Source organism: Pantherophis guttatus, chromosome 3 (genome assembly GCF_059756535.1).
Source record: "Pantherophis guttatus breed Tessera chromosome 3, ASM5975653v1, whole genome shotgun sequence".
In the NCBI taxonomy this organism is placed as follows: domain Eukaryota; kingdom Metazoa; phylum Chordata; class Lepidosauria; order Squamata; family Colubridae; genus Pantherophis; species Pantherophis guttatus.
The window spans coordinates 164,740,155-165,893,587 of record NC_142065.1 but is presented as its reverse complement, the minus strand read 5'-3'; the positions used below and the strand labels follow the sequence as shown (position 1 = coordinate 165,893,587).

The 1,153,433-nt window shown below is 37.1% G+C and overlaps 13 protein-coding genes and 6 long non-coding RNA genes across 81 annotated transcripts; 9 read left to right on the top strand and 10 right to left on the bottom strand.

Moving 5' to 3' along the window:
- Positions 1-51,226: 51,226 nt before the first annotated feature.
- LOC117672377 (uncharacterized) lies at positions 51,227-55,009 on the bottom strand. The gene is made up of 5 exons (XR_004593211.3): positions 54,880-55,009; positions 54,042-54,226; positions 53,079-53,118; positions 52,144-52,206; positions 51,227-51,482 (listed from the first exon to the last, which is right to left on the bottom strand). It is a non-coding gene; the product is annotated as an uncharacterized LOC117672377 (long non-coding RNA).
- A 105,372-nt stretch (positions 55,010-160,381) lies between these two features.
- On the bottom strand, positions 160,382-183,327 carry METTL4 (methyltransferase 4, N6-adenosine). Its single transcript, XM_087890487.1, has 8 exons — positions 183,060-183,327; positions 179,633-179,695; positions 177,534-177,894; positions 176,928-176,997; positions 173,466-173,640; positions 171,024-171,130; positions 169,589-169,683; positions 160,382-161,732 (listed from the first exon to the last, which is right to left on the bottom strand). Exons 1-8 carry the CDS (start codon positions 183,105-183,107, stop codon positions 161,572-161,574), a joined length of 1,080 nt encoding a protein of 359 aa, XP_087746613.1. The 5' UTR covers positions 183,108-183,327; the 3' UTR covers positions 160,382-161,571.
- On the top strand, positions 183,169-204,152 carry NDC80 (NDC80 kinetochore complex component). Of its 2 annotated transcripts, none has more exons than XM_034429549.3 (17): positions 183,169-183,287; positions 184,180-184,294; positions 184,667-184,756; positions 186,390-186,516; positions 186,914-187,086; positions 188,773-188,875; positions 189,652-189,738; positions 190,528-190,621; positions 191,438-191,544; positions 191,637-191,781; positions 192,088-192,293; positions 193,160-193,312; positions 197,546-197,635; positions 198,065-198,157; positions 198,568-198,698; positions 199,542-199,644; positions 203,387-204,152. In XM_034429549.3, the coding sequence occupies exons 2-17, from the start codon at positions 184,194-184,196 to the stop codon at positions 203,522-203,524; spliced, it is 1,941 nt and encodes a 646-aa protein (XP_034285440.1). In that variant the 5' UTR covers positions 183,169-183,287; positions 184,180-184,193; the 3' UTR covers positions 203,525-204,152. The 2 variants fall into 2 exon arrangements, with proteins under 2 accessions (XP_034285440.1, XP_034285439.1); XM_034429548.3 differs by having other exon boundaries at positions 183,193-183,389.
- A 4,106-nt stretch (positions 204,153-208,258) lies between these two features.
- SMCHD1 (structural maintenance of chromosomes flexible hinge domain containing 1) lies at positions 208,259-305,301 on the top strand. Of its 2 annotated transcripts, XM_034429546.3 has the most exons (48): positions 208,259-208,522; positions 211,737-211,812; positions 216,317-216,478; positions 221,412-221,494; positions 221,580-221,707; positions 225,795-225,918; positions 226,349-226,468; positions 226,667-226,833; positions 227,180-227,270; positions 228,756-228,957; positions 230,267-230,417; positions 230,499-230,682; positions 231,679-231,873; positions 232,859-232,972; positions 234,331-234,437; positions 235,168-235,250; positions 235,394-235,519; positions 237,962-238,039; positions 238,133-238,249; positions 242,406-242,550; positions 247,290-247,386; positions 247,874-247,946; positions 250,114-250,253; positions 250,510-250,644; positions 252,995-253,222; positions 259,874-260,022; positions 260,816-260,904; positions 261,411-261,529; positions 262,455-262,622; positions 262,874-262,999; positions 263,332-263,411; positions 268,081-268,238; positions 269,523-269,623; positions 272,896-272,951; positions 273,564-273,651; positions 275,778-275,909; positions 279,037-279,189; positions 279,974-280,097; positions 280,950-281,069; positions 283,153-283,238; positions 289,458-289,580; positions 290,836-291,026; positions 292,112-292,221; positions 295,839-295,909; positions 298,984-299,155; positions 301,762-301,920; positions 304,410-304,521; positions 304,991-305,301. In XM_034429546.3, the coding sequence occupies exons 1-48, from the start codon at positions 208,379-208,381 to the stop codon at positions 305,076-305,078; spliced, it is 6,045 nt and encodes a 2,014-aa protein (XP_034285437.2). In that variant the 5' UTR covers positions 208,259-208,378; the 3' UTR covers positions 305,079-305,301. The 2 variants fall into 2 exon arrangements, with proteins under 2 accessions (XP_034285437.2, XP_034285438.2); XM_034429547.3 differs by lacking the exons at positions 275,778-275,909; positions 279,037-279,189 and having other exon boundaries at positions 208,260-208,522.
- Positions 305,302-313,546: 8,245 nt separating this feature from the next.
- On the top strand, positions 313,547-347,279 carry EMILIN2 (elastin microfibril interfacer 2). Of its 2 annotated transcripts, none has more exons than XM_034429545.3 (8): positions 313,547-314,258; positions 320,614-320,736; positions 330,105-330,280; positions 332,154-334,031; positions 340,798-341,274; positions 342,679-342,714; positions 343,356-343,481; positions 345,512-347,279. In XM_034429545.3, the coding sequence occupies exons 1-8, from the start codon at positions 314,143-314,145 to the stop codon at positions 345,847-345,849; spliced, it is 3,270 nt and encodes a 1,089-aa protein (XP_034285436.2). In that variant the 5' UTR covers positions 313,547-314,142; the 3' UTR covers positions 345,850-347,279. The 2 variants fall into 2 exon arrangements, with proteins under 2 accessions (XP_034285436.2, XP_034285434.2); XM_034429543.3 differs by having other exon boundaries at positions 343,353-343,481.
- Positions 347,280-349,580: 2,301 nt separating this feature from the next.
- Positions 349,581-392,718, bottom strand: LPIN2 (lipin 2). Its single transcript, XM_034429542.3, has 20 exons — positions 392,444-392,718; positions 386,096-386,293; positions 384,738-384,833; positions 382,767-383,068; positions 377,196-377,303; positions 375,784-375,910; positions 373,683-374,019; positions 372,238-372,337; positions 370,873-371,060; positions 369,431-369,524; positions 369,094-369,163; positions 367,952-368,041; positions 366,874-366,953; positions 365,966-366,113; positions 363,493-363,641; positions 363,149-363,235; positions 359,381-359,533; positions 356,603-356,717; positions 354,683-354,786; positions 349,581-352,576 (listed from the first exon to the last, which is right to left on the bottom strand). Exons 2-20 carry the CDS (start codon positions 386,282-386,284, stop codon positions 352,432-352,434), a joined length of 2,682 nt encoding a protein of 893 aa, XP_034285433.2. The 5' UTR covers positions 386,285-386,293; positions 392,444-392,718; the 3' UTR covers positions 349,581-352,431.
- Positions 379,480-381,732, bottom strand: LOC148114889 (uncharacterized). Its single transcript, XM_087890485.1, has one exon. It carries the CDS (start codon positions 381,591-381,593, stop codon positions 379,734-379,736), a length of 1,860 nt encoding a protein of 619 aa, XP_087746611.1. The 5' UTR covers positions 381,594-381,732; the 3' UTR covers positions 379,480-379,733.
- Positions 392,719-400,284: 7,566 nt separating the features above from the next.
- On the bottom strand, positions 400,285-479,448 carry MYOM1 (myomesin 1). 7 transcript variants are annotated; one of them, XM_034429534.3, is made up of 38 exons: positions 479,291-479,448; positions 474,476-474,899; positions 467,481-467,603; positions 462,982-463,195; positions 460,948-461,105; positions 453,547-453,639; positions 447,208-447,296; positions 447,019-447,084; positions 445,222-445,392; positions 443,476-443,637; positions 439,466-439,607; positions 438,012-438,211; positions 436,394-436,450; positions 434,459-434,586; positions 432,457-432,640; positions 431,760-431,934; positions 430,250-430,371; positions 429,120-429,437; positions 425,167-425,363; positions 423,878-424,004; positions 423,309-423,493; positions 422,447-422,561; positions 419,720-419,876; positions 418,853-418,959; positions 418,088-418,132; positions 414,817-414,953; positions 412,811-412,955; positions 410,810-410,869; positions 410,637-410,704; positions 410,115-410,228; positions 409,387-409,474; positions 407,627-407,665; positions 407,435-407,540; positions 406,310-406,473; positions 404,798-404,834; positions 404,101-404,123; positions 403,446-403,501; positions 400,285-401,453 (listed from the first exon to the last, which is right to left on the bottom strand). In XM_034429534.3, exons 2-38 carry the CDS (start codon positions 474,859-474,861, stop codon positions 401,157-401,159), a joined length of 5,055 nt encoding a protein of 1,684 aa, XP_034285425.1. In that variant the 5' UTR covers positions 474,862-474,899; positions 479,291-479,448; the 3' UTR covers positions 400,285-401,156. The 7 variants fall into 7 exon arrangements, with proteins under 7 accessions (XP_034285425.1, XP_087746608.1, XP_034285424.1 ...); XM_087890482.1 differs by having other exon boundaries at positions 434,459-434,583; XM_034429533.3 differs by lacking the exon at positions 479,291-479,448 and adding an exon at positions 476,692-476,887.
- Positions 479,449-483,180: 3,732 nt separating this feature from the next.
- On the bottom strand, positions 483,181-485,097 carry LOC117672674 (uncharacterized). Its single transcript, XR_004593318.2, has 2 exons — positions 485,009-485,097; positions 483,181-483,443 (listed from the first exon to the last, which is right to left on the bottom strand). It is a non-coding gene; the product is annotated as an uncharacterized LOC117672674 (long non-coding RNA).
- Positions 484,784-495,292, top strand: MYL12B (myosin light chain 12B). 2 transcript variants are annotated; one of them, XM_034429541.3, is made up of 4 exons: positions 484,784-485,174; positions 493,513-493,711; positions 493,872-494,033; positions 494,790-495,292. In XM_034429541.3, the coding sequence occupies exons 2-4, from the start codon at positions 493,528-493,530 to the stop codon at positions 494,960-494,962; spliced, it is 519 nt and encodes a 172-aa protein (XP_034285432.1). In that variant the 5' UTR covers positions 484,784-485,174; positions 493,513-493,527; the 3' UTR covers positions 494,963-495,292. The 2 variants fall into 2 exon arrangements, with proteins under 2 accessions (XP_034285432.1, XP_034285430.1); XM_034429539.3 differs by lacking the exon at positions 484,784-485,174 and adding an exon at positions 492,896-492,971.
- A 6,919-nt stretch (positions 495,293-502,211) lies between these two features.
- On the top strand, positions 502,212-515,533 carry TGIF1 (TGFB induced factor homeobox 1). Of its 2 annotated transcripts, none has more exons than XM_034429531.3 (3): positions 502,212-504,157; positions 512,676-512,902; positions 514,517-515,533. In XM_034429531.3, the coding sequence occupies exons 1-3, from the start codon at positions 504,142-504,144 to the stop codon at positions 515,063-515,065; spliced, it is 792 nt and encodes a 263-aa protein (XP_034285422.2). In that variant the 5' UTR covers positions 502,212-504,141; the 3' UTR covers positions 515,066-515,533. The 2 variants fall into 2 exon arrangements, with proteins under 2 accessions (XP_034285422.2, XP_034285423.2); XM_034429532.3 differs by lacking the exon at positions 502,212-504,157 and adding an exon at positions 504,214-504,920.
- An 11,534-nt stretch (positions 515,534-527,067) lies between these two features.
- DLGAP1 (DLG associated protein 1) lies at positions 527,068-801,554 on the bottom strand. Of its 4 annotated transcripts, none has more exons than XM_034429524.2 (12): positions 799,096-801,554; positions 703,520-703,589; positions 620,333-621,359; positions 598,364-598,578; positions 578,030-578,207; positions 572,069-572,309; positions 549,986-550,356; positions 547,200-547,291; positions 539,678-540,099; positions 533,309-533,400; positions 531,986-532,138; positions 527,068-528,347 (listed from the first exon to the last, which is right to left on the bottom strand). In XM_034429524.2, exons 3-12 carry the CDS (start codon positions 621,287-621,289, stop codon positions 528,138-528,140), a joined length of 2,931 nt encoding a protein of 976 aa, XP_034285415.1. In that variant the 5' UTR covers positions 621,290-621,359; positions 703,520-703,589; positions 799,096-801,554; the 3' UTR covers positions 527,068-528,137. The 4 variants fall into 4 exon arrangements, with proteins under 4 accessions (XP_034285415.1, XP_034285417.1, XP_034285418.1 ...); XM_034429526.2 differs by having other exon boundaries at positions 703,520-703,584; XM_034429527.3 differs by lacking the exons at positions 620,333-621,359; positions 703,520-703,589; positions 799,096-801,554 and adding an exon at positions 619,391-619,791.
- On the top strand, positions 599,707-602,778 carry LOC117672668 (uncharacterized). Its single transcript, XR_004593316.3, has 2 exons — positions 599,707-599,792; positions 602,434-602,778. It is a non-coding gene; the product is annotated as an uncharacterized LOC117672668 (long non-coding RNA).
- Positions 629,682-779,744, top strand: LOC117672669 (uncharacterized). 2 transcript variants are annotated; one of them, XR_009620186.2, is made up of 3 exons: positions 629,682-629,789; positions 629,966-630,183; positions 779,533-779,744. It is a non-coding gene; the product is annotated as an uncharacterized LOC117672669 (long non-coding RNA). The 2 variants fall into 2 exon arrangements; XR_009620187.1 differs by lacking the exon at positions 779,533-779,744 and adding an exon at positions 680,977-681,272.
- Positions 801,555-874,215: 72,661 nt separating the features above from the next.
- Positions 874,216-883,095, bottom strand: AKAIN1 (A-kinase anchor inhibitor 1). The gene is made up of 2 exons (XM_034429028.3): positions 882,774-883,095; positions 874,216-875,394 (listed from the first exon to the last, which is right to left on the bottom strand). The coding sequence occupies exons 1-2, from the start codon at positions 882,787-882,789 to the stop codon at positions 875,204-875,206; spliced, it is 207 nt and encodes a 68-aa protein (XP_034284919.1). The 5' UTR covers positions 882,790-883,095; the 3' UTR covers positions 874,216-875,203.
- Positions 883,096-886,346: 3,251 nt separating this feature from the next.
- On the bottom strand, positions 886,347-894,864 carry ZBTB14 (zinc finger and BTB domain containing 14). Of its 2 annotated transcripts, none has more exons than XM_087890479.1 (3): positions 894,666-894,864; positions 891,372-891,447; positions 886,347-890,855 (listed from the first exon to the last, which is right to left on the bottom strand). In XM_087890479.1, the coding sequence occupies exons 1-3, from the start codon at positions 894,833-894,835 to the stop codon at positions 889,512-889,514; spliced, it is 1,590 nt and encodes a 529-aa protein (XP_087746605.1). In that variant the 5' UTR covers positions 894,836-894,864; the 3' UTR covers positions 886,347-889,511. The 2 variants fall into 2 exon arrangements, with proteins under 2 accessions (XP_087746605.1, XP_087746606.1); XM_087890480.1 differs by lacking the exon at positions 894,666-894,864 and adding an exon at positions 894,379-894,564.
- A 10,033-nt stretch (positions 894,865-904,897) lies between these two features.
- EPB41L3 (erythrocyte membrane protein band 4.1 like 3) lies at positions 904,898-1,057,720 on the bottom strand. Of its 45 annotated transcripts, none has more exons than XM_087890430.1 (27): positions 1,003,549-1,003,716; positions 1,002,709-1,002,785; positions 968,303-968,490; positions 965,575-965,772; positions 948,977-949,081; positions 947,418-947,460; positions 941,516-941,591; positions 940,079-940,297; positions 939,646-939,733; positions 937,837-937,989; positions 935,704-935,801; positions 933,142-933,317; positions 928,884-929,101; positions 923,599-924,165; positions 915,994-916,047; positions 915,485-915,520; positions 915,250-915,324; positions 914,424-914,615; positions 914,264-914,338; positions 911,930-912,631; positions 911,339-911,461; positions 910,317-910,670; positions 909,087-909,218; positions 908,487-908,585; positions 907,646-907,726; positions 907,280-907,396; positions 904,898-905,879 (listed from the first exon to the last, which is right to left on the bottom strand). In XM_087890430.1, the coding sequence occupies exons 3-26, from the start codon at positions 968,477-968,479 to the stop codon at positions 907,286-907,288; spliced, it is 4,152 nt and encodes a 1,383-aa protein (XP_087746556.1). In that variant the 5' UTR covers positions 968,480-968,490; positions 1,002,709-1,002,785; positions 1,003,549-1,003,716; the 3' UTR covers positions 904,898-905,879; positions 907,280-907,285. The 45 variants fall into 45 exon arrangements, with proteins under 45 accessions (XP_087746556.1, XP_087746570.1, XP_087746562.1 ...); XM_087890444.1 differs by having other exon boundaries at positions 910,605-910,670; XM_087890436.1 differs by having other exon boundaries at positions 928,884-929,047; positions 1,003,549-1,003,667.
- LOC148114888 (uncharacterized) lies at positions 1,003,691-1,006,432 on the top strand. The gene is made up of 2 exons (XR_015733347.1): positions 1,003,691-1,003,752; positions 1,006,012-1,006,432. It is a non-coding gene; the product is annotated as an uncharacterized LOC148114888 (long non-coding RNA).
- Positions 1,023,814-1,069,772, top strand: LOC117672664 (uncharacterized). Of its 3 annotated transcripts, none has more exons than XR_004593314.2 (4): positions 1,023,814-1,024,190; positions 1,048,936-1,049,048; positions 1,050,164-1,050,256; positions 1,069,708-1,069,772. It is a non-coding gene; the product is annotated as an uncharacterized LOC117672664 (long non-coding RNA). The 3 variants fall into 3 exon arrangements; XR_004593312.3 differs by lacking the exon at positions 1,069,708-1,069,772 and adding an exon at positions 1,053,523-1,053,656; XR_004593313.3 differs by lacking the exon at positions 1,069,708-1,069,772 and adding an exon at positions 1,052,357-1,052,433.
- The last annotated feature ends 83,661 nt before the right edge of the window (positions 1,069,773-1,153,433 follow it).

Here is a 1,153,433-nt window from a genome sequence, read left to right as displayed (position 1 = left end):
AATAAAGGAATAGATTTTCCACAAGTTTTTCTTTTAAATAATAGAATACAAAGCAGAAGTACAAGAAAAGGATTAGCTGTTAGCCGGAATCCTATATTAAACAATGTTGTTGCAGGGAAAAAAAATCTGATGCAAACGAAACATATCTTTGAAAGATGAGATGGTGTGTGCCTTGAACCTTGCCACATAATCCTATGCATGCTTATTCAAAGTAAAACCACTGAGTAAAACCACTGAGTGTAAAGTTCTTGTTCTGAGGAAATTTTGCATAGGGCTTCTAGTCTTAATCCTGTGCTCTCCAAATTTGAAATAGTATTATTTTGTTTATCTATGACTAAGAACATGGCTTGCAACATTTGTCTTCTAAAGAATAAATTTTGTTCGTCAACTCTTTCTCCACTGAGTAACATGAACCTTTTCTTGTCTTTCATGAAAAATATCCAACAGGAGACACATTTATTGGTTTGTTTACTTCAGATTTATGTTTGACCTCTTGAGAGGATCTGTGAAAGATGCTCATTTTCAGAGCTACCTGTTCAATACATTAAGTAGAAATATTAGCACTGATAGCTCCATTGCTTTGTCATGATAGCAATAAAAAGATGACATTACAGTGCAAAACATTTAGACTGTGCAGAAAATCATAAAGTATGGATTGTATTGCCTGGCTATCTCTTATTTTAGTATTTAAATGGTACAGATGTTTCATCCACAGAGTACAACTGAATATTAATTAATTAGAGTTATCATGTATAAATTTGTTGACAAATACATGTCATATTGACCTTACAAGATTCAAGTTATTCAGCTAGCAGCTGTATAATGAATTATCAGAATATACTAGCAGTAACTATTACAAAAAACTAATGAACTGATTTCTGTGGTACTAGCAGGTCATCTTCTGTCAGTCAATCACACTGTTAAGAACATGATTTCCATCACTGTAGGTATTCCCAAGTCAATTTAGAGTTGAGTAGATTCTAATTAGCTGCTGAGCTGCTTTATGACAAAATTGCCCAGCAATTTGGTTCATTAAGATGTCACTTTTCATGACATTATCTTGTTCTGAGTCCAAAGCATTGATAGTGAAAACGTCAGTAAGACAGATAATATTTTAAGCCATATATATTGGAAAAGCCACTTTTTTTTTGTCCTTTTAACATATATTTCCCCTTCCTTCAGTTCCTGAATTTTTTTTTAACTGCTGGAAACAAAACAAAAAGAGAAATGTTTCCCCTTTTGCATTTGAGCATGCAAAAAGGGACAGGAAAGGAGAAGGGGAAAGAGGAAAGACAAAGAAAAAGAAAAAGAAGGGAAGATTGAAAGAGAGCAAGGAAGGAAAAATAAGGAAAGAGGGGAAGGAAGAAGAAAGGAGAATGAAGAGGAAAGGAAAAAGAAGAAAAGGAAGGAAGGAAGGAAGGAAGGAAGGAAGGAAGGAAGGAAGGAAGGAAGGAAGGAAGGAAGGAGATTATAATGGGAAGGAGGGTGTCAGGGAAGTCATACCTTTGCACTTGGCCACCACAGGGCCTCCAACATGAGTCCCATGTCACACCCACCATGGCCACGCCCGACCCTGGCCATGACCCCCGGCCTCCAAAGTCAAACACAACCCTGATGTGTCCCTCTATGACCCCTGTGTTAGAGTGTCCTTGTCTATTAGATGTTGTGGTTTTAGTAGGAATTTATAATAGGAATTTATTTAATATGCCTAAATTTGTGAAATGAAATGCTCTACAACCAGGGCCCCCAACCCCTGAGCCGTGGTCCAGTACTGGGCCATGGCCCATTTGGAACCAGGCCATGCGCACTTGCATGCAGCTCCACTTGTACAAGTGACAGGCGCTCACCCTCATGCACACCTCTACTTGTGTGAGCAATGGACTTGCATGCAAGCACCCTCCATTCACACAGGAAGACCATGCTGACCCCTGTTCTGTTGGGCCACCAAGCCAGAAGAGTTGGGGACCGCTGCTCTAGAATGATATTTTAAAAACTGGGTGATTGTTTTCTTCCTATCCCAGGTTTAATGTTGAACTCCACATTGAGATTATCAAATTTCAATTTAAAATGATTTTAAGTATTTGGCAGTTTCCATGTCTCAGAAGATCATTCCAAGTTTTCAAGAAGTAATTTCATCTTCCCAATTATTGATCTAGAAGGATTTCTCTCCTCTCTCCTAGGAAAAACACATTACGTAGTCTGTTTAACTGAAGAGCTTCCTAGACAGCTACGTTAACCCATTTTCAGTTACCAATCCTTATTACTACTTCATGTTAACGTTTAGAATGGGGGAGATTAAGCTTTTCAGGATTTAGGAATAGCAACAGCAAATTAAAGAACTCTAAATTCACAGAGGTAAATGCTAGATATTTGAATTCTTCTGAATGAAAAGAAAATATAACAATTTTTCCAGGGAAAGCTGCAAGGACTGTAAAAAAAAAAAACAACAACAACTCAATACAATTTTGTGGCCACATCCACAAAACTGAAGCCTCACCTTCCCCCCCCTCCCCCCAATGTATCACACTCATAACACACATTAAAAAGTGGCAGGGCTTCGATTGTCTGCTCACAGCTGAAATCTTAATGTTTAGGGTTTTTTTACTCTCCCCTTCCCAAAAAATATGCCCCTCTTTTTCTTTTCTTCTTTTTTCTTCTCTTTTGACACAAGAAGAAACCGTTGGTTCTATGATTTCAGAATTGTCATAGTTAATCAAGTTTCTTTCCCTTGGCAAGATGCCATTTCACAATAAATCTAATTTACTGCTATAAGAATACTGTATTCCTCAATAAGAAGTGCCATCCATCTGGAGCTTACCCATTTTCTAAAAGTCAATAGTTAAAAGTTTTAAAAGAATGCTTCAGTGGATTCTACTTTTGTTCTATTTTAACACATGCTACTTTTCAGCATTTGATACACAGATGTATGATTTATACTAAGTAGGACAAGAAAATGATGGGAGGCTGCAAAAATAGACCAGGAGGACTTTTAGATCTACAAAAGAGGGGAAAAAAACATTTCATGCCCATCACTTACATTAGATGAGGGTTTTTTAAAAAAGGCCTTTCAATGAAATCATAACTTCCACACTGTACCATGGGAAACAGTTATTCAAAGTTCTGACATTCTTCCAAAAATGATCAGAACATTAAGTAAAGGGCTGAATGGCTGTTAAACTATAACCAAATGTGGTCTCATTATTTATATTGTAGTATATGAGCTCTTGCTCTGAAATCATCATTTGCATAATGCATTTTGACTTGAAGCATTCTTAGACACATGGCACAGCAGGTGTTGATATCAATGCCATGCTATCCCTTGTCTGTAAGCAAATCTAGCAAGTGTTCAGCACTTCATAGGGGATTCGTGTAAAGCAATTGCATAAAAAGGAAAATTGTTTTTTGCTTTTGGTTTTAAATGACCAAATGGAGAAGCAGATTTTAATCCTAAAAAAATTGGCAGGGTGTATCAATGTTGCAAAATGGGATTTCCATTGTAAACATTTTTAACATGGCATATATCTGTAGGGGTTTCTTGGATCCTACAAGGATGCAGATGTTGCTTTGCTGTATTCTGAATTGTTGTTGTTGTTTTATTTTTTCCTGATTATTTCTTTGCAAACAAAATAAAGGGAAGGGAACATCTGTTGGAATTGTCATACTTAATTAATTTCACTTCTTGGGTTTTTTTTTTTTTTTTTGAAAGAATGAGATAGTTTTCCCAGAGCAAATTTAGTTAATATAATTTAGCTAGAATAACCATAACAATTATCCAAATTATAATCCTCCACTTTGAGTTTCTGTAGTCAGACATACAATTTTAAATGCTAGTTGATGAAATATTGAGAAGTCTACTTTTTATGTAAGAGACAGTGTTTTTTTGGTCTTGTGTTGAATCTTTTTTATTCACCATTTATATAGGTCTTCAACAAGATTTGATTTATTGATTGATATAAACTCTAAATGGATATGAATGCATTTACAGTATATCCTCATATCCTCATATCCTCATATCCTATGTACAATTTTAAAGAAGTTTTTTTAGAATTTGCACAAGCTTAAGACTCACAGTTATTTATCTCTGTGCTGGAATAAAAATTATGCCTCTCTTCTAAGGTATCACCAATTAAAAATGATATATCCACAAATCATTTTTCCGGCTTATACAGAAGTTTTGTCCTCAAATTTACAACTAATGCAGCATCAGGTACCATAGTGGTACAGTGGCAGTACTGCAGGCTACTTCTGCTACCTGCCGGCTGCCTGCAATCTGACAGTTCAGATCCGAATTCAAGGTTGACTCGGCCTTCCAAGGTGGGTACAATGACTACCCAAATTGTTGGGGGCAATATGCTGACTCTGTAAATGGCTTAGAGAGGTCTGTAAAGCACTGTAAAGTGGTATATAAGTCTATGTGCTATTGCTTTCCCCACAGTCACATGATCAAAATTTGGACACTTTCCAACCAGCAGGAGTTAACAATTGTTGCAGCATCCCATGGTCACATCCTCACTGTTTTGTCAGAGTTTGTTGAAGAAATCAAATCCAGAAAACACACACAGGTAACTGATTCAGCAGGATTCATTAACTTCTCTTTATATATAATATAACACATAAGTAAATGTACAATACCAACGGCATGTACAATGTTCCAACATGGCAGGAGTTACAAACATAGGCCGAGGAAAGAAGTTTCAGTTTCAATTCAGCAGACTAGTTTGGAACTTTTTGCACACACTCTGAGCTGAGCCACACCCAGCCTCCAAAACTGTTTCAGTTTCCAAACAGTCCCCATTGGCTGACCTTGTTACCATGTCTTCCCAGTCATGAACTCTCATACATACTGACACATTTTTGTTCTTCACAGCCAACAAGCAGAGTCAACGGAGAAACCAGCAGTAAAATTGCATATTCACGTGATGTCTTGCTCAATGGCTACAGGTGAGTCACTTAACAACTGCAGAGAAAGCAAGTTTGTAAGTCCCTCTCAGTCATGTGATAGCTCACTTAACAAGAACATCGCTTAGCAATGGAGTTGCCTATCCCAATCGTGGTTGTTAAATGAAAACTATATTCTGAAATATCCTGCGAGTTGATTTCCTAGTCAGGTCTACCTAGTGGGATTGACACAAACATTGCTGGTTTCACTTGTCATTACATGAGGGCTGAAATACTTCCTTCAGAAAGTGCTTGGTCCCAATAACTATTGCTGCCGAAATTCTTTTATAGGTTTGCTTTAATCCACATTAGAACATAACTTGGTATCATCTTCCCATTATAACACCAAAAACATTTCTGAATAGTCATTATTCTGACAGGAAGGAAAAGAGAAGATTGCAGCTTTAACATTCGTACACACACTCAATCAAATGGTGTTGAGACCGAACATTTGCTAATTTCAACTAAACAGTTGAAGCAGCAAGCCACATTAGACATTCCCAAGCAGTATCATGTGTTTGTGGTTGTTAAGTGAGGACTATCTGTATATTCTAAACCTTTCTTCCATTCAAGAATAAGTGAGCTAACTGCAGCACTTGCTGGAGCTGAGTCATTCGATATGAACCATATCCAGTAATTTAGCTCCAGCATTCTTCCTCCCAGAATATAACAAGATAACTATCATGGGTTTTTAAACCCTGCATCTGATACATTTTGAGTCAGTGTCAGATGGTCAGTTGGGTCTGAGAGCTAGTAAGTACCTGAAGCAGAATGATAACTAATAGACATTGTAGTGTATAGTAAGAAACCTATGGCTTTCTTGGATTTGGTGATGTTACCAGCATCTGTCAACACTGACCATCTGCATCTTAAGGGCAATAGCTTTTCCATTTATTGCAAAGATAGATAATATTTTCATATAATGATTAGTTGCCAAGCCATTGGTCCATGGTAGATCTTGAACCATTATACTTCACAGTATTCTAAAACATCCAGAGATATCTGCTTTTCAAAGCTAATGGGATTATGTATTAGTGTTTATATTCAGAGAAAACGAGCAATTTTGGCAATACAGAGGACAGCAGGACAAAACCCTCTACCAAAAGTTTTGACATTTTTTCTTTTACTGCAGAAGAGGCAGAGATCTGCATCTAAGACTTATCATTTTATCAACTTTGTCCACGAAATACAATGCATAATATTCTTAGAGTTTTGTGAAGCTCTCATTCACAATTAAGAAGTGTGAATCTCCAAGCCTTCGTAATCATCTGAAAATCTCTGGGCAAAAGATGGGGGAAAAACTTAAGTAATCCTTAAGGTGCTGTTATTCAGGCCTGAAGGATGTTATATTTTTAAGCATCTTTCACTGAAATCACTCTAATTCAGTTATTTCAAACTTTATTCTTCAGAACCATACAATTTTGATGAGATTCTATAAGAGAATAAGAATAAAAGAAACACAATCAGTATGCTACGGTTAGTGCTTTATTCTTGGATTTCGCATACTTGTATACAGGCATATAGTAAACTTTGTATACTTTTGAATAGCACACACAAGGGCATGACAAAAAGAAGCTCACTTTGCAGTGGTACATGTGATCTATGTGATTGTTAAATTCAGCATAACAAAGTACATAAGAACATAGACTATGTTCTTATGAATAACACAATGACACATTTACAGTTTGGTCTATTTATTGTACCTAGCTTTCCTGAAAACAGACATATTTTTCAACCAAAATTGTCTAGAGGGTTGTTTAGAACCTTCTCCTAAAAATTTAGGAGTCTTTATACTGAAATAATTTGTTGATTAGAACCAAAAAGTACTTGAAACATTAACCATAATAAGATACATACAGGGTAAAGTGTGTTCAGCATCACCTAGCAAAGTTATGACTTCTGGTTAAGTAGATACTGGGAGCCCACATCCTCCAGCCTTGGTTTATATATAAATATTTTAATTCAGTATTTATAGTTATTTTTTCAATTTTATGGTGCATCAAAGTGTTGACAATTCTATATAGGAAAAATATCTGCACAAGTACTACTCATAATGGATGGCCATCTGTCCTCAGTAACATAAAATGGATTTCTGTATTGGGTAGGGATTTTAATTTTAATAATCTTGCATTCGTTGATTATTAGAAATGAGTTGTTTTCCTTGTTATCGGAAGTGTTTTGGATTTCCCAACAATGTGAGTCAAGCAAGGCAAGGTTTTTTTTTTGAATCCTTGCTATACTAACATAGAGATGATTAATAAATTCCCAATTTTTAGACAGTATTTTATTTATGAAAGAATCCTGGATTCTGTGCAGATGATTTCTTCTGGCAGTTTCCCAAGCTATCTCCTAGGAAATATATATACACAAAAATATATCTATCATCTCTAACTTTGTTTCTATTTCTAGCAAGTGGAAAGAGTAGAATGATAATGTCTTTTAACTAAGAGTATAACCCCTTATTTAAGATAAATAGAATCAGTTTCGATTATATTTTGCAGCCTGAATTTTAAAGTCTAGTATATTGTATTTTGGAGGATATTTCTTGAGAAGGAGAATGTAACTTAAGTCTCTGTCTACACCAGCATTTCATCCAGCTGTAAGAAAGATTCAATTATTTTTGTTTTGCAAAGGCCAAAGGAATATCACATGGCTATAACAATTAATAGAAATTGTTTGAGCTTTACATTGTTAAAGCATAGTAGTGATCCTCAATGAATCTCATAGTGTTTTATCTCTTCACACGGTATTATTTCCTATTCACATTTTTGTGTGTGAATTTCAAACACCTACATAAAAAAACAAAGCTGCAGTAAGAGCTGTTAATTATTCTGTCACTAGCTTCTTTTATTAATGGAATAATGCAATTTTTAACTGAAGCAAAAAGAGTGCAGACTTGATTCTTTGTATTTCTTAAGATTCCATATCTTGCCTAATAATAAAAGAAAATCCGAGTTTCTGAATGGCAGGTTCATATTCTCCTGTTAATAGCTTTCTCCTTTTGTGGACTACTCCTTTGTGAATTTAGTAGCACGTAGACTAATACACTGGCAACCAGGATAATAAAAGTGGCTGCCCTTTGAAATAGACTCTCCTAAGAGGTTTTGATGGCCCTAATCACACAGTACAAGCTTTTAGGTGAGCTCAAAAAAGTTGGCTTCCCTCCCCTCCAACTCGTTATTTGCACATTTGATATACATTATGATAAGTGTTTCTCCCTTTTACATAAAATCTTTTTTGTTGTTGTTGTTGTCGTTAATTTGGTTTGTTTTTTATGTATTGCACTGGTTTTAATTGCACGCTTTGCTGGTTTTGAAGGGAGTGACTTTATAAATTGAAATTATAAATTTAAAAAATACATTTATCACATCTATAGTATCCCTAAACACAGATACAGATTTTCTTCCTCAATACAGATATATGCAAGCAAATGTATTCATTAGTTATAGGACCTCAAAGTTCTATGCAGTTCCAGAGTGTCTTTACTGATGTTCTAAATATTACTATAAGAAATCTTTATATACCGCATTCATAATACATGAATAGAAGTAGAGACCCTTACCTGAAAAAAAAAAGCAAGTATGTTTATGTCCTGTTAAAAATATAGATGTGCAAATGTATTAAATTCCACTCTTCTAATTTAAGCAGAGGAATATATTCCTTTCATGAATCATTTCTTTGTAGCATGAAGAGGTCTACATCTCCAATAACACTTGGAATACATTCGTTGGAAAATCATCCATAATGAACAGGTCATAGATGAAGGATCCAACCCATTTAGAGAAGAAAATGCAGTCTATCTACTTTCTTCAAGTACTTGATACAACCCCTAAATTACATAAAGGATGAATGTAATGTGAATCCAAGGCAAGCCAATCAATAATAGGGGAACCCAAATCTATTTGCCCACCACAAATGCAGTCTAAGCAGAAGCTGAATAATTTTATAGACAATACCAAAAAGAATATGTCATACTAATTCTATGTAAGTTATTTATTTATTTATTTATTTATTTGTTCAACTTGTATGCCGCCTTTCTCCGAAGACTCAAGGCGGCTTACAATGCATTTAAAAACCATATATAAAACATTAAAAGTTAAACCATTAAAAACAATTAAAACCCATTCACACCATTCATGGCCGGATCTCGCCAGATCACAACAGCAAGATCAATGGCCCCAGGCCTGCCAGAAGAGCCAGGTCTTCACCGCTTTTCGGAAGGCCAATAGGGTGGGGATGGTCTGGACCTCAAGAGGTAACTGATTCCAGAGAGCTGGGGCAGCCACAGAGAAGGCCCTCCCCCGCGGGCCCGCCAGCTGGCATTGTTTAGTTGACGGAACCCTGAGGAGACCAACTCTGTGGGATCTTACCGGTCGCTGGGAGCTATGCGGTAGAAGGCGGTCTCGAAGATACCCTGGTCCTGAGCCATGTAGGGCTTTAAAGGTAATAACCAACACCTTGAATTGTGACTGGAGACCAATAGGGAGCCACTGCAGCTCGCGGAGAATTGGTGTAATGTGGGTGTATCTAGGTGCACCCACAATACCTCACGCGGCTGCATTCTGGACCAACTGTAGTCTCCGAACACTTTTCAAGGGTAGCCCCATGTAGAGTGCGTTGTAATAATCTAACCGTGAGGTGGCAAGGGCATGCGTGACTGTGAGGAGAGCCTCCTGATCCAAGTAGGGTCGCAATTGGTGCACCAGGCGAACCTGTGCAAAGGTCTCCCTAGCCACAGCTGACAGATGTTTCTCTAATCTTAGCTGTGAGTCTAGGAGGACACCCAAATTGTGAGCCCGTTCTGAGGGGGACAATTTTTCCTTCCCCGCCCCCCCCCCAGAACCAAGGATGTACAATCAGCATGGTCTTTAGGAGGCCATACCCACAGCCACTCGGTCTTGTCTGGGTTAAGTCGGAGCCTGTTGACTCCCATCCAGACCCTCACGGCCTCCAGGCACTGGCATATCACATCCACCGCCTCACTGAATTGACGCATGGTAGAGGTATACAGCTGGGTATTAGCGTATTACTGATACTCACCCCGTATCGTGGGATGATCTCACTCAGAGGCTTCATGTAGATGTTAAATAGGAGAGAGGACCGAGCCCTGAGGCACCCCACAAACGAGGAGCCTAGGGGTCGACCTCTGTCCTCCTACCAACTGACTGTGACCGACCAGAGAGATAGGAGGAGAATCACCATAACACGGGCCTCCAACTTCCAACTCCCTTAGTCATCCCAGAAGGATACCACGGTCAATGGTATCGAAAGCCGCTGAGAGGTCAAGTAGCACCAAGATGGAGGAATGATCCCCATCTCGGGTTCGCCAGAGATCATCCATCAGCGTGACCAAGGCAGTTTCCATGCTGTAGCCAGGCCTGAAGCCAGACTGAAAAGGGTCTAGATAATCCATTTCCTCCAATAACTGCAGGAGCTGAAGTGCCACCACTTTCTCTACAACCTTTCCCACAAAGGGTAGGTTGGAGACTGGATGAAAGTTCCTTAATTCTGCTGGATACAGGGAAGGCTTCTTGAGGAGGAGCTTTACAACCACTTCCTATAATGGTTGCGGGAAGGCCCCTTCCCTCAAGGACGCGTTAACTAAAGCCTGGAGCCAGCCTCGTGTCACCTCCCTGCTGGCCAAAACCAGCCAGGAAGGGCACAGGTCCAACAAACAAGTGGAGGAACTCATCACTCCTACAACCTTGTCCACTTCCTCACTGTTATATCTAAACAGTGCAAAGAAATTTCTTTATAAACAGATGAAGATTAACAATCAAATAGTTAAAGCAAGAAATTGATTTAACAATATTACAAAAATCAAGCAACTTTTATGCAAGTTTCATGAAAAGAAGATATTTTAAAAAATGATTGCACAAATATAAAAAAAACCCTGCAAAATATTCCAAAATTTCAAACTTGTTTGATCACTAAAGCCAGATATTCTGGAATCGGAAATTAAATAAATCTTAGAAAGTATTGCCACCATTCATTCATTTTCATGCAGGTGCACTAGTTATATTCCATAAGCACCTCAGTTATTTTCTGTGTCGAATCCACTTAAATATTTTTTACTGACAAAAATTGGGTTGACATATTCCTTTGTAACCAGAGATCTGATGTATATATAGTTGAGAGAAGCTTAAGGCCATTAGGGAAGCTTCACTAAAATCTTCCAAAAAGGGGGTAGTGGAGGTGGGAGAGTTTCTCTATCAAATTCTCATTTTGTTGAATCCTATCCTATGCTGTTAATGTTATTGCTAAGAAAGTGCCTCACAAACTCTTATTAGACAACAGAATGCAAGAAGAGAGCTTTTTGTTGTGAGGTTTCGAGCAAGTGGCAACTTTAATTAAATTTCTAATATATTTCTTTTACTATTGATCATTGAGGTTAAAACTGTTCTGTGCACTCTAGACAAAGATGATTTGAAAAAAAGAGGGAACAAAGGAAATCCCAGTTCAAAACAAATTGGACATGTTAAGCAAAAATCTAGCTCTCTTGTGAAGTTTATAATTCTGGGGAAGGGGCAGTGGTGGGATTCAAAAATTTTTACTACTGGTTCTGTGGGCGTGGCTTAGTGGGCATGGCATGGCTTGGTGGGTGTGGCAGGGGAAGGATACTGTAAAATCTCCATTCCCACCCCACTCCAGGGGAAGGTTACTGCAAAATCCCCATTTCCTCCCGATCAGCTGGGACTCGGGAGGCAAAGAATAGATGGGAGTTGGGCCAGTCCGAAGTGTTATTTACCGGTTCACCGAACTACTAAAATTTCCGCTACCAGTTCTCCAGAACTGGTCAGAACCTGCTAAATACCACCTCTGGGAAGGGATAAAGAAAGAGAAGAAGAGAGTGTCTAGCAGTAATGTGGACTCAATTTCAGGTAATCCTCAATTTATGACCACAATTGAGACCAAATTTTCTGTTGGTAAGCAAGACAATTAAGTTAATTTTGCCCCATTTTAAGACCTTTCTTGCCATGGTTGTTAAGTGAATCACTGCAGTTGTTAATAGTATAGTTGTTAAGTGAATCGGACTTCTCCCCATTGACTTTGCTTGTCAGACGGTCACAAAAGGTGATTACATGACCCTGAGACATTGCGACCATCATAAATATGAACCAGTTGCCAAACATCTGGATTTTGATCATTTGACCATGAGGATGCTGCAACAGTCATAAGTGTGAGAATCAGTCATAAGTTATGTAACTTTCAACAGTCTCTAAATGAACTGTTGTAAGTTGAAGACTACCTGCACAATGACAGTTTGGAAGAGGTGAAAGATCAGGTTGAGGTCATATCATCCTGGAGAGTGTCTATTAATCCAGTTAGTAAGTTTCTTTTTTTTATTTCACAACACTAGTCTATTGTTTGATAAAGAAACAAACAGTAAACTGACTGAGAAGAACTCCTTTGCAGGCTGAGGCTCTTCCATTTAGTACTATCTTTAACCAGGTTTAGCTTTTTCTTCTTCACATCTGATTTTTCAGCTTTCTATTAAAAATATGTATCTTAAACTATGATTGCCTTTGAAACCTATATGTGCTATATTTTGCTTGCTACATTTAAACTATTTGGGATGTCAGATAATTTTTAATTTTGGAATAACATTAGTACCTGGTTCTTGCTATTCTTTTAGCACTTTTAAGCTGAGGTTTAAGCTTAAAGTTTAAGATTTAAGTTTATTTATTTTTATTTATTTATTAGAATTTGTCAAACAAAAACGAGAACAAGAATAAAAGAAAAATACAATGAAAGGTACGATAGGCATGTTAGTGCATTTATGCACGCCCCCTTACATTGAGATTTAACTTAAAGTTTAAGATTTAGTTCTTATAATGTCATATCCACTAGGCAGTCAGATCCAGAAATTAACTTCATAGAAGACTTGATTTTTTTTTTATTACTATTGACTATAGTAATAGAAGTTTGTAAGTCTGTTTATGTTGTATCTCCTACTATAGCTTAAAGTTGGAATTAAAGAGGCACATAAAGTTGGAATTAAAGAGGCACATAACTGAGTGACTTCCAAGTGTTATCTGGTTGCTCTGGGCTTGAAATATATTTTATCCCTGGTTGCCTTGGCAACAGAACTTGCATATCTCTGTCAAAGTCATCTTCCTTACTTTCTACATAAAGCCTACATAAATTTTTATAGCTTTTTATCACTAACTTCAGGTTGAAATTCTAAAGTTTGCTAAAAAGTAAAAATGTGGGCCTCCAATTATGCTAGGAAACATTAAGAATTTGCAATATCTAGTCTCTGGATAAGCTAAGACAGGAGCCATAGGAGCCTGAAATGAAAGGAAGGACCAATTTTCATTGAGACAAGTAAATCTAAGAATTTGATACAATAGAACTTGTGGGGTTTTTTAATGCTATAGTAGGATCAACCTACTTACTGATCTAGTATTCCAGCCAGCTATTTATTCTTTCCTAATTTGTAGTTCCAACATAATCAATTGCATGTTTCTAGATTTATTGATGTTCCAAATGTAACATTCTTAAAAGTAAAGGTAGATTTTTCCCATCTAGTTGTGTTTATGTCTGTTTCTTAGCCAAGGGAGGTAGCATTGTCCAAAGATGCTTCTGTGGTCATCTGACCAACATGACTATATATCGAGGCACCTTCCCAATGAAATGGTATCTATTTATCTACTTGCATTTTCATGCTTTTGAACTGCTAGTGGGCAGGATACATTCTTACTATATTGTAACTAAATAGATACATATTATTTCAATGCAAAGTTCTTACTTGCAAATTAATACTACTCCTAATCTATATTATTAACTGATGTAACAACCAGTAAAGTGTTTATACTTTGCATTTGATGTTTCATGTTTAATACACTCCAGTTAAATTCTCATTTTGCAGTGATGTTTAGATGTGGCTTGATTTCCTAGTGAAAGGAGTAAGCTCCTTTTAAGTTCAGATACTGGCATCAATAATTTTCATCATTATGCTTGATCACATCCTCATTTCTGAATGCCAGGAAGGGAAAACAGCTTAGCATAAGCAAACATAGAGCTACATATGGTAACTGACAGATGGAAATAATTTTGAAGACACTTAAACACAAAAGTAAGAAGTATATCAAATTTAACTTCTTCCAAAGGATTGTTACATCCAAAGGGCATTAAATGCCCAAGCAATAATAAGAAAACAAGACTCTTTCTGTTCTATTATTCTGACTTCATAGCATTATGGACAATGCTTAGGCATAGAGCAATGCGTCACACTTAGTGAAAGTTTTTGTTCCCATTGACTTCTCAAAGCTTTCCTATTTGACATTCCCCTGCTAAAAATACAAAAGAGAGAAAGAATATTTTAACTTGCTCCATCAAATGGCAGCATCTTAATGAAAGCACCGACACATTTCTCAACATATCAACACAACAGGATTGCAAAATGATGGTGCTGGGAAGAAGTCACCATTAAAAAAACATGAAGATACAGCTAATGAAACACAAAGTGTTTTGAAACAAGATATTGAGGAGTTCTTTATGAGAATTTCTGATCGTTGCCAAAACATATTTAAAAATATTAATCATAAGTTCCTTTATAATATCATGGCACTGAAAAGCAGATGGGTGAGAGAGGAAGTACTTTGAAAAGATTTTTTTTTTAAGATTGCTTCTCATTCTGAATAAACAAAAACTCCATTATTAGAACTTGAGTTTAATATAAAGTATGATTTTTTTTTTAATATTCCAGAACTCAGCTAAGAGGAAATATTGGTGTTAAAGTCCAATAAAAATGTAACTATGTACCTAGGATGTAATAATTAATTGCTCGCTTCTACCACCTTGTGGAGGAATGCATTTAATATGGTTTTCTCTTGTGAAGGCAAATATCATAAAAATATAAATATCAGTCTCAAAATGCTTGGGCTTCTCTAGAGAAACCTGGATTAACTATCTATCTATCTAACACAATAGGAGATTGAAAGTAGCCCTTTCATTCTCAGGCTAAGTGGATTAACACTTTATCCAATTGCTTCTGCTGCAGCAGTCCCATCTCAGTCGACATAAATCAGGTCCAGACATACCTGATCTCAGATGTGAAGCAAGGTTGTCAGTGTGTGGAAAAAAGTCACCTGGGAAAGTCTAGGGCTACTGACTAGGCTAAGAAATTGTGAAAAGTATCTGGAAAGATGTCACTGACAAACTATTTCTTTATTCTTACCAATTAAACTGTATAGATGCACCAAACTAAGTCAAAGCTGTCAAATTCAGTTTTAAGATGCCTTAGCTACCTGCTGAGGGATTGGAATTGAGTGCCTAGCATCTGACTTTCATTATCCAATTTAATAACACTGTTATCTCCTCTACAACAGCACAGGAACACAATCTAGTAATGGGCACAAGGAATGTCTTACAGTTGCAATCTTCCCTGCAGAACAGAAACCATTTGAATGAAATCATACACAGATCACATTTTTAGAGTTGTTACAATGGGATTGTTCATATATGCATCCCACTGGCTTATGTTCAACACCACTATACATTTCCTAAGTCTTATGGCAGTTGTGCCATATTCTGCCCACAACGTAGCACTAAATTGTTAATTCATCAATTATTCAGGTAGCCATATTCTTGAACCAATATAGCAGTATGGTATATTTGGAATTATTTAAAACTTGTTGGCCTTCTGCTGAAAACATAGTTATGAACCATAAGAAAGGTAGAGTCATCATGGCAAAATACCATTTCTCAGCTATGGAGATTCTCAGTCATCCAGATCATGGTTGTCCCAAAGGTGCTTTTTCAAGAGGCAACTGGACTTTCTGATTTTTCTTTGAAGACATTTATTTTATTTATTTATTTGTTTGTTTAAATTTCTATACCACCCTTCTCCAATATAGGACTCAGGGTGGTGAACAGCCAAAGTAAAAACAAGACATACAAAATCTAAAAACTGTTTAAAATAATTAAATATTCTGGCCCTAATTAAAAAATTCCAATTTAAAATCAATTTAAAATTTAAGTCAAGCCAGCCCAGCTAGCTGAAATAAATGGGTTTTCAGGGCCCGACGAAAAATCCGGAGGTCTGTTATTGTACGTATCTCTGGGGGGAGGTTGTTCCAGAGGGTGGGCGCCGCCACAGAGAAGGCTTTCCTCCTGGGGGTCGCCACCCAACATTGTCTGGCGGACGGCACCCTGAGGAGGCCCGCTCTGTGTGAGCGTACTGGCCGGTGGGAGGCTATTGGTGGCAGAAGGCGGTCTCGTAAATACCCCGGCCCTGAGCTTCTTCTTATCCAAGAAGCTTCTTCAGCTCTGACTGGATTTCCCACCACCCAGTCAGAGCTGAAGAAGCTTCTTGGATGAGAAGTGAAACGTCTTCAAAGAAGAACCAGAAAGTCCAGTTGTCTCTTGAAGAATCACCTTTGGGACAACCATTTCTCAGTATCAGTTTTGTCCACATAACTGTTAGTTGTACATAAAATATAAGACTATGAGAATTGGAGAAATTGAAAAATGATGAAGTATAAAGATACGATTCAACATTAAAATCCAGATTTTTAATTGGTAATGAAGCATACAACTTGTTGCTATATTTTCAAGATACTTTCTCATTGCCTTTCTTCAGAGATTATTCAGCTAGACTAGAGCAATGATGGATTTTAGAAGATTATACTCCGTTAGAATAAGATCTCAATATCAGTACCACAAATCAAAAGAAAACTTTCCCAAAGTATTAATTGCAGAGTTTTTATGTGTTAATTCAACACAGCCCCTTCTCTGGAAAAGTTCCATATTTTCAAAGTAAATTGCAGATGACATTGAGTTGCTGCCAGCATGACAGTTCTTATATAAGCTATATTTATAACCACACAAGTTTTCATTAGGATGACAACACAATTGACCTTTCAGTTCAATAGAGATAGAGTTTAATTAATGTTGTAATCCAGATAGATTTTTCTTGCTTTAAAAAAATATTTACTTATTAGCTTGTGTCTTTATATACATGACATTAGTCTATGTCTGATCTTACAAAATTTCCCAGTCCCAGAGATAAATTAAATTTACTGCAGAAAAATCTTCAAGGGAGCTGAGAATATTGCAGATGAAGCTTTGTAAGTCTAGCATCATGTTGCCATACAGTTTTATTCCCAGTTTTGATAGGTTATAACTGTGAGTGTATAAATTATAACTGTAACTTTCAAATCTATAATACTGCTCCTGACTCAGGCTTTGAAAAAGATAAACCAGAAACAATCTTTTCATGAGTTTGGACCAGTCTCTATTTCTATACCCAATTTCTCTTGCAGGGTCTTGTTATGGGGAAATATATATGCCTCCTTGAGCTCCAATATGAAAAAAAAAACAGTTTATAAGTGGAACAAATAAATAAACAAAGCTTATACTTACTGCTGGACCTTTCTGATCCAGCACAAATTATTTTGCCAATAACAACTAAAATACAAATTAGTTACAGGTCTATTACGCTATACCAAATTATATACCCCATGTATAAATAAAATATGACACACTTTTCTGAAAATACTTATATTTATTTATTTATTATTTAAAATGTTTTAAGCACTCTTTGGAGCTCAATACTCTCTCACATGCCTAGAAACAATGCAAACTTGAAACATGAAAATAAGAGCCCAAACTGCAGACAGTGTTGCTTTCTTGCTGAAGTACAGAAACAGGAGGAAGCTCTTAAATTGAGCTTTCTAGAAGTTTCAGTACAATGGCCAATATGGAAATAGTATTAAATCTCAAGTAGGCCTTTGGTCCAGGTTGCTCCTGGTTGGACCGGATTGCCAGATCCGGTAGCAATGGCGGCGGGTGGTTCAGAGAACTGGTAGCAAAAATCCCTGTGCCCCCCCCCACTCCCATGCCCAGCTGAGCTGCACGATCATCAGAGGCTGGGTTTTTTTTTTACTTTTAAAAGCATTTTTTCTACAATCTTCAGCCGAAAAAATGCTTTTAAAGGTAAAAAAAAAGCATATAATGATCACGTGGCTCAGCTGGGATCATCAGAGGCTTTTAAAAGCATGTACAAAAAAATGCTTTTAAAAGCCTCTGGCAATCCCAGCTGAGTTGCCTGATCATCAGAGGCTTTTAAAAGCATTTTTTACAACCTCTTCGGCCGAAGAGGTTGTAGAAAAAATGCTTTTAAAAGAAAAAAAAAAGTTGGCCATGCCCACCCAGTCACATTACACCCACCACCACCAAGCCACACCCACAGAACCAGTAGTAACAAATTTTAGATTTCACCCTTGCTTTGGTCTCATCTTATATAGCTGTTTTATCGGTCGATCCAGAGGTAGATCTGTTTCAGCAGGTTCTGACCAGTTCTGGACAACCGGTAACAGAAATTTTGAGTAGTTCGGAGAACCGGTAGTAAAAATTCTGACTGGCCCTGCCCCCCATCTATTCTCTGCCTCCCGAGTCCTAGCTGATTGGAAGGAAATGGGGATTTTGCAGTATCCTTCCCCTGGATTGGGGACAGAATGGAGATTTTGCAGTATCCTTTCCCTGGAGTGGGGTGGGAATGGAGATTTTACAGTATTGTTCCCCTGCCATGCCCACCAAGCCACACCCACAGAACTGGTAGTAAAAAATTTTGAAAACCCACCATTGGTCAGATCTCTGAAATAATGAAACACCAAGTTTGAATTTATAAGGATTTACAGGGATTCAGGAAATTTCTTAGTGTATACAAATGTATTTTTTAAAATCTATACTGATAAATATGCATAGGGAGACACTGAAAAAGAATGGCACCAACAGAAAATAGCTTGTTCTTTTTCCAATGTCTCTGTGATCAAAACCATGGAAAGGTTTCAAACATTTCTTCCATCTTCTTTGTTTTAATAAAGGCAATGAAATGACTTAAGGGCTTAAACCTGAAATAAAACTGAAAGCTTTATCTATTCAAAACTGAACAAATATCAGTTTTCAGTTGCCTTTTCATCAAAGATCAGTAATAACAACCAAAAACACTGCAAAATACTTTACACCAAATAGCTGTAAGGTAATGATCTCTACTTCTCATAACAAGAGGATGAAATTTTAAATTGCTCTTTCATTAATGCTTGAGAAAGATTATAATTCCTACAGAATTGTTCTACAGTCTGTAGATCTACCTTGCCATACCCCACACTATTTAGAAGACAATGTAATGGAGAAAGGAAGAAGAAAAATACCACTCTATAGTCAGATTTTTATTCATGGAAGGGAAATTAGAATCAAAGCAAAGTTTTACATATCCAGATCTAAAGATTCCTTTTCATTCACAAAGTATACTGAATTTTTTCTCCATTATTATTATTCCATTATAGAAAGAAAAGGTTTCTAAGAGGCCCCAATTTTGGAAACTTAAATGCAACCACAACAAAGTAAACATGTGCAAAATACATTTATGTAATATACCATGTTGCATTATTACCCAAAGTTTAGTTGAACACCACTTGCAATTTTTAAAATTCTAAAATGTAGAGAAATAAGGCAAGGAATAAATATTAGACTTAATAATAAAAATAAAGCATATTACTCTAAATTTATGCTATGCAGTAGGTAATGTCAGCGCCATCTTTGCTTCCTTAAATTGTATAATTTAAAAATAGGCAGATTTAGATTCAGCAGCTCAAAGTATAAAAGCAGTCCCACAATTTACTGTTGAAAGCCTCAATATTTAGGTAGTTTCCCACACAATGTAAATGATCGTCAACAAAGCTAAATTTGAATGATTTAGTATTTAGTTCTAAGAATTGATGTGCTGTGGAAGATGCTCTCTTGAACCCAAAAGCATCTGATAGAAATGAAAGTGCCATTCTATTTAACTTGGACTGGCTGCTTCCTTTATATTTGGTAACGGTTAGAACTTTTGTTCTAAACTTTGTTACCCTCACATGTCAGTTTAAAAGTTTAAGTAGCTACCCATTACATTTCCCTACTAATGAAGCACTACCAGTTCTTTATTCTTTTAAGTGCCTTCAAACTGCCGGCATTCTCCTTCTGAATTTTATTTTTAATGGTATTTGCCAAGAGAATGACAAGCTGGACTTTATACCCTTATTACGCAGAATATAGTAGAAAGAGAGCTTTGCTTCTAAAGACCTCTCTACATTACTATTAATTTTCATTGTCCTGTCCTACTACAAAATGGTTTAGGCATAGTAGAATAAATTTACAATGAGATCTCATTAGTGGTAAGCAACCATTTTTATGGTAAGTGATTATATTAATCCCAGTGACAAGTATGTTCAATTGAATTATTGGCAATTCAAATTTTCTATGATTGCCAAACGTATTTGTGATTATTAATTATAAATAATATGTGACCATTAAAAAAGAATCTATCCCATGTACAAGAACATTTACATTACTGGTGCTCTCACTGCATATAACTCCTGAAATTCTGCCATAGCAGTTCCTGCTGCCTCCCTTCCCTGTCTTTGCTTGGCCATTTCAATTGTTATGATTTACCACAAACTACTGGGCAGCTTTGGGAAAAACATTCTTCATTTCTTCAGAGGCTCTCTAGACCAGTGTTTCTCAACCTTGGCCACTTTAAAATATGTGTACTTTAACCCAGCCAACATGCTGAGAGTTGAAGTCCACATATCTTAAAATGATCAAGGTTGAAAAACATTGGTCTAGACCTTTCCTCAGATGCTTTGGAAGATCAGTGAAAGTTAATAGCTCTGCGCTGAACATTTGACACATCTAAAACAGGGGTGAAATGCTACCGGTTCACACCAGTTCGGGTGAAAAGCTACCGGTTCGGGCAAACCAGTAGTAAAAAAAAGCTACCGGTTCATCCGAACTGGTATTTCCGACAATTAGCTGTGCCACACGATTTATATTTGCTAGAAAGCAGGTAATCCTGCTTTCTAGTGAATCTAAATCACGTGGCACAGCTCCCACCCACTTCTATTTACCTTGTTAAGCCTTCTTTTTTCCCCGCAAAGCACACATTTGGCAATAATTGCACATGCGTGCACACACGCAGCATGCATTTGGTGCACACTGCGCATGCATGTGCAGTGTGCTTTTGGCATGCACTGCGTATGCGCATGCAGCACGCATTTGGTGTGCAGCACACATGCACAGGCAGCGAACCGATGGCAATCCGCGGAGGATTTCCCCACTGATCTAAAGAAATATTTTTCACTGAAAATGGTCATAGCTCTTTAAGAAAAAAGTTTAATAATTCAGTCTATAATTACCTTGTGAAAATAATCCAAATTCTCCCTTCTTTATATGTGACTGAACCATCCTAGAGCTTCATTAACAATTACACTGGGAGAGGCGATGGAGCAGAGGGATCAAGCCAGGGAAGGTGGAGCTCTGACCATATAATCAAAGACTGATCTCCTTTTTACTTACAGTAGATGCATTAAAGAAAAAGTCTTTAATCATTTATTTATTTCTTTTTCACATTTTTGAACCATCCTATGACATGCTCATGCGGTCATAACGGCCCTACCTTGAGTTTATTGACCACCCCACGTGCAAGCCCAATTAGACAAATGCTCAGAAGGTAAAGCTTGCTCCAGAATTTGACAATATCACTGAAGTTTCAGAGTTATACTTTCTTTTCCTCCATGATTCCTGTGGTGCCCAGGGCAGCAGGGCTACTGCAACCTAGGGTAGCAGGCTGGCAGAAGCAGTGAATTTCAGGGCAGTAAGAAGGGTAGAGAAGGATGGGAGAGCTGGGGAGGGGAGTTGAGTTGAAGCGTCCCTGTGATCTTATAGGAGTACTGCATAGGAGTACTGCAATGGCCATAATTTTGGGGACTGGGTATAACTACCATCACTGTAACTTCAAACATTAAACAGATAGTCATTAAGTAAGGATTGCCTCCAGCAACTGCTTTGTATATTCCCTCTCTGTTCATAGAAATTCTATACATTTGAAACATCCATTCAAATCCAGAAAAACCAAGGAAGTAGTAGCTTGCCAAGTGATGTAATTAAGTAATTTAGCTTCACACAGTAAATGTTTTCTCAAAATACCACTCTGTTCTGTTTTAAGTCTATTATTTTCTCATTTGGAGATCCCAAAAGTATGCATGTAAGAAGTATGAGAACTTGTTTGATTTCCATTTGTTTACAAGTTGTGCTTTATACTTCTGTAAAGTAGATAAAGATTGGTTTTATTTTAAAGAGTTTTTTTTTAAAGAAAAATCTCAATAGATTTGCAATGACCTTTGGCATTTATCTGCTTGTTAAATAGTTTAAAATCTGGATGGTCTTTGCAATCTCCTTTGAATCTGCTAATTATTTGCACTGTTTATGACAAGTGTGCTCCATTGGGTACAATTATGACTGTTTATTGAATAATTGCTGTCTCTGTCAAATATTTGATTGAATATTTACCCACTCAGAGTAACATTTTTACTGACTAATTGTCTGTACTGGATAATATCCTCTCTCAGTAATTGCCTACTCTGAATAATAATTTCATTGTATACGTCCTTTATTTTAATAAAAAAAAAATTAAACAGTACTGAATTACTATTTGTTATGACTCTTGATAAGTTTTCTTGCAATATGTATGTTTGCTGTTGTATATGTTGATTTTCTAATCATTAAATGTATTTTAGTACATGTATTTAGTATTTAGTATTTAGTAAATGTATTTTCTTGCTGATTACAAGAAAAGATCAGCTGAAAATAATACTTGGGGGATGTACTGAAGAGAGCAAATAGTGATTAAAAAGTTGAAAATGCACTGCTCTGGAAATGGAAATTTCAAAGCTCTTAATATTTTCAGGTTGTTTTGTTTATTTTAGGAAAAAATTGGCACAAGTAGGAGGGAGAAGAAAAAGAAATGAGGAAAGAAGAGAATTTGGTCTTTATATTCTAAAGGTATTTCCAATATTGTCTCTTTAATATGAGGATATGCAATATTTATTTCTTATTTATTAGTTTTCTAGTCCGTCTTTCTATTGTTTTTAAGTCAAGGTGGCTTATGTCCAGTTGTGCACCTTGTGAAAGTGAATGTTAAGAACACATACTAATAGGCATCAACATACAATATCCCAATAGGACTTACAAATTGGGGGTGCTGGGGGAGAGGGACTGTTAGGAGAACATCATTTACATTTCTGTCAGTCTGACAATGGGTTCATAAGGCATATCAATTCCTAAACCTGAATTAACAAAGTACAATTACTGTGTTCTTGTTAGGTCCAAAAAAATAACATTAAGAGTCACATAATTTGGCAGGAGAGTGACTAGGTTCCTACAACAAACCAAAATACAAACTTTTCTGATCCAATGTTAACCTATTGTGCATATCCAACAACTGTGCCAGATGAGCTGAAGGTTATTATGGCACATATCATGTACATGTTTTTTTTGCATGTACACTGAGAGTTTATGCACCGGAGACAAATTCCTTGTGTGTTTAATCACACTTGGCCAATAAAGAATTCAATTCTATTCTATTCTATTCTATTCTATTCTATTCTATTCTCAGTTGCTGTTGCAAGCTCTCAGAAGATCTCACTGCTACTTCATATCATATCATAGCCAGAAAACTCAACAAGATTGCTATAAATCTTGTGCAGATAGGAAAAGATTGTTCAGAAGGCACTGTTGCCAACGGCATCCATAAATTTGGAGCTAGTCCTGATGGCTATTACAACCCTACTTTATTTTCTTCTTCCTTAACATTTTAAAATCATAAATTGAGTGTGCTCATTATCTCCGAATTATATTAATAGATTGTGAGAGAAAGTCAAGCAGCAGATTTCAGAGAATGTTTAAATACCGTGTGGTTAAGGGCAGTACTAGATCAGTGTCACAGACTTTCTTATTGAAGAAGACAGGGACCTAGAAGTTCCATTTGATGAAAATGTCATCAAGTCTCCAGGCTGTCATATCTTGCATAAATAGCACAAGTGTACTGTGCGTACAAGCTGAATTACCATTTCCGTTTAGATATTGCAGATAGGTGATAGAACTGATGTACTCCTGACTAAAAATAGAATAAGATTCACTGCATTTTGGACACATAAAAACTCCATAATTTCCATGTAATTTAAGAGAATATAAAATTTTCACCATCTTCATTTGCAATAATTAAGTTTATGAGACAGATTCAGAAATTCTTTTTAGTTCCAAGGCAGAGAAATGTTAAATCATGACAACCTAAATCTGTCTCCAGAGTCAGCAACGTAGGCCCATGCTTGACAATTATTTGGAAGAAAGAAAAAAAGTGTTCTATGGAAAGTGGTCACCTTAGCCACTTTTTACAGAAGAATACTGTAAATTTCAAGGGACAGGGGTGGGTTTTTAAAAGTTAGTTGAAATCAGGATTCACTTTATTAGCAACATAACGCAAACCAAAGCTGAGTTTACTTTGAAATATAACCTTGTAGCTACTAGTAATATTTTCTATGAACTAGTTAATTTCACTTTTGCAATGTTTGCTTTAATTAGTTCTAATTACTTTTTTCCTCAGTAAAAGCTCGTTAGAAGTTAATGACCTCTTATCCCCTAGCTTTTGAGATTGGAGCTTTGCCAGGTGTAAGAGTTGCCATCCTGAATGCATCTAAAACAGAAAATCAGGGATGCAGGGGGAAAAATCAGACCTGTCCATTGCAGAAATCAGAATACACGAAGAGTAGAGTCCCCACCAGAGAGCATAAACAGCATTCTCAGCCCCTGAGAATGGACTAAATCTCTAGTAATTGATTTCTTGGATAGACTTGGAGATTCCTGCAGATGCTAGCAGAGATGTGTATGAAAATAATACCTAAGAATGTCCTCTTTACTTCTTGGAAGGGACAAATAAAATTTGTTCACTTGTGATCATTGTGACTTTGGGTAAACTTTAAATTTAAGTCTTTTTATCTAGTAGATCTTATCACCACAAGTATTGCAAAAATATTTGCATACCACAGTATATATGAAGTGGATATAGGTGTTCTGACCTAGGCTTCCCCAAACCACGAAGCAGACTCCTTGTCCTTTTTATTAAGTTACTCATTCACATCCCCCAAAGTCTTTCAAGGGTGAATTTACAGTCACAGACCTTACCTGGCATGGGAAGCTGCCAGGCCAATATCTTCAAAACTTGGCAAGGAGTCACAAACCAATTAAGCGAACTAATTGTCTCCTGCAAACTCCACTCCCCTTTCACTCCTCTTTTATGGTAGGGGCCATTCATCGTCCACCTATGACCTTACTCCCAAGGTGACCCTTGTTCTTTAGCTGCTCCCTTTGTCTGGCAACTCTGCGCTTGTGCACACTGGGAACAGGCTCCAGTTGTTTGTCTGCCTCACTGATGTCTGACTCGACGGCAACTAATAACTGACATATGGCCCAGGTCCCCTCTCTGCCTCTGATGCAGAGCTCTCATCAGAGCCTTCCCCAGACTCCAGGACTGGCCCATGTTCCTCCCCAACCTCCTCACTGTCTGAATCTGCTGCCAGCTCTGCTGGCAGTTGGCGGGCCACAACAATATGTTGTTGTTTATATGAGGAAAGAGGGGGCACATAAGATCAGTAAAAGTTGCTGGCATGTATGTCCCCAGCATGCATACTAAGTTTAGCCTTTGTAGGGTTTTTTTATGTGCTGACCAACGTATTATCATATTTGAGGGACTTACTCTGATTATGTCAGCCTGCCACATTAGATCTCTTAGAGAAGGCCTGCTGCAAGTACCATCTGCCAGTGAATTTAGAATAGAATAGAATAACAGAGTTGGAAGGGACCTTGCAGGTCTTCTAGTCCAACCTCCTGCCCAGGCAGGAAACCCTACACCACTTCACACAAATGGTTATCCAACATCTTCTTAAAAATTTCCAGTGTTGGAGCATTCACAACTTCTGCAGGCAAGTTGTTCCACTGATTAATTGTTCTAACTGTCAGGAAATTTCTCCTTAGTTCTAAGTTGCTTCCCTCCTTGATTAGTTTTTACCCATTGCTTCTTGTTCTACCATCAGGTGCTTTGGAGAATAGTTTGACTCCCTCTTCTTTGTGGCAACCCCTGAGATATTGGAACACTACTATCATGTCTCCCCTAGTCCTTCTTTTCATTAAACTAAAGTTATATTTGGTGGGTCCCAAGCAAAGGGCCTTCTCTCCCATGACATCTGTCTTATGAGATATGCTCCCCACCCCAAAATCTATTAGCTATACCTCTCTTTATATTCTGGAAGTCTCTCAAGACTTTGTTATGTCACAGGGGAGCGGGAGTGTCCCAACAAACTGGAGATATGTTTATATGGCTGCATTACTAAAGTGTATATACTTATTCTTTCTTTTTGTGGGGTTTGTAGATTTTGCTTTTAATAATATTTCATCTTTAATATTGTTTCTTATAGTGACTGTTTTATATATGCCTTGCTTTTATGACTGTTGTATATCACATGAGTCACTTTAATCATATAAATTAATCATATAAATTTGATAAAATAACTAAATATGATTAGTTGTGAATATGTTTGACTACATTTTTTCTGTCTTGATTGGTGGTTTAAAAAAAACCAAGTAGTTCTGAAACTAGCAATTTCAGAAGTCTGTTAAGCACACATCTCTTGTCAGGGAAGAAAAATATTGATCTCCACTTAAAATTAGTGAAAAGAGGATGGAAGAAATGGCTACATCTGTACAAACCTTTATTCGGTTTTCAACAAAACAAAACAATAAACAGCTGTAAGCTTTACTTTCTCATCCTGGCAGAAATGGAAAGCCTGTGATAATGACAGATTGCCTTAGGAAACTGTGGGCATAAACATTCCTCAGATTTATTGTATTTATTTTTCATCAGGAGCCAGACTGAGAAAATTTTAATTGTGTCATATACCATCATGAAATACTAACTGTGGCAAAAGTTTATATTAATTACTGATAGTGAATTACAGGTTAAAAACTTTATTTATGCTGTAGCTAATCTTAATGTTTTACTTATTAAAAAAGAAGTTTATTTCTTTAAAATAAAAGGATTTTTAAAAAAAAAAACCAAGTAAAAACAAGATATGATCATAGCTAGGACAAACTGGTAATCTGTTGCATCACAGAGTAAAGTTTTCATATGAATACAGTTATGTAAGTAGTAATGGATATAATACATTTTATGAGACATCCTCTAATTAGTCAGACATAAGACTCAGAGATTAGCTGCCACCGAATTTCCTTCTCAAATCTACTTTTAGAAAAACATGGGTAGTAAAACAGGAAACAAAGTGAGGTTAATCTAGTCATTGTTTCATATTTTCATTGTTTCTTTTCAATAGAAGGAATCAAAAACTGACTATGTTCCTGTTTCTGAAATCAATTTCAGTAGTATGCTTGAACTCCAAGAAAGATCTGTGACTGTGTATGTATGCTGGTGAGTCACAAGCAAACGTAAACTGGTCATTTACTTCCTCCTGAGTCTTTGAAATGATATTTTGCTACCTTGAGTTGAACAAAATAAATATCATCAATCTTAAAATATTTGAAACCATTAAGCATAGCATCTTTCTTTCTAAATATAAAGGATTATTTTTGCATTTTTATTGTCTTTATTTTTTTTTATTTGTCCATATTCTTTTTCAACAGCAATTCTCTAAAATGAAAAATATTTTCTGATATTAAGCAATTATTATATCCAGTTATAATTACCATGATCACATCATTAAGCAGATGTTTAGATCAGGTATGACATTTTTATCCACCTATCTAGTTTTTCCCAAGGTCCTGGATCGGCAGATGTTGTTTTCTGATGGTGTTAAATGTATTGTCGCAAGATGTAAGTTGTTCAAAATAAAACTGCCTTTTGCAATTGACCGACGGTGATTTTGTCAATGCCAATAGTGTTCAAATAGTCCTCCAAGATGCCTATAAAAATGTAAAGGATTCCCCTGTCTAATCATATCCAACTTTAAGGGGCGGTGCTCATCTCCATTTTGTACTGAAGGAGCCAACATTGACTGAAGCACTTCTGTGGTCATGTGGCCAGCATGACTATATACCGAGGTGCACAGAACACTGTTACCTTCCCACCAAAGATGTACCTACTTTTTTACTTGCATGCTTTTGAACTTGTCCAAATATTATCTATTGTACTGATAATTGATCTTCCTGTAAGCTTAACTTCATATTAATTTAGCTTTTGGTATCATAGTTTGATATTGTGCCTGTTTTACTCAAGATATTATAGATTTGCTTGGAAATACTACTGTCTAATCATTATTTCACCTGTCCCTAGCATATAGACCTTTATTCTGTAAGAAGCAGAGTTGTTAAATTTCATGACTTTGCTGTAGCCTCTGATCTTAATATTCTAAGAAAAAGGGAAGGGAAGATATATGTCTGTCAGTTAAAAGAATTGACTTTTAAGCAAAATGGCACTGATCTCAGGGCGCTTTGTAGACTGTGTGAGCTATGTGGGCTTCCCATTGACGACAGATTGTCAGATTGCACTAGAAGAATCCTCAAATTTCAAGCAGAGTTTGGAGGCTGTTGTTGTGTTCTGATGTAAGGTGAGCTGTTGCAGTTGGAATGAAAACAGATGAAAAGTGCCTTGATATGTACTGGAGACTCTGGAGGTATACAAACTCTATTGTGTGATGCTTCTGAATAGCATTACTCTCAAAGCAGCATTAATTACTTCTTTGATAAGAAGGAAGGTCACATCATTTGCTGATGTATGACAGTAATGGAGTGGGTAGATTCAGCCTTTGTTCCCTAAAGAGAACAAAAGCCTTTTACCTTTATAATTACGTATTCTCTTTCCAAAAAGCTGCCAATTAATAGCACATATGTTGCAGCTTGCCTATAAAATCTAAATGGCAAGTGTTCTCTAGGCAAATATTGTATTTAAAAAGAAGGTGGACTTCCATTTTAGCACAACGAATGGTTTGAATCTCAGGTTTATTTGGAACCATTCCTCTTAAGATGGAAAAATGTTCTCTACCCAAATGTGAACAATGTAAATGTGAATAATTTTTAAAAAATTGTGAAGGCTAAAGAAAAGTAAAATGAGAAGCAAAAGAATTAACAAATGAATTCAGCACAAATGGTTCTTTAAAGCCTAACTTCAGATCTGATGTAGGAATACCAGTAACGTGTGGGGTGGTAAGAGGTCAGTATCCTGGTTAATGCTGTAATTGGTCTCAACTCTGCTTTTTATTTTCATTTCTTTTATCTTCTTTCTCCCTCCTTTCTTGAGCCAATTGGTCCTCTTAAAGAATTACATCATTTTTATATACACAAACACATATTTTACTTATGTTTTTATTGGTGTATAAAATACCAATAGTCACAAGGAGACAGGAGAAAAGACATTATCTTGTGAAATGACATTATACTATGAAAGAGAAAAAACAAAGAACTGTAATAAAGGCAACAAAAATAATAAGGTTAAGGGAATCTTCCAGAACCTCATAACCACCAAGGGAAAGCCTCACTTATAAATATGAACAAGGTATTAGCTGCTTCAGTTAATCGTTCCCTGTGCATATGGAGTAGCTTAGCCAACATAATGAGCATTCATTTTAGTGCTTTCAAGTAACAAAATTAATAGCTTGCAAAAAACCAGCAAGACAAACAAAGAATAAGGTGGAATTAAATCCTACCTATTCCTTTAAATGCAATTACAAAGTTCCTATGGTCCTGCTACTTTATATGTATGGCTCCTTTCTTCCTTCCTTCCTTCCTTCATTCCTTCCTTCCTTCCTTCCTTCCTTCCTTCCTTCCTTCCTTCCTTCCTTCCTTCCTTCCTTCTTGCCTGCCTGCCTGCCTGCCTGCCTGCATCCATGTATTAAAAGTATCCTGTGAACCAGTGTTAAAGTTGTCCTACATTAGTAACATTTTAAACTTCAGTGATACCTCTTTTAGTTTTTAGCAGTCCACAGCCCATGGTTGGAAGCATAATGTAAAATTAAGAGGGACAGATCACAATGACAGTAGAGGTAATCATATACTAATATTAGTCCTGCTGTGGAAAAAATATTGAGCATCAGGTACTGGGGAGGAGGAGGAGGAGGAGGAGGAGGAGGAGGAGGAGGAGGAGGAGGAGGAGGAGGAGGAAACCTCTGTTACTTTGCTGCCACCAGGCAATCTGTCATGTTTCTGTTTTCAAACTCTATTTGCTTAAATAAAAATCCACCTTCATGTCCACAATAGACTCGAAATTTAACATTGTCCTTCTCAACTCTTAGATCAGAAATGATATTTACATATTCCCAACCTCTCTGGAATAGGATTATCCCTGGTTTCACAATGATCTCAATCCTATCTTTTTGGAAGACCATTAAAATATTGCTCTTCCAACAGACCTTTCGGGAATAAACAGACTCTTTATTCTGTTCAATATGAGGTGGTATGTTACTGTTGCTGCTATGTCTGTGGCAGTCATGTTTTCTTATGTTCTATTGCATTTATATTTTTATTCTTAAACTTTAAACTGTACCTGGAATCATAAATTGCTTAGAATAATTTTTTCACCACAGCATAAAAGCTTCAGCAAATAAGGTAACTACATGGTAACCCAGCTAACAAGATGATCAAAATGCCACCCTAATAGGCAAACGTATGGAAGACAGATGTGATCTGAAAGGGGAAAAAAGGGATGCAGTCAGTATCATGTCAGCCATATTAACATTTACTTGAAAGCTCTGATGTCTCCTTCTGCTCAAGAGTTTGGATAAAACATTGGGAAGTAAATGCAAAGTGAGTCTTTCTGCCAGAAGACTGTCATCTCCCTACTGAAGTATGCTTTGTAAATCCACCAGTTGTAGTTATCATTCTGATTTATTTTAATTGCTGTTTGCAGATAAAGCGACAGCCTCTTTTCTGCACTGCTTCATGCTAGCTGATATTTTACAAACTGTCTAGTAACAGTAAGCAAACAATTCCCAATAGAAATCTTCTCCTATGCTCATTTTAAAAGATTATTTGCTTTTAACGTGTTTGAGTTCATAACAATAAACGGCACAAACAACAAATTGACTTTCCTTGCAAAAACAGGAGAATGAATATGGGCTGAGATCAGTTATTGTTGGTCTGTGGAACATATATTAGGTGAGGTTTTTTTAAAAAACATACCTTTGTTTGCAGAGAAACATCCATGCATACTTGTAACAATATGTAGTGCTATTGTCGGATATATTTCCAACTTGATATTTAACAGAGATCACAAGCTGTGCTTACAAGACAAAAAGAATGTGTAGAGCATGGAAAGTCAAAATACATTTGCTCATGCATCATCACTTACAGCCTAGAGTTCAGGCTTCTAGCAGTGTTTGTATCTCAAATCACACGGAGGCTATTTGTAATGTTTTGAACGAGCACAAATCTTTTACAGATGATGTTTTACCTCCCACGTGGCGCTACCAGCATAATGGGAAAGAACTGCTGATATATCCTGAGAAATACATTCATGATTAATTAATTATTCTTATAACATTCTGGTGTGCTGTTTTGTTCCTAGGCTTCTCAAAAGACTGGTAAGTGACTGAATGATCCATCAGTTTTTTACCCATCCTCACAGAAGGTCACAGGCCAAACATCTGCATCAATCATTGTTTTAGTTATGTGCTGTGTCCCCAAGTTAAAATCAATGTGCTGAGGCTAATATTTTAACTGCTTCAGGATGAATGTTGTAAATCTGTTATTTATTGTTACATGTCTAGCTAGTCAAAACAGCACAGATGAGGATGGAATGGGGATGAGAATGTGGACAAGGATCTTCTCTTGTTTTGTTTTGTTTTTTACTCCCCCACACACAACTCTGGAACACTGAAGAGGCCAAGAGATTTTTACTGGCCAAATTTACCTTGTGAGCATCATGTTAAATTGGGATTTTACCTGGAGTTTCTTTTGTTTCTAGTTCAACATTGTTGAAACGCAACACTGAGGTGGCAAATGTAGTTTCCAAATGCAAAATATTTTGTTTCTATTCTATCTTAGTAACATCATTTCACCATTTTATTTAATTATTAATTCAGTGCAGTCATGAAAATAAAATTAGGAATATCCTTTGCATTTAAAGCCCATACCACGAGACATTTCCAAGTAGAAGAATTATTTAAGTCCCATCTCAATTTTCATTATAAACTATGGATTTCATCTCTCAAGGCCTGGAAGGCCACTGTTATAAAAATACTTTCTGTTTTTTTATTTGCAGCTTGGGATTTGGTGTAGAGTATATAGTATCATACTGATTGAATGCTGAATACAATGATTTGTCTGAAATGATATAGGATTTCCTGCTTGAGGAGGGGTTGGATAGAAGACCTCAAAGATACCTTCCATCTCTTGTTATTCCTCTATTCTGATGCAAGATATACCTCAATCTTCCCAAACAAATTCACTTGCATAGTATCTTTGTCTACTGCTAATCATATATTGCTCAGTTTCATGGCAAAAAAAATATATTGATGCCCTGAGCTGGTATATCCTCTGCTATATAGTTTTCCAAACATTATACAGTCAAGCTTCAATGCAAGATTACAACAAAACTGACAGGAAGAAAGATTATTCTTTTGTCTGATAAATTTCCTATGCTTTATATGCAGGAATTGTACTTTAACTAGGAACACATTCAGTGGAAGTACTTATCTGCAATCTGAAATATACTTTCCATTGCAAAAGAGATAAAATTAACTCTTTAGATACCATAGCTAATTTAATAGCATTCATGCAATGGCCACATGAACACTTGAACATATACTCTAAAAAGAGAGTAAACATATTGTCATTACCACATGATGTGCATAAGGAAGGCACGTGTCTCACTGACACATCCTGTCTTCTTGCCTTTGTTTCTTTTTATAAACTTGTCATGTGCATAAATAAAGCTAAATAAGATAACAAATTATTTTAAGTAAAATGGTATGTACATTAATTTACAAGTTCTACTGGAATCTTTTTCTGTATTTCCTTGAAAAGTAAAAAATAGCATGGGTAGCATGTGATGTTTAAATTGTGAGAAAAAATGACACTGTGACCGTTCTGATTAATTAATATATATTGAATATATTATTAATATAAACGAATATATTAATTCATGTTAAGATTTTGGAATCAATTTCTGGTATAAAGTTGTACAAATAAGTTTAGCTCCAGAAGCTAATTATAAATCCATCTCCTAATTGCAATTCATAAAAGTTTTTGTATCTGTCACATCCATATCTTGTACAGATATGTTTCACTACTATAATCATAATTTCAGGGATTGTGTGAAGATTTATCTATATGATATTCTTAAATATATTACCCAATAAACTCACCAAAGCAGCCACTGCTGGAGACCACATACTTCTCTCACAGAAATAAATTAAGATTTATTCCTCCTTAATATTTTAAGAATGCAGAACCTATATATTGCTACACTACATGTCTCAGTATCTCTTAACTATGGCTATGTAGGGCTGGTCACTACTGCAATTTAACCACATCTGAAGACACTCTGCATTATTGGAAAATTCAAAATAAAGACACAGAAGTAAGTTTGGGAAGTAACAAAGATTACTAGCATAATCATAACTAATACTGCTATGACACTGTAAGACTACTGCTTTGATGGCTAGATTCCTAATCTATATTATTAGGATCAGCAACAATATGCCTTTAAAAATTTCCCATTCAAAAAATATTCCCAGTTGTATTTTTGGACCGGCATGTAGTGCCATCAAAATAAGAAAAATACAGGATATTGCAAATATTTCGGTAGGCAGAAAAGCATAAATTCCTATTTGAATACTCGCTAGCAGAATCAAGGCAAGCAGAGCCTTGTTGGGGAAACCCATACTTGTCCAGTATGGTTTTCCAGACCATATGATAAGAATCTTGCTAATGGAAATACCCTGGGAGATTGTGGGAAATGGCTATCCTAAATCCTTTCTTTTGTCTCCAATCCAGTTGCAGGCTGCATTGTCTCTTGCCTCTCTTTAAAATGTGTCCGTCTTTTCTAGGAAACCGCCACCTAACTAGTCTATCACACCATCTCCCCACTTCATAGATACAATCCATCACAGTTCTATTGCATAAGTTTAAGAGCTTCTATTTCTTTACTGACGCCTTGGAGCATAAAACTATAAATGACCAGTAGTGAATGTTCCCCCATGAAGTAGTATCTCCCACCACATGGATAGGGTCTAGAACAGTGATGGTGAACTTTTTTCTTGTGGTGTGCCAGAAGTGTGTATGTGTGCGCATAACAGCTCGTGCGCGTGCCAGCACCCATAGTGCAATGCAAACCCTCCCACATCCGCATGTGCACATGACCCCCCCACGATTCCCCATGCATGCATCCCACATTGCACATGCGCTTTGCCCCCCCCCTCGCACCCCGTTTTGGGCCTGGAAAGTCATTATTCTGAGGGTCGTCTGGGGCTTCCCTGTCTCCCCACCTGAGCGGGCTTCTGACATAGCCCCAGGCCTCCGGGGGGAGGGAGGGAGGAAGGGAAGCCCTGGCCTGTTTCTCCTGCTGCCGCCACACCCTTGTCCCCAGCAAGAGCGGTTCTTGTGCTGCCACTTCTCCGGCAGCACCAGGAGCAGCTGGCGGGGCAGAGAGGCTGGGGGCAGGCTGTGGTGATAGGCCGTTCTCGCCAGGTAAGAGACAGGCTGCTCCTGGAGCAGCCAGGAGAAGCAGGAGCCACCAACGGGGAGGCGATGCCAGATCTCACCTCCTGCCCAGCCAAGAGACTCTGCTTTCTTTGTCAAAGTGCTTCATCACTGCAGCAAGGAGACGCGCATGGCACCAGGGAATCCGTGCAGCTACTATCCCATCCCTCCTCAGCCTCGGCCACGAGGCTCCTCCTCAAGGATGAGAAGATGAGGAAGAGGGGAGAAGTCCAATCTGCAGCTACCTCAAGCAAGCCGCAGCTCTATTACTCAGGGCTCTGAGTGGTTGGAGAAGAGGCAGAAACAGCAGGCAAGACTGCATTTCAAGTGGGTAAGCAGGGTTCCCACTTGCAATGCTGCCTCTGCCATGAGGAACTTTGGAGAAAGAGAGTAGGGGTAGGCTGTGGCCATTCTTGCCAAGCCGTTCTCACGAGCTAAGAGACAGGCTGCTCCCACAGCTGTCCCCATTCACTACTGGTCATTTATAGTTTTATGCTCCAACGCCTCAGTAAAGAAATAGACGCTCTTAAATTTATGCAATAGAACTGTGATGGATTGTATCTATGAAGTGGGGAGATGGTGTGATAGACTACAGTGAAGTGGCAGTTTCCTAGAAAAGATGGACACTTTGGCCTCACTAAAGAAAGCCTTGCTGGATACACCAGTCGCACCTACAATAAAAAAACAGAATTGCTCATTGCAGATTTTTTTTAATGGCTACTAATCTGTCTTTAAAATGGTCAAATGTTTTTTGCCCTTGAAACTAAGTGTTTATCATTTGTGTCAGGGCACAGTAACAATTCAAAAACAACCTTTCTCTACAGAGCCATAGCCCACTTGGGTGAGTGTACAATGTCGTTTCAGTCATCAACATCCCCTGCCTCTCATCTGCGTAGTTATGATTTCCCTTAATAATATTTTGAATGAGTTCGTTTTTTCCCTTCATGCTGTGTAAGTGTTGGAGAGAGTCATAGATCCCCTTGTCCTGCATTTTGCGATCACTGTACTGTCCCCTGTTGTTTTGTGGGTGGAACAGAGATGTAGAGATCAGAAAATTCTTCAATGTTTAGCTCTTACATTTCAGACTAACACTTTAGATTTTATATGCTTGCATCACAGCTAGTTTTAGTGGTAAAATATAGAAATGCCGCAAGTGAAAGTAATTTAAGTGTAATATCCACTTTCAGTCACAGCCCAATGCTTTATTAATCTCAGCTATAATTACATTACAATTCCCTGCTTCCTCAGCCGCAATGAATAAGAGTAACTACCACTCCAAATTAATAAACATCAGGATGACATTAGTTATGTTAGACAACATCAGAATTTTCTCTTGCCTCTCTATTTTCAATTTGAAAGGGTCTTCTAAAAATATGTAATTTAGAAGGCCCTCAGGCACAAATTATTGCTAGAGAAACTACTAAAGATGGAAGCAAAGCTGCAAGTAACATCACATTTGGCATGTCACATGCCAAATTCTTTAATGCCCCCTTCTTTATAACCATTCAAAAATTCAAGACATATTTTGCATCCAATTAAACCATGTAAGTGAATTGAACTGGCTTTGGAATCATACTTAACCTCAGGAACTAATCTGACCTACAAAATCTTAAGAAATTAGTAATTGATTGATTGAATACAAAAAGCAGTTGGATTCATATATCTTGTAACAGATATACATACAGTATACATGTAAGAGACATACAACAAGGGTCATTTGTTGCTTTTCAATCTCTGGCTATTCATCTCCCTAAAATATCAATATGTCCTTATTTAGCAGTCAAAACTGTTCTGCAATTGGAATGTTGCCATACCTGGTCACTACCTATTGCAGCCCTGTTTTTGGGGGTACCTAACAAAGAAAGTGCAAATCAATCATTGCATTCATTACCTGCTATTCATAATGCTGCTATCCTTATATATTGCTACCCACTGTCTGGGTATTTGCATGTCTTTTGGAATTAAAGAACTCAAAATAGTATGCTCTAAAAATGTGGTCCTTATTTCTTTCAAGGGGGAAAAAATTATGTTAGCACCTTTATGTTTACTATTATTCCATGGATTCCTAGAGACCATCTAGAGGGAATATTACTAAAACTGACCACCCCATCCAGGTAATATATCCTCAGAATAGCAATCAAGAATGTGACACGCTATCTGAGTACAATCTACTGAGGGACATTTAAGACATGCTGTTTTTCTGTGAGAAATGCCTTAGTGAAACTATTATACCAGAATAAGTGAAAGAACGACCCTTTTCTTATAATTACCAACTGCTCTTTGGGGTGTTAAAACTCTCATTGTACTTAACAGCACTGTCACATCAATACATTAAAAATGATCAATTGTCCATATAGACAGCGTGGCAATTATGTGTGCAAGACATAATGTCTAAACTTGTAGAAAGAGGGGATAAAATCCTCTCCTTCTGCTCTCTCTTCCTGCCTTCTCACAGCTACATAATACACTACTTGGAAAGGTAATTAAGACTGAACCATAGCCCTCAGTGTGAAAGGTCTTTAAAATCCTTTGTAATAAAAAAAAAGGATACTGTGAAAGTAATGCAAGATATATTTTATCAAGAGCATTTGCCCAGACGCTGAATGGCCAGATGTGAATTTGAAGCAAGAGGATTCTATTTAAATCTGATTTTGCTAAATATAAACATAAAGAAAGATAGAACAAAGTTCAGGGAATAAATTAGGCTAGAGGGATTTATTATCAAATAGGTTCATTTTTTTTAAAGTTTTGGACTGATAAACTATACATTCAAAAATAAACTAATAAGACAAATTAACAAAACTAAGTTATTTATTTTATTTAAATAAATAGTCTTGTTGGAGACAAACATGTTTATTATGGCACAGTTAATTTTTTAAGATGATACCAGATTGGAGGATATTCTTGCAATGGGCTAACACTTTTAAAAATTATTTTAGTTCTCTTTAAAATGAATCCTGAGGTATTTCATAAAATCTAGTTAAGCACATAATTTAAAAACAGGCTTAAATTGCCTTTGCTATAGAATGTAATATTTTGCAAGAATATCAATTTTAAAAAATCAATTTGTTTTTTGCTAAAAAAAAAAAAAAAAAAGAATAAGAATCATTGAGCCAGACTGGGACAGACCCAGAATTTATAGCAAAAGTAGTGAGAATATGTGCATAAAGATAAATGCTTGGAAACAGAATAGAATATCAATTGTTAAATGCAATTTTTCCCATTTATTTCAGTTGATTTGTGCATGACTAATATAGGTACTGCAAGGTAGGGTTTTTTTCTCCCAAAGAATAGAACCGTGACCTTATTATGTTTTGATTGGATCTTTCTAAAATCGTAAACTTGATGCCATTTGTATTATCACTTTTGGAATACATTAGCCTCATGTTTGCTTTCCATAAGCATAGTATCTATAAATATGCAAAATCATTTAAGAAAAGCATCCGTATCCAGTCAACTATAGCAAAAGGCTCATTGAAATCTTTGAGCTGTTTTGGAAACATCATCAAAGAAAGGAATGCCTATATTTTGAGGGTCTGTCACAGGATCTAGAGCCTCATGTACTTCATGAAGAGGAAAGAACTTTAGTCTGGATGACTGGAGCAGATTCAGTTGGAACCGGGTGTTGCATGAATCATAAGCACCACTTTGAATTGTGTGCAGAAGCTTACTAGCAGCACTGCTACAACTTAAATATAAGTATAGTTCTACATTGATGGCAATGTCACTAGTAGTTTGGCTGCCATGTTTTGTAGAATTGGAGCTGATGACTAATCTACAACTTTACCAACATCAGGGCACCTTGGTTCGTGTAGAATTAAAGTTGGCAAATACACCTTCCCAATGCTAATAGCCATATAATGGCAAGACTTTGAATGGATATTCTCAGATTGTGGGGAATTCTTTCTGGAACTCTCCCTGTTTCTGGTTCTTGAAATTTTTACTATGAAGACTTGTTTGAGTTAATGAACCTCTGAGGCTCATCCTAAGAAAAGACACCAATAGTTGCAAGACAGCTTCACATTACTCATAGTATTCCCCATACCTGAAGACTGAGTAGGTCTGTGGGTTGTTAACATAACATTTTGGCTCTTCCAAGTACATTTCACACAAAATGTAAAAAAAAATGAAATTAGTTGATCAATGTCATGTGGAACAGATGATGAACTAGCATGTATTCATTAATTACTATATCCTATTTCTATTAATACAAAATGGATTCTCAAATGGACTTTTTAACTATGTCAAAATCCAAGATTTAACTGTAGTCATTTCTGTTCCTATAAGAATATTCTTTAGATGTTTCTGTTAGAAATAACTGTTATGGAGTATTGATATTCCATTCTTCCAAGATAGAATCTTTGCATTTATTTAGTATGGCTTCTCTTGCTTCTCCTTAGTTTCACAAGATTCTGTTAAATTGCAACAAAAATCCAGATAATTACAAATGGATATTAGGATATAAGCACATCCAGGGTTTAGCCATTAATAGGTATTTTTTTCAAATTGAAGTTGAACTACATTTAGTTATTTATCCTTGAACCTTAAGAGTCCTTACTTACAAATAATATTTCTCAATTTCATCAATGACAAATCAATGATAAAATTATAATTTAAACAATAAAAATAATGTAAAACAATCTATCAAAAATAGTTTAATAGTCCTTAATTAAAAATGATGGAATACAGGGACCAATGCTGCCATGCTGTTTACTTGCCTTAAAAAGTATAGACCTTTCAGGGACTTAAATAAGTCTGTTTCAATTTATGATCTGTAAAGTTGAACACAACCCACCAGAGAATCAATGTACCTGCTTTGCTTGTTTTTCTGAGACTGCATTAACAAGGAAGTTGCCAACTGAAATTACAATGCACAGCTGGTCAGCTATGTTATCCTCATAATGATTTACATAGGCAGGATTGAATGAAAAGCCAATGTAATGATTCAGGTATGTAGGCTTGGGAGGCATCTTAGCTAATGCAGCGTTGAGATTTGCTTTGTAATTTTTCGAATAATTTCTTCCCTGTGAAAGTGGTATTTGTTTTCCTTCCTGATTTTCTGAATGCTGTTTCTATCAAACTAAAACAGAGTGTGTGTTTTTAAATCAGAGGATGCAATGGTGGCATTCAAATTTTTTCCCTACCGGTTCTGTGGGCGTGGCTTGGTGGTGATGGGTCTTGTGACTGAGTGGGTGTCAGTCACATGACCCCCCAAGTCACGCCCACAGAACCTGATAGGAAAAATTGTGTGTATGAGCACGAGAAGGGCTCATAGTGAATGCTGTGACAGAGAGAATCCGAAGTTTGCTCCCTCCATTCACAGCGGAACTGCTGCAGCCTGTCCCTTTAAGGTACTTCGACTCCCTGGGAGGGGGCCAGGAGGGACCATAAAGGGAACAGCAGCTCCATTGTGAATGGAGGAAGAAAACTTCGGATTCTCTCTGCCACAGAATTCAGTGTTAAATGCAGCAGACAGAATCCAATGTTTTCTCCCTCCATTCACAGCAGAGCTGCTGCAGCCTGGCTGCATCAGAGGGAATCTGAAGTTTTCTCCCACAGTGGCTGCGTCTCCCCAAGGTCCACCCACCCACCTGCTGGCCGGGCCAGAAACGGCACATTTTCCTGTCATGGGCTGGATGCGTAACCCAATCTCGGAAGGCAAGTGGACATGGGGGACCGCTGTGAAGGCTGCATGGAAGGCAGGCAAGTATGTCAGGGCTGCGGAGAAGGGAGTAGACTGCTATCTTCCTTCCCCGCAGCCAGGTGGCCCCGACATGCTTGCCTGCCTTCCATGCGGCCTTCCCGGTGGTCTCTGTGGCCAGGCCCACTTGCCTTCGCAAGCTGGCCACGGGGACGCCGGGAAGGCTGCATGGAAGGCAGACAAGTATGTCAGGGCCACCTGACTGCGGGGAATGGACTAGGGGAGGCCTTCGCATGGGGACCTGGCCATGGGGACCACTGGGATGGCCGCATGGAAGTCAGGGAAGCATAGCAGGGCTGCGGGCAACTGCGAAGGAAGTAGGCGAGGCAGGATGGGACGGTGGGGGGCGGGCAGGGGCAGCTAGCTAGGCCGTGACTCACAGGCTTACCTGGCAGGCAGATCAGGGCCACTCAGTTGGGGCACAGCACTCACTTCAGGCAGGCAAACTGCAGAGCGAGGACCCACACAAGTGAGGAGGGACTGGGCAGGGCAGGGTGGGCAAGGGGTGACTGGGTGACCGGATGACCAGTTCAGGGGGGTGTCCAGCCAGCGGTTGCTACCGGTTTGGCAACCCAGGCCAAATGTCTGCTACCGGTTTGCCCGAACCAGTCCAAACTGGTTGGATTTCACCCCTGAGAGGATGCTTTTCACAGAGTCATAGTTTTAACATTGCTGTTATATAGTTATCCTGCCTCCCCCACCCCCGATGCCCCAACATAGATTGAATGTTGTATTTAAATCTGATCAGGGAAGATGGGCATGATTCAGGTTCCTTTAAGCTAAGGAATGCTGCCAAGCACCATCCTATGGGACATCCTCTCTTTAAAAATCAGGAAATCTCTGTCCCTGTTGGCCTGATTCTGTGGCCAGACCCATTTCTTGGTTATATTAGTGATTATAGGATATGAATTTCTTTCTTTCTTTCTTTTTGGCCATGATGGCCAAGAGCCAATCTGTGGTTCATTTACCCAGCGCAAAGGTCAAGTGGAAATTTATCATGTTATGTCTGATCAGAAGCAAAGAAGATTTCCTCTGCTGAATTTAGTAATAGCCGAATAACCGAAAGAGCAAGAAAGAAGCACTGAACTAGACTGGCATTCTATTTTTATACCTCAGGATACATTCTAAACAGTAACACAACGATTGGTTACAAATTTCTTATCAATATAGCACATATAAAAGTAATACTGTTCAGCATGGAATAGACATGTACAAGTCATGCTGTTCGGGTGTTCTTAGCATGATCTAAGAACTATATAGCATACTGTAGCATACCACCTATATTGTTACTTGCACTTTAGTGCAAGCTGCAACAAGCTTCTAGGTGCTGTTCGAACATGTTCTGGGCATCTACTTATTGTTTCCCTGTAGGATCTGCTTTCAGCATTGCTTATCAAGTGTGTAGATCTTGTTTTGATTTAACTAAGCTGCTGGCAGCTTCCTGCTCTGAATTTCTCTGCAGACAAGACTAAAGCACACTGAAAAGCAATTGAAAATAATTTAAATGAAGTGCTTTCAAGGTAGGGGTTTCAGCCCCTCAGTTACATATTTTAATCTTTGTATTGTTGCAATTGTTTTCATTTATTTTAATTTTATTTGTTGTCCAGAGTCATTTGTTGAGAAGGACAGCCATGCAAATTGAATAAATAATTAAGTATACCAACTATGTTTTTTTAAGGAAAATAAATCACTGAAAAGTATGGTCATGATGCTGGGCAAATTTTTACTATTTTTTACCATGCCCTGTAGGCTCTTGGTCTATATAATTCAACATAGAAAATATGTATTACATATAATACAAATACTATATACTATGTATTATATTTCAAATTATCTGTGGCTGCTATTACATTTACCTAGATGTAAAATATTGTGCTCCAACTGTGTTTTCTCTTTTTGCTTTTCTAGGATGAAAATATAAATTCTTGAGAGTATCAAATAAGTAACAACAATGCATGCAGAAAATCATGTAGAGTTGCAAAATGAATTATTAAATTAATATCTTTATTAATAGCTTTGCAGAAATCTAAATATTCATTATCATTGGCAATTCATTTGTTTTAGATGAAAGTGTTCAATAATTTATTTAATCGCCAAACACAATTATTATTACTATGAATTCCAGTTAAACAATGAAGTGTGATTTACTATTTTTCCTTGAAGAAATAGTGAGAATAATATGTAAATCATCCAGTATCTGTTAAATTTTCCAGGCACCACTGTGAACACAGCATTCTTGGCAAGTATATGTTTTTAATACTCTCTATAAATACCTTGCCAACAATTCTATGTTCACTTTGACAATTATAATTATCCATGATTTACCAACTTCAAAAATACAATCTAAAATCCACTATCAGATTATGTTTGCCTTAGGATCAGCCAAATATTACACAAAAATTGTGGAAAGCTTTCAAAGTCTCCAACTCCAAGCTTTTAAATATTAGCATTATTCAAACTTTATGCACATTTCTTGTCACTAATAAATTGATTGTTGTCCAAATCTACACATACCCATTGGTTTTCTTTCATAACTCAGCAACTCTGTCCATTATTCATTGTCATAAATAATTCCAAAATAATTGGAGGCAAAATCATGGTGAGAAAATGTTGTCATCATAAATATATCTTTGATTTGATTAGTGAACTCTTGATCAAGTTCTCTGAAAATGTATTATCATCTACCCTGAAACATTTGGCTGACATTAGCAGATGCTGTGAGTGATTCTTTCCCTTTTTTGGACATCTCTCTGGTATTTTCAATGTCTTTGCCATAGGCTATTTGTGTTACCACAAGTCAAACACTTTGCACTTTGTTGAAATTAAAATAGACTGGATTGGTGATAATTAGGTAGTAATTAAACTCTGAAATGTGCTAGGAGATTATTAGCACTATTGGTCTTTTTGACAGCATTTGTTGGTAGAAAATCAGGTGACTTCACTGATATCCCCAAACCTGCTTTTTGGGTTGGAAGCTGAACATTATATTGACAATATTCAGACAGATAAAATATGAATTTATTATTTATTTATTATTATTTTATGAACTTCTCACTTGATTTTTCTTTTCTCCACTCCCTGCCCCCATAAATGAATTAGAAATGTCTAATAATGACAATTTCGTTTATGATACTTTCTGATGAGCATGATTATAGTCTTTTGACTGACTTGAATTCTGATTTTTCCTCTATCTATCCAATCTTCCAATGACCCTTTTGCTGGTCAAAATAATATTGTTTTATAACCTGCTCAGTAGTTGGCTGCTCTTGCCAACAGTGGCTGTGCCTCTTTATCTTCATGTTCAACAGATCGGTTTGTCCTGTGGCTGAAGATAGTGGCCTTTTGCTCTTTGGGGTTCTCCGTAAATCCTTTTTCTTTTCTGTTTCTCTTGGGTTATTTTTATATAGATTTAGCATACATACATGTCCATTATGCTATATATTTTCAGGCTATTTCTCATAGTAATTATAGGATCTGCATATTTAAATCTAGAAAAGCAAATTGTTGGTGTTATAAAATAAATTTTGTGTAAAATGAACATTCCATATCTAGCAGGTATTGTGAGTATGGTTCCATATGTAGTGCCATCACCACTTATACCAATAACAGAACTTTATGGACAGTAGGTCTAAGGCAGGAATTGTTTTCAATTATATTTTCAGTGAAGGAAAGGCATATCTCTGCTTGTTGTTTATTTTCCCATTTCATTTTCTTTAAAAAAAAAAAACAACAACAACTAGTGTGACCGGGTTGACCCTATGGGTGATCCTAAGTTAATCACATACAGACAGAAGTCTTGGTGGTTGGACTGAGAACTTGTAGACAACAAAGACTTTTTGTGGAAGTCTTCTCCAAGATTGGGTCACTCTGCAACCCCTCATAGTCAGAAAGCTCATAGAGAGAGACAGCAAGATGAATAGCCATGTCCCTAGCTTCCTTGCATTTGCTATTGTCACAGCAATTTATTGTAAACCAGCTGTTTGTCTTCCTTCTCCTCTTGCCTTCCTTTCTGGACTCATGACAGCTTCCTTTTCTATAGCCAAGGCTTGAAATCTCTCAGGATAAATCCTATTATGATGGCTCTCAGAATACCAAAGGTCTTACAAATAACTAGCTAGTGATTGTCTCTGCGCTTGAGACACACCATGATGAAGTTAAAACAACTGAAAGTATAATCCAAGGGCCATGACACTTGGTATTTTTTTCTTTAATAAATGTGCTTGTAACTATTGCAAGGTTTTTTTCAGCACAACTCTAGGGAATGGTTGCTGTTGCTTCTGTATTTCTAGGAATTAGATTTTATTTACCAGACAATATTAATCATGCCAGTCCTTCAGGCTATTATCTTTTTTGGATATGTTTCTTCCAAATCAGATAGGAAAGCAAAACAATATTCTAACCTTTAGCCAACATTGTTTCCTCTGCCTATTCTGCATTTCCTGTTTAAGGGACTTAGATAATCCTGGCAGAAGGTAAAAAAAACATTACTTCCTGGTTAAAACCAGGAAGTAATGACACCCGGGCGGCGATCGCTACCAGATCTCCGAACCACAGGGAAAAATTGCTACCGGATCGGGTGATCCGGTTCGATCTGGTAGCATTTCACCCCTGGTTCATATGGAATTGCATTGCAATGTGAATAAAGTTTAGATTTCCCTATCTATCTATCTATCTATCTATCTATCTATCTATCTATCTATCTATCTCATAAATGCTATTAAATGCTATCAACATTATGTAAGCTTGTTCTGTTATATAAGGTTTGGGGGAATAATTGTTTTATTTTAAAACTTATGCATTTTGTGTCATTGAAAATACAAAAACCACCGCTACTTATTTGGGTTGCCTTATTTTTCTTTCAGTGCAGAAGCATGAATTCTACTGGAATTCTCTATCAGAAATTATTTCCCGTTTTATAACATTTTGATGTTTTCATCTACATTACAACTAAATTTAATTCATATTTTCCAAATTTGTTGGGGGGAATGATTGATTGAAATTTCACCATTTAACAGTCATTTATTTGCATGGTTACATGCCTACAATATTTTTTTCCCAGATGCCTTGCTGTGAATTTGCAGAAGTTATCTTTTTTTAGAAACCAGCAATATTATTCAATCCTAGAATTCAAGCAACACTAGAATCTGATGTAGATACATTAATCTTTTGAAATTAGAATTATCAAAAAAAAGAAAGAAAAGAAAAGAATAGCTACAACAAGGAAGTCAATTAGCACCTATTTCTATAAATACAACTCTTCAAGGGTTGCCAGCTCTGTGGTTCTTTTGTCTCTGAATAATTGAATGGTTTATAATCTATCTAATAAACATCAGAAAACATGCAAATCTTGCCAGGAGTGATAAAATATTAAACTTGCATAATATAGAACTGATTCTTTTTTTAAATAAGAAGCCATGGTTCCCTTCAGATCAAATGGTTAAGTAAATGTCTTCCTTATAATCATATTTTTCCTGCATAAGATTAAGTGTCATACATCATATTGCAATATTAAATGTTATCCTAGTCTTGGATTATATAGTTTTGATCCATGGTTGCTCACTCCTAAGCGCTGAGATCTTTACATAATAAGTTTTAGCAATTAGTCTTCCGAACTTTAGAAATATGATAGAATATGCCAAGAAAAGATATAATTGGACTACACCTCAAACTAAGAATAACTGAAATTGTATTCCTGGGAAGGAAAGATCTCTGTTACTATGAAAGTAATGGTAACACTCTTGATAACAAATTTCTTTCATGTTATCTCTCTTTGACAAAATTACAGCTTGAGAGAACTTTTTTAGAAACATGTTTTTCATTGTTCAATACAAATATCCTTCTACTTACATCATCTACATCACCTAATTAGTTGGAAAACAAAACTGACAGGTTTACTTAGAATTTAGCAATATAACCATGTCTATTCAAAGGTAAACACTTTGTCCAAGAGTATATAGATATCATGTCACTATTTTTTTTGTAAAGTTTTTTAAAAATTATTTTTGAATATACATCAATATCAATACATGAACAGTGAGGCATCTGGGTATCATTCATTTGGATACAAGTAGTAATGGTAGTATTAATATTTGTTACTTAAATCATACTTACTGTATGTAATTGTAATATTATTATACATATTTGTGTTGAAATATAGGCCTTCATTATTTAGTGTTCAGCATTTTAGTCTGCCCTTCTAATGACAAAAACAATATCATTAAAACATACATCTTTCAACATCTAATCTTTACATCTAGCATATACTTTTAGTATATGATATAGAAATATGTATAATAATATTCCCCCTATTTCTTGCTTCTGCCTCTGTTCTAGCTCCTAGTCAAGCCAATCTTGTGTTACAAAACATTTCCTCTATCCATCATCTCTTGTCCGTTTTAATATTTCAATTCTTATATATTTTTATACAAACAATCTGGGATTGGAGCAGAATTTGAGATCTTCTGGATCTAGAACTCATCACTTTAATGTTATATTTCTTCCATTCATTTCTCAAAAATTACTGGAAGGGAAAAATAAAATACAACTAGCCTCAAAGTATTCATAATTGCTCTGAAGATATAGACACATGTCTGAGAAAAGGTATCATTAAACTCGAAAGGTCTAGTTCCAGAGTAATTTTGGAACTAATTCAGTCTGGGAACAGGGTCCTCTGAACTCAGTAGGTTTTTGTACTGAATTTGCATTTTTAAAATTGTTCTGTAATTTGCTATGTATACAATTTTACGCAGTTACTCTTTAGTTGTCAAGCTAGGCTTATTAAATTGCTTTGTCTTCATTAAAGGCAATGTTCTAACATGCTAACATTTTCAGAAGACCCTTAATTTTAAAAAGAAAGGAAATAAATAACAGTGTTTATATCTACACTCTAATTTTTCTTTTCACCTTTAAAAATAGCTGTTACAGTTACAGAGGACTGAAACATGGGTGGTCTACAAATTAACTTATAGTCATATTTATATCTTATAAAAATCAGTTTCAATTGAACAGCGTATTAAATGTGGTTGGCAGGCATTCATCAAGCTGAGCATAATTTTCAAGACCAACCTCGCTCTATGCCTGAAGAGAAAGGTTTTTGATCAGTGTATGCTACCTACTCTAACATATGCCAGTGAAACATAGACACTAACCTCACAATCGATACAAAAGCTACAAGTGGCGCAAAGAGCCATGGAAAGGTACATGCTCGGCATTACAAGACAAGATAGAAAACCTGCACATGGATTAGAGAAGAAACAAAAGTATACAATATCATCAAGAGATTAAAAGAATTGAAATGGAAATCGGCTGGTCACATAGTAAGAACTGATGACAGGTGGACAAGCCAGTCATAAAATGGATCCCACTTGATAAAAAGCGTCTATGAAAGAGATCTAAAGCAAGATGGATCAACGACATCAGCAAGTATTGCAGACCCAATTGGCAAAAGAAAGCTCAGAACCGTATTGGTTGGAAACAGGTGAAAGAGGCCTTCATCCTGCAGTAGATGGACAATGGCTAAAATGATGATGGTGATGAAAGTCAGTGTCCTATATATTTCAATAGATCTTAAGTAAAACTATAAAGTGCAGAATGAAGAATAATGTTAATTTGTTAAGATTGAAGCTTCATCTATCCTACACTGTAGAATATGTCAGGCTAAACTTTTGTAAAGTATCTTGTTACAGCATTTCAGCAATTTATGCTATAGGTAGTTGGGCTAAACCAATTCTTACATTTTCAAAGGAAACATCATATTTGAAATAATGACATTTGCAAACAATATTATATCTAAGCAATAAACAGATTATGTAATAAAATTAGGATAATCAAGATTAGGGAGTTCATGGCTATGGAGCTCATGCCTTTAAGAATTTGTGATAATCTATATTTAATATAGAAAACATAAACTGTATTTCATCTCAAAAGAGATGAAGCCATAAAATTTAAATCATCGCATTTTGTTTTGAACCATTTCCCCTTTCTGAATGAAATTATGGGCAAATGTTTTATACGCTTAATGGAATTTCATAGCTTCATAAGGCAATACATATGCTGGGACTGAATCTGATCTGTGTGTTGTTAGCTGTTAACTATAATGGAATTTTCACTAATAAACTGCAGTCCTTGCCTAACCTACTCTCATGGTAAAGCTGTCGGAAAGCGGTGTATTCAGACAACAATAGAAATGATCTGTTGCTTTCTTCCAGTCTTTGGCATGGACACTATTGGGGGTAATAGTGTGGGGGTGGGAGGAGAGATGGTAATATAAAAGGAAATGACACAACATGATAAGGGGAGGATGTCCCCAAGAGATACAACTGATAATCCCATGTTATTTTGGCTAATTTCTGCTCACATGTGGTCTTTAATTGGATTATCACCAAGGAAATAAAATCCTGAAAGAAAAAGAGGCTGCCTACTCAGTTTTCTCAGAGGAAATCACACATTTGCATTGGATCTAGGGAAAGATAAGGTTTTAACTAAGTAGCAGGATCTCTTAAAATAGGCTGAGTTATCATATTATTCTTATTTTGTTTCTCATTGTTACCATAACTGATTGCACTTATTACACTAAGAGGATTCTGCTATGGAAGCAGAGTAATATTTAGTGAACAAGCAGAGGAGATGAAGCAAGATTTCACTCACTCCATGAGGTCAGACTGTGTTTAGAATCTCAAGCAATGTAATATTAATGCCTATCTAATTGGAGAATTTATCAGCACTGCCTTGCTAGTAAACAACCAGCCATCTGGACGCAAGAGGTTTATGTGATCACTGTTTACTGTCAAAACAGTGGCATTTTACTGACCTTAAGAAATCTGATTTTAAAATACTGAATCCCTGATCACATAACATTAGATGCACAGAGTATTCTAAATAAGATTCCTGAACAGACTGCTCTTATTATTTCTCAAATACCATTTTGATATTGCTTTATTTAAAAAATTAAAGAAAGAAGACTATATTTTTAAAAAGCAAAATATGGAGACTGAGGTATGGAAAAAAGGGGGGGAAATGGAAGGAAGAGAAAAAGCAGAAAAGTTGTGGGGGAAATGGATCCCAAAACTGAATGGAATTACCATAAAAGTATATTCTGGTCTGAAAAAGCTAATAGGCATTCATTACAAACTACAATGATTTTTTTAAATGACCAATCATAAGTCACAAGCCCAATCACAGCCTTTCCTAAATTATGGGATTTATGTAATATGATTCATGTTGTATGATGAATATATGTGTTGACATCACCCTCCCAACTCTTTTGTTTGCTGACCTGTTTAGTACTGTATACAAATACAACCTCTGAGGCTTAATCAACAACATGTGTGAACCCATGAGAATAAGGCAGATTCTTATTATTTATTGATAAACCAGTTTCTCAGTATTGTGCACTTGGCCACTTTCTGTACAATAATTCTGAATTTTGTTTAATATAACACTGTATTAAATGATCTCAATATTATTGTTATTTTATTTCTGTTTTAAGTAGGGCTTTGTTACACAGGTTGCATGTACATCTTGGCCTTCAACATTTATCATTGTATGGGAAATATCTCCTTTTTTTTCCTGCAGGAACCCATTCCAACCACAGTCACATGGCGTCTATTTCCTTGGGTTTAAAAAGGCATACTTCCTGAAGAAGAATTTTTATAGAGTTTTTGTTCCTTATAAGTTCTTCAGATAGCCCAGTGGTGAAATCCAATTTTTTTTACTACCGGTTCTATGGGCGTGGCTTGGTGGGTGTGGCTTGGTGGGCATGGCAGGGGAAGGATACTGCAAAATCTCCATTCCCACCCCACTCTGGGGCCAGCCAGAGGTGGTATTTTGCCAGTTCTCCGCACTACTCAAAATTTCCGCTATCGGTTCTACAGAACCTGTCAGAACCTGCTGGATTTCACTCCTGAGATAGCCCCATTTATTGTTGCTTAGAGTTCCTTTTCTGACTTCATCTAGTGTTTGTTTCAAGACGGGTGCCGATCAGTATGAGAGAGATTTGTATATCTTATTACAGTAACAAGTCAATGGATGCAAACAGAAAAGGACAGTTTATGGAATAAAAGCAATAGGCAATAGCAACAAACATTCTTAGAAGGAGGAAAAGTATTTAGTGTGAGCACCATTATATTGGCAATGAACCCCTTGAGAGTAATGTTCTAAGCAAGGCTTCTTGTGGTGATATAAAGTATTTATGCCCACCGAACCAGCATAATTTTGTAAATTTTTTCAGAACAAAAAAATTACTATTTACAGTGACCAGCTGTACTTTTACAGCTTCACAGATACTGTAGTTTAAAGAATACAAAACAAAAATCACAAAGCATTTTTTTTTAGTGATGACAATGAATAGACACAAAAAAAAAAATAGAACTTTAAGATGGAGTTTGGGCCATGAAGAGATTTGCAACAGAATTCCAGCTGCAGTGGCGTTAAAAGATTAGAATTAGAAAAAGGAAAGTACAAAGCTAAAATAAGCAAACATATATGCCAAAAAAGAAGGCAGCCTAGTGAAAAATTAATTTTGATTTTTAAAAAATGTAAATTGTTTATTCTACAAAGCTCTCAGAAATTTCAAATAGAGCTAATATCGTAAAAGAAAGCTATAAATTTTTAAAAGACTGAAAGTAGAACAAACCCTTTGAATTGTTGGCTGGGCAAAACTCTAGAAGGACTTCAGCATCAGAGAAAATGCATGGAAATCTTCAGACCTGGGCTACTATAAAGGTAGTCCTTGACTTACAATCACAAATGAGACCAGAATTTTGGTCATTTGGTGATGCAATTGTTAAGTGAGTCATCACATGACTAGACTTGATTTTACAACCATTTTTACTCTGGTTGTTAAGTGATTCACAGTGGTTATTGGGCAAATTTTGCTCCCCTATTGAATTTTCTTTTGGAAGCTGGTTGGGAAGGACACGTGACTGCAAGATGCTGCAACTATTGTAAACGTGAACTGGTTGCAAAGCATTTGAATTGTAATCAAGTAACCATGTGGATGTGCAACTTGAAGGACTGGTTATAAGTCATTTTTTGTCAGACTTCAAAACCAAGAAAGACATGTTGAGATAAAATTTCCTTTATTGTTCCTTATCTATAGACAGCAATCTTGCCAAACAAAAGCAGATTACAAGCACCATAAAACATATGCTCAGGAAACTGTTAGAGAGGAACTGTCTTCAGCCTTTTTCTCCCACACAAATTACAATGTTTCTTGTCCCTCTAGAATGCACTCCTTTCCTTCTAGGAATCCAGACAACATTCCATCACTTTTTCCAAGACTGTCATAATTTTGAATCATCATTAAACAAATGAGTACCTATAATAAATCCAAGTGGATAAATTATCAATGTTTCTTTTAAAATAATTTAATTTATTTATATGCAGTAAGTATGGTAATATTTCTTCAATTTAGCAGCTTGCAGATTTTTGTAACTTTGCTGCCATTGTGCACCTAGCTGACTTTTCTCTACATAGCAGTAGACATATGAAAATGCAAATGTGCATTTATATAATATAGTATAAAACATGTGTTACATAAATCTTATGATGATGAAAACATTGATGTCAAAAGGAAAACAATATAAAGGATGTTTTGAATGAAATTTCTTAATCATCTGTCATCAACGTTTGCTATTGATGATCAGATTAACTAAGAGACTTAGAATTTAGAACTAATTTATAATAATAGAATTTATTGAAAAGTAATTTCAATAAAATATGTGATATTTTGCTTATCCAGATTAAATCTACAACTAACATCAAAATCTAATTTGTGAATGCCATAGAAGGCAGGATGGTGATTATGAAAAGACAAGCAAAATTTTGTCAACACATCAACAAGCAACAAAATTAGTTCTGTTCAATGTTATGAAAACCATCTAGAAAAAAATGTGTTCAGATCCATCAGTACTCAGTAATTAAAGAGTAGAATTTTCAAAAAAATCTTAAAATGAAAGTATTCATCTTCAGAACCTCACAATTAAAGGAGCACCAGAACCATTCACGATATGGTATCATTCAGCATCTGTCCTGTAGCCAATCTGAAAATACCAATAATACTTCAATTAAAAATGATAGGAAATCAAAATTGCACCAACTATTCATGTAATCAAGTCATAAATGGTATTTAATAGCTTTGCCTTTCTTAATTATGTGCTCTGAATTGTGTTCAGAGACAACTCTACTCTCAGAACATAGTGACTCCCCTCTTGCATTGGATTTTAGTTCAGTTTAGTTTAGCAGTCAGCATGGTCATGAATTCAAGCAACTCATAGAGAAGAGAATCTTTTCTACTGGTTAAGAAAAACATGCCCTTCCTAACCTCACATTGACTGAGTTTACACAATGCAGTAACACTTAATGTTGCTTGTTTGAATTTGTTTTAGAATATTGTATGAATCCAGTTTGCAAGCTTGGTAGCTGGGCACATAATCTGTGATCTTAGCCATCAGAATGTATTCAATAATCCATGATTGAGTAAACCATGGCATACGATGATGAGCGAATCAGGCCATCATGGTTATTAAATTAAATGCTTGGATTTTGATATAATGTAGATGCGTTCCTTATCCTATTGACATTTCCATTTAAAGTTAGTTATTTTCTCACTATTGACCCATTACTATTATTTTGTCACAGCAATGGTTGTATGTTTCCAGAAGGTGGTATAAGTTGCTAGTGAGGAAGTACATTCTGAAAGCAGTTTGATTGAACCACTTCCTTAAATCAAATCACAAAATCAAGTGCCTTCGAATCACTTTGATTCAATAAATTTGTATAAGTGCACTTATGAATCAAAATTCAAATAAATTTAAACCATTTAAATTGAACTGACTTTTCAAATTGAATTGAAAATTCTAATTGAATCAAATTTGTGTTTTAGATGGAATCACCAATACAAAATGTATCTTACCTGATTTATATATACCCCCAATTGATGATTTCTGTTGTTTCTGGAAAAGAGAAATCAACACAAGACAAAGTTAGCTTGAGCCACCAGTGCTAAGATTATGTCTGTCTGCCTGCCTGCCTGCCTGCCTGCCTGTCTGTCTGTCTGTTTTGCACAATAACCTCCAAGCCTCTTCCTTCCTCCCTTAGTCTTTCATTTTAAGAACATTTTTCCTCCCATTATAGCCTACAAAAAAGTAATAATCCCATTTTTTTCTCTCAGAGACTTAGCAAATAAGATTGTTAATCTTTTGGCCTACAGAAATAAAATAAGCCCAGGGTATTTGCACACAAAGTCTATGATCTTTGAATCTGCCAACACAAATAGTTTTAGCGAAGTAGTTCCAATTACTACTGAATTTCTGAGAAATGTACAATTTAATTAATTTACCAGTGGGTTTTTAGTCACATTTCATGCTGAATCCTAAAATAGATATAAATATATGTGCAATGTATTGCTAATAAGCACATAGGCAATGTATTCCATTAATTCTTTGGTCTGTGCCCATTATTTATCATTTCAATACATCCAAGGAACAAAGTTGATACTACTCATTTTGAAAAGCTGCAGGTAATTTTTTGATAGAATTACAGGTAGCAAAAGAAATTTCTTTCACTAATTTGAATTCTGATACTTGTATTGAAAAATGTACTTGTTCTTTAAATATATTATTTTCAAAATCTGAAAATTAGATCTGTGGTGATATATTGTTCCTTCAAGATTATATCTGAATTCAATTCAATTCAAAATCTAGGGAGCGTGTCAAGCTTCTCCCAAACTGATACATGAATTAATGATGAACTGGTGCCTGGTAATGAAAGATCTGCAAAGGAACCACCAAACTCAATGAATACCATTTGCCTTCCCTTTACTTTACTTCCTTTGCTAGGTTCAGCTTAAAAAAGTTGTTGAACTTTAAGAACTCACTTTAAACCAATCTCATCTCCTTCTACTGTTATTGATCATGATGGAATAACTTCATCAATATTGTATCAGATGCAAACTAGTGATTTCATCAAATATTACTGTGATCATTTGACTGTATCACCTTCAACGGCTTATTGTACATCTGGATGTAATTTCTTAGAGGTATGCTTAGTTGATGGATAACTCTGCATTAAAAAAAAGAGAACATCCTTTGATTATTATTATGACAGTTCAAAAGAAACTTGCAAAATGTATTCTTTGTGCCTGCTTTTTCACATGATCATTCAGATTTTAAGGAGTCATGATTTTATGCTCAGTTCTTAAACATCATATTGCTATATATAGAGATGTAATTAGTATGCTGCTAGTAGCTTGCTGCTTATTTGAGATTTCAACTAAGTGGAAGATACCAAAGAAACTTTTAACCCAGGACTGGTTGAGAGTGGATTGTGCAGGAAGGATTCTTCATTTTGTTGTCATTTTGTTGAAGATTCAAGCAAAGCATTTTTCACAAGCAAAACCACAAAATGAAGCTGGATCTACATGCTGCAGGGCTTCACACCATGGCCTAGGGCCAATCGCCAAAGCACAGGGCTTGAGATGGCACTTTTCAGAAATGATAGTAGCATGGTAGCACTACGGCCGAGGTAGAGGCTGGCAGGGCAGTGACAATGGAATGAGACTATTGAAAGCTCTGGATCTCTACTTTAGCCCAAGGACCATCAGCACTGGTACCACCGAGAAGTTCGGCTATTCAGGGTTTCAAAAAAGGCAAAGATGGATGGGCAAGAGATAGGCAGTGGGTGAGACTTGAAAAGGAGGCAATCTTTTACCTTACCAAGGCTTAGGGCTGGAGAAATCAATCCGGGAATGGATTGGATCAGGGTAAGTCTTTCCTTAACAATAACAACAGGTGGACTGCTGAGATTTCCATCACTAAGCTATGTAGTCACATAATAATACACCTTATGACTGCATCACTTAGCAACAGAAATTCCACTCCTTTATCTATAGTTTAAATTCTAAAGTCAGAATGTCCCTGCAATGGTGGACATCTGTCATTATCATAACATAAATAGCAAGTCTGTTTGCAGGACCCAATGAGTTCATCAAAAGGAAAATGCAAGCTCCATCCTTTTTGCACATGCCTGCAAAGTCATAATACACACATACAATACACGTAGAATATATATATATATATATATATATATATGTCTTTTTCTTTTTTCATAGGCTTTTATGTGCATATTCTTTCTAGCCAGGTTCCACCTATGTAAGCTAAGTTGTAAGCTTAAGCCCTAACTAGGGCTGAAGAACAACTTAGCTTACATAGGTGGAACCTGGCTAGAAACAATATGCATATATATATATATATATATATATATATATATATATATATATATATACGCCAGAGGTGGGTTCTAAAAATTTTTATTACCGGTTCTGTGGGTGTGGTTTATTTTGTGGGCGTGGCTTGGGGTAATGTGACTGGGTGGGCGTGGCCAACTTTTTTCTTTTTACTTTTAAAAGCATTGTTTCTACAACCTTAAGAGGTTGCAGGAAAAAATGCTTTTAGAAGCCTCTGACAATCAGGCAAGTCATCTGGGATTGCCAGAGGCTTTTAAAGGGATTTTTTTTCCCTACAACCTCCTCGGCTGAAGAGGTTGCAGAAAAAATGTTTTCAGAAGCCTCTGAAGATCCCAGCTGAGCCGCACAATCATCAGAAGCTTTTTTTTAACTTTTAAAAGCATTTTTTCAGCTGAAGAGGTAGTAGAAAAAATGCTTTTAAAAGTTTTTTAAAAAGCCTCTGATGAGGTGGGTGGGGTAAGCAAGCGGCGACCGGGCTGGGGACCGGTTCTGGGGCATGGCCAGCCAATGTTATTACCGGTTCTCTGAACTACTAAATTTTTTTACTACCGGTTCTTGCGAACTGGTGCGAACCAGGAGCAATCCACCACTGATATAAGCACAATAGAGCAAAGCTGTTCCCTGACTCCACCCACTGCTGCTTCTAGGAAATACTCTGAAAGGACATAATCAACTTTTTTTAAAAAAATATCTTCTTAATGCATAACAACCCAAGTGGACTCTAAAATGATTGATTTGTTTCACATGCCCCTGAAATTAGAATCTTGGAAATCATTCAGATCAGGACAAAATGAACATGTTTTCCTCACAGTTTGTTCCAGTCTCCTCACAATCTCTGCTGTTCATTTCTCATCTACCATTAAGTCTTGAGTAGATCTCCAAATGAGATAAAACCACAGGACTAGTGACAACAGCATGACACCATCCATCTTTATTTATACCACTTACTTTTGCATTTTGCCAGATGCCCACTGACACTAGAATCCGAAAGAGATGAATCAAAATCCATCCTCTAGTATTATAATAACAATAGCACTTAGACTTATAAACTGCTTTACAGTGCTTTACAGCCCTCTCTAAGTGGTTTATAGAGTCAACATATTTGGTTCCTCATTTTACCCAACTCAGAAGGATGGAAGGCTGATTCAACCTTGAGCCTGATGAGAACTGCCAAATTGGAGGCAGGCAACAGGCAGCAGAAGTAGCCTGCAGCACTGCACTCTAACCACTGCACCACCATGGCTCTTGTGTTAAGAAACCTAATTTCACCAGATCATTCTTACACAATATTCCTCCACTAGCAATGGTCATCAATGCTGTTACAGATCATACTAACAGTTTTTCGATTTGGACGTCCCTAACTTATTCCAGAACCATCAATATTACCATTGATTCAGTTGACATAATTGAAAGCCAGTCCAACAGCCACAAGGTCTTGCAAACTCTATAGGCAGGTGCATTAAAACTTGTACTCACTTTTCCAAATGCCACGTGCCTTCAGCCATTAGTAGGATTGAACATGAACAATTTCAATGTTCACATAGAAATATAAGAATTAGATTGTAGAGCCAATATTTTGTCCTCGAAGTCCATATCCATCAAGTTGGTATCTACATCTATGCCAAAAAGAAAGCTGCCTCCCTGTAAAATACGCTACAATCCCAATAAAGCAGCACTTAGCAAAGGGTCTATCTTCCCAAGTAGGACATTCTCATAATTTCATAAAAAATAGTTTTCTCATTCTCTGCTTTTTGCTGCTGCACATAATGAAGTATAAGTATATTGTCTATCATGGCTATCACAAGCCCAAGGGCAAATGAACTCTGCTAATTTATATGCTAGCATCACCTCTGAGATATTTTAATTCTAACCTCTTACTAAAACCACTTTCAGAATGAAATCATACTGAAATATTGCAAATAAATGACCTCGCTTATGAAGTTTTCCTGCTGCAAACACTGGTGTTACAAATGACACTGCCTTCATTTTTATGAAAAGTGATTTTTTTTGTAATTACACAATTGATTAGAAGATGATAGGCATTTCAGATAAAATATATTCTGTGGAACCTCACTGATACTAAAGCCAAAGTTTCATGTTCACCTGTAACACTTCAAATTAGGGGTTAAGAGACTGTGATATTGGAAATTTTGGAGTTAAGGTTCTGGTATGTCTTAAGATGACACATAAATTCTCAATATCAGAGTCTTAACCCCAAATTAATTAATATATCTACTGGAGCCAAGTCTTTATTTAGGTCTTTCACCATAGCTATATAGACTCAGGAAAATAATTTGAGACATTCTAGAGATGCAGCAGCCATATGTAATAATGTTGTTCCCAGATCCTTAATGCATCCTGAATTCAAACACACATTCCTTTAACCCTTTTGGATACTGTACAAACTCAGGAAAAAAGCACATTTTTAAAAAGAAAAGCAAGGTACAGCAAGGATTGCCAGGGCATATCCAGAGGACTTTGCTTGCTTCAAATTCAAATATTAGACACACAGGAGGAAATAATGTGTGGTTTGAAGAAAATCTGCAAGGCTGTATGGAAAGAAAAGGGAAAAATTGAAAGTCCAAATACTTAACCAGAGAAGGTTAGTATAATCAGTTACAGGGGGGGGGAATCCACATTTTGGAGGCTTCTAGCCCACTCATCTCTAAAAATACATTCAGGAGCTGGGAAGCTAATTTCTTCTTAGACAGAGATTCAGTATTTTTGCTCTATATTTAGTGCAGCTTCTGGTGAGGCAGGTCCTCTGCACCTAGCAGAAAACTTCCTACCTAATTGGTTTTCTGTTCCATATGCGAGACCTCTTCACTTACTGCTTATTTAAAGAATGAAAAAAGCTGTAAGGGAGGGAGGAAAGCTGTTTCCCACAAAACTTTTAAAAAGAAATTCTGACCGCTGAGCTCTTGTGCTGGGATCTCTTCATTTACTTATATTGACCACTCTTTCCAGTTCCTGAAGTTGTGGCATTGTATTAGTTTCCTGAAAATTGGGGGAACAATTTTATCATCCTGTTTGAAGCTGATAGATGTTTCAGAGTGACACTACTCCTACATATTGCCATCTCTGTGAATTAATTATGATACTGCATAAAAACCATACATACGCAGGTCAGTGGTTTGGATCTTTAGAGAGAGAACCTTTCCACTTCAGGAGCCATTTTAAAAAGAGATAAACAATTTCTTTCTTTCTTTTTAACTTTGACATTAATTTTATAGATCAAGTTCAGTATAAAAGCAAGTTTTACCCTCTGGTTCTGGCAAATATTTCTCCTGCTTTATGCCTTCAATGCCATCATCTTATCCTTGACATACAGGTGGGGTTCAGGCAGAGCTTGTAAATCCTTGCAGGTTTCTAGAGGAAAGAAAAGATGGCCCTTAATTATTCCAGGACAAAAGTTGTTCTACTCATTGCATTAATTAAGAAGTACATTACCTGCTATAAATTGAATTATATCAAGATAAGGACTTCAAACATCTAAGAGTTTTCTCGTAGTGATGGATGTATACTCTGAACCAGTGGTGAAATCCAAATTTTTTTACTACCGGTTCTGTGGGCGTGGCTTGGTGGACATGGTGTGGCTTGGTGGGCATGGCAGGAGAAGGATACTGCAAAATCCCCATTCCCTCTCACTCCTGGGGGAAGGATATTGCAAAACCTCCATGCCCATCCCACTCTGGGGCCAGCCAGATGTGGTACTTGCTGGCTCTCCGAACTATTCAAAATTTCTGCTACCGGTTCTCCAGAACCTGTCAGAACTTGCTGGATTTCACCCCTGATCTGAATCCAGAAGACAATACATCTGTTCACTAGCACAGTGATTTTGTCCAACTGCTATCAAATTATTCAGAGATGAGTCTGTATTATGTATTCAGTGATACAAAAACCCACTTCAAATTCATGAATATTGTTACATGTCAAATTCTCCTCTGTCTTTGCAAATCCTTCTCTGCCTCTAGAGAAACTCAGATGAGATTTTGCTGATTTAGGTATTGGCTAAAATTAAGTTTCATGGAAGGGCATGCAGTTCTTGTTGAGATGTTTATTTATTCCTGGGGTGGGGGAAAATCCCTCTATCCCTGGTGTTAAGACATTGTGACATTTCTGACCACAGTTTTTCATGCTGCTGTTATCTTGGGAAAGCCACTTTAAAGATAAAGCCGGGAGTAATCAGAGTAATGCTCTTACTATTATAGTGGCAGGTCCAGGGGTAGACCTTTCATCTTGCCTTCACCTACATCCTTTCCCTCTCACATACAACAATATTCTCACTGTTTAGACTTAATGCTATGTTGCCCAGGGTTTATAATATTTTGCTTGAATATTGCCTGTGCTTTGTTTGGATGAATTGAACAAGACAGGATTGCATGTGTTCCAGTGCGCTCTTCCTATGAAGTCTATTTTTCTGAATTAATGTTTCGCTAACTTTAAGTAATGAATTAGCTTTCAAATAATCTCTCAGACAAGCCTGGGGGAAGAATGCTTTCTATTTGCCAGGAGAGCATCTACTAAAAAATCTAAGAGAGCTGCCAAATTTTGTGGCATTCTAATTGCTGTGAGCAGACTCTGAGTTTCACACAGAAAATGTTTACTAGCGACATACTGTTGTTTGGATGTGGCTTATTAGCCACGTAATTAATCATTGGGTTTTTACTGTGCTAATTTCCCATTTTGGTCTTATTTGATTGTGTTGTATTTTGATCATTGATATCTGTCTATCTATCATCTATCATCTATCTATCTATCATCTATCTGTTTGTTTTCTACCTAGTTTTTAAAATATTGTAATTGGGAACACACATGAAAGTGGAAATCTCAGTAATATAGAAATCTATTACCAAAAAACAACTGCTCTGCAGTTGTTCCTTTCACCCATGTTTCTCACCTCATGAACGAATGAATTGATCTTTCTCTGACTTGTTTCCTGATCTCCGTACAATCAGGGTATTTGCTTCTATAACAATTTACACCAAAGTCCAGAACTCAAGTGCCTTATTATTTAATTAAGAAAATCAAATGCATCTGCAGTTGTTTAATACAGTTAACAAGTGTTTGTTTCAAACACACATACAAATAGAAATAAAGTCGCATTAAACAACATAAAAATGACCCTGAGGCTAATGCTTACAGTAAAACGTAAGTTACTTTGTAGTGGTATTAGTGGATTCTCCAACAGAATCCTTGTTTTCAAACTGACCTAAACTTTCCATAAAGAATTGACTTAATAAGCTTGAAGTGCCTGCTACCATAAAAAGGACAGTGAGCAATGCATAATCAATTGTTTTAACAGTTTCATCTGGGCACAGATATAAACATACTGGTAATGGGGCACTATTATAGCTTCCTTCAACAACCTGAAAGGTAAAATGACATTTCACTAAAGTTATGATGTTAAAATTTGTATGTGTATATGTGTCTGTATATATGTATATATGTATGTATATGTGTGTGTTTGTGTATATATGTACATATACATATACGTATACATATATATGTGTGTGTGTGTGTGTGTATGTATGGTATATGTATTCAATGTATATGTATTCAATGTACGGTATATGTATATGTAGAAAAATACCTATCCAAGGGATTTCATCTGCAATGGTTAGTTGCCTTAAATCCAGATCCAAAGGAAGGATTCTTTGTTTGGCCTTTCTAAAGACTTGTTCAGGACCAGTTTCTTTCTTTGACCATTAAATGATTGCGGACTGCTGCCTCTCTTTCTTGATGATTTCCCAGGCATCATCACTCTACCCTTTCCTCAAGGTTATACGTTCATTCCATTATACTAAGGTATGTGTGTGCCCCGTCTAGGAATGGATACAATTGGAGCACAAGAAAGATTTATATAAAGGCACCCCTGGACACAGCTATCATCTGCTCTGCATACCAGGTCCATACAGTCTATGGATAGTTCATGAACCAACAGATGTTAGATGTCCCATAACAAATAAGAGGCATTGTAACACATAATTATGAAACAAAACCCTCAAAAGTATTTGAAAGTATATTATTATTATGGTTGGTTGCACTCAGCCAGATCTTTAAACTGGATTTGGCATTTTATCTACCTATCAGGTCCTTCCCAAGGACTTGGGAAAGGCAGATGTTCTTGTTTTATATTATTAAAGATAATGTGCAGGATGTAAGCTATTCCTTGCAAAGCTGCCTTTTGCAAAAGACTGACAGTGATTTTGTCAATGCCAATGGTGTTCTGGATGTTTTGGGTTTACACTCAGGGCACTATTAATATAGGGTGTTACTATCTTTGCTTTCATTTGTCACAATTGTTCTACTTCTATTTGCAGATCTTTGTATTTTATTATTTTCTCCAGTTCTTTCTCTTCTCTTCTGCTCTCTCCAGGTACTGCAGCCTCCACTATCGAGACTTTTTTGTCTTTCTTGTCAACAGTATTTAAGTCTGGGGTGTTATAGGGCAGATGCTGATCTGTCTGCGTTCTAAAGTCTCAGAGCACTTTAGTTTCTTCATTTTAATATTACTGTCTCTATTTTGTGGTCCCACAGTTCATGCTTCTTCTGCATTTTTCCAAAATCATCTTGTAAATTAGGAGTTGATACTTTGTTCCTCTGCTGTTTGGGCAGTTTCTTTTCTGCGCAAATGGAAAAAGTTTGTTTTGAGCGAGATGCTCTTGGTCTGCATCAGCTGCCACACAGTTAACAATCTGAACATTGTTGGTAAACACATAATTGGCCTGTAGTTGCCTAATGCTGGCCCTTTAGTTGGATCTCTCATTATCAAGTAGGTTTTTCCAGATGTTAATTAAACTTCAGTTTCACCTCCTTGCAGTATGTTGTTAAACTGCTTGGCAAAGAGTGGATGTAAATCAGTGAGATGTTTCAATAAAAAAACAATGCAGTTCATCTTCACCTGATTCCTGATCTTCCTTGCTCTTATTTCCACCATTTCTGCTGTTATTATAAGTTCTTTCTGTTACATAGGTGGATTGAAGAGACTGGAGACAGGCTTCAGACAACAGCTCTTTATTCAGCAACAGGCAGCCCTTTTATAGGGAGCTGTCTGGGAAACCAGCCAATCACATTTAAGCATTCTTCCCGCTCAAACACCGGACCAGAGGGAAAACTAGCCTGTCAATATCTAACACTTTCATTTCAACTTCTTTTTCTATTCTTATTCATTTCACTTATCTGAACGTCATTCCTTTTGAATTTTTTCAGGATTTGCCATAGCTACACCCAGAATTGCACTCTTTCTTTCTTTCTTTCTTTCTTCCTTCCTTCCTTCCTTCCTTCCTTCCTTCCTTCCTTCTTTCCTTCCTTCCTTCCTTCCTTCCTCATCTGGTGTTGATGGGTTCACTGCAATCTCTCCATTGATAGATTGATCAATATGGATAACCTGGAAGGCCAAGGCAGGGGTCTAAATACAATCTAAATTGGATTTCAAAAGTTCCAATAGAATTAAATTCTGACCAATTTCAGAATATATCTGTGCTATGCATCTGAAGATCTCTGAGATAATAACAGCTAACTAATTGAGGAGATAATCTGGAAATAATGGCTGGCACTAGGGATAGTACTAAACCAAGGTATTCATACCATCTATTCAGCAAAATTAAAAAGCCCAAAACATTTTTGAGTTGGTAATAAGATGCCAAAAATGTAGAAGATTTTTTTTCTTTGACAATGTGTCATAATGTTTGTGCACCTCTAACTTTTTCCTTTTAATTAAGGCCTTATGTCCCTTTTTTCGGCATACATACCACATTCTGTAAAAAGGGTTCACTAGGTTGTCCAAGTCCCTATGTGCATCTATAAAGGTAGCTATAGCTGCAATATACCCTTTGTTATTTATTTATTTATTTATTTATTTATTTATTGGTTTGATTTATATACCGCCCTTCTCCGGAGACTCAGGGCGGCTTACAATGCATTAAGCAATAGCCTTCATACTTTTGTATATACCTGCTTAGTAGGGCTTTTGCCCCCCCTATGCGGTGTTCTTTTTTTTATACAAAGTCAGTTTATTGTCCCCACAATCCAGGTCCTCATTTTATCTACCTCGAAAGGATGGAAGGCTGAGTCAACCTTGAGCCTGGTGAGATTTGAACTTGCAGTAATTGAAGGCAGCTAGTGCTAGTTAACAGCACTTTAGTCTGCTGCATCACCAAGGTTAAATCAGAAATCTGAAAAGTTTAGGATTAGACTTCTGCAGAAATAAGGCTTTAACCTTAAATATTTGCCATTCACAGTTATAAGGTTATAACTACACCGTTGTCTTTCACACTAGCAAAGCTTGTTTGAATTCAGACACAGCTAAGTATCTGGAATGCAATACACCGTTGTCCACTTTTAGACCACTTAATTTTGATTGATTGATTGATTGATTGAATGAATGAATGAATAAATGAATGAATGAATGAATGATTATGTGCTCTCAAGTTGTTATGACTCCTAATGATCCCATGGATAGATTTCCTCCATAATGATCTATCCTTAACCTGCTCTTTCAAGACTCCCAAAGGTACAGATATCACCACCATAATTGAGTTCCATCCATTTTGCTGTTGGTTGTCTTTGTCTTCTCTTCCCTTCCACCTTTCCCAATATTAGAGCTCTCTTTTCTAGAGAGCTGTGTTTTTGCATAATGCATCTGAAGTAGGATAATTTTATTTTGTTCGTTTGTGCCTCAAGTGACAACTCTGGGTCGATTTGTTTGATAATTCATCAATTTGTTTTCTTAGCAGTCTTCTCCAACAGACCATTTAATTTGGGGATGTCTAAATTGAGCTGACTCTTCATCACTAACTGTCTTGGTTTTATGATCTGTCTTACCTTGTTCATTTACCAGGCATATCACAGTCAGAGAGATGTACCCTTGGTTCATCTCCCACAGATACAGGTCCTCTTTACACTTCAAGCTCCCCAATTGCTCACTCTTGGTTTACATACAAGAACAAGATCAAATATCTGCCAAATAAAAGAGTTTAGCATTTCCATACAAATAAAAAACTTCCTGCAAATTTTAAAAGGGTGATTTTATTTTTCACCTGAAAAATAATAGAAATTCATGTTTATTTTAGAAAGAGTGTGGTTTTCATTGATTTATACAACTGCATTATTAGGACATCTCTTCTCTCCTTAATTTGTGGTGGTTGCTTTCTAACCAAGAAGGTTAGTTGCTGTCTCCAACTGCCCTTTTCAGCTGCAGCTTGTAAATATCAGTATCGATTGGATGAAATCCTGTTAATTCTCCTAATCAATACTTCATTCACCCCAGCAATTTACTTGCTCCTATTCATTTAAATAAATGTCACTCAACTCTTACTTTCAAAAGATCCACAAAAGGCTGTTGAACAAAATAATTACTATCAACAAAAGAACTTCCAGACTCATCTTTACTGCAATTTTTGCAATGCATAGCAATAGGAGGAATGCAGTGTTTCTAAGGTACAACTGCTGTAATATCTGCTGTATGGAATACATACATATTTATGACCAGTGGTAGCATCCTGTGGTCATGTGATCATGATTTGTGACCTTCCCAGCAGATTTCCAATGAAAGAACTTCAATTCAGGAAGCTGGATTCACTTAATGATCACAATTAATGTCTGTTGTATAATGGTCATAAAATTGGGCTCAGTTATGTGATGACTTGCTTTATGACCGCAACAACCTATGACAAAAATTCCAGGCCCAATTCTGGTTTATGACTGAAATTCCAGTCCCATTCTCCCGGTAATGGAGAATCCTATCTTTCTAACTCTTTAGTACTGCAAACTTGTTATGTTTATTTATTTATTTATTTATTTATTAAATTTTTATACCGCCCCGTCTCCCGAAGGACTCGGGGCGGTGAACAGCCAGAATTAAAAACACACAGTACAAATATTAAAATACATTAAAACGAAATTAAATTATCTTTGGCTTCTCCAATTGTTCATGATTAATTCATAGTTTAATTGAATGTTTGCTTTCATAGGGGATGTCAGCTCCTTTACGTAGACCAAACCAGGAAACCAATTCCACAGAATGTCTAAAATAACTGTAATTAAGACGCCTATAATAATAACATTTTGCCAATATTATTGTATTCTACTTCCCCCACCACCACCGCTACCTTGTTATATTTGTTATATTTCTGTGCATTATGGAGAGGTCTGAGCCTCTTCTGCATATTTTCTGTCTACTTAAGACTTAAGATATGATTCCCTCATTGCCTGCATATCTCTATCAAGGTCCTCTTCTTTCCATTAATTAAGGTAACAAATGAATAACTTTGTAGTTATTTCTGTAGACTAGTTGTTGGATGAGAAAATATAGCAGAATGCATCCAAAAGTGAGCTTTTAGGTGTATTTATAAGCCCCAACTATCTCTTGAAACCTGACAAGGTAGGAAAAAAGAGTCTAAAATGTGTAGACCTTTTGAAAATCCTCCAGAATGTGGACCTTTTGGCAGATATAAGGTTTAAGGCAGGGGTGGATTCTAAATCTTTTTACTACTGGTTCTGTAGGCATGGCTTATTTTGTGGGCGTGGCTTGATGGTCATGTGACAATTATTTAGTATTTAGCAGAGGTACTGGTCTACCAGGCTTTTAACTGCTTGCAGAGCTGTATCAATCTACCCATTTATTTTTTGCAGGCACTGGTCTACCCATTTATTTTCTTTTAACACTGATCAGCTGTAGGGCGGCCCTTTGAAGCCCCGGCGCAAGAGTTTAAACAGTTTTTTTCCCTCTAGCCATCAGCTGGGACTCAGGAGGCAGCAATAGATTGGGGGTGGGGCCAAATAAAAGGTAAGAATAATGCAGGGGTGGGTGGGGGTGGGCGCGGGGGGCAGAGGCGGGGGGCAGAACCGGTTCGGTGATGTCATATTGTCACCGCTACTGGTTCGGGAGAACCAGGCCGAACGGGGAGGAACCCACCACTAGTTTAAGGTGTGCAACAAGTACCTTAAGTTTAGAAACATATTTTTCTCTAATAGTAATACTCACTCCCCCCCCCCAAAAAAAAAGTAGCTGGAAAAAAAATCTCCTTTATTCCTTTCAAGATATTAGATATCTCTATAGCTATTAATTTGGGCCAAACATGGGGAAAGTATATTTTTCCAGTCCCCACACCTAAGTATGCATTAAATGTGGTCTTACTAAGGGTTTATAAAGCGGTACTAGTATTTCATGTGATCATGATTCTATCCCTCTGTTAATGCAGTTTAGGATAGAATAAAATCATCCCAACTATTAACCCTAATTTGTCCCGGATCAAATATCCACATTTGTTTCTTTATACCGTTTCTTATCAACTGTTGATTGACTGAATGCAATAAATCCAATCTCCAAAGCCAATCTATCTTCCTCCTCAAAACCATTTAAATATTTCTGACATTTTAGGTCACTTGATTTAAAATCTGACGCTTTAGTAAAAAATCATTCTATTGGTTGATGTAAAATATTTCATTACTACAATTGAATAGCAATATCAAAAGATAGTAACCCCTCCCCCTCATATGTTGGCCAATCTGCTCTGTATCATTCTATGTGGTGTTCAATCTGATTTATTCTTTGAATGCAGAGCATTGTATCACTACAAACATTCTAATTTTTCAGGGAAAGTCTCCTATTGTTCAATTGACAATAAGATCAGAGCTAGCAGCTGAAACAGCCTTTTCTAACAGTTCTTTTAAACTATTGTAGTTATTTTTTTTAATCCTCCTTATAGGACAACTAAGTGGACTAAATTCAAAACTATATACTGTCTCTCCAACATGACAGTATAACTCTCCTATCCCAGGGACAGCTAGAGGCACCGATATGCCCTTTCATGTCTCCTTTAATGCTTATTAAATTCTATGCCAACCTTACTTTATTCCTTTAAATATAATTGGGAAATCTCACCATTTGCTTTCTGATTTTTTTAATTACTTGACATCCCTATCATGGAGCCATTTTATAAAACTATCCATGATGTCTTCTCAAAGCTGATGTGCCTACCAGCTCAAGAAGGAGGGGGAAGGGAACTTAAATAAGGACAGAGCTAAATGCTGATATTTTTCTTTCCCAGGTTTCAAGTCTTCTTATTAGGAGAGATAAAAAGTACTGCTACAAAAGAAAAAAAAGAAGGAAAAGGCACGTTGCATGTCACTCATGAGAGGCTAATATTTACCATCAATAACAATTTACCTTTCCCTATTTATTGTTCTTCTGTCAATGATTAATGAGGTTGTCTCCAGATGTGCCTAAAGGTAGGAGGAGTCAATATGTCAATTGCAACTGGACAACTGAAGTCCCACCACTTTTTATGTAAAAAGATGGCAGGCTTAATTTGCACAGCTGTGCCTCTCATTATTTCTGCAATATATTTAATTTGTGTTGTTAATTGCAAAGTCGTATCCAACTCATCGCGACCACATGGACAACATTCCTCCAGGCCTTCCTGTCCTCTACTATCCCCCAGAGTCCATTTAAGCTCATGCCCACTGCTTCAGTGACTCCATCCAGCCACCTCATTCTCTGTCGTCCCCTTCTTCTTTTGCCCTCAATCTTTCCCAGCATTAGGTTCTTCTCTAGTTCTTCTCATTAGGTGGCCAAAGTATTTGAGTTTCATCTTCGGGATCTAGCCTTCTAAAGAGCAGTCAGGGTTGATCTCCTCTAGAACTGACTGGTTTGATAGCCTTGCAGACCAAGGGACTCGCAGGATTTTTATCCAGCACCATAATTCAAAGGCCTCAATTCTTTGGCGCTCAGCCTTTCTTATGGTCCAACTTTCACAGCCATACATTGCAACTGGGAAAACCATAGCCTTGACTATACGCACTTTTGTTGGCAGGGTGATGTCTCTACTTTTTAGTATGCAGTCTAGATTTGCCATAGCTTTCCTCCCCAGGAGCAAGCATCTTTTAATTTTTTCATCTGCTGTGATCTTGGAGCCCAGGAAAATAAAATCTGTTACTACCTCCATTTCTTCCCCATCTATTTGCCAGGAAATATATTTAATACTGATATTTAATGTAAAGAAACAAAATTTAAAATAGTAATTGTAGGAATTAAGATAATTGAATTTCCACTCAATTTCTAATGGAAGCTAAAGTTTGGAGTACAAAAATATATTGAAAAACTGATTTTTGGGAAGCAGGAATGAATGAAAAAATACCTCTGCAAAACTTAGCTACCTCTTGTATTTCAATAATGGGATGTTAACAACTATATTAAATATTAAACTATTTTGCTCCCCCATTCCAGGGTTTTACAAAATAATGTTTGGGGAAATATAATATAAAATTCAGCTAAATAACAATATAAAATTTTAATGTACTGTGGAATCTTCACAGTATCTTCACTGACATCCATTTGAAAGCAGATGGAACTTCCAGATTGTTACCACTATCAAAAAATAGATATAGAGTCTGTCTTAGTACTGGATTCCATAAAGAGGTACTACATTCTTTAGTTCATTTCTTTACTGCCTGCTGAACTAACAAAAACTAACAAAATTTATCCACAGGTGTTTGAACATAGCCTATATTTTAGTGCTTGATCAGATTTATTCTGGAATGTGGTTTTTTTTTTCCACATAACCTGATCATACACTATTCAGGAATTTAAAGTTGAGAACTGTCAGCTTAAGTCCAGAGATACCCTTGCAATTAGAGCCCATGATACAAAATCAGTACTCTGTGTTACAACTATCTCTACAAGCAGATGGATTACCGTTTCCCCCAAAATAAGACATCCCCTGATAATAAGCCCAATCGGGCTTTGGAGTGCATGACAATAAGGCCAAGTGCTTATTTCAGGGTTCAAAAAGATATAAGATAGAGTCTTATTTTGGGGGAAACACGGTACTTATATTCTGCATTTTACAAAAGCTAAAACTTCCAAACCTGTTCTAAAAGCATTACATTTCTACTTAAGTTGGATATATACTGTATTTATGCATACACTTGTTTTAATGTTATATTTAAATCTACAAATAATTTAAGACTGCTTTAAAGTTTCGGGTCAAAGTAGGTTATAGGCCTGTGTTTTTCTTTAAATTATTATTTTGGCCAGTGTGTTTCATTGTTTTGTTTTGCTTATAGATTATTTCCCAGATATCTCAACTATATATACTCTAATAAATTGTTTTTTTTAAAAAAAATGCTGCTATTTGTTTAGCTATTGGAAAGAATGTCCAAGATTGACCCAAGAAACAAAAGAAATTCCAATAACAGTGAGATATACTATATAAAACTATATAAAACAATACACCAAGGAAGATAACATAATGTAATAAACCAATAAGAAAAACCCAAGAGAAAAATCCTAATACGACAAAGGTCAACATAATTATTGTCTGTTCGATCCAGAGCACTTAAAATCTCACTTTCCTTTAGTGTATATCATTTTAACAGTGTATAAATATATGAATACTTGACACACATATTTTTTGATATGTGGTAGTAGCAATTTTCATATTAACCTTTATAACTTTCTCTCCCTCTCTCTGTGTGTGCGGGTATGCAACCTTGCACAGTATATAGTAGCCAAATATATATTAAAATATAGGTAATTCATTTTATGAAACCATTCATGTATGCAAATCTAAACAGCAGAATTTTTATCCAAATACTTAATTTCTTTTAAAAAATGACTGGCTCAAGGTTTTCATGTGCTATTGTCAAGAATTTATGCTCCTCTATTAATATATTATAAAATGAAATAAACCCACTAGTACTAATTCTTTGATTCTTCAACCATTGCATAATTATGAGGAATATCAAAAGCCATATATAACTACTAATATTAATGCAGTTATAAATGTAAATGAGCCTGTATTTATTAAGCTTGTTTCAGTGCAGGAATATGCTTTAAGAATTTCATTAATATTAAAGATTTAAAAGAAGAAAGGGAATAGATGATTATTAATCAAACAAAGCATTTCCAGAAAAGTCACTTTAAATAAAGAGTAATTTTAATACTCTCTCTCTCACATGTCAATAAAATAAAATAATATGAATGTGTCAATAGTAGGAACTGATAACTTCCTATTTCCAAAATTTGAGACATTAGTATAATCAAGATATAATTAAATCTAACAAAATTAACCTTGTTTGCCATTACACAGAGGAATATGTCTATCTTTATTTAAAATATTCTAGTCAGGACATCTTTCAAGAGGGACCTAGTATATTGTCATTCCCTCATTCCTGTATGATATGCAGATAGATCCTTCAGGCTCAGATATTCTCAGTTCAGTAATTCACTTTTCTTGATTTTAGTCAACATGTCAAAAAACAATAATGTTGAACATTTATCTAGCGATACAATACTGAATCTTGGATATATACATTCAAGTGTACTATTTCAGTACCAAAGTTGGAGGGTGAAATCTTTTTTTATTTAACCTTGCTTCTTATTGCTTTTCTCCCTTACCATTTATGTTGAAATTAGCCTTATTTCTAGAATCAGGAACACAAACTGGAAACTAGGAATAAGACAGGAATAACACAAAAGAGTGATGGTATACTAATTCTATTTGCTTGCAATGTGCTTCATCAATCTGGTTCCCTCATATAATCCCTGCCAAAATAACTAGAGCTAGAGAAAGATGCTTCAGTCAGCTATAATTTAGACTGGCATTGATTCTGGGGTGTTGTCTGGCTATATTGCTTTATTAAGGTGGCATTTCAAACATTCTATTTTAGCCCCATAGCTTTTATCAATTCTTACATTGCTTGTTATATTAAAAGCTTATTTTTAGACTAAGATCACTTTGCCCTTCATTCAAAAAAATATTGATTCACATCAGTTCTTTTGGGAGGTACAAGAATGAATGCTATTGACAGTTTAAGGCTATGACACTACTGTATGTCTGATTTAAATAAATATGAGGAAGTGGATGTCAGGTAGAACCATCCGGAATGAGAACTGTCACAACACAGGAGACAGCTGTGTTGTGACTGAATGGAAAATAACCCAGTATATCCAAACTACTCTGGCCTTGGATAAGGGGAAAATCTCTTTTTAATGTTTAGGAAGAAGTCAAATTGCTGCTGCTTCTCTTTTTTTTTAATCCTTTTGCTTGGTTTTTGAGAAAACAGTTGTGTCATCAGCAAACTTAAGATTGTTGATATTCTTTCCTCTTTACCACAATTTTTGACTCTTCAGGTTCCAGCTTCTTCATGACCCCTTTAGAATACAGATTAAATAAGAAAGACAAAAGAATGCAACCTTGCCACACTCCTTTCTCTTTCTTGAACCTATCAGCGAATGCTCCAACTTAACCAGTTGTGTTCTAGGGCTCCTCACAGCTTGTCATGACTGATACAATCAAAGGTTTTTTGTAATCAATAAAGCAGATGTAGATGTTCTTTTGAAATTCTTGAGAGATTTTTTTCATGATTTAGCATAGATTTGTATTGTGGTCATGTGTGCCATGATCCCCTTTGAAGCCAGGTTGAACAACTGGTAATTCCTTTTCATGGTTGGCACCATATATTGCTGTATGACTTAAAGGAGAAATTTGCTAACCTGAAGGACTTAAAAGAGAATCTTGCTAACATGAAGGATGAAGTCAATTGAAGCAATCCTTGGACTCACTCTTTTTTGGTAATTGAATGAACACTGGTTGTTTTCCATCCTGTGGCCATGCGTTAATTTCCCAAATTTTCTGACACAAGACTATGATGCTTGTGGGTGGTTCAGGCTTCAACATTTCGGTAGAAGTTATATCAATACCTGGGGCCTTGTTGTTTGGTTGCCCCTAAAAATTATGGATATTCCCAGGCTTCCCAAATAATAGTTCCACAATCCGGGGGGGGGGGGGGCTTCACCTTTGTTTTGCATAGATGCCATATAGGGAGGAATGTTTATTTTTTAAATGAGCAGGCAAGGGTAATATTCCTGGAGAATATGTATCTGGAGTGGATATCAATGAAAGCACCACATCAGGATATCTTATGCTGTAGGTTTAAATAGTCTTTCTATGGCTACATCATCTGATGAGGATCTTGATTGTTCAGACTTGTTATATTTTCTCTTCTGCATGCTAATATTATGGAGTTTTTTCATAATGTACAACCATGAATGCCAGTAAAAAAAAGAAGCATGCTTTTACCTGTTGTGTATCCCCACCTAAACGTTTATTTTTTAAAAAAAAAATCCCTTGAAAATACCACTATACAGCTTAGATTTCAAGAAAAAGGTTTCCACTCCAAGCGGATTTTCACTGTAAAATTTTTAAAAAGCTGAGCTAATTCTTACAGAAGTTCATGTAAACCCTTGACTATGGGAAATTCAAGGAGGAGCTGTCAAGAGATTTACTTTTCCCTAGTGTAGTATGCGTATAAATAGAGAAAGGTATATGGGTATATAGAGAAAGGATGCACTGCATTTTGTTTTGTAGCATCCCATTCTTTGATTTTAAGCAGATTTCAATTGTAACATCATTATAACAATACAATTGCTGGAGATACCTATAATTTAATTTTTAATTAATTCTTCCTGCCCTTCTTCCCAGTACAACATTTTGCATACTATTGTACATTTGATAGAACTTATTTGTGATGGATCTATGGAAAAATAAGTTCTTCATTATACTAGCATAGTTGAAATGCCTTAACTAGATTATAGGATAGGCTGCTAATCAGCCAATATTTTGACATTCACTATATGATCTTCTATTAATAATTATAGTTTCTTGAAGTGGAGTGCAAATAAACTATTTAGCGACTACTACAGGCACAATTTTTCATTCATGTTCAGTTATCCTAAGGTGGCTATGTTTGAGTTTGTTGTTGCTTCTTCTGAAAATATCAACCTTTATCAAAAGTTTTTATGCTCATGGACCCCTCCTTGGATATTTATTCACCCGTTTTATTCTAAAGAAAAATTATCTGACTTTTTTTTTAAATAAATAAATGTAGTGGGTATGCTGCAAAACAAAACACCAGTTTCCAAAATCATCATGTTTAAGTCCCTTTGGTAATATGTGTGTCTCATAAGCAATCTTTAGAAAATAAAACTATCAGAAACTGTAGACAGACCTGTATTCTATGCCTACCCATCCGGAAATAAAAGGAGATAGGGCTTCAGTTGGATGGTTCTATCTGCCATCATGTGCTTCCATTCATTCTTCCTCATTTGCTGGTTTCTTTTTGATGATACGGGAACAAATTATTTAATTGCAGGTGACTGCAATTACACTGATCAGAAAAAATAAATAAAGTTATGCTCTCAGCCTTTGAGATAAGGAATAAGTTCTTTCCTCTATCCTTTTTTTAATCAATAGCAGAGAAAATATTTTCTAACCTAGATCTTGTTTATTTCCCAGAGGATTTTTTTCATGACCCAGTAGAACCAGTGCAAATAACTTATAAAAGTGAAATATATCTGTTGTGAAACTTCCCTTGAGATAAGCAATTGAAAATATAACAAACTTTGAAATCTAATGCGTAATGCAAAGCAAGTTTACTAGGTAGTTTCTGCTGATTATTTTTCAACAGGGAATGCTTAGGAGAATGAATAAGCATACTTTTCTTTAGAGGTAGCAATTGACAATTTTGCATATGAGCTGCAGAATTATGGAAATTTATTTCTTCTTAAATTAAATTTTTATCTGTTAACCAGTTTGTGGGTTGCTTAAATGGCAAGGACAAACTTTTCAAACAAGGCAAATTTGAGCCTATCTTAGATAAGCAAGACCATCAAAATTGTGAATTAACATTTCCTAGTTGCTAGGAAATGGCACTTCTGCCCATTTGACGGGGAAGAGCATTACAAACAGCTGTCAGACATACAAGACATATTAGTCTTAGGTTAATTTGATTCCATCCATTTTCCATTAAAAATTGAAACTATTTGTACCAGATAAAATAATTCAAGCAGTATTCTGTTTGTTTCCTTCTCAAATGCAGTACTTTGTAGCTTATAATTATTTGATAAATGTAAACTCAAGTTAATATCAATAGAGTTCCATTTGTTTTGCAGATAAAGAGTGGATTCAGTCATAGGTTGAGTCATTGTTTAATCTAGATTTACACTGATATGAGTGTCAATACACTGACAGATTATATTCCTCTTGAATGTGTGTCAGTACAATGCATATACTGGTGGAATCCTGGCCACTCTTTGTTGGCTTTGATGTAAGTTGTCTTTACATTAAAGATCCTAGCTTGCATAAAATAGTGTGTGCATGCTTGGGACAAAACTGAGCTTAGGTTGTGCTTGTCGCTTACAGGTCAAATGTGCCAAAACTGATTAGTGTGATTAGCATCTACCATTAGTATGCATACAGCAGGTTTCAAAATTTTTTACTACCGGTTCTGTGGGTGTGGCTTGGTGGGCATGGCAGGGGAGGGATACTGTTAGATCTCCATTCCCACCCCACTCCAGGGGGAGGATACTGTAAAATCTCCATTGCATCTCCAATCCAGAGGAAGTTTACTGCAAAATTCCTCCTGATCAGCTGGGACTTGGCAGACAGAAAATAGATGGGGGCGGGGCCAGTCAGAATTTTTACTACCACTTCTCCGAACTACTCAAAATTTCCGCTACCGGATTTCCAGAACTGGTCAGAACCTGCTGAAACCCACCTCTGATCTAAATGTATGTACAACTGCCTTCTTCAGTGAGATATCCCCAACAATTAGGCATTCTATTATACTCAAAATGTAAAAATGGGATTTTCACTGGAAACTAAGTGCCCTGTTCATTAAATCATGAAGACTTAATATGTTTAGAGGGGAAATCAAAATGCATCTCTTTGTCCCTAGCCATCATTCATAGGGTAGTCTAAACAAGCCTTACATGGATAATCGCTTGACCCTTATTGTCAAGATTCCTATTTTAGATAGAAAGAAAGATTTGTGCTGGATTCTATTCCAACAGATATCCTAAAGTAAGTACAGAAATAGAAAAATAATTCCAACCATTTAGTACCTATTTAGAGTAAATGATTTTGAAAAGAACAAGGATAGGTATCCTGTGTGAAGAACAATAGTCTTTATAATTCAAAGAGAAGAGTTATGTATGTAATCATGAGTTGCTGAACAGTAGCAAACACTGCCTAATGAGAATTGTTCTCTTTTATTCCATAGATAGATATTAATTCATTATACAGTCCCAAGGAAGCCTTATGAAATACATTCCTCTGGCTGTCAGGCATGCTGAAGTTTTTCTCAAATAATTAATGGTAGTGGTGAAGAGAAAGTCTGGATGATCTTGCAAAGAATTAATGAGTTTGTTATTACCTTCAGGTAGAAACTAATTCTGAACCTTTCTAGAGGGAAAGATGAACAATTGTAATGAAAGCCAAAAAGAGATTTGCTCCTTAATAATCAATTCCTTTTTTAACAAATGTCACAGAAAAATATGTTAATGCTGAAAGCAAAAACCTTTTAAAGAAATGGTACATTTATCTTTTTTACACAAGGAACGTTCACACCTGAAGAATGAATGCCATACATAACAAAAAAAACCACATTCTAGGAACCATAAGAAACATTTTCACTGAAGCAGATGTTCAAGGACACATATTAGGCATTACCTTTTAGGAGTAACACAACTTCAGTGCTATTTTTGCAGTAAGCTAGACTTGCTAATAAACTACACCAAATTGCAAATTGAACAGGTGAACTTCAGATTAATTCTGGGTCTTCAAAGATGAAGTAAAATCCCCAGAAAGTGTCTTGAATTCTGGCCATAAGGAAACTCATTTCTAATTATTTTAAGCGTAGACATATGAAAAAAGGCTAACATTTAGATTATAATTTTTAATAAAAGTAAAAATGGCAACAAGTAGCAGGGGACATTTTGAAATATTTCAAAACATCCCTCTTAAAAAAATCCACTATCTGGCTGAAATATGGCAGAACTTAACTCCATAAATGGACTCTTCACTTTGCAATGCTACATTACTCTATCCAAAATCAAAGTTGTATAGATTTTTCTTATTAAAAGGTTATTAGCTCTGCACCTTCATGAACTCAGTCATCTGTCCTTCTTAGAAGTGGCAAATTTTATTGCTTTCTATGAAAAAAAACCAACTTCATGAACTCAGTCATCTGCCCTTCTTAGAAGTGGCAAATTTCATTGCTTTCTATGAAAGAAAGAGAGAGTTATGACCATATTTTATTTATAAGAGTGAAAGAGAGACTCCAGATTAATTCATGCAGCAATTTTACAACAAAGGAGATATAAACTGAAGCCTCAATTTTTCCCCTAGTCTTCTATAAGATTATGTTTCCTTATGAGTTGTAAGAAAAGGCAAACTTTCCTCTCTGGAACAAATATTGTAGCACCAAAATTTTAAGGGGAATATCTACAAGCCATTTGAGAGAAAAAGAATGGCAAAGGGATTTTTCTATTGCTATACTGGCACTCTTTTATCTGTGATCATTACAGAAATCAAGTAGTCTGTATAAGCAGAACAGAGATATGACTTATCTGCCAGCTCTTCTTTTGGATACAGAGATTCCTGTTGCCCAGGGCTACCAGCTGAATTTTTAAATACAAGACTGAACTAAGCTGCTGCCTCACTGTGTCATATGCAAAACAAATATATCTAAATAAAACTACTTTAGATATTAAAATCACGAGTTTTTAATGGAAATAAATGAACTGATGCTTCAAAATGTACATATCTTTTTATCGCCTGCAGTTGAGTTCAAATAATAATTTTATTTTCCTTATAAATCAACTAAGACAACAGACCTTGGGAAAGTGAGCTTATTATTGTTGATGTGCACATCTGTAGCTGCTCATGTTCCCTATCTCATCTTGAAATAAAGACTGAACGATTTGTTCACAAACAGCCTCATCCAGAGAACTATATTTTCATATGTATTGGAGCTCTGAAGGACATATTGAGTTTCTTCAAAACCAGCTCATTAACTACATTGAAAGAGTACAGTATATTCTCTTACCAGGAAACCTTACCTTATACTAAAATCTGCTGAACCACCCCACCCCTCCTGATATCATTACAAGCATGTTGTAGGAGTGTTCTTTCCTCTCCTACATGCAAAGTTATGTATAATCTCACATGCACATGAATACATGTACATACACTTGAATCACCAGCAGATGGCCAGAAGGTTTTGTGTGCTGGGCTTTTGTTGTGCAGTCATCCCTTCCTTCTAACTGATTGTGACCCAGTAGATAACAGCTTGGCAGCTGTTTTTCTGTCAATAACAGCTTTCTGGAATTCTTGAGAACTCAAGTTCATGATATCACATTTATTGTATTTAGCCATTTTGTCTCTACCCTTATAGCAGGAGATGCCATTCCAAATATGTGGGGAAATAATTGTCTCTATTCAAGAATTGCAGGGTTATTCTGACGTTCAAATATATATTTAACATTTGCAAACAACAAGGAATAGAATTGGTCAATAAACACATTCAGATTCGTAAGCAAGCTCAACACATTGTTCAGACTGATTGAAAGGTTATTTTATACATATATAATGATGCAATATTCAAATTACAGAGAAATTACTTTGTTATCATTAAGACAATACCTGTAACCTAACCTAAGACAGCAACGAGAAAGACAACAGCATTTTCAAAGTATGACAGGAAAGTATGACAGGAAAGGTGGAGACTATCCTAGACTTTCCAGAGTTTGGACAATTTTGCTGACCAAGAGAAATTCAGACTGTGAATAGTATCAAACAGGCATGAAAATACATGTGACCAGTTTGGATCAGAGCCATCCTATGTTAAACAAATAATGACATTAAAAGCAAGTGATTACTGTTTTCTGTAAAGAGAAACTCTAGACAAGGATAATACTCAATATTTAAGCTAAAAAGCTTAAAAGTTGTCAAATTAGGCTTTTGCGATAATGATGATCCAAGGAATTGTACCAGTTTGTGTTAACGTCCTGTGATTGCAGTCTGAGAATCTTCCAGTTGTCCTGGATTTTTACTTTAGATATTTGAAAAGTCACAAAAGCTGATAAATTTTCATTTATCACGATCTCTCTTGTTTTTGAACCCTGAGAATGTAGCAAACTGTTTTTTTAAGAATGACTGTCCATGTCTAAAAAAATGTCCAACTGGTAGCAAAGGGTACTCATTTTGTACATGGCATCAATAGTCTTCAGAAAACTATTTGACCTGCTGATCTGCAAGTTAAGTTCTTTTTTCATATCCTGCTTTATGGTGAAGCACACACCCAAACCTCTGATCAGGCACAGCTTCTTCTTATTTCTATATTGCTATTCCTTTCAGATGAAACTTGAGCAAAACTAAACAAGCCAACAGTTTTGAAAAATAGAAAGGTAATCTATACCTAGTTTCATATTCCCTTTGTGTACACATCAAGATATTTCTTAGATTCTAGCCCTCAGGACAAATGAGTCTTACACAAACATACTTGCTGCAATTTGGTTGATGCTAACTTGCAATATTAACATAACATAACCAGAGGTGGGCTGCTGCCGGTTCAGACCGGTTCAGGCAAACCGATAGTTCCAACCACAGGCTGGGCCCACTCACCGCCCCAGTGCTATCCTGTCCTATAAATCTCACTCTCTGGCTCACTCGGCCTGCCCATGCAGCCTAGCTGATTTCTGCATCTTGCCCGCTCTACTCACCGCAGCTGCCTGAGAAGGTGTGCTGGAAGCCACGCATATGAAATCGCCATGTGTTTGAAGCCGCTTGCAAGTTCAGAAGGCTCACATTTTCAGTTCTACACTAGGCGAACCGGTTGTTAAATTATGCGAAGCCAACCTCTAAACAAAACCCTTTGTAGCGATAAAGCACAAGCATAACAAGTACTATAAGACAACACAAGTTGCTTTGTTGATTATCTGTTGTAAAAGGCTATAGTTGACACAATTAATAATCTAAAAAGAGACAGAAAGCTTTGTGAGAACCTTTATCATAATGAATGTCAAGAGACCCAATTCTTTGCAGGTTAATCAACAAATACTTAACATAGCTCGGTTGATATGTGTGATAATCTTGGTTATACTTAGGCAAAGGCATTTGCATTATAATTTTAAAACTCTACAGATATTCCAGGAAGGAAGGAAGGAAGGAAGGAAGGAAGGAAGGAAGGAAGGAAGGAAGGAAGGAAGGAAGGAAGGAATTTTTAAAAAAGAAGTGAGATTGTCAAGATGGGGAGTGGATAGCCATGCAGAAGAATGAACCATAAGAAGGATGGACAACCTACAGCATTCCTTATGCTGCTCAGGTACAATTTCAACAGCCAGCATGGCCTATGGTGAGATATATTGGGAACTACAGGTCATCAATCTTCAGTGGGCCAAATATTACCCACATATGATTACTTGTTCAGAGTCAGTTACAAAAATAGTCTGTAAAATATTTCTTTCCATTTCCTTCTTCCACATATATTTGTAAGGGCAATTCTTCTGACTGAGTTGAGAAGGAAGACACATTTTGTAGAACTCTTTTGCTAGGGGAGAAGAGGGTCTATTTAGCTACAGATGAATGAATCTAATCTTGTTGAAGGTCATGCTTTTATCCTGGAGTGTGCAATTTTTGAAATGTTTCTTTTCTCTATTCTTTCATGGCATGAAGCACCTGAATTCCAACATAGTAGCTGAATAATGAATGACAACGAAACTCTACAAAAGTTCATATATATGACCAGTAACCAAGGTCAACAATTGGTTGCCTCAATGTTCCTATTATGACAACTGAAATTTTCATGTTCAGGATGTGAATGTCAAGGACATTAAAAGAAATGCTTGTGATTTTGCAGCAATTTTGCGGTAAGTATTTTGTATTCTCAAGGCAGTCTATATCTGAAAGCAAATTGGCAGCCAGTGCACCTGCTGGAACAGAGATGTAGCATTTATCTTATTAAGGTTACACATAACTATCCATGCAGCTATATTCCTCACCAACGGAAACTTCTGGATGCTCTTCAAGGGCAGCCCTATGTAAAGTATGCTATAATAAACAGGGTATGTGTGATTGTGAATACACAATCCAGGAAAGGGCACAACTGATGTGCAACACAAAATTGTGCAAAAACTACTCCTTGTTATTCTGAGTGTCAAGGAATTTTTTTTATATGGTTTTTATTATTTTATCAATGTATTAAATACAAAGAAAAATAAAAATGGGAAATTAAGGGAAGAAAAAAGAAAGGGGGAAAGAAAATATGAGATACAAGGGAAGAAAGAAAAACATGTTGACTTCTGACTCTTTTTAGCAGTACAAGATAACATTACAGCCTCAACTTTTTACTTTTACACATTAGTATATAACTAGCCATTTCTATAACAACGAATTTATCTAATCAGCATAACCAAAGTCAAAGTTTCATTTTTTTTATCACAAGTACAAAATCCAGAAGTGATATGCAAATAAAAAACATAAATATATTCTTCTCTTCGAATAGATCAATTTAATCATTTCTGCTTTATCTTCCTTGCTGTTGAAATCATATGTATTTCTATTTGCACTTAATAATCTTTATAAACTATCACCATTTATATTAACAAAATCCACTGTATTTTTCATATTCTTTAACCTTAAAGGAAAAAATATTTTTCTTTATCCATTTTAAAACACTACGCTTTTCTTTAAAAATATTTCTAAAATCAAAACATTCGAATACATCTTTTTTTTAACTTCCTCTTAACATACATACTTTAAAGTTCATTTTCAGACCAATAAAATTCCAACTAACTCCAATTAAGTCATTAAATTTAGATCACTCCCAGGATTTAAGCTGGCTCCTTTTACAGACAAGGTAGATGAGGTACTGCCTTTTCTGATGGGTGATAAAGTGCCTTAGAACAATTTGTTCATGGAACCAGAACTCATCCTTCATTTCTCTTAGAAGTAATTCATTGGCCATAGTGGAGACATAAATATTCAGAATAGACATATCCTGATCATGTTTCTCTCCATATCAGGTTTCATTCTCCTTTTACTTCCTGGTGAAATAAATGCCCTTTGACTGGACAAAACAAAATAAGAGTTTCAGAGCTGTTTTTTCATTGTTAGTAATTTAGATACCAATGAAATGTATTTGGATCCTGATGACTAATAGCCCAAATACTCACCATCCTAACATTCTAGAAACCTACCTTCTCCTTTTGCCACTTCTGCTTCTCCCTGTCCAATCAAGCATGACTATGTTTTCTAATCCATCATCCATTGGCAGTCATATCCAAATCATTTTTAAAGGAGCAGCCTTATTTGGTCCAGGTTAGAATGGTTGCTCTTACAGTATAAACCCACATTTTGAAGCTGTCTCCTTTTTCTCATTTTTCCTTAGTGCCAGCTTTTACTGCTGCTTTACCTGATTTTTTTTCTCATTGAAGTGACCTTATTTTTCATAATCTTGTCTAAATACATTACTCAATTACTTTTCCTGTACAGTGGACAAACTTATTTTTGAGCCTACAAATCAAATAGTTCTTAACAAATTCGCTTTTTAAGGTACTCCTATTCATATCTTCTTTTTTTTTCATTTCGGTCTACATTAATACAATCCTACTCATCAGTACTCTTCCTTTATTAAAATCTGGTATTTTAAAGTCCAAGATTTGATTTTTAAGTACAGCTAAATTTTTAGGTTTTACTTAAAATCAAGAACCCCAGCATGCTTTCTTTCCCTTCAATACTGTATTCCTGCTATTACCTCAAATAATTCTGTATTAGATAAGATCAAGTAAGAGACTGCTGTTCCACTTAACTCTGGAAAGGAGAAAATTGCCAGCAATAACAGTGAAAAAGTTCCTGGAATAATCGTGACAGAATTTATCTTGTAAGAAATGTTAAAATGGTCTATTTGAAAGATCTGCAGTTTGGTTTTGAAAGCATCACATGCATTATCTCCTTGTTTTGTGTGTGATAATGGAAGCAACAACAAGATTGCTTGTATTCATGTCTCCGCTATATCTTCTATATCACAAATTCCTTTACTTGGATTTTTAAGCTGGTGTAGATGCTTTTGACATTCCATATAACGTCTTTTTATGTTCTATTGCTTCAATTCCGTTTGCACAGATTGTATTATTCAGTCAATAGGTTCTAATACCTACTAAAATATATTTTATGTGCTTTATTAGAAGTTCAAGCTCAACTCATTTGTCTTCTATATAGTAGAGTTCTCTGGTTTTTTTACTGAGTGGGTTAAAGTGCATTAATGTGCATTAAAGCAAACATTCAACATCCAGATCAACAACCATTAACTTACTTGTCTTCTGCAATGTTATCATGTTAGGATTTTGGTGAGCAGGATCTGAATCAAGAGATATATATGATTTAGAATTGCTCTTCACCTAAACTGTTGATTTAAAAAGACATGTTTATGCTCACATAACCAAATACAATTCAGAGTAAAAATGTTTGAATTGAAAGTCTAACTATCTCTATTCATTTGGACTTCTAATATTAATGCAATTATCATTTTAGATTTATTAATGTTTAATCAGAATTTTAACCCATATCTCATCATAAAAGTGAAACAACAAAGCCCTATCTGCATTAGGCAAAGTTATATCCACATTTTCCCTTAAAACTGTCAATTGTATACAAATGATAAATCAAGTCTTAACTATGTCACCACAGTGAAACACGAACAGTTGAAATGCATATGACAAATTGTCCACTTTTACATATTTCCAGGATGAATCAGGTTTCAATACTGATATGAATTTAAAAGAGCATATAAATCCCTGTTATATAATACTGCTATGGTGTCATCATGTCCACATCATCAATCTTAACATTACAAAAGATATCAAATGGCAAGCCCTGGTTTCATTTTAGTAATTACTATTGATTGTGATAGTGTGCTCTGAGTTACAGTTGAAGTCATACAAGGAATATTAAGATTTTATCCCTTAGTTTTAATATTCTTGCTCTACAAAACTGTGATTAGAAAATTCAATAAAATGTTTGGTTATTCCAGGATTTATTATACTACCATGATTTAGGACAGAAAATTATCTCTCATTGGATCACAATGTAATCATAGCACAAATAAAACTCACTACTAATTACATTGATACTGATTAGCTAAAATTCTTGAATTTAGTTGGGTTGTTATGAAAATGTTGTGTTGTCTCAGAAAAGCTACAAGAATAACAAGGACATCAATCATCTTCAAGAAAAGCAAAGTTTAACATATCAAAAGAAAAGCTGTTTGAAAGTCTTTTAGATTTAATAAAAAGTGTCAGGCCCAAGGAAACAAAAGCAACATGTGGAGTTAATTTCTAAATAGTTTTTTAATTGTATTCAACTATGGACAGAAATCTTGCCAGACTAAAGAAACTGCTTGCATATCTATTAGATATACTTTATGATATATACCTTGTGTATATTTGCTGGGGTGTGTGAGAGAGAGTGGGCCTTTGCCCCTTTCCTGAACACCAAAGATCCCAAGATCCATTGTCCCTTTGCCCACTGGGAAAGAAGCTCTCCCTCCCGTGGCTCTGGACAACTTTCAACCACATTAATGATGATGATGTTATCCATTCAGTCAAGTCCAACTCTTGGCAATTCTATGAGCCAGGTCTCACCACATCTTTTGATCTTGCACTATTTCTTTGAGTTGTTCTATGCTCTGTCTGGCATCAGCTTTGACAGTGTCCAGCCAATGTGTTCTTTGATGGCCTGATTTCCTTTCACCATGAACTCTTCCAAACATAACTGCTTTATCCAGTGAATTCTGCTGCATGACATGACCAAAATAAATGAGATGCAGTTTCATGATTTTGCCTTCTAGTGACATGTCTGGTGTTATGTGCTCCAGTACTTGCTTGTTAGCCGCCTTTGCTGTCCAAGGAATATGCAGGAGCCTTCTCCAGCACCACAGCTCAAGCACATTGATTTTCTTCCTGTCTTGTTTTTTTAAATTCCAATCAACAACATTACGAGTAATAAATATATTAATGAGAGAACTTAGGGGAGTCAGTTAGCATTACTTATTTTAAAATTAAAAAATTGCATATGTTTGCTTCTTTGTTTGTTTGTTTACTAAGAAAATTTATATGGTTGCCCAACTCATTCACAGTGACTCCAGGCAACATTTAGAAGTAAAAGTCCAAATACAAAAGCCTTCTATTGTTCTTTCATAAATATTTATTCTACATGATCGCTCATTGGCTTGTGTGAGAAATTTAGCAAACATTATTTTGTATGGAGGATTGATAAATATTAATTCACTTATTACAGGTGCAATATTATGTGGAAACCAGAAATACTACAATATTTTGATGCAGGTTTGGTTGTAAAATATATTCATCTAATAAGTAAGTTATGAATACTTTTGCTTGATGTTTTCCATTCCTTGTCTTTTCTTTGAATGAGCACTTTTCAAGATGCATTTGCTCTTTCAAGGAATATGTGTATATAGTTTGACTGAAGGCTATAATGTGAAACTGTGGATATAAACATTTCTTTTCTGTTTACTGCAAGTTGTTTTTGTTCAGAAAAAAATGACTCCCAGCGGGAATAATAAAGAAGAATAAATATCCACTCCAAACAACACAGTGCTGCTGAACTGTCAGGCCAGTCAGGTAGACCAGGCCAGGAAATCAACTCAACAGAAAGGCTAAAAATTATTTTTATAGTTCAGAAGCTGAAGAAACTTTTTGGATGAAAAGTGAAATGTCTTCAAGGAAAAACAAAGTCCAGTTGCCTTTTGAAAAAGCACCTTTGGGACACCCATGACCTGGATGACTGAGAAGCTCCAGAGACAATTAATGCCATCCTGTCTTTAAAATGAATCCAGGAAAAGTTAGTTGACCTTTCATTAATTTGATGGAGTATTCTGGAATAGTTTATGAACATTTAGAAAAGAATGCCATCATTACTAAGAACTGAGTTTATAGGAACATCATGCCGGAGCAATCTTATTTCCCTCTTTTTAACAAAAGTCAGTAATCATAGGCACATTGTGGACTCAGCATTCTTTGCTCTTACTCTAAATGTATGTATTTCCTATCATATGACTAAGTAGCTAAATCTATGTCAAAACATCACTGTTCCCAGAAAAGCAGACATTTTAATGTCCTTCAAGACTCCCTTTCAACAGTGAAAGTGGTCTTTTGTAAATACTGAAGACAGTCCCCTAATCGGTATTTAGTAGCATGCTGAATTTGCTACCTTTTATTTGTTTTTCTGTGTTTTTCCAAGAAAAATATTCTTTTCTTCTTTGCTTTTTTAACCTGTTGCAGAGATATTGAAAGCAAAAGTTTCGGTCAGTATGCCCTTAGCAAAGAACTGTAAGAAAGATTTGAAAAGAAAATGAAATTGTTAACAAGACAGATTGCTTTAAATAGTTCTCATTAAATTCATATCTTCATCAAATGCAAGCTCTTTTAGATAGCAAGTAGTGAAAAAAATATGACTGGCACAAATCTTACAGGAGATGTGCATTCACGTTTTCTCATGATTACTTCCTGAGAGACACCAAAAATTAATAAAGTGCAAACTGAACTTTTAAGACAAAGCCTGGTAAAGGACTGGAGGTAGTTTCCCACCAATACAAGGGAGATTTTGGGCAACATGCACAATTCATCATTTTTCCCAGTAGCCAGTCTCTTGATTTCCTTTTATAATAATAGTTATGTGTCAAAAGGCTATATTTTCTTCTTCCATCAAGTGGATTCAACAGTAATTAATAATCTCATCCTGTCCACATGGATGATACAGAAGTCAATAACAAGAGAATAATCCAATGTTAGCTGGAGGACTATAGGGTATTAATTAAAGCTCTTTCCAGCTACAATGACTGAAAATATGCCAATGTTATGCACCAGCATTACATTACACTGACATAATTATCCTGGTGCAGAGGGCGTTTTCAAGAAAAATAAAAAACCAGAGGAAATATAAAATTTGAAAATACTTAGGATGAGTTATAGCTTGTCCATCTCATAGTATATAAGAAGCAGCTGGTTATGGCAAAGATGCCACCTGTGCCTTGTGGCTCATATGCAACTCCAATGTCTCCACTCCAGTTACACTTTTCTCAACTTGGATTAAATTCAATGAGTTTTGAAGCAGTTGAGTACCAAGGTACAACTATAGAGTTGCAACAACTGGATCTGAGCATAATATACCTATTATGGATATGCAAATTATACACCAGCTTAGTCTAATAAAGACTATTATTTGTTTTAACTCTTTTTTGGAATTTACTCTCTTTTGACATCTCAGGAATGAATGAACTTTATGTGCCACAATACAAAATCTTATATAGTGAGGTGAAAAGTTAAACCAGTTTAAAGGATTAGACCTTCCCCTCCCAAGAACTCTGCAAAACTGTCCCAGTGTGACTGTTGAATCTTTGGCAGCTGGATGTGCTCATTTTGTTAAGGAGGACAATTGCTACAGAACAACAAATATGGTGAAGGCTTTTATGTTTCTTCTACTATGTACAACTATTTACAGCAATTAGGAACATCAATTTACAACATCTCCCCTCTTCCAGCTCTCTTTCAAGGCTATTCACTAACAACTGCCTGCTGAGCTAATCTCTCTTTTGGCATTAGAGGCCAGTTGAAAGAAAGTCCTCTTCTGCTTGTTTTATATTTTATATTTATACTGTATGAGGTACATTGTGGGATTTTGTTTGTTTTTTCCCCTTTGCTTTATTGTTTGTTTTTTATGCTGTTCACTGCCCAAAGTTGAGCTGCCTTATCCATCTTAAAAACAAACAAACAAACAAATAAGCTATTTTATTTCTCTTCCTTCTTCTCCCTTCTGTTTCTTGGCCCCTGGGAGTGAAGAGATCAGTGAGAGGTTATCCTGGAAGAAAAGAAGCAAAAACTTGAAGATGAATGACTTACACATAGAGCTTCCTTGCTTGTTTACTTATGAAACATCAACAAATATCTAAAACAATTAAATGGCAAATGGGAGAAAAAGCAAGCAAAAATATATAAATATCTTTAATATGCACAAATACCTACAGTATGCTGTGGAGACATGGGCAATTATGTCTAAAACAGCACTTTATTTATTTATTTATTTATTAGTCACATTTCTATGCCGCCCAACTCCCTAGGGACTCTGGGCGGCTTACAGCAAAAAACAATGCGAACACTATCCCCTAAATTTTTTTTAAAAGAAAACATTAAAAACCCATACACTCCATTCCATGGCCAGGTCTCGCAACATTGTAGTAGCAAGATCAACAGCCCCAGGCGTGCCGGAAAAGCCAGGTCTTCACTGCTTTCCGGAAGGCCAATAGGGTGGGGACGGTCTTGACCTCAGGAGGTAATTGGTTCCAGAGAGCCAGAGCAGCCACAGAGAAGGCCCTTCCCCGCGGGCCCACCAACCAACATTGTTTAGCTGACGGGACCCAGAGGAGACCAGCTCTGTGGGATCTTACCAGTCGCTGGGAGCTATGCAGTAGAAGGCGGTCTCAAAGATAACCTGGCCCTGAGCCATGTAGGGCTTTAAAGGTAATAACCAACCTTGAATTGCGTCTGGAGACTGATAGGGAGCCAGTGCAGCTCGCGGAGAATTGGTGTAATGTGGGTGTATCTAGGTGCACCCACAATAGCTCGTGCAGCTGCATTCTGGATCAACTGTAGTCTCCGAACACTTTTCAAGGGTAGCCCCATGTAGAGCGCGTTGCAATAATCCATCCGTGAGGTGACAAGGGCATGAGTGACCGTGAGGAGAGCCTGTGAGCATATGACTGTAAGCTGCACTTTATTGATTGATTTGATTTTTAATCTCACCTTTATTACCTTTATAACTAACTCAAGGAGACGAACATACCTAATACACCTTCCTTCTCCTCTTTTTCCTTAGAACAACAATCCCGTGTGGTGGATTGTGCTGAAATAGAGTGACTGGCCAAAAGTCACAGTTGGGCTTTTCATGCCTAAGGCAGAATTCCTGCTTTGTGTTGTTGTCAGTCTGCTCCTGGATCCTGATGCTGGTTTTGACTTTTAAAGCGCTTCAAGGGACAGGGGCAAATCGTTTGAAGGACAGCCTGATTACATCTGCTCGTCCCATCACATCCTACAAGAGAGTCTGGCTGTGGGCCCCATCACTCATCAGCTATACTTGATAGGCCCAAGGAAGCAGGACTTCTGTGCCCTGGTGCCTGCCTTATGGAACATTCCCCACCCACCCACCCCAAAAGCAACATCAGCTCCATCCCTACTTATTTGATGGAAGTCTCTGAAATCTAGCTTGTTATCATACTTTGGGGCCTCAGGGAACCAGTGAGATTTTGAGATTGTTACTAATTGAATCTCTTGTGAGTGCTTTTAAATATATATATGTTTAACATGTTAAAAAAAATTGCTGTGTGCAACCCAGAGTCCTTTTCTGTGATATGAGTGACAATATAAATTTGATAAAACTGTAAAAATAATAGGCATCCATCCATTTATATTAATCATACAGCTACTATCTATCTTATGCAGCTTTTTATCCTAGCTTCTTTTTCTTATTGTTATTTTCTTTTTCCTTGGCATGTAAAAAATATAATAGAGAAAGCAAATTAATATGATCATGCACATAAATCACACATCTTTATTTCACTGTGAAGTAAACAGGCAGCAAAGAAAAATCTTATTAGCATGAAGGATATATTATCTCCTCAATTTTCTTTTACTAGAATGAAAATGGAATGGTGTAATTTATAATGAAATCAGTTTTCAAGGATTTTTAAAACTAAGAGATCAAGTATATTTGCTTTGGTCCTACAAAATTATCTATTTATTTAACTATATCCTGCCATATTTTTAAAAGTAGCATTCTTACACACTTTAATTTTTGAATTCATTCAGATTTGAGAAACATATTTAATGTGTTTCATTATCTCTGCAATAAGAAAATTTCTGGTAAAATGGAAGGTTCTTATTCCTACTATACCAATTATTGGGGAAACTGTTAAGCAGAGAATACATTTTCCTCAAAACAAATAACTTAATTTCCCAAGCTGCATCCTATTATGTCTATTTGCATTACTGAGAAGACATTAAGTTTCACAATGGTTTGTAATGCAGAGTGACTAATGCACCAGACACTGAGACATTTATTTCTCAGTTGAGTTTCAGTATGTCAGCCATTTTTAAGCCAAAACCGACCCACAAAATCTTGTCATTACTGAGCTTTTTGTTATCACACATTTGATAACTTCAGAAAGTTATAAAGAAAAAAATTATTCTAATTTTGGGTTAAATCTGAGCAGACACGTTTAAAATTACGGCTTAAAATGACACCTTCCTACTTTCTAAAATTCAGGAAAAAATGTCACTTTACTGATTTCAATATTGTCATACCCAGAATTAGACCACAGCAGTTAGTAATTTAGTATCTGTTGCAGAAAATACATGGAAATTTTCTCTATTAAAACATTCACCTAAGAGAAAAATTTCAAATAAATAGATGTTTGAACAAGAGAGAAAAAGAATCCAATTGCCCTTGTATAGGTTATCATCACTACAAATAATATGTTCCTGAGAAAAGTTCATGTCACCATGAACTAAATCATCAGCAACACAGGGACCTTTTAAAACAACTTCCAGCAAATTTAATTTAGTGTTTTAGCACATATCGAAACCAACAGGAAACCTTTCCCCAGAGATAATTATATAAGAACACTAGGAGACTATAGCAAATACAGTTTAGATAATCCTAGCATTGATTTATTTCACATCTAGGACTTAAATTTACTCAATACCTTGTCCCAACTTTTCATGCTAATAAAAGCTGAAGAGCTTTCTCTTCACTATAAAATCTGTATCTATCATTTAAATGGCATTCTGATCAACCCAGGAAGGCAGAGAGTTGGCTGTGGGCATCACAAAGCTTCTTGGCACCTTCTGTGGCACACAGGGCTTCTCAGCCAGGGCATTTTGGAAAGCCTGGGATGGTCCCCACTGAACAGCATGTGAGGGCGGGGGTGCTGAAAACCCTGACAGGCTCATTCTGGGTCTGCAAAGTTCACTTGAGAACAGTCAATTCTACTTGGCTTTGTGCCCAGGGATGTATGCGTTGTCTGGAATTGTGTAAGTTCTCCTGTTTGAATAGGGGTTAGTTTAGAAGACCTCCGAGCTCCCTTCCAGCCCTAGATTTTTATGAAACCCTCTTGGGTGGGGGGGGGTGGAACAAGGGAGGTACAGTTTGGGTATTGTGTCCCACCCCCTGTGGAATTGCATTGTTTGGATGGGGGTCAGACAGCTCCTTGGGGCTGGAAACTCCTGTGTCAAGGTTCAGCCTAAAGCATGAGGACAGCTGTATGTGTGTATGCGTGCACGCGTGTGTGTGGGCAGTGGGCAGTGGGCAGAGCCAGTCTGTGCAGCCAGAACACCGCCCACGGACCCCCCCCCATCCTAATTGTGAGAACAATTAATCAATGCTCCATCAATGGAGGCTTTTAAGAAGAGATTGGACAGCCATTTGTCTGGAATGGTAGAGGGACTCCTGCTTGAGCAAGGGGTTGGACTAGATGACCTCTGAGGTCCCTTCCAACTCTGTAACTCTGTATTTCTAGAATACACAAATAGAACAATTGCATAGTGAACAGCCACTGAAAAAATAAGGGTAAGATGAACTGGATTAAAGCTGCTAGCATTCAGACTGCCATATCAACAAGCACACAGTAAGTAAAGGCTGTCTTCACTAATTATGTCTGCAATCCATACATTTTCTTTTAAAATATAGATTATGTTGATAGTCCAAAGCTTGCAGATACCAATGTTCAGATAAGAATCCGTCAGGAAATCCCAGGTTGTAGTTTGAACTGGGAAGTTGAGAAAAGCATCCTGGAAGAACATCCTGGACATTAAAGAGTAGATTCTGCCATAGCATTGCCAAGAAAAGTATATAGATGCCTCCATGAAGTCACCATCCTATTTCTAAAGGCACTATAGGCTGAATCAATGCACTGCTTTCTTGGGAACATACCGAAGTAAATGTGGCCACTGGAATGATGAAAGGGAGAATTTATAGTTTAAAAGTCTGCAGGCATAGCTAAGTCTTAACCAGCAGGCTGGTACTCCAGATCTTTTATTTCTCCTTGAGAAGTAAGCAGAACGTGGAGAAGGTAGCCATTGGAAAAACTGTGAAAATGAACAGCTGTTAAAAAAAAAACCCAAAAAACTGCAGGAAAGCTTTTTTGTTACAAAGCCAGAATTTTGTAAAAACAAATCTTTGCTGTTACCAGTTCATGCTTCAACCACAGAAAAGCAGACATTATGTATGGACATCTGATAACATCAACTTTAAAGGACTATAATTAAAACGAACAAAACCCCCCAAAAATGGAGCAGTGCTTCCAATCATCCAAAACATTTCTAGGTGCAGATTTTGAAACAGGCTCAAATATACAGGTTAAATTTGGAAATTACAATGGGGTATTACAATATATGAAGAATATTTATAGCCAGAATATGGAATGAACATTTTATGTAACTTATATCAAAGAGTATCTAAAGAAAAGATAAGTATCAGAAAAACCAAAGTAGAAAAAATATTCCCAATATTTCAAAGAGGGATGGAAAATGAAAGATTTGGACTATAAAAAATATGTACAAAGACTGAACAGAGCCTTCTGAAGTTAAGCGACAAAAGACAAGAAAAAGGTATTACAGTCAAGAATGTCAAAAGGAATGTAATAGCAAAAGGAAAGGTTTTTTAAAGTGAATCAGAGAAATCAAAAGAAATGTTACATCTAAGATGGGAAAAGTTAGATAATCATAAAGAATTTAAAAGCGGCAAACTTATTTATTTATATATTGTCAAACTTAAATTACTACTCCTCTATCCAATGAAACTTTGGGTGGGAAAATTAAAGGAAGATGGAAGCACTGTCAAAATCCTTTACAAATGAGATTATACAGTATAATTAACAGAAATATCTGTAAGAGGATATATTCAGTTTTCATCAGAAACTGAATATAGGCACAGCAGACAATAGACCAGTTGTTGAATAGTACAATGAGCAATATTTTAAACTGTAGAAGAAAAGTTAAATACTAGCTAAATGCTAGTAGCTCATATCCAACAATATGGAATAAAATTAGTTTTGATTTTGGAACAGGTTTGTGGATTTACAAATATAGAAAGACAGGGAAGTAAATTACAAATTATTGAACCATTCACCAATTCCTGACAAACAAAATTATTCTTAAGAATACAGTTATACATGCCAAATTAAAGAGCAGATTTCAGAAAATGCAGAGCTCCATGAGTTCAGATAAAATAGCTAATGTAAGACAGATAATGGACAAAACAAGAGCGCATTCACTTTTGTTTTACTGATAATAACAAGGACTTTGATTATATCTGGGGAATAGTCTATGCTGAACAAAAAGAGTGGTTCAAATTAAGGAAGGGCTATAGAAGAGAGAGACAGAGAGACAGAGAGAGGGGGGGGAGGGAGGGAGGGAGAGAGGGGGGAGGGAGGGAGGGAGGGAGGGAGGGAGGGAGGGAGGGAGAGAGAGAGAGAGAGAGAGAGAGAGAGAGAGAAGGTTTGGGAGAAATAATACCTGGAATCAAAACCAGAGACTATCAAGATAAGCAGATGACATCAATTTGTTAACCAGAAATAAAGAAGATTTGGAAGAGCTCATTATGAAAATTAACATCTGGTTTAATGTTAAATAGCAGGAACGCAAAAGTGTTTCAATGGTAATGTGTCAACCAATTTGTTAACCAGAAATAATGAAAATTTGGAAAAGCTCATTATGAACTTAAAATCTGGTTTAATCTTAAATAGCAAGAACACAAAAGAAATACCAACTTGCATGTTTTACAAGCTTAAGTGTTGATGGTGAAAAATAAATGTAATGGACAGTTTTGTTTTCTTAGGTTTGAGGATAGATAAAGATAGACAGCATTCTGGAGAAGTATATCACAAATTAATACTATGGAGAAACACAGAAACAATATTTCTGTGACAAAGTTTCATATAATTCAAGCAATGGTCTTTTCATTGGGCAATGTGTCATTCAACAGGCAGGAGTGGATCATTAGGTGAGCTCACAAGAAATCTAAGAGCTTCAGCTAATATATTTTGAAGAAAATAGTTCAGTAATTGCTGTGCTTAAAAACAAGTTACTCAAATATATAGAAGCAATATTCAAAACCTCTTTCTCCTTCTCACCCTTACATGACTGATCACTTGGCCCCTCTTTTGAGTTGAGATGGCTTGTTTTTGTACCTCCATAGAAGTTATTGTATTGTTTTTCACTGACAGTGAGAACTACTCTTGGACAATATTAGATTTCAAATGCTGGACATTGAGAAAGAGTGAGTGAAAGAAGATAGATGTCTCTGAAATGTGAATCTGGAGACAATTATTAAGAGCAACACAAACTGCAAGAACAAATCAATCATGAAAGCTGACTGCCCCCTGAGATAATGATCAACATGCAGAAAGTAGAATCCATACTTTTATTTGTAAAATGAGTACCTATTCAGTTGCAAGTTCCCATTCATCCCTAACGGATGTAAAAGTGTAGTGACCTTATGAGGAGTGGAACTTGAATAGAAGACTCCTCAATGGGAATGCCATTAGTTACCAGTTCTATTAAGGGTAAACCTGAAATGAGTTGTCCTTCCACAAACAGTATCAAAGGCCTGTTGTTGTTTGGTTTGGTTTGGTTTGTTTTGTTTTGTTTTGTTTTGTTTTGTTTTGTTTTGTTTTGTTTTTCTTCCATGGCTTCCTTTGTTTGTACTTTTGGACACAATTATATAACTAGTATTCCCTAGCTATGCTCTTACTGAGTATCCAAAAGTCAATATTTTTTGCTATCTTATCTAGAAATATATCTATTGTGATGAATAGGGTTTCACTTTACCTTCCTATAGAATAAAATTAACCATTATTCCTATAGAATAAAATAAACTCTCTTCATAAAATCACTAAACTTTTATACAAATGTCATGGTTGGATATTCAAGAACTACCTTTTTATAGATACATTCAACTTTTAAGAGACAAAGATTGAAGGGATCAATCTATCACATGTACAAGAAAGTTCACAAAAATGTTGACTAGATTTCTGCAAGCAGTCCCGTATCATCAGCATAAGTCATAATGTCCTAATGGGTGTCACATAAAATCATTCCAATTCTATCAGTGTAGTTACTAATTTTCTTTTCAAATATATTCATGCCAAGATTTAGATGGGATTACTACATGCAAAATATCTATAGGAAATAATAAGTTGTAATCAGATTCCATAGTCCTTCCTCCACTCTAATATGTAAATGATTTATGTATTTATGGGGGAAGGGCAATTTTTTCCATGAAGAAACTTATAGCATCACATTTACTTTTTTATTGTTTATACTGTTAGATTCGATTAAGTTAAGGATGTAATTGAATATTTTGAGGGTTTTGTGATTAATGATCTACAGCATGCCATGATCGGGAGCTTTGGAAGCAAGAGGAAGATCCTATAATTATTTGCAGGCTCTGAGCCAGGGTTGAAATGCTCCCGGTTCGGACCGGATCACCTGATCCGGTAGCGATGGAGGCGGGTGGTTCAGAGAACCGGTAGCAAAAATCCCTGCCCCCCCCCCATGCCCAGCTGAGCCGCACAATCATCAGAGGCTTTTTTTTTACTTTTAAAAGCATTTTTTCTACAAACTCTTCGGCCAAAAAATGCTTTTAAAAGTTAAAAAAAAAGCCTCTGATGATCGCGCGGTTCAGCTGGGATTGTCAAAGGCTTTTAAAAGGAAAAAGCCTTTTTTTCTTTTAAATGCCTCTGACGATCCCAGCTGAGTTGCCTGATCAGCAGAGGCTTTTTTAAAAAATCTCTGCCGATTAGGCAACTCAGCTAGGATCGTCAGAGGCATTTGAAAGCATTTTTTACAACCTCTTCTCTGAAGAGATTGTAGAAAAAATGGTTTTAAAAGTAAAAAAAAAAAATTGGCCATGCCACCCCAGTCATATTATCCCCCCACGCCAAACCATGCCCACAGAATCAAATTTTAGTTGTAACAAATTTTAGATTTCACCACTGCTCTGAGCCCTATCATGAATAGAATTTTGTGCAAGGTAGAGTTGTTATATTCACACTTGGACTGCCATGCAGAGAAATTTCATCAACTATTTTGTAATTAATGTAATTATATCACTCATCCACAGCAATACTATGGTTGGATAATATAAGAGGTAACTTTAAAATTGTTTATCAGTTATCAAAGCTTCAATTGTTTCATTAAGGTTTGAGTGCTTTTCAAATAATTGCTCCAACTTATTTTAGAACTCAGTCAGTTCAAGCAGGAGACAAGAAAAAAAAGATAAAGTCAAGTATTATAAGAGGTTATCCTGCAAAATATTTCTTGCTCTTTTGGAAAAACAAAGGTAGCAAACACAAAACAGAGACAAAACAGAGTGTTAAAAGCTATCAAAACCAAAGAAATTAGATATATCAGCAAGGTTTAGAAGATCTAATCTTGTATTAAAAGGCATTTAGTATATCATTTTGTTCACCCATTAGGAAGGAGCCATTTTACAAATTCGGTTCTTATTTTCACTGAAATTTAAGTGAAAAAAAAACTAGGTACCAGATAATCAAACTGGCAAAAACAAGTATTACTTGTATATTCTTTACATATACATGTACAGTACATACACATAAGGGGGCACAATGGCTCAGCAGTTAAAGCTGCTGAGTTTGTAAATTGGAAAGCTGACAGACTGGGTTCAAAACTAAAGTGTCTTCCTTTTCTACAATATGCGCAGTGGGGTGAGGTCCTGTCTTTGTCCCATTTCCTGCCCACCTAGCAGTTTGAAAGCATGCAAATGTGAATAGATAAATAGGCACCACTTTGGTGGGAAGGTAACAGTGTTTTGTGCACTTTGGTGTATAATCATGCTGGCCACATGATCACAGAAGGGTCTTTGACAACCACTGGCTCCTTGGATAAGAAACATAGATGAGCATCACCCCCTAGAGTTGGAGTACCTGTTACAGATGAAAATACCTAACCTGATATCTGTAAATATGTGTGCTTGTGTATATGTCATTGTGTGATGTCATTGTGTCACTTACCATTGGTTACTACTTACCATTAGCCCCGCCTCCTCTGTATATAAGTTCTCGCTCCTCCCAGATCACTTCTTCTCTAATTGTGTTCCTGAGGAAGAAAAGAAATAAATATTACTATTACAAGAAAGTCTACAGTCTCTTATATATGGGCCTAACCAGAATAACCAAACTAGCAACAAATTGGTAGCAAGAGGATGGTTTGGTAGGCCCAACCAAACATAAAGATGCAAGACTCACAAAAAGAAAAAAGAAGACCTGCCACCCGATACATAACAAAAAGAATGGCAGCCCAGCTGACTCCTGACATATATACACCAATTGAAAACATGAAGAAACAAACGCAATCACAAGAATATGAACAGCTAACGCAAAACGAACAACCACTAGCTGAAGCAGAAGAACCCTTCTCAACGCCAAACAAAGAAGATGAAGTAAAAAGAAAAATACTACAATTAATAGAAACAACTACAACTGAATCAAATCTGCTTGTGAAAATCCGCAGCATGATAAAAGACCACGGAACAGCAGCAGATAACGAAAATAACAAACAAGAAAACTACGAGGTAAGAAACTCAACCCCTAACTTCAAAAACGACACCAAAGATGGCGACAGCTTCCCGCCTTTTTTATGGCAGCCATCTTACCCACCTAATACCTCTAAAATGCCCGACCAATTACTAAAAGAATCCCAAACCTCAAAATACGAAATGAAAAATGAAAACTACCAAGAAGATGACTACCTGAGCCCAAAAACAAATAAAAAACAATTATTTAAACAAAGCAAAGCTCAACCTACTGAAGTAGAAATAGACAACGCTATACAAGTGCTGACTGCAGCACTCGGGACTAAACTAAAAATACCAAACGAACTATCAGAAAATAAAACAGAAAATTCTAAACTACCATCAGCAAAAAGCCAAAAAGAAACAGACTGCCTAAACAAAGACCTAGCCACCCGAAGAAAGACGCGCTGGCAATCATACTCACCTACCGAAGAGCGACTCGCAGAGCAACCCGGCTCCACCGGCAATAGTGGCAGAGAAAATGGCCGACAAGCCTCCAGTGTCTTCTCCCCCGATCCTCGCGACTCCAGAGACTCCACGACGAGCAGAGCAGCGTCCCAGGCATTTTCCAGCCACCAGAGGCCCTCTGGAAACAAAACAGAACAACAGAAGGCCATCTGGGACATCACCCCGGGAGCTGCAAACAAAGGAACCTCCCTCGCCGACTGCTGGAAGAAAATGAAGACTGAGCATGCCCAGAACGAGCCTGCAGAAAAGGAAAAAGGAAACATAGATACAAGTCAAGACAACATAGAGATAAGTAAATACAGACATACATCTACCATCCCCAGACCTTATTGCGAGTATGCTAAGGTCTTAAACCATGGACAACTACTAAACATGAATAACACCTCACTACACTCAGGGACAATACCTCCAGACTTTATAAAATTGAAATTAGATGGAAGCAACTTAATGGAATGGGATCAGTGTTTACAGATTGTATATTTGAAAGAAAATGTTTTATTTTTTATTGATAACCCACCAAATAAGCCTTGGACCTATGAAATAGACTGCCTCCATCACAAAGCATATTATATATTAATTGTTTCTATTTCTCAAAGTATACTCCCCAGTATAGAGCATAATTTAACTGTATTTGAAGTATATCAAAAATTATTCAGACTGTTCTATAGCAAAAATGTAGCCACCACCACAAAAATCTCTAGGGAATTCTATTCTGCCAAACTAAAACATGATACATCCATGAGTGAACATATCTTGAATCTAAACGCTGTAAGAGCAGACCTTATTCAAAGGGGAGAAACCATTTCTGACAACACCATGAAAAGCATTATAATTAACTCATTAGATCACAGCTGGGATAACTACATTACCTTGATAGATAACCTAAGTATAGAGCAAATTACTTTAGAAAATCTTACCAATAAGCTTATTACTGAAGATAAACTTAGAAGAGAGCGATATACACTACAAAGAGAAGGTAGAAATCAAAGAAGGACTGATTTCAGGGCCAGAGACAGATACCCACATGAATGTCTCACATGTGGATCTGAAAGACATCAGAGTAGAGACTGCCCCAAGAATATAGGATACAGTGACTCATATAAACACAAGGATAGGAGAATACACTTTTTAGACAGAACTTCCCCAGATTATAGGTATAAGAGAAGAGAATCACCACACTCTAGAGAAAGACAAACATACAGAAATAACCCTAAAGAAAATAAGAAAGGGTCACTATATGGAATAAGAAACAATAACACTTTGATGTCTAATTCACTCAACACCTGGCTCATAGATTCAGGAGCCACATGCCATACAACTCACAATAGAGAAATATTAAGCAACTTCACTGAAAAGAAATATTATATTAAAGTAGCAAACCAAAATAAAGTCCTAGTGAGAGGAATAGGAGACACGCATATAAAGGGTATAGGAAAAATAGAGGGGGTACTATTTGTGCCCGAAATTCCAAATAACATATTGGCAACCCTAAAATTAAGCATAGAGAATGCAATAGAAACCATTTTCAGAGGTGGAAAGGTATTTATGACTAAGAACAACAGAAACATAGGTAAACTATTTACAAATGATGGACTAACATACCTACTGCCACAAGATAACGAACTAGTCTATGCAAACTATCAATTAAGAAACGAAAAGCCAAATTCAGATAGCCATGATGAAAGTAATAATAAGAATGCATCAACCACTGATACTAATATGTCTGAAAATTTAAACAATGGAAAACCTATTCACGATAATTGTAGTCACTTACTCCACAGAAAGCTAGGACACGCGAGCTTTCCAGTCATACGAAAAATGTTAGAGTGTTCCGAAGATTTAAAAATAAAGAACTGTAAAAATTACTTAGAATGCTCTGTGTGCAATTCATCCAAAATTAAAAACAAACCAAAACCCAAAAAAGCCACTCGCACCACACAATCAACCTTTCAACTAATTCATATGGATGTAGTAGGCCCATTAAAACCTTCAATTAAATATAAAAAAAGATACTTCCTGACCATAGTCGATGACTATAGTAGATTTGGTTTTGTATACACCCTTAATCACAAAAGTGAGGTTTTCAAAAAATTTAAGGAGTTCTTTAAGATGGTAGAAACGCAACACAATACCAAAATTAAACAAATAATGACTGACAGGGGGTCAGAATTCCTATCCAACGAATTTTCAACTTGGCTAAAATCACAAGGAATATTGCACTTTAAATCTTGTCCATTTTCCCCATTCCAAAATGGAGTTTCTGAAAGGAAAAATGGTTTGCTACAAACCATGGTTAAATGTGTGTTAGATGATGCTGGCTTAAACCAGTCATTCTGGGCTGAAGCCCTTACTTATTCCAATTACACTATAAATCGCTTATGGTCCAGTACAATCAACAAGACCCCATACGAACTCATGTATGGAAGGAAACCAAAAATTGGGCATTTGCACGTATTTGGTGTATCTGCTGATGTATATGTGCCCTCACAGTTAAGGCGCAAAGGAGAGAAAGTATCCAAAAGACTGATATTTATGGGGTACGAATCAGGAACCAAGGGATATCGCTTCATTGATAAAAATAACCACTTCATTGTATCCAGATCTGCCGTGTTTCATGAACACATGAACTGGTCAAAATTACATCTCAATGAAATTTACCCAGAATCAAAAAATATTACACACACGCACGCAAAACATCACACATCAGATACAAATCCCAAATCCACGTCTACAAACAGAATCAAATGCCCAGTAATAGTTAATGATGAATGGAAAAAAGGACACCCCACTTTGAAGGTAGATCAATTAACCGAAAAAGAAGCTAAGTATATGCATAGCGATGAACATCCCCAGAATAGGCCCATTAGATCCAATAGGGGCATAATCCCTAAAAGATTAGATGATTACGTACTGTCTATCCAAGCTAAACACCTGACTCCTAACACATATGACGACATACTTAAGCTACCCCTAGAAGAAAAAAGTAAGTGGGAGGAAGCAATGAAAAAAGAGATGGACAGTTTGAGAGAACTAAATGTATATACACCAACAGACCTGCCCACTGAGAAATCCCCTATTGGCACTAGGTGGATCTATAAAATCAAGGAGCTAGAGAATGGTAAATTCCTATACAAAGCCAGGTTAGTGGCTCAAGGCTTTGCCCAAAGATTTCCGGATGACTATGAAGACACTTACTCCCCAACCGTTAGATCAGAAAGTGTGAAAACAGCACTAGTGTTAGCTTCTATCTTAAATCTGGAAGTATATCAATTTGACGTGCAGACAGCCTATCTGCACGCTGATCTAGATAAAGAAATTTATGTGAAAGCACCCCCAGGAAAGGATACAAAAAAGGGAGAAATTTGGCTATTAAATAAGAGCCTTTATGGACTAAAACAGTCCGGTAAGCGGTGGTATGAGTGCTTATCAAAGATACTTAAAAATATAGGCTTTGTGGCTACTTCATCTGATTTTTGCTTTTTCACGAAAAAAAATAATGATTCTATTGAATATGTTTTGATTTATGTTGATGATATATTGTATTTTGGACATGACAAAATTAAATGTGATAATTTCGCTGAACAACTAGGCAAAAATTTCAACTTAAAAATATTAGGAAAGGTAAATAAGTATCTAGGAGTCCAAATTGACAAAACAGATAAGGGATTCAAATTATCTCAGAAAGACAAGATTATGGAACTCATACAAAAATGTAACTTAATTAACTCAAAAATTTGTGATACTCCTATGTCAACTGATTTTTATAGGAATGTGTATAATGAGTACGAACCATTCAAGGATAACACTTTATATCGATCAATTATTGGGTCCTTATTATACATATCTAATTGGACCAGGCCTGATATCACCCTTGCCGTAAATTTGTTGTCAAGACATGTAAGCAATCCTAACTCATACCACTGGGAGGGAATTAAAAGGATTCTAAAATATCTAAAATCTAGCATTGATATGTGCTTATTCTTAGAACCATTCATTTCTGAAAAACCAACTTTGACCTGCTACGCTGATGCTGATTGGGCTACTGATTCAAAAACCAGAAAAAGCACTTCTGGATATGTTTTTCTTATAAATGGCTGTGCGGTGCACTGGTACACAGGCAAACAGAATTTAATTGCCACTTCTACAGCAGAAGCCGAATATGTTTGCTTATCCAAAGCGGTCAACAATCTAACTTGGTTCGATGATTTGTTATCCAATGTGTGGGATGAACCTGTTTATCCAATTATTATCAATGAGGACAATAAGGCAGCAATTGATATATCAGCTTCCGAAGCAATAGGTCAACGATCTCGACATATCGATATCAAATATAAACATGTGAGGCAACTGTCAAGTATAGGATTTATTAAAGCTGTCCATTGCGATACTAATGAACAAATTGCTGATATCCTCACTAAGCCATTGCCAATCAAACAACATATGTATTTGACTTCCAAACTTAATGTACATATATAATCTTAATAACTCACCATTAGTTAGGTATTTTAGAGGGGGATTTGTTACAGATGAAAATACCTAACCTGATATCTGTAAATATGTGTGCTTGTGTATATGTCATTGTGTGATGTCATTGTGTCACTTACCATTGGTTACTACTTACCATTAGCCCCGCCTCCTCTGTATATAAGTTCTCGCTCCTCCCAGATCACTTCTTCTCTAATTGTGTTCCTGAGGAAGAAAAGAAATAAATATTACTATTACAAGAAAGTCTACAGTCTCTTATATATGGGCCTAACCAGAATAACCAAACTAGCAACAGTACCGCCCCCTAGAGTTGGACACAGAGGGGAAACCTTTACCTTCACAGACACAGACACACATACATATCGTTCAAGTCAGTGTTGATTTATAGAAACTGCTTGGATTAGTCTCTGCAGATTTCTTGGCAAGATTTCAGAAGTGAGTTTTCATTGCCTTTTTCCTAGGGTTGAGAAAGAATGACTGGCCCAAGATCATGCAAGAGCATTCATGCCTAAGACAAGACTAGAAACTCACAGCATTCTGATTTCTATCCTAGTGTATCAGCCACTAAACCAAGCTGGGTCTGTAACAGGGCTTTGGAAGTGTTGTAGGAATGCTCTGTTTTAATAATGCTGCAAATGAGGCAACTCTTCGAATCACTATGCTCCCCTTCTTCCAAAGAACAATGTGAAATTGTTACACTGCTTTATTTCATGTCTCTGACTGCCTTTTGATGCACATCTGGAAGCAATTGAACACATTTCTGTGCATGTGAGGTGCAGGTTCAGACACCTCCTCCAGCCACCAGATGTGCCAGAACAGTTGGATGGATGTAAATATTTGCTACAAGATACAGCATAGCCTCTGTACCTTTACAAGATGAATAGCATCTGGAAGGCAGAGATGCTTGTTAACTTGAGTCAACAAACAAGCTGAAAATATATCAGAAAATAACCTTTCATTCTCTACCTTCTCTTCTCTCAATTCTTTTTCTCTTACACAAACATACATGCACACACAAACCAGTAACTCATAGCAGAAGGATAATTATATGTCTTTAATAAAGATTCTCAGTTCTTCAGCCAAAATAAAGCCAGATAAGACATAGAGCTCAAAGTACACGCAAAATGAATTATTAAATGGTTAAAAAGCCATTAAGAAGTTTAACAGACAGTTATTACTTTTCTGATATCTTCAGTCTGTCACTCAAGAACATTAACAAAAAGTAGTCTTTTTTTTATAATTAGCTGAATGAGAAGAAGACATGGATGTGGTTTAAAGATCCTACACTTAAATAACATGGCTTTAGAATCAGAAGAAGGCAATGTGCAATAGGTATAGATATTAAGGGTTTTCCAAAGAAAGTGAGCAAATTAACAAGTATAAGCAGATACTGCTGTTTTAGGATTTCAGTTTCAATAATTTAGTTTGAACATGTTTCTAACCTGTTTTGCTAGTCAACAAAACCCTTATATTTCCTATCAGCTAATCACTACCGGTAGCTGTATCTAGAAAAAGTTTCCTTGGGTTTTTATAATTTACTTGTATAAGAGGAAAAAAAACAATCTTTTTGTGCTTTTACCTTGTAATGCTTTTTAGAGTGTAGAGCCTGCCTCATTCCTGATGTTGCAGTACATTGCTTGTCTTCTCATCTTGCATTCAAAGACAGAGATTTTTACAAGATTCCAAAATCTTTTTGGAATCTTGTAAACCTTTTTCATACCAGAAATATAACATAAATGCATGCTGCTGCAATATACATGATACTGTAGCCTCCCTTCCAGTCTAGAGACTAGACAGCATCTGAATTTGAATAAACAACTTTTCTCAGGCATAGATTTTGGCATGTATGCTCAAGAGTGTCCCTCAACCCCTCCCTTCCTAGACAAAAGTTATGTTCTAATAAAAGACAAGACAGGACTCTGTGTGGAGGGAGACAAACAAGAATTGGTGTGCTAGAGAAAAGTACGAGAAAAAGCTGAGATCATTCTTCTTCAGCTATGGATTAAGGGATCTTGTACCTGGGTAGAATACATGACTAGTTAGAATTACACCAAGTTAAAATGTGTTTTATGCATACAGTGCTGCAACAAGTTTTATTTTCTCTGCATAATTTAAGAGAATTATATTTTATGTCAGTTTAAACCAAACCTTCAGGGAATCTGTGTTATTTATCTCTTACAAACTAGTTTCTTTTTATTGTTAGCAGTTCAGCACCCCCTTGTGGTCTGCTGTTTTCTTATAGTTATATATTCTATTAAATACTTTTCTTGTTCCATTAATTTGCAATTGCTGGATCTCCATTTTAAGATACTACTGTAATTTCTTTTATAGCATTACATACCCGCATTCTATTATGGATAACTGTGCTTTTCTACAATTCTAACTTTCTTTTAATAAAGTTTAATTTTATCTCTGTCCTGTGAGATTTGTTTATCTCATAGGGTTGATACCTGTAGTCAGAATCCTCAATACTATAGCCAGGTGGTAGCATTATACCAAATATTATGTTACTTTAACTTTTACCCATTAATTGCCAGAGAGTAACACATGATGTGGAGCAGGGCTCACCAACCTTTCGGACCTCAGGGACCACTAAATTCATAATTTTAAATCCCGTGGACCACTAATATGATCTGCCTAATGACCGGCTGAGTGGGTGTAGCTAGGTGGTCATGTGACTGGGTGGGCATGGCCAACTCCTCCCCTCCCCACCGGGCTCCTTAGGGCCCCAACAGGAAGCAGTTGTTGGAGCTAAGCAGCCACCATGAGAAAGAGTTGGCAAAACAGCTCAGTTCAAATTGAATCTGACTTAGAAGGAGGCTTAGCACAAGCACCTCACTGAGGACTACAAGCATAGGCTTTCCAAGTAGAGAGAAGACCTGCAGGAGTGCAAGGCCAGATTCTGGCACCTGGAGACTCAGCGGGCTGAGATGGTCAGCCAGTTCCAGACCATGATGCAGTCCCACTGGAACAAGGTCCTCCGGCTCTTCGCCACCCGCGACACTTCCCTCCAGCCTTCACCCAAAGCCCTGCACCAGGAGGCCAAAGCAGACCCCAAGTCAGAATTTCTGTCCCCCCTCCCTCCCTGAAGGGGAGACTCTCTGCAAGCGTTCATTTAAAGTATCCCTCCCAGGGCCTAGTTTGAGGATTCAGTGCAATATTAAAAATGCAAATAATTTTTCTGCAGACCACCAAAATTTTCTCACAGACCACCAGTGGTCCACGGACCACCAGTTGGTGACCGCTGATGTAGAGCGCTATTTTCTTACACGGCAAGGTATGCCATGAAAGATAAGTAATGTCAATAAGAACTACCAGACTCCAGGGGCGAGGGCAGAGTATGAAGCTCAAGGAAATTTTCAATTTTTACTGTATCATTAAGCATTTTAGAGAATTCATTTAATTTTGGAGCTGGAATATTTGTTGAAAGATAGAAGTGAAATTGAAAAGGATTATTAAGAAAAAATGAACATAATGAATCCAAAAACAAAGGCCCAGCCTGCTCAATACAGTCACACCTCGGCACTCAATTGCTTCAAAACTTGTTGAATTCGGTGTTCAATGTGTTTTGAAGCAGAAATCTTGTCCTGTCGCTCATATTTCTCCCAGTAGTTGATGTGTAACAAAGAATTTGCTGATACCGGCTACCTCATGACTCACTATTTCTTCCAGCTGAAATAGCGAGTCATGTGGTAAGTCACATGGTACTTATCAGTTTTAGTAATCATTGTGTCTTCCAGAACGAATTACCGACAAGCATCAAGATACCACTGTACTATATTCAGTGGCAGTGTATTCTATCTACATGACTTCATTCTCAGTCAGACAAAAAGCTCATTTTTACATTGTGAATTAATGACTAGAAGCCTGACTTGTAACCAATCAGGACGTAAAGCCCTTGCCTTCTACTGCTTTAAACTGAAAAATACGCCTCATCTTCTTCCATCTTCTCCTGATATTGTCCTAAATTCTGATCTTGGATAGTTAACTCAGTAACAATGAAGGTCAACGGGTAGTAAAAAAAAAACTATTTGAAGGAAACAGATGTTCATCTACATACTACTAAATCTCTAGTGTATGTAACCTTTAACTGGGCAAAACCCTGCATCACAGGGCAAAACATTTAAAACCAAGGTATTTCAAATGGGCTAAATTACAGAATGCATCCAAAATCTGGAAACCACGACTCCTGTGGAAAGAAATTCGGCAAATTTTATAAAACATTTTATGACTTAAAAAACAATACAAAGCATTTATGACATAATACAAAATGTCATAAAATAATTTCTGTGGCCAACTTTTCCATGGGCTACTTTCAAGGCAGATGTAGATCTCTGAATATCTCCCTGAATTTTTCAGGCGCTTTAGAAGCTCTGCCATGATTGAAGGAATTGAGGAATCTGGTCAGTAGCTCTGAAATGGTGACCCAAAGAGTAGCAGGTTGTCTAGTTAAATCTGAAAGTCTGCTAAAACTGATTTATGCACTTAATGCAATTTCTATATAATCCATAATTTATATAATTTGTATAATTGCTTGTAAACTTCATTTTCATCAAAACATATTACCTAAATTGCTGCAGAAAATACAACTGTATCTATTTCAGATTCACACAAATGGTACACATTGAGACAAATGACTTATTTTTCATCAATTACTTGTACAATTTTCCATTAATTGTCTTAACTTTGTCCATTGTTTAAAAGACAAATTTAAACTCAGTTTTTTTCTGTTACGTCCTAAGTGAACTAAATGCAGTCTAAACTCTATAAAAAATAGGGTTTTACTGTGAGATAGAACTTTCAAAACAGATGACTTTACCCATTTGGGAAAAAAATAGTTGCTAGGGCTACATCCTTGTAAAATATATTGTGTTTTACAGCAGGAGTAGGCTTTTATGTGCATATTCTTTCTAGCTAGGTTTTACCTGGCTAGAAAGAATATGCAAAAAGAAAAAGACACATTGTACCTTTACAGGGAGGATATCTGAGAAGTGGGTGTGGCTCACTGACGACGCCTTAAAAGGCAGAAATAGTTATCTGAGTCTCCCAGAGAGCAACACAGAGTTGCAGTTTGTCAACAGAAAAAAAGCCCAGAAGCTTGTGAATGAGATTTCACAGAACCAGGGCTGCAGAACAACTTAGTTTACGTAGGTAAAACGTAGATAAAACCTGGCTAGAAAGAATATATATATATATAGTAAAATAGGTGCCATCTTCCATATGTGTGGGGGAAAATGTGTAAAATGTTAAGAAGCACATTTTATGTAGGAAAAGCCATTATGATTTTAGAATTATAATAAGGGACAAGAGTGACTGACAAGTTTACTTTCTTCTCCTTGGTAAGAGGAAGGAGGGGGAGGAAAAGTTGGAAGCATAAAAAGTGGCTGGCAGCTGAACTCAGAAACTGAACTAAAAACTAATGGTCTAAAATGTCTCTCTAAGGAGAGGTTTTTCCTTGACTGAAGATAATTCCCACAAAAATGATTACTTTCAAGCAAGAATTGTCATTGCTGTGGTAGGCTATTGCTATGTGGTAGGCTATGATTAATTTCTGTTTATACATATTCTTCTTGAGTACAAGATCCAGAATCATAGATAAGCATCTGCCCATTTTTGCTATATAGAAAAATACATATTGCAGGAATCTATAGCAACTGGTATCTACATGTTTTTAGTTGGATCAATATCCTAGGAAAATAATCTCAAGATATTTTAAGCTATATGTTTTAACTGAAGAAACAACCTGATTACAGCTAGAAACAAACAAATTGCTATTTTTCTACATATCTACATCTGAAAGCACAATCTAACACCAAACATGAATACCTCATACAAAATGATAGGTTACAAAATGGGACCATCCCCAGGACACACAGATAATTTCTGTATATTCAAGAGACTTCCAAAGTATGCCAAAACACATTACTTATACTTTAAAAAAAACCCTCTTTAATTAATCTAATATATGAGTAAAGTCCACCACTGAGGTCAAGAAAACAAGACTGTCAGAACTTTAAAAGATACAAACAAATCCACAAATCATTTTTAGAGAATAAATGATGTAACAAGCAGCAGTCTATAGGCAAGAATTTAAAAAATAATGATACAAATACAAAGTTAGTATAAAATTACAAAAGCAATAAAGAGGAAAATATTCAATGTCAAAAGAAAGAAAAATTGAAACAACCAGCTACCAACAGCTGGAATACAATAGGTAACCTTCTCAAGCTCAGAGAAGAGTAATTGTTTAAAGTTAGAAATGAACTGGCAGGAAAGATAAATAAGTAGAAGTGAAAGCTATAACTGTAGGAACAAAAACAGATTTGCTAAGTGAGAAATTGTTCACAGCATGTTTCCACTGAACAGAAGAAATAGCTAGCAATGTAACAGTTCCATATAATAATTAAACATAATTCATTTTTTTAAAAAAATGTCGTGTTCCCCAAACTGTTCAGCATAATACGTACTAGGCAAACATAGAATTGAGGCTGAACAATAATGTTCACTTTATGTTCTGCCACTAGGAATTAATGATAATCTAATGGAGATTGATATATAGATACTTGGGAAACACATTTTTCTATCCTTCCCTCTTTGCCTTGATATCCTTATTCACCTAAGTAAAGGATAATCCATTCGCAGATTATTGTCTTGAGTGATTCAGGGAACTAAATATTTCCATAACAGTGCCTCTTACATGTGTGTGTATGAATGTGTGTACACATTTTACATGTGATGTGTACATGAGTGCAGAACAGTGGTTGGTTGCTACCGGTTCGCCCCGGATTGGGTGAACCGGTAATGGCGGCGGGAGGCTCCGCCCACCCACCCGGACACCCACAAGCAAACCGGTAGCGATGGGTTTTGAAACCCGGCCCTGGTGCAGAAGTCAGGGTTTATGTGCTAGGACGGTTACTCTGCCAGCTGCTGCCACATACACTGCCCATGGTTGCATAATTTGGGCTGATTCTGATTCTTGGGTTTTATTATTTATTTGTTCCTGTTTTAACTGGTTTTAATTAGGATTTTCCTTCATTATTGTATGTTTTTAACTTGTGTTCGCCGAGTCCTTTGGGAGAAGGGTGGCATATAAACATTTGTAAATAAATAAATAAATAATTTGAGTGGGTAGCCTTAAAAACCAGTTAATAAATAAACCATACAGCCTCTGGTGTGGTTTGTCAGAATGGTCTGTAAGGGAACAAGGAGGACAAAGAATGAAAGCAGCATTTTGCTCTGTGATAAAGCTTCAGCCTTCTTGCACATGGGCCATGATGTTGCACTCTCATACCAAAGAATTGGAGCAGGTATTGTCATAGTATAACGCTGCTTCTGTCATTTTGAAAAAAGCTCTCAATTCTGAATGCAATTCAGTGGTTGTTCACAGTCAGATCAAGTCCAAGACCAAAACAAAAAACAAAAAAACCCACATCACAATCTGAAGAAGCAAGCATTGACATTTTAAACTCCTGTTCTCCTTTTTAAAGACATATGTTTAAAGACATATGTTACGCTTTGGGCAAAAATATTCTACTTCAAATTTAAAGACTCACCCATGCTATGTAATAACACATCTAACAGTACAAAGAGTCAGGCTGACTACAAAGTAACATAGACATCAAAGAGTTGACAGTCCATATCGGTAACCTCAATTTAAAAAGTAGATCTCAGTGACCGTGGTTAAAAAAATAATAATAAAAGTATTAGATAGACTTTGTTACAAGGATGACCTAGCATTCATAGTTTATTGGGAAAAGGTTGAGAAAGAAGTGAAGCAGGGAATAGCTGTACAAATTTCTTTCTCATTGGTAACAACTGGTCACAAACATTTTTCTTCTTGGCAACAATCCATTGCAAACATAAAAACAGCCATTAAATTGTCAATGCTGAAGAATAACGTCCATTCAGTCTGACAAATCATGCCATACAATACCATATTACATAAATTGGAACAGCTCCAATTACTTGCTCAGTAATGTTGTAGTTATTAATGCGTATTTATATCAGTTTTTAAACTTAAGTATTTTATGATTATTCCAGTTCTAAATAAGAGCCCAGGAATTATGGAATATAGTCATGGTATGTAGAATGTTCCATACTTTTTTTTTCCAAAGTCGATGCGGTTTAGTCCAGTAAATTTAAAACTTCCCAATATTTAGTGAAACCCTTTGGTACAGATCCAAGATTTCCATATTGATATTATAGTTGACTTTTTTCTTCCCAAGCCTTTCAACTTCAACTTGCCAATTCTGGTATTTCGTTGCCTTTTCTTTTTTGTTTTTTGTCAATTCATTCATGTTCTGCTATTGTTACATCTGTGAACCTGAACTTTTTTTTCTTTTTAATCATATAACATCTCTCGGTTTATGTTTCAGATTCTGTGAGGCCTGAGTTTTAAAATCCAACAAGAATTTGACCTCCTTATTATCCAGGAGTTTTTCAGTTTATGTGACCCTAGTAATTTTGGTAGCAGTAAAAACCAAACTTTTACATAAATTATAATCCATGTGTTTTGCAATTCTGTCATGGCGTTGCTTATACTCAGAATGGGCAATAATACAATGATGGTGGTGGTGGTGAGGATGGGGATGAGGATGAAGATGAGGGCGAGGATGATGATGATTTTATAGCTGAGAGATTAAGGTATAATTTCATGCTTACTTACCTATAATAAAATCTGATATTATATCCAATTATGTACAGTGAGACTTTCTTTTGTGTGCATGTACACTATTTTATTTATTTTGCCTGTGAATTCATAGACCAGCCAATAAACTCTAAACCTTATACAAGAACAATGCGTGAAGCAATATAAGAGTCAGATACAATATTATACAATAAAAACCGAACAATTTAAGATTTCAATTAATATGTATCCTTGATCACAGCAAAAGTCATAATATTCCTGGGGTTGGCTACTCCCTAATTCTCAGTCCCAAAGGTTTTCTCTGATACCTATTTTCAATGAAATATTTATCACTGAGTTAAATTTATACCACTTAAAGTCTACTCTTTGGAGTAAGTCTGCACGAGAATTCTTTCTTAGCTACCTGCCACTATGTTCATTGATTGCATTTTAATTTGTTCTCTTGGATAGATTTTCCATTTATTCCAAACATTTCCAGTATTTTCTTATCCAAAACTTATTTAAGGTAGTTGTTCTTTGGATAAAGTCATTTAATTGCCACATATGTCCATTCTGAAATCTGTTTTTCCCTTTGCTAAAGATTTTTTTACAGAGATTTAGAAGAAAATAGTAGTATCATCTAATGATTTGGAATGGGGAGGAAAGCTTCCAGGTTAAAGTCATACTAAAGAAAAATGTGAAAATAATAATCCTGAGTATATAGTTGGGATCTTCCAGATCCTATGATTCACATTCATTTATTCTCCTTTCATATAGGCCTTTTTTAAAAAACCCAAATCATCAAGATCAGTCAAGAGCAGAGACAATTTCTTTCTCTTTTGTGAAATAAGAAATCTTTATTTTCTGCCATTACAATGAAGAAACTACTCATATTCATTTGAACAGCAGTGGCTGTAAAATTCTTTCTTTTCTATTCTACAAAACTCTCGAGAGAGAGACAGACTGCAAAAATAATAACCATCCAATAAAGACTCCAAGACTTCTTTTTTTAAAAAATAAAGAATCATTCTCATTCTCCTGCAGATACTCAATGTTAAAATGATAACAGATTCAAATGTTTAAGTGGTCATGTGGTACAATTCTCAATAGGGCTGTATTTGAAATAAATGTCATAGTACTCAGCTCACTGCAATGATGGAAAATGTACAACTATATGAAACTCCTTCCCATTACTAGAATGGAAATGAACTTCTCTAGTGATATTAGAAAGGAAAAGGACCATGATTGATCCTGATACTCTGATCAAGTTCTGGACTGGGTCTCCGTTTAGTACAGAGTTCTTGGGAAACTGTCAATGAGAACATTTTTTTAAAAAAATTGTCTTTAGGTTTCAATTCACGGATAACTTTTTGATATAGTTTGCTTCAGGAAGAATGTCTTTCTCTTTTGCTACAGAATGTATTACCATTATAGCTGGTAGGCAGATAATTTCACGGAACAAATTCATGGGAAAAAATATATCAAAATACTCTGTGGAAGCAGCCGGCTTTTTCCAGATGCCAGGGACATCCATAGTGGGGATAATTGTTTTTGTATGCATTTCACAGGCATTGCACGTGAAAACTCACATAAAAAATGTGGTCAGAGTTTGATCACATGGCATGGCTTCCAACATAATTTTTGGACACAACACACAGGATACCATAATATCCTGCTGGATCCTCCATCATATCCCCACAGTTATTTGTAATGAGAAACAGAAATTGACACTTTAATCCAATAATCATGATGAAGCTGTTGTCTCCCCTATGTTTTCAGAGAGATTTTATTGTACAAAAACCATTTCATAATTCTTACTTATTTTTTTAGCTTCCATTTAACTTATCATTAAATGATAGCATATAGCTATGAGTCTATGCCTATGTGCATTATGTATGTTCTAACTAATCCTATATACAGTTGTTTTCCCCTTTTTACAAATATAACTGCCTAACCTATAACTGATCCTTTACATTTAGCCACCTTGAAGTTAGTTGTCTCCTAATGTTGACTGGCATTCTGATATTAATCCGTTTATCAGTACTGCGACTCTGAACTAGCAGAGTTCACTCTGATTTGCATAGTCCTTAGTAATGTAGACAGGTGACTGGGAAAAAGGAAAGTATATGGCTGGGTATTGATGCAGATTGGAAGAGGCTCTACTCCTATTTATTTATTTATTTATTTATTTATTTATTTATTTATTTAAACATGTAAAGATAACAGGTATAAGTATAAACATGGACATGGATATAGGAAATTAGTACAAATAAATGGGGACAGTAAGACAGGGAAGGTAGGCACCCTGGTGTACTTATGCATGCCCCATTTATGGACCTCTTAGGAATGGGGTGAGGTCCACAGTAGACAGTTTAAGGTTGAAGCTGTGGAGTTTGAGGATGTAACAAGAGTCAGGTACAGCATTCCAGGTTGCTGAAGTCGTATTTTCTGCAATCGAGTTTGGAGAGGTTTACCTTGAGTTTGTATTTATTGTATGCCTGCGTATTATTGAGGTTGAAGCTGAAGTAGTTGTTGACAGGTAGGACATTGTAGCAGACAATTTTGTGTACTATGCTTAGGTCAGACCGTAGGCCACATAGTTCCAGGTTGTCCAGGCCCAAAATTTCAAGCCTGGTGGCATAAGGGATTCTATTGTGAGCAGAGGAGTGGAGTACTCTTCTCGTGAAATACCTCTGGACCTGCTCAATTGTATTAATGTCCGATATACAGTGTGGAGTCCAGGCAGATGAGCTGTATCCGAGAATTGGTCTGGCAAAGGTTTTGTATGCCCTAGTTAGCAGTACAATGTTACCAGAGAAAAAGCTTCACAAAATTAGGTTAACAACTCTTAATGCCTTTTTGGCAATTCTGTTACAGTGACCTATGGGGCTTAGATTGTTTGAGATGAGTACTCCTATGTCCTTGATAGAGTGAGGGTCATCTACAAGGTCGTATCCGCCTAGCTTGTATTTGATGTTCTGATTTTTGTTGCCAATGTGTAAGACAGAGCATTTGTTAGTTGAGATTTGGAGTTGCCAATTGTGCAACCCTTCTGACACACAGTCAAGGTCTCTTTGTAGGGCAGCAGTATTGTCAGTGGTATTAAATAATTTTATGTCGTCAGCGAAGAGGACACAGTAGACATTGAACAGGCTCTACTTTCCTTTTCAACTCTTCCACTATTGTTGGAGTTTGTTGAAATTCATTCCTGCTCTTCTATCCTGGCCAGTTGTATTTTATCCCAGCCTGTGCTCCCTTTTCTTGCCTGCAACTTATTCCTCGGTTGTTCTCCCACACTCTTTCTAACAAACATCCACACTAAAGTGTCTTCCTTTTCTAAGTCAAGTATGGTCCAGTGCTCCTCAAAATTCCATTGAGGGAGAAAAGAAGGAAGGAAGGGCTGTTACTGGTGACTTCCAGATGTCCGTCCACTAATAGTAAATGTATAGTGAGCATCTCTCATCCAAACACTTAGTTTCCATTTTTCATAGAATGCTGATTTTTCACTTCTTATGTAAATGCTTATACTGAGCATAAGTATCATCTTTATATCCACTTTCTGATTAAATTTACAATTCTTGGGGGGGGGACAGAAATAACTCCCAGGTTTCAAAATCCCTCTTTAGGTAAATGTACTTATCAGTAAACACAGTCTTAATCATGCCTCTTAGTTTCTAGTTAATTTCACAATCTTTGTAAATAATAACAAAAATATGCCTGACTTGATTTTTTCCCCCTCTCATATAAACAGCATGTACCAAAATATGCCTCTCAGCACTTGTACTTCAAAAAGCCAGAAAATGGTAAATTACATATTTAATCACCGCGCAACATAAACTGCAAAACATACTGGCATTGTCTCCTTTTATAAATTTAGTAATTATACTTTCTCTGGCCACAGACTGCATTGGTATTTGGGGGCAAACTTAAATAGGAAAGAGATGTGTCTTGGCAGATGACATAAAGCCACGTTAATCACTTTATATGGATGCTCTTGATGAATTTATAGCAATAGCAATAGCTATAGACTTAGACTTACATACCAAACCCATTGTGCTTTAAGAAACTCTCTAAGTGGTTTATGACATCAGCATTTTGCCCTCAACAATCTGGGTCCTTATTTTACTGACCTTGGAAGAATGGAAGGTTGAGTCAACCTTGAGCCTCATCAGGATCAAAGTCCAGGTTTGGGGCAGAGTTTGCCTCAGTGGTGAAATCCTCCAAGGTCTGCTATTGGTTCGCTTCATGCGCACATGCGCAATGCATGCCAAATGCACACTTCCCACATGCATGCACAGTGTGCACTAAACACATGCTTCCCACGCGCATGCGCAATGTGCACCAAATGTGTGCTTCCCGCACATGCGCATCACAAGTGCTACCACACGGTGATGAAAAAGAAGCCTTCAGAAGCCTTTTCTAAGGTAAGTAGAACAATGAGCGGAAAACAGCTGTGTCACGCGATTTAGATTCCTGCTTTTTTCTAGCAAATATAAATTATGTGGCACAGCTGATCATCACAGTTTTTTACTACCAGTTCGCCCAAACCAGTCCGAACCTGTAGCATTTCACCCCTGGTTTGCCTGCCCACAGCCTGGAGTCCGCCACCACTGTGCCACTGGGGCTCCTGGATAAAAACAGGAGAATTATTGCTAAAAAAAAGATAGTATGTGAGCAATGAACTTTGCAATACCAGAAAATATTTGCAAATAATTTTAGAGAAGCAATGATCTTTAATACAAATTGGGACTTTCCTCAGCTCTGTACATGCATCCACTGACAAAAATATCACTAATTCTTTCTTTTGAGTTTGAACAGGAAGATTCAAATTAGCAAATTATTTGACTTGGCAGCTTCTAGTCAGGCTGTTTTAGCTGTTTTTACAAGTGATGGAATCAGAGGATGGGAAACACTAAGAAAGTCACCAGGTATGGGGAGTGCTTGCAGAAATTCAGGTATCTATTGGGAGCCTCATTCCTGAGCTTAATGCCAGGGAGATTTGTTTTCAACTGCAAGCTACGTTTAGCCAACATGTGAGACCTGCCTAGCAATTTCCTTTGTTGTTGATCCTGCAGACCAAATCTTTCTTGCTGTAAAGAAATCTAGAAGTGTAGATTGATAAGAATAAACCCCAAAGAGATCAAATAGGAAATATTTGGTAGACAAAATGATCTGTTGATGACTAGCAATATCTGATAATACTAGACTGTTAAAAAAGATTTGTTTAAAATATTTTTATTTGCTTTTAATATGATTTATTTTGCATTTTTATTGCCATACGCCACCAGGAATTCTACTGAATAAAAATAAGAAAAATAAATAAGAAAAATAAGGATGCAAGAAGACTATGCTTTGAAAGATATTCGAATATAAATTAAATGTACAGAAATGATTAATGAAAAAAGCATAAAATTTAAATGATCATATTATAGAAAAACAATATACAAATTCAGTGTCTGTTTTGGCTAATAGCTTTTCCTCTGGGCATGAAGACAAGACAAAGGATAGTTAGAGAATGTGGATGTTTGCTTTCTTACTGAACAGTAACCGACATCTCTTATGCAAATATCTTTCTCTTAAATCTGTCACTGTCTTGTTAAAATGCATAACCAGCCATGCAAATTGGGTGGTTGGAAAGGTCATCCTGAGGTCCTTTTTAATTTTATTTTATGAGTGACTCTGCCAAAGCCAAACTCTGATCTAAACTAGAATGCAGTTTAGGGAGTGGAGAAACAAATCAGGAAATATAATTTAAAAAATAATGTTATCGAAAAGAAATACAGAGCAAACTATATAGGGAAACAAACTAAAAACAATAATATATAAATATCAAGCACATTAATTATCAATTCATGATACCTAAAATGTAGAGGTATATGGAAATAATCTTAAAGGAAGAGCTTTACTGAGCCCAGAAAAACAGGAAGCAGTAAGAAAGAAACTCAGGATTGCCCCGCCTTCATTCTTTTTTGGTATAGTAGGGTACAGATCAGAGGTGGGTTTCAGCAAGTTCTGACCACTTCTGGACAACTGGTAGCGGAAATTTTGAGTAGTTCAGAGAACTGGTAGTAAAAATTCTGACTGGCCCCGCCCCCATCTATTCTCTGCCTCCCAAGTCCCAGCTGATCGGGAGGAAATGGGGATTTTGCAGTAACCTTCTCTTAGATTGGGAAGAGAATGGAGATTTTACAGTATCCTTCCCCTGCCATGCCCACCAAGCCACGCCCACCAAGCCATGCCACGCCCACAAAGCCACACCCACAGAACCAGTAGTAAAAAAATTTGAAACCCACCACTGGTACAGATGCTGTTATTCCACCCTACAATAAAGTAGAGTTTCAGGAATGTTTGTGGTATCTATTTCCTAGAGGTATACCTAGCCAACCTTGAATAGCTGACACAAATTTTAAAAATAAAATCAAAAAACAAATGGAATAGTCCCTAAAAATCAACATACTGTCAGATTAAGGTCTAAGAATATATTTCTTCTCTGTTGTCACTGGAGTAATTACAAAGGACCAGGTTTTTGTGGATATGAAAATGAATGGAAAATGAATAGAAAATGAAAATGAATGACTTAAACATACAGTCAGGTGCATCCACACACCAAGTTTACATAACCACATAGAGATTCAGATGTCCTCCCACAAAACATAATCTGTAGAAAGTTTATATATGCACATCCATGTAAGTGAAGTTCCGTCATTTTGAAGAAACAAGATTATTAAGTATTTTAGCTACAGGGTTTTAAGCCCAGTAAAGAAAAAGTCTATTGTATGTTCTCTGAGGAGACAGTGAACTGATATATGTAGTTAATGTGTCAACAACATTTAGTTTGGAAAAAAATATTTTAAAGGAAATTTATTGTCAAATTTAAATGAATATTTTTTTTGAGAAATGACATTGTTTTCCCACACAACTTTGTTGGTAGAAAAGCTGATAAAGCTTACATAAAAATGTCTTGGTCTCGATTCTCCTTCCATTCTTTAACTGAAAGAAGTTGTCATTTTCTTTCAATGGATTAATTTGATGGGGAATCTGTGTAATTTTCAGTCCACCTATCTATCATTCCTGCTGTATTTTAATAACTTTATAAATATGCCTAGGATAACAACTTTCTGGATAATTTCTATTTTTTCAGAAGGAAGGTCTGCTCATTTCATTGTAGATTATTTTTTGAATGTCCTCAGAAAATTAACAGCCAACAATTTACAGAAATCCACTTAAAGCAATTTACCTTATTTTCCATGCAGTTGTTCAGTGTATGGCAGAGTTCAATTTCCAATTTCTTGAATTACAGGAAGAAAAAGAGCTCAGGATTCTATTTGTAATTTGTCAAGTGATTTTGATATTTGATGCCCCTCTTTACTGTAGGTTAGGGAGTATATTGTGGAATATGATTGTGGTTGAATAAATAAATAAATAAATAAATAAATAAATAAATAAATAAATAAATAAATAAATTTATTTATTGTCATTGTACGTCTATACACAGTATACCCATACAACAAAATTCACTTAACACTCAAAGACCAGGTCCAAAACACATAACAATCCCCAAACACATTCCTACCCACCACAATTCCCCACCCCTAAACCACCCAAACATCTACACAACAGACCAAGTAATACTGTCCACAGCTCACTGATGGTGGACCTTTAGTTCATTGTTGAGTGCAATTCAATTATATTGAATTGTAGATCTATTGAATGTCTACTTAAAACAAATATAGTAGCAGCAAAGGCTGTTGAGAATAATGGGAATTATGTCAATCTAGATCAGAACGGACAATGACTTCTTGCTGCCGTCAACATATATAAAATCAAAATTCCATTTTTCCCCCCAAGTCTTTTTCCATTAAACCCAAAATAAAAGTTTATGGTTTCATCTTTATCTTCACTTTAAGGTTTTTGCTAGCCTTGAATTTTGGATCTTCCAAGCTAAGGGACTGCCTGCCATTCAACTGTTCCAGCTGCCTATCCTCCCAATCTCTGCCTTTTGGTCATCCAGAACCAGGGGGGGTTCTACTTACCTTTACTACCGGTTTGCAATGGGATCACGCAGATCACTTCTGATGACATCAGGGTCGGAGCCTCCCGCTGGTTTTACTACCAGTTCTATAGAACCGGTCCAAACTGGGGACAACCCACCACTGTCCTGAACCCTTCCTGGCAGGGTAGCAAGCAGTGCCAGGGACGTAGCTCTGGGACTGTTTGCCATATTGCAGCTCTGGGATTGCAAGAAGTCACTGAGCCACAAGGCTGCAGCCATCCCTGACAGACTCAGCTACCCCAGTCCAGCAGCGTGGCACAAGGGGGCTTCTTGATGCACCACAGTTCTGGGGCTACAAGAAGCACCTGAGATGTGACTAATTTTAAGAATAGCTTTCACAAGTAGTTGGAAAGGAGGTCAGCATCAACAGCTGGTGGTTTCCTATCTTAAATCTGCAAGTAGAGTTCTTCATTAAATGTAATGTAATTACAAGTAAGAACAAGCACAATTAAAATAATAATCTTTTCTTGGTGTCAATGGATTCCTTTTTGTTGAGGAATTCATGGAAAGCCTAGATGTCATTCTACTATGTAATATTTGCAAAAAAACAATGTAACCGTGCAAAAATAGAGGTATTTGGGTCAAAGTAATATTGTCAATTTCAAGATTCAGTTTTTATCACAGAAAAGTCATTAGCATTTTTAGTTTGTTAGGGAAGATCTATTATTATATTACTGTATTTTCCGAATAGATTCAAAGGAGGACAAGACTGGAAACAACCTTTCTCTGCTTGTTTTAATAACTAGAAGATTATTCTAGAGATGAAAATAAGCTTTCTAGGTACAATATAACAAGGGAAAAGTGAAAGCCTTTTTTCAGGAACTGTAAAATAATGGAAATGAATTAGTTATATCTTTATATTAGTTTATATTTGTGGGGGATACAATTTCCTGGCTCTGCATATATAATGAGTTGGGAAGTGTTTTATACAAGATTATATTTATTTCAAGTCTTATACAGGAGCTACATGATAAGAGAAAAACCTGGGCGCATTATCAGATTCAGTATTAATCCCTTGCAGTCCTCTTGCATAAAGTATCCAGGAATATGCTCTCCTATATAGAGATTTTGCCCAAACAGCCATTTTGAGCGCCTTAAGAATAAAATTTCTAAATAAATCCCTTTCTTTTTCAAGTTTAGCCTAATTTTAAATATTCTTAAAAGCAGGAGATACTCATGCAGGAGTTCCAGGAAGGGAAAATCCCAGATTGAAATGTCTATAAAAACCAGGAAATTGCTTGTAATTTGTTAGAGCCCTAAGGAATTGCACTCCCTACTGTGTCTTTTCTCTCCATTTCTCACCTTTTGTGTGAAGCCTTGTCTTCTCAGATTGTGAATTAGGATCAGAAATTCACTCTATTTTTAAATTGCTGTAAGCTGCTTGGGAGATGATAATTGCCTGAAAAGAAGGAGAAGAATAAATATAATATTGTAGCAGTGATGATGGCAGCTTCTTGGAAGGAAGCAGAGAAGTAAGGAGGCAGGAGCAGGATTCCAACCATTTAGGGCCCAGATAGCTACATGTACACATACTTGCAGATTCCCATCGATAATCAAAAGAGTTTTGCTTCAGTGGTCTGGGCAAGCAATGGGAAGGGCTATCAGAATGGCATAAATAATGTTGTAGCATTGCAACCAAAGCCCACCACTTTCCTACGAGTATCACAATGTTGCATGCACACCTAAAAGGGGTAGAACCTGTGTCACAATATCAGTTTTATCGTTCTGACAAAAGCAGTGAACTGTTAGTTCATTTCCTTAATTGCATGTTTATTTATTGCCATACTTTAAGTGGGATTTGAAGGTAAATGTCAGTGAAACAGAAGGAAAGAAATTCTACCAACAGCCTCGTGCACAAAAACAATTAGTGGAAAAGGAAAGGAAAAAGAAAGGAAAAGAAGCCACTGCACCTCTGGAGATTAAGAGGATGGCAAGATACACAACTTTACTGGTTTCAGATACAAGGAATTTAACAAAGCAGAGTGTGGGATCTATATTTTTCCTAGAATGAAATTCCTCACCTCAGAAAACTCCAACAATTTTTTGCAAGTCAACATACTAGCAATAGCCATTAGACTTATATACCGCTTTACAGTGCTTTACAGCCCTCTCTCAGCGGTTTACAGAGTCAGCATATTCTCCCAACAATTTGGGTCCTCATTTTACTGATCTCCAAAGGATGGAAGGATCCTGGATCCTCGTGGGATTTGAACTGCCAAATTGTAGGCAGCTAGCAGTCAGCAGAAGTAACCTGCAGTACTGCACTCTAACCACTGTGCCTTTTTTATTTTAATTGAAAAACTTACATCTAAATAGGATAGGAATTTTAATTCACAAATTCCACTTTTTACCAATATTGTTTCAATTTGCTTGTTGATTTCTAACCTGGTGCATTCTCTCCCCCCCCCTCTCTCTCCCCCCCCTCTCTCTCCCCATACACACACACACACACACACACACACACACACACACACACACACACACTTACCTCTTGTGAAATGGCGGCAAAAGAAACCTTTATGAGAATTATTTTGTTGGAATGCTGCTTTCTTAATGAACATAAATTGTTAGCATTTATCATCATGTTATGTAATCATATAAAACCTTTTTCCATATTCATCCCCATAAGGTACTGTTTGTTATATTGCATTATCATGACAAATGATAAGATTGCTTTGATGACATTTAGACTAGTGCAAAACTCCAAAGGGAATAATGCTGTACAAATACTAGCCACAGTATTCCAAAATATAAAATTGCAAGACTTTGAAAACAAGCAAGAACCCTCATAAAATCTATCACTAACTTTACTCATTATGTAAGCTATCCACTTCACTATTCAATATCACTTTCAAAACTTCATGTTAGTAACAAACTATACAAGTGTGGTTTCTGCCATTCAGTCCAGGAGATGTGTGGATCATCTAGATAATCTAGTGAATATGTTGGGTAGAATATTACAGGCAGCCTCAAAGATGTGAAAAATGTAGAGGCACAATGCAAATTGTTGATAGGCATTCAAAGTTACAATTTCCAGACTAGTTTAAACAAGAATGTTAACTTAGACTGGCAAAATCAAGGGCCTCTCTTTTACAATAATGATGAGATTTAAATGCTGAGCAATTGAAACCAGATAAAAGGAAGTATGTCTTCACATTGCATATAATTAAAATATGCAGTTTCCTATCTCAGGATATGATGATGACTATAAATTTGCAAAGCACTATTAAGTCCAGAGATAGCGTAACTCTCCAAACAAGCTGCTGGACATGAGAAGATGCAGTTGTAGTTTTCAAAGTCATCCAGACTGCTGGAGGAGTTGAGCTCTTTTTTCATTGGTCATCATTTTGTCTCATTTTACACTCAACATAATTTACTATATAATCCAGCAAAACAAGAAACATGAAACAATTCCAATGGGAGCAAAATAAAGAAGACGGAGAAATAAATCAATGTGGCTGCAGAAAAAGCTTAATGAAACAAAATAAAGCAAAACAAAACAAAACAAACCAAAAAAGGACATCCAAAGTAAAAGAGAGAGCAAAAGTTCACCAAGGAAGACAATCTGTAGCCAATCCCATACTGTAGATGTGGTATCCATAACCTAAAGCTAAATTGGACTTATTTAAGGATGCTAGGAAGAAGGAGAAACTTATTTAAATGTCTTCATAATAAAATGAGGAAAATTGATATACAAGCTACTTAGTGAGGGATAGCCATCTTTCAGATAACCTTGTCCAAGCTTGGAAGACAAGCAGACCTGAACCTGATTGGAGGTGAAGCACTAGACAGTACCATTTAATCCCAATGAGCATATTTTCAATTTCTGCCCAAGCTGGTTTCCTTGCTTTGCCATCCCCTGCCCCACAGTATTGCAAAACTTCCTCTTATTTATGTATTGCTTAGCTTTTGATATCTTTAAGTTGCAACAGAATAACCCTTCTACTTCTTTCTATTAAGATGAACTCTCAGTTTTCATGTGTGTAAAGTTTCCATGGATCTACAATGTATGGTTAAAAATAAAAGAAAGACCTCCTTCCATGATTATTGTAACACCAGAGCAATGGCAGCACCACAAGAGGCAGAAAGAAAGAGTCAGAGTTAAAAGAGATAATGTAGGAAGGAAGAGGTATTGAAGGCATCCAGGCATGAACCTCCTGAAAAAGCAAAGACACTGTATAGGGAATAATGAGGAGCCAAGAATCCTTCAAAGGAAGAAGCATCTGTAGAATGCTCCACATAACAGCCAGCCAGTGGGGCTGGTTTCTTCTGAATGGATGGGTGGAAGCAAGAGACCAACCAATCAGTAGCTGAGTACCGGCCTGGCTTTTTTCCAACCCACTGCAATCTGGACTGGAATTTCAGATGTTGACTTAAGAAAACAATGCATTCCAGGAATAGCATGGCATCATCGTAGGCTGAAGTGCAGAATTGCTCTAAAATTCTAGTTTAAATTGAAAGTCTCAAAGAGCCAACTCTACAAGTTTCACCTGATATTGTAACTTGGGGTGAGAGTAACTTTTTAATTCTTGTAATGTAAAGCAACAACCAACCACCCAGAGTCACTAGGAGTTGAGCAGTGTACACGTTTAATAAACAAATAAATGTCTGTCTTTCATAACTTTCTGTTGAAGTTGGTATAATACAAAAGACACACCAGAATTAAGGAGAATTTTTAAAAAACACGGAGCTAAAATAAGAGGCAAATGATAAACTGATTGCAGCTTTAGCTGTTCTCAAAACAAAGCAGGATATAGAAAGCTGGTGGCCTGCCAAGAAGATCTAAATTGCATCCAAGGTCAAACAAATAAGCAAAAATAAATAAATACCAGTGCAATTGCTTAATTTTGTTTATCTAAAGCATGAACAGTCCCTAGCAAAGGAAAATGCTTTGAGAACATGTTTCAGATAATTGTTCTGAATCCATTCATGAGTCTCCTAGATGCAGAACCTGATCCTGTCTACAGATTCCACTGTTACCAATTTTTTTCAGACCTTAGATGGGTATAATATTCTCCATGTACCCACAATTAGAAAAAGAATGGCTTATGTTATTTATTGATCTACTTATCATACCTTATGGTCAGAAAATAGGGGGTAAAAACTTTACTTTTCTATCCAGTAATATCTGGTTTATTTTGAGATATTAAGAGGCCATGGTAGCATAGTGGTTAGAATGCAGTATTGCAGACTAATTCTGCATTCCGTCTGCCAGGATTTCAATCCTTATTGGCTCAAAGTTGACTCAGACTTCCATCCTTCTGAAGTCAGTAAAATGAAGACCCAGATTGTTGGAGGCAATATGCTGACAGTATATAAGTCTAGCAGCAGCAATAGTAATAGTACTTAGACTTATAGACTTTACATCCTTCTCTAAGTGATTTTTACAGAGTCAGCATATTGACACCCCCCCCAACAATCTGGGTCCTCGTTTTACTGACATCAGAAGGATGGAAGGCTGAGTCAGACCTGAGCCCATAGGAATCGAACTGCTGGCAGTTGGCAGAACTAACAACGGTGCCAGCACGGCTCCAAAGTGCTATTGCTACTGCTATATTTGGGGGGGGGGATATTGTTTTTACTGTTTTTATCCTCTTTTATATTTTTATTGTTTGTAAACGTCACTGAGAGTGAGCAACGGCCGAATGAATGAATGAATGAATGAATGAATGAATGAGTAAGTAAGTAAGTAAGTAAAGGCATGTGCAAATTCTAACATCCAGAAGAGTTTATTGACTGTCTCAAACCATGGATGAATAATAGATTGTTGCAGACGTTCCCTTAGAAATTATATATTGCTTTGGAGGGTTGATGGCTATAGAGATTACAGATAATCTTCTACTTACAACATTCGTTTAGTGCTCATTCAAAGTTACAGCACTGATAAAAGTGATTTATGACCAGTTTTCGCACTTATGGCTATTGCAATATCCCCATAGTCATATGATCAAAATTCGGGCACTTGGCAACTGGTAGGTCTTTATGCCAGTTGCTATGTCCATAGATCATGCAATCAACATTTGTAATCTAAGCCAGCTTCTGACAAGCAAAGTCAGTGAGGGAAGCCAGATGCGCTTAACAAGTGCACGATTCACTTAACTGCACAATTCACTTAAAAACTATACCAAAAATCTCATAAAGTGGCCAAATTCAATATCTGACTTACTTAGCAATGAAAATTTTCAGCTCAATTGTGGTCATAAATTGAAGGCTATCTGTACATACGGTACATTTTTTTTCTTTTTTCTCTTTTTCATTATCCTCTTTTTAATCATCCTATTGTTTATTTTTCAGTTTAAGAGACAAGGATGCTTACATATTGGTATTTTCCTTCTAGACATTCTTATTTAAATTTGTGGGGGGGATTCTTTTTTTAATCTTTTTTTTTTTCATTGTTTATCACTATGGCATTTTCATTACTATAGTTATATTTGAATTCTTTATTTTTGATACCCATTCTTATACAGTCTATATAAGTTCTATATCGATAAATTGATTTTTTTTAGTGTTAATAACTGTAATTGTTAAGATAGTCTTATTTATTCTGTTTTGAATTTTTGACAGATTTGATCTTCTCCAACTGCTACTCTGACAGAAAATATATTTTAATACATTTTCAAAGAAGTAGATTTGTGATATGGAATGTTAAATGGCAAAAACACTGAGAGAACACCCAAGCAAAGAAATCTACACACAACAGCCACCATATACAGTTAATATCACACACAGAACAGCCCAGAACACAAAGAAAAGTTCCCTGAAGATGGGCTCCAGTAAGAATCTGAAAGTTCGGAAGACAAAACCTCTGGTCCCAGTGACCGTCCCAGATTGGATCCTGTCACACTAGCCTGGGACACCTTCATTCGCGATTTTTTTAGTATAAATTGAAATAGATAAAAATTGGAAATGTTTTGGTTGTTGTTGTTGTTGTTATGGTTGGTCACACAGTCAGCCAACTGTTCAGACTGGATTTGGCATTTTTGTCCATCCACTGAATCTTTCCCAAGGACCTGGGATAGGCAGATGTGAATGTTTGATGCTGTTAGAGGTATCATTGCAGCATGTTAACTGTTCCAAGTCAAGCTACCTTTTGCAATTGAGTTAATCAATGCTGATGGTATTCTGATACTTCAGTTCTTTGGGAATTGCACCCCAGGTGCTTATTTCGGTTGGTACTATATTTTGCTACAGATGTTCTATTTCTGTTTGAATTTTGTGAGAACTTTAACTTCTTAATTTTCATTTATTTTGATGATCCCATCAGTTCTTGCTTGCTTGCAGGCAAATGGTATTTCTTCCATTCCATTTCATTGTTGCTACTTTGCTGTTGCTGTTGTTTGTAGTCAGTGTGCGTGATCTTCTTGCAGCAGCTAATTAGGTGATCCACTGTTTCTTCAGCTTCTTTACCGAAGCAGCACTTGCTGTCTGTTGCTGTTTTTCTCAGTTCTGGCTTTGAGTGCACTTGTTTTTAAGGCTTGATATTTTGCAGCCAGAATTAGTCCCTCTATCTCTTTCCTCAACTTTCCTGCTCTTACCCATTGACAGATCTGGTTATTATCTGCTTTTCCTGCTATTTTGTTTTTAAAAATGTACTGGCCATATAGTACTTTGAAAGTTGGCAGTTCGAATTTCACAAGGCTCAAGGTTGAGTCCAGCCTTCCAAGATTGATAAAATGAGGACCCAGATTGTTGGGGCCAATATGCTGACTCTGTAAACTGCGTAGAGAGGACTATAAAGTGGTATATAAGTCTAAGTGCTATTGCTATTGTCTTCCCATATCTCTTTTCTGTTCTTCATTTGGTCTTTCTTTTAGGCCACACTGGTCTCTCCAGGACTCAGTAAGCCTTCCTATATATATATAGGTACTGTATATAGGTATATTATCTTCAGTGCATCTTCTTCACTGTCATTAAGATATACTTCCACTTCTGGTTGGAGCCGTTGTCGTCGTTAGACGGTCTTTTTAAGATCGCCAGCCCCGCTGCCCATAAAAGAGCCGTCTCTACAGCTGAGAGGCGGTTTGAAAAACTCTTCAATCCGGAGGATTCGGGAGAAGAGCCAGCACAATGAGGTAGAGCCCCCTTCAAAGTCCCCAGAGTGTTTTTTTGGCTTCTGGGGAGGAAGCAGGGTGAGGCTCCCTTTACAGCGCGCTGAAGCTCTGGACTCCAGGGACAACTCTGCAATTAGCAGAGCCAGGCGGTGCATCCAACGAAACGAGTAAAAGCTAAGAAAATCTTTAAAAATAAGCAGGGTGGAATCTGGACTTGAAATTCAAACCGCAAGTATTTTCATTAGCCCTGTGAATGAATTCAGTAATTGAGAAAAAGTAAAAGTTCTTTTAAAATGGCACCCGGCTTTAGCAATAAGATCCTGAGGAGATTTTTTGCAAAATTGATAAGGTCTATAGAGTGAATTCTTGGGTGGCAAGACAAAGGCAACTGCCCAGAGATGTGGTGATCTATTTTACAGATAGAAGAATAAGAAATGATATCTTACAAAAGTCTTTTGTTTCTACTATTCAAGTGGATGGAAGAGAGATTGGGATTTACAAAGACTTGCCACCTAAGATGCTGAAAGATAGAAAAGATTTTGGATTTTTGGTGACTGAATTAAAGAAACAACAAATTCCATTTAGATGGGACACTCCAGTTGGCATAATATTGAGGTATCAAGGAGAGAGATATCGATTAAATACTGTTGAAAAAGCGGAAGAATTTTATTTCAGTGTTTTTAAACCTGGTGCAGCATCTCCACGTACTTCCTCGGTCTTAGCCATAGTGGAGGGTGAGAAAGAGAAGCAATTTGAACAAGAGCTTGAAGAGCAGAGAAAACAGACTGAGATGGAGGCATTGCAGACTCAAGGAGTGACAGGAGGTTTTTTAGATAAACCTTTGCTGGATCTTCCCTTAGAGTCTTTAGCTGATCCACCTAAAAATACAAGAGAAGTGGCAGCGGATCTTGATTTGATGTTGCATGGTGCTAAAGATCAGCGTATAACTCGAGCAGCTTACAAACAACTTCTAGAGAAACAACAACACCAGAGCTCTAAGCTACCACAAGATAAACAGGGAGTCAATGGTAAAGCACAAAAAACCGAAGCCATGGGGGGAACTAAGCCAAAGACTACTAGTCTGGAACAGCAACTTCAGCAAATGCTCTTATCGCTTCAGGAAACTACAGATGACAATTAAGTTTTTATCTTGGAATGTGAACGGATTGAACTCACCACAGAAAAGGAGGAAGATATTTCATTATTTGAGACAATTTAACATCGATGTTATTTGTTTACAGGAAACTCATATTAGAACACAAGATCAAAAATATTTGATAAATTCTAGATTAGGAATACAGTTTATAGCTTCAAATTTGGAGAAAAAGAATGGTGTAGTGATTTATACAAATAAAAGACTGCCAACAAAAATTATAGAAGCAGATGATTGTGGAAGATATATAGCAATAGAACTTCTTACAGATAACGGTCCAATTTTGGTGATTGGAATTTATGCTCCTAATCAGCAACAAGAAAACTTTTATAAATTACTGCATTCTAAAATACTACAATGGGATTATAGATCTATCCTACTTATAGGAGATTGGAATGGAGTAATAGATCCTAAAATAGATAAGAAGAGCTTGGCAAAATCATGTGTTAAACTACCACAGTTTTTTTTTTATTTGAAAGAAGACTTGGAACTGAAAGATATATGGAGAGCGTATAACCCAAAAGAACTGGACTTTACTTTTTTTTCAGATAGACACAGATCCTTCTCTAGGATTGATTTTATTTTACTTACAGTTGACTTGCTTTTAAAAACAAAGAAAACAAAGCTATTTCCGAAGACTTTATCTGACCACAGCCCAGTATGGATAGAAATAGAAATGGGAAAGAAAGAGAGAAGATCTTGGAGAGTAAATGAAAATTTGTTTAGATATGAAAAAAATGTAAATGAACTTAAAAAACAAATGAAGGAATTTTTTGAAATGAACTTGAATAAGGGTACCCCTATTGAAATTGTTTGGGATGCGAGTAAGGCCTATCTGAGGGGGGTACTGATTTATATGAACTCTAAACATAAATCAAATCGACAAAGAATAAGCTTAGAATTGGAAGGGGAGATAAAGAAAAAAGAGCAGTTACTTATAAAAAATCCAACAGATGAAAAATTACAAGGAGTTATAAAACTTTTGAAAGATCAATTCCATATGCTCACAGCGGAACAAGCAGCAACTAATTTACAATTTGCGAAATACAATACATTTTGTAATGCCAGTAAACCAGGCAGGTGGTTGGCTTACACATTGAGGAAACAGCAGAGTACTCGGACTATTGGGACTATTGAGTATAGAGGGAAGGAAGTATTTCAACAAAGACTAATTAAAGAAGCCTTCTTAGATTATTATACTAAACTATATGTTAAAGATGATATACAGAATGAAGAAAAGAGAGTTATAAAAATTTCTAATGACCAAAAAGAAAGAACGAGTTTACCAATAACAGCTGAGGAGATTATTGTTGCTATTAAACAACTGAAAACAGCTAAAGCTCCAGGAACGGATGGTTTAACTGCGGTGTACTATAAAACTTTACAAGAAGAAATGATTGAACATCTTAAAGACTTATTTTGTAGCATACAAGGGGGAAAAATACCCCCTTCATGGAAAGCAGCTTTTGTCTCTTTGATACCGAAAGAGGAAGCAGGCTCTACAAAACCGGAAAATTTTAGACCAATATCTTTCCTGAATACGGATTATAAAATTTTTGCGAAAGTATTAGCCAACAGATTAATGCCAGTTATTCAAGAGGTGATTCATCATGATCAAGCAGGATTTATAGAAGGCAGATACATGAAGGATAATGTGAGGCAAATTATAGACTTATTGGAATATCTTGAGAAGAATAAACAGATCTCTGCAGTGCTGGCGTTTTTGGATGCGAAGAAGGCCTTTGATCGAGTGAACTGGAACTTTCTATTAAAGACTTTAAAAAAGATGGACTTTGGGGATCAGTTTGTACAGGCGGTTTCAGCAATTTATCAAGAACAAACAGCACAAATTATTATTAATGGAAGTTTAACTACAAATTTCAGTATAGAAAAAGGTACAAGACAAGGTTGTCCGTTATCCCCGTTGTTGTTTATTCTAACTTTAGAAGTCTTGTTGAATACAATATGTGACTCGAGCGCTTTGAAGGGAATAGTGATAAGGCAAGAGGATTACAGAACAAGGGCATTTGCAGATGATCTGGTTGTTACCCTAACACAGCCAATGGAATCAATAATTCAGATGAAAGACATTATAGAAGAATATGGTATGGTTTCAGGATTTAGACTGAATCAGAAAAAAACCAAGATGATAGTTAAAAATATGACAGTTGATCAAAAGAAGGAACTGGAAAGGAAGGCAGGCTTTGAAATAGTATCAAAAGTGAGATATCTAGGAGTTCAAGTTGCAGACTCAAATTTAAAACTGTTTCAAAATAATTATGAGGTGTTGTGGCGAAGGTACAAAAGGATATGGAAACCTGGAAAAAACTGCAGCTGTCTTTACTTGGAAGAATAGCAGCAGTTAAAATGAATGTTCTACCTAGATTTTTATTTTTGTTTCAAATGATTCCGGTGCTTAAAAGTGATAAACAGTTGATGGAATGGCAAAAAGGAGTGAATAAGTTTGTTTGGAATGAGAAAAAGCCAAGAGTTAAACTGAAAATTATGCAAGATGTTCGTGAAAGGGGTGGTCTTAAACTTCCAAACCTGCGATTGTATTATGAAGCAGCAGCGTTTACACAAGCAAGTGATTGGTTTGGAAGGACAAAGACTGGAATTTGAATATTGACAGTTATGATCTTGAATTTGGTTGGCATGCATATTTATTCTATGAAAACAAGGTGGATAAAGTATTTAACAGCCATATACTTAGAAGCTCCTTGATGAGAGTATGGAAGAAGCACCGACTCAAATGGGATTATAAAATACCGTTGTGGTTGGATCTTGGTCACATGATACGGAATATAAATATAAAGTCACTTGGGGGGGGGGTTTATACAAAGAAGTACTTTTTAATGATGGGGGCAACTAAAGACATTCAAGACAGTGTTGGAAGAAGGGATTAATTTAACTTGGTTACAGTATAATCAACTTCAATTGAGATGGAGAGAAGATCAAAAAACTGGTTTAATGTTGCATGAAGAAGAATTGGTTAGACAGATAAAAGAGAAAGGCCCAATGCATATTAAGAGGGTTTATAATGTTTTGTTAGAAAGAGACTCAGAAAATGAATTGGTTAAAGATTGTATGATAAAATGGGCACAAAATTTTGCAGAACCAGTTATGATGGAAACTTGGGAAAAAATATGGGTTCAGAATGTTAAATTCACACAGTCGCAGAATTTGAGGGAAAATTTTTATAAAATGTCTTATAAGTGGCATTTAGATCCTAAGAAATTATCATGCATGTATCCTAATGTTCAGCCGAAATGTTGGAGATATGATTGCTTAGATGCTACATATTATCATATATGGTGGACATGCAAGAAAGCAAAAGCTTTTTGGATAAAAATTTGGTGGGTTATGCAAAATGTCTTGAAGAAAAAAATTCAATTCTCTCCTCAATTGCTTTTACAATTGAGTAAAACAATTGGGTATAGTTAAGGGCTTTTCAGTAGGTGAAACAAAATTGATATTGTATATGGTGACAGCAGCTAGGTTACTGATTGGTCAATACTGGAAAAGGGATGAAATGCCTACAATTCAAGAATGGACTTTGAAGATGGCCAGTTTTGCAGAAATGGCGAAGATATCAGCATACTTAAAAGATCGGACTCAAGAGACTTATGTATGGGAGTGGAAGAAATGGATAGATTATGTGCAGAATAAATATCAAACTAGGAAGTACCAGATAGGTTTTAGCTAAATGTTGTGTAGAAATGTATAGTTTATAGGGGGCAAAATAGCTTATTGTTATGTAGAAATGTATAGTGCACAGGGGGGAGAATAGAGGGGTGGTAAAGTATGATATAATATAATCTGGATGGATTTCACCTTGGAGAAGTCATGGGGAGAGGGGAGGGTTTGGGGGAATTAGGGAGGGATGGGGGGGGAAATGGGGGGAAAATTAATATTTGTAAAACTTTTCCAATAAAAAAAAAAAGATATACTTCCAATTCCCTTTTTTCTTCTTCAGCCATCTAATGTACAGGTAGTCCTTGACTTACGACCACTATTGAGCCCAAAATTTCTGTTGTTAAATGAGACATTCGTTAAGTGAGTTTTTCCCCGTTTTACAACCTTTCTTGCCACAGTTAAGTGAATCCCTGTAGTTGATAAGTTAATAACTCGATTGTTAAGTGAACCTGGCTTCCCCATTGACTTTGCTTGTCAGAAGATTGCAAACGGGCGGCACATCACCTTGGGACACAGGAATGGTCATAAATATGAGCCAGTGGCCAAGCATCTTAATTTTGATCACATGATCATGGGGATGTTGCAACCATCATAACTGTGAAAAACGGTCTTAAGTCACATTTTCAGTGCCGTTGTAACTTTGAACAGTCACTAAATGAACTGTTGTAAGTCAAGGATTACCTGTTTTTGCAACATTCCATGCCCAGCTATTTTCCTTAGTAAGTAGAATCTGTTAACATAGCTACAAGGATGAAGGACATGGTTAACTGTCATTATTTTTCAGGTCTTCCTGCCCAGGGCCTTTAGTTCAGCTTGAGTCCAGGATTTCAGCTGTGTATCTAATGACTGGAAGTCCCAAAAGTGATTTTTCAGGAGGCAACTGGACTTTCTTGTTTTTTCTTTTGAAGACATTTCACTTCTCATCCAAGAAATTTCTTCAGCTCTGAAGCTTCTTGGATGAGAAGCAAAACATCTTCAAAAGAAAAAACAAGAAAGTCCAGTTGCCTCCTGAAAAAGCACCTTTGAGACAACCATGACCTGGATGACTGAGAATCTCTACGGACTTCTAATGACTGGAATTACCCAATTAGAATTTAATATTAACTTAATTAATTAATTCAATGTCAGTATTTAAAACTTAATATAGTTTTTACTGAGAAACCCTAATCATAACCCTTAAAAAATATTTAATTTATTTTTAATTTATTTTTCAATTTTCTTTCTTTTTTCTTTACATGATTATGACAACTCAGTTTTGGAATAATGACACGTAGTTGTGATATTAATATTAACGTTTAGAGATGTTAAAGTTATTTCTTAAGATAAAATTTAATACTATACATTTAATTAATTAATTTGTCCATCAAATGATGAATTTTAAATTTTATTATAATTATAAATCCTTTATTTACTAATTTGGAACTTTTTTCATGCATACATTGACAAATTTAATTTAGTGGTCAAATTGAAACAGTTAAATACCTCAGTTACTGCTTAATTTAGTCAAGAAATATAACAGTGGTTCGATTTTAATTTTTGATCATGTATCAGTAGTAATGCCATTGATTTGGGGGGGGAGGCAAGAAATCCTCACCAGTGGGAAATGTTATAATTTATTTAGTAGAAAACTCAATCTGCTAAACAACAAAAAAGATAGATTTTTTAAAAAAGAGAGAAGTGACTAATTGGAGACAGATGGAGATCCATTTAAAGCATATACTTGTGATAAGATTATACTTATGCCTCCTGTCACAAAAAGAATGTTTGTATCATAACAGAGAAAGTGAACTGAAAATAAAAATCACTCTGTAACTGAAATTCAGTATGCTTTTAGATCCACTAAGTTGGATAAATGATGGGCATGGAAAGTAGAATATTTCTTTTTTTTAAAAAAATGTCCCAGAGAGTGGAACTTGGGAAATTACTGCACTCTTGTCTAAAATATTTGCAATAAAGATAATTTCCAAATTAATCTTTCTTTCCCTTCCTTCCTTCCTTCCTTCCTTCCTTCCTTCCTTCCTTCCTTCCTATATATTTATTTAAATAAAAATTATCTAAATATTGCTGTTACCTTTTTGTTCAGCAATTGTTGAAACCTGAAACAGTGTTGAACAAAGGAACTTACAGCTGATTCTAAAACTTCCTTCCAGCCCAGTCCTTCTTTCATACTGGTGCACTTGGAACATCTTCCCCAGGAGTGAAATGCTCCCGGTTCGGACCAGATTGGGTGATCCGATAGCGATTGTGGCCGGTGCTTCAGAGAACCGGTAGCGATGGCAGCACGAGGCTCCGCCCACCCGCCCGGGTGTCATTACTTCCTGATGTGTTTTTTTACCCTCTGCACATGCGCAGAAGGTTTTGCGCATATGCAGAGGGTCTGCACGCGCATGTGATGCACGTGTATGTGAGCAAAGCAAGCGTGCATGGCGTGTGCACTTCCAAACCAGTAAGGAATGTAAGTAGATTTCACCCTGGTCTTTCCCACACTAACCCTAACCGCCAAGTGGTGCATAAATGGAGGGTCTCAGAAGAAAAGCCCCAGTGCCACCACCACAAAAGAAGGCAGCATGAAAGAAGGCCCTGGATGGTTCAATAGTGACGTGTGATGTGGTGATCTCAGTGGCAGTGGACAGAACTGGGCAATGGGGGCAGCTGGGGGCAGCAAATAGGCAGGCAGGCCAAAAGGGCAGAGGTGGCGATAGGCGTGGGAAATTCAAGAGAAGGCAGTACTTTACTGAGGTTGGAGCTGGGAGGGAACCAACAGGAATGTCTTGGATCAGAATCAGTCCTCAGCTAAGGACCAGTGAAATTCAGTTAACTATGATAGCAGAAACTGCTGGTATTGCTGTCACTAAGTGATGTGACATTGCACTTTATGTGACTATGTCACTTAGTGACAGAAATTCCAAGCCCAATTGCTGTCCCTAACTGAAGACTATCAAATGGAAAATTATTTATGATTACCAGAAATATACCATAATTAGGAAAGCCAGCAATTCATAAGCAGATATTTCACAAACTTTGAAATAATGGTAGGAAGTGATGTTTCGCCTAATGCCTGCTTCACTTAGCGATCAAAATCCTGGCCCCAATTAGAGTAATTAAGTGAGAACTACTTGTACTTTGGCTCTGTTTGTACACATTGTAAATTGATTGTAAAACCCATTGTCCTATGTACCTGAAAATTGGTGGATTTAATGTAGATGGTGGATTTAATGTACAATATAAAGATTGTAGAATTATAGTAAATTTTATGCCATTTGGATCAAAAACATGAAAAATATGGGTAGCTGGCCCATATATTTTTATATAAAAATGTTTCCACCTTGCTGCATATTCATATCTGTAAAAGAAATGTTGACTGTTTTGAAACCTTCATATAGTTAGAAGTAGTTACAGTTAGCAGTCATTATCTCATTGAGGATCAAAAAATTAAATATTTTTAAATGCATCTTTTCTCCTTCAAAAAGAGAGAGGCTTCTTAGATTCCAAATACTTACCAATTACCAATTACTTATAGTAGAAAATGTCTATTCTTTGTTTTCAAGCATCTGTTCCATTCAGACCCCGTACATATAAATCCTATGTATATACTATACCTGAAAGTGATTTACAATTTCTATAGAAATAGATTATTATTTAAATGTACATGTGTGCTTGAGAATAGATAGATATATTAACAAGATGCTTCCATGATGGGAATTTAATATATATTAAATATACCAGAAAACCTTATATTATATAAGGATATGATAGGATGGGATGGGATGGGATGGGATGGGATGGGATGGGATGGGATGGGATGGGATGGGATGGGATGGGATGGGATGGGATGGGATAGGATAGGATAGGATAAGATCAGTAATGATATTCATATAATCAATATGTATAACAAACTTAATTATACATGTCAAACAAAAGTATGAAGCTAGGGCAAATTCCAATTTTTAAAACATCAGAAAAGAAAAAGCATTTCATCAAATTCTCAGCAGATATATTAAGAAAATGAATTTATTGTAACTGTTGAATGTTTTTCCATCCACAGGATATTGACTCTTGAAAGGAAATTAACCCCTATTTCTTGCTAAAGGACCTAAGTCATTGCACCATGTAAATCTCAAAACGTAGGCTACATGCCCGATACTCAGTGTCAAGAATGCACAGAAATGAAATTGAAACAGCATGTTTTCAAGCATCACCATAGCAACATTCAGGAAGGGGAAAAGTAGAAGTACTGAATCAGGATGAAGAATTTGTGGCATGATATGATTTTCACAAATTCATTGTTGTAAAACTACTTAGCTTTTTACTGGTTTTCTGGTAAGTTAGATACAAGTAAGATCCAGTAAACTCAGTGTAATTATTTTTTTTACAAAGAAAAGAAACCTGCATGTGGCAATACATAAGCAATATATTTTTCAATCTGGAGATGAGAAAAGAACAGAGAAAATACAAGCAGTGTCATATTGTGTTTTTTTCAGGAAAGAAAACACAACGTGAACAAATTTAGTTGGAACTCCCAGTTTAAGATGTGGACTGCCTATACAATTTGTTTGGGGCTTTAGTTGGGTTCTTTAGAAAGAAAGAACCTATCTGTCTGAATTAACTCAAGGCCCCATTTAAGTTGGGCCCTATCCAATCAACTATTCTAAAAGAAATACAAAGACTCTGTATTTATCCCAATAGCATGAAAGATGTCATTGAAATTATGGTAGTTTTCTTGCTTCTTTGGACTTGCCCAGCTGCATGGGGCTAGTCAAGAATCAGTTAAATTGTTTTCCCTGTAGATCACTGTTATTCCCCATGTTGTTATTAGTGAGGCAACTGCAATTCAATTTCAACCTATGAACGAACTGTGTCTTTCATAATGGGCATTTGGTATAAATACTCCATCTGATAAAGGTATCCATGAGAGGATTGAAGAAAGGCCAAGATCTCAGCTGAGACCTCACAATCATAGCCTTACTCCTTTTTTGTAAGTCACAAAAGGAAAACACTCGGAAAGAGTTGGTGTTTCAATTGTGCAGATGCCATGGCCATCTTGACTTTTTTTGACCCTATGCAGATATCCTGTATCCAACCACTTTGATTTAAATTATTTTTAAATAGATTCCAATCCATTTTTCAAATGCTTTTACAACTACAACAGGTGTGGCACAAGTGTCAAGTTAACAAAACTTGCAATTGTATAACTATTCTCAGGCTACTTGAGAATTCAGGAAATATTCAAAAAGATGGATGAACAACCAGTGACTTGGAATCATTGTAATGTTTAACTGTGAAATGCAAAGCTCCTTCTGCTGCAAAAGAAATCACTTTTAATTTATTGTCTAGTTTTACAAAAGAATCTGTTATTTTTCCCAAAGAGTTCTCTCATTATCAACTGCTTTTGTTTTTCTAAATCCAAATGAAATTGTAAATTGATAATATCTTTATTTGCCCTGGATTTGTACATATCAACTATAGTATCCAATCCATTCTAAAGACTGATTATTTCAGGTTTTTACTTTTTAAGCTTGTGTTTTTGCTTTTTGTTTTAACTTTCCTTTTTGGTAAATCTTAAATGTAGCATGGTTCCTTCCATGGTTCCCTTAACTGTAACATGGTTGAACAGAACAGGCATATTTTTGCATTTCTGTAAAGCATTTACATCTGATTATTTCTATCAGTAACTCCTCAGGAGTCACAGTGGATAATTACAAATGTTTCTCATGAAAATAAAAACAGTCAAGCCAAAGAGCAGACATTTAAAACAAATAAATCATAAATAAGCATTATGTGCATGCAAAAGCTTGGGAAAATTAAAAAGACTGCATTTGGTGCCTAAAAGATGCTAGTCTCAAGACATGAAAAATGTTGTTGAGGATGTTGTTTCAAAGACTGGGTGTTTTTAGGCACAATATTCCTTTGCTGTAGAGGCAGACAGAGATTTTATACTTTTCTCTTGCAAACAACAATCTGGATGGATAGGGACTTTGCTTAGAAAGCATTTGCCCTCAGTCTGGGGGGAGGAAAAAAGATTCAGTGTCATCTTATTACAATCCTACACGTTTTAGGAAATAAAGAACTAGGACAAAAAAAAAATTGCCTGTGAACTTATTCTCGTCATATTTTCCTCACACAGTATTGGCTGTATCAGACAGCCTTATGTGAATGCCCATGTATACTTGAGCAAAATGTTTAGCATTCATTGATTGCTATTCAGTTAAGTTGCTTCAGTCAAGCTTTTATCTCTTCATGTTGTTACACATAGGAGAGAAAGGAACAAGTAAGGTAAGAAACAGATTCATTTATTCACTTTTCTGTTTCTTGTTTTAATGCTTACATTGGAAGACATACAGGCATCTGTGCACATGCACATAATTTGAGCTGTGTTTACAAACAATTAGGCACCATCAGCATGCAACAATTTCAACACCAGTGCAGATGGGTCTGCGAGAACTGTACATACTGTATGCAAATGCACAAATTAAAGCATAGATCATACTGTACTGGGAAGTTCTCCATATAAACAGAAAGCAATTGTCTATCTTGTTGCCTCAACTTACAACAGTTTGGCAAGACCATTCCTTGGATCCAATTCAGGTAGAGTTGTAATTATAGTCATTCCCTAAAACCTAGGGAATGACTATAGTATTAGTATAGTAATGACCCTAGTATTTTCAAATCTAAATTTCAGAGAACCAAATAAATTTCATTTTGTTTGTCAAACATGCTAATACTATTGCTTTGGGCAACAAACACAAAAATTCTTCATGTGATTAAGAGAAAATAACAGCAATAAATTAAAACTCAGTCTGCTGAGCCACCGGGCCTGGTGGCTCAGCAGACTGATAGCATTGTGATTAACACCAGCTGTCTGCAATTACTGTAAATTCGAATCTCACCAGGCTCAAGGTTGACTCAGCCTTCCATCCTTTCTAAGGTAGGTAAATTGAGGACCCAGTTGTGGGGGCAATAAACTGACTTTGTATAAATATACAAAAGTATGAAGGCTGTTGCTTAACGCATTGTAAGCCGCCCTGAGTCTCCGGAGAAGGGCAGCATATAAATCAAATTAAAAAAAATATATCAGAGTCACATACATAAAAAAGCCAAGGTAAAGGCAACAACTCAAATTACTAGTGGTTGCCATTTGTGTAGAGCAGTTTTTCCTCAACCTTGGCCATTTTAAAATGTGTGGATATCACTTCCCAAAATTCTTCAGTCAGTTGAGAAACAAAGTTATTTATTTATTTATATGGCCATCCACTCAGTGACTCTAGGTGGCTTACCAACAATAAGAAATCCAATATAAAATAAAAATAAAAACAATACCCCTCCAGGTGACAACAACAATCCAACGAGCCACTTGATGGGCTCCATCCCACTCTGGATTTTGTTGATAGGGAACTTATCTTAGCTAACTTATTTAGCTTTTTTAAACACAGTGCAACTGATAATTGTGGTAGAGATTACTGTGAGACAACAAGATTTTCTAGAAAAGATGATGCCATTCTCCTTGTAGATTAAGTAGCCAAAGGTCATCTGAAATCTTGTTGGATGCAGTGTCATTATTCATGTTTTACAGAGCAAAAACAAAGACAGTTACTTTTTTACCCCACACATCTGCTGGGATTTGAATCGAGGTATGTATGTTTATGTGTACGCATTTATTTTCTGGTATTTGTAAGAAAATGAAAAACAACATTTTCAAAGGCTAGCTTCTGCTATAAAATAGAAGTGTTTCATGAATATTTTATTATGCATCAAGGACACCAGAGAACACAAAGCAAGAAAACCTTGAACAACAACTTAAGAAATCCATTACAAATGTAATTAATGTGCATTTTGTTTAATGGGCAATGCAATACATGTACAAAATGTTACTAAATACATTTGTGAATTGGGAGAAGACTTTTACTTCTTAAAAAAACAAGAATACCCAATAATTTAAATATACACAATTTAAACAATTGTGGTTAAGAAATTTATACAAAGGTGGTTGAGAGAGGGGTCTATCCAACAATCAGTGTTGGAAGCTAGTCATGGATAACTCAATTTCCATTGATATTTAATATGATTGAAGCGTGACTACCAAAGTCTGGATTCAACTCAATGACTCAAGGAGACACACTGCTGTAACAATTCAGCCATGTACTATGCAAACAAATTGTTTTTATCATTAGCATCTTTACCACAGTATCAGAAAAAATGAGCATGGCCTTCTCTGAAGTAGTGACATCGGACAGTTGCCAAATACATGCTGTTCCTGTTGCCAAACATCTCTATTTCCATCATTCAAAGGAACATAGGCAATGTTTCCGTTAGTTACACATGGTGTACAACTGTGGATTTTTAACAAAATGAAAATTCATGACCTAATAACAACTGTATTTTTAAAAATGAGGTAACAACACAATCCTGAAGCATTGTAGACAGAGGATTCTTCCTTTCTTCCTTCCTTCCTTCCTTCTTTCCTTCCTTCCTTCCCTCCCTCCCTCCCTCCCTCCCTCCTTCCTTAATCTAAATATTGACATTTCTAGCATCTTTTTTTTAAAAAAAACTCAGTATAACTCTGACTTATATATAGGTTATAATTTATCTAAGCAACAGATAGATGGATAAAGGATAGAAAGATGAGGGAAACAAATTCAAAAAGAAAATTCAAAAAGAAGAGATTTGGGTGGAAATTATATTTCAAAGCAATGATCCTTTGGAAAACCCTTGCTGAGACCCTCCTCTTTTTCTTGTTCTCTACCAACAGGAAAAAAAAATACATGTGGAAAAGAGACCAAAGCTAAGCAACTATCATGGGAGATAATACACCTCCATCTAGCCCTGCTACTAACACCTGTGATGGAATGTGCACCTGGAGAAGCATTGGAGAGGAATTTTGGAAGCACAGATCTTTCCCAGGGAGAAGGCAATAAGTTCCATCAGAGAAAGGCTCATATTAAGAAACTGCACAGTGCCAGCCAAGTTGGATGAGGGAAGAAAGAAGAGGTTTTGGGTAGCCACACTCTAGAATCTCTGAAGGTATATCTGATAGGGTTATAACTTTTGTTTGGCAAGAGTCTGTCCAATAGGTGTAAGCAAGTAAAGGATTAGAATCAATTGGATTTCATTGTGTTGTCCTTGGGCTTGGATTTGATATCACCAGAATTCTGTTCGATTAATAAATCTCTTGCACAATACACATTGCATTCGACTAAGGTGAAAATAACTTTACTTTTGACTTCTTGGCAAGTTTGCTGATTGGCTTTGGAGAACTACAGTAGAAGAGTACTGAGTCATAGAAGCAATAATAGATTGTTTCCGTTCTAATGCCTGGTAGGGGTTAGTGTAATTTCCTGAGAGCCAACATTTAAGAGTCCTCATGTCTCAGCATCTGCTGTCATTGTTGCTGCCCTTAATGACCACATTTGGTGATTTACTTGGCAATAAAGAATGTATCCATTAAAACAGCACAGCACTCATCTGTGCTATGTCAAGAGTTGCATTATTTTATCTCCAGTTTCTCCAAGGCCAATATTGTTTGATTTTGCTTATCTTTTTTCCCCAATTATAACCTTTAAAAATCTGTAGTGTTTTAATTTCAACTCATCAAAGTACATAAGATTGTTTTGACATGTAAAGGCTATGGAGGATATGGGAATCATTCCTTTGAAATATCATTTCCACCCAAATCTCTTCTTTTTTAATTTTCCTATGCCTGGTTTGCTTCCCTCATCCTTCCATCCTTTGTCTTTCTGTTGCTTAGATAAATTGTAAATTTATATATAGGCCTGAATTGTTTATACTGACTTTTTTTTTTTACAAATGATACTAGTAACAGCAATGTTTAGATAAAGGAAGGAAGGAAGGAAGGAAGGAAGGAAGGAAGGAAGGAAGGAAGGAAGGAAGGAAGGAAGGAAGGAATATCTTCTTTTAACAACAGTTCATAACAATACAAAAGAGAAAAACAATGAACCTCGCTACTGTGTCCAATGTTGTTCTAGTTTCATGGTCATTATTTTTTCTGAATGTAGATAACCCTCCTTCTCCTGACATTAGATAAATATAAAGAATTTACACAATCTAAGCTTAACATAGGCAGCAGAAGACCCACCTTATTAATACATGGGCAATACCTAAAATTATAAGTTGTTTTCATAAAACATCTCTCAAAAAGTATGGTTTGCATCTGCTGCATTCTTAGCTTTGTCAGTGTTCAGAGAGAGAGAAATGTAAAATAAACTTGAGATAACAATCACATTCAATGTTACTGTCCATTCATACCAAGGTGCGTGTTTGTTACTTGCAACTGCATTCAGTCCTATTGAGATAATGAGAATTCTGAACTTAAACATTTGTTTATCAGCAGAAAAAAAATTATAAGCTACAAGGAAGAAAAATATTCCAGAGAGAATCCATATTGTTTATTTGTTTATTTATTTATTTATTTATTTATTTTATTTCTATACCGCCCTTCTCCTGCGGGACTCAGGGTGGTGTACAGCCGAGATAAAACATTGCATATAAAATTTAAAAACAGTTTAAAAAACAATTAAATAATTTCGGCCCAAGATTTAAAACAACCCAATTAAAACCGAATTCAATTAAAACTGAGAGGATGGGATCAAGCCAGCTTGGCTAGATGGAATAAGTCGGAGTTGGATATGGAGTATCAATCTTTAGAATCAATTGTTTATCAAGTAGAAAAAAAAAATTTATTTGTTCGAGCATAGTTTAGGATATCCAACATTTGAAAAAGAAAGAATTTGTAACTAATAATTAAATGTTCTAATAACAATTAGTTAATGAATTGGTCACTTTTCACTATATTTCATAATAGGGGAAGCTAATATAATATCAAAACTCTAGTCTAAAAGTGTTCATACTAACATAAAAATGTTCATACTAACATAACAGATCTCAGTTCCTTAAAAGAGAAAAAAGAGAAAAGACATTGTTCTTATTATATGCAGAACTGATTTTAATATCCTTTAATTGTAGAATATAGAATGTCAGAAAAGCATTTGTTTAGTATTATGCTTTTCAGTAATGAAGAGTCCAGCTACCAGTAGAAGAAAATGTTAACTCAAAAAACAGTAAGCAGAATGTAATTCAGTTTAAGATTGGCCTATTTGCCACTTACACTTTAGAGTTTTGCCCAGATGTGAAGATCTTAGCTTTTTTTAAATTAATTTCAAAGAGGATTTTAACACAATTGATGACAGTACTAATGATTTGCTTAGTGCTATTATCAATCTGTGAATCCCAATCTTTGTGATATGAGAATCTAATTATCATCTTCTTACATTAGAAGAGATTAACTCCTCTCAGCAATCTTGAATGGGGAAAAACTGGATGTCTCTGAGTACTCTGCTCATCATTAAGAAAAAAATTGGAAAGCAGCAGAGTGAAAACCCATCCTTGCCTCATTCCATAAGATGCAGGACTGTTATCTGATAGCAGTCATATCAGATATAATATGATTTGGATTTGTTTTGCATTTGCCAATTTGTGTCACACTCTATCTATCTATTGAATTGAATGCAACCTGAACAATCATACAATCTGAATAAGATTATCTCCTGTTGATTCACATTTTAACTAAGAGTGCCAACACATTTGATGCAAGGTTGAATAATCTTTACAAAGACTAAATGGTTCTTCAGAAAATTATTTACCATAACTCAATCCTTTAATTTGTCTAACATATATTTAGCATGCAACATAGCCACAATATTTAATAAACTGATTAGTGTACAGGTAATCCTCATTTAGCCACCACCTTGTTTAGCAACCAGTTCAGTTACGATGGATGAAAAAATAACTTTACAACTAATCTTTGAATTTATAAACTTTGCAGGTCTGTAAAGCAAAGAAAAGCTGGAGTAAGATCATAACCACAGTCATGGTTTCACTTAGTAGCTGCTCTGCATTATAACCAAATTGTCAGTCCCAATTGTAGTTGCTAAACATGAACTACCTGTATAATTTGTTAGCAGATTCTGGTTTTCTCTCTTACAAACTGAAACCCCATTGCTAGTATTCCATCAATGAGATAGATTTTCTATAAAATTGATATGAATACTCCCCGATTCATATTACACTATATTAATCAAAGATATAGAGGCACTAATATTTAAAGTGGGTTGGGTTCTGATATTCACAATATTGCCATGTTCTCTTCCAAGCATAAGCCATTATTCACTATTTTCCAAAAATTCTTAGATTTAAGAACTTATCTCTGGGAAATGATCTACTTTAACCCTTGTGGCTCATTTTCTAACCCTAAACAGGCCTTCCTGTACTCCAGTTAAACCAAGAAGAAATCCTGAAAGTATGAGGTGCTACAATTATTTTCAATCATTAAGGACTTCAGGCATTCAATAATACTTTAATATAGCTTCAAAGCATCTGGCATGTTTTTCTTTTTGTAATGAAGAACCTCATGTGTGTCATCATTTTCTTAGAAAAGTATAATCTTCAATGCATTTGCCATGTTCCAGAACTGGAAATTCATGGGCTGGTAGTATGATATATAGGATTGAATTCAACGTTTTAAAAATTAACACCTCAATAAAAGGGGATATATATAATGTCAATTTATATAAATTGACTTTATATAAAAAAAATCAATAACATGTTGCATTCTAATGGCAAATAAATTTAATGTCCTCTAAAATTGTATCATTTCTATTATAAAGAAATGTCATATGATCCATATCCATCAAAGTCTATGATGATACAAATTTTCCATTTGTGTTTCCCCCAAAAGGATGTTCATAATTTTTTAAATTTCTGTATCTATGTTTCATGGAAACATATCATATCAACAGTTGTAACCATTTATTTTAAATTTTAATTAATATTTTTTTAAAAATAAAGTATTCTGAGAAAGATCAAAACATGCTATAATGTTCCAAACTAAGAAGCAGAATCATTCCGTTTCTCATTAAATTCCAGGTGTCCATCTTGGTTAATTTTGTGCCCAATTTTACTGCTATTATATAAACTATGCAGGATGCCAAAGGCAGCTAGAGATAGGGTCTGATTATTTTTGTAAGATTCCTATAACACAATAAAGTTTGGTTGCAACATTTGCAGAAGCAAAATGATAGAGGTGATATTCTACTTTGATAAGGTCATTTAGACTATTAAGAGTTATAAATAGTTGCAAGAAATGTCATTTCCATTCTATTATTTCTCTTAGTTTAGGAATGTTTCTAACTTTTGTTGAATTAATTGTGCATACCAAGATAGGACTATATCTGCAAACTTAAATCCAAATGTTTACTAAATGGGATACAAAAAATTCATAGTATTTGCTGCCATCCAGTTGTCTCCCAGAGTTTTACAAGCTACATTTGATAATCTTATATTAAATTTTGTCTGAATTAAATGTGAGCATTTAAGGAATTAGATAGCGATATCCTACTTGTCTCCAATTGAGTATGGATCTTACTTCCTTCTAATTATTTGATTTCTTTTCTCTTTTTTTGTGGTAACCTAGAGGAAGTTGCATGCTCAAGAAAGGTTTCTTTTCCAACTACCTTTTCTTCCTTTCTCACTTTTGCACCCTTGAATCTGCTTATAATCTAATATATTATTTAACACATAAATAATGTATTAAAGCTTATCTTTATTAAATTTTTACAAGAACCTACATTTTGATCATCTGTACTCACTTTTCCGTTTTTGTGTTGTTTCTTTCTGTTTTTTTTTTTCTTCAGATTATTTTGGCAGGAATCCTTCCGGGTTCTCATTATAGTTACTCGTTGAAATGTTTGCAACCAACTTGATCAGTATTTATCTAAAGGGTCTTTATGTAAGACCCTTTATGTAAGACCCTTTATGTAAGATATAAAATTCTTCACTGAGCTTAAGTCATCTGACTCAAATCCTTTGAAACAAATTATGCACATTACCCAATAAATCCACCATAATATAAAAGGGAAGCACTTTCATTTACGACCATTAGATTAATGTAGCTTGTGTATATGAAATAAAATCTTACTGCTGTTGACAAGCCCAGCTGACTGATCAACAGAAAGTAAAATGGATTAAGGGTGATTCTGAGATTTCTCTGCTGCCTTTTATATGTTCAACCTCATAGTTTAAATCTTGGAAGCTAAATTACTTTTCCTCACCTCTCATGATATAAATTCATTCAAGAAACACTTAGGATGTTGCGACACATCTTGCTCCATCATCACCTGCTAAACTAACATCCATCTAATTTGCGGTGGGGGAGAAATATAAATCTATGATGCAAAGTTTAATGCTATGCTTTCACATGAATTACACTATCAGGAATGAACCATTTTGTATTATTTACACTCGGTTTAATAACAATCCATCCATCTAGGATAATACTATCAGCAGAATCTCTTATTCTTCATACTCTTAGCTACAAACAACCAAATACATCAATACTAGTAGTTTCTCCTTAATTCCTGCCATATATTGCCAAAAGCTATGCCAGGTTTCCATCAATTGCGCACATATTAGATAACTGCCTTGACTGCAAAGTATCTGTTGTATTTGTCCCTGGGATGTTCCTTGTTTTCTACCAGTGTTATGACTGCAACTCAAAGAACAGAGTCCTGGACTGGTTGCCTCAAGGCACCCACCAAATGCAAACTTAATGAGGCCTTACTGTTGGCAAGTTACTGCCTTTGCAGTTTAGGCTTAAAATGCATTGCAGGTAACAATAACTCAGCAGCAGAAGTATGGCGGGAGAATCCTTGCCATGACTCTCATACCCAAGAAAAAGCAAAATCACTGGGTCATCCATAGGCAAGAACCATTTGTCCTGTCAAAGAAGACCAAAAAGTAAAATTCAGACTTCCTGCATTCATTAGATTATACTATCATACCTTCTTTTCAGTAAACCTCAGAAAAGGAGCTTTAAAATTGTTGCGTGTTTATCTCTTTCGAACAATACAATGTCATCTCTCCATATGGATATACTCAAAATTGGGGGTATAATCACTTTTAGATTAAAGTAGAGGATAACTTCTCCTGTTTTTCAAGTACATTTATTCAAGGGATGATACAATAATATGCCACTTGTTCTTTTTAAGTAGAATGTGGTTTAGAGTTTCCTTATGACTAATGTTATATGTAAGAAAATCTTTTGCAGAGATACTGAAAAATGACCAGGATGTAAACACTAAATTTCTCTTTGCCCCATCTTCCATTTTTTAAACCAAAAATAAGATAAATAATTTGGGATGAGAAGCAGATTCAATCCTCAATTTGTGGAATCCTCAGTGAGCATTGTAATTAAAACAGATATAATTTTAAAAAATTGCATTTAAAAAAAAAACTTTTTTAAAAAATTGGTTAAGTGACTTTGAGTTAATGCTGCATTTATTGATTGATTGATTGATTGATTGATTGAATTTATATCCCGCCCTTCTCCTCGAAGGGACTCAGGGTGGTGAACAGCCGAAAATTAAAATAACATACAATATAAAAGTTAAGATAACTAAAAATAAATTAAATTAATCGGCTTCCCAATTTAAAACCCCAAGCTATACAATTAAAAAACTAACCCATAAAACCTATTCATTGAGACAATGAATGTGTGTTGACATTTTGCTAGCTATATAACTCTCTTGGTTCAATGGAATAAAATACTTGGTTGATAAACTTTCTCCTAATTTTCATTATTCAGATAATGTACAAAGGTCTTTCAGTGTTACCTTTAAACAATGGGATCCTAGGTATTTATGGACACAGTTGCTAATACTGAGGCACAGGAAATGAATGTCCTTCTATTAAAGGATACTAATTCTAAGCAACAGCATAAACCTACAAGCTCACATTAACTGAATGTAAAGTACAAAGGAAGTGAAAAACACAATTAAAACACAAAAGAGTATAGGCAAGGCAGTATTTTAAACATGTACAGGTAAATGACTGTGCTGACACATTCAAGGCTATTCTATTATGTTTAAGTAAAAGCTGTACATTTATTATTAAAAAGTTATGCAAAATTGCAGCATAATAGTAAGAGTGTGTCAGACTTTCTCCCATAATATGGAAAGTAAAAAATGACACTGACATATCACCTCGTCCTCATTGAAATTGCTGTGTTCTTGTCATATTGTAAAAGGAGAGAAGTTTGTGTTCCAAGGTCACCTCGTTATGTTGCAAACTTTACAATTTGGCCTCTCGCTCATGTCTATTGGAAGGCAGAGAAAAAAATTATTCACAAAGTCTTTGATTTATGTTATCTGTTCATGTTTAGTTTGTAAGTATGCAATTCAAAATAGGAACTGAATATGTTTTAGCCCCTCAGATTTCGTTTCTAAACTGTAATAATCACAGATTTTCTAGAAGAGAAACCCAGCAATGTATCCCTGCTCCATTTTAAAAATGATTTCAGTTTTTTCTCTGCAACTTTTGTCCACGCTGTTCTCTTTTGCCTAGATTTCAGTCTGGTACACAGGCAAGTTGATCACCCAACAAAAAGCTCAGAATTAGAGACAGAAGAAGATCTATTGAGGAAAGCAAGTTTTCTATCAACAGGACTCTCTTCCCTAACCCCCTGCAATCAGCAAATATTTCAGATGGCAGTAAATGTAGATAAATAGAAACTATATCCAGGAAAACAACACAATAAATGATTATGCTGTAATATATTTTATAGTATCCAACAGTTTAATTCTTGATTTATTTGTGCTGTTTATACAATATTATCCTTAATAGTGATACATTGCTGAGTTTTTCTCTGCTTATAGATAATCTGTGATTGTTACAGTTTAGAAGCAAGATTTAAGGGGGGATAGAAAAGACATCCATCAAAACTGGTTGCATTTCTCCAATATGAACAGAGTATCTGTTTTGCCTTGGAAACACAAAATGAATTTGCTAAAGAAATAAACTAATTTGAAATTAGGTATTAAAATAGGGAATATTTGTATTACTCTATAGATCTTTCATCACCTTAAAATTCAAGCGATGTAACATTAAGGACTTCACTAACATTCATAATAGCACAAATAGAAGTGATTGATAAATTGTCCCCATTGAAATGCACTGAAAAGCTACAAGGAGAGATTAAGGTGATAAAAGTTAACATGGAGAGCCATAAGAAGAGTGGAATTGTAAATGATTGATGTGTTTTGCTGTACGGATGTAAAAGTATTGCTGCAGCAAAATATTACGATAATAATAAAACACATATTGATAAATTTCCCTTCGAGACACAAGGGACTAGTCAAATTAGGAAAGTGACTTTAACAGTATAACTCATAGACTTAGTACTACCTTCATTAAGTACAAATTTAAAAATAAAATGTAAAGTCACTGAGGAAAAGACTATGGAATAAATGAAGAGAAAATAACTTGTGGAATAAGCACCCCTCAGTGCCTTTCAAAAAAAATCTTCCAACCTGTTCCCCCACCCCCCACCCCCAGTTATTTCTGTTAATACTGTCTTGTTCAGGCAATTTTTTTGGACAGTAAATTGTATAAGGAGTATTTAGGTTACTACAGATTTGACATTGCCCTTGCAGAATTTGGTTTCTATGGCAACCTCTGATAGCTTCAGCATTGTGTTCATGTCACAAAAAGATCTTAGAGCCAAATATTTAATTAAAAATGTTATTCAATATATTGAGCTTAACCAAGACAAAAATGATGTAAAAACTAGGGCTGCAAGTACAGGCATACTCAGCCAAGAATATATTGGCTTTTATGGTAAGTACAGTCAGGTCCAGAAATATTGGGACATCGACACAATTCTAACATCTTTGGCTCTATACACCACCACAATGGAGTTGGAATGAAACAAATTCAATGTGCGTTAACTGCAGACTGTCAGCTTTAATTTGAGGGTATGTACATCCAACTCAGGTGAACGGTGTAGGACTTACAGCAGTTTGCATATGTGCCTCTCACTTGTTAAGGAACCAAAAGTAATGGGACAGAATAATAATCATAAATCAAACTTTCCCTTCTTAATACTTGGTTGCAAATCCTTTGCAGTCAATCACAGCCTGAAGTCTGGAACGCATAGACATCACCAGACGCTGGGTTTCATCCCTGGTGATGCTCTGCCAGGCCTCTACTGCAACTGTCTTCAGTTCTTGCTTGTTCTTGGGGCATTTTCCCTTCAGTTTTGTCTTCAGCAAGTGAAATGCATGCTCAATGGGATTCAGGTCAGGTGATTGACTTGGCTATTGCATAACATTCCACTTCTGTCCCTTCAAAAACTCTTTGGTTGCTTTTGCAGTATGCTTTGGGTCATTGTCCATCTGCACTGTGAAGTGCCGTCCAATGAGTTCTGCAGCATTTGGCTGAATGTGAGCAGATAATATTGCCCAAAACCCTTCAGAATTCATCCTGATGCTTTTGTCAGCAGTCACATCATCAATAAATACAAGATAACCAGTTCCATTGGCAGCCATACATGCCCACGCCATGACACTACCACTACCATGCTTCACTGATGAGGTGGTATGCTTAGGATCATGAGCAATTCCTTTCCTTCTCCATACTCTTCTCTTCCCATCACTCTGGTACAAGTTGATCTTGGTCTCATCTGTCCATAGGATCTTGTTCCAGAACTGTGAAGGCTTTGTTAGATGTTGTTTGGCAAACTCTAATCTGGCCTTCCTGTTTTTGAAGCTCACCAATGGTTTACATCTTGTGGTGAACCCTCTGTATTCATTCTGGTGAAGTCTTCTCTTGATTGTTGACTTTGACACACATACACCTACCTCCTGGAGAGTGTTCTTGATCTGGCCAACTGTTGTGAAGGGTGTTTTCCTCACCAGAGAAAGAATTCTTCAGTCATCCACCACATTTGTTTTCCATGGTCTCCCAGGTCTTTTGGTGTTGCTGAGCTCACCGGTGCATTCCTTCTTTTTGAGAATGTTTCAAACAGTTGTTTTGGCCATGCCTAATGTTCTTGCTATCTCTCTGATGGGTTTGTTTTGTTTCTTCAGCCTAATGATGGCTTGCTTCACTGATAGTGACAGCTCTTTGGATCTCATCTTGGGAGTTGACAGCAACAGATTCCAAATGCAAATAGCACACTTGAAATGAACTCTGGGCCTTTTATCTGCACATTGTAATTGGGGTAATGAGGGAATATCACACACCTGGCCATGGAACAGCTGAGAAGCCAATTGTCCCATTACTTTTGGTCCCTTAACAAGTGGGAGGCACATATACAAACTGCTGTAAGTCCTACACCGTTCACCTGAGTTGGATGTACATACCCTCAAATTAAAGCTGACAGTCTGCAATTAACGCACATTGTGTTTGTTTCATTCCAACTCCATTGTGGTGGTGTATAGAGTCAAAGATGTTAGAATTGTGTCGATGTCCCAATATTTCTGGACCTGACTGTATATTGGAACTACAGGTATAGAAGTACAATACTCTGTCGTCAATGTGCCTATGTGGTTTCTTGAATGAAATTCTGCAGAGGGTTTCCAAATACATTCAACTGAACTAACTTAGAATTCAACTGAATTAACACATAGCATAAAAAGTTATATGTAACACAAGCAAAGACAGCTGTGTCTTCACATAATGTGCCTGAAGTAGAGTAATTCAAACCTGGTCATTTGTGCATCAAGTTAAAACTCTAGATTGAATTATTTGATGATCCATCAGTATGTTTTCTCTTTCCTTGGCTAATCACAGAATTCTTGGGAATCTTCTCCAGTTCAAAGGTGTCAAACTTCTTCCTAACCTGTCCCTTCAAAGTCGGTTTTTGAAGAATTATATTCTTAATCCACACTGTAAGATGCCTTGTATGTTTTCTTTTGCTTAGCATTTTTTCTATTATAATTTTGTTCGAGGGAGGGATCAAATGTGTCATCAGTCATGAGTCCCTTCACACCCACAAGAGATCTAAATTCAGCCCACCTCGAATGCCTTCTTAATTCCCGCTCATTTCCCTTGGCCGCTGGTAGCTCAGATTCTTGTAGAAAGCTTAAGCTTGCAATAAATCTTTATACTCATTTGAACTGTCTGAATCTCCTGATTTCTCTGGCACTTGACAAAAGCTCTAGGATGGGATGACAGTCTGGAAACCATACAGTCACCTGTATGAAAATTTCCCCCTTTATCTATCAAGCAAGAATGAAAAAAAGTTATACATCATGATAAAGAATGAACTCAGATCTTCTTCTTTAAAGAAAAATCTACACTCCTTGAAATACAATGCTCTTCTACAATGCCACTATACCCCTGTATTGTTGGTATGCCAAATAAAAATATATTGTTTCTTCAAGGTGATTGGTTTCTTTAGGTGAGCCAGGTTTTGGCCACAATATTTTGTAACTTTACTAGCAAACACATACTAATACATTATTATCTGCTTTGTTTTTATGCTAAACGAATTATGTGTCTGATTCTACTTTTTTATACAAGGAAATTTTGTTCAGCTTAAATGTTTTCATTTAGCTCAAAGCCCATTGGTTTCACATAGGTAATTGCATTCACCTGACATTTCCAAATGGGCCATTTCCCCCTTAAAATATACTGTCTTCTTATTAACAGACCAAACTTCCCTAGAGAATTTTCCCTTGCAGAACTTAAAGTCCTTACCTTACCTTCTTTATAAAACCATGGGGAAAACTGAGGAGGAAGTAAGTCTGCAGGCAAACTGATCCTGAACCCTTTTATAGACATGATCTGACTCAGAAAAAGGTTAAGGAGGTGAACCGACTCTTGGAAGATTAGATAAGTTGATTATTTGAGGCCTACTGTTGGTTCTGAGGCAGAGCGGTGACTGAATGAGGCTTCTATGAAAATGATGATCTTGTAAATTATTAAACTATAGAAGCCAGCATAATAGAACTACACTGTGATAATATGTTGTGGATGGAAGAGTAGACCTTTTTTTAAGAGAAGAGAAAGAACATTTTTATCATGGGAATCGTATGTATTTTTGGAGTTAAGGGGGATCCTGCCAAAAAGAACAATGGGATTGCCCAGTTTAAATTTTCTTTTTACGCCTGGGGAGCATTTGTAGCTCTATTGTTGCCATATCTCATGAGAATCTGCAAACACACACACACACACACACACACACACACACACACACACACACCGATGTTGCTAGGAGGAAATCAGACTGAAATGGAAAAAGGGAGAGGGGAAAATAACGATATTAAGTAATTATATTGGATATTAAGTAATAATATTGGATACTTTCTATTGCATTCATTCCCAACTATAGATACCTTATTTAGAATAGACTAGAATAACAGAGTTGGAAGGGACTTTGGAGGTCTTCTAGTCCAACCCCCTGCCCAGGCAGAAAACCCTACACCACTTCAGACAAATGGTTATCCAATATCTTCTTTAAAATTTCCAGTGTTGGAGCATTCACAACTTCTGCAGGCAAGTTGTTCCACTTATTAATTGTTCTGTCAGGAAATTTCTCCTTAGTTCTAAGTTGCTTCTCTCCTTGATTAGTTTCTACCCATTGCTTCTTGTTCTACACTCGGGTGCTTTGGAGAATAGTTTGACTCCCTCTTCTTTGTGGCAATCCGAGATATTGGAACACTGCTATAATATCTTTTTCTTTTCATTAAACTAGACATACCCAGTTCCTGAAACCGTTCTTCATATGTTTTAGCCTCCAGTCCCTTAATCATTTTTGCTGCTCTTCTCTGCACTCTTTCTAGAGTCTCAACATCTTTTTTACATCGTGGTGACCAAAACTGAATGCAATATTCCAAGTGTGGCCTTACCAAAGCATTATAAAGTGGTATTAACACTTCACGTGATTTTGATTCTATCCCTCTGTTTATGTAGCCCAGAACTGCGTTGGCTTTTTTGGCAGCTGCTGCACACTGCTGGCTCATATCTAAATGGTTGTCCATTAGGATCCCAAGATCCCTCTCACAGTTACTACTATTGAGCAAGGTACCACATATATAGTACCTGTGCATTTTGTTTTTCTTTCCTAATTTGGACTGGATGGACATTATTTTTGTATATAAAACAACTGAGGAAAATTCTTACAACTTACCAGATCTTGGCTCCAAAATCAATTCAAGTAAATTGACAGTGTTTCAGTGCTATCATTATAACTTTTGACATTTCACATCAGTTGACAAATACCGGTAGGCCCCCAATAGTCTTACTATTATATAACTGGAATAAATCCAGTAATGCATTCTTTCCACAAAGATGCTAATGCAACTACTGTTTGCCTTCATTTTTCAGACATTAATGTTATGAAAATGTAAAACACAATTTGCTAATTGCTAACCATTGCAAATTAAGATTTAAGTAATCAGGCTTTTATGGTGCTTCTGTTTTTTTTTTTTTTTTTTCATACTAATGCATTTATAGTACAGATGTCTTGCCTGGCTATATTTTACCATGTTGCCATTTTATTGATTGTTAAATAGGAAAGCCATCAGACTTCTGACTGCTTCTCATGGGGAGACTAATTAGATTATCTGATTGTCTGGTTCATCCGAGTAGCAAATACTTAAGTGTCACAGCTGGTCTCAGACTCAATGTCTTGTACCATTATTTTTAAATGAAACAATTAAAGCTTCATTGGGAAATATTTTTTATAGATGACTTGATAGTAAAAAAACTGTCTAACCATGAGATAACTTATTGTGCTTGTGCAGAGAGCCTGAACATCTGCATTGCAACTAGAGTTATTTACTATCGTCCCTCTTTTCCAGTTTGATTCAGAGGAGCTTCTTAGCAACAAAGAGCTCCTTAAGAATCAGACAGAATTAGGTTGCTTGTAAAGACCTCAAAATGACATTTGAGGAATAAGAAACAGGCAAGTTTTCCATTTTAACAGAACCCTCAACATCTGTTACTAATATAACCTTTCCAAATGGTGCACTTGCTGCTACAGATTGTTTTGCCAATAAGATTTTTCAGGAGAAAAAAATGTTTTTGCTTATTTGCAGAGTCCTAACTAAGATGTTACTCGAAGTTTAGAGTCCTCCTACAATACCTGGATGGACAAGAATTAAGTTGAGGAGGAATGGATTGATTGTTACCCAGGTGAAAATCACATTAGGTGCTGGAGTTCATGGACATCTGGAGGCAACTGGGCTACAAGACTAGGGATTGTTGGTTGAACGGCTAAAATCTGAAAAACCATTGGAAGAAAAGTTGCTTACCTGTCACAAATATACACAGACTAAAAACAAAGAAATAATGATTTTCTATTATATAACCAAGTCTAAAGATAAGAGGATATCTGGAAAGAATGCATCAGTTCTGGAAAAATAAAAATAAAAACCATCAGAATTAGCAGAACAGATCCTAGCAGATCAACACTGATTTATAATACAAAATAAAGTATTCACAGAAGTAGAACAGGAAAAACTGCAAAGGGCAAAGAAATTGAAGCCTTGCCATAAGCAGCTCAAGAAGAGGCAAACCAGGGGGAGGCAGCAATAGAGGAAGCCAGACTCAAAATTCAATACACAAGAAAAAAGTCAAACAATACACCACCAAAATGGAAGATCAGGTTTGGAAAATAAGATCAGCAAGCTAAAATCAGAGGCAAGCAAGTTAGAACAGATTAAATAAAAGAAGCAAAAAAAAAAGACCAAGGAATATCTGAACAAGAAATATTACCTATAACAAAGAAAATAAAGGAAGCAGTGGAAATAATAAAGATGCATATAACAACTACAATGAAAAAGATCAGCAATGTTGAAGCTTGAATTGCACATTATAGGCAGAATCTCCATTTTCAGTCAAACCAGAAATATTTCTACCAATCCATCAATGGAGCCATTACAAGGAATGAGTCAACATCTGACAAAGAAGAAACAGTTTGGTTCTGAGAACAGTTGTAGGATAATCCAAAGAAATACAAGAATGCAGCCTGGCTAAAAGGAGGCAGATAATAAAAAAAAGAAGCTGAAACAACTAGTAACAACAGCAGAAATGGTGGGGAAAAGAGCAAGAAAGTTCAAGAATTGGTCAGCACCAGGTGAAGATGAACTGCATGGTTTTGGCTGAAACATCTGATTAGCCTGCACCCACTCATTCCCAAGCATACTGGAAGGAGGCAAAATTGAAGATTGGTTAACATCTGGCAAAACTACCTGATAATAAAAGATGGGGGGGCAGAACCAGGGGACTATAGGCCAATTACCTACTTACCACAACATGTTAACTAGTATGGTAATTGATGCAGCCCAAAAATATCTAATTGAAAACAAGCTATTTCCATCTGAGCTGAAAGGAAACTGCCAAACAGCAGAAGAACAAAAGACCATGTCAGCCCATGTCGTCGGGGCTGTCATTCCAGTGGGAACGGAAGGAGACAGAGTGCGCAGCCCACGTTCCTGCCTGGATATCTTGCCTTGGCGTCACTTGCCTCCTCCTGCATACAGACGGTGGGATCTTCTTCCTTCAGTTGTTCACAGGGCCTCCAGCTGAGGGCAGATAGGACTGCACTTGCGTGGATGAGGTGCCGGCTGCGTTAGGCAGCATTAATGGAGGCTTACCAGACCTACCCCGATCGGAACGACGGCAACGAACCAGGACTAATTGCACTGAATTACTGGCTGGAGGAAGGAAGCTGGAGCCCTCCAATCAGCACAGGGATTTGGGGTAGAATCTGGGGGGAGGAGTAGCGCTGGGTTTAAAACAGGAAGGGAAAGCACGATAAGGTTAAAGCTTATAATATTTCACTGTAATTGCACTGGGTGATTGTCGGAGCCTGCCGAATTTAGAAAGATAAAACTTTAGAACAACATCCACCCTGTTGTCTGCGATTTATTTTCTTATCCTGATTCGGAACCTGACAGACCAACTCCTAATTGACAACTATGGAAAACTGCAAGAGAAGGAAGACCAACTTGAATGTAGCTTAAATTGACTACAAGAAGGCATTTGATTCCCTATACAAGATCCAGAAGATAGAAAGACAACATCAAAGACACACCACAGCAACATCAATTAACTATGGTTAAGGCCATCAGAAGAGCAAGAGCCAGAATTTTTTATCTCCTTTGACACCCAAAGTGAGGAGGAGGAGATTTGACTCCCTGTCACATGATTGGATAATTAAGTGCCTACAAATAACAAGAGTCAGTAGAAAGCTCAGAAGCTTTGTGCAAAGATCAATGGCACAATGGAAGACTAGAAGGATTTAATATCAAGACAGAAAATCTTTCAAGAACATTCACTATCACTACTACTGTTTGTCATTGCATTGATTCCTCTGTCAAGAATACTGAACAAGCCAGGTAATGGCTATCAAATATTTTAAAAAAACATCTTCCAGGCTATCCTTTCTTCTTTACATGGATGATATCCATGTGGAGAAACACTATCTGAAATAGAATCAATGCTCAACGTTGTCTGTATAAACAGACAAGATATTGCAATGGAGTTTGGGCTGGACAAATGTGTCATACTTACCATCAAAAGGGAAAAATAGTGAAAATTGAAGGAATCAAAATGCTCTATGGAAATAACATCAAGAGTCTGTATAAAGACAACCACTAGAAATTGCTAGGCATCCTTCAGGCAAACATCAATCACAATTAAATCAAGATGGTTAGAAGAGTGAAGAAGATCTTAGAGTCCAAACTCAGTGAAGGAAATACCATCAAGACAATTAACACCTGTGCAATTCCAGTTATTAGATACACAACTGGAACAGTGGACTGTATTCAAGCTGAACTAGAAGCCCTGGGTAGGAAGACCAGAAAATAATAACAATGAATCATCCCCTTCATCTACACAGCAATTTTGAAAGCCTATTTACAAGGAGCATGGGCGGGTCTGGAATGTTGCAAGCACACCAGACAAAAGGGGCATTGAATAGTCTGAATGAAGAAGATGCACTGAAGGTATTATATCATGAAGGTAGTATATGATGATACTAAACTGGCATATGAGAAAGAACAATGAAGAACAGAAAAGATACACAGGAAACAAAATATTACATGGTCAGCACATTAAAAAAAAAATAACAGGCAAAACAGATAACAAGACCTGGCAATGGCTAAGAGCACGAAAGTTTACGAAAGAGACAGAGGAACCAATTCTGGCTGCCCAAGACGAAACCTTAAGAACAAATGCATACAAAGCCAAACTGAGAATACAGCAATAGCAAGTGCAACCTGTGAAACCCCTTTCTTGATCGGGATTCCCTGTGCAGTCACTCATGCCCTTGTCACCTCTCGCCTGGACTACTGCAACGCTCTCTACATGGGGTTCCCCTTGAAGAGCACCCGGAGGCTCCAACTGGTCCAGAATGCGGCCGCGCGGGTAGTCACGGGAGCCACATGGCGCTCCCATACAACACCTCTCCTGCGTGAGCTGCACTGGCTCCCAGTGGTCTTCCGGGTACCCTTCAAGGTGTTGGTTATCACCTTTAAAGCGCTCCATGGCATAAGACCTAGTTATCTTCGAGACCGCCTGCTGCTACTGACGGCCTCCCATCGACCTGTGCGCTCCCACAGAGAGGTCCTCCTTGGGGTGCCATAAGCCAAACAATGTAGGCTGGTGACCCCCAGGGGGAGGACCTTCTCTATGGGGGCAGCTACCCTCTGGAATCAGCTGCCCCAGAGATAAGGAGAATCCAAGACCTCGGTGCCTTCCGCCGTGCCCTTAAAACCTTCTTTTTCCAGCAAGCCGGGCTGGCCTAACACTTTTTAAAATGTTTTTAATTGTTTTTGTTTTTAATCATGGGGCCAAATTTATATATATATATATATATATATATTAATTGTATTTTAATGTTTGTAGTTTATGCTTTTACTTGGCTGTTCACCGCCCTGAGTCCTCAGGGAGAAGGGCGGTATACAAATTTAAAAATAAATAAATAAATAAAATAAAAAGAAGCCAAAGAAATAGTTGACCACTTAGTTGTTGCAAGAGAACTGCCCAGATTGACTACAAACAACATGACCAAGTAGCAACAAAAGGGCATTGTAATATCTGCAAGAAATGCCATTTGTCTGTAAGTAAAAACTGGTAGGATCACAAAATAGAAAAAGTGAAAGAAAATTAAGAAGCTAAAAGTCTGGCACTTTAGAATTCAAACAGACAGGCACCTACCACGTAAGAATGTCTGTGGTAAAAGGAAGCAAAAATAGTACCAACAGTAATAAGCGCCTTGGGTATAAGCCCAAAAGAACTGGAGCACCACTTGAATACCATTGGAATTGACAAAATCACCATCAATCCATTGTAAAAGGCGGCTTTATTCAGTACAACTTTCATCCTGTGATGTCAGATCTCAAGATATGCCTAGCCCAGGTCCTTGGGAAAGACTCAATAGGTGGACAAAAATGACAAATCCAGTCTAAACATCCATCATGCAATGAACCATAACAACAATAATTTCACACTTTGCTAGGAGAATTTATGAGGAAGGCAAGGGAATGATTCACAAGATTCATTAATATTTTTCTATCTATATCTTTGGTAGACATTTCATTTCTCCATTGAAGTGCATGAGCTGGCAATGTCAGATTGTAGGTAAACCTGCAGTCCCTTAAATTACAGATGACTACACAAATCTTGTACATCTGAATTAGAAGTGTTCTCTGCAGCATGCATCTTTTTTATAAATATCCATCACATCTTCCATAATGTTTTATATATAGAAATTCTAACTATTTTGCATCATAATAAACATTTAAAAATCAATATTTTAATTGCCTTATAATTATAGCAGTTTTTAAAGAATCTTCCTCTTCCAACTGAATTTTGATTTTTATCATTAATGTTACTGTAGGCACGGCCTCTGAATGAAAATAACTAATCATGCACAGGTATTTTTATCTACATCCAATTTAACTTTCTCATACTGGGTTCCTCTAGAGCTTGCCAGAATATTTCTGTAAAAGTTTAATTGAATCATTCACCTCTGTGAGATTATCTATTTTTTTTAAAAAAAATATCTCAGAAAACATTACCAACTATGTTTTGCTTATAGGCTATAAAAATAAGAAAAGGTCAAATGCTAATTTGACATTTTCAGATCAAGTTCAATCCTTCACTTTCATTTTAAAAAAATCTGATAACATTCACTGAGATAAAGTAAGTCTGAATTTAGAATTTATTTTTAAAAAAGTAATTTGTCTTCTCTAATATCAGACAACTGCAACACATCATGCTTTCTTGTTCACTTTAAATATTGGAACATTTTTTTTTACTCTTAAGTTGTGTCTTGGGACATATGTAACAAAGAACAATAGTAATAACACTTCAATTTATATACAGTAATTTACAGTACTCTCTGAGCGGTTTATAAATGTCAGCAATTTGTCCTCAACAATCTGGGTTCTCATTTTACCAACCTCAGGATAGAAGGCTGAATCAACCTTGAGCCAGTCAGGGTCGAACTCCTGGCTGTGGGCAGAATTAGCTTGCAATACTGCATTCTAACCATTGTGCCACCATGGTTCTTAACAAGAATGTCAGATATTCCGGTTCTTTAATCCAAAATTCATAAACTCTGATGGATTCTACTTTAAAAATGTTCTTTAACTTTTGTTGAAGACATGTTGTAGGTTTACATTTCATAATGGATTCCAATAAATTAGAAAACAGCTCAAGTACCACAAGCATCTGGCTCATATTGAATCATCAAAGTATGCTTAAATTGAAGGTATTGTCACTGCTGTGAACCACAAATAGATTAAATCCAATATGAAGTCAAGAAAAATCCTTGAAATCCAATGAGGCAGTAACACACAGGAAGTAGCTATTAGATTAATAGCAAAGCTCACGTTTCCCCCACACCATTTCTCTGCTTTCTCTGCCCATTTTTTAATCTCATATTATTGCATTATCATTGTTTATTTTATAATTTTATTGTTTTTCTACTGCTTATACTTCATGCTTCTATTTTTACTGTTTAAGCCACTTACGATAGCCCCTTGATGGGGCTGCAAATAAATTTAACAAATAAATAAAAAATAAAAATTACATATTCATGGATTTTTTAAAAAACTAGTCTGACTTATAATTACTTCTAATTAAGTATTTTATTCCTTCTTTTAAAGTAAAAATGTTCCAAAACATTAAGTACTGATCATCCTTAATTTCAAAACCCAATATGTGCCCCAACTTCTTAGTATACTGTCCTGCAAAGAGAACACCTTTTCTACTATACATTGACCCAAGAATTTTCCAAGACTTTAATAGAGATAAATAATGTAAAACCAGTTGTATGTCTGTGAATACTGTATGATCAAAGAACATGACTGTATATATGAAGATTAGAGATGCAATATTTTATCCCTTGACAGGAAATCAAGCCCTTTTAACTGAGTAGCTATTATTTCAATGGAATTAAGTAGAAGACTGTGTTGTAAAAGGTACACTGATATATTCTTTCCTTCTGTTCAGATTTGCATCCTACCGTTTTTTTTAAAAAGACACCACACAAACCAGTTATTCTTTTAGCCTTGTTGCTATCAAAACAACAAAAAACACAACTTAAATCATATAACTGAATAAATAAGCCAGTAAATACCATAGGAAGTAAACATATTTCTGAAATTGAATTTTTAAAAATTAAATTAAAAATGGGATATTATTATGAGAAGCTTTAATTACATTTATAAAGCCATTATTTCCAAGTCAGAAAATGCTAAAAACTATGTAGTTACATTTTAATTTTCATTTTAACCCTTTTGGTCAAAATAGGAAAATCAAAACATCAAAACATAAAAATATAAAACACTTCTAATGACAGAACTAGAAGTTATAAATAAGCAATATGTAACATGTAAGTGAAAGTTTTTCAATGATGGCAGCCAATTTTTCAAAGAGCCAGAGGCTGGATGTGCAGGTATGATCCAGAATTTTCCTGGGAGGATTATGGGAATAGGAGGCAAAATACCAACAATACCGACAGTTACTGACAGTAACCGACAGATGTGAGATGTTGGATTGACTGTTCCAGGAGAGGTCCTACTGTAGATATCATACTGCTGGTACCTTCGCCTCCAATTATTGTTAGCAAAGACTTCTACAATCTAAGCATGGAATAACCAGTTCCATCCTTGTTATTGTTTGACCTTTAATTAATGTAGAGCTGTTCTTGAAAACTATTCCAGGTTGTTTACATATCTCTCACAATGTAGAGTTAGGGTTAGCAAAGGTGAAATTCCGAACTCAGACATAAAATCCTTCAAAAATAATTATAATTTGCTAGTCATCATCATCCTTATTATCATCATTATAAACAGTGAAGTAGTCCAAGTGCTGGAATTTAAGGACTTCATTGCCCCAACTGGTCCATCCAGGTTGCAAATTCCGGGCAAACAGCTCTAAACATTCTACATCTGGCTTGGTATATTCTTTCAAAATCTCTGGAAAGTGAAAAAAACAAAAAGGTGAGCTTTAAGGAGTTTCTTGTTAGTCAAATTTATTGTATATTGCCAGAAAAAAATATTTATTTATTTAGAAAATTTATATGACACAAATATGAAATACCCATCCTTGGAAAAATGAACAGTACTACCAAAACTTACAGTTATTCTCATTTACAGACTATAGTACCATCATAAGAATCTAAAAGTTCACTTATGATGATTACTAATACAACTCTTAACTGACAGAGGTAAATATCTTTAACCATTTCTTCTCTCAAATTTTGAATTTAGGATTGAAAAACAGAAATGAGTAGAAAACAATCCATGTAGGGTATACTTTGGTTTCATTTATTGTAAACTTTTAGTAACTGCATTTTACATTTAAGAGATAATTATTCAGTTTCAGAATGATTTACTTCCAGTATAGCTTTCACTGGCTTCATATGGCATTTTGAAGAAACAGGCAAATCTAACCTTAAGCCAATTAAACTGTTGTGATTTCCTATTTGATGATCTCTTAAGAGTGTAATTTATTGAATATGCAGATTGTTAATTCCTTACAATACCTTCTTTTTTAAAGTTGAAGGTATCAGATAAATCAGTCATGTTCTGCTGTGCTTCACTACCAATTAATCCTTTATACAGCAATTCAAATATATAAAATCATATGCTGTTCTAAGTACATCTTAATGATGTTCTCACCATAACCAGATTGCAATTATGTTTAAACTTGTATTTGGGCATCAGTTTCACAAACTGTGACCCAAAATACTTCAATAATTTTCACAGATCACAGCTACAGTGGCCAGCATGTAATTTGGGACACCAATTCCAGGCTTTGTAAATCTGTACAGCCTTTAGGAGGCTGCAAAAAGTTAGGAATCACTACATCATTTTGCTGCCTTCTAAGGTCACCTTGATTTTTGCAACGTAAGTATGGTAGTTCCAAATTAATGGGACAAAGTCTTAGTTGCTAAAGCTCAATAAACAGTATATATCCTTATATTCATGTATTACTTAGGACTTTCATTTGATACGTAATTTTTCTTTTTATCACTGGATCTACACATCACATTTCTCCAAACTGATATTAGACTACACCTTCCATAATTATCAGCCACAATGGCCAATGACTAAGAGAACTAAGTGCTGGACACATTTGGGAAGGCTGTCCAACAGGTAAATAAATGGCAACCTGTTGAATTGCAGTATATAGTGGAAGTATTCAGAAAAAAAGATGGCAGTGGTCCCCTAGGGAGGGCTATCATAGATGAGCTGCAAAAATACAGAACACCACTAAATGGTAGAGAAGAGGTTGCAAAAATGAAATTTTCACTGAAAATGCCATTTATCCTGTGCTGAACATGTTTTAACCAGGAAAATTAGATTATTTAATAAAATGTAACATTTATATCATATTATTTTACTACTGAAATAAACTATTATTCTCTGAATACAGAAGAACAGGCCTATAAACTGAGATGATAGTCCTTCTAGTCCCTTGATGGTGAACCTGTGGCACGCATAGCCATATCAGTGGGCCCACCAGCTCAGCTCTAGTGCGAATGTGCGTGCCGGCCAGCTGATTTTCGGACCTTCTGGGCCCACCAGAAGTAGGGAAACAAGCTGTTTCCTACCTCTAGAGGGCCTGGGGTGGATGGGTTAAGGCCCGTTTTTCTTTCTTACCTGGCTCCAGATCCTCTCTATGCAGAGAGGATCCTATGTTTTTGCGGAGGGTGAAAACAGCCTTTCCCACTCGCTTGGAGGCCCTGTGGAGGTCTGAAAGGGCCCATTTCCCAACTCCTGGTGGGACAGGAAGTGACGTTTTTGAAGTCCCCAGACTCCAGAGACTCCTAAAGAGGCTCTGCAGGCTGGGGACAGCAAAAAAACGGTACTTCCTGTCCCACCAGGAGTTGGGAAATGGGCCCTTTCAGACCTCCACAGGGCCTCCAAGCGAGTGGGAAAGGCTGTTTTCACCCTTCCCAGATGCATAGAGAAGATCTGGAGCCAAGTAAGAAAGAAAAATGGGCCTACCAGGCCATCGCATGCCAGGAGCGGGGGGGGGGGGTTGCGCACGCATGCGTGGGGGGGTGCATAAATTATGGGTGTGGACACGCGCATGTGCGAACCTCCCCCACCCACCCGTCTCCTGGCATGCGATTGCAAAAAGGTTAGCCATCACTGTTCTAGTCCATGGGCCATAATATTAGTCTCAGATTTGTTATCCCGAGTGAAGTTAACACAATTTCAGGTCCCGATCTACTCAAATGCACCTAGAACCTATTGTTTTGTTCATACACACACTGAAAATCAAGAAAATATTATTACATGGGAAGCAGTCTGGTGTAATAGTTTAAGGTACTGGACTAAACACCAGATTATGAATTCCAGTTGCCCCTTAGGAGTGAAAACCAGCCAAGAGACTTTGGGGGCTCTCATTTTCTGAGTCCATCCCATTTTGAAGAATAGCATAGAAAAATTATGAGGCAGGATCATTATGTACTGTATACTGCTTTGTGTTGTACAAAATAAAGAGAAGATGTAAATCTAAACGTTAATGTCATTTTACATATCCACTGATGTTTTTGTAATTGCAGCAGGTATATATAAAATAAATAACTAATTTCTAAAATAATAGCATAGCAGAAATAAATTGGTAGTGCAGAATACAATAATGGTATAAAATATGTAAGAAGGTTTTCCGTGGCTTTCACTGCTATTTTAAACCCACAGGGAAACAAATTTACGAACCAATGTTTAAAATAACAGCATTAACTTTTATTCTTATTTTTTAGCCAAGTTCCTTTCAGAATCCATTTGTACTTGATGAGTAATTCATATAAAATTTGCTTGCATAATTGTTTAAAGGACACTTTGATCATGGCAATATTTTGGCAGTGATCCTGCGGAAATTGACTTTTGTACATGCATAAGTATATGCAAATAATCCAGGAAAACCTCAAAATAACTGCTTCAAACTTTCAGGATGATGAATGATTCACACAGCTGTACTATGTAGCATGTACTGATGCTAAAAAAGCCAATTTGTGCCAGTAAGTATTCTGAGATCTTACAATTTTTCATGGATATTCTTTTCTCTCATTTTATATTAAAATGAATTCTCAAGAAATAGAAAATTACCTTGATTTTTATACTGCATTAAATATTTTTTCAATCCTCATTTTTAGGTGGAAAACTTGCCAATGTAGATTCTTTACTTTTTATATAACAAAAGCTTTATATATTAAGGAACTCAGGTTCCAGAATAAGGATAGGTTCCAGGTTAAGGATGCAGGTTTTTAAAAGTTTAATAGTAAAATAAGTATCTATTCTAATCACAGCGATAAAACAGAATTTATATTGGTCTATTCTCTCTTGACCTTTATGAGTTTATGAGGTTACTCAATGAAAAGGTGGTTTGTGTCAATATCTGAATTAAAGTAGATAGCTTTTTATTCAGTCTATGCTCATCAGACTGAATCCCAAACTGAATCTTGTAATTGTGAGTGGATGGGAGAATTTGAGGGCTTATAAACTATAAAATAAGACAGAAATGAAATGCAGAAAATATAGCTAGTCTATGCCTGAAATTCATGCCACACAGAGTTTGCACCATGAAGCATTTGATATAATTAATTCATTAGTTTTCAAAGTATCATAAAACAAAACAGTTTCAAAATATTTGAAACAATAATTAAGGAAAAGAAATTTCATGGATTTTTTTTTTCTCGTAACCTATGGATAAAAATAAACAATCAAAATAATTGAACACAGCTATTAGGAATAGGCTGCTATGCTGTGCTATATTTTCTTTCTCCAGGAACTATTAGAAAATCAAATATAAACTTCTGTAATCTAAATTAAATTTTATTTGCCATATTTAATGATGTGAACATTAAACAAAGAAATGTTATTAAAAACTTCTAGTGTCACAATTTCATAGTTAAATTCAAATCACAAAACAAAATATAATTTTGATTGTTTATGCAAAGTCCTTTTTGTCTGAACAAAAGATAGCAAGGAGGTTTTTATCAAAATAAAATACTGTGGTACATTAACATTGTTAATTGCACTGGTTTCTTTTTAAAATAAAACAGTGTGTGCAGATAATTGATATGTTTTCTTTCATTTCAACTTTTTCTTTATGTTCATGCTATAAACTTTGGAAAAAATTCCCTCTACTGGCAATTCTAGTTAATAGTTTTTCACCACTGTAAAACATTTCTTCTACTGACAAGACTTGAATATCTTCTCATACTCCGAAACCCTTAAATCTGCAGTTCAGCCATCTGCAGTTTTATGTTGTTCTGCATGATCATTCACTATTTTTTTTATTAATTTAGAAATTAGCCACATATGTGTGCAAAATGAAATATGAACTATCGGTATGTAAACAAAATAAAGTATTGTTTTATCTGAAGAAGCAATTAGCTAGCAAAGAACACACTCACAAACTTTTCTATATGGTTGTATTTAAAAACACACAGACACATACACAAGGAAGGTAGTCCTCACTTAGTAATCATTTATTCAGCATCCATTTGAAATTACAGTTGTGCTGAACAAAAGTCTTTACTAAAGTTATAGCAGTTCTTCCATGGTCACATGATCAAAATTAGACTGCTTGGCATCGCCATATTTATAACTACAAGAATGCTTCAACCCCCTCATCTACCTTTCTCTCTGCAACCCCGCCCCATCTATATCCTTTTGCCTCCCTGCACTCCATGGCCCCTACACCTTAGCAGATCTTTGCCATTTTTCTGCTTCCACTGCTTACCAAGCCTGCCCGGACCAGCCCTTCATGATGCAACTGCTGGCAGTCAAGGCCTTTTCTTCCAGGTCGTGCATGGCAGTTTCCTCACAAGACCTGAAGAAGATGGTCTCATAGAGCCAGCAGTAACCTTGCAAAGGGCCAGGGCAGTCACGCATCATTAGCAGAAGGAGCAAGAAGATAGTGAAGATCAGCTGGGGCAGTAGAGCACATGGCAGGAGCCTCAGAGTGCAAAGTGACAAGGCAACTGCAGTTGGGATTGGGGGCTGGGGTTTTGTGTAGATGCTAGGCCAGGCTGGGAAATCACAGGCAACTGCGGCTTCAACCATTCTGCACTGCTGGGCCAGGCTGCGGCTGCTGAGAGGGGTACACCAAGAAGCTCTTGAGATGCAGTGTGGAAAGTAGTCCAGAGCCCACAAGGCAGGGTGCAGCACAGCCAAAAGGGCAGAGTCAGGAAGGAATAAACATTTGGGTGAGTTGAAGAAAGGTAATCCCATACCTTGGAAGAATCAAGGTTTAGGTTTAGGCCTGGGGCTGGTGAGAGGCCACAGCCTGAATTGCTTGAACTGGGGTACGTCTTTGGCTATTTACTGGAATTTGGTTAACACAGCAATGGGAAGTGTGAGATAGTTGTCATTAAGCAATGTGGTCAAGTCTCATTGTGCTTTACAATCCCATTCCTTACTGGTGGAAATTCCAGTCCCAATTGCTAACTTGCCTTCCATTTCTTGCATTATGAAAATGCAATTATTTACACAAGAACATTTTTGTTTATTATATGTAGATATTTTCAACCACTACAGATAAAAAACTTGATTTCAGGCACTAGAGACACAGATTCTATCATCTCTTAATTATTCACTTGACAGAAAGTAATGAGGAAAATCTGAATAATTTGCCTATTGCAGCAATAAATATTGCCTTCTGTCTTTAAACAGTGCCATACCCAACGAATATGGTAAGCTTCTGCTATAATTGAAGAAAATGAATCTGTGAAAAGCTCCAAAATAGAGCTTACACAGCTGTGTAATGGTTACACAGCTATATTATTATTTTCCATGTGGATTGATTAAAGCAAGTTGCTTAATTTGTTCAACTAATTTTTTGAAAGTTAGGTCCTCAAACCTAGTGGGAGTGAGAAGCCTAAAACCTCAACTTTTGAATCAAATCTTGGCATGGCACTTCAAAGGAAGGAAAGTTTGCTGATTAGCAATGGGGGCTTGTGGAACAAGTGATTGTAGTATAGAGTTACTATGGTCAAGTATCAAGCAAATAAGAAAAGATCTCAATTCCCCTAACAAAAAGCAGTACTGAGCAAGTCTCAAAGATGTCTTTTCAAGAGGCAACTTGGTAAGAAGCACCTGTGGGACATCCATGACCTGGATGACTGAGAATCTCCGTAGACATACTGGGCAAGTCTTACTGTACTGTGTAGATCTATGGCTGCTGAATAGCCAGAATGGACATAATTGTTCATGCTTTCACAGTGTGGGTCAAGAGTAAATATTCCTGTTAAGTTGACCATTACATTTATACCCTGTTTCATGTAAGACAACTGATCAGTAAATATGGTATTATATGACTTAATCATGTTTGGGCTACATTTACCATATATTTTAAGAAACATCATCAGGATGACTCAATTAGTAGAATGAAAAGGATGGAACAAAAAGAAAATATTTTTTTCTGCCATTACTTTGTTTTTATTGTATTTATTTATTTATTGGTTCGATTTATATGCCGCCCTTTTGCGGAGACTCAGGGCGGCTTACAATGCATTAAGCAATAGCCTTCATACTTTTGTATATACCTGCTTAGTAGGGCTTTCACACACACACACACACCCATTTTATATATATTACCGTGTTTTCCCGAAAATAAGACATGTCCAGATAATAAGCTCAATTGGGCTTTTCAGCGCATGCGATAATATACGCCAGCCCCACAAAATAAGACACCCCAATTACTTACATGCATGCGCAGCCGGTCCCACCATTTCCTCTGGTTGCTTGCCACGCAACCAAAATGAGTTGAGGAGGCGAGGCCAGAAGGGGGGGAGGGGGGACATGCCCTCACCTCCCTGTTCTTCGCGCCAGCTGAGCAGCCCAACAAATCCCACTCCACCCCAATGGCAACAGCAGCTTGGCTGCTTCCATTCCCCACCATCTCTTTATTGAGAGGGGTGGCAGGTGGGGCGGGGGAGAAGCAAGATGCATGGAGTGAGACGTGGCTCCCCTTGCCGTCTCTTCTCCCCCACCACCACCACCAGGCATGGCAGGGTTCTTGCCCGTTGCTTAGCCACCCGCCCCCTTTAGGGATGCAATTTGGCAGGTGGGATGGGCGAGAAGCAGGACGCAGGTCTTACCTTTCAAGCTCCATCGCTTTCCTCTCCGTTGTGTCCAGGGAAACACGCTGTAAGAGTGTGAGTTCTTTTCTTGTAAGTTCGAGAAGTTTGATTGAACTCGCGATAAGGTTTTCTTTTACAGCGTGTTTCCCTGGACACAACGGTGAGGAAAGTGATGGAGCTTGAAAGGTAAGACCTGCATCCCGCTTCTCGCCCACCCCACCTGCCACCTCTCTCGATAAAGAGACCGTGGGAAAGGGAAGCAGCTGTTGCAATTGGGGTGGGGTGGGACGTGTTGGGACACTCAGCCAGCACGAAGAACAGGGAGGGGAGGCGACAGCAGCGACGGGACATCCAGTCCCATGCTCGCTGCCTCCTGCACCCTCAAAATAATAAGACCCCCCAATAATAGGGACAAGCCCTTATTTGGGGGAGGGGTATCAAAAGAAAATAAGACCCTGTCTTATTTTCGGGAAAATACTGTATTTGTTTTATATATTTATATATTAGCATGTCTGGTTAAAATTGAACTGCCTCATAGGGAAACTGACATTCAAAGTTAAACTCCTTATGAAAATTCACAAGCTCTCTGTAATTCTCTACAAACATTCCATGTCATATTAATGATTGTCCAAAAACACCAATGTCAATGGGTAAGAACACCAAGCAATTAACTAGACAGACAAATTGAAAATATAAAATCTTACAAATATAAAAAATAATTCTGGAACTTACCTGAAAGAGGAGGCTTATGCGAATGAAGAGTACAAGGTACACTAACAATTATTTTCTGATCAGGAATTGCAGAAAACGTTTCATCTTCTGAAAGCCTGTTTTATATATATATCAAACAAGGTAATATAAATGAAAACCTTAAGTAATATATATAATATACATATATATAATATACAGACACAGTATCTGGGAAAGATTTGTACATTCATTGGTACTTCTCTTCCTAAACAAAATAATTAGAATGATTAAAAAAAACACCCAGAGGGCACTCTCATACTGGAAGCCATAATGAAGCTAATACATAATTGTTGAGAGTATTTCTTGTTCTGAAAGATAAAGGGCAGCTTATGAAATTTCTTAAGTTTCTGTAAAACAAAAGTAAAACTACAGGAAGAAGACAAACAGAACACAACCAATACTTATTTTAAATATAAATATTGCCTGGCTTTATAAAAACAGATCAATGTGTAATTCCAGGGCACAAATGATCCACTTGGCAGAAGCAACCAATACTCTTTCTAGGGCTAACCCAAGATGGCATATATAAGACTTAACTGCAGCTTTACCCTAAGTAGAGGAAGGAAGCATAGAAGACACCTAGCTTACAGAATGTCAACCACCTTGTTCTTTTTTTGCTGCAAAAGGATTAGCACTAATTTACCCACACTTATATCTCAGGTGTCAATTCTCAACTCTTCAAAAGACAAAATTCTGACTGACAGTAAAGAAGGTGTGATTTGTAGTTATAGATATCAGCATCTTTTCCTTTCCTCACCTACCCTATGCTAACAAGAAAACTGAATGGATCTTCAGAAGCAGGCGGCATTATCTCTTCAAAGAAAGAAGCAGCAATCTACTAGTTCTGTTCATAACCTGGATGGATTTCAATCCCTATAATTGGTTGATTATTATGGGAACAGAAGCCTAATACATCAAGAGGTACACACTTGATGAACACCACTCTTTAAGTGAGAGAATTTCAAACTTTTTCAGGTCATGAAATCTGTGGGTTAAAAACAAATCAAAACCAGAACCCTGGATCAAAAGGCAAAGTTCTTGCAACAGAAAATTGATTGTGTTCAAGGGAACTTTTTTCTTTGTCCTTAGTCTCCCATGAACTCCGATAACCTTCTTGTGGAACTTTCCCGCAAATGCCTCTACAATTATATCCTATCCCCCCATTTAGTAATAATTGGATATTCACTGAAAGCACTTTAAAACATTTCTTGAAAAAAAAGTTTTGCAACATCATGGGAAAGAGGCAAGTAACCAGAGCTCTAATTGCAACTCGCTTACAGCAGGCATGCCTTAGTCTTGTATTAAGAAACCGCACTCATCCCTTTAAACTTGATTGTAAAACTCAACTAAGCATTTCTAACTCAATGCTACACAATAATACTGCATATAAATAATATAACAAAATCAATGTCCATACCTTAGTGGTACATCTGTATTTCCCTGGACTCTACCCAGTACAAGAATTTCATATGGCTTTTTGTGAAGAGAATCTAATGGAATCACAAATTCTCCAGACTTTGTAATCTGAAACAGAGAAATTTGAACAAATGTAGCAAGCGTAAGCAAACAGTGCAAGCTATTTTATGTGTGTTTTACACAAATTTGTTTTTAGTACAGAAAACAGTGGCTGTTTTCTATATTAGTTGAGCACTATATTCATATATAATTACTTCTGACATGACTACAAATAAAAGATACAAATCAATGCATACATTTCTCCAGCTCAGGATTCAAGAGCTGCCCAAATCTGGTCAAACAAAACCAATTCCAGTGTTTTATGTATCACTCACTGAGGCTAAATGCTAAAAATTAAATTGCTAAAATTTAGCATTGTGTTATAAATTAAGTTGATTTAATTGAGCTAATTGTGTCAGCGTTATTAAGTTGAGGAATATTGAGATTCACATATATAAGGGAAGCTACTGAATAGGGGATTGCTGTATATGTAGAAGGAAAATTGGAACACTGAACGCTGCTATAATCACTGATCAGGGCAATTTATGTTTGAAGGGCTGCAATCTGATCACCATAGGAAAACAGCATCCTTCTCTTTCCTTTCCACTTATAACTTTTCTAGTGAAATCAACAATATGCCGATAACAGCTCCTCCAGTTTAAAAAATCTATTCCTTAATGTTAGAATCATAGACACTTGGCTGACAGAAATTGAACCAATTTCTTCAATTTGCTTTGCTCACTAGGCTATTCTATATTGTACACCAGACTAAGATTGGAAAGCAGGAAGGAGAAAGTACATTGGCTGCAGAGATTTCATCTCACTATCCCAATGCTTCTTCCTCTGTCTGCTAATTCTGAGCATAGCCTTTTGTATTTGAGTGGCTGGAACAGTAGAAAGAACAGGCCTTTGTGAAACAGCTTAGATTTTGTTTTGTACCTTGGAAACAACTTCACCAAATCAAATATGTAAGCCAATTAGTCTCAACCAAGAATTTTGAGTGGCTTCAAAATACATACAGTCTACAAAACTACTACAGGACTACTATCTTCTCAGCTTCCAAGCTAGGTATTTTCATGACTGCCCATAACTGTTTTCAGTGTTCAGATGCTCATCAAAGCCACATGTTTTGCATACTACTGAAGCATTCATAAAGCCATTCAGCCTGAAGACCTTTTGCCATAACCAGAAGGAAGTGCTAGGGACAATGGTCTCTTGTCTAGATTATTGGTCTATGGTGTCTCATAGGGTTCAATCCTTTCCCTATGCTATATGGTATCTACACAAAACTGCTATGGAAGGTCATTTGGAATTTTTAAATGAGTATCATCAGCTTCTTACCATACTACACCAAGGGAGCAATTGATATACTTGAACGTTATTTAAAATGTTCAAGTGTATTTAATAATGGGCCAGATGAGAAGTAACAAGCTGAAATTACTTCAGACAAGATAGCAGTACTGTTAGTAAATAGATTTGGAAATTGAAATTCAGCTTGTTGTGGGTAGAGGTACATTCCCTCTGAAAGCTTAAGAACTCCTTGATCTTCATCTATAATTGGATTTGCAAGTTTCACCTTTGTGTATTTAGGTCTAGCCCACCATATGCAGCCTGACATTTGGCTATCGACTGTGCTCTGCCTGAAGCTACCCTTGGAAAGTGTCCAGACATTGTGGCTGGTGAAAAATGTGGCAGCTAAGCTGCCAACCAAAGCAAAATACAGGGAATGTATGAATCTATACATTCTGCACTGCTTGCTACGGAAATAGTTTACCAATCAATCCCAGTCTACTGGGGTTCACTATCTATAAAATATAATCTTCCTTTTAGACCTTATCCATCTTTTAACACTGGTAGAAGAGGCACTTTTTAAGAGGCAACCACTATCAGAAACTCATTGTATTGATACATGAGAAGGGACATCTTTGATCTCCAACTATATGGAATACACTCCCTCAGAAGGTGCCTTTGTTTTGTGAGTTTATTATTAATGTTTACTTTTCATATAGTTGTTCTTGAGTGATCACCAGAGCAGAAAGATGGATTAAGGAGTTACATAAACAAACAAACAAACAAACAAACAAACCTATTCTCTCTAAAATTTCTAGTAGAAAAACTAAAAAATAGTTTAAGTGTTGCTCTGGTATTGATCACACATTTCTAGGCTGACAATGTATTCATTTATTTTTTAATTCTAATCTGTAATAAAAACAGAAATATGATATGTAAGCCTGATATTCAGAACTGAGGTGTTCAGAACTTGACTATCTCAAACTGTCACTTATAAATTAAGAAAAATAAATTTAAAAATAAGATAAAATGCATTTAAAATGTACCACTAAAATTAATACTGGAATTACTATCTATAAATATTAAATAGCAGGTAATAATCCAGCAAACTTACTTTTACCCAGAACCATTCAACAATACCATGTATAGACCAATGAGGATAAAGCTCATTCTTTACAAATTGTAAATGCTTCTGTCTGTTGGTCACCCATGTGACCACGAGGCAATTTGGAGCTGCCAATGCTGGGACAGGAATTTCTTTGATTTGCCAGTGAGACAAGAAACCATACCTAAGTGTGAATACATTGAGAGAATTTAGAGCTCATCCAAAGCAAGAAAGGATGTCTGAAATTGTCTGACACTTTTTACAAACTTTGTCTAATTTAACAACTTCTATTCTAGATTAAATTTGAGTCAAGAGTGACATCCAGTGGTGAAAAGCTTTCCCTTTACCTTTGGATCTACTGAATGCAGCAATCTAATTACAATCCGTTTTCACTTCTCAAAGCAGATATATATTGGAGAAAAAAAAAACTTCTGAAGCAAAATGAGCTTTTAATTAAATATTTTGCCACATTTCTGAATATTAGATTAATAGTTGGAGTGCAATAACTGTAATTTATCCCATGTATGTAGTATTTTGGAAGCAGCATCTTGTTCAAGTATGAAATTCATTACTGAAGAATGTCTATCGGCCACCAGGCTACAGAATTTTAAAGTGGGATTATGAAAATTCTGACAAAATAAAAACTATTAATGGCTGACAATCCTGATGATTATGTGCTTCCTGCCATATGAGACTATAGACTTCTGAATGACAGCTACTGTGGATAAGCAACAAGAGAGTTATATTCATATTCTGCTTGCAGGCATCCCAAAAGCATAGAATTAACTATCATGGATATAGAATGCTGGGCTATGCAGATACTTAGGCTGGGCCAACAGGACTCTTTAAAAATAGCAAAATTACACATTCCTTTTTAAAAGTGCAACATTTATCAAGTATACTTCAGAAAGAAAATTCTGTGTACATTCAGTTTTAAAAGTAAACCAAATTCTCAGCTTTCTGAGAAAGATGAATGCAATTTGCTTATTTCGCATTTCAGATAAAGCCATTTTTCCTCCTTACAATCAACCCTTTAAAGACTGTTTATATAATATTTCTAAAACATCCTTATGCAGATAGTCGTCACTTAGAAACCACAATTAGGATTGGCAAGTTGGTCAGTAAATGCCACAATCACAAAATGGAAAATCCGTGATCATAATCACTCTAAACCATGGGTGTCAAACTTTATTTCACTGAGGGCCACATCAGGGTTGTGTTTGACTTGGGGGGCCGGGATGGGCGTGGCCAGCCTGACGTCACTAATGCCAGGGGTGGCTGTGATGGCTCAAGTGCTCTACCATGAAAACGGGCGCCTGGATACAGTTTTTGGCCACGAAGGCCTACAAAACTTTGCCAGTGAAAACGGAGCTCATGGAGCTGCACACAGTCTCCGTGGAGGGCTGCAGCAGGTCATCATGGCCAAAAATGGAGCCTGGAATGGCCACATGCGGCCCTCCTCAGCTCCATTTTCTCTGGCACAGCCACCGTGGGCCGGTCCTTTGCTGTTTCCAGGGCAGCCCTGCCAGCCAGATCTAAGCACCCCATGGGCCAGATGTGGCCCACAGACCTTGAATTTGACACTCCTGCTCAAAACTGACTCAGCTAGCTGTGCCGATCTACACTTGTAGTGGATTATAAGATTTCTGATAGATAGAAAGCAACAGATGAAGCTAGGTAAAATCACATCAAATACCCGTTCAATTAGCACAGGCAACCCCCAGGGCTGTCTGCTCTCTCCATTACTCTTTTCTATCTATACCAATGACTGCACCTCTAAGGATTCCTCTATTAAAGTACTGAAGTTTGCAGATGATACAACAGTCATTGATCCCATTTGAGAGTGATGAGTCTGCATATAGATGGGAGGTTGAATAACTGGCCCTGTGGTGCAGCCAGACAATCTGGAGTTGAACACACTTAAAACTGTAGAGATGAAAGTAGATTTTAGGAGCAGTCCTCCTATTCTACCACCTCTTACTATTTTAGACAACATAGTATCAACAATAGAGATCTGGGTTCTATGGTATAATCTCCCAGGACTTGAAATGGACATTTAACACTAAAGCCATCATTAAAATGGCACAACAGCGTTCCTACATCAACTCAGAAAGTCCAGACTGCCCAAGGAGCTGCTGATACAGTTCTACAGAGGAATTATGGAATCTGTCATTTGTACTTCTGTAACTGTCTGGTTTTGTACAGCAACCAAACAGGACTGGTACAGAAAGAGGGCTGAGAAAATATCTATAGACCCCTCACATCCTGGACATAAACTGTTTCAACTCTTTCCCTCAGGAAGCCACTATAGAGCATTGAATGCCAAAACAACCAGACACAGAGAGTTTTTTCCCTTATGCCATCATGCTGCTCAACACCTAATTACCACAGCACTGTCTTATGCCAAAGGTTATTTACCCATACAGTATGGCTATATTATTATTATCCTTCTCATCTTTTCTACCTTCTCTTATTGGTATCATTATTGTTTACTTTGATGTTTATATGTACACTGAGAGCTTATGCACCAGAGACAAATTCCTTGTGTGTACAATCACACTTGGCCAATAGTGTTTGTTCTGTTCCATTCCATTCCAATATTCTTTTCTATTCTTTTCTATATTATCTATTCTATTCTGTTCTACTCTGCTCTATTCGATTTACAATCTTACTCCCTTTCAGTTGTTGTTAAGTGTTCAGCTGTTAAGTTAAACATCCTGTGACAGCAATTTATGATTTTACTTCCATCTTCTCTATTAACTTTGCTTGTTGCAAGTCAGTTGCGAAGTACTCAAATGGTGATCATGTGACCAGAGGACGTTGTGATGGTTGTAAATATGAGGATTGGTTGCAAAGCTATTTTTCATACCACCATAACTGAACAACTACTAAAGGAGATAGTCAGTAAGCAAAGATAATCTGTATTTCTTTAAATAGATGTTTGAATGATATTGTATTGCCCCAATTTTAATAAATTATATATCTCATTTATTTTTCAATTTACTTTTTATTTTTTCCCACTATTTTTAATATGCAAATTTAAAAAATATTAAAAGACAGAACAATTTACTAATTTTTAAATTTCTATTCATGATGTTTATAACCTGCACGTTTCTAGTCAACCAGCCAGAATTATACTAGAAATACTCTTAATATATTTATGAAAACAAGAATAATCACAAATTATAGCAATCTACTAACTGATTAATTTTACAACTTAATAAAATAATTTCATTTGATAAATGCTAATCATTATATCCTCTTACATTTGAGAATCTCAATCACAAAAAGCTTGTTAGGATGCCATTAACCGATTTTTTATATCAAGCATACACAGCAAATTTTATTCAGATACCCTTTTGCAAATTACTTCCTTTTATTGCACCACTAAAACAGTAACCTGCCAGATGGCATGGTATTAAAAGCTATTTACTTAATTTAAATAAAAATATACATGTATGGGAATCATACCTATTGCTTCTTTTAACAGACTTGTTCTCCCATGGTGGGTCTATAACAATTACGTCATACTTCTTTTTATCTGGAAAAAAGAAATGTTTTCAATTATTGCAGGAACAATTATTTGAAATTATAAAAATATTTCCCATATTATAAGACCCTAATACTTACATCTTTCAAAGGAATTGAAAGTATGATCTTTCCCTGCATTTTAAAACAAAAATCTGCCCTTATAAGTTTATATCGACTACACTGCTTTACGTGTAAAGCTGAATTTAACATATAGCTCAATTTCATACAAGCAATTATAACGACTTCACATGTACCATAAAATCTTTCTGGTCTATCCAGGCAGATTTGTTTCAGAACCAAATCAAGATAAATTATAGCTAAGGAATGGATCATGAACAAGTTTGGTTATTCACTATACACAAAGATAAACATAATATTTTGCTTATATCAAGGCAAAATACACCTGCTTAAATCGAATTGTTCAAATGGATAGTCAGGTCTTTCAATTCTTCCTTTTACTAAAATATACATAGAACTGCTATGGCAAAATATTTAGGGATTGCTGAACAAGTGAGAAATTTTACTAAGGTATGTACCGGTACTTACAATTCAAAAGTGGCTGCATACACGAAAAATCTGATAAAAGAAATGCACTTCTGGGGGGAAATAAGTAGTTCTGTCCCATTAATGTTAACATCTTTGCGTTGTTTGTATTATTTTCAGTAACACAGGTTAATTGAACTTGTTCTGGGTCAGAGGTTTCCTTGTCTATTACACATTTTTGCTCTCTTTCATTCATAGGAACGAAACATTTGGCCATCTCGCAAAGCTCAGCCAAACTGCAATTATTGGGTCCTTTGTCAGATGCCTTGACATAAAACTGGTCTATAGAATTAGGCTGAAGGAAACCACTTCTGCGTGCCTCCTGGAGTAAACATCTGGTCCCATCCAAAATTATGCCACTGATCTGTGTACAGAAATAAAAGATAAAGAAAAATTGCTTGAAACATGTAGATTTGTCAACCACAATTTACTAAAAAGTTCATATGAATTAATGACTGCACAATGTAAGCATGAAGCAGTTATAAAATGTTTTCAGATTTGTTCATCTTAACATTATTTCTTGGTGTTTGAGTGGAGAATGTTATGAATCCTTTACATGGACATTTTTACAAACAGAAGCATTACAATAGAGATAGGACAATTATACATGTTATTGTATTAGCAATCTTCTAACCTTGAGGCCTACAGATTCATTATTACTAATTTATAATTTGAAAATGAAACTAAATTTAAACTAATATTTAAAAATATTCACGGTATTTAGGAATGCACAAAATGAAGAAATAAAGCCAATTAACAACTACCACCATCAAAAGGCCTAACTTACACATACAAGACTATATTTCTTTGTAGAACAAGCAGAACTGCATGCATACATCACACATTTAACCATGGCTTAGCCAGACTGTTGAGTAAATAAGAGATTCACCCATCATGTTATATAATAAATTCATGGTTTATAAATAAGATTAGCAAAACACCCAAAATTATACTAAATACCTTATGACCTAGGACTGTGATGACGAACCTGTGGCACGCGTAGCCATATCGGCGGGCACGCAGGTCAGCTCCAGCCAGCTGATTTTCAGGCCTTCTGGGCCCACCAGAAGTAGGGAAACAGGCTGTTTCCTGCCTCCAGAGGGCCTCGGGTGGGGGGGGGAGGACCGTTTTTCTCTCTCCCCAGGCTCCAGAGCCTTTCTAGGAGTCTGGGGTGGGTGAAAATGGTCTCCCCTCTGGAGGCTCTCCGGAGACAGGGAGTCCGTTTGCCAATTTCCGATGGGACTGGAAGGCCCATTTTTTCCTCTCCCCAGGCTCCAGAGCTTTTCTAGGAGTCTGGGGTGAGCAAAAACAGCATTCCCCACCCCCTGGAGGCCCTCCGGAGGCCGAAAACAGCCCGTTTGCCAACAGCAATGACTGAATGAGGCTATCAAGACATTAAATGTCAATGATGGGGAAATAGTCTTAGTCACAAGTAAACAGACTATGTCTGTACTACCATTCACAAAAGAAGATAAAATTAAAACACCTTTCAAAAAAAATTCACTGTGATTTTAGTTATGGTTTGCACTAAGCAAGAATGGGTTCATAGAATATATTAAGTTATGATTGGAACCAGTTTGGTGTAGTGGTTAAGTTGCCAGTCTAGAAATCAGAAGACTCTGAGTTCTAATCCTGCCTTGGGCATGAAACCTGGCTGGGTAACTTTGGATCAGTCACTCTTTCTTAGCCCAACTCATCCTAGGTAGCTCAGTAGCTAAGATGCTGAGCTAGTCAATCAGAAAGGTTGGCGGTTTGAATCCCTTGTATAAATCTCCTGCGTGAGCAGGGGGTTGGACTAGATGACCTCCAAGATCCCTTCCAACTATTACTGTTACCTCACAGAATTGTTGTTGTGGGGAAAATAGTTGAAAGGAGTATTAGGTATGTTTGCTGCCTTGAGTTACTTATAAAGAAAGGTGGGATAAAATCTGATAAATAAATAAATTAACAACCACATTCTGCCTAAACATGAAGTGTGAATTTAACTTTTATTTCAACATATACTCTTTTAACACTGAACGTTTCATAAGAATGTGAAGCATTTCATAAGCATGTGTCACAAAAACAAATGGTACGGTCCCATTATTAGTCTTCAACCTTACCTTTAAATGATACTCTAAGATATCACTTTCACCATGATTAAGTTCACTGCTTCTTTTCCGTTTCTAAAGTTGAAAATGAGCAGATTAGCAATACTACCATTAGCAATACTACCATTTCAAGTGTTTCCTACATTAATTATTCTGTATATGAGGAAAAGATGTACTTTGTGATGAACTTGCATCCCTTAAACTTCACAAAGACAACTCAATGTGTATGTTAGTAAATAGCAGAATCTCATAGATGCACAATTTGCAACCTAATTGGTGGGACACCATGGCAATGGTTCTCAGCATCTCACAATTCACCTACCATAAGTTGTAATGCAAGAGAAGTCAGCTGCATCCTGGCTACAAAAAAAGAAGGCAGCGTGAAGACCTTGGCAGGTACATTAGTAGGATGCAGTGTGATGTGCGATGTGGGTAGTAGCAATAGGTAAAGGATTGTCCAAAAAGACAGAGATGGATGTATGATAGGCAACAACTGAAGAGGAGTGATTACAAAGGTGGAATGGCTTGGACTGGAGCAGATCCTCATCTAAAAGCTGGTAGGATTCAGTTTAACAACAAGAAGAGGAACTGCCAGGATTCCCATTACTAAGCAATGCAGTCATGATATCACATTTTATGACTGCATCAGTTAGCAGTGGAAATTTAAATCCCAATTACCATTATTAACCAAGAACTACATGTAGCACTGATTATTACAATATCCTTCTCCAATATGCATTACAAATATTACAATAAGAGCCTTGGTGGCACAGCTGACTAAGTGCTGTTAAAGTAGCACCAGCTGCCTGCAATTACTACAAGTCCAAATCTCACCAGGCTCAAGGTTGACTTAGCCTTCCATCCTTTCGAGGTAGGTAAAATGAGGACCCAGATTGTGGGGGCAATAAGCTGACTTTGTATAAAAAAGAACACCACTTTGGGGGGGGGCGGCAAAAGCCCTACTAAGCAGGTATATACAAAAGTATGAAGGCTATTGCTTAACGCATTGTAAGCCGCCCTGAGTCTCCGGAGAAGGGCGGCATATAAATCGAACCAATAGATAGATAGATAGATAGATAGATAGATAGATAGATAGATAGATAAATAAATAAATAAATATGAATGAATGAATGAATGAATGAATGAATGAATGAATGAATGAATGAATGAATCCAGATGAGCTCACACACAATTCTCATAATCCAAACCCAGTGCTGGCTGGAAATAATGGAAATTGGGATACTAGGGAAAGTGGTATTATCCAGCTAGTGTTTCATACCCTGATCACTTCCAGAAATGCCAATGCTACATTTTCATGGAAATTACAGCAGTGATACAGTATATCCAGGGAGCACCAGATATAGGTGACCCAGAATAAATGAACAATAGAAATTGTCTTCATATTTATATTTTTGGGAAGAAAAAACTAGTTTTTTGCAGTACCCTTTTCATTCTAAACTATTGACTATAGGAAAAATATAGAATTTTCAGATGGGAAAGTGTCCCTCACTTTTATTATCAGATGTGTCATTGTATATGACACAGATACAACAGACAAAGAAAGTCAAGCCATGTGGCTTTCTGAAAGAGAAAATGCCACATAAGGAACCAGCTTTAAACAATTCCTTCTAAGATTACAACTCGGAATGGCAAATACATATAATAGCATGAGTGTAAGACACATGTTACTACTGTTACTCAGCGAATTACTAGTATGGTCTTTTACAGCAGGACCATTTTTTATTTATAAATTCATAATAAAACTTTACTAGCACATGCTAAAATTAGTTGTACTTGATTTCATTTTCCAGAGGTTTATGAAATGAAATGCTGAAAGCAAGTAAAATTATACAGTGCTTATTACCAATAAACTACACAGCACTATTGGATTGCAAAAGTAATAATCTATAACTATTTTTATAATAAACCAGTGATTTCATTTTATATTACTTACAGCATGAAAATGTATGTAAATATGTAAGAAATGTATCTTTATACACTACCTTTTTAGCCTTAACTGTAATAATAGGTTTCTTGTCCTTGTCATTTTTCTGCTGTTTAGATATACTAGTTTCTAGACCATGCTTTTCTGTCTGGAAGCTTGCAGGAATATGGGGTTTAAGTACATTAAAAAATTCTTCTAGAAATAAGTACGTCCTCTTTACTTTCTGATTACATTTTTCTCCCGAGTTTCTAAATTCGGGATTTTTTTTTTTTGTACATGATTTTATAGGAATCAAACTTGTACCGGAGGAAGCAGGAATAGCAGTATTGTCAGAACTATCCTTAGCTGACTGCTCAAGAGAGTGGCAAAAATAGTATCCAGATTTATTTATGAAAGAGAGGTGATCTAGCATCCAGCCAGCTGGCAGATAACATACAATTGACATTGTCTGCTTTGGCTTAATTCTTCCAAATGAATTAAAAACTGTATTCCTTGGTGGGGGGAGGGGGGGAACCAGAGAAATAAATCTTTAGAGAAGTGTTGCATAAACCATTAGTTTACCCACTGTCAAATATTTTAATTCAATTCTGTGAAACTAGGACTTTCTATGAGCACAGCATCTCTCCTCTGTTGAAGAGACTGATCATTTTCAAGCATCCATGTGAATCTGGAAAAAAGATGCCACTGCTTTAAGAAATTAACAGTTCATTAAAATTAAGACTGTTTCTTAAAGCCAATGAAAAGATTCTTTCCTGTGTTCAGTATTCAATATTTTGCATAAGAAAAAAAAAGAAAAATAGCAATAATGATATGCGGAAAATAGAGACTCGGAGATACTGTGAAAAATTATTAATATACGAAATCCTATACTGTGTCATAGACCATTCACTGTCCCTGTAGCTATCAAAGATAAGTAAAATTTGGTTTGAATGTTAGGTTAAGATTCAAATTAAAAACATAAATTGCATAAGTAGACCGTAGTTCTGAACACATCAAAACATTTGTGCAAACAAAAGTTAGTTTTGCTTAATGATTTGGACAATTATAACAATATTTAGATTAATACAGCCGAGAGAGTTCACTGCTTTAGATATCTATTCTGGAAGAGCCATAGCAAGCCATTATCAGTCATTATCCCCCTCTTGCACTACAGTGGTTTCCTACAACTCTCTAGCGAAGTCCTAGGGGAGATTAAATTTGAGCTGGGTTCTTTCTTTGCAGTCTTGCCCTAAATTGTAGTTATAAGTAAATCTTGCAGAATTCAATGGAGTTTATTTCCGAGTTAAACCACAGCAGTTTCTATTGGGGTGAGCGGACCGCATAGCCCTTGAGCCAAATCTTCTGCCCCGTTGCGGACTCGAACAGCCGCGCTCAGAGAGATCCTGGAAGGCAAACATCAGTCTGCGGCATGCCAACTGGACCGACTCCCCTTACTCCCATCAGGGAAGAAGAACAAGCTTCGCTCCCAAAGGCTCCTTCCGGTCTGTAACTCACAGCTTCAGCGAGCGGCTGCTGAACCGGTGAACCACCGGAGATAACCATAGAGAAGAAACGCCAGCTATCCTCCTCGATCAAGTTTATCCTGTAGCTAATTTCCTGTTTCTGGCGGAAATGACGTTTCCCCCCCGTCACTTTTAAGTCAATGGACGCAAACGGATGTTGCGAGAGGCGGGTAAATTTGAAAGCGAGCGAGAAGGGGCGGTGCCAGAGCGAGAAAGAGCGGTGAGTGGCGATTGCAGCAATGCCGTTACCGATGAATAGAGGTTACTAGTATCTGATTAAGATCGGCCGTCAGCTTGGTCGGCTTGAGAGAAGACATTAACGGTTGGTAAAATACTTCTTCTCTTCTACTTCTCTTCTACTTCTCTTCTTGCGGAACCGAGGCGCAGTTGGCAGCTACTTTAAGCTTTGCCGGTCGGCAGCGCTCCTCTGCTTTTTCTCGGAGGAAAATTAAAGCCGCCGCCACAGTTTTCCTTACACGAGAGAAAAATCCCCGGTTCTTTTCTGCCCCTAAAGGAGAAAAAAAATAATTTTATATTACATATTATAATTCGCTCTTGCAAGCGTTTGCTCTGCTTACCCCCAAATAAATAGGTTCAGGATGGCAGCCCTCCTCGTATCATCTGAGGAGTGAATCCAGAAATCCCCTTTTTGGGAGGCTTCGTTCTGTCGAAGGAAGGCCAGTTGTACGTGTCCCTGGATAACATTGCAGGATCCAATCTAGAAGTCCCCTGAAGAGATGGGCTCCGTCACGGGTACCAAAGCTTGGAAGACCAAACCTCTAGTCCTGGTGACCGACCCAGATTGGATCCTGCAGGTTTTGTTCTATCCAGGAACCGGAAGAGAGAGAGAAAATATTCAGCAAATGCACTCTACTCTTCCCCCCCCCCCCACTTCCCAGTTTTCAAAAAAATCTCCTTTTGGTGGGTGCAGGACTGGGAGTGAGTTTGCTTTGTAGCCAAGGGCTTTTCTCTGCTGAATCCTTTCCAGTATATTACCAGCAGAGACTTTGCCACCCATCCATTCCAATCCTTTCTGCTGCCATGGACATAACCATATCTGCTTTCCCTTCTACAAGTTTACTGAAAGATTGTGGTGTCCTTCTGTGTTACAGTTTTCCCAACAACAATGAGGCGTAGTTCAAGTACCAGTCGAATCAGTTGCAGGCAATCCATCCAGCCGCTGAGGGTGCAGGATACTAATAAGACGGGACTTCATACACCCCAACCGTAAGACACTCAGATTCCTTTAGTTGAGGTGGCATTCATTTACTTGGCTTAAATTTCCAAGGCATGCCTGCTTGAAAATATTAATGTCACTTGTGTTTACCTGTTACTGTTCTGTATTCTATATGAAAAAAATGGTTAATTAGATAAATTCACTATTTTGTTTAAGCTAGGATTAAAATATGATCTGTTCTTTAATTTACACATGCAGCAAACTAGAGTACAAAGTACATAAATATTAAGCAATAGACCACATTAAAATCTGATATGTACCAAAAATTAAAGAGCAGATAACTTTATTGGATGGCATATAAAAATGATTTTGGGTTTTGGTGGTTTTTAATAATTTGTACAATTAAATATTTTCTTTTCAAGGCAAGAGAGAAGGACAACTTTTGGAAAGCAGAGTGTGGGAAAGCAAGCACCAGGGACATCAGAAAGGAAAACCAGTTTTTTTGGCAGAAGGTAATTTGCAGTTCATTTCCTTTCATTTGTTAGGATTAACTTGAACAGTGTTTCAGTATCACTTCCAGTATGGATGAAATTTTTCTTCCACTAGAACGTGGGTCAGCAACGTGCAGCTCTAGAGAGAAGGACAACTCTCACCAAGGAGGTGGTGAGAGGAATATGGGGAGACGCACCCCAGCCGGTGTCTCGGGGCAGAGAAAGTCACACATCTCCCCATATTCCTCTCACCACCTCCATGGCTGCTTGCTGCTCTTGCATTTAATGGCTCTTGCTGCACAATGGGAGAGATAGCGTCCCGTCCTCCTCCTCCTGGAGTCCATTACGACACGAAGCATTGGCTGGGGCGGCCCAGTTGGTGTCTCAGGGTGGAGAAAGCTGCGCATCTCCCAACAAGGTCTGGAAAAAGAGGCAAGTAGAGGGGCACTTCGCTTCTGCTCTGAAATACAGAGAGAGTCTCCATCCGCCTCTGCCACCCTTCACAGGGCAGGTGAGGGGCGGGGGGGCAGTCAGTTGACAGGGAGCCACAGCAGGGGATGAAAGAGCTTCATTTATCTGGGAACCTGAAATGACTCTTGATTTAAAATTAAATCATATGGTAAAAAGCACCCAAAGAAGAAAGAACAACATCAGGGGGGAAAAAACCCAATCCTCACCTGTTTTTGGAAATGGTTCAAGAGGGAACCGGTGCGCGTGTGCACACATGCACATGAGAGAGAGGGAGGGAGGGAGGGAAAAAGAGAGAGAGATGAGAGACAAAGAGATGAGAAAGAGAGAGGAAAAAGAGATGAGGGAGGGAGGGAGATGAGAGGGAGAGGGAGAAAGATGAGAAAGAGGGAAAGGGAGAGATGAGGGAAAAAGATGAGAAAGAGAGAGAGAGATGAGGGAGAAAGATTAGAAAGATGAGAGAGGGAGAAAGATGAGAGAGAGGAAGAAAGAAAGAGATGAGAAAAAGGGGGAAAGAGAAAGAGGGAGAAAGATATGAGAGGGAGGGAGAAAGATGAGAAAGGGAGATGGAGAAAGATGGGAGAGAGAGAGAGAGAGAGGCCTGTTTAAAAGAAAATACCTGGAGCCACAAAACCTGGATAGGTGTGACTAGCGGGTGTCATGTGACTGGGTGGGAGTGAGTGATGTCGAGTTGGCCACACTCAACCAGGTTTTGTGGCTCCCGGTGGGAAACGGGCCCAAGTGGCTCTTTGAGTGTTTAAGGTTGCAGACCCCTGCACTAGAAGAAAGCATCAAGGACTTGGATAGTTTTTAGTGCAGGAAACACTTGCACCAGGAGTGGGAAAAAGTATTAGGATTTGTGCTAGTATTCCTTTTTAAGATCCTGGAGCTTTTGAGAATTGGCAGGACCTACTCTAAAAATGTGCCCTGGCCATTTTTGAGTGGGACCTTAACATATCAGTTAAAGTCTGATATAGTTCTCAGATCAATGAAATTTGCATTACTCTGTCTTATATTCGCAGTAGAAGATTTTCAAATTACAAGCTTAATTGCCATTCTTTTTAGTCTTTTAAGTCTCGCTTATCATAAATTGTATTTTCTACAATTGTATTTAAATAGTTCTGCAGAGATAAAATGAATAATGCCATAGTTAACCTGGATGCATATTTTGTGATTTCAATTCTAGGACTAGTGGCCCTGGGAGTTTACGGAACAGCCAATATGGTGCTTTTGGAAGTACAGAGAAAATCAAGGAGCCTAGACCACTTCATGACAAAACATTCATTCAGCAATGTATCCGTCAACTTTATGATGTATGCATCACTTGTTAAATTTAATTGTTAAATCTTTTATCAGAATAAATTGTGCCTGTTGATCAATGAAATTTGGAAAAAGCAAAGTAAAAATAGCCTAATGAGGCAAGAAATAATAGGCCATCCAGGTTTTTAAAAAGGTATGAATTACCTTCACATTTTAAAATTACAAACGCTAGGAACTATTGCACATTTGACACAAAAAAAATGCATCTTAGAACTGTCAGCAATATATTTTAATTATGGTAAAAATATATGTAAATCTTTGTTGATTAAAATACATAATTAATCTGCAAACTTCTCTAATTGAACAATAATTTGGACCATATAAAGTTTTGAATTGCTCTGTAAACTGACATAAAGCCCAAAACAAGTAATACTTTTAATTTTTTCCTAGTTTCTTATAACATATGGATATAGTCCTACAGTGTCTGTGAAATTACTCCAAACGCCTTCTGTTAAGGACTTTGTGAAAATTTTCAGCTTTATTTATGAACAGTTTTGCCCTTCATGTGACCTTTTGGGTTCCAAATTTGAAGAAGAAATCCCAAGAATTTTCAAAGAGCTTGGGTAAGTACAACCTATCCATTTAATTAATTTCACCAATTAAAAAGAATATAAGAATATTTTGTGGATGATACGTTTCTTGATTACATGTTAGAAAATTACCATCTTCCAGAGTTTATCAAGGCTCTTAATTATATTTCATTTTAATTTTGTAATTTTTAGACAATATATGCTTATAAGTAATCAAACTATTTGTGTTACAGGTAGTCTCATTTAGCAATTGGGACAGGCAACTTGGTTGTTATGTAGTTGCTAAATAGAAAATCGTATGACCACAATTGTGCTCATGATTTCAGCTTTCTTCTGCTTTACAGCATCAGAAGGATGCAAACCCAAAGAAGCTGGGTGAGCCCAAATGGCAGGGAAGGTTTCTAGTACTTGATTCACAAGGACATTGGGTAAAAGGGCAAATATTATAGCCCTTTTTCTTCACTTCCCCAGCTCTTTGGAATGCTCAACCTGGTGCTGAAGTATTTAGCGAGGGAAAATGCTTATATTTACATTCATTGGAGAGGCAGGGATTACATGAAAGTAAACAGGCACAATGGGGAATACACATTGAAAGAAATGCCCTAGTGCCAGCTATTTTGCCTAGCACGCTCCAAGCCCTGAACCGCTTAGTGGGCAAAAAAAAAAAAAAAAGCTGAATGTGTGAAACTGATAAAAGTCTTATTAGTCATGAGCAGCAGTTACTAAAGTCACAGGCTGAGTTTCTCCAGCTCAGACAACATGTACTAACTGACTAATGTGACACAAACACTGCAAAGATTGTAAATGTGGGACAGCTCTCAAAGTTACTTTTTCATCACTGTTCTAAAAATGGTCACTGCCTGAGACTAAGTGAGGTCTACTTGTATTGTTAACAAGAAAACTACATAGACACTCTGGAATGTCTGCCAGGAATTTAGCTTGGTTTGACAGGAGACAACTTTATACAGCAAATATAAATTTATTTATTTATTTATTTGTTTATTTATTTATTTATTTTATGCAATTTATATGCTGCCCTATCTCTGAGGACTCAGGGCGGCTCACAACAGTAAAATGCATAATTCCTATTAAAACAATATAGAATTAAAACCCAGTTTAAAAACAATTTAAAATTCATTAAAAAAAAACCCATCAGTCCAGGCTACAGAACAACCAGGTCTTCAACTCGCGGCAGAACAAGCGAAGGTCAGGGGCCTTCCGGAGCTCCAACGGAAGTTGGTTCCAGAGGGTGGGTGCGCCCACAGAGAAAGCTCTCCCCCTGGGGGTCGCCAGCCGACACTGTCTGGCCGACGGCACCCTAAGGAGGCTCTGTTTGTGGGAACGCACCGGGCGATTGGGGATTGTCGCTGGCTGCAAGGGGTCCAACAGGTATCCCAGGCCTAGGCCATGATATGCCCTCTCTACAAATGATTCCTGACTTTGGTATAATATTGACAGCTGAGTTTGCAAGCTGTTATTTTATACTGGCATGATTGTCTAGCTGTGTCCTATATATAGCTATATCCTATATAGAGAAAGGGAAAACCTTAAATTGTTCATAAGAAAATAACAGGTGGGATTTTTAACATTCATTTTAACTAATGATCTTATAGAAAATAAAACTATGTACACGTCCTTTTTGGGTCTGAGTAGCTTGAATTGTACCTAGCATCTTCTTGAAAAAGTAATTTTTTTTTACAGAAAACCTTTTTCTTACAGTTATCCATTTCCTTTGTCGAAAAGCTCGATGTATACAGTGGGTGCTCCTCATACGTGGCCTCAGATTGTAGCAGCTCTGGTCTGGCTGATAGATTGTTACAAGGTATTATAGATAACCAATTATATATTTAGCTACATTTATAGGTATTTTCTGGCATTTCATCTAATTTTGATCTGCTTATTTTTTTATTTTTTTATTTTTTATTTTTTTTTGATTTTTATACCGCCCCCTCTCCCGAAGGACTCGGGGCGGTGCACAGCCAAAGTTAAAAACATACAATATAAACAATTAAAATACGTTTAAAACAGAATTAAATCTAAAATGGCTCCCCAATTTAAAATGCCTTACCCATACCCCTATAAAAAGACGAATTTAAAATTTAAAAATTTAAAATTTCCACATTTAAAAAGGGGGAAGATTTAGGCCATATAAATATAGAAGTGATACACTGAAAGTATATAACTGGGTTAATGAAATTCTTGATGTTCTTGTGACTTTGACAGATTCTTTGTAATATATAATGTATTGTTAGAGCTATTGTTGCACTTTTGTTGCCATATTAATTTTATCAAACAAATAGTGATAACAAATTTGCAGTCAGTAATTTTCAGGCAAAGGGCCACATTTGAGTTACATGCCAGGAACTCACCAAAAAGTAGATGAGACCAAGAACAAAATAAATTTCATTAAAAAATAAATATGTTTGTGTTAATATAAATTTAATAATGTTTCCTTTCTAGTTGGCAACAATCTTCAGAAAAAATGGGCAGGGAAGCACAAATTGTATTCTGATTAATTTAGAAAAAGGAAACAGCAAGTATGCTATACTATTACATTAGGAAACATTCATTGTGACTATGTCATTGTTTGTGTCTTAGTTGTTTACTTATATGAAAGAAAAACCACAGTCGTTTGATGAAGAACAGGTTTTTGGAGAGACTGAAGATGGAATTTTGCATAACAAGGTATTTTAGCTCTCTCTCCCTAAATTGTGGAATGAATATTTCTTGCTGGTAATAAAATCATGTTGTAAACAGTGCACGTTCGCATATGGAACTACCTGAGACAACGAAAGCAGCAAAATAGTTTAACATATTTGCAAATACGGGTGCAACAAAAGTAAACACAGAACAAAGCATGGAAGTCATCTTATATCCCCTTACACAGACTCATCGCCCCTCTCCTTTTCAGCACAGCATCCTGTCGAAGCATTTAGTCTATCCCTCTGCCCCCCAAAACCCCCTTTCCCCTTTGTTCTAGCTATGTTTTCATAGTTTTTAACTGTGTAACCCACTTTGTCTCACATAAGCTCTACTGTTCTTCTTCCTGCTTGTGGTTACAGCTGGCATCTCGTTTGCTAGGCTTATGATTTCACACAGCTGACATTTAGCTTGTTACCTGTTAAATGTTTTTGAAGACAGTTTACAATTTTTCCAGTTTATGCATTTATGCTAAGCATTTTAGAAACAATACATACTTCATCTTGTTTTTGCATTTAATAGTTGTATATATCAAAATTTGTTTATATCAATAATGATTCTGATTAACATTTAGTATATGTTGCTTATGAAATCAGCAATAATAATATACCTGATGTATATTAAAGGTTACAATTTTTACTAACCATTTTGATGTAGGAATGTGAAAACTTCTTGACAGAGAGAGAAAAAGCACACACAATCTGTAATGCAATACTGTTTAGCATATTTTTAAAAATTCCTAAAAGTAAACCGATTTTACAATTATGTCCTCAGCTTTTTTTGGACTACTGTATAAAATGTTATGACCATTTCATGAAGAGTAGAGACAATTTTGAAGAATTCGATGCTGAAATAGATTCCAAATTAAGTGAGTAATTTACATTGTAAAATGTTTTTAAAAAGTAAGTATTACTATGAATCTTTTACCATTTGCTTTTTGTCGTTTCTCAAACTTCTTTAAAAAATTGTTCACCAAGCTATTAATGTAGAATATTTCTGTTTAAACTCTAGTATCCCTACCCCCATCATCTCAATCTACGAATATGAGATTAAGTAAATTTCTGTACTATTTTTCAAGCTACTTACTGTAGATTGATGGCTAAAGGTTATGTGGCTAGAAAAATATTTTTGTGTTTAACTCTACTTTATTTTTTTTATTTTTTATTTTTTTATTTTGATTTATATGCCGCCCTTCTCCGGAGACTCAGGGCAGCTTACAAGGCGTTAAACTCTAGCAGGAGGTTGTTCCCACTCCCACCATTTTTTTCCCCTGAGAAGCCCCAGGTAGCATGGGAATCCTTTACTCCATGGTACTCTCCTGCTCCATACCATCCACATGCCCAGAGCTCTTGCCCATTACCTGCTTGCCTGGAAGTCATGCCTTTTCCCATGTCATTGTCATGTTAGGTTTTTGCTTAGCAACCGCAACAGGGTCTGCCATTTTTGCCAGCACTAAATGATGGAGTTGCGTGCTGTGGCACTTTATGAGTACTTTACTTAGTGATGGAAATACACTGAAATTATAACAATCGTTTTTTAAAATGGTTTAAATCTAGTATTTAGTAAAGCAAAATGTCAACTTGTTACCCAGCGTATACTTTTTGTCTCAATTACTTATTCCAATTAATAACTAAAGTTATAGAGCACTTGAGTGATTAGAGGATTACTTTAATCTTTCTTTCAGAGGATCTGTTTCAGGTACAGGAAAAGCATTTAGCGGTCTTAGAAGAAGAAGAAAAAAGATTGAAGGAAGAGATTGCAAAGCGTGAAAAGGAAAGAGAAAGTGAACCAGTGAGTAACTGAGTACATAGCTCTGGGAAGATGTATTTATAAGTCTGATTTTAATTAACAGACTACAATTTCCATCTTTTTGTATGAAAAAGGACCGTTTAGAGCAACTACGGAGCCTGAAATCATCTTTACAGGCAGATGGTAAACAATATGAGGCTTATATGGCCAGTTTGGAATCTCTCTCAAGCAGCCTCAGTCAAAAGGCAAAGAGTATTACAGAGGAGAAAGAAGCTGCTGGTAAGGAGAAACTGTTCAACATCACTAAATTTATAGTAACAGTATAGTGTGTCTCACTATAATATTTTAAAAGAAAATATTGAGTATTTCTCAGCTCAAAAGAAAGATCTAAACAGAAGTAGATAATTTAATTACATCTTTCTTAGCACTAGTAAGTTTCTCATGCCTTTTAGTAGATTCTTCTTATGAGATCAAGTTCCTAATATTTTGAAATTTTATCCAAGTAATGTTAAGCTTCAACTTAACTGAATGTTTCTAAAAACTAATCTGTTTTCTTAACAAGATTTTATTTTTCTTGAATTTTAGCCATAGAAATTGAAGCACTGAAACAGGAAAACTCACGTCTGGTGGTCATTTGTGATAATCAAAAGTATTCCACTGCAGACATTGAGAAACTGAATTCTGAAATAGAGGAGCTGAAACAGTCAGTAAATAAATTAACCAAGGAATTGGAAGTAGAGCAGCGGCAACTGTGGAATGAGGAATTAAAATATGCAAGAGGAAAAGAAGCAGTATGTATAGTTAAAACAAAAGTTTTGAACATCTGACATTTGCATCTGGGAGACTAACATTTCTACTGCTGCTGCTTTATTTAGCATAAACTGAATTAAATAATATTTTATTCTGCTGGTAGAAAAATAATTAGTATCTATAACTGTCATTGTAAAAACTTAATTTGCTGAAAAATATCTTCTCTGGAAGTTTCTTTGGTCACCTTTTCTCTTTATGTCATCTAAAATAGTATTTTTTGGTGACTTTTTTTTTTTTTTTTTGGAGTTCACTAATGTATTTTATAAAATAACCTAATGAAAGCTTTACTTGCATCACAAACCATTTTTAAATCAATACCTTTATCTGAATTATTTTCAGATATGATTTTAATTTCCTTTTTACATTTCACGACCATTGTTTATTTCTGTAGCAAGATTTCATTTCATCTCTATCTAAATGAACTTGCTATAAACCAAATTCACAAGATTATGATCCAAAAAGATCTTTGCTAATATTTATACTTTAGTGGCCCAATCCAAAAATCTAAATCATATTTTTGAAAGGATCTATTTCATTCAGAAAAGTAGGCACTCTTTTGAATTGCAATTTTCTGTCTCCATATATCAACGAACTTTACATTGGCCATCAAATAAAAAGGGACAAAAACTTTGGATAATTTGTCTTGAGTAATTTTAATGTTTTTCAGAAGATGAGAAGATGCAACAGCTTGTACTAACATTTAAATATAGGCATAGAAAAGACAAACTTTGAAATTGCAAAGAAATGCAAAACAATGCTGTGGTTATGAAGCAATTCCGGTTTTCATAGACTTCATCAGCTATAAGGTTCTTAGAGTATGCTTCTTAATTTTGTTTGTTCTTTATAGATTGAAGCAGATTTGACAGAATACCATAAATTGGCTCGAAAATTAAAACTAATTCCTACAAGTGCAGAGAATTCTGATGGTCTTGATTTTGAAATTAAATTCAATCCTGATGCAGGGCCTAATTGTCTCTTTAAGTACAGAACTCAGATTCGTGTAAGTATAAGCTCACTTTTCATATAAAGTTCTTTTAGATAAACACTTTCTTTCAATAAATGAACATAATATTTTATTTTATTTTTTTATTTTATTTTAAGAGTTTTTATTGAATAAGCAAGATTATAACAATTCAATGTTTTCGGTTTGGCTACGTGCAGTTATAGTATATACATTATGTAAATAGTATCGAATAAAGTTTATATAATTTAAAACTTAAATATTCAGTGTTTATACGTTATTACATTGTCAGTTATAATAGATCTTATTACTTTACCTATCTATGTTGTATAAATAGTTTGATACCGTTTCTCTTAATTCAAATTAACATTACATTTATTTCTCAGCCACTTATACCACCTTTTCCATACCGTGTAAAATTCCGAATCCTCGTTCTCATTTAATATATGTTAGCCTACACATTTCAGCGCATTCTAACATTTTACTTATTATCTGTTCTTCTGTTGGGCCTCCTTTCTCTTTCCATTGTTTCGCATACACTAATCTGGCGGCAGTAATGAGGTGTATTATTAAGTATTTCTTCTTCCCATATGCCCTTCTTAGTACTCCCAGGAGATAGATTTCTGGCTTCCAATTGTTATTTTCATCTATTACTTCTTGGATCCATTTTTGAATTGTTCTCCAAAATTTCGTCGCTTCCGGACACGTCCACTACATATGGTAGAAGGTACCTTGGGGATAACCACATTTCCAGCACATTGGGTTTGCTTCGGGTATATTTTCGCTATCCTGGCCAGCGCTAAGTGCCACCTATACAGCATTTTGTACTGGTTCTCCTTGTATGTTACTGCTCTAGTCAATTTGAGGTTATTATTCCAGATTTCTTCCCAATCGTCTAGATTTATATTGTGTCCGATATTTTTTCCCCAAGCAATCATCTGATCCTTAACTATTTCTCCTTCCCTGTCATATTCAAGCATGTATGAGTATAATTTGGCTAATAATTTATTTTCTACTCCCATCCATATCCTATCAAATCCATTGGTCCCCATTTCTATAGCACTTTCCTCCTTATCTTTCCTATATTGTGATTTAATTTACAAATAAGGCCACCAGTCAATTTGAATCCCTTGTTCCTCCAAGTCCTTGTTTGTTTTAAGATTGCCACTTTCATCTAAAATGTCATGGGTATGTAAACATTTTTTCCATACCTAACAAATTCGGATAGATCATTGCCTCCATTATGGAGGTCCATTTTGGAATTTTTGTGTAGTGTTTGTATCTGATTTCCTTCCAAGTCCGCATTAATACATTTCTAATTTTATGTCTATAGAAATACGTCTCAGCCCCTTTTCCTTTATCCCACAGATAGGCATGCCAGCCTTTCTGCAGGTCATACCCTTCCAGTGTCAAGAGTCTTTTATTTCGTAATTCAGCCCATTCTCTTAACCAGACTAGCTTAGCAGCTCTCTGATATATCTCCCATACTGGGAGGCCGAATCCACCTCTATTCCTTTTGTCCTGCAGTGTTCAAAGTGCAATCCTCGGCTTTTTTCCTCCCCTGATAAATTTCCTTATGGTTGTATTCAAATCTAAAAAAAAATTCTTATCTAAATTAACTGGTGTAGTTTGAAATAAGTATACCAGTTTAGGTAGGATGCTCATCTTAATGGAGCTATCCTACCTAATATTGATATTTGCAGCTTCCCCCACCGTTCCAAATCTTGCTTAATTTTGCCTAATAGTGGTACATAATTATCTTCCTTTAAAGATGTGCATCTAGCCCTTATCCAAACTCCTAAGTATTTTATCTTTTTGACTACTTGCAGACCTAGAGTTTCTTCTAATATTTTCTGTTGCCCGTCTGACATATTTTTGGTTAACATTTTGGTTTTTGTTTTGTTCAATTTAAATCCGGATAACTTCCCATACTGGTCCAGTTCTTCCAATACTTTTTCCCCGTCTCTAGTGGTTCTTCCATGATTAATACAACATCATCGGCAAATGCTTGAGTTTTAAAAGTTTCACTCCTAATTTTTAATCCTCTTATCTCATTATTACATCTTATTCGTCTTAGCAGAACCTCCAGAGCCAATATAAATAAAGGCGGTGACAGCGGGCAGCCTTGTCTCACACCTTTACTAATCTGAAAGGTTTTTGTCATGTCACCATTTAATATAATATTTGCACTTTGTTTATTATATATTGTTGTAATCGCTTTCTCAAAGTTTTCTCCAAATTTCATCTCTCTAATTTGCTGAATCATGAATCCCAATTTAAATTGTCGAACACCTTCTGGGCATCAAGGAAGACTAGTGTTCCTAGTCTTTGTTCCTCAGAGTGTGTTTCATAGTATTCTAAAATATCTAACACTACCCTCAAATTATTCCTAACCTGCCTTCCCGGGAGAAATCCATTTTGGTCAGAGTGGATCCAATTACTCAATATCATCTTCATCCTACCTGTGATTATACTCATAAATATTTTATAATCTACGTTGAGTAGGGAAATCGGCCTATAATTCTTTATTTGATTTGATTCCGTACCTTCTTTTAACACCAATGTAATGTATGCCTCCCTCCACGAGTCTGGAATTTTGGATCCACTCAATGCCTCATTACATATTACCAACAGTTTTGAGGTGAGTATTTCTTCTAGGTCTTGATTTTTGTACAGCTCTCCTGGGAGATCATCCGGGCCTGGGGATTTGTTATTCTTTAATTTTGAAATTACCCTCTTTAGTTTCTCAATTGTGATCTCTCTGTTGAGCATCTCCCTTTCTTCCTCTTTTATCTGAGGGAGCTTCTCCTTTGCCAGGTATTGTTTGATATTCTCCATTGGGATTTCCTCCTCCTTATACAGGGCCTCATAATATTTCCGGGCGAATTCGAGTTTTTCCTCCTCTTTGTTCAATAGCTTTCCGTCCAGATCCTCCAATTGATGAATAATCCCCTTTTCCTTGTCTTTTTTAAATTTATACGACAGCCACTTCCCCGGTTTATTTGCATTCTCGAAATAATATTGTTTAGATTGTTTAATTTTACAAGCCAATTCTTCCTGTTCTAATAAATTTAATTTGTGTCTCATTGCCATCCAATTTTCTTTTTTTGCCTCATCACCCGGGTCCCGCTGGAGTCTCTTTTCTGCATTGCCTAGTTGCTCCAAGTCTTTCTGTGCCTTCCTTTTCTCTTTATTTTTATATATGTTGTGCGATATTACTAGCCCTCTTAGGTATGCCTTCATTATATCCCAAACAACCGCTCAAGGGGTCTCTTGATTTTCATTTTCCACAAAAAATAGTTTTAGCTCTCCCTCGAGTTTTTTGTATACTCCTTGTCCCTCAAAATTTGGGTATTTAACCTCCATCTCTTCTGTTGTTTCCCATACGAATTTTTCCACCTTATCTCTAGTGGACTATGGTCAGCCCATATATTTGGGGTTATTTCCACTGAGTCAATTTCTATCCCCAAACCCCTACTGACCCACACCATGTCAATTTTTGACCAAGAATTTTGGGGGTTCGAATAAAAGGTATATTGCTTTTCATTCTGGTGTAGGACCCGCCATAAATCCACTAGGTTGTGTTCATACGCTAGTTTGAAGAAGGTTTTTGGCAACTTTCCCCTTTTTTTCTTTTTTTCATTCCCACTCCTATAATCCTTATCTGGGTTTATTACCCCATTAAAATCCCCGACTATACAAATATTCCTATAATCCAATTCACTTATTTTTTCACCCAACTTCTTGTAGAACATAATATTTTAATAATACTTAAAGGTGAAGTTCATTTCTCTTATCACAATGAGTGCTGAGGGAAATTGATACTTTATTTATTGTGCAGAAAAATTGGTTTAAGTACTATATATAGACTGGAATATATTAAAGAAGGCTTAAAAATCTTTGCATATTAGGTTATGGATGCTCCCTTAGAACATCACTGGTTGAAAGGACTTCTGCTATCTTGTTTTGTTAATCAACTTCCTATTGGCATCTGATTGGCTACTATGAGGAACAGAATGTTTGACAGATAGACCATTGGTCTGATCCAGCATGGCAATTTCTGTGGCTTTATAATACAAAATCTCTCCCTGGAGTATGAACTAATGTAAGAGTACTTGGGAAAAAGTATTGCCTTATCGATTTATAGGAAGATCTTTTATATATTATACGCATGTGGCATTTATTTAAAGTATTTCTTGAATCCTGTAACTGGATTACTTCACTGGAAAATGTTGTACTTTTTTCTTTATTGTGTTTATATAATTATGCCAGGCTCCCCTTCTGAATCTCATAAACAAGACGGAAGAAGAGATTGCAAATGCAACAAAGAGAAAAATTGGCTTAGAAGATACCTTAGAACAGGTCAGTTCCTAACTATCTCTGGTCTAGCGGAAAACCAGCTATACTGTATAATGTAATGCAACCTATATTAATTCTTGTTTATCTATACTTTTCTTATTCCTAATCATAATTCAGTGCTCAAAATAAGTATAGGGTAGGGTTGCTAGGAAAGGAAAATGATAATGAAAAAAAAATGTGGACGATGCAATCTAAATTTCTAGCTGTGCAGTAGATACTCCTATAGATCTTCAAACCGTTCTGTATGTAAGCTAAAAGATTTTCAAATGTGAAAGTGTCAAGCTGGATTCAGAATTTTTTTAATTATTAAGAGCGTATTGTGGGAAGATTTCATCTATTGCCAAAAAATGTAGATTTGAAAGCAAAGGATGTGAACTGGAGGCACCCTTGACTTTTAGTACTAACATCCTTTATTAAATAATATTCTTTAAGGTAAATACAATGGAAGCTGAACAGAACAGCATTGTGAAAATGTTAAGAGAAGAAACACAAAAACTGGAAGATTTATGTCAGCAAAAAGCAAAGGTATTGTACTAAATATGATACAGTATATGCTTGTAAGTTCATCTCTATAGAATTCATTATTAAGAGGGGTTTTTTTCTGTTAAGAAACATTGTACACATAATGTGTGTACATAATGTAAAGAAACATGCTGGTGTGGTGGGTAAGGTGCTTAACTAGAACTGGGAGAACTGGAATTCTAATCCTTTCTGACTCATAAAAACTAGCTGGGTAAAGTATTTTCAAATGTATTTTAGCTAGAATAAAAATTAATGATATAAAAGAACTAGATACAGCAGTTCTTAACAATATAGAACTTGAGCAGTGTCACTATGATAAATGTATAATGCTCTCTTCTTGCAATAGATATGGTCTATCTGTGCCATAAACATATGATTTAGTTCTGAAGTATTAATCCATATATGTACTGCAGGAAGTTGTCGAAGAAGAAGAAAAGAGTAAGAAGGAGCTGGAGTTGTTGGAGACACATAAAAGTTTGCTTTATAGTGGTGTCAATGAGGGTGTCAGTGAAGCCACGAAGGAACTGCATGAAACCCGATGCCGGTCAGTTTAATTAAACAATGATTTGACTTGGAGAGTTTTCTGAGTTGAATATGTTATAAACAGTGCACGTTCACATACGGAACTACCCTAGACAACAACTTGAAAGCAGCAAAGAAATTTATTTACATATTTGCAAACATGGGTGCACAGAAAGTGCACATGAAACAAAGCTTCAGTTTTTATCCCCTTACACAAGTTCATTTCCCCCTCCCTTTTTTGACCCAGCATCCTACTCAATTCTTCTAAAAGCCTCCTCCACCTTTGTTCAAAGAATTTTTACAAGTTCACCAACTCCTTCCCTGCTAGCATAAGCTCATTGTTCTTTTTGTACTTCCTCTGTGGTTTCAGATGGCATTCAGGCTTTATAGGCTTGTGGTTCTCAGCTGTTTGTTGCTACATACTGGTGATTTTGAAACAGCTTATAATTGTTCCATTTGACATCAAGCATTTGCCTTTTTAGAAACAATACCAATTTCATTTTCTTATGCAAAATAATAATACATGATAATTTTATTCTTTTAAATGATCATTTTTCTTATATTTAACAAACATATTTATTCAGTTTACAGTGCCACCCATCTCAATTTGTGATTTAAAATGTAAACAATATTTTTTAAAACCCACAAAATAAAATAATCATATAGGCAATAGGCAATGCAATACAAATATTAATCTTAGTTAAATGGAATTTTTTTTAATGAAATATGTTTAGATTTTGGAATGCTACACTTGTTAATTATTATAGGCTATTTATACAAATCTTGAATTTATAGAGGGACAGTTTTTCAATATAATTAATGCAATATTCTCTTCGCCTTCCCTCTTCTGGTATTTACTCCTCAGATACCAAGTGGTTATGCAAACAACTTCAGAAGAGAAAAGGAAAATGGATAAAAATATGCAGTATCTTCTGGAACTAATATTTACTCATCTTGAGACAGTTGAGGTAACTTGTGCTATTATATACTACTAAAACTCTCAGTGTGTACCCTTTAACTGGCGGAAAGTTGCACCATAGGGCAATTTTTGTTTCAATCAAAGTACCTCTTATGGGCTAATTTACAGAACGCTGGGCCTCTTCTAAAAAAGAGTGAAATTTAGAAAAGTTGTGGCTGTTTCACTGCTGCCAGGCTGCAGCTGCTGCTTCTCCTTCAGCACTTTTGCACTGATCTCTACTGTCAAACTATTCCTTTCACTTATTTTAGGCTTCTTTATACATCTTCCTTCTCATCTCTCAATTCAATGGACAGGAGAGAAAAAGGTAAACATTCATGTGTTACAAGAAAAAGAAAAGCTGGGCAGAGAGAGCAATCCTTTAACAATGGAAGAACTTGAGAGATTTGAAGAAACAAATGGAGCAGACATAGAACCAAATCAGTGACCCATATCTCGATTCCTTAAGCAAGGCAGAGGATCTCTCTTTCGTTCTCCCATATATAAATCATAACACAGAGGACTCAGTTTCCCTTAAATCCAGTCAATTATTGCCCATAAGAGGGCCTGTCTAGAGAAAACCATTTAGCATTTTCCTCACAGTCTAAGTTAGGGGTCTGCAACCTCAAAGAGCCACTTGGGCCCGTTTCCCACAGTAAACAAAACACCGGGAGCCACAAAAACTGGGTGGGTGGGCATGGCCAACTCGACATCAGTCACTCCCAGTCACATGACACCCCCAGCCACGCCTACCCAGGTTTTGTGGCTCCAGGTATTTTCTTTTAAACAGGTCTCTTTCTCCCCCCTCCCATCTTTCTCTCTCACACTTCCTTATCTTTCTCCCTCCCTCTTTCTTTCTCTCTCCATCTTCTTTCCCCTCTCATCTCTTTCTCCCTCTCTCTCATCTCTCTACCTTTCTCCCTCTCGTGTGAGTGTGCCTGTGTGCATGCGCAGGTGCGGAAACCATTTCCAAAAACAGGTGAGGGTTGGGGGTTTTTTTCTGATGTTCTTTCTTCTTCTTTGGGTACTTTTTACCATGATTTAATTTTAAATCAAGAGCCATTTCAGGATAAATTAAGCTCTTGTCCCCCTGCTGTGGCTTCCTGTCAGCTGGCTGTCCCTTCCCCCTCCCCTCCTCCTCCCTCCTCACCTGCCCTGAGAAGGGCAGTGGAGGTGGATGGAGACTTGCTCCGTATTTCAGAGTGGAAGCCAAGAGCTCCTCTGCTTGTCTCTTTTTCCAGCCCTTTTTGGGAGATGCGCAACTTTCTCCACCCTGGGACACCGGCTGGGCCGCCCCAGCCGATGCTCCGCATCGTAATGGGCTCCAGGAGGAGGAGGGGACGCCGTCTCCCCCATTGTGCAGCAAGCTAAGTTTAAATGCAAGAGCAGCAAGCAGCCACGGAGGCGGAGAGAGGAATATGGGGACATGCGCGACTTTCTCCGCCCCGAGACACAGGCTGGGGCGCGTCTCCCCATATTCCACTCTCCGCCTCTGTGGCTGCTTGCTGCTCTTGCATTTAAACTTAGAGTGCTGCACAATGGGGGAGACGGCGTCCCCTCCTCTTTTTTTTTTTTTTTAATTTGATTTATATGCCGCCCTTCTCCGGAGACTCAGGGCGGCTTACAATGCGTTAAGCAATAGCCTTCATCCTTTTGTATATTTATACAAAGTCAGCTTATTGCCCCCACAAACTGGGTCCTCATTTAACCTACCTTAGAAAGGATGGAAGGCTGAGTCAACCTTGAGCCTGGTAAGATTCAAACCTGCAGAAATTGCAGGCAGCTGGGTGCATTAAACAGGGTGCATTAACAGCTGGGTGCAATAACAGGGTGCATTAAACCACTGTAATACCAAGGCTCTTCCTGGAGCTCATTACAACACGCAGCATTGGCTGCAGCCGGGTGGCCCAGCCAGTGTCTCAGTGCAGAGCAAAGTCACGCGTCTCCCCCAGTGGAAAAAGAGACAAGTAGAGGGGCGCTTTGCTCCTGCTCTGGACTATGGAACGAGTCTCTATCTGCCACAGTCACCCTTCTCTTCTCAAGGCAGGGTGGGGGGGAGGGGCCACCCAGTGGTGGGATTATCCTTCAGGAAGCTGCAGGAGAGGACCCAAAGAGTCACATGCGGCCCTAGAGCCGCACGTTACCGACCTCCCGTTTAAGTTCTAGCTAATCATTGAGAAAGACAAACATTCCCATACAGAAACAGCAACCCTACTCCCACTTCCCCAGAAATATTTAAGTAAATCCTAAAGATGGTTGGATTCAAGTGTATCTTAGTTTCTCTAATTTCTATTATGAGTAGAACAGGGAAGAACACACTTAAATCATGTCCTCCCCCTTCCCTACAACTTACAAGAAGGAGAAAGGGGCCAGGACAAGAAATCTTTCCTATGATATTTCATGCCCCCAAATGTATAAGTAATTGCAAAAAATAAAATAAAAAAATGATGCCTTAATCCAGCTCCACCAACCAGTATAGGTTGTGCTGTACAATGACACAGAATATTTAGACAAATTCATGCCATCCCAAATGTCCAAGAATTAGGAAAAGCAAGTTGGTCCAGACAATCAAATATCTTATGTTAGTGATATAGAACATGTGCATTTGGGAAAGTGGCTCTCTAGTGTTTTCATCATCTTCACTGGGTGCAAGAAGGAGCAATCTTTTGTGTCAAGTCTGATATTGAAGGGGATTTTTTCCTAGGGGACAGGTAAGATATTGTTGACTATATCTTCACCTGAAGAGATATAATCATTTGGGGGCTATTAACCAGGACCCTTCATGGTAAATTCAGCTACTGTTCTTAATGATTCTCCAGGTTATTCTTTGATTCATATTTCAAGATTTTCTTAAAAGTTTTTACAACATTCTAAAAGAGGGAATAGTGCACAATTCAGATGCAGAAGTTTGGGTTATATAGTAAAAGATTACCAAAATACAGTAAGCCTGGCTGAATTTCTTGTATACCTATATCTTTTCACAATATAGCTTTCCGACTAGCGTATCCATTCATCAAATAAGTGTTTCTGTCTAACCTGCCTTTTTAGTTAACTATGTGGCCACTTGTTGGCATTCTGTACATTATATCATAGTTTGTATTTTAATGTTTCTGCCATGTCTTTGATGGAAGCCTAAGCCACTTGGACATGGTTTGATATAAATTGGATATGGTCAAAGATATAACTGCTTGTTAATCTATTTAAGATTAAATAGATTAAATTAAGTCTTATCAGGATCATTTCATGAATATTTTTACACCCTTGCTTCCATATGGATAAAATCTTATCTTTTCTTTTCTTATGAGATTTTACCAGTAATTGAAGACAGTTTATTCTGAAAGGAGGTCTATTTAGGCTATTAATTCCATTAAGCCTTAGCTTCCATTAAGGGTCACATGTAGATAAATATAATATTTACTCTAAAAGTTCATTTTCTATAGTGAATGGAGTATATACGTTCCTTTCTTATATTCTCATTGGAGTTCCTATAACTTTTTGATGCCTGTGTATTGTGGAGTGGTGATGAACGGTTGGTGATGTTCTCTGCTTATTCTTCTATTTTTACAAAACTGTTATTCAAGCCTATGGAAGTTTTCAAGATATCTTTCACATAAAACTTCTGATTTTATAACATTTCATAATTTTGTACTGGTTTTATGGAGAAAAAATGTACATTGCCTCTTATCATGCCAGTTCTGCATTTATAAAATCAAAACTATAAGCACTAAAATATAATTATTACCATTTTCTTCTAGAAATACTTGACTGAACAGAACATAAAAATTGACAGAGAATTCAATGAATTTGTATCTCAAGATCTGCTGATGAACTTGAAAGAAATCCTAGATAATTACAAAAAGAAGATGAGTACCGTGTATACCCCAGACACATGAAAATATAATCTGTATAGTATAGAAATGCTCTAAAATGTTTGCTTGCTATGGCAGTGTTTTATAATGTTTTGAATCGTACCTTCTGTTCATGTGATCTTATGGCATTTGGAGGCTATTTTTTTTATTGTAATAGTTTTATTGTAATAGTTCAGTTATTAAAACCAATATTCACATACATAAATACACTAGGCCTTAAAACCTGACTGTTTGAGTATTGGTACATAGACAATGATAAATGCTCATGGATTCAAATATTTCATATATACTTGTTTTGTTCTTTGTTCTTTGCCTACCAATTATCAACACGGGGAAACCAGAGTTTTAAATAGTCAATATTTGACAAGATCTCAGGGCAAGATTTGAGGGAAGATAAACCCATGTTATTGAGGAGTGAGGCAATTCACCTCAGGTCAACAGTAGCTGGGACTGAATCAGCAGTAGCTGGGACTGAAGTCCATGCTGAATGCTGCCCTGTTCTGCAAATTGCAGAAAATATGGCCATGAAAACTATTTTTTCAAATCGACAAAATTAATTCTTATAGGAAAAAGTGCAACACAACTCTGTTCTTACCTACTGAAAAATATACTTGGCTTCGTTATACTTTCAAAATAAAATCTCAGCAGAAAATATGTTTTCAGTTACAATACATTCTTTGGATTCTTCAGCCAAAATTAATGGTAATCAGTGAAAGTGTTGACACTGCATTTGCTGTAAAAGAAAAGCTGACAACATGTTGGGAATAATAAACATTGAAAATAGAGGTGTCAATATAATGCCCTTATCCAAAGTGGTGCTAGAATATCTGGAATATTATGTGCACTTTTGGTTGCCCTGCCTCAAAAATCACAAAAGTTGAGCATCAAAAGATTAGGAGGGGCTGGACCAATTTCCTACAAAAAATTGTTATGACATTTGGCCCAGAAAGGAAGGGGATGTGACTGAAGTGTATTTGCCAAAATGCCTGACTTACTTCCTTCCTCCTGCTCTTCCTCCCCCCCCCCCCCCATGCATACAGGGAGGGAAGTTAGTTTACGCAGAACTAAGTCTCACTAAATTCAATGCTAGGATTTAAATCTAGCGAAAGGAGAGGTGTAAAAGAATTTGCCAAAATGCCTGACTTCCTTCCTCCCACGCTTTCTTCCCCCCCTCCCCCACCCAATACAGGGACACTGTTACTGAGCGGGCTTCTTCCCTCCCTCCCTCTCTTCCTTCAACCAGTTCGTTAACCAAGTCTGGAAGGGTCCAATAGCAGAGAATTTTTCCTTTCTTCCTTCTTCCATCCCTCTATCTACCCACCATAACGCATAACATGGCAACTAGCCATGTTTAAGGCTCCTTTAGAGGGGTGGAGTTCCCAAAAACAATGTCCATCTTGCTTTATTTTATTTTATTCCCCCCCTTCCCGCATAGTCTGGTCTCCAGTTCAGAAGAGGAACCAACTGCTCTCTGCAGTGTGATCAAGTGAAATGGCCTTTTATCTCTGCACCTGCCTTCCTTTCCTTTTTCACAGACACACACACAAAACCTTCGCTAAGCTCCACTCCTCTAGAGGAGCCTCAAACATGGCTAGTTGCCATGTTATGCTGTTATGGTGGGTAGATGGATGGATGGATGGATGGATGGGGGGTGGGGGAGAGGAAGGAAGGAAGGCATTTTGGCAAATTCTTTTACACCTCTCTCCTTTGGCTAGATTTCTATTACACCCCCTCTAGCCAATTGTTTGGCCAATTGTCACAGAGGGCAGAACACCTAGGACAAACCCTCTCTGCGAATGGGCCATGTCGAAGGGTCTGGGACGAAGAGGCCGGTGGCCCATTCCCCACAGCAAATGACTGGAGGCATGCCAGCTGAGGAGATAAGTCAGGGGGAGAATCGCCCGAGGAGAATGAAAAGTCAGAGACTAAAAGTCCTAGACCCAAGCTAATCAATAGTGGAGCTCTAAGAAAGCCAGATGATCAATGGGCATGTTCTGAGTTTCAAAACGTCTGGCTTTTCTTCCTCCTACCAAAGACCTTCTGGGGGTTCTTCACAAGAAGGGAGAAAGGAGAAAGGGAGGGAGAAAGAAAGAGAGGAGGGAGGGAAGGGTAAACCCTTTTACTCACACTTCATCCTCACTGGGGATATCCCAGGTGCACTGAGCTTGAGTTGAGAGCTTATTGAATAGCTGAGCAAGGATAGCTGAACTAGCTATCCTTGCTCAGGCTAAGCTACAAAACATTTCAAAACGTCTGACTTTTCTTCCTCTTACCAAAGACCTGGGGTTCTTCACAGAAAGGGAGAAAGGAGAAGGAGAAGGAGAAAAAAAGAGAGAAAAGAAAGAGAGAGACAAAGAAAGAAAGAAAAAGAAAAAGGAAGGGAGAAAGAAAACGCAGGTATCTCTTAACAGAGGCTTGAATTTGCCTGAAATTAGATCAAATCCTACATCACTTAACCCAATGTATCAGATTAAATTGTTATTGAATTATTTTTGGGATATATACTATATTCTCTTGTGTAATTTAGTGTAAATCTAGTCCATTATGTCTCAAAAGGGAGATCAAAAATCCAATTAGTGCCATGTAAATTCTGGAATCCCCAAAGACCTTTCCCATTGTATTTATTGAACAAATTTATATAGCTACCCAACTCATATACAGTGACATTCCTGTTCCTTTCATGTAGTTCTCAATGTGCTATTTTCTCCACCAAAATTCGATTATAAATAATATTACCACACATTACAGTTCTAATTTTGTGTATTTGTGCCAGTAATTTTCAGAAAAAGATTTATTCCTCTCTTACATAGTTATGTAGCTTCATATGTCAGTTTACTTTTACCATTAAAATTTTTTTGTTGCATTATATGACTGCAAAAGCCTTTTAGCAGTTTCATGTAACAGGAAATATCCAGTAACAATTTTGAAAGTAGTTGTCATAGCCACAAACATCCTCCCCCCCAAAAGAGAGAGAGAGAGAGAGAGAGAGAGAGAGAGAGAGAGAGAGAGAGAGAAGAAGAAGAAGAAGAAGAAGAAGAAGAAGAAGAAGAAGAAGAAGAAGAAGAAGAAGAAGGAAGGGAGAGAGAAAACTCTGTGCTATTATTTTTAATTGTTTCATTATTTATCATGTGTAAATATTTTACACTGTCCCTACACCTAGAGTGATTTTACTGCCTTTCTTTTGCCCAGGGCTACCACATATTTTTCAGGGATTTACATGCATTCAGTATAGTCCAGAGCATAAATATGTATTTATTTTGTACATCAGGTTGCATAAATCCATCTTAATATGCTATTCCTGGTATGATGTTTTGTATACATACAGAGAAAGAAGCACTCTTGTGATCTTTGACTTTTATGCTTGCTGTCAAACATCAGCCATAATATTAATTACTGTTTCGAACAATATGCACGAATGGCTATTTTATATGTGAAATTATGACTGAAATATTTCTGCACCTATATTGGTTCTCACTGTCAGGAAGTTTCTCCTTAGTTTTAGGAGAAAAACTAACCTCTCTTTGTTCAGTTTCCATCCATTGCTTCTTGTTTTGCCTTCTGGTGCTTTGGAAAATGCATACCTATACATTCTTTCTGACAGCCCCTTAAAAGCCTGATGCCTATCATACTCTTGGGCAAAGCATGTGAGGCATTTCCTCCTTTCAGTGGTACATGAAAGTACATCTATGGTATATAGATAATAAAGTTGAAAAAAGGTGAGCATCATTTTTACAGAACTATAGATACATTGAGGCTGAGTGTAACAAGGAATGGCTGGGAGGGGCCAGGCAAGGGACCCCTTGACGTGAAATTGAGTTGGCCATGCCCACCCAGTCACATGACCATGAAGCTACTCGTCACATGACCAAGCCATGCCCACAAAATAAGCCACGCCCACAGAACCGGTAGTAAAACTTTTTAGAACCTATCCCTGGGCTTAATGGCTTTGTCCTGGTTTGGATCTTGAGTGAGGGCTAATCCTATCATGTCCTGAGGGCCATGTCTTTTGTGTTGTAGATAAGCTGGCCCAGCCTTTGTCTTGTAGACAGGTTGGCACCAGAATATCTGCTTGGGGGTGGGGGGGCAGGGAGCTGAGGCTCCGAGTTTGCCTTTACAAACAATATTTTTCCTTTGGGGAAAATATAACATTCTACCTTTTTAAAATTTCCTAAAATATTTCATTTTCCTAGGAGAGGGGCAGCTGCTAACTTCCTACAAACAGAAGCCAGAATGAGGGGGAAAAACTTTTTTTTTAAAAAAAAAATCCAACTTATCACAGTATTTTAAATTTATAGATAGGCACTGGTTTATTTTACATTATCTGTTTTATTTTGTATTGACTTAATTTTCTTATGTTTAAATTTTTTGTTTCCCCCCCTCCCTTCTTGAAAAAAAAGTGAACGTTATTCCCTCGCCTCAAACTAAATGCTGTGAGGCACCTAGAGAAAAGATAAGTTTTTTTTCTTCTTCTTCGCCTTTGGCTCCATGGAGAGCTCTTCCCTTTTCTGTGTCTTGCATCGCAGAGCGAGCCGCTTGGCATCTTCAACTTGTTTTGTTCGTTATGGGGCAGTCAAATCACCCCACGAGGGCGTCGTAAACTTCACTCAGTCGGACTGCTTCTTCCTGCAAAAGAAACGAAACTCCTGCGACGGCTTTCGTTCTTCGTTTCCCCGCGGGTCCTTCTTCCTCTTTGCCTCGCCTGTTTAGTTCGGGCTGCCCTCGTTCGCTCCTCCCACTCTCCTCCCTCCCCCCCAATATTATGCAGGCCACGCCTCTTTCTCCTCAGCCCCTCCGTTCCTTTTCTCTGCTAAAACGAAACAATCTGACTTGCGTTCGGCCAAGACAGCGCCTGGCGGGACGGTCGCCGGTCGGCGCAACATGGCAGCGGCGCAAGGAAACCCCGACGGCACAATCCTAACGCTCTTCGTGTACGACCGGCGTCGGGACCAGTCAGATGACGCCGAAACAGTCCTTCGATGTCCTAAGGAAAACTATAGGAGATTCCTTAACGACGTCCGCTGGGTAACGTAACGGAGGGAGGCGAATTAAAATGCGGCGCCGTTAAGGGAACTGCGGCTCTGCTATCGCCGGCGGCGTCCCGTCACCCCCCCTCCCACCCACCCCTTCGTCCCGGTTCCCTTTTTTCGGGTCACGCAGCGCACCGGGAACGAGAATAGGAGCTTTTGGAGACATTGGGAAAGGGACAGCGAACGGTCAAGCTAGATAACGGAGGTCTTCAAACTTGGCAGCTTTAAGACTTGTGGACTTCAACTCCCACAATTCTCCAGCCAGCTATGCTATGCTATGCTATGCTATGCTATGCTATGCTATGCTATGCTATGCTGGCTGGAGAATTCTGGGAGTTGAAGTCTACAAGTCTTAAAAGCTGCCAAGTTTGAAGACCCCTGAGCTAGAAGTTCTTTTGACTACCGGAAGGGCGAGAATTTATAGCCGAGAGCAAGACGGCGGTAGCGGAGAGAAAATGAAGCTGCTACGTATTTTTTTCCCCTGTATGCCAGGAATGACTTACGAAACAGTTTAAGAAATGAATTTGAAATACTGTATGCTTTCTGTTTGCTATTAGGCTGCTTAGGTTGCCTTTTTTTTAAAAAAAAAAATCGTATCGATTGTGATCATCGTCTATATTTTTCCATCATGTGGTAATAACACTTGTTCTTGTTACATGCTCTTAATGATTAAAAATAATAATTTAGAAAAGTTGGCATGCAAACGTCATTAAAAACCCCGTTTTGTGACAGCCTAGCTCAGCTGTCATAAATGCACTTAAAGATAGACTCGCTCATGGTAAAGCTGTGCGGTTCAGTGAATTCCTAAATGAACGGAAGCAGATTCAATGTCTTATGTTGTAAAAAGCTAAACATGAAATCTTCCTGCAAATTGAGCGTATAGTCTTGTATCTGTGCAGTTGTTCACAGAATAAGATAACAACACTTGGGTTCCTAGTCAGTCTGCCTTTTGTAACATGTCTTTTGGCAGAATTTCTTTGGGCGATGTCTTTGAGTTAGCATTGACTCTTGGTGACTTCCTCCGCAAGTAAGTTGCCCGCAGTTGCTGTTTTCTTTGCAAGATTTCAGAAGTGACTTGTCACTGTCTTCTTCGTAGGTCTGAGAGAGAATGACTGGCCTAAGTTACTGAGCTGGTTTTGTACCTAAGGCAGGAATAAAACTCAAAGTCTCCTGGTTTCTAGCCTGGTTCCTTAACCATTACACCAAACTAGCTCTCTTGGCAGAGATAATAGTTTCCATGTTTCCTATAGTCTAACAATACTTTTTCTTCTGAAATGTTTAGTATAGTTTTATAATCACAATCTGTGTAGAAAATTTTAATGTTCTAATATTTTCCTTATTTTATATTTATTTTATAACTATCCTATATAGCTTGTCAGCAGCCCAGAGTCATCTTATAGGAGAGATGATGGGCGACATAAAAATGACTCTTCTCTCTTGCACATCTGTTTTCTTTATCAGTCTACCAAAATGTCAAGGTCAACTATAGTCAAAATCTTTTTCCCTTCTGCCACTAGATGGCACTGCAGACTAGCTTTCAATAGAACGCAGAAAGCTTTTTAAAATGATCTTCAAAGTTTTGTTTTGTCAGTTACCACCAGGGTGGCTAAAAATCAATGATTTTTTTTAAAAAATCAAAAAATCAGATTTTTTTTATTTAAATCGGATTTTTTTTAAATCAGATTTTTTTAATTTTTATTGAATTTATTTTAATAAAAAACTTGGGGTAAAAATCTATCGTAAGATAGTTTTCTATTTAAGACATAAATAATTTTGTTTATTCAGCATGAAATGGAGCTTAGTTATGTAGCATGAGGCTGTATATTCTGCAACACTGGGACTATCGGTGAGTCAACAGTGGGTCAAAGGAGTAGCAGAGATGACAGCTGCTGTTTAAAAATTATGATTTAAATCGAGTTGATTTAAATCAAGCCTTTTTACTAGTGATTTAAATCATGATTTAAATTGTGATTTAAATCAACTGGAATTAAATCAAATCCACCCTGGTTACCACCATTCCAACATTTCAATAGAAAAAGATTCAATCATTAATTTATTTAGTCCTAATTTCTTATTTTTAAGGAATTACTTTTCTTTTCTCAATCACAAAAAAAAAAATATAAGAGACAGGGAGTTTGCGATCCCCCTATGCTGACCAGTCAGTGCTCCTCTTGTTTATCATCCCTTCAGGATGACTTCGGTCACTTAGGATCCCCGGACTGCAGAGATATCGACGGGTCTTCAAGAGACCTTAAAGAACCCGTCTTGCCATTGCGACATTGGCCACACACCCCCTCTCAGAAATATCTTTAAAGACATTTCAGAACAAAGAAGTACAGATGGCATACTATACAAGTCCCTGTGTATGGGTCCTGTGTAATTTCTTCTACCTGTCTTGGAGAGGGGAAAATACTTCTCTAATTTGCCACAATAGTTATCCAATCTGGTGCTTTCAGTTAAATTGTATTTATTTCAGTAAAATAAATATCTCACCAGGAGATATTACTTAGTGATAATAATAACTATTAGAGTAGCATCATTAGCATAGCAATTACTATTTATGTTTCTTCCTCAACTTTTAAAATCATACTTATCTTGTAATCCAGCTGTGATAAACAGTTCTAATAGTATATGGAACTACCCGAGACTTTACTTGAAATCAGCAAACAGTTTAATGACATGTTTGCAAACAAGGGAACATGAGAAGTGAACAGCAATTACAGCATAGTCAATCAATTTATCACTCACACAAAACCCCACTTCCTCCCCCCTCCCTTTTTCCTGTTTCTTTCACAGCTCTTAGCCTAGTTACCTTTTGCTCTTCTACTTGCGGTTACAGATGGCATTTTGCGATTTTGACACTTCTAGTTTATTTGTCTGTAAAAGCTTATACTTTTCAAAACAGCTTATAATTCTATTTCTTATATAAAGCATTGCAGAAACAATACCCATTTTAGAAACAATAAAAACCCCATTTTGTTTTACATATAATGATTATATTGATTATGTATTTCTATCACAGCTTTTCTTAATATATATTCAGAATATAGATTGAATAAATAAAGAGAAAGCACGCTTCTTTGCCAGTCTGGAAAGCCTTTGCGGGAAATATTTTTTGGATCAGGATTCCAACAAGATATTCTTTAATGTTTTAAAATACCTGAATCCCATTCTCTCTATTAATCTAGAGATTTATCTTGTACTTATAGGAACTTGATATTTCCCCCACGGAAACTTTTGTTATTACAACAACTGATAGAAAACAAATAACAAGTGAAAATTTTGGTAAGTATACTGTATTTATAGTGACAAATCAATTTTATACCAAGATACTATTAATTAAATATTAAAGTTTTGCTACTATATTTCACCAATGTTTGTCTTGCAACAACTGCCATTTTTCTTTAAAGATTTTTTTTGGTTCTGAATTTAAAAACACCAAGAATATGGATCAAATGATCAGGATTTTAAAAAAAATCATAATAATGATATGAGAATTGAAAATTAGAATTTTTAAAAATAATATCAGTATAAACATTAATAGGAATGGTTTGGGATGCAAGTAAAGCTTTTATGACGTTATTTTATAAAATGTCATACTTAAAAATGAAGTAAAAAGAAAAAAGTGACAAAGAAATTCCCAAAGAAAGTAAATATCTTTTACAACAATTGTTGATGTGAACAGTAAAAGAATGGAAATAAAAATGAATTATGTAAAGCAAAAAATACCTCCTTTGAATTTGCATATAAACTACAGAAATTATTAGCATATCATTTAGAAAAGAAAAAGTTATTATATCTTCAAGAGGGAGATACTATATTAATGGATAATATGGCAATACAAAAAGCATTTTATCAGTATTGATTTTTACAGTCTGAGACTTAGAAGACACAAATATAGCATTAATATCTAAGAAAGACGAGCTTTGACTCAAGTTGGACCCGTGTCCCTCCTGGTTGGTACTGTCCTCCCGGGAGGTTACATGAGGCTGGCTCCAGGGGATTATAAATGCTTCCGTTTTTTGTTTTTTTTAAAATTTGATTTATATGCCGCCCTTCTCTGGAGACTCAGGGTGGCTTACAATGCGTTAAGCAATAGCCGTCATACTTTTGTATATTTATACAAAGTCATCTTATTGCCCCCACAAACTGGGTCCTCAATTTACCTACCTTAGAAAGGATGGAAGGCTGAGTCAACCTTGAGCCTGGGGAGATTCGAACTTGCAGTAATTGCAGGCAGCTGAATGTTAATAACAGGCTATTAGTCTGCTGCGCCACCAGGCTCTTCCTTGAGTGAGGGTGCCTTTCCCGCCACCTTGAAAGAGGCGGTGGTGAGGGCCCTCCTCAAGAAGCCTTCCCTGGATCAGGCTGAATTAGCTAACTACCGTCCGGTCTCCAACCTTCATTTTGTGGTGAAGGTTGTTGAGAGTGTGGGGGCACAACAGCTTCCCCGGCACCTGGATGAAGCTATCTATCTGGACCCGTACCAGTCGGGCTTCAAGCAGGGGTACAGCACAGAAACGGCTGGTCACGTTACTGGATGATCTGTGGAGGGTTCGGGACAGGGATTGCTCCTCTGTCCTGGTCCTATTAGATCTCTCAGCGGCTTTTGATGCCATCGACCATGGTTATCATGCTGCAGTGTTTGAGGGAGTTAGGAATAGGGGGCACCATCCTGCGGTGGTTCTCCTCCTTCCTCTCAGACCGTTCGCAGTTTGTGTTGGCAGGGGGGCAGAGGTCGACCTCAAGGCACCTCGCATGGGGAGTGCCGCAAGGGTCGGTCCTCTCGCCCCTTCTGTTCAACATTTATTGAAGCCGCTGGGTGAGATCATCCGTGGTTTTGGGGTGAGAGTCCATCAGTACGCTGATGACACTCAGCTGTACATCTCCACCCCAGACCACCCCAACGATGCCCTTGATGTGATGTCTCGCTGCCTGGAGGCCATGCGGGTCTGGATGGGGAGAAATAGGCTCAGACTCAACCCTTCCAAGACCGAGTGGCTGTGGCTTCCGGCGTCCCAATATAGTCAGCTGGTGCAATCGCTGACTATTGGGGGTAAATCTCTGCCCCCCCACAGAGAAGGCTCGCAATCTGGGCGTCCTCCTGGACGCACGGCTGTCTTTAGAAGAGCATATGACGGCCATGGCCAGGGGGGCTTTTTATCAGGTTCGCCTGATTCGCCAGTTGCAGTCCTTTCTGGACCGGGATGCCTTGCGCACGGTCACTCACACCCTTGTCACCTCCCGGCTGGACTATTGTAATGCTCTCTACATGGAGTTCCCTTTGAAAAGCACTTAGAGGCTCCAGCTGGTCCAGAATGCGGCCACGCAGGTGGTTATGGGCACAACCCCTTGTGCCCACGTGACACCCCTCCTGCGCGAGCTGCACTGACTCCCAGTGGTCTTCCGGGTGCGATTCAAGTTGTTGGTTACCACCTTTAAAGCGCTCCATGGCATAGGACTCGGGTACCTTCGAGACCGACTTCTGCCACCAACAGCCTCCCACCGGCCAGTTCGCTCCCACAGAGAGGGTCTCCTCAGGGTGCCATCAGCCAAGTTATGTCGGCTGGCGACACTCAGGGGGAGGGCCTTCTCTGTGGGAGCCCCTGCCCTGTGGAATGAACTACCCCCGGAAATGCGCAAGATCTCCGACCTCTGTATTTCGCTGTGCCCTCAAGACCCTGCTGTTCCGCCAAGCCGGGCTATCAATGTAATGACTTTTAAATTGGGTGTTTTAAATTTTGGGGGTTTTAAATCTGAGCCAAAATTATGTAATAATTTTAATTATTTTTAACTGATGTTTGTCTTTGTGTTTTTAATAGGCTGTACACCGCCCTGAGTCCATCGGGAGAAGGGCGGTATAGAAATAAATTTATTTATTTATTTATTTATTTATTTATTTATTTATTTATTTATTTATTTATTTATTTATTTATATATATATGTATGTATGTATGTATGTCACAAACTATAGACCAATATCATTAATAATGGTTATAAATTGTACTTTAAATGATTTTAGTTGGTGGATTAAAAATAATTTTACAAGAATTTATTCACAAAGCTCAATGTAAATTTTATTTTAAAGACAATGTTAGAATTATGCTGGTTATTCTAGAATAGCATAGTGAAAATTGCCAGTTAAAACCCAAATAAAAAGGTATTTTTCTCCTGAGTTTTTTTTAAAAATGTAGAAGAATATAAAGATAATCTTGATGAAAGAATGCAATCATTATTAAAAGAAAATAAAAAAACATTTCAGTCTTGGGAAAAGGAGAAAGAAACCAAAAGTAATTCTGTTAAAAATAATGAGGGAAGGCAGACTGATACTATGGTAGGCTTTCACAACTGGATTATACCAAAGAATAGAGTAGCATTCCTTGCTCTGTTTTCTGACCTCGCCTTTCTTGAAGGGATAGCAAAAATTAAATAAAACAATTTATATAAAGCCTTACACTTATTTTTTTTTAAAAAACCGCTCAGAAATTACTCAAGAAAAGAATAATTACGGGTATCCCTCACTTACTGACCACAACTGGAACTGTCAACTCCTTCACTGAGCTATGTGGTTATAAAGTGAAACATTACACGACCATTCCTGGTTTATAGCATCAGTTTCTCAGTTCCAGCTGCAATTATTAAATGAATCACCGCTAGTTGTAAGCATGACATCATATGATCGTGACTTGTGACTTCCTGCCAGTTTTTCCCCATTGAGAATGCTTTCTCTGAAGGTCACAAATGGCAATCCCATTAACCTGGGACACTGTAATTCTTGTAAATGTGTACTGGTTGCCATTCACCAAAATCACTATCATATGAGTTATGGGGATGCTGTGACAGCCAAAACTTCAAAGACCAATTGTAAGTCTGTTTTTCTGATGTTGTAACTTGGAACAATCTCTGAATGAATGGTCAGGAATAAGGTTTATCAGCATAATTAAAAATCTGTCATGTTTTGAACTAGCAACCTTCTACATGCTAAGCAAATATCACAGCCACTGTGCTATGCAAACTCTATTATTAATGAGAGGAATAGAATTAGAAAATATCAGAGTGGGTGGTAAGCATTGGCTTAGATCGAAGGGTCAATCCTTCTGCAAAGTAGCAGGTGATTTGCAGAGATCAGCTTAGAAGCTGAAGGGCTCTCTCCCAAGAGCAGGAGTACAGTAGTCCTCTATTTATGACTACATTTGAGACCAGAATTTCCATTCGTAAGCAAGATGGTGCTTCTGTGAGTGCTCAGTTTAGCAACCTTTTTTGCCATAGCTGTTAAGGGATTCACTGCAATTGTTAAGTGAATTGGGGTTGTTAAGGAAATCTGGCATCTCCCATTTGTCTTTGCTTGTTGAACACCAACTGGGAAGGTCATGAATGACAATCACATGACTTGGATGCTGCAACTGTTGTAAATCCATGCCAGTTGCCCAGCGCCCGATGGTTTACCATGTGACTGGGGGTGTATGTGCTGTGATGGTCATAAGTGCAAGGACCAGTTGTAAGTCACTTTTTTTTAGTGCCATTGTAACTTTGAATGGTCACTAAATGAATAGCTGTAAGTTGGCGACTACTTGCATTTAAGGTGGAAATAACAGAGAAAATTATTTTGGGAATGGAGGAGAAAAATGTGACTGAGATCACTTTAAATGTGAGTAAGGGAGTAATATGTGGCAATAGGGCAACTAGCAGATTGCAAAGTAGTATTGGAAACAAGCATTCACACTTTAAGAAATTAGTACATTTTAGTAATAAAATTTTCCTTACTTAAAGTTTCATGTGTATCTTGTAGATCAAATTGTTAAAGACAAGATGACTCTCTACTTACTACAAAGAGTTGATCAGTTACTCACTTCATCAACAAAGGAGCGCATTGAGTTTTTGCCACATTATAACACACTTCTGAAAAGTGGAACGTATGAATACTATGCCAGCAAAGGTCAAAATCCACTTCGTAAGTATTTAAAAATTAATAGTATATCTGGAAGTCAATGAGTGGTGCGGTGGACTGGAGATGGAGCTCTCGCCTCACAAGATAGATAGAGGCAGATATTTTTCTCTCTGGACACAATGAGAATATACCAGTATCTGCTGAACAAAACTTGGCGACAGGAAGGGCATCCTTCCTGTAAACACTCTCCTAGCTCCATTCAGTTGCCCAAACTCCACCCCACAAGGTATTATGGGGTAGTTAAAATAGGATGATGCTATCTGGAGGTCAATGCATTGTGTTTTGATTGTTTAATCAAGTGCTGTTGTTATAAATATTATCCTTAAAAGTGGCAGAATGAATGGAAGCTTTTGTTTTTCTTTTTCCGTGAAAGAGCAGATTTCTTTCTTTCTATTCTCTCTTGCTAGACCATCCTTGTCAACTGGGTTACTAAGCTTGACATGCCCTGCAGTTTGTGTTTTTTTATAATTCAGTTTTATTTATTTCAGGTCTGTTTCCCTTATGAAATTTCCATATGAAAGCCAAGAGCAGCGAAAGAACTAGAAGTTTCATATTTTTGTGTGTCTAATACTAAATAAATTATTTTATTTCAGACCTTTTGTCTAGAACCGTACATGTTGTGGCCCGCCGGCAGCCAGCAGAACTGGCAGCAGAGTCAGATAGTGAGGAGTTTGGGAAGGAACTTGGGCCAGTCCTGGGGGCTGGGGAAAACTCGAACAAGGGCTCTGCGTCAGAGGCAGAGAGGGAGCTAGACAGCAGCGAGACAGAGGAACAGCTGGAGCCCATTCCAGTGTGCACATGCGCAGAGCTGCCAGAAGACAAGAGCAATTAAGAAAGCAGGGTAGACTCGGGAGTAAGACCACACCTTGGAGATGATTGGCCCCTCCCATAGGACATAAAAGAGAAGCGAACGGGATGTGGGCATTTGCAGGAAGCAATTAGTTTATCTTGTTTCAAGATTGGAAAGTTCTGTTCGTGACTCTTAACGGACTCGGTGCCAAATTTGGCCTTGCTCTGCATTTGGAAATTGGTTCTCTGGCAGCGTTCCCAGTGAGATAAGGTGGGGGTTGATAAACATTCCTTTGAAAGACTGTTTGCCAAAGCCTTGTTGATTGTGAATGAATGGGATTTTCTGTCGTGTTAATAAAAGAGGTTTTACTGGGATTAAGACTTCGCTTCATGTTTTCTAAGGAAGCCTAGGTCAGAACAGTAGACAAAAGGGAGCATGATAAGTTTGTAAATAAGAGTTATGTTATTGTGTGCTGAATGAATTACAATTTTTTGTTTTTCTCATTTTCATATCATTACTCCCAACAGTAATGATATGAAAAGAAAAGTGAAGAAGAAATTATTCCTGGGACATATTAAACTAAGGATGTAAATCTACTACTACTTTTGTCAGATCATGTTGACTAATATAATCATTTGCCAGAATGAACAGAACCCCCCAAAGGGACTGTAACTATTTGAGTATTTTCTAACTCATAAGTTACAGTTATAAAAAAAAGTGTTGTGATACACTGCAACAATACTAAAATGCAGCATATGCAATGTTTGCAATTTAATTCCAAAAAGGTGATCTATAAGCATGAACTTGGCATTTGTCTATAACTTTTAAAGAATTGTATTTTTTTTCTTGAGATTATATTACTGTTTTTCATTTCCCCTGAAGCATATTTTTATAATCGGATCACAAGCCCTGCACAACCCTACTATGAAAACATGCATACATACATAGATATGAGAGAGAGAGGATATGTATACAACATACAGTTATTCAGGACCTGGGCCTCCGGCTGATGCTGTGCAATGCCAGGTCCGTGGTAAATAAGCCCCCCCTCATTTACGATCTTATTCAAGAGGGGGGAGCGGACCTGGCGGGTATTACGGAGACCTGGTTGGGCCCGGAGGGAGGTGTCCCTCTGGTTGAGATGTGCCCACCAGGCTTCAGAGCATTCCATCAGCCGAGGGCCCAGGGGAGGGGCGGGGGGGTGGCGGTTATTATTAAAGAGGGTCTTGGTCTGAGGGAGACCACTGTGCCACAGATTGCTGGATGTGAGTCCCTCTTTGTGAGATGGGGTCATGGGGTTCAGATGGGCTTGCTGCTTACATACCTGGCTCCCTGCCGCGTGGCAATGGCCCTGCCCAAGCTACTCGACATGATAGCCATGGTGGCAGTTGATACACCGAGGCTTATGGTCATGGGTGATTTCAACCTGCCGTCCGTTGGTGAAACGTCGGAGATGGCTCGGGAGTTCATGGCTTCCATGACAGCCATGGACCTGACCCAGTTAGTTCATGGCCCCACTCACAGGGGGGGACACATGCTGGACCTGATTTTTGTCTCTGGCCAGTGGTTGAGTGGTCTTATTATAGGGGATATAGACATGAAACCCTTGTCATGGTCAGATCACTCACTCCTTCGTCTGGACCTTTGAACCGCTACACCCCGCCGCAGGGAGGCGGACCCAATTAAATGGATCCGCCCCAGACGCCTAATGGATCCTGATAGGTTCCAGACGGAGCTTGGGCCAATTCCTGAAGATCTGGCACACGACTCGGCCGAGAACCTGGTAGCTGCCTGGGATCGGGCGGCTGGTGGGGCCTTGGATCGAATCGTGCCTTTGCGGCCTCTGACCCGGTGTCGATCCCTCGTGGCTCCTTGGTTCACCGAGGAGCTGAGGGAGATGAAACGCCGGAAAAGACGCCTAGAGAGCGGTTGGAGGGCCAGTCTCGCTGAATCTGACCGAACACTGGTAAGGTCGCATATTAAGACCTACCTAGTGGCGATAAAGACGGCAAAGTTTAATTACTTTTCAGCCTCTATTGTGTCATCAGGGAATCGTCCAGCCGCCCTGTTCAGGGTAACCCACTCCCTGCTCCATTTGGGAGCGCGGAAGGATCCCTTGGAAGGCAGGGCGGAGGATTTCGGACAATACCTGTATGACAAAATCGCTCAGATCCGGGGGGATTTGGACTCTGACTGGGTAGATCAGGGCAGGGTGACGAGGAATAGTCTTGAGAATGTTACCTGGGAGGAGTTTGATGCTGTGACTCCCAATGATGTGGACAGGATTTTGGGGAGACTTAGTGCGGCCACATGTTTACTGGACCCGTGTCCCTCCTGGTTGGTACTGGCCTCCCGGGAGGTTACACAAGGCTGGCTCCAGGGTGTTATCAACACTTCGTTGAGTGAGGGTCACTTCCCCGCCGCCTTGAAAGAGGCGGTGGTGAGGCCTCTCCTCAAGAAGCCGTCCCTGGATCCGGCAATATTGGCCAACTACCGTCCTGTCTCCAACCTTCGCTTCATGGCGAAGATTGTTGAGACTGTGGTCGCGTGACAGTTTCCGCAATTCCTGGAGGAAACATCCTATCTAGATCCGTTCCAGTCGGGTTTCAGGCCCGGGCACAGCACGGAAACGGCATTGGTCGCGTTGGTTGATGATCTCTGGAGGGCTCAGGACAGGGGTTGCTCCTCTGTTCTGGTCCTGTTAGACCTCTCAGCGGCTTTTGATACCATCGACCATGGTATCATGCTGCACTGGTTGGAAGAGTTGGGGATGGGGGGCACCGTGTTACGGTGGTTCTCCTCTTTTCTCTCCGACCAGTCGCAGTTCATGTTGACAAGGGGGCAGAGGTCGACCTCGAGGCCTCTTATATGTGGAGTGCCTCAGGGGTCGGTCCTCTCGCCCTCCTGTTCAACATTTATGTGAAGCCGCTGGGCGAGATCATCCATGGCTTCGGGGTGAGATACCACCAGTACGCTGATGACACCCAGCTGTACATCTCCACCCCAGGCCACCCCAACGATGCCCTTGAAGTGATGTCCCAGTGCCTGGAGGCTGTGCGGATCTGGATGGGGAGGAACAGGCTCAAGCTCAACCCTTCCAAGACTGAGTGGCTGTGGCTCCCGGCATCCTGATATAGTCAGTTGATTCCATCACTGACTGTTGGGGGCGAGTCGTTGGCCCCCACGGAGAGGGCTCGCAATCTGGGAGTTCTCCTGGATACGCAGCTGTCCTTGGAGGAACATCTGACGGCTGTAACCAGGGGGACCTTTTGTCAGGTTTGCCTGATTCGCCAGTTGTGGCCCTTTCTTGATCGGGATTCCCTGTGCACAGTCACTCATGCCCTCGTCACCTCTCGCCTTGACTACTGCAACGCTCTCTACATGGGGCTCCCCTTGAAGAGCACCCGGAGGCTCCAACTGGTCCAGAACGCAGCAGCGCGGGTAGTGACGGGAGCAGCATGGCGCTCCCATGTAACACCGCTCCTGCGTGAGCTGCACTGGCTCCCGGTGGTCTTCCGGGTGCGCTTCAAGGTGTTGGTTATCACCTTTAAAGCGCTCCATGGCATAGGGCCTAGCTATCTTCGAGACCGCCTGCTGCCACCGACGACCTCCCATCGACCCGTGCGCTCCCACAGAGGGCCTCCTCGGGGTGCCATCAGCCAAACAGTGCAGGCTGGTGACCCCCAGGGGGAGGGCCTTCTCTGTGGGGGCACCTACCCTCTGGAATCAGTTGCCCCCAGAGATAAGGAGAATCCAAGACCTCAGTGCCTTCCGCCGTGCCCTTAAAACCTTTTTTTTCCAGCAAGCCGGGCTGGCCTAATTTTTTAAGTGTTTTTAATTGTTTTGTTTATCATTTTTAATTAATGGGGCCAAATTTATATATATATTTTTAACTGTATTTTAATATTTGTACTTGATGTTTTTACTTGGCTGTTCACCGCCCTGAATCCTCAGGGAGAAGGGCGGTATACAAATTCAAAATAAAATAAAAATAAAAATAAATACCCTATTGGATTTCAGTTATAAAAGCACAGATTTCTAATATACCTGTCAATGCTGCTTCTTTTGGAAGCAGAGTAAACATTTGCATTGTAATTTAATTTGTTTTCATAGTGATAATTCTTAGAAAATTTTCTTTTTATTTAGCATTTGCACTTGCAGAATTGATTGATAACTCCTTATCAGCTACTTCTCAAAATTCTGGAGTTCGGTGCATACAGTTAAAACTGGTGAGATATCAAATAATTTTAAAAATATTTTATAGACAGATTTTATTCTTGTATTTTCATATCATCCTGCTTTTTTCTCTAATAGTTATTTGATAATTCCCAAGGAAAACCAGCTATTGCTGTGATTGATAATGGAAGAGGCATGACTTCTAAACAACTAAACAACTGGGCGGTGTATCGAATGTCAAAGTTTATACAAGAAGATGTACAAAGGTTGGAACATTCTAATCTCAATTTATGTTTAAGTATTAAATGTATGCATTGAATCAGTCTAGCAGTTTGGGATAATGAACAAGAAATGTTCATTATCCCAAACAAGACACTTTGAGATAATGAACAAGAAATGTTAAATATTAAATATATAAATGTTAAATACATATATTAAATTAAATATATGTAATGTTATATATGAGTCAATGCACAACATTTCTTATGGCAATTGTAAAAATATCTATTGATGTAGTCTCCAAATATTTTATTGAGGCATAATAAAATCCTTCCTCCCCATCTTTTAGTTATAGTGGATAATTTGTATTTCATAGTGTTTTATTTTTATTATATTATTTTTTTTTCATAGTGTTTTATTCTTTTTAACATTCTAAGCTGCCCAGAGTTACCTCATGGTGAGATAGGTAGCAAACAAATTTAATGAATAAAATAAAAAAATAAATATCCATGAAACATATCCCCAGCTAATTGTGCATTAGCTTAATTTTTAGTTCAAGTATGGTCTCAGAATGTCAGGTGCAAATAACCAGGTAGGCATGATCCAATTAAACTGATTTATTGCTACACAGTTTATGTGTGGGTATCTTCTCAGGTAATAGTTAGCACCTGCTAGCAGTGGTGGGATTCATTTTTTTTAACAACCGGTTCTGGGGACGTGGCTTGGTGGTCATGTGACTGGGTAGGCGGAGCTAGTTGGTCATGTAACCAGGTGGCCATGGCTATGTGCATAGGGACTACTCAGAGGGCTGGAAAAAGTGATTTCTGACAGGTCCTCGCACTTTTGACCGGTCCTCACACTTATGGCCAGTCATCATTTATGCCCGTTGCAGCATTCTTGACAACCGTGTCACTCATTTCACAACTGCTTCTGTTCACCTCGGTGACAAGATAGGGTGCAAAATGTAAAATGTGAGAACAGTTGTGTTAAGGATATTGTTGAGTTACACCCGAAATTGTGGTTTATAAAGCAGAGTACCGTTAGAGTTTTACGCACGGAAACGTTTTGAGAGTAATTGTGAATAGCATACAGACAAACTGGGTTTTATAGTATTTTACTTTTAGGGAAAAGCAAAATCATAGTCCTTTAACAATCCAAGTCTTAGCCATATAAAGTGCAATATAAAATCAATCCAGGGATATAAAATCTTCTTACCAGTTTGTAGAAAAATACAAGGAACAATCAGGAACAATATAAAAACAGTTCAATAAATATCAGAAAGCAGTAAATAAATAATCATGATCAAACAATTGACCATAGAGAGATCAAAAAGAGTTACAGCGTAGCAGCAGGTAAAAATGGTGTAGTGTCCACACTAACCATAATTTAGCTCTCCTTAAATACATTGGCTACAGAGCTCAGCCAATCAGGATGCAGAATGACTCAGCACAGTTCTTAAAGCTACATAATACATTCACATAATACAAACATACAATGTTGGCTTATATATTTCCTGGCCAACCAATTAGGCAATAACCATTTCCTAACAAGTTGTAAGTGCAAGGACTGGTCAAAAGTGCAAGGACCAGTCAAAAATAACTTTTTCAGCCCTCTGAGTAGTCCCTATGCACATAGGGACTACTCATGACCGCTCATCATTTATGCCTGTTGCAGCATTCTTAACAACTGTGTCACTCATTTCACAACTGCGGTGCTTCATGTGACCGGGTGGGCGTGGCCAGGTGGTCATGTGGCATCGGTTCTTTGCCCTAATGACAGTTTGCTGCAATGGTCATAAGTGTGAAAATCAGTCATAAGTCACTTTTTTCAGTGCCATCGTAACTGTTGTAAATCAAGGATTACCTGTACAAAAATACAAAAAGCTTCTTTGCTTGCAGAAAGCTGCCCTAAATACCAATCATTAGATTAGAAATAACTGCAAACTGGAGTTACAAATCAGGCAGAGTGCCAGAGCACCTTGAGGAATTAAAATAGTTCAAATGCAGTGATAACTATCAGCAGCCAACTCTTGCTGATAAAGTGAAACCCTTTAGCAGAGAAGTCATTTAAGCTCTCCAGAATGAAGCAAAGGAGCAGAGTATCTGTTGCTTGTTAAATCAATTACCAGAACAAATAGACACAGAAACTAGTCAGTTTTCCGAAGCTGCTTCTTTTCAGGAACAGAGATTAACATTTTTCCTTCCAAACAAAGCTGAATAGGGAAAATTATCTCATCACTAAACACAGGATTAAACATCACCAAGCACAGAATTAAACTTCACCAAAAACCAGTTTTAGACCAAAAGTCAGAAAGGATATGTAAACTCACGTTTGAATGTCAATCTTTCTAGCTAGAAAAATAAGCCTTGCTGAATGTCATTCATCTTGGTTCCTTGTCATTAAAAGCTTCTGCTTCGTTATTCAATTATTTCTTCAAAGTGCTGATCATTGTACCCTGGCTGGAAGAACTCCAACAGGGGAGTATTTCCTCCCAACAGCAGTGTAAAAAACTTAAAACAACCCTTCCCCTTTAAGAAAGTCAGGCCCCCCAAAAAAACCAACAACCTGCGAGAAGCTCTGGAACCGGAAGCGACAGTAAGTCTAGGCTATTGCCAAGAATGTAATAAGGGTTAAAGGAGAGGCAGTTTCTGTAAGTAGGGTAATAAAGATTAGACTAGGAAACAACACCAGAAAGTTGTAATTCCTTACAGGATTAACCCTGTAAAGTGGAAAAAAACAAAAGGAGATTTCTTCTAACAACCGGTTCTCCGAATTGCTTAACTAGTTAACAACCGATTCTACCGAACCGGTGTGAGCTGGTAGAATCCCATCACTGCCTGCTAGGAATTAGATAAGGGTCCACAGAATTCAAGGGAGGGAGTTGGCCTTGTCCACTTGTGGGTACATAAGGATTCTAGGTTGATTCCCCTTTTAACTTTGCCCCTGGTTCTGCCACTCCTTCGACACAACGTAATACAACAAAGCCTACTAACTCTTTTCTGTGATCCAGCTCTTTCTGTTATTTCTAAATACTCAGAAATCCAAACAAAAGTTCAAATACATTTTGATATTTCAGAGTTTATCTTATACTTTTAATCCATTTGCACGTTGATTTCTGTGCATCTCCTAACTTGCAAATACAGAGATATTTTCATACTCATCGTTGTTTCAATCCTGTGAAATGCTTTAGGACCATAATGGCGAACCTATGGCACGTGTGCTGGAAGTGGCACGGAGAGCTATCTCTCCAGGCATGCCAGCTGTCGCCTGTTGTTCTCCTGGCTGGTCTTCGTGCGCGCAGGAGCGCCGGAAACTGGAAGAGCAGCTCTCTGGTGTACATGTGTGTGGCAGGAAGCTGAGCTCCCGGTTTCTGGCACGCACGTGTGTGCCGGGCAGTTGGTCTTTGCGCGCGCATGCATGCCAGAAACCAGAAGACCAGGTTTCTGGAGCATGCGCTCCAGGGAGCTGCTCTTTTGGTTTCTGGCGCTTGGTGCTGAAAAGGTTTGCCAACACAGCTGTAGGATATAGATGGGTAATCAGTGCATGCAAGATGCATATAGTTCCTTGGGACTGTATTGATGATCCATAGGGGTCCACCAATGAGAAGGGCCAACATTTTTTGCCCAGACTTTTTTCAGGGAAAGGGTTGCAGAGTTTTAAGGGGCAAATGTGTGGTTTAAGTTTTATCCCTACCAAATCAGATTTGGTTACTTTTTCCTATGAGAGGTTTACAGGACAAAATGAAAATGTTAAAGCACCCATTTTGCCAATATACTGTCCCCAAAACACAAAGTCTAAAATTGTCAGCTGACTCCGATTATGTTGTGACATCATCAACCATATCCTTTGTCAACTTTGGGCAGAGCCTATGAACAGAATATATCCTTAGGGTAAAAAAGAAATTTATTTCTCCATTTGTAGTTTCCATAAAGTACTGTGATGCTACTGGACATTTCTATAAATATATGGTATATATATTTTATAATGTAGATATCAAAGGATATATCACAAAATTTATATATAACTATATTTTATCACTCCAAAGCATTGTTATTGATTATTGTTTTTAATTTCATTTAATATCTGTACACTTAACAGTTTCTATTTTTTTCTTCTATTCATTTTTTGTATCAGTGATCATTCAGGATATGTACGTCCTCAAACAGTGGAGCCCAAACCTCTCAGCTTAAACAGTGATATTTCATATTTTGGGGTTGGTGGTAAACAAGCTGTGTTTTTTGTTGGACAGTCTGTTAGAGTAAGTAAAGTCTAATATTGCTTAATTAACCTGGATTAATAATAGTCTGACTTCTGCAAAGAAACACATTGTAAATACATGGGGAATGGGCCAATTGTCCGTTGGTAGAAGACAAAGTTTGCCAGGCTGTATTTGGGGTGGTAAAGAGATTTCAGTGTCAAAATACAGTACTGAAATAACAGATCTGCAGTATTTGTGTGAGAACTGTGTTGCTGGTATGGGGTAATAAGTCTTTCCCTTGCTATGTTTTTATATTTCATAGAATTATGAAGCCAGGTTTATTTTCCATTGAGTGTTATATTTGAGAAAGTACATAATCTTCATCCAGTGCACTTTTGGTGATGTAAATTTCCTATATCTGAGTGTTGACTGCTAGAATTGCTTCCAATGTAACTTTGTTTTTGTTTTGTTTTTTTTAAAAAAATATCAGATGATAAGCAAACCTGCAAATTCTCAAGATGTTCACGAACTTGTCCTTTCAAAAAAAGATTTTGAAGAGAAAGAAAAAAACAAAGAACCTATATATAGTAACTATATAAGAAATAGACAGGTAAGACAATAGTAGTATTTTAATCATTGGATTAATGCCACCTTTGAAACAGTCCTTTCACATTTACAACCTGCTAGGAATTAGGAAACCAAAGTATGTAATGAAACCATAACTTTCATTTTCCTGATTTCAAAATGAATGAAAGCTAATCCGTATTATTGTCTAATTTAATCTATTTTTTTTAAAAAATTCCAATAGCCATCTGATTCTTCCCACATTGTTAATTTCGATGAGCGATTTCTGCACAAGCTTATTTTGGAAGAGAAAGACAGAGACAGTTTTACTGCTGTTGTCATTACTGGAATTCAGCCTGACCATTTAAAATACCTGAAAAATAATTTTGATTATTGCATAAGACAGTTAAAGTAAGTATCTTATGTCTCTAAGCTTTCAAGTAATTTGATCATATCATACTTCGAATTTTTCCCCCTGTACTTCTAAACCTAGAAATTGCATTATATAGTATATAGTATTTTAGAGTATTAAATAATAGACGAAAAGTTTTAGTTTTATTCTATTTTTGTAGTTTTGATTTTAGTTGAAATGTTATGGGGTGGGGATTTTTTATTAACAGCAAGGACTGGAATTTATATATAATCTTTCTGGCTTCTATATACAAGTTGTATTTTGTTTTATATCTTTAAAGTATTCAGTGGCCTATTAAAAAATCCTGCAGTTCTTATTTATGGTTAATGAATTTTATGATTACAGACACATATATCATTACTATATCCATGGACCAAAAGGAAACATAACTAATTTGCCAATGGAAGAAAAAGTTTTCAATAATATGGTTATTGAGGTAGGATCTCTCGATATTGGAAGTAAATCAATGAACATACTTGTTTTACTTGTTCTATATATTACCTTAAGCAGTATTAGCGATGAATGGAGCACTTTCATCCTCTTCCTCCATAGTTTAGCCACCAATATATCCCTCCAAAATCTCTCCATTGATTTAGGATCCGAGTGGGATAATTAATGTGTAGAATATATTTTCTTTTTATTGTAACCAGGTCTGAGAATTTTGGTTAATGGGTGCCATATAAAAGCAACTAAAAAAGTATGAACTATGTTTTACTGGTCATGATACAAAAGAGAGTTAAAAGGCATTGTATTTATGACCATTCATTTAATGACCATTCAAAGTTACGGCACTGAAAAAAGGGACTTAACAACCACTTGTCACATTTAACAACCATTGTAGTATCTGTTGTGGCTCAGTTACCTGAGCCGGTGTTATCGGAGGGAGAAAGCTCCGAACATGAAGGAGAGGAGTTGGCCAGGCCTCCCTCTCTAGGACCCTCCTCTCTGGCAATGCCTCAGGTGTCTCCTGAAGGAGAAGAGATTGGCCAGGAGCCAGGTATCTCCTCGCAGTCGGACAGTGACGGAGATAAGTCTTGGCTGGATCCACGCCAGCATCGGAGAGGCAGGCGCGCGCAGCAGAAGAGGAGGCGTGCAGAGATTAGGCTGAGTCACTGGACCACACCCCACAGGGGATAAAAGGGGGTGAGGTGGCCATTCAGACTCTGTGATGGACAAAACAAACTACTAGCGAGTCACATTGTATCTTTGAAACAACGTTATCTGCCTTGGATTTAATACAGACTGGACTTGACAATTCTTGAACTGTGTGTATCTTGTTTGGGTTTATCTGTTAGAGGAACAACCCCTCTCTCTATGACTAAAGTTCTTGGCAAGCAGCTACTGGGTTGCTGCCAAGTCTCTTATCGAAAGAATTTGTTGTCTGCCAGTTTTATTTAACCCCTGACTATCTGTTTGTGTGCGTGTGTGAGACGGGGACAGAACAGTATCCTTGTGATCACAGGATCAGAATTCAGGCACTTGGCAACTAGCAGGTATTTAAAACAGTTGCAATGTCCTGGGGTCATGTAATCACCATTTATGATGTTTTCCAGGGGGCTTCCAGCAAGCAAAATAAATGGAAAAGCTGGATTGTCTTAGCAACTGGCAAAAAACATAATAAAATTGGTCACTACTCTCTTAATGACCGTATCGCTTAATAACAGAAGTTCCAGTCCCGATTGTGATTATAAGTTGAGCACTACCTGTAGTACTCTTGTTTTAAAAAGTGCCTTTTTTGGATCCAGTTCATTAATAACATGTCATAATTATATGATTTATGTAACGGTTCTTTGAAATATTGGCTATAAAATTCAAATTTTAAAGAATAAATTGAGGCTTTTAATTTAATTTTCCTTGCTTTTTATTATTCATGATACCTTTCATCAAGAAATTCATAGACTAACACTTATTATCTGTTTAGATTTCACTGTTTGAAAGGGGGAAAACACCTCAGATTGTGAACCTTAGAGAAATCCAGGATGATATGCAGACTTTATATATAAACACAGCAGCAGATAGCTTTGAGTTTAAGGCTTTTGTTGGAGTAGATGGGATAGTGGAAGGAATTATACGTTACCATCCTTTCTTATATGACAAAGAAACCCATCCTATCTTTTCTTCAGGTGAGTAATTGCTTGGGATAAATGCTATTTATCATTCACATACTAATATAAATTTGATCAGGTTCCCATGATTTTAAATATTATACTACCTAGCATTAGGGGGCATTGTAAAATGCTTGAATTGAAGAACAACCAGGTTTTCGAATACCAATTCTTGGTATAGTGGAGCTATATTAAATATATATTGTGCCATCCTTACTTCTATAATCCAGTAACCTCCACTCTATTGCATACCTGCCACTATCTTAGCTATTTCTTTGTTATTTTAATGTATTAGTTGTCTTATTATTTTAATCATTTAATTAATTAAAGTTAGTTTTAATTGTTTTGTCAGATTGTAAACTTCCCAAAGTCGCATGACAGCAAGATGAGTGGTAAATAAATTTAATAAATAAATACATAGGGAGTTGGGGGAGTAGGATTGTTTTTAGGTGAAGATTTATTGGTGATAATTAAAATTATGTAACTTTCCATGAATCATTGATTAATAAGCTACATTTCAAACCAATTTTATAGAACGGATTGTGATTCATCTGCTAGCTCACCCATTCTCAATTTAGTTGGGTCGAGATATTTTCTGTCCTTTAAATAGAATAAATACACTTTCAGTCTAAGTACCCAGACAAGGAAAGGGCAGGCAGATGAAGAAGCAGGGGATGGGAGAAATTTCCAGATCAAGAAAGAATTTGATGATAGTAACAAACTTCTCAGACAGATCTCTTGGCCAGAGAGATTGCAATTTTAAAGAAAAATAAGAAAAAAAAGACTCCAGGGATAGTAAGGGTGATGGCGTGTGAGAATGAGGAGGCAGACTCCCAGCCAGGGTAAAGCAGTTCAGTCCATAGGTGCATGCAAAGCGTTTCAGAAGGAATCCTTTCCAGACACTAAAAAGAAACAAGGAGAGAAATAATTTCAGTCTGCCAAGATTCTGTTCATGTAACTTTATAATAAAGTAAGCTTAGTTCATCTGGTTGTGCTTCTTGTCTAACTTGGCAAGGATGACACAACTATTGGTGGATGTACAGTACATGCTTGATAATACATTGGCCTCTAAAGCAACAGTACCCAACTTTTTCAAGCAAAATGTTGGCTAATATGCACACTTTAATTATAGGAACCAAGCCAAGTTATACAATACTCTCCTTATACATAAACGTCTCATTTGATTGTGTTAGAAATTAATTTCATTAGCAATTTTTAAAGAAAAAATTTAAATAGGCATCTGGTTTGCAGTTCTTTTCCATAATTTGGAAAATATTCTATTTTGCATTTCTACCTATAATGATATGAAAATAACTTTTAAATTTAGGATTGAAAGAGAATGATGGTGATGATGATAATGATAATAATGAAGATGAAGAAGAGGAATGTTATATAAGAGAAAAAACAGCCAGAAGGGAAAAAGCTATTTTTGAATGTTTTTGGAATGGAAGATTAATCCCATATACAACTATAGCAGAGTAAGACTGAATTCGTTCTAAAGTTTATACATATACATTTCTATGTTTCTATGTTTCTAAATGATGTCTTTTCCTCCCAAGTTTTGAATGGTGTACTTTGCCTAAAAAGAGAGGGAACGTTCCAATTGAATGTTACAACCGAATATCTGGTGTATTATTTTCAAATGACAAGTTTGAAGTCACCACAAACAAACTAACTTTCATGGAGTTGGAATCAAAGTTAAAAGATAAAAATACACTTTTTAAAAGAATTATTAATGGACAGGTAATATTGAATTTATTTGTTTGCTAATACTGTTTACAGACCTTTAGAAAATAATTATATCTAGTAAATTTTATTGTGGTTTGTGCTTTTATATGGTAAGAAAATACAATCTATTGCAGTTTCAGGACAGCAATTTGAGATTTGAGGGGACCATGGTAAAGTACCTTTTGTTGGTCCGTAGCATTTTTAAAACTACATGGAAGTGATACATCAACTTATTCTTGCCACAAAACTCAAAGATATTTCATTAATGGCATTGTGAAATTTAAAAAGTTATCTTTATCTAATTTCCTGACTGCTGTGAATATCACATCAGAATAATAAATAAATTACTATTGGATAACATTAAACCTACTGGTCAAGAATACTGAGTGAAGAATGCTCATCCAACAATGTTTTATAAATATGTATAAAAGAGTTGAGTGTAACAAAAAGAGGGTTATAATGATTTCTGAACCCTGGAATACTAAGTACAGGCAATCCTTGACTTACTACCACAATTGAACCCCAAATTTCTGTTACTACGCAAGACAGTTATTAAGTGAATTTTGCCCCATTTTATGACATTTCTTGCCACACTTGTTAAGTGAATCACTGCAGTTAGTGAGTTAGTATCATGGTTGTAAAATGAATCTGACTTCCCCATTGACTTTGCTTGTCAGAAGATCGCAAAAGATGATCACAAGTCCCTGGGACACTGCAACCATCATAAATATAAGTTGCCAAGCATCATGTGACCATGGGAATGCTGCAACAGTCAAGTGTGAAAAACAGTCACAAGTCACTTTTTTCAGTGCCGTTGTAACTCAACAGTCACTAAAGAAATTACCGTATGTCGAGGTCTACCTGTATGGACACGAGGAAATATAAATCAAAATTCCACATCAGACACAATGAACATGTAACTGCCTCTTTAACTTTATTGTCCTGAGCACCTTTTAAAAATAGGATTAGAATTATAAGTATGGTTTTTATATATATACACACTTTCCACAGGAACAGAGAATGAAAACTGGAGAATTTGCATCATGGCTCAAGAATTGCCATGAAAAGCATGATAAACAAATCAAATTTACCAAGTTTAAAGAAAAAGTCATACGTACTGATCAGGCTTCTAAAGGAAAACTGACACCTTGGGCTACATATGAGGAAATTGAATGGGATGGAAAAATATATAAAGCTGGGCAGTTGGTAAGTTAATTACTTTTGAAAAAACAGGCACTTTTGAGAAGATTGCATAATGTATATTTGATGGGCTGCGAATTATATTTTCTTTGTTGATTAAATAAGTTAGTTAAATCATTTCTTAAATTGATAAAGTTTGTTCCCCAGCATGTTTCCCAGTAGCTATCCTTGCAAGATAAGTGCGTATCAGACAACTGAGATGTAGCTATTTCTGCCATATTTAGTTGGGAAATTATCAATGGGGACCTTGGAAGACTTCTTAAAAAAATGCTGGAGGTTGGCCCTATACTTAGCAATTTAACTGTAATATTTTTAATTCATTTTATTTGTTTATTAATTTTTTATGCTGCACATCTCCCCTGCAAGGTGATTCTGGGTGGCTTACAAGTTATAAAACAAGTAAAAAAAAATTAAAATGTTTTTTTAAAAAACTACACAGATTAAAATATTATTAAAAACTACTAAAACCAAAACTTTCGTTTCAGTTTCATTTATTTAACTGAGTTCTTTTTATTTGATTTTAGGATTTGCGTGGAGAACAGATGTTCTTAGTCATTTATGTGCAGAAAACTTTAAAAAAACTTTTTAAAAAATTGTTCACAAACTTTTAAGTCCTGGAAAGAAAATCCCAAGATAATTTTAAATTGAATTTTTTTTAGAAACAATCACCTTTCTAACCATTACAAAAGAATAAACAGAGGAATTAATTATAACTTAAAACTTCCTATTATTGAAGCTAGTTGTTCCCTAGCAAAACTCTGCTTTGTATCATTGCCCAAGAGGAGACTTTATAAACTGCATTAGAAAATATTTTTGTTAAAAATTATTTCTGAAAAACTAATAAACAGAAGTATAATGATGAAAATTTTTATTCGTTATTTACATTCATGACAAAATGTTAGATATTTTTACAAATTATAACAACATAGAAATTATTTTTAGGATTAAGTTAAATCTTTATGTAAATAAATAAATGATGTTTATGTGTTAGGTGAGATCAATTAAAAGAGGTCCAGTACTTCATGGCAGAATTGAACATTTTTATCTATATGGAGATCATGATGGAGATGTCTATGCTACTGGTGGAGATGTTCAAATAGCTTTGGTAAGTAAATAGTTTCAATTTTTAAATTAATCCATTTATATGTTTGATTCAAGCCTGAATAGAAAAAAATGTAACATAAGAACTGTACTGAATCAGGTTATTTAATCCAACATTCTATTCCCATAGATTTCCACTTATCCACTTCCAAGCAACTGTATTAAGAAATAAATGTCTCTGTTATGAAGACTTAGCCACCATGAATCAATAGCCTTATTCACCAAACATTTAGCTACTCTAATTCTAAAATGCCACAACTTTTCGTAGTGAATTACACTAGAATCAAAATGGAGTTACATGGTGCAAGTATTGAATAAGTCAAAATTACAGATAGTCTTTGCTTACCGACTGCCTTATTTAATAATCGCTTAGATTAGGACAACACTAAAAAAATACCTTTACAACTGTCTACATACTTACAATGGTGGCAGCATCTCTGTGCTCCTGTGATTAAAATTCACGGGCACTTGGCATCCAGCTAGTGTATTACAACCATAGCAGCATCTCATAGTCATGTGAGTACTGCAATGAAAAGACTAGAAAATTACTTCTGGTCATGTAGAGGCCTTGACTTATGATGTCAACAACTTATGACTCTAATTCTGGGCTCAATTACGATCAAAGTTGAGAACTATCTACAGAAGAAAATGCAGGTGGAAGAAATGGTAAACAAGGAAAGATTTATTTCAGTAGTATTATCTAATAATGAATTAGTTACAATAAGATTGGTGCCAGGTCTTGATCCAAAGTCTTTCCAGAAAACAATACTTATGAAAAGAAACTTGAAAAAATATAAGGAAGAGGAGGAGGGTTTGTAGTTTAAATGTTCACAAAATAAAATAACTCTCAAAAATATCTGATCTTTAAGTAATATATACCTATGGTAGCAAACAGCTTTTTAAAAACTGATTAATTTTTGTGTGAGAGAAAAATGTTACTTAAGAGCAAAATGGTGCTTGGTCATCACCATCAGAAATATTTTTCTTTTTAATTGCTTATTATTTTAGTCAATTCTTAAAGAGACAATATAAAAATAGTAATAATAAACAAGTTGTAAGTGACAAAATTAGTACTTTAAAATGTCTCCCCAGTTAATACACAGTTTTGTAATCTGTAAATATTTATTAGAAAATACATTAATAAATTGACTTAGAATATAATTTTTACTACAAATAGTTAAAAACCAGAATTTTAAAAATTAAACCATCTTTGATATTGTATTTTTAATTACAAGGGAATATACTGTATATAACTTTATTTTAAATATATTCAAATTTCAAAGATTTCATAAGAAGAGATATGCATAAATATATGTAGATATAGATAATTTTCAACTTCCGTATAAATATATTAATTTTCAGGAGCCTCAAGCATTATACAATGAAATAAAGATCATTCCAATAGGCAAACTTGATTGTTCGGTGTCTGAAGCAGTAGTGGAAAAATACATTGAAGAGGAAATGGCTCAGTAAGTTTGTATAGCTAATAAATTATTTTATCAATTTAGAAATAAAAAGTAAACACAAATAAAAATATTAGCCTGTCCCCCAATTAAATATTATGTTAAAAATTGATTCATTAAAAATTGACTTAAGCTTCATAGTTTGATTATATCTGAAATAATACATTTGAGGGGAGAACATCTTTTCTCCCATGAAGTGCACTTTTTATTTCTTGAAGCAAGCACCATTTTACATGACATTTTCTTGAATTTTGGTAAATAATTCTTGCTAAGATTACGTAATTTGTACAATTGGTAATAGGTTAATAATAATTAATATGTATAAAACTAAAGACTCCTTTGAGTCAAGCTCAATTCCTTATGACTATACAAAGATGTCTATTAGCATTATTTGATAATAAAACGTAAGTAGCTTACCATTACCTCTTAACAGATTTTTTTTTCAACTACCTCTAACCCTGAGATTTTCCTGGGGCCTTCTCATCCAATCATTAACTCACTTTAGTCTATTTGAGTTAAACTGGAGGTGACACATTGTTATATCCTGCAGTGGCTAAATAAATTACTATATTGTTTATAATTTTTTAAAAAACAAAATTGCCTAAGTAATTAGGTGCATTTTTTATTGTCTTGATAATTTAATTCATCAGTGTTTTATTTGATTTGTTTGTTTATATATGCAATTTATATAGACTACTATTTCACCAAAGTGACTCAATACTTCTTTTCTTACTAGATTTCCTGATAGTCTGTCAGTAACATGGCCTAATGGAGATGAATTATTATCAGATGACATTAAGTGCGCAGGATTTACATTAGGTTAGTATTAATTTCAGAGATAGTTTATTTCAATTTATTTTTCATAAATATGTGGATTGATTATTATTTCAGATAGTAATTTAAAATCTGATTCAATTTATTTGTTTTTCATGTTTGTTGGTTGCTCTGTTTTTTCCCCTTAGGAGATTTACAAGTTGAAATACTGAATAAAAAAGGCGAGCCTATTCAAAAACTTCCAGGACCAAGTCGTGGAGGATCAAAGATCAAAGGATCAAAGTTACTTGTGCAATTTAAGATTGTTTTGCATTGTAAGCATGCAAGTTGTATTTTTCCTACATTATTTTAATGTATTAATATATATTAAAATAAGATACTCAAATTGTAGCCACTCTTTCTTCTACGACAGTAAACCTCATGGGCAGAAGATTTTGAATTTGATTATTTATTTAAATAGACATGTATGTGGCAGCCCAACTCTGGGTTGTGGGTGGCCATATAAATGGAATAAATAAATAAATGGAATAAAGAAGGAGGAGGAAAGCCATGACCAACCAATACAGGAAAATATGTTTTAGAATTTTAATATAATGAACAACATGCAGATATAATATACAAATACAGGTAGTCCTTAACTTAAACCACAATTGAGCCCAAAATTTCTATTGCTTGGTGAGACAGTTGTTAAGTGAGTTTTATCAAATTTTATGTCCTTTCTTGCCAAAGTTGTTCAATGAACCACTGCAGCTGTTAAGTTAGTAACATGATTGTATAGTGAATTTAGATTCCCCATTGACTTTGCTTGTCAGAAGGTCACAAAAGGTGATTACATGACCCAGGAAACAACTGTTATAAATATGAGCCAATTGCCAAGCGTCCAAATTTTGATCATGTAACCATGGGGTTGCTGCAACAGTTGTAAGTGTGAAAAACGGTCATACATTTTTCAATGCCATTGTAACTTCAGACAGTCATTAAATGAATAGTTGTCAGTCTAGGACTACCTGTATTCATTTTCATTTCCATTTTTTTGAGGGAAAAATTGCAATAAGTGTTGTATGGCATTACAATTTTGCCTTTGAAAAGGGGGAGGGACAGAATTAAGCAATACTTTATGTTTAACTATAAATACATTAATAGAATAAATATACCTCTGTTAGTCATCAAACAGATTTAAATAGTATCTACCAGATGTTAAGGCTTAAAAAAGAATATAGGTATACATATTAACTTAAGTAACATTTTGTAGCTTGCATGGTATTTTTCGTAACAGTCATTTGTGTATACTATACTATAAATGAATATACTAAATCAGTATATTCTTTGGTAAGTTTTTACAATTTTCTTATCTTCAGCCATGTATAATATATATCGCTTCGAGAAATTTAGCCCACAACCACACAAGGATCAATGTTATCACAATCCCTCAATAAGTGGATTTTTTGTCATTATAACTTACTAATATTTTATGAAACCAAAAGTTCTAACTATATGCATAAACATGTTTTGCAAGTTATTGTTGTAACTGCTTTGCTTATGCATAGCAACTCAGTGTAATTTTTATGACATTTTGGCTAATAAATATGTGGATGATGTTACTGTGTTTTATCTTACATTCTTGACACCATGAATATGCATTAGTTTAGAATTGGTGGTTAAGGCACCAGGCTAGAAACCAGAAACTAAATTCTAATCCCACTTTAGACATGAAAGCTAGCTAAGTGACTTTGGATTAGTCCCTCACTCACAGGGTTATTATTGTGGAGAAAATAAGAGGAGGAAAGAGTTTAGATGTGTTTGCTGCCTTGAGTTATTTATAAAAGTAATAAAGGCAGAATAAAAAAAGTAAAAAAACTCTCTTGAATGTTTTTATGATGTCATATAATATTGCGTTGTCAAAGTAATTGTAATTAAAGAATGAGTGTTAGCATTTGCCTTTTATATTTACCTTCATGTATCATGCCAAACCAGATTGTTTCTTCATTGATATTTGCATACAATTTCCTCTGGTTTTGCACTTTGGTTTTTACTTCCTTCACTTCCTTATTTGCAAGTCAAAGCTTACCCAAGAAAAATATATTAAATTAAAAAAATGACTGAAAATTTAAAAAATGAAACTGAAAGTTTATCCTTGTATGAACAAGAAATATCAAGCTCTGTTTACTATCCTGCTACTAAGAATAGTAAAAACTGACAAATGCTACAGAAAAGGCTTTCACAGTTATGTTACTTATTCAGTGAAGTTCTCCCCCTAGGATAATATCAATATATGGCTGCTTTTCAATGCACTTTAAGAACAAATTTGTTATTTTAGTTCTTAAATTAAAATAGATTATATTTTCCATTGTTAAATGTTTGAATTTTTTTTTTATTTCAGCTAGCTTATAGTCTTGCTTAACAACCCAAATCTGTCTACATATATACATACATACCGTATTTCCCCCAAAATAAGACCTACGCTTGCCGCCTCGTGTGTGTGTGTCGGAGTATGGGGCGCCCAGCTGGACTGATCACCCTGAAATTGTGTTTCCCCAAAAATAAGCCCTAGTGCTTAATTTGGAGGCCAAAAAAATATAAGACCAGGTCTTATTTTCAGGAAAACACAGTACATACCGTACATATACATACACATATACTCTCTCTGTGTGTGTGTCTACAGCTATCTACTTATCTATCTACAAATTTTTTCCAAATTCATTAGAATTAATAACAGATTGATTTATAGTATAATAATGTCTCTGTTTTTCTGTAAGGTTCTGGTAAAAATAAGGAACTCGTTTCTCTTATCAGTCAACATGGAGGGAACTGGCCTTACTGGTTCAAAAAAATGGGTAAGTGGTGTTTTGGGGGGGAGTTTTTTTGACTATATCCTACAGTTGAATAATATTTGATATCTTAAATTTAACATGTATGATTATACACAGAAAATATTTTTGACCTTGGAACCTACACACTAAAACTGCAAGTGTTGAATGAAAGTAATGAAGATACTTATGCAGGAATCCGTCTTCCATCCAAAACATTTAAATTTCATGTAAAAGGTAAGTTTTTACCAATAAAGGCAAATATTTGTAGCTCAGGCAGGAATGAGGGGTCCTTGGTGCTCTCTTTTCTTGCAGACGTTTCATTACCCAAACTAGATAATATCATCAGTGCTAGAAAAGAGTGCAGTTTGCTGCCAGTTTATATTCTAGAGCATTTTATGAATTATATTCTAGAATAAACTGACAGAAAATTGCACTCCTTACTATCACTGATGATGTTACCTAATTTGGGTAATGAAAGGTCTGCAAGAAAACAAGCAAGCTCAGAGAGCACCAAGGACCCCTGATAGGTAAGTTTAATTGATGTACTCTGTTTTCATATGTACTGTTTACATGTAACAGATTTCATATTTTTATGCAATGAGATGTACAGTAGGTAATCCTCAACTTCCAACCATAATTGAGTCTGCTGTAACTTCAGTCGCTAAGCAAGGACTACTTGTAATATATTGAAAACATTTTTGAAAACATTACTAAAATATAAATGAGCTAAGTATTTAGGCAGTTCTCCAAATAATAATTCTTTCAGTCAGTGGAGAAAATTTTTTTTAGCTTTCATTATAAGTATCTAAGAAGAGTGGCTTTCCAAAGGAAAAGCAACATAGAAATATTAGGAATGTATATTAAAAGTATGATTAATACTTGAAAAACTGACCAACTGAATGTTTTTAGCATTGATCTGTTCTTTTTGGGAATATACATAATTATGTAAATAGTATTGTCCTTCATTTGAACTATTAATTCTAAAAGTTAAACACAATTTCCCTACAATAAATATATAGTAGTATCAGATTTTTATTTGTTCATCCCAGGGAGAAAAAAACTTCAATTTAAAGATGTTGAATTGTGAAAGCAACTCTATGTTTTACTCTGACAGCCTGTGTCTGTTCTGTAAAACAAAGAAAAAAATAAAATGGTGCTAAATATTCTATCAGTATATAATGTAGAATTTGTCCTTACATATCACTTGCATTAAACAACTTTTATAATTTTGCATTTCATATACCTTGTGTTATTGCAGTTTTTTAAATACCATAGGCTATTTAATTTGAGTAAATTTTATTTAACAAAAGCATGATATTTTGTGAACCAAAATCACAAACATCATCAAAGTGGAAGGTGACTTTTGAGCCTCTCTATTATATTATTTAGAGAATTATCTTAATGCAGCCCCAGAAAACTGAGCAGTATCAGAATTATAAATAATTAATTCCATTATATTATTTGTGTTTTTCTTAATAAATAAATATTGTTAACATTTTGGCAATTAAGTTGACACTGAAATACAATAAATCCATAACACTATGCCTACATATACATAGATATAGATATAGATATAGATATAGATATAGATATACACATACACATACACATACACACACACACACACACACACACACACACACACACACACACACACACATATATATATATATATATATATATATATATATATATATATATATGTAGGTCTTTGGTTATTCGGGTTTTCTCCCGCGTGAAATTGGAAGTGTCTTGGCGACGTTTCGATGAAGTCTCATTTGTCATCTTCAGGCTGGTGTTTTCGGCTGGTGTCTTGGCAACGTTTCGAAGAAGTCTCATTCGTCATCTTGAGGCTGGTGTTTTGCTCCTAGAAGCACGAAGCCGAAAACACCAGCCTGAAGATGACGAATGAGACTTCGTCGAAACGTCGCCAAGACACTTCCAATTTCACGTGGGAGAAAACCCGAATAACCAAAGACCTACATACAAACACCCGCAGAAAACAACTCTTGGGTACAATTTTGTTCATCACAATTCATCTTTACACTTATCCCAGTATTAACATTAACCCCGGATAAGAATACTGGATTATTTTCTTTCTTTTTTTCTTTTCTTTCTTTCTTTCTTTATTTTGTCAAGCATGTATTAGATAACAGATATAAGTATAGACATAATTATGAATACATGAGATGGATACAAATAAAAAGGAACATTAGGACAGGGACGGTAGGCACGCTGGTGCGCTTATGCATGCCCCTTAAAGACCTCTTAGGAATGGGGTGAGGTCAGCAGTAGACAGTCTAAGGGTAAAGTTTTGGGGGTTTGGGGAAGAAACCACAGAGTCAGGTAGTACATTCTAGGTATTGACCACTTTGTTGCTGAAGTCATATTTTCTACAATCGAGTTTGGAGTGGTTTACCTTAAGTTTCTATCTATTGTTTGCTCATATATTGTTGTGGTTGAAACTGAAGTAGTCATTGACAGGTAGGACATTGTAGCAGATAATTTTATGTACTATGCTTAGGTCAGACCGAAGGCGGCGTAGTTCTAAATTGTCTAAGCCCAAAATTTCAAGTCTGGTGGCATAAGGTATTCTACAGTATTGTGGGTAGAGGAATGGAGGACTCTTCTCTTGAAATATCTCTGGACTCTCTCAATTGTATTAATGTCTGATATGCAGTGCGGGTTCCAGACAGGTGAGCTATATTCGAGAATTGGTCTAGCAAATGTTTTGTATGCTCTAGTTAGTAGTACAATATTACCAGAGAAGAAGCTACGCGAGATTAGGTTAACAACTTTTAATGCCTTTTCGGCAATGCTATTACAGTGAGCTCTGGCACTTAGATCGTTTGAGATGAGTACTCCAAGGTCCTTGACAGAGTAAGGGTCATCTACAAGGTTGTATCCGTCCAGCTTGTATTTTGTGTTTTGATTTTTTTGCCAATGTGCAAGACAGAGCATTTGTTGGTTGAGATTTAGAGTTGCCAATTGTTTGACCATTCTGACAGATAGTCAAGGGCTTTTTGTAGGGTAGCAGTATTGTTGATGGTGTTGAATAGTTTTACATTATCAGCAAAGAGAACGCTGTTGCTTATAATATGATCGCAAATGTCATTTATGTAAAGTATAAAGAGTGTGGGTCCTAAAATGCTTCCTTGGGGGACACCGCTGTTAACAGGGTTTGATAGGGCGTTCCCTATTTTGACTACTTGTTGCCTGTTTGATAGGAACGCAGCTATCCACTTATGCAGGGATCCGGAAATGCCGTAAGATTTTAGTTTTAGAAATAGTTTGTCGTGTACTACTGAATCAAAGGCTTTACAGAAGTCTATAAATTGTGTCTATTGCTTTAGCCTGGTCGAGTTGTAAAGTCCATATGTTTTTACAGTGTAAGAGTTGCAGATTGCAAGGCAATTTTTTTTTTGAAGCCAAACTGCTTGTTAGATAGTAGGTTGTTTGTCTCTAAGTAGAGGGTAATGGATTGGTTTATGATTGATTCCATGACACAACATAATGAGATTGGTCTGTAATCTTCAACTAGGCTGGGGTCACCCTTTTTGAAGATAGGGATGACCTTGGTTAGTGATCATAAGTTAGGCAAGGAGCTGGTTCTGAAAGATATTTCATATATTATGCTAAGAGGTTCTGCTATGGTGGTTGAGAGCTTTTTAAAGAAGTAGGCACCATAATCCATCAGGGCCAATAGATAGAGATGGTTTTAGGTTGTGTAAAGCCCCATGGTGACTCACAGTGACTTTTTTGAGGTAGGGATGCGGTGGGTGAACTTTTTTCAGTTATTTGGCGATTTTCTCGAGGTAAGGATGTGGTGGGCGCTTCAGAGCGAGAGTCTTACCTTCCTACCTGGATGCCGCCATCTTGAAAATTAGTGAGATATCATTGTAAGTAAGATATCCCCAAATCATTAAAGAACTATCATAACTTGCTGACCCATGTGAAATAATTTAAATGTGATTAATAACTGGATATCATTAAATTGTATGTTAATATAATGAATGAAAGATTTGACTCTGTTGATAGCAGAAAAGTGCTACAAATTCTACTCTTAATTTTCATTTTACTGAACATGTCATATTTCAAAATATTTTTTTATTTTTAAAATCACTGTACAGATCAATGTTTTGTCCTCATTTGAAACCTTATATATAAAAGAAACAAAGTGTTTCTACAGATATGCATCAAGAATTGTACCTAATGAAATAAAAATAGCCTTCAATTCAGATAACAGGGAAATTCTCCTTAATTTTATATATGAGAAAATTAATAACTGAAAGCTGATGAAGATAGCAAAAAGTGAGTAGAGCCATCAACATGTGATTAAAAAAATTCCAGTCCCCACCAAGATGTTGACTTTTTCTTTTCTTTTCCTCAGAAGGCGCACCTCAGAAGTTTACAATAGGAATTTTGGATCCTCCATTTCGGATAGGACATCCATTCAGTATTCCTCTAAATGTCCAGGATGAATTTGGACATACCACTCAACTGACGGAAAATATTACACCAAAACTTGAAGCAAGGTAATAGTTATTATTTTATTTTTATAACATAGAGAAAAAATTATTGTATGATCCTAATTTGATGTGAATGCTGGGCATTCTGTATTTCATAACTATTTATTTCCTATGTGTTGTCATAAAATTAGAACATTTTCCTTTAAAATCCCTTATATTTCAGCTAATTACTGGGAAACTGGAATGGAATGGAGTAGAATGGAATGGAAATGTTTCTTTTATCATAATTAATTTTTTTCTGCTCTCTTAATAAAGTGAGAATATATAAAATGATGGATGTGACAACAGGTTTTTTTAGGCGTGAATAGATGATCTGTGTAACTGTTATGTAGAGCAAACAGTTATCTGAGGATTCTTTTATCTTTTTTTCTTCAAGCAAATGCAGCTCCCTCTTCTTTTTCTCCTACATTCTTGTCTCCCTTTTAAAAAAAAACCTGAATCAATTACAAATAAATAGCTAGATCTGGAGGTATTTTACTCTTGTGTGTATGTAAAATAGTTTGCACATTCTGTTAAGTCTCTTTATGAACATTGTTTAAATACTGCTTCTTGTTTCTTCTAATAGCTGTCTAACAATCAGATTCAGGATTTTTTTTCTTTAGAATGGTAGGAATAAGTTGAAGATCATATTATGGAACCTAAATGGCTTTCTTCTTCTTTAACTTTACTTGGAGCTTGCACATGAGCAGTTCCACAGTCAGTACCCATCCATGTCTTTGGTGCTATAATTGAACTCCTTCACCTCCTTTCAACAATAACATAGAATTAGAATTAGAATTTTTTATTGGCCAAGTGTGATTGGACACACAAGGAATTTGTCTTGATGCATATGCTCTCAGTGTACATAAAAGAAAAGATATGATCATCAAGAATCATAAGGTACAACACTTAATGATAGCCATAGGCATAGCCATAAGCAATCCGGAAACAATATCAATATAAATCGTAAGGATACAAGCAACAAAATCGTAAGGATGCAAGCAACAAAATTACAGTCATACAGTCATAAGTGGAAGGAGATGGGTGGTGGGAACGATGAAAAGATTAATAGTAGTGGAGACTTAGTAAATAGTTTGACAGTATTGAGGGAATTATTTGTTTAGCAGAGTGATGGCATTCAGCCCTCTTTTTGACTCATGCAGTATACAGGTCCTCAATGGAAGGCAGGTTGGTAGCAATTGTTTTTTTTCTGCAGTTCTAATTATCCTCTGAAGTCTGTGTCGGTCTTGTTGGGTTGCAGAGCCAAACCAGACAGTTATAGAAGTGCAGATTACAGACTCAATAATTCCTCTGTAGAACTGTATCAGCAGCTCCTTGGGCAGTTTGAGCTTTCTGAGTTGGCACAGAAAGAACATTCTTTGTTGTGCTTTTTTGATGACGTTTTTGATGTTAGCTGTCTATTTTAGATCTTGCGATATGATAGAACCTAGAAATTTGAAGGTCTCTACTGTTGATACCGTGCTGTCTAGTATTGTGAGAGGTGGAAGTATGGAAGAGTTTCTCCTAAAGTCTACCACCATTTCTACGGTTTTGAGTGTGTTCAGTTCCAGATTGTTCCGGTCACACCACGAGGCTAGTTGTTCAACCTCCTATCTTTATGCGGATTCATCATTGTCTTGATTGAGACCGATCACTGTTGTGTCATCTGCGAACTTCAGTAGTTTAACAGATGGATCATTAGAGATGCAGTCATTGGTATACAAAGAGAAAAGAAGTGGGGAGAGCACACAGCCTTGGGGGGCCCCTGTGCTAATTGTACAGGTATCTGATGCGATTCTGCTTAGCTTCACCTGCCTCTTTCTGTTTCTTAGGAAACTTATGATCCACTTACAAGTGTGTTCAGGTACCTGTAGCTGGTTTAGCTTAGTTAGAAGTGTGTCCAGAATGATGGTATTGAATACTGAACTAAAGTCTACAAAGAGGACTCTTGCGTAGGTCTTTGGAGATTCAAGATGTTGTAGGATGTAGTGCAGAGCCATATTAACAGCATCATCTGTCGATCTATTTGCTTGGTATGCAAATTGCAAGGGATTTAACAGCGGATCCGTGATGGTTTTCAAGTGAGACAGCACTAGCCTTTCAAAGGTTTTCATAATTACAGATGTTAGAGCAACTGGTCTGTAGTCGTTCAGTTCCTTGATGTTGGGCTTCTTCAGCACTGGGATGATAGTAGAGTGAAGCAAGAAGGAACATAGCACATCTCTAGTGATTTATTGAAGATACGGGGGAAAATGGGGGCCAATTGGTCAGCACAGACTTTTAAGCAAGAAGGAGTGTCTGGGCCTGGCGCTTTTCCTGGCTTTTGTCTGTGAAATAGATCTTGCACTAGTCAGTTTTATTTCTATGTACTCCACCTGGGGATGTCCATATACAACCTGGGCATTTTGGTTGTTTGACAATAATGTTATTGTGATAAAATAATTGGAGTCCGTGATGGCAAACCAATGGCACGTGTGCCAGAGGTGGCACGCAAAGCCCTCTCTGGGCATACGCACCAGCCAGCTGCTCTCTTCCGGGTTCCGGCACGCATGAACTCCATTTTCAGCACTTGGTGCCAAAAAAGTTAGCTGTCACTGATTGGAGTGCAGAAATCGAAAAGATGGTCTCCTGCTCCATTTTGGTTTCCTAAGACATACAGTCTAACTACATTTTCCTCTTTTATGTTTCCAACTAGTCACCAATCACAGGACATCTTACTTACATGTTCCATTGATTTCAAACTGAATTTGATCACAGAAATCACCAACCCCCTCTTCTGCATCAGTGGTTGGAAGATAAACTTGATAATCATATTAAGGAACCTTGGTGGCACAGTGGTTAGAATGCAGTACTGCAGGCTGACTCTGCCCACTGCCAGGGGTTTGATTCTGACTGGCTCAAGGTTGACTCAACCTTCCATCCTTCCGACGTTGGTAAAATGAGGACCCAGATTGTTAGGAGCAATATGCAAGGACTGTAAACTGCTTACAGAAGGCTGTAAAGCATTGTGGAGCTCTATTTAAGTCTAAGTGCTATTGCTATATTATTGCTATATTAAAAGGTTGCCCTCAAGTCTAACTAATATTATTCAGTCATTGATTGTACTGTAACTTAGTACTATTTTTGCTATGTACCATTCGTCACTATAAAAGCAACACTATTTCCTCTTTGTTTTTCATTTCCTGATTAAAATACAGTGTGCTCTTCTTTCACTGTGTTGAGCTTTTGTGTGTTCATGCTTTTCAAATTATATATTCCTATTGCAATTCTATCTCGGTAGCTTCAGATTCTCTTTTCTTGTATGGAACTAAACGTCCAAAGTCTTTAATTTAGACACATCATAAACACCATAAGTATTCTCAGCTCTTCCTCAGTAGGCTGTTGAGTGCCATCCGATCTGAGGGACTTATCATACACCACTAAATTGTCCATCATTTTGTATTTTCTATCCATGTAGTTTTCTTGCTAAAAATACAGGAGTGGTTTATCATTGTTTTCTTCTTTATGAAATGATGCCTTAGGAGGGGAAAAACAGGTCCAAAATCTTTCCCACTTTTACATGATATGAATATTTCTCTAGTACCATAAGAATTCTTTCCCAACATTCATCGCTTGTACGGAGTAAATCAGTCTGAACAGATGCATCTCTAGATAGCAATACCCTATGCATATTTAGTTGGCAGCCATTGCATTTGTTGCCAGAGAAACAATAAACCAGAAGGGATCAGGAGTAATAAGCTCAGTAACATTATAAGAGGTACAGTACACCTTCCCACCTACATTTTAGACATGTTGCCATGCCATACTAGCAGTAGTGATTCTCCCAGAACCATCTAGAACTAAATGGCTGAGAAAAGTTGTGTGGTACCACCTCAGGTACATCAGATCTCTCTTTGTATCATCAGCAGAAGGCAGTGGAGATCAAAAGTTCATGAATATATATTAAGGATATGTGAGCTCCAACAAAACACGGGAGTCATGGAATTACAATAGAATGGTGAAGCCCAAGGAAAAAATGTAAAGAACTATGCTTCAGAGGCAGGCTGTCTCTACAACATAGATAAACATGTTATGTATAAGCTTTATTATAGCTTAATATATTTTGAGGTATGCTTAAATCCAGTGTTCCATGCACCTTAGTACAAGCTCAGTAATCATGTTTTTCAACAGTGTTGAATCATGCATCAGTCATGTTTTAAAAGATTTAATATTTTTATCTACAAAATATTCTTGTTCTAATAAGAATAAGCCATACAGAATCACATTTACAAGTTCAGTGTCCTAATAAATCAAATAAATAAAGTGAAATCCCATTTGCAATGTATCATTGCCATCTTGTGGTCTATTCAGATATTACATTGTCATATGAGATCCCCCCCCCCACTTTTATCAAGTTGCAGCTCAATAATTCAACGCTGAATGTTTACATTTTGATTGTTTAAAATTTAATATGTTTATATAGTATCGTCTTTTAAAATAAAGCTTTGATTTGTTTATTTCTTGTGGTATTGGTCTGTTTCTCCAAAGAATGGATGGGTTAAAACTTTCAGCTACTATAAGGCCAGGAGACTTCTTACTCATTTTCACCTTCCATTGCTTATAAGATAATGCAAATTGTGAGAACTTATCTCTCACACATGCTATCTGGTAGAGTATGATTGGTCTCTAAGAGGAATTAGAAAGGAAAAAATCCTTACTAAAACATTACCATTTATCTCGATAACTAAAATTATTCTCTTCCATTGATTCTACGTTTTATTTTCTAGTGGTCTACGATTACAGTATGAAGAAATAAAAAGAAGGCCAAATTGTGTAATTTCAGGCATAATTGCTAAAGGCCTTGTAAATAATTACCAAGGCAAGGTAAGCTAATCTTTTTCAATACAAAATGAATTTTTAAATTATCTAATTAATGGATAGTTTTAAAATAGAATTTTCAGCTATCACAACAAACCTGTTATTTAAAACATTTAAAGCTGTTAGTTCAGTTAAACTGATTTTGATAGGTTATGAATCTGAAGTAGCAGTGTGCCTTTCAAGTGATGGGATAATCTGAATATAATTTGAAGCAGAGTTTGGAAGGAGCTAAAAAAAAATCTCTATTCAATATTTGGTGGTATTCAGTAACATGCACTGCAAGTAAAGATACAAACATATACTTTGACAATTTTTTGTACTTTAACGTAATTGCTTTTTAAGGGTATTCACTATAAGTACTAAATAGTCAAACACAGTTGTACTATTACGGTTGGTTGCATAATCAGATAAATATTTATACTGGATTTCATGTTTCCTGAGGACCTGAGATTCGCAAATGTTGTTTTATTACTATTATATCTTATTTCAACAGAACTTTAATCTAAAAATCACTCTTCCTGGCCTAATGGAAGAATCCCAAGTTTTGAAAATTAAACTTCTCCCAGGTAAGTAAAATATTTGAAATAATGAAAGCATATGTTGAAAATGGCAGTAATGTAATGATTCACAAAGAAATGTACATTTTGTAGATATATTAGAATCCAGTTTCGGCATAGATCAGATCAACTTTTGAGGTTTTGTTTTCCTGGCTGATTAATACGAATATAGTATAAAATGTTATACTGAATTTCAGGAGAATGAGATGAATATGAAAAATAAAGATTTCTGATTTGTCATATTTCAGGAAAAAAAAATAAGTGTAAGGGTTTTAGAGGAGAGCCAGTTTGGTGTGGTGCTTAAGGCATCAGGCAGAAACCGACAGACGAATTCTAATCCTGCCATAGGCACAAAGCCAACTTAGTGGTTTTTGGACCATCACTCTTTTTCAACTCAAGGAAGCAGATAAAAAAAATTAATCCCTAAATTTTGTCAAGTAAACCTCAGGGATTTCTCCAGGCAGCAGCTAGGAGTCAACATTTATTAGCACGCACACACACACGCGCGCACACACACACACGACTTAGTCCTTCAAATTCTTTATTACTTTTTGAAAAAAATGTCTTTGATAATGAGCATTTGGGCAATGAGAAGCCTTATCTTTGTTCAGGATTACTGTGAGAGAAGATGACTAGAAAATGTGAACCATATAGAACTTTGAAATGCTTAAACACCATATAAGCATTTTTTTAAAAAAAAAACAGGCAACATTCACTAAAAGGGAAGCTTTTTTATTTTCAAATAGTCCCTAAAATTTTCCAGTTACTTTGACAATTTGAAATGAACCAATACATGATAATGAACATTCAGCAGTCTACTTCACTATTGAATGTAAGGATTTCTTTTTTTTAAAAAAAATGTACCTTCAGTGAATCTCCCAGAAGACTCATGGTTTTTGTAGACCCTGGATTCATCTTCCTGCTTTGGAATAGCTACTTTGTAATTAAATAAACCTTAAATCTTGTTGCCACAAGCTAACTGCTTAGAAGATGTGTTTACCTAGTGTTAGATAAAATAAACACATAGCCTATAGCCGTGATGGCAAACCTATAGCACGCATGCCATAGGTGGCACGCGCAGCCATATCTGTGGGCACGCGAGCATTGCCCTAGCTCAGCTTCAGCATGCATGCGCGTGCCAGCCAACTGATTTTTGGGACTTCCGGGCCCACCAGAACTTGGGAACCGGGCTGTTTCCGGCCTCCAGAGGGCCTCCGGGAGGGGAGGCCGTTTTCATCCTCCCCAGGCTCCTAGAAAGTCTCTGGAGCCTGGGGAGGGCGAGAAACAGGCCTACCAAGCTCACTGTGCCATCGTGTGCCAAAAGCGGGGGAGAGTGCGGAGGGTTGCGCATGCATGTGCGGGGGGGAGGGGCGGAGCGCATTGAATTATGGATGTGGGCATGCGCACACGCAACTCCTCGCACTCCCCCCGCTTTTGGCACACAATGGCAAAAAGGTTAGTAATCACTGGCCTATAGTCTTACTTGTCAGTATGAAAGAAAAAAGGTTTCTCATGGCTTTTTTTTTTTTTTTTAATTTGATTTATATGCCGCCCTTCTCCGGAGACTCAGGGTGGCTTACAATGTGTTAAGCAATAGCCTTCATACTTTTGTATATTTATACAAAGTCAGCTTATTGCCCCCACAACTGGGTCCTCAATTTACCTACCTTAGAAAGGATGGAAGGCTGAGTCAACCTTGAGCCTGGTGAGATTCGAACTTACAGTAATTGCAGACAGCTGGTGTTAAAATCACAATGCTATCAGTCTGCTGAGCCACCAGGCTTTGAAGTATGTGGCAAGGGTAAACAATAATTTCCCCAATCTGCTTTGGCAAAATATAGTAACACAAAATATAATTTAAACATTAACTTTACTAAAATATATAAAAATGTAAAATGTCTTTTTAACTTTAGGTTATCATATATCAAAAATCATTAATGGAGAAATAAAAATAGAGGATTGGCTGCATTGGCTTACATATCCATAGCTTGCAGGTTGTATTATATTGTTTATGGCATGGATGTAATTTAAAATATTGATATTATCAAACTTGTTACTTTGTTTTTGGACATTTTATTTTTTATTTATACAATTGATTGGCTGCCCATCTTACTTCAAGGTAATTCTTTTAATGCTTGTAGCAATATATTATATGTCAGTTTCTGACCTCCAACAGGCCTTCCTCGGCAACTAAGTGTGAAACCAGATGAGGATATCTTAACAGTTGAGAATGGAACAGCTTTCTCTTTTCATGTTGAGGTATTGGATGAAGAAGGCAACAGAACACCTCAACCAAAACTACTTGTTCAGTGCAAGGTAGGCAGCTCTCAAATATACAGTAATTGCTTATACTGCTGAAAATAACATTATGGAAATATTCTGTTATTTCAACTCTAGAACTTAGATGTTGACATTTTGGCTAGAGTTTTGTGTTAAGAACACATAGCATATGCATTTACTGGGAATGTCATCATTTTGTAGTCTATCTTAAAATTTAGTTCTAAGACATTTATGCCATATTATGACTTGAATGGGCCATAACCTTAATCGAAATTATTCTTGATTATATTAGTTTTTAGAAGTTCCAGGCCTTCCTGTATATGTTGTAGATTACAGCAGTCCTGACAAAAATATATTAACTGGACCAGTTCTGCACATTCAAAATGTAAAGGAAGTTCAAAGACTTGAAGCAAGAATTGAAATACCAGTAAGTTAAAGATATTCGCTCTCTTCCCTCCAGAATGCTATCACCCTTGCATATACTTTTCTCTGTCTACTATCAATGCTTTTGGCCTAATTGGGGTGTTTTTTTAAAAGCTGACAAAGCATAAAATAGTCTTTGGTGTTGATATAATTTTTAATTTCTTTTAATAGGTGAGTTTCAGACATGAAAATCATGGGGAACAAATATATGTAATTTCTTAGACTACTCCCTAGCCTATTAAAAGACAAATTGTGTTAACATCTGCAGCAATTGAAAGAAAAATTCTTGAATCTTAAACTTGGTTAATTTTGTACAAGCATATCTCTACAAGTTTCATATCAGTCATGGCTTTTACAAATAGGGAGTAATAGCATTTTATAAGAATGTTGTGTTTGTTCACCATTCCTCTAAATCACTTTTATTGGAATGGCTTATAAATTACTTTTTGGACACCTCCAGAAGTATAAGTTTTATTATACTGGATGATCTTCCTCCAACCCGCAGTGAATGATTTATATAAATTTAAAACTTCAAAGAATTTTTTTTTTTTAATTTAGAATTAAGCAACTAAAGGGAAATTATTAGACTGTTGCTTTTGGAAGGAAATTAACTGGATCAAGATTGAATGGAAATACTATAACACTTCGGAAAAGTTAGAATATTGCTTGTTGTTTATGTAAAATCCTATTAAACTATATGAGGATCTGAGTTTTAGTGTAAGAAATCCTTTCCTGGGAAATGTTCTGGTGAGAGAAAAACATAAGAAAAGAACTTAAAGACTGGTTAAGGAAGCAATCGGAAATAAATAATTAAAGGAGAATTCCCACTAATATCATGGAGAAAAATATTTTTACCCTGGAAAAATTTAAGAATACTTGGCAACAATGTATCTAAAACATACTCTTTAGACCATGGGTGTCAAACTCACCGCGTCATTTTGTCATCACGTGATGTTTCGTGAGATTTTTCCCATTCACAGAACGGGTGGGTGTGGCCTGTGCATGATACATCCGGCCCGCCAGTTTGACACCCCTGCTTTAGATTATCTGAATCAATAAAAATGGTCTTAAAAGAAGACATAGGATATAATCGAAAATCAGACTGTTTTGGATGTGAATTTAAAATGAATGGATGTAGGAATGTTTTATAAGATGTTATATAAGACCAACAAATGAAACTGGCTGAGGTTTCAATAATTAAAAGACATACACAAATAGTAAAGCAGAAGAACAACTTGGATAGACATATTTTAACTCAAAAAATTGACTTGGACAATTTTCTTACTTTTGATTTACAAAAAAGAGGTGTTATATCATGAAGAAATTCCTGAGAAAAGCAAAAGAGAGAAGAAACAATTTGGACATTACCTAAAAGGAATCCAGATCTTTAAAACTAAAACTAAGATGTACAAAGTGGGCCTATTTGATCAAGGTTAAGATACAGTATATGATTCCCCTCTTTTCTAACAGCTTTTAAATGTTTTTTCCTAACTAGGACTTAATGTTGAGGCATTAAAATTGTTTTTATGGATAAGATATAGGGAGAAGGTTTTCTTGTGTTTTTAGAGGAAATAATAAGCTATGATATGATAATTGAGTAGAGATAAAAAGAGATGAAAAGAAATTAATTTGTGGAACATCAATTGAAGGGATTAAATATTAATATTTTCAATTTGTTTCTAGTACTGTAATTAATGGATTTTTCTTGATTATGTTTGAATGATGAGGTTTTAAAGATTTGTTTTTACATATTAGACATAGACTTTTGGTGATTAGGACTGAAAGATTTTTATTATTTGCCAATAGATAAAAGATAATTTATGGAATGAAGAGAGTTTTGGTTGAAATATTAAGGTATTAAGTATTAAGATGGTGTTAAACTATTAAAAATGTTTATACTTGTTTGGATAAAAGAGGAAGATAATTTTTTAATATGTGTGTGGGTATGTGCTTTTGTACTTTCTATATTTTTTTATTTATATTTTCCTTAGTTTGTATTAGTTTTTATCTTTGTAATTTTAAATTTCAATTAAAAATATTATATAAAAACAATCTTTTTTTAAAAATAAAATTTATTATTTCTTCTTTTGAAAGAAAAGTATATAACCATCACAATTGTAACTGACACCAGAACTATTACGGTAGGAATAGCATATTTAAAAAAACAAATGTAGTGTTTCTTAGTTGTATTTTGATATATTATATAGATATTATATTTTATGTTAAGAAATACATTGCAAATATTCATAGTGTAATAACTATTAATTAGGTTTGATTCGGTAAAATATTGTTGTACAGCTTTGAACATTCAAGTTTCTTTTCCTTGTGGTATTTCTTTTTGTTTTTATTGCTAGAGTTGTAAAAATGTGCCACCGGTTAACAAGATTATTCAACTGCTTCCTAGTACGCGTGTTGCAAGACTGCAGATTAATTTCACTGAAGGAGAAAAAGTTATTCAGATTAAAGATGAGGATGTAATTAACCATGTTGCAGGTGATGTGCTAAAAAATCTTACTCTCCAAATTTATGACGAGGGAGACAGAAAAATCAAAATAACTCCAGCTCTAGCTCAAAAAGTTAAAGTAAGTATAGGACATCTTGTGAACGTAATAATTTTAAGCAAAACTCTTTGCTTTGACTGTTACTTAGGCTGCCCATATCTTTTATAATGAATTGATATTTGTAAAACTTCAAGGAAAGGAAAAAAAATAGCAGTTCAGCTTGTTCTCTTTTTTGTCACACATATAGAACTTAGAAAACTGCCTACTTTTGTTCACATTTTTTAAATGCTCATTCTTAAATGTTACTGTGGAATGAAACCTAGTCCTTGCAGAATATTGAATGCTGACTATTAAGATATGCTTAAAAGGATAATTGTGTTTGAAGCCCAAAAAGAAACTATACTTTTTCAGAAGTTAACGCCAAACCTTTTTTCAATTTACTGTAGTTCGGCAGAAACACAAACTTAGCAGGAGTTCAATGTTACTTTATGGAACAATGAGGGAAAAACTGATGCCTGTTCCCCGCCCCCCGCCCCCATCTCCTTATATGGCTGCATTTTTTTCTCTCCACCTTTTGACCTTAGATGCATATTTCTATGACTCTCTGTGGTATCTGTGTAAGCCTCCAAAAGCTTCAGCAGCTTTAAGGCACAGTCAGCAGGTACCAAGAGGATATCAACTCCAGATTTGAAGCATTTTTGCCTTTCTGATCTGGATACCATCCACTAGCTTTTAACTGGGAGAAGCAATGCATCACAGGTCAACATCCTTTTGAATTAAGGTTTTTCAGATGGGGTAATTTACAGAATGTGTTCAAAATCCAGGATCCATGACTCCTGTGGGATTGAAATTTAGCAATATTTTTTCTTCAGTACTGCCATGTTGCTTCATCACTACCCAGATATTTGGTAGACCAGTCCTCCCTAGCCTCCTGAGGTTAGGTAGACTGGCTCTTCTATTGGCCACTGGAGATCAGGTAGACCAGTTCCACTCTAGCCCACACACATCCCTACACACCTTCCCTTGTCCTCGCTGTGCCTCCCTTCAGCCCTCATGTACCTGCTCACATCCTTACCACACCTTACTTATGCAGCCCAACAACTTGGAGATTTCCTGAACTCTCAGCTCCTACTTGAAGAATGTGTGGTAGCCATTCACAGTCATTCATGCTTTTTGTCATCTTTCTCTTGGATTACTGCAATACATTATATTTGGGGTTATGTTTTGTATACATTTTTTTTTTGCATACTCTGAGCAGACGACTTTATAAAGGGTGTTTAAAGAAATACATGGACTATGAAGTATTCACCTTTCTTGAAAAAAAATTGTTAATTATTTCAAACAGTTATCATGGTCTACCATGACAGCATTAGACTGAGAACATTACACTTTTATTTAGATTTGAATGTACATAATTTTGGATATTAAGAAATAGCCCCAATAAAATAGATGTGCTTATATTAAATTGAAGCACTTTCAGTTCAATTCATTAACAGTATTTCCATTTAGGACATTCCAGTGTTCATGAATTTCCAGGAAAAAAAAATGGAATGGAATGGAATGGAATGGAATGGAATGGAATTGAATTGAATTGAATTGAATTGAATTGAATTGAATTGAATTGAATTGAATTGAATTCTTTATTGGCCAAGTGTGATTGGACACACAAGGAATTTGTCTTGGTGCATACGCTCTTGGTGTACATAAAAGAAAAGATACATTCGTCAAGAATCATAAGGTACAACACTTAATGATAGTCATAGGGAAACAGTCAATATAAATCTTAAGGATACCAGGAACAAGGCAACAGTCATACAGTCATAAATGGGAGGAGATGAGTGATAGGAACAATGAGAAGATTAATAGTAATGCAAATTTAGTTTGACAGTGTTGAGGGAATTATTTGTTTAGCAGAGTGATGGCGTTCGGGGAAAAAACTGTTCTTGTGTCTAGTTGTTCTGGTGTGCAGTGCTCTATTGCGTTGGTTTTTTTAAAATCAAGTTTTATTGATTTTTTTCTTTCACACACATACACACACACACATTTTATGAGCAGAGTATTGACCATATCATATCTTATACAATTTATCATATCCAATTTCATTTTACATAGTTACCATTTTTGCCAAAATATTCTTTTTCCATACTTTTTTATTTTATCTTAATACTTCTATACTTATTATATAAACAACATCACCATCCACCCTCAAATCCTAGTTTCTTAACATTATTTCAGTTAGTTTTCTTATCCATTGTTAATCATATATATTCCCTTTTAAGTTTCATATTAATTCGTTCTTCATCCTAATAAATTTGCACATTCTCGGGGTTGCCTTTCTACCATCATCTCCCTTGTTTTACAACAATTCTCCTCTCCTCTCCTCTCTCTTCTTTCCTTCCCTTCTTCTATCCTTTTCTACTTTCCTCTTTCCTCCTCTCCTACTCCTTCTCTACTTCCCCTTCCTTCCCCCTCCTCTATTCCTTCCTCCCTTTCTAACCTTCTCTCCTACTCTTATTTCCCCTCCTTTTCTTCCTCTCCTTTTCCCTTTCTTCTATTCCTCTCTCTCCTTCCTCTCTTCTTCTTCCCTCTCTCCTCCTTCCATTCTCTTTCCATTGTTGTATTCATTTTCAATTCAATATTTTCCACAATGGTATCTAGGCAACCCCGATTTCTCCCCCCCCCCCATTTATTAACTATATTTTTCAAAGTCCCCATCACATTTTTTAATTATTAACAATGTATTTCAACTCATTCCATTTTTACATTGAAACCTTTTAACTTAATTAACCTTCCACCTCTTATTTTCCTTAGTTCCTAATTTCTTATTCCAACATCCATTAGTTATTTTCTCATTTACTAGCCTTTCAATTTTATATTTTAATTTCAGTTATTTTCACATTTAAACCAATCTTCATTTCATATTGCATCTGCTAATCCATTTTACAATAAATAATATACTTCTTCTTGTTTACTTCTTACATACAATTTCTATTATTAATACCTTTCACTTAAATCAACTAATAAATGCTTTTTTCCCCTTCCTTCTCTCCATTATTCTTCCCCTTTTACCCATTTTCTTTTGGTCTCTCCAAAATTCCACTTCTTAATATTTTTCTCCCATTCTCTTATTTTCTTCTTTTTCTTTTTCTTTTTATATTTATTGTATCTTTTCTCCTGAATCCTTTCTCTCATTTTTAAAATTGTTACCCTTTTAATTCCCCCCCTCAGTCTTTTCCCATTTCCTTCTTTTCCTTTCTTTTTTGGGTGATATTCCCCCCATCCACATTTTGTTTTTCACTGTCAATCCCAGTTTATCTTCAATTATTTTCCTTTCAACATTATGTTCTTGCTTCAGATTTACCGTATTTTTCGGAGTATAACGCGCACCTTTTTACCCCCCAAAAGGGGGTGAAAATTTAGGTGCATCTTATACACCGAATGTAGCCCTGCCCACCCACTGGCCCCCACCCTTTGGCCTGTGCCTCGCAGCAGTTACCTTCTTGCAAGCAAACAGCAAGAAAAAACAGCCCCTTTCAGCTTCAGCATAGGTTAATTAGCACAAGTTGATTAGATCGGCCTTCCAACTCTCAGCTGATTTGTCTCAGCTGTTTTGCGCAGGGCTCTCCAGCTTGCTGCAAAAAGTGCTGGAGCAGATTTTTTTCCCCTAGCTATGCTGAAAAAATAAAACTGAAAGTAAAGCAGGTTCTTTGCTGCAACGTGACAAAATGAGGCAGAGAGAGATTTCTTTTTCTTTTTTCTCACCAAAAAGGTAGGTGCAAACAATGGGAAATTTAGGGCAAAAGAGGAGAGTTCAAGATTTTAAAACACAAAAGAAAAAAAGCTCTATTTAACTAGGCAATTGTAATAATTGAGATACTATTAATTGTATATTGTGTTGAAAGCAGAAATGGTTAAGTTGTGGTTTGGAGGAATATATGGGGAAAATTATTTGGTTTATTATTATTGGTAAATATAATTAATTGATTTGTAAGAAATTGGATTGCATGGAAATAATTGGAATATTCATGTTCATATTGATTAATATACAAAAAACATAGTTATAACTAATTGATTTATATAAAAATGTTGAATTTGTATTAAACAATTGTAATATTAAATAATTAACCAATGTGAGGATGAATATAAAAATAGATGACAATGGGAAGGGGTATAATATAGAATAGAAGGGAAAAATTGAATTTGATTAAGATTAGAGATGAGAATGAAGGGTAATATTGTTTTTTTTTTAAAAAAAAAATAGATGAGGAATAAATATGGCAAAAAAGGAAATATAGAAATTGTAAATTTAATTGAAATGACTAAACACTGTTTAAATTTGTGAACCAGCCAAACACTCTGTTCAAAGAAAATACATTGTATGTTTGTATGTGTGTTTGTCTAAAAAATTTTAAAAAACCTTTAAAAAAAAAAACAATCAAAACAGGTAGGTGCGTCTTATACTCTGGTGCGTCTTATACTCCGAAAAATACAGTATATTCTCTTTTTCCTTTTTTTTTTATTCTAACCAGATTTCCGCTTCTTTATCACCCTTAAATGCTTCACGCACCTTCTTAAACATTTCCATTAATTCCTCATATTCCCAATGTTCCATCTTGTCAATTCAATTTTTTTTTACTTTTAATTTATATGTAGTTAAAATTCAAGTCCATCTCTCTCTCTTTTTTTTATTTCCAAATAGTATCCAATTCAAATATTTAACTAAACCATTCCAGTTTAAGGCTTTGTTCTTTTTCTCTTTCAAGGTTGGGATCCAGCAGTTTAAACAAGTACTCCTTCAATGTTTAAAGCATTTGTTTATTGTAGTGCTTTCTTCTCTCTCCAGTTCACAAATCCCCAGGCAACACAATATCACTTTTAAATCCACATCGAAAATACTTTCTCTTCAATTTGTTTTCCTTTTATTGTTAAAAAATGCTTTCTCTCAGTTTTCTTTTTCTTGTTTTATTTCTAATTTCTCCAAATTCAATTTTAAGTCCAGGTAGAAAGTTTTCTTTTTTGGGTTTTAGTCTTTTAACTTCCTCCTTATTCTTTTCCCTCCAATTAACATTCCAAAGTGTCAATTAGCCGCTCATTTCACACTGGGACCTCTTTCAAGCTTTTTCCAAAGAATTTCTTTTTACCTTTAAATTGGCCAAATCACTCCTCCAATAACAATATTCCATTCAAACATCAGTCCTGCACAAATCTTAGTCCGGTTGCCCCAATTTAGAGCGGTTATTTTAATGGCCGCCACCCCCCACCCCAGCCCCACCGGATCAAAGAGCTGCCTCTGACCCTTCGAGGAACTTGCCTTTCCTCTTGGTCTTCCGAGGTGCCTCTCTTTCTTCACCGTCCCTCCAAGACAGTTCCAGTCCAAAGACCCCCCCACCAGCGGTTTGTCTGGCTGGATTTTCGCAAAGCTCATCAGAGCTTCGCTATTGTCCAGCCAGTCTCGCTGCGCTGGTCCGGTTATCTCTCTATAGCGCCATTTTGAGGGTAGGAGTTGAAACAGTTTATGTCCAGGAAGCGAGGGGTCTGTAAATATTTTCACAGCCCTCTTTTTGACTTTTGCAGTATACAGGCCCTCAATGGAAGGCAGGTTGGTAGTAATTGTTTTTCCTGCAGTTCTAATTATCCTCTGAAGTCTGTGTCTGTCTTGTTGGATTGCAGAACCAAACCAGACAGTTATAGAGATGCAGATGACAGAATCAATAATTCCTCTGTAGAACTGTATCAGAAGCTCCTTGGGCAGTTTGAGCTTTCTGAATTGGCACAGAAAGAGCATTCTTTGTTGTGCTTTTTTGATGTTGTTTTTGATATTGGGTGTCCATTTTAGGTCATGAGATATGGTAGAACCTAGAAATTTGAAGGTCTTTATTGTTGATACTGTATTGTCTAGTATTGTAAGAGGTGGTAGTATGGGAGGGTTTCTCCTAAAGTTCACCACTATTTCTACAGTTTTGAGCGTGTTCAGTTCCAGATTGTTCTGGTCACACCACGAGGTTAGTTGTTCAATCTCCTGTCTGTATGCAGATTCATCATTGTATCGAATGAGACCGATCACTGTTGTGTTATCTGCGAACTTCAGTAGTTTAACAGATGGTTCATTTGAGATGCAGTCTGGAATTTGCATGCTGTTGTCATCAATATCATCATGTAACCAGGTTTCAATAAAGCATAGGGCAGCTGCGCTGTGAAAATCAGAGTTGCATCTGTTTAAAAGGAGTATTTCATCCATCTTGTTAGCAAGTGAGAGTATATTTGTCAGGAAGATCGAAGGCAGAGCAGTTCTATTTCCTCTATTTCTTAGCTTGTTTAAAATTCCCGCCCTTTTACTTCGTCTCTGTTTCCTCCGTTACGTTTTCTTGGTATAATCCATAGCTCTGGGGAAATTGCTTCTTCCTGTGTTAAAATCTCCTCCGCATTTGTAAAGACGGTGTGTGTGTGTGTGTGTGTGTGTGTGTGTGTGTGTGTGAGAGAGAGAGAGAGAGAGAGAGAGAGAGAGAGAGAGAGAGAGAGAGAGAGAGAGAGAGAGAGAGAGATCACAGAAAGTTGCTCCTTAAAGAAACGTTGCTTAATTCTTAGCAGATGGTCTCATGAGTAAGAAACCATTAGAGAGCATTTCACTGAGGCAGCCTTTGGCGGCGCCATCTTTAAATAAAATTTAAAAAAAACATAAGAACAGGAAAAATGTTACTTTTCTAATATTCAAAGTATTTTTTTTTATCTTAGGTAAGCTGGACTCCAAAGCTTAATAGCAAACAACTGATCAAAGGATTGTTACCTAATGTGAAAGTTCCAACATCTGTAAAAGATGAATGCTGTTGTCTGCTTACGTTTAGTGATGAACACGTGTCTTTGGCAAGTTCATTTGTGGTCAGGTTTGTACTTTTTCTTCAATCATGTTTCAGTAATGAAGCTTATACTGTAGCTTTTCCTGCTGGGCAAATACTGTTATTGCCACTTTTTGTTTATACAGACATACAGTATGAATGTTAAGAAGACATGCTGTATATTAACATATATAAATGTCACATGTGCCTAACTATGATCACATCACCACATTTGGGGTGGTTGGCAGCCTGCTCACATTGACAACCGGTTGCCAACTGCCTCTACAATTGTGTGATTGCCCTTTTGCAGTCTTCCAGGGGAAAGATCAGTGTTCAGGGGAACACTCAGTGTAGCCTAGAAGATTGGGTCTGATAAGTAAGAGTGTGTTCTACTTTTGAAGCACAGACTCTTTTTGAGCCACAAGATCACTTCAGGAGGAGGAAAAGCAGTACTTTGACAGAAATAAACAGGATTATGGATTGGCCCTGTTATTTGTATGTAATTTACTCCACTGTAGTGTTTGTAGTTATTTGGGATGAAGAAGATCAAAACCTGCATGTTGTCATAATGATGCCAAAATAACAACACATGCATCATAACAGAATGCACGATCTGCCCTTTTGTATTTGTAGCAGAGTGTCATATGCAACGTATACAAGGGATGGAGTTTGCATTACAATATCACATGTTCTGTCATTCCCCCCCCCCCTCCACTCCATTTCTGCAGATGTCCCTGCCTGAATCTCAGTAAAGATTAACTATACAAAGTATGAACAATATGAAATTTACCACTATTTCCTTAAAATAAGTATATTAACCTCTCACTGTGTATTTCACTAGACCGGTTGCTGATGAGCCAAAACATATCAAAAGTGAAATTAAAGGATCAAATATAATAAAAATGGGTGAAAAGCTGCAAGGTGAAATGGGTATGTATGTGTAACATTTTTATATCTTAACATTTTTAACTGACACCTTGATAGTACCATGGCAGTCCTTAGCAGCTTGATATATTCACCAGCTGCAGTCGTGTGGCTTTTATTTATTCATTCAGCTCTCAAAAGGGAGTTGAGTTCCAATCTGTCCATATTATGCAAAGTAAATCTATATTTACATTTGGCCCCACATTCTGATTTGATTTAGTGCTGTTAGGTTTGCATTAATGGTATGTTGACTAAGATTCTAGACTTCTATTACATTTAGGCTATGTGATAGAATATTCTGCTTGCATAGTTCAAAGCATGAAGCCCATTTCAGATCTTGAATAAGCATGAAATCGAACTACTATGGTATTTAACATCGAGGAGGGCTTTAAGCTTTATGTAGAATGTAGTTTATAACATATTATAAATATGGTAATATTTTAATCTGTTTTGTAACTCTAATATGTTATACAGTATTTCTATAACTTGTACTTTTTATATATATATAAAAGAGATAATGATTACCGATCAGCATGGAAATCGGATTCAGTCCCTGACATCATCTTGTATGACTGCCTTGAAGATTTCTGGGAATGGGCTGGATAAATCAGATTTGAAAACTATTTGGCAGGTATTTTTTTTAATATCCCACATTATATCCATTTAAATATTTTTTTTTTCTTTAAAGAAGCAGGGAGAGGAGTTTATACCTCTATCGCTAAAGCAGTTTACAAGAAGTTCTTGAGCTCCAGTCATTCATTTAGAAGCCATTCTAAGTTATGACAGTACTGAAAAAAAGTATCTTGCAGCTGCTCCTTAAACTCAGAGCTTCCCTGCAGTCATGTATGTGATCATTATGCAGGCAATTGACAGTCAGTGTGCATTTAAGACAGTTACAGTATCTGAGGAACATGTGGTCATCATTTGTAACTTTCCCATCCAGCTTCCAACAAGCAAAGTCAATGGGTGGAAAACCGGATTCACATAACAACTATGATTCACTTAAAGACAATAGCTATAAAGGTCATAAAATTGGTGTGACAACTCAGTTAATCATGTGATGACTCACTTAATGACCACATCTCTAAATGACAGAGGTTTTAATCCTATTTGTGGTCGTAAATCCGTTACAGTTACATGAATATTAAGAGATGGCTAGAATGCCTTTTCAGTCCTAGGAAAACTATTTTATTATTCATAAACAAATGTGTTAATTGGGTTCTCTTTACCTACTTTTAGGACTTTGTGGAAAACCAGTCAGGTTTTAGGTCATATTTCTGTAGAAATACTTAATATTTAAAAGGGTTCCCAAACTCCTAAACATCACTGTACATAAAATGATATATTTGTCACTGGAGTTTGATCCAAATTTCTGTGAAACAGATTATAATTTTTGTCAACACACATAAATTCCTGGGCCAAATTTAGCATTTGATTTCAGTCACTTTGCATCAAATATGCAGTATGAATATTCTTGTTATGCTTTTACAATCAACTAATTTTCCCCTGTAAAATCCTAACAAGTTTTCTTTATCTCTTATTACATATTTTTATAGCAAAGTACACAAACTATTTCTATCAAAGGAATTAAGTTTGAACCAGGCCCACCAGAAGTTAAAGAACTGCACGTTGCTTGGCATGATTTGTCCCATTACCGGAAGTTAAGTTTGATTGCTGGCCCTCCTGCTCAATTGGGTCTTCTGGATTGGATAGAACCAGAGAAGGTAAGCCAATGCCATATGATATAATACTAACCAAATGATGCTATGCTAACAATTGGTTTTGTGAATCTGTACAATTTTAAGAGTTGAGGAGTTTATTAATTATGCTTGAAAGTTTGACATATTTATTATGTGGTATAAAACAAAACTGAAACAAAAAATGTAATTTGAATTTATATTAACAAATAATTAATGAAATAGTATATGCATGCTATATATTCTACATAATTCCAAATAATAATCTTTTTTTTTAGGCTATATCTGTAATTAATGGCAAACAATTACCAAAGGCTCTTACAATCCAGCTCTGTGATCAGTGGAATAATCCATCTGCTGAACCTAATGTCAAAATCACACTTTTAAAACATAATAATATACAGGTAAGTAAAACTTGGTCTTCCCGTTACAAATTCCTTATACCATAGAGATTGATTGTCCATATATTGTCCTAAAGCTTATTTCCCATGACATCTTGTTTTTTTCTGTGGAATTATTTGACTGGATAGATAGATAAAACTTCAGTCAATTAAGCATATCAAATATATAAAACCGATACAAAAATACAACTAGAGGAAAAAAACAATAGAACATGTTCATAATAAATCATCTCCACAATATTGCATTTTACTGGGAAGCCAAGAATATATATGAAAAAATGTTATTTAGTAAGCTTTATCAGTATTTTGTCATAAGAAGAAATATTTTTTTCCAGATTTTTCCTTCAAATATGCTGTATAAAACAGATGAAACTGGTAGAGCAAGCGTTGGAGTTCTTACTATTCATGCTCCTAAGTAAGTGATTAAAATTCTTCCTATTATTCAGAATATGCTTAAAATATATATTTAAAGTCCTGCTATGAAGGCATAGGAATTTATGTATTTACTTTAAAAATTATTATCCTTAATTGTGCATGTGCTATAAATGGGAAATAAAGATAAGCAGGAGCAATACCAACAATGAAACACACAAGAAAAACAAAATTCAAAGAAATAAAATCAGATGACTGCAAACATTACAAATTTTGTTTAAAAAGCAAATGTTGCAAAATGTCAGATGTGAAGCCCAGATAAACAGGTTGAATTTGTTGGTCATTTGAAAACCATAAAGGTGGATTTTGTATATTTTAAAATTTGTGTCATGTTAATTTAATGTATCAACATCATATCCTATAATAATTAAAAATTTGGAATATTAATTAAATGGTATGATATATGGTGTGTGTGTATACATATATAGGAATGATATGATACAGCTCATAATATTTACATCAATAGCAAGAACAATAAAAATAGATAATCATACTAAAATCACTATTACAAATTCAATTCAGTACAAAAATCAGTAGTTAAATATCAATATATCCAATTTAGTATAACTATTAAAGAGGCTCACCACTACCACCAGACTCTCAGACATGGTAGCACAGCCATATCTTTAGGGCTTTCAAAAAGGCCAATAGAGTAGAGGGGCAACCTAAATTCTGGGGAATGACATTTCAAAGGGTGGATATCAAGATAGAAAATGCTCTCTTCCTGTCAGATGAAAGTAGACAGGACCTGTAACATGCCTCTTCTCCAGATCCAATGGGACAAGTAGATATAACTGGAGGTGCAATTCCTCAGATACCCTGGTCCCTTGCCATATAGGTCTTTATAAGTCATCAGCACCTTGAATTGCACCTGGAAGCACACTTTAAAGGCAACCTTATGTAGAGCACGTGACAGTAATATTTGGGAGGTAATCAGTGAATGAGTGACTGAGAGCAATGCGTCATGATCCAAGAAATGGTTACAAATGGCACCCAACACAAAATTGCATAAAGTCCCTCTTTGAACAGGAGTCTGGAATTCAGGAGGATGTCCAAAATGCACACAATGTCTGTTTGGGGCAGTGTCACCTCATTAAGAACAAGACATGATAAATCCCTAGAACCAGAAGTCCCCAAAACCCAAAGCCACTCAGTCTTGCTAAGAGTTAAGCTGAAAGCTGTTGTTCCCAGCTTCCAGTCACCAAGTGACAACATCAACAACTTATTTTAGTTTATTATGGACAGAGATGTTAAGCTGAATATCATCAGTGTAATGAAGACACTTACCCCATAGTGATGAATGATCTCACCCATCAGCTTTATGTAGATGTTAAATGGGAGAGAGGAAAGTACCAAACCTCATGGAATCCCACAAAGCAAGGACCATGAGTTTCAGACACTGACTGAAACCATCCAGGGAAAAAGGAGGAGAATCAGCACAATATACTGCCAGCGTCAAAACGCTGACAGCCACCTATCCCTAGTGCCTGAATCCAGCCCAGAATGATACCATGGACTTTCGGCTGATGTTATGCAATGCCAGATCCGTAGTAAATAAAGCCCCCCCCCCATTTGTGATCGTGTTCAGGAGGGGGAAGCGGATCTGGCAGGAATTACGGAGACCTAGTTGGGCCAAGAGGGGGGAGTCCCCCTCGTTGAAATGTGCCCTCCTGGTTTCCACGCATTTCATCAACCGAGGTCACAGGGTAGGGGCGGGAGGGTGGCGGTTGTTATAAAAGAAGGTCTCGGTCTGAGGGAGGCCACTGTTCCTTAGATTGCCGGATGTGTGTCCCTCCTGGTGAAGTGGGGTCATGGGGTACAGGTGGGCTTGCTGATCACGTACCTGGCTCCCTGCCACGTGGCAGCGGCCTGGGGGATTTTAACCTGCCATCCATCGGTGAAGCGTCTGAGGCAGCGCGGGAGTTCATGGCTTCCATGACGGCTATGGACCTGACCCAGTTAGTGCATGGCCCTACTCACATGGGGGGAAACACTCTGGACTTGGTTTTTGTCTCTGGTCAGTGGCTGAATGATCTCGATATTGGGGATATAGTGACTGAACCCTTGTCATGGTCAGATCATTCTCTCCTTCGCTTTGACCTTTGAACCGCTACACCCCGCCGCAGGGAGGCAGAACCGATGAGGTGCCCCAGGCACCTGATGGACCCGGATCGGTTCCAGACGGAGCTTGGGCTGTTTCCTGAGGCTCTGGCTCATGGCTCGACCGAAGACCTGGTGGCCGCCTGGGACAGGGCGGCCGCTGGAGCTTTGGATCGGGTCGTGCCTTTGCGGCCTCTGACTCGGCGCTGATCTCTCTTGGTTCCTTGGTTTACCAAGGAGCTGAGGGAGATAAAGCGCCGGAAAAGACACCTGGAGAGTGGTTGGAGGGCCAGCCGGTCTGAATCTGACCAAACACTGGTAAGGTCTCATATTAAGACTTACCTAGTGGCGATAAAAGCGGCAAAATGTAACTATTTTTCTGCTCTTATTGCGTCATCAGATAATCGCCCGGCCGCCCTGTTTAGGGTGACCCGCTCCCTGCTCCTTCAGGAAGCGCGGGAGGACCCCTTGGAGGGTAGAGCCGAGGATTTTGTACAGTATCTGTATCGCTCAGATTCGGGAACAACTGGACTCTGATGGGGTAGATTCAGGGGGGAGGATGGAGGCAGGTCTTGAGAATATTTTCTGGGAAGAGTTTGACTCTGTGACTCCTGAAGACGTGGACAGGATACTGAGTAGACTGAATGCTGCCACATGTTTATTGGACCCGTGTCCCTCCTGGTTGGTGCTGGTCTCTCGGGAGGTTACACAAGGCTGGCTCCAGGGGATAATAAATGCTTCTTTGAGTGAGGGTGTCTTTCCCGCCGCCTTGAAAGAGGCGGTGGTGAGACTTCTCCTCAGGAAGCCTTCCCTGGACCCGGCAGTGTTGGCTAATTACCGTCCAGTCTCCAACCTTCGCTTTGTTGCAAAGGTTGTTGAGAGTGTGGTAGCATGACAGCTCCCTCAGTACCTGGATGAATCGGCTTATCTGGATCAATTCCAGTCGGGCTTCAGGCCTGGGTACAGCACGGAAACGGCATTGGTCGCATTGGTTGATGATCTCTGGAGGGCTCGGGACAGGGGTTGCTCCTCTGTCCTGGTCCTATTAGACTTCTCAGCGGCTTTTGATACCATCGAACATGGTATCATGCTGCACCGGCTGGAAGAGATAGGGGTGGGGGGAACCGTCCTGCGGTGGTTCTCCTCCTTCCTCTCTGACCGGTCACAGTCAGTGTTGGCAGGGGGACAGAGGTCGACCCCGAGGCCCCTTGTATGTGGGGTGCCCCAGGGGTCGGTCCTCTCGCCCCTTCTGTTCAACATTTATGTGAAGCCGCTGGGTGAGATCATCCGTGGTTTCGGGGTGAAGTACTACCAGTACGCTGATGACACTCAGCTGTACATCTCCACCCCAGACCACCCCAATGATGCCCTTGAAGTGATGTCCCGGTGCCTGGAGGCTGTACGGATCTGGATGGGGAGAAACAGACTAAGGCTCAACCCATCCAAGACCGAGTGGCTGTGGTTTCCGACATCCTGATATAGTCAGTTGTGCCATCACTGACTATTGGGGGCGAGTCATTGGCCCCCACGGAGAGGGCTCGCAACTTGGGTGCCCTCCTGGACTCACAGCTGTCTTTAGAAGAGCACTTGACGGCTGTGGCCGGGAGGGCATTTTATCAGGTTCGTCTGATTCGCCAGTTGCGTCCCTTTCTGGATCGGGACTCATTAAATACGGTCACTCATGCCCTCGTCACTTCCCGCCTGGACTACTGCAATGCTCTCTACATGAGGCTCCCCTTGAGGAGCACCCAGAGGCTCCAGCTGGTCCAGAATGCGGCCGCGCAGGTGGTTATGGGACCGACGTGGCGCTCCCATGTAACCCCCCTCTGCGCAAGCTGCACTGGCTCCCGGTGGGTGCGCTTCAAGGTTTTGGTTACCACCTTTAGAGTGCTCCACGGCTTAGGACCGGCGTATCTACGAGACCGCCTTCTGCCACCAGTAGCCTCTCACCAACCAGTACGCTCCCATAGACAGGGGCTTCTTAGGATGCTGTCGGTCAAACAGTGTCGACTGGCGGCCCCCAGGGGGAGAGCCTTCTCTGTGGGGGCACCCGCCATCTGGAACGAGCTCCCCCCGGCGATACAGAGGATCCCGGATCTGCACGCTTTCCGCCATGCCCTCAAAACATTTCTATTCCAGCAGGCTGGCCTGGCCTAACCTCTCTTTTAAACTGTTTTTAAATTTTTTAAATTTTAAATTTGTCTTGTAAATGTGGGGTGTTTTAAATTTTGTTCTCTGGGCCAATTTATACAAATTCAATTAATAATAATAATAATAATAATAATAATAATAATAATAATAATAATAATAGTACCAAAGGCTGCCAAGATGCCAAGAAAAGAGGTCATTTGGATGCCGTTTACCATTGTAAATATATGCCAGCTGCCAAATGTCAAAATTTTGATCACATGACCATGGGGATACTGTGGCAGTTGTAAAAAAATGGTTGTATAAGTGAAAGACTATTATATATTGGAACTCCTATATTTCTATTTAAAATGTTGGAGCCTTCAGTAGAACTATATTGATGTTTAATTATTATTGTATTTCAGAGGAGAGTACACCTTGCAGTTCAAGACCTTGTATATCAGGAATGTACTAACCAGTCCAGAGATCAAGATAAATGTTTTGCCTGACCCAGAGAAACCTGTATGTTTAAATATTATATATGATGAGAATGCTATCTTCACTGCTGGAAACACTTTTCCTGGTGAGTGCTTTAACATTTTTTTTATTTTCTAATGATAACCATTAGAAAGTTGGAATGTTTTTTCTTGTCTTTTATTTCTTATTTTTCAACAGAATATTTTTGGCTATCTTTTAAAAGATAGTTTGCCCTATCAATGTCATTTTTAGGTTATAAATGGCTGTTTCTCTACAGTTTAATATAGCAATCTGCTGATATTTTGGTGCGAAATGCCTTTACATTGAAGTGTCATATGAATAGATCTAATTTAGGCTGCTTAAAACCTTTTTTCTGCTCCACAGGACAAAGTATATTGAGTATGATTGAAAGATTAGGGGTAAGCCCATGGAAAGAAGTGATAGTTTTCAAAACCTAAATTGAAGTAGAGCTAAGAACAGTTTATAATCTGATACCAAATCTATGACTCCAAACTCTGAAAAGCAGTTATCTATAGGAATTAGGAATATTGTTTTTCAATTGATAAACTGCATTAGTGGACTGGCAGAATACAAATTATTCTCACATTATACTCCCATTGGGAATATACCTTCATATTCCATTAATGTAATCCTACCAAAATTGAGATTATTCTCGCCTTTTTTATAATGAAGATAATTAGTACTTTTTGGAAGTAACTTATTACTCTTTTCAGTTTTAGTCTCAGAATATTTTAATATTCTGAGACAGTTGCTCAGCAATTCAATTTGCTTCTGTAGATACTCCTCAATGTTCTTAATCTCCAAACCAAAAGAATTTACTCATTTATTTATTTTATTACATTTATTTATTTTATTTATTATATTATTTCAGAATTTATTTATTTTATTACTGTAGCCTATATCAATAAAATATACTTCCAGTCAAAATGGATAGTCATCTTCATGGTTTGGCTTTGGTCAAAGTGCTGACATAAGTCTTGAAACCTTATTGCGTTTTCCTTCCTCTTCGCTATAAAAAGTATCTGTTCTATCATACTGGTCCATGGCATTGGAATCACTGGATGCTTTGGTACCATTGACTTTGTAAACCACTTAGAGAGGGCTGTAAAGCACTGTGAAGTGGTATATAAATCTAAGTGCTACTGCTATTCTGGGTTATGGCACTGGAGGCTTTGGCTATGATGTGATGTCATTAAATGTCTGGGAATATAGTGATGCATTTTTATGGAATATACATCATTATAGTACCATTATCAGTTTCCTACATTCTTTGACATGTATTTGTGACTAGAATATTTTACTTCAGAGTTTTAATCTGGAAGTTAAGTTTAGCAACATGTGTGAAAATGTATTTTCCTTCCTCATGCAGATTTCACGGTTAGTGTTATTTCTGAAGATGGCAACAATATTAAAAATATAAATCCAGGAAGGATTTCTATGAAAATCAAGGAAATAGGCAATGATGAAAATGTAAGTAACAGGAAACAATGTGTGCAACAGATAAACAGATAGACACTATACATATGTGTGCAAATTGAGTTCCGGTTAAACCTATCCATCAATTTATGTATAACTATGTTATTTTTTCCATCATACCAGATGTTTCACAGTAATGCCTTGTTCGGTAGTAGATCAGGTTCCATAAAGGACATTTCAGTGTCGGAATGAATATCTTTTTTATTATTATTATTTTATTGTACTTTATTGAAAAGATGGTGCCATGTCAGGATAACAATGCAAATAAAGCAAAACCAGAGAGAGAGCAATGATAAATCTTAACATATATGCTAATAACTGTAACTATACTATGTTAACAGTAATTGCAACAATACAAACAAACAAAAACAAAAACAAAGACAAAAGGAAACAAAAGAAAACTTCAATTAAGTTTCTACTTACATTAGTTTATTTACAAATTTTTCCATATTATATCCATAGTTTTATACATCTTTGTTGTACTGACATTCATAAACTTCCCTCTCATTTCTATCTCTTGTCTATATCCATTCCTAAAATTTATTTGATGTCCTGTAATATTTCAAGTCTTCTTTATCTTTAATCTGTCCATTTCTGCACAATCCCAAATTTTCCTAATTATGTCATCATCCGTTGGGGTGTTCACATTTTTCCAATATTTAGCATATGTAATTCTAGCTGCAGTCAATATATGTAACACTAAGTAGATGGTTGCTTTGTCATAACTTTCCGACAATATACCTAAGAGGCATGTTTCTGGTTTGAACTCAATATGTTGCTCAGTTATCATTTCTAGCCATTTATGAATTTTCTCCCAGTAACTCCTTGCTTTCTTACATGTCCACCACATGTGGTAGTATGATCCTGAAGTCTGGTTGCATTTCCAACAATTGGCGGAGTTGTTCTTATACATTTTGGCCAATCTTGCTGGAGACAAATGCCACCTGTAAAACATTTTGTAAAGGTTTTCTTTATATGCGTGGCCATCGTGAGTTTGTAGTTTCTCTCCCAAATTTTTAGCCGTTTTTCTAATTCTATATTGTATCCAAAATTCCTTGCCCAGGCAATTGTTGTTTCTTTAACTATCTCTTCCTCCATTTTATAGTTCAGTAAATAAATTATATATATATATATATATGCATATTCTTTCTAGCCAGGTTTTACCTCCGTAAACTTAGTTGTTCTACAGCCCTAGGTTCTGTGAAATCTCATTCACAAGTTTCTGGACCTTTTTTTCTGCTGACAAACTGCAACTCTGTGTTGCTCTCTGGGAGACTCAGATAGCTATTTCTGCCTCTTAAGGCGTCTTCAGTGAGCCACACCCACTTCTCAGATATCCTTCCTGTAAAGGTACAATGTATCTTTTTTCCTTTTTCGTAGGCTTTTATGTGCATATTCTTTCTAGCCAGGTTTTACCTACGTAAACTTAGTTGTTCTACAGCCCTAGGTTCTGTAACTCATTCACAGGAAATCTCACAGGAAATCTCATTCACAAGTTTCTGGGCCTTTTTTTCTGCTGACGAACTGCAACTCTGTGTTGCTCTCTGGGAGACTCAATGTATATAATCAATTTTTCATCTGTCCCCATTAAATTTTTTTCCAATGCTGTTTGTTCTTTGTTTACATCCTATAATTTAACATCTTTTTCGTGCCTTGCTTGGATCTGCAAATATGGCCACCAAGAGAAGTCCAACCCCTGCTTCTGCAATTGTTGTCTGGATCTAAGATCACCCCTTTCATCTAAAATGTCCTTGTAACATACAATTTTTGCCCAGTTTATAAGATTTGGATATATTATTGCCTCCATTGGAGAGAGCCAGGCTGGTACTTCCCTATAGTGTTGTAGTTTAATTTTTTCCCAAATGTTAAGTAATGCGTTCCTGACATAATGCCTCTGGAAATATTTGTGCGCCATATTTCTTCCATACCAGAGAAAGGCATGCCAGCCTAATTGTAAGTCGTGCCCTTCGAGTAATAATAGTCTTCTGTTATACAAGTTTACCCAATCTTTTAGCCAGGTGAGAGCTGCAGCCTGGTAATATAATTCCCAGTCTGGGAGCCCAAAACCACCATTATTCCTAGAATCCTGTAATACTTTCAATTTTATTCTTGATTTTTTTCGTTGCCAAGTATTTTGCAGAGTCATTTTATTTAGTTCATCAAAAAAAATCTTTTCTAATTTTACTGGTATGGCTTGAAATAAAAAGAGTAGTTTTGGTAGTATGTTCATTTTCACCACTGCAATTCTCCCTATCAATAACTGTACATTCTTCCACCTTTCCAAATCTATTTTAATTTGTTGTATCAGCTTTGTATAGTTGTCCTCTGATTGTCCCACACCTAGCTGTTAAGAGAATAGCAAAATATTTAACCTTTTTTTCTATCTGTAGGTTAATTTTCTGTCAATTCCTTTTTCTGTTTGTTGGTGAGATTTTTAACTAGTAACTGGAATGAATATCTTGACAAGTGTTTTTCATTCTAAAGGAAATCACACTCTCCTAAAGATATTTCATTTTTATATTAGTATAAATTGCTTCAGTGGTTTAGAGAACAATTGCTCATCTTAAACTCATGCAATAATCTGTAATTTTATTTAGACAAAGATAGCTTTGCTCTGACAATATATTCATTTATATTAAAGCAGTGTATTTATTACTATTATTATTAAATTTAAACCTTTAAAATGATCTGGGAACTTCTGTTGATTGAAAGTAGACAGGAATGATCATTGGTTTTGGTATCCTTAAAGTCCAGAGAGGTTAGAGATGAGATTACATGAAGAATCACATCATTATTATTTACTTGGATCATGAGATAATTTTACAAACGCTTTTGAGTTTAAAAGATAATACTTTCCAGTAGGGGAGTCCAATTATTGAATGTATTCAACAGAGAAGTTTGTCTAGCATCTATGGTTTACTATTGCTATATCCTATTGCTATATCCCCATTAATTTTAATGGTTGTATGAATTTGTTCTCTTTGTATTTTACTTTACATTTTGTTTAACCTAAATATCAACATAATTAACATTGAATTTTGGTCTTTTAAAATAATCTATTGATTTGATTTTTGACTAAAAACTAAAAAAATGAGCTTCATTTATACTATATACTTTTTTAGGTTCTTAGTTAATATAATGTCTATCATTTTATTTATTTAGATTCTCAAGGATTCAAAGTAACTGAATTTAATAAAATTACTTTTTAAATGCTTACATATATAATGTGGCTTTCTTTCACTATCTTTTTTCTTTTTCTTTTTTAGATTGCAACATTTGAGTGTTCCGAAGGGAACATAGATGAGGACTTTTTTTGCTTCAGGTTAACAAATAATGTTGTTTTATAGTAGTTCTAATATAATGATGCTTACAAAAAAACTATAACTGGCAAAATAATCCTATTTGTTTTTAAATATAGTTTGGTTTGATAGCAATAATTTGTTTTTATTAAGACTGAAATTCATATTTCAGGTATGATTTTTTTCAACCTAGGTATTGATATGTTAAATACCTGTGTCTAGAATAGTGCTTCAAAATTGAGAATATATATGGAAAAGTATAATTTTATTTGAGATTAATTAGGTTAATTAAAGCATATGAGTGTCATGAATGACATAATAGAAAGTTTAAGGACTGAGAACTGAGAATTTCAGGAATGTGGTATAGTTTAAGAACTGAGAACTGAGAATTTCAGGAATGTGGTATAGCAAGTATTGCAGACATTAAATATGAAAAATCTGTTTCTTTCTTTGTAATCAGTCTGAGTATTTCTTACTTTCAGACTGAATGAAATATATAATAAAACAAGTTAATTTTAAAAAACTGATTTTGGTTCATTTGTTTCAAAGAGCAACATAAAATGTTAATAGGGAAAAATATTGAGAATTTAAGTATTGTAAATTTTAAAGAAATACTAACAGTGTTTATAATTTAGGAATAAAACGGTTCCAGAAAAAGCAAGCAAATACAGCATCCAATTTATGTTTACAATTGACAGAATAAGTGTTCTTAACAGTAGAGAGGTAAGCTTTTGAAATAATGTATAAAAATGTGTTTTACATTTTTAAAATTGTATTTTATTATTTTTCTGGTAAAATTTTGCCCAGCTATGAATTGTATTGATTTTTTTTAGCATGCATAAGCAAATCTTATCATCATTAGATTCAGAAATAAAAAAAATATACGAGAAGGGTCATCTAATCAATTGATACCTTTGTTGGATTTAAATTTCTTGGTCCAGGACAGGGCTTAAAAAAAAAACACACCCAACTTTACAGTTATTAAAGTTTTAAATCAAGGCTGCTTGATTTAAAATTGGCTCCAGTGGTATCACCTGATTCAAATTTTTATGAAAAACTAATGAAGCCATACAGAACTGTTGATTGCCCTCTATCAGTGACAGTTATGTCTTATACCCATATCAATTTAAACCTATTGCCCCCTCCCTTCCTATCAGCATTGCTTGATATTAAAACTGAGAGGTTGTAGGTTGTTGTCATAACTGACATCTTTGCCCCGCAAGAAATACTGGCTCTTGGCTTTAAATAATTGAAGTTACTCATGCACTGTCCAGTTGGACCTTTCCTAGACCTGTAGATGTACCAGAAGCTGTTGAAAACAAATTGATGGAATATAAAAATGGATGAAGACTTTTCTTGTGCGGATGCCTTTAGCAATTATTTGTTCCCCATCGGGACCCACCTCTGCTGCTTAATTAATTTTAAATTTTTATAATGCCTAAATTATAAAAAAAAAAGTTACTTTTCCCATATCTTTTCTTATTTCATCTTCATCCATTTTCTCAATGCCCCTATCTCTTCCTTCATTTCCTATCTTTTGTTTCATTTGTTGCTGTTCCTGCTGGAAAGAAATAATGGAATTTGTACATTTGTAACTATGTGCTTCATTGTGTAGAGAATATTTGCTACATGCAAATAGGGTATCTGTTAATTTTGTAAATAAAGCCTTTTGTTTTATAGAGGATTGATTTTAATTAGTAATTATTAATTCAGCTATCCCCCTCCCTGGCCCGGCCCTTTATTGGAACATTTTTGATCTCTAGCATATATATGTTACATGCATTCTGGGTCAAAGGATCAGAACTTGTTTCAATTGGATTTGAAGAATTAAGGCTGGCAAGGTGAAGAAGCTGGGATTTTCATTCATTCTTCTGTGGCTTTCTAGCATTATCAGTTGACATTATCAGAGGGTAAGACTGTGTAAGTGAATAGGGAAAATAGAAATCTCTGTAAGATTCCTTACATAAATTTAGTGTCTATGTTTGTCTATTTGTTGATACAAGTAGTCCTCAACTTACAACTGCAATTTAGCCCAGAGTTACAGTATAAACCATGCCGGTTTTTAAAAGATCATCTTGTGACCAACCCAGTTTTATGATATGGTTTGCAGCATTCATTAAACAGAATGGTTATTAAGCAAATCCGTAGTTTGCTGACTGCTGGCTGCCAGCAGTTCGACAGTTTGATCTTCACCAGCTCAAGGTTGACTCAGCCTTCCATCCTTTCGAGGATTGTTGAGGGCAATATGCTGACTGTAAGCCATTTAGAGAGGCCTGTAAAGCACTGTGAAACAGTATATACGTCTAAGTGCTATTGCTATTGCTATTGTTAAGCAAACATTATGGTCATTAAGGGAACCCATTTTCTGCAATAGGCGTTTTTGCAGAACCTGAGCAAACACCAGTTTCTGGGGGAGGGGAGAAATGTTATAAATCAGTCACATAAATGTGGGCCAGTTGCCACACACCCAAAATGCAATCATGTGACCGGAGGGGGGGCAGCTGTCAGAATTTGAATCTGGGTCCTAAGTAATTTTTTGCGAAATGTGTTTTGTGATTTTAAAAAAGCTGCAAAGAATAAAAAAATAAATTCAAACAAAATTCCTTAAGCATTTTGAACCAATTATTTTAAAATAGTTTACAGTGTATTTTAAGCAAACCAACAAGCACCACAATTTCAATAGTGATACTGGAGGAATAATATATTGCCAATTGATTCATAGGCCCAGGCTAGAAAGGAGTGAAATATCACAAGAATATGCATGGATACTTCTGCAATTAGGACTAATGTTGTTGATAAATTTCTATATTGTACATTAAGTTTCTATATGTTGTTTTTTTCCCCTCAAGTTTATAATTGATGTGGTGCCAAACAAACCAGCATTGTTGAAGCCAAAAACTTTGCCAGATACCACTGCTGTTTCTAATGTTCAGGAGGTTGACAGACGGACCCTTGTCAAGAACTTGACTCTCATTGTAACGGTGATTAATTGAATTTGGTTTAAAATGGTTATATGCATGCATACAAACATACATTCATATATATATAATATATACACATATACATACAAACAGGCGAGATCTGTATCAGATTCAGAAAAATCCAAAGTCAAATCAGGGCAGTTTGTTAAGGTTTACTTTTTAAGTCTTTTTGAACCAACTGAAATTTCCCAAATCTTCATGATGACTGTGACATTTTAAGGAGCTTTTATAGATACTTTACATGTCTATAAAAAGATTGCTATGTTGCTTTGCAGTCCATACAGAGATGATACCAAGATAGAGAGAAAGAAGAAAAACCATTTTTGTTAGCCCACATCATTTAAGCAAAACATTATTTAAAGGGGTTTGTTAAAGTTTTGAAGGATTTGCTGAGAGGATACAAAGAGAAGATGAAAAGTAATCAAGTTCAGGGGTATTATTTGAAGGGATTAAAAACCATTATTGTTAAAAGTATAGGAAAGGATATAGAGATGGTTTATTTAATCAAGGTTAAAATAAATATGCAGTTATTTCTGCAGCCCTAAATGGACTTTTGCTGACTAGGAATAAATAATAAAGCTTTTTTACATAATATAAGAGATGAGTTATGGAATGTAGACAATATTTGTTGTATTTTAAGACATGATACATTACCAAAATTGTTTGTACAGTTGCAAGAAAAAGTATGTGAACCCCTTGGGATTATGTGGAGTTTTGCATGAATTGGTCATAAAATGTGCTCTGAACTTCATCTAAGTCACAACAATAGAAAAACACAGTCTGCTTAAAATAATACTACACAAACATTAGATGTTGCCATGGTTTAATGGAACATAACATGTAAACATTCACAGTGCAGGGAGGAAAAAGTATGTGAACCTTTGGACTTAATAACTGGTTGACCTCCTTTGGCAGCAATAACCTCAACCAAACGTTTCCTATAGTTGCAGATCAGACCTGCACAACGATCTGGAGTAATTTTGGACCACTCCTCTTTACAAAACTGTTTCAGTGTAGCAATATTCTTGGGATGTCTGGTGTGAATCGCTCTCTTAAGGTCATGCCACAGCATTTCAATTGGGTTGAGGTCAGGACTCTGACTGGGCCACTCCAGAAGGCGTATTCTGTGCTGTTGAAGCCATTTTTTTGTTGAATTACTTTTATGCTTTGGGTCATTGTCCTGTTGCATCACCCATCCTCTGTGGAGCTTCAGTTGGTGGACAGATGGTCGTACGTTTTCTTGCAAAATGTCTTGATAAACTCTGGAATTCATTTTCCCATCAATGACAACAATCTGTCCAGGCCCTGAGGCAGCAAAGCAGCCCCAATGATGCTCCCTCCGCCATGTTTTATAGTGGGGATGAGGTTTTGATGTTGGTGTGCTGTGCCTTTTTTTCTCCACACATAGTGTTATATGTTTTTCCCAAACAACTCAATTTTGGTTTCATCTGTCCACAGTATATTTTGCCAGTAGTGCTGTGGAACATCCAGGTGCTCTTTTGCAAACTTCAATCGTGCTGCAATATTTTTTTTGGACAGCAATGGCTTCCTCCGTGGTGTCCTCCCATGTACTCCATTCTTGTTTAATGTTTTCCTTATTGTAGATGTGTCAACAAAAATGTTAGCATGTGCCAGAGATTTCTGTAGGTCTTTAGCTGACACTCTAGGATTTTTCTTTACCTCATGAAGCATTCTGCGCTGTGCTCTTGCAGTCATTTTTACAGGATGACCACGCCTAGGGAGAGTAGCAACAGTGCTAAACTTTCTCCATTTGTAGACAGTCTGTCTTACCGTGGACACATGAACATCAAGGCTTTTGGAGATACTTTTGTAACCCTTTCCAGCTTCATGCAAGTCAACAATTCTTGATCATAGGTCTTCTGAGAGCTCTTTTCTGCGAGGCATGGTTCACATCAGACAGTGCTTCTTGAAACCAGTAAACCCAAAACAGGTGTGTGTTTTTAAAGGGCAGGACAGCTGTCAGCAACACATCCAATATCATCACACTGATTGGAGTCAAGGTTGGCTCACTCCTGGCTCCAATTAGCTCTTGGAGAAGTCATTAGGCTAGGGGCTCACATACTTTTTCCTCCCTGCACTGTGAATGTTTACATGTTATGTTCCATTAAACCATGGCAACATCTAATGTTTGTGTAGTATTATTTTAAGCAGATTGTGTTTTTCTATTGTTGTGACTTAGATGAAGTTCAGAGCACATTTTATGACCAATTCATGCAAAACTCCACGTAATCCCAAGGGGTTCACATACTTTTTCTTGCAACTGTATATTTCATGATTAAGAGGAAAGTTACTTATGCACTTTTTTCAATTTTTATATTTTGTTTCAATTTTTATTTTTTTCTAAGTGTAATCTTTAATAAAATGGTTTTTAAAAAGAATTTATAATTTTTATGTTAAACTCAGGACTTTGCAGTCTGTGGATGGTGTTCTATAAAATTAAAAAAATAGTACCATAAGCAAATTGAATACAAACCCCAAATATAGGTACATTTTGTATAAGCATTAAGAGCAGCTTCAAGCCATAATAGACATGGTTAATGAGGAATGAGCCGGGCTAGTCACATGATCATGGGCAAAACAAATGAATTTGGTCAATATATGAAATGTGCCTGTGAGGCAGAGGAGCAGTGGTGTGTGGGAAGGGACCGGATAGAATGTGCTAAAGCAATATCTGATAGCTCAGCGTCTTTCCCTGGGGATAGCCCAAGTGGCGCATGATAGGGGAGGAAGCAACAGGAGCTAAGCCTCCATCGATTAACAAGTCTGAAGTAAAAACAACAGAGCTAATTATAAGTGGGTGAATGGGTGAATGGGCTATCCTGTGCGCAATTGCCAAATTGATCTATGATGTATAAAAGCTCTATGATGTATAAATTGACCTATGATGTATAAAAACTCTTCAATGATAGCTTTTACACTCTGACGATGTTAGCAGAGGCTAACGAAAGCTAAGTGGATAATATATTTTAAGTTCCGGAGATCCAATGTCTGTCTCTTCTTTTATAGCTACACCTGGAACTCGTATTTTTAGGATAGTTCACTTTAAGATATGTATTGAACATATTTAAAAATTTCAATTCTAATTTAAGTGCCTTCTTAATTTAAGGATGAATACAAAAACTGTACAGGAAGTGATTTAGATGGGAAAATTGTAGCAAAAATCGAAAGTTCAACTGAGGAAGACATTGATATTCCCCTGTTTCAGGGTAATAAAAATACAGTTGAATTTCCTTTTCACAAAGGAATTGCTGAAATTGAGGTGAGTCTCCTTAAATAATCTTGAAATAAATAATTCAGGAATGGAAGTCAGCAGTCTACTATGTTCACATCCATATCATCATCTGAATATTTATCTTTCTTTGCCTAGTTTTCCCTATAATTTAGAAAATGTTGTAAATGGACATGATTCTATCGCTTAACCACCATTCAGTTACAGCTGCCTCAGTAAGGGTGCTTTATGACCTGCAAAGCACTTTGGGCTATCATAAAATATCATGCTGTATATATACCCTTGTAGTCACATGACCATATTTTGGGTACATAGCAACTGGGTTGCATTTATGATTGTTTGTAATATCCTGAAGTCACAATTTGCAATGTTACCTTTTGGAAGAATGGATTTGCTTACTGACTGTATGAATTGCTTAATGACTGTCACTGAAAAAGCTTGTAAAAAAAGAGGCTGGTCATAGGATGATTTGCTTTACAATCATAATGATTTAGGATTGGAATTCCGGTCCCCATCTGTCAAGGATTATCTGTAACAATATTTGGGGTTGCTAGTTTTGTTCTTGTACATAATATATATCTGATTCTGAGGACATTTTGTTTGGGTTATTTTTAAATTGAGAGAAATAATAAATGTAAGCTTCTTATTGCTAAAAATGTGCTATTAATAACAGGTGCCACTTATTTTGGAAAAATATTTTGAAGTTGTTAGTATTGAACAAAGGTTAGGGCTTTATATACTAATTAAATGTATATTCACATTAGGTAAATAATTCTTAAATATTTAATGCAAATCACACTATTTTTTTTTTCAGGATCTTGTGCTAGCAGAAAATAGTCCAGGAAGAAATAAAACTCAGTATACTCTTGTATTTGAGCCAATCATACCTTTGAAACATTATTTGCAACCTTATTATTTATCCTTCATGTTTTGTAATGGTGAGTTTCAATGATTCCAACTTTTTATTTTCTAAGGTTTTATCTTTTCTTCTGTAATATTTGAGAAGCTATTTCTAAACCAAATGTACAGGTACGGAATAGATGGAACTTGGCTCAATACCAGTAACTATGAGAGGGATCTTGGAGTCCTAGAGGACAATCACTTCAATGTGAACCAGCAGTCTGCTGCAGCCACCAAAAAACCCAATGCAGTCCTAGGCTGCATTAACAGAAAATTAGAATCAAGATCACATGAACCATTAGTATCATTTTACAATGCCTTGGTAAGACCACACTTGGAATATTGCATCCAGTTTTGGTCACCGCAGTATAAAAAGGGTGTTGAGACTCTGGAAAAAGTGCAGAGAAGAGCAACAAAGATATCAGGGGGCTGGAGACTAAAACATACAAAGAACTGTTGCAGGAATTAGGTATGTCTAGTCTAGTGAAAAGAAGGATCAAGGGTGACATGATACCAGTGTTCTAATATTTGAGGGGCTGCCACAAAGGAGACAGGGTCAACCTATTTTCCAAAGCATCAGAAGGCAGGATGGATGGAAACTAATCAAGGAGAGAAACAATCTAGAACTAAGAAAAAAATTCCTGACAGTGAGAACAATTAACCAGTGGAACAGATTGCCCTCAGATATTGTGGGTATTCCATCACTGGGGGCTTTCAAGAAGAGATTAGACAGCGATTTGGCCAGAATGGTAGGGTCTCCAGCTTGAGCTAGACTAGAAGACCTTCATGATCCCTTCCAACTCTGTTATTTTGTTATTGTATCTTTAATTAATTCATTGTATGTGTGTCTGTTATTGAAGGGAAAAATGAATTATTTTTTCTATCTTTAGATTATGAGATTCAAAAGGAGATGGCAGATTTTATGAAACAGAGAGACTCCTTTTCACAGTCAATAAAGACATATAGAGATTGGTTTGATGCTAAGGATCAGCTTATTGCTGAAATAAAAGGTAAGTACTGTAAGGATATTCTTATTCATATAGGCATAATTTTGCAAGTCAAATAAGCCACGTTGTTCTCAGGTAACTGATTTTGATGTTTCATCAATGAACATTTTTTATGTGCAGGTTTTTCATATGTTTTTAGTAAGAGGGGGAAGATATAAAGTTGATTGCAGCCTTGAGGCATGCCCCAACACATGCAGTATTTTTGCTACTTGCAAAGATGATGCCATCAGTTTTTGGGTAATAGTACCTTATCTAAAGAGCCCAGCTTTACCCGAAGGATACGGGAAGCTATGGAACTTATATGGAAGCTAAGATCACCTATCAAGTCAAAATATTGTTGCCCATATGCCATCAACTAAGAAATATATGCAATGCATTGACACATTTTTAAAGGCCAGGATTTTTAAAGACCAAAAACAATGTATGAAGCAATATATGGGTGTAGTGGAAGTAAGGAAAGAAAGAAATGGATTGCTATACTGAATAGTATTTCTATAAATTACTTGTATTGCTGTACGTTTTGTTTGATTTATATTAGTGTATGTCTGTAATTGCTTTGGCTTTTTTTTTTCTTTGCATAAAATTGCTTACTCTGAAAGAAATTAGTGTGATGCCTATGCATAGTTCTTTTTAATAATGCTTATGGAAGTTTTTCAAAAACAGATATCAGTTCTGTATATTGTTATTTCTTCTGGGTGGTCTTCACAAACTGTCCCATTATAGAGTGTATTGCAGTAGTGCAAGCTGTGAGGGGACTAGGTCATGAGAGCCCCCTGATCTAGGAAATGGCACAACTGGTACACCAGTTGGAGTTGGACAAAGGTCTTCCTGGCCACAGCTGACACCTGCTCTTCAAGCAGGAGCTGTGAATCCAGGAAAACCTTCAGATTGCATGCCAGCCTGGAAAGGGAAAATGCTATCCCATCCAAGGTTAAAGATGGAATCTCCCCAGATCTCTGTGACTCAAACATCCAAAGCCACTCAGTCTTGGTAGAACTAAATCTGAGTTGGTTTCTGCCTATCAAACCTGCACAGCTTCTAGGTACTGGGACATAATTTCTTGTCAAAAGACAAATGTGCTTTTTCCATGCCAAATCAGAATTTTTCTTTTTTGATGAAATTATGGCAATAGTGAATCCACAAATATTTCAATATTGAATTATTGAATAATATTCAATATTAAATAATTCCTTTCTTTTTTTCATCCTTCTTAATATACTTCACAAAAGTAAGATTTGTTATGAAGTAATACCATTAAGATTATCTAACTCAGATACCATCTAAAATTAGCTAATTTATTGTTTTAAAATTTCAAAATGATAATTACTTGAGTATGGTGAAATTGGAGTTGGATCAACTGAGGAACCACAGCTTGATCCACCAAACCAGGAAAAAGAATTATCAATTAATGGTTTGTAAAATATAGTGTTGAAAAAACACCTATGGAATATTTCAGAAATGTTCTTAGTGGAGGCATGCAAATTAATCAAAACAATAGAGACACTGACTAACTTCACATTCAACAAAATAAAGTATCCTTCACTACCACAGTACTAATATTCCATGTAAATTTTAGAACTGCTATTAAACACAGTAGCTGCCCTGTGTAATTTATTTGAGTATCCACTAATATAGATATGGCCAGTTTATTTCATAAGCACATCCAAAAACAGCTTTTGGGACAGGGGGAGTAGAAGATTTGCTTTTCACAATATATCTGGTTGTTATTGTGCTGCTTCTTAACCAAAGTCTGTATACATTACAGTGATTACTTTAAATGCCATGCCTTCATGATGTGCAAAATGTTTCTCAGGATCAATTTCCGAACAACATAGACATCTCAACTGCAGCATATATTAAAGTAGCAAATAAAGAGAAAAATATTTAAATGATGAATTTAGATCTAAATTAAAAAGTAATATAAAAATATGATTAAAATGTTCCTGCATTAATGTTGAAAAAAGCAATAAAAATTCATTTTAAATCTCTGGCTTGAATATATGATTTTAGTTTTTATCTGATGTTGCTTTCACTAAGCAATGAAGTCAACTTTTAGTCCAACTTGTTATGCTGATTTATTTTCCAGGCCAAGTAGAGGAAGCTAAAAAAAAGGAGTTACAGCTCAAGAATGAACTGAAAAAACATCAGATTGACATACCTCAGGCCAGTGGGGTAATTTAATTTTCTTAATTTTTATTCCTTTTTAGCCATCAGAATTTTCATGTAGGATAATTGTATCCAAAGAGATATAATAGACTTCTTGATCTTGTACACATACAGATGTGCTGACAAAGTGGCCTGACTTTAATACAGGTAGTCCTTGACTGCCCATCACAGTTGTAAGTTGTGATAGTTGTAAGATAGATCATCCACACAGCCGACCCCATTTTATGACCTTTTTTGCAGCAGTCATTAGCGTGAATGCCACAATCATAAACTGGTCACCACAGTCATTAAGCATGCCATGGTCATAAAGCAAATCAATGGTTTGAAATGGGCTGGGTTTGCCAAAAATCAGAAGTAAATGCCATTCAAGATCACATTATAAATGTAATGTGATCAGGGGAGATTGCAAAGGCCATAATTTTTTTTTTTTTTTAATTTGATTTATATGCCGCCCTTCTCCGAAGACTCAGGGCGGCTTACAATGTGCTCAGCAATAGCCTTCATCCTTTTGTATATTTATACAAAGTCAGCTTATTGCCCCCACAAACTGGGTCCTCATTTCACCTACCTTAGAAAGGATGGAAGGCTGAGTCAACCTTGAGCCTTGGCGAGATTCGAACCCTGCAGTAATTGCAGGCAGCTGGTCTTAATAACCAGCTTAATAACAGGGTGCCTTAAACCCCTGTACTACCAAGGCTGTAATTGCAAGACAGTTGCCAAGCTCCTGAAGTGCAAGCATAGAACTGCGGGGATGGCCCAGTCATTGGAACTTCAGAACAGGGCCATAACTACTCTCAGGGAGGTCCATGATAACTTTGAATTATCCAACTAAGAACCAACTAAGTTAAGGCCTACCTATACCATATTTAACATGAAAGAACAGTGTTTAACCTGAACAAGTTAACCTGAATATGGAAAGAACATACATACCTTTCTCTGTTAGGTTGCATGTTTCTTGGCCCTTGATACAGTATCTTTAAAACCAGACTGCTCATCCAAGAGAGTCAGTTTGGTGAGAGATTAAAGTATTAGGCTAGAACCTTGGATACTTAGTTCTAGTCCCATCATATGCACAAAGTCAGCTGGGTGAGCTCGAGCCAATCACTCTCTCTCAGTCCTAGGAAACAAACAGTGACAAACTTGCTAAGAAAACTACAGGGGCTTGTTCAAGCAGTTAGCAGAAGTGACCACTGAGCTAAATGCAGCCCCCCCCCATCAAAATAGATATACTATGTAAATCAATTTAAAAATAATTGTCAAAGATAATGTAGGATTTAGTTTTAGGTAAGCTTACATAAGATTGCAACTTTCATATTTTAGTCCTAATACTGTGATTTGATAATGAATAAAAGAGTAGGAAAACCAATACTGGGATACAATCCCCAAAATGATAGAATGATCTCAGTTCAAATCCAAGGCAAACCATTCAATATCACAGTAGTCCAAGTTTATGCCCCAACCACTGGTGCACCTTATAGAAATAACACCAAAAAATAATGTCCTTATCATCATGTGGTGTTGGAATGCTAAAGTAGGAAGCCAAAAGATAACTGGAATAACAGGCAAGTTTGGCCTTGGAGTACAAAATGAAGGAGGGCACAGGCTGATAGAATTTTGTCACGAGAATACGATGGTCATAGCAAACACTCTCTTTCAACAACCCAAGAGATGACTACACATGGACATCACCAGACGGTCAACACAGAAATCAGATTGACTGTGTTCTGCAGCCAAAGATGGAGAAGCTCTATACAGTCAGTAAAAACAAGACCAGGAGCTGACTGTAGTTCAGATCATGAGCTTCTCGTTGCAAAATTTAGGCTTAAATTGAAGAAAGTAGGGAAAAGCACTAGGCCACTCAGGTATGAACTAAATCATATCCCTGATGAATATACAGTAGAGGTAACAAATAGTTTTAATGAATTAGATATGATAGACAGAGTGCCTGAAGAACTATGGCTAGAGGTTTACAACATTGTACAAGAGGTAGCAACTAAAATCATCCCAAAGGAAAAAAAATGCAAGAAAGCAAAATGGCTGTCTGAGGAAGCTTTGCAAATAGCTGAGGAAAGAAGGGAAGCGAAAGGCAAGGAAGAAAGAGAAAGATACACCCAGTTGAATGCAGAATTCCAGAGAATAGCTAGAAGAGAGAAGAATGCCTTCTTAAATGAACAGTGTAAAGAAATAAAAGAAAACAATAGAATAGGGAGGACCAGAGATCTCTTCCAGAAAATTGGAGATATGAAGCGAACGTTTCATGTAAAGATGGGCATGATAAAGGACCAAAATGGCAGGGACCTAACAGACGCAGAAGAGGTGGCAAAATTACATAGAAGAACTATACAATAACGAACTTAACGTCCCTGATAACCAAGATGGGATGGTCACTGACCTCAAGCCAGACATCCTAGAACCATGATGGCGAACCTATGGAACACGTGCCATAGGTGGCATGTAGAGCCCTCTCTCTTGGCATGCGCATCGACTCCCCCAGCCCAGCTCCATCTCATTTCTCGCCGTCATTTGTGGGACTAAAAAAGCCTTCCCCGCGATACATTTGCTGTTGCTGCCTTGCGCAGCAGCACAGTGAAATTTAGCCCGCTTCCCAATGGGGGAAATGGGGTCCCCTCCTCCTCCTGGAGGCCATGGTGAAGGAGAAGTCCTGGCAGCCATGCCAGGCAAGGAGGGGTGTGTTCCGCCTCTTCTTTGTCACTTCCCTCCCCCACCCCGGCTCGCCTGTCTCTTTAAATCACCACGCGTGCTCTCCACCCCTGTGCCACCCCCCCCATCCTTTCCCAATTGGTTTGCCCAGTTCAGGACCTTGAGAGGAGTCTGCCACGCATGCTTTCTACCAAGGACGGCCTCATTTTAGGGCGGTGCAGGCGGGGGAAGCACACATGGCGACAAAGAGGCACAATTTAAAGAGACAGGCAAGCTGAGGTGGGGGAGGGAAGCGGCAAAGAACAGGCAGCAGCAGCAGCCCTGGCACACATACCTCCTCACCCAGTGTGGCCGCCAGGGCTTCTCCTTCATCATGGGCTCCAGGAGGAGGAGCTTACATCTCCCCCATTGGGAAGCGGGCTAAATTTCAATGTGCTGCTGCACAAGGCAGCAACAGCAAATGTACTATGAAGGTGGAAGGCTGTTTCACACAGTGTTTGTAGTCCCACAAATGACAGCAAGAAACGTGATGGAGCTGGGCTTGTGACCCCCACAGGAGAGAAGGAGAGGGTGGGAAGCAAAGAGAGAGAGAAACAGAGAAAGCGAGTGAGAGAGAGAGAGAAAGAGAAGGAAGGAGGGAAAGAGAGAGGAGGGGAAAGAGAGAGAAAGGGTGGAAGAGAAAGAGAGGGGAGGGAGGGAAAGAGAGGGAGGGGTGGGGTAAAGAGAAAGGGGGAAGAGAGAAAGAGGAGGCAGAGAGGGAAAGGGGGAAAGAGAGAGAAAGAGGGGGAAGGGGGAGAAAGGGTGGGAGGGTGGGAAAGAGGGGGAGAGAAAGAAAGAGAGGGAGGGAAAGAGAAATGATATTACAAAAGTTTACTTTTGTATTGTTGCTAAACGTAATATTTCAAAAGCAGAAAAAAAGGGGGGCATAAAAGTGCATTTATCATATTTTTCTTAGAACAATTAGCTGAACTCTGCCTTATTTACCATTATTTTAGGTAGTAAAACTTCATTATTCAGTTTAAGTTGATGTGTTGGCACTTTGCGATAAATAAGTGGGTTTTGGATTGTAGTTTGGGCACTGAGTGCCGAAAAGGTTCTCCACCACTGTCCTAGAATGTGAAGTCAAATGGGCCTTAGGAAATGTGAGCAAAAACAAAACTAGTGGAGGTGACAGTATTCCAGCTGAGCTATTCAAAATCTTAAAAGGTGATGCAGTAAAAGTGCTACCCTCAATTTGCCAGTAAATTTGGAAAACAGGATTGGAAAAGGTCAGTTTACATCCAATTCCAAAGAAAGGCAATGCCAAAGAATGTTCAAACTATCGCACCATTGCACTCATTTCACATGCTAGTAAAGTTATGCTCAAAATCCTACAAGCTAGGCTCCAGCAGTATGTGGATCAAGAACTACCAGAAGTACAAGGAGGATTTCAAAGAGGCAGAGGAACTAGAGATCAAATTGCCAACATATGCTGGATCATGGAGAAAGCCAGGGGGTTCCAGATAAACATCTACTTTTGCTTCATTGACTATGCTAAAGCCTTTGATTGTGTGGATCACAACAAATTGTGGCAAGTTCTTAAAGAGATGGGAGTACCAGACCCATCTCTTGAGAAACCTATATGCGGGTCAAAAAGCAACAGTGAGAACTGGACATGGAACCACTGATTGGTTCAAAATTGGGAAAGGAGTCCAGCAAGGCTGTATACTGTCTCCCTGCCTATTTAACTTACATGCAGAGCACATCATGAGAAAGGCAGGGCTAGATGAATCAAAAGTTGGAATTAAGATTGCTGGGAGAAATATCAACAGTCTCAGATATGCAGATGATACCACTCTAATGGCAGAAAGTGAAGAGGAACTAAAGAGCCTCTTGATGTGGGTGAAGAAGGAGAGTGCAAATTTGGCTTGAAACTCAACATTAAGAAAACTAAGATCATGGCATCCAGTTCTCTCAATTCCTGGCAAATAGATGGGGAAGAAATGGAGGTAATGACAGATTTTATTTTCCTGGGCTCCAAGATCACTGCAGATGGGGATTGCAGCCAAGAAATTAAAAGACGCTTGCTCCTGGGGAGGAAAGCTATGGCAAATCTAGACAGCATACTAAAAAGCAGAGACATCACCCTGCCAACAAAAGTGCATATAGTCAAGGCTATGGTTTTCCCAGTTGCAATGTATGGCTGTGAAAGTTGGACCATAAGAAAGGCTGAGCGCCAAAGAATTGAGGCCTTTGAACTATGGTGCTGGAGAAGACTCCTGCAAGTCCCTTGGACTGCAAGGTGATCAAACCGGCCAGTCAAGGGGTGGGTTCTAAAATTTTTTACTACCGGTTCTGTGGGCGTGGTTTATTTTGTGGGCGTGGCTTAATGATCATGTGACAATTCTTTAGGATTTAGCAGAGGTACTGGTCTACCAGGCTTTTAACTGCTTGCAGAGCTGTACCGGTCTACTCATTTGTTTTTGGAGGCACTGGTCTACCCATTTATTTTTCCAGGCACTGGTCTACCTATTTGTTTTTTCAGGCACCGGTCTACTCATTTGTTTTCTTTTAACACTGATCATCTGTAGGGTGGCCCTTTGAAGCCCTGCGGCAAGAGTTTAAACAGTTTTTTTCCCTCTAGCCGATAGCTGGGACTCAGGCTGCAGCAATAGATTGGGGGTGGGGCCAAATAAAACATAAGAATAATGCAGGGGGAGTTATGGGGGTGGCGGGGCAGAACCGGTTCGGTGACATCATATCGTCACCGCTACCAGCTCAGCAGAACCGGGCCGAACCGGGAGGAACCCACCACTGGGCCTGTCCTAGAGGAGATTAACCCTGACTGCCCTTTAGAAGGCCAGATCCTGAAGATGAAATATTTTGGCCACCTAATGAGAAGGAAGGACTCACTGGAGAAGAGCCTAATGCTCGGAAAGATTGAGGGCAAAAGAAGAAAGGGACAACAGAGAAGTGACTGGATGGAGTCGCTGAAGCAGTTGGCGTGAGCTTAAATGGACTCCAGAGGATGATAGAGGACAGGAAGGCTTGGAGGAACATTGTCCATGGGGTTACGATGGGTTGGACACGACTTTGCAACTAACAACAACAACTGTGATTTGCTTATATTCCAGGATGGAAGAATTCTTAGTTTCATTTAGGGGTCATAAATAATACCTCATGTAATTTGTTTTCATTTTGGTCTATTTACGCCCCTTACACATTTTGATTTGCCTCCTGGTTTTTACTCTTTTTTATTGTAATTTTTTCATCTAATTGAATTAACACGTCTTTATTACATTTTAAGATAGTAGTTTCTAACAATAGTTCAAAAAGTAAAAGGGAAGTACAGTCCCAATCCCATGGCTTCCAGTTAATTGATAAAATAGTACAATATGAACTATATTTCCAGGCTATTTTTAGAAACAGCAATGAACTTTACTACTGTCCAGTGGAAGCTTGCTTAAGTAAGATAAAAAGTCATAAGAGCTTTAAATTAATTGTATGCTTGTAAGTGGTTTATATGTGTTGGAAAGTACATTTCTATAATAACACATAGTGCTATTCTTCTGTCTTAATTTTTAGCTGCAGCATATTGATTCCTTAATAAAAGTTAAGCAGGCAGAGCAAGAAAATATATTGAAACAACCTAGAAGAATATGCACACTTGCCAATTATCCCAAAAGTAACCAGGATATTTTGGGCAAGGTAAGTTTGTTCCCAATTTTCTTTTTTTAAAAAATCTAATATTTTTGTTATTTTATTTTTCTCTCCTTTCTATACAGTGTATGTCTTTCTTACCTATTTTATCATATACCCACTTATTGTATATCTCCAGGCTTTATTATCATTAATAGTAGTAGTGGTGATGGTGGTAGCAGTAGTAGTAGTAGTAATAATAATAATATTTTCCCCAATATGATTAATTGTCAATGCCTGTCAATTCTAACTGAAAAAGAGCAGAAAAGGGGCATTTTTATCTATATTTTAATTAAGTTTGTTATTTAATATGTACTAATACCATCATAGGAGCCAGTTTGGTGGACGCATCAAGGTAGAAACCAGGAGATTAATCCTACATTTGTACAAAAGTACAAAGCCAGCTGGATGACTTTAGGCCATCATTCTCTCTTAGCCCTAGCAAGCAGGCAATGACAAAATCTTGCTGAGAAAACTTAATTTAAAATTAATTTCAACCATAATAACACAAGGGCTATCAATAGATTTAAAGTCTATGTAATTCGCTCTAATCTTAATTGTAGGAAATATGACTTCTGCAATAGAGTAGTAAATGTCTGGAACACTCTACCTGATCCTGTTGTTAGTCTCTCTAATTCCCATACCTTTCAGCGTAAACTGTCTACCGTGGACCTTTCATGTTTCTTAAGAGGTCCCTAAGGGGGCGTGCATAAGCGCACCAGCGTGCCTACCGTCCCTGCCCTACTGTTCCCAATTATATGTAATCATTGTATGTGTTTATGGTTATGTTTTGCCAATTTATATCCTTTTTGGTGCCAATTTTTTTCATGTGTCCATGTCTATGTCTATTCTGTTACTTGTTTTCTTGTACTTGTTGACAAATTAAATAAACAAACAAACAAACAAACTGTACGGACTTTTCCTGGCAGCTGCCAGGAGTCCATATTGATTTGATATTGTGTGTGTGCGGGTATGAAGAAGCGGTAAGTAAAGCTATCACTTTTCTTTCATAGTACTTGAGTAAAAACTGCATAATTATAAACATGTGCATGACCAATTCTTTACACCTTATTAGACACAACTTTATTTATGTCAGAATTTTCTTGAGGAAAGGCTTCTGAGTTTGTTTCTCTTTTTTGGGGGGTGGATTTTGGAGACCTGGCATATAAAATTTAGCCTCAAAACTGAATAGTGTAATAGATCTTTCTTTTACACATACAAAATAACCCTTAATTCTTAATTCATTGCTTAATTTTTGTGCAAGATTTCACACTTAGCACAAGTTGAAGACGATAAAGTAGCAAAGGTCATTTCCTGGCATTTGGGAGGTGATATGGATTGTATACTCACTTTGACAACAGCTGCTGCACGTCGTATCTTTCATGAGACTGAAGGAACACAACAAGTGTGGCCTCTTGATTCTATTTATAAAAAGAATCTTCCAGATTGGAACAGGTAAAGTTTTGGTTTCTTCTCCAAATTTAATTAATATTTCATTTACAAATGTAATAATTCTAACTTTTAGGATTTTTTTAATTTAGTTTTTTTCCCCTGTTACTGAGAAGTGACATACCAATGTTGGACATCATTTAATTTGTGTTCCTGCAGTGAGAATGAGATTGGCTTAAATGGTCCCTTCTAATTCTAAAATTCTATCAACTCTAAAGTTTATTTCCTTGCTTAAAACTAGAGCTGAGTCAGGGTGCTAGTTCATAAATTTATTTCCACGTTTCAGTCTGTTTGAGAGTAACTGGCTTTCATGCCTAAGAAGGACTAGAATTCATAGTCTCAAGTTTAGCTCAGGATCTTAGCCACTACAACTGTATTGTTAAATAATAGCTGCTGATTTTTTTTCCTGAGTTCCTAGTGGTGATTTACTTCTGAAAGAATGAATTTGTCTTATATTCTGTTTCAAATCCTGTGTCAGCTTTGGAAGCCATATATATATATATTTTAATTTGATTTATATGCCGCCCTTCTCCGGAGACTCAGGGCGGCTTACAATGTGCTCAGCAATATTAGGCCGGAAGCTCCAATACTGCCACTTTCTCATGTGTGGGAAAGTAGGAGGGGGGATTAAGGAGAGGGGTTGTTAGTAGACATAATAGCATTCTTCCTGTCGGTCAAGGTCAGAGCGATCCAGCATCTGGAGAAGGAGTGGTCAGGGGGCTGGATCGAGATAGAGCGGACGTTGATTGGCACATGTGACCGACTGAGGGGGAAAGGGGATGGTTTTGGGAGCTTTGACTTACTGAAGGAAAACCCGGGCTTTTCAGATTCGGATTTTCCCAGATGTGCCAGTTTGCCTATTCTAGTAAAGAGAACTTTGGAAAATGCTTGCTTCCGCATCTTTACTTGGAGTTGGGGTTTTTCTGGAACGCTAACATCCTGTACATTGTAAATTATATTGTAATATATTTAAAATGCAAATTTTCCCTTTAAAATGTTAGTAGTCAACACTAATATCTAAATGGTTGCCAAATGTTTTGTATTTGTCTGACTAAGTCAACAATGAAAGAATACCTCTTTGTTTTAAGCAGATCTTTACCTCATTTGCAAAATGAAAGAAACTATTTCAATCCTATTGGAAATCCTGTATTTGCTAGGAACTTGCTAATATTTCCAGAGCACAAGGAGAATTGCCAAATAGGTAAATATCATAGAAAGAATGTTTTTTAGGTTTTTATTCCCACAAACAAGTCTGTGAGAGAGGTTGGGCTGAGACTGAATAACTGAGAGTTTCCATGGTTGAATATAGACTTTAACTTGGGTCTCTGTAGTCAAAACACCTGAACATCATCCCAGGCTGGTAATTGAAAGAGCTTGAAGAAACTATATCTTTGGAAAGTCTTAATTTAATTAATTCAATTTATATGCCGCCCCTCTCCGAAGACTCAGAGAGGCTCACAATACATTTTAAAAAATCATTATAAAAAACATTTAAAAATTAAAAACATTAAAAACTCATTCACGCCATTCATGGCTGGATCTCGCCAGATCACAAGAGCAAGATCAACGGCCCCAGATCTTCACCGCTTTTCGGAAGGCCAATAGGGTGGGGATGGTCCGGACCTCAGGAAGTAACTGGTTCGAAAGACCTGGGGTTGCCACAGAGAAGGCCCTCCCCTGCGGGCCCGCCAGCTGGCATTGTTTAGCTGACAGGACCCGGAGGAGACCAACTCTGGGATCTTACTGGTTGCTGGGAGCTATGCGGCAGAAAGCGGTCTCTCATTTTCAAATATTTTGTCAAAAATACATATTTCAAACCTCTTAATAATTTCTACTAAAATAATAAACCAAAAACATTTTATACCATACATTTTCTTAAATCTTATTCCAAATAATACACTCCAACATCTTAATAAAAATCAATTACTTATATAACAGTTTTTTCCCTTTTTTATATAATAATAAAAAACCAAATTGCTTTCTTAAATTTTATCTCTCATTTCATTTCTCTCAATTCTTTGTCAAAATATGTATTTCAATCCACACCTTAATCATTCCTACTTTTACCACAATCTAATTAATTCATAATACAATATCATTTCCCCTTATTTTCTTTTTTAATTAATAATTAAAAATATTCCAATTATTGTAATTTCCCTAATTGATCTTATTTATATTTTTTTAGAACTTATCCTTTTATAAACTCCAACCATGCAATTAAAAGTATTTTCAATTGTTACAATTTTAGGTAAAACATATTTCTAAAACTTATTTCATTTCATTCATAGATCCATTATTTTTCCATTATTTTAAACTATTTAAAGTATCATAATTACATGTTATCTCTAATATTCCTTTCATCATATCCCTCTTTCTTCTTTCTCCCTTTCTCCCTTTCTAATTTTTTTCTCTTTTTCCCATTTCCCATTATTTCCCATCTCTTTTCTCTTTTTTTCATCTTACCATTGTTAAACCCAATGTAATCATTTTTTATTTTAAAGACATAAACTCTTCTATTTTGCCTTGCATTTCCCATTCTTTTCCATCCCTTTTCCCTCTTTCTTGTATTTTCACTGTTAATCCAAGTGGAATCATTTAAATTTTTTAAATTCTTTCCGTTCCAACCTCTTTTCTTTCTTTGCCTCTTTCCCTTTTTTCTCTTTTTTCCATTGTTATTCCCAATGTAATCTTTAAACTTCTCCTTTTTATTATTGCTACCCACATAATCATTTAATTTTTCATAATCTTTTTCTTCGTCTTTGTCTTCTTCGCTAGCAATCTCTTTTTCTTGCTTTCCATTTGTAGTTTCCTTGTCAATTTGGATGTACTCTAACTCAGTTTTTGAGTCATCAGATTTCAATTTTCCCCGCAGTATTATAGTCATTTCCCTTATGTCCATTTTCAGTGAAAGGTACATCATTTTCATCATTTCCTTAAGTTCCTGCATCTTTTATTCTTTCTAAATTAGTATTTATTCCAATTTAAAATTACGTTATAATCCTCCTTTTTTAATCATCAAAGTCAAATTGCTTACAAACAGGCAAGTCTTCCTTAATCCTCACAGCTGTTATTCCTTTCAAAGTTCAAGGTTTTTTCTCACTGTTACTATCTCTTGCAACAAAAACAAAAATTCAGTGTTGTAGTGATCTTTTTTCTCTTGAAGATGTCTCTCTACAATCCACAATTTCAATCAGCAGCTAGAAAGAGTATCCATTTTGTTTGGAATCCTCTTTCACAGACTTTACTAATCTCAATTCTTTTTCCCTTTTCCTCCTCCTCGTCCTCCTCCTCCTCCTCCTCCTCCTCCTCCTCCTCCTCCTCCTCCTCCTCCTCCTCCTCCTCCTCCTCCTCCTCCTCCTCCTCCTCTTCTTCTTCTTCTTCTTCTTCTTCTTCTTCTTCTTCTTCTTCTTCTTCTTCTTCTTCTTCTTCTTTTTTATGTACACCAAATCAGTTTTTAGTCCAGTCCAAATCAAAGTCCAAATTCCACTTCTATTCAATTCAATTTTAAATCTTTAGCCAGATTTTTCTGTTATGGGCTTTTCTTCCTCCTTTAATCTTCTTTTAAAATTCAAGAATTTCTAAACCGATTATATCCAATTCTGTTCCAAAAAAATTTTTTTGGGAGGGGAGGTTCTTTTTCTTGTAATCAAATTAGTCTCTCCAAATTCAATATCCTCAAATAAAATTTGAATATAAGTTTCCTTTTTGGGCTTTAATGTTTCCACTTTCTCTCTTCTCCATCAATTATGTCCCCTCGATGCTATTTAGCCACTTTTTCCACGCCGGGGTAATTTTAAAACTTCCAATTTTTTCCTTTTATACCTGTGAGTTAGCCAATCACTCACCTGGTACCAGTACTCCATCCAAATCTTCACTCCTGCACGATTCTTAGGATGCCGGATGCCCCAGCTTCATGGCGATTCGCAATGACCGCCGCACCCTGCCATCAAATCAAAGAGTTTTCTCTGGCTTTCTGAGGAACTTGCCTGTTCCTCTTTAGCCTATGAGATGCCTCTTCTTTTTCACTGTCCCTACAGGACAGTTCTGGTCCGAAGACTCCCCGACAGCGGTTCGTCTGGCTGGGTTTTCGCCAGGCTTGTTAGAGGCGGGTATTTTCCCAACCAGTCTCGCCGTGACACTTCCGGGTTCTCCCCAGAGCACAACCCTCCTGTACCACCTTCAGATTATGTTGTTCTGGGCAATTGTCAATTTCTATAAATTTTCCAATATGGAAGTGATTCAAGGTGTTTCAGACCAAATAGATTTCAAACACCTCAAATTCCTTCCAGTTCAGAGGATTTACTTCCTAAAACCACTGAACTTCTGCTGAAACAGCATTGTTTGTTGAAACATTCCTCATACAGTGAGGCTTAGATATCTCTAATGGCTACTAGCACTACTTTTCACAATTTTATTGCGGGGTCACTAAGCAATATAAACCTCCATTTCTGTCCTTTTACATGCGTTTTTCCCTGAAATTTTGTATGGCAGACATCTTGGAACGTAGCAACTAGAGAACAAGACATAAATACAAACGCCTGTATGCCTTGAATTTACATACAAATTTGCAGTTTAAACTACAAACTTGTAGTTTATCAAAGGGGCATCTATCAAATCCAGTACTTATTAGAACAATATAGTTGTTCTTACCTGGGTTATCATGACAAATTTTCTTTCTAATTTAGAGTAATTCTGTTATCTATATCATGATGCTAACATCATATTCACTATTGATGCTTCATAACAAGTAGGTGTTAATAGAAATGTTAGTTTGTGTATTGGTTTGTATTCTAAACATTATTTCATATATCTTTACAGTATTTGAGACACTCTTGGGCAATACAATTATTATTGACAATTTGGAAGCTGCCAATCATTACAGAAAAGAGGTATGTACAATTGTAAGGTATTTTGTTCATTGCTTATATACATATGAGTGTCTGAAAAAGAAATGGGGTTAGTCTAACTCCATTTATATTTTATTCACAAACTTAAAAAGACCCTCTTTCCTAAAGGGTTTGCTTGGTTCTGTGATGTCCATTTTCTATTAGATAATAAATCTTCCTATGATGTACAATTCCCTGTTAAGGTTAAGCCTGTTCTGTCCAGGCCATTTGGGGGTGGGGGGTAGAGGGGCGATGGCTCAGTGGTTAAAGACATTGAGCTTCTCACCTGGAAGTTTGAGACCTAAACATTGCATGATGGGGTGAGCTCCAGATACTTGGCCCAGCTCCTGTTCACCTAGCAGTTGCAAAGCATGCAAATGCAAGTATATAAATAGGTACCAGTTCAGTGGGAAGGTAACAGTGTTCTGTGCACCTCAGCGTATAGTCATGCTGGCCACATGATCACATAGATGTCTTTGGACAAAGCTGTCTCTCTCAGCTAAGGAACAGAGATGAGCACCCCTAGAATTGGACACTACTGGATAGAGAAAACTTTTACCTTTTATCCAGACAATCATAGCCATCAAATACTGAGATAAGATTTCACATCTCCAGAATTACAGTGTACATTTGGGCGTCATCAACAAGTGTTGTCCTCACTGCATGACCACAGTGGTGCTGAACCTGGTAGACTTATGATGGATCCTTGTAGTTGCAGTTTTCACAGCGTCCCTGCAATCACATGATCACCATTTGTGATCTTCACTGCCAGCTTCCAAAAAGCAAAATCTGTGGGGAAGCCAGCAGATCACAAATGGTGATAGACCATATGACCATAGAATGTTATGACTAAGCAGGTTTTGCTTAATGAAACAGCAACTGAGATTGAAAATTGACAGTCATGTGACATTACATTTTACAATCACATTGCTTAGCAACAGAGTTGCTGGTCTGAATTGCTATTGTTAAGCAAGGATTACTGAGATATTAAAGGGGAGACCACTCTGACTTTCAGAAAGTTCCCATCAAAATTAAGTTTAGACAGAAAAACATTCATCCGATTCTTAACTAATTTGAAACAAGCCTAATTTAAAGATAAATTATTGCAGTAAAATGTGTTCTTTTCAGCACATTTTTTTCATCCAAGTGTTTTCCCCAAATGCAGGGTCTGCTTTTTTTAGATCAACCCATCTAGGCTTCAAATCTAGGCTTCACTTCCTCAGAAATTTTGAAGGGAAACCTTTATTGGCTTAAGGGGAGAAGCAAATTCAAGAATAAAAATATGTTGAAAAGAACCTAGGATTCATGTTAAAATTCAGATTCTTTGTATTCTGTCAACTGTAAGTGCCTTGGCTTAAGAAACAGACTGGCTGCAATATGCTATGGGAAAAGGGCCAAGCTTAGAACTGAAGGAATATCTTTGCCTCTTAGTTATCTGGAATGAGATTTCCATATCATATGTAACAAAAATGTTAGTGTACAAAAAGGAGAATGAAAAAAGAACACTAACCTGCTTCCAATCCGACTCCTCAGAAACTGAGATGGGAAGGGAAGCAGCTGACCAGTAGGTGCCTGCACTGTGGAAGTGGGAGAGGAGGAAGGCAGTTTTCTCTTCCCCAAATACCAAAAGTGGTAGAAGGCATTCAGGTTATTTGCTGTCTTAAAATATTATTCTAGGTGAGGGTGGGAGGACATGCTCACTCTGAAGGTTGCAGAATAGGCAGATGCAGATGCTGGTGGTGATATAATGGGGCATGCTTTTGAATCTTTCTTTTAAATCAAACAGGGTTTGTATAAAATATATAATAGAGAAAGAGTTCATACAGGGCCCACTGAGTTCATACATGGACCCCCGTTTCATCCTATATCATTTACGGAGCAATTAAGTTGTTTTCTCTTTTTTTTTTAAAGCACTTACATTTGTTCTAAAATAGGATCACAGAAAAAGCTTGCTTAGTGGCATAGAACGGGGGTGGGGGGGCGGGGGGGCTGTAAAACATGATTTCTTCATGGGCCAGATCAGCGTTGTAGTTTTCTTCCATGGGCTGATGGCGAGGGAAAGAGTCAGTGGGTGCAGGAGTCAGCAGGCAAATGCACATGCAGGAGGTGTACGCAGGAGTTGGCGGGCACATGTGTGCGCAGGCCCCACCATCGCGACCACCTCCTGTGTGCACGCACACCAATCCAGGATGGCATGAGCCGGGCCTGTGCACACATGTGGCCACCAACTCTTGCACACACACATGCCTGCCTTGATAAAATAGGCCAAGCCAAAGCTTCCTGAAGGAGCAGCTGCGGAGCCCTTGCTGCTGAACATCTCCCCCCGTGCACACACACATGAAAGGCCAGTAAGTGCTGTAGTCCTGGAAATGGTAAGGGATTGGCCTGCGTCGCTTCAGCCCAGCACATCCATCCCAGCATGTATGCAGGCCTGGCCCATGCCATCCCAGCAGGCGTGCAGGCACACAGGAGATGGCATATGCACATGCCCAGCCCACCCCATCCCGGTGTAAGCATGTGCGCCAGTGGTGAAATGTAAAATTTGTTGCTACTGGTTCTGTGGGCGTGGCTTGGTGGGCATGGCTTAGGGGGGGGTCATGTGACTGGGTAGGTGTGGCCAACTTTTTTTTTAACTCTTTTAAAGCATTTTTTACTACCGGTTCCCGGGAAAGGTGGTAAAAAAATGCTTTAAAAAAGTTTTTAAAAAGGTTCCGACCATCTCACCTGTGCCGCGCGATTGTCGGAACCTTTTTTAAAGCATTTTTTTACTACTGGTTTGCTTGAACCAGTAGTTTTTATCACATGTGCCTGCCGGGATGGGGTGGGCCTGGCCTGTGCACGCGTGCGCCTGCTGCCTCCTGTGCACATGCACGCATGCCGGGATTGAATGGGTCTCACCTGTGCATGTCTGCACCCAACATCTCTGTGCACACGCGCACATCGAGATTGGGTGGGTCTGGCCGGCCCTCCCGCCCACAGACCTTGAGTTTGACACCCCTGGCATGGAATTACTTTTCAACAAAAAAGTACTGAATTTTGATATTAATTTTTTTCTTTATATATATATATATATATAGGTTGTGAAAACGACATATTGTCCAACTATATTAACAAGACAGGGGGACAGAATTCGCAATAATGGAAAGTTTGGAGGCCGTCAGAATAAAGCTCCTCCTATAGAGAACCTTCGGGGGATGGTTTTTGGAGCACCTCTGCCACCGGATTACAATATTATCTCCGTACAGATAGGTGCATTCACAGTTTAATAAATGAAATCAACTATTACACAATGTTTTGTTAAGTGTTTCCATTAAGAATTCAATTAAAATTACTCCTAGATTTTAATTAAATTGATTACCAAATTGCTGCTATTATTGTATATTAAACTAACGAAATAGAAGTTTTAACTGGTTTCCAATATGTTGTACATTGCAGCCATTAAAAAACCATTATAGAGTAATGTACATTTTATTGTATCTTCAATGTATAAAATTATTTTGATTTTTGCTATGCAATGATGTAGAATAAGAAGTCCACTGCTCTTAATTTAGCACATTTTTTTTTCTACATTTAGAAAAGCATTTTAGGAAAGGAACAAGGATTATATACAAATACTGTATTTTCCGGTGTATAAGACAACTGGGCTTATAAAACGACCCCCGACTTTTCCTGTTAAAATATAGGATTTGGGCTATACTCGCCATATAAGACTACCCCTCTTCCAACGCACACCAAATAAAAATTAAAAAACATCAACTGGCTCACCACAATGTAAAAGCAGCTGTGCTAGACCCAAAATGGCCCCTGCAACAAGCAGGAACTTCACACAGCCACAAAAAGCCCAAAAAAAACCTTTCGCACTTTACACACACAAAATTCCACATACAGCTTTGTGAAATTTTGTGTGTTTGTGTAGTTAGAGTGAAACACTACAGAAACACACTAAATCTCAGAAAGCTGCACAAATATTATTTTATTTTATTTTATTTTTATTTTTATATGAAAGCTAAATTTAAAACTTCCTAAACTTTAAATGGCTAGGTCTAAAAAAGAACAACTAAAAAAAACCCCAATTAACTATTTTTTTAAAAGCTCCCAAAGGGGAAAAAAACTTACCCAATAGAACAGGGGTCTCCAACCTTGGCAACTTTAAGACTTGTAGACTTCAACTCCCAGAATTCCTCAGCCAGCTTTGCTTTGCTGGCTGAGGAATTCTGGGAGTTGAAGTCCACAACTCCCTGCCTGCTTGATTGCAGGCAGGGAGTTGCTTGCTGATGGAATGGATTCAGGCAAGCGAAGCAAGGCAAGCGTTGCGAATAGCAGCTAAGGTAAGCAAGCTGGAGGGGAAAACTTTTTTCCTTTTACATGGCTCTGGCGATCCAAGCTGAGTTGCCTGATTAGCAGGCAACTCAGCTGGGATCGTCAGAGCTTGGATCGCCAGAGCTATGTAAAAAGAAAAAACTTTTTTCCGTTTACATGGCTCTGGTGATCCAAGCTGAGTTGCAGGCAAGTCAGCTGGGATCGTCAGAGCTGGGATTGTCAGAGCTGGGATCGCCAGAGCCATGTAAAAGGAAAAAAACTTTTTTCCTTTTACATGGCTCTGGCAATCCCAGCTGAGTTGCCTGATTAGCAGGCAACTCAGCTGGGATCTCATAGCTTGGATTGCCAGAGCCATTTAAGGCCCGTCAGAGCCTTTCGGGCTGGTCTCCCTGGTTACAGGAGAACGACACCCGGCGTATAAGACGACCCCCGACTTTTGAGATTTTCATGTGTTAAAAAGTCGTCTTATACGCCGGAAAATACAGTATTATCTAAAGTTGAAAGATTTGTCAGGTGCCAGATGTTGAAAAGTATGTTTTTAAGATTGTTACTTCTCCCTCTCCCCAACCCATTCCCTTTCACACATACTCTAGGAAAAATAAGACACAGGGTGCCTTCAAGCAGGAATTTCTAGTTTAATTATATTTAAAGGAGGAAGGGGGAGAATGAATCCCAAACATCACATGATAGCTCACTAGTAAATAAAGCATTTTCTTATACTGACTGCTGGCAATGTGGCAGTTCGAATCTCACCAGGTTCAAGGTTGACTCAGCCTTCTATCCTTCCAAGGTCAGTAAAATAATGACCCAGATTGTTGGGGGCAATATGCTGACTCTGTAACTACTTAGAGAGGGCTGCGAAGCGGTATATAAGTCTAAATGGTGTGTATATATATATATATATATATATATATATATATATATATATATATATATATGGTGTATGTATGTATAGAGAGTATATATAAGAGTATGTTCCTCTTGGCTTCTAGGTGCTCATTAAGAAAGGATTTTTCAAAATGACCATCAGAGCATTAGTATTTCCTATATTATTATTATAACACGCTGTGATGCTAATTAGTTAGATGTTCTAGTCCCCCCCCCCAACTTGAAAATAACTCTGGAGAGAACGGGATAGCATAGGACAGGCCTCCGTGGAGCAAGCCTGACGGAGAGAAGGGGATAGTATAGGGGAAGCTTCTGTGGAGCAAGGCTGAGGGAGAGAAGGGGAGAGGAGAGGCCGATTGTAACTACTCATTAAGTAATTGTAAGTGTCGAAATATCAAGCCCGATCATAGTTTCGTAGCGAAGCATGGGTATCCAGCGTGTGTGTGTGTGTGTGTGTGTGTGTGTGTGTGTGTGTGTGTGTGTGTAGAGAGAGAGAGAGAGACACAGAGAGAACAAAATTATTCATCAAGCATTCTTCAATACTTTTATTTAATGACAATAGTGACTTCATTGTTTCTGCTAATTACTATTACAGATTATAGTGTTGTATTTTATTAATACATAAATCTTTTTTCTTTATATATTAGATTGCCTTCAGCGCTACCGTGCAGCATTTCTCCAAGTTAATAAAGTAGACACTGACCTTAACGAAGAACTACAATCCTTTGATAGTTCAGAAATGCAAAATAAGAAAGAAGAGCTTGCTGAACTGGAACAACAACTTGAATTAGTAAACCTGAAATTAGGTATGGATGTATTGACACTCGTATATATATTACTAAAAGGCATTTTGGCACACCAATATAATGAAATATAAATGTATAAACATAAATAAAGAAGTCATGTATAATTAGGCCCCAAGTTTTAATGAATCAAACAAGACCTTCTATACAAGTACCCCTCAAACCATTTGTTTGGTGACCATTCAAAATTACAACAGCACTAAAAAAAAGTGATTTATGATTGTTTTTCATACAACCATTGCAGCATTCCCCATGGTCATATGATCAGAATTCGGGTGCTTGGCAATTGGCATGTATTTATGACAGATGTAGTGTCCCAAGGTCACATGATCATCTTTTGCGACCTTCTGACAAGCAAAGTCAATGGGAAAGCCAGATTCAATAAAAAATTGTGTTATTAATTTAACAACTGCAGTGGTTCACTTAACTGTAGCAAGTGTCATAAAATGGAGCGAAACTCACTTAATAACTGTTTTGTTTAGCAATGGAAATTTTGGGCTCAATTGTGGTTGTAAGTTGAGGACTACGTGTCCTTTTAGAAAGAGAGCATTACAGGTAATTCTCAACCTACAACCAATTCATTCAACAATTATTCAAAGTTACAATGGTGTTGAACAACTGATCCTTTTGAGTTCTGGCTGTCCGTGGTCACATGATTATGTTTTGGGTTCTTGGCAACCAGTTTGCACTTGTGACTAATTGTAGCATTCCACAATCATTTGCAACCTTTTCTGCTGCCTTTCCCAGAAAGTTGGGAAGCTGACATGGAAATTTGTAAGCTGCTGGGCTAAGTTAAGCCTTCCCAACTCATGCATCCTTCCCAGCCCCTCTGTCCTTGTGCCAAACAGGCCACTCACATGCCATCCCCATCCTGCATCACACTTCTTGCACACTCTCTCACCCCTTCCCCGAGTCACTCCTCTTACACACTCCCTCGCAGTCTCTTGAACCTGCGCTGCACTTCTTGCACATCCACTTGCATTCTTCGGAGTCTTTCCTCACACTGTTGTAAACCCTCTCCAATCCTCCCCTCCATCCCTGTGCACCCCTGATAGAACCCGGCCACCAGCTTGGGATTTATAACTGCCTGCCAGCTTTCCATTAACTTTGGTTATGGGAAACCAGCAGGAAGTTGTTCACCTAAAGGCCATGGAATTTGATTAACAATAATTGGGCCTGCAGAGATTGCAGTCACTAAGTAGTGCAGTCAACATTTTATGACTGCATGGCTTAGCAGTGGAAATTCCAGTTCCAATTTCTGTCATTGGACTACTCGGAGTTACTCTGGAGAAGAAAAGAACCAAAAAAACAATTTTGCCAGTTTATCATTCTACTTAACAGCCATCACTGTCATATTCTAACTTTTGCCAGATAGTTTCCCGAAGTGTGTGGAAGGGTTTTGAAATTGAGGGGAATAATGAGAAATATGCTTACTGGAACATCTAGTTTAATATTTTTGTTCCACAAAACTTTGAATCAAAGCCATAGTTCCTCCTTTTTGGCAGTATTAGGAAAAATGTTACTGGTGGGATTAGAAGATAATTATTTTACCATATAATCCATAAAATAGTTTTGTATTCAAAAAAATTGGGTTTTCAATGCAACAGATTTACTTTAAAATACATATTTGGATTTGGATGAAATCAAATATATTGAACTGTCATCGTCACAATTTTATAGTCATTTGTATATGTACAGTTAACCTGAAAACAAATGAAAAGCAGAAAAGGGTAATAGAAGATTTCTATTAAATTGTTATAAAGGAAAATGCAGTAACCCCCTCCCCCCCTTTTATCTCTGAAACTGGCAAGATCAAGGCTACTCATAAACATTAACAGAAACAGTACCAGAAAACTCTTACCAGGCAAGATAGGGAAGCATGGAATATGGGACTCGGGCCTACCGGAAATGGGAGTTCAGAAGGCAGATTGGAATTTAGAGAGCTAAATTCAGTTTTCTTCCTCATGCAGTCTGGAAGACAGTGCCCTGGACCTGGGCCTGAGCCTAAGCCTTGTCTCAATTTCTACAATTCAGAATGCTATTTATTCTCAGAGGGAACAGTTTGAAAACAGTTTTTAAGTGATTACATCCTGACAGTGTTATGTCTGTAGGTGATCTAGTGGAGTGCCCAATTCCCACCTTATATGTTTTCTTTATTGGAAAAAACCAAAGCAGAATGATTATTTCAATCAATACAAGAGATGGGAAGGGAGAAGGTTGAATGGGCCAGCTTGGGCACAGGAGTTAGAAATAATTGTAATAGATTGATTATAGGGACATGTGTTTTCCAAGCCAATTTCACATAAATATATACCCTCTTTTAGCATCAAGTGGAGTTGTAAATAATCAAGTTTTTTTGAAATACGCAGAACTTTATACACACTATTTATTTTATTAATTTTTCACATTTTTGAACCATCCACCTCCCTCGGATGCTTGCAGCTATCTGGTATCAGAAATTCTGAAATTAAAATTAAGATTTATTTATATAGGTATGACCTCATCAAGTCAATGCAACAAATTACCACCTCTTTCGGAAGTACTTGATTTGTCCGTGGCTCCAAGCGATTCCAAAATAGGAAGAGAACTAAAACGTCCACACAGGTTTGTCTATTAGGTCATGGGTAGGGGCTGGTGGGGTGGAAAACAGGCCCAGCGCCTGTGGGGATCCAGTGGGGGAGATGGGGGGAAGATAGGCAGGGGGAGCTGCACTGTCCCTGCAGTTGGCCATAAGGGCAAATGATTGAGGGGGGGCACTGCAGGGGCCAGAACCTTGGGAATGGGTCATAAGCAGCTTTTGAGGCGGGGGTCCACCATAACTTCAAAAGGCCACTAAGTGAGTAGCCATGTTAAAAATAATAACTTTATTATTTTTTCTTTATTTACAAAATACTTAGTTTGATCAGCATTATATGCATACTAAATCTGAAATATATTTGTTCATAATAGTTATTAGCATAAATGATATGCATTTGTGATTTACAAATTATATTCCTATTATAAAAATTAGTTATACACATAGTAAATTTAAATTATTAGTAATATTTAAATTAATTTATTCATATAATCATAGTTCAGAAGAATGGGATTCATCTTCTCCTATGAAGAAAAGAACAGGAAACGGCAACTATTTATTTCCAAAAAAAGAAGACATAAATTAATTATATTTGTTAAAATACAATTGTATATTGAAATGTGTATATTCTACAAAAATAATGTTACTTTCATTGATACTTTTATATTCATAAATGAATTGTTCTTATTAAGAGTTGACTTATTTTTTAATAGAACATCATATTTTTGTTTTGTATCAATTATTACATTTCAAGTTATGAAAATATAACAATGTTTTTTACATATGAACAATAAAAGTTTGGAATGACATTCCTTTTCCTAGTACATAAATGTGTAACAAATTATCATTTTTAATTGAAACATGCTCCATAAACATGAACGATATTTATTAACAGAAAAAACCTAATATTACTGAATATAATAATATTCTGCCGTGCAAAGCATCTAAATACTTTCCCTGTTTGTATAGTTGAAATAAGATTATGTGTGCTGTTAAGATTGAGTAGTTGATGTTACATCCTTACCAATTATTTAATACAATAGCAGTAAGAGACTCGTTAATGAATATTTCTAACTTAATGAAATAATTCTTGAAGCCTGTTCATCCTCATTTTCTCTAACATCAACCATTCAGTGTTATAACAAACAACTTTTTCGTATGTAATTAAAGCACTTCCAATGTTTTTAGGGTTACCGTACATCCTCATCAGTTATACTGACAAGAGAAAAGGCAAATATACAGAATGCATTAAATCTGGGGTTCCCAAACTGTTTCTTGGGGATCAGGAGCAACTCAGAGGTACAACTCAGCTTGCAGACAGTAAAGTTTGGAGTTAATTTTGCAAGGTATCTAATGCTATGGGTCTACTCTAGTCTTTCATCAAACCATTCACAAATTGTAGCATTTTCTTTACATTACCGTTTGATTTTATTTATTTCTGATTGTGGGTCTTATCAAGGGTAAACACAGGATTCAGAAGTTCCTTACTGGTCTGCTGAAGTTAGTGCAGTAAGAGCTGTCCTGTTTGTCGGGAGCCATTCAGAACCATACAGATTGGGGCAGCCTATATATATATATATATATTAGTTATCCACCTATTGAAGGCTTTGATCTGAGTCACGGGAAGAGCATCTTTTCCTATTTCCCTTTTTTTGAGGGTACTCTTCTGAAACTATGAACAGAAAAAGTGGGTTAAAAAATAAATTCTGTGAAAAGAGAACAAAAATCATAAAAAACTTCCACAGCTGCTTCTTACATGATCCCACAAGTGCTCTTCCAGTAGTTACCAAGTAACTTAATGAGTTGACAACGCTTCCTACAGACTCCCTGATAGTCTGCCAATTGGGAAGCCCATAAAGTGGCACTTCAGTCAGCACCTCATATTCACCCCCAACTTTCAGGTTCACTGTACAGGAAAATTCTGTCAGTGTTTCTGAGCTTTTACTGCTGAAAGATAATTTGTCGAACGTCTTACCTTGGAAAGGTCAAATTTAATAATATTTTTTAAAACCCTGATTTCTCTTGCATTGCAATTACATTATTATGAAAAAAATTACTGGTTTGACTTTTCAGGAGGTATAATTTTCAAATATTAACCTTATTACCCTAAGTTAAAGAACTTAATAGTGGGAAATTACAACTGTACTCAGTGATTCTGTGAAGTATGTTGATTTTCATGGTACAGTGGTGTACCACTGTAAAGTGGTACAGAATTGAGGTAAAATTACTGGATTCAGTGCTACATTGGGTCATACTATTAAGTGTTTGTTCGTATTGAATTAGGAAAAATGCATGAGCAATAGTCCTGGAAATCAGCAAAGGTATTCTACTCTAGATGTGCCTTTGTTACAGAAATCTAAATTCTCTTAGATCTTTCCAATTCATTTTGATCTAATGGGTTGATGAAAATAACTCGGAGACTGTCTACAAAAATTTACACCTATGAATCAGCACAGACTGGGCACTTTCCTTTAGAAGGAAGCCAACAGACTATATACGGGAGAAGACATAAAGGAGGTGACAATTGCCCTGCTTTGGCAAGGCAATTTGAGTGATTCTGCTTCAATGAAATAAAGTTACCTCCATGTTCTAAATTGCTCTATCAAACCAAATCTGTATTGCTTCTCACACACCTTTTAGAGTAGGGGTGTCAAACTCTATTTCATTGAGGGCCGTATTAGGGTTGTGTTTGACCTCAGGGTGGGCGTGGCCAGGGTAGGTGTGGCCAGTTTGATGTCACTCAGGGGCGCCTGTGGTGTCCTGAGCACTCTGCCAGCAAAAAAGGGCTCCTAAGCTCCATTTTCAGCTGCCACAGCCTCCTGCAACCCTGAAAGCGGAGTTCAGGAGCCCATTTTAGCGTGCAGAAGCACTGTGGACCAGTCCTTTGCTGTTTCTAGGGTGGCCCTGTGGGCCAGATCTAAGTATCTCGCGGGCTGGATCTGGCCCCTAGGCCTTGAGTTTGACACCCCTATACTAGAGACTAAAATTCCCTACTGGAAACTTAAATTTGCATTCCTACACTGAGCAGGAGGATGTCTAAATGATCCCTTCCAACTCTATGAATCTTTGAGTCCATAGATCCGTGATGGCGAACTTATGGCACATGTGCCAGAAGTGGCACGCAGAGCCCTCTGTGGGCACGTGCACCGTCGCCAGCTGTTCTTCTGGTTTCCGGAGCGCATATGCGCACTGGCCAGCTGATCTTCATGCATGCTGGAGCCCCAGAAACCCAAAGACCAGCTAGCCAGCTCACATGCGCCAGAAACCAGAAAACCAGGTGGCCGGCATGCACATGCACACCAGCCAGCTGGTCTTTGAGTTTCTGCGGCTCCGGCACACGTTCCAGTTTGGGCACTCGGTGCCGAAAAGGTTCACCATCACTGCCATAGGTAATTGAACTAAATGTTCATTTGTTCGTATATTGCTATTTTATATAATCAGAATGATTGTAATTGTAAATTAAAGAAACCTAAAGATACTAAAAAAGAGACACATAATATATATATATATACTAATCAATCATAAAACAGTTCACAAAATCTGGTTGTGAAACATTCACATCACAGAATCTTCTTATGTGAAGAAGTTCTCTTTTTACCATCTGTTATCAAAAAAGGACTCTTCTTACAAGTTGCAGCTCTTTTATTTAAAGACTGAAATTGCAGTATTAAACAAAAATCTCTTAATTACATACTTTTTGTTGTATGTTTGTTTACTCTATAAAGACTACCTTTGGACCATGCTTGTTATCTCTTACATGCCATCCCTCTCATTAAGGCAGCATCTTAAGATTGGTGCTTCCAGTAGATTTTTTTTTTTTTATACCAAGGAAGGATTCTGGTTTAATTTAAAGGAAGAATGAATTTATAACAGTCACCTATACTGGCTGCATTCTGCAATAAAATCTTTTATGGTTTTACTATAGTTTTACAGTTTTACAGATTGTGGCCTAGCATTATACACTTAAAATGGCAGAATATATGAGTGTGCATGCAGAAAGCATGGTATGAGTCTTGACTTTGAAATAATTTTTATACTACTAAGGCCATCTATCTGGAATTATGTGTCTGAATTCAAGGGAACTTTTTTTTTAGGCTTGTGAATCCATTAAGTATACTAGAATTAAGGAAAGATTATAGGTTAATCATTTTTACCAGCAGATCAGAGATTACAGGAAAGGACCAATTTTACTGGAAAACTCTTAAAGAGGGAGCTATTTATACATATTAGTTTTCTACCTATAGTATTGCATTGTAATTATTCCTCATTAAATGCATTTAATTTTTTTAGGCAGGCATGTTAAATGTGAATTTAGAGGGACATTTCTCAAAAGGAAAAACCTAAATAATTCTGAACAGTCATACATTTCAATGTGTTGAGTAATGAAGTCCATATGATTGTCTTCCAAAGATAGTTTGCCATTTAAGGCTGCAATCCACACTTCAGACTTCTACTCAACAAGACATAATTATTTTAGCCTTGCTACTGCCAATGGATGCATTTTCCTTTACAACGCAGTTAGAAATTTTACAGCTATGTAAATGTGTAAGGCTCAATATATATGAAATGGTTTCATCATTCATTGTACAGGTATCCCCACTTATGAAGTAATTGCATCTATAAAGGGGTTACTTGTGATAAACTGGAAACTTAGAATGGTTGGGTAAATACATCATATTAAGTCATAATGCTTAGCACATTGTGTGAATCCAATCATTCTGATTTGTAAGTAACAGGCAATGGCTTAAAAATTGTACAACCAAATAATAGGTTTATTTAATAAAAGTTTAAAACAATGTTTTAGCATGATGACAAAGTGGCAAGATGCAAAGGAACCATCCTATTTTTTAAATTATTTTATAGAAAATGGAGGCTGTTGCTAATATAAACAAAGAAGCAGTAGAACCATTTCCTGCACACCAGTCATTCTGCTGCAACTAGCTACATATTGGTTTGGTATTCTGGGAACTATACTTGTAATCTATTCTACAACTTAACAAGGTTATGAAGGGTGCTCTACTGAAGTACAGAATAACAAAGGAAGGGACCTAGGCAATCTTCTAGTCCAACTCCCTGCTTAAGCAGGAAACTATACCATTTCAAACAAATGGTTATCCAGTCTCTTCTTAAAAAGCTCCAGTGCTGGAGCATCCACAACTTCTGTAGGCAAGTCATTCCACTGATTAATTGATCTAACTGCCAGGAAATTTTTCTTAGTTCTAGTTTCCATCCATTGATTCTTGTCCCGCCTTCAGCTGCATTGGGGAATAGGTTGACCCTCTCTTTTTAAACTTTTTTCTTTCAGAACCACTTCCCATTTTAAAAAATTATGAAAGACCCCTCCCCCACAAAGAGGTTATATTTATCAATATTTACCCTATTTAAAATTAAAATTCTGACATTTGCTGCTACTACTCTTTCTCACAGGATTGTTGTTGAGGGGAAAATAGGAGGAAGAAGTAGAATTATGCACATTCATGATGTTATTTATAAAAAAATAGGATAAAACAAAATTGTGATCATGTGATTGCAGGATGCTGCAATCATTGTAAGTGTGAGACAATTCCCAAGTGCTCAGATGGTGATCATGTAACTGCAAGGGAGTTGGTATGGCCAGATCTTGAGGACTGGTGGTAATCATAATTCCTTCAGCACCATTGTAACTTTGAACAATGGCTGAACAAATGGTGATTAACTGAGAACTACCTAAAGTTCAGCTTTCCTTTGCTTTACAGACCTGCAAAGCTCATAAAGTTTACTTTTTCATCACCATCATAATGGTCACTGTACAAGGCAGTTGCTAAACAAGGATTACCAGTATGTTTGTTTTTCTGTATTTCTCAGTTAAATACTAACAATATCATCTGTATTTTATTATTTGGTGAATTTAAATTTCCACTCAAATTGCATGATAGTAGCTTTTAATGTTAAAATTTATATTTCTAAGGAACAAATTAACCCTTGTTGGTTCAATATTAAGTATATTATTTATACTACATATTGGGACAACTTCAAGGAAAAAGCAACCAGTTATATAAGTTGAAGGCTACCTATAGGTACATTTTAGAAAACAATGTTTAGTTTCTCTTATGCCCCTAAGTCAGGGGTCTGCAACCTTAAACACTCAAAGAGCCATTTGGACCTGTTTCCCACTGAAAAGAAAACACCAGGAGCCACAAAACCCTTCCTGTGCCTATTTCTTGAGTGGCCACAAAACTAGCATATGTAGTTGAATTAAACATTCTGTTTTCTTCTGAAATTTTTCTTTTCTTGGATTTATCCATGGTTGGCCTACTGGGGGTTGAGAAGCTCAATAAATCACGTGCTGGTGGGTATCACACATTGGTGGTTGTGACACATATTTTGAGTGACAGGGAGCTGCAGCAGAGGGGTGAAAGAGCCACATGCGGCTCCAGAGCCGCAGGTTGCTGACCCCTGCCCTAAATAATGGGAACAAAATCCTTACGCAACAACTGATTGTTTTAATGCTCCATTACTTCCACTACAAGGAAAAATTGATACTTCACTATTAATTTTCTCTTTTTCTTTGATTATACAATAAAGTTTGCTATCTAGAATCATGGAATTTGGATATAATTTTCACCACAACCCAAAACAGATTGTACTTGATGGGATAGTAAATCAAAGCAAATGTTTTCTATATACAGGCATGAAGTATTTCCTGTTATTTTGACCAAGTCACAATTGATGTTTAATCATTCAGTACTGAACATAGAACTTCATTAAATACATGATTTGGGCAATTACTTTGTCATGGAAGCATTTGGCTGATTTCAAAAAAGCTAAGGAAGGATTGGACCTATTTAGTATTTGGATGAGAAATCCAAGGGAAATGGGAAGTTGAAAAAAAACTTTCCGGAACAACGTTCTAGAGGCGCTAGAGAAAGAAAAGAGAAGTTTAAAAAATACTAAATTCTTTCTTGGCCAGTAGCTGTTTTTTTTTAATGGCTGCCTGAGTCACCCGGATGAAAAAAAAATATGTTAAGGAATTTACCAAGAACTCCTCTTTCCTTTCATTCTTGATTTCTTTGAGCTGTTACAAGTAATATACATTGCAGGACTTTTTAAAGACAATTTTAGTAAATTAAAAATAGAACGGTTCCTGTAACACAACTGATAAAGCCATGATCTATCTATCTATCTATCTCCCTCTCTCTCTCTCTCTCTCTCTCTCTCCCTCCCTCCCTCCCTCCCTCCCTCCCTCCGCAACACCGAACAGTCACTGAATGACTGGTCAGTAAGTCAGTAAGAATTCAAGGAAGTACAGTATTGCATTTATATTGGTCATGATTTATGAAATATGGCTAGCACATTTATGCTCTATCTACATATGTCCAAACATTAGTACTTTAGGAAAATGCTTATTCAAGCTAGTAACATCAGCATTAACTCCTCATTCCTTTCCTCCTCTTTCATATTTATTAAAGATATATAATTTTAAAAACATATTTACACTATGATGCAGTTCTATTCTTGCCATCAAGTAAGCTCCATTGAACTCTAGGGAACATACTATTATATTACCTAAAGATGTACGGAATTGTATTATTAATTATATACATGCTGTTCCATTTACCAGACTTCACACATTTGTGCTCTTTTTTTTCCTTTCAAAACAAAAACACATGCACATTCTGCAATTTATTATAGCCTGTGCTGCCACTATTTTCCTCATCAAAACTTCTAGCTCAATTAAAGGCATACACATGGCCTTTCAAATGATTTGGTAGAACTCTCAAGTTCTTTCTTTCAGGTGGATAAAAAACTAGCTTTTAAATTACTAATGTAAACAAGTTGAGATGGAGCTTACCTGTAATTGCTATTCGTGGAACAAATATTTCCTCACAATTTACAAATGTGTCCTAATTTATGCTCAAAACATCTTCTGCATCTGAAAGAGTAATTTTCATGCCTCCAAGGACATTGTTGTTATATTTGAAGTTATGACTTATTTCAAGTTTTGAACAGCTGTGGTGGCACAGTGGTTAGAATGCAGTATTGCAAGCTAATTCTGCCAACCGCCAGGAATTCAATTCTCACCAGCTCAAGGTTGACCAATCTTTCCATCCAGTGGTGGATTCAAGTAATTTAACAACCGGTTCTCTGCCCTAATGATTTCTTCCAACAACCAGTTTGCCAAACTGCTCAGAAAGTTAGCAACCAGTTCTCCCGAAATGGTGTGAACTGGCTGAATCCCACCATTGCTTCCATCCTTCCAAGGTCAGTAAAATAAGGATCCCAGATTGTTGGGGTCAATATGCTGACTCTTGTAAGCCACTTGGGGCCATAAAGCACTATGAAGCATTATAGCAATCTAAGTGCTATTGCTAGTGAAAATTGTTGTCAACAAGCATATAGTTGTAAGCTTATTCAGCTAGACAAGTTTTCTTGCTTTTGTTCAGTAACTTTGTATTTGGTGTAAAAGCAGATGATTGATGAGATTTCTTTAAGTGAGAGGTCTTGTGACTGTGCAAGAGTTTGCAGATTATTACCGTACAATAATTAGACTTTTTTTAAAGAAATGTGTCCTACTCTGATCTCAGAATAGAACCATGATGTATCTTCAAGGTATGACAGTAAAATAAATTGTGCAGTGCATGCATGCCTTTAAAGGATAAAGAATTTTCTTGGCCTATTTACTACCAAAACTGTTATTGTTGTGACCTTTAAATGGGGAAAATAGCATATCAGGGCAACAATTTTTGAGCCCAGGTTTCTCAAAGTGGCTCTCTTACAGAATATGTCCAACATCCTGAAACAATATCCCAAGGAGGCAGGGGTTGTCTAGTTGCTTACTAAAGTGCCTAAACATACTGAGCGCTTGTTTTGGACGTGCTTGCTGCCTTGTGTAAGAGCATTCTTGGAAAAGAAAAAGGTTCAACCAGTCCCCAGTTGAATGGAAAGAAAAGGGCCAGGGAGGGAACAGTTTGGAAGTTAAAACTGCTTCTGGTCGGAAACTCGCGAAGCCTTGCCCAGCAGAGAGAGAGAGAGAGAGAGAGATTAAAGAGGCCTCCGGACAAAGGCTCCGTGAGCGAGGGGATGAAGGCGAAGGCACCCGAGGCGCTTGCGTGAGTGCTCACAGAGCCAGGAATATGCACCAGTCTCAAACCCTTCACTACCACTTAGTTTCTCAGGGCCACCACACGCTGTTTCTCCTCAACTCTCCGCACGCTCTCCGCCGAGAGCAATTTGTGCCTTGCTCCTTAGCGAGAATGAGAAAGAGTTGCACGCTGTTTGGTCAGAGAAGAAAAGCGGGGAAGGCGGGGAGAGGAGGAGGAGGAGGAGGAGGAGAGGGAGGCTAGCCATCCTTCGGGTAGGATGTGCGAACCGGAGGGCGGAAACTTTGGAAGAAGAAGGAGGAAAGAAGCGAGCGAGCCGGAGGGGAGAGTCGGTGGGATTTCTTGCGCCGGTGGAAAAACTCAACGGGAGAAGTGAAGCGAAGGCAACCCGAAGTGAAGTGTGGGGAAGGAAAAAAAAAAAAAAAACTGGCGGGAGAAGAAAAAAGGCGTGTAAGAAGCGGCGAAGCACCCAGCAGGAAGGCGAATCCCACCACAGCGGCTCTTCGTCTTCACGCCCCGTCGCCTCCCACGCGAGTCTAGTGAGCTGGTGGCGCGCCGGTTCGGGCGGAAATGGAGCTGCTCGCGAAGCCCTTCGGCTGCGTGGTGGCGCTGGTCTTGTCTCTCGGGGGCTGCCTCAGCCTGGTCTCCCCCTACTCGGGTCCGGGTCGTTCGGGCGCCAGAAATAAGTAAGACTCTCTCTCTCTCTCTCTCACTCGCGCGACCCAGTTTCTCCCCAAATCCACCTTCCTTTCTCCGGCCCTGGGGGGGAAACTATTTTGCGCATTTCGGGTCTCCCTCACGGCCCCGTACAGAGAGTTTCGTGGCTTTATATATATATATATACATATATTATTCTCCTGCCATTTGTAATGCTGCCGTGTGAATAATTTAAAAACCCCAAATCTCCTGGGTGGAGTCCCCGTCTCTTGGATAGGCGCCGAATCCCGGCTTTTTCTCCCTGGTGTTGACAGCTCGGAAGAGACGAGGTCGGGGGCGGGTTTGAGGTGCTCAAACTCAGATTCTCCAACCGGCCAGTTGGAGCAAATGGTGGCAAAATGGGGAATGGGCCAGTTGGAGCAAATGGTGGCCTGGTGGCAAAACGGGGAATGGGTGGACTGGCGAGCCTTGGGAAGCTCTTCCCTGATCCGTGGGGTCAGTTAACACCTTCTGGGCTGGGAAGCAGGGCCTGCTGGAGTTGCCACTTTCTGAAAGAACTTAGGCTGAGTTCACCGGTGCCTGATTTTTCCTTCCAGGAGTCTCCCAGGGCCAACTAAATAGAAAAATGTGGGACTTGAATTGGCGGGTTCCTTCTACAACGTCTATTTTGTGATTCATTTCTTCCTTTTGTATGTTGGTAGGGCATCCTGCCTCTGATTGAATGAATTTAGAGCTCTTATTCCTTTTTAGATGGCACAAAACAGTTTGCCTGCCAGTGATTTCCAGTGCCAGTTGGTTACTTCTGCTTATTTTGACAGCTTCCCCCCCCCATCTCTGACAAATGACTTAAGGTTAGGATTATTGATTGACAGATGACAGTCCAATGAATTTTTTTTTTTAATTTGATTTATATGCCGCCCTTCTCCGGAGACTCAGGGCGGCTTACAATGCGTTAAGCAATAGCCTTCATCCTTTTGTATATTTATACAAAGTCAGCTTATTGCCCCCACAAACTGGGTCCTCAATTTACCTACCTTAGAAAGGATGGAAGGCTGAGTCAACCTTGAGCCTGGTGAGATTTGAACCCTGCAGTAATTGCAGGCAGCTGGTCTTAATAACCAGCTTAATAACAGGGTGCCTTAAACCCCTGTACTACCAGGGAATTTATGTACAATTTAATCCCAGTAAGAGTGCCATACCAATCTATGACAGGCCGAAACATTTTGGACAAATGATTTTAGCCCTAGTAGCTGACAAAAAAGGAACAAGAGTTGAACCAATTGCAATGAATGCGGCGTATGCACCCTTGAGCACACAATCCGGTCGTCATTAATTCTCCAGGTTGTGCTTCTTTGTAGTTGGAGATTATTATTTCTGACAGCAAAAGAATATTCTCTGCTGTTTCTATAGCCTATGAATACTACCAGACTGATCTTAACTATCTCTGCCTTTTGTCCATTCTTCAGCTGCAAGGCAGCATTGCAATGCTGATGGGGCACTTAATAACATAGTTGTTTTCTGATAAAGACGTATGGAGTAAGTGATGGTCTGGAACATGAGAGGTCGCTTGTCCTCAGCAGTGGCTGAGGAAAGTTCCCCATGGTCAGACTGCAGTGCTATCAATTCATCTTTGAGCTGGCAGAAAACTGCCATATAAAATAAAGTCTGATTACGATCCCTATCTCCCTAAGCCAGGGGTCCTCAAACTTTTTAAACAGGGGGCCAATTCACGGTCCCTCAGACTATTGGGGGGCCGGATCGGCTGGGAGGGTGTGGCCATGTGACTAGGTGGGTGTGTCTAAGTCATGTGACTGGGTGGGTGTGGCCAATTTAACAGTCCATTGAACAATGCACACAAATTTTAACTTGTTTTGCTCTTGGGGGTGTTTTATTTGCTTTTGTTTGCATGTTGCTCTTTTGGTTGCCTTTTCTTTTTACTGGATCATTTTTTCAATTGTTTAGGAGTCTAGTGGTCCACTTCAAGAAACTCAGTTTTGCAGCAATTCTTCTAAGCCCCAAGGAGCTTGAGAAGTCTCTCTCTGTCTCTCTCTCTTTGTCTCTCTCTTTCCTTCTCTCTCTCTCTCCCTCTTTTTCTTTTTTCTCTCTTTCTTTGTCTCTCTGCCTCTCTCTCTATCTCCCTCTCTCTTTCTGTCTGTCTGTCTCTTTCTTTGTCTCTCGCCCTCTCTCTCCCCCTCCTTCTCTCTCCCTCTCTCCCCCTCTCTCTTTCTATCTCTGTCTCTCTTTCTTTGTCTCCCTCCCTCTCTCTTTCTCTCTCCTTCTCCCTCTCTCTTTCTCTCTCTCTCCTTCTCTTTCTTTCTTTCTCTTTCTCGCTTTCTCTCTGTCTGTCTCCTTCTTTGTCTCTCTCCCACTCTCTCCCCCTTTATCTCTCTCCCTTTCTGTCTCTCTGTCTGTCTCTCTCTCTTTCTTTGTCTCCCTCTCTCTTTCTCCCTCTCCTTCTCTCTCCCTCTCTCTCTTTTTCTCTCTCCCCCTTTCTCTCTCTTTCATTCTCTTTCTCTCTCTTTCTCCCTTTCTTTCTTTCTCTCTTTCTCTCTCTGCCTGTCTCCCTCTTTGTCTCTCTCCCACTCTCTCTCCCTTTCTCTCTCCCCCCCTCTTTCTGTTTCTCTGTTGCTCTGTCTCTCTTTCTTTGTCTCCCACTCTCTCTCTCCTTCTCTCTCTTTCTTTCTCTCTTCCCCCTCTTTCTCTCTCTTTCATTCTTTCTCTCTCTTTCTTCCTTTCTCTCTGTCTCTGTCTCTATCTCTCTTTCTTTGTCTCTCTCCCTCTCTCTCCCTTTCTCTCTTTCTGTCTCTCTGTCTCTGTCTCTTTCTTTGTCTCTCTCCCTCTCTCTCTCTGTCTCTTTCTTTGTCTTTGTCTCTCTCCCTCTCCTTCTCTCTCCCTCTCTCTTTTTGTCTCTCTGTCTCTCTTTCTTTATCTCTCTCCCTCTCTCCACCCTCTTTCTCTCTCTTTCATTCTCTTTCTCTCTTTCTTTTTCTTTCTCTCTTTCTTTCTCTTTCCCTCTCTCTTTCCTTCTCTCCCTCCCTCTCGCTTTCTGTCTCTCTCTCCCTCTCTGTTTCTCTCTCTCTTTCTGTCTCTCTCTCTCTCTCTGTGTCTATCTCTATCATGTGGAGGCAGGGAAGGTGAAAAACGGGCAGTTGTTGCCTGGTTTTTTGCCTGCTTTCACCCCCTCCCAACCCCCCACCTCCACAAGCATTCTACAGGCTAAAACCAGAAAATGGCTCATTTTTTTTGGCCAACAACGGGCCATTTTTCCACCTCCACAAGCATTCTTCAGGCTAAAATTGTTGAGCTTACCTTTTAGTTCCAGCCCGCAGGTCTCCCAAAGGCAAGCCGTGCGTTCTGCTGAAGGGTAGGCAGGGTGATGTGGGCGGGGCAACCTCATGGTGTTCCGCAGGCCATAGTTTGAGGACCCATGCTCTAGAAAGACCAACAAAGATGAGGGGACTGGATGATAAAACAACGGTTGCAGGAATTGGGTAAGAGTAATGAAAAGAAGGACTAGGGGTGATATGATAGTGTTCCAATATTTGAAGGGGTGCCAGAAAGAAGAGGGGGTCAGCCTATTCTCCAAAATACCTGAAGGCAGGACAAGAAGCAATGGATGGAAACTAATCAAGGAGAGGATCAATCTAGAACCAAAGAGAAATTTCCTGACAGAACAATAAGTGGAACAACTTGCCTCCAGAAGTTGTGGGTGCTCCAACACTGGAGTTTTTAAGAGGAGATTGGACAACCATTTATCTGAAATGGTATAGGGTTTCCTGCTTGAACAGTTGGTTGGACTATAAGACCTCCAAAGCAGGGATGAAATCCAGCAGGTTCTGACAGGTTCTGGAGAACCGGTAGCAGAAATTTTGAGTAGTTCGAAGAACCGGCAAATACTACCTCTGCCTGGCCCCAGAGTGGAGTGGGGATGGAGATTTTGCAGTATCCTTCCCCTGCTCCAAAGTCCCTTCCAACTCTGTAATACTGTTATTCCTTCTTTACAGTCTGGATTGGAAACAAGGAACAAGAATCCAAGAGCTCTAATAGTATTCATTATAAATAAGATAAAAGTTACAATACAATTCCAGCAAGTATCTATTCTCAAATGAAACAAGTATAGGTAGTTTTAGGGCAGCAAAACTCTTGTCTGTTTTCTCCCATTCTCTCTATGCAGAGTGCTAGACATGGTCTTACTATTTAGCAATAGCATTTAGGCTTATAAACCATCCCATAGCGCTTCGTAGCACTCCTTGAGCAGTTTACTAAGTCATCATATTGCCTCTAACAATATGGATCCTCATTTTATCAACCTCAGAAGGATGAAAGTGCTGAGTGCCACATCAGGATTGAACTCCAGGTGATGGGCAGAGTTTGCCTATAATACTGTATTCTAACCGCTGCACCACCAGGGCTCTTCTTTTGTAATAGGCATAAAATAGAACAGGCAGAATAAAGAGTGTCGGAGCATCTTCCTGCCATGGTTACATGCAAACAGGGAAAAGTCCTGAGTAGAATAGAATGCCTCTTGCTAGTGGGAGTTGTAGAGTGAGGTAAAGCAGTTGGAAATGACACACTGCAGATATATAAGATTAAAAAATACACAGTTATACTGTATACTAAGATATCTTTTATCTATGTATGCTTACATGAAGAAGCCATAGTTTATTGGGTTCCTTCGTTTTGCTAATATCTCATAGTATCATGAAAATGTATATGTTCCACATTTTGGTATTCTCCAGATGTGAAACTATAGCTTCCATAATCCTCATCCTGTTTGGCTAAGAATTAAGGAGTTTTTAGGCATATAAAGACACCAAGTCTGTGTACACTGCTTTAGATCACTTCATTAAGTGTTCTTTACACTTTCATTTTATCACATTTTTGTCATTCCATCTGGATAGTGTTGACATCTGAAGTTATGATTTCAATAGAAACTTATATTCCACTTGGTCCTTTTAAATGGTATTCCAACTGGGGCTGAGATTTTTGGGTAGTCTCTCTTTCAGGAAGTCACCAAATGTGTAATTTTCCTTGTTCCTTCTGGGAGGAAGCTTCATGGTACCCAAAGCAGAACATCTAGATCAGTGGTGGAATTCAATTTTTTACTACCGGTTCTGGTGGGCATGGCAGGGGAAGGATACTACAGAATCTCCATTCCCATCTTACTCTGGGGTCAGCCAGAGGTGGTAATTGCCGGTTCTCCGAACTACTCAAAATTTCCGCTACTGGTTCTCCAGAACCTGCTGAATAGCACCCCTGATCTAGATTCAGTCACAGTTTTATTCCATATAGCATCAGCCTTGAGAACTCTCAAGTTTCCTCTTCCTGCTATATATTCAAAATGTTTATTTATTGATTTATTGTGTTCCAACAAGCAAAAACAGTAAGCAAAGATATTGATATCTGATTTAATTTAAAACATTTGCCTTCTTTCATTTAGTTTCTTACAGTTGTTCTGCATGCAGAGTTTGCATCGTGATCCATTTGTATCATTACTACTCCACCTGTTCTCACCCCCACAGACATTGTTTGCCCCATTGATAATCAGCTATAGCTTATAAAACATAAATGTTGCATTATATAATACGTTAGTCCTTAAGTAAAACCATATTACGATTTAACACAATATCTATGAATTCTGTCTCTTTCGCATTTTGGAATGAGGGATTTCTGTCTCCAGATCTCAAAATACAAAAACACAGATCCTGTATCTACTTATCTGGGAATATGGCTCAGTCTTGCATCTGAGTAGACATACATAGAAATTAGCTGTTATCCTCATACATTCTCTTATTCTCTACACCACTGCATTTTATTTAACTTCTATATTTGCATCTAGAAAGAACACATGTGCTAGAGCTTCTGCTACAAGATCTTTGGTGTTCCTCGTGTGTTGGGCCAGTGGTAGGAAGTGGAAGAAAATAATTGCTCCTCTACTTTAATTCTCTCTTGGGTAAAACATTGGACCAATATTCCATATTTGTTTTAGACAAACAGCTTAATACAGTGGTGAAATCCAATTTTTTTACTACCGGTTCTGTGGGCGTGGTTTGGTGGGCCTGGTGTGGCTTGGTGGGCATGGCAGAGGAGGGGTACTGCGAAATCCTCATTCCCTCCCCACTCCTGGGGGAAGGATATTGCAAAATCTCCATTCCCACCCCACTCTGGGGCCAGCCAGAGGTGGTATTTGCCGGTTCTCTGAACTACTCAAAATTTCTGCTACCAGTTCTCTGAACTACTCAAAATTTCTGCTACCGGTTCTCCAGAACCTGCTGGATTTCACCCTGGCTTAATAATATTAAACTATTTTAATATTATTGTATCTTGTATATTACAATATTATTATTCTAATGCCTGCGTTTTCTGTTCTCGCCCTCTCTACAGAAACTGGTGTGCCTATGTAGTGAACAAGAATGTGAGCTGCTCTGTGCTGGATGGCACCGAAAGCTTTGTTCAAGTTCAGTATGTATGTCTTTGGAACCAAGAACCCTGCCCTCATGCTCCCATGTAAGTAAGAATACCTCAATCTAGAATGGGAAAATATCTGATTATCTTTTTCAGCAAAGCAGTATATATGCAGCATATCCTGTGGATCTGTACCATTTTTTTAAAGTGAAGCTACAGCATAAAATATTTATATTATAGTCCAAGACAGCTGAAGCTAATTAGAAAAGTTGACTCTTCTTCAATAAATCATGCAACAATTTATTGTTACGTTATTCAGAACAGAGAAGGAAATTGCAAAAATATTATAATTGCATAACTAATTTAAGATTTAATATCAGATAAGAGGGTTTTTTTATAATACTTTAATCAGAGTTAGCACAATTAGTACCTGGAGTTTTGTTCAGTCTACTGTTCAATCTGTGTGTATGCTTGTTGGTGAATTCTTTGTTAATTCTTTGTCTTAGATGTTTTTCATTTCAAGGTTGTAGGCATCCTGAGCAATCATAAAGTTTGCTGTAAATCAGCAGCAGTCTTTGAAATAATTGGGATGAAGCCAAAATGTACTCATAATTTTGAATCTGTTTTTGAAATGTGTGTTGTCCTGACATCCAGAAATACACATTTTGGGATGTAAAGAGTTACACTATGAAATACAAACCAGAAAGCCATTGAAGGAGTTGTTAAAATAGAAATCTTAGCTAGCCATCTGGCCAGCAGCTAGCCATTTGGGGAGGGGTGTCTGTCTGATGTGAACAGTATAATAACACAAGCCTCACCCCCTTTTTTGCATGTGTCACAGCACATGCTCAAAAGAGGAAGAATGTATAATGAAACTTCATGGTATTGTTTTCATCAGAATAATCCTGTGGGTGCCATTGCATCTGTCCAAGTGGATCTTCCTTGAAATATGGTACCAGAAACCATTCCATTACTTTGTTCTCAAACTGAGAAGTACCAAGAAGATACTTTATTCCCATATTTGACAAAGTCTAGCAAGTAAATCCCACTGTTTCAATGCCAAGAGCAATGTACATAGTGTTGGTCTGCCTCTCAATCTCTCAAACCCAATTTTTGTTACTCTGAATTTCAAATATAAAATTATAACTAAAGTGACAGCAGAACTGCAAATGTGATTGCAACTAGCTTGTTGCTGACAAGGGAAGTGGCAGTATGAAGAATGGAAGGCGCAGGATCCCTCTGTCTTTTCTTTATGTCAGTTGCCTTTCTTCTAATTAGGGATGTGGGGATTTGTTTGCCAAACAAGGCAAAGTGTCTGAGTTGTTCCTGGGAAAAGATAGGGAGGAAAGGTTAACTGTCTTCTCTCTGCTTCTCATCTGCAAGTGCCTCTCTAACTGCCTCCTGGCACAATAGTGTCAGCTATGCTTGATGAATCCCATGATCTCACCATAGGTGCATTTTCACCTCGAGTTCTTACGAAAATATGTGTCCAACTACAACTCAAGTATTCTAAAAAAATGTAAGAAGGGTATATATTATACACTGTTTCCCTAAAGGCTCTGTTGTGTTTTTTCCCCCCCTTTGTGTCTTTTTCTCTGTAGATTATTTTTTCCATAATCAGTACCACTTAAAAGAAACTTTCTGTTGACTGGGTTGAAACAATGTAAAGCTAGATACTCAGAAGTGGAAATTAAACTCTCCTGTTTCCTTTTAGCTTATAAAAGGGAAAGAAGGGGAGGGAGAAATATCTGAGGCTAAGATGTTACCTTACATGAGCAAACTTGGATAAGTCATCACTTAGGGTTACATTTGAACAAACAGTATTACGTATGCATCAATCTCTAACCTATGCCTGCCTTTTTAGATGAAAAATTATATCATTTTTAATAATGCATTCAAATAGCCCAATATTTAAAATAAACACAAGAAAATGTTGTTGGATGAAGTACCAGAATGTACCAGAATGAACCAGGAATGATTTTTAAAAATATATTCTAGCTTCTTAGTTGCATTGGGTGTGTAACTAAGATATAAAGAAAGACAGAAAATGTTAAGTATTTAAACTTTATTTAAATAAAAGACTTTTATTTCAGTCTTTTGACATGTTTGTTTGTAAATCCCAGATTGCTGGGTGGAATGAACTTTTTGATTTTACATCCTATGACCTAATATTACTTATTTCAATCAACAAAAAAGAACAATACACTCCTTTTATCCTATTTGCACAGATGTTTATTCTCTCATGCATCATTTACAACTTCCTTGAAGTTCACACTAGCTTTCCCTTTGTCCAAATGAAATATAGACGTCTGTATTTGAACTATAATGTTACTTGATGTTTTAAAGAAGAGTCTAATGCTCTATTAATGTTTAAAACAATCATGGAATACAATGAAAAGCTTCATGTGGCAGTATAATTGAATGGCTTAGTGTTGCTGGCTTAATATTCTCTCCATCATGGTGACCCATAATCTTTTTATATGACTTTATATGCTGCACAGTCATTGTGATCAGCTTTGAAAAATGGACCATACTCTCTGGATGTAATATATACCAGACCCTGCTTTGTTTTAGCATATTTATGACTTGCTTGCTATGGTCCCTCATTCTCATGTAGCAGATGGTGTCCTTTTGAGTAAGGGGTTAACTTGCTCAAAAGAACTTCGGGTTAATTCAGTGCATGCAAAGAAGAGGAAGAGGTTTATTGCTCTGCTTCTTATTCATGATTATTTTGGAAGAAAGAAAGAATAATTCACTAGCAGACAGCATTACTTGCACAGGCAGAAAGTTGGTTGAACACATTGCGTGCAGCTGGAAGGGAGAATAACTTTACATTCAGTTTTCCTTTCCTCAGTTCCTGCTTTAAAATTATAAGGCAAGAATTGTAGTTTAGAGTAAATTAGCTGGGAGAAGCCACTTATAAATCTGACATTATTTAATTGGCTTATTTAACTATTTTGCAGAAAGAATAGAAAAACTTGAGCCCAGTTTTTTTCCTCATCGGTTCTTTTTGTTCTGGCACATGTATTTTACTAACATAATACTGTGCAATGTGGTAAACACCATCTGAAAATGTTAAAGCTACATTTTTTTTATTAAGACAGTTTATATAATTTATAATACTGTAGTATCACAATATTCATAAAAATATATACAAATTCATTATACTACAGAATGGCTGGAAAGCCACTTTGGTGTAGTTTTGTATACCAGGCTAGAAACCAGGAGAACTGCACTCTAGTCTTACCTTAGGCACAAAGGCAACTGGGTGACCTTAAGCCAGTCACTCTCTCACAGCTCAGAAGGAGACAATGGCAAGCCACTTTCCAAAAATCTTGCCAAGAAAACTGCAGGGACCAGCCCATGAGCTGAATTAAAGGCAACTCTCCCCCCCAAAAAAATACCTTGACTTCTAGCATTTCTCTGCTAGTGTATATTGTAATTTTTTAAAACTGAACAAAGAAAATAATACATTGGAAAACCAGAACTTTCTGTTCATATGATAAGTTCTAAAGATAAGTATTATAACACCTTTTGATGTGACTAGGATTTTGTTCATATATTTGATTTCAGGAAAGCAGTGCATCATTTCAAGACAAACTTTAGATCTCAGTGAAAAATACAGATGATAGATGTTATAACTTCAAACACTCCTGTGAGCTATCACAGTATGTTTCTAATGGAAATTAACAATTAAGAAACAACAGTATGTTTCTAAAAGAAACAGTTAGGAAATCCCCAATAGACTTTAAAGACAATCTTTAATTCTTTTGTGAAAAAAAGCTTTAGAAAGTACCCCTGATCCTCCGGATAATTGGAACATTTTAAATAGTACAATGTTTGTCTTTGTGTGATTTTAGTTTCTCATGCCTTATAGTTAAAAACACAGTGAGTTTGTTAAATCTCATGGGAAATATGATTCCATGGTTTGGGAATGTTTAACTGCTGTGGATTCAGCAATAAGGGAGTGGTTCTGTTTTCAGCAGTTACATAACACTTCACATTTCTGTGTTCTGCAATAAGCCCATTTGTGCCTTGATGTGGAAAAGACTCTCTTCTCCATAAGGGGTAGAACTCCTTGGCCGAATAGAAGAAAATAGAGTGTGTGTGTAGACAGCACATGGCTCATTGGGTCATTCTTCTTTCCACATATAATAGAGGCAGGCACCATTTTCCCTCCCCTCACGACTTCCAGGAGAGCCCCAGTGAAGCCGCCATCTCCACAGCTGACCTGCAGACCTGCCTGCCACTTTGCTGAGGGCAAGGGGGAACAAAAGACTGAGGAAAACTGACCCTTACTCCCCATTCCAATGTATTCCAAGGACATCTTCTCTCCACTAAGAAAGAGGGTCCTCACATTATTGGCTCCCGTAGCCAGCCCTGCCTCACCAACAGGCATCCCACTTGCTCTCTCGCCATTCCTCTTTTCATATAAAATATAGACTTGTGCCATTTTCCCTCCCATCACAACCCACAGGAGAGCCCTAGGTGAAGCTTCCTTCTCCCCCCCTCCTCCTCTTGGCACTGCATGCTCTGGTGGAAGGGGGAACCAAGGGAGCTGTGGACCATGAGGAAAGCTGTACCACTACTCCCAATTCCAGCATGTTCTCAGGGAGTCCCTTCTTCCATGGAAAAAGAGATTTCACCTTTTGACCTCCAGAGTCATCTGCGCCCTCCCCCCCCCCCCCCCCGGTAATGCTACCTCTCTAGTAGATATCTGAGTTTTCGTTCATTCTTCCTTTTTCCACATATAATAGAGGCTTATGGAATTTTCCCTCCCCTCATGACCTTCATGAGAGCCCCAAGGAAGCCTCCTCCTCTTCCATTTCAGCTGATCTGTGGAACTGCTTACACTTTCTTGTGGGAAGGAGATACAAAGGAGACTGTTAGGAAAACTGCACAGGCTAAGCTTACATTGGGGGAATAATATTCCAGCCAATGTAGGCCAAAGCAGAAAAGGCATGCTATATGGACCCTGCCAGGTGGAACTTCTTTATGGACAGGACCTGCAGCATACCCCTCCTGCCTGAACTGGTGAGATAAGTAGATATAATTGGGAAGAGACAGTCCCTCAATAACCTGATCCCATGCCATGTTAAAGGTCATCTTGAATTGTACCCAGAAACAAATTGGCAACCAATTGGCAACCAATGCAGCTTATGGAACAGACTTGTAACACCTATCCTTCTGGGGCATACATCATTGCAGCATTCTAATCAGCTGAAGCAATGATGAAATCCGAACCGGTTTGCTACCGGTTTGCTGGCTGCGCACTGCGTGCCAAATGCGTGCTGCATGCGCATGTGCAGTACACACCAAAAGGAGGCTTGGGAAGGTAAGTAGAACAGTGTGGGGAGGGATCAGCTATGCAGCGGGGTTTAGCTTTGCTAGAAAGTAGGATTTCCTGCTTTCTAGCAAAGCTAAATGGCGCAGCACAGCTGATCCCCCCTGCTGTTCTACTTACCTTCCCAAGTCTCCTTTTGGTGCATGCTGCGCATGTGTGTATGCGCAGTACACACCAAAAGGAGGCTTGGGAAGGTAAGTAGAACAGCAAGGGGGGGGGAATCAGCTGTGGTGCGCGATTTAGCTTTGCTAGATTTCCTGCTTTCTAGCAAAGCTAAGCCCCACTGCATAGCTGCTTTTTGGAAATACCGCTTTGGAGGAACTGCTAGCTTTTTTTACTACTGGTTCGCCAAACCGATAGTTTTTATCACTACCTGTTCACCCGAACTGGAGCAAACCAGTAGCATTTCACCCATGGGCTGAAGCTTTTTCAAAGGCAGCCCTATATACCATGTAGAGGTGTTATAATTATTCCCCCTGGGAGTGTGATTTGGAATGATGGATTTTAAAGTTCAAAACCAGCACTTTGAATTGCATTCAGAAACCAAAACAAGGGTCTGGAATACTGGTGTTAATGCTCAGGCCACCATATCCTACCTAACAACTAAGCTGCTACATTTTGGACTAATTGAAGCTTTCAAAGATAGCCCCAGATGCAGCACAATGAAGTAGGTTGAGATCATATGTCATTATTATGCAATCCTCATATTCTAGATCAAGGCAAAAATAGCAGGGAATTTCTAGAAGCCTAACACTCTGACAAATTAACCATCAATAGACACACAGACATAAACAATATCTATAGACTATGCAAAAGAGACAATCAACAAGCCAAAAAGGGAACTAAAAGACCTAAGCATCTTTCCACCAGTAATCAATATCCAGATGAGGGGCACCCGGGGTTGTTGCACACGCATTGCATTATGGGTGTGCGCACACTCTGTGCCGAAAAGGTTAGCCATCACTTCCTTAGAGTCCAAGAAGGGGTGCAACTGGCACGTGACATGAAATTATACAAGTGCTTTATGTTACTTAACTAGTAAATTCATTAAATAAGAAACTAAATGCAATGTACACTTAGTTCCTCTTCATATAAAAAGGTCCACAGTGCCAGCATGTTCATGCATTTGCTATAAAGGTATTATATGCCAAGACTGCAGTATAAATGCTGCAGTTGTAAGAACAATAACACCCATGTGGGTGCTATAGAGCTAGTTTTTGAGTATTTACACTTACATGTTGAAGCTAGAATGACTTAAAATGTATGATCAGTCATAATTTTGCAAGTATATATTTAAAACATTCCTTTTTTATTTCATCTTGAAAATAGTGGCAATGGGTATCAGGCTTAACACTGAATTATATTTTCCTTGTGCTGTAGATATGATTTTCTTCATGGTAAAGTAATTTTCTATAGCTTTTAATGCCACAATCTATTTTTATCAAGCAATGATTCTAAAAGGTCAGACTTCAGTGTCTTGCAGATGATTCACCAAATTAATGATGAACATGGGTAAGAAGTTAGGAATGAAATTTTCACTTCTGTGTTGTAATAGATAAAATTTGTAGTTCTAATAGAGCTAAGTAACTAATTTTAATTGAGTGAAACATTGTCCTTAAGAAAAATAAACTGAAATTGTTTTGTTAGGATAGTGATTTTCATGTGGGTGGGTGTTAAGGATATAACAGACTTTAAAATCATCATAGTTTTACTGATATTTTTAAACTTGGATCAAAATATAAATGCTTGAGAAACATTATATGTTACTTTCCACTGCTAAAGCAAGTTGTACAGTGGATTTCATCGCTTTTTAATCATTTAAACTTCAATTTCCATCATCTGCTTTAACTGATATAACATATTAAAAGGAAACCCCAAATACTATCAAGACATCAGTTTTCCAATTTTCAGTAGATTCTTGTATAGTCATGTCAAAAATATAAATCATTTAAAGCAATTAGAAATATACATTTTTTTGAATTTTGTAAAAGTCTTGTTATTTAAAATTTTATTCAATTTTTTCATACCTTATATCAAAGTCTTAATATAGAAATAAGTTTACGTGTATGAAGCCCATGAAGTTTGATGCAAGCTTAAACAGTATTACGGTAGAGATATCCTTATAAACCTCTAAATCAAATATCGTATTCCGTTTACTTCAGAGAGTTAAAAAAAAAAGGAGCCTAAATTACTTGTGCAATAATAAGTGGGTATATGTTGTGGGTAAGAACAGAACATAGAGAAAGCTGTGGGTGGTCAGGATATTAGGTTTTCTACTTTTTTCTCCTTCATCACAAATATTGTTTACGTATTTCTACATTTCAGCTACAAGTTAGTCCTTTATGTATCAGACACTGGAATTTATTTCTGAATGAACATGCGCTATACATAATTTTCCCCATCTGTTTATTTAATTAATAATAAATTTGTTTTTCAGATGACTTAGCAATGATTATAACATAACATTTTATATAATTGCAATTTATTTTTGTTTTGTGCAGTAAAGACTTGTGCTTAGTGTACATAAACAGAATTTGCCTGTTTTCAAATAATGCAGAAAAGTCAGGAAAAAATGATGTAATTTTCAAAACCAGAAATCGCATAGTTTCAAAGCTGATTCTAAAATGCTGCAAAGATTGGTGTAGGATCCCTTAGTTTTCAAAAGGAATTGCAGTTTCATTTGATTTTGAAGGCAACTTTAAATATTATATTTTAGAAGGTAACATGCGTAGATCATGTAAACATTAACATTTGTGAGACAGTATACAGGTAATCCTCGACTTACAACAGTTTGTTTAGTGATGGTTCAAAGTTACAACAGTACTGAAAAACTGACTTATGATCGTTTTTCACAGTTATGACCATTGCAGCATCCCCATGGTTACATGACCAAAATTCAGATGCTTGGCAACTGACTCATATTTATGATGGTTACAATGTCCTGGGGGTCATGTGATCACCTTTTATGACCTTCTGACAAGCAAAGTCAATGGGAAAGCCAGATTCACTTAACAACCGTGTTACTAATTTAACAACTGCAGTGATTCACTTAACAACTGAAGCAAGAAAGGTTGTAGAAGGGGGAAAACTCACTTAACAGATGTTTCACTTAGCCACAGAAATGTTGGGCTCAATTGTGGTTGAAAATCGAGGACTACCTGTATGCGCAGGATGTGCTCGTTTGATAATCCAGCTATGAATTCAGTATTCTGAAAACAACAGTGTGGTTTAATTCCATACAAATAATTCAAACAGGTGCTTTGCAACATGTGGGGACATGAATGAAGCAACTCTTTTAACAGTGAAGGTAGTTATATCCTTTGAAAGGTTCACATTGCTGTTTCCAGATATCCCTGTAAGCTTGTTCATGCATAACATGTGATGCATTATCAGCATCACAATGTATTTGCTATTTCTGTTGTGAGCCTCTTCAAATATTTTGGAATGCTGCCGCCTATTATCTCTAACCATCTATGAATCTGTGTATGTCTCTCTCTCTGTGTACCATTATCTCTGAAGAAAACAAGTATTTTATTATGTTCACCATGTTCTTCATACATACTGTGTCTGTGGTAAAATTCAAATTTTCATTTCACTCAAAGAAAGAAAGAATGGATTTATTACAGTTATAGGCCAGAGTTCACCTGAAATAATTATAGAGATAGAAGGGCCATTTAGCTCAGGGCTGTAAAACTGGCAGCCCGCAGGCCGGATGTATCATGCGCAGGCCACGCCCATCCCAGCTCCGTGAATGGGAAAAACATCACAAAACATCACATGATGGCAATGTGAGGATGGCAATGTGAGGCCACGAGTTTTACACCTGTGATTTAGATCATCAAGTCCAACATCTGATGAACAAAGGGATCCAGATTAAAGCATCCCTGACAGATGGCTATAAGGGCCTTGCATGAACACAGCAAAGGATAAGCCATTAGCTCTCTGGTATAGTAGTTGGTTCCATAAACAATCTACATTAAGGAATGACAAATACATCTTCGTATGCCTAAAAGATAGTACACTCAGGGTTCTTAATTTTAATTATTGTATTTGTTCTGCTTACATGGTTTGCTGAAAGGACAAAACAATAAAAATATATCATTGTGCTACTTTTAATTCATTACAGGTATCGAACAAGTTTGAGGCCTAAATATATTTTAACATACAAGATGGTAACCGAATTAGAGTGGAGATGTTGTCCTGGATACATGGGTGTAGATTGCAAAGAGGCTGTGGCAGAAAAGCCAAGATCAATAGCTTACCCAGCAGAACTTCCACCCAATGATATGAAGCCAAGCTTGGGTAAATGTTTCTTTAACTTCTGATATGCATGGTCTTTTTTGCTGAATTTTACACCACCCTTTTATTGTTTAATGTTCTTTGATATGCTAGCTAGATTTCTTAGTCCTGTTAACTCGGTGAGGTAGGTTATTCCTACATTATTTTATGTGTTATTTTCTACATCATTTCTACTTCATGTGTAAGAAAATTATTTCTCATGGCAATAGTTAATTAACCTGAACTTTTGTAGCTATGTCTTTAAATGTATATCAAACAATGAAATTGGTTAATAATTAGCATTTGGCATATAATCTTTATGATTTTGGCATAACTGCAATATATGTTTCATTAAATGAAGAAGATAAAAATTCATTTTCAAAGTTCATATTATAGAGTTTGATTATAGAGCTAATAGAGTTTAGGAGCATGTGTATTAATACATATTTTACACCATTCCACAGAAAAGCCATTCCATTACTCATATTCCATTCCATTACTCTTATTCAAAAGCATCTTGATCTTATTCATAATCAAAAGAAAGAATAATAACTACTATGAGTTATCAACTGTGAAAGGTCATTTTTAGCTTTTCTAAAGCTAAAGCTAGTCAGTCTAGTCTAGTCTAGTCATTCTAGTCTCTAGAATTTTCATCAATTTATTATATAAATATGAGTAAAAATATTTTAAATATTTTAAAAATTGAAAGTGTATGTTCTTTGGGGATTATGCATAGGTAGTTCTAAGTTAATGACTGCAACATTCAGCAACTGTTTTAATTTGTGACAATGCTGGAACAGTAGTTTTATGATCAATCCTTAAACTTATAACAGTTGCAAGATTCCCACTGTCCAGTGATTGTCATTTGCATCTTTCCCAGCTGGCTTCCCACAAGCAAGCCAGCAGTAAGTCACAGTCACATGATGTCACACTTAACAACTGCAGATGCTTTACATAATGACTATAGCAGAACTAACATAAGTTGAATATAGTCACATGATCTTTCACTTAATGTACCATTTAGTGATGGATCTGCTTATCCTAATTGTAGTCATTAAATCAGGATTGCCTATATTTTATTGTTCTTATTTTTAATGGCTATAACTATTTTGCCTTTTTTTATTTCAGTCAGTTTGCTAAAATTTTACTGGGTCTTTCATATCTTACAAAAATTCAGTTTGCTCTGATATTATTCAATACATATTTTTGGGGCTCCTCCGGGTGCCGTTGGCCAAGCAATGTCGGCTGGCGACCCCCAGGGGGAGAGCCTTCTCTGTGGGGGCTCCTGCCCTCTGGAACAAATTGCCCCCCGAGATGCGGAGGATTCCCGACTTGCACACCTTCCGCCGGGCCCTTAAGACGCTCTTATTTCAACAAGCCGGGCTGGCCTAATTTTTAAAATTTTATTCTTCTTAAATTATTTAAATTGGGATGTTTATTTTAGTTACAGGCCAAACTATTTAATATTTTTAGACTGTTTTTTAAATTTTATATTCGTGGGTTTTATGCTGGCTGTACACCACCCTGAGTCGCTTTGGGAGAAGGGCGGTATATTAAATACATACATACATACATACATACATACATACATACATACATACATAAATAAATAAATAAATAAATAAATAAGCAAGCTGTTACTTAGTAGTTTATCTGGCCATCTGGATCTAGAAAATTTCCCTTTTGCCTTTCGAATTTATCTCATAGTTGGTTTTGAGTTTTTTACACGATAGGTATTTATGTTTCATATGACTCCTTTCTTTATGTGGTTTCTTAGTAATGAAATGTTTCAAGCTGCAAAAATGTGACTATGTAAGTAATTTTTTTCAGTGTGATCATTTCTATTGTTTAGTACTGAAAAAGATAATTAAAAGAGTGCCACACTTTTTCTCTACAGATTCTAGACCAAAGCAAAAACAAGAAGATTCACAAGATAAAAAAATACAGTTTCTGGAGGATGAATTATTCCGGCTTACACAGACTGTACTAGAACTTCAGTCCGCTATAACCAATGTGGATAAAAATCCAAAAGTTACTGTGCAAGAAGATGCAAGTCAGAGAGTATTATCTTGGTTGAACAACCTTCATGACCATCCAGGGTTGGACAGTACTTTGGAGGAAAAAACAGAGAATACATATCCATTGAACACTAATGACTCATACAAATCTGGAACAGAAAGACTAACATCTGAAGAAGATGAAATAGAGGATGGCCTGAAAGCCAAAATTAATAGGTTGGAACAACTGGATGGGAAAGTAAATGACTATGAAGGGCAATTAAAGCAGCTCCAAGAAGCAGCCCAAGGGCCAACAATAACAATGCCCAACAGTCAATTGTATCAGGAATACATAGATGCTAAATTTGAAGCCCTGAGACAGGAAATGTTGGAAGGATTTGAGAAGAAAATGGCAGATCTGAAAAATTCCTGTGAATATAAGCTGACAGATATTCAACAATACTGTGATAACCATGAGGCCAATTTCTTAGGACTTAGAGAATCTGTTGCAGAAAAAGAAAATGACCTAAGAAAACAAATTCAAAATCTACAGAATGTTATCCAAGTACCATTAAACCACTCATGTTGCAGTGACGACATTAGAAAACAGATGAACACTTTGGATAAAAAGATAGAGAAAATTGCAGAAGCAAATAAAATTTTAAATGCCAGGATAGATAATGAAATAAAACATATTTCCACTCCATATTCAGAAGACAACTTAGATGAGAAATGGGAGGAAATAGAAGCAAGGATTAATGTTACAGAGAAAAATGCTGAAGAACATTGCTTTTACATTGAGGAAACTCTTCGTAATGTTATAGCTACTAAAGTAGATGAAGTAAGGGATTTATTTGACAAAAAGTTCCAAGCAATAGAAAGCAGACTAGGTTCTACTATTCTTGATATTGCTAACGTTACCAGTCCAGATGATATATATACTACTCGAGGATCAACACTGCAGAACAACTCAGAATCTGAAAATAAGCACATTGTATTGGAGATTAATCTTATGAAGAACAAATTACAACACACTGAAGATGTTTGCCAATCTTTATCACAGTATTTGGAAAGTCTTCAGAAAGGAATAGAAAACACTAACAGTAAACATGATCAATTATTTTTGAAAACAAAAGACAATTCTGATATTTTAAAATCTTTCAATAGCTCTTTGAGTGAAAAGTTCAATTTAATTAAAGGCACTCAACGTGACATTCATAAACTTCATAAGGATCTGAGAATAGTTCGGTTTGGTCTGAACGCTATTGATAAAGATGTAAAACTCCTTCAGAATGGCTTAAATGGCTGTAAAGAACAACTTTTAGGTATTAATTCTACATGTGGGAAGACACAGCTTGAGTTATTCAGAAAAACAGATGAAATACAGAAAATGATGAACACTCAAACAATGCACCAAAACAATAATTGTTGTAATCACTTAAACAAAAAGATAAATCAACTGAATGGGGAAGAATTACTTAACTTGACCAAATGTAAGGATAAAATACCTGGCATCTCAGATTTGGAAGATAAAGTATCAAATGTTGAGAAAACTTGCAATAAACTAGATTCTGTCTCTAGCAGCCTTCAAAGGATAAAGGAGGGATTAAACAGACACATCTCCAGTCTTTGGAACTGTTTCAATCAGATGAACATAACTGTAACATCCCATTCAAAAGATATTTTTAGCCTCAAAAATTTTACCCAGCAGTTCAATAGCCAGTTTCCCAAATTTGCCATTGATCTTCAGGACCCGAAGAAAATTCAGCCTTCTACATGTAAGTTGCCTTGCCTTTTCCATAGATTATTTTTAAAATTAAAAATACAATTAATAGTGTTAAATCAATTTTAAAAATTAAGTAGCAGTTTTATTAGACAAGGGAAATAGAACAAAATGTCAAATTTCCCCTTATGTTTTGCACTAATGCACTAATGTAAGTCCAGACCTTCAATATTCTGCCAGTTTGTGCCAGATATCATATCATTGCATTCCATGCACCATTAAGGTAAAAGTAGTCACCATTGAGTCAAACTGGACTGTTGCATTGACAAGTGGTTTGCCATTGGTTTCTTGGAGATTTTTATGTTTCCCACACCCATAACTTTGGCTTCCCGAGTAGTTCAAATAATCCAGTGCTGACCCTGCTTAATCAGCCAAGGTTAGGTAAATGCTGTCACTATGTTTTCAAAACTTTAAATATATTACAAAAGGCAAATATCTGGAGCTGCAAAATCCCAGTTGACTTTGATATGGCAACAGACAAATACAGAATATTGTAACTCTTTGGCTGCCATCTAATAGTCCCACAGATTTTTGCAACCCAGAATTACAAATACTCTTCAAAATTTAAAGAAAACTTGGAAAAGCAGTAGCAGTTAGCTGTTCAGTCAATCAATATCATTGGGCAGATTTTTCACAAAAATGATTGTGAGCACTAAAAAAGAATATATATATATATATATATATATATATATATATATATATATATATATATATAATGCATTTGCCATATGTTTTTTTTTTTTGGTGCTTTCAAATCGATCTTGAACATGGTGACTATATGAAGAGATGTATGCAATTTTCTTGCTAATATTTTGATAACATTTTTGGAAGAGGTTTACCATTGCCTTCTTGCTAGGCTGATAGCATGTGACTGGCCTAAAGTCACCTAGTTGGCTTTCATACGTAAGGCAGGACTAGAACTCAGTGTCCTGGCTTCTAGTCAAGTGCTTTAAATCACTACAACAAACTGATTCTCACCACATAATATACTCAATATAAAAAAAAATGTATTTCAGACACTCTACCATTTTCCCTGGAAATAAGACTGGGTCTTATGTTAATTTTTGCTCCAAAAGAAACATTAGAGCTTATTTTACAGTTAGGTCTTATTTTTGGGGAAATGTAATACTAAATGTGTCTGCCTGACTGATGATCTTAACTGGGGCTTATTTTTGGGGTAGGGCTTATATTACGAGCATCCTGAAAAATCATGCTAGGGCTTATTTTCCAGTTGGGTCTTATTTTCAGGAAAACACAGTACATACACTTTTTGTATCATAACAAAAGTTATTATCTTACTCAAAACTGAGTGTACATTATTTTAAATTTTATTTGTTGTCTTTATTAAAAATTTCTATCACTTGCTTCTTGGCCCTGGTTTTTTGCAGTCCTTTTCTCTAGGCTGCAAAATATATTGATTTCATGTTTATTTTAGTTCATAGTTTATTTTATTTACTTCAAGCGCAATGGAGCCAAGAACATTTTAAATGACTCAACTCAAATATATGTTGACAGCTTAATGAATATTGTTGAATAGACTGTACGTATGAAACATGGACCAAAGCCTTATTTGGTTGCTTAGTCAATACTTCCATTTAAGGTAGTGGGATGCTTGATCGCATAAAGATGATTCAGCTGATTATGGAGAGCAACCTTAGAATAACAAAATCTGCTCAAAATGTGAAAATGTAGATTGGGAGCAAATTTATTTTCCATAAAAATGATATTTCTGCTCCAAAGTGCTAGGCAAACCACTAAAGTAGGATTAATTAATGGCAGGGATTCACAATATCATAGATGCCTGTTTTGTATATGGAAACTCATGGTCAATATATCAAAAGAAAAGGATTAAATAATGACAGTTTTCAACTAAGCAATATTAGAAAATATAGAATATAGATGTAGTTAAATATGGTTATTTTTCCAATCGCTCCTATCATAGACAAATATACAAAACAGCTCTATAAATATAATTCTCTTGCCTAGAAAAACAAGTGCAGCTCAATAGTTATTTCTGTCAATAAGAATCTGTTTTAGGCTCAGAGCTTGTATACAAGCTGTGTTCACATAACACATTTACAGATACATGATTTATCGAATTATTTCAGTTTTCAATTCTTAACAAATATCTTGCATTTAAATTATCAGACACTTTCTGAGATAGCATATCCTGATAGTTGATAAGTTTTATTTCAGAATTGTCACAAATCAGGCTTTTCTATATTTTGTATAAATGGAATTGTTAACTGTTTAGCCAATGTTATTTTGCATTAATTGGCAAAGGATGACAGCTATTAATCAACTGTTATCAGTGAAAACAAAACATTTTGTATGTAAGTACTGCTTACCTTTCGAGCTGCTTTACATACAGATGTGTGCTTGTTTATAGACCAGAGAACATAATGCACATCAGAGGTGGGTTCAACAGGTTCTGACCAGTTCTGGAGAACTGGTAGTGGAAATTTTGAGTAGTTTGGAGAACCGGTAGTAAAAATTCTGACTGGCCCCGCCCCCATCTATTCTCTGCCTCCCAAGTCCCAGCTGATCAGGAGGAAATGGGGATTTTGCAGTAACCTTCCCCTGGAGTGGGGAGGGAATGGAGATTTTACAGTATCCTTCCCCTGGAGTGGGGTGGGAATGGAGATTTTACAGTATCCTTCCCCTGCCATGCCCACCAAGCCATGCCACACCCACAGAACCGGTAGTAAAAAATTTTGAAACCCACCACTGATGTACATGCTCCGTTCAAAGCAAAATGGAAAGCTGGGGAACTTTGGGCCAGTCACTCTCTCTCAGCCCACCTCATAGGGTTGTTGTTGAGGGGAAAATAGGAGGAGGAAGGAATATAATGTATGTTTGCACCTTGGGTTACTTAAAAAATAATAATAGAGGGATAAAAATTAATAATGTTAAGAAGGATTATATATTTTTATCACTTTAAAAATTCACTTTCTTTCATTTTCCTTTCCTGGCATCATGTGAGTTTTATCTTTCCATCCTCTTACAAGTAACATGCATCTCTCTTTTATTCTAGACCCTGGGAGATTTTTCTCTGCTTCACTAAGTCTTACATTTCTTTTCAGAAACCGTACTTGGGGAAGCAGACTTGACCTCTTGTTCTTGTACACAGCTATGAATTACATCATACCTTCCATCAGATGTGAAAGTAACATGGACAGATTGTTTTTCTTGGCACATTAAATAGCAACTCATCCCACGTCCACCCCTTTTCTTATATTAGACAAATAAGAACTAATTTCCAATCATTGTATTGAACACAAAGGAGGAATGTGCAGTTTAAATTTGTATCTCTTTCAAAGTGTATAGTGGAAATATATAGTGAAGATTGGAACAATTTAGAGGATCTTTAGGACTACTACTTAAAAATTGTCCTTCAATCCGGTGCAAATATAATTAAGTTAAAAATATGCAAGAGAGACACAATAGAGGCACAAATCTATAAAATTTTCCTTGATGTCTCTTCCTTTAAAAAATCATTTAAATGGAGGCATGACAAAGAGTAATTTAAAGAGGAAATAATGTATAACTATATGTTGCCTTAATAATTAATATATCTTCATTCTTGGTAGAATTACAAGATTTGGGCTTTGGATGATCAATAGATGACAGCAAAGAGATACAGAAAACTAACTCATTTCTGCCATCTAGTGGTAATACATATTTTTGTCATCCTGATCCAATACCCTGCTCATACATACCCTTTCTTAACTTTTGGTCTTTACGTAAATACTATTTAGGAAGGTTCTTCCAGTCCTCAGAGAAGATTTGATGGATAATTGTAAGACTAGTTCAGGAACCATTCTGCTAAAGATACTTTTCTGTCAGCATGTGGACAGCGTATAAATAGTCCTTGCTCAGCACAACAATTCATAAGACCACAACTGAACTTGCAACCTTACTTCTTCTTCAGTCATTAAACAAAGTGACATAGTTAAGTGAAAAATCATGTGACCTCCATTTATTATTTTATTTCTATATAGTGCAATGTTAACTTGGTTTGTTGCAAGTGAAAATGTGCACCAGCTTTAAAGCACAGGGATGATCTTGTGATTGACAGATGTCCTATACCTGCACTCCTACCATGCACCCATTCACCACTCATCTACCCACTCACTAGCATCTGTCCTTGGCATCCATCTGCCCACTCATATTCCTTGACATCTGCCCTTAATTCTCACCCACCAGACTGTTTGCGTGAGATTCCTGCCTTTTACCACATCATGGTCATGAAATGTCCTTGCATAAAGATGAACATGGTCCTGGGTTTATGAGACTGCCAGAATTGCTATTGGTATGTTCATACACTGAGAACATATGCACCAAAGATAAATTCCTTGTGTGTCCAATCACACTTGGCCAATAAAGAATTCTATTCTATTCTATTCTATTCTATTCTATTCTATTCTATTCTATTCTATTCTACTCTACTCTACTCTACTCTACTCTACTCTACTCTACTCTACATCATGCTTTACAACTGTATCACTTAGTGACATAAATTCTGGCCCCAGTTGTCATCATAAGCCGAGGACTACTGTATTTTTTGGAGTATAAGATGCTCCGGACTATAAGACGCACCTACCTTTTTTCGTGAGGAAAACAAGAAAAAAAAATCTGTCTCTGCCTCTACCTCCCAGCAATTTTGTCTCGTTGCAGCAAACAGCAAATAGCCTGCTTAACTTTCATTTTCGTTTTCAGAATAACTTGATTAGCACAAGAAAAAAAAATCTGATCCCAGCAATTTACCTCCTTGCAGCAAGCAGCAGAGGCACGCAAAACAGCTGAAAGTTGGGAGGCCAATCCAAGGGACAATCAACTTGTGCTAATTAGGCTGTGCTGAAGCTGAAATGGAATGTTTCTGCTTGCTGCAAGGAGGTAAATTGCTGGGAGGCAGAGTCCAAAGGGTGGGGGTCAGTGGGTGGGCGGGGCTACATTCGGTGTATAAGATGCACCTACCGTGTTTCCCTGAAACTAAGACATGTCCCGATGATAAGCCCGATTGGGCTTTTGGGTTCATGCGCTAAAATATGCCCGTGAAAATAAGCCCTCTAATACTTAGATGCATGTGCAGCTGCCGCGCAAACAACAGAACGTGAGGAGGCGAGGCCAGAGGGGGGAAAGGGAGGGGGAACATGCCCTATGTGCCCCTGCCATCCACGCAGAACAGCCTCACAGAGGCCGCTCCCGCAAACCCTAGCTCATGCACCCCTTCTCTTAGTGGCAGCCGCAAAGAGTGGTTGCAAAAAAACTTGCCAGCCCTAGCCCTGTTGACCTTGGACTGGGGGGAGGGGGACTGGTGCTGGAGCTCTGGCCCAGCGAGCCCCCCAATGCCTGCACCCTCCGGCCCTGCATGAAAAGTGGCTCTACCCGCCCTGACCTCTTCACTGCGGCTTCTCCCACCCACCCTGCCACCAATTGGGCTCGGCTCGGGGGAGAAATGGGTCTCCGATGGGGGTGGCCATTCCAGAAAAGACGAGCTGCAACCAGGAGCCCCTCGCAAGCCCCATGAGGGAGCCCGGCTGGCCATGGGGGTGGGGGTGGGGGGGAAGCCTGCAGTCTCAATGAGCGGATTTTGTAAGCAGCCTCCCTCCCTCCCTTGACTGGAAGACAGCACTGAGGGCTCCCGCCTCACTTCCTCACCCACTCACCCACCTCCATACAATGGGAGGGCGCGGAGACGTCCCAACGCTTCCCCGCACTGAAAAAAGCCCTCCGTGGCTGGGTGGCAATCAGCCCCTGTGGATGCCAAAAGCCCTGCGGAGGGGGAAGAGGAGCGGGGAGGGGGTCACCTTCCCCTTCTGCCTGCTGCCCACTATCCACATCCACAACCCAACCTCGCCCTCGGCAAACTTTGTGTGTGTGTGGGGGGGTCGGATTCTAAAATGGCCTCAACCCTCCAGGATGGGACTTGATAAATGGAACGGCTTAGGGGGAGGAGGGTAGCAAGGGGGCTGCTCCAACAAGCCAACCAGCCAGGTTAAATGCTCTGGTGGCAGAAAGGGGTGGGAGGGGAGAAGGCAGCCACAACGATGATGCTGATGACAATGCCAAGATGCCAGAGTTCCCAGGGTGGTTGCTCCAGCGTCCGACTTAGCCGGACGATCCCCGATGAGCAAAAGCCAGAGAAGGGAAGGAGGAAGAGGAGGAAGCATCCCTGCTCCCCTGGCCCCCACCGCCTCAATCCGGTGCCTGCGAGGATGGCCAAAGGGGATCTGGCCACTGTCCTCTTTCCCCCCACCTGAGCTTCATTCCTTAACTCAGCATTCCCAAGACCAGAAAACCTGCTTGTTGCAAGCCATGGCCACTTTCTGCCCAAAGAAAAGAAAAGTGCCCCATTTCTGTGTGGATGGCAGGTGGGTGTGGGGCATGTTCCCCCCTTCACCTCCCCCTCCTCACCTCGTGCTGTTTGCACGGGAAGATTGCTTGAGGCAGCAACCTGAACGGCACTAGCAAAGCAGCTGGTTGGCGCTCTGGGGCTGGGGGCGGGGGGGGAAGGTGCTTCTTATAGTCCAAAAAATATGGTACTTGTATCCGGTTTCTCTTTTGAAAAAATTCTAGGTATCTTGATTAATAACTGTGGTTCATTGGTTGCTAGATATGATCCTTTCTTTATAAAACAGAAGCATATGATCATCAGGCTTGCACTTTGGTGTTATAATTTTAATGTTACAGATGTCATAAATATGTTAATTCTGATATATTATTGTATTTAACTGGAGAATTTTCTATTCTCTATATAGCTTTAGATGAAAAACCATCCGTGCTGTTAGCAAAGGAACAGCAAGGAGAAATTCCTCAGACACATTCAGATCCAACAAAACCATTACAGTCATCTCAGCCAGGCAAATTTCCAGTGCCATCACAACCAAGGATTCCTGTACAGTCACAAACAGAGGTATATCTGCAACCATCAAAACCCCAAATATCAGTACAAATTCCAGAATTAAGAATACCTCTGCAGCCATCACGTCCACAAATAATTATACAGCCCCCATTGCAAGGAATACCGCTTCAGTCATCAGATTCCAGAATCCCAATGCAGCCATCAAAACCAGGGTTCTCTTCTTTGCCTGGATCAGGTGGGTTATTGATGGAGGCTGGACAGGCAGGCCCTCCTGGTACTCTTCTAAGATCAAGAAAAGGACTGCCAAAAAGAATAAATGGGCAGGACGGCCAGAATAACATGCTTATATCTGAAGGATACGCAGGGGCACCAGGTGAGGAAATCAGCATTTTTAACTGTGCACTTCTTTCAAATCACTGATGAAATCAAGTTAATACTCATTGTAATTTGGTGTTCAGATACTATATGAAAAAAAATTGCATTGCATGTCAGCAGTATTGATTAGGCATAGGCAAATATGGATCATATCATCATAAAAAAAGATGTTAAATGGGAAGCCATACTTACTTTTGATTTGAAGTGTGTGTGTGTGTAATATGACTAAGCTTCCCAGTATAAGTGCTTTTACTCAGGTTTTCAGCCAGCTCACTTTGCATTCTTTTTTCTTTTGCTATATATCAAATTATTTTTAACATTCCATAGCCCAGTCCTCATTATGATATTTTGGAGAAATTTACCTTATTATTTTAAAGAATTTGTCTTTGAATATATATGAAAATCTCAAGATCCTTAAGGGCATTTCTATCCTCCTTTTAGTTTTCCAGTAATCATTTGGGAGCCCAGTTCTGTAAACTTTAACTGCTAAGTTCACTATCAGAGAAGATTGTCACTGTAGTCCCTTATTGGAATGGATAATAGATACAAATGGAATATAAAGAAAGTGGGACTGAACATTACTAACATTTTTGAAATACCACTTTGAAGCTTGTCTAAATCCATTAAGAAGGGAGTTAATTCTTCCTGTACTTCAAAAGGGATGGTTACTTGGGGTTAACAGTATGAAGGAGAAGTGCTGCGTGATTTCAGCACAATCTGCTATTAACTGCTGCTAGTTCAGGATAAATATGGTTCTCTAATTATTATATTAATGTATTGTAATTTATTTATTTTTCCATTGCTGAAACCAGAAAGGAATCAATTGCATAAATGACTTTTTTGGAGGGTTTAATGCTAAATTTAACTAGCTTTCACAGAGTATCAAATATTATTATCCAAATTCCTTAACAAAATGACCAGACTTGAAATTCAGTACTCAGAAATCAACCTCTCCTTGGAAATTTCTCCAACAGTTCAGCATGCGTTTCTCTTGGAATTATAGTGGGAGGCGAAAAGATAGTAGCTGCTAACTATATCCTTAATTGTTGTTTTGCTGAGAAACAATAGAACTTTTCTTGCTCTTCTCCCACCCAAGTCTTCTCTGAGAAATCACTTTGAAGCAAGGATATCCAACCTTAGCAACTTTAATAGCTGGGTTGAAAATTCTGGGAGTTGAAGTCCACAGGTCTTAAAGTTGTCAAGATTGGACACCTCTGCTCTAGATCAAAAGGGAAAGTTCTTTTCATCACTATCCAAATTCTTCATTTCAGATAGCAGTTCTCAAATCACTGAGTTTGAAAAGACCACTCCCTAAAATTATTTGAAGTCTGCACTAATAAAAAAGGGCAAAGAGATGAGAATAATTGTTTTTAAAATATTTTTTCCATATATGTTCTTATAGGTTATCCAAACCCACCCAAAACTCCACCTCCACAAGGTAATGCTATTGCTTCTTTTAATTTCTTAAAGCTAATTTCCACATTATACTTGCTGATATTTTGAAACAATTTATACCCTAAATACTATTTCTAAAACTCTTATCTGGAGAAAACTTGTTCAGAAAATACATCTCTTAACATAATTTCAAAATATGAAATGATCTCATATCGTATTTAAGGATAATGGAGGCAAGTGGAGAGAAAAATGAATACCTATCTTTCTTTTTGTTTACAATTTTGTTTACAAGAAAGTTTACAATTTTCTTTTTCATCCTGTAGTTCAGTGAGTAATGCTGAAAATGGATATATTGGCACAGCGGCTTAGGAGATAATGAATTAAAAAAAAATGAAATGTGATTTTTTGTATAGGTAAAATGTGCATGTCATACATTTTGCACACAGATAAAATGGTGAATGAGAGTTTAAGCATGCAAAAAATGGCAAATAGGATTTTTAAAAGGCAGAGAAACATAAAACCAAGATCTTGAGAGTACTCGAGTAATAGCCGAAGTTTCATATAGATATGGACTTTCTAATTTAAGGAGAAAAAATAGGTATAAGACAAATTCAGCACTGTTTGAATGGTATTAATATTTTTCTTAAACACATTTAAATTATATTTTTTTCTCCAATTTAGTAGGAGCTTTTACTTCTTTGGTGTCTTTCTCTGCTGGTCTCACAAAGAAGCCTTTCCCTGAAGATGTGGGTGTGATACGTTTTAACAAAGTCCTTGTAAACGATGGAAATTATTATAATCCTAACACAGGTAAGGGACAAGGTGGGCCTATCACTTGGAACTTGCTTGAGAATGTTAATAAATTACAACAGCAGACTTCAATTATTCAGATTAAAGATTAAAGATTCACATTTTCTGATACTTTATATTTTCCCAACTTTCTGAACGTTGCTCAAAATAGAAAGTAACAAGGCAGTCTTGTTGCTGCCTGAATCTGACTTGGTTTCCTTGTCAGTTGACTCTGAAAACCATCTCATTATCTGTTCTGACCACAGTTTTTTACAATGGCTGCTACAGATTGAAGGGTAGGGTGATGTAGCTATTCCATAAGTTGAAATAACTTTACTTCACAGAAAAGATCAGTAGCAGACTTGGACAGGTTTGCAAAAATATTTCCTGGGGGGGGGGGCGGGGAGATAGCTTTCTGCGTTTTCTGTTCTCATTTTATTTGTGCTATTAGAATGCAATCAGTTATTGTACAGACTTTCAACTGCTTCAGTTTCTTCAAACTGTATATTTTCTATTTCTATCTGCAGTTTATATAGTATAACACAAGTAATGCAAAAATAGCTTGATTTAAACCAATTCATTTGAATTAAGTATGAGAAGCAGTGCAGTATGGAGATTTATTTTTGCCTCATCAGATTGATACATATGGTATTGTTTCATTGGCCTAAATTCTTCTGGGTTCAAAGCATAGAAAAACCAAATTAATTTAGAGCCTATAAATCCTGTAAATTAAGTTCAAGGTTATAATTTTAAATTCTGGAGTAGCCAGAATGACCAGTTCTGAAGTATTCAGGACTTGTGATTCCGTTTAGTATGTGGGTGATCTTTTTCCACCCTGCATCGCTAAGGAAGGGTCCTTGGTGCTCTCTGAGCTTGGTTGTTTTCTTGCCAGACTAGGTAACATCATCAGTGCACAATATTTTTCAACTTTCAGAAAGTTGAAAGTGCTCTGCTGGACACTGTATGTGAGACCTGTCAGAATCTGGATAGTGAATAACGGGCTTTAACTGAATCCTGGCAAGACTGAATGGCTTTGGTTGGGGGGCAGTCTGGTTTTAGGACTAGATCATATCTGGTGCTGGATGGAATCACGTTGCCCCAAATATACCCTGTGTGCAATCAGGAGAGCTTCTGGACTCACAATTCCTGCTCAACAAACAGATGGCAATCATGGTTAAAAGGGCCTTTGCACAATTTTGTATTGTACATCAAGCATATATATTCCTGGATTAAGGGGCCCTACTCACAATCATTCATGCCACGTCGACTCTCAGTTTGACAGTTGCAATGTGTTATACATGGGGCTGTAAAGTGGGCAGCTGGTGTGAGCAGTTATGTGAGTTTCTGGTAGACTGCATGTTGTACCTCTGCTGTGCAAGCTGCATTGGTTACCAGTTTGTGTCTGGGTCTGGTATTTTAAAGATCTAAATATCCGTTTTTGAGAGACCACTTCTTCCCAATTTTATCTGCCCATCCCGTCGGATCCAACAGATTCTGTCATCTAAGGAGTTACATTTGGTGAGCTCTAGGCAAGAGGGATTTTTTGGTGCCTGCATCATGGAATCTTTTCACCTCAAAGTTGAGGTCAGCCTCACTATCCCTTTGAAGGTCTCTCAAGACCTGATTATGTCAGCAGGCGTGTGGACACCAGGGGATGGATGATCTTGTGACATGGCTCATCATTTTTAACATCCCTCCATCTTATTATTTTGTTATTCTTAGTTCTGCTTTTAGAGCTTTTAATGCTGTTTTAATAATAATAATATGTTTTAAGCAATGATTGTGTTATATATACTGTTTTATTGGACTGTTGCATGCTGCCCAGAGTCATTTCTGTGAGAGGGCAGCCATATAAATTTAATTTAAAAAAAAAACAAACCTAACTATTACGTGATGAACTATGCTTTACTAGTTCTAATAAAATAGGAAAATTCACAGTAAAACTCTAATGTTTCATATCTTCATCTGGAAAAAAACTCCAATAAATATGCATTTGTCCTGCTGTAAGAATTAGAGGGGTGTGTTATTTACTGATACATCTTTTTTTGCAGGTTTCTTTACATCTCCCTATGAAGGTCGTTACCTAATCACAGCTGTTCTAGTTCCTGAGAGAGGTGAATATATTGAAGCAATGCTGTCGGTCTCCAATTCAAGTGTTACTCAGCTTCACACAGCTGGCTATAAGAAAGACTTACCTGAATATCGCAAGCCAAGATCAGGGAAACGGATTTGTGGTGGAACTGGGGCTTTTCAACTTATTCTCCATCTTAAAACAGGTGCAGAAGTAGGCATTGTAGTTACTGGGGGCAAGCTAGCCTATACAGACTCTGATGAAATGTATTCTACATTCAGCGGAGTATTTCTATACCCTGACATTTCTCAGACCTGAGCAGAAAATAGAGCCTGAATTAAATATCTAGAAATTCAACCTGAAGAAATAACGAATTGAGAAACATTAATGTTGCTTTTTCCATTTTTCTCCATTTCAATAATTTGGCTTAAGTGCTGCCCTTATCTATGATTCTTCTCCTATTTGCCTTTTATTTATAGAGTATGGTTATTTATGTATAGACCCAATTTGGTGCAGTAATTAAGGCATCCGGCTAGAAACCAGGAGACCATGAGTTCTAGTCCTACCTTAGACACAAAGCCAGCTGGATGACCTTGGGCCAGTCACTTTCTCTCAATCCTAGGAAGGAGGAAATAGCAAACCACTTCTGAAAAATCTTGCCAAGAAAACTACAGGGACTTGTCCAGACAGTCTCTGAGAACTGGACACAATTGAATGTAAGAAAAGAAATATGCATACCAAGACAAGCTATTATTGCATTATAAAATGTTCAAAATACATGTTTTGCAACATTTGCGAATATCTGAGAGAGCTATGATGATAATATGATGGGACTTTATTCAGATTTCTATATACACTATTCTTATGAAACAATATGTTTGATATCTTTTAATTGTCTCAATCAACTCATTCATTCTTTTTATTAGCTTCCTTTAGCTATTGGGAGTTCACACTAGTAATATTGATCACAGGGATACTTTGCATGTGATTTAAAAGGTACTTCATTCCCAGATTTCATGGCACTTGATTATCTCACAAAATCTGAAAATCTAGTGAAGGGGCACCCATCACTGTGTTCTAAAATTAAAAGTGGTTGAGATTTTGAGTGATAGCCACATTTCATGAAATCTTTATGTATGCACCTGAACTCTCATGAAGGTTTGATCATTTGCATATTAAAATTTATGAGCATTCTGTTGCTTGAAGGCTGCTTATCTCATTCAAGGATGGGAACTTCATTTCTGTTCCAAGGACAACACTTCATCTTGGGTAATTTGTCATGGTCCATCGCCCAATGCTGAACACTGTAAGAGCTAGAACTGCACAAGGCTGTCTTTTTTTCTACCTCTTATCTCTTTTTTAATGTATTTTGTCAGAAAGTGAACAGAATACTTCCAGATGGCTTTTAAAATTCAGCTTACACCCATTTTTCTACTCTTGAGTTAGCTATTGAGATCATTGCAACAACTATGTAATGAGTCTTATTGTCCCTCATGCGAGGCTAAAATTGAGAAGTTGGCATGCATGACTGCGTAAGTCATTCAATTTGCAAATTATAGTTTATAGCTTTGTAATGTGAAAATCACCATTATAAGTCATGGCATATGGCTTAGTAGCTTGTCTGACTCTGGTCAATTGTGCCTTATTTAACACACAACATTAAATAAAAAACATAATTTTGAATCCAACATGTTTATTGCCTATATCTAGTGTAACACAAGAAAGAATAAAATTAATTCATAGCTTTATCATCACTATAATGCTGTTATTTTTTACAGAATTATTTTAATTTTTTCAAAATTATTTCCTTCTGTCAGTTTTCTACCAATTCTACATTATCTGAATCCATTATTTAAAAAACACATATCCAATATTTGCACCAGCTTCTACAATTATTATAATAATTTTTTTTCCAGGACTTTATTTAATGTTTTAATAATTTACTAGAGAACACAAAACTCTATTATTCATTCATATGAATTACTTTTAGAGCAGACTATGGTAATAGCCGCCTGCAAGAAAATAACATTTTTCTTCTTCTACTTTGTAAATTACAAATGATGCTAAGAGCTAGATTTATTAAGTATTTCTCATTAATCTTCTCTCTTGAGCTCTCAGAAATAGTTATCTTTCATTGTTCCATGAGCCATCCCTGAAGAGTTGTTTCTAAGCAACATAAAGCAAACTTCCTCCTGAAAGATGAGCTCATTTTTAAACTGATACATATGTAGAAAAATGTTTTCTATCCTCAAACTAGAAGCATTATTTTCTTCAGAATTTTATGAAAACATGTACGAAAGTGTTCATTGTTTGCAGTTCACTCAAGTGAAGCAAAATTATCACCATCCCATAATAAGTTTATTGCTTTCTGTTTTACCATTTCACCTGGATCTACTTGAATGCAAAGCTGGTAATTTTAATTTCTAAAAAAATAATCAATTCAGATTTATTGAAAAATAACACAATGCTGTCAGACAATCATAAGGGCCGAAGAGGGCCACAGTGCTATACATTTCAGAAATATTTGTATTACAATTAAACATTGTGAACAGCTACTTTAACATTTGAAAGCAATAAGCAGCTTTTAGAATTAGAAAAACCCTCTTCTGGGAATTACTTCTAACATCTAGAAACAATATTATATTTCAAGCATTTTAGGACTAGTTGAAAAAAACTGAAAAGTATATTGTTTGTCCAGGCTGCTAATTTATCATTGTTTTCAATAGAAGGGCCTATAAACATCCTGTAGAAGGGATGGCAGAACCTGTGGCGGAGTGAAAAGGGCGATCAGCCTAGAAATTCTACATAGCCACAAGAAAAAGTCCACACCCCCCCCCCAATGCTGTTGACCCATATCTAGCTAAACAGGTGTCAACCCTTAGTTGACAAGATTCCTGTGTACTGGCTTTTTGCACTGAATCAGTTTAATTGAACCTTCATGTGTGGACCTGGTCTTTCATGCCTGATATATTGTTAATCACCACGTACAATATGTCAGTTTCAAATTTGGTTTTCCATTTTTTCAAATTTTATAAGCTATTTCAGCAAAATGTGTCTGTATCCATTTGTAACTTGTCTTTATTTTTTGCATACGGTTGTTCAGTTCTTATTTACAATGAGTGTATTGAAAAGTAGAACAATGTTTAAGTATTTAATGGTATCAAGTGTGTATTTTCAACTGGAAATTTGCTGCTGATTAGACAGTATACTTTAATTAAGAAATAGTTCCCATCTCCTTTTCATCATCCAACTTTGTCCAGTCCAGTCGCTCACCTTTTTTCTCCAATAACTGGCTTCATCTTTGAGTTTTTCATATTCTAGGGGATTTATGCAGTTTATATTCCATATTTCTAGGAAATGTCAACAGCAAATCACTTTATACTGTTTTCATCATAGTTTTCAAACATTTGCATATAATAGCTGAATTCTTACTGATCCTTGTTGGACTCATTTGTTGGTTAGCCAAAAACATTCTAAATATTTATTGCATATGCAATAAAGCATTCCAAGTGGGAGAACAGTAGAAATAGTGGACTATTTTTCTTCCAATTTCTAGCCCTTATATTCTTTTTGGATATCAATTCAGTATTTTGTATCCTGAGTATGCACCATACTGTTTGGATTCTCCTCAGTACTTCCCCACCCGCCTTCCTCCAGTAGTTTTTCTGTCAAAGGATTAAATTATTACTTTAATTTATCCTGAGATTCCAATGTTTCTATTTCCATTGCACACTGACAAATACTACAACTGCCAAACAACTGCATAGGCTATAGAATACGGCACCCAGCCACAAATGCAACCACTAGAATGTGAACTATTTTTATACAATGGCAATAGCTGTATTGTTTTTATTTGGTTCTTCAGCAGAACAAAATTAACATCAAATTGGGTTTTAAGACACTCATTTTTCATTCTCTTGTCCTGTCCAAAATATTGTACATGGTACTATAGAGTTCCTCCTCCTGCATTTAGAATTGAATTTTAATTCTCATAATATTTATATTTATTATGCTATAAACATTTCTATGGAAACAGTAAGACGCTTAGGTGCAATTTTACTATAAACTTTATTAAACAATATATGACATGACATTTTCCCTAATACATCCAGTTTGTACCAAAAATCACTGTTCTGGAATGTTTATTGATTAATAAGTAAAAGTTATATCAAAGAAAAAATCCAACCAGTTAACAATGTTCTCAAGAGTTTTCTTCTTTCTCGCAATCTGAACTGTTCAAGTGTAGAGCTTGTTTTTAAAAAGTTTCAAAATTTTGCTGGTTAATGAAGCCAACTTTATTAATTGCAAGGTCAGAAAAGACATGTTTTCATGTATTTTTATTGTATTTGGCATTATTTTAAGACCTCTTAGCAATACTTTACACATTCTAATAGTCTATATATGATACATCATACTAATTGAATACATTTAGAGTTATCCAATTCTGAGTCATGAAATTTAGTGAAATATTAATTTTCCAAATGAAGATATATTTTTTCAACCAATGTATTAACAGTAACATTAAAAAAAAAAAAAGAAAGCATATCTGTTCATTTTTTACTAAAATACATTGTCTTCCGGACCGCTCAAACAGAAAGAAATAAGAAATCTGAGCTTTATCTGGCAATACAAAACACCAACATTTTGGGTTCTGTTTTATGTTCTTTTAAAAATCTGCAGAGATTCAGATCAAGATTTTCAGCTCATTTAGATTGCAATATTTTATTCCAATTAAATAATTTAACTGGTACAGCAATTCATTATATTTCTAAAGTAAAAGTAACTACACTTGAAAAAACAGACTGACATAGTAAATAAACATAAATGTCCATTTCTTTCACAGAAAGAATTAGATTACATGTACTTATCCAAAACAGAAATAGTACAAGCATTGTTTCCCAACTCATCAGTATTTGCTACCAGGAAATAGATTAAAGATGCGCTCTATCAGAAAGTGAATACTGAGACAAGGTTCATCACTGGCCAGCTCTACAGTTACTGAAGCAAAATTCAAACTTAATATGTAATTATCCAATAACATTACCCAGAAAGATTTAAATAGATAATAAACAATCACCATGTTAAGATTTGTATATTTGTTGCAATGAAAAGTAATATTTGGATCAGGATGACTCAAGCACTTTTTAAATTTAACAAAGAATAGAATTCTGAGTGCATGTAAGTGTGTAATGGAATTCTTCCTTGAAAAGCAATTTGGAAATTCTCAACATCCTCCATTCCAACCACTTTATCACAGAAAAATTAACTCCAGATGACTTCATCGTGTTGTTAAGAGATTCACTTTATCAAAATAAACTTATAAACCATTACTAAAATGCAAACTAAATAGCACTGCAGTATAGAACAAATATTATCACAACTTTTGAGGATGCTAATAGAATTTTTTCTTTTTGTTTTGCTAAATTTGAATCTAAGAAAGTGCTTTATCAAATATGAACACAATTACATAATACATTAATGAATTTGATACAGTACAATTGGCAGTGACTAATCAGAATTGTATACTTTGAGCGTACAGAGAATATTGGTCGAGATGTAGATTTGTTTCAAATGTACAACACTGCAGCCCAAATACTGTTTATTTCATTGGTGTTAAGAATCTGTACACTTAAAATAGTGTAAAAAATGCCAGACCTTGAAGTTTCTAAATTTTCTCAGATATATTTTCTATACAAATTCAATAGAAAATAGGCCATTCTTCCTAACACTGTGAAACACTGTTTCTAAACACTACTGTAACATGAACTCAAATCAATAACTGACCTGATCTTCTGATATATTTACACATGTTTCAGTGTCCAGGAAAAAAAAACCCATTCACAAGTGTTGCCTGCATTTATGCCTATCCATTCTTAAAATCTGAGATAAAATTTAAAATAATCTAAAATTATTTTGCTAGGACATAAGGGTAAAAACTGCTAAATCTGCTGCATTATCTATAGACATTTCCATTAACAGATATGTGCAGCAGTGGAAAACAAATGAGAATGTAAGACAACTGCTACTTAATCCAGAACTTTAGTTATTTTTTTAGAGTTACTGGGCAGCTAATACAAAATATTTAATCAGAACTGACATTTATAGCTGTTTCAAAATAATTCACTGACCTGCACCTTTTTTATCAAATTGATAAACCCTGATGCAGAGGTCCTGAAAAGCAAAACAGTTGTCCCAGTTTTAAAAATTGGCTATATGCATTGTTTTTTACTTAGAAAACAAGTTTATCCCTGAATATTTTCTATATATGTTGCCTAGTAACTTTTCCATCATACATAAACTAAATGTAATTAGGAAATGGCAACAATCCCCGATTTTGCAGCAAAGAAGTTCTTATCATTCTGTGGACTTTCAATTTTATGTAGTAGCTTACCAAAGAAAAAAAGTGCTGCAAGTAAAAAGCTCAGGCAGGTCTATCATATTGTGTAGGATTTAAACAGACTGCTAAAGGCAAACCTGCATAAATGCATAATTAAAAATAGCATTTTTACTTCGATTTCATTTTTCTAGATTTACCCATTAACCACTACATTCTTAAGACACACATAAGAAAACTGCATGATGTTCTCAGAAACACCTTAAATGCTATTTTGATTACCATCCAGAAGTTCCACATTTTTTTTGTATTTCATATACTGTACAATTGAAGATGAAAAGCTAAATTCATCCATTTTCCTTCATTTGAAAATTTGCTATTTCAGAAGATTATTTTTCCAGTATCTTTAAAAAAAACAGCAGGCTTGAGTAAAGAACAAAGGAAATAGTTTTGCATTTCATTAGTTTGTATCAACAAATGGCTCTTTCTGCATTTAATAAGACATATGGTACCAAAACAGTATAGTGACCTCTCCAGAAAGAAGCTCTGTGTGTAAGTAATGCTATTTAAATTAAATCTTCCATATTCACTTCAGGAAGCAGTTTTCTCCAGTAGCAAAAAGAACTGAATTCTGGGCACACAAAAGCGGAACTCTGTTCTTTATTAATTAGTGGAAACAAATGTTCCACAAGTTCATTTAATCTGTAATACCTGTATACAAAATAAATTAGAAAAACATTAATGCATTATCCTTATTTTATAGCCCAATATTACATATACTTACTCTAAAGAAGCATGGACCACTAAGTTTAATTGTACTTATGCAAAGGATAACAGTGACATTCAAGTCTTAACAAAAGCTAAATTCATAAATATATTTTTTAAGATTTTAATTACAATTGTAAAAACATACAAAACTCAGAAAAAGAAAAAAGAGCAAAGAAAAGAGAACAGTAAGGAAAGAAATACATATAAAAAAGAAAAGAAAAAAAGAAAAAGTTACGAAGGACTGCTTGCAATCTTCTTAACAGAAGATATAAATGCATTCATAATTTCCTTCTTTCCATAATCTACTCTTTCTAATCATCAAATCCAAAAATCACAAATTCGTTTTTTTCTTTTTGTCAGCAAAAAGCCCATATTAGCCATTTGCTAATAAAAATAGTAGTTGATTTTCTCTAAGCAAGTTTCTTTTGCCTTCTCTGCTAGTTCCATTATCTTCGCCAACCATTCCTCCACTGTAGGTACAACTAGTCCTCAACTTATGACTAGTCATTTAGCGACTGTTCAAAGTTCCAACAGGCTTACCTTGGGGATACTTATGATGTGGATTCAAAGTTCTGATAGTCTGACCCCCTCCTGCAGACATATGACCAAACTTCAGGTACTCAGTAACAGAGCCACTATCTGCAGCATCACATGACCATGTGACCACATTTTACAATGGTTTTGATAAAAACCAGCAATTATTTCCAGTTTTTGGCAAAACCATGCCCATAGCAAACCAGTGGTTTGCTTTATCAACCATAACATTCACTTAACCAGCACAAAATAGGTCACAGACCAACCTGTTTTATGACTGTCATGATTCAGAATCTTGATGGGCAAATTAGTTATAAGTCGAAGACTGCCTATATTTCAGAGTCATTCCATTTTTGTGCATGTAATGGTTTTACAGCAGTACTCATATAAAATAATATTCTCTAATATTCTCTAGTTGTTTGTCTAATTATTAATCCCAGGCAAAATATTTTTGATTTCAATTTATAATATTCTTCTATCATCATCAACCCTACATTTTCTGGCTTTTTTACAACTCTTACCAGGCATAATAAAATGAGATTAACAAATGTTGAATTTTATTGTCTGTTTGCACATATGTGAAGACACGTTTCACAAAATGAACACAGCATGACAAATTCAAAGTTGCAAATTCTCATAATTCTACAGCTCAAGGTAGGTTCCCCAATGCTCCATGAGGTAGATATATACAAACAGGTACTAGTGAATTTAGAGAAAACATCTGAAAATGTTTTGACATGAGTTAAAGGGAAAACAACATTCTAAGTAGTGGGCAGAGAGAATAAAAACCCTGAAAAAACCAGGCACTAGAGCCATCAGAAGCAAAAAAAAATCCTTCTTTCCTGGGGTCTTAAAAAGGGAGAGGGTTAAATCTAATTTGTCTTTGGTCTGAACTTTTCTCTCACAGGTGAAAGCATCTCTTTCAGTTCAAAGTCATGTAGGCAATATCCTAATTTTCACCAAGCTAGGATTTTGAAATCCAGGAAATATTAACCAATTTAGGAACCATTAGAAGTGTCATACAAATTGGAACATTTATACTATGCAATGTGAACTTAGTTAATAGAGACAAAGACTATTAAAATTAACTTCTGGATCCACTGTTCGGAAATATCCTTCAACATATTAAGTGTTAGAATATTTTATTCACTCTTTAATTGTAGGTCAAATTTAAGAGTTCTTCTCCTTTAATTGTAATCTTTAATTCCCTTTAGTGCCTGATTTTTAAAATCTCATCTTATTTTTCCAAAATAAAATCAAAATAATTTTCCCATGGGAAGGAGATAATAATTGTAATATTTAATTCTAAAATCGTACTTAAAATCTACCTGGACAATTAGTCTGTTTGTAACTTTCCAAAATTAAAATTCTAATCATTCCTTTTGTGTTGTATTAAAGAAATGCAGTTCTTTGACTACTAGTTAATTTACAATTACACATTTTAAATTAATAACAACCATGATTTCACACAATATTGTAATCTTTCCCAATCTATTTTAAAAATCCCATACTTACGAAGATTTGTTTCCTTTTGTTTGTTCCTGGATAAGTTCGCCCTTTGGGTTAACTGTGAATATTCTGCAGGCTGGAACTCCAACTTGCATATAGGCATAGACATCCTGCAGATAAACAGAACTTAATTGTATTTCACTCTATAGAGATGCCAATTTTATTATTTATCAATGTTATACTAAATCACATAGGCACTCACAATAGTTTTGACATAGTTCTAAATTTGATTAATTTAGAAAAGTTAGTTATCTAATTAAATTAAAGCTTCCTAAATCCATCTCAGAAAATACTGCTGATAGATATTTTTAACATTTCTATCTTCCCCAATCTTCTGACAACATATTATATATTGCTCAGCCTTGAAAAAATGAGTTGACTGGGAAAGCAACCATCAGCTAAAGGCCTGAATCCAAACAAGGATGTGATTAGAAAATTTTACTTTTATTTGCAATAATTTATAAATGTTATTCTTATCTGCCATCAAAAGAACCTTCTGATAGATGGGTGTCTATATAGTTTTGTTTGTTTGTTTAATTAATTAATTAATTAATTAATTAATTAATGAGGCAGGGAAAATCAAATATAGAGTAGACTTAACTAATTTTGTAAAATAACATTACCAACAGTGAAAAAAGATAGTGAAGACATATATAGTGAAGACAAACTAGATATAATGATTGAAATAAAATAAGCATGACAAAAGGAAAATTTACTTAACAGGGAAAAAAATCCATATAGTACTATAGATTTAAAATATCTAAAGATTCTTTAACTCATTTGATTAGGTTTTGTCCATCTAGAGCCTTGTTTTGGTTTCAACTTACTATATATACATTTTTGGAAGGAAATATTATACTTAAGGAGCTCACTGTGCTATTGAGTTATGTTTTCAAGCATGGAATTTGTCAGTTTAGAAAAACCTTTTGCTCTATTAAGCTTAACTTACAGCAAAGAGTAATTTTACATAACTGAGAATATACGTACGCTCCTTGTCTTTTTTTTTTTTAAATTGATTTATATGCCACCCTTCTCCGGAGACTCAGGGCGTCTTACAATGCGCTAAGCAATAGCCTTCACCCTTTTGTATATTTTATACAAAGTCAGCTTATTGCCCCCACAACTGGGTCCTCAATTTACCTACCTTAGAAAGGATGGAAGGCTGAGTCAACCTTGAGCCTGGCGAGATTCGAACCTGCAGTACTTGCAGGCAGCTGGTCTTAATAACAGGGTGCTTTAGACCACTGTACTACCAAGGCTGTACTACCAAGTCTTAAGAAATGGATCCAGGATATGAGTTTGTCATGTACTTTTAAAAAGACTGTTCTAAAAATATGGAATTGATGCAATGCATTGCTATCGAATCTAAATTTAATGGTAAAATTAAAACCAAATTCACTTCACAGGTAGTACTCAATAAGTCTAATAGTGACCGGCAACTCTCACTAAGTGAAGCAGTTGTTAAGCAAAACATCACAGTAAGCTCCACTTAGCAACAGCCACCCTGAAAGCAATCTTCAAACAAATAGACCCATCTGACTGAGACTTGTGACCTTCTGCTAGCTTTCCCATTCACTTTGTTTGTTGGAAGCTGGCTGGGAAAGTCTCAAATGACGATCATAAGACCATGGAAAGCGGTGATAGTCATAAGTGCAAAGAAAGTCATAAATCACTTTTTTTCAACACTGCTGTAATTTCAAAGAATTGCTAAACAATGGCTGTTAAGCGAGAACTACTTGTATATTATTATTTGTAGGATGGAGGAAAGTCACTGGATACAGAATGGAAATTGCTCAATTTTGCTAGGTATTTATATGCATCCTTCCATAGTAGGCACCTGTCTTGTAACACTAATTTCATTTCAATAATGTAGTTTAGAAAAAAAGGAAACAAATGATAAATTCATTGTAGGATGATGCAACTTACATTAGATCTGTTCCCAAAAGCTGCATAAAAAGGCTGTTCACATGGACCAAATAAGTTCTTAATATCATTTAAACATTCAATTTTGAATTTTTCTGGCTTTTTTTCAATAACTTCCCTGCAAGGAGAAATATGAAATGTGATTATTTCCATTTGCTGTCAGAATTTCTTGTGAAATGTAGAAACAATTTCCCTTATTTTAAATAAGTTATAAATATTCTGTTGGTGATATTAGGACCTCTTTACATTTTTGAAAATTTGGAAAAAATTAATGTAGCCTAAAAGGATGGTAAATGAACAGGCATGTTTTTCACATGAAATAGCCAGCAGCATTAAAGTAAGACAGAAACAATGGAAATATTGGTAGAATTGTTATCCCTCAAAATAGTTGAAGTTGATACTGTTAGCTCTTGATTTTTTTAAGTTTATATTATTTACCGGTATAAGCTGCTCAGAGCTTCAAGAAATAGAGTGGCATACAAATGAATTAATAAATATGTACACTCAGTATGCCTCTGAATTAGTTGAATGTAAATAATTTTATGCTGGTTTGCCAAGATATTCTTTAGTTTAGAGATGTGAGCTTGGAGCGACTACTTACAAGCATGTTTAGCATAAAATTGAACTTTGATTCTTGTTTGTGCATACTGTCTAAAATATGCTAAAATTGACTGGTAATGTTATTAGAAGGAAATGCTACAAGTAGCAAAGTGAGGATTAAGTCTTGAAATCTATTCTACATCTAATCCATGTCAAGATTAATCATAATGCAAAAGACTAAAACCATGGTAACCAGTGGAACTCAGAACATCTGTGGTTGACACCCATAATATATGAATAGTTACAAAGTTTCTATTATGTCAGCTACTGGCATGAATTAGAAGGAAGGTAGCTTGGTTCACAAATTACGAGAAAAGAGAAAGGATGTCATTGATCTGACAAATGGTGATTTGGTCTTGTAGAATAGAAAAGATGAATCATGGAATTACAAAAGAAAGAGCTAAAATTACATCAGAAAGTATGAACTGATGTCATCTGAGAAACCACGGATAGCCGACTGAATGTTATTTTCCTTTGAATGGTAATAAGGGAAGAATCAGTCACATGTTTTGGAAAAATCATGGATTAAACTAAATAAATGCAATTCATGAAAAAAATATTTGTTAGTAAAATAAATAAATATGGGAACAAAATAAGATAATACGGAAAAAGCTATTGAACCATTCAATATGGGAGTTATGGGAGCAACATGGCGCTCCCGTGTGACACCTCTCCTGCGTGAGCTGCACTGGCTCCCGGTGGTCTTCCGGGTGCGCTTCAAGGTTTTGGTTACCACCTTTAGAGCGCTCCATGGCTTAGGACCTGGCTACTTACGGGACCACCTACTACCACAAACAGCCTCCCACCGGCCGGTAAGCTCTCATAGAGAGGGGCTCCTCCAGGTGCCGTCAGCCAAACAATGTCGACTGGCGGCCCCTAGGGGGAGGGCCTTCTCTGTGGGGGCACCTACTATCTAGAACGAGTTCCCCCCGGAGATACGGAGGATCCCGGATCTGCGCACTTTCCGCCGTGCTTTGAAGACACTCCTATTCCAGCAGGCCGGCCTGGCCTAATTTTTTCCCCTTCTTTTAAATTTTAAAACTCAAATTTTAATTTGTTTTAAATTATTGGGAGTTTTAAATTGTCTCGGGCAAAAATTATTTAATTGGGTTTTAATCATGTCTTAACTTTTGTATTTATGTGTTTTATTTCGTGCCTGTTCACCGCCCTGAGTCCTTCGGGAGTAGGGCGGTATACAAATTTAATAAAATGAAAATGAAATGAAAAAAAAAAGACCCAGGAAGGAATGAAAATGGTGATCGCTGAAAAAAATAAATAAGTCATCAATTGTTAAGTAAGTGAGGCAAAGGAATGGATATATAGGTAGTTCCTAACTTACAATTGGGTCTTGATCGCTGAGTGAAGCAATCATTAAGTGACATATGAGATTGTTTTACACAACAATTGCAATCCTGGCATTTCCATATGGAGTTGCTAACAATTTTGCAGGTTAAGTGGACAAAGTCCCAGATAAGGAATATTGGGTACCTCAGGGGGGTGGGGGAACCCCTGGGAGGCCTGGCCACATGTAAGTTGAGGGGGGGCTGCAGTATGGTGCAAAGCTCAGCCAATCATGGAAGCCTGAGTCATCGCAAACTGGACCTTCAGCATTGTAATCTGTGGTAGCTTTGGGATGCACAGCTTGGAAAAGATATGGAACCTGCAGCTTGGACAAAGGTGCAAGGCTGAAAAGGCCAGTGATATGGGGCTTGAGGTGGCATTTCTCAGGAACAGAAGTCCAGGCCTGAGGGGCAGTGGCAGCTGGCTGAGGCTGCTGAAGACCCCAGATCTTTACTTCAGGCCCATCCCTGGCACTGCTGCCAATTAGTGACGTGCTACACTGAAGGATGGCAAAATGGTATAGAGTCACAGCACTCCTATGGCCATAAATGCAGGAGGGCTATCATGCGCCTTACTTTTGATCATGTGACAGCAGGGGTGCTGCAATAGCTGTAACTTCAGGCACAGATTGTAAATCCCTTCATACAGTGCTGTTGTAATTTCAAACAGTCACTGAATGAATAAGTCAAGGACTACTTGTAAACCTTAAAAGTATGACTATTAAAATAATGCCACTATGATCATACCAGGATAAATGACAAAAGCAATTCTTGCAGTTTCTGAAGTTGTATTGCACAACACACTAAACGATCAGAAATAAGATGTGTTTCGGTTATATACCTATGGAAGGCAGAAAACAGGCTGCTAGGTGACAACATCAAAGGGCCCTTGGGTAAAATTGTTCCTTTATCATTAACCCAATCTAAGTATCCTCTTGTCATATCTGCCATTCCAATTGCACGAGCAGAACAATACAGAAACTTGTAGCCATTCCTAGGAAAAAAAAGGTGGTTAATAATATGACAATCTTGCCTGATGAAGTAGACCAGAACACAATGAAAAGTCCTTCTTTGATTAGTAATGATTGTGCAGTTGCAAAGTTAAAGTAAACTTTTTTTGAATCCTTTAACTAGTAAAATAGAAACTAGCTAACTATATTAAATGGGTACCTTTGAATAACTTATATAATAATAACTTTATTGTCATTGTTTGTGTATACACAGTATACCCATACAACGAAATTCGCTTAACACCCAAAGACCAGGTCCAACACACATAACAATCCCCAAACACACTCCCACCCACCACAAATTCTCCACCCCTAAACCACCCAAACATCCACACAACAGACCAAGTAATGCTGTCCAACAGCTCACTGATGGTGGCCCTTTGGTTCATTGTTGAGTGCAATTATAGCTCTGGGATAAAAACTATTCAGAAAATGTATGGTCCGAGTTTTAATTGTTCTGTATCTTCTGCCAGAAGACAACAGTCCAAAAAGATTGTAAGCAGGATGGGAAGAGTCTCTGAGAATGTTATGCAACTTCCTCAAACAGTGAGATTCGAAGATGTTGTCCAGGGCTGGCAACTGGAGTCCGATGATATTCTGGGCAGTTTTAATGATTCTCTGTAGAGCATTTTTGTCTGCTACAGAACTGCTCCCACACCATGCAAGAATGCTGTATGTCAGGACACACTCAATGATGCTGCGATAGTAGAACAGAAGTTGATGCTGAGATAGGTTCATCTTCCTGAGCATTCTCAGGAAGTACAGCCTCTTCTGTGCCTTCTTCACAAGCATGTTAACATTCATAGTCCATGAGAGGTCCTTCGAGATATAAATGCCCAGAAATTTAAAACTACCAACCCTCTCCACCTCCTCACCATTTATGTACAATGGTAAATGTACACCTCTCTTCCCCCTGAATTCAATTATAACTTCTTTAGTTTTTTTGATGTTAAGTGTAAGATTATTTTCTTTACACCACGTCAGCCCTTGTACTTCCTTTCTGTAAGCAGACTCATTGTTCTTATTAATGACCCCCACCACTGTTGTGTCATCTGTAAATTTAATAATTGCGTTGGTGTTATACAATGGGGTGCAGTCATGTGTGTACAAGGAATAAAGGAAAGGGCTTAGCACACAACCCTGGGAGGCTCCTGTGCTATCAGAATAGAGGAATGGTGAGATCCCATCCTTACTGACTGTGGCCTATCTGTCAGAAAATCCTTTATCCACAAACAAATCCTCTGATTTATACCCAAATTGGACATTTTAAGAAACAATCTGTTAGGTAAAATGGTGTTAAAGGCAGAACTATAATCCACAAATAACAGCCTTGCATATGTCCCCTGTTGTTCCAAATGATTCAATACAGTATTGGCAACAATAGACATAGCATTATCAGTTGATCTATTACTCCTATATCCAAATTGGTATGGGTCCAAAGTAGACGGAAGACTAGCCTTAATATAGTTCAATACCAGCCTCTCAAAACATTTCATGACAACAGATGTTAAAGTTACTGGGCTATAATCATTAAGGGATACCACTACTGTCTGCTTAGGGACTGGCACTATAATGGATGTCTTCAGGCAGGAAGGGATAGAGCACTGCGACAGGGATAGATTGAAAATATCCGTGAACACTCCAGCTAGCTCTGCAGCGGGGGCCCTGGCAATTTGTCCCATGATTCCATCAGGCCCAGCTGCCTTCCGGATATTAACATTCTGGAAAGCACATCTCACATCAGAGATCTGCAATAGAAGTGGTTGTCTATCGATGGTAGATGTTAATGGTGTACTATCAGTGGTAAATGCTGGAATGATGGTTGTTCCTGTTTCCATCTCAAAACAGCTGAAGAATTGATTTAGCTGCTCAGCCAAAGAATCACTATTGCTAGACAAACTATTTTTATTGCTTTGTTCCGTGATTTGTCACAGGCCTTGCCATACCCAACCAGACCATATGCTTTATTTAACTCTAAAATAACTTATGTTATTTTCTCTCTTCCATCTGTGACTGGATCAAAGACTTTCTGAGGGACCGGCCACAAACAGTGAGGGTTGGGTCTGTCATATCCACCTCCCTGAAGCTTAGCACTGGCTCCCCACAGGGCTGTGTGCTCAGTCCTTACTTGTATTCACTGTACACACATGATTGTGTATCGTCTGACCCATCCACTGTGTTCATTAAGTTCGCAGATGACACCAACATACTGGGTCTTATTACAAGTGGAGATGAAGCATCTGCAGCATACACGGGGGAGGTTCAAAAACTATCCACATGGTGCTTAAAAACCAACCTGCACCTGAACATCAGCAAGACCAAGGAGATGGTGTTGGATTTCTGGAGGAAGAGAGAGGAACTTGCCCTACTTTACATCAAGGGGAGCTATGTAGTTTCCTCCTTTAAATTCCTGGGAGTCCATCTCAGCGAAGACCTCACCTGGAAAAACAACACTATCCAGGTGGCCAGGAAGGCCCAACAGAGACTCCATTTCCTTAGGGTCTTGCATAAAAATAGGGTGGAACAACAACTGTTGATCTCTTTTTACCGGTCCACAATAGAAAGCGCCCTCACTTATTGCATCATGGTATGGTATGCTGGTCTGACAGCCGCGGATAGAAAAACATAACAGAGGGTGGTAAGCACAGCACAAAACATCGTGGGCTGTCCCCTGATACCACTAGATGAGATCGCTAGGGCTCGCTGCCATAGAAAAGTGAGGAAAATTCTTAAGGACAATTCTTACCCGGGTCACCACTTCTTTATCCTCCTACCATTAGGAAGGAGATATAGAAGTATAGCCAGCTGCACACACAGGCTGAAAAACAGTTTTTATCTGTGGGCTGTCAGACTCCTGAATGAGAAATAACATCATAACTACATAGTATGATGGACTGCAGGGCCGGCGCAATGTGTAACATGTTCACACTGGTGCAATAGGATTGGATGTTTTGTTAATATGATTTATTGGGTTAGGGATTTTCTGTCTACGCTGTGAGTTGTATTGTGATGGGGAGGGTGCACTAAGGGAGCTCAACCAATCTCATTGTATACATGTTGTGCACTGACAAAAAAGATTTGAATTTGAATTTGAATATTCATTCTGAAATGCTGCAAGAAACTGAGCCTGTTATTGTTCAGGTTGCCTTTTCTTTCAAATTTCTACAGAAGCTACTTTTTCATCAAGTATCATGTTGCTCCTCAGTTAACTCAAAAAGAAAAAGAAATTTAAAAGTCTTCTCTTTTTCATATTTGCTATAAACTCTTGCATACAGAATTCATAGCAAGGCTACATAACACAGTTCCTGAAACTCGACAAAATACATTCAAAACATATTGATACTCCCATGTTAGAATTTTGGGATGAGGAAAGAATAAATTGAATGAGATTGCACCCTGATGTCTGGATCAGAAAAGTCTGATAATCTCAGCATATAGCAATACTGTTGTGATATAGGATATTCACATTAGCATTTACTTGTTCATATATTATAAATGTATCATATGTAATCTTCAGATTCCATGTAAGCACACAGAAGTGGAATAGAAACGGTTATAAATACAACTCAAACATTATTTTACAAACATCGATAACTTACTCATTAATAGAATGATAGAGTTTTGCAATACCCTGATGAGTCCAATCTTTGCCAAGCTGTGGTAAAATCTGCCCTAAAGCATCAGACCTAAACCAGAAACAAATAAAAACACTTAATGGTCTTAACTCACATATTATCAATTCTTAACTGAATTTATTTTTCTGATTAAATCAGCAAGTCAAGGAACTTCAAATGCTTGAATAGAATTAAAAGAATGAGGCCAGGCAAAATAGGATTTAAGGGAAGTTCTTTTCATAACAATTATTCAACGTATCTATTGAAAACAATTGAATTTTAACATCATTGTAGAGTTTAATCAAAAAGAAAACTGTATTTTAGCTTACTTAGTTATTGTCCCATCAATATCAGAAATGATTATTTTGTCATTCCAGTTCCATAAATATATTGTCCCAGCACAACGGCAAGTTCCTTGATACTGAGTTGTAATGCTGAACACAACATCATTTGGTCCATCTCTAAGTTTCAGTTTTTCCTTTAACGTGAAAAGATGTAAAAATGGTAAAAATAACATAATTTCTTTCTAAATTATTTTACATTTCAGGTAGTCCTCAACTTATGACCACAACTGAGCCCAAAATTTGTTGCTAATTGAGACAGTTTGTTAAGTGAGCTTTGCCACATTTTATGACTTTTTTGCCAGAGTTAGTTAAGTAGTCAACTTTTAAAATCTTGAGAGTTATGTTAGCATTATTTTTCAAACAGTACAGGCCTTAATAACAGAACAACCAAAAGATACAAGGCAGTCTTAACTCTAAAATAACATTAAAAGCGGACTGATGTGTAAGAAATGTTTTTTAAAATCTGTTTCTAGTTTTGTACTTGTTTCACTCAGCAGAACATTGAGATAAAATTGAGATATTAGTACTAATAGTACCACTTAATTATTAGTACTAATAATTAATAGCATTAAAATATTGTAAAATAATCCATAATAAAGGTTTCCCCCGTCCAGTTGTTTCTGACTCTAGGAGGCAATGTTCATCTCTATTCCTTAGCCAAGGAAGCCAGCATTATCCGAAGAATTCCCATGGCCATGTGGCCAGCATAATTATATACCGAAATGTATGGAATGTTGTTAACTTCCCACTGAAGTGGTACCTATTTATTTACTTGCATTTGCATGCTTTCAAATTGCTAGGTGGGCAGTGTTGTGGCTCGCCAGCTGAGCTGGTGGCAGACTCGGACGATGAGGAGGTTGAGGAGGAATTTGGGCCAGTCCTGGAGTCTGGGGAAGGCTCTGATGGATGCTTTGCATTGGAAGCAGAGATAGAGCCAGGGCCGTCTGACATTTCCCAGGTGCCTTCGGAGTCGGAGATAAGTGGGGAAGAAGAACAGCTGGAGCCTGTTCCAGATGTGCATATGCGCAGCTGTCAGGAGAGCAGGAGCCTCCTGACAGGGAAGAAAGGCACACGTAGACACTGAATGGCCTCTTCCTGGTTGGGGAATAAATAGAAGCAAAAGGGGAGTGCTGGTTGCAGGAGACAACAGTTCGTATTTCTTTCGGAAGATTTGCTTATCATGCCTCAGAGACTGATTGCCAGAAATTAATTTACAGCTTTGTGACTAGAAACTCTCAGCCTGGCAATTATCCAAGGACTGATAAAATCTGTTACTGCAATTAACCCTTGGAAGGATTATTGCCTGAACTTTTCTGTGTGTGAATGCCTTGAATTCACAGTAGCTAAATAAAGAGGGGTTTTTCGGGACAAGAAGTCTGTTTCTTGGTTCTGCTTAAGGCTGGGTCAGAACAGGTAGGAGATGGGGCAAGTAATGGGAGCTCACCCCATCATGCAGTGCTTGGGTCTCAAACCTGGGCTGTCAGCTTTCCAGCTGACAAGCTCTGTCTTTAACCACTGAGTCATCACACCCCTTAAAATAATCCATACATTATGTATTAATATCCCAAATACATTTAAATTCTTATCAATGTTATTATTAATTTTCCAATTTAAAAAAATTGAGAGATGCTTGAAATATACAGTATTTTTCGGACTATAAGATGCACCTAGCTTTTGGGGAGGAAAATAAGAGAAAAAAATCTGCCTCTGCCTCCCAGCAATTTGCCTCCTTGCAGCAAACAGCAAACAGCCTGGTCAGCTTCAGCACAGCCTGATTTAGCATGAGCAACTGTTCGGCGGTATTCCAGGAGGCTGATCCAGGCTGCAGGGATTGCCGCCGCCCATCACTGCCTCCGTGCACCCCATTTTCGGCCTCCGTGCCCTCCGTTTTCAGCCCAATCCAGGCAGTGGGGATCATTGCCACCATCACCACCATTCGGTGGCATTAGGCGGCGGCAATCCCCACCTGGAATGGGCCAAAAATGGGGTGCACGGAGGCCAAAAATGGGGCACATGGAGGCAGCGATAGGCAGCAACGATCCCCACAGCCTGGAACAGCTGACTGTGGGTATTCCGGGAGGCCGATCCAACCACCAATCAGCTGCTCATGTTAAATCAGGATGTGCTGAAGCTGATCAGGCTGTTTGCTGTTTGCTGCAAGGATGCAAATTGCTGGGAGGCAGAGGCTGAAGGGTGGGGACCAGCGGATGGACGGGGCTTCGGCAACATTTGCTCTATAAGATGCATAGACATTTCCACCCATTTTATAGACCTATCAAAACTTTCTAAGGACCAAAATCCAAATAGATCCTAATAATCTCAATTGTATATCTGAGAAAAACAATAATCTAGTGTAGAAAGTCTTCACTGATCTAAATGATTCATCAAAAATGCACTAGCTAAGTTTTATTAAATTAGATTCATAAGTATTTAATGTTGGAATAAAATAACAACTTACAATTTGATCTGAAGACAATCTAAGTGACTTTCTATAAGATGTTGTGTTTCCAGAACTTGAATGTTCACGTGGAGCGGGATCTGCCATTAAGGATTGTTTCAGTTCCTGTGAACTTTCATCATCACTAGAAGATTCATCATCTGGAGGCCTGAAATCACATAGATATACCAAGATGTATCAGACTTTGAGAGATTTATTTATTTATTTAAATATAGCATCTGGTAGTTTATAATATGTAATATGTAACAACATATTTGGATCAAAGATTGGAAAAGGAAGAATTTTTACTAATTCAAGACAAAACCAATTTAGACACAGAATGTTTTTTCAACATAACAGCATTTGTTCTGAAGTAAGTTCTCAAGGATACTCCTCTAAAGTCAGTGGTTTTATTTTATAAGCTGATTTTATAACATTGCTTGAATTAAGCCTAGCTAAGATATCGTTTGGTCACAAGTATTCTAGAACTTGTGCAGCTATTTAAGCTGCTTGACTAGGACCTGAGAGATCCAAATTCAAGTTATCTTTAGTCATGGAAGTTAACCTTTGGTAATAACTGTTTCTCAATCTATTTTTTTACATTCTGAATTTTAGAAAAATAAAAATGCCAGAGTGACCATAGCATTCTAGCACTTTTTTGAAACAGGAAAAAATTAAAATTGAGTATTATGATGAAATTTTCTTAGTCTATCCAGCTCAGAATTGAATACCGCATTTCAGGGTTCAGGTTAGGAATTTAAAAGTGTTACCAGAAGATTCCACAGACTGAGGGTAAAATCTTTTTTATGAAAGGTACTATCAACCGCGTACAATCCTTCCAAAACATCAAAACATTATGTATTTTAAAAATCCAATTTTCTAGAAAGGCAAGAGTCTTTAAGCATAAATTAATTTTCAAAATGACATACCGGTTTTCAACTTGTTCCTTTATAGTTGTTGATTGGTCATTTTTTAGAGCCTCAGATTTCCCATCCTTTGTTTCTGGAAGCTAGCATCAGAACAGTGTGTTAGGACCATTGCATTGTCACCTCAACAAAAAGATAACTCTTGCATTCCAGAATTACATATCAATCTAGGTGCAAAAATTTGTAATAGCATCAATATTATATTTAATTATTTGTTTAACATCACTACTAAACCAAGAACAGGATGCAACTTTACTCAGCACTCTGAAGTTATAAATAATAACATACACATGAATATAGCAAATTTTTAATTATAGTGACACATACAAAAAAAGTGTTTGATATGAAAAACAGAATATAGGAGAACAGATTTCATTACTAAAACAGAATTATTACCAATAGCATTCTTACAGTATTGGTTGTAGGGCTAATAATTACATTTAAATAAAATATTCCAATCAAAATTAAAGCAATATAATTGATGAATAAGACCAAGTGAGGAGCTTTAGAAAATAATGCCTGCAATTGCTTTTACATTTTCAAAATATATTACTTTTGGGGTGTTATGTTGAAAGTTTCCTTCTTTCAACTGTTATCAACAGTTCTAGACTGTTGATAACACCAAAGGAAAAAAATCAAGATGTGAGATGTGGATTGAAGATGTGGAGTAAACAGTGTTGATAACAAATGGGGGAATATGATAAAGATACATTGTAGCATTTCTGATGTTAATTTGCAATTGTCAGCTTCAGTTAAATCTGACATATATTTTAACATTGCAAAGTGTCAGACATATTGTCAGCAGTTTGAAGTGACTAATAAAATCATTATCTTCTAACACCCCCCCAAACCTAGCACAGATCTCTGCAGACAATATAATGACAAATAGTTTAAAATTAAATATAAACTGCATTAAATTAATATTAGAGTATGTGATGCAAGTGACACTAAGTGAATTATACAAATAAAAATTCACTCCGTACCTGAATATGTTTAATCCACATTTCTAAATCATGAAGCATAAAGCTTAGGATATAACCTCCTAGTCCAGATTTACAGCTGACGTGGTTTTTTATTTTACCTGTTTAATCAAGCTGTCCTTTTTTCGCCAGAACCACCACCTTCCAGACTTCTTCGGCATTTTATCTTTAATCCAGGATTCAATTGTTGTCTAAAGAGTTAATTTTTAATGTACATTTGCAATGTCAACTTCATTTTTGCAGCATATAACATGGTACCATGCAGATATATATATTTAATGTAATTATTTGACTATATTAAACTTCCTGTTTCCTATGTTTACATTTGGGAACAATTCTATAACCTTCATGGACTCTGTTCTCCTCCCTTGAAAAAGGGAAACAGCTCCCTCTGCCTGACTCACATTTCAGTATTACATATTGTAGGATACTGCCAAATCAATGCACCCTAATTTCTCATAATGTTTTTTGACTTGCAGATTATTCTTCCAGCTCTCTGGAAAAAAATGAAAATAAAAAATTGTTCCGCAATTAAGAACTTGGGGAAAAAATGATCCAACCACATAAAAATAATGGGCAAAGATATATCAATGAATATGGCAACACCAAAACTGGGTCTCATTTAAATATATCATACACCCTCCACAACTTATCCATTAATGTGTGTGCATGTTCGAACGCAATTCCAAATTACAAGAAGCAGAGCTGTTTTCTAAATTAATTATTATATCAGAGAAGGAATTGCAATTTTGAGGATGACACTAATATTTCAGTGATAACAGCAGCTCAAAGCAGGTTACATGCGGCCACCTTTAATTTTTATATTCACAACACTGTCTCAAGTGGTCCAGACTGAGAACAACTCATCTTGTGGGTTTCACAGATAAATATGGATCTGAACATGGGTCTCTTGGTAATCTTTCATATATTGTTTGCATGGGCAGTCAATACAAATTGCATTGTTGAACAATGACAAAATGTGCAGGACAATGTCATGACGGAAACTCTTGCCTTTTGGCTTTTGTATCTCAACATTTCATCCCCACCTTATCTATCTCTAATCACATCATGCACACCAGTAACTACTCAGTTGGCATTTTTACTTTCACAGAATATCTATTTGAATGTGTTTTCTGTCAGAGATTGTCCCTCCTGAACACTTTCTTGTCACAGAACTTTGATATGTCTCTGCATCTATGACTTAATGTGAATAGTCATGGAATATTTACTGATATTTAATTACCTGTGGTAAACTTTTCTGGAATACCTGCAAGCTGAGAATCATGGGAGCAGCCAATGCCCAATTATAATACCTATTGTAAACATAACAGTTAATCATTATGAATATATTACACATTCTTTGTTGTAAACAAAATGTTTTATTTCTTTTAGATAGTTCTCAGATTCCCGGCAAGTATAATAAAGTCTGCCGCAATTCCTCATTATCTTTTCTGAATAAAGTTAAACTTTAATTTTAAATAATTTGAAGACATATCTAATAAAATGACAGTCACATTATCTGTCAATACAATAAAATTAGAATAAAATAATTTAGCAACAGAAGACTTAGATACCATTACCTGTTGTATATCTTTATTACCAAGTTAGGATTATCTATAAGACTTGGATTTTCAGCAAATTCATGATAAGTAATTATGTGTTCCATGAATTTTTCTGCAATGCAAAGATATTTCATCAATTGACTGAAACATGTTTCATCATCTTTACAAGCAATCTCTTCATTTGGCTCCTCTTATATAATTATGCCCTTTTTGCCATAGTTATGTTCATTTTGCTGTTGAATATATTTCCATTCATTTGTTATGCTCTGTCTATACCTGCTGCATGCACTTTTTAGGACAGGGAAAAGCATATATGTTCATATATTATAGCATATATTACAGCATTATAAACTACTTCAAGGAGGTAGTAGAGAATACATGCATATAAATCTAAAAAGTGCCTAAAATAATTTAATAATATTTTTAAAATGTATGCCACCCCTTTAAAATATTAATTAATAAAAATAATTAAGACAGCTGCAAGAAAAAGAAAGGCTGATATATTTCTTGCAACTGCATGTAACTATTTACATTAGGTGTCCCCAAACGTTGGTCCGTGAACTAGTACTGGTCCATGGCCCATTGGGAACCAGGCCGTGCAAGTGGCAGGCGAGCACGCAAAGCTCCATTTGCACAAATGTCGTGCACATGAAAACAACTCCTCTCCCCCACCGGTCCACAGAACTGGAAAGGCTGGGGACTGCTGATTTACATGACCTTACTATGTTTCAAAATTAGGCAGCAAATAGACACAACTTTTGTCCATACATGGCAGAGCCTGTTTGTATCAATCCACCAATTCATTGCACCAACTATAGGAACATAATCCATAAGACATTCATTTCTATTATAAAGACTAAAACATTAAAAGTAAAAGAACAAGGATAATGTGTTAGGAGAATTCTCTTCCTGAACATTAGAGATAAACGTATAATTAAACTGAATAAAAGTAAATATGGTAAATGTCTATTTCTATATACTCTTATGTTTCTATCACAGGAAAATGAACAGTACAAAACACTTCCAGTAGTAGATACAATTAGACATTTTACACATTGCACATATACCCTGTTTCCCCGAAAATAAGACATCCCCTGATAATAAGCCCAATTGGGCTTTTGAGCATATGCACTAAAATAAGCCTCCCCCCGAAAATAAGCCCTCCCCGAAAATATTTAAAAGCAGAGCTGGAAATCAGGTAAGACAGCAAGAGGAGCCCCATCTTGCTCCATGCACCCCAAAATAATAAGACCTCCCCGAAAATAAGGCCAAGAGCTTATTTCGAGGTTCAAAAAAATATAAGAGAGTCTTATTTTGGGGGAAACATGGTATATAGAAATTATCTTCAGAAAGAAAGCTTCTATCTTACATGTAGCACACTTTTGTAGCTTCATACTGCAGATTCTTGTATTCATTTGACCTCACCAAGTTATATAAGTAGCAATAGGATAAAAATATACCTTTAGGTATCTCTCCATTTTCACTAAGACCTCCACAAAGAGATAATGTAACATCAGGCAAGTCCATGGCAGAATCAGACATACAGTCGGTACCACTGTCTGCAGCAGCACTTCCAACCGATTGTGGAGACTGGGACCCAGAGAAAGTATCAGACTCCAACCACTGTCTAGTACCCGGATCAGAATCACTAAAGAGCATAAAAGAAGTCTTTTACAACAATAACAATGGTAATAATAATTCATTAAACTTGCATGCTGCCTGACTCTCAACTATAGCTCACCACAATGAAAGAAATTAAAATAAAATCAATGAAAGATAAAATAAAAATTATTTATATATAAATGTATAAACTGACAATAAAAATACAGGTTCTAAAACAAAAAACTTAAATATTATTTATACATTTTTAGATCATTTAGATGTTCATTACATTGTAAGCTTGTAGAAATTATTTTATGCAATTAGAACAAAGGCTGATCTGTTCAAACTCTTCTTGAAATGAGTGACATTCACCTATCAAGTATGGTACAAAGACTGCCATTGCATTTTATTTTCTGTTACTTGAGTTGTATACAGTATATAATCTTAATTGGGACTGAAGAGAGTTAGCAGTGTTGCTAACTGATGTGATCCTAAGGCGTGACATTATGACTGTGTCAACTTATGATGACAATCCCAGCATTCCCCGTTGCCATTGTTAACAGAATCCTGCATGGTTTCACCCTCTCAGTCATGTGATTACCATTTGCAACCTCTTGCCAGCTTGCCCATTGACTTTTCTTGTTGGAATCTAGCAATGAAGGTCATAAATGGTGATCATGTGACCAACACAAGACATTGGAATGTTATAATTTCAGGCCTGTTGCCTAGTGCTCAAATCATAATCATGTGACCACAGGGAAGCTGCAATGGATGCAACTATAAGTCCTCCTCATTCATCACCAACCTAACTTTGGACAGTCACTGAACAAGTAGATGTGTAAGATCACTTATATCTGAACAGGAGAGTCTCATAGTCAGCTATGCAATTATTAAAAAGTCAGGGAAAATATTTCCATTCTCCATATCTAATATTGTTTGTCTGAGGGGCTATGATGAATTAAAAACTTATTTTTCAAACTAGCCTAAGGTTTATTCATATGTATCAGGGTAATTATAAAAAGGATGTATATTATTGAAAAGAAAATAACAGGGTGAAATATACACCTGCTACTTAAAGAGAGCAGTTAAGCAGTTTAAGACATCGCAGTTTAAGAATGCCTTTGGCAGCGTCTCGTTGATTCCATACATATTCTTAAAAAGAGATATTAAATATACAACATTTCTGAAATATTTGCTGCAATATTTAGATTTTTGTTAAATACCTTTTGGGAAAATAAAGAGCAGCAACCTCAGGTTCTAGAGCTTTCAGATCATCCAAATATATGTCATCAGGTCCTTGGTGCTGACTTCTTTTATGTATCCCTAAAAAGAAAAAGTATTATATTGATCAACTGAGGAATCTAAAAAATACAGTAGGAAAAGAAATTTCAAGGGAAATGCTCCTGTAAAAAGGCGGGGGGGGGGAGCCCTTTTGTCAATAAGAAGTAAACCAGCAAGATAAACAACATTGTTGTGCGTGATCTGGGGTATTTTCTCTCTGAAAATCCTCTTATATGGAATCCTCTGAGTTTGATTATTTGCTTGCCGATATTTGAAGATGTCTGGTAACAAAACAACTGCAAGCAAACAACCAAGTTCAAACAATAGCATCAACTGCAGTTCAAACATGAGCTGTATATATTTTATTCTATTGGCAATACTGTTATATTCTATCCCATATTGTTCAAAAAGAATCTGACTTCCTTCTATTTAGGCTTCTTAAGAAGGGAAAAAAAGACACGAGGAGATACGGCAAATAAGCAAAATTCTAAAATTTGTAATTTTAAGAGCACATATTATACAAATAGTCCTTGATTTATGACTCTTCATTTAACAACCATCTGAAGTTATTTATGAACAATCCTCACACTTAAGACTGTTGCAGTATCTCTGCAGTGACATTTACAATTCGGGCACTTGGCATTTACGATGCTTGCAACATCCTGGGGTCATATGATCACCATTTACAACATTCCCAGGGAGTTTCTGACAAACAGTAAATGGGGGAAACCAGATTCACTTAATGACTGTGGCAAAAAGTTGTAAAATCTGGCATGATTAACTTAACAATTGCATTGCTTAGCAATGGAAGTTCCAGTTCCAATTATGATCGTAAATTGAGGACTACCTATACTACTAAAATCAGTATAGTGGTAACTTAAAAAATGGCTGCCATTACCAGTCACAAAAGGTTCATTTACTGGGAAACAAAACTATGATGTTCTCTACCGTCCCAGTCAGAGCTTTGAGACTCATAAGCATTACTATAAAGATAATACTATCTAATAGGTGGAGCTCTGTAGTAGGTTTGCTTCCTATTTAGATTTTTATTACTAAAAGTATCTTAAAACATATGGATAGGGCCACTAATGAATATTTGTGAGGACACTGGTGCAACTAGCACTAAGCTAGCTACCAGGATTAAGGAGATGAATATTTTCTTCTGTAATTTTTATAGAAAAACAATTACACCATGATATATGTAAAATCAAAATGCTCATATCTGAGATACAAATTATTCTTTATCCTAGATTAAAAGAATGGTTGCGAGCAAAGCTACTGTATACATTTGTTGCTTACCTCTCAAAACTGGTTAAATATCTGAAAGCTAGGAAAAACAGAAAAGTATTTCAAAATGTTACAAAGAAATTAGTTTAAAAGTATATACCTTTTTTCTTCGATGGAGAATCAAGTTTTGTTGGTGGCTTAATTTCTGATGGCGACTCCACTAGTGGGCTGGGGAGTATATCAGAATCTAAGACAGGAGAATGTTCAAGAATGTCCAGAACAGGCTCTGTTACTGCAGAAGCAAGTCTGTCTTTGATATCTAGCTCTTTAAGTAGCGGGTGTGTTCTTGGCTCCGGTTTTAAAACTGTACAGACTGAATCATTCATCAGAATATCATCTTCAATTGTATCATCGCTAGATATAACCCTAAAATGAGTCTTCTCTGATGGAGTGATGGTAGCTGTTCTAGGATGTTCCAGTTTTTCCTTCTTGCTTATCTGAAAAGGAAAACATCCTTTTTCTAAAATAGTCATTCATCATCTGTGTTGTTCAGTTCAGATCTGTGTGAACTGATCAAACCTCTGTATTAGCAAAGCTTGAAGGATGTTTGCCTATGATGATCTATCATAAATTAAGTTATACAAAATATAGGTATCTTGTTTGTCCCAGTTTGGATATGATCTTTATTCCCATACTCCTTCAATATATTTTTCAGTAAAGTTTTCTCCCTCGTCATGATTCTGAAATAGGTCCTATAGAAATAGATACTATGGTATCTAAGTATCTATTAAGAGTCAAATCACTGATAAAAGTATAGCTATTTTTCTCATACTGTCAATTTAATCAGTGGAAAACTTGCAATAATACGCAAACTGCTTGTCCTTTACCTCAGTCTCATGAAACTTACAAGCCATTGTTTCTTTCATCTATAATCTATACTCATATTTTAAAAAGATATTTTCTAATTAAGTCTAAATTTTTTAATCAATATTAAATGTTAAAATATTTTTATTCAATATTTTAAAATTGATTTAATATTAAATTTAGAAATATTTAATATTGATTACATAAGTCAGTTTGAATTTAAAAAACCCTTTCTATAATTTGAATTAGAAAAAACCAAATGCAAGAAAAGGTCAACAGTTATGGGTCTCTGCAGTTAGCCCAAACTTAAATGGTTAAACTTCTCATTACTAATCCCATATAAATATTTATTTTAATGTTTACATGAATTTGTTTTATTGTTTTTATTTAATCAATTTCACAAAACAATAAATGAATTTGTCATCAATATTCACATCAAAAATACAAAGTAAAATGTTGAATCTTGCTGCTTTACTGATTTATAAACTATTCTGTACCTTAAATTTCACTATTTCTATAAGATGCTCAAATATGTTTATTGTTTATACCACATGCAACAAATTTTCATGATCCCAAATGTCTTTCTATTTTCACAAAACTTTATTTGTGAAAATATAGTGACAGAAAATGAGTGGCCCAAGACCATTTTGTTCTGCTATAGTTGGTTACTTCTTATCCTATCCTTCCTGTAAGAAGGCCATAGTACATTATCAATGAGTAAGTAATAAAACAGAGAAGCAGCTGCATGTAATATATTTTAAGTAAGATGTAAAATACAGGTAATTCATATATAATCCTCTAGGTGGCTCACACTGGTGTACTGGTAGCATTCTAATTCAAGATGAACTCAAGTCTTTCCTAGTGTTTACTGCATAAGTTTTAATGATGACAGTAGACTTCAATAACTTTTAAACCACTGTTTAGGACTTCACTAAGCAAAATAATTCCCGCAAACATAAATCAAATTCTAAAATTTGAAATCCATGTCTATAGAAAAGTGGGAATTAAACAAATCAGCACAACCTTTAGCACTATTTTAGTTGCTGAGCTTATGGAAATTTATTTTAAATATTTGCAAAGTTTACTTAAGCACGTAGATCAGTGATATCAAATTTCAAGGTTTAGATCAACGAGAGTCCTTACAACAGCCAGTAGAATTTCCCAAATTGCTCACAAAGGCAAAAGTTGGGGAGGGGGAAGTTTTGTTGCATTGACCTTAACTAACACTTTTTAGACGCTTCCTTTAAATGTTTTGACTATTTTATAAAATGACCTATACTGAACCAGAAGAGCAGCTCCTTTCATTTATTTCTTCAAAAAATGATTCATAACGTTACTCCTGATAAACACATGCCTACTGTATTATCAAAAGGTTTCATGATTTGCATGAGGTTTACCTTGGTAGATGCAGGAAAGCCTCCCCAGGTCCATTCCATGTGAGATTCTCCTCTAATAAGTAAGTTCTCTGTAGGCTTAACTTCCAGTTCTGAATCACTTTTAGGACAAGTGGGCTGGCTAAAAGGGCTGTTAAAACAAAGGAAAGGCATTTATTGTACAAGGTAACACAAAGAATGTTCTCTAATTAACATTAAGCAGTAAAGCAGAAAGCCAAGCTGGTGTTTTGCTGGCTGAGGAATTCTGGGAGTTGAAGTCCACAAGTCCTACAGTTGCCAAGGTTGGAGACCCCTGGTTTAGACTGATCGAGAAAATTTAAATAAAATCATAGCAGTGAGAACATTTATCTTTTTCAATTTTTTGTTTTATTTTCCTGATTTTCAGATTAAATGCTATAAAAGTATGCTTCAATTCTAAAACAGGTTTACCTACAATCTCTTGCCAATATCGTTGTGTAACAGATTTAAATAGAAACAAAGCAGTACATTCAACAGAAATTTAGCAAAATTTCTGAAGCCAGAATTCTCTCAAACCAAGTGCTATTGTACTAGTATTAATTCAATTATGTGAAATGAATGTTAAATGAAATGTTAAAAACCAGTATGCATCTTTTTATCAGCACAACTAATATGTCTGGCCAGATAAGCCTCGTTTCAGTTCACAGGTAGTTACTTCTGATGCATGTAGAACTCTTTTTTCATATATAAAACAGATTCAAAAGCTATGGGAAAAAAATCACTGATTTGATTTCTATGACTGAAAATTACACATAATTTATACTGAAATATAACTTATTTTTGGAGGAAGAGATGAGATTGGCTAGATTCCTTTGTTCTTCTGCTCACCCTCTCTTTCAGTCTCAACACTAATATTTTTTGCTTTTACAACTGTCCATATACTTAGAAAGGGCAGTGAAAAGAGATCAATGGGCCTTGAGATGTGCCCTACACTACGAATTTTGAATATACTCTTATAATCTAACCATGATGATTCCAAAATGATGAATATACATCTTGATAGCACAACACATGCTCTGTCCTTTCATATTTGCATTGCAATATAATACATAAGGAGCAGAATTTGCATCACAATGTTATCACATATGTTTTCTCATATGTTCTCCACATCCACGGACACCTATGCTGCTTCTGAGTTAACAAGAAAAGGGAAGTTGAATTGTAAGAGAATTTAAGGAAATATGAAAAGCGCCCACGTTTTTTTTGAAAAACAATCGTACACTTAAAGAGCTGCTCTGTCAGAAAAGTTTTTTCAAAATACATGATCCCTAACAATACCATAAAGTAGAGGCAGCCCACAGTTACTAACCGAATGATTTTACTTCTGCAGATTTTGTGAAAAATATTTAACTCTTAATATCATTTTCATAAAAGAATGATACATGAAGATGACTTACTTCTCTGAAACAGACCAGTCTCCGTCTGATAAAGGGTAATCATCCTTTGAAGGGTAAATCAACATATCTTTATATTCTTCAACCTTTAGTGGAGAATCTGCAGGGCTTCTGTAATACAGAATTGATGTATAAAAGAAACTTTAATTTAGTATTAAATGACAGCATTAAAGTAACAATAATTCACATGGGAAAAAGGGTAAGCTGGTAGACACTTTCATCCCAATATCAGCAATTCAGTTAACAATTCTATATTTTAGATACATTTTTTAATAGATCAAAGCTTGAAAGATCAGTAATTGTCTTTGCTCCTTGATACACTTTCAAGTCTATACAGCAAAGATCTCTATAGAATGATGTATATTTGGGGCTTTATAATACTTGTTTACCATGTGTTTTCTTAGTGGATCTTGAAAAATAGCCTATATATACATCTGCTTTTAAATATGTATTAATGTAGCCTAACATTTATGCAGAAAATATCTACATTAATTGTTATAAATATAAGGATCTTTATAGAAATTTTATATTTCAATTGCAATCCTTACCAAGTTCCACAAATGGTTACTTAATATTAACTAGATAAATTATTTAAAGTTGCATCCTTATGGAAAGATTACCTTTTCATTTTTCTTATTTGACAGTAAAAGTAATAAATTTTTACTTGTTATAGCACTTACAAAATCTGTTTTTTGTAGTAAACATACCTACTGGTATCTAATCTTGCTCATTACTTATTCCATTAGCTAATTTTAGTTATTATTACATTACTCTTGTTGTAGGAAAAATAACGGACTAGGACAAGCTCTTCAGTGCAGGAAAGAGTTTTTATTTGCGCAAAGGTTCAAACAGTCCGAGGACCACGAAACAAAAGTCTGAACAGTGATGACTGATCTCAACCAGATATTTATACAGTATAAAGACAAAGTTATTACGAAGAGTGTAACATTTCGCACGTAGAAGTTACCCTTTAATCTATCTCTAGGAAAGACATAACAGCCTGATTCCCACAGGCTCAGGTTCTCAGCTCCGGAGCTCAAGACATAATAAAAGAGGAGATAAGGGGCTCAAAGGCGCCTCAAGAGCAGTAAAAAGGACAGTAAGGGAAGCAGTTTTTCTTCTCTAGGATATACATGACATTTGAGGTGTAATAAACAGTAAACAACAGGATGTATCTGTTTAGGGTCAGTTTGCCCTTTTACAATGCTGTACCTACGTCAAATACCTTGTATCAATTCAGCACCTTGGCACGGAAGAGGCACTTCTGCCTTGACCAAAGATTTGGATTTCTAATATTTAAGTTTTATCCCAATATCGAATCCTAGCCTGGCTCATACCCCCCTTTGTGACTCATCTGAGATAACCAGACGAGTCACACCTCTAAGTCCTCTTCCTGCTGGAGCCTTTTATAATCCCACATAGCCATCACCTGAGCAGTAGTCTTACGTTCCACCAGCAAGGATAGACTTTTAGAGATAGTTTTAACAAACAGAGGTAAAATACATGGGAGAAAAATACACCCTGCAGCTATTAGTCCTACCAGGCCAAAAATGGCCTGCAGGCCAGGTAACTTTGGCCACCATCCTGAAAACATATCCTGTAAATTAAGGCCTTTCCATGTCTGGACTGGCACATGAGCTATTTTAACCATTTTATCTGTTATTTCCTTAATAACTTTTCCACTTTCATCAACTTCTATACAGCAATTAGTCAAATTAAACTTTCCACATACCCGGGTTGTCGTATTTCTTTTGGAAACTGATTAACGACAAGTGGCTGAAGAACGAAGGATCCATGTGGGAGGAGAATTGGATGTGGGTGTGTTGGGGATTGGGGGTATTGGGTCTGTTGATTATTGTGTTTTACAGGTATAAACAGTGGTTTTGTGGACGACCAAGGCACATCACGGCACCAGCTACTCCAATTCCTAACGGCCCGGATCTGCTCTTGAACACCCATTCAGTATAAACTGTTTGGTTATTAAAGAAATCTTGATTGTAATAAGCAAAGGGGCGATTTTTGAATGTATTAAGATTTTTTTCCAATGTGTTGGTTCTGTAATTGTGGATGTGAGTGCTGTTGTTGCACTCATTGTATAGACTGTGTTTTATGTACAGGGTGTTTGATTGAGTGTGACATAAAAATCATAGAAGAAGTACTAGAATACTATTTGGTGATAGGGTCTTCCTCCGGAGAATGCCTTATGGTCATTTTCTGACTGCCTTCATCAAAAGAAATTGTTGCCCCTAATTTGCTCAGCAGATCCCTGCCTAGCAATGGAATAGGGCACTCAGGGATATACAAAAATTCATGTTGGATTTCAGCTCCTTTAAAATCACACATCACAGGCTTTAGGACCTGCCGTCCCATAATCTGTCCTGATACCCCCTGAACCTGGATTTTACGTGATCCAGGGGCTGCAATTTGCTTATTTACAACTGATCTACCTGCTCCTGTATCCACTAAAAATGTTGTCTGCTGGCCCCCTATCCTCATTGTAACCAACGGCTCAGGCGGGGGTTCTTCCAAGCCTGGTCCCCGTCAATCTGACCACACCATATCTGCCAATCCAATACTTTCTGCTTCTCTTGGTCCAGCGCCCCCTCTCGCTCCTCTACCAAAGCCTCGTCCCAAGCCTCTTTGTCCAAATCCTCTATTCAAGCCCCCTCTCATTCCTCGTTCTCCCCTTCTTCCTGCAAACTGCCCCCTCATTCCTGCTCCAAATTCAGGTCTTCTCATCATCCCTCTACCTCTCATCATCCGTCTGGGGCATTCTCTTTGCCAATGGCCTTCTCCTTTACAATAGGCACATTGGTTAGGACCCAGGGGTGTCCCCGGGTTGGGGTCGAAGCTCATTCCTCCCTGTAGTGCTACTGCCAATAACTCAGCCTTCTTTTGCATTCTGGCATCTCTCTCCTTCTTTTCCACCTTATCCCTATTGACATACACCTTCCGTGCCAATTCCAACAATTCCGTCGTGTTCTTCCCTAATGCTCCTTCGACCCGCTGCAATTTTCGCCGTATATCCTCATAACTTTGAGCTATAAACCTTTCATTCAACATCCGCACATTATCCCCCTGCCTTGGATCCACCTGTGTATATAACTCATACGCTTCAATCAATCTTTGCAGGAAACTCTCCGGGCTTTCATCCGCACCCTGCATCACTAGAGATGGCTTGGACATATTTACTGGGGGCTTCCCTGCTCTTCTAAGACTTTGCACCACCAAATTCTGATATTCCCTCAAGCGTGTCCGGTCCTGTTCTTCCTTAGGGTCCCAGCCCGGATCTATTTCGGGCGCCCGGACCAACACCTCCGGCTGCACATCCGCATCATTTGGCAACATCTCTTTCACGCACTGCCTAACTGCCGCTTTCCACTTTTCTCGTTCTTCCGGAGTTAACAGAGTGCGCAACAACTGTTGTACATCCTGCCACGTTGGGTTATGTGTTAACATAATAGTTTGAAACAGGTCCGCCATCTCAGTGGGCTTAGTAGTCAGCGGCCCATAATGTTGCTTCCAATTTAAAAGATCAGTAGTAGTAAACGGCACGTATTGAAAAAGGGGCTGACGTTCCACCTGCCCCTGCTGGTTTACTATTATCTGATCCACCTGGCGCAAAGGCGCTGTAACTTCTTGCTTGCTAGCCTTCAGCTTCGCTGTTACCGCGCGAGTTTGCACCCCCACTTGCTCTCCTCCTGATGCTTCCTTCAACCCCTTATCATCCCGATCTTCTCCTTCACTCCGACTACCTTCTTCCACCGGGGGACTTTTCCTTATTTTCGGTCTCGCCCCAGGATCGCTCATGCGTCTCTGATTTCTACCTCCCTCTCCTCCTACAGCTCCCGGCAACTGCTGCTGTTGGTCTAGGGGCTGCGCTGGGGGCTGCTGCTGCACTGGGGGCTGCTGCTGCCACAATGGAGCATACGGTGGGGGTCTAACTAACTCCTCCTCATCTTCTGTCCATACTTTTCTCCTCCTTGAATATTCCTCTCCTCTTTTTGCCTGGGTTTTTTCTTGCTCACTTCTCCCCCCTTCTCTCCCCCCTTTACTCTTTCCGCCAGATCTGGATACACACAGCCTGACCATTTCAGCCTGACATTGCAGCAAATCCTCAGCTTTTTCAGTTAGGGCTCTCGCCCATTGATCAATGTATTGAAATTGATCAGGATATTTATCCTGATTCACTACGATCACCCCCCACAACTTATCCACCGTTTCCTCCCTTAATGATCCCTGCGGGGGCCACCCTGTCCCCAATAATGGCCACACATGCTTACATAAAAATTTTAATCGCTCCTTTGATCCTTTCGGATAGGAAGGGTTGCTAAAATACTTGTCAAAACCTTTTAGCATGCATGCCAAAGGAGTATTTGGCACGCTCTGAGCCCCCCCCATCTTATCACACTGCCGTCGACTCGTAGCCCCGGAAACTCACGGCCGCTAGCGAGAAATACGACGACTTAACCACCCACACAACCTGACACGGACTTCGTTAGGGTAGCCTACCCCGAGTCCAAGGGAGTGATCAAATCCCTTCTTCTGCCTTCAAATGAGACAGGTACAATTCTTTTACAATATACTCACTTAAAAAAAAACGCTCCCACTCCGTAGATTCCTGGCCAGGAATTTGTTCAGACCACCTTTCCTGCACCGCAGGGTTCTTGGACTCGATCAGAGCACCGTTGGGGCCATGGGGTTATCGCGGCTGTCTCCCGGAGACGTATCTCCGTGGCGCCTGGAGAATGTTCAGGAGCGACCTCCCGATGGTCCCGAGGGGTCGAAACGGTCCTCAGCGAAATATCGCCTTGCACCTAGTCCCATCTGGGGTGCCAGCTGTTGTAGGAAAAATAACGGACTAGGACAAGCTCTTCAGTGCAGGAAAGAGTTTTTATTTGCGCAAAGGTTCAAACAGTCCGAGGACCACGAAACAAAAGTCTGAACAGTGATGACTGATCTCAACCAGATATTTATACAGTATAAAGACAAAGTTATTACGAAGAGTGTAACATTTCGCACGTAGAAGTTACCCTTTAATCTATCTCTAGGAAAGACATAACAGCCTGATTCCCACAGGCTCAGGTTCTCAGCTCCGGAGCTCAAGACATAATAAAAGAGGAGATAAGGGGCTCAAAGGCGCCTCAAGAGCAGTAAAAAGGACAGTAAGGGAAGCAGTTTTTCTTCTCTAGGATATACATGACATTTGAGGTGTAATAAACAGTAAACAACAGGATGTATCTGTTTAGGGTCAGTTTGCCCTTTTACAATGCTGTACCTACGTCAAATACCTTGTATCAATTCAGCACCTTGGCACGGAAGAGGCACTTCTGCCTTGACCAAAGATTTGGATTTCTAATATTTAAGTTTTATCCCAATATCGAATCCTAGCCTGGCTCACTCTGAATATGAATTTTGAAAGATAAATTAAACTTATACAGTTTTCTAACGAGTTGAATTAATAAAATAAAAACTATTATTTTAATTTAGGACTTTATATAATATAAATGAAATATTGTTACTGAACTTTTTACAATGTGGCAGTCTAACCAACAGAACTTTAAAAAATATTACCTCAAAGGCTGAATGCACCTCTCATCATCTGAACTTATTTCCATTTCAAAGATTTCCTCAGCTCCAAGAGAAGAGAATTGTTCTTCTTTTTTCACATCCTGTTTACATTTTCTTTTTCTTCGTTTTTTTTTCTTTACTGACCCAGAGGTGAAAAAAGGCTCTGTTTCTACAATTTGTGGGATTTCTGAGCTTAAATCTATTGTTTCATTTTCACCTGACTTCATCAAATTGTCATCATTTCCTTTGAAGAACTGATCTTCTGTTGTTATCGGTGATGTTGCCAGATAGGCTGGAACGTTTTCCTAAAAATAATTTAGGTGAACATGAATTTTATACATTACATATATTTTATGAAATTATTACATTATTTAACTCAGAAATTAACACTGATGATAACAGAAACAGATATAGAAGTATACATTATGATGTCCAGAAAAAATGTATGTTTGAGCTGTGATAGCCATTTAAAATTATTATTTGCATATATTAATAGATGAGAAAATGGATATGTACAAGTTAACTTTTCATGCCCTCATTCAAATGAAGATGTGTTGGTATTGGCATTCACTAAGATTTGGATACCGATTGTCTTTTTTCATCATGAAAGGCATACTTGCCTAATAGAACTAAGGGACATGTTTTTCTAACCACTGTTTAGTTTTATACGAAAATCCTCAATAATTAATTATTATGGTCTGGTAAAGTATGGGATTCCTAATACAAAATTAAACTATGGGATTCATAATAAAAAAATTAATGAAAACAGAAGAAATATTTTCAAAATTCTTCTTACCTTTATTCCACAGCAGGAAAATGATTGATGAATGCATATACCACATCTATATGCACTGTCACATTTCATACTCTATCACCCTTATTTATTTAAGCCAAAAATTACAAAGATTCAGCAATTTTGCATCCCCACAATTATAATTAGCTTTGATGATTCCAAAGAGATCCTTTTTGTTTTATTTGAAAGTACATTTTTTTTTAAAAAAATGAAAAGCAACACCAATATAGTTGGTTTCTCCTATTCTATTATTTTGGACTGACAAAAAGTTAGAAATACTTGAAAAAAGCTGTACTGTTTAAGAGATAAATGCTGATTAAAAGATTTGAAAAGACTGAAAGACTGAATTAATTGTAAACAAGTTTATAAATCTCCTAAGGAGGGTCATCTGGAAATTAAGGATCTCAGAACTGAGGGTTGGTGGTTTTACTGAAAGATTGTGACCTGTGTAGAGTAGGATGATATTTCTCATTTTCAATCCAATTAATGTTGAGAAACAGATACTGAGACATCTTCTCGCCACTTGATAAAAACAAGGACTCCTTAGCTTCGATTATCTCATTTTTGACAGAAAACTAAAGCATCCCAAAATAAGACAGACTTGCCTTCCTTTTTTTCTTAAAAGTCCAGTGAAATGACACCACTGAAAAGCATATACTTAACTAGGGTTCAAAATCTATGTAAAATAGTAAAAAACCTCCACAGGATGGCACTTCAATGCAGACCTAATTGGGAGTATGCTAATAATGTTTACTAGCTTTGAAGGGATCTATCCACTATCATCTCATAAGGGTCCCTAAATTGCAAAAGCAACATAAGGTCTTTCTTCATTGTATTGTTTACTTGTATTCATGAATATTTTTAATTGCTGTCTCGTGTTAATATTTTTATTACTGTTTTGAGTTATATTCTTTAGTATTCCTGAATATTCTTTGATTGGTATCTCATGTTATATGTGAAAGAAAAAGAGAGAGAATGTATAGGAGACTAAAAACATCAGGAAGAAAAATATATAAGAGAAAGGGAAAATAAAATAAAAGGTAAGTGAGAGAGGGAATCAAAAGGAAAGAAAACAATAAAAGATAACAGTTGGCTTGCAAAAAACTATTTTTTCTAAATAAAAAGCAAACATCTGCCCAAATATTAAAATTGGAATAAATAAATTTGGAATAAAGACTTACAAATTTTTCTTCTGTTTCCTGGACAAAGAAAGCCTCTCCATTATCACCCAGTTTCATGTGAAGATCAACTGCTTCTCCATTGATTTCAATATCAATCTGTAAAAAAATACAACAGAATACTTGCTGCAATAAAAATACAACTGAAAATATATATTTATATTTAATCAATATATTATTCTTTTAATCCAAACCATTGAAACAAAAGAATTACCAATATACCATGTTTATTTACTTATTTGTTAATTTTATAGAGCTGCTCAACTCACTCTGAATGGTGAACAAAATTAAAACACAAAATAATACAACAAAAGAACTAAAAATAAGCACAATAGTAGTTTAAAAAGATTAAAATCAGGACTATGTAAACGAAGACAAAGAAAAGCAGGAGCATCAATAGCCCCCTCTTGGAAGAAGTGGCAATAAGGCAGGCCAAATAAAAGAATAAAGAAAATATTTTGTATTTGGCAACTTGTTGATTAATTTTTTTATCTTAATGGCAAAATGTGATGTCATACTCTCTAGGAACGACATTATGATCTGATTTTTTTTCAAGTTGTTCATAAATAACCTGTGATGCATGCATAAAGATCAAATAAATAAATAAAAGTTATCAAGGATTCCTGACAATTTAACAGATCTATTTTTGCTCTTAAAATTATTCCTTTTAAATTATCGAGGAAATGATTCCTCGATTTAATTAAGAAAACAGTGATTCCAACACAATATATAAATTCTAATATTGGGTAAATGCTACAAATTTTACATGCATTGTTTCTACTTTCCACATGATTCTACAAATTTCTATGTTTCTTTTTAATTGCTACTGCCCCATCCCCATGAATCTGACTTTCTTTGTAAGGAAAATGTTTCAGTTCCTAAATCACTTTATTCTATTCTTGATTCTTTCCAAAGTTTTTTGTTGAAATGGAAGAATCAGAACTTTATACATCTCAGAATGGTGGCTTTGTTATATATTTATATAAGGATAGTATGCTATTGCATTCCCCACTTGTACCTATGCTTATTTGCATTTAATATCGTATCTCATTCTTTATTCTCATGATGCAACTGTTAATAGTTATTGTAGAATGCATCTGTTACACCATTATATAGCTGATATTTATGCTCTTTATTGTTATGCTTTCTATGGCCAGACTTCTAAAGACTTCTATTTGGTCATACTGGATAACTTAACAGAACTTTGCTATTGTATAACAAAGCCTATCTTACTTTACAAATATTTATTGAATCTGGAAAAATGATGTGCCCCAATAACAACATAATTTACATTGTACATACAACTGGCAAAAAAGAAAGGTATTTGTTTTCCTAGTCTCTGACATTCTCATGGTACTCACCACTTTCTCTTTTGAACGTAAGACACCAAGTTTTCCAAATCGGACATGGAATGGTGAACATAGGTATGTACCATCTTGCTGCCGAACTACAATTACATCAATACATCCTGAAAGTGTAGCTTGATTAATGCCTTTATACAACTCCTTCATAGTAACCAGAAGTCCAGCAAGCTGTCCAACATAATTCATATTTTAAAGCTAAAAAGAAATGTTGATTGAAAATATTATTCCAAATACAAAGAACTTTAATTTTTTTTAAAAAAAAACACATGCACAATCATGTTATCATAAATTTTAATTTATAATCCATCTGATAATTGTGGTCTGTGGTTATATGTGAAAGATACTAAAGTAAAAGGTTAATCGTAACTTCAGAGTAAAAGAGGTAATTTGTATTGTCAAAAATGTCAAAAGTACACTTTCAATTATTTAAGAATTTTGAAAAATCTTATGAGACTAAAGTTCAAGCCCATTTATTATAATGAATTGCAAAATAATCTTGGTAATACATATATAGGGTCTAAACAAATCAAAATTACAGTTACACAAAACATATGGTATGGTATGTATACCTTATTCAGGTGGAAACTCAGAATTAACACTCAGTTTATAAACTTAGGAAACTGCAGACGATTATTGTACTCTGCTCATGCACTGGTTATATTTACCCTTAATATTCACAGGTGTATAATCACTATTGTACATTTTTTTAGGCAAGGATCGACTGAAGGACTTAATATTAAATATTCATTTGGTCACTATAGGAATTGACTGACTGGCTTTTCATCTGAGTCTAAGTCTGACTCTGTGGCTAAGAAAGTGGTTGGTCCAAAATCACTCAGTTGGTTTTCTTGCTTACGGTGGGATTAGAACTCAAAATCTCCTGGTTTCTAGCCTAGTGCCTTAATCACTAGATCAAACTGGTTCTATTTTAAGTTATATCAGATTTAACATGTAGCTTCCAGTACAGACCCATCACAACCCTGATTTAATGAAACCTTTTCTAAGTCCTCAACTCCACTCACGTTGTCATTCTTGTGGTCTAAGAACAGTGATTCTCAATCTATGGTCCATGGTCCGTGACCACAAAAGGTATTTAAACAGGGTCCATGGTGAAGAAAAGGTTGAAAACCACTGGCTTAGAGGAAAGTGCTCTCTTACTAACCTCTTCTTCTCTTCTCCATCACCATCATCTCTTATTTTCAGTCACCTCCAACAATTTACTGGCTGTTCTTCACAATATGGATAATTTTGCAGCCACCATGCCATCCTAAATGCAACCACCACCACTCAAATAACCCCCCTCTTCCAACTCTACTCCCACCAAACGCAGAATCCAGACTCTCAGCATTCATCCCCCATATCCCAGACTCTGCTCTCACCAAGGTTTTCTTAAAGCTTTATTTCAGTGATAGCTAAAAACAAATGGAAGTCACAGCATGGCCAAAAAATCCCCCCTTTTAGTTAATATTTAAATGCATACAATATTGAAGTACATGTTAAGTTGTTCTATGCTTTCACAACATATCTATTATTCAAGATTTTTTTAAAAAATCACATCTTTACTATTTTATGTAAATCTGATAAATGCTATTGTTGCCACTAGTTAAGCTATAATATTATAAAGGACAAAAATGTGTGACAGTTAGGACAACAAAAACGAGGTAAAACATCCCTGTTCCTTATAACCTACCAGGGACTTACAAACCACGAACTCTATAAGCTCAGCCATAAAACAAGGTCAAGGAATGTACATAAAGCTGGAAGGAAGATACTGGGAACAAGCATAGACTCTAGGAAGCAAGGTCATTATAAGATAAACTCACAAAAATATTCCCTAAAGAGAATCTATGTCCATGAACTGCCTTTCTATTTTCTCAAATGTGCCACTGTCTTGGTAGTAGTGCTTTCATTATATCCTAGTATTACCTTAATTATTTTTACCTAACTAAGCACATGATGTGCTGCTATATCCAATCCAATATGTTGTGACTGTCTACAACTATGTGTACAAATGTGGCCACAAGTTTTGGTACCCGGGCTACTTTTTCTCTCAAATATTCTCAATTTCCCTTGAAGTAAATTGAAACCGACACTTGTATTATAAATGAAAAAAGTGGTGACAATCTATTTCATTATTGCTCCCAAAAATTATACATAAAACAGAACCTGGGCTTGACTGAAGAGAATATGTATCTTTTTAATTACTAAACAAGAAACACATTTAAATATCTCAAAGTAGCCAAGCTTCAGTGTATTAACACAATGAAACAATGCTTTATTCAATCTCATTATCTTTCTTAAAAATGTTAATGCATTATTATCATCATCATCATCATCATCATCATCATCATCATCATCATCTCTTTTATTCATTAAATATGAAACTCAGTTAACTGAACATTTAAAAATGTATCACAAATATCATTGACTGGTACTGATGGTTGATATGGGTTACTGCCAGCATCCTAGGTTGTTGCTGTTGTTGTTACTATTATTATCTTCTATTTAATCATCCAATTTTTGGAAATTGCCTGGACAACTCCCTGCAATTTTCTTGGAAAGGTATTTCTGAAGTGGTTTGCCATTACCTCCTTCCTAGGGCTGAGAGAAAGTGACTGGGCCAAGATCACCCAACTGGATTTGTACATAAAGCGAAACTGAAACTCATCATCTCCTGATTTCTAACCTGATGTGTTAGACACTATACTAAACTGGGTTTCATTAATTAATAACCCAATACAAAAAATAATTAAAGGAATACAAATAGTAATAGTTGCCAACCAAATTACTATGTATCGTTATTATTTATCACAAAAACTAGATGAACAAAACAGTAAAAAAAAAAAAAACAGAAATGAAGAGAAAGGGGAAAGAAAATAAAAGAAGGAAAAAACTATTTTTCCTATAGTTTTAAAATAATATAGTCTCTTTTTTATCCGTAAATTAAATCTAGGCCATATGGAATAAGGTAGTACTTGAGTTACAACGGTAACTGGGACCTGAAGTTCCGTTGCTAAGCAATATGGTTGTAAAACACATCACATGTCTGCATTGCTTAGTGACAGAAATCTCAGTAGTCCCTTTGATATTATTAACCAAATCCCACCAGGTATTAGGCAAGGATTCACTCTGATACAAGACATTCCTGGCTTGGTCTCTTCCAAGCCCCAAGCCATGATAGACACTGTATTTTCTTGAACTCCTCCCACTCACCAATCTCTCCCCCATGTCTGCTATTTTGGCTGCCCTGCCCAGCAGCACTCATTGGCAGTGGTAGTGGCGCTAGTATCCCTGGGGTTGAAGCAGAGGTCCAGAGACTTAGGCAGCCACTGGTACCCCAAATTTTTATTTCAGCCCCAGCGCCACTGGTCCATTGAGGAGTGCCACCTTAAGACCTGCTCTGCAGCCAGCTACCTCAGTGCAAAGCCCCAGCCATCCTCATTGTCGATGTCTCTGCTATTCCAAATGACCTTCACTGTCTTCTTCCCACTGAGGAGCACCAGCCCTGGCTCCATGTAAAACAGCTGCTGGCCATTCCAGGCTTTCTTCCCAAGGCCATGTAGACCATTCTTCAAATCAAGTGTGTTGTTTTCGTGATGCTTTGGAAGGCTTCTGAGACCTTCTGAAACCTCACAAGACGGCCATGCCCACCATTCTCACGAGGCCTTCTCAGAAACCTTCCAAAGCATTGCAAGGATGCACACAATTTTGAAAACCTGCTTAGCTTGAGGAGTAGGCCTGACATGGTCAGCAGCTGCCTCATATAGGCAAAGGTCATTTACGCACAGCAAGGGCAGCGAAGGTGGCTGGTGCTTTGCACTGGATTGAGGTAGCACTCCTCAGTGGCAGCCCCAGTGCCACTGAAACTAAAGTACAGACTAAAGAGTGGTAGTGGCTGACTGAGACTGCTGAAGGCATAAGTATCATTTCTTCAGTGCTGCTATATCTTTCAAAAAGTCACTGAACAAATGGTTAGTAAGCAAGCACTACCCATAATAGGATTCTTACTGTATAGAAATATACAGCACTAAAGGCAGTACAAAATATTTGAGCCTTACTGGAAAGGAAACGATTTTACATCTCATGCCAAATGGATTCTTATTTTAAAATAGCAAGAAAAGCTTTGATTTTTTTTTAAAAAAATCAAATATTAACGTTAATGGGTGCCAATACTGTACTTATAAAATGTTTTAAGTTTATGAAAGGAATATAATTGATCAAAAACAGCTGACTGACAAATGTAGCAAATCATATGTTACATTCCTTCTTTGACACTAAAGCAGCCTTTCTCAAATGGGGTTTCATGAGTGGTGACAATTCACAAGATTGTGATGGAAAAACATTGTGTTTTAATTTTGCTCAATGATGGCAACTGCAGTGGTGGAAATTTTTACATGCCACAATTCAGTTTACGAATCATATTAACGGTCTGAACTGAAGATAATTTTTTAATGCAGGAGTACCCCGAGACCTGTTTCAGGGGTTTCTCCAGGGTAACAAATTTGAGAAAGTCTGGTCTTTTTTTAAAAAAACGACCCTGTTAATCCCCTTGCATCGGAATGGAATCAAGGTGACTGAATAGAGCTGAGCATTTACTGATTGGATGCCCTTCCTAATGCCTACACGGATTTTGCAGCAGATACTTTTTCTTTGCGCCGAGAGAGAGAAATATCCGCTCCTCTAGAATTGAACTCACAGCCTCCATTAAGTCACCACGCAGCTCCCTGACAAAGTCTGGTATAACCCTCTGAAATTCATTTTTTTAAATCTGTACTGGGACAGGTTTTACTTAACAATGTATTAATGAAGTCTGAAAAAAATACTGAGAAATTCTACAGAGAAAAGTTATGGTTACTGACAACAAATATAATTATAGATCATTAATGCTTGAATTTGCCAAACATTTACATTTTTTGGAATGAAGCTTGAAAAAGTATCCAAAGATATGGCCCAACTGTAGCATACTTTTGCTGTATGACAGTCCCTACGAGAAAGTAAACATTATGATCTAATTCAAATATTAGTCTACCACTTTCAGACTTCATATTAATCTGATGCAAGCTTCTTAAATGTTCTAGAAATATCTTACAAAATCTACTCCAATCTCAATAAATTTCTTAGTAGGTTGGTCTTATAAAACTTTCTAGCTAGATATTTGCCCATTTCTACATTTCCAAATTTACCTGAGAATTTTAAACCCAACTATCACAATGAGATATAACTGTTCTCAAGCAGAACAAGCTGTATCATCATTGTTTTGATGAAAGACTGGGCTATCCAGAAGTTTGGGGGGGGGGGCAAAGCCAGAGTGACAACAATGAAAGCAAAAGTAACAAATCCTCAAAATGCAATCATTGTACTGCGGGACTTAAATAATCCTGCTTGAAACCAAGATTACATCAAAGGTTGCTACAAATCAAAAAGCCACAGTTCTTTTTAACTTTAATAGCAATTTTAGCAATAGCAAGATAACCATTGCTCTGGTGACAATAAGGAACTAATTATAGTTAAGTGCCTTGTATACTGAATACTGTATAAAGCAGGTGAGATGTCTCAGCCATATGCCCAAAGCATCTTCCTGTTTGTTTTAGAACTGCAGTTCAACCATTTTAAACCCTTTAGTTCTATCAACTGTTCCTCTACCTCCTCTTTCTCTATTATTATTAATTATTATTATAATTATTATATTATTAAATTATTATTATTCTGGTTATGATGATGCTGCGCTCGCAATCAGGCACTTAAGAAGTACCAGTTTTCCCAGTTGGCTTATGGAGAGAGGAGAATCAATAAGGCAGAATCAATAAAGGAGAATATTGGTAGTTTAGGGTTGACAAGAAGGGCTCCTTGGTGCTCTCCGAGGTCGCTTGTTTTCTTGCAGACGTTTCATTACCCAAACTAGGTAACATCATCCGTGCTGATGAGGGGAGAATCCCCTCTCCCCATTCCCATCGGAAAAATCCCACCCGAGCTTTCTCCTTCTGCTCGGGCTTTGAAAAACCAACGCTCGGCCTCTGGGGTGGGGGTGGCGGAGGGGGCTCGGGAGACTTGCCGGGATGACTTCTCCCGGGCAAGAATACACGCAAAGGACCGAAGCAACCCAAACACATCTAAATTAAGGCTTCACGGTCGTCTGGGTGAGCTATCCAGGCTCACAGCAATGCCGGCACAGGAAAGGGACCAAGAGGCAGCCGATAAGGAAAAGGAATGAAGGATGGAGGACGGGAGAGGAGAGGACCCGGACGAACGGAAAAGAAAGGATGCGGCCCCTCAGCTAAACCAGCCATCTGACACAAGGCTGCGTTCCCGTCCGGGGGCAACGGGACCTCCTCATTCATTCCTTACCTTTTTCTCTCTCTCAACCGGATGGAACCGGGAAAGACGCCAGGAGCAGCTGCCAGCGACCGTTGGCGGCGGCGGCGGCGGCGGTTAAATGAACTGAATGGGCTGGCCAGGCAGCCAGCGCGGGACTGGCGGAGGGGGGGGGAGGGAAAGGCGGAGGGAGGGCGGGCAAGAGGGAGAAGCAGCAGTGACGCACGAGATCGCTGCGGAAATTCTCGCTCCTCCCCCTCCTGTTGGGCTAAGGCTAAGCGAAAACGGCAACAGGGCAGCGCGGAGTGGGAGAGGGGCGGGGGGGGGGAGGTGAATGACACGTGACGGTGGGGAGGTGGGGGGAAGGCCACGTTACTCGCCCTACCCACTGTTGCACTTTGGGGCGACGTCTGGCGACACGGTTTAATGAGTGGGTGTGACAGCGGCCAGGGGGAGGAGCTTCTCGAGGAAAAAAAAAAGCTTCCTTTGAGTCATGATCTCTTGATTATAGAGGGTTGGTAGGTGGCACCGAGCTTGGCATGACCTCAAGGATGCCTTCCGCTCGGATATATCGTTACAAACATTACGTGTAAATGAACATTCCTGCTGTGTTACAAATAGGCCTCTGTCTATGGAGATTCTCAGTCATCCAGGTCGTGGTTGTCCCAACGGTGCTTTTTCAAAAGGCAACTGGACTTTGTTTTTTTCCAGAACTGTGGTTCTCTGTCATACATCAAAATTCCTTGGGGTATTTTGGGTAAGGTTTTTAGGCTCTGATATTGAAATGTGGTTATTGTACTAGATTGTGGTGCGATCTGCCCCAAGGAGATGCTTCTTCATCAGAGATACCTATATTATCTTGACAGAGAGTCAAGTCTGTACATTCCACCATAGTACTTCTGATTAAATTTGGCACATGCTAAACAGAGAAGAGTTGTCAGTATCATACAATTATCTCCTTAGTCAGCTCTGGGCATTTTGCCCCATTACCAGTTGCATGCTAGTGGAATGGTATGGGCTGAGGTCAAAAGAGAGGGGAAGAATTAAGCATTTCCCCAGATAACTGATTACATTAAGGAACATAAAGTGGATAGAAATTTGGTTTTCCAAATAGGAATATGACTGTGAAAGTTGGCTAAAAATGAATTTTGCTGTTGGAGAAAATTATTGAAAATACCTTAGAGAATGAGAAGAATAAATACTTCAGTACCAGATGAAACAAACCCAAACTGCTTATTGGGGCAGGGAATACTAATATAAAAGCAACACTTTTGAAAATTTTGGAAACAATGTGAAGATGAGATAAAAGATTGAAAGCAAAAAGAGACAGTAGAAGATGAAATAACTAGATAGTGTATTGTTACTGTGAAAATAAATTTACAAGAACTCAGAAAAGCAGTTACTGTATTGATGACAGATAATCCTATCAACATAATGTCCATACAAAAAAATCAAAAGTAACTGAATCACAACAAAAACAGGAAGTTTTTAAAAACAAACTTTCTGTAGGAATAAACCCTCCAATATATATTTAATTCATTGTTCTATTGCAGCCTGAGAATCCCCTGGTCATGAGCCATTCTAATTACTTTTAGAATTACTTTTACTTATGTTCACTATTGGTTGCAGTTTCATGCCAACTTTCAAAGGTATTGGGAGCAACAGTTTCAAAATTCCTAAGGCCCCAATGTGAGGAATGCTGTTTTTGCTCTCTGGTGGGGTATTCTACTCTTTCTGTAATTCTGATTTCCCTCCAGAAGCAACTTTAAAATTCTTGAATAAGGAAACTATAAAAGGAAACATGCCATAAAGTATTGAGATGATAATAAATGACATTTTCATGCTATTCTGTGTCCTAAATGTCATGCAGTGATCTAAAACTGTGTTTAATTGCTAGGTATTCAGTCTATTTAAACAGTAGGGAGGAGAACCTTGCTTTACAAATAAGCTAAAGGAAGATTCTCTCTTGTGTTATTTAACACCATGGTGTAGTGCAACTAAATTGTTCTGCCTAACAATTGGAGGAAGAAAAATCCATCTGGTTCAGTTCCAGGCTGGGAGAAAGGCGCTGGAAATAAAATGGAGGCTGATTGGAAAGAAAGTTTATTGATGGACAGAACCACGGTGTGCAGTTCTGGGACAGCTGACCAATTGGCTTGATTAGTGCAAGGGTTTTTATACAGTTTCTGAAATGCTGCAGGGATTGTGCAATGTAGTGAGCCTGATATCTTTTGCTATTCCAATGGTGGTGGGTTAATCCTTTTATGTCCTAAAAAGTCAGGTCCTGTCCTTAGAATCTGGGTGGGGGAAGGATGTAAATTTTAATCCCAGTGCTGGAAGTGGAGGTGTATTGTTTGTGAATAGGCTTGGCCCAGGATTTCTTAATGAGCATCTGCTGTAGGCTATTAAGAAAGACTGGTGGCTGCTTTTTGCCTCTAAGAACATGTTTTCCCATTTCTCCTTTGGGGAAATATAATATTCTACCTCTTTTAATATTCCCCAAAATATTTCATTCTCGGGGGGGGGGGCTTCCCACACTATCTTCGTAATGATATTATCAAGTTGGTACAGGAATCAAGACAAAATACTTATTACGAATCTTAACTAGAGATGCATTATATATCTTGCCATAAAACAATATCCATCTGTGAATATAGAAAGATAAAACATAATTTCACATACACAGCTTGCAACATCTTGATGTACAAGCTGGCTTCATAGCACTAAAACAGATCAAGTAATGTAATGCAATTAATAATGTTTGCATTGTTACACCCACACTAACATCAGGAGAGAGGGGGGCATTATTTAAATGGAATTTAGTTTCTATTCTGCTTGTACATTCAGAAAGTAATGAGAAACTGAATTGGGTTGAAAGAAGCTAAACATCCCTAGGACCACATATGTCTTTGATTCATCTTGAGAGAAGTGCAAATCAAAACAATATGCTGGAGATTTATTTATTTCTAGTGAAATACATTTATTTCCCTAAAAAACCTAAAGATAAAGATTTCTCCTGTCCAGTTGTGTCTGACTCTAGGGGGCACTCATCTTCGTTTAATTGCCGAGGGAGCCAGTGTTGTCCAAATACATTTCCATGGTCATGTGGCCAGCATGACTATAGCCCTAGGGCCTAGACATATGGAGCACTGTTATTTTCCCACCAAAGTGTACCTATTTATCTACTCATATTTGCATACTTTCAAACTGCTAGGTGGGCAGGAGTTGAGGCAAGGATGGCAGCTCACTCTGTCACATGATGCTCAGGTCTCAAAATCTGGGCTATCAGCTTTCCAGCTGACAAGCTCAGTGTCTTTAACCATTGAGCCATCACACCCTCTTATAGAAAACCTAGAAGCTGGTAAGAGGTTGAGCTGGAGATTTCATCACTTGGGCTTTCTTCTTTAGGTTAAGTGAGATGTTCTAGCAGAATGTATATTCCATATATTAATTGTTTAATGATCTCATAGAATTATAGACACCATCTTCTTCCCTAGTCTACATATAATACAAGTTATAGTGACTTCATCTGATGTGAAAAAAATATCAATATCCTGAAGTGATGGACAAATGCAATACATTTTTCAGATATATTTTAAATCTATTAGCTGCTTTTACAGATGGCCAAACAGATTTTAAGGAGACAAAATAAGAATTGCTACTCTGAAGAGCAACATGACTCATGATTAGGAAAATGAAAGGAGCAAGTTGAATATATTTCAGTGATTGGTTTGTAGGTATAGTAGCAGTGACCAACTCTTTGTAGATTCCTTGTGAACAGTAATGTAAGTTGTAAATTATCACTCTTATTTGCATTCATTTCAAATGGATTCAAAACATTTTAAATCATGAAATATTTTTTCCTCACAGAAATATTTATCAACAGGCTGTTCATATTATTGATCTTTTGAAAAAAAATGGGGTGATTTAAGGAAAACTGTTTGCTTGAGCCATTTTGAGACAGTTTCCAAAGCAGTATTCATCAGATAATAATCATGTTTGTGACCAGAAAACATAGTACAGTAGTTTAAAACCACAGGGAGTTCCCAAAGTAAGATATCTCTTGCTTGTGTCCTTGTGATTGTAAAGTTTTGAAAATGAAAAAGAATTGTAGGGAATACTTTGGTCTCTGATTCCTGTCATTCCAGATATTCCAATTACAAATACTGCAGTAAATATAAGTATGCATTATGAATAAAGCATTTAGCCTCTTAGATGCAGTCATTGTTTATTGACATAAGACAGGCACAAAAAGATACCAGTTCTGAGACTGATTGACTGAACTGCTGCCATAGTGCCTCTTTTATGAATCTGGGTATGATGCCAGTAAAGCACTTCACATATTATTGCATAAATTTGTAGCTCTCATACATTTAGAAAACTCTTTTGAAAGAGTCCCTCTTCAATGGCTGAATACCAAATGCAGATTAAAACCACGTATATGCCAAAGCTGGATATTTAAAGCTACGATTTATGCCATTTCCCAGGATTTTAGTTTTAATTCGTGAAATTTTAATACATGTACCTTCTGCTTTAGGAGAATCAAAAGAATGAGGATTAGACGTGCACTTTATTTCAAGATACTTTTTTAAAAAATGAAAATACACTGGTACACAGTGTAAAAATACTGGTGTATTTTTTTTTAGTATTATAGCCTTGACATTCAATAAAAAGCAATAGCCATAATGCTTGAAACAGTATTCTGCACTGGTGAAATCTGCTAACTTTTTAGTACTGTTTGTCCAAACAACTTGTACATGCAGATGCATATATTTTGCCTCAAAATCTCTAATTTCTTGCTGTTTGTTATTTTACATACAGCATCCTTTTTAAAGAACAAGCATAGGCAGTATATGAGAATTCGCATCATATTGTAACCATTTCCACACCTGGTTTTGGTGGTTAGCCCTACAGTCTAATACTATCACTGAGCCCATTTATTTCCAGCTCAAGTTCAGCTGTGGCTTGGCTGGCAAGGAATGTGCTGCTGTTGAAACTAGATGTTCTGCAGAAATTAAAGATATTATTTCCTGGGTGCTTTGACTACCAGTTCTTGGCTTTCCATCCCCCTGCACACAGCCATTCATAAAGCTTGCCTTTCATAAGTTCATCTGAAAGAGGTCATAGAGGCATTGGTTGCTCTTGTTGATGATCTCTGCCAAGAGTGGCATGGAGATAGTGCAACCATTCTCACTCTCCTTGACCTCTTAGCAGTCTTCATTACCATTAACCATGGTATCCTTTGGACAAGCTATGGAGGCTAGGAGTGGGCAGTATGGTTTTTCGCTGGCTTGGCTCCTTTCTCCATGGCCAGTCTCAATCAATGTTAATAGGGAGGGAAAAGTCTAACCATTAGCCACTATTTTTTGGCACATGACAGGGCTCAGTATTCTCTCCACTCCTTTTTAATATCTACATGAAGCTGCTGGATGAGATCATCCATCACCATGGATTGAGGTAGCTACAGTACACTGACGATATCAAATTCTATATTTCCATCCCTGGTGACCCAAGTGATGGTATTACTGCCCTTTTGCAGTAAGAAGTTAAAGACTCTGTCATGCAACTTTAGTTTAAGTGGTTTATTGTTGAATTATAGTTGTTATCTGTTGTTAGTCTAGTGGTTATGACACCAGGTTAGAAACTGGTCTCATAACCACTAGTTATGACACCACATAACTAGTGCTGCCTTAGGCTTGAAAGCCAGAGGAGGAAGAAGCATTAGGTATGTTCGCCACCTTGAGTTATTTATAAAAATAATAAAGGGGATAAAAACAAATTAAATGTAATGTTCATGTGATAATAAAGTATTTCCTGGATGCCAAGTGTTAATTGAAGAGAATTTTGTCTAATTAACTTGAAACAACCAATTTTCAGAAATTTGTTAAACCTATTTAAAAGTATCTTCCACTTAACAGCTTCCAATAAATACTTCTGACTTAACTTCTCTATTGAGTTGAAATTGAAGTCCGATATATTCATGGATACATCCATATAGGGTTGTTTTAGAAACAGTATCAGAGTTGGGGTGGCAGTGGTGTTTTTACTTTTTTACTTTATTTTTACTTTTTTCTGGGATGTTTGTTCAATTCCCAGTCTAGACTATAGACTAAATATTCCTTCCAACTCCAATCAAGGACAACTTGTGTTGTTGACTGTAGCAGTCTGCATCCTATGGAGGGGACTAAGTGAAGGAAGACCAGGGTAGGTATGCAAATAAATCAAAATGTTTGGCTTTTTAAATATGCACTTCAGGTGGTGAACTGCAAATATTACATTCTTTAAATTTTGCGCTAACAAAAAAAAAAATAATTGAAATGATTTAGCTAACACTTATTATGCTGATAAGTGCTCCAGTTAGAACAAAATACAAAAATAAGTAAATAAATAATAAAACTCTAGTAGTTTGGATTTAACAGGAAGATACTTAATTATTATGTTAGTCCTTGCGCTTTTGTTAAGCAAATAATAATGGAATTCAGATCATAAGGTCCACTTTATTTATTAATTTGTTAAATTTGTTTGCCACCCATCTCACTCAGAAGGATGTATAATAATTCAGGGGTTCTATTCATTCAGTTCAGAGATATATCTTCGTGTTTGCATTCAGAATGAGAGAGAGAATAGTCTCCACAATTCACACATACAGATACGTACATAATAAATTTACATGCCTACAAAGTCTTACTCAACACCCACACTCATATACAGTATATGTGTAACATTCATTCATTAAGCAACCATTTGAAATTAGAACAGTACTGAATGAGGGGAATTTTCAATGGGTCCTCATAGTTATGGCTATCACAGGGTCCCACAGTCACATGATTGCAAATCAGACGTTTGGCAACTGGCTCACAATTACAACATTTTGATGTCTGTGGACAATTTGTGATTTTTACTGCTGGCTTCTGACAAAACCAGTGGGAAAGCCCACAGGAGGTTGGATTCAAATCATACAGCATTTGCCTAACAATAGTAACTGGAATGCCAGAACTGCTTAAGTCAGCACAGTCCAGGGGTGAAATCCAGCAGGTTCTGACAGGTTCTGGAGAACCGGTAGCAGAAATTTTGAGTAGTTCAAAGAACTGGCAAATACCACTTCTGGCTGGCCCCAGAGTGGGATGGGAATGGAGATTTTGCAGTATCCTTCCCCTGCCACACCCACCAAGCCACACCACGCCCACTACCACGAACCGGTAGTAAAAAAAATTGAATTTCACCACTGGCTCAGCCCCATTGTGCTGTATAACGTAGTGAAGGAGTTCCCAGTCCCAGTTATGGTTGGTAAGTGAGAATTATCAATACACATATAAAAAAGGATTTTCTGGTCAAATGATTGCTACACTATAGCAAATAGTTTTTTTGGGGTTTTTTTTGCTATATTCTAATGATGATGCAAGTTTTTGCAACAGAATCTGATGTTATTTTTATTTCCAGAGAAGAGAAAATCACTTCATCTTTGCAACCACTGGCAATGAAAATATATCCATTCTGCTCAGAGAAGTGGATAATCAGTTAAATTTACTTTTTTCCCCTCAGTAAAGAATGAAAAATTGTTGCTTTTTTGTCCCTTGACAAGAATACCCAAAAGCTTTCTGTTCCACTTAAAAATATTAACAAACTTAAAGTCATTGGAATGTTTAAATAGATTTATAGTGGAGATCAAAGAGCTAGAAGTTAGTAGAAAAATAAAATATCAGAATTTCCTTTATAATTGCTGTAGTGAAGACTGGAAAAAAAGATTATCACGAGCAAAATAAACTGATCTTAATAAAATAAATAAATAAACTTAGAAGAACACTGATCTTAAATGAAAAGAATAGTAAAGTATCAGGAGGTGAACAAATAATAAAGACAAGCTGATACCCACATGGTGAAAGAAATATGTTTCCTGTATTTATTTGTGAATAACAAGGAATATCCAGAACTGAAATTTCCGCTAACAACAGTATTAATATAATTAATATTCATTTTTTACTACTGTGCTATAGTAAATTCAGATATTACCAGTATAACAATTTCTAGATTCTGAATTACTAGAATATCACTACCATAATCCATACTTATTCTTTCATTTCCTTGTGGATTTATACATAGTATACTTTTTATTCATAAACACCTGGACATTGGAGAATAGCCAAACTATTTGTCACATGCACTAACTGATGATTTTGCCTCATTATGGACTGGTAAGAGGAAAAAAAATAAGAAGCTTTTGAATGTCAGAATGGGAAGATGGTGGAAGAGATGTAAAACTACTTTTGTCTAATATAGTTCAAATTTTAATATCTGAAATGAAATTAATGGAGAAACACGGGTAGTTCTCAACTTACAACTATTTAACTACGGCTTGAAGTTATAATGGCCTCAGAAAAAGTGACTTACAACCGTCCTAAAAGTTGTGACTCTCGCGTCACCCACACAATCAACAGTTTGCGTTGTAGTGTCTCGCAGTCACATGATCGTAATTTGCGACCTTCCCAGCCAGCTTTCATCAAGCAGTGTCAATTGGGGAAACCAGATTTGCTTAAAAAAACACATGGCTCACCTGATCTTGTGATTCAGTTAATGACCATGGTAAAAATGGTTGTAAAATTGGATCTGGTCATGTGATGACTCATGTAATGACCATATCGCTTAGCAACAGAAATTCTGGTCCCAGTTGTGATTGTAAGTCAAGTACTACCTGTAATTTACACAAACATTATTAAGGGAGGGAGAAACGTGTCCCTTAAGTTATGCTTCATGCTTTCTTTTTCTTATCTCCTTTACCATATTCCGGCTGTGGGATTTCAACCCCTTCCTCAGGTATGAACACACTGACAGTGAAATCACTTGTCTCTGTACCATACTGGTTTTTTACTACAAGGCTATATCTGCCCGAATCAATCGTACTGACAGCTTTAATAGTGAAGCAGGCTTGTTTTCCTGATTCATATTTCAAGATGATATTGTCATCGGCTTTCAGGAGTTTTTCATTCTTGAGCCATGTAATCTCAGGGACAGGATTTCCCCAGACACTACATGTAAGATTAAGTGCCTGCAGGAAACATACAAAGGATGCAAATATAAATAAATATTAAGAACTGAACAAATGCTATCATTACTATACTTCTATTATTATCTCTACCTCCCTCCTCCTCCTCTTCCTTGCCATTATTACTGCTGTACTAGAAACTTTTTTGTGTTCGACTATTTTCTCTTTCTTGAGATAATCAGAAACTATATACTTGTTTTATCATAAATGTAAACACTGGAAGTGCTTGGATAATTAGTCTGTTAATAGACAACCAGCCTTGTTTATGCTCAAAGAAAGTTACAGTACCGGTAACAAAATGATTGCAAAACAGGTTTTCAATTTAAATAATATGTTTAAACTATGTAAAACAACTTTTTCTAGATTGTGATAATTGTATGCTTGATCGGTTTACTGTTAATTTGAAATTATATATTTTTTCCAAACCACAGTAATCCTAGAAGATTTTATGAGAAAATCTGCCTGTGACAAATAAATTGTGGCTTAGGTAACTAATTTTCAAAATACATTATTGAAAATGATTTTGAGCCAGGTCAGAATCCAAAAGTTAAAGACTGCTATATTAACTAATATAGTATTATCTAGATTCTCACATATCTGATGTTTAAAATTTAAATAATATTAGAAGCATTCTAAACTCTTCTGAAATGCGAATAGCACAATGACTAAACTGGACAACAAAAAATAAATTGCCTCCCCATTCTGTTCCAGTTTCTGATTTTTTTTGTTAGGTAATTGTAGGTTTAATAGTGTATACTAGATTGACACTTCTATTAATGGGAAGAAAAAAATCTCAACAGACATGGGCGTTATGATTTTAAACTCCACAGGAGTTCAACATTTAAAGGCATTTGAATTGAGAAGCTTTATTTACACCCACTCCTTTAGGCAAGAATTTATTAATACAAAAAAGAAAAAAGGTGAAAAGCTAGATGGATTACATATCATGATTCTTAATCTCAATCTAATAATCCATGACTGTTTTTAATTTTTTTTTTAAATTCAAGACCTATATCTTGAACCCCATTCATTAGTGAAAATGCAGATAATGAACAATATTTTAAAAGTATTTATGAAGTTATATATTAACTGGCTGACTGAGGGGGGAAATGTTCAGATTATAAATAGTCCTTTATTGACTGCCTCAGACAGTGACCATTTGGAATTACGATCGTGATGAAAAAATAACTTTGCAACCAATGAAGGCATTTATGACAACAAAAGCCTTCAGTGAGAAACTAATGAAAATCTGGTCAATTTCAGGCAGCAAATAGCAGACCTTGGTAGTGTTCTAAGTAGCTAATTAAGCTCATAGAACTGATCTTATTAACTTGTGCTTAGCACTTTTTAGTGAAGCTCTGTGCTGCAGAGAAAAACAGCTCAGGAAGTTTTAGGCAATCTTTCTGCCCTGCAAGGGAACCAAAATAAGGGAGTGGGGGAGGAAAAAGGGTCAGATACAGGACACTGTAGAATGGAATTTTATCTGAACAGCAATCAGTGATCTTTGCAGTTTCTCTGTCTCACATGTAATTTGCTTGATAACCATTTCACTGGAACCAATTTCAATCCCTAAACAAGGACTACAGTACCTGAGATTTTGTGTGGTATCTTGTACCAGCACATACTTTTTTTATGAAACATCGATGGAAAATAATTCATTTATATTGAACTAAAATTCAATACAGCAAAGATTTCTGAAAATCAATGAGAATAGCAGCAAATGCCAGGCCATAATCCTTTCTGATGGGTTACCATCTGAATTTTGTGTCCCTCCCTCTTCACTCTTTCATATTCTCTTTAAGAAGTAGAAGTGCCTTAAATACATGAAGCTGGCTGCCTAATAAACTGAAATTATGTTCTCATATAAAAGATGAATAGGAAATCTATTTCTTTATCAAAGTCAGGGCTTTTGGAAAATTGGGAACTTGCTTTTCTCTGAGAATTAAGAAAGCTGTAGAATTGCTTCTTTTAAATATTTCAGCTACTTTTTTATACCTTGCCTTCCTGAATAGTGACAACATCTGGCAGACCTCCAAGTACTCGAGCACGATCTGCAAAAAATAAATAAACAAAAATAAAAATGTAACATTTCTTGCAAATTAATCTGCATCTATGATTTTATTTTTCCTGTAATAAGTGTTCTATCTGGCAGATAGAACAATACTGTCTTATTTTTCTGCAAGCTGCCAGTGCTTCCTACAATCAGATAGTGGCTCTTAGTATTTCTGCCCTATTCTGGCTAAACATAGTAACTGTGATAAAATTGCTGTTATGAGTCACATGTTGTTTACCTCATAAAATGGTCAGGTCTGTAATAGACACTCAAGGTTAACAACAAGTGCAAATCACATTCCAAATTGTTAATCGGGGGAAAAAAATTGGGGTTGTTGAAGTTGATTAAACAATATTGCACTAAGACCATTAGATTACTTTAAGCTTGTTTGCATTATCTTTCCACTCCCTGCCTCTTTATGAGTCAACTTATATATTTGTTCCGGTAAATGTTTGAGTAGACTGATTAAAATAATAAATTTCACAAAAAAAGATCTCTATGAAGCAACTGTTATGAAAAACCCTACCGCTGGAAATAAATAGGAAGCATTCCATCCTATTGACAAAACAGGCACCAAATAAAAGAGAATTTACTTACTTTTTTCTGCAATGGCAGCTGTTCTGTAATGGAGAAAGGCAGAAAGAAAACTCAGTTTTATAGTAAGGCACAGTGCTAGAAAAGCTATACTGTGTGCAAAAGCTATACTATGAGCTGAAGAAAATCATTCTGTATAATAACTCACTTTATTAATTATTTTTTCTACGATATTTCAGCATCAGCCTTCAAAATAATGATGAAACTATTTTTAGTTACCAAAGCACTAGATTTTCATCTTTTGAATATATAATGCTAATAACTAGATAAAGATAGATTTTTTTTGTCATATGCTGGATTGCTGGAGGGAAAGTCATCTTCCATTTGGTCCGGATGTAGATTTCCTTTCAACTAACTATTCAGTAGCAAATAGTAGCTGAACTACTATTTGGAAAAAGGAGAAGAGATAAATTCCCATTATGTTTTGAACTAATCTATTGTACTTCAATTAAAACAGGTAGTGTTTAAATTTCAAAAATACTGAAAGTGACCTACCATTAGAACAAAGTTTCACAAATTGATAGTTAAGCTAGAGACTAAGGAGGTTTAGGGTTACCAGGTCTGGATTGCAGTCATTTGGATTATTTCTGGATGAAAACAGAGTTGTGAAAAACTCTATACATTGTCAAAGGTTTGCAGTCCAGATATGGTAGGCCTAATTAAAGCAGAAGAATTTATTTTACTTAAACTATATACTTACTTTAATCTTTGGAATTCAGCAAGGGCGTCATCAAATGCTTAATAAAAGAAGAAAAAGGTTATATTGATAGTATCCTTTATAAAGTCAATTTATGCTATTACTTTATTTAGCTTTTTGTGTAATAAGTTGGAACATTGGGAAAGTCATGCTATACAAGCGATACAAATTATATTATGTTCCTATATTAATTGTTTTATGAATTATATATGGAAAACTATATCATATACTGTACCCTATTCTAAAGAGTTTTAGGACAGTGGTACCCTCTAATGTTGATAGGATTTTTTTAAGGTAATAATAGATGTTTGGCACTAGGGACTGCTAAAAATCAAGCAGTGTGCAAGTACATGAATAAATTATCAGAATGTGTTTTTATTTTAACAAGAAGAAATAAATGCTATACTAGATACTGTTTAAATGCAAGGTGACATTAACTTTATGGATTACAAACTGAATTCCAATGCACACAAGTCACTAAGACTTATTTCTGAATGAATACCATATGTAGAAGTTTGATCTGCAAGATATGTTCATATGTTTCACACAGAGATGATCAAATCATGAAAATAAATCAATATGTGAGGCATAATCTCTTCTCTGTTTCATTCACATACTGTATTCAGTACAATGAATATGCATAATTACTTAAAGGAATTTGTGAGATAAAGCCTTGTGAGAAACATCTAAGGAAGTGTCCTTAATCTATTTGTTAAATACAAACTAATGACATTATTATTCTATTATTATTAATAATACTATTATTAGTAGTATTCTAAGATAAGACTGCCATCAATAACTCTGTTTCAATTATGTTAAATAGGATGAATCTAAAACAGTAAATCTGTACATATTTTAATTAGTTGATTTAATATGTTTGTATACTGATGTTTAACATAACATTAAAAATAGTAAACTAAGACATCAAGTTTAAATGTAAGATGCAAACTGTCAACCACAAATTCAGCAATTCTTCATTAACCTGGAATTGTCATTTGAGGTCATCTTACAGTTCAAAATTTAAATTATAACGACCCCGGACAGCTTCTCAAATCTTTCTAAGTAACTGAAAGTTATTGTTAAATCATAAAACTGGAAGAGCAAGAGAAGCTATCACTAAGACTCTTAGGTTTCTCAGTTTCTGCACTAATTTGTGAATGGCACTAGCAGCTACATAAAATCATTTCAGTAACAAAATGTTCAGGTGAACTTTTTTTCTTGAATTATGTTGATTTAGTAGTAAAAGCCTCTGAGAGGAAATCCCCTGAAGTAGGGACACTTTTTGGTGTTTTGAACATAGTATACATCTGGAATACCAGAATAACTTCCTGTTGCAGATGATTTTGTTCAGAATGTCTTCAGACCATTCCCACAATGACCAGATCACTGTGGTTTGCAATAAAAAGGAAGAAGCTGGAATCTCATTGAACACTGTATTCCTGGAATGGTATACACTGTATATCCCTAATTAAAACTTAGTTATTTCATATCACTAATTAAAATTTAATTATTTACCTTGTCCAGAAAGATCCACCATTTTTGTGTGTGTAGTTTTACCATCAAACAGCTCCAATATATATTTGCCCTTATCATTTGTTGTTGGTTCATTAATTTGCAACCAGATTTGGTTTCCTGTAACACCGGTCTTAACTCTGTCTGTGTACTTAATTTTGACTTCACTAAAAATAAAAATGCAATATAGACTTTATATATAAATAATACAAATAATAACTGATATGCATTTATATAATTGTTTTGTACCAATAAAGAAGAAAATTTGTAGCTCAGGGTCGAAATGAGGGGTCTGCATGAAAACAGTCAAGCTCAAAGACCATCAAGGACCCCTAAAACTAATGTATATAATTGATTACAAATTTTATCACATAGATAATATAGATAATAATTTTGCATGTATTGGGAATCTGAATAGATGATTTACAATTACAGTATGTGACAATTGGAGATTTCTATTCTAGATATACTTTCTTTCACTTCATCTTGTTCCAGAAGAGTTTTTTCAAGTATACTTGAACTTCAGCTTCTGCAGTACTGCAGTACCATGAACATTAAAATAAAAAATGATAATTAAAAGTGTATTTTTAGATCATTGTAGTGATATTGATACATCTTAAAGAAATTGTAGATCATATAAAGAATTTTTAAAAATGTTTTTCCATGAAAGTTTCTCTTAAAGAGAAAGTTTCTCTTCCCTCATTGATATCACACAGAGAATTTGCAACTTTTTTTCCAGGACAGTTATTGTGGAGGCAAAATAGTCATTAGAACTGCAATGCATAGAATAAGAGTTAGTCCTCCATGCTTCCAGTTCCAAATTTGAAGAATGAAGGATATTGTTAAAGCTTAAAAATATGTTAAATGTATATGCATATATGAAATAGATTTGCTAAACTTCCCCAAGAATTGAGGTATTTCAGGAGTGTAGCCCTTATCAACAATTGGTTGTCTTTGGGAGAAGAAGGTCCACAGCACTTTTATACCTTTCCCAAACTTTTAAGTTTTCTGTCTCCCATTTTTAGAAGCTGAATATGAATCAGTCTAAATATGTCCTACATTTCAACATGTATAAAATTATTCTTGTTGAATGAGGTTAAGCAACACTGGCAAGATTTCTTCACTTACTTGTGTGACCAACTCACTCTCAGATCTTCCAAGTAGTAGTTAACAAAGGAGTATAATCTGATGCCCTCTGCTGTGCTCTGAATTTTCAGAGCAGTTGCAGATAAAGCTGAAAAACAACACATGTTTTTAAAGATTTACAGCCATTCATACAGTGTACAAATGAGTCAGTCATTAGGAGGAATTAATACTCACCAATCTTTCTGCATACTTCAGTTATCAAGTCTGTAAAAGCTGTGGAAACAAATCCAGAGAAATACTCAGTGCTCTCAGATCACATATTCCTGGTTGTGACTGAATATTGCCCTGACATCCATTGACTGAGATGGAGAAGATAGGAAATTTAAATTTGTTTTTGAAACATGTGTTTGATTGAATCCAGACTTGCTTTAATGGCATTTAAATCACTCTATTTTTTTATTTGACATCAAATCTTTTTTAAACATTTTATTTTTTTCTCCCTTCCCATTTCTGTGTCTTCAATAATCAAGGATGATTTTAAAAGCAGGATATAAAATAAATCAAAATCAGAATTATAATTGCTGCTGCTGCTATAAATAACTGGATGGATTTATAGTGAGGAAGGCCATAATGTACATATAGAGAGCAAGGCCTCTGTCTGCTAATGGCTTTAAAGGTCAAGGTGAACACCTTGAATTGTGCCCAGAAGATTGGTAGCCAATGCAGAATGTGCAATTTAGGTGTTACATTATCTTTATATCCTGAAGCTTCCAGCAGTTTAGCTATTTCATTTTACACCAATTGGAATTTCAGGACAGTTTTCAACTGAGGGCCATATCCCAGAAATCTGGGAGCTGAAGTCCACGCATCTTAAAGTTGCCAAGCTTGAAAACACTATTATATAGTGAATGTTAGGTTAAATTGAAATCTCATTCAATTTTGGAAATAGTTGCTTTGGAAAATAGTACTGTGACATGATTATGAAGTTTTAGGCAAGGGTGAAATGTAAAATGTGTTACTACCGGTTCTGTGGACGTGGCTTGGTTTTCAAAGCATTTTTTCTAATACTTTGAAAAGCCTCTGCCAGCAACTCAGCTGGGATCGTCAGAGACTTTTCAAAGCATTTTTTTAACCACCTCTTCGGCCAAGAGGTTGCAGAAAAAAATGCTTTGAAAAGCCTCTGACGATCCCAGCTGAGCCGCGCAATCATCAGAGCCTTTTTTTTTTACTTTTAAAAGCATTTTTTCGTCGGAAGAGGTTGTAGAAAAAATGCTTTTAAAAGTAAAAAAAAAAAGCCTCTGATGATCGTGCAGCTCAGCTGGGCATGGTGGGGGGGGCACAGGGATTTTTGCTACCGGTTCTCCAAACCACCCGCCGCCATCGCTACCGGATCAGGCCATCCGATCCGAACCGGAAGCATTTCACCCCTGGTTTTAGGGCTATGACTGAAGATCCTCTGTAATGTTCTAAACTGGGTTGATATTGCTAGCACTATCCATTGCAATCATAGATTTAAATCTGAATATCCTCATCAAAACACAGGTTATCTAGACTGTTTCTTGACACCACTGTGGGCATCAGCATTATTTTCCTACTGTTGTAACAGAATTCAAAACACAAAGTATTTTGCTTAGACAATAACATTTTTTAATATTAAGTGGTCATTAATCCATACACAAAGCAATTCTAGTGCTCACAGTCTGTTCAGTGGCTGATGAGTTTAGATATGAAAGACAAACTCTCTTTTAATAGGTACCTGCTAATCTCACATTTAACTCTAGCTATCATGAGGCACCAGGACTTTAGAACAGAGATAACCTATCCTTCTTATTCTATCACTCAGAACTGCTGCATTTATCTAGATTGAAATAGAATACAGTAGTGATCTCTATTCAGAAATTTTCCCACTAAGCAGGGAATAAGTCAGTGAGAATTTATATCCAAATGTACCTTTGCAGGATTAGCCTAAATATTATTTTTCAGAGCACTCTTACCTGTATCCACAAGTTTCAATGTACTTTTGTCCTTTCCTCTTTCATCTTTCAGTATCACTTCGTATATACCAGCATCCTTCTTAGAAAACTGTGAAGAAAATAACATTCATCAAAATATTAAAAACATTCTGTATTTCTTGCAAGTAATTTCTACAACGTGAATCTTGAGATTGAGAGGTAAAAACAAAAGGGAAAGAGCTAACAAGTTTAAAAGGAACACTGAAGCTTAAATTAAAAAAAGTTATGTTCTCTGTAAAAGTGACATTATATATACTGTAAGGACCTGAAATGGAAAACAGAAATTTATCTTCTAGCTTTTATTTGTATCATATTTTATTATAAATTGTTGAAAAGCTATAGAAGTTAATGACATATCACATCTATTAAAAAACCACATAAACACATAAACCACATAAAACTTCTCAAAAGAGCTTTCCATATTTTTCTGGAGGGAAATGAGAATGTGTTGAAACATACAACTATTCATATGATCGTAACAAACATATCTTGTGATACTTTCTTTCCACCATCTTATTTGTTCTCTGTTTCAGACATTGGATTGTCTTAACCAAGCTTGTATTAGCCACCTGCATCTGAAAAACATGGCCTTTACGCAAAGAGGAGAAGGCTAAAGTAAAGAAAGAACTAGAGATCATCGATTATCTAAAACTTCTGCAAGTTTAGAAATGTTGTCACCTGTAAAGCAGCTATCCAGAGAGTTCACTCACCTCTGTTATCAGCAGAGTACATACACCATCCTGAAAATCATGCTTTTCATCAACCATTATCTCTCTGTCATCTTTGTACCAAATAACGTGTGTTTCTTTTTTAATGTTAGCAACCTAGAAAGAAAGTATTACTTGTATTGATAACAAACTCCAACGATCTGTGTAGGAAAGAATCTCTTAGTAAACTATGCATTGGGTAAAGAAGAAACATTCAAGTTTCCTTCATTTGTTTTCCCCAAGAAAGCATCTTCTATTTTTTTGTAAAGGGAAAGATCATGGCTCAAATAATAATGTTTTTATAATGAAGTAAAGAGATACAGTGCTCAAACTTTGAAGCCATTTCAGATCTGGAACAACACAATGTATAAATAATGTTTGTGAAGACTGAATCTGTGATTATTACTTACCATTAAATCTTAAAATAAGCAATTCAAGACAGTAGAATAGTTTAAATGTATTTTATCATTAAGAATACTTTCCCCTCAAAACAGTAACAAAGCCAAAATCTTTGCTGTTCTTTACCTTGCATTTCAATAATACATTACATTCAGGGGTAACTTGCCATCCAAGATATTCAACAAAATGTGGACCTGTTTGAAATAATGTGTAAAATAAATACCTTCAAAAATATAAATCCAGGCAACTGAATTAAGTTTAAAATATTTTTCTCCATTTTGTATTATGTAATATGTTACCTTGCTTCCTGAACCATTCTTGCCTTTGAAAATCTGCTTCTTTCTGTAATTTCTGGAACACTAGCAATTAAAAGAATAAATACACCCACATCAAAACAATTGAACAATTTAATTGTATAAAGTCAAAACAAATACTTTCACAAATGTATAGATAAGTACAGAGAACTATATAGCTTATGAAAGACTACTGAATTTATATCAAATGAAAAGATAATGTTCCATTAAGTTACACTGTATAGCTAATTAGGCTTCTTCATATTCATCAGAAGAAATTAAAATAGAGATAGTCATCTTTTAGCAAGGCTTCATTTAATAAGAGGGATCAAAAAGGTAACTTTAAGATCAATTCTCACATTTATGACTTCAAAGGTATGTAAAGCAAAGGAAAATTGAAGTATCATAAGCACAATTGCAGTTTCATTTAGTGACTTAATAACTGAGTGGCTGGCCCTCATTTGTGGTTGCTAAATGAAGAATATCTGTATACCTTGAATCTTTTTTTAAAAAACTTATATTCAAAATATTGTTTTTAATTCAGCAAACAATCCAGATTCTGATGGAAATGATTTAAAAACTTTTAATGTGCAACTGAAATGCTTCCTCCTCCTGAAAACACTAGACAATTATGTTTTGTCTCTTCTTAAATTTCCTGTTCATAACTTGTTTTGTAACATAGGAAGCTGCTGTTTGAACAGATCCAACTGAAAATGAGGAACTAAACATAAATATCTTTTGATCCTAACCTATAAATATATTTTTCAGCATTTATAGAATTACTTTCTATAAGTATTTATTAGTAAATGATCATCATTACATAGATTAGGATCATTATTAACATATATGTGTTGTTTTTTGAATTCAGCTAAAAATTTAGATGGACTTCATAGATTTATGAAAAGAAGTTGAACTCTTCCAAAATAGACTGAATCCAGCTATAGAATCCTTATAAAACTTTACTACTATTCACACATTTGATGGGACATTGAAATGATGATACTGATGGCGGAAATTTGTGATAACTATTACAATGAATGAATTTTAGCAGGCCTATCAAACACAGTTCTTTTTGGGAAGAATATTAAATAATATAAAATGAGCCTGTTCTAAGATTTAAAGTTCCCATAATTTTTTATAACTTTAGGAACAAAAGAAGAAAAAGATTTCTGAGATTTGAGAAGTTATATGATTGGTTGAGAAATATTTGCTGGTGGATTCTTTCCGCTTCTGCAATACATCAATTGCATAAGCCTTTTCCTAAATGCACTATTTCTCAGAAAACAAAAGAAACAAGTTCTTTTTATTGATCAATTTCTGGAAGTTGAATTGGCTAAAAAGGAGTTAATATTCCTGTAAATTGAATGTAACTATATATTAAAAAACAAATATAAAAATGTTGCTGTTTCTTGATCTTAACTGCAAGTTAGTGGGAGAGTTGTATTTTTGAACGAAGATTCAGATCTTGAATAAAATAAAGAATAAAAGACTTTGGATGAAGGTGGCTCTAAATCACTTTGAGATAAAGCAGACTGTTTTCTGAATCACTCAGAATACAAATTAAATCTTGTAGACTGTACACATTCCTTCAATAATTATTTTTCTTTATGGAGATTCTCAGTCATTCAGGTCATGGTTGTCCCAAAAGTGCTTTTTCAAGAGGCAACTGGACTTTCTGGTGTTTTGGGGTTTTGTTTTTTTTAAAGACATTTCGTTTCTCATCGAAGAAGCTTCTTCAGCTCTGAAGAAGCTTCTTATATCAGAAGCGAAATGTCTTCAAAGAAAAAAACACCAGAAAGTCCAGTTGCCTCTTGAAAAAGCAGCTTTGGGACAATTATTTTTCTTATTTATTCATCTCATTAAACACAGAATGAATTAACTAAATAAGGATCTGAAAAGCTAAGACATCAACATTATTTCAAGTTTTTCAAGTTTTTCAGTATTTTCCACTAATAAACTAAAGAATATAGTCTTTTTTTAAAAAATAAATAAATTAGAAGAACTTACCATCACCAATTAACACCAAACTGGATTGATTGGTTGCTTTTCCGTCCTGAAGTTGAAAGGTATACGTACCTTCATCCACAACATCAAGTTTATCCATAAACATTTCAATCATACCAGAGTTATGATCAATCTTCATCTTGTATTTCTTTAATAACAAATATTACAAAGAAAACTTTCATTTTCCAATCTGGAAATGTAATCTTTTCTAAGACTTCAAACAGTTTGATAGCAATTTCCAAGATGTTAAAATGTAATGTAATTGCTCCATTTCATAACCACACTCACTTGGCTTTGGGCACATGTGTAAATTTCTCCTGAATGAAACTCAGCAAAAACAAGTTGGCAAATAAACAAAAGTATGCATAGCACTAAGTGACCAACTATCATGCCAACCTGAAAGTAACTCTCCCTACAAATAAAAGTTATGTCCTTTAAAAGTTATGCTAAATAAGCATAAAGGACATTGAAAACAAAGGAAAATTATCTATTTAAAATGCAGAAGGAGGAGCCGGAGGAGATTCTGAATTTGATCCAGTGGGAAGGCAGCATTTGTGTTACTCCTTCAGATATTCATGGTTATATGAACCACAGTGCATGATCCTTGTTACCCTCATTTTCAAAGTCCCACTCTCCTAACCATTTCTCTTAACTACTCTTGCAGTGCTACCCATCACCACAAAAATTAAAAACAAAACCAGTTGAATAATAAAAATACAATAGTATAAATAGCTTTTCTGCCTGGAAAAGCAATTTACTATTAAACAATGGGATATAAATTTAGAAATAAAAAGTTTAGTGGTGTATGAAGAATAAGTAATAAATGTTTGCCAGTAATATCTGGTAGAAGAGATAGGAAGTGGTTATAATAACCACTTGTCTTTTGAAAAGAAAGACAAGAGAAAAAAAATGCATCTTGAACCTGTGTTAAATGCCCACCATGGCCATGCCCACCGTGGCCATGCCCAGCCTCGGCCATCCCAGCCCTCTAAGATCAAACACAACCCTGATGCGGCCCCCAATGAAATCAAGTTTGACACCCCTGAGTTAGAGTAAGGCTATCTTCCTCTAAACCTCCTGGATCAACAAAGAATTTGTCCTCTGTGATTGCAGGGGATGAAAAAGAAATGAGCATAGCAGTTTCCAATTGTTTTGGAAACAACTCCACTTTGTACTTGGCTCTGGGTTTGGAGGACAGAGTAGGAAATCAGCTGTCTCTGATTCAAACACAATATCAGAGTAAATGGATTAATGTATCAAACAAATTAGATTTATAAATGTATCAACAGAGGATCCATGATATTGTGAGTGGTGGAAAAAGTGTGAAAGACAAACCTCACAATGTCACAGTAAAATCCAAACTGATATATTTTCATATATTTGTGGTTTTGATTTTATTTATGATATTTAAGGCCATAACAGTTTAATTAAATCCTATTCTTCTAATATTGTACCCAGCCTTTTATGCATCACAAGTATAAAAATATAGGGTTGAATAAAATATACACTACAATAAAATATACAATATTCAACAATATAGGTAGTCCTGAACTTACGACCACAATGAAGCCCATAATTTCTGCTGTTAAGTGAAATATTTGCTAAGTGAGTTTTGCCCCATTTTACAGCCTTTCGTGTCACAGTTGTTAAGTGAATCATTGCAATTGATAACTTAGTAACCCGGTTGTTAAGTGAATCTGACTTCCACATTGACTTTGCTTGTGAGAAGGTTGCAGAAAGAGATCATATGACCTTGGGACACAGCAATAGTCATAAATATGTTTCCAGTTTCCAAGGGTCTGAATTTTGATCACATGATCATGGGGATGTTGCAAAAATGGTAACTGTGAAAAATGGTCATAAATCACATTGTTCAGTGCCATTGTAACTTTGAAAGGTTACTAAATGAAGTGTTGTAAATTAAGGATTACCTGTATGTTTGAATTTTTAATTTTAAAATTCAGTAATAGCAAGCAATCATTTTCTGATAGGAGCAATCATTAGCTTACCTCTCCATTGAAAATTTCCTTATCATTAAATACAAAGTTGACTTTGGCATTACTAGACAATTTCTCAGCTTGCAGCCAGAATCGCACCTGTCCCTTCTCCAAAATTTCAACTGCCAATTCAGTCTTAAGAGGAACAACTGCAATAAAGAAAAATAACGTCAAAAAGAATTTTCATTGTGTTAATAAACATGCTGTGTTTCCCAATATATGCATGGACAATTTTCTATTGAATGGCTATCTGAAAATGGATGCTTTTTTTCTGTATATCTTATTTGATGCAATGATTTAATTACACTAAAAAGTCCATTCTGTTTGAGACAGAGAATTTCTTCATCTGCTATGATTTATCTGCAGATAGTTCTTGAAATAATGATGCTTGATTCTAACATACAATATAATGTAATTCAAATAAGCAAGTAAACAAGTATACTATTTGGAATCCATGTACTTGTTTTATAAGTAAAAGATGGCAATAACACATCTTGCAAAACTAACAGATATTTCTTCCCTAAATTTTGTATATTCTAATTTATTAGATATGTGAGATTTGCTTTTGCTATTAGTGTCAGAATCATTTTTGCAATCCTGTAAAAATTACAGGTTAATAAATTAACAAGATTGTATGGTAATAAGTCTCTTAGAAATATGTGTATGCCTTTGTATGTTTTCCCTATATCTATATACATCATGCAAACATCATGCAAACAGTATACTCTATATGTATATTTCACAAATATGAGATATATGTGAAGTTATCTATATATTGTTTGTAAGATTCATATATTGCTTGTAAGATTCCCAGTTAGACCTGCAAACCTATAATTTATATATAGAAGAACAGGACACTGCCCTTCAGTCATGATTTTGTTGCTTCTACTCTTATTTGTTGCAAGCAGAGCAAAATCAAACAGCTCTTTCAGATACATTTTTCCTCTTTCTGTTCACAACGATAATAATGTTGCTGAATTTGCTATTGCAGAACTTTCCTGTGCAAATTATCTCCTTGGTAAAATATGCAGAGGCTAACAGAGATGATGAAACATGTGTGGGAATGTCACAACAAAAGTTCTGCTTAAATCACAACAGGATTGTGCACATTTTACCATTTCTCTCCTATTGTTCACCTCTCTCTGAAGGCCCATGTTATAAATGTCAATATCAACAACTATTGTTGATCTATACAAGTGATAATGTCTTCAGCATTAGATACTGCATTCACAGCTGCTATTTCCTTCTCTTACACTCTACTGATCATTGTTCCTCTGTATCTACTCCTTTTAAGCAGGGCTGAAATGACATTCCATGTTCTTCACAAACTAGGAGTTATGCAGGTACTAAAGGACTATCACGCTTGTAATACGTTATTTTGAGGAGGGACCTTTTTTCTAAAGCAATACTGATAGGCAAAAATAATCCTGAGAAAGTACATGGAAGCATCGTTACTACTTTTCTCTGGTAGAAAATGTAATATGAGGTTTGCATTGGGGGACTGAGGATGGAATTGGTGCAGGAGCAATGATCTGTGGCTCTTCCCAATTCACCATTTGAATAACTCTGTTCCTCTGTTCTTGCTGAAGAAAGTCTTATAGTTGTTGATAACCTATTCTCAGAAATAAATCCTCCTTGCTCACTTTTTCAAACATCCCAGATAATAACTTGAAATAGATCTATACTAGTCTCCCTTTATTTCTTTGCCAGTAAAATATAAATTCAGCAGAAAAATAGTTTGTTGCAAAAGCGACTGCCTGCGAAGGCTCCTGGATTGGGGATGAAAGGTGAAAGCGGAAGCACTATGCTCCGTCCCATATTTGAGTAGACTAGGTTCTCCTGATAGACCGGACCTACCAGAAGAAACATTTCATCCCAGATAAGTTTAAGTTAATTTTGAAATACATTTAGTCTAACACATAATGAAATCTATTTACTTTATAGTCAACTACATTATGGCACAGCAATGTAAGTTGTATAAACTTTAATCTGTAATATTATTTCACATCCCCAGCAGGATATAAGAAGAGGGGTGTTTTGCAGAAGTAGAACAGCATAAACAGTCCCCAAATTTAGATTCTGTCTGGCCATCATATCTCCTTGGAAACTGCAGCACAGATCAAGGAATCTGCTGTAATAGCTCTGTTGCAAAAGAATCCAAGGTACTGAGGAAGTAGGACAGATCATTACTTAATTTTAGTTTTCTGTTCCTTGTGATCCTTTAGAGCAGGAGCACAAACTACAATGGCAAATGGTAACCCAACATGTTCTTTCCTTTGCATAAGACCCATGGGAAAAATGGGAGATCCTGAAAAAATCATTGCAAGAAAACAAGGTACTTTTCATCTGTTCTGAAATCTACTTGTGAAAGAAGAAATATGATTCAATCCTATCATCTCATGTGGCTTCTAAATCCAATCAACTGTAAAGCCACATGTGCTAGTACTTACATCAGCCCATGCTATAAAAAAGACTCTTTGTTATTTTACTTGTCTTTTACTGTCAGAACTGTGGCAATTTTAAGCTCTTATATATAATTAGCTCTGAATATTTTAGGCTAAAATAGAACAGAAAGAAAGCCTAAAATCCAGAATTAGAATGGAAAAGACTTAAAACTACTGAAAGTTTGGCAACCTGTTCTACCATGAAGCATAAAATAAGCAAGATGCAAATTAAAAATCTATTAAACATTGTTTTAAAATCATAAGACAAGGAAGGTTGACTCTTAATGCTCTTTGGAATATCTAAATATATTTGCTAAAATCATCTGAAGGCATTCTGAGTAATCAAAGTACCAGTCTCCAGGGTACAGAAAAGGCTTTGCTATCTGTGGTATCAGGCATTCACAACATAAGAATCTGTCAGCAACAGGACCTCCGCTTTTTCTCTCAGGAGTGGTTTTCATTTCATTATTTTATAAACTGCCATCTACAAATGCCAGTTTCTAAGATAGTCACAGCAAGCGGCACCATCTAGCTGACCTTGATTGATCTTGGAAAACTAAGCAGGGTTAGACTTGTTGAATACTTGGAAGTACCCAGGAGACCTTCCAGGTATACTGGGACTGTATACTAGATTAGGAAGTTGCAAAGACTTCCTCAAAAAAGACAATGGCAAATTATCTGTATACAGTATCAGTGTGCCATGGGCAACCAAACTCAGAGAGCACCAAGAACTTCACTTTCTTACTGTAACCAGTGCAAGGGAGACTGACATTATTTTGCTAAAATATTTCAGAAATACAAATGCTGTAGAGAGTTTATCGTTATTTTTCTTTACTTACCAGGAAACTTGTGGTCATGACTGAGTGCAAGCAGACGCTTCATTTCTGCAAAGCAATATAGTATAGGGGTAAGAAAAGCCATATATTTTGGTGTGTGTGTGTATATATATATATATATATATATATATATATATATATATATATATATATATAGAGAGAGAGAGAGAGAGAGAGAGAGAGAGAGAGAGAGAGAGGTGATAGATAGATAGATAGATAGATAGATAGATAGATAGATAGATAGACAGACAGACAGACAGACAGACAGACAGACGGACGGACACAGACAGACACAGACACCCACACCCACATATTGAATAATAAAGTAAAACAAAATTGAGACTTCCAGTCATTTTCAAGGGTAATAAAATATAGGATGGATGGATGGATGGATGGATGATGATAGATAGAGAGAATGAGGAAGAGAGAGTTTGATCTAGTGGTTATGACACTAGGCAACAAATCAGGAGACCCACCTTAAGTATGAAAGTTGACTAGGTCATTGGGCCAGTCACTTTCTCACAGCCCAACCTACCTCAGAGGCTTGTTGTATGGGAAACAAGAGAATGAAGGGGTATTAAGTATGCTGTCTACCTTGAATTATTTATAAAAATAACAAAGGCAAAATATAAATATATAAATACTCCTACATTTTATTTTTATGATTGTTCATAGTCTCATGTTTATTTTGAAATGTATCTTGATTTGTATTTATTATTAGAGACAAAGATCAAGACTGACATGTAGAAAAAGCATTTTGGTTCTCACCTTCCTCATCTATTGTATAGCTTGATGAGACACCGTCTGTTTCAGTTACAGCACAGGAATATATACCTAAATCTTCTTCATTGAGATCTTTAAATATTGCTTTCGACCTTTAAGACAAAAAAAATTGTTGAAAAAAGAGATTGGGATTTCAAAAAATATAAAAGAAACTCCACTTACATTTACTATAGTTTACCTTTCCTAACTCAGTGCTCTGTTGTTATGTTGGGTTTCAAATCACAAATTCTCCACCAGCATGGCCCATCTTGACAATTAGAAGAGTTAAAACCCAAAATACTTGGAAAGCACCAGGCTGGGGAATATTGCTGTGTTTAATAGGCATGTGTTGAAGGACTGCTAAGTCAGCCATTACAGTCTATTTTTCAAATGGACAGAGCAAATAATTGAAAGCTAGCCTTATGTAAGTAATGTTAAAAACACACACTGATAACCAGAGATAGCAAGCATAAGAAGATTCTATATGGCAGATCTGTGGATGTCTTTTCTCACTGATCCATCTAGTATAAGCCACAAAGAGAAAAACAAATACCATAGTATGGACAGAATTCATTAGATTTTCATCTGAGAGGAATCCTTCGAATGAAATACAGATTTAGAACAATCATTCTACCAGTCTACTGAATCATATCTTATATTTTAAATCAGAATGTGCAAAGCTAGCAGATTTATCTTTTTTTCTCAGCACACATCTCAATTCTCCTGAAGGTTGGGGGCTTATAATGGAGGGGAAAGGAGGTGAGAGGAAACTTTATTGGTATGACAGTTAAAATCCCCTTGCATGAATTAAATTTACAAATAAAATGACACATAACATACAAGTATAAAATAAACCTTTATAGCAATTCTTACTTTCCACCTTTGGTGTCAATGGCTAATCGAGAATCATCATCAATTGGTTCATAATTCTTGGACCAAATAAATTCAGAATCTGTTGTTCCCTGATCACAGTCAAAATTCAGTGAAATTACTCCATTGTCATCAACTTCAGCCACAATTTCTTTTGTACCTGAAATGGGAAAGAAAGCAGGCAGGCAGGAAAGGCAGGCAGGCAGGCAGGCAGGCAGGAAAGGAAGGAAGGAAGGAAGGAAGGAAGGAAGGCAGAAAGAAAGAAAGAAAGAAAGAAAGAAAGAAAGAAAGAAAGAAAGAAAGAAAGAAAGAAATTGAATGATTAAGTTCCCATCTATAGACTATCCATGCATAACTTAATACTTTAAATTATCCAGTGATATAACAGAAAACAACCAATGTTACTTAGAAGATTGCAGCATCCTTCAATAAAACAGAAAGGAAATAAAAGGACAAGTAAAGGCACAAAAATCAATTTCCAATTAATAAAATGGTTTTGCAGCATTGCAAAAGCTAAAAAAAACCAATTTACATGTGATATGGAATTGATTACAAAAAGGCACTTGATTCATTACAACATAGTTGGATCATCAAATGTTTGGAAACAACTGTTGTCAATAAAAATAATAAAGTGTTTATAAAAAAATAATCAAGACAGAATTGGTGGTTGGTATGAAAAATATGGACTTGTTAACATTAGGAGTGGCATCTTTCATGGCAATTTATTATCACCCTTATTATTTGCCATTGCTGTGATCCCACTTTCAGTGATTTTGAAGAAAACAAATCTTACTATAAAACAGCAAAATATGCTAATAAAATCTCCACATATCCTTTATATGAATGTTCCAAAGCTTTATGGAAAATCAAAAATTGAAATCTAATCATGGACAACTACCATAAGAATTTTTAGCACATATATAGTAATGGAATTTGGCCTAGAGAAATATGCTACTATAGTAGTAAATCAAAGTAAAATCATGAATAGTAATGGAATTGAAATGGCAAATGGTCAAACCATTTTGAACCACCAGAATGAAGCCTGTAAGTATTTTGTATTTATGAGTATATACCAGTATATTTGATAGCCAGTTTGCCTAGTGGTTAAGGCACCATGCTAGAAGCCAGGAGGGTGTGAGTTCTTAGGCATGAAAGCTGGCTGGGTAACCTTTGGCCAGTCATTCTGCCTCAGCCCAACTCACTTCACAAGCCTGTTGTTGTGGGGAAAACAGGAGGAGGAAAGAGCATTGTCTGTGTTCACTACCCTGAGTTGTTAACAACAACAATAATGCAGGATATAAATAAATAAATAAAAATAAAATAAAAATGGGCATTTCAATAACTGACAGTTCAATAACATCAAACATTGAAAAGTTAAAAAATGCAATTAGTAAAGAATACACCCAGTGAATGACAAAACTGCTAAGGACAAAAATGAATGGTGGAAGCATCATTGAAGCCATCAATATATGGGCCCTATCTGTGATATAATAACTGCTGGAATTATTAATTGGACACAAGCAGAACTGGACAGTTTGGACCGAAGAAGAAGAAGAAGAAAACCTATGTCTACATCAGGGGTGAAATCCAGCAGGTTCTGACAAGTTCTGGAGAGTAGTGGAAATCTGGTAGTGAAATTTTGAGCAGTTTGGAGAACCAGTAGCAGACATTTTGAGTAGTTTGGAGAACCAGCAAATACCGCTTCTGGCTGGCCCCAGAGTGGGGTGGGAATGGAGATTTTGCAATATCCTTCCCCCAGGAGTGGGGAGGGAATGGAGATTTTGCAGTATCCTTCCCCTGCCACGCCCACCAAATCACGCCCACTGAACCACACCACGCCCACCAAGCCACAGTCACAGAACTCAGAAATCAGGTAAGACGGCAAGAGGGGCCCCATCTTGCTCCACGCGCCCCAAAATAATAAAACCTCCCCGAAAATAAGGCCAAGCATTTATTTCGGGGTTCAAAAAATATAAGACAGGGTCTTATTTTCGGGGAAACACGGTATATAAAAAGTAGTAAATAACAAACTGATTAAAATATTATGGGATTTCCGAATACAAACTGATAAAGTTTTGGCTCGTAAGCCACCAGAGTTAAACTGATTGAAAAGAAAAAATTGTAGATAACTGATGTAGCAATACTAGAAGACAAAGAATTGGAGATCACAAAGTGTGAAGATCTGAAAATCAAAAGGGACGGATTATGGCATAAACCAGGGAGGAACCTAGTGGTTTTCAGCACACTGGATGTTATACCAAAAAATGTTGGATGGCACTTAGAAAATCTGCACATTGACAAAATTTCCAATTAAAAAAGGTCATGCTTCAAGGAGCAGTTTCCGAAAGAGAGATTCCTGGGTTATGTTTTCATAATATTGGCAATGTTATGAAAAGCTGGTAAGTAATCTATGTTTCTTCCCTATCATCTTTGCTTTTGTTTTGCTTGAAAGGATATACAAAAAGAAAACTATTTATATGTCTTTCTATAGGTGGCCTTTATATTACTCTACAATTTCTCTGAAGCTTTCTTGCTTATATATCAGATATTCCAGGAAGTGACAAATATGAGGCCTTCATCTAAAAGAGGAAAGGAAATAGTAGTTGCAGTCTACTTATATGAAACATGTTAGTTTTAATAATTAGTTAAATTAAATTAGTACCATTGTATGTTGTCAATCACTCTAATATATATTTAAACTCTTATTTTTATCAAGCAAAATCAACAAACCTGGTCGGGTTTCTGCTGTTACAGGGTCAGTAGGATCTGATGGTTTCCCAACTCCAGCTTTATTTGCCGCTCGTACACGGAACACATAACTGGTGCCTTCTTTGAGGCCGCTTATCTAGAAGACATTAACGTAGAGAAATCATCTATGAAAATGTTTATTACGCATTATTTGGAAATGATACAGAATTAATTAAAGTCACTTGAGTCAATAAGCAAAAATAGTAATAGGGTTTACTTAGGGTATCAGACAATTTCTACAAACCTAATCAAAATTCATGCTTTTCCTACTTATAGGTTTATTCTCCACTGGGCTGGAATAGGAATATACAATTAAACCAGGCATCACTGGGAAAAACTGTTCATGAAATATAGAACTAAATACCACAAGCACTAAATATATACAGGGTTTATTTTAAAATCAAACATTAATATAACCAGTAACAAAATATATACAATGCTGATCCAAGAAAAGATCACAGTGGCAACCACTGTAAAGTTGTCATGAATATATTTTATATTATATATAAAATATATATGAATATATTTTATATTATATTATTAATTACTACTGTAGTTATTCTTTTTTTCTTGATATAGTAAACAAAAATGAAGAGAAAAACAAGATGAGTAGAAAAATCATGGTCCTAAGTATTTATTTGTTCAACGATCATTGCCATGGTACCTAATTTGCCCATTTCTTGAATAATAATTCTGATTTTGTTGTAGTAGATCACATTTTTTTCAAGTCCAAGTGTAATTTTTAAGGAAAGGCCAAATAAATTTAAAACCCAAAGGAATACAAAATAAAATATTAGCATAAGTATGTACAGAAGTATAGATTTTTTAATCTACATCAGTATACCTTTAAGAATTTGTTTGTAATAGGTTTTGCATTCACACTCTTCCAACAATCATCTGATTCTTTTGTTGGTTTCACATCAACATAAAAACCAATTACAGGAGTTCGGCCAACATAAATTGGTGGTTTCCATAATAAAACTATGGAGTCTTTCCTAACTTCATTACATGACAAATCATGGGGTGGTCCTGAAAGTTAGGAAAAACAACAATACAGAGAAAACAACAGTAATTATCAGTGTACAGTTAAAACAGTTATCATCTAGAAAAAATGTAACTAAGTTGATTTTAGCTGTGTGCCTAGAAGATTTCTGGAAAAAGGGGTCATTGAAAATAGACACATGAAGCCTATCAGAAAGGGAAGGAAAAAGAAGTATTAATTTTATTAGCAAGCTTTGAGGATTTGGAGTTAATGCAAAAGTGATTAGAGCCAGGGGTTACCCACCCAACTTCAAGAGTCAAATTTCTCTAATCAATTCACACAGTGGCTAGCAAATAATTTACTAATATAAGCAGCAGTCCTTCCCTCCCTCCCTCCTTTCCTTCCTGTGTAGCTCCACTCCTGATTCTAACCTGGAACAGCAATGGTCCATTCTTCACATTTAAAGGATTGGGTAGCAGGAGAAGGTACGCCAACCCCAGCTATGTTAGCTGCAGCCACTTGAAACTGGTATATCATGTTCTCCTTCAAATCATTTATCTGCCACATAATTGGAACAATACAACATGTTAATACATTGTCCTATAATGGAATGAACAAAATATTCCAAGTTTTTATTGTTTTAAAAATAAATATTGCTGAAACATTAATACTTTGAATGACTGACAGAAAAATAATAATGCTTAAGATTCTATGTTCATTTTTCAAATTAATGTTTGTATATGTGCATGTACTGTATGTTTGTATGAAATTATATAGCACCGATGCAGATATCAAATATTATATTACTCTTGGAACTTACTGGAAATCTCAATGTTGTTTAACTTTATTACTCAATGTGTCTGTCTGTCTGTCTGTCTGTCTGTCTGTCTGTCTGTCTGTCTGTCTGTCTCTGCCTGCCTGCCTGCCTGCCTGCCTGCCTGCCTGTCTATCTATCTATCTATCTATCTATCTATCTATCTATCTATCTATCTATCATGAGCCACGGTGGTGCAGTGGTTAGAGTGCAGTACTGCAGGCTACTTCTGTTGACTGCTGGCTGCCTGCAATTTGGCAGTTCAAATCTCACCAGGCTCAAAGTTGACTCAGCCTTCCATCCTTCTGAGGTGGGTAAAATGAGACCCAGATTGTTGGGGGGGCAATATGCTGACTCGGTAAACCACTTACAGAGGGCTGTAAAGCACTGTAAAGCAGTATATAACTCCAAGTGCTATTTCTACCTACCTACCTACTTACCTACCTACCTACCTTAGTCCAAACCAGCACTGCATTTTGAAAATTTCACATCTTATAACAGAATAATTGTAAGAACAACGTCATGGCAAGAAGTGGAAAAATTAGTAGATTACATTAGCACTGTATTTGAAAATCATGATTAATAAGCAAAGACCTTATTAACCAAGATGATAAGCCAATAGTGATCAAAATGGTCCTTTAAATCTGGAGGAAAAAATCAAGACTAAGAATAGATATCTTTGATAATAAAAAACCTTTCAAGGGACCATTGGTTAATGAATTCATATATTATGGATATAATTAAAACAGTACTCACAAGATAAAAACAATCCAGTTATAAGTTTGGATTCTAACATAAATCAACCTGATCTTAATAAAAGAAAAATTTTAAGTTGGGGCTGGTGGCACTGTGGAATACCCCAAATTAGGTAGCAGTCATAAGTCTAGAAACATAAAACTCTCTTACCCTATATGCCCTTTCACTAATGGCTTTAATGTTTGCTTCCTTCCATTCTCCAGGTACTCCACCAATTACTTCCCGGTAATTCACATAATAGCCGGTGATTTCAGCTCCACCAATAACTTTTGGCTGTTTCCATCCAAGAACCATTGACTGACGAACACTTTCAAGCACCGTGATGTCATATGGTGGAGATGGAGGTGCTGTTTTATGATGAATAATTCAAATAAATAATAAATAAAATAAAATGGGGAAAAAAATTATTAGGATAGAAATATTCAGTTATTCAATCAAACTTTTGTATAGCGTTATTTTATATAATATAATATATATATATATATATATATATATATATATATATATATATATGTAGGTCTTTGGTTATTCGGGTCTTCTCCCACGTAAAATTGGAAGTGTCTTGGCGACATTTCGACGAAGTCTCATTCGTCATCTTCAGGCTGGTGTTCTCGGCTTCGTGCTTCCAGGAGCAATGTGAGATCGCAGCTGTCTCTTCCTTTTAACTGCTAGTAGGGGTGTGAGCTGATTGGGTGGGAACTTGGCTGTGTTCTGATTGGGTGGAGGTGTGTTCTGATTGGTTAGGGGCTTGGCTGTGCTCTGATTGGATGGGGGGTTGGTTGTGCTCTGATTGGCTGGGGGTGTGTTCTGTTTGGGTGGGGGCTTGGTTGTGCTCAGCTTAGTCTGAATTGCAGGGGGATTTGAGCTGGTGAGCTGCGTTGCTGTTGTTTGGCTTTGTGTTTGTGGCCATGCGAGCTCTTCGTGGTGGGTGTCAATCTGCTTCATGTATGATTTGGAGGGGTTTAAAGTGGCTAATGATGCAGCTGCAGTCTTGCTTCTGGTCCTTGGTCGTGGCTCATTATCAGTGTGGGTTTGAGTCTGCTTTCTGCATGGATGTGTGGTGGTGACATCCTGTGTGGCTCTTGTGAGTGTGGGTCTGGTGTCATTCGTCGTGTTAGGGACCCGTTTGTCAATAAGGGCAGGTTTCCAAATGGCTGGTAGGCGGGAGGTATCGTCTCGTTTGTTCATGCTGTGTGGGCGTTTTTCTATCTCGATGGAACACACCCCCAGCCAATCAGAGCACAACCAACCCCCCATCCAATCAGAGCACAGCCAAGCCTCTAACCAATCAGAACACACCTCCACCCAATCAGAACACAGAAGATGATGAATGAGACTTCGTCGAAACGTCACCAAGACACTTCCAATTTTACGTGGGAGAAGACCCGAATAACCAAAGACCTACATACAAACACCCGCGAAAACCTGAGGAAATATATATATATATATATATATATATATATATATATATATATATATATATATATATATATATATATATATATAAAGGTTATAGTTTATCCTGGAGTTTCCTTTCTTCAAACAAAAATCATGTAGCTAATTGAAAAACACTTCTGGATAAGAAATATAGGTTTCTCTAAACTCCATATTCTGTAAGTAAAAATATTAAAATGAGTTATTTAAAAAGTAATATATTATGGAGTGAATGTTGCAGTACAAAATGACTTTAGCTCTAGTTCACAACAATGACATTTTAAAAAAGAGACATAGCTGTAGTATGTAGGTATATGTGTGTATGTGTATATAATGTGTATGCATGTGTGTGTATACAAATACTCTTTTGCTGAATTCAAGCTTATTGTTTCACAGATGTTTTGTCTTCTTTTCCTCTTTTTCCCATTCTTAACTTTTAGTATTCATAATGCTCTAATATCGCATCTGAATTACCACCTACCTTGCACACAGTAAGCGCCCATCACAAGTCACAGCAATCCAACTCACATACAAATGAAAATATTTGGAGCTATATTTTTGAGGACAGCAAGGAGAGAAAAAATAAATCTCTATTCACCTCCATTAACATCTAATGTTCCATCTCTTTCCTGCAATGCCTGTCTGATCTTGAAAATGCATGAAAATGCCACATAGACTATCAAAATTCGGATGTAGTTTACTCAGAATCCTGTTTTTCAGTTGCTGAATCTTTTTGCAAAAATGTGTACTTATTTTTTAACTAGAAAAAAGAATTACCGAAGACTCACATGATTTCACAGTAAGATCTATGAAAGAGACTTGCTTAGGATAACATCAGGGAAAAAGAGGATTTTTTTAAAAAAATAAAAAATACAGTGCCACCTAGAGCAAAGATTTCTCAGCACATGCCAGATTAACACAGAGATAATTTCTTCTTTAGTCAACCCTCTCTGCTTCTCTGTGACATTAACAAAACAAGGCAAAGTCCATTAGTTTCTACTAACTTTCTAAATACTTTTTAATATACATCATTTATATTTAGGTTTTAAGTATGGTTTCTAGCTATAGTACTGGAAGCTGCACAAAACCTGGCAAAATAAGAACAGGAATGTTTTTAAATAAATACAAATCTAATCAAGAACACTGGTTTTGAGATTATCTTTTCATTAAAAAAAGGTAACATCAAATAAATAGTCTGAGTCATCTCATGTAAAGCATATGAACATTTTCAATTATTTTGGAATTAGAAACTGAACCAGCTAGAGAAAAAAAATACTAAATGTTCATAAATCACTTCCATAGAATTACTTAAGTGAATATAATTTGTTTCTCCTCACTCGTACACTTACTCATTGGCTAAATAGTTACGTTCTTGGGCAACTTTCCCTTGTTTTTTATTTATATATTGTTGTGCATTATTTTGTGGCTTGTATTCTCTTTTATAAATAGTAAACTGATAAATAATTTAGATTAGATGTAGTTGTGGTATGTTCCATGTATACAATTATACCAAGATAGTTCCAGTCACCATGGCCATTGGTAAAATATTATGATCGTTAGACCTCTAAATAGCAGCAACCTTCAAACATGTGGTGTGCAAAATATTTTGTCAATCTCTTTAATAATGTATTCCCGATTATTGTGCTAGATGGTGAATATCTTTAGTATATCCAAATTTAAACATTTTGGATTTATTGTTTTCTGAATATGAAAGATAGTTATCATTGGAGTTTTCTTCTCCTTAGATATTCTTTTACAAATGTTTTGGGCAATGTCCTGATGATTTGAAATATGCAAATATGCAATGTATTCAATATTTCTTCAAAGAATGTTTACCTTGCTTTTCAGCGATGAAGTTATCAGTGCCCTGTATGTTTCTAACTCGGAACATGACTGATATTATATTAATTAATAATTGTATGTACAATTTTATTTTATTTTCTGTTGTGAAGAATTGGAAGAAATTTAAAAAAATCTTGGAAATTTGATACTACTACAAAATAAGGCTTAATGGGCACCAAATGTTACCACCAGAGGTGGTATTTAGCAGGTTCTGACCAGTTCTGGAGAACTGGTAGCGGAAAGTTTGAGTAGTTCAGAGAACCGGTAAATACCACCTTTGACTGGCCCCACCCCCATCTATTCTCTGCCTCCCGAGTCCCAGCTGATTGGGAGGAAATGGGAATTTTGCAGTAACCTTCCCCTGGAGTGCAAAGGAAATGGAGATTTTACAATATCCTTCCATGGAGTGGGGTGGGAATAGAGATTTTACAGTATCCTTCCCCTGCCACGCCCACCAAGCCATGCCCACAGAACTGGTAGTAAAAAAATTTGAATCCCATCACTGGTTATCACAATATTTTAGATGCAATATATATTGCTATCTCTTAATAATAATAACATAGTAAACAGTAATTCAACCAAATTAGCAAATAAATGCAACATGCAAGCTTGATGTTAGACGCAACATATAAATGTGCCATAGACTTAGTGACTTCTATATTGTAAATGTAATGAGCTTTGATGGAAGCTGAGCATTTATTAGATGGAGATGATCAAAATGTCGCATTGGCAAAGATGTCTACTTGCAACTTGGATGATCACAGACTATAACTGTTTGAAATGAAGGAGCTAACAAGGTGAAATCACTGCACATGACCAAAGCTCACCTATATCGTTTTTCTTTTGAATTTTCTCCAATGTAGAACGATCTCCAGGAACAGACTTACGTGGGTGCTTGGTAGTTGCCTTTTGTGATGAAGGAGTAGGAACTGGGTCACTCCCTTTACTGACTGATGGACTCCTCTGCTTACCAGAGCTACTGGGCATTGTTTGCCTATTGGGTTTAGCATGGCAATTTAACAAAGCATCTGTGTCAAAGATAGGCTGGGAGGACTCATGCATGCCTTCCCAGTTGACAGTGCGGCCTGTTAGTCCATCAGCTTTATCACTTAGTCCAGGACATACACCATGAAGCAATCCTCCCCCTATAATTGCCAGAAAATAATAAAGACATTTGAAATTAGAATTCATTCCCAATTCTCCGTTATTGAACAAAATGAAGAAACGGAGACAAAGCAAGACAACGAAGAAACATCAAAGCATTAGCTACAGACAACATGTGATATGGTGGGATTATATGAATTTAAATCTAAAACATGTAGTCATGCAGTTAATATTGCTATGAATGGTCCACCCAAAGACCTTCCATTATCTTCAAAAAAAGTTCTATTGTCTTTGGAATGAGGGAATACCATAGTTATATGATCTATTTAAGCAACCTCAGAATGATGAATCATTGAATTGATGTTTAAAATGGAGTCAAACTATATGATTATTGGTATTTTAATTATTTTTAATTAATTAATTAAATAAGTAAATTAATTATTTTAATTTGTTAAGCAACATGCAAGATTTTTTTAAAAAATCAGATCATGACTATATGAGGAGTTAATAAGGAAGTAAATTAGGCAAATGAATTAATCAACTTAATTTCCCAAGCTATAGCATGTTAGAAATTAGACAAGTACTTCATTATGAGATCAGTTTGCCAGATGATTGCCAAGTAATAAGAGGATGAACGTACTGTTTATACAGAGTTACAAGGAACACACCCAAAGATGTCTGAGATGGTGAAGATGAACAGTCTACAAGTGCTTATTGCTTGGATGACTATGAAACGATGGAAGTGAAATATTAAACATTACCAATGCATATTTGGTGTGGAATATTGAAGTTAATCTAGATATAATTATAACGTTGATTTGCGTTTTTCCTATAGGAACAGTGCATTGCTTACCAATAGCTGCCTTGACTTCAATGGCTTCTGAGTCCTTTGAATATCCACTTAATCCAGCTGCATTAACAGCTCTGACACGGAAAATGTAGCGATCCCCAGTAGTAAGTCCATGACAAGTGAATCTTAAGTAAATCAATGTATAAATGAAATGAAATTAAACTAATTAAAACACTGTAAAACTATACAGTATTTCACTCTTTACACAAACGATTTCTTATATGAAATAAAGCACATGTTTCTTAAGTAATGAAGTACAGTAGGATTACAAAGAATATAAAAATGGCAAGGTCCATTGCAAAATTACTTAATAATTATTTTCTTATCTTCCTTGTCTCTTTCTTCATCGAGGGGACAGGGGATAGTGGGACTGCAATGAAGGATTTTGATTCAGCATGAAGGCTTAAATTTATGGAGGGGCAATGAACAAATATTTGTTCATGCCTCTCATATAACAGGCTATACATATATAGAAATGCCTGAATAGTAATCCTTTAAAAGTTCACAACGGCTGTATCTTATCACAAAATGCCAAACTGGTCAATAAGTTGAATCATTTTACTTGTTTACGTGAACTTAAGCACAATGCTCTTAAAGTAATTTACTCTGAAATGGGCCTCTACTTATGATATAGATCATGATGGTGAATCTATAGCACGCGTGCCAGAGGTGGCATGCAGAGCCCTCTCTGCTGGCACGCGTGCCGTCGCCCCAGGTCAGATCTCCATGGCGTTTCTTTCGTGACCTTTTGTTTCCCTGCAAACGACAAAACAGAAGCTCACGAAAGAAAAAGATCTTACCTCTTGACACTGCCCGTGTTAGGATGCCCTGCCTCTTGCCAGCCAACTGATCTTTGAGTCTCTGCTGTGCATGTGTGCACATGTATGCACATGCACATGTCTGCACCTTCCAGTTTGGGCATGCGCACACACGCAGTTTGGGCACTCAGTGTCTAAAAGGTTCGCCATCACTGATATAGTACTTTACAGACAATATATATGTTCTTTTGGTTGTGATAACATATGTTGTTTTATCATTCATGGTTTCTTACGGTTGACGTAATGGTACAAATCATTGATGTGATATTGAGAAAAAGTGCTCTCTTGCAGGTCTTGGAATTGGCATGTTTGATGCTTCATATGAATTGCAGAATATTAGGGTTTATACAAGATTTAATAGAAGTTCTTGAATATATAATCAGAATTTATATGTGGTTGTTTAGCTTATTTAACAGGCTATATAACATATAGCCTGCTATATTTGTGCTGAGATATACAAGACTAATAGAATGCAGGGAATAAAAAATTAGGATATCCAATACATCGGTGCCAAGAGAAAGAATTTGGCAAACCAAAAGTCACATAATTTTACAAAATTACAACCTAATCAAATATTTCATTCATGCCACTTTTCAGGAGGAATCCAGTTACTGAACATTCATGCAATATTTTTCCTTTTTTGCCCCTTTTCAAATATTATTTCGCAAATGATACTTAATTGTACAATTTATTACCTTGTGCCTTTCACAGGGTTATTGTTGCATGGCACCCAATCACCAGACCCTACTTTACTTGCTTCTATGTAGTATCCCACCAATTCCTTTGCATCTTCAGATTCTGTCCAAGCGACAACTACTGATGTATCTGTATTTCGGGTGGGTATAATGTTGCTTGGTGGGCTAGGAATATCTAGAGGTAAAAATAAACTATTATAGCATAGTATTCCTACTTTAACTGCAGCATTCATTCATTCAGTCAGTCAGTCAGTTAGTCATTCATTCAGTCAGTCATTCAAATTTAGAACTCCAATGGCATACTATTTAAAGCAAACAACATACAAAATATAATGTATGATATAAAATATACATAAATAACATTATATGGACAGCCGGTATTATTTAAAAGAATACCCTTTTAACAGATGGACCATATCCACCCTACCCCAAGGCCCAGAGGAACAACCAGTTTTTCAAGGTCTTCTACAACAGCATTAGGGAAGGAGCCATAGGAGCCATATGATCTTATTCCATGAGGGAAGACATCATGACAGAGAAAGCATGCTTCCAGATCTTGAAAGATTACAATGTTTAATCAAGGGGATCCAGAGTACCACTCTTATAAGATAGGCAGAAACCCTGAGAACTGAACAGTCTCTCAAATAGCACTGGAGTAGTAATAGGTAAGCAACAATCAATATTATTGTATACTTACCAAGTTTGTCACCAACCACAGTGGCTTCAGTGGCCTCAGTGGGCTCACCAATTCCAGCTGAATTACAACAACGAACACGGAATTGGTAGGATTTCCCTTCGGCTAAGTCAAAAAGTGCGAAGCGAGGAGACTTTACTGGGATCTCAGTATTCACTCTTTGCCAATTTTCTGTTCCTGCAACACACTAGAATAAAAATTTCAGAATTGGGAAAGACCAGTGTCTTCAACCAAAAATCATAGACTTTTCTCTAATGTGAGCAAACATGCGCCCCCCTTTAAATAATGCTTAATGAAGTTTCATTATTAGAATAGAATAGAATAACAGAGTTGGAAGGGGCCTTGGAGGTCTTCTAGTTCAACCCCCTACCTAGGCAGGAAACCCTACACCACTTCAGACAAATGGTTATCCAACATCTTCTTAAAAATTTCCAGTGTTGGAGCATTCACAACTTCTGCAGGCAAGTTGTTCCACTTATTAATTGTTCTAACTGTCAGGAAATTCTCTTTAGTTCTAAATTGCCTCTCTCCTTGATTAGTTTCCACCCATTGCTTCTTGTTCTACCCTCAGGTGCTCTGAAGAATAGTTTGACCCCCTCTTCTGCAGCATGACCAATAATAGCCTAATTCTACTATGCATTTTTAGTTGTACTGTACATACCCAGCATAGAGTTTTATGGGGATGTGAAGCATCCATCTTTTGATCACTTATAAATTAGTTGGCAGAAAACAATGTGTTTCTCCCAAACATTCTGAACAGCTTTAATCTTTCCTTTCAAGTAACTCCATCTGTTTTCCAGCATTTCTGTTACAATCTAAAGTAAAATCTGAATGTGCAGGGCTTTAGCATTTTCCACAGATCTAATAGGATGAGATCATTGTTTTAAAAGTATTCAACAATGCTCATTTCACACACAAGATCTTGGGTACCGCTCAGAATGTAGACAATCTATGTTTATTTCCTGTTTAGTTTGATTAATTGACCAAATGTTCTAGGATGCTGTAATCTGAAGGACCTAAAAAAAGTTCAACTTTTATTATGCTATGATCCATTGCTATGACACTTTAATTTTTAAAATTCTTCCTTGATTTCATTAAATCAGATTTCTCTGAGCATTTTAGATAGAGGCAAAATGATACCCACAGTATTAAATTATTTTGAGACTTTGTATTGTGACTGTGACTCTGCTCTCTTTGAAATTTCTTTTATATTTCAAATTATGCCCTTTGATGAATAACCACCCCCCCACCAACCCGCAAAATGCCCTTCTTGTTCTTGTACTAGAGTTGATCACATTGGATCACCTTATCCTGGTTTTCTCCCTTTCATCAAGCTTCTGTTTTGCCTGCTATATCAATATTCTTGTGGACCTAAGAGGTTCTTTCACAATGGTGATTGGAGGATTGGGAAAGAACTGCTGTCAGAATGTAAAATCAAGACAAATTACTGATAATCAGAGCAAGAAAGGATATTGAAATCTTAGGAATAGTTTTAAAGGTACTGAGGACCACAATTAAAAGCAATTATAAAAATATATATTTGTAAATTTTCTTTCTTTCAACATTCTCAATATTCAATCCAATCAGTACTTCAACTATTAGAGAACTAGTTAGTTCCCCAAGTATCACTTCTTCTTGTCCATCCATCCATCCATCCATCCATCCATCCATCCATTCAATTTTCATTAAATGAAACCAAAGAAAAGACAACTTTTCTCTCCCTCCTTATTTCTTTGTCAGTGTTACTTATTCAATTATTTCATATATATTCATAGCTTTTTTCTACAGTTATTGTAAATACTACATTAAACACGAGAGAAAGACAGACATAGCAAGGATAGCTCCAAAGTCTTAAAACAATTTTAAGTTTTTAAAGTATTAATACTGTTGAGACACTCTGTAGTGTGTGTCTTTGATGTTAAATAGTTTGAAATGAAAAGGTATCAAACTAATAGCTTGACAAAAAAATCAATGAAAAAATAGTGCACGGTTATCTTGTTTTTACCTTTTCAACAAAGTACATGACACCTTCATGGCCTCGTTCATGTGGAGGTTTCCAGCTAAGTACTATGTAGTTCTTAGTTGCCTCTGTAACACGGAGGTCTAATGGAGGTCCAGGAACAATACCTTCTGCTTGAAGAAGAAAAAGAAAAAAAGAAGAATCAGCAGAAGAAGTTTATTCACTTTTTCCTCCACTAAGAGCCCCTCTGTATGCTGCATCTGCATTGATCTAGCACTGATGCTATATTCTTGAGCATCTAAGAACTGGCTCAACTATGATGCAGCTCAAATTGCAACACTCCCACTTTACTATCTGTTGCCGTAATTCGAGGATCGGACTCAATAAAGAATTCAGAATTATAGTATTCAAACAAAGTATTATTTATTTACAGAAGGCATTCTATATTCACAGAGTGATTGTAGATAGAAGCAAGTAGGAGAAGTGTGCATCCCCTTTTATATCAGTGAGGCGGGGTTAGGGAGTAGGAGTGGTTACAGAGGAATATATTAGGAAAGGAAGAATAAATTAACCCTTGGTACTCTATGAGCATATATTTCTTTCATTTAAGAATAAGGCATTTATCCATGACACTATCATGGTACTGGAATTTCTTAGATCTTGAAGTAAACCATTTCCCGCTTTTAGGAATTTTGCCTCACACTTGCACTCTGCACTAGAGCTCAGAGATCTTTAGCAGATTTCATACACAACCAAACTTGATCTTAATCCTAGTATTCTAAACAGTTTTGTAATCCTTGTAAAACCCTACTGATTTCTGTGTTCATGTAAGCAACATAAAACCTCATCCTATTGTCTAGCATCTGTAATTATTCTTTCTCACCTTATAGGTAAAGATATGTTCTATGCTACAATTTACAACCATAACCAACCTAGGGGGAAAGTTCTTGGCTGCAAATCTATAACATCATATATAGTATTATAGATTTCAATGAGAAATTGAAAATTGAGAAATTAAATCCATGTTTTGATACTGAAATGACTGTTTCCTTCAGACCAGCAGCTCAAATCGTAGTTATTATTGCCAAATAAATGAACATAGCATGAACTGAAGACACAGGGTTACAACTGAAAACTAATAATTATTTTTCTATTTTCTACACCGGACAATTTTTTTTCTCTAGAAGCTTCTATTGATGTCTGTCAGACTTGCAATATTTACACTCTTCTATTGGTGAGATGGAGAGAACACAGATTGGCTCATGATGATTTATGCCTGTTTTCTGCAGTTATGCCAACTTCAAAATGCTTTGAGTGGCTTACATTACCACTGAACAATAGAAAGCAAATGAGCCTGCAGAACAATTGAATGCCTTTATTTAGGCAATCAACCTGAGACTAGAAAAGTTCAGTTTCAGAAATGAATTTTCTCAAAGAAAATAAAAGTAAATAAGCATTTTCTATCCAACACAGCAAATCTACTTACATGGCTGGGAAAAATATTTTTTAAAACCTAAAATTAATAACGGTATGTGCAAAACTTGCTATTCCAGAAATAGAACATTTCTGAGAACTTTGGAACATTGCTTTTATCTTTTAAACCAAGCCAATTTGATCATTCCAGGAGTGGTCTGATGACTTTCTGAATGATAATCCTTTGAACCAGAAATGATTTGTCCAGGTAGTCCAGCTCTCAGAACAAGTCCACAATATCACAAACCATCTTTGGAACAGTCAGATTGACCAACAAGAGAAATAGAATATTTTGATGAATGATTTAAACATTTTAGACTGTTCTGAGTAAGGTTTTGCACATATTTTCTCATGATTATTTTAAACAGTATAGTCATATTTTCTGATTAAACTACAATCCATATATAAAGTTTCATGTGAGAAGCCAAGACAAAATGATGTTTAGGCTTCAATACAGATATAATCTCCAAATAAAATATTAATTTCTATACAAAAAAAATGTGTTACCTGAAGGTTCCTCTTCAGTGACTATAATCTGTCCGGTCCAAGGGGCAGAAGGATGACCTAAACATATTGACAGTGATTAGTTGAATTAAGCATTACCCCTTACTTGCCCAGTTATTTAACTTCCCTTGTTGTAACCAAATAACCTTAACATTAATATTTTAGTCTGGAAAACAGAAACCATTAAGGTAATAAAGTCAGATCTCTACTTACTTCCCTGACTCAGTTCATAACTGCTATACATACATATCTTAGTTGCATATAGTAGTTGGAGTAGAGACATGACTTATCTCTTTCCATTAGTTACATCATGCTTTCCAAAACTGGGCTTTTCCAAATGTATTGCACTACAGCTCCCATTAACTTCACTTATTTGGGCCAACTTCCTTCCCATAGAAAGAATTCAGATGCCTCAGGTTTTAATACAATGTTTCTGTGCAAATTTATTTTATTTTATTCATTTATCTTATTCAATTTCTATAGCCACCCATCTCAATCCAAATTTTAAAACCATAAAAACAGTAACAAATTATACATATAGGCAAAAAAAAAATTATCATAATAGTTACATAAAAATGAGCACTCACGGACTTTTCTAACCTTGTGGTGTCCACATGTCCTGCACTAGAACTAACACAACCACCTCTGGTCATGAGGTGCTAGGGATCTACAGACCAATGTACCTGGTAAGCATCAAGTTAGAAAACATTCTCAAAGTTCTCATTCACACAGCAGCTTTGGACTGGTTCTGAATAGACCTGCTTCCTGTTTCCTGCCATCTTAATGACAGCATGCTGAGGCAGATTAAAGATGGTCCAAGGTGATCCAGCAGAAAGAAGTGTCATGCATCAGTAAATAGAACCATAACTGCTTTATGAACATTTCATATCATAAGGCAGGGAGTCTTTGGAAGGCTGACTGGATTGTGGGATCAAGTCCTCCCATCCAACTGGGACTCTGTACCTTTGCTTTCACTGCTGGAGGGTACAAATCTTTGACTGGTGACTATTTTCTTGTTATGTTTGTTTCTGTTTCATCAGGGGAGCATCAACCTCACAGAACACCTCTACTTTGGTGAGCTCCTTTCCAGGTTGGATGAAAAGGGTAAGAAAAGAGGGACAAAGGACTAAAGGGAAGATAATTCTTAAGCGAAAACTATATCACAGCATTTCTTTATGGATAAGATTATGGTTCTGGTTCCTGTACTGAATATTTCAGATAATGATATATAAACAGCGGTTGAAAGAAATGTTATAGCAATAGCCATAGCACTTAGACTTATATACCGCTTCACAGTGCTTTACAGCCTTCTCTAAGCGGTTTAATAGAGTCAGCATACTGTCCCCAACAATCTGGGTCCTCATTTTACCGACCTTGGGAGGATGGAAGGCTGAGTCAACCTTGAGCCAATGAGAGTCGAACTGCCAACTTGCTGCATTCTAACCACTGCGCCACCACGACTCTTGGTTAGAAAGGGGTTTTGTTCAGCAAATCTTATTTTGAATAGTGAAGTTTTTGTTTACTATTGTTTCCTCTAGTGGAATGCTCTTAGACTTCATTCATATCTTCTAAAAATTAAAATTGTAAACATCTTGTTGACATACATTAGAAAGTCTCTTACTTTTAAGTCTGGCTCTATCAGCAGGATCTAATGCTGCCACAGGTTCTGAGATGCGGGATGGAATGCTGATACCAACATTATTCACAGCACGAACACGGAATATATATGAGCGCCCTTCAATTAATCCTGTGACAGGGAAGCGAGCAAACTTCACTGGTGTTTCATTGCATTGGGACCAGTGAGTGGTACCAACTTCACATCTGGAGGTGGGGAAAAAAGCAAGAAAGGCAAAATGACATGGAAATAATAAATACATCTCAATTCTTTCCAATATTTGCTTATGTTTGCTTTAATGCACCTGTCTGCTTCCTCTTCCTCAAAAACTGCCTAAAGGCGTAGGAATTCAGTAACTATTTTTATAGCCACTGAGTGTAGACTTATTGTCCCTTCATAAAGTAAAATGAAATAAATACATTTTGAACATCTTTGTAAATTGAATACATTGGAAAAGATACAGTCCTTATAAATCCTTCTGGGCATTCTACAGGCCTATAAACATCTATGCCATCTAGGATGTTGGATTGTAAAGGTCTGAATGAGCAAAGTCTTTCTTATGTTAATATACTAAGACTTATTGACCATAATGATATTAGTTACAGGATTCTACTGAATTCTCATGCACTTTTAATCAGAGTTATTTAGATGAGCTTAGTCTGCTCATTTTACTTGGGCTTCTTTTCATGCTCAATCTAAATATGAAGGACTTGACCTGATCCTTGTATATCACCACAGCTTCTTCTCAGCATGTTTAATTTTATGTACATAAAAACAATGCTTTGTTTCAGACATTATGTTCAATGTGTAAAAGTTTATAGCTTAAAGTAGGGTTTCTCAAATTGCAATCTAGGACCCCTGAGGATGGTCACAACTGTTTTTAAAATTTGATGAGACAAAGCAAAAGCATTGTCAAAACTAACTCCAGATTTTGTTTCTATTTTGTCTTTGCAAACCTACAAAGGGCAGCTATGACATTACAAAGTTTGAAAATTCCCATGATACATAGATTAAAATTTAATTACTGTATTGAAACTATATGATGAATTTATTTTTTCTTGCTTTAATCTCAATTAAGTTATTAGTTTTGTTCATAGGTAAGAGGTGTCATGTAAATTCATTTATCATTTTATGTGGCCACAATGCAACAAAGTTTGAAGGTTAGAGTTACTGGGGTATCAACTGATGTAGTATTAGGTGAAATAGTGAAATTCCACAATATAATCAGTGAAACAGAGAGAAAAAGATATTAAAATACTTAAATGTATACATGTAGCATTATGATTACATGTATTACCAGTGTAGTAAATCATATTCTGGAATATGTGTTAATTTGAGAAAATAACAAATCCAATATTGTAAGAATCAGATAACTGAAATCTTAATCTTCTTAATCCACATTTTCCTTACAGTCATAATGTCAAAGAGATTACTTATCCCGGTCTATCATAAATACTAACTTATCAATGAAATATCCTAAAATAGAATGTCCACCATCAACAGCTGGTTGTTTCCAAGAGATGATAACATAATCTTTGTTAGCATCCAAACACTTCACATCTAAGGGAGAACCAGGAACTCCTGCTATATCAGCATCAGCATCTAAATGGAAGGAGATATGCATTTAAGAATATGACTATTAGCAAAAAAAAGTTCTTTTACCTTATTAGTACAGTTTTAATTTTTCACTAATTTATCTATAACTTATGTCATAATAAAAACACAATCTCATTAAGAATAATAAGAAGCTATTTTTCATTACACGTTCCCTCCCTCAGTGCATCCAACCAATCACACAATATCCATGCAAATACAATAGATTGCTGACTGGTAACACCTATTATTAAAATTTAGAATATCAAAATTGCAAGCATAATTATTTGACTTTCATACAAACTTTATTATAAGATTAGAAAGAAGAAACCTTTGCCATTTAGATCAAAATGTTTGTTATACAATGTAGGTTTTGGTCTTAAGCTGATTGTTTAATAGCGAAGTCATACACAACGCACAAAAACATGCTAATAAAATGAAGAAAAACAGATAAGTAGATTATATTTTATAAAAGTTAAAGTACCCAAAAAAATTAAAAAGAAAGAAAAAGAAGAAAAAGATATATTTACTGGTAGTTTTTAAGTTCCCTCCTTTATGTATGTCTGCTAATTTGCTGTACTATAGAACTTTAAGCCTCCTTAGAAGCCAGACTGTGATTGTATTTGCAGGCGGTACAATACATGATGTATTGTATGTATGGGAATCATTCTTGCTTAAATTTGGTAAGTCTTTCATCACACACACACACACACACACACACACACACATGCACAAATACATACACACATACTGTTAGTTTTTCATTGCTGCATGGAATAGAATTCCATTTCTCCATGTCTGTTGCCAATCAGATATTGTTGGAATTTTAACTCTTCTACTGGCTCACGTTATTTGTGAAATTACAAATAACTATCTCTTGGGAATGTTCTATATTTGTGATGATATATATATATATTTTGATCATGTTCAACAAGAGGAGTGTTGTTTCCCAGGACCTGATGACCTGGCGCCATTCTGGGCTTGATCAGAGAGTCAAGAATTTGAAGAGTATCAGAGTTGGCATTACTCTCTTCAGCTGCTTTCAACAGCTGACACTGTGATATTGAGGCACTGCATGGACTAGTGAAATGTGATCATCTAACACTTGTGCAACAGAAATTCCAGAACTTGTTAAAAGTATGAATTCCCTAGTGAAATGCATCATCTGTACAAAAATCTAAAAACAACCTGATTGAAAAGAACAACATGAATATCTATAGTTAACGAAGTACAAAACTATGTATGTATAAAAATTTAGAACTAGATAAAGTGATGCTTATAGAATTACAAGTCTGTGATTGGCTTTCATAAGAATGCATTCCATAAAAATTCTGATTCTGAGCATAGTGTGGTTATTAGTTTAGAAACCATAGGTCTCAAGCATGTATTTGTGTGATAACACAAAAAAGGTGACAGGGCTTATTTGTTTGAAAGAATCAATGATGGGAAAACACTACAGCCTACGAAGATCAGGTTGCAACTACACACATAGCTATTCTTTTACCAGGTTCAAACAAATAGGGCCTTTCTAAATCATGAAGTCATTTTTTGATTTGAATTTGTGTATGTGTAAGATTGAAAGGAAAAGAGATTTCCCTTTTTGGTCTCCTTACATCAGATGTGAATATTTGTTATTATATTTTTTGATATTTCTAATTTTTGCATTTTGGGATAGTGTCAGGATGCTCCCAAGGTACTTATTTGTTTTGAGTAGGGGCAGAATTTGGGAAAATAAATCAGTTACATTTCTTCCTTTCAGCATATGCAATAGACTTTCACTCTCATGCACAATCTCTGCTTTAGTTCAGAGATCAAACAGGTATGGTAAAAGTCTGAAACATCTGCTCCATCCTAACCTATTTTTGATTCTTGGTTTATTTAATTGATTAAATTTGTATGCCGCCCATCTCCCTTACAAGGTGATCCTGGGTGGCTTTCCTACCCAATAGAAAATTGGAATACAACTTAAAAAATGTGACCATTTACTAATAAAGACTGAATTTGAAAATGAGCTGGATCAAGATGAATGTTGGCAAAAAAAATAATAAATAAATCCCCAAGTCAGCCCAATTGACAGACAGTTGTGCAGTGGTTAGGAATGTGCCACCTCCTCGGTTCTTCGCCTCCTCTCTGATTCCTCCTTGTGAGGCAGACTGGAACTATTATTAAAGGGCTGTAAATAATTCTAAATGCATTCTTTGCATGCTTTCTCTATTCTGTTTTAGTCTTAATAATACTACTCATTCTCTTTCTTCTTTAACCTTGTGTGTATGTGTGTGTGTGTGTGTGTGTAATTAGATATTTTAAAGTAATGGAGGGACTTGTTAATAATGTCTATTTAGCAGTGGTGAAATCTAAAATTTGTTACTACCGGTTCTGTGGGTGTGGCTTGGTGGGGAGGTAATGTGACTGGGTGGGCGTGGCCAACTTTTTTTTTTTTTACTTTTAAAACCATTTTTTTCTATCACCTCTTCGGCAAAGAGGTTGTAAAAAAATGGTTTTAAAAGCCTCTGACAATCCCAGCTGAGTTGCCTGATCGGCAGAGGCTTTTTTTCTTTTAAAAGCCTCTGACGATCCCAGCTGAGTTGCCTGATTGGCAAAGGCTTTTTTTTTCTTTTAAAAACATTTTTTTCTGCCAAAGAGATCGTAGAAAAAATACTGTTAAAAATAATTTTTAAAAAGCCTCTGATGATCGCGCGGCTCAGCTGGACATGGGGGGGCAGAGATTTTTGCTTCTGGTTCTCCGAACCACCCGCCTCCATTGCTACCGGATCGGGTGATCTGGTCCGAACCGGGAGCATTTCACCCCTGCTGTTTAGGTATTATAGATTAAGTATATAAATTTCAGGGATGCGGTGGCTCAGTAGGTAAGATGCTGAGTTTGTCGATCAAAAGGTTGGCAGTCCAGTAGTTCGAATCCTTAGTGCTACATAACGAGGTGAGCTCCTGATACTTGTCCCAGCTTCTGCCAACCTAGCAGTTCAAAAGCACGTAAAAAACGCAAGTAGAAAAATAGGGACCACCTTTGGTGGGAAGGTAACAGCCTTCCATGCACCTTTGGCATTTAGTCATGCCAGCCACATTACCACAGAGATGTCTTCGGACATCGCTAGCTCTTCGGCTTTGAAACAGAGATGAGTACCGCCCCCTAGAGTCGGGAACCACTAGCACATATGTCCGAGGAGAACTTTTACCTTTACCTTTATAAATTCCTTCATTTTTAATTCTCTATTGAGGATTCTAATTATTTTATTTATATTTATTTATTAGTTAGAAATGTATTCTGTCTTTCCTCTAGAAGGAAAATGTGGACTGCAAGCATTTGATACTATTCAATTTTGTCTCTGTCAATGAGATAGGGAGGATTCAATGAGTCACATAAATTAGGCTTCTGTAACTGAGGAGGAACATGAATATGGGACTTTACAATCATAAATCTAACACCTTAAATTCTATATCACATTGGCTGAATTTTAGCTGCAATAAAGCCTAAAAGAATGATGTACAGGATTAAACTGGATATGACACACGGCAAAGATAAACAATTTGGTTCCCTTCAGAAATTTGGGATTGAGGATTATATTTACAAGGGACGCAAGAATCAGGTTGTCCACCTTTGGCATAATATATCTTTAAGAAGATCTTCTGGCAACATTTTAATTGGTGCAAGTATTTATTGTAAGGAAGGAAATTCCTATATTAAATGATACTTTAATGATTATTAAAAGTATAATTATAATTAATGGTAATCAGAGCTATAAATAATAATCATATAAAATGTGTCTATATTAGAGAAGAGTATAACACTGAAATCTTACTGTCATTGGTGCCACCTTCATCACTGTCTTTACTTTATAATTACTATGATATGTCTTACCTCGAACAAAAACATAAGCACTGTACTCCTCATAATAGTCTCCCATTATCACACGAATGGTATAAAGGCCTTCATCTTCTTTATTAGCATGAGTCAAGGTCAATGAGGCTCTTTCTCCACTCCAATGCATCTGAACCCATTTTGATGGAGAAATCAAAACTCCTAAAAATTAAATATATATTAAATAAATAAATATATATATACCCTGAACATATACCACTCACAAATGGATACAACTCACAAATGGAATTGTTCATGTTTAAATAAACTTCCCTTACCAAGGAAATATCTTAGAGTCCTTTCACAATGATACATTTGACTGAGTTTAATTCATCGAAGTGACCTTTTTCAAAACTTTTTTCTTTCCAACCTTACATACTGTATATGGAAAAGTTCAATCAACAATGTGTTTGCTTAGGAGAATGAAAATAATCTACCATTTCCTCACATGTGATATTAAAAATGCACATCATCGTCATATATGAGTGTCAACTGGTTTAATAATTGTGCGTTGGCCTTAGGAAATTAGTCTCACTCCCAAGTATTCATATTGATTTCAGGACCATCCCAAAATGTTTTCATCCTCAAGGCAAAAAAAAGCTATTTCCAGTTTCACTCAACTTATTAAAATGGATTAGCTGTTAATCTTATTTCAAGTCAGAAAAGTATCTTCAAGTGCACCCATGAACACAGTGAAGCTCAAAGAGTCAGGAGACATTTTAAGGTGTATATAACACTAACCATTCTGTATTTTAAGTATTTGCCAATTGAGACGCTACTCTCCCACTCTGTCTAACAATATGGCCAGTCCTCAGTTATAACAAGAAGACAGAAGAGGCTTTCACTAACTAGTTAACAAGATATTATACAGTGCAAATAATTTATTACAGTCTTTAATGAAGAAAAATATGTCTTAATCTGAATAATCAACAGTTTTACAGTTTATTGTGCAATGATAGCTTATAAGCAAATAATAGTTAAATATCTTGGCTTATTGTAGTATGTAATTCAGCCACAGTCTGAGAATAAAAGTAATATTAGTATAGGTAGCTTTCAGTTTATGTCCATTTGTTCAGTGACCATTCAAAATTACAGAGGTGCTGAAAAATAAATAAATGGACAACCGGTCCTTGAAATTCTGGCCATCACAATACCCCTGTAGTCATGTGATTACAATCTGGGTGCTCGGATGCATGGCTCGTGATTTTGATGTTGCAGGAAGTTATAGTCACACGATTGCCATTTGTAACCTTCTCTGCCAGTTTCCCACAAAAAAAGTCAGTGAGGAAGCCAGCAGGGAATGTCAATAGTTTTTGCTCCAGTTTTTTCTCCTACCTGCAGCACACCTACCCTGCTGTATGCTGCCTGCACCAGCCCTCTCACAGCCTCATCTGACTCACATGTGGCCTGTCCCAGCCATCCCAGGCCTTCCCTCCATGGTACCCTCAAGCTCCTTATGCGGGACTCCTGCCTCATCTCACTTAACAACCCACAGGTTCTGGAGCTATGAGGGTAAAAGGAGCTGCCAGGATTGGTATTGCTAAGGGGTGTGGTCACAACTGCATCGCTTAGCGACAGCAATCCCAATCCCAACTGGCATCATAACCCAAGTACTACCTCTTGCACAGCTTGCTTTCTATTGCATGATCCACTTTTCCTCCTACAACTTCAATTGTATAGAAATATCCTAGGCAGACATCATCTAACTGAAACAAAGAAGAAGTTTATCTTTTAGTGCATGCTTACCATTCCTGTACCACTGGATTTCTGGGTGAAAACGCTTAATATCAGGATGGATGACAACTGTGCAGCCCAGACTCATTGTCTGACCTTCTCTTCCAAAAGAAACATCAAAAGCATCCACAAAATGTATTTCAAACCTGGAAGCATAGCCATAAGGACTAACACCAAGGCCAACTGTAAGAAGAAAAACTATGCTTATTCCTTTGTTAAAGCTGGGTTATTTAAAGTTGATTTCTAAGCCGTCTTATCTTCTTCTGATAAGATAACTTTTCAGATCCCCAACAGTGGAAACAATTTTAAAAAGATGCATACCAATCTGGGAATTATATAATAGAAGTCAAAGTTGGTCAGTTTTCTCTACTATAAGATCAAAGTTCCCAGTTAAAAAGATATGCCTCAAATTCACCTTTCTTTCCATTGTATTATTTAAGTGATGCTTAAGTGATATTTCATTGTTCTATAAATTAAGTTGATTTCTTTTTAGCTTTTGATCATGATTTAACATAAAAGTGGATATTGTTTTCTGTAGGCTGGATATTACAAATCTGAGTTATATAACTATGGTAAAAATGGGTTTGGCACTCAGTTCATTCAAGCTCAGTTCATTCAAACTGCATGTTATTAGTTTAAGAATAGTTATGACAAATTCGAACAATGGCCCTCTGGTTAGAACATTAACCAGTGAGAGATTATACTGTTGCTTCTGTTGTTGTCTTTATTCTGAAATCACCTTTTTGAAAGCAATACTAGCAAAATAGGTTCTATGACTTCAAAAGGCTGCATTTGTTACTTTCTGCCTTGGACATTTTTCTTTCTATTATGAATTTTTTCTTTCTATTATGCTAAATGGGGAACTCTAATTTCCACATTAACAAATATACTCTAGAACAGTGGTGAAATCATTTTTTTTTACTACCGGTTCTGTGGGCGTGGCTTGGTGGGTGTGGTGTGGCTTGGTGGGCATGGCAGGGGAAGGATACTGCAAAATCCCCATTCCCCCCCCCCACTCCTGGGGCCAGCCAGAGGTGGCATTTGCCGGTTCTCCGAACTGCTCAAAATTTCTGCTACCAGTTCTCCAGAACCTGTCAGAATCTGCTGGATTTCACCCCTGCTCTAGAATCCTAATGATAGTAGATTATTCTTCCTTGTGTCAATCTATATTTTGTTCACCAAATAACAAAATTTTTCTTATAAAGGGCATTTAAAGTCATGGACTAATGAAAACAAGATAAAGCAGTGAATTCAGTAGGACTGCCAGATCTGGGCAGCAAAGAATATTGTATGGATATTAGAGGGTTTTGTACATCTTTACTAACATCTAGTGGTCAACTGGAATTTGCAGCCTCCAACTTTTAGAAGTCTAATCCTTTAAATGGGGAGGGGGATATCTCAAACTTGGTGATGCTGTGATCCCCTAAAATAATGATCTAATTATAGACCATGGATGATAGAAAAAAACTAAACACTAGAATTGCATAGTATCAAGATGATGTGGTTTTTCACCAGATACTTTCTTATATGTTAATATATATGATACTTATCTAAATGAGATAAAGTGCTTAGAATCTTAAAATAAAATTCTATCACATATATTATCAAAGGCAATAGGCAGAACTAAGCAATATTCTCTGCCTTCAACTGCATCTGATGTTGCAGTATAAGATAAATCATTATAAAATATTAATACTTCCAAAATGAGTATATTTCTTTAAATAATCTTCTCAAAACACTATACGGAACATTAAAAATTATACTAATACATTTCTGAATGACTCATTATGAAGTTTATCAACAACTTACAGCTTAGGGGCAGTGTGACAGTTCCAGCATGGAAAAAACTTTCATCAAACTCTCCTTTCACATATCCTATAGTTAAAAAAAAAAAGCAAAACAACATTTCTATTGTCATTGATCTGTAGGCCGCAAGACAAAATTTTAGCAAGCGGTACAAAAAAAATTGCTAAGGGTTGAATATTTGAACAAACCTACTTTTTACTACTACAGAAGCATAAGCTGAAAGTTCTCCTTTGACATTCATGGCAGAAGCACGATACTGAGCTGTGTCATCAAAATCACATCTGTGAGGAATGAAGGATTTAGGAATAATGTTAATGTCATAAAAAAAAATGGTGCTCTTACATTTTGCAATAATTTTTAAAATTGATCCTCTGGTCCCTTCCACACATGATGGCTGTGCTGATTTTAGAAAGTTATCATTTTGGCATGTTCCCCATGTACATGAGTTTGCCAATGGGCTTTGCAGCTTCAGAAATTAATTGATCAACTCCTGTTCCTGTCTTCAATGCTGTGAAGACAGAAGATAGTCTTTCTTCATAAAAGCTGAATGGGCAGTTTCCCATTAGTGGAAATTACTGTCTTGTTCTTCCTTTTGGTTTCTTGTCTCCTGAAATGAAGCTGCCATGGTTGCATGGCACTTATTCTACATTAGTTTATGAACCTAGAGGGCTTATTTTAGTATGACCCTACAAAGTCACCCTTTTTTTGTGCATGTGTTTACTTGTTTTCCTTGCCATGAAAAGCAAATAGGAAACAAGAAAAACAAAGGAATAAGGCACCAGTCAGCTATCATTTAGGCATTCCAACTGGTCACCCAGGACTACCAGCTGTCCAAAGGAAAGCAAAGTGAGAGTCAACATGGAATGGTAAGAGCAAAGCCAGTCACTGTGTGGAAGGGGCCTTTCTTCTATCTTACTTAGGCAAATTTTATTCAGATTTATTTATCATGTACCCTGCCCTCCAAAATTGCTCATTCAACTAGATGAAATGTTAGCATAAGAGAAAAAGGTTACATTGCATGGTAGGATTCAGAGTGGGTGAGTATGAGTAAGTTTCATGATGATTTTAAAAGCAGATGTGATATAGCAGGGGCATTTTTAAAAAAATAAATTAAAGGAGCTTGTTGTTCTTTTACCCCATTGTCCAATATCTCCAGTTTTCACATTTACCCCATTTTCCAATATCATTTCACCTTCATTGCACTATTTTCTAAGATTTATCTAATATGTTAATGCCAGTAGCTAATTTGACTATTCACTTTTACTTAATGTTTATTTATTGACGGAATCTCTATAGCCACCCTTCTTAAACAAGTGACTTTGAGAGGCAAACAATAATAAAATGTTACACTATATATGAACATTTTCCTAATCTCAAGAGCATTCTGATTCTTAAAGCATGAAAACAAGTAGCTTTTATTCTACCAAATTCACCCATATTTTACCTGTATGATGTTTTACCACTAGACAATAATTTAATTTCTCTGTTGAATTTAATTCTTGCACAGTATTTTCAAAACTCTGTTTAGTAAAGGATAGATGTCAGATAGAATCGTTTGAATGAATGAGGAGCAGGATGGGGATAGGAATATGCAATGTGGTTAGACGGGGAAAAAGGGAAATATTACACATTATTGAAGGGTTCAACAAAAAGGAAAAAATGAAAGAAGCAACTGTTAAAGGGTTTGGGAGTTTGGTTTGGTTTTTGTTTTGTTCTTTCAACCTTACCTCAGGTTTTCAATATTTCCTCTTGGGAACAAATCTCTCCACAAAACCAGTTTCTTGTGGACTCCTTTTTCTTCATGGAACAATTTGACTCAATTTATACAATACAATTTATTGTCTTTTGCCAATGAAGAAATAGGATAATGTGCTACATAGCACCAGGATCTTATATCCTATGCAGTTAAACTGTAATCTTAATTCTTAATAACATTTTGATTGTATTAAGACCCTAAATCTGATTAGCTCTATTTAGGATATCAGCCTAAGCATGGTCATAGGACTAAGCTAGAGTTCATGGAAGATGAATGTTAATTCACTTCAGCTGATATTTTGTACATCACTTGAGATGATGTGTAGGAAGTGAATCTTTATGACAGGCTGTGTGGTTTTCTCACACTTTATGGGCAAGCAATGAGCCAAGGTATCAATCATCAAAGTGGCTTGAATTCTAGTCAGGATAACATCAGCCGAACCATTTGCTGAATAAAGTGATAACCCAGCAGCAAATTCTAAGCATCATCAAAAGACAGCAAACCGTTAGTCATTTAATTTGTTTCTAATATATATTTTATTGCTAGATATTAGGTGAAGGAATTGTGATATGTTTTGTTTCATGTGCCAAAATAACTTGTCTGAATGCTGATATTATACAAGATATTATCCGGCATCACATGCAGAAAAATATCTTAAAACAGATTGACACACACAAGTGGAAGTTGCTTCCATCCACACAATGAATGATGGGTGTGGTCATAATTGTTTATTACTTTCCATCTTCCATGACTTTTAGCCCTTCTACTACGTAGCACATCATTCTGTGTGGGTCTCCTGGATTTCTGTAATTGAGAGAAGCTGCAGTACTTTAGGTTCAAGTTAATACTTGTAGAAATAATACAGAAGAAGTTAAATTTCATTTTGTACACATCAGTGTATTACAGATTATTCCACTAGGGCCATTTTTAAAAAAAGAATAGGCAGTTTGCATTGCACAGTTTTTCTAAAAAGTAAAATCTTCATCTTTCCACCAAAAGAAAAAAGTTATGGGCAATGAATTCCAGTTGTACATAGAATTAAATTAACGGAAGAGTGTTTGAATGAAAAAAATATGAATCAGGTAAAGCTCAGGGTCTGATAAAGAACTATTTATTTTAAGAATGTAAACAGAGGCATGTTTTGTCTGAAAGTCATCTTTAGCCTTACTGTTAGTATTTATTAAGTGCTTAAAACTATATTCTAGTTAATAGAATAGAATAGAATTAGAATAGAATAAGAAAATTATTCATTTATTATTATTAAAATTATTAGAAAATTATTATTTTCTAATGGCTTTCAGAGTAGGATTAGAATCCATCATGAAGATAACAGCAAAAAGAAATGTAATTTAACAGACTCATTTGCTAATAATGTTGTTATAGAAATTGCTAACAGATAATGGTGATGTGTTTTCAAAATATTATTTTATTGCTTGAATACATTCTAGCATTATGTGTGGATATTTAGTTGAAATTTTAGATATAGAAGGGAAACTATGTATCATATGCTAACACAATTATCTGGAAAACAGTTAATCTGTAAATAATAGCTTCAGTTAAAACAATATCTCAGCAAGGAAACATTACTTCTTAATGATTTTTGATCACATTTCTTATACTGTAATAACATTGTACAGGAGCTAATGGAACATATCAATCAAAACCTGATGTTCATTCATAAAGTTGTACCCTGTTAAAAATCTACATTGTGATATATCCGGACATTACTTGGGGCACCAAAAATACTTTGCTAATGAGTTTTGAGTTTAACTGCAGTTATAAAATACCTTATATAGGGTAATCATGAGGGCCATGATTACTTCTGACAAGATTTCAGTATAGACATCAACATTTCTAGAAGAACAAGGCTGGTGTACTCTAACATTACATTTAAGAACACCTTGACAAGGTGAAAAGACTGTTGAGCACCAGGACAGCAAGTTTACTGTTGTACTCTTCTGAAAACACAAGCTTTAGAAACATAACTCAGAACCTGGTGTAGGCTAAATGAAGCAACTGGCAGGGAGCATTAACCAGTGATCCCACACCAGCCCACCTTCATATCACCAAAGTCAGGCCTGTTACTGAACAGGACAAATTCAACTAGATTCATCATCCTATGTTACCTCCATTGATCAGACAATGTTACATTGATAAAATAATCAGATCCTGGATTACTTGTTTCTCTTATTGACTACCTGGCATTTAATGACAAATCTTTCAAGCTTTGGGATAGTGACTTAAATTACACAGATTCTGCTTGCTGGATGGGCAATCAACCAATACATATCTAGAATCTAGTTAGATTTCCATTACAACAACACTATCATTTTCTCTCTAGCTTCTTCCACTGATAGTTATTTTTCAATTCTGACACTCACATCCTTCAAGAAATGCTTTCCCATTTCCATTTTTTTCTATTGACAGACAATAGCTTGTTCAGGCATTCAATCTTCCCTTGAAATTACCATAACAGAGAATGAAGACATGTTAGTTGATTCCCATGCTAAATCCTATCATCTTCCATTCTCTGGGAGATAATATCTGCATTGACAAGCAGGGCCAGATCTAGGCTAAAGCCTGAGTAAGCACCAGCCTAGGGGCATCAGATCAAAGCCTAATATGTTAACTGTTTGCTGAAAACCAGGAAATAGCTGATTATGCTTAATATACAAGGTGTAGAATAAAAGGAAGGGGAGTAAGGAAAAGAAGGCATTATATTAACCTGGTCTGCTTTGCCCTTAATTCATACTGCCCAAAATTATGAAAAGGGTTACTTCCACAGTAAAATGCCCTATAAGTATACATTTATTTCCTAAAATGAACTGTCATGTATCCCCTTTTAGGAAATAGATTTAGATTCATAGGCTATATAACTTATCTTTCTACACTATGCTGTCTACTCCATCAGTAATGCACACATTTTCATTTATTATATTATCTAAATGCAGAAATTTTAGTTTAAATCTTTTCTATATTAAAATAATTGATATTCCATATATTCTTATTTATGGAGCACCAGGAAAGATAAATATAGAGAAAAAGACAACAAAATCTCTGAAAATCTCATCCCCCAAAACATAAAATGCTTTCACTACTTATTTTTACAATAATATAAGTTTATATCAGCATTTGAGAACTGGACACATGCAAAAATGTAAAATCTGTATTAATAACAAGAGGTATTTCCTACTCTAAAAGGTATTTAAGAATATAGAATAATAAAAATGCTATATTATATAATTTATTACTCCTGCTACCAAAACACATACTAGGTAGTAAAATGTTCTAAGGAACATAACTAGTACAACAAAATCTGTTTGGATACATTTTGTATTTTCCACAAACTATTAGACTTGAAAGTTAATTTTATAAACTTTCTGCTTTGTTGGCATAATTAGTCATTAAAAAAGATTAAATGATTTGTAATTTAATTAGTAATTTTTATTCTATATAAGGTTAAATCAGCAAATGATTGAGTTATTATACATTCTTTCCTGCAATAATTTAATCTAATTTCTAAATAAAGTTACATTAAACTGGTTTTAAGGTTGTCTGCCGTAGTTTGCTATAACCCATTTTTTTCCAGCAAGCCGGGCTGGTTTAAGAAGAAATTTTAAATGTTTTAATTGGTTTGTGATTTTTAATTTTGGGGCCAAATTTATATATATTTTAATTGTTTTTTAATATTTGTATTTCATGTTCTTAATTCTGGCTGTACACCACCCTGAGTCCTCAGGGAGAAGGGCGGTATATAAATTGGAAATAAAATAAATAAAATAAATATGTCCAGTTGTCAAGTTTCTCATTACTACACCATTCTCCTTATGCTAACATGTTTTTGTTTTTAAAAAAACCAATTACATGCAATATAATAAAATAATCACAAAATCTTTTTTAGGGGATTCAAAGCACAGGTAGCTTTCATAAATTGTTATTGTCCCAGTAGGCCAAGATAGCTTTCAATCATCCAGTTCTTCCTCCCATATTTTCCAGGGTTACACATCCCATAAACATATACACGTTTTGTTCTTCTAGCAACAGCATCCCAAAATATGAAGCTTGAGCAGGGCCAGCAGATTTCCTTGTGTGCCCTGCAGTCATGGGAAATTAAAATTTGTGAAAGCTCAACAGGACCTCTTGCTCGTTAACCATGAGTTTTTGTACTTGGTTCAATAAGAAATTGCAGAATTCTACTTAAATCAAGTTGGAGCCATTTATGACAGATGGTCTTAGGTGGAAAAGATATAAAAATATTTTGGTGGTGTTCAAGACCCAGATTATATTGAGAGATTTAAAGGTTCCTTGTAAGGATAAGATTTGAAAAAAGAGACCTTTATTATAATTATGAATTTAAACCATTATAAATTACCTAGAATTTCTTATATGCCTAGAATTCAGTAAGTTATATAAGTATATATCAATATAAACACTAACATATTAATTCATTAATGTTAATTATGCTAGATAAATAATCTTAATACAGCACTGGTAGAAATTGATCAAGAAGGGCATACAAAACATCAAATCAGCCTTAGGATGTCTTATATTTTTACAAGCAATTTCAGAATATGTATAACTTTTCATAAGATGTTTTGGTGCCCAATAAAATAAAAACCACTAGTTCCTATTTCAACAGATTCTTCCAGTATGATATTACTAGCATCATCTTCAAAAGACATACTCATATATTATAGGGATTTATCATATACTATAATTCTAAAGAAAAAGGAAAAAGATTACAAAAACTATATACTATATACTATATCCCTTACTTGTTAATTTCCAAAGAGTGCATCCCATACCGACTTTCGATTGCATATTTACCAGGATGAGTATGGATATTGATGGGAACATTGTTTTTATACCTATGAAATAAAAATGGATTTATGATAAACACATCAAACATGAAGAAGAAATGAAAAAATATAAATTTAATAAAAAATAGATTTAGCAAAAACTGAAAAATGAGACTAAATTGAATTACTTGTTCACATATAAAACGATTGATAATATCTAACTGGAATATTGCAGGGTAGAAAAAAATGACTCATAAAGTGCAACACTTTTACGCATCTGATTTCATATTACATATCATTTGTATATATTTATGGAAAGGAATATGTAGTAATAATAAAATAGGCATGGCAAACTTCAGTAAAACTGCTGAGTTTTTCTTTAGCTTTGAAAAGCATTTGAGGAAAAAAAATATCCAGAAGATGGCAGCAAATATTTCCATCAGCATGGAATATGAAGCATTTGTCGGTAGTACTACTGAACTTTAAAGTCTTAATTAACAAGTATTCAATTATGTACCTTACTGCATTCTCTTTTGTAAAACTCTTTCAAAAAATCTGATCTTGGTTTGTGTTTCTGTATTATTTGTACAGGGACCATTTGAAGTTACTTATGACTGGTTCTTGAAGTTATGACCACTGCTGTGCAGTGGTCATGTGATCAAAATTTGAGAGCTTGGCAATTCATCCACACGTATGACACAAGGGGTGCTTCAGCTCCTCCACCTGCCTATCTCCATTCCCATCTATGCCCTTTTGGTCCCTTGCACTCCATGGCCCCTGCTGCCCTAGCTGATCTTTGCTTTCTTATTGCTCCTGCTGCTGACCAAGCATGCCCAGTCTGGCCCTTGGTAAGGCAGCTGTGGGCAGCATGACACATTCTTGCCAAGGTTGTGCCCAGCAGTTTCATTGTGAGACCAGGGAAAGATGGCTTCAGCTAGCCAGAATCTGCCTAATGAACAGCCAGGGCATGCACACCTCATCAGCACTAGGAGCAAGAAGTCAGCTGAGGTGGTGAAGCCCAGGATGGCAGGGGTCTCAAGATATAGGGTAGAGAGGACTACTGTGGTTGCTACTCGGCTGGGGCCAATGAGGCTGGCACCAAGAAGCCTCTAAGTCTCAGCATGGCAAGCAGCCCCAAGACCACATCTGGGGCAGTGGTGGGTTGCTACCAGTTCGTCCCGGATCGGGTGAACCGGTAGGGGCGGCCGTGGGAGACTCCGCCTACCTGCCCAGACACTTCTGTGCATGCGTAGAAGTATTGCACATGCACACGCACCCATGAACAAACTGGAGCGATGGATTTTGAAACCCACTACTGTTCTGGGGCCAATGGAAGGTTCAAGGTGGCCAAAAGAGATGAGAGGGAATAGGGAGTTGGACAGAGTTGGAGGGGAGGCAATCCCTTACACCTTGGAAGAATTGAGGCTCAGATCTGGGAAGAATCAAGGCTGGAATGGACTTTTAATTTTGAAAAAAAAATCCCTCTTTATCTATTCTTCTTCTTTATTCATTACATCACTACATTTTCTCTAGATATAATAATAATAATTACATTTTTTCCATGGAGTTTAGCATTACAATGGACCAATATATTTTAGATCAATAATTAATTTTTATGACCCAAATTCTTAAATTTTAACTTACAATTTACTTGTACAGTATTATTATGTGATTATACTCTAACCCATAATTTTAGTTTATGACAAAAAATGTAATTTGCAGTACTATTCTATGATCAGCATTGTTCCTTTTGATAAACAGCTGTGACATCTAGCTGGATCAGACTCCAAATTATTATATTTAGCTCGTCTAATGAAAGGCATAACAAAAAAAATATTTCTTCTATGTCTCTTCACATTCAAAGGTGTTGCCTTTCAACAGCTTGTGTCATGGAAAATGTAGATCAGTACACACTTGTTATATTAAATTTAAATGGAACCAAATTTTACCTCAGTTAACAACTGAACTAAAGCAGTGGGCTCTTAAGGATTATTTATCTTAGCATATTAACAATTAGTACACATGCACAGGAAAAAAAATAGAATAGAATAGAATAGAATTATTTATTGGCCAAGTGTGATTGAAATCAAGAATGAGCCTATGCTTAACGGATTTTTTAAAAAACTGCTACATTTTCCTCCAATTTCCAGCAACAAAACTTAATTTCCTCATTTTTCAACTGCATATTATTTTGCAATATAATAATACTTTGTTAATCTTGTATATCTATATTATTGCTTATATTATGTGATAAAAAGGAAGTTGAAGATGACCTTGAACTAAATTACTTGGACTAAAGATATAAAGTTATTTTGAATACTCTGAATAGTCCAATATTCTGAATATTCTAAATAGTAAAATACTAAACTGAATGAACCTGTGATTTTTTTTACATTAACAGAAATTTACCCAGTGCATACAAATATCAGAACAGATGTTCTTAATCTGTTCTTAATTACATTCTTAATTACAATTACCTTAATAATTTAAACAAATATATGTGACTGACAGAGAACAGAGTAACTGGCTGGACTAGATTCAGGAACTGTGAGGTCAGATAATATCCACAACAAATAGAGACTTGAAAATGACTCCTCTCTGTACCTCCCCTGTTTCTTTCTATCTCTACATATGCATTTGTGTATGTGTATTAATATGTGTACATTTGAAATGTTTGAAATGCAAAAATAATCTTTTTAATAAACTGATTTGTATAATATTCAGCTACCTATAGCTTTTCAGGATGCTTTTATGAAAGCATGATTATACAATAACTACTTTAGCCCTAATTAAAAACTACCCTGATACTGCACTGTGGTATAAATATAGTGTAGCTATATGTCTTGTTTTTTCATCTCTAAATATGTGAATATATCTCCTTCTCCAAAGAGGGCGGGGGTGGGGGTTGGAGCAGTGGTGGGATTCAAGTAATTTAACCACCGGTTCTCTGTCCTAATGATTTTTTCCAACAACCAGTTTGCCAAACTGCTCAGAAAGTTAACAACCGGTTCTCCCAAAGTGGTGCGACTGGCTGAATCCCACCACTGGATTGGAGAGGTCAACAAGCAGGGGAATGTCGCTGAATAGATTGCATAGATCATAAACAAAATGACCTGGAATTGTTCATTTATATAGACAAGATCTGGCAACTTTCACATATATAAGAAACTTTGAGAATGTTTTACTTCAGGCTGTTCTTAAAGACAGAGTACTAATTTTCAGAAGAATCAATATTTTTATTCAAAACTACCCAAGCTCTACTGTGTGGCTTTATCATGAAATGGGAGGGTGTTCCTGGGTGACATAGGCAAAGAATGTAAGGAGTGTAGGCCAAGATTATACATTCCAGCAGGGTCACCCAAAGTATGAAGGTCATCCCAGCTGCCCAATTAAAGCAAGCGGGCACCTATATTGGGAATCAGTTATATAGAAACATGAAGAGGCAGATGATCACTTTAGAGACAATGGCAAAGACATCAATTTGTACTGCATGCAAGAAGGCAAGGGTAAACTTTGCTGTATTTTTATTAAGAAAACCACTGGATGGACAATATAGAATGATGGACAATAAAGTGCCAAATGATGACACCCCCCACCCCAAAGTCAGATAGCATTCAACATGCTACTGAGGAAGAGCTGAGGATCTTTCAGAGTACTAATGATGAAGATGAATATACTAGGATAATGTTGCAGAATCCAGTCTGGGTCGGTCACTGGGACCAGAGGTTTAGTCTTCTGAGCTTTCGGACTTGTGCTGGAGCCCATCCTTTCTAGTTCTTGCCACACACAACCAGACACCATATAAATACCAGACACAGAATAGTCCAAAGCAAATACTCCACTAGTGAAAAGTTTGCTGGGCTCCAGCATGAGTCCGAAAACCCAGAAGATGAAACTTCCAAGTTTCATGCTGAGGTTGGGCTCCAGCATGAGTCCGAAAGCTCAGAAGATGAAACTTTTGGTCCCAGTGACCAAGTCAGATTGGATTCTGCAGTATTAATGGTCTTTATGGTGCTACTGGGTTAAAGCCTTTGGGGTGTCTGTCTACTTGCTGATATTGCCATACAGAAAAAGAAAAGTTATGGTGGCTATGTGGGCACCATTGGGAGACTTGAAAGATCTATGCGGGCACTGCATAAAGAAAGATCTATGCGGGCTATGTGGGCATCATTGGGAGACTTGAAAGAAAGGTTAGGGATAAATCAGAAATGACTTACATAATCAAACAATCAAAATCAATCCGTTAAAAAACAATGCAAGAGTTATGTCAGGTTTCTATATATGTACCAGAGCACATAATTTTAATAAAGAAAAGAATTATACTTTTATAGGATGCACAAGATGAAAACCCCAAAAATGCACCCAGAACCTCAAAATTAAATTAGTTTTCTAAGAAGCAACTATTATAGTTAATTCTTTTATGATTGTAGAAGTATCAAATCACCAATGTCATGAAATCACATTATAGTAATTCGAGATCTTTGGCATTTTTTTAGAAATTGAGAATAGTATACATATTTCCCTACTCTTTCCCCATTTCTGTCCAATTTATCTCTTTAAATAAGGCTGGTTTACCACATTCCCACAATATTAGTCAAGCAGAATATGGTTCAGAAATCAGTGGTTACAAGTTCATATCGTTTCTTGTTTTGAAAATCAGCAACAGCAGGATAATCTCTGGTAACTGGGAATATATAAGGAAGGTAATCTTTTCCTGTCTCTTTTTCTAATGTAAATTATTCTATTTCATTAAAGCTATTTCAAGAGTGGGGAACGGAAATGGGGTGAATGATTAAAAAAATAAGTCCCTTCACAGAGCACTCTGGGTCTTCCCTGATCTTCAAATCATCCCCATACCAGGAAAAATAGGCCCTCTACTGCCCTTCAAACATTTTGGGGATGTAGCTCCCATTATTTCTAATCATTGCTCAGGTCTAAGGTAAAGGTAAAGGTTCCCCTCACACATATATGTTAGTTGTTCCCGACTCTAGGGGGCGGTGCTCATCTCCATTTCAAAGCCAAAGAATCAACGCTGTCCGAAGACATCTTTGTGGTCATGTGGTCAGTATGACTAAATGCCAAAGGCGCACGGAACGCTGTTACCTTCCCACCAAAGGTGGACCCTATTTTTCTACTTGCATTTTTTATCTGCTTTTGTACTGCTAGGTTGGCAGAAACTGGGACAAGTGGGAGCTCACCCCGTTACACAGCACTAGGGATTCGAACTGCTGAACTGCTGACCTTTCTATTGACAAGCTCCGCGTCTTAGCCACTGAGCCACCATGTTCCTTTAGGTCTAAGGTATATGGATGTAAATGTAAATTATCTGAAAGACCAAATCTTCTGTCATATTTAGCAGAAATTTGGATCAGTATTGTCCAAGTTGTAATAATTGACACTTTTTGTCAATGTTCTGCAAGGTACCAATTCTAGAAGCAACTTGCAATTATGAACTTACATATTAAATTAAAGCCAACTACACAAAATCTGACTTAAATTTTGGATTTCTTTCTTCCTGAATCATTTTACATCATGAACAATTCTGGAAACCCAGGACCCTTCTTTTCTGGCACTTTAGAAGTTACTGCATCTGACATGTACTGCATCCAACATGTTTCTTCTTCATCTTTAGCTTATTTTAAGGAATACAATTTTATTTATGACATGAAATAAAAGTCACACACTTTTAGCATCTGATGATTCATTCCAGAAGAGGGAAGTCATTTGCTAATTTGGAACTGCAACACATTTATTCTTTTTATGGGTTAGCAGTTCAAATATACTGCTGAACTCCCGAATGATATGGGTTTTCCTTATTTTTCCTAGTAAAGCTAATAAAAGAACGTGATTGAATGTAACATAATTCACTATGCAGTATAAGCATTTATTCAGCTGAGAACACTAAGGATTCACAACTTTTTATCACATCTCCATGGTGTACAAGTGCTGTTTGTTTCAAGCATGTGAATGACATCTACTTAACAAATGATAAGCAAGAGTTATCAGGTTTCATTTTATATCCCAAAGCAAACACCTGTCTGATGCTCATTCTTTCCACTGATAGCTAAGTACTTAAAATGCAATTCTCTGCATGTTTCAGTCAATAGCAAATCACACTGAATTCCTAGATATATAGGACCAAATTAAATATATAGGACCACTTAAATATTCAGTGTTACCACAATTTAAAGGAAAGTACTGCATCACATTCCATAAATACATCTAAATGGATATATTTATTGCTAATTTAATTTAAAGTAAATTCAATTCTTGGATGTAGCTTCTGTAACAATATTGGAGTGAGGCAGTTTTAAATCACTCACATTCTAAAATTATATTCCAGGCATGCTATCAAGTCAAAAACAACTCAGAAGAGTAATGGGCCCAATATATTTATTTGGGTTAGATATCATTATGCCAAAGTAATCATGTTATCACATTTCTGACCTTGAAAGATTTTTTTCCTATTTCTTAATCAAGTTGCATTCATTTTAAAAATATATCACCTTTTTGTACACATTCCTTTTTAAATATATAAATGTAATGCCTTTTACTGTCAGATTTGCAAACTTTTCTTCATATAAATGTATTTGGAACACACCTTTTTCTGAAATAAATGCTTTTTAATTGGCAAATTGTGCCACAAAATCAAGTAGTGCCAAAATCAAATTGTTAATGTATTCAGTATGCATATTGATTCAAGAAGTGCAGTCAGATAAATTTATATCAAACATGAATTTCCTCATTCAAACCACTAATACTTGGAAATTTTTTTCTCACTTGAAAGCTCTGGCTCTTTTCAATGAGATTGCCAATACCAGTATGTACACACAAAATAAATAGATATAGATTCCTCCCTTGAAATGAGTAGATATGTATCCTATCATTCGTTTTAGATTTAAATTGTAAGTCACCATTAAATGGCTTTTAACCAATGAAACATACAATATAGAAACATGAATTGATAAATTATGCAAATATTATTCCAAGTGTGGTTTGAAACATTCTCACTTAGAATTAATTGTTGTGTTGAGGCAAAAGTTACTTGTTGTGTTACACTTGTGCTACACTTAATGATAGCCATTATTCTCAAGCCCTCTGCAGGAATAAGATATAATGTAGCAGGTATAATATAGCAGGAGTAAGGTAGCCCAAAATGAATTAAAGTACTGAATTAAAGTAAAAATATGAAACATATTTTAATTTATATAATAATGTGTGAATTACTTTAAGTATGCAAAAATTCACTAGACAACGTTAAGTGTTGAATTTGATTACTTCTCAATACAGTATTTATAGCAAACGTTCTTTTTATGTTAACCTGTTCTAAATGCATTACTTCATCAACTTATAATGCTGATAAACAGACAAGCATACCATGTAACACGAGGTTCTGGCCAGCCTCTCACAGTGCAGTGCAACCTGGCATTCTGTTTTTCCCAGACAGTGTGTGAACGAGGTTTGATAACAAATTCAGGAGCATGTAGCAGGCTATCTTCATTTAACTTTCTGTGGAATTCCTGTGTCTCTGTTAACTGTAAGGACAAACATTTCACCCTTAAAAATCATCCTGTAGACATGCTAGCCTTAGCTTTGATGTAGACTACTATATAAAATATTTTTTTCGAACATCTCATAAATATAATAACATATTATCAATAATTTTCAAAGTGCCATTTAAGTAATTTTTTCTTAAAGAAGATGACCACAGGATAAATGAAAACATTATTGCTTTCTCCAGATTCTAGATAGACCTAGAATCAACTGCTCATCACTTCCTCAGTGCAGAAGCAGATGGTACCCTCTCCCCATCCTCTTCCTCCCACTTCCCCATCCCACTCCCAGTCTCAGGAAATTGCAAATGTTTCCCATATCCATGTTTTCCAGCTTCGATTCAAATGGATGTTTTCTATTGTTTTAAAACCTTCAGAATTGATGGTCTTTGGTATTTTCTTTCTAATCTAGATGAAGACTTGTCTCCCAATGGCTGTGCTGCCTGGCAACCTCCAGTGGCTAATCATTATACTGTGCAGCCATTGGGTTGCTATGTTCTCTCCTGATTGGTATCTCCCTTAAAAAAGGCTTACCATTTAAAATGCAATGTTTACAGTTTACAATGAACCATTCTTAACTCTGGAAGCCCATGATCCATTTTCTATCCTTTCCTTCTTCCCTAGTCTAGGGAAAGCAAAGCTTCCTTTTCTATTTTTCAAAGAATATTAAAGCTGCTTCTGTAGTTGCTGCTTTGCTTTTTGAAGCTAAGCTGTCAATTCCTCCTTATTACAAAGCTTCTGTGCATCTGCAGGAAGATGTAGGAATGAAAAAGAAACCTGTTTCCTGTTGCTTTCATCTTGTGTGACAAAGTTAGGATGGGGGGGGGGGAGAGAAAAGTCTGGATTAGGGCAAAAGGAGATAATGTGAGAAGAGAAGGCATCCATGTACGCAAACAACTGGGAAACGGCACAGAAAAGGCACATGGAATTGCAACTAGTGAAAAGGAAACAATTTCTGAAAGGAAGAAGTGGCACCAAATCAGCCAATGAGGCCCTTTCTCTGCAGGGGTTGGAAGAGAAAGAAGCAGAGAAATGACCATTCAGCCATGATCTGGACTGAAGTCATAGCTCCACTGCTCACTCTCTGCATTTGGGTTAGGTATTTTTGAATTTGGCTTAAGAAAAAGATGAGAACAACACGCAAAACATGCTGTTAAAGGAAGCAATGAGGCCAAGTAAAAGAAGAATGTGACTTTTTCCATGTGAAATTATGGAAACATTAGTATCTAATTTGGAATTTTGTTTCTCCCAACATAGCATTTCCTTACATGAAGTGAAATATAGAAGGGTCAGAAATTGGCCACAGCACGTGCCAGTTGGGACAATAGATCTGCTGGTTGCAAAATCCTTTTGGTATGCTCACTCTTATTCCCAGCCAAAAAAAACAGTCTACAACAGTTCTGGAGCTGGCATTGATATATTTATTGGCTTCAACAGGAGGGAATTCCTTTTATTTAAACAAAGAGAGTACTGGGGATGGGAAACTGATCCTTCTAAATTCTTGCCCTTCAGCAGGCGCCAAGAAAGATGCTGGAGTTTTTCTCAGAGGGAACAGATAGGATTCATACTCTGCCCAATCCTTATAGACCTATAATTCTATCATTTTTATCCGTAGAGATACAGGAACAATACTTGAAAAATCTATTTTATAACATTTCATATTTAGATATTGAATCCTACCAAATATTTAAGTCTTAATGGTTCAGAAATTATGTTTTTTTTCCCCCACTTGAAATCAAACAGAAACATAATAATTAATAATGGCTTACCTTTGTAACCATGTCCTATATTTTGATATTTTTAACAGCAGTAAATAACAACAAAGCCTCACATCATTAATGAATGAGTAATTTAATACCGTTTTCTTTAAAGCCAATTTTTCAGCTGTCTCCCGTATTGCTACTTTTCTTGATTTTTTCTCATGGTGTTCTTCTTCTATAGAAGAGGAAATTTTCTTTTTGGTTGCAGTGATTCCTTCCCCAGTAGCAAAAAGATTCCTTCTGGCAATATAAGCAGCGCTTTCCTTAATTCTTTCTTCTTCTCTATCTGTAATTCCACTAATATAGTTTTCTCTGCAATAATTAAAAAAAAACCCATTGCATATTAGAAAACAAGCCATTTTATGTTAATCTTAACATAATAAGTTAAATATAGTCCACTGAATATATCAAAACTGAATATATCAGTTTTTCCTAATTTGTGCTGTAGATATAAGATTTAGGAATGAAAGTTGTGGATGACACAAATTTTAGCCCAATTTTCTGCATAATACGCTGTGGGGTGGAGAAGCAGTTTTTCATGATTTTCTTGAAAAATATTAGTTATCATCTTATTGTCTCTTTAGCTTAAGAAAATAAAGGTAAATATGAAAAGATATCAATACTTTTACAAGATGCCAATGTTATGGAAATCTACTGTATATCAAACTAGCTTGATTCTTTTTAAAAATATTACATCTGGTATACACATATTTCAGTATCAAAGTAGTATACTTCCACAATATAAATCGTAATGAAGACTACATTTTGAATGCAGCAAACAGTTGTTTAGAAAGCTAGCACCTGGCATTGGAAAAGGCAACAATAATGGGCTATTTACTTAGCTTTTCAGTGCTGCAGTTATTGACTATAAAGCAGTTATTGACTATAAAGCAAAATTACATAGTCATCTGTATATCCAATGTTGTATTCTTTTCATACTTTATCAATATATTTAACATAAATGCCAGTTCATTGAAGTGCATGTGAGTATTATGGTCAAATCCACATAATTTATCGCTATATAGTTAACACATATACTCACTCTGAATATAAATCTGAATATAAAAGGTATGAAATGGCTATCCATATCATTCTGAACATTAATTCAAACATTGAGCAATTAGAAGAGGTACAGAAAGCATTCTTGAGATGAAGTGCCAAATGTTTAGGCTGATCCTGAATGCAATTCTTAAAGATTTTAAACTTTAGCCAGAGTGTAGAATGGCAGATTTACATATAAAATCAGATGACTAATCAGATGACTTTGGAATATTAGCATAGTAATAGTTATATTTTAGATGATGACATTCAGTAATTCTTGGCTTAGTTTGGGATTATGTACAGTTAAATCCAAAATATCTCTGAAGCTCATTAGTTTGGAAAAGGTTTCCTTCAGAACACCAACAAATCAAAATACATATCAAATATTATTAATTTTGAAATGTTAATAATCTAGCCATAAGAGTGGGAAAATAATTGCAGTGAAAATAAGTAGAAATCAGAATTCATAAATTTGACTAATTTATGCTAAGGATTATTTTTAAATCATGTCCAAAATGCAAAACTTTCTAAAACATGTTTTGTGGCACTGAATGCAAGCCAAGGGTGTACAAGTCAGCAGTCCAAAGTGGAGGTCTTGCATCAGAGCATTCTATTAGAATATTCCTAAATTAGTTTTGGAATCCAATTATTTTACATCCAAATCTATCTTTATCAGTTGGTCAGCAATCAATACAAACTATCAGCTCCCTAAAGGGAATTTGATTTTTTTTTAATTACATGGCTTGTCTCTAACAATTATCTCATAGATGGAAAGATGCAGACTGATCTAATTAATAATTTGGATATGGTTTACAAGTATAACATGAATCTGAGTTGTATATTTCAGATAATTAATAGGTGGCAGTGGTATCACTAGTCCAATACTTTCTGGCCCAAAGAATGGTTAGACTTATTCTGAATAAAATTAACCTTTTATCCCTTTACAAAAGACTGGCAGAGACTAAATTGACAAGACAACAAAGTTATATATTACCATATTTGTTTTATTTTTATTTTTTGCTTTAATTTATCCCCTTCTCCGGAGACTCAGGGCGGCTTACAATGCGTTAAGCAATAGCCTTCATACTTTTTATTATTATTATTATTATTATTATTATTATTATTATTATTATTATTATTATTATTATTATTTTTAAATTTGATTTATATGCCGCCCTTCTCTGGGGCGACATACAATGTGCTCAGCAATAGCCTTCATCCTTTTGTATATTTATACAAAGTCAGCTTATTGCCCCCACAACTGGGTCCTCAATTTACCTACCTTAGAAAGGATGGAAGGCTGAGTCAACCTTGAGCCTTGGCGAGATTCGAACCCTGCAGTAACTGCAGGCAGCTGGTCTTAATAACCAGCTTAATAACAGGGTGCCTTAAACCCCTGTACTACCAAGGCTCTTATATACTTTTATATATTTATACAAAGTTATCTTATTGCCCCCACAATCTGGGTCCTCATTTCACCTACCTTTGAAAGGATAGAAGGCTGAGTCAACCTTGAGCCTGGTGAGATTTGAACTTGCAGTAACTGCAAGCAGCAGATGTTAATAACAGTGCTTTAGTCCACTGTACTACAGGCTCTTCCTATTTGTTTTATATGCTAAGTTTTAAAGTAAATTCTCTAAATTTAAAAATACTTTAGAAACAGCAACAAATATATCCAGACTGAAATCACATTGTCAGATAATTGTTGAAAAAATTATGCTGACAGTATACAGAAAACAAACATTGAAAGTTTTAAAAACTATTTCCCTATTTCCAACAATATGTACTGAACAAATTTAAATAATTTTGAAAAACCTGTTAGTTGTTCTGGTAGCTCTAAACATTAAATAATTGTTTTTTGTTCCAACAGTCTTGGATACTATTGTAATAGATTCTTATTCAATTATATACAATAAAAAATTAGAACAAATGAGACAGGAATACAGTATTTGTGTGTGGCATGTATGAAAAAGTGAAAGACAGCTTTTCTTGAATTATAATGAATATACTGATTTAACATAACTGAATAAACAGAAGACTACTCTTTTCTGACCTATATTAGAATTCTTGGCTATCTGCATCATTTTAAGAATAACCTTTTTCTTGAAAATGTCATTATAAAACAATGAAAATCTGATCATATTGCTTATTAAAGAATTCAGGATTTCAGTATCAATTTCTGTTGAAAACATAGCCTCTTCTGTAAATTTCAGACCCATCAATATTCTGTGTAAAAAGTCTTAAATTCAAATTCAAATACATTAGAACTCAAATATATCTTCTAATACAAGGATGTCAAACTCAAGGCTGGCAGAGGGCTGCAGGAGGCCATTGCAGCCAAAAACAGGGTACAGGGGGGCCACATGCAGCCCCCCAAGGTCTGTTTTCATTGGCAGAGGGCTGCGGGAAGCCTATCAAAACAAACTAAAAAGAAAAAAAAGGAGAAATGTTTCCCCTTTTGCATTTGAGCATGCAAGAAGGGACAGGAAAGGAGAGAGGGAAAGAAAAAGAAAAAGAAAAAGAAAGAAAGATGGGAAGAGACCAAGGAAAGAAAAATAAGGAAAGAAGGAAAGGAAGAAGAAAGGATAATGAAGAGGGAAGGAAAAAGGAGAAAGAGAAAAAGGAAGGAAGGAAGGAAGGAAGGAAGGAAGGAAGGAAGGAAGGAAGGAAGGGTATATGCTGGGCCTGGTGGCTCAGCAGACTAAAAGCATTGTGATTAACACCAGCTGTCTGCAATTACTGTAAGTTCGAATCTCACCAGGCTCAAGGTTGACTCAGCCTTCCATCCTTTCTAAGGTAGATAAAATGAGGACCCAGTTTGTGGGGCAATAAGCTGACTTTGTATAAATATACAAAAGTATGAAGGCTATTGCTTAATGCATGGTAAGCCGCCCTGAGTCTCCGGAGAAGGGCGGCATATAAATCAAATTTTTAAAAAATAATAATAATGAGAGTGAGGAGGGTCTCAGGGAAGTTCTGCCTTAGCACTTGGCCACCACATGAGTTCTGCCCACCACCCCCACGCCTCCTGGCCATGCCCCCTGGCCCCCCAAGGTCAAACACAACCCTGATGCAGCCCTCAATGAAGTTGAATTTGACACCCCTATTCTAATATGTTTATAATGACAGAGGACTCAATTTTTCTATTAAAAATGTCACAGAAAATGCAAAACAGTGAGATACTTAAAAGACAGCATTAAGTATTTAGTTCAGTTTATCTTTCTGTTTTCTCTCTGTTATTGATTCTCTTGCTTTTCAATTATTCATTCATAATTGAAATACCACATATGAGTAAGCAGATTTTTTAAGGATAAGGACTCAAAACTTTAGAGGAAACATAGATAGAACTGCACTATTGATGGCTAATGTCAGGCAGAATATATTTTTAATCAACCTCACCATTTGTGCACTTTTATGTGCAATAGAAAGACTCATTAGGAATGTATTTATATGATTAAAATTAGCATTGAAGCCATTATAAAACTATAAAAAAAAATTACTCTTTATCTCAATCATTTTTTTGTCCCATTCACAAAACAGCAGTAAAGACACATACCTTCCACTGAATACAGGGACAACATACTCAATAATGGTGTTTTCTTTTTCATCTGACAATAAACTTTGTTTGGCTCTCTTTGCTTTAGGACTCAACTTAAGAGTATGATCTTCTGCCAGACCTCTGAAAGAAATGTCATGTTATTAGATTTTTAAAGACATCTTTCTTAATATTATCTACTGTAATGCAAGTTGAACATAATGGAAGTAGGATGTCAGGAGGTATTGATAGTCTTTAATTCAGCAATATATATTTTAGTCCTATGTCCAGGTTGTTTTTTCCAGGTAGCTATAAAACATGAAAATAATCTTGAGCTCAGAAATATCTCATGGAATTCAGTGTTCTTCTTTATTTTATTTTATTTTTATATTTCTTTTATAGTATATGAGCGTCAAAATTCCTGATAACTAGATTACAGTTTTGCTTTGTTTTTGCTCTCGTTTACAAGTCTGGACTTTTGTAGCTCAGATTTTATCAGGGGTGAAATGCAGCAGGTTCTGACAGGTTCTGGAGAACCAGTAGTGGAAATTTTGAGTAGTTCGGAGAACCGGCAAATACCACCTCTGGCTGGCCCCAGAGGGGGGGGGATGGGAATTTTGCAGTATCCTTCCCCTGGAGTGGGGTGGGAATGGAGATTTTGCAATAGCCTTCCCAAGCCATGTCCACAGAAACGGTAGGGAAAAATTTTAGATTTCACTCCTGGATTTTATGCAACTACTATATTAACACTGTATGGAGTGTTCTGTCCATCCTACTTACTGAATTCACTGTTATTCATTTTTTACCCACATTTCTATATGCCACCTATTTTTTGTGCCTTTCTCTGACACATAATTTATTGATGTATTCAAAAGCACTAAGACATTTCTTGTAGCAATCAAATGTGAATTCTTGCCTCAAGCTGATACTAATAAATGAGAAGCAAACTACATAAATGCCTAATTTGGGAGGCATATAGTAAAACAGAAAAGGGAGTGTGCAAGCAATTTATTCTATTTCTTTTTTTCCATGGAGTTGGGCAGGGAAGTGTTGTTTCTAGTGCAGGACTTGTGTGAAGACTTGGAGGAAGGTAATGGTTAAATGATATTCCTTGCAACCTAGTCTCAACATTTTAGGATCAGTAGAAGTGAAGACTATCATAGATTATACTGTTCTTAAAATAAAACCAGTGATATTGTAGATAGGATCAGCTTATATGGGCCCCAGGACATCTTCTGCCAATACATTTTTTTTTTATTTTTATAATGATTCAGAAGGAGGGGTAGCATTGTACCTCCTAATTTTGATGCCCTGCACCAGTGTTTTCTCAGCATAAAACCAGGTCTGAGCATAGATGTGTCTTGAATTATTTCTTAAGAGACACTCAAAATAAACTTACAAGAAAAAAATATGTAAAAATATATAAAACACAAATAATTTGCATGAGTAAATTCTAGGTGCCATTTCTGTACCAAAGCACAGTTTGGTACACAGTTTGGCATCATTGGGGAGAAATGATGGCCAAGCATAGATCTTCTGCCCTCTTTTTAAAAGTTTATTAATGGTTTGATAGATACTTGGTATACACTGTAATAAGCAATGCTTATAATATATTCATATTAAAGTATCTAGGGACATGATTCCAATTCTTTATATTATATTGCAATACTTCCCTTTCATTAAAGCATCACAGATGGAATGCCCACTCTACAGATAATCTACATAGTTTAATTTGCAATACTGATGTGGAAATACTCAAAGCAGAGCTGTGGTGGGGCAGTTAGAATGCAGTACTGCAGGCTAACTCACTGCTCACTCCAGGAGTTCAATTCTGAGGTGCTAAAGATTGACTCAGCCTTCCATTCTTCTGAGATCGGTAAAATGAGGACCTAGATTGTTGGAGGCAATATGCAGACTCCGTAACTGCTTAGAGAGGGCTGTAAAGCACTAAGTGCTAGTGCCAGTGCTAAAAGAAGTATAGAGTCTTAAAAATACAAAGCTAATTTTTTAATGAATTAATTATTTTGCACTACAGAGGTAAAATCATAAATGCACAGTATACTGATAAATTGGATGTAACCAAGTTATTTATAATGTTCTTTAATTTCCACTGTTTCTGAAGACAAAAAATTAAAGTATACCACTGACTCAAGCTTGCATTTGTTTGTAGTGAAAACCATCCATTGTTCATATTTATATTTTAGTTCCCAATCTGTCTCTACCCAAGCTTCTGTTGGGTAATTACAATCACTGTAATATTTTTTTTAAAAATTTGATTTATATGCCGCCCTTCTCCGGAGACTCAGGGCGGCTTACCATGCATTAAGCAATAGCCTTCATACTTTTGTATATTTTTACAAAGTCAGCTTATTGCTCCCACAAACTGGGCCCTCAATTTACCTACCTTAGAAAGGATGGAAGGCTGAGTCAACCTTGAGCCTGGCAAGATTTGAACTTACTAATTGCAGACAGCTGGAGTTAAATTACAATGCATTAGTCTGCTGAGCTATCCATTTTTATAGTTCTAATTATAAAGGAAATTATACTTTCCACAGGTAAATAGAGAAAATTACTGAAATATATTTACCAAGAAGTCCTAATTTTTCAAGGATGCCCTAGTTAAATGTAATGTTACATCTTCATCACTGTATGCAGTCTAACCAACATTTCTTCAGAGGAGAAGCATGAAAGTGAAACTATTTTAAAGCTGTTTAAAAAAATGTTTTTTCCAGACAAAGAAAAAATGGTACCACTCTTGTCAATCCCTGAAAATCAGGTATTTACTTGAAAGAACTATGTTTGGGCTGGAAAAATACATCTATGAAAGCTATACAAAGGTTATAAAACAGTTCTCCTTGAAATGAGAGAACAATGAAACATACTTCCACGGGGAAATATTATTTTAAAGAACCTTAGTTGCACATCCTTAGCTGATGAATAAGTGTTTGAAATCTGCTTTTGAAAATTGAGAAACAATAGGTTTTTCATCCGTAATAATCGAGATATAAGGTATTATTATTTTCATAAATTTCCTGATAAGTAGCCCTATCCATCTTCAGCAGTAAAACAGGAGACAAATAGGTCCTTAAGCCCTATTCAATTTATCACAATATAACAAATGTTTATGTTTTTCATTAGTTTATAACATAATTTTTCAAAAATTATGGATCCACTGTGATTTGGGGAAGGAGATTTTTACATGTATCTTATGTATTATATTTTAATTGAGATTCCTAACTTACAGTTAATCTTACTAAGAAATAGAAAGTCCCATTGATTTTAATAGTGAGCAAAGAATTGTCTTCCAGCTAACCATAATCTTTCTAGGATTGGGAAATCGCTGGGACTGTAAACATTCTAAGGAAAGGAATAGTATACTATATCTGGATAAGCCAAATATATATATATATTTTAAGAAGTGGGATGGAGAGGATCCTGTTACTCCTAAAAGTTAGCTCAGAAGTCTGGAAAGGCACTTAGAGCTATTATCATTGGACATTTAATTTAATTAATGTATTATTATTTGATTGCACTTTAACAAGGCAAATAAGGCTTTTGAAGTCTAAGCACACTTAGTCCTCTTTATGTAGCTTATCCTGAGGGTTATTTTCCTCTTTGTGCTGAGCCTCTTTCTATTAAATATATATTTGGCAAAATTTGTTATTTTAGGAGATATTTTGGAGGGGAAACAGCCTCCACGCCAGAGCAGAAATTTTGAGTAGTTCAGAGAACCGGTAGTAAAAATTCTGACTGGCCCCGCCCCATCTATTCTCTGCCTCCTGAGTCTCAGCTGATCAGGAGGAAATGGGGATTTTACAGTAACCTTCCCCTGGATTGGGGAGGGAATGGAGATTTTACAGTATCCTTCCCCTGGAGTGGGGTGGGAATGGAGATTTTACAATATCCTTCCCATGCCACGCCCACCAAGCCACACCCACCAAGCCATGCCATGCCCACCAAGCCACACCCACAAAACCAGTAGTAAAAATTTTTGAAACCCGCCACTGCTTAACGCCAACCTGTCTTGCACTAAACTTCTTGGAGATCATCTTTTGGGACCCTTTTCCATGACAGCTACTTTTGGACAAGCCAGAAAGCAATGGCAGCACACTTGTAATACTAACAGATGACTTACTCCTACAAGATAAGCCTTCAAATGGGGCCACAGGCCTCTAAATGTTAAAAGCCATTGCTTTACTCATCAGCTACTCACCACATTATAAAATCTATCAAGTCAAGCAATTTAAAACATTCACCATGAGGCAGCTGAAGAACGTAAACTGCTTCTAAGCCTTCAGGACAAACTAATTAGGAATCAAATGTCTAAATTCCCCCCACACCTCTTTCTCTACATCTCAGCTGATGACTAAGACATAGTTCAAGATGTGCCAAAAGGAACTTTTTCAAGTTACATTCAGTCTGCTAAACTGGGCTTTCCCCTCTGGCCAAAGTACAGAAATATTGTAATATTTGGCCATATGATCAAGAAATTACTAACAACCAAAAACTAACACTTTTTAAATTAATTTTTATATTACAGAAGAAAAGAAACAGTTCTAAAAGATGATAAAAAAGTTTAGAAATAAAAGACAGTAAGACCGAATTATAATTGTTGGACTTCAAGTAAGGAATTTATCTTCTTATCCTTCTCACTGGCAGCCCTGAAGATGCTCCAAAATGGCTTCAGGGTTGAAAGGGAATCCTGACACTCACTACATAATCTTGCTATTAAATAATCCAGTTGATGTTTGGACATCTACCATTAAAACTGTTTTCTGAAGCTGAAATAATACAGTCAGTAAAATAATGAATGTAATGATATGTTTAGCAGTACCAATAATCTATTATACAGGTTGATACTGGGCTCGCCCATAAGCCTAAATCCATCTAATAAATTAACCACTTCAGAAAAAAACATCATTTTCTTTTGAATCTGCTGAGAAATTGCACTGAATTTCCTTACTGTATTGGATTTCAACATGAAATTATCAGAATAAAGTATGAACTTAAGTAATGGTAAAAAATAATTTGTCTTTCTTTATCTTCGAATAAGACTACTGTAGTCACTGACAGCTGATATAATTCAAACACTATAATTCAAACAGTAATTAAGTTAAATGGGTTCTTTTTATTTATGTTTATTTGGCAACACCAATAGATGAATTAACTTTAATTCTTTGACTATAGCATTATAGAATAAATATGTTAAATCTTACGAATTCAAAGCCAAAATATGCATAACATAACAAGTATATGCAACATTCCTGTAATACTTTTCTCCTCCAGAAAACCAGCAGTGGAATTAGGAGCTAGAACACAGCAGAAGCACTAAGTAGAAAATTTCCCCTCCAGCTATTTTATTTATAATCAAATAATTGATTAAATTACTTTTCCACCCAGAGGAAGATGTATAACCTTTCTTTCCATAGACAGAAAAGCAGCTGTGCTGAATGCTCTGAATGAGGGGGAAATGGCTAAGAAGATTTTGAGTAATGTTTCTCCATTTCCTCAGTCAAACCCACAAACTACATAACTGGTTAAAGTGCTTCCGTGTTTCCCCGAAAATAAGAGAGTCTTATTTTCTTTTGAACCCCGAAATAAGGGCTTGGCCTTATTATTGGGGGATCTTATTATTTTGGCGGTGCAGGAGGCCTGGGCGGCCTGCGCACTCATAGTCGGGAGTCCGGCAGAGAGAGGCTTCCTTTGCGCACCGCTATCAAGCCCCTCCCCTCCCACGGGGTGTGTGTGTAGAACGCGAGTGCCGCAAAAGCACCAAGCTGCGTGACTGCCTGTCTCCACCCCCCGCTTGCGCACCTCACAGGCCTCACCATGTCGATGTGGGCAAAGCCAGTGAGCACCAGGTCCTTGAGCTCATAGCCAATGCCGCCAGTGCCCACCACCAGCACCCCCGTGGAAGCCACGGCCTGGGCCAGCTCCACCTGCAGGGTCCAGCTCCAGCCATCACCCTAGAGCAGGAAGCACACTCCCAGAGTCACCGCTGCCCTGGCTGGGGTTTGGAAGCTGCAGAGGCAGAGTTTGAGCGAGAGAAAGAAAGACTTCTGCTTTCCTTGCATGCAGCCAAAAGCAGCAGAAGCAGCAGAAGTCTTTCTTTCTCTCTCCCAAACTCTGTCTCTGCGGCTTCCAAACCCCAGCCAGGGAAGTGGCTGCTCTGGGAGTGTGCTTCCTACTCTATCGTGATGGTGGCATGAGGCCTCCCCTTCCCTCCTGCTCCTCTTTGCTCCAATTGCCCAAGTGCTGACTGACTGGAGCGTTCACCGATGAGCCCACAGGTCCAGTTTACTCTTTCCAGGCACCTGGCAGCGAGATGCCAGACAGTCGTGCTGAGGGCAGTGCCGACAGACACATATCAGCCGGCCCAGCCATGGCCAAAGCTCCTTGCCCATGGCTGAGCTTGGCTGCCGGTGGCCGTCCTGTGAAGGAAGCCCCAGGGTGGCGATGCTTGTGCTGGGGCTGCTGTGGTGGGCGCTTGGTAGTGCAGGCTATGTAGATGTGGTGCCTGGGTGTGGGAGCGAGAGCGGGCGGGCTGCCACCATGGTGCAGGAGCAGGCTCTCGAGTTCTATGGTCGGTACCACGGGCGGCGAAAGGGGAGGGGGTGCAGGAGTTTGCAGGGATATGGCTGCCTTGGGAGGGTTGGGGGGGTGAGGGACCTGTGTGTGCGTGTGTGTGTGAGGGGGGGGCTTATTTTGGGGAGAGGCCGAATATTTAGGCCCACCCCAAAAATCAGGCTTGGCCTTATTTTCGGGACATGTCCTATTTTCGGGGAAACACGGTATCAACAGATTGGTTTCTGATTCTGATAATATGACATCTGTTGTAGTGTACAACATAGCACATAAATCGGTTTACAAGCCAAATATACAAAAACATTTTGTAAAACGGTAATCTGAGAAAGCTGGCTGTCTCAAAAAAATATTTATGATCACAAAATTTGATACCCAGGAAATGAAAATGGATGGGAAGTTACCATACTACATAAAATTGTATTTTACTCTACCCGAGACTGTATGTGTCGTATCCAAGACGATATGCTTCAGCTTTCTTATTCAACAATTCAGATCCATGATGATATGCTTCAGCTTTCTTACTGACCAACTCAGATCCTAGACTGTAAGCTGAAGATCGTTTACTGTGAGCTGCAGATTTGTGGGCATGAGCTTCTATTAATTCTTGGCTGGCTTCTGTAGACTTTTGGTCAGAAAAAGCTGATTCCTGACGGTAGGCTGATGCACCTCTGTGACTGTAGGCAGTAGAGCCATGTGTATAAATGGCAGATTTGCGCTTTTCTTCTTTCTGATATTGACTTAGTGTGGATTCTAGTTCTTTGTGACGATAAGCTCGGTCGAAATGCTGATGGTGCCTCTGATAGAATGGTAAAGACATTTTGGATTTCTCCTAATCCAATTCACACTTTGGATAAACTGAAAAAAGGTAACTAGTTAGTCATTATACTCAACTCATACAATATGTTTTATGTTTTTGTAAAAATAGAAAAACCATCAAATGAGTATTTCTCCATGAATTTATCAAAAAAAATAAAAATCTGCCACCAAGATATAACATAAAAAACACTAACAATATTATACAATATCAAATTTTAGGAACAAAATATTCACAGGGATATAAATCAAACTTAGAATGTGCACAAATAATGTTTTAAGAATTCCAGTTACAAGAAAAATACTTTTTACATCATATTTATGACTACTGGCATATTTTTAAAAAAATGCAGATTCTGAAATCTGAATGTGTTTCTGTGAGAAAAACTGAATGGATACTGGTTAAAAATAAAACCAAATATCCATTTAATGTAATGTAAAATCCTATTAAATCCTATTAAATTCTACTAAATCAAAGCATAACATAAAAAAGCAGCTCCCATAAAAATAAGTTTTTCAGTTAATAGCTCTTGCACAGCAAAGAAGCAGAGGATGGGAATCTGTAATTGTTCTAAATCCTAATATAGGGAGAGTTTACATTTTAAAATATTCAACATTCTAAGTATGATTTTATTTATTATTTTTGTACCTGTTGGTTCTCTTTTATGAGTATTAATCCAGAATGGAAACTAATAGTCTTTTCTTATTCATTGGCGTCTGGAGCTAAAGAGTTACACAATTATAATTTTGTTCAAGAGTCACGTATAAAATATCATCCCATACATTTTTAAACCTCTTGACCTTCATTTTCTCAGTCTTTCCTGCTTGTGGGCCATTGCTTAAAAACACTATTCACTCTACACGTTGCCATCAGTTTTACAATATATAACAGGCTTGTGAGAAAGAATTTCAAAATATCTTTGTGCAATTTAATAGACATTAAGTTAATTTTGCATATATGGCAAAAAAACAACAATAACCCCAAATACTGATAATCTAATTCTTTAAACAATAGAAACTATCCAAGGAACAGCTTCTCTGATTATAAACCTATCCAGTTGGAAGAAGGCCTTATGAAGATGCTCTGCTGTTCTTTCTGGGGTGGCAATATGGGTCCTTTTCTTATATTAATCCTGGTTTGTGAAACATACATTTTTGGGAGTTTCTTTACCCTACTGTCTTTAATTTTTTAGGGAAAATGTTGAGATATCTCTTTCACCAGTCTTTTATGTATTAGATGAATTTATTATCTATGTTGTTAACTTTAGTTTAGTAAAATTATTTTTTTTTAAAAAAAGAGTGATTTTTTTCAATAAAGAAACAACTACTGGTTGACATAGTTACATTCACCAGAACATAGGTAGAAAATATCAGTGCTAACAAGATATTATAAAACATCTTATATTTGAATGGATGAAAGTAAAATGCATTTGAAAAGTACACTGAAATCTCTGTGCAAAAGAATATTAGCACTTCGATAATCTGAAAAAAAAACACACAAAATAAGTTCTCATCACACAAATCCAAGCGTAGAGGATACTTGTTGCTCAGCTAATCTTTTTATTTTAGCCATTGCATCAAATATGAAAAATATTTGAAAGATTTTAATAGATAAGTTAGTAAAATACTAAGATTTTCTATTATTTAGCTTTAAGATTCCTTTGGTCAGTTACCACAATTACCAGAAATTTCCCAGGCTACTGCTGAACTCATAATAATTGCGCAAAGGTAACAATTATCTATGCAAGAATGAGAAATGAAGGAAAAAGTGGCATTTTGTCCACAATTTAACATACAAAGCAAATACTTTTCAGCAATATTTATGTAAACTTACCAGAAGCCAGGTTCAGTATTTCAATTTTGTATGTGGATGAATGAGAGGAAGAGAGAAATCCAATTAAATATCAGTCTAGCAAAGTGGAAGACAGGACCTGTGTTGAGGATGGACTCCTAAGTCCAGAACAAAAATAATGCCAGCAGTCACTGGAATGTGAAAGCAACACTCGCAACCTTTTAAGGCTGCGAAGGCTGTTAAAAATAGCAATAGCAAAGAGGGAGCTAGGACGCTCACAATCTTTCTGCAAATATATGATGACAGCAGCTTTAAGCTACAACTTTTCTGTCTCCAAATCATAACTAAATCCTTTCTGACAGCTTAGAAATGATGTAAATATGGTTGTGCTACTTTTTAAAAATAAATGAATAAATCTGATTTAGAAATGTGGTGGCACTAATACCATCCCTTGAGAATAGAATTCGATTTAAGCTAAATCAATTGGTGACAAATATGTCCATCGCCTTTCCCATGCAATGTTGGGAAACTGTGTTTTCACAAAGTTGCGGGGTTCCTAGTTGTCTCAGAGAGCAAAACCAATTAACTCTGAAGTTAAATCGATTTGACATGTGCACAAGGGAAGCTGCTGTGATCATTGTTTTTGCAGTGCTTCCTCAAGTTGACAGAGTGGGTTCCCTCCTCCCTTCCTTGCCGAAACCAAGATGTGCTTTGGTTTCCCCAATTCCTGCCAGCCAAACAGATGAGCAGCTCTAACAGTCATCTTGGGTTTTTGTTTTTTTTTCCCTTTTCCCATCACTTTTTCTTTCTCCATCCCTTACTGTATACAGCTAAGCCTGCACAGAGAAGAGCAGGGATGGAAGTGGAGAATTGGCTGCCTCCTGGTTTTGGCATTCTACTATTAGTTGGTTGGAGGAAAAGTTGGTCAGCACAAGAAGGAGAACAAAAGGACCACTGCTTGGTATTATGCAGTAGGGCAGAAATGGTAACTTCAGTGATGGGGCAAAGGCAGTGGCTTACAGAACAGGGCTAAAACAAAGCCCTTCCTAGCATTTTAAATTTTTTTTTTCAGTTTGAAAGCTGAGATTCACAGTATCTATTAAGATAAGGTTCCAAATTAAGAACATAGGGTCAAACTTATTTAGGAATAAAAACAAATTGTTGTTGTTAGTTGCGATGTCGTGTCCGACCCATCACGACCCCATGCACAACGTTCCTCCAAGCCTTCCTGTCCTCTACCATCCTCTGGAATTCATTTAAGCTCACGCCTACTGCTTCAGTGACTCCATCCAGCCACCTCGTTCTCTGTCATCCCCTTCTTCTTTTGCCCTCAATCTTTCCCAGCATTAGGTTCTTCTCCAATGAGTCCTTCCTTCAACAAATTAGGAGCCTTAAATCAAAGGTTGGCCAGTTTATTTGTAATTAAGCAAATTTCAGCTCTGACACATCCTCTGAAAGACAGATACATTGAAGTAGTATTGTAATTGTGATCATCATCATCATTACTGAGTTTAACTATCTGATTAAATATGTCAGGGCACTATGCTGCAGTGATAACTACAGGTGGTCCTCAACTTATGACCACAACTGAGTCCAAAACTTAGGTTGCTGAGAAATTTGTTAAGTGAGTTTTGCCCCTATTCTGTGACCTTTCTTGTCACATTTGTTAAGTGAACCATTGCAGTTGTCAAGTTAGAAACATGGTTGTTAAGTGAATCTGGCTTTCCCATGAACTTTGCTCATCAGAAGGTCGCAAAAGGGGATCACATGACACCGGGACACTGCGAGTGTCATAAATATGAGTCAGTTATCAAGCATGAATTTTGGTCACATGACCGTGGGGATGCTGCAACAGACATAAGTGTGAAAAAATGTTATAAGTTGCTTTTTTCAGTGCTGTTGCAACTTTGGGTGGTCACAAATAAATTGTTGTAAGTTGAGGACTGCCTTATTTCAGTGGCTGGTCTAGCTAGTGTGTCCTGCTTTTTTCTCCATGATTTTTTTCTCCATGATTTTGCGGTTGATCCAACACTGTCTCATTAAATCAAAGAACTGCCCTAATCCTAGAAGATCGTGTTTCATTCAACCCTTACATCTCCAAGTAGGCGTTCTTTCAGTTTCTGCTCACTTGGCAAAGCATAATCTTCTTCCTTTCCCACCTCCTGCCCCCATAACTGCAAAGCTTCCCTTCTTTTTTTTTTTTAGGCCCCTTTATATTTTAACATTGCTACTTTATTTATGGGAAGCTGAACTATCAGTTTCCATGGATCTACAGAGGAATTTGAGAAAACAAAGAACAGTTTGTTCTGCTATTGCTCTGATTATTGTAGCATAAGATCAACAATGCTACATTGAGGGAAAAAGAGAAAAAGTTTGCCTTAATGTTAATATGGGAAAGAGATGAGAAAGCAAAGAAAAGCACAGGGACCAATGAAGAAATAAACATTCCTAAAAAGGAACCACTGGGAGATCATTGCTTGCCTTTCCTGCATGGATAGAAAAGATGGAAAGGACAAGATTCTTTCCATACCGCATCCATCCATTTTCCATAGCACTCACTGTTCAAAACACCCAACCATACTCAGTAGCTCCCAGCTGCAGCACCCATACTACAGAGCAGCTCCCCACAGCTCCTGCTTACCTCTCCATAGCACCTGCACACATGTACACGTGTGTCTTACTGGTCTGGTTGCCTGGGATTTCACCTCTACCCACATTGCAGTCACATGAGGTTCTCACTTAATGACCCACACTGTCCTGGGATTATGATGGCAACCAGGAGTGCTATCACTAAGTGATGCAATCACGTGATATTACACTTTTATGACATCACTTAGTGACAATGAAAATTCCAGTCCCAAATGTCATTGTAATTCAAGGATTACTTGTAGTTAACCTGTCATGTCATCTTTATTTCCATACAGTATACTTTCCATCTCTTTGTGTTTCTATTTATATAGATGACTTCAGTTTAATGAAGTTTCTCTCTGATAAATACTGTAATGTCTATTGTAATCTACAAATGAATATTTAAAACTGGAGTCCAGCATCCTTGAAATTTAATTAAATCATATTTAGTACTTCCTCTGTAATGGCAAAATACATACAGTAATCTCAGTATGAAATATTTGGGAAGGCCTTAAAAATTTGTACTAACTTGCAGTAGGAACGTTTCTAAAATATAGCATTTCAAACTATTGAATACATATTTTTTATATTTAGTAAAGACAAACATTTTGATCCAGGAAGGAGACTGTTGAGATTCATTAACAAAAAAATAATACATCATTAGTTAAATATTTACATGTGTGGTATTCAATCAACCTTCTCTCTGACTAAGAATTGTATTTGGGGAATATTACTGGTACTTGTTAATGCTGCCATTAACTACAAGAGTTTTACATGTTCCAGTATGTTTTTTATTTTCAAAGGGCAGAATCCTATCTACATTTAACTTGAAAATAATTTTATGTAAAGACATGAGGAATTTGCCTTCTAGGTTAATGTACATAAAATAGTAGGGAACTGGTCTTATTTTTAAAATTAATTTTTAAAAATCCCCTAATTTTCTTTCAAATAATAAACAAAATAACTTCAAATATACCTTTTAAAATGGTATTTTGCTCCCCAAAATTACTTAAAATGATTGTCAACTGCTTCTTGTTGCCTGTCTTTTAAAATCATAGTACTGGGATGACAGACTATCCAATGGAATCATGAAGTCAATATGCTTGCCAACATGTAATTTATCTACACAGTAAAATTATGTTAATCATACACTTCAGAAAAATGCTCATATCAAATTAGGTAATGATTTCATAGTCAAAGAAAACAATTGAGATAGCCACACTATCTCTGGATTTAAAGTTACTGCTGATTTGATGGGTTAGTTTGGTGTGCTGGAATTTTGAGAGCAGACTGAGTATTCTTACAAAATAACTACTATGGAAGAAGAGGGCTTTGTTGCATCAACATTGAATAATTGAATAAAGTCACATATTTAAGGCCTTATAAAAGACTAGTAGGGTCAAGGCCACCCTGATCTCGCCAGGATGATGCTTCAAAGGGCAAGACAAAAAGGGTTCTCTTCCTAGTCCATGACAGATGGCATTCCCTTGTGGATGGACTTGAAATGTCTCTCCTGCCAGAACTAATGGGAGATCTAACTGGGTAGAGACGATTCCTCAAATGAATGTGGAGGAACTTGACTGAGGAATGGTGGAAACGCTTAGGGAAAGATTCCCCTTTATCATGTGAAATGGGAAGCAGATCTTCAAGGGAAAGGAATACAATATTATAACGATATATTTAAGCTAGGAAAACCACTTAATGGTTATAAAGGTAAAGGTTTCCCCTTGCCCAGTCATGTTTGCCTCTAAGGGGTGATACTCATCTCTGTTTCTTAGACAAGGAGTCAGCACTGTCTGAAGACACTTCCTTAGTCATGTGGCCAGCAAAAATGTGGTCTGGTTAAGATCTTTGTTTATAATAACTATTGTATCTAAAGTTAACTGTCATTGTGGAAATTCAATTAATATGGGTGCTTTGATTAGCAAGATAGACAAAACTTGAATCTGTCCCATGTTTACAGGCCTCATAGCTTTTATGAGAGATTCTTTTAAGACCACGTCTATTATTTTATTAACACTATTTTCTCATTGCTGTTTTCCTTCATGTGAATGCCTGTTTAAAAAGTTTTTTTTCTTTTTCTGATTTTTTATTAAATTGCATTTGAATTATAAAGTATACTTTTGTTTCAACACCCAAAGGAGAGACTTGTTTTCCTTAGCTAGTGAACTTCAAAGTTGAAAGGCTGAGAAATTATCACTATATAATTTATTCCATTTGCAGCATCTTTCCCCCTTTGTACTGGCAAGTCAGGCCATTATCATATTGATGTCACACACTTTGACTGGGGGTAACAGAATTCTCCAAGAATATAGGCAGATTGATTGATTGATTTCCCACCTTTATCATTTTTTACAAACAAGACAAGTGAACACATCCAACACATCTTCCTCCTATTTTGGTTTGAGATGTTTTTCATTTTACAAGCTCAGTCTTGCCAGTATAATAAGAAATGGGTGGAGGAAATGGGTAGATTATGAGTTGAATAAATGCCAAATTAGGATTTATTATATAATTTTATAGCTGAATGTTGCTTTGAAATGTATAGTATAGGGGGGATATAATAATAATGTTAGAAAGAAATGGTTAGCATATGGGGGTGGTGTAAAAGGATGGTAAAGTATTATATAATCTGATATCAATTTGGATTTTATTTTGGAGAAGCCATGGGGAGAGGGGAGGGGGGTTAGGGAGGAGGGGGGAAAAAGGGGGAAAAATCTGTATTTGAAAAACTTTTTCAATTAAAAAAAAAGAAATGGAAAGAGGAAATTCAGAGCCTAGTGTAAGAATGAAATCCTAAGAGGAAAAATTCTGGAGATATAAATGAAATTATATAGATGAAGATAAGGGCATCAAAGACGCGAAGTCAGACATTAATGTTTTAAATATCAGATCTACCGGTACTTCTTGTTCGAAATTTGTTTCATTTTTTTTACTCATTATGAGATTTAAATCATTTTTATTTTCTTGCATCTTCATTCCCCTGCCATCTGCTGGAAGAATAGATAAAATATACAAATTTGCTTTTCACGGATATAGATTTTCAGCTCATTTGCAATGCAGTGTGAATTATTCAATAGGTTAAATATGCAACCGGTTTCTTTAGTTTAATGTATGCATATACATAAACTTTAGTCATAATCCAGATAAAGACTGCCACACATGACAAATGTTTTCCCTTTTTACCCTGACAGGGTTGGGTTTTTTTTTTTTTTTTTTTTTTTGCAATATTATTCTCTACATAGAATTTAAAAACAAACAAAACAATCAAAATTCATTATAGAAAAAGATTAAGTCCTTTTCTATGGTTATTGGTCGCAGTCATACAGACACCAGGATAAACGGACTACATGGCTGAAAAAATAGTATGTAATGTAGTTGTTTATTACATACATGCACAGTATAGTGCAAATTATAGTGCCATTTCCAGAAAAGGCTATCATGATAGGCAAAGACAGATGAAACTGTAGGGCACTGTCAAACTCACGGCCCACGGGCCGGATGCGTTACACACGGGCCACACCCATGCACGGTTTAGTGAAGGGGGAAAAAGTCGCAATATGTCATGTGAAGCAGCCGTGATGATGCGAGTTTAACATCCCTGCCGTAGGGCATTATCTGACAGGTGAATGCACATTTCTAATATAGAAAATACATGAATGATATATTAACCTCAATGTGAAAAGATAAAAAATAACCAGAAAATGAATGATTAGCAAAAACAATCATCAAAAATCAGGACATTTTATAGCTAAAGATGATTAATCAAGAGTTTGGCAAAGGATCTATAATGGAAATGAGGTTAGAGGAAGATGGAAAGATTATACTTTAACTCTAAAGGGACTATAAAATGACAGAAACATTTGGAAAGAAAACATATTGAAGAACTGACTCCATAGAAACTGAGGTATGACAGGCTGTTTAATAGGAAATATCCAAGAACAGATAAAATAGTAACTGAATTGCTGGGGGAGAAAGAAGCCATTAAAGTGTTAACAGCTCTATGTCCAAAAATATAGAAGACAGTCAGTGTACTGTAGTGGTTAAGGTTATGTGGTTGGCCTAGGAACCTATGGTAGAAACCTCTTTTAGACATGCATGAGTGCATGGGTGACTTTGAGCCAGTTACTCTCTCTCAGCCTTGCCAACCTTGCAGCGTTGTTGTTCTGGAGAAGGGAGAAGGAAAAGGGAGTATTAGATACATTCACCACCTTGAGTTGACCCTAAATATAGCAGCTAAAAAAAAGCACTTTGTGATGCAAAAAAACAGAACAGTTTGATGAGCATGCTTTTATTATATACCTGGAGGTCTTATACCTTAGTTTTAAAAGAACAACTCCTCATATATCAGGAGCCACAGATAGTTAGAATAGAATGAATGAGCTAGAAGGGACCTTGGAGGTCTTCTAGTCCAGCCCCTGCTCAAGCAGGAGAACCTATATCCATGATGGCAAACCTATGGCACGCATGCTGGAAGTGGCATTCAGAGCCATCTCTCCAGGCACGCCAGCTGTCGCCCATTGCTCTTTTGAGTTCTGGCATGCACATGCAAGCCGGCTAACTGGTCTTCGCGTGCGCATGTGCTCCATAAACCGAAGATCAGGTGACACTCAGTGCCGAAAAGGTTCGCCAACACTGACCTATACTATTTCAGACAAGTGATTGACTAGCCTCTTCTTAAAAACCTCCAGTGATGGAGTGATGGAGCACCCACAATTTCTGAAGGCAAGCTGTTCCACTGGTTAATTGTCTTCACTTTTAGGAAGTTTCTCCTTAATTCCAGGTTGCTTCTCTCTTTGATTAGTTTCCAACCATTGTTTCTTGTCTGGCCCTCCAGTGCTTCTTTGTGGCAGCCCTCTCTTCTTTGTGGCAGCCGCTCAAGTACTGGAATACTGCTATCATGAGGGGTGGTGCCACAGTGGTTAGAGGGCAGTACTGCAGGCTACTTCTGCTGACTGCCTTCATTTGGCAGTTCAGATCTCACCAGGCTCAAGGTTGACTCAGCCTTCCATCCTTCTGAGGCGGGTAAAATGAGAACCCAGATGGTTGGGGACAATAGGCTGACTCTGTAAACCGCTTAGAGAGGGCTGTAAAGCATTGCAAAGCAGCATATAAGTCTAAGTGCCAATGCTATCATGTCACCCCTAATTCTTCTTTTCTTTAGACTAGTCACTAACCAAATCCTGCTTATAGTCATTTTATGGGGCATCCCTTGGATCAAGCGTCCCTATTCAAAAAAATAACTGAGAAGAGCCGAGGGAACCTCTTAGGACTGAAGGAAGATCTCTCAAGAGCGAGAAATCTCAAAGCCCCGCAAGAGGAGCTTCCCGCTCCGTTCAGATAAAGCTCCCCTCCCCCTCCCCCGGAATGCGACTTGAAATACGTCAGTTTGGCTCGCGCGAACCTCCTGACGTCACCAGCGCCCTACCCACTACGGCTGAACAGGAAAAGAGTTTCAATTCCCTTACAAGGTCATCAGGCGCATTCGCGCATGCGCCCCCGAGTTCTCCTTCCCATTTTAGCCACACCCCGTCCCTTGGAATGCGGCGAGCAGATCGGACTGTACCAAATCAATAGCGAAAAAACCGGAGGGAAATGTTGGACCAGCCAGCTCTTTTCCTATTGGATTTTTGGCCTCCAGCACGTATCTAAACTTTAGAAGAAAACATAACCTGTAGTTGCTGTGTGCCTTATCAGTAGCAGGCTATGTTTTTTTCCCCACCGACTGTACCGTCTCATTCTATTTTGCTCCCCTTCCTCCTCCTCTAGCACGACAGTAGTTTCTCCCGCCGTCGCGCTCTCCGGAAGTGCCGGGGCTGTTGGTTTCCTTGCTTCGAACGGCCGTTTGTCCTTTGCCGCGATCCATCGGCGCTGAATTTCTTTCCGTTAGAATCGAGGTGAGAGAAACCGGGGGGACGGTTAGGCTGGTGGGCAGATTCGTTTGCGAGAGGGAGCTGGAATAAGTGGATGCGGAGAGCTGCAGGTGCCCTCTGTGGTTCTCTTCCCTCCCCCCCCTTCCCGCCCCTCCCGTTTCCCCGCTGCTGGTTGTGAAGTTCGGCTTCGGTTACTTTTGAACGGCTGGGCAGATCTCGGTAGCCGGGAGTTCGGAGGTCGCTTTCTATCGCCGGCGAGTCCCGGGGCTGGAAAAGGGCGTTGAGACGAAGAGGAAAAGAGGGTTGGACTGTCACCGGCCACGGCCGATCTCCTGGCCCTGCGAACCTCGGCCGATCTCCGGTCTTGGCGGGCCTTGTCCGGCAGAGGCTGAGCCGTTAGTTTTACCTGGCCTTGGGCCGAAGGGGTGGGGGGTGGGGTAAGGCAGGTTGAAGCGGTTTCTGAACGCTTGGAAGAGCCTGCTTGGTCTTCGCTGGATGGATTGGGACGCCCCCCCCCCCCCATCATCCGCAGCAAGACCGGAGCTTGTTGAGTGGGATGGGAGCGATGATAAAACTGGATCGGGTGAAACGAGAAGCCTGGAAACAAAGGAAAGGGGGGAAGGAACACTTCACCGTCTTAAAATGCCCACGAAGGCGGCTCTGCCTTTTGTAATTTGGTGGTGTAAGGCAGGGGTCTCCAACCTTGGCAACGTTAAGACTTGTGGACTTCAACTCCCAGAGCTTAGCTGGCTGAGGAATTCTGGGAGTTGAAGTCCACAAGTCTTAACGTTGCCAAGGTTGGAGACCCCTGTGGTAAGGAAACGGTTGGTGCTGGTCAATCTGGCTGGAGGATAGAAGTTTATGGGATAATTTCCTGAACCAAACAACTTTTTGGAGCGTTTTGACTCACACACACACACACACACACAAACACAAAGCAGACTTGGTGCTGCTGCTCTTCTGCTTGGCCGTATTTCCCAACAAAACGGCATTGTGTAGTTAGTTGGTGGTTTCCTCAAACCTCTTGCTGTGAGATGGGGCAGATTTTTCTTTTCCTATCGAAAAGCCACATCTCTGCTTTGGGTAGACCCGTCAAATGCATCTGAAAGGCCCGATTCGGATGCGCGTTTTAGTTTCATTTACTCAAACTCTAGTTACAGAAATCCATAGTGTAGGGTGCCGTGTTTTCCCCTCAAAATAAGTCCACGTCTTAAATTGTTTTGAACCCTGAAATAAGCGCTTGGCTTTATTGCCATGCGCTCAAAAGCCCGTTTGGGCTTATTATCGGGATGTCTTATTTTGGGGGAAGCAGGGTCGTAGTAGGTGGATCCAACCAAAGGATTGCATTCCAGAAAACTTCAAAAAGCCATCAATGCAGGGGAGAACCTACAATACCAGAGGAGATCCACATTCAGTTGCACGTAATCTTTGGTGAATGATTGTCCTGCTTATTAACCATTCAAACTTACAATGGTGCCGAAACAGTAAGTTTATGATTTAAGATGGTCAGAACATCCATGTGATCACAGTTTGGGATGCTTAGCAACCCACTGTGTGAATTTATTTAATACTCATAGCATCCTGTTTGCAACCTGGGCAGCTGGCTTCTGACAAGCAGAGTGAGTGGGGAAACTGCAGGAAGTTGCAAGTTGTGGTCGTAGAACTTTGCTTAATAAACCCAGCAAGACTAACATAAGTTGAGCGGCGTATTGTAATGTTTTACTCAATTACTGCATTCCTTGTATTGTGGTCGTTAAATGAGAACTATCTGTATTCATTGAGCGATAAAAGTTTTCTGGATGTTTTTGGTTGCATCTTTCACAGATATTGAAAGAAGAATGAAAGTAGAAAAAAGAAGTTTGCATACTGCCTTTATTTTGTTAATTGGAATTTAAAAAATAATTCCCCTAATAGTCCTCTTCCAGCCTCAGGGGTTGGGGTTGAAGATAACACTACAAGTCCCAGGTTCTCCTTCCAATTTGGCTACTATTTGTGCAGGCTGGAAATTGCTACATAAATTACTCTGTGTGCAGAGCTCACATGTGTACACTACACTACCACGTACAGTCCACAATTGAGCCCAAAATTTCTATTGCTAAATGAAACAGTTGTTGAGTTTATTTCTTGTCACAGTTAAATGAATCATTGCAGTTGTTAAGCTAGTAACATGGTTATAAAGCAAATCTGGCTTTCCCATTGACTTTGCTTATCAGAAGGTTGCAAAATGTGACCTTGGGACACTGCAACTGTCGTAAGTATGAGTCAGTTGCCAAGAGTCTGAATTTTTATCACATGAACATGGGGATACTACAACAGTAATAAATGTGAAAAATGGTCAAAGCACTTTTCAAGGTCGTCGTAACTTCAAATGGTCACTAGACAAACTGTTGTGAGTTGAGGACTACCTGCACAGCTATTTTATGGCAGTCATTTCTCTGATCAACTCTTTTAAGGAATGAATAACCAATAACACTTGAGAATTTGATTTGTTCCAAAATTAAGACCTAAAATATGGTTTTTGTATTCAAATTGGGCATAGGACCCGGTTTGTGGGGGCAATAAGATGACTTTGTATAAAATATACAAAAGTATGAAGGCTATTGTTTAACGCATTGTAAGCCGCCCTGAGTCTCCGGAGAAGGGCGGCATATTAAAAAAAAATAAAAATAGGTACATCTTTCTTACTCATGGTGAACGTACATGCATAGTATTTTCATGAAAACAAGTTCAGAATAATTATAAAACAGATCTGTATTAGAATTCATAGAATTTAGCACAAGACATTTATTGTTTCTGGGTGAAAATAATTGAAAAAAACAAGTCTGGAAAAACTTAGGCTCTAAAAATATGCTGATGGTGGTGAGGAATTTGAAATATTTTCCCAGCCCTTTTAGCTCATTCTGCTTAGCACATTCCAAAGGAAGCCAGGTTAAAGATGATTTGCCCTCTGCTGGTTTCCAGTTACAGTATTGATTGCTATGGCAAACCCAATTCTAAAAACAAAAATTTTAAAAATAGTTTCTAACAAAATAGGCTTTTTCTGTATTCCGAGCCCTAATCTCAAATTCTGTATAGTGAACACAATCTGGAAAGACAGTAGGTAGTTTCATGCCTCTCTCACTCAGGAAAATAAAGTTTGAAATGAAATACAGGCAGTCCTTGACTTAAAACAGTTCATTTAGTGAGCTTTCAAAGTTACAACAACACTGAAAAAAGTGACTTATGACTGTTTTTCACATTTATAACCATTGCAGCATCCCCATGATCACATGATCAAAATTCAGATGCTTGGCAACTGACTCATATTTATGATGGTTGCAGTGTCCCAGGGTCATGTGATCCCCTTTTGCGTCCTTGCAAGCAAAGTCAATAGGGAAGCCAGATTCACTTAACAACCATATTATTAACTTAATAACTGCAGTGATTCACTTAACAATTGTTGCAAGAAAAGTCGTAAAATGAGGCAAAATTCACTTAACAAATGTTTCACTTAGCAACAGAAATTTGGGGCTCAATTGTGGTCGTAAGTCGAGGATTACCTGTACAGATTGATTGGGTTTTGTTTTGTGCTATCGTGCAGCACATTTTAGGAGAATGCTCATCTATGAAATCTAATGGCAAATCACTTGATGTTCGTAGATTTACCTACACTCAGAAGTTCTTATGTTTTAAGTATGCAAAGTATAACAGGACTTTTGTGAAATAAAAGGTTGTGAATATTTGTCCGAAGTCATTAGTGCTTCTCTCTTGTATCGGTACTTTGAAAAAGGAAGCTTTTCTGATGATCGCTTAGAAATGCTTTTTATAAAGATCCAAACAGAACAAATTGTAATCCAAGTCCATTATAATTTGGAATAAAAGGCAATGAGGGTAAAAAGTATGTTATACTTTGACAGTCATGTGCAGTTCACATTTTATTAGATTTTGATAAGAGTAATATTAATCTATTTTTTCTGTTTAATTGAAAGGCCAATGTAACTGAAATGCATCATCTACATACTATATAGCAGTATTAGCAGATTCTGGGAGTCCCAGAATCCAAAGCTTTTGCTTTTTTTTTTTAAGAACTCACTTAAGATAGGGTTAAAATGCTGGTTGTTTTCAAGGAGGAGAAATCAGAAAACCATGTGGTAGAAATAGTATCATTTGATTATAAGCCTCATTTTTATAAATCATATTTCAGTGCTTTTGACTCTAGGTTGCTGAAAAGATGCTATTCACTCATAAGAGAAAGGTATCAGTACTGTCATTGGGATCTTGGGATTTTCAGAAACACAAAAATAATTTTAAAAGGAAAAATTGAGAAAGGATATCAGTAAAAGAGGCCAGTGAGGACTGAGCATGCTCATTTGCCAGTGAAAAATGCCTTCCCTGAACTCCGTTTTTGCGGGCAGAGGCACCGCAGGCCAGTCCTTTGCTGTTTCCAGATCTAAACATCCCTTGAGTCACCCCTTGAGTTTGACACCCCTGATCTAGTGCATAAGGCATCAGGCTAGAAAGCAGGAGTTTGAGTCCCACCTTAGGTATGAAAGCCAGCTGAGTGACTTTGGGCCAGTCACTCTTTTTCAGCCCACCTCACTAGACAGAGTTGTTGAAGTGGGGAAAATAGGAGGAGAATGGTGTGTTTATATATATTTGCTGCCTTGAATTATTTATAAAACAATAAAGACGGGATTCAAATAAATAAAAATAAAGATGATGTTTTACTACATTCTTAGTTCTAAAATATTTATTTTGTAGTTTTAGTTGCTTTAAGCAGTACAGACAAAATGTTCCTAAATTTCCTAAAAGAAAAATGTTCCTTAAGATTGTGTATATAAAAAAAAATAGGAATGTTTACTTTTGTCTTCTGCCAGCTTTCTAATTTTAATTAAATTATTTGGTCTCAATCATTATAAGATATTTAGAGATCAGGATCCTCTGAAAATGGTGCCCTGAGTGACTGTAAGTTTTTTTGCCCTGCTGACAAACAGATGATTTTGCTGGCAAAACTGGTTTTTTGGTAGTATGCTGCCCAGATTTTAATGGGAGCAACTAGGAACAACCCCAGATGACTCAGATGACTTACCTGTAATGCAATTACTTACCTGTAATGAGAAATCTTAGTGGTTGCAATTCATGGTCAGAATGGCCACAGAATTGAGTCTCCATCTTTTCCTATCACTTGTTCAGATTTTAAGCGCATCTTTGCTTTAACATCACCTTTTGAAATTGTTTTCTTTTGATTGCTGACTTACATTTTAAATCCTAAACATCTGGTTGAATGCTGAACCCAGGCCTTGCTGGATTATAAACGTGATTTTTAAAAGTATTTTTACTTTGTTTTTGGAGTAACAAATACTTTCGCTTTTGCCACATGGAAGTTTTCTTCTTTTCTAGTGAATGCAATCTGATGTACTCTAGACTCTTGCAGTAAGGAATTTGTATTTTACCAGTTTTTATGAGAACTTTGCTGTTTTATTGTACTTTATTTCTTAATATTTCTCTGGTCCCTTTAAGAGATAGGAACTTTTCCCTTTGTCTCTTTTATTCATTCTCTATGGCAGGAAAAATTATCTCAATCCTTCCTGCGGTTAGCCAGTGGTGGAACAGACTGTCCTTAAGAGGAAATGCCTATGTTCTTGGATACATTAAAAACGAAAATAACAAAAGCCTTCTTGAAAGTCTTCAAAATAAGAATGCTTTTTAGCCTATAAGGTCTCTTTGAAAATTTTTAGATAATAGGTTTTATAGCAACAATTATTTGTTGCTATTTAATGAAGCAACAATTATAAATGAATTTAAAGAGGATACTCAGATATAGCCAATCTGATGGATTGGAAATTAAATTTGTTGCTGACAGGGTTGGGGGAGAAGGAATTTTGTAGGAAACTTACACGTTGGTGAAGAAGTCTGAAAGGGTCATGAATCCAGTGATCGTGGATCAGTAATGAATTGGACTTTCTTAAGAAAATTCATGGACTTTTTAAAAAATGCATGCTGTGGAAATACAACAGAGATCTATGACTTGAGGAATGAAATGAAATTATATGGAAATACCCTAGTTATAAATTTAAGGAAAAGTTTTATTATCAAGAATCAATCAAGGATATTTGATCCTGGACGGATCAGAAACAATGACTGTAATGGATAAGGCTGAAATTGACGCTTTTGCAGACTTTTTGCAACTTAAATACAATAATAGATTGTTAACAGGATTTTGAAGTTAGTTTTTAGTGTTGGGCTTACCTATTAACCTTTTTTTTTTTATAGTAGATAAATGATAGGTCAAATTGCTTGGGTAAATATAGTTCTAGAAGCTTATATATCGTAGACCTATTTCGCAAGGGGAGAAAACTATTAATGTTGAAATATATTTATTAGAATTCAACCAGGGGGGAACAATATATGTGATTTTTTTCTTTTTTCTTCTTTTTTCTTTAATGCACCTTTTTGTTTGTTTGATTGATTTTTGTTCCGTTTAGTTTTGTTCTGTTCTAGTTTGTATTTTTAAATTTTACATAAAAAATAAAAATAAGATATTTGGAAGTTGTAAATTTCTAAGATTAAATTTACCTTCATTATAATAACCAGATTTTATGTTTACATTTATGTTGAAAAGGAATTTTAATAATTTTCCAGAGTACTATTTTTAGTTCTTTATACAACTAGTCCTCAACTTGCTACCACAATTGAGCCCAAAATGTCTGTTACTTAGCAAAGCAGTTATTGAGTTTTGCCCCATTTTATCTCATTTGTTGCCACAATTGAATCATGCGGGAATGTTAAGCAACTCTGGCTTTCCTCATTGACTTTCTTGTTGGAAGCCAGCTGGGGAAGGTCACAAATGGTAATCACATGGCCCTGGAACAGTGCAACAGTGTAACTGTCATAAACACATGCCAGTTGCCAAACAATTGAATTTTGATCATGTGACAATGGGGATATTGCAACAGTTCTAAATGTGAGAACCGGCCATAAGTCACTTTTTTCAGTGCCATTGTAACTTCAAATAGTCATTAAACAAATGGTTGGAGTTTTTCTGGAACGCTGATGACGATCTATAGTTTGATTATTCATCATAATTTTAAATATTTTTTTAAACTTTTTTTTTTAATTTGATGGTAGGGTGATTGTCCAGAGATGAGTTTAGCAAGTGATCGGATTTCTAATGTCAGTTCTTGTAATAAAATCCATTGCAGTAATTTTTTAAATTATTTTTCACATCAGTTTTTCCTCAGCTATTTAGGAAACTTAGATTATCAATTTTTCCTGTATGCAGCATATGTAACTGTATGGTGCTGAATAAATAATATTTTAGTGAAATAAAATAGTTTCCAGGATAATTGGAGCAGTAGGTGTATGCCTGGAGAAATTTTATATAACTGTATGTAGAAAAATATGAATCTCTTTTTTTAAAATTATTATTATTTTTAAACACAAACGTACAACATAAATAAAGCATTTATTTATTTAAAAATATGGATCTTTTTAATTCTAGTAACTTCGACTTAAATCATCATTGAAAGAAAGTTGAAGATACTTGAATGGAAGATTCTAAACATTATGCTTGTTGGCTATTCTATCTATGGAGTAATGAATGTTTGCTGGGTGACTTGTGCATGGACTTATTTTTAGTCAGACAGTAATATGTGTTCTTATATGTCAGGGGACTGTTGTAATAGATGGAACACAAGTTTAAAATTGTGAAGTTAATCAGTAGATGATATCAGGATTACCTATTTATAGATCTTCCCTTTCAATATATAACCAGCAGTAGCATCTTTTCCTGCTGTCTGAAGTTTGACTAAACCATTGGACTGTAATCTATTTTGAATCATGGTAAGGTTTTTCTCTAGTATATAAATTAACAAAATCCAGATATGTGTTTTAATTTTTAAATAGCTTTTAATACTTATTTTCTAATTCAGTTAGAAATTCAGCACTGTTTGATTTAACAGCAAAGGAATCAAAACATATTTTAGTGGGTAGCTGAAAACAGATTGATCTTCATTTATGAACTTGTTTTCATTCCCAAATCTATACCGTTATGAGCTATCGGGTCTGTTAAATTGCACACACTCTCCTACTTTACCCATAAAGTGTAAATAAAACAAGAATGTTACAGGGTATGAATGTCTAAAGCTCAGGGAGTAACATGTCATTTAAATTTCATTTTTTAATATTTCAATACAGCATGTTGGCTTTTTCTTCACACTATTTTTGTTTTTCCTAACATACTTTACAGTGAAGACTTCTATGATTAGAACAAATTGTAACTGCGGTGATGATGATTTGTTAAATTAAGCTAAACAGCCTTGAAGATAGATTGTTGCTTCCTTTCTCTACTGTTCCTTACTTCAATGATTTTTTTGCCTCCTAGAGTCTAGCAGCCAACATGTCAAGCAAAAGAGCAAAGACAAAGACCACTAAGAAGCGCCCTCAGCGTGCTACATCCAATGTATTTGCTATGTTTGATCAGTCACAGATTCAAGAATTTAAAGAGGCATTCAACATGATTGATCAAAACAGAGATGGTTTTATTGACAAAGAAGATCTGCATGATATGCTTGCTTCACTTGGTAATTACTTTTTCTATTTTACTTCAGTTATGTTTCTTCTTGCTAACTTCCTCCCCGGTTAAAGTGTAAGGAATTTTTATTTAATACTTTAGAGCTGCGCCTTGAAATATAACCCTCCAACTATTGATGTGGCTCAATTTTAAATGTTAATTGATTGTAGGGAAAAATCCAACTGATGAATATCTAGATGCCATGATGAACGAGGCTCCAGGACCAATAAACTTCACTATGTTTCTCACAATGTTTGGTGAAAAATTAAATGGTACTGATCCAGAAGATGTAATCAGGAACGCTTTTGCATGTTTTGATGAAGAAGCAACAGGTAAGAAGCTATAAAGTATCACAAATAATTTCGTAGCTTTTGAGTTTGATTATATAATCTTGGTTAGTTATGTGTAAAATGATCTACAAGTTCAAGGCAAAGGAATGAAACACGTTCCGACACCATGGCAAAATAGGTGTTTAAAAAGCAAAGCTGTGACACTTAATTTTTAGAACTGCAAAAATTAGGGATATTTTCTGCAAAGGAATGGTTTGGTAGGGATGATTTTAAAAATAGAAACTCTTCTTGTTTAGGGAAGAAATCATTTGGTTTCGTAGTCAGATTTGGAAATTTCTGATCCTTCCTTCTCTGACATGTTCAGCTGCTTGATAATGATACCACAGCATTATTCACATTTTACTTTATTGTTTTCAGTAACCGGGGCCATTTACTAAAATAGTTTCATTTAAGATTTTAGTCATAACTTTAATTTGGTGACAGCCATAACTGACATAATCAAATTCTATAAGACTTCATACTTCTACTCATACCGTGATTTTGAATCCACAAAGTTTATTTAGAGTAGAAAAAATTGCTAACAATTTAGTAGTAATTGTTTGTTAAATAACTACAAACATTTTATTTGTTCATACTTATTTCCTAAAGTATAAATAAGTGCTGAAACAGTAAAATTTTAAAAGCACTTAAGAGCACTTTCAATAAAGCCTTTTGATTAATTTTGATTTTTTTGTGTGTATAATATGTTATACTAAAACTTCTTGTATTAAAATTCTCGAAATCTTTTCACATTTCTAGGTGTCATTCAAGAAGACTACTTGAGAGAATTGTTGACAACAATGGGAGACAGGTTTACAGATGAAGAAGTTGATGAGCTGTTTAGAGAGGCACCAATTGATAAAAAGGGCAATTTCAATTACATTGAGTTCACACGCATCCTGAAACATGGAGCAAAAGACAAAGATGACTAAAACAGAACTCTTGCTTCTGCATTGCTCTTTAGATCTCATGGTTATCTTCAAGGGGGATTTTTCCTGGTAGAACCTGTTGCATGCAGCTAGCTTTACAGCTTTTACCTATCTCGATGTATTTATCTATACAAGGCCATTCTGGCACATCTTGCACCAGTTTAATAAGGCCAGCAATGGAAATTGTAATTTTGGTGAATTTGGAGGATGAGACCAATGAGTTTGAAGGCCCAGGAAAAATATGTGTTTTTCTGGTTTAGCTGGATTTTTACATTTTGTAATAATGCCATTTTGAAATAAGATTGCTATATCAATAAAATACCTCAAATGCTAGATTGCGAAGTATAAGATTTTATTAAGAGTTGATAGCCAAACCTCATTATTTCTATAAAGAATAGGAAAATGATCTTATGAAACACTAATATCACCGTGTCACTACTTCATATAGATTCAACTGTGTATCTATTATAATTTTAATTTTTTTCAGGGTAAACATATCTTGCACATATATTTTCTGAGTAGATTGGCCTAGAGAATCATGACATCTCCAATTTTTTTATCTACCCTTGTTAAATTCATTATTCTTACGAAGCTTTTTTTTTTTTTTTTTAACATTGGTGAGAATTTATAGATCATACCATTTTGGATTCATGAACATAATATAGTTTTTCTCAGTGTGTCACCGGAGAATAGAGTCAGAAAAAATGAACTAGAAGTTTAGGAAAGCATAATGCTTTAGTTTCTTCCCTAGCTAATTATCACTGCTTCTGTTATACTGATCTTTCCCCTCATTTCCAGTATCAGCAATAGTACCTCTAAGCTTTTGCTTTTAAGAATTTTGGTATGTGCCGATATCCAGCCAGGAATGGAGAAGCACTGCTATCTATCCTGTTTTATAACCTGCTTTAGAGTGCTGTTCCTATTAGCTAGAATAATGTACACAAAAATAATTTTCATTTTTTCTAGGGACCAGTATCCATTTCAGTGCCACCTTGGAACTCTAATATTCGTGCAACCTTTTAGTTATCAGGCTTGGCATTAAGTGTTGGCTATAAGTTGGCTAGAAAACACAACACCTCAAATACTGTAAGTTTATTGACAAATTGAAAGAAAGTACAATTGAAAATATGTGATATACTGGTTATCATTCCTCATACTTGCCCCACCTAAATATATCTTGAATAACTACAGGGCCCTTTTGCTGAGAAAATAAGTAGTGCGAATTTGGGAGATATTGTAGCTATAAATTAAAAAAAAATAATGATTACCGTATTTTTTGGACTATAAGAGGCTCCGGACCATAAGAGGTATCTAACTTTTGGGGAGGAAAACGAGAAAAAAAATCTGCCTATGCCTCCCAGCATCCATCGGTATTCATATGGCTAGTGTCCTAACAGCAAACAGCCTGGTCAGTTTCAGTACATTATTGCAACCCGATTTAGCACGAGCAGGTGATTGGTGATTGAATCAGTCTCCTGGAATACCACCAATCAACTGTTCCAGGATGCAGGGATCGCTGCCTCCGCGCGCCCTATTTTTGGCTTCCACAAACCGAAAATGGGGCACCTGGAGGCTGAAAATGGCTGAAGAGTGGGGGCCGGTGGGTGGGCAGGGATTCGACAACGTTCACTATAAGACGCACAGACATTTCCACCCACTTTTTTGGGGGTGGGTGGGAAGTGTATCTTATAATGTGAAAAATATGGTAATTAAAGTGTTTGGACTAGCAGTTAAGATATTGGGGTAGGAATGAAGAGACCTAAATTTTAGTTTACCATTGGCCATGGAAACTAGTGACTTTTAGCCAGTCATTCTTTGAGCCCAGCCAACCTCCCAGGATCATCACTGAATAGAAAAATAAGAAGGAAGCATCACGTACAGAGTTGTGCTCTCTTCAAATTGGAATACAGCAATACTGTCAACCATGTTACTTCTGGCCACCCCCAGTAATCTGATGGTGGCAGATCCTTTATTGCTTTTTCTACATGATTGTCAATCTCTTAAAAGTGTTTAAAATATTGAGAAGCTAGTAGTGTGAAGCACAGTTAATTCCTGAATTTCAAAAATTTCTCACACCAATATTTTTAAACTTGATAAATAAGGTACGCTCAGCTTCAGATCAGATCTGACTACATTGTGATTTGGTTAGAAGTTATCTCTAGGATTACCAGATAGGAAATGAAGAACAAGGTTCAAGTTATACTTTTGCTCTGAAATTGTTACTGTTTCCCTTCCTCATGTATAGAGATGGTTTCCTTCCAAAATGGATCAAGTCTGAATCTAAAACGTGTTAATATATGATACTGTTATTCCTCATACAAAGCCCTGCATTGTGTTTTAAGAGCAGCAATACATATCATGGCACACTTAAGATTAACACGTATTTGATCATAAATTTTTCCTTTTGAGATTCTAATTTGACAGTTGCATGATGTAAAAACAGACATTAAACAATAGACAGATGCATCCCTGAGCACACAAGGCACAAATGAAACAAATTTACAAAGCTCTTAAAATTTGCAATGCACCTTTCAGGCCATCCAGATGAAAAGCTGATATCATTCTTAGAGTTGGGCCATGTTAGACATAATACCTAAAGAAATTCTTTAGAGGCAGTATGAATATCCAATATCTGCATATCCAAACAATATGGATTAAGGAAAGTAATTATTTTTCTTTCTAATGTTATCAGCTTCTCCAGAATTTTGGGTTCCTGTAGGAAAGAGAAGATTTGAATGCATGAAATGTATAAAATATGTGCCCAGGGGAGCTTTTATAGCCAATCTTATTTCCTAATGCCATGGATATTACTTGATTCCAATTACAAGCCTTTTTTAATGCTTCATTGTTATGCAGCAGATAATTTTGAAGAGTGGGAACAGAAACTGCAGCTGAAAAATATCTCTTTGGGGACCTTTATAGTCACAAAAATTTGAAGTGGGCTGTTGCCACTCAAGGGAGACAGGAAACACACTGCCTCAAAATGATAAGCTTCACTGCAGCTGAATTGGTGAATTGTCTTTGCTTAGAAGAAGTTCCAGGAAAACACTGCTATTTTGTTGAAAAGCAGAGATTTCTGCTTGTTATTTCTTCCAAAATGGATCAAATCTGAGTCTGCAATGTGTTAATATATCATACAGTTATTCCTCATAATTTGAGAGTGAAAATAAGACCCAAATGACAGAAGTCTCAGATCAGAAATGCTCTATTCATTTCTCTTAAAACTAAAATTTCATAGTAAATTTTAGGAAATTTAGTACACAGTAACTATAGGAAGAGTTATATATAACTCTTTAAACAGCCTGTTTCCTTGCAAAAGTATTGTGCTATACCTTCCATAATTCCCAGCCAGTCAGGTGAGAGTTCTGGGAGGTATTGTTCAACATAGCTGGCAGTCATTGTAAGTGATAACCTAGCACGTTCACAAACAAAGCCTAACTTTCACAAGGTTGATAATCTGCAATCATTAGCCATCATCAAGCAGACAAAAGAAAACACATATTTGCTTTGTAATTCCCTTACAGCTTCCATTCAATTTGGTTAGGCAAGTCAGGCCTTGACAACAGTGCAGGCAGACAAGTTGTGTAGGCATGCATGAAGGATTACATATGAATAGGCTGACAGAATAAAGAGAAGTTATTTTTGAAAAGGAAATGCATGCTTGTCAGCACAAGTTATGACAATCTGTCTTTGGATTAAAGGCTGTTAGTCTAGAGTTTATTCACTCAGAATCATTCCACCAGGTGGCACTGTATAAATACAGTGATGTCAGAAGGTTAAGGTTCTTTCTGTACCATTATCGAAGTATCAAAGCAGGTCTTGTATTATTACTTTTCTCATTGTATAGTTTTTCACATCAACTAAAGCACTGCTTTATTTGTATTTGAAAAGAGAAAAGAAAAGCTTGTTAACCTGAATATTGATGACATCCAGTATTAATGTATACATTCCCTACGCAGCTGTGAAAAATAATTTGGATCCTTCAGTCTTAGGAGATGAGACATCCTAACTGTCCTTCAAGCTTTATGAGGAGCTTATCCTTAGCTTTGACTAAATATGTGCTTTGTTGGGAAGGATTTCCTATAATATGTACTGAGTTTCACCAGACAAAAATGTTTTTTTCTCCATATCATTGCTTTCAGGGCTATGGGAAAATAACACCTAAACATCTAAAGATTCCTTATTATCCAGGAATATTTTGCTAGACATGTAAAAAAAAAGTTCATGATCTCAGTAAACTACACATATTATATCAAATATAATAATTTATTTCTGTAAATATTATCCAGTGTTATCACTTCTCTTATACTTGTAGGATACACCGATAAATGTAATTTATAAAAAATAAATCATAAATATTAGTAAAAGTAAACTACCAAATTTAGGATATATGTTAAAAAGGTCCGGAGCTTTAATTGTATTGTTGACCTTGGTTTTTTAATCTCATTGCCAATGCCCCTCCTTTAGATATGTTAGACTTGTGGATTTAGGTCTTAAACTTGTAGTTTAAGTCTTGGAACAATTCTTTTTCATATTTATGTAAGAATATCATTGAATTTCCTGCTCTTAGTCAAGTTTAGTACTTTTGAATATTATCTGGAACATATCATCCATTGTGAGGATAAAAGGTACACCAAAATAGTGTTGAGTTTCTTGAAGTATTTAGATTTTAAGCTATTTTCCTACATAATATACCACAATAAACATATATTCAGATTTCTGTCATCTTGAAAGAGAATCAGGACTCCATTTGTAATGTCAAATTCAATGGAACTTAATTTTGAATAGGCTAAAAGTATAATCCTATGTATTTATTACTTTACTGAGTTTGGATTCCTGGTAAAATCCCATGAATGATACACTAATATCGTAGTCTGGAAGCATCCAGTGATGGAACCAGCCTGAGGCTTCCAGAATAGATAGCTTTCAACCTGGCCTGAATCTCATCACTTTTATTTTTAAACTTTTGGCTGGCATCTTATGCCCTTATATCTGGTCTGGATTGCCTTTCCATTAAACAAACATAAACCCTGTTCAGTGTTTTACTAATGTGCAAACATCTCAGAAATAGAGCACCTTTTTCATTAAAAGGGCTGTTTCCACTTGCTAGGGTGTTGGGCTTTGTTGTGCTGGATATAGTTTTTTGATTCTCTGTCATTCACTTAAGCAATGCTCTGCATAAAATCTATTAAAAGGATTGAGAGGGAAGAAGGAGCTCAAGCAAGTCCTGGATTCCACTCCTCTCAGCCTTTCCAGGAAAGCAGATCCTGCAAGTTCACGCAACAGCAGTCTTTTGGGATTGGCTATTGTGTGGTGTCTAATGTTTGGCCCTTTTGTCTTCAGACATACTTCCAAATGGAAGTGTTTTCAGAAGGGTACAGTTCGAAACGTGTGTGCATATACTACTATGCAATCACATTACCAAGGGAGAGAGACGCTACGTAGGATCCAACAGGGGCCAAACTCGAGTGAAGGGAAGTACAGGTAGTCCTCGAATTACGACCACAATTGAGCCCCAAATTTATGTTGCGGAGTGAGGAATTTGTTGAGTTTTGCCCCATTTTGCAACTTTTCTTGCCACAAGTGAATCACTGCAGTTGTTAAATTAGTAACGTGGTTAAGTGAATCTGGTTTCCCCATTGACTTTGCTAGGCAGACAGTTGCAAAAGATGATCACATGGCACCCCCCCCCCCCAGGACACAGCAACCTTCATCAATGTGAGTCAGTTGTCAAGCATTGTAAATCACGTGACCATCAGGATGCTGCAATGATCGTAAAATGTGAAAAACGGTCATAAGTCATTTTTTTCCAGTGCCATTGTAATATTGAACAGTCATTAAGTGAACTGTTGTAAATCGAGGACTATGTACCCATACTCAACACTCCCTTCGGGGCCTCAAGCTGCGTCATGCCAACATTTAGGGCAACGGATCGGTGTAGCTCAGAGGCGATCCTCTGCTTCCCGAACAAGGAGGAAGATGGCAAAAGTCAGACGAGCCGGGAGTTTCCTCCAAAAGGCGCCTCGTTTGCATCGCCAGCCACCGCATTTGGCTGCGAGCGAGACTGTCAGGATGGCAAAGCAACCGCTTGGCGACGCTTTGGTGCGCTCAGCCCGGATATGAGGTGTCCCTGACTCAGCTTCGGTCACCAATTGCAGCTCATCGGCGAAAGCGACGCTTCGGGAGTTTCTGCACCAGGGCTCTCCAACCTTGGCAACTTTAAGACTTGTGGACTTCAACTCCCAGAGTTCCTCAGCCAGCAAAGCTCTGGGAGTTGAAGTCCACAAGTCTTAAAGTTGCCAAGGTTGGAGAGCCCTATTCTGGGCTGTAAGGATCGAGCCACCTGGCAGCCCTTTCGCAAGCCCAACTCCAGCCCGCAGCCCCGCAAGAGAGCCTTGCGGAGAGAGAAGAGAGACGCACAACTTGCGAGAAAAGGCTGGAGCCTTGTTACAGTCTGATTTCAGGGGAATAAAACCCAAGCCTCGATCGTTGAAAGAAGGGATGTCGATAGTTTTAGGTCTCTTCTGAAACGCAGAAAGCGGCCGGGGCCATATATATATATATGTATATGTATGTATGTATGTATGTATGTATGATGTATGTATGTATGTATGTATGTATGTATCGTCATCCTTACTATAAGTATGCCTCCTCGGAACTCAGTTCAGTGTTGCGGATCAGCTGAGTGATTCCGTCATTAATGATGACACGGCAGATCCGTAAAAGCCTCTCAGAAACATTGAAAGGGGGGGGGCGTGTTTATTCCTTGAGCCCGATGTGGCTTTCGGTCCAGATCACATGCAAAAAAACTTGAGAAGTTTTTGTTGTTGTTGAAATAGATCACCCAGGAGTGTAACTGCAGAAAATTAGCGCTTTAGCGCGATCCTCCTAACCGCCTCGGTTTGCCGTACTGCATCTTTAACTACACTAACTGGTGCGCTGCTAAGTTATTTAAAGAAAACGACGAGGCTTTGGTGGCAACGTGGGTTGTTCACCTTTGTAAGCCTGGCTAGGTGGCTCAGACACTGAGCTTGTCGATCAGAAAGATTGCCAGTTCGAATCCCTAGTACAGGTCTCCCGCGTGAGCAGGGGGCTGGACTAGATGACCTCCAAGGTCCCTTCCAAACTCTTGTTACTGTTAAACTGTACAGCGAAGACCCGAGATCGAGCGTGTAAACACGACTCTTCCCGGAGCGCCTATTCCCCCCTCCCCTTCCGGAAGTCAACCACGTGGCCTCTGAAGGCCCCGCTTGTCTGCAGTTCAGTCAGCTGGTGGTTCAGTGGCTGGAAGAGCTGGTGGGGCGACGCGGGGAGGGCGCCTTTCTATGAAGACCTGGCTTGTTCGACCGAATTACGCCGCCGTATGCTTTTCGCTTGCCATAATTACTGCATGACAGCCCCGTTTAGTCATGATGAATGTGCTCGTTAAAATTCAGGCCAGGTGACGGGCTGTAACGCTTGAGCAAGAGGGTGCTTTTCCATCCCAGATGAGAAGCGTCTTCTTACGGGAAGGAAAAGAAGCCGCCTCTGTCCCTGAGGGTTGGAGAGCAGCCCACGCAGAAGTCGCTAAATTTCAGCTCCGGTGATCTGCAGGAAGGGGCCGGTGGGTCTCATTCAGCCGCAGTTGGATCCGTCCCAGTAACGCTGCTAGGATAATGCGGAGGAAAACAAACACGTTGCACCCACAGGTTTATTCCCTGGAAATGAATCAAAGCCGTGAGACTAAAAACAGAAGTCACTGAGTCCGGAGTCCCCCCTCCCCCATCCCACACCCTTAAATGAGCATGTGTAAAATATATGGAATGCATTTCATTAGTAGAAGCGGAGTGGCGGGAAAGTAGTGTAACTGCGGGATCGGCGAATTTTCCTCGGTGTAAATTGGAACTGACGTAATGTGTTTTTTCCCCCCCTCCCTCCCTCCCTCCCACCCAACTCGCCGTCTGAACAGACAGGAGAAACCGCACCGTTCAAGGCAACTCTCTTGATTCTCGCGTTACTTAAACCCACCCAACCCCCTGTCCCAAGTTAAGTCAAATCAACGGTTCATCTTGTAGCTGGGCTCTTTGTAAGTTAGCAGATCGCATCTATCCCAAAACACGGTGATGTAGATTCCGGGGGGGGGGAGGCTTTTAAAGCAGATTTGGGTTAAGATCCAGAGTGGGATGATGGTAGGGTTTGTTTGTTTTTTTAAATAGGATTCGCCGCCCCCCCCCTCCGGTAAACTCGCGCAAAGGGTTTGAGGGCTTTATTCAAGCCAGCAACGCGGTATTCGGAGCAGGAGCTGCAGCGATCTCGGAGGAGAAAGCGGAACAAGATTTGAGCCACCTGGCTTGCTACGTGCACAGGGGGAAAACTTGGCTTTCTCTGGTGGGCCAGGCTCGTTGCGAGGACTCCTGGGACGGAAACCTGACTAACAATCCAAGAAGTGGCGGAAAGACCTGCGCCGAGGCCTTCCCACGCTGACCAAGCCGAAGAAGGGCTTGGGGAGCAAGAGTTGCCTCCGCCTGAGATTCCCGAAGCGGGCCGCGCGGGTCTGTTGACGCAAACTTTATAAACGGCGTTTACACCGTTTTCCGGCGCCTCAAGCATTTAAATTCTCTTTCCCCCACTCCACCTCCGGCGACTTCCTCTTTGCCTACTTTTTCTTAGAGATCCTTTAAAAGGAGAACTTCGGCAGCGAAGCGCTGAGGCTTTCCTTGCCTGCCCGTGTGTTTACGCCGCGTCTTGGGGAGAGCTCCTCTCCCCCCTCCTTTCTGCTTAGCGCCGGTATTTTGACAGACTCGGCCTTCCCCCCCCCACGCCCCAAAGCCGTTACCCAGCCGGCCAGTGAGGAGGGGAGGGGCAGTTCTGGCTCCTCTCCCGCTTAGTCAGGGCCGGGAGGTGGGGGAGGGCACACCTCGTGGCGGAGGCGGCAGCAGCAGCAGCTTGTGCCAAGCACCAGTTGAAGAACAAAGAAGGAAGAAACGGCGAGAGGGCCACTCTCAAGTTACTTTCTGCACCAGCCAGCCCCCCGACCGTCCCGCAGCTTCAGACGCCGCCTTTGCAAAGGACCGCGCTGGAAGCCGCCGCCTTTTCTCCCCCTCCCCTTCTTTTTTTTTCTTTTCTTTTCCAAAGTTTCTTTCTCCCTTCCTGGCAATAAAAGGAGGGGGAATCTTCCACGAGAAGGCGGGAAGGGCACCGAAATGAAAGCTCAGAAAAGTAAGTAGAATTTGTCCTGCTTCGAGCGTCTCTCTCTCTTTCTCTCTGGCTTTCAAGTGGAAGGAGCCCCCGCTGCCTACCTCGTGGCTTTGCTAAACAATTGTCAGGCGGAAGAGAGTGCGTGCGTGTGGGGCTTGGAGTACGCAACTCTCGAGTACAGGCTGTGGAAGAAATTGGGACTTCTTCCCCTCCGTTTTTTTTAAAGCCTCCCCCCACCCTTGGCTTCTTTGTACAGCGTTTAAGTCGAAGTTGAGGAGGGGGGGGTTTCCCCGTTCAGACATTAAAAAAACCAACAACATGAGGGCGGCGATGTCGGTTTGAAGGCTGCCGCCCCTTCAGCTGCTGGCGCCCTGTCAAACCCGCCCGTTTTGTGTCCGAAACAAAAGTTTTTGTCCCCCCTCCCTTTCTGACTCTTTTTTTCCTCTCCCCAACCCGCTCGCGGCTCTTCCTTTCCAAGCCTGCTTCTTTCGCCTTTGCCGTTTGGTTCTGCTGCTGAACACGCGATACGGAGAGCAAGGCGGCATCTGAAAACAAATTCTTTAGACTAGCAACAGCGTGCTTGAAGTACTTTCTTTGTTTGCGCTTGTCGGGGAGGGAGGGGGCAGAGAGACGGGGGTGGAGCCTCTGCAAAAATCGGTTGAAGAAAGCCCGGAGAGCGGATCTCCCACGCTTAAGACTCTGGACGTGTGAAAACAAAAAAAAAACGCCGTTTATTTTTTAAGAAGACGCAAAAGCAAGTTTATAGGCTACTGTCAGATGAAAGGCAAGATAACTTGAAAACCACTTTAAAAAAAAAAACAGGACCTGGTGAAATATCTTGTCGACACTGCTGCTTTTGTCAATGTCTTGTTCATGTTTATTCATAATTTGCTCCCTTGAGTTAGAGTTTCTTACCTGTGTATGCTACCTGTAGCTTATGTTACAGAAGTAGCTGCATGAACACTGTGAAAAACAATGAAAAGTCAGTGGCTTAGAGTTAGGAAGTTAAAGGGAAAGTCACAGTGCAACTCCTGTTTTAACAAGGAGTTAGGCTTTGTGGGTCATTGGGAAACTTATTTTTTACTTTTGAAATGTATCTAAAACGTTCTTTTCCATGCAGCTGATCTTGTGTAGTGAGTGACAAGTAACTATGAAATATAAAAAGGGAAGGGAGCTAACAAGTTAATTAGAACCATTAAATGGTAATGTAAGCACACAAAATAAGAGAGGTACAACCTTGTGTATGTAACAGTATGTGCTCCAACAATACCATGGCCTACCTCTGCAGTTAAAGACAAATGTAATTGTTTTTGAACTTTGTACAAAAATATTGGTTACATTATTGAGCAAAAAATTCCACATTGGATAATTTGTATAGTGTTTTTGTAACTGCTGCTGTGCTCTCTTTATGTCAGAGGTCTTCAAACATGGCAGCTTTAAGACTGAGGGACTGCAACTTCCAGAAGAGCTGGCTGGAGAATTCTGGGAGTTGCAGTCCCCCAGTCTTAAAGCTGCCAAGTTGGAAGATCTCTGCTTTATGTGAACTGTTGTGGTGAGCTGATTTCCTGCCTGCTGATCCATTGTTCCAAGCTTTTGGGGAAGGGGAAGGGTGGGATATGAGATGCTGTGTTTTGTGCTTAAAATCTGGAGTTCCTAACTTGTCAACTGTAAGCATGCTGCCTGTTCTGTCAGGCCGGACAATGTTTAATAAAACTTTTTAACACGTTAAGTGCATGAGAGAAAGTGGAAGGAGTGGAGGAGTTGAGCATGAAGAAAAGTTTTCAGGTACATGGAATATAAAGGTGATCAGGACAAAAACATTTTGAAAAGTTGGATGGTTGATGACATGTGATCTGGAAATATGAAATTTTGTTTGTGCTATAACCCAAGATGTGCTATAACCCAAGCCAATGTTATGTTGAATGTATTTTTCTATTGGTGGTGTAGCTTTCTGTGGTCTGAGAAGTATGCATAAGATTAAAAATATTAAAGGTGGGATAAATGAGTAGACTTCAAATTTCACTGATCGTGTCAGTGAAAGTGTTTTTAAAACATCTATTAACTGCACAGTATACCTACATATCCTTACACAAATCTGGCATTACCATTGTTTTGTGAAAGCACACAATGAGTTACATGTGACTAAGCTTTAGCATAATGATTACTATGTGTATCTTTGGGATTTTATTTCCTCTTACTTCATGTCCAAAAATTTATCCTTTGTCACTACAACTTGGGACAATACTTTTGTATATTTTTTTTGCCTATGATAAAAGCTTTCTATTTTAAAATCTGATGAGATTTCTTTCTGTAATGAAAAACATGTTGATTTTTGAAGAGCTATATTCCTATTCAAATATCTAAACTATCTCTAACTTTTAAAGAGTTACAGATATACATCCTTTCTACAGTAAAGCTCACAGGTAGGGTGCTGTAACTTGTTTCTTTCTGGCCAAAATGAACTTGGAAGGATTATATGCTTGTAATTATTAGAAAGTCAGTTCTAGGAAAGTTCTTATTTTTTCAAGTAATATTTATTGCTTAATAACTTAGGGCTGCATCCATGTCTTTAATTTTGTGTCAGTCTCAAGTCTGTTATTTTTCTTTGTAATTTTGTCTTTCTTGCATATTGAAAGAGTCAATACCACATATGTAGAATCTTAAGGTTTTCAAATTAAGAATTTAAATCCTGTACTTATAAATTCTGCAAGTGTTTTCTGGAAAATGACTGAGCTGCCCTGCAAAACAGCTTGTTAAAAGTTTCACACACAAAGAGATTTGTGGAGATAGCAGTTTTGTACGTTGCTCATGGTGCAAAGCGAACTTATTTGATATAAGGCATTTTGTAAATTTATCAAAGCAGCTGGTATCTACCACTGCTTTATGTAATACTTCCCCCCACCCCCAGAACAGCATTCCCACTATTTTATAAGGTTAAATTTTCAGTAGGTTTGTCATTTCCTTAATATGCAAAAATTGAAGAATTAATACTCTTATCATGGATGGCTTACAGATGTAGTCATAGTTTAAGGAATAATTTCATTTTAACTTTTTGGCCACAAAGAAGCAAACAGGTAAATAATTTACATGTAAAAGGTATTTGTCCTTGTTTAAATGTATTAAGACAAGCTTTCAAACTCTACATGTCTTTAGAAGAGTTTTTCAAATTGAGCCCTGCACTAGGAGATGAAAATCAATTGTGCCCATAAACTTTGGATAAAGTGACCTTTTAATGTACCCGCAAATTATAACTCTGGTTTTGGGTTTGTTTTGTTAGACAAATAATATTGTTAAAACTATTGTCTTTAGAAGAGTAAACTACTGAACATAAAAGTTATTTCAATAACACAAACTCTTGTATATGTATGTTAGTATGTAGTACAATGTTAAATTGCTGTTAGCTAAATATTTCTCAGTCCTCAGATGAAATAAGCTAAAAATAAGCTATTTTTAAAATTGAAATTGGCGCGTTGGTTACATTATGACCAAGCAAGTCATGTGAAAATTGTAATCTGCTATGTTAAAACACCAAATTAAGAGTGCAAATATTTCTCCCTGCTAGAATTCTGTAGAGTAACGAATAACAAAGCAGTAGTGATCCACTGAGACAGGCAGCCTAGTCAGGCCACCTTTTAACTGTTCCTTGTTAAAACAGGAAATGCAGAGCACAGACTGATTACAGGGTAGCTTTGGTTTTCCCTTGTTAGTAATCAGCACAAACGCTCCAATGTAAACACTGCCATGGCAGCACCAATATGGCCTTTGCTCTAATAAAAAAAAATCAACTGGATTAGTCTGCATCTAATGCTCCCTGTAGTTTCCTGTAACTGCAGCTTCTGCACAAATACAGGGTCTCTTTCCTGGTAGCTAATGCTCCTTTATTGAAATCTGCTCATTATACCCCCCCCAAAAGAGTTGCATAGCATTTGTCTCCTGTTTAGCCCAAACCTGTTTTGTATCATTAACCTCTTAGCAGAGGGAACATGTCACAATAAGTAAGCAGATCAAAGGGCACTCAGTACTGCAGGTTTGTTCTTGCTTTAATTTTTATTTATACTGTCAGGAGCTTTACTGGTTCTCTCTTTTTTTTTTTATGTTTACCAGGTGAGGAGGAGATCAGCATTTACATTTTGTTTTGAAGGGACCAGAATACATTTTCTAGTCTTTGAATACTTTTTAGTTTCAAGTTTGTTTGTTTTTCTTTAGTTTTTAAAGCAGCCTTCTGTTCTAGCTACCTGAAGTAGTTTGGCTTGATTGCTTTTCTCAGCATTTAGGTGTAAACCTTGTGTAATATGCTAGGATCCATTGACTTGTTTTTTTAATGACATCTCTGAATGAATTCCTGTTCTTTATCCGTGTATGAAGGGCACTAAGAGAGAGCAAATGACTAAAGGCCCATGAATCAGACCATTATATGGAAAGGAGGGTCTCAAAAGCATCCGGAGAGAACTACTACAACAATAAACTCTAGATATTATAAATTATCTGGTATCACAGTATGAAAGTCTTCTTAAAAGGAATATTCCATTCTATTGATAACATTTCTATGGCTTCTATAAGGCATAAAGTACCTTTTTAGATTATGTTCTGCTATCAAAAGTTTTAGCAAATAGAAAGACACTTATCACACTGAAATCTAGGCTACTCATTGCTGGTAGAGCACTGATTTAAAAAAAATTTGGCCTTGTATTCAAGATAATTCTTGATTTACAACCACAATGGAGCCCAACATTTCTGTTGCTAAATGAGACATTTGTTAAGTGAGTTTTGTCCCATTTTACGATCCTCCTTGCCACATGTTAAGTGAATCACTGCAGTTGTTTAGCTAGTAACATGGTTGTAAAGCGAATCTGGCTTCCCTGTTGATTTTGCTTGTCAGAAGGCCGGGGGAAAAGTGTATCACATGACCTTGGAACATAGCAATGGTCATAAATATGAACCAGTTGCCAAGCATCTGAATTTTGATCGCATGATCATGGGGATGCTGCAACAGTCATAACTGGAAAACGGTCATAAGTAATTTTTTTCAGTGCCGTTGTAACTTTGAATGGTCACTAAATGAACTGTTGTAAGTGGAGGACTACCTGTAGTTCAAACCCTGATATAATGGTGCCCACCCTTTTTTTCTAATTTGTTCCATTCATGGGAAGACCTCTGTCACAAAATTTTCGATTTTTATTGAAAGATACCATATGAATGTGTAACGTATTATAAATTATATCACACACAATGAAAAGAGAACTCCGATTTCAGATATTATGGTCACATGATGCATTGGATCACAGACTGACTTAACCACAAGCATGTTGGATGAACCCAGATTTTGTGTCTAGGTTCACTGTGTTTCCTCAGAAATTTTGATTAGTTGATTAAACCAGGTTTAAATTAACAATGGTTAAGAAAGTTTTGTAAACATCACTAGAGCCTGCTACTGAATAGGCTAGATAAACATCTGGAAATGCAAATAAACCCATCTACAGTAAGTGCCTGAGACCTTTCACTTCGCTTTCTACATTGTCCCCACCATCATCCTCAACTGGTGGTTTATTATTGTTACAGGACACCTTGTTAAACTGTTCTCTTCAGGCTAAATGGTCCAACAGTCAGCTTTATCATTACATTTGGAGAACACTGACCTATTGTATTGTATTCACCTGGTTTACTGACACACTAGTGATACAGCATGACCACAATTAGATCTTGAGCCCTGATACAATTGAACACCAGAAATCTCATTCTTAGCCCTGCACATGATCTGTTATGTTTACACTGGTAGATACAAATGCATTTCTTATTTACCTTGAAAAGTTTCAACCTTTATTGAACAGTATCTCTTAGAACAGGGCTCTCCAACCTTGGCAACTTTAAGACTTGTGGATTTCAACTTCCAGAGTTCCTCAGCCAGCTTTGCTGAGGAACTCTGGGAGTTGAAGTCCACAAGTCTTAAAGTTGCCAAGGTTGGAGAGCCCTGTCTTAGAAGGTATAATAACAAATTGGGTTACCAGAGTTTATGTTCATAAGTAACCCTGGAAGTTGCTGGGAAAAAAATATCCACCGATAAACAATGAGCGCAGTTTTCCCATCAATGTATTTTATGCTTGAGAAAGCCACAATTGTTATCCCTCACCATCAGACATTCTGAAAAGATACAGGACCATTGCTAGAACAAGCAAAGCAGAGAAAGCGTGCAGAATGTGCCTTCTGGAACAATATCCAATCCTTTAATTGCAGCTCCAGTCTAGGTCATGTGACTGGAATGGAGGGATGGAAAGGATTTAGAATGAAGGAGGTGATAACAACCTAATTCATTGCCTAACTCCTCCTTCCGTTAGGGATGCATTGGAACACATTTTCTGGATTTATTTTAATCTGCAACTCTCAGCCCAATGTGGTCCATTTTAAAATGTAATCTTTCTTTTGCCAACTCTATAACAAATTTGATCAACTTTGCGTAGTTTTCAAAATTATACTGGGAGATAAATTACATAATTTATTTTCAATGTTACATTGGAACAAGACAGAATAAAAGGCAGCATAAAAGAAGAACAATTAAGCCCTTCTCACAAGAGGTGGTTGAATTAATTAAATCCTTTTAATACTTGTATTTACTAGTTTGAGAAAACAACATCATTAGATCAGTATTCAGAGAGAGGAGCTGTTTTTTTCTGCTATTCTATTGGAAAGAACAGGTCTTGATGCGTGGCTGCCTTTGTCAAGAGACTGAACTATTTTCCTGATGTGTTTCAATATATAGGATAAAAATCTCTGTTCATGGTGGTGGTTACTTCTTATGATAAGATGTAACAATCATTTCCCCTTTTTATCCAGTGCTAAAATATACTGAATTCTTGTTGCAATAAAACCTGTTATCACTGTTAAAGATGAGAGAACAGAGTAATTGAACTACAGATAGTCCTCGCTTACCAACTGACTCATTCAGCATTCATCCAAAGTTACAATGGTGCTGAAAAAATAACTTTACACCAGTGTCCACATTTATGACTTCACAGTGAAGTCATTTATTACAATCACTATGTGTTGTCCTGTGCCTGATCTGTGGTTCTTCCACAATAATGCAGAATGGAAAGATTGGAGAGGAAGTGTTATAAGAAAGAAAGAAGGTACACAGTGGGGAATACACCAGGCTGTTTGTGCAGTGTGCCCATGGTTGCCAAGGCCAGTATGTTGCTTTCTATGTGCATTCCCCATTGTGTGCCTGCTTTCTCTCTTGTAATGCCTTCCTCCCCATTAAATGTAAATTAGATTCAGTGGAAACATTATTTTCCTTCTTGCTAATTATATCAGGGGTGAACAGTCCCAAAACTTGGGAAGGGGTTAGGAGGCAAACAAAAACAGAAGTTTGTCTTGTCAGTTTCAAGCCAGCTATACCAGCACCAGTGGGGGTGAGCATTTCAAAGGACTGGAGAGTGGGAGAAAGAATAGCACAGTTGTGTCATATGAGTTCTCACTTAGAAACTGCCTCACTTAGCGATTTGATTGCTGGTCCCAATTGTAGTTACTAAATGAGAACCTATAGAGTACCTATAAGTAGTACCTATAGAAAGGCTGGAGGAAAAAAAAACCCTTCATTCTAATGTAGACAAACTATTTTTCTTCAGGACTTCAGGGAGAAGATGAAGGAAATGTGGATATCATTCTGAGGCATAATTTACCATTTTCTCATGATTTTTTTCTCTGTCTTAGTGCTAAATGCTAATTTGCAAGTACAGTTGTAGAAGTAGGGTTGATATTTCTATTCATAAAAGATATTGATACTTCATGCAAAATGTTAACTGAGCGCAGATATGAATGAAGTCATATCTAATTATTGGGCTTAATTTTAGTAAGTGTTCTAATTACAAAGTTATTATTCTTAGATGACTTAATGGTAGACTGTTGATATAAAGTCAGTATAATGATGGGTAGCAATTTAAAAAGGTCAATTGTGAATGAGAAACAGCTGATGCTCCAGAAAAAAAATACGAATTTTTCAATCTGTGGGTTTATTTTTATTATTCTTATAGATAGCATTAATAATGAGAGTGGTTTGTGTGCCTCAAAAAATATGCTGGGATCACACATCTTGGGTGTCTCATTCTGGCTTTGACTGATGGGTGTAGTTATCATAACTTAAACCCTTGCTTATTGCTTAGCTTTCTGAGTTAGTTCAGCCTATTTGATTTCTCAACAAATAATTAAATAATCACAATTTAGTGCTCTGAGTGAATTAGCTCTGAACAACTGTTCTACATTAGTAAAAAGTGATAGAATTAATTTTGAAGAAAATTGGCCAGATGAATATACACATTATTGGCCAATAAGTGGTGTGGTTCTCTAAATAAAGCAAATCATTGCATATATGCAGACAGATAGCCAAGTTGCTCAGTTTTTCAGAATGAAAGATACTAGGATTTTCTACCTAGTCCTCATTGGTGCATATTATTACATTTTTATTGCATAGGATGGTGATAAGGTGTTTGAGTAGGGAAATGCAGGTTAGAAAAGATAGTAGCATCATACCTTTTCATGTGCATCATAGGTGCTGCTGCAATATCAGGCAGTGAGACAGAAGACGATGACAGCATGGATGTCCCCCTGGATCTCTCTTCTTCTGCCTGCTCAATCAAGAGGAGGAGACGGGGTAACCTGCCCAAAGAATCAGTGCAGATTCTTCGGGACTGGCTGTATGAGCACCGTTACAATGCTTATCCTTCTGAACAAGAGAAAGCACTATTGTCGAGACAGACGCACCTTTCCACACTACAGGTATGTGTGTCCTAATGAAGCTTAAGGCAATAGTGACAAGTTTGTTTACCTGCTGAATACTATGTATTTTGCTTTTAAGTTAGTAGACATTAGGTGATGTACCACAATATTAATATCTAGTGTTGTATTGACCATTAGCTTCCACTTTACTTAAAAAGTGTCTTGGTATTTGATTGATAAAGATGCTATTTCAGCCTGGGTTTTTCTGTAGACCCACAAAGTTCAAAGCTTAAATGGGATGGATGCCTGCTTACCCAGGACTAACCTTTTGCTCAGTGCCTAAAATAAGTATGAATGTTCAGTGCCCATCTGTGCTTTTTATTAGGACAATTTAAGCTTCCAGCCTGTTGAGAAATCCTGATTTACAAGAGGCAAGCTCACGCAGTAACAGTGATGGAAAGAATGTGAATTTCAGTTTTTCCAAATCTAAATGCAGTACCCTTGAAACTCAGTGGCCTTTCTTACTGAAATACTTCTTTCTGCATATTTAGAAATCAATTCATGTCTAATTGTCAGCACTCAGATTTACCTAAGAATGCAAATGATTGGTTTCTGTTCCAAATTCTGAAAAAAGTTTACAATTCTGAGTATGTAAATTAAATATTGCTTTCTCCTTTCTACCAAAGAGGTGAATGTGTAATATGTTTTACTTGCTTTGTGAATATATATGTAGTTGCATTTTCTTACATTTGAAAAAAGGTTTGTAGCAGTATTTGAAATAACCTGAGTGTATTAATTTAAACACATGAAGCTTTTCCAAAATAGAAAGCTTATAAAAATTGCTTTTATTATTAATCTTAAACCAAACGGGGAAGAGGGAGGGTATGAAAACACAAAAGGAAAATTTTCAAATATTCCTTTTGTTTGTAGGATTTTTACCACAATTTTCTTCCAATCCATTGACTTACTTATTTTTTTAAATAATACATTGTGTGTGCAGCATTTGTAGAAGGTGATGAATATATTTGTGTTTTTGGAGTGTGTCAGTTCAGCCTATTTCATAGGCTTTATTGTAAATCTGGTTTTGCCATGTTGGCTCAGAGTAATTGTTTCTTTGTAGGTATCCCACACATTTTCTTTGTAAGGAGAAACAGTTTTTGTACAGTAAACAAAAAAGGACTGTTGGACTTTCTTTTATTGCCCAGGAAACTGGCTTGATACTCAAACAAGGGCAAACTTGGTGAGGTAATCCCTCTTTCGCCTGTTGACATAGTCAGTTGAACAACGCAAATCAGTAACTCCTTTAGGGAGGAGTTACTGTTTCAGAGGAAAATGTTTTCCTGTTGTTAATTAACCTAACTGTAATGGTTTAGATTACTCTTTGTTCATTACTCAAAGATTACTCTTTGTTCATTACATATATTCAGATTTAAAACCAAATTTAGGGCTTTACCCATTACAATCTTTGGATTTTCTGCTGAGAGGAGGGGCTGGCCAAACCAGGAAAGTCTCTTTTTAGGGTGTGTCAAAACTTGTTTGCCAGCCTTTTTTGGGGGGGGGGTCAGGTTTAGGAATCTAGCTTGAAGGGATTCAGGCATTTAGCTGAACTGCTTTCATGCAATACATAATTGGAATTGAATGACGGTAAGAATGAAAATGTCATTGTATTCTCAGGTCTGCAACTGGTTCATCAATGCACGACGCAGGCTTTTGCCTGACATGTTGAGGAAGGATGGGAAGGACCCAAATCAATTTACTATCTCACGAAGAGGGACCAAGGTAATTGATGGCCACCCAGTGGAATTTTCCAGCTCAAAAAACTGCATTCCCCTGATTGAGAGCTCCTTTCTCTCTGGTAGCCCAAGACCAAACAAGACTTGTAATGCTCCTTCTCCAGGATCTCTTTTGGCTCGTCCCTCAGTAATCTGTCATACCACCGTAACTGCACTGAAAGATGTCCCTTTCCATTTCAGTCAGCCCGCTGGTACAGGTCAGACTACAGATGACCTTCAGTGGGCTTCACCTACCAACTTTACAGACAACTCTCTCCTATTCCACGAGGATAAGTTGGGACCTAGTTCAAATGCACAAAGTGGGCTTTTCAACACTCCTCCTCCAACTCCCCCAGATCTCAATCAGGACTTCAGTGGATTTCAACTCCTGGTGGATGTTGCACTGAAACAGGCAGCGGAGATGGAATTGCAGGCAAAACTCATGGCATAAATTGTTCTTCATATTTTCTCTTCCCCCAACAGGGATGTAACAGAAAGATGTGGCAATTGTTTCAATATCAAGGATTTAACTGCATTATTTGTTCTAATTAATCTTATTTGCACAAGGGATTGCTGAAATGAAGCTTCCTATCCCTGTTATGGTCTTCAGAGGATTCCAGTCATTCCAAGAATTATAAACTTAAAGCTACTGTAGAAGCAACCCCCCCATTTTTTAAAGTTTCTTAGTAGTTTTTTTTTTCATAATGTGAGATGGTTCCCAAGATCATGTGATTTTGTTTTGTTTTCATTATTTGTCTCTTTCAGACTGTGCAATATTTAGTAACAAGATTAGTATTCATATCATTCCCATGTGGAACAAAATATACCAACAGACTGTCTTATAAAAATTCAGATTTTAATACAAGTTTGGATTTGAATGATTATACTTTTTCATGATGTAATAAAGTATTTTCTTTAATAGTTGACTTACCCTGAGTATTTTGTGGAACTAGTGTTTCAAAAGGTAGCAAATTTGCATTGTCACATGGAGACATTCAGTTCTTCTAACACTATATATTTTTTAAAAAGAAATTCTTAAACAGTTTGATTTAAATTTGTACTGCTACTGATTATAAGTTTCTGGCAATGAAACGTGCTGTTAGATCTATATGAACTTAATATATTTCCTTTAGTACATTTTATGGCATGGGTGTCAAACTAGCCGCGTCACATTGTTATCACGTGACGTTTTGCCACGGACTGGAAGCCGCCAGTGTGACACCCCTGGTTTATGGTGTATTCTTGCTTATAGACATTTCTGTTTAAACAAGTAAACATTTAAATGCAAATTCCTTGTTTATTTTCAAAAATAAGTGGTTGCACTGTCTTATTGATTAATCACTGGTTATTTTAGTATGGTTTGTTAAGATTCTTTTTTCCAAAGTGTCTTCTAGCAAATCCTTATTTATCTGAAAACTGAATTTAAAATGACCCTGCCCCAAAGGATTATTCAACACAGAGAAAAACTTTTATTCTTTAGATATATTAGCAATTCTCAAGTGGAACATGAATTTTTTGATCTTCATGATGATGGTAGATGAGATTTTCACCCCTAAATACACACAGATGGTCACATGTTAATCTAGTTTTTATGTAGCAATGTGATCTGAAAATGGACAACTTTCTTTTGCTGTGGTCAGGGTACTTTCTGGTTTTCATGCATCTCGCCATCATGTTTAATCTCTGCAGAAATGTTGAAATAATCCACTCAAGGTCTATTTGGACTTCTGGGTATTGCTTGAGGAATTCCCCAATCAGCTTTGTTGTATGTCTCACTAATCTCTGGAATACGAAAATGGTAAGGTAGCTGAATGAGTTTTTTTCCAAATTTCTCTCCTTTCTTGCAGGACCTAGGAAGTTCTTGGGTTCTGCAGAAGATTAAACAAATGTAGACACCTAAAGTGATGGTGGAAAAAAAGTATGAACCTAACCAATCACAGTTTTATCTCTGTGTTTAGGAGTATAAAGGACAGCAATTTCTCTGCCCTTACCATATCTGCAGACTTGCATCTGTTTAAGGATACCCATTCTAGTCATCTTGAGGAAAGTAATGGTATACCTTCTTCTAAAGCCGTTTTCAATCTAGCCACTTAGGACAACTATTAATTAATTTCTCATCTTACCTTTTTAAGGAAAACTTTGAAAAAGGCATTTGGAATATAAAAAGAATTCTAAAGAAAGAGATTTTCTTGACTTCTTGCAGGTGGAATTCAGGCCTGGGCATGGGATAGAAATTGCATTAGTTGCTCTTATGAATGACCTTTGTTTGATTGGGGTGCAATGTATCCCTCCTGACATTTTAAACTTGGTGGCTTTTGATACCATCAACTATGGCATCGTTCTGGCATCTAGATGAGCCAAATCAACCTTAAATTACATCTCTTCAAGACTGGTACTCTTTGTTGATGTTTCATTGACCTGAACCAAATTCCAATTTTGATTCTTAATAGGGTTATCCTCTTCTATTGGAGCAAATCCATATTTTGAAGGTCCTTTTGGATTCAAGACACTTGCTGGAACGTAAGATATAGGCTGTGGCCAGGAAGGTCTTTGCATTAATTTCAGACCTTTTTGAACTGGGACTCAATGGCAAAAGTTAATCATGCCTTTGGCACACTCCACTGTAAGACAGTTTAGGCAGGTCTTGGGGCTACCTTTAAGATGGCTTGGAAATTTCAACTGATCTAATAACCAGAAGTCCATGAGCTAAACAAGGGTAGCCATTTCAGTGGTGTTACTCTGGTGTTGTTGGTTATGTTTTCTTTAGGTTAAAAGCAAAGTTCTGATTATAACGTAAGGCTGTGACAGCACATGATAAAAGTACTCAGCCTACAGGAGATAAGGAAAAAGAGCACTCAGCAACAACACTTCTCAGAGAGATCTTTACTTCTTGCAGAGGTGAAGAATGCATCCTATTAAGGAAGCTTTGAAAATTTTCCTATTATACAAAGCACATGGGCACCAATGGTCTAAGGGCTGCCTTATATTATCTAGATTCATTACTTTTTTATTGGCTGTTACTTATAAACTGCTGCAAATTGTTATGTAAGTAGGCAGTCTACAAAAGATTCAGCTATGTAAATGTTACATCATTTGAATGAAGACATCATTATGTATGCGGCATCTCTTGCTTCCTTTCCTCCCCTATGGATGAATATGGTCGGAATCTTTTGTGCATGTTCTCATATATAGACACTAATGCCATACTTGCATTTATATTCCTGATTTAGGAGCTTAAATATAGGATTCTAACATCTTTGTAGCAATCGGATGTTGAAGCATGTAGATAACTCCACATAGCCAGCTAATATGCATATAAACAGATGTTCAGTGATACATGAATATCACCAAACTTCATTTACAGTACTTAAAATGCTGTTTCTTCCCCAGAAAATTAAGAATTTGTGATCTAATTACAAATAACAAGTTATCATCCACAACTATATTGAATTAAATTCTGAATAATTTATACAGAATTATATAATTTAATTTCTTTAAAGAGAATTTCCCACTCAAATGGAGTTTAAAAGCAATATTACAATGTAGGCTAGGGTCATATCTTTGGGTACATGCACTTTAATTTAAAGCACCCCTTTTAACGGGCAGCAGTTTAGATAGCTGGAAGGAGGAGGACAATACTAAATTACTTTCCCCTAATCTCCCACTAGAAATATTTTCCGCTAAAATATTCCTCTACAAGTATTTCAAATGCATTTTTTTCTGACAGAAATACCTTTATTCTAAACATACAATTGCAGTGAAAAGCACAAGTTTCCAAGTTTCACCAAAATTCTTCATGATATCTAGAGTATTAAGAATACCTAGACTATTTTAAGTTTCTGTTGTATAAGCAGTGTTTGTGGGCCTGATTTCAGTACACTGTGAAATCAACTGTTTGGCTTATCTTGCACCTGAACTCAAGATGATATGCCAGGCAGCCTACATCAAACTCTGATATAACAACTGAAATTGTTTTAAATCTGAGGTGGATTTGCTGTCAATAAGGCTAAAGGTTTTGTGAATTTTGCAGATTTCTCAGCTGCTGCAATTTTTACTTTCTAAGCTAATGTCCTTGCATATTTTAAATTGTTTCAACTGTTATCTATCTTGGTTTCAACACTTTCCCTAAAAATATCTGTCTTCTATCCGAAACATTATTACAAAGTTTATTTAGTTGATACGCAAGATGTATTTGGTTAAATTGAATTACTTTCATGTGGCCATAATCATGATTCTAAGTGAACAAAAACAGAATTAATAAAACTTTGTTCTAGTGAGAAACCATGAAAGCACTTATGTGCCACCACGTGTAACTGCTTTTGGCTTAACACCACTGCAGTGAGAGAACAAGGAAATATATTTGGAGGAGGAAAACTCCATAATAAAACTCCATTTATTTTATTTCTGAACCAGGAATGGATTATGTTTAATTCAAGGATTAATTAAAAAGTTTTTAGAAGTATGAGGGTCATTAAATGAAAGGACTTCAGAGTGATGTTTCTAGGTTTTCTTTGTTTCTTTTAAATGATGAAATTCCTATTTTAGGATTTAAGCTATAATGTTAGTGTGTCCATTTCAAAATGGTAAGAAATGACTATGATTATTAGTTTAAACAGAATCAGACAGAGGAGCCAAGACCTCGGGAAACCTCAAAGATACATCCTGACTGATTTGGATGTTTTATATATTTAGCTGTGAATTCTACATCTACTTACCTAAGAGTGAACCTCACTTATAACTAGGTACAAAATTATTCTCATTTTTCTATTTGTGTACACATTTAAGATTCAGCATTGTAAACTGGCCAACAATACTTCAGTTTTGGGGAGTACCGTTCAGTCTGAAGCCTGGGGAACAGGAGGATCTGTTTTCTTGGGGCAGAATATGTAACTAAGAATTAGAAAAGGGCCTGATACGGCTCATGAGAGTATTTAGTACCTACAGATCAGTGGTGGGTTTCAAAATTTTTTACTACCAGTTCTGTGGGTGTGGCTTGGTGGGCGTGGCAGGGGAAGGTTACTGCAAAATCCCCATTTCCTCCAATCAGCTGGGACTTGGGAGGCAGAGAATAGATGAGGGCGGGGCCAGTCAGAATTTTTACTACCAGTTTTCCAAACTACTCAAAATTTCCACTACCGGTTCTCCAGAACTGGTCAGAACCTGCTGAAACCCACCTCTGCTACAGATACCTTAGAATGGGTGTTGGGCCCACCAGCAACTCCATAAGCCACATTTGACCACTATACTGTTCTTCAACAGTACCTATACCAAACTTTTCATCTCTGTTAGGATGGCACCTTGAGCCTAGCTAGTACAGATACTGGTTTATGGATGGAAAATAGTAAAATTCACTCCCAGCCTAATAAAGAAGGAAGAAACTGAATAAATCATGGATTTCCAAAGGAAGCTTAGTGCAGGTGCATATGGGGAAGAGCAATACAATTTTTTTAGGGTAAGCTTTCGTATCTGTCTCATAGGATAACTGACTTTGCTCATAAAAGAAAAATGGAGTTATGGTTCAGTGAAAGAAATATAATTTGAATCTAGCTGCAATTTAATCTTGCCATCTCTAGGTGGAAGGAGTCTTGTCTGAAATCTCAATAATCAATCAAGAGGGACAACATATCTCTTATTTATCAGTTTCTAGCTGCATTGGGACTGTAACACTCAGAATTCCCAAATGGTTGAGTTCTGGTTTAAATCCAAACATAGCTGAAGATTAGGAAAGGGTGATTAAAAGCTATCTGATAGTGGACATTTGAAATTATCAGCTCATATTTCTGTCACTTATTTTAAAGAGCAGATAGGTTATACTAATTGATATGAATTATTACTGTTCAAATATAGTTATTGTTTCTTGTTCCAGAAAATTACAAATTCAGAAAATTCCTTATTTAGAAAAGATAGACCACACAGCTAATAAGGTCACATTGTTGCAGAACAGCAATAAATACCTAAAACATTTATAGCTATATGGTTGCATATACAGTCTCTGTAAACTCTGGTTTACATTGGATGCTCCCAAATGATGAATTATAAGATAACTTCAATTTTTTTTTCAAAGTTGGATTCATTATGCCTTTCTGTTTATTCCACTTAAGTGATGCATGAAAAAAATGAATTTAAACTTAGTGTTATTTTGCTTATGGAAACGTTTATCGAAATGTAACTTCTGTAACTGTGATATTTTATACCACTGCATAAATACTTCCATTACCACATTGTGCAGGCATTCACAGACCAGCATAAATCGTTGGTTTGCATTTCATTTTTCATTCTCTAGATCCAAATAGAGTCCTCTAAATACAAATACATTACTGTAGACTTTATTTCATGTCTTGAAATAAAATCTGATGTTTTATACCAACAAGTCATTGTATATGTACATAAGCACTAATCACTATGCAAATTTTTAGATCTGAAGAGCAGAGGATGATTAAGAGTTATTGCTTGATACACTTTATTGGAGAAGCTTCTAAATAATATGAAGTGGTCATAGAAACAAAATTGTTGTAACACTTGCTTTTGCTGGCGCTACACTGCAAATTAGGTTCAGAGTATACTATCTGTGGAGAACAAGTACTACAAATGTAACCGGCCCTTTAGAGATTTTTTTTGCAATTGCTGTTTTGCAAAAGATACACTACAGTATAGCCTAGAACACTAACTCCAGGATGATAGGTTGTGATCGGTGGATGTTAAAAATATCCAGATGTAATTTGGGAATAGGAGACATGAATTATTGTCCTTTTTTATCATGATCAGAGCAGACTAATTATTTTGGAGATGCTGGGCGTCTATTTAGTTGATCTATTTAAGATGTTCCATCTGGTAGATCCTCTGAGTTTTTTGGAGAAATCCTGTGGGAATTTTCTAAAGGCCGTGGTGGACTATACTACTGATGCTTAATTATAGTCTCAAGCATAGAGGTGGCTCTCGCCTTAGTTATGATTGCCCCTGAGCAGCCTATGTCTCTTCAGTGACGAGCTCCAAGCACTTCTTCAGTTTACTGAGGAGTGTCAGGAAATGAAGTTGAGAGGACACATCTGGAGCACAGCTGGCAAGAGAGAGACAGAGTGTGTGTGAGAGAGAGAGGGAGAGGAAGAGAGAAGTGAACCTGACTGAACATGGATAAGGGTTGATGTTCATGCTTATCTGAGGCAGTAAGAGGCATTATTTCTCTGCTTTTATTACATTCATGGAATGTCATCTAGTGAGACAGATTGATGTGAGTCCTGAAGAAATAGAGTTCTCTGGTATATCAACCCTGCTACTTGTAGCTTAGATTCTTGTCCTTTCTGACTCATGAAAGCTTTCAGGGAGTTAACCGGAAGCTGGGTTCAAGGAGTACAAATGCTTCTTTCCTTGAATGGATATTTCTGCATGTCTTGAAAGGTAACAATGTGACCTCTTCTCAAGAAGCCATTGTTCAACTGCCAAGTCTAAATAATCTTTGATTTTTAGAGACACTGTTAAGACACTGGTAGGTCCCAGTCTGGTAGACCCAGACAATCCCATTTCTTCTGGATTGGGTTTCAGGCCAATCATGAATGTCAGTCCTTCAAGATAAACCATGTTCAAAACAAGAGACACCGCAAGGATTCCAGGAATGCCACTTCATCGATGTAGGGTTGTTTTATAGAATTAGAAAGCCTGTTCAAAACTTCACTACTCCCCTTTTAAGAATAACAAGGTCAAGGTGGGATTGTTCTGAATTCCTTTCTCACACTTTTTTCTTTCCCAGAGCTGAGCAACTGTTTCATCTCACTTCCTTCTCAAGCTCAGAGGTAGATTGCTTTACATTGTGTGTTCTTTTAGGCAATCCATGCAGAGATCAGGATACAAAAAATATGATCTTCCTAGTCCTGTTTATCTATTAGTGGCATTCATTGTATTATTCTATGAGTGTTGCGATTAGGAATGACTTTTTGATATATTTGTTTAAATGGGTGAATCAGTGAGAGGTAAGAGAGAGAGTTTGAACCATAAGAAATTCCACTGAGGGTTGCCACAAGACCTGATGCTTTCCCCTCCCCATATTAACAACTATGTGATATCATTGAGTGAAATTATAAGCCAGCATGGAGTCAGGCATCATCATCATCAGGCTGATGACATTCAACTTTGCAGCTAAACTGATCAAACAGGAGATGCAGCCAGGGCAGTGTCCCAGTCACTGAAGGCTCTTGGTATCTGGATTGGGAAAACAGGTTTATGTCCAATTTGCAGAGAGAATTGGTTCATAATCTTGGGATATTCTTGAGTCCTCAGCTCCTGTTCAAACATTTCTTAACTGTAGGTAGGAGGCAGTTTATACAGATTCATCTTGTGTGTCAATTAATGACTTTTAGAGAAGTGGAAATCTGTTCTCATCATCTCTCGTGCCTTGGTCATCTCTTATGCACAAACTACCCAGAAGTTTCAGATTGTCCAGACACATCCCAAAAGCACTTCTGGTGGCCAGTTCCTCCCAAGTGTAATTCATAGTGCTAGTTTTCACCTTCAAAGCCCTTCAAGGATCAGAATCTTAGAATCTTCAAAATTGTTGACTCTCAGTGGTTTTTGCCCAACTGTAAGATCCAAAACAGAAGCTTCCCTCTGGGTCCCTTCTCCAAGAGTATTTGATCTACAGAAACCATAGAGAAGGACTTTCTCAGTTCCTGGCCACTCCCCTCCCCACAAATCTGGAATAGCTTTGTAATGAAGATCAGTTTGATCTCTGCCTGGGTGAATTCTAAAAAACTAAAAGATAGTTTTCTGTCATGTCTGTGATGTTTGATTTGGTTGTTAGCAAGGCCTGGGATATTTTAAAGTTGGTGTATTGTGTTTTTAATCTGATTATTGCATATATGTGCCAGCCAGTCACTTAGGATTGGAATAGCATATGAGCCCAATAAATAAATTAGCAAGTTAATAAATAATTTAGATTACATAAACATTGGTTCATTCATACATGAAGGCAGATTTTTTAAATTCACAATCAAAAGTCGAATGACTTTTGAGTAAATGACGTATGGAGAATGAAAATGTGAAAACTAATGAAAAAAAATATGGAAGCTATACCACATATTAAGAAAAACCTCTATGTTTTGTCAATTATGATAACTTTTAACATATACATATAGTACTACCAGCAGCCAGCCAACCAAGCTAAAAGAGAAGGATTCCTATTTGTATTAGACACCTTTACACTAGTATTTTGATGCTCAAAGAAAATTATCACATCACTACTAAAAAGTATTTGAAATATGTTTAGAGAAAACCATGTCAGAATATATTATATATATATGATATATACCAGCGTCTGTCCTCCCAAGGATTAGAAGGATGAGGTGAGAACAACTGTTCACATAAGTCTTTAAAAAGCCAATCTAACATTCTGTCCTGTAGATACCCGGAAGAGCTGCTGTTTGCTCCAGACATCATACAACCAAAAGCAGGATTTTTTATTTTTTTTTGCAAAAAGGGAATAAAAATTTATATTGAAAAGCCACAGCTCTTACAAGCAGTGCATTATTTATTTTATTAATTTGCTCTTTTTACATTACGGGAAACATTAATCTATTTACATGTTTGTGTGTCCACATATCAGATAGATAGATAATCCTATGAAAAACTAATTCAAAGTGCCATATAATGCTCTCCAGCCTTCCCTCTAGAGTTTTTCAAACTGTAGCAGTTTTGCAAAAAAAAGGAAAAAACAAAAACAAAAACGGATTATCCTGACTGGGAATACAGCTAGAATGCATCTATGTCACTGATTCTGATTCACATTCTAGTAAAACTATGCATTATAAATTTAAAAAACAAACTGTAAATTCATAAATATAAAATCCAAATTAAAGTGATAGTACATAACAAAACATTAAAGGGACACCCAATAAATAAATGGAAATATATTATTTACTTTTTTATATTAAAACGTTTAATCTTTTTATCTCTCATTACAAAAGAACAACAGTGCAGGCTTATGTGTGTCTACTTAGAAGTAAAGCACAGATTAAGTGAGATTACTCCCAGATTAATTACAGTCCTACCAGGCTTCTCCAATTTGGCATTATTGTGATGAATTTGCCTAATGTGCTTGGAATTACTAAAAGATTTAGAAGTAACTCCAAAGTATCTGAAAGTGCCAGGTTGGGTAATAGTGTTAAACCATAGTGAATGGAAATAAACTCTGTTTTACTCAGTGACACTTACATCTAAGAAGACTTGCATTGTATTGCACTGTTAAAGGTATTTTACGGAAAGGTCTGCAAAAATATATATAATAAATATTTTAAAACTTTTGGTTTAAGAGGTCAGCCTCTTTTTTTAAATATCCCCTAATCCCAATTGTACTTTAAAACACTGATTGCAACTTTTTTGCAGAGATACGGAAATTTGAATAAAATAAGCCCTACAAAATCAATTGAAAGAATAAGACACAATTTAGCCAATTAAAGTTTCTAATTCCCACTGATTTCAATTGAAGAAATCTGAGCATGATAAGATTCCCTGCAGAAAGAGATGATTTGGAAATGTTTTTTTTTCTCTAGTTGCTTTGTACTGTATAGATAAAAAGGTCCACAAGAGGCAATCCGAGTAAAGCAGCAGCCTGATTTATAGATCTGCAGTGCCAAACAGTAATCTGGGTGGCACTGTTGTCCATTGCAGGACTGCAGTTTCTCAAATCTTTCTGTTGCAGGCAGATGTTCAACATCTTCATATCTTCTGCATTTTTCTAGGAATTTATTCGAAGATATAATTGTTATGTCTACATCAAACCCAAATGAATAATGAGGTATCGTGTTAACAAATTCCTTTAAGTTATGATGTGCAAATACATCTCTCCGAAAATGTAAAATTAAGTTGTGATCCTCACCATTTTTCCCCAAGGGCAATCCAAATAAAACAATTGGCTACTTCGTAGTACATCGTTTGTAATCATATGGTATATGACATTGCTAGATAAATTGCCTTATCTTAACACATTTTTTTCAACAGCATTTCAGCTAGTTTTTATACCTTTTTCATGGGATTCAAATACCACAGAATATTGTTGTGAAAATAGATCTGTATGACATGTTTTGCACATCTGTGTACGAAGAGTCCAATTTTTTAAAAAACATCATGTCTATATTTAAAGGTGGCTGATATTACATAGACTGCAAACAATGTGCAAGCCTTCAAATATTAAAAAGAGGCTATAAAGTAAAGCAAAAAACATTCTCAACATAATACAATTCAAATGTTGCAAGTCAGACTTTCGGTTTTGAGTTAACACTGGATTTTTATCCTTGCCTTTAAAAGTCTTAAAAATAGGAAATTATTAGCCCTTTACTTGTAAAACACAGCAGTGATATTTTGTGCCCTGTTAATAAGTGTATAGCTTGGATATATCAATGGCTTTGAGAGGTAGCAAATTTTCTAGTGATTTTACTTTTTTTTTTTTTTTAGATTTCCATATCTGTTACCTCTCCCAGATTCTTTAAAAAAAGAAGAAGATAGAGCCTAAAAATGATGCTGTATCATTACAACATGTTCTGGCATGATCTGTTGATATATATTCTCAAAGAAAAAAGGCACAAAAGAAAAAGCCAGCTTTTGAATGGTAATTTCTATCACTGCGAGATTGAACTGTGTAATTTTACTATCCAACCAGTTAAGAGTTTCATATTTGAAAAGTTTTAACCTTAAACTAACTGAAAGCCAGCTTTGATAATACAGATTACAAGTCAGTCATTCAGTGTATTTCATTAGCACTAGATCAGTATTTTTCCATACTCAACATGGATGCCAACATGAGTAAAGTTAAATATTCAAATAAGAAATGACCCACAATTCTTTGCCCATGTGACTTGGGAGGATACAACTAAAAAATGACATATAATCCAGATTGATAAACTGTTGAGTGTTTTAGTCTCATCCATGATTTTGCCAACAGAAAGTAGACCAAATCTTGCAACTGAAACCAACACCTCCATTAGGACATGAACTGTTAATTCTCTAGTGCTTTAAACATGCACATTAGTGCGTGTTAGATGCTTTCCTTAAAATTGTGGTACTTGTGAAATCATCACGCTTTCTGCTAGTATGATAGTTTGGTCAAATTGCATTCTATAGTCCCATGCCAGGGGTTCCTTATTAGGGTTAAGCAGTGTTTCATATTTGGTTCCAAAAAGGTTTTTTGTTTTAGCAACTCTAGAGAGAGCCACATAATCCAAAGAAAAGACATGGCTACTTTAAAGAGTCACAAACAAGTTCTATGTTTGTCCTTCCAATTGCTCTGAAGCAGCTTTTTTGAAATCATTTCTAAAACACTGAATAGCTCTGTTGCCTATCAAGTCTTTTCCCCAAACAATCTAGCATTATGTGTAGACTACATACTTTAAAACAGTTTTGTAAAGAAAGGTATTCTCTATTTTAAAGAAGAAACCAAAGGGGAAAGTATGAATCACTTGATATCAATGGTCATGAGTAGTATACAACATGTATTTCATTTACAGCATTTTAGAAACAAACAGCTAGTTGGAGATGTGCAAAATCTGAAAGCTCATCAAAGTCAGGAAATCAACAAATGATTTTCCCTTTTAAAATGCACTCATTGTAATAGGAAATGACAATATAGTACAATGTTAAAAATTCTTGATTGGATGAAAATATTCCTTTAATCCAATTTTCACTCATCTTTTAAATTCATCTAAGCTTTCTTGTTATTGCCTTAAAATATTACTACCTTGGAAGATAGATTTTACAGTCTTCTCCTGATCAAAAAGATTCTAAATTGAGTTTGAGGAAACAAAGTGAGGCAGTTTGTGCAGCTGCTAGTCTTTTCATGGGATGACGGACATTTCATTCCCATTACTCATTTGAACTTTTACTGCAGCACACCTATCTCCCCAACTTCTTCTGGTATGACAGATGAAAAGGATTATCTTGAAAGATCAAAATCATATGTGTCTGTTTCTAAAAAATAAAATTAAATTAAAAAATAGTCATACAAAAAGGGATTCTGAGCCCAAGCTCCATTCACTATCAATGTGGAGGGCAATAGAATCCTAAAGGTATTACCCTGCAATACTGGATTTCCAAAGTACCAAATAATGGAATATTGCTGTACACTAGATAACAGAATACCTTTGAGGAACAAGGATGAGTAAATCGGTGCATCTATTGTACAGATTTCTGTGTGTGTGTATGTGTGCACGCGCATACATGTGTGTACATGAGACAGAAAGGAAGAGAGGCGTTATTTGTGGGTGTATGGGATTCTTTACAAGAGGCAAGGTGGGCAGCATCAGTACATATGGCGAAGCACTAGGCTGAGATGGGCAAACCTTTAGAAAGCAAGGGATGTTAGCAAAACCCTCTTGGAGAATTGACAGTTACACCACAGAAGTGTTAATTCATTGGGAGAGAAGAGAGAGATAAAAGGAAGAGGAGAGAAATACAAATACATATTGGTATCTCTGAGCATGGACCTAGGGCAAATTATACAAGAGATATTTCTTGCCATTAACAGTCCTCCTGGTTGGATCCCTTCATAGCCTGGTCTGGGCTTCGGGGATGTAAATCTCAATGCTTTCGGCGCTTTCAGTGGCTGAGTTCTGACGAACCGATGCAGCTCGTTTGGCAGCCATCAGCCGTTTCCGGGCCTCCTGACGCTGCGAGCTCTCCAAAGAGCGTTCCCGAATGAGTGGCACCTGACCTTTCGATGGCTTCTTTGGCACTGGAGGAGGGGCCCTTCTCTCCTGATCAAAGCAGAAGGTTAATGACATTATACAGCTTCTCAGGGGAAAAATTTAAAGAAAGGGCGGGTGGGGGAGACAAACAAACTAGGACAAGTCAGTGGTTAGAAGATACTTGTTTACCTAAAGTTAACTCACTGTCTCTTCACTGAACTGGCATTCAAAGACTTTAAAAAAGTACATAATCTTAAGGCAAAAAAGGACGGCATTGATAACAGTGCTAGTTCTCCATAGACATGTGGTGTCTGAGGCTCAAAAAGATGAAGCTCCCACCATTAAATACTGTATGTAGCTCCTGCTGGGCAATCTAAATTCCTCTTCTGGGTATTCAGAATTAGAAAGGAGAGCATCTTTAGTACTGCTGCTTAATACAATGTCATAATTCTATAAAGTCAGATTGTAATTAAAATCACCTTATACCTAACTATTAGTAAAATTCTTGCATGTTCTTAATAAATTAACTCAGCGTAATAGAATAGTATGTGATAGGAATGAAAGACACATATAATGAGCACTGACCCCTTTGTATACAATATACATACACAAGACTAAATGGGCTTACAACATTCAAGACTTATGGATAGATTTCACACAGTCATATGAACTAGCAGCCTGAGGTTAGTTATCATAGCAAAATTTTAAAACAAAATGAAAAGGAACATGTGGTTGGTGGTGACTGACTATGGAGCGTTGCATACTTTGGGTGCAATGTGCTTCTTAAAAGTATAGCATCGGAGTCAACAATCTACAAACTGAATTCAATTACAAATTCAGAAGTGGGTGGGAAAACTTAAAAAAGGAATTCTGAGAATATACAGTAGTAATTACCTTGGCATCCAAAGATATCATGGTTAATAAACAGGAAGAAATATGTATATATCCACATGATATATATTAATATATCATATATATATAGAAAGAGACAGAATGAGAAGGGTGGGTATGTTACTTCTGGAATTTACATCTAAGATGCAAATAGGGCTACCCAGTAATCTGGATTTGAAGTGCAAAGGAGCACAGGAGTCATATAGTATGTATCTAGCCTTCCATAAATTAAATGCATACTTTCTGGGATTGTATAGTGGCTATGAGAGCCCAGGAATGATGCAGTTTCTTTAAGGAGTTGTCAACAGATGTTATATTAGTGCCTGATGCACCCCAATTCACCCTTTCCCTTTTAAATTTGGATCCACAGGTCTAACCCAAAATATATCTCTAGTTTACATAGACTCTATTTTTCCAAAAAATATATAGTATCCATCTTAATAATAATTTCCTAAATAGATTATTAATTTCATTATACTCTATAAGTGTCATTATAAACTATTATTTTCTCATTGTTGATCAAAACAGTTCCTCATTGCTTGTATTAATGGAATGATTTGTTTGAAATACTGCATTCAATCTGCGTGCAAAGAATGAACTATGGTAGTTACCCAAGTTTAGGATGAAGGATAACAAGCACAAATATAAAAACAAATTCACAACTTTTTTCATATTTTGCTTAAATAGGGTAAACAAGCAATTTAATTTAAATATTAATGTAGCCACACTTGGTAACCTTGATCCACAAAATATATATTTTCACTACAGGTTGATGAAACATCCTGATTTTTTAGTTCTGTTTAATTTACTCCTTTTGTTGAGTTTATCATTAAAGTAGTATCAGTTTCTTATGCTGGCAAAAAAAAAAAAACACCTTTGGCCTATTTAGGTATCATAACATCTAATAAAAATAGTGTGTTTTAGAATCACCAAAATTTTTTTTCCTAGAAATGTTATCTTATGGGACTTAAAGAGGTAATCATGTATTAGTATTTTGGTTTGGAACAAGCAAAGAATGCAAATGCATGATTTTTTTCAGACTGTTGTAATGTAACATTCTACAATGTAAACCACGTGACTTCATGCTTTTCCCTACTGAACATTTATAGGTAAACAATTCTTTTACTTGACTTAATCATGCAGTATTTCTTTTGGTGGGGGTCAATATTCAGAACTGGTTAAGGTTTCAGAATGGGGCATAACAAATGCAAGAATGGTTCAACAAGCCCATTCTTTTCCCTGGAGTTTTTTCATATTCCTATGGCTAACCAAAAAAAAAAAAAAGATTCTGAGAAGAGTGACATTATGGAATGAAATCCCAATTACTATTTTTTTCAAAATATCTTTTGAAAAAAATGAAATATCTACAGCACTTATTCCCATATTATTATTCTTTGCCTTAAAAATAATTCATGAAATAATCATAGGCAGAATAGGCCAGAGTATAAACAACACTATGAACAGCTTGAAATGTTCTAAACAAGCAGGTGCAAGGGGAACACTTCGTCCCTCTTTTTCAATTTTCTTTAATGTGTGTGAAACTGAATTTGTGCTTTTCCTTATAAAGGCATGGGCCTTAAAAATATTTGACTACACCAGCAGTTAACAGCAAATTTCTCTTTGCTATGGAAATGTAGTTTTTTTTTACTCATTGAAATAAACTTCCCATTATTCTACTAGATCGCCATCTTAAGTCTCCATCTTAATTTTTAAAGGTAGACGTATTATTACGGGCAACAGGGTAAGAATATAATAAAATACTTCATTTAAATAGTGCATTTTTACATTTCATAGTGGGAGAAAATATTTCAGGAGACTTTCATTTTTTTCCTCCTAATGTCTTTCCCTTCACCTCCCTCCCTTCCCAATTTTGGGCCTTAGAAAAGAAAAAGAAAAATGTTTACATGCACGTTTTCATATTTCCATATTACGTGTCAATTTGTACTGATATTAATTATGGGATATATCTCATCTTTAAAATGTTACTGATCTCTAGGGAAAGAATGACTACTTCTCATACTACTACTGAGAACAATGTGACAAAGCACACTAAAAATTACCTAACATCCAGGTAAGTCTAGGAAAGAAAATTGAGTCTTAATTTACCATCCTATTTAGTGTTGGAGTCTGGGAGACAATGGAGGATAGGGCCATGCTATGGTCCATGGGATTGCAAAGAGTTAGACAAGACTTAACGACTGAACAACAACAACAAATTAGTGTTTTAGAGTTAGAACTTACTGAATGAAATAAAAGAGGTGAAACCACCTATGAGGTCTCCCTCAAAATAAAGTAATGACACAAGAGATTTTCCAGGTAATATTTATGATGGCTTGATTGGCAGGTACCCATACATTTATCCATGGGAATGGGGCTGGTTACCAAGTCAGTGCTGATAACAGTATTCCCCTAGTTTACTTATACATTTCATAGTGCTTTAGTAAACAAAACTCTTACACTAGGCAGCACTGTGTACTCTATATTATTTATTTTAATTGTAAGAATCAATATATGAGGCAATTTCTTCTAACAGTTGTTTATCTAATATGATTATACGTTAAGTATAATAAGACAAATGAGCACATTCCCATTTTTCACATGTACAAGTTTGCCTTAAAAATATGCCTGAACATATTACAGATAATATTCCAGGTGATTCTTAAAGTAAACATTTTCTTTTCTTTTACAATGGAATTAACCTGATATGAAATCCATTTCATGTTTTTAACATCAGTGAAGTATGTAGAGACCTATTTAATCTGTCCAGTATTTGTGCAGGGTTTTAAATGAAGCATACAAAATCGACAATGTTCTACCTTCTTGTCATGTAGATCCAGATGTTTCCAATTATTGGCTTTTAATTGATGAAGTTCATCAAATTTCATACTAATATTTTCTATGGACAACTGCAGCATATCCCAAAACCCTGCTAAATCTTGGGAGGCTGGTCTCGGGTGTGCGTTGGGATTCTGTGTGAGAGAAAAGAATAGGAAATAGAAATAGGAAAAAAACACACAAAAAATGCAAAGTCCTTGAAAAAGTCAGGTTACTTTTTATTTCTAAGGATGTTGGCTACTTTACTACATCTGATTCATAGGGAATAATAATTCAAGTTAATTAAATTAACTAAGCCATCATGCACTGAGGCAATGGCGGAGTTTTACAAATGTAATAGTTTCAGCACAACTAGTATGGATAGCATATGCTGTAAATTGGTTAAATGTTTGGGGGAAAATTAGTTGAAACAATCTTACTTTGGAATGAATGTTTTGGCAGCAATATGTTGCAGTAATGATTAGGGTAGTTATTACTGGACATGTTTCCATTACTGTATATACAAGTAGTCCTTGATTTATGACCATTCAACAATGGTTTCAAGTTACGATGGCCTTGGAAAAAGCGACTTGCAGCCTGTCTTTGGAGTTAAAACCATTGCATCACCCTGACGTCATGTGACTGCAGTTCAGGTGCTTGGCAACAAGTTGCATTTATGATGATTGCAGCATCTTGTGGCATATGATCACAATCTGTAACCTTCACAATGGCTTCCAATAAGCAAAGCCAATTGGGGAAGTTGAATTTGCTTAACAACTGCAGAATTCACTTGCCCTTGTGATGTGCTTAACAAACATGGTAAAAATGATCAGTTACACGATTACTTGCTTAACAACCGCATTACTTAGTAACTGAAATTTCAGTCCCAATTGTGGTCATAAGTTGAGAACTACCAGTACCAGAAACAGAAGACTAAAATATTCTGGCACTTTCCTGAGTTTTCAATAATTTCTCAAATCAATATTTTTAAAAATCCACTTTTTGATATAGTTCCAATACATCTGTGTCCTAGACAGCATACTTTTGGTTACATTTAATGTAAATTTTGTTCCATACTGTGATATATTAGAATTGGAAATAAATGTTATAAATATAAACTCCTCTATTTTTAGTGTTTTTTAAAATTTCTTGGGAGAGGTGGTTGTAAGATTTTCTTCTCAAGTACCAAAATATTTTGGCCAGCCTTAAATTCTTGCATTTGAGTTATGGGAAGAGCAACAGTGGTATTATACACTATTCTGCTTCAGACATATTTTTTGCATGCAAATAATAAAAACACCAATATCTTAATACACGTTACATACCAGATTTTCTTCACAGAGTTCTCTGAATTGGTAAAATTTTTGAGCCATGAGAAGCTGAGCACTACCAACTGCAGTTCGAATTTTACCTAAAACTTAAAAATAATCAAAGCATAAGACACCATTGTGATGTATTAATGTAAGCAAATATTGGATATCTCTCGATTGTTACAAAGCCAGATACAGATCTTAATTCAAGAGTGCGGCCTGTGGCCTATGGACTAATTTCAAATACTGTCTGCAAGCTATCCACATTAGTATCTGTGGGAAGAACATTTTTTCCCTTTTGGGTACTACGAGAGTGAGTGAAAGACAGAAAAGAGAATGGAATGTCAGAAGGAGAAATGGAGGAAGAGAGAGAATTAAAGAAAGTGAGTAAATGTGTACTATTACCCACTCCTGGTAGTTTCATTTAACTGCTGCGGACAGGAAGGCACTACAGAGAGTGATCAATTTGGCACAAGAAAACCATTGGTTGCCCTTCTAACATCACTGGATGACATCGCCAGGTCTCGCTGTTTCAGCAGAGTAAGGAAGATACTCAGAGATGATTCACACCCTGGTCAGGTCAGTGTCTCTTCGCACTTCTACCATCGGGCAGAAGACATCGAAGCTTAGCCAGCTGAACAAATAGGTTTTAAAATATTTTAAAAATATCCTTGGGCTGTCAGACTTTTAAACACAACCACAATCACTCCATGAACAGGCGGAAACATATTACTAGTTTTTCTTTTTCTTTTTCTTCCCCCCCCCAATTACTTGCATAGGGATTATTCTTTATGCTATTTATGTTGTTTGTATTTTTTGTCGTGGATTGCACCATTGAGGCTAAAACCAATTTCGTTGTATACATGATGTACAATGACAATAAAGGCTATACTACTATAGTTCAGTGGTGGGTTCCTCCCGGTTCTGCGGAGCCAGTAGTGCTGACGATATGACGTCACCGAACCTGTTCTGCCCCCCTGCCCCCTGCCCCCCCACCCCCGTGTTATTCTTACCTTTTATTTGGCCCCACCCCCAATTTATTGCTGCCTCCTGAGTCCCGGCTGATGGCTAGAAGAAAAAAAACTGTTTAAACCAGGGTGGATAAAAATCAATGATTTTTTAAAAAAAATTAAAAAAAATCAGATTTTTTAAATTTAAATCGGATTTTTTTGATTTTTATCAAATTTATTTTAATAAAAAACTTTTGGGGTAAAAATCTATCGTAAGATAGTTTTCTATTTAAGATACATAAATAATTTAGTTTATTCAGCATGAAATGGAGCTTAGTTATGTAGCATGAGGCTGTATATTCTGCAACATTGGGACTATCGGTGAGTCAAAAGTGGGTCAAAGGAGTAGCAGAGATGACAGTTGCTCTTTAAGAATTATGATTTAAAACGAGTTGATTTAAATCAAGCCTTTTTACTAGTGATTTAAATCATGATTTAAATTGTGATTTAAATCAACTCGATTTAAATCAAATCCACTCTGGTTTAAACTTTTGCTGCAGGGCTTCAAAGGGCCGCCCTACAGCTGATCAGTGTTAAAAGAAAAGAAATGAGTAGACTGGTGCCTGCAAAAAATAAATGGGTAGACCAGTGCCTGCACAAATACATGAGTAGATCGGTACAGCTCTGCAAGCAGTTAAAAGCCTGTTAGACCAGTACCTCTGCTAAATCCTGAATAATTGTCACATGACCATCAAGCCACGCCAACAAAATAAGCCACGCCCACAGAACCGGTAGTAAAAAAAATTAGAACCCAGTTCTAATTTTAGTTCCATGTCCAATGGTTGCTTAAACTCAGCTCACCATTGATAACAGATTTCAATTAAGAAAATGCAGTCCTCTACAAGAAAAGATTGCCAATCCTTTCCAAATGCTACTCTTAAAAACCCACAGTTCATTTTAAAAGTGAACATACATTCCCAGTCACTGAAACTTCCTCCAAAATACACCAATTATCAAATGCAGGAATGCAAAAACAATGAAAACTCTCACATCAAAAAAATAATCAGCACTGTGTTTCAACTTGGCCTATGTACTTTAAAATTAATTGTATGGATAACACAATGGTCTCAAATATGCAGGTTCTTTTTCCAGTTCTGTTGCTTGTTGAATGATGAGGGATGATAGAAACTCAGTTCAACAATATCCAGAGAGTCACATGTAATCCTTCTGCTATTTGTCATTGAAACAATACAGTAATAGTCCAAAGAATGCAAAATATTTAATCAAAACTGAATCTGTGCTGAGTTCCCCACAGGCAACATATGTTTGGCTTGGCCAGATACATGGACTTCTGTAAAGTAGCAAGTTGTATAGTGCCAAGTTAAACAGATCTCGAAGCCAATGAAAAGGCAAATCTATCTAGGATACTATGAGTTGTGAACATATAGGAGGTCCAGTGGCTTGGATCCTAAATTGCTTCATGCCATTTTATTCCTGGAACCTCTCCTCCATTTGTAGCCCCCTGCACCTGATCTTAGATTTTCATAGTCATTCAGAATTGAAAATAATTATGTCCTTGATCCTAAAATATTCTCCAAATTTAAATGACGTTTGAAAGAAATCTCAAAAGCATCTGTACTCACTTCTGAGAATCTTATACATTTGGTAGAAGTTATGTCTTAGCTGCAAATGTTATGGCATAAGTTTAAAATTGCACACTTGTATTGTGGCTGTTGAGTGTGGGTTCATAGATGAATGCTAGAAGTCCTTGTGAAGTCACTTAGAGTATGTGCTGAGATGTTTAAAGTGACAAAATATTGGGGGATGATTATTATCACAGAGATGATCCCCACTCTAGCAGTTCTGGGTTTTTTTCTTTATGAGGGCCATTACAGCTATTGTTGATAAATTCTAAGGACTATCACATAAAACAGATGAGATATGAGGCACTTGTGGCACCATGACAAATACTCTAAACAACAACCCCCCCTCCACAAATCATAAAATACTAAGGTAGCAGTCTTACATATTCTAACTGGGGAGTAAGTTTCACTGAAAAAAAATCAATGAACTTTATGTCTGAGCAGACAAATGTCCAGTATATACATGCTTAGTATTAGTACACAGATTATTATATATCTTTTCCTTTGCAGGTCCTGGAAGCAGAGTTTTCTCCTTAGACAGACATCAACACCAAAAGGAAACAACTGTGAAGAGGGAAATGTAAATTCACACTACACAGCACAGGGAATTCTACACATAACTGCCATTTTCCCATTATTGTTTGGAAGGGTTGCGTGTCTAATTCCCTAGGCACTGTGCTGAAAATGTACCCCTTGGTGTGTCTAGTCTTTTATTCGTACTAATGTGCAAACCACTGAAGTGAAAGAAGCCTTCAATAGGGGGGAGGAGTTAATCGGAGAGCTTTCATGTGGTTCCCATTGTTATGAGAACCCTTCCCACTGCATCGACTTCAGAACAGCTGCCTCAGCTGGAGCTGGGCCATCTAACATTTCACAAGGCATTTCAAGAATTGAAAGGAAGGGCGAGGGAAATAGAAGGGAGACGGTCTCCCAGCTGTGCATTAGAGGAGAATTTTGCACAAAGCCAAAAATTGCTTGGGTGATTATACTGATAAGAGAAGTTGCTTAAAAATGTTTCATGATGCAATGTTGAACAATAGCTTGAATACTCCTTATTAAAACACTACTCTATAATATCCCAATACTTTCTGGAGAAAAGAAGAGTAAGGAAAATAGAATGTGTTGAGTCTTCCCATTCCAAATATTTAGTGATCTAAGACAAATTCTCAGATGACTATGCGATGAATTTTGCATTGAGTTAGTTCAACAGAACAATACTGAGCCCTTCCGCTCAGTAGGGTTTTCAGCACAGTACAGTCTTCATGCTTTCAGACTTCAAATCTATCCAGTGATTCCAGACAGTGAACTTTTGATGTTTGGCATGCAATGTACATGCATTCACACTTCTTATACCTACTTCTTATCGCAGTCTTTTCCAAATTTGAGTTTCCAGATGTGTCAGATTTAATTTCGTTAATACCCATTCCCAAATGCCAAAAATATGTAAACAACTCCAAAACCAATGCTGATATTTTATAAATCTCTGAACTGATATTGCCATATGTTCCTTTTGGACATGGATCTAACCCAAAGCCTACTGCAGTTTTGCCTTATACCTATTTCATCTCTGATTTCTTTTACATCAGCTAAGTGAAGTATACACCTACAAAACAAAATGCTTATCATGTATAATGTTTAAGAAGAGACAGTCCTAAACTTTTTTTTTTTTATCAATAATCAAAGCCCATTCTGGAGAGATGCCTCCCATTCTGAGGCTTTCTCTGATAAACTTTGCTTGCCCATAGATAATTTCTTAATATGATGCAGGTAGAAGTAAAATTAAGCATATTTAATTCAGCTAAAATGTCACCTTATTTGTTTGCTGGGAAGAAAGAATGGATAGAAAAATCTATTCCACTAAGCTGCACCTTCTTAGAAGTAAGTGTCCATGTTCTAAAAGACAATGGATGGATAAAAACGTGCAATGAGCAGAAAACTAATTGAAGGCCCAGGAGTAGATATACCAAGCAAAAATCAAATCTAATCAGTTTATTGTCCAGTATATTAGTTTCAGCTATCTTGCTCTTATTTATTCAATAATCTACTAATAACAGATTTTTCTAAAGGGATAGACATATCTATTTAGCTGCTGGCATCATGTGCAAACTCTTGGTTCAAAAAGTTTTTTCTAAAACTTAATCAGTTTCCATGGTACATGTGGGTTCCTATGCAGATTTGGCAATTTTATGTTGATCATGAGCAATGACCTATGCTCAACAATTAATACAGACAGGCGTAGCTTTAATATGTTAGTTATTACCACTATTATGAATAAGCAATTTCAGAGGAAACTAACAAAATTTTAATGTAATAAAACATGTGCACAATTAACTAAAGAACTGTTTCCAGATGTTTTTAACTTAGCCCCTGACATTATAACCTGTTTTTATTTGCCACAGCGGGAGCAGCAGCAGCAGCAGTAACAACAAATTGCATTCATAACTGGAAACACTCTTTTCATTGTGACACTTTCTTTCTCTGAAAGATAATAACAAACATGTCCATGGAGCACACAAGACTCTGTCAAGCAGTCCTAAGCCATCTCCTCCAGACAGCTGTTGTACATAAGGAGGCATTGTCTGGAAAGGCTTGTATCGTATTACTCCTAGCTTCGGGGTGGGATGGGAGAACATTCACTCTGTCAGCTGCCAAGATATTGAGAAAATTTCAGTCTTTGCAAGTTACAGTAAGCCTCAGTGTGCTGTAGTGATTAAGACATAATAGATAAGCACAGGTCAGATAAAGGAGAAAGGGGGAGGAAGAGGAAGCTGTTTGAAGCCATTCTTAGCCATGGAAACTCCCTGTTGCTGTTGTGGGAAAGCATTGAAAGGAAGAAGGCTCTGCATTAGGATTTTGCATTTGAAGTATGACATTTTATTCAGAATGTGCATGGACAAAAACCTTTGTAAAATCTGTTGGAAATGCAATGCATTTTTCTAGGTGTAAACTGCAGGGGGCTATTACATCACCCCCCACAGGAAACAGTTGTTTTAAGGTGTTCCTAACATGTGCTATATTTTTCCCAATAATCTAATATTGGGAATATTAGTGAAGTAAAATGAAGTAAATGCAAAAAAGCAATAACACGTATGCAAGAAAGGGAATTACAAAATGTATACAGGTAGCCCTTGACTTACAACTGTTCATTTAGTGACCATTCGAAGTTACAATGTCATTGAAAAAAGTGACTTATGACTATTTTTCACACTTACGACCATTGCAGCATCCCCATGGTCACATGATCAAAATTCAGACAGTTGGAAACTGACTCATATTTATGATGGTTGCAGGGTCCCCAGAATATGTGACCACCTTTTGCGAACTTCAGACAAGCAAAGTCAATGGGGAAACCAGATTCACTTAACAGCCATGGTACTAATTTAATAATTGCAGTGATTCAGTTAACAACTGTGAAAAGAAAAGTTGTAAAATGGGGCAAAACTCACAAATGTCTTGCTTAACAACATAAATTTTGGCCTAAATTGTGGTCATAAGTTGATGACTACTTGCACAATGTCAGGCAAATGCTGTGTCAGATTTGGGTTAGTGTTAGGATGCAAGAATGTAAAAGTGTCATTTGTAATGGAGTCAGCACACACTGGTTGTCACTTTGCTATCACTTCAATTGGCTATGGATGTTAGCGAAATGCACAGTGATTTTTGTGGGACTTTTGGCACTAGAAATATATTTTGAGAAATTACATGAGGTATTGGTTTTCCAATCTTTAGATTTTGATTTGAAAGATAACAGAATAAAGGCAACTTCTCTTGTTAGCATTGGAATTACTTACTTTCATCTGGAAGATGATTTTCTTGTTCTTCTCTCTCCATTTGTTGGCACCAACCTTCCATACGTTCTCTTTCTGCTTGAAGAAGCTTCAGAAACCAGTGTCCATCTCTGTGGCACACGGACCTTTGTACAGCTTCAATTGGATCTTCAGTTATAGAATCAATCCAAGGATCCGGTGGAGGTAAAATGGAAGGATCAAAATCAGTGTCAAAGTCATCATCTACTGCACATGCATGATAATGGTTTCCTGAGCCCTGTATGCTAACAGTGGAAGTGCTGATATCTCGGGAATATTGTCTCGACATTGGCCCAGAATATGATTGATCTTCTTGAGGGTCCATGGACATTTCAAAGTTCTCATGGAAATCCATGTCTGCTTGAACAGCTGTTGTAACACTATTTGATCGCGTAAACCTGCGGAAACTGAACAACACAAAACAGAAAGTTTAACAATGCAGACGTTCACAAGCAGCTATACTTTACAGACAAACATGCAACTGTACAATAGGGTAGCTTTAAATTCTACCAAATATTTTATAACATCAGCAATTGAAATAAATATATTTTCTTTTTATAAGGGTAATAATGGCTTAGGTTTTGCATGATTATGAATTAAAATATTCATATTAACCCTTGATTTTACATGTAATTCATTTTAGGTTTGAATCATAGTGATAATTCATTAGGATGTCCTTGAAAGTTTGACTTTTGTTTAATATCTAATGGTATTCATTTTGTGTGTGGTAGTGGTAAAAAGTAGTGGTAAAAAAGACAGAATTGAGAAAGGACAGAAATTAATATTTTCTCAGGATTCTCCCACCTTACTGCTACCCCCACATCTTGTAGACCAAAATCACTGGAATCTTTCCACAGGTGAATGACTGAGAACAATTATTAGATTTCTATGCATGACAATATTTAGAATATTGTCCCTCTTTCATCATTCAAGGCACAGAAATTGCATAACACTGCCAGTTCTACCTCTTCTCATTTTCCTTACATTTGATTATTTCTGTATTTCTGTATCATCATAGGGCAGTATCTACTGTTACTGATTTCACTTGAATTTTTATAAAATAGCTAGAAATTTCCATACAGTATAATTGAACTGAATCAGTAATACTCAGACATAGACACAAAGAGCAAGGTTTTCCCCCAGTGACTCCTACTATCCTAGCTTTTTGTTGTCCATGTCTAGAGGGTAACTGCAATGAAGACCTTTCTCTTCCCATAGAGTCTTTTCACAGCAAATGAGAACTCTGTAAATGTCATGATCTCAATAGATGGAGAGTCTCAAAAGATTAATAGGCTCTTCATTGCAGACATTAATTCTTTACAAGCAGAAGGGAAGAGAGTGGTGTAGGTTTAGCACAGTGACTTAATAGCGCTAACAGGTCTAAGTATGTGTATCTAGGAATAACGGCAATGAACTTAATGGGACTTCCTACAAAGTAAGTGCATGTAGTTTTCTTCAGTTATAGTCCAGCACAAAGGAGTCATCATTTCCTTTTATGCAAATAGGGGAAAACAAAGCAGTCCAATATGAAAAGAAGCTTTTCTGCAGCTTCCTTCCCAATTTCCATAGCAGCAGCCCAGAAACGTTCACCTGAGATGAAGATTAAGCATTCTTAAACTCACTGGGATTTATAGCAAAGTAAACATATATGGGTTTATACTTTTTCAGGCCAGTTTTTAAAAGTTTCTCTATAAGTGGTGGGTAGCTTTGTGGGGAAGAGAATGGTTTGTGTAAATGTGTAGGGTGGAATAATTGATATTAAAAGTGAGGTAAAATTAATTTCAATCAAAAGTCAATAATATTATGGTTTGACTTGTCCGTGGTTTTTTTTTTTTTAATCGATAGATATAAATATAGATACACAACTGTGTCATATGCACACAAATTCTTAAGACTGGCTTCATTGGGAAATGGTAACTTTAGATGATATATGCAGGTAGCTGGGCAGTAAACATAATTTGAGTGTGTACGTTTATAAACAGTATTTTCTTGATAGTGGTTCACCTTAAATTCAGTCATTTTTTAGATGAAAGTGATAATTTTCTATGTTTAAATTAAGAAAATTAAAAAGACTAGTTCTAATTAAAATACTGATGCTATTCGGAATGGCTGGTGCACAACTTTCATATGGAACAGTGAGAAAAACATGCTACATAAAACTACAACATTTACTCCTTTTGATCTCAAATTACAAATTTGCAATATGCAATTTATAACTCCATGGGGTTTGGAACTAATTTAGTTTCTTATTAAAGCCTATCTCCATGACTTTGTAGCTTCTTCTTATTGGCAACCACTGTGAGAACTGGATACCCATTGGGGGAAGGAGGGTCAAAATGTCAAAATAAAGGTGTGACTGGATATTTACGTTTGTTGCATCTGTTAAAAGAGGTGGAGCTTCAATCATCTAGTTGCTACTGACTTTCCAATCCCTGAGGGATCATCAGACTGACCCTGAGTGTTTTGAAAGTGGCAGTGACAGTGATGGTTAAGTTGAAGTGAAGTTTACATGCTGTGGGTCAAATAGTTATGCATGGAACTTGATTTGTTTATGTGACACTTCTACAGTGAGAGTTGCAGTGGTTGCCAGGTGGCTTCTGGGTCCAATGCAAGGTGCTGGGTGTCACCTTTAAAGTTCTACATCACAAGTGTCAAACTCGCTGCATCACGTTGCCATCACGTGATGTACTGCGACTTTTTTCCCTTCGCAGAGCTGGGGAGGGCATGGCCTTCACATGACGCATCTGCCCTGAGAACTGCCAGTTTGACATCTCAGAATCTACATGATTCAAAATTTGTATAAGACTGTCAATTTTACAGAGACTGTCAATTCAGAATGGAATCTGTCATTCTGGAAGAGAATTAGAAGAGAAGGCTTCTCCAGAATTAGATCCCTGGGCATTGTTGTCATTGGAGATCAAGGGGGACAGCCCTCCCCATTGTTACCTCCTTCTTTGGAACAGCAAATCCATAGAGATTAGGGTAGCTTTAAGCCTTCTAGGATTCTGATGGCCATCAAGATTTGGTTGTTCTAGAGAGTTTTTGTGGGAATGCTGTGAATTTCATTGCCTCTTAGAAAAGAGATACCAGTTGACTATAGTATAATTGTTCTTAAATTCTGTTACTATATATTGGTGGATGAAACTATGACCGTGTTTGCAATCTTACTTCAGCTTTCCTTATTTATACAGACCTGCAAAGATTTGGGAGGATTCTCACAAAGTTAATTTTTTATTACAGTAGTAACTTCAATAGTCACTAAATGAGGCAGTCGCTAAATGACAACAATCTGTTTTGAGTTTTCTGCCATAGGGATTCATACCTTCATTGAACAGATAATATAAATGGACTTCAAAAAAATTCACACAATAGAATTTTGTGTTTTAATTTTTCATCAAACACAAAATACAAATTCTATGAACCTCTATGAAGATACAGTACTGGAGTCAGGAGTTGTATTTTAAAACAAGGAATGTATCCCTCAGTTTTGAGGTTCAACTTGTATAACGAAAGACAGGCTGTGTTGAATATGTAATAAGAAGTGACCCAATTTTGTATGCCTTTGTATTTATTTATACAACACTGTGGCTAAGCCTTGCTGAGTGGACTGTTCTTGGCACTGAAGCATGGAGCTACAATGGAGATTCATGTAATACAATTTGATAAAAGAACAGAAAAATTCTTTCACTAATATTAACACAATGTGAATCCTCAAACATATCTATGATGACCTAGATTACTGTTGCTATTTTCATGAACAAAAAAGAAACAATACGATGACATATACAAATCTTTGTACAATAAAACTTCATTACTGACTTAGAGGCCTCCCAGTTGTTAATAAACCAATATGAGTTTATTAGGTACAGTAGAACCTCTGGTCACGACCATAATTTGTTCCATAACTTTGGTTGCAAACTGATTTGGTCATGACCTGAACCTAATTTTGGAAATTTGGCACTTACAAAAAAATGGTGTGAAAGGGAAAATCGGCTGCAGGAAAAAAAAGTGAATCTTTTGGTCGGAACCCGATTTGGTTGTGCTCAGAAGCGTTCGTGACCAGAGGTTCTACTGTATGGCTATATATGGCTCCAAACATACCAGTGATTAGAAGTGAATATTCCTGCACAAACACACATCAGCAATCAGGAATAACTTTCCAAGCCACGGACAAACTTGGAAAAACCACGGCTGCTTTAATGATTTAAAGAGAGCCCTTTCAAATGCTTTGAACAATGCTACAGATCAGAGTGATAATTTTATCCAATTCTTTACTGCAGATCTCCATTCTAAATGTAGGAAGAGAGCTTGCAAAGACTAAGCTGGAATTATTGGTCCATTGCTTTATCAATGAGGCCTGCACTCATTAATGTATTGCCACCTGTAATCCTTCTATCTTAAATTAAATTTTCACAATTAAAAAAATATTTGTTAAGAACTTGGCATGCTCAGCCTGATCCAGCTTAGTTATATCATTTGTGAAGATCTGGACTAGATATAAAGATCTTGCTGTCAGTGGCATATTGCATTACCAGCTTTATCAATGTTCTTATATTGTTCTTAGAGTAAAATCCCAACAATTTCCTCACTTTGTTGCTCTTTGAACATCTGTACCTTTGCATTCATTCATGCCCTGCAGGCAGGATATTATATGGTATAATAATTACAACCTCTGATTACTATGACAGTTACTTGGCCTACGGTGCAGAAAATTATGAAACCATGGACTGACTAAATTCCTATAGAACACAAAACAGCCTATTCCAAATAGTAGCAGCAAACCTATGTTTCAGGCTCTTTGTTTAATAACCCCTAAAGAAGAAGTCAAACAAGATTCTTCTTTTGCACAACAGTGCCAAACAATTTATAGTTGTTTTTGGCTATTATGTACTTGTTTATCATGTCTTGAAATTTTAATCACAAACATTTATATCAATTGGCTGACTTATAGCTGAAACAAATACATGTGTAACTGAGCTGAGCTGAAGTTACAGATGGTAAATAGCCACAGTACTGATGATTTCAACCTTCCTCGTTATTATCATTTAGAACAGATGGTGGTTACCGGATAAGTCCCAGAGAATGATAGCGAGATGAAGCAGGTAATGAAAAATTTTCAGTTGATGAAACCACAGTTGCTGAAAATTTGCAAGTTCTCTGCTCTCTTGTTTATTTTTAAATTGTAGGCAAAACTGTAGGTAACTTTTAAAGGAAAACCTTGTGTGCAAGGACAAGATTGCATCTGCAATCTTGATGAGAATCACTGTGGATTACGTCTGTGAGAGATTATGTCAAAGTTTATCTAAAAGGCAACCCACTCTCAGCTGCTATTCATGCTTTTTATCAATCAACATCCAGGCTAATTACTCATAGGAAATACCTTTCCTACACCAGGTAGACAGTGACATTATTCTAAATTATTCAATGCTCTCATTTCATGGCATGCTGGTAGCTGTCAGTGACTGATTGGTTGATTTTTAAGATACGATTGGACCAAATAATGCTTAGATGGAAGATCACTGGAAATCCAAGGCTAGGGTTGCCTTGGTGGCGCAGCAGACTAAAGTGCTGTTAAGTAGCGCCAGCTGCCTGCAATTACTGCAAGTTCAAATCTCACCAGGCTCAAGGTTGACTCAGCCTTCCATCCTTTCAAGATAGGTAAAATGAGGACCCGGATTGTGGGGGCAATAACCTGACTTTGTATAAAAAAGAACACCGCTTAGGGGGGGCGGAAAAGTATGAAGGCTATTGCTTAACGCATTGTAAGCCGCCCTGAGTCTCCGGAAAAGGGCGGCATATAAATCGAACCAATAAATAAATAAATACTGAGAACTTCAAAACACATCCCAGCAGGTCAAGGGCATCCTCCTATAATTGCAGTTTCATATGTCAATCAGAAACTGAGACTTAAGTCTGACTTAAATTGTAAGCAATATGCATTCAGAAGTAAATCCTAGACTTCTGGGACTTGCTTCCATGTAAATAATGCAAAAAGCATATTTTGTCAATAAATTATTGACATAGTGGCCTAAAGCTAATAATCTTTATCCCACAAACTAGCACAATTTAGGTATCATCAGGGAGCCAAAAGGTCTTAATTAAATCACTAGCAAAATACAAAAGTTGTTGAATTGGAGTGCCATATTATGACTTAGAAACTGGATGCCATTCTGCAATTCTAAATGCCAATAATTGGGAGATGTTACACTGAAGTTGAAAAATGTTTCCAATTAAGATAGTCCAGAGGCAAACAGCTTAAGAAAAAGATGTGTGTGTGTGTGAGTGTGTGTGTGTGTGTGTTAAGTGTGTTAAGTGTGTTATATATATGCGTTCAAAAGCCCGATTGGGCTTATTATCAGGGGATGTCTTATTTTGGGGAAAACAGGGTATATATAATCACACAACAGACAGTTTTTGTGGCTCAACAGTTTGAAATTTCTATTTTTTGTTCCAAATAAAGAATTATTGAGTAACACCAGCCAGTGTGAGGTACAAATAGTACTGAATTATGACCAAATTGAGCCCAAGTGAATCACTGCAGTTGTTAAGTTAGTAAAATGGGTGCTAAGTGAATCTGGCTTCCCCATTTACTTTGTCAGGAGGTTGCAAAAGGGGATCACATGTCACAGGACACTGAACTGTCAGAAATACATGCCAGTTGCCAAGCATCCAAAATCTGATCACGTGACCATGGAAATGCTACAATGTTCATAAGTGTGAAAAATAGTCATGGTGACTTTTTTCAGTGCCACTGTAACTTCGAATGGTCACTAAACAAACTGTTGTAACTCAAGGACTACCTGTCATGATTACAGTGTTAGACTATGCCAGCAGATCTAGCTATCAAAGTGCTGCAAGGGCAAAATGACCTTAAGTAATCAGTGAGTTGTAAATAAATCTTTATTTTTTATCATAGGAATAATTATCCACATGCTCAAGTATCACTGCAGGAAATTCTGCCATCTCCAAATTAAGGGCTGGGTTTACGCTATGTGGATGTCTACAGTGTGCTGAAAATTTATTGTGTGCTATGCATTAATATACTTTACTTGTCTGAAAAACGGCTCAAATTTAGGATGATGTCTCCTCACAAAAGGAAGATTACATAGAAATGTAATCTTTTTCTAGTCTATGCTGCTAAATTTTTGGATATTTTGAGATTATTATAATTTAATTCATAGATTTTTTTTTAGGTAAATCAATTAAAAACTACATGTTCAAGTTCTATTACAGCAATATTAGAAGAAATGGCTGAATCAGACAATCAGACAGAGAGTTAGCAGTTGGACATATGCCTTGATAATCACCACTGTATAGACATTTGTATTCTCTAACATTGGCCTTAAAATAAGAAAGAGACCTGAAGAGAATTTCAGTTTATCTACAGGGAATACAGAAATAGAACCTGGACTTCTCAGTATTTCATGGGTTTTTTTTTTTAACTATCATCAATGTAGCTGCAGATTATTGATAACACACTTAGGATATAAAATTAATATTTGCTTACCATTTTTCCTCCTCTACTTGAACACCTATGGATTGGAACTTACTGCACACTCTGGTTTCGCCGGAGCTAGAGGATTCATCTCCACCATCAACCTGCAGAACAACCAAATGAAAATAGAGTTAAAGGCAACGTGTAACTTTATTTGAAAATGTGTTCTTTAAAAACTGTATCTTACCACTTTATCTCTGTTTTACTGTTGTTCTGTTTTAAAGCTCCTATATAAGACAGGATGAAATTATTGCAAATTTTCAGCAAGATTTCAATATATTATTTAGAAAATGAATCAATTTGATTCCTGCACTAAATTATATCTTGTCTATATTTTGTCAAAGAGGTGTAACTTATGGTTCTAACTTGCAGCAAAAGTGCTTTACTTAAAAGTAAAGAAACTCTATTATCATTAGAATGTACATAGGGTTCCCTGTAACTGAATGTACATTCCATGCATTTGTTTAACTAATTGGTAAATGTATTTAGAATATCAACTGTGGACAATGAAGCATTTTTCTTTAAGGAGAATATACAATATACTATTATTTACCTTTCTGAAAGGGGTTTACCTCATATACAGTGATTTAGATCTTAAAAATAACAAAAAATGTCACAGGAGTAGAACATTATTTTTAGCTGTTCTTCAGATGCAGCTCTGTAGTTCCCCCGTTCTTTACAGTCACACCTGAAGACCAGAAAGTGTTCCAGAATGGCAATCATATAGTAGGTGGGTTTGAGTCTAGGCTATAATTGACAGAAAATGGAAAGTGCTCTATTGTATATAAGACACTGTATCCAGGATGAGAAGAATGAGAATCAATATCATACAATGGATATTGGAGACCAGTTCAGGATCCTATTTGACCACGAAGTTTACTGGATGATTTTAAATCAACCACTACCTCTCAGCTTAACCTCCTTGTAGATTTGCTGTAGGAAATTACTACTTATGATTCTTTAAACATTTTGGAGAAAGACAGCATGTACATTCAAAAATAATGGGTAGTTTGCTTATCTGCTTATTCCTTTTTTTAAGGGCAAATGTGTAACTAGCTTCATAGTAAGATCCATTTTTAAAATGCCATCTATGCTCATGTATCTATTGAATATTAAATTTCTTAGAATTTGTTTGTTTCTTTGGACAAACCTATAGTTGAGGAGAAACACTGCTGGTATAACATCATCTTCTCTGGAAAACTTCACTGTAATATGAAATCCAAATTCCAAATAAGAAACAGGAGTAAATGTATATATTAACAACACAAGGTATCAGAGAAAGAGTTACAATGAGTTTTTCTACTGTACTTCCCAAGAACTTGCTACCTGTTCTCCCTTCCTACTTTTGTGTACATAATTAAGCATTTTGAGACTGCAAATAATATATTGCTAGTTTTCTTCCTCTCTTTCCTTTCCACATAAATAAACTATAGCCTTAAGTGGCTTGATAGTTGTTTGAACAACAATTCTAACTTTTTGTACATCCCAGCTTAATAGCATATTTACCACAATGAAAAGAAAAGAGGTTACTTGAATTGTTAACAGCCTGCCCAGCTGTGATTGGTAATTTATTTAAAAAGCAACGTTCTGAAGATAAATAGTAAGATAACAAAGAATAGTTTGCCTTAATTCTAAGTATGGCAAATAATACTAACTGTAGCTCTGGTGTAATAAAGGAACCGTATCTCATTTATATTCTTTCTTGGACTTTAGTTAAGTTTTATTTGTTGAATTTCTTGCTCTGCCAGTGTAATAAAAATCTAATCTATTTGTATAAGGAGTGACAACTGAGATAATTTGACAGGTGTTTTTAGGGAGCCAGATTAGAATCAGAGGAGCTGGATGAAAACTTTTGTTCAGCCACTAAACTCACTTGGGCATAATCCGAAAGCTGTGGCAAGAATGAAATTGGAGGGAAAAAAAACTCTCATGTGCCATCCTTGGTTGCTTAGACAAAGAGTGGATAAAATACAACAATAGAAACAACAAGATGAACTACCACTGCTTGCTAGGCTGCCCTTTCACCTTGTTCAGAAACTTTCCTAGAGCCCCTGCAACAGTTCTGTCTGCTTTGTAGATTCTGGAACCATTTGTAACAGCAATTTTTTTGTTGTTGTTGTTGAGGATTGTTCCATTTGATCTTGTGCATTGCTCTGGATCTGTATTTCAACTGGAAAGGGCACTTAGCTTCAAAATGCAAAGGATCACCCAGGTAAATACTTCAGCCCATGGTGAAGCTGGTCATCTTAGGGAGAAAGTTAGTTGCTCATCAGTTTGAATAAACTCAGAGTATAATTTATTTAAACAGGGTGAATCAGACAGATCATCCTTGGGCCCTCCCTGCTGATTTAACAGCTAAATAGAACAAAGCTGCTGCACTGAAGTGAGTAACATGTGATGCATGAATAAGCAGTGACAATTCAGCTAAACTGGCAGAAAACATGTCTCTGGTGATAGTGCAGTGTAAATCACTGCTTTACACATTCCCTTTCAATGATTTCATTCATGATTTCCTCACTCCTGCAGGGTTATGAATCAGAGGTTTAGGTTTCTATGTGCTCATTCAAATAAGAATATATTAAACAGCCAGAAGCTTCAATAAATCGTTACATATAATGAATAAAAACTGAAGGGCTTAAAGTGATTCTAATTGGCATATGAGTTACCTAAACCAAAGTAAAACAGGGGAACTACCAAAACCAAGAGTTTAATGATTGGACTGTCCGAGTGGCTGAAAAATGACTCTCAATACCAGTTAAGACACTGAACTGTAATATAGTCCCTTATTTTGTTCATACCTGAATTCCAATGGATAGACATCTGTTTTTCTTGAAATGATCTCTTTTTCTGTCATCTGCAGTTATTGTTGCAATGGCGGTAGTGGTGGTGACAGTAGCTGTGTTGTTGCCCATATGTTGACTGGCAGGACCATGGATCTGTGCGTTAGCTGCTTCAATAGCAGCAGTGAGTGCTTTCATACTGTCCAAGCTTTCAGTAGAATTGCTAAGTCCTGACTGACTGATATCTCCCCTTGGTCCATGTCCATCCATGTAGGCATCTTGGGCAGATTCTGTGCTGCTCTGGGCTGTGATGGAGATAAAAGGTTTGGTGGTGGTTCTTGGTGGGACAGGAGGCGGTGTCTTCTTATAGGTGGTAATACAAGAGGAAACTACAATGCAAACACATATGGACATATGTAATTAGTATTCTTTTTTCATAAACACATAATAACGATTTGTTTATACCAGAATGGAAAACTTTTTACCATAAAGTCACTAAAACTTTGTGACCAAGCTCAGAAACGCAGAAAGACGCCTCCTAAAACACTTTTTAAAAATTGCATTGTTTAAATATGGTTAATATACAGAGAATTAGACTTTGTTGGTTTAATACATATCTGTTTATAATATTTATAATTACCATTACACAGATATGATAAACTACTAATCCCATTCAAATAAGACATTATTTATACTAACCATACTCAAGAGGCAGAAGCACTTTATCATATAATTTTAACTGTACATCTCTGTGCTGCCCTATTTGCATAAAACATAACTGAATTATAGAATGTTCTGTTTATTCTACCATGTTTCCCCAAAAATAAGCCCTCCCCAAAAATAAACTCTCCCCCCAAAATAAGCCCTCCTCTGAAAATAAGTCATCCCCAAAAATATTTAAATGCATGCACAGCCGGTCTGGTTAGGGTTAGAGAGACAGAACTCAAAATCAGGTAAGACGGCATGTGCCCCAAAATAATAACACCTTCCCGAAAATAAGGCCAAGTGCTTATTTCAGAGTTCAAAAAAATATAAGACAGGATCTTATTTTTGGGGAAACATGGTATTCTGTTCTAACCAAGGTCATTCTGGCATTACAGTAATACTTCAAATTCAAATAATTCTGCTTCTTGAAAATTTTGATAGTGATAATTAAACAAAAAATATTTGAACAACAATGGATATAGATTTTAATGTTCTATGAATCAGTTCAAAGTAAGTGAATGTTAAAATAAGAAGGTAAGTGAAATAATTTCTGCTTATATATACAAACAAGTTTTTCATTTCAGAATTCTTTTATACTTGTCATTAGGCATTAAAAAAAAACCTACACTCCCTTTTGGACAACATATTCTGATATATGTTAATATAGTATATATTAATACAGTGCAAGTATTCCTCGGCTTATGACCATTTGTTCAGTGACCCTTCAAAGTTACAATAGTGCTGAATGAATGGTACTTATCCTTGTCTTTGGAGTTTCCGCCATCACAGCTTTCCTGCAGTCACATAATCATGATCTGGGCACTCAGTGCTTGGCTTGTGATTAGGATACAGCAGAAAATCAAGGACATGATTTCCAATGTTCCCTGCTGGCTTCTCACAAGTCAGCAGGAAGTTGGAATCACGCGGGGTACTTGCTTAATGACCCACATGGTCCTTGCTTAATAATGGTAACTTAGACTGCCAGAATTGCCACCGCTGGGTGGCACACTGAAGTGACATTGTGCTTTGTACTTTATGATTGTTGCTTAATGATGGCAATTGCAGTTCTAATTGCCATTGTAAAGTGAGGAGTACAATATATATAATATATTATATATCAGTGTAATAAATTGTGTTATTGTATATATATATATATATGACAATGCAAATTTAATTAGGCAGGTAATACAAATCTGAATATGTTTTAATTTTCAGACATGTATTTACTTATTTGTGACTGAAAGTACAAGCTCACAAGTTGATAAGAACTCATTTTTGTTTTCCACTGACCAATATACTCTTTAGAAACTCCTTTCATTTCCAGTTTCATATTTGCTCAAATTCAAATGCTAAAAGAAAGAATTGAACTTTTTATAATTAGTATATGGTCTCCTATCAGTCTTCCCATTATCTTTTTGCAGAACAAAGCAATAATTCACTTTCTCTTATGAAATATTATATACAGATACCCACATCCACCCACAAATATTAAAGAGATTCTTGTAAATACTTCTGAGTTTGTCAGAAATCCTTCAGTTAATACAACGTTCAATTAATGTTATGTATTAAGACAAGAGGAACAGGAAGAGAAAGCTACAAAAGGAAGGCTGTTTGAATGCAATCCTTTAGATAATGCAATCTTTTAGTTCCTGAAGTTACATATAAAGTTCAGAAGCAGACAGAAAGCAAATCGTAATGTGGGTGGAGTGCAGGGGCAGAAAGGTGGGTGAAAAAGCTCAGGCTTTTCTACTGGAAATGATGCACACTATTTGCCAGTCCTGTGCTGGAACTACAAAAAAAGAAGCCAAAAGCTCCGGTGGAAGCTTCTAAAGGTCAGCACTGGCCAGAGATCTTCAGGTGCCTAAGCGCTAAGAAGCAAATGGAGTCCATGCCTTGGATTTATTTCTAAACACTCCAAGATCCTAGCAACTTGAATCATGGCAACATGCTGATTCTTTAAAAGGCATTTCATTTTATGTAAACGGCAACATTTTAAAAAAGGTGTTTTTTTAAAAAAAGAGATGCAATAATTTTGTTGTTGTTGTTCTGGAGCCAAGTGAAATTGGCAGGGCAAGGCAACTGCAAGGCAATGTGTGAAATCTTCACAGAAAAGGACCCACTCCCTTTTTGGCTAGGGTAAATGATAGTCAAAACAAATGACAGCCAGATCAACTAAATGGAGAGAGGTGGCTAATAAACCAGCTGCTTTTAGAAAACCTGTACATTCTGCAGATAGAGTTACTTTCCTTCTTCCTTCTCTTGCTTGCTCAAATGCAAAAATGGGAAAAGCAAGAGTTCATGTGTCATTTTCTCTTAACCTGGTATGTTCCACTATGTTGTGCATAACATCAATCTTAATCTTCTCATAATTCTTAAAACAACTAAATGGGGATTTTTAAATTTCAGTTATGTTACCTGAAGGGCAAATTTTTAGACCAAGAGGAAATTTCTTTAGCAGTTAGTGTATTTAGATAACTTAGTCATGGGGCAGGAATTTGAAAAAAGGAGTGCCAGTCATTAATTACAAAAGAAAATAAAGTTAAAAGTACAAATATACACACATACTGTACAGCTGTTATGAACTGTGAAGCACAGCCTTGCGCAATCCATGAATCACAAATCTAGGAGATATGGTGTGCACCAGATTGAGAAGTTTAATTATGTTCTGAAGATGACGGAATGCTAAATAAATAAAAATGATGAAAATGACCAAGAGGTTTATTCATAGAGGAGTCAGAGAAAAATAAAGACAATATTCCTATTATTCCATCAAAAGCTCTCAGTTTTGCCTGGTTTCAGGAAATGAAACTTTATGCCACCTTCCATGACATAATAAAAAGTTTGGCTAACAGATATATAATAGAATAATATACAAAACAGCTCTGTTAACTCAAGAGTTCTGACTGAACAGAAGGCTGGTGTTTAAGCTGACTAGAAGAGAAAGTAGCGTATGTTTAAAAAGGTGGAAGTCTATATACACAAATTTGAGAAACAGTGAAAGATTGACTGTATTTATGAGCTGGGTACTGATAGGAAATACTAAATATTGCAAACTTTTATTTAGCAATGACCAGAGTAGAAAATAACAGAAAGCATGTGGAAGTCACATACAAGAGAAAAAGAGGCAAATTTGAAAAAAAAAAAAAACCCGTTTATTTTGTATTTCAGCTGAGAGTTACTAGCATGGAAAGGCTTAGTGGCTGGCAGTTCAAAGGCTTTGAATTTTAGGGCTCAGGTGGTTGCAAATTACTTTATACTTGGCAGAAAAAGAGCAGTTTATTGGTGCCTTGATTTGTTTATTTTAGCAGCTGTGTAAATGGAGATGTTTGTCAGTTCTCAGCAAGAAAGAAGTGAAGATTGTTGAAAAGAAACAATACCTAACAAGACATTTTTTTAAATTAAATCATTTTATTACATTTGACATATACTCTCTCATTATAGAAAACCAGTCTGGTATAGCGGTTAAGGCATCAGGCTAGAAACTGGGAGACTGAAGTCTAGTCTTGCCTTAGGCATAAAGTCAACTGGGTGACCTTGTCCCAGTCACTCTCTCTCAGCTGAGAAAGAGGTAACTGCAAACCACTTCCAAATTCTTGCCAAGGCAGTCTCAGTGACTTTTTCAGGCTGTCACCAGGAGTGAACAAAACTGATTTAAAGGCAAATATTCTTTCTCACAACTGTTTGTCTTTCATTATACCTGTATGCAAATATTATGGTGGAATGTAGTATGGAGTCCCAGTAGGGAGGGGCTGTCTCCCAGAGGGCAAAGAGGCAGCAGAGCTTCAAATGTCTAATAGGCAGGAAGAGAGCAAAGACAGTTCCGCTCTAGCAGTTCATAGAGTATATCTATAGTTCTGCAAGATAATTGTTTTAGTCTGGCAAGATTTCTGTTTGTAGGCAAACAATAGAATGGAAACTACTCAGAAATTACATGTTGTTCTTCATTCTTAGGTATGACAATATACACAGCAGTTCAGAATGACATGCTATGTTTTATAAACACATGATTTAGAAAAACTATTTGTTGTCTTTGTGATGCAAGAAGACCCTTGGTATTTAGATACATCAAACAGATTGGCAATAGATCAGTTTACAATCTAAAAAAGAAGAAACCAAGATATAAAGTTCAAGTTGTATCAATATTTTGTAAGAAAAAAAAAACATTTAGAGTATGTACTTTGCAAGTACATTAATCTGCTACTTGTATTAATGATAGTAGTCAGTTTTAGTTTCCCCCCCGAAATACATTAAACACAAGTTCAGGATTCTTAATGCCCAGAAATAACTACAGTATCACACCTTTGTCCAGGATAGTAGATTCCTGGTTAAATCTGAATACCAACTACACAAAAATGATCCCTATTGATAATTCAATTGTGATCACCTCAGGACCCAGATAAAACCATTCTAATAAATCCAATAATCTATTGTACAATATCTTAGTTAATGCCAACTAAGTAACCCTCTCTATTGCTTCAGCAAGTAAAAGATTCAATCAAAGGACTAGGGAACCTAGGTTACATGAAGGTTGCCAAGCCAACGTTGGCATTAACAATGAATGTGCTAAGTGAATAGCTTTCCATTTGCTTTTTCTCTTAGGCCTATCTCTTGCCATAACAAAGGAGCTTGGCACATGTAAAGAAGTGTGAAGAACTCTCCGAAGATAGACTCACTACATGTTAGATTTCAAAAGTGCTAATACCAATGAATGCTATAGGTAAGAGACCCCTCATGTAATGAAGAAGGGAGCAGACAAGTAGTTGCAAATGTCAGAAGACAATCTCTTGACACACCAGAATAGTAGGAAATTTGATTAAATCCATTCACACCTGCTGCTTTAAGCTCTTAGGGACACATCTTTAAAACAAATAGTCTTCTATGAAGTTTCAGTCTTTGAAAATGGAACATCAAACCACAATGTCCTGTTCAAGAAATAACCCATCTTCTTAGACCCAGTTTATAATCTTTTACTCTTTCTTTCCCTACCAAGCAAATCTGAAATGCCAACCTTAGCCGAGTTTCATAGTCTTTTTAGCCCATTCTTGCCACCTGGCACTTGTGTTTGCTTGAAAAGCTCACTTTTCTGGTAGGGATATGTTATTGCAAGGCAGCAACTTCTCTTAGGAATTGGGAGATTTTTACCAAGTTCATTTTTATATTTTCTGAAACAAGTACACATGGAATTGTGAAGATTTTAGTATACCTGAAAAAGCAATCCTTACATGTTTTCTTAGGAGAATTTAGTTGCATCTGTTAAATTTTTTTGAAGTTATCAGCAATTTCCATCATTGAAAACATACCTTTATTATTATTATTAAAAACACATTAATAATTGAGCAAATGTAAATCTTCTTGTAATAAACACGTAATTAATTGCCAGTTGCTTAAACTGCTTTTCTGGTATTGTATTACATGGTATTGTATTGCCACATTGTTCTTTGTTTAAATGTGAAAAGGTGTGAAACTTGAAATCTGACCATTTACTCAAAACGCCTGTGAAGCAAAAGGTGTCACCTAATCTAGTCTTTGTCTCTTTCCTTTCAGAACTGTATAAGGATTTCTGTACTTTCATAAAGAAGTGGGATGTTATACATATCATAGAATTTATATACATAGTTAAATCATGATCTTTTTTCCTCAGGGACAGAAAAAGAGTTGTGAGGGTGACTTCCATAGTGTAGAATGTTCAACTGTCAAAGGCACTATTTCCTGTACACAAATGCACGGTGTGACCATACTTGAAATATTATCATGTAAATCTAATTGTACTTCAAAAATGATGGGGGTGGGGGTGGGGGTGGGGCGGAAAAGATACAGAAAATAGAAATCCAAATTTTCAGTGGTTGGAGGAAAGTTAAAAGGCAAGCAAGTTATGACAGAGATATATAATATTGTCTCATATGTTACATCATGTTAAGAAAGTTGATAGGGAATTTTCTTCCTTGCTTCACTACCCTTAGGGTCATTTGATGAAACTAAATAGTGCAGGAATGTCAAGCACATATGGGGATGCATGCAGGGATGTGGTCAAATCCGGCCTGCGGGGCTATCCTGGAAAATGTAAGGGGCTGGCCTGCGTTGTATCAGCCCGGTCTACCCAATGCAAGAGGAAACATCGGGCCAGTGTGGCTTCAGCCTGGTTTATCTAATGCGAAGAGAAAACATTGGGACAGTGTGGCTTCAGCCTGGTCTACCCAGTGCGAAGAGGAAACATGCCAGCAGTTTGGGGAGTGGTGTCAAGCTGGCGATGCTCCCCCAGTCGACCACGTCCAGTGAGTGGAGTCACGCCCACCCAATTGACCACACCCACCCAGTCAGCCACACACACACACACAGCCCTGAGGTCAACCACAGCCCTGATGCGGCCCTCAATGAAATTGAGTTTGAAACTCCTGGAATAGTGGGATCCTTAGGAGTCAAATCATGATTTTCACTAATTAAGACAGATTAAAGAAAAGGCATATGAGACTCTGGCATAGACCCCAGGAATGTGCTCATTCCTATCAAACTGAGGGCCATACTGCTGACCTTTATTCAATTCACAATCCTTCACTATTCTGAGATATTTTCTCCAATGATTTGAACCAAGCCAAATATGCCCCATCATATGTCTGTGCATTGGATTTTTGTTTCCTATATATACATGTTTGCATTTAATAGTATTCATTATTATTTTGATACTTTCATACATCTAATCTATTGAGATCATTTTGATTGTTCATATCTTAGACATTCACCCAATTTTGTGTCATCTGCAAATTTGATAAGCATTTATTTATTTTATTTATTTTTCATATTTGTATACCGCCCTACTCCCGAAGGACTCAGGGCGGTGAACAGCCATAATAAATACATAATTTATCCACCTTTTCAATGAAGTTATTAATACAAAGAAAAATCTCTTTTATGTAACCTTACCCACTTCATAAGCTAAAAGATAGAGCCATAGCTACATTTTCAGAACTTATTTTTTATTCAGATCTGCAGTTGTATTTCTGTTTTCACACATATTTGCATGTACTGTAAGACCCACAGAACATTAGATTTCATTTTTGTTTCAAATTAAAAAAAAATCACAGAAGTTGCTAATATGTATTTAGGGTTTAGGATATGTGCCACACTTGGCATGAAACAGCTTCAGACATAGCTTTGCAGCCTTCTCATTTGTCCCTTGAGGACATGCAGGAAACAGCTGCTTATTTTACCCTGTTTTTAGCCATCTTGAGTTCTGCTCTTTCCTGTCCTATAATATATTATGCTCCAGGAGAGTCACTGGAAAGCATATTTTGTTTAGAAGAGAACACGCTAGCAACCTATGTAAGGAAAACAGAAGTTAACAATTTCTTTAACTTTTGATGTGCAACACACACACACACACACACACACACACACACACAGAGGTGTTGTGCTGCTGACCAGTGTTGGTGTGGATTAGCATTTTAGTAACTGATCATCTTCTCTTAAAATGCAACAAAGATGTATTCTTCCCATATGTGATCTCTTGTTGATAAATTGTTAAAAACTTCATCATTTCAGTCCTAATCAGCAAAAGTAAATCAAAGGTTACCAGAGATAACAACATATCTATTTTGATCTTAATCCAGTAAACTAACTTTTTATTCCTTCCTTTTACTGATCAGTCTCAGTCTTGTCTGGTAAAACGTGTTCCTCTTCCATAATATATTATAAATATAGTCCATCTATTCAGGCAGACACTCTTAAAATTAATTTCTGGATCCATTATTCAAAACTATATTTCAGTATGTCCAATGTTAAAATATTTTGTTCCATTCTATAATAATAAGTCAAATTTAAGTATTCTTCTCCTTTAATTTTAATATTTAGTTCCTTCTAGTTCCCTCTAGTGTCCAACCTTCAAAATTCCACCCTATTATTTTTTTAAAAAAAGACTGTTAATAAAAGTATTTTCCTCTGGAAAAAATACTTAAATAAGTAATTAATTATAATTAATTCCATAATCTTATTTCAAATCTCTCTGGATCCTTAGTCTTTTTGTAATTTTCCAAAATAAAAGTTCTAACAGCTCTTTTGGTGTTTATTCAAAACACAAAAAATTAAAACTTTAAACTTGCATATAATTTTTTCCCCTAAGGTTCAAAGGTAAGTCACCCAATGTTTTCATATGCATGAATCCAAAGGTTCCTAATTGTTGCAAAGCAGTTAACAAGCAATTTCTAAAAGTGATTAGAAAAGGAAGTATCTTTTTGAAGGCATTAACCATAGTTTGAGCAAGATGGCTATTCCCTTGCCTCCCCCAGCAATAAACCCACAGGAGACTACCATCTTGCTGTCACAAGAGTCAATAGTGATTTAGTAACATACACGTTTTAAAAAATAAACATTGATTTCCAAAATCCAACTAGCTTCTTGAGGAAATATACTACATTTTAAAATATGGTAATAATCTTTAATATGGTTAACAGTGACAATGCATCCATACACAACGAAAGAATTCTGCAAGAAGTTGAAAAAGTGCCATCACTGACACTGTTGCTATTGCCTTAGCAGAGCACTTGGCAGAACAAAGCAGCAAGTCCTGGTGGAAGGAAGATGCTGACAGAACTGAATAGCTGATGTGGGAAGGGAAGAGAACCAGCTGGCCGCTGTCAAGAGGGAGGAGAGAGGGGAAGCAGGATGCTGACAAGCTACTGGGCAGCTGCTCTTCCAAGTACTCCACAAGCTAAGCAAAAAGCCTTTGATCTCCTGAGCAAACCTGGGATTCCAGCCAGAACTCATATCCTTTCTATAGTAGTTTAAGCCTGTTTCCCCTTACCAGTTCTGCTTGTTGATCACAGGACAGTCCTCTAGAGTAATTTTTTCAATCAGTGAAGAAAATGAGATTCCACAGCCTTTATGCCCAAATATTTATTTTCTCAGATCAGAAAATATGACATGCTGCTCTGATTTCCCATCTGGAAAGGAGCTGAATTGACAAAGAAGCTCCAAATTATATGTTTTAAAAAATCTGTATTGGTGTAACTAGAGAAACAGTTGAGCTGAGTGGAGGAGATATGAGAGGAGAAAAGGAAACTGATTTTTGATCACTTGCAGCTGGGGTTATAGCTGGATTTGATAACACAGGAATCTCAAATCCGGACAAAAATGTATATTATAAAGGGATTTTTCTTTTCAGAAAATTAATCTGTAAATTTTAATAAATACATAAACAATTGGTGCCTGTAAATTGCACAGTACATTAAGAAAAATGCATAGTCAATGAATTGATTACATTCAGAGTTATAATTCTTAAGCAACATTGCCAAGGAAAAGGAGGTCATTATGTACGTATGTTATTATGGTTTGCTTCAAAAACCATAAATCAATCAGGAACTTGAGCTGGACTTACTGTACTGGATAATGCAACAGGCAGCCATACATTGCTCATTAGATTGGGACAAAAGAAGAGTAAGGTGAAATTCACACTGAATTCTATTACTTCTTTGAGAATGTTTTGGGGCAATAGGCTGCAACATATTACCATCCACAAAGTTGTCAAAGGGAAGCTATAGCATATATAATAAGCCAATTTGCAATAAAACTATAATTTACTAATGCAATTGATAGGCAATTATTTACAAACTGTTTATTTTGAAATATTAAAACTTGCCATAAAATCATGACAATAATACATTCTACAGAAAAAAAATAACTGTAATATGCATATTATACACTCACTCACTCACTCACATACACACACACACACCAAAAGAGCCTTGATAGCACAGTGGTCTAAGCACCCTGTTATTAACACAGCTGCCTGCAATTACTGCTGGTTCGAATCTCTCCAAGGCTCAAGGTTGACTCAGCCTTCCATCCTTTCTAAGGTAGGTAAATTGAGGACCCAGTTTGTTGGGGCAATAAGCAACATACAAAAGTATGAAGGCTATTGCTTAACGCATTGTAAGCCGCCCTGAATCTACGGAGAAGGGCGGCATATAAATCAAATTAAAAAAAAAAAAAAAACTACTCCTACGTAAGGATAAATGGATTGTAGTGCCTGGCTATAATCCTGCATGCTTACTTGAAGGTAAGCATATCCAGACAAAATAGATTTTGCTTCTAATCAATGAATCAATTAAATATAATAAATCAAATGTAAAATTGGATTGTTACATTTTGAAAATATTATTATATAATTCTTCAATTTAATACCTTTCCTTCCCTTAAGCAGACACTGAAATCGTGGCAAGGAAAAAAAATCCTAAATTATAAGAATTTAGAAAATATTTTATCACTAAATATAAGAACAATTCACATCTGTGATATTTCTAGTGCAAGAAATTTAAAAATCAATATAAAGCCATGGTGAGATTGAAATTTTCTATGTGAGAAATGTACAATTAAACATTCCTTATTAGAACACTTCACAGTTCTTGTAATGTTTTTGACTTTCAAGAAAACATATATGATTAAAAGAATAAATAATTTAGTCTAGGCAAATCCAGTTATTTTGTAATATGTAACCCTTTAAACTTAGTGTTACTGGAACTGTTTTGGATTTTCAAAAGAAACAAACATTTTTAGATAAGGGAAAACTGCTTCATGCAGATCATGCCACCGTACCAGTTCAAAGAGTTGCAAATGCTATGTTCCATCATGTCTCTTAGAGGTCAGTCAAGGCATTGCTACTTCAAAATTAAATGCATGCATTCCAAAGGTTCAGGCTTGTTTGTTTCTTCCTTTGGTAAAACTATCTTTAGCTTAAAACACACTTAGAAAAATCAAGTACAGGCTTGGCATAGCATAGAACCGAATATGATTCATATACACAGTGTCATTTCCTTAAGCATGGGTATTCTTTATAAAATTATATGTTATGTGCTAACTCCATTTTATGCTGCACTATTGCCATGGTACAGAAGAGAATGTATCAGCCCCTAAACAGAAATTATCCCCAGGTTGTTCTTTATATCTATGAATCAATTTGTATAGAGTTATTACAACCACAAATTTTCATGCCATTTTCTTTATCCAGGAATAGCCATCTCTGCTGTTCTCTATATTGTTTAGGCTGTAACCTGCATGTTTTCAGCATAATTCCCAACCACTAGCAATATTTGGATATTTGAGAGATATAATTCAGTCTAAATGACCTCTTTGGGAACACTGAAAGTGTAGTTTCAAACATCTCCTTACATTCACAGAATTCTACAAGTAGTGGGAAAAAATTATGAAGGTAGGTTGGGTAGGGTTCACTATTCAGAATGTTGAATAGTGAACCCAGATTTGTTTCTCTCTCTCTCTCCCTCCCTCCCTCCCTCCCTCCCTCCCTCCCTCTCTCTCTCTCTCTCTCTCTCTCTCTATATATATATATATATATATATATATCTTTTTTCTTTTTTCATAGGCTTTTATGTGCATATTCTCTCTAGCCAGGTTTTACCTATGTAAACTTAGTTGTTCTTCAGCCCTAGGTTCTGTGAAATCTCATTCACAAGTTCTTGGGCCCTTTTTCTGCTGACAAACTGCAACTCTGTGTTGCTTTCTGGGAGACTCAGATAGCTATTTCTATCTTAAGGACGCCTTAAGAGGCAGAAATGTTAGTGCAAAATGACTACTGGCATAAGCCTGATGATGGCAGATGGGATTCTGCCGAAACGTCGCTTCTACCCTTTTAGGGATATATCCACAATTACACGGGAAGAAACCCGAAATATTAACTATACACACATACATACCCGTGAAAACTTACATAAATATATATATATATATATATATATATATATATATATATATATATATACCTGAGAAAACATATATATATATATATATATATATATATATATATATATATATATATATATATATATATTGAGAAAGATTTTGGAAATTTAAGTCCTGTTTTTCATTATCATCATACAGTCTATTAGAGGGGAAAAGACAGAGTTCTGTCTGAAAAACCCATGCCTTGGGATGGTGTTTAAGGTAGAAGAAATAGTTCAAAGCCTTCCAATATTTCAACTCAAACAAAATTCACATGGAATCCTAATAAGACTTATTGTTATGCTAAAATAATAGTTGCAGAGTTACAAAATGTTTATTAGAATTTAAAGTTGTCAACATTTCTCCATAAAGATGATTAAAAATCTTTAATTTGCATTTGACTCCAGAATAAATAAATTCAATAAATTCTGTGAAGTTCAAAGCTCTTCTGCTAAAGTCTTCAAAAGAACAATATCTCCCTCTAGTGTTTAACTACAATTATAAGTTTATTATTTGATAGACATTGAAAATGCTATGATATCTGGATGCCATTCCACTCGTTAATCTAGAAACCAGGTCATTTTATTTAAATCCACCAGCACTCCTAATAGTAATAGAACATTGATTGACGAAGTCACTAAAAACTTACAGCACATTCAACAGCCTAGAAAATGATTAAGATTCCTAAAAAGAACTACTATATTCAATTTACAGGACTCTGGCCATCTCTCATTATATGACAGCAAATGGATTAAGCCAATGGCTTATTAAGAATTGACTGTTACTCCTTCATCCTCTATTCAATTTTATTGTCTAAAAAGGGAGCATAAAACTAAAGGAAGAAAAATATCACATTAAATACACATACCCTAAAAAAATATCCTGATACTGAAAGGTTCCTCTAACTGAGGAAATGGCACAACTAGCACACAAGATGAATCTGTGCAAAGGAACTCCTGGCCACAGCTGCTATCTGCTCTTTGAGTTGTGCACCAGTCTTGATTAGGGAGGTGCAGCCCTATCCAAGACCAAAGATGATAACATCCCCAGCTCAAGGTTCCAAACAGCTACAGCCACTCAGTCTTTTTAGGATTGAGCCAAAATTTGTTCTGCCCTGTCCAGACAGCTTCCAGACAGGGGTCAATACTAACAGCTTCACCTGTGTGTTTCAGGCTAGAGATATAAAGTTGAGTATCATCAACATACTGATAATACCACACCCCAAACTGGTGGATGACCTCACCAATTGTTTCATGCAGATTTTGAACAGGAGCAACAAGGGCGTCAAACTGTGAAGCAGCTGACACATGAGGGACTCAGATACAATTTATTTTCCCCTGTCAGCACTGACAGGAACTGGCCACTGAGGAAGGAGATGAACCACTGGAGCACAATGCCTCCCACTCTTAACTCCTGCAGTCAGTCCAGAAGGATACTGTGGTTAATACTATTGAAAGCCACTGAGAAAAACAAGAAGTACTAGAAAGGATGCACTCCATTCCAACTCTGCCAGAGGTCATCAGTGGGTATGAGCAGTGGTGGGATTCAAGTAATTTAACAACCGGTTCTCTGCCCTAATGAGTTCTTCCAACAACCAGTTTGCCAAACTGCTCAGAAAGTTAACAACCGGTTCTCCCGAAGTGGTGCGAACTGGCTGAATCCCACCACTGGGTATGAGTAATAATGTCTCTTTACTGTATCCTGGTCGGAAGACAGATTGAAATGGATCCAAATAATCTTTTTCCTCCAAGATCTTCTGTAGATGTCATCCAACCACTTTTTCCACAACATTTGCCACAGATAAGAAATCGGCCAATAAATTTCCAACAGGAAATAACTAACATATTATATTATATTATAATTATATTATAATTAAAAATATAATTAAAAATATTATAATTTTAATTATAATTTAAAAATATAATTATTATTATATTATATTATATTATATTCATATATATATAATAATAAATAACAGGAAATAACCAGGAATAACTACCTCTCAAAGCTAGACAACCCTTTCTATCAAAGAGGTCAAAATTGCCACACGAATCCATCCCATGGTCATCACCCAGGCTGTTTAATAACCCAGGAGGGGCCAGGATCTAACAGGTAGTTGGAAGGTCTAACAGACAATTTTTGTCTGCCATGTCCTTGTACAGGACAGAATCAAACTCAGTCCAGATAACATTGCAAGATTGTTCCCTGAGCAACTCTTTTAGGACTTGGTCTCAGTCAATCTAAGTAACTTTGTCTGCCAGATAACATGAATATTCCCCACCATTACCTGGAGATGATCCTCTGGTCCAAGCCCAACCAATTGGTTAGTCTAAACAAGGCCGTTTGGTGGCTATTAGATTAGAATTAGATTAGAATTTTTTATTGGCCAAGTGTGATTGGACACACAAGGAATTTGTCTTGGTGCACATGCTCTCAGTGTACATAAAAGAAAAGATACATTCATCAAGAATCATAAGGTAAAAAATCAAGATAGGTCACATTTGTTTTAAAAAATTACCACACCACACCCCTAAACAAATTGGATAAAGAGGAAATTAATTGGGTGACCTGCCCAAATTGCCTAATGTTAAAGTCGAGATGGTAAAATAAGAACATAGACATGGACAACGGAAATACAAGTACTAAAGAAATGTACCTGCAGGGGGGCAAAGGGGATTTTGAAAAGTGGGATTTGATAACTTTTATTCACCAACAAAAAACCAATTTAAATAAAAAGTAACTGGAACTAAGAGTCAGCTGGGTATTCAAAGTCATATGGAAATTGCTAAACTGACCCATTCTTTGCATCTGTTTTTATTATAGAAAATATAGAGCAAGTGCTTATACCAAAATCAATACTTTTGGGAAGAGGCACCAAAAAATTAAGACAATAGACATTGATGATCCACCAAAATTTGTAAAGCATCCTTAAACTGGCCTCTGTATTAGGAAATTGCTATGTAAGAGGCAAATTAAATTTCAGCCTTCAGATATTCATTTTCCAATGTTTGAATAGTATTATAATTATACAGCTGTTGGAGAGTTTACCGGAAATTACAGGGCAGCTAACTTGATTCAGGTAAATTGGGGGAAAGAAACAGTTAAAAATACTTATCAATCATATGGATATAAAAGGGCAAATCCTGCTAAAAAGAATCAATATAGTTTCTTAAATGGTGCAGCCTGATTTGCTAAGCTATTGGAGTTATTTGATAAGTGCCAATAAGCAGTGAAATAAAGCAGATATAATTTATTGAGAGTTTCAATAATGCTTGTGGCAGCCGTAAAAATGATTTTCTGTACTGAACACTGATGATTTTCAGCATCAGACAAATATGCAGCTTAATACTAGGAAAATATGATCGAGGACAGACTGTAGAAGTATGCCAAAATTATAATATATATTTCCAAATTGCTAATTAGTCTTAAATGCTGCTATGATTCTGATTGATCATAAGGCATGATCCATGAAACTACGTTAACTGCATTAAAACTAGCTTTAAGTTATTTGATTAAGTGAGTTTTGCCCCATTTTATGACCTTTCTTGCCAGAGTTGTTAAATGAATCACTGCAATTGTTAAATTAATAACATGGTTCTTAAGTGAATCTGGCCTCTCCATTGACTTTGCTTGTCAGAACATTGCAAAAAGCGAAGTTTTAAACCAGAACAATAGAACTGGTAGCTGCAGACTGACAGGTGTCTCTAGAGTTTGGGAATGGCTGGCAGAAAATTATCATCAAATTATAATTTTGGAGAAATTATTAAATATATGGTATAATCATGTAAACACTACTGAATTGTTCAATTTTAATTGCATTGTATTCTTATTCCGACTTTTGGAATTGTTACATCCAGCATGCCAAAAGTCAAGAGAGTTGCAAGCCCATGCAACAGAGCATTAAGTGGTCGAATGCATTTTTACTTTTCCAGAGAAGTTTCCATAAGGATGAGAGATGCTTTTATGTGTACAAAAGTTAGAAGTAGCTAAATGGACACAATATCATAAGTTGCGTGAAATCGCTGATTGCTGTCCATTGTATAGACATAAGAAAATCAAATGTATAAAAAAGCAAGACATGTAATCTGACTTGGATAAACAGTTTTAAAAAAGCAAAGCTAGCTATTCTAGTGACCCACAGCAGTAAAAACAAATGCAGAATCCACAATATCCAATAACTGACAAGAAGCAGTAAGAACAACTATTGCCAAATCAAATCACCACTGGGAGAACTCAAAAAGAACCACAGGGCCTAGGTGCTTATTTGAAGAGGTCCATCGCATTTCAGTTCTTCAATTTATATCAAAATTAGTGCTAGCATTTCTTGGTTTTGAAATATGATTCCCCCCCCCACATGCAAACTGTATGCACAGAAAGTATATTAGGCATGTGGGCTATTTATAATGAGTATAATTATTCATTAAGGCTTTTGTGTAGGGAAAAGGCTTTTAAGACTGATTCAAAAGAAAAGTGAAAATTTACTTGTCAAAAGAATTTTCATGGTTCAATTCTGCCAGTCTTTTGGTGCAGTCCAAGGCATGATTTGTTCCTTGGGTTCATTATATAATTTCTTCAAATTAGAATTTTTTAAAAGTGTTTTTGCTGAATTTTAAGTTTAATGCCATTACATTGTACTCATGATAGATAGTTTATGAAGTTTGCAAGACTGGCTTATTAATATCCTCATTATGCAATAAATCCTAGTGTGGGAAAATTCACTAATCAAGATACGACCTTCTAAAATTTATGTTATTCTGATTAAGAGAACACACAGAGAACTTTTCTTAGCTTCTGTGTGTAGCCTGAATGCATACAAATGGAGTTTCTGATCAATATATTCTCAGGATAATTATGTATCTTAATGATGCAGATATTTAATGATGCAGGTATGAGCCGTGATAATACAGTGATTAGAATGCAGTACTGCAGGCTACTTCTGCTGACTGCTGTTTGCCTGCAGTTTGGCAGTTCGAATCTCACAGGCTTGAGGTTTACTCAACCTTCCATCCTGAGGTCAGTAAAATGAGGATCCAGATTGTTCTGAGGTCTGTAAAATAAGGACCCAGATTGTTGGGGACAATATGCTCTCTGTAAACCGCTTAGAGAGGGGTGTAAAGCACTGTGAAGCGATACATAAATCTAAGTGCTATTGCTATTGCTATTTCAGATAGGTTTAGAAAAAATAAATATTGTTATGTCATTCCTAAATTGTTAAGACTTACTGTTTCAACAAAAATCAGATTATTTATTATTTTAATTGAGTCCTTTTGCTAAACTAATTAGTAGAATTAATTAATAAGTTAATTAATAAAAAGAAATATAAAAAGTATTCAAGTATTAAATAATAACCACAATAACAACAAAAAAGAATCTGGAAAATTAAGGTATATGCAAAATAATATCCTATTAAAAAGCTTCCTTGCTAATGTAAAGACACAACATTAACTAATCCACAACAAATCAAAAGTTGAAAGACAAAATACATTACAACACATCACTGCTGAAAATCAGGTGGTAATTATTTTAGCCAAGCCTGGAATATTTCTAGTATCTTGATAGTCCAAATACTGGGGATATAGTTAAGAAGACCACATGTATCTTTAATACACATATTTCTTCAGAATCATAGTAATGGCAGCTCAAAATGCAATAATAATAGGAGTGTTCTGTATTTTTATAATGTTATAGTAGGAATAGAAGAAAATTTTTAAATGTAAATTATATAGATGATCCAAGGGAAGAAAATTCACATCAGTATGACTGAAACTTTAAAAACATTAATCAAGATACCCAAGATGTATTCTCCATCAAGGTCATGAGGACATGTCAACCATACATGCTTACTGTTTAAGGATGTTTTTTTATCCTTCAAGACTATCTTCACCTGCAACTTTCTCAGAAGATGGAAACATCTGCCTAGGATGTCTATGGAGACATTTGCATTCTTGATTTAGGTGACCTTGAAGGCACAGATAAACCCCAAGTGGCCTCAATGGCTCTCAGAGAGAGCTAACGACCAATGACTTTAAAGAAATACAATCCTTGCTTTCCCTGCCCATCCTGTCAGAACCTATCCTCCCATCCCCCCCATACATCCACTCAACTGTCTATCTATCCTTCCATGCACACACCCCACCATCCAGTCTCAACTGTCAGTAACTATCCTTACACATGCACACACACACATCACTGCCCAGGCACAACTGATGAAGCTTCTTGAATGAGAAGCAAAACTCTTTCTTCCTCAAAAAACAGGCCAGTTGCCTTTTGAAGAAAAAAAAACCCCAAGCATCTTTGAGATATCTGCCCAGAAGTGCTATACAATAATGATTTCTTTCAGGAAGCTATATTGGTAATGGACTTTGATTAGGCTAAACTGGTAGTAAGATGATACTTCTATTGTGCTATTGACTATAATGAACCTAACTCAACTCTCATCTCTTTTACACACATACATACACACTGCTCCCTGTTTCTGCATTTTCTCCCCCTATTGCACATGTGAATGTACACTCATACCCAGGCGCTGTCCTAAGCCTTGTCGGCTTCTTCTGTTCCTTTCATTTTCCTTCCTTTCCTGCCTAGAGTTTTGATGCATTGATTTGCCTCCCCATCTCCTTTTTTTGCACTCTTTTTCTTCCCCACCTTCTCAGGAGAAGATGGAAGCTTCGACATTTTGAAACAGTTGGAAGTACTTTACAAGCTGTCAAGCACTCCTTCTGGGGATACATCTCAACAAAGCAATAGCAAAGCTAGTTGCACAAATGCAAATTTTTAAAAGTATAAGTGCAAAGAAAAGTTTGGTGTGATGTTGTTACCATCTACACCAGTGATGGCTAATCTTTTTGCCATCGCGTGCCAGGAGAGGGGGGGCGGGGGAGGTTTGCGCACGCACGTGCCCATGCGCATGCGTGCGCAACCCCCTCCCCCTCCCCCCCACTCCTGGCACATGATGGCCTGGTAGGCCCGTTTTTCTTTCTTACCTGGTTCCAGATCCTCTCTGTGTATCTGGGAAGGGCGAAAACAGCCTTTCCCACTCCCTTGGAGCCCCAACGGAGGCTGAAAGGGCCCATTTCACAACTCTCGATGGGACAGGAAGTGACATTTTTTGCTGTCCCCAGCCTCCAGAACCTCTCTAGGAGTCTCTAGGAGCCTCTCTAGGAGTCTCTGGAGGTTGGGGACAGGAAAAAACATCACTTCCTGTCCCACCGGGAGTTGGGAAATGGGCCCTTTCAGCCTCCGTAGGGCCTCCAAGGGAGTGGGAAAGGCTGTTTTCGCCCTTCCCAGATACACAGAGAGGATCTGGAGCCAGGTAAGAAAGAAAAATGGGCCTTCCCCACCCCGCCCCCAGGCCCTCCAGGAAACAGCCTGTTTCCCTACTTCTGGTGGGCCCAGAAGGCCCAAAAATCAGCTGGCCGGCATGCGCATGTGCCCCAGAGCTGAGCTGGCGTGCCCACTAATATGGCCCCGCGTGCCACCTGTGGCACACGTGCCATAGATTCGCCATCATGGATCTACACCATTACAAAAGTTGTCTTTACCTGTTCAGTGACTGTTCAAAATTATGACAACTCTAAACAAGAGGGAGTTATGACCAGTCCGCAAAATTGTAGCTGTCACAATATCCCATAATCAAGTGATTGCAATCCAGGCACTCAGGCATCCACCTCATGACTATGATGTTGCACTAAGCAGTGGTCACATGATTGCCATTTGTGACCTTCCCTGCTAGATTCTCACAAGCAAAATCAATGGGGAACAGGGAAGGTTGCAAGTTGCTTCCATATATCACTCCTGCTGATTTTTCTCTCAACAAGACCCACTTTGGAGTAGAAGATCCCAGGGATCTTGTACTCTACAGCATGCATTCACCTGTGTGCACTGGACAGTGGGGTCTAGGACAACTCACTGTGGCCAACTTGCCGCGGCCAACTCATTGAGGGACAACTCACCACAGGGCAAGAGTTACTCTAATATCTAAGAACTGGTGGAATAGAATCATTTTTACAAAGGTGCCAAAGGAAGGACAAAATGAAATGTGAATGACAAAAATTAAAATTATTTTTAAATTATTTTAAATAATTAAGTTGAATGATTGAATTGTCCTGCAACGAGTTGTCCTGCAATAAGTTGGCCATAGTGAGTGGTCCCACAGTGAATTACTATATTTTTCAGAGTATAAGACGCTCCAGACTATAAGACGCACCTACCTTTTTTTTGGGGGGGAAACCAAAAAAAAAATCTTCCTCTGCCTCCCAGCAATTTGTCTCCTTGCAGCAAACAGCAGAGGCTGAAAATGGGGCATGCAAAGGTGGCAATAGGAAATGGCAATCCCTGCAGCCTGAAACAGCTGAGGGTCGGGAGGCTGATCCAACTGACAATCAGCTGCTTGTGCTAATCAGGCTGTGCTGAAACTGAAATGGGCTGTATGTTGTAAGGAGGCAAATTGCTGGGAGGCAGAGGCCAAAGTGGGTCAGAGGCCAATTGCTGGTGGGTGGGTGGGGTTACATTCGGTGTATAAGACACACCCAAATTTTTGTCCTTTTTTGGGGAGGGGAAGTGCATCTTATACTCTGAAAAATATGGTAGCTGTGGTGAGCTGGCCATGATAAGTTGGCTGCAGCGAGGTGGCTGTGGCAAGGTGGCCCATTCTGGCACAATGTGTGACCATCTGCAGCACTCCTCCCTGCTTTGTCTGTAGTGCACACCTGCCCACAGTATATTGTCACCCACAGCTCTCATTGGCCTGCCTGAGGTCCTACCCAGCTCAGCTGCATTCCCTAGTACCCACATGCAACCCTTGCTGGCCATCTGTGCTCCCCAGTACTCATCTGCCACAGCCCCTCCCCCCCAAAAAACCTCCCGTTCCTTGCTTGGGACTTCCATCTCTTTCTGCTTAACACAAAAAATACAAAAGCTGGTGTTATCACAGCAGCTAGAACTGCTGTCTCTAAGCAATATGGTCATGTGACATTGTGCTAAATTTATGACTGTATCACTTAGCAACAGCAATCTGTCCCAATTGCTGTCATAAATCAAGAACTACATATATTATCAATTTAAAAAAACCTAATCTGCTGAGCATAAGCAGTTACAGAGTGTTCTGACTACATGCAATTATTAGCAACAACCCACAAAGGGGCAGACAGACAATACAAACTTTTAAGAGGTATCTAATGAAAATGATACAAGTGACTGTGCAGGATATGAAGCAGAGGTAGGTTTCAGCAGGTTCTGACCAGTTCTGGAGAACCGGTAGCGGAAATTTTGAGTAGTTCAGAGAACCAGTAGTAAACATTCTGACTGGCCCCGCCCCCATCTATTCTCTGCCTCCCAAGTCCCAGCTGATTGAGAGGAAATGGGGATTTTGCAGTAACCTTCCCCTGGAGTGGGGTGGGAATGGAGATTTTACAGTATCCTTCCCCTGGAGTGGGGTGGGAATGGAGATTTTACAGTATCCTTCCCCTGCCATGCCCACCAAGCCATTCCCACCAAGCCATGACACGCCCATGAAGCCACACCCACAGAACCAGTAGTAAAAAATTTTGAAACCCACCACTGATATGAAGGGTCATTGAATTCAAAGGACCGAGCGATCAAATATCCATTTAGGTTAAACAATCCTTTTAACATTCAATATTATAACTAGAGAGCAATCCAAGGATGACTCACCAGTGCTGCTTTGGATGGTCCTCACAGTAGTGGCTGTGCGAGGTGGAGATGAGGATCTCAAAGACAGACATTCATCATCTTGGGAACAGCCTTTTTCGATTGCTCTCACATAACTGTGGCTCCTCATGCGGAAACACCCAGGCATTGGCAGATCCAGGGCTTCTACTGCCTGAGACTCTAGTTCGCTGAATACAGACTCACAGACTGATTCAAACTGACCATTTACTTCCATCTCACTCACCTGCAGCCAAAAAAAGCACACTGCTTAATTGTATCCAATTATAGCCAATAGAAAGTGCAATTGGTAGTGCTATATTATAGCAGGAAGAAGAGAGATCAAAACTTTATTTTCCTATTGTAAAGTATCATAAAGTAGAGTAAAAGGTGTATAAGCCATTTCCTTTTGGGTTTGTAAGTTTTTAAAGTATATAAAGATATAAGTAAAATATTTTCATGTTCCATTACAAATAGAAATCTTTTTATTTTTCAGTTGTCTACAGTATGATGCAAACTGCCCGGATTAATTACAAAATTACCAATGAAAGACATGAATCCTTAAACATGCCAAATGTTTTAATTCAAATGCCTTAAATGTACTTGATGCCAAAAAATCTACCTGGATTTGAAGCGTGTTATCCAAGGAGATGGGAATCAATAAAATAAATGCAATTAAAGTGTAAACTGATGTAGGAAATGCATGATTACATACTAGTAAACAGTAGACAAGAAAGTGGCAAAATATTGATGACAAATTACTAATGGAGTTCAATATATTTAAGGCGAACATTTATGGGTGGTCCTTGACTTAAAACCATTCATTCAACAGTTACAATGCGCAGTTACAATGATACTGAACAAATGATGGCTATGACTGGTCCTTGGAGTTCTGGTTGTCTCAGACATTTCTGAGGTCCTGTGATTGCAACCAGAGTGCTTGGCAATGTGTTTCCAATTATCACTAGTTGCCAAGCGTCTAATGACTATATGATCACCATTTGCAATTTTCCATGCCAACTTCCCCTTAAAGTCAAAGATAAAAAAATCACTGGGATAAGTCTTGCCCATCCATGCACCTTCTCCTAGGTCAGTGGTTCTCAACTTTCCTAATGCCGCGACCCTTTAATACAGTTCCTCATGTTGTGGTGACCCCCAACCATAAAATTATTCCTAAAACCATTGAAAATATGTGTTTTCCAATGGTCTTAGGCAACCCCTGTGAAAGGGTCGCTCAACCCCCAAAGGGGTTGCGACCCACAGGTTGAGAACCACTGTCCTAGGTCCTTTGTGCTTGCGTTGACCACTTGTGAATCCGTCTACCTACCCAATCTGTGCAATATCTCCCATTCCCATGCATTCTCCTGAATCTACAAAGCGCCTTTTGCTCCCCAATCTGTGTGTGACCTCTTGAGAGTTACATATCCTGCTCAACCTGTGCAATGAATCTTGCATGTTCTTTTGTACCCTCCCTGTGCCACACCTCTCACACATCTTCACTAATCTATGGATCGCCTCTCATGCATCCTTCTTGACCCACACAATCCTTCTCACAGACCCTCCACAACTCATTGTACACCTCTCATACATCATTCCCAACCCATAGGGCCACTTTCACATACTCCCTTATGTACCCTCCACATCCTATGCCTCTCATGCACCCTCACTGACCCTCCTCCACAGCCTTGCCCACCCTCTCATTTCCTTCTTAACCTAGCAGCAGCCACTTACCTGCCTAGGAGCATAGGACTTGAAACTTCCTGACAGCTTGCCTGCTGACTTTGGTTGTGGGATGTTGGCAGGAAGTTGTCTTGTTTAATGACTGTAGGATTCAGTTAATAACGGACATAAAAACTGCAGGGATTGCCATTGCTAAGCGATGAAGGTGCAGTTTACAACCACATCGCTTAGCAACACAAATTCCAGTCCCAATTGCTGCTGTTAGTTTAGAACTATCTATATGTCAATCACTCACAAAGTCTTCCACAATGGCTTTTGACTATTCTCATGACATGTATTATGCAATATGTAGATTTTTATCATAGTTTTGGTATTCTTTGAAAGATCTTCATGCTGTAGATGTATCCAGATCTTTCATTCTCTGTAGACTGTTTTTTTTTCAGGGTAAAATTCCAATGCAAACAAGGCAATCAACAATGGCAACAATATTTAAGAGAAAATAAAATACTTTGACCAATGAAGGCCAGCTGTTGAGAATAATTATGGTACATATCTTTATGGCTTTTCCCTTTGATTTTTATAGACTTCACTACAAGCACTGCTAGTAGTCTCTGTAGGGTCTCTGCACAGAAAAATGCAAATGTTGGAAAATCATTACTAACATAATGTTTCCTACTTGTCCAAAAACTTGCAGGAAAATTAGGTGCAGAATGTGTTGCTTACAAAGGTTTTCTTTGAATTCTAAACGATAACATTCTGAACATGCTGCTAGGATCCAGCAGTGAACCTCTTAAACCCTAAGTAAATTATATGCTGCAAGTTGCTACTAGTGACATAAAAGCCTATGAAGCAATTGAGTTTTAAATCTAAAATAGGACTGACAGATCAGTTATATTCAAAGACAAAATGGAAGCCAACCATGCAACAAGCTATTATGTCACAGTAGCCTGTTAACTTCACTATCCATCCTAAAAACTCAACAGCTTTGCTTGAGGTTTGATGAGGAAATTATTTGTATGAATATAGAAGAATCCCTGGGGTTCTCTCTATGTGGATTTTTTTAAAAAAGATTCCTTAATATAAGTTTCTTTCTTTTCAAATGCTTTACGCCAGAATTTCAAGTTCCTGCCTACCACTCCAGTGGTGGGTGTACTAGTAGAACTAGAAATAAATTCATCATCATGTTGCCATTTTGCCTAGATACAGAAAGGAACTTCTTGATTTATGGCATACTGTCCAAAATGTACACTACAAAAACATTTGTGATTGAATAATGGCTGAATAATGATTGAATAATGCTAGAATGGGTGGAATACACCAATATCTAAGACCCTGTCTGATGATCACCATAGTATATGGAAGATTGCAATTTCAAATTTAAGAGAAGAAAATGATACAGAATATGAATTTGAAAAAAAGGAAAGGAAAACCAATTAAAATATTATATGTTTGTTTCACTAACATAAAAAGGGGAACAATGCAATACACCTAAATGAAGAAAAGTCTGAGTTTTGTAGATTAAAGCTGATTAATACATGCAAGGAAATTAAGATGTAAGTTTGATTATGAAAGAAAGGGGTAGAAATTATGTTACAAAGTATGAATTAATGCCATCTACAGTAGGCTGTGTGGTGTGCATGAAAAGAGGAATCTGTAAATTGGAGTCCCTTGAATGTTTTGCTCTAGTGAATGGTGATAATGGAAAAAGCAAAGATAAACAACTAAAAATTGTGCAATAATTCTGAATGTTTAAGATCCATAGGGGAAAAATATTCTGTTAGGTGACATAATTGGATGGCTGGAAGACAAGACAAGAGGGAATGCTAAAAATAACTGAGCTATTTGGAGTCTAAGAATGAATGAGACTGATGATTGGTGTGTTTAGAAAAAAGTCTATTTCAAATACAAAAGCACTATCAGGCTCAGTTCATGCATATACATGCCAAAGGAATGGATATGAATCTTAAAAGCGTGACTGATTTAATTGTTTATGATGAAAATCTGACACAATTATTAAAGAATATAATGGTGGTGCAAGATGATGAATGCAGGAAAAACTGTTTTTCGGAGGTGTCATGTGGATCTTGGGATAAATGGATTATGAAAAAAAGAAAAGAAAGTTTAAAAAAACACTAGAGTGAAAATAGAACTACAGCAGGAACAAATTAGTAGAAAGTGAATCTAAGGAAAGAGAATGTGAAAGATGCATGAAAACAAGCAAAAATAATTATGGTATGTTAAAGATGTCACACAAGGGAGTGGAGTTATACTAATGGAAAGTACGTAAAGTACTGGACAAAGCAAATCATATGGAATATATGCATGGATGATCTGAGTTATTTGACATTCCCAGTTCAAACAAGCAAAAATGGCTAAGTATAACTACATACACCTGTCAATTGTTTTAAAGGACTGAGAATTATTCCTGTAAAGTGAAATATAAAAATAACTTGACTCCAATGAAAATGGGATATTTAAGGATTGTGTACGGTAATAGAGGAATGAATTGAATCAAGAATGGTGCGATTACTGGATCTGGATTAAATACAAAAGTGAGGATCAAATTGCAAAAACAAATATATGAAGAAAATGATAAAGAGTAGAGAGGAAGGCCAAAATGTTATGATTGGATGCAGTTCATTAAATCTTCCTCAAGAAAGCGGACGAATAAAGAAAAGTCAATGTGTGAGATGGCCTACGGGTTTGGTGGATGCAAAGATGGCTTGCAAGAATAAAGACATATAAAGTATATGAATGGTACTGGTGTAAAGTAGATTTAGTTTATTTCCTTTTCTTATTTTTTTCCTCATGTCATTAATGTCTTCTTTTTTACTCCCATTATGTATTTGCATAAGACTGCTTACCTCCAAAAGGAATAATGGGATATAGATGTATATCTAGCTATACAAACATGAGTATAAATTGTATAAATATATCAGGAAAAATTGCAGATTGCATTCCTCCTTGCCACAAAAACAACATTAATGAGTGCTGGTTCAGATTGAATAATTTGGTTGGGATTAGATTTAGAATAGATTTCTAGCCAACTAAGGACTCATTTAGGGATCTGCATTACTTGCAGAGACATCCACAGGGGACTTAATAAGAAGTGGGTGACAAAAAAATTGTCTTACCATTGCACCACAAGCTCTATCCACTTTATATATGCATTATGATGTTGTATACCTATGAAAAATGTGGTATTTGTAGTGTGGCAGGTGATACTGTTTGTTCATTTTCACAAAAGTTTTGAATCCCGCAGATACCTCAAATTTTGGTATATATGAGCCATCTATATTTCTCTACCCCGGCAACATCTGAAATAAATGGATCCAATATTTCATTTCTAAGGCACACTGAAAGCATCGACCTGTATGCTTAATGTTATGCCTACATTAATTGGCTTTCATGTGCAGGAATGTTTATGAAAAAATGTTAACTCAACAAATAATATGTACAATATATGAATAATTAAGGGTGTGTTATTATGTGCAAACCTATGATCTTATATTTCATGGATCAACGATGCCTACCAATCATGTGCCAAAGATTAGATATGAATTATAAACACAATTAAAAAAAAACCAAGTTGGTCAAAAGCTAAACAAATGAACAGAGGATCTGAAGACACTTCCCATCAGGGATGCCTCCTGGTTTATGGCCAGGGTACAACATTTTTGGCTTGGGGACTCTATGTAGCCCACCAGGACCTTTTTTTAATATCTCCCAAAGTGGGAGAGGACCAAATGTGTACCCTTTTTTAATTGGGAAGGGGCTTAAAAGGGCCCAGTGAGCAAGTGAACCCTTGAATATATATTTAGCTCTTAGTATTCCCTCTTTGTCCCAGCCCATATGTGAAGTAAACCCCTTGATGTACCATGCAAAAGTGGTACATTCCTTAAGTGGGTGGAAGTTGCTTGGTGGTCACTCTGCCCTGATCACAATGTTTTTCCCAAGTACTGTATAGTAATTTATATTTTCTGATATATGAGGAAAATCAAAAATCCACATTCAGGAGGAATATTTGTGTATTGTACCAACTGCCAATTTTATAGAGTACCATTTTGAGACTCTTGATCGTGTCAATGATTATTCAATAATATTGAATAATGGTAATTGACATTTACATAGCTAAGGGATTTTTAATAATACACACTGGCATACATTTGTTTTATTGCATAATTGTCCATACATCTTTTTCTTATATAGATTCTATATTTATCAAAGTTGGATGGTGTTTTTGTACTATCATTATTATTTTGTTAATTGTACAAGCATGTCACTCACCTGACTAATAGTGCTCATGGCCCTCATGTAGCTTTCATTTCGGGAACGAAACTTAGGAGAGGTAAGCAGAGCCGCAGGGTCCAAGCTATCCAAACTCCTATTGATTGAAACTTCACTCACTGCCCTCAAGTAACTGTGGCTTCGGATTTGAAGTTTTGGAGAATGTTCACCGGAAATCCTTAAAGAAAAACAATAACAATAAGTCACTGTACCATATCTACTTTTCATCTCTAATAATTTATATATTTATTTATTTATTGGTTCGATTTATATGCCGCCCTTTTCTGTAGACTCAGGACGGCTTACAATGCGTTAAGCAATAGCCTTCATACTTTTGTATATACCTGCTTAGTAGGGCTTTTGGCCCCCCCCAAGCAGTGGGGACCTTTTTATACAAAGTCAGCTTATTGCCCCCACAAACTGGATCCTCATTTTACCTACCTCGAAAGGATGGAAGGCTGAGTCAACCTTGAGCCTGGTGAGATTTGAACTTGCAGTAATTGCAGGCAGCTGGTGTTACTTAACAGTGCTTTAATCCGCTGCGCCAAGGCTCTTTAAGCCAATTAAGGACAATACTATGTCCCACAGCAAAATAACCACCAAAATATTCACACACACACAGAATCTACCCAGTGACCCATAGTCATATATAAACATAGATCTCAAACCCCAGAAAGGAGACTGTTCCTATTAATTTGTTCAAATAATATTTTGCCTTTCTTATCAACAATTGTTAAGTGTGGTGTGCTTTGTACACACAAGGACCAGGATATCTACAGGACCGCCTTCTGCCACCAACAGCCTCCCACCGACCAGTTCGCTCCCACAGAGAGGGATTCCTCAGGGTGCTGTCGGCCAAGTTGTGCCAGCTGGTGACACCCAGGAGGAGAGCCTTCTCTGTTGGAGCTCCTGCCCTTTGGAATGAATTGCCCCCGGATATTCGTAACATCTCTGATCTCCGGGTCTTTCACTGTGCCCTCAAGACCCTACTGTTCCGACAGGCGGGGCTGTCTAATTGAATGATTTTAAATTGGGTTTTAACTTTTGGTTTTAAAATTCGGCCAAAACTATTTAATGATTTTAATTAATTTTAACTATGATATTGTATATTTATGTTTTTAATTGGCTGTACACCACCCCGAGTCCTTCGGGAGGAGGGCAGTATATAAATAAAATTATTATTATTATTATTATTATTATTATTGTTGTTGTTGTTGTTGTTGTTGTTGTTGTTGTTGTTGTTGTGGCAGCTGCCTGTCTGTTTGAATTCTAAAGTCTCAGAGCACTTTGGCTTCTTCATTTTCTATTACTTTCTCTATTTTATGGTCCTACCAGTTCTTGCTTGCACACAAATGGCATTTCTTGCAGATCTTCCAATGCCCCATTGTTGTTACTTTATCCTGCTATTGTTTGCAGTCATTCTGTGCAATCTCCTTGCAGTAGCTAATTAGGTGATTCACTGTTTCTTTAGCTTCTTTGCGGAGGTGCCACTTGCTGTCTGTTGCTGTCTTCTCAATTCTGGCTTTGTATGCATTATCTCTTTCTTCAACTTTCCTGTTCTTAGCGATTGGCAGGTCTTGTTATTATCTGCCTTGTCTGTTTTTTTTTTTTTAATGTACTGGTCATATAGTACTTTCTCTGCCTCTTTTCTGTTCTTCATTTAGTCTTTCTTGTAGGTCATTTTGGTTTCTCCTGTATTCAGTAATACCTTCCTGGTATGCTAGCTTCAATGCATCTTTTTCATGATTCTTTTAGATATTCTCCCAATGCCTTTTTTCTTTTTCAACCATCTGATGTACTTGGAACATTTCAAAATCCTGCCTATTTTACAGTGGTGAAAGTCAAACTTCTTTATTACCAGTTCTGTGGGCGTGGCTTGGTGGGCGTGGTGTGGCTTGGTGGGCATGGCAGGGGAAGGACACTGCAAAATCTCCATTCCCACCCCACTTCAGGGGAAGGATACTGCAAAATCCCCATTCCCTCCCCACTCCTGGGGGAAGGATATTGCAAAATCTCCATTCCCACCTCACTCTGGGGCCAGCCAGAGGTGATATTTGCTGGTTCTCCGAACTACTCAAAATTTCCGCTACCAGTTCTCCAGAACCTGTCAGAACCTGCTGGATTTCACCCCTGCTATTTTCCGTGGTAAGTAGAGTCTGTCAATGCCATGAAAGGATGAAGAACATGATTCATTGTCATTACTTTTCTGGTCTTCCTATCCAGGGCTTTTAGTTCTACTTGAGTCCAATCCACAATTCCAGCTGTGTATCTAATGACTGGAATTGTCCAAGAGTTAATTGCTTTGATGGCATTTTCTCCACTGACTTTGGAGTACAAGATTTTCTTCACACTCTTGATGTATTCACTTCTAAACTTTTTCTTCATTTCAATGTGCTTGAAACTGTTAGCTTAAAGATACCCAGGTATTTGTAGTGATCATCTTCGTCTAGACTCTTGATGTTGTCTCCATAGAACATCTTGATTCCTTCAGTTTTCACTATTTTCTCCCATTGGATGGTGAGCATGGCACATTTGTCCAGTCCAAACTCAGTTCAATGGGGTTGCAACTTGGATTTGAATTCTTTACTGAAGAATGCACATTATTCAGTAGGCTTTTAAAAAATGCTTTTCCCAAATGGATTTGCTAGTCACCTCTTTATTGTGGCATGATTGAAGCAGGGATTTTCTATTATAAAAATGAGGGTTAATTTGTAGAGTGCTTAAATATTTTTACCCAAAAGCACCTACAGAGATTTGTGTTGCCCTGTATATATCTAACAAATCTGCTGTTTTGACAGCCTGATGATTGCTGGCTTATATAATACATTGTATATGAAATAATGGATAATGGGTTTGAACAAATCTGCTTTTTAATAATGGATGATGTAAACTTACATAAACTACAAAAGCCTAGAAGAAAAACTAGAATGATTTCTATAGTTTTTTTTATTGATTCTCATTCTTCTTATGTCAGCCACATACAATCATTCTAAGAACTAGCATTTTAATCAAGCTGTAGAATAGATTGAAACATAAATATACGGGGAGAGAGAGAGATTTAAGGCAGCTTAATGTAAATACGCAATTTCAAACACTGATTTAGTTTGAAACCAGTTTTTTCCATATTCAATTCACATATTTTTCAAATGAATGTACATACTAATTGTACATTTTAAAATATGCATGCTAATCAGCAACTATCATGAATAGAAAAAACTTTCAGTTGACAACCTTTTCAAAATAATTGATAATTTAGTTCATTTATCTCTAGTGCTATATAATTTTACTTAGATGAGAAAGAAAGGAGAAATTAATGCATTTCTGTGAGCTCTCTTGGTACAAGGATTTTAAAAGTAAAGATAGGCATTCTAAATATGATAAAGTGCTTTGCATTTTGAGGGGGATGTCAAGCTATACATTCTGTTAATATTATTGTGCTGTACTCCATTTTTGGTTTTTAATCAAAAGCACAATTCAAATTTAAACTGGAGCTATCAATATGGGGAGAATAAGTTTCTCTACAAATTATGCATACCTCAGAAAAAGAAAAAATAAACTTTTAAAATACTGCATGAGAAAGGGCAAAGAATTTATAAACTGACTTTAAAAACAGAATAGTGGAAAAGCTACTGTGTTTCTGTGAAAATAAGACCTGGTCTTATTTTTGAGGAATGTCTTATTTTGTGGCTCCCGTCTACTCCCGCTCACCATCTGCTTGCCCATGGCCGCAACGGCTTACAGGGCTTGCTTCCCAGGGCAGATACACTTTTCACCTGAATGGAGAAATGATGCAGACCCGAAGCTTGCAAATGGGACACTTTGAAATGGACCTAAGCCTGTTGGGATCGTCTGTCTTACCCACCCCCCCCCCATGCCTCTGCCTCCGCCTGGGTCCACAGCGCACTATTTGCCCAGAGGGAGATGAAGCTTTGTCTGCTTGCAAATAGGATGCTTTGAAATGGAGCTAATTGCTCCATTTCAAAGCATCCCATTTGCAAGCAGAGAAAGCTTCGAGTCTCACTCATTTCTCTGTCTGAGCGAAAAATATTTGGGCAACTATGGGGTGCTTGGGAATGGAGCGATTAGCTCTGTTTCAAAGCGCCCCATTTGCAAGCAGATGAAGCTTCGTCTCCCTCTGGGCAAAAAGTGCAAGGTGGAGCCAGAAGCAGGGAGGCAGATCATCCCAATGCGCTGTACACTCTGTCCCACTGTCTCTCGGCTTGTCTGCGGCTGTGCCTGGTAGGCACCAGCGCGGGATGTTGGGATTGCCTGTCTCCCCCCTGCCTCTGTCTCCATGCTCAAACTTATCTGCACTGCACCAAGGGGCCAGTGGGCTGTGGCTGCTGCCAGACACTTTCAGCCCCTGTGTGCTCGCTGCCTCTTGTGCTGGCCACACCTATCCCCCAGACTTATTTTTAGGGTAGGGCTTATATTAGGCCCATCCCAAAAAAATGAGGCTAGGGCTTATTTTTGGGATGGGTTTTATTTTCAGGAAAACACAGTACATGCTACATAATTAATATGTATGTGCGTGTTCAAACAACTTCCAACATGCACTGAAGTATGTGCCTTTTCTCTATAAAAGTTTTCAAATAATCAGCTTAAACACGGTATGTAAAACTTTCTTGTACTTCACAGATCATTATTGCATCTTAAAATGATAGTAAATTTCCGGGCAAATAGCATAAATGTGTTATAAATATTTATGAAACATAAAAGTACTGTACTTTAAGTAAATAAACATGGATGGCATTATGAAAAGAAAATAATATATAAGATAATATCTACTGATCTTAGAATAAATGCTACTTATGGTAGGAAAAGTTCAGTAAAGAATGCAAAGTTTTTTTATGTTAGGCTGATCTCAGAAATTAGGCAGGTTTTTTTCTGTAGGGGACTTATGCACATGAAATCTATTATAGTTTATATTTAAGAAATATATGTTGGTACAAATTTTGTCACTCATGCTAACTTTAACTTCAGGAATATTTAAATAAGTATGCTTTAAAAGATGGAAATGAGATTATGCCAGATGGCAATGTTGCTGCTTGCCCCAACTGCTGATGCATTTTTCTATGTGAGAAAGCAAGTACAGATAGTCCTCAGTTAACACCACTCGAGACTGGCAGCTCTGTCGCTAAGTGAAATGGCTGTTAAGCAGAACATCACATGAATTCTGCACTTAGCAATGGGAGTTCCAGCCATCCTGGTTGCAGTCATTATAAGCCAATCACCCAGAGTCATTAAACGAGATATCACACGTCCGGGATTTGCATCATTTTGCCAGCTTCTCCACTGACTTTGCTGTCAGAAGCTGGCTGGGAAGGCTACAAATGGCAATCACATAATCTTGGGAGGGTCTCTGACTACTTGCTGTAGCCAACTCACCACGGTCAACTCACCATGGCCGAATTGTCACAGCCAGCTTGCTGCAGGACACGAATTACACTAATATAGAGGAAATAATCCTATAGATTCATTAAAGTAAGGATGCCAAAGGAGGGACAAAATAAAATGTGAATGACAAAAATTAAAATAAATTGAATTGTTGAATTGTCCCACAGCACATTGTTCCATAGTGAGTTGGCTATGGCAAGTTGTCCCTTGATAGTTGGCTGTGGTGAATTGGCCATGGCAAATTGGCCATGGCAAGTTGACAGTGGTGACTTGGCTGTGACGAATTGGCTGTGGAGAGTTGTCCCATTTCGATCTTGGGATGCTATAGCCATTGTAATATGCAAAACCTGCCAAATACCAAATACAAGTGTGAGGACTGATCATAAGTCACTTTTTTCAGCATTGTTATAACTTTGAAATGGTTGCCATAGTTGTTAAATGACGACTATTGTAATACTGTTAGAAGCATCTTAATCAAGCAGGATACTCTGCTTAAAAAAGTTCTAATGCAAGAGCTTTCTTTGATGTGCAATAAATCAAAGCCTGAGCTCGTAGGCTTTAACATGTTAGACATTCATTGAAGTTCCAAGCTATGTTTCAGTCAAAAAGAGTTAGTGACAAACAGTGAAAAAAAGCCTTCTCTCTCTCTCTCTGAAATGGATCTCTTCTCTTCACTGAGAAATTAACAAGCTACAAAGTTCTGGAAACAAAAGAAAGGACGCTGATTATGTTCAATTATGAAAGATATGGAAAAAAACATGGAGGAAAGAAGCTGTGGACACATCCTTGATTGAGGAAAACCAAGGATCCATTTCATGTTCTGATTTTATCATCATTCTAAAACATGGATTGAACTGATTTCTGAAGTAGCTATTTGATGTTAAATTGTTTTGCTTAAAATGATGATGTGGCAATTGCACATGTGGTGTTGAATGCCAAGAAGTAACAGCCACGGATATGTATCTGCATAAATCCTACTGTGGCTGTCCTTTATGGAAGCTAATTACAAACACATTGTCTAGAAGTACCAAAAAAAGAAAGCTGTCTTTGAAACAGGAACATCACACTTTTCTCTAACCTTTAAAAGCTGCTCTGTCTTCCCTCAGTGGAATTGTGAGGTCCCATCTGTTCATATTTTTAACTGCTCATCCCATCAACACTCAACAAATGGGTCAAATTTTGACAAATGGAGCCACTTTGAAATTATACATAGGAGAACTATACTGTTATAAGGAAATAAAAATCAACATCTAAAATTCAGTGTAGAATAATAAGTGAGGAGGATAGAATTGCATAGAATGACAAGCTTCTTTTCTCATGACTGCTTGGACAGACATAATCTTAAAAGAATGGCTGATTGGCAAGCAAAGGATTAATTATTAATAATATACAGATGTAGTCTCATTTAATTCTAACTACCAAATCAAGTCAAATTTATTTTTTTGAATCATTGAACTGATTCAGAGACATCTGATTCAATCAGATTTAACCATGTCGCCTTTGAAACAAATATTTGAATTAAGTCTTTGCATAAACCTATCAAATACCTTCTCTTGCCTTTATGTTTTCAATCTTAAATCAATCTGAAGTAATTTTTGCTGGTGTTTTTGTAATGTAAAGCCCAGGGGAAGAGAAATCAGAATATAATCTCTTCCTCCACCATAAGTATATCGTATAAAAATTAATTCTTAAATGGACTTTGAGTCAGTAGGTGTTATGATGTCTTTGAACTTCATGCAGTTTAATAATACAATAAAAGGAAGTCCATCCTGCAGTACCAGATAATGGTTTCCATTAAAAAGAAACCAAAATCAATATTCAAGATTAATGCAAATGTTAGGAGCCACAGCTATGATTCTTTGAACTTCAAATTGGCTTATTTACCCATTTATATTTGTTGTGAAATATGATGGAAACAGAACATCCAAATTCACTGCTATGACATACATGTCATAGTTCAAAATTCTGATCATGAATTTGGATCAGTTGAAAAATCCTATGAGCTTGGGTATAGCTTACATGAAACCCTATTTTCCCTTGAGTAAGTCTGACAATATTGAAATCATTTAGAAACCCTTCCTTCTGTCCCATGTTAAAAATATTATTTAAATTGTACACTGAGTATCATACTATATCAATTATCACAACTTTTTTAACATAAAGAGAAAAGGCCTTTATTGCAAAAATTCTTGAGTCTGAATACTGATGAGCAGGTGTCAAGTTCAGGAAAGACACATTGGACGTTTTGTGGGTATGTGCTGTGGTTGGCTGATCACAGAATACTTTAGTATTGTTCATCCTCTGCCTCATCTAACCAGCTTCAGATTACCTAGTTTGGGTATGGGCCTTACTGTATTTCTAAAGAAATATTTTCCACAGGAAATAGGTATGTCAGTTTGCCAGTGCGAAGGTGTTTCTTATAAAAGAAGAAAAGATAAGGAAGAATTCTCTCAGACAACTTCAGTTGTCCAGCCCAATTGGGATGAAGGGAAGGAAAACTCTATATTTTCATATTCAAATGAGTGCATATGATTGGTGTGTGCATATTTGCAGCTTTCTACCCAGCTCTGGGCAATACATATAGTTGTCATGCCAAAACATTTGCCCATACTTCAGAGGTGGTATTTAGCAGGTTCTGACCAGTTCTGGAGAACCGGTAGCGGAAATTTTTAGTAGTTCGGAGAATCGGTAAATATCACCTCTGATTGGCCCTGCCCCCATCTATTCTCTGCCTCCCAAGTCTCAGCTGATTGGGAGGAAATGGGGATTTTGCAGAAACCTTCCCCTGGAGTGGGGAGGGAATGGAGATTTTACAGTATCCTTTCCCTGCCACACCCACCAAGCCATGCCCACCAAGCCACACCCACAGAACCGGTAGTAAGAAATTTTGAATCCCACCACTGACGTATATCTATGGAATATGATGTGACTTTATATGTATACAATCTTTTCTAATTCTCCTAATTTTAGTGGTAACTGCAAACAGTGGAAATTTTCTCACTAGTTAATAAAAAATCATCTGGAGCTCCATCATGCTCTCTGCATTGTTAGTTATTGTCTCTCTATGCTCTTCACCTTTTCCATTTGTCTTTGGATTGAGTCCAACAATGCTCTTCTTTATTTTTATTTTTATTTTATATTAATAATTTTGAAATAAAAATATATTTTAAAAAAAGAAATGCAAGCACTCCCCAGTCTAACTCAGGTTTTCCAGCCCTACTGTTTGTAAATAAAAGCAACAATTCATATTCAACAATTGCTGATGACTTCATTTTGGTTGTCACCCATTCCCCCCCCCAAAAAAAAATTTCAATTCTAGTTTTCCTCCTTTCTTTTTCTTCTCAAAATCTGCTCTGATGCTATCTGCATTGGGTCTATGACAATTCGCCACAGCCAACTCGCTGCAGGACAAGAGTTACACTAATATCAAAGAAATAATAGAATAAAATCATTGAAGAAAGGATGCAAAATGAGGGACAGAATGAAATGTGAATGGCAAAAATTGGAATATGTGTTTTATTTATTTTAAATAATTAAATACAATTGTTAACTTTTCCCACAGTGAGTTGTCCTGTGATTGGCCATGTCCCACGGCGAGCTGGCCGGGTGAGATGGCTGTGGCGAGTGGGCCATGGCAAGTTGACCGCAGTGACTTGGTTGTGGCAAGCTGCCCAGTGGTGGGTTTCTACCAGTTTGGGCAAACCGGTAGTGGCGGTGGCGGGAAGCTCCGCCCACCCAGCTGGACATCATCACAGACACTCTGCACATGCGCAGAAGGTTCTGTGCATGTGCAGAAGCGCTGCATGTGATTGAAGTGAGCACGCACACGCACATGCTCACAGTTCCGAACTGGTAGCGAAGGTAAGTGGAACTCACTACTGAAGCTGTCCCATTCAATCTGCATTCCCCATCACCCCCTTCTCCTGTAAGAAACTTCTCCTATGAGAAACTTCTCTATGAGAATCTTAAATAATACCTATCCTCACCTTATTTTTAACAAAGCTAACACACCACACTTGATTGGTTTTCAGCGTAGATATGTGATGAGCAAGCAGAAGATCATGGCTTCTCATAGGATAGCTAACACTTTCAGTGAAAAGAGAGAAGATTCAAAATGATTTAGACAGGCTTGAGTAGTGGGCTGAAATCAACAGAATTGAATGTAACAGGGAAAAATATAAAGTTCTACATTTGAGAAAAAAAATAAGAAAGATACAATAGATGGGTAAGGAATGTCAATGCATTTTTTGCACATAGATATTGAACTCCTCGAAACTATGTTCTATCTTTCACCAATCTTCTTTTTCCCATTTATGTCATATAAAAATTTTTGTATGTCATCCTTAAGAGTATAAATTATTTTAAAGTTTCCTCTACAGTCTCTCAAATCTGATTTTATTTTTTGTCACTTTGATTTTTTTTTGCTCTGACACTTTTGCATAAGCATGGGTAATTAAGAAGACTTCCATCTAAACTAAGAAGTCACCTACACATGTTCACCATCACTGATTCAAATATATTTTTATATTTTCTGAAATTGAAATGCAAACTCAGTTGGTTTATGTATCTCACTCTTGGCATTAAAGAATAGGATCAGGCTCTTTTGCTTTTTAGTCTTTCCAACACAACGACATGTTGGACAGAAATTATGTAAAGGGGATCATGACACTATCAGTTAACATAACTCTGAAAATGAAACAGAACAGGACTAAATTTGGTTGGCAGGGAGATGTCAGCTAAAGAAGAAATGAGTTAAAACTGGCTATATGCCAGGTGCTGTCGACCAAAGCAAAAGATATCAACAATAAAAATCCCAGAAATTTTCCCTCACTACAACCTCATGGACTTGGCAGTTAGGCAGCAGTGCTGAATGTTGCCAACTCCTTCTTTCTAACCATCTTTCCTCCAAAGAGAGCTATTATTAAGTAGTCAAAAAGAATTCCAGAAGCCATGTTCTGAAATTTCCAACTTTGTTATTATTTCCAAACCAAGAAATTATATAAAAGGCAAGGGACACAGTTTGTCATCAAAATAACTCTCCCTAACCTGAATAAATTTAGGATGAGGAGAAAAGATGCAAAAATAAATATTGAACTAAAAAAAAATGTCTCCAGTTATCCAGTATCAAAGACTTGATATTACTTGTGCTCTGTAGATGAGTTGAATATAGAAATAGACTATGTATGGACAATTGCAATGAAGTATCATCCAGGGGAAAAATGGCAAAGGTAGTTTCATGAAAAGCAGAGCCAATGACAACAGCAGAATGTAGATCCAGTGAGGAGACCAGATGTTTGATAATTCCTGTCCAAACAAGGAGAGGATTTGAGATTACCTGCAAGTGCTGCTTCTCACAAGGAATTGCAAGACAGTGGTATCTGGAGGGTTTAGAGCTCTGGAAGGTGACGGAATAATTACCTTGCTGAAAAGGCAGTTAGCACTTTGAAAGGACACAAGGTTCTTCCTGTTCTAAGGAAGTACTAAGCAAATACTTCCTTTTCTAATAACTTTTTGAAATTGCTTAATAACTGTTTTTCTGCTGGAGATCAGTAAGTTTTACAGCACCAGGTAAGTTTTCTTAAATCTTTAGTGAAAGTAGTTTTAAATGTAAATTTAGGAACTTAAATTTCTTTTGAATAAATAGCAAAATATGATTGGAAAATTTATTTTAGAAAGTTAGAAATGGACTATGGGTCCAGATAAATTACAAATAGGATTTTGAAATTAATTATAAAGAATCCTTCCCCAAAGGAAAATGTATTTGTTTTGAATTCTTTTTTAAAAAGCATAAGAATAAAATATGGACACTAAAGGGAATTAGAAGGAACTAAAGTGGGTTCTGCCCTAGTTCTTCTGGCTGGCTGCCAGAAGAAAAAAAGCCCAGAAACTAGTGAATTGTGATTTCACTGAACTAGGGCTGCATAATATCTTGGTTTACGTAGGTAGAACCTGGCTAAAGAGAAATATACATAAAACCTACGAAAAAGAAAGAAAAACAAATATTGTACCTTTACAGGGAGGATACATGAGATGAGGGTGTGGCTAATTGATGAGGCCTTATAAGGCCGAAATAGATCTATCTTAGTCTGCCAATGGGCAGCAAAGGGTCTGCTGGCTGCCAGAAGAAAAATATATATATTATATATATTATATATATATATAAGCCCACAAATATAGTATGCATGTATGTATGTATACATTGTATAATACATTGTATGTATTCCTTGTGTGTCCAATCACACTTGGCCAATAAAGAATTCTGTCTGTCTGTCTATGTGTGTGTGTGTGTGTCTGTGTCTGTGTGCACACACACACACATCACACATATACGTGTTTATGTGTGTATACATGATAAATAAATAGTTATTTATACCATGTATCATTGGTAGAGCAGCATTGCTACTCTTTTTTTTATTTTTAATGTATTTTTATCCATTTTTCTATTTTATTTAATTAAATAAATAAATAAAGGAAACAAAACGTCACTTTTTAAAAAGTGCCTCATGAAGATACAACTGATAGCTAATATATTTGCTAATATAATTTTACTAGAATAAAATAAAACCTTTGCAATCATTTTGTATAAGGTTGATAGCAATCACAGATAATAAAGCCAAGTGTAGTCTGCTGAAGGCTAGCACTGCAGGATTACAAGTAAGCATTATCAAATATTACTCTGAGTCGGAATAATTATTTTGAATCTTTGAATTAAAATATAAAATAAAATGGACGTTTAAATTAGAATTGCCAGGTGTCCACTATTTGAGCGGACAGTCCACTTTTTTCACATTATGTTCACTATTATTTTCACAAAATAGTGGACATTTTTTTTATTCAAAAGCTTTATGATGAAATGGTACGTAATCTAAAGCTGTACAGTCTAAGAGAATAAGGATAGAAGAATCGTGTTTTGTCTTTTTGTTCATAAGTTAGAATGAGACAAAGAACTCGATTCCCCGAAAAAATTAATGATGAGATTAAAATAAAAATATATTATAAAATTATGTACAGTTCACATTTTTAAAATGTATTGTAGCTTGTGTTGACTGACCTAAAATGGCGTCGAGTGATGAGAGTGACAGCGGCGAGATTTCGAATTCTTTAAAATGAAAGAGAAGAGTGTGCAAATACACCAAAGATTGGGAAGCTACTTTTGCATGGATTACCAACAACAAAACCGACAGAACAAATACGACGGCCTACTGTAAATTGTGTCAGAAATCGTTCACAATTGAATATAATGGTATAAAAGCTGTCACACAGCATGCAAGCACAAAAAATCATTTAGATAAGGAGAAAATAGCTTCCAGCAACAAGCGAATCAATTCGTTTTTCATTGTTAAAGACTCCTCTTTCAGTAAGAAAGTGACTGTAGCTGAAATGGCTGAAACTTACCATGGGATCAAACACCATATTTCTTTCCTGGCTCAAGATTGCAGTATTAAGTTAATGAAGCAAATTTTTGATGATTCAGAAATTGTAAAAAAGATGTCTTGTGGAAGAACCAAATCAGCAGCTATTGTCAATGAGGTTTGTATCCTTTTTCTATTGAGTTGGTTCTCAATGATCTTAAAACTGGAATTCCATTTTCTCTCTCCACTGACGCATCAAACAAGAGAAATCGCAAAATGTATCCCGTTGTTGCACAATATTTTACTTGTGAAGAAGGACTGTGTGTGAAAATTTTAGACTTTTATGAGGATTCTTTCAAAGATTCTACATCAATAAAAAATCAGCTGTGTCGAGTTCTTAGTGATAACGAATTGGAAATAAATAATGTTTCAGCTTACTCAGCAGATAATGCATCGGTCAATTATGGACTGAACAAATCTGTTTACCAAAAATTATTGCTGGAAAATGACAATATTGTAGCTGCTCATTGCAATAATCACATTTTACACAACAGCACAAAAAATGCATTAAAGCAGTTATCTTTTGATATCGAAAATGTAGTGCTAAAGGTTTTTGCCGAATTTTCGAATTCTGCGAAGAAACGAGAAGAGTTGAAATCATTTTTTGAGTTTTGCGAGTCAGAATTCCATGAAGTTTTGCACCATGTTCCAACACGTTGGTTAAATTTGTTTAAAGCAGTCAAAAGACTTCTTTTAAACTGGATACCTCTAAAATCATATTTTATTTCTCTTGGATCTGATGAGTGTCATAAGGTTATCTGGAACCTTATTTCGGATCAGGAAAATGAACTCGCAAAGGACGATGAACCAACAATTTCAGAATTGTAATTATATTTCACGCACTTCTTCATGTCAATAATGCAAGACACCCTACTGAAGCTGGAAAGCAAGAAAATTCTTGCATGTGATCTTCACATTATCATGTGTAAGCTGCGTGATTCTTTGCAACAAAAATACGATGAGCAGTTTTTTGGAATGAAAGTTTTATTTGCCTTACGTAAAAAACATTTGCCTGAGAATGCCATGCAAAAGTTCAAGAAAGAAGCCATCAACGTGTATCAAAGAGCCATTGCGTACCTAGAAAAGTAGTATAATTTCACCAATTCAGTATATGAGACGCTAAGTTGTTTCAATCTAATTGATCGCAATAAAGAAATGATGAACATCTGGTTATTATCACCATGGCGAGAAGAACTTCCACCCAACACTCTCTTCGATGAAATTTCTGCCTTAGAAGAAGTTTATGTTCATCTGCAGGGCGATTCATCTCTTGATAAGTGGACGTACTTTTTCAAGAAAGAGCCAGCTCCGAGTTTACTGAAACTGTTCCAGTATTGTGCATCAATTCCGGTATCAAATGCAAACGTTGAACGAATTTTCAGGGTCATGGGAAATTTGTGGACTGACGAACGTAACCGACTGCTTGTACCATCAGTTCGAAGTGAACTTTGTATATTTTTTAATATTTCTCAACGTTGTACTGAAATTAAAGAATTATTCCTTAAACACAAAGAATTGATCAAAGCTGCGCAGTCAAATAAAAAATACGCACGATAGCAAAGTAAAATGTAATTTAATATTTTATATATTATTATAATATATTTGATGTTTTGAATTTTAAGTAAAGTTTTGAAGTGATTATTTTAATACGTGTTAAAATGTTTGTAAGAAAATATATAATTTAATTATAAAAAAAAAATTTTTTTACTACTTAACACCCCCCCCCCCCCGCTTATCTGCTATTTTTTGGAAGCAGACCTGGCAACCCTAGTTTAAATCTCTAAATATGTCACAAGGAAGACTAACACAAAATTTACTTCGTATAAAAATTAGCACATCCTGAGACTTTTTGGAAAACTCCTCTTTTATAGAAACAACAGCAATTCACTTGAAAGTATCTATTATTATTGTGCATTCTTTATCGTCATCAGCAATTTTAGTATCACCATCTTAAAAAATCTTTGGGAAATAATTCCAGTATTTTTTTAAAGATTGAATTGCAACTGATAATTTTTCATCTGCTATCTCTGCAAAATTGCATGTGTTAGCATTTTGTTGGCAGAAGAAACAGCAATATCTCCATGGAAATATAACTTCAACATTTATCTGCTAAACCAAAAATCTTCACTTTTCAAATTTAAGTATTTTGGAGCTTTAGCTTTGTATCTTGTTGCTGTTTATATATAGCAGTTGTAGACCACGTATGGATTACACATTGTTTAATTTCTTGTGCCATCTGTCTAAAGGCTTGCTTATATTCAGCATCTTCTCAATAAAGAGAAAATGGTACTACCATTGCTGTTTCCATCATGGAAGAGCTTTTCCATCAAAACTACTTTTTTCATCATTCAAGTAATAGCACTACATTCTATATAGGTGATAATTCAAGGATTTAACTAGCTCTGTCTTTTTCTTCACGGGCCATGTTCTGTTAAATCCTAATGCTTTTATCTGTACACTTAAAAATCAAGAAAATCATTTTAAGCATTAATCTGCATGGGGAGATTATGAAGGGCAGTAAAAGAATCAATTTAATCAGAACAGTTTTATTTGCCTGATAATTATTTTTATTCCCCTCCTCCCTTCCCAGCAAACATTGCCATCTGAAGGAAAAAATAACAACAGCTTCTCACTTCCTAGTAGGATAATGGGAGTAAAAGAGCGGAGGTGTGATTTCATGATCACAGCAAGCTGTGTTTTATTCAGAATTTTAACTATAATGTTCAAAAAGTGTTCTGTAACCACATGGAAACCATGGCATGGGGAACAGATTGTAGGAGGGAGATTGTGAGGTGGGCTAAGGAGAAAATATATTAAAAGAAATCAGAAAGTATTTTTGCTTATGTAATGTGACCACAGTGCAGCTCTGATTTTATACTCAAATAAAAAGCACTGTGGATAGTGAAATACTCTGCCTTTTTATCATTCTCCAAAAAAGTATGATTTATATGATATGTCTAGTACTGGAAAATATTGGGAATGTGTAGTATTGGAAATCTGAAATGCAGCAATATTTCATGCAGTAAAGGGAAAATGTAGTCATAAGACGAGAATACATAAATTTGTTCGTTCTTGCCTTAAACCCTACAGAAATTATGTTGCAGTGTCTTTTTAATGCAGTCAGTTTTGGGTTATTACCTGAGATTGAAAAATCAGAGACAGTTTAAGTAAATGGAAATAAATCCATACTGGTTAAAGAGTGTTCTGATTCATAAAATACAGCTCAAACTTCTATTTAACAGATTTAGTACTTCAGTAGTACAAGATTTTTACATCTTTGCTGGACATTTGAAATGATCTTATTTGCCAAGATGATTAATTCTAGCCTTCTAAGATGATTTTGCAAACTCTGCAAAGATGGGTAGAATGTTTTGATGTGGACAAGAGACAAGACTGATACAACCACTAGGCAAGGTTAGACAGTTATATAAGGGAAATTAACTTACTTCATTATAATATTGATTTAATTTTAAATTAATTAAATTAAATGCATTTTCATTTCCTAGATCTATATACAGTATGTACTAAGAATCTGGACTTCTAAAAATTTTGCAATGCAGGTGGCTCAGTGGCTAAGATGCTGAGCTTGTCGATCAGAAAGGTCGGCAGTTCAGTGGTTCAAATCCCTAGTATAGGTCTCCTGCATGAGCAGGGGGTTGGACTAGATGACCTCCAAGGTCCCTTCCAACTCTGTTATTGTTAAATTAAAAAACTGAAAAATATGCAATAAACTTACATTAAATAAAATTACTTGCAAAAATGAGGAATGCTTTTTGAAAAATATATATTAAAAATGGCATAATTACAAAAATGTGCTCCAAAATCGGTATTGGAAGAGTTAAAATTGCATGACTTTTCAAGTGGGTAATTTGGAATGCTTTAAAAAAATAAAAAATAATACTGATACAGAAACAGGAATTGAATATGAATTTACGATTTTAAAGGTTAGAAACAGTGGTGGGCTTCAAATAATTTAATAATCTGTTCTCTGCGCTAATGACTGTCTGGCAGGGGTGAAATCCTACCTGTTCGGACAAGTTCAGGTGAACCGGAAGTGATGATTGGCATCGGTTCACCGAACCGGTAGCAATCATCCCCTGGTGGCCCTCGCTCACCTCTACCGGCTCGCTTGCCCCTTCCAGCCACTCAGTGCTTCTGGCTGCTCAGCCCAACACCCACTCCCGCCCTATATAAATTCCCTTCGCCACACGGCCCAGCTACTTGCCTCACCAGTCGCCTTGCTTCTCAGCTCACCAAAGGTAAGCAATGCATGCCACCCGCTCGCCCTTTGCCTTAGGTTGGGCCCAGGGCCCAGGACCATGCGATTTCCTGAGGCCCCAGAGCCGCCACCCACTCACCACCTGCCTTGACCAGGTCAGGGGAATGCACCATTCCCTGGCTCCAGCCTTGCCCTAGAGCCACCGCCTGCTCACTGCCCGCCTTGACCAGGTCAGGAAATGCATAATTCCCTGGCTCTGGCCTTGCCCCAGAGCCACCGCCCGCTTGCTGCCCGCCTCGACCAGGTCAGGAAATGCATCATTCCCTGGCTCCGGCCTTGCCCTAGAGCCACTGCCCGCTCACCGCCCGCCTTGACTATGTCAAGGAATGCATCATTCCCTGGCTCCGGCCTTGCCCTGGAGCCACTGCCCACTCACCACCCACTGCCCACTCTCCCTTCACCACGTGACGCGTCTTTACCCTCCTCCTACGGCTGGCTGCCAGGGAAGGCAAGACAGGGCTGAGCTGTCGCCCCTGGGCTCCCCGCCAACCCGCATCTTGTCCCCCTTTGTTGCGAGATGCCTGCAGCCTCAGCCTCTTTTTTTCAGTGCGCCTGGAGGCACTTCTTATGATGAAAGATGCAGCGGCTGCAGGCTTCTTGTAGCAAAAGGTATTGGAGCCACTCCCCTTCTTAAACACGCTGCCGTCATCGTCGCCCTGTTCCATGTGCCAGCTGTCGTCATTCAGCAGCAGCAGGCAACTTTGTGCGCATGTGCTGCCGGCACATGGAATAGGGCGGCGATGGTGATGGTGCATTTAAGAAGGGGAGTGGCTCCGGTAACTTTTGCTACAAGAAGCCTGAAGCCGCTGCATCTTTCGCACAAGAAGCATCTCCAGGAGCACCAAAAAAAGAAGCTGCAGCTGCAGACATCTCACAACAGGGGAAAATAGGCAGAATAGATTTGAAAAAAAATTTCCTACCGGATTCTGTGGGTGTGGCTTGATGGTGGAGGTCATGTGACTGAGTGGCCGTGGCTGTGAGTGACGACGAGTTGGCTAAACCCACTCAGTCACAGGACACCTGCCCCCCCCCCAAGCCATGCCCACAGAACTGGTAGGGAAATATTTTTATTTTCACCACTGCTGGCTGGGTAGGCGTAGCTGGGTGGTCATGAGACTAAGTGGGCGTGACCAACTTGATGTCACTCATGTCAAGGGGCACTTAGCCTTGCCTGGCCCCTCGTGACTATGGGGATGCTGCAACAGTCATAAGTGTGAAAAACACTAATAAGTCAATTTTTTCGGTGCCATTGTAACTTTGAATGATCACTAAATGAACTGTTGTAAGTCAAGGATTACCTGTACAAAAATACAAAAAAGCTTCTTTGCTTGCAAAAAGCTGCCCTACATTCCAATCATTAGATTAGAAATGGGGGAATATACACTGAAGATCAGTGAGTCACAGCTGTCATGGAAAGCTAAACCATTCTGTCTGAATACTTTCCTTTTCCTCAGCAATACCTGCAACCCAGGGTTACAAATCAGGCAGGGTGCAGAGCACATTGAGAAATTAAAATAATTAAAATACAGCCAACTCTTGCTCATAAAGTGAAACTCTTTAGCAGAGAGGTCATTTAAACTCTTCAGAAAGTGGGTGGGCATATTTGGGCTACTAAATGCCTAGCTAAAGAGACGAATTAACAAATTAATATCTTGAGTGAGGACTAATCCCATTCTGTCTTTGTTCAGACCTTGCTGCAGGGAATTTTTGCCTATGAATATAGCTATCTATGTCTTTATATGCTGACATCTTCTGTGGGCTATTAAGGAAGGTGGGGGCTGCTTTCTCCCTCTAAGAAAACACGTTTCTCCATTTCTCATCCAGGGAAATATATTCTTCCTTTTTAATATTTCTCAAAATATTTAATTCTTCTAGGAGAGGTGCCATGTTACTATGCTACACTATCATGAGAGAAAACTAAAACAAATTGGAAGGAGGATCCACTTATCAGTGAGCAATCATGTAGTTTGGCCACTCTGAAGCAATGCAAGAGACTCCTGTCCCAAAGGTGCTTTTTCAAGAGGAAACTGGACTTTCTGGAAACCAAGAAAGTCCAGTTGCCTCTTGAAAAAAGCACCTTTGGGACAACCATGACCTGGATGACTGAAGAATCCCCATAGACAAGAGACTCCTGTGCTCAGTGAACTGACAAAGCACCTAGGAGAAGCAATCATTAGATCCATTTGCACCACTTAAAGATACCAGGTGGTCTCACTCACCTCACAAGATATCCTAAGGTAATCATCCAGATTTAAGGAAAAATCATATGCCCTTAGAAAGGCAGTAAAAAAAATCAGACAGAATACCAAGCTTGCATCCTGCCTCTCAGCCATTTCTTCTACGGCTATGCCAACCCTTCTATAAATAGCTGTTCAAGCCCCAGGAATAAAAGTACCACATAAAACTCTGGGGGTGGGGGGGAACAATGACTCCAGAAAAGCTCAGCAGGGGCGGCAATTAAGATAAGGATTAGACCAGAAATACAGGCACACTAGAATCTTTCCTTCCTGCCGCCCTTGCAGGATTAGCCCTGTAAAGTGGAAAATATTTCTTCCAACAACTGGTTCTCCGAACTGCTCAGAAAATTAACATATAGTTCGGGAGAACCGATGCGAACCAGCAGGAGCCTACCACTGGTTACAAAGTATATCTATCTACTCTCTATTCCTTGTAATCTATTAGTCTGGTCTGAGCAAAAATATTTGCTATCACCAGTATTAAAACAAAAATTGATTTAATTTTAATAAAAACCAAATTAATTAAAGTTTTTAATATATGAACAAAAAAGAAAGATGATTTTCAATTTAAACAATGTATTTCAACAGAAACATTAAAAAAAAGGCAATTGTCATCATTATTCTGCAGAAAAAGCAAAAAAGTCAGGGATAGCCAAGTCTAGTTAACAGGAATTTCCAGCAAATGAGTATTAATCTTTTTGGGAATGCCTACCATCTTATCCAATATCTATGCCAATTGATAGCAATGAGAGTAGAACAAAGTCTCAGATATAGATGGTGAGCTTCATGGGCATTTGTCTTTTCATGTAACAGGAAACCACAAAAACAACCTATAGCATGTAATACACATTATTTATCCAAACTGTAACTTAGACAACATCATAACATAGGCACACAGGTAACACAGGCACACTCCTACTCATTTCCATAATTGGTGGTCCAGAAATCTCACCATCTGATGGTTTTTTGAATTGGTATCCTATAATAATTATTGTTAAAACAGACTTACTTGAGGGTTGTGAGCTCTGTAAGTGATGGCTGGGTGGCCTTAAGATAGCTCTCTCTGCGTGCAGCAATCTTTGGAGATGGCTTTGGGCTCGTGTCCGAGTCCCCACTGTCATCGTCTCCCATGGCTTTAATGTAGCTGCCACTACGCATTCGCCGACAAGGAATTTCTTCATCTTTGCCATGAGGAGTATATCCAGACCATTCATCTTGAGGAACCTACAATGCAAACATTTAATCTTTTCAGTTTTCTCAAGAACTCTGATGCTAAATCCAAGCTTGTCAAACTCTCCCAGAAACAGTGTAGGGTCAAGGGAAGCTGTAGCTGATTCTTTGAGTATATCAAGGTATATTATACCATAAAGTAATTTCTTTGTGCACATTCATTGCAATAGTCATTGCAAATGAACTGCTTAAACTGTTCAGCAGAATGTGCATATCTAGTAAGATTCTTATAAATGAAACCTCAAGCTCTTGTTCTGCATTACTGAAGTTTTTGTATTGCAAACCTAATCATATCCTTAATCTTCTCTGATGGACAAAGTGATAAAGAGACACAATCAAATTCTCAAAACTTTTTGTGGATAGAAAATTACCACTAACTTCTCCAGGATTCAGCTCCTTTGTGCTATTAAACAGGAATTTTATTAAAAGCTTAATGGGCGACAGAAACATGGTACTGTGACATATCTAAAATTAAAATTTCCAGGATCCAATCTGGCTCAGTCACCAGAACCAGAGGTTTAGTTTTCCGAGCTTTTGAAATCGTGCTGAAGCCTATCCTCAAGGAACTTCTCTCTTGCAGATCTTCCCTGAGAATCGGCCCCAGCATGAGTCCAAAAGCTCGGAAGACTAAACCTCTGGTCCTCGTGACTGACCCAGATTGGATCCTGCAACATTATTCTGGAACATGAATATTCACCTTCATTCGTTAAGATTTCTAGCTGGTCTTGGATTTGCTGATTAAGTTTATAATTATAATACAAAAATTTATCAGTCTGGATTTATTAATCCAGAAATTTACAGATTAATTTAAGATTTACAATTAGTGTGATTCAAATCTTCAGAAGGAATCAGTTGGGTTCCATCTGATGAAATTAAATATTAGAAAAATTAAATCAAAAATAAGAAATTCCTAGCAGTAATCAGTAAACATATCCCAGAATCCCACTCTTCTGGATACTGATCTACTGTGCCTGTTACAATAATACTGATTTATATCTACAGGTAGTGTTCAGGTTACAATAACAATTGGGAATGAAATTTCCATCTCTAAGCAATTCAGTCATAAAGCACTATGTCATGTAATAGCTCTGCTCAGTTACGACAATTCCATCAGTCCCAGTTGCCATGGTATCCTCAGAACCACAAAGATCATTAAATGGGAAGTAGTGGAAGTTCAAAGCAAGCTGGACAGAGGCTGAGAGCTGCGGGTGAGAATTATGGGGCGGGGTGAGTGCCATGGACAGGTGCTGCAGAGTATATGTGGGTATGCAGGTGCTGCAGGCAAGCCCTAGGAACACATGCAAGTGTGCATGTGCATGGTTAGGGAAAAAACAGGGGGGGGGAGTGTCTTTCAACCTCTTGCTGGTTTCTCAATTAACTTTGATTGGAGTAAGCCAGCAGGGAAGGTTACAGTGACCATGGGACACTGCAATTGTTGTAACAGTAAACCAATTGTCAAGTGCCCAAATTGTGATCATGTGATTGTGGGGATGCTGCAATGTCTGCTACTTTATGGACTGGTAAATAGTCCCCCTCATTCAGTGCCACTGTAACTTAGAATGGTCACTGAACCATTGTGTCCCGAGAACTGCTCATATAAGGTAAATCCTTGCAGGATAAGATACCATTTATTGAGAACATTTGTTGCCCTTCCTTTGCATTTCTGTTGATTGATAGGATTGGAGAAGCAATTTAAATGTAAAACGTATTTTCTTTGGTAGACTTTGATAGATAGTATCCATAAGGGTAGAGAAAGATGAAAAATGCATCTCAATATTGTGATCTCAGTACAAATCCAAAATTGTGGAGCTTTTTGAATTTGGCATATTTATAGTAAGCTGCAGAAGCCGCTGTCAATAGATTTAATACACTTATTTCCCTATTCCCATGGATGGAGCATCAACCCAAGGCTAGATCCCAAAATGACATTTAGAGTATGACAGAAATATAAATATAATGAGTTCATTATTACTTGAATGACCCTGGCAAAGAAAGTTACTCTTACTGATCCAAATGCAGAACAATTCAGGGTTTTTTGTTTTTTGTTTAAAAAGACTGGATCATAGGAAAGAGATTCCCCCTTATCTTACAAATCGAATAATCTATGCACTTTACTAGCAACCTAGCAAGGGAGTTGCTATATTAGTGTGAAGTAATTATGGACAATGCAGCATTCTAAAGATTTATGAACACATTTTATTAAAAATGGTTTAAAATACAAGTTTAATATATAATTGAATAGCCTGAAGGCCCATGCAGGAAGTATTAATTCCAAAGCAGCATCAATCTAACATTCTGAGATCTATCTTGCTGTTTTAATCTTATGGTTGAAGTCAATAATTGTTTCCTTTGCATCATATCTATATTACGGTTTTCTAAAATAAAGCAGGGAGCCAGTAGTGGTTAAAACATCAGGCTAGAAACTGGGAGATCATAAGATTAAGTCCTGCCTTATGCCCAAAGCCAGCTTGGGTGACCTTGGGTCACTCACTTTTCCACAGCTCTAGGAAGGAGGCAATGGAAACTAGTTCTGAAAAACCTTTCCAAGAAACCTGTAGGGATTTATTCAAGCAGTCACTGAGAATCAGACACAATTGGACAGAAGAAAAAAAAAAGCACTCTACATCAATCAACAGTGAACGTTTGTAAAATAAGTATTTAAAAGTATATTTCTAATCTTTAGAGTTCAATTTATTGTATATCACTTTTCTCCATAGCTACAATCATTCACTGCAATGTGTAAAGATATTCTCCCCTAAATAGCTTTCGTTCCTGATTTTCCCTCACTTGAACTTTACAGCAAAATAATATGTAGCACAAATGAAAGACTTAGTCCTTTAATTGGGTTTTTTAAAATCTATTTTTAAAGACATTCCATTCCATTTATTCAGTACTTTACCCTGAAACAAGCAGCAGAAGCCAGTGCAATCAAGTTAGATGGAGATTCTATTCTACAGCAGTGTTTTTCAACCTTGTCAATTTGATTACCTGGGAAATTCTAGGAGTCGAAGTCTACACACCTTCAAATTGTCAAAGTTCAGAAGCACTGTTCTATAGTCAGGGATAGTATTCAGCAGGTTCTGACCAGTTCTGGAGAACTGGTAGTGGAAATTTTGAGTAGTTTGGAGAAACCGATAAATACCACCTCTGACTGGCCCCACCCCCATCTATTCTCTGCCTACTGAGTTCCAGCTGATCAGGAGGAAATGGAGATTTTGCAGTAACCTTCCCCTGGAGTTGGGAGGGAATGGAGATTTTACAGTATCCTTCGCCTGCCATGCCCACAAAGCCATGCCATGCCACGCCCACAAAGCCATCCCCACAAAACCGGTAGTAAAAAATTTGAATCCCACCACTGTCTATAGTGTCCCAGGTGCCAAATCAACAATTTACTTGCTTTCCTGGTTGGGAATTGGAGTTGGTGAAACAAGGTATAGAAGATCTTAAAGTCATTTCTACTAGTATGCCAAATGTTCTATTTTGAGGAATGTTCTGGACCCCTTTTGAGACTGGTCTATTTTTGAAACAGTCAGAATGACCCAAATACTCAGAGGTCATTTCTCTATGCAGATTTTAGTTAATCCAATATTGTCCTTTCCCCCCAACATTGTCTCTCCATACAGTTTTAGAAAAAAACAAAAAGAAGCCCCTATCCCAGAACTGACTTTTTGATGTGGGATTTAGTTTGATTGCTATAAATATAGAGATAACTACTGAAAAAGCCATTAGGACAAATGGATAAATCTATTATTTAACATGCTGAATTTGTTTAAGACTGTAATTCTATTTCTGGAATGTATCATCTTCCAAATTTAATTACATCTATGGTGATCTTCTTTCCCTTTTCAGCTTCATAAACCTTGTAAGATATGTTAATTGAGACAAAATGAAAGAGACAGGAGAAAATGACCATCCTAAGAACTCTGTGGCAGAGTAGTAATTTGAAATTGGCACCTTCTGGTTCTAGCCCAACAGTCTAAGCATTATCCCACACCGGCTCACTGAAGCAGGAATGAAATTAAGCCAACATACAAAGCAAATCTATCTTTTTCTCCTTAAGAATTTGAAAGGCTGGAAGAAAAAAAAAAACAAATTATGATACATTTTTATTTCAAATATCAATATTATTCACCTTATTACAATATTTTTTTAATCACTTAAGAAAAAAAATTGAAATAAATCTGTTTTTCTCAGGAGTTTAGTACAAGTACAAATTTCTTACAGTGGTGTTTATGAAATCCATACAGTGTTTGGCTGCAAGCACATAATCTAAGTCAAATAAAGTGTTTAATAAAATAATCATAAGTCCCCATTTTCTCTATCTCCCATCCAAAATAAAATTTCTCTAAATGTTTCTATCATGTATGTATACTGTTTTATTATATTCTTAGCAAGGAATTCACTATGTTTAATATTTATTGTGTTTTCTTAAATATACAACAGATAAATTATATTTTAATACTGTTAACAAAAATGAATAACATTCATTAATACATGGAGAATAATATCCTTTTTTCTATAATTCACTTTGAATTAAACAAATGAATAAAATAATGAACTGCACAGTACATCGTTCTAACTAAACTGTAGGCTTTTTGTATTGCTTGAATACAATTTGATAAATAAAACAAAATAACAATAAACCAACAATAAAAATAAAATAGCATAGTAATTCGTGCAAGAACATTCCTTAAACATCTCTACCACAGCTGAAATATATATACATGCATCATATATTCTTCTAAAATAGATTCCTTTCCTCCCTGATTTTGGAGGGTTTTTTTGGGTGGGGGAATTTTATATCTTATAATTTCTATGATCTTACCTCGTATGGTGAAAAAGCAAATAGACTTGTTTTGTAGCATAACAAGTTCATTATTCATATCAGTTCTGCTATACTTTAGTGCAGCTGGGAACATTTAAGCTTCTTTTGGGCTTCGTGACGGCAAATCTGAGTTTGAAAATAAACAGGAGGTCTAGGAAGGAGGAGTGGTTGGCTATCACTCACCACAGGAGAGCAACTAGAATTTTCTATTAATATGCAAATATTTAAAGGAAGTGAAATTACACTACTGAAGAACAATGACTAATGATTGCTCAGTATAGATTTTCAAATCAATGCCTTTTAGGATTTATTATGGATTTTATATGTGTTATTCAATATTATTCAGTTGTTGGTTTTGCTCTTATTGAAATCTATACATTTAGAGTCATTTTACAAAATAAAATGTAACATCTATGCTTACTCCTAAAGATTGCATGTTAAAGCAGATTTTTAGCTTATATTAACTATTAAACAGATGTTAATACATGAATGAATGTCATCTCTAAAAAGGTATTTGAGATTCTGAAGACAAGATGTTGTTTGTCTAGTAATTCCTTCCCTTCCCTTCCCTTCCCTTCCCTTCCCTTCCCTTTCCTTCCCTCACTCATATTTTTTATTAGAAAGAAACCATACTTGTCCTGTCTACAGCATAGGCGTTACCAGATGTTAAACATATTTGTTTTTGTTTTATTTTGTGGTTTTTTTCGGGGGAGAATGGAGTGTAGTAGAATGAGTGCCAGAACCTGTGGCCAGAGTTAAAACAGGGATCAGCCTAAAATTCCTATGTTGTCACAAGCAAACTAAGTCCACTTCATTGAATTTTGTTGACCCTTATCTAATTCCAACTGTTAATTGAGAAGATTCTTGTACATAGATATGATAGGGAGGTTGCATACATGCATATGCAAAATATTGTTTTACATGAAGTTCTGGAATAAAAAAATGTGATGTAACAATAAAAAAGCTTGTTATAATATCTGAATATATGTTAATTATGTAATTTTAAAATATTTGCCGGGAAATCTCTTATGACAAACCTCATGTGGACAACTAAAGCAAATAAGTTTCAAAAAGGAATTGGTTTTAAAAATGAATGATTGAACATTATAGTTAACACAAATCTTTCACCTCTTCGGAATCAATATTATATATGGGACTATGGGCAACAATTGCATTTTTAAAACGCTCCTTTCAGATACAGCTTCTATATTTGCACATACGGTATACAGTGCTTTTTCTATTATGAAACCAAAAAGTGAAAAACCAAGCTGAGTTGTGCATTTTGTTCTTAAATGTTATTTTATAATTTGGAATTATGGAATCTTAGATTTTCACAATAATTTAAAAAGGGGAGAAAGAGTAATTTACAAAACAATTATGTCTGCTCATAACAAATTAGGGGACAGAATGGAGAAAGGTCAATAAATATCACTGCTTTCATCAAAGCCACCCTCATAAAATCTATGAGAGTGAAGTGCTATGGAACACCCACACCATATTTGCAGTTTTGTTTTCAGTCATTCTATCAAAATAGAATATTTCTGGTCAGAAAAAAATAAGAAAGTAAAATACAAAATGCCAACTTTATCTGGATGATCTGTGAACTGGCATGAACTGTGCATATAGCACACTGAAAATTAGTCTTGATGCAGCCAAATTATTCAGACTGTTCCGATTTAAAGCTCTTTTAATATTATAAATATTATTATCTTGTACCCTTCCAGGATTCTCATTATTGAAAAGGGGTTACCTCTATTTGATATACCATTATTTTCTTAATGTTAGACCTGTTTAGGTTTAAACATCATCCTTCCTGAGCTTCTGGAAAGCTTTTAAAATGTTTTTCCCCCCAGCAAACCTGAGAATACCCTTTTAATATATAGGGATATGCAGGAATCCTGGATGCTGGTTATATTGTATGTAATATCTTACATATAGCCTTGTTTTATGTATTGCTATTGTTTTAATAAGTTTGCAAAATGTTTTAATTCCTGATTTTATTATATGCAGCTCAGAGTCCCTTCAGGTGAGATGGGCAATCACATAAATTTGACCAGCAAATAAATAAATAAAATGTGTCTATTTTCCATTTTTGTATGTTCAAATTCAACTAAGGTGCTAAGGAGAAATTTCATAACGGTGGAAACAGTTAACCAGTGGAAAAAGCTTCCCTTCAGAAGTTGTGGGTGCTCCATCACTGGAGGCTTTAAAGAAGAGACTGGCCATCCCTTTGTCTGAAATGATATAGGGTTTCCTGCTTGAGCAAGGAGTTTGACTAGAAGACCTCCAAGGTCCGTTCCAACTCTGTAATTCTATGTTTTAATATTTATTTTTCTTCTGAGATTGGATTTTAAGCACCCCCAAAATACCGCATGTTCCACTTCTTGTGCCTTGGGTCCCAATAGGCCTTTTAGCATCCCCACTGGGTCTGATTCCCTCCCGGGCCTTAGGCCTGATTCCTATTCCACCAGGCAAAACACCCTTCTCCCCACACCTTTTGAAGAGCTCCAAGGCCTTGCACCAGAATGCTGGGATGACTTCCTTCTTTACAGATACACGGCACAGCTCCAAAAGTGGCTGCCATTTTGTCCTGCCCACAAAAGGGTAACCACATTCGAGTCACTGCTGCATGGGCTGGGAACAAACTGCATCATTTTTCTGCCTTACCAAGGTTTGAACAGTGCTGCAGAAGCTTTCTCCAGCGTTCAGAAGGTTCTGCAGTGCTGTGCAGATCTCTCTAAGGTAACAAAATAAACCAATTTCTCTGGGGGCGCGCCATTTTGTCCTGCCCACAACCAAGCAGGTCAAAATGATGGCTGCCTTTGGATAGCTGCCACATGGCCACGGAGACATATGGACTGCCTTCCTTCTAAAACATGAGGTCCGGAGAGCTTCAGATGGTGACTATGCCTATGACTATGTGATTGGCATGTGGGGAGGAGGCACAAGCGCTGCAGGGTTCTGGTAGGGTGGGATGGGATGGTGGAAGACAGGCAGGATGGTGCTTCAGCAACCCTGTGGTGGGTTATAAGGGCAAAAGACCACGGAGCTGCTGCAGCCATAACTTTGAAGTGGGGTCATACGTGTCAACTCTCAAAATGACTCTGGCTGAAGCCATATTTTTCTTGCTTTGTTTCTTAGTTGCCATACTTATGGGGGAGAGGGGGAATTTATGGAATATAGAATGTTTTCCTCCAATGTGCCAGACATAATAACGTAAGGTTCCTGAGAACCAAGGCCAAATCAGAGTGCCCTAGCAGCAGCAGGATGGAGTGCTGAGAAGTTCATCACCTGCTTGGTTGGCTAACGTGACCTGTAACACAAGGAGGGTGGACAGTATCTATTCTTTAATTATACCAAAAACACGGGAATTATTCAGTGTTGATTTCACCTCTGTCTGTGATGATATGATGGATCCAATAAACAGGATTTTTGATGAAGCTTCAGAGTCTTGAATTGATTGGAAGCATTATGTCAGTGATCTGAGTAATGCAACTGCCAAAAGCAGAACTCCAAGGCAGGTAGATTCTTCAAAGAACATGCTTATTGGATACATCATATTGGCACAGCCAATGAAAACCAACTCTAAAAGTTCCCACAGTTTTAGCCTAATTAAAAGAGCAAATGGTTCCCTCCCCAGATGTTACCAGTCATATTGTCCAATTTAAGTAGCTGGCAGGTTGCTTGGTCATGCCTCTCTTCCTTCAACTGCCAACTGTTAGGATGACCTTGGTTCCTACAAGAATCAAGTTTCTACTTCTCCCTCCTTTTTTTCCTTTCAGAGTTCGTGGTAACTATGAGGCAGCAAAAGATGGCTTCAGCCAAGTAATGTGTCAATTCACTTCAGAATTGACACATTACTTGGAACTATGACAATATGTAACTTTTGGGGGACGTCTGTCTTAATTTCAAATGTTCATTATATGGCCTGCCTTGCCTCGAGAATTATCTATGTGCTGCCATTGAATAAGCTTTGTCCCTAGTAACTATGTAGTTTGCCATTATTAGGACACGAAACAACCTGATTCAACAAATTACTTATACTAAGAAAATAAAATAAAATAAGATTTCATCTATCTGACAGCCTAGAAGAAAACTATGATAAACTGCAAGAGGTAAAACAACAGAAACAGCTAAAATTTATCCATATCATTTGATAGGTAGCTTAGTGGTTAGAATGACTCATTATTCCACACTCAACTGCTACAGTCGGCCTCAGTGAGATTTAAAATACAACATATACAAATCATCCCAAATGATAGCAGGAAATAATGTCACATGTCATTAGTGGAAACAAGCTTTGCACTTGTTTCCACTTGTCAGAGGGGAAGGAATCAAGATTGATTGATTGATTGATTGATTGAAATGAGACAACATCAAGATTCAAGGCAAACCAGCCCCCACCCCTCCATAAGTAAAATGTGACATGGATTTCCCCCTCCCCTAACTCTCTGAATAAATTCACGACTCACATGACCAAGAAGAAAGAGGAAGAGGAGACAGCAACATAAAAGATGCCATTCCCACTTCAGGCTTCAGACAGATCCATTCAAGGCAATCTTTCTTTCTGCTAGTTTTTTCCACAAGGACAAATTTGGGATGATTTTAACTTTCTACTGATAAACAGAAAGACATATGGACAGACTGGGCTGGAAAGAAGAACAAGATCAGGAAAATATGGTATTTTCCAATGGTGTTTTTCTGAGCCTTTTACCAGTAGTGGCTGTAAGGGTCTTCCGCATTTTCTTTTGTGAAACAAGTTATTTTGTGTGTAAGAAAGAAAATGCCTACTACTGAAGGTAGGTGGATGTGTTTTGGGTCTTTGCATATGGGGTCTCTGTATGTAAGTGTGCGATAGAGCAAATTGAATCAGGATGGACTCCTATGAGTTGCTTCTCTGCGGTGTTTCTGCTCTCCCTCTTGTTGCATATCTGAGATTATACCTGAATGATACAAATAATTTGATGGCACTGCAATGGACAATTCAGAAGTTCCAGGGGAGAATTAATGCTTACATAAACAAGTATTGTATTTGTCCACATACTGTACGCATACATTCTTTCTCTCTTTAAAAAAGTAGGATATTCAAGAATTGCTCGCTTGAAAGCAGTTTGTCCAAGTTCATTGCACTTATTCATGATTTAAGAAGGGTAATGAGCACTTTCCTCTAGTTCACAGGCCTATATGGACTGCCATGAAAGTCCATTCCATTCCCTGATAAGGTGAGCATTATTGCTTATGAACTACAAGCTAAGTGATTGCCATATACTTAGCTAATTGTCTGCATATCTACTACTGAATCTTCGGAGAGGGGTGGCATATAAATTAAATTAATTAAATTAAATTAAATTAATTAAATTAATTATTAATATGCCTCCCCTCCTAGAAGAATGAAACATTTTGGGAAATATTAAAAAAGGCAGAATATTATATTTCCATAAAGGAGAAATAGAGAAACATGCTCTTAAAGACAGAAAGCAGCCCCCAAGTCTTTCTTAATAGCCCACAGCAGATGGCAGCACTTAAGAGGTAAAGAGCTTATTAAAAGAGGAAGAAAAGAATCTGGATAACTCTATTCATAAGCAAAGCAAATACTGCAGGCAAAAATCCATTCAAGACAGGATATTTTGAAACTCCTTGGCAGAATGGTAGGATTAGAAAGCAGCCCCTCACCCAAGATCCAACACAGGACAAAAGCCATTAGCCACAATAGGAATTACCAAACACCCTTTCAGAACACAAGCCCCTTCATTGCACCACCCCCAGAGCAGTCCAAACTTCAAAATTACCGAAACCTGGGAGCTCAGATAAACAATAAACCAGAAGTTGACCAGATTAGCTCAGATAAACACCTAGGATTTGCATTTCCTCTTTTGCCTATAGAGCCAGTTATGACCCCTACATGACCCTATAGGAATCTGACAACATCCAATAGAATATTAAAGGACATGTTCTTGCATAGGAACAGGAAGTGCAAATACAAAGCCCAAAGAAGGTATAAAAACCCACCCACTCTCACCTCCATTTTGTCAGCTGCCCATAATCGCATGTAGTTGATGGTTCTGCTTCATCAATAAAACTCACTTTCCAATCAGCCTCCATGTTGTTTACAGCATCTTTCTCCCAGCTTGGAAGTGAACCAGATGGATTTTCCTTCCAAAAGTAGTAGTCCAAAATTTCTCGTATTTTTAAAAGTTTTAATATTTAAAACTTTAAGACTCCATCCCTTCCCAGGAAGATAAAACTGCTTGCTAGGAATTAAAACAAAGATCATCTGGAGATCCAGTGGGAATGAAACCAACTTCATTTCCAATGGAGCCTGGACAAAACGTTCACCATAAGGAATAAAATCGATGTTTTCCGTTCTTGCTCCCCACTACTAACATAAGGGATTAAATGTCCGACAAGGAAGTGACTGCTTGCCCTTCTTTCACCACAGAAAAAGCATGCATACACCCACTCATTATTTAGCAACCTTAGTTTGTGACCATTCACAAATACAATGGTAATACGAAAATAAAGAAAACCTCATTTTCTGACCAATGTGCACATTTATGATCAAATTTTGTGCCCCAGACAACAATGCACACTGGGGTAAGAATAACAATGGCACAACAATGCTGTAGATGCATGAGAGAACTTCATTTGAATGAGATGGAGAAACCAGTCGTCTTTGCAGTTTCTTTCTCCTCCTCCCCTCTTCTCTCTCTCTCTCTCATGTTCACTTAGTGACCATTTTGCCTAATGATCTGTTCATTAAAATGAAACTTGGTTGCTAAATGAGGCGTAGGCGCACTTAAATCAATTTCCGTCTCTTTCTGTGATATTTTTTGGCAGCTACCATATTAATTTACATCTCTCTCATATTTAAGTGTACATTAAATCCTCTCCCACATCTGAATCTGAGTCTAATTCACATAATTTGAGTCTGAGTCATCAAATTTCCAATTATATTTTTAATTTTAAAAAATGTGTAAATCAGAATTCGCTTACATTGAGTGACCATTCGGAGTTACAATGGCATTGGAAAAAAGTGACTTATGATCATTTTTCACACTTACAACCTTGCAGCATCCCCATGGGCACTTGATCAAAATCCAGACGCTTGGCAAATGATTCATATTTATGATAGTTGCAGTGTCCTGGGTCATGTTATTCCCTTTTGCTACCTTCTGACAAGCAGTCAGTGCGTATAGCCAGATTCACTTAAAATTGTGTTACTAACTTATCAACTGCAGTGATTCACTTAACAACTGTAGCAAGAAAGATCATAAAATGGAAAACTCACTTAACAAATGTCTCATTTAGCAACCTAAATTTTGGGTTAAATTGTGGTTGTAAGTCGAGAACTATCTGTATTCAGTAGAAACAATTAAAATGGAATATACTTACCTGGTCTGCTAAGTTTGTGTGTATGTGTGTGTGTGTGTGTGTATAGGTATATGTATTTATGTATGTATCTATGTATATAACTACATATAAAATCTTAGCTATTACATAGGTTTTAAGTAGACAATAAAAATAACAAGAATTACAGATACAAGGCTATTGAACACTAAAACATCTAAGGAACATACAGGTAGTCCTCGAATTACGACCACAATTCCCAAAATTGCCCAAAATTCCCAAAATTGCCCAAAATTTATGTTGCTAAGTGAAACATTTGTTAAGTGAGTTTTCCCCATTTTATGACTTTTCTTGCTACAGTTGTTAAGTGAATCACTGCAGTTGCTAAGTTAGTAACGTGGTTGTTAAGTGAATCTGGATTCCCCATTGACTTTGCTCGTCAGAAGGTTGCAAAAGCTGATCACATGACCCCGGGACACTGCAACCGTCATAAATATAACCACTTGCAAAGTGTTTGAGTTTTGATCACATGACCATGGGGTCACAGTTGTAAGTGTGAAAAACAGCCATAAGTCACTTTTTTCCAGTGCCTTTGTAATGAACTATTGTAAGTGTAGGATTACCTGTATAAGCAATTAAGGGGTGTACTTTATTGGTTTTTTGGGGGGGAAATCTCCATCATCTCCTTTTATAAACTGTTTAAATTGGCACTGCATTTTCCTTCACTACTGGTAATGGGGCAGATGCAGTGGTGGGATTCAGCCAGTTTGCACCATTTCGGGAGAATCGGTTGTTAACTTTCTGAGCAGTTTGGAAAACTGGTTGTTGGAAGAAATTATTAGAGCAGAAAACCGGTTGTTAAATTATTTGAATCCCACCACTGGGCAGATCCTTTTCTTTAGTTTAGAGACAATCTAGTTTAGGCCCACAGGCAAATAATACATGGAAAATAACAATTTAGTCCTCAGTTGGCAAGAATACCACAACTGCTGCTTCACACTATCCTGTCTGTTATATGAAGCTGCCTCTCAATCATCAATGCATTCAAAATGAAAACTGAAACCACTCACTTTCTCCTAGCCCAGCTCTCTTCCCAGGGTCATTGTTGTTGGGATAAAGAGGAAGAGGAAGGAGTATTAGATATATTCACTGTCTTGAGTTATTTATAAAATGATACAGGTAGTCCTCGAACTTACAACAGTTCATTTAGTGACTGTTCAGAGTCTCAACAGCAGTGAAAAAGTGACTTATGGCCATTTTTCATGCTTACAATCTTTGTAGCATTCCCATGATCAGGTGGTCAAAATTCAGATGCTTGGCAACTAACTCGTACTTATGACCGTTGCTGTTTCCCAATATCATGTGATCCCCTTTCTGCAACCTTTTGACAAGCAAAATCAATGGGGAAGCCAGATTCACTTAACAGCCATATTACCAACTTAATAACAGCAGTGATTCATTTAACAACTGTGGCAATAAAGGTCGTAAAATCGGGCAAAACTCACTTAACAAATGTCTTGCTTAGCAACAGAAATGTTGGGCTTCACTGTGGTCGTAAATCAAGAACTACCTGTACAGATGGGATAAAAAAATAAAAGAACCCCCACCAGTATACAAACAATCTGAATTTGATCTTCATTTCTTTACTGTTCTATGTCACTTGCATGGCTTTAAGTATTTTGTATGTGCAATGACTGGATACAGTAAATGAAATTTGTTACTCAAAGAATTTTAAGCCACAATTGGTCTTTACAGTTGCATTTTTAAGGGAAAGAATGGAAAATGGAAAAAGTCGAAGTACAGTACCAACAGTCTCCAACTGTCAACTAGAAAGGGAGGAATTGGGAAGTTGAAAGGAAGATCATGTCAGAATTGAAATCTGATACTTTATCTAATATTTTATTTTGTTTTGATATTGTCTTTATTATTTTTATAAATAAATCAAGGGGGCCAACATATCCAACACGCCTTCCTCTATTTTCCCAACAACAACCCTGTGAGGTATGTTGAGCTGAGAGTGAGTGACCCAGCTGGCTTTTATGCCTAACATGGAACTAGAAATCACGATCTTTTACATTCTAGCCTGGTGCCTCAACCACTAGACCAAATATATCTTCCCAAAGTGTGAGAGTTATATGGTTCATGGATAGTTATTAGAGGCTCCATGACTTAATTTAAAAAAAAAAAATCACATCTATTATTACATTACTTCTTTGTTATTCTTTAATATTTGATAACTGTATTTGATCATAATAGTTCTTGGTAACACAATTGATATTTGTTTTGTTTTATTTTGTCTTATGCATTTATAGATTTTTCTGACGGGCGTCTGGGGATTTAACTAGACTCTCAAAGGGGTATATGGCACAAAGAAATTAATTCCCATTATTTCATAAGGGATATCCAAACACTTTATAGCAGTGGTGAAATCCTCCGCGGGTTGCCATCTGTTTGCTGTCTACACATGTGCGCTATACGCCAAACTCACGCTGTGCGCACATGCATGCAGTACACACCAAACACACACTGTATGCACATGCACACTGCACCAAACACACACTGCATGCATACACATTTGCAGTGGACGCCAAACCCGCACTTTGTGCAGAAAAAGGAGCCATTCGAAGGTAAGTAGAACAGCAACGAAGGGGAACAGTGTGCCACGTGATTTTGATTTACTAGAAAGCAGGATTTCTGCTTTCTAACGAATATAAATCGCACGGCACAGCTGATCGTCGGAAATACCAGTTCAGACGAACCGGTAGCTTTTATTACTACCAGTTTGCCTGAACTGGTGCAAACCGGTAGCATTACACCCCTGCTTTATAGGCTACAATTACAAATCATGTACTATCTGTACATGATTTGTATAGACGCTTTGTCTTGCCTTGCTTCATTCAATCTGGTCATGCAGTTCCTATCTGGCCAGCAATTCTTGTGGTTTTTTGTTGATTCTAACAAAACTCTTTCTCAGGTGGAGGTACTGAAAGAAAACTGAATCTAAATTATTCCTACATTATATCCCCATATTTATAAGAAACAATTGTTTTACTTAAAGCAGATTGATTTGTAGATTTTTCTCTTATATGCTACACTGAAATTTATATATTCTGTTGCAATGTTAACCTTAGGCACGTACAGATTAATTCTTAAAACTGTTTTAATTAGTTTCCTGTTTAGCAACTTCCAAAATTCCCTAGTCAGTTAAACTCCACACCTCTTATAATTGAGAAATACTGTTTCTCCAACTAATAAATGCAAGCTTGGGAAGAAACAAAACTAGGAAAACTAACTCCATCTGTTGTTAAACTCTTGTAAAATTTTCAACACAAGTTACAAATTCTTGAAAAAAATTCCTTCGATACTCTGGCTACAAAATCTATTCCATCGTTTATGGATCACTCCCCCCCCCAATAAGATTTTTCAAAATTCCTTAGCATTTTGCCAGATGAAAAATTCTGTAGTTTTTGAAAGCCTATCACTCTTTTTGTGAAACTAATTTTTTGGGAAACTCTTCAATAATCTGCTTTGTTATTTTGACATTTTATATAGCTAGGAAACACTTTCAAAGGCTTTTACTTTCACTTCCACTCCTTACTGTAGCCCCTTTTTATAATTAATATAATCCAACTATTTAAGATTTTTTTCTTGCCTGAATATGTTCATACATATTTATTTCCTTTCTTTTTATTTTGCATAAACATTAAAGAAAATACTGCATATTTAATTCATCCTTTGTGTTAGTGATATGCACTGATTCATATTATTGTAGGAAATAATTAATGTCTATTACACAAATATAAAGAAACCATAATACATGTTAGTTCCTGGATAAAAGCTATAAATGTAATTAAATTAGAGCATTTAACACATATATATTTTGTCAACTTCTGAGATGATTTGGCATCTTTTGAATGTTAAATCTCCTTCACTGCATACTTCCTTTTACCTACTGCTTATTTCTTCACCTCATATGGGGAGGTAGACATATTTGATTTACCGAATCCTCCCATTAGTACAAAACACAGCTGCTATTGTTACTAATTAGGGGGTCATTTGGGACCATTTGCCAAAATATGTACAGCTGCATTGGCTGTTGATTACAAGGGCTATATAGAAACCTCCTCAGGAACCAAAGCACTCAGTCCATTTAATGTAGTGTTTTTCAAACTTGGCAACTTTAAGACGTGTGAACTTCAGTTCCCAGAATTTCCCACTAGTGTGAAACACTGACTTAAAGGCTTCATGTGGGTGCTTTGCAGGCCTCAGTGTGTTTCCTGAGCATTTATGTTTATGCATAATACTTGACTTACTACTAGAATGAAGTCCATCTTGATTAGAAGATGCTTTCCAGTACTTTCCCTTTCCAAATATGAAATTAAGCAGTGGGTGATCAGACCCAGGACTCTCTTTGTTGTGGCACTATGGGTATGGAAATTCTTCAGCAAAATAAAAAAATTACTAGCATGAACTTTGATATGTTTTCATTGTCAATTGAAGATTTCCTTTCCTTCAACTTTCTTGAATTATGGAAGTTTTGCTATGAATTTGACTGTTTCCATTCTTACATCATTTGTTTTTAAACAGGTAATTGTCTAAAACCTCATTGCTGCTCAATTGAGTAAATAAAACATAAAGCAAAATAACTTGATCATCTATATTGTCTTTTAATTAGTAAACAGCAAGTTATAAATAAGATTTCAGGAGCTATTAGTAATTTCAAGCTATTATTGCTATAAATAGTACATTTTGTTGATAAAATGTCACCCGCCTCTGCTAATTTTGAGTTGGAGTTCACCTTGACTCTAGTTTTTATTATCAAAAGAGATGAGGATATTCTATTCTATTCTATTCTATTCTATTCTATTCTATTCTATTCTATTCTATTCTATTCTATTCTATTCTATCCTATTCTATCCTATCCTATCCTATCCTATCCTATCCTATCCATAATCCAGTTTAATGACTGCCGTGTTTAGCAATCAAGGTTATAGTGCCACTGTAAAAGTAACTTTACAACTGGTTGTTACAGAGTCTCTGCAGGTCCAAGATCAAGATTTGAGTAACTTCACAGGGGGACTCAGTGGTTGGTTTCAGATGAATTGGGCAACTCAATGTTGAGAAGGTGATGTTTATGACCATTGCAGAGGGAGATGTTTATGACCATTGCAGAGACATGATTAACCTTTGTATGCTTCATAGGTTCCAACAAGCAGAGTCAGTGGGGAAGACACAGAAAAATTAATGTCACAGTCACATAATATCTCATTTAACATCCTGTGGTGACTGGTGTAACAACCTCAGCAGGAGTGAAGTTGTAAGTTTGTTGTGGTCACATGATGCTTTGCTTAATGACTGCATTGCTCAGTGACAGAATTGCCAGTCCCAACTGTGGTTATTAAGCAAGGACTACCTCTATTCTGTTCAATCCTGTATTGTTCTATTCTCTTCCAAATAGTTATTTAACTGTTGAATCATACAACTAAAGCAATTAGTACAGAAAAAGATATGATTCATGTCATTAACAGCAATGTCACATTTTGTTTCCATTTCCCATGTGATCTACTCTGAACTTGGAAGATAGTAGTACATTAGGTTAATATAATTAGATTATATTCTTGTTTCCCCAGTTTAATTAGATATGGAAACTATTTAATGACTTTCATATCAAGATTTTGGGGAGCTAGAATGTTACGTTTTGGATTTAAAATAATATAATTCTCTATTTGCAGTATGCATATCATTATTGCCACTAGCACAGCTCCAACTAACTACTTTTGTTCAATGATAGTGAATGAGGACGGTTTAGGAGAATCAAATTGCCATATTTACACAAAGGAAAATACTCAGAATTTATGATGAGCATAATGAGTAATAAAAACCCAGTGCAGTTCCCACTTCATCACCTTCTCAACATTGAGCTGCCCAATTCAGCTGAAACCAACCACTGAGTCCCCCATTCCATAAATGTGAATTTGGATTTTTAAAAAACTAATTCTAGATGGAACAGAGAAAGTTAAATCATCCTAAACTAATTAAAGTACAGCAGGGCTTTTCTTATGATCAAGACTACACTGGCTTTATAGTACCATTCAAAGTCAGAGCTGAATCTAAAATTATGCTAATCTGATCTAAAGTGAACTTATGATGACATTAAGAAACAAAAGATCACTTCTGTAAAATGATGAAACCCCTATTAATAGCATTTCCACTGTGGTTAGACGCAATCCCCCTCTACTTCATTACTCAAAAGTATGATTGCATTGCCCTGCCTGGATTATATGAGAGTAGAGCTGAATGGACATCATCGATATAATATCATGTCAATTACCGATTCTCTCAGTAATTTCAACCAATTAAAATATATAGATGTAAAACAGTGGTGAAATGCTACCGGTTCGCACTGGTTCAGGCAAACTGGTAGTGATAAAAACTATCAGTTCAGGAGAACCGGTAGTAAAAAAAAGGTATTTCAAATTATCAGCTGTGCCACGCTAGAAATCGCTAGAAGGCAGGAAATCCTGCTTTCTAGTGAATCTAAATTGCGCAGCACAGCTGTTACCCCCCTCGCTGTTCTACTTACCTTCCCAAGCCTCCTTTTTCTGTGTGAAGCGCGTGATTGGCACGAATTGCACATGCGTGTGTGCAGCATACATTTGGTGCACACTGCACATGCACACACAGCACACACTTGGTGCACACCGCACATGCGTGGCCAGCGAACCAATGGCAAACCTGTTCAGATTTCACCACTGATGTAAACAGAATGAAGATTGAATTATCAAGATCAATGTTCAGTTTTAAAAAAATCTTCAAACACAACTTCTAGAATGTTTAGAAGTTATCTCCATCTGATACAGACAGGTAATTATATGACTATTAGACATGCTAGTCAATAAAACTGCTGAGAGGCCTGAGTGTCAGTTGGGATCTACATTTCATGCTTCCAGAGCCACAGTAGATTAATAAGAATGAAAAATTATCTGGCTGATGATCATAGTTAATTCTAATATTCACATTCATTGATTACAGTTAGATTAGTCTCCTGTAAATTTGAGAAGCTTAAATACAGCAGCAAATGCAGAAAATATAGAAATGCAGAAAAAATCATGCTCTTTTTGTCTTTTGATATACTTTTCTTCATTCTCTCTGAATATTTATTTGCTACTACAGCAACCGCAGTTATGGAAATGTATGTATTTTAGTGTATAGATTCTTCATATTCGAAACTGCAAAAATAATGTAAAGGAATTGGATTTACCTAAAAAATCGTTATATTTATAATCAGAATAAGATAACAATCTTTGATCAGTGTTATTAATAAAACCTGAGAATTTCCCTTACTTGAAAATTACCTATTTGGAAGTTTTTCTCTTCAGGGAAATTAATTAAAAAACTGACAGATCTCTTTGTTTAACACATTTGTTTTGTTGTATATAAACATTAGTGAACATGGCTTCTTCGAGGGATAACAGAGATGTGATTTTGCAAATATGTATGGTTTATAATTATAGAGTTGTTTGTTAAAGAGCCTTCAAAAATCTTATGCTCCTATATTACTGTTTTAACTTTTAATTTTACTTGATTAATAGAGTTAAACAATATCTAAAGTAGTCATCTTGTTCCTTGTATCTTCCTTGTATCCATCATATTTTATTAACCATCTCGAAACAATGAATTTTTTTACTTCTTTCTAAATAAATGTCAACCTAAAATCTTAGGTTGCATAGCAAAAAGTAAGAACAATTAAATACACATTCAGTATACATTTAGGATGAATTTTATATATTAAATGAGGAAGAGTAGGAAATGCCTTCCAACAGGACAAGCATATACATATGCCCTCAGATATAAGCTCTATTAAATTAAGTGGAACTCATTCCTAGGTATGCAAACTTGCATATTAATTTTATTTCAGTGAGACAATCCTATGATTTATATTATCTGACCTTGCAAAAGAGCCTATGCAAAAAGAAAAGAATATCTCTGTCTGTCTGTCTGTCTGTCTGTCTGTCTGTCTGTCTCCATCCATCCATCCATGCATAGTCACACACACACACACACACACACACACACACACACACACTTATATACAATAATACATTAGGTCATGAGCTATGTAACTGACAAGTCTCTGAAGGTAAAGCTAATCTTTTTTCTGGCCTGACACACAACATAACATTATCATTATTTTGATACGATCAACTGAATCCTCTTAATTCCTCACTTTATGATGCTAACAGTCCCCCAAGAACATAAGAATATGCAGAAATAAACATTCATACAGGACTTGCATCAGGATGTTTTATAGTTTTGAATGCGCCTTAAGGTACAATGCTTTTTGTATTCAAAAATAATCCCTTAAAACTTGGTACTCTGGTTCATTTCTAGGTCATCTGAATTATAAAACTATAAGTCAGCAGGACAATAGCATCCAATCCTTTACCTGAACATGGAGATGCAAATGCAAAATTATGATTGCAAGCTGCCCATCAGGCTAAAAACAGCTAGAACTAACTATGGAGCACACAACGTTTTGAAGTAAAACTAAACAGCAGATAAAAAGAACAGAGCAATGACTTACTCCCCACAATTCCCCCACCCAACAACAACAAAATATTTTATGGATCAAACCTCTTTTTTCCTCATAGTCTTCTCTCTTCTTTGTTTGACATTACTCCACTGTCCATGCACAGTTAAGTGTGCCATATCCATTTTAAACGAAAATGCATAAAAAATAATCCACAGATCTTTTACAGCTGAAACTGTGTTAATTTTCTGATCCACGTTCTTGCCACAAAAATTAACCGGCAGTATGATAGCTCCAAGAGCAGACATCTGATTCTTGACATTTAAAGATACAATACTGGTGAAAAATAGTGACGCTTTATTAACTGCAAACAGCTTGTGCGGGAGTCACTGATGTACTCGCAAAGAGTATAATCAGAACATTCAATAATTTCAGTCTTTCAACTTTGCATTTTTTCAGAGAGCGGTAGCTATTTATTTTAAAGGAATAACAGCCAGAAACACCAACCTGGTCACTTCATATAATTATTTCCTAAAGGCTGTTCAGATGTTTTGTATGTGACAAAAGCTGATTGTAGGTTGGTTCATAGTATACAAAATGCTGTGGCATTACTAAGTGTTTAAAGGGTCTCACGTTTTCATCACCAAAATAACATGAAGGCAGATCTCAAGATTACAGAAGCTAACAAATCTCTTTTCCTGGGAATATCAGTCCATTGAGATTGTAATGCAAAATGAAAGCTTTACTACCTCTAGCTCCTTGTGACCCTGCTGTGCTGTTTTGTGTGCCTAAAGTGCCTTTTGAATCCCCCACAATTATTCAAGGAGTTCTTGTTCTTTTCAGATATTAAGAAAGTGAACCAGTTCCTCACTGTATGAATTCATTTGAAACACTGCTTCTTAGCAACCAAAATGCAGATTTATTCATAATTTGTATTTAGATTAACTCCCACTTACATCTTTTCATTTGCAATCTCATCTCAGTGTGAAAAATATACATGGGACCAAGAGCAGTTCAAGCAATCAAATAAATGACATATACTATACCTGAAGATATTGGCAGGACCGTTCCTGTTGACAAGTCTCTGCTTTCAGTACTGCCTGGTCCATGTTCATAGAAGCTTTTTGATAAACTTCACGAGCTCTGCTTACTGTCAGAGTAGAGGACCAAGAGCTTTTTTTCATTAATTGAGCATCCAAATTTACAGGCAGGTTTGCACAGGTAGAACATTTAACATCATTATTGCTTCTGGAAGGCTTTACTGCATGTTCGCTTAGACTATTATAGGCTTCCATAAAGTACTGAGAAGTAGAACGATCAGGACATCTTCCCATGGTCATTATCCCACTTGGTCCATGATAAATGCAAACATCATTATCTAGGTTGTCATCTGAGCTCCACCATCCAGACGCATTTGACCTGGATTTTCCGTCCGATCTTCTATCTTTACTTTTGCTACGTTTGCCATATCGTATACTATGCATGTCTTCTGGGCTTGCTTTGCCTCCATTGATGCTGCCCTTTGATGGGCCTTCAAGAGAATGAGATTTTGTGAAAAGCTTTTGAACAGAATGCACCAAGTGGCGGATCCTTCCGGGACTATCACTACGATGTTCTACAGCACTCCTTTTGTACTGTAAAGTATGGTAGCCATCTCTATTAAGAGGAAGCTGCCTTTCAAACTGGTCCAAAAGATTGGCAGGGATACGATTACCTTTACTGGTTGTTCCATGTGGCACCAAAGCACATTCATCCTTAAGTTCTTTGTGGGAATTATAATGTCTCCGAGGAAATGTGCTGCTAGCAATCTGATCACTGTATGGAGCCATGCATTCTCCTTGAAAAGAGTTTCTTTGAGTATAGTAAGTATGATCTGCTGGATGATGGTCCATAGGATTTAATAAATATGGCTTCCTATCTGAGTGATGTATCAGAGAGTCACATACAGGTTCACAGGCAACCCCATGATGGTGACTGCGACTGCCAGATAATCCTTTCATCATTGATGCAAAAAATGTCCCAGAGTCATCTGAATATGTACACGTATTTTACTGATAGATCACCAAGAAATCCCTAGAAAAATGGAGAACAAAAATGTGAAGTGATGTAATAATATGCATATTTGATTTTTCTTTATTGTATTAAAACATTTTAGGCATATTGAGTTAATTCCTAATGAAAATCAGTGTGATTAAGTTTATCATAGCTAACTTTCATTACAAGGAAATTAAATGCAATTAATATTCTGGATCCAAATTAAAAAATATATGGATGCTGTGAAAATTCTTTAAGAAGTCATGCTACAATTGAATATGTTAAAAGATACATACTTCCTCTGATATAGATATATATAAATTGTATACTTGGAATTTGTAGCAGTATTCATTGAAGCAATGTAATAGGTACTACAAGTAGACCTTAATTTACAATCATTCATTTAATGATCATTCAAAGTTACAACGGTAATTTAAAAAATGATGTGGAACTGCTTCTCAGACTTATGACTGTCACAGCATTCCCACAGTCATGTGATCAAAATTTGGATGCTTGGCAACTGATATGTATTTAGGATGGTTGCAGCATCCAAGTAAAATCAATAGCGGAAGCTGTATTTGCTTAATGACTGTGCGATTCACTTAACAACAATGGCAAAAAGGTTGTAAAATTGGGTGTGACTGACTTAACAATTGCATTGCTTAGCAACTAAAATTCCAGTTCCAATTGTGGTCATAAGTTGAGGACTACCTGTATATTGGTCACATATAACTATTAAACTAAATGAAGAATACAGTAGTTCCATTCCTAAGGAAATAATGTATAAGAGTAGTATGTAGATTATGGATTGATATAACAATACTTCAACAAAACAATCTGTACTATTGTGTGTGGTTGAAACTTATCTCCCTTCATCTAAGCCCATGCAACATGAATGCATGGAACTAATCACAAAATAGAAAAAGGAGTTATTTGGCTATGAGATGCCTCAGTTTACAGTCACACTGATGCATTTGTCAATGTCAAGATTCAGAGAACTCTAAAATCCTTAAAAAGGGAACAGTTATACTGTATATTTAAAACAGTATGTTTGGCATAGTGGTTAAGGCTCCAGGCTAGTAACCAGGAGACCAGTTCTAGTCCTGCTTAGGCATCCAAGTTGGCTTGGTGACTTTAGGCCAATCATTCTCTCTCAGCCTAACCCACCTCATAGGGTTGATGTGGAGAAAATAGGAGGAAGAAGGAATATTATGTACTGTATGTTGTCTGCCTTGAATTACTTATAAAGTAATAAAGTAAAAATGTTCTAATGGGGATTGTTGAGATAATATGTCAGTCAGGCAACAAATTCTACCGTTTTGAAATATTCATAATTAAAGTTCAAGATAAATATACCATAATTTAAATATATCACATATTATTGAAATGAGAAATAAAATTTCATTCGATAACATGGCTGAAGAGATAAATTAGAAGCAGCTCAAAGGGATTTATTTCAGTCTTTAAGGTTCAGTATGTGGTCCTTTTATTCTTTTCAGTCTCACACCTGCTTTTGACAAGAAGTATTGCTAAGCATTCCAAAAGTATGTACTTCATGCTAAATAGCATTTTGAGTAGTCAATCAAATGGAACACAATAGTTTATTCAAAGATGAGGATGGTTTTAAAAGCATTTAAGAGCAACTCAGCAAGACTCAAGTCTTTTCAGTTATATAATGTTTACTGTTTCTGACAATTCGATGTAATATTTTTCAATGCTACCAACAATTTTGCAAACATGATCTACTATGCTAGGAAGAGTCTTGTAAAATAGTCATTATTGTAGTTTCTGGGTTAGGTAATATGAATACCTGTGGATTATATTCAGAATTGTTACCAAATGTAAGAAATCTTTCATTTGTAGAATGTATGTAAACTAAAAAGTGTAAGAATAATTATTTTTGGTAAAAGTTCTCCTCTATGTTCCTGAGTAAGTTATATGGAGATTGAGGACTGCAAGAATGGGGTGTTCCCTTTTATGTTCAGTGAATAAAACCATCCTGTTCAAGGAGCTTTGTTCAATACAACTCTGTAACTAACCTTGTGAGTGAAACCAAGAAGTTTTCTAATTTCTCTGATTAACATAGGAGGAAATAAATGTGGATATAAGCTCATCCGTATCTACATATAACAGCAATATATATACCCAGCACAGATACATGTCATGTGCTCATTTATAGCATGGAAAATGAAATGCCTAAGGTGGTTATTGAATGTTGTTGCTTGAGTGCATTCCATCTCTCATGGCTGTAAGGTACAAATCCCGCTCTCCAAATATTTCTGAAATACAATACACAACGCACACAATACACACACAAAAGCCTATTGGCTTAAAAAACATTTAGCAGAATGTAGACAAAAAATAGGACATAGCCCAGAAATTAAAGAAAAAAAATGGAAACAAAAGTAGAACCAGGTTACACAAATGCTATCCTCTATAACAGGGGTGTAAAACTCATTGAGGGCCACATCAGGGTTCTGTTTGTGGGGCCGGGGTGGGTGTGGCCAGGATGGGTGTGGCCAGCTCGACATCTCTCCTGTTGGAGGTGTCTGTGGTGGCTTGAGCGCTCTGCCAGTGAAAATGGGCTCCTGAGTTCCTTTTTTTGGCTGCCACGGCCTCCTGCAACCCTCTGCCAGTGAAAACGGAGCTTGGGAGCCCATTTTCACTGGCAGAAGCACCGCGGGCCAATCCTTTGCTGTTTCCAGGGTGGCCCCACGGGCCAGATCCGGCCCCCGGGCCTTCAGTTTGACACCTCTGCTCTACAACCTTTCCATATTTTTCTTTTTTTTTTTTTTTTATTGAAAAGGTTTTCAAATACAAATTTTTCCCCCTTTTTCCCCCCCCTCCCCCCCCTCCCTAACCCCCCCTCCCCCCCTTCCCCCCCTGTGACTTCTTCGTAACAAAAAAAAACCCTAATTTATAACAGATTACTTACTCCCTCCTCAAAATACTGACCTTTACTTACTAAAAGTATTATAAATCCCCCTTTATCCATACATTTCAGAAAAGAAGAAGAGAAAAAAACAAAAAAAAAACAAACACATTATACTATAACTATTATAAAATAACTTCTAATTTAGCATAATAGTGTTTTATATCTATACATTATTGCAACAATTCAAAACCACCTTCCACTTTAAAACTATACGATAAGTCCTACTTTAATAACATTTCAAAGCGGGCTCCCCATAAAATCTAATTTAACATTTATTCCACTCTATCCATTTCCTCCACTCCCCTAAATGTATCACTTAAAAATCCCTTTTCTTAAACTAATCAGTCTGTAGCTAGCTTATTCACCCACTGTCTTACAAATTTACCATACACAACAATTCTTGATATCTTTAATTCACTGCCCACACTACTTAAAAATATATATATATATATATTCCATTATATCTAAATAAAAAAAGAAAAGACAATAACTTTAAATTTATAGTCCATATAATATCTTCTTGAAGTCTTTCCACTGGATTGTTAAAACCAACATCCATAATAGGGTAACATAGCTTGCTGATGCAACAGTTTATTCAAGATCTCCAATCATATCTGCCCCCATCAGTAGTAAACATCTTCTTATATATATAAAAGTAAAAACAACCACCCGAGTGACATTATAATTATATTCCATATAATAATAATTGTGGGTTTCATCAGGATTATTAATTTCCATCATCGTATTGGGTAACAACCCGATCTTCTGCATGTCCCAATGTGATTCTCTTGCCTTATAATTCAAGATAATTATAATATATTTATCAACACAAAAAGAAGTTTCAAAGTAGATAATTCAAAACCATCAATTTGAGGCTCTTTCCATATTTTTCTATCCTTGCAAACTGTCCTTGAATCCACCACATCCATCTACATTTCTTTGCTTTTTGTTTTCTGAGAATCTTGTCAATTCCATTCAACAAGGCTTTCTCAGTCTTCCTTTTCAATCCTCTTCATCTATTGTTTGGCAATTTAGTCCTTATTAACTTTATTATAATGGACACTTAATCTTGAAGAGGATTTCTGCGAATACCAGGGAACAGTCAAGAAAATAAATTAAAAATGATCAAACAAATCAACCAGAGTTCTCATTCAAGGCATAAATGACTAGACTCAAGTTATCTTATTTCAGACACAATATGCAAAAACGTAACTCTCTTGAGAAAGCTCTAATTCTGTAAAATATGGAAGGAAAAAGATCAGAAACAAGATGAATGGACTTCCTTCCTTCCTCCCTCCCTCCCTCCCTCCCCTTCCCTTCCCCACTTCCTTTCCTTTCCTTTCCTTTCCTTTCCTTTCCTTTCCTTTCCTTCCTTCTTCCCTTGTCTCCCCTCCTTCCCTTTCTTCTCCTCCCCCCCTTGACTTCCAGTGTCTACATAGATACAATCTGAATAGCTGAATTGCATATTTAAAGATTTACAGCTTCTGCATGGACTTTTCTAAGTGGGCAACTAACTAGAAAGTTTCTATGCTGGACTAAAGTTTGCCACAAAAAATCCATTTCATTTTGATGGAATCTACAATACAAATACAATACAAATTGCAGATACTGAGCAAAAAACATCAAAATCAACTTTATAGTCTATTAAATCTAATGAAAGACAATTAATGATTCTTTGGCCTGAGGTAGCAATAATGCAAAAACATTGTATAGTATTATAAGAAAAATATGTGATAAATACTAAATTTGGTTTTGTTTAAACCACTTTGCCATGACCTCCAACCTCACAAAACTATTATTCATCCTGTGAGTTCAGTAAAACAGGATCAATTCAATTGTAATCCAAATTAAAGTATTGGTATAATAAACATCATTTGTAGTTTTTAAAATCTGGATAGAATGGGAAAAGAAAAATTGGGGAATATTTAAGGTTCTAGTAATTATGATACCTCATTATTTTGATGGGCTCAAATTAAGCTGTACTATGTAGAAGTTTACAGCATATAAATTAAGAGATATTTATATCATTGCCCTTACTTACAATTAAATTGTAAGTGGATGTATCTATATCATTGCCTTTTCTAATAATTAAACTCTGAGTTCCTGATTTTTGTATCATTTATTGCTTTTAAATGTTGCAACCTTCTTCATGTATGGCACCTTGCAGACATAGATGCACTGTTTCTTCTGAATGGGAAATATGGCAGCTGTAGTTCAATATATATAATTTAGGAACACATTGTGGGAAAGAAAGAACTGATTCCAAGGCCACCTAAATTATTGTGAAATTACTGAGAACATGGGTTTTTTTGTCATTATGTGAAGAACAGATGAACAGCTAAATATATAATCTATTCACTTACGAAGATGAAGTAAAGACGAGCCACTGCCCACACAGCCCAATGTGAATAGGAAGAATAAAACATGTAACCTGAGTAACCTATGAAAAAAAATTATGCCATACTGATTCTTTAACAGTTATTCACACAATCAGATTTGTATGAAATATCAAAAAAGGAACAACAGTAAAATCCATCTAACAGAAAGATCCAAAACTTAGGTATTAATATAATACAAGATATTACATAATATAGATTATTTTCTCATGCTTAAAATGTATAATATTATACAGTAGAGGCAGAGGCAGATTAAGTATTTTAGTACAGTTTAAATGAGTCCAAAAATATTATAAATTGGATTTTCTACTTGGTTACAGAAATCTTACAAAGGGCACTTTTGGATCACAATCTTGCTTTGAATTTCAGGACACATAATATCAAGAAATTAAACTGATTCTTATTAGTCCTGCTTGAGAGCCAACTTGGAATACCAGTTATAATGTCCTCTATAATTGAAACATCAGGCTTAGTTCTCTAATATAAACAACTTGTTAAATTGGCTCTCCATGGATTTCTTTTGCTATGTCATATCCTGCTCATCTTCCTTTTTTTGTTTCAGAATACATCACCTGTTTGCCTGTACTAGATAACCTTGCCTACTTCTTGCTTTTTTGAACTTTGGCTAATGATCTTGGAATCTGATGATTTGCCATTTTGATTGCCACTACCTGTTTATTGTCCCAGGCCTTACATTTTCCCAATTTCTCAAACTGAAAACCAGTTTCACCACAGAACATCCTCTCTGGCCTGAAATGTACTACTCCGTGCACATGTGGACAGTACTTCTATGAAAAGGCAGAGACTGATAAATACTTTGGATAGAAATTTCCTTGCAATGACATGGATTACAATTATGTAAAGGTTTTGCCACTGGAAAAGGAAGCTGGGAAAAAAATTCCTGAGCATTGTGAGTTCACTTTATGTAGCTCTGGATTGTGGCAACAGCCAAAATCTACAGCATACTCCTTGTAAATCTTTCTCATTCTCATTCCTTTTCTTCTCAATGTCTGCCAATTACTACAGTAAAAAAAACCTGAAACAAATATGACTACAAGAGTAAAACTGTTTTAAGTACTTTAATGTCAATTAATTGACAATATCAACACAGAAAACTTCATATACATGGTATTACATTTCTTTACAACAAACTGATGGTTACATAAATCCATATACGTATATTAACCAAATATAAACTTTAAAGCTTGGTTCTAGAATCTACAGTGATTTTTTTAATACATAATTAAGAATGCTGCTTGGTATGACTCATATGTCATTCCTAGATGAGCACTATTCAAAGCTTGGCCTGCTTTTAGTAAAATAAATCAAGATTCACTTGTGGAATTATAGAAAATAAGAATAATTTAGAATAATGAAAGGCAAATGTGAATGAACAACAGCATAGTCATTGAAATAAATTATACACATGACATTTTTGTATTTTACTACTATTGTCTTCCAGCTCATAAAGAACAATGGACAAACTCATTATAATTTTTATAAAATTAACTTTACTTTAATTTATTAATTAAAAGGAATATATTCTTAACATTTGTGAAATAAGAACTGCTATTTAGGGAAATATTTTTTAAAACACTCATGTAAACTTACACTAAAAACAAATCAGCTGTGTTTCGTCCACAAATTCTTTGCAGTATAAATTGCACTGAATTAGTGAACAGAAGTTGGTGCAATATTTATTTATTTTATTAATCACATTTATATAGCCACCCATTTCATAAAAAGCAACTATTAAAAATATTTAAGCATTCCTAAAATGTGAACCATTACAGCTTAAGTTGTCAGAAGAGTATTTGTAATTTTAGTCAGAACTGATTAATTTTTCACAGAATCTAGGTTACTATAGTTTCCTATTGAACGCAAACTTGGAAACACATTTGGGGCTAGTTGGCTAGTCTGAGAAATATAGAATCAATCTTATGGTTGTGTTGATACAACATACTTAGCTAACAGGTTGCTTAACAAACATATATGCTATCACTATTTCCTCAACTTTTCTAAGCATGACACTCATTTTGGTGTTTTGAAAAGTGGCCCTTGTTATTTATGATAAAGAGTCATGTGACTGATTCATTAATCATTAAACAAGATTGTTAGTTCAGAGTACTATATGAATGTAGCCCAGGAACCATTTTGCAAGAATCAAGTGGGATTCAATCAGCTTTACAACAGTGTAATAGCACAGCATGGATAAGCTACAGACCTTACCTATTTGAATAAATGAAGTACTTCCTTTCACTCTCTCCTTTCTTTCTCCAATCAAAATAAAGCAGGAAGGAAGGAAATTTGATAATCAAATCTCACATACATTATTTTATATAACACTGCTTCCAGAACAACATTTTTATATCAATAAAAGCAAATCTTGAAATAGGATATAATATTACAAGACATTTGGTATTATTTTTTTTAAACAAACATATATAGGCTAGAAATAAACAGGCATTCTTTCATGTCTTATTAAAGGTATGTTTAAAATTCTCCCATGCACAAACCTGGAGAGATGATTTCTTTTAAATATTATGAAGCCGGCAACCAACCAGTTTGCTTAGAGTTTTGGTATGTATGTTATTCATAATGTGAGCACTAGAGCCTAAAATTAAAATGGATGCAGCAAGATAAAGTAACCACTGTAATCAATAGTACTTTGCTTACAGTTAAACAATTTAAAACCCATTAGCATCAACCGGGATTGGAAGGACAATTAATATTCTCTGACTTTTCTCTACACAGGGCAATACAGAGTCTGAAAATTGTGTCAGATGCTACTTCTTTCTAATGTCTAATAAAATCAAAATAAAAGTAGGTCTAGGTACAGATCATTCTCAAAAATGTTCTGTTGGGGATTATCAAAATAATTATGACCTAGAAAACAATTTACAATTATATATTAAAAGCAATTAATTCATTAATTCTTCCTCAGGCGCTCTTTTCATGTTCCAGATCAAATTAATTAGTTACATTTAAAACTACCCATATTGGCCAAGTAAAACACAGAAGCATCTGCACTATGTAGGCCTATCAATATATTTTATTATTTTTCTTAATTGCATTATTAAAAAGGTTCTACAAACTCAGAACTGCTCAGTCGAATCTGACAAATAATCCTCTTATCAGGTAAGTGGATTGGTTATTTTTAAAAACAATTCTTTGGATTTTGACACCATATTGCATCCTCCTAAAAAATTTGGGGCAATTAAAATATTCCAAACTGCTTAAAGATATAATTAAATGTCACATCACCCAGCAACGTAGGTTATAATATATGACTAATTTAAAACTATCATTGACAGGGGACAGATGAAAAGTTCCAGGCTCTTTTTTTTATCCAGATGCTGCAGTCAATACAGAGGGAGATGACCTAACTTCTCTTCTCATTCAGAAGCACTCAGGAGTACAGGTGCTCCTGAGAAGAGGAACACGGCAGCCTTCTGATCTCATAAATCTTCAAAGACAACCTGAGCATGTGAAACCTCTACATCATGCTTTCTTAATCATTTCCATCTAAACAGTAAGTGAACAGTTTTAACCATCTTTTGTATTAAAATATATAAGGCTATGTAAAGTTAGCATTCAACTTAATATAAAATAAATCTACCAAATGTATGCTCTTTGGTTTTAATTTTTTTACCAGCTAAATATATGTTATCAAATTTTCTTGATAAATCTTCTAATTATATTTTTGTTTAGTCCAGTTCATGTTTTCATCAATGCCACAATCTATGTTTAATTAATTGTTAAATCAACAAGCATCTCTTAAAATATACCATTGTGGTCTAATGGGTAGGGTACTAGACAAGTACCAGGGAAAACAGAGAAACCATTTTAGATTTATCCTTAGTTAAGAAAACTAATTGCGTGATTTGGGGTCAGACATATTCTTTAGGCAATACCTATTGCACAGTTATATTGTAGGAAATATGGGTTGACGGACGCTATTATTACCCTATTATTATTAAGCTCCTGAACAAAAGGTAGGATATAAAACTAACATAGCAAATTTTTTTCTTCCAGCATTGATTCCTCCAAATCTGAGAAGTTTTTAACTATCCTTTATACTTAAAAAGAGGAATTATTCCTATGTTTGATCTTTTTTCTGAACTATAATGTAAAATTCGGGGGTGGTGGTGGTGAAGAAACAAAGTTGTGTTTTTTCAATAAATTTTACTTTAAAAATAATTTGATATAGAATTATATTCCAGCAGTACTTTCTTATAAACGTTTAATTATCCTAACTATGTTTGATCATAATTTGAATATTGTCTTCATATCAGGATAGTAGTATTTCAATAGAAATAATCCAAGCTTGATAAATAATTTTATGGGTAATCCTCAATTTACAACCATTTGTTTAATTACAGTTCAAAGTTCTGACCTAAAAAAAGTGACTTATGACCTGTCCTTGAACATGTTGCTCATATCACTGCGGTCACATGATCAGAATTTGGGAACTTGGCAACCAGCTTTCATTTACAATGGATGCATGGTCTTGCAGTCATGTGAGCAAAGTCAATTTGGGACTTTGGGAAGCCAAATTCACTTAACAACCATGTGATTTGCTTAATGACTATGGTAAAAATAGTTACAAAATTGGGTCTGGTCATGTGACAACTCACTTAATGACTGTATCACTTAGCCACAAAGTTCAGGTTCCAATTGTGAGCCTAAATTGAGGACAACCTGTGGTTTCATTGTGATTTAAAAGTACAGTTTTTTTTAAATTATCCCAAAGATTAATGATGGCAAACAGTAGATGATTGTGGCTGAGCTGAATTTTTCATTTAATTATAAACTATTTATCAAAGGTGTTGGAAAGATGTTGGACAATGCATTCTTAATAATATTTACAAATGTTTAAAATCAAGTTTTGGAACTAAAACTACGAAGAAAAATTTAAATAGCACTCTAAAATTCTTAAGACTAAACTTTTGTGAATGTTGAAATGTTATAATGCTGATCATAACCTGAATGTTATATACAACTATTTCTTTTTAATTTCTGTATTAAATAGAATAGCAGATATGGCAGGCATTTTAATGATAGAATTTCCAAATGTCAAAAGTTGAAAGTTATTTCTAAACAATGACCATCTGAAATAAAGAAGCTCCCTTATATTAAATCTCTCTCAGTGCTATATCACAAATTCAGCCTCAGACATTCAGTATGTAAAGAAAATGTTGTTATGTTGGAACTGTATCCCTTTAGTGTCACTGAAATACAGCTTGTCTGCAATTTGTTGACAGTTAGCCTCTACTCATTGCAGTCCCACACAACTCTTAATATTAATACAGGACCACAGAACTCTCACAGCTCCTCTAAGAGTTCAAGCTTCATTCTGTAGTAGCAATTCATATTTTCTTTACTTGAATTAACTATTCCCCAAATATGCTTAGTAGGACAACCTTCAGTCAGAAAACACAAGACCTTCAGTAATAATTTTTTGGATTAGCTGCTTCCCGATCCAATACAAAATATTAATTCTACATAGATATGGCGAATTCCTATAGGATTTTTAAACTTTCCAGCCATTTGCACTGGGTGGCAATATTCATTATTATAGTGACTCATAAACAAACACAAAATAAAATATAATAAAATGCTTTAAATAAAACACTACAGAACATAGCTCTAAAAAGCACTTTTTAAAATTCATCAAAGCTTCGAAATAATTGAGACAGCAGGATGGATGAATCAATTACAATGTTTTAAATATAGATTTCCTTCAACTGTTCCAAACATATATTTATTTAAAACGCTTATGAGAATAAACCTGTTTTATACTAGAAAGTACCACAGGTGGCAAAATTCCTTGGAGAAAGAATTATATACCCATTCATCCCTTTCTGTGCTGAAATTCATTCAGCTGAATTTTAGAAAGAAGAGTATTTCTGAGCACCATCATAGATAAAACATACCACCAGGTGGCACTCAATGTTTCTGAGTACCTGTAACCTGGGAGACTTCAACCTGCCTTCCTTGGCCCCATATGCAGAGGTATTTTATGTGTTCATGGCATTAGGTAGTAACCTTGTAAAGCTAACAATTCTGGAAATTGTTTATAATAGAAAGAAAACAGATAGTAAAGGTGCCTTTTCCTTTTTTTTCCTATTCAGCTTCTTATTTTCACTAAATATTACCAAATAACTGACTTTGTCCATAGTTATAGTTGTCAATTACTCTACAATATCTGATTTTAGTACAGATTTATTTATTTTGAAAACAGAAAATACTTTTAAAAATGGAGTTTTTCATTACCTTAACCCACATGTTCTAAAGTTTTGACAAAATGTAAATTAATGACAATATAGCCTAGTTTTGTAAAATGGTGGATTATTTACAAGCTAAATCAGCCTTCTGTGAAAACCACTTTGCACAAAATTAAATGTAGGTTTTTGATAGTGAAATGTCTCAAGAAAATTTTGTGTAGTTGGAATAAATTAAGAGTAAGAAGGCATTGTCAAACATTCTTGATTTTAAAAAATGCTGCTTTATTATCTTGTAGAAATGGCCATCTTTTTAAAACAATTTTTCTAAGGAAAGTAAAACTTGATTACATATAAATAAACAGAAACTGTTAACATATACCAGTTATTTCCATTATAATGTATATAAACTTGTATAATCATCATTCCCTTTGCAATTCAAATAGATTTTGATTTGCTGTTTTTATAAATAAATCAATTGCTCTTAAAAATATTAGCTGACTTCATAGAGATATACTTTGCTGTTACAAAAATGTTAGTTATATTTTTTTATATCTATAAAGCTGTAGCAACAGAAAACATCTGTTGCTAAACAGAAAACAGCTTATTTAACAGTTCAGGTCATGACTTCTAAATCTTTAGCAAAGTCATCATAACTTGGTTGTTCAAAATGAGCTACTATATCCATTTTATTTATAGAAGTTAAATTATGATTATTAAAAGGTATGAAATATATTATTGATCTCATAAAAGTGCTTATGTATTCTAACAAGCTTCAAATATTTTAGATGTTTTATCTTATTATATAATAACTGAAAATATACTTTTTATCATTCTTTAGAAATGTTAATGAAAATCCCATTATGAGAGCAACATATTATTCATATTTCTCATTAATTGATGATAAGAATATTTTCTCTGATATTGGATGTAATTATAGCTATTTTGACTAGTAGCCATTCACAAATTCAATTAATCACTTTTTAAGGTCATCCAAGTTGGTGATCATCACTAGATCTTGTGGAAGTGAATTCATTATGTATGGTGTAAATAATTTCTTAATCCAATTACTGTGTGTTTTGAATTGAAGTCCTTATAATGGATACTATTTTACTCATTTGCAGTTAATTTCATTTTCGGTAGAAAGTTTGTGGATGTTAAACTATATTAAAAACTTTTATCCAAAAGCTATATATTAAATTAGTCAAACTATCACTATTTCATAAAATATTAAGTATTTTGATAGAACTTTCTACATTTTTGCTGCTAAATTAGCAAAAGTAAAACTTATTTCCTTTTGTAAACTATTTTTGTTTCAGATGTAATGACTGTTCCAGTTTTAATACCCTCCCCCTCTTTTTGTAACCAATCTTTAACTAATATTATGTTCTTTTAATATTTTCTGTTCCTTTTTAAAACTATATATTTCTGGAATATATTAACCGTTTGTTCCCTTTTCAGCATGGCTTTGTAAAATATAAACTTAGATTGTTGTTGGGGTTAGAGGGTTGACAGAGCAAATTAGCAGGAATGTGGGAATATACTAAACAGTGGTGATGAAGAGGTTCATACTAAGGTATGAGGTGAATGTTGAGGGACTGAGAAGAAAGAATTCATATGGAAGAAAGCAAGCTGGAGAATAGGAGATGTAGTTGCAGGGAAAACAATCCCTCTCGAAAGATCCACTGGTTGTTTCCCAGTTTCCCCAGGCCTGAAATGGAGAAGAGATTGAGGAAAATATGGTTAGCATTATTATGTTGAAACAGGGTGACAGGTTGACCCAGGACTTGGTAAATTTGCTGGAAGGCTCAGTTTGTACTCCTGTAGTGGAATAGAGGAGCAAATTCTAGTAGTGATGGATTAAGGAATATATAGCAGGAAAGTTGGACAAAACATTGCAGGGAAAGAGGAAAAGGGAAAGGACAGGAAGCCATAATTTGTATTGAACGCAATCGCCAGATTGACCGCGTCAGTCGTGATTCAGACTTTTGCCTCAAGCTACTTATGGTAAATGCCGGGCTTCTCTGCAATATATTCATTCTTGACTTGGTAGTGGATTAATGAGCAGACGTAGCATGTATTACCAAAATCTGTTTGGGTGAAGCTGGTGATATCATCATCTTTATAGATTCCAAGTATAATTATTTACTCCCTATTGGCTAGGTACTCTGAATTAGTAAAAGTGGAATATAGATACATAGTTTTCTGCTGAAAAGGGACCATGAAGATACTATATTTACTGAATACTTACTGATATTAGAAGAGGAATGTAAAGCTTTTTGAAATAAGAAATAATGTTTTGAGAGACCAATTATTATAGTCACTTTTCCAGCAACTTCAATTTAGTCTGCATATGCTGCTTTTCCTTACTTCATTATAAGCTGAAATATTGTATATTGTGAGCTAATATTGATCATGTGCCAAATGTCACTCAGTTGAGAGGGATTTGGACAGGTATCCAGAAAGCTGAAAGTAAATCACAATATAAAAAAAATTAGAAAGGAAAATAAAATGCATAATGATGTATATACCGCTGAAGACTCAGCTTATAAGTTATATTTCTAAATATAATATAGTAATCGGCTTATTTTCTTAATTTCTTTCATATAAGCTTCATATAATTGTCACAAGTAATAAGAAACAATTATTCCTGATCACTCATCACTGATTATTAGTGATGTAACTGTGAATAGTTCAAACAATTATGACATTTATTTATTTAGTTGTTACTTTGTTTATACAGTTTTTATAAACAATCTATAAGTAAAAGGAACAAGTCAGTTTATAATCAATAAAAGCATTTAAATAAAGCTGAACCAAATTTAGTTAACCAATCACTCTATAACTGTAGCAAAAGTAGAAAATTCCTTGTGGATCATGAGTATAACTCACAAGTCCCAATTTGTAAACCACATATAAGTAAAAGAGGTGATGCAATAATATCACCAGTAGAAGAAATATTGAAAACTTTTTAATTGCATATTTTGCTCTGGAATAATGAAATAACAGCAAAGCATTTAACTTACACTTTATTCTCCTCTGTATTAATGACAACACAGAATTATGGTCTCTGCAAATTGGCCATGGAAGAATCATGGACTCTATAAACAGAATCAAAGAACCTAATTTTTTCAGTTTAAACTCAAAAGAATGCACATATTCTTTAATTTTTACATATAGAGTAACAAAAACTATACCCTCAGAAAAGCATTGCAGTTCATGAACAGCCAAATTCCAAATATGCTTCATCATCAAAGGAGAAGGAAGGAAAAAGAAGGGTGGCAGAAGGTTACGTCTATATTTCTATTAAAAATGCCCAGTAATTTTTAAACAGTTACTGTATGCAAAGGTATGCGTGGCCTAAAAATGTTGCATGATATGATTTTTTTCATTAGCATTGTAATTCATTCATGGACAGATGAGGTACTACTATGCAAATATGGTGCTTGATTATTATTTGTGGTAAATTTAATGAAATGTGATTTTATTACATATCTGTAGTTTTCAATTTCTTTTCTGCTTTGAAAAATAATAGACAAGATTAAGTTAATTACATTTCGGTGATTCACTAGCATATTGATATCTCATAAAACATTTATTTACTTCTATATAAGAATATAAGAATATATAGTTTTAGAAGAATATAGATTACTTTTTTAAAATTTGGAAGTAGAAAAAGCAATAGAAACCTTAAAAATCTACTTTCAGTTTTGTGTTTACATGTGCAAAGACAAACTGAATAAATATTCTAGAAAAGTAATAATAGAGAAACTATTATTATAATAATAGAAGTACAGAAATGAATTATGAAGTATAGGTGGTCTTCATTTATTGATGGTAATTGGGACTGTCAACTCTGTCATTAACCAATGCAGTTGTAAAGCATGACATCACATAACACAATGATTACAACAGAGTTGTGGCAGTTCCACTTGCTATTTATTTTATTTATTTTTATTTTATTTCCAATTTATATACCGCCCTTCTCCCTGAGGACTCAGGGCGGTGTACAGCCAGAATTAAGAACATGAAATACAAATATTAAAAAACAATTAAAATATATATAAATTTGGCCCAAAAATTAAAAATCACAAACCAATTAAAACATTTAAAAATTTCTTCTTAAGCCAGCTCGGCTTGCTGGAAAAAGTGGGTTTTAAGGGCACGGCGGAAGGCACTGAGGTCTTGGATTCTCCTTATCTCTGGGGAAAACTGATTCCAGAGGGTAGGTGCCCCCACAGAGAAGGCCCTCCCCCTGGGGGACACCAGCCTACATTGCTTGGCTGATGGCACCCTGAGGAGGCCCTCTCTGTGGGAGTGCACGGGTCGATGGGAGGTCATCGGTAGCAGCAGGCGGTCTCGAAGATAGCTAGGCCCTATGCCATGGAGCGCTTTAAAGGTGATGACCAACACCTTGAAGCTCACCCGGAAGACCACTGAGAGCCAGTGCAGCTCGCGCAGGAGCGGTGTTACATGGGAGCGCCATGCTGCTCCCGTCACTACCCGCGCTGCTGCGTTCTGGACCAATTGGAGCTTCCGGGTGCTCTTCAAGGGGAGCCCCATGTAGAGAGTGTTGCAGTAGTCAAGGCGAGAGGTGACGGGGCGTGAGTGACTGTGCACAGGGAATCCCAATCAAGAAAGGGCCACAACTGGCGAATCAGGCGAACCTGACAAAAGGTCCCCCTGGTTACAGCAGTCAGATGTTCCTCCAAGGATAGCTGCATATCCAGGAGGACTCCCAGATTGCGAGCCCTCTCTGTGGGGGCCAAAGACTCACCCCCAATAGTCAGTGATGGAGTCAACTGACTATATTGGGATGCCGGGAGCCACAGCCACTCAGTCTTGGAAGGGTTGAGCTTGAGCCTGTTCCTCCCCATCCAGATCCGCACAGCCTCCAGGCACTGGGACATCACTTCAAGGGCATCGTTGGGGTGGCCTGGGGTGGAGATGTACAGCTGGGTGTCATCAGCATACTGGTGGTATCTCACCCCGAAGACACGAATGATCTCGCCCAGCGACTTTACATAAATGTTGAACAGAAGGGGCGAGAGGACCGATCCCTGTGGCACTCCACAGATGAGAGGCCTCGAGGTCGACCTCTGCCCCCCTGCCAACACAAACTGCGACCGGTCGGAGAGAAAGGAGGAGAACCACCGCAACACGGTGCCTCCCACTCCCAACTCTTCCAGCTGGTGCAGCATGATACCATGGTCGATGGTATCAAAAGCCGCTGAGAGATCTAACAGGACCAGAACAGAGAAACAACCCCTGTCCCGAGCCCTCCAGAGATCATCAACCAACGCGACCAATGCCGTTTCCGTGCTGTGCCCAGACCTGAAACCCGACTGGAACGGATCTAGATAAGATGTTTCCTCCAGGAATTGTGGAAACTGTCGCGCGACCACACTCTCAACAACCTTCTCCATGAAGCGAAGGTTGGAGACAGGACGGTAGTTGGCCAATATTGCCAGATCCAGGGACGGCTTCTTGAGGAGATGCTTCACCACCGCCTCTTTCAAGGCAGCGGGGAAGTGACCCTCACTCAACGAAGCGTTGATAACACCCTGGAGCCAGCCTCGTGTAACCTCCCGGGAAGCCAGAACCAACCAGGAGGGACACGGGTCCAGTAAACATGTGGCCGCACTAAGTCTCCCCAAAATCCTGTCCACATCATTGGGAGTCACAGCATCAAACTCCTCCCAGGTAACATTCTCAAGACTATTCCTCGCCACCCTGCCCTGATCTACCCAGTCAGAGTCCAAATCCCCCCCGGATCTGAGCGATTTTGTCATACAGGTATTGTCCGAAATCCTCTGCCCTGCCTTCCAAGGGATCCTCCTGCACTCCCGGATGGAGCAGGGAGTGGGTCACCCTAAACAGGGCAGCCGGACAATTCCCTGATGACGCAATAGAGGCAGAAAAGTAATTAAACTTTGCCGTCTTTATCGCCACTAGGTAGGCCTTAATATGCAACCTTACCAGTGTTCGATCAGATTCAGCAAGACTGGCCCTCCAACCGCTCTCCAGGCGTCTTTTCCGGCGCTTCATTTCCCTCAGCTCCTCAGTAAACCAAGGAGCCGCCCGGGATTGGCACTGGGTCAGAGGCCGCAAAGGCACGACTCGGTCCAAGGCCCCACCAGCCGCCCGATCCCAGGTGGCTACCAGATCCTCGGCCGAGTCATGTGCTAGCTCCTCAGGAAATGGCCCAAGCTCCATCTGGAACCCATCAGGATCCATCAGGCGCCTGGGGCGGACCCATCTAACTGGGTCCGCCTTCCTGCGGCGGGGGGCAGCAGTTCAAAGATCCAGGCAAAGGAGTGAATGGTCAGTCCATGACAAGGATTCCATGTCTATATTCCCTATAACAAGACCACTCAATCACTGGCCAGAGACAAAAATCAAGTCCAGAGTGTGACCTCCCCTGTGAGTAGGGCCATGAACTAACTGGGTCAGGTCCATGGCCGTCATGGAAGCCATGAACTCCGGAGCCACCTCAGACGTTATTGTTAGATGTTGTTAGATGAATCCCATACATTTTCAATGGTCACATTATATCACCATTTGCAATCTCCTGCTGGCTTCCCCATTGCCTTTGCATGTCTGGAATGAGCAGTGAAGGTTGTAAATGGCAAATGGCAATCATGTAACCATGGGACATTGATTTTGCAAGCTGGCTGCTGTCATGGTGGCTTCTGATTTGGAGTCTAAGGAGACTGATGACAAGCAGTCAGTGTCAGTTCCAGAAGGCTGACAATGAACAGCCATCTCCAACATCACCAGATGGATTGCCATTTGATCTAAATAAAAGAGAATGTTTCTTTCTACAATACTTTTCAAAGCAGCCTAACATTTAGCTAAGGTATTTAAAATAATTTCAGCTGGATTCTCTCCCATTGTCCTTTCTTTCTTCATGCCTTCTAATAATCAGGAGAAAATAGTAACGCAGGCTTGAATTATATGGGCCTAGTCAAGCACTTGACTAAAGAGGTTAACCACTTCTTTATGTCTAATTAAATATGACAGCCTCTAGTAAAATCATCTCACTTATATGTATAGCTATTCCTTCAATCCTTCCTATAAGGGGCATTATTTATGCTGGCTGCCTTACTCAAGTTGGCAGGATGTGTCTTCTATCTTTAGCCTTCTATAGAGACTATTTTCATTAGAAAAACATGTCTCTCATCTCCCATCTTATTTGATGATCTTCAGAACTCACTCAGCAATGTCTCAGGTGTCTTGGCCTATCTTTCCCTGGAACCAACAAGTCTTCATAAGCCATCATTGTCTAGAATCCATTTTGAGCATCCAACCATCATTTATTTTTCTTTTCTAAATCTCTTTCTTTCAAATCTATCAGCTTTCTCTTCCCCTTAGTCAGGGGTGTCCAACTCACGTCATTATGGTGGCATCACGTAACGTATCCGAACTTTTTCCTCCTTTGCTAAACTGGGCGTGGGCATGGCCAGCAGGTGACGCATCCAGTCCATGGGCCAGGAATTTGACAATCCTGCCCTATGCAAACACACCACCTTCCCTTTCCAGTGTAGAACGTTTCTATTTTATCTCTTTTTCTCTCATCTTATGTTGACAGATAAAAAAAAAACATTTTGTACGTCTCTAAGCTCATTTCACAGGATGGTTGACAGCCCTTAACTACTACATACTGTCACAATGTTGTTAGAATATTCTAAATTAATTATTAAGAATTAGGAAGACATAGAATAGACATGGAATATTTTGGTATCTATGTTACATTTCAGGAGGTAAATTAGAATTCAGCAATTTCTTGTCTTTTTGAGTGCTATGTGTATTTTCCTGAAGAAATTTATGAGTTCTGCTAATTACTGGAGATACGTTATGAAGCCATCACTCTAATTCACCTGATATGGTATTTCTCCTTTCCATCCATTAGTGTTAGGTTATTTATTTATTTACCAAGTCCAGAAGATCTTACATTAAAAGAAGTAATATATCTAAAATCAGTATAATAATTTAAATAAGGAAACTTTTCAGTATTTGATATGACAAATATAAAAGAATTAGGTTGATTGCCAAACAAACATTTAATTGAAAATGACATCACTACCGAATTTCTGCATGACAATGTCTCCCAGTATATTAATGATTCAGGAGTGACTCCTGGAAGTTTGCATATGACACTAATAAGATTTAGTAAAAGAATAATATAATGGCATGATCTGAATTATCTTAATGAGAAGAATCATATTTCATATGCCTTGTCTCCTGCTGAAGAAATGTAGATTGAATCTGCTTTTCAAAGGAAGAAAGTAAAACAGCATCCGGAGGCTTCAGATAAATAAAACATTTTTTTTTCCAAAAGTGAACCATTAAATACTTTAAGGGCAACTGAATCTATCAGGGAATGGACACAGACTTTTTTTATGGAAAACTTTACTGCTAATTTTAATAAATACTTTATTTTAATGCATCTACATTTGATACATGAACATATATCTACCAAGCAGAAACAGACACTGAAACAATATTAGTGCAGACTGAAAATTACTTTTATCAGAAGACACACACCAATAGAATCTTGCACATCTGATTGTGCTACCTTTTCTTCCTCTTTTACCCTCATGAGAATTGTGTGTGTGTTTGGGAGGGTGTTGGCTGGCTGCTTGACGCTTTTTACAAACTACTTTCCTGGTCTGGGCTCAAGTTTCATTTATCTAATTGTTACCATGGTAGTGTTTTGTTTTGTTTTGTTTTTGTTTGTTTTGTTTTGTTTTGTTTTTTAATTAGATTTATATACCACCCTACTCCCGAAGGACTCGGGGCGGTGAACAGGCACAAAATAAAATACATAAATACAAAAGTTAAAAACATAATTAAAACTAGATTAAATAATTTAGCCCGAGACAATTAAAAATCCCAATAATTTAAAACAGATTAAAATTTCAATTTAAAAGAATTTTAAATTCTTTTAAGGGTAGTGGATCTTCCCTTTGTCCTTTAAGGCCATCCTCCTTATTCACTATAAACTTCCACTGACAAAGGAGTTGCTTTTGCTGGACAAAACAAACTTTGTTTTATAGCCTGTCAACCTGTCCCCTCTACTTCCCAAATTGCATCAACAAAGGAAAGTTATATATTAGTGAAAATTAGGTACAAGTATCTGGCAAGTACTGGGCAACTAGTTAAGGCAAAACTGGAAAATGATTATCTAACTAGGGCTAGAAAAGGAAGCTTGTTATCTCACAGCTAGTTAGAATAAATAGGAAGAGTTAGCTTGCCTAAGAAACCTCTCTTCTTACAATTAATTAAAAAATGTGGATCAAACAGAGAACATGTCCTATACTATGAAACAATAAAGAACAGGTGTTTCCCTTCTGTGTGACATCCCTAAGGGTAGATGAAGAAAACTAATCTCCATTTAGTCTTCTCAAGAGTAAACAGTCTAATTTCTTTCAAACTGTCTTCATGGGACTTAGTTTTGAGTTTCTAACTATCTTCACTGGTTCTTTTCTAAAATGGTTGCAGTTTGTCTGAATCCTTTCTGAAGTGTAATGCCTCAAACCAGACATAATATTGAAAAGATCTGTTCTCTGGATGGAATTGTCTGATTTTCGTGTTGAGAATAGTAAGTCTCTGTAGTCCTCGTATAGTTCTTGGCAAAGCAGTGGCTCTGCATAGGTGACTGGATTTAACTGCACAGAAAACTTATACTTGGGAAATTGCATACATAATTGTCAGTGAAATGTTGGTGCTTGTTACGATTTTTCTGAACATGATACAGTACACAAAAACTATTTGTTTTTGTTGCAATATTTTCAGGATCAGACTCAATAATAATAATAAGAATTAGAGGTTTAAATATATTTCTCTTTAATTATAATAGGCATTCTATATTCACTGAATATTCACAGATAGAAGCAAAGAAAATGGTGAAGGTGGCTCCTTATATATACAAAGGGTGGAGCCAAGAGTGGGAGTGGTGAATTATGAATACATTAAGAGTCAAAGAATAAGTTAACCCCTGATATCCCATATATACATTATTTACACATTAGGGAATAAGGCATTTACATCTGACAAATCCCCCTCTAAATGCCGGTTCGCTATACAACACCAATTACATTCAGATTCAGGACAATATAAGACATACAATTTGGAAGTTAAGTATTTGTGCTGTTTAGAAGGTAAAGGCTTCGTCAATATGTCAGCTAATTGTTCAGAGGTATCACAATGCACTGCTTTGATAAATCCATCTTGAGACAATTGTCTCACATGCTTAAATTTTATATCTATATGCCTGGATCTTTGTCCAATGGCATCGGATCTAGATATTTCAATGGCTGCTTTATTGTCTTCATGCATAACAAAAGGCAAAGCAGGTTTTTTCCAAACATCTGAAATTAAATCATTAAACCATACAAGGTTATTTGCAGCTTTGGATAAACAAACATATTCCGCTTCTGTGGTTGAAGTGGCTACCAGTTCTTGTTTACCAGTGTACCAGTAAACTGGACAGTCATTTAACAGAAAAATATAACCAGAAGTACTTTTTCTGCATGATATATCTCCAGCCCAATCCGCATCTGCGTAACATGTAAGTTTTGGTTCTTTATTATCACTAGGTTCTAATACTAGGCAAAAGTCTAATGTACTTTTCAGATATCTTAAAATTCTTTTGACAGCTTCCCAGTGATACATTGTTGGTTTGCTAACGTGCCTTGATAATAAATTGAGTGGTAATGCAATATCTGGCCTAGTCCAATTAGATATATAAAGAAGTGAACCTATGACTGATCTATAAAATGTATTATCCTTGAATTCAGGGGAAGATTCATCAGTATTTCTAAGGAAATCAGTTTGCATAGGAGTATCACAGGGTTTGGCATTGTTTAAATTGCATTTGTTTAGAAGTTCAATAATCTTATCTTTCTGAGTAAGTTTGAATCCCCTTCTAGTTTTGTTAATTTGTACACCAAGGTATTTGTTTACTTTACCTAGAGATTTCAATGAGAAATGTTCATTTAGCTTGTTTACAAAGATTTCTCTTCTCTCTTTGTGTTTTCCTATATATAAAATATCGTCTACATAAATCAATACAAATTCAATGTAATCATCACTCTTTTTGACAAAGAAACAGTTATCAGCAGTGGTAGCGTTGAAATCCATGGTCTTAAGTACTTTTACCAAGCAATCGTACCATCTTTTGCCAGATTGCTTTAATCCGTATAAACTCTTGTTCAATAGCCAAATTTCATTTTTATTAGTGTATTGACTGTGAGGTGCTCTTACATATATTTCCTTATCTAGTTTTGCGTGTAGATACGCAGTCTGTATGTCATATTGAAATACATCAAGATTGAGTGCGGATGCTACTACTAGAGCTGTTTTAACACTCTCTGTTCTTACTGTGGGGGAGTACGTGTCAGTATAGTCCTCCGGATATTTTTGTGCATAACCTTGTGCAACCAATCTAGCTTTGTATAGGGTATTGCCTCCTTCTAGGTTCTTAATTTTATAAATCCACCTGGTACCAATAATTGTTTTATCTTTAGGTGCAATCGCAGGTGTGAATACATTTAATCCTTGCAAACTTTCCATCTCTTTTTTCATAGCTAGTTCCCATTTTTCTTTTTCTTCACGAGGGAGTTTTAATACTTCCTCATATGTATTAGGTGTTATTTGTTCACCATCCATATGCATTATGTAATCTCTGTATTTATTTGGTATTTGATTTCTGTTGTTCCTAATAGCTCTTTCAGGTTTGCTATGGTAGTCATGCAAATATCTTGCTTCCTTTTTTGTTAATGTGTCTGTCTTTATTTTGTGTTGACTATTTGTCCATGTTTTGGTTTTGTTTTTATTTTTGTTGATATTTTGATTTTCTATTGTCCCTTCCTCACGAGATTTTGTATCTTTGCATTTATTTGGAAATATTTCATTAAGATGTAATTTAGACCAGTTGGCCTGTTCATGAAACACAGCTGTTCTGGAAACTATAAATTTGTTATTATTATCAATGAATCTGTACCCTTTGGTGCCAGTTTCATATCCCATAAATCTTAGTCTTCTGGATACGTTTTCTCCCTTTCTTCTCAACTGTTTAGGTATGTGTACGTCTGCAGTGACCCCAAATATGTGCATGTGTGCTAATTTTGGTTTCCTATTATACATCACCTCATATGGTGTCTTATTCACAATACTGGACCAGGTTCTATTTTGAGTGTAATTTGAATAATGTAAGGCTTCTGACCAAAATTGTTTGCCTAAACCAGCATCCTCTAATGTGCACCTAATCATGGTTTGTAATGTGGAATTCTTTCTCTCTGCAATCCCGTTCTGGAACGCAGAAAATGGACTAGACGTGTAATGTAGCATTCCTCTATCCTTTAACCATTGGGAGAATTCTTTAGACATGAATTCACATCCCCTATCTGTCATAATTTGTTTTATTCTGATATTATGTTGTGTTTCTATGCGTTTGTAAAATTCCTTAAATTTTTGAAAGGTTTCATCCTTGTGTTTTAATGTGTAAACAAAACCATAGCGACTGTAATCGTCTACTATTGTTAGGAAGTAACGTTTTCTATAAGTGATTGATGGAGTTAATGGGCCAACTAAGTCCATGTGTACTAAGTCAAAAATTTTGTTAGTTGATCTGGTGGATTTTTTTTGGCCTGGGACTAGTTTTTAGTTTAGTAGATTTACATACTGAGCATTCCAAATAATTTTCACAATTTTTTATTTTGACACCTTCTGCGTGTTCAGTCATTTTTTGTACTACAGGAAAACTTGCATGTCCTAACTTCCTATGTAAGATGTGAGCACACTCGTCATGAATTGGTTTACCTATTTTTGGTTTCTTCTCATTGTGTGTATCTGTGTGATCATGAGATATTTTACATTCATCATTGTCACTGTTACTAATATTTTCATCATCTGCCTCAATACAATCTTCCATATTTGAATCAATGTTATGTAACCATCTTTCTTTTGTTATCAGATAGGGTAGGCCTCCTTTAATCATCACAGTGCCTACATTTGTTTTATTCTTCTCTAAAGTTGCTTTTCCCTTTGAGAAAACTATATTGATGTCAGAATCTCTGCTTAGTTTTATGGCACTTAGTATGTTATGAGGTATTTCTGGTATTAACAATACCCCCTCTATTTTTCCTAGACCAGGCAAGGTCACATTCCCTCTGCCTAATACTTGAACTTTTTCTTGATTAGCTACCTTTATTACAAACTTATCTTCTGTAAATGAAGACAATATATTTTTGTTATTAGTGGTGTGATTAGTTGCCCCAGAATCAATAAGCCAATTATTGTTCTCATTTTGTTGCGTTTTAGTGCTGTCTTGTTTATTTAGTCCATTCAGTGAACCAGATTTTCTCTCTTTTGAATTTTCTCTGCCCCCTCTACTTTCTCTGTAATTTGGTGGGCTTCTATATTTATGTCTATCTGTGGAAGACTGTCTATAATTGTATTTATTCCTATATTCTGACCTATGTCTTTCCTTTGAAATTTTGGGACAATCTCTTCTATTGTGTTCCCTGGACCCACAATTGTGGCATTTAAAAGTTTCATTATATTTTTCTTGGAAAGCTACCTTCCTAAAAGATTTGTGTTCTGTGTGATTGCTATAACGATTTTTTCTTGAATTGTCTTCTGCTATCAATTTGTTAGACAGACTTTCTATTGATAAATATCCTAGATTGATGGTGTCTAAGTGTGACATAAAACTATCCCATGATGAATCAAGTGAGTTGATAATAACACTTTTCATTGTTTGATCTGAAATCACTTCCCCCCTCAAATGCAGCTCAGCTCTTATTTTGTTTAAAGATATTAAATGCTCACTTATGGAAACCCCTGGTTTTACTCTGGAAGAAAAGAAGTCCTTAGACATTCTTGTGGTGGTAGCTACACTATCGCTGTGAAACAAATTAAACATGCATTGAATTATTTCTGAAACAGTTAGATTTGGTTTGATGCTATGATACATTGCAGGAGACACGCTAGATATTATTAAGAAAAATGCCTTATGGTGTAAACAATCTATTTTTAAAGTCCAAGGTCTTCTTGGGGGACTAGTGATAAAAAATAGTAAATTTTCTTTCATAAAGACAACCTGAAGCTGTTGATACCATTCTTGCAAATTAATGCCATCAACCCTAAGTTTTGGGAAGTCACTGGGTAAGTTTCCCACATTATTTTGTCCATTACTTACAACCTGAGGTAGTCCGTGGTCTCGCAAGTGTAGGAAATTGCAAAACGGCATGGGGATGCTCGCAACGAGTCTGCGCGGTTCTCTGGCCAGTTCAAGTCTTTTCGGACCGTCTACGTAGTTTCGCACATGCGCGTTGTTCATTTCTTCTTTGGCGTCGTCGTGGAAGGTTCTCTCCATTGTAGCTCGCTCGCTCCGCTCCTCTTCAGACGAGTCGGTCTCTGGCTCGGTCTTAGGAGTTCTGATGGCGGCGACTGTTCTTCTCTTTCTTTTGGGTGCGTTGGCACTTGCTTCGGTCTGCGGTGTAGGGCGGAATCGACATGGCTCTCTGGGCTCGGGCGTCGTCGCTCTCGAAGTCAGGATGGGAGCGTGCAGGTCTTGAAGTATCGGCTTGTTCGCTTGCTTCTTCGTTGGCGCTTTGGAAATTTTTAATTTTGGCCCAAATGCAGCAAAAAGTGTCTTCATTGCTGACTTTACTTGGGATTTCGTTAAGTCGTCTTCACTTTCTGATTCTGGCTCTTCCGGAGAGTTTGAATCCTCCTTTTCACTTTCGTTGTCTGATAACGTTTTTCGCGCCAGAAATTTTGAACTGAGCATTTTGATTGGCTCTGCTTCGCTCACTTTGGAGGCTTGTTGAAACCAAGATGGCTGCCATTCAAAATTTCGCGCGGGATCACATTTTTTCTTTTTCATAACGACTTTCTCTGTAGTCATATCACTCACAGTTTTTTGGTCTTTGGATTTCTCTTTAGCGATGTTTTTCTCTCTCGCTGCTCCGCTGTTCTTCAGCATTTCTTGGAGGTTCGCGATGAGGCTTTCATCATTCTTCTGGCTTTTTAATAACTTCAATATCTCTGACCTGAGTTCGTTATTTTCTATTTCGATTTCCTCCTGGCCATCATTTTCATTTATTAATTCTTCTTCTTCAGTGGTGTATTCTCCGGATTCTCTCGAAATCGCGTTTGTGGATTCGTTGATTATTTCTTGTTCAGTTTCTATTTCTTTGCTGTAGGCCCTGGTGTTGGGCCTATCTTTCTTAGACATTTTTAGGTATTTATTGAGTCAATTAACCATCCTCTGCTACCAGCTTGTTGCAATATTTTCAGGATCAGACTCAATAATAATAATAAGAATTAGAGGTTTAAATATATTTCTCTTTAATTATAATAGGCATTCTATATTCACTGAATATTCACAGATAGAAGCAAAGAAAATGGTGAAGGTGGCTCCTTATATATACAAAGGGTGGAGCCAAGAGTGGGAGTGGTGAATTATGAATACATTAAGAGTCAAAGAATAAGTTAACCCCTGATATCCCATATATACATTATTTACACATTAGGGAATAAGGCATTTACATCTGACAGTTTTTATCCCCATAAAACTATCCCTTTTTCCAACATTAAACTCCTATCTTACTCTGCTCCCTCCCTGTTACTATAACTTTAGAACTACACTGCTCAAAAAAATAAAGGGAACACAAGCAGAAGACATCTGAGATTTGAATGAATGAAATAGCCTTATTAAATACTTCGTTCTTTACATACAGTAGTTTTGTGTTCCCTTTAGTTGTTTGAGCAGTCTATGAACTACTGTATGTAAAGAACGAAGTATTTAATAAGGCTATTTCGTTCATTCAGATCTCGGATGTCTTCTGCTTGTGTTCCCTTTATTTTTTTGAGCAGTATATTTCTATTCTTAAATTCTCTGTTCCATTTCTGTGTTTGTAGGCCTGTGTTTTCTTAACTATTTCTTAACCCTTTAAATATTTTCTTTCCCCCCAGGTGTTCAGCTTTTGTAGCCAATCTCAGTCCATTTGTAGGTAAAAATCCTTCGCATTCCTTTACAGATTTGTAAATGAGCTTTTCTCTTCCTCCAGCACTCATATAGTCCTCTATTTCTGGAGCTGGTTTGTAGAACTCTGCACTTGGGCTGCTGCATGGAGTGGGCTTGGTTTGATTTGCAGGCTTGCTTGGGTTTGCAGTCTCTACTTAAGCTCTTTTCTTCTCCTGTTCCACAGGGGTCCTGCAGCTCCATGGATTGATATTTTCTCTTGCCATTTAAAGGCTATTCCTGTTTTGGGATGGAAATTTCTCTTTTCCATCTCTCTGCTAACTTCCAGGCTTGACTCTTTTCTTGACACACCCATGCAGAGATGTTGGCTTTCAGTTCCCTTTTTATAAACCAAATCTTCCAATTTAGGAGAAGGTGGATCTGTTTTAATCCTCCTTTCCAGGGAACACCAAAATTGGGACTCAGAAGGGAAAAATACCTGCTGTCTCCAGGTGGTCAGTTCATTGTTCCACAGTACTCTTAACACCACTTGCTATACTATTAGCTGTATTAGAGAAGTCGTAGCATAGAATAGAAGCCTGTATAGACTGGATTGCCAGATGTCATCACAAAATTTGCACTGTTGCTGTATGTTAATTAGTGTCTTCCATGCATGACTAATGTGAGAACATTGTGAATGCTGAGAAATGATAGTGTTGCTAAGGAATCTGTGGGATCAGCCAACACAGTTGCTATGTTAACACTGTTTTCTACTATTGCTTCCACTGCGCTTTTTGCTCTGTTGCTAGAATACCTCAGGATGCAGAATCCTAAAAATGGCCACAAATGTGGGTGGTTGCCAAGTGCCCAAAATTCAGTCATGTGACTACAGAGGGGCATTGGAACTTCAGAACTGGGTTGTAAGTACCTTTGTGGGTAAGATCCATTGTAACTTCGAATGTTCACAAGTTGAATACTACCTGTATCTTAGATAACTAATACAGCAAATGTGTGAGACTAACTAATTACTAATAGTTGAAAAACAATCTGCCAAAAAAACCTAAGTAACACAAAGTGGAGAACCTATTATACAAATATCCAAAAGAATTCCCTCTTTTAGAATAATCCCAGTGATTTCAACAAAACCAAATAGTATTTTCAAATGAGGTTAAATAAAGTTGGTCTTTGCCTTCAAACCCACAAATACAAACATTTGCACAAAACAATTGTCTATATTATTATTTCCTTTATTTTCAAACAATAATTTATCAATGGAAAGTTATAGAGTGCATATACCTTTTTGTCTAGCTATTATTATATTCTCCTCCAAATTTCAAAAGAGTGTGCCAGTAACATTTTTGCATTGAGTGAGGCAAAGCCAACAACTTCCTTACAACTTAATTTTAAGCAGAGCATAGGAAGTTACCACTTAAAGCACATAAATATGAGACTGACAGTGCAGGATATGTATTTACTGAGGTAATAGTTTTCCCAGCTGTAATATTCATCTGTGAAATCTAGACCATCAAAGCAAACAAGGAAAGAAAAATCTATAACTCTGAATTGTGATGCTAAAGAAAATTGCTGAGAAGATATGATTGTAAGAACAACCCAATACTAGATGAAATAAAACATGATTGATCACTCTTAACTACTTAAGACTTTCTTTAAAAAATCTAAAGCTTAAATGTTTTATACAAAAAATGAACATCAAGACTTATTGGAGAAGGCCTGATGCTTGATAAAAATCATAGGAAATTGAAAAAAGGCCAACAGAAGACAAGGTAACTAGATACTATTCCTGATGAGTTTACAAGAAATCAAAGAAACAGTTACTGACAGACAAGCCTGTTGAAGTGATGTCCGTTGGATCATGAAGAATCAGAAATGACTGGATAACAACCAATACTTTTTGTATGAAATAAAGTTATAAGAAAAGGGCTTCTTTGTACTGCTAGTTGTTCTTGGAGTAAAATACAAAAGAAGATATACCAGTAGTTCTCAATGTTCAACCACAATTCAGCCCCAAATTTCAATTGCTAAGCAAGGCAGTTGTTAAATGAATTTTGCCCCATTTTATGACCTTTCTTGCCACAGTTGTTAAGCAAATCAGTCCGATTGTTAAGTGATCTTGTAAATCTGGTTTCCCCCATTGCTTTTGCTTGTTGGAAGCTGGCTGGGAAGGTTACAAATGGTGACCACATGACTCTGGGGAAGGGCAACTGTCATTAATACATGCCAGTTGCCAAGCTCCTGAATTTTGGTCATGTGACTATGGGGATGCTGCAACGATCATATGAAATCTAGTCATGAATCACTTTCAGTGCTGTTGAAGCTTTGAACAGTTGTTGTAAGTGAACATTGAGGATGATAATGCAAGATTGTTTAGAATAGTGTTTCTCTACTTCAGCAGTTTTAGTTGTATGGATTTCAACTCCCTGAATACCCCAAGACTGTGGGCAGCAAATAAGATTGCTATCATTAGATTTATTGCTCCTCTATAAATGCATTCTGCAATCTTTTTTTCAAAGAGGTCATATAATCTCCAGTAGCTGAGTTTGGGGATAACTGAAATTGTTAATGGTTAATGGTTTACACTAATTTATGTAACAATGATACCGTAAATATGACTAGCAAAAAATTATTACCAGGTTAATTTAACTAAGGAAGTTAATTTTTTAACAGTAGACCATAGAAAAATAAGCATCAGTGCAGATAATGAAATCTTTTAAGGATTTAAATAAGCTCAAACAACGATAGTATAACCATCAATATCATTATGTATATCATTAATCAAACAGATTAATCCATAGAAATAATCCCACACAATATTCCAGTTTTTCTCTTTATTTTATTTAACTTAAATGTCATAGAGAACACTCTGTTTCTCAAGCTTCCGGTGATACAACTGATTTATGACTCTTAATTGCTTTATATTCTATAAGAAATTCTCATAAAGCCTTTAGTGCAACAATTTAAAATGAAAAAAGAACATAGATGGGAGGAAGGTATGTTTGCAACATCTGAAATAAGGATTGTGAGAGAGATTATTCTTTTTCTTAAGTATTGCTTTTTATTATTTGTAGCAGTCGCATTATGAGCACAAATGTTTGAAAACCTATTATCTCTTGCTCTATGGATATACTTTAGATACAAGAGGCCATCACTCTTATCTTTTCCCTGAAATAATGGCTAATTAGGCTAGAGAGAAAGGTTATATGACATATCTCAGATAGCTTTGGAACTTTGTAATATAATGAAGTAATTCTACTTCACCATTACTTTCATGGTGGAAAACCTAAATATTGTAAGATGGTATTTTTGTTATTGTTTTCCAAAATACAATGAAAACTCAAAGCTTCAAAGTTGCTTCCACAATTCCACTTATAGTAGCTAGCTACTTTGAGATATTAAGATGCAAACCAAAATCTTGGTATTTTTAAAATTTGGACCACTGGTTCAAAATGGAGCTTACTGAGCTTCTTTCTATTAAGAGTCTAGAGTTTTCTGATTTCAAATTTTCAAATTTTACAATAATGAATGTTATAATATAAATAATACAGGAAATACTTGCTTAATGACACTAATTGAGACAGGAAAGTTCATCATTAACTGATATGAATTTAAATTTAAAAAAACACATGACTGTGCAGCTTGGCAATGGTAGTTCCAGCAATTCTGGTTGCCATTGTTTAAGCAAGGCCTATGCAGCTTGTTAAGTGAGGACTTCATATAGAGTACAACATGTGACTTTCTTCTAGCTTCCTCATTGGCTTTGCTTATTAGAAGTCAGCAGAGAAGGTCACAAATTGTGGTTGATGATGGTGAGATGCTTTTGACAAAATCAATGGGGAAGCTAGATTCTTTTAACAACCATGTTACTAACTTAACAACTGCAGTGATTCACTTAACTGTGGCAAGAAAGTTTGTAAAATGGGGCAAAATTCACTTAACAGTGGTCTCACTTAGCAGTGGTCTCACTTAGCAACAGGAATTTTAGGCTCAATTGTCAATTGATGTTGTAATTGCAAGCCAAGATCAAGCATCTGGATTGCAATTACATGACCACAGGGATACTGCAAGAGCTGTAAGAATTAGGACCAATCATAATTACCACTTGTTCTGTGCCATTGTAAGTTCGAATGGTTGTGGAATGAGTAGCCATTAAATGAGGAGGAAAGGAGAGAAGTCCCTGAGGAAACAACTCTGCTAGTTGTTGACATTAATTCCATATAACATAAATACATAATTTCTTCTTTCACCAAAAGAGCATGGGCAAAAGCAAACATACAGGCCTAGGCATTTGTTACAACATCATATCAGTATGATGACAAATGCATCATTACTTTATTGTAGAAAGATGCAATTATGTAACTTGTATCAAAATGCAACTCAATAATACAAGTCATGTTATTTGTATTATCTCTTAAGGTACCTGGCATCATGGGCTTCCCAACAGATACCCATGAACACGGTCATTTCTGTACTATTCAGGCCATGTATGAATCAGCCAATTCTTGTTCTATAACATGCTTAACTGGGTCAATGAGTAGAGGGAAGTTAATGTATGTTGTGGGAATACCAATAAAAAGTTATTTGATTCATCAACCATCCCTAGTGGGGTTAAATTGAATCAAAATAGACCCAGTCATGCATAAGATTAAACTAACTCCACCCAATCATCCATGAGTCGACAGATTTAGTTTGCATACATCCACTAAGAAAAACAGCTGGAAAAAAAGAGTAGTTGAGTTATCAGTACTAGTTATCAGTACTAACTACCCTAGTTATCAGTAGTAGAGTCCAGGCAACTACCAAACTTGTTTTTACAATAGTCATCAGCCTCAGAGGAATGAAGCCATCCCATTGTCAGGATACAAACAATGATAGCAAATGGGGGAAAAAAATCCCAGCAGTACCTCTTGTGCCTAAATCATTGAAGCAGTCTCAATTTCATATGCTCATGTCTGGTTCCAAAGGTAAGCAAACATCCCCATTTTAAAGAACAAAAATGTCCCCTGAGATATTACTGGGAATCACACCAATGGCATCTAGTTTTGCCTGGAAAATTTGCATTTTTTCATAGATTTTATAGCATACTCACTTTGGCAGCCAAATACCATGCCATCTATTTTTGAAAAAAATTCAGAAATATCCATGCCTCATACCCAGACAAGTTATACTAGTTTCAGCATTTAGCCAGAATGAAGACATCAACACTTAATATCTCTCCACTGTGAGTCTACTGTCTTGACTGAAGAGCTTTTCTTTCCTGTACTTCTTGTGGCTAAATGGAGTTCTCTCTTTTGCTTTTGGGTTTTGAAGCTGCCTGATTATAGGCTGTTGGTAAAACTGACATTTCTATCCTGACAAACTCTGCTCTCATCTTAATTCCCAATGCAATTCAAGATTAAATAACCAAGTTAATTTTTGTCTACATATCTACATTTGTATGTCTTGCTTCAGAAGCTGCTCGAATATGTATATCTATAAACTGCCAAAACTATTTGGGGGTCATGTAGAACTGGTCTGAGATAGAGAAAGGTTTGATTAAAAAGAGGGAATTTGGAGGTATGTAGGAGTAAGTGGGAACTGTTGGTAGATCTTGAACCTATGATATTTTAGATTGAGTCAGCAAATAAAACAGCGGAAGATGCTTTCACAAACATAATTTAGGAAGTAAATTAGTGTAAAATGAGTATTTTTAATATTTATTATTGTTTATAACATATTTTAAACTGCTCCTCTTCCCACCTCACTGGAGAGACTACTTGGTTGAGAAAAATGTGAATCAAAAACAATATCCTTTGCTAATGAGGCAAACCACCATATTTATTGAACATTATTATGTACTGAATCAAGGATTTTTTTTATTATTCAAAATGATGTAATCATGAGCTATACAAAATAGATAATTTGAAGTGGATGAGGTATAATCACAACCATAACATTTCGATGTTTTCGAAATGGGAATTTCCTGCTTTGTAGCATTTAGTCTTTAAATTAAGAGCTATTCAACAACTTTCTAGAAACGCTCTTCAGGATACTGTTAACAAGCATCTGCTCTTTTCTATTTCCTTTTAAAGTTTCTAAAGTTTGAAAATTAGTTATATACCATAAATATGCTTCTATGAGTCATTTACTTAACTGAACAGCTGTCTCCTAATTAGCAAAATGGTCTTCATTTTAAATCATAAGATAAATGAACTTGCAAAAGGATGAAATGCATTTGCATCAAAACAGTAATCTATAAAGGTCAATATATGGATTTCTGTTCCAATGAGCAACTAACCTTGCCTATTGTCTGAGCCAAATAATTTCCTACTGTGCAAGATGATCCTAACAAATGCTTACAGTTTTATAGAGCTATCAACACTAATTAAAATATACAGTGATACAATTCTTTTGTCTCTAAGGAATGTTTGTATAGTGAAATGATTTTTAAAAAGGGAAAACATAGAAGGAATACAAATAGAAGGCAAAAATGCCTGGGGCTCTTTCTTCCTCTCTTGTAAATTATATGTGTTTCAATCCAATCAGTATTTTAAGTGGCTTACGTTATTTTAAAAAATAAGCACAATCAATATAACAAGAAAACAAACAATCCCAGCATCCAAGAAATAACAAATCATACACAAAACTATAATAACTGGGTTTTACAGGCTTTCCACAGAAGAATAGGGTAGTGGTTAGTGTTAAGGTCTCATTCTTTGCTCCACAATAAATGTATCTAAAGGAATCAGTATAATTGTCTTCTGGAAATTTGGAAAAATGGAAACAGAATCAATCACTGTTAATTTTGTTTAGCTTTCATTAAATATAAGCATGGCTCATGTACAGGAAAAGAAGATCAAGGTCATACCACCCTAATATTGAAAGATATCCATTGCCTTCTGGGCTCAGTTTAAGATGTTGATTTTGACCTCTGAAGGTTTAAATAGCTTATTGCCTGGTTATCCAAGGAACTGCTTAACTTGCTATGAGACTGACAGCTCACTATGTTTTACAGAATGTTTTTTTGAGGTCATTGTCTCTCATGGAAACATGAATAATGGCTTTTCCTTGTAGTGCTCAGTTTATGAAAAGTGCTTTCTTCAGAAATAACTTTGGCCCTTACTCTCTAGGCTTAATGCCCAACCGAGAGCATTAAGAGCCGAGGTGGCGCAGTGGTTAGGGTACAGTACTGCAGCTACTTCAGCTGACTGCTAGTTCAGCAGATCAGCGGATCAAATCTCACCAGCTCAAGGTTGACTCAGCCTTCCATTCTTCCGAGGTGGGTAAAATGAGGACCCAGATTGTTAGGGGGCAATATGCTATTTAGTATACTGTCTTTGGTGTAAGCCGCCCAGAGTCCTCGGAGAGTGGGTGGCATAGAAATATGACTAATAAAATAATAATAAAATAAATAAACCTTCATATTGATTTTAAAAATTAAAGTTATAATCTTTCAATATATTTCATTAATGATTTTAAGATAATTTCTTAATTTACATCATCATGGCTTATCTAATGTATATATTACCTTAATGTTATTCATGGCGAGTTATGTATATGTAGGGCAGTGGTGGGATTCTACCGGTTATACCTGTTCGGGTAAACCAATAGCAGCGGTGGCGGGAGGCTCTGCGCATGCGCAGAGGTGGCGTGTGCGCTCACATTTCCAAACCAGTAGCGAAGGTAAGTGAATACCACTACTGATATAGGGCAGTATTCAGCCAGATGTATAATACAATTTTCTGTATTTAGAGTAAAGCATTTCATCGGTAACCTTCCATTTTAATCAAAACTTCCCTTATCAATCTATTGCCACTAAAATATACTGTGACCACTGTATTAAATGTGATTGATTTCAATACACAGGTTAAATGTATTTTGAGGCATATATGTCTTTTGAAACCAGTTGTGGTTCAAATTAGACAGTCTGAGCCACAGATAATCCTGGTTGGTATGATCCAGCTAAACTTTAAACTGATTTAAGTATCGGTATATACAATACAATAAATATTAGAATACAGGATATTTATTCTGTTCTACTGAACTATTGATAAAACTAACCATACGTACAACTGACCATGGAAAACAATCAGCATTTGATTATTAATCTAAAACTACCCTTTACAAAAAACTAAATGGAGCAATTTTATAGAAAAAAAATAGAATAGATAAATATGATTTCATTAAAAAACAAATACATGAAACTTCTCAAAATATGATTAACTGTTATTGTTCAATTTTGAGAACAGAGATTAGAAAATAAACTCTTTTGACTCAAATTAACTGCTTTTAACAAAAGAAGATTTCATCTCAAAATCTGTATTCTAAATGCTATCTTATATTTTAAGTAAGAAATCAAAAAAATATGTTTTCATTTCTGAAGACTATTTTATATTCTAGATCTCTTATCTGCTATGCCTTTCATTCCAGTGCAGAAAAATTTCAATTTTTGTTTTAAAATCTGTGTCTTGAAGAGAAAGTACATTGTCTATCTCTGATGATAATACGACTTTTGATAGGTTAAGGCTTTTGAAGTACAGTATGTTACTGAACTACACATTAAAAGAGCTCCTGTGTTATTCCTCTTTTATCTGATTTGCCCCTTATTATACAATTTAAAGCACTGTGCCTGTGTAAACTATTGCAAAATAGAATTTTGAACAAGCCAGTTGCTTCCATGCTGACTTCATTGATGTTCTTTTGTTAGGAAGAAAGTTTATGAACTATCAAAATTAATTATTTATTTTATATATTCTAAATGTTTCTCCTAGTGCCAAAAATTAGGGACTTAAATTTTGCCTACCCTATGGAATGAGATGGATAAATTTAACTCCTGCATTTGGTCATAGACGGTTGCTTATCAATGCTCACTTCCTTCCTCAAAAGCAACATGTTTATACCAACTAACTTTGCCTAATGCTAGCAAAGTATATTATTCAGTTTTTTTATTGCCTTCCTATAATCTAGGTTTACAATAGAAGAATTTAATGCTGGGATTGGGGTAAATGATTCTGCCTTATTTGCAGTCTTCTATTATTCATCTTCAATATACAAATAATCCTCGATTTATGACCCAAATGAGCCCAAAATTCCTGTTGCTAAAATAAGAAAGTTATTAAGAGAGTTTCCTCCATTTTATTACCTTTCTTGCCATAGTTGTTAAGTGAATCATTGTAATTGTTAAGTTAATAATGGTTATTAAGTGATTCTGGCTTCCCCATTGACTTTGCTTATCAGAAGGTTGCAAAAAGTGATCACATGACACTGGGGCACTGCAACTGTCTAAATATGAGTCAGTTGCCTAGAATCTGAATTTTGACCATGTGACCCTGGGGATGCTGCAGTGGGTCTGAAAAACAATCATAAGTCATTTTTTTCATTGCTGTTATAACTTTATATATTGTAAATGAACTGTTGAAAGTGGAGGACTACCTATAGTTTACTATACTACATTAAGAGCTGTGGTGGCACCATAGTTAGATTGCAGTTCTGCAGGCTAGTTCTGCAGCTGACTGCTGACTGCCAGCAGTTTGGCAGTTCGATTCCCACTGCTGAAGGTTGATTCAGCTTTCCATCCTTCTGGGGTCAGTAAAATGAGGACCCAGATTGTTGGGGGCAATATGCTGACCTGTAAACTGCTTAGAGAGGGCCGTAAAACACTATGAAGCGGCATATAAATCTAAATGCTATTGCTATACAAATCAAAGGTTGTGATATGTAAATCTGCTGAGTTGTGTTTAATTATATTGGTGACTAGATTAGATATATTCATCTTTGATGGGACAGTAATAACTTACCTTAATGGATTATGACAAAGTCTATTTAATCTAAGAACCATTTATCTTTTGCCAGAAATTTATGAATAAAGGTTTTCTTTCAGCCAAATCTCTTAGCAGAGAACAAATTGCTACAGATGACTACTGACTATAATAATTGTGTGATTTCAGATATTTCTTCAGTTATTGCACAAATCTTTCCTAGCAGTTATTTAAGTGGAGCCTTTGCTTGTGTTTCTTTTAAAGGAACACTTTGATCAAAAGTGTTTTTGGATAAAAATGCTTTAATAGCCAATTGCATGCTCTCTAGGAGCAATAGTACACAAATACAGAAGGAAGAAGAACAAACTGAAATAGGCCTGGATGTTGTGGTCCGCCAGCAGCCTGTGGAGCTGGGAGCAGAGTCGGACAGTGAGGAGGCTGGGGAGGAACATGGGCCAGTCCTGGAGTCTGGAAAAGGCCCAGACTAGGGCTCTGCATTGGAGGCAGAGATAGGGCCAAGGCCATCTGGGAGTTATGCGTGGACTCCAGAGCCTCCAGAGTCGGACAGCAGAGAGGCAGAGGAACAGGAGGAGCCTGTTCCTACTGCACGCATGTGCAGTGTTGCAAGAACAGTTAAAACAAAAGGGATGACTCGGGAGTAAGGCCTGGAGATGATTGGCCCCTCCCATAAGGCTTAAAAGAGGAGCAAAGGCACGTGGGCCCTTTGCAGGAAAGCAACGTTGTTAATTCTGTTCCCAGTCGGCATCTCTGTTTGATTCTGGACTCCATGTGGCTTTGCCAAGTAGGTCTTTGGCAGCATGTCAAAGGAGATAAAGGTTGGTGATTATCTCGAAGGACTTCTCCCAAAGGACTTTTTGCAACTAATTGGAACTCAGCTGTGAATGAAAGTAATTCACAGCTGTTGCAATAAAAGAGGTTTTTGGGACTAGTCATGTGTTTTAATGACTCAGTAAGCCTAGGTCACAACACTGGACTTGTCTTATTCAGATGTCTAGCACCATTTGTGGCTGTGCCTATTTAATCAAAAATAATAGAAGGGATCCTTATGGGTTATATCATGTTTGGGATGTCATATTCTGGCAGAATTTGGAGAAGGATTTCAGACTCTGTAGTCTACAGTTTTCATCTAGACACTTCACTTAATGCTCATTCCCAGGGGTGAAATTTACTTACCTTCACTACCAGTTCACAAATGTGAGTGTGTGGGTGCGTGCACGCTACACTGGCACATGCCTCCTCCACGCATGCACAGAGGGTCAAAAATGGGACATGATGACATCTGGGTGGGTGGGAGGAGCCTCCCACCGCCGGCGCTACCAGTTCGCCCGAGCCGGATAGAACCGGCTCAATTTCACCACTGCTCGTTCCCAATATGATCCTACAAACCTAAAGGTAGTAACCAGGTTTATAATTCAGTTTAAATTCAGAAAGACTGAACCAACCTATTAAAAAATGGCATGGTAGGCCTCCCTCCCTCCCTCCCTCCCTTTGATGAAGCAGCCCATATTTCCAGCACCTAGACTATGAGTGTAGTAAGAGTATACAAATATAGCCGAATAGTTTATCTATCACAATTAGCATCTTAAATGGAAACTGTTAGACTAGATCAGGGGTGTCAAACTCGTGTCGTCATGGTGGTGTCATGTGACATATTGGGACTTTTTTCCCCTTCGCTGAACTGGGTGTGAGTGTGGCCAGCGTGTAACGCATCCAGCCCACAGGCCATGAGTTTGACAGCCCTGGACTAGATGGAAGAGGGCAGGATACTGATGGAGGAGGAGTTTATTTTACAGTAGCATGATTCACATGGATGTGAGATTAGTCCTTTATTCAAAAATACATGAATACAACCAAATTATCTGTGTTTTATATTGATGTCAAATTTATATTTTAGGTCTATATCTAGAAATAGGGTTCAGATAATGTTAGACGCTTCCATTATTGAATGCTTACCACTCTTGCTCACTAGTACATTATGAGTCTACTACAAAGAGTTCAAAGCAGTATTGTATCTCACAATACTTTTGATTAATAATTATGCAACTCCTTGGTAAAATGTTTTGATAATACTGATTTACACATAAAGGTAATCTTTGACTTATGACCACAACTGAGCCCAAAATTTCTGCTGCTAAGTGAATTTTGCTCCATTTTATGATCTTTTTAACCACAGTTGGTAAGTGAATCACTGCAGTTGTTAAGTTAATAACATATTTGTTATGTGAATCTGGCTTCCCCATTCACTTTGCTTGTTAGAAGATTGTAAAAATTATCACATGACCAAGACATTGCAAATTGTCAGTTGCTAAGGATCTGAATTTTGATCATGTGACCACAATGCTGCAACAATGGTAAGTGTGAAAAATGGTCATGTCACTTTTTTCAGTGCTGTTATAACTTTTTATAGCCACTAAACAAAAGCCCATATTGGCTGGAAAATCAATAAAAAATTAGATATATGCTGAAGTTTCTGTTACATTTTCTCATTTTTGGGGGCTTTAGTATACCATTATAATAAAAAAATATTTCAGTATTAACATTAGCAAGATACTAGGTTATGATGTCTTCTAAAAAGCCTACTTCATTTTCAGTTTGTACAGTTTGGAACAAATAACTATGAATATCAAGCTGATATTTGGGGATTACTGGCCCTTAGAAGGATAAGGCTGAGTTTCTACACATTTTCCCAAAGATGTGTCATAGCCTTCCTTAAATTCTTTCATTCCAAGACATGCATCTTGTATCATTAAGGCACTTGCAATCTAAGTCTTGGACCAAGGGTTGTTATGTATCCATTAACAGATTAACAGAGTTGGAAGGGACTTTATAGGTCATCTAGTCCAACCCCCCGCTCAAGCAGGAGACCCTATACCCATGATGGCGAACCTATGGCACACGTGCCAGAGGTGGCATGCAGCGCCCTCTCTGTGGGCACGCGAGCTGTTGCCCCAGTTTAGCTCTGCCATGCATGCAAGCCCATCTCCCGCCGGCCAGTTGGTTTTCAGGCCTCTGCTGTGCACGGGGGTGCGCGTGCATGCACGGGAGGAGTGCATGTGTGGGGACCGGGCGCATGCACAGGGGCTGTGCACGCATTGCATTTTGGGGGCCTGGGTGTGCACATATGCACTCACACGCATGCTTTGGGCACTCAGTCCAGAAAAGGTTAGCCATCACTGCCCTATACCATTTCTGACAAATGGCAGTCCAATCTTTTCTTGAAAGTCTCAAGTGATGAAGCTCCCATAACTTCCAAAGGCAAGCTGTTCCATTGGTTGATTGTTCTCACTGTCAGAAAGTTCCTCCTCATTTCTAGGTTGAATCTCTCCTTGATCAGTTTCCATCCATTATTCCTTGTCTGGCCTTCAGGTGCTTTGGAAAACAGCTTGACCCCCTCCTCTCTGTGGCAGCCCCTCAAATATTGGAACACTGCTATCATGTCTCCCCTGGTCCTTCTCTTCACTAGACTAGCCATGCCCAGTTCATGTAACCATAATTTGCCAATACCACAATTTTGAGCAATTGGAAAAGAATCAGGTTTTTTTCTTCAACTGGGTGGGTGTCAATGCAACTCTATTCTGGCAAGAAGTTTGTAATCAGAACTTGCTTTCAGTTTTTAGATCTGTAGTCAAAATTGTATTTTGTTTCTGTAGATCCTGACTATCTTGATAACTCTGCAATATTTCAGTTCAACACAGGAATTTAGAGAGAAAATTGGTTTTTCATGTTTTTGTCTAATTTTCTAATATTCTAGGTATATGAAAATTCTAAACAGATTCTAAAACAGCAAATTTTGCATAGTGAACAGCAAATGAATTTGAGCTAATTGCGACACATTAACATTTTGGTGGGGTTTCCAAATCTTTTCAACCCACTGTTTATGTCTGACCTTGAAACAATATAGAACATTCACATAGCATGTTTTAATGCTCTTCCCTTAGTGCTCCTAAAAGGAAGATGTTGCCCTTAGTAAGTGACTCTGTGCGTGTGAAAAAATGAGTCATGTTGTCTTGCATTGTTCATTCTATTGTTGTCTGCACCCTTTTTAGTGAATTAGTTAGATAGATTTAATGAATTTTATATCTACTTATATTTGGAAGATTTGAAACAGGAAATTATTCTCAATATGGCAAAATTCTGTGCTGCTGCCAAAAGAATTAGGCGAATATTGACTCAAGGGTCCATCAACTGTTAATTCACATCATAAACAAAGATTACATTTGATACTTCCAGGCTAGTTAGCCCAATTCCCTGTTATTGGTACTATGAAGAAATCACTGCACATATACACACACAAATAAAAATCCATACATCTGTTCATGAAAGATTTTATACTCTACCAGTCTGGCCAAGGACTGTAATAAAGATTAATTCATTGAAATAATTTTGATGATTGAAATTTGATGATAGTCTGAATAACTTTTCATAATGAGAATTATACACCAGAGGGTTTCCTTTTCGAAGTATGAATCATAATAGTCATTTCCTCATCAGCAAAGAAGAATATACTTTTCGTATGTGTTAAGCCTTTCATATTTTGACTTCCTAAGCAACTATTAAGAAGTAATTATTTAGGGGGATTAAATTTGTCATATAGACTGATTGACTCTACCTTACCACTAACAAAAATGAGGTACTGCTTTATTTTGTTTAATTTCAGAGAAACGGCATATTCAGTGGAACAGATCTCTTGACATGGGAATAAGAGGGTTGACTAACTGAAGTATGAACTTCTGAAAATATAAGAATAGATAATGAAAGGACTGGGACAAAGAAGCATAAATTCAGTGTAATGTTGAACATGGAATGTTAAGGCAAATAAAGATTTTTAAAGGGTATATTTGTTCTTGACAGCAGTCATGTTACCCATAATATGCTGCATATGTCTGGTTGAAGACAAGCAGCAGAATGTACATATGTCATTTCTGAAGGGAATACCAAGAATATAATTTGGAAAATTTGGGTGTTAGATAGAAATGCCAGATGGACAACACACATTTAGCAATAGCAATAGCATTTTGACTTACATACTGCCCCATGGCATTGTACAGCACTCTCTGGGCAGTTTACAATATAAGAATTATTTGCATATTGTCCCCAACAGTCTGGTCCTCATTTTACCAACCTGGGAAGGATGGAAAGCTGAGTCAGCCCTGCAACAATCAAACTCCAGGCTGTGGGCAGAGATTGCCTGCAATACTGAACTTTAACCATTCCTTTAGAAAGCTGTAGGAAATACAGTCTATGAAGTTTGGATTAAGTAAAAAAAAAAAAAAAAAGCAGAGTATTTGCTGCTAATAGGTCAAGATGCAAAACCAGCTGGGAAGAACCATGAATAGAATAGTTGCAGAAGATTTAGACCTCAGTGAAATTTCCAGAATATAGCACTCCAGCATATTTCTTAACTGTTATTATTTGTCTTGGGTCTTCTGTAAATGGATAGGTTTGCAGAACATTATTTTAATTTCCTATAATATCCTTACATAGCATTGCAGGAAATGGGACTCAACTGGCTCCTTATAGGGCTACCAACTCTATAAAATTACTCAATTTCCATTTTCTTTTTAAAATTATCAATATCCCTTAGGATGATGTTTTATTGTTCCAAATTTTCTGCAGCATAAACATTAAAATATCAATGACTATTTCTACAGTTCTTTACCTCTAGTATCTATTTGCCTGTACAAAAATCTAATATATTATGCCCTTATAATCTTCAGCAACTGATCATAAAGTATACTTGACAATGCAATGATTTCCTTTCATAAAATTGAACTAATAGAATGGATCAAAATGATGCTTCATATAAGACAAATAGATAATTACCTTAAGAAGCTTTCTGGTTCAGTTCAATCTGTTATTTAGAATTAAGAAAATAACTTTGAATATGGCTATTAGCCAAAAGTATTTCCATTAACCTCTCCGTCATTTGCTAAGCAGAGCAACTGACTATGCAAGCTCAAATGCTTTTTACTCCACTAACTGGATGCAATAAAGTGATATTTTTGTTTGTTCATATAAAACCTGAATTACTTCACTAAAGATTCACAGTATAAAACCTGATATTAAAAACCTGGAACTACCATCTGTTCCTTGGGGAAACAAAGTGAATCACAAACCTGTGAGGACTTTCATCCTTGTCAACATTCTTTATTCAATCACAAGTCTCATGATTTAAGGACAAATATTTTTGCTGCTAATGTATTATAGGAATTGCCCCTTAAGCACCTGCAGCAAGACATCCCACACTGAAGGTATCTCTCAATCAGATACTTTTCTCTAATCAGTACTTCCTTGAAGTTTTCCTGTCACTCAGGCAGACAGCTAATTAAGCAAGTTCTTCAAGAAAGATTCTCCCAAAACTAGACAGAAAAGAGAATGATGGAGTGGGAAGAGACTTATTTCAGTATGAAAGAGACAGAACTTATTTCTAAGAGTCAGGCAAGAACGAATAGGATGATTAGTGTAACTTGGAAGAAGAATGCAAAGAAAATAAATGAATGGGATAGGCACAGAGCACTCTTTTGTTATTTCAGTTCATGATAGTAATGAAGACATCAATACTGATAGTGATCTGAAGTCCAAATCTATTGAGAACACTGTCTAGAATAGAATAGCTCTCCTAAGGGTACATGTAAAAAACAAAATAGTATCTGGAGGCTGTGAATCAGTTTCTTCTGGCCAAAATATTTCCTCAAAATAACTTCCCATATGTTTTTTTTTAAATTCTCTATAGGAAAAAGATAAAGTATTGCTGTAAATTTGAATTCAACAGGAGCCCTTGTTAGATGAAGCCTGCTAAAGAATACTGAATAATTAAATAGCAACATACCTGTTTATAAAGAATAAATGCTGCTAATATAGTTGTATTGGATGCACAGTATACTATCACTTAATATTATTAGCTAATGAACATTCATGATATTTGAAGAAAAAGTTAGATTTACTAAAAGATTAAGAAAGCTTCCTTCAGAAGCAGATTAGAAAGAGGGAAAGGGATTCTTGTATCTTAAACTAATTTTATTAGCAACTATCTAGGCAAGAAAAAACTGAACTGAATATGTGAAAAGACATACACTCATCTGCCTCCAATTGATCTCACTGATCCCATTGATAAAATGATTGCTATCATCACAAGTATTCATGTTATTTCTTTTTCTAGCAGTTCAAAAGCAGTTTGGAAAGGGTGATTTTAAACAGAAAAACGCGACCTTCTAAGACTACTTTTAGAACGGCAAGCATTGAAAAGAGCAACAGTAGTCACTGAATTCAATCCTCTTCCTCAGTGCAGGAAGACAAATGAAAACAGATGGTGGCCCAGCTCTCATATAGCCCATTGAGGGAAGGGAAGCACTAGGGAAGCTGTGGTATCTGGCTCAATAGTAGATCAATAGATCCCCTGTGAGAGGGATCTTGGAGTCCTAGTGGACAATCATTTAAATATAAGCTAGCAGTGTGCTGCAGCTGCCAAAAAAAGCCAACACAGTTCTAGACTGCATTAATAGAGAGATAGAATCAAGATCATGTGAAGTGTTAATACCACTTTATAACGCCTTGGTAAGACAACACTTGGAATACTGCATCCAGTTTTGGTCGCCACCATGTAAAAAAGATGTTGAGACTCTAGAAAGCGTGCAGAGAAGAGCAACAAACATGATTAGGAATCTGGAGGCTAAAACATATAAAGAATGGTTGCTGGAATTGGATATAATGAAAAGAAGGACTTGGGATGACATAATAGCAATGTTCCAATAGCTCAGAGGTTGCCACAAAGAGGGAGTCAAGCTATTTTCCAAAGCACCTGAGGGTAGGACAAGAAGCAATTGATGGAAGCTAGTCAAGGAGAGAAGCAACCTAGAACTAAGGAGAAATTTCCTGACAGTAGAAGAATTAATCAGTGGAACAATTTTCATCCAGAAGTTGTGAATGCTCTAACACTGGAAGTTTTTAAGAAGATATTATATTGTACATTCTCAATATAGTGCATCTGACCTATCATAGAAAAAAAAAAGTAAGTTGCTATCCATGCACAAAAAACTTTTAAGATGTACATCATACTAACACATCCTACACCAGTAACCTAATGCATTCCCAAAAGGGTGGTTTTTCTGAATGTTTCAGTTGACCTATAAACATTTAAATATGTTTTTTTAAAAAAAGACTGTATGTGCCCTTGTATTTTAAAAGACTGTATGCCCCTAGAACCAGTGGTGGGTTGCCCCCGGTTAGGACCAGTTTGCAAGAACCGGTAGTAAAACTGGCAGGAGGCCCCACCCACCGCCCTGGATGTCACTATCGGCAATCTGCACATGCACGGGCGCAATCCTATTGCGAACTGGTAGTAAAGGTAAGTAGAACCCACCCCTGCCTAGAACACACAAAATGTGTTCTACTATCTCCCTCCTGTGTTCTTGCTCTTCATTGCTAAATTTATATACTGTACACCTATTATATGTCACAAAGACCTCAAGAAAAGCTTCTTAGCTAGAGATTCAGGGGAGGAAAACACTGGAGCTTACTTTACCATAGCAACGGATGGAATTTAGAAAGAAGCCAAATATAGATGGCTGAATAAAGTTTGCTTAGTAACGTCACTGGAGTTTATTTTGGTTCTTTAAGGCAGAGGTTTATACTGCAAAGGATCACAATTCTTCTCTTTACGTAATTATCTGTGAGGGATGAAAATTAAATGAAGATAGTTCCCTAATTTAAGAGTAGAAATCCAAAAGTGGATTTATCTTGAGTTAGAAATGGTATAAAACCACTCCATAGTTCATCACACATTATCAATTTTTTATTATGTGGATACAAAGAAAGTCAGATATACATTTCTACACTGCACCTTTGCAGAAACCCTGTTCTATTCATTGATAAAGATACCTTTGGCATAATAATTAATCAAGACTGTAACTATTTTAAAATTCACATATTTTTACATTTGTCATTTCCCCTACGTACAGTATTAAATACTTTAATAAAATGATGTTTAAAGGAGTTCAGCTCTTAAATCAGTAGTAATTGGAATAAAATCACAAGGACTTTTGTAAGAAATTATACTACAGTTAATGTAAAACTGAAGCATGTGTGACAAATACACGTGAGAATGCTCTTTTCATATTGTTTCAAGGAAACCAAGAGAGAAAACCAAGAGAGCATTCTGAATTCTGTTATAATAATATCTTATTTACTAAATGAGAATTCACTAAATGAGAATTAAGTATATCCTTATTTAATATATTTCACTGAATGACAATGAATTAGATCTGAAAGAAGCCGACTTTAAATTCAATTATCTTCCATGAAATCTTATAAACTGAGGTTAAAAATATTTGTCACATCAGCTATATTTATTTATTTATTTATTTATTTGATTTATATGCCGCCCTTCTCCGTAGATTCAGGGCGGCTTACAATGCATTATATAACTGAGTGCCCTAGTGCAGTTGCTGAAAAAAGAGCATAAAATGACTAACCAAACATAATTCTAAAATACCTAGTCAGATGTAGACCTCCAGAAATTACAAATTCTATTAAGTGAATTTGTGTGTCTGTCTTTATCTATGTATATATCTATATCTACAAATCATAAAATAAAGGGTGAACAGTTAGATTCTTAGCTGTTTTGTACAATATATATTAGCCAGTGAGATTAAGAAGCTGAGAATACAATTGGGAGAATTAGAAATATATACAGTTAAGAAGCTACTACAGCTAGGGATTGAGAGAGATGGGTGGTTTAGAAATGTGAAATATAAATTAAAATTTCTTTTGTAAGCAAAACATCATCAAACAAATAAGGCAGAAAAATATATAAAATAGGGCCTAGTAGAGACAGAAATTAGAAATTCTAAAGGGGATGTTCAACAGTTGAAATATGAGAAGAAACCCTGAAGTTGTCCAATTACAGATCAATGGCTCTAAAAGTACTCAGGTCCTCTTCAGGAGAATGTTGAGTGGCCCATCATCCAGCATCTGTTAATCTGAAAGAAGAGTTGCCTAGAGTTTAAATCCTGGAGTATAAGTATGTATGTTTCTAACTGTCCACAATAAAGATTGAAATCTGAATCATGTTTGGGAGTGGCAGCTCTTCAGTGTACACTAGGTCAGGAAACAGACACTATGTGAATTATTTGAACTTTACAGGGTTTAGTGACAGAATCTTGAAAACATGACAGAAACTCTTCTCTCTTACACTAGGCAGAATCATGTCAGATTTTTTAAAAGGAAGTATTCTGCCAAAACTACTTGAGAGATGAATTATGTGTTAAGTGTCTAGAGACAGTGATTTATTGTTGAGCGCAAGAGTGGCATTCTGTAAAAAACTGAAATTAAATCTGAAGTGGAAAAATCCAGTCAACCATAAGAGCAGCAAAGAGTGAAGAAACCTCTGCATCAGGGGTGAAATGCTCCTGGTTCAGACCGGATCAGGCAATCGGTAGCAATGGCAGTGGGTAGTTCGGAGAACCGGTAGCAAAAATCCCTGCCCCCGCCCCCCCGCCCATGCCCACCCAATCGCCCGGTCCCCACTTGGCAGCTTGCTGCTTCTTTCGGGCTCACTCACTTTTCCTGCCTTGCTTCAGCTGCTGCAATCCATTGCAACAGCTAGCAACTCTGCCTGCCTGCAATCAATCCAATTGGTCAGCAACTCAATCTGCCTGCCTGCCTTGTGCCTTCAATTTGGTAAGTAACGGGGGTTTTTTTGGGAGGGGGGAAGCTTTAAAAAAAAAGTTAATTGGGGTTTTTTTTAGGAGTTTTATTTTTTTTGACAGCAATTTAAAGTTAAGGAAGTTTTAAAATTAACTGCTTTTATCTAAAAATATAAATAAAATAAAATAAAATAATAAAATAAAATATTTGTGCAGCTTTCTGAGATTTGGTGTGTTTCTGTAGTGTTTCACTCTAACTACACAAACACACAAAATCTCACAAAGCTGTATGTGGCATTTTGTGTGGAAAAAGTATGAAAGTTGGTTTTTGAGCTTTTTGTCGCTGTGTGAGGTTCCTGCTTGTTGCAGGGGCCATTTTGGGTCAAGTGCAGCTGCTTTTACATTGTGTGTGAGTCAGTTGTGTTGTGTGTGTGTACAGTGTGAAAGTTGGTTTTTGAGCTTTTTGTCACTGTGTGAGGTTCCTGCTTGTTGCAGGGGCCATTTTGGGTCAAGTGCAGCTGCTTTTACATTGTGTGTGAGTCAGTTGTGTTGTGTTGTGTGTGTGTAAAGTGTAAAAGTTGGTTTTTGGTACGTCTTATTGTTTTGTGTACTTTGTTTATTATTTTTATTATTTATTATTATTGGCCACCTGACTACCAAGCCATGCCCACCAATTAAGCCACGCCCACAGAACCAGTAGGGAAAATTTTTAGACTTCACCCCTGCTCTGCATCTCTTTGCCACCACCTATTGAAGGTCCAGATTTTTGCAAACTATTAACATATATTGTCCTTCTTACAGCTTTTATTGCCCCATTTCTAATCCAAGAAGTACCTTGCTTTCTAAAAGAGATTATTTAATTTCATTTAGAAAGCAAAAATGCTATAAGCAGTATTTTTCAAAATGAATGCAGTTTTTAGCTGTTGACTAAATGGACATTTAACCTGATACATGCAAAATATATGCAGATTCAAGTCAAAACATTGTATCCCTTAGTCTTACTTAAGTATGAACCAACATGCATGTTAATCTAATAATTAAATTCTTCTTTAAACAACCCCCCACCCCCTCAAATATTAGAACTTGGATTGAAAGAAGAATTTGTTTGACTTGAAATGTAAATAAAGATATGCATTTCTCCAAGGATTATTCTTAATTATTTTAATTAATTCATGGCTTGTTTTATAGTTTATTGGCAAATTGAAGTATTTTAAATGCCTACAATTTGTGTTAATTAATCCTCAGTATATAATCATCTTCCAACTTTCAACTATGTTCTTAAAACCAGTTGAACAGTTGAACAAATTGATGTTCAACTCTAACAAGCTTATACTATTTCACAATATATAATTTATATACAATGTTTATACTATTTCATAATATGACCATGTTATATAGAATTATATAGATTACGTGTGTGCACTCCTTGGAAAATCTGCCATGTGAGAGATTTAAATTTAAGGACTTTATCTTAATAGGATGCTTTCATGCTGATAACTTTTAGCATTACCAATCCAAAGATATTCTGCAGGTTTTCCATTTTTCCCCAATTATGGATTTTATTTTTTTAAAAAGACAAAATGGTAAAATAAAATGGGATAAATACAAATAGAAGTAATACAATCTATATTGTTTGTAAATCTATTTGATCAAGGTAGGATAATTGCATAATAATACACTAATACAGAAATGCTTCTAATAGCACTCCATATGCACAGAATATTTCAAATGGGTAATAAGCCAAATATAAAATTAGACTTATTTTCCAAGGAGTCTTCTATGGAGACTATCTGCAATAACTGCAGATCAAATTCAGCAAAAATGAAAATTTTACTCATACATTGAGATATTCTAAGAACCATCTGTGCTGATGATGAAATAGCAATTAATGTAAGAAAATTAAAATAAAGCTAAAAATAAGGATTTGTTGTTAAGGCTGAGATATCACTACTTATTCAAAATTGATCTTTTTCTCTCTTGCAACACTTTTGATAGATAGATAGATACATAGCTTTTGCTTAGAAACAATTAAAACTGTTTATGCAAGATAAATATCATTGTTAATTATTTTAGTTAACAGATGGAACTTTGCTGACAGTGAGAGGCTGAAGGAATTGAAATTACTAACTATAAGACTACAAGATTTGCCTGCCAAAATCTGGCTGACCCCAAGTTGTTTTCAAAAGGACAGATTTTTTAGTATGCTCTGGAAAATTTAAAGTGAAATATAAAAATAAGAATTAAAATAAATAAAGCAAGTATTTTAATCTAAAAAAATCAACATATTTTCAGAAATACACAATCATAATAATTTTTTTCAACAATGATATGTATTGGGCATATTGAAATTATATTCAAAGAGCCAGGTTATATATAGATGATACTTATTAAAATTGCAAAACAGTTTAAGTTAAGGGAAAATTAAAAGGTGTTTTTGCTTGTAAAAGAAAAAAAAGTAGTGATTTGGCAAAGGAGCCTTTCTCAATGATTTAATTACTCATCCTTTTTCTGTAAGAGAAGCATGGCATCCACAAGAATTATACCCTAATCTTGTACATTAAAAAATTGAGTTACTTATTTGCTTTCCAAAAGTTTGACAACCCTGTCAATTAATATAAACATATAACCAGACTGGAATAATTATTTGTACAATTAATAGCTAGATTCATAAGGTTAACTTTCATTTCTGGAGAATCTGAAGTCACTTCCATTTTCTTTTCTTGGCACAACATTACAGAAATGGTAGTTACCAGGGATGATTCTATTTGATTTCCAAGCTTATACAAAGTCAGACCAACCAAACGTAAAGAAAGTATGCATGATTTTGAGTTCTCTACAATTTCATTATTTAATAATGAAATAATGGATTTTACCACAAAGTAATACATTGCAATCTGGAGTAGTAAATAACCCAAGGTTTCTGCAGGAATAATACAAATGTCTTTATGGCTTGTAGATTATTTAGATTTTTCTCCAGAAGAAAAACAAAAACAAAAGAAGGTCTGTCTCTGTTATTCTAAGTCAAATTCAAGTATAATTAATTTAGGTAATCACTAGCCAATAGCCAATAAAAGGAAACAAAACTGCTAGTTTTATAAGGATTTAATTAGGGATTCTGTATTCATTTGGAGATTATTGTAGAGCACCTGTTTATTTCTAGAGATTTAATATATTATTATGACAATGTTTATTTATTCCTCATATCAATAATAGTATTTCATAACAGTGATTAAAAAGCTAACCAAATATAAAGCAAATAAGATTGGATTCTGCTATAAAGCTAATAGTTTAACCATAGAACAGTTATACATTTATAACCTTCTATCCATTCCATAAAGAAAAAATTTACAGGGAGGAGGTGATGAAGCAGGTTCTCATAGACAGCTGTTTTGTAAATGAGAGACATATGAGATAAATATTAAACACCAGGTAATGAACATTAACCTGAAAAAGCAGAGGGAATATGGCCAGGATTTAAATCAAGGGGCAGATGTATTGATAGAATGTAATGCAGAGTTGAGGAGAATTTAATTGTCATCCCTAACAGGAAATTCTGACACACCAATTCAGTCAATGAAAGCCTAAACAAATAAATAATTTCAGCTGAAATTGCCAGATAGAGAAGGTACATTTAAAATGTAGCTAGCTCTTAGCAAACTGCAGATTGCAGTACAACTGTAACAGAGGAGGTATTCAGCAGGTTCTGACCAGTTCTGGAGAACCAATAGCGGAAATTTTGAATAGTTCGGAGAATCGGTAAATACCACCTCTGACTGGCCCTGCTCACATCTATTCTCTGCCTCCCAAGTCCCAACTGATCGGGAGGAAATAGAAATTTTGCAGTAACCTTCTCCTGGAGTGGGGTAGGAATGAAGATTTTACAGTATCCTTCCCCTGGAGTGGGGTGGGAATGGAGATTTTATAGTATCCTTCCCCTGCCACACTCACCAAGCCATTCTCACAGAACCGGTAGTAAAAATTTTTGAATCCCACTACTGAACTGTAAGGTCTCTCCAAAGATCTTGGTCGGTCTGTAATGGAGAATCCCATAGCAAGCTGGTCCCAAGCAGTTAAACATGATCATTTTGAATAAGAAATCAACTACAAGAAAGAGGTAGCTCTCAGTAAACACACTGGTTCTGATAATTAAAGCTTGACCTTGCAGAATAAGGCTTTTATTAGAAAGTTCTTGGAAATACCCATTTAATATTCCTATATCTGTAAAAAATACTGTAGATGTGGGAATTTCAAAAATCCTTTCAGTGTTAATACTTCAGGAGTTTCAGATGTTGCTAATTTATTTAGATCAAATTGTGAAATCAAAATACATTTCAGTTGAGTATATTGCAATTGTACAGTTTTGTACAATCTGAAATCCTCATCAATGACTGACTGAATGAATGAATGGGTTACCTGCTATTTTCAAATGTGAGATTAACTCAGTGTAAATATAGCATATAGATAAGAATCAAAATTAGACTTGTAGCACAATAGCTTCAAAATGCCTGTAGATTTTAATGTTGGAAATACCATATAATCATGATTAAAAGATGAGCCTCAGCCATGATATCAGAAAAATCACACATTACTGTTTAATTGTGCCCATAATAGTTTTAGACTTCACTTGAATTTAATTCAGAATACAAGTAAAATATATATAACTAGTTCTAAAGCTGAAAGTCAGGGAAATTAAATCATCATAGAAGATTTTAAAAATATAGGGACTTGTACTTAAATTTTCTAAAAAATGTAATAACATCAATCTTATTTTATAGGTATTAATACGGAAATTCTTCTAAATACATACTGTATTGAGTCTTTAATTAATATTCAGGGAATGTGAGTTAATAGAACAACTGTTCTCTCCTACTACTGTCGAACAATACTGAAAGGCAGAAACAAGAAAGATACAATCTTTCTTATTTTGCCAGCTTTGTGCATGGGGAGAGGAGTACTGGCTGGGACATGATTTAAAGGCAAATATGAAATAAATCAGATCTCCCAGCCAAATCAAATGTGATTTTAATCAGTAAGGCCAGCCCAAAGTAGGCTTGTTTATAAATGTTTATCAAAATGTTCTTCTCCTGTTTAGATGTATATTCTGAGATGTATCTTTTTATTTATCTGTCTATAAAAGATATTCAAGAAATGTACCATTAAAACATAAAAAAAATTATTTCCTGACAGAAGAAGACTTTATTTTCAATAATCATTAGTGAAAGAATCCAATATATTTTATATTCCTGAAACCAAAAATTGCTTTACCAGCTATACTACCTATTACTAAAGTTTGTAAATCAGATACTATTCAACAGACTTTAACATGGATAATCCAGAAAGTCAACATTAATTCAGGAACGTTGGAGACTCTTAATATGCATGGGAATTCAATCTTAAAAATGAATATGAAACTCTATTAGGTAGCCCTATCAAAACCCATTTGCCCCATTCACAGCAGTCTTCCTATCAACACCTTCAATTTCCAAATTCTCAGAAGCAGTTTGAGGATGATCCATTATTGCCTTTATAGTAGTCCTGCTAACTTGAAATACCAAGAAGTAAAAAATCATGCCCGTTTCAGAGCTGCCCCAAATTCTGCAGCAATAAAAACCCTTCCTCTCTAATTCCATGTGAAAAGGAAAGGAGAACACTCCACCTCCCAGTAACCTAGCAATTTGCACTCCAATGCTGAAGAGAAGGATAAATTAACACTTTTGTCAGTTTTATTCCTGATTGGTCTGCGCTATTGAGGAGGAATTGCAAAGCATCAGGCTGGCATTTCCCTTGTAGACCTGAACCTAAGGAGCCAAGAGAAAGAATGAAGCAAGAGTTCCCTCCAATGGGGAAATGAAACCATAGCATCAAAATCCACTATAGTGAATATGAGAAAGACAGAAAAAAACCACTTCAAAGGATTCAGATACAAAGCAGCTCAAAGGAGAATCAACTTGACTGTTTATCCAGAAAAGACACCAAAGCCAGAGATTGGTGCAGCAACCTAGGAATAATGAAGCTAGAATCTCTTTTATTTCATTGACCAAGATCTAAACTATGTAAACTTGTTATAGTATGTGTGTGTATAAAGGATCCTAGAATGATATTAACTGAGATGAATTTATTCAGAAGAACTTTGCTAGTTCTTTCTTTTCAACTTGCTTCTAGATCTGTGATTCCTTATAGACAATGCAGTAGATGTTTAATCTGTTAATTAACTAAAACATTCTGGGAAAGGAATCTAGCATTTAGCACTAGTAAAATGAACAAACAAATCAAGGCTACTGAATGGTGTGGTCCTTATCATTCTCCCTAAAATGTTGTGCAGTGAAATAAGGCAAGTTTAGGCAAACACTTAGAATGGTAGCTTATAGAGCAGGGGTGTTAAACTCAATTTCATTGAGGGCCACATCGGGGTTGTGTTTCATCTTGGGGGTGGTGGGGGGGGCATGGCCAGGGTGGACATGGCCAGCTCGTCGTCACTCATGTTGGGGGCGCCTGTGGTTGCCTGAGTGCTCTGCCAGTGAAAACTGGTTCCCAAGCTCTGTTTTCCGCTGGGATGGCCTCCTGCAATCCTCTGCCAATGAAAATGGAGCTTGGGAGTGCCGCACGCAGCCCATCTGAGCTCCATTTTTGCTGGTAGAGGCACAGTGGGTTGGTCCTTTGCAGTTTCCAGGTCAGCATCGTGGGCCAGATTTAAGCACACCATGGGCCAGCCCCAGCCCCTGGGCCTTGAGTTTGACACCCCTGTTATAGAGCCATTGAGCTGCCCAACTAACAGGTAATAGGGTCTAGGATGGGGGAACAGAATGAAGCAGAAGAGGCGCAATGCTGGGACTGCTGTTTGGTACAACCCCTCATCTCTGTTAGCCAGTCTATTTCTGAATACTGATGTAATCCACATTTAAAAGAGTGCTAAATCTTTGTTCAAAAAATAACCTGTTGTGAACGATGACATAGGCAGAACAAAAAGACAGAAATTCATAATGAGCCAGTTCTGTCTCCAACTAGGGAAAGATCATAAGAAGTAACCAGGGAACAGTAGAAAAGAATAGAGAACATGAGCATGAAAATGGACTTCCAGAATTGCACAATTATGATGGGCTCATAAGAATCATAATCAAAGCTGGAATGACATGGACAAAATAAATACACCCCAAAATACACCAAAAGGTTGATAAGTAACCATGGAATATAACCTAATCAGCCATAAAAACTGCCTCACCATCATACTAACCCCTGAAGCACTCGGTTAGCTGAGTCCTGAAACATACTTAGATTTATTTATTTATTTATTTTATTTATTTTATTTTATTTATATGCCGCCCTTCTCCGGAGACTCAGGGCGGCTTACAATGTGCTAAGCAATTTAAACAGACATGTTAAAAAACTGCTCTATTCTCATTGGAGTTTTGAGTGCTGAATGTCAGCCTCCAGAGCTCATTTCATCAAATAGTTCTTGATCCATAGCTTCATTCTTTCTAAAGGAATGTAGAAGAAATTTAAATTTGTATATAAATTACACTTGATATAGAAGATTAAATGTTTTGGGGCTGCTGCTCTTTGATTGCATGTTGCTTTTATAGATACATAAATTGTAACAATCCATTTTTTTTAATTAAGTCAAGTGAACATTTGGCAGTCAAATTTTTGAAATATACAGGAAATGTTCAGTAAGACCTGTCCCTAGAGCATAAGAACATATTGTCCTTAACTTTTTTATTTCACTTTATGTTAAATTGTCTGATAGTAAGTCACATAAACTAACACAGGGGACATATGTCTTCTCATATTCCTCTTCATTTTATACTGTATAAATTCTATTTGTGAATTTGTAATATGTTGTAAATATTAATAGTGGTTAAAAATGGTAAATTATAGGCATACAGTTAAAAATATTTTATTATTTGCATATTAATTTAATCTATCTTCAATTACTGGCAGAGAGGACAAAGGAGAATATTTTCGTTTACAGGTAGTGGTTTGTTTTTATTCTCAGGTGGAGTTTTTAAGAAACGGGGCACTTACTAGCTGAGTTAACATGTCATACAAAGCTATGATTATTATAACTTACTATTAGCTCACAAAGGACTAATTCATGTGTAATACTGAGTTGATTATCTTTAAATCCTTACATCACACTAGACCAAAAACATATGGACTACACTCTGGGTTGGTGAAGTATATGAATCTGAAGGTGGTTATCTCCTGTGGAGAAGTACATTTGAATCCACTTCCTATGACAAGACATATCCCCTTGCCCAATTTTGGAATAACAAGATGGAAATAATATACACTTTAATATTGTTTTCTGTGGATGTGCAAAATAGTCTGCATAGAAACCCTTCCAAATACAAAATAGTTACTTTGAAAGGTCTGGGCACTTTTTGGGGACAATTTGATTTGAGAAAAAAAAGTGTGCGTGTGTTTGAGTATTGCTTAGGATGCAAAATAAAATGTGACTGTTTCAGGAGAGAAGCATTTCAGATGTACCATTCTGTTTTAGATAACATAATTGGAAAAAGTCTTGGCTCTGGAAATTGAGGTGTTTTTTTAAAAATTCTCATGATGGGCCAAAATAGCAAAAACGTCTTGGTTGTTTCTGCTACTATTGACATAGGCTAAATTAATAGTGGTCAGAGATAAAGTTGTGAAAGCAGAATGTATTTGAGAATGACAAGGCAGTCATTTAATTCAGGAGAGCAACCTGTAGACATAGAAATTGTATTCAGCTCTGGAATGGTGCTTCTGTTGCAATTAGTGGTGGGTTTCTACTGGTTCGGGCAAATCGGTAGCAGCAGCAGCGGGAAGCTCCACCCACCCGCCTGGACATCATCATGGACACTCTGTGCATCCGAAGAAGCGCCATGCACGAACGAAGCGAGTGCGTGCACATGCACGCTCACAGTTCCGAAACGGTAGTGAAGGTAAGTGAAACCAACTACTGGTTGCAATGGTAATGCTGATGGTACTGGTAGGCATATCCGATTGTCTGCTTTTGAAGCAATCTGTATCCCAGTTATTTTTTATTTGTGGGGGTTCTTATTTACAGTTTTGATTCAGCTTGATGTAGTAGATGATAGAAAGAGAAGAGAAGAATTTCTCACCCCTGCACAATCATTTTACTTTATGAATCAGCTACATTTTTGAAAAATTTTTTAAAAATCCTCCCTTCGTCTGTTTGCTTATTTGGGGGAAAGTTAGCATTGTTTGTGTATTCTGGTAATGAAAGCATTGCTGCTCTCCTAGATACATTTGTACAGACATTCAGTAGAGACTTTTATTTTTATCTTTTAAAAAAATTATCTCCAAGACTTCTCTCCCCCATCCATCCATTTAGAACAAGGGTGTCAAACTCTAGGCCCGGGGGCCAGATCCGGTCCACAGGGTGCTTAGAACTGGCCTGTGGGACCGCCCTGGAAACATCAAAGGACCAACTGCAGTGCCTCTGCCAGCAAAAATGGAGCTCGGGAGGGCTGCAAGCTCCGTTTTTGCTGGCAGAGGGTTGCAGGAGGTCATCGTAGCTGAAAACGGAGCTTGGGAGTTCATTTTCTCTTGCACAGCACTTGGCCACCACAGATGCCCCTGACATGAGTGACATCTAGCTGGCCATGCCCCCACTGGCCATGCCCACTCCAGCCCCCCCCAAGGTCAAACACAACCCTGATGCGGCCCTCAATAAAATTGAGTTTGACACCCCTGATTTAGAGCAAGATAGGTACATTTTCTCCATTCCTCCTCTCTTCCACCAATACAACAAGCAATTGAAACAAGCCTTGGCTGAGCAAACTAGGTCAGTTAGAGGACTAATCAGGTCTAGGTCAAAATTTGACGGTCTAGGAGGGGGACTGCTACAAGGAATGTTAGTATCATGTGTTGTCATCATCTGGTATTATGATAGATGAAGCTGGAGAAAAAAAATCTGGTGCTGAGAGGAAAGTTCTTCCCTCTATATAAGCAGAGGTGATGGCATGGATACTTCAGGCAATCAACCTGTTCCCCTGTGTATTTATTATATACAAAGACCAGAGATCTGTAAAGAGCTCTTTCACTTCTTTATACGAGCATCTTAATGCGCAGCCATTTAAAGAACAACCTTTTGCCCTCTCTTCCTTTAAATGACATCTGAAACTCTCCTGTATGGTTTGAAGACCTATTAATCTGTCAATACTTCAGAAAAAGCACAACCAATGCCTGGAAATATCAAGCTGTGGGATTAGAAAATTGTACAGGCATTGGGTTGTCTTTCTATTTTATAGAGAATTTATTTTTACACAGAGAAAATTCTCTAGTTTTATGAAAGACATCTTCCTTTCAACAAACTACAGCTGTTTTGGAATTCTTAGCTGAACTTAAAATTTCTTATTTTTTTTTCCAAGAGAGGCAGAGCAAAATATATCTGCTGCAACAAGAAACAGTAAACCAGAGCTGGATTATGAGGCAATTTCCACACAAATTGGTCAGTGAATGCCTTTGCCACTTCAACAATAGTTCTGTGTTCATTTCACAAGCCTGTGAAAATGATATACAGAGCATTTGATGGATTGTTATTGGAGATATGAATATGGTTGTACAGAAACATGAAATGACACAGGTAGTTCTCAATTTACAACTAACTACTTAGCAACCATTTAAAGTACAACCCACCCGAAAAAGGGGATTTATGACAGTCGAGCCCCCTTCATAGTCACATGACCAAAATTTGCGCATTTGATAACACAGCTATATTTATAATTGTTTGCAGCATCTCGTGGTCATGTGACCATGTTTTATTAGAGTTTTGGAGGAAAAAATGGCACCTCTGGGTTTTGGCAAAACTGTACCCATAGCAAACCACTGTTTGCTTAATGACCATAATCCCTACTTAATAACCACAGATTCATTTAATGACATAGTATTCACTTAACTGCCACAAAAAAAGTAGTAAAATCGGGTGAGTCATGTGACCGACCTGCTTTATGACTATTACAACATACAACAATAATGGGCAGGTTCCAGTGGTGGGTTCCTCCCGGTTTGGCCCGGTTCGGCCGAGCCGGTAGCAGTGACGATGTGATGTCACCAAACCGGTTCTCTTTATCCAGGAGCTGGGCCCTCCCACCCACCCCCACGTTATTCCTACCTTTATTTCTTCTTTTTTAGCCCAGCTGATAGGTGCGGCAGAGTTGCGCGCAAAGCACGTGCACGAAGAGAACCGGTAGTAAAGCCGGTTGGAACCCGCCACTGGCAGGTTCCATTGTGGTTATATGTTAATGATTACCTGTACACATGCTTGAAGTCTGACTCCATATTACTGATTTACTTTCTCCATTAAAATCTCTATAAGAAGCAGTATTCTAATGCACCTTAAAATGACAAGCACATTTATGTTCATGCACTGTCCTTTTTAGCTTTAATTTTGGCCTTCTGTCATGCTTCCTCCTTCTATATCCCTAAATATGACCTGTCCTGAGACATTGATTCTATGAGTGTTTCCTATGCTTTATTGTGCTCATTGTGAGGGGTTCAAAATAAGTGCCTTGAGGAATAAATGACATACTTTTGATTTTTAATAATGGTTATCCATAGAACTATCTGGTTTCTGGCACTGCAGGTATCAACACACTCCTGGTCCTCATTAGGGTCTATGTTTTTCTTCTCCCCCCCTCTTTTCCTCTTCCTCTTCCTCCTCCTCCCCCCTTCTCTTTCTTCTTTATTTATTTATTTTTTTTGCAGGAAGTCCTGGGTAAAGCACAATCATGATCCAATGTGTTTTGATGTTGCTTTAATATGACCATGGAGAAGATATAAAGGAAATCTTTAAAAGGTCAACAATGCTAAGTCAGGAAGGTAAAGAAATAGCAAAGAAATACCATAGTTTAGATGTCATTTCTTTGCCATGCTGTGTGATTGAACAAAGAAACTGTTGGAAAGCTGAATGCTTTTGAAATTACTTGCTTTCAACACCAGTTTGTAAGAAACACTTGCTCCAGATTCTCTCTCTTTCCACACACACACATATATATACACATATAGCAATACCACTTATATACTGCTTTACAGCATTCTCTAAGTGGTTTACAGAGTCAGCATATTGCCCCCAACAATCTGGGTCCTCATTTTACCAACCTCGCAAGGATGAAGGCTGAGTCAACCTTGATCCGGTGAGATCCGAACTGCCAGCAGTCAGCAGAAGTAGTCTGCAGTACTGCATTCTAACCACTGCGCCATTGCGGCTCTTATATATATACATAAATGCATACATACATGCGTACATATATATAAATATATGTATGTAATCCCACAATAACAAAAACCTCCCTAAATTTATACAAGCAAAATGGAGATTAAGAACCAGTCACAAAATAGATAGAAATGGGTTAAGGCAGGGGTGGGCAAATGTGGCTCTTTTACAACCTGTGGACTTCAACTCCCAGAATTCCTGAGCCAGCTTGGCTGTCTCAGGAATTCTGGGAGTTGAAGTCCACAGGTTCTAAAAGAGCCACATTTGCCCACCCCTGGGTTAAGGGAAGAAAAAAAAAAGAACTGGTGGTTGAGACACTATTTCCAAAGTTTTGACCAAGCAAAATGTATGAATGGTTTTCTGCGATATGAGTTTTATTTATATATAATTTATTTCCCATGTGAATTTTGACGTGAAAAAAATCTGGATAATGTATTGCAATGTAGATATTTTATTATTATAATCAAGTTCTGTCATTACAACAGAAGTTTATCTCCTTTCTTCTATTCATTTCAGGATCAAGGTAAAAAAAGGATAATTCTAGGTTTCTTCATCTTTTGCAGCTGGATTTGTTCCAAAATACTCTTCTTTGTTCCCTTTTTTTCAATAAAAAATCAAAGAAAGCTTTATTTAAATTGCTTAAACAGACTACTAACTCAATATTCTCTATTAATTTGGGACTGGTGGACTTATAAATAATTTGTTTTATATCCTGAGTCTTTTGGTGTTGTATACACTTATCTTTAGTGTATAATCTATTGATGTATGAAGGACTTTTCAGGTCTGTGGCAGTCACAGTGAAGTTATAGGACTGTGATGGCAAACCTATGGCACGCACCTATGCACCTATGGCATGCAAAACCATCTCTCTGGGCACGCGAGCCGCCTCCCGTTGCTCTTCCAGGTTCCGACGTGCCGGCCAGCTGGTCTTCACACGCATGGCAGAGCATCAGAAATCAGAAGAGCAGCCACCCAGTGCGCAAGTGCGCACTGGACGGCTGCTCTTCCGGTGTCCGGCACGCACATGCGCACTGGCCACCTGGTCTTCTGGTTTCTGGCACACATGCGCGCATGAAGACCAACTGGTCAGTGCTCATGCATGTGTCGGAAACCATAAGATCATCTTCCTGGTGTACGCATGCGCACTGAGCGGCTGCTCTTCCAGTTTCTAGCACGCACACGTGCACCAGTCAGCTGGTCTTTGTACACACATGCGCGCCAGAAACTGGAAGACTAGGTGGCTGGTGCACATGTGCTTGCCAGAAACCAGAAGAGCAGCTGCCCAGCATGCGCATGAGTGCTGGATGACTGCTCTTCTGGTTTCCGGCATGTGCACATGCACTCCCATTTTGGCGCTTAGTGATGAACAGGTTCACCAACACTGTTGTAGGACTTAAATTCAAAACAGCAGCAACAATAAAAGAACAGTTAAAAATCACGATCACTATTATATGATAAATAGCATGTAAAAATAGTGTTTGTTAATCCATGTATGCTGTTGCATGTGTGAATTTGTTATATAGATTCGGATTGCCATATAATAACAACTGTGTTTTTGAAATTTATTTTATTATAACGGTTCATGTTGACACTTACTGAACCGAGGGGACTTTGGTGCCTCCCTGAGCTTCGTATTTTCTTGCAGATGCTTTATTATCCAAACTAGGTAACAACATCAGTGCTGGATGTTACCTAGTTTGGGCACTGAAAGGTCTGCAAGAACACAACCAAACTTAGAGAGCACCAAGGACCTCTCATTATGATACTTCTCTGCTTGTCAAAATTACTAAGCCTCCTATTTTTTGTGACTATTAGGCCACCATTAGATGAAGTCTTTAAAAAGGCATATATTTAATTAATATAATTTTATTTACCTTAGTGTTGGTTTCATATTTCCTTTTAGGGTGATAGCCATAATTTAATCAATATATAATGCTGCAAAATTATTTTTATGGGTGGGCCAAAACATATTCCTGCCCAAGAGAAAAAACAGTGGCAGTGGCAAAAATATAGTAACCTGTAATACAACTGAGAGAAGTGAGGAAATCAAAATGGCACAGGATAGACTAGATCAGTGATGGCTAACCTTTTTGCCATTGTGTGCCAAAAGCGGGGGGAGAACTGGGGGGTCATGTGCACCATGACCACACCCATAATTTTATGTGCCCCACCCCGCTGCGCATGTATGCGTGACCCCTCTCCCCATGTTTCCCCTGCTTTTGGCACGTGATGGCACAATCCTACCGGAAGTTGGCAAATGGGCCGTTTCCGGCCTCCAGAGGGCCTCAGGGAGGGTGGGAAAGGCTGTTTTCACCCTCCCCAGGCTCCTAGAAAGGCTCTGGAGCCTGGGAAGAGAGAAAACAGGCCTTCCCCACCCCAAGGCCTTCTGGAGACAGGGAACAGCCCAGGAGGTCTGAAAATCAGCTGGCCGGCACTTGCCACCGTACGCATACACATCGGAGCTGAGCTTGCATGCCCACTGATATGGCTCTGCCTGCCAGCTGTAGCACGTGTGCCATAGGTTCGCCATCCCTAAATGATAGACTGAGAATATTTGGGAATATTTGAAAGAAAAGTTTTGCTTATTAAGGTAGTTAGTACTTTTCTCTCTAGATAATGCCTGTTCTAATAATTTTCCCAAATTTTATGAATGTTATGGTATCATATATAGGAGCATATATATGAATTTTGAATATATATTTTATATATATAATGCTTAGTTTCCTAGAACAACTTCTTATTGGGAAAATATACTGAACTTCAAAGAAAAGTTAACATTATTTGTATTTTTGGAAAAAGTCTATGTTACTAAAATTTATTTTTTAAAAATTAGCAGAGAGTATGTTGCTTTGGTTATAGTTTTTTAAAACATTTTATAAGGAATTTTTTATTTTCTCTTTTTTGATCCTCACCCCCTCAAATGGCTATGAAATAAAATGATGTGCTTGTATAACATCTCTTTATTTTTCACAACACTTTCAATTTTTTAAAAAAGACTATGCCATCTTCTTTCAGCATAGTTAGACATGCAATGTGTTTTGATGGAAATGAATTTTCATGGCTGTATGGTTGGAAGTACAATAGATCATATTATATTTTAACAATAAGGGGCTTCATGTGCATTAAGAATATACAGTGTTTTTAAGTAAAAGTGCACATAAAGGTAGTAAAAAGAGTAACAATTGTTTGCACATAAAGTCTTCTCTGACTACAATTATTTGATGTGTGTGGTTTTTTCTCTCTCTAAATGTTATAGAAATTTACTGAAGCAAACAGAAGTAGGACTTTGCCTTGAGGGTAAAGACTATGGCAAATTAAATAGAAGCTACATACAAAAAGTAACGTAAAATTCTTTCCTTTTTCTTAAAGAAACACCTTCTTTGTAAAAGAGAGGACTTTGACTTCTGTAATTAAACTGAATAATCTCTGAATGCCAAAGATTAATATGATACTGTAACAAATAAGCTGAATTTAAACAGAAGTTCAGAGAAAAGAGAAATATCTACTTTAGATACAGAAAACTTCAATTGAAAATAAAATATGCAGCAGGAAATGGAAGAAAGGGTACAAGACTGTATATTGGAAGAAAAGAAAAAAAATGAATAACTTATGTAAGCAGGCATGGAATTTCATTTTGAACATTAAGTATTCTCTTATGCCATATGAAATAATAATTTCATGCTGAACATTAAGTTAAATGAAATTTTAGGGATTACTACTAGAATTGGTTGAAATATGATTTTACAACCATCAACACAGTTAGTGATATATTTTACATCATGCACCTATGCACAACACAAACATAATTAATCAATATCATACACACACACACACACACCACCTTTTCTGGCAATGTTTCCTTAACTTTCATCTTGTTCCCAGTCTTTAAGTGAGATATATTTCAGTTATTTTTGGCATTTGACAATGCAGACAGCTCCCCCCCCCCCGGATAAATACAGGTAGTCCTCGATTTACAACCACCCCAACGATGCCCTTGAAGTGATGTCCCAGTGCCTGGAGGCCGTACGGATCTGGATGGGGAGGAACAGGCTCAGGCTCAACCCATCCAAGACCGAGTGGCTGTGGTTTCCGACGTCCCGATATAGTCAGCTATTGCCATCGCTGACTATTGGGGGCGAATCATTGGCCCCCACGGATGGGGCTCGCAACTTGGGTGTCCTCCTGGATTCACGGCTGTCGTTAGAAGAGCATGTGATGGCCGTGTCCGGGAGGATTTTTCATCAGGTTCGCCTGATTCGCCAGTTGCGTCCCTATCTAGATCGGGACTCCCTACACACAGTCACTCATGCCCTCGTTACTTCTCGTCTGGACTACTGCAACGCTCTCTACATGGGGCTCCCCTTGAGGTGCACTCGGAGGCTCCAACTGGCGCAGAGTGCGGCCGCGCGGGTGGTGATGGGAGCGACATGGAGTTCCCATGTGACACCCCTCCTGCGCGAGCTGCACTGGCTCCCGGTGGTCTTCCGAGTGCGCTTCAAGGTTCTGGTTATCACCTTTAAAGCGCTCCATGGCTTAGGACCTGGTTATTTACGGGACCGCCTGCTACCACCAATAGCCTCCCACCGGTCAGTACGCTCCCATAGAGAGGGGCTCCTCCGGGTGCTGTCGGCCAAACAATGTCGGCTGTCGGCCCCTAGGGGGAGAGCCTTCTCTGTGGGGGCACCTACGATTTGGAACGAGCTCCCCCCGGAGATACGTAGGATCCCGGATCTGCGCACCTCCCGCCGCGCGCTTAAGACTTTTCTATTTTATCAAGCTGGCCTGGCCTAAATCTTCCCCCTTTTTAAATGTGGAAATTTTAAATTTTAAAATTTTTAAATTCGTCTTATTTATAGGGGTATGGGTAAGGCGTTTTAAATTGGGGAGCCATTTTAGATTTAATTCTGTTTTAAACGTATTTTAAATTGTTTATATTGTATGTTTTTAATTTTGGCTGTTCACCGCCCCGAGTCCTTCGGGAGAGGGGGCGGTATAAAAATCTAATAAAATAAATAAATAAAATAAATTTGTTTAGTGACCATTTGAAGTTACAGCAGCACTGAAAAGGGGACTTATGATCATTTTTCACATGACCATTGCAGCATCCCATGGTCACATGATCAAAATTTGGATGCTTGGCACCTGGTTCATATTTATGATGGTTGCAGTGTCCTGGGTTTATGTGATCACCTTTTGCAACCTCCTGGAAAGCACAGACAATGAAGAAACCACATTCACTTAATAACTGTTTTACTAACTTAATAGCTGCAGTGATACACTTAACAACTGTATAAGAAAGATTGTTAAATGAGGCAAAACTCACTTAGCGTCTCACAAAGCAACAGAAATTTTGAGCTCAATTGTGGTCGTTAAATTGAAGACTACCTGTATAGCAATGGTAGACGTTGATTAAAAAAAATGTATGCAGTAGTAGCTGCCTTTCAGCCTAATTCCCAATCCATTCAAACTGTAAATGAGGCAAGATTCCAGATTACATAATTTGTAAATATATAATTTAATCTAAACTCTAGATTACAGTTAATATGTAAACAAAAGTGGTTTGTTTACCAAAAGTAGCGAATTGTTTAAATTTATTGTTTATATAAGTTTCTTATTGATCTCCTTACTTAAAGTCGTATTCTTTGATATTTATGTATAAAGTAATGTGGTTTTATCTAGATTATTCAAAAATTATTTGTTTCCAGCAATTTCTATTCTCCAGAGGGTGCTATTGGCTTGATAGAAATAAAGTAACTGTTGGTATTTCAGATCACAATTTATCCATTAGGGCTATGCCTACTTTGAAAATTATTTGGAAGAAATGTTTTGAATAGTTTTTTTTTCTGCTATTCATTAAAACAATTTGACATTTTTCAAGCCTCTGTGTGAGCTTGAAAGAAAAAAAAATGTGGTTGGTTTATGGAACTGACATATGTCTGTTAAAAGAGCTGCAACTTTTTTCAGTCTCAGATGGGTGTCTGATGCTCTTTTCTGGATGATTTTTGAAATGTCTGCAGTACTCCTTTCAAAAAAAAAATTAATGCAATATTTATCTTAAAAAGTTCTCTACTATGATATATGCAACTATATAACTTCTAAAATATGAAATCCAACACATACACATACACACACTTTTAACTATTTCTCCGAATTTTCCATTGTACTATCCATAACTCAGTATTTGCATTTGTATGAATAATGTTCATGCAAAGTAATTAATGACTGGGCAGGTCCTGTCCCTCCTCCTTTAATTTTTATTTAATTAAGAAGTTAAACTGAAATAATTTTTCATGTCAATATGCTTTGCCCTTCTGATTAAAGCATATCCATCACATTCAATTTCGATAAACATAGCCAAGCTCTCATCCATCACAAGCTGAGTCTACCCCCTTTGGTGCTACAATAGCAACAGCAATAGCACTTAGATTTATATGCCGCCCCATACTGCTTTACAGCACACTCTGGGCAGTTTACAATGTCAGCATCTTGCTCCAAACAATCTGAGTCCTCATTTTACTGATCTCAAAGGGATGGAAGGCTGAGTTAACCTTAAGCTCATCAGGATCAAACTCCAGACTGTGGGCAGAGTTTGCCTACAATTCAGCGTTCTAACCACTGTGCCACCTGAGACCAATTGCAATAGCTATTTCAATCCTTAATACCCACATTCAGATAACATGCACAATGATAAGTCCAACATATATAATAAAAGTTTGTATATTAAAAGAGATTACCCTTCTTCATGACATATTTTTATTCAAAAGAAATAATTTTTATTCAGACTTGACTATGTGCAATTGAACTGCTTGCCTGTTATCAAGATTTAGCTTGATTTATGTGACTCAGAATCAAGAGCTTGACAGATAGTGAAATCAGATATTTTGCTTGGGTCTCCAACTGTTTCATATGAAAATAAGAGACAACTTCTTGAAAAAATTATTTATTTTATCTTTACCTACAGCTTTGCATGGCCTAATTTTCATTTAAAAGAAGTTCACTAATATTTTTATGTCCCCAAATAACTGGAAAACTTTTTTCAATCTAATTTTTCTAGCTTTTCCAGTTTAGTGCAGATGAAAAACTTGATACATTGTGTCAGTTTCAAAGAACAGGGTTGATAACTAGGTTATAAAGTAACATTTTAACAGGTTTTATTCTGATTATGGCACAACTATGCTTTTGATAGAAAGCAATTTTGGCAGAAGGTTTCCCATTGGCAATATTTGTACCTTCATTACTTGATAGCTAGTTCATATGAAATAGAATGGAATTCAGCACCAAAGTCCATAATTGCTCACAGATTCAACATTGACTAAACTGGTTGACTGCAATCTGTCAACCTTGAGACAATAATCTTCCATAATTGAAAGACTGACATGAGAAGATTCTTTGTCCAGACTCTGAATTCTTAATTATATACAACTGTCTACAATAATTTTTAGGTTTTATATTGGCAAAGCCCTTCTTAAACAGTATTTTATACAAATTGCAAATCTAAACAAAAGACTGATCATGTACATCAAAGAATAAAAAGCACGGTTTTTCCTATGTTACAAGTAATTTTTAACATGGATTTCTAGAACTTCACATTCCCAAATAGAATAGCTTCGAGCATAGCACATAAAACTACAGATTAATAATGTAAGATACTATAGCTTTAGATTTTATGTATTGTCTCATTCTTAAGAAAATCTAGTTTCTGCATGACCTTTTCCATGATATAATTTTCATAAAAATGAGGACATTCTATCATATTCTATTAATTATCTAAGATAAGTTAACCTTTTTATTCCACTGATTAGTACCTGAGTAGTAGCAATATTAAACATTACTGCTTCTTGCCTATTAAGACTAGAGTAACCTCAATTAATAACCTATACTTCACTTAGTTTATATTGGGATTGCAATAGAGATCAAGTATAGTGGTATAATAAAGTGAAATGACTCAGGGAGAAAGAAAGATTTTTCCTAATAAGGTTGTTGTTTTTTGTTTTGGCATGTTTTGAGTCAGTGTTGACTCCTGGGACTGCCTGGATTAATCCATGACACTTTCTTGGCAAGATTTTGGAAATGGCTTGCCACTGCCCCATTTCCTAAGGCTGAGAGAGAGTCTCAAGGTCAAAGTCATTGGATACCTTTTTGCTTTGTGATCCATTTGCCCAGACTAAACACACATTGCAATACAAAAAGTACACCGGGATTAAACAACCTAATGAAAATTACCAATATATGGAAATCACTGTTGTAAAATATAGTTTTTAGCTGGCTTTAAACTTATAATTAGGAAAATTAATGTGATTTTTAGGTATGTAAACTATAAAGATATCCTGAGTTCTGAATTCCAGTTGGCTTCATTAATTATTTTCATAGCTGTCTTAAAAATCCTACTGACTAAATAGATTTTTTAGAGTGATGCATCAATGGTCCCTGAATGTCATTATTACAGGGTGTTTGGAATCACTGCAGATTATATATTCATCTGACTATTTGAATTTCTGGCTATTCCTTTAGCAAAATTACCATTACCGCCTTAAATAAAACCTTCATATCAAATCCTCTGTTTTGTACAAAATTGTATCCCACAATTTACTCTTCCTAGAAAGACCTGAGAAAAATTATGCACGAGAAAGATACATTAAAAATGGTTTCAGGATTTTCACAGAAGAGTCATCTATTTGCCCTTATACCTTTCAGATAGATCTAAAAGGAAGGTTACAATTAATGCCACTGAACACAGAGAAATGGGCATCTTTTCTTAACCAGTACTTGTACATCCTGCCACTCCTCTTCTACAATGAATAAAGAATGCATATTTGTCAGGTCTGTAAGTTAACAACTGGTTATTAAAATGCACTGTGTTACCAAGGGGCTTTTTCCTCTGCATCTGAATAATGCTGATGAAACATTTGTACTTGTTTAGCTGGCATTTATCCTAACAACTGTCAAAAAGAATGAACTGTGCCAGAAAAAAGTGCCCTATTAAACTGCAACCGTTCATCAATGACTGCCACTGATAGGTCAAATGGAAGGAAATTTTTATCTTCATGATAATCTAACCATGCAAAAATAGAGGCTAGTATATAGTATATCCCTAGCAATATGTGAAACTATTTTTCTCTTTGGATTTTTCCCTTTAGCAATTCAGCAATTACTTTCCTCTCTCCTATCTGGAAATGACGTCATCCAGCTATATTTGTGTAAGTGCAGCAAGCTGAAATATCTGAATACATAACTCCAATCAATCAGGGAGACTTGGGATTGTGTTTCATACCTCTCTAGAAACCTAATGTGATATGTCATGGATGAGCCGTGGTGGTGCATGGTTAGAGTGCAGAACTGCAGGCTTCTTCTGCTGACTGCCCGCTGACTGCAATTTGGCAGTTCAAATCTCACCAGGCTTCAGGTTGACTTAGCCTTCCATTCTTTCGGAGGTGGGTAAAAAGAGGACCTAAATTGTTGGGGGCAATATACTGACTTTGTAAACTGGTTAGAGAGGGCTGCAAAGCACTGTAAAGTGATATATAAGTCTAAATGCTATTGCTATTGCTATCTCCATCTAGTTTCAAGGCAGTCTTAATCAGTACATTTAAATATTGCACGGTATCACATCGTTTTTCCTCACATGGTTGGGATGCTGGGTTGACGATCAGCAAGCTCACATTCGAGACCTGAGCGCTGCTGTGTGACAGGGTGAGTTCCCATCATTCAGTCCAACTCCTGGCAGCCTAGAAGTTCAAAAGTATGCAATCGCAAGTAGATAGATAGGTACCACTTTGTGGAGACATGAAAGGAGCCCCCAAGCAGGTATCCCCGGACAATCACTAGCCAGTCCTTTCAACCAGAAGTCCCTTGGTGCTTCCAACATGAAAGCTAACGAATATCCCAAGAAAATCAGCCTCTAGTGATTTTATTTTTAAAACAACTCAAGTTGTATTGTATCTTTTGGACATGCAAGAATTAGATCATTTTAATAGTAGCAATTATACAGTTACAGTGTGAAGTGATCCAAATTCGTCCAAATAATCTCATGTACCCTTAAAACAGAAATAATATAAACTATATGCTTCATTGTTTGTTGATTATAAAAATTCAGATACATACTGTAAAAAAATAATACAAGGTCTGAAATGTACAATTCCATAGCACACACCTCTAAATAATGGCCTCACTCTTTCTGTGGTGATTGGTTGCCTTGATTGGAGCTTAATTACATCTACTACTCTTATTGTGGCAAATTAAATGGGACAGTAGTTACATTTTGAAATCAGTGATATAAATTATTTTTATTAATTCTAGGGGTTGGCATAAATTGGAAGTGTGGCCTTCCTTTGCCAGTTTTGGTGAATAATTTCTTCCAATTGCCATTCCATCTTATATTTTTGTTGGCAGAGAAGCTCCACTGAATAAACAGGGTATTTTGTTATATATATTTTAAATACTAGCACAATTAAATTTTCTCAGAGCAAATTTAAACTGGAAAAGATCTTCTGGCTAAAATTTGAATCTGAGGAACAATGCCATTTAACTTTTCTGGAAGGAGAAGGGAGAAGAATCACAAAATTCAGAACTTTTGGTTGAACCAACCCACTATCCTAAAGCATTTGGTTCTGTAAGATATTGCTGGGGGAGAAGATAGAGGGACTTTTCTGATGAACATTGCAGAAGGACTTTTCTGCTAAACAGTGGCCCTTCCAATTAGATCTTGCTGAAACTGGCTCTAAGCAATCAGCCAAATTTTTCATTCTTTTTTTCACATTCAAAGACTGTGTGCCCCAGATGCTGATTATTGTTAATTATTTTCTGTTTCTAAACATGCACTTCACGGCCTACTCTCACACAGTTATGCAAGATTCCATTCTATAATGATCATCTATCCCACGACCAACATGAGCAATTTCTCTATGGGGTTGTTACCCTACTTAATGCATGCTTTCTATTTAAAATAACTAAGTTGTGTTCATATTCAGAAGCTATTCAAGCTTTTCCAAAATTAAAAAAGAGAACTGTATAGGCTTCATTATATCACATTTTTTTTTTCTCACTGGCCTGCTTAAATTTTCATTATCTTTTGATAATGATATATTTCAAAGAATTGCATCTGTTCAATAGAAACACAAAGCAGAATTTAGAAGACCAGGATTACTGTGCAAATAATTACAAATATCAGTAATCACCACAAAATACAGTTCTCTTATTAAGAATTCTTGAAATCTAATGATGAAGATTTAAGGAATGGGAAGTGATCTGAATATTGATAGTCAGAAACTATTATATAACAATTTAGTGAATATGTGCCATTTTAATATGTGATATCTCCATCCTAAACTGATAAAATAGAACAGCTAGAGGAAAGAAATCATTTAATAAGAAACCAGATTGTTTCCTGTCATAGGTACTTGTCCAATCTGCTCTTTGCACAGCAGGGCTAAAGTTTAAAGCGAGAAATTAATTTACCATTTCAGCTGTCTTCTGTTCCTCTTGAAACAAAAGCAAAACATGTCTCCAAATCAAAATAATCTAGTCACAAATGAATGCACAAAAATATGTCACTCCTCCACTCTTCAAATATGTTGAATATTTCTTGCCAATGAAGATAAAATAAAGCAAGTAATGTTTCATAATGTGTATGTGTGTGTGTATACAGACACATATAAATATGTATACTATATATATATACTACACACACACACACACACACACACAGAGAACATGTAGACAGACAAATATTTTGTTATTCCTTCATATTAGCAAGGAAGCTTACCAGAAAGCAACCACAAACCAATTTCATAATATATGTAAATTCGTATTAATTATTTCCAGATAAACCATTAATCCATGTAAGGCTTAAATATATCCTACAAACTTTCCATAATTAACACCAATTAATAGCAATTCTCAAATATTTCCTAACATTCTAGATTTTCTACTGGTACAAAGAAACAAATGGAAGCCATCCACCATCAAGCATATACTCTTTATTGAACAAAGATTCTTGTTTTAGCATTTTATATGATGCAGCAAATAACATGTAGGAAACAGTCAATATCAAATTTAGTTCTATCCTAGTAATCCACGTTTTTCACATTTTTCATAGCGATCGAGTTTCATTTTACTAATCATTATTTCACTTCAAAATTTCTTCTCAGTCAGTATCAATTTATGCAAGAATACATTTGTAGTAATATGAACAACCTGAAAGGACACTCCATCATGCTTGTTAGATATGTAAAACAGCTAAAAAAACCTGGACTCAATTATATACATTGATACAGAGAATTTTACAGATTAATATTCAGTTGAAACCAGCACTATTCCATTTAGGGTTGATGGATACAAAGTTAGAAGTAATGGAAGATTATTTCATGATTACTACAGCAAGAATAATATTTGCAAAAGATGGAAAGATTCAGCACTATCCACTATGAAGGAATGATTAATGAAATTGACAGATCTTTCTTCTATTTTCTTTTTTAATTGCAATTTTAGGTTTTTTCAAGTTGGTTTCTTTTTCCCCTGTTTTGTTCTAACTTAGTTTGTTCTTCTTCTTCTTCTTAAAAGTTAAGAGATATATGAAAAAGGGAAGATGTTTGTAGTGAAAGCTAATTATGTGCCAGATGAATTAATTTAAATTTACTTCTAATCTCATACTCACTTTGAATTTCTGTTTCTGCAGACTAGATATATCCTTTAGAGATTCTACCATGTCCCATTTATTTTTAACTACAGCCCACCGTTTGATGCAATCACAAACCTGGTAGGCACATTGCACAATTCTAGTTCTGTACTTCTGATGAATCAGGTGAAAGGCCATTGCCCCAGTATTAATCCTTGGGGGACTCTACTATTTATGTATCTCCAAAAAAATTCCCACTGACTCCTAACCTCTCCCACGCACTTCTTCCTTTATTCAATGATTAGATCAAATAATCCAGAAAATTGTACTATATAAAAATACATCTAATTGAAAAATCTGCCAAATTACTTATTTGAAACTGCCTTAAAATTATATTACTAGTTCATACCATACAATTTCATAAATCTAGGCTAGGATTGCACATTTCTGGACTTTTATAGTTACATGGCACAGATATTAAAGTTATTTTTCATAAAACAAGTGCATGATATTAATATTTTTCTATTTTAAATTCATCAAGTGACCTTTTAACGGTTGCTTGTGAGCCCAAGGCGCATAAGGAATATTCAGTTGACATCAGTAGCAATTTGCTTCAAATACATGATGCTCTACCTCCTTGCCAAAATGGATAGCTCATGAAAAATAGCTACTTTGTAACTGAAGTTCTCTCATCAGTATAATTTAATTCTGGTGGTGATATATAGCTTTTTATGATGACAGATAGCCACTCTGGTAGTGTATGAGCCTCAACAATCTATTGAGAAATATTATTGGTTTGTCAATCAGGTGTCATATATAATCAGAATCCCAAAATATCTAAAACAGAGCAGCCATGGCATTAGTAGTCACAAATAATACTTTCAAAAAACTAGATTCCTTTTTTTAATGTATCATAAAGATAATGGTTTCAATGCAATTGTTTTTCCATGTATATATCTTGATATTCATCTGAATGTTTTCAGTCCAAAGAACTTCTCCATAGGTTATAATGAAAAAAAAGTCAGATTCTTCACTTATAATAAAACCTTAACTGCAAAGGTGTCTAGGAAGTAAAGGAATTGGGGAAACATTCATCTGTGATTTTAGATACATTTTATTTTATATTCTAATGTGAAACAAATATCCAAGAAAATAAATTTTCAGCAAAATTAACCCAGCTTTGAAATGCTTTCCCAAAACAAACTTTCCTTCTGATTATTTTCCTAGTGTGATGATGATGATGATGATGATGATGATGATGATGATGATGATGATGACGACGATGACAATGACCATATGGCATTGTTACATTAGCCAGGAGACTATAATGCAATTGCAGAACAGTAGTTTGGCTGCCAAATTGCCAGCTCTATTGTAGGAAACGCTTGTGCTCTTCCCATGGTGTGCCACAAGAGGTTGAGCTGGCTTCGTACCAGAAAGAAAGACAAGCAGCTCTTCCTTCAGGGTCATCCAAGGCCCCCTCCCTCCCCATAGCTGCTTCACAAGGTTCAGAGGGCAGGAATCTGACTGCCTGACAGAGCAGCAACTCATCCCCTCACCAAAGCGGTACCTTTATCTATTCACATAGAACATGCTTTTTTATTTTTTTTATTTTTTATTTTTTAAATTTACATCAATATCAATACATGAACAATGAGACATCTGGATATCATTTCTTTGAATACAAGTAGTAGTGATAATATTAATATTATTTGTTATTTAAGTCATACTTATATAATTATAATGTTGTTATACATATTTGTTAAAATATAGACCATTTTTTAATTGTTCAACATTTTAATCCCCATTCTAACAACAATAGTAATATCATTAAGACATACATAGTGTCACCATCTTTAAACATGTAATCTTTAGCTATTACTTTTAATATTTATATAAAAATATGCATATTATTCCCCCTATTTCTTGTGTCTGCCTCTATTCTATACCAATCTTGTGTTACAAAACATTTCCTCTATCCATCATCTCTTGCCCATTGTAATATTTCAATTCTTATTTGTTTTTTGACTTGCCTCCCAAATTTCTCCTTTGGGTCGTCTTCTCTATCTACATTTTTCCTGTTTAACTTAAGTATTTCTTCCATTTCTACTATCTTTCGTTGCCAAGCCTCCAGAGGATCTGCCCAACTCTCCATTTTCTTTTCAAAAATGTCTTTCTGTTTTTCGAAAATCATTTTTTGGTTTTTTTAGTATGTACATTCCCTGAATTACTTCATTAACTTTTATTACTTTCTCCTTCTTATCTTCTTGTTTTGTTTGTTGATTTGTCCATTCTATCTTTTCCCCTGGTCTCTCTATTATCTCCTCTATTTCCTGGGCTTTTTGATCATTATTCATTATCCCTTGTGAAGCACTTTCTAGCTTCCCATTTGTATTATTCATTAAACCCATTATCTCCCTGTGATTCCTTGTCATAGAATCATAAATGCTTTGGAACATTGCCACCAATTCTCTTTGCAACCTGCTGAAACATCTTTCCTTCTTTTTTGGATAATCCAAATATCGTTCAATGGTCTATGACTGCCCCAGTCTAAATTATCTTTGCCCTCAGACAGTTGATCTGGAAACCATTTACTCAGTCCTGTTGTTGCTCCTCTGGGAATATAGTAATATAATTCTTTATAGCCCACAAATAGTCAATTTAGCTTTTTTTAGATAATCCAGGAAAATTTCCAAATGTCTACTTAAGTCCCCTCTATAAGTTCAATACAACTCCTGATATTTGAAAGTCAATTTACCTAGATGTCTTCCGTATTTTCACCATTTAAGTTCCAGCAATCATGGAGTAGTTAAGTATAAAACAATAGATAGCACAGCAGGCCTCCAGGTGTTGTTTCCACTTTCTCTTCTGTTTTATCAGTATTTTCCCAAGTTTAAAGGAGTATAATGTATTCAGTTCACCAGTAGATGGTGCTTTCTGCTTAACCTCAACATTGCATAAATTCTAACAAGTTCTATTGTGTTTATTCAAACAAATAATCAAAATTCTAACAAGTAGTTCCAGCATTTTAAAACGCCTTATTGCCAATAAAAGTTAGTGATCCAATCTTTCTATGTTCTTCATCGTTTTGTGCTCTCTTCTCAATATCCTTTTCTTTTCTTTCGGGTCTGTAATTTTTCTCTAATTGTTCGCCGCTTAAACAAACTCTTCAAAGACTCCCTTTTCCAGAGTTTATTTTCTTTAGGGTTGGTTTTAGATAATAAAAAAGTCACCTCACCCAGTTCCAGTCACTGTTCCCACCCGCTCCAGCACATTCTTTGTTTCTTCAGCTGCCCCAGCTTCATGGCAGCCATAATGGTTGCCTCTCCTCCTCCTCGTCAGATAAGACAGAAGCCCTGGATCAAGCAGGCGAAACACCACTCTCCACGACTTGCAGGGCACCCCTCCACTCTTTGTCACCCCTTGTTCTGCCCCAGCTATGGACCCCAAAGAACACAGCACACACAAACTCTATACAAAGCTTATTTTACTCAAATAACTCAGTCTTTATCAATCAAAGGCTGTTAATAAACTGTTTTAACAGCCTACAAGAATTCTAAGATAAGGTAATCACAGTCTTACCATAGTTGGCAGAAAGCCCAGAAGCAATTCAGACGTGAAGGAGAGTGAACTAAAGTTGTTCCCTACAGCTTGATGCAAGTGGCATTCCTCCTTAAATAAGCTAAGGGAGTGGCCAATTAGCCCTAAGCCTTACTCTCAAGGAGACCTCCTCCTGAGGAGCCACTCCTGCCTTTTGGCAACTCTGCGTGCCCATGCATTGAGAAGAGGCTCCCCCTCTTCATCCTCTTCACTTAAAGGAGCTTCTGGAGGTTCTGAAGGCCCTGGCTGAATTCCTGCGTCTGGCACCACATCTTCTCCAGCCTCCTCACTGTCCGACTCGAGTGCCAGCTGCATAGGCTGCTGGCGCAGCACCACACCAGCCTCCTCATTGTCGGAATCAGCTACAATCTGCACCGGCCGCTGACGGGCCACAACACCCCTACAGGGTGACTTTAGCCCCTTATGGGGCCCTCCAACAAAGGGATTTGGTGCAAGTTCACGGAGCCCTGCTCTTCACATCTGATAGCTCCATGACATTAACCAGAAGTCCCATAAACATGCTTTTGAATTGTTAGGTAGACAGAAGCTAAGGTGAGTGACGGGAGCTTATCTACACAGTGCTAGGACTCAAACCACTGGAGCAGAAACCATCTCCAGGGTCATTAAGCCACTGAGACACTGCACCTCTTTCCTAGTAACAGATGAAATTCTACTTTTTTATTATATTTTTTGCTTTTTGATTATTGAGAGTTATTGAGATTATTGAGAAATTTTATATGCAATAATATTTTAATTTAGCAGACATTTTGAGACAAAAGGTGTCTGTTAAATCAGAATGACTGTTGTCATATAGGGGGCTTTTCAAGAGGCAACTGGACTTTTTTCTTTGAAGACGTTTCGCTTCTCATCCAAGAAGCTTCTTTAGCTCTGGATGAGAAGTGAAATGTCTTCAAAGAAAAATCATAAAGTCTAGTTGCCTCTTGAAAAAGCACCTTTGGAACAACCATGAGCTGAATGACTGTTAAATTTTAATTTACATAATTGATAGCATAGTTATATAATTAACTTTATTATACTGATTTGTGTCACTGGAATAATTATATAATTGTGCTAATGATGTAAATTGTGACAACTGTCTGGACAAACTTTAGAAATATGATTTATTTTTTATTTGGGTAGTAAAGTTCAAATTATTATTTTATGGAAACAATTTTCTAAAACTATTAAAGGTAAAGGTAAAGGTTCCCCCTTGCACATATGTGGTAGTTGTTCCCGACCCTAAGGGGCGGTGCTCATCTCCATTTCAAAGCCGAAGGGCCAGCGCTGTCTGAAAACATCTCCGTGTTCATGAGGCCGGCATGACTAAATGCCAAAGGTGCACGGAACACTGTTACCTTCCCACCAAAGGTGGTCCCTATTTTTTCTATGTGCTTTCGTACTGCTAGGTTGGCAGAAGCTGGGACAAGTAATGGGAGCTCACCCCATTACGTGGCACTATGGATTTGAACCACTGAACTGCTGACCTTTCGATTGACAAGCTCAGTGTCTTAGCCACTGAACCACCGCGTCCCTTTCTAAAACTATTATCTCACAACAAATATAAATTGATTAATAATTTAAAATGATTGTTCAGATTAGGATTACACAATATTTTTTCTAAGCCAGGGGCACCTTTCTTCTCTGAATAATATGAGATTAGGGGCATCCAAAAGTTGTATTCAATTTCCTTCCATATATATTTTAATAAAAAAATAACTATAATTATATAACAATTATCCAAGTCTTTTGTAATCAATTTCTCTTTCTGTCCCATTAAAATTTTTGACTTGATAACTTTTAAAGGTCTCTCAGGATCACATTTAAGTCACCGAAATAAGTTAGTTCTAGAAAAACAATGCATGTACAACTCTTCATCCTCATATTAATCATTCTATTTAATTTAAATAAAAAACATTCACATTTGTAATTATAAAGTATAGTCCAGTATTTAAGACTTGTCATTTAAACCTAAAAAGCAAAACACATGCATAAAAATAATTTAAAGAAAATATACACAAAATGGGGAAAGAGATGACATGCAAAGAAAAAAGAAACCTTTTAAAACTTGCAAGGGTGAACAGATGGGAAAGACTTTCTACACAGCACTAAATTAGCAGCTGCCACATCAATGTAATTTTATACAGTCTAACATCTTGAAAGGGGCTTTGCAAGAACTTTAGGCCTGGCAGCTGCTTTTGAACAATATAACAAGCTTGTGTTAGTAATTACTTAAAATCAGATCTGAGCCTATAGAACTTTTCAGCTTTTAAATCTCTATTTGGAATTATAACTTTTAGACAGATGTGTGATTCCATCAGGAAATCAACAAATATTAACATGAAATATAAAATTTACAAAATTAAATGCCTATATGCAAAAACCAGTTGGCCATATACTTTTATTTTTTTTCCTAAACTCTGACTTAGTCATTCTTGGAAATTCAGAATCCATGTGGCCCTCTGAAGGCCCCAAAAAGGAAATCTTCCAAAATAGCAATAGCAATAGCACTTAGACCTATATATTGTGTCACAGTGCTTTATAGCCCTCTCTAAGCAATTTACAGAGTCATCATATTGCCCCAACAATCTGAGTCCTCATTTTGTCCACCTCAGAAGGATGGAAGGCTGACTCAACCTTGAACCTGGTGAGATTCGATCTGCCAAACTGCTGGCAGCCGGTGATCAGCAGAAGTAGACTGCAGTACTGCACTCTAACCACTGCACCACTCCGGCTCTGTGGACAAAAGGCCAAACTATTTATTTCCCATTTGCTTTCTTGTATTCATTTGTGTATACTTTCTTAACAGGAAAAATAGTTATGTCCCTGATCATGGAAAATATCTCCATTAAAAAAAGAAGAAATAAATTAGTAAGTATATTATACTAGAAAGATTAGTATAAGTAGTAGTCTCATAGTTAGGACTAAGTCTCAATTTTACCAATAAAAATTGTATACAAATTACATCTTTATTATGCCTACCTTTACAGAATAATTAAGGCAATACATATAAAAGTTGTTGGAAGCTTATCCTACAGTTGGGTAGGTAATATATAGAAAACTATGTTCTGTAACTTTAACTGCTACAAGATGACTAATTGGCTGTGCTAAGCAGACATAAAAGAAGGCAGGAAGTTCATTCACTTCTGCTCCTGCTATTAGAAGGTTGAACTGCTGAAAGGAACTGTGTCTGTGTTACTGAAGAGAACTGGAATTGTAAGCAAACTATGTTTTTGTGTTGAACCGTGATTATTTGAAGAAGTGTTATCTTTGTTTTGAGAAGCCAAGTTTGTTTTTCTTACTACAAGTAAAGACTGTTTAGTTTTCTTTAAATGTTCAGAATCTGTGAGTATCTGTGTGTTTTGCTAAGCAACGTATCTATTCGCTATCTGGTCCGTTGCTCCACTTTGCAGAGGGCAGTTTTACCCTCAACAAAAGTGACACATGATATTTCTGTATCCAAGTAACTAGCACTTTCAGTAAGTGAAAGCATCCATTGTCTCCCAATTATTACTGTATTTAGTGGGAATCTTGTCCAAACCACTGCATGCTACCGAGTCCAGAATAGATATTGTCTTCAAAAGAAGGCAAAAGCAAACCTATTTTGTTAATGGAACTTTTCTGACAAAATAAATCACTTATTTAGAACAAAGTGTAATCTTGTTTTTTAAGCTGTTCCTTAAATTTTCAATATTTTGACAAGATTCTTTGTTACATTGAGTCGCCTGGCAACATCTTAAAAACCTCCTTTGTTGTGTATTGCCATGAAACATATCATGTTTTAAAGTATTCATATCATTTCCGGCATGTATATCTATATAAGTCAGTTGGGAATTTTAATGATGCCAGTATATATTAATTATTTATCCTTCCTACATCAAGTGGAACCAACAAGCAAGCTTAAAAATGTAAGGTTTGGACAGGAATTTATCAGGAAATCTCAAGACAGTAAACTAAACTCAAAATAAAAAAACAGACAAAGAAACAAAAACGTCCAGATAAAAACAATGAGAAACCACTTTTATATTTTTATATTGTTGCCAAGAAAGCAACATGTATCTAACCCAGTTATCATCAGCATAAGAATCCGTTAATGAACCACAGTACCAAAATGATCAAATGTACATTGCAACATCACAACACAAAGTTCACTTTTTCATAATTGAATTAAAATACTTCTGGCACGTACATCGGGGCAGAATTTTTCAATTCTCCCTTCTTTCCCTCCCCCTCCCATTGTTTCCTGGGCATCTATGGTCACCAACTTGACTCAAGATAGACTTTGTTATTCAGAAGAATAAAATGCTACATTTTAACAATTAATATAATTGTTAAGCACATTTAATTTAAGACAAAATATTGTGTATGAAATATTTCTAATGCAATGAATTTTTTATTTAGTTTTTATTTATTTAAACAATTAGCAATTTGTACAACTGCTTTTGAAGCATATTATATAAAGATACAGAAAACTATAACAGCTTTTAAAATATAGCTGTATCAAAATCAGGTGAAAATGCAATTAAAATAAAATAAAAACAGCAGGAAGAAAGACAAAAGATAAATTAGCAAGAGAGAAACCTAAAAAGGGGGGGGGAGGGTTGGAGCAAAAAATACTGTTTATTAAAATTTTGAACAAATAATTTTCACTTTGCATCTAATTTGTGCATGTGTAAATCTTGAGGAGGACATGTTTAACAAACAGTAGAATTCAAATGCAGTTGCCATAATTAGCAGCTCCTGAAAATGGTCTCTCCATGGCAACTAATCCTGTATGGTATGTGATATTTAAAACCATTTATTGCCCACATATTGAGAATATGTATATTTGATGGCAGGACAGTGGAAGGGAGAGACTCACTGCATGGTACCTAAGCTGCATATGGAATGATATCCAGCATTGTAAAGTATGTTATGATCCATTATCAAAGACAATACGTTTCTAGTGATACAATAAGCGACTTGATATAATTCCTTAGAATTAGAAATAATAGTGTTCATACTGGATTCAATAATAATCTAAACAATTTATTATTAATATCTCAATTTTTTAAACTGTATATTAAAGAATCCATATTCATAACCCATGCCAGTTGCTTTATCAATATAAAAATATCTTTGATGTCAATTATATAAAACTGTTGTATTGTGTATTGTTAAACAGGATTATAAAACAGTAAGTATAAAGAATGTTCTTTGATAGTCAAATAATATCTCTGATTAACACAGTTTCAAAAAAGATCCCCAATGCCAAATAAAGCAAGACACACATCTAATATGATGTTTTTATTTGTGAAATGCATATACAATTAAATGCCCTTGTTTCCCCAAGGATGTTATTTATGTAGGAACCCAACAATCGTATTTGAGGAATTTATAGGCCTATGAGCTATTCTATCAGCAAGTAAATACCAGTGATATAATACAATTAATCCCATGTCACTCTGTGTTATGAGCTGCAGCAATGAATCAACATCACAATAAATCAATTTAAAAAATTAGAGGCACATAGAGCATTTCTTCACAGTTAGGAATCACCCTTTCTATCAACTGCATTCAACTAGTTGTTATTATATAATAAATATACCTGAGGCAACTAAAAAATTATGAAACTAGATAACTTGATTTTGGGATGGGTGAATTAATAACATTCAATACAGAAGAGAAGTGTCAGTCAATGTTGAATGAAATGAGAGTCCTGGATCAAAAACATGTTTACATTTTTAAAAAATTTTCTGAATGTAACAGCAGAAAATGCTGTTACATTTCTGAGCAAAGAAAGGCAATTACATACCGTAAATAAAGCAAGTATTTATATTCCATACCTCTTGTAGTCAGCTCTAGAACATTGAGAGGTGCAAATCCATCACTTGGAGAGTTTGATTCCTGTCTGTTCTGGAATGTAATTAAAATAATAGTTAAACTGGGTTGGTTGTAATATAACATATGGTATTCCAACAGTTATTTATTGTCTTAAATAGCACTTCAAGAATGATGATTTTTCATGATTTTCATTTATACTATTATAAATAGTAAATTTGTCATAAATATTTCTGTCTCCAAAATACTGACAGCTATTACCGTCTAATAGAATCTAAGTCAACTAAAAAGTAATCAAGAATGAGCTTCTAAGTACAAGTGACAATTAGCTGAATTTCTCTGAATATTTTGCAATATCAATATAAATCAGATACAAGGACCTAATACTATCAAATGTATATCTAATCAATGTTACTAATCCCTTTTATATTTTAGCATGCAGCATTTATGAACTTGCCCTTTTCTAAGATCTAGAACATTTGCAACATAATAATTCTAATTTAGAGATATATGGTGATAATTTACAAATTTTCACATCGTTTATCTTCATATCTTATTGAGGAAATGTTTTTCTATCAAATTTAAACAATGATATAAATATCTCAACAGAAATATATATTTTTTTTTCTAGAAACAATCAAGCACACAATTCTTTGGGATTATGGCATAAATCCAGTTCTATTTTAGAGTTATAATAAATATACTATCTATATTCTGCTTTCTACATATCATACATTTATGTCTCTACATCCACATACTGTATCTTCTACCTTAAACATATGCATTTGATTGTTCTTCTATATAATTAATAGGATTAGAATAGCTCTATAAATTGCAGCCAAGCCAATTTTTTTATCAGTAGCCAACTCTGCTGGTCAGCATGACTCATGGCAGACGTTTGCCTTCTTTAATGCTATAATTTACTTACATCTATTTCAATATCCTTAAAGAAGAATAGTTCACATAATTATTAGGGTACTATTTTTATACAGAAAATAATCATTCTTTCCCCTAATGTTTTTCTTATAAGTTGCCTATGCATCTTAAACCTGATAGCATTTCACAGGCCATAACAAAGCTATTCCAATGCAGCTAAGAAAAACAAATAATAAAACCAGAACTTAAACTTTCTTATCATTAAAGAAAAAGAATACAATCCATTTGGACAAAAATGATTAATATAGATTAGGTATTCCAAATACCAATGGAAAGTGTGTGTGGGGGGAGGGGGGCTGATAATATTTGATATTCTTTTATATCTGGTTGTTGTTCCACAAAATAAACTTTAAGTCAGAGAAATTTTGAGGCAGTAAACTTATTAAAATTTTATGTGATACCAAGCTAAAATGAGACCTATAGGTAATCACTATGCATGCCATGACCAAAGATTTTAGCAAGAAAATGAGACAGAATAATTAACCAAAACATACAGAAGATATTAAATGCAACTTTTTAATTATTGTTTCACAATTTAAAGAAATATAAATACCAAAGAATTAGGTACACTGTAGAAAATAGTATAATGATCTGTGCTTTCAAGTACTATTTTTTTCAACTTTTTCTGGAACGTTAATAAAGTGAATCGAGGATCTGTTGCATGTGAAACATGTGATTTAGCCCTAAGCTTTAGTTCTTTCCAACACAAAATGGGAAGTCATCTGGTGCGGTGCTTCACTGTATTACTGTTTCTATAGAAACAGTATCCTAAAGGCTATCCACCTGACTTATTTGTTTCTTTCTTTGAAATCATATTTATAGGCTGCCCGGCTCATAAAAACTTAGAGTAACATACAAGTTAAACACATATCCTATATAATAAAATCAAAAGGACCCGGATTGTGGGGGCAATAAGCTGACTTTGTATAAAAAAGAACACCGCTTGGGGGGCCCAAAAGCCCTACTAAGCAGGTATATACAAAAGTATGAAGGCTATTGCTTGACACATTGTAAACCGCCCTGAATCTCTGGAGAAGGGCGGCATATAAATCGAACCAATAAAATAAACAATAAAATAAATAAAAAGAAGGCTATTGCTAGGGACTAATAGGTTCAGCTTTAAAAAAATATCCCTTCAAAACATATAGTTCCTAACCCAGACATGTACTTCTAAAGAAAGAGCTAGATCTTCAAGGCTTGTTTAAAGGATGACAGAGTCAGAACAATCTGAATTTCTTGAGAGATACTATTCTGGAGGCATTGCAACAGAGATGGAGGACTATCAGAAGGCATTTCTCTGAACATGGGATCTGGAACATGCTCACTTTTAATGGATGGTCAAAAAAAAAATGAGAAAGGCATTGGAACAACCATGCCCTATGGTTAAGAAGGACTTTATAATTTACAACCAGAACCTTACTACTCCTTGAAGCTTACTGTTAACCATCCCAGTTCATGCAGCAGAGATGTTACACAGGTGTACTGAGGTACAGCTAAAAATGTCCACACGAAGAACTGTGGGTCAGCTGCAGTTTCACAGCGATTTTAAAGGTAGTCCCATGTAGTGTGCATTTCAATAATTCACATAATGTTTCCTGTCTCTTTTAGGTGGAACACATTGAATGAAATGCTCCTTGGTTCTCCGAGGAGCTGAGAGAGATGAAGTGTCGGAAAAGACACCTAGAGAGCATCTGGAGAACTAGTCAATCCGATTCTGAATGGACACTGGTGAGGTCTTATATCAAGACCTACCTAGTGGTGATAAAAGCGGCGAAATCTAACCATTTTTACGCTCTTATCGCATCTGCAGAGAACCGCCCAGCCGCTCTGTTTAGGGTGACCCACTCCCTTCTTCGGGGGGAGTGCAGGAAAATCCCTTGCAGGGTCGAGCTGAGGATTTTGTGCAATTCCTGCATGATAAAGTCGCTCGGATTCGGGAAGGCTTGGACTCCGACTGGATGAGTCCAGGGGAGGAGACGAGGGTAGGTCTTGAGAATATTATCTGGGAGGAGTTTGATCCTGTGGCTCCCGAGGATGTGGGCAGGGTTCTGGGTAAGATTAGTGCCGCCACATGTTTATTGGACCCGTGTCTCTCCTGGTTGGTACTGGCCTCTGGGAGGTTACACGAGGCTGGCTCCAGGGGATTATAAGTGCTTCTTTGAGTGAGGGTGCCTTTCCCGCCGCCTTGAAAGAGGCGGTGGTGAGGTCCCTCCTCAAGAAGCCTTCCCTGGACCTGGCTGAATTAGCTAACTACCATCCGGTCTCCAACCTTCGTTTTGTGGCGAAGGTTGTTGAGAGTGTGGTGGCACGACAGCTTCCCCAGCACCTGGATGAAGCTATCTATCTGGACCCATACCAGTCGGGCTTCAGGCAGGGGTACAGCACAGAAACGGCATTGGTCGCGTTGGTGGATGATCTCTGGAGGGCTCGGGACAGGGGTTGTTCCTCTGTCCTGGTCCTATTAGATCTGTCAGCGGCTTTTGATACCATCGACCATGGTATCATGCTGCAACGGTTGAGGGGGTTAGGAATAGGGGGCACCGTCCTGCGGTAGTTCTCCTCCTTCCTCTCCGACCGTTCACAGTTTGTGTTGGCAGGGGGGCAGAGGTCGACCTCGAGGTGCCTCACATGGGGAGTGCCACAAGGGTCGGTCCTCTCGCCCCTTCTGTTCAACATTTATGTGAAGCCACTGGGTGAGATCATCCGTGGTTTTGGGGTGAGAGTCCATCAGTACGCTGATGATACTTAGCTGTACATCTCCACCCCAGACCACCCCAACGATGCCCTTGATGTGATGCCTCGCTGCCTGGAGGCTGTGCGGGTCTGGAAGAGGAGAAATAGGCTCAGACTCAACCCTTCCAAGACCGAGTGGCTGTGGCTTCTGGCATCCCGATAGTGTCAGCTAGTGCCATCGGTGACTATTGGGGGTGAATCTCTGCCCCCCCCCCCGCAATCTGGGTGTCCTCCTGGACGCATGACTGTCTTTAGAAGAGCACATGACGGCCGTGGCCAGGGGGGCTTTTTATCAGGTTCGCCTGATTCACCAGTGGCAGCCCTTTCTGGACCGGGACACCTTGCGCATGGTCACTCATGCCCTTGTCACCTCCTGGCTGGACTATTGTAATGGTCTCTACATGGGGTTCCCCTTGAAGAGCACTCAGAGGCTCCAACTGGTCCAGAATGCGGCCCCGCGGGTCGTTATGGGCGCAACCCGTTGTGCCCATGTGACACCCCTCCTGCGCGAGCTGCACTGGCTCCGAGTGGTCTTCCGGGTGCGATTCAAGGTGTTGGTCACCACCTTTAAAGCGCTCCATGGCATAGGACCTGGGTACCTTCAAGACCGACTTCTGCCACCAATAGCCTCCCACCGGCCAATCCGCTCCCACAGAAAGGGTCTCCTCAAGGTGCCATCGGCCAAGTTATGTCGGCTGGTGACACCCAGGGGGAGGGCCTTCTCTGTGTGAGCCCCTGCACTGTGGAATGAACTGCCCCCGGAAATGTGTAAGACCTCCGACCTCTGTGTATTTCGCTGTGCCCTCAAGACCCTGCTATTCCGCCAGGCCGGGCTATCAATGTAATGATTTTAAATTGGGTGTTTTAAATTTTTGGAGTTTTAAATCTGAGCCGAAATTATTTAATAATTCTAATTATTTTTAAATTGATGTCTGTCTTTGTGCTTTTAATAGGCTGTACACCGCCCTGAGTCCTTCGGGAGAAGGGCGGTATAGAAATAAAATTATTTATTTATTTATTTATTTATTTATTTATTTATTTATTTATTTATTTATTTATTTATTTATTTATTTATTGTTTACCTCTAGGAACAATAGAATTTATATTATATTTATTTCTAAAACGGATATATCTTCTCAGAGAACACGAACTCTAATAAACTGTACATATTCTTCAGAACTACTACCGGTAATAACAGGTGGACATATCATTTGGTCTTTGGGAAGGTGAAGTGAATCCTGAAGCTTTCTTCCCAAAAAATAATGTCATCCTTCATAGATCAAAATGTAGTTAAAATAATAAGAAATTGCATAAAAAGCATCTAAATTATTGTATGCAACTATTCATTAAAGATGGATTAAAAATAACAGTAGGAATTTGTAGAAAATACTTATAGTATATCAAGTTGCTGCTGCATTTGGCAATAAATATATATATAATTCAGCTCTGGAGCTCCATTAGTTTCTCTGTTAACATCTAGCCTTAGTATGTCAGTCCACCATACTTGTGATTCCTGAAGCCTTTTAGTGCCTAAATCAGGGTCTACACTCTGCAACCTTTTTTGGACTTTTCTTCATATCTAACTGGGAATTGTTGTTTGTAGATGTGTCCGTATATTATATGTTGTAAATGTTTTGTCTTGTTTGGCTACTGGGCATTTGGGGTTGTTGAGAGTGCTTTGGAGGGATTTTATTTGTTTGTGAACTATGGTTATGCCAAGAGATTGTTGTTGGCTTCTTTTACTTCTTTTTAATTATTTTTATTTTTAATATTTTAAAAAATATTAACTTATTTTTAATATTTTCAATTATGAAGGATTATTGTTTCTATGGTAATGATTATGCTATGGTTGATTGCATTGATAAACACTATTTTATGAAGTTGTGTCGGCATTTATTGCTTTGGGAAATGTTCTGTAGATAAAATACTACTGCTTTCTGGAGTTCTGCTCATCTGAACAGGGCTTTTTTATGCCACTTCTTTTGTGTGCTATTAAATTGTTTCTATGGTAGTTGACTGCTCCATTAGTGTGCGCTACTTTATAATGACCTTGTCTTTGGTGATGATGATGATGACAAAACTGTCATCTAACATGAAATAGGCATGAAAACACCACTACTTCCATTTTAGATCAACCCAGGTCTAAGAATGCAAAAGAATTCATAGAAGTTTTTTGTTTTTTGTTTGGCTTTAATTTATATGCCACCCTTCTCCGGAGACTCAGGGCGGCTTACAATGTGTTAAGCAATAGCCTTCATACTTTTGTATATTTATACAAAGTCAGCTTATTGCCCCCACAATCTGGGTCCTCATTTCACCTACCTGTGAAAGGATGGAAGGCTGAGTCAACCTTGAGCCTGGTGAGATTTGAACTTGCAGTAATTGCAAGCAGCAGATGTTAATAACAGTGCTTTAGTCCACTATACTACAGGCTCTTCCCAGTTAACAATCAACAGACATACAGAAATAAATGTTATTTAGGAACCATTGAACCACTGAAAAGGAATGACTAAAGATCAAAGAAAGGACAAACAGCCCAAAGCACATTTCTTCTTATTATAATCTATTAACCAAGATCAGCAGAAATCAACACCTAATCACTACAATAAGCAGTAGCCGATAGCATGCCAATCAAAGAAGAAACAATGCTTCCAATCAACACATCCTGCTCAAACTCATACAAGACAGGAAGGACAACCTGCTATATATAAACAGCCAACAAACTTCACTTCCATATGTCAGAGCACTGATGATATTACCTAACCTGATAACAAAACATGTGTAGGGAGAAAACCATGCTGAGAAAATACCAAGAGATCAAGAGTTTAAAGCTATAGAGTGCCTGAAATGAAATTCACTTGGATTTGAAATTAAAATATGCAGCTAACTTATTTCAAACAACTTATTCCAATGGAGAATAACTGAAATGTTTTTATTGTTTGCTTTTGAAATATTTCCCAACTTAATCCAGCAAAGACATGAATATATTTTGCATTTAGTCTCTGTATTGGCATTTTTTCCCTTCCATTCAATTGTGTCTGATTCTTGGAGACTGACTGACAAGTCCTTGCAGTTTCCTTTTGCAAGGTTTTTCAGAAGTGGTTTGCCCTTACCTTCTTACTGTGGCTGAGAGAGGGTGACTGGCCCAAGATCATCCAACTAGCTTTGTGCTTTGTGCTTATTTTGAGAATCAAAATAACTGAGAAACAATTTTCTCAAGCAGTAGGTTTAGGACACAATTAAATGTATTAATATAATGCCAGAAAGTTATCTATATAATGAGTAGAGTAACAAAGCAATTATCATATAGTGAGCTCGCTTTTAGGATACCTAACAATATTTATACACAACATGTCACTTAGAGATTTAAAAGTGATAACTTCAGTTCTTTACATTAATTACATAAATAATTATGATCAAGTTTATTTTTGTCAGTTTGAGTTTCATTTGAAAAAACAAGTGATTTGTTAAAATAATTGATATCTATAAATAAGGAAGAGTAAATAATAATATGCTAGTATTTGTAAAAAATAATTAGATTTTTTTTCTTTTTATGCTCCTTTATACCTTTATTCAGGGACACGGTGGTTCAGTGGCTAAAATACTGAGCTTATTGATCAGAAAGGTTGGCAGTTCGAATCCTTAGCACCGCGTAACAGAGTGAGCTCCTGTTACTTGTCCCAGCTTCTGCCAACCTAGCAGTTCAAAAGCATGTAAAAATACAAGTAGAAAAATAGAAAAATGGTGGGAAAGTAACAGCGTTCCATGCGCTTTCGGCATTTAGTCATGCTGGCCACATGACCACGGAGACAACTTCAGACAGCGCTGGCTCTTCGGTTTTGAAACAGAGATGAGCACTGCCCCTAGAGTCGGGAACGACTAGCACATATGTGCGAAAGGAACCTTTACCTTTATCCCTTTATTCAGGTTGGAGTCAGGGCAACTGAATGGAACTGAGTGTTTACTGGCTGGATGCCCTTCCTGACACCTGCAGAGTTTGCAGTAGATAGTAGCTCTTTGCACCCTGATGGAGAAACATCTGCCGCTGCCTAGGACTGAACTCTCAACTTTCTGAATGGAAGGCAAGCATCTTCACCATTGACCATTGAGCAGGCCATTGCGCTGCTCAAATAACTGAATATTGTTTATTTATATATAATATTTATATATACATTCTAGGGCAGGGGTGTCAAACTCGATTTCATTGAGGGCCACATCAGGTTGTATTTGATTCCGGGGGGCCGGGGTGGGCATGGCCAGGGTGGGTGTGGCCAGCTCAATGTCACTTGAGTCGGAGTCGCCTGTGGCAGCCTGAGCACTCTGCCAGAGAAAACGGGCTCCCAAGCTCTGTTTTCAGCTGTGACCGCCTCCTGCAACCCTCTGCCAGCAAAAATGGAGCTTGGGAGGGCCGCTGGCCAGATCTATGCACCCCACTGGCCAGATCTAAACACCCCATGGGCCAGATCTGGCCCCTGGGCCTTAAGTTTGACACCCTTGTTCTAGGGAATCAGATTTCTAAGGAACCAATAAATAATGGCCAATAGATATATCCTGTATCAGATATCCAAATTCTCTTCTTATTGAAATTCTGTACACAGATAATTCATTTATGGATCAAAACTTCCTGAATTTATCCAATCCTTTTTATTTTGAAAGGTCAGTTTCCTCGTAAGAAAGGTGCTTCTCCCTTATATTAAGAAAGTTATAAACCAAATTGGAACATTACTGGAAAAATGCAACTTAAAAAGTATTTATAAACCAATGAGAAAAATCTAATAAATAGTTTGATCACCTAAGGATGCAGAACTTCATTTTATCTTCAGGATTTATTTTATACCTAGTAACTGTGGATAGGTAAATATTGGAACCACAAAACATAGTATTAACACTCGAATAGGATATGAAAAATACTGCTGGCTATAACCACCTGAAAAATCCATGGTAGCTGAACATGCACTGCTACATAATGGGCACAAAATTCAGAGTACTGTTATCACAGCAAATCATCATGCACAATTTATAAATATCTCAATAACTTTAACAAAAATGAAGAGAGTCTGAAAGTTAATAGTCTGGTTTCTAGCTATAATCACACGAGAATAAAACAACCACTAATAAACCAACATCTTACAGAATCTCTAACAATTTCCCCTGAAAAATTATAAGCAGCAGCAGTTTCAGAAATAGACCAATCAAAAATTAGTTTCTTTGGAACCTCTTCAAGGCAGAATAATTACAAATTCACACCAATGAAGTACCAATCAGAAACTGGTTTTCATGAATTCCGGTGACGTGATTCAATTAGAAATTAGTTCTTCTATAAACCCAAGGGCCTGCTCTGTTGCCTATGAGCTTCCAAGCTTCTGTGGAGACTTCTCTTACCTCTAAAGATGCCAGTCACAATTGTAGGCAAAAGGTCAGAATACCAAATTGTTGCTGTCCTGCCTCATTATATTCCGTTTCCTTAAGATGAACCTGTTGCTGCATTTGGATATAGATATACTCCACATAGGAAATCTGACAACAAGATCAAGAACCTGTGGTAATTCTCAAGATGCAGCAAAGGCCATGACCTGCAATATCTGCCTTGTCCTGGGTTATGAATTACTATGACTCTTTATACCATTATTTAAAATGATTTTGTCCACAATCATCTAGAGTCCCTGAAGCAGTGCCCTTTACTCTTATTTGTCTGATTTAAAGATGGCTCTTAGCTTGCCCCTGTTGTAAGTATCAAGCTAGGATACATGACAGAGAAAATTTGCTAAAGGTATTGTAATGTAAAGCTTACTGTACAAGAAAAACAAACTGTGCTGGAAGGCAAGGTTAAACATGTCATCAGTTTGGAGTCACTGCGTTGCCACAAGAGACCTAAGTCCAACCCAGTTCCAATTAATTCTGTTGACTCTTATTTAGCATCAATTTAGCTTTGACTAATAGTTGACTAGATTACAGGATTAGTATTAGAGATAGCAATAATAAACTCTTCTGTGCTTTGAACTCAATGCATTCTCCTAGTTATTTGCACCTGACATTTACCCAGGTTAACAGTAATGGGAATTCAAATACTTACAGAACAGAAAAAAATCTCATTTCACATTTTACATCTTAGGATCTATAGCTTTCTGTAGCATGCCAACATTTAAATGAATTTTTATTATTTTCATCTTCAAAATGTTCATGGTTAGTACTCTAATCTAGCCTTCTACATTTTAGTAAATCTCCATCTAGATTTACTGGATTCCTAGCTAGGAATTCTGAGAGGCAGAAGATTGGTGAAGGCTGCTATGTATTCTACACTGGAATTAATAATCTGGGCATCCTAATAAAAAAAGCAACACGGACAATGAAAATGGTCAGAGTTGCACTATCATTTATAAAAGGGCCAAGCTGTTAGCTGTGTCATCTTTTAGACTGATGGCTTTTCACAGAATAAAAGCAATACAACTTTTGTATATAATTTTAATTCTTTTTAAAAGAAGTAAAAGAAAAAATAAACATTAAAAAAATGCAGGGGATGGAATCAGGTTTTAGAAGGCCGGAGTTTCAAGCAGAACTGAGCATCAAATTCAAGGATATTACATAAGCTAATCATCATTTAAACATTTAGTAATTATTATTTGTATTAAAAATCATAGTTCCATCTTTAACAACAGAAGAAAATTTGGCTTCACTGAGATTCTCTACTTTTAATTATATGAATTATGTTGTAATTGTTTACAAGAAATAATATTCTAGTAAAATGCAGTAGGAGAGAGATGATTTTTCAATGGTACACTTCAATTATTTGAAATAATAAAATAAAATATGTGGATTTTAAGCCCAGAATTTTCAACAAAACTGCTCAGAATTCTAGAATAAATCTAGAGGACTATTATATTTCAAAAAATGATGTATTGCATAGAGATACCCACTCAAACCACTGAATGGAAAGAGATTAAGTATTGCACTATATTCCTTGTACAAGATGCTAACATAGAAAGGCACTTGTTTGTTTTAGTATCAGAAAAATGCTCAATATTTTATTAGGTTTCCAGCTTTCTCTGAGACAGTCTATGTTCTGAATAGATATTCTTCTATTTATTTCTAAACCTCACATTACTATTTCGGTGTAGTAATGACAGATGTCTTTAGTAAAATATTTAGATATTCTATTAGCTGGTCTAATCAGAGTTGATGCCAATAAGTGAAAATTTTGGTTATCCATCCATTAAAGACATAACAATTCCATATTTGTACTGAATCTATTAAATATTTAGGTAGGTGCATACTGAAAATGCAACATTTAGTAAATAAAATATAGAGAGAGGTTTCTTCAGATTTGGATCGATGGGATTCATTAAACCTTCCTTTGAAAAAAAATGAATCTCTCAGAATAAAAATTATTCCCATATTAATTTATATTCTGAGAACAATTCCTGCACTAATATCTGGAAAATATTTAAAGAAAGCAATCTATTTGTTCAGTAAATAGTTACAATTCTCTTAGATTCTGAGAATATTTTTACAGAATATGCAGTTGAGAGAGTCTACCTAGTATGTGGAATTTAACAATTGAACAATATAAATAAATTCTCCATGCAAGACTGATAATGCAACATTGAAAAGATAAATGTATGGCCCCATTTACTCAATGAATTGAAGACTTGATTGCACTTGCTACCTGTAAGTCGACATAGATATTGTATGGATAAGTATAATGAAATACTGGATTTATTTATACAAAATACAATAGGTTAAAAAAGCATGATAGTCATATACACATACTTGCATAATGTTGTGTTAAATATTTATATACAGAATTGTAACTACACCTTATTTTTGTTGTTGTTGTATTTTGCTTATTTTTAAGCACTAATTTTATACTTTTATAATGTACTTTGTACTTTGTTCCTTTTGTTTTTTCTTTTTCTGTTATTACGGTATTTTAAAACCAATAAAAAGTATTTTAGAAAGTTTCCAGCTGACTTGTTTTTAAAGCATCAGATGGTATCTAGAGAGCCTTTCATAGTACTGAAGCTGAAAACTTACTTAATGCTTTAGTGCCTGATTAGCGTTTCAGGCATGATGATATGAACCTATAATCCAGTTAGTTTGGCAGCTGAGTATTATAGATTGCATGAGCTCAGAAGTTTTGTGCTCTATCAGATGAGGGTCTGCACTAAATTCAGCATCAATGTGGATGCAGAGAACTGAGGGCCACCAGATTGCCCAAAGCTAAGGTCAGAGCCAATTGAAACCCTTGTTCTATAGTGGAATATATAGTGGAATATATTTGGAAAGACTTTTTGTGTGAATTTAATTTAGAAAATATGTGATGTTTATTAATACATTTCAATATGAATTCATTTTTCAGTCTTCAATAGATAAATGTTCGCATTTAGACTATAATTTAAAATCTTATTCTACAACATAAAAAGTTGTATTCTCTATCATCGATACTAGCCTTACATAGCTGTCCATAGAAATTTACATACTTATTTGATAATAATTTGAATATATTTTTCATGGACTGTGAATGCATCTTTCTTTGCATGATAAATACTTTGCATGATAAATATTAAGCAGATGGAACATTTGTTTCATTATTAACAAAAACTCAGGTACACCAAATACTGCAAAAGATGTTATTCAAGTATACATTATTGGATATGTTTTATGTAAATAATGTGAGACTGAAATTACTAACACAGGAACAAATATTTAACCTTCAAGACACTGACTGACAAATTTATTTTCAACTGATTGGTACCAAAAGGGTATTGAATTATTTATATCTTGAATTACATGTTGATACTTGTTTCTCCAGACACACTCAACTGAAAAAAAAAATCTCCTGCACTATCACTTAGTTTCAATGAGGAAGCCAGGGAAGGATCCTGCATTTGTTCTAGTTACATACAATTTTTCCTTAATAAATGTATCACTTTAGCCCACATTTTATAGTTTATTCATCTTATTTTTTAAAAACTTCCCTCTTGTTATTGCTTTTATTTTATTATGTAAAAATGTATACCCTGATATCCTCCCTTTCTCTTATTTCTATCTCTATTCTAACTTTTAATTATTTTATTAAAAGACATTTTCTTTCTATCCAACATCTCTCACCCACTTTGGTGCTTTGAATCCTGTTCATTTTTAACTTACCTCCCATATTTCACTCTTTACGTCTATTTGTATTAAGATACAGTCATTCATTATTTCATTATTCAATGTTTCAATAAGCAATTCTAATACCAATCCCAATATAAATTTACAATTTATATTGTTTTGTTTCCTAGTACGATTTGATTGCTTATTAGTAACCTATGATTATCACTAAGTGTTGTATCTTATGATTTTTGATGAATGTATTTTATTTTTATTTTTCAGAAATTTTCACCTTGTGTGTCCAATCACACTTGGCCAATAAAGAATTCTTTTTTAAAAAAATTTATTACATATATAAACACACAAAACACACATACACATACACATACAAATGCAACAAATATGACATTAATAACATAAATAACATCTAAACGTAATGTTTGATTTCCTCCGACATCAATAACCTAAATTCCTCGATATATATTCCTTCCTCTCACCTTATGTAATGATATTATTTTTTAATCTTTAATTATGCGTTGTTATATCTTATTTGGTACAGAATTTTGTTTTACTCTTTTAGGATTCTCTTTTGGTTTTGGTTTTCCCCTCTAACCATTGATACCACCTTTGCCAAACCAGGTAGTAGTCAGATTCTTTGAATTTCCTTGGTGAGTCTGTCCATCTCAGCACATTCCATGACTTTAGATATTATTCTATCTTGTGTTGGGACTTCTTCCAGCTTCCAATTTTGAGCATAAGTGATCCTTGAGTCAAAATATGTGTGATCAAATATATTATTTCTCTGTCGTGATTACCTGTAAATATGCCTAATAAATATGTTTCCGGTCTTAGTGGTACTTTTTGAGCTGTTATTTGTTCCAATTGGGTTTTGATATTATTCCAGAATTGTTTGGCTTTGGGACACGACCACCACATGTGGTAGTATGTCCATTTTTGTGCTTTGCATTTCCAGCAGAGTGAAGATGTATTGGGGAACACTTTGGAAATCCATGCCGGTGGGAGATGCCATCTATAAAACATCTTGTAGATATTTTCTTTGTACGGTACTGATAGTGTTAGTTTACTGTTAATTTTCCATAGTTTTTCCCATTTGTTTAGTTCTATAGGGTATCCAAAGTTCATCGCCCACGTAATCATATTTTCCTTGACTATCTCCTCCTTTAATTTATATGCCAGTAAGAAGTTATAGATTTTTGTTATTAGCTTCTCATTGGGGCCCAATAAGATTTTGTCCAGTTGGTTTAGTTCTTTTTGGATTCCAAATTTCTCCATATCTGTTTTGTGTCTGGATTTTAATTGTAAGTATGGCCACCAATCCATTTCAAGCCCTTGAATTCTTAATTGTTCTATTATTTTTAATTTTCCTTCATCATTTAAGAAATCCTGATATGTTTTCATTTTATTTGTGTCATTGTATTTGGATAGATTTGTGCTTCCATTGTAGAGATCCAACCTGGAATCTTATCATAGTGAATCTTTCTAATTTCGTTCCAGGTTTTGATCTTTATAATACCAGTAAGATCCCACAGAGTTGGTCTACTCCGGGTTCCGTCAGCTAAACAATGCTGGCTGGCGGACCCGCGGGGCTGCCCCAGTTCTCTGGAACTAGTTACCTTCTGAGGTCCAGATTACCCCCACCCTATTGGCCTTCTGGAAAGCGGTGAAGACCTGGCTTTTCCGGCAGGCCTGGGGCCGTTGATCTCGCTGTTCAATCTTGCGAAATCTGGCCATGGATGGTGTGCATGTGTTTTTAATGTTTTTAAAATGCTTTTATAATGTTTTTTTAAAAATGTATGTTCATTGTTTGTATTATTTTTGTTGTAAGCTGCCCAGAGTCCCTTGGGAGTTGGGCAGCATAGAAATATGATTAAATTAAATTAAATTCTATTCTATTCTATATTAGACATACAAAATTATTCTAATCATATTCTTCACAATAATCAAATTTATATAATTCTGATAGTAATATACATGTTTATATTGAAGTATATTCTTTAATTATTTAATTGCTCAGTTTCAGTACATTATTGCAATGCCAATCACAATATTATTAAAACATACTTAATAATACCATAATTCAATCTCTAGTTTTCCCATTTTATTGTTAATTTTATTCCATTATATAAATGTATGTATATACAAATGTTTCTCCCTTCTCTTATTTCTATCTAACTTCTAATCATGCCACCATTCTAAAAAAAAAAGGGAAAGAAAGAGAAAAAGAAAAGCAAACCAAAACATCAAAAAAGAAAGAAAGAAAGAAACCCTTTTCTTTCTATCCGTTGTCTCTTGCCCGCTTCAGTACTTTAGTTGCTATGCTTTTTTTGACTTGCCTCCCATATTCTTGTCTTGGATCTTTATCTCTGTCTGCATCTACTTCTTGGCTATTAAGTATCTGAGTATTTTTCCCATCTCTACCCTCTTCCACTACCTAGTTTCCAAAGTATCTACCAAACCCCTATCTCCCATTCAAAAGTATCTTCCTGTATCTCCAATTCTCTTTTCAAATCCCTTAAAATATTTTCCCCCTGGTTTAATTAATCAATCACTGTTATTTTTATTATTATCTCCTCTCACTGTTATTTTTATTATTATCTCCTCCTTGTCTTCTTCTTTTGTTCACTGGTTCTTCGGTTCTATCTTTTTCTCCATTCCTTCTGTTAGCTCCTCTCTTTTCTGAGAGAAAAGAGGGTGGGTTCTACTTACCTTTACTACCGGTCCACAGTGGGGCCGCGTGCATGTGCATGCACAGAAGCTTCTGCGCATGCACAAAAGTGTTTTGATGACATCAGGGTCGGTGGACGGAGCCTCCCACCGGTTTTACTACCGGTTCTATAGAACTGGTACAAACCGGGGACAACCCACCACTGGTCTCCACGTTCCCTGTGCTGAGTTCTCTCTGTTCGTGGGCACCAAGAGGAGCCAAAGCCACCCTGTAGGGGTGGTGAAGCAAAGAGGGATGCCCTGTGAGGTTGAGGAGAATTGCAGCTCTCCTGTCTGACCCAAGGTTTCTTTTTCTCTCTCAGCCACGGCAAGAAGAAGAGGCAGCCTAAAGATGGCTGCCACAAAGCTGGAACAATCAAAAAATAACAAGGAAGACTGGTGCTGGAGCAAAGTAGGTGAACAGTGATTAGAACCTTAACTTAACTGCAAGGAATAATTTGGAACTATTTGCTCAGAACTATTTGTTTAAACAGCGTCTAAGCATTCTGAGAAATACCAGACCGGAAGGCACAAGAGAGAAAAATAATAAATTTTGAAATGTAGAGAAAATTGGACTCTTAAATTGGGAAGACGCATACTGGGAATGCTTAAAATGCTGGAATTTTACGTATAAAACATTGTCTGCTTTTATATTTGATTTATAACTAAAATGATAACTGCCAAGTGGTAATACTGAAATTTAAGTTGAGAGTGCCACCTGCTGACAAGGAAAAACTACAAGCCTGGAAATATTTATGAGAAGGACTGTGAAAATGTCTACTGGATTATTGGATTATTCCCAACTATCCCAGGATTACTGGAGATTTAAATATGAAAATAAGCTACTTAATTAAAAGGACCCCTGAAAGGCTTCTTATAACCCCTGGGACTATTCAGATGGAATTGACTGTTTACCTTTGGGATACAAAGAACTGTGTTATTTTAATTGTAATTCAATTATAGAAGCAGGATAAGTTTAAGTAAATAATTCCAGTGTTTTAAAATGCCTTCCCATTACCATGGCTTCCCAGTTTAAGAGTCCAATTTTCTGTATTTTTAGAAATTTATTGTTTTTCTCTCTTTAGGTCTTTTTTTCTGGTCTAGTATTTTTCTCAGAATGCTTACTCACCACTTTAACAAGCAATTCTGAACAGATAGTTCTAAATTGTTCCTTGGGGTTAGATTTTAAGTAAGAAGGAATCCTCTCCTCCAGTTCCAGTCACTGTTCACGTACTTCGCTCCAGTACCAGTCTTAGTTGTTCCTTGGTTGTCCCAGCTTCATGGCAGCCATCTTTTGGCTGCCTCTTCTCCTCGCTGTGGCTGAGAGAGAAAAAGAACCCTGGGTCAGACAGGAGAGTTGTGACTCTTTGTGACCTCACAGGGCCTCTTTGCTTCACCACCCATACAGGGTGGCTTTCATAGTCCACCAACAAGGAGAATTCAGCACGGGAGCGCAGAGACCCACTTCTCATGTCCGATCTCTCCATGACATCAACCGGAAGCCCAGCCTCTCCATTTATTCATCTTATTAACAGGCAATCAGCTCCAACTCAATTAGCATATGGACATCAAGATTCTGGTAAAATAACTATATGAACATATAATATTAACTCCGAATAAATTCCAAATGCAGTAGTATTTTGGCTGTTTTTAAAAGCACTCTTACACAACACATTTTATGTTTCTCCAGTCTCAATGCCAATGTCAGTAGGACTGAGACAAATAGTAAATTCAAGGCTACCATTTATTCATCAATTATTTTTCAGCCTTATAATGTATCAATCTCATTTCTAAATAGTATCTGATTAGAACAGAATCTCTCCAAGCATCAGCTAAGGATAGAGAAGCTTTTTGATTGTTGCAAAGAAATTACAGAACAAGTACCAAACTTCCGCAAAAGAAAAAAACAAGTGAACTGCAGATATATTGTCAAGGAATAGTTAAATGAAGGTTCTTGAAAGAAATTATTCTCCTCTCTCAATCAACCCAGAATAACATCCAAAATCACTGTAACTCTATAGAAGAAGCATGCGAGATAAATTTGGAGGCTAATTACAAACTTATAAAAAGACTGTCTTAATGCATTCAATATCAGCAACTTTGTTGCAAATAATTATCATCATGACAGAACAAGCCTATCCTTGCAAATATGAAGAGAGCTGTCAAATTCTATTATACTGTAGATTAAAGAATCATAGACAAACTGATGGCAAATGAGGCATCCACTGATTTTCATGTTTAGAAACCAAAGGACCATCTCTGTACCATTTAAAATGTTAAATGGTAATATTTTAATTAGTTTACTTTTAAGCACTTGATTAATACAGAACTAATCAATCCTATGATTGGAGTACTTAATGCAAAGTAGTTACATGGTATATAATTCAAGATTATTGCAGACAAACTATCATACACTGTTTTTACACTTGATTCATCAAACATTTTCTTTTCTTTCAAAATGCAAAGATTCCTTCAAAGCTAACATTTTTCATAACAATAAACAGTTACAACAGAACACAAAATAATGTTGATTATATCTGAAATAAATACAGTTAATGTAAGAACAGAAGCATGTACAAGCTATGAAGTTGCCAAAATGATAACACACATTGGATTCTGACATTATACAGAGAGAAATGAAAGATGGGGCTGATGAGCTAGCAGGACAGCTTATATTTTATGTTTACCTACTCAATTTTAACTACTCATACTGCCCTCTTGAAGATCAGTCAGCCATTCTAACCTGGCAATCCTGGAATTTAATCTAACCTTTCAATAAAATGACAAATGGAAATAAAGAAATTAAGCAAAACAAATCCAAGTTCATAGATTACAATCAAAACAGCCAAAAACCTATTATACATTGGACCATAAAGTAAGTTAACAAACAACAGCATAACTCTCAAATAGCTATGAACCTCTGCAGTGGAATATAGAAATAGAACTTGACAATCAGCAATGTTTAGTGTAGGGCCTGCATAATCTCTAAAGGAGAAAGGATTCCATAGATAAAGTAAAAATAATTGTGGGATGCAACGAATACCTGAAGTGCCAATCAGCTGATGACTTGTAGCACAGCATCAACACTATAGCTGGCAGCAGTGGTGAAGCCTGGAGGCATTGAAGGCACTTAGCAACATATCTTTTAGGACAGTGGCAACAAATTTATTGACTTTTTAAAAATGCTGGCAGGCAACTTTCTTCCTTTCTCCACAAGGAAGTAATCAGGATGATTCCCTGACTTCATTTGTTTTCCCCCAAGCAGTAACTGTTCTCCCAGCAAATTTGTCCTCAGTGAGAAACAAGCAAAGAATTCATGACAGATCTTGATACTGACTTCGCAAACAACAAATTTTGTCTTTCTATCTTTAACTTTGATAAATAAGATGGGCTCTTTAAAAAACATTTCTGAAATATTTGCATATGGCTATAACGACAAATAATCAGTTCTCAGAGAAGCTCAAAACACTGGCACTTGGAGCATCTGGCCCATGGCTACAGAAGACAAACTTGCTGGGAGAATAAATTAAAATTACTAAGAACAACCCAAAGCAGGGAAAGCTTAAAGCACCTTATCCTACAAAAGAGACCAATCTAAACAAGCACAATCATGCAACTCAAACAAATGAAGTTCTACTAATGATTATACTTAACAGAATTAATAATGGATGCTCTTTCTCACTCAGTTCTCTCCTTTAATGGAAGCCCACAAGACTGACTTAAATGCTGTCTTTCAATTGTGGCAGGATATGAAAGAATGTTGTAATCATCCCACCAATTAAATCATTACAGCTGAAGGGCACCAAACTGGGGGATGTCGCAATGATTAAGGTGAACTACAAACATTTAAAAAAAAAAAGACTAAAGGAAAGAAGACATTTCAGCATGTTATTTTTCACAGATTGAATTTGCCTATAAATTCAGCTACAAAGGCATCTGTATTCACAGGTCACTTAAAATAAAGCACAGATGGAAAAATAAGTCTAGTATACAACAATGAGACCTGCCTGCTGAATTACAGACAGGTTGACCTCACATTGCAATACTCCTAATGTTCTTTAGTCAAACTCTGGAGAATCATGGAGCTTAATTATACCATTATTGTCTGTCCTGATATTTCAGCAGTTCTTGAAAACAGTTCACTGAAAACTTTGCAAAGCACTTCTGGGAGCTATACTTTTCTGTGCTGGAGCAGTTCCTGTACAATATTAGTTTGCTTGGAAAATGGACTAAGACTCAAACAATCCCAGGTTTATAAAAACATATATACATACATACATACATATATTATATTATATATATATATATATATATATATATATATATATATATATATATATATATATATATATAATATGTATGTATGTATGTATATATGTTTTTATTTTTTTAAAAAAAACCTCCTCTGCTGAAATACCAGGACATACAATGAAGATATTTCATTACATTAAATTTCACATGTTTGTTGGTCTTTTTCAAGAAAGTCCATAAAAATGTTAGCTTTGCATTTATTTTCTAATTTTCCTTACACACGTAATATTCAGAATTGTTAATCTAACAAGTTGATTATATACCTTTTTTCAATATTTTTTGGGGGAAAACCCAAAATCAACATATATTCACCAAAATCAATTACAAGGACTTAGTTCAATGCAGCTAAAATAAGAGTCTATCTACAACCAAAACCTTGGCCCAATAGATTCATACTATTCCAAAATATTTAAAAGCAATTACAGTTATTACCCAACAGTAATTAGATAAATTCTAAATATAGGCAACATATTGTTGATTGATTCCGCACAAGCCATATATTGATATGCTATTACAGAATGTGCCAGAAGAAAATACTGGAGGAATCATTTCAAAATAACCTGCTGCAATCAGAGAATTAGAACTTTTCAAATGAAAACTCTATGTCAGCACTTTGCCTGCTGTGTTTATTTTCTATTTCTAGGGCATTGAGGTCCTTCTTAATTGGGAAAGGACTGATTCATGACATTCATCACAGGTTACCCAGCAGTTCAGTATCTAGAGTGATATAACCCATTCCATACTCTCATTCTAATGAACACACACATCAAGGCCTTGTTCATTATCTGGAATAATGAGTAAAGTCTCTTTCAAGTTGTGTTCAACCTCTAATTATCTCCCAAATGCACTGATTTAGTTTTCTTGGCAGCCTTGTGGAAGTGATTTCCACTATTTTGTTGCAGAATTGTTTTTAATTCCCAGTCAGTTTATAGTCCCAGTATTCTACAAAAGTCTCCCATCAGGTAATGACTAGACCCAGCAGTGTTTAGCTTCTGAACAGCAAGACTGGTTGGTGTAGCCACTTCTGAGGAAGAATAGCATCTAACAATCAGAAAAAGACAAAATAAATATTGATGATTGCTGATTTTAAACACATTAATTAAGCAGTTTTTTCCTTTGTTGCACATGGCAACGTAGTCACATACAAAAAACAAATTCTTACTTTTTTTATCTCCATGTCATTAATGCTGAAGAATGAGTCATTTAGGAATGCAAATTTGATAGCTATACTTTGGGAAGTTCAAGATTTAAATCATACACATAGCATATTGCTAGTTAGTCTTAGAAACAGCAGAATCTGTAACATCAAGAAACTTGACCAAGTGTTACATATTTCCATGGTTACAGTTCTATTTAATGTTTTGACAGTGAGTTAACTGTGGTGTTGAGGCGGTGGCAATAACCACACAAAATAAAAAAAAAATCTTGAATGAGTAATTCATTCTGAGATGGGCAGGCAAATATTTACCCTCAATACCAAAGAGTTTGACTGCTTCAAGCATCCTGAATATTTGTTTTGCATTTGACAGAAACATTAAAAGACTTATTAGATTGTTGGGTGATGTACGGTAGAACAAGATTGTAGAATCTGTTTTGGCTTAAGAGCCAAACTTACATCAGGTAGCATCACTCTGAGAAGACACTCCCTAAAAGACTGTGGAGAAATTAAGTTCCACTACAAATTTCTAAAATCTCATATACATTCACATTCTACCATATATGGATTCTAATTCATATACTCATAGAATACTTCTCTTCAAATATCTGAAATACATATACATTTTAATGGTTAACTACTAGCTATGGAGGACTGGGTTTATTGGACAAAACCAGAGCAGAGCACGAATTTAAAATTAGAGTATAAACCAATTAACATCTGCATCACTGTGGAAGAGAATTTAGTAAATCAACAATATGAAGATTACTTGTTTCCTAAATAAATTAAAAAGTATTATATCCAAAAGTTTATATCATACTCACTGAAACATCATTTGAAATTTCAGAAAATGAAATGTTTTTTCAACATGAATAATTAGAGTAGAAATGTAAGAGTAGAGTAGAATAGAATAGAAATGTAACTATTCTTATCATGCATTAAGAAAAAACTGATGAGGATCTAACATACAAGTGTATCAAATTTACAAATAAGAAATATCCTTAATTCTCTTAAATTTATAATTTACAATCAGTCACTTTATAATCTTTATGGTCTTTTGACCTGAGGTACTTTTCTGTTTAGCAGTTCATATAGCAAAATCAAAATAGTTCAGTAGAAAATATAACTTTTAGTAACAATGGTATTTTTGAATCAATGCTCTCATCTTCTAGGTGCAGTCTAAGAAATGTATTATCCAGAAGTAAATCCCATGCATGTTTTGTGCTACAGCTTTTCAATAATACTGTACGTTGTTCATAATATTAGTAACCCTATTATAAAATTCACTACTTCAAATTGAATAATGAGGATGTGTTTTACAAAGATAGAGATATTTATTCTTAGTCATTTCTAATTAAATAGCCAGTAGAAAATGTGAAGAGCTTTAGGATGTCAGTAAATAGAAGAAAATAACATGTATTTTTATGCTGAAATATTAAAGCACTGCATGACTTGGCAAGAAACTTCCAAGTGTTGATTAACTCAGCCTACTAAAGCAGTTGGCAACATGCCTAGATATTTAAAATTACTTCTATTGTAACTGATTTGGGTGACTGCAATTTCTTATTTCTATTTCCCTTTTTAAAATCAGGCTTAGCATTTGGGGGGGGGGGCTTCATGTGAACAAAAGTGTTATGATTTCCATGAAAGCATACAGTATGACAATGAACTAGTTTCCCCTATAGTGAATGCTACTACCATATTCAAATTTCAGGCAAGTTAAAAGTGTCTAACTTATCATATAGACAAATATATTTAAAATATGAGAAGTAATTTATAAGAGTTCAAACCTTGTAGATTTGAAATTACACACACACACACAGAGAGAGAGAGAGAGAGTACACTGACTGAGTGAGGAAAATCAAAAGTAAAACTAGAAGCCTTGAATTTTTAAAAAAAATCATATTCATTCAAAATTAAGAAAACCACAAGATGAACTTTGAAGGTCCTCTTATGATTGGGTTATTAATTTAAAATCAGCTATCTGAAAGTTTATGCTCTTGATCAATCTCTATCTGGAAAAATTTTACTAGTTATTTAAATCATGATTTAAATTGTGATTTAAATCGACTTGATTTAAATCAAATCCACCCTGATTAGTTATGTTTAGCTTAACAAAGAGAAGACTGAGGAGAGACATGATATCAGTCTTTCTGTATTTGAAGGGCTGCCACAGGGAAGACAGTGTCAATTTATTCTCCACAGCACCTCGGGGTAGGAGAAGGAACAATGGGTGGAAGCTCATCAGACAGAGATCCAACCTGGAAATAAGGAGGAATTTCTTGACAGTAAGAACTATTATGCAATGGAATAGCTTGCCTCCTGGGTGCTCTGTCACTGGAGGTTTCCAAGAAAAGATCCATTTGCCTGAGCTGAGGACTCTTGCTTTAGACAAGGGATTGGATTAGAAGATCTCCAAAGTTCCTTTCAACCCTATTCTATTCTAAGATTCACACAGTGTCTTGTCTGGGTGGAAGGCTGCTTTAATAACTGGTTCATCTTTGCTGCTTGGTATTTATGCATTGCTGCTAATTTCATTAGCCACTAAGTGTAGATATTATCCAGGTGATTTATTAATCAGAATATGATTTTTGACCTGCTGTTGGATGTCTGCTTCTGCGATGCTTTCTATAGTCTCATCTCAAGTCCTGCAGCCACTTTTCATTGATATTATATGTCTTCTATTTCTGCCATATGTTCTTCCACTAAGTGTTCAGTTTCTGCTGTTGGCAACTCTGCTATTACTCTATTGTTGACCTGATGTGAATATACCTTGGATAGTTCTTTGGAGAACAGGGCATTTATTTTCTTGGTCTCTGCTTCTATAGAGTATCCCCTTAGCATGATAAAGTATCCCCTTAGTTCTTCGAGTATTTGTTCAGCTATCTCTAGGGCCGTGATGGCGAACCTATGGCATGTGTGCCACAGGTGGCACGCGTAGCCATATCAGTGGGTACACTAGCTCAGCTCTGGCGTGCATGCGCGCGCCCACCAACTGATTTTTGGGATTTCTGGGCCCACCAGAAGTAGGGAAACAGGCTGTTTCCTGTCTCTGGAGGGCCTGGGGGGGGAGTGGGGAAGGCCCGTTTTTCTTTCTCACCTGGCTCCAGATCCTCTCTATGCATCTGTGGAGGGCGAAAATAGCCTTTCCCACTTCCTTGGAGCCCCTCCGGAGGCCTGAAACAGCCATTTACCAACTCTCGGTGGGACAGGAAGTGAGGTTTTTTGCTTTCCCTAGCCTCCAGAGACTCCTAGAAAAAATGGGCCTACCGGGCCATCGCGTGCCAGGAGTGGGGGGGGGAGTGGGGGTTGTGCGTGCATACACAGGACAGGGGCATAGAATTATGGGTGTGGGCACATGCATGTGCGAACCTCCCCCGCCCCCCCAATCCTGGCATGCGATGGCAAAAAGGTTAGCCATCACTGCACTAGGGCCTAAAATGAAGTCACACTTTTGTATTTTTTCAGTAGTCAAGTCAAGTCTTATCCTTAATCTCCACACTTTCTGTAATTCCACAAGTTGACTAACTTCCTTCTGAGTTGCCTTAATCTTAGTCTATAACCTTTTGTTTTGGGGATGGGGTTTATGATACATTGCTGTTTTTCTTGATCATATAACCAAGCATCTCAAGGATTGCAGCAACTGTTTACTGGTTTCAGCTATGATGGTATTAGGGATTGTTCTGAGAACTTCTATTGGCGTCTGTAAGCATACTATTGGATGGTACTTAACTGCTGAGCATTGGTAACTGAGGGTTGCCTATAGCTGGTTTATCCATGATATTATTCCTCATATCAGCTGCTGTGCTTTGTAATGGAGGGGCTGCCAGAGATATTCCAGTTTTGGGTGTTGGCTGCACATCCAATTATTCTTCTGCATCTTCTTGATGATAGAATGTATAGCTGGTATGTCTCAAGATGAAAACAGTTTCCTCTTCACTATGTTGAAGCACTAGTTTTTCAATTAGTGTGGATGTACATCTTCTGTCCATGAGTAATTACATTGTATGTTTCATATATCACTTCCCATTAAATATAGTGTTGTAGTAGCATTTCATCAATTCCAGGTTCTCTTGTTTTATCCATGTATGCTTCATCCTAGTAGCCCACTTGTCAGATTGTCTTGATTCCCAAATACTTGGCCTGGACCTTGTTAATCTGGCTAACATTTAAATTGTCTGGACTCCCTTAATTAGTGTTATTCTCATATTTGAGATAGGAAGGTGAAGACCTAGAGAGTTTTGCCCGGGGTCTCTAATGGTAAAATAGGAACCAGCTGGGATTCAAACCCTGGTCTCTCATGTCAAAGGGTGACACTCTAACCACTATGCTATCCAGACAGAGATAGAGCTTTGTGGTACTCAGATTTAGGTTACAATAAAGGAATATCTTGTTTTTTCATCTCATTTTTAACATCCAATTATTACTGAGCAGTGGCCCTTAAATTTACCATTCTTCTGACATTTTTAAATTATATGTCATAGTGACCCTAATAACAAGTGCAAATGTCTTGCAGAAAGATGGTGAGATAATTAAAATGGAAATAGTAAATTTTCATTGCAAGACAATATGGGAAACCATTGCACTAGATTAGAGTTCTAACAAATATCTCCCATATTTTATTTGGACCAGTATAAATTAAACTTAGTATATAGAAATACTAAGATCCATCCTGATTAATCTAATCGTCTAATCTAATCTAAATCCAACTGAACACAACCCAACCCAACACAATACAATACACATTACTATACATCTATTATTTTAAGAAAATTGAATTAGGATTGCAAGAAAACTGATTGTTTGTTATAGAATCAAGCGAGCAGATTCAGCAAGAAGAATCAGATTATGTCCCGTTCAGTGGTGGGTTGCTACAGGTTCTCCCCAGTTCTTGTGAACGGTAGTGGAAATTTTGAGTAGTTTGGAGAACCGGTAAATACCACCTCCACCTGACCCCGCCCTCAATCTATTTGCTGCCTCCTGAGTCCCAGCTGATCGGCTAGAAGGGAAAAAAATCAGGGCTCTCTTGACAAAAAAGAAGAAAAAATAACAAGACACCGTCGCTTTAAATTGAGAAGCCAAGAAGCCTCCCAACTTATCGGCTAGAAGGAAAAAATCAGGGCTCGCTTTTCAGTCAGATCACTTGGCAAAGAAGAAGAAGGGGGGAAAAAAGACGCCGTCGCTTTAAATTGACACACCAAGAAGCGGCTGCTGGAAGGAGGTTTTTGCTTGCAGAAGCGAAGTGACATTCAGCAGTTCATTTCTGGATTAGCTGAACAACAAACTGGATAAGAGGAGGGATTCTTATATGGTTCTATGTTTTTGAAGTTTTGCGGTTTGTGCAACATGGGCTTTGTGTTTCTAAAAAGGTTTGGGCAATTTCCACTGTGAAATATCCTGTCTTGAATGAGTTTTCTGCCTGCTTGTAAATGGAGCCAAACTTCTGGCTTCCACCTTCTATTATCTCTAAGCACCGGTAGCTATTTTCTTCTTCCAAAGTTTCCTTTACGTAGCTGGCAGGAATATGGAGTGAGTATCAGGCAGGTTCCTTATTAGCAGCTTGATTTTTCCTTGCTTTTCTGGTAGCCTTTTCTTATGAGTAATATTTTATTTGGGGAAGTGAAGACTGGTGAGTTTGATTCCTTCCCAGAGCAGGTTAGTGGGGTGGGGAGGGAATGGGAATTTTGAAGTAACCTTCCCCTGGAGTGGGGAGGGAATGGGGATTTTGCAGTATCCTTCCCCTGTCATGCCCATCAAGCCACACCCACAGAACCGGTAGTAAAAAAATCTTGAAACCCACCACTGCATAAGTCCATCTTAATATGCTATACCTGGTATGAGATGTTTTGTATACATACAGAGAAAGAAGCACTCTTGTAATCTTTGACTTTTAGGCTTGCTGTCAAAGGTCAGCCAATGACTGTTTTGAACAATATGCAGGTTGTATTACATTAATGGCTATTTTATATACAGGGGTTGCTCCTCTGTCCTGGTCCTATTAGACCTCTCAGCGGCTTTTGATACCATCGACCATGGTATCATGCTGCACCGGTTGGAAGAGTTAGGGGTGGGGGGCACCGTGTTGCGGTGGTCCTCCTCCTTTCTCTCCGACTGGTCGCAGTCTGTGTTGGCAGGGGGGCAGAGGTTGACCCCGAGGTCCCTTGTATGTGCCACAGGGGTCGGTACTTTTGCCCCTTCTGTTCAACATTTATGTGAAGCTGCTGGGTGAGATCATCCGTGCTTTTGGGGTGAAGTACCATCAGTACGCTGATGACACTCAGCTGTACATCTCCATCCCAGATCACCCCAATGATGCCCTTGAAGTGATGTCCCTGTGCCTGGAGGCTGTACGGATCTGGATGGGGAGAAACAGACTCAGGCTCAACCCATCCAAGACCGAGTGGCTGTGGTTTCCAACATCCCAATATAGTCAGTTGGTGCCATCACTGACTATTGGGGGCGAGTCGTTGGCCCCCACGGAGAGGGCTCGCAACTTGGGTGTCTTCCTGGACTCATGGCTGTCTTTAGAAGAGCACTTGACAACTGTGGCTGGGAGGACTTTTTATCAGGTTCGCCTGATTCACCAGTTGCGTCCTTTTCTGGATCGGGACTCGTTAAGTACGGTCACTCATGCCCTCGTCACTTCCCGCCTGGACTACTGCAATGCTCTCTACATGGGGCTCCCCTCGAGGAGCACCCGGAGGCTCCAGCTGGTCCAAAATGCAGCCGCGCGGGTGGTTATGGGAGCGATGTGGCGCTCCCATGTAACTCCCCTCCTGTGCGAGTTGCACTGGCTCCTGGTGGTCTTCTGGGTGCACTTCAAGGTTTTGGTTACCACCTTTAAAGTGCTCCATGGCTCAGGACCGGGGTATCTACGAGACCACCTTCTGCCACCAGTAGCCTCTCACCAACCAGTACGCTCCCATAGAGAGGGGCTTCTCAGGGTGCCATCGGTCAAACAATGTCAACTGGCGTCCCCCAGGGGGAGAGCCTTCTCTGTGGGGGCACCTGCCATTTGGAACGAGCTCCCCCCGGAGATACGGAGGATCCCAGATCTGCGCACTTTCCGCCGTGCCCTCAAAACATTTTTATTCCAGCAGGCTGGCCTGGCCTAACTTCCCTTTTAATTGCTTTTAAATTTGTCTTATAAATTGGGGTGTTTTAAATTTGTTTTGGGCCAAAGTATTTAATGTATTTTAAATGGTTTTTTAATGTTTGTACTATATGTATTTTATCTTTTGGCTGTTCACCACCCTGAGTCCTTCGGGAGTAGGGCAGTATATAAATTTAATAACTAACTAAATAAATAAATAAATATATGTGAAATTATCACTGAAATATTTCTGCAACTATATTGGTTCACACTGTCAGGAAATTTCTCCTTAGTTCTAAGTTGCTTCTGTCTTTATTCAGTTTCCATCCACTGCTTCTTGTTTTGCCTTCTGGTGCTTTGGAAAATACATTGCCCCCCCCTTCTTTCTGGAAGCTCCTTAAAAGCCTGTTACCTATTACACTCTTGGGCAAATCATGTGAGCCATTTCCTCCTTTCCGTGGTCCATGAAAGTAGATAATAAAGTTGAAAAAAGGTGAACAACATTTTTACAGAACTATAGATACATTGAGGCTGGGTGTGACAAGGAATGGCTGGAAGGGGAGGTGTCAGGCGAGGTACCCCTTGACATGAGTGACATTGAGTTGGCCATGCCTACCCAGTCACATAACCATCAAGCCACACACACTGTCACATGACCAGCAAGCCACGCCCACAAAATAAGCCACGCCCACAGAACTTGTAGTAAAAAAATTTAGAGCCCACCCCTGGTTCCGTTGAATAAAACAAAGTATGTACTTTCAATAATGAAATGTAATTACCAAGTTCTGTTCAATCAACAAATTTTCATGTTATTTTAGCTATTACTCAGTTTTAGCTGCTAGAGAAACATCAGCTTCAAAAAGGCATTTTTTTAGTATATTATGACTTAATGTTGTGATTAATGCTGTGAGATTCACCCAGCCTAGCTTTTCTAATATCTAGACTTTCTAATTTCGAACAGAGATGGATAGGGTTATCAGTACAGAATTACAGGAGGAGGATTACTAGCCTTTTATCTGTCTCTCACAGAGCCTTCTCTACTTACAGAATTATCATAAACCCTTCAGCTATACTGCTACTTCCACACTTACTCTGAAGTTTGAATGGTTACTTAAAAGATGACAAACACAAGCTGAATTATTATTAAAATGATATAATGGACAGGTGATATTTTATGAAGAGTTTGGGTATTTTTGACAAAATGCCATGTTCCTTTAGCAGCTAACACACAGTTTGAAAAACTGCTTGATTTTAAACTTGCCCCTGTAATTTTTTATATCCTGATTAAAATGTAATTTAATTTAATGCTTAGAAGATACCAAAAATCATTACCATTGCAGGGAAAATGCATGTCATATACACAGCTGTTTTATTTGCTATAATTTATACAGAATATCCTCTAATTTTGAATTTATATCAAATGAAAATATCATTGTCCATGATATATTATAATTATTTGTGAATATATATAAAATTATATTTTCATGAACATATTATTCAACTGTGAAATTAGCAATAAAATTATTTATTGTACGGATATTATCATACTTTATAGATGCATAGTTTTCTAATGGAAGAGAACATTTGTAGCTCAGGGTTCAACTGTGAGGTCCTTGGTGGTCTCTGAGCTTGCTTGTTCTCCTGCAGATGTTTCATCACCCAACTAAGTAACACTATCAGTGCAGGAAACAAAGACCAAAACAGCTCCTTGCCAGCAATGAAAACCAGATAAGCACAGATTAATACCAGGTTTAATATTACACCAGAAACCAACTAGTAAACAACATCCCAATCAAGGAACTACAAACTCAGACTAACGATCAAATGGGAACAGTATAATCTACCAAGAACACTCACACCAGCATTGACAGGGCAAGCCGCTAGGATATAAGCAGAGAGCAAACCCACTCTCTTTTAGCATTGATGATGTTTCCTAGTTGGGCAATAAAATGTCTGCAAAAAATATATATTCTTATCAATTCCTTTCTGATACTTAATTTCAACTTCAGTTTGCTTTTAAAATTTTTTTAAACTTTTTTATGTTCTTGGTCTCTGTCTCCATCTTTCTGACTCTGTCTGTCTCTCTCTCCCTGACTCCTTGTCTCTCTCTCTCTTTCACACAAACAAATAGTATGTGCTGTAATAGGATCTCAATGAGACTGGCCAAAGTAAAATATATATCGCTTTAGGTCATGAGAATTAACCATAAGAATCTTTGGTGTGGCACCACAAACTTCTGTTTAAATTCCAAAATTAAATTATAATCACACAGATGACTATATATGTGCATATGCAAAATTTAAACAAGCATATTGACATATCCTCTAAGCCTAAACCAAGCAAAAGAAACACTTTTCTTCTGGTACTTCTGATCCATACAACTTGAAAGATATCTTGGGCTTATTCTTCTTTTAATATAAAATGCAAAATCTCTCCTCATTTCTTTTCTAAGAATGTACTTCCTTAGAATGTTGTCTGAGAGTGGATCAGGCATAAATCACCCTAGCTGGAATATTGCAAATTGTTCTACATGAGGCTGCCCTTAAAGACTATCCAAAAGCTTCATTTCCTTAAAAATGCAGCTGCCCTGGCACTCTGAAATTTGCCCATATTGCTTCATTGGTTTCCAGTTAATTACTGGGTATAATTCAAAGTGCTAATTAGTCAGGACCTAGATAGCCTTATACCCTTTCTGAACTGAATCTGCTCATCCAATGAAAAGAGAAGGCTTCCTGAATCCATTTTTATGGAAAGGCCATCTACAGGAACTCCAGCAAGGGACTTCTGGTAACAGTCACTTTCTAAGAAACAGCTTACAGAAACAGCTCGATATCTGACTTCTGAAAGGATGCAAAGTCTTAGTTATTTAGTTATTTAGTTATGTGCATACATGGAGAGTTTTCAAAATGCCTGTCTTTGATTTCTTTCCCCAGTATTGTAAAAAATATGATCTATTTGTACAGTATCTAAGAAAAACTCCATGCTTTTTCATTTCACTATCATTATATCATTATATCTTTAATTTTAAAACTCTGTATGAATTTCCAAAAATGAACCAGAAGAAAATACTTCATGCTCTGTTAATTGCAATGCCATTTCAAATGATAAGCCAACTGAGTAATATATAGAAGTGAATGAAATTGTTATTCATACAGGCATATACATAAAAACTTATCTTTTTTATTATTTATTTATTTATTATTTTATTATTATTTATATTATTAACAACATTCATCAGAAATACTTATTTCTCCATTTTTCAACTATATAAAAGATACTTATTCCCTTAGCAATGTAATGACAAAGGAAAATCCATTTCAAAATGTTTATAATTTCTAAATAAGGTCATTATAATTATATTTATGAATTCAGATCGTATGTTTTAAAAATATTTGTTAATGTTATTTTAATAGTTTCTCTCCCTATTCGAATATACAGTCAAAAGGCATGAAAGATTTAAACTGATATTTTTCTGATTATATTGCTCAATGACAGTTACATAGTTACATTTTTTTTAAAATTACCTTCTACAATTGTAATACAAAGATCTGGATTCAGATCTGCCTCAAAGAGTGTCAATATTTACCTGCTGTAAAATAGCACAATGTTACATTACGGTACATTGGATTTTCATTAAAAGAACTGCCAAAATCTTTGTATTAAGAGTGTCATGCACATCCCATCCTCTCCAAGTTGAGACTTTCACCAAGTTATTTTTGCTTTCAGATCACCAATAAATGTTAGCACTAAATGTATGTGCCTTAAAGTTCTTTAGATATCTTGGAAATAAATTCTGTTTATTCAAAACACTTTCAAAACACTTCTTATTCCAATTGTTCTCATACTTTTTTTAAAAAAACCAAACTCCAGACTAACATTATATGATTAGAATGACAAGACAAAATTATTATATTTTTCTTTTTTTCAAATTGCACTAATGAACAAAAATGGGACTGTTTATTAAAGTTGAAGAGAATATCTGAGAAATGATAAAGAAAACATGTATGCCAATAACACTAACAAAGCAAATGTTGAATTTTAGTTTATGATAGGATGTAATGCTCAAGTATCTGAGGGGGAAAAAACTGGATAGTGAAAAAAATTGAATTTAGAAAGATTGGAAATAGAAGACAGGATAAGTACAATAGTAATAACAAAAAGGAAGTCTATTATTTGCATTAATCAACCAGTTTTTAAAAAGGTTCTTGGGAAAATTTTGTATAAGACTGAATTCAGTTGGAGTAAAATGACACATACAGTACCTTGTCATGCATGATGAATATAGAACGCAAGATGCAAGATTTTTGCTTTTTTTTAAATCAAGAGAAATTACTAAGAGCACTACACAAATGAAACTTATGTCTGAAAGTGTTTCGCAAAAAAAAACCTGTCTCATGAGCCCAAAGTGAAAAGTAGAGCTTTTGAAAAATTTGTTTTGCTTTCTTCCCATATATGAGATTTTCAAAATAAATTCTTGGCCTTGGTGCTCTGTAAATCTTTATTAGCAACATGGAGGACAAAAAGGTGATTTCAGATAAAGCATTGCAAAATATAATTTAGTGTAGTTTTGATATGCACAGAAATATCTTCAAAACAACAACAACAACGTAGATTAGGCTTCCCGCAAAACGGGAAAACTTATTCCACTCCTAGCTAAGCTTTTAAAAACAAGGTTTCTACAGTTCTGGAGTTTCTTTTTACTTTTTTTGAATTCTTTCTCTTTTCGGATTTTTTGGTTCTTCAGTGGGAGCTAAAGTGATCTTTTGAAGGTTTTTTTTCTCCTGCATCCCTAAAGGTAGAATAGTCTCTTCAAATTAGTAACATTCAGCATCAACTGATGTAACTAGCACTACATTTCTATTTTTCCTTGAGGCACTTGTGTTTCTCCTAAAGTAGTTGTTTTTCCTGCTATTGGTTTATGAAAAGAGGTTAATCTACATGCTCAAGAAAGAAAGATCTGCTTTGCAAACCATACCGTATAAGAGAAAAATTCCTTCTAAACATAATAAAGGAACCTGGTATTCTGCTATATTTGGCACATTTGTTTCAAATGCTTTCCCCAGCTGTCTGTGTTCCTGTGAGGTTGTGAGCAAAGAAAATTAGCTTTGGAAACACACGTGTGCACTGCAGAGTTGAAGTATCAAAATGTGTAAGGTGGCGGTGTGAAATTGTGATGCAAACTGTGCCCCATTTATGTGTGAATATGAAGCAAAATGTTCGAAAAGTGTGGGACCCACATTGTGACTTCATGTCCATCATCTTGCAGATTTTAATCCTCTCTGAGGTGTTACTGCATGTGAATCCAGAGAGGGATTCAGGCTTTCTTTCACCATCAGCAAATTGCAGTATAAATGCAACAGAAATAAATTTGCTTTAATCAATTTGAAGTTATAGAAGCAGTTGGAGTCAACCACAATTTAAAATTTAAAACTCTTTGAAGGAAATGTAATACCATTTCCATCCCCTCATTCAAAGCTTTTATATTTGATTGTCCATTCTTTAATATATTTCAACATCACAAGGTAAGAGTTGTTCTCAATCCTTCCTTTTAACTTCCAAGATAAGGTAATCACTCTGGGTCATTCTCATAATTGTACATCATCTTTTTAATATATCTGAATTAAATTATAGCTTCTTTTACCTAGTGGATAATAGAATCATTCACTTGTCAGATGCTTAAAGGGACCATACAATGCTACTTTTCTTTCTTTCTGGAGATACTATACAATTCAAGCATTCTATTGTAAAAAAGGCACCTTCAAATATGGCATTTAAAGCTATTATACTATTTAAACTAATGTTCTTATTCAGATAAATGATTTCATTATAATTGTTGATGCAGAGTAGTAATGTATTACAATATGAAGTTACTGAACAAGATTATGCATTTCTCTGTGGCTGCATAGCATATGGCAGATCTCATAAACTATTATCCAGCACAAAGGCTTCATAGGAATAGATTTTATCCTGTTGTAGTAGCAAAAATGAAATCTTAGTGTAAATATTTCATGCCTGATTTTTTCTTCAAGCAGTGAAATAATATAATTACAGAATTAAATTTAAATTCCCAGACAATGCCAACAGTTTATCTGGATGGAAGACCTAAAGGAGTAACAATTGCATTCAATTTATACATTTGTAATAACTTACAGGTGGAAGTTTTGACCCATTACTTATTACATTGAAAATTATCACAAAGCCAGAACTAGATTCATCATGCCCTTGTTAATCTAACTAAATTACTCTAGTTTAGAAGAAAAAAATCCATTTTTGCTGCCATGTGAAGGGAAACAAGTAGTGAAACAATTTGCATTGTTTGCAAAGACTACAAGGAAGATATGAAAGTGTTCCTTGACAAATAGTACTGTTAATATTAGAGAGGATGTACTGAACTGATACAATGAATTTTATATGTATTTTGCTAAAACCTATGGTTGAAAATAAACATTTTAGTAATAAAAAAATTAAATTTGTATTCTACTTATCTGCATGTTTTAAAAATTAAATATTAGTTGCTAATTTAATGAAACAATATACTGTATTTTTTGGAGTATAAGACCCTCTGGACTATAAAACACACCTACCTTTTTTTGGGAGGAAAACAAGGGAAAAAATCTGCCTCTGCCTCCCAGCAATTTGCCTCCTTGCAGCAAACAGCCTGCTTTAGTTTCATTTTCATTTTCAGCACAGCCTGATTAGCACAAGAAAAAAAATCTGCCTCCTAGCAATTTGCCTCCTTGCAGCAAACAGCCTGCTTTAGTTTCATTTTCATTTTCAGCACAGCCTGATTAGCACAAGAAAAAAAATCTGCCTCCTAGCAATTTGCCTCCTTGCAGCAAACAGTGGAGGCCCACGCGGCAATAGGCAATGGTAATCCCCTGAAACAGCTGAGGGTCAGGAGGCTAATCCAACTGACAATCAACTGCTTGTGCTAATCAGGCTGTGCTGAAGTTGAAACGGGCTGTTTGCTGTTTGCTGCAAGGAGGTAAATTGCTGGGAGGCAGAGACCAAAGGGTGGGGGCCAGTAGGTGAGCGGGGCTCCATTCGGTGTATAAGATGCACCCAAATTTTCACCCTCTTTTTTGGGGGGGGGAAAGTGTGTCTTATACTCCAATAAATATGTTAATACTGAAGACAAGTACAAAGAGCCTTGATAGTACAGTGGTTTAATGCACCCTGTAATTAACACAGCTGCCTGCAATTTCTGCAGGTTCGAATCTTACCAGGCTCAAGGTTGACTCAGCCTTCCATCCTTTCTAAGGTAGGTTAAATGAGGACCCAGTTTGTGGGGGCAATAAGCTGACTTTGTATAAATATACAAAAGTATGAAGGTTATTGCTTAACGCATTGTAAGCCGCCCTGAGTCTCCGGAGAAGGGCGGCATATAAATCAAATTAAAAAAAAAAAAAAGACAAGACATAGTTTGTTGAATCATTTCCAAATTTCAAAAGTGTTACTTCAGGTCTATGAATTAAACTGAAAAGAACATTGTACGTAACTCTAAATGTGGCATTCCAAAAAATAGTATAAAAAGATAAACCTCTCCTAAAGGCCACATATGGAACAATGGTACTGTCAGGCCTGACAGGTACCCTGTTTATGGCACCCAGAGCTCTCTAGGTGGATGGAACTGAAAAGTGTAGGGATTGTGGGGGATTGATTGATTGATTGATTATTTGTTTGTTTGTTTGTTTGTTTGCTTTTGTTTTTATTACTGGAAAATTCGTAAGGAACAAAATGGTGTTGTTCCATTAATGGTCTTAAGGCACCCAGTGTATACATTACATCTTCTTGCTCTGAATCAGCATAATATGTCACAATATCTCCAGCCTAATTCCTGCAGTTTTCAAAAATATACAGTCCCTAGGCTAAAAAGATTACATATTTCTGGCCTAGAGCATTATAGCATTTTGCATTTTGTTTATGCTTGATTTCCAACTGCATGGACCCTGTATTTAGATATGTTGAATGCAATGCAGCAACATTGAATATATTTAATTTATATTATTGATTTTCTTGAATGAAGTGTTATTGAAATTTGAGCATCAAAATTATATGTCACGTACATACATTAGTAAAAAAAAAAAAAAAAAGACCCGGGGACAGGAAATCTTTCTTTCAGAATACTCTATGCCAGTGGTAGGTTGCCCCCAGTTCGGACCGGTTCACAAGAACTGGTAGTAAAACCGGCGGGAGGTCCTGCCCACTGCCCTTGATGTCATCATTGGTGATCTGCATATGTGTAGAAGCAAGGTGCGCGCGCGAGCGAAGCCAGTAGTAAAGGTAAGTCGAATGCACCCCTGCTCTATGCCCTATTTTGTTAGGAAATGGTTATTGCCTAATTGGTTGGCCATGAAATATATAAGCAATCATTGATTATTTGTATTATGTGAATGTATTATGTAGTTTTAAGAACTGTGCTGAGTCATTCTACATCCTGATTGGCTGGGCTCTGTAGCCAATGTATTTAAGGAGAGCTAAATTATGGTTAGTGTGGACACTACACCATTTTTACCTGCTGCTACGCTATAACTCTTTTTGATCTCTCTTTATGGTCAATTGTTTGATCATGATTATTTATTTACTGCTTTCTGATATTTATTGAACTGTTTTTATATTGTTCCTGATTCTTCCTTGTATTTTTCTACAAGCTGGTAAGAAGATTTTATATCCCTGGATTGATCTTATATTGCACTTTATATGGCTAAGACTTCGATTGTTAAAGGACTATGATTTTGCTTTTCCCTAAAAGTAAAATATTATAAAATCCAGTTTGTCTCTATGTTATTCACAATTACTCTCAAAATGTTTCTGTGCGTAAAACTCTAACGGTACTCTGCTTCATAAACCACAACTTCGGGTGTAACTCAACAATATCCTTAACATATTTTATATACTGAATCTAACAGCCTTTTGTAATTTTACAAAATATTTAACTGTCTATTATGTGAAATGCAAAGCAATATAATCTGGTCAGCAGGCACAAACCTATTATTTATTGAGACTATAAAGCACAGTATTGTGAAGAAAAAATATTTAATGTTGAAAAGGCCTGACTAGTGTATAACAGTACAATATAAATATGGCTTACAAACCCCAATGACTGAATTCCCACAAACTAGGTACATTAAAGTGTTATTTCAGCTGATATATCTAAGACAAGATAGTGTGCATAAATACTGTTTGTTGAGCTCAAAAAACACTTTTATAACTAAATAAAACCTAATATGCAAGATACTTGAATATTGTTCATTGCCCAGTGATGGAAGTTTTTAAGTAACAACTACAATTATTGTTAGTGTGTGTAATATATGGCGTTGTTTCAGTAGACAGGAGCCCACAATGCTGTTGCAGAGTAATAGTTTGGCTTGCCAAGGTACCAGCCCTGTTATAGAACGAACATTGTCTTACCTGAATGTTCCTTTTCGGAGTACTGCGACTGCAGTCCATAGCTGGGTTTCTTCATCATCAGATCCTTTTGACTGGGTGAGATTTTAGATACATCTCTCCTCGCCCTGTGGCCACGCCCCTTGCTCCCATAATGCACCAGTCTTTGAACGAAGGCGCGACCACCTAAATAGTCCAAGCAAAAAAACTAACCGGTCGACAACCCTGACGAGTTCGACCCGGCACAGACACCAGTAGTCCAATGATAGAGAAATGAAAAAACCAAGGGAGGGGATGGACTGCAGTCGCAGTACTCCGAAAAGGAACATTCAGGTAAGACAATGTTCGTTTTCCAGAGTACTGCTCCTGCAGTCCATAGCTGGGATATACCCAAGCTCAGAAAGAAACAAGGGTGGGAAACTAAGGGCCACCGGAGTCCTGCCTCGCTAGCACACTCTGCAGGACACGATGGCCAAAGGAAGCCTCAGCCGAGGCAAATGAATCCACCCTATAATGTCTGATAAAAGGTGTCACCGAGGACCAGGTGGCAGCCCGGCAGATGTCAGAGACGGATGCCTGAGTGGCCCAAGCAGCTGACGTTGCCGCACTACGAGTAGAGTGAGGCACAATCCCGGCTGGGACCTGCCTGGCCTGACGTTCATAAGCAGTGGAGATGCAGGCCTTAATCCATCTGCCCACAGTCGACGGAGATATCTTCTGGCCTAAGGATCTTGGATGGAAGGATATCAAAAGGGCCTCCATTTTCCTGAATGACTCAGTCCTGCGAATATAACGCCGGAGGGCCCTGCGCACGTCAAGTGTGTGCCAATCCTTCTCACGTTGGTGCTTGGGCGACGGGCAGAAGTCCGGAAGGATTAATTCCTGAGCGCGATGAAAATATGAGTTCACTTTCGGCAAAAAAGCCGGATCCAGGCGAAGAACGACAGTATTAGCATGGAAAATACACAAGTCGTTCCGGATCGACAGAGCTGAGAGTTCGGATATCCGTCTCGCGGATGTGATCGCCAAAAGGAAGGCGACTTTATAGGACAAGTACTTAAGAGATACAGAGCCCAGCGGTTCGAAAGGGGGACTCATCAGCGCTTGAAGAACAAGGGAAAGGTCCCAGGTCGGATATCGACGAACTGGAGGCGGACGTAAGTTCATAGCCCCATGCAAGAATTCTCTGAGCTGGGGGTGCTGAGAGAGCGACGAATAAGGTGGGCAGCGAACGACAGTGGACAAGGCAGCGGTCTGTCGACGAAGGGTAGACGGTGATAAGCCCTTGTCCAGGCCAGACTGTAAGAAGCAGAGGATGTCAACGACCTGAGCCGACGTAGGGTCTACCAAGTTGTCAGCACACCAGACGCAGAAGGCCCGCCACGAGGCCTCGTATATGCGCGATGTCGAAGGTCTGCGAGACGCCTGTATAGTGGCTATGACAGAGTCGGGGAGACGGTCCTTGCGCAGGATGACCCGCTCAAACGCCAAACGGCCAATTGGAGCCACCCGGGATCTGGGTGGAAGACCGCCCCTTGGCGTAGAGAGAGACGGTTCGGTGGAATCTCCCACGGTGGAAGTATGGACAATGCTACCAGGTCGGCATACCACGGCCGATGAGGCCAACTGGGAGCCACCAGCAGAATTTCCGCACGTTTCTCCAATAGCTTCCGAATGACTTGAGGGATCAACGGAAGCGGAGGAAAGGCGTACAAGAGACCAGGAGGCCAGCGGCACCGTAGAGCGTTGTGATCTTCCGCCGTCTGAGTTGGATAACGTGTCACAAACCTGGGAAGCTGGGCGTTCGACGGACTGGCGAAGAGATCCACGACAGGCAGGCCGAAGATGTTGACGGCCTCCTGAAATATCTCGGGATCTAGTTGCCACTCCGACTGGTCTATCAATTGCCTGCTGAGCCAATCCGCTCTGACATTGTCCACGCCCGAGATGTGATCGGCCCTCAGAGACAGAACGTGACCCTCGGCCCAAGAAAACAACTTCTCCGCTTCCAGCATCAGGTCCCTTGACCTCGTGCCCCCTTCCTTGTTTATATGGGCCTTGGCGGAGATATTGTCCGTAAGGACGAGGACGTGCTGGCCCCGCAGCAGGGACTGAAAGTGACAGAGAGCCAGGCAAATCGCCCTCAGCTCCAAGATGTTGATGCTCAACGTTTGTTCCAAAGGCGACCAGCGACCCTGCACCATCTGATCGTTGAGATGGGCCCCCCAGCCCAGGAGACTGGCATCTGAAGTCAATGTCAGCCGATCCGGGAGCAGAAATTGAGTGCCGAGAAGAAGGTTGGGACCTGTCCACCAGTCGAGGGACATGGAAACTTGAGGGGGAAGAGAAACTTTGTGGAGAGAGTCGCTGCGACCCGTGCGCTGAAAAGGCAGCAGGAACCACTGCAACGGCCTCGTGTGTCTGTGCGCCCATGGCACTATCGAGAAGCACGAGACCATTTTCCCCAACAACTGGGACAGATGTAGAAGAGGAACAGAGCGTTTGGACCGGATGAGCCGAATCAGGTTGCGAATGCTCTCCGCCCTGTCCGGGGACAGGGAGACCTGGCCCCGAACCGAGTCGATCACCGCCCCCAAGTGTTGCAGAACCGTGGTCGGGTGCAGATGACTCTTTGGGAAGTTGATCGAAAACCCGTGGTCCTGAAAGGAGCCGATGACATGGGCCAGGTCCCGAGATGCTTGGCGTCTGGAGGAGGACAGGACCAGAACGTCGTCCAAATAGCATAGGACCCTCACAGGTAACACCCGGAGGGCAGCTGCCACCACCGCTACCAGTTTTGTGAAAGTCCTTGGGGCAGATGACAAGCCGAAGGGCATTGCACAGTATTGATAATGGTCCTCCCCAAGTTGGAAGCGCAGATACTGGCGATGGGCCGGGAGGACTGGAACGTGCAGATACGCCTCCTTGAGATCGACAGACTGGAGAAGGTCGCCCCGTCGCACAGCAGCAAGGATGGATCCCAAGGAGTGCATCTTGAACCTGCGGTAGCAGACCGACAGATTCAGCTGCTTCAGATTTAGAATGGCCCTCCAACCCCCCGAGTGTTTGGGGACCAGAAAGAGAGTCGAATAGAATCCCTTGCCCCGCTGATCCAATGGAACAGGTTCTATTGCATGGATAAGGAGCAGGTGGAGGACCTCCTTCCGCAAAAGAGCCGCCTTGTCGGGGGACAGGTGAGTCGGACAGCGGACGTAGCGAACCAGAGGGCGTCCCATAAACTCGATGGCCAGGCCCTGATATACTGTCCGAAGGATCCAGTCCTCCTTGGTGGAGAGTTCCCATTGGTGGCTGAAGAATTGAAGCCTTCCGCCAATGGGATCCTGCGAACTGTAGTCATTTGCCTCGACGGGGCTGGCGGAAACCGGCTCCACGGAAAGGGCATCTGGAGCTGCTGGTTCTGGACCTGTCCCGAAACCGTTGTCTGTCCGAATAGCGGTCGGCCCCGGGAAAGTAGCTGCGTTGCGAGTAGGGGCCCCCTGACCCCGACGAGCCCCGAAAGGGCTGATGTTGAGAATAGGGTGCGTAGCGCCGTTCCGGTCTGCGGTACGAAGACGCGGGCATCACCTTTCTTTTATCCTTGTCCTCGACCAGGACAGGATCCAGGGCAGGACCAAAGAGGTTCGGGGCCTTAAAAGGAGCCGCCGCCAATTTCCACTTTGCCTTGGCGTCAGCTCTCCAATTTCTGAGCCAGAACAGTCTACGGGATGTCACAGACGAGGCCAAGGCTCTCGAGGCAAACTTCACCGAATTTAACGAGGCATCCGCCGAATATTCGGTGGCAGCAACAATTTTATTTATATCCTGATGAAGACGCGTGTCTTCTGGCAGTAGTTTCTCTTGAAGTTGCCTCAGCCAAAGCAATGTGGCTCTATTAAAGAACGACGTAGCAGTCGCCGTCTTAATTGTCCAAGCAAGAGATTGATGCTCCTTACGAAAGGAGAGTTCAGACTTCCTGTCCTCTGATTTAAGAACGTCCAAAGCGTCCGAGGACAAAAGCGAAGAAGAGGAGAGGCTGGCAATCGGATGGTCAACCACAGGTAAAGATAGTAAGGAGTCCAATTCCGGAGCCCCACAATACAGTTTTTTGTCCAGGCTGGTGGGACCCATCAGAGAGCCCGGTTGAGACCAGGGGGACTGTAGAACATCAGCAAAGAGTTGAGGACAAGGAATAAAGTCCTTGCCCGGTTTGGATGACGAAAACAAGGCCTCATGAGGGGCCGAAGAAGTAGAAGGTTCAACAGATGGGGCTTCCATATTGGTGACCCGCCTAGCTTTATGCAGCAGAGATTTAAACAATGAAGGCCGGAACAAGCCGGAAAAGGCAGGAGTGTCCGGTGCGAGGCCTTCATCTTCCGAGAATTCTAATTCCTCAGGAAGCTCTCCCTCCTGCTCGGAGTCATCAGAAGAGATGTGAGCCAACCGGGATGGAGACCTGGAACGACCTGGAGCAGACGAGTGAGAAGTACAAGGCTGAGCTGGAAGGGGTTGTTGAAGAACAGATTGGTGAAGTCCTGCAGCCAAAATGGAGGACAGAGCAGTAGACAACGCCGCTTGCAAATCCACCTGGGGAGCCAACAGCTGACCATCCTGGCCCCGAAGTCCAGCAGCGGTCGGGGTAAACGTTGCTTCAGCTCGACGGGAAGACAGAGCATGAGGCTCTGCAAGGCCCACGGTTGAAACGTCAGGTAAGGAGACAGAGGCCCTCTTAGCATGGACCAGACCAGTCGCAGCCTGAGAAGTGGAGGTGTTACGTTCCTCACCGAGATCCTGAACGGTCTCAGATGCCAATGAAGAGCCATGTTGTAGGTTGGTAGCAAAGACAGAGGCCGAAGAGGCCAGTCTGGCCCTATCGTACTGCCTCTCGAGCGCCCTGTGTCGGCGCTGGGCGTCCTTCTCCGCCGCTGCTGAAGGTCTGTGCTGGCGAGAATCGGTAAGAGCGACAGTAGACCTGCCCCTCGATTTTGATTTATGTTTAGACGGTGCCCTTGGCGGACTAGGCTCCCGTTCTGAGTCGGAAGACAGGTAAGAGTCAGCCATCTCAAGCGTGTGGGTCAAGGTATCTATATAAGCAGATGCCTCCCTTCTCTCTCTCTCCTTTCTTTTTTTTTTTTTTTATATTATTGTCTTTATGATTTTATATATATATATATATATATATATATATATATATATATATATATATATATATATATATATATATATATATATATATATATATATTAACTATAAAACCCAATAACTGTAAAATTCCAGGAACTATATACAATAACACCAGTGGCCTTGTATGATGGGGCAGCAAAGGCTCAGTAGAAAGGTCCAGAAAGGTCCCAAGAAGGGAGGCCAATAAGGTGGCCTAGGGCAAACAAGGCAAGCCTCAGGTCCCGGCCCACAGGGACAGCGATGAGGCAGAGATGGCCAAACTAAAGTCCCGCACTCAACGTGGGCGAGAGGGAAGGCAAATATCTGCCGCCAAGGGAGGGGAGCGACCTGCGGAGAGCTTGACACAAAATGGCCGCCGGAACGACAATCGCCCCCAAAATGGCGCCCGCGGTGCTCGGGACCGCGTGGGCTGATAGCGGTTAGCTCAGGGCGTGCTCTGAAGGCAATCCGAGCGCCTCGGACACAGACCGGCAATTTCAAACCTCAAAAGGCGCCGCCCGAAGGTCGGACGCCTCGCACTCTCACCGCCCGCCGAAGGGCTCGCCCCGGCGCTCCAGAGACTGACGATTGAAGAATCTCGTTGGCGCAGCACACTCCGTCGCTCTAGCCAGCCAGCGCCAAAGGGAAACGTCAGAGCTTGCAGGGCTAACCATACAAGGCTCCGGAGCCGGCTCTAAGAGAGCCGATACGAACCGATCACAGGAAAGGGTGTGGGGGTGATCGCGGCGATCCGCAACCCCTGCGCTCACACCAGCGGCTTTAATTAGAGGCAGGGACCCGCCCCGAAGGGTCGGAAACCCCCGGCTGCGGTCTGACGGCCGTCAGAAGTCCCGGGGAGAAACGGACTGGCACCCCAGACTCGATTGTCACTCCCTGCAGCCTCCTATTAATACCGGCTCTCACCGAGAGAAAAAACTAAACAAAAATAAATAAAGGCCTAAACGCTAGAAAGCTAAAATCCTACAAGGATAGCGAGGAGAGAAAAACACACCAGTCTTCAGTGACTGAGTGAAAAGACTGGTGCATTATGGGAGCAAGGGGCGTGGCCACAGGGCGAGGAGAGATGTATCTAAAATCTCACCCAGTCAAAAGGATCTGATGATGAAGAAACCCAGCTATGGACTGCAGGAGCAGTACTCTGGAAAACATGTTTGTGCGCTTCTCAAACCACAGGAGGGTTGTAGGCTTCGCACCAGAGAAAAAGACAAGCTGCTCTTCCTGAAGCATCACTCAAGACTCCCTCCCTTTTCCAGAGATGCCTCACAAGCAGGCCCTGCAACTTGGAAGATTCAGAGCCATCAGGAATATAACTGGCTGCAAAGAGCACCAGGTCGTCTCCCCACTGAAGCGGTAGCTATCTATCTACTTGCATAGAATATGCTTCGAAATGGTTAGGTGGACAGAAGCTGAAGAGTGACAGGAGCTCACCTTGCCATGCAGAGCTATGCCTTGAACTGCTGGAGCTGAGACCATCTCCAGGGTCATTAAGCCACTGAACAACTGCACCTCTTGGCAACCACAATGAAAACTAGAAATAGATTAATTAAATTGTTACATATATTAATGTAAAATGCACATCTAATATGCAGTATTATGTAATGAGTTAGGGGAAAATGTATGGATAATAATTAGGAATCCTGTAGGTCTGTGACCTGTGAGTCACATCATTTCCAAAATAACTAAAGCAGAGGTTTACATGCAGTAGACCTGAAAAGAAAGTAGATAATATTGCTTCTGCCCACTAAATATATCTGTTGAATAAGAATGTTGACAGAATTATAAATAATAGTTTCCACAGTGAAAAGAAGGTTTTAATAAACAGTTAATAAAAATAAAAACAGATATATAATTGAAAGCGGTATCTTATACATATTCAGTATCCCAAAGCAGTCATGTATATTACAAAATGGCAGTGTGTGATCAATCACTGTGAAAAATGAGCACAGCAATATTGTGCCCGGAAGACCTCCAAACAAAAAAGGCCTTAGTCATTGTCACATTCATCAGAACTGGAACTCTGTTTCAGAACAATCTCTGAAAATTTTGCATTACCCCAAATACAAATAAACACTTTTGCTTATCTTCTTGCAAATGAGTAAACAAAAAACAGCTTCTGTGTGAACCATTACAAACACTGCACTTTTACTATAACTCTAAGTAATATTTTCTATAGAGAGTTACCATTTTGAGATTAACTATTCTCTCTGCTTTTGAAAACATAAATACTGACAATATACGATAATGTTCATAAAGCAGAGCAAGACTTGAATATTAAAGAAAAGATTTAAAAAACTGTGCCATCTGCTCAAACGCATTCGTTTTCATGTTGTTTCCAGTGCAGAAGTTTTTTTCAACTGGAAAACAGAAAACAGATTTTTTGAAGCATCAGCTGATCATTTCATTGTCATTGTTTGCTTGCTTGCATCTCTGAAGATAATTTTAACTCTTCTAAAAGCCTCTAAATGTGACTCTTTATTTTCTGTACAAAAGCTGTTTGTAAAAAAGGTAACAAAATAACTATATTGATTAAATAAGACTTCATTCTGAATTTATGTGAGAAATCTTATAAGAAAGATTATTCTGCCATTGAAAAGAACACTTCATAAATTAATATTTTATAAATTTACTTTCAGACACCTGATTAAAAACTAGATAAATTATTTTAGTTTTAGGACCTGCTCAGTTAAAATAATTATATTGATGCAAGCAGTGGCACACCTATGCTGTTATCTATAAAATACTATTAAAAGGAGGGAACAGAGAAGAGAGTTCTACCTGTAAGCAAATACATTTTCCAAAATTTCATAAGTCAATTTCTTTCCTTGAAGAGGCATCACAATTTAAATTAATGAATGAAAAAGCAAAAATGTAATAATGTCAGTTACTTGCTAGCACTTGGATTGAAATAACTAAATAGCCATCAGACAAAAACATGAACACACATAAAGGATCAAGTGGGGGATAGGTACAATCACAAATGCCTGGACCAAACAGGGAATTAGTCTTCTTTAAAGGAAGACTGTCACTTGTGCTTTTTTTACTATTAAAAAAACCATGCGAATCAGGGCAAAATGTGAAACGCATTTGTCGATAAAAACAATTTAATATGCATTTTGTTACCTGCCTTCACAATGGGTTTTAACACTCAAAGGTGCAAACCTGGAGAGCTTCAACGATTTGACTTCTGTGAATTTGCACTTTTGAAGCTTTAGCATAACAAAAGCCAACAGTGCTGTTTTGCTACTGATTTTTCCCTTGCTTCAATATAGTAATAAAACAGTAATATCTCTCATGAATAAGAAGTGATGAACTTGCTAATGATTCTGCAGGGAAATTAAAAACTTCATGTTCTTTATGCTAAGTCACCCATCATAGTTCATATACATGATAATATTATTCAGCTATCCACAAAAATAGCTAATATTTAAAATGGCATCCACAAACATTTCTTTAGGATTACCGGAAATCTGCAAAATAATTACAGAATCATTATAAATAGATTGCTCTTTATGTCTTTCTATCTTTCCATACCTACAGTATTTATATACAGTATTCAATTGACTTGCTAATATATAAAATGAGAACAAACTCCACTCCTTCCTAGCACTGATGATGTTACCTAGTTTGGTAGTGAAAGGAAAGAAATTTGACTCAGAGGAAAGAAGCAATGTATAGAGAGGGGATGGATATATAGATGCACCATTTCTTTAACCAGTGGTTTTTAAACTTGGGATAATTACTTCCAAGCAGATAATTTGGGCATATCCTGGGTGTAATGGAGCAATTTATAATTGCTTGTGAATTAAGAATCCAATTTGGGATTGACAATGCTGAGATACTAGCCAGGAAATGTGTAATAATTTAAGAATTTAACAATCCCATTTTACGCTGTACATACAGAATTAAAAAACAAAAGGAAGGAAAGAAGAAAAAAAAGAAAAAACCAGTAATTATTATTCTTTAAACTATAGGAGTACTATCCATAAAGTGGGCCATAGGTTTTCTGTATTTATTCCCAATGATTCCTAGTAAATATTCATAATTTACAATCTCACATAATGCAAGAATCAATTAATGATTTCTTCTCTCATTCTATCACCCATTTCCTCCCACTTATGACTGTATGACTGTAATTTGTTGCTGTATCCTTACGGTGTATGTTGATTGTTTCCTAGTGTGATTCGATTGCTTATTTGTACCCTATGACTATCATTAAGTGTTGTACCTTATGATTCTTGATGAATGTATCTTTTCTTTTTATGTACACTGAGAGCATATGCACCAAAGACAAATTCCTTGTGTGTCCAATCACACTTGGCCAATAAAGAATTCTATTCTATTCTATATTATTTAGACATGCAAAATTATTCTAACCATTTTCTTTACAATCATCAGATCTGTATAATTCTGATAGTAATACACATGTTTATATTGAAGTATATTCTTTGTGACAAATTCCTTGTGTGTCCAATCACACTTGGCCAATAAAGAATTCTATCTTCTATCTATCTATTATGATATCTTCCTAGAAGAAACTAAACCTACTTTAAAGGATAAAAATGCCAATCACTTGCTACAATATGATGTCTAAATTTCTAGGTAAAAAATATTGCTACTGCAAATTCAGCTCACTTTCCACATATATTTGTAATGTAAGCATATCAGTTCCTTATTAGGAAATGTGGATTTTGCTATCAAGTTTATAGGCAATTTATGATTACTCTGATTTTCTACTTTACTCTTTCTCACAACTCTCCAGGTTGTACAAATTAACTGCTCAAAAGAAATCATTGTTTTTCAATCAAAAAGATTTCATTGCAAACAAGTAAAAAAAAGTCACAGACATTAGCTGCAAAGATATTTAAAAGGATATTCAAGGTGTAAAATTTAGTAGTTGTTATCAACATCACCGTTGCTTTTAACACATACATTCATCATCCTACTAAAGATCCTGATTAATTTTTTTTTCTTTCCCTCATTCCCATGTAACACATTTAGTTTCTTTTATTTGGTGCAGAACAGCAATTAAAAATGTGTTAAGTGGTAAATGGTAAATGCATACAGAATTTCAACGTTAGCCAATTGTAAAATTCACCTGCTTTTCTGTGTTTATTTTTAGCACACTATCTTCTGCTTCAAAGGCAATTTCATTATTATACTTACTTGAGATATCTAAGGAGAACAAGAATTATCTTACAGTTTGTAAAAATTAAAAAAATACTCCTTATTTTACAAAAAGTTATAATTTCTTTTAATTACTTACATCAGAATATAAATAAACAAAATAAGTCCTTTTGTTCAATGAATTGACATGAATCCTAATATGGTCCTTTATCACTGTTTTGGATCTTATAATAGGAGACATATCCATATATTTCAAGTTTTCTTTTTTATAAAAAGTACTGAAAGTTTTAATAACAATAGTAAGAGAAAATGCAACCTATTAATTAATGGTGTACAGAAAAGAGGGGAAATATATATATATAATAGCTTCCAGTCTTCATCATAAGTATAAACAGGTTCATCTCCTGTAAGATTACATGCAAATATCTCTTCTTCCCATAACACAACACTTATCCTTAAGCAAATTTGTTAATCATTAACATTTAATCTTAGTGTCAGCAAATAGTATATAAAGGAACCTCAGATTTATACAAACATATACTTTAGCCTTGGTCAACAAATAAACTCTTTCCTATTACTTGTAAAATTTTTAATCTTGATTTCATTCAGGTGCTGTTGTAGGATTTCATTTCTCTTCCATTGTTCTTTTCCCCATTTCAAAGATTTCTTCAAGACGTTAACGAATTTCTTTTGTAGATCCAGTAAAAAGTACTTATTCAGACCAGTTTATTTTGTATTTCCACTTTAGTTGTTTTCTCTTTTTATTTTCTAGTACTTCTGCAAATTCTGTATGTTCTGATATTTCTGCATTAAGCAAAATTGTTTCATCTCTTTATCTTGTAAAAATTTCCAAGATGTTTTCTTTTACATCAGCAATTTCTTCTATAATATGGTTTGGACCTAATCTATTCATAGAAGCATGCATCATAGCTAAAATTGAAGCAGCTATTTTTTGACCCCATCTCCTGAAGTATTTGAAATGTCAAAACATTTTCTAGCATTTTACATGTGCCAATGTGAACAAAAGACAGAAAAGAGGGTTTTCAATTTCTGAACCGGAAAGTCTCAAATTATTGTTTTAATGCTGATATGTTTAGATCGATTAAACAAATTGATTCCCACAAATGTGTTCATTTAATCTTATAGCAAAAGTCCTAATATTCCATTGTTGCTTAATTCGTTTATAACTTTCCTAAATCAGATTCTTATTTAGGTTTTTGCTATTTATTTCTAATTTTTAAAGTTCTTAAGTTTTTATTTAAGAATGAAGATAGATTCACTAGGTGGTTTTTCAAACTTATTGTTTTGAAGATCTCTAATGTCCTTAAGACATTTGAATAATTTCTCAAATGATTAGAGAGTGAGTGAATGAACTCAGGGTCCTTTAAAAGGGTCTACTGTGCTTGAAAATGTGAGGGCTCAAACAGTCTCTTCATGAAAAGCAGCTTTTTGTCGATACAAGTTGGCAATACCCCATCTTCTACTTATCTGGAAACGTTCTGTGGGTCCAATCTATTCACCAGTCCTTCAGTCTTAGCTTGATTAGGCTTGAATTATGGAATGTTTTATATGAGATGAATATTGAGTTAAAGTTATGGCTAAGTAAAGCATGCAACCATGTGTGGATAATTCAACACTAAGCAGATAAAACTATGAGAATGTGACAGATCCCTTTGGTGGGATAAACGTACATGTAATCAGTTTTGAGGAGCAATCTTTTTTTCAACACTATTGTAACTTTGAATGGTCATTGAATGAGTGATTGCCAATAGTGATTGGCAATCACTCATTCAGTGATTGGCAATCACTCATTCAGTGACCATTCAAAGTTACAAATGCTGCTGAAATGATATGAAATGATTCAAGACAATCATGAAGGAACATGCAATGCAATCTGTGCAGAGCAACCTGTGATTCATTTGAGATTTTGTCTGCTCAATAATTTTGGTTTATATTTTCTGGAGTGCAGAGTAATTAGAACTCTACTGACATATGAAATATTTTTTTCTTACCAATTAAAACTGCATATCTTACTGTGGTCTTAAAATTATAGTCCATTCTTCCTGAAATATCATTACAGCATATGCAACACTGTGAAACTATTATTAAGTTTAATTATTGAATTTTATTTATGCAGTTCCTGAAATGTTAAATACAGAACATAATAGGTCATAATTTATAAAGCAATTATTATGAATTGTTTTTCTTTAAAAATAAATTCAGAATTTAAGACCCGTAAATATGTTGATATATCTCTTAAGAGAAGTTTGGTTTTAGAAGCCCAGATTGTATGCAAATTGGAAAGTCAATACTATGAAAAAATAACAATGTCATTTGAATATTTATTTGTTTGATTCATTTGTTACTTTTATGTTTTTTATCACTGTGCTACTAAATTAGGTTTATGAAGCTATCAACAAGGGTGCAATGAGAACAAATTAATGCCAGATTGTACAGAGACATGCTATTAGACATTTATTTTACTAATAAATGCAATAAACTACCTAATTATCTTATCTATTTAAGAGAAATGGCAAGTATTCAACCCTACCCTATATTCATTTATCTTGTATAGATCAATAAACTAGCATTTACTCTTACGAATATATCTGTCTGTGTGTGTACACATTCATGCATGCATGCATTCATACATACATACATACATATATCCTTGATATAAATCAAGTAATCTATAAATAATAAGTAATAAGTAGTAAATAAATCTTAATAAATCTAGTTCATATAATATGATATTATAGGGATCAGATGAATAACGTATATTTTATTTTAGCTTATCAAAAGGTAATGTGATATTTTATTGTATGAAGATATTGTACATATATACTGTATTTATAAAGAATAACTGAGAGAAGTGAAAAGATGCAATGTGTGCCAATGTTGCCCTGTTTGCTCCTTCAGATTTTGCATATTCCACTTTGCACAGGAACCAAATAATTCTGGGTTTTAGTTCTCTCAAATACACGTCAACCATAGTTCAGCAGGACATTAGTATGTGATGATTTGTTCAGGGTTCAAAATAAAACAATGTTTCGGTTTTGTGCATTTTTAAAAATGACCTACCCTAACCAGAAAGTTAGAAATAATATCAATGTGGGATAAACTATATTTTATAGGTTCTCAGCAATATCTCCAGTAACATACTTTAGGGCAATAGTGAAGGAGAGAAATCTGAAAAAGAAATTATATACTCAATTCTGCTGGTGCGGTGTTAATGGATTTGCTGTGGCTTCAGTAACTGCCATTAACATAAAAAAAAAAAGCTGGCAGTACTTTATAAATGTCAGGAAATTCCTCTTAACTGATTTGTAGGAGTCCTTTGCTTTACTAGATTGTATATAAATTTTCCTACTATGATAACAGAATCACATCTAGCAAATTTCTAGTATCTTTTATTGTAATTTTCATATGTTTGTTATAATGGTAAAACCTTAGTAGAAATACACACCACCACCATCATCACAATCTTGGTACCATTTTTTGTACATAGCCTTGTCCAAATTGGGGGGGGGGGCACAGCCTTGTCAAAATACCCATACATTTGCTTTGTTTCAGAATCATTGACGAGCAAGGAAAATCATATTCAGGTCTGCTTAACAGTGCATGTGACAGTATATTCTATTAAATAAGAACATGACATACATTAAACAATTCTTCTGATCTTATTGGGTGGGTTACTCCCTCCAAGAAATGCTTTCATTTTTGGAATGTTGCATTTTTGGCTGGTGACCTTTATTGAAAATATCACAGTTCCTTTCAGCTAGGAAAAGAAACTTGGAGTAAAAGACACAAAGCAAAAGGTCCTTCTGTCCTCTGAAGAACAAAAACAAGCAAAACAGAATCAAAGGCATCATTTTGCACAAAAAGGGGCAACCAGAATCTGGATGCTGAATAGTGGCTGGAATGAAAAGAGATTTTTCAATTCCTGGAAAGTGGCTTGTTCTTAAGTAGACCATTGACACCTATGTCCTTTTGCCAGAAGTGGAACCAGCAGTTTTGTGTATTCTGCAAAATTAGGGATGAATTTTCTATAAACATTGGCAAAGCCAAATATGATGGCATGAATCACATTTCTAGACTGTTGCCATATGACAACTGATTGCATCTTAACTGTTGTTTCTGTACTCTTTCTGCAAAGAAACAATAACTCAAATATTTCACTTGAGAAAGAACATGTACCGTATTTTCCGGCGTATAAGATGACTGGGCATATAAGACGACCCCCAACTTTTCCTGTTAAAATATAGGGTTTGGGCTATACTTGCCATATAAGACTGCCCCTCTTCCAATGCACACCAAATAAAAATTAAAAAAACATCAACTGGCTCACCTACAATGTAAAAGCAGCTGTGCTAGACCCAAAATGGCCCCTGTAACAAGCAGGAACCTCACACAGCCACAAAAAGCCCCCCCAAAAAACTTTCACACTCTAAACACACACAACACAACACAACTGGCTCACCCACAATGTAAAAGCAGCTGTGCTAGACCCAAAATGGCCCCTGCAACAAGCAGGAACCTCACACAGCCACAAAAAGTCCAAAAAACCAACTTTCTCACTTTACACACACAAAATTCCACATACAGCTTTGTGAGATTTTGTGTGTTTGTGTAGTTGGAGTGAAACACTACAGAAACACACTAAATCTCAGAAAGCTGCACAAATATTATTTTATTTTATTTTATTTTTATTTTTATATGAAAGCTAAATTTAAAACTTCCTAAACGGCTTCCTAAATGGCTAGGTCTAAAAAAGAACAACTAAAAAAACCCCAATTGACTATTTTTTTTAAAGCTCCCAAAGGGGAAAAATCTTACCCAATAGAACAGGGGTCTCCAACCTTGGCAACTTTAAGACTTGTAGACTTCAACTCCCAGAATTCCTCAGCCAGCTTTGCTTTGCTGGCTGAGGAATTCTGGGAGTTGAAGTCCACAACTAACTCCTTGCTTGATTGTAGGCAGGGAGTTGCTTGCTTGCCTGAATAGATTCAAGCAAGCAAAGCAAGGCAAGCGTTGCGATTAGCAGCTGAGGTAAGCAAGCTGGAGGGGAAAAACTTTTTCCCTTTTACATGGCTCTGGCCATCCCAGCTGAGTTGCAGGGAACTCAGCTGGGATCGTCAGAGCTGGGATCCTCAGAGTAAAAGGGAAAAAACTTTTTCCCTTTTACGTGGTTTCTGGCGATCCCAACTGAGTTGCAGGGAACTCAGCTGGGATCGTCAGAGCTGGGATCCTCAGAGTAAAAGGGAAAAAACTTTTTCCCTTTTACGTGGTTTCTGGCGATCCCAACTGAGTTGCAGGGAACTCAGCTGGGATCGTCAGAGCTGGGATCCTCAGAGTAAAAGGTAAAAAACTTTTTCCCTTTTACGTGGTTTCTGGCGATCCCAGCTGAGTTGCAGGGAACTCAGCTGGGATCGTCAGAGCCATTTAAGGCTCGTCAGAGCCTTTCGGGCTGGTCTGTCTGGTTACAGGAGAGCTACACCCGGCGTATAAGACGACCCCCGACTTTTGAGAAGATTTTCATGTGTTAAAAAGTCATCTTATACGCCGGAAAATACGGTATCTTTTTCCAATTTAGCAAAAAGCTGGTGTTTTCAAAGTTGTTCTAGGACCGTGATGGGGGACCTATGGCACGCGTGCCACAGGTGGCACGCGGAGCCATATTAGTGGGCACGCCAGCTCAGCTCTGGGGCGCATGTGCGCGCCGGCCAGCTGATTTTTGGGCCTTCTGGGCCCACTAGAAGTAGGGAAACAGGCTGTTTCCTGCCTCTGGAGGGCCTGGGGGCGGGGTGGGGAAGGCCCGTTTTTCTTTCTTACCTGGTTCCAGATCCTCTCTGTGTATCTGGGAAGGGCGAAACCAGCCTTTCCCACTCCCTTGGAGGCCCTACGGAGGCTGAAAGGGCCCATTTCCCGACTCCTGGTGGGACAGGAAGTGACTTTTTTCCTGTCCCCAGCCTCCAGAGACTCCTAGAGAGGCTCCTAGAGACTCCTAGAGAAGCTCCTAGAGACTCCTAGAGACGTTCTGGAGGCTGGGGACAGCAAAAATGTCACTTCCTGTCCCACCGAGAGTTGGGAAATGGGCCCTTTCAGCCTGAAATAACAAAATATGGTGAAAAATGACTAATTTGTGATAAAGAACTATACAAAAGAGATGAATATTGGGGGGAAATGATTAAAATACATTATAATAATGATTATGTACAAGATGTGTAAGATGTGACCCTGTCAACACTCTGTTCATAAAATATGTATGATGAAAGAAAATTTTTAATAAAACTTATTTAAAAAAGAAGAAGAAGAAGAAGGAGGAGGAGGAGGAGGAGGAGGAGGAGGAGGAGGAGGAGGAGGAGGAGGAGGAGGAGGAGGAGGAGGAGGGGACGGCAGAGAATGAGGTGGCTGGAATGGAATCACTGAAGCAGTAGGTGTGAGTTTACATGGACTCCAGAGGATGGTAGAGGACAGGAAAGCCTGGAGGAACATTGTCCATGGGATCGCAATGGGTCAGACATGACTTCGCAATTAACAACAACAACAACAACAACAATGAACAGCATTATCTAGCTAGCTATCTAGCTATCTAGCTATCACAAATGCAGGATAAAGTGCAAATGAATCCTTCTTTCAGAATGTCAATCAGAGAATATTGGAATTCAAATTTCAAATTAATGGTACATACCCTATGAAGAGGCAAGGGAGCTGCTTTCTTTCCCCTCTCATGCATCAGCAAAATCGGTGTACTTTGTAGTATGAAAGGAGGTTCAGACAAGGAATTCCTTCATAACCCACCCCATTTAACAATTTGTGGAATGGGGGCTTGGAGCATGGCCTATTGGCTCATCAATATTGGCTGGACTGATTCTATCTGCAGCAGATATTCCTATCAAGAATCAAGAATGTAGGTTATAAGGGCTGTATGGGTAATAAACGGTACCTTGAATTTGACTCAGAAGCCTACTAGTAGACAATGCCATTTTTTATGGCTAAAAGACCCAGATAACAAAGTACCAAATATAATTTAAAATTTGGCAAAAGATCAAAAAGTTTAACAAAATAATTGATAAATATTACATAAAACATTTTCAACTCATGCTTATTGATGTGATGCTGAAGACTTCATTTTTATATCCATAGTTAAAAATTTAGCTCTTACCACTTGTAATTTAAGAATTGTTATTTCTGAGCAAAATTTAACAAAATTCAAAAATATGTCTTTCTGGTCTTTTTTTTATATATATATATAAGTCAGATAATATCCAACCAAAAACTATTGTAAAATTCACAATATAGTAAAATATGATATACCATTTCAAGCTCAATATCTTTCATTATAGGGACAAAACCTTTGACAAATGGGGATCTTTCAAAATCTATTTTGTAGCATATTTGATTATTCATTTGTGAATTGTGAACAAGTGAATAAGCATATTCACTTATTCATGGAGAAAATGAATTATGAGTTAAGCGTGCACAGATTTACTGGTTGAAGACTATGACTCTAGTTTATTTTAGAAGAAACAGTGATTAAAGATTATTGTAGGAATATTGTAGAAAAAGATAGCATTTGCCTTTAAAATGCCATTATAAATCTATTTTTTTAATTGTTAGTTTCCCTAATTCATGTCCATTTCTTTGCTAATGGATTAAACAAAATCAAATTCCAAGGCCCCACACTTTAATTAAACAAACCAAATTAATGAGGATAATCTTTAATAGGGAATGGCAAAAATGAATAAATTGTAGCTGCTCAATAATTTTTAAAGCGTATATTTGTGGGAAGATGGATCTGCATGGAGCGGAGACAGGAATGCTCATCCAGGTTTTAAAACCTCTCGCTTAGAGGAATTTCAAAGAGAAATAGGGCAGAGAATTTTTTCCTGCACCTGCAGCTGAAATGAATGAGATGCTGTTGGAGCCTGAAGAGAGCTGAAAGTCTTCCTTTGAGCTGAAGAGCTGAGCACAGCTGAAGCTGAATTAAACTGAAAGCTGAGTTGCTGAGGAGAGGAGGGGGAAATAAAAATAATGGGCCAAGTTTGTTTGAAGTTGCAGCAGCTGAAACTATGGAGAAAAGACTGCATCAAGGTCAGAAGGAGATCCAGTAGCAGTGGAATACAAAGGCCTAAAAAGGAGGGTCTAAACAAACCACTCGTTGGACATGCCAGAAAAGTGCCAGTGGGAGAGGCTACTGAAGAGGCTGCAGTGAGGTATAGCAAAGAATATCCACAGCAGTGACCCACCAAAGAGGTCAAGCAGCAAAAAGCAAGTAGGTGCTGCAAGACAGATCAAGACTGGTAGAGGTGGATGTCTGAGAAAGAGTGGCATAAAGTGATATGCAGTGCTTTACAGCCCTTAGAGAGGGCTGGGAAGCGGTATATAAGTCTATTGTTATTGCTATTGCTAAACATCTGGCTGACTGTGCGACAAACTGTAATGTTATGATCTGAAAAGCTAAGTGGAAAGATTATGGCATAAACCAGCCATGGTGGGCCCAGTGATTAGAACTACACTGGATACCATAACAAAAAAAGCAATCTGCACATTGGCAAAATTTACATTCGGTCAACTAAAAAAGGACACCCTTCTTGGATCCATACATATACTATGCTGATTCGTTACAACATCCTAGGTTCTTGGGAAAAATTTGATGTGTATGAAGGCCAACACCAGCTAAAGAAGTGGGAGCTGTAAGTTCACATTGCTGTGGACAGATAACAATAATAATACAGTTGTCAATATACAACTGCTATTTTTTCAGAAATAACAGAACAGAGGCTAGCAGATCATTGTTGATTTATAATTGAAATAAAGTATTCAAAGAAATAGATCTGGAGGAACTGCTAAGATCTACCTAGGATAAAGAAATTGAAGCATCTGGAACACACTTGAACAACATTGCTATTGACAAAATCACCATTGGTCAATTGCAAAAGGCAGCTTTACTGTTCTTGGAACAGCTGTGACAATACCTTTAATATTATTAAACAACAACATCTGTGTATCCCAGGTTCTTGGGGAGGACTTAATAGATGGATAAAAATGTCAATTCCAGTCTAAATTATCTACCTGACTTTGTACCCAACCATAATATATTTTTTAATGTATATGCTGCTCAACTCTCAGCAGCACTGTTAAAACATTTAAAAACAATGACAAAATGACAAAACAAAACAAAAGCAGCACAACATAAAAGAAAAACAACAGAAAATAAATAAATAAACCCAGAGCAGAACAAAAGGAAAGAAAAGGGCATCAGTCATTCTCTTTAAAGTCAGAGAACCCCCAGGGCTGAATTTGCTCGAAGCTCCATAGGCCCAGTTGGCCTCAACAAACCTTTAGCTAGTCTAAAGGCTAAACACAATAGTTTACGGAAAGAATGTAAGGACTACAGAAATCCCTTTATTAACCAGGCCAGGATAAATAGGCAGCATAGTGATAAGATCGCACCACTAATCTGTAATCAATATAACAATAAGTTAACCACTTTTCAAGAATTGCAAATTGATTGTGTTGATCACATATAAAATTAAACCAATAGTGGTATTCTTTTGATTGGTTGGTTGCATGGCTAAGAAGTTAACTTCTTTAGTTGTTAAATGTTTAGCAAGTTAACATTTGCTCATTCACTACTATTAAATTCAATAGTCCAGACAGGGAATAGGTGAATTGGATCAACGGTTCTTTTGATATGGCCATTATTAAGGCAAAGAATAAGAGAGTTGGTATGTGCCATTTATACCATCAAAACTCTGCTTAAAGCAGGAATCCAATTCACAACTTCCGGGATTGATAGTTATCTACCTTCTGCTTAAACACATACAGTCAATAGGAACTTCCTGAAAGCTGCTTCAGGCACATATTTTCCTAAGCATTAGACAGAACTTTCAGTGTCCTGTCAATAACCTTGAAATATAGTTTTAGTTTAACCATATACCATCTCTTAAAGATTCACATTAATTAAATTCTTTCATCTGAATATATTCATGATGGATTACATTCCAGCATGCTCATTATAGAGTAATCTAAATGAGGTTGTCAGTTTCTATTACTTTTCTGTGGTTATTAACTAATTTACTTTTAAGATTTATTTAGAGTTTACATTTTGCACTCTGAGAAAAGAAACAAAGTACGTGACTATGACTGTTCTACACCCTTAAAATCTTTTATTTGGCTTTTGACTTTATGCAAAAAAAGATCTCATATTTAATGTTGAAATGAGTATTATACAATAAGACAATTCTTGTGAAAGCACTACTTTCATTTGCAAGGCAACAGCATTCCGCCTTGGCATATTTGCGCCAGCCAGTGGCACAAGGCAGCCCTCGTCTCCTGCCACTTGGGACTTGGAGCGGTAAATGGCGTCTGGTCCGGGGAGCAGCCGGATTTTGCTCTCCATTGCAGACGCCAGATCGGCCCCCTGCAAGCTCTCGTCTCTCGAGGAGCACTCCCTGAAGTGGTGTGGGGAACTTTGGTTGGGCTCCTCGAGAGACGAGAGCTTGCAGGGGGCCGATCTGGTGTCTGCAATGGGGAGCAAAATCCGACTTCTTCTTTCCTCTGTAAGTGTGGCATCAGGATTCCGCCTTGGTATATTTGCAGCGCAAGGCAGCTCTCATCTCCTGCCGCTTGGGACTCGGACCTGTAAATTGTGACAGGTCTGGGGAGCAGCCAGATTTTGTCCTCCATTGTGGATGCCAGATCAGCCCCCTGCAAGCTCTCGTTTCTCGAGGAGCATTCCCTGAAGCGGCACTGGAAACTTTGGTCGGGCTCCTCGAGAGACGAGAGCTTGCAGGGAGCCGATCTGGCATCCGCAATGGAGAGCAAAATCCGGTTGCTCCCCGAACCAGACGCCGTTTACCGCTCCGAGTCCCAAGCAGCAGGAAACGAGGGCTGCCTTGCACCACCGGCTGGCGCAAATATACTAAGGCGAATGCTCATGCCGCGCAAGTTCAAGTAGTGCTTTGCTCCCACACTTCTTCCAGCCCTTGTTGGTGCTCTGCGCACCTCGGTCTCTCAGGGAGATGCTTGACTTCTTCTCAGCCCCAAGACACTGGCTGGCCCATGAGATGAGACAGAGAGAGAAAGAGACAAAGAATGAAAGAGAGAGAAAGACAGAATGAAAGAGAGAGAATGAGGGAGAAAGAGAGAGAGAGAGCGAAAGAGACAGAGAATCAGAGAGAGTGAGAGAGAATGAGAGACAGAGAAGGAGACTGAATGAGAGAGAATCAGAATGAGAGAGAGAATGAGAGAGAGAGAGAAAATGAAAGAGAATCAGAGAGAGAGAGAGAATCAGAATGAGAGAATCAGAATGAGAGAGAAAGAGAAAGAGGGGAGAGAGAGAAAGAGAATGAGAGAGAAAGAGGGAGAGACAGTGAAAGAGGGGGGAGAGAAAGAGAATGAGAGAGAGTGGGGGAGAGAGTGGGGAGAGAGAGAGAAAGGGGGAGAAAGAATGGGAGAGAGAGAGAAAGAGAGAATGAGAAAGAAAGGAGGGAGAAAGATAATGAGAGAGAGAGAGTGGGGGAGAGAGAGAGAGAAAAAGAGGGGGAGAAAGAGAACGAGAAAGAGGTGGAGAAAGAGAGAGAGACAGTGGGGGAGAGAGAGAGAAAGAGGGTGGGGAGAGAAAGAGAGAATGAGAGAGAAAGAGTGGGGGAGAGAGAGAGAGGGAGAGAGAGAGAGAGAGAGGAGGGAGAGTGCCTGAAGGATCCCAGCCTGTCACTGGGAGTACAAGTGCTTCAGCTAGCGGCGCGCTTGATTCGTATTAGTGATCCGTGAAATTTAAAATTATGAACTTGATGGTCCCTTAGGTCCAAAAGGTTGGGGACCCCTGATCTAATGAACACATTTTCACATGTGTTTATTGGAGTAGGGAAAAGGAGTCTAAATGTACAAAAGAGGAAAAGTTAAAACAGCCAGGATGATGTATTAATATCAGAAAAAAAAATCTTGGGAGAAGTTTCATAATGGAAATTATGGCAAGCAGTTAAACGTGGTTAGCATGGAATTATACACCTCTACACCTGCTGCAAGATGGAATGTTTGTTTTAATTCAGAAAAAAGGGTAGCTAGTGTTCCTAAAATAGATTGGATAGGGGTTTTTTGGGACTACTAAAAGTTTATTTTGGAGAAGCATGGTTATGAAGTGTTCAAGGGTGAGATTTGTAGAAGACTCGCCAAAAGAGAAAAATACCATGAGACAAATTTCAGAGCTAAATAAATTGTATGCTAAGGTACTAGAAGACAGGACAAAAATAAAATGATCAAAAATTTAACTGTCAGTATCAGTTAGATGCAGGCCAATTTCTGGTTCATCTGACTGCCAAGATGGAAAATATGCCACTATTTTCTGTAAGGCCTTTTTCCTACAAGAATAGTCTTTTAGCAACATAGAGTGATGAATTAATATTCACACATATGTTAACTTCATACAATGCTAAATGATTCATGATACTAATCTACAGTTTTAATTTTAAATGGTTTCAATTTAAATGGTTTTCAGCTCAAACATCTTACTGGTAATGGTCATATGATTTGATGTTTTCTCTTTTTCTTCTCTGGTTTTTTTCTCCTTGAATTACATGAAATCCTGTGCTCAGGATTTGATAATAGGTTATCAAAATGGTAAATTAAGAGTATTTACATTGTGATTTATCAATGTAGCTGGTTATTTTGTTCTAAACATGTGAATTAGAGCCAAGAAACCTCCCTCTGCAGCTTTAGTTTGCTGTCTTTAGCTTGTCATTTCCATCTGTGCTTTCAAATGTAGGAGAAACCAATCTTCTGGGCAACTTGTTAAAATAAATTCTTGGTCAATTAAAGGTTTTAATACCATTCCAAGAGTTCATCTCTTTTTTTAAAAAAAAATAGTTAAATACAGATACTACAATAACACCCTTAAACAAATCCAAAATAAAATCTCTATAAAAATGAAAGTCCAGAAAATGACATTATGGGGTCCTCAACCTATTTTTAATAATTATATTACTGGGTTTCCCTGAAAATAAGCCCTAATGCATCTTTTGAAACTAACTAACTAACTAACTAACTAACTAACTAACTAACTAACTAACTAACTAAATAAATAAATAAATAAATAAATAAATAAATAAATAAATAAGGGTCCTATTTTCGGGGAAACACAGTAGTCTCCTGAAGTCTCTATTACATTAAAAAAAAAAAAGCTCTTGTAAGACTGGCATTGAGAATATTGCTAAACAAACTTACTTGACAGAATTTATGGAATTTTTTTAGAGATCTTTTTGTACTTTCTGATTTCTTATTTGCCTGTGATTAAAATTCCTCTTAAGTAAAAATCAGGAGCAGGAACTAGTTCAAATATTACTATTGTTCTATTTTTGTATGTTAAATATGGAACTTTTGTAATTCTACACCAGCATCAGTAAGATCTTAGTAGAAGTAAGGTCCTAAATAAAAAATAAAATATCTATTTATGCATATTTTATTAAGGAAGTTGCAGATGAGAAAACAAGCCTTTCACTGTATGCGTTTCCCTGTTATAAATAGTTTCTTTGATAGAGAACTTTCTAACTGTATTTAAAACAGAAATCTTTAGATTCTTTTTCTCCTTTGGATTTGTTTCCATTGTGCATCAACTTTTGGCTTATTCCTATATCTTACCTAATATCTAAGTGCAAGGTCAAGCTATGTTTTTTTTAAATTCATCCTACTCTTTCCCCTTTTGCTTTTTTTGTTTATTTTATATTGAGTATAATAATTTTACTAAAATATCTGAGAGCTTGTATTTCAATGACAGTGAATTTGTAAAGCAGGTAAATTCTGAGATATTGTAATACCTTGAATTTAATGCCAGTTTATTAATTTTGGAATGGGAGGCCTATAAGACTTATATAAGATTAATTTGAAAGACAAATTACAAATTCCTTGGAGATAGATGACCATATGTCCAGGGTGGGTTCTACTTACCTTTAGTACTGGTTCGCATTGGGGCCGTGTGCGCGCACGAGCGAAACGAGCGGGTACGCGCATGCTTCTGTGCAGAAGCTTCCTGATGACATCGGGATTGGTGGCCAGAGCCTTCGCCGGTTTTACTACCAGTTCTATAGAACCAGTCTGAACCGGTGGCAACCCACCACTGCATATGTCCCACCACCAGCCTGCATAGGCAGTTTTGACAACTAAGTATGAGTTGAATAATATTTTATCACAAAAAACCTAATTTAGGCCAACACATTTATGTAAAATTACTGAGGAAATATTGCAAGATCTATCTGAAGTGTGCACGCACGCATACATGCTAGAAAAATTTTAAGAGTCATTAGAGGTATGAATGGTAGAATATACAGATGTCCTGAAGACAAAGTTTCAATCTTTAAAATTTTATCCAGATTTACATAATAAAAATTACCTGCTGAAGAAGCTTTTAAAGTTAAAATTGGCTTTAAATTGTTAGATATCTCATAACATCAATTATTGAAATAGTAAAGTTAATTGAATTATTTGGGGTCAAAATATAATAGATTTGCTGTGTCTCGTGTTGCTATCATATTGATTTGGAAACTGTAACATATTATTTCTTTTTTAAAAAAACATTTTGATTGTTTTCTCACATTCAATTGACACTATGAGGTAATCCAGATCTGAAAATTGTTTTTAAAAAGTGATTTTATGGCAAATCTGGATGGATACTGGGATCTTTATATTAGATTAAAAGTGGATAATAAGTGGATTCTGTACTAAAATATAAACACAATTAGCAATATTTATAATTATAATAGTTATTAACTTCATGATTGGACTAAAGGTATTTTCAGACTTAGAGACTCTTAAGTTATTTGATAGAATCATTACAGTCTTTGAGAACAATATGTCTCTTTAAATATCTGGTATTAGTTAATTAATTTGATTTACCTTAAAGAGTAAGGAAGTGGAGGAAGAAAGAACCAGAACTTTGCTAGGTATAGAGAAGGTAAGGTTCACCTGCAGGTTCACAATGGCTTGAATTTTTTGTGGGATATACTTTTGGGCAGGAAATATCTGAATTCACTCTGATGTGGATGGCTGCTGACAAATATCTTTTATTTATGGCCATTTCACTACTAATTATAGCAAATGATGCATCGCTATCATACTTGTACAACACTCTGGGTGAAATGGATTAATATCATTGTTCATGCTTTATAGAATTCATGTCATTATATCAGCATTTTTTCCTGTTTGTGAAAAATCACGAAAAGCTTTAAAAAAATTTTTGCCAAATATATTTGGATAGTTGCTTTCTGATGCAAATGCAAGTAGAAATTTAAAATAGCTTTTTTTGTTGTTGTTATTGGCCTAGTGTGATTGGACACACAAGGAATTTGTCTTGGTGCATTTGCTCTCAGTGTACATAAAAGAAAAGATACATTCATCAAGAATCATAAGGTACAACACTTAATGATAATCATAGGGTACAAATAAGCAATCAGGAAACAATATCAATATAAATTGTAAGGATACAAGTAACAAAATTACAGTCATAAGTGGAAGGAGTTGGGTGGTGGGAACGATGAGAAGATTAATAGTAGTGCAGATTTAGTAAATAGTTTGACAGTGTTGAGGGAATTATTTGTTTAGCAGAGTGATGGCATTCGGGAAATTAAATTAAATTTTAAATTAAAGCAGAGATGAAACACATTATTTAGATCGACATTTTTATTCTGTGTTTATGGAGGTAGTCAAACCAAGTGGAGCCATAACACTAACTCATTGGCTCTCATATATTTTACCCAAAGTTATTTTGAATAGCTATATGTCACCTTGTGAATAAAGGCAGTTATTCAGTAGGATCCAATTAGCAAATGTCTTGTCCTTCTTCCCACATCTTCACCTTAATGCCTCCTATCAATTAGACATATACTTTGCCACCTTGCTTCAGTTACTTGCTCTGTCCTCTCATACATGTTCCCTGTGCTGTCATCACCTTCAACAAATTTGCATATTCCCTCAGGCTAGGTTTCAGAGCCAAAAAACATGTTCAACAATTGTATTGCCTGCCTATTTTATATGGTGTATAAGCTATTACTTGAGCTCTGTATCAGAACAACAACAAAAAGAGAGTTCCATCCCTTACCTTGGCTCTTTATTAAAAGATCCACAGCAAGTCAGATTGCCATGTTATGGCTTAACAGCATAAGAAACATAAGAGCATAGTATAAGAACACAGCATAAGAGAAGAAATGATGGCTTCACGACCATTCTTGAAATGGTCTGCCCTTAAATATTGCAGATGTGAGCTTTATATGGTTAGCTAAGATACTGTGTCTTTAGACTTTGTATCTTTCATCATAAATGCCTTAAATTAGAATGAAAGATAAAAATTCTGATAACAAAAAAAAAAAAAAGATTGAAGATGCTTATGAGATTTTAAAAAAAAGTCTTCTGGAAAGGCAATAGCCTCTTTTTTGAATAGAATAGTGGCCAAAATTGTGGAAAGCTTTTGGGAAAAGTGTATTTTCTAAAATTAGCTAATAACACCCCTTTTTTGGAGAGTAGTACCATAAAATTATATATCAATGGAAAGATAATTTAATCAAGAATGTAACTTTTATGATGGATTTGCTATTAAAATAGCAGTTACAATATAAAGAAGAAAAGTGAAACACGTAGAAAAAAATGAGATATACAAAAATTATCACGATAGAAAAAATGAGATATACAAAAATTATCACCATGTCAGTTAATACTTAGTTGGGTAAACTTTAGCATGAATTACGGTCTTAAACGTCTTCCCATGGAGTGAACCAAGTATTTTAGTTCTGCAGTTGTTATAATGTGAAACCAAGATTGAATGATTGCTTCTATTAACTGGGTTTTATTGCTGGGTTGCTTCTGACTAACAAGTTTCTTTAGTTGGCTCCACAGATTTTTAATTGGCTTAAGGTCTGGGCTATTCCCAGGCCATTCCAGCAGTGGAATGTGATTATTTTGAAACTCAAAAAAAAAAGTGGTGTTATTAGCCATCAAACCTCAAACTTTTCTCAAAAGGTTTCCACAATTTTGGCCATTACTGTATACCTGTACAATTTATATTTAGTAAATATGAGTTCAACTTAAATTTTGTATATTCTGTACCAGTAAAGAGGCAGATTTAGCATACTATAAGGATATTATTATCTGTATGTAAAGAATTTAATGAATTCTACATCATTTGGTGCCAAAACCTGAGGAAGAAACAAAACTATCTCTCACATGGAACTTGAACATTCAGACAAGAGATTAAGCTACTAGTTCCCAACCGTTCCTGGTTCATAGCCTCCTTAGTGTCTCTGTAATACTTTCACAGTTCCCCAGGGTTCCCAAGCTATGTGCTGACAGACTATGCTTCACTATATGTCACTATGTTTTCCTCAAAGATTTAAAATATCTGGGGAAAATTTAAAATAGTTTGGGAACTGCAAATTTTGATTCAGAATCAAAACAGAACATTTTCTCCAGAAAACTGAAACCAAAGTGACAGACCCAAACCCTAATACTAACTCATTAAAAAATGTTGAAAGAGCTATCACTCACAGAATCAAATATGTATGAGCTTGAAAGTTTGAACTTGCAATTATCTTCATAAAGGAAGAGGTATCTGAAGCAGGCACTGCAGTTGTGTTTGATGGTTATGCCTTCAGATTAACCAGGAACAAAAAGAATAATGTGACCGATGTCATTTGCTCTTAAGTCATACATGCCAACTTTCCACATGCTATATAGGCAGCCAAGATTTAGGTAAAGGTTTCTAAGGAAATTTAAAATTTGGATGGCAGTACCTGTAGATTTTTTTTACAATCTATTTGGTCAAATATATCTCTGAAGTGAAATGTCAGACTGGATTTGCTGAGCTGATTTTCATCTTCAGGGATAAGGTTAAAAGAACAGTAAGACAGAACTAATCATAATCTAGATGAGGAACCAGAGCAAAAACATCAGTCAGGAAATTATGTGAAATTAACATATAATTGAGGGTTGTGGCCTTTTTGTCTACCCAGAAAGTGAATTCTTCCTGAATATCTCTGGGAATGAGCCATTGATCTGCCTAAATTTCATAGTCAAATAGACTAATCTTCAACTCCAGTATGTACAGCTTTGTTTCTGAAGCAATGTAGCAGAACAGAGGATGGTCTAGAGGAAAAGTAGATTACTGGGATTCATAATTGAGAATCAATCCAGTAATAACAACTTGTAAATTCAGGAACTGAATTATTAAGTCAAACAGCCAGTTCTTGAAACAATCTCAGGTACAATTACTCTAAGAGATCTTTTTATACAAGGGTAAATATACATTGATTAAGAAAAATTTATAGAATACATTTTTAAAACAATGACCAATGTTAAAGAGTCACAAATAGGTGAAGAGCCATGGGTGCTAACATTTGGAAGAAAATTTGGTACTGAGCCCACCATCTTTTTGGCTAGTTATTGCAGTCAAATACAATGGAGAGTAATTATCTAATTTTAAAGTAATTTCTTCTCAAGCTTCCTCAAGAAAAAGAATTTCAAGCTGATCCAAAAATGAAAATAAATAATAATCAGTCTCTTTAGTGTGCCAGCTTCTTACATTCTGAGACTATCTGTATATCAGGGAGCAAGGATAAAAGTCATTTGGTCAAAACTGATCCCCTCATGAATCTGGAACAGTGGTGGGTTGCCCTCAGTTCGCACTAGTTCTATAGAACCGGTAGTAAAACCAGCGGGAGGCTCCTCCCACTGACCCTGACATCATCAAAATGCTTCCGCGCACGTGGCCCTGTTGCGAACAGGGTAAGTAGTAAAGGTAAGTAGAACCCACCCCTGATCTGGAAGTAATTTATACCACTATTGGCTGGGTGATAATTCACACTCTGGAAAGGAAGCAATCAGTGGAAGCTGAGCCCTTCCAGTATCTCCAGACAACTGGGAATGGATTTAATACAAGCATCTGTATGCGAAAAAATATGAGAAAAAACATGTTCACTGTGGGAAATGCAGAAATTTGACGCCCAAGAGGTAGATGATAAATCTGTGGGGGTTTTGGAAATTGACACTTCAATGATGATTTGTCTAGCTTATGATGTTGCCAGAAAATCTTCAGCTGAAGAAAAGCAAGTGTTGAAATAAGACAGAATGGACTTCTAGTAGGACATGGCCACCAGAAGGCATCTCCATCTATTTGGGGAGAGCAGATCCTCCACAGTTTTCATATTTAGAGCTGATTTTTAAGTTTGAAGAAGCTTTCCTGGCGAAGGGGAAATCTTCAGAATCAACCTCTTTGATTGCCTGGATAGATGGGTTCCCTTGGAAAGCTTTGGAAAAGAGTGAAGAAGAGACATGGTAAGTCCCTGCTTGACTGCAATTGGATATTTGACCATAAGAGGGAGGCCAAGACTAGAACTTTCTTCATAAATTACAACTGAATGCAGACCTGGGCATTTTACAGCCTGCGGGTCATGCTGGCCCTTGGGTAGTCCCAGTTTGACCTACGTCATTGATGACATGAGCAGCAGGAGATGGGGCATCAGTTGGAGATAAACAAAATGACAGATATTTTTAGAATTGTCATGTCAACATTTGATTATGCAGTGTATATGTTTGGGACCATAAATAATGAAAGAAAGGTCATCTCATGAAGAAACTCTCTGCAGATATTTCTCATACACCAGAAATTGACACATTTTTAAAGAGTAAAACAAATAAGAGAGAGCAGAAGGACAGTAGATTCCCACATTAATATGGTTTGCAGTGGTCATATTAATTCCGTCTAGGTACAGGGCAACACACTCATTCACAGAAGCTTCATTTCCACTTCAAGGAAAGTATTGAGGAGGAACGATTAAAAAAAAAAAAAAGCCCTAGCAGTTGAATGAAATATATGGAAGGCCACACTGGAAAACAAAAGTACTTGTTAGAATTCTTGTACTGTTAGAATTAGCTTTTTAATAATAATATCAATGTAAATATAAATGATTAATCTTGCTAATCATTGCTCACATTGTTTCCTTGGTTGTTTATTTCTAGACCTATTTGTTGCTATAACGTTCTGACAACAAATGAGATAAAGGTGGCAAAGGACCCTGGTTTATCATACCATGCCAGGCATGGCGATAAATCTCAAATATGCAGATGTTAAACCCATATTGCAGTACTTTCTTATAGATATAACACAGCTAGATAAATTCCCTTATTGCATATAAGATAAAAACCAAATATGCATATGAGCTGTTTACCAGTAAACTCAGAAATCAAACTGTATTTCTATCTGTTTCTTTGTGTATTTGCTTCACAATTACAGGCCATTTCCTCTGGCTTCTTCTGATCATTGGGGAGTTTTGCTATATTTTTTCTTGGTCCTGAGAGTGGGAGACAGCTACTAAATATTTAAATAATACTTGTATCAATATTTAGAAGTATCACCTCTTCAAAAGTTATCACCGGAAAGTATGGCAATCCATTCTGCTAAATCCCTATCTATCTGTCAGGGTAGTTATGTCAAATAATTACTTATGAAAAACATCTAAGTTAAGAGTGGAAAATTCAAATTACATATTAAAGAAATTACAATTCATTTTCCTAGTTGAAGTATAGGGCTGGAATCAGGAAGATTCAGATTCAAGACTACATTCAGCCATATGAGTTCACAGAGTGATTTGGGCTGAAATTTTTGCAAAGGTCTGTCCAAACTCTTGCACAGCTCTAAAATTACAGGTAGTTCTCGACTTACCATAACTGGGACCAGAATTTCTGTTTCTATGCAATGTGGTGGTAAAGCTTGTCATTTTAGGACTACATTGCTTAGCAACAGCAATCCTAGGACTAACTACTGTTGTCATTAAGCGAATTCTATCATGAGTACCCATCCCAATCCAAGCCATTTTGGGCTTGCTCCCTCCCAGTACCCAGCCTTGCTTCTTCCAAGGTAAAGGACTGCTTTCCCTTCAACTTCCCCCAATTGCCTATCCCACCCATCTCTGTCTTTTTGGCCCCTTGCTATGCTGCAGTTCAGGGGCTTCTTGGCATGTTGTGACGCTGGGACTGCAAGAAGCCCCTGAACTGCAGGACATTGCAAAGCTGCAGCCACTTTTGCAAGACTCTGCCATGCCAGCCTGGCTCAACCCTGCAGGCCACAACCATAGTATCCCAGAGAGTGCCCTGATCGGTGCCAACTATATTTGCCCTCCCTACCCTGCACTACCAAGTCCTTGCTGCCCTGCACTCTGCTTGTTCCCGCTGCTGATGAGGCAGGCCTACTCTGACCCGTTGCAAGACAACTGGTCACACCAGAACATATATAAAGGGGAGATAAAGGCAAGCTGAAGCACCCCTGAGATTGTACGTGCAGGCCGGCTGCCAACCACCTGAATTTTGATCACATGGGGGCACTACAAAGCTGTAATTTTCAGGATGTCATAAGCCACTTCATTCAGTGCCGCTGTTATTTGAATGGTTGTAATTTGAATGAATTGTAATAAATCGAAGACTATGTAATTTAATTAGAACGGTTAGAAGTTTGTATAAATTTAGACTACGCTGGATGCTCAATATGGGAAGTACTTCCTCAAATATATTGGTTAAAGCTGTTAAATTTTTAGCATCCACAATGTAAAAAAAAAGCTCTATAATTAGTATGAAATAAGTGCAACCCATAATAGTATTCTTATTTGGCTTAGAAGATAATATAATATAATGCTAATGAAAAATAGAGGATAAAAACCTATGAGACAGCTTATCATATATCATATAAATAGTTAACCAAGAACTGAAGAATATATGATGTATTTGCTCAGTAAGATAACCATGAGAATACAATATATAAATCTCAAAAAGGAGTAAGTTGTTAAATATTTTAATCTCCAAGAATTAAGTGGGGCGAGAAGAATAATATGCAACAGTGGAACATACACTCACAGCATACACGCAGAGAGAGATCTGTATAATACAAGTAATCCTCATGTCGAGATCCACTCGACACATCAGACAATAGGGACGGCTTACGTAGATTCCAGATTGTTATGTCCTTATAAGGACATCCGCCCTGATTGGCTGCTAGCCATCGGGCGGGAGATTTGAATCCCTGTCAAGGGGCGGTGCGTCTGCCGGGAGCGAATATAAGGAGAGCCCCGGCAGCGCGCCAGCAGTCTTGTCTTATACTTTGTAGCTAATAAAATTACTTAATGTATCGAGCTGGTCACGTCTTCATTTCCTGAGCCTGATCTAACACTGGCGACGAAGGACTAGAGAAGAGAATCTGAGCAAGACTCGTGGCACGATCGCCCACCGAGCTGAAGTCACTAAACCACAGCGACTTCCAGAATGGCAACCCCGCAAGCTCCGATGGCCTCACTGAACCCATTCGATCCATCCCGAGAGAAGTGGAGGTCGTACATGGTCCGATTCCGGCAGTTCCTGCGAGGCAATGGCTACCAGAACCTCGACGATGAGCGGAAAAGAGCCCTTTTCCTGGCTCACTGCGGATCGGACGTCTTGGAGATGGCGATTGACCTTGTGGCACCCAGGGACATTGAGGAGATGTCCTGGAACGACTTGCAAGAAGCCCTGCAGGAGCACTACGCACCCACAGGCACCCCAATCGCAAACAGGTTCACCTTCCAGCAGAGAAACCAGCGGGAAGGTGAATCCATCAAGGAATTCGTGGCAGCACTTCGCCAAATCGCTGCCAACTGCGAGTTCGACAACGTGGACAATGCCATCCGTGACCGCGTTGGTTTTGGAATGCGAGATGTGGGGCTGCAGAAGAAGTTCCTCAGCCAAAAGAGGATACCACTCAAAGACGTCCTCGACGAAGCAACAGCGGCTGAAACATCTGAGAAAGCAGCCGCCGCGATGGTTAAAGCAAGAGAAGATCCACAAGTCGGGCCTGAGCTCCTCAGATGACTCAACCACACAAACGGAGTCTGAGGAGGAAATGGCCGTCTACAAGGTTTCCCGCCCCCCCAGGCGGGAAAACCCACAGCATGGCGACCGGGGAGAACGATGCGGCAGTTGCAAAGGCGACCACCCCAGGGCAACCTGCAGATGGAGGGACGCGACCTGCCGCCGATGCCTGAAGAGGGGGCACATCGCCGAGGCCTGCAGAGCAGCAGATCCAGCCCCGGAACCACCCAGACCACGATTCCGCGAGAATCGCAAAGATAACCAGAGGACATCCAAACGGTCCTCGATCCAGTCCCGGCGCGGGGAGGAAGAATATCCCCGCAACAGAACGGTGCACCAGACCACCATCGCTCACACAAGCGACGAGGGAACCACCAAGTTCCACGTGACGCTGCTGGCAGAGGGGTCACCGTGCAAGATGGAGGTAGACTCCGGATCCGCCTACTCCATCATGGACTGGCAGCACCTACAGCAGCTGAAGCCATCCTGCAAGAAGACCCAGCTGAAAACCCCGAAGTCGAGGCTTGTGGACTTCAACGGAAACCCAATTGGGATCCTGGGCAGAACCACCATCCACATCAAATACAAGGACTTTAACGGAGAGCTGCCCATCACCATTGTGGAGAACAGCCGACCGAACCTGTTAGGAGTGGAGTGGTTTAAGCCACTGGGGCTTTCCATTGAGGGCATCCACGAAATCCATAGGGACGAACTCGACACCATCCTCGAAGAGTTCAAAGAAGTCTTCGATGGTAAGCTGGGGAAATTTGTGGGGAGGCCAATTTCCTTTAATCTGGACAAGGGAATCACCCCAATCAGGCTTAAGCCCCGCCGAGTTCCGTTTGCCCTGCGGCCGAAAGTAGACGAACAGCTGGATAAGCTGATCGCCCAGGGCATTCTGGAACCGATCGATCATGCCTCATGGGAGACCCCCATTGTGACCCCACTGAAGCATGATGGGTCTGTGCGCATCTGCGCCGACTACCGTTGTACCATCAACAAGGCGTTGGCACAGAGCTCATACCCAGTCCCAGTCGTGCAACATCTGTTGCATTCCCTGGGAACAGGCTCAATTTTCGCGAAACTGGACCTGGCCCTGGCTTACCAGCAACTGCCAGTGGATGAAAAAACGGCGGAGGCACAAACAATTGTCACGCACAGGGGGGCATTCAAATGTAACCACCTCCAATTTGGAGTCAGCGCTGCCCCAGGCATTTTCCAATCCATGATGGAACGCCTTCTCCAAGGCGTTCCAGGGGTGGTGCCTTACTTCGACGATGTGCTTGTCTCAGGTGACTCAAGAGCTCAACTCCTTGAACGGCTCAGGCTTGTCTTGCAGCGGTTCAAGGCCAAGGACTTGAGGGTCAGGCGGGACAAGTGCACCATAGGAGTACAGGAAGTCGAGTTCCTGGGCTATCTCATTGATAGCACTGGCATCCACCCCACCAAATCAAAAGTGGAAGCAATCCATGAAGCTCCAAGCCCAAAAAACAAAACGGAGCTTCAGGCTTTCCTTGGGTTGCTCAACTTCTACGCCATTTTCTTAAAACAGAAAGCCACAGTTGCTGAGCCACTCCACTGCCTGCTGGGGAAAGCGGCTTCCTGGAAGTGGGGCCAGGAAGAGGAAGCAGCATTCCGGGCCATCAAAGGACTATTGACGTCCAAGAGCGTCCTCATCCAATACAGCGAGACGCTCCCCATCAAGCTGACCTGTGATGCGTCGCCTTACAGGGTGGGGGCAGTTCTCAGCCACGAACTGCCCAACGGCTCGGAAGCCCCGATCGCTTACTTCTCAAAGACCATGTCCGGCGCAGAACGGAACTACAGCCAGCTGGACAAAGAAGCCCTGGCCATCGTGGCAGGAGTGAAGCGCTTCCACGAATACCTCTACGGAAGACGCTTCACCGTAGTCACCGACCACAAGCCACTCCTGGGACTCCTCGCAGGCGACCAACCCACCCCGACCTTCATGTCCCCGCAGATGATGAGATGGGCCATCTTCCTAGCCAGCTACTCCTATAGGCTCGTGCACCAGCCAGGCACAGCCATAGGAAATGCCGACGCACTCAGCAGATGCCCATCGAAGAATCCAGTCGAAGACCCAGCCCCCACGCTCCACCTATTCCACATAGACGACGATGCCAGCTGTCCAGTCTCATCCGCAGATGTGTCCGTCCACACCCAAAAGGACCCCACACTCCGCCAAGTGAAGTCCTGGATCCTCAGAGGGTGGCCATCGGAAAAGACGGAAGAGAGGTTCAGCCCGTTCGCCAGGAAGCAGAAGGAGCTGTCCACCATAAAGGGCTGTCTCCTATGGGGAGACAGGGTGCTGATTCCAAGCACTCTGCAACGGCGGACGTTAGAGACCTTGCACAAAGGGCATCCGGGCATCGTCCGCATGAAGGCCCTGGCACGGAGTTACGTCTGGTGGCCCTCCCTGGACAGAGACATTGAACAATGGGTCTCCAGATGTGACCCGTGCCAAGAAGTTCGCCCAGCGCCGCCGCAATCCGAAGTCGCAAAGTGGGAGACCCCCAGCAACCCTTGGTCGAGGATCCACATCAACTTCGCGGGTCCGATGCAAGGGCGACACCTCCTCATCGTGGTAGATGCCTTCTCCAAGTGGCTCGAGGTGGTACCCATGGCATCTACCACATCAGAAGCGACGATCCGAGCCCTGCGCCGTCTTTTCGCCACACATGGACTACCGGACGTGCTGGTCTCCGACAACGGCCCCCAGCTCACATCCCTGGCCATGGAGTCCTTCCTGGCAGGACTGGGCATCCGCCACACCCTGTCTGCCCCATACAGGCCGGCCGGAAACGGACAAGCTGAACGCATGGTGAGGCTCACCAAAGAGGCACTCACCAAGATGGGCCCGGGAGACTGGCAGGAACGGATAGACAACTTCCTCCTCACCCAGCACATCACGCTGCATGCCACCACCCACAAGAGCCCGGCCGAACTGCTGATGGGCAGAAGGTTGAGGTCACCCTTGGACCGGCTGCACCCCCAATACAGCCCGGAAGTGACCACAACCGCCAGCCGCCCGCTTCGCGCCTTCAGCAACGGAGATTCAGTTTTCGCGCTGAATTTCAACGGCTCTCCTAAGTGGCTGAAGGGGAAGATTGCCAGCACAACCGGCCCCAAATCCTATACCGTCGAGTTGGAAGATGGACAGGTCTGCAGACGTCACATCGACCAACTCCAGAAAAGGTGGGGGGAACACACGAAAACCAGCCTGACAAGGGAGGCCTACAACACCCAGACGAGGTAGGCCTCCAACACTCTGGCGAGGTAGGCCTAAAACACCCCGACGAGGTAGGCCTGCCACACCCCTGCGAGGCAGAGCAACGCCATCCCGACAAGGTCGGCCCAGCACACTACCAGGTACTGTCACGTCGGCAGTCCAGCGCGGTAGACCGGGGCCAGCCACACGGGGGATGCCAACACCAACCCAGCCAGTGGGCACCCGGCACAACAGGACCAGGGACCACCAACCCAGCCCACAAGTAGACCGGAACCTGCCCGGAGAAGGAGCAGCGCACCCCACCAGTGACGGCAGCCTACGCCAGCCCGGCCAGGGAGACCACAGTTCCAGGCGAGTAGACCGGGACCCAGCCAAGACGGGCACCCCTCTACCCATGGGCGAGGGTAGCACACGACTCCCCGGCGAGGGGGACCCCCGCCCATCTCAGGAGACAGCCAGGAAACAACAACCCGACCCGGATGACCCCAGGCACCAACCGGCGGTAGACCAGGGACTAGGGGGAAGGGAAAGCCGACAACAACCCGGCCAGGGAGACCTGCACCACTCCGGCAGAGGAGACCTCCGCCGCCCCGCAGAGGTAGGCCCGCAACAACACCCCGACCAGGTCAACCACCGCCAACCAGACCGGGTAGACCAACGCCAGCCCAACCGAGTAGACCGACGCCACCCCTGCGAGGTCGAACAGCACAACGCAAGCCAGCACAACCCGCAGCCGGCGGATCAAACCCGAGGGCACCGAGCGGAACCACCACCCAGACGGCAGCCAGCCGGACCGCAACCGAACCGCAGCGCCCGGGAGACCAGGGAGGAGCAAGCGACAGACTTACCGAGACTCAGACGCTCTTCCCGGGTTGGAACCGAGCAACCGAGATGAGGCGATAGATCCACAGGCCAGGAGGAAGACCACCAGAACCAGCCATCCAAGGTTTGCGGTCTGGCCGGAGGCGCTGAGGGTGACCCCGCTCACTCGACAGCCGAACCAAGCCCGGTTCCGGGGAGGAAACCAGGAGACGAAAGAACCCCGTCCGTCCAGGCCGGAGACGGAGAACAAGTGAGACTGCGCAGGTCAGCTAGGGTACCGAGGCGTCCTACGTACCTGCGCGACTACGTGACTTTTGTTAACGAAGTTTGCCAGTTCCCGGACTAAGGGGGGAGGAGTGTTATGTCCTTATAAGGACATCCGCCCTGATTGGCTGCTAGCCATCGGGCGGGAGATTTGAATCCCTGTCAAGGGGCGGTGTGTCTGCCGGGAGCGAATATAAGGAGAGCCCCGGCAGCGCGCCAGCAGTCTTGTCTTATACTTTGTAGCTAATAAAGTTACTTAATGTATCAAGCTGGTCACGTCTTCATTTCCTGCGCCTGATCTAACACAGATGCCTTGGCGGAGTGCACGAGCTTCAGCGGAGGGGATAAGTGGGTGGCTGGGTGGCTGCACACTGATGATGGAGGTGTTTGCGCCGTGGTAAGTGGTCGGTCACGTTGCGGCCAGGTGAGGCACCGTATCCCTGACCTCCTACCACCAGGAGGGGGTGGGGGAAAGGGGGAGGGATGGGAGGGCAAGGGGGGAGGGATGGGGTGAGGGGGGAAGGGTGGGGGGGAGAAAATGTTTGTATTTCCTATAAAACTTTTCAATAAAAAAAAGAGAGAGAGCAGACCACAAACCATTTATGGTTGGGGAGAGGGTTTATCTGTCAACTAACTACTTAAAATTGAGGGCTCCTAGTCGTAAGCTGGGACCCAAATACCTCGGCCTTTTCCCGATTGTTAAGGTGATTAACCCAGTTACAGTGGAGCTAAAACTACCACTATTATTGGGTAAAGTCCACCCCGTGTTCCATAGTAGTTTGTTAAAACCGGTGGACAGTATCCAGGAGCACACAGACAAACCTGGGCCAGTAGAGGGGGATCAATATGAAATTGATGAAATTCTAGACTCAAAAACCAGTAGGGGTAAACTAAAATATCTAGTAAGGTGGAAAGGTTACCCATTCGAGGAGGCATCCTGGGTTTCTGCCACAGACGTAAAAGCCAAAAGGCTGCTTAAACTCTTCCATAGGCGATATCCACACAAACCTGGGCCCTAGGGACTTACATGAAACCATAATGTGGTCTTAACATGTGCACTTATGTTTTACAGGAGGATCCCTGGTAGGGGGAGCCGCCTGTCGAGATCCACTCAACACATCAGATGATAGGGACGGCTTATGTGGTTTCCAGATGCCTTGGCGGAGTGCACGAGCTTCAGCGGAGGGGATAAGCAGGTGGCTGAGTGGATGAAGTGCACACTGGTGGTGGGGGTGTTTGCGCCATGGTAGGCAGTCGGTCACGTTGCGGCCATGTGAGGCACCGTATCCCTGATACCGCCATGCTGAATGGATACTGATGATGTTCCAGACTGATGCCTCATTATGCGCAGACGCAGAAGCAGCGGAATCCGGAAGGGCGGCTTAAGTGCCGGGCTTGCCGGCGCGATTATTTAAACGGCGTTGGGAGGCGGCTGCTCCCAACACCGACTTAATGTGTTTTAGCATCAGCGTCAGTTTTGTCGACGGCGGATTTGGAGATTGATTAAACCTACATGCAGCAAACAAAGATCTGGCTGTAGCATTATCCTTTCATACACACCCAAGTTCGCAGCGAAAGCTGAGACCTTGATTTATAATTATAATTGAGCCCACAATTTCTGTTGTTAAGTGAAATATTTGTTAAGTGAGTTTTGCCCCATTTTACAACTTTTCTTGCCTCAGTTGTAAAGTGAATCACTGGAATTGATAAATTAGTAAGCCGGTTGTTAAGTGAATCTGGTTTCCCCATTGACTTTGCTTGTCAGAGGGTTGCAAAAGGTGATCACATGACGTTGGGACACAGTAAAGTTCGTAACTTTGAACCAGTTGCCAAGATCTGAATTTTGATCACATGATTTTAGGGATGCTGCAAAGGCTGTAACTGAAAAACGGTCATAACTCACTTTTTTCAATGCCATTGTAACTTTGAAAGGCTACTAAATGAAAGTTGAGGACCACCTGTATTAATTCAGTTACAGGGAGTTACAGTAAGGTGACCAGACGTCCCGCTTTTGGCGGGACAGTCCCGCTTTTGAGCAATTTGTCCCGCGTCCCGCGGCGTTTCAAAAAAGTCCCGATTTTTCTTGAGCCCCAGCTGATGGCTAGAAGAAAAAAAAACTGTTTAAACTCTTGCCCGGGGCTTCAAAGGGCCGCCCTACAGGCAATCAGTGTAAAGCAGTTTTTTTTCCCCCTAGCTAAGCTTCAGAAACGAAACCGAAACCAGGGTCTTTGGTGCAGCGTGACAAAATGAGGCAGAGAGAGATTTATTTTTATTTTTATTTTTCCTCCCCAAAAAAGGTAGGTGAAAAACTGCAAACAATGGGAAATTTAGGAGGAGAGTTCAAGATTTTAAAACACAAAGGAAAAAAAGCTGTATTTAACTAGGGAATTGTAATAATTGAGATACTATTAATTGTATATTGTGTTGAAAGCAGAAATGGTTAAGTTGTGGTTCGGAGGAATATATGGGAGAAATTATTTGGTTTATTATTATTGGTAAATATAATTAATTGATTTGTAAGAAATTGGATTGCATGGAAATAATTGGAATATTCATGTTCATATTGATTAATATACAAAAAAGATAGTTTTATAACTAATTGATTTATATTAAAATGTTGAATTTGTATTAAACAACTGTATTACATAATTACATAATTAAACAATGAGGATGGATATAAAAATAGATGACAATGGGAAGGGGTATAATATAGAATAGAAGGGAAAAATTGAATTTGATTAAGATTAGAGATGAGGATGAAGGGTAATATTGGTTTTTTTAAAAAATAGATGAGGAATAAATATGGCAAAAAGGAAATATAGAAATTGTAAATTTAATTGAAATGACTAAACGCTGTTTAAATTTGTGAATCAGCCAAATATTCTGTTCAAAGAAAATACATTGTATGTTTGTATGTGTGTTTCTAATTATTGCTATTTATTCATATTTGTTCTCTTTTATTCTTTAAAGTTTAACAATTCATTCTTTATCTTAATATCTTTATATTTGCTTGGGGTTGGCTTTCTTCCCTTTCATCTTTTTTATTGTATAGCAATCTTTCTCCTCAAACCTACCACCTCTCTCTTTTCTTTCCTTCTTACTTTCTCTTCCCCCCACCCTCTTTTTCTCCTCCCTACTTCCTCTTTCTTTCTCCTTCTCCTCCTCTCTTCCTCCCTCTCTTACCCTCACTCCTACTCTAATTTCCATTCCTTCATCCCTCTCTATTGCTGTAATCCTTTAATGCATATGGACTACTCAGAGGGCTGAAAAAGTTATTTTTGACTGGTCCTCACACTTTTGACCAGTCCTCGAATTTATGACTGTCCTCACATTTTACATTTTTGCCCTATCTTGTCATCATGGTGAAGAGAAGCAGTTGTGAAATGAGTGACATGGTTGTTAAGAATGCTGCATGGGCATAAATGTGAGGATGGTCATAAGTGTGAGGACCAGTCAAAAGTGCGAGGACCTGTCAGAAATGACTTTTTTCAGCTCTCTGGTTAGTCCTTTTGTGCATATGGACTACTCAGAGGGCTGAAAAAGTTATTTTTGACTGGTCCTCACACTTTTGACCAGTCCTCGAACTTACGACTGTCCTCACATTTTACATTTTTGCCCTATCTTGTCACCATGTTGAAGAGAAGCAGTTGTGAAATGAGTGACATGGTTGTTAAGAATGCTGCACGGGCATAAATGTGAGGATGGTCATAAGTGTGAGGACCAGTCAAAAGTGCGAGGACCTGTCAGAAATGACTTTTTTCAGCCCTCTGGTTAGTCCTTTTGTGCATATGGACTACTCAGAGGGCTGAAAAAGTTATTTTTGACTGGTCCTCACACTTTTGACCAGTCCTCGAACTTACGACTGTCCTCACATTTTACATTTTTGCCCTATCTTGTCACCTTGTTGAAGAGAAGCAGTTGTGAAATGAGTGACATGGTTGTTAAGAATGCTGCACTGGCATAAATGTGAGGATGGTCATAAGTGTGAGGACCAGTCAAAAGTGTGAGGACCTGTCAGAAATGACTTTTCAGCCCTCTGAGTAGTCCCTATACACATAGCCATGGCCACCCGGTCACATGACCAGGTAGCCACGCCCACCCAGTCACATGGCCTCCAAGCCACGCCCACACAATAAGCCACGCCCACAATGGTGTCCTTCTTACCAATGTTAAAATCTGTTCACCTTACCCTATAGACATAGCCATGGCCACCCGGTCACATGACCAGCTAGCCATACCCACCCAGTCACATGACCAGCTAGCCACGCCCACAAAATAAGCCACGCCCACAATGTCCCTCTTTACCAATGTTAAAATCTGGTCACCTTAAGTTACAGGGGAGTATTATTGCAGAGTGATGTCATGATTATAACATGCAAATGGATGGGAACTTTTTTTTAACCTACGGCAGCTGCAGATTGGAAGAACTATTTAAGGAGCTTTAGAGCATAGTATGGAGTTTGCTTGCTTGCTTGCTAGCTTTGGTTAACTGACTTTGACAGCAAGATTTTGGGGAGAGACTTGGGAACTGAAAAAAAAAAAGGCTTGGGGCCAAGGTACCCTAGGCTATGTGGCTATTTTAAAAATCATCACACAGCTTCTCAAAGATGTATACCTTAATTAAAACATCACTTTGATTAATCATAGTGCTTTTCATTTATATTTAGTATCTTTCATCTAAGAAGAGCAGGCACACACTACAGCAGTTCAGATCAGAAATTGCCAATCTGAAATTCCATTGGGAAAGAAAGCCAATCAATCAAGAACAACAGACTGAAAATCACAGATATTTTTTTTTTATGTCTTACCCTCTTCCTCACATAATGACCTGCCCTGTTCAATATTGCTATGAAATTACAAAATATGCATAGTATCTTGAAAGGGTATGAATGAATGTCAATGGTTTATAATACTTGGTAAATAGAAAAATAGACTGACTATTAATATAAAGTTTTAATTTTAATAGAACAATTAATTATGTTAAGTATGTTTAACTTTTGGAGGAGGGGATGTTTGTATTTGCTATTTATAGCATTTTTAATTATATAGAAGCTGTAATCTCATTTTTTATGCTTCTTTGAAAATAACCCTTATTGAGCTCCACATTTGTGTGATGGAAGGGTTGAGAAAATGCTTCATATTTTGCTCATTTGAATTATAATTAAAAATATAGTTATATTGTAAGTTGCTATAATTTATTTATATTTAATTGAGAGTAACACCTACTGAACTTGACAAAAGAACCTGTTGTATATTGAATAACAGTATGTATTTATTTAATACATTAAATGTATTTAAATAAAAATTAACAGTAATAGAACACGTTATGATGAATCCATAAATATATCTTACTAAGATTTTTGTTGTAAATGCCTGGATATTCATTTTTAAAGCATTCAAAATAACTACACAAATATCTACTCTCAAAAAGATATATAGCGCATCTTCTATATCTATCTATCTATCTATTTATCCATCCATTTATCCATCCATCATCCATTTATCTATTTATCTATCTGTTTATCTATCTATCATCTATCTGAAATATGTTGAACTGAAGTCATTGAGCTGTTAATTTTCCCTTAATCTGCATAAATTTCTGTATTATGGTGAGAAACAATTTTTGCTACATAAAGTTGAAATACAAGAGCTCACTTTTCTTCAGGAACTTGATAATATTACAAAAATATCAATTACTGAGAAAATCAATTACACATGGAAAAACAAGAAGTATGCACTATAGACCTCTGGATCTGAATATAAAATTTACACATTTAACAAAATGTCACTGATCAGTCACTGATCAGTTTTAGAAACAATCTGACAAATCATGGTTATCATTGTCTATGGAGAGTCTCAATCATTCAGGTCTTGGTTGTCTCAAAGGTGCTTTTCAAAAGGTGACTGGATTTTTGAAAGTCCAGTTGTCTTTTGAAAAGCACCTTTGGGACATGGCCATCATTGTGGAAATAAAGAAATACAGATCTTTGAGTATATGTTCCATCCTCTGGATCTATACTATTTCATCAATAAAAAAAACAATGAGAAAATTCTTGTACTTTGTTGCAAACCTCAAGTTCCCATTTCATTCAAATCATCTGATCTCAAATGTAGCATTTCATCAACTTTCTCTGGCAACAACACACAATCTGAATTCAAATAAGGTATGAAAGTGTTTTTAATCAAAAGCATTAAATATGCAATAATTTAAGACTTTGAATTTTTAAAATTATATTATTCAGTCACTATATTTACATATTGTGAATTTAGAAGGATAAAAATGTTTTTATATTGGAATCTGGGTTCAAACTCAATATTGTGTGCTTAGAAAACAATCCCTTAAGACAAGATAGGTATTAAAAATACGAATTCCACTGTTGTAAGAATAACTTGTACTTTTTTCTTCCACCCACAGACATAATGAATTTTCAGACAAGGTAATATGCTCTTAGAATGAGAGCTAAGTGGAGTCTGCGGGAAAGGACTATGAAAAAATATAGCAATGGAAAACATTAGTCATTTGACACAACTGGGACAATATTTTAAGAATTTAAAACATCAGCTTGACCTTTTCCCCTTTTTTCTACCCCAATACATTTACTTCACTTGAAAGCCACCTACGTAAGTATTTGATGTCCTTATAACATATTGTGTGCATACACAATAGATGAACACACATTTTTCTTTCAGTTGAAATGCAAGCTGAGTGCTACTGTGGAAATACAAAGAGAAAAACGTAAAACTTATTGAGTAGAACCATATGAAAGTTCTTTTATCTCACACATATGTTCAAGAGATCAATAATACTGAGGTCTGCAATAATTTTACCAAATTAGGTCATAACTTACACAAATGCCTACTTTAGCTGCTCAGAATGCTTATGCTATTTGACGCATATTATAATTAATAAAAAACTAAGTTGGATTCAATTGCACTGATTTTAATTCTCCAATTATATTTATTTTGCACCATTTATAGAGGATAGTCAACAAAGATATATGTAGGGATCTTTAATCACCATATTCAAGACTACATTTTCTTCAGATCTCATACATCTTTGGCTTTTACTGAATTTTATATTTTGCTACAAAGGATGTTGAGTGTCAGAATTAGATGCAGCTGTCTTCAAAAGAAATATTTCTGTCAAGAGCATAATGAACTTGTGATAAATGAACATTTCCTGAAACACTATTCAAAAGAGGATGTTTATAAAAATGCATAGAACTCCACTAAGGAATGTGCATTTGTAAGGTCTCTCTCTCTCTCTGTCTCTCTCTTTCTCTCTCTCTCTCCCTATCTCTCTCTTTCTTTCTCTTCTCTCTCATCACCTCTCTCCCTCCTTCCCTCATCTCTAATTTACTAAAACATTTTATTATCTGTCCTGGGTGGAGTAAGTAAAATTTTCAGGAATGCTAACAATGCTACACATACCAATTGATATGGAAAAAAATCTTCATAAGATATAAAGTATTTTAACTGTTATATATTTCATTTCTGTTTCTTTTCTTGTCAGTTTTCTTGGTTGCTTTATGTCCTTTACTATTTTTGCTTAACCAGATGGGTCTGCTAGAGGGGTCAAAATGCCAAAATACAGCCACAAAAAAATAGTTTGAATGAAATTCTCCTGTTTAATGTGTTGCACATGTATACACACATGTACAACACATTTTAAAAAAAGACATTGCTTTGATTGTGCAGTCCCTTTTTAATTAAATGACGTAAATGGCCTTTTAAACCACTTAACAGAGAATTATTATTAGCTTTCTCAAAATTTAAAAACAATAGAAGTGAAATATTAACTTTGGAGGCCTACTACTCCAATTTTCTGCCCTGAACAGGGAATCTCATATCATCCCAAATAGCTGTCAAATCTTTAACATCACAGATCATTTCATAACTGTAAAGTGTAGGCTGTTCTATCACTTAAAAACTCTTGGAGTCAGGAAATTTCTACCTATTTCAAATATGGACGACCCTCTGTTCTTGTCCTATCTTTGATTGCTATAGAGAGTAAATCCTCACCCTCTGCAATTCTGACTCCCCTTAATCTTATCTTCTTTATGCTGAACATACCTAATTCTTTTATCTATCATTCATAGATTTATCCTCCAGGCACCTTAACATCTTAATCTCTCCTTTCTGAACTGTTTCCACTGTGTCAGCATCCTTTTTAAAATGTGGCAACCATAACCATGTTATAATCATAACTGTTCCAGGTATAGTATGACCAGTGCAGCAAAGAGCAGAACTATCATTTCTCATGAACTCAATACGATACCTCTGCTGATGTCACCCAAGATTGCATAGTGCTGACTCAAGATTAATCTGTGGTCTCTAATGATGAACTGGTCCTTCTCTCATACATCATCTACATTGTTCCTATGCATCTGGTTTTTCCTACCTTAATGCAGAGCCTCATATTTCTTGACATTGAACTGTATATTGTTGACCAGCTATACCAATATAAGCCAAAAAGGCAATTTGGTAAAAGGTTCAAGACTCTAGAAAAGAAAACAATTATTGTTTCTTAAAAGCTCTTTTAAATAAGTTCTTTTAAGTAAAATTTCTGTTATACCAGCACAATATGCAATGTCTCAAAGAATCAATATTTCATTAATATGCTGGTCTATGACTATTATAAGCATTGATTTGATACACCATTTAAAAATTAAACAGAGTTGCTAACAACAGTTCTACTGGTATATGTAAAGCATTAAAAGTTATTTTGAAACTCTTTTTAAAAAGGTAAAATAATAACTGTTCACCTGTCACCTATTCAGCATCCACCTGACAGAGAATGGAGCAGATGGAGACAAGAAAACCAGAGCTACTATATCACCTCTGTTAAGAAATCAGCTACCATTCAGCTAGAAAAATTGATCATTCTAAATCTAAAGAGATATATTGATTTCAAGTTTATTGGCATAGGGTACTCTTTGTGTATGGGTATATGTGTTATATTGTGTCTATTTAATTTCATAATATGTTCTGTATATGTACTGCTTAAAACAATTAGGAAACTGCAGACTATGTACAGATTACATACCGTATTTTTCGGAGTATAAGACGCACCTTTTTCTCCCCTAAAAGGAGCTGAAAATTTAGGTGCATCTTATACACCGAATGTAGCCCCGCCCACCCACTGGCTCCCAACAGTTACCTCCTTGTAAGCAAACAGCAAGAAAAAACAGCTCCTTTCAGCTTCAGCACAGCTTAATTAGCACAAGTTGATTAGATCAGCCTCCCGACTCTCAGCTTTGCTCTCAGCTGTTTTGCGCAGGGCTCTGCTACTTGCTCCAAAGAGGTAAATTGCTGGAGCAGATTTTTTTCCCTTGTGCTAATCAAACTATGCTGAAAACGAAAATGAAAGTAAAGCAGGCTGTTTGCTGTAACGAGGCAAAATTGCGCAGAGGCAGAGGCAGAGGGAGATTTCTTTTTCTTCTTTTCCTCACCAAAATAGGTAGGTGCGTCTTATACTCTTATAAGTCTTATAGTCCGAAAAATACAGTACTGTATGTACATACTTAAAAGGAACCAATACTCACATCTGCCTACTCATCATTTTTAAATTGTTGTCATTCCCTTACAAATTTAATTTATTTAAATGGTTGTCCAAAGTTCAAAATATGATTATGTATGGCTGACATAAAATTAAAAATAAATCAGTATAAACGATAAATATAAAAGAACATCATGACAATATAAAACAGCATAAACAGAAGCTCAAAATGCATCATGTTCAAATGCCCAAGCCAGTTTTACAAAAGAGTCTATCCAATATTCAACAACCTATCTATAAAAGTATTTTTTTACTCCCATGGCAGAAAATTAATAATAATAATTTTTGAAAAAGCAATTAAAACACCTCTGTTAGGTGTGTTTGATTAATTGTATAGCAGCATGTATTAATTCAGAATACATTCTGAATTAAATGTTGAAACTTTGAACTATCTGTATTATCTTGCTGCCTAAAAATACATTTCATCTGTCTATTCAATAAATGTGTTAGCATTAAAGAAAATTATACATCCAGGCATGTTACTACATAGTAATTTTGCCTACAAATAGCAGCCAAGCTGCATCTTGAAAGAAACAATGAATCCCATCCACATTCATTCTGAATTTTATTTTTAAATTATTAGTCTCTCTCTCTCTCTCTCTCTCTCTTGATAGTTGAATAGGATTTGTTTTGTTTGGCTTCAATAATTTATAGTACAAAATCTTGTTAAAGTTGCACAGATAGTATATCCTGAAAAATAATAAAATGCTATTTACAATGAAAAATGCATCTATTTATACATTTTTTTCAAATCAATATTATTCAACCTTGACAACAGCTCTAGTTATACTAAAAATTCTAGCTCTGTTGAACAGTTATTCCTTTTCTAAGGAGACTAAAAAGCAACAATGATAGCATATCATTCTATTCTATGAACCTAGAGTTCATCACATAAGTTTTAACCAAAATAATAGGTGTAATCAAGATTCCCCCAACTATTTCTTTCAATTCTTTCTTTTTCTGCACTGCATCATCCAGGTTCCTCATAATAAATTGCTCCAATCACTTCTATTATTCTCCTGTTTAAGCAGATCAACATGAATTAATTCTAACTCTTTTATTATAATTGTAGGTATATATTTTGCACATGTCTTCGTTTACATTTGTCAGACTGCCATTGTATGGTGTCTATTATACTGCAGCAGTTTTTCTTCTCTAGAGAATCAGGCATTCAATTTGATTAACTTAGCTCTGATTACAGAAAAAGTTCTCTAAAGTTAGTGAATCACATATCATTCTTTTTATATCATATCTCTATAGATAGTAGTATATCAGCTGAAGTTTCAAAGACAAATGTTATTACTCAGAAGCATTATAATAGTTTTAAAGCATACTTCTGGGCCCACATATCATGCTTAGAAGCATTTCTGATCAATGGATTTATTGGCTTAAGATTTAAATAGCTCAGAGATGAGCAAGTGGGATAAACTGCAAAAGGTGAATGGAATTTCCTTCTCAGATCATATAAAAAATAAAATAAAATTGTGGTTTTTTTTTTTTGTTTCTATTTTATAGCTTTTATATACTATTAAAAATAGTATTTTTAACATACTGAAAGCCCAACAGATACATTCACACTTCTATAGATTAATCTTCTAAATTAATTGTCTGGAGTCAATTATCATCATTAATACTGCTCTATACCCAAGATTTCTTTAACAGATTGTGAGTCAATCTGACAATGCCTGTAAATGAAAAATGAGGATTTAATACAGACATTTGCATAAATAATCTAAAAGTATACATATTCTATAGTACGAAATTTCACATCAATTTAACTTTAAAAGTTAAGCAGAAAATCTCAAACTGGAAAATAGAAGTAGTATCCCAAGCACATACAGCAGCAAATCACTTCCATTATTATTTCCAAGGAAGCTAGTGGACACATCCATGAAATAAGAGTCAAGCTAGACACCATTATCTTTTTTAAAAATATATTGTTATTACTTTTACAGTAAGTACCAAAAAAACCCACATAAAAATTATTTAAAAAAATATTAAAAAGTGATTAAAAAATAAGCAAAGAAAAATAGAAAAGAAAAATATAACATTTATGTTTACTCTACTGTATTTGATATAAACAGGCCTTTATTTCATTATATTTATCCATACAAAATTTATGTCTTTGGGCAATAGGCTCATAAGTAGCAAGTAAGTAGTATAATCAGATCTTCAATCTATTGAGTAAATGTTATCTTAATATGCCATATTAATATGCCATATTATCTTTCCAATGTTGCAATGTTTTTATTTATTTATTTTTATTCCTATTTTATTATTTTTATAAATAACATGGTAAACATACCTAATACTTCCTCCTCCTCCTATTTTCCCTACAACAATGCTGTGAGGCGAGTTGGGTTGAGAGACTGGCGCAAAGTCACTCAGCCAGCTTAAAATACCAGACTTCTAGCTATAATAAAAGCACAAAGAATCCATTTACATTGCCCAATATGTAATTCAAGAAAATATTACCTTCTGAAAATGTTAGCTTTTGTGGCATAATCACACTTATAGAATCCACAGCTCTCCCAAAACTTGAAAAGTACAGAGTATTCATTTTGGGAGTATTCACTTTTTCCCAAAGTATAAGTTTTAATGACTTCGATCTATCCATATCTGAATAAATTTTTTCATATATGTTATTTATATTATGAGTTATATCTTTTTGTACACACATACATAAATATTTAATGGATTCAGTACATATACAGAATAGATATTCCTTAAATGTATGACTAACCAAAATTTCACTTATTGGCATCAACTCCAATCTGAACCACTTAACAGAATATTCTACTATTCTACTAAAGGCATGTTTCATTTGTATTAATGCTGGAGTAGTAATGTTAACTTTAGAAATAAATATCATTTACAAATAAAACTAGTTTATGTTAAACTGAACATTGTAGTACTCTGTAAATCTTCCTATATTCTCTAATAGCATAAGCCAAGTGTTCCAAACAAATATCAAAAGTCAGGTGAAAGTGGACGTCCTTGTCTAGTTTCTCTAAATAGTAGGAAAGTAGCAGAATACATACCATTAACCTTTACTTTAGAAGTGAAAAACTCATATAGTATCTTAATCCATTTTATGAATTTCAAAGGAAATCCAAACCTATTGAATACAACAAATATGTACTGCCTGCATAGTGTGTCAAAAGCTTTTTCAGTGTTTCATAAGATTACAAATTGGTCTTCATTTTTATTCATTTTATTCAAGTCTATTAAATCTACATTGCCTGCTGCTTGCCTAATATTGCCTGCTGCTTGCCTAATTTTTATAAACCGTGTTTGACTATTCTCAGTAACAAATGATATCACTTATTATAATCTAGTTTTTAGCACTGCTGTTAAGATTTTTCATCAAACTAATAATGAGATTGGATAATAATTGGCACATTGAGTGTGACCGTTACTTGATTTTGGTATAAATGTAATATAAGCCTGATTACATGCCTGTGATAATATTCCCTTAACAAGTATCTCATCATACAATTGACGAAGTTTTAGCACCAAAAGATCTATACATGTTTCATACCACACTCTAGGGCCGTGATGGCGAACCTATGGCACGCGTGCCACAGGTGGCACGCGGAGTCCTCTCTGCGGACACACGAGCCATCACCCAGCTCAACTCCACTGCACATGCACGCGTGCGTGGGGGGGGGCTACCTTTCCCGCTGGCCAGCTGATTTTCGGGTCCCTGCCCTGCATGCGTGAGGGGGGGCTACCTTTCTCCTCACTTTCTGCTGCCCGTGCCTTCTCAGATCTCCAGAGATTCCCCTCCCAGCGCTGTTTTGAGACGCAAGGCTTCCCCCCCCCAGCACTGTTTTGGGATGTGAGACCAAAAGGGGGAGGGGTTGTGTGCATATGCACAGGGGGAGGGGAGCATGGGGGTCGCATGCGCATGCATGGGGGCAGGGGAGTGGGGGCTCGCATGCACATGTGCAGGGGGTGGGGCGTGCGGGAGGGGCATTGCATTATGGGTGCAGGCACGCGCACACACGTGATAATGCACGCACGCACGCTTTTGGCACCCGAGGGAAAAAAGGTTAGCCATCACTGCTCTAGGGAATCCATCTAATCCTGGTGCTTTACTACCTGCTATTTTCAAAATTATTTAATTTTTATTTCAGAAAGTGGAACAAGCAAAAGTTATTGTTTGGAAAGGCATCTATGCCCTCATCCAATATATTTTTTAGTTTTCTATATAATTCTGAGTGGAATTATTTAAAAAGTGACTATTTACAGCCTTTAAATTTGTATATATTTAATCTTTTTCACTTCTGAAAGAGTTTTTAATGGAATCATTGTTCTATTTTTCTTTTGCTTTAAATGATTAACTAAAATCTTACAAGGTCTTTCACTGGTTTCCCAATATTTATGTCATAAACAAGTTAACATGAATTCTGTCTTCTGTGATATTATAGTAATTAGTTCATATTTCTTCTTCTGTATTTCTGTGTATAAGATAATAGATGGGTATCTAACCATCTATGCCTTTAAATATTTCAATTTACCTATCAAGTTATTTCACCTTTTAATCTTACTTTTTGTAGGATACATAAGCAGCAATTCAACCTTAAATATAAGATTTACATACTTCCCATTTAAAAAGGTGGGAACTTAATGTTTTTAAATTCAAATCAAAATATTCCAAAGTTTCTATCCACATTTGTTGAACAAATTGTTTATTATTCCATAAGAAAACACTGAAATAACAATTTCTCAATACCTTGAGTAGTTTCTGAAACAAACAATTTGAAATAATTCCACTATTTTCTAATATATAAAAAACATTAATATTACACTCTTCAATTTGATGATAGAAAGTCAATGGTAGTAAAAAATAAGCTAGCCTAAAAAATTCTGATGCATTTTATTTTAGCTGGATACATCAAATACCAAGGATCTAATAAATTGAATTCTTTCATATAGGTTTTATTTATTTCCTTCATTTTTTTCATATCAGTGTATTTATATCAAGCTCAGGATCTAATATTTCATTAAAATCTCCCTTATTACCACTTTATCATAAATGCATTCATTCAAATGCCAAAAACATTGCTAAAACTTAAAAGGAAAATTTAATGTCAGTCCATAAACATTAGCCATAGCTATTATAGTTCCAACTATTTTAGCACACAAATTAAATAACACCTATTTCTGTCAGTAATAACCTGCTGTTCATCAATTGGAAATCTTTTTTAAACCAAAATAGCCACAAATTAGTTGTTGTTGAGGTAAATGTCAGGTAAACCTGTCCCACCTAATCCTTCATTAATACAGATTTACTCTGTTTTATCACGAGCTTCCTGCAGATCAGCAATATCTGCCCTTAACAATTTGAGATATGCTAAAATTACATTTTGCTTCTTGTGTTCTCATAGTCCCTTTACATTAATGCTAATTAATTTGAGTTAATTTTATTTGGTCCACTTATCAATATTTTCCCAATTTCCCATTTTGTTTCATTTAAAAATTTCTAATAATGAACCTTTTATATTTAAATATTCATATTTAAATATTTTCTAATATTGCTCACAGACATAGAAAATCCATAAGTCTTGGGAAGCTTGCACCTGAGAATAGGAGACATATTACCTCTTTTTTTAAAAAAAAATATAGGAACAGACCTTTGCAGTGCTTTTGGTCTCAGAGTATTATGTGGCCAATATTGATACTAAGAAGCACAATTTTGTATATAGTGCAGGGTCTAAAAAATTCTCTTCAAAGACTTTTTACAGGTAGTCCTCAATTTAAAACCATCTGTTCAGTGATTGTTCAAAGTTATGCAAGTATCAAAGGACTTTTATGACCAATCCCCAAAGTTACGACCATTGCAGCACCTCAAGGTCATATGATCGTGATCTGGGTGCTTGGCAACCTGTTTGCATTTACAACCGATTTCCAAGCACCCTGCAATCATGGGATTGCCATTTCAACCTTCCCTGACAGTTTCTTCAAAAAGTCAATGGGAAAGCTGCAAGTTGCTAGATAAGTTTCCTTCACCCAATCACCCTCCCACTTTATTGTACATTCATATTGTGCTAGCCACTTGTGCACTCGCATGCAACCTTCCCAACACCCACAGCACTTCCTACATACCCACATCCCTTCCACATCCACACTGTACCCTTCCACACCTTTCCCAACATTCACTATACTTCTGCACATCTTTGGAACTTATAGCCCTCTCTCCCACACATTCCTTCATCCTTGCACACCTTCCCCTGTACCCCCATGCAGCCACTCTCTTTCCCCAACCCAGGAGCAACCATTTACCTGCCTGCCAGGTTGGGACTTGCAACTTCCTCTAGTTTCCCCACTGACTTTAGTTATGGAAAGCTACCAAGAACTTATCTTGCTTAATGACTGTGGAACTCAGTTAACAACAGCAACTTGGAACTGTAGAGATTGCCATCACTAAACAATGTGACTGGGCTTTACAACCGCATTGCTTAGCAAGGGAAATGCTGGTTCCAATTATTGTCATTGAAGATTCCCTATAGATCATTGGTTTAAATATGATTCTGCTTATAGTTTATGTACATGGAAGGAAGATACCTCAATATGTATTAGACTTTAATTCAATTCCCTTCATCCTGATCCAGAACTGCAATAGGTGTCTGTGTGTGTGTGTATAGTTACACATGCATAACAAAACGATTAACTGCAATGGAAAACAAAAATTTGAAAGTTCATTGTTCACATTCCCCTTTATCAATCATATTACAGAGACATATACCCAACTCCATAGCAAGAATATGCAGAAATAAGTTACTTGATCATTATAAAAAAGGAAAAAACCCAAACTTTTAAAAGTTATTGATTCCTATTTTTTTTTTTAATTTGATTTATATGCCGCCCTTCTCCGGAGACTCAGGGCGGCTTACAGTGCGTTAAGCAATATTGCTATTGCTGTTGGGGTTGGATGTTCTGAAGAGCACAAAACTGTTTTTTGTTTTTTATCTTTACCATCAAAAAAGGTAAACACACATGTGAGAATATATTTATCTTGCCCAAATAATTTGGTTTCCCTTCATTGTTATGCTCCTTAAGGAGTGCTCAAGAGCTGTATCACTTAGGCAGCAATGCCCTAGGCCCAATCCACTGCCATTAAGTTTCCCTGCATAGATGATAAGAGTTGTTTCTATATGAGCATGAATATGATTGCAGCCTTATCTACTTACAATGCAAAAGTATTAATTTTCATTCATAAAGTCTATTCTATTATGTTCAATGGCATTCATTCTGTATATGATTAAAACTTCAAATATTGTATCTTATAACAAATTATTGTATATCAAATCTGGAAAAATATTTAAGATATCAATAGTTAAGCATTGGTGGAGTATGTAATAAACTGCATATTTCATATACCAGGGATAGAGTATATGATATCCTCCTATACTAAACCTGCTTCATCCTTGCCCACTGGTTGTTTCACTAGGTTTTATATGAATTATAACTCCAAAGTCTCACAGATAAAGTATTTTGTTATACGTACAGTTTACTCCTTCCCACTCCACCCCCGTTCTACAGTGTGGAGAACTTTTTTTGAAATTCCAGCTGGAAGGACTGTTAAACATAGCTAGTTAAAATATAGGAATTGTACTTTATGATTCTTAGAATAACCCAGAAATCTGTTGACTTCTTAAGAATTGTACATTAAAAGTACAACTCACACAATATTTATCATCCTCCTCTTGAGCTAATGCTATCTATTGTAATCACCACATTCTCTCACACATCCTACTATTCTGAACAGGTCACTAAAGAAAGCAACAGCAATTTATGAACTAAACAACTCCAAGTTTCTTCTTCCAGATGCTATAAAACAATAGTTAATTTATATAATATCCCATGTCAAAATGGCTTAGCAGATATGTAAATATTATGGTTTATAAATCTTATACTATAGTATCCAAATCTAGAGTTAGCCAGATCATTGTGATGCATTCAGCAAATGACAATTAAAATAACCCAATTCATATCTTAATACTATCTTTGAACCCAGTCAATAATCAAGAGATAATTGCCTACTTATTACAACTAGAGGAATGTTCCCTTTTATAAGTCTTTCTGTTGAAAGATATCCAAGTAGCTTCAAACAATAACATGGGTTTACTGTTTTACATCTTGATTTGCATCTTGATTTAAATTTCCATACTTAAAGCTATGATGAAGAAAATGCTTTCTCCAAGCCACTGTTATTAAAAAGAATTAATGCAATGTGCAATCAAGGTTGTCTTCATTATCTGTTCTCTCTATGGAATAGGATCTTCTGAGATAATTTTTAAATAATCTCAATTATACCTGAATTTACTGCCAGGATGAACAGAAGACCTTTTTTTCTGAGAAAGCAGAATTATGGGTAAAGTTTTTGTTAACTTTAGCAATGTTTGCCTTAGTTAATCAACATGAAGAGAATTTTGTAGGCAGAATGGTATGCTCTTTCAGGTAAATCTAATATATCTTATTTTGCCTTCTATCTTATGCAAAGATAATCTTCAATATATTAACATTCAACTTTTTTTACCAAATGTAGAACTTTTTGCAAGTATTTAATGTGTTTGATTTTTTTCTACCAAATAATGATACATAATGCAATGATGATGATGATTGCTCAATTTTGCTATATTTCAATATCATAAAGAATGCCTGAATCTTTTATGATACCTATGAAATGCTTAAAATAACACTGTGGTCAGCCTCTGTTATCAGATCTATCTATTACATTTTAAAATATTTTATAAAGTACTTATAATTCACATGCATAGATGTCACACAAGGTTTGGTATGATAACAGATTAGGCAAGTAGCTCAATTTTCTTTAATCGTTATAAAAGTTCATATAATGATTAAAATGATTAAAGCGTTTATGAATAAAAAGATACTATTTGCTTTAATGATTTTGTATTTTAAAAGTAAGGATAATACTAAGGTACTAGAGAAGGAAGGACAATAAAAAAAACTATTAAGTATTCAATGAATAGTGCATGAACTTGACTTAGATTTACTTTTTGATAGCTTATATGACTGGTTTTTCAATCATAGATTTTAACATTTTGGCATAAAAACATGTTTTACCAGAGAAAACTTTTATTTCAATTGTCATTAATATCTGTGCCCTTTAATAAATATGCCTTTTACAAGGTTGATCAGCTATTCCTGAGTTCTCATTAATATCTAAATGTAAATAACATTGATTTAATCTTGTGATAAGGTTTAATAAAGATAACAATTATTCCAAGGAAATAATATGTAAATTAAGATAATTTTGTTTACTGTTCATCGGTAGTACATATCATCCTTATCTGAATAATAATGTAATAAAACATTTTCTGTGTCTCTCCTTAGCTGAACTCGTCATAATGGCATATATCACCATACAGAATTTTTATATCTTTCCAGGCCAGTAAATTATTTATTTTACTTAGACATGAGAATGATTGCTCATTTCTTATTCTAATATTAAAATATGCACATCTAACATCTAATTGTATTCATCTATAAATAAATCAATACAAGTTGTATATTGGCAGTTTTCACATAAAAATATACCATGGGGCATATTCTGATCGTCTGCATATTGCTTCTGATAAAAACATTTAAATCACCAGTAAGTAACATTTTATTATGTCCTATTAGCAAAAATTGAATTTGTTCTGTTAGCAAACATATATGTTGTTCCAGCCTACCTTCAGATCCTCCTTATTACAAGTATTATTGTTAATAATTGTGCTCATAGAGAGCATTAAGCCATATTCATAATCTTCTTCCCTCCTTTGTGTATCTTGACAGCATTGTGCTTTATTTCCAAGGGTGAACCTCTTGGGCAACTTAATATCTGACTTCACTTCACCCCACAAAAGATATCCCTATTGCATACTGCTCGCCATTGGTGTTGGTGACGATGAAGATATCACACAACGCATTGATATGCACAATCAATCCTATCCCGTTTCATATAACTTTACATTTTAAATATAACTGTAAGAAACTTAAATATTTGGTTAAACAATAATACTGTTCTTAAACAGGGCGAATAGAGTGAAAACCAAAAGGATGAGAAAAGAAAGAGAAATAGAGAAGCATCCTGCCCAGTTCTCTTGAGCATCCTTCCTCAAAAACAGAGCCTCCATCATCATCATCATCATCATCATCATCATCGTCAAAGAGCAATGCAGTTGCCCTGGGGCCAGTAGCTTTGGCTCTCATTTCTTCCTCTTAAAAGGTTCTCCAGCGGCTGCATTTCTACTAGGCGAAAGTACAATTGTTATCGCCCCCACAAGTCCTACTCAGGGGTCATTGCTTGCATTCAAGCTACTTATTTAACGCTATTCGTTTAACACAGGATGAATCCTGTCAGGCTTTGACATTTCCAATGAGTGGCGTGGAAGGGGGGGCACCACAAAGGGGAACCGCTACCAGGATACCAACAGAGCATCCGAATGACAGGCCAATGCCCCCACCTCCCCACCGTTGGAACAGGCGCCCGAGTTTACCGACTCCCTCTCCCTTAACCGAGGTTCGAGGCTCCCGGGAGGCTTCCGGCGTTTGAATCCACTCGAAAGCCTGGCGCAAGCGCGCGCAGAGTCACCCAGCCAGCCAGCGACTAGAGAGGGACGCCGCTTAGCCTGAGATACCCGTTACGTTTCTGAGAGAAATATAAGCCATTAGCCAACCACAGGGAGCAGAACCAGCGAGGGGAATGGGAAACGCTGGCGGCGGCGGCTGCTGCTGCTGCTCCTCTGCCTTCGGCCGTGCAATATTTGTCAGCGCAGACACTTGTAAGAACTCCATTACTATACTCCCCACGACGCCTGCGAGAGGCAACGGAGCACCCACCTTTGGAAGGAGGACGCCGCCGAAATTAGTGCAGAAGAAAGGCTCGAGGGAAGCTTTTGCGCGCGCCTTTCCCTGCCCAGAGAGAGAGAGAGAGAGAGAGCGCCGGTCTCTCTCTCCCTCGTTCGGTCTTGCCATACACACCCACCCCTCACCGCTCCCCAAACCCCCCACTCTCATTTTTTTAAAAAAAGGAAAGAAAGAAAGAAAACAGATATTCACCTTCCAGGCGCCCTGGGCTTTTTTTTTTTTTTTTTTCCAGCCAGCGCCAATCGGATACCATCAGGAATGTGGAAAGGAACCGAAGGGCTGAAGAACCGGGATGGGGGTGGGGGCAAGCCTCTCTTCTCGCTCTCAGCAAATCTAGAACCGGCCAAATACCGCAGCGGTGCGGTGATAACAGCGGCCGCCTCCGCCTCAGAAAGCCGAGGGAAAGCAGGCAGCAGCCCTTTGTACCGAGAGGGGCTGCGCGCGACGTGCCACTTGGCAGCTTCGCCTTCTCCTCCTCGGAGTGTAGTCAGCCGAGCAGCCCATGTCCGTCCGTCCCCTCACCCCGGATTCTCCCCACCCCCTTACCCTGGGAGAAGCACCCGGGGCGGTCGGTCAAGCGGAGCCGAGCAGCACGCTGAAGGGGGGGCGGATAGAGATGCGAGAGAGAGAGAGAAAGAGGCAGCAGAAGAGGCGTCGGCAGAGGATGCTGCTTAATCCGCATCCATGTGGAAACCGCTTCGATCGCGACAGCGGCAGCGTGCGCTCCGTTATGCGTGCCCCGGAATACCAGCGGAGCCTTCTCTGTTTGAGCCGCTCTAACGTGCGTGCCTGTGTAGGCACGTGTGTGCAAGCGCAGACGGAAAGGTTGTCAGCCAGCCTCCTAACCCTCTGCGTGCCGCGTTAATACCGGAGGAGGAGAGGCGGAGCTCTGCCGTTTCTTTTTGGAGCCCAGCCGCTTGGGGCAAATGCAGGAGCCCCCTCAAATAACGCAATCACCGTGGTGGCCTTTATGGATGTTTAGACGTCGCCTTTCCAAACGGATGGTTGCCTTTACTCAAAGCCTTCTCACCTGAGCAGCGACATACCAGCAACTGGTCCCGACCAAATGACATAGCCGCAAGCCCCCACCCGTATTTTAACATCGGCCTTTGGTGGTGGGAGACTCGGAATACTGTAGGAAAGCTGCCAGAGTTTTCTGATGGATCTTCTGTACCTTCTACCAGAACATTGGTCAAGTAGTTGGGGAGTGCGTTGGGCAAACTGCTCTGTGTGATGGAATGGTATGGTGCCTCTGACTGGCTAGAAAATTGGGCTTTGCATCTGATTCCCTTGTCACAGCACCCTGATACTAGTTCATCCACTTGCTCAGGATTTGCTTGAAGAATCGGTTTTTCAAAATCTCTTTTTTTTCCCTCCTTCCTTTTTCTTTGACCTGTTGGGTTGACTGGTTACATACATGACAGCCCCACACAAGCATGATACAGTTGCACTTATTTTCTATTCATTAAAGTTGGCTACTTATTTCCCACTGCTGTTCTGTGGTCTAGGAACCGTGGCTTTCCCTTACTGATGTACTTTATGCATTCATTATGTCCTTAAAAATGGGTAAGAATCCAATTTAAAACCCAGGCCAAAAACACCTCTATCTAGAGAATTGTGGCTAAACATACTCCATAGGAATATATGCACAACATGCTTTGTTCTTTTATTTTGAACTGAAACTGGTGGGGCTGATGTATGATTTCCTATCAGAGAAAATGCGTAAGGAAATGAGACATTGCTATAGCTATAGGCCCCATGCGAGGGGGATGGACAACTAGGAGAGGATGAGACAACTGTGCCCCAGAATTGAACTGCTATCTTATTGTGGAATGTTTGTGAGAAGATGTACCAGCAGCACCATCAATGTTTGTATATCCTGCAGTTGTCCTGTCAGTCTTCAGTAGAAAAATGTATATGGTCCTTGGATCATCTATCTTTATATCTATCAGAAAGAGACCTGCAGGCATGAACAATGTCTGACAATATTGGGCAGCCATTATAACCAAGTGAAGAATGAGTAGGCCAGTTTTCAGCTCAATCAGATGACTTTTTTTTGTTGTTTTAAAAAATCATTTTGCTGATTGCTAGAGGCCGGTTTTACTTGCCAGAAGTTGTGATCATACTTGTACCTTAGTTGTAGGCCAGTAAATTCAGGAAACCAAGAGGATATATTACGAAGAAATGAATAGGTCCATCACCCCTGCGGGATTGTTAGCACTGGTCAGCTGTATAGAGAGTGATCTAACTGGGAGAAAAAACAGATGTTAATGTGCTCCAATCTCAAATCATATTGCATCTGTTCTGAGACAAAAACCGAGTCCAGTGTTGAGATGTTCTCTTGAGACTGGACTGTGATGGTTTGGGAAAAGCCCATCATCCTAGTGGTGAGGACTCTAAGACTTTTTCCGAATCCATAGTAATATGAACAGTTCTGTCTTCTCTGTCTAAGTCCCAATGTTTCTTATAAAGAACAAATTTTACAGGAACAGGCTATATGGGTCTTACAGATTTTTCTAAGCGGAGTCCTGCTTGATGTTACAAGGAAACAGTTCATGGAGCAGTGATTTACATAAAGGCAGATTGTCAAAAAAAATGCTATTTTGTTATGGGAGCTGCAGGGCTTGGGAAACATGGAAAGCACAACACAACCCTGCCTTTGTTGCCTAAACTGAACTATTAAGCCACAAGCAAAGCAGCCTAACCTGATCAGCTGCAGTAGACTGCAGTAGACCTCTTTCTACAACTGAAGTCCATTCACTAACCCTACTCTAACTCTGACTTGAGTCAATCTTCTTTTAAACAAGCAAACTCACATACTGACCACAGCCATCTGTCACCGCAGGTTTAACAGCTCTCACAATGCCCCAGTCTAATACAGTCTCTCCAGTCTTCAAGGAACAACACTACTCCAGCCATTGTAGCTTCAAGCCTTGCATGATCCTGATTCTCAGTGCAGGGCTTCTCAACAAACTCTATTCTTGACTTTTCCTTCTCCCTCTCTACCTTCTTATTACTGATACATGTTGATTTAAATAACTTTCTGAATTCAATAGCTAACATGTCCATCATAAATTAGTACAATTTCACTTTGTCTACTAACTTCCACTAACTTTTGTAGTGTTACTTAAAATAACACAACATGTTGTTACTTTTTCGTTGTGTTACTTTTCGTTGCCCTATTCTACATAACATGTCTCTGTTTGGACAGATACAAAGACACATACACATGCATACACACACATACACGCACAGTTATAGATGTTTTCAGATCTTGTAAGTTTGGTATTAAATCAATTTTTGCAGCACTAAAACAAGATTAATTAAACATTTATCACATTAAGCTCACAAAATGTAAATATATTGGCAGGTTATAAGCTGGTATTAAAACTCAGCTGTTCGTGATAGGATAAACAATTTTTACTAAGATAAAAACTGGGCGTGTTGAATGCATTGGAGTAAAAAGAAAAAATGATTTTCAACTTTTTTCATGTATATATGTTTTGCACAAGCACTCATATGCACATGCACACACAAATGGAGCTATGCCTATGTAGCCATTGAGATATTTAATTTCTGTGATTTTTTTGAGCCAGAAAATAAAGATTAATATTAGTACAACCTGCAGCATAAAACTGATGTGTCTTTATTATCTTGTAAATTTTAGAATTCAATTTTCCAAATAATGAACTTGAAAATATATTGTAGAAGAATTTCTTGTTCCTGGTTGTATTTGCTCTAGTATCAAAGGGTGCCCCATTGCTCTTTAGAACAGTTTCGAGGAGGCTATGTGATAAGGAACATCTTCAAAACATTTGTGAATTCATCCAATTTTTCCTGGAGATGCCTAAGTATCATGTAAGCCCCCTTGCTAACTTTTTTTAAAAAAAAGAAGTAGGTCCACTTTCAGATAACATTTTTCACATCCTTGACTGACACTCTTAGTGGTGTAAGTTAATTATCATCTCTCTTTTTCAAGTGTAACTGTCTTCCAAGTTCTTGTTAAATTATGTCCTTGGCACTGTTTCAGCTGTGAGATTTGCTACCTAACCCATATTACAGAAATGAACCTCTCATGCTCCATATTTATAAGGATTGCAGTGCCTAAACAATAGCTCTTCCATTGTCTATCTCTAAAATAGTATTAAGGTCACTGGAGTGTGGTGCTCGCATATTATATTCTAATAGTTTGTTTAATTGTGGTTGGTTAAATAAGGAATAATTGGCTATCTTACACACTGTATGAAGCTATTTTGGCTTGCAAATAAAAACCCTAGTCACATTATGGATTAGCATGTGTCTTTTGTTTCTTCACTTGAAAGTCTCAGGTAATTTTGGCATATTATTTAAGTGTGCATGTTCAAGAAATTATGTTCTACAATGTTTCACAATAAATATAATTAATGGTACATATTGTTCTTTTATAATAGTATTAAATAGAACATTATAAGATGCTCATGTAAGATCTGATGAATGCTTTGGAAAATACTGGACACCATGTCATAGGCACACCTTCTGCAAGAGATAAATATCATCATCATTAAACTAGAATTCCAGAAACCAGAAGGCAGAAACATGTCTACACTCTACAGCAATCCAGAATAGCTAATATGAGTTGGACGTATTCCATCCATGACTACAGGTTGGGAATGAGGTGAAGGAGAGGAGGACATGGCATTAAAAAGTTATCAGGGACAGTTTGTGTCACAAACATTAAAAGTACAGGGAATGTGTCTTATCATTTGTAAAGGGATGAAAATATGTACCTCATTGCTTTTGTTATTTTTTAAAAAAATAATTATGGGTTTTATTGTCTTAAATTTACATTTTCATTATGTCTTTAATTGTGTTCTTGATTATTATTGATTATTGCTATTTCACTTTTTATGTGGTAGCCAAAACGAGCATCCTTTTTAGATGAGAAGGTAAATCTATTTAGCAGTAAAATAAGGTAAAGATCATTATCTGTGAAAATAATGAGCTTTATAACCTCGTATTTCCCATTTCTTTGTTTTTCAACTATAAAACATATATCTTTTTTATGTATTTCCCCTAATAGCAAAACACAGTAATATAAATCAACCATGCAAAATTGAAATTGAAAATAAAACCATTTCAATAGCATTTTAGGCATTGGATGAACTCATTAATATACAGCCATAATTCTTTATCAGTCAAGGGAATTCTCCTAAATTCCTAGATGTGGAATATTAATATAAATATAGATATAATCTCTAGATCAGAGATGAAGAGAGTCCAGGCAAGGTCCCCTTTTCTTTCTCAAAGGAATATTGTTATTGCCCCTGTATTTTATTGTCTGATTTATGTTTTCTCCTATTGAACAGACCATGTGCTCGATGACCACTTCATGCAAGGTAAAGCAGAGTGCAATGCCCCCCCCCAATTCTGTACAGAGTTATTTTTTTCCATATAGGAGGAACGGGTGATGACATTTCTAATTCTTAATCTCCATCCCATCATCACTTGTCATTCTGGAAGAAATTAAGAAGTTGAAAGGTGGATCTATCACCAGTTAATTCCCAATTACTGTCCTAAACGCTTTCACATTCTAGTGCCTATACATCTTTCTAGTGTCTCCTGTTACTTCCCAAAATAAGGTTATTTCAATATTTTCAATACACATTTGGGTTCAAACACTGATAATTATAGGAGAGTTGTACAAACCTAGCTTTTTCAGCTAGTTTTTGGAGCATGAATAATTGTAACACGGGATCAACTTTTATCTCCTTTTTGATGCACTATTTAAACTGTATTTGTATGGTTTTAGATCTTATTTAATATAAGTCTTCCCTAGTTTGTATAAAGTGGGAAGGATAAGAATATTTTAAAAAGATATACATATATATATAGTTAATTTAAAATTTTCTCATAAATTTATTTACATGCTTTATCATTCTTTTGTACCCTAAGTCTCTTACTTAGGTTGACTCAGCCTTCCATCTTTCCAAGGTAGGTAAAATGAGGACCCAGATTGTTGGAGGCAATATGCTGACTCTGTAAACCACTTAGAGTGGGATGTAAAAGCACTATGAAGCGGTATGTAAGTCTAAGTGCTAGTGCTATTGCTAGTTTCTTATTTATTCTAAAAAATGTATTCTACAAAATGTTTCTTCCTTTCTCCCATTTTCTTCCATTTCTTCCATTGGCCAAAAAAGCCAATGCAGTACTAGATTGCATCAGCAGAGACACAATGTCAAGATCATGTGAATTGATAGTGCTGCTTTATACTGCACTATGGCTGCAGTATAAAGGTTTGCTTCCAAAAGTTGTGAATGCTCCATCATTGAAACCTTTAAAGAAAAGAATTGGACAAACATTTATCTGCAATGGTTTAAGATGTCCTGTTGAGTAGAAGAAAACCTCCACAGCTCCTTCCAACCTTGTTATTCTGTGTTTTATGTTCTTTTGTTTGGCATAGAACAATGAATGATTTTTAAAAATACCTATTTTGTTAGGAACTTATATAAAGATAGCAGTTTTAGAGGTGATCAACTTAATGGAAAACAGAATTCCAACTACAAAGGCTGCAGATTTCAGCTTCTTTGATCCTCTCTCAACTTGCAGTTTGAACTGGCATCAATATACCCCTATAACCTGAATGTTCCCTGGCCAAATCCAGGTGCCAGCTCAGAATTTTCATCACTATTTTCTTATCACTTTATATTCTGCATTGACAGTATTTTGTTCTCCTGCTTCAAATGATAGGGATCTACCACAGGGATGAATGTATATACTGCTCAGATGCCTCTTTGGGGAGAATTGGGTCAGTGTTTCTATCATATGGATATAGCTATATGTGTGGTCATTTCTGTTCTTCCTGACCACTGGACAACATTTATTATTTTTATTTCTCTTCTGGTATTACCCAGGCAGTTAGAACTTGGCCCCAAGTCCTTCCTTCTTCACACTTTTTAAAAATAAAACTTAACCACAGTATTAGTGTCTATTTTATTGATTATCTCTGTTGTTACATTTCCGAACTCAGAAACCATGTTTCATTTGCAGGAGTAGCCACATGCAAGATGGTCAGAGAGAGATGCAAGTAATGTCATGGTAAAGTGGTACAAGTTTCACCCTTATTTTATATGCAGTACATTGCATGAACACCAAAATGAGAAAAATAGCAAGAGAGGACCAAGGAAATGGCATCTAAGATTCTAAGATCTATTTCTACGGCTTTCTAATAAAATTTGTCTTCTAATTATATTTTGTAGATCATTTGTTTCTTTATGGTGAAACAATCAAGAGTGCCCACAAGTAGTAGTTGACAAACTCAGGATGATGGCTGCAAGATTGTATTTACAATTATGCCTATTTTTTATGTGCATCACATGATTCTTTTTTCTAACTGTGCATCACAAAAGTAAAAATAAACAGATCCTGAAATTCATACGTTGTCATAATCAGTATTTGTTTGTAGTGTAATCTATACAAGGGCAATCTTGCATAGAAAAAGAATCTTATTTGGTTTCATGGGACTTTTATCTGAATAAATGTATTTATTTATTCAATTTCTGTGGCTGCTCATCTCAAATAAGTGACTCTGGATGGTGAACAATCATAAAATCAGCTAAAACCGATTGTGAACAGAATACAATAAATATCTACAGAAGCCAAGAACAATTATAATCCACAGAAGTTAATTTAACCAGGAAACAAACTCTTAACACACTTAGGACTCCAGGTCCAGACCCATTGGAAACCAGGTCTTCAAGGCCTTGCAAAAGATCAACGGGATTGGAGTCATCTTAATCTCTGGAGAGAGAATGATCCAGAAGGCAGGCCCTACAGCATAAAAGGCATGTCTCCTAATCCCTGCCAGCGGATATTTCTTGGCTCGCTGGATCTGGAGCATGTCCGTCTGCTATATTGGATTGGATGGGTAGAAACAACTAAGAGAAGACAGTCACTTGGGTGACCTGGTCCCAAGCCGTGAAAGGCTTAAAGGTGACAATCAGCATCTTGAATTGCACCTAGAAAGACCCTGGCAATTAATGCAGTTCAGAAAGCAGTGGTGAAAGTATCCAACACCATTTACTAACCACACAGCTGCATTCTATACCCACTTGAAGCTTTTGAATATGCATGAAGTAGCGTTTTCTGTTACCATGATATACTGTATGTATATAAATTTCCTGCATATTTAATAAACACATATACAGAGCTCCTAAATCCTTCAGTTTATGACATCCAACAGTCCTTTAAATATGTGAGGAACTGATTATGTAAACTAATCAAGATATAATGGATAAAATTAGAAAAAAAAAAAGAATGAATAGTAAAGGGATGCTATCATCATGTGGAACTGTGAGACAAAGGTCGAATATACAGTCACATTTTTAGTAGTAATACAGTAATGCTTTGATATTCTTTTTTTCCTGAGACAGGCTGTTATTAACAATGAAAATCTGACTATCCTAGTTAGACAATACAATTACAATGTATGATTTTTATTTTAATGAGATTAAAATCCTAAATATGTATAATTTGTTAGTTTGTTAATGTACCATCAGATAAATGTAAACTCTTAGATTTTTTTTTCCCTAATGATGATTTGTCCCTAAGCTATTTTTAGGTCTTCAGGTGTGCTAATTGCCAATTTAACTGAATCTATATACCTTACTGCTTGTCATCTTTGTTTCTTTTTTCCACTTCTCTAACAAACTCTACTCATATTTCTTGACTGTTGGTGTTTGAACAGCAAAGACAGAAGCTATCCATCACTTCAATATCTTCACTGTCAATGTTAAGCAATAGCAACAGCAGTACCACTTAGATGTATATACCACTTCACAGTCCTTTACAGCCCTCTCTAAGTGGCTTACAGAGTCAGCATATTGCCCCCTGGCTCCTCATTTTACCCATCTCAGAAGGATGGAAGGCATGTGCAGCCCTCCCGAGCTCTGTTTTCACTGGCAGAGGGTTGCAGGAGGCAGTCACAGCCAAAAACGGAGCTGTGGAGCCCCTTTTCACTGGCAGAGTGCTCGGGCCTCCACAGGCACCCCCGACATGAGTGATGTCGAACTGGCCATGCCCAGCCCAGCGACGCATCCCCCGAGGTCAAACACAACCCTGATGTGGCCCTCAGTGAAATCAAATTTGACAATAGAGTATAAAAATTTATTCGGTCTTCTGAAGAAGCAAAAATGAATGGCAATCGTGATTGACAAACATTACCTTAGGAAAAAAAATGCTTCTTTCAATATATAGTTTAAGCATAAGTCTGCTCATATATGAACATGTCAAAGAGATGAATATCAGTCTAAAACCACAATTAAGGAAGAATACAAAAGTACCAAAGAATTCTGAATTAGGGACCTATTAATTTTGTTGGTGTTCAGAACTGAGTCTTAGAGAAAGAAATGGGCCAGGAAAAAGTAAAAGAAACAAGAATAAAAGTCCATGAATTGATAGTATGAGTCCTATATCAAAAGCATTAGAAAGTATATTATTCTTCCAACAAAATTAATAGGCAGTAGATATAAGGAAAGAGGATGTGGGGATATAAAGTCAATAATGAATAGATATTGAATATGAAGTGACTCATCTTTATGAAAGAAGGATATTGAGACTGTTTGACTATAAAAATGAATAAGAATTGCATTGCATTGCAAATACATGAAAGAAAAATGATTCAGCATCAAAATAGGTTCAAGAAGAAAAAGTTGGTCAAGAAAGTCATTGTTGCACTATATTGATCAGGTTTTCAAAGAAAGAGGTGGGAAAATTAAAGAACCAATAACAATATATGTAATAGTACACATGGTGCAAGCAATGATGGTTTATGAAGACCAAAAGCCGCGATGGCGAAGATCATATCAGCTGCAATGCTCAGTGGTTAGAATGGAGTACTGAGGCCTACTTCTGCTGATCACTGGCTGCCAGCAGTTTGGCAGATTGAATCTCACCAGCCTCAAACTTCCATCCTTCCAAGGTCAGTAAAATGAGGACCCAGATTGTTGGGGGCAATATGCTGACTCTGTAAACCGCTTAGAGTGGGCTGTAAAGCACTGTGAAGTGGTATATAACTCTAAATATTATTGCTATTGCTAAAATGTATGGAGAGTATAAACCTGTTTTACCTGTTTCCTGATTTTGATACCTATTTTTCAATGTCATTGCCATAGTTCAGTTCAGAATGCTGATTGTTTTCTTTAAGCCTTTCATTGATTTGAGGTTGGATTATTTATGGGACCATCTCTCCCCTGTGGTTTTTATCCATGCTCTTAGATTCAAGTTAAGAAGCATGCTCACTCTCAAGGGAGTGTCATCTGGCAGACTTCTCTGTCATAGCACCCACCTATGATCTTTGATTTTAATGCATCATTCTCCCAGAAATCAGACTCACTCCTACACTGCTGACTTTTTGTGAAGCCTTGAAGACATGATTTTGCCATGAAGTCTAGGGCCCTGGTAATGGGAGTGAGTCCATTTCTTAGCTATATTGATTGGGGATATTTGTAACGTGTAGTTGCTTTTCTGCATTTTTATTTTATTTATAGATTTGCTTACTGGTTTTACAGTATTTTGTTTCTAATAGCCACCCAGAGTCATATATTTGAGATGGATGGCCATATAAAGTTAATAAAATAAATAAATAATGGTGCATTTCTTTGTCTCCAGAGTCTAGGTTGACAAATTTATAAATTAAAAATGCATGAATATTAGTACAGAAGAGTTTGCTACATTAAAATGCATGTTTGTTAATTTTCTGTCTATTTTTAAACTGTGTTTTGTTATATCTTCAGCTGAATTTTCAGTAGGAATAGATTTAAACAAAAATGGTTAAAGAATTCCCATTCATAAACAAGAGGGATTTCAAATAATAGAACTACGGGTTTTTTTGTTGCTCAATTGCAGAGTGAGCTATTTGGGGGGAAAACCCCATCACAACAAAAGCATTAGAGTACAAAATTAAGAGTCTGTTGGATGTGCAATAAACATTAATCAGAACTAATTTTCATGCATGTTCTTAGAGACATCTCATTGATCAGTGAATAAGGTAGAACAAGAAGATATATAGAAGGCTAACTGTTTTCTGTGGCATGCATTAATAGTAGAAACTTAAGTTACTGTCTCTTGAATGCTTGCTACTAAATCATCCTGTCCAAAATGCAACATGACTCAAATCCAGGATAAAGTATTGTAAAAATGAAGGTTAGCAAGTGTCCCTATCAAGTTTGAAGAAGCAGACAATAGGTTCTTTCAGACAAAGTTTGATTCCAATTGCTTTATTGTTGGAAATAAAAGTCAGGAATGGGATATTAAATCAATTGTTTGGACTTGCTCTATTTTTGTCACATTTGAGGCTGAAATCAATAGGATGATTAATATGATTTTGGATTGATGTCTACCATCTGTTCTGAGATTCAGTTTGCTTTCTCCTTTTTCTTGGTCTAGCAGTTTTGTTTTTTTTACAGTCAAAAATTTATTTGATTTCATTCGACAGTTCTTCTGATTCTCATTCAATGAGGTTCAGGACTTCAAAGTAATTCCTGATGTTCACTTTGAAAATATTAAGATACACTCAAAATCATAATATGGAAAATGGTTGATTTTCTTCTTCCATGCTAGTTTAACTTGAAACTTGCACCTGAGTAGTTTACGATCTGCTTCACAGTCAGTCCCTAGCCATGTCATTGCTGTATAACTGAGCTCTTCTACCTCCTTGTGCCAATAATATATTCATCTTGATTTCAAGGCACTCTATCTGATGATGTCCCTATATATCAGTGATCGGCACTGAGTGCTGAAAAGGGAGTGCGAGCGAGCGCTCATCTGGGCCTCAACCCGGAAGAGGAGCTGCCCAGGGCACATGCACATGCCCAAAAATGAGCTTCCGGTTTCCGGCACGCGCATGTGTTCCAGCCAGCCAGTCTTCTGGGTTTTTGGCATGCATGTGCATGCGACAATCAGTTGGCCATCGAGCATGCTCACGCAGGAAAACGGAAGACCAGCTCTTCCAGTTTCCAGCACTGCCGCACACAAAAAGGCCAGCTGAACATTGCATGTGCATGCACGACAGAAACCTGAAAGAGGAACGGGCAATGCCGCGTGTGCCAGGTGACATGGTTCTGTGTGCCACTTTGGGCATGCGTGCCATAGGTTTGCCATCATGGCTATATATAGACTTTGCTTTGGTTGTTTGCAATAGAAGAATGATTGGATTAGCAGAAATTGATACATTATTATTTTGCTTCACTTCTTATGCTTCATTATCTTCAAGTCTTCAAATACAACATTGGGAATTTGTATACATTGGTCTCAGGAAGATTGTCCACCATGATAATGCAGCATAGTAGAACTAGTAGGGAGATATGAAATTATTCTTGCCATGCAATAAGAGCAGGTATGAATAATATTTAGCTCTTCGTGGGTTTATCTGATTATGCTTGCATTTTAATCACAAAAATACCCAAATGAATGTTTATAAAATAGGCTTGCAGAATATAATTAGAGTTTGCATTAAAGTGGAAGAAAATTGTGAAACATTAAAGTGGCACTTTGCAGAAACAGCTAAGGCAGCTCAGTGGGACATGCATATTAATCTTCTCTTAGCCACACAACTTACCTGTTTCTTGCTTTTTTCAGAGTATATGTCTTTTATAACTATGGAAAGGAAGAAGAGTACATCAATGGCCTATAAAAGAGTACATCTTTTATAATGATTGTTGATGCTTATTATGGTTGATTGTTGATTGTTGCAGGAAACATTATAACAAAGTGCTGTTGATCTGATGTAGTTGCTACATATCAATGTTGCCTGGAATTTGGTAAGAATGTTTGTTCCAGCTGTGAACATAAAAAATGTACACTATATGTTATTTTCAGAAAGTTGGTCTAAACGTTTATTTTCATGAACTTGCAATCAAATACCTGAGCAGAATTATGAGAAAAGGTTTCCTACTGTAATTTTGCCTATAATATTTGGTCAGAAAATGCATGCCTTTTCGACTAAGTAAAAATCCTCTGGTTTTCTGCTTTCTATGATGTGGTAGAGTTTATACCCTCTACACTATAAATTTAATCTACTTCTGTTACAATACAGAAAAAGCTTTTTCTTGAATGAGAATTTTAAATAATTTGTTCTAACCACCACACCTATTATTCTAAAATTAAGCATCTATTCCCACAGAAATGTTTATACAAATGCCATCCCATCCAGATAAGGAACCAGAAAAAAACTACTTAATGTGCTAGTTAATGGCATCATGAATCTTATCTCAGATTGGGTTTTGAGTTAAAGTAGGTGATTTTATTAAATACTAAATCTGGCTCTGAACTTCACACTGAAATCAAACCAACATTTAATTTCCATGCTGTTTTTTGTAATTCTGTGCAATGTTAGAATTAGTACCCTGTATGTCTGATTCCCAGGTTATCCCTTCAATCTTCAGATGTAAGGAGGCAGCCACTACATCATGATGAAGACATAATTTAATATCATAAGCCATTTGCTAATAAATGATGCATGCCTGTGTGTAATAACTGTAACTGGAAAATAATTACAGTTAAATCTGTTCAATTTATGGAACCAAAATTATTGCAAAAAAATGTGGAGGGCAGGAATTTCTAAACATATACAACTCTTTTAGTGATTTAAAGCAACAAGAGGGAAGTGCTTTTTCATATTGTTGAGTTTTGATATCAGTCAATCTAGAACTGATGTTTTTGGTTAAACATACAGAGGGAAATAGATTTTTAAATTCTCAACTATTGCATTTTTATCTTTTTAAAAATATTATCTAGCAAATAAAGTCTACAGATTCTCTTGACTTTTTACTGAACTTCATCTTTTATTAAGCATCACTTCTGTGCTACAAAATGCACAAAATGCAGACCTGCTCATGAGTATTGCAGAGTGACATAAAAACTGGACCAGATATTCAACATCTTCCCCAATGAAAAAGCCCAGCTTAAAAAAAGATGCATCCAAGGTCTTCTACAGATGTTGACAATATTTTTTTCAATCACTGTTTCCACTTGGGAACAGAAATTTGCCAGCTGTTACAGTGCTGAGAGTTGTTTTGTATATCAGTAGTAATTCATGGGTGGATCACTGACGGAAAATATTTTATCTACCAAAGCAGGCTTCTGACTGAAACTATGCCTAGACATTCTGTGTAAGATTCAGTCTGACTCTCTTTCCAGCTGTCCAAATTACTTTGGTGTGTTTTCTGATTGAATTGGTAACTGTAAACAAGTTTGGATTCAGATCTGGACCTTGGTGTACCCCATTATTTTTGCCTTGCCTCTTTTCTGTCTTGCAAATTTTGAACTGTATAAGCTGACTGGAAAGATGGTGAATGAGGATGAGCAGAATGGCCAAAGAACTGAGGGGGAATGCTTAGCTATATTAATCAGTCCATAGACATGTTATATATCAACATTATAAACCTCCATGGAAGTCATATTTTTGCACATTGCTGCAATTTATGCTCACTTTTGTTGAAAAATTAAGAATAAAAGATAAAATTGACATAAGAAAATACGTAACAGAATAGTTGAAGCTGAAACAAAAAAACCCACCCTAGTATTTAAATATCACAGTAAACTTTGATTACATGATTGGATTTTTCCAAAGAATGGTTAATAATCCAAGTGATATATGACTATTGTGAATATGTATTAGGTAAAGTTGGACTCGAAGAAGAACATGGTTTTAAAACTGGAAGAAGAAAATCAACAATCCGCTTAATGCTAATTACAGTATCTGATAGCAGAAAATGCAAAAAAAATATACAAGTTCTAGTAACATACTGTATGTCAAGAAGCATAGAGAAAAAAATGGAGCTAAAATTAAATAAAAAGAAGACCCCCCCCCCCAAAAAAAACATCCTTAGCACTGACAATAAAGATGTCAAAGTGGTGGATAACTGCTGTCTTTTAGAATCAACCATCAACAATAAAGGAACAAGCAGTCAAGAAATACACAGCCGACTAGCACTTAACAGGGCAGCTAGGAACACCTGAAAGAGATATTCAAATGCTGTGGTATATCTACAAAGATCAGAACAGGGCAAGCTATGGTACTCCCTATGATATTTTATAGATGTGAAAGTTGGACTCTGAAGAAGCAGTATAGTACAGTACTGTCAATTTTGAATTTTGGTGTTGAGAAGTTTCCTGAGAATATTGTGGCCTGCTAAGAGAGCAAACAAATTCAAGGTATGAATGACAAGGCTCAAATTATCCTACTTTGGACACATTATGTGAAGATCTAACACATAACGTGTGAGACAAGGTTCTAATGATGGGAAAAGTAAAAGAGATGAAAAGAAGACACCTAGCAGCAAAGTGGGTGGACTCAGTTGCACTGGTGATGAATACAGTGGCAAAATTAGAAAATCTATAGGACCAGATTAGGGATAGATTATTGTGATTAAGAATCAACAATTTTATTGTACATAATTATCTATTAATCAAATGATATGTAAAGTAATATTTTCATGGGCAGACCACATATGTTAAATCCAGTGTTTTTCATGTTTCAATGGATTCCAGATTTTCAATATATAATTTAAACACCAAGGGCCAATGTTGGAATTTGGAATGGCCTTGCTGGACCCAAGCAGAATCACCCAGTGCAAAAAAAAAAAAAAGGTACTGTAAGAGTTTTGCCAGTGCATTTGGAAAGTCTACAACTGAATGTTAAATCTAGGAAGATGGAGAAAATTGGAGGTATATTTCAGGCCTGCTCAAACATAATCTTAAATTAGTGCAAGAGTGTTCAAGCAGAATAATGTTTTTAGAGGCCATTAATGCATTTTCTCAAGCTGACAAGGACACCCTAAGGAACAATATGTAGAAATGTTTTTCCAAGTTTCTCTCCGGAGTTTTCTGTGCTTCATCTGCCATTCTCAAAGTAATAAGATTGAGTTTGAATTCTTCTTGTAGGTAAACACCTCTCATCACATAGGTGAACCAAATTAAAAGAATTTCAAAATATAGAAATTGAACTTTTGAGATTTGTGCAATTTTATCAGAACAATGTTTTCTGATCATCATCAATTAATCAATCAAGCATGTAATGGTTGTCTCTTAAATCTTAGTTGACCACTGAAAGATTCTGGATGAGTTACATATCTTCTATTGACTTATAAGCTTCTTTTAGAGATATAGGGCAGGGGTAGGAAATTCAATCAATCACATGGGCCCCCGACCTCATCTCAAAACTCTTCTGCAATTAGTTAGTTAGTTCAACTTCGTTAGCAATTCCTAGCATTAGGACCTTTCTTTGTGCCCCTTGGTAGTAGAGTTAGAACAGTTTTGAACTATATTAATAATTATATTAACAAACTTTCTCTTAAAGATAATGTTGAATGTTCAGATATAACCTATAATAAGTTGTGCTGTTTCACTTGAGTATGGCTAACTACAATGAGACAAAGAAAAAGAAATCAGAAATCTATATGACAAAAAGCTAAAACCAATCTTCCAATCTTTTATTGCCTTAAAATTATTTAGGATTACAATCCATTTATTCCTAGACGTTTTGAGAAATGGTTTTTTGTTTTTTGTTTTTTTGCTTTAATTTATATGCCGCCCTTCTCCGGAGACTCAGGGCAGCTTACAATGCGTTAAGCAATAGCCTTCATACTTTTGTATATTTATACAAAGTCAGCTTATTGCCCCCACAATTTGGGTCCTCATTTCACCTACCTTTGAAAGGATGGAAGGCTGAGTCAACCTTGAGACTGGTGAGATTTGAACTTGCAGTAATTGCAAGCAGCAGATGTTAATAACAGTGCTTTAGTCCACTGATTTTAAAAATCAGGTTTGATACTATGGGTGCTTCAAAATAATTTCCAGAATGACTTATGACCAAAATTCCTTTCTCCGTTATGGTCATAAATCAAGGACTACTTGTATTGTATTGTTATACAGCTAAATAAGATCTATATTCTTTCTGGATTGACTGACTTCCTCTTGAAGATCTTCATTAGGATCTCTTATCAGCTGCTAACAACTTCCAAGGATAGAGATTATGACAGAAAAATAATGCAATAATGAATAAATAATAATCTAAGACAGCACTAGGAAGAAAAATGTAAATATTGGAACATCTTTGGAATGCTATAAAAGAATAATACAATAAGTATTATAGGAAGACATTCTGAAAGCTATGGGCTATTAACTGAAAAGATTACTGGAAGAAATTGTAATGGTGGCTGCACAAGAAGAACCATTGTACAAAACCAAAAAATATGAAAGCAAGCGAACAAAGTAATTTAGAAATTAGAAGAGTTTAAATGTATTTCAGATAATATAACATAGTTTCTGCAGAGTTGAATAAAATGCAGTAAAAATAGTATTTCAGTTTTCATCCAATTATGCCAGGTATGAATTTGATTTGGTTATTCCTTCCAGAAGCAGACAGTGTTGTCAGGGCTATGAGCTTCTATGGTGTGAGTTGTATTGTCCTAATGTGCCATAATGTTATTACTGTGTTATAATTATGTTATTATTAATTACTAACAGTCTTTTTTTATTTTGTTGGTTTTAATCTCATGTTCACTGCTTGAAGTGAAGTTATAGGATAGATGGCTATATAAATCCAGGTGATAAGTAAACAAATAAAAAAGCAAATAAATGGGCTTTATATGTTTTTAAATAATGTTGATATTCAGTAACATTAGCAATGGCTGTCTAGGATTTCAGGCAATAGATTTTCCTAGTTATCTTTGGAGATACCAAAGGTTTAAATCTAGATATTTTGCATCACTACAAGTGCTGTTTCAAAAAAATTCACAAAGTGAAATTTATCTAGACATTATTCCTGTTCATGCTATAATAATAATATTTATTATTATTATTAATAATATTAATATTAATATTATTATTATTTTATTGTCATTGTACGTGTATACACAGTATACCCATACAACGAAATTCACTTAACACCAAAAGACCAAAGTGAAATTTTTCTAGACATTATTCCTGTTCATGCTATAATAATAATATTTATTGTTATTATTATTATTATTATTATTATTAACATTATTATTATTATTATTATTATTATTATTATTATTATTATTATTATTTTATTGTCATTGTATATACACAGTATACCCATACAATAAAATTCACTTAACACCAAAAGACCAGGTCCAACACACACAACAATCCCCAAACACACTCCTACCCACCACAATTCCCCAACCCTAAACCACCCAAACATCCACACAACAGACCAAGTAATACTGTCCAACAGCTCACTGATGGTGGCCCTTTAGTTCATTGTTGAGTGCAATTATAGCTCTGGAATAAAAACTATTCAGAAAAAGTGTGGTCTGAGTTTTAATTGTTCTGTATCTTCTGCCAGAAAGCAACAGTCCAAAAAGATTGTAAGCAGGATGGGAAGAGTCTCTGAGAATTATAATTATATAATTATCTCTGATGAGCCATTCTTACTGGAAGAAAATATGTCTCTGTTAGAAAATCTAGTCTTCTCTTCCTTTCAATAAGCAAGAGCAGATATGGCAGAAAACAGGGTGAGGAAAAAATGTGAATTTTCCTTCTATTCGGTGAAATGATCTTTATGATATAATTCTTAAATTCAGTCTCTCAACATAAACTATTCTTCAGTAATCCATGACTAATATGCTAAAGATCCTTGTAAGGTCAGGTACAACAGTACTATATACAAGATTTTTCAATCATATTACAGCATCAAAATGCTAGGTGAAACTAGGTGAAATCATAGATGACCAAGTTGAAGGCAATGATGGAACACCAGTAACTGCTTACCAGCTGAATGGCATTGAAAGACTTCATGTGGAATCACAAGTTATTACAAGTATGCTACAAAGTGTAGATAGAGTAGGAAATATTTTGTTGACAGGAAAATAATATCAACACCTGTTGGTAAAGTTGGAATTTCACCAGCTTTTGGCACTTATAAACCTGTTGGCCATTGATCTCCTTTCTTGTCTGAGACTTTGCACGTTTCTATAGGTGATACTGATATTGTCAGGGATTTTATCACTTCCTTCTTCTCTCTCATTTCAATCTTTTTCTTCTGATTTTGACAATGCAGTTCAGGCACTTAATTATAATTAAGGAGTCCACAAAATGTGCTCTTAGCTGCAGATAGATTTAAATAGCAGAGGTTTTCCTATCACCATTTTATTTTTGTAAACTGTATCTTATATTTTTCTTTCATGAAAGCACCAGCCTCAGGAATACGATCTTATAATGATGATATTGTTAACTTTAGTCTTTGTGTGTATTCTTTTTCTATATAAAGCTATCTGATATCCGACAGCTAAACCCCACTAGCCGTTTACTTCAAGAGTCTCTTGTTCTATATGGTAAGATCAGTGGTGAAATCCAATTATTTTTACTACCGGTTCTGTGGGCGTGGCTTGGTGGGCGTGGTGTGGCTTGGTGGGCATGGTATGGCTTGGTGAGCATGGCAGGGGAAGGATACTGCAAAATCTCCATTCCCACCCATTTGCCAGTTTTTGCCAGTTCTGTGAACTACTAAAAATTTCTGCTACTGGTTCTCCAGAATCTGTCAGAACCTGCTGGATTTACCCCTGGGTAAGATCACTCAGACTGGCAGGTCATTTTTACTGCTGTCTTAAAATCACTTTCTAGAAACTAAACATCATTGAATATAATACAAATACATCAAATACAGGAAATAAGTAAGATTGTACTATCAATTTTTCAAAATGGAATTATTATAATATTAAATTTGTTAATATTATTAAATTTGTGAATTCATTATGTTTGAGGTAATAGTCAGAATACCACCACAACATTCCAGGTACTGTAGAGCAGGGGTTCCAGACCTCTGGGCCGCGGTCCACTACTAGGCTGTGGTCTATTTGCAACTGGGCCACGTGAATGGGGCATGCAGATGCAGCTTGACTTGCATGAGCATTGGGCCATTGCAATGATGATTATTATAGAGGTAAATGGTGTACCGAGACATATATTTGATTTAAATACTGCAAAAGTTTTTAAAATGAGCTTTTAGTAACTTGGTTCTCCAAACACAGTTGCTTAGACAGATTTATTGAAGGTCATTTCATTTTAATTACCATTTAGCTTCCGGCCATACAATTTACCTACCTCAGTTAGAATCGGGTAAAAATTACAATTATTATTTTATTAGTTCAGATATCACTTTTTAAAGAGGTAAATATGATTCAATGAGGTACAAAGGAACAGAAAGTCAGACCTGGTATTTGTCTAGCTTTTGCAAGTATTAAACCATGCTCTATTTAATTAAACTGAAGTGAAGGGCATTTCCTTTGAACGGCATAGTTGTGTAATTAATCTACATCTCTGAAATGTCTATGATCTGATCACACACTAATGGATTCTGCTTATCTTTTAAAATAGCATTTGCCTTTGTTTTTGTCATTCAAACATAATTTACCATGCAGAGTAATTAGAAAATAATCTCAGCCATACAAAATATCTTGAAACTGCAATAAAGGCAATGACTAATTTCATTAAAAGAAAAAAAAGAACCTCTTATTACCAAAATTCTTTCCATCCAATACTTTTCAAAAAATGTTGTTATTTTTCAAAGAATATTTGCTAAAGCATTGCTAGTCTTGTTGGAAAAAGAATATAATTTATGTCAGACAAGATTACATGAACTTTTTTTAAGTGTTAGGAATATCATTGAAATTAGTGCATAAAGCTTAAGCATAAGTGATTAGAATAATAGAAATACTACTGAACAGTAGTATACTGTACAAGTTTTAGTTTCAACAATGAAAAGAATTTATCTTAGTATAAAACAGTCTGCTAATAATTACATGGAAATTGTTGAATGGCTGCAAGACAAAGGAGGCAATTTCTTTTTATACGAAATCTATAAAAACTATAAGAGACTGTTTGCTTGTCAATAAAATGTAACATTCTTAGGCACATAACTTATAAAGAAAGTCTACCTTGTATAAATACAGATTTATCACAGTTTCTCAGAGTGAATCACAAATCACAAAAGTATTCTTCTATATGGTACCAATGACAGATACGCTAGAAGTTGTATGTATGTCAGGGTTCCAGATGGCTTCAGGCTGGCATTGTATTTGTTGCCATTTTGCACATGTTTTCTTGGAAATCAGTAAGCAAATATGCTAATAATTTAGACCTACACTTCATATGGATTTATTAACATCCATGTAATCTTCCAATTTACATCAAATACATCAATTTTTTTTTAGTTGGGAAAGATTGCTTATTAACTGACTGTTTTTCTGTGCTAGGCCTCTCCTATAAAGAAAGAAAAATGAAGAATGATCATGCTATATATTTAAATGACTAGCGATTTAAAATCTAAGTAGGTTCGGTCATTGATTTCATTGTTTCCTAACTTTTCAATATTTTCTAATTTTTGAAAAGTTAAATTAAAAAATAGATATACTATAAGGAAAACAACAAAGAATGAAGTAAACATACATACATATATATGTATATATATATGTATATATATATTCGTGTCAGAAGCATCACTACTAAAATAAGGCATACTATACAACATAAACTTTAAAATATAAAGTACAAGATTAAACTATGTAGATGAATATGAGGCACATGAAAGCTGCCTCCCCGAAGAATGTGTGTTAGTAACACATTCAAATGTCTCCTGGGCAACACTTTATAGCTGGCTAATCTTTTCAATCCAGAAGCATCCGAAGCATAGTGAGGTGTTCATTTTCACCTGTATGTATAGAATACAAAATGTGAAATATTGTTTACATATAATTATGGACACGCTGATTTTTTTCTGCGGTTCTATCAATAATGGTTTTCTTTTCTTTTTCCTTCCCTTTCTAAACAGATTGGTTCTTAGTGTTAATTAGAATGTTCTTCAGTTTAAAAGAAAAGTCAAAAAGGAAATTTAAAACATTTACATTATATCAATAATATAAACAGTTTATTTCCTCTCATTCTTCTAAAAACCTGTGGGTGCAATAAAAACTGTTCCAGGAAACTCATACTTAAAAAGGTCTGGTTTGCTAATTGTGCAAGTAAAAGACTACTGGGAATTTTGATCAAAGCACCCTTGTTGTTCCTAAATATCTTAAGAGATATATAAATTCTGGCTACTATTCTGGCTTTTTTTTGCAAATGCTGGGAACCAGGGTTCCTTAGGTATCACCAAACCTCAATTCCCAGATTTGTTATCTGCATCATGAGAATAGGGATGGGCAGGAACTATGATATCTAGCTATTTAGAGATCTTTGCTTAGAGAATTATAGTATACACATAAAGAGCTGGCCCCATACTGTATATTACTAGACAAACTGTTTTAATGAACATCTAAGGATAAAAGTAAAGATTTCTTCTTTCTGAATAAATGGTGCATACCTTCTTGCAAAAAATTGGCCTAAACCATTAGAGTTTTGGTCGTAGTATAACAATATATTTTCTCTGCACCTTTTTGTACACCAAATATTGATGACATTGTTCTACTTGATAGTTAATATAGAAGAAAGAAACCATCTCCATGTTTTACCAAAATAATGCCACTTCCTATGTTTCACTTATCCATTTAAAAAAAATTGTTTGGAAAATTACAAAATAATGGTGCTTATGGATTCCTCAGGAATAAATTTGATTCCTTGATTGACTTATAATATACCATCAAGATTTGTTTGATGGCCCATTTGTTTGCTTTCTTCTACTGATATTTTTGGGAATTGTCTCCACCACCAAAATTCAAAAAGTCAAAAGAAGGAATTTATTTGGTATGATCTTATGTCTAAGCTCAGTATAATGTTTTTAGAATCCTATACAATTTAGTATGCTTATTGTACAGAAATTAAACTTTGGGTTTTTTTTTCAAAATTCCTACTATAATTGTTCTACTATTCCTTTTTACATCTATTTACCTTTGGAATTACAATAGCATACCATTTATTTACTTCTTCTTTGAAATAGTTATAGTTCTTTCCTAAAAAGTTAGGTTTTGCCTTCTAAAATTTCATATACCTGTATTTTTCAGACTATAAGATGCACCGGAGTATAAGATGCACCTTAGTTTTTGGGGAGGAAAATAAGAAAAAAGCTGATTGGTGGGTGAATTGGCCTCCCGTAATACCCCCAATCAGCTGTTCCCAGAGGTGGACAGCTGATTGGGGGTTGTGAGCTCTGCGCCTTGCTTTTTCAGCTTCTGAAACCTCTGTTTCAGGGTTGTTTTTTTTCCCCAGCCTCTGAAATCTCCATTTCAGGCGCTTTTTTTCAGCCTCTGAAATTTCCATTTCAGGGCTTTTTTTTCAGCCTCTGAAACCTCCGTTTCAGAGGCTGGGCGGGGCTACATTCGGTGTATAATACGCACCCAAATTTCCACCCTCTTTTAGGGGGGAAAAAGGTATGTCTTATACTCCAAAAATATGGTACATTTTCAGTTTATATTAATTCTATAAAGTGGCAAAATTCAATTAAATCTTTGATTAATCATTTTCAGCTTTTATTCACAGGTATGAATATACATGCCATGAAAAGCACAATCTGCCAATTTACAGCCTGCGGCTGTAGAACTGTTGACAGCTTATTGTAGGACCATTTTAAAAAATATCTTTGCCAAAAAAAAAATGTTTTTGGGCAAAGCCACCAGACATGGAAGAAAGTCCCCTGTACCTGTGGGAAAAAATAAAAATTTGGTTAATGGAAATAACGGTAGAAGAAATAGAATTTAAGCCAGAACTTTTTTTATTGGGTATGATTAGAGAAAATATTAGGAAAGAAATAAAATATTTAATACTGCATATAGTTACGGCAGCCAGACTGGCATTTGCTCAGCTTTGGAAAACAGACCAAATTCCAACAGAACAATTAGTAATTCAAAAAAACTACAATTGCGTTGAAATGGACAGGTTAACACTGGAATTAAAGGATAAGGTAGACTCGAAATATTATATGATATGGAACAAATGGCATGAATGGATAAATCAAAAACAAAGTTTGTGTCACTGCGTTTTTGTATTTACCAGCTGAGCTCATTATTTCTGAACTCTCAGACTTTCCGTAGCTTGCCAAAATTTCTTATCAGTAACTGATACTACGCATGTCTGCATTCTTTCTTTCTACTTCACACTTTTCTTTGTTCTCTTGCCAGAGAAGTCCGGCTGCTGAGAAGTAGCTGGTAGGAACTTTTCAAAATGTAACAATTTAATTATTTAGATAGTTAGATGTTTTATTTTCTTCTTTACAATAAATATGAGTTTAATTAGAAGATGTATTCCGGTTTATTTTTCAAAAGTATACACAAAGAAAATGCCACGATCCAGGCAATTACCCCAGGAAGGTAACGGGGCTAATTGCCTCTGACAGTTTGTAAGATAACAAAATTAACAAATAGACACGGTCAATAACGTATACATATACGTATACATATACATGTAGTTTGCATTGTTATATTGCGTGTATTTTCTTCTTTTTTTTCTTTTCTTTTTTCTCTTTTATGTTTCTTTCTCTTTTTTATTTCTTTACCTTTCTCTCTCTTTCTTACTGTTCTTTTAGCTTTCTTTATTTTATATTTTATAATGTATGTAGTTAATGTGATATTTTATCTTTTTGTACTTAATAAAGGTTGTGTATATATATATATATATATATATATATATATGTTTTCTCAGGTTTTTGCGGGTGTTTGTATGTAGGTCTTTGGTTATTCGGGTCTTCTCCCACGTAAAATTGGAAGTGTCTTGGCGACGTTTCGACGAAGTCTCATTCGTCATCTTCAGGCTGGTGTTCTCGGCTTCGTGCTTCCAGGAGCAATGTGATCTCACATTGCTCCTGGAAGCACGAAGCCGAGAACACCAGCCTGAAGATGATGAATGAGACTTCGTCGAAACGTCGCCAAGACACTTCCAATTTTACGTGGGAGAAGACCCGAATAACCAAAGACCTACATATATATATATATATATATATATATATATATATATATATATATACATACATACATACATACATACATACATACATACATACATACATACATATCTTTGGCCCCAAACCCAAACTTTCTCTCAGTTTTAGATTGGGAAAAGGCATGAAAATGCCAATTAAATAAATTTACCATACTAGTAGAGCCATCACAAGATGTAACAATTGGAGTTATATATTGTTCAAAGTGGGATTGTGTTAGGATGGTGTTAGACATTAAAGATTAATGTAGGGAATGCTATTAGAGTTAGCCATTACATTAGCTACCTAAGTGGTATCTTGAGTGTTGTGGGAAAAATAACATATTGCCAACAAGTTAAGTGATATGTGAAGTACATGAAGTAGCAAAACATCTCAGATTCAGAAAGAATTGCTTTACAACTGGTTATCAATTTAAGTTAATTCACTAGCTGTGTTTCTTCTTGCCTATGGAGATAGCTTGTCATAGTTAAGCACATTGTAAGTAACATGTGAAATAGATGACTGCCTTTGGAAACAGAAAAATCTTAGCGCTGCAGAGTATGGCTGCCATGTTTTTGATCATTACTGATGTCCAGGAGCACAACTTGTCAATATTGAAAAAATGATATTCCCATTTGAATATGTCATGTGGAACTAGCTGTCAACCTGCCTACTCCTCAAGATCATCCTTTTGGCAGCCAGTAGATAGATATTTTGTCTTTAAAAAAAGAAGAAGACCTTGGATACTCAAGGATTGTAGGGAAAAGCAGAATTATGATGCAGTATAGTCATCAAAGTAGATAGGACTGAAATTTCTGACTGGAAGCTTTTGCTCTGAAGACAGATGTAACTTTAAAATTTTAAATATATTCCTGCTTAACACAGATGTGGCACAGGCTGTGATCATTACTATGAGAATGCTTTGTTAGGAAATCTTAAATAATTGTGCCATTTGGAGTAGGAAATAATAGACATATACAAGAAATTATTGTATTGTATTTTTCTATTCATAGAACAATTTGGAAGCTATCTTGGTTATGAATTTTCTTTGTCATGCTGGAGATGTTTAAAGAATGAATAATGGCCCAGTGGCTAAAAGTTTACTAATTAGGAAAAAAAGAGATTTTAACAGATTCTTGTTTTTTTAAAATAGAGAAGACATATATTGAATGAAAAACTTTAATGGGAAACATAGGTTTGGTATATACAATCCTTTATCTTATTTTAACCAGAGATGCAGAGCATTCATTAATAATTTTGCTTTCTTCAACTCTTGCTTTTTACATAGATTTTTTTTCATTTTTTCTGCTCAACTGCTCTGGATATTTATGCAGAATTCTCTCTAGTTTCATTTTACCAGAAAGAGCGTTTATTTATTTATAATAGTTGACACCTTTCCATTATTCAAGAGCTCGAAATGGATTTTAAATTCCACAATAATCTTGTAAAATAGCTTGATCTTGGCATTTATTGGAGTTGGATACAGGCAAACTCCTTCTGGAATTTGAAACTATGGCTTCGCTCCCCAAACTCCTCTAAGATTTCCCAACAAATTGTAATTTCCAATTTGACTGAAATGCACAAGAATTTATTGATTTAACAGTACTGGAGGTAAAATTAATTTATTTTTTTCAAGTGGAACATAGAAACATTATTCAATTCAATAGATATGAAAGGGATAATCCTCTGAATGGTATAAAATAACCCTTTAATTTTTTCCCCAAAAGATATCGTCCATTTCTTTTGGAGCTGAAAATGCACTGATGATATACTGAGAGCAATCAAGGATAAATCTGTGTAGAAGACAGTAATATTTAGTGATTTCAAAATGCTGAAAGAGCGCCTTTACTCAAAGGCCTTTAATTTCCTTTTCTCTTTTCTTCTTTTCCTTACTATAATATTACAAATTTGCCCATGTTTCAGTCCATCAAACTTCAGGTATTCTTTTCCAGGTTGAAAAATTCATGCTAGCTATTTATTTGAAAATATATTTGATTGAAATGAAAGCAACCAGTTTAAAATAAATGTATTTGGAATCTAGCAGCCAATGATGGCAAAATAATACCTTCCTCGCCTCCCATTTTTAAAAAATTAAAACAAAAATATTGCATGGATACAAAGCTACTCAAAACATGTGGTTCTACAGCAAAACTTCATCCTTTGCTTCTACAACTCTCTCTGGACTCCCAGGATTCTGCCTTCATGAGTTCCAGCTCTGAGAATATCCTTCACTATGTCCCAGACTGCCTTGTTCTTTTTTTCTGGGCATACTTAAACTTATATACTGCTTCACAAGGCTTTACTCTAAGCAGTTTACAGAGTCAGACTATTGTCCCCATTTCTGTTCTCAGAAGGATGGAAGGCTGAGTCAGCCTTGAGCTGGTAAGAACTGAACTGCTGGCAGTTGGCAGAATAAGCCTGCAATACTACATTCTAACCACTGCGCCATTACCACCATTATTGTACCATTCTGGACCACAGCTACCTATATTTTGTAAAAATGCTTCTCACTTTACCATGTCCTAAGGTGGCATGGGAGACTGGTGCTGCTCCACTCTCGCCATGCCAATCTTTGAGTTTATTTATATATGATTTAAAATAAGGTACGTACTAAGGGTATGGCATCTGTGCCTAACATCTGGTTTTGCAGTGACTATCCTGAATCTGCCTCGATGTTGAACCAAAAGACCAATGTAATTTTACAGCTGTGGCTCTTTATTTCTTCTAATAATATTTGAGCAGTCATCACTATATGCAAAATTTCAAGGATGTCATCATAGGCAGAGATAATTATTTCTAAGCTCTTGATCCACTATTGAAACATTAAAAACCCTGATTACATAGGCCCATTCATCTCTAGTGCAGCTTCCATTCCTTTACTGCCTATTTCCTTCCCAGCTTTTCAGAATTAACCTTGTTCAGTCCTGTTTCTTCTTTATCTGTCATGACATCATTTGATTCTCTTAATCGCTGTGCACAAAAGGGTTGGCAATACAGCATCAGTGAAATAAAACATTATATTTTTGACATCTTAGAGAGACAGGAATGTAAAGTTTGCTTTGAGAAATTTTGACTATTCTAGCAGCAATAAAAGAAAAGACAGCTGACATGGATTTTTAAATATTGCACACAAGATTGCCTGCAAAACATCCCTATGTATTTCCTCCATGTGTTCCAGCAAAAAAAAATCACTAAAAGATACATTTCTTTTGCTATAATCCTCACATGAATAATTTGAGAAAGAGAAAAGGGCAAAGAGAAAAAAACTCGAGCTTCTAATGTTGTCAGCAATTTTTAACACTCTGCCTAAGATGTGATCGCTTTAAAATGCACAGCTATCAACCGTTCTGAAATGCTATCACATCCTGTGCTTTGTAGGTCACCCCCAGGGAGAACCAAAAATAAGTGGGGAGGAAAGAACTTCACTATCTTCTATCGAAAGCTTCTATTCTTTTCTTCCTCCTGCTAAGTGAAGCAATTAGTTCTGATGCTGAACACTATCTCTATGTTACAAACGAAATTAAAGCTGTAACAAAATTATAAAGATACTTAATAATCTGCCTAGATTGTTAATTTTTCATTTTAACTAACAGGTACAATATATTGCCTTCAGGCGGGACAAAAAAATACTCTTGCAAGAATTAGCCATCATTCTGTAGGAGTCACTCATTATATAATAACTGAAGTACAAAATGAATGGAAGGCCGGTTGTTTGAAAAGAAAATTGTCAAAGCCTATTAGAAAAGAAGTTTCTAATAACAAGAAGTTTACAAATAACAGGTGGACAAATATATTCATTGCTTATTAAATTCATAAAATCAATCCTGTCAGCATATATCCCATAGATCAGCAGAAAAAAAAATGTGCAAGTTCATATGTAAATACATAGTTCTGTCGTTCTCTTAAATGGAAACAAAATCCTGTTAGAAGTGAAGATATGCATAAAGATAGGGATAAAAATTAATTGTATTACTGAAGCTCTCTGGCCAGCTAGCTAAGAGGGAGGACAAGATGCAGTGAGAGCTTAGTCATGTTAGCAAGGAAACTGGGAGTTGTAGTCTTACACATATGTGAAGTATCAAGCTTGGAAGGGCTACTTGTTTGAAACAGAAATTTGATGCTGTGTCTTCTGATGCAAAGGATTAAAATAGAGAGCCAGTTTGGTGCAGTGCTTAAAGTGTTGGCCTAGCAATCAGGACACCATGAGCTCTGGACCCACCTTAGGCATGCAAGCTGACTGGGTGACTTTGGGCTAGCTAGGCAATCTGTCTGAGCCCAATTCACCTCATAGGCTGGTTATTGTGGAGAAAACAGGAGGAAGAGGGAATATTAGATGTGTTTGTCCCCTGCTGTTGTTTTTAAAGTAATAAAGGTGAGATAAAAATACAATAAATAAATAAAAAGCAAGTATACAGGAAGTTCTGTTGTGAAACAGATCACTGATAGATCTGAGAAGATGTAAAATAATATATTTTCCCTTTCTTTATTGGGTGCTTGATAACACTGCCAACAGGCCATAATTTTTTTTTCTACTTTGAGGCAAAACTTATCAAAGGATAAGCAATTTACACTGAATTTCCCCACTAATGCGCCTTATCTCTTGCAGCCAAGGACAGGAACAACAACTTCATTTCATAATTGTTAAACGAACTCTGCTTCACGAAACAGAAAAAAAAAACAAGAATTAATCTGGAGATCAGCATGCCTAAAATAAAATTAAAAAAAACATTTGTAATGTAGGCTAGTAAAGTCTTACTTCGTGTTTTAGCACAAGTCTAGAATCTAGACTTGTTTTAGATTTTAGCTCAAAAATTCAAGACTCAATTTCAGTTTTAAAATGGCATACATCTCTTCAGAAAAATGTGCCTTGAGTTAGATTTGGAACCACAAAATAACAAACTTGGGGCTGCAGTTCCAATCTGTGTCTGTCACTGGGACCATACCACATTCTGGTGAGAGAGAAGTTCCCTGAGGATGGACTCCACCACGAGTTCAAAGCTCAGAAGAGTAAACTTCTGGTGCCAATGACTGACCCAGATTGAATCCTGCAACATTATCCGGAGACAAGTATATTTGCCTTCACTGGTGAGACTTGGGCTGTTGTTGATCACCTCTTCATGTCAGATTCTCATTTATTATGTTAAATTGAATAACTCTGATGTAGGCTTCCTAGAAGTAATTAATAAAAATGGGATGTGATGAGAAAGGTGGAAATTTTTTTTAAAAGCAAGGCAATTTTCTGCCAGCTTGGTAAAATTGCTACTTAGTTTTTATATGTTAAGCTTAATGATACTTAATTGTATCATCACATTGAATCCCTTGGTCATACTATCCTCCTGCATACTTCTTTTTAGTCAACTTTTTCACACAGAAGCTTCAGCCATCTCACTACAAACATAGTATGTTATGGGACCGCAACCTGTAAAACATCTCTTTTTGAGCAAAAAAACCCGACTGTTCATGCATTTCATTTTCCACTAAATAAAGGGATTTAATTTCTTTTTCCTTACCAGGAAGTGCCTTGTACTTTATGCAAACATAAAGATCATTATCATTTTGGGTTTTTGCAAAATTCAGTGCTTGCTATCAAACTCTCCTGAATTCCAATAGGCCAAAATAAAAAATTCAAGATGTCATTAATTTACAGAGGATTCAAATATCTGGGATTCATATGATAAATAAGTTTCAAAAGAGAACTGCCCAGCAAATTTGCAAAGCAATCTTTTAATTTATTATAATTGTACCCAATTTTATTTACTTTTAAGCAAGTGAGTGCTGTATTAGTAGGATACAGACATATTAACCGTCTCCATCTGCTCATATGAACAGACTTAATGGATATATGTTCAAGATCCCAGAAGAAGGACAGAAAATGGAATTTGAGAAGAATTATACATTATGACATCCTCCATGCATATCTTAATTTGATAGCTGTTGTCCCAATTGTCAGCATTATTTGTAATTATGCAACCTCTGCTGAACTGGTCTATAAATCACAAACAGTATCATTCTCAACATAAAATTTAAAGCAAAACTACAAGGGAAGTGCAATGCTTTGGCATTTGTTTTTTAAAATAGGCTTCAGTGGACACAGTGTTGTAAATATAAAATATTTCATTCAAATAACCACATTTTTTTTTCTAGGAACCATACAATCAGAGAAAAAGTCACTTTAAAGAGTGATAGACAGGTATTATCTTCATGCTTTAATGAACCTTTTTGGAAGAAAATACCAAGCGTCCTACAAACAAGTCTGGCAAAAATGATTAATAGGATCAAATCAATAGACTGTTCATTTCTTTTTCTACTCCTGCTATGCTATCATTACTTCCAAGTCTATCACTTGAATTATGTTCAAATCATGTTTCTCAGTCTATTAGAGTTAATAGATTATCACAAAAGTAAGATTGAATACCATAGTATATCTTCTATTGTTCTGTAAGCATAATCAACATAATGCCCACCATATTTATTGTGCTCAATATATAAGAACTGAAATGAAAATATAACTGGTGCAACAGCATATTATGAATGTATATGTTGGCTCTAATTTAACTGATACAAATTTCTAAATCAGGGAGGAAAAGTTTAAGACTTTCTAAAAACAATCACAGATTTGTTTATGACCAACTGATATCTCTTTTGGCAGTTTTTAGACACACCATTATAACTGTGGGATCTGAACTCTGATTTATTTTAGCTTATTTTACTTAGTTCTCTCACACAGAAATATAACAGGGCAACAATCATCTGCTGATTTTGCCAGCTGCCTGCATGACAGAATACTGCCCACTATCAGGCTGACAGGGAGTTTTACAATTTTGACAATTGCTTTTAGCAAAATTATAATTAGTGCCCCAGTGTCCTTATGCATTTTAAATTGGTTCACACTGTTTCTTGCTCCAATTTTCCTCTAGCAATACACATATAGTTCCTAAAACATTGGCAAAAACAAAATAAACTTGACAAAGGTTGCTGTTTTCAAAAGGCCAACAATTACCATATGTTAGTAACTGGACTGTACTCAGAGAGGACATTAATGATCGGAGAATCCCAACCTTGCTACAATTTGATTCTAATCTTCGTTCTACTTTGTTCTCTTAGGGCAATATCACTGTTTAAAATGCTTCTGTCCTATGCTTGTGTGGTCTTGGTTCCTGATTCACTTCTTTTTTTCAGTCTAGCATTTGTGTGCTAGAAAATTTCACATCCAGGTCCAGTATAGTCTTTCACAAGGAAAAAAATATTGCCTGCCTACACTGATATCTATTCCTAAACCCAATGATGCCACAGTGGAAACAAAACACCTGTTTGCTATCACAGTGCAAGTTCTGCTCTATATTGCTTGCTTTGCATCATTGCATGCAAGGATTTAACTGCAATGCATATTTCAGCACTTAGTCTTCCCTCTTGCCTTTGATGAGATGATGGCTTTGTGTTGATAACAATGCCGCCTGTTAAAACACCAGATTTTCTAAAGCAGAGTCAGGATGGGCCAAATGGACCTCTTGATGAATTATACTCCAGAGGGCAAAAATGGCAATGATAAGTTAGGCCTCACTAGCACTTGATGAAGACTCCCAGAGAATACCAAAGCTGTAGGCTAGAACCCCCTCTTGTATTGCTGCTATATTGTAAATCCTGAAAGCACAAATATGTCTATGAAGTAGTGAAACTCATCAGAAAGGAGAGTTTACCTCAACCTTTCTCTCTCTTTTATATACTCTCTCTCTCTCTATATATATACTAGTTATACCACGTGCTTCTAAACTTTTAAGTAAAACACAAGTCTTTGATTTCAAGATACTCATGAAATCAATTCTGCTTACAATTCCTAGTATCTTAGATACATTAATATACTTCTGTGTCACCTGTACAGATTTAAATTTCCAAGCTTTGGGAGATGATCGTGCTACTGGGTGTAAAAATGCTTTTATTGGCAGGATTAAACTGGAACCCCATTGTTAAAACACAAGTCTTTGTCCTTTTTCCTACTACTGATTTATAGTGTCTTGTAGTCTCACCAGGCCTCCTGTGTAGGAACCTAAGCTTTCTTTCTTGATTGATATATTGCCACAGTAGTAGCTGGTGATGCTTGAGACAGTATAAATCACTAGTATGGAAAAAGCCTCAGTTGGATAAACTGATTTTTAAAAAAATATATAACAAGAAAAAGAACCTGCCCATACCATTGTCCCCCCTCCATAAATCTCTAATTTACTTTTCTAAAGTATTTATTTCCCTTGTTGTTTTGAACACAGTGAGATTTCTGGGTGCACAAACCTGCCTATTTTAAGAGAGTCTCTTTGGTACTAAGGAAGCCTTTAATGCCACTGCTCTAGGGATCACATCTGACAGCATTGTTGTCTTTGCATCCTCCCAAATTCTACTAGCAATGCTTTGGAGAGCCCCAGACATATACTGCCTGTGAGACCATTTCAGCTGTTCTGTATAAGAGAACATTGTTGTAAATTAATCCATTGTTAAATCTCCAGGATTCGTTTCAAAAAAGGGACATTTTAAAAAAGGACTTAAAGACAGAGAGTAGATCAACTCTTCAAGCTTGGCAAATGGCAGCCAGTTTTGATACTGGGCATTTTAAATTAGATGACAAAGTACAGAGAAAAAGTGTAAAATCACTTTTACACAAAGTGTAAAATCAGAAGCTTTCCCTTGAGTATGATTCTTTACTCAATCACTAATTCAGCCCAAATTATTTGGATGAGCCTGCCTATTTCTTATCTTTATCAGCTTAAATATGCTTCTGTTTATATCATTTCTATATCATTTCACAACAATTTTTAATTTTAAAAAATGCATTATATATTAACCTTTTTCATAAATTATATATTTTTTACTAAAGTATAATTTTCTATTAATTTTTGTACCTTCTTTTGAAATAAGAGCTATGGAGAAAGATGCAGTGAAACAAAGGATAATGGACAGGTTAACCCTACAAATTAAAGGAAAAGAAGATTTGGATTATTTTATAACATGGGAATTATTTTACAAATAGTTAAATGACAGATATTGAGATTAGAGGACTGGAATTGGATGAAATATGGTCTACATGAGAAAGAAAAATAGATGAACTATTATTTTGATGGTTATATAATCGATAGTAGATAGTATATGTTGTAAAGATGATTGATATTATTGCATATTTGTTTATACATTACTGTACATTGGTTTATATCAGGGATGAAATGCTCCCGGTTTGGACCGGCTCGGGCGAGTAGGTAGCGATGGCGGCGGGCAGTTCAGAGAACCGGTAGCAAAAATCCCTGCCTCCGCCTCCCATGCCCAGCTGAGCCATGCGATCATCAGAGGCTTTTTTTCTTTTAAATGGCTCTGACGATCCAAGCTCCAACGATCCCAGCTGAGTTGTCTGATCGACAGAAGGTTTTTTTAAAAACCGCCTGACAATCAGGCAACTCAGCTGGGATCGTCAGAGCCTTTTGAAAGCATTTTTTACATGGTTTTACATGTACAAAATGGTTTTAAAAGTAAAAAAAAAATTGGCCACGCCCACCCAGTCACATTACCCCCACCACCAAGCCACACCCACAGAACCGGTAGTAACAAATTTTAGATTCACCACTGGTTTATATTTATTTATTTATATATATATATATATATATATATATATATATATATATATATATATATATATGATTATAGTGATGATGTTGTTTGTCTGTTAACACTATGGACACCTAGAGAACGCACTGCTCAACATTGAAATGAAACGTATGAAAAAAAAATGAAACAATAAAAATATTTTTTAAAAAAGAAATTTGAATCAGTTTGTTAAAAGATGCAGGAAAATAATACTCCTACATTCAAGCAGGCTGGCATGGTTTAAATTTCTTCTTCAACCAAGCTGATTAGAAGAGATAATATAGGAAAAATTGGCCAATCTTGGAATCATGTTTGAACCAAATGACACTATTGAATAGTATTAAAGCGAGTGCTCAAACGTGCAAATTGGAAATTCATGTACTGTATATATAGGATAATGTTAGGTTGTAACTGAGAGCTACTTTGGTGTAGTGATTAAAGCATTAAGATAGAAACTGGAAGTTCTTGAGTTCTAGTGCCATCTTAGGCACCAAGCAAAGCTTTGTGAATTTGGGCCAATCACTTTCTCTCAGGCCTAGAAAGGAGGCAGTGACAAACCACTTCTGAAAAACCTTGCCAAGTAAACTACAGGGATTTTTCCTAGTAGGTTCCAAGAATCAAACATGAGTGAAGAGAATACAAAAAACATTGTAATAAACAATCTTACAAATGAATGAGAAAAAGATCTAGTTTAAAAGTCCCACTGCTGAAAATATAAATTATAACTGTTAAAGCCAAAATCCCGAGATACATAGAGATACATAGAATTTACTGACAGTTAGAAAAGAACACTATCTGTAGAGGACTGAATACTTTCTTCAATTCCTTCTGACAATAACACAGATGTGGCTTTAAAATCAATAAAATTGTTTGCAATATAGAAAACAGGGTAATTTCATTCACTTCAACAGCTCATTTTATATATAAAAATTGGGTAATTTGCTCTTTATTAATTCAGCCTGAAACAATATTGTACCAAACCCTACATTTAAAATGGACAGTATGAATTACATACTTCTTTTGAAGTTTAGGCCTTGGAAAATCATTATTCTCCACATTGATCAGGGAGATGTAGCTACAACTCTGACATAAGTCTAAGGATATAAGTCTTAACTGATATTAAGATGATATAAGCATCCCAGAGGATGCACCCAAAGGATGCTTATATGCTTTTTAGATAATTGAATCACATGGATTCAATTCATAGTTCAGAGCTGTGAAAAATCAGTTTTGATCATTTAAAACTAAGCCTTATTTCTATAGCGCCTCCTCTACAAGGCCACTTTTTCTACAATACAGAACCCTATTTGTATTTGTGTCTGTGTGTGTGTGTAAAATAAATATCATATCTCAAAGATGTCAAATATTTCTGGTGTCAATAGAGTGCATGGTTGCTATAGTGATTGTATAGTAGGCTGGATGTTTCATCTGCCAACACAATATTATTTTTGTGCTTGCTTATTTGTAAATTAACCTTTTATGAGAAAGAGTTAATGATTACTTGAAGAAAAACAACATTCAACAAAATAAAATTAATTATCGAAGTTCATGCATTTCTAGAGAGACTGGGTATGTTTAAAGTGGTCTTTTCCTTTACCAGGATTCTCTCTCGCCCAAAATAAAAGTTATGATTGACAGATGAACCTGATGCCCTCCAGAACTGTTAGATAATAATTCTCATCATTTCCTGCTAGTAGGACAATTGTTCACAATAGATGGAGACCATAAGAATCCTAGAAAAATATATCCAGAGGGATATAGGCTGAGAAAAACAACCCTTTCTGACAAAGGCCTTGTTTTCAGTTCTACAAAACGGAAACCACTTTATATTTTCCTGCCCTACAGCTGAGAAACATGGAAAATAAGAGCTTGTGAAACATCTTAACAATATAGGGAACTGCTTAATTATAATGAATGCTGCACATTTGGAAGAATTTAATGATAAATTTCCTTTTCCTTGCTGAAGGTCAAATATGAAAGCAAGGGAAGGCAATAATTAAACATGCAGGACTGCAAATGAAATAAATGATCAGTCAGATGTGGACAGTAATGTTTCTACTTCAATGTAGCATTCCTAGAATGGCCTGAAGGCAGTAGCTTTCACTTTCTGATAAGTGATCCAGAACGTTAGAGTGAGATATTTCTGAAAAACCTCTATTTCATTTTCGGCCATAAAATCAGAAATCAGAATAACTTCTTAACTAGTATCTTAAAAGAAGTGACTTCCTTGAACTGGTTAAACCATTAGGCAAAAGAGACCAACTATTTCCTCTTTCTCCCTAGATAAAAGTTCAGTAATTTTCAGTAATATAATACAGACTTTAGCTATGATATGGTGCCAATATGAATTGGAGTGTTTATCTTTCAATGTAACCAAAAAGTGGGTTCCCTTAAATATGGTTCAGAATTAAGAATAAACTGATTCCAGTATTATATATTAAACATTAGCTCATTGTTTCTGATTGGTTCAGCTGTTTAATAAACATAAACCATTGACTTTTGTGCTACATATAATCTGTTGATAGATATAAATTAGCCAGCTCCATTTGTAAATGATATTGCTTTGGAAAGGTAAAGAGAGTCCTCCTTGCTAGTTACAATATGTGAAAGAATACGTTTATTACTATATGCTGATGATACAATTGTCATAATTCAGTACCAAAATCAGTTTGCATAGTTATTGGCCCTTGGTAATTATTGCTATGGAAACTTAGTAATTACAGTTTTAGGTCAAAGGGTAACTAAGTGTTCTTGTATAGAATTATTTACTTTTTTTTAAATCAGAAAGTTTCAAAACAAATTTCTGTCTTAGAATGTTTCAGTTGGGAATGAGGGTAGAGATCTCTACCAAGTAATAAACTATCTGGAAACAGACGAGAGTGTAAATACGGATAGACAGAAGCCACAAAAACCACAGTTCTTCCTGCTCAGTCTAAGAATCAGACAATTCTTATGCCCATGTCAGGGCCCATGTTTGCTAATTTGGGGTTAATTACAATAAAGGAATACTGAATATTGTAGATCAGCTTGAAACATTCTGTGATTCTCTCCCCCCAAGTTATTGGTTTGTTTCATGTTTTTGGATCATCAATGCATTTAAACTACTATGGTTTTGGTTTTATATATTTGAATTTTGTGCTTACAGGAATAAAATTTACTATGTACTACTATTATTGCCGCTGCCAAATTTGAACTTTCTAATAGGGTGCCAATTTGCCAAATACAACTTAACGAAGTAAAGTACCATACGTAATGATTTGTTGTATCCCGAAGGCTTAGGGGAATCTATTGCTCCTGAGCCAAACAGAACAGCATGCTAACATAAATTTGGGTATTGAGCACTATTCTACCACTATCATATATGGCCCTGTTCTCTCAACCTTAGCAACTTTAAGATCTGTGGACTTTAACTCTCAGAATTCCCCAGTCAGTCAGCCCATTAGTTCATAGTAGATTTTCACAAACCAAAGTAATATGAGCAGTAATTACTTCTTTAATTATGTTTCTATTTAATATTTCTCCACTTCTAATTAAGAGCTTTCTGATTAGCTCATTCATGTAGAAGACATTATTTCCTTTCAGAAAGATTTTTTTACAAAGAAAAATCTAATGGCATCTTGGTCAGGACTAGCAAATTTAGGGCTTGATCGTATTCATGACCATCTGACAACTGACCTGTAAATAACCCATAAAGGAGAAAATGCCTTTTCTTCTCTTGCTTACATTTGTAAATGTCAAATCAAGGACAGTGCTGCATTTTAACATCAAATCCGAAAGGCATTTCCAATTCATTCCACACACACAAGGACATTTCATGCTTTCTGAATGATCAGCACATTTTCATCTTTTTCTCTCTCCTCCATACAAAATATTTTGAGATGAGACTAAGGAAGACAACCTGTGCATCCTGAGTCTTAAGATTCTGCACCCACTTCCTCTTTCCTTTTTCTTAAGCTCTGGTGATGATTCAAATAGGAATAATACAGACTGACAGTTGCTTCCAGACCAAGTGGTAGATTAAAATACTAACAACAATAAATGCAAAGTGATCAGCCTTTGGAATGATTTCAGGGTAGAATCCAGCAATATGCTTCCCCACCCCCACCCCCCATAGTTATAGTTCTGCTTTGGTTAATCCTTATATGTGCTATTTCCTTTTTAAAATAATATTTACTGTATTTCAAGTATCTATATACATTAAAAGGTAGAAAATAGCAACAAAAGAGAGAAGAGTACATATGGCATAAAATATACCTATATTTTTCTTGACTGTACACCGCCTTGAGTCCTACGGGAGAAAGGCGGTATAGAAATATAATAAATAAAATAAATAAATAAATACCTGGATAACCATCATATATAAACAAAGAAAAGCAGAAAATACATTTTTTATTCTCCAATAATGGTTTTAATATTTTTGTAATCCAGATATAGCATGTTTAACACAGAGACATCTGTGCAATATGTTATAGAGATGGGAAAGAAAAATAGTTATAGTATTGTATATGTACATGTCAGGGGTGGGTTCTAAATTTTTTTACTACCGGTTCTGAGGGCGTGGCTTATTTTGTGGGTGTGGCTTGGAGGTCATGTGACTAGGTGGGCATGGCTAGCTGGTCAGAGTCATTTTGGAAGGTCCTCACACTTACGACCAGTCCTCGCACTTACGACCCGACTCATTTGTTTGCTTTTAACACTGATCAGCTGTAGGACGGCCCTTTGAAACCCCGCGGCAAGAGTTTAAACAGTTTTTTTCCCTCTAGTCATCAGCTGGGACTCAGGAGGCAGCAATAGATGGGGGGTGGGACCAAATAAAAGGTAAGAATAACGTGGTGGGGTGGAGGGGTGGGAGGGCGGGGGGGGAGAACCGGTTCGGTGACATCATATCATCACCGCTATCGGCTTGGCCGAACCAGACCTAACCAGGAGGAACTCACCACTGATACATGTGTCCTCCAATTCCCTGACGTTCCTGCTTCCATTAATCAACAGCACTACTCATTATAAATTTGTACTCATAATTTAAGATACTTTTTTTTTCCATTGGTGCATTAGCTAGAAATTAAATTGACCATTACTAAATTATTTTGGCTAAATGAAATCTCAATCTTTTGCTAATATTAGTTGTAGTTTAGATAGCACATTTGTTATTTAATCTAGACAAATTACATGTTAAAATGCTCCTTCCTCCTCTTTGCCCTCATCCTCTCCAGTCCTCTTTTTCTTTCTAATGAACTACCTGCACAAATTATCTCAGCCTGATATGAATCTAAGATCAAAATGTTATTTATAGGAATAGTTAGTTTTATTCTAAAACAACCGTAATGAAAAATGCGCCAATGGATAGCACTGAGAACATTTATAAATTAGTTTTCTTAAGCTGTTTGATCTCGACATGTTTAGGATTTCAGTTTCCATTGTCATCAAGAATACCAAAAGCTAGGTTGAGAAAGGGGATGTATTGATATAAAAGTTGGTTTGTGCATAGTCAAAACTAAATAGCCTGAAATAAATTAGGGCATTATTAAAACAACAAACAGATGGAAACTGTATCTCCTATCAAAAAATAAGAGAGGCTACTTTAGATCCTTTAGGTAGAGTAATTGGAAGAAAGAATCACAAGAAACTGAATGCTGATTACAGAATAAACAAGAACCATGTTTAATAAACAGCAATTGCTGGAATTGTTTCCTATGTCTTCATAGTTTTGCTATAATTAATTAACTTAGGCTTCAGGTCCCGACAAATGTATTCTTGCAGTATTTGATTTGCCAGCTGAAAGATGCCCAACAGTTGTAAGAAGTTAAACCCAAACTCATGTGGAGGAGATCATTGAAGGAAAAATGCTATAGGAAAAAAGTATCAGCTGTGATGGAAAAATAATGAAATAAAGCTGCAAATTCTCTCTCCCCCCACCTTGCTATTAACCTTCTTCCCCGTTGATGCAATTCCCCCACCACCACCATGTCCTACTCCCCCACTTGCTTATGTAAATTGGAGCAGCTCCGGGCTGCTGCATGACCCAAGAACAATCATGTCTCTGCTTCCAAAGGAGCCCTTTTAATCTGAACACAGCAAAAACAATGAGGAAGCCCACATCTGTCCACCAAAAGATTTGTCCAGAAGGCAACCTCAGTTAGGAAGCTTTATTAACAAGATGAGAAACTGCAGGCATTCTACTCTAATCAAGCTTCCACACCTGGTTATCTCCCCATTCCATCCTCCTTAACAATGGAGCCCTTAGGTTGGCTGTCTTGTTGCAAAAACATTCCTTTTGTTTTACAATACAATATTTTTTCCTCTTTTGTTTAACATTTATCTCACTCCCTCAAAACTTGTTCATGAATCAGATTGTTTAGATTTCCCAGCTCCCATCCCCAGATTTATAATAATCTCTGTCTTTCTACTATTTGAGGTCCTTCTTCCTCGTAAAGCAGGCAGCCAACTATAGCTAAATAAAGAACTGACAGTTAATTGCTCCTGTCCAACACTGTTAATCCTGCTTTTTGCAGGCAGACATTTTTCTAAAGTGGAAAAGTGTATCCCAAGCCCCCCAAAACTGAAAAAAGTTCTCTAATTGTGCAATGACTCAACGGAAATGCAAGCGATAAAATGAAATGTATTTGAAACAGTTTGTTAGAGGAAGAGAGGAAATGAATGCATTTACGGAACAGTAAAAAAAATTAGCTGTCTCAGCCACCTGCTTCCTGCACTTGATCAGCTCACTTGTTTGAAGAGCAGCTATCAATTTTTAAAGCTCATTTTGGGAATGTATGCTAATTTTTTTTTTAAAAGTCCTTCAGAAAACTGATAATTTTTTTTTAAAAAAACAAGTTTTTTTGTGAGAAATTGAAATAATCTTAGTATTAGGCTTATAAAATCCAGGTATCTTAAACACAGAACAGTGACTGATTTATTTCTGATACACAACAGAAATAAACAAGGGGGCTGTATAACCACAAACAGTATTATTAAAGCATACATCTTGTCCCATCCTAAAGAACATTAGTATCCTGGCTTGATCATAGCTAACAGTAAATGGAATTGAAAGGATGTTTTAAAATTATCTGGCCTGACTCTGTGGAATTAGCAAAAGGCATTCTACAAAAATACGGTTTCTCATATCATAATCTACTGGGAAAAATATATTAAGCATTCCCTCACTGTATGCCCAAATATTTCTTCATCTCCAAAATAAGTCAATAGAGAAAGAAATTGTCTTGATATGGCACCCAGTTTGTAGAATGGTGTCCTCCTGGATCCCCACCTGGAACTGATAAGTTTTTCTTTTTGATGCCTTTCTAACTCAGTCTTGTTTCAGCAGGGCGTTGGGGGTGTCAAAAAAGAAGATGATACCCAGGGTCATGCAGCCACTATTTGACTTTTTTGACATTTTCCTCTATTAGGACTTTTAATTTTAAAGCTAAGTATTCCATAAGAGGATGACACCTCTTAAATTACTTTCCTGATATATAGCTGTATTTAGTAGCATTTTAAATCATCTACTCAGGTAACAAAAATATAATTAATATTTATTAATATTATTATAATTATAATTAATAAAAGCTACAGAGGTCCTTGACTCCTGGTGGCTACATAGCCACACCCTTGCTGTTTTCTTGGTTCTATGCCAAAATGATTTGCTAAAGTCTTTTTTCAAAAATGAAATTTAGAAAAAAACAACAACTCTAAATCTTTCATAGATTTAGATCACTGAGTTGTCCAGGAAAATATATTTTAATCTTTAAAAATATATATTTAAAAAAGAAAGTAAGTTCTTTTTCAGAAGCTGGAAGAAAATATTTCAGTGCTAATAAAATCTGAAGCTTTCCATAGAAACGTGGCATGCAAGATTTAGCTCGATGTTTATCAAAATTTCAGGTAAATGTGTATTTATTGTTTACAGAAGAACAATCTACATCTGTTGGAGCAAAAATGATTTTTTTGCCTAAATGCATATTTCAAAGTTACGTATATTTCAGGAAACATAGGCTGGAGTTTCTTAAATTCCCCCAACAGAATTTTGTGTCATTGCTTCATCAGCTTCTATATTTTGATAGATACAGACAGAGTTGTCAGGTTTCCCTACAGTTTATCTGATTACTCATTTATCATTCACATTATCCCAGAATTGTTATTTCAAGCCAGAACATTTAGTAATATTATAACTATTTCTCTAAATGGGACTATTTTTGAAGCTATAGCTGCTGTCATTATAACGCTCTATTTTATAGACAGTATTGTGTTCTTTAGACACATGTTGGGAACCAATCAGTGATGGTATTCAGCCGGTTCGGTGCTTTCAAACTGCTAGGTTGGCAGAAGCTGGGACAAGTAACGGGAGCTCACCCCATTATGCGGCGCTAGGGATTCGAACCGCTTAACTGCCAACCTTTTGATCGACAAGCTCAGCATCTTAGCCACTGAGCCACCACGTCCCTTATTATATTATTATAAGAAATCTTATACTCACCTAGATTTTCTATGTACATTTTTTTAAAAAGCATGATTCATGTATTGCCTTAGTTTTAGTTTGGATGTGATAGTCTATTGTGCACTGTTAATGTTAGGTCAAAAATTTAACATATCCCAAATTTTATTTGTTTAATTGAAAGCAGTTTTCTCACTCAGAACTTGGACAGTTTCCCTCTCCCTAAGGCCCCAGTCAGTTGAATGACAAATGTCTCAATGTAGACAAGCTTTGCATAGCAAGCAATTAAATTTATGCAACTCCACAAAGTATAATTAAAAAGAGTAATGATATTGTGAAAGATTGATTGAAGATAGTTTGCTATCAATGATTTGTAATCATGGCTTCCTGGAGCCTCTGGCTCAAAGGCAGACATTATAAATGATTTTCAACTATTATAATGTAATGAAAGAGGGCATACTATCATTATTTATTTATTTAAAATATTTATATGGCCACCCATCTTACGACACATAACCATAATGATAAAAATACAAGATTTAAAAACAATTTTTAAAAATCAAGAAAAGCCAGGAACCAACCTATTATAATACCCATTAAACTCTACTGACCCCAGGCTCCATCCTTGCTGCCCATTCAGTTCTGGTGGGTTTAATACTCTGATTCAACACTTTTTAAAAAATTGTGCATATATATGTGTGTTTGTGTATTGAAATTTAATTAATAATAGCCTAATAATTTTGAACTGATAACCAGGACTCCATTTACAAGCAAACCAGTGAGACTCCTCTCTTCCTGTAGCTTTTACAGTAGCCTTTCTAATCATCATCATTGTCTTCTACTACCAGCTGTCAGCTTTCCATAAGCAGTTTTGGTTTCTCTTGTTACCTTTTGCATTTCAAAATGGAGGAATATCTGAGATTTGAACAAATAAGGAGGTCGGTATTATTGATTTGCAGAAAAGGGAGGAAGTGTTACAATTTTCATCTGCATTTTTCTTATGTTGCTGAAGTTGTGAGAGTTTCAACAAATAAAAAATGAATTCAGCATTGTTACTAAAGCATGGAGAGCTTGGATTGAACAAAATAGAAGCCATTATATAACCATAGCAACTAGACCCGATCGAGTCCTTCTTGCCACTCTGCTCCTTTCATAGCACAAAGCCCTGTTTTATAAAATGATACCTTTGGTCTTTATAGCCACACCCAATCTTCCATTTGCAAGCAATTTGTATTCAATATCCGTAAACAGGATTAAAAATACAATTCAGCTGAAGTGAAAAATTGAAACAATCTAACAAAATAGATTAAAATCTGATAAATGTGGGAGGTATGCAGGTTCAGCATTACAAAGAATTAGTAAAGTAATTAAATATTAAAAGCATGGAAGCAATTAACATGCTCCTTAAAAAAATAAACACAAATTGTCAACAGGGAGGGAGCAAGCACAAAGAGGGGGTTACATTCTTTTACATGACAACCACAGTCTATTGTTGCATATAACTTCTGAAGCTGGTAGAGTTTGCTTCTAGATCTAATAATACTTTAATATATGTAATTTCTGTATGGGTAAGAATATTATGCTGCAGAAAGCATGCATATGTACAGGAGAAGTATGTTTGTATCAAGGGCACACAATGATACCTGTTATTAAATGTTGGTTCATACCAATTCACCATGGCCAACTCACCATGGCCAACATACCATAGTCAACTTGCCATGGCCAACTCACTGCAGAACAACTGTCTGGAGGACAAGAGTTACACAAATATCAAAGAAATGGTGGAATAGAATCATTAAAAAAAGGATGCAAAAGGAGGAACAGAATGATATGTGAATGATAATTTTTTTTAAAAAAAAATATTTTAAATACTTGAATTGTTAAATTGTCCTGTGGTGAGTTGGCTGCATTGAGTTGGCCGTGGTGAGTTGGCCGCAGCGAATTGGCTATGGAGAGTTGTCCCATTCCGATCTGAAGGTGTTTCATTATTTATAGACAACATTTTAATTTATGTTCCTTCTGAACATGAAGACAACCAGAGACTTTTTAAAGTTTTAGCAATCATTCAGGTCAAAGGCTTCCAACTGAACAAAATCAATGATTCCCCTTGTTTTATACAATATCTGGGACATCATATCAATGAATATGGAGTAAGCCAAGATTCAAAGAAAGAATATGAAGAATTAATTCCTTAAATTAATCTCAATTATTTATTGTCATTTAAGGAAAGAAGAATTTTGGTAGTCGGACCTAAAAAAATTGTCTTGTGCATCTACTTCAAACACATCAAATTATGTATTTGACATGCACTATAAAATGTCCATGAATCATTGCAGCTCACTTCGTTGCACAGTGGAGATACCTAAAAGTAAGCAGTGAAATTTTTAATTGTTTGATCCCGTTTTTAACAGTTTGTCTCACTTTATCTGATCAAGCCATCTATTTCAAAATGACTAATTGAGGTTAAAATCCTACCGGTATGTGGAAATGCTTTTACTGTTTATTGGTATGATATCCAAAAGTGATACCTTTAATCTCAAACAACTTCCATGCCCTCTAGACTGCCTCCTATTTCCTAGTCCAATGGCTTGCAACATGATGGGAAAGGGATAATTTGTGATTGTTGAACATCCCTGCTCCATTATAATTTAACTGCACTCCTTTTAGCATAGGCATCTTGCCTTCCAGTTTTTATTTTATTACTTTCCAATATCTACCATGTTCCCCAGTGCATATGGGTTCTGGGGATTTAAGTTAAATTCAACGCAAAACAGCATTCCATTTTCCCCACAGTTTGTTCAAACTACCAATAAGGCAGAATCAAGGGAACAGCAAAATACTTTCATTTTCTCAGCCTCAAGCATAGCTAATTGCAGAGCATACTATGGTTGCTTAATTTTTTTCCATCCTTCCTGGATTTAGCTGATAAGACAGGAAAACTATCTGACTTGCCTCAAGAGGGTTGGAGGGGTTTTTTTTTGAACTTAAAATTTCAGCATCTAAACACACATGCACACATACAATTACATTACACAATTTTAACCCTATCTCTATCCTTATTCTAGAGTTAAAGAAGGGCTTATAGAGGTAGATGGCAGTGCTTATCTCAGATAATCTGGTAATTTACTCTATACTCTTTATTTGCATGACTGCATTTCCACTCACGCTAGTAATACTATTACTAAATTTGCAGATGATACAACAGTGGTGGGACTGATCTCCGGTGGGGGGAGGGGGATGAGTCTGCCTAAAGAGATGAGGTGGAACAGTTGCTTTCATGGAGTGGAGACAATAACTTGGTCCTTAACACAAATAAGACCAAAGATCTTATATTGGACTATAGAATGAATAGATCAGACATCCAGCCCTTGCTTATCAATGGAGACCAAGTGGAGCAAGTGGCCAGTTTTAAGTTTCTGGCTGTTATCATAAAATAGGACCTGACCTGGGGCACTCACATTGAAGTACTGGTCGAAAGGACCCAGCAGAGATTATACTACCTGAGACTTCTCAGGAAACAACTGAATGAAAAACTGCTGGTGGTCTTCTACTGCTGCACCATAGAGAGTATTTTAACTTACTGCACCTGTGTATGGTTTGCAAATTGCACAGTGGCAGATAGAACAGCACTCCAGAGGGTCAACGTCATTGCCCAGAGGATCATTGGTTGCCCTCTCCCCTCCTTGGAAGAGCTTTATAGCTCCCTCTGCCTTAAGAAAGTTCAAAACATTCTTAAAGATCCATCTCATCCTGGGCACCCTTTTTTTGAACTATTACCATCTGGCAGATGGTACAGGACAATAAAAACAAGGACAAATAGGCTGAAAAACAGCTTCTATCCCAGGGTAATAAGCATATTGAATTCTACGGTATAGTGCAATATCAGGTTTTCAGTTTCAATTATATAGAATGTAAAAAATGTATGTTTGTGTTTTTATTTTTATAGTTATAATGTATACTGAAGATGGCATTTAATTTCATTGTACCCTGTGCAATAACAATAAAGTAAACTAAACTAAACTAAACTTTTTTTTTGTCAGACTTTGGTCTTTCTTTCCATCATATCTTGACATCTCCACTATGCTTTCTGTATTTATTTGCTATTGCCGCTCAGTGCTCTTTATCTTGTTTGGTCTTCAGTATGCTTGTTGTGGCCTGTTGGCCGCTGGCCCCTCCAGCAGCCAAATCAGATGAGGAGGAAGCATGGGAGTCAGGGCCAGCATCAAGGCAACCTGAGAGCTTCAAGGGGGAAGAGGGAATGAATTGAGAGAGAGAGAGAGAGAGAGAGAGAGAGAGAGAGAGAGATATGCAGAGTCTGCGCTGTCCATCAGCCCTCAAATGGAGAGTCAACAGTCCCCAGGTCTGGAAGTGCCTGATGAGGAAGAGAAGGAACAGCTGGGTTCAGTGCCTGATGTGCATATGTGCAGAAGGCAGAGAATAGGAGAGCAGTGTAAATCTGTGGGCCGATCATTGGGAAGAAGAGCCACCACTGCTAGCGAAGCTCCACCCTAGCTCTTGGGATAAAAGGCAGTGGGTGGAGATGAACAGATGTGGCAGACAACTATTCATCTCCCCTGCCAGACAGATTGCCCATCCTAGGGCAAGCAGGGAAGAATGCAGAAGAGAGCAACATGGGTTGCTTCACTTACAAGGAAGGAAAGGGTCCCGATTCCCTTCACAAGGCACACCTGGGGATGGAATTTAAAGGAGAGGCAGTTGGGAGGGCCATTTGTTGGGAACAAATGCTGAATTAATCTGGTGCTGAGAGTTGTGACCTGCATTCCTGGCATTCCCTCCTGACTGTGTGAATTACTGCTGTGCTACTGTGTGCCTAGCTTGTCTTGCTGGAATTATTCTTCCCATCTGGAACTCCTTATCTTGCCTTGCTGGACAGAATGATTGATTGCAGTCATTCTGTTTACAGCGTTGGGACTAGATTATCTTCAGGTTTGTGGGAGAGCTTTTCTCCAGGCCGTAAAAGGGATGTTGGGGGCAGAGTTGGTGCCAATAAAGGGCACCATCTGGTTCTCTGGCTGTGTTGCCTTCATGCCATGCCCTGGGTCATCACATTACCGAATCTTACTGATTAACCTATGAAGGTGTCCGTTTAGATTCTCAGTTTCCTATTATCAGAAAAACTAGCATAAATGAATCTGAAAATATTTGTTGTACTAGTTGCATGGACGTGAAAGCTAACTGTCAAATTCTGAAACAACAAAAACAACCTTTCAAGGAATGTTGGACACCATAAATGAAAGGAAAAAGTATAACTATTAATATATGTGGTGAATATTAAACGGCAACAAAAAGAAATGAATAATTCAATTTCGCCTTTGATCTGTCTAATCCAAGAATGGAAATTAGATGCAAACTGCTTCCCTTCTCATCTCTCTCTCTTTCTCTCTCCAAAAAAGTATTACTGTTGGGATGTTAGGACTCTAGTTCAAGGTATGGTAATTAGTTATGAAATAATTAGATGCATTACATGAGTATTTAGGGACAGGGAAATTATATAATCTTTGATGTTGAGAAACCTATCAATATATTGTCATATCTTTCTCTATAATTATTGAAAAACTCAACTAAAGCGATGAAATTTCAAAGATCTAAACAAATATTAGAAATCAGAAAATACAGAACTATCTTTCAGACAAATGTTCCAGAATTAATCTACAAGACCTCAATATAATCCTATGAATATTATATGACAAATGGATTTCTCAGGAATCCACTGGATCTCCTCCCTCTCTTATGACTTTTAGGATTACTAAATTTGATGATATAAGCATCTGATTTAGATACACATATGAAATTCTTCAGTTGCCTGGTAATTCTCCTTTTCCAGTCACAGCAAAAGAGATAGGGTAGATTGAAATCTCTATTATTCCTTTGGTCAGTGCAGGAAAGAAAGAGGACTTAGAAGTAAGATTCTTACTTTTCCTTCTTAATCTAAATGAGGACGAAAAGGTAGACTGGAATCTGGGCTATTTGAATGCTAAACAATCCTTGGTTATTCTTTGCATGATATGTGAATAAAATATATTAGCTAATGTGTATCTGGTTTCCTAACATGTAACATCCATATTTTCATTAGGATTTGATGGCATGCTGAATTAGCACATCCAAATTCATGAAATCCTATGTTTAAAAGAGTACTTAAAAATCTGCATAGGGAAAATATTAACTTTAGGCAACAGGCTGATAGTTGCATATATCAACACTTGGCTGAAAATCTCCAGCAAGATTGCACTTCCAATAAGATCCCTAGAGGATAACTTTCCTTCTAATATATTTTTCTTCTAATCTAGATAGCTGTGAAATTTTCATCCTATTGTATTGAGTCATAATCATTCCATAATTAGCACTACACGTTGTGCATAATTAGTTATTCCTGTGGCAGACAGGCATGAAATATATTTCTCTATCCCTTTATTATTTTACTAAATTGCCAGTGGAGATTTTTTAAAATGAATAATGATGTTTATGCTTATAGCTTCATGTTCCTCATTTCCTTGGTAATTGTCAAGGTGTAGATAAACTGTAACCATGGTAGCAATCATTTCATGTACCTTTAAAGGAAATGCAATGGACCTTTTCACACTGATTTAACACATAGCAGAAGTATTAATTGTGTTGTCCTATAGAAAATTTGTTTCTCAACAAAGAATATCAATTCTAGCACATACCTTAGCTGAGCGCTTTTAGAAATGTAGGACTACAATGTCCATATTTACTCTAAGACACGTAGAGGGTAGTCCAGCAAATATGGACTTTAAGCTTTATTCCAAGCTTAAATAATAAAGACCACTGGCAGTAACTATTCAGTAGACGGAATCTTGATACAAGTTTTTTTTCTAAATTCATGTGATTACCACAAGTTTTAAAATATTTTTTTAAAATTAACCTATGTATTATATAGAGATATAGTGTATAGTGTATTGTATAGTGTTTTTTTTGTAGAGAATGCTCCTTCTCTGCCAAGAATATTCACTCTACGAGGAAAGAAACTTCTAATAAAAAATAAGTAGGTAACTAACCTTTGGTTTGTAAACACAATTCTTAGAGTCGTGCTTTGTAGGAAGGTGCCTGTACTTGTCATCTCCTCCCAGTGGGAAGACAGTGGGAAGGAAGGAAAGAGAAAGAGGAAGAGAAAGAGAAAGAGAAAGGAGAAAGAGAAAGAGAAAAGAGAAAGAGAAAGGTAGGTAAGTAGGTATGGCTTGGATGCCCATAGAAAGGCTCCAACCTTCAATCATTACTGCATGTGATTCTAAGAGCTAAAAAGTTCATTACATTGATATGATTTCATTGGATGAGAAATAATTAAAATGGAAAGATGAAGATCTTAGACAAAAAAAAACCCCAAAATCAAATTCGTAATTTCTCTTACAAAACCTTATTAGAAGAGAGGTGTAACTGGTCTTTTGTTGATCCTGATGAAGAGGAGCATATAAAGAAATTGATTGCACACACCTACATGTGATAATAAAAAGAACTTTTCAGAAAATAGGAATTAAGTTTAAAGATGGAGATCATTATTTTTAATCCAACCTGACCAAATATTTCTACATTTATTTTAAACTACACAAATTAAATATTATTTGGAATCCAGCCTTTCTTTCCTCTATCTGCTCTTCTTGTGTAGCCTGTTGATAGAATTTTTATTTTTGTAGGGGTTCCATATAAATAGTACTGAATAGAACCCTTATTATAGAAATGAAGCAACTCAAATAATATCAGGTCATCCACACCACTGATCTAATTTGGCTTATGTGCACTGGAGTCTCTTTGAATCTAAAAGGCTCCTAATTAGATTTTTATTACCAAATTTTAATCTCTTTCACAACAATTTAGCTTCGATAGTTGGTGCTCTTAATTCAGTTCCTTGTTAATGAAGTCACTGCAATAGTCTGCCCTTTGAAACGCTAACCATTTTGCTGCTAAACTGTCAGAACATTTAAACATCTTGCATTTTCTTCCACTTGAGAATCTGGGATTTGATATGCAGAACTAAAATCTATATATAGTGGTTATTTCGATTAACATTATTATTTTTTTCCCTTGTGATAATGCTTTCAATATCTGAAAAAGTCAAAATAATTATTCATAGCAGCAATACTTTTGACAGCTTGGCAATTCATTTGTGGAAACTATTTAGTTGCATATATTCAGGCTTCACTTAAATAAACACTTGAAAGTACTATCAGATGCTAGTTCACAAAGAGCCATGTGTGAGCTTTGTTGGATGAGTGAAAAATATTCATAATATGAGAATTGCGTTTTCTCCAAGGAAAGATACAGGATTGGTGTTAACTTCTACTGCCCTTCTTCTGGTCTTCCTTACAAGAAAGAACAGTGATTATGTTCATATTCATTCCAACTTACTCATTTTGAAATAAATTGCCCTGAATATACAGCACAAGACCCAAAACAGTTTTCATTATTATTTTTCTTCCATTCAATAATGTCTAAACCACACTGAAAATTTTGGGCTTAGACAATTTAGAATTTTGCTATCTTCGGTCTGACCTAAGCATAGTACATAAAATTATCTGCTACAATGTCCTACCAGCCAATGAATACTTCAGCTTCAACCAAAACAATACACACAATAGATACAAACTCATGGTAAACCCATCCAAACTAGGCTGCAGAAAATATGACTTCAGTAACAGAGTTGTCAACGCCTGGAATGCACTACCTGACTCTGTGGTTTCTCCCCCAAATCCCCAAAACTTTAACCTTAGACTGTCTACTGTGACCTCAACCCATTCCTAAGAGGTCTTTAAGGGGCGTACATAAGCAAACCAGCGTGCCTACCATCCCTGTCCTAATGTTTTCTTTTATTCGTATCCTTTTCATGTATTTATAATTATGTTTACACTTGTATCTGTCATAAAATATATGCTTGGCGAAAATAAATAAATAAAAATAAAATAAAATAAAATAAATAAATAAATTTCCTGGATTTCCCTACACTTTTCTTGGCAAGGTTTTTCAGAAGTGATTCGCCATTTCCTCTTTCCTAGATTGAAAGAAAGAAAGTGGTCACCCAGGTGGCTTTGTGGCTAAAGTGGGATTAGAATTCAGTTTACTAGTTTCTAGCCTAATGCCTTAACCACTACACCAATTAATAACCTAATGCAATGGCTTTTAAAGAAATATAAACCTGCTTTAACTGTTGAGATAATACAAACAAATAAAAAATTCTGAAAATTCATAGATCATGTCCAGATGAAGAGATGGCAGACTGCAGACAGTTCCATGAAAAGCAGAGCTAATGTTATCCATGGTGACATGAAGAATTGCCAAGTAAACAGCTGCTTGAAACTTCTCCAAACCAAGAGATACTTGAGATGACCCACAAGTGCTCCAGACAGCTGCTCCGCATGAGGAGGCCACAAGATAGTGGTCTATGGTGGATTTAGAGTTCTGGGAGATAAAGTAATAGTCAACGTGCTCTAACTGCAGCCAGCACATTTTCAGAAATTGCTTGTTAACTGCTTTTCAGTCTTTAGAACCTTTGTATCAACAACTTTTACATCACCGAGTAAGTTTCTTTCAGTCCTTAGTGAAAGTAAGCTTTAACTACAAGCTTAAAACTTTAAAAAGAAGGGGGAATAAACAGCAAAGATATTATTAAAACTTTAAGAATAAAGTTATTTATTATGGGTTAATTTATTATGGGTTATGGGTTAAAGGTTCAGATAAATTTGAAGTAAGATTTTGGAATTAATTATAAAGAAACTTTCTCAGAAGAAAATGCTTTTGTTTTGAATAAAAAAACAAATTATATTGTATATAATTATATAATAATGTATATAATATATATAAATATATTTATTTATTGTTTATTTATTTATTGGTTCTATTTATATGCCGCCCTTCTCCGGAGACTCAGGGCGGCTTACAATGCATTAAGCAATAGCCTTCATACTTTTGTATATACCTGCTTAGTAGGACTTTTGCCCCCCCCTAAGCAGTGTTCTTTTTTAAACAAAGTCAGCTTATTGCCCACACAATCCCGGTCCTCATTTTACCTACCTCAGAAGGATGGAAGGCTGAGTCAACCTTGAGCCTGGTGAGATTTGAACTCGTAGTAATTGGAGGCATCTGGCAGCTAAGTGCTACTTAACAGCACTTTAGTCCGCTGCACCACCAAGGCTCCTTTATTATATATATCCAATTATATTGAACTTCAGCTTTCATAATTCTCAGCTAGCTAGTATAGGTGGGGGATTCTCAGTGGCAGAAGGCTAATGAAAAAGGAGTAGATAATTTGATGCAATACGGAAGTAGTAAGACACGATGTTGATTGAAAAAAAATTATCATGGATCATTGGCTCAGAATATCATTGCTTCGAAATACTGAAACATTAAGACAGCACGGAAATGGCATTGGTCACGTTGGTGGATGATCTCTGGAGGGCTTGGGATAGGGGTTACTCCTCTGTCCTGGTCCTGTTAGACCTCTCAGCGGCTTTTGATACCATCGACCATGGTATCATGTTGCGCCGGCTGGAGGGACTGGGAGTGGGCGACACCGTTTTGTGGTGGTTCTCCTCCTATCTCTCCGACCAGTCGCAATCCATGTTGACAGGGGGGCAGCGGTCGACCCCGAGGCGCCTTGTTTGTGGGGTGCCAAAAGGGTTGGTCCTCTCACCCCTCCTGTTCAACATTTATGTGAAGCCACTGGGTGAGATCATCTGTGGTTTTGGGGTGGAGTTCCATCAGTATGCTGATGATACTCAGCTGTACATCTCCACCCCAGACCATCCCAACGATGCCTTGGAAGTGATGTCCCAGTGCCTGGAGGCCGTGCGGGTCTGGATGGGGAGAAACAGGCTTCGACTCAACCCTTCCAAGACCGAGTGGCTGTGGCTGCCGGCGTCCTGGTATAGCCAGCTGACGCCATCGCTGGTTATTGGGGGCGAATCACTGGCCCCCACAGAAAGGGCCCGCAACTTGGGCATCCTCCTGGATGCATGGCTGACTTTAGAAGGGCATATGACGGCCGTGGCCAGGGGGGCTTTTTATCAGGTTCGCCTGATACGCCAGTTGCGCCCCTTTCTGGATCGGGACTCCCTACGCACAGTCACTCAAGCACTCGTCACCTCTCGTCTGGACTATTGTAATGCTCTCTACATGGGGCTCCCCTTGGGGTACACCCGGAGGCTCCAACTGGTGCAGAATGCTGCTCCGCGGGGGATTATGGGAGCGACAGGGCGCTCCCATGTGACTCCTCTCCTGCGCGAGCTGCATTGGCTTCCGGTGGACTTCCGGGTGCGCTTCAAGGTGTTGGTGATCACATTTAAAGCGCTCCATGGCTTAGGGCCAGGGTACTTACAGGACCGCCTTCTGCCACCAATAGCCTCCCACCGGCCTGTTCGCTCCCACAGAGAGGGCCTCCTCAGGGTGCCATCGGCTAGACAATGCCAGCTGGCGACCCCCAGGAGGAGAGCCTTCTCTGTGGTGGCACCTACCCTTTGGAACAATCTACCCCCAGAGATATGAGTGATCTCCGACCTCCGGACTTTTCGTCGGGCCTTAAAAACTCATCTCTTTCAGTTAGCCGGTCTCTCTTGATTTTATGGTTGATTTTAAATTTTGATATGGATTTTAAATTGATAAATTTTAAACTATGGGCCCAATTTAATTATTTTAAATCTATTTTTAATCGTACTTTATGTATAAATGTTTTATTTTGGCTGTTCACCGCCCTGAGTCCGAAAGGAGAAGGGCGGTATAGAAACTTGAATAATAAATAAATAATAATAAATAAATAAAAACAAATATTGTTTTTAAATATTTGAAAAGCTGTATGTTCCCCTATCTCTCAGCTGTACTATTGGTGAAATCCAACCTACTTGCCCAGAGAGATCTAAAGATTTCAAGTCAGCTATTTGCAATAAAAAATAAACTGTGATGTCCATGAAACAGCCGTGCCCATGGGCATCTGCCGGCAATTATGAAAACACGGCCACATTGTAAGCTCTGTTCCTGTGGGCATATATATGATGTAGAGATAAAGAGACAAGGTTTATGCCCAAATTACACAATGGTTGTTTTATAAGACTGACCTATTTGCAACGCCCCCACCCCTCCCAAGGAAGCGAGTACCATATGTGGAGTAGGCTGTTGCTTCTTTCACTCATGCTCTTTGACCATAAGGCAATTTAAAATTGTTTTAAAGCTTGGGAATTTATGTCATTCATAGTCTTTCTAAATATCTCGAATGTTAACTTATAAATTTATCTAATGAAAAGGGAAGGGAAACGGACAGGCAGATAGAAGTGAACACAGTTAATTTCAGTGCAGTGATATTTTTCGAAGAGGTTTGCATTGGAATGATGAGAAGAGAGACCAGTGACCTTTTCAAGATCTCATTTTAAATTGAAGAGATAAGATGAGGAATTGAAAGAAATTGGATGTTATATAATAGCTTTGTTGCTTAATTGAAAGGGAATCTTGTTTTACACTTCTCTAATTAGGTGCACTCAAATAAAGTGAATGAAATAACTTTAGGTAATGGGACAACCTTCATTAATCTGTTTGCTAGAAAAGCTCTTCCTTAAGCAGGATAAATAGCACATTCAACAAATTTTGAAATGTTGATTTTTAGTTGAACAGTAGTGCAAAAACAAACAAACAACAACTTTTTCCCGAAAGCATCTGGATGACATCCTGCCCCCAGGACTGGATCCAGGACTGGATTTTGAAGAAAGAGATCTAGTGGTTTTTAGAAAGGGAGAATTTTGAGTCTGAAGACCCCTGAGGAAGATATGGATTAGTCTAGTGGTAAAGCAGTTCTGGAACTATTTAGAGGTGAAGAAAGCACCTTAGGCTTAGCAGAAGCTAGAGGTCTTGCAACTAGTAGAAGAATAAAAAGGAAAGAAGAAAAGGAAGATAGGAGAGCACCCACAAGTTCTAAACAGACATGATGAAGCATCGTAGTCAAATATCTGCAATTTTTCTACATGTGCCAACAATGTACACATGTACAAAGAGTTGAGCTTTAATTGCAATCCCATATCCTGTTCTCTCTCCCTCCCTCCCTCCCTCCCTCCCTCTCTCTCTCTCTCTCCCTCTCTTACACACACACATATACATACACACTCCTTAGATGCCAAAGTTTGTTAAAACTAAATGAGATCAGACTGTATGAAGAACAACTGATGTGCTGAACTGTGCTGGACTAGATTGTGTTATTATTGTAGGAGAGAAAGAAGGAGGAGTGAAATAGCAGCAGGAAGCTGATGTATGATGGGAAGATAGATAATTGTATCAGACATTGGTGCAGTTCAAATATGATACTAGGTAGATGGGCTGGCTAGCACAAAGCAGTAAGCAAAGGCCAAGGTGCATGGCCAACAGAGGAGGCAGCACTTGCAAATATCTCCTGTATTGGTGCAAATGAATAGGTTCCAGTGGAAGAAAGCAGCATGGAAACCGAAAGGATAGAAAGCTATAGAGAATTACAGAGATGGCCCTGAAGAAGGTATGTGATAGTAGTTAGCAAAATCTGATTTAATCCTGGAATAGAAAACAACATCAGAAAGAAACGAGCTCTGCCTTCTTTCTGCAGGGAAAATAGCGGGATTGAAAATTAATAAACAAAAAACTAAAATTTTAACAAAGAATCTTAACAAGCATCAAGAAGAAGAATTGGAAAATATATTAGGGATACAAACAGCAAAGAAAGTTAAATACTTAGGAGTATGGATTACAAACAAAATATCAACGTTGAAGGAAGACAATTCTATTAAATTGGCTAAACAAATAGAAAGGATTTGGAAAGATGGGCAAAACTCCAATTGTCTCTTTTAGGCAAAATTGCTACCATTAAAATGAATATTCTGCCAAGAATGTTATACTTATTTAGGGTAATACCAGTAAACCCAGGAAGAACATATTTTAAAGATTTAGACAGAATGATATTAAAATTTATTTGGCAGGGAAAAAAAGCAAGAATCAAATTAAAACATCTACAAGACAAGAGAGAGAGGGGGGGGGAATGGGACTCCCTGATTGGCAGAGTTATTACAAAGCCTCAGCGTTAATATGGATAAAAGATTGGATCGAACTCAAAAATATAAGAACATTAATATTGGAAAGTTTTGACTTAACAAGGGGATGGCATGCATATCTTTGGGGAGAGAAAATTACAAAACAAGAACAATTTCGCAGACATATTGTAAGAGACAATTTGCTTAAAATATGGAATGAAATCAGAAAATATCACTATGATAGGATTCCTAGGTGGACTTCCATAATGGAAGCATATATTTATTCAAATACAATAGATACAAATAAATTAAAAACATATAAGGACATCTTAAATGAAGAAGGAAAATTAAAAACAAGAGAAGAATTGAGAATGCAAAATGTGGAAATAGAGTGGTGGTCATATTTGCAATTAAAATCCAGATATAAATCTGATATGGAAAAAACTGGAATTCAAATGGAACCAAATCAGTTGGATAAAATTTTATTAGGCCCCAATGAGAAATTAATAACCAAAATTTATAATTTTCTATTGGAATATAAACTAGCAGAGGAAGTAGTTAAAGAGAATATGATCACATGGGCGACGAATTTTGGGTATGCAATAGAATTAAATAAGTGGGAAAAATTGTGGGAAAGTATTAATAAATTAACATTATCTGTACCATACAAAGAAAATGCTTATAAATTGTTCTATAGGTGGCATCTACCACCGGTGCGAATTTCTAAAATGTTTCCCGGCACATCTCCACTCTGTTGGAAATGTAAAGCGCATAAAGGGACATACTATCATATATGGTGGTCATGTCCCAAAGCTAAAAAATTCTGGAACAATATAAAAATGCAACTGGAACAAATAATAGCTCAAAAGGTGCCATTAAAACCAGAAACTTACTTATTAGGAATACCTACAAGCAAATATGAAAAAGAAATAATATATTTAATAACACACATTTTGACTGCAGCAAGAATTATATACGCACAAAATTGGAAACAAGAAGAAGTCCCGACTCAAGAGAAATTAATATCCAAAATTATGGAATGCGCTGAGATGGATAGATTTACCAAGGAGATCCAAGGAAAGGAAGAATCTGAATATTATCTGGTCTGGCAAAAATGGTATAAATGGTTAGAGGGAAGTGAAAAAAAAGAGAAGAAGAAAGAAAGAAAAATTAAATAAAAGAAAAGATATCAATAGAGTAAAATAAATTTTTATATCAAATGAAATTTAAGAAAGAGACACGAGATATCAATAAAATAATATCATTATATAAGGTGAGAGAAATATTGTATATTGAAGAATATAGGATATTGATATTGTAACAATTCAGATATTATAGATAGATGTCATTTATTTATTTATTTATTTATTTATTGCAATTTATATGCCGCCTTTCTCCCTAGGGACTCAAGGCGGCTTACAAAATGACAACTTCAATACAAATCACAATACAATACCAAATTAAAATCAGTAACCCAATTAAAAACGATTTAAAATTATACCAGTGTACCCCCAAACGGATCAGTTTAATTGGCGGAAGAGCCATGTCTTCAGCTCGCGACAGAAGGAAAGAAGGAAGGTCGGGGGCTGTCTTGAGCTCAGTGGGCAATCCATCCATCCAATCCATTCCAGAGGGTCGGGGCTCCCAAACATCATTAATATGATGCTTGTTGTAAATTGTTTTACTTGCATTTATAAATGTATTATGTAGTTTCTTAAATTAATAAAAGTTTAAAAATTAAAAAAAAAAAGGCAGGCGCTGCTAAAGAGAAGGCTCGCTTCCAGTTTCCAATACTGTAGATAGCATTGTTTAACTGAAGAAACCAGGAGGGCACCACCAATCCTGCTATATTGAATTTGCTGGGTGGATACTATGCGAATTAGGCAGTTTCTCAAGTAACATGGCCTGATTTCATGAAGGGTTTTGTAGGTAACAATCAACATCTTGAGTCACAGCCAGAACCAAACTGGCAATCAGTGCAGCTTCTGAAGCATACCCATCATTGTCTGCACTAAAGCTTCCAGATGGTCTTCAAAATTAGCCCCATGTAGAGTGCATTGCAATATGTCAACAATGGTAATTATAGATCCTGCTGAAGACCCTGGTTAGATAAATGGAAAACTTGAACTTAAACCATACTTCTTAAATATTTTGGTGAGAATTGCTATACAGACCTCTATAATGTTTTTTGCCCTGAGTGACAGTCAGAGAATGATATAGAGGATCTCCTGGAGTGAAAGAACCAGGAGAAATGACTTTCCTAGTAGAGACCACAGAGAAAAGTGAGAGCGAGACATTATGGTCGAAAAGAGGATCCTGAAGAGACTAGAAAGAGGGATGGGAGAAATATTTGAGAATGGCATGGTCAAGCTAGTGTCAAGCACCAGGGTAATCAGGAAATCCAGGCAGTTCAAATGTGTATAAAGATTTATTGTAACTTTAACCTCTCTACAAGAACCTGAACCACTAATAGTCAAGGGAAATTAGCGGGAGTTAAGAATAGAAAGGAATTCAAGGTGAGCTGAACTTCGATTTCTTGTGGGTGTGAAGTGACTCATGACTGATGACCCGTGACTGATGATGGGGCTCAGCCTGGTCATCTCCTACAGATGGTACGTTAAAGAACTATAACTTGTAGGAGGGGAAAAAAATCCCGTTCATTTAGAGGAAAAGGCTGCAATGAATCTGTATGAGAGCAAAAGTGCAGAGCTTGAAGGGAAGAGCCAAGACTTCCATATACATATGTGAATTTGTGGCTAGGATCTTAATTAGCCCACTGCAAATGAATTTGGGAAATTTGTATCACAATTTCCAAGATTGCTGTCAACCCTGATACAAATGGCAAAGATCAGAGAAGCAAGAACAATAGATAGCTCAGTAAAGTGATTTTAATGCTTGTTATGGTAAATACAGAATCTTGAACACTAGGATAGGAATTACCCAGTCTCACTTTCAGTGTGTTAATTAAGGTGGTGATTCTTTGAGGGGTTTGAAATGCTTCTTCCCAAATTTCATCCACCTGGGATAAATTGTTTGTTTGCTTGTTCTTCAGTCATTCCTGAAGCTATCTAGAGCTTGCATTTAAATTTTGATAGCACAGAGATAGCAGAGTATATGGGCTAATCGCTTTGTTAAGAATCATGGTTGCTAGGTAAGCAGCTTTGAGATACTGTATGATACAGAGAGGATATACAACTAGATTGACAGAAGCATGCATGTACAAGATTAATGCTTCATATGGCCACAAATGATGCCAACTGAAGTGGGGGTGGTTTTGCATCTGTTGTTTGTGTTCCTGGCCTTTATATCATTTGACCCCCCAGGACCTAAGGAGGCAGTAAGAGAAGTGGCTTTTATTACTCCTACTCATTCATCAGCTCACAGCCCACGGCCATCCAAAGAGACCTTAATAAAGAACAAGGGCAGTGAATTGGCTCCTTTGAGAAAGGAGAAGTGGATGTTTTAATGTTTCATAAAACCAGTAAAAATGCATTCTTCTCATTTATGGAGGAATAAACAAAACTAGATTGGGTGATTTATAAATTGCAAGTCATAAACCACGATTTACAAATTGTGGTAATAATGTTTAATGAAAATGAAATAAATTACATTACATTCTGAATATAGCGTGAATCTGGACACATTTGCATTATTTATAATTTGGGCAGAAAGGACATTTCTTCTTGGTGAAAGAGGTAGATTGATGATTTCTGCCAATCTGTCTTTAGGTTAGCCTAGGCCAGACTGAGCATCGGTTTGGAATCCTTTTAAGCCTTTGGAGTGATTCTTTTGCAGGTGTAATGGATCGCAAAAGAAAAGGCATGGTGAAAAAGTCCCATCACAATTTTTCAATATAATTTTACAATATACAGCAGGGGAGCTGAAGTCCACAAGTCTTAAAGTTGCCAAGGTTAGAGATCCCTGGTATATAGTATATACCAATAAACTCCATTTATCTTAATTGAATCGTGCTCTTTCTCAACCTCAAAACCTGAACATTGATTGTTCAACATCTAGTTTGGAAATATTTCAGAAATAATTGAGTACCCATTACAACATTTAATTTCATTTAATTCATGGGGGTGGAAAGCAGCTTGTTCCTTCTATAGAGTAGCCCAGTGCTCATTATTCATTCTTCCGCTCCCTTTTCTAAAGAACTTATGTCCATGTTTTTTAGCAGAAGAAATGTTCAACTACATGCATTGTGTCTAGACAAGAATGAATTTTCTATGCGAATTATGAATTGGATACCTGACAGGCATTTCAATATTATTAGCTATATTTAGATAATCCCAGCAGGAAATAGAGAATGCTGTCTTTGAAGAGAATTAGAGAGGAAGGTTTTCTCTCCAAATGTTTTTCAGATGACAACCCTGGTATTATATACAGCATTACAAAATTCTGCACAGCATTTTGAACAAGCAGATGACTATCATAATTTAAATTTAGTCTGTTTTTGTATGTATGTCTTCGACCACGATAAAAGATTTAATTTATGAACTACATAACAAAAATTGGTTTAATACATAAAACATCATAAATTATATGACTAGAGTGTCCTATGATATCTGGCTTTTGACCAAGGAACTGGCGTAGGGTAGAATGGAATAGAAAGGATGGAATTAGGGTAATTGGATCTTGCTATGGAAACCCCCGCTCCCTGATTAATCACAGTACAGGTTTTCTGCATTTGTATGATCCTTTTACTGTTTTTATTGTTTTATGATCATGTTTTATATTTACTGATTTTAATACTCTTGTAAACTGCTCATAATTGTTTAAGATGGATGGCATACAAATAATAAATGAATCCATTAATTAATAAATAAGTGTAGCCCAATTGCATGAAGTCAATTAGAATCTTAGAGGCAGTGGTGAAATCAAATATTTTTACTACTGGTTCTGTGGGTGTGGCTTGGTGGGTGTGGTGTGGCTTGGTGGGCGTGGCAGGGGAAGGATACTGCAAAATCTCCATTCCTATTCCACTCTGGGGCCAGCCAGAGGTGATATTTGCCGGTTCTCCGAACTACTCAAAATTTCTGCTACTGGTTCTCCGAACTGCTCAAAATTTACGCTACTGGTTCTCCAGAACCTGTTGGATTTCACCCCTGCTTAGAGGGCTTTTTGGATCTGAATTCCTTAACTTAAAAGTAAGAAAATCTTAATTTTCTTAAGGTTTCTGCTTCCCTTAGGCTGTGCAGTAAAAAAACACCAAAAACTCTTCAAGCCTTCGTTTTCTCTGAATCCCACAACCCTGCCACATGTTTTAACAATGCAAATCACCAACTAGTCAGCAGGCTGCTCAAAATTAAATATACCCAGTTGCAGCCTAGCCAGCAAACCACTCAAAATAAAGTTCCCATAATCAACAAACACATTTTTGAAATATTTTCCATACCCTTTTTTAAGACAGTGATAGTATTGATGAGGAAAACCATAGCACACAGTCTATAGATCATCTAATACTGACCCAAATTGTGCCAAACTAATTCAAAATGACTTCTACTTTAATGTAAATATAGAATCTTTCAAAAACTGATATATAAGCTCTTTTCCCTTTGAGGATTCAGAAGAATGGAATCATACAGACAATACTGATGATTAAAGACTGTGAAGGTAGGCTGATGGAACTGGAGGGATTTACAGCTACCAAATTTTATTGAAATAAAATATAAAATATAAAACTTCCTGCTGACAACAGTGGAATAGCCTAACTATGGAGATTGTAGCTTCCCCACTTTTATGAAGAAGCTTGGTAGCTTTTAAGAGATTATTTAATTGGTTTTCCTGTATATTATGAAGGTTGCCTTAGATTCTTCATGAACTGAGCTTGGCAGTAACCTATGACCACGTACTTGCTTTTATGGGATGGTAGCAGTGATGGAATTCAAATTTTTTTACTACCGGTTCTGTGGGCATGGCTTGGTGGTGTGGTGTGGTGTGGCATGGCTTGGTGGGCATGGTTTGGTGGGTGTGGCAGGGGAAGGATACTGCAAACTCTCCATTCCCACCCCACTCCAGGGGAAGGATACTGCAAACTCTCCATTCCCACCCCACTCCAGGGGAAGGATACTGCAAAATCCCATTCCCTCCCACTCCTGGGGGAAGGATATTGCAAAATCTTTGTTCCCATCCCACTCTACAGGCAGCCAGAGGTGGTATTTGCCACCAATAGTTTGGTATTCTCCAAACTACTCAAATTTTCCGCTACCAGTTCTCCAGAACCTGTCAGAACCTGCTGAATTTCATCCCTGGGTGGTAGATTTTGATGCCTCTGATCACTGGGGTTTATAGCTGGTTGATATGCTTGTTCTATTCTTGAAAGAAGCCCTTCTTTTAAATGTTTAGGAGTTAATATATCAGGATTGCTGGTTTCTGACAATATTCTGTGTTAGCAGAGGCAGATGATGTTGTAGGCTAACATAGCGAGATAGAATTTTAGAAGTAGGCAGGTTTCAGAGGAAGAGGTTAACCTCATTTTAAAAACAGTAAAAATTGTGTTAGTGTCTGGCAAGGTTAGCCTTAGTTATTCAGAATACTTACATCTATTCCAATTCTGCAGAATGAAAAAAATTACCCAAGCATGTACTAATTTGACACAAGGATGAGCACCAGATTGGTCAGCCTTAAGCCTGTATTGATGGCTGACGTAAAATGCCAATTGTGTTGGCAAGACAACAAAGGAATAAAATATTAGCATAAGAAAGAACAAAAATAAATGTAGGAATTGAGAGTGGAGAAAATGAATGAAACCTAAAATACTTTTAGCCTGGTACCTCAAAAGAGTTGATAGAAAAAAGAGTCTAATGAGATAGTAAAGCATGTTGGGCAGCTACTTCTTGGCATCAAGAAGCCCATCGCACCACTCAACTTGCCTCTTCAGCATTATGGAAATATTCTACACTGAATATTGTTTGGAACAATCCTGAAAACAATAAAAAAGCCACTGTAACAACAAAAAGCACTTCAAAAGACTGCAGTGCATTTCATAACCATTCAGTAGGTTTCTATCCTGCTCTACGGAGTAGAGAATTGGTCTCTGACAGAAAACCACTTGAAGAAACTAGAAGCATTAGAAATGTGGATTTACAGATGGCTGTTACGTATAAGCTGGGTTAACAAAATCACAAATGAGGACGTGATAAGCCGCCTGGGAAAGCAAAGGGAAATAATCAAAACCATTAAAAAGCGAAAGAGTATTTTGGACATGTGATACGATACCAGGGGTGGGTTCTAAATTTTTTTACTACCAGTTCTGTGGGCGTGGCTTATTTTGTGGATGTGGCTTGATGGTCATGTGACAATTCTTTAGGATTTAGCAGAGGTACTGGTCTACCACAGGCTTTTACCTGCTTGCAAAGCTGTACCGGTCTACTCATTTATTTTTGGAGGCACTGGTCTACCACCACATTGCCTTTTAACACTGATCAGCTGTAGGGCGGCCCTTTGAAGCCCTGTGGCAAGAGTTTAAACAGTTTTTTTCCTTCTAGCCGATCAGCTGGGACTCAGGAGGCAGCAATAGATTGGGGGTGGGGCCAAATAAAAGGTAAGAATAATGTGGGGGGCGGGGGTGGGGGGCGTGAGGGGGGTGAGGGGGCAGAACCAGTTCGGTGATGTCATATCGTCACTGCTACTGGCTCGGTGGAACCAGGCTGAACAAGGAGGAACCCACCACTGTGCGACACCCAGAAAAATACAGCATCCTTCACTTAATCCTCCAGGAAAAAATTGAAGGCAAACGAGGGCCAGACAGAAGAAGAAGATCATGGCTTCAAAACCTAAGGGACTGGTTTGGACAAAACTCAGCAGCACTTTTTCATATGGCTGTTGACAAAAATAGGAGTGCCAACATGATCGCCAACATCCAATGATGTACATGGCACAAGAAGAAGAGTAGGTTTCTCTGGTTCAAAGTGGGTCCTTGCTTTAGTGTATAAATTCATGAATCAATGAAGCTCAGTAAAATCAAAGAACTTCTCTAAAGGTTTACAAGCCTGATTCTACGTATAGTACTTATATCTAAAAATAGAAAGCAACACCTTACATGAGACACCACGTAATAAATGGTGAAATAAAACCTGTGTCCTGAAAATAATAAAACATAGGAAAATAATAACATTCTTATGACAGGCATGTGGAGCATTTGGAAGAACCCCCTATGTAAAATAATCAGGTTGACATTAGTTTCAAAATATGGTCACATTACTGGGGGTGGGTGAGTGGGAATAATCCAGTTAATTATGGTTTATTCCATGTTTACATTGGAGTTCCTGGGGTTTTTTCCCCAATGAGTAATAAAGGCAGCAACTGCAAATTACAAGTCTATAGCCCAATTTACATCCCTTTTCCTGTTTATTCATATGCAAGTGGCTATGCTGAAGCATGAATCTATTGTGCTAAGTACAAGTGGAAGTTTTTGAAGCATAAGAATTCCGTATACTTGCTGTCCTAAGGCAACTGCAGAGTTCTAATGCCCATCCCATGCCTATGAACAGAGAGGCATCAGTCAGTGGGATCTGGCCATACTTTTAATTTCCTATAGGGAATCCATCAAATGTCATTAGAGCATGCTGAAACTTAAAAATGAGGCTGGATTTAGCTGTCCAGTGCTTCTTGGAGTTCTGACATCTCAGGTAACAAAATTGGAACAAGTCCTAATTGACTGTGTCTTTTTTTTTTTTTTTTTTTTGCTTCCTGTCTAATCTTCTTTACCTCTCTCTTACGAAGCTGGACAGTGGGAACGTGATTGGTGAATTCTGGACTAAGGAGCAGAAAGAAAAGTGAACTGAGTTAGAATTTTTTTCTTAGAATTCTAGAAATATTTGCAGTTTAAGGGCTTGTTAGTTAGGGAAGACTTCTTTAGGGAAGCCTCTTTTGATTCACTAAATCTCTATTACAATACCACAAACGAAATTGCCCTCCCGACATATTAACACTGCTCACAAGTTTGTAGAAGTACAGCTGTAGAGATACTATTTGTGCCCTCTCCCCAAAAAGATATATTAGCCAACTCAGAGTGATTTATAGGATTTATACAACACATTATCTTAAGAACAAAGTTAATGCCAAAACAATTAGCCCTTCAAAACTAAATACTCCCATTTATCACCGAAGTATGATAATAGGAAGTGCTGAAAGAAAAATGATTTTAAAAGGAGGTGAGACAAGACGTATTAGAAGAACCTGGAAAAAGAAGATGGAATATATACCCATAAAGCCATCTATACAGAAAAAAAATGTAGAAAAATGATTTCCTGATTCAACCAACTAGGTATATTGAAATGAGAACTGCCCACAGACTCCAATGATGAATCTAGTATTGCAATATAATTGGGATTATATCCTTCATGCCACGAAAAGGAGGAGGAGGTGATGGAAAGAATAAGAGTTCCTCCTCTTTCTAACTCAGTTCTTACTCAGTATGAAACATTTTAAAAATAGCTCTGTTAATGTCAGTTCAGTGGCATAATATAATTTATCATCTCTCTGATGTAGGTTGGAAGAAGTTGTAGTAGGTGAGGGATCATGGTTTATATATTTTTTTCTGAATACTATAGGTCAAGTACTGTACAGTGTACAACAGAGTTGAAATTGGACATTGTTCAGTCTATTGAACCTCTGTGATTTGATTGAAGGTGAGGATAGATCTGATAGAGAACATTTTCCTGACATAATAGAGATGCTCAAAATATTCTTGCAGAACAGTTGTCACAATTGCAACTGCAGCTATAGTTGGTAGCCTGCTCTTTCTGACTGTAGAAGTTATTCTGGCTCCTACCTGCTCTTTTCTCTTTCTATTACAGTCTTCTCTTCTATTCATTCCAGATGCAAAACGTATGAGCTGAAATTCTCAGAACCAAACATATCACACAGAATCTGGAAGAGATTGTAACAATATTTCCAGAAATGTTCAGTATCTTAGTTAGAATTTTTTTATAAGTTCTTATTTGGCCACTCCTTTATTACAGTTGTTTCTTGGATAAGAGAAAATATGTAGATGTATTTTTTAATCTTTTGTTGATAGCAGGAGTTGTGAAGCTAATCTTCAGGTATCAAATTCAAATACCATCATTCTAAGGCAGGGCTGTCAAACTTCCGACCCGTGGGCTGGATGCGTCACGTGCTGGCCACGCCCATGCCCGGTTTAGCGAAGGGGAAAAAAATCCCAATAAGTCACGTGATGCCACTGTGACGACGTGAGTTTGACACCCCTGTTCTAAGAGATTCAGGGAATGTCCATATTTTATCTCTAGTGCTAGTACAGTTGAGACTAAGGTGGTAACTTCCTTGTGTAGGCAGCTTGGATCATACAGTTCTCCTCAGCTGTTTCATACTTCTGTCTGCTCTGAAGGTAAATCACTTGACTGATGCATGACACAATCTCAGTCACAAGAAAATGTATGTCTACAGACATATACCATGGTGGCGCAGAGGTTAGAATGCAGTACTGCTGGCTACTTTTGTTGATTGCCAGCTGCCAGCAGTTTAGCAGTTTGAATCTCACCAGGCTCAAGGTTGACTCAGCCTTCCATCCTTCCAGGGTCAGTAAAATGAAGACCCAGATTATTGGGGGCAATATGCTGACTCTGTAAACCAATTAGAGAGGGCTATAAAGCACTGTGAAGCGGTATATAAGTCTAAGTGCTATTGCTTCATATATAGTTTAAATTGAAACTGTATACATAGTTATGAAAGGAAAGAGCTGGTAATATACATTTTTCTTCAAATTTTATTTGTACCCTCTTTCATCTGTTTATCAGCGAGATTGTCCTTCACTGAGCAGATGATACAATATCAGTTTTGCAAAACATATTGTCAGCCCATGAAAGTAGACCAACTAGTCCAGTTTTTTCTCTGGACTTCGGTTTCTTTTATTGGACTGCTGTCTTGGTAGAAGCTCCTCCTCTTGTGTATGGAAATTCTCAACTTCCAGGTCATGGTTGTCCCAAAGGTGCTTTTCCAAAAGACAACTGGACTTTCTTGGGTTTATTTTCCTTGAAAACATTTCATTTCTCATCTTCAGTTCTGACTGAACGGTGGGGAACTATTGCAGTATATTGGTTTCTTTTGAAATATAAAATAGGTTTTCATGGAAATTAGGAAAAATGTAACTGACAACTAATCACTTCAGATTTATCATTTATTTGGGCCAATATGTTTGAAATATTGATATAACTGTGTCTATCTTATCGGTAGGGCAGGGTGTTTTCCAGATTTTAAAATAAGGACTCTGTAGTACAGGAGCACCATCTGTTGGATTTTTACAGAAGCTGCAGGAGATACAATTTATTGAAATTAATAAAAGATCAGAACCAGTGAAAAAGAGAAGCTTCCTTTCCCACAAATCAAACAGGAAATGGCATTCCAAGCCTTTTAGCCTACTGTAAAAAAGGATGGTTGTGTTTTATACATTTTTAAATATTTACCGGAGGTAGTAGGCATGGTGGAGAAGACTCCATTTATAGTGGCTTCAAGAAAGACTTGCAGATCGACGATGCTATCAAACCTGATTTGATTTATTTCAATCTATTTATTTATGTATGGTCCTGAACCAATAAAGCATAAATAGAGAAATGAAACACCTGATACAAATACAAAATACAGGAAAAAACAAAACACAGGAAAAAATCCTTTTTAAAAAATCAATTAATAATGAAAAGAGGATATCAGTTCTCCTATTACAAAAAACATAGCAATCTTTGTAATGATTGCCCAGGTTAGGTCTTGTAGTTTGTACAATTAAGATGATAATTTTTAATTCAGAAAGATACCCAAAATTTCTGATAATTGGCTTTATAAATGCCAGACACCATAGTGGTACAACAGGCAGTTTAACAATACATGAATTACTGCCTCTGCCTCTGTATTTGAGCAGAAACACATACAAATGTGCAGAAGACTAGTATAATCTCTGTAATAGGTAGTGTGCCAATTTGAATGAAGGTAAAACCAGGGGTGAAATGCTCCCGGTTCAGACTGGCTTGGGCGAGTAGGTAGCGATGGTGGCGGGCAGTTCGGAGAACTGGTAGCAAAAATCCCTGCTCCCGCCCCCGATGCCCAGCTGAGCCGCGCGATCATCAGAGCCTTTTTTTCCTTTTAAATGGCTCTGACCAGCCAAGCTCTGATGATCCAAGCTCTGACGATCCCAACTGAGTTGCCTGCTAATCAGGCAACTCAGCTTGGATTGTCAGACCCATTTAAAAGAAAAAAAGTTTCTTTTTTTCTCCCCCCCCCCCACCCCACCCCCCAGCCTCCAGCTTGCTTAGCTGCTGGTAGCAACGCGCTTGCTGTAATACCTGCAATCCATTGCATCACCAAGCAACTGAATCTCCCTGCCTGCAATCAAGCTCATCGGTGAGCAGCTCTATCTGCAACTTTAAAACTTGTGGACTTCAACTCCCAGCAAAGCTGGCTGAGGAATTCTGGGAGTTGAAGTCCACAAGTCTTAAAGTTGCCAAAGTTGGAGACCCCTGTTCTATTGGGTAAGTTTTTTTCCCCTTTGGGAGCTTTAAAAAAAAAATAGTTAATTGAGGTTTTTTTAGTTGTTCTTTTTTTAAACCTAGCCATTTAAAGTTTAGGAAGTTTTAAATTTAGCTGCTTTTATATAAAAATAAAAATAAATTAAAATAATATTTGTGCAGCTTTCTGAGATTTAGTGTGTTTCTGTAGTGTTTCACTCTAACTACACAAACACACAAAATCTCACAAAAGCTGTATGTGGAATTTTGTGTGTGTAAAATGTGAAAGTTGGTTTTTTGGGCTTTTTGTGGCTGTGTGAGCTTCCTGCTTATTGCAGGGGCCATTTTGGGTCTAGCACAGCCGCTTTTACATTGTGGGTGAGCCAATTGTGTTGTGCTGTGTTTTGTAGGTTAAAAAAGGGCAAAGAAGTGACATTGACTTGGCCACGCCCACCCAGTCACCTTACCACCAAGCCACACTCACTAATTAAGCCACGCCCACAGAACCGGTAGCAAAAAAATTTAGATTTCACCCCTGGGTAAAACATCTTCTGGGTGAGATATTCAGGGTATAATAGAAGTAGCTAAGAATTGTCCATGGAGAAGTTGTAGCTGTGTAAGTGTACAGGAAAAAACAATCAGAATCCCATCACAAAATATGGGAAAGATAGAGAGATGTGCTTAGTCATGATTGTAGTAATAAGCTGGATCTTTGGGACTTCATCTTATGTCAGTTACATCTTAGTAAGTCTTAAGACCAATATTTTGAGATGAGAGCCAGTTGGTATCATGGTTAAGGCACCAGGCTAGAAAGCAAGAGACTGTGAATTCAAGTCCCGCCTTAGCCATGAAAGGCAACTGGGTCAGTCATTCTCTCTCACCTTACAGGGTCGTAGGGAAACTAAGAAAAGGTAGGTGTGCTGGATATGTTTGCAGTCTTGAGTTATTTGTAAAAATAATAAAGGTGGAAAACATTTTAGAACAGATTTCAAGAGTTAATATCAGGACTGAAAGATATCAATTTACAGTGGCAAAGGACAGTTTGCCACTGTCCTTTGCCACAGACTTACAGTTTTGCCCTGATGCTAGTGCAGGGGTCTGCAACCTTAAACACTCAAAGAGCCATTTGGACCTGTTTCCCACAGAAAAGAAAACACCGGGAGCCACAAAACCCTTCCCGTGCCTGACTATTTCTTGAGCGGCCACAAAACTAGAATATTTAGCTGAATTAAACATTGTTTTCTTCTGAAATTTTTCTTTTCTTGGCCTATCGGGGGTTGAAAAGCTCAATAAATCGCATGCTGGCGGGTGTCACACATTGGCAGTTGTGACACATATTTTGAGTGACAGGGAGCTGCAGCAGAGGGGTGAAAGAGCCACATGCGGCTCCAGAGCCACAGGTTGCTGACCCCTGTGCTAGTGGGTAAATATGTGAACTGTAAGTATTGGCATTGCGATCTCTGTCTTTAGCTGGCTGAAGATATTTTACTTTGCTGTGAGGCAGAAAAACTAGGAGGCAGCAGCATCAGAAAGATACTTCTAAACATCTACAATGCCACCCTCTAATCTTTGGATAAGTTGTCTGGAAATTTAGTACTCTTGAATTAGTATATGGGAGTGGTTTTGGAGTGGTTAGGGATATACAGTTTGAGACATTGTGGTCACTCATGTCTTCACAATTTAGCTTTTATTTCACTGTCAACCATCAAACACCACCTCTACATGGATGACATCAAGCTATATGCTAAGATTACATGAGATATCAACTTGCTGATCCATCTGAAATGATCTACAGTGAGGACATCGGGATATACTTCAGACTACAGAGATGAGTCTGGATGGTTGTAAAGAGAGGGAAGATAGTTAAGACTGATGGAGTGAAACAACTAGTGGGCCACATAGCAGATATACGACATCTCACAGGTATCTCACAGTCACATGGAAAAATCAAGTGGAAAGGAAGAAAGCAACATTCAAGTACTACCAAAGGATAAAACAGGTCCTGAAGAGCCAACTCAATGGAAAGAATAAGATATGCCATCAACATGTAGGCCCTACAAGCTATTGGATATCTTGCTTATACAGTGAGCTGGCCAAAGGAGGAAATGGAAATGGAAATGGAAGCTGTTGATCTGAAGGTTTGGACACTCCTCACAATGTATGCAGATTTTCAACTCAAGTCCAACATCCAGAGACTGTAGACCAGCTGGAAAGAGAGTGGACAACATCTAGTGAGTGTCAAAGTCATTGTCCTGGAAGAAACTCAAGACTATATCAGTAAGATGGCTTCCAAAAGTCAGCTGCTGAAAGAATGCCTAGGCAGCAGCAAATATGAAAAGAAGATCAAAAACAAGAAATGCCATGGCAAGACATGATCCTCCAAGGGATGTACCATCAAAAGATAGATGAAGTGGAAGACTTCTGGAAATTCTACTAGTGGCTGGAAAAGGCTAGACCAGGTGTCTCCTATTGGCCACATGTGACTAGTAATGTAACCCACAAGATCATAAACTTTTAACATTATTATGCGATTTACTATATATACATTAACTGCATTATATATTTTATGGTTGGTCCAAAACAATTCCTCTTCAGTCATTGCAGACAAGGCAAGTCAAAACATTGGACACCCATAGGCAAGACTAAAAGACAGCACTGAGGCACTGATTATAGCAGTACAAGAAGAGGGACTAAGCACCAGTTCCATTGGAGCAAAAGTTTATCAGAATAGATGGAACCCGAAGTGCTCACTATGTAGAGAGGCCTCAGAGATAGTCCAGAAATAGTGGCAGTGTGTAGGATGAAGATAGGAACAATATAAAATGAACAGCACAATTAAGCAGCTGGCATTGTGTACAGAAACATCCGCATGGTGCATGGACCAGATCCTTGCAAATCCAGATGGAAAACTTCATAGAAGGTTGTGGAGAATAACAGGGCTAAGATCCTGTGGGACTTCCAAATCCAGACAGGGAGGCAGGTATTGGATAATCAACCAGATATCATGGTATCAGACAAGGAGCAGCCATGGTGCTAGATGTAGTGGTGCCAAGTGACACCAACATCAGTAAAAAGAAATATGAGAAGCCGGAAAAGTACCAGAGCCTGAAAGAGGAACTATAGAGAAGTTATGGAAAGTACAGTAAAGACCAAAGTAGTCCCAGTGATGATAGGAGCACTTAGGGCTGTGACTCCTAAGCTGGAAAAATGGCTCCAACTTATCCCAGAAATGAATTCTCTGTCTAGAAGAGTGAAGTGCTAGGAACAGCTAAGATACTGTGCAGAACCCTCAAACTCCCAGATAAAGTGCATCATATTTTGTAAAGGTTGTAAAAGTTCATTTTCAAAATATTTATAAGAACCTTTAATCCATCTGATCCAGGGACCTTTTCTGATTTAATCTTTATATTGCTTTAGAAACTCCCCTTATTGTTATAGGTCCATTGATAATGTTTCTGTTCCTCTGTAATCTTCTGTAAATTCTGTTCTTTAGGTATCCAATTATTTTCTCCATTGAGAATTCACTTGCTTTATACAAGTTGTAATAATATTGGTGAAATGCTTTTTGCATGGTCACACTATCCATCAATACAGTCTCTCTCTCTCTCTCTCTTGTTTTAATATATTTTTAATTATAATTTATATGCCAACTATTTTCCTGATTTTTGTAGATTCATAGTTTTTACTTTATATAGTTCACTTTTATTTTTATTTTTATTTATTTTATTGATACTTAACTGTCATTGTTAAAACTTAATTTTTGAGAAATACTTTTCTTGAAATTATTAAAAATTCTTTTTCTCTTTATCTCAGCCAAAATGTGTTTTTTTCTTGCCTCTTCTTTGTGAGTTGAATAAGCCTGAATTTGAAATGCAATTATGTATAAATGATGAACATGTAATTGCTAAAATGTATAAATCTGTTGAAATTTGAAGCAGAAAAAAGTGAAAGTCAGCTAAAAATGTTGGTTATTATATACTGATGGAACAACGGGAATATATGTGGATGAAAGGGCAGAAATTTACATTATGTTATAATCTTAAAGAGAATTTTTACAAGATGATGTACTACATATTACTAGAGATATTATCTAGAATATATAAAGGCTCTTCAAATACAGTTGGAAACATGAGCAACAAGAAGGGAAATTTTATCATGCTTGGCTGATCTGTAAAAAAAACTAGAAAATGATGGATTTAAATACATACACTGATTCAGAGGATTTTAAAGACTAATGCACAATTGAGACCAGAGGTCTTTCTTTTGGGGCTAACAGACAAATAATTGTAGAAAAATATTTTTCATGGAGCTTTGTTTCTGTATGTGATAACTGCAGTGAGATTTTTATATGCACAAAAATAAACACTCCCACATCCCATAAGTCCTATACACTTCAGTACAAATAAAATATTATTTTTAGAATAGTACCTTTAACATTCACTAAAAGCAAAAGATGAAAAGTGCTTCTGTAATTCTCACCTAACAATATATTTTTCTAATTAGGGAAACTTAAAGTTCAAAGTATTAGGGTTTTAAATTATTCCATATACCAATCATAAAAACATCAATATCAAATTCAACACTGGGGGGCACAGTGGTTCTGTCTGTTTATCCTGCCTCCCTGCCTCTCGCCGGACAGCACAGACATATGGCATACATGCAGTTATGCACATACATATACATAACAAGCCATAAATAAATGAATTATTTTCCTTAATCAAACCATTGGAATTTTGTATGGATATTTCTTAGTATTTTTAAAGCATACTTTGCTTAACAGACAACAATCCTACCCCAATTTATTAGAAACAAAGCTCCAGTGAATAGGCTGAGAATTTCTTACGTCTAGAGGACTAGCTATGACCTCTGTTCAGTCTGAGGAGATTTATTTCCAAATAAGTGTGAATAAGATTGTAGTCTAGTATTTATTAGACAACCTGTGCTCTTACCATTTCCTTACCTAAGCAGAGAAACAGAATGCCCAGAAAGGGCAAAATAGCAATGAGAAGTGGAGGATCTTTTATCTTTTGCAAAATGGTACTGGTCTTGCTTGCTTGCCAAGAGTGAAGAATATTATAACAGTAAAAATCTTCATGACCTTTCAGATCAGGGATGTTATACAGGAAACAGTCATACAAATAAACAGATAAGGTCAAGTGAAATAGTTAAATGCCTATCAAAATCATTTAATTTTCTGAACTGGAACTGTGGAAGATCAGCTAGGAGTTAGCGATGTGAGCCTTTAAACCTTTGTATATGCAAGAAATTCCTGTTCAAAATGGATTATTTATATCTGCATTTCTTCACATATGCATTGAAAAGAAGTTATTTGTGAGCTTTATGGATTGCATCATTGTTATTCTTAATCCCTCTTGTTTTCACTTCCCCTGTATTCCTTCTTGTAACCAGTAAGTAATGAGTACATCATTAATCTATTAATAGTGTAATCTATTAATCTATACCTATTTTATATTTTTGATAGCATTTAATTTATATTGTTGTTGTAAGCGTAGTTTAGAAGTTTGGATACTTGATGTTTTATATCTCATTATGAAATTCTCAGGATTATTATTATGACTTTAAAACAATTGCTTTCAGAAAGAAGTTATAGACTTGGTCATTAGCCTTAGTCACAGCTACGTCATATGCAGCATTCTCTGCTAAGAGACAGTAATGGCCAGTCTAGCTAACATACCATGAGGGCAACTAACACCCAGTTTTACCCAAAGCATGCCCAATGAGTTCAAGCTATTCCATACAAGTTAGAACTGCTAACAGATAGACTACATTTTCAACAAAAGCCACATTTAAGGACAAATGCAAACGCCTGGAAAACTTTTGTAGATTAAAAGGCTAGTATGTAAAAGGTATGTAAAGGGCAGTAGAAAAAAAAATCTTTCCCTTTCTTTATTTTCTTGTACACAAAGAATACAACTGAATACAACTGAAAAGTCCATCCATTCACCAGTTTTTCATTGGTATTTTCCAGGGATCATGGAGAAGATTGATTTAAGGCAAGTTGATTGCAGTTAATGGTAATAAGCTTTGTAAATAAAAACAAATGGAAGATAATGCAAATGGAGAACAATAAGAGGTAAACAGAGACAAAACTATCAAATATAATTGATAATAAGGCATATGCCTGAGTATTCTTTGGGTGCTTACATGGGAATAAATCACACTGAATTAAAAGAAGCTTATTCTAAAGAGATATACATAAGATAATATAGTAATACAGAACTTTCTCTAGATTCCGTCCAATGCTCATTGACATTTTTAAATACATATTAGCCACGTAGAATTTAAACAAATAACTAAGAAAAAAGCTAAAACAGTGGCCTGAACCATATTTAAGCCTACTTTGTTCATTTATAGAAGGGTCTCCAATAGATTTGTCCTCTTTTATTGCAACTCTTCTGGATTTTACCTTCCTTCCTTCCTTAAGCCTATGTATGGTTTGGAGCTTCAGGGACACAACTTCAAACACACTCTTCAATGTGTCAATAGAATAGATTCTTGGGAAACTGGAACAATACAGCTGTCTTCCAGTTGAGTATATACTGATGACATAGACAGAGATACAGTCTAAAGACATCCTGAAAACAGAACTTTCATTTAGCAGGGTTTTGTGTTGACACTACTACAGCCATCATTGTGTTGTTGAATAATGAGTGTTAGAGGTACAGCATCAATGTTAACTATGTTAGTTAGTGCCCTTAAAACCCTATTTCTCAGGAAGGACTACTGCAACTGCTTATTTCTATCACTAGTGGCTGATTATACTCTTTGTTGGTTGTCTGTGGTGCTGACAACACAAGCTGATTCTAAGAAGCTGGAAGGGCTGCCAATTGGGTGATCCAAGAGCAACAGTGGTGGATTTTTACTTCTTCTTGTGCTTCTTGGTTAATTGTCCTCTTTCAAACTGCAGGCTCACATTGTTGTCTGTGCCTTTTTCCTTTGGGCGGCTCTCCTGAGAAAACTGCTGGACTGCCTGCTGAATGGCCGTATGCACAATCAATTTGCTGGCATTCTGCAGTTTTGTTTCTTCCTGTCCAGTTCCAGATTTATCTCCTGTCAGAAAAATAGAAAATTACTTTAACTGGAAATTATATATAAATATATCAATATATATTACTTGAAGTTATCAGTGAGGGCTCAGTGCAACTCTACAGTCTTCATTGGCTGAAAACAGATACAGTCATTGATTATTGGTCCAGCTGTCTGCCATTCACCAAGAATAATGTTTTCCTTCTCATGCCTGCTGTTTGTGATCTTTTATCTGGAAATGCAACTGCATGTCTTGGTTATGGCTAGTACTGGCAGGATATAGAGCTTTTATTAGAATACCCTAGACTAGTGTTTCTCGAACAGTTTGGTCTAGTGCAGTGGTTCTCAACCTGTGGGTCGGGACCCCTTTGGGGGTCGAACGACCCTTTCACAGGGGTCGCCTAAGACCATCGGAAAATACATATTTTCAATGGTTTTAGGAATAATTTTATGGTTGGGGGGTCACCACAACATGAGGAACTGTATTAAAGGGTCACGGCATTAGGAAGGTTGAGAACCACTGGTCTAGTGGTTAAGGCACCAGACTAGAAAGCAAGAGACCATAAATTCAAGGCATGAAAGCCATCTGGGTGACCTTGGGCCAGTCAGTCTCTCTCAGCCCAACTCAGCTCATAAGATTGTTGTTGTTGGATAAAATAGATTTGATTGTTGGATAAAATAGGAGGAGGAAAGTGTATTGGATATGTTCACAGTCTTGAGTTATTTGTAAAAATAATAAGAGCAGGAAATAATAAATAAATCCTTGCTGTCTTGGAAATTCTGGGATTTGAAGTCCACATATCTTAGTTTTCAAGGTTGGGAAACATTTTGGAGGCCTGTGATATGCTCTCATAGTACAAGTCCTGGCCCACTGCAAGAAAACATATATTAAATATGGACTCCTATATTCTTAGCAGTAATACTGTAAGACTGTATTGCATATGCACAAAAATAATAAACGTTACCAAAATGTGTGATGATTTTTTTTCTCCCCTTGGTTCCAGAACAGCTAAAGATTTTTTAAAAAACCTGCTTGCTTTCCTTTGAAAGACAGAACGATGATCAACATGTATTGATAAAAAAAATAATTTTGCTAACTTGACTTCAACACAAATAATTAAACATTCTTTCTGGAAACATTAACAAAAAAGCTTAATTTAGTCTGTGTATTCTTACAAATAACAGTGTATTTGCAAATATACATAAAACAAAATACTGACTTTATCAATATTCCAAGTTTTGTGGTCCTCTCAGGGCACATCCATTTAAACATAGACCAATTTTGCTTCCCACACCAATATCATTCTGCTCTTTTGGGAACATGATCTGTCTTTGTTGACCCAAAGCTAATCAAAAATGCTCTTGGCTGTCTTTAAATTGGCTGTCCTGAGACAAGCATGTTCCAGGAATTTCTAATTATATAGACTTTCCTGAGTTCCTAAAGAGTTTTGGTCTCCTTTTTCTCATTTTTTTTAGCAAAACCTAGGAAGGCTATAATCCTAGAGAAAAGTCACACATGATTGCGAAAGCATTTTGGTTCAATGAGACACCAAAGAAAAGCATCATATATCTTTTCTTATAGGAACTTATAAATCTAAAATGAAGTTCTCAAATGCTATATTACAAGAACATATGTAAAAAGGATCTTTGATTTGTGCCATAGTTATTCCATTTTTAATACTCTTTGTGTTGTTTGGTGGCTCAGAGCATATCTTACCACTCAGCTCACCATTCACTCTCTACATCAATCCAGTTTAAAACAGATTCCCTTCACCTTCTCTTGTCTTTCAGGAGAAGTCTCTTTTTTTAGATTTAAGCTGCCCGCTTTTTCATTCTACTCTCCTTGAACTGGAAGTAGCTGTTCATTTTTTTTCCTCCTTTACTTTATACAGAGACGACCAGAACAGAAAGGAGCGATGGTGGCACAGTGATTGGAATGTAGTATTGCAGACTGACTCTGCCCACTACTGGTAGTTCAATCCTGATCGGCTCAAGGTCGATTCAGCCTCCCATACTTCCAAAGTCAGTAAAATGAGGACCCAGATTGTTGGGTGCAATATGCTGACTCTATAAACATCTTAGACAGGGCTGTAAAGCACCATGAAGCAGTATATAATCCTAACTGCTAAATGCTAAGAAAATGTAACCTTGTTCTGACGTTTGAGTAGCACAACTATTTGGCATCTCTTATTTCATGGGTATTTCATATCACTTTCCTTACAAATTCAACAAGATAGTATGTTCAAAAAAGCTTTATGCAATAAAAGTACTTGAGCTATGGTTACTCTTTTTTCCTTCCAACTTTATCACTGCCACCTTTCTATTTCTTTGAATTTACTACTGTTTCCATGAAATCCTGCTTAAGAAAAGGAGATGAATCTTCAGATTCTTCAAAAGCCTCTTTCTTTCTTATAGTCATTTAGGGATGTATCATTTTTTTCAACCTCTTGTAATCCCTGTTTGACTACCATTTTTTTTTCATATTGTTCTCCATTATTGTCTCAAAGAGACTAAAGTAATTGAGAGCCTGAGTCAGCATGGAAATATGCCAATCAAATTCTACTTAAAGACTTGCTGCCTGCACTTTGTATTTTGAATGTGTTTATTAATTACCCCATTTCAATTGTATTTTGCAATTTTCCAAGAATCATTTGAATATTTTGTCCTTGGGTGTCTTGAGGAACTGCTTTTAGGTGATCCAGCAGCAGAGGTGGGTTTCAGCAGGTTCAGACCTGTTCTGTAGAACTGGTAGTGGAAATATTGAGTAGTTCGGAGAACCGGTAGTAAAAATTCTGACTGGCCCCACCCCCATCTATTCTCTGCCTCCTAAATCCCAGCTGATCGGGAGGAAATGGAGATTTTGCAGTAACCTTCCCCTGGAGTGGGAAGGGAATAGAGATTTTACAGTATCCTTCCCCTGCAATGCCCACTAGGCCATGCCCAACAAGCCATGCCCACTAAGCCATGTCACGCCCACCAAGCCACACCCACAGAACCGATAATAAAAATTTTTGAAACCCACCACTGTCCAGTAGCCCAACTTCACTCCACTTCCAGATTGCACTGTCAAAATGTAACAAACAGAATGGTGAATTTTGGTAGGAAGACTTTAGGGCTTATTCTGAGGACTGAATTGTTTTAAGGAAGAAGTGAGAGCAACGTCTCTCATGGCCTTTCATTCCTACCCTAACATTCCCAAACTTGGGGGGAAAGTGGGCTTAAAGGATACAGCTCATCCTATCTGGTGACAGTTTCCAGAAGCCATCTAGATTAGAAGGCTCAGCTGCTTAATGAGTTTGTAACAGTGGTAGCCTTTGAGCACTCAATGAACTTATATTTAGGACTGGACATTAACCCAGACCTTTTTTTCCAGAGCAGTTCTCTATCAAATCTAATCACCACCCCAAAATAGTATTTTAAATATAACCCATATTGATAAAATCTGATTTTGAAGTGGGGGGGGAGGTACTGTATATACATTTCTGAAGTAACAGATTAATATATATATAAAGTTTATTGTCATTGTACATAAATCCACAGTATACCCATACAACGAAATGCACATAATATTGATAATATAGACCCTTGAGAAATAAACCAAGATGTTTTTGACAGATTTACTGTATGTTTTTCTATTTTGATTCTTCATTTCTAAATGCTTAAAAAAGAAAAATTGGGAAATGTATTTCCTGTTACAGATATCGTAGTTGTGTGCAAAGGCCCTGCAAAGAAAGCTATATTGCATTTTGATATAATTAACAACTAAGTGTGCAGAAAGGGCTGTGATGATTCATCTAAATTTCTAAAAATGGGATTCTTTTATTAGCAATATAGATTGCTTATGTCCTGCAAAGGATTTTATACTATTTAGACTACTCATTGAATTGCATTACTTCTACAGGTTTTATTCCTTGGTATTGTTATTCTTTGACTAAAGATAAATTTGTACAATGAATTGGACAGTTGCTTATAATAATTCACATATGGGTGTCCACTACAAATCAGGGCGATGAAAAAACAAATGATTGCAGCATCATGACACAAGACCTGGCTGTTTGTTCTTCTGTCCTGATGTTAGATCCAAGTGTGTACGCTAAGAGGCTTGTGTTGTGATGTTATGACACGTTTCACCACATGCTTTGCCTTACTCCTGCACAGATGCTTGAGAACTTTGCTAAAGGACTGAATTGCTCTAAACATTTGTATGTCTTGATTATGAATTCCCATTAGAACTCATCATTTTTTTTTCTGGCCAAATTTATGTATTGGTTTGTCTATCAACAAAAAAACATACAAAGTGATTTTTTTTTTTAAAAAAAAAGGTCAAATGTATGTGTTTTATCTTTGTGGTTTTCTTCCCTTTTGACATTATTTTAGAAGCAATAGAAAATTAATGAAAAAATCTAGATTTATCTATTCGTGATAATGAAGTGAATACAAACAAAATCATTCAATTTCTTGGGTAAACTTAAACATGCTTGCTAACTCATAATTGGTGCTCGTAAAAGAGTTCAACTTCATCCCCACCGACCCACACACATTTTGTATGAACATTTGTATTTGATTTTGTCACCAAGTACCAAAGGGAAAAAAGTACCTGTAATTCAGCTCACAGCTAATATTACAAACACAGGTAATATTATGATTGAAAAGCGTGATATAATTTTGTTCATTTTATCCAGTTTTACACTCCATTAATTCAAATGAGGTTGAACATTGTTTAAATAATTCTTGTCTGTCTATGTGATCCCCATGTTAAGATTTATGATGCTGGCTAATATTCATAGCTGATGTCTAATTTCAGGGAGTCTTCTCTATTCATTAAGTAATTCTGAAATGATGTTGGAATAAAAGAATGCATGTTTAAAGATCTTTCTGCAAAGACAACCTGAACAAGAATGATTACATTAAGCAAATATTTTACAATAGCTTGAGAGTATGGAAGTGAAAACCCTGCTTACTAAGGCAGTTGGAAAAGGCACATTTATTATCAAGGGGTCATTGTTTGTTCCCTTTACAGTGGTTATAATCTCTTGCTGCAGTTTTCTAATCTCATGTGTTTGCCTTAATAAGCCAGTTGTGAACAATGATGTGAACCATCTGCTCTGCTAGATAGAAGGTAAGAAAAAAATGGAATGACTCTAGATTACTATAGAAAATAAACAATTCCTCTGATAAAATAAACTTTCCCATAACGTTTGGGTCTAGTATGTGCCACTTTGGAATTTATCACTTTAAAAACTGGATTGGGCTCGGTTGGAATTCAACTCACTTGAAAGTAAATTCTATTGACTTTTATAATATTCCATTATGAATTCTTTAATCACATCCTTATTATATAATGGTTATCACCTAAACTACAATTGAATCTTCCCTAATTGTTTGACTATGTATTTATTTATTTATCGTTGAAAATGTTAGTTGAGAATTCTTGCTCCAAAGGCTTAATTTTCTAGCGAGAATTGACATACAGAAAACACATAAGTGGAAGATAGCAATAGTTTTGTATAACTAAGTTCCCAAAATCTTAATAGAGGGACAAACTGTTGCAAGGAATGAACAAGATCAGTAGCAATGGAAAGCTGGCTAAATTCTGTGGTAGAATGAGACATTGTTGGGAGCAGGAGGAGAAAAAAATGGCTGAGAATTGAAACTTATTATATCCAAACTTCCTTTCATTTAAACAGTATTAGAATGGGCCTGTAAATGATGCCATAGCATTTCAGGGAATAAATCATAATACAGCATCATGCAGTGCTTTAATAATGAATTATCAGCATCTGGCTGGATTTTAATTGTTGATTTTTCAATAGAGAATACTACATTCTCCCATATCATGTACCACTGAAACACAAATTTCTGTCTCTTGACATTAAAATAGTTAGCTTGTGTAAGAGGAAATATTACTTAATCTACTTTTATTGCATTTCTAGATAAAGGATCACAAACAGCATGCACAAGAAAGATATTTCATTGAAAGTAGACTCTAGCAAGTTAAGGAACAGAATTCATAGGAGCTTTTATGTAAATATTATATTTGAGGTTTTGTACCACCACCATAAGCTCAGATACTCAAAATGTATTTAAAACTGCATTTCTAGCAGATATTCCAAAGCAATCTTTGGATCAAACTTCTTATCTGCTGTCAAAATACTATTGAAGCTAGGAGACATACTTTTTTTTCTCCAACATTTGAATAATTAGAGGAACCATATCCATCTCCTATTAACCTGAGTCAAATCCCAATATTATTTATATAATGCTGTTCATCAAATACTTAATAGTGGCATACATGTTAATAACGTAGTAAGGAATCTGACAATACAAGAGAATGAAACTAAGGTTGTAAACTTAACTTATCTAGACAACAGCTCCATTAAACTCAGAAGATATTTCTAGCAAGCCAAGTAGAAAATTGTGTTGCAAGTTTATCATCCTGTGCAAACTTATTTGAAGTATGCTGTTTTAAGTCAGACTCATGGCTTGGTAAACATATGTGGGAGCTGATTTTTAATTTAAAATAACTTTTTTTTCTTATCCTATTTGCAGTTTACCTTATTGTTACTACTCCTCCTGAGGCTAATGAGCTCACTTCAGAATTAGCAGTTCAAGGACTCAGAAGGAGTCTGGTAACACCTTTTCCAACTAATGACTTTTATAAAAAGGTATAAGCTGCAGCTCACAAAAGCTAATCTCTTTTAATAACATTTGTTAATTGAAAAAGGTGCTACCAAATTGATTTTTTTTGCAGCATAGACTAACACAGCTCTCCTTCTATGATGATTCAAAGACTAAGTATAGAAAGAGAGAACAAAATAGATTTTTGTGTGTTTCCATTTAAAAGTGACTATTAAATCCAATTAATTGTAGTCCTAGGGAAAAGCAGGTATAGGATTGCAACCTAAAATATTTGCTTAAGGATGTTGCTGTAAATAAACATTTATCCTCTTCTAATATGATTTAGAGAATGTTCAGACAGAAAAGGGGCTTATGTCTAGACAGCATGACCCTTTTCTGCAGAAATATGACCTTATAACTTCACACACATTAAATGAAAATGAGGGTAAGGGATATTCTGTTGCTCAGTCTGTCAAACAAAATACAAGAAGAGGGAGAGAGAGAAAGAAAGAGAGAAACCAAATTAATTGCTATAAAATAGTATTTCCCATTTTCAACCTTTTCCTCATTCTACACTCCATCAATCCAAGTATTGCTCTGTATTTCATCTGAATCAAAGCAAATTCACTTCTAGATGTAGTTTGCAGTGTTTCTTTCCTGAAAACCAAAAGCCTGCATTTTGGTAGAATAGGATTACAGTGAGCATTTTGGTTCTTAGAGAGAATAAAATATGGCCCATCTACAACGATCTTGAGAAGGGGGGAAAAAAAGGTTGAATACTTTACCTGGAGCAAACACCATGGTTCCTTCCTGCCAAGAGAACAGTGTAATAAGACACCACAAAGTCGTGTGTCAGAAGCAGGAAGTGAGCAGAAGGGCAAAGCAAAGAAGCAAATTATGAGGGCCAGTTTTGCAGTGACATCCAGGAGTGGTAGCACCTTGGACAGCTACACACGCAGAACGACGCTGCCAGCCTTGAAATGCTTCCTGGCCAGTTACCTCCAAAATGCACCGCTCTCGGAGTGTGTGTGTGTGTGTGTGTGTGTGTGTTGGGGGGGGGGAGGAAGGAGCTCACGGATCAGTACATATCCCATGTCTTCCCTCACTGCATACACAGCTAGGCTGAATTCCGCAGCAACAGCAGGAAAGGGAAAAGAGGAAAGGTAATAGCAGACGCTCTCGGCAGGAGAATAAAGTAATTGCTCCTAATTATCTCTCGTCATCTTCTGCACCAGATGCAGCCAAGGTGAAATGAGCAGGATGGTTCTTCAAGGCTAAGTTAAAAAGCCTCTTGTGAACTGGCTGTTCTGAGGCACTGCGACATCTTATTGTTCAGGGCTTCCTCATAAATTAATTAATCTCCCCCCCACCCGCCCACCCCAAAAAAGCAATCAATAACCTGTAAGTTTTGTCAGGAGTTCTTGAAATTTCTGTATCCTTTTGATGCTTTCTTCTCTAACATTTGCAGTCTATTACCTGGAATTATTTTAACTGCAGCTACAGGGGAGAAAAAAAAGGTGATATGAAAAGTGTGGCTCTTGGTATCTTTTACTAATGATCTTTGTTAGTAAATTGTGAAGCCTTCCATTGATTATCAGAAATAGCTGGGGTGGAAGGAGGATTTTTAAAAAAATCTTGTTATTGCTGTGGTTGTTAACCAAAAATGCCAGTTTCAGTTGTTTGCCCTGTAAAATGAAAACAGAAACCTGTCTCTTTAAAATCAAAATCAATCCTACAAGTAATTTTTTTAAAAAATCTTATTGTTAAACAATAACAGCCCTTAAGTGTCCATTTTAAATCATATTTAATTTTGCGAGTCCATTTTTACTTTCTGTCAAAGTGCTAAATTGAGCAGATCATGCCCTGTGATCATAGTTCAGTCATTAACAGAACTATGCTGACACGGCATGATGTGCTCAACTTAGCATTTTTCATTTAGTCAGGAGACTAAATAAAAAGGCTTAAAAACATTCTTAATTCACTCACCAAAATCAACTGTGTATCTGAATAGAAACACAGAATAAAAATATACATAAAGTTGAGTTGCATGTTTGGTTGGTTGCTTAATATGTAAGTTATTACAGTTTATGTCTCTGATAATTTTGCCCCAAAATTCAAAACATCTTCAAAAGCCCAAATCATAAAAAAATTTAGGATTTAGAGCAGGGGTGTCAAACACACGGCCCGTGGGCCAAATGCGTCACGTGCTGGCCATGCCCACCCCGGTTTAGCGAAGGGAGGAAAAGTCACGCTACATCACGTGATGCTGCCATGACGATGCAAGTTTGACACCCCTGATTTAGAGGATTAAGATATCTCACAATAGCAAGTTTAGGAATTTCCACTAATCTTAAAGCTTAAAGGGGCCTTACATTCTTAATAAAATATATACAGTATTTCTAACTTTTGTTAGTGAGCATGAGCAATCAAGTCATTTCTAAGTGTTCTAAATTTCAACAGCCTATCAGCTACCCCAGCCAGCATCAAGAGATAGAAGTTTACTTTAAAATATCTGAAGACAAATTCAGCCACTTTGGAAACTGTTTAAGTCCATAAGAAATGTGCAAATAAATTATTCTCCATCTTCCTGCGTGTTTGGTGTAATATAGGAATAGTTAAATAAATATGCCCATGTATTTTGCATGTATACTGTACTGAATTCTGCTTTTCTTTGTACATTATATCATAAACATAGAAAAATATTAAGTCATTACATTTCTAATTAACCACTTTTGTAGAGAAATCAAATCTATGGCATCTCACAAATGAATAGAAGTATTACCAGTCTATTTTATGCAAACTTTTACATAGAAATATGTGGATTTTGAAATACAATGTTTTTTGCTGAAAAATTAACAAGTTATTTTTATGGATCGTTTTTCCGTCCGCCTGGTATTTCTCCAGCTTCTCATACCGCTTCTCCCTAAAGTTGCTGTCACTCTATGTCTGTTACCACTGCTGTCTTCTGTTCCTGCTTCACAACCCTGTAAAAAGAGCTCCATTCCTGCAGCCCACCAGAGCAGTTGTCTTCTATGCATGGAGAGATGAACTTGTCCAGCGGAGTGGAGAAACAGAGCTCAGATCCTGACCAGCTTTGTTCCTGCAACCTGATGGAGCTTTGTTCTGGCCGTGGGGGGAGGGGGGAACTGAACTTGGCAGGCACCTTATACTCCATAAACTTAACGACATAGGAGATTGCTTAATGATCACAACTGGAAATGCTGTGATTGTGGCCATTGAGCAAAGCAGTCATGAGTGTCTCAATAAATTATGGTTTCACTCAACAACTATAATTCTGGTCCCAATTTTGGTTGTAAAGTCAAGGACTAACTGTATTTGGATTCATTTTGAAACATGTAATGTCTTTAAAATAAGTTTTTTTGCTTGCAATCAATTGTCATAGTTCATTGTGATTAGGAACAAAACTTACAATTATTTAGAACAATGACTTCTGTTTTTCAATATGAGGTTGTTCATGAACCAAAATGAATTATATTTGCAGATCTGACAATGAAGTAGAAACACAGACTTTCCTATATGCTGGAAAAATCCTATTAACAGTTACTTACAAGCAAGCAGTTAAATTTAGTGAGGCTTTCTTAAAAGTAAATATGAATAGGTGATTCCCAGGAGCATGGTTTCCTGTTTTTGTGAACTAATCATTACGTCAGTTTAAGAATTCTTCTGTAGGGAGTTCAATTCATACGAAAAGAGAGGGTTTGGCAGAGCTCTTCCTGTGTCCTTCCTTTTCCTGCAGTTGGCCTTTGCTTCTTGAAAAACGTCATGGAAAGTTGGGTATGTTTCTGAAGTAGCAGAAGAGATCCATGGAGAGCTGCAAAACAAATTGATTGCCTCTTTCCATTTCTCCAGTGTAGAGCATCTCTTCATTACCCAGTGCTATCTGCTTGCAAAATGGCTATTAAAGATCCAGCCCATTAAGCTTCAACATTTTTGCTTATCTATGCAAGTTGCATACCAACATTCCAGCACAGAATGTTCTAATTCCAAAATTGGCTGTTCCAAAGCTAGAATGATCCATGAGAGAACATTTTGCACAGTCATATTATCTACTTAAAATGGTGAACCTTCAACTTCCATATACTTCTATTTTGCAAGACCTATTTCAGAAATCAGATATAAATAATTATTGTCAGTTATTATTTTTTACTAATGTGCAGTGCACATTGTTCTCATGTCTCTTTAGATCAGAACTTAAAGAGGCTAGCAATTTTTTTAAAAAATTCAAAATATTGTAAGACAAAGATTATTTGCATCTAGTAAAATTAACAGGCATTATTACAAAGTACATTTAAACCAGAAAAAGAAGTGATGTTCTTAGAAAATGTACAGGCACACAATTTTTATATATTCTAAAATATTCAAGTTTTATTTACAAGATACATTTCAAACTTTTGGCATTTTAAATATAACTTTAAGTTGCCTATTCAATGAATATTTCACAATGACATTGTAACAAAGACCATAGATATATGCAACATAATTATTTAAAATGTTAGCTTCATATAGAAATGTAAGAGATGTTTGACTCATATTAATTTATAAATACTTATCTGATCCGTGTCAGAACATATCTGTGTTCAACTTCATTTAAAATGAGTTGTATTAATACATGTAAAACCATTATGTATAAATATGTGGAGAAATGTTTTTCAAGATTTGTAAATGATCACATTTCCTCTTGCTTCATAGAAAACCCATTCTAGTTTGTTACAAATAAAACCTGTAACCAAAATAATAAAATTACTTTTATTTTAAATTAGACAGTAAATTAATTTGAGATTGGTAAGCTAAATGAAATTTTCTAAAAATTTCAGCTAACCATTTTCTTCTATAGGAAAGCTCCCATCATCTTCTATTAATTCCTTGGATAAATACTTCAAGAACTTCAACTTCATTCACTGAAAGATAATCAAAGACGAATATGAATCCTATCCCCAAAAGCTGGCTGTAATTTTGTGAAGATAAGCAGGATAATTGCTTATGAAGCACAGACATAAAGCTGCAAGCTCAAGTATACTCATTAGTAAGCAGCATGGTTTAGGTCAGTAAGGCTTACTTTCATATAAGATACTTTCGAATTAAAATATAAATCCCAAAACCACACAATTAATTGAATCGTCTTGTTACAATTCTGTAACATTATGTTGGGAGCAATTATGTTGAATTCTGTGGGACATCTGAGTAAATACATACAGGACTGAGCTATGTTCACTAATGAGATACAAAGTTTTCAAGCAACAAATACAATAGGAAAAAAATACATTCAATTGTCTAATTCTAAATTCTTCCACTCAAATGTGATAACTATATTGTTCTGTATTGTTGTTTTTCCAAACTATAATTCATTATTCCAATTTTTCCAAGTTTCATGGAAAAGTCACTAAAGGCCTGAGATACATTTGACACTATGCTATTTAAAGTTGTATTTGGGGCTCAGGAATTCCCCTCCATACTGAAAAAGACATCATGCAATCAAAGTTGGAATTTGATTTCTTTGATTTCTCCTGGAACAATGCTCATAATTCAAACCTACGTTCAACTTTTTGGACTCTCCGAATTATCAGGAACATTGTAATTAATTCTTATCTAGTGTTCAGGAGCAGCAAAAATAACTCCTAACACTTTACTCATTAATTGGAAGCAACTGAAATGAATTTACTTTCAACCATTTTCAAAGTCATGTTAGCTTCTTCTCTGTTATCTTTTTGTTACACTTACTGCCTTAATTCCATTGTGCTATCTGCACTAGAATATGAACCCTTGATAATTATGCTGTCTCAATAGTGACAATTTTAATTCTTGCTAAATACCCCCAAATCCTGGGATATGATAATCTCAATAGAAAGGATTTGTACTTGAATTCTACATTTCTCCCAATTGTCCTTTTTGTTTCTTATGATACAGAAAAAAATAATAAAAATCTTAAGTATTATTAAAGGAAATTGCAGACAATTCAGCTAGCAATCTTTTGCCAGGGCAGAAAAAGCAAAAAGCCACTATAAAATAGATAGGTATCAAAAAGATCTTAGTAGATTTGCTAAACCTAAAAGTATGAATCTTAGAGGAAATTCTTCTTTCTAATTTAGCCAAGATCTCCCAGTGGATCGTGCTCAATATTAAAGCAATATTCCTAAAAACCTTTGTCCATGGTTCATAACGAATACACACTTCGTTCCATGCCTTCAAATAAAAAGACATCATATTGTATACAAAGCTGTGTATGCTTCCAATGAGCAATAAGTATAATGAAGCTTAATGTGAAATATGTATTAATAAGACTGCAAAGTACAGTGATCAGAAAAGACAAGAGAAACATCAGGATGCTTTTTAGTCATTATCTAATTAGAGATGGGCAGTGGTTTAAGAGTCACTTCCTTCATAAGAAGGGCTTCAAGAGGCTACCAGATGGTGCAATGACACTGGAAGAGGCATGATCAATTTTATTATTATTTGTTGTGGTTTTTAAAAATAAAATTTATAATTACAAAATGGCCTAAATTCATGGTGTTATTTCAGGCCTGAGATCTCCTATTTCTATTTCTGTGGGAGAGGAAGAGGGATAAAAAATTCACACAACTTAAACGTTGACCATTTTGCTTCTGAAAACTTAAAATCATAATGTCAGTTAATGAGAAGCTCCATGCAACTTCATTGCCACCCAATTTAGGGGGAAAAACCCACTATACTTTCCACTGCTCATGCACCTTGTATCAACAGTGATAGTAGATTAAACTGGAGCTAAACAATTGCAAAATAAAATATGAAATTAATCACATTTTCATTACTTTTGATTAGAACACTGGAAATTAATACATTCACCTCCTACAAATTAATTCTTGCACTCAGTAAAACTCATAATTTTCCATATTTTTTTAAAAAAAATACCTGTTACAATAGACATAATTTATTAAACTGCTAACAGCACAATTTGTAAGCCAATAAATCAACACATTCTGAATTAATCTAATCTTGCTTTACTCACTTGGTACTACTTTCTACTGAAATCCATGAGACTTAGCTACGTAGCACTTGCAGTGCAATGAATCTCTAACAAGTATTTATTTTTGACTTGGCAACTCATCCTATAATTTCCCACCACTGCTGACAATCTCTCATTTAGGATCTTCCTAAATCATAAAACAACATATTTAGGTGCTAAGCAACTGGATTCAATGAAACAAAAGTAGCTTAAATCCAAATACTTAAGACTTAATTTCACTGAGCATTGGAGTGTAACATCTTCCATTCCACATGCAGAGTTTATTCCAATAGGGCAAGGCATGCATTGAAACCCAGTACTTTAAAGAGGAATAAAACACAGCTAGAGTCTGACTTCTAAAAAGTTTATATCCAACTGGACGGATGCCTTAAGGTCTTATCCATGCTTGATGAGTTTTTTTGCTGCAAACTGCAACTATATTTCTACTTTCTAAATCACACTAAAATACTCAGTAGTGAGTTTTTCAGTCCGAACATTTTCCAGCATATGGCCACTCCTCTTTTTAGCTACAAGCTATAGTTTCAAGTTGCTGTTCTGCCTCAGCGGCCATGGCAGCTGCCTGTAATTGTTCAGTTTCACTTTGGAGGGCACTGGCTGTGGTTACTTGCTTCCTTTCACTGTGCATATTGTTCTCATGTCTCTTTAAATCAGATGCTTTGGCAAATGCTTTAGTACAAGAGCTGCAGACAAAAGGTTTCTCCCCTCTATGTCTTCTTTCATGATCTTTCAGGTGGGATTTATGCTTAAAAGCTTTGTCACACATGTGACATGCAAATGGTCTTTCATTACTATGAACCCTCTCGTGCTTTTTTAGGTCTGGTGCACGAATAAAAGACTTTCCACATACTTCACAGCTATATGGCTTGTAGCCTGTATGGATCTTTAGATGCTCTTTCAAGTGGGCTTGAGTAGTGAACCCTTTAGTGCACATTTCGCAAACAAAGGGCCTATCTGCAGTATGGAGTTTTTCATGTTTTCTCAATCGTGCTTCATCAGAAAATGTTTTGCCACATGCTGGACATGCAATTTGTTCCCTGTGACCATAAAGCAAATATTCAAATTTCATGTCTCCAGCTGCTGTTGTCCATGCTGGTGTCTGTTCATCCTTTACTTCACTTATGCCATCATTAAATGCTAGAGCCTGAGGAGTTTGTGATCCCAATTCTTTAGTTTCAGCAGACTCTATAGACTCTACTTCTTGACCATAGCAGTTCACTTTTCGAACCTCTTCACTCCCCAGCTCCTTCAGAATTGCTTCCTGAACTCTCAAAGTAGCAGTTGGCGATTTACCATCCTCTTGACTAGGAGGAGTTCCTTCCATTGTCATATCTGATGGGCTGTCATCATGATCGCCAATTTCTTCAACCTCATCATCTTGGTTATCATTAGATTCTCCAATCGGCCTATTAATTTTAAGACAATACTTATTCTTTGACTGTGAATTGTCTTCTGGACTTGATACGTCCCGTTTTTGAGAACAAAGTTTATCCAAAAATCGAATACCAAGAATCTGACCAGATGACATCATTAAATTGACGTCTTCTTTCTTAACTGAAATCTTGGCTGTGTACATATAATTGAGCACTTCCTCAAATATATCAGATCGAAGGAAATCTATTTCAATTACAGATGAGCTGTCAACTTCCAGTTTTTTGAAAAGTTTTTTAAAATAGGTACTACAAGCAGCTAGAACACACCTGTGTGCCCTGAATTTTACATCTTCTACAACAATAGCTATGTCACAAAATTCTCCTTCCAATCGTTGCTCATTTAATGTTTTCAGAAACACAGTTTTGTGATCGTCGTCATTATATTTAATGGTTTCAGACATACTGATGAAAAACTCCTAGAAAAAACAAATGTATTTAAGTTACTTTAAGAAAAATAAGATATTGTAAAAAATAGTTTCACATTTGAATGTATATTAAGCTGATGAACATTTTAAAGTAAATGAACAACCTTCAAATGAGCTATGGATGCAAAGTTGATTACCTATTATTGTATACATTCCACGAGAAAAAGTGTTATATTTTTCACTAATGAACTACAGCTCTTATAAATAATATAAATATGACAGCCTTCGACTGGAGTTCTCTTTTACCCGCCAGAATATATTATTCCTTCTTTAATCTGAGCTAAAGCAAACCGCCCCCCCCCCAAACAAAACGTATTTGAGAAAGAACTAATACAGAAAGACAAGCTATATTTCAACCAGGAGATAAACCAGAAAACATTAAATAAAGGGGAAAGCATATAAACAAGACCAAGATTCCTCCTTTATTCCTTATAGTTATTTATAGTAACTAAAGAATAAAATAGTTTACTGAGACAAAAAAAAGGAAATGGAAACAAAGAAATATACCATGAACAAGGAAAGATCTTTCCTTAGTATCTGAGCAATGTTTTGGAAGCAGATTCTTATCCTGGACTCCTTGCACCTGAAAAAGAAAACAATAATAAATCTATGAAAAAAAATTCACCTAATAATCATCTTGTGAGTTATATTAGATCACTAGCTCAGGGTCATATAACAAGTTTATGACTGGAAAGACTGGGTAGGGATTAGAATCCAAAGGCAATTTCCCAACCTAAGGTATCCCAAATAGTGGAAATGCTCACACCAAATTCTTTGTACCACTGTCACTGTACATTTTTCAAAAAGCATTTTAGCAGTAAAAAAGAGTAAGTTTTATTCTTCAGAAGAATGTGCTTGAAGCCTATAAGTTTTTTTTTTTTTTTTACAAAAACAAAATAATGGGCAATTACAGTCCTACACATTGTGAAAACACAATGACCTACCCAGGAAAAGAACAAAGGTGTAGCAAGAGAGGGAACTTGAAGGACTCGCAACTTTTGTTGCTGGTTATGGTCCTCATGATTGTTTTCTGAATGGAACCTCTCCAGCTTTCTTGTGGCTTCTCTAAATTTAACACCATCTTTTAGTGATTTGTAGTGATTCATTTAGTGGATGTGGCAAACTGGTAGAAAATACAACAGAAATTATTTTATGTTGAGTCAATATTCTTTCTCTTAATGTACAACACTTTTATCCTAATTTAATTGATAGCCATCTAACAAAGTTGATATTTTGCAGTTAGGAAATAAAAAGTTAATTATAGCACTTTTACTAAAGCTGTGGTCTTAGATTCTATTTAGGTTTCACAATTTCAAAGCAAGTTATTTATTTCTCTGTGCTATTGCTACTCATGTCATTAGCACAGGGGTCATCCTGGACAGGTATTTTCCCTAATAAATACTTTGCATCTCTTTTCCTTGTATTTTCCTCAAAAATGCAAAATAAACAGCTCCCTTACTGCTCCAGGTGATGTTGTCCACAGCAAAAGTAGCATTTTAATCTGCTGTGGAAGACTGACAGCAACTGAATTTTAAAAAAAGTGCATTTGTTTACTACCAGTTAGACACAGATGCCTGCCATCATGCACATATTTGTCTAAAGCAAAAAACTGATCAACTGTCTGATCTCACAAAAGGGACTGAAAATTGCTCTGTTTTTCAAAAATTTTTACCAACTTTTCTTTGTTGAATTTAACTGTCTCCAAAGCTTTTTTTCCTTTACGAGTTTAGAATTGGCCTATCACATTAGCACAATAGTTAACCAATAGCCAGGCCTATAAAAGTCATAAAGTAGGATCCTGGTTATTGACAGAAAGCTGTTCATTGGCACCTTTCATATTCTCATTTTTGCTCTTTCCCACATGCTCCAGAATTTCTACCATCTAAAACTATTGATCCTAGCTTATCTGATTATCCAATTACCATTATTCTGAATTAGGATTTGTAAATCAAGAACGACCCCTGGTTCACGTATGCAAATTTCCTATTCAGACATCCAGTACAAAACAGTGGTTGTATTATGAGACAAGAAGTGACTAGAATTCATGTACAGACATGCAATTTACCCTATAAATAAATCTGGACTATAATAGTGGATTAGAAACCAACTTGTTCAGTGCTGTATTTGGGGGGGGGGCACCAGTTGTCTGATTTCACTTTTGCTTGGATCAGTAAAAAAGCTCCAGAATATGCAAAACAACTGAAGAACATAGAGGGATATACAATGATATGATGTTTACTGAAGTGTTGAGTCAGATAATTTTTTGTGCCTTTAGTGCATACAAAAAGGATTCTATGCTCAGAGAGATTCATCATGAGAGATAAAATCTTGATTGGGCCTCTAGTCTCTGAAGCATTCATGAATACTGTACAATATACAGATCCTTTTCTCATGTATTCTGAATGCCTAGACAGAATGTTACCACTGAATATCCTGGAAACAGAGAATGCCATGCATACAATTTTCTCAAGTGATCTTTCAATTTTAGGGAATATATGAACTCCACCATCCTTTACCTAACTTCTAGATAAATCTCTAGAGGGTACATGGGGATTTCCCCAATTATTTTCTAAACTATCTTTCCTGATAGCAAATTTACCAAGATAACAGATAATCCATCGATTTTATTTTTTTAAAAAATGTGAAGCTAAAGGAACTAAACCAAGATTAATAGAACAATTCTATGCATACTTATATAAGTCAAAAGCAAGTCCCTGTAGGTTCTGTGAAGCTAAAATTGGAATTAAGGTTCAAAAGTGAACGCCAAAACATTTCCTTCTCAGAACACATTAAATATTCGACTTTATGGCTGACTCCTGAAATTTGCTAATGAGCTTTCGGAAGTACCCATCGAACCCTACCGATCTAAGTAACTGTGACATGTTTTTAAGAAGCTTTTTCTTGTAACAACTGGTACAGGCACCAATAAAAAGAACAAAATCCCTTGATTTTGTCCATTTAAATGGTCTGGAGCGTTAAGTATGCTTATTGGGGAGATCAAAATGACTACCAGGAAAACGACGCGGACTTCCAAGCCGTTTTTTTTCCCCCTCTCCCTGCTGAGCTAAACGTAGAAAAGAGCATGCGATTTTTAACGCGCACGTTTCGTAGGCAAAAAAAAAAAAAAAAAGTAGCATTGCCGGCTCCGTGCGAGTAACCATGTAAGAAACGTGCACGGTGCATAGTCGGTGCATGCGTGCTAGTGCCCGTGCAGGCCTCACGACTGTGCCCCGCTGAGACGGGGCTGCAGCTAAGCGAAGTGCACAGATCCCCTCACGCGCGACTCCCCCATCCTTTCCCTTCCCTTCCCCAAGGAGGCGGAGTCGAGGCAAAGGCCCGCGCGCGCGGGAGCGAAGAAAACAGCCTTCCGTTCCAAGCCCTCCCCCTCACCCCTCACCCCCCCCCCACCAGCCGCCACTAAATCTCGCGGCAGAGCTCGCTCCCTCGCTCGCGCTCCCCAGCATTAACGAATGGGCGGGGCTGCCGGACTCTTAAGTATAAGCTATTCATTTACCCCGGAGCGAGCCTTCGGCTGCTGCCGCGCTGCACGGGACTGCGCCATCTCCGGCATCCTCTTTGCCCCTCCGGTAAAGGAGGCGGCGGCGGCGGCGGCGCTTCCAGTAGCGCGAGGCAGCCTTTGCAGGCCGGGAGACCCAACGGCGCGCGCAGGAAGGAGCAGCAAAGGGGCGGCGCGCGACGGAACCTCTCCAGTGCACCACCCCGCCTCCCTCCGGTTCTGCTGCTCCTGCAGCAGCAGCAGCCGAGCCTCGAGTGCGCGCGCAGATGCTCGTCAAAACTTACCTGCCGTGCTGCGCTTCGCGCGGAGATTCCGGGAAGGGGAGGGGGAGAGATTGGGTTACGGTGACGGGAGTGCTTGGTCCAAGCAAAGGTTTGGGGATTTTTTGGGGGGGGGAAATGTAAGGGGAATGGCGCGCGTCTCTAGCCGTTACCGCCGCTTCCTGCACGAGCATTGGGTGGCTCGCGCGCGCACGCGCGAGGCGCGCCGGAGGCGGGAACGTGCATGCGCGATGCGAGCAGGGCGCGCCCCCCGCGGGGAAAGGGCGGGCACTGCGGGGATCTTTCGAAGAGGCGAAGGAGCTCGGCGGCGGCGGCTGTTTTGAAGGGGGAGGAGGAAAGCGCGCCTGCATTGCTCTGCCGCTCTTCCCGGGCTCGCGCGCCCTCGCCTGAGCCGCTTCTGGCTCTTGGTCGCTGTGGTCGGGGCCGCGCTAGATGGAAGCGGCCGGCAGGGCTATGGATTCCGGATTAGCCGCTTTGGTTCTGCGGCGGCGGCGGAAGGAAAGAAGGAAGCAAGCGCCTCCTTGGCTCGTCTTTCCACGCATTAAGTTACTTGCCGAGAAATAATTTGTCTCTGACGTACGCCTATCTATCCCAGTACATATCAGTTACATTTTACCAATAATAAAAACAATGATAATTGACAGGTTCCACCTTCCATTCAAGCTGCGTTCCATGCCATTGCTTATTTGAAGGACCGGAAAATTCCGTTTCCACGCTGAGAAAAAAAAAAATCGTAAATTCTGAGACTAAAATAGTGACTGTCCTGTCCATAATACCTCCCCCCCTTCCCGCAGCAACTGTACTGAGCCCCTGTCCCGACTGAGGTAAGAGGTTCTCCGCCAAAGATGGGGCCGGCGCTGAGGAGACAGCGCTAGAACAGAGGCTTTCTGGTGAAAAGAGCCCTGTTCCGACAACAGGTTTGCTTGCTGACGGCTAACTTTACTATCCAGGGTTCTGGCTCTCAGTGACACACTGAATCATAAACCGATCTTGGGAAAAAGATGTGGGTTTTTTTCTGATTAAAGGAAAGAAAGCGAGGAACTGGGTCTCTTCCCAAACAGCATTGTCACTGCTGCCCTGGCTGACAGACGGTTGAGGTCTCTATACATTACTTTTTAAACATTTATTTGCTGTATTTTTTTATTTACAATTGTTTATATTGATTGGTTATAGCCATAGTTTGGCCAAATAGTTTACATTAAGCCACTTTGGGGAAATTATCATCTTAGAGGTGATTATAAATAAATAAAGATAATGAATTGAAGAATGAAGGCGAATATATTTGTCCCAAGATAATGTTGCAGCATCCAATCTGGGTCGGACCAGAAGTTTTGTCTTCCGAGCTTTTGGACTTGTGCTGGAGCCCATCTTCAGGGAATTTCTCTCTGGCAGAATATGTGCTGTTTTCTGTGTGGTATTTATAGTGCCTGTTGTAAGTGGCTTTTTAGATGTTGATTGGGGTTGATTGAAGAGGAGCTTGTTTCCGAGGCTGTTTTTGTACCTGCTTGTTCAACAATCTTAATAGCTGCAAAATCTAATGTGTGTTCTTGTTCATTGCAGGGTGAAGCTACCAATGAGTTCAGGTCTCCTCATCTGACTGCTCGCTTCTGTTCTTGCAATCTGGTGGTTAGCTTTCTCTCCAACTGTCCTACATAGTCATAAGGGCAATCCATGCAGGGGATTTAGTAGATTACATTGGAATTATCTCTCAGCTCTAAGCAATATTTACAATGCATAATTTGTCCTCGTATGGTAGCCTTTGGGCGGTGTGCGATGCCCACTTGGAGATCTTGGAAGCTGCATTCTACAGTTTCCAAAATGTTTTTGATGTATGTTGGTGTGTCGTGTGGTTGGTCTTGTACCTTGTTTCTTCTTTCTCTCCCTACTGTGTTGTGCAGTGAATAATGAATTGACAACAGAAGTTTGGTTTATCTGGTACATTTATGTTAAACTAAAATAAGTGTGTTTAGTTTGCGGTTCAATATGTCATGCAAAATCTGTTTAGAAAATCATGCAAGATTAATTCTATGAAGCAAACACATACAATTGGTAACAGTTGACTGAAATCTTATCAATCATGGGCTTATTTTTCTGTAACAGTGTTTCTCTTGTACAAAAGGAAAATAGAGTGTAAGTAATATATGAAAGCAGGTGTGGAATAGTGATTAAAGGCTAAAATTGGGGAGACTGTTCTAATCCCTCATAGGCACAAAGCCAGTGGGATGACCATGGATTAATCACTTTCTCACAGTCCTAGGAAAGAGGCAGTGGCAAACTGCCACTGCCAATTATTGCCAAAAAAACTGCAGGACTTCTATCGGCAGTCTCCCATAATCAGATACAATTGAACAGAAAAATAAAGTAAGATAGTACCTACAAATAAGGTTAGACTCTTAGGTGTGATATCCTAAGTAAGATTTCTAAATCTAAAATGAAAAGAAAGAATTTGTGGGTCACAGAGGTGAAAGACTCCCTTGCAGTGGTGGGTTTCACTTACCTTTGCTACTGGTTCACTCGCTTTTGAATTTCTCTTCCCATTAGCTACCACAGGCATGGAATCATAGTTATCATTGCTTTAAATGAAGTCTAAAGTTCAAAGTGAAGTCCAATTGCACTCAATTTTGGATTCCCTTAGTATCAAGAAATCCAGCTGTATATAGACCGTTTCCTCCATAGATCTGTTTTGTTTTGTCTACTATCCTTATTGGTTAAAATCAAATTAAGGATAGCTTAATTTGAAAACTATTGAAAATTCTCAACAAGAAAGAGCAGGAAGTTTATTTAAATTTAAATTATTTAAAATTTCTGATCGTTACTAAGTCATGTATCTTTGACATATTTGTAGTTTGCTTTTGGAAAACATTCACATCTCTTTTTTTTTTTTATCAATAGCAGATGTTAGCAGTAATATTACTGTTATTTTAACCCAGATGCTTTCAAAAGCATTATTCTTTGAATTTCTTCACTGATCTGGATATTGCAATCTACATTTTCTCTATTGTGTAGCTTAGATCCTATTACTATTAGATCCTTGTTACCACAGCTGTGACTACAGTAATTAACACTATTAGTTTTTACCAAAATATGATCCAGATATTGGGGCTATAACTATATCAACTTCATGAGTTATCTCTGATTACTGAGGGTTTTGACAGGAATTCTAGCCCTACCTGCAAGACTGTTTCATATAATCTGCTTAGCGCATTGTAAGCCGCCCTGAGTCTCCAGAGAAGGGCGGCATATAAATCAAATTAAAAAAAAATTTTTTTTTTCAGAATTCATGAACCTACAGGGTTTATCATTTTAATATACCTATATTCTCTCAGAAGAAAAAAAATGCAAATTTGAATTCCCAGGGAACACAATTAGGGGATACTTTTGACCTGCTGGAAAATCAACATTTTTTCTAGAAGTGCAAATAATTAAGAATGTCTATGCAGATTCTCAACATCCAGGTCATGGTTGTACCAAAGGTGTTTTTCAAAAGGCAGCTGGACTTTCTTGGTTTTTTTTCCTTAAAAATGTTTTGCTACTCATCTAACAAGCTTCTTCAGTTCTGACTGAATGGTGGGGAATGAAAAGATATAAAATAATATAAATCCTCCCATTCCCCACCATTCAGTCAGAACTGAAGAAACTTCTTGAATGAGAAGTGGAACGTCTTCAAGGAAAAAACAAAGTCCAGTTGCCTTTTGAAAACATCTTTGGGATGATCTCTGGAGTCCTGGTAGAAACTACTATGTACAAAAACATGAAAAGCAAAGTCTACAGTGATTAGGCCACAAGTGTCAAAGGGGAAAACCTAGGGAAATCCCCCCCCCATAGCTTTAACCAATAGGTCAAAGAAATCAGCAACATCTTAATTTGCATCTCAATTACATAATTTTCACAGTGGTGGACTGTGTTTGTTGTACTGTGTGGAAATTGTACTTGAAAGATGCTTCATAGAAATTTAGACTGAATAATTTCCAATTTTAGATAGTAATGACATCCTAGCTGTATGTTGCACAAAAACTGGGAGCAGGCTCTGGCAGAGAACTTTAAGGCAGCAAAAAACCCCTAAGACTTCACTTGATCAATAGAAAGTTCCAATTGTCAAAGCTTAATGAGCCCTTCTATCAGAAGTATGAAGAACAATATATGGTATAAATTATTCTTTTTGTTACAATTTTTTATTACTTTAACCTTGTTAGCAGACCAGTCATATGTGTGGCCTAGGCAGCCATGTGAATGAATGAATTTAAAAATCTTTTGTTTGCTCAATTTTTTGGCCATTTAAGAGCAGTGAAACATCAACACTTCTTTGCACTTCCTGTAATCACAAATGCCTGAACATCTCTACAGCTGCTGCTGACTTCTCCATTGAGGTTGGTTGTGGGAAACAGGCAAGAAATTGCCTCCCCTAACAACTGTGGATTTGTTAATGACAGCAAGCAGCACTTGCAGGAATTGCAGTCATTAAGCATTGGGAGTTGTGCCTTATGACTGCATTGCTTAATGACAGAAATTTCAGTCTGAACACTGTCAAAATTTGAGGAATATCTGTACATGAAATTTGTCAGAAATGGTATAGAGTTTCCTGCTTGAGCAGGGGGTTGGACTAGATGACCTATAGTCCAACTCTGTTAATCTGTTAATGAAACTGAGACAAACAAATCCAGAAATGGGTAGGAAAACCTGTTATTTCAGGATTATGTTTACTGTTAGATCACTGCACTGATTTACCGTAGTACTTTTCTGTATATAGCCATACATGGATGATAATGGCCTTGTATTGATGACCAGATTGGCTAAAGACAATATTAAGGAGTGAATATGATTCTATCCTATCTGGTCCACAAGAATCTTAACATTCTGTGAGAGGTCTGCTTGGCTGGGACAAGGCCATAGTCTTTTTCAGTAGTGGCTTCTACACTTTGGAGTTCTCTGGCCCCATACATTTCATTCAGGCATTCAAGATCCTCTTTCCCTTCCTTCCTCACCTGACAAAATATCAACATTTTAACCCAGTATTATAAACCGCATCAATTGGAAGCAACAACCCAGCTTTTTGTCCATCAGCAGAGACAAAATCAAATAAAGATGTCCAATCAACCACATTAACTAGAGACTTTTCTGTCTCCCAGGCTTAGTGCATTGTCTTAATGGCTTCTGAATGATTTATCCAAGCATATCTCCATTGTTCCCTACAGTAGATTTGAATTGAGCATGTTCCAGATTCACTTTTAATTTTATACCACTGGTATTCCAAACATTGCTTCATCTTCCAGGGCTCTTCAGAGAAGAAATATGTGCCCCTGCAATCAGTAATTTTCTGGCTATCTTGAATTGCTTTCCGTTGTAGGAGTCTAACCAGGAAAGAGACAGAACAACCTATCAGATCATTGGGAACTCAAGTGTTTTCCAGAAATCCTACAGATCTATTAGAAGCGTGGAGTGACATTCACAATGATCCTGGTTAACAGATATTTTTACTTTTTAAGTCAATCCTAATCCTAACCCTTCACATTCAGATCACCAAACAACTGTTGTAAGGCAAACACATTGAGAGAGCAGAATGCCCAGAAAATTGCCAACACCTGTGATGCTTTTGTCTCTTTTAAGCCCTCTTTTCAGGCAGCACAGCAATGTTGGCTATAAATGCTGTGTTGTGAAACAGCTGAGGGTGTTTATGCGGGAGAAAGAGGGTCAGGTGTTTATGTGTAGAAGTAAAGCAGCCTGAAGGTGGCTAAAACAGATTGAAAGGGATGTTTTTCTCTAGCAGCACTCACAAGAAATAGGAGTAGCTGTGGAGAAGAGGCAGGAGTCACAGTAGTGCTTGTGTTGTCAAGGGACCTGTGCTGTTTGTGTTTTGAGCTTACCAAATTGGGTGTAGTTAAGAGATGGCTATTTACATATATTAAGCCTTGAGATTCATCCACAATTGTTATGCAGTCTGTGGACTTCGTGGCTTTTCTGATCCCAGTCTCTAAAACGCATGGTAGAAGTGCAGCTCAGAGACCAAATCAAGGCCAGAGATATTGTTCCTTGAAGGATTTTTTTTTTTTTGCCATTATTGTCCAGAGTCCTAGCCAGCAAACAAAAAAGGCTTTCAGATGTATAATGTACATGGGATTTGCACAATGAAATCTTTTGTCCATAGGTTGCTGAGTCTCTCTTACTATTGCATCTATGTGTTCTTACATATACAGCAATTCTTGACCTGGTCTGATGACGGGTTTTAAGGGTTTTAATGGGTTAATTTTAAATTTTTTAGATTTTAGTCTTTATTTTTATTGTGGCTTGTGTTTTATTGTTGTGAGCCGCCCTGTGTCCATTGTGAGATAGGGCAGCATATAAGCCGAATAAAATAAATAAATAAATAAAATAAATTCTACCAAATTCCCCTTTAACTGTGGCATTGTAATCTTTATCTTAATAAAGCAGAACTGAAGTTGATAATTTTTCTGAAATTAAGAATCCTCTATAAATATTACACCCTGAATACTTCTGTGTATAAATGACTTCAAACAAGGTTGATCTTGTTTTAGTTACTTTGTATAGTTTGGACTATATATCAACAAAAAACAGACAAAATGCAATTGTTGCAAATAGGCAGTAACTTTTTATTTTTTCTTCCACAGAATTTGCAACCCTTCCAACAAAAAGAAAATTCACCAACTCTGAATTACCATTTTGTTCTTATTCTAGTAAAGAATACCATTGTTTTTAAACCAGTTAATTTGCTTTTCCTAGGATTCTTACTGTATTAATCCCTTTGGAGGAAAGTGTTCCATACATTATATAGCAGTCGTATACGTTTTAAGTGTTTATGTTCATTACAGCATATTTCTTAATCATGTGGTTAGAATTGTAGCCTTTCAGTATATTTGTTGCAACACTTAACAGTCATAATGTTGTTTCTTGCCTTGCAAAATGACTAATGTAGCTATAGCTTTATTATACAAACCATGATCTCTAGTTTCCTGAAAGAGGCCAATCTTGGATATTCAGTACTTTTTGCTGGTATATTTTAGCAATTTGCTATTCCAGTCACTTCAAGGTAGCCATTCTTCAGCATATTTTAAATTTAATACAGCTGGTTCCATGGATTGAGTATTCCAGGTACAACACAGATTCCAGGATTTTGTTCTGAATAAGAAACATCCTTGCCCATTTTGAGTGGTAGCAATCAATCTTCTAACTCTCCCAAGCACTGGACTAATGTTTGGAGTAGTTGATTGAGCTATTTTTCATCCTTGTTTCAGCTTAGCCAGAGTGCATGTGCACTTCACATCTCTTGTAACATTACTTATATAATCAAAAAGAACACCAGACTTTTTCTTTCTTTAACCTGCCTTCAAACATACCCTTAGGACCAGACAAAAATATCAGTTAAGAACAAATTGATCCTACAGAAACTAGCCAAGAGTTTTAATTTTTAAAAGAAAATTAAACTTTAAGAATTAAACAGCTTAGATAGTAAATGGAATATTAGATTATTGAACTGTTCCCTACAATCTATTGGCTGACCAAACTACAGTTTTTATTTATACACATGGGAAAGACCTTTCCTTTTCTGGGTGTATTACTAACCAATGCTTATCTAAATAGTTTTGTTCAACGTACTGTATTCCATGGGGACTTTTACTGTTTTAAAATTGTTTAAAACTTTTAGTGCTTGGGCCTATTTTTGCAATTTAAGTTCTAATAATATACAACATGAACTACCAGTATTACTGAGACCCTGAAGAGAGAAACAAGGAACTGCAGCTGTTTCCAAGTTCCTTGAAATGTTTAAAGAGTTTTTGTTCTTCGAATGGAAGGAATATTTCAACACTCAGACACAAAGCTTCTGGTAGAGCTGCTTTATTCCAAGCTCAAAACACAACACCTTTATTGTTTGAAAAAATACTTCCTTTTTCCTCTTTATCAAACTTATTTTATTATGGCAATACTAATAACAAAGATCCTGGTATATATTTGGGTACTTTATTTCAATATACTACAAGTGGACTAGGATAAAAATGATTTAAGAGATTAGTTTTTGATTTTTCATTATGGAAAGTTGATTGTGCTGCAAAGAACGAATGTCATGCACAAATATGAAACCCAAAGCAAGAATAAAATAAAAAATGATTGGATGAGTATTGAGCCTAAAATTATAATAGTAAGTTGGATAGGATACTTCTAGTATCTTAAAGAGAAATATTTATGGATTTAGAGAAATAATTTTAATAAAACCACAATCATTTGCTTGTTTACTTGCAAGTACAGTGCAACCTTAATGTATCATACTTTGACTAAATGGACTTTGGACACAGTAAACTCCAACACAAACTGTTTAATTTAAATAATATCCAAATGACTTATCCTCTGATTCAAAGGCTTTTGGGAATAATGGATACCCTCAAATCTACTAAAATGGGATTTCCTTCTGAATTGTGTTAAGTAGAATTTAATCCTTTGTAAAATGTTTACAATTATATCATTTAATATATATATATATATATATATATATATATATATATATATATATATATATATATAGCTAGATCTTTTAAAAAGTGACATATATTGAAACTTTTTGAATAAACTATTTTTGTACTAATTTTAAAGATATGAGTAATCAATAAATTATGAAAAACAATTCTTAAAAGGTTTTAGCTTTAGCGATAGCACTTAGACTTATATACCACAGTGCTTTATAGCTCTTTTTCGAAAGTTTATAATGTCCCCATATTGATCCCAATAATATGAGTTCTCATTTTACCGACATTGGAAGGATGTAAGCTGAGTCCACCTTGAGCCTTCTGTCAGGATTTAACTCCAGGCTGTGGGCAGTGTTTGCCTGCAATAGTGCATTCTAACCACTGTGCCACTAGGGCTATTAAAAAATAAATTATCACATTTAACCAAACCAAAAATTGTTTGAAGATCAGTAAATAAAGTAAATACAAAAGAATACAGAACTAATTCCAATATATTAAGTATCATGAACATGACCAAAACCACTAATATGTCAAATAGAAGCATATTTTGACTGGAAAGCTATGCCAATTTTCTGAATGATAAAACATCCAGAATTTTTATAACAGCCTTTTAAAAACCACTTCTGATTATTACAAAACTGCATCTATAGTGATTACTTTTAAGGCTGAAGCTAAGGTAAGTATCTGAATGGTTCTGTGAGGGGACATAATCTCCCACTATCAAGGCTAAGAAGAGAATGGCCTCATTTCCATTAATACAAACAGGTAGAGGCCTCTGGAGAAGGCCCTTTTCTTAAACTCTGGAGAAATAGATGCTATAATTATGGTTGGTTTTTGTGTTCTGCAATGGATTAATATTTTGACTACATGGCTTCGATTGTACTTACAATAAAAGCAACTTTCTGTCATAATTGAAAGCTTCTACATTAAGAATACAGTGTGAGTGAAAGGTTATGATTTATTGCTGTGTATAGAGTAAAATATTTAGCACAAATTAATTCTTACTGTCATTTGTTTTAGAATTATATAATAGGTGGGAGGCACCTAACATATAAACTGGACATGTAGCTCCAGACCTGCAAAAGATCCTATATGTTTTCTCTATAGATTGTCTTTATTTCAAAATATTCTATTATATTCTTTTCTTTGAAGAAAGGCTTCTATTCTAGCCTTTGTTCAAAGTTCCTGCACTTGAGCTAGACAGTGTGTATGCTGTTATTGACAAAAATAACATTTTAGATACTCCATTATTTCAAAGCCTATTAAATGAAGTTTATTACATCTTCTCTTCAGTGAAAAGATATGCCTGAATTGTGAATGAGCAACTAAATTCAAACATCAAAGGCACAATACTTCAGCATTTCACTGATTGATCACAAAACATATCTTGAATTCTTCCAATATAGCATTTAGAGCATTTTGGCTAGATTTAGAATATAAAATACAAAACTATTTTTTAAAGCTAATGCTCAAAAATATTTAGTTGATCATGTTTCTCATTAAATATACATGAAACACATTACATAGATATATAATACAGAAGAAATCAAATTGAAGTTCTATGTACAAAATTGAACAACAGAATTAGTTTTTACAACTTCTTTCATTTTTCCTTGATCTTCTATTTGTACCTACCTAAATCATATTGAGATTGTATGAAAGAACATCTCTTTAACATAATAAATGCCTTTGATATTATACAAATAGTAGCAACATTTAAACATAGCAAAAACATTTTTAGACACAGACCAGTACAAATTTAGGTGCATTTACCACTTTTATTTTACTATGCAGAAACATACATTCGCCATGTATTGTGATGAAACTGACAGCATAAAAACATAGGATCCCTTTAAATTGATGTGATAATAAAAATGAAATGTTTTGTAAGTGTTCTGTACGGTTTAAGGCTTAACTCTGACCTAAGTAAGGAACACTGACTAGACTTGCAAAGGAAACATCTTTCTCTGAGAGTGGACAGGACTTGGTTTTGAAAAATCACATTTTCAGATGAACATATGTGAGATGCTAAGGAAAACATACATTTTCTTCAAAATAATCACAATGCAAATTTATAGATTGAGACTTTAGAAAAGTGACGGCAGGATTTCTAACTTTAACAATTCTAAAAATCATTAGCTACTAAGGGTTCCAAATCAGATAGATAAAGCATATTTTATAAGCATTTAAATAAGATTAGAGATTCACCATTGTTTATATAACAAGAATAATAAAACCAAATTATAACAAGTATATGATTCAAGTTATTTGTTGAATAAAGTATGTTATTGGCACATCTAATGTAATAAAACATATATATATAGTACCTGTACAGCTTCTAGTATTGTAGTGTGATCTTGATTTCCCTTAAACAAAACTTTGCACACCCCAAGAAACTGTGTTTAGACTTTCAATAAGAGTAAAGGCATGAGCTGTTTTAGTGTAGCATAATACAATTGTTTTAACTGTTGATGAACGTGCCATTTAGATGTAAGGTCGATTTAAGAAAATAAAAATGCTGCTTTTTTGTAATTTTGTTGTTTCATGCAATTATTAGATTATTAAAGCTGATTCAAATTGCTGTAACTGGGGAATTTCAGCCAGTGTCCTTAATTAGCAATTAAAATCAAAATCTTCCACATTGAAAATTTCTCTGGAGAGATGCAAGTCAGCTGGGTTAGAACCAAGACTCCATATAGGCTCTGATATTCCCACTGATGAAGTTCATAAGAAAGCTACTCTAATCCTGCAGTAGAAAGAGTATAGTTAAATTCTATCAATAATAAATCTAAATAAGAATAAATCTTTAATAATAAAGTCACAAAAAGAATTGAAAATATTTCTATACAAAAGAACTCTTTAGGCTTATGCAATGAGTCATAAAAATAGTAAGTTGAGTTCAGATCTCTATTGTCTGAAAATCTATACAATTATATTGATGGTTTTTTTTAATGAGAGCCTTTTTGATGGCAGATCTATATTTATAAAAAATGTAGATGTTAATCAAGATATTCCAGATTAAATTCTGTAATTCATCTGTAATGAAAGGACAACAGCTATAAGCACTAGAAAGATTTGATATTTGGGATAACTAACAGAGTAGTTATTACTGGCCATGTAGAAGTCTTGATTCAATGTAAGTTAATAACATAGGTAACATTCCCTATAAAAATAACTGCTATATGTACACTATATAAATACAATATTTGTAATTCCCAAATGTTCTTCTATAAATAATTCCATCAATTTCAGTTGTTCTTCAGGTTCTGCTCATAGTCCAAGACTCATCTTTCTTTGTTCTTATCTTCAACTTCCTCACATATTGCTAAAGCAACTGATTTTTGAAAATGCTAATGTTTCATGCAGTAACACATAATTTATATGGACATAAGGAAAACTTGTTTGAAATTAAAGTTATACTAGCAGTTCAAACAAAATAAAAGCCATCTTTTCTTTTTTACACACAATATTCAGCTTTTGTAGAGTATACAAGTATCACTAAATCTTGCAATAGCAGGTTAGTATGCCAAACATATTCTAGCACATGCATATAGTAACTGCATTTAACACTCCAATGCTAATTTAGCAAGAATTTGTCGGCATGCCTTTATTCAATCACAGCAGCAAAAAATTGCATATTATTGTCTCCTTTTAAGAAACAATCATAAAAATTGCCAGAACTTATTAGGAAACTTAGAAAAATGAAGAATTTAAAAAAAGGTTATTCACAAACAACTTTGCAGTCAAAACTTAAAATACTGGTATTTCAGTTCAACATACTTGCAAGCTTTCTCGGGCAGAATAGTATTTTACGATTAGAGAAAATGCTTTCTTTGCCCACAAACTCTGCATAAGCAATCTTCAGGACTGTCAACTTACAGAGCTACTCCATGGAAAATGCATAGCAACTAGCAAGCAGACACAAGCAAATGGGTTTCTCCTATTTCTCTAACTGGCATTAACAAACAAAAAAAAAGGTTCTACTCCATAAAAATCTAAATAGCCAAATCATTTTTTTTTTGTACAAAACATAGTACAAATGCCAGAAAGAATAAATAGAAAGGATTAATGATGGGTTCAGGGAGAAGGAATGATCTTTGTCACATGCCAGTCTGTGAGTGCCTGGAAAAAATCCAGTCCTCTTACCTGTAGTCAATCCTCCCCATCTTCTGGTGTGATTTCTGTCTCTTTATGTACCACTACTTTGGTCACTGACATGTCAGGGTGCTGCTCTTTGGCCTCTTTAATTGCCTGAGCCAGCGCCTAGCATAAGGAAACCACAGAAGGGCAGAAAGGAAAAGGGGGTGGAACATGCATGATCAGTAGCAAGGTGAAGAGAGATTCATGATTAAATTTACAATTTCCAAATGAAGAAATGTGACTCAAAATAGACATTTTACATTTGAACTGGATTGTAATATATTTTAAAGACCTGCTGACTCTAAAACAGACTTTTAAGTTTATAGAAAATAGATTAATTTGGAGCTAATTTTAGAAGCTTACATGTCATACCTGATCATGGTCAATGTCTGCATCACCCGTTATCACAATTCGTTTTTCAATTCTTGTCTCTGAAATGCCTCCTTTCACTGTCTTAAAGGGAGAAAAAAAAATAACTAAGATCTCAAGATACTGTCAAAGGAAGTTTACTACTTTTTTCCCTCTGGGATATTAGAATGTTTTTGCCTCTATGTTCCATGCTTTCTTTTTAAAGGCAGCTTGCTAAATGCAAAATGGTACTCTGCATTTAAATAATACATATGGTTGATATGCTGTTAATTTTCAGAATACCAAATGCGAAAGTGCACAATATGCATGTGCAATAGGAACAAGTTTCTGATCTCAAAGGTAAAAAAACCCTCTCATAATGTTAAATAGAAACTACATCATAAACAACACTTTTTGGAATTTATTGGATAGATAGATCACTGGTCATTTAAAAAGTGATAGTTATCTATTTATGTTGAAGATGCAAAACTCTGAAAAGTGCATTAATGCATATGATTTGGATATATGCCCCAGGAAATTCCATAAGGGTTTAATGTTCTTAACATTGTTAAGGGAGTTAAAACTTAAAAGATGTCAGTGTGTTGTTGAATATTATTCCTAAAATTTGGAATCTGTTTATAAAGAACTTTGGATCAGTTTCTAATTTATTCTTTATGTGTTGCATTTTAAAACATTAAAATACATTTTTTAAAAAAAGGCTAAGCCATAAAAAGCATACCTAGTTATGGCTTCTATTCCATGGTTAACAAATAAATGATTACTTCAGTTGTTTCAGTCAGATATTTATATATTTAACAATAAACCTATGGCTATATTAAATAAAACAAATTTCTGATACACCTACTTTGGTGATATGTGTAGTAGTTGTAGTACTAGTAGTTTCAGAAGTAATAGTCTGTGCACTCATCAGAACTCCTGGTTCAGAGTCAGCACTAGAATCCACCTAAGAAGAAATGATAAATGCATTCAACATTGTAGTTAGTCCTATAAAGTTGGCAAACATTCTACTATGTAGTAGAATTTAAAAAGTTCACTTCTTTCAATAGCCTTTCAATTGTCCACTTGTCTAGGACTGAAAACCAGACAAAAATGACTACTAGCAATATTGTATCCATCTTTTATTCTTTAACCTGTTTATTCATTATGAAAGAACCTTTCCTGTATTAAATATTTTAATGTTATTACACCAACAACTTTTTCAATCAATATTTAAAAATATTTACATCATGAGAGCAAAACTTTTTTCCATTACCAATGATCTGTTGTTTTTTTTTAAAAAAAGATTGGAATTGGTCTTAAACCATTATTAGAAGATTTTTACTCCCAATGAAGTTTAATTTTTTAAATATATGTTGCTCTTGTCACCAATCTGTTAGCTTCAGTGCAAATTTTATTGTTTGTAGAATCTGCCTGTTTTTCCAATCTTTTTATTTTAGTACCTTACCTCAGATGATTCATATGTAATAGTTTTTGTTTCAGTATGGACAACAGGTACTTCTTTCATAGAAATTTCCGATTTCTCTCCACCCGGAGAAGCACTGCCAAAACTGACTGCCTCAGTCTTCACAATGGATGACTGTTCCAATGAAATGTAAACATTGGACACATTAAAACTGTTTGATTTTCTAGTATTCCAGAGTAAAATGTAAATGAATGCTCTTGCATAAAAAGAAATATCTTAAAAATATATAAACTTACACCTAAACAGCATTTTTACCATTATTTATATTAAATTGAGAACATATTTAAATAGCATATATCTTTTTTCATTTAAAACTTAAATTTATTTTGTTGTAGCCCAAATTTACATAAGCTTATTTTCCTTTAAATAGTTAAAACAGGGCTGAAAAGATTACATATACGGCAGTTCTACAATTAGAACATTCTAATAAATCAATTGGGAAGTGTTTTCAGACTTGAAATTAGATAATTTCACAGGTAGTAATTTTTCCATGAAAGATTATACTTCACTCTTTGCTCTAATAAAATATGTTCAAGCATCAGCATTAAGCTATATTAATTAGTCCAAAATGCTTCTTAAAGAGTGCATATGATGCTAAAAAGTAAATAAAAAGAAAAAAATAAATGTAAAAATGATCACTGCAACGAACATCAAGACGCCATGCATGTAAAGAAGCATTGTGTTGCTTCCTGGTTAATTTTTAAAATGTTTAATGTGATCTGCAAAGAGTCCCAGGAGTTAAAGGGGAAAGCAACCTTTTTTTAACATCTGCATGTATACCAGTTGGGAGAAATGGAAGAAAATGAAGCAGCAGATATTACTATGAAAGACAATTTCTGCATCCTGCCTTGGATGTACATGCCTTCCAGATGGACTATGTGCTATTTTACATTAAGTTAGACAGTTGTCTGTATTCACACATCAAGGAAAGTCCTGGCTGTACTCGCAACTACAACTTTTCAGGCTGCTAGCCATAACCATATAGTAATCATGTTGCCACATTTAAATCTCATACTAAACCAAATAGTGACAATCAATGAAAAGGACAAGTTTAGCTTGCAAGCCATACAAGTGAAGAACAAACACACATGAAGCTGTCTTAAGAAACAAACTGCTCACAATAACGTTAGATGCATTGCATAACTTCCTTAAAGAAGTATACAGTAGTTTATCTTTTTGTTCAGAATCAGCAAATTAAACGTGTTTAATTACCTCAAAAAGAGGTTTGCTTTCTTGTGTATTCAAAATATGGGCTGATTTACTTTGCTCCTCTTGCAGATCATGAGAAATAGTAGCAGTTTCTTCCTGTTGGGTTGCAGCTTTTTCCTCTTTAGCCCCCTCAGTGATAGTAGAGCCCTCTTTCCCTTTGATGCTAGAAGCCACATGAGATATTGTCTGTGCTGTAGCATCCAGCTGAAGGCCAGCCAATTTAGCAGCATCCTCACTTGCATGCAAACTCATCACATGTTTCTCCTTGACTATTAAAGTTTCCTGCACAACCTTCTTGATGGCTTCCTGCTGTTGCTCCTCTGTTTTCTTTTCCTCATCAGTTTTTGTTTCTGTTTGCTGCAGGAAAGGCAAGTTAATATTAAAAGCTAATGTGTAAAATCTACAATTAAAGACCATCAAACTTGACCAAGGGTTTGTTTTGCATGCTTTTACTTTGTGTGCAGGTGATCTGAATGCTCAGAAATTCCATGTGATTTCTGTTATTAAGGACTAGGGTTCTGAAGAGACCTCAGTTTGAAGGGCAAAATCTGATTTGGATTTATACATGGCATGCTTGGACTACCTATTAAAATATAAAATGCTTCAGAAGTACCTAAAAACCAAATTAGATCATGCTGTAGCATGATCATGTGATCAGGAAAAAGATGCAACTGCCTTAAGATGTACCTGACATGTACATTCACATCCTTCCATGTTCCAAATTATATTCTGCCCTTTAAATCTGGATATCTGCATATCATTAATAAATATGAAGTCCAATTTTATCTTTCATACACTTAAATTCTATCTCAAGAATAACAAACTAACTACTACCTCCCAGTTTGGAATTTCTTCAAGTTTAAATGTACAGTTTTAGGAAGGGAAAATACCCAGCATGTGCATTAATGTTTTCCATGAAGATCCTAAAGATGTGCAAATAATAAAGGAAAACTCAGTGTTGCCATAAAATACTATGACCCATCAAGAGATAACCACTAAAATCTAAAGATGAATCAGATGGCCACCTGTGCCCAGCTATGTGAAGTAGCTGTAACCCCTCCTATGAACTCAGTTGGTTTTCTTGCAGATTCTATTAATGTGAAGATACCAGAACCATCCAAAGTTTTTTCATCGGAGAGTTGTTTTGTCTAAACAGACAGAGAAATATATAGTCATAGGCATATGGACACAGAAAGAAAAACAGACACACACAAAGTTTATGTTAATTGACACAAAGACAAAGGAGAGGAGGAAATGTGGCAGGGTTACAAAGAGAAAATAATGGAAAATAAATTAGCACAAGTCTGTACTGAATGTAAGCAGTAATACAAACAAGCAGTGGTTAGCACTGGTCTGCTGGTCTTGTAAAGCATTATTTTCTCTTCAAAAACAAGCAATAGCAGCATACTACATTTCAGTAAGACCTTTAGTTTAAATGCCTAATATCAGCTTTGTATTGTGTTAATTGACTTAAATCAGGAAGAAATAATAAAAAAGCTGGGTTGGCTGTTGTCAAAATAAGGCCAAGCAGCAAAAAGGACTAAGAGGCAGGGTAGTGCAGAATATTGTCTTAAAAAAGTCATGCTTTGTTAAACTGAGTCAAAGTTGTATGTTACCACTACTCTTGATGCTGATGACTCAGTGACATAGTGAGCAGTAGCAATGGTAAAAGGTGGCTCCCTGCCATGTTTCCTCTCAGGTTTAGTTTTCCAACCAAAAGTCTCTCCTTTTAGTTGTTCACTCTCCAGCAATTTCTCAGCTTTGGTTGTCTGTACACTTCCCAGCGTATCGGGCAACTGCAAATCTTGATCTGCCTTCAGTGTTTTTTTCACATTTTCTTCTTCTGGACTTTGGAGTCGGGAGTCTGCTTCTTTAATTGGTGTCAAGGACTCAGAGACCCTCCTTTTGGCATCAGATAATCTTCTGGCCTTCTCATCAGTTACTGGTTCTAGAATTTCATATTCTGCTACTACAGGAATGATTTTCACGGATTCTGGCATTGCCATTTCTATGTTTTGAAATGATGGCAGTTTTTCTCCCTCTTTTACTTTAGTGGTCATGGTTACAATTTTCCCAGAAACAGTATCATAGGATTTTCCTAAGGTATACATTTTCTGCTTATTGTCATCTTTTGAGAGCAATTCACCTTCCAAGTCCTCAAAGCTCTGTATGTCAGTGATACTGTGTTTTAAAAGCTCGGGTGGGATGTCACCAGTTTTACTGCTCATAGTCATTAATTTGTATGTCACAATGGTTTTCGATTCACCATCGACTACCTCAATGGGTACTTTGTCTACAATAACCCAATCCTCAGTGCCCTATATTTGAAATATAAAAGCTCAATTAGAACAACTAAGAGGTTACTTCTGTCAGGAAACTAAAATATTACACCTTTTAGGTGATTACAATAGCTACCTTATTAACATCCACATTTCTAAAGTCTTTTCATAAGCCAGAAGGCAAGATGAATATTTCAACTTGTGACAACTAAGTTTAATACATAATAAAGCAACGGGGCACCATACTGTCTTAATATTTTACACATTTTCAAAAAAATGCTAGCTAGTGGGTGAAAATCATTTAGTTTTTAATTTTCTTCAACACAAAATACTGCTGTTTTAAGTGCAAAATAGCGCTGTTTGGAGAAATGAAACACTCTCCTAACATCTGAAAATGTAATTTAATACTCCAAACCCAGGTCTGTGAAGTTATGCACTTGAAACAATTTAAAATATTTTGGGAGGTGAATAAAATAAATGGAGGCAAATCTTTCTGCTTACTAAAATATTTCGTACTCTCTAAAATACTGCAAATGTCACAGACCAGTCCTTAATTCTTCACTACATAATGCATTTTATAACTTTATATAAATAATCAATACATTATACTCTGGATATTCAATTGCAAGTATATGCTGAACCATCGATTTCATATACTTCCAAGAATATATATTTAATAGTGCTCCTGAATGACAGCCCATAATGTTACTAATCAAAATTCCTGGTGCAGCTTGTCACTTTCCTCAACATTTAGTTAAGAAAAAGAGATGAAAAGCAGATGATTAGAGACAGAATTACAAGTGAAAGACAGTAACACTGGGATCCCCTCTAATATTCCAGATTTGAGATAGAATAATTGAAAATACTTTCTAAAAGCACCTCAAGGTTCTGCTATTTGTATAATCATATACCTTGTGGAGGTAAGGGTGAATTCTTTTTTTAGCTCATTTTAGCTCCTTCTAGCTCAGTACCTCCTCATTTAAAAATGATTTAAGTTTATAGGGTAGGATCACCTTACAACTGTTATTCCCCTTCTTTTCTGAATGCATATATGGAAATACAGTAGACAATATTGGAAATGTTTATGAGCATTTCTAGTCAGCATGGTATTTTCATTCAGGCCAGAAATGCATCCTCTGAATTCTATACAGGAGTAGGTGAAGGGCATTCACCTTAAATATCCTACCCTACTTCTATATAAACATATTTGTGTACAGACTTGATTCTTGCTGCCATTTCTGAAGATTCTGCCTGCACAATGAAAATTGCACAGATAAGAATGAAGAAGTTCAAGCAATATTTTGATAAGCATGCTTCTTTACCATAAACACATGTGGAAAATATATTTGCTGTAATAGTAGAAGCAGATCCGATTTTTTTAAAAAACGCTACAATGAAATGAATTCTAAAGGCAGTTGATATTGCTTATTATTTTCACTGAGATGTTTAAACATGTATATATGCAGATGTCCAGAGAATAAATGATGAGATTCTAAGCTATGAAAACCTAAAATGCAAAGAAATCTGAAAACAAATCTAAATCAGAAACCTTTGCAATATATTAACCAAGCCTTTAAAAATGCACTGCCAAAAGAAATGCGATGTATTTATCAAATTATCACTTTAACATGTAGCATCTTTCAGTAATAAAAATACAAACTTTCTTTTTACCTGAGAATCAAGAAAGGCCGTGCTTTCCTTCTGTAAAAATATACGTTTTTCAGATTTTTCTTTATCTTCTTTGGTCTAGAGGACAAGATATCTATCATTAAAATCCATAAGAAGGTTGTTGGAGTACAGATTCTTGAAAAACAGGCAGATATGCACTCACCTCGTCAGGCACAAGTGGTTCAATCATAGGGGCTTCTTCATGTCTTGCAGCAAGCCGGACTGGCGATGTTGAAAGTCTCTTTTCCCATTCATTAGTCCCTGAGATATCTGTGGTGGTTTCTAAGAATGTCCGTTTCAGCTCACTTATATTGGTCTGGTGTTTTATCAGATCTTCCTGGGTTTTATCTAGTTCCTGGGTTTGGAAAGGGGAGCGCAGCATTTTTTTTTTAAAAAAAAATTGAATTGACACAAGAAGAAAACCAAATCAATTTTCAAAGTTAATCAGCAAAAAAGCCTTGATGAGATTAGCTCTCACAGCACTAACACAACACTCTTGGCAAACTTGCGTTTTAAAGGAAAGGTGTACAGAAATTCTTAGAACACTTCACACATAACAATGTGGCAAGAGCATTTGCCACTAGGTAGGATTCCTGTTAGAGGTTGCCAGCCAATCCAAACTCCCTGCCAACTGAGCCTATGTTAATATGCTTTCATGAGCATCTGTGCTTTGTACATTGCTCTGTAGGTGGAAAACATTTCCTGGGCACACTTCAATATGCAATGTGTAAAGTAGTCCTCATTTATGTGAGCATCAAATACTTTTTGGGGAGTCATAGTTTGCACACATTCCAGAAAGAGACTGAAAAAAATCTATATACGTATGCAACAGAGTTCTAAAAAACAGTATAACAGAAAATCCTAATCTTAACATCTGATTTGTTAGCAAGTAAAAATGCACGTATCATGCATCATATACAAATTCACACCTTAACCACTATATTTAAAACACACATAGAATACATGCACTAATATATACCCATACCAACCTCTAACATAAGATTACTATGTTTGATATACACATTTTCACCCTGTATGCGCTTAATCAGACTATTCTGAAAAAACTGAAAAAGAAAGGGAAATGTGAGGACCACAATATTCAATGAATGTAAAAATGCTGTTCTAAGCAATGTTTGTAAATATTGTGGGAATATGAATAAACACAAGCAGTTTAGCCATGGAGGACAACATACACACAAAAAAACAAGGAATTCTTTCACTTGCCTGTGCTTTGAGATCACTATCTTCCTCCTGATCTGACTGTTTAGGTAGGAAAAAAACCCAGAAAATATTATTTTACTAATAAAAATCATTTAGTGACTATAATAATCATTATAATGTTTTTAAACAGTTCATACTCATCGAATGAACAACATATATAATAAGTATTGAAAGCTCTCCTGGCATAACCTTCACCCAGGTGCATCTGTTTTAAAAGCTATCTCAAAATGTTTTGAGAGTTGCCAGAATGTATATATAAACAGAGATAACTGAAATTAGTGGAAAACTTTTTCATATAGAAAACTATTTATGCACTGTCATAGGACATACCTCCACATGGCATAGGGCCTGGTTACTTGAGGGAGGGCCTGTCTTGCATAGCATCTGTCTGGCCAATTCAATCCTACAGTGCTTTCATTACTAAGGGGTATCAGCTACTAATGCTAACATTCAGAATATCTAAGGTACATGATACATTCTTTTGACAACAAATTCAGAGCAACGGTACACACCTCTGTGGCAGTGGTTTCACCATCTGCTGCAGTGTCAGTTCTTTCACTGTCAGTCTGTGTTATATAACCAGGTACCAAGAAGAAAGCAAGAATAAGAAATAAACCCAATTTGTAATTAAACAAAATCATAGGTTGAATTGTCAAATCTACATTCTCATGAGTTGCATTTTAAGCATTTTTTAGACAAATGATAATTTAAAAGAAGCATAATCCAAAACAACAGATCAGACAGCATTAAGATCAAGGCATACTGTACAAAGTAGTGGCTTTTGTGTTACACAGAATCATTAAATTGTGGAGCTTGAAGGAACACAAGGATCACCTAGAACAATACTCTGCAATGTGCAGGAACACCAATTAAGCCATCCTCGAGATTGGTTAGCCTAACAAAACTTAATCAGAACAAGAAGATAGTTTTCTTTATTTTTTTTAAAGAGAGCCACTGACTTTAATAAGCAACAAAATGTGAAAATTGCACTTCTCTATAATTTTGGGGAGCCCTATACTTTTAATGAGACATTATAAAAATATTGTTCTATAATTTGTTCATTTAGAGAAGGAAAATCTATAAACACATCTATTATAACAGTCCCTTGACTTTTATCCCCTTATTTGCACAAATGTTTTTTCTCACATGGTTTTAAGGCTGTCTGCATTAGCAAAGTTTTAACAAACACACAAACAGAACGAATTTAGCTATATCTTAAACAGAATTAACATTTCTCAACATCGAAATATGATCTAGCTGCAAGAGAATCCTTTGTTATGTAAATCTGTTTTCTATCAGCGTTTATAAAACATAGCAATGTATTTTAAGTAACATTTAGAAAGTACAAATGATCAAAGTAAACAAAGCACAGCATTATCCATCCAGCATTGATACATCCTAATATGTATCATGAATACTTTAATTTTATTAATACTGTCTCAAAATGAACAACAAAGAGATTTTTAAAAAATACTTTAAAATAAATGTATAAAACATTGAATGGGGTTATTATGAAAAAAGTCAAGTTATATAATGATCCAAAGGATTGAAATATGTTTTAAAATATTCATTTAAGACAGAGTGGTTATTTTGTATAAGTAGATAGATAAATAACATGCTGTCCAAATGTTTTGGACTACAACTACACAATCCCTTGCCATGCTGTTTGGGACATATAGGAACTGAAAGCCTATACAACCGGACAGTGTCAGGTCGTCTACTTCTACAGTTGTTCAGGATCTCTTCATGGGCAAATGATGTAATATATTAAACATGCAATTGGATTAATTCATCTTTTGGGATTGCAATAACAATCACTAAATTGACGGAACAGTTTACCTACAGGTAGTCTTTGCTTAATCACTATTCATTCAGTGATTGTTCAAAGTTAAAATGTCACTGAACAAATGGTAGTTACGACTGGTCCTCAAAGTTGCAGCTGTTGCAGCATTCCCACAGTCATGTGGTTAAAAGTTGGGCATTTGGCAGCCTGCCTGCGTTTACAATTGCTATGTGAGCTTCAACCCGCTCCACCCATTTGCATGCCATTTTGGTTGTCGTGTAATCTGCCATCCTTGCTGACCGTCACCATCTTCTTCCTCCCACTGCTGACAAGACACCCCTGGCCAAGGCAGCTGCTGGGCCTTCACTCTTATGTGAGGCCTCCATGAACAGCAGCATTTTTAGGTTAATTCTCTTGTTATTTCGATGCAAGAAAAAGAAGCATCACATTCATTATATTTACAGGAAGTCCTAGCTTAATGACCAGTTGAGTAAAGACCATTCGGTTATGACTCCCTATCCTCAAGGTTACGACTGCCACATCTTCCCTTGAAATCCTATGATTGCATTTCAGATGCTTGGCAACCAACTTGCATTTATGACTGGTTGCAATGTCTTCCTGTCACATGACTGCAATTTGTTACTCTTTTGGCTGGCTTCCAGCAAAACTCACATCCAACTCTTTGGTGTCATTGGCACCATAGGTTCTTACGACAACATTTGTCCTTTTTTTTTTTTTGGCAACACCAGTTCTTCCACATTTTTGCAGCTACTCTGCAAACTGAGTTTCTGCCCAGTCAGATATTTTATTTATTTATTTTATTTTATTTTATTTTATTTCCAATTTATATACCGCCCTTCTCCCCGAGGACTCAGGGCGGTGTACAGCCAGAATTAAGAACATGAAATACAAATATTAAAAAACATTAAAATATATATAAATTTGGCCCAAAAATTAAAAATCACAAACCAATTTAAAACTTTTAAAAATTTCTTCTTAAGCCAGCCCGGCTTGCTGGAAAAAGTGGGTTTTAAGAGCACAGCGGAAGGTACTAATGTCTTGGATTCTCCTTATCTCTGGGGGCAACTGATTCCAGAGGGTAGGTGCCCCCACAGAGAAGGCTCTCTCCCTGGCTCTCTCCCAATCAGCCTACATTGTTTGGCTGATGGCACCCTGAGGAGGCCCTTTCTGTGGGAGCGCACGGGTCGATGGGAGGTCGTCGGTAGCAGCAGGCGGTCTCGAAGATAGCTAGGCCCTATGCCATGGAGCGCTTTAAAGGTGATAACCAACACCTTGAAGCGCACCCGGAAGACCACCGGGAGCCAGTGCAGTTCGCGCAGGAGCGGTGTTACATGGGAGCGCCATGCTGCTCCCGTCACTACCCCCGCTGCTGCGTTCTGGACCAGTTGGAGCCTCCGGGTGCCCTTTTATTTTATTTTATTTACTTTTCCAATGAATTGTGTTAACTGGGATCCATTTAGCCTTTCCCCAGAAGATGAGATGCACTGAATCATGTCTTTGTAATATATAAGCTAACAATTATGCCAGTGTGTTTTAGCCACACTTATCCAGAAGGGTGATCTGACTGTATTCTACCCTGCTCATAATCCCCATGTATATTTCAACTACCTATATCTGTTTCTTTTGTCACTCCTCTGCCAACCATATGTTGGTGGTGATTTCTTCTTTATCTTTTTAGTATCTCATGTTTCAGCAATATTCTTATCCAGTATTGAATCCTTCCAAGTTCGAAAGCAGAATCTAGTCTATCAAGAGCAATTAATCCCAAAGGATCACTGCTTCCTTATCAATTTCTTCAGATGTTTTATCATTTCCAAAGTTGTCCATGCATTCAAGTGTTTTTAAATCTTCATACAGTTTAAATGGTTGTATACCAGCTGTTGTTATGTAAAAGAAGATGGATGTAATCTACATTTTTTGTTGCTTTGCTGCTATAGTTTTAACATTAGCCTGTCTTCGTTGCAATTCACTTTGTTCATTCCAGAAACTGATTATTTGATTTGCAGAAGCAACTAGATTGCATTTGGTTTGATTATTACATCTGTTTAGTGATGTGCTCAGCCAGGTGTTTTTGTGTCACCCTAAAATGTTCACTATATTTGTGCAACGTTAATCTGTTCCAAAATATCCCTGGGAAATGCTTTCTTTCCGCCATGGAAGGAATCATTTTTCTACAGTAACCCAGTTTCTTCTTACCACAAGCCTTTATATCAGTGATGGCTAACCTTTTCCTGACCAAGTGCCCAAAGTGTGTGTGCGAATGTGCTCACTTGCCCGATAACCTCCAAAATGCAATGCGCGGGCAGGCCCCCCGCACATGTCTTGATCCTGTGCATGCATGCACGGCACCCTGCACGTGCCATGCCCTCGCACGTGTGGCACAGATCCAAAGACTAGCTGGCCGGCGGGAGCTGTGCGTGCATGCGTGGCAGAGCTGAACTGGGGCGACAGCTTGCGTGCCATCAGAGAGGGCACTGCGTGCTACCTCTGGCACGCGTGCCACAGGTTCGCCATCACAGCTTTATATCATTCCTCATCTTTACTCAAGATCTCCTTGTAGTATGAATATGACCTAGAAAGTTATGTTTTTGGATCTTGTTTTCTTATGTTATTGAATATATGCTACAATTCATAGCACAATATTCCATTTTACAGGAAATCTCAGGATTTTACACCACTGAACTGACACTAATTCCTACTAGCCTATCATTCTTACTAGAAGGCTTGCTGTACTACAAGCTGCATAGGGAATCCTCTCTTAGGTCTTTATAGTTTTTCTATGTTTACTTGAATGAAAGCCCTTCACACTTTATAAAATTAAGTGAGCTCCAGCTTTTTATGCAGATAAAATTGTGTCATTTTGCTATTCCCTTCTCTTTTACTCAGAATTGAAAAAGCAACCTTCTAATATTTTTTTATCCATTGTGTTCAAGATACCAATTTACCATTATCCAGGCTATTGGTTCTATTGCCAAAATACATTCCACAACACATCAGTATTTGGGTAGTCAAATGCATAAGGATACATTTTGGGGAATACCAGCAGACATTACAATTTTTTCTTAGCAGACGTATGAGCCTCACATCAAAGTAAGTCTGCTAGTTACCCATACATAGTGAATACACAAAAGAACAGGTTGCTTACACATAATTATGGATTTTCAAAAGTTCATCAGTGCACTCCTATGAACCTCTTCCATTCCCCTAGCAAATGTTTGTCCTGTCATGGTACCTTAAGTGCCATGCTGTTCCTTATGGAACTGAAAAGAGACTGGAAGTTGTATTCAGAAGCTTGGCAACATAGGGCTCACTTCTACCAAACATACACCTTAGCTACAGAGTTCCTAGTAGTGCCTTTGTGCTGGCAAATCATTCACATGTATAAATATAGAAATGGCCGCTCAAAAGTATATAACCAGAATTATAATCAGCCTATTCCTTTTTTGGCCATACTGCTTTGGTTGGATTATATCTACGTTCACATGTGTTTGACAAGGAGAAACACTACATCACCAACACCAGTTCTTGCATTATTTGCTTTGTTAAAGACTAGGATAGCACTGAAACACCAAGGAGTGCAGGAACATTAGCAGCTACAAAGTACATTCTGGGATGCGGGGGACAGGGGGACGGGACATTATCAGTTTACCATTTATTTATTTATTTATTTTATTTTAATTTACAATATTTTATGACCAGCCAAGTCCAGAATGATTTCCTAAGCAATTATTTGTAAACAAACTAAGCTCCATTTTCAATGGAAGCCATTTTGTAAGATGATCAATGAAATAATCTCAAATCCAAATGTGCTTATTGACATGAAATGTTACCTTACTTTACCGAGAACAGTTGTTAAAGTTGTTTTAAACAAAATTTGCACTGATATATTTAGTATGGTGATACTTATAACAACCAGTGTGAATGTTGGACTACAACTCCCTTAATTCTTATTAAAAGGAAGATGCAGTCAAATGTATCTACAGCATAAAGAATGAAGACAGCAGTTTCAAAGAAATAATATAAAAGTATGTCACAATTTCATTAAAATAACTAAATCAATGTATTAATTTTGGGGCACACATTCCATTCAGTGATTGTACAAAATAAAAATTAATGGTAAAACTAAAATGGTGCAGTTACTTGGGAATAAGTCCTATTAAATAGTGATATATTACAGTCAGCAATTAATTTGTTATGGTAACAATTAAAGAATTTCTTCAGTCCAAAATAATACCTGCCTGTTAATTAGTATGGCACTTGAACGGTTTAACATTAAGGTTATTGTATGGCTCCTAAATAAATTGCAAGGAACGTATGGCATACCTATGCAGTGCATCTTGATCTTTTTTTCTCTATGTGACATCATATCACTCTGACCCTGCATTTCCTGTCTTGTCTTTTCACCAACTATAACTCTAGAGACAACTCACAAATTGCATCTAGAGTTATAGCTATTGCTAGCTAAAATTCTAGATTGCTCAAGCATTTTTACATCAGAGAACATTTTCAAATCCAAAACATTTACTTATTATTTAGATGTATTACTTAGAATGGAGTTTCTTCTGCTCTTGCAAAGAATTTTACTGCACAATGCTTTATGTATCTATTCAGAAGTAAACCCTATTCAATTCAATGGGCTGTACTCCCAAGCAAATGGATTCAAGACATGGAGGTAATGCAGAACTCTAAAGTGAGATTTTAAGCAGCTTTAAGGGACTTTTTCCCAAAGAAAATAATTACTAGATCATTGACCAACTTGAAGTCTGTTGGAACGACTGCTGGAATTTAAAAGCAGACATTTTTCCTAGCTTATTATATTCATAACTGCTGTGTTTTGTTTTGCTGATGTAATGCAGACATGCCAAGATTCAAAAGAAAATGTCATGCAATATGTCCAAACAAGAGAAGCACCCTGGATTAGGCACAAATCGGTGTAATTTAGCAGACAATTGTTAGTCCTGGTCTAATCACAAGCTTGGTTCATATATAACAACATGATTTGGAGTTACAATATTGATACCTTTCAACCCAGGATTGCCAACTAGTTTGTTGATCTGAAACTCGAGCTTTGGCATACACAGAACCCTGAATTGGCAAATATTAAGGCACATTATAATTTCTATACAAACAAAATAATTAATTGAATTGGTATAAAGTTTAAAGCAAGCATAAGTCTAACTGCATAGTTCCAAATCATGATTTGACACTACATCTGAACCAAGCCAATCTAAAGCAAACAAACTAGGAAACTCATCCTATCCCATATCCCAGCTACATTTTATTTAGAATAAATCTTCATTTCACTTACTGGCAAGCAAGTTTGCTTCGTAATGAATTATAAAATATGCTTTTAAATTATTATTTGGGTTGATTGGTAATTCTAATTAAACAATTTGCAAAATGCAAATGTTTCTATTCAAAAACTTATGATTTACTTAAAAGATGCTTATAAAGTATTTGCATCTTATACATTTGACACTATTCACTAATGGTACAACTCAGTTTTCAAATTTTATGTTATAGAAGAAAAAAATAGTTTGGATGTAGGAGACAGTATTTTGTCCTAACTAGGCTTCATTAATCCTATAAAAGATTTATCGCTAGACTAGAATACTTCTTTGTTAAACCTGGTTAAGCATGTTCTTCACTTTGATTATAACTCTTATTAAAATGCTCGAAGCAAATAAATAATTCAGACAATAAGGGAAGTACAAAATAGAAACACCCTCCAGTTGTGCTCTACTCCTGTGCCTGCATCCATGCAGCTTTGTGGGCTGAAGTAAATGTTAGACACAATTTCCCAGCTATTCTTCAATAGATGGGATTATTCCAAGAAATTCAGATTGGATCTATGGTATTCTCATTTTCAGTACACAAATTTTTTTGACATTAAATCCCTTTTAAGAATAAAAGGTAATTTAGAACTTCATTTTCCTATTTAGCTACAGTGTTATAAATTTTGAGCTGGATGCAAGTTCATATAAAAACTATTTACTTTCAAGGAGCAATAAACAAGCAGAATGCTTTCTCATTTTACAACTGAAAATCCACAACTCAGGATTATATTTCAAATACTATTTGAAATTTTCATTTCAAAGCAATTTGTAAAAGTTATCGTCTTATACACTTTGTGTTGTGCCTAACCCTGGGCTCAAGCTACTCTCTCAACACAACAAAAAATTTAAAAAAAATCTGAACATATCGGCACAGACAAAAATGAGGTTCTGAAAGGACTACTGGTGCAGCATTCTAACACTGTTTAGGACTGAAACAATGAACACAAAAAAAGTGTGTTCTGTGTCGAGGTACACACCTCTTCGTCTGAACTGTCACTCAGGTCATTTTCAAGTGAAGCAGTCAAGGAGGCCGCCTTGGGCTCCAGGTAGCAGAGGCACATAGCCAAGGGAAAGGAAAGAGTGAGAGCATAGGGTACAGAGAAAGAAGCAGAAAGCAAAAAGAAAAAGATGAAAAGGAAACAAGGCACGAGGGAAGGTGAGCGAATGGGAAGGAAATGCTGCACACTTTGTGGCAGGATGTTTGTTTCAGACAGGTTTGGAAAGGATAAGTAGCCATCATCATCCAGGAGAGAAGGGAATGATTCTGGAAGTTGCAAGGAGAACGAAAATAATGTTCCACCTTTTCTGGCATTTTGCTTATAATTAAATGCCATGTCATGTTCAATAGAATAAGCTCTTCCTTTTCTGCTCAAGTTCAAATCGGTTTCATCGTGCTTTTGAACGGTGTTTTTTAATGGTTCACCATCTAATAATTTTTTACTATTCTCCTTACACCTCCTCCTATGGAGTTCTGTTGAAGATGCAAAGGGACCAGTTGATGACGATGACAAGGAGGTTAATGAATCAATGCCAGGCAAAAGTGGCTGATGAAAGAAAAGACAGCAAGTGCAAGAGCAAAAGGACAAAAAGAAAATTATAATTGGTTAATTTCCTCTGTATATAAAAGTTAATTGCATAAAGTTAAAAGAACAAGTTTAATTGAATTAATTATACCAATTTCCATGCTGTATTCTATGAGGGCAGCCAGATACAAAATCAACTCATCTGTTAAAATACATTATTAATTATCTTATTTTAAAAAGTCCAACATACACATTTAATTGCTACATTAAGTTTGCAAACTGGAAATTCTCAAATTGAAAGGCTTAAAATCACCCTGCAGAGCAATGAAACTATATAGGCTATATGCTTCTTTCTGGTATTAACATCTACACCATTCCCTTTTTAGCTCATTGTACCTTCCTTTTTAGCATTCCAAAGATATAATCTGGCATTTCAAAAAAAGAGCAGGAATGCTAGTCGGTCATTCTCTGAATCCACAACTGTAAATCTGTGGTTCAGCACTCATTCTGCCATCATTTTCCCAATTTGATCATCACCGTAAAATGGATAAGGAAACTGAAGAGGACAATGATGCGAACAAGTGAAAGGGCAAGTAATACTTCACAATTTCAAGTCTATTTTCCAAAAAAGGATTTCTTTCTCTGAGTCTTTAACCAGAAATTCCTGCAATTCCCCACGATTTTTGGAGAAGACTATGATATAAAACTTTGCATTACAAATTTCTATAAGATTCTGAACACAGAAGAGTGTGTCTATAGTAATTCCATATATTGCTATAATGAAAACAAGAGCAACTCCTCCCTCTATTACAAATTTAACTAAGATCTCTTACTAAAGTTGGACCACTAATTACAAAAAGAGAGAGCAAAAATTGTTTAGGATTAACAAAATAAAAACCTAAGGAAGTAAGTCTTCTTCCATGGCCTACTGACAACCACCCAAGTTTACCTTTACAGAATGTTGAATATTAGAGAAAAATGAATAAATGGAGGTTAAGAATGAATTGTCGTGTCCTGGATAGCTAACTCAAACAAAAGAGCTTAGACTGCAAAAATTCCCTTTAGTTCTAAACAAGATCTACCTGAAAAATAATAAGCCATCTTTATAAAAACGAATTTACATCAAAGTTTATCTTATTGCAATAGATCTGCTTCCAGATAAGTCTGTATAGGAATACAGGATATTTTCTTTTACCTGAATGCCAGAATTTTCCTACTAATAAGCTGTATTCACCTGTGTCTGAATCTCTCAAATTATGCTTAAGTTCAGGCCCGTACAGTATCTTACATAAAAGTTGTATGAGGACCCAGATTGTTAGGGGGCAATATGCTATTTAGTATACTGTCTTTGGTGTAAGCCGCCTAGAGTCCTTGGAGAGTGGGCGGCATAGAAATATGACTAATAAATAAATAAATAAATAAATAAGTTGTTAATGGAAGATAATATTCACCGCTAGCATAATAATCATTGCTAGCAGTAGAACAGGAATTCTATATCAACATAGCATTTTGTACTTGCTCCTTGTATACTGACAATTATTTTAATTCCTAATTTATTTTTCTGAAACAGCAGCTGGATAATAAAGAACAAATATTTTCAAAATTTCCATCCATGAGGAATGCTTTTGGTCTACTGATTAAGGCACCAGACTGAAAACCAGGAGATCATGAATTTTACTCCCACCTTAGTCAAGAAAGCCAGTTGGGTGATCTTGGAACGGTCATTCTCAGCTCAGCCCAGCCATCCCAGCCCACATGGTTAATGTTGTGGGGGAAATAGGAGGAGGAAGGTGGGTTGGATAAGTACGCTGCCTTAAGTCATTTGTTCAAAATAATTATGACGGAATACAAATAAATAAATAAATAAAAAGAAACTTTGTGTGTTATATGCATTATAGAGAATTTCAAGAGGCCTTCTCAACCAGGACTGTCAATGCTGACCATAACATCTAGTTGATTAATAAATAGTAGCAAATATTTTCTGTCTCTTTGTTGCTGTATCGTTTAGATTTATTCCTCTTGGATTGTCCTTGAATTATGGAGGTTACTAACCTTGTCATAAATTATCTTTGTAACTAATTTATAAATGGAATTCAAAGTTTGGGTTAGCAATTTAAAAATTCTAAATGACTTGGGACTTGGCTAGTGGGAAAATTAATTTAATTTTTGATAAAAACCTGACAGTCTTAGGGTAAGCTGCTCCATTTGATTACAAGGTACTGATCTAAGAAATATGCACAAACATAGTCTCAGTAAAAAAATACTGTCTATAACAACATCCTTCCCAAGAAATTAGGTTTACCTTGTTCACATGTATATTCCATAGAGTAGAAATTTCAGCAAATGCTTTACTGTATTAGCATTACCACTGCTAGATTTTTTTTCCTGGTTTTTGCTGCTTTGAGTACTGTGAACATTTGTACTGACTGATTATTGTTGTTAATGATTTTATATTTTTCAAATCATGAGAACAATTCCTTTGCAGAAGACAAAAGTTAGAAACTAAATATTTAAGTAATCCTACACATCCAATACTTCACACAGTGTTATGGGAGGTTAGATATAAATTGATCAAACGGATTTTCAGATATTTCAGAATGTCCATTGCAACTGATCTAATTAAAAATCCCTAACATCTTCCAATAAAATTCTAGAACTCCTATTGATAGAACAAACAAATAGTATGAAGAAATAATGCTCACTGACTGCAATGCATATAGTATTTCTGAAGTAAGCTGTGCATCCTGTTAAAGATCTGGTGATCTCCAGATGTTGCAATTAGAGTATACATCACTATTGATTATTTTGGCTAGGTCTGCTAAGAGTTGGTTCAACAATATTTGGAAGTTAAACATTGTCCATGCTGTTGTAATTCTACTTCTACATTTCTGGACACCAGTTTCAGAAGGAGAGAGACTGAAACCAGTGAGCAGGTGTGGGCCTTGTACAAAGTTTACATATGTTTTGATACAGTCATACTTGAAGATATTTGCAGTTATGTAAAACCAATCATAGACTGGGTCCTAAAATGGAAGATACAAATCCCTATTTATATAGGAAAATATTTATTTTGTAGTTTCTTACTACTTATCTTGGTATATTTTTCTCTGAACCACTTTTCTCGTATTATTCAATCCCTTAATAACGTAGACATAATTACTACATTGTGGTATCTATTTATTGCAACTTAAGCACTTTTATTTAAAGTTCTATATTCCAACACAATTCTAATAGGAATTTTAAAAATCAAAAATAAACATCATGGTTGACAAAAATTTGAATATACATTTGAAAAAATGTAATCCCAGAATATACCATATTTCCTGCATATTATCACTTAGTGAACTTTAATTGCCAAAAAAAATTAAAGAGCATTCATTTGGACATGAAAAGCATTGTTATGGCAAGACAGTTCTTGCAAGGTAGTTTACAACTATAAATGTCACTCTTCATTTTTAGCCAATAATCCAGTGTTTCTTATTTTGGTAATTTTAAGTTGTCTGGACTTCAACCCCCAGAATTCTCCATCAATATATCTTAAAGAGGCTAAGGTTGAGAAACACTGCTATAATTGAATGACAAATGCAACATTAAATTTTTTTTTTCTGCTTATTTTAATAATTTCTTATATTTAGAGATGAAAAGTCCTTTTAGCAACTGAGTACGTTTTTAAAAAGTGTGAATACCTACATTTTGAGATGATATTGCAACATGAGCCTATCTACTATGTAATAACCAAAGTAATTACTGTGATAATGTATACCTATCCAGCAGTCTATCCCACCTAGGCACTTGAATTTAACTTCTTCAATTCTCAGCTTTTACCTATGATGATTGGGAATTCTGGGAGTTCCAGTTTGGAAGAACAACATTTTGTGGGTAAGTCTGTCCTGTGCCAACACCGCACTCACAAAAGATGCCTATTTCAAGCTGCGTTGTTGTAGCGAAAGTGTATTCCAACTATATCTGGGGTGTGCTGCAAAACTACTGAAAAACAATGGTTGTGAGAGAAATATGTGACAAGCAGGATTCTGGAAAAGTAAACCTGTATACCTTTATAAAAGCATGTTGAAACACAGTGGGTACTTAACGCCTTAAATTATTGGACTCTAATGTCTAAACTGGGTGGACTACATCCCAAACCTTGATTTTATTGTACTAAGTGATACAGGTATATTGAGCCCTATGCCACTATATATTTATCTGTAAAATATATAAGGATCTGGGATTAAAGCTAGTCTTTCTAGTCATATTTTCTAAAGGTCTACCCTTAGGCAACTTTTTTGATAATAGGAATTAACATGATCTAGAGTTAAAAGTAATTTCACATGAATTATGACAATAACATAGAAGTAGTATGTCAAAACGTGCAATGATATGCTCACTAGTTTAATTTATACTAGAAATACTGATTCTAAGATCAGGAAAAAAGGAAGTTAGCACTCTTATAATAACAAATAATTCAAAGGCAATTCAAAAAGGCAAATAAAATGCAGCAATCCATGAAAAGAGTTATTTACATTGTAGAGCATGTTCATCTTCAAAAGTGACACATTCTTTATATTGCCACTGTTCATCTTACAATTGTCAGAAAAAAGCTACTGTATAGAATCACAAATTATTGATTACTGAACACTGGTGATTTGCCACTACTTTCTTATGCTTTCTGTCACCAAAATTGTGTGGTATTTCTAATACAGCTTAGTTGATAGAATTAAAATAAAAACATAAAACTATACCTTAGTATCGTGCCGTATTGCTGAAACTGGAGTGCCTTCTTCTTCTTTCTTTTTTAGCTGTTCATCATCTTTCTCTTCTTCTGCTTTCTTCTCTGGAGTCACAGTAGTTATCAAGTTTGTTTGAGAGATGCCCTTTGTTGTAGCGTACTGGCCAGTACCAACCTCTGCAGCAGACATAGAATCCTTCATGTACATTTCATGGTTTTCATTCACTGATGCTAAAAGCAAATGCAATGTGAAGAGGTGAAATCTTAAACAGATGATTCATTATGCTAAGTAAAACTACATTATGGATTAATTATTTAATTCTGTGCATGCCTACCCCAAAAGTAAATCTCATTAAATTCAATGGGATTTATGCCCAGGCCAGTGAGCACAGGCTTACAGCATTAAGCAGTCTGCCAGTGAAATGAAAGCCTCATGTTTCTAAAACATGCAGAAACATAAATACTAAATACCTATATAAAACAATAAAATTAATATGCATGTATGTGTATGTATATGCATATACAGATATTGTATTAAAATCTGATATATATTCACATGCATGCAGATACTTTTAAACCCAGAATCTTCTTTTCTAAAGTTTGTCCTAGGATAATTTGAAAATAATGAAATTATCTGAGCACAATGCACTACACTTAAGTAAAGAACCTAAGTGATAATACAGGCGATTAATATATACTGCTTGAAAGTAATTTCTTAAAAAATAGTTAATTAGCAACCAGAGGTAATTAATCACAGTTATCTCAAAATGCAAGATACTAATGAGCTTGACATATAGACCCAAAGTACCGGTATCACTAATTCACTGGAAAGAAAAAAAGATTTTGAAGAGTAGGTTAAAAAGTAATTTTTCAGAAGGGGGTGGGGGTGGGGGGGAAGCCATTTCACCAAGCCTTTATTATACCACCTTGAATCACACTAAATATTCAAGGCATACATTAGGGCTGTACAAAACAAAGAGATATTTTACAATAGGCAGGAGCAATTATAAAACAGAATTTCTGTATATGCTGCCAAATGTTGCCAAATAGTTCTTCCAAATACTTTGCACATATAAATACAACAGCATCATTTTCTAATCATATACAAGCAGTCTTCAATTTACAACCACAATTGGGACAAGAATGGCCAATTGGCTAAGCAAAATGGTTCAGTGAAACACATTCTATTTTATGACCTTTTCTGCTGCAGTTGTTAAGTGCATCACTGCAGTTGTTAAGTGACTCATACAGTCATTAAGCAAATCTGGCCTTCCCCATTGACTTCTTGTCAAAAGCCGGCTGGGAAGGCAGAAAATGAGGACCGTGTGAAGCAGAGATGCTACAACCAACATAAATAGTTGCCAAGCACCTGAATTTTGATTGTTTGAAAGTAGAACATTCCAGCCACCATTTTTATTTACTTGTTCTATGAGAGTGCATCCTTCCTAAGTTTTTCTCTGACCATTAAGGTCCTGGGGGCTTCTGTCTCTTCTGAACACATTGCAATAAATGAAGGGCTGCTAAAGAGTGCAAACTCATTCCTAGCAAGTTTATTAGTTTGATGCAGAAGTATGTGGAATTCCAAGGAAAGTTACAGTTCCAGAATCATTAATGAAGCTCTAATGTCTTTTTTTGTCTTTTTAACACAACACATCTGCCTTTCAAAGGAAGAATAATCATGCTTGGAAGGGACATGATTTCTAAGCAAAGCTTTGACCCTCAGTCTGCAACAGAGTGGAAGAGAGAACTGAAATTGTAAGAATGGGGAAAGGATTTTCTAAGCATCAGGCTGGAAGGGGAAAAAAGTAGATGAGCCACAACTGTTATCTTGGTGCAGCTATACGCTGAGAGACAATGCCAAGAGTAACTTCTAACCTGCTAGTGTTTTGCAAAATGCAGCATTTTAACATGAATAGGAAAGAAAGAATACACTTTCTTTCAGTGAATAAGAGTGGGTACCTTCAAAATAAAACTCAGATTTCAGGAATTATGTCAAAACAAGCAAATTCATCCTTTCCTTTTAATACATAGATTATTTTATTGGACCTTTTGTTGCTGATTTCCAAAGTTGTAAGTTTTATCATTGTTTTATTACAATGACTGAACTTTAATTATTAATATGGCATATTTATTTCTGGCTCAACATTCTGGCTCAACAGTCACATAAATTCAATTTTAGGGAATCATGTACTTGCAGTTGGAAATCCCTTATAGTACAGAAACCCAAATTACTACATTTAGTAATAAAAAAGAGATGTAATGAGTCATTCAGATGACTCAATATTTTCAGCATGATGTCTGTTCCATTTCTGCTAAGTCCTTGTCTAAATGAGGTAGCTACTCTTTATTTACTTGTCATCAGGGCAAGTATATATATATCAATTTGTAAGAGACCTTGAATAATAATTTGGATGGTATGTAATAAACAATAGTACCAGATTTTCCCTCTATTGGTCATTTGTAGGATGTATGCTAACTACTAGTTTATTATCTTGGCCAAAAATATTTTTAAAATGCAAAGGTTAAGAACAGATAAACTGATCATTTTTGGTTTTCCGTGACTTGTCCTTTTTCCACATGAAGTTTTATATTACCTTTGAGGTTTTTTATAAAAATCCACAAGAAAATCTGCACCAATTGAACTATTTCTTTTAACATACATTTGTAGCCATATTTGCTTAATTTGTATCAACTATTTTCTCTAATGCAATGCCTTTTTAATATTCATTCAAATATGGTAATTTATAAAAGAACGTATATGTAGCTTAGAGCTGAACCGTGGAGTCCTTAGTGCTATTTTAGCATGATTGTTTGCTTGCAGATGTTTCATTACCCAACTAAATAACATCATCAGTGCTAGTGAGTATGATATTTGTCTCTGTTTATATACAGATAGTCCTCGACTTTCAACCACAATTGAGCCCAAAAGTTCTGTTGCTAAGCAAGGCAGTCATTAAATGAGTTGTGCCTCTTTGTACAATCTTTTTTGCCATAGCTGTTAAGCTAATTTCTGCAGTTAAAGGAATTATGCAGTCATTAAGTGAATCTGGCTCTTCCATTGACTTTGCTTCTCGAAAGCTGTCTGGAGAGATTACAAATGGTGGTCATATGACCCCAAGATATAAACTATAACTATCATAAACACATACAAGTTGCCAAACATCCAAATTTTGATCACATGACCATGGGAATGCTGCAACAGTTAAGCTTGAAAAAGTCATAATTCAGTGCAATTGTAACTTGAATGGTCACTAAATGAACAGTTGTACCTCGAGGACTACGTGTACAGTACCGTTTCCCCCAAAATAAGACATCCCCTGATAATAAGCCCAATCGGGCTTTTGAGCGCATGGCAATAAGGCCAAGCGCTTATTTCAGGGTTCCAAAAAATATAAGACAGGGTCTTATTTTTGGGGAAACATGGTAGTTTGTCTTGCCAGAGCTGGTGGATGTTTCATTTTCTCCTTGATAGTTTCTTGCTTGTTTCTTTGTCTGGTGTTAATCCCCGTTTATCTGGATACTAGCGATGGAGAGAAAGTATTCATATTTTCTTATTTTGTTTCCTTCTTTTGGATGGTATGTAAATGTGGTTTATCTATATGTATCTATCAATGGTTGATTTGTCTGAATGCCAAACTTTCAATAATACCTTAGGGTTTTGGCTTTTGTAGACATCTGAATAATGCAAACTCCACCGACACTGGCAGGGCAAGCTACTGTATATAAGCATGGAGCAAACCTGATGATGTTACCTAGTCGGACAATGAAACATCAGCAACCAAATATCTAAGCTCAAAGAGCACCAATGACTCCACAGAGTGATTTATTTTTGTGAACACTGGAACTATATCATAAAGTTTGGAAAAACACAAATAACCATAGCATGACTAGATTCAGTTTGCATATTGTGTCAGTCATTACAAGCGGAGCGCATTTACCATCCTAGCAATGATAGTTATAGCGCCCTTAAAAAAGCACAGAAAGGGTAGAAATTCAGTAGCAGGAAGAATAGCTAAAGAAATAAATGTGGAGGACTGAAGTTTTAGTCTTCCAGAGCTTATGAACTGCCACATGAATAAGCCAGAAGAAAGCAAAAGGGAAGTTTAATGGGCATAAATGACATATCATGCACATACTTACATGTGTAATCCAAAGAAGCTCGGGGGGGACATGAGATTACAAGAAACTTGAATCTGTCCTCTAATGCAATGTTTTATTTAAAAAGGAAAATGAGACAAAGCTCCAAATAAGGATTATTAAGAATATCTTACCCCCGTCTAGGCTGCGAGACATTGTGTAGCGTTTACTTGAGGAACGTTCAAAGTAAGGTGCAGGGCGATCAATCAGTGCACTAGCTCTTCTTGTCTGGGCTTGTGTCCTTCCACTGTAGCGAAACTTAGAACCTAGTGTGAGGAATTTTTTTGGAGGAGCTTCTGGTAGCAAGAGTCTAGAATATATCACACATGATAAACATTACAAATGACTGGTTTTCTAAACTGAAATAAAAGATTGTGTTTTTAAAACTATTTTCTCCCATTCTTGAATTGAAGGGATGTGATATTTAGTATCACTTTCAGCAATATAAAAAATGCAGTGTATAGCAAAAACTATTGTCGACGAGCAATTATAAAATGGTGTATGAAATATTTCAAGCTTTAATGTGTTTGTCAGATGGAGTTATTCCTTTAATGAACACAGCAATACTTGCAAAGAGAATAAGTGAGTTTTTTTTAAAACTACAATAATATATTCTAATCAGCCTGGATTTGTTCCAGATATATAAGAAACAACATCAGACATATTCTGAGTGTAAAGGTAAAAGTAAAGGGAGTCCCTGCGGATTTTTATTCTGCTAGTCGTTGCTGACTATAGGGGACAGTGCTCATCTCCATTTCAAGACCAGAATAATAATATTCTAAGGGTACTGAAAACTTTTTGTTTGTTTGTTTGTTTGAAATGGACTGGACTGTAAATTGCATTATCATGCCATTTGTTTAACATGGATTCCAGAGTGAATTATATCTTCTTACAGCCTAGTCCAGTGATGGCTAACCCTTTTGCTGTCGCATGCCAAAAGTGGGGGGAGCACAGGGGGGCTTGCTCGTGTGTGCCCACACCCATAATTCAATGCCCCCCTGTACTCCTGTGCATGCGCGTGTGATCCCCCTGCACTCTCCTGCTTTTGGTATGCAACGGCAAAAAGGTTACTGGTGGGCCCGGTAGGCCCGTTTTTCACCCTTCCCAGGTTTCAGAGGCTTTCTTAGAGCCTGGGGAGGGTGAAAGCTGCCGCTCCCCACCCCCAGAGGCCCTTTGGAGGTTGGGAACAGCTCGTTTCCCAACTTCCGGTGGGCCAGCAAGGCCCGAAAATTAGCTGGCTGGCAAGCGCATGCGCACTGCAGTGAGCTAGGGCAACACTTGCGTGCCCACAGATATGGCTCCACGTGCCACCTGTGGCATGCATGCCATAGGTTCGCCATCACGGGCCTAGTCTATTCTCAAATGGTCTGCATAAATATATATTTTTGTTGATACCAACAGAAACTAATGGTTATAAGAGATCATGAAATAATAAATAACGAGCTGAAGATCTGGAATAAATACAGGGAAAAAAAATAAGCCCTAATTTGTCCCCTCTTGCTTTACTTTTATTTCGATGAAGACAAAAACTATTTAAAAATTCAGTCAGTGCAGAATTAATAATTTGTGTAGCTTGCAAGATTACATTTATATAGTACTAAAACTCTCTTTCCTATAACCTTTAACTGGGTAAAACAATGCACGCGTTTGAACCAAGATACCACCAATGGGTTAATTTACAGAATGTGTCCAAAATCTGTGGGATCCAGATTAAGGGATGAACTAAGGCTTCCTTAAATGGTATTAGGAACAAACCCTCCTGCAGCAATGTATTAATGACTGCCTGGACTCACTTGCAAATCACCCTCCTGGAGGCTTTTACTAAGGAAGGGCAGGAATTTAATAAACAAGAAGCTGCACTAACAGACCCACAATCCCGTCCACTTCAACAGAGTCAAACTGCTCCTAGATAACTCTCTCTCCATGGATGAGGAATCTGCTCCATGCTTGGATTCCAACTGTGAACAAACTCACGCGATTTTATCCATTAGGTGCTTGACTAATTCCCCCACATGGTCCTGTAAATGTTCTTATGAGCCCTCCTTCCCTAGGGAGGGACTGGGTGACTTTAAACAGAATTACTGGGCGGCAGTTTGCAGATATAATAAGAGCAGACAAAGGCTTGCATTTTGCTGTTCTTACTGCCATGAGATAGGCATTAATGATCTGTGATCAGACATATTTGTTTGTTTTCCTCCAGTGGTTCTTTAGCAGTCTCTTGGCCCTTTTCAACACCCTCAATTCCTCCATGAATCACAGGAATCGGGTCCGTAGTGTGCTTATTTTCCCAGATCAGGCAATGGATGACCTGGGATAGGTCCATGGCCTTCAAATCCATGAATTTGTTATCATGTTTTTTACTGGAAAGATTGTTTGATTTCTTCAATAGAAGAATGGCTCACGAAGTTGTGAGAGTATGCTTTAATGCCTAGAATAACTCCGTATCTGAGGTACAGTTGGTTCAAACTGAAAAGCATTCCTGGAGTGTAACTTATATCAAAAACAGAACAGATGTTTACTAACATGGCTTTCAACTATAGTTTTGAGAATTTATTAACATTTTGTGAAGGATATGTCTGGTGTCTATTATATTTTTAAGTGCTAAGCCGTGATCAGAGAATGTTATATCTGTTTGTATACCTTTGATCAAACATTGTGACAAACTGTGAAATAATCCGTTAAAAAGGACTATGTACCTGAAAAATGTATGATGTTCAACACATACTTTCCATAGACGTTTTGCAGCACGATGATTTGGTAATTTAAATCCGATTGTACTTTCAAATTGTTCAAACTAGGAAAAAAAAATCCAGGTTCACAGACATATCAACATATTTTGTTTTAACCTTGATCAAATAAAGCATCTTTACTGTATGCTTCTTCCTTTCACTTTTAACGATCTTAATCTTTACATCAATCAAATACTGTAGGTTTTGATTTCTCTTCATTTCTGTTTAGTCCTATTACACAAAATTCTTCAAGGCTTTAACATGCCTCTTTTGTAAATCCAGTTAGAAAAAAATGTTCTCTTGATTTGTCATTTGTGTTTTCCTTTTCAAATTTTAAAACATCAACCAATTTCTTTTATAAATCCAATGAAACATCATTTTATTTGATAAGATAGAGATGATATATCTTTCATTTCTTCAATAACAATTTAACCTTGTTTCTGTTTAGAAATTGCTTATTGCTCCAACATAAACTGTCTCTTTAAAGAAAGTTAGAAGTTTAGCTTTCTAGACATATGAAACATGACAAAGCTCTAATGCAGTTTTGTGTTTAAAATGGTCTCCCCACCCCACTTTGTATGTAATATTTGAGTATTTTTTATAGTTAGTAAAATATCAAAAGTAGAAAAAGTGTTTTCTTTCTTTAGGCTGAAAAAAACTGAAATTAGTTTTAGTTTAGTTTAGTTTTAGTTTTATTAAATTTATATACCACCCTTCTACCGAAGGACTCAGGGCGGTGTACAGCCAGAATAAAAAACCAACAGTATAAAAGTTAAAAATCAATTTAAAATTATTAAATAGTTTGGCCCATAATCTAAAATAACATAAAATAACCCATTAAAAATAATATTTTAGGCCAGCCCTGCTTGATGGAATAATAGTGTTTTAAGGGCGCGGCGAAAGGTATGAAGGTCGGGAATCCGACGAATCTCCGGGGGCAGCTCGTTCCAGAGGGTAGGTGCCCCCACAGAGAAGGTTCTCCCCCTGGGGGTCACCAATCGACAGTGTCTAACCAACGGCACCCTGAGGAGACCCTTTCTGTGGGAACGTACTGGTCGGTGGGAGGCTATCGGAGGCAGAAGGCGGTCTCGTAAGTTGAATTGGGGATTCTCTTAATATAAATATAAATTATGATAAAGATTAATGAGTAAACTAAGCAAATATTATTCCCCACAGCAAGGAGAAATAGATGGTCAAATTGATTCTTCTATCTAAAGAAGAGAATATATTTAACCTTGTTTCTGTGTAGAAATTTCTTCCAGATTTTGTGTTTGCAATAAAAAAAAAAAACTTTGATTTTATTTTTGCTAATTAAATAATTGTAATTACCGTATTTTTCGGAGTATAAGATGCACTTTTTCTCCCCCTAAAAGAGGGTGGAAATGTTGGTGCGTCTTATACACTGAATACAGCCATTTTTGCTGTAACGGGGACAATTTTGCCCTCCCCCAGCTCTCAGGACCACTCTGCAGGCTTCCCAAACCCTCTGCACGCCCCGTTTTTCACAAAAATGGGGATGTTTTTGCCCTCCCCCAGCCCCCAGAAGCACTCTGCAGGGCTTTGCCCATTTTTGGGCAAAAATGGGCAAAAACAGGGTGCGCAGAGGGTTTGGGAGGTCTGCAGAGTGTTCCTGGGGGCTGGAGGAGGGCAAAAACGAACCCATTTTTACAAAAAACGGGGCACGCAGAGGATTTGGAAGCCCTGCAGAGTGCTCCTGGGGGCCGGGGAGGGCAAAAATCTTTTTTTTTTCTTACTTACTCTTCTTACTTTTCTAAATCTTGGTGTGTCTTATACACTGGTGCATTTATACTCCGAACAATATGGTTACAGAAATTACAGAAATGGTTAGTATATACTGTTGTGTAAAAGTAAAAAGTTGAGGTTGTAATGTTATCTTCTACAGTGCTAAAGAGAGTTGGAAGTCGGTGCCTTTTTCTTTCGTTTCTCCTCTTTCTTTATATATATTTTTCTTTTCCCTCCCTCTCTTCCTAGTTTTCTATTACTTTTTTCGAATTATTCTTTGTATTTTATATTTTGATAAACTAATAAAAATGTGAAACAAGAGAAACATGACAAGCAATTTCATTCAATTTTACTTACTTCCCCTGGTCGAATTTTGATGTAGAAGTTATTCCTCTTATATGAAATTTTGAGAACCTTAGGCCAAGCAAATCTGTTTATTCTGAGTCTGTCTCGATAAATCAAGAGACCACTTGCACAAACACCTAACATGATTTCAACTCCTTCAGAATCCTGAAAAAAGGTTGGACAATATTTTTTAATCTAACATTAATTCCAAGGGTCATTTATCAGCTATGATATTTCATTTCACATTTTTTCATAATTTTAAGAAAGCATATAAAATTATTCCTACAATCATGGAGTGTTAGAAAAACACAATTCACTAAAATGTTATACAATTCTTGGTATTTATGTTCATCAGCTAGATAGAATTAAAGTTTATTAACATCATATGAGACTGTGTAAATTAAATATCACATTCTTAATTCAGCGTGTAGTCAAAACATATAGAGAATTCCCAGAGAAAATAAAATTTCTCTGTTTAATGAAGAAATCATAATTTGTTTATATAGTGAACGCTATGTATGAAACTCTTCTTAGGGGAAAAAAGCTAATTACTAAACATATAATAATATGTAGTAACAAATATTTAAATTAAAAGTAATTGTTGAAGTAACTTGTTTTCCTGCTTCCTTCCAAGTGCTACTTCCTTTGGGTTATTGGCTAATAAATTACTGTATACTTGGAAGTGAGCGGACAGAAATTGTTATTTAAATATCCCTGCAAAAAAAAAAATACAATATACTGTAGTTCTTATGTTTAATTATGTCTTTAGACTATCATGTAGGCCTCAATGATCCCAACTTTGATGTTCATACATTGTTTAGAAAGAAGTAATTATATTACTTTCAGAATTCTTTTGATAGCTGAAGTGGCCAAAATTTTTGCTGGAAAGTTATTTGCCCAAAAATGCTTCTGTAACTTATTTGTTAAAGACAATTAACAGCAGATGAAAGTTAAGATTGTTTTTCTCTCTTAATTTATGCATTTGCCTGCAAATTGTCTGAAGACCTTTTGAAATCTATTATGCACCTGGATCATTTTAGAAAATATTTTATTCAGAATGATACTGGAACAGTGATATGATCCAAAACTTTTAAAGTTCTTCTTCAATTATAAATTGACAAAAAATAGCCAGTTTGGTCTAGTAGTTAAGGCAGCAGGCTAGAACCCAGAGACTGCAGGTTCTAATCCTGTTTTAGGCATGGAAGTTGGCTGTGATGACCTAGATTGTTGGGGGCAATATGCTGACTCTTTAAACCAATTAAAGAGTGCTGTAAAGCACCAAGAAGCAGTATATAATTGTAAGTGCTATTGTTATTGCTAAATCAATCAGATTTCTCATTCAAGGTACAAAAGACAAAGCTCAATAACACTATTTTAAAGTGCAAAATACAATATAAGTATTTAGGTAGTGGTTAATATTGGTGGAAAAATAGAAGGAAGGGAAAGAATGTGTTACCAAAACTTGTTTTTATGATTTTTAGCTTAGAATTTATTAGTAATTATTGTTTTTCTTTGTTTATGGTATAATTATTCTTGTTTTGAGTTCTGTTTAAATAATCTGTCAAACCGCATGTAAGACTCATTATGCAAAGAGCCAGCTCCCTGAAGAAATTAGTAATACTGAAAAAGGTAGAAGGAAAGAGAAGATAACTAAAAGCAAGGTGAATGGACACAATTACAGTGGTAATAAGTAGACCAGTAGCAAATTTTAAGGGCCAAACTGAGACAGGACACCTAAGAGAAAGTCTATCTATGATTGCTAAGAACTGTCTGTGACTTATACAGAAACTGAATTATTAGACTGTTGAACACAATATGTACCTTGGCATGATGTAGATCTACTCCATACATAGACAGTTTTTTGGCATTTTCCAGAAAGTGCATCTCTGCTTCTGCAGGTGTCATTCCCCTAAAGTTAATCAAAATGAAAAAAAAAAAAACCCACATAAGAACACTTACACATAAGTGAAAGTAAAGTTGTTTCATGCGAAAAAAATATTTTCTTCAAAACTGTAGGTTCTCCATGCATGCCTGTGCATATGCCAAATTTGAGGAGTTGGCACTTTTGCTAAAGCTATGCAATTCGTTGTATCAAAAGGGTTTGCTTTAAGTGGAGGTATTAAGGCAGACTGTTTTGGTTTTTAAAGCTAAGGCACCTGAATGACTAGCGTCACGACAACTTACACAGCAAAGCAGACCAGGACGTTCCACAGGCCCATTATTTATAAACATAGTTACCCTCTGCATGTCTTACCTATGGCTTTTATGAAGCTCTATTACTTTATCTTCCAGTTCTTTAGTATGATTTGGTGCAAAGCGGAATTCACTGACATAGTCACTCCCATATTCATCAGGATCATAATCTCCCAGCTCTGACTGAACTGTATAGGAGCCTAATAGTGCAAGTGTGACAAAAGAACATGGCAATCGTCCAGACACAATGTCATCTCGCAGCTGCAAGCAGAGATAATACCTGCAACAAATTTATATTTTAAAAAGTGTATTAACATTTCTCTATTTAAACAGAAGCATTAAAAAATTTATACTGGTTCATAAGCAAATACACGATTTATATAAAACACATTGCTATTTTCAATAGTGGACATAAAAAGCAGCAAGAAGAAATAGGGTGGGGGGGGGGGAGAACGGAAGCACTTCATACCCCATGGATACATACACATAATCTGGAAACTAAAATAATTGCCCTGTATTCAAAAATAAGCACAATTGCTGAAATGCTGTTTGAAACAACAGCTTTATTTGTTATACCAAGCACAGCAAGATGCAGTAAGTGACAATTTCCATTTTTTTAGTTATTATTAACTAAATGAATAATTGTTTGCAAACGATTTCATCTATTGTCAACATTAATCTATTCTGAATTTATTCAATTAAATCTTTTTGAGAATTTTTGCAGTAAAGAGTTCTCCATTAGAAAAGTGTAGGTAATGAAAGAGTGATAGAGCCAGTGGTTAAGGCACCAGGCTAGAAGCGAGGAGAATGTGAGTTCTAATCCAGCCTTACGGATTAGAAACTCAATTTGGTGATCTCGGGCCAATCTCTTTCAACCCAAATCAGGCTGGACTATTAGATATGTTTGTTGCCTTGAGTTACATATAAAAATAATAAAGGTGGGATATAAATAAATAAAATAATGAAACTTACCATAAGCTCTTTAACATATCTTCCAATAATTCCCCATGTAAAGGGTTAAAAACAAACAAGTTGGGTTTCTATATGCCCTACACTTGGAAGCACTCATTGCCAAGAAATCTGGGAATTGTATTTTTTAAAAATATATATGGGATTAGGAAAAAGAGAAATCTATACTTTAAACATCTTATAGTGGTAATCAAGCCTCAAAAACTGAGCTGTGTGATTCCTGAAGTCTGCAATAAGGACAAATTTGAGTGACTCTGATAAGCTCCTAGAAGTGAGGCTAAATTTCAACCTCATTCAGGAGTGAATGTTAGAGGAAGTAACAACATTTTAATGACAGCTTTTCCAATACTTATCAGCTCAATAACAGAGTTGTTGAAGTCATATATTCCAACCACTTGCTCAGTCAGGAAACCTTATACCTCAGTGATTTAAATCAGCTGACCTTATGACAACAATTTGTTATTAAGCAAATTATGGTCATAATGATTTTTTAGAAATAATTTCTGTTCAGTGATAATGCATAAACTACCTTGTAATATCTTCAGAAAGTTGGGCAGGATCTGGAGGGTAGAATTTAACATTGAACGAGAAATGCCAAGCACCACCTAAAATAAAACAAAGTATTAGTGGGATTCTCTATCTGCTACACTCGCTATAATTTATTTACTGAGGTAGATAGTGTTATTACTTTCTCCTGTTCCTTTAAAATTCTCAAGAGCTATTTCCATTATATTTCTGAGGGTTTTATTCAGCAACCATTAACATTTGAAGTTTCCATAAAACAATGTAGGCATGGATATTAGGTAATAGTTAAATAATGAAATAAATATCGAAATAACCTCATGGATAAGTAGGCATTCAGCAGAGCTTCAAAATCTGCATCCATAATCCAGTGAAACACACAACTATATATATAATACTCATCCATCAGCACCTTTATGAGTGCTACTTTAGCATAAATGAAATTATACAAAGAAAAAGTAAAGAAAAAGAGCGGATGTTATTGGGCTTACTTATTGATAGGGTTAAGAATGATTTGTATAGCATAAGAAGTGGTTTAAATGTTTACATTTCATGTAGTGCTTTTTAACAGTTTCAATTTGCAAACCATTTCCTACTTTTTTCTTGGTCTGGCCTTTCTTATTTGTGATCTAATGACTTCCAAGTAAGATTTTCATAATAAAGTCTATGTGAAATGTTCCTTGAAGGCAGCCTAAAAGCTTCAAATGATATGGCTGGAATCCAGTGATTATTTTATAAAGAACTCTTTTCTACCTTGAAAGCACTCAATAGTATAAAATCAGAATAGGCTAACATTATTCATAAATAATGTTAGCCTATATGAAATAAATTCTGAGCTTTTAAAGGTTTCTCCTCTGACTCATTAAAGTACAAAAATTGAGCCAAATTGGCCATAATGTCTATAATATGGAATGGATAAACAAGGTACTGCAAAGTACAAAAATTGAACCAAATTGGTCACAATGTCTATAATATAGAATAGTCACTAAGTGATGGTAGTTCCTTCACTGCATTTTAAAAAGCAATAGTTATTTTATTCCAGCAAGATTGCAAAAGTCAAATTTTGCGCAAAAGTTAGACTGCTATTTGTAAGCATTGCTGAAATGCTTGAAACTGGCTTCTTAAAACCAAGTATCTTGTACTTTAGAAGCACTGGTGGTTTTTGGATGCTGACCTAGATGGTTTTATGTATTCTTATGCATGGGTAGAGAAAGGGTAGAAAGGGTAGTTTGAATGGCAACAAGCACTGTTTTACCAATTACAAAATACAGCATGTCAGCTTTGTTTTGTTTAAGGCTGTTGTATGAGCTCTGGATTTTATGCTGAAAGTACTCCTCTGACAGCATCAATCAGGAGGTCTTTTAATCACATTTTAATACTTTGCTGCACTCTAGTTTAACTGTACATGCAGTGATGGATATAGATGTTGAAAGTAAGTCAGGTTCTATTATTAAAGCCTTGTGTCACAGGTTCCTTTAGCTATATACAAATTCAGTGGGCTCCTGACCCCCTTCCCCCCAAAAAAGGCTCAAACTAGCCTCCTTGGCCTCTAGGCAACCCACACACAAGCAGATCCAAAGGGTAGTAGTCCCAGTTCCTTTCCACACTCTTCCTAGGTCTCCCCACTGCTCCCAATATTAGTAGTAGACTATTCCTGCTCTCAGGTTCAGGCTGCTTCCAATTCTCTATTTTCTATTTTCAGAGTCACAGAAATTATCTTCCTTCCCATAATATGACACAAACCATTCCACAACAACACCCACCATATCCAGCTGATTTCTGCTCTGCTTTTATAGCTGCTGGGCCACCAGGGCCAGGTCTTAAAAGGGGCAGAGCACTATCAGCCCAGGTGCTAGCCAATTTTCAGACAGCCTACTCTCTTACACCTTGGTATGCTTCATGGAAGAGGCTTTATGGAAATTCTGAAAGTCCAACATATATTATTTTCTGTCTACAAAGTTTCCATCCTTTAAACTAGGCCTATGCTGCCCACCAAGCAATCTTATGTGACTTGTCAGCATTTTTTAAAAAAATTAATAAACTCATAAGGTTTTTATACATCTGCAAAAGGTGTTAAGGTTGCATAGGAGGAGTCTCTGAAGCCTCTGTCACGCCAACAAAATAATTACACTATTTATCACAGAAAATTTTTCTTTATAGAAATCTTAACATTTTAAAAGCATCTCTAGTTTCATCAGGCAATAAATAAGCCTGTATGAAAACAGAAACTTTATTTTAATTTTCGATAGATAATGCTTATGTCAGTTTTGGAAGACAGTTCCTAACTGCCACATATTTTAGCCTGGGAAATGGGGAGGAGGGTTTTGTTGGAGCGGTAGAAAATTAGTCATAACAACATTCCATATTCAAGGACACTTTTGCCCGCATCTGCCTGGAGATTGTATCCAGTTGAATGTGAAGAGTTGGTTGGATTATGTGATGAACTTGTGGATGTGGGGCAGGGCTGTGAACTGTTAGCTGGATGGAGAAAACCTGGAAGCTTTCAGATTCAGGTTTTCCCAGATGTGACAACATGACATCTCTAATAAATTGAAACTTTGAGGAACCTCAGGCCTCGGAGTTTTATTTTGTTGGAGGTGTTCCTTGGAACCCTGCAAAATACACTTGTTTATGCATATTGCAGCAATGGAGACAGATCAAGATGATAAATATTTATCCACGGAGGCCTCAAAAGTTGAACAGAACTAACTTACTGAGATAAACACTGATGCTTGTATCTATACAGTAGTCAAACATAGAAAACGCTGTTACTTCTTTCACTTGATCACCTAGATATTATTCTGTTTAAAATTATTTTACATTCATAAATAAAATCTTAAACCACAAGTATTAATGGCAGGGTAACTGTATGTTTAACGTCCCCTGTTTAATCTTAATAGATCATGTTCACAAATAACAATGTTTAGATGGAAAGTAAAAGAAAAAAACTGAAAGTCTCTTTAGAAGTACTCTTTACTTTACTTTGGAAGTGAAGTAAAGTCTCTTTAGAAGAGAAGTCTCTTTAGTGGTACAATTCAACCTTTCTGATGAAAATTGTTTAATTGGCTTCTAGATGATAACTTTAAATGACTAATGGACTTTGATGAAAATTGGTTTCAAAATTGAGAACCAAGTTAAATATCTGGGCTTTCCTCAGACTACATGAATTGTATATTGCTTCAGAATAATTATGTTAAATTATGAAATGAAAATAGAAAGGATTTGTTGAAGTGGAACAAATTTATCATTAGTGCATAGTAATTAATGAATTACCTAGGATGTTAATTTTATTTCAGACAATACTGGTACTGATTGATAAACCATTTAAACAATGGCAAAAAGCTATTTCTAAGTTTGTTGCATGGCAAGAGAAAATACCAAGAATTAAATATAAATCGTTCAAGACACTAAAAAAGATAATTTTTTTTAGGTTTGATGGACAAAGAGCTTGGAAAAATGAGACTTTGTTATTATACTGCGTATAACAGCAGCAAGACTTTTTTATGCAAGACCACGCTGTCAGGTTTATTATTTATTATTTTATTTTTTATTTTTGGATTTATATACTGCCCTACTCCCGAAGGACTCAGGGCAGTGAACAGCCAAAAAGATAAAATACACAAACTACAAAATTTAAAAGACAATATAAAAACCCATTAAATAATTTGGCCCAAAACAAATTAAAACACCCCTAATGTTTTAAAACAAATTTAAAATTTACAATTAAAAGGGAAGTTAGACCAGCCTAGCCTGTTGAAATAAAAAGGTCTTGAGGGCATGGCGGAAGGTGCGTAAATCCGGGATCCTCCGTATATCTGGGGGAAGCTCATTCCAGATAGCAGGTGCCCCCACAGAGAAGGCTCCCCCCCGGGGGCTGCCAGTCGACACTGTTTGGCCGATGGCACCCTGAGAAGCCCCTCTCTATGTGAGCGTACTGGCCGGTGAGAGGTTACTGGTGGCAGAAGGCGGTCCCATAAGTACCCAGGTCCTAAGCCATGGAGCACTCTAAAGGTGGTAACCAAAACCTTGAAGCGCACTCGGAAGACCACCAGGAGCCAGTGCAGCTCACGCAGGAGAGGTGTTACATGGGAACGCCATGTCACTCCCATAACCACCCGCACGGCCGCACTCTGAGCCACTTGGAGCCTCCGGGTGCTCCTCAAGGGGAGCCCCATGTAGAGAGCATTACAGTAGTCCAGGCAGGAAGTGACGAGGGCATGAGTGACCGTGCATAAGGAGTCCCAATCCAGAAAGGGACACAACTGGCGGATCCGGCAGACCTGATAGAAAGTCCTCCCGGCCACAAATTAGGTTAGGATCTAATGCTTCTCTTCTCCCCGGCCACACTCCATCCAATCTTTCCTCAGCTCAGGAGATTGCAAATGGTGATCATGCAATTGTGGGGGCACTTGGCAACTGGCTGTGTGAACAGGTTGCCAAGCACCAGATTACAAGCACATGACCGCAGGGATGCTGGGATGACCAGAACTCTGAGGACTGGACATAAATGCTATTTGTTCATCTCCATTTTAACTTCATTGAACAAATAGCTGTAGATTGAAGACTACCTATATTAATTTGTTAACATTTCCTTTGCACGATAGTGAAAAGAACAATCACATTTTTGGCATTAAAAAAACTGTTTCCAAATAAAGAAACACAAAGGTAGGGTTAAATAACATATTAAGTGCATATACTGTAAAGATATATCAACAACACATTGTTTGTGCATATACTGTAAAGATATATCAACAACACTATATATAACTTTATTTCGACACAAGTTCCTACACATAGCAGCATAAGTGTTATGCTACTATTTTTTTTGCAACAAAAATAAATTTTACAGCACCTTAAAAATTGTGTTATTTATATTATATAGGTAGTCCTCACTTAATGAATACAATTGGGACTGGCAGTTTGTCACTAAGCAAAACATGGTTATTAAAATGAAACATCACATGATCACGCTGAATTCACATCATTTTTTGCTGCTGTCATTAACCCACAGTCCTTAAATGCAACATCACATGACTGCAATCTGTGACTTACTGCAAAGCTTCTCCAGACTTTCCTTGTCAGATGCTGGCTATGAAGCTCACAAATGACAATCATGTGACTGTAAAGACACTGTGACAGTCAAAATTTGAGGACCAGTAGTAAAACCACTTTTTCAATGCCATGATCAGTTTGAATGGTTGTTAAACAGGACAACTGTTAATTGAGGGCTACTGTATAAACTTCCAGAAATGGGACATGATCCAGAAAACCCAGCATAATATTCTCTGTAGAACTTAATATAGTATAGAGGTTTTTCATATTGTAGTTCTTTTCTCAGCTACCACCATCATATATGCACAATACTGTACTAACCTTGTATAGTAGGGATTTAGGCTAATAATAAAATCTCATATTAAGTATGTTATGCAAAGTTTTAAAAATATTCCTAGTTATCTAAATGGCACATGGCTTGGTTACTTGTGGTTCTTATTGTTTTCGATAGTATCTGCTCAGATAGTTTGATTTTGTGTAGTTTGTGCTCCTTCAATTAAATACTGTCATCTGCCAGAACCCTAGAAACACATCCCTGTAACAGTGTCTGCCTTCTGGAATGAAGTTCCCTCCACCGATCCGAAATAGTTTTCACTCTGCTGTTGTTTCGAAGAGTTGTGGCAACCAGGCTTTTCTCCCAGGACTTTGGGAATGAGGGGAATGAGACCCCTTGCTTCATTGCCCTTGCCATCTTTTATCTTTATCGTTAGCATTTTACTGATTTGAGTTGTTGAGAGTTGGGCAGCATACAGGTTTAATACATTATCACCATCACCTTCATTATTACTGAATTATTATTAAACGGCATTTTTAAAACTATAGAATCTACCTCTGATAAATGACTGACCAAAACTTACTTCGGATCTGCTTTTTAATTTCCTTAGCTGGATCCAACCAATTCTGAAAAGAAACATTTTAAATTTTTAAATTAGGTGTGCAAACATTTTGATAAATCATGTTAAATAACAAGTACAATATTAAAACTAAATTAATATGAAACACTTTACAAACTGAGTCAGTGTGGAGCAGGCAAGCCTATTTAAATGTTTCAATTGAATGGTAAGACCCTGAAGTGCTTAATTACTTTGGTCAAACCATTTTATGGACTTAACAGAGAACAAATCTAAGACTGACATGTCTCCAATTCATATGATAACATTAAGGAAGCTTCAGTTTTCTTAATTTCAGCTTCTTATCTATAATCTAGATATAGTGATTAATACTTTTAGTATTCAAATTATTTTTATAATTACTACAAACCAAGTTGATGGATATATACCAGTAATAAAAGTGCATTGTAACACCTGAAATGCACTAAAATACCTATAAATAAAAGTAGAATGACTGTGGCAAAAGAAGAGATAGTACCAATAGTAATAGGTGCCATGAGTGCAATTCAAAAAAACATCTGGAACACCACTTAAACACCATTGGCATTGACAAAATTATCATCAGTCAATTGCAAAAGGCAGCTTTATTTGGAACAGTTTACATCTCACACAATAAGAAAACACTACCTGCATATCCCAGGTCCTTGGAAAAGATTTGATAGATATCAAATCTATTGTGGCTGATGGCACAACCAATCTAGTTCGGAGTTTCTGAGTTTAACTACTATAATAAAAGCAGTTGCGTATTTAATCAAATATTGCTTGCAAGAAGTTTGGGCATCTGTAAATGTATCAGTTTCCCTGAAAATAAGACATCCCCTGATAATAAGCCCAATGAGGCTTTTGAGCTCATGCACGAAAATAAGCCCTCCCCGAAAATATTTAACAGCATGCGCAGCCGGTCCCAACCCTCTGGTTAGGGTTAGGGAGACAGAGTGGAAATCAGGTTAGACTACAAGAGGAGCCTCATCTTGCTCCACGTGCCCCAAAATAATAAGACCTCCCCAAAAATAAGGCCAAGCGCTTATTTTGGGGTTTTAAAAAAATATAAGACAGGGTCTTATTTTCAGGGAAACACGGTATTTCAGGTATTTTTTTCTTTTCTTAAGCTCCCTCATAAATATTTCAATAATGAATGTTAGGACCAACTTAGAAGAATTATCAAAGTAATGGGAATTTTGAGGGGGAAAAGTAAAAAAAAAAAAAGATGAATGAGCTGTTACATTAATATTGTATTAATCAGTAACTGTCTGGAAGACTATATACCTTTTTAAAAAATTTCACCCATCTTCAAGAACATCAAATAGGACACTAAATATGTTCTTCTTAAGTCTCAAAAATATCAAAATCAGATGCAATAATTGCTTTGAATATTTCAGAAAGTATTACTTAAATTGTTATAGGAGTTCAGCTATAATTATTGTTAAGCAAAGCACTGGTCTCATTCTACAGCTGCTTATTCTTGGATTAAATATATTTGACCCCATGCCATCTCATGATTTCTTGTAATAAATGATTAATTTTACCTTCTGATTTTCCATATCTCTGTAAGTGAGTCCAAAATAATCTTTTTCCAAGAGGTTCAGGTGCTCACATACTTTGTCAAAAAGAATCTGGCCCTTTGAGCGCTTCTACAGACAGGGGGGAAAAAATCAGAATGAGTTTCAAACTATCTTATCCTTGAACATCCTGCACTTTAAAAAAAATAATGTTGCATAGAACAAGAACTCATTAAGCAATATTAGGCTTAATATACTTTTATTTATTCCAGGGACCAAACTTATTTCTCATTTGGTGGGGCATATATTTATAATATAAATCACTTCGAGTTATCCCAATTCAAGATGCTGATACACTGCAACAATATTATGAAAGTATCTTTATTTTTTCATTTCATTTCTGAAAATGCAATTGAAGTAGTATTATGTGTTTACTCCTTAAAACTAGTTTCTAAGTTAAATGTTTCATTAAATCATGCTGCTATACACTTTAATATATTCTTCATAGAAAAATACAATTATGTCCTACACTGCTGGTACACATATTAACTTTATTAACTTTCCCAATTGTCTGCATCCTCTCATATTTGCTCTGATCTTTCTAAGAATCTAATTCAGTAGGCAGAAATTAAAATTATTTTCAAGAACTTACAGTAAGTATGAGAATACAATATAATGTAATAATTCAACAAGAATATGTTTATGAATTTTCCACTCTTAATTTACCTGACTTTGAATAACATCTATTAAGTAAATATCCAGTTACTGACAACAAATAGGTATCATCTCTCCTTTTTACAATATATTGTAAAAAAGAGGTATCAGCTGTTGTTAAGACCTGCCTCTAAAGCCTCTTTTAATTTTTAACTAGCTCTTCTGCTTTTACTTCATCCCATTTTATTTTCAACTTTTAGTTTTCTTCTGCTGGAGATCTCCATTTTTATTATTTTTACTTCAGACTGATATTTTTATTATCTCTGCCATTTGTCCAGCTGCAAAGCTTATCCAACAAAGAAATGAGGACTTAAAAAACAAAAATAGCAATACCATAGCAATAGCATTTTAGGCTTATATATACTCCCCTGCAGTGGTTTACAGCACTCCCTTCTACATGTACATTTACAGCACTCCCTTTTACATTTACAATGTAGAAGCATTATTTGTGCATTGCTCCCAACAGTCTGGGTCCTCATTTTACAGACCTCAGAAGGATGGAACTCTGAGTTCCAAAGGGCAGGAGCCATGGCAGAAAAGGCTCTTCATCTTCCTTAACTGACAGGGTCCGTAGCATGTCCCTTCTGCTGGTGTGGATAGAGCAGGCCAATCCCATAGGGGTAAGACAGTTCCTCAAGACAGCCTGGACCCATGTCATGAAAGGACTTTAAAGATGATAAACTACACATCTTGAATTGTACCTGGAACCAGCAGTCAGTGCAACTCACAGAATATTTGTATAACATGGACCATCTTGGGAGTCCCAAGAACTGCCTGTGCTGCCACATTCTACACCAGTTGCAGCTTCCAATGCTCAAATACTATTCACGGGTAGTCCCATATAAATTGCATTCCTATAGTTCAAGCATGAGTTGACATTAACTGTAAAATACCATTATTTTTTAAAGGTTCCTCAGTGGACCAACAGGCTCCATGCTCTAGAACAGGGATGTCAAACTTGCATTATCAAATGTATTGTGACTGCTCCAGCAGTTTACCTCTTTGCAGCAAGCAGCAGAGCCCTGAAAACAGCTGAGAGCAAATCAGCTGAGAGTCAGGAGGCCAATCCAATCAACTTGTGCTAATTAGCCTGTGCTGAAGCTGAAAGGAACTGTTTTTTCTTGCTGTTTGCTTGCAAGGAGGTAACTGCTGCGAGGCAGAGGCCAAAGGGTGGGGGCCAGTGAGTGGGCGGGGCTACATTCGGTGTATAAGCCGCACCTAAATTTTCATCCCCTTTTAGGGGGGAAAAAGGTACGTCTTATACTCCGAAAAATATGGTAGTTTTATTTGTTTCATTAAATTTTTATGCTGCCCATTATGCTGTCCTATAATGCAACTCTGTTTTAGCTTAACGAAAATAAGAGTGAGGGAAGACATAATAACAGTGTTCTAAGACATGAAGGGCTGCCACAGGGAAGACAGTGTTAATTTATTTTCCATAGCATCTGAGGGTAGGACAAGAAGCAATGGGAGGAAGTTTGTCATAGCGAGATGCAACCTAGAAATTAAGGAGGAGTTTCTTGACATTGAGAACTGTTAAGAAGTGGAACAGCTTGCTTCTCTGAGTTATTGGTCCTCCATCCTGAAGCTTTCAATTGTTGGAGGTTTCCATTTGTCCGAGATAGTATGAGGGCAAGAGGCTGGACTAGAAGACCTCGAAGGTCCCTATGATCCTATGATTCAGACTGTCTCTGAGAATTACTTACAACTCTTATTAAATTGCTGATAAATGAACTGTTAAAAGGCCAAAGCCACAATAGTCATGAAACATAGATAGCAGACTCAGGTATAACAGGTGGAGGTAACCAACAGGCTCAAGGCAAAAGTTGAAAAAAAAAACCAATTTAGGCAAACTTCCTATTGTAATACCCCAAAAATGTTTTACAGTTTTCTCTTGAGTAAATTTCCTTAATATGCCATAAGTCCACCCATGAAAAATGCAACCTCTAAATAAGAACAAACAACCACAAACAGAATATAATATTTTCCTCAACATCTGTCCAGTCCCGATGTGCTCTAACGTGAGCAAGACTATACATTTATTGGTGTGGGAATTTTCTGAAATGTAATGCTTAGATTTATATATTGACATATAAAGATAGTTGATTGCTATACTGTGGGTTATTTTTTTTATTGTACTTTTATGGTATACTTATAATCAGTGGTGAAATCTAAAATTTGTTACTACCGGTTCTGTGGGCGTGGCTTGGTGGTGGTGGTGGTAATGTCACTGGGTGGGCGAGGCCATTTTTTTTTTACTTTTAAAACCATTTTTTCTGTGAAGAGGTTGTAAAAAAATGCTTTTAAATGTTTCTGATGATCCAAGCAGAGTTGCCTGATCGTTAAGAGGCATTTAAAAGAAAAAAAGGATTTTTTTCTTTTAAAAGCCTTTGATGATCCCAGCTGAGCCGCGCGATCATCAAAGGCTTTTTTTTTTTTACTTTTAAAAGCATTTTTTCGGCCGAAGAGGTTGTAGAAGAAATGCTTTTAAAAGTAAAAAAAAAAAAGCCTCTGATGATTGTGCGGCTCAGCTGGGCATGGGGGGGGGGCAGGGATTTTTGCTACTGGTTCTCTGAACCACTCGCTCCATCGCTACCGGATTGGGTGATCCGGTCTGAACCGGGAGCATTTCACCCCTGCTTATAATCCTTTTTGTTAAGTTCTCACTAAAAAAACCCAACCTTCTTGCTGATCTTGTCTAAAAACAACTTTGTCTCATGACTTTTTCTCTCTGTATGGATGGGCATTAATTATCCCATACCCTGAAACCAAGTAATTTTGAAGCGTATCAGGTCCCACAGGAAGCTTTTATCTTGTTTGCTGTCGGACTTATCTAAAGAAAACCCTGGTTTTCAGTAATCACTTCAAGTGACAACAGAGAAGAGACAAATTGTTAGACCTTAATGTAACAATTGAGACATCATATCACTGAATTATTCTCCATTTTCCTAGCAGTCTATTATACTATTCCTGCAGCCTCTTTCTAACACTACAAACTTTTTCTCTCTTCAACCATTTGAGTTTCTTTTCAGTACATAAGCTTTTCTTTGAATGGTAATCTCTTTGCTTGCATTAAAACTCTTCCATTGTAATACCCAAACCTCCTTGACCTTTCCCTTTGTCTCTTTTCACAGAAATATTTAGATTCCTACAAGTAATTTTTACTTCTATTTGTCTAAATATATGTAAGTGGGTACAAATAAGAATAAGTTGCCAAAGATACAAAAGTAATTCATTTTTTAAAGAAATTTAGGATTCACAATGTCCACTGAAATGTTATTTAATGCAATGGTAATGACTATTATTTGGAATAAAGCTTCAGACATTAGATTCCCAATAAAGGAATATCAATAATATTTATAGGAATGTAGGAAGTTAGCACCCACCCCTTTCCTGGAAGAGTGAAATATTTTAGGAAATATGAAAAAGGCAGAATATTATATTTCCCTGGATGAGAAATATGAGAAGCATATTTTACAGACAAAGCAGCTCCCACCTTCCTGCCCCCCACCCTTTGTCAATGGGCCATTAAGGCCTGGGCCAGTCTATTCTACATAACAAAGATCTGCCTCCTTCAGGCAGAGCCATAGTAGGAATTGCCAAAGATAGGATTAGCCCTCTACACAATAGCAGTAGAAACTCAACACATGTGACCTGGGAAGCACATGTGACCATCAGCCAGCAAGGCCCCCACCCCCTGGGAGTCTGACAACCAATCAGGATACTCTTTCGGGGGCCCAAGAAATGCAGAGCCAGAGAGAGCATAAAAACCCGAGGATTTACTGTATCTGCCTTTTTCTGTTCAGGAACTCAAGCTATGTGATCCTGTCCACCATTAAACCATCTTTCCAAGCAGTCTCCATGTTTCCAGTGTCTGTTTTCCCCACTTGGAGCAGAACCCAGAAGGATGTTTCTTCCAACAGGAATATTTCATTACTTCACTCTCTTTCATTATGCAATTATTACCTTTTAAAAGATCATGGCTTGTTGCTTAGTGAATATATTTGTTCTTATCACCACAACTAGCATTTTTAACAGATGCTCTTTACCATACTTTAAAAAAATAAAACTGATATGAATTTTAATTTTTATAACTAACAATTTCGTTCAGATATTTTTTCATGCTCATTTCTCTCTTGACATTCTGAGAAATATGCTGACTCATTCCTGAAACATTAAGTTCCCTTGGAAAACCACATTAATTTTCAATAAAACTAAAGGAACAGTATTACAGAAGTGTTTGAGAGACTGCAGAAACTTAGAGTAGTTTTGCAATTCATAATTTCATTTAAAGTCTCTGAATGAACTTGAAATTAAATTCAAAAGTCTATGATAATAATTCTTAACTGGGAGAGACAGGTCTTTAAGCTCTTGTGGAAGGTCAGGAGGATTGAAGCCAACCTCACTTTTGGGGGGGCAGGCAGTGGTAGAATTCAAATTTTTTTACTACTGGTTCTGTGGGCATGGCTTGGTGGGCGTGGCAGGGGAAAGATACTGCAAAATCTCCATTCCAACCCCACTTTGGGGCCAGCCAGAGGTGGGATTTGCCGGTAGTCCAAACTACTCAAAATTTCCGCTACTGGTTCTCCAGAACCTGCTGAATAGCACCCCTGGGGGCGGGGGAGATTTTCCAAAGGCCAGGCACAACAGCAGAAATGCTCTTCTCCTGGACTCTGCCAGCCAGAATACTCTGGCTGATGGGGCCCACAGCATGCCTCCTCTGCCAGCATGTCTTGCCAATCCCAGTGGGATGAGACGGTCCCTCAAGTAGCTTACTATAGAAAATTACAGAGCAGAGAGGAACATAATGAAATGTAAATGCCTATTTTACAATAGTAATTAATACAAATCTGGATAGTAATTTACAAACTGAGAGAGCAGCTATGCAAATAGATATCCTTAAATAAATCTGCATAGAAATGATGCAAAACTGAACACTTTCTCCTTTGGATTGCAACAGTTATATTTCATCTTCATTTCTCTATATCAAGAGCAGCTACACTGTAGTAAGAAAGTAGTAAGAAATGCATAGCATACAGTAGTAGCTTAAGAAGTTGCTTATTATTTGCCATATTCTTTGTGATGGGAATTATTTATTGTGTCATGCTCTGATAAGCTTAGCTGTTAAGAATTAGGTGACTGCAGTGCAAAACAAGCACAGTCGGCAGTTAAGTGGAACAATCATTAAGAAGTGCAACAATTTGTTGGACTAACAATCTGAAAAAGCCAGTAGTAAGCTAAGCAAACAGCCAAACAAATATTCAACAAAGGGCTACCAATTCTTGTTAAATCTGTGATTGTGATAAGACTGACTCTGAAATCAAATCAAATTAGAACTCTTGTTCTAAGCGTTCTAATTTTCACCGAGTAGTTCTCAGTAAAAAGAATAGCTATGAATATGCTTTTAGTAGAAAAAGCATTTGATCACTATGCAGGTTGTTAGCTTGCTTAAAAGTCAAATAAATTCAAGTGTTGGAATTGAATTGACATTAGGTTCCTGGACGTCATCATTTCCATCCAAAGGGCAATTATTACAATCCTAAATCAATATTTGTCTCCTGGGTCTCATCGTTCCATATTACAAACCACTGCTTCTTTATCTTCTTTAATTTAGTCTAGTTCTGTGATAGCTTTCACTCATTTCCAATGAGTTTCCAAATCTGTTTTCTAGGCAGTCTTTTATTCTTGTAGCGTATAGGGAAAAAGCATAGAAAGTCACAAGCAGCTGATAGAGCACTCTACATGTTTTTATAGGAAGAAGCACAGGATAAGCGAGATGGGAAACAGAATTACATGCCTTTTTAAAAGGTTAGAATTAATTGAAATGAATAATTTCTAACATGCATATTCAGTTCATTCTCCAAAATGATTTAATGAGACTAGCAATGATAATTGAACACCAATCCCAGCCTCTATGAATACACACTCAATCTGGAAAAGCTATGTTGAATGTTCAGAACATCAAATGACAAATAACCATCAATTCCAACAAAAGTGCTTCTTTGTGTGCTGATATTTGTATGTTAATTGCCTTTTTAAGATCACAGCAGTCCATTTAAATACACTTCTAAAAAGTCAAACAAAAACCACTTTTTTTTTCAAATGCTCTAAAGAACCTGACAGGGTAACTCTTAAAAATACAGAAAACACAATCCAATATTTATTGTCTATATACAGTATATACCGTTATCTATCTCTCTCTCTATCTCTCTCTATATCTTTCTCCATCCATCTATCCATCTATCCACTTATCTATCTCTTTATCTCTATCTACCTATGGAGGTTTGAAATCTTATAATACAATTAAAAGGCTACACACAATTTCAAAGCAAGTATGGAGGTAGCAGTGGTCTAATGATCCATGTGACCAAAAAGATGGATGGATGGATGGATAGATGGCAGGCAGGCAGGCAGGCAGGAAAGAAGGGTAGTGATAAAGAACGATCTAACTACTGAACAATTACCTTACATACTAGTAAAATAATGCTTAAGGTTTGGCAATCCAGATTTCATCTATGTATGGAATGGCACTGTCAAGTATATAAACAGGCTCTTAAGAGTCAGAAGACCTGATATCACACTGTTGAAATCTACCGTTTAATGGGAAAAGTAAACAGTTCCACAAATATTTTGATTCCTGCTTCATTGATTATATAAAGGTTACTGACTATGTAGTAGACCACTGGTAGTGATTAAGGCACCAGAATAGAAATTGGGAGACTGAGTTCTAGTCTTGCCATAGGCATGAAGTCAACTGGTGTCTTTGGGCAGTCATTCACTCAGCTCTAGGCAAACCACATCTGAAATCTTGCTAAGAGAACTGCAGGGACTTGTCCAAGCAGTCGCCAAGAGCCAACAGTCACTCAAAGAAACACAAACAAAAGAAACTTGCTTAAAAACATTAGTGTACCATGCCATCTTATTAGCCTATAGAAGAATTTGTTTGATTGCTAAAAAGCAAACAGATGGAACAAAATACAGCACAGATAAATGGTTCAAAAATGAAAAATAGAGTATTAAGATTGTAAACTGTCCTCCTATTTATTTAGCTTATATGCAGCACATATAATGAGGGTTAGAAGAAATAAAAATTGGAATTAAAATTGTTGGGAGAAATATCAACTTCAGATATGCTTTGAAGGCTGGAAGCAAGGAAGAAATTTTTTGCCAAGGGTGAAACAAGAAAGGACAAATATTGACCGCTGCTCACTGTAAGATTTATATTAATATGGATAATAATAAAATGCAAATAGATGGAAAATACATTGCAATAGCAATTCTTCATTGGCTCAAAAATTCACAGGCATGACTATAGCCATGAAATAAACATCCACCACTTATGACAAAAATAACGATAGCTCTAAAATAGACAAAACATTAAGTGCAGAGATGTCACCTTGACAACACAAGTATGCCATAGTTTCCCAAGTTGTAACATATAGCAGGAGAAGTTTACCATAAAAAAGACTGAGCAAAAAAAAACTGATGTTGCAGAAAATTGTTGTGAACAGATTATTCATTACCAGAAGAAATAAAACTGTTTACTGGAAGCACTGATAATGAAGATAAGGCTTCAATTCTTTTGACAGATTATGAGAAGGCAAAAGTCACTGGAAAATACTTCTACTTGGAAAAATTGAAGGCAATCAAACAAAAAAAAAGTTAGATAGGAGACAAGATGATTAGATACTATCACTGATGGCTTAAGCAGGCGTTTGTAAGAATTCAAAGAGGAGATGTTACTGACAGAAAACTGTGACAAATTCCTACACATCATGTCACAGATATGAACTACAATGAACAAAATCTATAATAGTTGGGGGGTGTTAACAGCTACTTTAGATAAAATAGAAAAATTTAGAATCCCCAGCTCAATCCAATATGAAATATTTTTTGATTTGGCATCCTGAGATAGACAGGTAATACCAAACATATTAAGGAAGAAACTGTGGGTATAGTATACACACAAGATGACAGAAGTTAAACACGTTCCTTTTGAATATAAACCTCCCAATTGCAGTAAGGTCACCTCTCTTCTTTCATAAAGGAGGCCTAGGTTGCCTACAATATTGACAAATGTTCTAGTATTATATTTTTTAAAGAATCTATTTAGCTTCAGATGTAACTAAATGATGCCGATTTGGTACATTGCTACATTTCTTTTATACATGGAGATTTTCCTCAAACTGAGATCCATCAAAATTACTTCCAGGATTAATGGTGGCAGCAAATTTAACAGGAAATGCAGAATTTAAGATTCAGCTACCTGTCAGCACAAAAGCAATGATTTGACTTATTGTCTTGAGAAATGTTTTCTGGTAGTACTACATCAGGGCTTAAAGAAAGACCATCTAGAATGGGCGTTGTACTTACCTGATACGCCCCTTCTCTCTCCGCTGTCACGGCAGTCAGGATTGGGTAGAAGATCGGTTGCTGGCTAATCGGACCGAGTCTACTGAAGCTTTTAGCTCCACCTCCTCTCGCTTAGCTCCAGTTTTGAGGCGAAGGTATCCAGTAGACTGACGTGTCTATAGGTGATCTGTCCCCGTCCACACACACACACAAACACAGCCAGCCGAGGGTTAAGGAAACACTTTGGCACACACCCAGGTCTTTATCTCCAACTTGGCAGCGATTTACACACCGTCTGCCAAGTGCGTTTATTTCCACAAAACAGAAAGATAAGATACTTAGCGTACAAAAGTCCAATCAGAATAATATTCCTCTCAGCAGTTTCCGGACGAGGCTTTAGTGACTATCCAAGGTTTACTTTTGTTCGTCACAAGGATCACTGGCCACCACCCTCTATTATATAGTCTCTGGGGTGTGGTCCAGTGACTCAGTTCTAATCCCTAGCACGCCTCCTGAGCTGCTGCAATCGTTTATCACGCCTTTGGAGGCGTGCGTCCAGGAATGATGTCTCTCCCTCGCTCTCATCCGAGCCACCTGTCTCCCTGCTAATCTCCTCTCCCTTGGCTGGCACCTGAGACAGTGCCAGAGGGGAGGGGCCTGGAGAGGGAGGCCTGGCTGACTCCTCTTCCTCATGCTTGGAGCTTTCTTCCTCCAATGGGAAGGCTCAGAGGGCGGGGCCACAACACTAGGAATAAAATAAGAGAGATGAGAGAAAACACCCCCCCAATACACCCCCCCGGATACCAACCAGGGTGGGGCTGACTGCCGTGACAGCGGACAGAGAAGGGGCGTATCAGGTAAGTACAATGCCCATTCTCCTCCCTGGCTGTCACGGCAGTCAGGATTGGGACATACCAAAGCCACATGTCCTACAGGGAGGGATCAGGTCGGACCATCTGAAGCACTCGCCGGCCGAAGGCTGCGTCCGCAGAGGCATAGGTGTCCAAGCGGTAATGCCGGTTAAAGGGAGTCACCGAAGACCAGGCAGCTGCCTTGCAGATCTCTTCCCACGGAGCCTGGGTTGCCCATGCCGCGGACGTGGCAGCGCTTCTGGTAGAATTTGCCATGATGCGGCGCGGTGCCGGCAAGGCTTGAGCATCGTAAGCCATGAAGATAGTAGCCCTCAGCCAACGGCCAATCGTCGTAGACGAAACCTTGGATCCCATAGATGATGGCTGGAATGAGATAAAGAGGGCCTCCGTTCTCCGGAAGGATTGAGTACAGGACAAATAGATCTTCAGAGCCCTCCGAACATCAAGGGTATGCCAGAGTTTTTCTAAGCGATGGCGGGGAGAAGGACAAAAATTTGGTAGCACCAGCTCTTGTGACCTGTGAAATGTAGAGTTGACTTTAGGGATGAAGGCAGGGTCCAGACGGAGGACCACCCTGTCCTTGTGGAAGACACAAAGGTCGGAGAGGACGGAGAGGAAGGCAAGTTCCGATATACGGCGGGCTGATGTAATTGCCACCAGAAAGGAGACCTTGAAGGACAGTAACTTCAGGTTGATGTCGCAGAGAGGCTCGAAGGGTGGTGTGGTGAAGGCCGTTAGCACCTTGTTAAGGTCCCAGGTAGGGAACCTGTGGATGGTAGGAGGACGTAAATTTGTGGCGCCCTTCAAAAAATCCTTGATAAGAGGGTCCTTGGAAAGGGGAACAGATGTTCCGAACTTTAGGACAGAAGATAGTGCCGCGATCTGGCGGCGGAGAGTGTTGGGGGCAAGGCCAGAGGCAAACCCCTCCTGCAGGAAATCCAACAGCCGGACCACCGAAAGAGATGAAGGTTCGAGACCCTTCCTGGAACACCACCGTAGAAAAGACTTCCACGTAAAGTCATAAATACGAGTCGTGGATGGTCTACGAGCTGCTAAAATAATGGGAATAGCGGCTAGAGAGACGTTGGCCGCCGTTAGACGGAGCCGCTCAGCCTCCAGGCGGTTAACTGGAAGGACTGAGGGTCTGGATGGTGCAGACTGCCCTGTTGTAATATGATCAAGTCGTCCGGGATGCGCCATGGCGGGGCTACGGACAGAGCCACCAGGTCCGCAAACCATGGCCTGTGGGGCCAAAACAGTGCCAGAAGAAGAAGCTCCGCTTTCTCCAGCAGGAGCTTGCGGACCACCTTGGCGATCAGGGGCAGGGGAGGGAATGCATAGAGCAGGATCCCCCGAGGCCATGGACTGCGCAATGCATCCACCGCTTCCGCCTCCGGTGACTGGAAGCGGGAGAAGTATCGTGGTAGACGATGATTGAGGTCGGTAGCGAAAAGATCTCCTTGTGGATGACCGAAGCGTTTCGTCAGCAGATTGAAGAGGCTGGAAGGAAGACTCCATTCCGTGCCATCCAGGTGAAAGCGGCTGAGAGCATCCGCTCGAATGTTGTCTTTTCCGGCAATGTAATCGGCTCGAAGAGAGCTCAGGTGAGCTTCGGCCCAGAGACCCAGCCGACGAGTCTCTTGCATAAGGAGCTTGGATCGAGTTCCGCCCATCCGATTTATGTGAGCCTTGGTCGAGATGTTGTCCGTCAGGACCAAGACATCCTGACCGATGACGTGTGATTCGAACTCGAGGAGGGCAAGATAGACGGCCCGAAGATCAAGGACATTGATGCTGAGAGACTGTTCTTGTAAGGACCATTTGCCCTGAGCTGTTAGGAGGTCCAGGTGAACCCTCCAACCCAAGAGGCTTGCATCCGTGGTGATGACAAGGCGCTGTGGGTCCAGGAAGTTGCTTCCTTGTGACAGTGCTGGGAAAGCCCACCAGCGAAGAGAACTGACCACCGTTGGAGGAAGGCGTATTGTCCGGGAGGCAGGATACGTGGCTGTCCTTTGAAAGGGAAGCAGGAGCCATTGGAGTTCCCTGCTATGGAGACGAGACCAGGGAACGATCCCATAAGAGGACACCATCTTGCCTAACAAGGTGGAAAGTCACTCTAGAGATGCAGCCCAGCGACCTCTGGACCAGGTCGGCTAAAGTGGAGAGGCTCAAAAGTCGCTCTTGTGACAGGAAAACCTGCCCCTTAACTGTGTCAATAACTGCCCCTAGATGTTGTATCCTGGTGGCCGGGGTTAAATGGCTTTTAGCCCAATTGATGAAGAAGCCATGGATTTGCAATATGTGGGTGGTCCTATCTAAATCCTGTCTGGCCTGGGTAGGGGACCGGGAAAGGATGAGAATATCATCCAAGTAGAACATGGTTCTAATGGGGACAGAGGAAATGTGGGCCATAAGGGCTGCCATAACTTTGGTGAAAACCCTGGGAGCGGAGGATAAACCAAAGGGAAGGGCCATATATTGAAAATGACGCCCATTATAACAAAAACGCAGGAATTTGCGATGGCCGAGCTGAATTGGAATGTGGAGGTAGGCCTCAGTTAGGTCGATGGAAGCCATATAGTCGCCATGGCGAATCCCAAGGAGGATGGTTTGTAGGGATTGCATCTTAAACCGGCGTTAGGCAATGTGCCGGTTTAAGGATTTCAAATCAAGAATAGCCCTCCACCGCCCCGAGGACTTGGGAACAAGAAATAATCGGGAATAGAAACCCTGTCCCGTCTCAAGAGAGAGGGACTGGCTGGATAGTCTTAATATCCAATAAATGCTGGATGGAGCTATCCATCCTAGCTCTCTTGATGGGGTCCGAGAATAAAGGACATCTAAGGAACAACTTCGGGGGAGAGGAGCGGAATTCTAGGGAAAGGCCGAAACGAATAGTGGATCTAACCCAGGTATCTGAGACAGTGACGTCCCATTGATTAACAAAATGGGACAAACGACCCCCGACATGAGGGGAAATACTAGGTGACACAACAAGAGGTGAAACAGGGTGGGAAACCATATTAGCGGGACCTCCGGAAGGGGCGGCCCCTGCCGCCACAAAAGGGCCGTTTAAAATTAAACCGGGAACCGGGTCTAACCTGCTGATCCAAAGTGACAGCACCCCTGGAAGAGAAAGAACGCTGAGGTCGTTGAGCTGACAGGGAATTCTCAGAATTTCGATAAGAAGAGGAGCGAAAGAAGGACTGAGGCCGATTATCTGGTCGACGGTTGAGAGCAGGTAACACCTTGCGGTGGTCTCTTGTTTCCACAAGTAGAGGGTCGAGCTATGCTCCGAAGAGTTTGTCTCCAGAAAAAGGTGATGAGGCTAGACGCCATTTATTTCGGATGTCTGCCTGCCAGTTGTGGAGCCACAGGAGGCGACGGGCAGTGATGGAGGTGCCCATGGCTTTAGCGGAAAAACGGGCCGCATTCAAGGTAGCGTCTGCGGAAAACTCCACCGCTGCCATGATTTTGTTAAGATCTTGGTGCGAGCGATGATCCGAGGCAGGTAAACGGGCTTGCAACTGCCTAAGCCAGAGGATGGCGGCTCTATTAAAAAAAGAAGCCACAGAAGTAGCTTGGACTGACCAGGCCGAAGCCTGATGACCTTTGATCAGGGTCCTCTCCGACTTCTTTTCCTCAGGACGTAAACACTCCTCCGGAGGACCAGCAAGAGGCGACGGAAACGAAAGAGCTAGCACAGGAGCGTCCACGGAAGGAACTTGAAGGAGCTGTGAGAAGTCGGGTGCCATGTTGTAGAACCTTTTATCTAGATTGTTGGGTAAAGGTCCAGAGCTCGGAGCCGACCATTGACGTAGCAGGATATCGGAGAACAACTTAGGTGCTGGGACCACTTCCTTCTGAACTGTAGGTTCTTGAAACAGGGCTGAAGTAGGATCCGTTGAAGCTGGAGTTGCTCCTGGAGCAGAGGAATTACCCCCTAAATGGGTAATGGTCTGAGCCTTGAAGAGCAAAGACCGAAACATCTGTGGACGGAACAGGCCAATAAACGCCGGCTGATCCGGTTCTAAACTGTCATCATCAGACAAATCATGGTCCGCCACAGGTTCTTCATCTGACATGGAGCCCTGACTGGCGGAATCTGCAGGGTCACCTGCATCTACGACTTCCTCAGCAGGTTCTTGGTATGCTTGACCTCTGCAGGAGGAATTAGTGCAAACGTGGTGCGAAGCAACAGAGGGGCCCTCTGTTGAAGGCCCTGCGAGATCCCCTGGCGGATGGCCTCCGAAACTAGAGCAGCCAAGGCTGGGGGAATGTCGTGGAATGCCTGTGGTTGTTGCCCAGTAGGCAGATTAGGCAACGCTTGACAGATAGGCTGTTCAGGGGCCACCGAGATGAAAGAATCCTGTGCCACCGGAAAGACAGATTCCACCTCTGCAGTCAAAGCAGATCCTCCCTGGATGGATCTATTGGGCGATAAGGCAGGCGTAGGCCGTTGTGGCACCTCCCCCGGAGCGGATACAATGTCGGCTTGGGACCGCAGGTGATCAGAGCCCGGCTCCATTGAGGAGGCGGCCTGGGCCTTTTGAAAGGCCTTCTCTATGGCCTTATGTCGCCTTTCCTCCTCACGAGATGGCCTGGTTGAATGAAGGGAGGACTGAGGCTGTGCCACCTTCCTGGCCTTGGAAACTCTCCCCTTGGAAGTACCCTCTCCAGGGTCATCCTCGTGAGGGCGTTTTCCTTTGCTAGGGGCCGAGCGGGAATGGCGCGAGTTGGAGCCGTCCGCCATCTTAGATAACAGCTCTTTAAGCGCGGAAAGAGCAAAAGCCGATTCTCAGGGCAGGAAAGAGTAAAGGAGGCAATACCTGCGCGACCCGCCGAATTTTCCGTCCACAACCAGCCAGGTAGCGCTTTAGCGGCGGCGGAGCGATCGCGGCAACGGCGTGAGGGAAGAAAGGCTGCTGGGCGAAGCCCTGAGGCGCAGCGGTTGCCGCTCAGCGGAAGGTGGACTAGCCCAGATACAGACCCACGAATCCTGAGGCCAAGGGTCTGGATAGAAACCTCCGGCAAAGGCAGGCAGGAAAGCCGGGAGACGCGGCAGGGCGAACCCGTGCGCGCGCCAAGGAAAAAACCCGCCAGCCGGCGGTAGCTGCAATTAGCGGCGGCAGCAAACAGTTGGTGATCGAGAAAAGCCGCTAGTAAAGGGAGAGGCGAAAGGCGAGGTCCAGTTCGTTCCGAGGTCAGAATTTTTAGGATTTTGAGGCAAAAGGTAACAGGAAGGCACTATAGACACGGCTGTCCTGGCAGACCGAGTCGAAAAACTGGAGCTAAGAGAGAGGAGGCGGAGCTAAAAGCTTCCAGTAGACTCGGTCCGATTGGCCAGCAACCGATCTCCTACCCAATCCTGACTGCCGTGACAGCCAGGGAGGAGAATGGACACATCAGCACAGCCAGACACATAAAAGTGTAGAACAGTGGAAGTACAATCTCAGATATTTGTGTTCCTTGTTTTCATTGGACAGCTCCCTGCTATTTTGATCATCTCAAATCATGTTCTGCTGGACAGCTCCTTAACTTCTGCGACCAGAAGTTGAGCCACTTGGTGGAAGTGGGGATAGCAACCAAGACAACACAGGAGAATGTTGGGTATAAATCTGGAAGTCTTATGACATTATACTATTCTTGGCCTTGGTCTCCATTATTTTTTTTAAAAAGTAATCCTATTACCTTGTGACATCAAATTCCCCAAATCAACTATGCATTGATTGTTCCAAATCAAGTGCCAATTAATTTAACTAATGTTCTTACAAGGATTTATTTATTGAAGAATATAATTTATAGCATATCTTATTTCATAAGCTAAGGAGTTCTGAACAGTAATTTTGTTTACAAATAAAATGCTCCAGCTCTTTGATCAATTTATTGCCTCTCCCATCTCAGACAAACCTCTTGAAAGAGAATATCCTATCCAAATCTATAGCTAATAGTCCAAATATAGAGTACAAAACAATCTATTGTCAGGCATTATTATGTATTTTTTTAAAAGCTTTATGACCGAGAGAAGCCCTCAAAACTGCAGCCTTCAAAAAAGACACAGCTAATGAATCCTAATGAGTTACTATTGTTACCTTTTATTTATAAAGATTATATTCTGAGTGAAAATCTTAACTACCAAGTGCATAATTGTGTAAGACTCTTTGAAAGAGAGTATTTCTCCTTTCTATTGTAGTTTCCACTATTGTTGTTTTTTCCTACTGGTATCACTGATGAATCAAGTACCATATTTTTCGGACCATAAAACGCTCCAGACTATAAGACACACATTAGCTTTAGAGGAGGAAAACAAGAAGAAAAAATCTGCCTCTGTGGCCCATTCACCACCGCTGCAGCCCGTTCACAGCGAACAGGTGGCGGCAATAGGCGGTGGCAGCAACCTCCACTGCCTAGAACAGCTGATCGGCGCTGCGCCAACCCCTTCCCCCCGCCGCAATATTCACTCTATAAGACACACAGAAATTTCCACCACTTTGGGGGGGGGGAGAGTGCGTCTTATAGTCTGAAAAATACGATATATATTTCCTTATTTAGGGAGGTATTCTCTTTATTTATTTTTTAAAAGGAAATTTTAGTGAAATCACACATCAATTGTATACACCTAAATCACCTAATTTAACATTATATGCATAAATCTATCTCTAGAAGTTCCACTTTTTACATTTTTACCTCTACTTCACAGCCATATTCGGAGCCATCTAGTAGGATTACTTTGCACTGCATACTTTTTGGTTTTTTCACAATCTTTAAAGGAGAGCGGGAGAGTTTGCTCGAGGATGATTTTTGGGAGAGTTTGTCGTCTTCAAACTGCTGATATTCCAGCTGCTTTGCCACTGCAGCAGCAACTTCAAGTTCTTTGTCGGTGGCCTAGAAACAGAAGAAAATTAAATTCCAGTTTCAGAATAAAAATGGGCAATCAGAGCAGGCTTTATCATGCAGGCATCCCTTTGTAGAAGCCTATTCAGAACCCATTTTAAAATAGGCATATACATTGTATTGGAAAAGAGATAAATCACTTATTTCAGTAATTTGTGAAGGCTTTTTGGGTTAATGAAACTGCTACTCCGCTGTTGTGTAGCTTTTTTTTTTTTTTTAGGAAAGTGCTAAAGGAAACTGCAATATAATAACTCGTTTAAAAATAAAGTCAAATAACCTGAATAGAAAAAGATCCAACACTGCAATGATTGTTAAAAATGTTCCTTTTTTTGAAATCTCAGATGTTGTAATAGTCCCAAAATATGCTACCATACCAAGCAATTGCTTTTCAGTACCAGCAGTATTTTTTAAATGGCTTTATATATGTTAAGTTTTTCTACCACTACCACAAACATATTTAAAAGCAGAGGAACTACAAAAATAATTTAAAAAGTTAAAACTTTATAAATTAATTTGTTTTTAATGATAGTAAAATGAATACCTATTTTGGTTTGAAATGACCTCAAAATAGGCCTGCAACCTACACTACTGACTTTCATCAGTTTCTAAAAATGCCTCAGGCATTGTAACATGCTTCCATGGGATTAAAATAAATTCAGAAAAAACTTTAATCTGCTTTCAGATGTAAAATCATAGTGTGTAATATATAGAGAAGTGCAGAAATCCCTTAGAATAATACAGCCCATATAGAGAAGAATTATATTCCCCTGTTAAAATATATTAAAAATAAATAAGAAAAAAACTATTTTTCTATTCTGGGAAACATTTAGGTCAAGCATAAACACCAACATCTACAAATAGCTAAGCAAGAGAAAAATTCCCCCCCCCTCTTTTTTGGATTTGACTGCCACAGGTTTATTCTTACATTTATTTCTACTGTGCATCAAAAATAATAACACCAAAAAGAACAAATTAAGAACTTTTTGAGCAGGTACCAAAACTATACAAGAATTGTTTTATACAGCAAAATATTTTCACATGAAGTTCATCTTCCTACAGAGGCCTGAATCCTTTCACTGAATGAAAAAGACTGATGGAAAGCCGGAAGGGACAGTGTGACCAGCTTCAGAGGAAATGATTGGCACTCAGTGGAACTAATCAGAGTGAGGATAACCCAGACGTAGGAATGTCTGAGCAGCGAGTCAGGAAAATAATTTGAAGCAACAATGAAAACGTTTAAATCTTGGTGACAATTCCTTCTGAAAATTCTGTGTTCTTAATCCAGAATAATTTTACATATTTTAGCTATAAATTTGAATGTTTAAAGGCTGTTTTTAATATATCAACTATTAACATTGCAGACAGTAGGATACCAATTGCTGAAAATATGTGTGTGTGTGTGTGTCGAAAATGTGTGTGTTCAGCAATTAGCATCCTACTGTCTGTGTATGCGCGTGCACACACACACTACATATGCTGGTCTACATTCAACCTGGAATATAGCATGAATGATGTCCCCTTCAAGCAAAAAGACCTTCATTCCTGAAACTCTGCATAGGTTCTGCAGGGTACTGTGGGAACCCAGGAATTGTGTGAATTTACAGCCCTCCAAGTAGAATGAAACAGTTGGACATGCCAATATATTTATTTCAGATCATGTAGAGGTTAAGTTCATTGCACATCTTTTAGTCTTTAGTAAAAAAAATATGTATAGGCAATCCTTTGAATTTAGATTTATACCCCGTCCTTTATTCAGAAGCTCAACGCAGTATATATAGCACATCTTCCTGTGAAATGTTTTTTGCTGACAGTTACTGATACTGACACTGGTGACTGAGTAAACTTCCATGATTGCAGAGAACTAAGACCTAACTTTAGTCTCACTGGCATTTGTGTGACATGTTAATCAAGAAAAATAAATTCATACTAATTTCAGCAATTACTTTACTTTAGTCACGCCAGTAAAATGGAACAAAAGATACAAGTAAAATCTAACAACAAATTGAAATTATGTTACATATTGGAGATCCTCTCCTTTTCATAACAGCAATGGACCGAAAAAGATCAATTTTGGAGGGCAGACAACTGGGTTCATTACCCCCAAAATATGTGTCTGAAATAAATTTAAAAACTTCTAACATAATTTGCCTCATTTCTACAAAAATGCTTCATTGTAATTATATAATTTTAATAAAAATAGTCTTAAAAGAAAAAAAAACCACGGAGCCTTTGTTTCGTTATACTTTCTAGAATCGATTTTGATTTCTGTGAGTGACAATGTGCTACCTCTCCCTGCAAAATACTCTCCAAATGAGCTTAACTATTATTTCTATAAAATTCTCATGGAAGGCTACTCCAGCTCAAAATGATGCATGCTATAATATTTATTATTTATAACTGTCGAGTGTCACAGGTGGTTCCAAGTGGGGCTGACAATAACACTTGTTACTATAATAATCCTAATCTCTAACACAGTAGGTTAGTGCCATACTGAGGAAAGGCGATTCCCTAAATAACTTGCCTGTTCCTTTTTTACAGGAGTGCTATGGGCTGCAACACTGGAAAATTGTTCTAATGCATTCTGGTGCTCTTCCTTCGCTTGCTGTTCTTGCGTTGCTTTTTCTTGTTCACCAGATGTTTCTTTCTGCTCTTGATCCTGATCTTTGGATTCAGAGTCTGAACCAGATTCTGTAGTCATGGTTGATTATCCTACAATAAAAGGAAGAATCATGAGGTTCAGAATTGTAACAATCTAAAAAGCATACAAGAAAGATTGATTTACAAAATATTTATATATAATAATATTTATACAACATTGTTACAAGTATCACATGTATAGTTCACCAAACTAGGATCACTTGCAAATAAGGAGAAAGTGACTGTGTGTCCAACTCTACCCTCCTTCACATGGAGTCAATCCGAGCAAGGGTTGGGTAATTTATTTTGAATGCATGATGTTCCTAACTCCAGTTACTGAAAGTACTAGCTAGAAATTAATTTGCTAGGGCCTCAATGCTTGTTCAGAATTGCAAAATACAAAACAAAAAACAAAAAATCCCAATCAGATAAAAAATAATTTTTCATGATTATCTTTGACATCTCAGGAAAATCAAATGTCTGGTTCTGCAAAGTATTCCTGCTGTTGGAGAATATATCTCAGCCATCTGTCTGAAGAGGGAAATGCGTAAATTGGCTAGAGAATCTTCAAATTTCTTTTATTCAGATGTGAGATATGCAGGGAAGTTGTACTGGCATTAATTTTAAAGCTAGTTCAACAGTCTAACCTACCCAGGATTTTCCTTTTATACAAGGAGTCAAGATTGCAAATACAGTCTTGCTTCGGACTTTCTGCCTGAATGAGTGTAGTCTGGGGAGAGGCAGGGCAGTGCTAAAGCACATCTTGAGTCTTCAGCCTTCTGTGGCACTCAGCTGCTGCACACCTAAGTTTACGGAGCTTTCTAGATTAGGCAGGGTGCAGTACAAGTTGTAGTACTAGCACAATATGTACGAAAAGAAAAATATTTAACTCCAATGCACAACCGTGAGAAAGTGCAGGGTATGCACTTAGGCGAAGGATTAAGTGATAGAACAAGTGCAACAGGATGGGCGTGAAAACTGCATAGCTAAATTAATAGTGAGAGGAAAAAGAAAAATGTGCATGTGCTATGTTTGCGAGCTGCCTGCCATACCCAAAGGCCAGTCAGAATTTAGAGAAGGACACATGTGGGTGATAACACCAGAGGCAATGGGATATTTGAGAGGAAGGCTCAGAAGCTGAGGTTCCTTGTGTGCGTGCATAATGCATATTGCTCGCTTGACTGAGCAGAACACTTACAGGACTTATGGAGAAAGAAAGAGGACAGCAATGCAATTTCTACACACAACACATTTACCAGTGGCTATAATTGTAAAAATCCATCATGGGAAAGATGTGAGGGTTGTTTCTATCATGGTGGACCAAGCTCAATAATAAGAGTACTTGGGCAAGATACTAAAAGTGTCGAAGCAGCTGAAAGACCTATCTATTCACTATCTCACACAGGATTGTTACTGTGGAGAAAAATAAGAGGAAGTCCTAAAAATGCTACTTAATGCTTCTAAACAAGAGTACAATCCAAAACATTTCGTATAAAATCAGTACATCATATTTCCTATCAAAGTCTATTCAGAAACGAACAGTAAATAGCTGTGGTTGTGGAAAACATCTGAAGGACTGTTTGAAGACACTTCCCTCCTCAATATTATAGGCATCTGAGTCATCTGGGATGCTTGGCATAGCTGCTTTGAAGACTCTCCCACATTGTCCGTGCTTAAGTTTACATGAACATGGAAAAGTTTAATAAGTAGTTATTTGTGTGTGTGCTTGTGGAAGTACTGTAATTTGGAAAAGTTTTCAAAATAGCAGTGAAAGCTGACTCAATACTTTGAAGTGAAATTGGACAGGAGTATACAAAACAGCAGTTCTTCTGTGTTAGAACATTTTGAAAGTAATGGTTAGAATTAATGTTATTATTTTTTGCCAGGGTGTCTTCCTGCCCAGAAGGAAATTGAAAAGGATCTGTAAGAGACCTAAAATATAAAGCCATCTACTAATTTTTTTCCTTACATTCCTTTTAATGAAAATACCTATGTCTCTGGGGAAAATGATTGTTGCACTGAATTCAAGGAATGCTAGGGCTAAGACTTCTTACATATGGACAGCAAAAATTCTTTACATGAGAGCTGAAAAGAATTTAGATTTTTCTAGATTTCTTTGCTGCTGTCTAGAGGCTATCCGGATGTTTTCCAATCCAGGTGGCCTGTTCTGAACCTCATAGTTTCCATCACCAAAACACCTAGAACTGTTTTGATGAGAACAGTAAACTTTCTAATTTTGTTTCACTGAATTGCAGCTAAATTGAAACAGCTGGATGCAATTTGAGGCTCGCAGCATTTTATTTCAAGCTCTAAACCAACCAACCAACTAACCAATGCTCCTTTTTGTGCACCACCTTTCCTGGGAAAGCTTTGCATATCTTTGATAACAGTTAAAAATCATTTCGTCTTTTCAACTTTGAAAACACATGAACACATGAATTCATCCATGGATGTTTCTGGGTAATTATTTTACAGAAATGTAAATAATGAAATGGTACAGACAACAGCATTGGACTGCCTAACACTGAGATATATTCTTTCTTACATAACGATATTAACACACCCTATATTAAAACCAGTTAAAAATTATTTTAGGCAATTAATTTTGGCAAAGGACATGTTTTCAGCAGTTAGTAAAACACAGCAAAATTAAAGCTTTATTCTTCAAAGCTACCAGGATCTAAATATTTCATTTGGCATGTTTTGCCTACTGCAACTGACAGGATGAGGTCAAACTGTAGACACAGTTCTTGCAAACATTGTAGCAGAGTTTGATAAAATACAGAAGTCTGTATCTGCTTTTGGTATGGTCTGTATTTAGATTTTTCTTTTTAATTATAAGTTGTCCAAGTCCCTTATTTTCTCCCTAGCTAAGAACAAATTAACCACTTATGTTCTATCTCTTCTCCGTTTATCTTTTAAATCCATCACTAAATCTCAATTTGCTATTTCCACAAGCATCAAAGTTTTTCAGGAATATGGCAAGTGTGTCCTATTATTTTTATATTGCCTTCTTTCCTTTTATAACACAGACAGAAAGTTAGAGATCAAAGTAAAACTACTGAAACAGTACGTCAACCCACGTACCATGGTATGAACATGTTAATTATAAAAATTAAAAATATATAATTTGGATGGTCTTTTGAACTGAAGTTATTCCTTAATTTCTGAAGGGCAATTCATAAATCAGGCAAATGGATTTCCTAACTGTGAAAAACGTTAATTCCTCATCTGTCTCCACAGAGCACACACCTGTTCAGATATCTATGCAAATAGATGATGCATAGTAACACTATGCACAATGCCAATATAGAGATTGTATTCATAGACATGAGGAAAATGGTATGTAAGAAAGTATCCGTTTGCTAAGGGAAAAGCTGACTGCATTCTCCAGCATTTTTGTTCTTATTTTACTACAAGCATTTGGGAGATTCCAAATTTTATAGCCCATATAATGTAACAGCTCTTCATTATATTATAATACCATGTAATGTAATACACAATACATATGTTGCTTTATTCTGGTTGAATAGTAGGTATCAGTCATTCCTTTTTTTTAAAAAAAAATCAAGTTTGGGGAGGGGGGGGGGTTGAGAGATTTAAAAAGTGATGTGCAGTAGAAAATTCTATTTTAATGTGGCAAATGCCATTAAGCAAGTCAGCACGTTGTTAAAATTAGAAGTCACCAACAGACATTTCACCAAATAACAATGAAATAGCATGCATGAAAATGACATTTTTGCTTTGATATGATCAATTACCGCATATACAACCGAAACAGTGTATTTTATATTTTGTACTAGATTTGATAAGTCTGCCTTTTGATTCTTTTGATAACACTACGAAACTACTCCCATCTTTTGTGGATTTCAAAAGCTCTTAAGACATAATGAGACCTCAGATGCACGATTGTTACGTCTATAATTTATTAATATGATAAGAGTAAACCCATGTCCATTAGAAAACACTGAATACCAGAAGCTGCGCAATCTAATGGTTTCTGCTACAAATAAGTACATTAATAAGGATTACTCAGACTTGTCACTTCTGGTAATATGCATGCATAGACATTAATAATTTAGTCAAGACACCAAAGATCTTTTCAACATGAGAAAAAGCAATAATTTGAAAAATTAGTGTCAGCATTGTCTCTGTAAATAAATGCATATAAAATAAAAATATAACGTCCATAAGTATAAGCAGAGCCTAACATATCATACTGGGTTTATTCTACAATTTCACTTTCTACTGTTATTACTGCTTCTTAATGAAAAACAGAGTACAAGTTTTTTCTTTGTTTTTCCTTTTCTGCTTGCAAACTTCAGTTATGCTGGTTATATACTGCTACAATATACTGTAGAATGATAGAACTACAGATAACAATGAGAACATTCATGCTAAAAAGTTTACCAAGCAGATGTTACATGTAAGCAGGATCACTAGCAGTAGCATTTTATTATATAATCTAAAGTTTTACTGACGTTGAGAGCATGAGAAAATATTCTCACCACACCAAGTATTTCAATCAATTATTACCAAATAAATCTATTATAAAATAGAAACAGTTCTAATGAATTCATTCAGAGTTTGAAATTCATAGATATTAGACAATGTCAAAATTCTTATGTAATTTGAAATATCCTTCTTGATTAACTGGTACTAAATCATTCATTTGTTCCATACTTTTTAAAGTACTAATATAGCTGCCTAAATTGGTTTTCAATATTCAAAATTGGAATTCAATATAGTAATTTGTATGAATGATGTTGTGGGAAATAGCAAAGGTAACACAAGATGTTTCAATTAATAAAATAGCCATTTCGTAAAAAAAAAAAAAAAAAAAAAAAAGCAAGGCACAAAACCTCTGATGCCGCCACTGTAATTCTTTCATGTTGCTATATTCATTTCTTATTATAAATTTGCATAATTATCAAACCTTTAGCTATGGCAGCAGAATGTTTTGAAAATTAGGAGACTGCTTTATGTAACTACTTTTGTAAACCCGTTACAAATTAATTATAGGATCTATCCCGATGGCTCACTTAAAAATGTTCTCAATCCTTGAAATTGCAGAAAATTAAACCACAATAAAATATGCTGCCTTTGTGCTAATTCCTACCCTTTGTCTGTATCCTGCTTAGGCTAGCTGAGGATGGTGGTGTCTATTTTGGCTCTGTTAGGGCCTGTGGTAAAGTGGTCACCGAACACTATTATCTTAAAAAGAACATACTATTTTAAAACTGGAATTAAGGATAATTTAAAGCTGTCTCATCTGAACAGAAGATAAAATAATGTCATGAGGCCACAGCAAAACAGTAGGATGATAGGAATATCCATATCATGGTTAGGTGGTTGGGGAGAAAAGACTTTAAGTTATAGCAACTTCGCAGGCTTTCAGACAATACCATGTTAACAAGTGTTGGTTGGCCAGAAGAGGAGAACAGTAACTTAAATACATACAATCCCCTTCCCCACTATCTTGAAGGTCGTAATTTTGAAATCAGGACTTTGTAAATTGACAACATGAAAAAGCACACTAAATTGGTAATTAATTTCAAAATTTTCAGGTCATATTATTTAAGGACATTAATAGTAAAAAGCATTTTTAGAACAAAGCAGTTGCCATAAAAAATATGTTTTTTGTTCAAATTCAAGAACCTACTGCTCCTGGACTTCAGACCAAGTGGCCGCCAGGGTGTGTTTGGACCAATGCCCCTTCTCCTAAGAGCTCCAGGGAGAGTCCAAGAATGGGACTTACCAAAGCCGGCAGATCTAAGGGTGGGACGCCGCTTGGTCAGAAGTCCCCACATCTGCATGCACTCTTTGCAGGACTCTCCATCCAAAAACGTCTAACTTGTAATGACAAATAAAGGGCGAGGCAGAAGCCCATGTTGCCGTTCTGCAAATGTCTTCAATGGACGCTTGTGTCGCCCATGCCGCTGTTGTGGTTGCACTTCTTGTAGAATGGGAAGTCACCCCTCTGGGAACCTTGTACGCCTTAGCTATACAAGTCCTCAGCCAATAGCCTATTGTCGAAGGAGTTACCTTGGCACCCCTCGATGAAGGATGGAAAGACACTAACAGTGCCGCCGTCTTCCTAGTAGAGGATGTCCTCTTGATTTAAATTCAGATGGCCCTCCTTACATCCAAGGTATGCCATTTCTTCTCCAGGGCATGAGTTGGCCCTGGGCAAAAGTCTGGCAAAATGATCTCCTGGGCCCTATGGAACCAGGAGTTCACTTTGGGGATGAAGGAGGGATCCATTCTGAGGACTACCCAGTTCTGATGAAATAGGCATAAGTCCTTTCTGACTGAAAGAGCTGCCAGCTCCGATATGTGCCTGGCTGAGGTAATAGCCACAAGGAACATGACCTTAAAGATCAAGAAACGCAAGCTCACAGTCCGTAGCAGCTCAAAGGGCATGGATGTTAGGGCCTTAGGATCTTAGATAAGTCACAAGTGGGGTACCTGTGAATCACAGGCGGGTTCAGGTTTGCTGCCTCCTTGATAAATCTCCGAAGAACTGGGTGGTGAGCCAGAGATTCCTGTTCCCCACACACCAATACCGTTGAAAGGGCTGCCACTTGCCTGCGGATGGTTTTGTGCGATAGGCCCTTGTCTAGTTCTTCCTGGAGAAAGTCCAGGACTTGTGGTACTGACGCTGAAGTGGAAATAATGTCTCCTTTAAGGCACCAGCTAGTAAAAGCTGTCCAAGTAGAATTGTAAATTCTGTTTGTAGATGTCCTTCTTGAAGCCTGAATTGTCTGTATTACCCTGGAGGAGTAATTGTCCTTCCTCAGGAGGCTCCTCTCAAATGCCGGTCAGTTGGAGCCACTGCGGCTCCGGATAGGTCAAGACGCCCTGGCTGAGGGAGATTCTCTCCTGAGGAATCCTCCAAGGCCGAGAAATCAAAAGGCCTATCAGGTCTGCAAACCACGGGTGTCTGGGCCAGTAAGGAGCAAGGAGCAGGATCTCTGCCCTGTCTGTCAATATCTTCCGAATGACCCCTGGAATGAGGGGAAGAGGGGGGAAGGCATACAGCAGTCCTTGGGCCATGGGCTGTGGAGAGTGTTGGTCCGTTCCGCTCCTGGTGTTGCAAACCTGGTGAAATATTGTGGTAATTGAGCATTTATCGGGGAGGTGAACAGGTCCACAACCGGCTGACCGAACCTCTCGGACAGCTCTCTGAAGAGGTCGGGATGTAATCTCCATTCGGAATGGTCTATTGTGGACCTGCTAAGGCAATCTGCCTGCACATTCGCTACTCCTGCGATGTGCTCTGCTCTGAGGGAGAGAAGGTGTTTCTCCACCCAAATCCCCAACTGTTCTGCTTCTGTCATGAGGGCCCGGGAGTGGGTGCCCCCATGACAGTTGATGTTAGTTTTGGTAAGTCACATTGTCAGTGAGAAGCAGAACATGTTGTCCCTGGATTATATCCCTGAACTGTCAAAGGGCCAAATGTGCCGCCCAAAACTCCAGCCAATTTATGTTGTTCCTAAGGTCTCCCTAAGTCCAACACCCCTGAGCCATGTGAGATGAGTACCCCAGCCAAAGAGACTGGCGTCCAATATAATTGTGATGCGGCTGGGTTCCTTGAAGGCACATCCCTTGTCTAGGGCTGGGGATGTCCACCATCGGAGGGACTGCAATACCACCAGGTCGACTCGAACCCTAGTGTGGGAGTTGCTGCTACAGGCCCAATGGTATGGGAGCAAAAAACAGTGAAGGGTCCTGGCGTGCAGTCTTGAGCAGGGAATTATTGAGATGCACAAGCCCATTTTTTCCAGTAGCCGAGATAAGAGGGCTATGGAGACCATGTGTTCCTCTTATATCCGATGTACCAGGGCTACTAAGCTGTCCCTGCGGTCCTGTGACAGGAACACCTGGCCCAATCTGGTGTCGATCACCGCTCCTAGATGTAAGAGTCGTGTGGCGGGAACCAGATGGCTTTTTTGGAAATTGACAAAGCCGTAGTCTTGTAAGGCTTTGATCGTTGTTTGTAAATCCTCTGTCACCCTCTTGGAAGACGATGCCTGGATAAGTATGTCGTCCACTAACATTGCAGACGTATAGGTATTGACTGGAAGTATGCTGCCAGCGCCGCCATGACCTTGGTGAAGGATCAGGGCATCAATGCAGGCCAAAGGGTAATCTGTAGTAAAAACATAGAAATTGGCAATTTGTTGGAAGAATCGGCACATGGAGGTAAGCCTCCATCATCAGTGGAGGCCAGGAAGTCGCCCTCTCGAATCCCCTCCAGGATGGATTGGAGGGAGTTCATTTTGAACCTCTTGTAGACCAGATATAGGTTCAATTTTTTTAGAGCCAAAATTGCTCTCCACCCCTGAATTCTTTGGAACAATGAACAGAATGGAGTAAAACCCCTGTCCTGTTTGGTTCTCTGGGATCGCCTTGATGGCTTGAATATCCAACAGGTGTTGGATGGCGGTCTCCATGAGTCTTTCTTTTCGCTGTTCTTTGGACAGGGCAACAAATAAAGTGATTTGGGGGTGTGGAGAGGAAGTCCTGACTGAGGCCTCGCCTCACTGTATTGAGGACCCAATTGTCTGTTATCGTTTCCCACTGGGTTGCAATCGGCCGCTGATGGGATTGGTTGGGTAGTCATTGTGGTCTACAAAAGGAGCGACGTCCTGCTCACCGAAAGGGCCGTTTGGTCTGGAGATGTTGTCTGGGCTGGTTGTGAAACCCCACCCTGTCTGGCTGGCAATCAGACCTCTGAGGAAAGAACCTTTGGTGCTGGGAAATTTCCGATTCGGGTGGAAGGCCAGCAGTAGTAAGGCGTGGGACGCTGATCTGCCCACTGAAACGATGATGGAAGAACCTTCTGTTCATCCTTATTTTCAATAAGGACCGGCTCCAAGGCTTCTCCAAATAGTGTGCCGCCTGTATAGGGGGCAGAGGCTAGCCTCCATTTGGACTTGGCGTCAGCCTGCTAATGACGGAGCCAAAGCATCCTCCTTGATGTTACAAAGGAGGAAAGGGCTCTGGAGGCATATTTTACAGCATTCAAAGTGGCATCCGCCAAGAATTGAGTAGCTGCTATTAACTTATTGAGGTCCTGATGGAGCCTGGTCTTCAGCGGTGGGACCCTCTGCTACATCTGATGAAGCCAGATCAATGAGGACCGATTAAAAAACAAGGCTGCCTTGATCGCCCAGGCTGCAGATTGATGTGCTTTGTGCAATATTAATTCAACTTTTTTATCCTCAGCTTTTAACCCTTCAGCTATGTGGTCCTGACACAAAGGAGGAAGACACTAGGGACACCACAGGGCCATCTACCTTGGGTAACTGGAGTGCTTCAGGCAGCTCAGGAGCCAAATTATAAAAGCGTCTATCATTTCCGGTTGGAGTCCGAAAGGAACCAGCCTGTGCCCACTGCTTTTGAATCACATCTATAAAAAGTGATGCAGATATGTCCTCCTGTTCCATGGCTGGCTCAGAGAAAAGATGTTCGCTGGGACCCTTAAGGCCCATGGGTCTTGGGGTGGGATCTATTCCCATTCCCAATGTCACCCTTGCCTTATACAAGATTGACATAAAGATGCAGGAGGGAAGAGACTGGTGGAAGATGGAACGTTGGGTGTTAAACCCTCATCCTCGGATAAATCTGCATCTCTTTGCCCCTCCTCTTGTAGTAGTGAGTCTTCACTATCTAAGGAGGGGTTAGGGTATCGGCTGCCATGCCAATGGGACCGGTCCCGTTGTCTGGTGGTTCTGTTGGAAACTGGTGGAGGGCTCAGTGGCCAGGGCTGTTGAGGCACCGATCTGCTGTAATCCCTGTGAATTAGCCCAGTGGTCCCCAACCCCCGGTCCGCGGACCGGTGCCGGGCCGTGGAGTACCTGGCACCGGGCCGCGCAGAGGCCGGGGGACATGAACGCTGCAGCGCAAAGGCTCCTGGGCCATGCGCAAAAGCTCCTGGGCCGTGCGCAATGGGCCGTGCGCAAAAGCTCCTGGGCCGTGCCCCCACCCCTGCGCGCGCTCAGCGGGCCGCGGCGATAAAAAGGTTGGGGACCACTGAATTAGCCTATGCTATTAATGATTTTATATCTTCAGGCAAATCAGATGTTAAATTCTCGCCTTGATGCAAACCAGGTGCAGTAGGTGTTAAGGTGGCTTCTGGAGCAGACCTTCTGTACTGGAGCCTGGCTGCCACTGTTGTTGCTGGGCAGAAAAATGGATTTACTTCAGTTTCATTACAGGCTTGGGGAGATAAGTGAAAAGATTGCTCACTTGCTCCCTCTGGTGACCGTGGTATTACATCCCCTGAGTGAGGAAACTGTTCACTCTGAGAAGGGCGGGACTTGCAGCCTCTGTCAGAGGGAAAGATATTTGTTGTTCTGAAAGTTCCTTATCAGCTCTGAGAAATTGTTTCTCTTAAGGCTTTTTGTGTCCTGTTGGCATTCTTCTCAGAAGCTTTGGAGTGCTTCTCGATACTGGGAGCCTTAGATTTGGATTTTGCCTTCCTGCCTACTGAAGCTTCCAATGTAGATTGAGACTTCTCAGTAAGCTGAGCCTTATCTCTCTTCTCAGCAACTGTCTGCCATTTGTTTGTCAAATAAACAATGCGGCTGCTGCTGCTGCTAGCTCCTTCCTGCCTGCTACACAGGTGTGCCTAGCCGAGACTAGGCAGTGACTCTGAGCCTTTCTAGGCTAGCAGGGGCTTGAGGCTGCTATGTTTGGCAGAGTGGTTACTGCCGCAGCTTGATGCGCTTCAATGTGTATGCCTAGCCAAGACTAGGCAGGGACTCTGTGCCTCTCCTGAGGCTATCAATAAGCAGCTGGAGGCGGTGGTGGCCATATCGGAAGACCGGGAGCCAGTGCACCTGCCCAGGCACTCCCAGGCAGCGCTAACGCAGTGGCGTTCGATTAATCAGCCATAGCTGTCTTAATAGCTTACGATCATAGTCTTCCCAGATGGGCTGGAGCAGCCAGACGATTGGATGGCCATCCGATGATCCCGCCGAGCCAAGGGAGAGTGCACGCAGCAATCTGGAACTGCCAAACGCTCGGATGACAAGCCGGTGGCTCAAGAAGCTAAATGGTGCGCGTGCAGGAGAGCCATGGCTCTTTTCGCAATCCTGCAACTCAGAACCACAATGCAAAGAACCTGCTGTGAGAGTCCGAGAATTCCAGTTGACACGTCTCTTCAGGGCTGAGACCGAGCCGAAACTGGGCCAGAGAGGGTGTCGATGAGGGCGTGGCCACAAAGTTGACCAGTTGCTCTCTGAGCAGAACAGATGAGTCAACCCATTCTTGGAATCCCAGGAGCTCTCAGGAGAACTAGTAACTGCATTACAATCAGAAGTCAGGTATTTGTAAAGTTGTAGATCTTGGCAAATCGGTTTCTAATATGGTACTCTAATCTTTTTCCTTGGGCATTTTTACATTACTTTTCTGGTCGGAGAGAAGTACCAACCATATTTCAGATTATAAACAGATTTGCAAATTGTTGCAAATATACTGTACAAAGAGGTAGCCATACTACACTTTTACAGCAAAAAACTAAAGCCAAAAGAATCCTGTAACACCTAAAAACTCACATATTCACTATGAGATTAGCTTGGATGGATTAGAGTCCATCAACCTGTGGCCCCAACTCTGTGGAACACTCTACCACAAGGGTGGGATCTGTGCCTTTTGGCCTACTGGAAGGGTAGTAAAGCTTTGCTTTGCCCCATAGATTGTGGCCCCAAGGGGAGTGCTAACCACTAAAGGTGGTTGACAAGGTAAGAGGACTTCATCTCTGTTCTGTCCATCTTCTGGTTCTGGATTTTTTTTTCATAGTTTTAAATTGCATAGTTTTATATTTTTAGTTTACATAGTTTAAACATTTAAATGACTTTTTAGTTATCTTTTTATGATATATAAGCCACACAGAATTGCCCTATTAGAGAAACGGGTGGCATATAAATGTAATAAATAAACCTGCAAAAGAAATTTACTCTGAATGCATTCAAGTGAGGAGTAGATTGAGGTCAGAGAGAAACAAAATGGAAGAAGTGCAACATGTGAGAATGAAATTCAATCTTAATGTTTACAGTCTACATTTAAATGCTGCTTATTTTAAGAAAAAGCCCATTATTGATAATAGCACATGGTTAATTTTCAAGTTCTTAAGGATTTACTTCAGTAACGTATTTTTCATTTTCAGTGATTGCAACTTAAGCATTGATTACATCTTAAGAATCATAACTACACATTTTAAAGGAGGTAATTAAAATTGGTAATATACTGTAGCTAAAACACTACCATAAGTTGTCTGGGAGATTTTCCCACAGGAGCTTGGCAAAAACCCAATCATTCCTTCTGGTTGAAATGCAAAATGATACATATCAGAGTATGGTGGAATAGAAATTGTGTATTTCCTTTTCAAGAAAATTTGCATCTCTTCCTAGTTTTCCATCTAAGTATTAATAAGGCCTAGCTCGTTTTAGCTGGTGGGACTGAAGTCAGCTACTTGCTGCCATCTACTGAAGCACAATGCAAATAAATGAAATTATTCCAGAGGTTGCATAAAACAATGCAAGATACAATATATTTATATTGGACTCATATGTTGGATGCTAGTGTGCTATCTTAAGTAAAAAGGAAAATCATTTCTGTTATAAACAAATACATATTTGTATTTTTGACCTATTCTATACAAATTTAACATCTGGCATTCGAAAGTGTTTGAAGCACACATGTTATACATTACACTTTACTGCCCACATAAACTGCTTCTTGGGGCCTATGGCAAATATCTGTCATTAATTCACCTTTTCAACTAATTTCTCTTAATCCCAGCAGGGTTTCCCAACCCTATTTTTAAACTTTCCAGCTGGTGCCAGAATGAATCAGAAAGAATAATTTATTTAATATTCTCTTTGTGAGAATCCATAGTTGGATTCTAAAAAACTTTTCAAGTGTCAATGGTTTATTATGATTTCTGTTATAACCAATTAATGTTATACATAAATGTTATCACATTCTGAATCTACAAGCATACATTTTGATTTACTTATATTCTGACAGTACAGGCTCCCAAGACAGCCTTCTAGAAATATTATCTGTTTCATATGTAAGATTACTCATACAGGCGGAGCTGAAAAACTTCAATGGATAAATTAAACTATTTAAGAGGAGTTCCTGCACACAAAAAATCCCTTCATTTCCAATAGAATATAATAGAATTAGATGGTAGCTATTCAAATTAAGAACACTCAATGAACTGATGAGTATCCAATGTGGCATGATTCATTAACTTGAGAAGCATGTTTTAATCCTTTCAAGTGGAGGAAGGTTTGGAATTGGTCATACAATGTAGGACAGTGGGCGTTGGAAAGAATTTTAAGCATCTTATGCAATGTGCCGAAAATCAATTAAACCATCCTTGATAGCTCTCTATACAGAAAGATTGTTCCACCGATGTATATCTATCAGCAGTTCCTTATATATTTCTGGTAACAAATTACAAAAACTAATGATAGTTAAATGATGACAGAAAAAGATCTATAAGAATTACTACATATCCAAAAGAGCCTGTAGTACAGTGGACTAAAGCACTGTTATTAACATCTGCTGCTTGCAATTACTGCAAGTTCAAATCTCACCAGGCTCAAGGTTGATTCAGCCTTCCATCCTTTCAAAAGTAGGTGAAATGAGGACCCAGATTGTGGGGGCAATAAGCTGACTTATTGTATAAATATACAAAAGTATGAAGGCTATCGCTTAACACATTGTAAGCCCCCCTGAGTCTCCGGAGAAGGAAGGCATATAAATTAAAGCAAAAATAAAATAAAAATAAAAATGAATGTGGTAGAAACCTCCCAAGTTAAAAAGAATGAGCACACCCACAAAATTACTAAGGCAGAAATAGAAGGCCCAAATAATAATTAGAGAGGAGATATTGTCTCCTGCTTGAAATTTTTATCTTCACGCATTACTAATAGTCAGAAACAATTATGTCAACAAACTTGTACAAAATATCCTTGAAAAGCGCTCCCACTTATTACTTTCGGAAGGTAAGGCATGTCTATCTTGGAAAGCTAATATGTCTCACAGCATCATAATTCTGAAATGTTCTCTGAAATGACAATCTTTTGACAATCTTATTCTGTATATTTTTGTTCTATTTAGGTTACGGTTATCATTGTTGTTTGTTATTATTGTTAAATTTATTTGCCACCCATCTAGCAGTTCAAGGCGACTGAGTAGCTTACAGTAAGATAAAATATATAAATATCCAACAATTATAAAAGATCAAAATAACAAAAAATAAAACTGTCTAAAATACGTGGGTCTGTATGGGACAGTTGTGGGTGTCTTCTCTATTAGTGCACCAACCACCTCCAGCCAAGAACTACTACTTTGTGACACCATGCCAGCCAGCCAGATTTTAAGACTTTTCTTGAAGGCTAATAGAGAGGGGGGCAGACCTTACTTCCTATAGTAAGATCTAATTAAATAAATTAAATTAAATTAAATTAATTAAATTAAATTTTAAATTAAATTAAATTCCAGAGGGTGATGGATGGCCATGGCAGAAAAAGCTCTTACCCTGGATTCCACCAGCTGAAATTCCTTGACCAAAGGGATCCTCAGCATGCCTCCTCTGCTGACACAAGTGGGGCAAGCCTGCCCTGTTGGAGTGAGATGGTTCCTCAAGAAACCTGAACCCATGCCATACAAGGCAGCAGGGGTGAAATCTAAATTTTTTTGCTACTGGTTCTGTGGGCGTGGCTTAATTAATGGGTGGGGCTTGGTGGTAAGGCGACGGGTGGGCGTGGCCAAGTCAATGTCACTTCTTTGCCCTTTTTTAACCTACAAAACACAACACAACACAACTGACTCACCCACAATGTAAAAGCAGCTGTGCTAGACTCAAAATGGCCCCGCAACAAGCAGGAACCTCACACAGCCACCAAAAGCCCAAAAAAACAACTTTCACACTTTACACACACACACAACACAACTGGCTCACCCACAATGTAAAAGCAGCTGTGCTAGACCCAAAATGGCCCCTGCAACAAGGAACCTCACAGAGCCCCAAAAAGCCCCAAAAACCAACTTTCACACTTTACACACACAAAATTCCACATACAGCTTTGTGAGATTTTGTGTGTTTGTATAGTTAGAGTGAAACACTACAGAAACACACTAAATCTCAGAAAGCTGCACAAATATTATTTTATTTTATTTTATTTTAATTTTTATATAAACAGATAAATTTAAAACTTCCTAAACTTTAAATGGCTAGGTCTAAAAAAAGAACAACTAAAAAAAAACCCCAATTAACTATTCTTTTTAAAGCTCCCAAAGGGGAAAAAAAACTACCCAATAGAACAGAGGTCTCCAACCTTGGCAACTTTAAGACTTGTGGACTTCAACTCCCAGAATTCCTCAGCCAGCTTTGCTGGGAGTTGAAGTCCACAACTCTTAAAGTTGCAGATAGAGCTGCTCACCGATTAGCTTGATTGCAGGCAGGGTGATCCAGTTGCTTGCTGATGCATGGATTGCTGATGTCATGCGATCAGCAGCTAAGGTAAGCAAGCTGGAGGCTGGGGGGGGAGAGAAAAAAAGAAACTTTTTTTCTTTTACATGGCTCTGGCGATCCAAGCTGAGTTGCCTGATTAGCAGGCAACTCAGCTGGGATGTCAGAGCTTGGCTGGTCAGAGCCATTTAAAAGGAAAAAAAGGCTCTGATGATCGCGGGGCTCAGCTGGGCATGGGGGGCAGGGGCAGGGATTTTTGCTACCGGTTCTCCAAACTGCCAGCCACCATCGCTACTTACTCGCCCGAGCCGGTCCGAACCAGGAACATTTCACCCCTGCTTTAAAAGGTAATAATGAACACGCTAAATTGCACCCAGTGTTGTGGCCCATCAGCAGCTTGTGCAGCTAATAGCTGATTCCGACAGCGAGGAGGCTGGTGTGGTGCTGCGCCAGCAGCCTGTGCAGCTGGCACTTGAGTCAGACTATGAGGAGGCTGGAGAAGATGTGATGCCAGAGGAGAGGATTCAGCCAGGGCCTTCAGAACCTCCAGAAGCTCCCATAAGTGAAGAGAAAGAAGAGGAGGAGCCTCTTCTCGATGCACGGGCACACAGAGCTGCCAAAAGGCAGGAGTGGTTCCTCAGGAGGAGGTCTCCTCGAGAATAAGGCTTGGGGCTAATTGGCCACTCTCTTAGCCTATTTAAGGAAGAACGACGACTGAAGCAATTTGCAGGGAATAATTTCATTCACTCTCCTTCACTTCCTGATCTTAGTTCTCTTATCAGCTTCCTGCAAATTGCTTCTGGGCTTTCTGCCAAGCATAATAAGATTATGATTATTTATTCTTTGGATTCTTGTAGGCTATTAAGAAAGTTACTTAACAGCCTTTATTTGAAAAAGACTGATTTAATTTAGTGAGCTAAGGTTTATACAGACTATGTGTGTGCTGCGTTCTTTGGGGTCTGTAGCTGGGGCAGAACACCCAGAAGCAAAACAGGATCCAGTGCAGCTCATTGAATATGGGCCACTCTAGGGGCTCCAAAGACTGTCCGCGTCATTGCACTCTGAACCAGTTGAAGCTTCCTAATGTTCTTCAAGGATAGAGCATATTGCTGTAGTCCAGGCATGAGATGGCTGGGATTTGAATGACTGGGCACAAAAAATCCTGATTTAGGAAAGGCCACAACTGGCAAACAATCCAAAGTTGTGCAAAAGCTTTTCTAGCCGTAATTGCTACCTGCTCTTATCCTGTTGTTCCTCATCCATGACCCCACAGTCTTCAAGCTCTGTGAGGGAGCAGCAACAGCATCACTTGGATCAACAAGGGTGGAGATTTGTATGTAACAATCAAACCACTGAAATGTTTTAACAATTTTTAACTTCAAAAATGCAATTTAGCAAGTACCTCCATTATTTCCCCATCTATTTGTCAGGAATTGAGAGGGCCGGATGCCGGATGCCATGATTTTAGTTATCTTAATGTTGAATTTCAAGCCAACTTTTGCACTCTCCTTCTTTATCCACATCAAGAGGCTCTTTAGTTCCTCTTCACTTTCTGCCATTAGAGTGCATATCTGAGGTTGTTGATATTTCTCATGGCAATCTTAATTCCAGCTTTTGATTCATCTAGCCCCGCCTTTCTCATGATGTGCTCTGCATATAAGTTAAATAGGCAGGGTGACAGTATACAGCCTTGCTGGACTCCTTTCCCAATTTTGAACCAATCAGTGGTTCTGTGTCCAGTTCTCACTGTTACTTCTTGACCCACATATAGGCTTCTCAAAGAGACAAATAAGATGGTCTGATACTCCCATCTCTTTAAGAACTTGCCACAATTTGTTGTGATCCACACAATCAACGGTTTTAGCATAATCAATGAAGCATAAGTAGATGTTTTTCTGGAACTCCCTAGCTTTCTCCATGATCCAGTGTATGTTGGCAATTTGATCTCTAGTTCCTCTGCCTCTTCGAAATCCTGCCTGTACTTCTGGTAGTTCTCGATCCACATACTGCTGGAGCCTAGCTTGTAGGATTTTAAGCATAACCTTACTAGCATATGAAATGAGTGCAATGGTACAATAGATTGAACATTCTTTGGCATTGCCTTTCTTTAGAATTGGAAGGTAAACCGACCTTTTCCAATCCTGTGGCAACTGTTGAGTTTTCCAAATTTACTGGCAAATTGAGTGTAGCACTTTTACTGCATCGTCTTTTAAGATTTTGAATAGCTCAGCTGGAATACTGTCTCCTCCACTAACTTTGTTATTGCTCAGATTTCCTAAGGCCCATTTGACTTCACATTCTAGGATGTATGGCTTGAGGTCAGTGACCACCCCATCGTTGTTATTAGTGATGTTAAGCTCGTTCTTGTATAGTTCTTCTGTGTAATTTTGCCACCTCTTCTTAATCTCTTCTGCCTCTGTTTGGTCCCTGCCATTTTGGTCCTTTATCATGCCCATCTTTGCATGAAACGTTCCCTTCATATCTCCAATTTTTTTAAAGAGATGTCTGGTCCTCCCTATTTTATTGTTTTTTTCTATTTCTTTGCACTGTTCATTTAAGAAGGCATCCTTATCTCTTCTAGCTATTCTCTGGAATTCTACATTCAACTGGGTGTATCTTTCTCTTTCGCCCTTGCCTTTCGCTTCCCTTCTTTCTTCAGCTATTTGCAAAGCTTCCTCAGACAACCATTTTGCTTTCTTGCCTTTTTCTTTGGGATGGTTTTAGTTGTTACCTCTTGTACAATGTTGCGAACCTCCGTCCATAGTTCTTCAGGCACTCTGTCTATCAGATCTAATTCCTTAAATCTATTTGTTACCTCTACTGTATATTCATCGGGGATATGATTTAGTTCATACCTGAGTGGCCTAGTGCTTTTCCCTTCTTTCTTCAATTTAAGTCTAAATTTTGCAACAAGAAGCTCATGATCACAGTCACAGCCAGCTCCTGTTCTTGTTTTTACTGACTATATAGAGCTTCTCCATCTTTGGCTGCAGAGCACATAGTCAATCTGATCTCTGTGTTGGCCATCTGGTGATGTCCATGTGTAGAGTTGTCTCTTGGGTTTTTGGAAAAGAGTGTTTGCTATGACCATTGTATTATCTTGACAGAATTCTATCAGCCTGTGCCCTGCTTCATTTTGTACTCCAAGGCCAAACACGCCTGTTATTCTGGTTATCTTTTGACTTCCTACTTTAGCATTCCAATCCCCCATGATGATAAGGACATCATTTTTTGGTGTTAATTCTATAAAGTGCTGTAGGGCTTCATAGAACCGGTCAATTTCATCCTCTTCAGCATCAGTGGTTGGGGCACAGACTTGGATTACTGTGATATTGAATGGTTTGCTTTGGATTTGAACTGAGATCATTCTGTCATTTTGGGGGCTGTATCCCAGTATCGCTTTTTCTACTCTTTTACTGATTATGAAGGCTACTCCATTTCTTCTGAGGGATTCTTGCCCGCAGCAGTATACCTGATGGTCATCTGAATTAAATTCACCCATTCCTGTCCATTTTAGTTTGCTGATTCCTAAGATATCGATGTTCAGTCTTGTCATCTCGTTTGACCACGTCCAGCTTGCCTTGATTCATGGATCTTACATTCCAGGTTCCTATGGAGAAAAACTCTTTACAGCATCAGACTTTCCTTTCACTACCAGATGCATCCACAGCTGAGCATCCTTTCAGCTTTGGCCTAGTTGTTTCACTCTTTCTGGTGCTACTAGGACTAGCCCTCTGCTCTTCCCCACCTTCCGACCTGAGGGGCTCATCTTCTGGCGTCATATCTTTTTTCCTTTTGGTACTGTCCATGGGGTTTTCATGGCAAAGATACTGGAGTAGGTTGCCATTTCCTTCTCCAGTGGATCACATTTTGTCAGAACTGTCTGCTATGACCTGTCTGTCTTGGATATCCCTGCACAGCATAGCTCATACCTTCACTGAGGTAGGCAAGCCCCTTCACCACGACAAGGCAGTAATCCATGAAGGGGATGCTCATAATACATGATGTGGAAATTTATTTTGTTAAAAGAAATACTTGATTTAGCAGAGCCTACGGCAGAGACCATGTGTAAATTTATCAAAAGAACATTACATTGTGAGTTGGAAGACACATCTGGCAAATATTGCCCAACTTTAGATAATTAATCCAGAATAGAAGTCCAAATTGATGGTGCAAAACAGCATGAAATGGAATGACTTCAATAAATATGTAAGAATATTTAGCAATTTTGCTCAACACAATTTCATCTTTTGTGTTATATTGAGAGTATTCCAACTTGACAATATTGTATTAAGAGCTATTTATACAAAAATCACACACTATACCCATGTGCACACCTGTGCCTTAATAAAATTAAGCAAAAGCAGAACTGTTTCTATTGTTTGGCAGTGACGTTTCTAAGAAAAATAAGACAATGGGAAAGATAACAATTTCTTCACATAAGAGATAATTAAAGAGAAAATAAAAGTAAAACAGAAGCTGAAAATAAGGGTGGGCAACATTTCCATACTGACACAACTGCTTCTGATGTAGGAGTTAATCAGTGCCTTTAAGCAAATCTCTCAAATTAAAATGCTGTTAATTTAAAGCAGTATACAAATGAATTTTATAGTTATCCAGACATATGTATATAACTTTGTTGCTAAAAGTTGAGGATAGAAATTTAATAAAATTTTAACTTGTGAGCCCTTTTTAAAATAAGTAGCTGATCAAAGAATGTATGTGAAAGGAGTTACTCTAAATTTTCAAAACCAAGTTTTCTTCAACATGGAAATTCCCACATAACTTTCATCCTCATCCTGCCATCACATGATACTGCCATTTCCTTATATAATTGCTTAATTGTTTTCCCCATCACAAATTCATGGGATCCATGCCAACTGAATTTTTTTTTTACAATCTAGAATCAGTATAATCATGACAAGGGATTTAGACTGCATAAGTGCAAGTAGTGTATTACTGTTGTGATTTTCAAGATCAGGTTCTACGGGATTATATAAACTAATTCAGCTAATACAGGTAGTCTTTGACTTACGACCACAATTAAGCCTAAAATTTGTTGTTAAGCAAGACATTTAAGTGATTTTTGCTCCATTTTATGACTTTTCATGCCACAGCTGTTAAGCGAATGATTGCAATTAATAAGTTAGTAATCCAGTTGTTAAGTGAATCTGGCTTCCCATTGACTTTGCTTGTCAGAAAGTCGCAAAAGGGGATCACCTGACCTTGGGACACAGCAATGGTCATAAGTGTGAACCAGTTGCCAAGCATCTGACTTTAGATCACAGGGATGCAAAGGTTGTAACTATGAAAACGGTCACTTTTTTCAGTACCATTGTAACTTTGAACGGTTACTAAATAAACTGTTGTAAGTTGAAGACTACCTGTGCACAAACTGCAAATGAGAAATGAAATCTTAACAGTGTTTTAGGACAGTGTAGAAATATTTTGGGCAAAGGCTAAGAATGGTCATCTGACTTCTACACTAATTTAATGATACATGTAAATGACATGTTTAATTATATGCTTCCCAGCCAAGCTGCCCCAAACAGTGCCTTGAAAAAAATCAGCACTGGTCCTTTGACTTGCACAGATTTTTCTAATCCTTGCACAGAAAAGAGAAAAATCTTGAAATTAGTGCCTGCAAAAGAAGATGCATGACAGCAGGGTGAAGAAGGCCCAGAAAAATGACTTGATACTAATGAACAGAGAAAACTAAATCAACGAAGTGGAAGTAGTATGAGCATTAACAGAAAGTGACCAAGTAATGCTTGAATGCTTGATTAGAAAGACAGACTGGAAGGAGAACTCCCCAAGAAAGGCACTATAGCAAGCTACCTCAGTGTCATATTAAGATGCACAGATCTGTCCATGTAAATGACCGAAAGCTGTAAATAAATCAAAGGCAATTTTACTTTTAAAGCCAAATATAATTGAATAAATATTGTGCATTTAAGGATAGTCATAATGCTTTATGCTTTGTTCACAAAGATTACGCACAAAAATTGCAATGAAATATGATGATCCTTTACAGAAACTTATTGTGTAATTTTATATAAAAAAACAAAATACAGGGGGGAAAACCTTCATATTTTTATGTTTTGCTTTCTTCCTATTTTCCCCATTGTATTCTTTTTTTTTCTTTTTTTCTGTCTTTCTGAATAAGGGTTAATTTTATTCATTTTTAACAGAACTACAAAAATGAAAGGGGCTGTTTAGGTTATCAAATCAAACACATTCTTTTATGTAGAAATCCCAATTAAAACATTCACAAAAGAGGACCATCCAGCCTCTACTTGAAAGGTAAAGGATCCTATGTCGATTTATGATTATCAATCAGCTAACTTAAGACACCTCACACGCACACTAAATAGAACAATGGTAAAAACTTGATCCCTCCCAGCCCTCAGTCTCAATAAGACAAGGAACCTTCTCCAACTCTCCCTACCACCTATCTCCCACCCCGACATATTTTCCCTTTGGTAACCCTGTATTCTGCCTTGCAGAATAGCAAACAGCCTCTGGAACTGCTTGCAGAATAGCAAACAGCCTCTGGAACTGCTTGCCATACCTCAGGAAACCTCAGTAAGCATTCATTCACCCAGCTGCCTTCTCTTCCAATTCCTGCACCAACTTTTCACCTTCTGCTGTCTCCTTTTCTGGCCCAGCTTTTCTGACAAATATTTCCTACTTCCCTACCCCTCTTCTTTCCGAAATCTGTGCTGTCTTTGTGCAGCTTTAGGAAGCAAGGCAGGGTGCACTGTGACCAAACTGGCAGCGAGGGTGAGAATATAGGTGGAAGGGGGGAGTCCCTTACCTTATTGAGGCTTCGGGCTGAGAAGGACCAATGGAATGGCTTGGATTGGAATGGGTACTCACGTAATGAGTTCCCCGTTAACAACTGCAACAGAGAATACTGGGATCGCCGTCACAAATTGGTGTTGTCATGTGACATCTCATTTTATAACCACATCAACTTACACTGGCAATCCCATTCCCAATTGTGGTCACGAGTCAAGGACTACCTGTATCAGAGGTTTTGTTTCTATTTTGCAAATTAACAACCAGCTTATCCTGTTTTAAATCATGGATTAAAGAGTCTACTCCTCTTGATCTCAGTGGAGGTATGCAAGATGATGGATGCATCCATGCATTCAACAGAACGTTACTTTTTACACTTTTGGAAATGTGGACGTTTCAGATGACTAAAGATTATGTCACAGGGTCAGTGCAGAAGTTAAACAGACCAAATACATTTCAGTCTCACCCCTCTCTGTGTATATGTATGTGTGCATGTGTGTGGTGTGTATTTTCTGAGAGCAGTCTTGTGGATTTTATCTCCCTTAATAGGACTAATCTGCATTTCCAGCTTGCCACAGAATGAGGACAAATTACCTATCATTTCAGGACAGCAGAAATGACTGACTGTTGCCTTTAGCTCATAGCTAGGTTACTGGGAAGTTCACCTCTGCCCAAGCTGTTTTGCTCCTTATCAACAGTACTGTTTCTACTCTGCTGATGTGAGCAAAGCAATTCTGCTGCACTTAGTTCCATCTTACTCAAATGCATTCACTCCAATTGGCGGGCGAGTTGTATTCTGAGAGCTACACCTCCCTCCCTTCCCACTCTTTGATGGCCTTTCCTTTCAAACAGTATTGAGCTGCCTGCAATGAAAATATGTATCCTTTTCCTCTCATGATTCAGTACTGGAAGTGTTATTTTATCCTCCCTTCCCCCAATTATCTCTCAAAAGATATGCTTGGGGAGAAAAATAAGAAAAAGGCTGATTGGCGGTTGGATCAGCCTCCAGGAATACCCTCAATCAGCTGTTCCCAGAGGTGAATTTTAGCAACAGGTTCATTGTTTCTGAGCTCTGTGCCTTGCTTTTTTTTCAGGCTCTGAAACCCCATTTCAGAAAAAAGTTTTTTTTCTGCCTCTGAAAGCCTCCAAAACAGAGCTTCAGAAAAAAAGCCTCTGAAAGAGACTTTTTTTCTGAAGCTCTGTTTCGGAGGCTTTTTTTCTGAAGCTTCTTTCAGACGCTTTTTTCCTGAAGCTCTGGGGGCTTTTTTTCTGAAGCTTCTTTCAGAGGCTTTTAAAAGCCTCTGAAATCTCCTTTTGAGAGGCTGAGTGAGGCTACATTTGGAATATAAGACGCACCCAGATTTTCACCCTTTTTTTGGGAAAAGGGTGCATTTTATACTCCAAAAAATATGGTAGGTATCAGTTGTGCATCAGGAAAAGAAAGTCTCAATGGAGTGACATATTTTGAGGGTTTTTCCCTCTCTGTTATTTCTGAATACAGAGTCAAAGACAAACTTGAAATCTAAGAAACTGACATATAAGGCTGGTTTCAATTTATTAATATATTTCTCCATTGAACAATTATCTACAAGAATGTGATCTGTAGTTGAATTCCTCCATTAAATCCACTTGTTTGTCTCCAATTCCACTCCATCTTGGAGCTCTTGGGTATCATGCTTAGCATACAATTTGGTTACTACCCTCAAAAAGCTATAAAGTCAATAATTAGCAAGATCTGTTATTTTTTCTGTATATTGGGTCTAGTATAGCAATCCCCCCCCAAGTCATCTGAGATATGTCATAATCAGTTAACGACAGTGAATAGAGTTGCTAATAGAAGCCCCCAACTGCCATGTTCATTTGTGTAGGACAAAATCACTACTGAGGGCCTTCTTCACTTTTAGAGATATATCAATATAATCATTACTGCCCAGAAAATGATGGCCAGCTAGTCAATACATTGCTATCTGGGGCATCTCTATTCAACTTGGTATAAGGATATGCATATAGAGCAAAACGAAGCAAAGCAAAATAAAGGGAACGAAAGCAAACCAAAACAAGTGGTCCTTGCCAGAATTGCTTAAATTTATCATGTCACTTCCGAGAGTTGAAGTGCAACGCATATAAAGGACTTCATGTGGGAAGAAGCTAATGAAAAGCAATGGCATAGTCCAGTGCTTCTCAACCTCAGCAACTTTAAGATGTGAAGACTTCACTTCATGTACCAAGCATGCTGGCTGGTGAATCTGGCAGATGAAGTCTACACGTATTAAAGCTGCTGGTGTTGAAAAACACTTGTCCAGTAAAAGAGCATAACTCCAACATTATTTTTAGAGCAAGAAAGATACAGTTATCTGTTGTAGCAGTATTCTGTTTGTATGTTGTGGCCCTAACTCTTTGAAGTGACAACTTGAAGCTTTTTATTTTTATTACTGTTTGTTGTTATTAGGTCAAATTCAAAAGATGCAATGACAGATGAAACCAAGCCAACTTTCTGTGCAGAAAAAAACTTGCCTTCTTATCTGAATTTGTGTCAGTCAAAAAAACAAAACGACAAGCCATCTTAAAAAGCAAGCTAGATAAATGAAACGTGATGCCAGTTTCTCACTTCAAATCTGCAGTCTTTTTGCAGTCACTTAGTTTTAAGCTAAAAAATTACCATCTGTCGCCATAAATCCCCTTCGGAACAGAAATCTTTCTATACAGAATCAAACTTTCCAAATAAATTTTCAATGTAATATTTCAACCATGATATTTTGAAATATTCCATATATCTCCTGTTCATAACACACCCAGATTTCTTCATAACTATTTATTTAAAATCAGACACAGAGAATTGCAGAGCAAGAACAGAATACAGGTAGTCCTCAATTTACAGCAGTTCATTTAGTGATCGTTCAAAGTTACAACGGCACTGAAAAAAATAACTTATGACCGTTTTTCAGAATTACAACCTTTGCAGCATCCTCATGATCATGTGATCAACATTCAGATGTTAGGCAACTGGTTCACACTTACGACTGCTGCTGTGATGCCCTTTTGCAATCATCTGACAAGCGAAGTCAATGTGGAAACCAGATTCACTTAACAACTGTGTTACTAACTTATCAAACTGCAGTGATTCACTTAATTGTGGCAAAAAGATTGCAAAATGGGACAACGCTCGCTTAACAACTTTCTCACTTAACAACGTTAGGCTTAATTGTGGTCATAAATTGAGGACTACCTGTACAAGGATCCTCTAATGCAACTCTCTGCAAATTATATTTAAATACAATGTTCTGAATTGTACTATAATACAGTTAGCCCTCAACTTACAACCACTCATTTTATGACATTTTTGCCAGTTGTTAAGCAAATAACTTTAGTTGTTAAGTGAATCATACAGTCATTAAAAAAACTCACGTTTCTCCCATTGAATTTGCTGGTTGAAAGCTAGCTGGGAGAGTTGCGAATAGTGATCACATGATTCTGGTCACTGCAATCATCAAAATACATGCCAGTCGCTAAGCACCTGAATTTTGATCATTTTACTATGGGGATGCAGTGATGGTCATAAGTGTGAGAATGCTCATAAGTGTGAGAATGGTCATAAGTCAGTTTTTCAATGCCGTTTTAAGTTCCAATGGTTGTTTAAGCAATCATTCTAAGTTGAGGACTACCTATAAGTATGAAATAGAACAAATGTTCCAGTTTTAAATTTTCACACAAAAGCTGAGACTGAGCCATACTTCTATTATAGAACGTACAAAGCATTTACAATTTATTGTATTTTTTGAACAATAGTTTATTTTAGTTAGATGTTCTTCTAGTATTTCTAGAATTTTTCATAATTCAAGTAAAACAAGATTTAAACAGATAAATAAACTGCAGCCATCTCTCTTATCCAATATCTTTAAATCCTCATCCGGACTATTTACTCATCAATTGTATATGTTTTAACCAGTGTTTGGAAAGGTCAACTGGAAATCAACTTAATTTTTAAGCAAATATTTTGGTACTTCTGTCTCAATATGCTGCTGCATTTAAATAAAACTTTTGGTTTAGGAGAACAGAAAAACATCAGAAACAAAACAAAAACAACCACTATTCTTCTGTGAAAAATAAATAACTTGTCTGAAAAGTCTACAACAAAAACCACTACAACAGAACTGAAGGATGCTATATTTTCCAAACATCTTCCCCCCTTTTCCAATCTCAACTACAAACATATTTCCTTTCATCTATCAGTGACAATCTTTTATACAGTGTGTTCAAAAGTTCAAAAACTGTCAGCAGTTTGCAAGGAGTTTAACCAATCGTTAGATATAAATCATATTTCCCCCAACTGTCATACCAACTGTTTGATATAAATCACACAGTCACTTAGGGATAACTCTTGGTGTTCTTTTTTTCTCCAGCTTAGAAAAAAAATCAAAACTTAAAACTTTACACAGGTATTAAGGTATTTTACAGTAATTGCTTAAGCTTTACATGAAGTAGATATATAACAATTTATTGTACAATGTGGCCCTAAGCAGATTTAACTGAAAATGAACCTCACAGTATACTGTAGAATAAGAGTTATACCCAGAAGTGTAATCTTTGTTTCATTTTTAATTGTGATTGGCTAAAGCAGGAAACTCAGATACACATTTAACATTGCCAAAGAAATAAATATACTGTATATGTGCAGAATTTTCAGGTGAGTTTCTGTATCTCCCTGTCTTCCCCACAATAATCCATTTCTTCCTACCTGTAGTTGCTGCTGCCATTTCTCTTTGCCTTCATCCCCTCTACCCGTCCATGAACCATCAGTAAGAAGAGCAAGTAAAGTGTTGGTTAGTTATTGCACATCAGGTTTTTTTCCCCGTCATCAATTGTTTACTCAAAGTGGGCCAGCAAATAAGCAGTAGAAGTGACAACCCGAAGCAGAACCGAAAGCCTCTATTTGACAGCGGCTTTAGACAGGCTAAGAAGTACATGTGACAATGGCTCAAGAACAGGACAAAATATTCCCATTTGTCCAAGAACTGATGTACCCTATAACTGATGCAGCCTCCTTATTACAATCCTAGAGTTGGGTTTTGTTTTTAGAGCAGTTTAGAATACAGAAGGAAGTGGCTACAGGCGTTGGTCATGGGGAAGGATAAGTGAGGATCAAGTGACTTATGCAATCATGTTATACAAGGATCTTATGTAAGCGGAGGCCTTTCCAGTTACTTCAATCCTCGGTGTAGAAACAAGTCAGCTTGTGGAACAACTGTAAAATAGTGATTAAGGGACAAAATTGGTTCAAATCTGCCCTCAATTACAGTTACATGGATGCATTTAGGCAAATTACTATCCTTTTCTCTGGTAGGAATAAAAAGAGAGACAGATGGAACACAGAAGAGAAATTCATTGTCGTCACCGCCACCACCAATCCAAATTATAAGAGCTCCTACAATTGAGACATAAAACTGAATTTTAAAAACATCTTGGAAGGAAATGGTGTACGGGAAGTTCTTGACTTACAGTCATTTTACGATCCTTTCATGTTATGACAGCCATGGAATGTGGGTTTTGTGGCCCATAAAGCCTTCTTGACCATGGTAAGTGGTCGTACAGTGCCCCCAGGAGCACATGACCATATCCTGAACAGGTCAGCTTTACGATTCATTGCAGCACTCTGCAGCACATTTAATGAAAGATGTTTAAGGATCTTGGCGAAAAAGCTAGAAAATTGTTTCTGGTCATGTGGGTACCTCAATTTATAACTATAACAACTTATGACCAGATTTCCAGTCCTAACTATAGTCATAAGTCAAAGACTATCTGTAAGATTGTTTAATTATCTAAATTAACTTAACAGATATGATCAAAGGCAATGATTCCCAAATGGTTGGCTATAAAAATCTACCACCTGGTTTGTCCCAGCTTCCCTGTAGTCACCAGCCAAAGTTTACTCACCAGTTCATCTCATTTCATTCTCATGCTCCTGCTGCCTCTCCACATTCATGGCCAGTTAGCTGATTAGACCAGACCTATCCCAAATTGGCTCCTGGGTGTTCAAAGCAAACCAGCTATACAAGCCAGAAAGGATCACTGGTAGTGAGCTAATCAGTCTGCTTGCTGCCTTCTACAAAAAACTGGTTCTTTGATATATGCAAGTGATAAAACAGTGATGTGAATACTAACATTTTAAAAAATGACAACAGTGAACAAGTTACCAACTGCCAGTCTAAACTGTGATCTCGCACAAACAAACCCAAAAAGAAAAGTGTGATCTAGAAACTATAAAGATGAGAATTTAAACATGAGATTTCCCTGAGCCCACTCTCTTAGAATTCAGAATTTTTTACTGAGTAACATCTTAACCAACAAGTTCTGACATGATTTATTGTTATTATTGCAATGGGTACATTAAAAATCAAGTGGTAAATATTTAATTTGGGGGGGAAATGCACTGGGAATGAGTAGGCAATGTAAATATATTCGTTTTATTCACCTCCGAACATACAGTCTTATGCTCTTTAAGACTGAAATGTTGTGAGGTCTTTCATTGGATAGCTCTTACATTTTCCAAACATTCATCTGAGAAAACATTATCACAGAGAAGACAACATACAATATTTGGCTATGGTAGTTCACATGTAATTTATAGTAGGCAGTTAAAAAAATTGACCAAATTTATGTAAGCAGCAAGGTTCTAACATGCATTTCATACCTTTGATTGAGCTGTCATCACAAACTGGAATGATGCTTTGAGGAAGATAAAATTTAACTAATTTGATGCTATATTTTGATTAGTAGCCTCAATTTATCTAAAAGTTCACAATGACCTGATTTGTTGATAGACCAATTTTGTACTGTACTGTACAAAATTGTGCTTTAAATGATAAAGCAACAAATCCATTTATATGGAGTAACACTGAAGATTCATTCAGATATAGTAAAGCTATCTCAAATTATTATTTATTTTTAGTTGCTCCTTATACTTCTTGGCAAATTGCTCCTCCAATATCATTATGACAACTATTGCTAATGGCAAGGCTTAGAATAAGCCTGCAGGACAGTCCTTGCTAGGGACATATGGGTGAGCCATATGATGTCTTCTTGCAGACCTACTTTTCCTCCTTTTACCATATGTCAAAAGTACTAGGAAGCAAGACTTTTGTCATTACATGTCTACTGAAGTTATTTTCAGGTTATCGGAAGTTAACACTTGATAATAAAACATATATAATGAGATGGGCTTTTAAAATGATAAAATTGTGGCATCAAGATTAAAACATTTTTGCTTTTTCTTTCAGATAAAGAAATAAAATAATTGAGTTGTCTTGTATAGCTAACAGCTAGAAAGAGGGGACATCCAATTTTGCAAATTACTCTATTGTCAGTTATTTCCTCAAGCATGAACAAAAATATTTAGCTGCAAAAAAATCTTAAAATAACTAGAATGTTTTAAATGTTCTGTAAAATAAAAGAAAGAAGCCTAAAGTTTAAAGAAAAACAAATGACTGCCTATTATGAAATTTAATTTCTGCTAATTTTTTCCCCTCCCAGATACATTTCTTGATGTTTTCTCAGCTTGCGTACTTTTGGTGAAAGCAATTTATCAATATTTCTGCAGTACTAACACTATCTAGTGGGCTAAGTATGACTTATGTTTAACACAGATGGAAAATAGTATTTGCACAGTTGTACTTGTAGTGTTTATTTCAACTTGTGTCAAACAGAGTTTAAAGGCTTGGGAAAATATTTTGAAATGCTGACAGATGTACAATCACATGACATCTTGTTTCACAAGTTCACAATTAACAGTTTTCAAAATTTATTTTTCTGTTTCCTTGGACATGAACCCAGTAGAGGGATTGTTTCAGCCTGCCTCATTAGATCTAGCAGAGAAGGAATATTATGGGTACCATGGGCTAGGGACCTACATGTGCTCTGATGGAAAATCCATTATAGAACAGGGGTGTCAAACTCAATTTCATTGAGGGCCGCATCAGGATTGTGTTTGACCGCAGGGGACGAGTGAGTGTGGCCAGGGTGGGCGTGGCCAGCTCGACGTCCTGCCCTCTGCCAGAAAAACAGAGTCCGATAGGGCCGCGCATGGCCCTCTCAAGCTGTTTTTGCTGGCAGGCACACTGCAGGCCAGTCATTCACCGTTTCCAGGGCAGCCCCACGGGCCAGTTCTAAGCATCCCAAGGGCCAGATCTGGACCACAGGCCTTGAGTTTGACACCCACGATATAGAACATCCTTCACCCCAAAATTAGATTAGCTCTATAAATTTCTATATTCAAAAACCTTCAAGACCTGGTTATATTATCAGGCCTGGGACTCCAAGGGAATCAACGACTTGCCTTGATGGCTCCATTGTTGAGATTCCATTCTTATCATCACTTATCAACCCTCTAGGATTGTATCTTTGGTTTTTATGATATTTATTTATATGGTTTTTTATACTTTATACCTGTTGCTTTTACATTTGTTATTTATCTGATTATTGTGTACTGCCCAGAAGTAACTTTAGGTGAGAATAAGGGGGTAGGGAGATATAAATCTGATAAGACAGACAAATGATAGACAGACAGCCTTCAGAGTCCATAGCCTTCAGAGGCTAAAGTTTATTTGATTGGATTAGACTTGTTAAACTTGCATAGTGAATTCTACATCGTAACAAATATGATTGACATTCTCTGTTGAGTGAACTCATAATTACCTCCATACTACTTTAATACTTTTAATGCTATAAATTAGCCACGTATTTATTTGATCCCAAGTTATGAATCATATAATCTTGTTCTGTGTACTTTGCATCAGCAATAATTAATCTCACACTTACCTTCTCTTGCTTTTTTACAAGAATGCTCAAATTAAGATATATTGAGGAATAATGTTTTCAATTAATTTTAGTAAATATTCACATATTTTAAAAATAAGCATTTCTAGGTTATCATGAAAAACACATTTACATAAGAATAAATCCAACTGGGCATGTGGGGTCATTCTTCTGAGTAGACATGCACAAGGTGCACTAACAGTGGCACAAATATATTGTCAAATAAGTTTATATAATATTATTGAGAACAATTATTGGAAAAATAAATGATGAGAGCAGAGCATCTGTTTTCTGTCATTTTATTTCTAAACATATACAGACATGAAAGGCCAAGACAACTGTAATCTTATTTATTGGATTTATTATGATAGCCCAGACAGTCAGTCTCACGGCCCCACCCTAATTTTCTTGAGCCAAAGTGATGTCATGTCCAAAGCAGCATTAAGACTTCATTGCTACAATTCCAATTTTTTCTGTAGTCTCCACCCTCTTTCTTCATAGCATGACACTACAAAAATAAGAGGGCCATCAGTGACCTTTCTTAGGGCAGGCACAATGGAAGCAGTACATTCTATAAACTTTCACTTTCCATAATAACCAGGTGTAATAATTCAGAAACAAATCCAGTCAAAGCAGTTTCAGTAAAAACAAAACAAACTATGACAAGCTTATGGTTCTTCCTAAAACCACATACTGCTGTCTTTACTAGCAATCAGACTAGCTTTACCAGGCTGACAATCATTCTATCTAAAGAAAGTCAGAATTCTCCCCCCCCCCCCAAAAAAGCCAGCTATTGCAAGTTTATTTTGCTAAAAAATAGTTTTCCTTTACATTGTACTTTACCAATATGTTCTCTTGAGTTGTTTGACTGCAATTTCCATCATCCTCATTCATCATAGTCATGTTAATGGAAGATAATAGGAATTATGGCTGAATGCCTCTATCAGGTTAGGAAAGGAAATCATATTTCACATTAGATATTTTACTTCCACTCGACTCCAGATTCTAATAAACGATTTTATTTAAAATAATTAAAGCTAACCTATTTATACTTATTTATCTAGGAGAAAGTGCATTAAATTAGATAGAGCTATATATTTTTAAGGGGAATTCAATGAAAGATGTGGATAGCAAAGTTAGCAAAATGCTAAGTATATGTTAAGAACTTCTACACTAAGCCAAATACAAGATGACATAGAATTAAAATCCCACTTTTCAATATTATAAAGGTACCAATCAAATATAATAAATGAAAAGCAAAACCCATGTTATATCTATTCCAACGCTCCTTTATAAATTGCAAAGTCCAAATAATATTTAAATACAAACCCAAGTCTATATAAGTAAATTACCTATAACCATTCACTTTTAGAACAGTATTAACAATGTCAATGAAATCATTAAAAGGCTACAGTGAAATACCATTTTAATGTATTGCACAATTATCCTGCATATTTAACTGGTATCATTTATCAGCTGACTTACACTTGTTAATAAAACAAAGACAAAACAAAGTAATAAAAAGCTGCAAATAATACTATGTATTTTGCAATGAAATATCAGTGCAAAATGGCATTAATAAGAACCCTATGCACAAACAAGTTTAAAATTCTCAGAAATCTAAAATAGAATCAAAATATGTTTATCAGAAATTTTATAACAGATCATACAAGAATGTTAAACGAAATGGACAACTACTTTACACTTAACACTTCTCTCAAAATATGCAGAATTCGCGGTGACTTTTGCAATCAAATACTCAGTGGTCATCAACCAGTCATCAGGTTTTTTTAAAAAAGGAAGTTGCACTCAAAAAGCAGAAAAGTAACACTTCCAAACAGCACCACGATTTAAACACAATGCACCATATGTTGATTCTCAGCTTACAAGTTTGCCTGCTTCTTTGCTTCCCTCTATAGTTTCCTCCCCCCCATCCTATACATCTGATTAATACCAGCTGTTTCCCTCGATCTTTCCATTCAAGCCTTCTTTCTCAACTTTAAACTCCACTCTGCAGCCGAAAAACATACAGCCACAAGGGCCTTGGGATTGGAAATGCAAAAAGGAGGAGATAGCGCTTCCACTGCAGAGGTCCAGATCTACAATTTACTATATAACCACACCCACCGCATTGCAGAAGCCATGAGCGGGGGAGAGACGGGGTGGCGGGGAGGGGGGGGGCAGACTGGAGGCCACGGAGAGAGACAGAACACGATGCCACTAACCGAGTGCCCTCGCACCAAAAAAAAGCCACGCCAGACGGGTGCAGCGAATCCTGCAAAAGAGCAGTCAAGTTGAAAGAAACCCAGGGACGTGAACAATTCTAAGTTTAAACAAGCGCGGCGGAGTAAAAACCACATGGCATTTAAGGCGGGATGAAGCTACTTTTTTCTTCTGCCGCCAAAACTACTTCGCAGCATTGCCACAGAAGCGGAGGCATTTTTTTCTTCTTTTAAAAAGTATCAACTCACACTCCACCCCTTTATTTCCATTTCTTGACGTTAAAAAGATCCCAATCCAGATCACCGTCGATAATTAAGAGGTAATCAGGGACGATGCTTAACGGACAGCAGTTATCACAAGGCGAGGCACATCAAGAAACGTTGAGAGCGCAGACGGCCAAAAAATGATTAATACGACCTCGCCACGCTTGGAAATTCCTGTAACAACTCGTCCCACTTAACGGGGGCGGGGGGGGGAGCTCAGAAAGAAAAGCGAGGTTCTGCGCACAATTCCAAAGGAGGCACCAAGACTCATCCGCGCATTTCTTTCATTTTAGACCCAGAACTCAATAGACTTACTCAAGACACCCAAGCAAAGCGAAGACTTCCCTATGAGGAAAATCAGGCTACCGGGAGTCTTCCCTACCGCCTGAACGAGCCTAGCCCCGCACCATCAAATAAATCACTGTTGGGGCTGCGGGTGTCCTATTGGGAGTTTCCCTCAAAAAACGGGAATGAAAAACTGACGGGCTGAATACACCCAGGCTCGGCTTCGCGTTCGCGTGCAGTTTTTGCTAGGTGACCTTTTCGCCAAATGTAGAGAGACACAAGCGGGTTGCACGAAGCGCGCCTGAGCAAAAGTCAACCCTGCCCCCCCCCCCCCAACTCCGGCTACACACGGACTTCTTCCCAATTTCCCCTCGGCCGAGGAGCGCTATAAAAGAAATGACGACGCCAACATACCACCTTCCCCCTCCCTTTAACGATGCGACTCTATTCCTTCGGGATTCCACCGTCTTCAAAGGGAGCCGCTGCAGAGCCTAATCGTGCAGGGAGGGAAGGAAGGAAAGAAAAAAAGTCAACTTGCATCATGTGCGAGCATTACAAACAAGACCATTTGCCGGCCCACTGTGACAAATACACCGCCACTTCCAGCCAATTCATGCTGCGGTTTGCCTCTGCGTTTCCTCGCGCCGACCCGATGCAGACTGTACCATTCCTCCACGAGCCCTTCAGCGTTTATCGCTCCCCTCCCCCAGTTTTTTTTTTCCCTCCCCAAGCGCCCTCCTTCCCAGCCCCAATCTTCAGGGCACACCGGGAGGATACGTAAATCAGCAATAAGAACTTGGCCGGGACTAGCAAATAAAGCCTACTTCGCCATCTAAATCAAGTCATCCGTGCCTAGTTTAGCCAAGTCATCCAATGAATTGGCCAGTTGGACCCAGGCCATAAATTCCTCTCGTTTGCGTGCTTGTGTGAATGTGCAGCGACTTCTACCCAAGTTTTTTTTTCCCTCCCCACCACACCCCAGCTGGTAGACACGGGACGCAAACGTACATATCCGCCCATCCCGTGCAACACCGGCGTTCTGCAGACCGATCCCGCTCGAAACCTTTCGCCGCGAACTGTTAACTTAAAAATGGCTCCTAGTATATACATCACTACAGACTTAAATCAATGCAGAAGAGGAAGGCCTTAAAAGCTTCTGATCTTCCCCGTTTCTCCAAATCTACTCTACATAAGAGATTGTCCCCAAACTGCGTGACGACCCCATGCAAAAGGCGAGAGGGGAGGTCTGCGTACCTTATCCAAAAAGCCGCAGAACCCGGACCCGGAGATCGAAGTCTGTTCCAGCGCGTCACAAGGACGTGCAGCAGCTGCAGCAGTCAGAGCCACGCGTCAGCAGCAGCAGCGCAGCCGGGCTCTGCCCAGGACGAGCCCTCCGCAATTTTCAGCAAATCAGAAATGTGCAAGCGCTTCTAAGACCCCCCGACCGACCTAAACGAGGTAGGAGCTACATCCGGCCACTTTTTTTTTTTTTTAAGTAGAAAATCAATTCTTTTACTTAGAACCGGATGCTGTACGATGAACACTTAATTATCAAAGCCGGTCTCCCAGGCCTTATTACACATGGCATTATGTCTGCATTTGCAAAACGGCGTTGGTCGCTTCTACTTTGTTTTGAAGGAAAAGCAACCGGTTGAGTAACACCAACAGTTATTTGTCATCTCTTCATCAGAGACTGGAAAAGAAGGGTGGGGGGAAGATGCTCCATCCAGAAGATTCCCAGGTTGCTCTCTTCCAACTACTCTTTTATTCTGCGCTTTGCCACTGCAGCAAATAAATATGGAAACAAGAAGGCAAGGGCAGCTTTGGCACTCTTCTTGCCCTCCTGGTCTGACCACCGAAGACCGGATTGGACTATCTTATTGGCTAGGGAAGGAGGACAAGCAGGGTCTTCTGCCTGCAGCTCTGGATAGTGCAGCACAGAATTAATAAGGAAGAACCACCTAATTTTCTCAACGATTGTAGCCTGGTGTGGGGAGATGGGGGATTAACTCAACTACTTCAGTTTTTAACATCGCCCACCAGGAGGGACAGAGAACTCAAGCAGAGGCAAAAATCCTTCTTCCATCTCTGCACATCCCAGAGGGCGTAGTCCTGTAGTCCACTGCTTTTTGTATAGTTCCTCTCTCTGGATAACACAAGTGTCTCTCCTGCAGTATGCTACGAAATGAGATGTGTAAACACCCATTGGAAGTTGCAGAAGAGATTGTAGATGAAGAGTCAGAGATACCACCACCAGTTGTCCAATCTTGTGCAACTGCGAAAGTAGTTGACAGCTTTTGTTTTCTGTCACACTAAAAATGACAAAATTGATAAAAATGTGCATTTTTGTCAAAGATGGCAAATGAGAACCTGCACAGCCCAAGAATATGATTGTTTGTGTTGGCTAGAAGTTCATTAGTACATCAACATGTCTTCCTTTCAAAGCAGGTTATAGTGATTTCCCTAAGGTAGCTTCACATTATTGTTACCAGAATGGGAAAGACTGAAAACAAGAACTTAAGCCACAGCAGAGCTAAAATTCCAAAATTTTAGAAGTTGGTAGTTATCAAGATGAGTGCTACCTCTGACTCATATGACTTTCCCTAGGCCAAACAAAAAAGAATCATAGCGGCTTTATTTAGATTATGTGAACAACTGTACAGCCAAATATCTTGTACTGTTTCATAGTAATTGCTTTTCATATCATTCCCCAATATTAATTCACATAGTTGATCAAATGTTTTAGTTCTATCAGCCTGGAATTTTTGTTTGGGTTACTATATGTCAGGGGTGGGCAACTGTGGCTTTTTTACAACCTGTGGACTTCAACTCCCAGAATTCCTGAGACAGCCAAGCTGGCTCAGGAATTCTGGGAGTTAAAATCCACAGGTTGTAAAAGGGCCACAGTTGCCAGGGCTGAATTTTCCTATAGGCTAACTAGGCTTCAGTCTAGGGCCTCAAGATCAAGAGGAGCCTACATTTAAATTGTTAGGAAAATTAAAATTATACTTTCACTATAGGTGAAAGGGCCTCATAAGTGGAATAGTCTAGGGCCTCTTTTCATCTAAATCCGGCCCTGACAGTTGCCCCCCCCCCTGCTATATGTGGATAAAATTTATTTCTGTATGAAAGGTTTACCCAATTACCCATATAGCCATTCTTCCATGCTTTCATCCCTGGGAGGAAATTGTTTGGGTATAAATTGTACTGCCTCCACAGCATGGCCTTAACATGGCTCCACAATGGGCTTATATTGAGCCATGTCTAGAGGGTAAGGAAAATTACCTTAGAATCAAATAATCCTAGTGCTGGAAGAGACCTAGGAGATCTTCTAGTCCAACCCCCACTGCCCATGGTAGGAGTCCTTATTCCATCCTGAACAAATGGTTGTACAATCTTTTCTAAAAAAAAACTTCCAGTGCTGGAGTATCCACAACTTCGGGAAGCAAGCTGATCCACTAATTGTTCTCACTATCAGGAAATTTGTCCTTAGTTCCAGGTTGGATATCCTTTGATAAGCTTTCTATCCATTGCTTCTTGCCCTACCCATAGGTGCTTTGCAGAATAAATTAATCCCCTCTTCCTTGTGACAGCTCTTCAAATATTGGAAAACATCTATCTTGTCATTAAACATACCTAGTTCCTTTAGTCATTCATCTTATGGTTTAACCTGCAGCCCCTTATTATCTTTGTTGCTTTTCTATGTATTCTTTCTAGGACCTAGCATCTCTTGTATTGTGGTAACCAGAACTGGATGCAGTATTCCAATATTCTTTAGCCTTCCTGTGGAGAATTTATTTCCTGGTCTGGACTATCTAGTGGGGCTCACCAATGTGACAGTGAAGAGACATTACATTTATTTTCCTGGCTGAAATATGAATGTTACCAGTTATGGAAAAAAACCCACCACCAACTGTAATGGTGTATGAGAATGACCTTGGGGCACTGGGAAGAACTGTAGCCAGGGTAATGGTCGGATAGGAGGCAGCTTAGCCCACAACAGGAAATGTGGGTGTGACAAACCCTCTCAGAAGGAACCCTCCCTAATTTCTTTGGATGTAAAGGTGATGGGGAACAAATGTATTTTCAGAGTTGCATAGCTCTGTTATTGTAAACTTACAATAAAGTGGAATTAGTGAAATCTGAGTGTGCTTCTTGTCTGGACATCAACTACCATAAAGAATATGTAGGAGGATGGTACTCATAAGGACTGAAATTTCCATCCCATCATTTTATTCTTTTTTGTCTCCAAAGGACTGCTGATCTCAACCTAATGAACATTCAATGGTATGTGTGAGTCTGTGTGAGAAGGGAGTGGTGTGTTCTGCTGTGTTGAAATGATCTTGAAGTGATTGTTTTTGATTATGTACTATCAAGTAGCAGCCACACAGACAAACCTTCAAAATGATTTGTCCCAAACTCGGATCTTCCACTTGTACGGCCATCATTTCTGTAAGTGAATACATCCTCTTACTGTTTGTCATTCTTTTCTTCTCTTTTCACTATCCCAAGTCTCCTCCTCCAAAGTCCATGGATTGAAAGGTTGTTGTTCAGTCGCTAAGTCGTGTCAAACTCTTCACAATCCCATGGACCATAGCGTGCCAGGCCCTCCTGTCTTTTACTGCCTCCTGGAGTTTGCCGAAATTTGTTGATTGATACTATAACCATCTCATCCTCTGCCATGCCCTTCTCCTTTTGCCTTCAATCTTTCCCAAGATAATGTTCCAAATGAGCATTAGATATTGATCTGTACTACAAACTTAAAATAATTGGCTATTTTTCATATTCTTTTGGAATCCTAGCTAAGCAACTTCAATCAGCTGTCCTCAATTAACCTCCTAAAGTGATTCCAGAATACAAAAATAATATTTATAATCCAATTTATTTTTCATTGATTCAACTAATTTTATCTGGAAATAAGTTTCACTGACTTCATAGAAATTTAAAGGTTTAATTTAATTTAAAGATTTTAATTGTTTAGAACTGAATTGATTAGAAACTAATCATTTCAATAACCTATTTTAAGGTATTGTAAAATGTTTCCGAAGATGGTGCACTTCAGATGAGCCCTAACTTCTTCAGAAAGTTATGACATGTAATCAAAGTCATCTGGAAACATTACATTGATGAAACCATTCTATAAACCATTCTGCTTATATTTAATGATCCCTCCTGGAAAAAATAAGTAAATTGTAATAAAAATGTATACATTTCTGCTGTGCAGTTAGCTATGGAAGATTGAATTGAATGTGACACTTGTATCTCCTATCCAGGTTTGAAGGCAAATTGTTTGAATTTGCTAAGTGGTATAACTGATTTCTCGAATGTTTTTGGGGACTGACTTAGGACCACTGGACACTAGATATTATTTATTAGCATTGTGTTTTATTTATTGTAGTTTATTTTGATCTGCTGAAGTGCGGTGATTTTATTTTATTTTATAATAAGCTCCCTTGAGTCAATTATAATTTAGAAAAATATATAAAACATATTTTATCAAATAAAACAAAAACAAAATACCATTTAAAAGGCGTTCAGAACATAATAAAAGTTGAATGAAAAGAAATCAAATTATTGGTAATGAACTGGAATTTGTATGCAACAAGATTTAATGTGAACTAATTTAAGAATGTATTCTAATAAGAATTCTAATATTTGTGAATGCAGTTCTGCTAATAGAAAATATGTATGCTCAGATTTCCCTTCCTTCTGCAGCCCCTGAATCCCTTCTGGTTGTTTTCCTGAGCTCTGAATGGAAGTTTTTCTGAGACAGCCTAAGATTGGAGAATTGTAACACATTAGAAAAGCAAGAAAAATGAGATATACTCCTTTTGTGTATGTTCAAAAATGTATTTCAGCTTTGATAATGCTATACCCTTTGGATTGGTTACAGCAGTGGTTCTCAACCTGTGGTCGGCTGAGCCCGGGGGGGGGGGCGCAATGTCATGGTCCATAAAGGCTTCAAGAAATGTTATGATTTAAATCTTTTTTTTTAATTGAAAAAGTTTTCAATTACAAATTTTTCCCCCCCTCCTCCCTAACCCCCCCCACCACCCCATCCCCCCTGTGACTTCTTCAAAATAAAAACCTAATACATAACAGATTATGTAATATTTTAACATCCCCTTACTCCTCCTCCAAATACTGACCCTTACTTCTAGTGATATTGTTAATATTATTACTTCCCCCTCTTACCATACACTTCAAAATAACATTCCATTATAACACTATATAATAACTTCTGATTTAACACAGTAATATTATTATAACTCCCAATTTATCGATAATCTACCCTTTTTTCTCCTCCCCCTTACTTATGTCTGTGTATTAATATATAAAAACAACCTTCCACTTTAGAACTATATAATAAATCCTACTTTAACATTTAATCTTTTGTGTATATTAACATGACATTTCAAAGCAGCCTTCCCCATGAATTCTAGTTTTACATTTATTCTACTCTATCCATTTCCTCCACTCCCATAAATATATCTCTTAAGCATCCCTTTTCTTAATCTATACAATCAATACACTAGCCTATCACTTTCCTACAAAATTACCATACACAACAATTCTTAATATCTTTGTTCTTCTGCCCATCCTACTAAAAAGTATTCCCTTATATAAACAAAATTAATGACTTTAAATTTATAATCCATATAATATCTTCTTTGATGTCTTTCCACTGGATTGCTGACTCCATCATCCGGATTAGGGTAACATAACATCCCAGTTACAACAGAATATTCAAAATCCTCAATTATCATCTGCCCCCATCAATAATGAACATCTTCGTATATATATAAAAAAAAAAAAAAAAACCACCCGAGTGACTTTATAATTGTAATCCATATAATATCTGTAGTAGTGGCTTTCTTCAGGATTAATAATTCCCATCGTCATAATGGGGTAACAGCCAGATCTTCTGCATGCCCCAGCATGACTCTCTTGCCTTATAGCTCAGCATAGATATAATACGTTAAAAGAAAAGAAAACCAAAAATAGATAATTCCAATCCAACAATTTAAAGCCCTTTTCACATCCCAAAATTACGGCATTGCAGAGGTCTGTCACTCTCCTCAGGATGATATTAACCACTACTTCGCCTCAACCATCTTTTCATATATTCAGTCATGTATTTTTTAAAAATAACTGGCTTTGCTGTTGCTTAATTTAGAAATTTTTATTTTTGTGAGACCTGTTTCTCTTTTTCCTTTCTTTTTGTGGGTCCTCCATCCTAATTTGTGGGTCCTCCATCCTAATTTCCTTTCTGCAAGTTGTGTATCAACTGATCGGTTTTCATTCTGATTTATAACTTGATCTTGTTGGTTTTGCTTTTGTGAGTCATATTTCTTTTCTGTAAGTTGTGTATCAATTAGTTGATTTCCATGGTTGCCTGTAACTTGGTGAGTCATCACGTTAGAATCCAATGCCACATCTCTTTTATTTGTGGATAATCCAGCTGAGGTATCTAAAGAATCCAAAGGCAATTCATCTACAGAGGCCTCTGTAGCTCGATTTTTTTCCCTTATTTCCAACTCCTTCTGCTTATCTTGTGTTGTGCATAAAAATGTTGAACTCATTTTCAAAAATTTTTGGTAAAATTCTTCCGCTTTTTCAACAGTATTTAATTGATATCTTACTCCTTGATATCTCAATATTATACCAACTGGAGTGTCCCACCTGAATATAATATTTCTCTTTTTAAGCTCAGTCACCAGAAAACCAAATTTCTTTCTTTCCAATAACATCTTAGGTGGCAGCTCCTTGTATATCCAAATCTTTCTTCCAAACAAATGCAGAGTAGAATTAAAAGATTTTTGTACAATATTATTTCTTATTTCTTTGTCTGTAAAATAAATCACCACATCTCTTGGCAATTGCCTTTGTTTTGCAATCCAGGAGTTTATTCTATAGACTCTATCGATCCTACAAAATACCTCCTCAGGTTGAACCTTTAAAATCCCAGCCAGAACTTCAGAAGATATTTTCCTTAAGTCATCTCTATTATTTTCCTGTAATACTCTCAGTCTAATCGCATATTCAGTAAAATTATATTGCATCATTAAAACTTCCTTTTCAATACGTTGTTGTATATTTTCTACATTACAAATCTTTGGATCAGCTTCCATTTTAGGTTTTTCTTCTAAACTATTGTCTTGAATGTTTATCAAATCATTTTCAATTTTCTCTATTTTATTTTCCAAATTGTCCTCAGTTTCCTCCATTTTAGACTCTAATAGATTAATATTTGTATCCAACTTGATCAAAAATTCTGAGAAACCATTGGCCATTTTTATGATCTTTTGTTGCAAAATATCAAACTTTAATTGCACCAATTCTTTAGTTTCCTGCTTAAATTTCTCAAAGTTCTGATTCATAATCTCATCCCTTCTTACAATCTCCTCCAGAAGAAATTTAATTATATTAAAATCAGCTTTCTGAGACTGTAAGTTAAGAACTTGTTCATATAGTTTGTGGATGGGGGAATCCCCCCCTCTGCTTGTTTGTCCGGCTTTGTAAGCCTAAACACCATATTTCCACACAGGCAAACTTTTTTAGAAAAGAAAAAAAAAACAAAGCTTCTTTCCAAACGAGATCAGTATCAAATCAAATCTCCAGGAAGGAGAAAACACAAAAGTGGAGCTTTTTCTTCAATTGTAGCCAGGAGCATTTATTCCGCTACTTTGTGGCTTAATAAGAAATGGAAGGACTTTCCCTTTTCAGCTTCCCTGCTCAAATTTCGGCAGTCACCATTTTAAAAGTCCTGTTTTACTTTATTCAATATCCTTTACAAAATAAGTATAAATACTTGCAATTTAGGGTCACAGGTCCAGATCCAGATCTCATCCTCTTTGCTTAATCTGTTAGTTATCTTGAAAAGCTTGTTTTCGTAGCCTTGCTCTGCATTTTGCAGAGGTCTCCCAACGCCCGGAGCAAACAGCGAGTGATATAGGGAGCCTCATCTGCTCGCCCCCAAGAGTAAAAAAAAAAAAACTCTGGGGGCTACGCAGAGAGCTCTACCTACACTCACCTGCTCTCTCTCACATTTCCTCCTGGAAATGGAGTTTTTCGAGCCGCCTTTCCATTGTAAAGGCGGCTCTTTACAGGCGATGGGACTGGCGGTCCCAAGGGACCGTCTGGCGGCTACGAAAAGCAAACTGGAAGTCTCGTTATGATTTAAATCTTGAGTTAAGTCTTTGTGATCTGTGGCCATGGCCCACAAAAAGTATCTAAAAAGGACCCGTGGTGAAGTAAAGGTTGAGAACCACTGGATTACAGTGTTCTTTGACAATCCTGAAAATAACCAGAGTTTAGTGGAAAAGCTAAGAACACACACACACACAGGTCCCACCATTCTGCCCCAAAAGAAAACAGTTTTCAGCTCTTTCTAAATCTGTCACTGTCAATCTTTCCATGTCAAGAACCCCTCCCCTCTTTCTTTACTGTTCAGAGAACACCAAAGGCAGCTAACAATGTAACAATAAAATATATATAGTTGAAATGTGATAAAACAAATTTAAAACACTATTCAACAACTTACAACATTTTCACTATTTCAGTGCAGAGTAAGCGTTTTAAATTATATCAAATAGAAAAATGTAAAAATGCTTATAAAAAGAGTACTTGTTATGGTTTTAAAACACAGACATGGGGGGCTGAATACTCTTTCTGTATGATAAAACACACCTGCCTCACCTCCTTTGCCAAAGACACTTGAAAAGGACCTCTGAAAATGACAATATGTCTGGACTGATACATAAATGATCTGGTGTATTTTGAAATAGTCCTTAAAGATACTCCTAAATTTAGGACCACAATTGGGGCTAGAACTTCCTTTGCTAAACAAGGCAATCATTAAGTGAATTGCTTCCAATTTTCTGACCTTTTTGCCACAGTCATTGAGTGACTCCGGCTTTCCCTATTGACTTTGCTTGTCAGAAGCCCCCTGGGAAGATTGTAAACAGCAATCACCTGACCCTACAACATCGCGACCATTGTAGATACATGCTGGTTGCCAAGCATCCAAATTCAGATCACATGACTGCAGGGGACCATGGGAATATTGCATGATTGTAAATGTGAGGAGCTGTCATAATTCACTTTTTTCAATACCATCATACCTTTGAGCAGTCATTAAATGAAGGAGCATAAGGTGAGGATTACTTGGGTATTTTAAGCAAATACATTATTTGACAATATAATATCTTTAGAGCAAGTGGATTAAATAAAAGGAGGAAAGACTAAACTTCCATAGTTTGCTAGAAGTTGGGATTGCAGAAAAACTTTGGGTGAAAAATGATCATATTCTCTTTCACTTTTTCTAAAATTGACATATAATAAGACATGAAATATTATCTTCCTACTAATTCCTAGTGTCTTGAGACTAGAAAGACACTAGTGTCTGATATTACTGATGAAATAAAAATGATAATTGTGTCCTTTCAGACTGCAACCCTCTATTTACTTAATGGGAAATAAATGCCACTGAGCTCTGTCTGAGTAGACATAGAGATAAGATTACACTATAAAGAGCAAACAATTTATGAACTAATTACTATGAGCAGGATCCATGTTCAGAATAGGATGATCTAACTACAATTTCATATGCCTTTCAAAAGTTAACTTCTAGAAATTGGCGGACCATTTATAATGATCAGTGCTATGCCAAACAAGATGTTTGTAAACTGAACTTCCTTTGGACAAAAGAATTTATAGGGATCTTTAAACACTGTAAGAACATTGTTAATAAGAACAAAGTTAAATATTGTCATATATAAAAGTACAACATACTGTACCTTGGATCAATAACAGTACTGTATGAACCTACTAACATTGCCAATCAGCCTGCGGGGTGCTTAGATCTGGCCTGCGGGGCTGCCCTGGAAACAGCAAAGGACCAGCCCACAATGCCTCTTCCATGCAAAAATGGAGCTTGGGAGGGCTGTGGGTGGCCCTCGCAAGCTCCATTTTTGCTGGCAGAGGGTTTCAGGAAGCCATCGCAGCTGACAATGGAGCTCGGGAGCCCATTCTTGCTGGCAGAGCGCTCTGGACACCACAGGCGCCCCCGACACAAGCGACATTGAGCTGGTCACCCCAACCCTGGCCATGCCTACCCCGGCCCCCCAAGGTCAAACAACCCTGATGTGGCCCTCAATGAAATCGAGTTTGACACCCCTGGTATAGTGTATCACAAAGACTACACTCCATTGCAAAACTCACTGCAGGATCTGGAAGCTTAGAGCAGGGATCACCAACCTTTCGGACTTCAGGGACCACTAAATTCATAATTTTAAATCCTGCGGACCATTAATATGAATTTTTTAAAAAGATAAATAGTATTTAGTGCAATATAAAAAATGCAAATAATTTTTCTACGGACCACCAAAATTTTCTCGCGGACCACCATTGGTCCATGGACCACTGGTTTGGTGGCCACTGGCTTAGAGTATGCTTCTTAAACACTTAGGATATCTCTATTATTGCATGTATGTGCACGGGTCCACTGATGTAATGAAATCTTCCAGTTTCCTCTTGGTACAAAGGTTAATAAGGTGCCAAGTATTTTATTTGTTTATCTATTATTCCCTTCTTCTGGTGAACACTTAACACAGTTAAATATATGAATATGAAGTTAACCAATACAGATTAAAAATAACAATAACATAAATTATAAAATTACCCAATAGTTTAAAACCTAGCAAAGGAAAAGCATTGTACAAATTCCTTAAATGTTGAGAGTGTGTTAGATACAATACCAAGGAAGTAACCTAAGACAAAGCTCTATCTTCAATGCCTAAAACATGAACACTGACAGAAGTGCATCTTCAAGACAGCCTTTCTCACCAATTTTAACTGGGTAAGTACATAACAAGGAATGTGCAGCCTTAGATAATCAGGTTCTATCTTTAAAAATCAATATCAGCATCTTAAATGTATCTGCTAATAACTGGCAGCCAGGGCTGATCTTTCAGTACAGGTATCATTCTAATTGCTCAACTTTGCATTGGTTTGCGAAGTTTTATACCATCTGCAACTTCCAAATAGCTTTATAGGTAACCCTGTGGAAAGTCAGTTGCAGTAGTTAAGAAGAAACATAACACAGGTGTGGATAACTTGGCATTAGCAGGTTTCGATGCTATTGCATTGCATCAGCATAATACAACCTTTATCCCTTTTATACTTGCACATAAAATATCACAACAGAGAGAACAACGATCACTTCATCATTTGCTTCCCCTCCACAGATACCTCTTGATAACTATATCAAAATCCAACCAACTCAAAAAGAAATGCAGCTAGTACCAAGGCATAACTATGCACAAAAGTGCCTCAAAAAGCAGTCGTGAAAATCCAGTGGCAGCTAAGGAACAAAGAAGACTCACAGATTGCTGACTTGTGCTTTCAAGGAGAAATAAACCCATGCTAAACAGGCTGAACCTCAATCCTAAAGTCCAGTTTCTATTTTATCTGTATCACCTACAGCTTCTCTGGATTTCATGTTTCCACTCATACAGCCCATTATTAGATAGGCATCATTCAAACGCATCAACTACTTCCTTGGAATAGATCAAGGGTAACATCTGGAAATCACCAATAAGCCGCCCAGAGTTACTTAGTAGAGAAATGGATAGCATACAAATTTAATAGATAAATATATCAAAATTCTGAACAATTTCCATTAGCAGTTTCATGCAGATAGAAATTGAATGGCATAATGGACAATATTGGAACCCACAGATTAACTGCTAATATGATGTTTTTCAACTGTGGCAACTTTAAAATGCATAGACGTCCAACTCCCAGAATTTCCCAGCCACCAAGGTTGAAAAATACTGAGCTAAGGTGTTGAATAGTTGTCCCTAATGCCATCTTCTAGATACAGAATAGAAAGAGCCAGTCCAGTCTTAGCAGGCATTTCAGAAGGATTCCACAGTAAGTGGAATCAAGACCATTGAAAAATCCAGAACCCAGCAGGATTGCTTGTCCCATCTGGTGTTAAAGAAGTATCCTGAAAAAAGTAAGACAGCTTCTTCTGAGTGCCCTAGTATTTTTAGTTTTTAAATAAGAATCTTAAGTAAACAGTTCTTTCTGCAGAATACAGTTTGCAGTTAAGGTGAATATGCACAATGACTTCAACAACTGGTGCGCACAACTTCAGATCTGATTGGACGGGGGATTGGATGGAGAATCCATATTGTGAGATGACATTGAAACTTGGGCAGCGCAAGTGCGAGGAGGCATTATCATGCAACTGTTTTTCAAAATTAAGCTTGGGTATATATGGGTCCATAGATAACATCTTCAATCAATAGCTGAATACTCTTAATTAGTGGGTGGCTTTGTATAGGAAGTATACCCATCTCTGCTCCTACTACTGTAGTACACAGATTTACCTATCCTCAAGATGCATTTCAACAAAGTGGCCTATACCTGTTCCAATAAGGGGACAATTATATAGCCCCACAAATATGTGCCATGTGTACTCATTGCAACTATTTTGCTGTTATATACCTTTATGAATGGAATTAGAGAACCTGGGTAGTTGTGATTGGCATAGGCTATAGCACTTAAAAGAACTGCTCTTAAAATGTGAGAACCAGGAATTTATTTCTTAAAAACAAGACCTAAATATATATGACAACCTGATTTATATGTTCCCTAACCAGGCTCCAGCTATAACTAGCCCATCCCTTCCTGAAAACAACTACCTTGGTCTTGGACTTATTCATGTTCAGTTAGTTGAACAATATGAATTAAATATGAATGCACAATATGAAGTAAACCTGTGCAACAGTCTTCTCCTCCTTACTGGGTCCATGGCAGCAATATTATACCAACTGCGAAAAGCAGAAATTCCTACAAGTTTTCAGATTATATCTTTAATGAACCAAGTTAAGATTGCATTAGCTTGGCAAGATTTCTGCCTATAGGCAAGGAACACAAGGGAAACTGCTTAGAAGAAAGTCAGCATGTCTTTCTTGGGTTTTGAAGCTTGACAAGACTTAATCCAGCTTGCTCTTCAGGTAACAAGCTGCTTTCAATTACCTTGTCCTCAATCTTTTATAAAAGATATTTGGCATTTAATTTTGCTGTGGTTCAATAGACTAATCAGTCTATAATTTGAGGGATCACTCTTATTGCCCTTTTGGAAATGGGGACCACAACAGAGAGCATCGAACTGGCTGGAATTTGTCAGGAATTATTTATATGAGTAAATAAACCAGCAAGTAAGAGGGGCCACCAATTAATAGTTTAAAGTTTTAAAAAATACACAATCATTTTAATCAATTAAATCAATTTTTATTTGCAGTTATCATTTCCATATTACTGTTTATAAGAAATGTAACCATGACCGAAAATGCGTACACACTTCAATTCAAATGGTCTTGCTGAATTAGGTGCTTATTTAGAGTACCAATCTGGAGCAAAAGAAAATGCCATAAGGTTTTTAATTTGAAACCTATTAAGTGTGTGATATGGTTCATTATAAACCATGTCTAATATCCCAAATATCTTGTAACACAGAACTGTGTTATTTACATAATTCATAGTTATAAATTGAAATTATAACATTGAAATCTTTTTTAGTCTTTTCCTTAAGATCTCTGCTAAAATGTTACCCAAACGTTTCTATAAAAAAGCATTTTGGTTTGGAATTAGGATTTGTTCCTGCAATAGAAATTTCTGTCCTCTGAAGGCTTCTTATCCACAATGTGAATCCTGCTAAGGGAATGAATGAGGATTTAGTTTTCAGAGATTCCCTATCAGTTTATATGGCCTCTCCCACAAATCTGCTTTGAAGAACTGGGAGAACTTTCCAGTGAGAAATTGCAGAACCTAGAGAAAATATATTTTTATTTATGCATTTATATATATATAATATTTCTAGGCCATTCTGCATTAGATGCTGTCAGAACAGCTTACAAGTAAAATAATAATGTGCAAACAAAGGGAGACAAGAAATAAATGCATAAATCCATCACTTAACATACTCGTCAAACAAAAACAAAGTGAAGTCTAAGCTGGCCTCAAAATATATCTATCAAACCTCCAAATCATCCCAACTAGTTAGATGATATCTCTGTTCCACTCTCCAGTTTTGGACTCCTAGGACATTTTGAAGGTTTGGGAACTGCTGGTGGAAGCAGAAAAATGATAATAGATTAACTGCTCTTTCTTATTCATAGATGTGAAACATTTCAAATATACTTTAAATGGCTATCTGTTTACATGAACAGCTCATCCCATACAGAGAGCTAGCACATGAAGCCACAAGTTTCCCCTCTCACTAAGATTGAAAATGTCATATATAAAATGCCTGCTTTTGAAACTATAAAACCTTGCACAGATGACATTTTTTTCAGAAACTAGAAATAGGACATGAAGAGCTGTACCTGTGCACAGACTGCACTGATTTTTCCTTCTAGTTTGATACATTGCCTGGTCATCGTTTTTCTTGTTTTCAAGTAGCACCTGAAAACAATAATAATGATGCTACAAAAATACCAGCACAATCCTAAAACAATTGGAGCAATATGTGAATTGACAAATTCACCACCAATCAATTGCAAAAGGCAGCTTTATTTGCTTACATCCTGTGATGATACCTCTAACACCATCAACATCTGCATATCCAAAGTTCTTGGGAAGGGCTCGAAGTGTGCATAAAATGCCAAATCCACTCTAAACACCTTAGCTTATATAATTCATCACATAGAAAGATTACTTCCTGCACCAAAATCAGCAATAAATTAGATTTTATTTTAAATATTCTAAGAATGTATTTAGAAAATATTATAATACACTATAAGCTCACAAAATGTAACAAATCACAAAATAAGCTGTGTTATCTTGTGTTATCCATTTTCTATTCAATTTTTTTAGTCTTTATAAACTGGAGCTTTCATTTAAAAAGTCAAATGCTATCGATGTTTTGTTAGAGTGAAGATTTGTTCATTGTGGTCTATTAGAGTCAGTACTGGTGGCGGCATTCTAGCATGCTTGAACACTTTTTAAAATCATTTTTTTAAAAACTGAATACTACCGACATTCTACAGTATATTGATCAATTCTCCAAAAACCCTAAAGGTGGTTGCCAATTAGAGAGAGTGAGTGTTTTAATGCTTTACATAGTTTGCTGTGATTATAGAAAGTAAGATTAACAACTAAGTGAAACAGGAATCATTTCAAAATTCAAATGATAAATATGTTTTGATAATCTGCTTGCCAACTTCTGGGAGTCTGTTAATTTTACATTTATATAGCAAGCAATATATTTGAAGACTGTAGTTTTAATTAGCCATAACAGAATGCTTTATTTGCAAGATTCTTTTATGTAGCCTTATAATAAACTAGACTTAGCTCCTCTGGGTCATATTTTCTTCCCCTACCAGGGAAGGTTGACATCAATCTTGAAAGTCTGAAAGTAAAATTATCCCGCCATGTCCTTTACAGTCTGAGAGGTTGAGGGGGGGAGGGGGTCCTTTCAAAGCCTAGGCCACATCTCTTCGCCTTATTTTTCAAAATCTTTCTGAAGGCTGTCTATACTTTATACTCAATATATGTCCATGTCCATACATACATACACATTAATGCCATTTAAAAAATTTTATATGGAATTTCATAATTAGTGTGAAACTACTTTTAGACTGTCTCCATGGATAGGCTGCTAACTGTTCAATATGCCGGAAGCATTATAAGAAACATTTAACTGCTGCTGTGAACAGCATCCTCAACTCCCTCTGTCTATTGTAATCTATAGTATGGGAACCAGGCCTCCTCAATGACATCTTCTTTGGAATTAGGCTGACAGCTCTCTCTGCAAGGCATCTATTTAGGATTCTGTTTTTCCTAAATAAGTCTAGACTGAAGAAGACAGAAAGATCTAGACAGAAACTCGGTTGTCCTACCTATCACGGGCTTTCTCCAAATAATTATTCCCTCAACAGAAAAAAATATTACTAATAAGCAAAAAGGCTTTAACTTTCAATGCAACAAAAAGGCCCAAAAAGATCATCCACCATTCCTCAAATTTGTCAACTTTAACATGTTTCCTTAATTTCATCCCACAAGAACAATACAGCCATTAGTACATCTTGCTTGAATGCCAAAGCATCTGAATGGCACTAACCTAAATTTTCTATATCCTTTATTACATCACATGTAATGTGGGGAAATTATTGAATGCACCAAAATAGACCATAATGTGATAAATAGGATATTCTCCCATGCAAGACAAGATGAATATTCCATATTTATTCTCAAAACACGAAGTTATTTGTACCAAATGTGTGTCATCTGTAAGCAAAAGCAGATTCTGATTTAAGGTTAGTCTATGAATCCTGAATTGTTTGGGATGCTAGATCTGTACATCACATAAATCTCTTATCTGTGGGGTTCTTGGTGCACTGTGAGTTTGGCTGTTTTCTTGCAATGCACTGATAATGTTACCTAGTTTGCTAATGAAACCAAGTTCAGGGAGCACCAAGAACCCCACAGTTCACCTTGGGAGATTCTTCCAAATCTCTTATCTTGCCATTATAGCTACCACCTTGTGTATTACTCATTTCATAGTTTATTTAATCATAATTTATGGCATATTTTTCATTTAAAATTATGTACAAACGTGGCTTGAGACTGACTGCAGTTACGCAGATTGTTGCTATAGATCACTGTCATAAGACAAACACACATACGCACAAGTTAAGGATACAAAAAGAACAAAATTCTTCCCAAATTATTTCAAATTTGAAGTTTTTTATAAGATTAGAAAGAAAACAAATGATTAGTTTATAAAGAAGACAACAGCCAATTGGGTTATGGCAGCTAAGTTGTTCCCAAATGTTGAGATTAAACAGAAATAAAAGATAAAAGTTTTACATGTAATGGGAATTAGATACAATAGAGGGATTGATATTAGCATGTACATTTTAATGAGCATCAGTAATAGACAATCCTCAATTAGATTTCAAAATTCCTTTCTGCCTATGGCATCAGGAGATCTTACAAGGTCAACAAATGTTGCATAAAAATTGTACATTTGACATATATATGTTGAAAATATACTTATGTTTAATGGATGCAGCCAAAGTGATCATAAAGAATAGAGTGAACTGTTTATAAACCATCTGTTGTTTTGCAGATGCATCATTTCCCAGTATTTATTCTTTCGTTGAACAGGCTTTTTGCGTAAAATTTAATCATTATTATAATGAGACAATGGATTCTATAATTTGAGGATGAATTCCTCTTATACCTTTTACAGAGTATATTGATATTCCAGAAATATGGTACTAGTTTAGGGACGCGGTGGCTCAGTGGCTAAGACGCTGAGCTTGTCGATTGAAAGGTCAGCAGTTTAGAGGTGCGAATCTCTAGTGCCACGTAACAGAGTGAGCTCTCGTTATGTGTCCCAGCTTCTGCCAACCTAGCAGTTTGAAAGCATGTAAAAAATGCAAGTAGAAAAATAGGGACCACCTTTGGTGGGAAGGTAACAGCATTCCGTGCTCCTTTGGCGTTTAGTCATGCCAGCCACATGACCCCAGACACATCTTTGGACAGCGCTCTTCAGCTTTGAAATGGAGATAAGCACCGCCTCCTAGAGTCGGGAACGACTAGCACATATATGCGAGAGGAACCTTTACTTTTACCTTTTTATGATGTGATGGATTATGACAACAGTGTTTGTCTAGATTTCAGGATATAAATACAGCTATACCATATCTATACTATAGTACAGTGATGGTTAACCTTTTCGGCACCGAGTGCCAAAACTGGAGCGTGCATGCACGCGCCAGAGCACTAGAACCCGGAAGGGCAGCTAGCGACAGCGCATTTGCCCACAGAGAGGGCTCTGCGTGCCACCTCTGGCACACGTGCCATAGGTTCGCCATCATGGCTATAGTACATAGCTATAGTATATAGCTATACTATATCTAGCAGATATTTTTAATCTTTGTTTTTAAACCAACTGTTTTTTTGTTTTTTTTTGGTGAGACTAGCATAATTTTCAGAGCTTTATGTATATTTTTCATTATTACATTATACTGAATATTTTGCAACCTTTTTCCACTAATTCTACAAGCCATAACAATGGCACAGGGACTGGCTACTTGAAAGACTGCTTATATCCCATAGCATCTGCTCAACTGATTCCATCCTGCAGAGTTGGCGCACTCTGGATTCTTCACTTAAACAATGTCATCTACCAAGAAGTGTGCTTTCTCTGTAGCAGCACTTGCACTCTAGAACAAGGTTTAACCCAAGATTGGGAAAGCCCCCATTTTGCATTATTTAGAAGTCTACGAAAGACTCCAGGTCTTTGGCAATAGAGAGTGAAAGCCCTTGTTTCATCATACTTGCCATCTTTATCTTTTTTATTGTAATTTCTTCGTTTGTTGTGAGCCACCCAGAGTCAGTGAGAGTTAGGTGATGTTCAAGATTAATAAAGTATTATTGAATTCATATTGTGGGGTCCTTGGTGTTCATTGAGCTTGATTGTTTTCCTACAGACATTTCACCCAACTAGGTACCATAATCGGTGCTGATGATGTTACTTAGTTGAGTAAAGAAACATTTGCAAGCCAAGCTCAGAATGCACCAAGGACTCCACAATTCAGCCCTTAGCTACATATATTCTACTCTATTGGTAAATTAAGTATTGTTAATGTGAATAAATACATTTAACAATTCTTTTTTAAAAAAAGTTTTTGACTATGGAATAAACTTGGGCAGATTGGATAGGGAAGAATTAGGGTTAGGGCTGAAGAAAGTAGAAAGTTTTACCTATCTTCTGGCCATCATCCACAGTTGGATAAAAACATTGAGAGTATGATAATTGCCCTGATCTTTTTCCAGATTAATTTGTGATAACTTTGTTCATGCCTCTCTTCAGATTTATATTGACACTATAAATACACCTGAGAAGCTGGATGCCAACTTTATTGAATGGTTTTCCATACTTGCACAAGTCAAACCTATGTCTTTTGTCTGCTGCTCTAAATCAGGGGTCACTAATCTTTTGGACCTCAGGGACCACTAAATTCATAAAATTAAAATTCCGCGGACCACTAATATGATCTGACTAATGATTGGCTGGGTGGGCGTGGCTAGGTGGTCATGTGACTGGGTCGGTCACTCACATTGAGGAGCGCCTTGCTGGCCTATCCTTGCCCCTCCTTGCCTGCCCGTCTGGGCTCCTTAGTGCCCCTACAGGAAGCAGTTGCTGGAGCTAAGCAGCCACCATGAGAAAGACTTGGCAAAACAGCTCAGTTCAAATTGGATCTGACCGAGAAGGAGGCTCAGCAGAAGCACCTCACTGAGGACTACGAGCATAGGCTTTCCAAGCAGAGGGAAGACCTGCAGGAGTGCAAGGCCAGGTACTGGTGCCTGGAGGCTCAGCGAGCTGAGATGGTCAGCCAGTTCCAGGCCATGATGCAGTCCCACTGGAACAAGGCCCTCCGGCTCTTCACCACCACCAGCACTTCCCTTCAACCTTCGCCCAAAGCCCCATACCAGGAGGCTGAAGCAGGCCCCAAGTTGGAATTTCTGTTCCCCTCCGACCCACACAAAAAGACCGCAAAGGGGGAGACTCTCTGCAGCAACATAACTGTTCATTGCATGTATCCGGCCAAGGGGCCGTAGTTTGAGGACCCCTGATTTAGTGCAATATAAAAAATGCAAATAATTTTTCTGCGGACCACCAAAATTTTCTCGCAGACCACCACTGGTCCACGGACCACCAGTTGGTGACCGCTGCTCTAAATCATAAGACAAAAACATTGAGACTCCCCACAAGCAAAATGGAGGATTGACCACAACTGAGAAAAGTTGCAGACAGAAAAGCAGAAGAGCTGGATGTTCCCCTCTTCTTATTGTCTGATATATAGAAACGTTTGTGTGTGTGTATGCAGGTGTGCATGAGTGAGGTGATGAAGGGGTGGACAGATGGGAAACTCCAGAATTAGGGAAACCTCTGACTTCAGCCAAAGAAGTAACGGAAATTCTTCTGCCCAAAAATCCTCAGGAAGGAAGAGGAAGAGAGGGATAAAAACAGCTGAAAGGAGCCATGTTTATCGTTTCTTATAGCTCAAAAAAGAAAAGAGCACAATGCCTTCCAGTTTCTCATGAAAATAGATGATGCTGGGACATCCTGGTTCAAGGAGGAAGGAAAGATGAAAATGGACAGTCAGGTGGTACAAGATCTGAGTCCCCCAAAATCCTGCTGTTAGGTAGCTACAGGGACGGGAGGGTTGATGTCCAAGAATCTGAACTTTTGAATTAAGCCATGCCTACAATATGTGAAATCTCAGAGGAGACCTGTTGAGCTGGGTTATTCAAAGGAAACCTAGCCTAACATGTTCCTTTATTAAGCAAATAAAGGTAGTATGTTGCCATAGGAACAAAACTCTCAGGCAACTGCTTTCTGGCAGTTTTGAATGTTCTGAACTGATATAACCATCATTAGAAATGTCAGACAGCGTTGCGGCCCTAAGATGTTATACTGTTGTGTGAAATCATACCAACCCTATGTGGGTTGGGAGAGCCCTAGAACAATAGCATATGCTTTCATCTTGCACATGGCAATATGCTTGCTGTCTTTGAAAACTGTCCAAAAGCTTCATCTAGAATGCACTGGACCAGTAATCAGCTGCCACCACCAATTTTTACCCCTGTGTTCCAATCCCCACAATGGCTTTCAGTTAGCGTTCAAGTTCAATTTAAGATGCTAATTGTTATCTAAACAGGCTTCTCTGGCTTTCCCCTGAAGCTTCTTCGTAACCACTCTCCCCAACTGCAATCGATATTGACTCCCGACTTGACTTTTTCATCCCAGATGAAACCGCGAGGATGAAGAAACTGCCAAAAGTTTCTGCAATGTACATGCCATGGAGGTTGGTAAATACTACTTTCTGATAGAGATATCTATCTTTCAAATAGTATTCTGGAGTTCTGGCCTTCCAGAAATTAGTGAAAGAGAGCTGTTCTGAATAGCTTACGGTGATGCATGACACCTATAAAAAATAACTGCCCAATAGGTCTGGCCTTTATACTTTTATAAATATATAATTTAATTTGTTTTATTGTGGATATTTTATTTGTTATGTTTCATTCCTGTAAACTACCACTGGTGGCACAATGGTGAGAATGCAATATTGCAGGCAAACTCTGTCCATAGCCTAAATTTGATCCTGACGGGGCTCAAGGTTGACTCAGCCTTATGTACTTCTGACAATGGTAAAATGAGGACCCAGATCAGGGGTGCTATTCAGAAGGTTCTGATAGGTTCTGGAGAACTGGTGGCGGAAATTTTGAGTAGTTCAGAGAACCAGCAAATACCTGGCCCCAGAGCGGGGTGGGAATGGAGATTTTGCAATATCCTTCCCCTAGGAGTGGGGAGGGAATGGGGATTTTGCAGTATCCTTCCCCTGGAGTGGGGTGGGAATGGAGAGTTTGCAGTATCCTTCCCCTGCCATGCCCACCAAGCCACGCCCACCAAGCCACACCATGCCCACCAAGCCACTCCCAAAGAACCATAGTAAAAAAATTTGAATTCCACCACTGACCCAGATTGTTGGGACAAGATGCTGACATTGTAAATCGCCCAGAGTGCTGTAAAACACTATAGGGCGGTATTTAAGTCTAAGTGATATTGCTATTGCTAATAGGGTTATGGTTGCAGCAGGTAGAAAACAAATAAATGAGGAGGGGATCGGAAAAGAAGAGGTAGAACATTTAGGGTTTCAGGAAACAAAAAGATAATTCTCCTTAAAATAATTCTCTTTTACTCTTCTAGTAAAGCTAGAAGATAGAAAACCCCCAAAGTGCCATGGGGCATAACTCCAGGGGTCTGCATCTAATGGAAAGAATTGGCAAAAATTAAAGAGTTTTAGTTATGCTTTTTGCCTAGGTCACCATTAAAGCTTCATATAGAAATTTAAAACAATAAAGAATGCATTTGCATATACTATTCTGCTGCATACTATATATGATAAAGTCATGCTGCCCTAAAAGGGCAATATTAATAATAGTTTGGAATATGTAATTTGTAATTTAGGGATCCTAAACTCTAAACCTCAACCTTTGGTTATTACTCATTTTGCAGATAGTAAACTGATAGTGATCTTCCAATAAGTAGATGAATTAGCAAGAAAATATAATCCAGTAGTAAAATGTCATTCTACTATTACAAGTGCTGTACTTCCATTCCTTTTATTCCTTTTATCCATTTTAAAGGGAGCTGCAAATTTTAATAAAATTAATCTAAATGTTAGTAAGTGCTGCCTCTTTAGGTTTTGGACTGCATTTTTAAAATCAGATTTTCAGACAAGAGAACACTGTGCACAATTACTGTATACGGAGCTACCCGATTCCTGGAAATTTGCCAAACCATTATTAATTTAGTGTAATGCCTTTTGCTGAAAAAAAGTACAGGATTACACTGGAAAAAGATATGCAAAAGGCTCTTTAAAGTCACGTTTAGAAACCCACTTAGGGAAAGGATCGTTTTCAAGTATTAGAACAGAATGCTATTTAAAAATGTTATATTTAACATACAGAGTACACTTATACAGATATTGGTTTTTTTTATTAGGTTGTTGATAGAAAGTTAATATAATGCATTTTCTGTGTAACTCCTGTTATTTTAGTTTCTATTGCAATTCTACTTCCATATTTTGTATATTAAGATTTGAGAAGTTCATGGAGCAATACACACAGCACATTACCTTTTCCATTTTCTTTTCTTTTGAAGAAGGAAGACCAGTATTAGGTGTTTCTTAATGTGCTGTTCTTATTTAGCTCTTATTTAAAAGCACAGCTTTTACCACCCATCCTCACCCTCTCCTCCAAAGGCTGAAATACATACCTTAGAAAAAGCCTGTGCTATTTTTGTCAATATTTTTCGTTTTGTGCTACTTTCAAAGGCATAGATGACTCATAAGAGGTCTGCCTTGCTGTTAGATGTTAGCAACAATGCTTTCCTTACATCAGTAAACATCTACCATATTTTTAAATTAGTCATCCAAACATGAGTTGCCAAAAATTCTTGAGTACAGAAGGGCACAGTTAATGCTCTTTCAATGCAATAGGACACATGAATTTGTCCACTAGTTACAGCAGAGATACCGAAAGTTTCCACAGATTAAATATATAGAGTTGGTGTTCTGTGATTATGATTCATGCAATATTTTCTCTTATGAAATAAAATTAGCATAACCTTTCATAGATTCTGAATATATGTATGTAGGAGAAAATATTCACTTGGTAATATATATATTATTGAAATTGTAAGTGGGCAGAGGTTAAGCTTACAGAATCGACTTTTCACCTCACTAAAGTCCTGTTTACTGAGGTGTTCGGAATTTTCTCTCCTCGTATCATTTCTGCTGGAAGTCAAAAACTCTGTTGATCTACTTGGGCTGGCTCTCCTCTTGACTGTGAAGGACAGTGATTGATTTTGGGTCTTTTACTCTCTTGCAACCCAATGTACCTCATGCTGTTTTTATCAGGCTTGTGCAAAAATCACCATTTCAGGAATATGCCAATTTTCCTTAAACAATGTCTTTTTCTCCTGGAATTAAAGCCATTACATAAATAAATGAACTGCTTGGTTTCAAGGGTATCTTGTTCCTCTTAATAAAATACATTTAATGTTGGGTTTGTTTAATCCAAGGGCACGCCTAAATTTTTGGGTCCAACAGATTGTCATATATAAAATCTTTTTTCTCAGGTTACTTATAGCCTGGGCAAATTTGAGCTAAATTATGAATACAAGTCAGTCTCTGATCCTGTTAATAAAATATATTTTCATTGTTTAGTTTTGAATGGCAACTTAATGAATGCAGTCATACAAATGGAAAGAAAAAGGAAGGGATGGATTAAATATTAGGAGAAAATGTTGATAAACTGCATTCTAACCACTGTGCCACAATGGCTCTGGTACTTATTCCAGTTTATCAATTTAACATTCATTAAATTGCCATTCCTGGGTTGTAGAGTGAATAATAACAGTAATATTCATAGCAATAGGAATATTTGATCATTGAGTATTACTGATATTTGAAAAAGTGCAAATACTTAGTTGGATGAATACATAATACTACTTCAATCTCAACAACAGAACATCACATGTATAATACCCACAGAGACACACCAATCAACAATGAGTGCAATAACTAGATTTGTATGTATGATTGTGTCCCGTTTTTTATCTTTATTGTTGAAAACTGTAATTCAACAATTGTAATTTTAGTAAAACACTAGGTGGAGCCAGTCTCTCAAGGCTGAATTTGAAATAGTCTTCAAAATAACTTTAAAAACTACACTCTTATCTAATAATCATTACGAATTATTATCTGTACCAGTTGTTAAATGTTTAACCACCAGTTTCACCTACCTTAGCCTCCAAATACTATCATAAATGTCAGATAAAAGTAAAATAAAATGTTCTGTATGGAAATTCACATTTTCCTTCAGTAGCTTTTATAAAAAGGAACAGCAAGTATTTAGCATATGTGGTTTTGAAGTGCCATATGATGAAAATACAAAAGTGAAAAAGTTATACAAGTGAATTAAATAAGATGGATATTTATAGAACTGACGACACACTGAACTACCAAGGCAACAACTCACTCTTTTCCAACCCAGTCTCTGAATATTTAAAAAAAGAAGGCAATGATAACTCTATCAGGGCAATATTACTTCATTTGGCATCAATCATAGCATCATAAGCCCATTATACAATGGGAAAATTACAAAAGCAGAAGGGAACTCCTTGGATGATTATGAATACATTTCATGTGAACAATGCAACTCCCCTTGTTACTCTCTGATTAATCAAATTTATTTATTTTATTTTATTTTATTATTCATATTTCTATGCCGCCCACTCTCCAAGGACTCTGGGCGGCTTACACCAAAGACAGTATACTAAATAGCATATTGCCCCCAACAATCTGGGTCCTCATTTTACCCACCTCGGAAGGATGGAAGACTGAGTCAACCTTGAGCGGGTGAGATTTGATCCACTGATCTGCTGAACTAGCAGTCAGCTGAAGTAGCTGCAGTACTGCATCCTAACCACTCCGCCACCTCGGCTCATATTCAAATATTCAAATTCAAATTCCCTCCCATCAACTCTGGGATGTGGAAATATGAAACAATATCAGAACTAATACTATGAAATGTAAAAAAAAAAATGTTATATTGAAAAATAACCATATGTTCATTCATTCACCTGAAGAAACCAGTCTGCATTCACAGATATATGTGAGTAGTTTAGACAAATAGATGTGTAATTCAGAGTTGCTATTTGGCTGTCTCACAATATACTTTCTGTGATATAATAGCAATAGCACGTAGACTTATATACCATTTCACAGTGCTTTACAGCATTCTCTAAGCAGTTTACAGAGTCAACATATTGCCCCCAACAATCTAGGTCCTCATTTTACCAATCTTGGAAGAATGGAAGGCTGAGTCAACCTTGAGCCGGTGAGGATCAAACTGCTGGCAGTCAGCAGAATTAGCCTGCAACACTGCATTCTAATCACTGCACCACCATAGACAATAAAGACAATAAATAATATATAAATTTTACTTTCTCAAAAGAGATTTTATTTATGGCTACTGGTAACTCTTCTTATCCAAAAATAAATTAACCCCCTCCCCCCCCAAAAAAATATAGGCAAAGCATGCAGAACATAGTTTCTAGAATTCTTTCCATTCCCTTTACCAGCCGTGGCCACCGGAGGCATTTGAATCATTAAAAAGCTGCATATTGTGGCCATGTGTTTCTCGGGGTATATGTGCAATGGAAATCACAGAGCATACACACCATTCTGGATCGTCATATAATCAGGAGAACTACTCTTCAACTGCATCTCCCATAGAGATGCATTGAGGGAAATTTCAGGATTTTTTTTCCCCTCCACAGCCCTACCTAAATAGCTTGATATTTCTATTACTGGGTTTTTTCCCCCAGTAATAGAAAATCCATTCTGTTGAGTTTTGAAGAATTGCCCTACTGACAGAAATTCAACATTCCATTGAGTTGAAAGAAAAATAATGTTTCAGTCCTAATCTGGAATATCTGAATATAAATAAAAATCAGCCACAGATGCCTCTTGCTCAGCATTCAAATATTTTTCTCTAGAATGATGTAATTTACTAACTGCATTTGTCATCCTGAAGGCACATTATGCAATATGTAAAATACAGCCTCTTCTTCCAATTTATTTAATGCATGGTGATTCAATCCAGATTGGGATCACGATGCAGAGGAAAAGATATAAACTTAATGATTAAGGATGTCTTTTACATCTACCCACAACTGAGAAAAAGAACAGTATTATGATAAAAAAATAAATTGGATGGAGAAATAGATCAGTTACAAACAACCCTGGTATGATGCACAATAGTCTTAATTTTAAATATTGAAAGACTGTTGTACAATATATGTTTGACATATCACAGGATTCTTTAAAACAATAGTGTACATTCTCCCTTTCTGCTTTGGCCAGTCCCAGGTGGCCAACAGACCATAAAAAATTCAAATTTCAAGGTGATTCAAGTGATTACCTATAAGGCCCTACATGGCTTAGGCCCGGGATATTTGGGGGACCATCTGCAGCCAGCAACAGCTTCCCATCGCCCGGTGCGTTCCCACAGAGAGGGCCTCCTCAGAGTGCCATCAGCCAGACAGTGTTGGCTGGCGACCCCCAGGGGGAGGGCTTTCTCTGTGGGCGCACCTACCCTTTGGAATCAACTGCCCCTGGAGCTCCGGGTGGCCCCCGACCTCCACTTTTTCTGCCGCGACCTGAAAACGTGGCTGTTTCGTTTGGCCGGCCTGGACTGATGGGGTTTTAATTCTAATTTAATTTTAACTTGTTAGTCTTAATTGTACTTTTAACTGTTAAATTATGACATTTGGATTCAATTTTTAAACTTTTTATTAGATGTTTCTTAACCGTTGTGAGCCGCCCTGAGTCCGGCTGGAGATAGGGCGGCATATAAATCTCATTAATAAATAAATAAATAAATATAAGTTAGAATGGACCAAATTAATATAAAAGTCTAGCAAATGAGACATATCATTGTAAGATTTCCTTACAAAATGGGGTCAAAGATAGCCTGGAACAATGCAGGAAAAATTCTCTATCCAAACTCAGAAGCTTCAGACAGCAGGGACATCTCTGAGAGGGCTGTCTTGATGATGCTTACAAAGAAAGAAGGTCTCTTAGTCAGACCATTTAGGATTTCAAAGGCCAGTGCCAATGCCACCACTTAAATTGTGAAAGCATCAATCTAGGTCTTTCAGCATCACACGATCCAAAGATCGTGTACTGATTAGCAGCCTAATTGCTACATTTGCTACATTTTGCACCAAGTACCACAGCTGGAACTTTTCAAGTGCACCTCCATGTGCAAAAGAAGATGGGACATAACTGAGATAAACATTGCCATATGCAACTGGCTTATAAACTTTAGGAAAATCTGGCACATTTTATGAATAATACATGTAATACTTATGCTGTTAGTTGTGCTACTGCTGCAAATCATTTCAGTCTTTGAACTTAGCAGGCACTGACCTCACCGACACTTTTGCATAATGAAAATGAAGATAAGCATGAATGCAGGGGTGAACTGAGGATGAGGGTGAACTGGCCACATTCCACTGTAGTCTGTGTTTTTCTATTACAACAAGTGCTTCCATATAATCTGTATTTAGCTGAGAGAATATCAACAATTACAATGCAAAGTGCAATCTGTGTAGAGTTTTCTTTTGCAGCCAGATATGGCAGTCCTATCTCAGCAAGCTTCTTTGATAGCTGTTCTTAACATTCAGCAGTCTGAAAAACTGATTAGCAGTTGCATTTTAGCAACAGTAGCAATAACAATAGGTTGGTGAAAAGATATTGGGAAACTACAGATCTCTCCTTGGTGGAGAGATCAAAGCAGCTACAAAGGAGACAAACAAAACAGCTTCTTTTTTATTAGTGATCCTGTGTGTAAATAGAGCAGGCGATAAAAAAGAATGCCCAGGTTTGAGTTGAAATGGTACAGCCCCAAGAAGTTTCTGTAAGTAATAAATATTTTACATGGTAGAATAAGTCACTAACTTGAAAAATGTCAATCCTTTGTTTCATCCAATTCAGAACTGACAAAAGGGGTTACTGTACTAATTCTGTTTTACCAGAATTAAAGTCAACCATAATGCAAGTTCAAGTAGTCCTTGTTTAATCACCAGTCACTTAGTGACCATTCAGTCTTGGAACCACAAAAAGATATGACCCAATTCTGGAGTTCTAACAGCTGCACGCACGCACACACACACACACACGCACACACACTACAGTCACATGAATACATTTTGGGCCTGGGAACCAGCTTGTATTTGCAGCCATTTTCAGTGTGCCACAGTCACGCGAAAACACTGCAATTTTTAGTGGTTTTTTTACTGGCTTCCACCATTTACTTCTGGTTTCTGGCAAAAAATACCCATTCAATAAAATGGATTCATTTAATTACTACTGCTTCACTTAATGACTGCTTCCGAAAAGGTCATAAAATAGGGTGCGGTCATGTGTTGATCCACTTAATGACCGCCATGACTGACAACTCTAATTCTAGGCTTAATTACAGTCCTAAATCAAGGGCTACTTGTAACCCAGGGTAAACTACTATTACAATGGATTTAAAGATAGGTTTCCAGAAGCAAAATCTATGGGAAAAGATAACTTTAAATTTAATTATGTGATAAAATTTGGCAGAAGGGATTTTCCATTACTCCATTTTCTGAAATATGAAAAAAAGTCAAAATATTGATTTATGAATTAAAATTATTTTACAAAAGATACTCGGTTGCTACGAAGGGCTTCTCATTTATTTTCACATTATTTAAAGCTACTAAAAAATATCTAGATCTGCAAGATAATGAATATATACTGTATAAGGCTGATAAACAGACTATGGATGAAAATGCCCTCTATATTTTCACAGTAATACCTTCAGATCAATGCCTTGATGACAGCAGATATAAACACCAAATTTGTTAGCTTCTCAAGTTTACTTATCTTATCCTCTCAAAGGGATAGTTAAATTTCTAACAAGGAAGTAGATTAGGGAAAATCTTTCAGATTGATTTAAAATCCAAATGACTTGATGAACATCTCCATGTAGTGCTCTTGGCAAAAATATGGAAGTGGTTAGCTTTCTTCTAGATATTTTTCAATTTTCCAGGTTAATCAATAGCACTGACGTTTTCTGGAGGTCTCCCATCAAAATACTTAGCAGATCTGCTCTGCTTAGCTTCTTTTATAAAATATATGGATATTTTGAAACTGGGCTCTAAAAATATTTTTATTTTCATCAAACAGATATTTTGAAAATAAATAAATATAACCTATTAAATATAAATGCATTACACTAAAATTTGTAGGTTAAGCCCAAGAATGATGTGGAACAAACCAGTTCTTTATTAGCTTACATGTAATAGACAGAATTGTCAGACTAAACTTTTAATAACTTCAACCTAACAGATATATCCTGGGAGATTCTTCACAGTGGCTGTCCTTACTTTCTTTCTCTGTGTCCCATTCAGCTCCTGGCTGTGGTGTTTCTTGTCTGGCACCCATTTCTAGAATTTGCCTCCTCCTTCCTCAGGAACTGTCCCCTCACTCTAGTCCTTCACACTATTTCTCCCTCCATGGTTATCGTCTCTCACACTAGTTTTGTTAATCCAATACATATTACATTTAAAAGTATGGCTAACAAATGCAAAAATGAGGTTGAATTAATGGTTTTGCAACAAAATACAAGGTTAAGTAAAGATTAATTATAATGTATAAGGTTTATTAAAATATAAAAATAGAAGTTTTACAAAAAATCTGATATTTAAGCAAGGAAGATGGTATTCTTTCAGCTGTTATATTCTGTTCTTTTGTGGATCTCAGGAAGAAATTCTTTTCGAAATCCTATATTTGTATATTTTCAGTGGATTGCTAAGAAGCTAATATCTGGCCTGTATACCATTTGACCAGCAGAAACCACACTGCCCTTTCCAAATTTGCCACTTTTCATATCCTTTCAATCAGAATTCTGATGAACATATTCCCAAACACATTTTATAAGCGAATACTTCTGCAATAGACTTGCCAACATATGGACTGACACAACTAGACGATCACTGAAGACAACAGAGAGAGAAAGAGGCCTGTACATTTTGCATTTATTTTTGCTATTTATGCATAAAGTAACAATCGCATTTTCAAAATTGTCAGATAACGGATTTAGTATTTAATAAATAAGTCTCACAGCCAACTCATAAGCAAATGACATCCATATTTTAATATTTTTTGTAATTACACCATCTATATCAGGGGTCCCCTACTGTCAGGACATGGCCCAGTACAGGGCCACGGCCTATTAGGAATTGGGCCGTGTGAGTAGTGGCCATAGCACGTGCATGCACAGACCAACTGGTCCATGCTTGCACAAATCAAGCTGCACACATGTGCACTAGCTCATCTGTCATGCAAGAACACGTGTGCATGTGCATGCGCAAGTCCGCCACTGGCACCGCCTCCCTCTCCCCCACCAGCTAGGCCTCCAAGCCTCAAAGGTTGGGGACCACTGATCTATATTTTCAACATTACCATTTTTCAACATTTTCGCAGCATTTATAAATTCCTTTTCATAATTGTTCTTGGATGTGTATAACTTTTTTTCAGTTTTAGCCTTTGATTTATTACTATCCTTCCCATCCAAATCTCTAGAATAGTTCTTGCAGCATTTCTTTATATCAGTTTCATTCCAAATCACTGAATCATTTTGATGCTTAATTATATTACTTTTGCTGAACTCTTCTTATTCAGCCCTTTTCTCCACATCTGAAACTTGATTTATTTGCTCTCTCTATATAGAATATACCATTCTATCAGGCAACTGTCTTCATGTTTCCCATTAGTGTAATTTCGCACACTTCTCTGGTACTCTGTGATATAATTTTATCTTGGTTATTTCTCTATTTATATATTTTTAATACTACCATTCACTGAAGAGTATATAATTATCATCTACATATAAATTTCTATTTTTATATACTTACAATTATATAGATTACTCCAATTTACACATTTTAAAAAATTTCATTTATAATTAAATCTACATTTTTATTTCCACATGTGTAGTGACAGATGTTTCTCTATCAGAGCGCAAAGAGAAAGTATCTGCTGCAAACTCCGCATAGGCATCAGGAAGGGCACCCAGCCAGCAAATGCTCAGTTCCATTCAGTCGTCCTGACCCCACCCTGAAGCAAGGGATTATAGGGTTGTAAAAAGAAAATTCATCAAATTCTTTCTATTAGATCGTAGCATAAAATTTTCACTCAGTTCAGAGCCTTTCCTTTTCCTTTAGTTTCATTAATACACAATATATCTATTTTTCATTCTTTCACTTCCTTCATTAATTTATATGCTTTACCATATACTCTTCATACATTTCCAAGTGAAAATCTTCAAATGTTGTGGCCATCAATTTCAGAACCCCTGAAACTGATCAATGACTTTGATAAACTGGAAGTTTTGTTTAATATGAAAAATAGGGAAAAGGTAGGCTAGACTTACCAGTGGTAAATTGCCTTTCTGGCTGCTTTCTCCTTGGAATTCCACAACCTGCCTCTGGCAGCCTCATTTATTTCTCCATAAGGAGACACAGAGAAAGGATTCATTGCTTTAAATTATCTCTTAGATTTTCTATTTTGTTAGCATCTACAATGCTCCACTAACCTTATGAATCAATTGTTTCCTCATTATGCTGACACATAAAGTGTAGGCCACAGCTTGCAGTTTCTTTCCAAATTGAACTATTTAACTACTTCCTTATCATGAACATCTTCCTGTGCAAGTGTAATTTAGAAACCTTTGCCACTGTAATTTTCTTTGCTTCATTTTCTTTAAAGCTAATCTTTTATGTGACAGACTAAACACTCATTCATCAGCACTATTATCCCTCCAACAACTTGAAAAGAACAGCTATGGTTTAAATGCAAAAAGAACAAGAAGGAACAATGATCTTCATACACATAAAAAAATACAAAAATAATTTTTCAGCACGATTTGTTTGCTGCATCTTATGCTTCGGGCTAACAGGCAAGAAAATGCAACTTAAATGTTATTTCGGAGCAAGCAACTTTGAACAGAGTCAACATTTGCATATTACTTCTTTATAAGAAACAAAAAAACAAAACAGAAAAATCCCTTTTCCTCAGTAGAGACAAGAATTACTGGTTCCTGGCTATTGACTTTTTTCTTAACCTGGGTCAATGGCTAAGAACTAGGGAGCACAGGTCAAGCTCAGGAAATGCGGCCAATGAGAGTACCTGAGAACAGATGGAATAATGGAAAAAGTCATCAAATGAAGTGGTGGATGAAGGACCAAAATCTCATTTAGGAAGGCTAAATCAGTCTTTAGATCGTTATATTGGAAAAAGATAAGTTGGAAAAAACATTACAAGAGAAAAGTACATTCTAGTTACACACTGAATCCCTGTATGGGACTTATTTTGGGTAAATAGATACTTTAAAACAGCAACAATTCCATTGTTTACTCCATCAGGCTCTGACTAACACAACAGGCAGCTGTCTTTAAGTTTCAGTTCATTTCATGCATTAATCTTAAAATCTATCAGTAGTAAGATACCAAGATGTTAAGATGACTCACACAGTACAGAACACCAGAAAAGACTCATGAGTTGTATTAAAACATGTTTTCTTGAGCGTCTATTGTTAACCTTTTAGCAATCACAATACTATATTTCAACTAATTTAACCATGTCAAAGTGTTTTAAAATTAAAAAAGAACTACTGTTCAAGATTTTATTACAATAGGGAAACTGAAAAGCCAACCACAATGTATGATGGACTGAAGTATGCATCACAGTTTGTTGTACTTGTTACTGTTATCCCAGAAAGAATCTGTTGTCAATTTTATACGAGAAAAGGGTACAAGTAAAAAAAGTTTTATTTCCATGAATATTTCTCCCCTTTTCTACCACCATCACAAATAATGTCAAGTATTAATTGTACCCCAATAATTTACAAAATTTATACAAGGATCTTTTTAAAAAAAAAAAAAGCTTTATGACCCTTTCTTCCCATGTAACACCTACTAATCAAGATTTGGGAGTACTTTGGCTCAACTAAAATTCTGCCACAGTGTTACATACCATAAGTGAACTTTTAAAAGAATGATGAGTACCATTCAATGGATACCATAAGGCAGTATAGGACAAAACCTTTTCTCCTAAAAAATATAATATTTTGACTGTATCACTATTTGAGCATTATGCATTTCTGTTGCTGATACATACAAAAGTCTCAAGGCAACTTAAATATAAGCAACACAATTAATGAACTGTTAACACCATAATGTAAAGTTCCAAAAGTATAGTAACTGATAACTTCTTCTCTAGTGTACCTCTATCTAACCAAAACAAACTTGATAAATGAGCACACTACAAAACCAGAATTTTCTATATCCCAAATCCAGAGGAACAACAGCACTTTCAAAAAGTTTTGAAAGGAATTAAATATGTATCCAAGAGACTTTCAGTGTATAAACTTATAGCATCTTAGATAACAAATCCAAGCCTGAATCATTTGTTTTATACTACATTAGTAAGTTATCTATGACCAGATCTCCACATGTTTCTGTTTTTCATAGCATATTTACTATCAACATTAATGTGACACATGGCATATCTCTTAATTTAATTCCATTTATAAACTGCAGCTTTCTTGGTCTATAAAATGAAGAGCTGTACCTCTCACTGACTTCTTATAGGCAAGAAGTTTGGATGTAGCCAGGAAATGACCAAACTCCTTTAGAAATTTGACCTAAAAGTTGGTAAGCAATTAATGTAAGCCAGCTTCTAGTGCCAAGCAAATGAGAAACAGATCTCTCTTGCAGTCAGACCCGCACTCTAATTAATGCTCAGTGAGGCTGTTCAGCTTGATCAGCTTCTAGCCATACAGAAGAAATTTTCTTCAGTCATTGACTAAGGCATGCTGCTTTGAACTGAATCATTAAATAATCAACACTCAGCTGCCAAACTAATCACTAGACCTGATTACCTAACAATCCAGGCAACCATTGTATGAGATCAAATTGTTAGTAGCAAAAGTTAGTAAATCTTTACAGTTTATTTTCTTTTGTATATTCTGTTTTTCCTTTTTCTATCTTTCTATTTAATTATCAGTTGTTTTATTCTACAAACACAACTAATGCAGCCTTGTCTCATTGTCATAATGAGACAATGTTATTGATTCCTAGTTTTATTTTTAAAATTGTAATATATTCCCATCCTACTGCACTGATTCAAGTAATCTCAGTAAAAATTTATTCCTTGGTAAAAATTTACATAATTGTTGGAAGGTTTTTTGTGACTCAATAGATCGGTGTGTCAAACTCAAGGCCTGGGGGCCAGATCCGGCCCATGGGGTGCTTAGATCTGGCCCACGGGGCCACCCTGGAAACAGTGAAGGACTGATCCACAGTGCCTCTGCCAGCGAAAAGAGAGCTCAGGAGGGCCACACAAGGTCCTCCCAAGCTCCATTTTCACTGGCAGAAGGTTGCAGGAGGCGGTCGCAGCCGAAAACAGAGCTCAAGAAGGCCACGTGAAGCCCTCCCAAGCTCTGTTTTCACTGGCAGAGGGTTGCAGAAGGCTGTCACAGCCAAAAATGGAGCTTGGGAGACCATTTTTGCTGGCAGAGCACTCAGGTCATCCCAGGCGCCCCCGACACAAGTGACACTGAGATGGCCACACCCACCCTGACCACACCCACACACCCCGAAGTCAAACACATCATTGATGCGGCCCTCAATGAAATCGAGTTTGACACCCCTGCAATAGATCATGAAAAAAGAAAACAATTAATAATCTTAATCAATCAAGCAGGGTTTTTTCTACTTCAGAATTTTCAAAAAGAAATGAAGCACAAAACACAGATGATGTTTCAATGATGGTGCAAGTCACTTGTTTCTTTGTCAAGCTATTTCAGAACCCGTATCATACAGGATTTGGATCAGAAAACTTAAATAAATTAGGACTTCCAGTGCTCTAAAATGATATTGCATTAAGTCCTATTTCTATTGCATAATATTTCCACTGGATGCATTTGCTTATTATAGTTAACCTTTTTTTCAATTTCACTAATGAACTTTATAGCTATCAGACATAAAACATACCCCTGTTAGCTGCTGCCTAGCTTGTTATCCAAGCCTGGAATTTCTTTGATCTGATTTTCCTATTGTTCTACTACCTGATATATGGCATGCATATTATTTCATTTCAGGATTATCCTGTATCAAATTTAAGATTAAGTTTTAAGATTAGCTGCAGTGTAACATCAAATCTGCCTCTGCCTCTGCCTCTCCCTTCAACCCCTCCATCCAAAATAAATATTGCTAGGTGAATTCACATGAAGTCACATGCCAGATGTATCTTCCTGAGGTCAGGAGTCATTAGTTTCTCAAACTAATCAAGTTTTCTTTAACTTCAAAAAAAAATCTAAAGCAGAGGTCACTGGTACTCGAATGTGAAATTAGCTAGTATCTGTTATTCAGCAAAATGATTTAGAAGCTAATTATGTATCATAAAAGTAGCAAAAAAAAAAAAAATCCTGAGTAACAGTCAAAGAGAATATTAGCTTCCAGGATCATATTGTTCAGGCACTGATAACACTTCACTTAGAAGCTTAGATTTCATCCCAAAGAAGTATGGAGTCACATCTCAATCACCATGATAGATGAGCACCATTAAGCTTCAAATCCACAATGCCCCATTTTTACCTATAAATTAAATAGCACTTAGAAATACAGCTAGATTATGAAAGAGCATACCACTTTACACATATTTGTATTTTATAATGCTTCATCATCACATAGAAAAGTATATAAAACATCCTATAGCAACATCTAGTTGATTCCACAGAACAGGAATGTTTTTTCAGTATGCTTACGCTATTGAAAAAACTGGCAATAAAATTTTAAATTACACACTAAAAGTCAAATGTACTCAACCAAAATTTTAAAAACAATGTTCGTTGTTGAGTACACATTTTCTTTTACTAACTGTCCTCTTAACTTCATGCAATATTCTTATTTCACAATATTTTCAGAACTTACCACAATGTTTCCATATGACCACCATCATCAGATCATTGTAACGCGTCCACATTTCAGTAGTAGGCAAGTCATAAAAGCATGTGTAAAAAGAAGGAAAACAAAGTTAATAATTGAATAGTAATCATTTTATGCTTACTATGTTAAATATTAATAGTGTTGTGTTGATGCCATTTAATAGCTGGTCCTTCAACAGTTCATTTTTTTTATTTCAAAGTTCCATTGAGCTGATAAAGACAACCCAAGTACTGATTAGAAAAGGAATAAAAAAAAATCACAAGACTGTGATTCAGATGAATCAACTGAAGACAAAGCTATAACTAGTCAAAGTTCAAGCCACGCAAAAATGCCAAAGAAGAAAGGGAAGAGAATGCTTAATGATAACATGATGTTGTAAACAATGTGAGTTGAGAGAGTTGGACAAGAGACAGATAGCAAAAACTAGCAAGTAAATTAATACAAAGGAAGAGGTTTAAAAAAAGAATAGGGTTTACTTTGAGAAATGTAGGTATTTTATTTTAAAAATAAAATGCCAGACAACACATTCCTTTCATGATATGTGGCACTGTTTTTATTTTAGCTTTAAATCTGCAGCAGACATAGAGAAACCTGGAACGCAGCAGATGCTTCCAGCTTCAACTGCTATCAACCTCAGCCAGCATGCCAATGTCAGGAGATAGACCAAATTATAATCCAAAACATCTGAAGAGCTGTGTACCTTTGATCTACATTAAGTTGTTAAGTTCTTCACAAGAAAACCTTGGGTCAAAGATAATAACTACAAATAATAATCAATTGCCCCATATAATAACAGAATAACAGAGTTGGAAGGGACCTTGTAGGTCGTCTAGTCCAACCCCCTCGTCAAGCAGGAGACCCTATACCAGGCATCAGCAACTTGCGGCTCTGAAGCCGCATGTGGCTCTTTCAGCCCTCTGCTGTGGCTCTCTGTCACTCAAAATATGCATCGCAATCGCCACTGTGTGACACCCACTGGCACGTGATGTATTGAGCTTCTCAACCCCCGATAGGCCAACCATGAATAAATCCAAGAAAAGAAAAGTTTCAGAAGAAAACAGAACTTTTAATTCAACTATATATGCTAGTTTTGTGGCTGCTCAAGAAATAGTCAGGCACGGGAAGGTTTTGTGGTTCCCAGTGTTTTCTTTTCTGTGGGAAATGGGCCCAAATGGCTCTTTGAGTGTTTAAGGTTGCAGACTGCTGCCCTATACCATTTCTGACAAGTAGCTTTTCCAGGCTCTCCTTGAAAGCTTCCAGTGATGAATACTATGTATTTGTCTGTTTTATGTTAATAGAGAAATTTTACTACCTCTCATTCATGTTTTTTCTTAGAATAGAGGTAAGAAAAAATTCTGACAATCAATTTAAAATATTAAAAAATTAAAAAGCCAGCAGGTTAAAAAGCAAACAAGATATGAGAAAGAATTTTGATACATAATTATGCCACACTTTTTAGGTCAAAAAAGACATTCAACAGCACTAAGATGGTAACCAAAAAAACAGGTGTTGATCATACTGTTTGACATAGCTGGGCTTGTGAATTTCCTCTCTGATTAAGGCTTAAAGTCTAAATTCAAATTTTAAGATTTTGAATCACTGTAAAGAAAGATTTAACATATCTTCCAAGCTAAATCATAGCCTCATCACTACTCATATTTCAAGAAATCACTAAACCATAGCAGGCTAATTTTGATATACAGATTTTGATATACAGATATCAGTACTTTTTTCACTTGAATTATGTCCAAGAAAGGCAACAATACTTAAAAATTCACACTATGTAGTTCTCAATAAAACAACAGAAAATATGTACAAAAGCCAAAAATTAATAGACATTTAATAACAGCACCTGAAACAGCCATTACAATGAATGTGAGTGGCTTTCTTTAAATGCTCCTAGGAATGTTATATGGTGTGAACAAAATCCCTTAGATATGGCCTTTACATAAAGAGATTTAGATAGTACTATAGACTACATGTAAGTAGCTGCAGCTAATATCCATAATACTGTTCCTTAATTTTTCTGCAAAGCTAAACAAATGCTTTCAAATATATTAACTTAAATAGATAAAAAAAATTAGAATAGGCATGTAAATTCAAATACTCGTCTTCTATCTATCTATCTATCTATCTATCTATCTATCTATCTATCTATCATCTATCTATCACAAGTCAGATAAGTCTGTTTAGGAAAGATGCAGTGGTTCTTTAACATAAAGTGAAACTCTCAGAAGAAATAAAAAGTAATACTGACCTTCCTGAAGCTTTGTGAATAATTATGGACTAAGCTTCACTTCACAAATCCCATTAAACTATGGCTTGTTTGAGCACATTATTACATAAAGCAAAATTGGTTGAATGGACATATTTCTCTAACCCAAAATTAATATTCAAAATGTCAACAATAATTTCATGCACAACATTGTTGGGGCCTTTCTTTCACAATATTTTCAATTCAAGTTTTCCCAATTCTTTATCAAACATCTTAGTTTTTCATTATACAAGCCAATCTGCAAGTTATAACCTTTCCTTTCTAATAACAAATCAATTTAATGTTACCCTGAGGAAAAGTACTTGCATCTATCTTTCTGAAATTTGTCCAGTTTTTTTTTATTTACAAGTAGTTATCTAAAATGTTTTCTGTTTTCATATATGGAAGAAAGTGGGGGGAAGAAGTTAAACTTTTTCCCTTACTCCCTTTTTCTAAGAACCCTATGATTATTTCTTTGACGTTTGGCATAGACCGAGTAACAGAGCCTATAATTATAGCCAAACATTTTTCAAAAATGTGTAGGTATTTTCTTAAGGAAAGAAATACAGCACCTCAGCTATTTGATTTAAAACTGTCAGGTTTCATCCGCTCACATGTACATGTGTACATGTAAATGTATACCTGTAAAATAAGTACTTATTTGAGTGCATTTATATTGCATAATGTTGCATTTGCAATATATGGAACAGTATGAAACCTATGGATAGTGAAATTCCAAAAAACATTTTAGCTCAAAGGGTGATCTGAATAGGAATTTTCAAGCATCAAATTAATCAAAGGTCACAATTTGACGAGACATTTAGGTAGCGGGTCAGAGTAGAAACCAGGCTACTGTAGTTCTGAAAGCCAAGTGGGTAGCTTTGATCCAAAGGCTTTTTCTCAGCCTAACCCACCTCACATTGCTGTTGCTGAATGGAAAATAGCAGGTGTACTCTACCTTGAGTTGTACACAATAAAGGCAGGATTATTATTATTTTAAAAATAGTATCTAATACTAATAAAACAGAAAAAATACTATCCTGCATTAAGAGGTTGTTTTAACAAAAGACTGAAGAACAAAATTACTTTTCATTTAATGGTTCTTATCTTAAATTCTAAATATAAATTGAAAGAGAATCAAAACTACGCCTCTACTATACATCCCCCAAAAGAGCTGTCAAAACAAGAGATTAAATGAATTAGTTTGCTTCTGTAATGACTCTGATTACTAAACTTTCAAAAATATTCTCTATGAGCTCTTGAATACCATACTTCCTTAACTAATTTTAAATATGCCACTTATTTAGGAATAATATTACTATTTTTTCTAAACCATACTGCTACGTATGTAAGGAATGTAAGGCCGTGATGGCGAACCTATGGCACGCATGCCACAGGTGGCACATGGAGCCACCTCTGCAGAGATGCGAGCTGATGCCCAGGTCAGCTCCACTGCACATGCCAGCATGCCTCCCGCCGGCCAGCTGATTTCCGGGTCTCTTCCGGGAAGCACGTGTGCATGCGTAGGGGGGTGCAGCATCTCCCCTGTGCCCTGTTTTTGGTCCCAGGAGGCTTCAGGAAGGCCTGCTAGCACCAAAATGGGGCCACACACACATGCGCCCCTGCGGGGAGATGCTGGCGGGGGGAGCATGGGGGGATCACACATGCACAGGGGGGCTGCAAGGGGCATTACATTATGGGTGTCAGCACTCGCTTTCGGCACCCGAAGAAAAAAAGGTTCGCCATCACTGTGCTAAGGTATGATGTAGGGTACGGGTGTCAAACTCGCGGTGTCATGTTGCCGTCATGTGACATATCACAACATTTTTCCCTTCGTGGAGCTAAGATGGGCGTGGCCTGTGAATAACACTCCTGATGTAGGGATTAAGGTGTTAGGCTGGGTCTGGAGTGATCCTAAATCCATGGAAACTTGCTGAACCATTCTGGACTAGTAATTTTTTCATAGGTCAAGTTCAGTTCACAAGGATACTGTTGTGAAAAAAAAAATGGGGGCCAAATAAGAAAGGCAGTGGAATATAAATCTAACAAGAAAAACACAGTCCTGGGTATGTAAATATAACTAATTAAATGCATTCTTCAAAATCACAGTAAGAAAAATTAAAATCATACATTTGGAAACATCTGTTTATTATTTTATAGTATGAGTTTCTTGAGTCTATATAGTATTTTATAAATACAATGTAATAATGGAACATCTATTTCCAGATAAGAGAAACTATGTTCTTTTATCTCCAAGAAAGGAAAGATTTACCAGGAAAAGAAAAAAACCAATTCTTTTCTTTGTAAAATACTTGAATGCAATAGTTTATTATGAATTTTTTCACAGATCTTATGGGCAATGGGCATGGAAAAACATTTCCAGAAATACTACAGTGATGACTACTCTGTGGGGATTTTTTTTTTTTTTTAGCAAACAGAATTATATCCTACAATTAGCTCAAACAAGTGTAAGATTAAGAATATTCTAGGATTCAGAAAAAGACCATCCCATAGAGGTTTGAAAAGGGAAAAAACAGAATTAGAAAAATTAAGTTTTGATTGACTGTAGATCTCATTACATTGCGTGCATTGAGAAATCTCATTACAAACATATATTATCCAGTTATGGAATATACCTGTATGTGTATACTGTACATGTATGGTGTTTTAAATAATTTCTTGCTGCATTGTATGCAACAAGGAAACATACTGCTCTTTCTGGATTTGAGATCATCAAAAAGTGAAGTGTAAAAACATCAGCTGATTCCATTCCTCAAATCCTCTAAAATAGGGGGAAGTGATCAAAATCTCGAGAAAGGATGACTAAGGTTCTTAGGAATCAAGAAAAGTCCTGAGCAATGAACATATTATGACTTATTTAAGCCCCTTGATTCTGTGGAAGTAGTAAAATTATTGGGTACAGTAGATGGAAAAACAGAGGAAGCACAAAGACTTCAGACTATACTGTGATGGTGATTTATATTTTCTGCCCCTGAACAAAACACAAGTTACCTATGTGTTTAGGAAATACTTAAATACTTAAATCCACACAGGATTTTGAAGGAACCCTAAACAGTCTAATGGGATTAGAGAACAAATTTTCTGGATATATTTCAGCTTGTTCAGCATGAGCAGGTAGACAAGAAAATTCAGTAAATATAATGGCTATATGTATACAATTCAGAAACATGTAAGAAATGACTTGAGGAATCCTATAAATGAAGCCCCAGTGTAATATTTTCACTTAGAACCAAAAGAAAATCATATGCCGAAAGATAGATAAGCAATCATCGGAGAACCAGTATGGTACAATAGTTTTGGTCCATCTCCCTAATTTCTCTCAGTCCAACCTATCTCAAAGGACTGCTGTTGGGCTAAAAATGCAAGGAGATCCCCATGTACCCCCACTATCGTTAGCTTCTGGAGGATATAAATCTAACGAACCAATTAACTGTCTAAAATATTAACAATCATGCACATTGTCTTGTGGCTATTTTTCCTGTGGCAGCCTTGTAAAGAGAGTTTGGTGCCCCGGATATGGTTACCTATCGTACAAAATACAGAATATTTCTCTACCTCCCCAAGCTGTCACCAGCACTTCTTCCTCTGGACCTCAGTTTTTATTTTCTTCGCCTATTCTAAACAGCTACTTTAAATATTCATGCAAGAATTACAGCTAGGGTCAGGATAAATGCTATTGTACAACAAGAATGACCAAATGATATGAGAGGAGAACCAGTTACAGATATCTTCCCATGAGAGAAGTCATTAAAAGCAGAAACATGATGCTTGAAGTTATTTTCCTGACAAGTCACTGATTAAAATTACAACAGCTCTCAACTACACAAAAGAACATTTGAATTTTCAACATTGTCCAATTGGACTTATAGACATAAGCCTGGCAGGATGCCATCTGTCTTTGATAACTCACAAAGTTCTCTCTAATATTGTGACAAATTTTCTCCTCTGATGTTGCTACACAAAAATCACGATTTTACTATGGATTAAACAAGAATAAATACTTTAATGTATTCATAATGTCATATGCTATGCATGCTATGCAATAATGTATAGAACAAAAATACAACAGAAAATCTATACTTCTTAAATTGCATTTGGATTTTAATATACCTGCAGTGTCAAACACAAAAAAAGTAGAGGGGGGGAATAACTTTTTAATGCAGTTGTGCATTTGAATAGCCTGATGAATAAACTTTGATACTAGTTCCTTGAAACTAGTATTTGAGAGTATTCCAGTATTTGAGGGGATGCCGCAAAGAGGAGGGGGTTTATTTTCCAAAGCACCAGAAGGCAGGATAAGAAACAATGGATGGAAACTAATCAAGGAGAGAAGCAACCCGGAATTAAGGAGAAGCTTCCTAACAGTGAGAACAATTATGCAGTGAAACAGCTTGCCGTCAGAAGTTGTGGGTGCTTTATCATTGGAGGTTTTTAAAAAGTGACTGGGCAGTCACTTGTCTGAAATAGTATAGGGTCTCCTATTTGAGCAGGATCTTGGACTAGAAGACCTCCAAGGTCCCTTCCAGCTCTATTCTGATTGATTGATTGATTGAACTAGTTAGGAAATATAAGGATAAAGATAAAATTTAAGTCACCATGCATAGTACTAACCATTTGATGGTGATTACCTATAAAGCCCTACATGGCTTAGGCCCGGGATATTTGGCGGACCATCTGCAGCCAGCAACAGCTTCCCATCGCCCTGTGCGTTCCCACAGGGAGGGCCTACTCAGGGTGCCATCGGCGAGACAGTGTCGGCCTTCTACCCCCAGCGAGAGAGCTTTCTCTGTGGGCGCACCCACACTTTGGAATCAACTCCCACTGGAGCTCCGGGTGGCCCCCGACCTTCGCTCTTTCCGTGGTGGCCTGAAAACGTGGCTATTTCACCTGGCCGCCCTGGACTGATGGGGGTTTTAATAGAATTTTAACTGGTTTTATTGAATTTTTGTTAATTTTAACCTGGATTTTTTATTTTAATGGTTTGTTTGCTTTGTTTTAATTGTGAGCCGCCCCGAGTCTATTGGAGATAGGGCGGCATACAAGTTCCATTAATAAATAAATAAATAAATTTGGGGTCACATTACGTAGAATAGTATGAATTTATCACAAAAGACTGTGTGAACAGGCAATACAGAATTCATTTTACCAATCACATCTCTCCCTAGAGCTTCTCCCCACAAGTTCTTCAAATAAATTCTGATAATGAAGCAGTTTTGACTTAATGAAAACACCTTCCAATTACTATATAATTCCATGTCCTAGAATTATCGCCAACATATTTTTGTTCCTTTGTCAAAAAGGGAAGTATATAGACACACCATTTTCTTGGTGCTGTTTGTTAATGTGCTGTCAATTCTTACCCTCTCCATTTGAGTTTGACAGAGGTTATGAAGCTAGAAATGTCAGTTCAGCTCCATGCAGTAATTTAAGGGACAATTACGTCTTCAGCAGACATTGAAATTACAATTCTTCAGGCATCCAGTTAGCTGTGAATATTTTGGAGCATAGCAGATATTCTATTTTTACAGCAAATCTTTAAATCAACCCACATTCCATCTTTTGCAAAATGTCTATTATTGGATTGCAGGCCTAACTGCCCAAGATCCATCACTTATATTTCAGCTTAATTGATGCTCAGAGAAGCAGTACGTTACCCACTTCATATTAGGGCTACGTTTATCAAAGTATTTCTCAATGCAGGTAGAGGAAGCATAAAAATGCTTTCAATTTTTTTTAGAATACTATGACTCATATTTTATCCAAATTATAAATGAGAAAAGTGAACATAAACTGATCATGGGATTTTAAAACTATTTTTGCATGTTGGCTTCAGTAAATTTTTGAGATTTTCAAAAAAAATTATATAAATTCAGAAAAACAAGAGCCAATGTTTGAATTAGTATAGAGATGTTGAATCAAAGCTTATTGCTTATAGAATCATAGCTTATTTGCAAGGACAGAAGGCTGGTGAGTAGGATAGTGAATGGCACTAATGTGTACCAGATTTCTCTATATTTCCCTTTCTGCTATCCATGACTGTAACTTCTTTTACTTACTATTTTTTCTATTCTTTGCCTAACATTTCCTATCCTGAAATTGATAGTCTCATATGCATGTGACTACACTGTTTCAAAAATGAATCTCTCATCAGAAGAATAATATCTGTAACAAAATGCCAAAAGGAACCTTTGTAGGAATTCTAACATGGACCATGTTTATTTAATAATGAAATCAATGAAAGGAATTCCAAAGTAAGTACATATGAACCTGCCTCAATCTTTCAGATAAATTTACAAAGAGAAAGACAAATGGAAAGTTTTTACAGATTTGAGGCACGTAATCTAACAATTAGGCAAAAAAAAATTCAGAGGTACATCTAAATCTTTAATGAATTTTGATGCTCTAAAACGTATTTAAAATTGTACTTTGAAAGAAAGGAATCAAGCCATTATATAATTAAAAAATGAAATTTATATTCTAACATAAAGCTCAAAATGACAGTTATAATTTTTTATTTTACTAATGTCACAGCAATTCTGTTCATCTTTAGTTATGTAACTCTAAACCTTTAATCTTCAGATCACTGCTATTAAAATAATTCAGTGCTAACATCTGCTGATTTAGGCTAAAGTTCTTCTGCCGAGTTTCTGAAAAACAGTACTGCTTAACCCTCATTTAAAGTGCACTAAAAACAAAACAGGAGTTCAAACTTTCTGAAATGCACAATAATAATTTCAAATTAAAATCACTATGATTACTAAACTGCTAATTCCATCCTTCCTTTTTTCATAAAAGGATTTTTGTGAAGATACTGTTATAATCGGGTGTATTTGGTTTTCAGGGATGAGCATATGTGGCAACAGTATTTCCAGAGCAAATAATGTAGCTATTTTTAGCCTACTATCAAGTATTTTAAGTATTTTGGCAATGAAAAGCATTGCATACATAAAGCTGCAGGAACCACCGCAATACTTAAAATAGAACGATCAGCACTAGCGAATCGTTTCCCATATAACTGATCCTATGAAGTTTAAGAAGTTTTATATATGGATCTTCATAATCCCATGAAATGAGAGTTTTCTATTAAGAGACTTCTAAGAATTGTTGAGATGTGTAAACTCTGCAGTTAGATGTGAAATATGCTTTGTTTGTGAAATTACAGGTATTTGGGCACAATGCAAGATAAGGTGTCTTAGCTATATAGCGCTTGAAGAGCTTGAACTAGAGAATTATATTCCCCAACAAGCCACTTTCTAGAGGCAATATTCCAGAAAGGTAAAAGCTGCAAACATACTTAATTATTTTTACATTTTCATCTGGCCTACCTTTTAAAGGACAGTTATCTAATTTGAATTTCCCAGTTTATCATGTAGAATGGTTATTATTCATATTTTCCAAATTTTGCAGTATAGATCCTGACTCAAATTTCTTAAAGAAATGTATTATTACAAAAAAATAAACAACTTCATTCATATAATATATACTCTACATTTCAAGGCATTTAACATAATTTAACAAAAAAATAAATAAAGATAGTTTAAAATATAGTACAATAAACAAACAGTAAAATATATATTTAAGTAATTTAACGATTAATAGCTAAAATTGAGAAAATGAGACCAAATACCTGAAGGTTTGTGTTTCTTAGCCCAGAAGGTGAAAATACTTTTTTTCCTGTCAAAATAAGAGACCTCTAAGGGCAGAGGTATCTTTAAAGGGCCTTTCTAGTCAGACAGTTCCTTGGTAGAAGAGACTGTCCCTTAGTTAGTCACGCTCCAAGCAATTCAGCGTTTTAAAAAGAGTTATTCTGCTACAGTGGTTAAGGAACTGGACAAGGACCCTGGTTCAAATCCTCCCCTCAACCTTGCCATTTTAGTGAGTTAGTGAGGGAAAAACTTGGGAAATTATGAATTCCATTTTGATCCCTAAAGGAAAGGCAGGACATGAATGTATCGAATAAATTTACTTGAGATCAATACCAACACTCTGAATTGCTCAATGAGAAATCACTGTGGATCTTTCAGCACAAGGATCATATATGATCCCTGTACTTTGCATTGTTAGCAGCGTAGCATTTTTTGCACTGAATGCAACTTTCAAACATTTTTCCTTAATAAAATAATAGTTTAACACGATATAACTAAAGTGTGGGTAATTATCACCCAATCCAAGCAACTTAAAAGGGGGTCACTGGTAGCAAACCTGTAAGAGTAATTGGGTAAAGGCATGTCCTACCAAACAGCCAGTAAATCCAGTGACAACCGATGATTCAGAAAGCTGAACTTGCTCTTTCAAGAGGAACACAACTCTGTCTAAATATAATCTCCAAGTCCAGATTCATATTAGACAATTTTGTCTGAATTATTTTTATTCCTTTCTCTCTCACCCAGTGCATTTCGGAATCTTGAGAACTTGGAGCTCAATGATGAAGAGTAAAATAGCCAACTGTCATCAGGATAAGAGTCCTGACTCCAAAATTCCAGGTAATCCAAGAGATTTCATGAAGATGTGGAAGTCCACAAAGAATGAAAAGTAAACCTCAGGGGACAATGGCCTATGTGTCAGATAGCAGTCCCCCAGTATCTTCTTTGAGTATAAAGGATTAGAAACACTGTAAAATAAGGCCTGCATACCCAATGACTTCAGGTGTTCCAGAATTATACCATGACTGATAGTATAATAAGCTGTTAAGACAGGGCTGTCAAACTCGCGGCCCATGGGCCAGATGCGTCTCATGCTGGCCATGCCCACCCCCAGTTTAGCGAAGGAGGGAAAAGTTGCGATACATCACATGACGACTACATGATGCCGCAAGCTTGACACCCCTGTGTTAAGAGTTCCAAGAAAGTAACAGGGTCTGGGTCCCCTTACCACACAGCCACTTTCTGGCACTGCCATCCACCAGGGTATCCAGAGCAGAGCTGGTACCATACCTCAGTGGAAATTCAGAAAATCAGAAACATTTGAATGTGGGTTGCAAAGTCACCACCTTCTCATTTACATTTCCTAAAAATGGCATGATTGAAATTACCTTATAATTGCACAGATTTCCTAGGTCTGGTTACTGTCTCCTTTGGGCAGACAGAAACACAAGTCCCTCCAACAAAAAGTACCCTTAACCAGCGGGAACTCCTATGTTACTCAATTTGGAGAAGAGCCGTGGTGGCACAGTGGTTAGAATGCAGTATTGCAGGTTAATTCTGCTCAAGGTTGACTCAGCCTTCCATCCTTCTGAGGTTGGTTTAATGAGGATCCAGATTGTTGGAGGCAATATGCTGACTCTGTAAAACCACTTAGAGAGGGCTGTAAAGCACTGTGAAGCGGCATATAAGTCTAAATGCTATTGCTACTTAATCGAGCAGGACAGTTAGAAGTCAAATAAGCAGATGATAGCCCTCATCTAACCACAAGCCAAAGAGAACCCCAAATAATAGGATTAATATTGCCAATATTATAACTTTATGATCTGCCTCAACACTTGGGCCCATGTCAGTAATGATGCCATTGGCTTTGTGTACTAAGAATCAATCAAATTATTAATTCTTCTGGCTCCATTCCACTAATATCTTGATGGAAGAAAGCCTGTTCTGTGCTGATGCAGTAGAAGCAGTGGAAAAACATTCTGAGCTGCTTTTGTTGCAGAAAAATCTTCAGTCTTCAGACTGGCCAGATTCAGACTCAACCTGATTTGTCACTGGAATTCTTCCACTTATGGTCTAACTGACATCCTATCCCGTCATCACTCTCAGCTCCCACCATAGGAAACCAATAAGCTTCTGAGTCAAGAAAGAGGATACTTAGAGCAATAGGTTCAGTTGCCCAGTCATTTCTATTTTCAACAGATCAGCCAGTTCATTAATTTCCTGACATATAATATAAGAAATTATCCAAATGCTTTCATGAAGCCATTCACATCCATTAGCATCTGGACTGATCCCTGTTAATGGGTCATCTACTGAAACAAAAGTTTATATCAACCATCAATCTAACGTGAGCAAGGAGCAACTTGTCTCTCTCAAATGAGAACCAATTCCAGCTGCAGAAAATGAAATCTAACATATGTTCTGCTATGTGTGGAGTCAAATAATAGTTGGGACAGGTGTATGATGATAATAGAAGACATGAAATCCTGAGCCACTTCTATTTCAGAAGGCATAATGTGCATCCTGAAATCTTCTAGAACAAAGAACATAACCAAGATCACCCTAGCTAGCTCAGTAAAGATGACAGTGAGGCAGATAAGTGAACAGTACTGTACATTAACAATATTTCTATACTGTGTCATCCATCCAAATGCAGCGTCATGCACTCAGAATTGGCAGACTACCAAATAGAACATTTGGTCAGTAAGATGATATTCCTATAGAGTCGATCACAGCCACTCCAGTCCTAGTCTACCATACCACAGAATAGCCTGGTAGGAAAAAACCAGCAAGAAACACCACCACCCCCACTTTTTTAAAAATGAAATCTCTACAATATATGTCAGGGCAGCACTTTCCAGATGCCTTAACAGAAAACTATCTTGCACTGAAGAGGATGGAAGGCCGCCATCATCATTATACCTTGACTTCCTTGCTTAGGCTGCAATCTGAAAGGAAAGGAAGCCAGAAAACAGCCTGACCACTTTACTCTGCAACGGTCTGACTGCACCCTTCCAGGATGTATTTGGAAAGATCCATCTAAAAATAAATATTTCACGCACAGTATTGAAAAGGTCTGTAGAGGCAAGTCTTTCTTCCTCTCTTTGTTAGAACTGGGGAACTAAAACTAAATATGAGGAACTAAGTAGTGAATTTTTTAAAAAACTTACTTAAATAATACATAATTAAAGTGTAGAATATGCTGCAATTAGATATGAAGTTGGTCGTAATTTTAAAGTCCTAAACAGATTCTTAAAGAGTCATCAGTGGCTGTTTATTACTTCCAGAATGACAGACAACGTACTTTAAAAACTCGCTGCGTGATGAGCCTGGTTTCAGACATGGCTTCTTGTGGCTCTTCACATTTCCATACAGACACCCAAAACAGTTTGAATTCTTTGTTGAGACATTTCCATAGGACATAATTTTAATAAGAAGGAAAGGAAGACAGATGGGCTGGTATCAGCATCAGATGCTTTGCTGACATTACAGGTAGAGATTTAAACTCTAGGAAGTGGAGACAATGGTGTCAATAGATTTAGCTCTAGTAGCCTCCTGAAAATGGACTATTGGTTTCAATCCAGAGAAAAAGTGGGTATTGATCCTAAAATGCATTAGGCAGTGTTTGCACTGCTGAAGGAGTGGTCTGAAGATCCACAATGCATTTGAGAGCACAATTTGGGAGAAGAGTGCCAGAGAAAACTGTTGCAGGACCTAATCTACTGATTGCAGAGAACCTTAGCTGGTGTAAGAAAATCAAAAGTTTTACTTGCCAAACAATCATTAGCTATAGCAATCCCAGCTGCCACTTCATCTGACTTGGAAAGAAAGAAAGGTTACTGCCATTAATTCTCAATTAAGAAGAAGAATAGGTAGGGGTACAGTTATAATACTGTCCACCGCCTGCCCACACTTTACTCTGCAACACTTTACAGTATGTTAATTCTATATCATTGGTAGGGGTGTAGTTAGAAGAGTGCATATATATGGTAAATCTATATCATAATCTGCATGCACAGATGATTCAACCTGAGCAGAACAGAAAGATTGTGGAGTTCAAGAAAAAAATATCTAATTTTCATTTTTGAAATTCTGTTTTATTAAAGAAGAAGAAAAATTGGTGATGCAAGAAAAAGAAGCAAAGCATCCTTGCAAGTCTTGGGGCTGAGGAAATGAAACTAACTTTGCTGTGATTTATCAGCTAATTGAATAAAATGGGAGAAAAAAAACAGAATTCTAATTGCACTGCTTCTTTCAAGCAAATCCTCTGTTTCAACAGACCTCATGACAAGCTGATAAGGAGCACAAGGAGAGGGCTATCGCCCTCTTTTTCATAGTTGTGAGTTTCCTGATTGACCACTGCATGACACATAATCCTTGATTTTTCTAAGATGTTCACTTTGCCAATAGAGTCCTGTTGTTGTCAAAAGAGGTTTAAGAACTGAAAGAGGCCATAATTTAAATTATTAAGTACACCTCTATACAGAAAGCCAGCTTGGTGTATTGCCTTACTTATTTATTTAAAAGATGTATAGGGCCACCCATCTTAAGCAACCTTGGGTGGTTTAAAACAGCCATTAAACCAATAAACAATCCTGCATCATAATTGTCCCTCTATTAATTTTTTTAAAAGGTATGGTCATGGTATCAGGCTAAAAACTGGGTGACTGTGAGTTCTAGTCTCAGGCATGAAGCTGACTGGGTAATCTTGGGCCAGTTACTTTCTCTCACCCCTAGGGAAGAAGCAACTGCAAACCACTTCAAAAAAAAATTGCCAAGAAATCCATAGAGGCTTGTCCAAGCAGTCATCAGGAATCAAAAACTGATTCTCACACACAAAAAAGCCCTCACTTCTAAATATTTGTACACATTAATCATAGATTTCCCAGTCCATTTCTCAGTTCCTCTGTCCTCCCTATCTTGTAGCAGAATTTAAGTTCAAAAAAGTCACTCATAGTTGTTTCCTATGGGAGACTTTTAATAAGCCTAACTACAGCAAGTGCAGAACAGAGTTACGATCTGGTCGAAAAAGCCCATTTCATCAGTATTACAGCATAAACAGAGAGAGCTAGCAGTAATAGCCTTTATCTGGTGAACCTGAGAGTTCTGTTCTTTCAACCTAAGTAATCTCCCTAGGCTCTTCCAACAGTAAAGTAGGCCAGCCCTAAAATTCCACTATGAGCTTCTCAGAATAAGGTACTACATGTGACAGTTAAATAAGACCACCCATAGAAAATTAAAAGGGCTAAATGGGTATGAGGACAGTTCTTTGTGGATACAATTCCCACCCCTCACCCCACATTGGAAGAATGATAAGAAAATGAACCTTGCAAAACGTATCAGAGTTCATATTCTTAATGCTTCAGAAACAGAATGAACAAACTGTTCCCATTAATTGCAATTGGTATCTAATTGCATATTGCAAATTCAACAGTGTACATAACTGCAATCAGTTGTTTGTGAAATCTCCAGAACTTTCCTGATCCTTGCAAAACATATAGTACCTTGAATTTGCTGATGCAGCCTTTATGTTTATACGCTGAGCATTAGTCATTAATAATGCACTATAACCCCTATCCAATCTGGATTTTGCCCTTTAGAAATGGCAGGATCCCAACTCATCCCATTCTATGTCTGAAATTAAATTGCCCAGTCAACTTCTTACTTGCTAGCCCCCTTGTTTCTATTATCCAATGAAATGCAACAGCCCAAATGTGATTAGAACCCAAAGTTTCATCATCCTACCGTAGCAACAGCTTGGACAATCAGCAATTAGTTTAAGCATAAGGTCCTACAATGTCACTGAACCGCAGGGAAAGCGCAAGTGATGTGTGAAACAACTACATTCAGCAGAAAGAAAGATAAACCTTATTGGAAAAAGGTCAACCTTTAAAAGAGCTTGAAGTGAGCTGACTAAAAAAAGAATTTTAATTACTCTTGAAGATAAAGCAGGTTCTTGAGAGTTTATGTTCTCTCCCAGCAAAGGGCAGGGAAATTGCTGTTTGTTAGTTAATATTTACCCAATGTGTTCTTATTTTGATTCTTATTTATAACAGGCATGATGAAATGAGGAAACAATTAAGAAAAGGGGGTTGTTTAAGGGTAAATGTAATATATAGTGGTTATTCCCTTTATTTTAATTTCTTTACTGTTTCCTTGAATGTGAAAGTGTTGATTAAAAATTTGGAGGGGAAAAAGTTCATTATTTAAATTGATTCATAAAGCTTCATGGGAAGGATGCATATGTGCATATTTATAAGCATCATCAAAAAACTTAGCTCTTATGGTTCATTTACTGAAAATAAATTATTTAAATTGAATAATGTAAGAGGAAAAGCTATCATAGAATACTACAGTGTAGTATAGTAAATATTACAAGACAAGGGAAGCATGCAAAGACAACATCAATCTTCTTCATCCTGAAAAGTCGGAAGTTTTTTAAAGGATTATCATCATACTTGGGAAAATGTAAGCTGGTAAAAATATTTTATAGTTAGAAAAAAAATTGGTCTATACAGATGTTACAGCTTTGTTGTTAATCATAGTCAATCAATCCCCTCATTATTATAAACACTACAGAATATTTATTATGAAGTCATTTAAAAAAATATATATTCTACTTTCTACTAACAAGTAAAACTAGCAACATTACATAGATGATTGTTTATTAAAGTTATTTTCCCTATTTGTGTTGTCTTTCCATTCTCCCTGCAGTATCTGTTACGTGTTTTCCCCACTGGTCTCCGTGATATTGCACTGTAATATTGCAGCTGCTGTATATTTGAGGCAGTACCAATCTCTCCCTGTAAAACCATTCTCAGAGAGACAAACCCAAAGATTAAACACTGCTGGGAGATAAAAGTAGCCCTATGCTTTTAATGGGAGTGTTAAAATTACAACGTGTAACCTGGACTTCAGGTTATATGGGTTAGCTTTTTCTGCCCCTTACATAGTCTGATAAGAGAAAAAGAGAAAGGTTCATAGTTCTCCTATGAGCACATGAGTTCAAGATACAAGAAAAAGAGGTAGAACAATGGGGGTGGGGGGAGGAGAGACAGATGGGATAAAGAGGAAGCTGACACTCTTAATAATTTTTAGCTACCTACACATTTCTTATATTGTACAGTATTTCTTATATTGTAATGTTGCATACTCTACGCAGTACGGATTTTGTTTTGGAAAAGACAAGCAACAAGCAGGTTTCCCACTTGTTTGGGGGGGGGGGATGGTATTATTTGGGGTCTGATCTGTAGAAGAAAGCATAAAAAGGAAAACGGGAAGGATCCTTGTCCTTTTACCTGAACTTAAGGATCTTCATTTTTCTGCCTTGATTTAAGGATCAATCTCTCTCTCACTCACACACACACACCGCAAAAGTTGTGCCTTCAATTGGTTTCTATATAGGGACTGGCAAAATTAAGAATTTGGGGGGTGGGGTGGGAGCGAAGTTCGTTAGCTGTTAACTCCCGATCCGCAGGGCTCCCTTTCTCTTAGGAATCCGGGAAGAGAGGAGAGAAATCAGAGACAGGGGACAGGTCCCTAATGTGATGGGTGGTCGAACCGAAGCTACAAGAGGTAATAAAAATCCTCCAGGCCGGCAGGCGGCTGCTGCTGCTGCCGAAAAGGGATGGGTGGGGGAAATCAGTGCTTCCTAAGGGTTACGCACACACAGAGTGACCCTGTAAAGAGCGGATCCGGGAAGGGCGGGAGAGAGATTGACCGGGGAGGGGGGGAGGTGTGAGTGTTTCAGCGCAAAAGAGGCCAAACCTTCCGAGGATCCCGGTGGGGAAAACTGGCACGAGGCGGATCTCCGGGCGCTCAAGCAGAAACGGCGGCTGGGCATTTAACTCCGTGGAGGAACGGTTACTATTCCCGCGAAGACAGCCCGGCGGGGCAGCAGCCCAACAGGGCAGAGTCCTTTCCCTCTGACCTCGAGCCAAGGACAGGACAGCGTTTTCTCCGGCGCATCCTTAGCCCGCTCCGGCGAAGACGCACGGAATCTCCTCAAATCCCTTTCGCTCCCCCCCCCACACTTTCCCTTTTTCAGCCGCTGAGACCGCTAAAAATATAAGGCGCGGAAGTGAGGCGGCTCACCTGCGAGCTGTTGGTGGCCCGACACCCAATCCCACGTTTCCCCGCTTTCCGGAGGAAAAGTGCTGCGAAGTAGACCCGATGCAGGAACGCGAAGGAACCAGGTCTGCGGAGCGCTTTGGCGCGCTTGACAACCCCGAAGAGCCGCGGCGAGCTCCGAGCCGAGCCTTCGCCACCTGCAGAGCGGCAATGCTGCTCGCTTTGGGAAACAGCCCGACGGACCTACCGGAGCCTGCTAGCCACGCCCCCGCTCTCAAAAGCGTCTCCCTATTGGTGGATCCGTCGGATCCCACTCGCTTCTCCCTCCCTCTGTGGTGTGCGCAATTTGGAGGCTGCTGCTTTTTTTTTTTTTTTTTTTTTTTTTTGCGGGAGGGAATGAAAGAGATTCCGAGGATAAGGCAGAAACAGCCCTGCCTTCAGAGATCTGCTGCATTTGGCTCAGGACGGCGGAAGAAACTAAAAGAGGAGAGTAGCACGGATCTGTTCCACGGAGCTAGCAGGAATTGAACCGGATCCGAGAGCCTTTTGATCTTTAAAGCAGCTGATAACTTTTTGAAAAAGATGTTGAGGAGTAGAAAAAATATGGCATCGGTGTGGTGAAGCCTGGGAGAACAGTTCATCACAGAAATATATCTAGATCTAGATCTAGATCTAGATCTAGATATCTTGGATGCAACAAAGGCGTGCAGAGGTTCTCCATCCACGACATTAAAGATATGTGTCTTCAGATTTCCAGCAGATCCACATACAGTACAGTGCTTCAATTGAAAGGAGAGAGAAACAAACAAACAAACAAAAAAACAACCAAGAAAAAATATGTCCCAACAGTTTATTGCTCAAGGCGGCAGAAAAGAAAGAAAAAGAAAGAAAGAACAATTTGTATCACGTGTGAACCTTCTTTAACATAACACCTTCCAGCTAATGTTGGACTTCGATGCTATAATCCGAGGAGTGATGACAGTTGCAAGGAAACCCATGTGCAAGACTCTCAGCTGCCATGCGCACAGGTATAGTATTATATAAGCAAGAGACTGAGCATATGGATACATGTAGCTTTTTACAGGTGGGAAATACAGTGAGACTGATCCCAAAAATAGCTAAGCAATTCATGGCAGAGAATTATAAACTTGTAAGCTATACCTACACAATGCCTAGCTGGTCATTGGCACTTACTGCCTGCCACTCAGCTTCCCTCTAGATCAGTGTTTCTCAACCTTAGTAGCTTGAAGATGGGTGGACTTCAACTCCCAGAATCCCCCAGCCAGCGCTGCTGGCTGGGGGATTCTGGGAGTTGAAGTCCACCCATTTTCAAGCTTCCAAGTTTGAGAAACACTGCTCTAGATAGATAAGCAACTGCTTTTCTGCCAGAACCCTAAGGGCAAGGCTAGTAGGCACAGCTGTGAACTTTATTCCCTTTCCTGAAATTGCTGCCTTGATAATACCCGGCTTGTTAGTTGCACTGGGAAGAAACAAGACTATCTCTGGGTAAATAAAGTTGCTTCTAGACATTCAGTTCCTGTACTGCTCAAAAGATTCCATCTTTCTGTTTGGGGGGGAAGGAAGGAAGGAAGGAAGGAAGGAAGGAAGGAAGGAAGGAAGGAAGGAAGGAGTGAAGAAATTCTGTTTCCCTTTCTTTTATTTCCCCAGTAGTAGAATATTTGATTTCCTCTTCCTATACTTTTGTTTCAGCTTTCTGGACAACAGCATTCTAGATTTATAATGCAGAAGCAAGATCAATGATTGGCTTGCTTCTATTTCACTTAATTATAAGCTCTACTTAGAAATCAGCAACCCGGGCACTGAAATCTTTTGAAGACATTTTATCTACATTCTTTAAGCACAGGAAAGTAAATAAAAATGATTTATTGATTTTCTTTAGTTAAGTTTGTGGAAGTGGAAGAAAGCTCTTTTTTATTCTGTTAACTACTAGCAAAATGGTTATTTGGCTTCTCTTTATGCTGATTTAACTGAGATAAATATACCTATATTGGCAAATTGTTAATTAACATTATTTACTTTTATGAATTACTAATTGACAGTATTTAGTCTTTCATTTTAAGTCATGTTTCTTATAGGAGGTGCATTATAGATCCATTCTGTGCAGTATAGTGTAAGAACTAAGTGAAATAGCTTAATCATCTTGCAGCAACATATACTTTTGTTTTGTTTTTGACAAAGACACAGCTAATAGTATCCATTAATTGATCCATGTACAGAGTGACCACAAAAAACAAGCAAACAAACCCACAAAGTACTTTATGATTGAATGAGCAGAATGATATGGCTCTAACTGCACATAGTAGCTGACTCAAGAAAGGAAGGGGCGAATCTTTTTTTACTTTCCATGAAATAGTTAAGCTAGAAAAGGTAAGCTTCTGCCCAGGAGGTTTTTCTCTTTTTCCGGATTTAGGGACTGGTATAATGTAGAAATATTTTGTGCTACAGAACAGACTTTCTCAACCTTAGCAATTCTAAGATGTATGAACCTCATCTCCCACAATTCCTCAGACCAGTGAGAATTCTGAAAGTTGAAATCCATACATCTTAAAGTTGCCGAGATTGAGAAACACTGCTGTACAATGTCCAAATGGATTCAAAGATTGCAGAACTGAATGTTACCTAGACTTCAGGTAACTTCAATCTTTTCAATCTTCAATTTCAATCTTTTGTACTAAAATTGCAAGGTGTGTGGCTGGCATCTTCAGAGTCAACGTGGTAGGCACTGACTGGGCTTTTGTCTTTATAGCTCAGTATCTTGACTTCTAATTGGCCTCTAGCTACACTGATTTCTGATTGGTACATGTTGATGAGGAATGGTCTCTGATTGGTTCTTTGTTTGAGCCCAATCCTAACTGGTCATTTGACTTGATTACATTGCCTCTGAAAATGCTTGCCACAGCTACCAATGAAATCTCAGGGAGTCTGTCATTTAGATGGTGGTCACTAAACCCTGAAACCCAACAGTGCCTAATAGATACCAGCTGTGAACGTGTTTTTTTAAAAATATATATATCAGAGCCTTTTTTATGAATCTTCTGCTAATCTCATGCGTGCGTGTGCATCCCTAGAGGGGAATTTATTGCTCTGCCCACAGTTCAGTTTCTAATGCTTATCCACATTAAATGTTGCTTGGATTGCTGCCTACACATCTTTGCCTAAAGTGCTCCTGTCAGCTAGCACTGAGCTGGAAGACTATGAAGACAATTGTCCTCAACGACAATGCCATTTCCCAAAGTTCCCCACAAGAAAGAACAAACCATGTTTCTCTATGTTTCTAGTTTGAATTTTAGATGCACCAATTTTATGCTGTGGCTTGTTTATGCTGAAAATCAGAAAATCAACCATTCTGAGAATTTTTGTAGAAAACTGAAAGACATCAAAAGCTGATTTTGGGATTTGGTGATTAGTATCATATGGGACTATAGAAATAATGTAGCAAATGTTAAGCTTGGACTAAGAATTTGATGTCTTTTTTTTTTAAAAAAAAAATTTATATATCAAAGAGAGTCACAAGCAGAGGTCGGTTTCAGCAGGTTCTGACCAGCTCTGGAAAACCGGTAGCGGAAATTTTGAGTAGTTTGGAGAACCAATAGTAAAAATTCTGACTCGTACCACCCCCATCTATTCTTTGCCTCCCAAGTCCCAGCTGATTGGGAGGGAATGGGGATTTTGCAGTAACCTTCCCCTGGATTGGGGTGGAATGGAGATTTTACAGTATCCTTCCCCTGCCACGCCCACCAAACCACACCACGCCCACCAAGCCACACCCACAGAACCTGTAGTAAAAATTTTTGAAACCCACCACTGGTCACAAGTCACGTTTTTTCTATCTTTCTATTCTTTTTTTTCCTCTCTCTCTTCTCTGCAGCTCTACTTTTTTCTTTCTGGGCTTTTTTTTCTACAAATCCTCTTTTTGTTTATCTTTTATCTTTGTACTTTAAAAAATAGTTATTTTTTTTTTAAATCTACAATAACTTTTTGAGTTAACCGGTGTACGTGTATGTGTATAAAAATTTATTCATAATTAAACATACACTTTAATGCTTGTAATCATTGGTTCTATTTTGCCAGATTGGACATGACACCTATACTCATTTTTCACTTAGTTTTGCAAAAACCCAATACATCCATTTTCATTTGTCATTTATTAATTCATACTTTTTATCATTTCTACTATTATATTCTAAGATGCCCTCTTCTATATGCTATAGACATCAACAAATGGGCCTATATATCCTGCATTTGATCTGTCAAGTCATAGCTGGATCAGCGCCACAGGCAGAAATTCCCAATGATATCTTGGAATACTTTGGCCAGTAGAACCATAAAAGTACTCATGATAATCTATGTGAAACTAGAACCACTAACTTAGAATCTACCAACTAATGTGCATTCCTACTGGTTAAGATTCTTTTTCTTCAAACAATGGTTTGTTGTAATACAGTATGTTATTGCTCAAATGACAAATAAAGTATACAATATTTAATACATAATATGTTTTATGTACTTCATGCAGATCTATAATAAATTTTTGAAGTGTGTAGTGTGTTTCTGTGACTCTTCCAATATCGTTCTATTTTCTGAATTATTTTACTTTTTCAGTCAGCAGTTTAGCAATTGGATAGTGGTCTTTGGGTTGCTTTGTCTTATCTTTGGGATGTACATTTTTCTGCACATCCCAGCTTGCTGATTTTCTTTCTTTCTTTCTTTCTTTCTTTCTTTCTTTCTTTCTTTCTTTCTTTCTCTTTTCTCCTCCTCCCCCCTCCTCCTCTTTCTCCTCCTCCTCCTCCTCCTCCTCCTCCTCCTTCCTGGTACTTAAGCATTTACCTTCTGAAAATATTTTCATTACTATTATATACAATGAATAGTTTGTATTTATAAATATCAGTGACCATTTACAGGTGAAACTCGAAAAATTAGAATATCATGCAAAAGTTCATTTATTTCAGTAATGCAACTTAAAAGGTGAAACTAATATATGAGATAGTCTCATTACATGCAAAGCGAGATAGCTCAAGCCTTGATTTCTCATAATTTTGATGATTATGGCTTACAGCTCATGAAAACCCCAAATTTACAATCACAGAAAATTAGAATATTGTGAAAAGGTTCAATATTCTAGGCTCAAAGTATCCCACTCTAATCAGCTAAGTAAGCCATTACACCTGCAAAGGGTTCCTGAGCCTTTAAATGGTCTCTCAGTCTGGTTCAGTAGAAATCACAATCATGGGAAAGACTGCTGACCTGACAGTTGTGCAGAAAACCATCATTGACACCCTCCATAAGGAGGGAAAGCCTCAAAAGGTAATTGCAAAAGAAGTTGGATGTTCTCAAAGTGCTGTATCAAAGCACATTAATAGAAAGTTATGTGGAAGGGAAAAGTGTGGAAGAAAAAGGTGCACAAGCAGCAGGGTTGACCGCAGCCTGGAAAGGATGTCAGGAAAAGGCCATTCAAAAGTGTTGGGGACTTTCACAAGGAGTGGCCTGAGGCTGGAGTCAGTGCATCAAGAGCCACCACACACAGACGGATCCTGGACATGGGTTTCAATGTCGTATTCTGTTGCGTAATTTTAAGGATCAGACTCAATAATTGATTTAAGAATAAAGTATTCAAACAAAACATTGTTTATTTACAGTAGGCATTCTATATTCACTGAATAATCGCAGATAGAAGCAAGGAGGAGGTGCATACAGCTCCTTTTATATTCACAAGGCGGAGCAAGATATGGGAGTGGTTAAATATGAATATATTAAATGATGAAGAATAAGTTAACCCCTAATACCCCGGTTATATACTATTTACATATTGGAGAATAAGGCATTTACTTGTGACATATTCCTCTCGTCAAGCCGCTCCTGAACAACAAACAACGTCAGAAGTGTCTTACCTGGGCTAAAGACAAAAAGAACTGGTCTGTTGCTCAATGGTCCAAAGTCCTCTTTTCTGATGAGAGCAACTTTTGCATCTCATTTGGAAACCAAGGACCCAGAGTCTGGAGGAAGAATGAAGAGGCACACACTGCAAGATGCTTGAAGTCCAGTGTGAAATTTCCACAGTGGGGAGCCATCTGCTGGTGTTGGTCCACTGTGCTTCATTAAGTCCAGGGTCAACGCAGCCGTCTACCAGAAGATTTTGGAGCACTTCATGCTTCCTTCCTCAGACGAGCTTTATGGGGATGCTGACTTCATTTTCCAGCAGGACTTGGCACCTGCCCACACTGCCAAAAGTACCAAAACCTGGTTCAATGACCATGGGATTACTGTGCTTGATTGGCCAGCAAACCAATCTATGGTTTCAACCCCATAGAGAATCTATGGGGCATTGCCAAGAGAAAGATGAAAGACATGAGACCGAACAATGCAGAAGAGCTGAAGGCCGCTATTGAAGCATCCTGGTCTTCCGTAACACCTCAGCAGTGCCACAGGCTGATAGCATCCATGCCACGCCGCATTGAGGCAGTAATTGATGCAAAAGGGGCCCAGACCAAGTACTGAGTACATATGCATGCTTATACTTTTCAGAGGTCCGATATTGTTCTGTGTACAATCCTTGATTGATTTATTGATTTCATGTAATATTCTAATTTTCTGTGATTGTGAATTTGGGGTTTTCATGAGCTGTAAACCATAATCATCAAAATTATGACAAATCAAGGCTTGAGCTATCTCGCTTTGCATGTAATGAGTCTATCTCATATATTAGTTTCACCTTTTAAGTTGCATTACTGAAATAAATGAACTTTTGCACGATATTCTAATTTTTTGAGTTTCACCTGTAAAATAAACATTTGTGTATTCTTCTAATACCCTTTTCTCCCCATCAATGGTCTGGTGTATTTGTAACATTCCACACCTACCTATAAAGGTTGTCATTTAATGGGATCTAGGAATCACATGTTCTCAGTAATGATCACTGCTTTGTGATACACTCTCCTCCTCCTGAGATCTGGCAGTCCTCCATTATTCTAGTCCTCAAGATGTATTTCTCTTAAAGCTGAAAAAGAGCTTTATATAAATAAAGAATATAAAGAGAAAAAATAACTAGAAAGAGTCTACAGTGATAGATCTGTTTCATATCAAACCTGTGAAATTGTTCGGCTCTTAGTGTAAATTAATCTGGTTCCTACATCAGAATTCATTCCCTATAAAGAAATACATTGGCAGCACTTTGGACTAAGCTATAATGTGGTTTGTTTTGTTTTGGCTAAGTGTAATGAATGAAATGTCACTAAGTTATATCACATTGGAACAAAAAAGTTCTTCCCAGTTAGAATTGGAATGCATTTTAATAATGACTTTGCAGTGTAGAAGTACAAATGCAATTTCAAAAATATTCTGGATTTTGATGAGATACATTTCATAGTTTATGTAATTTACGTAATTTTATGTTATGTAATTTACATCAGAGGTTTTTTTTTTTTTTTTTTTTTTTTTTTTGAAGCTCTGCAACTTTAAGATCTCTGGATTTCAATTTCCAGAATTTCATATCCATCATGCTGGCTGGGAACTTTGGGAGTGAAGTCCACACCTCTTAAAGTTGCTGAGCTTCAGAAACACTGATTTAGATTCCTGACAAGTGTGAAATCTGTACCGAATAGTACAGATATAGTACTGAATAGAAAAAGTATAATATCTCTCCCTTTTTAAAACCCTAATATTCAAAATTGAAAACTACTGTTTAATTACAGGACCAAATTAAGAGTCATGAGTATCTGAGAACAATTCAATTTATGGGACACCCTGCCAATAAATCCACTGTCAAATTACTTGCTCTCATTATTATGCAATATTTATTCATTTACTTTATCAAATTTCTATACTGCCTATCACACTTACCTTCCTCTTATATTAATATTATCATCATAATAGTGTCATGTTTGTGAGTTTTATGTCTATTCCATCTGCAGATATTAAATCTCTGAAAAATAAAATTACAATGTTTGCAAAATATTAAGAATGCTGTGTATGATAAACATATACAATAGCATAGAACACATACTACGTATAGAACAGAGCATAAAACAATTCAAAGAACTAGTGCAAGATTGGAAGTCCTGGAGAGACCTGACCCATAGAATCGCCAAGAGTCAAACATGACTGAATGGATAACATCATCACCATCATTTGGTATACAAAAAATAACAAGTTTGGATAAATGGTAAGCTTGAACAAAAAGTAACAAAGAAAGGCCCTTCTTAGACTTCAAAAATAGAACATGGGAATCAAAATGTTGAAGACAAGTTTTATTTCTAAGCATGGTAGATCTGTAGAGGCTCCAAATTCACAACTCTGAAATATTTCCCATGCTAAAAATCTCTATGCCTGATGTCTAATTAGGATTTGTCAAAACTGGAAGTGATCAAAAAGAGGTGTTTTTTTTTCCTGAGCTCACAATAAACTTCAAACGCAGTGAAAGGTGTCTGGTTTGATGACATGGAGGCAATAAAAACAGCCACTTGTGTTCAATGTTTGTTATCTTGAGTTATTAAAAAAAATAAATAACAAAGTCACTATTTTTTTAAAGACAAAATTAGTGTTGTTGTTGTTTTGCAATGGCCACAAAATGTCAGCAGGGGACAAATTCAGTGGCTGGTGTCTGGAAGCTAAGCAAGGGTGGGGCTGGTTAATTCTTGGATGGGAATTACCGTAACTCTCCCAAAAGCGGCAGGTTAGGCTGAGGAGTATTTTAATGCAGTGAAAGTTGTCTGGTTTAATGACCTGGATGCAATAGAAGCAGTCACCTCATACACAAGAGGGCTCAATCTGTCCCCTCACCTTACCCACTTCTTGCCTTATGCTCTCAATCTTTTTCTGAGGGTGTTATATAACCCTCAGAAAGAGATAAAATAGAGAAAGATAGATAAAAGATGCTATTTTATTACTGACTTCTCTGCTGCCACTCTCAACTCTACCAACTGGAGCAACTCCACCAACTTCAGTAACTGCCTTGTTGTGCTCCTGCCTGCCTCCTCTTCCTCATTTCCTCACTCTCCTGAATAGTTGAGGGAAATGTGTCAATACCCTTTCCTGGAGTCTTGGAGGTCCAGAGAGTAAGGGAAACAATTTTTGATGGAGATATGCAAACTGTTGTCAAGGTGACAAGGGGTAAAACATTTTCTAAGTCCTGAATATCCAGATAACTTTCAGAAGTAGTTCAGGCAGATTGACTGATTATCTGACATCAAGTTATTGTATTCATGTAACTATAAGAAGAAGGAGAAAGTACAACACAATCAGTCTTGTGCAAGTCTGTTTTATAGCCAGTCTCAATAAAAAATAGTTTCAGCCATCCTGTGAAGTTGATTTCTTGGTCTGGTGTATCTCTTGGGGCTAACAATAGGAAATAACACACTGAAGTTGAACCCTGGTAAATCAGTGTTACTGTTGATATATCGCTATAAGAGTTGCTCCTTGATGGGCAAACTACCCACCAGAACAAATTCTCAACTTGGGATACCTTCTGTATTTGTGGCTTCTGCTGGATCTTCAGGTAAAATCCATGCCAGAGGGGCCTATGCACCACTTTAGCTGGTGTTCTAGTTGCAATCTTACCTAGGACAGAAAGATTTGGCTATAGTATCTCATACCTTTAATATTACCCACCTGGACTATTGAAATGCACTCTATTTGGGGTGCCTTTAAAAATATTCAAACATTGCAATTGGTCCAAAATGTAATTGCCCTCATATTTTTGGGCTACCAATATAGGGAACACACAACCCTATTTAAGTAAAATGCATTGGTTCCCAGTTTGTTTCCAGGTCTAATTTAAGATGGTATTGATCAATAAAATCATTAATGGTTTGCCATCCAGGTATCTACTGAACTACCCTCTCCTACCATTTTGGCTCAACCACTTAGATCTACCAGAGAGATACTACTGGAAATCCCATGTTTTTTGGTGGCTTTTGTGGGGCTGAAGGGGGGTGGTGGGACACACTGTTTTGTTGCAGCACTAATGCTGTGGAACAGCCCCTTTATGGATATCACACTGGATCCCTCTTTGCTGGTCTTTTGAAAATCTTGAAGACTGAGCTGTTTCGGAGAATCTTATCCTGCTTTCTTTTGATGTTGTCAGCTTTGTTATTCAATTATTTTTGTACATTTGTAATGCTGTTGCGTTTTCATTTTTTAACTGGGTATAATGTATTTTTTTTTACCTCCAAGAGTTGTTCTGATTGTAGTAGTGTAGATATATGTTTAATAAACAAATATACACTAAAAGACAACAGATGAATTTAAAACACCATAAATAGAAAATAAAAACAGTACAGAAGTTATATTTTAATTTCTAAACCAGTTCAAGCACTAATATCTATGATCACATTGAACTTTTAAAATATATGAAATTTGGACTATAGATAATAAATGAAAACTTCCTCTCTGTAGCATTTTAGTTTTATGAATATTTTCAGCCTGACATTTTTTAAGATTAAGCTGTTCTGACTTTTTTCATTTTATGTACCTGTTATTTCAGTGAAGCAAAAGAATTGTGCAACTGGTTGTCTTCAGGGTCTTTCTTTTCGTCAACAACTGCAGACTGATCAGCTTCCACACATAGAACTGAATGGCTGAATTAGTTGTGACACAAGGAAGAAATTTGCTAATGGGAAAAATCTTATTTTACTTTTCAAGTTAGCCTTCCCATTTTTCTCTTGAAGAATTGATGATCATCCTTTGTAAGGGCCACTGTTGTCCCTCCGGCATCATCCTTCATGTTACTACATGTATGTGACTACTTGTATTGTAGTGGTGTAGTCTGATTTTCTGAAGCAGCCTCAAAGAAAGGTGAGACATATTAAGCTTAAATGACATTGGGATGGTCATGGGAAAGCTGATAAAGGATAGAATGCAAACAATGAGACAACACCAGAGTTAACTTTAAACAATTTCAGATGGTTGCCTCTCTGTAGCACAATGTATCTCAAAATGTGGTATAAACTAGTGATCCATGGAAGTCCAGCAGCCTTGCAGAATTGACTAGGCAGAATACACTGGCTGCCACAACCTCATCACCTCTATTTACTGACAGTCTGACTATTGATTCACAAGAGGAGGAGGCAGGCTACCTGATTGACAGTGAGGGAAGTGCTGTTAGGTGGTAAGCAAGCTGTGATCTGCTGAATGGCCCACATACATGGAAGCAAACTGGAGGACCCACTCACTGGTTCAGTCCTACTTCCTCCTGTGCACCAACAGGCAGCCGGCAAGAACTTCCTGGTTGCCCTAGCCCTCCCCTCAATGCTAAATAAAAGTTTAATTTGGGATTAATTGTTTTACTATAAACTTTAGTATAAGAAAGCCTTTTGGAATGAAAGGAAAGCTAAGCTAAGCTAAGCTAAGCTAAGCTAAGCTAAGCTAAGCTAAGCTAAGCTAAGCTAAGCTAAGCTAAGCTAAGCTAAGCTAAGCTAAGCTAAACTAAGCCAAGCCAAGCCAAGCCAAGCCAAGCCAAGCCAAGCCAAGCCAAGCCAAGCCAAGCCAAGCCAAGCCAAGCCAAGCCAAGCCAAGCCAAACATAGATGTCAGTGTAATCATTATTTTATTCATTGAAAATTGGGAACTTCCATGCCCTTAATGATGAAGATAGATGAAGGGTGTGTTCACTTAACTGGATAATCCATCCATTTTCCAAAAAATTATTTAGTGTACTTCCAAAGTGGCTTGCCATTGGCTTCTTCCAGTGGTGGGTTGCCACGGTTCGGACTGGTTTGCAAGAACTGGTATTAAAACTGGTGGGAGGCCCTGCCCACAACCCCGGATGTCATCATCGGTGATCTGCACATGCGCAATCCCATTGCGAACCAATAGTAAAAGTAAGTAGAACCACCCCTGGCTTCTTCCTAGGGCTGAATGACTGCCACAAAGTCACCCAGCTGGCTTTGTGCCTAAGGTGGGCCTAGAACTCACAGCCTCTCAATGTCTAGCCTTGGTGCCTTAACTAGTACACCAAATGGGCTATCTGAACATTATAGCATTAACCTTAATTCTTGACCATTTCCTTAATGGAAAACCTCTTCTGTGTAGAGCTTGAATTTTTCATTTCTTTGACATTTCCTCTGTGAGGAAACACAGACAATCTAATGCTGTCTGGATATCTTGGATTCCACCCTGCACAATTCTGTGCCTTTGGCCATGATGGTTATGCTTATGAAATTTGAAGTAATGCTCTTAACCAACTTTTACCAAATTGTTTTTTTCCAGATAGATCTGAGTCCTTAACTCTCCACCATGCTAGTTGGAAATACTGGAAGTTGCAATCCCCAAACACCTGTAAAGACTTTTTTTCTCTCTAGATTCAACGTTCTAAGATAGAAGAAGAATAAAGCCAGAATATCCAGAAAACAGATAGGCTGAAGACATGTTCTGGTTCTACATTATATCTTGGTTTATTAAAGCTAATAGTAACAACAGCAATAAAAAGTATTGGAGTGTATCTCTGTAGTTCCATTGCTCAAATTTCAGTCCAATTCCACTGTTAGTACATTTGAAAGTATTACCTTAAATGTCCAGAGAAAAGTTTTTTAGATCTTGTGAGAGGACTCAGATGGATTAGATATCTCCTAGATACTCAAAGGAGCTTCCAACCCCCATACAATACATTAGCATTTATTTCTTCTGAATAATAAATTATATGGCACAGGGCAGGATCATTTTTTCCTCCATAAATTATATTAAACAAGTAGGAAAATACAATTCTGAATTCACTTAAACATCTAATGTTTGATTTGGCATCTTAGCAAAATTTAATATAATACTTGCTCAGGATGTCATTGTAGAAATATAGAATTACTGTCTCTCTAGTTTTATTAGCCTTGAGGACCTTGAAATGTGAATTTCATCTGATTATTGTTAATTTGCCAGGAAGTATTATAATCTGAAGCAATATAAAATGAAAGGCAATATAGTATAAAATATAATGAAGCAGTTGTTACTTTTGCTGCTTTGAAAAAACCTTTAATAACAAGTGGTCCAGGAGATTTTAATGATTTCAGATAAAATCAGATGAAAGTTTGGCATTCTTGCCTGAAATCTCATGAGATTTTAGTGTTCTTGTCTATAATATACCCCCTAATCTCACCAGTTATTAGGTAGAAACACCACAATCTCATGAAACAGGCCAAATTAAATAAATAAATAAATTTAATTTTAGGATCTTCTAGATTCCATGAGAATAGATCAGCCATTACATTTTCAACATGGAGGGAAGGGAACTAAACATGGATTTTCTTATACCTAACTTCCAAATTATTCACTTATTCAAACACATTTTATCATTCTGGAGAGTTTTTAAAAGTTTTTAAACACCTACTTATATACAGAACTAAATATTCATTTATTCTGTTCATCTTCCATGCAAGAGTAACTCTCCTAAATAGATTGTCCTTGTTTAATGTTCCGCTCATTAATTTGTACGAACAGACATCACCAGGCTTGAATAAGAAGGCTCAAGTCTGGTACCTTGTGTTCCTGGGAGCCATTAAATGACACCATGAATGCTTGGCAATAAGGACACTTCAGGGACCTCACAGAAAAGACAACAGCAAGCTGATGGAGGCTACAGCTACACTCCTTGTTAAGCTATGTCATTTTCTCAGTCTAGCAGCATGATGTTGTGGCATTCAAATTATAACGGTGTGCCATTCTCCTATTTGGCTACAAACGGAAAAGGCTATCTCTGATCATTTAATCTTGCTAGGGAAACAATGCAATAAAGTGTACAGCTTCAACTGAACTGGTTGGCCAGTGAAGCATTTTCAGCGAGGGGAAAGGTTTGTTGGTTTTTACGGATAACCACATTTTTAAAAAGAGGGAATGATTGATGGAGCGTAGCCAGACAAAAGGGAGAAAGTTTAGTTTTAGTTTAGCTTTATTTGATTTATATACCGCCCTACTCCCGAAGGACTCAGGGCAGTGAACAGCCACAAGATAAAACACATAAATACAAAATTTAAAAGCAAAATAAAACTGAATTAAACAATTTGGCCAAAGACAGATTTAAAACACCCCACTAATTAAAAACAGATTAAAATTTTCATTTTAAAAAGGGAAAAAAGGGAAAAAGGGAAAAATTAGGTCAGGCCCGCCTGATGGAATAAAAAGGTCTTGAGAGCGCGGCGGAAGGTGCATAGATCCAGGATTCTCCGTATCTCCGGGGAGAGCTCATTCCAGATAGTAGGTGCCCCCACAGAGAAGGCTCTTCCCCTGGGGGCCGCCAGTTGACATTGTTTGGCCAACGGCACCCGGAGGAGCCCCTCTCTATGAGAGCGTACCGGCCAGTGGGAGGCTACTGGTGGCAGCAGGCGGTCCAGTAGATAACCAGGTCCTAAGCCATGGAGCGCTCTAAAGGTGATAACCAAAACCTTGAAGCGCACACGGAAGACCACCGGGAGCCAGTGCAGCTCGCGCAGGAGAGGTGTTACATGGGAACGCCATGTCGCTCCCATAACCACCTGCACGGCCACACTCTGCGCCAGTTAGAGCCTCCGGGTGCTCTTCAAGGGGAGCCCCATGTAGAGAGTGTTGCAGTAGTCCAGGCGCGAAGTGACGTGGGCATGAGTGACCATGCGTAAGGAGTCCCAATCCAGAAAGGGACGCAACTGGCGAATCAGGCAAACCTGATGAAAAATCCTCCCGGTCACGGCCGTCAAATGCTCTTCTAAAGACAGCCGTAAATCCAGGAGGATACCCAAGTTGCGAGCCCTCTCCGTGGGGGCCAGCGATTCGCCCCCAATAGTCAGAGATGGCACCAACTGACTATATCGGGACGTCGAAACCACAGCCGCTCGGTCTTGGATGGGTTGAGCCTGAGCCTGTTTCTCCCCATCCAGATCCGCACGGCCTCCAGGCACCAGGACATCACTTCAAGGGCATTGTTGGGCTGGTCCAGGGTGGAGATGTATAGCTGAGTGTCATCAGCGTACTGATGGTACTTCACCCCGAAACCACAGATGATCTCGCCCAGCGGCTTTACATAAATGTTGAACAGAAGGGGCGAGAGGACCGACCCTTGTGGCACCCCACATATGAGGTGCCTCGGGGTCGACCTCTGCCCCCCTGCCAACACTGACTGCAACCGGTCGGAGAGAAAAGAGGAGAACCACCACAACACAGTGCCCCCGACCCCTAACTCTTCCAACCGGTGCAGCATGATACCATGGTTGATGGTATCAAAAGCCGCTGAGAGGTCTAATAGGACCAGGACAGAGGAGCAACCCCTGTCCCGAGCCCTCCAGAGATCATCAACCAACGTGACCAATGCCGTTTCCATGCTGTACCCAGGCCTGAAGCCCGACTGGAACGGATCCAGATACACCATTTCATCCAAGTGCTGGGGGAGCTGTCATGCATCCACACTCTCAACAACAAAGTATTCTAGAGTGATGCTCAATACATTCAAACTCTGTAGCATGGCTATGTCTGAACCTGTCATGATCAACAAATGCTGCCAAGTTGCCAGACACGACTAAAGCTGATGTGACTTATTTCAATGGTCCTTGGCCCTTAGAGATGGCTTGGCACTGGATGCTAGTGTACTGGTTATTGTGTTGGAGTAGGACAAAGGGCGATCGATACTCAGCTCTAACTACAATTATGGAAATTCTAGGTGACTTTGGGCCAATGGCGAGATCTCGGGACTATATCTTGGGACTGTTATTGGGGAGAAAAAGTGGAAGAGGAGCTCCTAGGTTAAAGGTGAGACAATCTGTCCAAGAATAGAATAGTATGGCAGATTCAACGTGACCAGGTTTAGAGAACCTCTTCATACAGCCATGTTCCATTCATTTTCTCTACTATTCCTTATTGGCCAGATAATTGAAATAGTATTTTACAAGAAACACAACACAACCTATGCACAATAATGCATACAGTTTAACATACTTAAAATACTTCAAGAGACCGCATGAAGTTTTGTGACGTAAATCTATTATGCTCACTTCTCCTCACTTTTATCCATAAGATACAACATTAGGGCTGTGTTAAATATGCTTTAGAGCCTAATCCACCACCTTTATAGGAGTCGTACAGTTCTGATGAATTTTATCTGCATAGTTTATTGGACATGCTTGCCCACTTTGTTGGGCTGGGCAAAATTGTTACCATGTCAAATTTCCCTAGCAAGTTCATCTTTACATCACTTTAATTCAGAGGATACTTGTCTGAACTTCATTTTTACTTCTCCAGTGATAGGAATGACCTTTCTTTATTCCCCAGTCTCAAGTGAGATGGGCTCAACTCAGCATCAGAATTTATCAAAACAGAAGCTATTTTGTTATTATTAATATGTTGTTTTCTTCAACTAAGATTGAATTATCCTACTAACAATGTTTATTGTTCTTATTTAGATCTACTATCTTGCTAATTAAAATGAAGCAGAGTTTAATGTCTTTTCATCGAGATAACTTAATTCCCATTTTTTAAAAATTGAAAGTTATATTTAACTGTTTTCCTGATTAGCAACGGAATTAATAACATGATCACGCCTATTAAAATCTTAATATGAAAAATAGAATTTTTCATTCTTCATTGTAAAACTAAAAGGAGGTTATGACCCAGGATGATATGATTGGGCCCAACTGGGTTATAACTTTGGCACTGAAGTATATAGCAATAGTGGAAAGGTTTTAAGTCACAACAGTTAATTTACAAAAGTTTTGTCCAGAATTAAAACCAAAGATTGCAAAATAGTTTCATAAGACATGAATATTTACATATTGATTTTGTAATTCTTGGAAATGGCTACTCATAACTTTTTTAAATGTGTATTTTGGATTTTTTTAAGCTAGTTTAGTTCTTTAATTATTTATTTAACCTACCATGCAAAATACACACACAAAAAAACCCAAACAAAACACCAGGTAAAATAAATATAAGTTGGGAGTTTCCTTCAATTCTTAGTGAACAAAGTTTTAAATGCAAGTTTAAGGATTTTAAAAATATTTTTTGGGAATAAAGGTCAAAAGAGTGATTAGAATCTTGATTTTGGAAAATTATCAGTGGACCAATAGTCCAGATCAATTTCGACAAAGATTCTGAAGTTAATTATTAGATACCTTCCCATGGCAAAATGTTATTTTGAATTCTTTTAAAAAATGATAGGATGGGACTTTGAAGGGAAGGAATTATAGATTGCAATTAAAAGAACATTTAAATTTGTCTTACTAACATAGAATGGAATAAAATACTTTAACATTGGACATATTGAATTTTTGTGAACGATGGACCCAGAATTTATTTTAAGATAAATTCATTATCTTAATGAATTTATCTTAAAATAAATCTTATGACATTATCTTATGTCATTATTGGTAGACTGTGTTTGAAAGATACTATAGAAGAGGAATAAGAACTGAGAAGTGGATTTTAAAATAACAGGCTAGAAGAATGTGACACTGGGCATACAAATGAAACTTGCTGATGTCTTAATCATTAAAAGGGCTATTTAAATAATTTTCTTTAAAAGTGACCTAGATAATTTTCTTATATTGGATTTGCAAAAGAAACTTGTGAGGGTTTTGGAAAATTTTGTGACAAAGAATCAAAGAAAAAATGAAAAGAAATCAAGTTCTAATACATTATTTGAAGATCATGATTGTTAAAGGTAAAAAAAAGGAAATAACATTGGTTTATTTGAACAAGATTAAAATAGATATGTTATTATTTCTAACAACCATTAATGGATTTCTACTGTCTATGACTGAACCACAAGGCTTTATGGATTTGTTTATAGAGAAGTGGTATGACAAGAAGAAATAATTTGATATATTTTAAGAAAGGATGATAGGGATGTGGTGGGTCAGTGGCTAAGATGCTGAGCTTGTCGATCAAAAGGTCGGAAGTTCAGCAGTTCAAATCCCTAGTGCCGGGTAATGGGGTAAGGTCCTGTTACTAGCTTCTGCCAACCTAGCAGTTCGAAAGCACATAAAAAATGCAAGTAGAAAAATAGAGACCACCTTTGGTGGGAAAGTAGCAGCGTTCTATGCGCCTTTGGCATTTAGTCATGCTGGCGACATGACCCCGGAGACGTCTTCGGACAGCGCTGGCTCTTCAGCTTTGAAACGGAGATGAGCACTGGCCCCTAGAGTTGGGAACGACTAGCACATATGTGTGAGGGGAACCTTTACCTTTACCTTTAAGAGAAGATGATAATTTACTGAAATTGTTTATACTTGTTGTGAAGAAGAGGCTAATAATTTCTTTATATATTTGTTTTCTTTTTTCTTACTACATGATTTGTCTAAATTTTTCCATTAATAGACATATAGAGATAAACCATACTTACACACCATTCAAAATAAACAATAAAAAAGCTGTGAAGGGAACAAAAAACTGCCAGAACGCATCCTCTCCAGCAGCCAAGACCTAGATAGCCAAGGATTAACACCAAAAATCAAGCAATACCTTAATCAAGAGATACCAAGGACAAATCACACCTCTACCAACACTGGCAAGGTAAGCTACTCTCTGTCGGGTAATTAAAGATTTGCAAGCAAACAACCAAACTCAGAGAACACCAAGAACTCCTTAGCACAGTCTATGTATAGGAAATCTTGCTTACTTTATTGCCACCAGTCATTTTTTTTTACTTTTTAAATTAGCAAAGTATTTTACTTGTTGGATTCAGTTTGATTATGAAAACAGTGTAATATAAAAATGTTTTGCACTCCAGATCATTCATTTTGTGCTACATTAGGAGAACAGACAGAAGGTTTGTGATACAATGGGCATTTTGATATAGTATTTATAAATGGCAGTTCCAACAGAGCTGGAGAGCATCACTTTGCAGAAGGTTAATATTTCTCATTTTCTCCTTGAAATGAGAAAAAAAAATGTACAAGTCCAAGGCTTCAAGTATGTGCACAGGGAATATGTTTATTGTCATTCTTTTTTTTGATAGGATTATTCTTTATCCCACAAATTATATTTAATACATAATTTAATACTACCTACAGAAAAATTGTAAGATAGTCTACAGAGAAAACTACTTTTCAGTTTATGTTAAAAATAGTAACTGTTTTTTGAAAGAAAATACAGATGATTTAATAGGTTTATAAGTAAATAATGTATGTTTTTTCTATGTCTTCATATGGACTGAAATAATTAATAGGCTTCTATAGTACCCAGACAAGACAGAAATAGTTCCATAATTGCTAATAACACCGGAATCAAATATTGGTATAAATGACATATGAAAGTCAATATATTTATAGTTCTATACCTGAAGATCGTGCTCCTGTATCTATGCCGCATGCATGGATACCTCTGCTGATCAGATGCCGGTGGAATGACTTCTGAAGTGGGTGGGGCCATTCCCATTGCTTTTGAGCCAAATGCAAATGACTAGATAGAATATATTAGTGATGGCTAACCTTTTCGGCACTGAGTGTCAAAACTGGAGCATGCATGCGTGCGTGCAGGAACACCGGAACCCGGAAAAGAACAGCTGGTCTCAGGGTTCCCAGGCAAAACACAGCAAAACACAGACCAAGTTCAGCTCTTTGGCAATGCTGGTTTAATGCATAGTGGCTCCAGGTACACGCCGCAATCAAAAGCAATTTGAATTTGGCACTACATCCGTCCGGTGTGTGTCACTTACATAGCCCTCCCCCAGTCGTCACGCCCAATAGCGCAAGCCGGGCTATCCGGTTTCGGTGATTATCGTTCATCAGCGGAACGCTGGTAGCATGTCGCCAGCTCCTCCCCTCGGCGTCAGCAGCCGTCGTTCTCCACAGCCAATAGCAAATCCATCAGTACCCTTCCTAGCTCTGTCGTACATGCCCCCCCGCACCCCACACACAGCCGCCTAGCACCCAGTGCCACCACCATCCCCATATATATGCAGGCTTGTCCCCGTCTTCCTTTTCATTTCGCGTCAGCGCGAGGCTGGGCTCAACAGCTGGCTTCTGCGCATGCACCTGGAAGAGCAGCTGGCAATGGCACACATTTCCACAGAGAGGACTCTGAGTCAGAAATGGGTTTCAGCAGATTCTGACCAGTTCTGGAGAACCAGTAGTGGAAATTTTGAGTACTTCAGAGAACCGGTAAATACCACCTCTCACTGGCCCCGCTCCCATCTATTCTCTGCCTCCCAAGTCCCAGATTTTACAGTATCCTTTCCCTGGAGTGGGGAGGGAATGAAGATTTTACAGAATCCTTCCCCTGCCACACCCACCAAGTCACACCCACAGAACCGGTAGTAAAAAATTTTGAAATCCACCACTGCTCTGCGTGCCACCTGTGGCAAGCGTGCCACCTGTGGCATGCGTGCCATAGGTTTGCCATCACAGGAATATATTCATTCACTTTTCAAATTTTCAAGATAACTATTGTTTTGCAGAATGGATCACACTACGTGTAATTATTAGATATAGTTTCCAACCCATTCATCAAAGTCTTCCAAAGTAGTCCTCAAATGATTCTGGCAGAGCAAATTTAAATTTACAGTACTTATGAAATGCAGAATCCCTAATTATATAAGGTTCTCCAGGGAACAACTCAGGTGGAAGACAATTTGAATATATACCATAACCTTAAAAAACCCTCTGGGAATTGTTTTCACAATTGGATTACATCTGAACTAAATTTAGAAAGACTGGACGTTTTATTATATCAATGGTGTATTTAAATTCCACTGACATGACAGCTAAATTAAAGCACATGCTTAATCATTTCCATTGGACCAGAGGATCTTTGAAAAGTATTTCACAAGATTGAGTTGTATCTAGCCTCATTAGGCTGATCATGCAGTTCATATGCAACAACTACTTCCAAAAGCTTTACATTAATAAATAATTTAGAATTCAATATTAAAAGCAGAAGGATTGGCTATTTAATCTATTAATATTTTGAAGCACAGTTGGCAGCCTGCTACCATGGGCATCAGTGTGCTGTAGCTACTTCCTCAGTTATGTATCAGTATCCCTGTCCTACAGAATATACAGTATTTAAAGATTGTTTAAATGTTAAAAAAATTGGAGGTTGGTTTGCTGCAAAGTTAGTCACCAACTCCAACATGATCTTTTTATATATTGCTTAAAAGTTCTTGCAAATGTTGGATGGTTGCCACCGCTCATCCAGAAAATCAGCAAAGATAAGCTTGGCTGGCACAGAAACAGCCAGGAGCAAAACTAGTAGAAACAACTTTTGCTGCATTGGTCCTTGTAAGTGAAGATTTGTGACTGACCAACCCTAGAGCACCAGTCATATTGTAAGAATACTCATAGCATATACTAACTTTTGCCACTATCACAAATGTGTTGTTAAGAACATTTACAATTGTTGGAATTGTACTCTGGAATAAAAAAGAAAGAAAAATGGGGGAAAAGAATAGCAATAGCAGTAGCATTTAGACTTATATACCGCTCCACAGTGTTTTATAGCACTCTATGAGTGGTTTACAATGTCAGCATAGTCCTCTCAACAATCAACCTTGAGCCCCATTAGGATCGAACTCCAGACTGGGGCAGAGTTAGCCTGTAATATTGCATTGGGCCATAAGGCTAAATTTAACTCTGTTTCCGATTTAGGGCATATTTCAATTACAGAGGTCTAAGTGGTAATAATAGCATTTTACAACCACAATGTATACTGCAAAATAATTCAGAACTGTTATAACTTAGTGCATTATGCAGAATGTATATTCAGATTCATGATACAAAGTCTTGATCTTGCTACTCTAGGGTTTACATTTTAAATTCAGAATCAAATTTTATCAATAATATTTAGAAGATATGGTAAATTTATGAAAGAATATAGAACCTGGAATATAAATCAAGTTTTTATCAGCATCTCCCTCAGTAATTAAATATTTGAGATGGGAAATAAATTACTCATTCTTTTCCAAAGAATTTAATGAATGAATCTATTAAAAGAGCAATTAATTTTCTTCTCTTCCAGCAATGTGGTGCTTTAAAGCAATTTCAGTTTTCAGGCTCTCTGTTAACATGTTAAAAGACAAACTCAGGTTAAAAAAACCTATGTCAATTTGTTTTGTTTAGATAAAAGAGATATTAGTTGAATGGCAGCTTCTGGAAAATTTCACTAAAACTCCATTGAACAAAATCTCTGCAAAAGATAAAAATATTCATCCAGTGTAGTATTTCTTGGTGATTGACTTGAATATTAAGACTTAGACTAATTAGCACCCACCACTATATTTTATGAATGGAATGGAATCCATTTTCAGTGAGATAGGTTATTTAAAAGCCCTCTTGCAAAGGAATCATTTGACAACTCCGGGGACAGACAGGAGATTCTTCTGATATCAGTTGAAGATGTCAAAGGCAACAGAATTAACAAGAACTGTATTAGCTGTTTATTGCAAGTTCAGCAGAGAAATATTTATATTTATTTTAATTGATAAGAATTATTATACATTAGTGCATACATTAGTCTTCATTGTAGCTCATTGGTGGGACCCCTTCTTTGCATGCAGGCCCCAGGTCAAATGCAAAGTATCTTTAAAAATAAATAATTACAGAGCTCATAGAAAAGCCAGGTGGCTCATAGGGAGGACATAGTTCCAATGAATTATCTAGACCAGAGGTCTTCAAACTTGAAGTCTTTAAGACTTGTGGACTTCAACTCCCAGAATTCTCCCAGAGACTTCAACTCCCAGAGAATTCTGGGAGACTTCAACTCCCAGAATTCTCCAGCCAACATAGCATAGCTGGCTGGAGAATTCTGGGAGTTGAAGTCCACAAGTCTTAAAGCTGCCAAGTTTGAGGATCCCTGGTCTAGACTGAGACCCCTTCCACCCATGATACCATAAATCTTCTGTAGATGAACCACCAATTAACTTACAGTTCAGCTGTTGCTCTGTGGTAGGTAGATAGATACATACAGTGCATAGATAGATAGACAGATAGATAGATAGATCTGGTTTCAAGTTAATATTGACTCCTGGTGAGTGCCTATTCCTGAAATGTTTTGGCAACATTTTGAAAGTGGTTTTTCATTGTCTTCTTCTTAGGGCTGAGAGAGAGTGACTAGCCAAAGATCATCAAGCTGGCATCCTGTCATGGAGTTGTCTTCAGTCCACCATTGCTATTCCCAGAAGTGTCCTAATGTATTTGGTTATTTTGAATGGCAGCTTTGCTACTCTTTTTTGCACAGCGGCCAGTTTACATTCTTCTTCTCAAACCAAATGAAGCTGCAGGAGGAGGACACCATGGAGTACTATATAGAGCTTTCTTTTGCACACATGAACCCCATTAGTCATCCTGGGGAGAATGCTAGTTTAGCCAAAAGGTTCCTTGGCAACACTGATGTCAGGAGCAGAGCTGTGGGAGTCAGGGCTAGTGGATTGTCCTATTACATCTGCTGTTGGCAGTTTACCGCACTAGAATTAGTTTCCTGCACTCAGAAGATTTAGAAATATTATTTATATGACTTTCACATGCAATTGTTTGAAATTCTCTGCACCAAACATCAATGCTGGGAAAAATCGGGAAACTCTAATCTGATCTGCAAAATAATATGGTAACATCACTTGCAAACTACTTGTAGGTAAATTCATGTGTGGGCAATACTTTCAAAGTGACCATTAAGTGGTGGGTAAAATGAGGACCCAGACTGTTGGGGGTAATATGCTGTAAAGCACTGTGAAATGGTATATAAGTCTAAGTGCTATTGCTATTTCTAGTGTTATAAAAATAATTCCATTGTTTTTATTAGTAATATAGTTTTTAAGTCATATATTGTAAACTTATTACATCATCAGAAATACATTATATGGAGGAGGAGGGGAAAGGGAGAGGAAGGAGAAGGAGAAGAAAGAGAATCCATCATGAAACTGTGTCCTTGATATTGTGACAATGACATTTCTAAAGGGGTTATCCCACCTACCAGAATATTCTCAATGGATACAGTTTATTATACTATTTAATGTAACATAAGAATTAAGAAAATGAATCAGAAAAGTCCCAGATCACATCCTAGTACAGCAATGAATTTGCTATATGACTGTAGGCTAACAACTATCTCTTAGTTCAATCCATCATCCATAAAATGAATGTAATAACACTGCCAATTATTATAAGGATTACTGGATAATGTATGTGATATAGTTTGAGCACTTAGGAAATTGGTACTAAAATGCCAAGCATTATTATTCTCTCCACAGTATCAACGGAATTGAAATATTTATTTATTTATAAGATTTATGTAGCAACCCAACTTATGTAATTGTGACTTTGGACAGCATGCATCAAATAACCTATCTTGCTGCCTATACAATATTGCAAATAAAAAGAAAAACCATACAACATCAACAGAAAATCCATCAAACAACGTATCAGACAATATATAGCCGGAGCTTGCCAACTATATACTCTTTGGGCTCATCTATCATCCAAGCCCTATGCTTGAAGGAGAAGCCAAGTTTTTAAAGCTTTCCTAAAAGCTAATAGGATCAAAGGCCATCCAAATCTTGGGGGAGAGATTGTTCCAAAGGGAAGACACTCCAGCAGAAAAGCCACATCTCTCAAGTCCCAAGAAATGATACTGCCTCAAGAATAGGACCATCTTGTGAGGAAAAAGTAACAGTCCTGTACTAATATTGTTTTTTCCAGGCAATGACCAGTATCTTGATTTGCATCCAGTAACTTTTTATGAGCCAGTGCAGCTCATGAAGTACTGTGTGACAAGGTCCTATTGTGATATAACTACCTGGGCAGCTGCTTTCTAGACAAACTGCAGCTTCCAGGTGATCTTCAAACCATGTTGCAATATTTTAAGTGGGAGCTAACTAAGGCAGGAGTAACTGCAAATAGAGTTCCCTCATTCCAGGAACAGGTGCAATTACTATATATGACAATGGTGTGCAAAGAACCTTTTGGCTATAACTATCATTTACTCATGCTGTGAATCCAGGAGGACCTAAAATTGCACTCGGGGGAGTGCACTCAATGGGGGAGTGCAACACACCCCAGAATCAATGTGGAAAATCTCTAAGTTCAGGTTCAGGAGCCCCCACATCCACCTGGTGTGCTGTGCCTGAAGATTGTACATGAGTAATGTCTCCGCTGTTATTTTATTTTAACAAACAGAGGTTTCCTAATCATAATCGTAAACACTTTGGTCATATATCCAAAACAGCAAACATATTTATAAGATCTCTATGAAAAGAATAGACTATCAACTGAATGGCTGGAGAGTTTGGGAGTTAATTCCACTGAACCCAGCAAATTAATTTCTGAGTTAACATGTACTAGCATGGCCTAACTTTGTTCTAATTGAGGGTCTCTATATGATTATTAACGTCAGATTTCTTAGACCCAATCAATGAACAATCAACTACTACTACATATATTAGCAACATAATCCCATAGATACTATTTTACAAGAAAGGTCCATAAAATTCAGTGCATTTTACTTCTAAGGAAATACTATTCCTTTGCGATATATATCAGATAAAAGTATTAGAGCTGCTACTGATATATTGGGGCTTATTATGAGCACTAGTTGTATTATGTTGTTTTATTATGGATGATGCCCCTATTTTTTTCTCAATGCTTTCCCTTACTTTTTTCCCTCCTTTTACACAATCTTCCAAAAGGACCTCTGTGTTCTGATTATCTAGCTTGCTTGTATTTGCTGAGCTGGCATCCCTGAAATGTTGTAAGAAGCGATGCAAAAAACGATGTCTATTTAGAGTTGGGACATTTGTTCTAGACATTAATTTGTAAGAGTTGCCAAGAAGCTGCCTGCCTGGCATCCCCATTATAGCTTTCATTTCAGCACACACTTCATCAGAAGCAATTAAGGTGGTGCTGACGATAGAATGTAATAGAAAGAAAACAGCAAGTAGTGTCAGTAGCAGGAGGAGCAAGAGGAGGAGGAGGAGGAGGTGGAAGATCTAAGTAGAAATAGCTTATTAAGAAAAGCTGTAAAGTTCAGCTTGGTATCTCATTGCGTTGAATCAATCTGGCAAAGGTGAAACGTTCTTTTGGCTATTCTATGTCCATTGACCAGATCTGATTTAAGAGCTAATATAATGCTATTGTGAACAAAAAAGTACCAGAGACAGCAATGTGGTATTGATTTTGCTTCTCCTTCAAACTATAATTAGGCCTGGACTTATTGCAGCTCCCTTTTTTCGTTTGTTCCTCCCTTGTCAAATTCTGAGAAATAAGCAAAGTTTAATTTCCCCGCTCAAAACAGAAAAGATCTGGATAGTCCTATGAAAGCAAATTATGTTTCTAGCTTCATGGCTGTTAGAATATGAAATGTAGTAACCAAAAAACATAGATGATGAGTAGTTTATCTCCCAGGCTTCAAAGTACTTGATTAAATAAACCAGATAGCTTTCAATTACTGCTAAAACGAGTAAGAGTAAAAATATGTGTGAGAATAGATACATAATTATGTCAAAAAAAATCATGCTGTTACCCTCCTCCACAGAACCCAAGCCCTTGATCTATAAATAACCACCTTGTTCTTATCTTTTGTTCCTGAATAGCTAAACAGATGGTGTTTTTACTTTACTGGTGGTATATAAACTGTTTACAAGTCAGGACCTGCCTTATTATGTTGGCTGAGTAAAGCCTTAAAGCAGAGTCCTGAAAATCAATTAGATTGCATCTGTTGCTATTATTAAGAATATTGTAAGAGATGCCATCTGTAAAACTATACTAATGCATTCTGTTTATATGTTCCAGATGTATTAAGGATTATAACATACAAGTGATCACAGCAAACTGAGACTGTGTAAAAATAATGACACATGTACAATGACATCATAATGCAAACTCCACCTTTGCTCCCTGACTTCCAATATAAGTATAGAAATTATGATTATGGAATCATGATACATCTGAATAAATGTATTAATGCAATTTTCTCTATCCATACTTCTTGCTTTCTTTAATGTCTTAAAATGGCAGATGGCCAACATTATAAGGAGAATTTCAAAAGTAATCACGTCTGTGCATTACTTCTTGGAAATATCAGTTGCAGGTCAAGAATTTCTAGTCCCTGATTTTAACTAATTATATAAATCAGGATAAAACCAACCAATTGAGATGGTGGGTTTGTGTTTTCAGAATTTATTTGAGTTGTAATTCTATTTCAATATTTTAAATTACAGTAATTTTTAATATCTTTTCCATCCCATTTAAGATTTTGGAGGGATTTTCAAATAAGAAAATCCTAGGAAGAAGTGGGTAGGCTTTTAAAACAAAAATTCAACTAAATCTATTGATCTAAGAATAGAAATTGGTAATGGATTTTCACAGGCAAGATGAACATAGTTTGATACTTTTCTATTCCATGTAGTATTGTTGTTTCTGGTTATGACTGATACTGTTTTTTGAAAATGCGATGATACATGATATGGAAATGCTTATTTCTAACCATTTTCAATTTGATTAAAAACCATGTTTTTTCTCCTACTGCAGAATTTTTTTTGTAAATTCTGCCATGGAAACCATAGTCAATACTGAGAAAGGAAAACTACTTCCAGCACAAGCTCCCAACTATAATTAAATAGATACTTCTTTCAGTGCTAAACAACATGCAACCATCATCATCCTACCTCCAGACAAAGGCCAAACCACGGTTATTATGGACAGAGTACAATATTTACTAAAAGCAAAAGAAACACTGGAAGACAAAGAAGCTTACATCCAGTGAACACTAACAGAATACAAAAACTGGACAATTGGATTAACAGAACTCTTAGTGGCTTCTCTAAGAAAGGCCAAATTACCAAAGAGGAACAGTGATGGATGAGAATCAGTGGACCCTTCTTATGCTTCTACAGATGCCCCAAAATACACAAGCCTGACATACCTCTCCATCTAATTGTATCATTACTGGGGACCCCTAAATACAGCATTGCAAAAAGAATTAACAAAAAAACTTGGGTACCTCACAGGAGGAAGGAAACACTCCATCAACTCTCCACATCAGTGCATTCAAACAATCAGAGATATTATTATAGATGAGGATGAAATCATGGTCTCGTTTGATGTCACAGCCCTGTTCATCTCCATAGATCTGGAATTAGTCAAAGAATCTATGACCACATTGGTCCACAACATACCTGACTTTACCAAATAATGAAGATCGAAACACCCAAGATTATGGATCTCATAAACCTCTGCCTAACCACATACTTCCAATTTGATGGACAAACTTACCAACAAAGGTACACTTATGGGATCACCACTTTCAGGACTTATAGCGGAGGTCATTATCATATGCAACGTTTAGAAGCCATAGCACTTCCACAAATACAACCCAAAATCTGGGTCAGATATGTAGACGACACCTTCACCATGATAAAAAAGGACCAATTAGAAAACACCCACAAAACCATCAACAATATTTTCAAAGGAATCCAGTTTATCAGAGAAGAAGAAAACATCTCACTACCCTTCCTGGACATGACTATAAATATTCTCCTTTATTGGTAACATGCAACAATTCATTGAATCAAGTTTCGCAGTATTCTTCAGAAACATTTAACATAAACATTGCTTTGAGAACAAAATGGAGAAGGAAATGCTATAAATTCCACTGGAATAAAAGATACTATGGGTGACTAATTCAATATTTTTTCTAACATTATATTAGCCTATTTACTTCAATTAAAAGTATAGAATCCTTTAGTATTGTGTTCGGTTGTGTACGATGCTTATCAAGAATATTTTATTTTATCGCAGTTTCTTTCTTGTATTTATTTGGTACATACGTGTGCTTTTAATTGCCCCCTGCTTGGGATGTAGTATTCCTCTAATAGGGTATGCTGCTTCTAATGTAGTATGGTAGCTGGCATTTTGTACATGTTGTATACATATTGTTTATCTTGTGTTACAAAAATAATTTCAATTCAAATAGCTACAGATCTACACAATAGCCATTCCAAAATAAACCTACATCATTATCATAACTTTCCATCCTATGTGAAAACTAATTTAAAAAGTGTAGCTTTGCGGCTGAAGTAATAATATAACACGGCAAAATTTAGGCCTTTTCTAAGCAAAATTCATTAAAAGAATTGCAGAGGCAGACAGATATAATTTTGTTCTGTCCTTGTGACTTCTTGTATAACCATTTATATGAATAGTGCAAGGCAATTTGAATATGGAATTTACATTCTTGAGAACTGAAGTGTGCAATGATTACATTCTTGGCTGTTACAGAAAGAGAAATTGTCTCCCACTTGCAAATACATTCTGAAAGTCTCAACATCTTTTTTGTAGTGTGGTAACCAAAACTGGAAACAGTATTTCAGGTGTGGTCTTCTTACTAAGATTTTATAAAGGGGCACTAATACTTCACATAAGTTTGATTCCATGCTTCTGTTTGATGGCAAAGAAAAGTCAGGCATGTAAATAAAACAACAGTGTTCCAGACTGGAAAGCTCTAAAACACACGAAAAGAAAAGTACCCCATTAGGGAATTGCTGCTAGTGGTGGTGTAGGTCAATTGTAAAACATAGTAATACGTTAGATGTTTTTGCTTTCTTCTGTGGTTTAATGATTAAACACTGTTTCTAATTAAACAGCAAAGTTGAAAAGCATGTTTTGATAACTGAAAATGGCTTCTTACAATATGAAAAACTTTTGGAAGGAGGGAAGGAAAGGATAAGGATATTCGATTTAGGAGTCTACATACTTTATCTAGTCTCTGTCAGAATGACCATTGTAATTGATCACTATTTATTACCCTAATCACAGTCTTCAGATATGTGAAAAGTAAGGGTTCTTGGCAGTGGTGGAATTCAATTTTTTTTACTATTGGTTCTGTGGGTGTGGCTTGGTAGGCGTGGCTTGGTGGGCGTGGCAAGGGAAGGATACTGCAAAATCTCCATTCCCACCCCACTCCAGGAGAAAGGATACTGCAATATCCCCATTCCCTTCCCACTCCTGGGGAAGGATATTGCAAAATCTCCATTCCCACCTCACTCTGGGGCCAGCCAGAGGTGGTATTTGTCAGTTCTCTGAACTACTCAAAATTTCCGCTACCGGTTCTCCAGAACCTGTCAGAACCTGCTGAATAGCACCCCTGGTTCTTGGTCACCTAGGAAGTTAGCCATCTAAGGAGGGACTATAGGCAGGGCAAAAAATAGTTTTGTAAAACATTATTTGAAATAATGTTTTGAATGATGTGCATAAGTAGTCACAGAAAATGTTTATTGTGGTAAACAGGAAACAATAAAAATATTTTGTAAAACATCTGGGATGGGCTATACTAAGAGAGAAAAAAACACTGCTTAGAAAGTATTGAGACAACTTAAGGAACAGCTGAATGACTTTCAAGGTGAGTTTTGATACAGAAATGCCATTTCTTCTTTCATCCTGCCTTGTACAAATAAGCAGCTTGTATGTTTCTTTAAAGCCTTGGAGAGAAGATCTGCAGGATCGTATAATGGAGGCCGCATTTGGAGTTAAGCCTCTCTGCACAAGGTTCTTTGTGATGGAATTTCTGAGTTTCAGAATGAAGAAAAGGAATACCCATTCTGCAGTGGACAGGAATTTTATTTTATTTTTTGGAAGGGAAATCTGCAAGCAAGAATTGAACTCTAGAGGGTTATTTTTCCTGAAACATACTTCAGATTAGGGAATGAATTGGGGCAAATTGCCACTGAGTTTAAAGGGGTAATTGTAAGCTATTTCTGGTATAATGAATCTGTACTGTGAAGGTCCCGTCCCCCAAAGCCAAAAAGTGTTTTCTGTATAATTCAAAACTATATATACAGTTTATTCTTTGATGGCTTTAAAGGAATTAAAATTGTTTTGACTGCATATCCAAAACATCCATTTTAAAAAAGTCTTAAGTAGGGTAAAAGCACATTCTTCTAGTTGAGCTGTATATTTGATAATTGCAAGTCCAAGCATGCTCTTATTGCTTTATTGATGTAACTGATATACTGCTTCAAACAGTTATTTTCTTAGCAACTACAGTATATGGAAATGGTTATCCATTGCTTTTTTCTGCTTTTGTTTTTTAAAATTCACAGCCTATAATTCTTGAGTTTCTTGGTATTCTCCTACCCAAAGACTAAATGATCTGACCTTGCTTGTTTTCAAGGTCACCAAGACAGGCTAGATGCTGCTGGGCAAACATTTCACCAAGGTTCATAAGAGCTGAAGTCTTCAGGGTCTATTCTAAAGCAAAATGTTTATTGAAATGGACAAAAAGAGATCTGATATCTTTGCAATGTCAGGTATATTTACAGAATGACAATATTGGCCTTTATCACCAGATGTTCGTATATGTCTATATATTTATTTTAGAATAAAGGTAAATATTGTCATATTCCTATATAAGTCCAGAGTTGGAAAGGCTGATGTGATATTAAAATCCATGTTAGACTGTACCAAACTATTCAAGTCCTTGATTTGCTATAAAGATATACAATCTGGAATCCAAAAGTGCATAATTTGTCTTGCTATAGTAACCATTCAGACATGATTTGTGAAGTTCCTTATGAAAAGAAATTGTATATAGGATGTACAAAAGCCATGGGGGCACAATGTTTAGAATGCAGTATTGCAGGCTGACTCTGCCCACTGCCAAGAATTTGATCCTGACCAGCACAAGGTTGACTTAGCTTTTCATCAGATGTTGGTAAAATAAGGACCCAGATTGTTGGGTGTAAACAGCTTAAAGGGTACTGTAAAGCACTGTGAAGCGGTACATAAGTCTAAGCGCGATTGCCATTGTACATTATTTTCAGCTACAACCAGTTATATATTTCAAGATTTTTCTGCAATTCTGACAGTTATTCATTTGTATCAAACTGTTCAACTGAAATGGAAATAATAAAGATTATTTAAAAATAAAACCACCAATTTTAAACCAGTAACTGTGAAAATAGCAGCAAACAAAAACAAGCTGTATCACACAGTAGATAATCAAAATAATAGTTGACAGGAAAAAGTGTGAAAAATCCCAAAAAATACTACAGTGGTACCATAAGGGGAAAAAAAGTGTGTGTGTGTGTGTGAAGGCATCCATTTGTGCAAATAATCACTTCTCCTTTGCTCCAAAAATCCAATGGCCTACAATGGAATGCAGAACTGAAGGAATAACCTGTAATTGTAAAATAGAATTTTTGTGCTCTTTGAAGACATTCCAGTGAGATCACCATAACCCAGCTGTGATGAAACTAAAACTGATACATATGTTTTCTACAGGTAAGATCAATATTGTTCTTTTATTGTTAAAAAAATTAAAGGAAAGAACAACATTGCTCTCAAAACAGATTAAAATATAAAATCAATGTCATAATTAATGACTAATCCCACCATTATAATAAAATAAGCATCCTCTTGAAACATTATGAACATCTGATCCAAAATAAAGGCAGTACCCAATGAATGAAAACAAAGAGAAATTATTGGAACAAGCAGAACAATTGAATAATAAAAGATTTGTCTATAAACTCCCAGAGTTTCAGAGATACCTAAAGATATTTCAGAAACGTACAGCAGGGGGAAAAAAATGTCTGGAACGCAATTAACTTAAAAACATTAATCCTTTCCATTCATTTTCCTGCCTGCATAAAGCACAAAACAGGATAAAGAATTCACCAGTTGCTTACGAAAGTTGGTGCCTGATCTGTAATTTGCAATGAAATATCATGAACTCTGTCATGCTACATAAGCGTTTAATTAGAGTAATTTAACACATTGTAACTTACCAATGGATTTGCAGTCAGTGCATTTCAAACAGCTGAGTTTTAGAATAATGCAGTGATTTCCTTTCCACTAAAACCTCATTGGCGTTCTGCAGCTGTGGAATCTCATGAATTTGACTTACGCATCAGCAGACAAATGATTTTCCAGGAACTTCAAAACTAAAGATAACAGACCTACCTCACTCTAAATCAAAAAGGATTAACTATTGAGGTTATTTACTATTTACCCAGAACAAATGAGAGCCTGGTCCTTAAAGCCTCCTCCAACTCCAATTGCCAAGCATCAGAACTTTATTTTGCTATGTTTGAAATACATAGAAGTAAAAACAGTAAGTACAAACATGAAAATACATTAAACTAAGGGACTATTCCCTTCCCCCCAATGCACTTTCCTTTTAAAACTCAGGAATGAAAAAATGCTCTTATGCAAGTACATGATATGGCTTGGTTGAATGATTGTGTATCATTGCATTGCCATTGCAACTGCAAGTTCTTAAAAAAAATAACTGCTGTTCCTGTTTGCTAAAGATAGCAAAGGTTTTACAGGTTCTAATGGACTATTCAAAATGCCAATTTTATTCTTAGTTCCTTCATATACCTGGGGATATTTCCTTCAAGTAGACCAAGACGGTCTCAATAAGAGATACATAAAATTCCTTCTATTCAAAGATTGGAAAGCATATGTAGAATTGTTGATCTGGCCAACATGGTACGGTATGGTATGGAAATAGCATAGCATAGCATAGCATAGCATAGCATAGCATAGCATAGCATAGCAGGAGACATTAGTGAAATTGATAAAATTTGATAGCAGGGTTCCCATGGACTGGAAAGCTAGAAGGTCAGAGTTTGTAAATAGATATAGGAATGAAGCTTTGGGTGGAAAGGTAAATAGGGGACGGAAAATAATTAGGTCACATAATGAGATAAGAGGCTTTTAATGAATTAAGTGTTGTCTGCAAGGAAATGAATTTGAGAGGATTTTTTCCAAAGGTAAGTGGGGGTGGGGGTGGGAATCACCCTTTAGGAGGTGAAAGCTGGACCAAAACTTGGGAAAGACAAAGAAGGTATATAACTGTTGAGGCAGGAACAGCTACACCTAGGAGGTCTGCTTGATGCAGAAAGACTTGATTCAGGTAAACCAAAGGGAGGGCGGATGGGTGGATGGATATAGCTGGAAAAAAAAAAAGGAAGCTGTTAGCATGGCAAAGCCCCAAGACGAGAAAAAAGAGGTCAAGATTAAAAATGAGACAGAAATTTTACTCAAAAAGTAAGCAACAAGAAGACAAAGCTTTCAGGTGAGATTAATTATAAATCAGGCCACTTTTGAGAAAAGACTGAGAGACTAAGCCTTTCAGTTAGGAGAACCAGTGACAAAGATTACTTGTGAGTAAAAAATACTTGTGACTGTTGTTAAGAATGGAAATAGTTCCTTATAATTTTCCTTTCTTTTTCTTTCTTTACACTTTTTTTCATTTACTTTCTTTTCCTTTTCTTTTTTTCTTTCAAAATGTGCATGGTTTTTATTATTTTAAAATGTTCTTTAATAAAAATAATATATAAGAAAATGTTAAGCTGTTGGGAGTGGGGAAGGAGAGGCTGGAGTAAGCCTCCAGACCCTGAGATTCTAGCCCTCAGGAGCTACTGTTGTGTAAAATTCTTGTATCTGTGTAAAAGGTTGTAAAACTGATTATTTTACTGCAAGTAGTAAAATAAAGTTAAAGTTCTTTAAATTTTATTCTATGCAATTAACAAACTTTGTAACTAGAATAAATCTTGGATTTTAGTTGATGATGAACCACCTCTTAGGGATTGTTGTTGGTTGGGAAATTGCCAGCAGGTGTGGCTAAAGGGGTACATGTAGGGATTAGAATAAGAAACTGACAGAGACAAGTTGGGAGTTCTTTGAGGAACAGCTCCTCAAACTCAGGACTAGCTACCCATTAAAAAAACTACAAATGAAAACTCTTTGCTTTTCTCTATTAGTTGCAACCCAGATCTGGTGACCATAGGAAACAAATCTCAAAAACCGCACAGAAATGTTTGAGAGCATTTTGTGAAATAACAGAAAATGAATTCATAATCTTCAAAGGTGAGATAAAATGAGCAGATGCAAGAACAGACAAAGGCTATTTTTAATAACTGTGACCAAGATACAGTTTGGTTTTGTGACGGGCTGCTTTTTTCATCTCTGCATGAAGCCAACATCTTTTTCTCCACATAGTTATTTACTTAATAGATCTGATCACTTTAATATACAGTATGGGCTAATTTTCTCCTTTATTTACAAATACATTCCTAAACTTTTTAGTTTAAATGACTACATAGCTTCTGGTAGCTGATCAAAATCAGATATCACTTGAGATCCCTTAAGGTTTAAGTGAACCTGATTAGTATCTTACCATTGTAAGAAATAAGAGTGTTTCTATTCTGTCTTGCTGCATCCTCCTCTTTAAAAAAATATTGTTGGAAAAAGCTGTGACGCTAACTTCTCACACAATTCCAAGAGTCAATATGCATGTTATGTTGCCTTTGGAGAAGTTATCTTTCTTTTGAATTGGTTGGTCCATCAGGATCTCTATTTCACAACTTCCAGAGTTTATCTATTTCTTCCCCTATTTACTGTAAACACATGCAGGAAATTATTCAGCATCTCTGCCATCCTGAAATTTGATTTTTGTTGCATCTTCAGGTTTTCTTCCAGTACTGGCTGGGTTCACCCAATGTACTAATCTAAGATTACATGAACCAGATTTATTGAATTAATCCAATTACAGGGTTTACACAACAAACTGAGACATAAATGAAGCACATTATTTGGATGAATGGAGTGTTTCTCAGTCTTGACAGCTTTAACGTGTATGGACTTCAACTCCCAGAATTCCCCATCCATTCAGGCTGGTTGAAGATTTCTGAGAGATGACGTTCACACAGCTTCAAGCTGCCAAGGTTGAGAAACGCTGGATTAATGAAATTAGTCAATGCCTTTGTAGGCAATGCCTGTATGTTGTGTGGACCTAGACATGTTGATTCTCCTGATCTTGCTCTTTTCCCCTGCCTTGAAAACAGTGGTTATGTTCATAAGTACATTTCTCCATAGTTGTCTGAACCATTGTTTATGGAATTAATGTGCACTTCTGGATTTATAAAGCAACCATAAACCTACTCTACGCATAGCTTTGCTAAATATGGCTAGCTGATTTATTAAATGTTTTGTGAAATTACACCAAGTAACACTCAACTATTTTTTTTATAAAGTGGAGGAAGAATCTCTGCCATTGTAAGGCAGCAGTGTGGATACAGATGGACAGTTATTTTCAAAAGAAGATTTTCCCCCCATCTTAGCTAACTCTTCTGAGATAAAACATTGTTCTTCCCCACTGATGATTAGAAAGCTTCTTCAAACACTGCTACACTAGTACAATGAGTGAAAGAAAGAAAGAAAGAACACACATTCTTGTCTTACAGCAAAGGTGATATATTAGAAACTCTCCAGAATTGCTCAAATACAATTCCCAGCATTATTAGGTACCAACCATACTGAGGTGGCTGGCAAATGTAGGATAGTATTGTTTATAGAATCACAGTTTACCAACTTCATATCTCCCTCAAAACACAAGCAATAAAAGAGGAAGTAAAGAAGACAACAGTTTACCAACCTCTGTGTTATAGTGTATGCCAAAAGCAAAAAACAAAGAACACTTGGGTATTTTAAAATTAGTATTGTTCCCAGGAGAATGAACAAACACAGGAAAGCCCATTAATTAAGGGAAGTTCAAACACAAACTCTAATTAAAACCCTTATAAAAATGGTTGTCAAAATGTATATACTCATGTATAATGAAGATTCCTAGTTCATTGGGTCTGATATTATGTGATCATATGCTTTGAGAAAGACAATTCTGGGGCTAATTTTGGCTCAGCCAAACTACAAAAAGCAATCTTAGACTTTTATTTATTACTTTCAGCTCTGCCCACCTGCAGTGGCTATACCTACATAGTACAATAAAATCTAGAGGTGTTTCAAGAAACAAAACTAGATTCAACATGCACCCCGTGCTATATAAATATTATTATTGTGAAGTTATTAATATTACTACAGCAAATTTTTGCTGTAGATTAATCCATGAGTTTATTTTAGGTTGCAATTTTCTACATACTTACCTAGGAATAATATCCATAATATTATTATATTATTATAATACCAGTAACAGGAACGTACATAAGAACAAACATCCATGTATGTTATATATTGTAAGTCAAGGCCTTAGTACTGCCCAGCTCTTCACATCTTCACAGTACAAATAATTACATTTTACTTTAACATGTTATATGATCTAAAATAAGTATGATTTTTCTGCATAAGCTCAATAATGGTCAGTGTATCAAAAACAATAATTACATATTGATAGGACAATACTTCTATTAGGGAAAATCAAAACTGTTCAAATGATAATGCAGGTTTTCAAATTCTATGGAAACCTTTGTCATCAATGCACTATCTCTTGAGAAATACTCATTCTGATAAAGCTATATATAAATTCTTTTGAATAAAATTGACACATTTTCTTGTATATTTTTTACCGAATATTTTTTAAAGATGCATTTCATTTTAAAAGCTAAATTAGGCATAGCTAATATTAGTGATCATGCCACCCACTCATGATCGACTTTCACACATTTACCTAATATAAGCAGTAAGAGAAAACATTTTTGATATATTAAAATTAATTATAATTGGACTAATGCATTTGATTGAGTATGTGGAATAACATATATATGATTATCTCTTTCTATTCCCTGTTCTTTTAAGTCACAGGAAACGTGAACTCATTGCCACTCTACCTGAGTCCGTCCACCTTGTTGCTGGTTGACCTCTTCTCTTTCCCTCTACCTTCCCCCACATCAGAGCCTTCTCTGGAGAGCTGGGTCTTTGCATAATGTCTCCAAAGTAGGGTTATTTGCCTTGAGTGAGAAGTATAGGTTGAGTTATTCAATGGTCCATTGGTTTGTTTTCTTGGCTTTTCCTATCCTGTTTTTTTAAAATCCAACTTTCACTTCCATAGAGTGTCATAGGAAATATCATAGCTTGCACAATTATGATCTTTGTAGGCATAAGATGATGGCATTTGATTATTTCCTTCAAATTCTTCATGGCAGCTCTAACAAGTGCTAGCTTGTGGCATATTTCTTGACTACTTGTTCCTTTATTGTTGAAGGCAGAAGCTGTGCCCCACATTGATATTTTCATTTCCAGTTCCAAGGCTGGTGGTTCTTGCTATAGTCATTAGTTTGGTCTTCTTTATATGTAATTTTATTCCAATTTTATTCCAATTTTTTTCATTGCTCTCTTTGATGTTCAGTATTATAACTCGCAGTTCCTTCTCATTTTTAGCTATCAGCTTAGTGTCATCAGAATACTGCAGGATATTGATGTTTCTTCCTCCCATTTTCTCATCTTTTTCCAATCCAGTTTCCCTTAATATATATTCCCCATATATGCTGAATAAATAAAGAGAAAGTATGCAGCCTCTTTTACCAACCTGAAGCCAATCTGTTTCATCATTTTCTGTCTGGACTGTGGCTTCCTGATCTGTATATACAAGTTTCTCGTAAGAGCAATGTAATGTTCTGAGATTCTACTTTTTTGACCATTTTCCACAGCTTGAGGTGATTGACACAATCAAAGGCTTTTCTATAATCAATGAAGCCTATACTGACTTCTTTTGGGAACTGTTTGTCTTTTTCAATTATCCAGTGTGCATCAGCAATAATGTTCTGTGTTCCTTGGCCTTTTCTAAAGCCAGCTTGAACATCTGGCATCTTTTTTTTGCATGCAAGGCTCTAATCTGCATCGGATAACCCTAAGTATTATTTTGCTAGCATATGAAATTAAGGATATTGTACAATAATTTGCACAGTCTGTTAAGTCTCCTTGTTTTTGTATTGGAATGTAGATTGGCCACTCACTTCTCCTTCATGATGATTGATGCAGCACAGCAGGATTTGGGTGGCGGAGGGGGGTTGGGAAGATTATTATATTTAGAGTCACTAAAAACATGTCAATTGTTTTCCTAGCAAAACTAGCTATCAGAATAGTGTGATCTAAGTGCTGACTGAATTATACATGCAGTCAGCACTTTTCTCTCACAACTATCCTTTATTACAGGGGTCCCTAACCCCTGGGCTGTGGCCCAGTATCAGGCCGCAACCTTTTCAGAACTGGGACACAGAAGCGCCTAGTGAACACGTGCTCTTATGATAAAACTAGCTATCAGAATAGTGTGATCTAAGTGAATGACTATTACACACTCAGCCAGCACTTTTCTCCCACAACTATCCTTTATTACAGGGGTCCCCAACCCCAGTTCAAAACTGGACTGTGGAAGTGGCAGCTGAGCACATGCTTGCGCAAATGGAGCTGCGCGCAATCCCCCTCCCCCGCTCACACAGAGTAACTCTTCCCCTCTGCTAGTTCACAAAACTGGAAAGGTTGGGAATGCTGCTTTATTAGATGAATGATAGATTTAGCTATCGGTTCATATAGGATACTTGGCTTGTTAGCTTTTCTATAAATTGTAGCATGATGTGGATATTTATACTTCATTAGTCATCTTAATTTAATGTAACAATCTACTGGATTCCCCAAGGAAATCCAATACAGATAGGCATGTGGCTGATAAATGTTCCAGCTGTGAAATTTTAGCACTGCTGTCATTGGTGGGTGGTTGAGAAAATATTTATTTGGTCTAATGTTTCCATGGATAAATAGTTTTATAGCACTACATAATCATCTTTTTAACATAATTTTTCAGGTTGCATATTTGTCTTCCAACTCATTGGGATACCTCACTGGACATTATTATTATTATTATTATTATTATTATTATTATTATTATTATTATTATTATTATTATTATTATTATTATTATTATTATTAAATTTGTATACCGCCCTTCTCCCTGAGGACTCAGGGCGGTGAACAGCCAAGTAAAAACATAAACTACAAACATTAAAATACAATTAAAAAGATATATAGAAATTTGGCCCCATGATTAAAACAATAACAGACAATTAAAAACATTTTAAAAAGTGTTAGGCCAGCCTGGCTTGTTGGAAAAAGAAGTTTTTAAGGGCACGGCCGAAGGCACCGAGGTCTTGGATTCTCCTTATCTCTGGGGGCAGCTGATTCCAGAGGGTAGGTGCCTCCACAGAGAAGGCCCTCCCCCTACATTGCTTGGGTGATGGCACTCCGAGGAGGCCCTCTCTGTGGGAGCGCACAGGTCGATGGGAGGCCATCGATAGCAGCAGGCGGTCTCGAAGATAACTAGGTCCTATGCCATGGAGCGCTTTAAAGGTGATAACCAACACCTTGAAGTGCACCCGGAAGACCACTGGGAGCCAGTGCAGCTCACGCAGGAGAGGTGTTGTATGGGAGCGCCATGTGGCTCCCGTGACTATGGGAGCCGCATGGCAGACCATGCGCAGCTGCATTCTGGACCAGTTGGAGCCTCCGGCTGCTCTTCAAGGGGAGCCCCATGTAGAGAGCGTTGCAGTAGTCCAGGCGAGAGGTGATGAGGGCATGAGTGACTGTGCACAGGGAATCCCCATCAAGACAGGGCCGCAACTGGCGAATCAGGCGAACCTGACAGAAGGTCCCCCTGGCTACAGCCGTCAGATGTTCCTCCAAGGACAGCTGCGTATCCAGGAGGACTCCAGATTGCGCGCCCTCTCTGTGGGGGCCAACGACTCGGCCCCGATAGTCAGTGATGGAGTCAACTGACTATATCGGGATGCCGGGAACCACAGCCACTCAGTCTTGGAAGGGTTGAGCTTGATCCTGTTCCTCCCCATCCAGATCCGCACAGCCTCCAGACACTGGGACATCACTTCAAGGGCATCGTTGGGGTGGCCTGGGGTGGAGATGTACAGCTGGGTGTTATCAGTGTACTGATACCCCAAAGCCACAGATGATCTTGCCCAGCGGCTTCACATAAATGTTGAACAGAAGGGGCGAGAGGACTGACCCCTGAGGCAGTCCACATGTAAGAGGCCTCGAGGTCGACCTCTGCCCCCCTACCAACACGAACTGCGACCAGTCTGAGAGAAAGGAGGAGAACCACCGTACCACGGTGCCCCCCATTCCCAACTCTTCCAACCGGTGCAGCATGATACCATGGTCGATGGTATCAAAAGCCGCTGAGAGGTCTAACAGGGCCAGAACAGAGGAGCAACCCCTGTCCTGAGCCCTCCAGAGATCATCTATCAATGCGACCAATGCCGTTTCCGTGCTGTGCCCGGGCCTGAAACCCGACTGGAACTGATCTAGATAAGATGTTTCCTCCAGGTACTGCGGAAACTGTCGTGCAACCACACTCTCGACAACCTTCGCCACAAAGCGAAGGTTGGAGACAGGACGATAGTTGGCTAATACTGCCGGGTCCAGGGAAGGCTTCTTGAGGAGAGGCCTCACCACTGCCTCTTTCAAGGCCATGGAGAAGTAACCCTCACTCAACAAAGCGTTAATAATTCCCTGGAGCCAGCCTCGTGTAACCTCCCAGGAAGCCAGTACTAACCAGGAGGGACATGGATCCAGTAAACATGTGGCCGCACTAAGTCTCCCCAGAATCCTGTCCATGTCATCAGGGATCACAGAGTCAAACTCTTCCCAGATAACATTCTCAAGACTATTCCTCGCCACCCTGCCCGAATCTACCCAGTCAGAGTCCAAATCCCCCCGGATCTGAGTGATTTTGTCATACAGATATTGTCCGAAATCCTCTGCCCTGCCTTCCAAGGGGTCCTCCCGTGCTCCCAGGGAAGCAGGGAGCGGGTTACCCTAAACAGGGCGGCCAGACGATTCTCTGATGATGCAATAAGAGCGGAAAAGTAATTAAACTTTGCCGCTTTTATCGCCACTAAGTAGGTCTTAATATGCGACCTTACCAGTGTTCGGTCAGATTCAGCGAGACTGACCCTCCAACTGCTCTCTAGGCATCTTTTCCAGAGTTTCATCTCCCTCAGATCCTCGGTGAACCAAGGAGCCGCGAGGGATCGACACCGGGTCAGAGGCCGCAAAGGCACGACTCAATCCAAGGCCCCACCAGCCGTCTGATCCCAGGCAGCCACCAGGTCCTCGGCCGAGTTGTGTGCCAGATCTTCAGGAAATGGCCCAAGCTCCATCTGGAACCTATCAGGATCCATCAGGCACCTGGGGCGGACCCACCTAATTGGCTCCGCCTCCCTGTGGTGGGGTGTAGCGGTTCGAAGGTCCAGATGAAGGAGTGAGTGATCTGACCATGACAAGGGTTTCATGTCTATATCCCCTATAATAAGACTACTCAACCACTGGCCAGAGACAAAAATCAAGTCCAGAGTGTGTCCCCCCCCTGTGAGTGGGGCCATGAACTAACTGGGTCAGGTCCATGGCCTTCATGGAAGCCATGAACTCCTGAGCTATCTCTGACGTTTCACCAATGGACGGCAAGTTGAAATCACCCATGACCATAAGCCTGGGTGTATCAACTGCCACCGGGGCTATCACGTCAAGTAGTTCGGGCAGGGCCATTGCTACACGGCAGGGAGCCAGGTACGTAAGCAGCAAGCCCATCTGAACCCCATGACCCCATCTCACAAAGAGGGACTCACATCCGGCAATCTGTGACACAGTGGTCTCTCTCGGACCAAGACCTTCTTTAATAATAACCGCCACCCCCTGCCCCTCCCCTGGGCCCTCGGCTGATGGAATGCTCTGAAGCCTGGTGGGCACATCTCAACCAGAGGGACCCCTCCCTCCGGGCCCAACCAGGTCTCCGTAATACCCGCCAGGTCCGCTCCCCCCTCTTGAATAAGATTGTAAATGAGGGGGGCCTTATTTACCACAGACCTGGCATTGCACAGCATCAGCCAGAGGCCCAGGTCCTGAGTAACTGTGCCACCTAGTATCCGAGAGGAGCCTTGGGGACCAGGGCGCGCAATTGCTCTCAAGTAGCGAGTGTGCACCCCCGACACATGATATGCTCCCCTGCTCCCGCCATATCTGCCCCTCCCATCCACCGTGCTGACATCCTTGGATTGGTAATCCACCATGCTGAAATCCTTGGATAGGTAATTCAGCAATATTTGGTTGACACCATATTTTCTACCATATTCTTATATATTTTGGAGTAAGACATAGAGACTTTGAGGTTAGTTTAGAACAGGGGTCAAATGCTACCAGTTTGCACCGGTTCAGGTGAACTGGTAGTAAAAAAAAAGCTACTGGTTCGTCCAAACTGGTATTTCTGACAGTCAGCTGTCCCGCGCGATTTATATCCACTAGAAAGCAGGAAATCCTGCTTTCTAGCAAATCTAAATTGCGCGGCACAGCTGTTCTCCCCTTCACTGTTCTACTTTTTTTTTTTTTTGCTTTAATTTATACGCCACCCTTCTCCAGAGACTCAGGGCGGCTTACAATGCGTTAAGCAATAGCCTTCATACTTTTGTATATTTATACAAAGTCAGCTTATTGCCCCCACAAACTGGGTCCTCATTTTACCTACCTTTGAAAGGATGAAAGGCTGAGTCAACCTTGAGCCTGGTGAGATTTGAACTTGCAGTAATTGCAAGCAGCAGATGATAATTACAGTGCTTTAGTCCACTGTACTACAGGCTCTTTCTTACCTTGTTAAGCCTTCTTTTTCCATGCAAAGTGTGTGTTTGGTGTGCACTGCACATGTGTATGCAGCATGTGTTAGTGTGCATTGCGCATGCATGTGCAGTGTGCTTTTGGCATGCACTGTGCATGCATGCACAGTGTGCTTGTGGCGCACACCGCGCATGCACGGGCAGTGAACCAGTGGCAATCCGCAGAGGATTTCACTACTGGTTTAGAACATATGTAGGTAAAAGTAGTGGAATTTGTGTCAATAAAAACAAAACAAATGACAGAATTTATTTTTCTTTGAGCAGTGAATATTTGGGATTTGAACATTTGCCTAGGCTGACCTAGGTTTTCAAAGCAGGGAGAGTTTGGGTGAATTCCATTTAAGACTTTAACTATAATATTTCAACTCTTCTAACGTTGAGGCTATATGTAATTAGTATCCAGATCTTTTCCCCAACATTATTTTCTTTCTCTTTCTACACCCATATGTATGTAGACCACAAAAGCTACTTAAAAACGTAAGAGTATAACTCTACTTAATTGAATGCTATTTTGTTTCTGGAAGAATGGGATTATGATTTATTTCTGGACTTATTCTGAATTGAAACTACTTTTATCATGTAACCAAGCAGTAGGACATTGCATCTAGGCATGATTTTTGAAAGTAGTGCCTCAGATCCAACTTACTAAATTTAGATGGTCCTGCAAATTGCAGAATTAAGTCTGGCCCACTGCCACAAACAGCAGCTGACAGTAACCAAGGCAGAATCATATGAGATTCTTCAGATGCTGATCTTCTTAGGGTGTGAACAAGTTAGCTTAATGCAAAGTTTGTTTGTATTATTATATCTGGATTTAAATACTCTTCTTAGGAGAACAGAACCAAGAAATGAACTTCAGATATAACAGGTAAACACACATCTGGATTTTCAAGGCCCAATAAGACCTGGTATATTTATAAGCATAATCTTCTTGCATTCAGCTTTTTCTCATGCATATATAGATTGGATTTTTCAGTTCTGGTTTCATGCAGTTTTTCTGATCATTCTCTGTTAAATTGATCACAGATATTCTAAGATGCTGAAACACTATGATGAAATATGCAACGTAAGAAAAAGGCCATGGGAGATCTGTCCACTGCCTTAATTTGCTAGGTTTGTCTTCTGTTAGTATTCAATGGCATCAGATCTTATGGTGCGTGAAGCATTCATCTCTCTGTTTGATAAATATTTCTACCATGGAGATCCCTCTAACTCCCAATAAAATAAGCCCATGCCCTGCTTTTATGTCATCTTCCTGCAGGTAAAGCGTCAGGATGCTGCCCATGTCCATGTTTTGAGAAAGTATGATTATTCTGAGTGTATAAATTAGCATCACTCTTGCTACAGTTTCATAAGGAATCAATAGATTCTCACTTGCAGGAGATATTTAATCCATGCTGGGTTTTTGATAGCAAATTGAGCCTTATCCTCTTTTTAATCTTTGAGCCTAAATTACTTAATCTGTTTCTTAATAGTTTTTAACTTCTATATGTATTTGTATTTATTATGGCTGTTCACCGCCCTGAGTCCTTCGGGAGTAGGGCGGTATACAAATATGAAAAATAAATAAATAAATAAATAAATAATAAACCTAATTATTAAGGAGAGAAAAATAAAAGGTGATAGGAAAAAAACCGTCCTTATATTGAACTGAGATATATATTTCTCTATAGCTGGTGGTCCGTGTAGCTTTAAATTTAAACTTTAGAAAGTTTAAATAACTTGGTATTTTTTGTCTTTTCCATTATCCCTGTCTATGTACTGTGCTGACCAGTTTTATTGCAGTGCCTTTATTTTTATTGCTCCTGCTAGGAAATGTAGACATATTAAGCATCGTTGAGATATTTTATTCATCAAACCTTGGAAAAAAATCTCTTTAAGGATTATTATTATAGAATAATCAAACCACTAAACAAAACAAGAGGATTACATTTCAAAAACAGTTTGGAAAAATAATTGAGATTGGGTAAGTATCATAGAAATACAGTAACTGGACCTCTAGGAGTTTGAACTTATATTAAATAGTTTATAGTTCCATAGAAATCAGCAGTAGTTGTTAATAGTAGTTAGCAGTTCTTGTTAACCTTTTGTTAGTTGGAGTATGTTGTGTATTTCAGGAAGATTTCAGCTCAATGAAAAAGACCATAGAATGCACAAGGTACCAGAACAATCTGGTATATATATCCAGAAATTCTGAATTGCGTCCAGACAGTAAAGGATTATGGCTTACTTTATTGTTGGAAGTCAACCACTGTGGTTTCCAAAATAAGTTTATGACTTAGTGTATTGTTTTTGAGTCTAGTTGCTTGAAAATCTAGGGCCAATCATTCTAAGACTATAGATTTTTGTAGAGACAAAAAGAACAATAAGCGCTGCCCTGAACACTTTGGAAGAAAGGTGGGATAAAAATTAAATAATTATATGTGAAGATTATGTTGATAATCGTGGGACAAAGTTTTTCACTGAAATAAATAGGAGCATTACAACTGCCATGTTCTTATGCAGGAAAAATAATATTTGATTTGCCCTTAAAGTTTTGATTTTGGATGCAGCATTTCAATCCCAATTGTTGCATATATAAATGTGGAATTTAGAAGAAGCGATGAATATTTCACCGTCTTTGATTTATCAGAATTTACAGCACTTAGTTCATCACTCTGTTGGTCTGATTGTGATTGAAGTATAGTGTAGCAATTATATTTCAGCATTATCGAGATGGAAGGAATATAATCCAGAAGAAAAATGTTCTGCTAGGAGACATGATTAGATGGATGGGAATGAAATAAGAGTACACAAAAAAAGTGGTTTGGTCATTTGAAGACCCAAAAATGAATATAAAGATGCCTGGCAAATATCTGTTTGGAAGAAAGTTCTGTGGATTTTTATGCATAAATCTTTTCTTTCATGCACATAGTAAAGGAATGGCTCCAGCTGAGTGGAACCTCTTTTGAGTGTAACATTATCACATTTGGAAACCAGCTTACATTTTATATATTGGGTTGTTGTTGTTGTTGTAGTTAATGTTGCATGCTTTTTTGTTTGTTTATTGCTTGTTTTTTTTCTATGTCATCCAGAGTTAACATTGTTTGAATTGGGTGGTCCTATAAATCCCATAAACAAATAAATAATGAAATATTTATTATTGCTGGTGGCTCAGCAGACTGATAGCATTGTGATTAACACCAGCTGTCTGCAATTACTGTAAATTCGAATCTCACCAGGCTCAAGGTTGACTCAGCCTTCCATCCTTTCTAAGGTAGGTAAATTGAGGACCCAGTTTGTGGGGGCAATAAGCTGACTTTGTATAAATATACAAAAGTATGAAGGCTATTGCTTAATGCATTGTAAGCAGCCCTGAGTCTCCGGAGAAGGGCGGCATATAAATCAAATTTAAAAAAAATAGAGTTGAATTATGGAAGGTTTTGTGAGACTTTAGAGTTGAAATTTGCTTGCTAAGTATGATTAAGAGTAGCATATGATGCACGTAAAGCATGAGTGAGAATAAATAGAATTCTTAACAAATGGTTCAACATTGAATGAGATTAAGGCAAGGATGGGTAATGAGTTCTGAGTTCCTTTTTTATATCTATAAGGAACATTTATGAAGATGGTAGAAATATATTGATTGGGAAAGTATGTGTATTTTGCATATACATTTTGTTGTTGATTGGGGATTCAAGCAATTTTCAGCAAATATTACTGTATTGTATGCTCCAATGGAGCATGGAGCTAAAAATTAATGCATCAAAGACCAAGGTATTTGTCTGATAAGAAAAAAGAAGTTGTATATTTGCGCATCTTATAGAAACATAGAAAAATAATGTTGTTTCAGTGAAATGAAAATGGTTTTATATAAGAGCATGTTTTTTCCCACTATGTTTTACGGGAATTAGAGTTGGTACTGCATGTCAGGAGAAACATAAAAGTCAGTTGAATGGAGTGGGAATGGAATATTTAGCTGGTGTATGTTGTAAATAAAAGAGGAATTAGGATTAAGAATGAATGAGTGCTAATTGTACTGTATATGGCTTGAATTTAAAAGTGAATTCAAGTGAATTTTTTTCACGTGAAAAAAATGTGGAGATGGGGTTGTTCTTATAAAAAGAATGAATGAGTCTCAAATTGCAAAAGAAATAGATGAATAAACAATGAACAATTGAAAAGGGAGACTGGCATAGTCATGGCCGGAGCTGTGAAATCTTGAAAAAGATGCAAAGTTTAAAGAATAAAAGGCAACCTTTGAAGAGATTGGCAGAGGCAAGGATGGTCTGTAGGACAAAAAGATATGGAAGGTATAGTGAATGATATGGGTATTATAATTAGCTAATTTTTAAAAAACTTCTTTCATGCATTTAATCGCTGTGGCTTCTTATTCTTTTTATTCTTACCTCAAAGGATATGGACATATAGGTACATATGGGCTTGGAAAACTGAACTGGTTTCTTTTTAAATGACCAAAGATAGTTGCAAAGTTCAGTTTTTATTTGCTTTACAATGCTTGTAAAAAAATTTGTAGAGATGAAATAAATATTTTTAATTATAATTTTGGTTCTCTGTGGATAGAGAAATAAGGGAGAAAAATAGACTGCAAGAAAAACATTTGCAATCAGCCTGCCTTTCATTGAGGACCTGTATAATGCACTAGTTAGAAGAAGGACTTTAGTTGCCCCTTTTTCTTGTTCCACTAATCACTCCTAGCACCATTGACTTCTCCAATTAATTTGCACACATAAATAAGCCATGGTGACACAGTGGTTAGAATGCAGTACTGCAGGCTATTTCTGCTGACTGCCAGCTGCCTGCAATTGGGCAGTTCAAATCTCACCAGGCTCAAAGTTGACTCAGCCTTCTATCCTTCTGAGGTGGGTAAAATGAGGACCCAAATTGTTGGTGGCAATATGCTGACTCTGTAAACCGCTTAGAGACGGCTATAAAGCATTGTGAAGTGATATATAAGTCTAAGTGCTATTGCTATAAAATGGCCAAAGTAAATCAGACATAGTCTTGTGATTTTGGCTTCTAGTGATGTGTCTGGTTTTATAGAGTTGGTATTGTTCATAGAATCGGTGATGGCACTGGATTTTGTGGACCTCTTTGCTTTGGATCCTATAGTAGAGACATTTGTGGAGGAAACCAATCTATATAACCATCAAGAAGGCATGTGCAAGAGACATGGAAGAAACTACTTTGTTTTCTTCCTCCTCCTTGAGTCTTCTTATATATTCAATTTGGTGTGGCCTATATATAGCCCTATTCATTTCCTACATTGAAGAATTGTGCTGGGACCCAATTTGGGTTCCACAGTTGATATATTAGCAGGGCTGTAGAAAGCTATAGTTCCGGATATCAAAAAGGAACCTCAAGGTATGGAAGGGAACCCACATGCTGCTGAGGGAAGTATTCAATATCTTGGAAGTGTCTCTCTGGCCAAAGATTTTGCTTTTTAAAAAAAGAATTCAAGACAAGACCTGGGTGGGGAACATGTGAAAAATGCTTGGCTTCTCTTTATTGCAGATCATATTTTTGCTTTAGTAAGTTTCTCTTAGCTAACAGTTTGTCTTCATTAGCAATTTTGTGTTCCCTTTACCTTCCCACTTGCCTACTGTCATGCTGGTGCAGTGACAGATCTTAATTATCTCCTGCAAGGATGCCCAAGTAATTTACATATGTGAGTATAGTCGAAGATGAGGAAGTGACCATTCAGCATTTTAAAAAACCGTACAGGGAACAAAGTGTATTTGCTATGTGGTCAAAAATGCAAAAAAATAAAAATAAAAAAATGATGATGATGAAGAAGATGACAAGTAAAAATGTAACCATATGAAGCAAAACCATCCATTAAAGCAATGAAAAATGAACATCTTATGCTATGCATGTTGATAAATATTGTAATTATGCTGGTTTCTGTTCTTGCAGAACAGATCTAACTATTGCTGTTGAATAAATGTTTTCTTTATTGATTGTCCTTGCCTGCTAAGGGGGTATAGAATCACTATTCCACAACATTGGTAAGGTAGAGGGTTTTTTTTGTTTAAAAATAGAGTTGTCTTGCAATTTGACATTAACCTACTCCGTCACTGAATCCCTTCTAGCTTATTTGAAATTTTAAATTACTCTTCAATTATCTCAGAGTAAATTGGATGGTTTCTTGCAATTCTTGAAGGTAAAAAATCAACCCAAAATAAGAGTGCTGCCCCAACTGAAATCTGCCATCAGATTTAAGCTTAATTGAAAAGAATATGCAATATGTTTTCTGACCGGCTGCACTAATTTACGTGGGACTATTCCATTCAGTTCTGGAAACATTAAATTTAAAACACCATTAACGGTCGAATCTCTGAACTCCTCCTCCCCTCCCAATCTTCCTTGCTTACTTGGCAAGGGAAAAAGCAGCTCTAAAATGATGTTATTCTGACAAGGTTATTATGCATTTTGTGTGCCAAAGAGACTTCCATTAAGTTCACAACCATGTAAGTGTTCCCACTGGAGTGGAGGGAGAAAAGTAAAACCTTCAGCTAAATGTTTTCAAGTTTTATTGCTGAGGAGGGGCTATTTTGCTTTTTTCATAGTTACCCTTATCTGAGGTACTATATTTAGAGTGTAATTTAGGCAAGATGGAAATTCCCAAAACCTTGTGCTGCAATTAATATATCTGCCATGTTTTAGACAATACCTTGTCCTCAGTTTAATAAGCTATTGAAGTTCTCATCTGTTAATATCATCACAGTCTGACTGCTACTAAAGAGATGGTAAGACTCATGGAAGTACTTTTAACATCAAAAACAGGATGGATCTTATGTATCTCTTTTCCCCAAAATATAAAGAATTTTCCTTTTTTTAAAATCAACGTTCCCCCCCTCATTAGCTCATGAGATTTTTTAAAAATTAGCTTTTCTTTGATTGTAATCTATTTTAGTGCTATTTCATTGTCTGTAGGATTCCTATAGGTCTGTACTTCAACTGCTGTTATATATTTTACTGTATTATAAAATTATGCATTATGTATTACTGCATTACATTATTTTAGTATTATATTACTGTATTATATATTTATTGTATTATAAAATTATGCATTATAGACAAGAAAAGACAAGAAGGCAGAATGTACAGAAAACATCTATTATAATGACAATAGTAAGTTCTCTTGTGCTGTAAGTAATAAGTGAGTTGCAAATGACTTTTTAAACTATCAAGAGGAATTATCTTTCTCCCTTTAGACATGGCATAGCTGATATAACTGATGTAATCTGCCGATAATTGATGTATAAAACATATACATCCTTCAGAGCAGTGGTGTTTTTTTTTTACTACCGGTTCTGTGTGCATGGCTTGGTGGGCATGGTGTGGCTTGGTGAGAGTGGCAGGGAAAGGATACTGCAAAATCTCCATTCCCACCCCACTCCAGGGGAAGGATATTGCAAAATCCCCATTCCTACCCCACTCTGGGGCCAGTCAGAAGTGGTATTTGCCGATTCTCCAAACTACTCAAAATTTCCACTGCTGGTTCTCCAGAACCTGTCAGAACCTGCTGGATTTCACCCCTGCTTCAAAGGTGACATCATAGGACAAAGATTGTGTGACTAATATTGTCTTTCCTTGTTTTTTCCACTTAAATCTCAACACCAAAAAAAGTGTAGACAACAAAGATGGACAAAGCCTAGGCCTGCCGCTCAAGCCTTTTTCCATTATGTGACAGAATTATCTAATCAAATGGATCTTTTCATTGTTGGCAATTAGTCTTAGCAACTACCCTCCATTTAATCTCTTGTAGTTCTTTACGTAATTGGTCTCAAGCTTTTAAAAGAGAGATACTTTATAAGACAAACAAATTAGGAAATACTGGTTATAAGCCAAGGTTATGAATCAGCAATTGCTGCTACTGAGGGAGAAAAATGAGGAGGCAAAGAAGCTGCCAAACCACCTAAATGGATGTCAACAATTGCTAAAAGGAAATACACCCCAGGCCAACACAAAGACTGTCTCCCCAATGGCAGTACAGGGAGGCACCACAAAGGATGTCTCATATACCGCAGAGGAAAGGGAATAAATCTCAGCATACGATAGGGAACATTCAGCAGCAGTGGGATGAAAAAGAGAGGATCCAGAGAAATCTGTAGAGGTACAAAAGAAAAACACTGCACCATCTGTAACTGTTGATGTACAGCAGCACTGGAATCACAATGGAAAGATATCATCTGAGCCTGCAAAGAGGATTCCACGGAATGTAAAAAAGAGTTTTTTGTCTCCATGTGTCACTATGCAGCTAGAAGAGAATCTAGGAGAAATGTCACTTGAGAATATCTGTTGGCATTTTTCCAACACGCCTAAGAATATATCTCCCGTGAAGCAGCAGGCACAACATGGGGAAGAGATAATAGCTGCTAAAACGAAACAGCAGCAAGCCGAGGAAGGGGCACGTGGGATGGATTCTAAGTGTGTCCACCAAGAGGCAAAAGAGCCCATTCTAAAAGAAACCCTGCCACAACAGCTTAGGTGGAACCGAGACTCAAAGCATCTACCGCTTTTACAAGAAGAGCAAAAAGAAAATAAATTTTAAAAAATGGTCACTGAGAGGAAACTGCATAATGAGGCCCCAAATGCAGAATCAATGGGAACATTAAATGCTCATCAATGGAATGAAAATGAGGAAGATTTTTTTTAAAAAGCCAATTTAGGGTTGTTACAGAAGAATGTTCTTGATCAACAATTATTTAGTTTAAATAAAGGAACACAAAATATACTTGTAGAAGAGAAGGAATCTGGGGGCCATAAAGAACAGATAATCTATAAGAAACAGAAAAGGGATGTACCTAACCATTTTGTAGCAATACCAATAACAAATGACCAGGTAAGTAATTAAATATGGCTTAATTATAGAAATTAAGAAATTTACAAACAGAGCCTTTGTCTCTGATTAGTGCTGGTCTGTTACCAAAAAAGGTGAATTTTATTCAGAATCAATTGTTCATATAGTCCCAGCCCCCCAGCAGGAAAGACATTATTATGGTTGGTCCCCCAGCCAACCAGTCGGCCTCTCTTCTGAATGGAGACATAGACATGGGTGGATTCTGACTGATCATTATCCAGAAACAGATGTTGTAGCCTGCACATTAAAAAAAACAAAACTATCATACCCAGTATCCACGGCAAAGTGCACGATTAAAGTATTTTGTCTGTAAAGCTAGAACATTGGCTTTCCTACAAGGATGTTACATAAGCGATTGACTAATCTCACTTTACATTGTGAGATAAGAAAAACATTAACAAAATAAGCAGTCCAATGTGTTGCAGAATTAGAAATTACTATCTCTGTATATTGTGTAGTCTGCTCTGTAGTTGAACTGGCAGCAGTCTGGTAACACCTTTGATAAAATATTCACTTGGTTTAAGAAAAAAATAAAGGACTGACAGTTGCCAGGAGTGGAGCATTCAGAATGGAAGAGGTATCAGTATCAGAATCTGAGTGTTCTCCATTAATTAAATTAGAATTACTCCTATGAAAAGGGCTGATAAACATTTGCCAACTCATTCATTTATTAAACATTTCCACCTATGAGGCAGAGGTGGGTTTCAGCAGGTTCTGACCAGTTCTGGAGAACCGGCAGTGGAAAATTTGAGTAGTTCGGAGAACCGGTAGTAAAAATTCTGACTGGCCCATCTATTCTCTGACTCCTGACTCCCAGCTGATTGGGAGGAAATGGGGATTTTGCAGTAACCTTCCCCTAGAGTGGGGAGGGAATGGAGATTTTACAGTAACCTTCCCCTGTTATGCCCACCAAGCCACACCCACAGAACCGGTAGTAAAAAAATCTTTGAAACCCACCACTGCTATGACGGTACCATGCAGTGTTTTACATAAGGAAATATCCAGGGTTATTTCTGTAGTAGTTTTTCTCTCTCATTGTTCTAAATCAAATGATTGGTCCATTTGTTGTGCCACTTTCTGAATCTCAGAAAGTCTCCCAGTCCTTTGTCCTATTTGTTGAAGTTGATGGTCTGATCCATGCTTCCAACTTGTGAGTTGGGAACATGCTACCTATTACCAGAAGATTGTACTATAAGGCCTTTGAAGTCCTTTCCAATTTTATAGATTCTGTTCTATGAATTTTCTTGCTCTGGATCCAAAATATAATTCTTTTTTCTCTGCTGGCAAGAGCAGGGAAGACTGATCCACCTGGTATGCTTCAATTTGATCTACTGCTTTCATTCCAGTTGGCTAGTCTTCATTCCCTGTTTCCAAAAATTATTTCATACTGAGCTGCTGGACTATCAGTCATGAAAGGCTGGACCATTGGAGATTTTTGGGGTCAGGCAAAACAAAAATGGATCAATGAAGCACTGTCCATTTCTTTCTTTCTTTCTTTCTTTGCTCCTTTTAACAGTTCAGCAAAAAAAGGATGAAATACTAATTTCCTTTCTTTCTGATTTATTTTTACTGGCTTAGTTGACAAGCGTTCTACGTTTCTAGGCCAAATGAGAGAAAGAACCAGGAAAGGATTGTCTTTTGAGGGCTCATGAAAAACAATATGCCCATAGAAGGAAAAGAAACGGAGTTTACTTTCTTGGTATGTTTGAGAGAGAGAAATAGCCTTTCTGACGATTCCCTTTTTCAATACAATTTTTAATTATAAAAATTCTGACAGGCTTTCTTTTCCTAAGAATAGCTTAGTCTTGATTCAGTCTTCCAGACTCAGGGAATACCATGAGTGTTAGTCTAAGTAGGCAGGAAGGGGGTTGCTTAAGGCCCAGCTCTATATTGGAATACGTATTGGAAGATTGGAAGACATTAGAAGGACCATGTCTATGTATGCTATGAGCATAGCAAGGAGGAGGTCTCCACCACATTTGTTGGCCTCTGCTTGATCTTTTCATTACTATGTGAAGGGATGATTGAGAGCTGTATTCGTGGTAACTAAGTGTTTTGATTTATTTTGTTATTTCAGGTTTACTGTTTTTATTGATTATTTTGTAGAATGTATTGCTGCTTCTAGTGTTTCAGAAGCTATTCAAGTGAAGACAGTCAAGTTTGTTGTTGTCATACTTTACTTTGAGTTGTTTATATTGCTTTCATTGCTGGAATGATTTCCTTTGGCTTTGTCATGAGTTGTTTTGTTTAGTTTTTATGATATCAATAAAATTTATTGTTGTGTTGTAATTTTTATGTGCTATTGGTCATTTCAATTTATTTACATTTACCAGACAATATTTTAACTATTATGGGAATTTTTGCTGACCATTTTGTAAACAACAGAGTTTATATTGATTTGATGGTATATGCCTAGAACAAAGAAATGAATAAATCATATCTTTTGCTGTTTCAGGATGAGTTGGTACTATAGATTGCACAAGCATCTGGAGGAAATTGGCTTGTAATGAATTTCTAACTAAACTGTGGGAATTATTAGGGTAACCTATGCCAATCAGTTTCCCAAAAATTTGATGACCATTCCAGGAACTGTCTTCTTCTTTTATTTGGGGTCAAAAGATAATTAGGGATACTGAGGATACACTTCCTCTCCTTTTGTCAAATCTACCCATTTTGCCCTGAGATCCACCATATTTATTTTTAATATTCCATGTTCATCTAGCTTCTGCAGTCCTGAGTTTTTATTCTGATAACACTAATTTATTTTTCCACTTTCTTTCTTAGATAGTAAATGAACTGAATAATACTTGGTAGAAATTTTGATAAGTATTGCCCATTATTGATGCGTACATTTATCTTATTTTATGTGGAACGTAGGAGAGCTACTTTAAATTGCTGTTTTGGAATGCAAATGGAAATTGCTGACATCCAAAATTCTACAGTGTTGCAGAGATCTGGAATCATGATTTTTTTCTTTTTTTTTTTGGTAGCCAGTGTAACATTACACCTGCTGGAATGTTTTAAAATAGAAAAATCTTTTCCTTCACTACAGTGTCTGCTCTCGGCGGCTACTATGACTGTATGGCAGGGTTGAAATCCAAATTTTTTCCCTATCAGTTCTGTGGGCATGGCTTGGTAGGCATGGCAGGGGAAGGATATTGCAAAATCTCCATTCCCACCCACTCCAGGGGAAGGATACTGCAAAATCTCTATTCCCTCCCCTCCTGGATATTACAAAATCTCCATTCCCACCCCACTATGGGGCCAGCCAGAGGTGGTATTTGCCAGTTCTCCAAACTACTCAAAATTTCTGCTACCGGTTCTCCAGAACCTGTTAGAACCTGCTGGATTTCACCCCTGCTGTATGGTCTTAGTAAATGATGCCTTTGGTTTAAGGTGGTCTCTACATATATGCCTACATGAATTCCAAAACACATTTTGCTCATTAATTCCTGATATCTGCCTAGCTTTACTATTTTTCCCCTTAAAATAAAGAGTTCTGGATTATTGATCAGTATTTTGATTACTTGGTGTAAATCCTATGGTGAGATATCCTTGCCTGCCATAATTGAAATAAGATTTGATAATAATAAGTGTATGTCATAGCCTTGTTTTGTTTTAGTAGATGGGCTATGACATACACTTGAAAGAAAACCTGGAAGCCTGTATTGGTGGCTGTCGGGAAAGAACAAAGAGTGTTTATTCACAGAGAATGTGCACGTGTAAGACTTGTAACCATTATCGGTGGTTAGAGGACTGATAACAGTAAGAAAGAGTTAGACATCCTGCATGCCTTAGCTAGAAGTTAGAAATAGGGATGGCCTCGAGCAAATAGAATGTGTATTAGATAACTCCTGGAGCATTCATTATCCAAGGTTTAGGAACAGATACAGCTAGAGACCAATGGAAAAAATTGTTAGATCATTACTAAAATGTTTATTAGATGACACTTCTTATACATCCCGCCTTGTCTCGCTTTCTGCTTTAGTGAAATTGTATAAAGCTCTCTTAATCCTTTGTTCAGGGTCCTGGCATTTTTCTGACTGGGACCCTTTTTGCCGAAACGCCTCAATAAAAGGAAACAAAACCTGCACCTCATGTCTGATGTTCTTCATTGGCTTCAGCACCAGGCTCAGGCCCAAATTGGGGACAACACACCTAAAAAAAAAAAAGAGAGAGATCAAAACAAACTTGTTCCTCATCTAATCCAATCTGATCTGCAGTCAGCATATCTCATGTTATCTATCAAGTTATATACCTGATCAAACTTTTTATTTCTTAAAAAAGTTTGTTTCAATTAAATTGTGACTAGCAATATGGATCTAATAGCATTCTTCAGGAATAAACACAGAAGATGACTACAACCCAGTTCGCCCTACCTATTCCATGGAGCAGGCAACAGAGAAGATGTACTTCCCAGCTCCCTTTGGATGGCGCTGCTTCAGGGAAGACACCTGGATCTATCTCAACATTAGTCAGTTTTGGTGGAATGAGTAGCAACAATCGGAGAGGAATGGTTCTGGAAATAGCCTGGCCCTGTGGCATGTAGGATTGTATAAGTAACAAAATCTTGTAGTACACCAATTTTCAGTTTTTTCAACTTTTCAGGAAACAAAATAAAATTTAGCAGAGCCCCCCCCCCCCCCAGTCTTGCATTTAGTTTCTAACATGGAAGAAAGATGTGTAAAAAATTGATACTTTTTAAAGAAGATCAATAGTAATGTAAATGTAGCTGCTTAAAAATGCCTAGTACACTCTAGGTTACGTAACAGTGTTCAGATTACAGGAATTAATCTTTCTGCTGTATTAATCAGGCAAAATTTGGATAGGTTGTTTATTGTAGGTCTGGGAATTTGGTTTTCAAAATTAAGAATTAATACATAAGCTAACAGAAACATATCTAGGAAAAAACAAACTGATGATGGGAGTAGAAGGCAAATCTTATAAAGATACAATTGGAAAGTAAACCTTTCTTTCTATATACCATCTCTGTTCAATTTCATTTCTTTACCTGAAAAGTTGAAAAAAAGTCTTCTAAAGTTGAGAAAATTGATGTACAACAAGATTTAGGCAAGAAAGTGTCCATGCTTGTTAATTATATTGGAACATGTATTTCTTAAAAATGGTTGTAAGGAGACATTCTTCTGATTTAATGTGTGATATGTCCTTAATTATTGGACTACAGTATATATAGTAAATGTCATTAGTAGAACACATTCCTATATTTTAATCTGCCATGTTTAATTCATATTTAGGTCTATCTTCCTTTTCTCTTTTTATTAAAAAAAATATGTGTGTGTTTAAACCCCAGACTGATAATTTACTGAGAATATCTCCCTCAAGCTACATTTAAAAGGTTAGGAAGCTTTTCCACTGGAGGTGTTTTGTGGACTGCAAGTTATTTATTGATTTCTTCCTGAAGAATGTGAAATCCCTGGGGTACAATTTTTAATGTTAATTTTTCATGTTTCAGATGGAACAGCCTCAATAATGAGGATCAGAAACTACATAATGATAATAAATTTTAAAAGTGATAGGAGAAGATACCCTACTTTGAATATGAAGTAATAGCAGTAGAAAAGGTCAATGCATTGTGTCTTTGCAAAACTTCTAATATTTTTTTCAATAGTCAAAGCCATCAGTATCTTTTGTTTTTGCCGATCTGTATTTGAATCTCTTATGATCTATATAACTTGTGTATTGTGATACAGTAAAATGCTAAGTGTCTCCAAATGATTGTTAGCTTTCTTAATATATGGAAAACATTTAAGTGCTATTTTTCTTCTCCAGTAAATAAATGCATTTTGCTATGTTTGAATTATACTAATCAGAATTATAAATTATATCAAAGCTTATTTTCCCTTGGGGATTTCTTTAGTCTTTCTTTCTCATCTCACATGCAAGCTTATTATGGAAGATTTTTTCAAAAGAAGCATTTTTTTCTTCTGCTTTTATAAATCAATGATTTGGAATACATTCCAAAGAGATAAAAATGGGCCATACAATTTTAGAAAAATAATGTATTTAAGAATACCAAATTTAGTCAATTGAATGGATTTATTATTACAATTTATCACATGGAAAAATACATCAGTTTCTTCTTGTAGTCATACATAGTTAATTATGGAAATGCTATTCTATTTTCAGTCTACTAGCAACTGACAACTGCATAAAGATCATGTTAATACTTATCAAATTCTTTTATTTTTGTACTCACAGTAAAACTGAGATCCAAACCAGACAATCACTGATCAATCCTTCAGAATACAGATGACATGTAAAAATTTCAAACAGCCTCTTATAACAATGCTAGTTTTTAAGCAAACTGCAGATGCTTTTTCATTGTCTCCAATTAATAATATTCAATTGGACATTCTGAAGAGGCTCACAAGATTTTTAAAATCTATAATTGAAATAGTATAATAAATGAACAATTTCTTAATAGAAACAGCTACAATTGTTAAGCTTGAGTCACTTCTTATCCCTCTTTATTTCAGATTTTAGATAAAATTGAAGATATCCAAGAATCTATATTTATCCAGGAACCTAAATTGCTGAAACCTCTAGTTCCAATTCAGACAATGCATCTAACCATTATTGTAGCTCATCTGAAAACAGAAGATGATATGAAAAGGTAATGGAACTTAAGAGATGTTTTTGCCAACGTTACTATTTCAGAATGTTGGAAATGATTTTTTACTTTTTAATCGTAATGTAGTTTTATATTTCTGATTAAAAAAAACCTCAACAGCTATTTTTAAATTAACTTGGATGAAGAACAACTTCAGTATTGATGCCATCGATACATACTGAGAACAGCTGCTTTTTAAATCATAAAAAGAATTGCATCACATTTTTTCGCAAGTTCTAGATAAAAGAGAAATTGATCCTGTAGTAACACAAAACAAGGGCTACAGTAACATCAGCTGCAGCGGTACAGCGGTACAGCGGTAGGTACAGCTTAAATTAACAGTTTATGGTGAAAAAGATTGACATAGCTGGTTAAAAAGTAGAGTATTTTCATGTTGGCATCTAGAATGATAGGTAGTCTGGAAAATAATGACTAAGAATGAGCCTTGCCAACTTCTGGATAGATGACATCTCCGTTATCTAATACTATCCTGAAAGAGCTGATCTCTTTAAAAGTTTATAGAGATTTCATACATTATGCACAATTTCCAATTATAACAAGAAAAGAGCACAGTCTAAATATAAATGCTTCCACTCTAGGATATCCGACAAGAAAGATATAAACATCCAGCATTACCTAGCTTGGTGACTTCCAGGTATAGTTATCCACTGACAAAACAGCATGATCTGTACAGAGATAAAACAGAACAGAGATATTCTTCTAAGCAGAAGGGTGCAATTTTCTTCTTTTATATCAGCTGTGTCCAGCCTGTGGCCCACAGGCTGCATGTGGCCATGGATTGCGAGTAATGCAAGATAACAAAATATATTTTTTAAAAATAAAGGAAGATTATATATATTCCTTTTAATTCATAGGTATAAATGTGTGATATTTTTTGTAATCAGGGTTTTTCCTATGTTAATAAAAGATGTTAAATGGCCATGGTGGGATGAAATCTCTAATCATCGCTTTCAGGCCCGTCAGACATTTTATGTTGTTTCTTCTGAGACTTATGGGAGACTGGGATAGCACTATTTCGGTTTTTTTGAACCTCTTCAGCCAGACACACCCATATTTTATGACTCCTCCCTGTAAAGGTCAAATATTTATTCCTTTTAATTCATAGGTATAAATGTGTGATATTTTTTGTAATCAGGGTTTTTCCTATGTTAATAAAAGATGTTAAATGGCCATGGTGGGATGAAATCTCTAATCATCACTTTCAGGCCTGTCAGACATTTTATGTTGTTTCTTCTGAGACTTATGGGAGACTGGGATAGCACTATTTCGGTTTTTTTGAACCTCTTCAGCCAGACACACCCATATTTTATGACTTCTCCCTGTAAAGGTCAAATATTTATTCCTTTTAATTCATAGGTATAAATGTGTGATATTTTTTGTAATCAGGGTTTTTCCTATGTTAATAAAAGATGTTAAATGGCCATGGTGGGATGAAATCTCTAATCATCACTTTCAGGCCTGTCAGACATTTTATGTTGTTTCTTCTGAGACTTATGGGAGACTAGGATAGCACTATTTCGGTTTTTTGAACCTCTTCAGCCAGACACACCCATATTTTATGACTCCTCCCTGTAAAGGTCAAATATTTATTCCTTTTAATTCATAGGTATACTATATATTATATATATAGGTCTTTCAAAAACTCTGGCTGAAATCCTAAGCAACACTTTAAGGTTAGGCAACGTTTCGACAAGCTCTCTGGCCCAAGACAATTTCTCTTCACTCAGTGTGGCCACAGGCAAGCCAAAAGATCGAACGGCCATGTTTTATATCTACGTGTTACAGATTTAGAATCATGTTCTGTCTTTTATTTGTGGTAATGAGGAGAAGCAATGCAAACCTTCAGTGAGATTTCATCCTAGGGTCTTTACGCGCTTGTTACTCATGGCATAGACTGACTTACTTAAGCTCCCTTGTGAATCTTGACCCAAAGGTGCTTTTTCAAAAGGCATCTGGGCTTTGTTTTTCCCTGAAGATATTTCACTTCTCATCCAAGAAGCTTCTTCAGTTCTGAAATGAAGAAGCTTCTTGGATGAGAAGTGAAACATCTTCAGAGGAAAACCAGAAAGTCCAGTTGCCTTTTGAAAAAGCTCCTTTGGGACAACATGACCTGGATGAGTGTGAATCTCCATAGACATTGTGAGTCTTGACTTCAGCTAACTCCAAGAGGCATGTGTGGGGATCTCTTGGTTCAAAGCTGAATCCAAATTTTGTTCTAGTAGGTGTTTCAGAATAAGGCATCAGAAACAGAAAGAGCATCTGTTTTGAAAAATGGAATGGCTAGCAAAATATATTATTTTGACCAGTACATTAGAAGAGCAGGGAGTGATTCTAATTCACCACTTTTTCTAATCTGCTGTTTGAGAAAGAGGATTCATTCTGCACTAAGATGAGCCCATTCTTGCTTAAAATTACTTTTTTTTAATCTCAGAGAGAGTGAAGCAAATCAGTCCACAATAGGCTAATTATATTATCCTTTGGAAACCTAAAATCAGTGGGAATGACTAAAATAAATTGGAAGCAAACAGTACCTGTTTTGTAAATTGGTATATTGCAAAAATGAATTTGCTGTCCTACCATATGTGAGGAAGTAGTGATACAAGGCATAATAGAATGCCAGATATGCATGCTCTTATTTTTATATTCTAAGAATCCATCTAAGGATTGTGATTAAAAGAACTGGGTGAAGTTCAGTTCTTTTCTTCTTCTGTATGAACAGCTAAAAGCAAAATATGATAGCATATCATGCAGTGCATCAGACAACAATCAATGCAATTTAACTGGATAATGGATTTGTTCTGCGATAATAAACAAAGCAATGTAATACAACATTTATATATTTATTAAATTTATATTCCTCCCATCTCATTGTCAAGTAACAGTTAGAACAATTACAAACTAATTTGTAACAAATTTGGCTTGTTAGATCAGGTCAGGCTTAATCTTGGAGAATATTTGAATAGTATTTTCTCCAGCGATTCTCTGCAGTTTTAGAAAAGAGAGTCCGGTAATTTTGATTCCATCCATCCATCTCCCTCCCAGGATTAATTTCATTTTCATTCCCTCTTTACACTGTCCTTCTTTATTCTTGAAACAGTGAAATACAGTTTCCAATGGGAAAAAAAACATTTGTAGCTCTTGAGCTTGATTGTTTTCTTGGAGATGTTTCATTGCCAAACTAGGTAACAACATCAGTACTGATAATGTTATCTAGTTTGGTAATGAAGCATCTCCAAGAAAACAGCCAAGCTTAGAGACACCAGGGACCCCACAGAAATAAAGCTACCTACCATTCACTATCCACTGTAAATTGCTACTCTTTCTTTGTCAACTGTTAGTTCATTAAACTTTCTCTTTGTATTTTTAATGTTATCCCATATTTGTCACTTTACATTTTCAGCAATGAGAAGAGTATATTCTAACAAGGGTAAGAGAGAGGAAGACATATCTCTGGCACCAAGAATTGTCTAAGTATTTCAGCCATGTTAATATAATAGCAATAGCACTTAGACTAACAGTATGTACCGCTTCACAGTGCTTTACAGTCCTCTCTAAGCGGTTTACAGAGTCAGCATATTGCCCCCAACAATCTGGGTCCTCATTTTACCAACTTCAGAAGGATAGAAGGCTAAGTCAACCTTGAGCCTGGTGAGAATCAAACTGCCAATCTGCTGACAATAATCAGTCAGCAGCATTCGCCTGCAATATTCTTTATCTTTATCTTTATTTGATTTATATACCGCCCTACTCCCGAAGGACTCAGGGCGGTGAACAGCCAAAACAGTAAAAATACATAAATACAAAATTTAAAAACAGAATAAAATCGTATTAGACAATTTGGCCCAGACAAATTAAAACACCCCAATCATTTAAAAACTGATTAAAATTTACATAATTAAAAAAGAGAGAAAAGATTAGGCCAGGCCCGCCTGATGGAATAGAAAGGTCTTGAGAGCGCGGCGGAAGGTGCACAGATCTGGGATCCTCCGTATCTCCGCGGGTAGCTCATTCCAGATAGTAGGTGCCCCCACAGAGAAGGCTCTCACCCTAGGGGCCGCCAGTTGACATTGTTTGGCTGACAGCACCCGGAGGAGCCCCTCTCTATGAGAGCGTACCAGCCGCTCTCTATTGCATTCTAACCACTGTGCCACCACGGCTCTTGTCACCATCCGTGAGGAAGCTGTATGTCATTGCCTTCTCCAGGTTCAAGTTCAAAGCTGTCTGTCATTGCCTTCTCCAGATTCAAGTTCAAAGTTCCTTCTCTTGATGTAATAGGCTGGGAGAATAACCTTGGAGATAGGAAAAAGAGTCAGGTCAAAGTCCAAGCAATATCTCAGCCCATAGAAGGAAGGGGAGTAGAAAAAGCAGATCAGAAGGGACTTACTCCCTAAAAAAATAAACACAGAGAGAGATGAAGTACTTCCAGAATTGCAAGTTCTGTGTGTGTAACTTTACAACAAAGATTCTGTCAGTACTCATGGATTTGGCTTTCTGTCTGGACTATCTCCAGGGGCTGACATTTGATGAATAAGCATCCTATATGCTTGCAGAGCCCTATCAGTAGCTTCTTTCTTTTTAACCCAAAAAAGTGAACATCACCTGGAGTTCTATTATTGCCAACATCTTTGTCAAGGTTAGTAGCCCATCAAAGTTATAATCCCATGGGGATGGGGATCATTCTGAAAAATGCTTGATCTTCTCACTATGAGAACAAGATTTAATGTGGCAAACATTGTTCAGTATTTGCCTGAAAGGAAGATGACTGATTTAAAATGATCACCCACCCACCCCAAAATGAAAATTAGGCAGAGAAAAACTCATCCACATCAATTACCATATTCCCAGGAAATGCAAGGTGACCTTCTTTTTCTAAAGGTAAAGCTTTCAGAAAAGCTTTAGGTAAATACCGTCTTTTCCTGCCTCTGACATGATAGATGTAGTATTATGTCACACTGTGTGATTTGAAGCTGGAACTGGCTCTGTTCCAAGCCACGAGGGCAACAATCTAAGGCAGCAGATGCTGAGAGAAACACAGCCACGAGTCATGTGACCTGTCCTCCATCCTCAAAGCTAAGCTGCTCCTATCAGGTGAGCTGGAGAATCTGTTCCCTGTGGTAATGCTCCTATTTGAGAGAGAGAGAGAGACAGAAAGAGAGAGAGAGAGAGAGACAGAGAGAGAGATTTGGGCCTTCAACTCAAGCATCAAATTGTTTCCGTCCAACCAAAGCCTGCTTATTTGAGAGAAAGTGAACTTAGGTTCACTTCCCATTCCTGTCCAAAATAAATATATGTTTAGGAAAAAGCTAAAGGAGCACAAAAAAATGATGCAGTTAAGTTACAATGCTTGAGGATATATTCCTTTTGCTTAGTTTTCCAAGCATAGGGCAACTGCGCTAAATTATAAACGTTGCCTTACATTTTCCTAGGCTGACCTTCTAAAATCTGCTCCAATCTTAATGTTAATTCTGTTACTGCTTTTTACGAGTGTCTTTCCTGCTTATAAGTGTGTCTCATTCATTTGAAGGGCTATTTCTGCTCTAGAGCACAGCAAGGCTGAAGTGCAAGCTCTACTGCAGAGGCGACTCTTCTGCATGACATTTCGTGGGATCGGCCAGTTCAACCACAAAGTGATTTATGTTAAAATGTCAGCAGATGAACAGATACGTTAAGCAAAATTGCAGGTTAGTATTAAAATATTCACTCTTTGCATAAGACCGAGTAGATGTTGAAAAGCTAGCTAAAATTATTAATACGTCGAATTTGTATATTTTTCATTTCAATCCAGCTCCACATTTATTTCATTTCAATTTGTCATTTTTTCCTGAACAATTGCTATATTCAACTTTATTTATGCTTCCTTTGGGATTCATTCTCTCATCCCTTCCTTTATCTCTATAACCTCTTTTTCAAATGCAAAACATTAGTATCCCAGTTATTTATCCCAGTTAAGTCTATTTGATTTATGAGCAAGAATGCTGTATCCATAATGGTCTTTATAAATATGAAAATGAGATATATCCAGAAGCATACAGAGGTTTTGATCTGAATCGGTTGCAGATATGCATGGCTGGAATATCAGGTGATTGAGGTAAGTGGTGAATGAAATTTGCCTTCCAGTACACAAGATAATAAATATTTTTCCCACTTGTTTAAAGCTTGCATAATTCCATATTTCCCAACAATAAATTACAATAATTACAATAAAAACAACCCTTATACAAAGGAAATAAAAAGCCCACACACATCACATAAAAATGGTGTGATGTCTTCATAATGATTCTGTTCAGTGCTCTGAGGTCTTGGTAGTCAAGGAAAAGCAGGTGAAGAAAGAGATCCCACGTGTGCCTAAAATTATTTTATTAATACTGGATAAAATCACATAATCTTGAAAGTCTGAATTGCTTGTATCTTCATGATAATTCAAGGGATGTCTTCATACCACCTCCCAAAATCTGAGTTTAAGCAATATTTCTGTATTCGTTGCTTTCTAATCAGTCTTCCATTTCTCTGACAAGGTCATCCTCTTTACCGTCCAGCTCCACATTTATTTCAGCATTCTCTATTAACAGAAAATTCTGGGCCATCTTCAAAGGAGTCCGACATGTAACACAGTGGTGGGATTCAAAAAAATGTTTACTACCGGTTCTGTGGGCGTGGCTTGGTGGGCATGGCACGGCTTGGTGGGCATGGTTTGGTGGGCAGGGGAAAGATACTGTAAAATCTCTATTCCCTCCCCACTCCAGGGGAAGGTTACTGCAAAATCCCCATTTCCTCCTGATCTGCTGGGACTCAAGAGGCAGAGAATAGATGGGGGATAGGCCAGTCAGAATATTTACTACCTGTTCTCCAAACTACTCAAAATTTCTGTTGGGACAGATTCAGTCCGGATTCTTATAGCCTGTGTCAGCACAGGTGAACTGAGAACCCAGGGCGTGCAAACTAGCATGAGCAAACTGCAGCTGGCATAGCAAGCTAACAGGATGTAGCATGGGTAAGCTAGGCGAAGTATTCACATGTGGTCGCGTCTATAGAAATGTGTGGTTAGAGCTTAGCAGGAAATGTACTTTATGTTTCTATGCACATATGTAACCTACCTTCCGATATGTAACCCATCTTCTGCTTACGCAAACAAGTACAATAAAAGAGAACGCTAGGAGCAACTCCTGGCTGACTCGCCCCGAGAGCAATCTGGTGTCAGTCTCCTGATTACTCAAGATTTGGACTCCGTGAGTAGCCCACCAGTTTGGGGCGAAAAGCCACAACTGGTGACCCCGACGTGATTCGGTTCATTCAGGACACGTCGCCTGACGGCCTACTACTCACTCGTCTGGAATAGACCCCTCGTGCACAATTAGGTGAGTATGGGACAGAAATTATCTAAAACCCAGGCAGCGCATCTGGAAGAATTAGATATTTTAGTCAGGAAAGCAAATGTGATACAAAAGGCAAATGGAACTACTGCATATCCACTAAAGAAAAAGGATATCCGACTTTTTCTCCATTTCCTTGGTGAGAAATGCCCCGCGTATGCAGAGGAAGGACGATTAGAATTTAATACGTGGCGCCGAATGGGCAATTGGCTACATGAGTCCCCTAGAGCGCCCGCCCACATACTAGGAACCTGGAAAGCCCTTATGGCTATGGTCACCTTATTTTATGGCCCCAAAACAGCCCACATGATAGACCCTCCCGCATACGAAAAATGTATGAAAGAATCAGATGACCAACCTAGGGAAAAGGAGAATAATCCTCTACCCCCAGCGTTGGTCTCTCCCACTGCCTTGCCACACCAAACAGTGGCGGCAGTTGAGGTACCTGTTCAATCCGCCCTTTCAGCGGGTCTTCAACAAGCAAGACAGACAGGACAATTGGAAATAGAAGACCTTGAGGGCCTTTCTGGTCTTCAGGCATATCCTATTGTCATGATCGATGACCCGCAAAATGCAGGCCAAAAAAATAAGAGGACATCAAATGATAGATTATAAAACTGTCAAAAATATGAAAGAGGCAATTACCCTGTACGGAATATCGAGTCATTACGTACAGGCACTCTTAAAATCATTTGCACAAAGTTTTCAAATTATCCCAGAAGATTGGAAAAATCTGGGTAACATGTTGTTAACAAATGCTCAGTATTTGGCATTTGAATCTCACTGGCGCAGAGGGGTGAGAGCTGCCGTGGCCAGGGGCCCCTTACCCGCCGGCGTCACCGCCGACCATCTTTTGGGAGAGGGACCAGTAGCGACGGTGGCTCTCCAAATTCCCTCCCCGGTCGCCATGTACCCGTTTTTAAATGACATTATTCTAACAGCATTCTCTAAACTAGAAGATACAAAAAATGTGATCAGCTCTTTTGCAAGTGTTAAACAAGGGCCTCAGGAGCCTTATTCAGATTTCATCAATAGACTTACTCAAGCTATTGTTAGACAAATAGATAATGAAGCAGCTAGAACAGAATTAACAAAGAAGTTGGCAGTAGAAAATGCCAACGCTGATTGCAGATCTATCCTGAAAAATGTTGTAATAAACCCTGAGGCAAATCTGCCAGAATTTTTAGAAGCCTGCAGAAAAGCAGGCACCACCACATATCAAATGGAGGCATTAGCAGCAGCCCTCCAACAACAAGGAACAAGACCCAAAACAGGAAGTTGTTTTAACTGTGGCAAACCTGGCCATTTCAAGGCAGAGTGCCGTGCCCCGGGGGGGGGAGGCCACCAAGCAAAGGGACAAACAAACCGACCAAAAACGGTTTGTCCAAAGTGCAAAAAGGGATTTCATTGGGCAAAAGATTGTCGCTCCTCCAAATCGGGAAACGAGTAGTGGGGCATTCAGCTAGCCCTGCAAAAAAGGCTGAAGTAATGGAGGACGAAAACACCAAAAAAATATATTCACATTCTTTCGAAATGGTGGCTTTAGAAACAACTACTTATGTTCTCCCCTCCCATGTATATATAATGCCCATAGGCCCGCGCCTCCAGCTGCACCTGCCTCCAAACCTTCCTGTCCTACTTTTCCCTAATGCAGACCTCGCAGAGCGAGGAATTATGGCTTCTCCTTTTCTTCGCTCCTCTGAAACTCTGCACGATCTCTCTTTAACTATCACTGTAAATAGTCCTACTTCCATTAAAGAGGGAGAGGTAGTTGCTACCTTGATCTTACTAACGGACGCCTTTCCGCAGGACATTTGTGCTTTGGATCTGCCTTTGGCTCGCGCTCGTCCTACTGCTTCATTTTTCCTTAATAACCGACAGTTTTCTGGCCTTTTAGACACAGGGGCTGATGTATCCGTTATAAAACAAGAGGAATGGCCAAAAGAGTGGCCTACTCAATCTGCCCCTTCTGTACGAGGAGTGGGAGGGGCGCAAGTCGCTAGAGCCAGCTCTGAATGGATTGAAATCACATCTCCTTCATCAACAATTATCGCTTATATAAAGCCAATTATATTACCTTTGCATATAAACCTGTGGGGAAGGGACCTTATGTCCCAGTTACAGGCTAAATTAATATTGGAATAAGCAAATGGCTAAGGAATTCATACTAAAACTGTCCCTGACCTCAAACACCCCCGTTTGGGTGGATCAGTGGCCTTTGACAAAAGAAAAACTAACTCTTTTAAAGTCTCTCATTGACGACCAATTAAAAGCTGGTCATATTGAGCCATCGACCAGCCCATATAATACCCCAGTCTTTATCATTAAAAAACGGAGCGGTAAGCCCCGCCTTCTTCATGACCTACGGGTCATCAATACTATTTTAAAACCTATGGGGGCACTACAATGTGGCACCCCAAACCCAAACTTGATCCCCTCTGATTTTGATCTGATGATCATTGATCTAAAAGACTGCTTCTTTTCTATACCCCTACACCCAGACGATAGGGAGCTTTTTGCCTTTACAGTACCTGAGCTTAATAACTCCCAACCCTCTTGTCGTTATCAATGGAAAGTGCTGCCCCAAGGTATGCTAAATAGCCCTACTATGTGTCAACACTATGTTTCACAGGTGTTGCTCCCCTACCGTAAAAAATATCCTACTTTCTTTATTTATCACTATATGGATGACATATTGGTGGCCGCCCCCGCCCCTAAAGGGACGGTATTGGCATCTCTCCCATGCCTTCAACGCATCCTGGCCACTGGAGGGTTGTATATAGCCCCAGAAAAGGTACAGAGCACCCCGCCATTCATGTACTTGGGACACAAGATGCTGGCTTCGCATGCTGCCCCTGCGTCGCCAAAGATCTTTCTCCCAAATCCCGTCACACTCATTCAGCTCCAGCAATACTTAGGGTCCATCAACTGGATTCGACCATACTCAGGATTAACAACCTCTCAATTAGGCCCTCTTTTTTCGGCTTTAACCAAAGGAAAGCACCCTTCGGATCCCATCTCTTTAACGCAATCTCAATTAGACACCCTTGATCTTATCAATGAAGCCCTAGGTCGACGATGGGTGGATCGAATTCAATCAAATTGTCCTTTTGTTTTAGTCATAATTAATACAGAAGGGTTGCCTACAGGACTCTTGGGGCAGGTGACAGACCCTTCATTGAAAATTGTAGAATGGCTTCACCTCCCCCATACGCCTAGAAATTCTATTACTCCCCGATTGACTTCCTATTCCCAGTTGATTGTTAAAGGACGCTCTCGAAGCAAGGCCTTAATAGGCCTCGACATTTCAAAAATTTTTCTTCCAATGCCTTTGACTACCTGGGAGGCTGCCTTTCAGACATCGGACCTGTTGCAGGCGGCCTTGGTGGAATGGCCAGGCACTCTTTCCTGCCACCCCCCCTCCGATCCCCGTATTCAGTTTCTGAAAACTATTCCTTTTAAATGGAACTCCCCCTGCCAACTCCTTCCCATTCCTCAGGCAATTACAGTCTTTGCCGATGGGAGCAGGACATATGGGGCCTGTGCTTGGCAGAAGGACGGCCAATGGAAAACTAAAATCACCCCCCCTCAAAAATCCGCCCAGCGTGCTGAGTTATACGCTACCCTCTTAGCTTTTGACCAATTCCCCACTGAGTCCTTCAATTTGATTGTCGACAGCCTCTATGTCTGCCAAATTGTGTCTCACATATTCGATGCATATTTATCCCCCTCAATTGAATCCTCTCTGCTGTCTCTGTTTTTGTCTTTACAAACCTTGATTATGGCTCGCCAGCACCCTTTTTACGTTTCCCACATCCGCAGTCACCAGCCGTTTCCTGGCTTCATACAGGAAGGTAACACTGTGGCTGATGAAGCTGCCGCCACAGCGAAAGCTGATGTATTTTCAGTCCTTGATAACAAACCGTCCCCTTGGGACAGCCACGCATATTTCCATCAAAACAAAAAAGCATTAATTAAGCAATTTGGAATCACGGCCGTGGAAGCAACTGCAATAATTAACCAGTGTCCTGCTTGTAGCAAACAAGCCAAGTCCATCCCTATGGGAGTAAATCCCCGTGGTCTAGAGGTTTGCCAAATTTGGCAAATGGATGTCACCCAGTACTCCCCTTTTTCACCCTGGAAATATTTGCATGTATCAGTGGACACATACTCAGGCTTCCTTATGGCCACTCCCCAGAGAGGGGAGACAACCAAACATGTCATCAATCATTGTATTCGGACTTTTGCATCGCTGGGACGCCCAAAAGAATTGAAAACTGACAATGGCCCTGCATACACCAGCTCTGCCTTTGCAGATTTTTGTACACGATGGGGAATTACTCACAAATTTGGAATTCCCTATAATAGTCAGGGCCAGGGGATAGTGGAAAGGGCTAATCAGACCTTGAAAAACGCCCTGGAACGATTTGACCTAGGGAAAGGACCCCCTAGCCTCCCAGCAGTGCAAGACAAGTTAAACTTGGCTTTGTATACCCTAAACTTTTTGAATGAGACGGGACAACCACCTACGACGGCAGCTCAACGTCATTTCTCTTCACCCCCCTCTCCTAAAGCTGCAAAACCACAAGTCTACTATCGATGCCTCCCAGAACCCGACTGGAAAGGACCGGCTGATTTAATAACCTGGGGTAGAGGATATGCTGCAGTCCAGTTGAAGGATAAAGTCCTGTGGGTCCCGGGAAGGTGTGTGCGACCATACCACACGACCTCCACGCCACCACCTTCATCCCCCGCTTGAGACAACCGCCGTGTCAGATGTGCTGGTTTTGCCCTTGCCCTTGCGATTCCTGCTGCTGTTCCCATTGTATTGATTGTGTTCTGTGTATTGATTGTGACCTTATTTGTGACATAGTTGTTATTGAACAATTACTTGAGGAATACATCTATACCAATTCCTCTGGCCAACAGGTCACTACCCTAACGGCAACTCCTACTGTAATTACAGCCCTTAGTCAACCACCTCTTACGTATTCCTATCATTGGTCTTAACATGGCACCTGTTCCAGGGTTCGTTTTATCAGTCCTTTTGATTTATGCCCATGGTTTGTGGATGCATGCCCTCCCAAAACCAAACCCCTGTTCTTCCTGTATCTCCATTACCCGCACTGACGCTAGGGAGGGTCGTACCCTCCTTTATAAGAATAGATATCACTGCAAGGGCGAGGTTACAACAAATTGTCTATTTCAAAATATTACATACTCTGCTTGTACAGAAAATAGTAAGGTTACTTGTTATGACCCTCAACAGCCAGCGGTTTATCATCTATTGGAAGCACGAAAGGGCAATACGAATGGAGAATTTATTACAAACACTCGCTTGGTGTCTAAAAATTCCCCTGCCTCCCTCGTATTTGATGCATGCAGATTCGCTCAATGGCCTACACAGTGTGGGACCCTAAATTGGCAGAGATACTATATACACCAAGATAAATACATTTGTCCCCAAAAATGGCCTCGCCAATATAAGGGAAAGAACGAGTGCAACGCTCCGGATGAACGGTATTGCCCTTATTGGAGTTGTATTGCTTGGGCAACCTGGCAGACTGTCAGCAAACAATCATCAGCTGTTTTGAAAATCGTCCCGGTTAAATCTGACTGTTCAAAGGGGTCTTGTAATCTCCTCAATTTCACGATCTTCAATCCGGAACATTTCATCTCCCAATGGGGCCCGCAATTTGGTATTCGAATCTGCGGTTCTGGTAAGGACCCAGGAACTCTCATCTACCTTCGTCTACTCACCATGTCAGAAACTGGCCATGATCTTCAGCAGTACTTCTTCCGGGACTTCTGGGAAGAAACAAAAACCCCTGTGGACATCCCGCCTGTTGCTGTCAACACCTTTCAAACCCTCGTGGAAACTGTAGCAGAGGTTTTAAATGTTACCAATTGTTATATATGTGGCGGCACCAATATGGGAGAACAATGGCCATGGTTGCCGTCTGAATGGAATATGTCTATCCCTTTTAATCTTACTGCCTTTAATGTTACTTCCCCTCTCAAACCCCCATACAGCAGATGGCCTTTGAAAAGTGCCCTAGTTGCTGAATGGTGTTTGCAAAGAGAAAATAATTCCTCTCCCTCCCTGGGCCACACGGTGTGTCAGTCGACTCTACGACTGAATGCCACAGGCTCTCAGGTCTGGCCCGCTAACGCTATGCCTCCTAACGCCTCCCATTGGATTCCCCTGTGGAACCAATGGCTAAACTATGGTTTTCCAGATCCCCGAATAGCCCCTGCAGGCCTATACTGGATCTGTGGAAAAACAGCTTATTCCGTTCTGGACTCTTATTGGAGCGGGTCTTGTACATTGGGTACTATAAGACCCTCCTTCTTTATGCTCCCTCTTGATAGTGGCCAGTTCCTTGCCCATACCGTGTACAATAGAAAGAAACGATCCTTATACGAGATCGGGTATGATGTCTCACAAATCAAAATTGGAAACTGGAAAGATGATGAATGGCCCCCTGAGCGTATCATCCACTATTATGACCCCGCCTCATGGGCTGCGGATGGAACATATGGCTACCGTACCCCCATTTATATGCTAAATAGAATTATCAGGCTACAAGCGGTGTTAGAACTTATCACTAACGAAACTGCTAGGGCCTTCCGCCAGATTGGAAAAACACAAAGGCAACTAAGAAATGCCGTCTTCCAGAATCGTCTAGCATTAGACTATCTCCTTTTAGCTGAAGGAGGGGTGTGTGGGAAATTCAATCTCTCAAATTGTTGTCTAGAGATCGATGACAGTCACAAAGTGTTGACTGAGGTAGCAGACAAAATTACCAAATTAGCCCATGTCCCTGTTCAAACTTGGACTGGCATCCTGGATACTGGGGGGTTTCTGGGTGGCCTTTTTCGCAATTGGAAACAAGCCGCGCTAATGCTAGGAGTCATCTTGCTGGGATTACTTATGCTACCCTGCCTAATACCCTTGCTCAGGTCCCTGATACAGAGTATAGTGGATAGCACTATCTCAAAAAACAATGCGTTGCTACTGGAACACAAGGAGCAAAGAACATCCCTACTGGGGTGTGACAGTGCCGAACCCCCGGACGAGGGTGACGCTGTCTCTCTTGCTGCCTCTGTAAGCACGGAAAAACATATCTGTATGGCCTTTCCTTCGGACGAAGAAGAGGAAGAGTCATCCGTGCCTTAAAAATAAAAACAGAGGAGATGTTGGGACAGATTCAGTCCGGATTCTTATAGCCTGTGTCAGCACAGGTGAACTGAGAACCCAGGGCGTGCAAACTAGCATGAGCAAACTGCAGCTGGCATAGCAAGCTAACAGGATGTAGCATGGGTAAGCTAGGCGAAGTATTCACATGTGGTCGCGTCTATAGAAATGTGTGGTTAGAGCTTAGCAGGAAATGTACTTTATGTTTCTATGCACATATGTAACCTACCTTCCGATATGTAACCCATCTTCTGCTTACGCAAACAAGTACAATAAAAGAGAACGCTAGGAGCAACTCCTGGCTGACTCGCCCCGAGAGCAATCTGGTGTCAGTCTCCTGATTACTCAAGATTTGGACTCCGTGAGTAGCCCACCAGTTTGGGGCGAAAAGCCACAAATTTCCACTACTGGTTCTCCAGAACTGGTCAGAACATGCTGAATACCACCTCTGATGTACCACACACTGCAGTAGTCTAAATGAGAAGTTACAAGGGCATGGATTATTGTACCAAGGTTTTCTCTAACCAAGTTCTCAACAGGGTGAATCAGTCAAAGCTAGTGAAAAGTGCTTTGCATCACCAAGGCCAATTGTGTCTCTAGTGACAGGGTTGGATCCAGAACTCCCAAGCAATGAGCTTGATTCTTTGGGGATAGAAGTCCAGAGCAGGTTGATTTCTATTAACCTAGTCAGATAAATAGCAGCAGCAGCAGCATTTCTGTCTGTCTGGATTGACCTTCAGTTTGTTGGCTCTTATTCAATCCATTATTGTAGCCAGGCAATTCAGCAATTCCTTTGCCTCACCTAAATCTGATGAAAAGCAGAGATAAATTTAAGTATCATCAGCATGTTGGTAACATTTTATTTTAAATTTTTGAATGTTCTTATTCAGTAGTTTAATATAAATATTGAATAGCATGGAAGATAACATAGAACTGTTTTTTTAACCCCAAAGTGTAAACATAGTGGGGTCAAGCAGAAAACTCTAAGCACCATATTTTGTATATTGCCAGCCAGATATGAGTGGAACTGTATTACTCACACTTGATTTAGATAACATCTCCAGAAGGATACCATGGTCAATGATATTGAAGGTTATTGGGAAATATGGGAAAACCATTAAGATTACTTCCTCCTCTGTCTCTCAGTAAAAGCAATCCTTTAGTCACCAAATCTGGATTTGATCGGTTATCAACACTTGAGCACCTCGTCCTGAAAAAAGATATTGGCCATTAATCTGTAATAATTTAGATTTTCAAGGTCCAATTAAATTTCTTTTATTCCACAAATGGCCATATAATAATCTACTATAATATATTAGGATAGTACCACTCTTTGAATGGAGGGATTCAAACCTTCCTGGATATCTTCCTATCAATATAATAAGCCATGAAGAGCAAGAGACAAGCAAGCTTATGTTAGCCAAAGTAGGCAAAACACCTTGTCTGCATCATCAGACAATAAAGATTAATGCTCATCCTAAAGACCTGAACAGACAAAACGCAGGACATTTGTACAGATTGAACTGCTTGGACTGTAAAATCTAAGGCTTAACACACTTGAAGACCTTTGCCCTAAAAGTATTGAGCAAGACAAAAGTAATAGTATCCAAAGCTTGCCAAGTTATTTTCGAATTGCCTTCCATCCTTGGCAGTAAAGGTAAGAGAAACAACAGATTTATATAACTAACATTTGCTGATCTTTCATGATCCTTACAATCTGCAGCTTGAAGTGGCTACCTGATAGCCAAGTCAGTCCTATTGCTTACTGTATATCTTGTTCCTTGAAAAATAAAGACTTGGAAATTATTATTTTTATGAAAACTAATGGATGGAATGCTTGACTTTTCACGATCTTAGTCTTTTCCTCCTATCTCCTATGGCTTAAATTAATCTTTTATGAACAAGAGAGGATCCAATTATGATTGTTGATGGATCGCTGTAATCCTTAGGCTCCTTGTACTACAAGGAGTTACGGACTCCTCTTTGTAGCCCCTAAATCCCCTAATATTCAAACAACTATTTACTTGTAGCCAGACTAAGTAGAAACACTCAAGAGAACTTTGGTTTATTTTGAAAAAGCTAAGAAAGATTAGACCACCACAAAATCTCAGGGTACACTGATTAGTGAAAGAAATAAAGACAATGGCAGCTTTTCCCATACTCTGACCAAGAAAGCCACAAATATCACAAGTTCACTGAGATGGAATCTTTACTTTTATCTTTAATTCTCCAAATTGTACTCTCAAAAGTTTCCGTATGTGATGCTTGAAGTAAGTCTCCATTTTAGTTGGTGCTGCTTCAGATTCATTCCGCATCTGTATGTGCTGTCAACAAATGGCTTCATTTTCACTCCCTTTCTGCAGGAATTGTACTGAGCTCTTTTATGGAAATGAATATTGATGTCTCAAGCAGCAGAGACTTTAAACCACACCTGACATTTCTAAAGCTCTCCAAAGCTCCTGCACTGAGACGGAAGGTAAATAAGTAGGTTTAAAGCTGCATGTTTGTGCTTCATTATGATTAGCTTTTTTTCATCATGAAAATATTTCCAATTTATGAATTGCCACATTGAAAAGAAATTGCTAATTTTATTCACTTCATTGTTATTTCTAAGACAGTGGAAGGATTAACATTGATGAGTTAGGAACCACTGATTTTCAGCCCTGTCTCCTGACCATGAAGAGAACAGAAAAATTTCCCTTTAGTCAAAAAAGCAGACAAGAAAACCTCTGAATCCTGGAGTATAGGCTGTTTATATTAGGCTTCTAATTTGATGTACTGGTATAGGCAGATCTCTCTCTGTCTCTCTCTCTCTCTCCCTCCCTCCCTCCCTCCCTCCCTCCCTCCCTCCCTCTCTCTCTCTCTCTCTCTCTCTCTCCCTTCCCCCCCTCCATTTTTTTCTGCACTAAAGGATCTAATCTTGCAAAGTCACGAGTCTTGTCAAAAAACCAGTTTGGTTCCAAAATAAGTGGTTGCAGTGGTGGGTTTCACTTACCTTTGCTACTGATTCGCTCTCACACGCGCACCAGAAGCTTCTGCGCATTCGCAGAGTTTATTTGATGATGTCTGGGTGGATGGGCAGAGCTTCCCGCCGCCGCTACTACTGGTTCGCCCCGGTTCAGGTGAACCGGTAGCAATCCACCACTGAGTGGTTGGTGTTTGGTAAACTGAGATTCTTAGTTTGTCTGGGAAAAGTCTGATGCAAACCAGGGGTGAAATTCAAAATTTTCCCCTACCAGTTCTGCGGGCATGGCTTGGTGGGCATGGCAGGGAAAGGATTCAACAAATTTCCATTCCCACCCCACTCCAGGGGAAGGATACTGCAAAATCCCCATTTCCTCCCCACTCCTGGGGGAAGGATATTGCATAAGCTCCATTCCCACCCCACTTTGGGGCCAGACAGAGGTGGTATTTGCTGGTTCTCTAAACTACTCAAAATTTCCGCTACCGGTTCTCCAGAACCGGTCAGAACCTGCTGGATTTCACCCCTGATGCAAACTAATAAAATGAAGGGATGATTCATGGTCTTAATTTTGATAAAAGAAGTAATGTGTTGATCTGAAAAAATGCACCTTGTTGCAGATTATATTGAGTCCCCTCCTTCTCTCTTCTATCTCATTCAATAATTTTTCCATGTAAAAGTACTGAACAGATGATGTTCTAAACTGGGAGCTAGTTAAGCCTTGTGTTTCTTCTGTAAATTAAACACAGAACTGTAACTGATACATCCTTGTGATATATCACTTTTTATATACCATAACGTAATGCTCTGAATGAAAAAAAGACAGTACATGTGAATGTGACATGAAAATGTAACTCTTTTAAATTTAACCAGAGTGAGTGAGAGAGAGAGAGATTAGTTCAAATTAGGAAAAAAATGGTTTTATTGGATTCAGTCCCATCAGGCTATAGGAATATTTTTTTAAAAAAAGACTAATGGTTATTTCAACTGACAGAGTGGAGGGAGTTGTGATTATCTGGGCTTTCTGCTGCCCTTTGAATATTGTTCTGGAAGGTGTCCATTTTCTGGAATAAGTTGTGATGCCGGTTCCTCTTACGTTAGAGAAGATATTTTAAAAATAATTCTGTGAGCAGAACAGCATTACTGCATTCAGTCTCTAAATAAATAACCATGCTTCTAAAAATGGCCTTGGCTAGAAGGATGGCAATGGAGACATGCTGAAATGAAAGTACCCTTGTTGACTGCCTGGAACATCACAGCGGGTGATGAAGCTGTGAGTTTTTTGTTTTGTTTTTAAAGGAGGACGGAATTAAGTAGGCCATTTTTTGGCTATTATAATGCTGTTCCTTTCCATCCCGGTTCTCAAAAACTGGATTTTATCTGCTTTCCCCCCCACACCACAATTTTTTAAAAACAAATCTGGCACAGTCATGATCAGACAAAGTCCAATTGTTGCCGTTTGGCTGCCCCTTTCAGTTGGAATAGCAATAATACGTAGACTTAGATACCACTTTACAGTGCTTTACAACTCTCTCCAAGTGGTTTACAGAGTCAGCATATTGCCCCCAACAATCTAGGTCCTTGTTTTACTGACAAGGATGAAACGGCTGAGTCAACCTTGAGCCAGGCAGGATCAATACTGCATTCCAATCACCCAGTCATCAGAGAGAAGAAGCACTGAAAACTTCCATGCACATGTGTTCTGAAGCAAAGTTATTTCCAGAAGGCTTCTGAAAGAGTAGAATCCCATCGGGGAAGTATCATTTTAATTTTCTATAGACTGCTGGGAAGCCATGCCTTGAAGGCATAAACTGCAGCCTTTCATTGTATCATTGAATTATTTGGGGCAAAAGGTTTTGATTTCAGTACCACTAGGCTGCCATTCCCTTTGCGGTTATGTCAGAATCAAAATGCAACTCAGAGCAATTTTCACTCTTTGAACAGAAGGGCTTCAAATCTCGTTTAGTTGATTGCATGATTTATATCAGGTGCTATTCAGGGCCTTGAGGACTTTGCAATATAAATGTGATATGTTGGTGTAATCTTTAACTGCTAAATGGATAAAGGATCCGAGTTTTATCACTTTACAGTTGAAATAAAACATCGTTCTGATTAGATTACAGTTTTCCTGCTAAAACAATAACTGGCTTGGTTTTTTGCATGTGTATTTTTATGAGGCCAATGTAATACACCAGAGGAAAAAAATGATGATAAACCATTGGGAGGTTAATGGACTGCTTTCATGGAAGAAGTAAGTCTGTTTTTTGACCTCAAAGTTCTGGTTGTTTGTTGTGTTAGGTATTTCTTCAGATATCAGTGTCGTCTTTTCGGCATGTTAGTACTGCCAAGTCTAGAAAATATCAGTGGTTTACAAAAATAACTGATTATTCCGTGTCTCGTGTAGTGAACTGAAATGTTTGCAATGGAAAGATAATGGCTATTTCTTTATTATAGAGAATGAATCAGCAAGAATTTGGCTATACATAAAATAATTTCCTGCAGAATTGGGGCATTATTTTTTTAAAGGTCCTAAAATTAATTTAACCTATCCCTGCATATAAATAATAGATATGGATACAGAAAAAAAAAGAACCAGGATCAGTCCAAGGCAACAATAAGGTATAACAAGCATTTTCGTAAAATAATTCCCATTTCCCTATTTATTTCTTTAGGTTTTGCTCCCAGAATACTAGAAATCCAGGCATATAGCAAAAGTCCTCATAGACTTCATCCCACAGCCATATTCCTAAATTAGGATTTTTATCTGCTGCTTTAGCTATGCCCCGAAACCCATTTAAGCTATTCCTAGTAGTCAGTTTGCCAGTTCAAAATGAATAAAACATTTCATTTTTGAATATGACTTTCCAAATCTCTTCAAGTGAAATTTCCTGAAATGCCCACTCACATATCACTGCTCCCCTTCCCATTTAAAGCAGGGGTGGGTTCTAAATTTTTTTACTACCGGTTCTGTGGGCGTGGCTTATTTTGTGGGCATGGAATTGTCATGTGACAATTCTTTAGGATTTAGCAGAGGTCCTGATCTGCCAGGCTTTTAACTGCTTGCAGAGCTGTACCGGTCTAGTTATGTATTTTTGCAGGCACTGGTCTACCCATTTAGTTTTGCAGGCACCGGTCTACCACCAAACTGCCTTTTACCACTGATCAGCTGTAGGGCGGCCCTTTGAAGCCCCGCAGCAAGAGTTTAAACAGTTTTTTTTCCTTATAGACGATCAGCTGGGACTCAGGAGGCAGCAATAGATTGGGGATGGGGCCAAATAAAAGGTAAGAATAACGCGGGGGGTGGGTGGGTGGGGCGGAGGGCCAAAACTGGTTCGGTGACATCATATCGTCACCGCTACCGGCTCGGCGGAACCAGGCAGAACCGGGAGGAACCCACCACTGATTTAAAGGTCCCCTCCTGTATAGGAATACAGAGAGCCTGGGACAGACATTCATTTATGCATTCCCTTGCTTTTTTCTTTTACTGCATCCTATCCCTTTGTTTTACCATGGAAGTCAGTGGCTTACTAAAGAAGGATAGGCAGGGAACTGAGATATTGAAATAATTTTTGCAACTGCATTAGAAGTGATCAATGTACTTGACTTTTTCATTAAGTCATACTGTGGCTTATTTACTTGATCTTATTTATGTCTATGGAGATTCTCAGTCATCCAGGTCCTGGTTGTCCCAAAGGTGCTTTTTCAAGAGGCAAGTGGACTTTCTGGTTTTTCTTTGAAGACGTTTTGCTCCTCATCCAAGAAGCTTCTTCAGCTCAGAAAGTCCAGTTGCCTCTTGAAAAAGCACCTTTGATTTTATTTACTTGAATAAAATACCGTGCTTCCCCAGGACTCTGTGGGCTCAGTTACTAAAGGCTTGTCTATTCTGCTTATGCATCCTAAAACCATTTTATAAGTTACAGATTTCTTATATATAAAAAAGGTATACATTAGGAAAAAACATATTTAATCTATTTTGTACATAAATCTACTCACCTGTTGTGGCTCATCAGTGGCCTGTGCAGATTGTAGCTGATTCCGACAACAAGGAGGCTGGTGTGGTGCTGCACCAGCAGCCTGTGCAGCTGGTGCTCGAGTCGGACAGTGAAGAGGCTGGAAAAGATGTAGTGCCAGAGGCAGGGATTCAGCCAGGGCCTTCAGAACCTCGTGAAGCTCTTTTAAGTGAAGAGGACGAAGAGGAGGAGCCTCTTCTCAATGCACGGACACGCAGAGCTGCCAAAAGGCAGGAGTGGCTCCTCAGGAGGAGGTCTCCTCGAGAGTAAGGCTTGGGGCTAATTGGCCACTCCCTTAGCGATTAAAGGAGAAACGCCCATTGAAGCAAGCTGTAGGGAACATTTAGTTCACTCTCCTTCGCGTCTGGATTCTCTGCAAAATTGCTTCTGGGCTTTCTGCCAACTCTAGTAAGATTGTGATTACCTTATCTTAGGATTCTTGTAGGCTGTTAAGAAAGTTTATTAACAGCCTTTGTTTGAAAAAGACTGAGTTATTTTAGTAAATTAAGTTTCGTACAGACTTTGTGTGTTTTGCGTTCTTTGGGGTCCGTAGCTGGGGCAGAACATCACCTGCATGTTTTAGGCTTCAAGTGAACATTTCTAGTCATATTGGTGATCACTTATTGACCAAATTTATATTTTTGGATATGTTGGAATATGAAATAATTTGAAATTAAGAACTCTTAGTTTGTATCAATTTAGGGAAAGAAATTACTCCATACTTTTAACATTTGTTAATATGGAGAGATAGATATAATTATCAAAGCAATAACTTTGACTCTAGAAATACTCTTTAATAATTATACATCACATTCGGTCTCATTTCCAGAAGATAGACGTGGGAATTAGCTGTTTGTAATTTAAAGGAACTGTGAGTAAATCCTTTATGCAGTGGCATGAATATGCTACCAGCAAGACCTAAAGGTAGTCCTTAGCTAATGGAACCCGGAATTTTGATCATTTTGTAGTCATTAAGAAAATAATATAACTATTAAGCAAACTACTGTACATTGTTAAGGGAACCCAGCAGTGGTGGGTTTCAAATTTTTTTACTTCCAGTTCTGTAGGTGTAACTTGGTGGGCATGGCATGGCTTGGTGGGCGTGGCTTGGTGGGCATGGCAGGGGAAGGATACTGTAAAATTTCCATTCCATAGCCTGACTAGATGGCTCAGTGGCTAAGACACTGAGCTTGTCGATCAGAAAGGTTGACAGTTCGGTGGTTCGAATCCCCAGTACGGGTCTCCTGTGTGAGCAGGGGGTTGGACTAGATGACCCCAAGGTCCCTTCCAACTCTGCTCCTGTTAAATTCCCTTCCCAATCCAGGGGAAGGTTACTGCAAAATCTCCATTTCTTCCCGATCAGCCAGGACTTAGGAGGCAGAGAATAGATGAGGGCGGGGCCAGTCAGAATTTTTACTACTGGTTCTCCGAACTACTCAAATTTTCCGCTACTGGTTCTCCAGAACTGGTCAGAACCTGCTGAAACCCACCTCTGGAACCCAGCATATCCAAGGGGGATGTTTTTGCCATTTTCTGTTGGAAAATGGCTAAAAACGTTGCATATCACATGACCACAGAATGCAGTAACTGGCCATATAAGCAAACAAGTTGCAAGCCAATTGCCTGAAATGCAATCATGGGCTATTAAGATAAATAAGAAACATACCTGGTTTGCAAAAAAATAATAATTAAAATCTGTTTAGGGGAAAAAAAAGAGATATAACAGATTCACAGCTGTAATTATAAGAGGTATTCTGATGCCATCTACTGGTTGTAATTTTTTTCATGCCTTTAAAAACTAGAATAACTATATATAGAATATTGCTTCTGTATTACAATTTTAAGCTAAGTATATAGGGATTTAGTATTTCCCATTAGAAATGTGTTTATAAAATACAGAGTAGTATAGCAGCAGGTAAGAAATAAAAAATTCTAAGAATCAGATATCACTTAGAGCAAAGAACAATCAAGGACTCGATTGCCACCTTCAACAGTTTTATGTTATTTTATAATAAATCATTTTTGCATTATTTACAATAATACACCATACAATTAAAAGCTAAAGAAGGATAGTTGGCTGTATATTTTTAAGACTGATGAGTAAATGTATCCTTGAAAGCTGGTTGAGTTCCAATAACTAAACATGAACACGAACCAACTTATTGACAATATGACAAAACAATGTGTTCTTTATTCCTTATAAGTTTCTATTACCTTTATTAATATACTCATAGAATAGTTTGTATTACATAATCAAATCATATGTATAAGTCAAAATGAGGTGTCAACTACTCATTCAGATTTCCTACAGTTATATAAAAGCATTTTTCATAAATAGCATAATCATATAAAATGATCCTCATAGTCTAATATCCTGCCTAGTTAATTTCCTTACAGGAAATGCAAGACAGTTGACAAATAGGTACTTGAAAGATTAGCTGAAGCAGCCTTTTTCGCATCACAAAATACTCATAAAATTCTGCATTATGCTGGATTCTGTCTTGTCAGTCGAAAACTCTACATGTTATAAGAGATTTTAATATTACAAGCATTGGCACAATCCATTAATGGATGCTTTGCGTGCAATATTAGACACCACTTGATTTGTACTGATAACCAATCAATAATCAGTGGATTTTGCACTTTTTAATGGATGTGTATGAGATGGATGTTCTGGAAAGTATACTGTAGCTTTTTCTGTCTAGTATGGGCTAAATTATTTCTAATACTGGAATAGAAAAATCTGAAGGAGTTTATTACATTGTGGCTTCTCACTAAATCAATTGCAAAGATGCCTAAAAGGAGATTAGCAACTCAGTGTGAACTGTTGGGAAAATGAGCTACAAAATTCTACTCTGTGTGTGAAACAAACACGTGTACATAGCTCATTGATACAGATTAAAGAAATCTATGGAAGGCAAAAATTTTAATGGCTGCCAATAATTTTGGCCAGGAGTCAAGAACAGGAGGACTGTTTCCTTATGTCTGGCTTCTTAGAGCCATCCCACTGGCTAATGCGCAAACAGAATGCTGCACTGTAGTAAAACAACTGGAGTCTTCTTATGGATTTCATATAAACCAGTGATGACAAACCTTTTTGGCACTGAGTGCTGAAACTGGAGTGCATGTGTGTACTCCGGAGTGCCGGAACCCGAAACGGAGCAGCTGGCTGGTGCGCATGCATGTGGCGGCCAGCTGCTCTTCCGGGTTCCATTGCACACATGCATGCCATATAGCTGGTCCAGTGCGCATATGTGCCAAACCAGCTGTCTGGCGCGCATGTGCGCAACAGAACCTGGAAGCCTCGCGACAGTGCACATGCCCACAGAGACGGGCTCTGCGTGTTACCTCTGGCATGCGTGCCATAGGTTCGCCATCACGGATATAGACGGTTTTGTTCTTTTCCTTTATAAATAGCATATTTTCCTAAGAAATGGTACAAATTAAAATCAGTTCAAATTTTATTATGTCCTGATGCTACTATGCTTAGAAACAATAGTCAAACTAAACATCAGAGTATCTATAAATGTATATACTGTATCAAAATACTAAGCTATATAATAATTGAAATAAGTATACTAGTGATGATCTTAATGTTTATGTTCTTCAGAAGTCATTATCTGCTACCTCCTAAAAGCTAAGAAGAAAAAGTTGGCAACATTAAACGTAAACATAGTACTTATTAGCTAAAAGAACATGAACCAACTTGAGTACAATAAAGCTTGTTCTTATTCTTGTAGCCAATAAGAACTATTATATTACATTTACTTATTTTATTTATTTATTTCATTAAATGTGTCAATTAGTGCAAAAGAGAGAGAGAGAAAATAACGCAAAATATTACATCAACTTACAGATAAGTGAATACATTAGAAAAATGAAAAATGGCATAAAAATGATAGACATAAATATAAAAGCTGATGAGCTGTTCTGTCTAACTCAACCTATAAAATCTCTTATCTATAAAACGTGTATATTTTATGTACTACTTCCCAATCATTGGTTAGGTGCACCTAAAAATAAGCAAGAAAAATAAAGTACATAAAGTAAATGGGCTACCCTTAAAGGGCATTAGGAAGCTACAACAGGTGCTGGTTGTATTGGTTGCTGGTCATGCTTTCAGGTGCAATTCAAGGTGTTGGTAATCACTTTTAAAGCCCTTCATGTCATGAGTTCAGGCTTCCTAAGGGACTGTCTCATCCCAGAGGGGTTGGCCTGTCCCATCCATTCCAGTAAAGGAATCATGCTGTGAGTCCCATCAGCCCGTTTATTCCAGCTGGTGGAGTCCAGGAAAGGAAGTTCTCTGCTGTTGCACCTCTGCCTTCCCCATCTGTAATTGCATTATAGTGTTTTATATATACATACATACATATTTTTTTCTTTTCTGAGACATCTCGAGTCTCTTGTGTAAACTGTGACCGCCAACTTCAGCATTTCAACTGTAACACAGTTATTTCCTGAAGCTTTGCCATTTTTCATGGCACTTGATACTTCCCCTACTAGGGTATCTGGTATTTCATCTTTTGTAGGGGTTGTTACTTTTGAGTGATCTTGATTTTTGTATAGCTCTGAATATAATTTTCCAATTATTTCCAACATTTCCTGTCTTGTTTTACACACAGAGCCATCTTCATGTTTTAATGCAAAAACCTTCTTTCTTGTATTTATAACCTTGCATTTTGCTCCATTAATCCCTTTGTTTTCTTCAATTGCCTTTTTCACAAGCTTCATGTTAAATTGACACATTTCTTCTTGGACACATTTTCTTATGGTCTTGCAAAGTTCAATGTATTCCAGTTTATTAGTGAAACTTCCAGTATACTTCAATGTCCATTGTTTTGCCATTAAATCAATAGTTTCATCAGAGATTTTTAACTGTACAATTTTTTGACTGTTGAATATCTGGCAGCGCTATAGATGTGGCAATGATTTTTTTTTTTTTTTACTATTTGCTCATTTTAATCCATAATGTTCATCTCTTCCAAATCTTGCAATAGAGCAAAGTGATTTGAAAAAGAGCCAGGTGATGTTTAATAAATTCAGCAAAGAAAGAAAAAAAATTCTATCTGAAGAAGAACTAGATATAGTAGACCACTACATATACTTGGCCAACAGATCTCAATGGAAGGCGTTACAATAAAGGAAATTGAACAGTGTGTTAAATGTGGTTGTCAGGCATTTAGCAAGCTAAGCATAATTTTCAAGAAATAACTTCCACCATGCCTTAAGAGAAAAGTTTTTTATCAGTGTGTGCTACCTGCTATAACATTTGCCAGTGAAACATGGACACTAACATGGATACAAAAGCTAAGAGTGGCACAAAGAGTCATGGAAAGATACATGCTCGGCACTACAAGACAAGGTAGAAAGACCTGCACATGGATTAGAGAACAAACAAAAGTATATGATATCATCAAGAGAGTAAAAGAAGTGAAATTGAAATGAGCTGGTCACATAGCAAGAAGAACTGATGGCAGGTGGACCAAAGCAGTCATAGAATGGATCCCACTTGATAAAAAGCATCCATGAAAGAGACCTAAAACAAGATGAATCAACAACAACAGCAAGTATTGTGGGCACAATTGGCAAAAGAAAGCTCAGGACTGTATTGGTTGGAAACATGCAGAAGATGCCTTCATTCTGCAGTGGATAGACAATAGCTGAAATGATGATATACATACACATACATACATATCAGTGGTAGGTTGTCCCCGGTTTGCACTGGTTCTATAGAACCAGTAGTAAAATCGGCGGGAGGCTCCGCCCACCGACCCCAACGTCATCAGAACGCTTCTGCGCATGTGCAGAAGAGCGCGCACGCGTGCCAGCAAAGCAAGCACACACACACGGCCCCATTGTGAACCGATAATAAAGGTAAGTAGAACCCACCCTTGACACATATATATTGTGTGTGTATGTGTATGTATGTGTATGTATGCATTTCCGCCCTGAGTCCGAAAGGAGAAGGGCGGTATAGAAATTCGAATAATAAATAAATAAATTTCTCTCTCTCTCTCTCTCTCTTTTTAATTATTGCCCTGTAATAATACGGGTGACCAATAAATTTTATAAATAAGTAAATGTAAATAAATAAAGTAGATAAATAACTCTATATCACAGAACTTTAAAATTTGATGAATTGTAGACTGTTGCCTAGCTAAGTCTGCTGATTGCTAAAAGAAAAGCTACATAAATACCATCTGTCCAGTCTGGAGTTGCTCCTAGCAAAGAAAAAATTAACTTGTGTCATAAATCTGAATAAAATCTACGTTATGATAGAATACGAGTGATTGTTTCAACTTCCCCTCGCCCACATGGGAACAAATTGTAAACTTTGTGGAATATATGTCATAACATAGAGCAAAGAGTGTTATTATATGCCTTTGTAAAGACATAAAAGCGTTCCCTGCGCCTTTGGCGTTTAGTCATGCCGGCCACATGACCACAGAGACGTCTTTGGACAGCGCTGGCTCTTTGGCTTTGAAACAAAGATGAACAGGGCCCCCTAGAGTTGGGAATGACTAGCACATATGTGCAAGGGAAACCTTTACCTTTACCTAAAGACCAATAATAAATGGGTTGGGAAGGTGAGTAAAGATATGGGCTAGAAGCTTTGAAAAGCATTGGGAATTTTACAAAAAATAGACAAATGGGTTAAATGACCATTCTTCACTATTTACATACATAATAGTGTAAATATATACACTATTTATTTATAAATTTTTGACCTGGTCCCAATCTAAAATTGTGAACAGATAGCAATAGCACTTTTGCCACTCCACAGAGCTTTAAAAATGTACTATTTCCTCAATTAGAGCTGAAATAGCTTTATAGAAAATTTCTTGCATTGTAATAATTTTATGCTTCGATAAAGTAATCCATAACCTTACATCCTCTTAGGATTGTTGACATATGTGTATGGTGTGAAGAATATGATAATTGAAGTATTTACAACTTTAAAGCACCATTTATGTATTTCTATGGTGTGAAATTCTATAGGCTTCATCATCAAATTCATAAATGCTTCAGTCCTTTATGATGGGCTGAAAACTGCACTACAGCTCTGTGATGTGGAAGCATGAGAAGATGTTATTACAGTATGTTAATTTGTTCTAAAATGACAAAGATCACTGAACATAATGTCTAGACTGCAATGACTCAATGACAGTGCATCGTGCATTCATACGCTTTGGAACAGAGCTTATTTATTAAAAGGTGGCTTTACTTTGACACTTCACTTTACATGTTATCACAGCAGGAAAATTATTCTACCAAATTTACTCTTATTATTAAACAGAGAACTAGTCTGATGTAGTGGTTAATCTGTTTTAGAAATCAGGAGACTGTGAGTCCATCTCACTCCATTGGATTGTTGTGGGGAATATAGGAAGAGCAAGCAGTATTTGGCATGTCCATAGCCATGAATTCTCTCTCTCTCTCCCCCCTCCCTCCCTCCCTCCCTCCCTCTCCCTCTCTCCCTCCTTCCCTCTGTGAGAGAGCTGGGATAAAAAACTAAAAAAAGACTCTGCCCAAACCTAGCTATCCAAATAACATATTTTCTAATAGCTGTTCATTTTAAGAAAATAGATTCTTTTGATAGTATGCCAGGACATACTTAAATATGTCCTTTATTTCGGCATATAGAGTTCTATTGCAAGATGTAACTACTAAGATGGAGCTGTTCTGCTTAGTATGATAGACAGTAGAAAGGAGATGACCTAACCGAAATAAAGATATATGGATTTTTTTGGGGGGGGGGAAATATTGCTGAAAGCAATCCATGTACATTGTTGAAAAGCTTCTAAGTGTAATTAATTGAAATTGGAACATAAGAAACCTCTAGCAGGAGAATATTTTGGAAGGGCGGGGGTTGGGGTAGAAAATGTCACTAACATGGCAGAAATTTATTATTTAGTTTTGTAATTTTAGACCTACAAACTAGACTTGGAGACATCGGACTTGTATGTCTACTTCTTATTTGTGCAAATAAGAATTCTACCAAGCTGTAGAATTCTACCAAGGAAGAATTAAGGAAAAGGATAAATGTTTAGCAATTGAAAATCTAATAAATGCCTATTCCATCAAAACTATTAATTATAAAAGCAGGACGAACTTTTTAAAATAATCTATTTTGTGTCTATTGTATAACATATGTATTCAAACACAAAGGACAAGAAATGAAAGAGCATTAATATATTGAAATGTTAATAGTTAACCAATAAGCAATTAATATTCTAATAAGAAAGATATAAGATCGTTATAGATACAATTACTGAAATATATTTAGACATTGTTGCTTAATGGATTTAATAATGGCATATTTGGGAACCAAAAACTCAAAGCCTTATATTACATTTGGCTTTTCTTTACCTCCTTTCGCTTGGTATCCTGGGCTAGGATAGCTTCATCCTTCAGTTTGCTGCTCAATCATTCTGTTTTTCTGCATAGCACCTCAGGACTAGGAACTAGCTGGTAGCAATTTTCTATAGGTAGATATATTCTCAGGTGATTTCAGGTGTATGTAACTTCGTACCAGTAGAAATATATTGATTATATCATAGTTCCTCTCCCAGAAGTTAATTGTTTCATAAAGTTACGGGAAATCTCAGACTAGGCAAAATAAGTGTGTAAGTGGGTAAGTAAAGTGAGGATTGTCTGAAGGATAAAGTAATCCAAAATAATACTTGTAAACTTAATAATCTGTCCAATGATACTGTTGAGGTAATGGGGGTCAATTTTAGATTTTGTCCTTTCTTTAAGTGTATAAGTGTTTAAGTGAATATTGTTGGCGTTTGCTTGTTTTTTGTGTGTGTGAAAGATAAACTATTGTGAGGGTGTTGGACTAGTGGAAGCAGGACAGGTTTGGATGGAAGAAGAATTATCTGTACTATTTTTTGATCTAACTGTGGACTCAGAATATCACTAGGAGTTTGCTTTTTGGTTGCCATGGAGAGTTATGACCTCATTAACAGGACTAAGCAGATGGGTAGATCTCCAGATTCTGCTGAACTACAAATCCTCCAACAACACCAATGACTACTGCTGGGCTGCTGGGAATTGTAGTTCAGCAATTTTTGCTGTCTAATAAAAGTTAAACAGCAATGTTGCATAATTGTACTCATGCCAGCCATTAATGCTGGCGTTATATCCAATTCATTCATTGAGGTTTCTATTTAACACATAATGTCTCTTTTTTATTCTCTAGGGCTTCCGAAAAATTTGTGAAAGCTTGTATGTGGAATATAAAGATATTCCTTTTGGCACAGAGCTCCTAAGTCGAATTGATCTCTGTGCCATGCATAAAAAAAAGCAAGATTCTGGGTACTATCACTGTGAATATTCACTTAATATATGTCCTGTAAATTCTGAAGATAACAGAAATGCAGAACAGCAGGCTGATGCCCAGACAGAAAAGTGAAGCAAGTGTTCCTTGAAATTATGGTGCAGATAAAGTAATGGAAATAGTGCATGGAGACAATGATCTTGCTGCTCAAATAAATTGTAATGAAGCCAGAAAACATTCTAGGGATTCAGTAATCGTGAGGGAGTGAAAATCAAGAAAGGAAAAAAAGGACAGGAAATAATTTGGACAAAATTATAGCAAATGGAAAAGTTCTAAAAATATGAAGTCTTAAAATAAGTGGGTAAAAATATAAAGTGTTTCTCAAATGATGGTACAAATAAAATTGCCACTGGAAACATTAATCAACCAATGATTGTGAAGGTATTTTTCAGTTGTGATTTGAGATAAACATCATTGCTTCAGCAATATTGTTTAGTACATTAGTACAAATGTTGATGAAGGAAGCAGAAAACAATGAACATCATGTAAGAGGAATAAGGAAATGATATGAATACATGATTGCCTACTTGGGTTTACATTTTGCTATGTTTAATTGAAGTATTTTATTAAAGCCTTATTATCCTGTAGGATTACTTTTTCAGTACTGAATTAGTGGAACTGCTTATCTGAAATGTATACAGTGCTTCATAATAAAACAGCTTCCATGTAAAATGGTGTTATTTGGGAATTAAAGAAATAAAACTTGAATGCAATACTTAGCTATAAAGGAAAATATGTCCTATAAGAGTGAAAAGTGCAGCAATAATTAACATTGGATTCTAAAATGTCATGTTCTTTGAGCAATAAAGAATGCAGTACAAATATAATGATGCATTTGTTTATTAGAGACAAAAGAGTGCTTGAATATACCATATATACATGAATTAAAACTGGAAATACATATGTAAGCTAAATCATAGTATTCCACTCATTTAATTTATCAAAAATAAAATATAAAATTATTACATGGTCTTTATCTTTTTTATCCAGTACTGTATGTACTAGATAAAATGTGCTATAACATTACACTTCTGTCAGGTATTAGTAATACATTTTGTCCAGCAGAGGGCACAAATGAAAAAGCTGGTGAAATTTATTAGAAAAGTTTATTGTTTTTATTTTAAGCTTGGCAGTCTAAAGCAACTATATTTTTAAATTCCTATAAACAAATTTACTGGCTATTATCATTCCTATACTATTGATAATAGTATATATTCACAAATAAAGAACATTATTTATTTTTGAGACATTCTAATTCAAGGGCCTCTTTTACAATAATTTGTCCTGTGACTTAAGTTCCCCTGATTGAGTCTTTGGATATTCTAGAAGTTTCTGCAATAATATTTTGCACTGTATGTGTATTATTTTATTTTAGCACAGATTGAATGACCAGTTATAAGGAATGCTTTGCCACTGTTAGATGAATTTGAGCAGGATGACTATTTAATGCACTTTGATTACTTATTATTCTGTACCAATGCTTGCAATATCAGATGGACCATCTTATGAAATCAATTGAAAGTACACACTCTGGAATACATTCAACATATTCCTGGAACTGTACATTGCAAAGAAAAAGTAGTATTCTTAGTAACAATACTAAAACAATCTCCTTCAAAAATATTAGGCTCGCTTTAATAGAGAGCCTCAGGATGCAATTGCTGAAGGCAAGATGAATTAGTGACTATTGTTGAACTAGAATCAGAAAACCCAAGTTTGAGTCCAACCTTAACTGGGGAAATTCACCAGCAATGTCAACCAACTAAGAGTTGCTGTTGAGAGAGACCCTGCATAAGCCACCTTGAATTCTTTGAGGAAAGATGGGTTAACGTTCTAACAAATCTTGAAATAATGATTTATTTATTTTTTTAAATGGGTATCTTGACAGTAAAATATGCTGGTTTTAGAAAGGATAAAACAAGTGTATTGAGGAAAAATAAACATTGTTTTTCTCTAAGTTATTCAAAACTTCAGTATAGATGGCTTCTCCCTGCTTATACTATATATTTTGGTGTGTCTAAGGCAAGGGTGTCAAACTCACATTGTCATGGCGGCGTCACGTGATGTATTGGGATTTCCCCCCCCCCTTTGCTAAACTGGGTGTGGGCGTGGCCAGCATGTGGCACATCTGACCCATAGGCCAGGAGTTTGACAGCTCTTTTTGGTCTAAAGCCTCTACTGTTCAACTTATCCACCTATGTCTTTCCATCTAGTAGTCAGCTGTCAGTAGTCAGCCAGTTTGGACTTTTTTGATCAACTGTGGGCTAAAACATTTGTATACCTGTTCTAACAACTGATAATCACAGTTGATTAAATTGGTCACTGCATATGAAAACACTGTGGATATTGCTATTCATTTTTCTGCCCTACTTCTTAAATTACGTATATAATATGCAAAGGATAGGAAAATTGCATCCACAATATACCTTTATGTATGTATTTTCCAACTGATGCCATCTTTTTTGTATGCATCCTTGCTAATTCAAGACAACAAACGGTATTCTTTCCCTGGTCATCTCCCACATGGACTATTGCAATATGCTCACGGATAGCCTCACGTAGAGACTATCCTTGAAGAGTATCCAGAAGCTGAAGCTGATGCAGATGTGATCAGTTTTTTGGGTGCTGTGGGTGTGACATCTCTGCTGTGCGAGGTGCATTTGGTGTGGTTTGCTCTCAGGTCCAATTCAAGATGTTGATTATCACCTTTAAAACCCTTCCTGGCATGGGACCCAATGAGGAACTGTCCTGTTACAATCACATTACCTGTACCACCTGGTCAGGCATTGAGGGTATGTTACAAACCCCACAGGTAAAGAATTTTGACTGGCTGGGTCTAGGAAGAGAGCTTTCTCAATTTTCAGATGACACCAAGCTGGGGAAAATTGTTAACATTTTAAAAAGTAGAATACAGATCTTGACAGATGTGACCACTGGCCCCTGTCCAACAAAATGCAGTTCAGAGGTGAGAAAAAAATAAGGTCCTGCACTTAGGCAGGAAAAACCAAATACATAGGTACAGAATAGGCAATACCTGGCTCAACAGTAGGAAATAGGTGTCCTAATGCACACCACTTAAGTATGAGCCTGCAATGTGCTGTAGCTGCCAAAAAAGCCCATGTAATCCTGGGCTGCATCAACAGAGGTATAATATCAAGATTGTGAGAAGTGATATACCAACTTTATACCGCACTAGTAAATACCGCATATAGTTCTGTTCACCATGATACAAAAGAAATGATGTTGAGACCCTAGAAAGTGCACAGAGAAGAGCAACGTAGATGATAAAGGCCCTGGAGGCTAATTTATATGATGAATGGTTGAGGGAGCTAGGTATGTCTAGTCTATTGAAGAGAAGGATTAGGGGGAACAAAACTGTATTCCAGTACTTGAGGGGCTGTCACAGAGAAGAGGGGATTGATTTGTTGTCCAAAGCAGAGGGGATGGGACAAGAAGTAATGAGTGGAAGCTTGTTAAAGAATGATTGAATCTAGAAGTAAGGAGAAATTTTTTGACAATGAGAATAATTAATTAATGGAATAGTTTGCCTTCTGGATGGGTGGATGCTCAATCACTAGAAGTTCTCAAAAATAGACTGGACAGCCATTTGACAAGGATGGCGTAAGGTCTCATGTCTTCTTAAAGTTTGTTGTTTATCTCTTCTTACAAACACTCTTCAAAACTATTTGTCTCAGGATGTCCCCAGTATAAAACTAAAAAAAAGAAACCTCACCGATCCGATGCACTGTCCTTCCTCTCGCTTCCAAGCTGTCCCAGCCTTGGCAGCCATTAATGGCTGAAACTCCGGAGCCAGAAAAAGAGCTTTCCCAGGATCAATCAGGGGGTTTGCGATACCCCTGAGATCACCAGGACGTGCTCTTCACTACCGCAGCCAAAACAAGGCTGCGGGGTCCAAAAAGAACCATCCGGGACTGGAGATTTCGGTGGGAGTTTCTGAAGCGCAGAAACTTCCCGTCCATCTCACCGCGATGTCAGCTGGTCTCATGTCTTGAGCAGGGGGTTAGACTAGAAGATTTCCAAGGTCCCTTCCAGTCCTATGATTCTATGTTCTATGTCAGTAATCTAGAATACAAGATAATAGATTTATGTAGGGTGAAAGATGACTCAATGATCAGCATTGAGTGTGCACCAGGTAATTACAGTGCAAAGACAACGTCTGGCTGTTACTGGTAATTGTTGGCTTCAGCTGGTGATCAAATGTAACAAAAATATGTTTTTATTTTTTTTTAATGTTTGCCCATGTAAACATAAGAATGATTGAGAGGCAATATCTTTAAGATTCTTCGACTGTTTAATTACACCTCTTTTTATAGATGTAATTGGCTTATGTGACCTATTAACAAACATTCCACCATGCAGCAATTATTTTTCTAAAGCTCATTAATTTTCTATAGAGCATAGAAAATATGTAGTAAGCCATATTTATATTCCTTTAGGACGGCTTGTCTATTCAAATTACAAGCTTATGTAACAGGTCAATTCTGACATTTGTATGTAACAGTTATTCCTTTTTGATGATGCAAAATAGTTAAGCTTCACTGTTCATTTACAACTAAGGCAAGTGTTTACCATGTTCATTAACCTGGCATTCTAACTGCAAATGGCAGTAATGTCAAAATTAGCTTTCACAATATCCAAATTTCTTTGCATTCCAAAGCCTGTGATGAAACTTACTTCAAATTTTAGAGCTTTATTGGTATTCACCTGCTCCCGCAGGAGAAAAGCCAGACTCATCTCTTCTTCTATGCCTGCATTTTTCTTCTAAATGAATTAAAAGGACTTTGTTTCAATACGTAGAATTTGAACAAGGTGAGTGATGGATAGCTTGTCAAGTGAGAGCAGTGATGTAGTTCTGAAGCTGATGATCCTGATCTTGATTTAATCTAAAAAATATGAATTGATTTGTAGAACTAGAGACTATTATTACCTCAATGGCACTATCTGTGATTAAGGAAAAACAGGGATACGCAACAGAACATTTTCAGCTCTGTAATCTCAGAGATGATTCTAATAATACCTAACTTTTTTGTATGGTGACTCATTCATTGAGAAATATCATGAAAATGTCTAAAAGTTAAAGGTAAAGGTTTCTCTGTCCAGTTGTGTCCGATTCTAGGGCGTGGTGCTCATCTGTTTCCTGAGGGAGCCAGTGTGGTCTGAGACAGTTTCTATGTGGCCAGCATTGCTATACGCCAAAGGAATGTTGTTACCTTCCCAACAAAATGGTACCTATTAATCTACTTGCATTTGCATGCTTTCAAACTGCTAGGTCGGCAGGAACTGGGGCAAGAATGGGAGCTCACCCTGTTGCGTGATGGTTGGGTCTCGAACCCAGACTGGCAGCTTTCCAGCTGACAAGCTCAGTGTGCTCAATTGTGGGGCCCTTCTGCAAATGTCTATGGGCATTGGGTATACCTGCCACAGAAGGTACTATTATCATATGAAATCTTTTCCACAAGCACATATATGTACACACATATGCATATTCATGTTTATATATGCTTTGGATGGCCCTTTTTCCATTGAAGTATGCTTACCATAGTAAATCTGTCATGTTTAATCACATTCAGGTATTTGTATGGTTGCAGTCCATGCCCAGGACACATTTTGCCACTGTCACTTTTTGTCCCTGCATCAATGTCTTTGCTCCTTACCTGCAATGCAATGAAGGGCTGTGGGAGTATGATGGGGAGGACAATGGGATAACAAGGCAGCTGCTCAGCATGGATCTTTCCCTGCTCTCCATAATAGGATAAAGAATAAGGAAACAAGCTTTTCAGTTGACCAAGTGGGAGATTGTATTGTAAAGTGTAAACCAGGGGTCTCCAACCTTGGCAACTTTAAGACTTGTGGACTTCAATTCCCAGAGTTCCTCAGCCAGATTCTGGGAGTTGAAGTCCACAAGTCTTAAAGTTGCCAAGGTATAAACTGATGACATTTTCATTATATGAAAAGGTAAGCATTTACTACTGTCTTATATCTTTCTTCATTGCTAATGTTATTTCTGGACTTATTTCCAGCAATATTTTGGAACAACATTATATGTCCTTCTGAAATGCTATTCCCCAAAATGATATTATAGTTTGACAGAAGTCATTTTATTGATCTATTTTGTCTTAATGAAATGGTTCGAAACCATTGTTTTCTTTTTAAGAAAGCCTACTCATCTCAT

What these genes read in the sequence shown, in the direction of transcription:
- METTL4 (XM_087890487.1), bottom strand. Translation starts at nt 183,107, where the DNA reads ATGGTTATCTCCGGTGGTTCACCGGTTCAGCAGCCGCTCGCTGAAGCT. An exon ending in TTGAATGGTTCTGGGTAAAA is followed by an intron (nt 171,131 to 173,465) that starts GTAAGTTTGCTG and finishes TCTCTGTTTCAG; the next exon opens with ATTACAAAGTCTGGAGAATT. An exon ending in GCATAAGCCTCCTCTTTCAG is followed by an intron (nt 161,733 to 169,588) that starts GTAAGTTCCAGA and finishes TTCACTTTCCAG; the next exon opens with AGATTTTGAAAGAATATACC.
- NDC80 (XM_034429549.3), top strand. Translation starts at nt 184,194, where the DNA reads ATGAGGCGTAGTTCAAGTACCAGTCGAATCAGTTGCAGGCAATCCATC. An exon ending in ACCAGTTTTTTTGGCAGAAG is followed by an intron (nt 184,757 to 186,389) that starts GTAATTTGCAGT and finishes TTTCAATTCTAG; the next exon opens with GACTAGTGGCCCTGGGAGTT. An exon ending in TATGTCAGCAAAAAGCAAAG is followed by an intron (nt 198,158 to 198,567) that starts GTATTGTACTAA and finishes TATGTACTGCAG; the next exon opens with GAAGTTGTCGAAGAAGAAGA.
- SMCHD1 (XM_034429546.3), top strand. Translation starts at nt 208,379, where the DNA reads ATGGCAGCGGCGCAAGGAAACCCCGACGGCACAATCCTAACGCTCTTC. An exon ending in CAAAGGTCAAAATCCACTTC is followed by an intron (nt 216,479 to 221,411) that starts GTAAGTATTTAA and finishes CTTTTTATTTAG; the next exon opens with CATTTGCACTTGCAGAATTG. An exon ending in GTGCGCAGGATTTACATTAG is followed by an intron (nt 235,251 to 235,393) that starts GTTAGTATTAAT and finishes TTTTCCCCTTAG; the next exon opens with GAGATTTACAAGTTGAAATA.
- EMILIN2 (XM_034429543.3), top strand. Translation starts at nt 314,143, where the DNA reads ATGGAGCTGCTCGCGAAGCCCTTCGGCTGCGTGGTGGCGCTGGTCTTG. An exon ending in CCCTGCCCTCATGCTCCCAT is followed by an intron (nt 320,737 to 330,104) that starts GTAAGTAAGAAT and finishes AATTCATTACAG; the next exon opens with GTATCGAACAAGTTTGAGGC. An exon ending in TGATATGAAGCCAAGCTTGG is followed by an intron (nt 330,281 to 332,153) that starts GTAAATGTTTCT and finishes TTTTCTCTACAG; the next exon opens with ATTCTAGACCAAAGCAAAAA.
- LOC148114889 (XM_087890485.1), bottom strand. Translation starts at nt 381,593, where the DNA reads ATGGGGGGGGCTCAGAGCGTGCCAAATACTCCTTTGGCATGCATGCTA.
- LPIN2 (XM_034429542.3), bottom strand. Translation starts at nt 386,284, where the DNA reads ATGAATTATGTTGGACAGCTTGCTGGACTTCTGGTTACTATGAAGGAG. An exon ending in GCTCTTTATTTTCCCAAAAG is followed by an intron (nt 371,061 to 372,237) that starts GTATTTAACAAA and finishes TATGCTCTTTAG; the next exon opens with TGATTCTGATCCGGGTACTA. An exon ending in AGGACAGCTTGATTAAACAG is followed by an intron (nt 366,954 to 367,951) that starts GTAAAATAAAAA and finishes TTCTGATGCTAG; the next exon opens with CTTCCAGAAACAAAGGATGG.
- MYOM1 (XM_034429534.3), bottom strand. Translation starts at nt 474,861, where the DNA reads ATGTCTTTACCATTCTATCAGAGGCACCATCAGCATTTCGACCGAGCT. An exon ending in CACTGAAGAGGAACCTTCAG is followed by an intron (nt 434,587 to 436,393) that starts GTAACACATTTT and finishes TTCTTCTTCAAG; the next exon opens with CAGAAGGTATTGTTCCTGGA. An exon ending in TCAAAAGAAAAACGATATAG is followed by an intron (nt 425,364 to 429,119) that starts GTGAGCTTTGGT and finishes ATCATAAAACAG; the next exon opens with CACCTCCATCTCCACCATAT.
- MYL12B (XM_034429539.3), top strand. An exon ending in TGATATGCTTGCTTCACTTG is followed by an intron (nt 493,712 to 493,871) that starts GTAATTACTTTT and finishes AATTGATTGTAG; the next exon opens with GGAAAAATCCAACTGATGAA. An exon ending in TTTTGATGAAGAAGCAACAG is followed by an intron (nt 494,034 to 494,789) that starts GTAAGAAGCTAT and finishes TCACATTTCTAG; the next exon opens with GTGTCATTCAAGAAGACTAC.
- TGIF1 (XM_034429531.3), top strand. An exon ending in CGCACCTTTCCACACTACAG is followed by an intron (nt 512,903 to 514,516) that starts GTATGTGTGTCC and finishes TTGTATTCTCAG; the next exon opens with GTCTGCAACTGGTTCATCAA.
- DLGAP1 (XM_034429524.2), bottom strand. Translation starts at nt 621,289, where the DNA reads ATGATGAAAGGATTATCTGGCAGTCGCAGTCACCATCATGGGGTTGCC. An exon ending in GGTCCTGCCAATATCTTCAG is followed by an intron (nt 598,579 to 620,332) that starts GTATAGTATATG and finishes TTTGCATTGTAG; the next exon opens with GTTCCTCAAGATGAATGGTC. An exon ending in TGGATCTACATGACAAGAAG is followed by an intron (nt 528,348 to 531,985) that starts GTAGAACATTGT and finishes TGCTTTGATCAG; the next exon opens with GAGAGAAGGGCCCCTCCTCC.
- ZBTB14 (XM_087890479.1), bottom strand. Translation starts at nt 894,835, where the DNA reads ATGCTCGTGCAGGAAGCGGCGGTAACGGCTAGAGACGCGCGCCATTCC. An exon ending in CGCGAAGCGCAGCACGGCAG is followed by an intron (nt 891,448 to 894,665) that starts GTAAGTTTTGAC and finishes TTTCTTTTTCAG; the next exon opens with GTGCAAGGAGTCCAGGATAA. An exon ending in AAGATCTTTCCTTGTTCATG is followed by an intron (nt 890,856 to 891,371) that starts GTATATTTCTTT and finishes TGTTTTTTCTAG; the next exon opens with GAGTTTTTCATCAGTATGTC.
- EPB41L3 (XM_087890435.1), bottom strand. Translation starts at nt 968,479, where the DNA reads ATGACTACAGAATCTGGTTCAGACTCTGAATCCAAAGATCAGGATCAA. An exon ending in CTCCTGTAAAAAAGGAACAG is followed by an intron (nt 965,773 to 968,302) that starts GCAAGTTATTTA and finishes TTCTGTTTCTAG; the next exon opens with GCCACCGACAAAGAACTTGA. An exon ending in GTGAAACCACTGCCACAGAG is followed by an intron (nt 915,521 to 915,993) that starts GTGTGTACCGTT and finishes CTACCTAAACAG; the next exon opens with TCAGATCAGGAGGAAGATAG.